The 1,153,433-nt window shown below is 29.4% G+C and overlaps 70 protein-coding genes, 2 long non-coding RNA genes and 1 other non-coding gene across 142 annotated transcripts; 39 read left to right on the top strand and 34 right to left on the bottom strand.

Annotated features, from left to right (window-relative positions):
• Positions 1-6,634: 6,634 nt before the first annotated feature.
• Positions 6,635-161,943, bottom strand: LOC122500175 (forkhead box protein O-like). Of its 2 annotated transcripts, none has more exons than XM_043608962.1 (8): positions 160,214-161,943; positions 67,617-67,741; positions 67,054-67,248; positions 66,712-66,821; positions 66,410-66,636; positions 66,002-66,343; positions 64,733-65,036; positions 6,635-8,459 (listed from the first exon to the last, which is right to left on the bottom strand). In XM_043608962.1, the coding sequence occupies exons 1-7, from the start codon at positions 160,640-160,642 to the stop codon at positions 64,815-64,817; spliced, it is 1,650 nt and encodes a 549-aa protein (XP_043464897.1). In that variant the 5' UTR covers positions 160,643-161,943; the 3' UTR covers positions 6,635-8,459; positions 64,733-64,814. The 2 variants fall into 2 exon arrangements, with proteins under 2 accessions (XP_043464897.1, XP_043464898.1); XM_043608963.1 differs by lacking the exon at positions 160,214-161,943 and adding an exon at positions 133,780-133,848.
• Positions 161,944-166,985: 5,042 nt separating this feature from the next.
• Positions 166,986-169,197, top strand: LOC122500177 (dnaJ homolog subfamily C member 8). The gene is made up of 6 exons (XM_043608965.1): positions 166,986-167,120; positions 167,562-167,720; positions 167,853-167,919; positions 167,993-168,087; positions 168,161-168,309; positions 168,391-169,197. Exons 1-6 carry the CDS (start codon positions 167,007-167,009, stop codon positions 168,623-168,625), a joined length of 819 nt encoding a protein of 272 aa, XP_043464900.1. The 5' UTR covers positions 166,986-167,006; the 3' UTR covers positions 168,626-169,197.
• Positions 169,198-169,508: 311 nt separating this feature from the next.
• LOC122500179 (28S ribosomal protein S7, mitochondrial) lies at positions 169,509-170,984 on the bottom strand. The gene is made up of 5 exons (XM_043608969.1): positions 170,721-170,984; positions 170,273-170,458; positions 169,961-170,195; positions 169,756-169,893; positions 169,509-169,669 (listed from the first exon to the last, which is right to left on the bottom strand). Exons 1-5 carry the CDS (start codon positions 170,783-170,785, stop codon positions 169,589-169,591), a joined length of 705 nt encoding a protein of 234 aa, XP_043464904.1. The 5' UTR covers positions 170,786-170,984; the 3' UTR covers positions 169,509-169,588.
• Positions 170,985-171,078: 94 nt separating this feature from the next.
• LOC122500176 (dual specificity mitogen-activated protein kinase kinase 4-like) lies at positions 171,079-178,541 on the top strand. Its single transcript, XM_043608964.1, has 10 exons — positions 171,079-171,373; positions 172,034-172,081; positions 172,419-172,490; positions 172,560-172,674; positions 172,747-172,830; positions 172,908-173,085; positions 173,165-173,284; positions 173,460-173,759; positions 177,092-177,318; positions 177,395-178,541. The coding sequence occupies exons 1-10, from the start codon at positions 171,331-171,333 to the stop codon at positions 177,558-177,560; spliced, it is 1,353 nt and encodes a 450-aa protein (XP_043464899.1). The 5' UTR covers positions 171,079-171,330; the 3' UTR covers positions 177,561-178,541.
• A 255-nt stretch (positions 178,542-178,796) lies between these two features.
• On the top strand, positions 178,797-195,704 carry LOC122500178 (forkhead box protein J1-B-like). Of its 3 annotated transcripts, XM_043608968.1 has the most exons (5): positions 178,797-178,837; positions 179,059-179,119; positions 189,731-190,019; positions 194,134-194,312; positions 194,684-195,704. In XM_043608968.1, exons 3-5 carry the CDS (start codon positions 189,785-189,787, stop codon positions 195,077-195,079), a joined length of 810 nt encoding a protein of 269 aa, XP_043464903.1. In that variant the 5' UTR covers positions 178,797-178,837; positions 179,059-179,119; positions 189,731-189,784; the 3' UTR covers positions 195,080-195,704. The 3 variants fall into 3 exon arrangements, with proteins under 3 accessions (XP_043464903.1, XP_043464902.1, XP_043464901.1); XM_043608967.1 differs by having other exon boundaries at positions 178,831-179,119; XM_043608966.1 differs by lacking the exons at positions 178,797-178,837; positions 179,059-179,119 and adding an exon at positions 188,791-189,556.
• A 6,433-nt stretch (positions 195,705-202,137) lies between these two features.
• On the top strand, positions 202,138-205,083 carry LOC122500181 (protein FAM98B-like). The gene is made up of 3 exons (XM_043608970.1): positions 202,138-202,209; positions 204,026-204,098; positions 204,657-205,083. Exons 1-3 carry the CDS (start codon positions 202,201-202,203, stop codon positions 204,968-204,970), a joined length of 396 nt encoding a protein of 131 aa, XP_043464905.1. The 5' UTR covers positions 202,138-202,200; the 3' UTR covers positions 204,971-205,083.
• A 4,913-nt stretch (positions 205,084-209,996) lies between these two features.
• On the top strand, positions 209,997-211,097 carry LOC122500174 (BURP domain-containing protein 3-like). Its single transcript, XM_043608960.1, has 3 exons — positions 209,997-210,069; positions 210,238-210,325; positions 210,667-211,097. Exons 1-3 carry the CDS (start codon positions 210,061-210,063, stop codon positions 210,897-210,899), a joined length of 330 nt encoding a protein of 109 aa, XP_043464895.1. The 5' UTR covers positions 209,997-210,060; the 3' UTR covers positions 210,900-211,097.
• A 3,128-nt stretch (positions 211,098-214,225) lies between these two features.
• LOC122500172 (cuticle protein LPCP-23-like) lies at positions 214,226-217,728 on the top strand. The gene is made up of 2 exons (XM_043608959.1): positions 214,226-214,380; positions 216,784-217,728. The coding sequence occupies exons 1-2, from the start codon at positions 214,372-214,374 to the stop codon at positions 217,390-217,392; spliced, it is 618 nt and encodes a 205-aa protein (XP_043464894.1). The 5' UTR covers positions 214,226-214,371; the 3' UTR covers positions 217,393-217,728.
• A 2,211-nt stretch (positions 217,729-219,939) lies between these two features.
• Positions 219,940-230,081, bottom strand: LOC122500168. The gene is made up of 4 exons (XM_043608956.1): positions 229,928-230,081; positions 227,774-228,138; positions 224,781-225,037; positions 219,940-221,353 (listed from the first exon to the last, which is right to left on the bottom strand). Exons 2-4 carry the CDS (start codon positions 227,854-227,856, stop codon positions 220,758-220,760), a joined length of 936 nt encoding a protein of 311 aa, XP_043464891.1. The 5' UTR covers positions 227,857-228,138; positions 229,928-230,081; the 3' UTR covers positions 219,940-220,757.
• On the top strand, positions 224,931-227,051 carry LOC122500170. Its single transcript, XR_006301443.1, has 2 exons — positions 224,931-225,054; positions 225,942-227,051. It is a non-coding gene; the product is annotated as an uncharacterized LOC122500170 (long non-coding RNA).
• Positions 230,082-230,367: 286 nt separating the features above from the next.
• On the top strand, positions 230,368-236,320 carry LOC122500167 (claspin). The gene is made up of 3 exons (XM_043608955.1): positions 230,368-230,560; positions 234,837-235,152; positions 235,510-236,320. The coding sequence occupies exons 1-3, from the start codon at positions 230,460-230,462 to the stop codon at positions 236,194-236,196; spliced, it is 1,104 nt and encodes a 367-aa protein (XP_043464890.1). The 5' UTR covers positions 230,368-230,459; the 3' UTR covers positions 236,197-236,320.
• Positions 236,307-238,251, bottom strand: LOC122500169 (ADP-ribosylation factor-like protein 2). Its single transcript, XM_043608957.1, has 4 exons — positions 237,862-238,251; positions 237,362-237,545; positions 237,105-237,289; positions 236,307-237,023 (listed from the first exon to the last, which is right to left on the bottom strand). The coding sequence occupies exons 1-4, from the start codon at positions 238,000-238,002 to the stop codon at positions 236,817-236,819; spliced, it is 717 nt and encodes a 238-aa protein (XP_043464892.1). The 5' UTR covers positions 238,003-238,251; the 3' UTR covers positions 236,307-236,816.
• A 12,019-nt stretch (positions 238,252-250,270) lies between these two features.
• LOC122500129 (homeobox protein engrailed-2a-like) lies at positions 250,271-252,120 on the top strand. 2 transcript variants are annotated; one of them, XM_043608885.1, is made up of 3 exons: positions 250,271-251,092; positions 251,198-251,432; positions 251,783-252,120. In XM_043608885.1, exons 1-3 carry the CDS (start codon positions 250,604-250,606, stop codon positions 252,118-252,120), a joined length of 1,062 nt encoding a protein of 353 aa, XP_043464820.1. In that variant the 5' UTR covers positions 250,271-250,603. The 2 variants fall into 2 exon arrangements, with proteins under 2 accessions (XP_043464820.1, XP_043464819.1); XM_043608884.1 differs by having other exon boundaries at positions 250,271-251,432.
• A 324-nt stretch (positions 252,121-252,444) lies between these two features.
• LOC122500128 (serine/threonine-protein kinase rio2-like) lies at positions 252,445-255,151 on the top strand. Its single transcript, XM_043608883.1, has 5 exons — positions 252,445-252,618; positions 252,711-253,048; positions 253,132-253,366; positions 253,691-254,049; positions 254,379-255,151. The coding sequence occupies exons 1-5, from the start codon at positions 252,470-252,472 to the stop codon at positions 254,522-254,524; spliced, it is 1,227 nt and encodes a 408-aa protein (XP_043464818.1). The 5' UTR covers positions 252,445-252,469; the 3' UTR covers positions 254,525-255,151.
• A 21,630-nt stretch (positions 255,152-276,781) lies between these two features.
• LOC122500127 (trypsin-2-like) lies at positions 276,782-281,307 on the bottom strand. 2 transcript variants are annotated; one of them, XM_043608881.1, is made up of 6 exons: positions 281,215-281,307; positions 280,630-280,707; positions 280,365-280,480; positions 280,205-280,290; positions 278,434-278,725; positions 276,782-278,258 (listed from the first exon to the last, which is right to left on the bottom strand). In XM_043608881.1, exons 2-6 carry the CDS (start codon positions 280,661-280,663, stop codon positions 277,968-277,970), a joined length of 819 nt encoding a protein of 272 aa, XP_043464816.1. In that variant the 5' UTR covers positions 280,664-280,707; positions 281,215-281,307; the 3' UTR covers positions 276,782-277,967. The 2 variants fall into 2 exon arrangements, with proteins under 2 accessions (XP_043464816.1, XP_043464817.1); XM_043608882.1 differs by having other exon boundaries at positions 280,630-280,767; positions 281,215-281,297.
• A 744-nt stretch (positions 281,308-282,051) lies between these two features.
• On the bottom strand, positions 282,052-284,941 carry LOC122500124. Its single transcript, XM_043608874.1, has 3 exons — positions 284,869-284,941; positions 283,019-284,446; positions 282,052-282,565 (listed from the first exon to the last, which is right to left on the bottom strand). The coding sequence occupies exons 1-3, from the start codon at positions 284,939-284,941 to the stop codon at positions 282,069-282,071; spliced, it is 1,998 nt and encodes a 665-aa protein (XP_043464809.1). The 3' UTR covers positions 282,052-282,068.
• A 1,789-nt stretch (positions 284,942-286,730) lies between these two features.
• On the top strand, positions 286,731-314,677 carry LOC122500125 (protein unc-13 homolog 4B). 6 transcript variants are annotated; one of them, XM_043608875.1, is made up of 19 exons: positions 286,731-287,194; positions 291,597-291,767; positions 294,361-294,616; positions 302,266-302,430; positions 302,836-303,014; positions 303,294-303,338; positions 303,423-303,582; positions 305,297-305,820; positions 307,473-307,622; positions 307,725-307,862; positions 308,019-308,210; positions 308,376-308,667; positions 308,771-309,132; positions 309,209-309,398; positions 309,554-309,860; positions 310,118-310,198; positions 312,582-312,705; positions 312,826-313,019; positions 313,231-314,677. In XM_043608875.1, exons 1-19 carry the CDS (start codon positions 287,094-287,096, stop codon positions 313,323-313,325), a joined length of 3,726 nt encoding a protein of 1,241 aa, XP_043464810.1. In that variant the 5' UTR covers positions 286,731-287,093; the 3' UTR covers positions 313,326-314,677. The 6 variants fall into 6 exon arrangements, with proteins under 6 accessions (XP_043464810.1, XP_043464812.1, XP_043464815.1 ...); XM_043608876.1 differs by lacking the exon at positions 286,731-287,194 and adding an exon at positions 289,387-289,620 and having other exon boundaries at positions 313,231-314,676; XM_043608877.1 differs by lacking the exon at positions 291,597-291,767 and having other exon boundaries at positions 313,231-314,676.
• Positions 314,678-328,543: 13,866 nt separating this feature from the next.
• LOC122500229 (protein slit) lies at positions 328,544-549,116 on the top strand. Of its 2 annotated transcripts, XM_043609056.1 has the most exons (31): positions 328,544-328,818; positions 360,084-361,339; positions 535,212-535,283; positions 535,494-535,637; positions 537,477-537,548; positions 537,623-537,694; positions 538,014-538,227; positions 538,796-538,959; positions 539,037-539,108; positions 539,182-539,253; positions 539,513-539,584; positions 540,881-541,024; positions 541,214-541,377; positions 541,794-541,944; positions 542,024-542,170; positions 542,302-542,373; positions 542,459-542,530; positions 542,611-542,774; positions 542,860-543,061; positions 543,709-543,780; positions 543,856-543,927; positions 544,143-544,214; positions 544,315-544,478; positions 544,729-544,948; positions 545,338-545,647; positions 545,716-545,926; positions 546,029-546,490; positions 546,787-546,987; positions 547,126-547,266; positions 547,653-547,792; positions 547,874-549,116. In XM_043609056.1, the coding sequence occupies exons 2-31, from the start codon at positions 361,056-361,058 to the stop codon at positions 547,958-547,960; spliced, it is 4,506 nt and encodes a 1,501-aa protein (XP_043464991.1). In that variant the 5' UTR covers positions 328,544-328,818; positions 360,084-361,055; the 3' UTR covers positions 547,961-549,116. The 2 variants fall into 2 exon arrangements, with proteins under 2 accessions (XP_043464991.1, XP_043464990.1); XM_043609055.1 differs by lacking the exon at positions 328,544-328,818 and having other exon boundaries at positions 360,257-361,339; positions 541,214-541,371.
• LOC122500232 (NAD-dependent protein deacylase sirtuin-5, mitochondrial-like) lies at positions 548,368-551,086 on the bottom strand. Of its 5 annotated transcripts, none has more exons than XM_043609065.1 (6): positions 550,982-551,086; positions 550,458-550,765; positions 550,105-550,319; positions 549,858-550,000; positions 549,580-549,730; positions 548,368-549,471 (listed from the first exon to the last, which is right to left on the bottom strand). In XM_043609065.1, exons 2-6 carry the CDS (start codon positions 550,695-550,697, stop codon positions 549,417-549,419), a joined length of 804 nt encoding a protein of 267 aa, XP_043465000.1. In that variant the 5' UTR covers positions 550,698-550,765; positions 550,982-551,086; the 3' UTR covers positions 548,368-549,416. The 5 variants fall into 5 exon arrangements, with proteins under 5 accessions (XP_043465000.1, XP_043465002.1, XP_043464999.1 ...); XM_043609067.1 differs by having other exon boundaries at positions 550,958-551,079; XM_043609064.1 differs by having other exon boundaries at positions 550,923-551,064.
• Positions 551,087-551,192: 106 nt separating this feature from the next.
• LOC122500230 (transducin beta-like protein 3) lies at positions 551,193-555,660 on the top strand. Of its 2 annotated transcripts, none has more exons than XM_043609058.1 (15): positions 551,193-551,513; positions 551,641-551,692; positions 551,945-552,152; positions 552,244-552,418; positions 552,513-552,683; positions 552,761-552,936; positions 553,018-553,217; positions 553,319-553,522; positions 553,638-553,827; positions 553,906-554,024; positions 554,127-554,285; positions 554,368-554,533; positions 554,620-554,844; positions 555,128-555,255; positions 555,418-555,660. In XM_043609058.1, exons 1-15 carry the CDS (start codon positions 551,488-551,490, stop codon positions 555,613-555,615), a joined length of 2,397 nt encoding a protein of 798 aa, XP_043464993.1. In that variant the 5' UTR covers positions 551,193-551,487; the 3' UTR covers positions 555,616-555,660. The 2 variants fall into 2 exon arrangements, with proteins under 2 accessions (XP_043464993.1, XP_043464992.1); XM_043609057.1 differs by having other exon boundaries at positions 553,903-554,024.
• A 38-nt stretch (positions 555,661-555,698) lies between these two features.
• On the top strand, positions 555,699-563,357 carry LOC122500231 (pH-sensitive chloride channel 2-like). Of its 3 annotated transcripts, none has more exons than XM_043609061.1 (9): positions 555,699-556,214; positions 558,380-558,569; positions 558,657-558,886; positions 559,014-559,096; positions 559,996-560,151; positions 560,266-560,421; positions 560,580-560,745; positions 560,827-561,013; positions 561,107-563,348. In XM_043609061.1, exons 1-9 carry the CDS (start codon positions 556,132-556,134, stop codon positions 561,389-561,391), a joined length of 1,536 nt encoding a protein of 511 aa, XP_043464996.1. In that variant the 5' UTR covers positions 555,699-556,131; the 3' UTR covers positions 561,392-563,348. The 3 variants fall into 3 exon arrangements, with proteins under 3 accessions (XP_043464996.1, XP_043464997.1, XP_043464998.1); XM_043609062.1 differs by having other exon boundaries at positions 555,815-556,214; positions 558,477-558,569; positions 561,107-563,355; XM_043609063.1 differs by lacking the exon at positions 555,699-556,214 and having other exon boundaries at positions 558,428-558,569; positions 558,640-558,886; positions 561,107-563,357.
• Positions 563,358-565,151: 1,794 nt separating this feature from the next.
• On the top strand, positions 565,152-572,759 carry LOC122500130 (kinesin-like protein KIF19). Of its 4 annotated transcripts, none has more exons than XM_043608889.1 (13): positions 565,152-565,647; positions 566,816-566,884; positions 567,275-567,370; positions 568,078-568,281; positions 568,364-568,513; positions 568,600-568,812; positions 568,906-569,375; positions 569,670-569,845; positions 571,212-571,369; positions 571,430-571,643; positions 571,717-571,906; positions 572,120-572,262; positions 572,416-572,759. In XM_043608889.1, the coding sequence occupies exons 1-12, from the start codon at positions 565,540-565,542 to the stop codon at positions 572,247-572,249; spliced, it is 2,178 nt and encodes a 725-aa protein (XP_043464824.1). In that variant the 5' UTR covers positions 565,152-565,539; the 3' UTR covers positions 572,250-572,262; positions 572,416-572,759. The 4 variants fall into 4 exon arrangements, with proteins under 4 accessions (XP_043464824.1, XP_043464823.1, XP_043464822.1 ...); XM_043608888.1 differs by having other exon boundaries at positions 565,153-565,647; positions 572,120-572,258; XM_043608887.1 differs by having other exon boundaries at positions 565,184-565,647; positions 572,112-572,262.
• A 131-nt stretch (positions 572,760-572,890) lies between these two features.
• LOC122500135 (elongator complex protein 6) lies at positions 572,891-574,701 on the bottom strand. The gene is made up of 2 exons (XM_043608895.1): positions 574,419-574,701; positions 572,891-574,005 (listed from the first exon to the last, which is right to left on the bottom strand). The coding sequence occupies exon 2, from the start codon at positions 573,994-573,996 to the stop codon at positions 573,151-573,153; it is 846 nt and encodes a 281-aa protein (XP_043464830.1). The 5' UTR covers positions 573,997-574,005; positions 574,419-574,701; the 3' UTR covers positions 572,891-573,150.
• Positions 574,702-575,039: 338 nt separating this feature from the next.
• Positions 575,040-580,013, top strand: LOC122500134 (mitochondrial dicarboxylate carrier). The gene is made up of 10 exons (XM_043608894.1): positions 575,040-575,175; positions 575,861-575,948; positions 576,055-576,192; positions 577,069-577,224; positions 577,324-577,490; positions 577,566-577,773; positions 577,868-577,948; positions 578,014-578,070; positions 578,145-578,355; positions 579,189-580,013. The coding sequence occupies exons 3-9, from the start codon at positions 576,097-576,099 to the stop codon at positions 578,256-578,258; spliced, it is 879 nt and encodes a 292-aa protein (XP_043464829.1). The 5' UTR covers positions 575,040-575,175; positions 575,861-575,948; positions 576,055-576,096; the 3' UTR covers positions 578,259-578,355; positions 579,189-580,013.
• LOC122500132 lies at positions 579,896-582,541 on the bottom strand. The gene is made up of 9 exons (XM_043608890.1): positions 582,305-582,541; positions 582,152-582,213; positions 581,892-582,067; positions 581,722-581,827; positions 581,595-581,650; positions 581,208-581,512; positions 580,912-581,138; positions 580,719-580,838; positions 579,896-580,618 (listed from the first exon to the last, which is right to left on the bottom strand). Exons 1-9 carry the CDS (start codon positions 582,392-582,394, stop codon positions 580,111-580,113), a joined length of 1,650 nt encoding a protein of 549 aa, XP_043464825.1. The 5' UTR covers positions 582,395-582,541; the 3' UTR covers positions 579,896-580,110.
• Positions 582,542-582,654: 113 nt separating this feature from the next.
• LOC122500133 (dual specificity mitogen-activated protein kinase kinase 3) lies at positions 582,655-585,895 on the bottom strand. The gene is made up of 6 exons (XM_043608891.1): positions 585,484-585,895; positions 585,064-585,229; positions 584,748-584,984; positions 583,729-583,908; positions 583,443-583,660; positions 582,655-583,318 (listed from the first exon to the last, which is right to left on the bottom strand). The coding sequence occupies exons 1-6, from the start codon at positions 585,546-585,548 to the stop codon at positions 583,174-583,176; spliced, it is 1,011 nt and encodes a 336-aa protein (XP_043464826.1). The 5' UTR covers positions 585,549-585,895; the 3' UTR covers positions 582,655-583,173.
• A 310-nt stretch (positions 585,896-586,205) lies between these two features.
• LOC122500171 (diacylglycerol kinase epsilon) lies at positions 586,206-589,370 on the top strand. Its single transcript, XM_043608958.1, has 11 exons — positions 586,206-586,528; positions 586,681-586,860; positions 586,956-587,127; positions 587,196-587,326; positions 587,469-587,616; positions 587,685-587,902; positions 587,978-588,123; positions 588,198-588,369; positions 588,450-588,630; positions 588,728-588,861; positions 588,947-589,370. Exons 2-11 carry the CDS (start codon positions 586,693-586,695, stop codon positions 589,076-589,078), a joined length of 1,602 nt encoding a protein of 533 aa, XP_043464893.1. The 5' UTR covers positions 586,206-586,528; positions 586,681-586,692; the 3' UTR covers positions 589,079-589,370.
• Positions 589,371-589,874: 504 nt separating this feature from the next.
• LOC122500113 (NADPH oxidase 5) lies at positions 589,875-603,561 on the bottom strand. Its single transcript, XM_043608846.1, has 19 exons — positions 602,569-603,561; positions 598,738-598,832; positions 596,541-596,652; positions 596,362-596,459; positions 596,159-596,279; positions 595,785-595,935; positions 595,315-595,525; positions 594,403-594,629; positions 594,104-594,292; positions 593,840-594,033; positions 593,349-593,670; positions 593,096-593,228; positions 592,463-592,632; positions 592,142-592,262; positions 591,601-591,815; positions 591,323-591,510; positions 591,033-591,242; positions 590,473-590,676; positions 589,875-590,301 (listed from the first exon to the last, which is right to left on the bottom strand). The coding sequence occupies exons 1-19, from the start codon at positions 602,758-602,760 to the stop codon at positions 590,104-590,106; spliced, it is 3,351 nt and encodes a 1,116-aa protein (XP_043464781.1). The 5' UTR covers positions 602,761-603,561; the 3' UTR covers positions 589,875-590,103.
• Positions 603,562-603,631: 70 nt separating this feature from the next.
• LOC122500115 (phospholipase A1-like) lies at positions 603,632-607,415 on the bottom strand. Of its 2 annotated transcripts, XM_043608848.1 has the most exons (6): positions 607,197-607,415; positions 606,819-606,943; positions 606,633-606,710; positions 606,017-606,544; positions 605,078-605,320; positions 603,632-604,920 (listed from the first exon to the last, which is right to left on the bottom strand). In XM_043608848.1, the coding sequence occupies exons 2-6, from the start codon at positions 606,868-606,870 to the stop codon at positions 604,493-604,495; spliced, it is 1,329 nt and encodes a 442-aa protein (XP_043464783.1). In that variant the 5' UTR covers positions 606,871-606,943; positions 607,197-607,415; the 3' UTR covers positions 603,632-604,492. The 2 variants fall into 2 exon arrangements, with proteins under 2 accessions (XP_043464783.1, XP_043464784.1); XM_043608849.1 differs by lacking the exon at positions 607,197-607,415 and having other exon boundaries at positions 606,819-607,058.
• A 1,074-nt stretch (positions 607,416-608,489) lies between these two features.
• Positions 608,490-613,036, bottom strand: LOC122500123 (GATA zinc finger domain-containing protein 14-like). Its single transcript, XM_043608873.1, has 6 exons — positions 612,988-613,036; positions 612,685-612,756; positions 610,908-612,605; positions 609,558-610,826; positions 609,226-609,471; positions 608,490-609,075 (listed from the first exon to the last, which is right to left on the bottom strand). Exons 1-6 carry the CDS (start codon positions 613,034-613,036, stop codon positions 608,627-608,629), a joined length of 3,783 nt encoding a protein of 1,260 aa, XP_043464808.1. The 3' UTR covers positions 608,490-608,626.
• An 827-nt stretch (positions 613,037-613,863) lies between these two features.
• LOC122500112 (chaoptin-like) lies at positions 613,864-619,569 on the top strand. Of its 2 annotated transcripts, XM_043608845.1 has the most exons (10): positions 613,865-614,100; positions 614,432-614,609; positions 614,694-614,841; positions 614,963-615,073; positions 615,145-616,062; positions 616,246-616,296; positions 616,368-616,894; positions 616,951-617,705; positions 617,777-618,293; positions 619,236-619,569. In XM_043608845.1, exons 2-10 carry the CDS (start codon positions 614,432-614,434, stop codon positions 619,556-619,558), a joined length of 3,528 nt encoding a protein of 1,175 aa, XP_043464780.1. In that variant the 5' UTR covers positions 613,865-614,100; the 3' UTR covers positions 619,559-619,569. The 2 variants fall into 2 exon arrangements, with proteins under 2 accessions (XP_043464779.1, XP_043464780.1); XM_043608844.1 differs by having other exon boundaries at positions 613,864-614,100; positions 615,145-616,296.
• A 241-nt stretch (positions 619,570-619,810) lies between these two features.
• Positions 619,811-639,053, bottom strand: LOC122500114 (probable chitinase 10). Its single transcript, XM_043608847.1, has 16 exons — positions 638,523-639,053; positions 627,120-627,192; positions 626,860-627,023; positions 626,323-626,560; positions 626,059-626,238; positions 625,868-625,991; positions 623,630-623,939; positions 622,503-622,929; positions 622,056-622,273; positions 621,627-621,781; positions 621,345-621,485; positions 621,110-621,257; positions 620,693-620,878; positions 620,429-620,551; positions 620,146-620,347; positions 619,811-620,019 (listed from the first exon to the last, which is right to left on the bottom strand). The coding sequence occupies exons 1-16, from the start codon at positions 638,523-638,525 to the stop codon at positions 619,811-619,813; spliced, it is 2,901 nt and encodes a 966-aa protein (XP_043464782.1). The 5' UTR covers positions 638,526-639,053.
• A 2,400-nt stretch (positions 639,054-641,453) lies between these two features.
• LOC122500240 (guanine nucleotide-binding protein subunit gamma-e) lies at positions 641,454-650,893 on the bottom strand. Of its 2 annotated transcripts, none has more exons than XM_043609086.1 (3): positions 650,767-650,893; positions 647,629-647,792; positions 641,454-642,731 (listed from the first exon to the last, which is right to left on the bottom strand). In XM_043609086.1, exons 2-3 carry the CDS (start codon positions 647,739-647,741, stop codon positions 642,626-642,628), a joined length of 219 nt encoding a protein of 72 aa, XP_043465021.1. In that variant the 5' UTR covers positions 647,742-647,792; positions 650,767-650,893; the 3' UTR covers positions 641,454-642,625. The 2 variants fall into 2 exon arrangements, with proteins under 2 accessions (XP_043465021.1, XP_043465020.1); XM_043609085.1 differs by lacking the exon at positions 650,767-650,893 and adding an exon at positions 650,069-650,361.
• Positions 650,894-651,374: 481 nt separating this feature from the next.
• On the top strand, positions 651,375-655,376 carry LOC122500236. Of its 4 annotated transcripts, none has more exons than XM_043609075.1 (12): positions 651,375-651,642; positions 652,604-652,718; positions 652,854-652,957; positions 653,264-653,335; positions 653,406-653,506; positions 653,562-653,665; positions 653,792-654,033; positions 654,127-654,302; positions 654,373-654,517; positions 654,702-654,901; positions 654,969-655,191; positions 655,267-655,376. In XM_043609075.1, exons 2-12 carry the CDS (start codon positions 652,628-652,630, stop codon positions 655,291-655,293), a joined length of 1,485 nt encoding a protein of 494 aa, XP_043465010.1. In that variant the 5' UTR covers positions 651,375-651,642; positions 652,604-652,627; the 3' UTR covers positions 655,294-655,376. The 4 variants fall into 4 exon arrangements, with proteins under 4 accessions (XP_043465010.1, XP_043465009.1, XP_043465008.1 ...); XM_043609074.1 differs by lacking the exon at positions 651,375-651,642 and adding an exon at positions 651,702-652,512 and having other exon boundaries at positions 653,409-653,506; XM_043609073.1 differs by lacking the exon at positions 651,375-651,642 and adding an exon at positions 651,702-652,512.
• A 21-nt stretch (positions 655,377-655,397) lies between these two features.
• Positions 655,398-656,912, bottom strand: LOC122500239 (60S ribosomal protein L18). Its single transcript, XM_043609084.1, has 4 exons — positions 656,844-656,912; positions 656,617-656,703; positions 655,976-656,182; positions 655,398-655,795 (listed from the first exon to the last, which is right to left on the bottom strand). Exons 1-4 carry the CDS (start codon positions 656,844-656,846, stop codon positions 655,526-655,528), a joined length of 567 nt encoding a protein of 188 aa, XP_043465019.1. The 5' UTR covers positions 656,847-656,912; the 3' UTR covers positions 655,398-655,525.
• Positions 656,913-657,856: 944 nt separating this feature from the next.
• Positions 657,857-662,477, bottom strand: LOC122500234 (katanin-interacting protein-like). 3 transcript variants are annotated; one of them, XR_006301446.1, is made up of 16 exons: positions 661,901-662,477; positions 661,676-661,798; positions 661,226-661,599; positions 660,948-661,139; positions 660,544-660,698; positions 660,277-660,465; positions 660,070-660,207; positions 659,881-659,997; positions 659,644-659,773; positions 659,318-659,580; positions 659,032-659,218; positions 658,792-658,950; positions 658,558-658,697; positions 658,330-658,435; positions 658,148-658,260; positions 657,857-658,057 (listed from the first exon to the last, which is right to left on the bottom strand). XR_006301446.1 is itself a non-coding variant. In XM_043609069.1 (16 exons), the coding sequence occupies exons 1-16, from the start codon at positions 661,981-661,983 to the stop codon at positions 657,943-657,945; spliced, it is 2,580 nt and encodes an 859-aa protein (XP_043465004.1). In that variant the 5' UTR covers positions 661,984-662,477; the 3' UTR covers positions 657,857-657,942. The 3 variants fall into 3 exon arrangements, 2 of the variants coding, with proteins under 2 accessions (XP_043465004.1, XP_043465005.1); XM_043609069.1 differs by having other exon boundaries at positions 658,334-658,435; XM_043609070.1 differs by having other exon boundaries at positions 658,334-658,435; positions 660,544-660,665.
• Positions 662,478-663,587: 1,110 nt separating this feature from the next.
• LOC122500238 (monocyte to macrophage differentiation factor 2) lies at positions 663,588-667,354 on the bottom strand. 2 transcript variants are annotated; one of them, XM_043609083.1, is made up of 5 exons: positions 667,213-667,354; positions 666,629-666,828; positions 664,487-664,732; positions 664,118-664,370; positions 663,588-664,037 (listed from the first exon to the last, which is right to left on the bottom strand). In XM_043609083.1, exons 2-5 carry the CDS (start codon positions 666,646-666,648, stop codon positions 663,786-663,788), a joined length of 771 nt encoding a protein of 256 aa, XP_043465018.1. In that variant the 5' UTR covers positions 666,649-666,828; positions 667,213-667,354; the 3' UTR covers positions 663,588-663,785. The 2 variants fall into 2 exon arrangements, with proteins under 2 accessions (XP_043465018.1, XP_043465017.1); XM_043609082.1 differs by lacking the exon at positions 666,629-666,828 and having other exon boundaries at positions 667,213-667,351.
• LOC122500237 (WD repeat domain phosphoinositide-interacting protein 2) lies at positions 667,288-676,831 on the top strand. 4 transcript variants are annotated; one of them, XM_043609080.1, is made up of 11 exons: positions 667,288-667,426; positions 670,775-670,857; positions 670,937-671,103; positions 671,182-671,376; positions 671,460-671,576; positions 671,645-671,799; positions 671,933-672,106; positions 672,195-672,302; positions 672,377-672,474; positions 673,539-673,601; positions 675,794-676,831. In XM_043609080.1, the coding sequence occupies exons 3-11, from the start codon at positions 670,990-670,992 to the stop codon at positions 675,907-675,909; spliced, it is 1,140 nt and encodes a 379-aa protein (XP_043465015.1). In that variant the 5' UTR covers positions 667,288-667,426; positions 670,775-670,857; positions 670,937-670,989; the 3' UTR covers positions 675,910-676,831. The 4 variants fall into 4 exon arrangements, with proteins under 4 accessions (XP_043465015.1, XP_043465013.1, XP_043465012.1 ...); XM_043609078.1 differs by lacking the exon at positions 667,288-667,426 and adding an exon at positions 669,438-669,726 and having other exon boundaries at positions 673,539-673,595; XM_043609077.1 differs by lacking the exon at positions 667,288-667,426 and adding an exon at positions 669,438-669,726.
• Positions 676,832-677,034: 203 nt separating this feature from the next.
• LOC122500235 (transitional endoplasmic reticulum ATPase TER94) lies at positions 677,035-681,908 on the bottom strand. The gene is made up of 7 exons (XM_043609072.1): positions 681,754-681,908; positions 679,708-680,878; positions 679,477-679,641; positions 678,706-679,350; positions 678,466-678,627; positions 678,230-678,384; positions 677,035-678,146 (listed from the first exon to the last, which is right to left on the bottom strand). The coding sequence occupies exons 1-7, from the start codon at positions 681,768-681,770 to the stop codon at positions 678,050-678,052; spliced, it is 2,412 nt and encodes an 803-aa protein (XP_043465007.1). The 5' UTR covers positions 681,771-681,908; the 3' UTR covers positions 677,035-678,049.
• A 988-nt stretch (positions 681,909-682,896) lies between these two features.
• LOC122500216 (bifunctional purine biosynthesis protein ATIC) lies at positions 682,897-685,776 on the top strand. Its single transcript, XM_043609024.1, has 7 exons — positions 682,897-683,069; positions 683,302-683,505; positions 683,613-683,901; positions 684,004-684,495; positions 684,580-684,969; positions 685,056-685,320; positions 685,434-685,776. The coding sequence occupies exons 1-7, from the start codon at positions 683,051-683,053 to the stop codon at positions 685,551-685,553; spliced, it is 1,779 nt and encodes a 592-aa protein (XP_043464959.1). The 5' UTR covers positions 682,897-683,050; the 3' UTR covers positions 685,554-685,776.
• Positions 685,777-685,941: 165 nt separating this feature from the next.
• LOC122500163 (cleavage stimulation factor subunit 2) lies at positions 685,942-688,287 on the top strand. Of its 2 annotated transcripts, XM_043608949.1 has the most exons (8): positions 685,942-686,117; positions 686,205-686,283; positions 686,482-687,053; positions 687,135-687,300; positions 687,367-687,393; positions 687,471-687,568; positions 687,651-687,847; positions 688,036-688,287. In XM_043608949.1, the coding sequence occupies exons 1-8, from the start codon at positions 686,057-686,059 to the stop codon at positions 688,153-688,155; spliced, it is 1,320 nt and encodes a 439-aa protein (XP_043464884.1). In that variant the 5' UTR covers positions 685,942-686,056; the 3' UTR covers positions 688,156-688,287. The 2 variants fall into 2 exon arrangements, with proteins under 2 accessions (XP_043464884.1, XP_043464885.1); XM_043608950.1 differs by lacking the exon at positions 687,367-687,393.
• Positions 688,288-688,368: 81 nt separating this feature from the next.
• On the bottom strand, positions 688,369-836,027 carry LOC122500159 (RING finger protein 17). Of its 2 annotated transcripts, none has more exons than XM_043608938.1 (28): positions 835,923-836,027; positions 813,469-813,794; positions 812,608-812,886; positions 812,421-812,503; positions 812,153-812,356; positions 811,991-812,071; positions 697,636-697,857; positions 697,434-697,561; positions 696,908-697,053; positions 696,442-696,543; positions 696,219-696,371; positions 695,876-696,152; positions 695,646-695,796; positions 695,377-695,490; positions 695,202-695,304; positions 694,930-695,102; positions 694,623-694,861; positions 693,942-694,548; positions 693,718-693,860; positions 693,336-693,658; positions 693,054-693,226; positions 691,437-691,556; positions 691,231-691,350; positions 690,547-691,152; positions 689,030-689,123; positions 688,803-688,941; positions 688,568-688,724; positions 688,369-688,507 (listed from the first exon to the last, which is right to left on the bottom strand). In XM_043608938.1, exons 2-28 carry the CDS (start codon positions 813,578-813,580, stop codon positions 688,394-688,396), a joined length of 5,163 nt encoding a protein of 1,720 aa, XP_043464873.1. In that variant the 5' UTR covers positions 813,581-813,794; positions 835,923-836,027; the 3' UTR covers positions 688,369-688,393. The 2 variants fall into 2 exon arrangements, with proteins under 2 accessions (XP_043464873.1, XP_043464872.1); XM_043608937.1 differs by having other exon boundaries at positions 835,899-836,024.
• Positions 699,141-700,229, top strand: LOC122500164 (DNA-directed RNA polymerase II subunit RPB1-like). Its single transcript, XM_043608951.1, has 2 exons — positions 699,141-699,287; positions 699,506-700,229. Exon 2 carries the CDS (start codon positions 699,507-699,509, stop codon positions 700,149-700,151), a length of 645 nt encoding a protein of 214 aa, XP_043464886.1. The 5' UTR covers positions 699,141-699,287; position 699,506; the 3' UTR covers positions 700,152-700,229.
• On the top strand, positions 702,088-745,810 carry LOC122500165. Its single transcript, XM_043608952.1, has 3 exons — positions 702,088-702,563; positions 736,265-736,456; positions 743,322-745,810. Exons 1-3 carry the CDS (start codon positions 702,503-702,505, stop codon positions 743,666-743,668), a joined length of 600 nt encoding a protein of 199 aa, XP_043464887.1. The 5' UTR covers positions 702,088-702,502; the 3' UTR covers positions 743,669-745,810.
• On the top strand, positions 784,377-811,392 carry LOC122500160. The gene is made up of 3 exons (XM_043608940.1): positions 784,377-784,603; positions 807,151-808,652; positions 810,808-811,392. The coding sequence occupies exons 1-3, from the start codon at positions 784,561-784,563 to the stop codon at positions 811,153-811,155; spliced, it is 1,893 nt and encodes a 630-aa protein (XP_043464875.1). The 5' UTR covers positions 784,377-784,560; the 3' UTR covers positions 811,156-811,392.
• Positions 836,028-836,178: 151 nt separating the features above from the next.
• On the top strand, positions 836,179-870,787 carry LOC122500161 (protein tramtrack, beta isoform-like). 8 transcript variants are annotated; one of them, XM_043608945.1, is made up of 5 exons: positions 836,179-836,500; positions 837,195-837,748; positions 839,811-839,990; positions 843,319-843,442; positions 867,890-870,787. In XM_043608945.1, exons 1-5 carry the CDS (start codon positions 836,446-836,448, stop codon positions 868,189-868,191), a joined length of 1,215 nt encoding a protein of 404 aa, XP_043464880.1. In that variant the 5' UTR covers positions 836,179-836,445; the 3' UTR covers positions 868,192-870,787. The 8 variants fall into 8 exon arrangements, with proteins under 8 accessions (XP_043464880.1, XP_043464883.1, XP_043464878.1 ...); XM_043608948.1 differs by lacking the exon at positions 867,890-870,787 and adding an exon at positions 862,463-863,403; XM_043608943.1 differs by lacking the exon at positions 867,890-870,787 and adding an exon at positions 849,633-852,427.
• A 2,154-nt stretch (positions 870,788-872,941) lies between these two features.
• LOC122500118 (methylthioribose-1-phosphate isomerase) lies at positions 872,942-876,462 on the top strand. Its single transcript, XM_043608863.1, has 5 exons — positions 872,942-873,193; positions 873,495-873,730; positions 873,818-874,026; positions 874,162-874,370; positions 875,508-876,462. The coding sequence occupies exons 1-5, from the start codon at positions 873,062-873,064 to the stop codon at positions 875,808-875,810; spliced, it is 1,089 nt and encodes a 362-aa protein (XP_043464798.1). The 5' UTR covers positions 872,942-873,061; the 3' UTR covers positions 875,811-876,462.
• A 328-nt stretch (positions 876,463-876,790) lies between these two features.
• On the top strand, positions 876,791-914,911 carry LOC122500116 (tropomodulin). Of its 13 annotated transcripts, none has more exons than XM_043608857.1 (11): positions 876,791-877,146; positions 898,213-898,365; positions 898,430-898,597; positions 898,669-898,795; positions 898,888-899,108; positions 900,801-900,955; positions 901,047-901,143; positions 901,225-901,372; positions 902,208-902,326; positions 906,731-906,786; positions 912,476-914,911. In XM_043608857.1, the coding sequence occupies exons 1-9, from the start codon at positions 876,976-876,978 to the stop codon at positions 902,309-902,311; spliced, it is 1,344 nt and encodes a 447-aa protein (XP_043464792.1). In that variant the 5' UTR covers positions 876,791-876,975; the 3' UTR covers positions 902,312-902,326; positions 906,731-906,786; positions 912,476-914,911. The 13 variants fall into 13 exon arrangements, with proteins under 13 accessions (XP_043464792.1, XP_043464786.1, XP_043464785.1 ...); XM_043608851.1 differs by lacking the exon at positions 902,208-902,326 and adding an exon at positions 903,155-903,233 and having other exon boundaries at positions 898,099-898,365; XM_043608850.1 differs by having other exon boundaries at positions 898,099-898,365.
• Positions 914,912-924,594: 9,683 nt separating this feature from the next.
• LOC122500119 (fasciclin-1) lies at positions 924,595-1,031,530 on the top strand. 6 transcript variants are annotated; one of them, XM_043608864.1, is made up of 16 exons: positions 924,595-925,026; positions 976,047-976,185; positions 993,151-993,347; positions 997,879-998,012; positions 1,001,882-1,001,978; positions 1,004,777-1,004,954; positions 1,005,239-1,005,399; positions 1,013,614-1,013,622; positions 1,017,354-1,017,359; positions 1,018,377-1,018,619; positions 1,020,825-1,020,854; positions 1,025,508-1,025,722; positions 1,028,000-1,028,162; positions 1,028,237-1,028,381; positions 1,028,586-1,028,636; positions 1,030,954-1,031,530. In XM_043608864.1, exons 1-16 carry the CDS (start codon positions 924,904-924,906, stop codon positions 1,031,148-1,031,150), a joined length of 2,088 nt encoding a protein of 695 aa, XP_043464799.1. In that variant the 5' UTR covers positions 924,595-924,903; the 3' UTR covers positions 1,031,151-1,031,530. The 6 variants fall into 6 exon arrangements, with proteins under 6 accessions (XP_043464799.1, XP_043464801.1, XP_043464800.1 ...); XM_043608866.1 differs by lacking the exon at positions 1,013,614-1,013,622; XM_043608865.1 differs by lacking the exon at positions 1,017,354-1,017,359.
• LOC122500121 (origin recognition complex subunit 3) lies at positions 986,683-990,872 on the bottom strand. Its single transcript, XM_043608870.1, has 14 exons — positions 990,664-990,872; positions 989,796-989,921; positions 989,594-989,714; positions 989,345-989,502; positions 989,098-989,261; positions 988,878-988,983; positions 988,621-988,785; positions 988,332-988,508; positions 988,151-988,267; positions 987,775-988,074; positions 987,473-987,706; positions 987,278-987,397; positions 986,970-987,034; positions 986,683-986,854 (listed from the first exon to the last, which is right to left on the bottom strand). The coding sequence occupies exons 1-14, from the start codon at positions 990,685-990,687 to the stop codon at positions 986,761-986,763; spliced, it is 1,971 nt and encodes a 656-aa protein (XP_043464805.1). The 5' UTR covers positions 990,688-990,872; the 3' UTR covers positions 986,683-986,760.
• Positions 1,031,531-1,035,713: 4,183 nt separating the features above from the next.
• LOC122500197 (ubiquitin thioesterase OTU1) lies at positions 1,035,714-1,037,389 on the top strand. Of its 2 annotated transcripts, none has more exons than XM_043608990.1 (4): positions 1,035,714-1,035,776; positions 1,036,038-1,036,476; positions 1,036,555-1,036,868; positions 1,036,956-1,037,389. In XM_043608990.1, exons 2-4 carry the CDS (start codon positions 1,036,077-1,036,079, stop codon positions 1,037,172-1,037,174), a joined length of 933 nt encoding a protein of 310 aa, XP_043464925.1. In that variant the 5' UTR covers positions 1,035,714-1,035,776; positions 1,036,038-1,036,076; the 3' UTR covers positions 1,037,175-1,037,389. The 2 variants fall into 2 exon arrangements, with proteins under 2 accessions (XP_043464925.1, XP_043464926.1); XM_043608991.1 differs by having other exon boundaries at positions 1,035,714-1,035,782.
• Positions 1,037,390-1,038,183: 794 nt separating this feature from the next.
• LOC122500192 (protein Lilipod) lies at positions 1,038,184-1,042,465 on the top strand. Its single transcript, XM_043608984.1, has 9 exons — positions 1,038,184-1,038,575; positions 1,040,299-1,040,563; positions 1,040,692-1,040,795; positions 1,040,865-1,040,991; positions 1,041,073-1,041,141; positions 1,041,241-1,041,370; positions 1,041,446-1,041,797; positions 1,041,874-1,042,105; positions 1,042,181-1,042,465. The coding sequence occupies exons 1-9, from the start codon at positions 1,038,516-1,038,518 to the stop codon at positions 1,042,417-1,042,419; spliced, it is 1,578 nt and encodes a 525-aa protein (XP_043464919.1). The 5' UTR covers positions 1,038,184-1,038,515; the 3' UTR covers positions 1,042,420-1,042,465.
• Positions 1,042,466-1,043,625: 1,160 nt separating this feature from the next.
• LOC122500194 (yrdC domain-containing protein, mitochondrial) lies at positions 1,043,626-1,044,488 on the bottom strand. Its single transcript, XM_043608987.1, has one exon. It carries the CDS (start codon positions 1,044,486-1,044,488, stop codon positions 1,043,697-1,043,699), a length of 792 nt encoding a protein of 263 aa, XP_043464922.1. The 3' UTR covers positions 1,043,626-1,043,696.
• Positions 1,044,341-1,045,423, bottom strand: LOC122500195 (DNA-directed RNA polymerase III subunit RPC10). Its single transcript, XM_043608988.1, has 3 exons — positions 1,045,076-1,045,423; positions 1,044,611-1,044,979; positions 1,044,341-1,044,527 (listed from the first exon to the last, which is right to left on the bottom strand). Exon 2 carries the CDS (start codon positions 1,044,934-1,044,936, stop codon positions 1,044,613-1,044,615), a length of 324 nt encoding a protein of 107 aa, XP_043464923.1. The 5' UTR covers positions 1,044,937-1,044,979; positions 1,045,076-1,045,423; the 3' UTR covers positions 1,044,341-1,044,527; positions 1,044,611-1,044,612.
• A 279-nt stretch (positions 1,045,424-1,045,702) lies between these two features.
• LOC122500193 (39S ribosomal protein L39, mitochondrial) lies at positions 1,045,703-1,047,458 on the top strand. Its single transcript, XM_043608985.1, has 2 exons — positions 1,045,703-1,045,946; positions 1,046,413-1,047,458. Exons 1-2 carry the CDS (start codon positions 1,045,936-1,045,938, stop codon positions 1,047,413-1,047,415), a joined length of 1,014 nt encoding a protein of 337 aa, XP_043464920.1. The 5' UTR covers positions 1,045,703-1,045,935; the 3' UTR covers positions 1,047,416-1,047,458.
• A 130-nt stretch (positions 1,047,459-1,047,588) lies between these two features.
• On the bottom strand, positions 1,047,589-1,049,851 carry LOC122500196. The gene is made up of 5 exons (XM_043608989.1): positions 1,049,358-1,049,851; positions 1,048,737-1,049,156; positions 1,048,564-1,048,627; positions 1,048,165-1,048,486; positions 1,047,589-1,048,070 (listed from the first exon to the last, which is right to left on the bottom strand). The coding sequence occupies exons 1-5, from the start codon at positions 1,049,540-1,049,542 to the stop codon at positions 1,047,745-1,047,747; spliced, it is 1,317 nt and encodes a 438-aa protein (XP_043464924.1). The 5' UTR covers positions 1,049,543-1,049,851; the 3' UTR covers positions 1,047,589-1,047,744.
• A 2,417-nt stretch (positions 1,049,852-1,052,268) lies between these two features.
• On the bottom strand, positions 1,052,269-1,056,715 carry LOC122500189 (chymotrypsin-like elastase family member 2A). The gene is made up of 5 exons (XM_043608980.1): positions 1,054,540-1,056,715; positions 1,053,790-1,054,012; positions 1,053,503-1,053,648; positions 1,052,841-1,053,112; positions 1,052,269-1,052,744 (listed from the first exon to the last, which is right to left on the bottom strand). Exons 1-5 carry the CDS (start codon positions 1,054,631-1,054,633, stop codon positions 1,052,571-1,052,573), a joined length of 909 nt encoding a protein of 302 aa, XP_043464915.1. The 5' UTR covers positions 1,054,634-1,056,715; the 3' UTR covers positions 1,052,269-1,052,570.
• Positions 1,056,716-1,057,491: 776 nt separating this feature from the next.
• On the top strand, positions 1,057,492-1,059,009 carry LOC122500190 (putative lipoyltransferase 2, mitochondrial). 3 transcript variants are annotated; one of them, XM_043608982.1, is made up of 2 exons: positions 1,057,492-1,057,637; positions 1,058,252-1,059,009. In XM_043608982.1, exons 1-2 carry the CDS (start codon positions 1,057,627-1,057,629, stop codon positions 1,058,961-1,058,963), a joined length of 723 nt encoding a protein of 240 aa, XP_043464917.1. In that variant the 5' UTR covers positions 1,057,492-1,057,626; the 3' UTR covers positions 1,058,964-1,059,009. The 3 variants fall into 3 exon arrangements, with proteins under 3 accessions (XP_043464917.1, XP_043464916.1, XP_043464918.1); XM_043608981.1 differs by lacking the exon at positions 1,057,492-1,057,637 and adding an exon at positions 1,057,678-1,057,781; XM_043608983.1 differs by lacking the exon at positions 1,057,492-1,057,637 and adding an exon at positions 1,057,847-1,058,061.
• A 101-nt stretch (positions 1,059,010-1,059,110) lies between these two features.
• Positions 1,059,111-1,069,948, bottom strand: LOC122500188 (ectopic P granules protein 5 homolog). Of its 3 annotated transcripts, none has more exons than XM_043608977.1 (21): positions 1,069,488-1,069,948; positions 1,069,002-1,069,244; positions 1,065,932-1,068,909; positions 1,065,679-1,065,856; positions 1,065,585-1,065,608; positions 1,065,301-1,065,528; positions 1,065,046-1,065,209; positions 1,064,134-1,064,962; positions 1,063,879-1,064,021; positions 1,063,615-1,063,792; positions 1,063,146-1,063,343; positions 1,062,934-1,063,065; positions 1,062,613-1,062,849; positions 1,062,359-1,062,542; positions 1,061,738-1,062,297; positions 1,061,492-1,061,661; positions 1,061,204-1,061,412; positions 1,060,879-1,061,124; positions 1,060,564-1,060,780; positions 1,060,280-1,060,489; positions 1,059,111-1,060,199 (listed from the first exon to the last, which is right to left on the bottom strand). In XM_043608977.1, the coding sequence occupies exons 1-21, from the start codon at positions 1,069,509-1,069,511 to the stop codon at positions 1,059,848-1,059,850; spliced, it is 7,704 nt and encodes a 2,567-aa protein (XP_043464912.1). In that variant the 5' UTR covers positions 1,069,512-1,069,948; the 3' UTR covers positions 1,059,111-1,059,847. The 3 variants fall into 3 exon arrangements, with proteins under 3 accessions (XP_043464912.1, XP_043464914.1, XP_043464913.1); XM_043608979.1 differs by having other exon boundaries at positions 1,069,074-1,069,244; XM_043608978.1 differs by lacking the exon at positions 1,065,585-1,065,608.
• A 625-nt stretch (positions 1,069,949-1,070,573) lies between these two features.
• On the bottom strand, positions 1,070,574-1,070,646 carry Trnar-ucu. The gene has a single exon. It is a non-coding gene; the product is annotated as a tRNA-Arg (tRNA).
• A 2,462-nt stretch (positions 1,070,647-1,073,108) lies between these two features.
• LOC122500186 (homeobox protein rough-like) lies at positions 1,073,109-1,078,610 on the top strand. The gene is made up of 3 exons (XM_043608975.1): positions 1,073,109-1,074,125; positions 1,076,086-1,076,320; positions 1,077,346-1,078,610. The coding sequence occupies exons 1-3, from the start codon at positions 1,073,687-1,073,689 to the stop codon at positions 1,077,536-1,077,538; spliced, it is 867 nt and encodes a 288-aa protein (XP_043464910.1). The 5' UTR covers positions 1,073,109-1,073,686; the 3' UTR covers positions 1,077,539-1,078,610.
• Positions 1,077,998-1,079,486, bottom strand: LOC122500187 (chromobox protein homolog 1-like). The gene is made up of 2 exons (XM_043608976.1): positions 1,079,116-1,079,486; positions 1,077,998-1,079,034 (listed from the first exon to the last, which is right to left on the bottom strand). Exons 1-2 carry the CDS (start codon positions 1,079,238-1,079,240, stop codon positions 1,078,917-1,078,919), a joined length of 243 nt encoding a protein of 80 aa, XP_043464911.1. The 5' UTR covers positions 1,079,241-1,079,486; the 3' UTR covers positions 1,077,998-1,078,916.
• Positions 1,079,487-1,079,960: 474 nt separating this feature from the next.
• On the top strand, positions 1,079,961-1,083,745 carry LOC122500184 (heterogeneous nuclear ribonucleoprotein A1, A2/B1 homolog). Its single transcript, XM_043608974.1, has 4 exons — positions 1,079,961-1,080,166; positions 1,081,002-1,081,938; positions 1,082,019-1,082,194; positions 1,082,922-1,083,745. Exons 1-3 carry the CDS (start codon positions 1,080,146-1,080,148, stop codon positions 1,082,168-1,082,170), a joined length of 1,110 nt encoding a protein of 369 aa, XP_043464909.1. The 5' UTR covers positions 1,079,961-1,080,145; the 3' UTR covers positions 1,082,171-1,082,194; positions 1,082,922-1,083,745.
• Positions 1,083,746-1,084,084: 339 nt separating this feature from the next.
• On the top strand, positions 1,084,085-1,089,534 carry LOC122500183. Its single transcript, XR_006301444.1, has 2 exons — positions 1,084,085-1,085,207; positions 1,085,541-1,089,534. It is a non-coding gene; the product is annotated as an uncharacterized LOC122500183 (long non-coding RNA).
• On the bottom strand, positions 1,085,774-1,099,916 carry LOC122500182 (cytokine receptor). The gene is made up of 13 exons (XM_043608971.1): positions 1,099,581-1,099,916; positions 1,096,118-1,096,729; positions 1,095,474-1,095,776; positions 1,094,822-1,095,139; positions 1,094,580-1,094,737; positions 1,094,329-1,094,497; positions 1,093,926-1,094,234; positions 1,093,703-1,093,854; positions 1,092,667-1,093,615; positions 1,092,442-1,092,588; positions 1,092,278-1,092,368; positions 1,091,181-1,091,250; positions 1,085,774-1,091,087 (listed from the first exon to the last, which is right to left on the bottom strand). The coding sequence occupies exons 2-13, from the start codon at positions 1,096,701-1,096,703 to the stop codon at positions 1,089,783-1,089,785; spliced, it is 4,557 nt and encodes a 1,518-aa protein (XP_043464906.1). The 5' UTR covers positions 1,096,704-1,096,729; positions 1,099,581-1,099,916; the 3' UTR covers positions 1,085,774-1,089,782.
• Positions 1,099,917-1,102,779: 2,863 nt separating this feature from the next.
• LOC122500241 (membrane-associated guanylate kinase, WW and PDZ domain-containing protein 1-like) lies at positions 1,102,780-1,111,820 on the bottom strand. Of its 2 annotated transcripts, none has more exons than XM_043609087.1 (10): positions 1,111,542-1,111,820; positions 1,110,603-1,110,682; positions 1,110,295-1,110,523; positions 1,109,812-1,110,215; positions 1,109,553-1,109,741; positions 1,108,345-1,109,479; positions 1,108,070-1,108,205; positions 1,104,928-1,105,467; positions 1,104,688-1,104,858; positions 1,102,780-1,104,562 (listed from the first exon to the last, which is right to left on the bottom strand). In XM_043609087.1, exons 2-10 carry the CDS (start codon positions 1,110,667-1,110,669, stop codon positions 1,104,389-1,104,391), a joined length of 3,045 nt encoding a protein of 1,014 aa, XP_043465022.1. In that variant the 5' UTR covers positions 1,110,670-1,110,682; positions 1,111,542-1,111,820; the 3' UTR covers positions 1,102,780-1,104,388. The 2 variants fall into 2 exon arrangements, with proteins under 2 accessions (XP_043465022.1, XP_043465023.1); XM_043609088.1 differs by having other exon boundaries at positions 1,104,928-1,105,464.
• A 283-nt stretch (positions 1,111,821-1,112,103) lies between these two features.
• On the top strand, positions 1,112,104-1,113,923 carry LOC122500245 (cell division cycle protein 123 homolog). Its single transcript, XM_043609096.1, has 7 exons — positions 1,112,104-1,112,258; positions 1,112,469-1,112,682; positions 1,112,759-1,112,866; positions 1,112,943-1,113,165; positions 1,113,237-1,113,359; positions 1,113,444-1,113,700; positions 1,113,770-1,113,923. Exons 2-7 carry the CDS (start codon positions 1,112,470-1,112,472, stop codon positions 1,113,830-1,113,832), a joined length of 987 nt encoding a protein of 328 aa, XP_043465031.1. The 5' UTR covers positions 1,112,104-1,112,258; position 1,112,469; the 3' UTR covers positions 1,113,833-1,113,923.
• Positions 1,113,924-1,114,649: 726 nt separating this feature from the next.
• LOC122500244 (adenosylhomocysteinase-like 1) lies at positions 1,114,650-1,120,060 on the bottom strand. Of its 5 annotated transcripts, XR_006301447.1 has the most exons (12): positions 1,119,717-1,120,059; positions 1,118,323-1,118,370; positions 1,117,804-1,117,888; positions 1,117,394-1,117,587; positions 1,117,002-1,117,326; positions 1,116,775-1,116,925; positions 1,116,531-1,116,683; positions 1,116,279-1,116,444; positions 1,115,952-1,116,198; positions 1,115,680-1,115,800; positions 1,115,497-1,115,606; positions 1,114,650-1,115,246 (listed from the first exon to the last, which is right to left on the bottom strand). XR_006301447.1 is itself a non-coding variant. In XM_043609093.1 (11 exons), the coding sequence occupies exons 1-11, from the start codon at positions 1,119,816-1,119,818 to the stop codon at positions 1,115,600-1,115,602; spliced, it is 1,587 nt and encodes a 528-aa protein (XP_043465028.1). In that variant the 5' UTR covers positions 1,119,819-1,120,060; the 3' UTR covers positions 1,114,650-1,115,599. The 5 variants fall into 5 exon arrangements, 4 of the variants coding, with proteins under 4 accessions (XP_043465028.1, XP_043465027.1, XP_043465029.1 ...); XM_043609093.1 differs by having other exon boundaries at positions 1,114,650-1,115,606; positions 1,117,394-1,117,575; positions 1,119,717-1,120,060; XM_043609092.1 differs by having other exon boundaries at positions 1,114,650-1,115,606.
• Positions 1,120,061-1,120,338: 278 nt separating this feature from the next.
• Positions 1,120,339-1,123,811, bottom strand: LOC122500243 (V-type proton ATPase 116 kDa subunit a1). The gene is made up of 3 exons (XM_043609091.1): positions 1,123,727-1,123,811; positions 1,123,554-1,123,633; positions 1,120,339-1,123,085 (listed from the first exon to the last, which is right to left on the bottom strand). Exon 3 carries the CDS (start codon positions 1,123,042-1,123,044, stop codon positions 1,120,534-1,120,536), a length of 2,511 nt encoding a protein of 836 aa, XP_043465026.1. The 5' UTR covers positions 1,123,045-1,123,085; positions 1,123,554-1,123,633; positions 1,123,727-1,123,811; the 3' UTR covers positions 1,120,339-1,120,533.
• A 249-nt stretch (positions 1,123,812-1,124,060) lies between these two features.
• LOC122500242 (ankyrin repeat domain-containing protein 27-like) lies at positions 1,124,061-1,127,612 on the top strand. Its single transcript, XM_043609090.1, has 4 exons — positions 1,124,061-1,124,685; positions 1,124,791-1,124,938; positions 1,125,009-1,126,626; positions 1,126,700-1,127,612. Exons 1-4 carry the CDS (start codon positions 1,124,331-1,124,333, stop codon positions 1,127,360-1,127,362), a joined length of 2,784 nt encoding a protein of 927 aa, XP_043465025.1. The 5' UTR covers positions 1,124,061-1,124,330; the 3' UTR covers positions 1,127,363-1,127,612.
• Positions 1,127,613-1,127,682: 70 nt separating this feature from the next.
• Positions 1,127,683-1,133,404, bottom strand: LOC122500222 (serine/threonine-protein kinase/endoribonuclease IRE1). The gene is made up of 13 exons (XM_043609032.1): positions 1,132,780-1,133,404; positions 1,132,524-1,132,641; positions 1,132,401-1,132,443; positions 1,131,908-1,132,287; positions 1,131,609-1,131,828; positions 1,131,243-1,131,520; positions 1,130,827-1,131,152; positions 1,130,506-1,130,660; positions 1,130,132-1,130,418; positions 1,129,740-1,130,036; positions 1,129,494-1,129,666; positions 1,129,227-1,129,418; positions 1,127,683-1,129,109 (listed from the first exon to the last, which is right to left on the bottom strand). The coding sequence occupies exons 1-13, from the start codon at positions 1,132,876-1,132,878 to the stop codon at positions 1,128,735-1,128,737; spliced, it is 2,943 nt and encodes a 980-aa protein (XP_043464967.1). The 5' UTR covers positions 1,132,879-1,133,404; the 3' UTR covers positions 1,127,683-1,128,734.
• A 450-nt stretch (positions 1,133,405-1,133,854) lies between these two features.
• Positions 1,133,855-1,137,805, top strand: LOC122500223 (testis-expressed protein 2). Its single transcript, XM_043609033.1, has 6 exons — positions 1,133,855-1,134,255; positions 1,134,763-1,135,903; positions 1,135,973-1,136,456; positions 1,136,527-1,137,038; positions 1,137,129-1,137,201; positions 1,137,275-1,137,805. The coding sequence occupies exons 1-6, from the start codon at positions 1,134,207-1,134,209 to the stop codon at positions 1,137,596-1,137,598; spliced, it is 2,583 nt and encodes an 860-aa protein (XP_043464968.1). The 5' UTR covers positions 1,133,855-1,134,206; the 3' UTR covers positions 1,137,599-1,137,805.
• Positions 1,137,806-1,138,765: 960 nt separating this feature from the next.
• On the bottom strand, positions 1,138,766-1,142,672 carry LOC122500220 (meteorin-like protein). Its single transcript, XM_043609030.1, has 3 exons — positions 1,141,949-1,142,672; positions 1,139,607-1,140,114; positions 1,138,766-1,139,479 (listed from the first exon to the last, which is right to left on the bottom strand). Exons 1-3 carry the CDS (start codon positions 1,142,065-1,142,067, stop codon positions 1,139,267-1,139,269), a joined length of 840 nt encoding a protein of 279 aa, XP_043464965.1. The 5' UTR covers positions 1,142,068-1,142,672; the 3' UTR covers positions 1,138,766-1,139,266.
• Between the last annotated feature and the right edge of the window lie 10,761 nt (positions 1,142,673-1,153,433).

The raw sequence follows: 1,153,433 nt of genomic DNA, 5'->3' as shown, positions 1-1,153,433 counted from the left end.
ACACAAATAATTTTAAATAATTTTATTTTTTTAATATGCTTGTTTGAACACAGTTAGATTCTACACTATTAAATTTGGTAAAATTGTATTGAAAAATTGTACACAGTTTGATTCTATACAGTAGAATTATATACTGCAAAATATTATTTTATTTGTTGAACTGCATACAGGTAAATTGTATACAAGATAAAATACGATTAATTGTATACAGTACATAGAATACATGTATTGTATTGTACATAGAAATTTTTTGCATTATATTATTCTTAAACTGTATATACATTTCAACTCTACACAAATAATTTTCAATAATTTTATTTTTTTAATATGCTTGTTTAAATACAGTTAGATTCTACACTCTTTAATTTGATAAAATAATAACAAAAAATTCTACACCGTTAGATTCTATTCAGTACAATTTTATATATTATTCTACTGTATAGAATCTAACGGTGTAGAATTTTTTGTTATTATTTTATCAAATTAAAGAGTGTAGAATCTAACTGTATTTAAACAAGCATATTAAAAAAATAAAATTATTAAAAGTTATTTGTGTAGAGTTGAAATGTATATACAGTTTAAGAATAATATAATGCAAAAAATTTCCATGTACAATACAACTGTATACAATTAATCGTATTTTATCTTGTGTACAATTTACCTGTATGCAGTTCAACAAATAAACTAATACTTTGCAGTATATAATTCTACTGTATAGAATCAAACTGCGTACAATTTTTCGATACAATTTTACCAAATTTAATAGTGTAGAATCTAACTGTGTTCAAACAAGCATATTAAAATAATGAAATTATTTAAAATTATTTGTGTAGAGTTGAAATGTATGCAGTTTAATGATAAATACTTATAAAACATATTTCTATACAATTCAACAGTATATACAATCGAACGTGTACAGTTTATCAATGTAGAGTTCAAATGTGTAGTATTGCTACCGCGCCCCGAAATTATCTTTAAGGGGAGAGCACATTGATATTTTTAATAACAATCAGATTATATTTTTTTAATATTTTTTTTATTCTTTACGTAAATAAAAAATTTTAAAATAGAAGAAAAGAAATTTTTATAATATTAAAATAATAAATCATATGTTAAAAAAATATTTTTATAATAAAAATAAAATAGTTTTCAAATAAAGAAAATGGAATATTATAAACAATATTAAATGGTTCAGTTCATATTTGTTTCAAATTCTGAAATAATTGGTTCACATACTATATTTAATTGATGAATAAAAACTCATCTCAGGATTTCAATTATTTAAAATACAATTTTCATAATATTTTTTTAAAAAAATCAATTATCTAATTAAAAATATTTTTATAAAATTCTTGTCAAGAATGCAATTATTTAAAAAAAAATGTAATAAATTTTTTTGCAATAATTCAATTATATTTATAAATAATAAAATTCTTTTCAAGAATTCACCAATTTCTAAAGAATGATGATAAAATTTGTTGCAAAAAGTCAATTATTTTCACAACTAATAAAACTCGATGCAGGATTTCAATGATTTTTAAAACAATTATATAAGGGAAAAGTCTAATGTGTGACAAGGGAAAAAACTGGCCGATTTTTGCGGATTTTTTTTCCAAGAAAATACGACTTGTACATTAAATTAAATTAAACCGTAATTTTTATTATATATTCAAGTATTTGTAAAAAAAAATTTCAAGTCGAAATATTCAAAATTGCCTTCGTGGCACTTACTTCAAGCGCAATTTCGTCCTTTTTTAGGTGCACAAACACGCGGTGTACATGAAATCTCACGTCTGGGTGATTTAAAACAAAATAATATGGTTGCCATCTCTATATACATAGTATGTATTGACCTACTCTCGTCTAACGACAAACGATTTTGTCAATAAAAGATTTTGGCGCCGAAAATAAAATTCTTGAAATTTTTTCAACTTTTTTTTTCCATTTGATTTTATTATTGTTTATAAGAATTAAATAAAAAAAAAGAGATATCGACAAAATTCTTTGTTGTCAGACGAGAGTAGGTCAATACATACTATGTATAGAGATGGCAACCATATTATTTTGTTTTAACCCTTTAAAGCCCGAATTATTTCCACCGATTCGATTTCAACCACACTTGGTATATAATGGTTTTTGGGGTCGCTGATTACGAATCTGAAGTCAAAATTGCAAAATTCAAAATGGCGGATCCAATATGGCGGACGAAAAAATAAAAAATAATGGGATTTATATGAAACTTGTCACTCGGGGGTTTTTGGGGTCGCTGATTACGAATATGAAGTCGAAATTGCAAAATTTTAAATGGCGGATCCAATATGGCGGACGAAAAAATTAAAAATTAATAAGACTTATATGAAACTTGTCACTCGGGGGTTTTTGGGGTCGCTGATTACGAATATGAAGTCAAAATTGCAAAATTTAAAATGGCGGATCCAATATGGCTGATAAAAAAAAATAAAAAATAATGGGATTTATATGAAACTTGTTACTCGGGGGTTTTTGGGGTCGCTGATTGCGAATATGAAGTCAAAATTACAAAATTCAAAATGGCGGATCCAAAATGGCGGACGAGAATTAAAAATTAAATAGGATTTACTTGAATATTGTTACCAGCTGACTATCATTTGTTCTATTTCATTCAAGTCATGCGCTCCAGGGTTGTCAATTGTTTTTATTGATTGGCCAGCTGATTTTCATTTGTTCTTTTTCGTTCGAGTCAAGCGTTCCAGGTTTCCTTTCACAAATGGATTAAATATCTTACTTTTATTAAACATAATTCGCTCTATTAAATCCACCATTATGATTCTTAACATTTTAACCTCAGAAACCCCAAAAACTCTAAGCATCAAATTTAATGTCAATCCCATTAATTTGTTATTTTTTTGTCTTTCATATTGTATCCGCCATTTTGAATTTTGCAATTTTTACTTCATATTCGTAATAAGCGACCCCAAAAACCCCCGAGTGACAAGTTTCATATATCTCCCATTATTTTTTTGTCCTCCATATTGGATCCGCCAAATTAAATTTTGCAATTTTGACTTCATATTCGTAATCAGCGACCCCAAAAACACCCGAGTGACAAGTTTCATATAAATCCCATTATTTTTATTTTTTTTGTCCGCCATATTGGATCCGCCATTTGAATTTTGCAATTTTCACTTCATATTCGTAATCAGCGACCCCAAGAACCCCCGAGTGACAAGTTTCATATAAATCCCATTAATTTTTATTTTTTTTGTCCGCCATATTGGATCCGCCATTTTGAATTTTGCAATTTTAACTTCATATTCGTAATCAGCGACCCCAAGAACCCCCGAGTGACAAGTTTCATATAAATCCCATTATTTTTTATTTTTTCGTCCGCCATATTGGATCCGCCATTTTGAATTTTGCAATTTTGACTTCATATTCGTAATCAGCGACCCCAAAAACCCCCGAGTAACAAGTTTTAATCGAATCTGATTAATTTTTTAAAATTTTTTTGTCCGTCATAGGAGAAAATGTATCTTGACACTTTTTTTATTTATTATTATTTTAATTATTTATTATTATTTTTTTACTTTTGTTTTTTTTAATTATCTGCTGGAAGAGTTTTACTAGAGCTAAGAATTTAAAATTTGTAGTAATATGTACTAGTTTCAAAGTTATGATGACTTTAATGCATTTGTGGTACAGCGTATGTACCACTGGGCGTTAAAGGGTTAAATCACCCAGACGTGAGATTTCATGTACACCGCGTGTTTGTGCACCTAAAAAAGGACGAAATTGCGCTTGAAGGAGTGCCACAAAGTTAATTTTGAATATTTCGACTTGAAATTTTTTTTACAAATACTTTTTGAATATATAATAAAGATGACGGTTTAATGTAATTTAATGTAAAAGTCGTATTTTGTTGGAAAAAAAAATCCGCAAAAATCGGCCAGATATTTTTCCCTTGTCACACATTAGACTTTTCCCTTTTAAATGAATTCCTCGAGAATTGTTATTATTCTTGGAAATTTTACTAAAAATCTTTGAAAGAATTCATCAATTATTTTCAATTCAATTGGAATAATATTTGTTCATGGAATTTAATTATTATTAACAAGTTAAACAAAATTTTGTCTATATATAGAATTCACTTGTTTTTAAAAAGTTTTAAAATTTGATTTTTTTAAATTATTTTTATTTATTATTTTTATAAATAATAAAATTTTCACAGGAATTCAATTATTTAAATTATTTAATTTAATTTAATTTTAATTATTTTTAAGACAATTTAAAATAAATTCTTTGAAAAATGCAAATCATTATTGAAAATCTTATGAAAATTCTTGGTAAGAATTCAATTATTTAAAAAAAAAAAATTTTTTTTTTATAAAGCTTTTTATAAGAATTGAATATTAAGAAATATTTAATTATTCAATAAATTATTTATTCTTGTATTTAAATAATTCAATTTTAGTAAAACTTTCTAAAAAGAAATGATTTAAAATTGAATTTCAGTTAAAGTTTTAGATATAATAATTGAATATATAAGAAGCGTTATAATGCGAATTTTTAGAAATAATTAAATTGCAAAAGATTTTTTTAATTTGAAATCTTTGAAAAATGTAATTGAAAAACTCTAATAATGGCTTCGTCCATAAATTACGTCACACTTTTTAGGGGTGAGGGGGTCTATGAAAATGTGACGTAATTTATGGACAAAGGGGGGGGTAGGGACCTTTTATTTTGTTATGTCACACTTTATATATTCTATTTATTATAATGAGAAAATTGTAATAAATAAAAATATCAAATATTTTTCTTGTTTTTAAAATAAAAAAAAAAAAAAAGGTACTACATAATTATAAAGTAACTTTATTTCTGTAAAATTAGATATTGACAGTGATTCATTTTGGAAAAATTTATTAAAGGGGGGTTTACGAATTGTGACGTAATTTAGAGGGAGGGGGTTCCTTCAGATGTTACGTAGTGTGACAACAAAGAGGGGGAGGTGATCAAAAATGGACTAAAAACGTGTGACGTAATTTATGGACGAAGCCTAATATTAAAATTTGTATACATATTGAAATAAAATTATTAAAGTGTTTAATAATTTTATTAAAAAATTTTAACAAAAAAAAGAATTAAATTTACACTGAAAAAAAAAAAATTTCATTCAAATGACCGATTAAACCGGGCCGCTTTTACTAGAGTGGGGGGCAGTGAGAGTGAGAGAGACGCAGTTCAACTCCCTACTCTCTATTCGTTCGTATGAAAATTCGTATAATTTAGTTATTTTTTTTTTTTTAACTTTCTGTCAATATATTTATAGTTTGGTGCGGTCAAAAAATGTCATGTTTTTTCTATTCACTTATTGTTTCATCTAATTGAATACTTTGGTAGTTTTATTTCAAAATCTGACGATTAGTTATCATATAATATAAATAATTATTAAACAAAATTAATACATGCATTGGGTGCTCCCTCCATGCAAAATGTATAAACTTTGAATTCATTTCTTGAAGCTTTGAAACGGTCAAAATTAATGAAATTGGTTTCATTCTGTAGATGATAAATACTTTAGGAATAAGTATGCAAAATTTGAAAAAAAACCGGAGGAAAACCATTTTACGCGACTAATACCTTAACTGACTTTTATCAATTAAATATTTGATTCAAGTAAATATTTTTATTGTAGCTGTCAATTGATTAATTACTTGAATCAAATAAATTTTCTTTTCAGTGTAGAAGAAATCACTATAAAAATAGTTGTAAAATATTTAAAATATATAATCCTGATGTGGTAAAGAAATATCAATGTGACCTGCCTTTAATAATAGTTTCTAAATATGATCAAGTGAAAATTGAAAGTCGTTTATAAGAAAATATAATACTTTTTCCCATTATTCAATTTTTCATAGGTATACATATGTATTTTTGAGTGAAAATCACGTATTAAATAAAACTTTCTTACAAGAGTAAATTTTCACTTATTATTCAGATTTAAAGACTAAAATAATTGCATTATTTTAAACAAAAAAAATTTTTCTATTGAAATATTTTTAAATTAAAATCAAGTTGTGCACACAAAGTTTCAACCTTTAGCAAAAAACAGAGAGACTTTTTCCTCAATATTTTTTTTAAAGACTATTCAAACTAAAAAACATTTATATTATTACCAATAAATTCCCCATTAAATCAAGTATTTCTTCAAGTGCGAATTTTAGCAATTTTTATATATATATATACAAAAAAATTTCTACTCATCACTTTCGATGGTAATTATTTGTGTCTTCTATAAAAGAGAAATACTAATTTAAACTACAAACACGCTTAATCACAATTTTTCATTTCTTGGAAATAAATACTCGACTCGCTCTTTTTTCTCATGTTTTTTTTTACAACTTTGATTGTTTTTACTGATTATTTCAATATTAACAATTATCCTTTAATGCGCAAAGCGATCACATACACGGACTGCTATCGATTATTGTATACACAGGTTACTTTATGTAGGCTTAATCGTATTTGTCGATAAAATTGACCTCATTTCACTCTATGGTGCAAACGCACGATCGCATTAACAACACAGGTGTAAGAATTTAATTTTTCAAGAAAAAAAAAAAAAAAATTAAATATACTAAATAAATTTCTAGTTTTCTTAAATATGAATTTTTTTTAAATTGTTTTTTTTTTTTTTTTTTGAGAATGAATCAACTTACAATTTTACACTGGCGTTATAGAGAACATAATTGTACTAATAAATATGCGTTCACACATTCTGAGCATAATTCAACTTTTATATTATTAAAATCTTGGCTAAAATTTCATTACACGCTGGCAATTGAACTAAGGAAATGAAATCGTAAAATGGCACAATTTTTTTAAATCAACTAAAAAATTAATAATATAAAAATGATTGAAAATATAATATTTTTTACAGAATCGAAAATTCTTGCGCCGTTCACGTTTTCATCATCCCAAAGTAAAAGCTCCCTTTTTTAAAAAGGTGCATTTAATAATAAAAAAAAAAGAAAAACTCCTTATACAGAGCTTTTCGTTTCAAGTCCTTTTCACTCTGTATTTTTTCTTTGCGTATTATATAATTATGTTACAGTGAATAATCAAAATTCAATAAAAAAAAAAATCAGTTTAAAATTATTTTCTTCCATTTGACGTTAAATATATATATATATATATTTATAAGAACTCTCGAATCTATATTATCGCATTTTTTTCCTACTCTTGAACTTGTTTGCTTAAAATTCAAGTGTCCTTCTCTAAGCGTATGCTAAACATAGTTTTCTTAATATTAATAATTAATAGTAATAGTAACATACGTTTACCACTAACGAACGTACAATATTTATTCTCTAGAATATATATTTAATATATTTCTCGTATATTTAATATTTATACCCTCGTATTTTTATATTAATATATACACATATAGTATATTGCTATGCAATTCAGCGTTTTTTTTTATTCCTTATGGTATATATAATATTTATTTATATAATATATCTTGAAACATTTTCATTTATAATTACATTCATAGTATGTATAACGTGCTCCTTATTGCTCTATGAGGTTTATTTCTGACAAAACAGAGATTGTTGCTTTTTTTCCGGATGAGAAAGAAAAAAAAGTTGACAAAACTTTCCATCCAGAATTACGTACATGTTTAGTTTTTTGTAGACTCCCGCGCTTCTATTTTAATTATAATAGCAGTAGGTTTGTGGGCCTTTATTTTAAAAATTGACTTTAATAATATATACCAGTATATTATTTGTAAAAATAAAAAAAACTTTGATTGTTTCTAGCACATTCGGCATTACCTATACGTTTTTTCACTTGCTTTTAAAAGCCATAATATGACAATTGTGAATTAGAAAGCTCATTATTATAATAAAATTATTTCATTCATCTTGGAACGTACTAATTAAATGTTTTTTTCAAACTTTGTCCCAATTGAAAATAGTTTTTAAAAATTTCAAGTTTTCAAGCTCAATAGATTTTTTTGAAAAAATTTCTACATTCGAAGAAACTTGCGGTATCAACGTATTAATAATTTTTTTTGCGTATTTACAATTGCAATTTTCATTTATAAAAAACCTATGAATGTTGATTAATGTGAAACGTTTGTCGTATAAAAATGTAAGAATAAATATATAGCAAAACGAAATAACAACTCAAGTCCATTGAACTTGGGTATTTAGCCATATTTATACTAAAATTGCGAATCTGGAACACACACAACTTTTGTCTATTATTTCAATCATTCCCTGTAGCTTTTTTTTGAGCACCCTACTCTCTATACAATAAAGAACCCTATAGTACATTTTTTTTAATGCTTCGTTTTGCACCATAATTATTGCACTAATGTAAACGGTTAAAGTACGTATTTCGTCGAGTCCTGGCATTGGTAGGTTTATAATATCTTATCACAAACCGCTCCTCTAATACCTCTCCAAACCTCCGTGCACCTGTAACAAATAAAAATCAATTGTTAATCATCAAATGTTTAAAAATAATTAATAAAAAAAAAAAATAGTAAAAACAAAATGTAGTTTTAAGACTGAAAAAAGTAGTAAAATTTGACAAAATTTCCAACAATTACAAATATAATTCTTCCAACATTCAAATTTTTTTAAATAAATTGTTTAAATAAAATTATTTAAAATTTTAATAATTTTATTTAAATACTAGCTGCGATACCCGTGGGCTTCGACGGGTTATTAGTTATTGTTATTCCTACTTATATATTAATAGCTATACGATACACGTCTTCGACATGTTTCTTAGTATTTTTAAAAAGTTTTCCATTTAGAGTATTGATTAGTATTTAACCAACTACATTTAAACTAATTTTCTTGATGCGATTATTAATATTAATTAATGAAGAAGAAAACGAAATTTTAAGGAAAGTAAAAAGATAATGTTTAGAATTTTTAAAATCGCCCAAAGTGTGAAAACCATCATGGCTTAATAACGGCCCAGTACTGGCAAAATACAAAAACTAATATAAATTATTACATTTTTTATTAATTAACTAATTAATTTATCATATTTATACGTCTTTTATTTCACTTTGCTACACTCTGACGCGTGAAGTCAAGAAAGCTTAATGGTTTTATAAGCTACACTATTTATCGATATTGTATGATATTATTATGGCGAGGTACGTCCCATAATATTGGCAATTGTATTTTGCCATCATAGCAGATACAAAATTTTTGCTATTAATGTGCCATTATACTGAGCCGAACAACATCCCAATATTCTGAAACTGAAATTACCAACGCGTTTATTCGACGAAAATTTTTACTTTAGCTAATTTCTTATTTTAATATTAACAGCCCTTTAAAAAAATTACGAAAGGGTCACGGATTTCCCGAAATTCCTGGAAATTCAACTAAATTATTGTTTCCTCGCCTCGCAAGCATTTTTTTCTCTTAATAATCAGAAGCCATTTAAAAAAATTGCAAGAGGATTCAAGGCGAGGAAAGTAGTGATTTTTATTTTTTTGTCACGGATTTCCCAAAAATCCCAGAATTCAGTTTTATCCAATACTTTCAATTACAACTTGCCATCATAGATAGAAAAGTCTATCCTATAGGATAAATATTCTTACAATAAGAAGAAAATTAGTATTGTAAGAATATTTCCCACTTAATTTAAGTGGGGAATATTCTTGGCGCATATTTAAAAAGTTTTTCTTAAAATTAGAATGTAATTTTTTCAGTGTTTTGCGACAGGCCCGTTTTGCAGTCTTGGAATTTCACACTTGGAGCTTATAAAAAACCATTTATTAGCTTTTTTCCGAGAAGCACCACCACCACGTGGCGAGGTAACCACTATTATTATAGTTGTTTTTGGCAAGTTTTTAAATCCCGTGCAGAAATTGACCCAACAGGGCCCTGACCCCGCATGAAACCGGGACCCGACCCGTTCCTTGTTTCACCCAGGTCTGGACCCGGCCAGGCCCCTGTCAAAATTTCTACTCGGCATTATTTTCCAAGAGCTTAGAAAAACTAAAGAAATTCTTGTTAATTAAATTTGATAAAAGATATGAAACATTTCTCCATTTCAGTATTACTAAATTATCTTGGATCATAATTTGTAAAAACAAAAAACATCTTATTTAATAAAAGTAATAAGTAGGTAAAATAAAAAAAATTAGATATTAATATTTTCAATTTTTATGGGTAAAAATATTTAAACTTTTAAATTTTAGATTTAAAATTCCCATTTTTTTCTATTTTTATGATAAAATTGAAATTAAAATTACCAAGAAAACAAATTAATTAATTAATTAGAAAATATCAATACCATCAACTTAATGCAAGAATTAATTAATATTTAACCCTGTGAGTAGCAGTGATACATTTAATTCATATGAACATTTTTTTGTTAACTTTTGCATAACTTTCTTGATTTTAAAAACTGAATATTGAAACAATTTTTTTGGTCCAATGAGGCAAATTTCTTGCTTTAAATACTGGTCTTTAACTAAAAAAAAGTTTAATAACTTTCCATAAAAAGCTTGTTTAAAAATCAAGAATCATCATTTTTGTAGAAAAAATTTGATCAGAAAAAACGAAAAAAATTTCAAAATACATCTTTTTTTGAAATTTTAGTATAGAAATGAGTTGTTTTTATCTAAAAAAAAGTGAGCTAAGGATAGTTTTGCATCCATTTTATAAAAAATAAAAATTTTTCATTTTTTTTATTTTTCAAATTTTTTGAAAAAATGTTGTAACTTTCGTTCAAGTTAATATTTTTTAATCGGATTTGGCTATGATTTTAAGTTACGTTAATACCTAATAGACTGCCAAGTTTCACTTTAATCGGTTAAACCATTTTGAAGTGATGCGCGAACAAAGTTTTGCATACAGACAGAGACAGACAGACAGAAATTTTTTTTTACATTTTTCAAATTCTCATGTCTCAAAACGAAAAAATATATAAAAATTTTCAAGCTTGGAGCATTGTACAGACAAAAGTCTGATTTTATTAATATAGTTAGATATACAAATTTTTCGCGTAACGGGTCGTGATTTAAATTTGTAATATATTATATTCCATATGTAAAATTTTGTATTGCAAATTCTACAAGAAATAAGAGTCTTCTTTTAGAAGATTTAGAGTTTTTTAAATTTCTGTAAATTCAAAGTTTATGAAAAAAATTAAAAGAAATTTAAGAATAATTCTTTTTAATATTTCCAAAGCTTATTTTTCTAGACACTAAAATTCTGTGAATTATCTTGTAAACTTTTAATAAAAATTTCCCCCGAATTTTCCTGTGGCAACTCTTTTATATAATCTCATTGTCAGAGAAGAACCAAATTGTTTATTAAGTGCAAATATTTCGCATATACTTGAATGTTTGTAAAAAAAATTGAAAGTGCAACTAATTTCTCCTCCTGATATTCATATAAAGTTCCTAATGTCTAAAGTTTTGACGAGAAAAAGTTTCTGCTCTTTATTCGCAAAAAGAAGCTCTGCAAATAAGAAAATCGGTGGGGAATTATTCACACATCAATAATAAGGGGTGCAAGTATTGCTATGGTCAGACCGCAGATACACTACTTAAAATACTTTTAATTCGTTATTATTTTACAGAAATGAAATAAATGGTCTATAATAGAGTATAGAGAATAATTTCTCTGAATATAAAATAATATCCCTCTGAATTCATTCTTTAAAAAGTTTCAACAAAATTTAGTATATACAGATTAAATAAATGTATAAAGTGAAGGCGAAAAAATGCGTATAAAAAGTTAATTGGCAAAGCATTATGATAAAAGCTGCCAAAGGCGCAGTCATCAGAGGCCGTTGATTGGTTGGAAAAGTAAAGTTGGCAGTATATATAAAATTGGTTGTTCTCCACTTTGGATAAAATTCCTAGGGCTTCGATTTCGGGTAAATATTACCAGTTCAGCGACGCTTTTTCTCTTTCGCTGTCTCCCCGCGTTTTCATCCTCATAAACAAAGTAATGACGCCAACGCGCGCGAAACCCAATTTCCAGGCTCGCGTTTTATATAGAGAATGCAGTTAGAATGTCCAACAATGTCGTATAAATCACAAAATCTATAATTTTCAAAGCTCCGCTCCGCTCTCTCTCTCTCTCGACTTGGACTTTGGCTAAACAATTGAACCAAAACTCTTTTTTTTTTTTTTTATTATCGTTCTACTCCGCGAATCTGTGTCTCCGGATTACAAGGACTATTTATAAAAAACGAGCTTAAAAACTTTTCGATATTGGGAATTGAAAATGATGTTTTGCCTCGACAGCGAAACTTTAAATTTTACTTAATCGCCAAATTGAAAGTTAAATGTTTATATCACGTATTCTGTCATTAATTATAATATACACTTTTAAAAGGTTTTTGCTCTAGTTTATTGGATTGCAAGTTTTTTTCTCGAAATAAATAAAATCAATCTTTATATGGTCAAAATAACAAACGTGATCCCTGCACAGTGTTTGTAACTATATAAACATGAAACGATTTTGTTTTATTAAATACATGAAATAGTATTTTGAAGAAAAAGTATGATCTACTTTTAATGAATTTCAACTATAGCTGGGAGGGGGTAAGTTGAGAAAAGCTCGATATTCAAATCAGGCTCCAAGTTATCTTTGCGAAGGATAATACTTGGCTATTCGTGCTTAATTTCGAAAACTATGATCTTTGTTTACCCAAGTGGTGGTGCATGCTTCAATAATCTTGCAAAGCAAAATTATTTTCATGAATAAATTTTACTCTTTCCTTCTCATTGCTATATAAAATATATAACAACATTATAACCCAAGGAGAAAATTATTTCAAGGTTATTTCCATCAGTTCAAAAATTACCCCTAATTTTTTTAAATTTTAATTAATTTAATTTAATTTTCTTTAATTTTTTTTTTTTTTTATTTTGGATTTAATAATGACATTAACCTTAATTAAACTTTTAATTTATTTAGAGAGTTGCTCCCTTTTGTATAATATTTTCATTCAAAAAATTACAAACGTAATCTAAAAATTGTTTGCTTTTTCGGTATCCTTTTTTTTTTTTTTTGTTTGAGGATTTGTACTACACTTTAATAAATAGTAAAATTTTTACAGAAATTTAATTATTTTCAATGTGATTTTAATAAAATTTTTTGAATGAATTCAATTATTTTCAAAAGTTTCAATCAATTTTTCTATAAGAATTTCAATTATTTTCAATAAAATTTTAATAAAATTTTTAAGAATAATTGAATTTTTCCAGGAATTTGATTAATGAGCTCCCGCGGGCAATAACTCGATCTGCGCTCGGACGCAAGCGCTAGTACCAGTCGGGGAGCATTGAGCGCCTCTGCGCCACTCACTGCCTCCCGACTGGTATATGTGCACATATACCAAACGCACGCGTATCGCGTAGACGCGTGCGTTTGGTATATGTGGAACCAGCATTAGAGAGTGCGTCCGAGCGCAGATCGAGTTATTGCCCGCGGGAGCTCAATTGTATTAAAAATAATTGAAATTCTATGATGGGTTTTATTATTTATGCGAAAATAATTAAATTATTGCAAAGAAATTTTTTTAAAAAAATGTGCGTAAATTGTAGAGTTTCTGTGCGAAATTTGTTAAATTTATTTATGAAAATAATTTAATGTTTGCTTAGAATTTTATCGTAATTTTTTTTTAATTAAATATTTGAATTCTTTTGAAAAATTTTATCAAATTTGTCGAATGAAATAATGAATTGAATTTTGAGAAACTTTTAATTATTCAAAAATTTATTAATTTTTGCATTTAAATTTCTAGTAAAAATTGATTTAAAAATGAATTTCAATAAACATTTTAGATAATTGAATATTAAAAGCATTATAGCGTGAATTTTTAGAAATAATTGAATTTTGAAAAAGGTTCAAATTAAAATCTTTGAAAATCTGACTTTTTAATACTTTTAACTTAACTACACGCTAAAAAAAGTTCTACTAAAGTCGTGTACCTAGTCGTGTACTTCGACGTATTAATAAAAATAATATCATTAAAGAATAAAAACAGAATTTTTCACACGAGTGATCACGAAAAGGAGGTTAGAAACTCTCAGTATTTGACAGATACTGTGTTGCTGCTGTAAGACACGGTAAATGTAGTTAACTGAACGAAAACATAATCACGCCTCTTCTGGACGGAATTGCAACTACTCGAGCGTTACAAAAATACTCGAACAAGCACAAACAAAGCTCTTTTTTGAACTGAACTGTCATTCGCAGTATTTTCGTAACTACGTACTAAAAAGAATAACTTTACATTGGCCTACGGAGAGACAAATAACGCCATTTTTATGATTGCGTTATGAAAAATTCTTTATGTAATTTATTTTTGAAATTAGCTGTTCCCCACATTAAAAATTTTTTTCCGTGTAACGTAAAATTGAATTGTAAACAAATGGATTTGAAAATTCTAAAAGAACTTTTTGAAAAATTATTAAAAAAATATTTGTTTTAAAGAAGAATTTTAGTTTAAACTTGTCTAAAAAATAAAAATTAGGAAAAAGTCAGAGAAAATGAAATTTTTCTGGCAAATATCTGATGGGGAGAAATATTTTAAAGTTTGCTATTTTAAAGGGTATCCTACACGGAGAAAACTATAGAGTATTCAACTATAACTATCATCTGGAGGGACAAACAGACTATATTTGAGAAAAAGTTTTTCGTAACATTCTCGGAGGGATAAATAGACACTCCAATGATTAATTTTTGACTCACTCGGAGGAAAAAGTTAACTATCCAGAGAATCAGGCTTAACACTCAAAACCTAACCCTCCAAGTTTGACTATCCGCAGTTTTCTCAGTGTAGAAAAGGCATATATACTCATTGAAAAATTGTAGACTATACTTCCACGTATCGCTTATTATCGTTATTTATTATCAACCACAGTAAACATATACCAACGAATTACCCACTTGACTGAGATTGCATTAATTTGCATAATCTCCTAGTACTTTTCCTTGGAATCAAACAATTCTTTTTACGTTTATTATATACCTTAAAAACCAATAAATAGTCGCCGAGAAATTCTTACTAATATTTATATTTTCTACTAAATTGCAATGCGAAACTAATTTTTCAATCTCAGATAAAAATAATTTTCATCTCTTAAAATTTGCAGAGAAATAAATAAATTTTTATTTTTTGCATCATCTTGCATGGAATCATGAATATGTTTCTCTTATATACTGGTAAATGGTAATATTGGCAAACTTGTCTAATGATAATCTTTCAATAAACGCGCGCAATTCTGATGGGGAAAAAGTGAAACTTTTATAATTCTCCCGCGTTTCACAAATATCGAAAGGTCCATTCACCGCCATAAAATCACTGACAATTTATTCAAATTCCAAACTAAGAACTCAAATTACGCTTATTCTAAAAAGTATTACAAAAGCTTATCCAATTTATATGGGAATTTCCAACGTGTGTTCAATTAGTGCAAACTAGATATATAGTTGAATCACGAAATAAGCCGTAATTAACAAACTCACTTTCTGCTAGTTAGCAATTAACAACGTAGATGTATGCGTAATTGTATCGAAATTATTATTTAGCCAACTAATTTTCAATAAAGTCTTTTGATAAAATTCTATTTATTGATTTTTATATTCAGTTCATTTTTTCAATGTATTAATTTAATTTTTTTTAAACTTTATTCGAAAAATATGAAATAAATATAAATTCATTACTTGCGGGTGTCTACCTATACTATTTTCGTTCAACAAAATTCCCGGCTTTGTCCTAATTTTTTCCCCGTTTTCTTCTCCTCAAATTTAAATTTATTTGATTTCGAATAAATAAATCTACAAATGGCTTCAAAAATTTTTATTAGAGTTTTTATGAATAATTAAATTCTTTTAACGAGTTTCTTTAAATTTTTTGAAAATAATTTTAATTAAAAATTTGGAAAATAATATTGAATTAAACAAAGAATTTTTTCAATTTTTGAAAATAATCTTGTCTGTTTATAATTATATAATTGAATATTTGATTAATTCAATTTTATTAAAATGTATATTGATACTAATTGAATTTCTGCAAAGAATTTTACTATTTATAAGGGATCGTCCAAATATAACAAAACACATTTTGGGGGGAGGGGGGTCAAGCTATTTGTTACGATAAGCAAAAAAAATATCGCTAATGTATGTAACAGTGTGTTACATGGGGGGGGGTCAAAATTTTCAAAAATTAGCGTTACGTAATATAATGGACGGCTAAAAGTAATTAAATCCTTCCAAAGAATGTTATTATTTATAAAAATAATTAAATGTTTGTGTAGAATTTTATTAAAATTTTTGAAAATAATTGAAATTTTGAGGAAAATTTAAAAAAAAAATTTAAACATGACTGAATTTCAAAGATTTAAATACATTCAAAGATTTTTATGTGAAACCTTTTCTAAATTCAATTATTTTTAAAAAAAAATCGTACTATAACGCTTATAATATTAAATTATTATTTAAATACAAAAATAAATAGTTTATTAAATAATTGAATTTTCTTAAAATGAAATGCTCAATGAATTTTATCCTCAAATTTTTAAATACATACTTGAATTCTTTTGACAAATTTTAATAAAATTTTTAAGAATATATGTAATTACATTTTTCGAGAAATCTGATTAAAATTGTATTAAAAATAATTGAAATTCTGCATCGAGTTTTACTATTTATAAAAATAATTGAATATATTGCGAAGAAATTTTTAAAAATAAAGTTATAATTACGGTGAATAACTTGCCTTGATTATTTTCGAAAAATTTCAATAAAATTCTTTAAAAGAATTTAAAGAAATTTCAATTATTTGTGTATAAAAATTCAATCATCTTGAAACAATAGAATTAGAAAATTTCAAAAATCTAATTTTTCAGAATTTTCAAATTTTATTAAAAAATTTTAAGTGTGTATACTTTTTAGGGTTCCGTACCCGGTAGGAACCCTATATTAAAACGGTTACGGAAAATGACCATGTATACCTCCCCTAGCGCTCACAGTTTTTCATCTAGAGAGCTAAAAATTGGTACACGTATGTATTTTCACACAGAGAGAGAAATTTATAGTAGTGGGTAACATAATTGTGGTTAGGGTGACCATCTTTAATGCTACGTATACAGACAGCTATCTAGATAGTCACCGTTACCATCAATATCATCAGGAGTAACATCTTGGTAGTACGGGGTAGCATAAATATATTTTTTTTAGCATCTGTGATGGTTGGCAGTAGCATGTACCCCCCCCCCCCCCTAGCGCACACAGTTTTTTACCTAGAAAGATGAAAATTGGTATGCATATGTATTTTCAAAAATGGATTACAGGAAAAATATAGCGAACATATTTGGTATTGATCTTCATAGTGTTTTCATCGAAAAACTCGAAAATTTTGAAAATTTCGAAAAAAATGCATGTACCCCCCCCCTGGCGCCCACAGTTTTTTATCTAAAGAGCTGAAAATTGTCATACTTATTCGTTTTTACGCATAGATTACAGGAAAAATATAGCGGAAGTGATTAGAATTGATCTTCATGGTGTTTTCATCGAAAAACTAAAATCTCTTTTTGCAAGCTCGAAAATTCTTTAACCCTTGCTGGTTCTCTCAATTCATAATCTAGTGGACTGTCGCTATACATTTTTATTTATTTTTTCGTGTAGATTTTAACAAGCATACAGAAAAAATTATTGGAATTCATCTTTATATTTTTTTTTGCGAAAAACTATAAAAAAAAATTTTCGTTTTAGAAAGAAAAGTGTGTACCCCCCCCCTTGGTTTTCACAATTCATGGCCTATTAGACTGCAGTTTTGCTTATTTTATGTACTTTCGTCTGTAGATTTCAGGAAAAATATAGCGAACCCGATTGACAAACATATTTGCGAACTAGGAGGGAAAGAAATTAAATCTTTTCGAAAAAATTGCAAAAAATGCCCATGTCTTCCCCCCCACCCCTTTTTTTAAAAGTTTTAAACGAGGGTACGGAACCCTAGGTTTTAGTACGAGTTCTACGCGCACTTGTCCGGTTTTTTAAATTAACTAATAAAAATTTTAATTATAAATATTTGCACAAAGAAACATGAATACATTAGAATGTGACTCTTTATAAAATTCAATTATTATATTAAAATACTTTGAAAATTCAATTTGTTATCTCAAGGTTTTAATGAAACTCTTTAACAAATTTAATTTTTTTTTCAGTTGAATTTCACAAAATTTCTATTAATTCGATAATTTTTTAAAAATTTATTTACATACTAAAGTTGGATCAGTGACTGATTTTTTACTATCAAATTAATTATTTTTAACTAATTTAAATTTAGAGAACAGTATAAATATCTATAAAAAAATTGAAATAAAAAGCGATTTTTTAAAAAGAAATTAAAATAATAAAACTTTCTTTAATTTGGTGAAAAAATTGCCAACTGACATAAAATTCCTAGCTTATTCCCGGTTTTTCCCAGTCAAATTAAATTCCTGGCTATTTTCCGGTTTTCCCGGCTATTTGACGATTATTAGACACTATAAAGTAGGAGGAATTTAAAGATGGGCAAAATTTTCTTTTCAGTAACTAATAATGAGACACACAAAAGCAAATGAAAATAAGGGTTGATTCAAGATACAAAACATTCAACTTTTTTCTAAATATATCTGCGAAATCAACATCTCACTTGAAACACATTTTATTTTAATTTGAAAAATTTTTCTAAAATAAATACAGCAATAGCTGAAGAATTTGCTTTATATGCCACTAAAAGCTGGATGTGAAGAATATTTAATCTAGTTTTTCCACAAGTGTAAAGTATGAAATAAACTACAGTTTATTAAGAATATAAAACTCGATCGCGCGAGTAGGTTTTATACGTGATTTGAAGATTCACGTTAATATGTAATCGCAATAAAAACGTCGATTTTTTTTTTTTTTGAAATCAATGATTAATGTAACAGGTAAAACAGAAATGCGGTTAAAGGAGCGAGACACGAATGCGATTACTGTTTTACATCCTGATCTAAAGTGCCAAGTAAAGGTGAAGGCAAACAGGTACGGAGACATGAGACTCAACTGCACGTCAGGTTAAGTTGGGACTTTGGATTGGCGTGAAAAATGCAACGCAGAAACGTCATCGCAGTGACAAAATGGGAGTGGCGAAAAATGTAGTTATTAATTCCTTCATTACGTCAAATTACATTAGTTTATTATAATGAACGGAAACTATCGTTTTAACCATTTGCTACACTGAAAAAGAAATTTAATTGATTCAATTAACCGATTAATTGACTATTATCCATTAAATATTTAATTGAATCAAATAATATTTTTATTGTAGCTGTCAATTGAATGGTATTTGATTTAAATACTGAAATTATTGGTTCAAATACCATTCAATTGACAGCTACAATCAAAATATTATTTGATTCAAGTAAATATTTAATTGATAATAGTCAATTAAATATTTACTTGAATCAATTAATTTTTTTTTCAGTGTAGCTAATATATGTATACAACTCAAGAATTTTTTTTTTATCCCTCGAATCAATTTAAATAATAGGGGATTTTAATAGAAAAAACAAATATTGTACATTTCTATAGACTAGAATAGTTTCAAATAATGAAAATTAAAAATATCCTCCTAAAAAAGAAAACAAGAAATCGTTATTTTTGCCCGATTAAACGGATTATTGGACCTTGTAAAGAAAATTTTTACTTCGTAAAATATGGTAAATCTTTTTGCACCACTTGACAAATGTGCTTCTGCTTTATATCGTTCAGGAATTTAGTTTGCAAGAATACTAAAACTTTATATTCCTTTTATTTGAAAGTCACGTCAAAAAAGTTTTTATACTTTTAGAAATAGAAAAACTTGATAGTAAAACTACAGACAAAAATTAGGTGTTTTTTTTCTAATTTATTTGTTTTATATTTTTCGAAACAAAAACAAATCTTTTTTTCTTTGTGTGTGTGTGATGATTAACTTTGAGAAACATTTCAGCTCAAGTTTCAAATTTCAAATTGATTTTTCCAATCATTAATATCCATTACAAAGATTGAAATATTGCGACAAAGATGCCAGCAAAACTATTTTTAGTGTGGCGATGGAGAATAGCGAAAAAGGTTTTGAATTTAGTATAAAAAATTACATGGCGCGAGCAGTGGCATAAAATCCAGTGGTGTCAAACTGCTTTTGAATTGGTGTATTTTTGCAAATGTATACGAGTAAAAATTCGTTGTCGATTGAATTAACGCTGAGTTACGTATATCACCAAACTTCTCATCGTGCAACACTCGAAATGGATAATATTTATTGTACTCGCGTTTGGTTGCGATTCGATTCGGGCAAAAAAAATATATATTCGTATATTGCTGGAAATTACGATATCACCCACGCCTGTACATTCTTGGCACGTGCAACATCGCCCATATTTATCTGTCCCACGTGCACTTTACCAGCCAACCAGATGATTTTCACACGCTCTAGTCCTTTGAAATTTCAGATTCATTAAAAATTTATTACAACAATTTTCGGATTATATTTAATGTTGAAATTTAGATGTACTCTGATTTTTTTCTAATTATTATATTTTAGAGCAAGTTTTTAAAATCCGATAAATTTGTATTTTCTTATTTTTTCAGAAATTGAAACAAATGACTTTAACCACTAATTTTAAGAGAGAAAATTTTCAAGAATTTATTTCTATTACAATTTTTTTTTATGTAAAATATGTAAAGAATTCACTCTAAAAATTATTAAATACTGAAAGAAATGTTCTAATACATTCAAAGACTTATTTAATTTGAAACCTTTTCAAGATTCAATTATTTCTAAAAATTGTCCCTATAATTCTGTTAACATTCAATTATGATCTGAAATTTTTATTGAAATTCATTTTTAAATCAATTTTTTTATTAGAAAATTCTACGAGAATTCAATTATATATACAAATTTTATAAAAAATTTGTAAATAATTGAATTCCTGTGAAATTTTTATTATTTATGAAAATAATTAAATTTTTATGAATAATTTTACCATAATTTTTTAAATAGGTAATTTAAATTATTTGGAAAATTTTATTAAAATAGTTGATAATGAAAATAATTGAATTCAGAAAAAGTTTTGAAATAATTTAAAGTTTGACAAGAATTGTGTTAAAATTTTTTTAAATACTTGAATTTCAGAGAAGAATTTTTTTATTTGCGGATAATTAAATTTTTAACGAGAGATTAACTTTCTTCATAACATTTTAATTACAATTTTTCAAAAGACAAATTTTTTCATAATTTACAAATTAAATTACATTCAAAACTTGAATAATTTTTGTTAAACAAATATTTAAATATATATATAGTAATGATGCTATCACTCGGTCGATAAATCGATCACTCCGAGTCAGGATTTAGAATCAGTCAGAATCCTGACTCGGAGTGATCGATTTTTTTCATCATCTTAATAAATATTTAAATACTTATTAATTTTTATGACAATTAAAATTTTCAAAAATTTCAGTTTAAAAAACTTGAAATTTAATTATTTCTAAAAAAAATTACATTACAATGCTTTTAATATTCAATATTATTATTATTATCTTAAACTTGAACTGAAATTCAATTTTAATTCAATTCGACGAAAGTTCTACGAGAATTGAATTATTTAAATACGAAAATAAATAATTTATTGAATTACTGAATACTTGTTCAAATTCAATTCTCATAAAGAGCTTTATAAAAAAAATTTTTTTTCAAATAATTGAATTTCTTCGAAGAACTTTAATAAAATTTTCAAGAAAATTGCATTTTTCGAAAAATTCATTTAAAATTGTATTATAAATAATTGAAATTAAATTAATTAAATAATTGAATTCCTGTAAAAATTTTATTATTTATGAAATTAATAGACAAAAATTATTTTAAAAAAATAAAATTTGTAAAAATGCAAATTGAATATTTTCTTCAAAGAAAATGAGGTAAATAATTTTTAGACTCTGACTCTGAACGAAAAGGTTATTCACATTTCGATGTAATAGAAAATAATAACCATTTCTATAAAATAATTAATTAAAAAAATTATTATTTTTAATAATAATAATAAATAAAATAATTATTAAATAAATAAATTTATTATTTAATAAAATTTAATAAAAATTTTTTTTTTTATTATTGGTTTTTTAATGGCAGCCAATAATGATTTGCCAATTATTGGCATCGGCGTGGACATCCCACGATTTTACTATTAGTGGTCCATTATTGGGTGCCAATAATAAACCTAAAGAAAACCAATGGCTTCCAATATTGGGCCATTAATGCACCAATGGTAGACTGATGGCTATTTCCCATTGGGTAATTAAATTCTTTTGACGAATTTTAATAAAAATTTTAAGAATAATTACATTTTTCGAGAAATTTGATTAAAATTGTATCAAAAGTAATTGAAATTCTATTACATGTTTTATTATTTATGAGAATAATAATTGATTTACTAAAAAGAATTTTATTATTTATGAAAATAATTGAATTATTGCGAAGAAATTTTTTTTAAAAATTTGTAAATAATTGGATTCCTCTGAAATTTTTATTATTTTTATAAAATTTTTTTTTGCAGAATAAATTTATCAGCTTTTGAAACCTTGCTCCTCAAATATAACAAATAAGAGAAGATGGAATTTTGTTCAAATACGCAGATTCTTTAAAATATATAGCAGAAAAATAAAATCTTTTTATTATCGCTCTAATAAAAGGAAATTCTCTGTTAACGCCGATTTTAATTAATTTCAGAACCTAAAAACGTTAACCTACCATAAAAAAACTTGTTTAAAGTTCCAGAAAATTAAAATTTATGTAATTCTTCTTGAGACATGCAATTCAGAGCTTTAATTCACCAAGAGCTAGATTTTTTCCACCTTCAAAAGAATTATTAGACAAAAAAAAGTAAATTTAAACCATTTTTCATAAAATTTGAAAGTTTCTTCCAAGGGGAAATTTTCTCTTAATTAAAAAAAGCTGAAAATTATTTAATGAAATCTTTACTTTTAGGAAAAATATGAATTTCTTTCATTTATAAATCATTAGTTTACATATATTATGAGGGGTTTCTATTTCCATTATGATTATAAAATGCGAAATAAAATGATTATTTAGAGAAAGAGAAAAAAAGTTGTTCGTCTAATTGAGTTATCTTTCATAAATCGGAATTCCCGAATAAAGTTCGGCAAACGGTAATTGAGACCGGTAAGATAAATGAGTACAATTTTCTTGGTTCGTAAAACGCCTAATGAACGACATTGCAATGCGAACGTTGCCGAATAGAACGGATTTACCCTTACAAGTCCAGAGCTACAGTACGTGGTATCGTACTTAAAGATACGTGGCAATTCCAGTCTCTCAGATAGGAAGATAAGGAATGGCAAGAAGGGGTGGGAAGAATACATGTGTGTCACATGCAAGCAAGTGCAGGTCACACATCGCATCGTACGAGGGTGGGGGTGGCCACGTGGCGCCGCGACGCGCCACCCTGGCGCCAAAGGCGCGCGCCCCGATTGCCACCGAGCTAAGTTTCACTCAGTTTCTCTCAGTTTCTCTTCAACCCCCAAACGGTCGAACCACAGACATTTTATTCTTTATAAAACTCTTCTCAAAACTCCTTCATTCTTCATACTTTTTCATATTTTTCATATTCTCCAACAAAAGTGTCAAAAAAATAAATTCATGTTCCTGCCCTATATTCAAATGTCACCCAAAAAAAAATTTTTTAATTACAACAAAAAGGAATGTAATTTGTCAGACAACGATTATCATTTCTTATATTACAACCAACGTTTTCCTTATTCTCTTCCCTCCTTTTTTTTCATTCTTCACAGTTTTCTTATATTCTCTTTGAGATATTGCTTTTTTCTTTTCCAAGTAACCTTTCGTTGACCGCCCCTCGAGGCAAAAACTTTCGGACTTATGACTCGCGTATTAAGAACACGAGAAACCCAGCCGTTAACTACCCATGACACGCCAAGCTAATTCTCAAATTGCCCAAAAAGATCTAAAGTGTCTATTAATTCTCCGAGTCCAAGTTTTTTTTTTTTTTTTTTTTTTTTTTTGAAGGGTAATTTGAGAAATAGAAGTGCTCATTCCGCACTGGTATAAGTAAAGCTGCTTTCGAAAATATAACAAAAGTGCCGATTATAAAATTTTAAAAGTCTCTCTTCTTTTCTAATGGCACAAAGTTTTCAGGAGGAACAAAATCGTAAATTTTTAACATGAGCTTTAAAACTTTAGGAGATAATTGTTATTTTCATAATTATCATAAAGATATGAACAATTTTCTTTTTCGAATTAAGGGGGTAAACAAATAAATTTGGAAAATTTAGTTTGGTAGAATTATTTAATAATATTCTTTATTTTTTTATTTTTAAGCTTACAAGTAAATAATGGTCAATTTTTGGACACTCATTGGAGAAATTCAATTATTTTCAAAAAGTAATAAAATTGTTCTCCAAAATTCAATTATGTTTAATAATTTTAAAATATTGGCGAAAAAATTTCAATTATTTTTAGAAATAACTAAAATATGCTCTAAAATTCAACTATGATCAAAATTTTTTCAAAATTCTCGTCAAAATTTCAATTACCTTTAAAAATAATATTAAAATCTTCAAAATTCAAAAATTTTTTTTAAAATTCTCGTCATAGTTAACTTTTCCCTCCGAGTTAGTCAAATTAATCATCGGAGTGTCTATTTATCCCTCCGAGATTGTTACGAAAAACTTTTCCTCAAATATAGTCTGTTTGTCCATCCAGATAGTTAGTTGAATACTCTAGTTTTCTCCGTGTATAAATTGATTGATATTTTTCTTTATATCAATATTATAAGACTCTGAGGGACTTTATAAAAAAAACGGTTATGAATTCATAACTTTTTACTCTCTAAATTTGAATTAGTAAAAATTTTTACTAATTCGAATCAGTGACTGACTTTTTGCTTTTGAATTAGTAAATTTTACTGATAAATAGTATTTTCTACTAATGTAATAGTAAAGTTTACTAATTCGAAAGCAAAAAGTCAGTCACTAATTCGAATTAGTAAGTAGTTTTACTAATTCAAATTTAGAGAGTATTGTAATTTTATTTATTTAAATATGTAGTGGCGGTGGTGAGGAGTTGTTTCTTAACTCAAAAAAAAAAAAAATTAAACATGCTTTACCACAATGTTTTCTCTTGAAAAGGATGGTGGCTACCATCGAAACGTCGAGACAATTATATTAATAATAAATATGTTGACAAACTTGTAAATTGTCTTCAAAATTTTTTAATGGAAAATTTGGATTTTTTGGCCTAAACCTCAAAACAAAAATAATATAAAAGACATTATAAGGGTCATTCATGATATTTTTTACAATAATTGAATAATCAGTTATAATTTAAATATATTATACTATTTGAAAAAGTGTCAGATTCTGCTGGGCATTTTGGGACAATCATGTTGTATTTTCCTCAAACAGTTAAGGGGTTAAAAAGTTTATCAACTCCAGTTAATATGGACTAAAAATGTTCAATAATAAATAATAATTTTTTTTTACAGGAATTCAATAATTTTCATAAATAATAAAATTTATTGCAGAATTTCAATTAAAATTGTATAAAAAATAATTGAAATTCGGCGTCGAGTTTTATTATTTATGAAAATAATTAAATTTTTCCAAGAATTTTATAAAAAAAATTGTAGATTTAGATGCAAACAATTATTCTTCATGAGAATTCAATTTTAAGAAACATTCAATTACTCAATAAAGTATTTATTTTTGTATTTAATTAATTTAATTCTTAGAATTACAATTAAAGAAATTCGTAAATATGTAAATGTAATGGAACATTTTTTAAGAGTATCTAATTATTGTTAGAGTAAAAAATCAAAATATTTAGCGTTGGGAAAAAAGTAAAAATTTTGTCTGGAAATGAGGGAGAAAGAAAATTAAATTTTTGTGAAAACTCTGTGAAACATATTAATGGATCATATTAAACAAAAGAAAAAATGTTTGGGAGCGTCGTGCAGCATTAAATTATGGAATTATGAAAATTATGGAAATTATTATTTTGGAACTTTTCCTCTTTGGAACTTTTTTAAATTGGACATTTTGTATATTGGAACTTTTTCATATTGGAACTTTTGTATTGGAACTTCTGGTTTGGAACTTTTAAATTGGAACTTTTGTCCTACAATCCTTGAAATTCATTGTTGTTGTCCATAATTACCGTGTGCACTAGAAATATTTATTGCTCCACCGTTCAAATCACAATTGACATTATGCGAAAAACTTTTTCCATCCGAAAGTATAAATCTTTTGATATCTAGAACACAGAGCATTGAAAATGATGAAATTTAAAGTTGTAACTGTCTGTAAAATGGATATCTTGAGCGATAAGCGTTCTGGAAAATGGACGTTGGAAAACGAAGGTTAACGTGAGATAAGGCGGGTCATAACCGACCACTACTACTTAAGACAGGTCCCGTTATTCGATTGGACCAAGAAAGGAGAGAGAGAGAGAGAGAGGAGAGGAGAGTATTGGGAAGAATAAAAAGGGACAAAAGTAAGGAGAGGAAATCCAGAAGCTGCCGAATTGTAGACGAAGGCTAGCAGATCTGGTGGCGCGAGTTTCGCGGGTTACGTCAGCATGTTTCAGTTCAACCGAGTCTCAAACTTTTCCCCTGGCGACAAGATATTTCAAGTGGTCGCTACTCGGTCGCTCACAGAAACCAGCGATCGTCCCGCGTTGAAATATTGGACGGCTCTTTCTTGCAGCCGCATATTCTTTCCTCAGCTCTTTCTTTTTCTTCGAGAATTTTTCCCCCTTTTATTCTTCCCATTCCTTCTTCAACTCCCAAAGATTCCCCGGGAACGACCCCTTCCTTTTATATATATATATATGTATACATTTCTCGGTACGTTCCATTTTCGGCGAAAAATTCAAGTCACTGTATATGTAATTTCCATTTTATTCTTAGGTGTGTGTTTACTCTCAAACACACTTGATTTTTAATGATTTCTCTTTCTCACATTTAGTGAATGAAATTTGCAAAATTAGGTTATTTGACAGGTGAACTTTAAAATCATTTTTTATATAATATTTCTTATTAATAATTGTTTCTATCAATTTATAATAATAAAACAATTCATTCTTAATAAATTCTTATAATTTCTATACGTTTTTATAGTAAATTATGTGTTTTCTTTAATATTTTCTAATAGATGAAAATGTGACAGTTTTTACGACTTTATATACTTTAGATGCTTATTTTACAATAAATATAAAAAATATTAAAAAAATTCTTTTTGTTCGGTGATCCTAATATCTTTAACATCATTCCTGCAAAATATTATATTTTTTTAAAATTAGTCAGCAATGACTTTAGTCGAAATATAATGGAATGACTCTATAATTTTTTTCGATGAATTTAATTAATATTTTATTGAAAATAATTCAATTCTTGTAGAAAATTTTATTACAATTTTTGAAAACAATTGAAATGGTGTAAGAAATTTTTTTATTAAAATTGCATTGAAAATAATTAAATTCCCGACCGACAGATTAGCTCAGTCGGATAAATGCCTCGATCGGCGGACGCTTAGGACCAAGGGTACTTGGTTCGCGCCCATTAGCCTGGGATTTTTCCGGCACGTGAGATAATCTGAGCGGGAGATTTCAACGTCGAGGACTTGGTTGTGTAATATTCGAGACTTGAAATTTATACATCCAAGACTATTGGTGTCGATAAATCGGCTGTACTCAGTTAAGGTTTTCCGTAGTTTTCCTTGACTATATGGCTAGAGAGGGCCATGTGAATACGAGTACTTTTATTAAAAACCGGCTACGGACCGCAAAATAGGGGGAATTTTGAAATCTGGGTAAATTATTTGGAGAATATAACAAGGGGGTTGTCAATATTATATGTAAAAACCCAAATGGGGTATACATGAAGAACAATAATAAAAATAATTCATTTCCCTTAAAGTACCAATTTTATAAAAACTTTTTTCCTTCTTTCAAAAAAAAAATTTAATAAAAGTTGTATTTTAAATAAATGAATCTATACTGTAAAAAATTTTATTATTTATATAGATAATTGAATTATTGCAAAGAAATATTTATAAAAAATTTGTATATAATTGAATGAGAATAATCAAATGTTTGCAAAGAATTTTATCAACATTTTTTAAAAATATTTCAATTCTTTTTGAAAATTTTATTAAAATAAAATGAAAATAATTGAATAAATAATTGAAATTTTGACAAGAATTGCATAAACATTTTTGTACATAATTGAATTTCAGAAAAGAATTTTGTTATTTATAAAGATAATAATTGAATTTTTGACGAAAATTTTTTAAAAAGTTTTTGAACATGATTGAATTTCTCCAAAAAAATTTTTTTTAATTTAATAAAATAATAAAAATAATTTTTAGTGAATATTATTAGGTTGTAATAATGATTCACATAATATATCTAGAGTTTTCACTGCGAGAGAAATTTTTTGGGAGATGTGAAGCGTCACATATATAAAATTCAGCTCCAAATTTCTAGAAAAATGAATTTGATTATTTCAAATTATCTCTTTCGTTCTTTCTTTAAAATTGTTGAAATGAAAATAAAAATGTTCTTAAATGGAAATATCAAGTTGCGCCAAACACTATTCCTCACTTCTCATAAGGTATTAAGAGTTAATTTTTGGACGCTTGGAAACTGTATTTTTCAATTGAAGAGAATATTCTCGGAAAACTTTATTCATTGTACTTAGTTCTTCTTCCTTTTTGATCCTGAAAACCGAAAAGTCGAAAGAGAGGGAATCGAAGAGTATTATTGTCAACTAACGAGCGATAAGTCACAGTCGCTGAAAACTTGACTCTTTGGTCCAAAGAAGAAGCTTTGCTTTGTCTTCTATATAGGCCGTGTGATAGCGACGAAAGTCGAGAGGAAAGGAAAGGAAGAGACGTTGGGGGTGGAAACTAAAATTGTCACCCTTGACAGATCTACGACCTACGTTTCTCTGATAAATTCAATTAAATAATTATCCCCCCGAGAGGAGTGAAGCCATTTCTGAAGTTTATAGCCGGTCTCAGATCAAGCAAGGCGGTCTGTCTTAATATAAAGTGAGTCGGTAAGTTTGGAACAGCCAACAGCAGCTAACTTATAATGCGATTTGTTTAATCGGCGCCAACTACTTTACTCTGCCAGTCGTTGTCCCTGATAGGGTCGAAAAAGACTAGGGGATTTACTTTCTTTCCTTCTCTCGTGTTCTGTTTTTCGACTATTTTATTCAACCCCTCCCAATGACCTCTCAATTACAATCCCCCCCACACACATACACACACCTTTTCTCGTTTCCTTTCTTTTTTCAACTTTTCAATAAGAAAATTGTCACAATTTCTTTTCGAAAAATTATCGCTCATTAAACATCATTAGCAGGGATTCTCTCTTTGAAAAATGAAAACAAAAAAAAAATAGATTTATTAACTACTTTTTTTCTTTATCTAAACTATCAGTTAGCCGAATATTTATTTAAAAAAAATTTTCAGTCAGAATTTCCAGGCAGAAGAAGAAGAAGAAGAAGAAGTTGGAAGAAATTTCATAAACTTGAATTCTTATAAAACTTGAAAGGCTATTGGCCAATTTTACAACTTTAGTTTGGACTTTAAATGGACATAATAAAACCCATGACGACTTTGGGTCTTGGACGACGACATGTTTCAGTATAGTGCCTGTAAGTCTAAAAGTGCGATGGTGAGACGTTCTAAAAATTTTAATACATCTCCATCGAAAAGACATAAAACACGCTTTATGACGCCGAACCTTCAAAACTACTCCATAGACGTGGATGCGTTTCGCATTTCCATCGAGAATGAATATCGATAGAATGCGTGAGAATGTTGTGCAATAATTCCCGTGAAAAAAATTTTTTTTTCGAGAATTTTCAGAATTTATTTAACATGCGCTCTTTTTTAAGTTTCTAGAAAAAATTTTACATTTCTTCTATTGCAGGGCATGAACCAGTGAAAGTATTTAAAAATGAATAATTTACGGGCCCAAAAAGAAAAATTCGGGTCCAATTACTGACGAAAATATAATCAGTTCGAGTCAAATAATAAAACATTTTACTTAAAACTATCATGAAGATATCAATCACCTTCCGAGTCTTTGACTGAAAGTGATCGAGTTCTTCGTGTTTTATAATAATTATAAAGATGCGGCCCAGTGATAAAATCATTATTTTATAATTGTACTTTTTCAAAATTATTTTCAAGAATTTTCAACTTAAATTCGTCTCTAAATCAACTATTTTTAATAATTTTCGAAAAAGTTCTTTGACAAATTTCAAATCAATTTGTTTAAAATATTCAATTTTACGAAATTTCAATTATGTATTCGTAAATTCTTCAATTTAATACGAGATTTAATATATATATATTAGAAAATAAAAACTTAAAATATAAAAAAAATTAAATTAAGCTTTTTCAAAAAAATTTATTTCAAAATTTAATTATTTCTAAAAATTCACGCTATATTGCTTTTAATATTTAATTATTATCGAAAATTTGAACTGAAATTTATTTTTAAATCAATTTTTATTAGAAAATTCTACAAGAATTCAAGTATTTAAATACAAAACTGAAAAAATTATTGAATAAATGAATGTTTCTTAAAATTGACTTTTCATAAAGAATTTTATCAACAAATTTTTAAATAATTAAATTTCTTCGGATGAATTTTATTAAAATTATCAAGAATAAATCATACATTGTTCGAGAAATTCGATTAAAATTGTATTAAAAATAATTTAACCCCTCAACTGTTTGAGGAAAATACAACATGATTGTCCCAAAATGCCTAGCGGAATCTGAGACTTTTTCAAATAGTATAATATATTTAAATTATAACTAATTATTTAATTATTGTAAAAATATCATTAATGTCCCTTATAATTTCTTATAATATTGATATAAAGAAAAATATCCATCAATTTATATACATATTATATTTATTTTGAGTGAAAATGAACACGACCCACAGGTGAGTCGGAAACAGTTATATGGCCAAACTTTTTCACGACCCACCCGTGGGTCGGAAACGCAGGCAACGGGATAAATTGTGCGTCGAGTTTTATTATTTGTGAAAATAATTGGATCCCTAAGAAGAATTTTATTATTTTCGTTCAATTTTTAATTTTTGCGAAGAATATTATTACTCTTGAAAATAATTGAATATCTGCAATAATTTGTTATTTTTTCAAAATTGAATTTCTTTCGTGTTTCTATAACTAAAATTCTTCTATAAATGCATTATTTCTTTAAATTTTTAAAAAAGTTTTTCGAGAATTTTCAAATTCATTTGTTTACAATATTAAATTTTACTAATTTTCAATTATTCGTAAATTCTTTAATTAAATATATATATCTTAGAAAACAAAAACTTTAAATAATTTCTAAAAAACTCCGCAATTAAGTTTTCAAAAAAAATTATTTCTACAGAATTGTTAGTTAAAGATATGAAAAATTTTAATTTTTAAATAATTGACTTATGTTTACAAATTTTAATAAAATTTTTAAGAATAATTACACTTTTCGAGGAATTCGATTAAAATTGTATTTAAAAAAATTGAAATTCTGCATCGAGCTTTATTATTTATGAAAATAATTGAAGTTTTGTGAAATTTTTATTATTTTATAAAAATAATTATAGGTTTGCGCAAAATAAAAAATTTTTTTTTTTAATAATTGAATTCCTTTTGGAAAATTTTATTAAAATAGTAGATATTTAAAATCATTGAATTGAGGAACATTTTTGAAAATGATTGAAATTTTGCAAAGAATTTTATTAAAATTTTTGAAAATATAATTTAATTTCGGAGAAGATTTAAATTATTATTATTATTATTATTATTATTATTAAGTTATTATTAAGTTATTATTAAGTTTTTAAGAAGCAAAACAAAGAATAAACTGAAGAAATAGTGATATGTGACGGGAAAATTAATAATTAAATAAATTATTAGAAAAACAATATTTTTATTTATTTGACAGCAAGTTTGAAAATACACTTGTTTTTACGAAGCGGAGAAAACCGTGCTGCACGTATGCAAGCCAAAATGAATCTGTCCTTTTGGTACCTGCTTTTTGGGAAAGTCAAGCTATTTGTCGCTATTGTTACGTAAGGATAAGAATTTGGACCATCTATGTGGAAAAATTGTAAATCTTCATGTTGTAAGGCTATGAATTGAAAATTTAATAATTATATATTTTTAGTCTATCTGCATGGATAACTGATCGATTGTTATTAAAGGATATTTCATAATTATTATTTGGGAGATTTTTAATAATTACTGCAGGTCCTTTCCAATCAGGACTCAATTTATGTTCTTTTGTATTTTCTAACATTACAAGGTCACCAGAGTCGAATAAACGCTGAGGTAATACAATTCTTGCGTCTTGAATTTTTTTGTATTTTTCCTTTGACTTTTGTATCCTTGCTTGAGCCTTCTGAATATACCTTTCGTGCCTTTCCTGCCATAACCTTACCAATTCGGGATATTTCAGACTAGATGTAGTGGCTAACGTAGATGGAACATTAGCATCGCGTCCAAAAGTAAGTTTAAAAGGGCTGAATGCAGTTCCTTCGTGTGTCATGTGGTGTTGTAAGCCATGCAAATAAATTTTAGTGTCTGATCCCATTCGGTATGTTGATTTGCCATTGCTGTTCTTATCAAGTCCTTAATAGTGCAGTGAGATCTTTCCAGCGCACCATTACTGCTTTGAGGGTGAAATGCAGTCGTCTTCACATGTTGAATCCGAAATAGGTTTTCAAAGTTTTGCATTAATTCCGACACCAAGTTTTGACCTTGATCGGTTAAAATATGCTTAGCTGACCCACATATGTAAATAAAATGGTCAAAAAGATGTTCAACAATTGTTTCGGACTGAGCTGTATTCTTTAAGGGAATTAATACAAGATATTTGGTTAGCATATCTTGAATAGATAGTATGTACTCATGTCTGTGAGCGGTAATGTGTATAGTGGACCGAAAATATCCATTGCAATCTTATCATTTGGTGTCGTTGGAGTGTCAGGGATGATTGCTTCTGATCGTCTCTTGATTCGATTTAGTTTATGGGTTTGACACACGTGGCATTTTTTTAATGAAATCTATAACTTCATTTTCCATGTTGGTCCACATGCCTAATTCTCTGGCTCTCTGGATGGATTTATTTTCGCCAAAATGTTGAGACATTAATGAGCCGTGGCTTTCTTTAATGATTTGTTCTCGTTGATTTAACGTAAGCTCTGTAGTGGAATTATAGCAACTATGAATTTTTAGTTGAGGATATTTAAAACTAATAATTGAATGCTATCAATGTCTCAAGTTTTAAACGCGCTCAATGGAAGTAATAGTTGGATCGTCAAAGTGTAAGCGGAGAATAGTCAATTTTTTTGATATAGTCCATTCGCCGATGTTGATTAGTGAATTAATCCAATCTTTGTCAGAGTATTGAGGTAGGATAATAATATCTGGATCATTAGTCTCTCTCTCTTTGTGAATTTTCTCCACAGTTTTCCAATGGCATTAGGCTTTTCGATTTCACGGGTATCCGTCTTATTAGCAGACCATCTGTAGAATTCCTGAATTATTTCGTTGTCCACGGGTATTGGTGGAGTTGGATCGAGAACATCTTGGTCATCATTACCTTTCCTTTCTTCAATAAGTGAAATTAAAGTTTGTGTTGGAACTCCTAAAGTAGCTCCGTTTCCGGCAGATGATGGTACTGGTGTATTCAAGTTGGAATTTTGCTGTTCTTCGATGATTTCAATATCAGGTAAACCTGATTCTATGTCAAATTCAGCTTCTGTACTGTTTTGTTCTTCCTTTAGTTCGTGTACTGCTTGAACTCGGGATAAAGCGTTGGCAGCAGTATTTTCTGACCCTTTCTTGTATTCGACTTTGTAGTCATATTCTTCCATTTTAAGTCTCCATCTCATCAATCTGGATGATGGATCTTTAACGTTGAATAGTCACTTTAATGCTTGATGGTCGGTAAGGATTTTGAATTTTCTACCTAGCAAGTATTGCCCAAGTCTTTTAGTCGGCCATACTATAGCCAACAACTCCTTTTCCGTTGTAGTATAATTTACTTTGGGTGCATTGAAAGTACGCTATATGTAATAACAGGGATGACCTTCTTGGGATAAAATGGCTCCTAGTCCTACATTTGAAGCGTCGGTTGTGAGCACAAATTCTTTTTCAAAGTCGGGGTATCTTAAAACTGGCACACTGCACAAAGCAGCTTTCAATCTGTCAAAAGTATCTTGACAATTTTGAGTCCAAACAAAATCGTTGTTAAGCATATTTTGTTAATTCAGTAAGAGGTTTAGCAATAGTTAAATAAGATTTTATAAATTTACGGTAGTATTTAGAAAGTCCTAAAAATGCGATTTAACGTTAGTAACACTTTTAGGTTTTGGAAAATTTAAAACAGCGTCAATTTTGTTTGGATTGGGTTTGACTCCATCGGCAGTTATAACATGACCTAAATATTCCAACTCAGGTCTCAACTATTCGCACTTATTAGGGTGGAGCTTAAGGCCGGTTTGGCGTAATCTCTCGAAGAGACTGTTACCAAATTTTTGCCGTGTTCTTCTATGGTGGTTCCGAAAACTACGATATCGTCGAGATAAACAACACAAATTTTGTGTATCAATCCTTTTAAGGCGTTGTTGATCATCCTCTGGAATGTGGCAGGTGCATTTTTTAGTCCAAAGGGCATGCGTTCAAACTCAAAAGTGTCCTTCGGGTGTGGAAAAACTTGTGAATTTTTTTGAATTTTCTTCCATAGGTATTTGGTGAAATCCTCAGCACTGAGGTCAAAAGCGGAGAAGAATTTTGCTTTTCCGAGTGTGTCAAGGATGTCTTCTATAACCGGAAGTGGATAAGAATCCTGATCGGTAATTTCATTAATTTTCCGAAAATCTATAACAACTCTCCATTTTTTCTGTCCAGAAGCATCCGCTTTTTTGGGGACTATCCACACTGGAGCATTGTAGGGAGAATCGTAATGCCTGATGATGAATTGCTTTAATAGATCATTAATCTGACTATTGAGTTCTTGTTTGTGACACTCTGGGGGTTTGTAGGACCGATTACTAATTATTTCATCTTCTTTCAATATTATTTTGTGAGAGGCAAGGTGCGTTCCTGGAAGAGGGTCTCCGGGCAATCGAAATATGTCGTGATAGGATTGTGCTATTTTTTGGATAATATATTTATAATTCGTTTCAGTGTGATCCAATCGGGTATTCTCAATTAAAAGTTGCAATCGTTCTGCTAATTCGCCATGTGTTATTGAATGTAGTTCCTCATTGTCGGGGTTGAATTTAAAAGGTTGATATTCTAATTCGTTAGGATTAATGTGCTTAAATTGCGTTGAATCATTGCAAATAGGAACGGTAATTGTTCTATTGCTTATTGTTTGGATATAGAATCGGGAACGTGTAGATTATCAAAGATTGCGACGTTACCTTTCTTTTCAAAAACAACAGGGATTTGAATTAATTTTATTTGATTTGAAGGTACAATAAATCCGTCATCCACGAGTGGATGTTTTTTATGATTTAATTTTTTAAGTTAACGTTTGTAAGGCTGTAATGGTATTGTTGCATAAATGCTAAACCAAGTATACCATCTTCAGGCGGTAGGGAAAATTATCGTCGACGATATAAAAAGTGTGGTGGAGTTTATCCAAATATTCAATAGCAATCTTTTGTTCAGATGTTTGTTTCCAATTTCCCATTTGGAATTCCTTTTTACATGATTCTCTATCTAGTCATTGTCGGAGGAATTAGAGAATATTTTTTATCAAATTTAATGATAATCCCGAGTCCACAAGAAGTCGCAGCAGATAGTGTTTGAATCCGGTTGGTTGCACGAGGACAGATTGTAATCGTCCTGATATTCGCGTGATTCTGTCAATTGTTCTGTCATTTCGTACGGTGTATTTGTATCTCGTAGTTTTGCTCCTATGTTGAGCTTATTTCGGCCGTATGATGTACTCGATTCGGTGGGCGTTTTAATTGGGAATCCGGATGAAAATTTGACTGGTTTCTTTTTTGAAAACATTGTCTTTCTACGTGTCCATTTTTCTTACAAAAATTACATTGTACTACATTAGAGGAACGATTCGGATTCGAAATGTTTACTGAATTAAAGGAGGGTTTAGGATTTGTTGTATGGTGAGATGTCAAAGGGTTCGTTACACGCAAAGGTTGTCTCGGAATTGCGTTTGACCGCAATCAATGTTTTTTTCTCGTAATCGCGTCTCGACTTCTAATGCTTGTTGCTGCGCTTTTACTATATTATTCGGTTGTGGCGTCCACATTAAAAATGTGATGTCATCTCTTAAATTCTCATGACATACTTTTTTATCGCGGAAGATTCTTCCAGCTGCAAAGCTATTTTTCGAGCTGTGGGATTTGCGTGCTCTGCTTGTACCGCATAATTTAACTCGTTTAGGGCTTGTCGAAATCGCACATTATACGTTTGTACGTTGTCGCTTTCTTGTCGACAATTGTCTAATTTTGCGCGGCAAAGTTCGACTGACAATCCAAGGTTCATATTTTGTCGTAGCGCGGTAAATAAATCTTTGAATGAGTTGATAGGAATGTACCGGATAGCGCGTTTCGCATTTTCGATAATTTTCTCCGTTTTATTATAAAATCTAAAAGTAATTCAGGTTGACTGCAACGTTGTTTTGCATTTTTAACAACACTATGAATAAAATCTTGAACTCTGATGTCGTTTTGACCATTCAAAATTTCTACAGTACAGATAATGTCCTTGGCGGGTAACAATGTACTAGAAATCGCGTTTGTTTGAGTTGAAAGGGGACCACCGTTTTGTACTCGATGCATGGGGTCCTTTTTTCGTCTATTGTGTTGTCACTTTCTTGTTTATTTTCTAGAACTTCATTTTCGGTTTCCGTTTCCTCTCATCTTCAGTGTATAAAAGATTATTTTGTTGAGCTATAAGTTTAATTTCGTTTACCCGTTTACCCGTTTTCAGCATTAAGAAGCATTATATTGGAATTTAATGTATTTTTGACAACCTTCTATTGATGAGATTTTTGCAGACATTTTTGTTCGACCGAATCTTTAAGGCTACTAAGGAGTGTTTCTAAATTTAAAGGCTTTGCCATTTTTCGGGAGGTTCAGGGATATTCTGGACAATTTTTGACTGGATTCTAAACACTGAATATGAGTAGATTCGTAACCAACTAAATGTCTGAGATATGACTTGAAAGCCAGCATTGAATATTATTAGTAATTTGTAGAGAGTTGTAATCAATATAAATAAAGAATGCTTTCTTTTTACAATAAATAAAAACGTATATCTAATTTTGAAAATGTTCATATAAAGAACAATGCTTCTTTTAACACTAAAAAATAAAAATGTTTACCTAATTTTGCAATTTTTTCGTAAATTTAATAGATAAATATTTCAAGTTATTGTGTCTTTAACGCGTAGTATTACAGAGTCACAAAACCTGTATATGTAACGCTCCACGAGAAAAGGGACCTTATGACTTACAGACGAATTTTGCAGGAGAGGCATTTAAAGTGGAACCACTCTGATTGGTCAAGACGTTTCATTGAAAGTCAGTCCCACTACTCACTTCACATTGATAGTTATCCATGTTACACGAAGCGCATGAGTTGTACGTACATAACCTGTGTAGTTGTGTTAGAAAGTAGAGGGGCTGATTTTCTAAACAACCGGGTATAAACACTCAAAAGGTTCATTTTTAAACATTGATAACAAAAAAAACCTGTAAGTAGAAATTATTTTTGCCTTTTGTATATGAAAGAGCAACTCAAAAAGTACGGAATGATATAAATAACTCAAAATTAATTTTTTTGCAGCTAAGGTCCCTTTTCTCGTGGAGCGTCACATATAGTGAAAATTTTCATAAAATGTTGCGTCTTTCACGCGTAGTAAAAAGTCACAAATCATACATGATTGTATTATATTTGAGAAAAAAAATATTATTTGCTTACTAATTTGATGACAAATAAATTATTCTTCAGTTGAAATGTTGAGCAGCTGAATTGTGTGTATCCTCGTAAGAATACTATCCAGTTGAAATGTTGAGCAGCTGAGTTGTGTGTATCCTCGTAAGAATATTATCCCTTGTTGCCAACTTGGTTGGGTGACGTCACATTCTTTCTAGGACTTAAACCCACGGAATCACCACTGTCGAACTTACTTAATTCGGCCCGAGTCCGTGTTTTCCGGTAATTACACAGTGAAAATATCACCGCATATCCGTCACAATTTATTTTTTGTTTTTCACAAAGCAAAATATAAATATATAGGTATATTTCTTCACAAAACTAAACTTTCACTTTTTTTCAATAAAACACTGGTTCGCACAAAGATAGCCGATTTTTGATCGTAATCGTTTCGAGCTATCCTGGCAGGATCGCCAATTTTGTGACGGGAAAATTAATAATTAAATAAATTATTAGAAAAACAATATTTTTATTTATTTGACAGCAAGTTCAAAAATACACTTGTTTTTACGAAGCGGAGAAAACCGTGCTGCACGTATGCAAGCTAAAGTGAATCTGTCCTTTTGGTACCTGCTTTTGGGGAAAGTCAAGCTATTTGTCGCTATTGTTACGTAAGGAATGCAGTCAGGACCAGCTTGTAGGGAAAGTATTTCCTGTGATAGTCTGTTGTTACTAGTTTTAGAAAAGAGAAAATGCAGCCCCGTGTTACAGATACTCTAGAGAAGAAATTTCATTTCAAGATTTATTGTGGTTGCTGACAACAGAAGTATATAAATGTGATTTAATCGATGCACTATAACATTAGAGTGGCTGTTAAATGTATACGACGACGTTCCTTATAATGAAGCCTGCTTTTTAGGCATATATATAGACTCTTTATCAAACAACTCTATTTTTAGTATTTCTTCGCTACACAAATTTACTGTCTATTTTCTATTATTTTCTTATCACGACTTTTTTTGTGACTCTTTATATGTTCTTTTATTCTTTTTACCATTCATAACGATCTTCTGAGTCACGCGACATTTCTTTCTTTCCGTTAAAACTCGAATGTGGAAGGAGTAAAATTCAGATCAGCATCACACAGGATATCGCGAGCTGTTTAATATATAGGAAACGGTCAAATTTATGCTCTCTCTCTCTCTCTCTCTCTCTCTCTTTCCAGACGCTTTGGCACCCGGAAGTGGGTTGGAAGAAAATAAAAGAAATTTTTTAAAAAAGTCCTTTCAACAATTGTACTTTTTCATCACAAATTATAATATTAAATCCTATTAAAATAATTTAAACTTTGAATTAATTCATGGTCGAATTTCTTAATTATGTAACCCTCACTTTTTTCCTTCGAAGTGAATAAAAACTGATATAATAGTTTTGCTTTATTGTCAAGGTATACGCATACTTAATTGCTGCGTCACTCTCATGTTATCAGTCACTTTCTGCAAAGCTGGAGAAGAATGAAATGTCCATCTTCATCCCTAGGTTGCAAAATTTGTTAGACGAAATTAATTCAAAGTCTATAAAAAACTGATGAATGCACAAAAGACGCGTTGTTTCGGAAGAAGGGAATCAAGAATTTGTCCAATCATTATCTGATAACAATAAACACTCCAAAAACACTAAAAAATTACCATTTAAAAAAAATTCTCCTGGGTTAAGATAAAGATGAATACTGTCGAGAAAATGACAAAAAAAGGTAAAAAGAATATGGTCTCCAAAACGATGGCAGAATAAGAGAAATGAAGAGAATCTGTTAATCATTACGTCGAAGGAAGAAGATTTATCTTCCTTAAAGACTCTAAAGGATTGATTAAAGTGATTTTCAATTACAATAAGCAATTATTATCCATTAGATACTCTGCAATACTTTTGCACTTTTAAAACAGTCACTATCTCAATATAAAAAGGGTTGACACAAAAATTTAATTTTTTTTTTCCTGAATAATTTTTTTAAATGTTCTTTGAGAATTTTCAAATCCATTTGTTTATAATTCAATTTTCCGTAATATTTCGATTATTTGGAAAGTCTTCAATTAAATATATATTAGAAAATAAAAACTTTAAATAATTTCAAAAGAAATCATCAATTAAACTGTTTCAAAAAAATTAATTCTAGAGAATTGCAAGTTCAAAGTATGAAAAATTCAGACATTTAAAGATTTTAATTTGAAACCTTTTTAAAATTCAATGATTTCTAAAAATTGTCAAGTATTATTTGTAATTTCTCCAAAATTCAATTACTTTTAGAATTTTTAACTACAATTCTTCTCTAAATCAATTCTTTTTAATAATTTTCAGAAAATTCTTCTCTACATCAATGAATCATGAATGTTTCTTAAAATTTAATTCCAATAAAGAATTTTATCAACAAATTTTTAAATAATTGAATTCCTTCGACGAATTTTAATTAAAAGTAATTATTAAAAATAATTTAATTCCTAAAAAGAATTTGATTATTTATAAAAATAATTGAATCACTGTAAAAATTCTATTATTCATGAAAGTAATTAAAATTATTGCAAAGTAATTTATAAAAAGTTTGTAAATTATTATTGAATCCCAGTAAAACTTTTATTATTTATTATTTTATTTTATTATTTTTAATAATCAATTAAAGATATATATATATATATATATATATATATATATTAAAAAATTTAACTAATTTCAGAAGAATTTTAATTATGTATATTAAAACTTTTCAAAAATCAAAAAGTTCTTTTAAATTTTTCAAATTAAATTCATTAAAAATTGAAATCTTATAAAATTTAAAATTAAAAGCTATTAAAGTTCATCTATTTATGAAAATTGTAATCGCAACTCTGTTAAAATTCAATTAATTTTAATTTAATCTCAATTTTTTGAGAAACATTTCGGTAATCTTTATACCAATACAAAATGTTTTCGCAAGAAATTAAAATTTTAAATCCCTTTTTTTATTTAGAGGTCGAGAATTTTGAATCTCAAAAACTTGAAACCACCTGTTCTTTGATAGGGACCCTCAATTATTAATTAAATAATTTTGAAGTAATAATTTTTTTGATTATTCTTCAACAAACAAGTTATTTAAAAAGAAATTGTTGTCAGAAATGGAAAATTTGAAATGTTTTGTATTAGAATTCGTAATAATTTCACACAGTTTATGAGGCAAACAAAAAAGACAAAAATTCTGAATTTTCTTAGGAATTTAAAAAAATATTTTTTTTCTCCTGTACTTTTAATAAATATTCCCGAGTTTTCCTTGACCAATTCTACTTTCCCTAACCTTTTTGCTTCAATCTCGATAAAGAAATACTTTTTCCTTTTTTAAAAGATTGAAGAAGAAAAAATATCAACAAAAATACACCTTTTAATAAAAAAAAATCTGTCCGCGCAAGCGCGGACACATTCTCATCCGCGCTTCGCGCGGAGGCTCGCTTCGCTCGCAAGTTTCAGCGCGCCTCGAGGCTCACGAATATTGATCGTCGCGCTTCGCGCTCCGGCGATTATTTCGCACGTCGCGCTTCGCGCGCAAATGGCTCGCTTCGCGCGCGATGGTCTGCAACTGTTGTGCATTATTTGTGTTCTTGTTATTATTTCCTGTTATATGTTTAATAAAACATTTTTTTCTTAAAGTTACTACGACTTTAAGGATTACATTCTCATCACATGTTCTTCTTTGCTGATGATTTCGAGATTAAGTGGATTAAAATGTATATTTTTGGTAGAGATGTGCAAAAAGCTCGAAATGTCGATCCGAGCCAAGCCGAAATTTTCTCGAGCCGAGCCAAGCCGGCTCGATGTATCAAGTACTCGACATTTTCGAGTACTTGAGTGACTTCAAGTACTCGAACAATTCGAGTACTCATGTAAATTCAAAAAATGAAATTCTCGATCAAGCTTCGAGCTTCAAGCTTTTTGCACAACTCTAATTTTTGGTCTCGATGATTAAAATTGTGAAGTTATTTTTAATTATACTAACTCTCTTAGCAGAAACATGATTTGCAGAAGCAGCTAAAATATTTTTAAACTATTATTATCAAGTTGTTGATAACAACGGATTTTTATAAAAGTTATAACATTTCACAAAATCAATAACAAATTTTTAAACACAGTTAAGGGAGCGTTCACAAATGAAGTCACGCAATTTTTCGGGATTTTAGACCCCTCCTTCCCTGTCACGCAATTTCATGCAATTTCACATGCAAAAATACAGTAGAGTATATAGTAAAGACCCCCATGCCCCCAAAAACGTAACATCATTTGTGAACGCTCCTTAAGCTGACTGACCCAAAAACTTAAAAAAAAAAAAATTGTTTCTGACGAAAATAGCTGGTTAACGAACTTAGCCTTCATTTTTGCACCAACTTTAAGTGTGTTAAATTTAAAAACGATCGGATAAGTTTTTCAAGAGTTATCGTGGGAACAACATATTACCGTCTACAGACGGACAGACAGACAGCGGACAGACAGACAGACAGACACAGACAGACGCACTCGCCGGACCATGTTTTTCGGACTCAGGGCACCTCAAAACGTAAAGATTTCATAAAATTAGCAAAAGTCAAAATTCGACCAAAACTAATACCTTCCCATGTGATGAGAATGTAAAAAATTTAGTTTTTTGACAGTTTTTAAAAAATAACTCGAAAAGTTTTGCGTTGGGCAAAAAGTTGTCAACAGCAAAGTTGTAGCTGATGCAAAGCCGAGAAAAAAGTCTCTGGTAGCAAAATCGCATATGCAAGAACGTCGGAGATAATGAAGTCGGAATATTGATTTTTTATCAAAAAAGTGCACAAAAAATATATATAGAGAGTGATTTTTCTGGAAATTACGAGTTTTTTGTGTTCAAATATGTTTTTCAAGTATTTTAGGGTGAGAATATGTCAAAATCAATTGACTGATTTTTATTCCTTTAAAAAAATTCGATTTTTAGTGTTATTTTAGGATTTTTTAAGTTTTTTTGACCATTTAAGAGACTATAACTTCGAAAATTGAGTTTTTATAAAAAAATGTTATAGAGAAAAGTTGTTTGTATTTTTCTAATCTAAAATAAAATAAAGTTAAAAATTCTGAAATTTGAAAAAATTGATTTTTCAAAATTTTGAAACTACCGTAGTTTTTGTAGTTTTCAACGAAAATGGCTGGTTAACGAACTTAGCCTTCATTTTTACACCAAGTTTAAGTGTGTTGAATTTAAAAACGATCCGATAAGTTTTTCAAAAGTTATCGTGGGAACAACATATTACCGTCTACAGACGGACAGACAGACAGCGGACAGACAGACAGACAGACACACAGACAGACGCACTCGCCGGACCATGTTTTTCGGACTCAGGGCACCTCAAAACGTAAAGATTTCATAAAATTAGCAAAAGTCAAAATTCGACCAAAACTAATACCTTCTCATGTGATGAGAATGTAAAAAATTTAGTTTTTTGACAGTTTTTAAAAAATAACTCGAAAAGTTTTGCGTTGGGCAAAAAGTTGTCAACAGCAAAGTTGTAGCTGATGCAAAGCCGAGAAAAAAAGTCTCTGGTAGTAAAATCGCATATGCAAGAACGTCGGAGATAATGAAGTCGGAATATTGATTTTTTATCAAAAAAGTGCACAAAAAATATATATAGAGAGTGATTTTTCTAGAAATTACGAGTTTTTTGTGTTCAAGTATGTTTTTCAAGTATTTTAGGGTGAGAATATGTCAAAATCAATTGACTGATTTTTATTCCTTTAAAAAAATTCGATTTTTAGTGTTATTTTAGGATTTTTTAAGTTTTTTTGACCATTTAAGGGACTATAACTTCGAAAATTGAGTTTTTATGAAAAAATGTTATAGAGAAAAGTTGTTTGTATTTTTCTATTCTAAAATAAAATAAAGTTAAAAATTCTGAAATTTGAAAAAATTGATTTTTCAAAATTTTGAATCTACCGTATTTTTTGTAGTTTTTAACGAAAATGTCTGGTTAACGAACTTAGCCTTCATTTTTACACCAAGTTTAAGTGTGTTGAATTTAAAAACGATCCGATAAGTTTTTCAAAAGTTATCGTGGGAACAACATATTACCGTCTACAGACGGACAGACAGACAGACAGACAGACAGATAGACACACAGACAGACGCACTCGCCGGACCATGTTTTTCGGACTCAGGGCACCTCAAAACGTAAAGATTTCATAAAATTAGCAAAAGTCAAAATTCGACCAAAACTAATACCTTCTCATGTGATGAGAATGTAAAAATATTGTTAAGGAAATATTGTTTTTTTTAAAGGTAGAATATATAGGTATACAATAAAATAATAATACGAAAACTGAATGAAAAGTTGGCAGAAGAATGAAGAAAAGAATGTTTTTTGAAAGAGAGATTTTCCGAGTTGAGAGAAAGGGTTGTTCATATTGTAAAAAGTCCTTTCACGTCAAGTTGGAAGGATCCGAAGAAGGACGAACAAAGTGGTGCTCATTGGCATATAAGCCGACGTAATTATTTCAAGGCCAATGAATAAGCGACGACGTGATCGAGCAAACCTCGTATCAGATCATCCTGCTTCACTAATCTTGAGGAGACGCTAATCGCTGATCCTTTTGCACATGTAATTTGAAGCACGTACACGCTCGCACAGTGATCGTTCAAGCAAAGCAGTATTATCACTTTAATGCGGAAGTACGCTCAAGTCGACAAGATCAAGGACTATTTTGCACAAAGAAATCAATTTTACACTTTTAAATATTTATACATTTCACAGTTGGGTCTCAATCTTACTGCGATTTTCGCACAACATTCAGCATATAATTTCTAAAATTACTATATCTACTGATTTTTACTGAAAAACTGAAATCCCAATTTCGTTTGCAAATAATCTCTCCTATTTTACAATAAATATAAAGCAGAAATTTAACTCGAAACATTTTTAAGGGACTGAAAATAAAATGTTTTCGAGCATCAAAAGTTGGCGAGTTATAAATTTTTCATGAAATTTTTCTTGCTCTGGGGTTTTTAGGAATTATTAAGAGATCAAACACCTTCCACGTCGAATCAATAGCACTAGAATTTGAAATTTGTGCGCTCGGCGCGGGAAGCGACCCCCTCATCTCTCTATATATGCGGTTCGACAAAGAAAAGCAATTGCCAATGAAACTCTGAAAATTATGACCAGCGGGACGCATTTGTTGGGCCAAAGGTACGATTTTAATTTGGAATATATTCATTGGAGCTCGTTGCGTGTTCATTATGATTCATAACAGTTGGCTCATCACGATATACGCAAATACAGTGTAAGGTCACTCCTGTGTCATCATCATTCGAATAGAAGACACACATCACACGAATAGAGACACACGAAAAAAAAAAATTGAGGAGAAAACGGAGACTTTCTTTGGCAGGGCTTTCACTCGACTCGTACATTTATACCTATTTGGAAGTTCATTTCAGATTACAATGGAACACAACGCGTGCCAGATTGTTTGGCATGTAAACACTCGCGGAATTCGCTTAATATTGTATACAAGCAACAAGTGCCCAACTCATTCACTTTAATGTTAAACACTCATAGAGATCTGTTTTTCGATACAAATTAGTGGATTCAAGTTATTACTAAAAAAATCCAGCTTAAGGGCATGTCCGCAAAAAAATGTAAACAAACCAAAGTCGCAATTTTTTATTGGCACTTTCCATTTCTATGTAAAAATTAAAATATCTATATTTTTTCTACGAATATCGTCACTTAAAGAATTAAAGTAGTTAACTTTACAAGTTATTTTAATATAAATATGAAAAAACAAGTAGATATAAATTAAAATTACAAAAGTATTCTTCCTTATTATTAAATGACTTCAGAATTTGCATCAAATTGAATTTTGGAAAAGTTACAAATGATTGCAGACATTCAATTATTTTCAAAAATTTACCTCAAATTTAATCATTTGCAATTTCTACCATTTTTATTTATTCAAGATTCTTACACACTGGCTGAGACGGTGTAATATTTTATTTTAATAACATTTTATGGAAACATTCAATTATATTTTCAAAAAAAAAAAAAAAAATTTCATAGTAAATCAATTAACAAATTTATAAATTTAATATTATTTTCATAAATAATAACATTTTTACAGGGATTCAATTATTTAAAAAAATTTCATAAAATTTTGCAGAAACATTTAATTATTTTCAAAAATAATAAACATTGCACAGAAAATTAATTAACAAATTTTTTATAAATTAAAATTTTCAAGTTTATAAATTCAATTATTTTCATAAATAATAAAATTTGCACAGAAATTCAATTAATTTAAATACAACTTTCATAAAATTTTTTTGAAAGAAAGCAATTATTTAAAAGAATTTTTATAAAATTCTTCAAAAGAATTCAATTATTTTCAATGCAATTTTAATAAAATTTCTTGATGGAATGTAATTATTTTTAAAAAGTTTATCAAAATTTGTTGATGAAATTAACTTATTTTTAAAAATTCTGATAATCTTTATAGAAGAATTTTAACTTACAATTCTGTAGAATTAATTGTTTCCAAGTTTTTATTTTCTAATGTTTAATTGAAGAATTTCTGAATAATAGAAATTTCGTAGAGTTGAATAATTTTAAAGAAATAGATTTGAAAATTCACAAAGAAATTTCTTTATTTAATAAAAAAATGTTTGTCTGTTTCAAGTAAATACGCAAAGAGAACAGTAACTAATATAAAGTTTGAATAAAATTGAAATTAAATTTAAATTCGTTTCCTCTTTGAAATTAAAAAAAATTATGAAAATAAAATTGTTAAAGTAAAAAGGAAAGGAGGTTCACACGCAATAAAGTAGTAAAAAATGTGCTTTGATCAGACACAGTAGTCGTGAAGTGAAAGCATCAAGTGGTCAGGCGAGTTGACTGAAATTCGAAACGTTTGCCAAGAGAGGTAAATTCTCGGTATACAAGTTGGATAAATCTGGAAGTACCCATGAATCGTTAAGGAAATGGCGAACAAAACGCCCGATAAATGTACTTGAAAAAGTTCTTTCTCTTTCCTCAATATCCTTCATGCTTGGCAAACAGCCTTACACACTTATATTGTACTAAGGGCGAAGAAAAGAAAAAGTTGACACTGTTGGCACGTCGGCCAACAAACCACCGAGCTACTTCCCATTATTACACTACGCTATCTTGATAAAGACTACTTGTTGTCCTTTCAAATTATCCACTTTGTTCTTTATTGAAATTTATAAAAATAAGAAAAAAACAAAATAATAGATGATGATGGAAATTTCAACATTTCGCCTCTCGAATTTTGCTCTCCTTTTTGTCTAGGAAATTCGTATATTTGAAATATTTTTAAAAGGCAAATGGACTTATCATAAAAAGACAGATTTAATTTGCCACAGTGTGTGCGCGAGAAGGATCTAGTGGAAAATGAAGAATGAAACATTATAATAAAAAGAGGGACTTATCGTGCGCGAGGTTATATGCTCTGCAAGTTGCGGAGGAACAAAGAAATTATGTGGAAAATTATTTAAATTATTCCTTTTCAATGTGACGACAAATCGTGGAAATTGTGGAGGAAGGGGGATTTCGACCGAGTAGAAGAGGCGAGGCCACTTAATAAGAGCCACCACCACCACCACTGACAGTGTGACAGTGAAGTAACTTCGTTCGCCGGAATTTAAAATTAGATTCATAAAAATTATTCTAATAGATTCTCCGGCTGGGAGAACTGTAAGAGGGGAATGCTGGAAGGGGTAAATGAGGCAAATTCGATTTGACACGCGGGCACTGCCAACACTCTTCTTCTGCTTCTGCTGCTGCCTTCTCGTCCTTCTTATTTTATTCAGAGAGGAGAAGAAAAGAGAAATTGCGAGGGAGAGAGAAACAAGAAGTGAGGTCGGACGTTGCGAGGAAAGGGCGAGTTATGCAAATGCGACAATAACCGAACGTCAATCAAGAAGAAAGTTAACTCGAGGTACGTCTCGACTTTTCTTTTTCGTTGCCTGGGATGGAAAAAGTTAACCAAAAACTTGCGAGCTTCAGCCCAATCGACAGTGTACGGAAATCGAGTCAAGCTTTTGAAAAAACTCGAATGAAACTTGGTCAAATTGGAAAGATTGATTGTGACTCTAACGAAATTTACACATTTTCCAAAAAAAAGTTATTCTCTAACTGAAAATAACTAGACATTTATCAATTGTTTACAAATGCGTGGCAACACTTTTTGCTGAATTATTATCATTAACATGTTTTATTTATATGTGATCGTAAAAAGTTATGACCAGTAAAAACTAATTTTTACTCTGATAACGACCAAGGAACTTTGCAAAAGAATTTATTTCTCAATACCCATAAATGAAATTATTGATCAAATATACTAAGCAACTTTCTAAAAAAAATATTACATTTCCAAGGAAAAATGTATCTGCGATGAATTTAAAAATACCAATTTCAAATTTCAGGCTTCGTACTTGATAATTAAATTTTAAAAAAGTAGCAAAAAGTTGCTTCAAGACTGAAAAAAGTTACTACTAAAAAGTAGCTGTCGAAAAATTAAATGTGACAACTAAATTCTGTAATTGTTCCAAAATTTAATTATTTTTTTTTCATTAAAATTTTTTAAAACTTTAATCATTTTATTTGAAGATGTTATATTTTTTTGGACTGTTCTAATATAGTGAAAGATGTTTTTGCATCTTGCAATGGACGATGGACGAAAAGCTTCACATTTTTAATAATATTTTTTGAATACATGTGGATTGATTTTTGAAAAAACAATAAACATCTTTCACTTTAATTATTTTATTTAAAAATAGAAATTTAAATATTATTACAGTTTTACAACAATTTAAATTCTCAAAGATTTCAATTTAAAATTCTTTTGAAATTTAATTATTTTAAAAATTCACATAGTGATGCTTTTAATATCCAATTATTATCTAAAATTTTCAGTAAATTCCTTTTAGAAAGTTCTACGAGAAATCAAATATTTAAATACAAAAATAAATAATTTAATGAATAAATGAATATGTCTTAAAAATGAATTCTAATAAAAAACTTTATCAAAATTTTCAAAAATGATTGAATTCTTTCGACGAACTTTAATAAAATTTTTAAGAATAATTACACTTTTTCGTATGAAATTCAATTAAAATTGTATCAAAAATAATTGAAATTTTGCGATGAATTTTATTATTTATGAAAATATTTTTAGTATTGCGAGAAATTTTATAACAATTTCTTTAGATATACTTAATTTTGTTCGAAACGTTTTATAAAAAATTGTACTTTTATATGTAAGTAATTCAATTCCTGTGAAAATTTAATTGAATTTATCTAAAGCATTTTATTGTCTATGAGAATAATTGAATTCCTGGGGAGAATTTTATTATTTATGAGAATAATTATACATTTTAACAATTTTTTCCGATGAGTTAAATTAAAATTCTACACGGAGAAAACTGGAGTATTCAACTATAACTATCATCTGGAGGGACAAACAGACTATATTTGAGGTCAAGTTTTTCGTAACCATCTCGGAGGGATAAATAGACACTACGATGATTAATTTTTGACTCACACGGAGGGAAAAGTTAACTATCCAGAGAATCAGGCTTTACACTCAAAACCTAACCCTCCAAGTTTGACTATCCGCAGTTTTCTCAGTGTATTCAAAATAATTCTGTTATAAAATTTTAGAAAATAATTGAATTTATTTAAGAAATTTTATTAAAATTGCATTGAAAATGATTGAATTCTCTCGAAGAATTTTATGAAAGTTATTGTATTTTAAATAATTCAATTTCTGTTAAAATTTTATTCTTTATGAAAATAATTAAATTTCTACAAAGTATTTTATTATTTTTCGAAATAATTGAACATTAGGGAAAGATTTGATTATTTATGAGAATAATTGAATTATTATAATTTTTTTCGAAGAATTTGTTTAAAATTTTATTGAAAAGTATTGAAAATAATAATAAAAGTTTGAGAATTTTTTAAAAATAATTGAATCATTTGTAAGAATTTTATTAAAGAATGTAAAGTAGTGCTAATATTCAAATATGAAAAAGTTCCTTTTAGTGTAAAATTAAAAAAAAAGAGTACTAAATAGTAGGTTTCAGTATAGATAGTAAAAAGCCTTCTATTTCAGCCACTCTAAAATCCATAGAATTATTATAAACGATATTTTAAAAATCAAATTTTAAGCATCTATTTATTTACCAGTAAAGAAGAAAAATTCACAAGACAAAAAACTTGCAGACATCAGAGAATTGGGAACATGTGAAATTCACTGAGGATTCGGAATATTATAAGAATAGCGGAAATCGATATTAAAATTGAAAATACCCAGAAGACTGTAGGAGCGAAAAATTTGCATTAGTGAAATTGAACGTATTTTCAAAATCAGTTTAGTCAATAATTAAGTTGAAAGCTCATGCAGCAAAAGAAGAAGAAGAAAAATAAGGAGAGAAAGAATTTAAATTCCAAAAAAGAAAAATTCTCCCCAGAAATGCAACACCTAAAATAAAATTCAAAAAACAATAATAAATTTTTTTTCAATTCTAAAAGAAATTAAAATTATTGAGGCAATTAAAAACGTTGTTAATGATAGTTCACTTCGCAGTAGGCGAACGCCAATGGTGGCGCCTTGGCCTACGCACTTTGATTATGTAATACACATATTATGTAAGTGTGTTAGTCATAAAAAGTGAGTATATAAATGATTGTCTGTTACTTAAGGTGTAAAGTGTAATTTCTTTGTGTTTGTTGAGGACACATGTCATTACGTGTATATAAGTGCAAGTAACGACACTAATTATAGCTGCGGGAATTACGACCATTTAGTTCACCAAAGTCTCACGTCAATTAACTACACATTTCACTCAGCGATATATATCATGAAATTTACCTTACAGAAAAGTACAATGAAATTTTTAAGGGGAATTAATTATGTATCACGTGCACTCGTTGAATGTACTTTGTCATGGAGGAAGAAGTCTTTCAAGGCCGTTCTACTTAATGTATAAAATATATTCAAGGGCAAGTCTTGTATATCTATACGTAATAATACTCTAGGACTTGAATTTTTTCCTTATTAAGCTATTTATTATTATTTCTCGGTTGAATTTTTTTTTCAATGTTTCTACTATTTGAAGAATTCTTTCTTTAATTTTTGTGAGGAAAGTAAACTATATTTCTGTACATTATATAATAATAAACTAGCAACAATTTGCCAACTATTTTAATTAGCAATTTTAAAAATAATAAAACTTGAAAATTTTCAATTCAAATTTATTAATTTCATAAAAAATATAAATATGAATTGGAATATAGTTTTAATATCATATATATTCTGACACAGGGAATTTAGAGAAAAATCAGGGATTTTTATTAAAAAGTATTGAAAAAAATTAAATTTTTAGAATTTATAAGAAAATTCTGAATTTTTGTGTCTTTTTTGTTTGCCCATAAACTATGAAATTACCACAAATTATAGTAGAAAACCTTCAATTTTTTCAATTTCTGAAAATAATTTCTTTTCTAATCAACTTGATTCTTGAACAACTATATCATAAAATAATTACCAAACTATTTAATGAACAATTTTACTTAAATATTTCAAAATTACTTCAATTTTAAAAGAGTTGTGTGTTTATAATTTTCATAAATAAGTAAACTTTAAACGGTTTCAATATAAAATTTTATGAAATTTCAATTTTAAATGAATTTAATTTGAAAAATTTTATCAATTCAAAATCTTTTTAAAATTTGTTAAATTTGTCAATATATATTTAATTAATTATTAAAAATAATGGAATTATAGAAGAATTTTAGTTAAAAACACTAGAAAAAATTAAATTTTGAAAAAGTTGGAAATGATTGCAGAAATTCAATTACTTTTAAAAAGTAATAAAATTCTTATCACAAAATTTAATCATGTTCAAAATTGAAAAAAATCTCGTCAATATCCCAATTATCTTTATGCACTGAGAAAACTGGAGTATTGGACTAAACATCTGGAGGGACAAATCGTTGATATTTGAGAGTTAGCTATTGGATAACAATCTAAATGTTCAAATACACCATTGACAGATATTCGTGCCATTTCTCTTGGAGGGAAAATGAGTTTATAACAGAGGGACAAATTAACCATCTTGAGAAATCCCTTCCTTATCCGGCGCGAAATGAATAAATATGGCAACCTAACCCCCAAAATTAAATACATAAAATGTCAGAAAAATAATTTCGCGCGCATCAAATCGTACACATTTTCTGCGCAACTTTTAACCCTCAGATATAATGGGAGAGAATATACAAGTAGATTTCCATTATCAATTCAAAATTTATTTTAGAAGGACTATTTAACTCTCTTCATAAGCAAAGGAAACATACACTTTTTGAACCTCCGAATTTGACACTCCAGTTTTCTCAGTGTGAATAATAAAATTCTTCTTCAAAATTTAATTATTTTCAAAAATTTTAATAAAATTTTTCAAAAAAAAATAATAATAATAATTAAATATTTATTGAAAAAAGAAGTTATTGATGTTTTCAAATAATTTTACAATTAAAGAAATTCATAAATAAATGTAGCAGAACATTTTTTTAAGTAATATTTTTTCCTTTATTTTCTAAAAATTCAAAAAATTTTCAATTTCCTTTTTTATTAAAAATTTATAATTGCGATAAATAGAATTTATAAACATTTTTTTTCTTTATTTTTGAAAATCTTTGAATTTTATTAAACCAATTTGTAATTAAGAAATAGAAATTATGTAAATTATTTCCTTATGAAAATTGAAAATTTTCTACAAAAAATATTAAGATACGGGAATATGTGTAATGTCTTTTTTCTCAAAATAAAAGAATGGGTTTCTGAACAATATTGTTATTGAGAAATAAAAGTTATGCATAAAATGGGTATTTATTTTCTATTTCTTAATCATAATTTTTTTATTTTTTAAGAATTTTCTATTTTTTATAAATAAAAAGGAGAAATATTTGCATAATTTTGATCAGTCAAACGAAATTTATTATAGAAAAAAGCACATAACATTTTTTTTTAACATTTTTCATTTGTTATTTGTTAATCATAATTTGTTTGAAATTTTCTAATTTCTATCAAGCAGGGACCGTCTCGAAAGTTTAGTTTCGTTTTAGTGTTTGAGTTGACACGAAACTAAATTAACAAAGTGACTTTAGTTTCAAGTCGACACGAAACTAAATTAACAAACTGAGTTTAGTTTCGTGTCGACCCGAAACTAAATTAATAAATTAGATTTAGTTTCGTGTCGACTCAAAACAAAAGATTGAAAAACATAATTATTTAGTGTCAATCATAGAAAAATTGTTTCCCCTGACTTACGTAACTAGAGCAACGTAAGTAATTAATGTAAGTTATGTAACCAGAGTAAATTACGTAACTATAGTAATTTACATAATTAAAGCAAGTTACGTAACTAGAATAACTTACGCAATTAATCAAACTCACGTAAGTTACTAAACTAGAATAACTTACGCAATTAATCAAACTTACGTAAGTTACGTAACTTACGTAAATGTGATTATTTGAATTGACGATGTAAATTCCACCATTTACGTAAGTTACGTAACTTGCGTAAATTTGATTGATTGCGTAAGTTATTCTAGTTACGTAACTTACGTAAGTTTGGCCATTTACGCAAGTTACTGTAGTTAAGCACTTTACTCTGGTTACTGTAGTTACGTACTTTACTCTAGTTACATAAGTTATTCTAGTTACGTAACTTCCTTTCATTATGTAAATTACTATAGTTACATAATTTACTCTGGTTACGTAACTTACATTAATTACTTACGTTGCTCTAGTTACGGATGACAAGGGAAACAATTTTTCTGTAATTGACACTAAATAATGATGTGTTTCAGTCTTTTGTTTTGAGTCGACACGAAACTAAACTCATTTTGTTAATTTAGTTTCGTGTCGACTTGAAACTAAAGTCACTTTGTTAATTTAGTTTCGTGTCAACTCAAATACTAAAACGAAAGTAATTTCTATTTAGTTTCGTTTTAGAAGCGGTCCCTGCTATCAAGTATTATCGTATTATGAATCATAAAAAAATACCTGCATATTTTCGATTTCTCAAACAATATTTAAAAAAAAAACAAAAGCATACACAAAAACTATCTTTAAATTGCGGACAGAATGAATGAAAGAATACAAAGATTAATATATAGTTACCTAATAAATTAATTCCTTGTTTTTAGAATAAAACATTTCGAGATAAAGAAACAAATGTTTGTAATTTTAAAGTAAAAATACATGAAGGGTACAAATTCTAAATATCAACTACTGGTTTGAGTCTTCTGACTTTTGGATTTGTCAAACAATAATTTTTAAAGAAAAAAAAGTATACACAAAAACTAACTTTAAACAGCGGAGAGCGGACAGAATAAATGAAAGAATATGAAGACTATTAGAGTTAATTTTGGGCGGATCCTTGTTTTATGGAAATATTTATAATTTTTATATTCCATTGCATGACATGCTCCAGTTTTGATAGCAGTAATGTGGAGTTGGGAAATTAATTACTTGGGTCAATTATGTATTGCATAATGTTAAGTAAAATAGTGGAGACATTCTTTCCACAGTGACACACGCCTACGGTACATGAGGGCCAGAGGAAAAGAGAGATTTAGAAGGAGGGAATGTCGCCTAAAGTCAACACTCCGTTGGCATAGTGAAAATAGGTCAATGCGTGTCAGACGAACTAACACGCTAACCATAATTAACCATACGCATGTGATGTCTTATTGTCACTTTTCCACGTCTCACAATCATCAAATTTTATCAATTGAGTGCTTTACTCACTTATCTGTGGAATTCGATTCACCTTCACAGACGCTCTTCATTTTATATGTGCATATTGTATATTTATTATTATTATTATTATTATTATGCAATAGAATCATTATGTAATAATATTAAAACTATATATTATGTAAGTATACCAGTTTTGATGCAAACGTCAAGACAAATATGCACACTTTAATAATTCGGAAATATTATTTCCGAGTATGATGAAAAATATAAACTAAAAGTGTCCGCAAATATCTATCACAAAAATTGAAATTATTTTCTTGTTCCAAAAGTGATTGTTTGAAGACTCAAACAAGAAAAGCAGGCTTCTCACTCATCTACTAAAACCTATTATTTACTACTTTTTTACGATTTAATACTATTTGGATACTTTTCATACATTTGTGACACTAAAAGCTACTTTTCTCTTAAATTTTTTCGAAAAAAATCAATTATTTAAAAGAATTTTGATAAAATCCTTCACTGGAATTCAATTATTTTCAAAAATTTTATTAAAATTCTTCGAAAGAATTAAAGTTTAAGAAATATGTAAAAGTTGATTTAAAACTGAATTACAGTTAAAATTTTAGATAATAATTGAATATTAGAAGCGTTATAGAATAAATTTTTAGAAATAATTTTATTTTAAAAGATTTTTAGATTGAATTGTTTGAAAATTTTAATTGTTGAAAAACTGAGAAAATTATTGAATTTTGTAAAAATTTAGAATAGAAGTTATTAGCAGAGTATAATAAAAAGCATAAATACTTTTGATGAAACTTGGAAAAAAATTTGGGAAATAAAATGCAGAATTAAATTTTTGTGATTTTTTTGAATCAACTAAAACCAGTTTAAATTTTAGTTTCTTAGGAACGAATTTGAATTTTTGAAAATCGGTTTAATCTTAATCGACAAGAGTGAGATGATGAGAGTTAAAAATCCATTAAAACAATTAAAATTGTTAATTACTGGGCAAAGTAAATCTCAAAAGCAAAGACTACGTTAACATGATGTGACGTATGCAGGAAGGCGAAAGGTCAACTGAAAAGATGTGGGCAGGGGTTGTTCGGATAATGAGAATAAACGCATAACAGTTAAGGATGGGTTCCCGTAGTAACTGGGAGTTCGATCTTGAATAATTCATCGGAAACGCACGCTCCGTTAGGCGCCCATGAGACCAGCCACCCTCCATCTTCTATTACACCCGCACCGATCTGCGATTTTTGCTCCTTGTATTCCAAGGAGGGTCGTCGTCGTCGTCGTCGTCGTCGTCGCTTCTCAGTGGTAATATCTTCGGGTAGCTTTAAAAAGTTTCAAATTTTCGATACGAGAATTCGCCAGCGTTTCTACTTCCTATTTTCTCCTCTACGTATACATATATGCATATACATTATACTAATCACAAATTCAATGTTCCCACTGCTCAAGGATATATTTTCCCGTACAACGGAAAAAATAGGCTTCGTGGTATTTTTTAAGATTCTGAACACGATGTAACCCTGATGAAACTCTTACTTGTCAAATCCCCCACTTCAACTATTTTGACCTAGGTTTTCAAGGAAAAATATTTCAATGTGATGTGACTTTTCCCAACTTTTACTGTTCTTTAGCATTATATTGATATGATGTAATTTTGAAAACATAATTCTTCTAGAAATTATTTTACAGGGTTGCCACAGATCATGGAAGTCAGGGAAAAGTCAGGAATTTTTATTAAAAGTACTGAATTTTATTAGTCTCAAAAACTATGAAATTATCACGAATTCTAATACAAAACCTTTAAAATTTTCCATTTCGGACAACAATTTCTTTTTAAATAACTTAATTTTTGAAGAACAATAAAAAAATATTACTTGTACATTATTTAATGAATAATTTTATTTCAAAATTTCAGAATCAATTGAATTTTAAAAGAGTTGCGTTTACAATTTTCATAAATAGATAAACTTCAAAAACTTTTAATTTAAAATTTTATAAAATTTGAATTTTGAATGAATTTAATTACAAAAATTTTAAAGAACTTAGATTTTTAAAAAGTTTTAATATACATAATTAAAATTCTTCTGAAATTAGTTAAATTTTTTAATATAAAAGTTTTATTGGGATTCAATTATTTCAAAAGCAATTTATTCTTAAAAATTTTATTAAAACATGACGAAAGAATTCAATTTTAAGAAATACTTGTTTATTTAAAAAAAATAATAAAATTCGTTGCATTAATTCAATTACTTTCATATATAATTTCTAATTCATGCAGAAAATCAGTAATTTTCAAAAATTTTCAAGTGATTAATAATTTTATATAATCAATTATTTTAAGGAATTTTAATAAAATTCTTTTATAAAATTCAATTATTTTGATAAATATCAAAATTCATTACAAGAATTCAATTATTTTGAAAAATAATAAAATACTTTGCAAAAATTAAATTATTTAAAAAATTTTTTTAAAATTCTTGTCAAGAATTCAACTAATGTCAAAAATTTTAATAAAATTCTTTAATATTATAAAACTTCAGTAAAATTTTCATTAAATTTCTTAAAAGAAATTAAATATTTTCAAATGTTGTTAATAAAATTCTTGGTAAATTTAAATTTTAAGAATCATTCCATTATTATGAATAAATTATATAGGGGAGCATGGTCCTAAGTTGGCCGTGGGCCTAAGTTGGCCACCCTGGGTTTCTCGCAGAGATGGTATACTGGACGAATCTATAATTTTGTGGTATGATATATTGATAAACCATGATATAATTTATGGACCTAATTATAATCTAAGATTCTTCTAGGCATTGTAAGGACAATAATATTGTTTACGACCAAAAAAATGTAATTTTTCTTGTTTTTTTCGAGAGTAGCTACAAGAGATAAATAATTAAAAATTTCTAAATGAGTGTGTGCGCTAGCTCCTTTATTTAATGTTGTAATAAAGAGGTTCTGTTGATTTTTTAATTAAATTTTTTTTATTAGCGTAATAATTTGAAACTTGTAAAAATCTACCGCAGTGGTCCCAAGTTGGCCACCTATTGTTTGTGTTTGTTTTTATTTATGTTTTACTTCTTTTTTGTGTTTTTCATCACGAGAAAGACCGTAAAAGTATAACGAAGGAATTAAACAAAGACAAAAAACAAAAAAAATGGTTTAAAAAACATTAGAAAAGACATAGTACAAAAACGCCTGTCTCCACAGCCATCCATCACTGCAAATAAATTAAATAAAACAATGCTTCATTTTCTAAACAAAAATAGTTAAATAATGCGTTTTTATTCTCCTAAATGTATCAAATTTGTAAAATTTCGGCGTAATTGAAAAGAATATGCATTTCTTCCTTATACACAAGCGAAAAAAAGTGGTGGCCAACTTAGGATCGCTATTTCTGAAATGTCCAAAATGCAGCTTTTTACTATTTTTATTGTATTAAGACTACAAAAGCCATTCTAAAACGTTCTAAATACCACAAAATTATAGCAAAACGATCTCTGAACACTAATATATATATACTTGCCGAAGTGATTAAATTTCATTTTGTTACTATTTTCGACCAATTTGCTTAGGCGGCCAACTTAGGACCACTCTCCCCTATTTATTATTGAATTTAAATAATTGAATTCGCGTAGAATTTTCTAATAAAAATTAATCTAAAATGAATTTAGATCAATTTTTAGATATTAATTGAATTTTAAAAGCATTATGGCATGAATTTTTAAAATTAATTAAATTTTGAAAAGGTTTCAAATTCAAATCTTTAAAAATCTGAAATTATTTTCATACCTACTTTTAACTAACAATTCTGTAGAATTACTTTTCTTTGAAGAAGTTAAATTGACTTTTTTAAAAAAATTATTTGAATTTGTATTGTATTTTCTAGTACCTATACAATGGGTATATCACTGAGTCATCTTTAATTATTATAAAAACATGAAGAAATTATGTGAAACATCTTCTTCATGTTTGTAATAATATTCTTACAAGTTATTGAATTTCAAAAAGGTTTGAATTTGAAATTTTTAAGAATCTTAATTCCTATGGAAAAATAATACCTAATAATTAAATATTTATTTAAAAAAAAAGTTATTGTTGTTTTTGAATAATTTTGCAATCAAAGAAATTCGTAAATAAATGTATTAGAACATTTTTCTCAGTATCTAATCATTTTTAGAATGAATCAGAATATTCTTTAGGGTCGTGATTTCAGGATAATTAAATACAAGTGATTTCAAGTCCATAAAAGTAAAGTAGTCAATTTTAAAATTACAATAAGAAACGATATCTGTTCTTTAATTACTTTCCGAAGAATAGATAAATCTTGACATTGTTTCAATGTCAAGTTAAAAGAGTAAAATGAAAAAAAGATCACACTTCTCGTTTTATTGTATGTGTATCCTGGAGCCAAAAATCGTAAATCAAGTGCGGCAGTACGGTTTTTATTGAAAGAATGTAATCGCATTTTAATTATGATTTGGGTGGTCGTAAAACGTGGCACGCTTAACAACATTCCACATTGACATTGTGATGGAAGAAATCATGGAGGACGACTGGTTGTACCTATCCACAAGAATTAAATATATCAACCGAGAACGAGTATTACTATACTACAAGTCATATATATGCCTTCTTCCAAGGTGTCTAGAAACCATACATTTTTTTATTCTAATAAAATTTTATTAATTTTCTCATAGAATTCGTAAATATCATCAACTTTTTGGTACTTGAAGAATTTGAAATCACAGTTTTTCTGCGGATATCAAATTGAGACGAAAAACGAATCAAAAGTGTTGCCTCGCAACACCACTGGAGTAATATTCTTAGAATTTTTCGAATCAAACTAAATTCTAATGATATTATTCAGTGTAAATAATTAAAAACCAGAAGAATAAAATTAAAAATTTAGTAATTAGTAAAAAATCAGCAGGTTTGAATTTCTTTGAAATAAATTCTTCTAAATATAAATTAAAACTATTGAAAAAATTTGTCGTGAATTAATTTCTCACGGTTGCTGGGATACAGAGCAGAACAATTTGTGAAGCCTTCTGATATATAGTAATTGACTCAGCTCTCCTACGTCTTCCTACCATTTTCCTTTCCTTTCAGAACTTTCGTTTATGTCGTAGAATTTTTTTCTACGACACAACGATATATACATAATATTGAAACAATAAAAAATAGGACACCGCCTACTCTTAATTATAAGAAATGGAATGTTCCTCTTGTAATTACAAATCTATTTTTGTTGCCTTTAAGAAGGGATTATTCTGGAGCAATTTTAATTGATACTAAAAGTATTGATACAAAAAAATAATTGAAAATTAATTGTATATTAGATATTGTTAATTTTAAATGAAGATTGAAATTAAGGAGTTGGGGATTTAAATTAGATATTAATTTTCATATGTTGAGAATTTTTTACACTTTATCAATTTAATTGACACCAGTTCTATAAACCAGTTCGGATTATTTCTCTTATTTTTAATAATTTAAAAAGAGCACTTTAGAAGAAAACTTCTAATGCGGAATTATTAACTGTAATTTCTCACAGCATGCAAAATTAATGGAATTATATTAAAATTTATTCTAATAATTGTTGAAAACTCGAGATTTCGAGGCACGAATTCAAGTCCTGAATTATATTTGTATTAATCAAAAGGTACACCAGAAACAGAGCGGATGTCATATTAACTTTCAGCAAAATATTTTTTAATTGCGGAAATTGAAAAAAGACCAATGAACAAGCACTTGTTACGTGCCGGTATTAACGCCTGAGGCGATCCATCGGTTCATCGTTCCGATGAATGTCAGATTACGCATATGCAGTATATCCACATCATGTTCTTCTTTTCTTTATTATTTGCTTTTCTTTTTTAATAACTGGTTCGATATAAAACGCTCGTACACTATGAAAAGATTTATTTAATAACTTTACAAAACTCGATTTGAAATTTTTGACAATTTTTTGCCAGGGCAAATAATTTTTAATTTACGATTACTTACACTAGCAGGAAAAGTTGTAAAAAAATGATTTTTTAATAAAACCGCATGTGTGAAAAAAAATGTTCATTAAGAGTTAAAATATCCAATAACTAATGTCAATTTGAATTAATTCAAAAAGCCTCAAGCAATACTCGAGTCCATATAGAAAATTTAATGTTAACTTTGGAGAATTCGGTTAAATAGAGAAAATCAGGGTTGCCACGCTTTTGCTCATTTCAAATTCCCTGACTTTTCCAGGTTGACAAACGGAATTTTTCCAGGTTTTTAAAACTACAATTATATTTTACAAAATTAAACAATTTGCCATTATAATTTTTCCATAAAAATTAAAATTCTTCAGAAGATTTAAATTCAAACCTTTTTGAAATTAAACAACTTGTAAAAAATTGCTATAAAACATGAAGAAAATAATCCATCACTTTGTGAGTCTTTGACTCGGAGCAATCGATATCTTCGTATTTTATAATAATTAAAAATTACCGACTGATAAAATCATTACTTTATATTTTAAGAATATTGCTTCTGTAACTTTTTCCAAATTAATACTTTCATCACTTCAATTCAATTATTGTTCTCCAGAATTTTCAACTAAAATTCTTTTTTAAATTAATTATTTTTAATCATTTAAAAATAAAATTCTTTAAGAATTTTCACATCTATTTGTTTACATTATAAAATTTTATGAAATTTCGATTATTTGAAAATTCACAATTAAAAATATATTATAAAATAAAGGCATGAAATAATTTTAAAAAAAATTAAATCTACACAATTTTCAGTTAAAAGTATGAAAAATTCAGACATTCAAAAATTATAATTTGAAACCTTTTTAAAATTCAATTATTTCTAAAAATTCACGTTATAATACTTTCTCTATAAATTTGAATTAGCAAAAATGTTTATACTAATTGGAATTAGTGATTGACTTTTTGCTTTTGAATTAGTAAATTTTACTATTTTTAAATTCATTTGTTTACAATTCAATTTTATAAAATTTTAATTATTCGGAAATTATTCAGTTAAATATAAATTAGAAAATAAAAAACATCAAATACTTTTTTGAAAAAATCCGTAATTAAACTTTTAAAAAAATTATTTCCACAGAATTGTTAGTTAAAATTTAAAGAATTTCATCAACAAATTTTTAAATAGGTAATTAAAATTCTTTTGACGAATTTCAATAACATTTTTAAGAATAAATTCTTTTTTCGAGAAATTATATTAAAATTGTATTAAAAATAATTGAATCTCTGTAAAAAAAATTTGATTAAATTAAGAAAAGTTTTTAAAAATAATTGAAATTTTGCCAAGAATTTTATTGAAATTTTTGAAAATAATTAAATTTTGGACTAAAAAACTGTGACTAAACTGTGAATTCAGCCTACAATATAGGTCTTATTTTAGATTTTAGCAAAAACTGGTGGAATTTTTTGATTAACTTATAATACAATAATTAAATTTCTACAAACAATTGACAAACATTGTTCTCTGCATTTTAATTAATTAAAAACAAATTATTTGATGATAAAAAGTCAATCACTGATTTAAAATATGTAGTTATATTTTTCTAATGAAATAGTTAATGGTAGCTAATTATTATTTTTTCCGGTCAAATTAAATTCCCCTCTATTTTCCATTTTTCGAGACTGGTAGACACACTATTGAATGTATTTGTAGAAACTAAAACCTGTCGAAGACGGGTACGACAGCTAGTTATTTATAAAGATAATGGAAATTTAGAAGAGAATTTTTTAAAACTTTTCACCATTATTGAATTTCTGTGAAGAATTTTATTACTTTTCGACCATAATATTGAATTCTTGAGAAGAATTTTTTAAAAATATCTAATATTGAATTCTTTTGTGAAATCTTATTGAAATAGTAGATATTGAAAATAATTGAATTTTGATAAATTATTGAAATTAATTAAATTTCTACGAAAAATTCCATTAAAATTATTTTGAAAAAAATTGAATTCTTTCAAGAAATTCAATTAAAAATGTATTGAAAATAATACTAAAATTATAATAAATAAATTGTAGCAAAGGTTTTTAAAATAATTGAATTTCTTTGATAAATTTTAATAAAATTTTTAAGAATAATAACTTTTTTCGAGGAATTCCATTAAAATTGTATTAAAAATAATTGAAATTCAGCTACGAGTTTTATTATTTATGAAAATAATTGAATCCCTGTAAAAAATATTATTATTTATGAAAATAATTTGTAAATAATTGAATTCCTGTGAAATTTTTATTATTTATGAAAATAATTAAATTGCGTAGAATTTTATTAATTTTTTTTTCATCTAATTGAATTCTTTTGGGAATTTTTATTAAAGTAGTAGATATTAAAAATCATTAAATTGAGTCAAGTTTTTTAAAATAATTAAAATTATGCCAAGACTTTTATTAGAATTTTTGAAAATAATAATTCCCTGACTTTTCCAGGTTTTCTGAAAGTATCAAGTTTTTGGTGAATATTCATATATATAGTACTGTTGCCTTCGATAAATTAAATTCGACAAATCAAGAAGCGATTTAAATTAAATTAGAAATTGCAGTTACGTAAAGATGCAATTTTCGTTTGTGCTTCGCGAAAAGACACCTACACGCGAACTTTGGGGGATGGCGACGAAAGGGAACCACTTAGCCGAAAACTGTAAGAAGCCTGGAAGTCAGCAGCAATTCGGCAGACGCCACTGGCGCCAGCGGACTACCTTAACCCCATCCCACGGCAATCTCATTCCCCAAAAGCGTCGCAAGAATTATAAAGTTGGTGGAGGAGAGCTCTGGTCTTGCCGAATCCCTCCACCTCTCACCTTTCGCGTCGTTCACTTCCACCCCCTTTCCTCCATCTTTCTTCTTGCTCCGAAAGAGATTCGAGCAAACCGCGACCAACCGCAGCCAGTCCATCTTTCAAGATTCTTGATCATTTTCGTTTCTTCTCGCTCAACGCCCCCTTCTCCCAATTTCCTTGTCTTTCCTCCATCCATTTTTCCTTCTCTCCACTCACACCCCCGCAAATCGAGTTCTGCTTTGGAAAACTGTAACGTCTATAACTTTCGAGATGCCACGTTAACCCATCGCCACCAAAACCCACAAGACTGTCGATCGATACATACTTCACTTTGAAACATGAATGTATAACGCTCGAGATAACTTGAGTCGTAGCGGCGAGAGATATTGGTCCTGGTTCCGAGACGATCTAAATCTTAAAGAAGTGGAGTAACGAAAGCAAAGCGCTCGCCGTCTTTCTTTTCCCGTTACTTTCAGACTTGATTCCAACTTAATAAATTTGGATTAAGGTAAAACGCCCAGTTATCGCCGGCTAGTACATTTTCCTTGCTTTTAAAATTGTCTATAAAGTTTCACAAAGTCTGAGTTGAAAGCAATTATTATTCATTTAATCAAGTCTTGAAAGCTCTCAATGCACTCGCCTAATCCTGGGGAGACTAACAAATATTTCTTAAAATTTATCATAGCTTCCGGTTCAATTTATTTACATATTATCAAACAATACTCTCCCCAATTTTTTTATTTTCTGTTTTTCCATTTTGTAAATTACGGTTTTTTTTAGAAAAAGTACTGTACATTTTCTTGCTAAATATTAAATCTTTCTATTTCCTTCTCTAAATACAAGAAAGTCATCAAAATATCATTGACTGCATGCACTGAAAAAAATTCCTAGATTGTTCACAATGATTTTTTCATGTAATAACTAGTTTTACCATTAATTTTAACGGTTAACTGATGATTAATCATTGTCAAATAGTCTAAAAATTGTTTTCAGTGTGCGGTGTAATTGTACTATTTTCTAAATAATATTAAATATGGATAATAATGGAGATTGGTCCACTTACCGTGAAGGTGAGCCTGAGTCGTGTTGTGCAAAATATCACGATCATACGGCGACGGAGGAGTCGAGGGTAGAGGAATCCACTGCTAGTGAACCCAGGAAGGTGGCGCGGCAGGAGTTGCCGCGTTGGTACTGGCGTAAACTCCAGCCGAACTGGCGTTACTCGTTACGGTAGATACGCTACCACTCGGGGACGTTACACTTGGAATAATATCATCATCACTCACTTGACCCGTAGGGGCGCCAAGCATACCCTGCTGAAAGTTAAAGTCCAGTGTTCCGTCCATCGACAGTTCATGCTTTATCACCTAATTCACAGATCAAATCGATTATGTTCTCATCTTTTTACTGTTTTACCATCATCCTTACCATATAGGCAAAAAACTATGTTTGTTCCAAAAACGTTCTTATAAAGTTTTTAGAACATTTTATGTTCGCCAAAGTTCATTGTTTGAACATATCACGCCTTGGTTTAATGTTTATACTGGACATGAACGATATTAAACCCATATTTTCAAGCATTCTTTGTTTTTATAAAAACTAAATTCCCAACCTTCCAAGAGCATACTCCTCGGATTTACAATTGGATCTGAGGAGTCTACAAGAATGGTGTAATAGTAATCATACAAGTATAAATATAAATAAAAGTTATCTTGTATCGTTCACTAAGGGTAGAGTTAATTTAAATAACTATACTCTTGATAGGCGTGTTTTAGAAAGAATGACAAGGGTGTATTAGTGTTTAATAATATGATTACTGTTAAAACCTTGTACCAGACACTTGTTAGATCCATGATGGTCTCCTTTCTATGTTTTCAATATATAATCAGACTTGAACGTGTTCAAAATAGATTTCTCAGATTTGTTGCAAGATTGCTTAACATTCCTTTTGATTTTCATACACATGACTACAAAGAGTTAAGGGATATAAACGTTCTAAAAACGTTTTAAGAACGTTTTTGGAACGAACATGGTTCTTTACCCGTAGGGTACTTTCTTATCTTTTTACTGTCACTATAGATAGTAGTAGTGATAGTACACTGGAGCTTCACTTATTTTAACCAGGTCCATAAAAATCGACAAGCGCAGAGTCGCACTTTTTTCAACTCTGCGACGTAATATTCGGGTGGATTCTTCAACATCAACCAATAGGAATGCACGGAGAAAGTTTCAAGTTAAATCAAGTTAAATCAAGTGCGACTGCAATCAAATGAGACTGAAAATAAGTGAAGCTTAAATGTAGTCTTACGATTAAAAGATGATTGCTAAATACCTCATCAACATTGCAGTCGAAACCTTGTAGCGTTTCAATGTTGATGTTGAGATCATCGAGGAGAGCCGAATTGTTTAGGGCCCCCATAATTTGGCCCATTATCGTGCTGGGTTTAGGCGATTCCGGTGGACTTGGACCACCGGGTCCCGATTGTGCGTGCGTCTGCTGTTGTTGCTGCTGTTGTTGTTGTTGTTGTTGCTGCTGCTGCTGCTGCTGCTGTTGACGCTGTTGTGACTGTAGTAGGAATTGAATGGTTTGCTGCTGCTGGGAGCTAAGTGTCGAAGGACTAGGTTCACTCTGCTGTTGGTATGAAGGCGACATACCAGACACAGGACTCAGATTCTGAGAATCAAGATAAAACAAAAGTTAAAATCTGACTGACACTCGACAATTATTGATGTTACTGACCATTTGGCAGGCACAGGGTTGTAGACGGTGAATTGGACATCTTTGTTGATTCGTCGGTTGAGGTGTGGGTGGTAGACCATAGGGTGTGCTGTTTGTTCGAAGCGAGTTATTCCTCTGGTACTGAGCTTCGAAATAAGAGGGTGGTGGGCCAGTCTGCTGTTGGTGTGGTGGTGACGTCTGGTACATCTGGTAGGAGTCGATTTTCATCGTTTCTGCTAAACTTCCAGCTGTATCGAGTGCAAAGGTACGTTATGAAAAAGAAGCATCGAAAATGTTGGTTGCTTTCAAACTGAATAGCATACCTAATTGCTCTGGACTGTACGAATAACTCGGTGGCCAATCTGATTCACTAATGGCAGCAGGTATCGGACTCAATCTTCCACAGGAGGATGCGTTGCTCGAAGCCCGAGGTCTTTTGAAAAATTATATATTTTATTGTTTTAGAATAGATAATTGATTTAGTTATTAAAAAAAAGAAAGGAACGGATAGACGAATATAAAATTGATGAATGAATTTTGAAAATTAAAAAACAACACAGTTTAAAAACATTCTTCATGCAGATGATTATTATGGGGATGATCTTCAAGTGATAAAATCGAAAAACGATGAAGGAAAGCACAATTCGAAGGAGTTGAACGCGTACCGGAAGTCTGGTGATAGTTGAAAGCCGCTCGCTGGATGAAGGGGACTGTCTGGAAAGAGATCCAAGCCCTCGCTGACGCTGCTGCTGGGGCTGGGGGTTGCGTCCGCCTGCAAACTTCCGTTCCTCAACGCTTCAACCTTCTTCTTTACTCGACCTCGCCTCTTCTCGAACTTGCTTGTCTCCATTGACGTCGCTCTAAACGACAATCGAAATCATTGTCACTTACCTACTTCTACTCTTCAACTTTCATGTCTGCTTCAAGATTCAAGAAATTTCATTCAAGTGTACACAAATCTTCCGACTAAATTGTCAGAAGTTTAAGTCTTAAAGTATTAATTTCAAGCTAATGCTTTTAATTTACGCTATGAATTCATAGCTTCAGAATTTTCTTTACTTTTTCCAATTCTTTTTTAAAATGCAATCATAAAATCACATAATCCATTAAAAATTATTTCTTAGACCATTTTGAAAAGAAAACATGAAAATAAAAGTATTTTAAAATATTTTTCCTCTTATTTTCTTTAGCATTATTTCTAAAGTATGAAAATTCATAAATTGCATACCTTCTTCTAGCAGACTTTCCAGGTTTCGCATCAGGATTAATCATCCACCAGGAACTTTTTCCAGTGCCTTCGTTTTGTACTCTCATAAATCGATTGTGCAGTGAAAGATTGTGTCTTATTGAATTCTGAAACAAGAGAAAAAACAATATAATTACAAATTGAAACAGTTGCTAAATTATTTATTTTACGATAAGTCACGTTTCACATAAAATTTCCAACTTCATCAACGGTGCCATGACCCTGATGGAAGAATTTAAATGTTTGAAATTGGTGGGATCCCCGAGTCCAATTACATATATTATGCAGCTTAAAAGCCCTCTGACGTAATGCGACCGAGAACTGCAATTGAAAATCAACTGACGTTTTAAGTCGCATACTCCAATACAAGGGACCTTTAGTTATGGTCGATTAATTTCAATTTAAATTCAATAAAATTAATGCTAATAAAATGCCAATTTAAGAAATTAAATCAATGGAAATACATTTTCAGAGTTGCCCCAAAAATTTTATTTTGTTTTCCTATGACTTTTCCCTGATTTCCAGACGAAATTTTTTACTTTGAATATTCTGCTTCACTCTAAAAATTATTAGATACCAGAAACATGTTCTACCTAATACATTTATTTTCCAATTTCTTTGTAAAATTATTCGAAATTAAGATTTCCAAAAATATCAAATTAAAAACTTTTTGAAATTCAACAACTTGGAAGAATATTATTTATTAATAATAAAAATTTCAAAATTATTTAAAAAAAATTTTTTTTAAATAAAAATGTATAAATATACAACTTGAAGATATTGATCACTCAGAGTCTTTGACTCGTAGTGCTCGCTTTCTTCATGTTTTATAATAATAATTAAAGATGACCGAGTGATAAAATCATTATTTTCTATTATAAGAATATTGCTTCTCTAACTTTTTCCAAATTATTTTCATCACTTCAATTAAATTACTATTTTCCATAATTTTCAACTAAAATCCTTCTATAACTACATTATTTTTAATAATTAATTAAATATATATATATATATATATATATATATATATATATATGTCGTAGGCAGATAGCAGAATCCGGCAGTATGCAAACTACCTAGGCAGTTTGTAAACCGCGGGCAGTTAGTAAAATACCTAAATTTGAATGTATGAAAACAGGCAATATGCAAAATGCCTAGGCAGTTTACATACTGCCAAAGACGTTTCAGGCAAATAGAAGAATGTATTGAAAGTCGCAATACTCAATATTTAAAATATGAAAATATTATTGACAGTAACCGAAAATTGTAATTGATTAAGATTTATTAATATAGCATGTACAAAATAAACTAACATAATATTGATAGAATTTATTGAAAATAATACTATTGTTTCTTCCATTTATATATTACTGAATTATTTGGGCCCTAATTATAATTAAGTATATATAAGTATATATACTTATATATACTTATATATAAGTATATATACTTTACTTTGCAATTATCGTTCTTAGACTTCAGATTGTCTATCTATAATTTCTCAATTACGTTTATTCTTATTAACCATTTTTGAAAATGGAAGAAAGTGCAGTGAACGAGATGCAATTTCAAGAGAAATTAATATTAGCTTTTAAACAGCAAAGTGGAGCAAGAGCAATGTGGGATAGGGCACGGTTAGACAGTGTTAAATGCGGATCAAGATGTCACAAATCTATAAATTGTTGCAACAAGTAATAACAGGATAAAAGTTGTATTTCCTTTAGAATAAGTTATTCTAATTAAAAAAATTTGCGACTTTCAATACATTCTTCTATTTGCCTGAAACGTCTTTGGCAGTATGTAAACTGCCTAGGCATTTTGCATATTGCCTGTTTTCATACATTCAAATTTAGGTATTTTACTAACTGCCCGCGGTTTACAAACTGCCTAGGTAGTTTGCATACTGCCGGATTCTGCTATCTGCCTACGACATATATATATATATACTAGGGGGGCTTCGCCCCCCTGCGCGCTTCGCGCGCCAACCCCCTAACTATTTTTAATATTTATTTTAATTTTTAAAATCATGTTATCTTAATATGATGGGATAGTAATGAGTTAGAAAAAATTATAACAGGAGATATTAAAAAAGATAACTAATAGAGAATTCTACTTTACGGAAGTGATTATAGTGTCAACTTTTTCAAGTTTGACACTCCTCATAGTAAATTTGATAATTCTTTTTTCTCAGTGTCAAAAGTATTATTGGGCCCCTTTTTACCTGCAGTTGACATAAATGTTGACGTAATGTAAGGGCCATTAGGGGCTGTCCATAAATTACGTAAGTCATTTTTTGGGTAAATTTGACCCCCTTCCTCCCTCGTAAGATATTTTACATACATTAGCGCCATTTTTCCTATTGTTCGCAAGATCTTGCTGACCCCCTTCCCCCCTAAATGTCTTATGTAATTTATGGACGGACTAAAGATTTCGACGTAAAATAATAGACGTTTGTGGGCTTCATTTTTACCCGTAGGTCAAAACTGACCTTAAAATTGACCTAAATTTTAAGGAAACAGTAGGTCAAAAGGAATTTTCTTGTCAATTTTTGACGTGTAGGTCAAAACTGACCTTAAGATTGATCTAAATTTTAAGAAAATATCAGATCAGAGGGAGATTTCTGGTCAAATTTTAACTTGTAGGAAAAAACTGCCATTAAAGTTAAAGTACATTTTGAGGACAGAAAAATAATTTTAATAGAATTTTAAAAAAAAATATGTCAATTTATAACATCTTTTATTGATTGAAACTTAATATTGAAATTTAGGTCAAACTTCTTTTAACCAATAGGTCGAAAATTCCGTCAAACTTTACACGGAGAGAAGAGTTGCAGTAAATGTGACAGAACGCGTTTAGTAAATCATTTAGTGCACCGGTTAGTGGCGCCAACTGTATGTTTAGTATAATACACTACGACACCTCTCTGTTTAGTAGAATATACTGTTTGCTCAGTGTATCTTACTATCTTACTAAACAGTGCAGTAGATGGCACTGTCTGTACCGTCAGTCCAAACCTAACGATTCTGTTTAGTAGATTTAACTGCCATGTCAGTAGAATCTACTACGCCCTTCTCTCCGTGTATAATATAAGGGTACGATTTTTTAAAAAATCCTAATTAATTTGCTTTTTTCATGTATAGGCTAAAAAATATGTCAAATTTGACCTAAATTTTAAGGAAAGGTCAGGTCAGAGGAAGTTTTTTCGACAATTTTTGCGGTGTAGATGAAAACTGACCTTAAAATTGACCTAATTTTTGAGGGCAAAGGGAATTGTTCGTCAATTTTTTCCGTTAAGGTCAAAACTGCCCTTAAAATTGACCTACATTTTTAAGGTAAAGGGAATTGTTTGTCAATTTTTTACCTCTAGGTTAAAACTGCCCTTCAAATTAACCTAAATTTTGAGAGCAGAGGGAATTGTTTGTTAATTTTTGACCTGTAGATTAAAACTGCCCTTAAAATTGACCCACATTTTGAGGTCAGAGGAAATTATTTGTAAATTTTTAACGTTTAGGTCAAAACTGCCCTTAAAATTGACCTACATTTTGAGGGCAGAGGCAATAGTTTGTCAATTTTTTACCTGTAGGTTAAATCTGCCCTTAAAATTGACATAAATTGTACGGGCAGAGTAAAACGCAATTTTTAACGCTTAGGTCAAAACTGCCCTTAAAATTGAACTAAATTTTGAAAGCAGAGCGATAAGTTTGTCCATTTTTAACTTTAAGTCATAACTACTCTTAAAATTGACTTAAATTTTGAGGGCAGAGGGGTTAGTTTGTTAGTTTTCTACCTGTAGGTTGAATCTGCCCTTAAAATTGACCTAAATTTTGAGTAATTTTGGCCTGTAGGTTAAAACTGCCCTTAAATTGACCTGAATTTAGGTCAAATATAACTTGTTTCTGACGATGGACCTACCTTGACAGTGGGCCAACCTTGACTATGTTCCCCCTACTATAAGGGTCCCTTAAAACTTTCTGAAACAGCGGCGGCGGCGATATGATTTTATATTAATAGGGATAGATATGTATATATATATTAAAAAAATTTAACTAATTTCAAAAGAATTTAAATTATCAAAATTTTTCAAAAAACCAAATTCTTTAAAATGTCTAATTAAATTAATTGAAAATTAAAATTTTTTAAAAGTAAAAATAATTGAAATTCTGCAAAGAAATTTATCAACATTTTTAAGAATAATTGAATTCTGATATTTTTATTAAAATTGTATTAAAAAAATTTAATTCTTTCCAAGAATGTAAAATAATTGAAATTCTAACAATAAATTTATAAAAAAATTAAAGCATAATTGAATTTTTTTCAGAAATTTAATTGAAAATAATTGAAATCATGCGAAAAATTCAAAATAGGGGAGAGTGGGGCAAAATGGCGTAGGCGGGTCAAATGGGGTACCTCTATAATTTTTCCATGATAGTTATTTTTAATTTTCTTATCCTTGATATATATCATTCATATTGATAAGAAACTGTTATTAATTATAAAGACACTACAAAAAAAAATTTTTTTTTTTAAAGTTATACCTACAACTTTAAAGTTTTAAGCAAAAAAAATATGAATATTTATCAAAATTAAAGTGCATACAAAACTTTTTGTGATAATGCATTTAATTTGGCAAGTGTGGGATCTTTTTCAGCATCTATAGTAATTTCCGATAGAATAGATTGTTAAATTGTTAACAATAACTTGGAAACATTGCATTTTGTTTAATATGCAGTGTGGGGCATACCTACCGGTGGCTACGCCGTTTCATTGAATTATTTAAAAACATTATATTATATGCATATTTAAACATTTCCCGTAGAAGAATCGATATTTTTGTTACGCGGCATTTATACTATCGATATATCGATATTTTGCAATAAATCCATGTTTTTTTGTTAAATTCTAATAAATATTAGGTACTTGTTTTTTCATAGTAATAAAGAACCCTACTTTTTGTTTGTAATATTTATAATCTCACACAACAAGAATTAAATGAATTTTGAAAAAATATTCCATGTTTTGTGTAGTTATTTGATACCACCCCATTTTGCCCCACGGGTGGTGCAAAATGGGGTTTTAGCACTTTCTCAGAAAATACGATATGTTATTTCAAAAATTTTTTTCTCCGCTATTATCATAATTTCCTCAAAGCTAAGTGTACAAAGAAGAATTCTGATATTTAGTCGAATCGGTTTTATTCGATTGGTTCTCTGTGAACAGCCAATGCAAAAAATTCAAAATAATTTAAATTCTACAAAGAAATTTATCAATATTTAGAATAATATTGAATTCTGATATTTTATTAAAATTTTATTTAAAATAATTGATTTCTTGCAAAGAATTTTAAAATAATTGAAATTTTGACATGAAATTTATCAAAAATTTTAAGAATTATTGAATTCGTTTGAGAAATTTTATTGAAAATATAATTAAATTCATACTTCGTTGCATGAATTTAATTATTTTCAATAAAATTTCTAATTAAATTCATTTCAACTTTATAAAATTCAATAATTTTTGAAATTTTCAAGTAAAGTTATTCATTACATAATTTTAAGTAATAATTTTTTGATAGTTCTCCAAGTATTAAATTATTTCAAATATAAAAATTGCATTAAATTGCAAATAATTAAATAAAAATTTAAAGGTTTCGTATTAAAAATGTTTGATAATTTCAAAGTTTCATGACAGACAAAAAAAAAATAAATAAATATTGAGAAGGCCTGCTTTTTTCTCTTTATTTATAATCTATTGGGAAGCTTTCATAAAAATTACAGCGCATCAAAAGTGAATAATAAAACAAAGTATGAAAATTTAATTTCTTACAGGAAATTTCGATACAAATATTATATTATACATAGTTTGTAAAATCACTATGATGAAAGTTAACATTTTATGTAATAAATTTAAAATTTAATTTTCTCTCAAAATTTTCAAACAAATCGTTTCTAATTTAATAAGTCACATTCTAAGATGATAATAAAGACTCATTAATGACGGATAGGACACGTCGATGTTGCATCTACTTCAAGACGAATTATCAATGTACACCTTGTTCTTGGCAGAGTTTGCAACGTAATTGAATTTAGCGATTGGACCATATCCAAAATTCTCTGCTACAAATTTCCGCTATTAATCCTTGCCACCATCATCACCTTTAACCTTGTATTCGAGAGCAGCTCTTGAAAAACGGTCTTGAAAATTTACTCGTCTTTATTTGATAATTTTTTTTTTAGTTCAATAGAACTATTTATTTGTTTAAATTAAATGGACAAGATAAATTTTTCTTCGGTTTACACAGAAAAGAAGTCGTAACATCTACATGTACAGGCAGTAACGATTCGGCTATACGAGTTTACAGCCCTATCGTGTCCGCGCCTTTATCGGCAAAATGGTATGAAGATGAAGATATTTTTGGCGCCGGCATTTGGGACTTTAGGTCGAAACCACCCTCGTTTTCCCACGTCCTTCCAATTCATCAGAACATAAAAGAAGTGGGTCGAAGAATATAAAAAAAGGTTGGATCAAACATTTTACTTCCGGTTTTCAAAAAAGAGAGAATAATTCAAATCTTTTTCAAAGAATCAATGAAAAATCAAGGCAAAAATTTACAGGGTCTGCAATTGAATTTGACCGGGAAAAACCGGGAATAAGCCAGGAATTTTTATTATTTTAATTTGTTTTTAAAAAATCGCTTTTTATTTCAATTTTTATGTATGATATTTATACTGTTCTCTAAATTTGAATTAGTTTAATACTATTTTAAAAGAATTCAATTATTACTAGAAACTGTAAAAAAATTCCTCAGATTTACTAAATTCTTTTGAATATTATTTTTAAAAAATATTCTTCACAAAGAATTTAATTATTTTCATAAATTTCAATGTTTATAATTTATAAATAATTAAATTGTTCTCCACAATTTAATTATTTTCAAAAATTTTAATAAAATTCTACGGAAACATTTAATTATTTTCATAAATAATAACATTCTTTGGATGAGAAAAAAAACCGGGGCAAATTAGAACAAAACCGGGAAAAAACCGGGAATTTTGTTAAACGAAAATAGTAGACACCCTGATTTAGGAAAAAATAAAAAATTTATCAATTTCTGATTGCTAAATGTTCTAATATCGAGATGAATTTAAACTTTTAAAGTGGAGTTCTCTCGATCAAGTATTATATTTATAACATAAACAGGTGTGACGACTTATTAGTGTGTTTTATTTGATGCGATAAAAAAGACTAAACGAGACTAGGAAAAAAAATTGAAAAATAAAGAAGAATAAATGTTAAAAGTGCTCAAAAGTAAAGTTTTACTTTGATTGAGAATGAGGGTAGGAACTGTAGTTAAAACTTGTCGGAATGGAACGAGACTGACTTTATTACTGCTCGGGAAATAGTAGATGTATATATTCGCGTAACCATGAAAGCTCTTTTCTATATACATTTAGTCGTCCATAACCAAAGTGTATATCGTCACTGTTTGGATTTTTAGAACTCGCGCAACCAGGACAAAACTACTTGAGACATTTTCATCGTCTGACTGCGTGTGCTTCTTTTCTTGCCTCTTCTTCTTCTTCTTCTTTATTCCCTATTTATTCAGTTCAAAATTTTTTAACTCTCGTCACAACTTATCGAGAAAAATGTCCAATTTTATTTTTTTTTAAATGTTTCAAAAAAACCAGTGAACAAATTCCTATTTCTCGTAACATGTAGTAAAAACTAATGATTCAGTGTAGAAATTATTTTCGAGGATCCAGCTTATTTTTCGCATTAATACATCTGCAAAATTTTTCAGTAATTCTAAAAAGAACATTTCAACTTTTATTGCTTTAAAATTGAATATAAATTATTTATTTAATGGTTTGTTAAAATTCATGTGTACTAAAAGTAAAAATAAATACATATCTAGACTTTGGTACATGGGAATCTAGGTCAGTTTATTATTTGATAAGAAATGTTCTTAAATATATATTTAACACTAATTATTTTTATAATTGTATTATTAATGCTGAGAGAAGGAACTTTTATTCAAGTAAATATTCCAATGGAAAAAGTTAATTTATTCTGTAATTTTATTATTGATTTCCGCACTTTTACGACAACGTGTCAAATACACGTCTAAAGAATTTCAAGGATCTTTGAAAGATCTAACAGTGCGAATACATTCACACACGGTTTTTATAAATGTGGCAAGTGAACATTTTATCCTCGATTGATTTATCCTGAAACGGGAATCAATCCAAGTCCAATCCTTTAGTAATAAATCAGAAAAGAAGACTAGAGGTACAAACTTTGTCATAGGGAATACTCCATGCAGCTGGTAAGGAAATGCTGGCCACGATTTGAATATTGAATGAATCGTCGTTGTCCGATTCGCACACGATTCATTGAATCTTTAACATGCTGGCAACGACCAATAAGAAGTTCTTTTATAAATCGCCAACTCTAAAATAGAACCTTTAAAAATCAAAACTGCTGCTTTTAAGCTTTATTGAGAAACAGTTTTAAATATACATACTTTCAATGTCGAATAAATATGCAGAGAATTTCTTAATGAAGAATTATTAATTAATTATACTAGAATTCATATGAAAATTCTGGAATTTTTTGTCCATCACTCTTCCAAAATATTGAAAAGATTTAATTTAATTTTAAATAAATTTTAAATAATGAATAAATTAATAAATTATTCTTAATAAATTTTTAAATCTTTCTATTTCTAACAAAATAATTAAACTTTACAGACTAGAAATTGAGTCAAAATACTGAAAAAATTCAATTTTACAGACTAGAAATTGATTCAAAATTCTAAAAAATTCAACTTTAATTAAATTCATCAAAACAGTTCATTTATAAAAAAAATTTTTTATAAAAATCTTCGCAGAAATTCAATTGAATTCTCTAAAAGAATTTAATTATTTTCACAAAATTTTTATAAAATTCTATATAACAATTAAATTATTTCCCATTCAAAATTTAGAGTTACATTTTGTAATTATAGAAATTACAAAAAGTAACATAAAAGTTAGTATAAAAGTTTATCAAAAATTTTATCTTTTAAAATAGAGAAAATTTAACATATTAACTCAAAATTATGTAAAATAAATTAATTTATAGAGCTTTTTGTAATAATATCTATTTAGCACAAAACTTATTTTCTAAATTTGATTTAGTAAAAATTTGTATTATTCTTTTAGTTGAATTTTAAAAAATTTTAATTAAAAATTTTGTACAAGTTAGTTTTTTGAAGAATTTTTATTCAAATTTTTGTAGACATTAGTTGTGTATTTTAAAAAATATATTTAATTGAAAAATGTTCAATTTATTAAAATTTTAGGAAATCCACTTGTTTAAAAAAAATGTTCACCGAAAGGTTATTTTTTTTTCTTTAAATAAATCATTGAATTCTTAAGGAACTTTCTCAAAAATTTGAGTAATAAAAATTAATTTAGAAATGAATTTCAGTTAAAATTTTAGATTATAATTGAATATTAAAAGCATTAGAGCGTGATTTGAAAATTCTCAAAGTACTTTTTTTCAAAAAATTATTAAAAATAATTGTTTTGTAGATGAATTTTAGTTAAAAATTCTCGAAAATAATAATTGAATTGAAATAATGAAAATAATTTTGAAGAAGTTACAGTATCAATATTCTTATTCTTATAATATAAAATAATGATTTTATCATTCGGTTATCTTTAATAATTTATTATAAAACATGAAAAAATCGATCACTCCGAGTCAAAGACTCTGAGTGATCGATATCTTCATGTTTTATGGTAATATTTTTAAAAGTTGTTGGATTTTTAAAAAAGTTTGAAACTTTGAATTTGAAATTTTCGAAAATCTTTATTCTTATGGAAAAATAATAATGATAAAATATTTATTTAAAAAAGAAGTTTTAACAACATTTTTTTGGTATCTAATAATTTTGAGAGTGAATCAGAATATTCTTTAGGTTCAGGGTAAAAGTCAAAGTTCTGTCTGAAAATCAGAGTAAAGTCAGGGAAATATAAAATGAAATTTTTGTAGCAATTAGTTTCACTTGATTGAAAAATTTTGTTTTTGATATGATAAAAAGAAGTCAAGCGTCGTCAAAACCAAAACGGCAAACCACGCGATAATTGTTTCCTAAAGTAAAACCACTTTTAATATTTCTGATACACAAAAAGGATGCGGTTCACCGTAACGAAGTAAAATCTTTAAAAAGATCTCTAGAATAATAATAATAATAATAAAATGAGGCCTCCGCTTCCTTCCTTGACTAATTTTTTGAATTTTTCAAGACCGTTTAAAATTCATTTCATTCAATTAAGTTTGAAATAATAATGATAAAAAATGAACTTTATTAAAAAAAAGGGGAAAATCCGATTATAATACGAAATGAGAAAGAGAAAAAAGAAATCCGAGAGAAGCAAACAAATTGAGAATCTGCGGAAGTTAAAAAAAAGTTTATGGAATGAATAATAATTAATAAAAATGAGTATACGGGGGATTTTACAGGATAATTGCAGTTGGTTATTGAATTTAAAGTGCACGCAAGGTGTTTGTGGAATGATCGGAATGCATAGACTTGTGTATTAGCAGGTTGTTCCGGGTAACTAGTGCGTAAAGAATAAGTTAGTATTACTCATGATTGAGTGATAATGGTAGAATATTGAGCCATTCACAGATTCCAAGTAGACCTGTTACTCCATGTGTATTCTAATATCGACTGGTTGTATCTAATTCTGCAAGCAACTCCATTCCACGTGTCAAGGTAACTTACTCATTCATCGAAAGAAACAATCCTCAGGAGAGCTAATTATAATAATCTTATTTAACAAATAGCGTCGAATATCAAATATAATTAAATATTATACTTGCAATCAAAACTGCTTTTTAAACATATTTTTTATGTAATAGTAATCAATATTTTAACATTTTTCTTCTCTGTTTCAACATTGCAAATGTATGCATTCTATTATTAAAGTTAGAATATCATAAAGATGGTGATTTTTTTTCAGTGATCTGCTTAAATATTTAATGCAAAAAAGTAATCAGTGTTTCAATTAGAGAACCAAAATACCTCGTAAATAAGTGAAGGCAATTGGATAATTTAAGGACAGTCTTATACAAATTGACAAATCATGCGACTTTTGCATAATTGAGTCACCAATCAAGTATCCCGATCGAAAGTTTCGTCTTCGATGGGTCACATGAACCCCTGTCAAATAAATCAATAAAAAAAAAAGTTAAACTTTAACAGTACAATGAGACAATGTTTCATATTTTTTAAAACATAAAGTAGTTCAAAAAATTAGGAATTAATGAAACAAATTTTATTTTTGTGTAAAGAATTCAATTATTTTCATTAATAATAAAACTCATCAAAGAACTTCAATTAGGTATTTTTAATACTATTTTAAATTAATTAATTCAATTATTTTAACAAATAAAATTTTCCACAAGAATTCAATTATTTAAAATAAAATTTTCACAACTATAACTCAAACTTATTGTTACTAGGCAAGCTTTTTGCAAGCTTGCAAATTCCTTAAAAGTGGCGTGATACTAGTTCGAATGCTCGATACTCTGTATTACCAATGTGTAGGTATTTTATTTTCTTTGGTATCTTACCAATACATATATTTAAAAGTCTTTTCTGTGAAATTGTTTTTGATAATTTTGACAATTTCTTATAGATGTTGGGTGATTTTATATTCTTTAAAGTTATAGTATTTTTATAATTTAAAATATTACTCTGACAACATTTAAAGAAAAATAAAAAAATTAAAGTTTTTAGTTGTTTTTTTAATATGGATTGAATGATTTTAAATAAATTCGTAAACAGTAAATTGATGAGTAGATTAATAGTGAAGAATTACATCTTTTCTATTAATTGTGTATAAAAAAATACTTAATTCTAAGACAATAATTCCCGAAATTTCCTTTGAAGTTAAATAATATAAAAGATGTCTTATTTCTAAAATATTAAAATAATTAAATTTAAAAAATTAAAAATAGTTACGAATTCAGACGTAACATATAATTTAAAATTTTAAGTGAAATTCATTTTAATCAATTTTTATTAGAAAATTTTTCGAGAATTCAATTATTTAAATAGAAAAATAAATAATTTATTCAATAATTAAATATTTCTTAAAATTGAATTTTTACTATTTATTATATATTTCGAAAAAATGAATTATTTAAAACAAGGTTTATAAAATTCTTATGAAGAATTCAATTATTTACAAAAATATTAGAATTATTTATATAAAAAATTCTTCGAAAGAATTCAATTATGCCGATAAATAACAAAATTATTCCCGAAAATTCAATTATTTTCAGGAATTTTAATAAAATTCTTTGCAAAATTGAATTATTTTCATAAATAACAATTTTCATCACAAGAATTCAATTATTTTTCAAAGTAATAAATTTTTTCTTGGAAATTCAATTATTTTAAAAAATTCTGATAAGATAAAATCGTTCTCAAGAATTCAATTATTTTCAAAAAAAATGTCATAAAATACCACATAAACATTCAATTATTGTCAAAAATTTTAATGGAATTCTTTGTAAAATTTAATTATTTTTTAAAACATTTCGCAATTCAATGTTTTTCTAGGTATATCTAGGTACTATTTTCATAAAATTTTCAAATAGAAATGAATTATTTGAAAAAATTTTTGTAGAAATCTTTTTAAGAATTTAATTCTTTTCTTTTCATGTATAAAAAAAAATTTCTCAGGAATTCAATTATTACTTTTTGGTCCCAGTCTATTTTTTTTTCATAAATTTTGAATTTTAAGTTTGTATTCAGTCTGAAAAAATTACAAAAACATATCAGAAAATGGACTGGGTAAATTAATGTATGTTCATGAAGAATTTTTGAACGACTTTTAATATAGCACCTAGATTAATTGCAGGAGAATAAGGAATGATGTATATGATAAGCGTTAAACGATCTTGTATATCTTATCGAGTAATTAATAAAATCTCTCGCAATCCGAAGCACTATAATGACTTGACATCAGATATAATCAATAAATCAACAAAATGATAGTTCTCATATACAAAACGGCAATAATAATTCTGAATCTATTTAGCAAATCAATTGACCAATTATTATATTCTATACTGTAAGAAAAGTAATAAAATCAAGGTCGATGAGTTTCTCGCAACGAGATGTATGTAATTCTATTTTAATATGCAGTGATTCATGATCCATTAAGGATCAATAATCAAATTACACTATACTTAAAAAAGATATCAATTTATAACCAAAAATTTAATAATTTTGAATATTCGACATACAAAACCTATGTGGAACTTTTTTGTCTTTGTTTAATATTTAATACCTTTTTCCGATTAAACTCTTCTCTCATTGTCAATGTCACCGATTTATAGTTTTTCAATAATCAACAACAAATTTAAATATTCTGAGAAAATATACGATATCTATTTTCTGATATTTAATTAAGAAAACAGCTAATTGAAATTAATAATTTATGAGAAACCGTTATCTACAGACATTAATATTCGATGGAAAGGATTATAAAAAATACATATAATTATGGCTTGCTACGACTTCTGAATAGCTTATAAATTTTCTACACTTAATACCAAAAAAAAAAAAAAAAAAAAGTAATCCAAAGTTAATTTTCAAAGGACTATACACAGAGAAAAGCGAGTGTTGTTTTTGATGCGGGTAAATTTTGGTAGGGTAATTTTAGTGAGGATAAATTTTCTATAATAGAAAATTTACCTTATTTTCGGTGTTAAAATAACACTTCCGAGCTAAAGTTTGATGCAGACACTTTTAACACCGAATTCAGTGTTAAAATAACACTCACTTTTTTCTGTGTATTAAATTTACATATTTTCATTGACTAATGATAAACACCAATTATAAATTTATGAATAATTCATATTATTTATTTGCAATGCGGAAAAGCAATACCTATATCTTATTTTGAAATACACGAAATTTTACAAGGTTGCCACAAAAATTTAATTTCGTTTTTCCCTGATTTCCAGACAAAATTTTAACTTTTTCCCTGACCCTGAAGAATATTTTGATTCACTCCAAAAATTATTAGATACTCAAGAAAATGTTCTATTACATTTATTAACAAATTTCTTCAAAAATAAATAATTATTCAAATAAACATCAATAACTTCTTTTTTAAATAAATATTTAATCATTATTATTTTTCTATAGGAATTAAGATTCTCAAATTAAACCTTCTGAAATTCAATAACGTATGAGAATATTATTATAATACACTGTAAAAAGAAGGCATCTTATTTTAAGATACTTTGGTAGTCACTTTTAAGTTGTTTCCAAAAATTTATCAAAAGCATCTTAAAATCCATTAGTTTCTAAGATGGAAGTTGGAAAAATAAGATGTTTTAAGCGTTTTAAAAATGACTACAATGTATTTTAAGATGCTTGCTTTTGCAGTGAAAACACGAAGAAATCGATCACTCCGATTTCCTCATGTTTTATAATAAATTTAAGATGACAGAGTGATAAAATCATTATTTTATATAATAAGAATATGGTATAACTATAATATAAATTCAAATTTTCAAAGATTTTAATTTAAACCTTTTTCGAAATTCAATTATTTCTAAAAATTCACGCTACAATACTTTTAATATTCAATTATAATGTTAAAGATGAATTTGATTATTTATTTAATTAAAATCCTTATTTTGAGCAAATTCAACTTTAACTGTATTGAAAGTAATTTCAATATGTTAAATAGAATAAGACTCAAAATCAAACATCCCAAAGTAAACGTTATTTTGCTCTTTCGGGAACAACAATAATTATTTATGTTCAAAAGGCAGTGGACCCCTTCTTTAGGTTTATTATCGAATCAATAACCCCGATTAGACGGTACTTTAGTTAAAAGAAATGTAGAAAAGGAAAAGGTGGCAACAGTTTGTTAAACCGTAAAAAAAACACTTCTTGTAATATAAGTAACATATATGATCTGTCTTGTTTAATTTATTTTAATGTGATTTAAATTAACATAAAAATCATACAAATGACCAAAATCTTTAATTTCCCTTAAAAAATTATTTTTTTTATAATAAGCAATAATTAATACAACAAAATATCCCTTTTAATAAAACATACCCCTTATAAATTCTTAGTTCATGTATAACAATACAACTTTTATAGTATTTGATTATTATTAGTTACAATAAGAAATAATATTTGTTTATATTTTTATATGTATAGAATATAATATTGTGTAAATGTAATTATGTGTAAAATAGTGTGATAACTAATAATTAACTCACCAACTTACAATTTTATTATTTTTATCAAGAGCAGAAAAGTATCCTATTACTTTTCTCAGGTAGATTATTCAGATTCACACCTGTGACAGAATCTCTTATACGCACTCAGAGAAAAAGTTTATTTCACTTAACCAAACTGTTTAATTAACCTATTTTATTTGTCACGATAAAACAATTTTGTTGATTTAAATAAAAATTTGGTTTATTTTAATAAATACGTAAAATTTGTTTGGTTATTGGAAAGAAATTTTTTATTTGAAGTTGTTTGTTTCATTTAACCAAATTTGTGTTTTGAATAGAGAATATTGTTTAGTTAAATACAGTTTGTTCGACACAACACACAAATTTGTTTCATTTAACCAAACCATTTTATTTGAGTCGAACAAAAATATTTGCTTGTCTCAAAAAGTACATGTGTGAATTTAAAAATGGCGATCTCACTTGTCTACAGTCCGCGTTCGCGTCAAATGTATTTGTTAAATCGGTAAATCAAAGAAAAAAAATTATAAGTGTCGGTTAAATAAATATTAAATACATTGTGTTCATTGACTTACTGCATATTTAATTTGTACCAGTGAGAAGAATATTTACAAAAAGGTTTTGTGAAGTTTTCAGTTGGTTGTTTCGAATAAACTTTTTTCTGAGTGCACGTATAAAAATCATAATTATAATATGTTTAATGTAATATTTCAAATGTTTTTTTATAATTAAGTAATTTTGTTTATATGAAGAAATATATAATATTTTACTTAATTGTTATTTATTTTCCTCTAATAATGTATAAGTTTCCTAATTTAATATTTTCTAGTATGCATATTATTGGTTAATTTATAATTTATTATATGTTTAATTTTAAAATATCAATAATTATATAATAAATTATAAATTAACCAATAATATGTACTAGAAAATATTAAATTAGGATATTCAAATATTATTAGAGGAAAATAAATAACAAAATTAAGTAAACAAAAATATTTATTTAAATGAACCAAATACGTTTTTATCCCACATGCACAAAAATGGCGCTTTTAGATAGCTGACGACAGGGAGTAAAGTCACTCATTTGTTCGACCATATGAAAATGGCGTCCATTTTCTCCCTTGTGCAAACATAACCGCTGATCCCATGCGTTATTTTTGCCCAAGGGAGAAAATAGGCCGCCATTTTCATATAAGTCGAACAAGTGAATGACTTTTTCTCCCTGTCGTCTGCTATCTGAAATCGCCACTTTTGTGCATTAGGAATAAAAAATATCGTAAGTAACACGAGAATAAAGGCAGCCTATTCGTTTACGATGATTTTTGTGACACTTGTTCCGGTCTCGGGGCGCCCTCGACCTCCACTCGTGTCACAAAAATCACCGTAAACAAATGGCTGCCTTTATACCCTTGTTGCTTAATATACTATTACTAAAACTATTTATTTGAATTAAACAAATCTTTTCTCTTGAAATAAACAAATTTTTTAGTTATATTAAATAAAATTTTTTGGTTAAGTGTAATAACCATTTGGTTAATACAAATAAACGTATTGGAAGAAATTTTTTGGTTGAATCAAACAAACGTTTAGTTGACTGTATAGCAATGCATTTATTTGGTTGATTCAACCAAAATTTGGTTGTTTCGAACAAATTTTTTTCTGAGTGCGAATTAATTCTTCCTTATTTCAGTTATTTTCTTTTTATCTTTCTTCAATTATTTCTTTTTTTATTTTGACCCTTTATTATTATCAGTATAATATTTTTAATTACTTAATCAAAGAAAATATCAAAATTGATTTTAATACTTAAAGGTCGGGGTCACCGAATTTAAATTTGTAATCAAATCTGATATTATTTGACAACAGTAATTATGACAAAATACTTTCAAACCACTAGACATAGGTTTGATATTTAACACTCCCTATTTTATTTTACTTATTTCACTTCAAACTTTGCTTTAATTCACTTTATCAAACACAATATTCTCTTAAATGATTCTCTTTTCTTTAGTTTCCTTTTTTTTATACTTTATGTGATTATTCCTTTAATTTTAATATTTCACTTAGTATTCATTTTTTTATTCGTATTTTTTTTTATTATTTACTTTTAATTCGCGTAAAAGATTATTAAAATTCTTAATTCAATTCACTTTAATCAATTAATCAATAGAAATTCAAAATCAACCCTTAATTCTGGGGACAAAAATATAAACCTCCGCCTTTTGCGGGAATTAAATTCACTAGTAATATAATATATTCAACCGCCTTGCGGGAAAAACAAATTAAGACTCCTCGATAGAATAAGTAAAAGTGGGGGATTCCGTTGCACACGGCCCCTCAAACTTATTGTTACTAGGCAAGCTTTTTGCAAGCTTGCAAATTCCTTAAAAGTGGCGTGATACTAGTTCGAATGCTCGATACTCTGTATTACCAATGTGTAGGTATTTTATTTTCTTTGGTATCTTACCAATACATATATTTAAAAGTCTTTTCTGTGAAATTGTTTTTGATAATTTTGACAATTTCTTATAGATGTTGGGTGATTTTATATTCTTTAAAGTTATAGTATTTTTATAATTTAAAATATTACTCTGACAACATTTAAAGAAAAATAAAAAAATTAAAGTTTTTAGTTGTTTTTTTAATATGGATTGAATGATTTTAAATAAATTCGTAAACAGTAAATTGATGAGTAGATTAATAGTGAAGAATTACATCTTTTCTATTAATTGTGTATAAAAAAATACTTAATTCTAAGACAATAATTCCCGAAATTTCCTTTGAAGTTAAATAATATAAAAGATGTCTTATTTCTAAAATATTAAAATAATTAAATTTAAAAAATTAAAAATAGTTACAAATTCAGACGTAACATATAATTTAAAATTTTAAGTGAAATTCATTTTAATCAATTTTTATTAGAAAATTTTTCGAGAATTCAATTATTTAAATAGAAAAATAAATAATTTATTCAATAATTAAATATTTCTTAAAATTGAATTTTTATGAAGAATTTTATCAAAATTTTAAAAAATAATTGAGTAATTTCTTGTGAAGAATTTTATTCAAATTTTTTTAAAATAATGGAATTTCTCAAAATTTAAAAATTTTTTTGAAAATAATTAAATTTTATCGAGAAATTTCATTAAAAAATTGAAAATATGTAATTGAAATCTAACGAAGAATTTTATGAATTTTTTTTATATAATTGAATTCCTGTAAAAAATGTTATTTTTGAAAAGAATTGAATTCTTTGGAAGAATTTTATTAAAATTTCTTAAATAATTGAAATGCTTCGAAGAATTTTATTTTTTACGAAAATAATTGAATTGTTTTAAAGATTTTTACAAACATTTTTGACGATAATTGTATTCCTGGGAATAGTGTTATATATTTTACTAAAATAATTATATTCTATGATCAATTTTATTATACCTAATTTTTCAAATTTATAAAGCATTTTAACAAAAATTTTTAAAATAATTAAATTCTAGAGAAAAATTTGATTATTATTTATGAAAATAATTGAATTGTTAACACGGAATGGTATTGAAAATAATTGAATTGTATAGGAAAATTTTATTAAAATTGCAATTTTTTTAACTAAATCTTGTAAAGAATTTTGTCAAAATTTTTTTAAATAATAATATTTTTAAAAGAATTTTATTTAAATTTTTCGAAATAATTGAATTGGTTCGAAGAAATTTATAAAAAAAATTGGCAAGTAATTGAATTTCTGTGCAATTTTTTTATTAAAATTTGGTTTAAATAATTGAATTCTTTTGGAAAATTTTATTAAAATAGTAGATGTTAAAAGTAATTAAAATGAGGAAAATTTTTGATAATAATTTAAATTTTGACAAGAATTTTATTAAATTTTTTGAAAATAATTAAATTTCGGAGAAGAATTTTATTATTTATGAGGAAATTTTGACGAGAATTTTTAAAAAGTTTGGAACATAATTGAATTTAAGCGAAGAAGTTGATCACTTTTAAAAATAATTGAATTTCTGTTATCAGTTGTTCTTAAAATTCCTATTTAAAATTTTAAATTCATTAAAAATTGATATTTTCTAAAATTCCAAATGATCAAATTAATTTTGAAATTTTTAAGTAAAATTATTCATTAAATAATTTTATGATAGTTCTTCAAGAATTAAGTTATTTAAAAAGAAATAGAAAAAATTGAAGGTTTTGTTTTAGAATTTTTGGCAATATTTTGGTAATATGAGTCAAACAAAAAAGACACAAAAATTGAGAATTTTCTTATAAATTCTAAAAATGTAATATTTTCCAGTACTTTTAATAAAAATCTCTGACCAATTTTAATTACCCTAACTTTTCCCTGACCTGTGGCAACCTTGTTTTAATTATAGTAAAAAAATGTGTAAATTTTTTACTCGTGTAAGTATCGAAGCACTCAAATCAGAGACTATTAGTTTTAAATTGGATTAGAGTTGTAGAAAACTTTTTGAGGAATAACAGAAGGATATGTATTTAATAGATGGACGCAAAGTGCCGAAGAGAAAGATCAGATTGGATAGAAAGAGATGAGGAGAGAGGTCAATTCGTTAATCCTGATTTTCGATCGCATACAACCATTCATGTATTTACGTTAACAGCTTCAATCAGTTCCTCTCCATTTCGCTCTATTTCGTTACTGTTCGCCTTGAATTCGTTTAGTTATCTTTACTTTCGGTCCAATTCAATTTCATTTCAGGTTAGTGAACCTAATATTTTTTCAAAAGACTTTTGCCACTTTTCATGAGTAGAAAAATTTTCACTACCACAATTAAAACTAAAAACAACGTAAAAGTAAGTTTTAAATTTAAGTAATAAAGAAAAAAAAGTTGTTATTGAATTTTTGCATCTATGGCGGTTTAAGGAAAAAAAAATTCTATGATAAAGTAAAAAAAAGAAGAATCGAAAGAGGGTAGTGTATCTTCAACCCTCTTGGAAATAATAGATTCCTTTATCGGTTTCACAAGCAGACAGTCTTTTATCAGAACTCAACATCAGCCAAATGGCAAGAGAGTTGCGGTAGACTTCACGAAACTTTAAAAGTATACGATTTTCCCCAATCCACAAAGTAGTAATTGATTAAATCGTTCTTGTTCTTCAATCGCATTTCGTGGTCAGCAAGTTGCTCGACGTACACAAATAACGATTGCTGATAACGAAAAATAAAGCATTATGCCAATTAAAAATTTAACTTGTTTTAACTATAAAAAATATTCCCCCAAAAAATAAAGTTTCCCTAACTAAAAGTAGTGTTAAAACAATACACAACGGTAATTACACATTCTTTGGAATATAATTTTAGTTAAAGTTATATTCAAGGCAAAGTGACTTTTGAATGTTTTGGCTTATAATTGATCCAGGAAGCGAGGAAAAAAACGGGTTTTTATCAAGTTTAAGCACTTTATTGCGTAACACAATTTATGTGGAAGTCGTTTCAAAATGGAAACTTAATATATGAATATAGCATGGGCATAGTCAATAAAATAGACATCTATCAGGTCAGTGGAGGTGGAGGTGGAGGACGCATCTAATCAATCATAAGTCGTCATATGCATTAACTAGATTTGATTAGATTTGTACTAGATCATCATCATCATCATCCTCATCATGAAACCAGTGATCATACACTTTGAACAAGATCAATTTTCTCGTCTTCAATGCAAACACTCGAAATTAGATACATTTGATTCTAATATATATGATCATCGAATACAAAAACATATAGTAATATGTCAAAATTCAGATTTTCAAAGATTTGAATTTGAAACCTTTTCAAAATTCAGTTATTTCTAAAAATTCACACTATAACGATTTTAATATTCAATTATTATTTTTTATATTTCTTTTTTAAATCAATTTTTATTATAGAAAATTCTATAAGAATTAAATTATTTAAATACAAAAATAAATAATTTATTGAGAAATAATTGAATGTTTCTTAAAATTTAATTCTCATAATGAATTTTATGAATAAAATTTTAAATAATTGAATTCTTTTGACGAATTTTAGTAAAATTTTTACGAATAATTACATTTTTCGAAAAATTTGATTAAAATTTAATAAATTAAAAATAATTAAATTTTTGCATAGAATTGTATCAACATTTTTTTTAAATAATTGAATTCGTTTAGGAAATTTTAATAAAATAATGGAAATTAAAAATCATTGAATTGAGGAAAATTTTTGAGAATAATTAAAATTTTACTTATAGGATATTTTGAAAATTTTTGAAAATAATAATTGAATTCCAGAGAAGAATTTTATAATTTGTAAAAGTAATTGAATTTTTGACGAGATTTTAAAAAAATTTTTCAAAGAATTTTATTACTTTTGAAAATAATTGGCTTCTTGCAAAGAATTTAAGAAATCTGAAATTTTGACAAGAAATTTATAAAAATTTCTAATGATAATTGAATTCTTTCGAGAAATTTTATTTAATAAATAATTGAAATACTGACAAAAAATTTATCCAAAAATTTAAAGAGTAATTGATTTCTTTCTAGCAATTTTATTAAAAATAACTGAATTCATGCGAAAAATTCAAAATAATAGAAATTTTGCAAAGAAATTTATCAAAATTCTTAAGAATATTTGAATCTGCTATTTTATTAAAATTGTATTTGAGAATAATTCAGTTCTTGCAAAAAATTTAAAATAATTGGAATTTGGTAAGGAATTTATGTAAATTGCTTAGAATTTAGAATTATTGAATACTTTCGAGAAATTATATTGAAAGTAATAAAAGTTCTTTAAAATGTTTAATTAAATTCTTATGAATTCTAAAAATTAAATTTTTTCTAGCGGGTACTATTATAAATAAAAAAAAACCCTGACTTCCCTGACCAGTAGCAACCCTGTTTTTGAAATTTTCGACTTTTGAAACAAATGATTTTGAAATGTCACGTCGATTTTTTGCAAATTTTAATGCGTGTTGGCAATTGGACAATCTCCAATGCAAATATTTACGTTTATAATTTTTTTTCTCTTCATAGTTCATTTGGAGAATATCCAATGTTGCAAATAAATCGTTTCATTGCTTTTTGTTTTTGATGTGCGAGAAATTTAGCATTTTTTTGAAATTTTCCAAAAATGACAAACTCGAAAACTTTTTAAATTGATGCTTTGTAACTCTTGGATAGTGCGCGGAATAAGGAAAATAAAACTAAAGCGTATAGTTAAAGTTATTGAACAGTTTTCAACAACAGTGCGGGACCAACAGTCTCACTTATACTTGAGAAGAAATTTGTCTTCGTGAAAAATGAAAATAAATGTGCCCTCTTTTTTCATTTGACAGATAGACGTCAACCGATTCATCGAAGCAAGAAAAGTCTGCGTCCTGAAATCGAAATTAAACCAATAAGTATATCTCCAACTAGCTGAAATTTTCACCAGGCAATTTATATCTAGTAGTTGAGTATTTTTTGCACAATTTGTGTTAGTTACGAGGACGTAGTTCCGCCCCGAAAAATATTGCCGGAATTTATTGTGAAACTCTTCTTTTTCTTCTTCTTCTTCTTCTTATTCTTTCTATAATATGAGAAAGAACATTCATTACCAGCCACTGTCTGTTTTGTTACTATTCTACCACTATACAACTTTTCTTCATTCAAGAATTCCCTATACTGACAATTCCGAGGATGAATTTTTTGAATTAATTTTCGAATTGGATAGAAATCCTAATTTTGGTATTAAAGAGAGATGCTTGAAATGTAAGAAAAGAAGAGAGTAGACATTGTTCTCTATTCCTCTTTGACTTGCCAATCCTTTGGATTCTCTTCTTTCGACTACTCCCTTGGGCTAAGTCGAAGGGGTGGTAATTCACGCGAAAGGCATGATGGATGCCCTCGACGCTCTCGCGGCGTCGCGACGCCAAGCCTCACACGCTTACTGTCCGTTACGGCTGCATTCTCATTCGAGAACATATATATATTCGTTCAGTAACGTTTCTTATTCTTCTTCTTCTTCTTCTTCATCTTCATCTCTATATTGGTGCACTTACCGCATAAGAGCATACGAGTGTGGTTTCCTTGAAAAAGTTCTCTTCTCCTTTTTTCAATCCGGAAGACTTCTACAGACGTACGACTTTTTTATTCCCAGTGACCGTGAACTTTTTCCATTTGATTCAAAACTGTTCTCTGATTTTCCACGGATTCTCTCAGCTTATTTTGTATCGAATCAAATCGAACGACAAATTTATATATTTCATTTACACTGAAGAAAGCTTGCATTTATTTATATAAAGAATATACTCAACTTTAATTTTACTATTACTCTATAGAATTTTTAATTGCTCTTTAAAACAAAATTAGTAGAAAGATACTAAGTAATTAAATTTCCTAAAATTTATAAAAATTTTCTTTAATTAGAATTTATAAGAAAATTTTGAATTTTGGTGCTTTCTTGTTTGCTTCATAAACTATGAAATTACTATCCATACGAATTCTAATACAAAACCTTCAATTTTTTCCATTTCTGACAATAATTTCTTTCCAAATAATTTAATTCTTGAACAACTATCATAAAAGTACTTACTCTCTAAATCTGAATTAGAGAAATTCCACTAATTTCCCAGCGATAAGTATATCACTGATTCAATTAGCGTATATACGCTAATTAATCAGTGAAATTTCACTAATTAACAGCGTATATACGCTAATTGAATCAGTGATATACTTATCGCTGGGAAATTAGTGAAATTTCGCTAATTCAGATTTAGAGAGTAGAAATTAAACATTTTTGGTGTTTAAAACACCAAAAAAAATTGAATTTTGAAGAAATTACAAATGATTGTAGAAATTCAATGATTTTCAAAAATAAAATGATGTTCAATAATTTTCGTCAAAATGTAAATTATTTTCAAAAATTTTCATAAAATTCTTGTCAAAATTTCAATTATTTTCCAAAATTTTTCTCAAGTTAATAATTCTCAATAGCTACTATAATTATGTACTTTAATAAAGTTTTCCAAAAGAATTCAATTGTTTAAAAAAAGTTTTAATAAAATTCTACCCAAACATTTAATTCTTTTCATAAATAATAAAAACTTGAAAAGAATTCAGTTATTAATTTATAAATTTTAAAAAAAATTTTTAAAAAAAATTCAATTATTTTCATAAATAATAAAACTTATCTCAAAATTTTAATTATTTTTAATACCTACGATTTTAATCGAATTCCTCGAAAAATGTAATTATTCTTAAAAATCTTATTGAAATTCGTCAAAAGAATTCAATATTTAATTGAAATGATGAAAAAAATTTTAAAGATGTTACACTGAGAAAACTGGAGTATTGGACTAAACATCTGGAGGGACAAATCGTTGATATTTGAGAGTTAGCTATTGGATAACAATCTAAATGTTCAAATACACCATTGACAGATATTCGTGCCATTTCTCTTGGAGGGAAAATGAGTTTATAACAGAGGGACAAATTAACCATCTTGAGAAATCCCTTCCTTATCCGGCGCGAAATGAATAAATATGGCAACCTAACCCCCAAAATTAAATACATAAAATGTCAGAAAAATAATTTCGCGCGCATCAAATCGTACACATTTTCTGCGCAACTTTTAACCCTCAGATATAATGGGAGAGAATATACAAGTAGATTTCCATTATCAATTCAAAATTTATTTTAGAAGGACTATTTAACTCTCTTCATAAGCAAAGGAAACATACACTTTTTGAACCTCTGAATTTGACTCTCCAGTTTTCTCAGTGTACAGTAAAAATATTCTTATATAAAATAATTATTATAATCTTATTATAAAATAATTATTTTATCACTTTTGGTCATTTTTAATTATTATAACTTATTATTATTGCATTTCTTAAGAAGGTTTGAATTTGAATTTTTTGAAAATCTCAATTCCTATGGAAAAATAATAATGATTAAATATTTATTTAAAAATGAAAAAAAGGAAAATATCTTTATTTAACCATATTTTGAATGTGACAATTAGGGGAAAACTCGTGGCAATCCGGAAGGGATAGAAAATTTTCTAAGAATGGTACCTGCTTATGAAAGCTGAGGAATTGATGATGGACTATTAATTAATAACTTTGAATGCCTTCATTTTTCCAGTTGGCAAGTTGTTCCGGTGCCCAAGCAAAGTCCATTGAAAGGATTTTTTCCACTTGGTCGATGGGAGAAAAAAAGGAAGGAAAGAATAAAAAATGTTCCCTTCATCACTCGTTGAACCTTAGATATCTACATAAGGGGTTGGACACCTCAGTGCCTCCAGAGGCTATTAATTCGCTATTCTGATTGTTCTCTGACAATTAAGCGTGTTCTCCAAGAATGTCTGTATGTGTCGGTGCAAAACACAATTACTTTACACCCTGTTCGACCGCTAATGGCTATACTCTAATGCGAACAAAAAAAGGGTTCTCAAAAATGCCCAAGGGTTACTTTTCTACACGTCGATTAATTAATTCAACTTTAGAAACATCTTTTATTGTACTTATCATTAGCAATTCTATTTTATACACCAAACTTGACAAATCAATTAAAGTTTTTTTCTTCTCTATTCATATTTTTATAACTTTTTTTCGTTTTATAATTTGTTATCACTTATTGAATCTACATTTCTAATTAAGCAATAAAGAGAATATTCTTACGTTACCTCAATGCACTCATAAAATAATTATTCTTAGATGTATTTCCTATACTTACAATCTGTGCGAGACTAGAAATTTTTGTCACTCGAACTTACCTGAAACAAAAAGGAAGAAAAAAATTAATATACCGGTGGTTTATGTCGTATTTTAAAAAATTACTTCTAAAAAGCGTAGTCGGAAAAATAATTTCAATTTATTATCTGGACGTTGAAGAGAGAGAGAGAGAGAGAAAAAGGAGGACAGTAAAAAAGAAATCGCCTCGCAGATCGTCAAGATAAGGAATGTAAGAAATGAGAAAAAGAAATAGGAAAAGGGTCATCTGCGAGGGGATAAGGGATGGTTAACCATGAGTCCTGGAACCAGAAAAAGAGGGTTGAGGACGAAAGGGAAGTATATTAGCATGGGAACGAGACTACTCAATTCAACTTTGGTCCAGAAGTAACCCATCTCTGCTACTGTTACACCCTCGCAATTCAATTTGATAAATATCGATTGGACCCACAGCCTTGAGATTCCATTTAATAATAATAATAATCCAACGTGATACATACATATATTTCTAATATTCATATTCAACATAAACTTGCAGAGTGGTTGAATTTTATTTCATTGTATTAGCATAATAATTGCATAGTCTCCTATAACAGTATTTTCAAATACCTCACAGTGTATAGAAATCAATTTTTTCTTTTTATTTACACGCAGGTCTCGAATAATTGACTTTAAGCAAAGTCTTTTTAATCCATTATTTTTTTGTGTCAATATAATGACACAAAAAAAGTCGTTTAAAAGGTAAATTTATATAGATAAAAATTAATGTCCTGTTACTACATTAGTAGGTAATACCTATTTCCTATGGATTTAAAATAATTGCACAGAGAAATTATTGTTATTTCGTCTATTTTGTTTCCATTGACTTTTAGCAGAATCCAAAAATATGTGGAGCAAAGAGAAAAATGGGAGTTAGTGAACTCTTTAGAAATGTGTGGATAAGTGTGAAATAAAGTCCAGTAAAATGTTATCTGGAACGCCCTATGTACAAATACATAACATTGAAAATAAATAACATAAAACAACTTGTACAACAGGAAGTTTTTTTAACGCTTTCCAGAAAAATTATTGACAATTGAAATGCTCTTCTATTCAATGTGGAATGTCTGCTTTGAAAAAAGACTTGAGTAAAGTTCGAATAATTTTTAATACAAAATAATAAATACTCTAAATTACCCAGTTTATAAAAGTTTACAATTATTCCTAGTAATTTAATCTATAATTAGTAAAAATAATCCATTTAATTCTATTTAAACAAACGAACGTTTGAATTCAAGATCTTTTAATCAGATCTTTTTCGAGATCTTTTTATTTTTCATCTCAATGACTGAAACGCTATTTGGCAATGAACGTTGATTTCGTCAGTTACTTTACAACTCATATAATCCCAGTTTATCAGAGAGCTTTAGAGTAACGTACTTCTTTTCTCGAGCAGATTGTACGTTAACTTCCGCTTTTACGACGATAAAGAACAAAAGCTGCTAGACTCGCAACTTTTTTTTTTTAATATTTATTTGTTCATATAGTAGATTTTGAATGAAACTGAAAAACACTGAATTTCGATTTTTATTTTAATACTCACGCCCAATTCCATGTTAAATATTATGTTAAATCTCGCGGTTTAACCCATTGACTTTAAATTTCCATAGTTATATTTGAAAAAGTTGGGGGGCGGTACTTGACGACAAAATTCGTATATTCCATTTCCATATTTCTGTCAGCAAAAGCGTCTCTGGCAAAGAGACTGGAAATCCTGAAACACGAAGAAATGTTCCCGAAGGAAGCGGGAAAAATCTCCGATTTGCAAGCCACTTCGACTTTCGAATAGCCGCCAATATTTTATCACGCTCAAGAAGCGCCACCCCCAACACACATCCAGCCAAAAATGTACCTCGAACCGAAAAATGGATCGACCATATACTTATGTACTTGAGAAAAGTTGCAAAACTGACTTTAGCAATTTTATTATGTAAATTTCTATCAGATAAGATAAGAAAACCGTTTATCCATTTGATGACTTTTCAGAAGCGCAGCCAAAAATGACGATAAAATTAATGAAAATACTAATGCTTAATTTTTCAAAAGAGTATTTCAAGACGAAATAATTAATTAACTACTTGTTTCAATGAGAGAGAGAGAATTGACTTCTATTAATACTGGAAACTAGTAGCGTTTTACGCTCGAATTACGATCCGGGAAAATTTAGACGTACATCCTAACGACATAGTTGGAAACTTGTAGTATAAGGGGAAAAGAGGTTGAGTTGCTGTCGCAAGGTGGAAGTTTGAAGGTGCAGTGAGAGAATCTCGGAAGGTAACGAAGAGTAGAGTAGAGTCGAAGTCGAGTCGAGTCGAGTCGAGTCAAGAAAAGAAAAATGATCCATTAATCTGAAACCCAAAGTCTGGCGGCGCCTGGCGTCGCGGTGGCGGCTAACCTTAAACCTCCACCACTTGACGCTCAAGCGCACCAAGCGCCATCCCCTAATATGTCGACTTTGTTTAAGTTCTTACAAAATTACATTTTCAACTCCTTACACTTATTCTTTTACTCAAACTTCCCCTCACACTTTCCCATGAAGCAGAAAACTTGAAAATTTTCAACACTAGAATTTACTGATTCTTCAATAAAAAGAATTTCAAATTTATTTCATCCTCTTGAATTGAAATTTATTTAGAAACTAACAACAACTAACCTGTTCCTTACTTAAATAAAATTAGCAATTTTAAGAATAATAAATTGTGTTCTCCAGAAGAAAAAACAGATTATACTTAATGAATATTTGGAAAAAATTTTAAAAATTCCCGATAAACATTGCGACTATTGAAGAAAAGCGATACACTGTTGAAAGTACCTCACACTGTTCGATGAGACGATTCAACTCTTTTTTCCTCGACGATGCTCCTTTCGTTGGCCATAAACGTCCCGGTCGTAATTTAAAATAAAGGAAGCATAACCGTGCATCTTAAACTCCGTCGAGTTGCCAGCAGGAGTAAGAAGAATCGACCGAAGGAAAGGCAGAGGTCGAGGGAAAGAGTTGAAAGAAAAGCCTGAAAGTAGTTTTGAGAGAGAAAGAACAACTCGTTCAACTATTAGTGGCACGCCATTACCCTTTGGTGCATTCATAACAGCATACTCCTCACAATCCACCCCGCGTTTTCTTTTCGCCATATAACTCGAATTTATCGAAAAACCCTACACCAAAAACTTCTTTTCCATTTCCGACCGCAAAATTATCAGCCGAGTAGTACTTGCACCATTAAAGAATTTAAAAATCAAATATACCGAAAAGAAACCTATATATTTTCTTTTTTCGGCTTTCTTCTTCGGTGTAAAAATCGTATTTTCCGGAGAAAAAGAATAACCCACTGTGAACAAATTATTATTGTACACTATGGTAGAGAAATGAATTGTACTATTTACAATCCATTTAATGTCATCTATAATCTGGATTATAAATGGCGTAATTTATTTTTCTCAGTACAAATATCTGCTAGAAAAACGTGACAGCGCATATCCTTTATCTTTTTCGAGTGTACTATCACATTTTTCTGTTGATTCTCTAAATTTACTGCCGCAATCAACGAAACGTCTAAAATGACTAATTTCCATTAATTACTTTGGTACTTAAGTAATATTCCAAAAGTTATTACAGAACAATAAAGCATTTGAATAACGTACTTAAGGAGAAATTACTTTTTTAATTATAGTACTAAAATGTGATCACAGCGAACAATGAGTCAAAAATTAAAAAAATATTTCGAAGCTTTCTCTCTCAATATTCAACTAATATTATCAATTTTAGTTAATCCCAATGAACGAATAAATTCTTGTAGAAAAATTCAACAAATATGTTGCATATTTTTTGCAAATAAGGAACTCTGTCAGTTTTTCTGCAGATATCAAACTGAGACAATATTTGCAGCACAACTGTGCTTTCGTACTCTCTAAAATTCAATTAGTAAAAATATTTACTAATTTAAATTAGTGACCGACTTTTTGCTTTTGAATTAGTAAAATCTATTAGTAACTTAGTAGAAATTGAAGGGCTACATAAAATAAGGGGACGAGCGCGTGGTTGAAAGGGATAATATCAGTCAGGTAGCAGCGAGCGGCTCAAGGCTTGTCACTGCTACCCGACTGGTAGTATCCCTTCCAAGCCTCGCGTTCGTCCCCTTATTTTATGTAGCCCTTCAATTACTATTTATTAGTATAAAATTAATTGAATTTACTAATTCAAATTTAATAACTTAACAAATAATAAAATTTTGTTGGTAATTTTCAAAGACAACTTTAATTTTTTTTTATTAGCTAAGCATGATTAATTGTTATAGTACTAACAATAAATGAAATTTTACTGATTCCTAACTACAATTTTTACTAAAAATTTTGGTGGACGATTTTTTAACATTTTTTTAGTATTTTAGTTTTTTTTCATTTTTTTATTTTAATCTACAATATTTCAAGAGTATTGTGTGAAAATTTGAAGCAGATCCGAGCAAAACTGACGGATGATCCAGCTTCGACTTACAGTGAACACCGCAAAATGGTTTTTTTAAGGCGTCTTCGGAAATCGCGTGCCAATCAGTTCCTTCTCATCATATAGCTTTCAAATTTTGACTAAATTATCTTTAAATGATGTACTATAAATGTAAAATTTGTCCAATACACTGGCTCTAACCAGAGCGCCAAAAAAAAAAAAAAAATCACAAAAACATGCCATTTTTTCACAGAATTAACTATACCCTCCCCTTAATTTAGATTTACACTGAGAAAACTGGAGTGTCAAATTCGGAGGTTCAAAAAGTGTATGTTTCCTTTGCTTATGAAGAGAGTTAAATAGTCCTTCTAAAATAAATTTTGAATTGATAATGGAAATCTACTTGTATGTTCTCTCCCATTATATCTGAGGGTTAAAAGTTGCGCAGAAAATGTGTACGATCTGATGCGCGCGAAATTATTTTTCTGACATTTTATGTATTTAATTTAGAGGTTAGGTTGCCATATTTATTCATTTCGCGCCGGATAAGGAAGGGATTTCTCAAGATGGTTAATTTGTCCCTCTGTTATAAACTCATTTTCCCTCCAAGAGAAATGGCACGAATATCTGTCAATGGTGTATTTGAACATTTAGATTGTTATCCAATAGCTATAACTCTCAAATATCAACGATTTGTCCCTCCAGATGTTTAGTCCAATACTCCAGTTTTCTCAGTGTAGAGAATTTTTTAAAATTTTTCAAACCCTTATTTTTTTAAAAACAAATGTTATTTTTCAATTTAAAAAAAATTTTTTTTTATAGTTTTCTTTATCATTTTGACAGAAAAGCTGAAATTTTTTCCAATAAATTATGTAAACATTAAAAAATAGAACAACGGGTTTTCAAAGAAATAAAAATGTGTTTAAAAAGTTTTTTTGTTGCAAAAAATTTCAATTTTCTATTAAAAATGATAATAAAATGAAAAAACGTAGCTTTTTATAAAAAAAATTGAAAAATAAGATTTGTTTTTGATAAAAGAGTTAAACTTTTTGTTCAAATTTCTCTGGAAAAAGCAGTTTTCTCGAAAGTATATATATATATATATATATATATATATATATATATATATATATATATATATATATATATATATATATATAAAATATTATATAATATTTAATATTAATAATTTAATTTTAATATTATATATATATATATATATATATATATATATATATTATTGTTTCTCTTTCAATTTTTTTTTATTTTATTGCAAAAAATCTCAATTTTTGTAACAAAAATAATAATAAGATGAAAAAAGAGGTAGTTTTTGTAAAAAAAAAAACGAAAAATAAGATTTGGTTTTGAAAAAAGCAGAGTTAAAAATTCAACTTCTCTAGAAGTCTAGGACATAAAATTTATTCAATTTTTTGTAAATTTTTTTTTAGATTTTCTACAAAAAAATTTCGTATTTGCAACTAAATTATCTAAAAAAAATGGAAATTTTCGAAAAGTGAAATCGAAAAAATGGACTTTTTTCAAAACTGAAGTGATCGATTTTCAAAAATTTTTTTTTGTATTTAATCACTAATATTTTAGGAAAAAAGAAAATCGATAAAAATACGTGTCTTCTTACTTTCCATACAGAATTCGAAAAAATGGTTCCGAACAAAAAAAATGTTGCCTGCGGAATGCCCCTTTAAAATTTGCAGACTTTAAAGAGAAAAGATGAACCTTATATAAAAGAAACATAAAAAGAATATATTCTATACAATCAAAGAAAAATTATTCTATGCATTTGCTAACAGATTCCCGTTTTTTATCTATCGTGATCCATTTTATTTGGTCGAAAATAAAAGAGATTGGGGCGTATAAATTTTCATGAAGGAGAGACTGGGGTGCCAATTTCCAATTGATCTTTAATTTCTGATCTTCTATGCAGTCCACGTGGCGTCACACTGTTAACGCAGTACAGAAGGTCACCGAATTACATATCGTGTGGAATCGCACGTACCGTAAGTGTATGCATGAATACGTAAGTGCATAAGAGTCATTGTGTGGTGGTGGGTTGGCAAGCTTGGAGTGAATTGACCCCGGCGGAGTCGCAATTGATCCCAATTAGATTTCCCCTTCCCAAATGGTTTTCGTTATTCTCTCGCAGTGTAAAGTTCCCTCTGTCTTCTTAAACTATCTCTCAATTCTTATCTCACTTTTCTTCAACTTCTCCTCGTATTTCCAATACCTCAATATCCTACCAGTTATCTTATATCAACTATCTCGTTCCACGTTTTCACTCTGGAAAAACGACATTTAAAAAAAAGAAAATTTCAAACTTTGAAAACTAACCGAAAATAATACTATCAAAATTAAGGTATATTCTCGTACCAAAACTATTTTAATAGAATTGTTTAATTATTTGTTAGATTTAAAAGTCCACCTTCGGGCGATCAATTAATTCTTATCGAGGACATATAATTAAGAGACCCCTAACACTAAAGGTTTATTTTTAAACACAAATAAAACTCTCCCCACAATTTTTTTCTCTTACTTTTATTTTATCGCCCACACAATTGAGACAATTGAGTTTTACTTATTTTTTCATAAGAGTATAATATGTTTGTGATTAATTGAACGTTGTCTATCTAAATAATTCAGCGGCACAATATTTTTATTTATTTTTTTTTTTTAATACGAAGTAAAGATAGAGAAAAAAATCGTTAAATGTAAATTATGTCCGGTTACCATGGATTTATTTACTGACCATCACAATTATTTTTACATTACATCATCCTTTTCTTTATCAACTTTATATTTTTTGAATAATAAAATGAAGTGACAAATTTGAATTTCTCTAGAAACAAGAGGATAGTACGGAAAGAAAGCTTTTCAAGTACTTGACAGGTGAGTTTAAGGGAAGAATTCTCTTGTTTCGTTCGTAATTCAACAGGTGGATCAGTTTGGATAAGGGTTGGGTTCACTCTTATTTTTCTCGCTCTCAAATATTTCTTTCTCTTTTATTTATTCTGCTTATTATAAATTTATTTCTTTTTCTCAGTTCTATTACAATTATTTATTTTCCTTCATTATTTCTTCAGATGCATTATATTTATCTGCAGAAAAGTGTGTTTTTATGGGACATTCGGTTTAAATTATACCAAGAAGTTTAAAGACTGATAAGCTCCGTCAAATGTCTTTAAATATATGATTGATATCAATTCTCAAAATTTACCTTACAATAAATTAAGGAAAATTGAACACTAAAGAAAACAAAATAAGTTCATTACTGTGCTACTATTTTTACATTTGGGCACATTATTATGGCACTCATTATGTATAATTCGAATCCTATTTATTAGAACTTGATAATTTAAGATAGGTTTTAAAAATAATTTCGTTGAAGCGAATAAATGTATATTTTCTACTTAAAATTACTATAGTAAATTATTATGGTAAAATTTGCCAATCTTAATATTTTTGTATGTAGTAAAAACGACGTCACATTAAAAGTTGACCCGCTGATTACACGTCATTATATCCACTTGACCGATTAATGACTTGTTCAACCTTTCGGGAACAATGCCCCTTCTTTAAAACAAATTTACACTGATCTTTGATACAACTACCTCAATAAAAATCTGTTTTCTCATTTATAAAATGGTAAAATTGCGACAATTTTAAATTATTCTAAATTTCGTTGGTGACTTTTTCAAAAGTAGAACTAAATTTTTAATTCAATTTTTAAGCATAAAATATTTTAAGATTCTGAAAGAAACTATAAATAATATTTTCTCGCTATCTATTGCATGCAACATGGTGTTATAATGATAAGAGTATGGCCTCGGCTTTGCAAAGTAAATGATTTTTCATTGCAAATTCCACTTCCGCCTTTTTTGCATCTTACGTAAGTCTTTTTACTAACAATTCAAAAATTCTAATTTTACACTAATTTTACACAAATATACACAAAAACAGGCATTATTATGATTTTTAATTTCGTTAATACAAAATCTTTGAATAAAACTTGTTGAAAAAGGATAGCGTCTCTTTCGGTTGATCTCTTATTTTTTGCCCAACTCCGGATATCGAGATTTCCTTAATATACGGCGAGAATTAAAAAGGATCGATCGGCTGGCAAGAAATCTGCTGTCGGGACTAATTCATTCAACGGTTAACTAATTAATCAGGAGAGCCGTTATAATATCGAATTATAATTTCCTTGTACTGTTTTGGTCGATTACCATCTTTGAAAAAAGGAGCTCGTTAGGCTGACGAGATACTTTTTAAAGAATTTAATTTTTACCCCTGACTGACTTCCATTGTTTTGCACCCTTGCAAATTCTTTATTCATTAACAACGTTGTCATCACGTCAAGTGTCAGGAAAACATGCTTTCATTACGGAATTCGACCTCATTTGTTTTTTTTTAACTAAGATCACTTTTTTTGTTATTAACAATATTTTCCACAGTAACATTATCAATGCTTAACAATATAACAAAAAATGAATCAAAAGTGTGTCACAGTTTTTCCATAATAAGTTGTATATGTATATATATTTATGTTTCCTAAAAAAATGCGACTTTAAAATTACTTATAGTATTGATTATTAAGGTAATTAACGTAATTATTGCCAACGATATTACGCTCAGGGTCGTCGTTAGTTAATATAAGTGAAGACTCTTATCACTCAAAGTAACCAAAACTTTTAACTACAGCCAATCCAACCGATAAGACACCTTATAAATAACGTGTTCTTACATATGCAGTACATTTCCATTGTTCTTTACGCGATAGTTGCAAAAATCTTTACATATATTCCAGACATTTCTTCCCGAGAATTTATTCTCTTGATTTTCGTTTTTTCAAGTAAAAGTAGCCATATGTGACCGGGTCTAAGAAAATCTAAATAAATTAGATTTCTTGAAACATTTTACATTTTAAATTAACATGATGAGTGTTCTTTATGTAATTTTTTATGCTGAATCCGATTTTCATGGTTAAATAATTGTTCAAACAACCCTGTAATTGTTATAAACAGTTTACTTTGGAAAAGTCAAATTATGGAATTTTCAAAATTAATTTAAAAGACTTCCGGATGTCCTAGAAGTCTGAAACTTTTTATGCAAGTTCAGAACTGATACAATAATCTGAATAATTCTTAACTCTACAATAATCCATAGTTATTTTTTTACTTAAACAACCAGGTTGCCGATGACGGGTATACTTATGGGGATCATCTTCGAGGAATTAAGTCGAATTTTTTGTAAATGGTTTAGGCATTCAATTTAAGATTTAGGGGAAATATTCTTGACACTTAGACAACCAAGAGTAATTTTTGTCTTAAAATTACTTATACTTTCATAAAAAAATTTTTTTTTTAAATTTGTTTAAACAATTCCAAAAAAATTTTTTTAACAATCGGGACTGATTCCATTGTATTTCTAGGACCTTAAACTATAAGAAACCATCATAAAAAAAATCGATTTTTTGGTAAGTAGGTCCCTTTTTTCAAACCCAGTCACATATACGAATTATGAATCTAACTATTAAATATACTTGTGCTTTAAAAAATCTTTGCTATCCACATAACTTTTAAATATAATTAATAAATTTTGTTTAATTTTAATAAAATTCACTGTTTGCATTGAATTTTCATCGTCGAGTGCCTTTTTATCATTCAAGTAAAGATATCTTAGAGAATAGTATCAAGTATAATCTTTTGTGTCCTTCTGATTAATCTTATCGATTTCAATAAATGATTGATCTTCAACGGAAATTACATTACGCGAGCTTCAAACAGAATTTTTTGCATCAAGGTTACTAACATCAAATCGGGTAATGTAGTTATAGACGGAGAGCTAGCTACATAAAAATGCATGTTATAAGGTACATGAAAAATTAATATTTAGATAGGTTCCATTTGAGTCCCTGAGTACCGAATGCGAAGTCTGCCTGCGCGTTCTGGAAGATTAAGCCCGCGAATTGACGGTCGAAAATGATAAATTTGATAAGGAAAACATGTGATAAAGGTCATGGATAAAAGTTATAAAATTTAAAAGTATTTATCACCAGTAAGCTTATAAAATTTTGGCAGACAATTTTTTGGACGACAAAGTATTGGCAGACAGTGTCAAAGTTGCGTAATCCGTAGTGAAAAAAAGATCATAAGAGTCATGGCTAAAAATTAATGGAAATAGTTAATGAACTCTTATGGAAGCTATATGTCAAGTGGCAGACAAAAATTCGGATGATAACATCGAGGCAGACAACGATAAAAAGCGCGGTTCCCATGCGATTTCGCTGATTTCGCGCTATTTGCACTAAATAGTTAATTTTTGAAAAATGTGAAATTTTTTTGGGCTACATTAATTTTTAAACATAATTTAATGATTTTATAAACTTTTGAATGAATATGATTTATTTTAAATTAAATTTTTTATAAAAATAAAAAAAATAAAAATTGAAAATGTGATTTTTGTATAGAATTATTAATTTTTTTAATAAATAGATAATAGATTGAAACTTCTGAGAAAAATGTATCCTAATTTAAAAAAAGAAAGAGCAAAATCGGTCAGTTGGTTTAAAAGTTAGAGCAACTTTTCAGAATTTGAAAAGTTGGTATCAATTCTGGCGTGAGCGATTGCTGCCGCGTGTCGCTGGATTCCCCCACTCTGCCCACCTAAGGAAGGTAAAATCTCGCACTCACTTTTACCTCTATTTTAAACAACTAAATAGTGCAGTATGGATTCCATAATTTTTTTGGTAATAGTGTTGTTAAGAATCTTTATATTTGTATAAAAAAAATTGTAAAATGTTAATAAATAAAATGTCACGATTAGAAATATTTAAAAAAAATTATTTCCCCCCCCCTTGGAGTTAGGTGCAATTTTTTTCTTTTAAAATTTCAAAAAAATATGTTTAATTAAATTACTTTTTTTCCCGATATTATGAAACAAAAATTGGCTGAGATACGCTTAATTGTTTATAGTGGGAAATATTACCTCTTTTCTGCAACTATTTTTATGCAAATAAACAAGAAAAATCATTTAGTGTGTATATGTAAAGGATAGATCTCATCTTCGCAAGTGAAACGATATTTTGAAAAATGTGATTTTTTGAGTTTCCTTCATTTTTCATACATAAAAAGAAACATTGTTTTTAGTAAACAAATGGATTTATTTAAAAACTATTTATCCCATTGGGCTCAAATTTGATACACTCTTTAAAGGTATCAAGGGCAATACTTTCTGTCAGTTTAAAAGTCATCTCATTAAAATTAAACAAATTATTAAACAATTAAGAAATTGCAATTTTTATCTGTTTAAATTAATTTTCTCATGAACAAATAATTGAAAATTTTTTGCGACCTATCATTTTATATGTCTTTTTAAGCTCTATCTCATTAAAATTAAACAAATTATTAAACAATTAAGAAATACAGTTAATAGTGATTTTGAGAATATAAGGAGTGTCATATGTGATTTATTAATTTCACTCTACAATAGTGTTTTGTATTCGGTAAATTTATACATACAATGTTAACTTTTTGAAGTAAATTTACTAAATTAATTTACTTAATTATTAAATACTAATTTTTATTTCGCCAAATAATATTTACCTCAATGTTTATAATAAATTTTCTACGAAAGACTGTAATAATAATATAATTATGCACACTTAACCTTAAATTATAAGTTTTATATTATACTTTCCTGATAATATGAACTTATCAATTAATAGCATAAATTTTTTAATTGTATAAAATAGAATCTTATGCTTCATTATTTACATCTGATTCAATTTCCTCCACATCTTCTTCACTGTCGCACTCGATATCATCCTCAGATTCGATTTCATTTATGTCAGCTGAAAAATGAAAACAATTAATAACTCATACTTTTAATAAATAAAATTGTCAGTGTATGTATAAAGATTTGTACCTTCAGACTCTTCTTGATTGGATTGATTAATTTAAACAGATAAAAATTGCAATTTCTTAATTGTTTAATAATTTGTTTAATTTTAATGAGATGACTTTTAAACTGACAGAAAGTATTGCCCTTGATACCTTTAAAGAGTGTATCAAATTTGAGCCCAATGGGATAAATAGTTTTTAAATAAATCCATTTGTTTACTAAAAACAATGTTTCTTTTTATGTATGAAAAATGAAGGAAACTCAAAAAATCACATTTTTCAAAATATCGTTTCACTTGCGAAGATGAGATCTATCCTTTACATATACACACTAAATGATTTTTCTTGTTTATTTGCATAAAAATAGTTGCAGAAAAGAGGTAATATTTCCCACTATAAACAATTAAGCGTATCTCAGCCAATTTTTGTTTCATAATATCGGGAAAAAAAGTAATTTAATTAAACATATTTTTTTGAAATTTTAAAAGAAAAAAATTGCACCTAACTCCAAGGGGGGGGGAAATAATTTTTTTTAAATATTTCTAATCGTGACATTTTATTTATTAACATTTTACAATTTTTTTTATACAAATATAAAGATTCTTAACAACACTATTACCAAAAAAATTATGGAATCCATACTGCACTATTTAGTTGTTTAAAATAGAGGTAAAAGTGAGTGCGAGATTTCACCTTCCTTAGGTGGGCAGAGTGGGGGAATCCAGCGACACGCGGCAGCAATCGCTCACGCCAGAATTGATACCAACTTTTCAAATTCTGAAAAGTTGCTCTAACTTTTAAACCAACTGACCGATTTTGCTCTTTCTTTTTTTAAATTAGGATACATTTTTCTCAGAAGTTTCAATCTATTATCTATTTATTAAAAAAATTAATAATTCTATACAAAAATCACATTTTCAATTTTTATTTTTTTTATTTTTATAAAAAATTTAATTTAAAATAAATCATATTCATTCAAAAGTTTATAAAATCATTAAATTATGTTTAAAAATTAATGTAGCCCAAAAAAATTTCACATTTTTCAAAAATTAACTATTTAGTGCAAATAGCGCGAAATCAGCGAAATCGCATGGGAACCGCGCTTTTTATCGTTGTCTGCCTCGATGTTATCATCCGAATTTTTGTCTGCCACTTGACATATAGCTTCCATAAGAGTTCATTAACTATTTCCATTAATTTTTAGCCATGACTCTTATGATCTTTTTTTCACTACGGATTACGCAACTTTGACACTGTCTGCCAATACTTTGTCGTCCAAAAAATTGTCTGCCAAAATTTTATAAGCTTACTGGTGATAAATACTTTTAAATTTTATAACTTTTATCCATGACCTTTATCACATGTTTTCCTTATCAAATTTATCATTTTCGACCGTCAATTCGCGGGCTTAATCTTCCAGAACGCGCAGGCAGACTTCGCATTCGGTACTCAGGGACTCAAATGGAACCTATCTAAATATTAATTTTTCATGTACCTTATAACATGCATTTTTATGTAGCCAGCTCTTAGACTATTATTATTCGCTACTAAAATTTTCCAGTTTCTAATGAAGAATGCCTCTGCATTCTTCTCTAAGGATATCAAATTTAGACAAAAAACGTCAGGCTTGCCACAAAAATTTAATCTTGTTTTTCCTGCCTTTCCCTGATTTTGTCTGCAGACAAAATTTTAACTCTTTATCCAGTACCCTAAAGAATATTCTGATTCACTCTAAAAATTATTAAATACTCAAAATTTATGGTTTTAAATACATTTATTTTTAAATATCTTTAATTGTAAAATTATTCGAAACATTGTCAATTGTATTTTTTAAATAAACATTTAATCACTATTATTATGATTTTGAAAAATATCAAACTTCAAACACCTTGAAATTCAATAATTTATAAGAATTGATAGTTGCTACTGTAATTCCAGACTTCTCCCTCATTTCCCTGACCTGTGCACTTGATGTAAACGAAGAGTACTCAAGTGAAAAAAAAAGAAAAAAGTGTGATTCATAAAATTGCGCGAAAATGTAAAAGTTACTAAACTGGACAGTTTCGTTGACAATTATATTTTGCGGTTGAAGAATATATTTTCGAAAACTATGGAGTAAAACGAATGTCTGGATGAAAGATAGAATTAGACAGAATTACCAGGAATTAAAGCAGTCGCGAAACGCAGAGACCTTCATTTCTAGTGACAACGACCTATAGGTAGATCTACACGGTGTGGCTGAAATCTGTACCCAAAAAATTGCCCCTGTGGGAAACATATTGAAATTAAAATTAAAATTAAATTCTAGCAAATGGAGAAACTGAATATAACCCAATTGTCTTAAACTCACAAAACAGTGTATCATAAAATTTTCTGTAAAAAATAGCAAAGTTCGCGACATTGAAACATTCGTTACTCACAACAATAAGATATAGGTTTTTAAAACAAATGTTCTTATCTTCTAACAAAAAAATTGATGAATGGAGAAATTATGGTTCCGAAAGCGACACCTCGTATATGGCATTGCGGTTTATTACATTACTTTACGCATACGGAAGAGAAGACGCGTGCCTAAAGCAGGTTAGCTTTCATACAACTATAAGTATATTCGTGGAACATGTGAAATTCAAAGCAATGAAAGCGACGCCTGCATTACTCGTTAATCTTCGCTGAGGCAGTTACAATAGAGGAATAGGACTTGATTAATTTACGAAGACCAGCTGCGGCACTTCGCGTGACATCTTGCAGTTAATGCGAGGTGCTGGGGTTGTCATCGATCCGATACCTACTGCAAATTACAGGAATACCGTCGTCGCGAATGCTTGTTTCCCTCCCAATTAATTTAATGGCCTCCAATTCACCAAGACCCCCCTCTTTTCACCATATAGTAGAGGAAAAGCGAGTACACCTTCGTGCGTTCTGCGTTCGTTGTTATATCTTCACTACACATATTATCAGTGATCGATTCATTGTCTTATATTCCACCTTTTAGTTCCAACCGTTTCAACTTTTAGCATCCAATACCAGAAACATAGACATTATACCACTAAACATAGAAATTTTCTCTTCAATTTCGTATGGAAAAAAGATACAATATTCTCTACATCAATACATTTCTTTATCTGCAAGAATAATTTAGCATTGCAACAATTTGATATCCTTAGAAAAATTTAATATCCTTAATTAAAAAAAAGTTGTGAAATATGTATTAAAGAATTGAAGAGTTGGATCTTTAGTTTGAGCATAATTCAAAATGTTTGTTGAAAATGGATATCCAATGACGAAAATGGAAATATTAAGTGATATTTGCATGAAATTTCGTATAGAGATCATTAAAGAGTAGTTGAGAAATGTTCAAGTCTTCTTGGGTTTATATTGGCCAGGCTAAAGTGGAACTCCAATATATAACACCCACAGCAACAAGTGTTACAAACCGTTACCTCAACTACCTTCCCTACAAGTATTCACACCCTCTCAACCGAACACTGAAACCCTTCATAAAATCCCGACTTATAAAGTGAATTAAATAACAATCACATTTTTCACAATCAACTCTTCACCCTCCTAAAGCACAACCTACAATTATTGACATTATAATTAATCGAAAAATGTATGTATATATGCTTCTTATCTTTGCAACACATTATTTTCGAAAATGAACAATTCTAAAAGAATAATAACGATCCAAAGTATTCATTGAATTTTGAAAATCGATACAATATCTTTACTAAAGAACGAAGAAGAAGAAGAAGAAGAAGAAGAAGTCGAAAAGGAAACGGAAGATAAGTAAAACCGAAGGGGAAGAGCGTGAAAAGAGCGAAAACTGGATTTATACGTAAACGAGGGTCGTCGCAGGATCTTCGAGGCAGAAGGTTACAAACGACGAGAGAATAAAAAAGGAACAGAGAAAAATAATATATAAGATGAGTACATGGGAAAATCTTTAGTGAAGAGGAAGAGAGAGAAAATGCGAGGACACGAGTATTCTCAATATCAGCAGTTCTGCTCACGTTCGAACCAAGAAAGCCCATGTATATCTGGGTGATCCATAATGCATCGCTCTTTATCGTCATCATATGATTCCAAAATCCTGCCCTGTCGTCTCTCTTCTTGTCTATTTATTTCGAGAACACTGCATCTCTTCAATACTCAATATAATTACCGTTCGCAATATATTACAAAAATTTGTTTCAATTTATAATAATATTTCTTTTTCTTTCCTTTTCCTTAAAAGCTTAAAAGCTGAAGAATAGAACATGAAAAATTTGATTTCTGAAAGGAATATGTAGTGCTCTTTATCTTGAAAGAGTTGATTAGAAAAAGGAGAAAAGGAGGAAAATAAGTGTTCTCGAGAGCACGTTAATCGGGGAAAAATTTTTAAGGCATGATGAAGAAACTGGTGAGCTACGAAACTCGATCCTATACCGCACATATACAGAGGCAGTACGGATCGGACGTAACGAAGCATTTTTGCTTGTAATCGCATTGGCTTAAGCTCCACTGACTATTTTTAATCTACCTTCCCTATTACCATGAACAAGAAGACTTCACTCAATATTTTACGTTCAATTTCAGTTAAATATACATCTTCTCTAACCTACTTAACTAAAACTTAGTGGAGCTTTATCATTTCGGATTTATAGTGCAAATTGTTCGATTGTTCCGAAATGACAGAAATAACAATTATTATTTAATTATTGCCTTCAATCAGCTGCTATAGAGTGACAAATGGAACTTGTTAAAATTCTTACCCAATTGCAGTAATTCAAAAATGCTATACAGCAAAAGGAGAAGTATGAGAGGAAGTCTCACATGTTAGAAGATAAGTTGAATACATGGCTGGAAGTTTTTATCAAATAATATCCCAAAGATAAAATCTCCAACTAATCAATCCATCGATACAATAATACAAATCGAAATTCAAATGTATCGAAGAATTTTACCTAAGAAAAATGAAAGCAAAGGAAAAAATATTAGTTGGAGGAAAAAAGGAAATAGATGCAATTCTTAGAGTTTTTTTCGCTTGGTTATACACATGGAATAAGGGTGCTCACTTCAAAGAAAATAGCCTAGAGATATTTCTATAGTCCACATCCAGTTCTAGACAATTCTATTCAAAGCAGCTTTAACCGCGCTTGTCCAAAGTGTATTTGTATACCACGCAACCCATGCTCACTCCGGAAATATGTCATTCTCCCATTTACGCCCTTCGTCCTATGCACTGAAGCTGTACTAAGAGAGAAAGGGCTCACGAGAAGAGAGGAGAGAGATCGACAAGGAATCAGTGAGAAATAGAAGCAGAGGAATGACCTTTCGCATTAAATAAATCAAATGGATCAAATGGATTCTTTCTTTTTTTATCAGTCGTGCGGTAATTTAAAAACATTTGCGATAAAAAAATGCTAGAGCCAAACTAAGCGGATTTGCAAAATTTCCATTTACTTTAATCTTATTTGCTTATTTGCAAGTCAAAAATGTAGGAACATTATTACCAATGAGGAACATATTTCTAAATCTAATGTGCTTAAAAATCATCTTATTAGAACTTGTTTCGACAAAAAGGTACCACAATCAACTGTTCTATATGATAAACAAACACACCTAAAAAATACTAAAACTCATCAAGTACCAATTCTAAGTAAGACTATGAAACTTGAAATTAAACAGAATCAAACATATCAAACAAATTTCCTAATTTTCATTATAAGAATAAAATATAATAAATAATAGAATTAAAATATAAATAAATAGGTACATATAAATAAGTGTAAGTAAATATAAATAAAAGTTTTAGAGATAAATAAAATGGCATTTATATAAAGTTGAGAAAATCAATAAACTAAATAAATTGTACAGAAATAAAAAAAAAAAAATCTATGAATGAGATGGAGATAATTTTATCGTGCCAAGAGTAGCGATGAAATATGTAAAATATCGGATAAACTCTTCACTGATGACATTGATTACAGTTTAATAAATTTGCGTTTTGATCAATATTGTTCTACTACATATTTTGAATCATATATAATGATGTGTTTAAGCGGCTTTCAACTAAATGTCCCATAAATAATGCTAAGACACGAACATATTTTGTAGAGCAGAAATTAACAGCAACAACTGCTTAGTGGAATCGGGAACAACGATCGAGATCTCTCTCTCATGATCTATAATATAATATGTACTAATAATAAAAGAACTGAGGTTAATGACGAGGCTACATATTATATGGATCATCAGATACACTGCACATAATACACACATCTACCTCAAATGCAAGTATTCAATAACTCGACTCTTCAAACGAATTTTAAAATTTTCCAATAAAAACTTATTAAATTAGAGATTTTTATTAAAAGAACTGAAAATATTACATTTTTAAAAGAAAATTCTGAATTCTGATATCTTTTTTGTTTGCCTCAATAAACTATGAAATTGTCACGAATTCTAATACAAAACCTTCCATTTTTTTTATTTCTGACAATAATTTTTTTTTAAATAATATACTTAATTCTTCAAGAACTATCATAAAATTATTATTTATAAATTATGAACATAAAAATGTTTTTAATTAAAATTTTGTAAAATTTCAATTTTTTTTTAATTTAAGTAGAACATTTTAAAAAACTTAGATTTTCGAAAAATTTTAATAATTCAAATTCTCCTGAAATTAGTTAAATTTTTTAATATAGGTATGATTAATTATTAAAAATAATAGATTCTAGAAAAATTTTAGTTAAAAACACTAAAAAAAATAAATTTTGGAAAAGTTAAAAATTATTGTAGAAATTCAATTATTTTGAAAAGTAAGAAAATTCTTCGCAGAAATTCAATTACAATCAAACATTTAAAAAAATTTTCGTCAAAATTTCAATTATTTTCAAAAATTTTTCTCAATTTAATGATTTTTAATATCTATTATTTTAATAAAGTTTTCCATAAGAATTCAATTATTTAAAAAACATTTTAATAAAATTCTACGCAAACATTTAATTATTTTTATAAATAATAAAAATTTCGCAGGAATTCTATTTCAATTATTTTTCAAAGTAATAAAACTCATCTCAGAATTTCAATTACTTTTTAATACAATTTGAATAGAAAAATTAATTTAATCATGTTCAAAAATTTAAAAAGGTTTTGGTCAAAAATTCAATTATCTTCATAAATAACAAAATTCTTCTCATCCGGAATTCAAATTATTTTCAAAAATTTGAATAAAATTCTTGGCAAAATTTTAATTATTTTTGAAAATTTTCCTCAATTCAATGATTTTTAATATCTAAGTAAAATTGTTAAATGAATTAAATTACTTAAAAAAATTTTTTTTATAAAAATTTACGAAAAGATTTAATTATTTTTTTAAATAATAAAAATTTTACAGGAATTCAATTATTTGCAAATTTTTTATAAATTTCTTCTTAATAATTCAATTATTTTCAACACGGAAAAAAATATTGACCTTGAACAGCTACAAATTTCACTAGATTAGCCAAATTTTTAGTTGTTTCAGTTAAGACTTTTGCTATTTTAGAAAAACTTATCGCTATGTTCCAGGTAAAATTTTTATTCCGTGAAAAATAATAAAATTCTTTTTAGAAATTCAATAATTTTCATAAATAATATAACTCATCGGAAAATTTCAATATTATTCTCAAAAATTTTATTAAAATACGTTGAATGAATTTAATTTTAATAAAAATTCAATTATTGAATAAATTATTTACTTTTGTATTCAAATAATTTAATTCTCGTAGAATTTTCTAATAAAAATTGTTTTAAAAATGAATTTCAGTTAAAAATTAACTATAATAATTTGAATGTTCTTTCATTCATTTATTCACTTTTTCTGTCCCTCACACTCTGAACTTGTCTTTTGTTTATACTTTTGTTTTTTATTATCTTTAGATAAATTGTATATTTTATTATTATTAGCAATTTATTCATTCAATTTATTATTGTTATGCAAATTACAAAATTTTTTATTTTCAAATATAAATTTTTTAATTAATTTCATAATCAAAATTTTTAAAATTCACTTATTATGTACAAAATTAATTATTACTGTTCAAATTTTCAAAAATTTTAATAAAAATTTACGAAAAAATTCAATTATTTTCTAAAATTTTAATAAATCCTTTTAAACAATTCAATTATTTTTTTAAATAGTAAAATCTTTACGAAAATTCAATGATTTTCAAAACAATTTTAATTGAATTCCTTGGAAGAATTTAATTTCTTAAAAAAATTTTAACACATTTCGAAAAAATTCAATTTTTTTCTAAAATTTTAATAAATCCTAGGAAAAAATTCAATTATTTTTATAAAATAATAGTAAAATTCTTCGCAATAATTCAATTATTTTTATAAATTGTAAAATCCTTTGCAGAAATTCAATTATTTTCAAAACAATTTTAATTGAATTCCTCGGATGAATTCAAATATTTTTAAATATTTCCACGAATTTCAATTATGTCCTAAAATTTTAATAAATTCTTTGAAACAATTCAACTATTTTTATAAATAGTCAAAATCTTCGCAAGAATTGAATTATTTTCAATTCACTTTTAATAAAATTCTTCTTCATAAAATTCAATTGCCTTTAAAATTGTCAATTCAAATTATTAAAGAAACTCCATTAGATTAAAAAAAATTCAAAGAAATTCTGCAATAGAATTTAATTAGGATTTTTAAAAAGTAATAAAATTCTTTGCGAGAATTCAGTTATTTTCCTAAATAATAAAATTCTTTGAAGGAATTTTAAATATTATCACATTTTTTGATAAAATTCTTTGCAACAATTAATGATTTTCAATATATTAATTTTAAAATTGAAAATATTTGAAAAGAAAAATTATAAAAAAGTTAAGAAACAAAAAAGCAAACAACAACTAACTTCAAACTGCGAACAGATTACCGGAACATGTACTTTATTATTATTAATTAATGTTATAATTAAAAATTGTAATGACAAATACACTGTAAAAAATTTAGGGAGTTAACGGACTCGGGAGTTGGGAGTTAAATTTTTCGAGTTAAAATTTAAAAATCAACTCCAAAAGAGAGTTAATTTCTAACTCCCTTCATTCAACACCCGCGCGAGTTATTTTTTCCATGGGGAGTTAGCATTTGGGTGTTAAATTTTAACTCTCTTTATTTAACTCCCTTGGCATTAACTCTCCAATGGGTGCGACTTTTATAGACTCCCCTGGGGAGTTAAAATTTAACTCCCTTTTTTTACAGTGTAGAATTTATCAGAATTTTTTTCACTTTTTTTCATTAAAATACTAAAATTTTGTTAAATTTTATGTTTTGTCAAATTGAAATTATGCAGATTTTTGTTCTTTACTTCTAAACAAAATTAGAAAATTGTTAAATAACTGTGATTAAGAAATAGAAAATTTATTTATTTTGCATTATTTTTGTTTATGAATCTCACAATTTTTTTAACAAAATTATTATTTTGTTTTAGAAAAAGAAGAAACATATTTGCACAATTTCTATTTTTAAGCTTATTTTCATCATTTTAATTCAATTATCATTTTCCAGAATTTTAAATTATTTTTTATGAAAATAATTGAATTCCTTAAAAAATTTTTATTATTTATGAAAATAATTGAATTTCTGTGAATTTTTTATTATTTAAGAAAATAATTAAATGTTTGCATACAATTGTATTAAAAATTTTTTTAAATAATTGAATTCTTTTTGGGAAATTTTATTAAAATACATAGTAGAAATTTGAAAAAATTTTGATAATAATTGAAATTAGGACAAGAATTTTTTTTGAGCATTTATGGAAATAATTGAAGTTTGGAGAAGAATTTTGTTATTTATAAAAATAATTGGGATTTTTACCAGAATTATTTTAAATTTTGAACATAGTTGAAATTTTTAAGAAGAATTTTAATTTTTGTTTGAAAATAATTGAATTTCTGCAATTATTTGTAATTTCTCCAAAATTGAATTTTTTTTAGTGTTTTCAACAAAAATTTAAATTAGAAAAGTTTTATATTCTATTATTTTTAAAATTGCTAATTTTTTTTAAGAAAGGTAGTAAGAAGTTAGCCGCGCGAATTGTTGCTGGTTGAATATTAAAAGCATTATAGCGTGAATTTTGAGAAATAATTGAACTTTGAAAAGATTTCAAATTAAAATCTTTGAAAATTTTATTTTTTCATACTTTTAACTAACAATTCTGTGGAACCAATTTTTTTTAAAAAAGATTAATTGAATTGTTAAAAAATGTTTATTTTCTAATATATATTTAATTGAAGAATTTTAATCAAGATTTAGTGGAATTGAATTGTAAACAAATGGATTTGAAAATTCCCAAAAAACTTTTTCAAAAATGACTAAAAATAATTGATATAAAGAAGAGTTTTATATTTAAAAATTCTAGAAAATAATAATTGAATTGAAATGATAAAAATAATTTTGAAGAAATTATAGAGAAAAAATATTCTCATAATATGAAATAATGATTTTATCAATCGGTCATCTTTAATTATTATAAAACATGAAGAAATAGAGGAATGCGAGTGATCGATTTCTTCATGTTACAAAAAAATCAACTTTTAAAAATAAAACATTGTTTTTAGGAATTGAAGTATGTATTACTCTACTCACTCGACAGAATAATAAAAAAGTTGGAATTTGCTCTCACCTGAAATGAAAGAAAAGAAAGAAAATTATTAAAATAAATAAAAGTAATCAACACATGTTATTCGTAAGTTATATAAATTTAAAATTAGAAAATTAAAAAACATTGAGGAATGAAAAATTTGTCTTTAAAGAGTAATTTCCTAAAATTATTATTGTCCGTTGCGAATCACGTCTATATGCGTTTTACCCTTCTGCATTGCCACCCTCTGGCCACTCTGTGTATTTGCATATAAACGAACTATCAGGCGCGAATCGAGATTACCCGATGTATTAGTTGCAAGCGTGCGATAAATTTTAATTCGGAAAATTCTTCGTCGCCTGTGATCGGGTGTATACATAATACAATCTGCCGTTGCTGCAAGTACATTTTCAGTTGAGGTTGCGCGCTCAGACTCAAAGCGACAAAAATAAAAAGTAAAAGTGAACTGTCTTAGAATTTTAAAGTAGATTTTATATTTATAAATTTAAATTTTCTTTCTTGCTGAAGAAAAAACTATTTTTTCATATTTTTTCAATGTGCGAATTTAGAAAATTCGAAATTGAAAACTAGTTTTAAGTGTAGAAATTCTGTGTGTGCAGAATGGCAGATCAACATTCACTTTTAGCTGCAATGATGGTTTCAAACCTTTTTTATATATATATATATATATATTTTTTTTTTTGACGTTGTTACATATGCAAACACGTATACGTTTAAACAATTCTTACATATAAAGTACCTACGTCTTGTCTGTTCATTCGTGAATCTTTCTATAACGGGTGGTCGATAAAGATACGTTCCGTTTTATTATCGCAGCCCGTTGAGAATAAAGTACACCACAGATCAACTCCGCATACTAAAGAGCGAACGGGAAAGTTCACGTGTTCTATTGGTTCTGGATTCCGAGAAATAACGATCAATTCAAGCGAACGAGTATAAATTTCCAAACTAATTATATCTAAAGATTAACATAAAAATGTGAAGAAAAAAATTTAAAAACAAGTGTACCTAATCACTACTGGTAAAAAATCCTAATAATAATAATCAATCAATTCGATTGAAATCACGCTCAATAGTGATGGAAATTCTATTGAGACTGTGATAATCTTTTGTTGGAAAAGATTGTTGCGGAAAAATTGGGACAATTTAGAAAATCCATCACCTAGCACGTGTGCAGCATGTTTGTCATGTTTGGCACAATCGGTATTAACACATCTGCCAATTAGCGTGATTCGCACTTTGCTCGCCCTCGAAACTTGCGTATTATTGGAGCATATTTGTGTAATACCCGGAAAGAAGCGGGTGCATTCAAGGATCACCCGCTAACAACCCTTTCGATTTTCAAGGATTTATCAGCTGCCAACGTATGCATATAATAAATAAAGGAATCGACAGATGTTAATCCAAAAATTTGAGATTTGCTGCTGCTGCTGCTGCAACAGCAGGCACATTGGGAAAATTGAGAGGAATAGGAGAAAAAAATGGACCATATCAGATGTGTCTGAAAAATTGTACTGTGAAAGAAACTATAGAGATGTCCATGAATCAAGATATCGTTGCTGGCATCCTAAACGATTATTGGCCGGATACAAAAGCCACCCTTTCCCAAAAATTCGACCATCCGAGAGAACCATATCTACATAACCGTGAAAGGGACCTAGAATTGGCGTGAATACGGAAAGTAGAGAAAGAAAATGTGCAAGAGACCGAGAGAGAGAGAGAGAGAGAGAGAGAGAGAGAGAGAGAGAGTGAGAGGGAAAATAGTATATACAGGGAGGGAAGGGGACATAGAAAAGGGTAGAAACGCGTGGGCGTCCAACAAACCGATTCCCAGGATATTAATAATCCTCTGTTGTCGGTGCTCTAAACGCACAAAGAACCGTGGGATCAAAACCTTAACGGAAAATCTTCCAGTTTTTCGCTGTCGATTCTCCCGATTTCAAATTGTAGGTTAAACAAAATTTATAGTACATTGCAGTAATATTTTTAAAACAAGAATTTAAAATTTCCAAAATAAACTATACAATCAATTCTAATGCAGACTTTGCACTCGATAATTCATTTTTAAAAAAGTAGCAAAAAGTAGCTTTCAAACTAAAAACAAATATATTAAAAAAGTTGCTATCGAAAAATTAAACTTGACGACCAAAAAAACTCGTTTCAGACACATCACAAGATTGACAAAAATTCAATTCCAGATTTTTTATTTTCCTGACTTTTTCCTAATTTTCATCAAAAATATTTACTACTTTCTTATCCTCGCTGTTAACATAAAATATCAAATTGCAACGAATTGATACCAAAATTGAGGATCAAATTAAAAATTAATCCAAATTTTTAACATCAATTTGATCCACTTTAGTATCAATTTGATAATTTCAAGAACACTGTTCTGCTAATAAATTAAATTCCTGCAACGAATTTTATTAGAATTTTTTAAAATAGTTGAATTTCCAAGAAAAAATGTATTACTTTTAAAAAAAAATAATTGAATTCTTGTGATGAATATTGTTATTTATGAAAATAATTGAATTTTGCAAAGAATTTTATTAAAATGCTTCAAAATAATTGAATTCTTGCCAGAATTTTATCAAAATTTTTTTTAAATATAATTAAATTTACATAAAAATTGTTATTATTAGTGAAAGCAATTGAATTATTGTGAAGAATTGTATAAAAAGTTTGTTGAATAATTGATTTTTTCAAAATTTTTTTGAAAATGTTATTCTAAACTAATTGAATTCCCGTGGAAATTTTATTATTTATGAAAATTGAATTTTGGATGAATTTTATCATTTTTTTCAAATAATTGAATTCTTTTGCGAAATTTTATAAAAATACTAGATATTGAAAATAATTGAATTTAGAATATTTTTTGAAAATAATTGAATCGTTTTAAAGAATTTGATTAGGTATAATTTTTGAGAATATTTTTTTGATTTCTAGTATTAGCGAATTTAAAGTAGTGGAAATTCTAAAAAAACAGAAATAGTATAGCTTTTAGTGGCTGAAATCTAAAAAAAGTAGCCAAATAGTAGCATAACGTAAAAAAAGTAGTAAATAGGTAGGTTTTAGTAGATGAGTGCAAAGCCTGCTAATGAGAACGATTTTTTAGTTTTTCGTCACAATTTCTATTTTCTCTCAACAAAGTGTTAAATTGTATCCATTTTCCATCAATTAAAATATGTATAGTATATCTCAATAATAGGAGAAAAAACTTGAAGTTTACTCGTCGTATAACGATGTCGCTTGTCGGTACTCTTATCCTTTCACCTAAAATATCTTTCTTCGATTTTATCTGATATTCAAAAGTATAGGTAGATGCGTATTTTCTTCAGTTGGGAAAACAAAATATTACCGCATAACAAACCTAGACATTTATTTGAAAAAGAAAAAAAAATATTAGCTAAATAAAAAAAACTGTTATAATGAAAAAAACGTCTAATTTTGTACAAAAAATAAAATTGAGTAAAAGAATAATTACCCTCATCAACAGTTTCTTTTAAAAATTTACAAACAAAAAAACTATTCGCTTATTAGGGACAAGATTTGTGGGCACTGGAGAAATTTGTATTCGCCCTGCGAAAGCATCAATCTTTATACGCATTTCTGATCTCCGGCCTAGGAATTCGGATTAAACAATCAAAAACCCGAATTCCGAATAAATTGTAAATAAAATTCACTCAATCTTGATTCACAAGAAAATAAAGTGGTTGAAACTATTAAAAATCAATAGAGGAAACTATGATGAATTATAAAAATAATTCACCCCGCTTCTTACATGCATTTTTTATTTTCATCTTTCCAAATATTTATTTTCAACACTAAAATTAGATACAAAGGAAAATTAAGTAACAATATTTCCTCACAGAAATATGTACTCTTGGTTTTCCTCGTTTAAGCGATCATTTTTGAGTGATATAATTATATATACGTATGGATAATTTTATCGCCTCAAATAATAACTGCGATAAAATTACAATGTTTTTTACCTGTATACAATACAGACTTTTTATGTTGCATAATCTGATTGTAAAATATGTATAAAATATTATTATAACTTGTTTTAGAGAACTTTACCCTACTAACTGTAAATAGTAATAACGGTTTTTCAAGATTACGACCTTGAAAAATATAAGAGAAGGATAAACTGTCGATAATGTTCTTGATTTGCAAGTCTACACTCCTGAGAGTATACTTTAAATACCCATCAGAATTGCAACCCTTAATAATTATATCTAATTTTCCTATAAACTCTTCTGTAAATCTTTATTCAGTTACTTATAACAAAAAAAAAAAAATTATGATAGTAAAAAATTGTTCGACCATCAAATGATACTCTTAAAATTTGAATTAGTAAAACTAAAAATGTTTATTAATTTGAATTAGTAATTACCGAGTTTATCTGCAGATATCAAATTGAGACAAAAAAAAGTATCAAAATTGTCTCAATTTGATATATCTGCAGAAAAACTTGGTTTAACTTAAATTTTGAGGGTAGAAAGAATCGAGAATATTCATCTCTCGAAGAATTTCCGGTTATGGTTAGAACAGTTTTTCTTATCGGTGGTCAAGCCTGATTAGCCTCTATATATATAAATATAAGATTAAATACTACAACCCAACCTGCGCTTTCTTTTCTAAATATAGTAAAAGCATATCGGAAGTTTCTGATTATTTAGGATCGTTTATCTTTTTTTTTTGAAAAAAAAATTTATCTCTAATTAAAATTTGAAAAAGAACTTAATCAAGAAGATAGAGTCAAACAAATTTTAAAGTTGAAAAATAAATCTAAGCTTACACAACTCGCGTGTATAAATTGCCAAACCAAATCCAAATTCGAATAAAATCATCGTAGCCAATCGATCTTACTCTGATAAGCCTGGATTTAGACTCAACTGACGCCACATGTACCTCTACATGACACAACTTAAAATAGTGGCAAATAGAGTGAAAAATTTATAAAATTCTACTCATGATTCGAATTTAGAGAATAAATGTATCTTTCGAAAATAGATTCTCAACTAACTTGATATTGAATGATTAATGAATCGATTAAAAATAATTTGTTCTGAAAAACCTAATAATGTTCTCTTTAATGATTCCCTGTCAAAGAAAGCGCACTCGGAAGGAAAAGGCATGCTTGGGATATAACTATTTATACATATAGGTAGTTTAGATATATCGCATAAATTTTATATGGTTGCCACATCTATTTCTTTAGCTGACACAAATATTCCTTAGCGACAAAAGTAAAATGCATTAAAAATAAATTAGTGAATGAAAATTCTACTTTTGTTTTAAAATCAGCTTTAGGGTCCTCAAGTCCTGCATGTTCAAATGAACAAAATTTTATGCCACTTTTAAAACCAATTCAATTATTTTCAACAATTTTTTGAAATCCAATTATTTCCAATATCTATTATATTTTAATAAAAAATTTCCCAAAAAAATCCAATTATTATTTAAAAAAAAATTTTAATAAAATTCGTCTCAAGAATTCAATATTTCATAAATTATAAAATTCTTGTCAATTATTTTCAGTTTAATTTTAATTAAATTCCTCGTACGAATTTAAATTTTCTTTAAAAAGACTGAATTGTTATTTTTACAAGTTTTTTTTCCATTTTTTTTTTATCTTCATTATAAAAATAAAATTTTCACAGGAATTTAATTTAATGTCAATTACACAGTTTTAATACAATTTGAAATAAATTCTTCGAAAAATGCAATTATTTATGAAAATTTTATTAAAATTTTTCGAAAGAATTCAATTATTTTAAAAGATTTTGATAAAGTTCTTTCTCTTTTTAGAATTCAATATAAAATATTCAATTTTTATATTTAAATAATTGAATTCTCGTTGAACTTAATAAAAATTGATTTAAAACTGAATTTCAGTTCAAATTTTAGATAATAATCAAATATTAAAAGCGTTAGGGTAGAGTGGGGTAAAAAAGCCACATTTTTACTTTTGATGCTGTAAAATCTGTATTTAAATTTTTTTCTCAAATTTCCAATTGTTATTGAAAGTTTAGTTATTAAGCTTGAAAATTCTTGACGGAAATATTTTTTATCTCATGAAAGGACTAAGTTATAAGAGTTTTACGGAAGCACTGTAAGTGGCTTTTTTGCACCACCTGGTGGGGTGAAAAAGCCACCCTACGATTTTAGCAAAACATGTTATCAATTTAGGTATTTTTATAGTTTTCCTTTATTTATATAACAAATAGTCTTATTTGAAAAATATTTTAATAATTATGAAAGAGTTTTTAGCAAGCAAAATTGAAAATTATATTGAGTTTACCTGTTTTTGATTTGCACTGCCAATTTTTCGTACCTTTTTTAGAAGTTCTCTTTAAGTTTCACCACAGATAACATATTTCGTTGCAACCGTTTATTCATTGTTTATTTTTTTAATGCACTTTGAACTACTTTTTCGTCGTATTTAATTAATTTTATTAAATAAACACGAGAAATTTTGTAAAATAAGAAGGTTAGTTTAAATAGAAAACAAGTGAATTTCACAAAATATTCAATGGATTTTTTGCCCTGACTTTTTTACACCCAAGACCAGTTATTAAAAAAGCAAAAATAAATTGTTAATTCAGTTCAATTTCCAAAAATTAACATTGTATACGTTTTCGGTATACTTTTCTCCTTATGTACAAACATTTATTTTTATTATTCGTTCACTTAATCAGACTGTAATATGTTTGAAAAGTTCTCCAAAATGTTTTCAAAAAAGCAACAAAACATTAAAATTACAATAAAAACAATATTAATCTAGGTACAACATTCAAACTAGATTCAAAAGTTGAGTATTACCTAATAGTATTTATATTCTAAACAGCTGATAAATCGGCTTAATAGTTTTTAAATAAAACTCAAATGGCTTTTTTACACCATGGCTTTTTTACCCCACTCTACCCTATTATTGTGAATTTTTAGAATAATTAAATTCCAAAAGATTTTTAATTTGAAATCTTTGAAAATTTTAATTGTAGTAAAAATTTCAAAAATATTTGAAACAGAAATCCTTAAAAAAATGGATTCATGTGTAAAAATAAATAAGTATTTACATATTTATTTAACAAAAATTATTCAATAAGTTTTGAATGTAATTTAATTTGAAAATTATGAAAACATTCGTCTTTTGAAAAATTTCTATTGAAATGTTTTGAAGAAAATTAAATTCGCGTAAAAAATATATTTAAAAAGATTCAATTGTATTTATAATTATTTGAAAATTTTGTCAAATTTAGTTGAAATAAAATATATATTTCAAATAATTTTTTTTTACTTTTAAAAATTATTTCTAAATATACTCTTTTTTTTGAATTTTTGAAGAATTGAATTGAATTGAAATCATTTGAAATATTTTAAGTCCTGTATTAAAAATAAGTAGATATATTGAAATGTTTATTTAAATTTCGTTTATTTTTCGATAGCTACTTTTTTACTTTTATTTAATTTTTAAATTAAATAAATCCTTTATTTTAAGTAATTTATAATAGATAAAAGATACCTTTTGTATTCTTGTGACCATAATAGACCACAAAAGACATCTTTTATCTTTTATTTATTTAAATTTCGAGTAACTTCTGTTCTGGTCATTTATAAAATAACATTTAATATCGATAATCAGGGTAATTACATTTGGCCCTTTCACTTACTAGTTACTACTCAGTGCGCCTGAACTGGACTCGCACAAATGCTCGACCTAATTGCGTCGCAAGAACACGATCGTATGCTCTCGTGCGTGGGTATGCAAAAAGCCATGCATACCAATACATTGATAACGACATTACTACCTTGAGTTAGCACGTGTCCTTACTCGTTCTGTCTGCTCGTATATATATATATATGTGTGTATATATATATATATATATATATATATTATCCTAAGCAAGAAGCTCGTTGGAAAAAATTTTCATTTACGGGAGAGACTTTTCTAAATAAATCCACGTGGATTATTATAATCAATTAGTGCGGTGACTATCGACATTTTTTTCCATTTCTCTTTCTGTAAAAATTACCAATGGAAAATAAAGAAGCATGCTGTGTCAAATATATTTTGAAAATATATTTGAAAATTCCTCTATAACTTTTAAAACTATGTGGGCAAATAGGCATTTTATTAGAATTACTAAAACTTTTCTTACTGAACCGTTTATCTTTTAGAAAATATTATAATTTCGAGTAATAAATTTTACGTGAAATTATACTAAAATAACCGGTTTGAATTTAAATTGTAAAGAGAAAACTGACTATTATATCGCGTATACACTATATACATTGGAATATTCACGTTATACGATTTTAATGATTTTCTTGTAATGAGAATTGTTTTTTGAAAAAAGAAAAGATGAAGAATAATAGCAAACATGTTTTGATCCAAAACCATATGCGCACAGTATTTTTTGATATTTAAAGAAAACCGAGTATAATAAAATTCTGCCATTTGCGCAAAATTGAAGCTGCTTTGGAAACTTTTAATTATAACTAAACAAGTGTAAAAGCAACCATCCATATATACATGATTTGCAAAGAAGCGGCGCGGCGTTTAGTGTCGCGTGTGCCCAATAGGTGTGTAGTCAGCATGTGCGCATAATTAACGTAAACACTGCAAAGCGGAAGGAACTACTTTACAGACTACAGACTACACTAGACATACTGAACACAGCTCTTATGTGTGTAATCGTCTGCATGAGCTCATTATATGAACGTCTCGTTTCATCGGATAACTCCATCGTCCATATAAAATGTCTAACAGAATATCTACTCAAGTATACGAGTATTAGATGTCTCATTCACAAGTTGCCATTCAAATAAATCAACCACATTCTCTAATCTGAATTAGTGAAATCAACAGTTTTTCTGCAGATATCAAATTGAGAAAAAAAAAACGAATCAAAAGGATTGCGAAGCAACACTTAGCAAATTGATACCAAAAGTTTAGATTCATTTTTTATTTCATCTACATTTTTGGTATCAATTCGTTGCAATTTGTTACTTTCAAGTTATCAGTGGAATAGCTGTTAATCCTACTAACAAAATGTCACTAATTCCTAGTAAAATTATTATTTATTCACATGGTGGTCGACTTCTCGTCACTTCATTAGCAGACTTCGCACTTGATAAATAAATAAATAATTTTAAAAAAGTAGCAAAGAACAGCTATCAAACTAAAAAAAGTAGCTATCCAAAAATTAAACTTGACGATCAAAAAAACTCGTTTTATACACTTCACAAGACTGACAAAAATTCCATTCTATATTTTCATCAAAAATAACAACAAATTTTATTATTCATAAAACAATTTAAATATTTAAAAAAATAATTTATTTGTTGCAAAGAATTTGATAAAAATTTTTTAATAATTGATTTCTTTCGACTAATTTTTATACAAATTCTAATTTAAAAAGTTGAATTATTCTGTTTGGAAATTTTATGAAAATACACTGAGACCATGCTGACCTTTGGGTCAGCAGCAGACTTTCGATAGGCTGCTACTGACCATTTTGGAGGAACGCTACAGGACTATACTTTTGGGTTGCTGCGGTAAAATCTTGGGCGCGTGGCAGTCCCAAAGTTGTTCAGCTGCAAACCAAAGGCGGCATTCCCACTACTTCGGTGAGCTGCTCACCAACATTTGGGACTGTCACGCGCCCAAAATTTTACCGCAGCGCACTAAAACCATAGTGGAGCTGCTGTCACATACGTTGTTCCGCTACAGTCTCAAAGGTCTCTCAGTGTAGTAGATATTGAAAATCATCGAATTGCGAAAAGTTTTTAAAAATAATTAAATGAATGTCTGTGTGCGTGGTATTTCACTAAATTTTTATAAAAATAATTGAATTTCTAAAAAGCATTTTACTATTTATGAAAATAATTGAATTCTTGTGAACGATTTTATTAGAATTTTTAACCCTAGAAGGAGTACGTTAGTTTACTCACCCTCTAAGGAGTAACTGGGGTGTCCCGACACCCCACGCTTTAAACTTGTTTTATAAGGTTTATATTTGACGTAAAAAAAATTTATTATAATGAATTAATTGGTTTTTTAGTAAGGAATAGAATAATATTATTCATATTTTGATAAATTAAAAAAATTTTGAAAAAAAACATAAAAACCCCAAAAAAAACACCAAAAAATTGCAAAATTGTCTTTTTTCACAAAAAACGTTGTAGTTTCTTAAAAATTTGACTAATTTTAAAACTATTTTAGGTTTTTAAAATTAAATAGATGCACTTTTAGGGGAAAAAATTAGTTTTTGTATTACTTCCAAAAAACATAATTATTTGAACATCTGAAGTGAAAGAAAAAAATCCCATTTTTAAAGACAATTGACGAATAGTGAAAATCATAAAAATGAACTATAAAATGGACTTAAACAATTAATATTTACTAAAACTGATGTTATAAATTTAAAATTTTACAAACTTAATATATCTGTATATATTAACATTAAAATTAATAACTTATGAAATGATTTTGTAAATTAATATTTAATCAAAGTTTTAATTAACAATTCTTAAGGGGGGAAACCACATTAGAACGCTGTTTTTTAGCCGTTTTTCGCGAATTTTTTTTTAAAGTCAGAATTTTTTTGAATGAAATAAAACATTTCCACCATGTTGTTCATATATTTAACTGTAACTCATATGTTTTTTAAGCGTTTATATAAAAAATCTTCCAAATTGGGAGCTATTGCATATAGAACTGCTCCGCCGGAGTTCATGACTGCCGTGCAGTCTTCAGCCCACAAATTTTGTCCGAAAGCAAAAAATCAAGTTTATTCACATTTTATAAATATTTTATTATTAAGTGAACTAACTTTTAAGTGAAAATATTGAAAATTGAAAAATTGACACTACTTTAAAAAAAAATTCGATTTTTTGCCTACTTTTTGGCAATTTTTTTATTTAAAAAAGGTACTAAAATTTTTTTTTTACTTTTCAAGTTTAGTTCACTAAGTAATAAATTTAATAACGAACAATTTCCAATTTTTCATTTTAAAATCGGTCAATAACTTTTTGAGCTACACTGCACGGCAATTTCAAAAATCCTGTTTTGAGAAAAACGTATTTGAAAAAAAAGTATCAAAAATTGATATTTATACAAAAAAATTTTTTTAAAGTGATTACACTTTAATCGGCTATTCCAGCACTATATATATCCCTTCATGTGCTTCATAAGTAGCATGTAAGTCTAATAATTCCTCTTTTCGTGACTTTCTGCTTTCCTTAGTCTCAAAAGTGCGAGTCTCAAAAGTCTTATTCTACTAATCTACGGTAACCTGGAGCGCGCTCCGTTCATCGCTAGTACAGTGAGGACTTCGAATTTTGCTCTAAAAACTTTTTTAGCCTATTTTTGAATACCTTAACTAACAATTTATGCAAAAAAGAAAAAATTGATTTTTTCAGACGTCTAATTAAGAAACGTATTTTAACAGAAGATAGAGCTCTTCCTAGAGCAAAACTTTTGGCGGCACATACAGGTGTCAAAAGATAGAGGTTCAAACTAAATTATCAACGGGTTTTGAGCGTAAAAAAATTATTGGTTAAGCCATGGGAATACTTTGAATTTTGCTTGGGGTGTCCAGACACCCCAGTTACTCCTTCTAGGGTTAAAATAGTATTAAACATAATTGAAATTTTTCGATGCGTTTTATTATTTATGAAAATAATTGAATTCTTGCTTAGAATTTTATCAAAAATTTATTTAAAAAATTGAATTTCCATGGAAAATGTTATTATTAGTGAAAGTAATTGAATTATTGTGAAGAATTGTATAAAAATTAATTGAATTCTTCTGGAAATTTTATTATTTATGAAAATAATTGAATTTTGGATGAATTGTAACAATTTTTTTTAAATAATTGAGTTCTTTTGCGAAATTTTATGAAAATACTAGATATTGAAAATAATTGAATTTCGAATATTTTTTGAAAATAATTGAATCGTTTTAAAGAATTTGATTATAATTTTTTGTTTCTAGTATTAGCGAATTTAAAGTAGTGGAAAATATTCTAAAAAAACAGAAGTATAGTGGCTTAACGTAAAAAAAGTTAATAGTATGTTTTTGCAGATAAGTGCGAAGCCTGCATTAATAACTTTCCACTAATTCAGATTATTAGAGAACATGATTTTCCGATTTAAGTTCGACATTAGCAAACTGTAAAGTTTAAAATATTTTTTCAAGAAATTTCGGCCCTGATCAATTAAGAATTTTTCTTTTACTTTTCTACCTACAGAAGATCTTCTTCTTCTTCTTCTTCTTGATAGGGACCGTCCATAAATTACGTAAGTCTTTAAAAAGGGGGAAAGGGGGGCCAACTGTTTCTTACGATCAACAGAAAATATGAAATTTCACTGATTCACAGCCAGCTCTCTAAATTTGAATTATTCAAAATGTTGTCTAATTTAAATTAGTGACTGAGTTTTTACTTTTCAATTATAATAAAATAGCAAATAGTTTGACTAATAAATAGTAATTTGAAGCAAAAATATTAGTAGAACTAAAAAACGTGAACGATTAGAAGGCAAAAGCGTTCGATATGCGAGTGTGCTAAGTGTAGGAGTTTGAATGGAAGAGAAAGAAAGAATGAATTTTAAGGAAAAGAAGAAGAAGAAGAAGATACTAAAATAGAGGGAGGAAGAGGCTCTGTGACGTCACACGGAACCTTGAGCACCAACCTCGGTCGTTGTGTCTGTATGGTATACACATAAAGCTGCGTAGACATGTATTGTGGGTGTAAAAATCTTCAGCGTTTGTATACGTGCAAAAGATCTAGTGCATACAACAAGATTAGGTGGTATAAGAGAGACATAGATGCGTACATTTCCATATGTATAAGACTCACAATTTGTATGCCTGCTCTCAAAGTGACGTGTAGAAAAAATATTCCTCTACTGCAGAGACCTCATTCAGAAAAGGTTTAAAAGAATTTCAATTTTCCAAAGTAAATTAATTCACTAAAATATTGTCTCATTTAGTGAATTAATTTACTGATGATTGGTACCAATTCGCAAAAAAATGATGGGTTTGGATTTTTAAACGATTTTAAAATGATTCTTCTCAAAGTACTAATCACACAAATGAAAAGTATCGAAGAAAATTAAATTAGTTCGATGTATGAGTTTGCGAAGAGACACCTATGTTTGCTTCAAACCGATCTATCACATTATTGTATACCACTTCTAGTAAAGATAATAATGCATCATCAATCTAATTCAATTCAGTTATAACCCATGACAAAGCCCATTAGGTCAAATATTCCTCTTATAACTACAAAAACTTTAATGTTTTTTAATGGTTTTTTAATGGTTGCTTCTAGGAAGGTTCTAGGAAATGCCAAAATTAAAATAATCTATGAAAGAAAGGAAGATTGAAAGTGTAAATTTAAGTGTCCTTGGCGAATTTTTTGGTTGGTAAATTGGTGTAGGTCGTGCCTGGGTAACTGCCTGCGACGTTATCCGTCTGCATCCGTTTGTGTTTTAGCGAGAGCACGTTCTTTTATTTGACAGTGCGGAGTTGAAATAAATCATAGGGCACATTAGTATATACTTATTCATGTAATCAACAAAACAAGACTTTTTAAAGCGTAACATTCTGCATATTTTCAACAGTGCGCATCAAGATAAGAGGCAAAAAAAGTAGCATATGTAGCATATGCATTATACATGCACAATTGAGTGATCTTTTCGCATCAAATGTGATCATTCTGGAAGGAAACAATTGTGTCTGTCTTTGATTAAGTCCTATCTCCGCATAATTATCTGTAATACGAAACTCAAGGTTCTTCAATTAATTCTATTTAATATTAAAATGAAACATCACTTTATTTTTGGACCGCTCTTCATTAAAATAATAATAGTCTACTGCAATTCTTATGTTTTTATAATTAGGAAAATTTTATTTTTGACGAAAATTTCTTCATCTAAAATTAATAGTCTTTTAATTGTTCCATTCATATTTAGACAAACTGATAAATCTATAACGAAAATTAAATAATCAAGCCATGTAAAATTAAATAGAATTTCAAATGTCTAAAAATAACTATTTTTATCTTAAGATTGCACCAATTTTGGTAAATTTAGAACTGTGATCGTTATTTATTTTTTTGCTAAAACTTGCAAATTATGATTATAAAGAAATTATAAAGCTTGGTAGGTTCAAAAAGATTGAAATGACGCAAATTATCTATTCCAGTGGGAATTACATTATTTTTTTCAAATAACATCTCTTTACTCTATATGAGAGTGAATCGGAGGATCGATCTTTAATTTGAGAGAAGACTCGCATTCACTTCTTTGAAATGTGAGAAGGATGCGTTTATAAGTTTAAAAAAAGGACGAGAAAAATAAAAGAGATGATCCGATGAATGACATCTTTTGAAAGTCATGGCCGACTAGGTCGCTAAACAAGTTACGTGGTGTGCATATTATCTGCCTATACTGTGCATTCTACAGTTTAACATGACGTACAGTCGGATAAATCTGGAATTTACTGTTTAAAAATAAATGACGCCTAAAACTGTCTGCCTCGTAAAAATTTTATTTTTACCGAACCAAGTTATATTGCAAATGCAAATAAATAATCCCATTCAATATCTACTCGATTGTTTATGTTGAATTAAATGAAATCTACGAAAAGAACATGGAAATTCTAGACAATTTTCAGAAAAATTCAGAGAAGGTCAAGTAAGCTGTTCCACTTTGTAGTTGTGAGAGGTCAGTAAGTGTGCAAAATTCGGCGATGACTGTTCACTTCGCAAGGTCAAAATAATTTACCACTTTTACTAGGGATAAAAAATTCTATGACGAATACAACTTTTGCTTAAACCCGTATTCATTTTTATCCATTTCAAAGATTTATGAAACAATTGTACTTTTTGATTTTTATTTACGAAATTCATGAATATTTGGAATTTAAGAATTTTTATATTTGTTTCTTTACACAACTTTTATGGATATTAAGATTTTTGGATAAAATTTTGCTAAAATCTACTACATGGAAAGTGAATTGTAATTATTAGGATGAGAAAAATCCAGACACTTTGTGGTAGTTTCGCATCTGATGACAAGCTATCGTGAGTTATTGTGGAGGAGAGGACATTTTATTTCGCGCAATCAACTTCGCACTTTGGCCTATTCTTCTTGCACTGAGTCAACACGACTATATCAGTGTCTACATGTAGAAGAAAAGTTTATAGAATGCGGCCATTAGAAGCTGATAGGAAGTCAAAGTTAATATTAATAATTTGCGTAGGACAAGACTTGTAACAAAACAAGTCAAGTTGCACAAACGAACATTGTCTCTTCATGAAATTCTCTTAATTCTCTATCAGTATTATGACCTTTAAGTCTTTAGATAATTAAAAAAAAGATAATTAATTATAAATCAAACTGTTTGAGAAAGCCTTCTGCTTCTACACCGAGAAAGTCTGGAAGTGCTTCCAAATATTGTGGGAATAATTCCCAAATAACTTTCCTCTAAATAATAAACAAAATTTCAATTACTACGATCTAAATAAACTGACGAAATAAAGATAAATTATCACATTTTTTTTAATATATAATAAATGTGAAACGTATATGTGTACAATTTTCCCAGAAACCCCCAACACATATTCTTCATAATAGATAAAGGTTAAGTGTCACTTGGTAGGAAAAAATCATAAATATTTCCTAGTGTTTGTTATTTTGTATCTTTTGCGCATTAATTGAACTGCATTAATAAAAATATTTCGCTCAACTCGAAAAACGAAACTGTTTTTTTTTTTTTTTAAATTAGTATCCAGCATTATTTTTAGACATTAAAATCAATTATAGGAGTGTGTGTACCTCATTCATTAGAAATATAATTTCTGCACAAGCCATTTGAATCTCGAAATCGAAACATCAACAAAGAGGAGAACCACTGAAGCGATTAGTTTGATTGCCGAGTCAGTGACGTCATTTGATTCTCTGTTACTTCGCTCTGAATATCATTGCACTTGCGACCGTCTGAATATATACATGCATAATCACGACATAAAAGAACAGTCAGATTTGATAGAGAATTATTTTCATCGTCTGTTGAACGTTGGGGTTAATTTTAATAATAAATATCGCGCATCGCATTCCAATGAGAATTTTATCGGTAATTTATAAATATAATTGGAAAATTTAAATTCAATATAATGATTGAACAAAAAAGGGAGTTAGAACAAAAAAATATAGATCCGAGTTAATTTAAGATTAACAATATTTTTAACGCAATGGACCTAGAGAACAGATCGCAGGAGTATGTGTAAATTTACATCTCACACAATCTTAAAAGACCAAACTATTAATACGCGACGAGATCATATATATTTAGACGATCTCTCGACGTTGTCGAGCATGTTTCGACGACCTTCTTCAAAAACTATATATCCACTCGTCGTAGTCATTCAAAGATTTTTCCTTTTTTCCCACCAATCAATGAAAAAACAACATTTTGGCTTTAAAATAAAACTCTGGCTGCAGATGATTGCTCACTGAGCCACTTTATGAGAATATGTAAATATTTTACAAGTAAAAACCCCATTGCCGGCTTCAACCTCGAGGGTGAAAGTGATAAACACATATACAAGGCGCAGAAGAAGCCTTTTGTAATTTTAGTTTAAAATTAATAGTTTCGTTCGCAGTTTCCAAAACAGACATGCCGAAACCCTAATTTTCCTCAAAAACATGCCTACCGGTATATTAAAGTTCTAAAATGCAAATGGACCGAATTCTTCAGCTTAATCTACAACAGTAAACAACCTTCTAAATAAATAATACGAAAAGCAAATTAATCTAATAATTAAAATATCCAAAAGGTACACTGACATAAAAATCATCCTAGGAAGAATTGTTTTCAAACTATTCCTTTTTAGTAAGAACGATTTCGCAGAAAAAAGGCATATAGACTTCATTTCATTACGCGCGTTGTGACGAGAGCCTGGAAGCTAGGATAAAAGAAGGACAGATTCTTACAAGCCATTTCTTTAGGTAGCTCGACCACGGGCGTAATCTTTCTTCATTTGCCATTAGAGTCTCGCCGACGACGTCGACTACACTGCACGAATTCAATTAAACCTACGACTTATATACATACCAGAGTGGGACACTGCAGAAAACGACGTGAAAGAATCAAGGACTTTTTCTCCATTTTTCACTCCCGGGTAAAGCTGAGGTAAACCTTCCTTCCCACAATAAATTATTTTCTCAAACTCACCTGAAACAGAAAAAAATACCATTGATTAGAAATTGCAGTGAAATTTTATCAGTTGAAATGTTAAAAAGATGGTTTTTCAATTGGATTAGATTTTATAATAATAATAATAATAATAATAATAATAATAATAATAATAATAATAATACAATTGAAAAACCATTCGAATTGGAATTGTCTATTTGAAACGATGCTGATAAATAAAAAGTTTGCCAGTTGATGAAAGTGATTTTCAATTTTTCAATTCAGTACAATAGAAAAGGAAAACGGCTTTTGCGATCATCCCTTCTCTTTATAGTAGCCCCACGCGAATTGATACTTACGGGAATGTAATCGCACGGTAATTTTCTCACGATCCTTCTTATCCCCTGTAAGGAAGGCGCACTTGGATCGTTCCCAGTTGGCCAGAAAACATACCTCTCTCTTTGCTTTTGCCAATGAACGCACTTACACAACGACTCAATACGCCTGCTTGCCTGCCTGCTGCAAGTCATCTGTTAAGACGCATTACAAGCCTCCGCAAAAAATGACTCTCAGTTAATAACGAAAACTAAGCGTATACAATTCAAACAAACCAACAATGTTAAACTAATTACATTAAACATAATATCTTATTTCTAAATTCTCCTATTGGCGCAAAATATGTCATAAAATGAAACAGTAATGTTTTAAATTTATTGGGATACGACAGTACTTTTCTCTCAATTCGTGTGCATAATGAGCCAGACACTGTCAGAAAAAGTCGTTATACAGCTTCTAAGAGTATGTATATAGCTGGATTTAAAGTGTGCGTGTCCAAGTGCTATAACTCGAGAGAGGAACACAGCTCGTTCTTCTCGTGCGGGTAATTTCCAAATCACAAGAGAGACGCGCCATGCAAACCTGTAGACTATACAGGTTTTCGCGAGCAGGTGTTCTCGCTGAAAGCCTCAATGGATTCTGCGCCAAACAATGAGCATACAGCATCTTGCACATTGCTAAATTTTTCACACGTGACCACTTACTAACTCACTATTCACGGGTTTAATTGCGATTTCACAAAATTCACCATCAACGCGGAAAGAAGCCTCACCAACAGCTAACGATTTTCTCTAAAATAGCCAAAAGTCTTTACTTTGAAGAGCTAAAATAAAATCTCTTTCATTTCAAAAATGTTGACAACAGCCTCATAAGCTTAGTTTCGTGCAGAATATTGCATAACTTAAAGAGTAATGCAGTTCTAATTGGGTTCCCAATTGACGAAATTGATGTGACAAATGCAATAGACTACATAATGAGTAAATTCAAGAACAGTAAAAAGATACAGTATTGGGTATCGTTTTTGATTTCCAAGAAAGAATCCGTTTACGTACTTGGCTTTTTAAGTGCGCAAATAGAAATGTGTGCCATGTGGATTGGAATCTGTATATACACGAGACTCGTATATTATATCGAGCTGCGGCTGCAAGCCGAAACGCAACAAGTTGCCCATTTACCCCAAGTGCCTCCTCGTGTTACCCCTATATTATCTACCTCTACCTATGTAAACGTGAACCATGCTCCTCTACCTACATAATATGCACGTTTGTTTCAAGCTCCTCCCACCACTTTCAACATGCGCATTTAACACTACTGCACGCTTGACAATTCGTGTTGCAGTTCAAAACTTAATTCTCCTTCTAGTCCACAGTCTTGTCAACAAACTCTTCATTACTTTACACCTAATAGAAAGTTACTCCTTCTATATTAGTTGCAATAAACATTTCCCCAATGATAATTTATAACTTTACGCATATCCCTAAATAAACTCTAAATGTTGTATTTCACTGGAATGGTTTCTGCGAAAAAAATATAAGAACAAACCTTTGTACTCTTGTGGTTACATGAAGTGTCTGCAAAAATATTCTAAACCCACAAAACCACATAGTAAAATATTGCGTGAATAAAATTAAGCAATAGTTTAATGTTCCTTGCAGAATTTTCGGAGTAGACGCTTTCCTTATAGTAGGTGATTCCTTAAATCTTAATTACTATGATTCGTAGTAATGATGTTAATGGTTAAAAGTTAATGATTAAAGGTTAATGGTTAATGTTTTTATTGTTAAGATATTAAATGTTTGTCCATAGACGCCAAATATTTACACCGCGATCTAATTTCACAAAAAAAATAATTACACGCCTGACTCATTAGGTGTTATCTGGCATACTGCGCATACCAAAGGGTACAACGACTTTTTTCTTGTGTAGCAATGTTTGCTATGGGAGGACTATTGTGTGAGAGGACGATGGTACGATGAACGTTATCGTCAAAGTTACGTCTCAAAGCACATCTCAAGATGTTTGGTCGTGCTTTTTGCTTCTAAGAATCAAAGTGACGAGAGTTTATTCATCAGGAATGTTACGTTCGCGCAGACCAACAAACATAAACATCGTTTATATTACGCATATACGCACGCCCTATATAGCTATCGAAACCACTTGCTAGTATAGTAAATAGCTTCATGTGTGTGTGTGTGTGTGTGTTATTCTCGCCACACATAAACTGCACTTTCATTCATTCATAACACTCTAATTGATTCTTGAAGATTTACTCAAAACTTTCAAAATACGGAGCATTATTCAACATTTAACAGTAATAATTAAAGTATTAATAAAAACAGTAATAAGTAAGTAATTTTTTCTAAAAAAATTGAACTTTGAATTCTTCTTTGTTATAGAAGAAAAACGTGCGCGATCCGCTTTTGAGCGGAACCTTTTAGTATATATGTAGTATGTAAAGGACCGACATAAGGATGAATCCAAGGTCTTCGTTCTCTATATGTTTCAAACTGTCGAAGAGTCTAATCATTATTCTAATCTAAACTAACCACTCTGCCCTTACCAAACCCACGCCACGTGATATTTGAAGAAAATTGTCGACCTTGCCTAAACGGAATGCTGTATAAATTGTATGTATTCATGTTAGAGTTTGAAGAACTATACTTCTTACGGGAGTGCCACACATTTATTGCGTAACTTTTCTTCTATACACATATCGGCATTCATTAAAAAAATTTTATCGACCATATTCAAGGGCTCTGTGGAAGATCTTTCTTCTCTTTATTTACAAAGCAACCTTAAGTCGAACTTTGTTTCACCGTAGACGGTAATAATTCACTTGAACAATGCAATTTCATCACGTTCATTTAAATGTCGACCATCTGATTAAATGTCACAGAAAACAGAAACTTACAGAAGAATATTTCAATTGTCCATTCTGCTCAGAGGTTATAATTTACAAACCGATTTGTTTATGTTATTAAAGTAAAAAAAAAAAGGTTTTTTTCAATACACATTCAGTTTATAACTACATTCATGTATATAGGGGAGAATAAAATAGGTCGGGCTGGCTGACTTATTTCACTTATAAATTATTCCAAGTATTGAACATATGATGAATACTTACAAACATAAAATAACTTATTGGAAAACAGTTGAAGGCTTGAAGGTCTACTAGAAATTTTTTATTTGACAGATTCTGACAATCAATATATGAAAAGTATTATTCTGTTAAGTGCTTAGTCATTGTTAAATTTTCTCTTAATGTCTTTCCAAATTGAAGGGCAATTGACACATTGACATATGTTTCAAAGTTCCAAAAAAAATTTTTTTTTATTACGCAAACTATACAGATAATAGAATTGTTTAATGTTTATAATGTTTATGTAGAAAAAATTTGGAAATTTATGGAAAAACGTAAAAATTCCTATTGTACGATAACTTAATATTTTAACTCAAGAATTATCGAGAGAGACTTCGCAGGGGTTATCACGGAAGGCTTCAAGGGGGTTATCATGAGCAACATGGAGATAGTGACTTTCGAGATTCAGTTAAAGCGTCATATTTGTGCTGCTCATTTACTTTTTCCCTCTAGTATATTGCAATAAACATTTCACAGAAGCAAAATATATCACATTATTAAATCGCATTACATACTCATCCATAAATAACATGTGTTTGTTTATATTATTTAGAAACTTCAACTTTACACAATATTTCAATACATTATTTATCTAAAATACTGTAATAAAAATCTCAATCTACAAAAAAGAATAATCTTCATCTACAAAAAAGAATAATCCTAATCTATAAAAAAGAATAATCTTGCAATAAATATAAAATAATTAAATTTTGATTCTACTGCAACAGAAAGAAACGAAAAGCATTTTTATAATGATTGTAAAAAGAAGAAAACTAGTCGATCAATATTTTCACAAGTGTGAAGAAAAAATTGTCCCAAGAACTAAAATTTTTAACAACTTAATACTTTTTAAAGCATGAGGGACAATTGAGAAACGTGTTGCAAATTCACTGCAGCACCTTTGCGCCCCACGATATCGTCTGGCGATAGCTTAGAGTATGGTGGTGAGGATTAACTGTGAACCAGTATGTGAAGGCCAAACACATAATCTTTGACATGTACATGCACAGAATTTGCGTAAAATAAAATCTTGAGCCTATTATAGAAGAAAAATCCTTATTTAAAAATTCTTTAAAAAATTTGTTTTTAAATCTACTCCACTGAATCCTCAAAAGTTATACTGCACGTCTTTTTTTTGCATGTCAATACTTTTTCAGAAAGAAACATTTTCCCATCGACGCATTACTATTAAGTAATGCGTCGATGGGAAAAAATTCCTTGAAAATACTTCTTACAGGAAATACAAATTCAATTAGAAAAATAATAAAATTAAAAGTACCATTTTTTCAATATTAATCATTTAATTATCAATTGTATAATTTTTTTAAAAGAAGAAATAGAAGAAAAATTAATATGAAAAGAAGCGGTTACGTATAATATATACATATGACATTAAAAAGACATTAATGTAGAAAAAAAAGTTATTATTTAAAAGTATTTATAATGTCAGTTTAGTAGGGTGAGTCTTTGAACACGAGCTTGATTTAATCCGTTCATTAAAACGGCGTTAAAGTCATTGAAAAACTCAAAGGTCGAGGTCGTCTCTTGTTTAATATCTTGCGTAAACCGATTTCCTTCTCACGAGAATGAGGATCGCAAATATTGTAAGAATAAGAATGTAAAACATTTCGCACCTTCCTTCGAGAATCTTGGAAAAAATAACATTTTTATAAAAAGAAGAAATTATCACGAAACTTTACGCTTTTTTGAAAAGTATAATGAGGGCAAAAAGTATTTACCGTTTTAAAATACCCAATTATTTTCTATTAGAGAATTACTAATTATTATTATTAACTATAATAAATAATCTTCGTATTTCATTCATTCATTCTTTCTGTCCCTCACATATTCTGAAGTTATTTTTTGTGAATGCTTTTGTTTTAAATTCAAAGTTTTTTAAAAATAAAGGAAAAAAATGTTTTTCAATTCTATTTGTCTATTACAAATTTTAACTGAAAATGAATTTGAAATTTTTTTAATTTTTAGAAAATAAAGGAAAAAATTTTACTCAAAAAAATGTGCTGTTACATTTATTTACAAATTTCATTAATTGTAAAATTATTCGAAAACATCTATAACTTCTTTTTTAAATAGATATTTAATTATTATTATTTTTTCAAACTCGGAGAGAGAACATATATATATTAAATTTTGTAAAAGTATTTTACAAATCGGGAAAAAGTGCAACAAAGCGAAATTTTGATATAAAGAATATTATAAACTTTAAAAAAACTGCGATGTGAAATTTAATAAAGTTATATTAGAATTTAATTAATATATTCTGAATATTTGATATAGTTATACTAAATTTCACATAAGTGCGACTCGATTGCTCCGAGTCGAAGACTCCGAGTTTTCATGTTTTATAATAATTAAAGATGATCGATTTATGAAAATAATTAAATGTTATTGTGTACAATATTATGTATTAAAATTTCTTTTAAATAATTGAATTCTTTTCGGAAAATTTTATTAAAATAGTACCTAGATATTGAAAATAATTGAAATGAGAAAAATTTTTGAAAATAATTGAATTTCTGCAATTATTTTTAATTCTGAAAAAGTGAGTCAAGATTTTCATTCATTAAAACACAAGTTCTGCGTGATGATGTTTGAAATTATCAACAAAGTGGCTAAAAAGTTAATAAAATGTTCTTCCGACCTCTTTTGCAGAGAAAATTACGAAATATATTAAGGATAAGAAATTTGGCAGTGCAAGTTGCCTTGAAGATGCATGTGTAGGCTTTTTTTGAAATTTCCCGAAGATTGTACCGTCATGTGCCCTTGGTGGGAATCACTTGGCCAAATGGAATAAATTTCAGTATTTCGGATAAGCCGTTCAATTTCGAGTGTCCGCAAAACATAGATGTAAGAAGGGTACTGCAAAAAGTCCCCATACGTCACATGTGTTGCAAGAAAACAAAGCCATTGCCGTGACATATGGGACGATATTTTGAGTCAGAGACATGTCTCATTGAAATAAGAAATACTAACACTTGCAGCTACTGAAGATATTGTATTTTAATAATTGAATTTACTATCTATCTATAGTAGTTGGATCCAATCGTTTTCAATCGTAAACAAATATATGACTTTTTTGAAAAGAAAATGTCATTACGTTTTATATAAATTTTTTATTTACATATTCTTTGTTTAGAGAGCGAATAATCTGCAAGACAAGTTGCAAGTCGATAGCATCATCTACAGAAAAGATTCTTATCACAAAAAGGTCGTTATTATTAATCCAGAGTAAATCCTAACTGGAGCAAGTATCGGATGATAAAGCGATTTTGATTGGCGATTCGATTCATTTATAGAAAAAGAGAGTTATCAACAGATTTATTTAATCATTTCGCAATGTCCAATCACGTGAACACACAAGTAGGTTATTACTGAAAAATAATCATATTTTCCAATAAAGTAGATATGCGATTAATATTAATTTCTCATTATAAAACTTTTCGTTTTTATTTAATTTTTCCCAAACACGAAAAGTGTGCACGCAAACATGAGTGTCAGAAAAAAAATCAAAGTCTATTAATGCCTAAACGCAATTAATTTGCTATGCAAAAGAAATCTCTGCATGGCATTTTAATGTCCTTTATGGAATGACACGCAGCTGGTTTTACTGCAGTTGGTTCATATATAAGTTTCGACAGGAAGAGAAAGTTTAATTTGCAAGTTAAAATACGCAAATAGCTAAATTTCCGAATGATTAATTTCCAAATAGTAAGCAAAACATGTGTGCAAAAAAAGGAGAAAAAATTCATGTGCAATAAAAAAGGGAGAAGATGTAAAATTCTTGAATATCATGCGCAGTAAAGGGCAAGCATTTTATTTATATATAGTTTTCATGTACCTTTACAAAATGTAAACTAATTTTTTTGCAACAACTCTCACTGCGCGAAAAATTTTATTCCCGAAGCATAATTATTATGTAAATACTATTTATTACAAGTAAAAACGATTTTTTTTAAATCTTATTCTACAATTAACCACAAATTATTCCATAAGGTATTAAAATGAATTTGTAACGAGCAAATATATCAGTGAATGAAAACAAGCGCAGTGAATGTCACCATTTTTTACTTTCATTGCGCACTTGTAAGTAATTTTAATCACTCAAAGTATACCGCTCATCATGCTCCACGTGCATTAACAACACTTTCAGACTACTACGTTGTATTAAATACGCTGTATTAATTAAAACACGTTTCCTCCGACTCGATTTCCGGGAAGCACACAATTTTATAATTTCGAAAATATAAAACTTAAAATGACTCATTATTCAAAGATATTGGTTTCAAAGTTCCTGTACCTATATTTTGATAATTATTGCTCCCATCTTTAAATATTCAGTTTTGATTATAAATACATTCCTTTTTTTCGATAAATTATATCTTAAAACTTTTCGTTTATTTTGATTATTATTAATTAATTTTTTTTCAATTACACTGAAAGAAATAATTTCGGTATGTTAGGAATTAGGTTACGTTTAAGGATTTCTGTCAAGTTTTGAAAAACCAAATGTTGATTTTACCTCAATAGTTAGGTTAAATGAGGAACACTAAACTTAACCTATAATTTGTAATAAGGTTTCCGTAATTCAAATATCTGTATGTTAGAATCACACGCACCCCTTTTGTGAGCGATAACGAAACTAATGTGAAATCTGGTTAAGAGGTTAGTGCGCTTTAGAAATTTCCGTCTAGTTCTAATGGTATGGTTGAAATACCCTAACTGTTGGGCTGTTTTTATTCCAGCAATGCTATATGGGTAATATAACCTAAATTATGCCTGTACCTTCCATTTTTTTCTTTCAGTGTAGAACGAAATAGTTGAAAGTTTTTCAAAGGATATCAAATGGAGACAAAAAATGTATGAAAAATGTTGCCATGCACCACTTTTGATACATTTTTTGTCTCCATTTGATATGCTTAGAAAAATTGTAAAATGTTTATACAGACAAAAATAAAGGGCTGATATTACGAACTAAAAATTTAAAAAATATTCATTCACTAAAAACTACTACAACTTTTATATTCGAAATTCGCGTAATGTATAGATAAAAAATGTATATTCGTTCTTCTTGAAAAGACATAAATTGTTAACTTATTAAAATGAAATCCTCATTTGTATAATAGAGTTATGATTATAAGAATGCAATATTCACGATTTGCCACTGCGCACTTATTACGCAAGTAATCTCATCGTCATCGATAAACATACGAGTATTTCTGAAACAAGATAAATGCGCTTTTGCCAATAGATATTATTCTATATCTTGCAATTCATTTTAATGAAACTTATACATCAAATTCTAACGCATGAAACAATTTATTCATCATCCACAGTGCACGAATATGAATTTCATTCATTATAATAGTTGCGCGAATACAAGAAAAGAGGCATTAACTGTGTATACAAAATTATTACGCAAGACGCGATTTGTCGATAATGTGCAATTATGTATTCAAGATTAGTTCAGTGAAAAAAAAATTCAGTCATATTTGGTCCAAAAGTTATTGACTTAAAATATGACACGTTTTTTCGGACTGTAATATGTATACAGAGTATTAAAATCATTAAAACCAGTCGAAAATAAATTTACACATAATGATTGATTATTTATGATTTGGAATTTATAATATTGTAATGTTCCATTGAAATTAACATAACGTAATAATTTTTTTAATAAGGATGTGAGACTCTTTAAATTTATAACCCAAATATTAAATATTTTATCAGAAAACTCTTCGCAGTGTAAAAAGGAGCTTAGTTTGATTATTTTCGCTATTTTGGTGCACAACCGCCTCATTTCCGCTCTAAACGATTCGTATGTACCAATCGACTCTTTTTACCGTCCGAGTACGTTTATTGCCAATTAAACATTTGACGGCGGGGGTCCTTGAACCGCGACAGAAGGCGCTATACTGACGTGAAGAACAGCTTGTTCGAACCATCGTATAATGTATATTTTAACACCGCAAATTGACATCAACATTTGCCCATTAGATTATTTATTATTCGAGACATTTTTAACTTCTCTAATTTTCAAAAATACACTCCCGTCTTCTGTATTTCACCTACTCGCATCTTTTGAATTTCTCTTTACGAGTGATATAAAAAGCTAATGACGTCAAGAGTTTTACCAACTTTCAAAATGCGCAGTATACTATGAAATCAAAAACTAATTTAGAAAAAATTTTCCCGCTCAGAGCCTTGGGTCAAAAAAATTTATTTAACAAGAAAAAAAAAAAAAAAAAATTAGTACAAAATAATCACAAAATTCTAACCAATTCTAACTAAGAATTTAATAACAAGTTTTGGATGGACAAATTTTTCAATACGCTTTCAAGATATCACATTGTATCTCTTAAAATTGTAAAAACTTTTCCGGTTTGAAAGAACAATTTTTCATCCTCGAAAAAAATCGAGTGTCATGGCCTTAAGACTGCGACTGTGTAATGATTATGCAAGACTAGTCACACGCGCACTTTCGATCCAAGAAATAGAAATAGAAGTGCGAAGATCTTTGTGTGAGAATAGAAAAAGAGAGGGGAATAATGTTAAAAAGAGAAGAACGAAGTCGCCACAACGGCGCAGAGTTCCCATGAGTAGATCTAAGTTTAGAGAGCAATATATGCTCACCGTCTTTGTATACGACACTTGTTGGATAACGAGAAAAAGAGAGAGAGAGAGAGAGAGAGAGAGAGAGAGAGAGAGAGAGAGAGAGAAACGTATTTTACAATGGAAATTTAAAAAGAAAAAACTCAAGTTTTACACTTCCTGTGATATATTCAAAATGCATCGGGTTAAATTTACATAGTTTCAAACATAATTAACTTTTTCATTTTTTTTTTTTTTTGCTTTTTGAAAATATTTACAAACCAGAACTCTAAATTTCATTAATTCGAATTCTAGTACCTAGAATTTTATAGATTTTCTATATTGGGTCAAGTGTAAAAGTTTTTAAACTTTAAAGCGGTAAGTGATGTCACTAAGGTCGAGATTCCTATAGCAAAAGTATTCGAAAATAAACCTAAGCGACAATGTCACTTACGCATGTTCTTCCGTTGTAGGACAGTAAAAGCATCTGAAAATAAAACATAAAAAGAAATGACGTTTCGCTCGTAAGACTTAGGAGCGGGAGAAGAGGACGAAATTGGAGTACGAAAAAGTAAAAATAGAGAGGGGAGTGTATAGACATAAGGTCAGTAGATATACATCGGACACGGGCATTCACAACTCTCTGTTCAGACACGCACCCACGTGCTAGCGATAAGCGACATTAACGGGTTAAATTCGAATGTTTCGCATAAGTTACTGACCGGCAAAGTAGCATTGACCCTGTGTCTGTCCTGATTCTGTCTGCTAACTTCTAGACGCAAAATCACAAATTAGAATATTCACTTTTTCAGACTATTAGTCTGCCGTCCCACTCTCTAAATTTTGTAGCAACAACATTTACTAATTTCAATTAGTGACTGACGTTTTGCTTTTGAATTATAAGCATCACAGTAATCCTCAAAAAAGGTGAAAAGGGGAATTTTTTTCTTCAAAAAGGGGACAAAAAATATACCAAACTACAAATTAAAATGTGTTAAAAATTATATTAACAATGTATTACTACTCAAATTTCTTACTGTTTTAGATTATTTGATAGAAAATAACATTTATTTACGAATTTCTTTAATTGTACCTAAAATTGTACCTACTATTTTAAAATTCAATTAATTTTGAAAGATTTAAGTAAAATTATTCATTAAATAATTTCCAAGTAATAATTTTACGATAGTTCTTTCCCTATTTTCTTCAAAAAAAAATGTTGAAAATATGCTTATTTTTTCAAAAAAAGTAAATATTTAAAAATATATTATAGAGCAAGGCAATATAACAAAAAAATTTGGATCATGTCTATAAATGGTATAAAAATAGATAAATATTTTAATTGACAATTTCTTTCTCAAAAATTGATATTTTTGTTTTTCTAGAAAAAACTATTAATAATAGTATTCGAATTATTTAAATATTAATTAATTATTTTTCTAGAGGTCTGCATTCTGTTGAATGAACCACCTTAAAATTTATAAAATTCTCCTATTATTTTAATCATTAACATAAAAAACGTATTTATATTATGTTGTGATGTTGATAATCTAAATAAAAAATAAAACGCACTGAATTATATGTGACGCGACCCGAAGAAAGGTATCTAAGAAGCAAACGAATTATAGGTTGGGTTCGAGTTAGATTTATCTTGATTAAAAGTTCATTTTTAATTATTTGAATTTTAAACCAATATTAATTGAATATTTTGAATATAATAAAAACTTGAAAACCAACAATTTTTTATTAATAATTGATTCTCTTTCTGTATTTTTACTCAAAAAATTTAAAACATAACCTCAAATTTTTTCCTTCTTAGGTACCTTTCTTGGGAACGCGTCACATATATATAAACATTGAGTATAAATTTTATGCGATTACATTTTGAAAAAGATTTCAAAAAAGAGAAAGAAAAAAGAAAGTTTTTCTTTATTTTGGATTAGAAAAAGGTGAAAAAAGGGACAAATCATCAGAAAAGGGGACTATCTGTGCTGGCTGAGTTTGTCAACTTCTATAGAATTTCACTAGAACAATTAAATTGAATTCCTACAAAAATTCTAGTAAATATTAGGTAGAAATGTACAAAATTATTTTTTTATATATATGAACATATAAAAAAATGACGTGTTGACATTAGTAATACAAATGCGGGTAAAAAAAACTGTAGGGTGCTCAAGAAGTATATAATGTCAACTGTTAAAATCAATTTTAGGATATCAGGCCTACATGACATCTTATTGAGCCACATCTTAAAAAATTATCAACTGTAAATTATACTTTTCATACAGTAAAGAAACTGCGAGGAAAAGTAAAGGAACAATTTTTTCACCGAGTGTATATTAAAAAGCATATGCTGTCTAAAGTGTTTGATGACACCCTAGGGGTAATATAAAGAAACACTTGTTCAAGGTCACTTAGTAGTGAAATTGGTCAAATTAACGAGTGACTTTGACCCCGGTTAAGCGTGAATCCCGAGGTTCGCATATAGTAAACGGGATATGTATATAGAAATGTCTCTAAATGAAAACTACAGATGAAGGGGGGAGAACGAGAAGCACTTCATGAGAGCTATTATGCTATTCGGTCGGTCGTGCCTCTTTCATGACAACCTGTGATTGGTCCATTGGCTCACGGTTTGTAGTTCACTACTTTAGAGACTAGACAATGTACAATCTTGGCAAACAGTTGTACTAATTTTGTACCTTGACGTTAATATGCCAATAATACTTCACCGCATAAATATTCTCCTAGTTCTCAATCAGTTCAATTACTCACTAAACCATTCAAATTCAAAAGAGCGTATAAACTTTTTAAAAATATTATAACAATTATTTTGCTTACCAAGTAGTTGAAAGTACATTGAAATGCAGACATACCTGAAACAGAGATAAGAAAAAAAATTGTTAATATTATGTGCAAAATTGTAAATGTTGTATTTGTAAAATTTCTTTAATTAATTAAAAATATTTCAACTACTTAAATGACTTATTTAATTAGTTAAAAAGATGAATAAGAGTAGTGAGTAATCTGATAAATGCGAAAGCTATTGAAGAATATGGTAAATATGCTCATAATGTTAATGAAATTACAGTCGCATGGTCCACAAAGATTTCTTAAATATTGTTGGTTCAAGTGAAAAGCGCGCAAGAATAGACTTGCGTGTCAGATGAAGGTATGCAAAACGATGAGGACCAAATAAAGCGACCCTGGACCCTCAGGATGTTCGTGATTCTAAGAAAATTCATCTCGAGATGAAACCATGTACAAGGTACAATGCCAACATTCCTTATGAAAATTCCTCAATCTTCAGAAATATTGCTCGAAATTCTATAGAGTTTTGAGCAACATTTCATATAAAAGTATACTTGTATTAATTAAAGTTAAGCTCAATTAGAAATCTCCAGAAAAAATATACTTTAACCGATTTGTAAAAAAAATTATAACTATCTGCAAAGAAATTATAAAATGAGTTCTGTTGTAACTTAAATTCGACAAATAAAATTTAACACTGTCATTGAGATTTACTTTTAACTTGGGATTCAACTATTGACAATAAAATATTCAAGAATAATTTATACAAATAAACGATTAATTTATTTTATTTAAATATCCGCTTACGTTCTTTTTATAAAAGCATAAATGTGTGACTAATATTTCCACTTGTCTGCATAGATATGATGATGGTATCAGAAATTCGTTCAAATGAACGAAATTTATTTATTTCTTCTTCAAATTCAATTTTTATTACAATATTTTTGAGTCACTATCAAAAAAATTAATTTTTAAAGTTTTTAAATGTAGAATCTATGTTTTAAATTTTTATTCAATTCAGTAATTTATGAAAATATTTTTAATAGGTACAAAATATTTCGTTCATCTGAACGTTCAAAACTTGTGGATCATCTGATATAAACTAAGCTTGGTTTTACTAATCTTGAAATCTACAGTAGTAAAAAGGGTTCATTTACTTAACCCACATGTTGGTTTGTTTAAACATTAGTTGTCACTGATGTTACATTTGTCTACTAATATTTTCATTTCAGTCTATTCACTTGCGTTCAATAAAAATAATAATCTGAAATAAATTTTTTTCTGAGAAAGTGTTAAAAATTTCAGAAAAAATTGAAAAAAAATAATAACAACAACAACATTAAAAATGTTTGTTAACCTTATCATTTAAAAATTGAAATAAATACTCTTTTGGATATGGAGTTAAATAAATTCAAGTATAGATATCTCTATGAAGAAAAATAAGTAATGAGACAGCTAAATAGTTAAAGCAATTACACCTGCGCTAATGTTTAACTTATTTGCACCTTTTCTTCTTTACATTTGAATAAATTTTTAAATTTCACTTAAATTATTTTAAGAATACCTACATGTAGGTCTATGTTTGAAATTATGCGGAGAGAAACCCTTAACACCTTTTCACGGCAAATTCAAACGACCTGTTGCTTGTTATCGAGAAACTATATAGTGTTAGGAAATGTATGTACGATTATGAATTCAAGTATATACATATACGGTGCATAGCACTCGTGCTCGGTCCAATGCATACAGAAACTTGTAATCATAAACTTTAATTTAAAGGTCAAGTATATTATAACTATATAAATTAACATTTATCTTTGAAAATTAGCTACTACGCATACGCAAAGTCTAAACGAATATATAGCTCCAATATTTACATATTTTTTCTACATGATGTAATAATGATAAGAAACTACCGCACTGCAATTAAGTATTTGAAATAACTTCATCAACATGTGCGCGCAAAATGCATATATGTTATATAATAAGTTGGCATTTTATATTTTGATTAAAAAAATAAGCAAAAAGTTTTTTGTGCGTTCCAAAGGCCTGCATATAAAATCGAGTTGGGAATAGTTTAACCCAGGAGAAATGTCCTACTTTTATACTTTAAAACCAAATCTAATTCCAGTATCCACGTGCAACTAAAGAATATATATTCCTGCATTTCAAAATGCGTCGACCCAAGATAATATAAAAATTCTCTTCCGATCAATATATACTTTTTTTCCGATTAAAGGCAAACCATCCATATTGGTTCGATTGCACGAAATTTCAATCAAATTTTTCTCATTTTTCAAACATTAGAAGTTGAAAAAATTGTCTATGTACAAGTTTAATGTAATTGAATATACTTGATCAACATAAGAACTTTTCATGAAATGCTGATTGTGTAATTGATCAAAACTTACGCACTGTCTAGAATTTCTCGTCATTTCAGGCAGTGGTAATGCAACTAAAAGATTATATTTCACTAGAAGCTCGATTATCTTCCTTCTTTCGTGATACTATTAACTTTCTTCTAGGAACGTATATTACACATACTTTATTTGTATCACGAGACTTATAAAATTGACCAGTTAATATATAAATAATAATGAAATGCAAGTCGAATTTTTCCACAATATACAAGCATGTGTGGCATACAGTAAAGTTTCATTAAAAATCAGTAAAATATGTCACTGGATAATGGTTAAAACTTTCACTATATACATGAAATCAATGAAATATTTTATCGACTCACACTTTTTATAGTGAAAGTTTCATTGGTAATCAATGACATTTCACTGATTTTAGCAATCAACATTACATTAAACTTTACATTAAAAAGATAAAAAAATAAATAATAAATGAACAATTACTTTTTGGAGTAAATTTGTCTCGTCAAAAAGGTTTTTTAGAGTAAAAATTCAGACAGTAGATGCAAAATTGCTAGAAAGCAAAAAACAATTACAAATGGTGACGAAGTAAAAATATGAAAAGATAAAGAATGATCACCCTGTGAAGCTATAAGGGTCCAGATTCTGGGCGCTTCAAGAATAAAGTCCACGAAGATTGAGGAGACTGAGAAGGAAGACTAAATGGCACGCGAGGTCATTGCCTCAAATCTGGGGATCAGATTGGGTCGAATTGAGTCAGTGTGAATGTAATATATCGATATTACATTCACATTGATTCAATTCGTTCCTGTACGAAACTGTTGCTTATGTGCAAACTTAAAAACCACTTCCAAATATGAGCCTGAAATACCAGCTCCAGCTAAAGCAGATTCAACGTGCTGAATAGTGGCCAAGACATGCGGTCACCAAAAGCGGAAAATATTGCTGTATGTTTCAAAAATATCTTCCTAAATTAATAACACACGGAGAAAATTTCTTTCGTAATGATTACAATAGTCTATATTACAGCTCGGATATGTGACCACTTTTTGTAATGATTACGAAAACTATGTAATTTATTAAGAATTTAGTAGGAGCGATTACTATAGTTACTTTAATGAATCCAAACACTGTATTAATCGTGTTGAAATTTATTTTTTGGAATCATTAATAGTTTAGATGTACAGGTTCAGAAAGGGTACTGTAGGCATTCACGCAGAGACTTGTTATAATTACAATAGTCTACGTTAAAAGGAAATCTTGGATTCTGTTCACATTTGTAGCGGTCTAAGGGAATCAGTGATACAGACTGTAGTAGCCTTTACAACAGGACTATTGTAAAATAAGGTGACCGCGGCTGCCTTGCCTTCTTATTTTACTATAGTTCTTCGTAAAGACTACTATTGCTATATTTCTGATTACAAATGACTGTTGTAAAGTAAAAAAAGAAAATTTTCAACTAAAATAATTTTTTTTTGTAATTCATGACTTGCGTAAAGTACGTAAGTTACCTAATTAGTTCAATTTACAATAATTCGTCCATTAGTAACTTAAGTTATTTACGTAAGTGCAACTTACGTTATTTACGTAACTTATATTTTTACGTATCATACATTATTTACGTAATTTACGCAAGTTAACTTACTTATTTATGTAACTTACTTTTGTTATTTACGTAACTTACGTAAGTTGTGTAAATTATATAACAATTTATACATGCAAAAAATCTTGTAGGTACCTTCGGTGCGTGTGTTAGAAAAAAAAATTTTCACTATGGAAATGTAATAAAAAATAGACCTTACAATATTAAAGACTAACAATGAACAATAATTGTATTAATTATTGAGAACTAAGTGATTTTTTTACATTTAAAGTGTATAAGTCTTTCTCGCAAGCGGTGAACTTTCATAGCAGTTAGTATAATTATAAGGAAGTTTAAGTCATGTATAAATATGTGTAAATAGCGATCGTTATTATGTTATGCGTTTAGTATTTAAGTTAGATTTATGTACTTAGGGTTTAGTGAAATTGTCTAGTTTAATAATATAATTAAACTTGAAGTGAGTAGTCTTGGAAGAGTGAAATTGATGTGCAATACATGATTAGAAGTCATGAAATACAAAAAAATTTTATTTTAGTTGAAAATTTTCTTTTTTAACTTTACAACAGTCATTTGTAATCAGAAATATAGCAATAGTAGTCTTTACGAAGAACTATAGTAAAATAAGAAGGCAAGGCGGCCGCGGTCACCTTATTTTACAATAGTCCTGTTGTAAAGACTACTACAGACTGTATCACTGATTCCCTTAGATTGCTGCAAATGTGGATAGAATCCAAGATTTCCTTTTAACGTACACTCTAAATCTGAATCAGTGAAAATTTCACTAATTTCAATTCAGTGGCCTAGTTATCTTTGATGAATCAGTGGAATTTCACTGAGAATCAGTAAAAACCACTGATTGTCAGTGAAATCCCACTGATGAATTAAAGAAAACTGGGCCACTGAATTGAAATCAGTGAAATTTTCACTGATTCAGATTTAGAGTGTAGACTATTGTAATCAGTCACATAGACTTTGTGCTAACTCATATTTAGTTCGTATTTATTTCAAATAAATTTTTAATGAGTACGTTCGACTTACAGAATTGTTACAACGAAGCTACTTTAGGCATTACGAAAAGTGGTCACATATCCGAGCAGTACTGTTCGACTATTGTAAACATTAACAGAAAATTTTTCTCCGTGCAGTGGCTCCTAATTTAATAATTCAAGCGAAAAATTATTAACTTCAAATTAAATATGTGGACTATTTTTTTGAAAATACGCATTTTCCGAATTACGAAAACTATAAATACCGAGATTACATTATTAGTCTTGACATAAGAATAAAATAAAATTTCAAAGACGTGCAGCAGCAAAAACTAATTGCATAAAACTTCATAATAGTACAACGATTATAAGTATATTGAATGTTAATAAACACAGGTAAATAGAATTCAATCGGATGCATTCAACATGTTTGCAATCGATTACATCGTCACTATGGATAAATTGATTGTTTCAGGGTCGCATCTATGACAGCTGTAGAAGGTCGAATGAATTTGTAAAGTACATATGACGAAAAGGATTAGATTAGAAATTTCGTTACTCTGATTTTAGTGAGTGTAAAAATCAACAGCGTAGCCTAAGACACTATTTCAACTGTTTTTGATACCCTCTGGAATGAAATATACTTTTTTTGTTGGATTAACATAATATGCATCAGTGCGCAAGATTTTAGATAAATATATCTATAGTTGAGAAAAATTGATTTCATATTTTCCTGATCATAAATTACCAAACTTGAATTGAATATTGAAAATATTTTAAAGATACTTTAAAATCTATAAGCAATAATAACGCATATGATAAATAAATTATTACTTTTCTTCCATGCATTGAATTTTCTTTTCTACAATTTTTTTTATTGACACAAGTGTAAAAACATCTTGAATATATTATATTTACCCATTAATAAGGTTCATTCCTCATAGATAATAATGTTTAATGTACAATAGGTGCAAAGCTGAATATTTTAATTACTGAATAAAAAGTACAATTTTGTTACGAACTCTTAATATTTTTTAATTAGAGCAAATAAAGAATTAGTATGAAACTTAGCAAATTCAACAATAAAAAGAAATTCTTTAAAATTCTTCTTTAAATTCTTTAATATTCTTTAATATTCTTTAAATTTATAAATTTGGTAAATATGAACTAATTTATTCTCCTCCCACAATATAATATTAATAGTGTACTTTCAATTTTTTCCTTATCTACCAAAATAATTATGTTGATTTATTCACTTGAACAATAATTTTCATTTCTTTTGCACAAGGAAGCAAATATTTACTAATTAATCGCAATGAGAAAATAAAGTGCTCGTAAAGGCAGACATTCAATATAAAAGACCAAGGAAATAATACATAGAAGTCTTCACAGTTTGTGTTCAGGGTCGTGGTATAATAAAAAAATTTTTTATCTGTAGTTTTCAAATAAATTGACGACTAAACTGGAATTTAAATACATTAAAAACTATTATAAAAATTAACCGTTTAAAATTTTTTTAAAATAAAGTAGCAATAATGCATATGTGTCTTACACTATAATTATAAAAATAGGATTAGAAATAAAGCAAAACAGAGTAATTATACTGGAAAAAATTAAGGCATCTTGGGTGTAGACTTTTTCGAGTTAAAAATTTACTCCAAAAGGGAGTTAAACTGGATGAACTAGTAAAAAAAGAGTTAATCCTCAACTCCCGTTGGGACCTTTCTCTACGTTTTACTTCTTATGCTTTAACTCGAAAAAAGTGGGAATTTGATAGAATCCAGTTCGAAATTGAATTTTAACTCTCTTTTTACAGAATATTCGGAAAATATTGTTAAAGTTGTTAAAGACCTCAACAGATGTGCAACCTTGAATAATTAGGGGCGAGATTATAAAGTCCAAGGTGTTTATGGTGGATATTGAGGGGATGCGAATATGACGACACGTAATGAAAACGCGGAATAGTCATTAGAGGAGTCAAGGGTATGTTACGTGAATAAGCTTGTGGTTACGTTGTAACTGTGCGTGTAGATCTTACGTCACGTGCATGTACTTATGCAGTATCTACCGTATTACTGATGTAGTAAGTGCTAGCTTATCGGCAAGTAATTGTTCACGAAAATAGCTCGCCGTAAATATACAGGAAAAATTTCAAGGTAAAAAGAATTTTTCTCCTCGCCTTCAGGATGTCGTTAGTCGCTTGTTGCGATCACGTGCAGACGATTTTTAAAAGAGGCATCTAAAGAAAAGACAAGTGATTCGTAACATATTGTTATACTATTCTTAGAGAAATAGTTATATAGCGAAGGCACTTTATAATCACCTTTCTTAGTAGACTGATTTTATAATAAGTCTATATATACTAATCACGTAATATTTATCATCTACAATTTTTTTTCATTTTAAATTAAATTATTTTCATTCTTTCTAAATTCGTTTCTTTAAAGTTATTAGCATTATTTTAAAAAAATTATTGAAAATCAAGACCTCAAAAGAGAAGAAAATCGCTCTCGGCGAGAAATTGTAGCCAGAGAAAGGTACATACTAAGTGTTCGCAAAGCATACCTTGCTTCTGTCGCAATTTACAGTAAAGAAATCGCGGCCTTGCTCCAGGCAAGGTAAATAAACAAAAGAAATGACCACGCAGGATGTCATGTATTAGTTCATCATTTCTCCATTAAGAATTTATATCCAGTATCAAAATTAATTTACGGACATTGTTATCTAAGAAGTGAAAAGGTTAGAATCAAATTATTATTTCCGCAAAGCATATCAGTTGTCAACTATATTTGGTGTCATGACGGTTTTTGTACAAATTAAAAAACAATTTGTATCAAATACAAAAATCATTAAGACATAACATTTACTTAATAATAATATTTCGATAAATGGGACTAATGACTTTGACTGAAAAGTATACGTTTATTGCGCATTAGATTTAGATAAGAGACTTCTTAACAAATATGACATAGTGGAATTATGTATTTGGATTTCTGTCATATTATACGTAAGTGTAAGTAAAACATGAATGAATATTGAACAAAAAAAATGAATAGCTCTCAATTCTATTAAATTATAAATTCTGAATTCTAATGTTTAATAACTAATTTCTTTTACGCTTTTCAATAATATATTTCAATTTAACGCTTTTAAATGAAAATTAGCAATAGATACATAGTAATGTTGTCAAATTTGTTAAAAAAGAAATTACAAATTCTACTCCTTGTCACTTATAATAAAGTAAAAAAAATGTATGTCAATTAATAAATATTACCTAAAAGCTACTCGTTAAAATGTATTTTTAATTTTCTAATTGCGTCGAGTTTCCCATTATCCTAGAATTCATTTTAAATATCTAATTTTTATCGAATTTCTCTCTTTCCTAGAACTACGAATCCATAATGTAAAAAATACATCGCAGTTACTGAAATTTCGAACAATTTCGAAAATCAAAATTTAATAAGTGGGACACTACTTGAAAAATGAAAGCAACGAAAGGAAAGATACTATAATAGTCAGTATTATCACAGAATCTTTAATTGATTAATTAAAAAGTATATTTTCTTATATATTTTTAAGTTCTCATTTTATCAGCAAGAAAAATCTGATGTACTCTGAACCGGTAGATTCGCATCTTTGCGTACAAACCGCAATAAGGTATCGGTCTGAGAGAAGTGGCAAGAAAAACTTTCACGGGTCTTGGTACCGGCTCCAAAGTAGGTGGAACGGGATGACTTCAGGTTATCGGTATAAGAGACGGGGAGTGGTGGTTGAAGCACCAAGAAGCAGATCGGGATGAAAAAGAAGCAAAAAAGGAAAAGAAAAAAGAAAGAAGAAAAGAGATGCTGGAAAATGCAGCAGTACAACTCAAATGGGGTCTGCAGTAAAAATAACGTGAAAAGTAAATTTCACTGCTCGCGGTCAACTCTAACGGACTTACAGGTTTACTGACAAGGAAAATCTTTCTATTAACTCTTTAAAATAGTCTAACTTCAAATCAACTCAAAAATCAATTCAATCTTTAAATCTTTCAGTAATTATTTATATGAAATTAAATTCAACTAATCGGAAAAATTTACTTTTGATTATATTCTCTCGATTAATTGTGATTATTAAAGTATAATTTGCACTTTTATACCTAAATTATAGGTTATAAGTTTGAGATACTCTTTTCCAGTGAAGAAATTACATACATTGCATTCATCTAATTATAACAAGATTCTCCTATTATATGCATCTTTGTAAATGCAAAAGGACACGGAGAAAAGGACTCTATACATGAGATCACATTGTCAGTAATCTTCGTCATGCAAAGTGGATATTAATATTCAACTGGTAGCATCTTTTGAAACTGGTGATTAAGATAAGGTTTAAAAAGCTTTGATGGCTTCGTGTCGTCTTTTACACTTTGTGAATAAATAAATAAGATTTGTAAAATTACAAAATCAAATGCAATCGGAAATAGTATTTCAAAAAAAGAATGAACAGAGATTTTAGCATTAACAGAGAACTTGTCTTTCAGTTGAAGAAAAGCAAGGGCAAGTAGAGGTACATACATCGGATCGAACCAAACTGAACTGACAACTTTAGCCAAGACGCGAACAGTCACGACTGCCGACAGATGCAGAAACCAGTGATGAAGGCAATTTTGTAAATACTTGAAAAATTAAGCAGTCTCAAGTAGACATTCTCTAAGTACATACCTTCTGGATTTCACTTTATATTTTAGTCCATTTTTGTTTAACTAATGTGTACTTTTTTATACTTTACAGACAGTCTGTACACTATTGACACTATTTAAGTGAAATTTAATTTAAAAAGAACAACGATACTCTAACAACGCATTGCAATGTGTAAAGTTTTTATTACTTTATTAACACTTTAAGTTCTGATAGGCTCATTATACCTACTATACATAAAGTTTTAATAGCAACTGACAAGAGTATTACGAAAATTAGGTTCAATGGTAAGATAAAGCATGACTTAATAATCGTCACTGACAAAACGAAACATATTTACAGTAAAATCGTAAAAAGAATAAAAATCCCAATACATACACTGTAAAACAGTCTTAAAACAACAGCAAACATGTTCTCAGAAATTCAACTTTTTTTGGGCTTAAAATAAAAGCAGAACAATTTAAGGTTTTACGATTAATTTCCTAATATGAACCTCAATCAATACTGAATAAAATTGACTAAAATAAATTGTTTCAGTCGAAATCAGGCTTAAAACAAAACAAGGCAAATGAGAAAATGGATAAATTTCAAAAGAAATAAATGAAAAAACTTGTGATTTTTTGGAATGCAGACAACAACTCAAGACAGATTGATCAAAGTTCAAACAGTATGACACTTTCTATTGCTGTACACCCAGAGAAAAAAGTTATTTATTTTAACTAAAAGTGTATATTTAAGAAAAATTTATTTGTTGCAAATAAATATTTTATTTAAAATAAATAAACTAATATTTATTTCAAATAAATGCACTAATTAATCTAAAATAAAGAAATATATTTGCAATTTATGAAATAGTATATTTGTAGCAAATAAAAAATATATTTGATTCAAATAAATGTTTGTTTGACTTATAAGTAGACGCCTGCGCATATTGCATTGCTATAGTAAAACAATAAGATGTTTTGCTTTTAACAGTTTAACGCGTACAATTATAAGAGGTTTATTCATCATGAATAGTTAACAAATTTAATTGATTTAAGTACAGAATTTTTCTTTTTAAGTGAAAATTTTAATTAGTACAAAGTAACAGATTTGTATGTGATTTCATTTACATTTTAGTGTCTTATTTGAGATTTTGTGAGAAAAATGTGACAGTGGACTTTTACATATGAAGTGAAAAAGTAAAGTAAAATGACTAACAATAAAAAAACCTGACTTTATTTAACAAATATTCTTATAAAAATAAACATTTATTTTAATGAATATTAAAAGTTCCATTAGTGATTGTGATTGTTAAATTTATTTGAAGGTTATAAGTGAATTTTAATATTTTAGAATGCTTACAGGATTTATTAAAATGAAAAGTGTTTTTTATTTGTTCTAAATATAAAATATATTTAAAGAAAATATAAAATTTTTTTCATTTAAATAAAAATGGATATTTAAACGAAATATATTAATTCAAATAAAAAATATTATTTGAGCTAAATAAAAGTTTAGTTGGTTCTGTGACAAATATCCTTTTTTATTTGTTTGAAATAAATTTTATTTAATTCAAATAAATCATTTCTCTAGGTGTAACATGTATTATCATATTATAGTATACTGCATTCCAATATTTTTGGATTTGTTTTACGATTATTTTTTCTACGAGAAATCATAATAGATGTTGATTTGAAAATAATTTAACAAATCCGACCCTGAATTCTACTGTTACAGTGGAAATATATATGTTCTCACTGCTTTTCTGATGGCCCGAATTATGACCCACGACGCAGTATGTAAAAATAGTGGCAAGCGTTGCGCCACATTGTATGCGGATACCAGCATTGACACTTGACTGGTCGAATCATTAACGCTTCACCAACAATGTTGCTGTTATTTAGTTTTAAATTTCATACAATTTTCTGATGACATAATGACCACACACGAATACTATAGGCTATTATTGCAGGAGAAATGTTATTTTCTCTGAAAAATAATAATACAGTGAGTGACATCTTAACATCCTTACTCTGTGAGTTAATGAAATTTCACTAAATCTAACTAAAAATCATCAGTGAAAACTAATTAATTAGCGATTATTAGCGATTAACCAAAAAGCATATGCTATTTGAAATTACTAGCATACTTATCGCTGAAAATCAGTAAAATTCCGTCAATTCAGACTTAGAGAGCGCAATAACTATTAAGGAAAAAGCATAATGAAACCTACGCCGAAAAAATTAATATCCATTATCACTATTTATGATAAACAAAAATATTTACTGTTTTACATCCACGCGTTCGTATTTATTTTTTTTTGTTTTATAAATTCATGTGAATATAATAAATTATATGTAAAAAAAAATAAGTTAATTTGCGCAATTAATATTTGATAAAAGAAAATTTAATTGCATTTATAAATTGAAGGCGCATTACTTTTGAAAATATACACATTAGGAAAAAAGTTTTGAAACAAAAATAAAGTCAATGACATCGAAACCGGATTTTACTACGCTGAAAATGAGCCTGGAAGATACTTTTCTTCATGTTTATTATGACCTTAATAATTATTTATCCGGAGATATTAATCTTTAATATATATTATACGGACATATTGGAGTAGATCAAAATTTTTCTTTATCAATTCTGAATTAATAAGAAAACAGTTGAAATTTGAAATGTTTAGTGAAAGTTTGTTTAGCTATACAAAAACCTGATTATTATACGACTATTATATATATATGCCTTAGCAATGTGTCTAAATAATAATAATAATAATAATAATAATAATGTTAATTTGTATAAACGTTTTGAGAATTATTCTTTTTGTTTGAATTATATCAATTGTTATGGTCGTCGAAACATGTTCCATCACAAAAAACCGAAAAGGATTTCTTCGTTTCTAATTTTCATCTATATACGTAAATTTTTTTCAGAAATTTTACACAGTTTATCTAAGGATATCAAAATTTGATTCGTTTTTTGTCTCAATTTTGATATCCTTAGAGAATCACTGCAAAAAGAAGTATCTTAAAAGTGACTACAAGGTTACTTACAACATCTTATTTTAAGATGTTTCTGGCCTAAACATCTTAAAGATATTTTATTAAGTAACTTTGTAGTCACTTTTAAGATACTTAATTTTTACAGTGAAATTGCGTATTAAGGGCATTTTTAATCAGTATGACGTTACAGATTGTGCAAAGAATGTCTGCTAAAACTGACCTCATAATGGTTCAAATGTCCTTAAAAGATAGTTGCTCAAAAATAATACGAACACTGCACGGAGAGAAAAATCTAGCTTTAATAGTATGACACTACCTATACTAATTTCGCATGACTATAGTCACGCTTCAAACGCATGAATTCATACCCAAAAACCATGGGTCCACGCTTCACCATGGTTTCTCGGTATGTTTTCATGCGTTTGAAGCGTGACTATAGTCCATGCGAAATTAGTATAGGTATAGTGTCATACTATTAAAGCTAGATTTTTCTCTCCGTGTAGAAGGCAACTTTAAGAAAGGTAATTTTAAGATGGTAGTCTCTATGGTAGTCACTTCTATAAGTTATTGTTTCAAAAAAAGTTATCAAAAGCATCTTAAGATGCATTGACCTTTAAGATGGAAGATCGAATAATGAGATCTTTTAAATATCTTGAAAGCTTAAGGGCCAGTTTCACCAACTTAATAAAAACGATTAAAGTCATTTTAATCGCCCATGATTGGTCGGTTAAGGATTTAATCATTGATTATATCTTTTAATTGGAGTTGGTGTATTTGAAGGCAAAATAAACCGTCTATTATAGGTACGATATGAAATCTTACCTTCCATCCGGCGCTGCTGTTACTGTCCCCCTTGTCCTTGAAATAAGCGACATTCTGGACCATCCACTCGTAAATTTGCGAAAGGGTGAGTCTTTTTTCCGGAGCACTGGTGATTGCCTGAGTGATGAGATCAGCATAACTCAAATTTCCCCACGCATTCCTCCTTGAGGAATTCTTTTTCACCGGAAGGAGTCCACCTCCCTGAGCGAGTGGCCCCTGTTGAGGTGGGGTCCCACCTTCGACACCTTCCTTGCCCCCCGAGCCACCAGGGACATTTCCTTCAACATAACCCTCTGGTCTTGGCAACGGCCACGTGTTTGATCTTGCTCTTGTTTGCGGTTCGAACCCACTCTCAAGGTCAAAGGGCACACCTTGCTGGCCCGCGACTGATGCTGATCCCGTGACTGGTACCGGCATCGAGTCCATCATCTGTCCGCTCTCGATGTACTCCACTTTAGCCCTTTGTCAGCAATTCCGACCACGGGGTCGGAATATCAGCAACGAGAACACTTGAACCGAACCAACTATTCAACTTTTCAAATAAACTCGAGTCACTTTTAAAATTGGAAAAGTCTACTAATCGCACTTGTTGTTGATAAATGATCTCGAGTAAAAACACAGTTCTGTGCACTACTAGATCGCAAGGAGACGACCGGGGGAAACCACGTGGTCCAACTGTTTACAAACTACTCGACGGTCACGTGGTCATGTTTCGATATCACAACCTTCTCGGTGAATTTTCAACTCTGCCCGTCTCGAACACTCGCCTGCCTTCTCACAAGACGCTCTCTGGAGAATGTTGTGTGTCTGTGTGAGTGTAATCTGTCTGCGTACGCGTGTACGTGAGTAGAGAACCTCACGAGATATCTCGTCAATTCGTGATACGTGTGCACTCCCTCTCCGCGTTTCGCCAACCCAAGAGCGACGTAGTTTCTATACGCGTGATATCGGCGATGGGTCGTCGCTCGAATTTCCCAAAGAATCTCAAGGACGTCCTCTGGCTGGTCTCGAAATTGACTGGCGCGTTCCAAGCAACCTCGTTTTATTCGCTCTTTGGTGGCACTCGATCCCACTGCTTCTCATCGACACCAGAAACCTGAAAGATTCCACCAAAAAGACATTCAAGGCCTTGATCAAAAAAACAGGATTATGTAACGGGTTCCTCTTATCGACTTGTGTGTGACTCGACAATCACCATTTAATGTCAATGAGATAATAAAAGTTCCTCAAAAGAAGTTGAGACACTTCTTGTTAACACTGAATGGCATAGATCCCAAAGTCGTCCAGGAATATCGTTGTGATGACCCTGGCACTTCTGACATCTTATTACTCACTTTTCAAGTTTTTTTCATATACACTCACTTTTGCATCAGTTAAAACTTCAAGTTCTTGAAAACTTATTCAATTATTCCAATTGAATTCACACTTAATTTCAAACACGATCAAGTACTTTTATACGCGAAAACTAATTTTTGTTTTTCTCTTCAAAAAACCGCGGAAAGATCCAATCACGTGGCTACTAGACACAGAAAGTGAATCAACATAATACGAATAATTCCCTTTTTTACAATAAACAAAATTTGGGATTAATTTCCCGCCAAATTTCAAAGATGAAGCTTGTCTAACACTGAGGAAGAAGAAATCGTATGTGGTTTTTTTTTATTTTAGTCACTCGTGCAATTTAATAGAGAAGGAAAGTATATAACAACCAACAGAAATGAAATTGCCGGCGACGTAGCACGGCACATACTGTTGAAACTTTCGTGGACTCTCGACAGAACGAAGAATCCGAACCAAGTCGGAATAACCCGAAGCGCAGCGAGGAAGCGAACTTGTGGCGCCTGCTTCTTGAATAGAAGTTAGTGCAGCAGTGTTGCCAATAGAGAAATTATTTAACTCCTCCTCGTTGGCAAATTTTATTTTGTTATCTAATTATTTTTTCTTTCGACAAGCTACTGATATCTTATATCACTTGTTTTACGGATTAATTGACAATTTTAATAAACTTCACTTTTGACAACTCAACAAATAATCATTTAAAGTTTTACTATGTCAGGCAAATTTAAATGTTTAATCCTCGAGCCTTTTATTCAATATCTTACCTTATTAATCTTATTGATCTCATGTTTCTTAAATATTCAAATTATTATTATTAGTACTGTGATACACTAAACATTCGTTTTTTAGTGATTGCAAATTTTGTCAAGTATCAATTTATTAGAGGTCCTGGGGTTATCAGGGTATTCGCGTTTTTATAATTATATATACACAAGGATAGTCGAATTCTGTTGAGGCAGAAAAACCTCGATAATCATACAAAATGGATGACAAAAGTTTATAAACTTTATCGCGATGAGCCATACACTCTCGTGCTCGACTACCGGATCTCACGTTGTGCACGATTCTCCGTTTAATACACTCTGTGAAATTTCAAAGAATGTCCTCTTAGAGGCTACTGCGGACAAGTTTTGCTTTACTCCAGATATACTATTTCACTTTGTGTGTGGTTGGTTTCAAGATTAACGTCAAATGAAGTATTAAAAAACTAAAAAAAAGTTTGGTACTGTCAATCGAATAAAAAGAAATATGATGAAAAAAAGATTGAAAACAAACGCTTTCATCTCTTTTCTTTTATGATGAAGAAGAGATTCTCGAAATGCAACACTAAGTATATGCTTACATCTTAAAAAAAGATTGAAATCATTTAACTATGGTGTAATAATGTTATAAGAGCAACAATCCAATTAGTGAATTTCTTTGAGAAAATGTGCAAAGTGAAAAATCTGTTTGCAGTTTAATGGTAAGTTTTCTCAGATAATGTAATATGAATCGTACTGGTGTAATTTTACGATAGAGACTTTATCGTGTGAATTTGCAGTTGCTGTGCGAATTAGAACGTGAAAAAGAAGCTTGCCTGAGGCAGTTTGAGTGGTGGTACCCAGAGATCTTTTAGGTGCAAGCCAGGTTAAGGATAGAGTATTTATTACATCCCCTAATTCTACTAAACACCTACACAAGCGAGGTGAGCTATTAGCGGCACGACTATATGATAAGATGGTTGCAACTCTCAAAGAAACTTTTGTTTTAAGGCCCAATTACAATTTTCTGCTTTTTAGTTTAGAGAAAAATATTTTAAGTAAATAATTTTCCAAATCAAACCAAATTTTTACTATACACGGAGAGACCGAGATTATTAATTTTTGTATAAAATCACACTAGAATTTACTATTTTCACATTGCAACCACCGGAAATAAGGGGACTTTTTGTATTTTTTACTATTTTCTACACTAAGTCACTAATCCGAAAAATGTTCACCAAATTAGCAAAGTTTCTTACTATTTCGTCCAATAGTTCCAAACAACTGTAGTAAAATAAAACTCAGAAACATTGTGTACGTAAAATTACTATAGTCGTTTGTAAATGCAGAAAGAAAGAGTGAAAGAAAAAATACGGATTTTTATCGCCGGTTTCCCGTCAATTCTTGACTAATGGGGATAAACTGGAAGGATTTTTACATACACAGACACACACATACTTATATATTTGTTGGATAAATATTTGAAGACACACACGTGTTTATTTCACTTATATGTATAGACGCGGTTAATTAAAACACTAATACACAACTGCACGCACGACAACGAATTTCACTGAAAGTATACATCTTTGTTTCCTTATATATTGAATGATGAAAATTTACAGCACTTACGAGAAAGCAATTTACTTTTAACAACTTATTATAAGACATAGTTCTTGGGACAGGAATAAATGCAAAATTTATTAATTTATAATGGTCAATTTCTGAGATAACGAACGATCTACGTTTTGTAGATAATCTCCTTCTTCTTCTTCTTCTTCTTAATTGGTCTGTTGATAAATCAAATGGCCATAGATTAAACACATAAAATTTCACTGTAGAAAATTGCAAACAAAATCAAGATGCAAAGATGAGCTGGTTCATATAGGCATAGAACAAGCAGTAAAGCAAAGTTAGCAACCAATAGAAATGCAGGCGCCATATGACTGCACTCGCTAGCCACACTTGCTCACCAAAAATTACTACAGTGGATAGTAGGTTTTAGTAGAAAATTTTTTCAGTTGTCAGATTTTGTCTAATGAAATTAGAGAAAACTATAATCAATTTTCGCTACATTTACAACTCTTACACAAAATATTAAAACTTGCTATTTCAATGTAGCAAATTTATCTATTTCTTTTGTAAATTTATCTAATTCTGTAGTACATTATGCTAAAAGTCCCCTTATTTGCGGTCATTGCAACCATTTTTTAGTAATTTTTACAAATGTGGGTCTCTCCGTGTACCCTACACAAGAAATTAACTGAATTGGCTGCATATAATTATTGTAAAGATTTGATCAATAAAAATTTATTTTGACAACGTACAAACACTTTATGAACATAAAATTAATTTTACAATTTAGAATCCTCAAATTTTGAATTCTCCTTTAGACTATTATACGATTTATCATTTACTAATAATTGAAAGTAAATTCTCTTACAAAATACAGAAAAAATGTACTATTTTAAGGCATTAAATATAAGAGCAAAGTGTAAGGTTCAGTATGCAATTTTCATGATTTACATGTAATATTAACATTCTTCAAATAAAGCGGAAATGCCGCATTACATTCGAAGGTTCATTAGGAACTTTACCTAATGAGGAAAATACATAAAACACGCATATGACCTTGTATAAATATAAATTTTGCAAATACATTCTGTTAATAAATGTTTAGATTTTTTAAATTACTGGAAATCTTACAAGCTATACAGGAAAACTTTGGTAAATTACTTTAGGTTCGCTTCAAATACAAATTTGTATGTTTAGAAATTGCGACCTAAACAACAATGTCACTTACCGCAGTTTTTCTGTTATATATAAATAAATTAAAAATATACAGTGGGACCTCTGCTATCCGAACTGTAAATAGTTTTATCCGCACTTCCATTATCTGAATTTTTTCGTTGTCTTAAATCCAAACTTTCAATTTTTACATCCATATCTCGGTACAAAAATCTCAAAAAAATAAAGAAATTTTACGAACTATCCACTGATTTTTAATGTAAATTATCTAAAAGAAGATATAAATGCCATTTACTAGTTAATAAAATCATTTCAAAAGAATTATTTCTCCATAAATATAAACGAAAATAATAATTGCAATGTCTATATTATCCGAACCAAGTCCTGTATGAATTAGTTGGAATATTCGAGGTTCCAATTTAATTAACTTACAATTTATTAGTTTATAGACTTAAACACAAATCCTAAACATTCCTATATCTATAAAGTCAAACTTTGTGAGAACATTTAATTGAAACACTTTGGCATTTGGTTAATTTAACCATCGATTTGCAGTTCTTTTAAATATTTGTTTATTTTTCAAAGTTATTAATCATTAAAATCAAAGTTTATTTAAACTCTTAAAGTATATCATCAAGCGGGGAAATTATGGAATAAAAATTGCATTTTTTTTAGTTTATCTGCACCAAAAATATAAATTTTATAAAAAGAATTTCTTAACTATTCAAATATATTGTGAACATCTTTCTGAAGATTTCCTCCAAATTTCATTAACAAAATAATTTTTTGAAGGAGCTATTTAAACCGAAATATTGTTCCATAATTGCCTCGCATTTGGGGCAACTGTAGATAACAAATTATTGTTAGTAAATATAGAATAAAAGCTAATTTCGAAAATTTATACACATGTTAAATAACTTAAAAATATTAATAATTGGCTCTTCAATTAATCCAAGAAGAAAGATTTTAAATTAACATTTGTGTATAAATATTAATAATTGTAATTTTTTAGACTAAGTTTTACCTTCATAAAATTCAAATATTATTTTTTAACTAAATAAACTACATAAAAATACAAATCATTGAAATATTCTTTACTTGTTACAAAGTAAATTTCTGCGGTTAATAAGAAATTTTTTATTTTGTTTCATAACTACCCAGCAGAAGTTAAAGAAATTCTGCCCTTTTTACTTTTTAGAAATAACCTTTTCACCTTTTTGACGTTTGACAATTATATTTTATTCTCGTTTTCAGTGTCAATAAAAATAAAAGCACTTGTGTTACTTTGTAGGCAAAATATTAAACAATTATTTAAAACAAGAACCAAATTAAAACAATTTACTACAAAGTTTAAAAAAGATGTTCCGTAATTACCTCTGTCGACGCGGGGTCGACAGTAAACTAAAATATAATGCAACAAAATTTCTGCAATTTGTATGTGATATTATGAAGATTTCATATTTCTTATCACATGCAGCATATGATTTATAAAAAAAAGAAATTTTACCATTTTGCACCTAAAATTACCTTCTTATATCCAGTAAATTATAATTAATACCAATATTTTTGTTTGTAACACAACCTTTAAAATTCTAACTGGAGATTACAACAATTCTGATGCAATAACTCGTTTACACAAGTTTTACATTAAAATTACTGTAAATCTACTATTGAACATAATAGAATCTATTTATAAACATTACACATTAATATATTTTTCTTACTTACCAAATTTGAATTCTGAATTTTGATGTTCCGATGTACTTTTCGTCGAAATATTCTGTTGATCTATAAATCACGATCCTCACGATAGAAAACTGATCCCAGCGAAATCTTCCTAAAAATACAGCAACCACGAGGCCAAATCTGTAAAGAAAAAAAGGAAAAAAATAAAATTAACCTAACCTTGTTTATCAATGATCGGTACATTCAGCAACAACACGTAACGTTTGCCATTTACACACCAGATGGTGCAGATCGCAATTTCAATCAGTTTGTCAAAAATGGCTGCGACCAACTCAAGTTTGCCTTCTGAAATTTCCACAAAGAAAGAAGATGAATTTAATGAATTTTACACTGAAGTACGTTGAAATTATTACAATAAATAAATTAAGAATATAAATTTTTTCTTCTTTCGTGAAATTTAAAATATTTTACCTATTATATAATCATAAATATTCTCTTCCATTCCCGGGCTCACTGAAAACGTCATTCTTATTTACTTTGTGTTTATTACGCAAATTTTTATTAAAGTTTGTAAATTTAATCCTTAAGGTAAATTTTCCAATTCTCAATATAACTTGGAATGAGAAAATATTGATGAATAATAATTTTCTTATTTAAATAACCTTGAGGAAAATAAGCATGTATAAGCCTAACCTGAAAATTTATTTATCTTTTAGATACATTTAAATATTGACTCTTTTATGAAAATTAATAATTAGTGGCAATTTTTCCGATTTCTGCTAATTTGTAAGATTTTGCACGAATTTTTTTATTTTTACAAAGACAATTTTTTTCAGGTTAAAGAAATAGAAAAAAGGGACTCGGTTCTAACTCCAAAACAGCAAATAGACAGGCTCTTACGTCCTGGTTCGTCCTATTTTAATTTAAATCCTTTTGAAGTTCTTCAAATCGAGCCTGCCACCTCTTTGGAAGAAGCAAAGAAAAAATATAGACGTGTATGTATTTTGGAAATTTATTAGCAGAAAAAAATAATTCTTTGGATTAAATTTGGTCTATTTATACAAATACACGAATACACGATTTGATTATTTGAAATAATTATGATTGTAATAATTTCTTTCTTTCAGATGTCTATATTGGTCCATCCTGATAAAAATCAAGACGATGCAGAAAGAGCTCAACAATCTTTTGAAAGTAAGTTAAAATTGCAAATATTAAAACCCGACAATTTCGTAGTTTTGTGCTAACAGTTTGATTTTTTGTTTAGTTGTCAATAAAGCATGGAAAACCTTGGAATGTGAAGAAACAAGAGCAAAGTGTATGGATGTTATTGAAGAGGCAAAGGCTAGAACAGATCACATGGTAATTAATTTTAATTAAATTAATTAAAAAAGATAGTTTTTATTTTCATTTAATGTAATTTCCATCATCGTAGATTGCCGAGAAGAAAAAGAAATTAAAAAAGGAAGGAAAAATTGGCGAAGGAAGTGCAGTTCAATTATTAGAAGAAGAATCTGAAGAAGGTTACAGACATGCAATTTGGGTCATGACCATGAAACTTTTTGCGGATATGGAACGCAGAAGGTTTGTCTTATTCCTTCTACAATTATATTTAAACTCTACAAAGTATAAAATAAACAACCTTTATTATTAATTTAATTTCAGACGAGAACTGGCGACTCGAGACGCCGAACAAAGGAAACGAAAAAGAGAAGAAGAACTATCAGCAGAAGCTCAAGCAGCTATGGAGCGTGAATGGCAAAAGAATTTCGAAGAATCGAGACAACTGAGAGTGGACAGTTGGAAAGCTTTTCAATCTGGCTCTGGTGCTACGAAACAGAAGAAAACGAAGAAAATGAAAGCCTTTAAACCACCGAAAACAAAAGCAGAATCCCGATAATGAAGTAAATTAACTTTTATTTCATCCATCGGTCCCTAGTTTTATTCTAATTTTAATTGACTATGGTTTTCTAAAGGATAAAAAGAACATATATTAGTCACTTTGTTGGATAATACGGTCTCGTATTTCTACCAAGATATAGGCTATATAAAATTCATTTGAATTATTACAGTGACTTCTGAAATGTAAGATCAAATAAATTAGGAAGTGAATAAGTGATTATATTAGTTAAGTGAATGAATGAGTGTGTGCTAAATTTACGAAAATACATGAACGATCAATTTGTATGATTGCGCACAGAGTGTGATGTGCAGGACTCAAAGCCGAAACTCGAAGTATTATTGTATTCGAGAAATACCTTTTTTTAATTGACTTATTGTAAAAACAATTCTTCAACTTTACTATAAGAGAGCCACTCTTTATCTTTATCATTGTTGATCTCGTATTACTTTTTGGTATCATCAAATATTCAAAAGTCAAAAAATGGGACATTTTTTATATTTTCAAGGTACATACCTATATTTACCTTAAAGTGCAAACATTGGAAAATATTAAAAAGTATTGTAAAGTTATCAGGGGTTTTTTTTATTGAAGGTCAAATTATAGTAACAATTTGCCTAAACTAAACTATTAAATATTTAAGATTTAAGATTTAAAGATAGGTAAACGTGCAAAAGTTCACTTTCACTTTTTATATTTTTAAACTTTTTAAATAATATACTTTTTTATATTTTTTATAATTGAAATTTTAAAAGTTTAAACATAATTTAAAATAACACTATTTATTAATCCATGCATGCTTGTATAATAAATGTTATGAAATGAATAAAAGATGATTGAAATATTGAATTATCATATTGCGAAAAAACTGAAGAAATTTTGATTTCATTTTGATTTTTAACAAAATCATTTATTTACAAATTTAAAGTACTATTAGTTTCTAATCATTACCAACAATTATGTTTAATTCCACCTGAAATGAGCATACGCTCGATTAGCCTCACAATGTTTGTGTAACTCCAATTTTCTCTTTACAACACTTCCCTAAAAATAAATGAGAAAATGATACTAATTTAAATAATACATACTATGTATGTTTAAAAAACTTGAGAAAAAATGTATTTTCTTACTGTATTATTGGAAGCGTTAATTAACTCTCTGGCTAAACAGTCGTAAAAGTGTACTGTACGTTCTTTCACTTGAGCAGCTTGTATCAACCAATTCATTGCCAAAAATTCCGATCGCTTTGCAGACAATGGGTGAGGAACCTTAAAAATGAAATTTGTATCAACTGCTACATTAGAATTTTAATTATCTAAAGAAATATTTATTTACGTCGTATTTAACTCCTCCCCTTCTTAGTTTTACTGTTTCTAGAGCCGGTGAAGCGTTTTCTACTGCTTTATGCAAAATGGTTATCGGATCGAGTTCAATTTCATCTTTTTCTTCTTGGGTCTCTGCTTTGTGAAAACGCTCAATCTGTATTCTTTTCATAGATGTAAAACATTTTCTTAATTCATTATCTGCTACAACTTTTTTTCCTTTTCTCATAATAAAATTTGTAAATTTTCTACAAAAAAATTGCTCAATTAGATTAATTTTTCATAAAGTGAAGATGATAAGTTTGTATGTAAGGTTTTTACATACCGCGTTAAAGGATCATGAAATTCTGAACACGTATGATTAGAAAAGGCAGGTAATATATGCTGAAGGGACAATTTTTGTAATTGTTTATCTTCTTCAAGTTCTAATTGCTCATCTTCTTTAAAAACAGGACTTCTCATACTCTTTGGAAATACACTATAATTTTTTGCTGAATAAATTACCGTTAATCTGAAAATGGAAATATTTTTTTAATTTTTGAAATTAAATGTCTTTAAATGCAATTACAAAAATATTTTTGACTTAATAAAGAAGAAAAATATTCTTTATTTAATAAAGAATATTTTTATCGAAATTTTGAGGTTATGTCAAACGTAAACATTTATAATTGTATACAAAAGCAAAATCTATATTTTTATTAGTAACGAAATGAACAATAATAAATAAAAATCTGTTTTTAATCAGATTTTACAAAATTTAAAAATTAATTTACCTTTCTAGCCCTTTAAAGGGATTATAAATTAATCCTCGTGTCACAAGATTACAGAGTGACGCCATTTGAAAGGCGTAAATAATATCTTGTTTGATATAAATTGATATATCTTATTCACAGGTTACCAACGATAATTTATAATTCAATTTATAATTTAGTAAGAATAATTATTTATATGATATTCCGAGTAAAATTATATATGTACAAAATGATAACAATACAAAAACCTTCAAAAACTCTTTAAATGCCTGTGGAGTGTGGAGTGTGGACCCTCTGGTCTTGTTTAATTCCGCGTTCCAAGTGTTCTGACTTTAGTTCCTCATTCCCTGATTCGTTTTGTCAGTCAGGTCCAGTCAAGTCGTGCGACACACTATTGACTGTGTGTTTAAGTGTAAATTCTTGGAAAAATCAAGGCACACCGAGCTTCAGCTTTAAAGTTTGTAAAATCATTTTGTTTTCGGTATAAATTTGACGCTAAATTTCATAAATAATGTCCACGATGTATTACGCATATGTTAAGTTGATAAGCCCTTGTGAGGAAGGCCCCTGAGGTGCGCCTGACAAGTGGTTTCTATACTTTAAACAACCGGACATTTGTACAACTTACACGATGGCTGAAAATCAAGGAAACTCCTCAAATCAGATCAATCAAGGTACATTAATATTTTATTTACTCTTTTTTTACAACTTGAAATCTAAATTTGACGATTCTAACCTTACTGATTAACCTGGCGGGATTCAATGTCTACCGATTTTTTTAGTTGACATTACGTACTTAATACTTTTCTTTTCTTTGTTTACTTAAGATATGCTTGTGATATGCAGCAGTGAACAGTTTTCTCTATTTCACCCTAAACGATAATTCCCTTCAATTTTATTTTATTCCTTTCCCTAGGTATTATTTCAAGTATTTATATTATATTTTTTAAAGTCCGAATATTGTTTGCTATATAATTGCAGTACGCTATGATTATTGTGGAAAAAAACTGTTTACTTACTGCTTAATAAATCACGACTTTTTCTTTTTGTTTTCAGTAATGTCTATACATGAATAAGTTGTTAAAAATTATTGTTAAATATTATTTGAATTCTTCAAAGAAAATACTGAATTTTTATTTACTAATAATAATTTTCGTTTTACGTAATTAAATATTGGATTAAATATTAAATGTACTTGATATTTAAATATTACTGCAGAATTGAAGAAAATTAAAAAAATATTTTATATATAAAATATGTTTTTTACATTCTCATCACATGAGAAGGTATTTTAATTTCTGTAAACTGATATATTTCCCTTTTTCAAAATTTAGAAAAGTTTAGACAAATGCGGTATCAATGGAGATCATCTAGTCCATCAGGTCAGTGAAATATTTTACAAATTTTGTATTTTTATACAGTGAAAAGAAAATATGAGGTGAAATTACATTAAACTTTGAGTTTATTACATTTTTTAATGTTCAAACCGTTGAAACAAAAACATTTGTATAGAAAAAATCGAGTTTATGTTTAGAAAACCATTATTTTTATAACGATATGTAATTAAATTTGATCTATATTCGTCTTGAGAAATTGAAAGAAATATTTTCAAGTTTTCAATAATGTTTACGAATAATGAAACATTTGAAACATTTTGTTTCCAAAATTAGAGTTGTATTGGAGTAATGACACGTAATAAATGTATTTATGTTCCTATAGGATCTTCCAGATCATTTAATTTTCAACGGATGGATTTTCGAGCGAACAATGACGTTCAAAACGACATGTCTGGTGAGTTTTTTTCTACATTTATAAATAAATCAGAAATTACACGCTATTTAATTGTTTGTGCTTTATTAGAAAAAAGAAGACAATTGAAGCTTAGCTTTCAAACACAAGGAGGCAGTAAGTCATTCTCTAATTCAACCAGTTCTACACTCTCAAATTCAGCAGCTCCTTCAGTGTGCCCACCCTTGTAAGTTAATTTTTGTAGAAAATTTAATGTTTCATTTGTATTTGTTACCAATAATTAAATCTATTTTCGCAGATCACGTCCTAGCTTACCACTAACTCTACCAAAACTTCCTGCAAGGCCCAGACAACAACAAGAATTTCTTCCCGATAAAGCGAGGTATTTATCTGTAAATAATTGCAATAATGAAATGAAATGAAATGAAATACTATTGAATTGTCTGTCCATTTTTTTAGGGAAAAATTAAGAATGTGTCAATCAATGCAGAGTACTGGGAAATTGCAATTATCTCCAGACACTATATACGATTTTACCAGTGAAGATCTTCAGGATTTGGGAGAAATAGGAAGAGGGGGATTTGGTACTGTAAATAAGATGATACATAGGATAAGCGATACCGTTATGGCTGTGAAGGTAAATTATTGTAAAACTTTTAAAACTGAAGCAAAAGTTATGGAACTTGTGGTTTGCTAAAAAATATTGTCCATTATAGAGAATTCGTTCGACGGTCGATGAGAAGGAGCAAAAGCAGTTATTAATGGATCTCGAAGTTGTCATGAAATCTAATGACTGTCCTTGCATTGTGCAATTTTACGGGGCTCTGTTTAAAGAGGTAACATGCCTTTATTGAAGTTTGCAATTTTTAATTCCAAATTAAAAATTCTATTCTCTATTCAAGTTAATATTAATTATTTAAGTAATTATCGGGTTTTTTAATTTTATCAAGTATGCAATCGGAAATAAAATTTCTAAATATAAATAAATCTGTGTAATCGATAACGATTTAGGGCGACTGTTGGATTTGCATGGAGCTAATGGACACTTCTCTTGATAAATTTTACAAATTCATTTATGAGAGGTTGAACGATAGGATACCAGAGAGTATCCTGGGAAAAATCACTGTTGCTACTGTGAAGGCGTTGAATTACCTTAAGGAGAAATTGAGGATCATTCATCGGGATGTCAAACCTAGCAATATTTTGCTAGATCGTCGTGGAAATATTAAGCTCTGTGACTTTGGCATTTCTGGACAATTAGTAGATTCCATCGCTCGGACCAGAGACGCAGGTTGCAGACCTTACATGGCTGTACGTAACTGAACAAATCATTTTCAATTATTATAAATAAAACTTTAAAATTAACGATCACTCCGAGTCAAAAGTCAAATTTGACTCGGAGTGATGGTTAATTTTAAAGTTTTATTTATAAATTCATAAAATTTAATTTAAAAATGAAAACTGACTTTATTACAATGTAAATCGAAAATAAATGCCTGGGAAACTCGGTTATTTGGTTTTAGTTAAAGAATCACAGACAAAAATAAGAAAGTTTAAAGAAATAATACTTAATGATATCCACGAAGTAGTAAAAGGAGTTTTTCAAACTTTAGTTTCAAGTAGACATGAAATAAAATTCAGTTCGTTAATTTTGTTTCAAGTCGACACGAAATTAAATTCAGTTCGTTAATTTTATTTTAAGTCCAGGCCTTGGATATTATGACTTTTTCGACTTTTTCGACTTTTTTTTTTACAAATTTTGTGACAAAATACCACAATTTTAGTAAAACTGCAACTTATTTCGATTTTTATTACTATGAAAAGTATAATAGACAAATCTTTAAAAAGTTATTTTTGAATAATTTTTCTAATTAAATTTTCGAAATATACAAAATATTCAAAACCTTTTTATGTAATTGTTAAAATTTTTTTATTATTTTGAAAAGCTTTTGAATAATTGAAATTTTGTAAAATTTAATTGAAAATAATTGACTTTATTAAAAATTTTGAAAATCAACTTTGGAAGAATTTCAATTTGCAAAATTTTGAAAATAATTTAATTCTCAAAAATTTTAATGAAAAATCTTTAATTGTAAATTTTATAAGAAATGAAAATTAATGAAAATTAGTTTCTAAGAATTATATTAAAATATTTTTGAAAAAAGTAATTCTCAGAATTTTTGCATTCTAAATTTTTAAAATTCAATTACATATTTTCAATATTTTCGATTTCATATTTCCGAAAATTCAAATACATACAAAAAATAATAACATTACAATTTTTTAGAATTATTTTTAACATTTTGAAGAAAATAATCATAATTCAAAATTTGTAATTAAAATTCTTCAAAAAATTAATTAGTTTTTTTTCAATTATACAAAACTTTTTTTTGTCAATTCAATTACCTATTTTTGAAAAATTACATTACAATATTTTTATAAAAAAAACTAATTCTTAGTATTGTTTTTATAATAATTTTTTAAGATTCAATAAAGTAAATTATATATATATTATATTATACTATTGTCAAACAGTTAATTTAAAAAATTATTTAAAAATATTTTTAAAAAATTAATATTATGAATTTTTTTATTAATATTTTTGAAAATATTCTACCTTAATATCTTTAGAAAGAAAAATAGACAGTTTCAATTCTTGTAAAAAAGTAAATTTTTGTATTAAAATAATTGAATTCTCGTAGAACTTTTGGAAAATTATTAAAAATTAATATTAGATAATTAATTGAAAGATGAAGTTTAATTAAGAATTGTAGAAAATAATTGAATTTTGGAAGAGTTCTACTTTTAATTTTTAGGAATTATCAAATTTCAGAAGTTGAAATGTTCTTAATTTTATTTCCCGAGAAAAAAGAAATAAAAAGTATTTAAATATTTATTTAGCAAAGTTATTCAAGTTTTGATTAATTGAATTTAGAAATCAGTGAAGATTCAAAGAAATACAAAAATGTTATTTTGTATTTCCCTGAATCTTCACTGATTTCTAAATTCAGTCGTTTAATTAATTCAGTGTTGTCACAAAAATGTTATTTTGTATTTCCCTAAATCTTCACTGATTTTCTATTGTTAATCGACGAAAGCGACTTTTTTGACTCGTTAAAGTCGATCCGAGGTCTGCGAGTCGATTTTTAATTTAGTTTTCTTTCAGTCCAGGGTGTCTACTAACCGGGAATTCCGGGAAAACCGGGAAATAACCGGGAATTTTATTTGACCGGGAATTAGCCGGGAATTTTATACCGAACCGGGAATTTTTTCACAAAAATTAAAAAAGTTTTATTATTTTAATTTGTTTTTAAAAAATCAATTTTTATTTCAATTTTTATAGATATTTATACTGTTCTCTAAATTTAAGTTAGTTAAAAATAATTAATTTGATGATAAAAAATCAGTTACCAATTCAAATATATTATGTAAATAAATTTAAAAAAAATTATGGAGTTAATAGAAATATTGTGAAATTCGACTGAAAATATGTAATTAAATTTGTTAAAGAAATTCATTAGAAACTTCTTAACAAATAGAATTTTCAAAGTATTTTAATTTAATAATTGATTAATAATTGAATATTATAAAGAGTAAAATTCTAATGTATTCATGTTTCTTACTGCGAAGATTAATAATTAAAATTTTTATTAGTTAATTTAAAAAAAATATACATACTTAAAATTGTTTAATAAAATTGAACTTTCGCAAAATTTTTTTTAAATCTAAAAAATAAAATTGTTGTAATTTTTTAATTCTATTGTTTCAAGATAATTGAATTTTTCTAAACAAATCATTGAAATTTTTTTACTTTTTTTGAAAAATAATTGAATTTTTTTAAAGAATTTTATTTAAATTTTTCGAAAATAATCAAGGGAAGTTAGTGACCATAATTATAATTTTATTTTTAAAATTTTAAGTCCCTCTTACAGTTTTAAATCAATTTTTTGCTTCTAAAAATTATACTATTCTATTATTATTTAATAATTATAATTATTGAACTTCTCTTAAATTTTTATCATTTTATATTTCTGAATGTTCAAATAAATGATATTTATTTATTTCTTGAGCAAATTAAATGTTTATTAGATACATATTAAGTAAATAATTAATTATAGCTGCTTATTATTTTCAAAAATTTTAATAAAATTCTTCACAAAAATTAAATTATTTTCATAAATAATAGCATTCTTTGGAAGGATTCAATTATTTTTATAAATAGTAAAATTCTTTGCAGAAGTTCAATTATTATCAATGTAATTTTAATAAAATTGAAAAATACAATTTTCAATTATAATTATAAAGAGACAAGATTATTTTTAAAAACTTGAAAAAATTCTTTGTTTAATTCAAGTATTTTCCAAGTGTTTAATTAAAATTATTGAAAAAAACATTATTTTAAAAAAATTTAATGATTTATTTATGTTTGAAATCAAATTTAAATTTAAATTTGATAAGAAAAAAAAACCGGGAAAAAATTAGGATATAGCCGGGAAAAACCGGGAAATAACCGGGAATTTTGTTAAACGAAAATAGTAGACACCCTGAACTTTCAGCATAGGTCCCTGGTCGTTTGAAACAATAAAAACCGAATTGAAAAATTATTTTCGCAAATATATTCACTATTGAAAATTTGTTTCCAGCCCGAGCGAATAGATCCTCAAAGAGCACGTGGTTACGACGTTAGGAGCGATGTCTGGTCCCTAGGAATCACTTTGATGGAAGTTGCCACTGGATATTTTCCTTATCCAAAATGGAACTCAGTTTTTGAGCAACTCTATCAAGTGGTTCAAGGCGATCCACCAAGATTAACACCAAACGAAAATGGAAATCATTTCACTATGGATTTTGTTAACTTCGTAAACACCTGGTAATTCGATTTATTATACTTATCAATTAGTAATCGTAATAATAATATTAATAACATTTCGTTTTCATTTTAATAGCTTAATTAAAGAGGAAACTCAACGTCCAAAGTACAATAAGCTTTTGGAGCATCCGTTTATAAGAAAATCAGAAGAAGCATCAATTGATGTAGCTGCTTACATAGGCAGCGTTCTGGACAATATGGCTAATAATGGCGTTACACCATTTACCACTAATCAGCCTTAAAAATTTTGAATATGGAATGGAAAGAAAGAGAAGAGAGATATAACGAAAAGAAGAGATTTTCTTTGCTTCGAACCTGCATTTGTCACACCCCCACCGCTGATGTTACACGTAGGGGAGCAAGCTGCTTCGTTGTAGAATAGATAGTCGGCGCGGCGACGAGGTAATGTGTAGAACTGTATCTTCGTGTCGTACAAAACTCGTAATTATAGCGAGTAGGGGGGTTGTTAATCATGATATATAATTAGAAAGGAAGTGGAAAATTCATTTCTAGAATACTTTCCTACCAAGATCACTAAAGAGCACATAATTGTGTAAACCTCTTTTCTATCTATCTTTCTTTCTTTTTTTCTTTCTTTCTTTCTTTCTTTCTTTCTTTCACCTTCGAGGTAAACGGTAGTAATAATCAAACCAATTCGGCAAAATTGCCATAAACCTTATAAACTTGTAATGTTTTTGTATAGATCATACAATTTTAAAATATAGTTCGTTCTGTCAATTTATAGATCAAGCTTACACCAAGTTTTATGCAGAAGAAAATAAATATTTTAATTCATCTTGATTTTTGCGTCATTTCTCACATTTTGTGTCTATTAAAGGACTAAATATGCAAAGCATTTCTTATATTCGTAATTATAATTAAGTATTTATAATCTTGCAGTTTTACGACATTTGATTCCGTGCTTTGGAGGTGAAATTAATTTAAACATAATTGCATTGCAAAAATATTTGATTTTCGGAGAAATTTTTAGAAATTTGTCGACCTTGATTGCTCTTGTATGAATTAAAATTGCGAGACAGTTCTTGGTCATCCTTTTATCTAGACAATAGAGCGTTGACTTACTGAAACCTGCGGGTTGACGTTCAAGTATAGTGAACGCAAATAAAAGAACGAATAAAAGAAAATTGAAAAAAAGGAAAATGTGACTGTTCTTAGATTATTGTGTATATCATATCAATAAACACAATAGAATAAGATTGTAATAATGGATCATTTTATTCATTAAAACCTGTCCATTGTCTAAAATTTTTATTACTTTCTCATAAAGTATTGTTTTATTATTTCTAATTAACTTTAACAATTTTTCGTAATTTGAAAAAAATTAATTCTCCATGGCTGACAATATTCGAGTATCTCAAATGTAAAATTTTATATTAAGCAAGTGGAAAAAACTTGAACAGAAGAAAAAATAAAAGTGAATAGGACTATGGAGGGTAGTTCGATCGATAGTTTTACCGACGCGGTACACCTGCAGGTAGTCACGATACCACTTGTCCAGGTAAACGAGGATGGCTGGTGAATAGTGCTAATAGTGATTTCTGAGGATCACGGTAGCGGTCACAGTAAATCCAGTCCGAATTTAAATTTCTCTCCCTTTATTCAATTTAACAATTATTTTTTAATTAATTAAAGAAATCATTCGTTCCTTCTAAATAAAAAATAAATCCCCTTTTTATAAATTTTGCAAACAATGTAACGTGTGTTATATACGGTTTTTAGTGAGAAGTACGATTTCGCCGAATGCAAAGCGTGAGGAAAGTCAATAATTTTTCAAAACTAAGTAAGTATTAGAAAGAAAAGAAAATTTACTAAAAGAAACTATCCTTTATGATCTGTTATACTTATAGATATTCATGTTTTATTTAAATTACCAGCTATTATTTATTTAAATGCTAGAGATACTTCTATGCCATAATTAGTATAATAATTTACTATAAATATTTTTCCTGACAGGAATATTCCTCAAGAAAAAGTTATTTTTTCTAAATTTTACATAAAATACGACAATCTGAAAATATAATTGAATTTTAAATAGCTTATTTATTTTTTAATTTCCAATAATTTTTCTAAAAATTCATTGATGATCGGAAGAGATTAGTGTGGAATAATTTTTTCATTAATAAATGAACAATTTTTGACATAATTTAAAACAGTGCTCATATAATGGTTTCAATACTGCGTTTTAATTTTTAATCCGTAATGATTTTACTTTATTACGCATTATTGTCAAGTATTGCTCATTTTTGCGCAAAAGTTGTCTTAATTCAATTTCAATTCAATAAAATAGAATATTTTTATTTCTCGTTTGGATTTTCTTAATCTAGTCGATAAAAATTCACAAAAGAAACTTTTTTCTTGAAACTGCTTGAGTGTTAATTGAAAAAAATTCTCAAAAAAAAATTTATTCTAATCTATTTTAATAATAAAAAATATATATTCTTAATATTTAGAATAAATACTTTTAAATTTAGTATATTTTAGTAAATACAAAGGGCATATTCTTATAGTTTTAAAAATTTAATTATTAAATACACTAAAATAGAATAAATTTTGTTTAGTAATGTTTTTAATAAACGTATTTCATTAAAAAAAGATTAAATTAATCAATTTTTGGACTAATTTTTTCCATTAAAAAGAATGTGTCTAAATTAAAACTAAATCACTTAAAACATTTTGAAAAAATAATTCTTGGTTGGATTATTTTAATAATGGATGGATTTAAGCGTTGCAGATTATTTTAATCCATTTTGGTGTTAAAATAATATCCCACAATTTTCTGTGATAATAAAAAAGAAGATTTGTTTTATAAATAATTATTTTTAACTACAATAAAAAGACTGACTTTTTGCTTTTGAATTAGTCAATTTTACTAATAAATAGTAATTTTCACCAATTTATAAATAAATTTTACTGATAAATAGTAATTCAGTAATTTTCACTAATTTATTAGTAAAGTTTACTAATTCAAAAGCAAAAAGTCAGTCAACTCAATAATTCAAATTAGTAATCTTTTTTACTAATTAAAATTTAGAGAAAGCTATATAAATTAAAGTAATATTTGATATTGAAATTAAATTTATTTAAAAGAATTTTCGTAATTTTCGAAATGTTTTTTGGTTCTGTAAATAAATCGAATAAGTCCTTGAAAATACATTTTCTGTGAAGGGTAAATTAACTGATAAAAATCTGTTTAGATTTATTCCGTGAAACGTTTTATATTTATTAAGTCATTGCCAGTTTTCTAAGAATTAGTAATTTTTTATTATTTGTTTTTTTTTCAATATATATAAGAAAATTTTTCTGCGCGAATTATATAGGGTAGAAATATTAAAGCAAAAAGAAAATTTGAACTTTGGTTCATTTTTAAAACAGAATTTCGCGAATTAAATTGCTTGAATTTAATATTTAACTACTCGAGCAATAATAATAATGACAATATAATAACTTTACTTTTGCCATAAACAAAAAATTTTCTGTTGTGTTTATATTTATCTTTTTAATTTTGAACTTTTACATGAAGTAATAATTCGGTTTATCTCATCAAGTAAAATTTGTATCGCCGGAGCATATATTAAATAAATTATAAAAATAATATTGAGATAGACATTTATAGGTTAAAAAGTTTCTTCACCTAATGCATAATAAATAAAAGAAATGTAAAGCCGATTGTACTTAAGGTCATGAATGTCAAAAGAAGAACATATTTTTTTATATAAACTGCATTTGATATTTAAAATAAAATAGAGTAAAAATATAAATTATAAAATTTAAATATAAAAGTTGAAAATAATACTATTTATTGAATTTCCATAAAATTTTCCTGTATTTTTATATTTAGATCCTAATTGAAAAATAAACGGCATTAAAATTTTGCAATTTCAGTTAAAATTTCTGGTAATATTTTCGACGAGGTTTGTCTGGAAGTTTGAAAAGGGTATTTGCTACTGTGCAATAGGAGCGCAGTGCTGCTGCATTTGAGGGAAGATCAATTCTCTTGAATATTTGATGAATCCTCAACCCTCCCGGAAACTATACTTGTTCTCTAGTCCATATCTGTCCCCTCTCTTTGTTCTATTCGAGCACAGTCCACGTACATCATAATATAACTGACTTTCCACGTGGTGACCTAATGTCTCTCTTCTCTGTAAGATTTCAATTCGAGAAGCAACAATAATTTTCAAATTACCCTGGTTTGCTAATCGTATTGATGATTTGGATTATTGAACAGAAAAACTGAAAAAAATTTTGAAAACTCTTCTGTTGAAAATTTTGTTGAGTTTTTCTATTCAATCCAAATACTCGTTCAATTAGTCGAAATACATAATTTGAATGAAATTTTTATCTGGTTGCGGAATGATTCTTTTCAACTTTTGAAAGAAGATATTCAGAACCTCGAGGTCAATGGATGGTTGACATGAAGTTGATGATGAAAAATGCAATATTTGGGAGAGACAGTGAGATCGACCATTTTGTGGCATCGGGAGGACAAATGGCGCTCATGCAGGTTCATCCTTGTCGTCCATATCGTCGGCGTCGCTCGACGTCAAAGGGGAAGTATCTGCGCGGCGGATCAATAATCTCCTGGGAACATCCGTCCCCCTGCCGAGCTTCTGGTGGCGGACTGCAAGCTCTGCTGGTGGTGTGCAGCACCAGCACCGGCACCTGTTTGTGCTTTCTGACTCACTACCTGATGGGCCCATGCCAATACTATAATGCACAAACCACCCTTTCCTCTTCAATATCCTGCAGAACAAATATGTACCTACACATGTTACACACTCCCACTCGACTTATGGCCGCGCACATGTGTAATTCATAGTCTCAATACAGACATTCGAGTATTTATGATTCTGCGGAAAAAGGCACAAAGTATCAAATGATGAAACTCTATTTTTAACCCTAATTTGTACTTTTCTTCTGTTTTTACCGTTTTTACCGTTTTTACGAGATCAACGATCTTTTCTTTTAATCCCAATTTCGAAAAAAAAATTACAATCCGAAAATACTGCGACTTCGATTTAGATTAAAAAATTTATTTTATAATCCAAAAAAAGATTTACCTTCGCATATATTCTAGGTTCAAAAATATTTTCCACGTGGAAAAGAATATTCTTTGTTTACAAGTATTTTCTTTGCAAAATAGTTCATTAAGAAACATTGGATGTTCGCAATGTTGAATTAATGTAAATAAATTTAATTTATGTTAATCCTTTAACGCCTCTGCAAAAATTTTTAATTTTTACTAATTCAAATTTACAGATAGTTGTTGGATTAATAAATCGTAATTATAGACTATTTACTTTAACTGTGCACATTCAGTATATAGTAAAATTAATCTAAATCTTCTAAAATTTACTAAAAAAAACCTTGTTGTCAATATATTTTTCAGTCTATACCTTGTAAAATTAACATTTACTTTTCCTCCGTAAATCGGAGGAAAAAATTTTAATTTAACCCTCTTCCTCCCTCCCTCCCACCCTTCTCGTCTTTTGTAAAAATCTATATTAAATATATGCCTAAACACGGAGGTACTCAGAAAGTTTTTAGAATTTCTTTCCAATTCAGAAAAAAATTTGTATCTTATTTAAAAACAATAACGCTGGTATTGATAATTTTATTTAACAATTTTCGGAATTGAATATCAAATTTAGTCTTTGTTCATCAAATTGGAGATTTTTTTATTAAAGAAGAGCTTTTTCCGAAACACAGAGGTACTCGGAAATTTTTTTGAATTTATTTCCGATTCAGACAAAATTTGTTTCTTGAAAAACGACGCTATCTTGATCATTTTTTTAAAACAATTTTTGGAGTCGTATATCAAATTTGGGCCTTTTTTCATCAAATTCGAGCTTTTTATTAAAAAAGAGCTTTTTTCGATACACGGAAGTAGGTACTTAGAACTTTTTTAGAATTTCTTTCCGATTCAGAAAAAATGTGTATCTTGAAAAATGACGACGGTCCTGTAAATTTATTTTCACAATTTTTGGAGTCGAATATTAAATTTGGGCTTTTTTTCATGAAATTGGAGCTTTTTCGGACTCACCAAGGTACTCAGTACACTGAAAAAAACTGCTTATGGTACTGCCATAAATATGACCAATTCTCACATATTATATTGGTGGACATGGAACAGCCATATAGTATTGCTGTTTCAGCTATACGTCCTAACTATACTCATATGACAAAATCGACAATATCGAAAAGTTCCATGGAAGTACCTCCTGGAAATTCTGCAAGTTTTTTATTTTAATAATATTTTACATTTCTATTATGATGAGAGTTTAATACATAATAAACTTTGTTGCAATTTTTTTTGCAAAATCGTATTTCAATCAAGTTTTGCAAATTAATGGTAACAAAGCTTATTATTAGACTCTAATCACAATACAAATGTTAAAATAATATTAAAATAAAAAACTTGCAGAATTTTCATGAAATTTACAGGGGGTACTTCCATGGAACTTTTCGACGTGCGGGGTAATATTCAAAGACATAAAATTGACAAATTCTGATCAAAGAATAGTTTGTATTTCATTTTAATTTTCACGTGGAGAAAATCAATTTTACATACGTCGAAAAATATATAATGCCTTTGAAAATTTCGTATGTGACTATAAATATATTTTATTGAAATGAATATTTCTTCATAGCATTCATCTATAGCATAGTTATTGGATGGAAAAGGACTGACCAGATCCACCCCTGGAATACATGTTTTTTCGAAAGAATATAGCTACACTACTTTTGTTTCTTGTGTGGGAGGAATAAGTGCGTGGAGGTGAACGAATCTCGACTTACGAATCGAGCCCTTTTACCACCAATGGACAGAAACTCCCTTCAAACCTGGTATGCTATTCGTGTCCTCGTCGAATGGACGTGGCTCTTACCCCTCTCTTTGAATATATCATCATTGGTGGTTTCTGCCTCTTTCTGATTCGATCAATGGAGTTAAAATGCACCTATGTACCACATTTTTCATATCGAAGAAAAAAATATCTATATAATTTCCCTTTCTCGTGACACCTGTGACACTCAATAACGTATAATTAACTCGTATTTCTATATAATAACTGAGTCTGGATTTCAAAACGATATGAATTTTGTACCTGTGTGATGGAGAATAGTTTATATTTTCCGAGAAAGAATATTCGACTCGTTTTCAAAATGATTTTGTACCTTTGATTTTTTAGTCTTTGCGGTTTATTCCGTAAAGGTTTTGACTAATACTATTCACATTGGAATTATTTTTTTGTCCTACCTGCACGAAAAGTATGTCATTTCGGGCACTTAAGGCGGGCGCAAAACTACTTTTACGCCCGCTTTTGCTCGTGCCCTCAATGCCATACTTTTCATGCAGTTCGGACCTTAATCTCGCCATCGTCCCAATCACCTATTTTGCGCCCTTGATACGAAAATAACTATTGTGACTGCATTTCAACCTCAAGAGTATTCAGTCCTAAAATTCTTTTAACCTTATTTAAAGCTATTGAAAAAAGTTTCACAGTTCTTCTAAGGATATCAATCTGAGACAAAAAAAGCATAAAAATTGTTGAGTTTTGGTACATTTCTTGTCTCAAAATTTGATATCCTCAGAATAACTGTGCTAATATTCAATTATTTCGGTTTTAAGATGGAAACAGTTTCAGACTTTGTTTATGTTGATTGACAAATGCCAACATCTTCAAAATGACAAACTTTATCTTTCAAAGATCCAAAAATTCAGCAAAAGTCTTCAGTGCTAAACAATTTTAAATTTTTTAATTTTGCACCAACACCAACGGTTCAAAAATACAGAGAATTAGACCAGAACTACCTACAATAAGAAACTAAAAATCCCAAATGACATCTGGGTTCTAATTGGAGATTTCGGAATTTAATTTGGGCCCTGACCTCAGAAACTATTTCCCCACCTGTTCCTTAAAAGAATGAAAATTTTCTGCAGGAATGCTTTAAAATATGTATCGTCTTCATTTTAAATGAATAAACCATTTTCATTTTTCAAGTTCATCAAGATCTGTGCCGATTTTGAAAATGAACAACTATAATAAATTAATTATTCTTTGGTTGTTACTTCTTATCCACTATAGGAACAAACTTATTTTTGGAAAGCAAGTTCGAATTAATATCAATTTGATCCTATTTATAACTATATCTGTGAAAAGTGTATGTTGTAGATTAAAAATAAAAGGTTAAAATTATTGGGCGAGGATGACTTCGACTTGAAGGTTTCGGTAAATGCGGGTGAGCAGCCGTTGTAAGCGTGACTTTTGTAATCAGGGGGCCATTTTTATAAATAATGTACCACAGCCCGCTTCTCTTATAAACTTCCGGTTCTGCTACTTTTCCGAATCAGATGTTATGCATATGGAGCACCTGGTGGCTAAACTTAACGACATATTTTATATTATTATTGACGTTGAAAAGGCATTAGTGAAGGGGAAAGTCAAAAGTATAGTTGCATATGCACAATATGCACTATAGGGTGTATTTTCATATTCACTTTATTATTTTTACTTTTATTTAAAATACAATAAAGAATCATGTCTTACTTTAAGAGAGGATCTTATATTGCAACATTTTCTGTACAAGACTTTATTACTACGATTATTATTATTATGTACTTTATGGCACTACCCAATGGGAAATTTACAACTGGCGTAGTACTGCGCCAGCACTGGCAGCACTGGCGGCAAGGCTGAGAGCCAGCACTGGCATAACTCTGGGATGATAACGCCGTCCGGCACTGCCGAAGTACTGTCTGTCAGTGCTGCCAGACAGCGCTGGCGCAGCACTGGACCAGTGCTGGCTGAGAATATTGCCGCAATAAATGCCGTATTGTTATTAATTAGTCGTAAATTCATAATTATAAATAATTTAACAACAAAATGGTAAATAATATTAATAAATAGTTATTATTCATAAAATATTTCTCTTTTTAATTAAATTGTATTAAAGATGGAGACTAACAATGGATATAGTAAATGAAGTTGAAAAAATTGTTTATAACATTTAAAAATTAAATAATAAACAATTACAGTAAGTGTGCATTAGATTTTCATATTTTAGTACCTAACGATTGGAATCTAGAAATATCGCAAACCTATGAAAATAAACAAAATTGCTGACGAGGGGAATCGAACCTACGACCTACGGACTAACAGACTAACGCTCTAACCACTATGCTAACGACACGTGTGTGCAATAAAATTTTAATATCTCAGTATCATTCAGACATACAATTATTGAGTCAAAGATGAGAAAAAAATAGGGATACGTTAGAAATAATAAATTTAAATAAAATAAATTGAACTAAATTTTTAATAATTAAATTACTTTACTTATTGCATTTAACATTTTACGTAATTCTTAAATTACGTGGTAATTTTTTAATAATTTTTTATTCATAGTAAGAAGTATAATAGTATTTTAATAGGAACCAAATTATTATTGAGATTAAAGTTTAAATTTTGTTTATAATTTTAATTTGTTTAAATAATTTATTATTTACAAAATTAGACAATTGTGTTAAATTGTTATTATTAAATTTAATAAGAATAAAAAATGAACAACTGAAAAGTAAAATATTAATTTTTTTTAATAAATTTATATTTATAAACATTCATAAACTTTTTTTATAACTTTTTTTCAAGTTTATGTCAAAAAAGCAATGTTGGCAAAGAGCGTTGTGAACAATTTTTCTATACTCAGCCAGCACTTGCCGCCGTGGCTTGTCCAAGCTTTGGCGAAACAAAAATTCTGTACTGCGCCAGCACTGATTGTCGAGGCTCGGCTAGACTACGCCGAACAATCGTCTGAGTACTAAGCCAGTGGTGAACATCGGCACTACACTGGCATTTCCCATTGGGTAATTGCTTTCCTAAATGATGGTTTATTAGGGCTTCAAATGTTTTAAATTTAAGGCAAATTTCATCTCAAAATGATTAGTATAATAACTAATTAAAAAAATGTTGAAATGAACTATCACTTCGACTGACAGTTTTTCGAGTTAAAAATCTACTCCAAAAGTGAGAATCTAGAGAAAAACAAACGAGTATATAATTTCAAATTTCAATTTCGTACCTATTCATCTACTAAAACCTACTGTTTATACTACTTTTTTACAATTTGCTACTAAATTGCATATACGTTTTTTTATATTTGTGACACTAAAATATATTTTCTTCTCTTTTTTTGAACATTTCCACTACTTTTCATTCGTTAATATTCAAAATAAAAAAATTATTCTCTAATATTTTAATAAAATTCTTTCAAACGATTCAATTATTTGCAAGAAATTTTTTGAAATTCAATTATTTTCTACATGTACTATTTTAATAAAAACTTTCCCAAAAAGATTTCAATTATTTAAAAAAAATTATATAAAATTCTCTTCAAACGTTCAATAATTATTCTCATAAATATATAATAAAATTTTCACAGGAATTCAATTATTTAAAACACAAATTTCATAAATTTTTCGAGAAAATTCAATTATTTAAAAACATTTTTATAAAATTCTTCGCAAGAATTTAATTATTTTCAAATAATTTTAACAAAATTCTTAGTGAAATTTAATTTCAAAAATTTGCTGATAAAATTGGCGCACTTATTTTGGAAAATTGTAATAATCTATTTAGAAGAATTCAATTATTTGGAGTATTAATAAATTTTTCACAGGAATTCAATTATTTAATTAATTTAATTTCAGTTATTTTTAATACAATTTTAAAGAAATTCTTCGAAAATTGCAACTATTCTTGAAAATTTTATTAAAATTCTTCGAAAAAGTTGAATTATTTTAGAAAATATTTAGATATTGTTCTTTATAAGAATTCAATTATTTGCAATAAACTATTTATTTTTGTATGTAAATGAAATTGAATTCTCGTAGAACTTTCTAATAAGTGGTTTAAAACTGAATTTCAATTAAAACTTTAGGTATTAATTAGAAATAATTAAACTTGAAAATATTTTTAATTTGAAGTCTTTGAAAATTTTAACTCTAGTGAAATTATAATAATATTTAAATTTTTATTTTGAAAAAAAATTAATACTGAAAGTTTTGAATAATTTTATTTAAAAATTTTAAACAAAAAAATGATTAAATTGAATGAATGTTGTAATTTTTAGAAATAGTTAAATTCCAAAAGGCTTTCTAAAATCATTTAAAACATTTTAATTCCCGCGTGGAAAAATAAATAGGTATTTTAATATTTAATTACAAAAAATGATTTATTTTAGAAATGATAAAAAAATTGAGTTGTGATACTTGTCGCAAACTTGTTGAAAATTATTGCCCTTTTTGGTTACTTTGAAACTGATACGTATAAGGATCCTAAATAATTTAATTTGAAACGTATCTTGCAATAAGTTCTTCTTTAAGTTACAATCGACATAGATTCGTAATTAATGGTAATTACATTCATTGCGGTTGCAATCAATAATAATCGATGATGGTATTAACAATTGGCAATAGTTATCCATTGGAGTAGAAAACGAAGTGAGGAATAGTTACAAAAGGGGTGACTATAATATATCCCCCCTCAAATAAATTTCTTCTCTCTACATCCAAAATAACATAGGAAACAGCTTCAATTTCTGCGTTAGTTTGTGTAGAAATTGGAATTGAAAGTAAAAAAGAAAAGCAGAAGTTATCAGAAATTGAGTGAAAAAAGCAATGGTGCCAGAAGTTGGCGGAGAGGGTGAATTGTTAGCGCACTAGACAGGCGATGAGGGTTGTGAGTGAGGTGTGTGTGTGTGTGTGTGTGTGTGTGGCTTGGCAGGTCGTACGGTCAGCCTGGCTCTAGCCGTGTGCATGGTCCACCTGCGAAAGACCCAGCACCTGTCGCCGCACGCGCACCAGCTATCTTATCCACTGGCTAGAGGGCTGAGGCAGATAGATAATGGGGTGTATAGCCTGCGCCCTGCCTGTTCCCCTGCCTTCAATTCTCCACAGTCAGCATTTAAACTTCGTCCAAGGAACACAGTGTATAAATATGTAAAGAACGAGAATTTACTTTTTTACACTTCCCACGTCACAGATGACACTCTTTCTTTTTGAAATATACTGACCCGATTCACTTTAAACCGCAGAATGACTCTTTTATAAAATCTGTTACTTTGTTGCTTGTTTAAAAAATTGTTAGTTACATAATGTTCATGTGAATTACTGAAAGTGCTTTACCAAGTGGTTCCATTCGGAGAAATGGAATGTGAGGTATGAACACCTTGGCTAATATAAAAACCATTCTTATTTCTATGAAAGTGTTACTCTTTGAATTTGAAAATTCGTTGCGAATGTAAATTTTTTGAAGAAAGTGCGTAAAGATTAAAATGCCATTTGTTGATATTATGATATTTACGTGTTTGATGATAATATTGAATTTTTAAGGGTAATGATTTGAGACGACTGTAAAGGAAGTGGTGATGAAAGAGCAGGTCAAAAATGAAGATGAACGTGCCTGATTTTGAGGAACCAATGTCAACGTCCACTGTGACAATGGAAGTTATGGAGACGGATAATTATGGCGTCGAGGCTGAATTAACCAGCTTATCTTGGCTACAGTCTCTCGACATCACAAGTGCATCGAGTCTACCAACTCCACCATGTTCGCCGTCACCACCCCCGGTTCCTCGTCAACCGGCCAAGAAGATGTCCCCTTTGCTCAAAGCTGAATTAGGTACACTATTTTTCTATTCGGTTTCATCAATTTTACATCTACTATTTACTATTTTTACATTAAGGTATACTATTTTTTTAAAGCACATCAGATCTACTATTTCTATTACACTTTTATCATAATTACGAATGAAGAATTCGACTTTATCAGCAATAACACAGGTCGACAAGATTTACTTTCCAAGAATCAGACAATACTTTTCCGAAAGTTTTCGACGTGCTGAATCCGAATCCGGCCAATATGGCGGACGATTTTGGAAATCTGACATCGAATTCGTATTCAATTATACCGAAAATCCGAACAACTATATTTGAAATTTAAATGTTTGTAGGTATATTCTTCTTTATTATCCAAGTTTTTTTCGTTTCTACTCAGTTTTCGAAGAAATCTCCAAACTCAGAAAATTGAATGAACGACTATACTCACAGGCAAATAAAGATTTTTTAAATTTTCAAAATGAATTTTAAAGGGGTAGAGTAACGCTTTTACATGCAATATTGACTTTCTGGAGAAAAAATTATATCTCCCGATGTTAAATGACGTCAAATATAGCTAAAAACGGGTTTTTTGCAATTTTAGGTTAAAATATCTGGAAAACCTGACGTGCAGGGTGTATTCCGAGGCCGGATTTCGATTTAGCACGTCGAAAACCTTCGGAAAAGTATTGTCTGATTCTTGAAAAGTAAATCGAATCAAATTTTGTTGGCCTGTGTAATTATTAGTGACATTTATTAAATGTCTCATTTTTCTTACACTTTTAAAAATAGCAATCTCAGGCTTCACACTCAATAATTAATTTCAAAAAAGTATCAAAAAGTAGCTTTAATACTGAAAAAAGCAGTAAAAAAGTATCTAACGAAAATTAATTTTAATAACAAATAAAAAAAATTGTTTTAGTCGATTCACAAAAATTTGATTCAGTATATTTATTTCCCTGACTGTTTCCTGATTTCAATCAAAAATATTTATTTTCATTCTAATCCTTTAAACTTTAATTCTAAATTTTTGTAAAATTCAATTATTTTCTAAATTGTTAACCTAAAAACTACAATATTGTATTAAAATATAATTTTTCAAGGAAACAAATAAAATTATTTAATAAAATTTAATTTAAATTTTTCACAGAAAAAATAAATTAATTATCTTTTAAAATTAAAAATTAAAAGAATATAAAAATATAAATATATTAAAATTAAAATTTAGTTATTTCTAAAAAAAATCGTACTATAACGCTTATAATATTCAATTATTATCTAAAATTTCAACTGAAATTTGTTTTTAAATCAATTCTTATTAAAAAAATCAACTGAAATTTAATTATTTTAATGCAAAAATTAAATAGTATATTAAATAATTGAATGTTTCTCAAAATTAAATTTTTATAACGAATTTATCAATTTTTAAAAAAATAATTGAATTTATGAGAAGTATTTTATTATTTATAAAAATAATTGAATTCTTGAGAAGAATTATATTGAATTTATTTTAAATAATTGAATTCTCTTTAAAAAATTTTATTAAAATTTTTAAAAGTAGGTAAAACTGAATTTTTGAGAAGCATTTTATTATTTATGCGAAAATAATTATATTCTTGTTATTGCTTGTGGAAATAATTGAATTTTTGTGGTTGAATTTTATAACAATTTTTTTAATTGATTGTCTTGAAAAAATTTTATGAAATATTTTAAATATATAATTATTCAATTCCTATGAAAATTGTATTACTTATAAAAAAATTGAATGTTCTCTCTAAATTCGAATTAGTAAAAATGCTTACTAATTTGAATCAGTGACTGACTTTATGCTCTTGAATTAGTCAAATTTATTAATAAAATTGACTATTTTATTTAGTCAGTCACTAATTCAAATTTAGAGAGTTTGCGAAGAATTTTATGAAAAATCTTTTGTGGAATTTCATTAAAATTGTATAGGTATTAGGGTGGTTCTTATTTTGGAAAAGTTGGAATTTCTTAGGTAGCCGGCCGTAATTTCAATTAAAATGTGAAAAAATGAGCTACCCACAAGAACAGCCCATTTGATAAATATTAACCCGTGCCGATGAAGGGTTAAAATTTAAATGCGGGGTTTAAGGGGCCGTACACATAATACGTCACGCGATTTTTGACCATTTTTGACCCCTCCCTCCCCCTATGTCACACTTCGTCACAAACCTTGAACCCCTCCCTCCCCCTACGTCACGTCACACACGTAAATTTCACTGTAAATTTTATACATTGGACATTATATATTATATACAACACTCTAAATTATTGAATCAGTTAGAAATAACTTATTTAGAAGCAAGAAATCAGTCACTAATTCAAATAGTTATATTTTTTTCTGACAATTAGTTAAAAATAACTGATGTTTCAATAAAATTTTTTTGGATTGATTCAATTATTAGTCACGTTTAACTACCTACATAGCACCGAAACTTTCCTAACAATTTATTGAAGGCAAGCTTCGAAATATTTAAATATGTTTAGTGAAAATTGTATAAAGATTTAAATATCCCACTTCAATAATTGTTTAGCGCGAAACTTTCCTGAAAATTTAACTTAAATTTTCAGCAAAATTTTTACGAAAGTATAGTCAAAAGTGTAATTAAATGTTCAGGAAAGTTTCAAGCTATATTTTTAAGAAAATTTGACGATAAACATTTATTGGAGTGAGAAATTTAAATCTTTACACAATTTTAAATAAACTAATTGCTAGTAAACTTTTCGAAGTATGCAAGCAAATCTTTAATATACATATATTTAGAAAAGTTTCGGTGTTTTGTGGATAATTTTTCAGTTATTTTTAACTGATTCAGATACAAAAAGACAGTAACTGCTGATTGCCAGTTTAAACCATGATTTTTAACTGATTCAAATTAAGACAATATATTACTTATCATATTATAAATAATATACCAATAGATGTTAAACAGGTACATATAATAGATATTAAATCGTTTAGAGCATTTTTAACTTGTTTTATTTAGAAAAAGTGCCATTGTCACATATAATTTCTTATAATCTTTGAATTTAAAAGATTGTGACGTAACACATGAGTTCACCCCCCCCCTCCCCCATGTCACACTTAGTCACAATTCTCAGACCCCCTCCCTCCCCCTAGCCGCGTGACGTATTATGTGTACGGCCCCTAACATGGGTTTGGTGCACATCTGCAAACTTTGTATACAAAGTTGTTTCCATAGTTTTTCGCTCGCTGAACACGAATATGATGTCAAAAATAACTTTTGACAGCTACCGGTTGTCAAAATTCTGTCAAATTTTGAAAAATGAGAATTTTCACGACTTTTATATTAACTTCTACGTTAAAAAAGGTTTCTTGTAAAAATTTCAACTTATATATATATAACAATTTAATACACTTTGACAGTTGACGCAGCTGTCAAATGAGTTGTCAACTTTTATAAATATCAGTTTTCAAAGAGTTTTAAATAAATTATCACAAAAAACGGTGCTGAGGTTAAATTTAGTTCATATATATATATATATATATATAGGTATTTAATATATTTTAGCAGTTGACAGCTATCATAGTGTATTAAATTGCTAGATATAAACTGAAATTTTCAAAAGAAACCGTTTTATTCGTAGAAGTTATTGTAAAAGTCGTGAAAATTCTCATTTTCAAAATTTGACAAATTTTTGACAGCTTTTTGAAAACCGGTAGCTGTCAAAAGATATTTTTGACATCATATTCGTGTTCAGCGTATATGAAAAACTGTGGGAATACATAGACCCAAGTCAAATTTTTAAGAAATGAAAAAGTTATATAATACAAAGTTTGCAGAAGTGCACCAAACCCATGTTAAACTTCATTTAAACTTTAACCCTACGTCGGCACGGGTTAATATTTATCAAATGGGCTGTTCTTGTGGGTAGCTTATTTTTTTGCTTTTTAATTAAAATTCGGGCCGGCGACCTAAGAAATTCCAATTTTTCCAAAATAAGAACCACCCTAATAGGTATAGATATTGAAAATCATTGATTTTGGAAAAGTTTTTGAGAATATTAATTGAATTGTTTTAAAGAATTTTGTTGCAATTTTTAGAATTTTTTTTAACTATTAGCGAATTTAAAGTGAACCTTGTTTGTTTCAGATCTAGTCGAGAATGCTGATAGATATCGCACAGATTGGAATGCAAAACCTCCTTTTTCATACGCTACTCTTATATGCCTTGCCATGCGAGCGAACAACAATAAACTCACTTTGTCAAATATTTATGCCTGGATTCGTGAAAATTTCTTGTATTACAAGCACGCCGATCCAGCCTGGCAGGTAATTAGTTGTAATGATTCGATTGTCATATTTCCTTCACAGATTTCTAAGCATCTCAAATTGAGAGCAAAACTGCATCAAAAAAATGCGATGCAACGCCAATGTTTTGATTAATGTTAATGCTCTAAAGAGTCAATGGTCTCAAAACACAAAAACCTGGTCTCAATTTTGTTGCAGCTCAAAATGAAACAATATTAAACGCCATAGAACCTGACTCCACAAGTCTCTCACTTGCAGCAAAAATTAGTCTCTTAAGTGAAGCCAGGTTTTTCCAGTGAATTTGAGAACCTTAAAATACAAGTCATATCCATTGTATCCATAAACAAAAAAATGTCGACAAAAATAATTCTCAAGAGAACCTTTTCTTCCAGAATTCCATTAGGCACAACTTGTCACTCAACAAGTGCTTCGTGAAATTGCCTCGTTCAAAAGACGAGCCGGGAAAAGGTGGCTTTTGGAAATTAGATCTTGGCCGCATTGAAGAGGGAAAACGAACAAGGCGACGAAATGCAACGACACGAAGCAATCGGCGTTCTAAAAAAGTGCCACAAACCACTGAAGTGACTACTCAGTTAACGGTGACAACAGGACTGTATGAAACTCCGCCAAATAGTGTCTCACCTCCTATTCCAGACAGCCTATCAGAAGTGCCTGAATCAACTCAGGTCAGTCTCACGGAAGAAGATTTAACCGGACTTTTAATTTCCACGGTTGGTTGGGACGAAAATCAATTAGAACTCCTCGACTCATTACTGGATTCCCTCTAAATATAATAATCAATCCTTTATATTCCTTTCGACGATTCTTTTCCGCAATAATCATTCAAACATATTTTGGGTCATTTATACATATTTTCCTATTATGCATGATATATACTATATAGAGAAAAAGATTCATATATAAATAGTGAGTGAAATAATAATAATAATAATCAATGAGATTTCTGTTTCATTAAATAAAAACGTGGAAATGAAAATCAAGTCTTGCAATACTGTTTTAAAGAGAAGATCTAAATTTGAAGGGACATTGATTCACGCAAAAGTGAACAAACTGAACAAACTGAACAAAATGAGCAAAGTCAATGAATCAGAAAAATCTTAACAGAATTGTGCCACTGATAATAAAAATTAATAAGATTACGACTTCTGATGATTGCAAACAAAGGATTTTCACCTTCTTAAAGTGCTATTACATTTCATTTCTATTTAAAATATATCTTGAAGATTGATGATCCTAATGTTCTGAACATTCAAATGAACGAATTTTATTTATTCTTTCAAATTTCTGTATCATTTTGATCCAATTGAGAATAAATTTGATACTTTTAGGAAAACTGTGAATTTGTAATACAAATTATGCGTCTATATGAAAACGCTTTTCTTATAAACTTATTTCTAAACGTAAAATTTAAGCTTTTAATTTTTATTGCAGTCACAGTAATTTATAAAAATGTAATAAAAAATATTTCCTTCACTTGAATGATCCGAACTTGTGGATCATTGTTTTAGTCCTTTCCTTTAGTTAAGAAATACTTTTCAAGTAATAACAATTTGGAAGTTGTATTTTTTTTAATTGAAATCTTCTCTCTAATTGTTTGACTAAAATTTAATTTTTCAATGAGTTAAGTGTAAACAAGTCAAGATATACCAAAGATTTAATTGTCCTTATTTATGAAAATGTTACATATCGCTATCCATTTTTTATACATAACAAAAAAAATATATATTTAAATCCGTTTCTTTATTTAATGTCTCGTTTGTTGTGGATACGTGAACTATCATCGCCTTTGTAGATTTTAAATATACACACAGTTTTTCTAAGGATGTCAAATTGAGACAAAAATCGTATCAAAAGGTTGCATTGTAACAATTTTGATACGTATTTTTGGTTTAATTTGATATCGTTAGAAAACTTGTGAGCTTTTATAGTATAGATTTTAATCAAGTTTATTAAAACTTTTATTGGATATAACTACCGACTGTGCCCAATAAAAAATGCCTTTTAATTGTTATTTCACACTGAAAAAAGAAATCTTATAATTTTAGCGAATTTTTCAAATTTTTAATGCGTATTTTCCTTTTAATATAAAAGTACTTTTTTCGGCTGTTGAAATGTTAATTTGATAAAAAATGTGGGCGATTCATTTAATATAATGTACATATTTTTGCGTAAAGATGAAATACTGTTCTTTCACGCACTCAAATACAATTATTTAATATAATTAAATTATTATATTTATATGTATATCTTCTATATCACTTTCCTATTTATTAGTAATTTTCTTATTTCTTCAACTTCTCATAAATCTTTTATATCTATTGTTTTCGTTTATTCCGCATCTACAAAGGATATAATTTACATGTATCCTAATATATTTATTGTTGCGAAAAAGAGCATCACAAATTTTCAACAAAACCTTCAAGGACTCTATTATACCTAAGTGCCTATAAAAAAATTAATGTGTAATTCTTAATGAATTCTTCCGTCCATTGAATTGTAAAAGAAAAAAAAAGTTGTTTAGTTAAGTAAATGATGTTAAAAATTCGAGCTTTATTATTAGAATGAACTGTTTGACATGCGAGTCCTTAAGGGTAAAGGAATTGCTAAACGATGATTAAAGATCATTTGTATATATCAACGTATTTATATAATTTACCATAAGTTAATTTATTAAATTAGTTGTACTATATAAGTAGTGAAATACTAAAATCGTTTCAATTGGTGTGACGCATGTTATTGCGCTCCGATTTTTGCCTTTTCAGTATCCGTCCAAAGAATTAATATAATAATAAGTAATAAACTTGTAAGAAGTTAAAAAATCAGTTAGAAAGAAGAAATCTTCAATTTTTTGATTAAAGATCGAAAATACTGATTTTATTGAAAATTTATATTGTACATAATGTTGAGTTAAAAAAAAGACTTTCTATAGTGTAGATAATAATTTCTTTTAATAATTTCTGCAGAATAAAAATAATTCTATCATAAATCATAACTTCATCCTTTGTTACATAAACCTAAAATAATGAGAAAAATGAGAAAAAAAGAATAATATTATGAAAAATTTAACATTCCAACATTTTAACTAATAATACAAATGAGCAAGTTTTCTAATATTCTGATGTCATAATTATATGCTCAATCAAATAAATGTAGGTTGTCTATAAGAGTAATTATCAATTAATAAAATGAATATATATAAAAACAAATTTAGTTTCTTTCAAGTTGCGTATAAAAAGATAATGATTAATTAATTTTATAATTATAATTTACTAATTGAAAATTACTGTTAAGCTACATTATATACTTTATTGAAAAAAAGTTTGTCGTTTGTGCCTTAATAAGTGCGCATGCTCTAAAGTTATTTGAATTAAATCTTTAGTTAATTTCAGAAAATTATTTATGATTCTAAAGTTTCGAACGTTCAAATAAAGAACTTTTTTTGTATTTCTTCATCAAATGAAATTTTTATTACAATTGCCTCACTATCAAAAAAATTAATTATAACATCTGAATGTAAAATCCAAGCTTTTAATTTTGATTGAATTGCAGTCATAGTAGTTTCTAAAAAAAATATTTGTAATAAAAAATATTTCGTTTATTTGAACGATCAAAACTTTATGGATCAAAATTATTTAGTTTTAACTTTTAAATAAACTTTGCCAGATATTAGGATTGAATTTAAAGAGTCATGTACAATTCGCAGCTTTCATCTAAATGAAAAACAAAGTGCTCAATGCAGAATGTCAAATGTAACATCAATCAACTAATTAATGAGTATATGCATCCTCGTCTTTATTCTCAAATGAAATAACAAATTGATGAAAAGAAGAAAATAACAGATTTGTTATTAAAAAAAATTAACGTACACTTTTCAATTTACCTAACATGTTGATTTTTATAACTTTTAATCACTAACTCCCAAAAGTATGTATCAAAAAAATTCTATTCATTAGTTGAGTGATTGTTAACAAGAATTTGTAAGAGTACTAATAATTACTGTAAGAATACAAAATATAGAAGTGAATGTCAAACCAAAGTGAAATCATTTATTAATTATCGAAAATCCTAAAATCTATACCTAATGCCTATTTTAGTAAACACATTTTTACCAAATTTTCCGTTACGAAAAAAATTAAAGAAGAATAAAACCCAGAGGTAAAAACTGTTTGATATATAAAATTGTAAAAACGCAGTAAAAGTTATGATTATGTTCACATATATTTTATCATTAATAAACATATTATTTTATAGCGATTCTATGTCAGTCTTTCATCTTAATAAACAAATTAATAACATATTTCCTGATTATTTATTTTAATTTATTTTGAGCAACAGACCTTTTAACGAAAAGGTCTTTATTTTTAAAGTTGATTTAAATTGCGCAATTTTTGGATTACACGGAACACAATTTTATTATTATTATTAAATATAAAATAATAAACTTTATATAATTTTACACGATTTCAGATTGCGATAATTGCCAAAAGGCAAGCGCGGTTATTGCCCGCGGCATTAACCTCGACCCAGGACAATGTACATACGTATTTTGTACGGCTAATGTAGCTCAAATTGTGACTCAAAGAAAAAACTATATTCAAACTCCTTTCTCCAATAACTGATAATATCAACTATTATTGGACATAATTATAAACTCATTGTATCTGAATAGGTCATTGCAAAAACTACACAGATTTTTCAAAAAACTTTTCCTCTTGCTAACAAAATTTCACAGTGAAAAGAAAAACTAAAGAAAAATATTACAATTTGTTTAAGTTTACGATTTAAAGAATATATAATAATTATTATAATTTAAATAATAAAGATCTTAAAGTTATTTGTTTGGCCTAATATAAGTTGAAGATCTTTATTATTTAAATTTTTTTTGAAAGATATTAGGTCGAAAAGTGAAAAAAATATAATTAATAAATAATAAATTTAAAGTCAATTTAAAAATTAAAAAAAAATTTAGAAAAATAATCATTTTTCCCTTTTGTTTACAATATCACAATAATTAACGCATTGTGAAAACTGAGTAATATTTCTAATTATTATTTTTATAATTTACAAGAGTTTTATTGATTAATGGGTGTATGTAGAGCTATATGTATATAACTGGAAAAGCCAGTTTTACAGCTGTCGTAGTTCTAAATTGATCGATATTTCAAATGATCTGATTAAGTGTAACAATCCAATATTACCTTGAAATACAGATATAAGTAATAGTTCTAATCATATTTAGAAAAAAAGAAAAAAAGTGCAAACTTGTTCTGTTCATAAAATGCTCACGCCTCCCAAACACATTATATATATAATTTATGTTTATGCCACTCTAGTGTAAGTAAATAATACCATATTTTTGACATATTATTATTTTATTGATGGAATATTCTATTAATATATATTATTTCAAAATCGCATATTTCCACATTCTCATATTAAGAGTTTTCTCTTCGATTTATCATTTTTTTTAATCTTTTGCTCTTTAAGAAAGTTTTATGCAATATATTACGTTTGAAAAATAGTTTGCATGCAAAATTCAATTTAATTAGTGCTGATTAAAAGTTTGCAGTTTTTATATTCAAATGTTTTCCAATTTTTTAATTTTATTATTTCAAATTTTTAATTTTTAGGGATCTTAATTTTTTTAATTATTCCCCTTATTCCCAAATATACTAAAATTTACTGGAATTTTGGTTTTTATAAGTTTTAAAATGCTTGTGAACTAAACCGCAATAATTAAACATTTGAAGGTCAATTGACCAAAGTATTAAAGTTGTATAAATAAAAAAGGTTTGAATATTAATTTATTTTACACTTTAAAAAAAAATTAATCATACCGCACTAGACTTGGAAAAACATTTTCTTTTTCTTCTAAGTGTTACTATTACGGAAAAGGTCATTGCTCGTTAATTATAACTTAATAAAGCCGAATTCATTTTGTAAATAATTTTTTTAAATATGCAAATTTCAATAATAATTAAAATAATTATTACAAATGTATTTGAAAATTACAAATTTATTTAAAAATTACAAATTTATTTGAAAATTATAAATTAAATTGTAATGAACAATTATTAATTTTTCAATTAATTTTTATTTTTTATAAATAATTTACTCACAAACAAATATTAAAATTTTTATGGAATAAAGCCAAATAAATAATTAAATAAATAAATCTAATAACAAAAAACTATACAATAAACCAAACATTTGTTTGATTCAACTAAATGTTTGCTTCAGATGACAAAATTCTTTCTTCGGATGCAAAATTTATTAAACTGAATGAAATGTTTATTTAAATTAAATAAATATTTATTAAATTTGAACAAACTTTATTCAGAGTAAACCAAAAATAAGGCCTATTCACTAAAAAAAAATTGATTTGATTCAAATAACCGATTAGTTATTATCAAATACATATAAATGTTTACTTGAATCAAATAATTTTCATTTATTTCAATTAAATTTGGATTTTTATTTTAAATTTGTATTTGAACCAATAATTTCAGTATTTGAAGCAAATATGAACTGAACCGTTTATATGACTTAAAAATTATTTGATTCAAGCAAATATTTAATTGATAATAGTCAAGCAATCGATTATTTGAATCAAATCCATTTTTTTTCAGTGTACAATAAATGGATTCAAACATAATTTTCCCCTTAGTGTTACATATTAAAATTAAATCTTGTTTTAAGATATAAAGTTTGAAATTAATTGAGTATTGAAAATAAGATTAGTTTTAATTTAGATAATTATCTTTAAACATTGAAAAAGTGACAAATTATCATTAAAAATCTATTCTGAAAATGAATAAACTTCTCTTAAAATAACCAATCAAGTGTCTATTATCGTATCCAATAAATATTTACTTGAATCAAATAATTTTCATCTAAATTAATTGAATTACTTGAATTAATTAAACTTGGTGATCAATAATATTGTAATACAAAATGTTGATGTTTTACAGATTACAATACACAACTAGAAATAAGATTTATTTGATCGTATCTCAATAAAGATATATTGAATCGACTCATGCATTTACTTGTAATCTGACAATTTGTTGAAATACACAGTACAAAGTGTAAACATATTTCATATTGAAGGCATTTAGTATTTTAATATCACACTAATTACATGCATCAGATGTGAAAAATTTGACAGAAGTGTGTCAAATTATTAACATGTAAAATTGCCTAATTATTGTTAATTTTCCTCATAATTGTAAACAATTATCTGTTTGACAAATCCTATAATTGAATGTAAAACTATTAACGCCCCTTTACGCCGGCCGCAGGTTCCACACAACATTCATTTACTACTATGTATCGCTATCTCTCTTTTCTCAATTGGAAGTGGAAAAAATTCTCGTTGTCACGAACCAAAAAATACACAAGTTATAACACACTTTTTGTAATGAAAGTCCTACGTACTATTCAAGAGCTTTGATTCATGCAGGGCCGGGGAAATAAATGTTTGTTCGCCGAGCGATATATCGTAATGAACAATTCAAATCTTGTATAAGAAAAAAGATGAATGATTTTTAAATTTTCTCCGTCTTGTATTTGAGAATATTGTTAAAACTGAACAATTTAAAAGTGTTGAAATGGAAAAATGAATAATTTTTCATTAGAAGGCAGATAATGTGGTTTTTATTCAATTCCCCCAGCCCTGCATTAACAGCGCACATAACAAATAATGTATATACAGATCAACTTAAGCAAGCTGCCTCTCTACTACTTAGCACTTATAGAAAATAAGGATTTTTTTAAAAATGCTTTAACTGCTTATTATGAATTCCGCACAAATCTCTCAGGGTATAAATACAGTTCAGAAATAAGTGGAATCAAACAATTTGCTTCTTGCAGTCGAAGAATTAGCACCATGTTCAAGGTAGGGTGAAAAGGGAATTCTTCCCTTTGCAAAACATTAATATGTATTTAAAAGAAATCAACTCATTTTTAGACACAAGTGCTTGAAACTTTACTGAAAAAAGTGCTTAATATAAAAATTGTCCCTTTCGTCTAATTTAAATACCTTAATTAGATTTTATTACAAATTAACTCTAAATTCGACAGTTTTTCTGCAGATATCAAATTGAGACAAAAAACGAATCAAAAGTGTTGCAATTAGTGTTGTACTTATTTTTCTCTATTTGATATCTGCAGAAAAACTGTCGAATTATTGAAAATTCATCAGCACTAGTTCTAATTATATGTACTAAAAAAATTTTACTATTTCATTTAGAGGTTTCAAAATTTTTCTCGAGTTTTAATGGAAAATTACTAAGATTTAGTAGAAATTTTTACTAATTTTAACTTGCATAATTTTTCACTAATTCAGATTTAAAGAGATTATTATTTAATTTTTATGAGTTAGGAATATATGAGGAGCAAGTTTTCAAAACATGATAAATCCATATTTTCATATTTTGGGAAATTAAAAAAAATGTTTATAACCCTTATAACTCTGAGATCAATAAAGTGTTCATTACTACCCTAGGACAATAAAGTTTCCATTAATGCCCTAGGGCAATAAAGTACTCATTATTGACTTGGGTAAATAATGTACTCATTATTACCCTAGGGCAATAATGGTCACTTTATTGATCAACTGGGCACTATGACACTTGATGCATAATTTTTCACATAATCACTAGTTAATTTTATACCAGAAAAAATTAATCTTACATTTAGAGGCAAAATCCTGTTCTAATATTCTCCCAATTTATTCACTCAAAACAAATGTATTTCACTTGAACATATAAAATATTTTTATACAACTCAGGCGTATTATGGTCACTTTATCTACCTGTACAGGCGCGTACTAAGTTCCCCCTTATAACCCAGCAGTCAATAAAGAAACCATTATAGCCCTAGGGAGATAATAGTTACTTTATTGACCAGCTGGGTTATATGGAAGAACTTAGCATGCACCGGTACAGGTAGCATAGAGTAACCATAATACGCCTTTGTTGTATAAAGCAAAGTATGCAACAAGGGAGGTCACCTCGTTTATTGCATAATGTACTATTATTTTTTGTCGGTTAATAATAAAACAAAACATTTTTTTGAGATTCTGATGTTAAAAATCATTAAAATAATGGGAAATAAATAAATAAATATATAAATTAATTAATTAATGTAAGCAAATAACTATTAATTATTAATCATTAATTATATTTATTTAATTTAATGCATCAGAATTGCTTTTTTACATTAGTTCATAACCATAATAATAAATTGTCAAAAAATATACGAGAGGAAAATTCTCTTGAATATTATTTTTTTTAGACTGTAAGATAGAAACTTTGTAATAATTTATTTCTATAACAATGTTTTTATATTTGCGACATTCTGTTTTTAATTTCTCTTTATCATAATTAAGTGATTTTTAAAGTTTTTGGTATTTTGTTTATAAATAAAAATTATAGATCATCTGGTAATGTCGAAAAGTTTTAAAGTTTAAAATTCTTTGTTAATATTCAAAAGTAATTGACCGATTTGTAAGATTTTGAAAATATTAAAATTTTGTTTATTATTCTCTTTTTCGAAAAAAGAATTTATTTTTGAAAACTTGCTTCTCATAATATGTAGTTAAATTATAAAATTTCGAATAAAAATGTCATTCTCTTATGTTTGGATAAAATTAATAATAAGTTGCAATATAATATCAGATTTTATAATAATTGTGTATTGTTATTTTTTAGCTTTTCATTCTTGCCTGCCTTATGGCAGTGACCTACGCCGGAGTCGTAATTCCAGCCGCTAAAGTTGTTGCAGGTAATAAAAATTAATTTCCAATTCCCTCAATATTTTCATATTTCAAAATAAAATATATTTCTGATTTTAAAACACAGATTTCTTGCTAGTATCAAATTCATGCTAAAGTGTATCAAATTTTTGGTACCAATTCGTTACAATTTGAAACTATAAAGTTAACAGTGAATTTGTTATAATTTCAATTTTTAAAATTAATTTAATTAATTTTTTAAGAATTTAAGGAGCGCTACACTGTAAAAAATTTTCCGAGTTAAAAATCAACTCCAAAAAACTCCCTTTTGGAGTTTATTCTTATTTTTACTGTGTAAATTTTAACTCCCTTCGTTTTAACTCCCAAATGGGTGCGAATTTTATAGAATCCCCTGGGGAGTTCTTTTTTTACGCAGTGTAATGGTCGAAATAAATATTTTCAGTAATTCCTTTTCTCATTTATATGTGTAAAATAATTGTAATTAATTTCAATATGAAAGTATGTTTACTGCTCTCCCTTTCTTTAAAAAAATTGAAAATCTGACTTGGTAGTTTGTAATCTAAAGTGAAACAAATTTCTTCTTCCAGCTCCCGCCGTTGTTTGGGACAAGGGTGGATGGAGCAACGGATATGGATGGGGCAATGGTGGCGGATGGGGAAATGGAGGATGGGGTAACAACGGTGGATGGGCAGGCAATGGAGCTTGGGGAAAGGGAGGATGGGGAAATGCCGGATGGGCCGGTAATGACGGTTTGGGAAATGCTGGATGGGCCGGCAATGGTGCTTGGGGAAAGGGAGGAGGATGGGGAAACGCTGGATGGGCCGGTAACGGTGCCTGGGCTGGTAATGGAGCTTGGGGTAATGGAGCCTGGGGCAATGGTGCCTGGGGAAAAGGATGGTAAATTTCCCTCTGTGAGATATTTTAATTCGGTATAAGATTTTTGTAAAAAGTGTCAGTAATTCGTCGATTTGATATTCTCTGTACAAAGTTTTTGTAAAATAAATTATTAGAAAAAAAAAAAAAAATGATAAAGGGTTTTTACTTCCCTAACATATACTTTATTTTCCTTAAAGGCATTTGAACCATGACGTCGCAGTTTATGCAATGTGTTCTAAAACCGTGACGTCATAATGGTAACAATGCTCTTAATTACATTTAGATTCATAATATTATTAGCAATATAGTTAATTAACTATACTTGAAAATATTTAAGTTATTAGTATATATAGGAATTATTTAAATAGATTTTTTTTTATAAATATTGTTGAAAAAAGAAAATCATAAAAATTGTTTAAGTTAATAGCAGGTATATACAGGAATTATTTAAATAGATTTTGATAAATATTGTTAAAAAAACCAAATCATAAAAGTGTTGCAAGTATTTAAAGCGTGAATAAAATACCAAAAAATTTGCGGTGCTTTTATAGCACCATAAAATTTATCATGCATTTATGCAAATCATTTCATTCAGTTCAATGTACATACTATATTGTCTGACGCAAACTTGCACAGATCTTGCTATAGCAATAATTTGGTTCACTTAATGTTTGCTTGTATGGACAAAGAAATCAGTTTGTTTAAAAAATATATTATTTATACAGCATTAAAAAAAGGCTAAAAATATATTAACTTTACTTATAAATAATAAAGTAAAGATACCAAATATATTTGGTATCAAATTTCTATAGAAATTTGAATAGAACCGCCTTTTCTGAGATAAGCAAATTCATAATTTTCCAAATACCAGTATAAAAAAAAAATATCTTCGTCAACACCAATTCATAAATTACTGAGATATAAAAATTTTAAACTGTCGAATTATTTCTTAGGTTGAAAAGATTGAGAGTCACTAAATTCCTAACATAAGAGTTTATTCAATAAGATAAAAAGAACCTAACGTATGTTCACATTTCAAGGCATTTATTTCAACTGACTGAATATGATTTAAGTAAGAGATATATCGCCACTATCCCTTCTACCTTTTATAATTTCGGAATTGCTCTGGCTCGTAAAAGAGGTCTGTGAAACTGGCTGAACCACATTCATAAAAATTAATTTCTACTATGCCATTAATTAGTGCTCATTTCGTGCTAATTTTTTACCATATTGCCGAACTTAGTGCTTCATGTTTATTTTTAAAAAACACTGGTTCTGTTAAGATAACGTTCCGCTGAACGGACCAATACAAAAAACGCGTTAAAAGCGTCAAAAAAATATTTATCAATAGTCTGTAATTTAGTACTCAATTAGTGCTCAAAGATTAAACAAAACAAATTTTTTTAAGCTAAATTCCACAAAAAGAAAACAACAAAATTAACAAATTTTCGTTATTTAGTACATGTGATGAGAGCAGTTTTTTCACAAAAGGGTGGATCTCAAAAAATGGGTGTTTTTGAAGAGCCCAAATAATACATTAAGCTGAATCCGCTCAAAAGAAAACTAATAATGTTAAATTTTTAAAATTGTGGTTTTTTTATACATGTGGTAAGGGTAGTTTTTTGACCAAAGGGTGGAGTTTAAGGGTTCATACCACTTTACACACTTGAAAATGAAGCTATTTTCTAGAATTTTTTTTACGATTCCTATGGATTATATTAATCTGCATTTTTTTTAGTTCAATAAATACACTTTTTAACTTTATAAAAAACCTTATTTTATTTAAAAAATATTATTTGTTTATTTAAAATTTAACAATAATGTTGGACCTGCTAAAAATACCGATGCCAGCTGCGGGATTGATTTCTCAGGTTAGAAAAATCTAAAACACAAAATTCAAATTGATTTATCTTCAGTAGGACTGTGCCTATCGCCCGAACTAGAAATTTTTATTTTTATGCAAAAATAACAAAATGGCGGCAATTAAAAATTTTTTTTTCGAAAATTAAAGTTTTTTTAGCATAGTTTTTCGGTTTAAAAAAATAGTAAAAATTAATATTTTTAAATAATTCTAGTTCCGGCGATACCCACCCATGTGAAGAAGATTTTCGTAAAAAAATTTTGAGAATCGGTCCAGTAGTTTCCGAGAAAAACATCCCGCAGCATGGAAAAATGTGGTTTTGAGAAAAACGCGTTTAAAGTTTGTGTTTTATACTTACATAGCCGTGTACGCGCTCAAATAGCATTGAAAAAAATATATTTTGAGTGCTGGGATCTTTCTAAAAATTTTACACCACATTTTTGACATATTTTACTTTCGAAATCCATAATAAAAAATTTTTTGCTTTTTTGAAGATGACAAAGTGGTATGAACCCTTAAAAAACGAGTAAAGAATTTTTAAAGAGCTCAAAAATAATAAAGCAATTTGCCTTAAAATAAAAGAAAAATGTTGAATTTTAAGAATTTTCGATTTTTAGCACATGTGATAAGGGTAGTTTTTTTTGTTAAAGGGTGGAGCTATTGAAAAATATTTTTTTGACGCTTTTAACGCGTTTTTCCTATTGGTTAATTTTTATGAAAGGGGACTTTAAGTAAAAGTCAATAGAAAAAATTATAAAATATAAATTATTCTTTAAAAAAATATAAACTTACAGAAAATTTCCTCAAATGTTTGTATACCCGATCTCCGCAGACTGGAATTGCACTTGTACCGTTCCGGACGCACGTGTTAGCTAATTTGAAAAGACTTTTTAAAATTATGTACGATCGCGGTTTAAAGTATTTCGAACACTCCCGATTTTTACTATAAGATTATACTTTAATAAATTGACAAAGAATTCTAAAAAAATATTAATACACCCTTGGGTATCACTGGATGAATTAAATAAATTCGAACACTCCCAAAGTTAAAACACTGAAAAAAAAGAAAAGAAATACAAATTTTAATTAAGGATGATTTTAGAAGCACGTGATTAAATAAAATTTGCGTTCTTACATACATTCTACGAAAGTTTTGTAGAAACAGAAACACGTGATCGAACGAAACACGCGGCGATAATTTATTTCAAAATTTGCACCTTTCTTTCATCCCCACGCAGGTTGCAGAAGTATCCAGAGCTATATGCACGACTAAAGACGCGAAGTGGGGATATGAAATTGCGAGGAAAAAGAGGTAGAAACTCTCTCTCTCTCTCTCCTTTCAAAGTTCCATTATTTTTTTTTATGTAATATTCTTTTATATAAATAAACGGAAAAAATAAATTTAGCAGATTTTACAAGACTGTTACGGAGTAGCGGTTACAGCTTATTATGAAACTGAGTTTTGTAAAATTTAAGGAATATTTCAGGATAAACTTTAAAAATATTTATTTCTGTACTTTATCCTGAAATATTCCTTACATTTTACAAAACTCAGTTTCGTAATAAGCTGTAACAGTTTTATAAAATCTGCTAAATTTATTTTTTCCGTACACAATTCTGTTCCTAAAGGTGATTTCGGGTATTTCGATCATGCGAATCAACTAGATGTATTTTCATGGTTGTACCCCTAAATTTCATAGATTCGAACGAATATTCTATTTCCACAGACTTTGAATTAAAAATGAAATATTTAACAAAACTTATCAAATTTGGTGATCCTACATATTTGTATCGTTTATTTACATGAACAAAGAATTATTTTTTAATTATATGAAAAATATGTAATTCTTAATACAGTGGACTCCGCTTATAACGAGCTTCAAGGGATCGTTGAAATTTGCTCGTTATAGCTGAAGTTCTATAGCGCGCTATAAGCGAAGTTAAAGTAATACGTTTAATTAACATCGAGGGGGTATTTACTTGTGTATTAGCGAGTACGCTTCTCCCGTAATAGTCACGTAATAGTCAAGTAATAGAGTGTAATAGAGCATTATTACGTCAGTGTAATATTCTGTAATAATCAGTAATACCCTGTAATAGTTCTGTAATACCCTATAATACTATAGATAATACGAGTAAAAGCAGGAAAATTTAGTGTATTAGAGTGTACACCATTTTAACCAGTAATTACCCCCTCGATTAACATTGAAACCAACCAAGTGACAAAAATTTGTTCGTTATAACCAACTTCTCGTTATAAGCGGAGTCCACTGTATTTCTAATGTAATAAAGGTATGAACATTAATTAGTTTGAATTAAGATTTAACCCACTTTACGTAATTTCACTACAACCTCTACAACATTTTACTTCTTAGATCCCTTCCTCTAATTCACAAAACGTCAAAATTACTTTATAGATAGGTATATAATCATAAATATCCAAATACCTATATTGCATTGTAAAAATGCTTCTAAATTGACATTTATCTGTATATATAGTAAAATTGTAATATATTTTACAAGTGTTATGCACTTGCAATTCAAGTACATATTTGTTGTACCCATTACTAATAATAATCATATATGTATACGCACAGACGGTGGAACCCTCAAATGATGTAAACTCTGTTGCATGTTACTTTAACATCACTTTGCTATTAAAATAATACTTTTTTGACATACATTATACAAACATTCAAAATTGTATAAAGTTTCAAAGTTGAAATATGAGTATGAAAGAGAAAGACGAGGGTCTGATTTTCGTACTAATTTTTGACAAGTTTATTAACAGCTATATTCCCTAAAAAGTTTGACATAAATTTTGTAAGGAGACGATTTTAGTATATATAATAATAATGATGATTATAAAAATAGTTGTAATAATGATGATGATCATAATAATTAGAATAATACGTAACAATAATAATCTGTTAAAAATTAATTTATATAGTCATCCAACAACATTTTTTAAAAATAGATCCCAACTTGTCCATGGGGAGTACCTTGAAGGTGACCACTTTGATTCTAAATGAATCATACCTTATTTTATTGTTTTTCAAGACTAGGGTAATCAAATCCCATGTCGAAGATACAAGATACGCCTGATGCAATAAATAAGAACATAAGAAGGGTTCAGTTTAAAAAAATGCAACTTTAAGTTTTGTATAAATACGGTGATAGATTCAGTACTGTTATTCATTGCAACTTTTGAAATTGAAGAATTATCATTCTCAACAAGTCAATACCGCAAGAAAATGTTCAAAGTGAGAATCTGTTTTATTTACAACTATAATGTTATTATATTTTTTTGTTGTAGATGTCTAAGTTTTTAAGATGATTTTAAGTTTTTTTAAAAATATCAGTTTGATTTTGAAAAAGTAAGAAGTGTAAATATGTATTTTTGTTTAATGATTGTTATTCCTATTGTTTAGCTTCTTCTTACCGCTTGTGTAATAGCCGTTGCTCACGGTGGATATGTTGTTCCTCAACTGCAGCCAGTAACTACCAACTACGTTAGAGGTATTTTTATTTAATTATTTATTAATATGATTACATGGAGAAAAAAGAAGTTCAAGTTTTACACTCTTTTGCATGACACTTACTCTGAAGAGTATAAAACTAGTTTTACACTCCTCAGGGTAAGTTTAATATAATCCTTTTTTCTCCGTGTAAAATTTTTCTATTCAAATTATTCCATTGAAATTCATTAAAATTATGGCATTTAGTAATCATTATTATTTATAATTATTATTGCATTTAATAAAATAAACATCCTTCAATTTTGATCTCTTATTAAAATCAATAAAAAATGAGCAAAGTAAAAATTCTCAATTAAAAATATTGTTTGTCTCATTCATTAGGTGTTGTTGTACCTTACGGTATCGGAGGAGTCGGAGTTGGTCGCTATGGAGTTGGAGTTGGATCCGTAGTTGGAGTGGGACCAGTTGGAGTTGGAGTTGGTCCAGTAGGATCTGTCGTTGGAGTTGGCCCAGTAGGAGTTGGTGTTGGAGTTGGCGTTGGTGGCGTAGATTCTGTTCGAGTTGGCACAGTTGGACACGGTGTTGGTGTTGTAAATGGTTTGGGAGTTGTTTAAACCAAAAAAAAATTTTAATTTCTTCGATGAAAAATATGAAATGTTTAATGAGAAAGATAATTGAATGAAAATTTTGAATACCACTGAATGCGACGAAATTGAACATTTCAAGTTTATACAAGCATTTAGAAATTTCATCTCTTTTTAAAAATTGTATTTATTAATTTGTGAAATAAAGAAAAGTATTTCAAGTATTAACCCGATGTTTTATATTTTCTTTGTATAATATCTAAAGAACTAGTTCATAACAATGTGTAAATCTCAAATTGAAACCATAGCATCAAAATGTTGCACTGCAAAAATTAAGATACGTTTTTTTGTCTCAATTTGATATCCTTAGAAAAATTGTTCCTTTACTTTAATGATTTATATAGGTACTTAAACTTTTTTTTGTTATATTTAATGGACTTGAACGAAATGTTTCCGTCTTATATATATAGTATTCTCTAAAGAATAATTTAATTTCAGGCGCGGATGAAAAAATTTCAGCTAATAATATTTAGCTACCCGAGCTAAACTTAATTGCTTTCACAAGTGGATAGTAATTATTTTTAACTGATGCAGCTATAATAATTAATTTTCACAACAAAACGTTTTTTGTATAACTAATTATTATAGCTACTGTACAGTAAAAATTTACTTATCTATAAATAGAAAATGTGTTTTTTGTGTGCATTTCAAAAACAAATTTGTTTTCTTTGTAAAAAAGAGTTTTTATTTATGAAGAGAACAATGAACTTTAGCACTCAGTGGCAGAGGATGTTGCACTATATACAATAGATAATTTTTTACATTAGAAAATTTGAATTTCGAAGATTAAAGTATAACTACTTTTCATGTAACTGGCTCACGCTTATTCACTGCTTGCAGTTTAACTAGCTAAATGCCTACATAGGTTGCATTTGTTAAAGTAGCTGATGCAATAAACGTCATATTGCAGTGTACTCTTGTAGTTGGATAAAAATGTGGACTTTTATAAAATTATCGAGAGCTCTGTATAAAATCACACAGGGCCAGAAATATAAATACCCCCTCGAGAGCAAGGAAAATCATTCAATTTTCTTCTTGCATCTGAAGAAGTAGTTCTAAACATGATGAAGGTAGTATACAAATTAAGTATAATTTTTTATTGCATTGTTCTTTAATTAAATATTTTAAACGATAAAATAAAATAACAATTTCATAATACTTGTAAACTTTTTTAAATTCCGTATTTTTAATTAATTATCATTACTTGCAATTTGCAAATACTTAAAAAACGTTTCTATTTTGTGCATAGTTCGTTGTTGTTTTCGCTTGCCTTTTGGCTGTGGCTTATGGAGGAGGACTCACTGGTCTTGTTGGACAGAGCCATTTGGCTGCTCCCATCAAAATCCAAACTGTCATTCCTCATGCTCCAATTATTAAAAGTACGTTGTCTTTAATTTATATTTTCTTAATTGACAAATCATTCAATATGTTTTCTATATGTAAATTTGTAATATTTCATACAGTAATAACAAAGCAAAAAATGTTTTACATTTCAGCTCCAATTTTGATTCCCAAAATCCAAGGTACTTGTATTTTTAATCTTTTTATATTTATTATTTATTTTATATTTTATTTTTATATTTATTTATCTTTTATATTTTTAATCTAAATAACGTATGATGACAACAAAATGTATTTGTTAATTTTGGCATTTCTCTTATTTGTCAAATTTTTAATCCATTTAATAATCCGTTTAAAAAATTGAGTCCGTGCAGAATATTTGCAATTTCCTGGCGCCAGATTTGACAATTTCTGCACGGGAGATTTTAATTAACCTAAGAAACTAACAATAATTAAGGGGCTGGATGCTATAATGTGTTATGCGCCATTCACTTAACACATTATAGCATCCAGCCCCTCAATTAAAGTTTGAATATCTATTATGTTATTTATTAAATATAGTTTCAGCTCAACCAGCTTTTGTTGTAAATGGTCATGGTCTTGAGCTCGGTCATGATATTGGTCTTGGCGTTGGTCTTAACAAAGGATGGGGAGGATGGTAAAATCTAATCATCATTGGACTTTTGGATAGAAATCAAAATTGCAACTAATAAGAAAAATTCTATTTAATTCGACTTGACACAAAATTCTCTAAATAAGAACTACGTCTATAAAGAAATTGAAATTATTACTACAGAATATGTAAACAGTAACTAAATAAAAAATATCTGATGCAATAAACAAACATTTATTATTTATCATAATAATCATTCATAAGAATGTATAGTAAGATTTTAGTTTCTCTCCTATAAGTTATATATATATATATATATATATAGAATCATCTCTCTGCGCATTAGGATTTTTCGGAAGCTTATTACTGTCTAAGAATTTTATATTACCATTTTTTTTTAAATGTATTGAAGAATATAATATATTCTCGTATTTTATATCGTTTAGTTTTTTATTATTTCGAACTTTTAAATATCTGTGCATATTTCTTTCATAAAAAGGCGGAAAAAAAATTAAAATTAAATGCACGATTATACATTTAAAGAACAAAAATAATTTTATCATTTTAACAATCAACAATCTTACTTATATGTATTGAAGGTTGGTCACCCTTAATTAAATGGAAAGTTTAATAATATGAGCATTTTCAAGGTTCAAGCTTAATTTAATATTAATTTTCAAGAATATTTGAAATTTAAAGAGGATAAGAAGCGAAAAGTCATTAACGACTTACCTTCATAAATTATTAGAATTAATTACTTAGAATTAGTTACCGGAAATTAGTTAACTAATTCAAATTTCATTTCATTTCAATGATTTGTGATATACATCTCGAATATGCTAATATGATTACGAAATAAAAAATTTAGAGTGACATTTGCCCACTATATTACTTGAATTGACATCTTAAAAGAAAGTGAAAAAACATTGTATAACATTCCGAAATCTAAAATAAAATTATCTTGAAACAAAAAATTTATCTCATATTTATTTTATCGCAAAAATTTATTATAAAACAACTTAAAAGAATTATAAAAATTGTAAAAGAATTGTAAAAGACTAAAATAGATAAAAGGTAATTTAATATTCTTGAAATTGAGTTCAAGTGTAATGAAAGATTAATTATCTGCGTATAATGACCTTGGGAGTGGTATAAGATGATCGGCAAAAGGCAACGTGGTCAATATGCTTTGAGATTTCATAAGAAATAATATAATAAAGAATTGCGATGATTAACGTGAGAGCAGAAGAGATTGGGCGTGACAACATGCTCCAATTCGGTAACCCAGACCTTGGTTCATTCTCCACCAAATGCTTTCTTTCACCTTTCTGTTGTCGGACCTCGTCTAAAAGACCGGTATTATTGCGAAACAACATTTTCGCTATAACCACAGACTAAATTTTGGTATAAAAACCGCATGGGGACCCTTTATTGTCACAACTACCCTAACCGCACAACTGAGAAGACAACCAAGCAAATAACGCAAAAATGTTCAAGGTATTTATAAATGTCTCAAGTTTCACTTACATATATTAAATTACATTTCCCTGCATTTTATATCATTTCAATATTTATAATTTTTAAGTTTTTCTAAGGATATCACAAGTTGATAGAAAAACTGTCATTTTTTTACATAATATTTCTTATTAAATTTGAAATTTTAATGATAGTTTCCTTATTAGTAGCTTAGCTTTGTTTATTTTTCCGAATAACAATTACGTAGTCTGACCAAAGAACAATAGTAACTACTGATGGGAAATTGGATGAGCGGTCTGACTATATCTTCCAATACTACTTATATTGTGTATCAGACATTACACTAGCTTTCGCGCTATCAAGAATTTTTTTATGATTAAAAATAATGAGTTTTACTAATATTGCAAGGAATTTTGCATTTGTTTAAACAATTAATTATTGCTAAGATTTATAACATTTCCAAATCAACCGAAAGATTAGAAAATTTCTATCAATATTTCCCCTTTTATTTATTCTTACTCTGTATCAATAAGTGAAGCTAAAAATAGGCGTAAGTAAAAAAATCAAATTAGTGAAAACAGTTAAAACTATTATTAAAAAATTTAACAAAACAAATGTAACAAAATTCGTTGCAAGAATTCAATTATTTTCATAAATAATAAAATTCTTCACAGGATTTCAATGATTTAAAAAAAATGTAATAAAAATTCATTGCAAGAATTCAGTTATTCTTCTAAATAATAAAATTATTCAAAGGATTTCTATTATTTTTAATGCAACTTTAAGTAAATTCTTCGAAAAATGTAATTATTTTCAAAAATTCTATTAAAATTCTTTGAAATAATTAAATTATCAATTATAAATTATTTTCAATATTTTTTGCAAAAGTTCCTTGAGAATTTTCAAATCTATTTGTTTACAATTTAATTTTACAAAATTTCGATTATTCGGAAATTCTTCAATTAAATATTTAGAAAATAAAAACTTGAAATAATTTTAAAAAAATTAATTATTATCTAAAATTTGAACTGAAATTCATTTTTAAATCAATTTTTATTAGAAAATTCTACGAGAATTCAATTATTTAAATACAAAAATAAATAATTTAATTATTTCGACAAATTTTAATGAAATTTTGAAGAATAATTACATTTTTCAAGGAGTTTGATTAAAATTGTATTAAAAATAATTTAAATTCTATAATGAGTTTTATTATTCATGGAAATAATTGAATCTCTGTAAAGAATTTTATTATTTATGAAAATAATTGAATTCTTTTGGAAAATTTTATTAAAGTAATAAATAATGAAAATCATTGAATTGAGGAAAATTTTTGAAAATAATTGTAATTTTGACAAGAATTTTATTAAAATTTTTTAAAACAATTGAATTTTTGAGAAGAATTTTATTACTTTTAAAGATAATTAAAATATTTTAACTAGAATTTTTAAAAATTTTTGAACATAATTGAATTTCTGCGAAGAATTTTATTATACTTTTGAAAATAATTAAATTTCTGCAATCATTTGTAACTTTTCAAAATTAAAAAAAAAAAAATTTTTCGGAAAAAAATTTCAACGGCCTTCAGGAACCTTTTTTATCGGAATTTATACAAATAGTTCGGTAAATTGCAAAATTAGGAAAAAAGTTTATCTTTCTAGGCACTCTGTACACGGAGAAAAATTTATTCGTACTGATTACAATAGTCTATATTACTGCTCGGATATGTGACCACTTTTTGTTATGATTACTATAGCTGTTGTAAGGAGTACAAACATGAATTTATCCCTTACAACAGCTATAGTAATCGTTCCTACTAAATTCTTAACACATTACATAGTCTTCGTAATCATTCCAAAAAGTGGTCACATATCCGAGCTGTAATGTAGACTATTGTAATCATTAAAAATAATTTTTCTCCGTGTATAAACAAAGTTGGTAAATAACATTATTATTTGCTTAATCAAATGAAAAATTTGATCATAACTTTATCAAAATATACTGTTTGTTGCCAAAAAGCAATTTTAGTGATAAACATTGAGAATTCCAATTTTTTGCAATTCGACTGTCGGTATTGTGACGTCTTATAAATATTGATGAAAAAAAGTCCTTTAAATAAATTTAAAATTATTGATGAAAGTTATGAATAAACAAAAAGACGAAATTTAGATTAGATTTCAAAAATAAATTAAAAAACTCTCTCCATTTATATTCGCCATCATTTTTCGTAAAAATATATACCGAAGAAAAATGGAGTTTACACATAAAAGTGAAGTATATGAAGTCCTAACCTCACTTTTATGTTTAATACCAAACTCAGCTCAGAGTTCATTACTTGATTAATGATTGGTTTTTTCATTTACATTTTACATTTATTTATAAATCTAAATACTGTAAAATAGTAAAACTAACCTTTCTTTGCAGTTCATTTCCTTCGCCGCTCTCGTAGCAGTCGCCAGGGCCGGATTCATTGGCTCTCCGGATTCATTTGCTGTCAATTACAATCCTTACAATGCAGCCGTTTCTGCCCCCCTTGCAATTCACGCCCCTGCCATTGGATCTTCTCAACAAAGCGTCGTCCGCTCCTTGGATGGAAACTCCGCAGTTTCCCACTACAGCAAAGCCGTTGACACTGCTTTCTCCAGTGTTCGCAAATACGACACCCGCGTGACCAATGACGCCAAATACCTCCAATACGCAGCTGCTCCTGCTCTTTACCACGCTCCGGCTCCAGCTGTCTACACGGCCGCAGCAGCTCCAGCTTCAACTTATTACGCAGCAGCCTCTCCAATCGTCAAAACTGTAGCTTCAGCTCCTGCCTACTACGCCGCACCCTCTCCAATTGTCAAGACTGTAGCTCCTGCCTACTACGCTGCATCCTCTCCAATTGTCAAGACCGTAGCTCCGGCTTACGCCCCAGCTTCAGCCTACTACGCAGCTCCCTCTCCAATTGTCAAGACTGTAGCTCCGGCTTACGCTCCAGTTGTTGCTCACACAACCTTCACTGGATTTGGCGCATCCTACGCCTTCTAAACTATTAAATTATTTATTTTGTCCTGACAATTAGCTCAAGTATTCTTCAATGAAAATGTAAATTAAAATTCTTGATTTACCTTTTAAAATTACCATGGATTTAAAATTCTACCGTCGTACATTGTTTTTACGTTTCATGATAGATGTCGTATATTTTAGTAATTTCGGAGTAATCTTCTTTTCCTATTTATTAAAGAGTCAAAAAAATCATGTTATTATAATTGTACCGTTAAATTACTTAATTTTATTTGCCATTGAAAATACGTGTACATTTCTAGAATAATTGAATTGTAACTATACTTACCATTCTTATTTATATTTTTGCCATCTCATCGAAATACATCTTTTTTAAACATATAAATTGAACCGATTATCATTATTACTCTTCCTCTGTCAAATCAAATCTGGATAAAAATAATGAAAAATAATCAAAACTGTGAAGCAATACGAAGAAAAGAGAGCAAAAACTTTTAGGTTATGCTTGTAAGTTTTGCAGTGAAAACAAGGTCTCAGTAAGCGCCGTTAACATTAATATGTCAAAACTAATTTTCTATCTACAAAATTAAAACTATTAAACAATTTTTGCAAAGATTTCGCATAAAAAACAGTTAAATGGAAAGTTTCGGAATTCCAAGTGAATGTAAAAAGTCATGTCAGTGACATTTTTATTACTAAAATCTCCAAAAACTAGTTTTTGACTCTGAGTGTCGACGCCAACTTCAGAGACCTTGAAATTGCACGAACTCTCAATACAAACGATGCAAACGATACCAACCGAAACCACTGATGTTTAAGTCTATAAATTAAAATATACCTGGTCATGGCCGAATATACACAGCGCAACGCCAGTATATAAGTGCCAATGTTACACGGAGAAAAATTATTTTTAATGATTACAATAGTCTACATTACAGCTCGGATATGTGACCACTTTTTGGAATGATTACGAAGACTATGTAATGTGTTAAGAATTTAGTAGGAACGATTACTATAGCTGTTGTAAGGGATAAATTCATGTTTGTACTCCTTACAACAGCTATCCCAGTAAAAAAAAACTAATTCAAATGAATTGAAACGAATTAACATTTTTGGTAGGCTCCAATTCGTATTTGTCACAAAGCGGGATTCACTCAAGCTCTTTGTATATTCAATTGAATTTAATTCAATATGTACCAATTTGTCCAAACGAATTCGCATTCGAAAGAAATGGCCAAGGAATGCATTGAATTCGTGCTAACGAATTGAAAAAAATTAAAGGCTCAAAACTTGTCCAGTGAATTGGTACGGATAGAAGGTTCGGAAGTTCAATACAGTTTCACGAATTCAGGAAAATTGCATCATGGCTCCAATTCGTATTTGTCACAAAGCGGGATTCACGAAAGCTCTTTGTGAATTCTTTTTAATTCATTTCAATTAGTTTTCGTTTACTGGGATAGTAATCATAACAAAAAGTGGTCACATATCCGAGCAGTAATATAGACTATTGTAATCAGTACGAATAAATTTTTCTCCGTGTAAACACTACTATACTACTACTTACAAATTAAATAATTAATAAAAATCTAAAAATTGTTTTGAGTTTTACACAGTTAAACACACTCTCTAAATCTGAATTAGTTAAAAATATCTAAAATCATGGCTGAATTTCAGCAATCAGTAAAAAATAACTATTTATTAGTAGAAAAATAAAAAATAGCCAAATTCCATTAAATTGAATAAATAAATGTTACCAAAAATTTCAGTTGTTCTGACATAACCTAAAAATAAATTTAATTATTATTATTATTATAGTCATTATTAACTATTTCATTAGTAAAATAATATTTTAACATTTTAACTAATTCAAATTTAGGGTACGGTCCCATGATGAGCAGAAAACACAATGCAAAGCAGAATTTCGTGAGAGTGGAAAGGGTAGTGATATCTGACTTTCTCTTTTGCACTCACGAAATTCTGCTTTGCATTCTGTTTTCTGCTCATCATGGAACCGTACCCTTAGAGACGAAACTTAGCAGAAAAATGATTTGCTTCTCAGGTACATACCTTTCTTCGGAGCGTGTCACTTTTTTTTTAGAATTTAGAAAGAAACCTCACTCTCTAAATCTGAATTTGTAGAAAGTTCCTAATGAATTAACAAAAAGTGGTCCACCAAATGATTTAGTAATAATTTTACTAAGAAATAGTGAAATTTCACTAATTGCTAGTAGAGCTTTACTAATTACAGTCTTACAGTAGAATTTTACTAACAATAGTAGAACGTTTTTAGAAAGTATAACTTTCAATTAGTGAAATTCTACAAAAACATTAGTAATATTCTACTAATTGAAAAGGGGAAAAGTCCATAAAAACTACTAATAATAATTAAATCTTTACTATTTGTTAGTAGAATTCTACTATAATTCAGATTTAGAGCGCAGAGTCAATAACAATAAACTGATACAAAAAAATTACTATAAAAATATTTTATTTCTCTTAAAGACAATATTATTGGATTTTTGGAAAGATAAAAAATCAAAATTTCATAATAAATTACAATTCAAAATGCAATTTAAAATAATCAAGACAATTTTATTAAATTGATATTATTACTGAATTTGTAAAGACAATGTGTTGTTTTCACACAATGCTGCGATGAAAAGTATTAATAAATTGTTTAAATTACAATATTCTCAAAGTATTTTCCATCACTTAATCTAAATAAATTCGAGTTAACAAATATTTATATGTAGTGAATTACTCGAAAAGAAACCAGGTACAATTTTTTTTTATCGTCTATCAACAACGTTTTTCATTATTCTTGAAAGAGAAAGGTGCTCAGTTGCTAACATGACGTAATAAACTAAAAAAATTATTTAAAAACGTATTCAATGTATGTAGGTAGTTTTCCGGATAAAATTCGTTTAAAAAAAAGAAATTTTAATCACTTTCAAACAGTAATGGACCATATTCGTTGTTTTCATCTCTTAATCATACGATGTTTTTAAAAAATCATTTAATAAATAAATAATAATTAATCTACTTTTTCAAGAGTTTTTACAAAGGTTTTTTGTGGGTATAAATTATCAACTATCTACGGCTTAAAATTTATTTCAATATGAGACTTAAATGAAATATTTAAAATCGACTATGTATTTAGATTTTTAGAAAGTAAATCGAAATTTCACTACATTTTTAAAAAATGTGAAAATAAAATGATGTGCGAACAGCGAAATTGAAAAGCATCAGATGATACTGAATTGTCTTATAGTTGTTAGAGAATTAAATTCTATTTAAAATCAAAAAAGGATCATATCAGATCTTTAAAAAAATGAAATAAAAATTAAGAGCCACACTTTGGAAAAATGGGAAAAATTTGATAATATAATTCACATGGAAGTTGGAGACCAAAAGTTCATTTCTCGAAGTTCTGAAGGTTTAGCTTGAAAAACACTTGCTACAGATTGTTTTTCAGGCGATTTTTCGTCTTTGCCGACGTAAGTTAAATTTTGCGATGAAATAGATTTCTTACGGCTTAAAACTCTTCCCGGCATATTCTCGTGGCTGATTTCCTCCTCTTCATCAATCTTTGAAGTTACAATTTCACGTGGCTGTCCCAAAATGCCAGCTAAAATCCAACTGCCCTGATATTTCTCCCTGTCGGGGACGAAAGCGCCGGTGAAGAATCTATTGCCGTGAGTCCTTCTGCGAGACTTTGGTGAACTGTCGGGTGTCGACATGGGCGAGGCAAGTGGCGTCGCCGGCAGGGATTTGCTCCCTTTTGGGAAAGGATTGTCGGCATTTTCGGTGCGAAAATCTGAAGTGGAATTGGTTTTGTTTAATTTACTGGACATCATTTGGTTTGCTACGTGGACAATCGACTTGCCACAGAGGGCTGGTGTTCCATGAAAACCATCGTCCGTACCCTGCGATTTTGGCTTGATATTATTAGCCAATACAGTTTTTGGAATTTTGTACGTTTGTCCTGAAATAAGGTTTCGTCAATTAATTTTCAATTTTCAATTTTCAATTACAATTACAATTTCAATTTGTTTTCTTATTTTAATTTTTACATGGTTGCCACACTTTACTCTTTTCAAATTCCCTGACTTTTCCATGTTTTTCAGGTTTTTCACACGGAGAGACCCACATTCGTAAAAATTACTAAAAACGGTTGCAATGACCGGAAATAAGGGGACTTTTAGCATAATGTACTACAGAATTAGATAAATTTACAAAAGAAATAGATAAATTTGCTACATTGAAATAGCAAGTTTTAATATTTTGTGTAAGAGTTGTAAATGTAGCGAAAATTGATTATAGTTTTCTCTAATTTAATTAGACAAAATCTGACAAATGAAAACATTTTCCACTAAAATCTTCTATCCACTGTAGTAATTTTTGGTGAGCAAGTGTGGCTAGCGAGTGCAGTCATATGGCGCCTGTATTTCTATTGGTTGCTAACCTCGTCAATCTCCGTAAATGAGCCGATGCCTTCCGATCATTGACAGTGACTATGTTTCGCGTATGTAAAATAAATTTGGATATTATCTACAATAATTAAATATAAAGTGAAACGTAGGTCGTTCGGTATCTCAGAAATTGACCATTATAAATTAATAAATTTTGCATTTATTCCTGTCCCAAGAAGTATGTCTTATAATAAGTTGTTAAAAGTAAACTGCTTTCTCGTAAGTGCTGTAAATTTTCATCATTCAATATATAAGGAAACAAAGATGTATACTTTCAGTGAAATTCGTTGTCGTGCGTGCAGTTGTGTATTAGTGTATTAATTAACCGCGTCTATACATATAAGTGAAATAAACATGTGTGTGTCTTCAAATATTTATCCAACAACAAATATATAAGTGTGTGAGTGTGTGTGTCTGTGTATGTAAAAATCCTTCCAGTTTACCTCCACTAGTCAAGAATTGACGGGAAACCGGCGACAAAAATCCGTATTTTTTCTTTTCACTCTTTCTTTCTGCATTTACAACGACTATAGTAATTTTACGTACACAATGTTTCTGAGTTTTACTACAGTTGTTTGGAACTATTGGACGAAATAATAAGAAACTTTGCTAATTTGGTGAACATTTGTCGGGATTAGTGACTTAGTGTAGAAAATAGTAAAAAATACAAAAAGTCCCCTTATTTCCGGTGGTTGCAATGTGAATATAGTAAATTCTAGTGTGATTTTATACAAAAATTAGTAATCTCGGTCTCTCCGTGCAGGTTAAAAAACGGGATTTTTCCAGATTCTTAAAACAAAAATTATTCAAAAATATAAATAATTTCATTTTTAAATAAATATTTAATCATTATCATTTTTTCATACAAATTAAGATTTTCAAAAATTTTAAATTCAATAAAATATAAGAATATTATTATAAAACATGAAGATATCCATCACTCCGAGTCGAAAACTCGGAGTTATCGCAAAAATTATTTTCATCATTACGATTATTCATTTCTAGAATTATCAACTAAAATTCTTCAATTTATTTAAAATAATTTTTGAAAAAGTTCTTTGTAAATTTCCAAGTTATTTTGTTTACAATTTAATTTTACGAAATTTCGATTATTCTGACATTCTTTAATTAAATATTGTAGAAATTAAAAACTTTAAATAATTAAAAGAAATTCCATTCAACTTTTTGAAAAAAAATAATTCTACAGAATTCTTAATTAAAAGTATGAAAAGTTGAAATTTTCAAAGATTTTAATTAGAAACCTTTTGAAAATTCAATTATTTCTAAAAAATCCACGCTCTATAATGCTTTTCATATTCAATTTAAATCTAAAATTTAACTGAAATTCATTTTTAAATAAATATTTATTAGAAAATTCTACGAGAATTCAATTATTAAAATAGAAAAATAAATATTTTTATTAAATAATTGAATGTTATAAAATTGAATTTTCATAAAGAATTTTATCAACAAATTTTTACAAATTTTTTAAGAATAATTTAATTTTTTGATAAATTTAATGAAAATTTCATTAAAAATAATTAAAAATAATTTCGAAGAATTTTTATTATTTATAAAAATAATTTAAATTTTGACGAGAATTTTTGTAAATCTTTTAACATAATTGGATTTTTGCGAAAAAATATATTAATTTTGAAAATGATTAAATTCTTTATTTAAGAATAATTACATTTTTCGAGAAATTCGATTAAAAATAATTGAAAGTCTGCGATGAGTTTTATTATGTATTTATGAAAATAATTGAATCCCTGTAAAAAATGTTATTATTTATGATAATAAAAATAATTGAATAATAATTTATGAAAATAATTTGTAAATATTGTTTGAATTCCTGTGAAATTTTTATTATTTATGAAAATAATTAAATGTTTGCGTAGAATTTTATAAAAAAAATTTTTTAACTAATTGAATTTATTTAGGGATTTTTATTAAAGTAGTAGATATTAAAAATCATTGAATTGAGTTATTATTTTTGAAAATAATTAAAATTTTGCCAAGAATTTTATTAAAATTTTTAAAAATAATTGAATTTCTGAGAAGAATTTAACTACTTTTGAAAGTAATTGAATTTCTGCAATCATTTGTAATTGCTTCAAAATTCAATTTGTTTTAGTGTTTTTAACTAAAATTCTTCTATTACACTGGAATCTAGATCGGTGAGCTCGGGATCGTTGAGACTCTGTTTACATAGTTTGTTGGCGAGGAAAGGTGGAGGGCTAGCGGGGACTTTCAAATGTCGATCAATGTCGTGCCTAATTGTAGAAGAAAAAGGTTCTCAGTGCCCGATGCTATTTATTTCATTTGATAACTTCATCATTATTTACTTTTTTTTCTTTTTAATATAAATACATTTTATGTTTGTATAATATTTTGTAATATTTTGTTATTTATATTAATTTTCTAACATGAATTATTTTCTGAAAGAATGGTGCAAACAAAAAATACTTCGTACGGCCCTGTTTGTGTTGCTTCTCAGTCTCAACTAATCCGCTAGATCGGTGAGAAGCCATCCCCGATTAGTCTCACCGATCTAGATTCCAGTGTAATCCATTATTTTTAATACTTAATCAATTAAATATATATTTATTAAAAAACTTAACTATTTTCAGAAGAATTTTAGTTATTAAAATTTTTTAAAAATCTAGGTTTTTTTTAAATTTCTTATTAAATTCTTTTAAAATTGAAATTTTACAAAATTTCAAATCAAAATCTTTTGAAGTTCATCTACTTATGGAAATTGTAAACGCAATTTATTTTGAAATATTTAAGTAAAATTAGATTTCAAGAATAAACACAATAAACAATTTCCTAGGATTTTGATTAAAATTCCCTGACATTTCCAGGTTTCCAGGTTGCGTGGCAAACCTGTTTTATTCAGTTGGTGAGTATCAAAAGTTTGAAAATTGAGAGTGAATTTACCTTTGTTTGATGCACTTGGGACGAATGGCTGGCAAGGTTCCGGATGTTTACTAAAATCGATTTGTTTAACGTCTTTGAAATTTGGTGCACTTGTCTGAACAGAGGGCACTTTGCTGGTTTCTTGGTTTGAGTTAATTACATTGGAGATATTTGTGAATCCAGAGGCATTTTCAGTCACCGGGTTTTTGGATAGTCGAATAAAAAAGAAGTTATCGTCATGCGAAGGTGGACTGAAAGCACTGTCATCGAAATCGTATCTGAAAATAAAAGAGTCGTGAGTTAAACTTATAATTTTTTATTCTTCATGCTAAAATTGTTTACACTGAAAAAAATTAACGCCTAACACAAAATTAAATACGTAGTGGAAACATAAATCCAAACAATAGAAATTTCAAGTGATGATAAAAATAATTCACAAAAATAAATTCGTAATCTTACCTTTTTCTATTTCAAAAATTAATAAATTAAATCATTTGCTTCAAAAGTTTCTAAACTGAATTGTAAATTAATAAAGTTCTTAACTGAGAAAATGATTAGTGAACTTTGAGAGAAACCAATTTCCAGATAACGTATTTTTGCCTCTATTTCGAGATGAACTTGATTAGGAAAAAAATTGACTCATGTCAGTATCGTATCGCTGTTGTCAGCATTAAGTCACGTTCGTCTACTTTATGTCGAGCAATGTCCTAGATTAATTGGCAAAGGTTCCGCAAATGAAATTCGTACGTTAAATTAACATAAAAAGTTGTGGGATAATTTTCCACGTAAACGTAAAGGCAATAAAAGTCTTTTTCCCTGACGTCATCTATCCGCATTCTAAAATATATTCTTGTAAATAAAAAAAAACCTTCGAATAAACAAGATAATAATTCTTCAAAGTTATTTTATTCACTGGAATAGGAAAAAAATTGATAGTATGTAGTTTCAAAGACAATTTTTTAAACACAAATTTTTTTTGTTAATCAAAAGGAGAACAAACGATAATTCGAAAAAAAATTATCTGTTAAAATTGTTGAGTTAAAACAAGAAAGTGATTCAGTTTATCGTACCTATAAATATTTTTATCGAAATAGGTAAAAGTTAAAAAAAACTCTTTTCTTTCGTCTTTAGAGATGGTTAATATGACGTTAAACTATATTATAAATTTTCTCTCTCGTTCAGATGCGCGACTATCTAAAAATACGAGATCTCGTGACTGCTAAACAGGCCAAGTCATCGATGCACGCCTTCTTGGAGCTACAATGACGCTGACACGCGCAATATAACGCCTAAATGAACTGTGTTCGTCTCTCCAATTTTTTTATTTTTTTTTTACATTAAAACAATAAAAGAACTCTATTTAAGAAAAATATAGTCTACCAGTCACTCATTAATCAATTAGTCACTTTAATAAATAAAATTACTATTTTATATTATTGCAAAAAACAAGAAATGTAAGCTCTTTATCTTCCTCGTTAAAGAATCTGTTGATAAGAGTAATAGATTCACTTCTTGGAAATTCATCACTGACCAAATATTCAACAAGAATGTAAAAATTATGAGTATACAGTTTGTTATTGTTTTGCTTCACAAATTATTTAATTTGGAATTATTTGCGCAATTCAGATCTTGACACGAAGTAACCTTCGCGATAAATTCTAACAGATGTGAGCCTTAAAATGTAAACATATAATTATACTGGGAAAATAATATATCTATCACATTGGAATATTGAATTAATTAACATTATTAAAGAAATAGCTTAAAAACGAGAAAAAAGAAAAAGAAAAAATATACTAATTAAAAAAACAAGACAAATGTCAAGCTGCTGACAAAAATTAGTCATAATAAAACGGAGTGAAACTAAGAGAACATGTTTTATGTAACAATATGTGCATGTATTTCATGTATACTGTATGTATTATTTTTATCACGTGAACTTCAGATTTTTCCGCTTTTAAAATGAGATACGAAGATGAATAAAAAAGTAAATGATCAAACCAGACTTGAAAAAACTATGAAAAAATTCACTTCTTTTTAGAATTAATATTAATTTAGTTGTGGATTTTTTACGGATAACTTTATGAAAAACCAAATACAATTTTGACATTGTCCTACATTTTTTAACTCTCATTCTTATTATTTGTCCGAATAAAAAATATAATTGAAGTGAATATTTCTTTCTTGTGTCGAAACGTATAATTATAATATCGGTTCATTAACCGTCAATATTAATATTCATATCAATAATAATTCCCAAGTTTTTATCATTCAAATGAACGAAAAATTTTTGTTTAAAAATATTTTCATCATAAATTTAAAAAAGTAAAAAAAATTGTTAAAAATAAACATAATAAAAATTAAAAACCTTTATTCTAAATAATAAAGAAAATAATTCATTTAGAAAACGTTGATGAATTTTGCAACGTTTATAATCAACGATTTAGAAGAAAAGTAATTTTTTATTTAAATTTTTGTGTTAAAACAGTTTTTACAATGTTTCTTGAATTGATCTTACGTTGTAAATAAATAAATAAATAAATAAATAAATAAATAAGTAAAAAAGGAAAAATTTTTAAACGTAAAATTTATTTTATAATTAAAAAATGATTTCTTTTTCTAATCGTTGATTATTATAGACGTTGTGAATGTCACCGACGTTTTAGAAACGTAAAAATTAATTTCTTTGACACGTAATGAAAAATTATTGTAATAAAATTTTGATTTGAAGAAGAAATACATAAATTTTGTTCAATGAAGCGTTGATAACTTTAAGAATATTAGGTATTAATATGTAAATTAATAAATACAAACAATTCAACGACATTCAAAATTAATATCCCAGATAATATTAAACTGTAAAGCGAAAAAATCAGAAATTGTTATGAGTATATTTTAACTGCAACTTATAATTCCCATGACGTAGAAAATGAAAATGACTCACTCTATAAATGGCGTTTAAAATCTTGGAACAAATTTTAAAAAAACGATTAAAAAATACATAACAAACTTACTTATTGTCGAATTTGCCTTTCATCCATTGAGGTAGAGAAATTCCTCCGCCTAAAGATTTATCCTGCGGTCTCGCAGATCCCATCGTTTTTTTTACCACAAAAAATCAATTAATTTTATCGGCTAAGATGAATTATTCTTTTCCTTGAGAAATTTCACTTTCTATCAGCGCAAGATTGAGCAATTTTTTTCTTTGATGTTGATTGTTGTTTGGGCCAAAATTTTTATTCTTAGATGAGAAATAAAACTGTAATAAATAATAAAATTTGTGTTCTATTTGTGTGATTCGATCGAAAAGTTTCCTCCTGAAAGCTTGTGGGTCCTTGCGTGCCTTCTAGGAGTTTGACTTCAACACCATTCTACTGACCTGCAAAGACAAACATTTTCTCATTTATATTAACTGTGTGGAATAATTCAAATCAATTATGTCTACTCCAGACTGTTGGGATTTTTTTTTTCGCTACTTTATCAACGGAAAAATACACAAATTTTAAATTTGTTATTACAACAACTAAGGCGAGTTAGATTTTATAAAACTTTAAATCAAAGCCTTATTAGATATTCAACATTTTTACATTGTTTCACGTTACTGCCCTATATATATGGAGCTTTTCCACAGTAAAAACTTTGTAGTTCAATGGCCGGTAATCATGCGAAACCTTAAAGTTTGCATGTTGCAAGTTATTATTGCATATGTTCGGAATAAAACTGCAGAATATAATCCAATTTTTCAAAAATAATGAATAAAATTTTAAAAGGTATTTAAAAAATTGGATTTAAAAAATTGGATTTAAAAAATTTTGTGCTAATTCGGTACTCTGTAGATTTTACCAATAGTTTTAAAATTTGTGAGTGTAATTATACTATAATTAATAAATTATGTAAATTGGTAAAATAAAAAAATTTTTAAGTTCCTTGATGAAAATTACACAAAAACAATTTTAAAAAAGTTTGTTTAATTTTTGTTCAGTTCTACGAACTAGGAGGCTGACCTTGTACGTGGAATAACACAAAAGAATTCACACATGGAAACGAAAGAATAAAAAAAGTGTCTGATTATCTGCATGACGTATAGATCAATACTAACGTTATTAAAACACATGACGTAAGTTCAGATTACTATACACTCCCTCAAAATACTGACATTTAACTGGAGGTTCATTTTATCAGATACAAATTTTTGTAGTCAAACAACAATCTTCGTGTTTTTGTCTACGACTGATAAACTTACTCGCAGTTTTGTTCTTTACAAAGTAAATTTCCATTTGTTACCAAAAAAAAGAAAAATTATTAGAAAATTACTTTTTGTTAGATAAAATTCAAACAATTGAATGGAACGTAAAAATGTAAATTTATGCAACAATACAAGGGACCGGAAGATAATAATAATAATATAAGCAATATTCGTTAATTAACGAATGTTTATAACTTATAAACATGTTTTTCATTTTAAATACAATGATTTTTATTTTTATTTACTTCATTTACAAAGTAGAAAAAATAGACTTCGTGCAATTTATCTAAACAGTTCAACTTGATACGAGTCTATTTACTTTATTTAACATCATAGCAATAGAAAAAACAGACCAAGAAAAAATACATATCAGTTTATCATTATTTTAAATTTAGACTTGAATCAATTTTTAAATAAATGTTAAGTAAATACATATTGGAAACGTTTGCTCTTTGAATTTGAAAATTAACACATTTACTTCCAACAACCATAGTATAAATAGATTTTTCTGGCATAAATTTATAGTACCCAATTCACTTAAACTATAATTGTTGCATAATAATTTACAAGCGCAGAAACAACGGTTATTAATATTAGGAAAGTGAAAGTTCATGGTCGATGTTGTTCCATTTAAAACGTTTAAAATTTAGAAAATTTACGACATTATGAGTTCACTAAGAAGCAAAGGTATTTCCAGTAAGTTAACACTATTGACAAGTTGTTTGCAAAAGTTTTATGAAATTAGTAAAATTTTAAGGTTTTTTTAATACTTGTTTCGACATAAAAACAATTTGGTTAGTTGGTTGGAAGAATCGAGAAAACATTTAATGTTGACATTACTGGAGTGTAAAAGAAATAAAGATTACTCCATTTTAGAGAAAAGAAATCGATTTCTATTGTTTTATTTTAAAAACACACTTACTTTATTTTTTCGACACATTGTTGATTGTTCTAAAATTGATCCCATAACTTGACAAAAAACAAAAGTTTTTAACAACACAGCTGTGAATGACACAACTGTCGATTAGCACAAATGCACACAAATGCAGTAAAAGCCAAATTGACAATGACAAAGCGCGACTGCAGAGACTCTTGCGTTCGTTTTGTGAAAGAAAATATGGAATTTAATTAAAATAGCAGTTTTCAATATTATTTTTCAAGTATAAAGTTTTAATTTCCAATTTTTCATCTTAAAAATATACATGAATTGAAAGTAATAATACATGAATAAAAGTAAAAATATTTGTTTGTAAATAATTATTTTTTTGTTCAATGCATTCAATGCCAATTTGAATTTCCCTCTGAAAAATAATGGACGTCAGAGGGCGCTGGACTTTAAAAATGGCCGACCGACAATTATTATTCTTATTATTATTCGAGTTCTGGCCTTCGGAAGTAAACACGTGCACGTGCGGATATATCTGCTTTTTTAATTACACTTTATTATTTAAATAATGACAAAAGTCCGAAAAGTAAAAAAGAGGAAGAGATTTCAGGCGAATGTAAATCGAAAGAGACTTAGGAATAAGTTAAATAAACTTCCAACAATAAAATGGTATGTAAATAAAACATTGCAAATTTTGTATAATATTACACTGTAAAAAAAATTTCTTGTATTTTTACTACTCTGAAGTGGGTCCGAATATTACCTACATTCCGAGTAGCGATTTTACTAAGTGTCTATACGTCCGGCTAGTCGGACGAAATATTTCGTCTAAACGTCCGGATATACGGACATATAGCTCCCAAAATATTTCATCCGGCTATTTACTATATGTACTGGTGATGAGCGTTTGACAGTATCCGGATAAAATAATGAACTTTATAATTCGTCCGTCTATTAGATTTTTACAAGTATAACATATTCCTTGAATGTTTTTGACATTTTTAGGTTATGAATTTTAAAATTAATTTGATAACTAAATGCGAAAACATAATATGCATAATAATAGTAATAACAATTATAATTATTGTCATTCTATAATTATTATATTAATTTTTTGCTTTTTTATAAATATTTACAAAAAATATTTTATAATATATATTTTTTTTAGATAAATAAACATCAAAAAATATTCTATGCAGAGTTTACAAGCACATATTTGTTAAATAAATAATGTAAATAGAAGACTAACATTTATTTATGTATATATCTTTTTTTATTTATTTATTTAAAAAATGTCTATAAATTAAGAATACAATATTTTTTGAAGATTGTAAGTCTTAAAAAAATTATTGTTCACAAAAATATTTTGGGACGCCTGTATATTTTCGAAATTTAAAAAGTTCTAATCGTAGTTTTATCCATTTAAAAAGTTTTAAATGTTAATAAAGTGAGTTTATCATAGAATTTATTTTTCAGCAAATAAGCAAATTATCCGATTCGCATTTACTAAATAATATAATTTATTTAAGGGTAACACCATTCTAGAGCCAGAAAAAGAGACCTATATTTTTGATGGTTTATTTTGAGAAAATGAAAAATAGAATTGGATTTCTTTTTGGAGAATTTATTAATTATACATATTGAAGTGTGGAAATTTTTTTTTAAATTATATAACAAAATGGCGGCGATAAATTTCATATTCAAAATCGACTATTTTTTATGGCCGAAAAGGTTTCTTGAAAAGTTTAAGTCCTGGAACAAAAAGTAAAGAAATTTTACAAACTAAATACTATAAACTTTGGAACTACATACAGATTTTTTAATTTGATGTAAACTTTATTTTTTTAAACAATTTACTTTTTATTACTCTTAGGCAAAAAATCGATTATTGTACTCAAAAAGTGCACGATTTTTACAAAAATTGATATATAAAAAACCCTTATGCACTTCCAAAGTTTACATGGAGAAAAATATAAAGTAACTTTTACTACTTTCATAGTAAAAAATTTACCGGAAATTTTTTACTATAAAAGTAGTAAAAGTTATTTTATATTTTTCTCCGTGTATATTATATACATCATGAAATTTCTTTGTTTTCTGTTCCAGGACTTAAACTTTTCAAAAAATCTTTCCGGACGTTTTGTTAAAAAAAAGATTAGTCGATTGTTACTATAAAATTTATCGTCGCCATTTTGTTATAAAATTTAAAATAAAAATTTTTTTCTACACTTCAATATGTATTTAACAAACCCTCCAAAAAGATAACCTATTCCTTTTTTCATTTTCCCAAAACAAATCATCAAAAATTGGTCTTCTTTTCTGCCTCTAGAGTGGTGTTAACCCTTGAATAAAATAATTTTTTTGAAGAAGAGTAATAGTTCTATATAAATGTTACAGTTACTATAAAAGTTTAACCAAAATCATAATGTTGAATAATTTGAAACCCGTGTAATCCTGAAGAAGATGAAAATTCAACTGGTAAAATTGTTATATATATTCTATATTACCTAGTTGTCATTAATTCAAATGCTGAATTTTTCAAAAGGTAAGTTATTAAAATATTTATGATATGCAAAATTTTATTTTCTCAAACCTTTATGAACTCAAATGTCCATAAAATATATTTTTTAATATTATTTTATAAATGTCATTTGATAGAATGTTTACTGTAGCAAATGTTAATTGCAAATATTGTTTTTATACTCGAATAACCAATTTTACAATGTTAAAGAATTGACTATTCTTCATTATAAAATATTATAGTCAATTATTGTAATAATAATTGGTAGTCAATTTTTTTAGATTAAAATTCCATTTGGATTTTTTAACATTGTAAAAGTGGTAATTCGAGTATAAAAACATTATTTGCAATTAACATTTGTTACAGTAAACATTATGTCATATGACATTTTTATAAACATTAAAAAATATATTTTATGGTAATTTGAGTTAATAATGGTTCGAGAAAATAAAGTTTTGCATAACATAAATATTTTAATAAGTTACCTTTTGAAAAATTCAGCATTTGAATAAATGGCAACTAGATAATATAAAATATATAACAATTTTACCAGTTGAATTATTATTTATATTATATTAATATACTATAATTACTATTACTATAATTATATAATTATAGTAACTGTAAAATTTATATAGAACTATTAATCTTCTTCAAAAAAATTATTTTATTTAAATAAATTATATTTTATTACATATAGACTTAACATATTAATGGCAGAAGTCATTTAAAAAAGTCCAAGAGGATTCAAGGCGGGGAAAGAAGTGGTTTTCATTTTTTTGTCACGAATTTTCCAAAATAACCCCGAATTTCAAGTAAATTGCTAATTCCTCACTTTGGAAGCAATTTTTTATAGTTATTTATTTTAATATCAGTGGCCATTTAAAAAAATTCCTAAGCGGTTCCAAATCGGGGAAAGAAGTGATTTTGAATTTTTTGTGGCACGGATTTTCCAAAAATCTCTGATCTTCTGATAATAATTTATTTTAATGTCAGAAGCCATTTAAAAAAAATCCAAAAGGATCCAAGTCGGGAAAAGTAGTGATTTTTGTTTTTTAATTGTAATTCCGGGATTTTTGGAAAATCTACGACAAAAAATACAAAATCACTGCTTTTCCCGCCTTAGATCCTCTTAAAATCTTTTTTAAATGGCTTCTGATATTAAAATAAATAATTATCAAAAGAAAAAAATTGCTTCCAAGTCAAGAAAATTAATTAAACTAAATAATTAAAATAAATTAACAACTTACTTGAAATTTCAGAATTTTTGGAAAATCTGTGACAAAAAAAATTCAAATTCACTGCATTCCCTGCTTTATATCCTTTTGAAATATTTTCTAAATGGTTTCTGACATTAAAATAGATAATCGTCAAAAGAAAAAAATTGCTTTCAAGGCAGAGAAACATTTTTTCGTTGAATCAACATTGTTAACTTCAGTTTCATTTTTACTATATACAAATAAAATTCCTTTCATTAATTTATCGGGACGTTTTAGACTCTAAATATTTTATCCGGCTGACCGGCTTCAGTTATTATTTTACTAGCCGGACGTTTAGACTCAGCTGTGTTATGCAGCAAAACGTCCGGCTAGACAGTATCCGGACGAATTTATTACGTCCGGCTATCAGTACCCGGACAAATTTTTTTATCCGGCTAGTCGGACGTATAGACGCAGTGTTTACTAAATTCCAAGTAACAACTATACTGGTTATGTTTGTTTTCTTACAACTATCTGTAAAATTACAACCGCGGTTGTAATCTTGCCACACTGAATTTAGGTAATATTCAGACCCTCTTTCAGAGTAGTAAAAGTAAAAAAATTCGTAAAATTGTTGCTTTAAAAGTATTACGTTTACAGTAGGCGTTGCAAATTCGCTACATTTAAAGGTACCATTCTACAATTTTCTGTAAAATTACAAATCGCAACTGTGAATGAGCAAGAAAAATTTTTTACAGTGATTTTATTATTATTGTATTGAGGTTAGATTTAAATACTTCACTGTAAAAAAAAATTTCTGTAGATTTACAGTTTTGTTTAGAATTTTATAAAAACTTGTATAAAATAACTTCTTTAAAAGTTGTGAATTTAAAATTCCTTCTGTAAAATTAATACTTTTAATGTGCCAATTTTACAATTTTCTGTAAATTTACTACTCTGAAAGTAGGTAATAAAAAGACAAAAATATTACCTACTTTCAGAGTAGTAAATTTACAGAAAATTGTAAAATTGACACATTAAAAGTATTAATTTTACAGAAGGGATTTTAAATTCACTAATTTTAAAGAAGTTATTTTACAAGTTTCTATAAAATTCTAAACAAAACTGTAAATCTACAGAAAATTTTTTTTACAGTGTTGATTAAATCCCCACCTTTTTTTCTGAAGGAAAATGTTTTATTTTTTAAACTTTGGAATTTTTGCAGTAAACAAATCAAAGATGCTTGGGAGGTTAAAAGGTCGATTAAAGGAAATTTAAAAGAAATGGGTTTGGCAGCCGATCCTAATGAAATTTTTAAAATACCGAATTCGAAGAAACAAGCACTGGAGAATGTTAGTAACGTTAAAGCAACTGAAAAATTTCTAGAAGAAAATGTTATTGTAAAACCTCCGTCAAAGGTTTATGTTGCTGAAAGTTTGGAGAAAGAAGCTAAAACTCCAAGAGAAAGATTGTTTAAATTACCTAAGAATCAAGTACAATTTGTAACTTACATGATGGATAAATATGGAGAAGATTATAAGGTATAAACATTTATTTTTTCACTTTTTGCATTTATAAAAAATTACATTTGATAGTTAAGATCCAAACGAAAAAAAATAAATAAAAAACATTACTCAGATATAATGCAACAATAATACACAAAAATATATAAAAAAGAAAATTTTTATTTACGTTTTAACCAAAAATTGTTGTTTATTTCTTAAAAATAATATTGAAATACTTTAAATAAGTTTTTTTCGTTGATAAACTTTGTGAATTTCAACATTGTTATTTGATTGATATTTTTACATCAACTATAATAAAAAATCTTTAAAGTTTTCTAATTCTAATAAAGAAATTCTCGAAGAAAAGTTTCTTAATTACTATTATATTTTTAGGCAATGACCAGAGATAAAAAGAACTATTATCAGCTGACGTGGAAACAAATACGTGCGAAAATAAACTCATTTAAAAACATTCCCGAACAATATGCTGAGTATTTGGTGGAAAAAGGAGAAATAATTTTAGACGATCCAACCACATTGGCTGAGACAAAAAAACAACAAGCTTTAGCCAATTTTCAAGAACATTGTATTTCAAAGAAACCCAAAAGAGAAATAAAAATTTCATCTGGATGGGAGGAGGAATCAATTAATTCCACTGAGGATCCAGGTGAAACTGTTTCCGATAATGATGATGAAACTCAGGAAAAATTAAATCTTTTCGTAGATGAAGAAAGTGACTCTGAAGAATTAAAAGTCAAGAAAAAAGGAACTGTCAATGAAGCTTCAAATGGAATTCTTGAATTTAAATCCGTTAAAAATTCTAAAATTGATTTGAATAATTCTCCGAAAGAAAAAATAACCAAAAAGAGAATAGCAGAAGAGGAAAAGGTGGTTTCTAAGAAATCGAAAATTTTAGAAAAATCAGTTTCTAGTGATAGCGAAGGAGAAGACGAATTCGAAGGAGATGAAAGTAATGCTGAATTTATTAATTTAAGTGATTTGAGCAGTGAAGAATTGTCTGACGACGATGTTTTAGATGATGGAGAATTTGTCACCGATTCCGATGACGAAAGCGACTAAAATTGTAAAAAAGCATTTTTATTTCTGATTGTCTTATGTTGTGGGAAAATCATAGATTATGATTATTTGTTGTAGCATAAAAGTACCTCAGGTTAAAATAATAAATATTGTTTTGTATAATATACATCGTGGAAAGTTTATTCTTTTCCTAAATATGTATTTACATTGATTTAACAATTTTCATAGAATAGTGTGCACAAAGATATCACAGAAATCAAATGAATCCTATATATATATATATATATACTTTAATTATCATCTATATATATTTTTTTCTATCAAGATTTTCATTTTCGAAAAATGGTTTGTTTTTAAACTTTTTTCATTTTCGTTCGTGAAATGTTAAACTTATTAAATATTTTTTTTGTAAGGAATTAGAAAGTAATAAAGCTAAAAAAAATTTGGAAACAAAAACTTTTATCTTGTACTTTTATCAAGTGTTAGGAACATCGATGTTAGAAGTTGAGTTTTAAATTATTTAACAAATGACTACTTATACATGATGAGACGAAAATATTATCAAAGATTTAACGATTAATAAAAAAATAAAGTGCTTAACGCACATGTAGATTCTAGGTATTTTTTCATTTTTAAACTATATATAATATAGAAAAGTTATTTTAAGAGTTCGCCATGACGAAGATTTTTTTCTGTACCACATCAACGGAAGGGTGATGGTAAGTATATTCCTTTGTACCTCGTGGAAGATTAGAAGGTAAGGGACGAGTTTGACAACCAATCACTTCGACTTTGTGTTTAGAAGGAGAGATGCTAATGAGATCTAACGCTTCTGCTATTTCCTCTGGCCTCAGTGCATTTGAAACATCCTGGAGGAATATACAAATATTAAAATTGAAATAACAGTTCTTAAATTTGAATTTCTAAAACAGAAATTATTCAGTAGTTACCTGTTTGTTAGCGACTACCAAAATAGGAACATTGTCGATTCTCGAGTCTCCTAATAATTGTTTAAATGTCGATACGGCGATGGACAATTTGTGTAAATCTGAAGAAGCATCAACCATAAACACTAAAAGATCAGTGTCTTGTAGGAAATTATTCCAATACTGTTTCGTGTCTTCCGCTCCTCCGACTAAAAACAAATCAAGAGTATAATTAAAAGATAAATAATTTAAAAAGCAATAATTTTAATTCTCGTACTCACTTTCCCAAACATTGTAAGTGTACTGTCCATTTCCTAATCGATAAACAGTAAATCCATGAGTGGGAGGAGGAGGAACAACGTAAGTACTATTTGAGTTGGAAGCGGTTGCTTGATTCATTAGAGAAGTTTTTCCTGATCCTTCCAAACCGAGAAGAAGAATTCTTCTTTCATTGGTGTCATCCATCTGAAATTAAAATAAATAAATAAACTTTACACTTTAAAGTATTTAAATACTTAAATACGTCATAAATTTGAAACTTTATTTTTAACTTTTTAAACTTAATTTTGAGAATGTCAAATTTACATTATTAAACATATAATAATTATAGGTTATGATTACAAAAATTCTTATTATTTTCACAAGTAATTGTTAAATTAACACACAATTAACAAATAATAACCCTAATTTAAATTGTTATGAAATGTATAGAAGCGAAAAGTTTTATTGAACGGAAAAGACATGACATTTTGATCCTAAGAATTAGAATTAAAACTCTAACCTTTGCAACTTCTTCGAAACCTTCATCAATGCTCTTTAAGAGTCTTTTTTTCCAATAACGATAAGCAACATATGCTCCTACACAAGCACAACCAACGTAAAATAAAGTTTTTTGACCGTTTCTCGACAAATTTCGCACCATTTTTACAATTTTTGCAAATGCATGAAATGTATTACACTCATAACCTAGAAATTATTCACGCATATAAAGAAACACTGAATGTGTAAGTAATGAAAACTTAATATGAAAATTGAATCAGAGTTGAAATTCTCTGGCATGAATTATCATACAAATTGTATTTTCGAAAAACACAGTCTTGAATATTTATTATGACCGGTTAAAATTTTTTTTTTATGTCAGTTAATGGCAACGATAACAGCGACATTACTTGATATTTCTCTGTTGGTCAACTCAAGTACTAAAGTTTATGTCGACCAATGAGAATTCATGGCGGGAACGTAACTGAAATTTGAATTTCGTATTTCAATTTCATTATATAGAGACATTTTTATGTTAAATAAATTTGGATAAGGAATTTTTTATTACAATTTGTTCTCAGTTGTCTGGTAATTAATACTTTTTATTAAGTATTTTTTAATTTTTTAAAAATTAGATAACTAATAAATTTAGAAGTATATAATATTTAAAAAAAATTACGATTATAATAATTAACTAAAAGTTTACGTATATTTAAAAAGTGTAATTAAAATTCTTATAGTAAATTCTTACAGTAAATATAGTAAATAATGTAGTAAATAATTTTATATTAAGAGAGTTTGATGTATTAAATATTTGAATGAATATTGGATGATGACATTGACAAATAAATATAATAATTGTTAATTAATTTATCAATTACATATTATATATTATCAAATATAAATATTTTTTTCAATTGATAATAATTTTGTCTGAGAAAATTTTGTCATTTGTGAAAATAATAATTGAATGTTGTCAGAGAATTTTATAAATTTTTTTTTTAATAATTGAATGCTTTTGAAAATTTTTTTATTATAATCAAAGATATTGAAAATAATTGGATTTCTGCGAAGAATTTTATTAAAATTTTTTGAAAATAAGTGCAAATTGTTATGAAAAATTTCATAAAAATGGTTGAAAATAATTAAATTCTTTTAAAAAATTCAACTAAAAATATATTAAAAATAATTATTAATTTCTAATAAACAAATTAATATCAAAATTTTTTTCTCAATAATTGAATTATTTTGAAGAATTTTAATAAAATTTTTAAGAATAATTGCATTATTTTTTGAGGAATTCATTTAATAAAATTGTATTAATTAAATTAAATAATAATTATTCTGAAATCGTGCGATGAGTTTCATTTAGTTATGAAAATAACTGAATTTTATCAATAATTTTATCAAATAAATTTTTTTTTTTAATTGATAATATTAATTTATTTGATAATTGTTATATGTAATTTATAATTTGATTAACAATAATTATATTTATATTTGTCAATCTAACCTGGGAACCTAATAATGAATATTTAAATAAATAATTTACTTCGAAGGAATTTATAACAATCATGGCGCTCTGAATAAAAATACATTAAATTCTTTAGCGCTAGAAATTTTATTAAAAATATACAAAAAATAAATTTAACTAAATGTTTCATTATAAAAATGAAAATAAAATTTTGCTAAAAGTATATAAAAATGAATTCAACTAAATGTGAATAAATGAAAAAAAAGCAAGCCTCATCCGTTGTTGCAGAGAGAAGTCAAAGAAAAATTCTTGAGAGTAATAAAACACAATAATCCCTCGAGTAAAAAGAAAGTATAAAATTGAAAAACTGATAGAAAATAATGAAAATCATAACGAGCCACGATATTGCGAAAAGTTGCAAAGTAGCCAGTTAGCTTTAGCATGTTTGCAACTGGCGGATATGAAGATTTGCTGGAAAAGCGAGAAAGCGAGAAAGCGAGAAACAGCAGCAGAGGTGGATTGAGACATTCGGGGTGGAGCTTGACCTGGGATTAACCCCCTGACAGCCAATCATATTCTTGCACATCCTACCACGTTCAACCCCCAGCATCTGTACACCCCCAGGTTAATTGCCTCAGCAGCTTTAATATCCCATGTGAAGTGAAAGATGGAGTCGAGGGGCGAAGAGAGAAAGCTTTCCACATCATACAATTCATCGCGACGGGGATAAAACTACCAAAACTTTATTTCCTGTTTCCTCTCTACGCTTGCAAAGTATTTTCAACTCTAATTCTAGAGAAAATTTTCATTTTTATGTCATTTTCACGACAAGAAGATATTTTAGTTGCGAACATTCTTCGGGGAATATTTTGCCCTATGAACGTACTTCATTCTGAAACGTGTTTAAACTTTGTCCTTCTTGATCAAGATGGAATCATTTTCCACAAAATCGGGTTCGAATGTATACACACACTATAAATTCTTACTTTCAACACACTTTTGACTAAAATCGTTTATATTAAAACAATTTTTTTTAAGTACCTACAGTTTTAAGGGTATTTGTGGACACTATATGAAAGCTATTTTTTTCTATGTTTGAGAATTTGTACTATTTTAAATTTGTTAATGGATTAAAAAAAATATTCTGAAAAATTTAAATAAAATTCTTAGAAACAATTCAACAAATTTTAAATTTAATCTATTTACGATTTTAATAACAAAATTTCCAAAAGAATTCAATTATTTAAAAAAAAATTATAAAATTCTCTATCGTACCAACATTTAATTATTTTCTCAAATGATAAAATTTCCACAGGAGTTCAATTATTTTTATAAATAATAAAATTCTTCAAAAGAATTCAATTATTGAAAAAAATTTTGATATTAATTAGTTTATTCGAATTTAATAATTACTTGCAATATATTTTTAATTTAATTTCTTGAAATCATTTAATTGTTTTCAAAAATCTTTATAAAATTTTTCTTAACGATTCAATTATTTTAAAAAAATTTTAATAAAACTCTTCTAGAAATTCAATTAAATTAAAAAATTTCAAGTTTTTTATAAGAATTGAATTGAATTTTCATAGAACTTTCTAATATAATAGAATCGACATTATAAAATTGAATTTCGTTTAAAATTCTAGATAATAATCGAAATATAAAAAACGTTATTTTTTATAAATAACGTATTATATCAATTCGATATTGATAAGACTGTGTAGAGAGGCAAATCAATACCATGATGTTATTGATTTTTATGGTATCTCATATTAAATAAATTTATTATTCATTACTTTTACTTTCTATTATTTCCTCATAGAGGAAGTATTGTAATACCAAAATTTTTCGAGTTCGATTTTTTGACATATCTTTATGTTATTTGACCTCAGGAGTTCAAAAATTACATTTTTAAAAAATGTCATTCCGTATGTGTGTGTGTGTGTGTGTGTAAACATCACATTTTTATAAATATCTCGAAATTATCAAGAGCTTTTGGGTTGAATTTTTTTTTAAATTGTAGATCTCACCTGCGGACATAAAATGAGAGTACTTTCTGATATATTAATAAAGTTTAACTAAATTTTTTTTGGATTTTTAATTTTGAAAAAAACGTTTTCTGCCCATAACTTTAAAAAAATGTTAGGACACCTATAAATTTTTTTCTACAATTTTGTAGAGTTTTTTTAGACGCATCTTTTGAGCCCTAATTGAACATTTTTCGTCCATATTAACCGGATTTATTAAACTTTTAAAAATCAAAAATTTTGGAAAATAAGACTTTTTTGAAAATTTTGTTAAAAAACGTATAGAAGTAACTTTAAAATTATCATTACCAACTTGCAGAGCATTAAAAAAACGCTTCGATTGACCTATTTTTGAACCTAATTCGGTAATAAATTTGGAAATTATTGGTATTTTAAAAACCAAAAATTGTGAAAAATGACATTTTCTCAACTTTTTTGTTTGAAAATGTTTATTTAACTATCAAATTATTGTAACTATCTTGTAGGGTATTTAAAAATACATTGATTGACTCAAAATTCAATCACTTTTACCATATTTATAAAAAGTTATTCATATATTTCTATTATTTTTATCTCCATGAGGAAGTAAATAAGTGTTCATGAAATGAGCACCAAAATTATAAAAAAAATTTACAACTTGGCAGCGGTTTTTAATTTATGTAATTCTTAATTCTTAGTACTCTATGTACGAAAGGGCACTGCCCGTTTATATGTATAAATAAATAAATAAATAAATAAATAATTAAATTTCAAAAATTTTTTAAATGGAAATTAATAAAAATTGTTATTGTCGTGAAACTGTAATAATATTAAAATTTTTATTTTGAAATAAAATTCTTAAAGTTTTAAATAATATTTTTTAAAAATTCCAACAAAAAAATAATTGAATTTTTGAACGAATTACAATGTTGTAATTTTTATAAACAGTTAAATTTCAAAAAGTCTTTAAATTTGAAATCGTTTAAAATATTTTAATTATTCTTGTGGAAAAATAAATGGGCATTTAAATATTTGTCAAAAAAAATTATTATATTTTCGAATGTAATTTAATTTTGAAATTATGAAAACATTCGCAGTCGTCAAATTTAGTTTTTCAGTCTTAAAGTTACTTTTTGCTACTTTTCAAAAATTAATTATTATATCGAGTACGAATGCCCGAGTATTATTTTAAATTTAATTTTTAAAAGTTTTTAAGATTTTAAGTCCTAGGGGCCGTCCATAAATTACGTAAGATATTTAGGGGGGAGTCAAATTTACCCAAAAAATGTCTTACGTAATTTATGAACTGCCCCCTAAAATTGAAATCTAGTATTTTTAAAAATCAAGTTATTTCCTTCTTTTTTATGATAAATTTAAAGAAAGTTTTACTCAAACAAAAAAAATTTAAGGAATTCTATACACACACAGTTTTTTTAAAAGTATGCAATTGATAATACTAAAGTGAATCAATTTTTGATTTGATCCATATTATTGGTATCAATTCGTTGTAATTTGATACTTTTAAGTTAACACCCAATGGGAAATGCCAGTGTAGTGCCGATGCTCACCACTGGCTTAGTACTCAGACGATTGTTCGGCGTAGTCTAGCCGAGCCTCGACAATTAGTGCTGGCGCAGTACAGAATTTTTGTTTCGCCAAAGCTTGGACAAGGCTCGGCGGCAAGTGCTGGCTGAGTATAGAAAAATTGTTCACAACGCTCTTTGCCAACATTGCTTTTTTGACATAAACTTGAAAAAAATTATAAAAAAAGTTTATGAATGTTTATAAATATAAATTTATTGAAAAAAATTAATATTTTACTTTTTAGTTGTTCATTTTTTATTCTTGTCAAATTTAATAATAACAATTTAACACAATTGTCTAATTTTGTAAATAATAAATTATTTAAACAAATTAAAATTATAAACAAAATTTAAACTTTAATCTCAATAATAATTTGGTTCCTATTAAAATACTATTATACTTCTTCCTATGAATAAAAAATTATTAAAAAATTACCACGTAATCTAAGAATTACGTAAAATGTTAAATGCAATAAGTAAAGTAATTTAATTTAATTATTATTAATTTATTTTATTTGAATTTATTATTTCTAACGTATCCCTATTTTTTTCTCATCTTTGACTCAATAATTGTATGTCTGAATGATACTGAGATATTAATACTTTTCTGTACACACGTGTCGTTAGCATAGTGGTTAGAGCGTTAGTCTGTTAGTCCGTAGGTCGTAGGTTCGATTCCCCTCGTCAGCAATTTTGTTTATTTTCATAGGTTTGCGATATTTCTAGATTCCAATCGTCAGGTACTAAAATATGAAAATCTAATGCACACTTACTGTAATTGTTTATTATTTAATTTTTAAATGTTATAAACAATTTTTTTCTACTTCATTTACTATATCCATTGTTAGTCTCCATCTTTAATACAATTTCTTTAAGAAGAGAAATATTTTATGAATAATAACTATTTATTAATATTATTTACCATTTTGTTGTTAAATTATTTATAATTATTAATTTACGACTAATTAATAACAATACGGCATTTATTGCGGCAATATTCTCAGCCAGCACTGGTCCAGTGCTGCGCCAGCGCTGTCTGGCAGCACTGACAGACAGTACTTCGGCAGCGCCGGACGGCGTTATCATCCCAGAGTTATGCCAGTGCTGGCTCTCAGCCTTGCCGCCAGTGCTGCCAGTGCTGGCGCAGTACTACGCCAGTTGTAAATTTCCCATTGGGCAGTAGCACTTTTTCTAGGCGGGATATCAAATTGAGACAAAAAACGTATGAAAATGTTTTTTGCCTCAATTTGACATTTTTAGAAAAACTATGATTTTATAATGCGAGAATTGAGTTGAAAGTGAATTTTTCTTTAATAATTTCTTGTTTTTAAAAATATATATATATGATATTGAATAAAAAAATGTTTTTATAATCTGTTGAAATAAAACTTTGAGAGGTGGAGGAATTTTCCTTTTTCCTTTTTATAAGAAAAGATTAGTATTATATAGGAGACGATGAGAGTGGATTCGATGATCATGCGGGTCTTGGTGTATATCGAGGAAGCGAGCTGCTCTTATAAAGCGGAGCAATTATCCGAGTAAAATACTCTGCGAAATTTCAGTGATAAATTTAGGGCCGTAATAAGGGTGACTCGCAAGTCATTTGGACGTCGACGACAGGGATGGGTATCGAGCTTCAATAGAAATTCTTTCCATCCCAAACCTCGTCCTCCATTTAATTTAAACATTTGTCTCCCCTTAGATCCCACCCCCCCACCAAAATTTCCCTCTAAACCTACCACCTCATGCTCTTCTATAGTTCTATATTCACCGAAGCTTCCGCACAGCCGAGCTTCTTATTCAAAAGCTAATAATTACCGTTCTTTATTCAATGCACTCGAGATAAAAAGCATTTTCAAATTTTCTATTAATATATAAACACTTGATATGCAATAATAAAATCCAATTTTTACAGTAAAAAAGCAGTTGAATTAAACTTAACAGTAAATCAAATTAAAAATTGAACCAAATTTTTGGCATCAATTTGATACTTTCAAAAAAAATTTATAGGAAAACCACTTTTTCCTTTTAGTGTTTTTTTGAAGCCAAATTTTTATTTTTTTTAGTTTTCTTGCTTCTTTCACAATTTTTTGTTGTTGATTTAAGACAAAGGGCAAAGGACTTTAGAAAGAAGCAAGTATCTGCGGGGAACGTCTGAAGTTTGAAAGCTAATTTTAAGTTAAAATTAAGTCATAAATTCCAAATTTACTAGAAGCTTTTAAAGTATTTACTTTTCGCGATAGACAAGAAACTCGGAAGATAATATCGTCTCACCCTTCTAAATTATTACTGTATAACTTTCTCAAAGAAACTTATTGTCGACAAACTTGACAAATTGCGTTGAGTACCTAATCTTTCATAGTAAAAATGATCTTTAAAAATTTACCAAACGAAAATTATTTCACTTTTTGTTATTAAAAATACATTTTTATGTAAAAAATTAGAATATACTTTGACTAAAAAAACCCACTCTCATTTTTGTTGTAACTCAAAATGAATCTTACCCTATACTCATTTTGAGATTGAAAATATAATAACAACAACTCGAAAATAGGCTGAAAGTAAGACTTTTTTTTAGTGTGAAATTAAATATTAAATATATATAATGAGGTGTAATATAAATTTATAAAGTTATAATATTAATTATATAAATATTAATATTTAGTATAAAAATCTAATTTTTCGCTAAGAATTATTTTTTAAAAAATTTGGTCGAGAGAGTTTCAATAAAATAAAAAAGAGTTTTTGAGGAGAAAGGGTGGTTTTTAACTAAGGGAGTATTGTTTGATTACATAAACCTTTCCTTAGTGTAGATTCCATAATTATACATCTGAAGAAGCCACCTTGGAAGGTAATTAAGCTCTAAGCTAAAGCTCCTTAGAGGTTTTCGGGAGGTAGAGAAATTCCCGCATGCCCGTCTAATGAGGGGGAAGTAGAGCGCTGGAGAGGGCCAATAATTATCCAAACTTTAAATTGTTATTTTCTACAAAGAAAATTCTTATATTTAAAGTCTCATTTTTATCTGACATGAACCGATAAAAAAAAATTTGTAAAAGAAAGTAAAACAGTTAAGTTGTTTCGTCTCAAAAAGACAAAAAAAGTTTGTTTTACACAATTATACACAATTATACGCAAGAATTAATCAAAGTCAGATAATAATAACTTATTTGCGCACTGACTGGAATAACACGAAATTTATGTATTTATCTAAATGAAATTGACTCTTATTATAATTTATTTAAGGATATCAAATTGAGATACAAAAAAGTATCAAAAACGTTTTTATTGCAATTTGATATCCATAGAAAAACTGCTACTGTTATATTAAAAGAATCAAAATTTCAACGAATTTTTTGCATCAATATCAATTTGATACTTTCAAGAAAACTGTGGAAAGAATTACAAAGGACTTAAATTTTTTTGGGATATACTTCCGAAAGCAACATACCTCCAATTTTTTGGAATTTGGTATACTTATACGTAATTTTTTGCCCTACTGATTACGAAAATCATATTAGTGAAAATTGGCGACTAGGTCATCTTCATGGTAAAAACCATAAAAAACACCATAAAATTGTGGTTTTTTGCATGTAACTCGTTGGATTAGATTAATTATAATTTTTTGTGTTTAAAAATATTTGTAAATTTTTCTCTGCTTTCATATGGAGGAGGAAGGAGACATTCTCCTTGGGTTGGAAATTTTTTTTTTATCAAAATTTATTTATTTATTTATTATTTAAAAGAACTTATTTCTTTTTATTTATTTATTATTTTATTTATTCAATATTTCTTTGATTTATTTTTATTAATTTATTTAAAAATATTTGTAAACTTTTTTCTGCTTTTATTTGGAGGAGGAAGGAGTCATCCACCTTGGGTTTTTCAGAATTGAATAGAAAACAAAAAATATCACAATTATCTCTCCAATCAATTAAATTTTGATAAAAAAAAAAATTTCCAACCCAAGGTGAATGACTCCTTCCTCCTCCATATAAAAGCAGAAAAAAATTTACAAACATTTTTAAACAAAAAAAATTATGATTAATCCAATCTAACGAGTTAAACGCAAAAAACCACAATTTTATGGTGTTTTTTTATGGATGAAGATGACCTAGTCGCCAATTTTCACTATGATTTTCGTAATCAGGGCACAAAATTACGTAAGTATACCAAGTTCCAAAAAAAATTGGAGGTATGTTGCTTTCGGAAGTGCACCCCTTTTGTAATTAAAAGTGGAAAAATCAAATTTCTCTCTTTTGTCCGACCACATAATTAACTCTTACTACTGAGCTAAGAATTCCAAGAAAAGCCTGACCAAAACTTTCTTTTACCACTTATATATTATAAACTGAAAAGCACACAATTTGAGAACAATTCATTTGTACCTACTATAGAAAGATTTCAATCATTTCAATTTAAAGAAGTTAATATGTTTAGACTGACGGAAATTGACTTTGACTACTGATATTATGGTCTGACTAAAACTTACATATATTAATAATAGGAAGAGAACAAAGCAAATAGTTCAGTCTGACTTAAAATGACCTTAACTACTGTAAAGTAACAAGAAGAATATTAGTCGCGTCTTACTAAAATTGTTTTTCACTACTAAAATTATCTGATAACATGAAATTTCATCTTCAGTCTGACTAAAATTGACGATGACTACTGAAATTGAGATGATAAGCAAATAAAACTTAAAAAAAGTGTTACACTGAAAAAATATATTTATGATACTGCCATAAATATGGCCAATACTCTCATATTATATTGGTGGATATGCACGGAGAAAAAGGAATAGTTGACACATCCAGATACATGGATATCACAGCCATATTATATTGAAAAATACGGGATATCCATAGTTAAGGTTGCTGCATCCATATTCTATGGCTGGCTGTATATTGTTGGAGCAGCAAAAGATCTATGGTTGGGTGATCCATAGTAATGGAAATGGGAAACAAAAAATTGGAATCACTCAATTAATTAAATTCCATGTCACTTGAGATATTTTATACACATTTTTGTTAATTAATACACACCACTTATTGAATAACCGCATATTTACGAAATAAATTATTAACCGATGGGGGAGACACGAACCCTAGACCTAACGCATACTAAACACTAACGCTATCCACTACACTATACACGCAACTACAATATTTGAGCATATAATATTCCTTATATACTCTGCACATATTTCATGAAAATGAATTTACATAAACACTCATATACAATAACGATAATAAATAATTAACAATTGTAACACTATTTATACACAATAAACTCACAACGTGATTATATAGACGTGACAGGAAACCGACGCGACGGACAAATTGAGACGACCATTTTTAAATGGATGCCATGATAATGAATTGCGCGCAACATGTATCGAAATTTTGAACTAACTATGGATCTTCCAACCAAAGTTTACATGGATGAGGCAGCCATATGTGAAAATCCATAGCATGAATTGTAAGACCAACCATGCCTATGGATGTCACATCCATATTTGATTCAACAATATATAATATGGCTCCCTCTTCCATTGAATATGGAATGTGCTTCCATTCTGAAAGTTGTCTCTTCCATTGAATTATTGGATAACACAACAATATTCTGCTCAACAATATTTTTATGGATATCTCTTCCAGACCTTTTCTTTCCGTGTGGGACAGCCATTCAGTATATTGCTGTTTCAGCTATACGTCCTAACTATACTCATATGACAAAATCGACAATATCATTTTTTTCAGTGTAACTTCACTAATTCCAATTTATGGATGACATTTTTTTGATGAATCAGTATTTTTCGCTGAACATCTGTATTTCTTCAACTCACAGTTTTCCTAAAAGGCTTAAATTGATACCGAAAATTTGGATCAATTTATGATTTCATCTACATTTTCGCTTTCAATTCGTTACAATTTGACACTTTCAAAGTAATATAATGCAAAAAAATTGAAAATAATTAAATAAATTAAATTTAAAATAATTAAAATTCAATAAAGTTAAATGTATTGAAATAAATTGTTCGTCTTCAAGATTATAAGATTAAGCTAAATTCGAATAATTGTAAGTGAGTTTCTCAAAAATAAAAATTAATTGTTAGTCTTCTTTGCTCTAACTAAGGTATCAATAAACGAAAATCTTTAGTCTGACTAAGTAAAAACGCACTTGTTCTACTAATAATAAGGTAATAATATATTAAAACATTATTTAGTCTGTCTGAAAATGTCTTTGCCTATACTTATAATTAAAATAATTCGCAAATTATAATGTTTTTAAGCTCAAAACAATTTTTAGCTAATTTTAGGACTTAAAATTATACTCCGGAGGCTAATAATTGAGTCAAAAACGGTTATAATGTACCTAAACGATTTTAATAAAAAATGTGTTAAAAGTAACATTTATATTTTGCAGTGAAAATTTAACTAAGATTTAAAAATTATATGACAGAAGGAAAGTTTAACTACCTTCACATTATCTAAATTTGCAGGAAAACATTTTTTCAATATTGTAAAATTTGCAGTAATCTTGTTAATGTTGCTGCAAGTTCAGATGCTGTGGAGGTACTGCGATTAAAAATTGTCGTTGAAACTGGTTTTTATTGCAACCTGAACCAGTTTTGTTAGAAAATAAAGCAGTTTTTTACCGCATAAAGAAAGCCGATCAAGTGATTTTAAAAAACGAAAAATGTTTTTCAGTTGCAATACCAAATTACAATTTTACTACATTTTTTGGCTCAATTTGATATCCGCCGAAAAACTGGACTTATTGAACTTAATAAATTTTACTATACTGATATATATGAAAAATTAAAAGAGTGAAGCTCATCAAAAGCAACGAGAAAAAAATTTTCCCTAGAAAACTCTTATATCTCTTTATCTCAATTTGAAAAATAATTGCGGTCTCCTTACCAGGATCGCAAACCTCGACAAGAAAAGGACTCACCGCAGTAGAATTAAATAACCTCGTCGTCATTAGTCGGTACCTAATTACACGCGGGCGCCTCAGACGTGGATGACATCGTCGCCGACGAGAGAACATTTTCCTCAATGTGTGGGGGTAAGTTAGACGGTACACGAAAGCTTATTAATGAGACTCAGTGAGGATTCACATAGCTGCTCATGCTCATCCTCACCTATAGCCATGGATAGTCTCTGAGGGGAATACAAAAAAAAGATGATAATAATAACGGACTCTCTGCAAATAACCCCCACGAAAGCTTTCGAGGGGGCGTGTCATTCTCTAAGGGTGATGGCGGATCTGGCCAATCACAAGCCGCTCATCCTCAACCGAGGAAAAAATATTGACCGACGGATTATGCGGTCCATTTGGGGATTGCGGAGGTGAACGCGGTGGTGGACTGATTGGGGGATGGATGCCGAGGGTAAATACCGACGTCACGTACGGGATCATTAGCCAGATATCCTTAGTTCCACGACGATCCTCTTACCGCTGACATCATTATCCAAACGTTCTCTTAGAAGGAGGTTGTTGATCCTGTTTTGCCCATTAACTTTTTGCTTCTTTCTTCACCTCGTCATTCACCTCGTCATTCAGTGTTCAATGAAATTCCACGGTGTTGACTGGAAATATTTTTCCAATTATTTTTAGTGTTGTGTTTGGCTTAAGTTTCAGTGTTATAAAAAATAGAGATGATGGAAAATTATTGAAAGAATTGAAAAGCAAAAGATGGATCAAGATCCGACGGACGTGTCGGACAGGAGTGAGTCAAACCACTCGGAGGTGCGTGCTTTTCAGGGCTACGAAAAACTAAAGGAACTCAATTTAACAGTGGACAAAAATAAGGATGACACTTTCAAGAAAGACTTCATGGAGGGCAGATCTCATTCCGTGAGATTTGACGAGTTCATAACGGATGCAAGTGAATTGGCAATGGCACTGAACAAACCAAAGGATTTTAATTTCCTATCCGATCAAATTCGCTACGGAGTAACAAGAAATTCGACTGGTGATGAAATATCCGAACTAGATAATTTATCGAGAAATAAAGAGCTTTCGAATCAAAAGGACGTGGTATTTAACATTCGTCAGAAGAATAATTCTTCTCTAGACAGAAATAACAAGGAAATTCTCATGGATAGAGAAATAAAGGATTTTGGAATTTTGAAAAATTATAATTTGGAAAGGATGAAGGAATTTAATTTATCGTTCGATAGGGTGAGGGATAATAATTTGGGTATTGAAAGACTCCGAGGGAATTCCTTAATGGAAAATCCCGGAATTCTGGAGTCCAGTGATTATATGAATTTACAAATTCAACAGAGGAATCCTGATTTGGATGCCTTAACTTACGAGAGGATGAGGAGATCACATCTCTTAACCACTGATTTGTCGACACAGAGTATTGCCACTCAGCGTTCAAGATCGGTTAGTCAAAGTCAATATCAACATCAACAACAGCAGGTGAAATCTTTTACGATCGATGCAATTTTGGGCTTGAGAAATAATCAGAGGGAGAAGCATCAAAAAGGACATCATTCCTACAGAAAACATCAAGGTACGTTGCAATTATCAATTCATATCAATTTCCTCTTTCCTATAGATCTTTGGTAAAAACCAAAGATAGAACTATTCTGAATTTTTTGTCAAATTTCCGATCTTCTCTTGTTTAAAATGTTTTGATTTAAAGGTTACTGTCAAATATTACAAAAAAGTCGCTTAAAAATGTGACAACACAAACTGTCGGTTCTTTTCTATTGTATTCGACTGAGTATCGCATACATTAATTTTCTAAATTTCGAATTCCATAGTCACTCTAAAGAAATAGATGAAAATAATTCCAATGTAAATGCCAAAAACGCAACCGTTTCAATTCGAACGCGATAAAGTTGATTGACTTTTTTCCAGGTCAAGAAAGTTCGACGAAAGGAAGTTCATCCAGTTCTTATTCTAACGGAGGTGGAAAATTAAAGAGGGTAAGAACCATTTTCACCGCCGAACAATTGGAGCGTTTAGAAGGCGAATTTGCCCGACAACAATATATGGTCGGACCCGAGAGACTGTATCTAGCACATGCTTTACGATTGACAGAAGCTCAAGTCAAGGTTTGGTTTCAAAATCGTAGAATAAAGTGGCGAAAATTAAATCACGAACAACAAAGTCAACGATTACACGAATTTCATCAAACTTCTCTGACGAATTTAGATCAGGACGACAGTAACGAGGCGAGTGAATGGCAAAAGTGATCCTCGAACCTTTTTTATTCTGAAAGTCCCCTCTAAGCTTTGAAATCCTCATTCCTCGACATTACAAACATTTCTCGATTCTTCAAATAAAGCTCAGAGAGAGAAAAAAAAAGTCTCGGAAAAAATTGTTTCATTTCAAAATCATCAAAGGCAAAAAAATATTTCAGTTACTAAAGATTACTAAAGATTACTAAAGATCCTGTAAATTTATCAATTAAGAATTATTATTTCTATGAGAAGTAATTTCAACTCCAAAGTATTTAATATAAAGTATTTTTCTATAAAAAAGCGGTCAGAATAAGACTTTGAAAGTTTTAAGAAGATTGCTGACAGATAACTAGTGATCGAGATGGGTGAAAGATCCAAGGGGAAATTATCTCATGCATCATATGGATCATCGGGGCCAGACAGATTTCATCCTGGTGTCAATGCGCAAGAAGCATATTGGAAAAGTCATCACAGGGGAAATCCATCAATTCCCAGTTGGCAGAGAGACAGGTTTGTCGTCTAATATTTTATTATTTTTTTTTCATCAAGTACCTTGATTAAATATTTTTACTTCTCAAATTGATAACTTTTATTCTCTGCAGAATACAAGCGGATAATCAAACTTACTACATACCTGATAATTGTCGAAAGGTCAAAAACCACGTAAATTCGAAATCACTACATCCTGATTATGCATCGCATCAAATTTCTGATCCACTATTCAGACACTATCAAAATTACAAGTCCTATCGAAATAAAAATGGCCTTAATAATAATAATAATAATGCGGGGATTTCGAGAAAGGGAAAAGAAATAAAGGAAAATGATTCGGACGACGATGAGGATGATGATGATGATGACGACGGTGGTGATGATGACGATGGTGATGACGAATTAGGAGATGACGAATACTACGAAAATGAAACCAACGCTAAAGATGGTTGGTATACAAAAAACTTTTTATACTGCTGATGAATTTGATTAGATGTTGTTCCTCTGATTAAATAATTGTCATTTTTTTAGAAGAAGAAAATCCAGTGGAATCCTGTGTTTCTCGTGAAACAATTGAAAAAGATAACGAAGATCCTGGCGAAGAAGTGGAAGAAAATTATGTTCCTCCAAATTATCGGAATAAATTCGAAAAATTACCTTCCTCGATGATGGAGAAGCTGAAAATGCTAGACATTGCACATGCTCTGAAAATGAATCAACAAAGACGTTTGCAGAAAAAATATCAAAACGTGATTACTACTCAAAGGTATGTTTTTTTTAGTTTTGATGAAACAAAAAGCAAAATAAAAAACAAGATAATTTTGATAAAATTTTAATTAAATACACAGTTTTTCTAAGGATGCCAAAATTGAGACAAAGGAGGTATCAAAAATTCAAAATTGTTGCGAAGCAACGTTTTGATACGTTTTTTGTCTCAATTTGATATTTTTGCAAAAATTGATTTGAGAAAATTCTAGTAAAATTTGATAAAGTTATAATAAAATAAGAAATATTTGCAAATTACAAATATTTACACACGACAAGTATAAAAATAAGTATAAAAATAAGAATTCCGAAAATAATCTTTCAGGGAATGCCAGGAAATCCAAAATGAAGAAGTCACAGATGAAGTAACGGAAGGCGACGATGAAATTCCACAACGGCAGTTTCGAAAAAATGTTAAGGTTCCCAATAATCATCGTCAACCAAGTTCGTGGTTCCCTCGAGATCATGACAATTACAATTTAATAAGATCTCAACAGATGTATGACTATCCGAGAAAATATGACATTAAGCAAGCAACTTTGGAGCAAAATTTGGACTATTACAGTAAAAAGAGACCCTGCCGCTTCTGTGGTGGTACCGGAAGTGATCCGACTGTATCGAGAAAAATTAATTGCCGAGTTCATGATTCTACAAAAGTCAACTATAATTCTAAAGAAAAATTCGGTACTGTTCCTTTCAGTTTGCAATTCATTATTCTTAAAGTGCTTCTCTTGAAACTAATTTTCTCTCTATTGGAATCTTTAATTTTATTCTGGATCGCTACTACTATTTTTATTTTGACTGTATTATTTATTAAATTTTACTACTAAATCTCTGGAAAAATTCCTGATGCAGTTTATTGGATTTAATTTTAAATATACGATTTCCGAGTCGAAATTTCGGTTCTTTTCGTTGGTTTGCGAATTATTATTTTTAGTGCGTTAATTTCTCGAATGTAATTTTAAAACTCTGCCCTTTTTGGGGTTAACATTATTTTCGTATATCGTACACAGATGGTGAATCAGGAGATCAGGGAGAACGTTTCAACAATGGAAGAAGGATTTCCCCAAAACTAAATTTGCTGTCAATGTCTCCGACAAACTACGCTTCCCAGAAAGCTCGAAGGTCCAGGAACACCAGATCACCAGCGCGAACATAAAAAATATCTGTCCCATCTCCTGCACATAACTTTCCAATCTTCACAAAAATTAACTTTTTTCCTTAAATTACATAATGTACATAATAGGTATGTGACGAAATTACCGAGACTCATTACAAATTAAATGCCTTAAATTTTGATCATTAAAGAATTTGAAATTGAAATCACAGTTTTCCTATAAGGGTATAAAATTGGGACAAAAAAAACTTATTAAAACGATGCTTCGTAACAATTTTGGTCTGCTTTTTGTTTGAATTTGATAAGAATATCAAATTGAGACGAAAAACGTACAAAAATTTTGAAACGTTTTTTGTTTTAATTTGATATCCGTAGAAAAGCTGATATAATTTACAGCTAAGTTTCAAAGAAGTAAATTCGATGTATATTTGTACATGTCGCATCCCTTTCTGAAAACTGATTTTATTTTGCGAAAGCCGATTAAACTTGTAATTCGTGTCTTTAGATTCGTATATTAATATTTATATTTATATAGTAAATGGCAAATGTATATTATAATTTTGTGATCCTGGAAAATGTTTCTGGTTCGTGACGCGCGAAAACAAATTATTTGTAAATATGTGATATTAATGTTAAAACACATTATACATGTCGCCGAGAAATAAAATCTCGAATCTGTACATTGGAAATGGTAATTTTCATTTCTGCCTCATTCTATTTATTTAAATTTCAAGTTTATTTTCCGTATTATTTAGTTATTACTTTTCATCAAATTTTTAATTGAAAATTATTTCAAAAAATAGGTATACACACATTTTCAAAGTTTATCGAATTGAGACAAAAAACGTATCAAAACGTTGCTTTAATTTTTCAAAATACTTGGATATTTTTTTTTGAATCAAATTGATGCCGGAAATTTGGATCAGTTTTTAATTTGATCCTGGTGTTCGTTGCAATTTTGTACTTTTATAAGTTAACAGTGAAAATAAGTTTTTCGGGATTCGCTTTTTATTTGTGGACACAAGCAACAAATGCCAAATTTTCTACTCGACATTTGTGAAAATATTAATTTTGTACTGAAACTCGCTTTAAATACGTACAATTAAACTTGATATATTCATTACGGTCCCTCACTAAATCTAGAAGGCACGCGGAAAATAAAGACATCAGCCTGCTGTTAATTTGATTTTAAATATTAATACATGACAACGAAAAATGCAAAGTTTTAAACCAAAAGAAAAAATATAATTATATTTTTACATTTGACTTGACAGTAAAATGTATTGATAAAAAATAAAAAATGAGAAGTAGAATTGAAAAATTCAAGTATACGAAGTATAGAAGCGAAGTGAATAAAAAAATATGGCAATGAATAAAGAAGAAGGTTCGCGCGGAAAAAGTCAAGACGATCGAGCTTTCACATCAAAAGCTCCAGAGACCTGCGTGAAGTTAGCCCCGCCTTCCTCACTCCTGGCTACAGCATGACTTCGGGATCCAGGGATCCGAACCCCTGCTCTATCGTCGTCGGCATCCGCGGCATTCCAATTAGCTTGCGAATCAAAAGAGCCCCACTGCCTTTGTGGGGTCTCACCCACCTCTTCATGCGCTCTCTCTCTCTCTCTCTCTCTCTCTCGCTCACTATATGTACATGACTATCTGCTGCTGCCTCAGCCCTGTAAATCCCTTTTCCTCATCCCTTATAAATCCTCACATGTATTCTTTCACCTTTCAAGCAATGAGTCCTTTTTTTCATTAGTTTGCAATTGGAAAACTTGGATTAAATCAATCATCATAGTGGAACAAGAAATTAATCCGAAATAAAAGTTAACAAATTTTGTGGTAATTGTTTTTATTTGTATCTACTTACAAGGATTTTAAATTAAAATAATTCAGTCTCTCAATTTGAATCAGTGGAATTTGTACATATATTGAAAATAGCAATCAGGCAGTAATCGACTATGTACCTCAATTATGTTATGAAATTTCACTGATTCGACATAGTACAGAAATGACTGCAAATTAGTTAAATTCCATTGCTCGAGGGAGGCGGAAATTAATTACTGATTCCTAGCTATTTAGTTAAAATTTCACTAATTCTGATTAAAAGATTATATATCATCTTTTAATTAATCAGAATCAGAAAGTCTTATTTTTAGGCAGGAAGGCAATCTTAAATTCAGACGCAACATTTTTAAGGCAGTCAATGCTAAATTTAAGCAATGGATTTTGTATGATTTAACATTAGAGCAGACACTGCTGAATTTAAGACTGATCTTAAATTAAGATTTACTATTTACTGTGTATACTGCAGGGACTTTCTTCTATTTTTGACTTCTATTCCTTCTTAAAAGATGAATCAAATTGCAACGAATTATTACCAAAAATGTGGATCAAATACAAAATTGATCCTAATTTTTGGCATTAATATGATATCAATTTGATACATTAAAAAAAACTGTGGATCTAAAAATAAGTCAATCAGTCCCGTGTAGAAATTTAACCATGGCCCTAATCGGGGCCAGATCTTTTAATCATTCTGTAGGCACACAACTACTATTGATATTTATCAATAATAAATTTTATTATTTGTTTATATCCATTTATACTTTTTTCTTAATTATATCTAAACAATGCAGGTATGTATAGAAATTATTAAGTTTATTGCACTGAGAAAAATTATTTGATTGAAATAACCTAATAATTGACTTTTATCAATTAAATATTTACTTGAATCAAATAATATTTATTTATTGGAGTCAATTAAATGTTATTTGAAGATATAAACCAATAATTTCAGTATTTGAAGCAAATACTATTTAATTGACTCCAATAAATGTTACTTGATTCAATTAAATATTTAATTGACAATAGTCAATTAACCGTTATTTGATTGTTCAACTAAAAATTTGCTTTAGATGATCAAATTCTTCCTTTGAAGTTAAAATTTATTAAAATGAACCAAATGGTTATTTTAATCAAATAAATATTCATTTAGGTTAAACAAACTCAGAAAAATAAAATAATTGAAAAAATAAAATCAAATAGTTAATTTTTATTGTATAAAACTATATTTTTTGTTCATTCTATAAATAGAATAGTTAATACATTATTTCTGTTTTGCCTAATGTTTGAGATTTATAAATTCTTTTATTCTAAATAAAGTTTGTTTAACCTGAATAAATATTTGTTTGATTTAAATAAACATTTGGTTCATTTTAATAAAATTGGCGTTCAATGAAAAAATTTTATCATCAGCACAGTTTTTCTGCAGATGTCAAATTGAGACAAAAAACGAATCAAAACGTTGCTTCGCAACACTTTTGATTCGTTTATTGTCTCAATTTCATAAAAGAAGAATATTGTTAGTTAAATAAAACAAAAGTTTGTCTAACTTTATAAACTCAAAAAAATTATATTTGAGTCAAACACTCTATTTTGTTATAATTATAAGTAATTGAATTCTTTCGACGAATTTAAAAAATTTTTTTAAATAATTACATTTTTCGGGAAATTTTATAAAAATTTTATTAAAAATAATTACAATTCTGCGATGAGTTTTATTATTTATGAAAACAATTGGATTTCTAAAAAGAATTTTATTATTTTTGAATATAATTGAATACCTACATACCTGTATAAAAAATTGTATTATTTATAAAAACAATTGAATTCCTGTAAAATTCTTATAATTTATGAAAATAATTGAAATTTTGCTAAGAATTTTATTAAAATTTTTAAAGATAATTGAATTATTGTGAAGAAATTGATAAAAAAAATTTGTAAATAATTGAGTTCCTGCGAAATTTTAATTATTTATGAAAATAATTAAATAGAGTAGGGGAGTATAGTCGAGGTTGGACCACTGTCTAGGTAGGCCATTCGCGATTTTTTGGACATTTCACTAGCCCCACCTACGCGCATGCTTGTCGAAGCTTGTCATATAGTGAAACCTAACTTTTTGTTCAATTAGGCTGCGGTTACACCTCTGCAGGCAGCCTGCCTGCCTGCCTGCCTGCAGGTTGTCATGGTAACGTACAAGAGTAAGAGAGTCAGTGACTTCAAACTTCTCCTTTACTCTCGTTGCTCCTGCCAGCGCAGGCAGGCAGCCTGCAGAGGTGTAACATGTTATTTTATTTTTTAACGATTAATGCCCTTTGAATTTTAAACATGGACCGACCTTGACTGTAAGGGCCAAGCTGGACTACAATTTTTTTTTTTAAATCTTTATAACTTTTTCATTTTAAAACCAATCAATTTACTTTGTACAGAAAAAATGTTCCTATTAAACAGGACTTTCCAACAATATACTTCAATTGTCCAAATTCATTTTTTTAAAAAGTCATAAACAAAAGTCAAAAGGTGGGCCGACCTCGACTATATTCCCCTAGAATTAGAGGAAATTTTTTGAAAATAACTGAAATTTTGAAAAGAATTTAAAAAAATTTTCAAAGATATTTGAATTTTTGCGAACAATTTTATTGTTTATGAAAATAATTGAATAGAGCTTCTGCTCTATTCAAATTTTGTTTGAATAATTGAATTCTTTTGGAAAATTTTAATAAAATAGCATATAGGCATATAAACTTAACTTTTTGGCTATTTTAATTTATTTCTAAATTTAAACAGTGATTGTTCAATGGGGGGGACCAATTTTTCTTCTGACAATTTTAAGTATTCGAAATTATAATATAATTTAAAGAATTAAAAAAAATAATTAGTTAATATTTCTTGAAATGAAACTTGGTATCGAAGTAGTTCTTAGAAAAATATTGGCGTCGCTGATTACGAATGTGAATTCAGTTTTTAAAAATTGTTACAAAATTAATTATACCCATAAGTAGCGACCTTAAGAAACTTTCATATAGCATATTTAAAAAAATTCATTTCTTTTTATTAATTTATTTCCGACGACCATATTGGATCCGCTATTTTGAATTTTAAAAACTCAACTCAGATTCGAAATCAGCGACCCCAAAAACCCCTAGATACCTCTTTTGGGAAAATTCATTGAATATTTTGTTAATTAATTAATCTCACCCCTAAAAATTTGTAAGGGTGTTTTCCACCCTTAAAATAGGTTTCTGGGGAAAGACATAAATGAGGTCAATTACGATTGGTTATAAAACCTTTCTCTATATTTTCTCAAAAACTTCTCCCATATTTCTTATTATTTTAAATTGTCAAATTTTTTATTTTCATTATTATTTTTTTATGTTTTATAGGTTGATTCGATAAAAATTTGGTAGGGTTAAGTTTAAAGAAATGTTGTTCTGGGTGTAACAACCCGCAGCGCAGCGGACAAAAAAAGATTCCTCGATAACGTGAGTGAATTTTTTAAAATTAATTACTGGGAATTAATTTAGTTAATTAATCTAAAATTTGTTTTTTAAAGTGTGAAAATAAGGTTTTAGCAAGAAAATAGAGTATTTAATTGAAAGATATTTTTTGTTGAGTGCATAAGATGAAAGACATAACATTGATATATAAATATGGAAGCAGGTAGTATTATTTTCTCTGCAAAATGCCCTTCTTGACATCGTTAGCAATATTGCAATTGCAGAGCTTGAATATATAAAGCAATGATTGAAATGTATAGTAGAAAATATGGAATAATTGAAACAGAAGGAAACCATTTGTCTGGTTTTCCCTGAACGTTTATTCGTCGACGGAACTCAAAAGCAAATTTTATTACATTGCGTACCTCCATCCACTTCGTTAGATTTCACTTTGTTTATCATTCTCGAATATTAAAACTGCCAACAGAAGCCAACGTATACACTCATCGTATATTTGTATATCTGCATGTCTCTGCGACTGTTGGTTATTCGCTCCGCCCAATTGCCACTGTTCTCTGGTAATTTTGCGCGCTTTGCGCTCAGGGGGTGGCGCCGGGTGCCGCTGAAATTAAAACCAGCGAGTCTCGCACACTACATTATTATTTTGCTCAACCTTCCAATTACGAATATTCTTTGATGTAACAATTTTAAAATAAGCGCTCGCTCTTTTTTCTGATATATTTTTCATCATTTATTAATATTATCATTTATTATCATTCTTGATATTAAAAAAGCGCAATATTTTTGAGATTCTCGGCTAATTGTTAATTCTATTTTTGAATTACCCAAATAATACATTATTCAGCTGGGATTAATACACGATATTGGGGCGAAGATTTGGCATTAAGACTGCAGCATTTGAAAAGCAACCACAATGTGTGGAGTGCTGCCTATATATGTGTGGTTTGTTCAAAGGGCATTCCTTTGCATAAAACGTGTTCCATACCAATCCGGGCGTCGGATTCATATCAAACGGAGAGGCCATGAACTCATAATCAGCACATGTATATGGCCACATTAGTATAACAATATGTGAACATAGGCATGTCAATATTGCCAGAGATGGAAGTGCCTATATCCACATGCACCGCCACAAGCGCAAACTTCAATTAAATTTTAGGACTTTTTAATTTTAAAGCTTTCACCGAAATTCCATTACCCTCGCAAAGAAAGAACTTTCGTTTCAAATTGATAATATATTCCTGCAAAAGCTTAAAATTACCGCCTAATAATCGTAATAACAAACTTTACTGTGTATTATTTAATAATATTCATGCACCCAGAGGGAAATTTTACTTGAACCAAATATAATTTGCTCTCGAGCAGCAAACTTCACCCTGGCAAAATCAGTTTTCACCATGAGTTACAGGCAACGTTTTTTCCAACACTAAAATTTACTTTCGCCACTCTGTTTAGAAGAGTTGAGGAAATTCAGGGTTGCCACAGGTTTGGGAATTTAGGGAAAAGTCAGGGATTTTTATTAAAAATACTGGAAAAAATTTAAATTTTAGATTTTTGAAAAAATTCAATAATTCAAATTCTTCTGAAATTTGATGAATTTTCTAATATATATTTAATTAATTATTAAAAATAATAGATTTATAAAAGAATTAATTTTAGCTAAAAACACTAAAAAAATTGAATTTTGGAGAAGTTACAACTGATTGAAAAAATTCAATTATTTTCAAAAATAAAAAAATTCTTTTCAAAAATTCAATTGTATTTAAATTTTTTTTTAAATTTTCGTCAAAATTTCAATTATCTTTAAAAATAATAAAATTCTTGTCAAAATTTCAATTATTTTCATCAAATTTCCTCAATTCAATGATTTTCAATATCTGCTATTATTTTATTGAAATTTTCCAAAAGAATTCAATTATTTAAACAAAATTTTGTAAAAATTCTACTTTTACTCTATTTTTAATTATTTTCATAAATAATTAAAATTTCTCAGGAATTCAATTATTTACAAATTTTTTTTTAATAAATTTCATCACAATAATTCAATTATTTTCATAAATAATACCACTCTTTATACAGGGATTCAATTATATTCAAAAATAATAAAATTTTATTCTTTTTAGGAAATCAATTATTTTCATGAATAATAAAACTCATCGCAGAATTTTAATTATATGTAATACAATTTTTATCAAATTTCTCGAAAAATGTAGTTATTCTTATATTTTAAAATTCGCCAAAAGAATTTAATTATTTAAAAATTTGTTAATAAAATTCTGTATGAGAATTTTATTTTAGGAAACATTCAATCATTAAATAAATAATTTATTTTTCTATATTTAAATAATTGAATTTCCTTAGAATTTTTCTAATAAAAATTGATTTAAAAATGAATTTTAGTTAAAATTTTAGATAATAATAATAATTGAATATTAAAAGCATTGAAATCTTTGAAAATTTGAATTTTTCATATCTTTAACTATATCTATTCTGTGGGATTAATTTTTCTGAAGAAGTTTAGTTGAATTTTTTCTTGAAATTATTTGAAATTTAATAAAATTGAATTGTAAACAAATGAATTTGAAAATTCTCAAAGAACTTTTTCAAAAATTATTAAAATGAATTGATTAGGGAAGAATTTTAGTTAAAAATTCTAGAAAATAATAATTGTTAATAATAATTTATAATAATGGGTAATTATTGTAAAACTTGAAGAAATCGATATTTTTATATTTTATAATAATATTCTTAAAAGTTATTGAATTTCAAAAAGGTTTAAATTTGAATTTTTTGAAAATCTTAATTCCTATTGAAAAATAATAATATTTTGTCTGGAGATCAGGAAAAAACCAAATTAAATTTTTGTGGCAACCCTCTTATTTATTATGTGTTTATTTGAACCAAACAAAATTTATTTGATACGCACAAAAAGTTTACTTTCCTCTAGGGAGTGTACCCTTTTTCTAATTGTAAGGCTGTAACAAAAAATGTTTTTTTTCATAACACACTAAACGAAATCCTAAAAATTTAGAATTTCCCTTTTCCAATATTAAACAAAAAAATTGAACATGATATGAAAGGTGGAAAGAAAAAAGTAGTGTAAAATATTGTATGATTTATGAATGAAATTGCATTTTTTGACCACATTCAATCAATAATATTTTGTCGGAGGAAAGGAAATAAATTGCCTTCTCGGGTGACACGGTTTTGATCTCGAGTGAATTGACGGCGTGGTAAATTTCGTTGACTGTATATTCGGAGGGTGAACCATGAATGCAAGTGTTTGGCCACTGTGATTCGTCATGCATATTTGCGAGGCAGAAACACCACCTGCAACTAGAACCACATACTTGTCGGTATAGTTACAACAACATACATATAACTTAGACCATTGCTTGCATTTATATGCGCCGACAGTTTTCAGTATAGCAATGCTATCTCATTCAAGACCTTTCCGTTTTAGTTGCACATAATCAACAACAATTGCAATTACAATAGCAATCTTGCATTCTGGGAAGAAGGTTCTCTTTTTAGAGTGGCTTTTAAATTTCAAATTATTTTTCGATCAAAAAAAGTTCTTTGACAATAAAATAATTATAAAATTAAATTAAATTATTTTTAAACGAATGTTTACAATTCAATTCTAATATTAAATTTACAATAATTTAAAAAAAAAATTCAATTAAACTTCTTTAACAAAATTTATTCTACAGAATAATTGTTAAAAGTATGAAAAATTCAAATTTGCAAAGATTTTAATTTGAAACCTGTTCAAAATTCAATTATTTCTAAAAATTCATTTTTAAATCAATTTTTATTAGAAAAATTCTAAGAAAATTAAATGATTTAAATATAGAAAAATAAATTATTTATTTAATATAATTGACTGTTCCCTAAAATAAAATTCTCATACAGAATATTATTAACAAATTTTTAAATAATTGGATTCTTTTGGCAAATTTTAATAAAACGTTTAATTATTTAATAATAATTAAATGATTCTTAAAATAGAATTCTCATACAGAATTTTATTAAAATGTTTTAAATAATTGAATTCTTTTGGCGAATTTTAATAAAACGTTAATAGAATAATTACAATTTTCGAGAAATTCGATAAAAATTGTATTAAAAATAATTAAAATTCTGCGATGAGTTTTATAATTTATGAAAATAATTGAATTTCTAAATTTTGAATTTCTTTCTAAATAGGATTTTATTATTTTTTAATATAATTGAAATTTTGACGAAAATTTAAAAAAGAATTTTGAATATAAAAATTGAAATTCTGCAATCATTATTGTAAATTGTAACTTTTCCAAAATTCAATTTTTTTAGTGTTTTTAGCTAAAATTCTTTTATAAATCTATTATTGTTAATAATTAATTAAATATATAAATAAGAAAATTCAACTAATTTCAGAAGAGTTTGAATTATTTAAATTTTCCAAAAATCTAAGTTCTTTAAAATTTTCTGATTAAATTCATTCGAAATTAAAATTTTATGAAGTTCATCTATTTATAAAAATTGTAAACAAAACTTTTAAAAACTCAATTAGTTTTGAAATATTTAAGTAAAATTATTCATTAAATAGTTTATTTATTTTATGATAGTTGTTCAAGATTTAAGTTATTTAAAAAGAAATTATTTCCAGAAATAGAGGAATTTGAAGGTTTTGTATTAGAATTTCTTGTAATTTTAAAGTTTATGAGGCTGATTTTGAAAAGTGAAGTCCGTTTTGATAAATTCAAAATGGCGGATCTAATATGGTGAACGACTTGTGAGTTATATATGCTTCTAATAGTTACAATTCTTGCATACAGCGTTTTTCTTCTCTTTTAATTTCATGAAATATGAAAATAAAGGTAAAACTTGAATTAATTGTGATGAAGAATGTTGCCTAAGTGTGAATTGCTGCAGAGTAGAATTATTGAAAAGAGAAACAGACGACACTTAAAAAAAGGAAAAAAAGTGTTGCTAATCGCAATTCATGTGATACAAATCGTAAAATGTCGTAAAAAAGCATAACCACTTGCAAGGGGTAGGACAGAGGCAGTAGGCAGCGTTCATCGCATTCATAACATCAGACAGTGTAATAAAAGTCAGCTCCTATCCCTCGATGGGAGTTGGGGTGAACAAGGGAATCAAAAAGCTTCCGAGAGGATGGGGCTACACCGTATTGTCAGCAGCGTGGAACTATAGCTGCAATTTCTATCGGATCTTCAATTTCGTACACTCGCAGCTCGCAGCTTATGAAATTCGTTTTTCCGCATCGTCAAATTCTGCGTTTTACATTTCTCGCGGAAAATAGTTGTTGCTTCTTCTTTTTTTCACCTGCACTTTGTGTGCAATCTTTTCATAAATAAAGATTCTTTTTTTTCAAGTTGAATATAATATTTACAGAGCTCGAACCAGTCAAAGTATTGAAAAATATGGACTTTACGGACCAATTACTGCCGAAAATATAACCAGTCCGAGTCAAATAAGAGAACGTTTTACTTAAAACTATATAGATTAAATTTTTCATAACTATAAAACATGAAAAAATCGATCACTCCGAGTCGAAGATCATTATTTTATATTATAAGAATATTGTTACTTTAACTTCTTCAAAATTATTTTCACCATTTCAATTCAATTATTATTTTCTAGAATTTTCAACTAAAATTCTTCTTTAAATCAATTATTTTCAATAATTTTTAAAAAAAATTCTTTGACAATTTTCAAATCCATTTGTTTACAATATTCAATTTTACAAAATTTCAATTATTCGTAAATTCTTCAATTAAATATATGTTTGAAAATAAAAACTTCAAATAATATTTAGGTACTTAATTTATAAAAAAAATGCAATTAAACTTTTTCATAAAAAATTAATTTCAAAATTCAATTATTTGTAAAAAGTTTCACGCTATATTGCTTTTAATATTCAATTATTATCTAAAATATTAACTGGATTAATTTTTAAATCAATTTTTATTAGAAAATTCTACTAGAATTCAATTATTTAAAAATACAAAAATAAATAATTTATTGAATACTTGAATGTTTCTTAAAATTCAATTTTTTGGACGAATTTTAATAAAATTTTTATGAATAATTACATTTTTCGAGGAATGTTTAAAATTAATCCCACAGAATAGATATTGTTAAATAAGGTATAAAAAAATCAGATTTTCAAAAATTTTAATTTGAATAATTGAATGTTTCATAAAACTGAATTCTTATAAAGAATTTTATCAGTAAATTTTTAAATAATTGAATTTTTTTGACGAATTTTAATAAGTTTTTAGGGTTCCGTACACCTACGGTGTATCGGCGGAACCCTATTGGTGAGACTCTGTTGTCCGTAGCCAAATCGTGTCCCCCCCTCTAGCGGCTAAACTATTTGACCTAAAGAGCTCAAATTTGGTACAGATATGTATTTTCACACGTAGATTACAGGAAAAATATAGCGAATGTGATTGGACGTGATGGGCATAGCGTTGTCAAGCAAATAACAAGATTTTTGGCCAAAAATGCATAAAAAGTGATCATTCCCCCCCCCCCCCTTAACTTCTAAACTTTTCGACATGGAGAGCTGAAATTTTGCATGCTGGTGTATTTTTACTCGAATATTACAGGAAAAATATAGAAAACTTGATGTGTAATGATGGCCATAGCGTTGTCAAGGAAAAACTAAAAAATTTAAAAAAAAAAAATTTTTTTTCCTAACTTTTACATTATTTGACTTAATGAGCTGAAAATTGGTATCCTAGTGTATTATTACAGTCTGACGACAAAAAATTTATTTAAGAAACTTTTTGAAAAAAAATCAAAAAAAAATTTTTTTTTAAATTTTTTTTCAAAAAAAAAAAATTTTTTAAATTTTTTTTAGTTTAAACACGTGGCATTAAATATTTTAAGGAAAAGAGTGAAATTTTAAGAGAATAAATGAGAGATTGTTTTCTGACTTTAATTTCTTAACTAAAAATAAAAAAAAAATTGGACAAGTGCGAGTTGTACTCGCACTGCAATGGCGGGTTCCGTACACAAATATTAAAACAATACTTGCAACATTTATCGGTAATTAGTAGAATTAAAATAAAAAAATAAAAAAATATATTAAAATCATTTGATAAAAAAAAATAACTAAAAAAAATTAAAGTATTGTATATATCTAATATTGTAAACAATAATAAGCAGAGGAACTATAATAAATTTTGAAAATTTTGTTCCTCTGCTTATTATTGTTTACAATATTAGATATATACAATACTTTAATTTTTTTTAGTTATTTTTTTTTATCAAATGATTTTAATATATTTTTTTATTTTTTTATTTTAATTCTACTAATTACCGATAAATGTTGCAAGTATTGTTTTAATATTTGTGTACGGAACCCGCCATTGCAGTGCGAGTACAACTCGCACTTGTCCAATTTTTAAATAATTATTACTAATAATTAATTTTTTCGAGGAATTCGATTAAAATTATATAAAAAATAATTGAAATTTTGCCAAGAATTGTATTAAAATTTTTAAAAATAATTGAATTTAGGAGAAGAATTTTATTATTTATAAAAATAATTAACATTTTGACGAGAATTTTTAAAAATTTTTTAACATAATAAAATGTTTGCGTAGAATTTTATTAAAATTTTTAAAATAATTGAATTTTGGAGAAGAATTTTATTATTTTTGAATATAATTGAATTCTTGTATGAAAAATGGTACAATTTATAAGAATAATTGAATTATTGTGAAGAAATTTAAAAAAAAAAAAACTTTGAAATAATTGAATTCCTATGAAATACTCATTATTTATAAAAATATTTTCGTAGAATTTTATCAAAATTTCTTTTATGTAATTGAAATCTTTCGCAAAATTTTATGAAAATAGAAAATATTGAAAATCATTAAATTGATTGAACAATTTTATTATTTATAAATATAATTGAAATCATAACAAGAATTTTTTTTTAATTTTTGAACATGATTGAATTTCTGCGAAGAATTTTATTACTTTTGAAAATAATTGAATTTATGGAATTTAATTTATATTTATGGATATTTTTAAATATACAGTAAACGACTCTGAATAAACTATGATAAAATTCAAATGACGATGAGGGTTTTTAGTTATCGAATACTTAAAGTATCAAAATGTTTTTAAGGGACCAGGAAACAAATTCAACACAGTTTTCTTGATAGTATCGAATTGACACTAAAACATTGCAAAAAGAAGTACATATATCTTAAAAAAGTAACTTTGTAGTCATTTTTAAGATACTTAATTTCTTCAATGAATGGATGAAATTGAAGCCTAAAATTTGGATCAGTTTTTGTCTGATCCACATTTTTGGTATTTGTTGCATAATTTGATACTTTTAAGTTAAAACGTTAAAAGTGAATTTACGAAAAGTTTAATTTATGCAGTAAATTTTCACTTGTTCTTGAAATAATTGAAAGAATTTTGAAAATTAAATAGTGTTTTCTACGCCAATGTGGAGCCAAATAAGAGTCAGAAATATGCGGTAGCCAGTTAGAGGAATTATATATCGCTTGTTTGTAGTTATTCGCTTGCACCCTTGGAACATCATCCTGGATGATATCAATTTAGCAACCCCCGGTCAAGTGGTTCCTCCTACTCAAACGTGGCAGCGGAACGAAGGCAAAGAATTTCATTTAGGGCAGATTAGACAGATTAGCGACCAACGACGCACGACAAAAGACCCTCTTGAACTTATTCGAATACTACTTTTACAGTAACAGAGTCTCCGCATATCCATGAGAATCATTTGCAGTCTTTCATCTCAAGTGCCCGTTTTAAATGTTCATTCCAGCAGAACGTCTATTCCTCAAAATATGTTAATTAAACTTTCTTTATTCATTTTTCTTCAATAATTATTTCATATCACTTTTTCAATTATATTTGTCCGTTGTTAATCCGTCAAAAAGAAAAAATCAATTTTCCTATTAATTAACTGTATCTTTAAAGCAAACGAGATGTTTGTTACAGTTGAGTTTCAGGTGGGCAGATTAAATCTGAAACCGGATTTTATCATATTTAACCCTTTAAACCTTTTTACATGGCCTTTTTGCCATCGTTTAAAAGGATATATTCCAACGCCAATTAAAGTCCCCAAATGGATTTGCACTGCAATTTAAAATAATATTTTGTTTTCGCTAATAATATTTATGAAAACTAGCTTTTGATTCTCGTTATTTGTTATATTAAATATGTATTGTGGATTTTTTTTAGTAGTGAATGATTACGTTCAACAATAAAGAGATAAAAATTAACATTGTTTAAGAAAACAGGCGAGGCTTGATAAAATTTTCACAAAAATAAAATTTTACCTGGAGGGCAGCGATAAGTTTCTCTAAAATTGCGAAAGTCTTAACTGAAGCAACTAAAAATTTGGCTAATCTAGTGAAATTTTTAGCTGTTGTATGTAGATGAAACCTTTCTTATACCATATTTTAACGGAAAAATTGTATTATAAATATTTTATTACCCATTATATCAAATATTAGTATATATATTATTAATATTAGGTAATTAAATTAAGTATAAAAAAAGAACTAAACAATAAGCAAAAGTATAAAAAAAAGATTTTTTGGGAGATAACAGCAATATAATTATAAATAATTAGGTTATAATGTGTAACATAATCGGACAATAACGTAAAACGTAATATTATTAATTTAATGATTGAAGATAACAGCGCCATCCGTTTTCATGGAATGCAAGTTTGAAGAGCTTATTGATTTTTTAAAATAGAGAATAAGCCCAGAAAGCAGCCCTTATTTTTGTAATCCTTCTTATCCATTGTAGTTATAATAAATGTTTAATTTACTTATTACAGGCGAAAATTAACAATAATTAGCAGTATATTTTTATCGATTAATATTAATTTAAATAATGAATGATAAATTCCTTTCCTTAATATTAATATAAATTAGAACCAAAAATAATAATGTTAACTATATGGTATTAAAAAATTTCACTTGAAATTCACGCCAAGAAATGTTCAAAATAATTTATTTTTGGATTCATTTTCTCTATATATACGCAATCAAAATGTGTCTCTGAATAAAAAAAACCGCTGCCAAGTTGTATATTTTTTTTTATAATTTTGGTGCTCATTTCATGAACACTTTGCTTCCTCATATAGAGATAATAATAATAGAAATATGTACATGAATAACTTTTTATAGATATGGTAAAAGTGATTGAATCTTGATTCAATCAATGTATTTTTAAATACCCTGTAAGATAGTTATAATATTTTAATAGTTAAACAAAAATTTTCAAACAAAAAAGTTGAGAAAATGTCATATTCCACAATTTTTGGTTTTTAACATATCAATAATTTCGAAATTTATTATCGAATTAGCTTCAAAAATAGGTCAATCGAAGCATTTTTTTAATTCTCTGCAAGTTGGTAATGATAATTTTAAAATTACTTCTACATTTTTCAACAAAATTTTCAAAAAAGTCTTATTTTCCAAAATTTTTGATTTTTAAAAGTTTAATATCTCCGGTCAATATGGACGAAAAATGTCTAATTTAGGGCTCAAAAGATGCGTCTAAAAAACTCTACAAAATTATGAAAAAACATTTATAGGTGTCCTAACATTTTTTAAAAGTTATGGGCAAAAAACAATTTTTTGAAAAATTAAAAATCCAAAAAAAATATTGTTAAACTTTATGAATCGGGCTGAAAATACCTCTTATATTGTGTCCGCACTTGAGATCTACAATTTTAAAAGAATTCAACCCAAAAGCTCTTCATGATTTCGAGATATTTATGAAAATGTGATGTTTACACACACACGATACTGAGGTTAAATAACATAAACATATGTCAAAAAATCGAACTCGAAAAATTTTGGTACCTATTACAATACTTCCTCTATGAGGAAGTAATAAAATAAATAAATTATTATAAATTGCAATAATAAATAAATTAAAGAGAAAAGTAATACCTACGTATCTTACAATTTTTTATTTAATTAAATGACAGTTTTATATTTCAAGTTTAAATATTCAACAACATAAAATACACACTCTAACGATTAATTTAGAAAAATTTTATTTAATTTTTTAATTAGCGACGTCTGATTTCTAGCACCAAAAGTCAATTAAAGTTAATTTAAATAATTGAAGTTAAGTTAATTAAATTTTACAAGTACCTTAATATTTAAACTTTTCTGCTTCTACTTCTAACTGCATATCGGTAAAAATACGTAAATAATTTAACTAATTATTCAATTATTTTCTAAAATATCATTAATGACCCTTATAATGTCTTATAATATTGATATAAAGAAAAATATCTATCAATTTATATACAAATTATATTTATTTTGAGTGATAGTGAACACGACCCACGGGTTAGTATTAAAATTTAGAGTAAAATATTAATTAAAACAGATTTAGAGATTAAAAAACCAGCTTTTATAGATTATGGTGAATTTTCATGTATGAATAATATATAATAGTTTATATTAATAATTTAAAAAGAAATTATAAAACTAAAATTTATTTCTGCAGACTATATCAATATATTGAATAAATTATATGTATTAAAACGAAAAAAAATATTACTATGAATAAAAGTGAAGCATAAAAGTGAATTAAATTATTTAAAAGTTCAATTAAGGGCAATTAGTTTCTGGGCAATTCAGCGACGTGAAAATATATCTTTTATTTCATGCTTCTCTCTCAGTATTAATAGATATTCTCCAAGAACTCTATCTGTTTTATTGAGGAGGCTGCAAACCTATAATTAACGGTTCATTTCTTGCAACTCTCGTCAATATATGATTTAATACTTGTGTATTTTCTACTTTTGCATTGCGTATGCATTCAGATTCAATTATATTGGTTTTTTCCTATTCTTCATTAGATTTCCAATAATTTCAATTTTCCAGAAAATTTTTGAAATGTCGCCATTTTTACTTGAATCAAATAATTTTTATTTAAAATCAATTAAATGGTTCAATTCATATATTTGCTTCAAGTACAATTTATATTTCGAATAGGTACAATTTGATTCAAGTAAATATTTATTTGAGAATATAGACAAGTAGTCGGTTATTTGAATCAATTTTTTTCAGTGTATTGTTTAAACAATGTCTGGAAAAGAATTAAGCAGAACCTAATTTGTGTTTCAATTTAAATCGTCGCGACGTATATTTGGATAAATTTACATAATATGAAATGGTTGTACATATATATATATATGAATTCAACTTTCGTGTTATAATACGTGTGATAATATTCACATCTAGAATTGCAAAAAATGAATTTTTTTTAGTTTTTATTTCAGTATGTAACTTTGTTGTGAGAGCTAAAAATAAATGTATTGATCTAAGTATCTTTCAAATGAAAATAATTATTAATTCAAGTCATATCTCGATAGGTATTGTTCAGCCTATATTGAACAAGAAAAACGTGGTGCTTTGCATTTTGTATATTCAAACAGCTGTAACAAAAGAAAAAGGGTATCTTTCAGTAAACAATTCTTTAAAATTTTTACTGTTGGATTTTTTTTAATAGTTTCAAACAATAATGGGAGAAAAATGTTAGAAAATTCGCACTTCATCACAATTGGAATCCACTTACGTAATTTTAATATTACAAATAAGTTTTTTATTCATTAATTAGATTTTTTATTTCTTTATTAAAAGAAAATTTATTGGATTCAACTAACAAATTACTTGTCTGTTATTAAATAAATATTTACTTGAAACAAATAATTATTATTTAAATCAATTAAATACTGAAATTATTGGTTCGAATATAATTTATTACATTTAAATCAAAATTATTTGATTCAAGTAAATATTTATCTGATAACTCGATTGATAATAGACAAGTAGTCAGTTATTTGAATCAATTGTTTTTCAGTGTCTTGTAAACTATATAAATTATAATTCAATAGAGTATGTGAGCTAAAATATTTTTTTTGTTTCTTATAGGTAACAGGGAAAAAATTCTTCTGAAGAAAAAAATATGTAAAAGAAATTAAACATTATAAATTATGTCGCAAGTTTGTTTAATCAAATTATTAGTCAGGCATGCGAAAATATATTTATCTTCTCGTTTATGATGATTTTGATAAGAAATACAATTTAGACGGAGTATTAAAAAAATCTTGTTCTACTTTTTATGTCACCTTCTTTATTTTATTTCATTATTCTTGTTTTTATTCTTTCCAACACAGTTTTTGTACAATTGAGACTATTATAGCTTCGAAACGGTGCATCACAACAATTTTGGTAAATTTTGTTGTCTCAATTTTATATCCTTAGAAAAACTATGAAAAATTGTTTATTTATGGTTACATTATAATTAATTACAATAAAATATTTAATAATCTCTTAACGACTTCGGAGAAATGTCGCCAATAAAAGCTTCAAGCGTAACCGCAGGCCCAAAGTAACAATGGGGAAAAATATGATATTAATAACCGTGAAATAGTTTTGACTCTTTTTTGCCCATTCCAACTATTCTTTGGCATCATTTGACGCCTTTATTTTGGCGTCACACCGCCAAAGTGGTTAAAAAATAATAAAGAGGGGAGAAAAGTCCTAGGAGTGGGAAGGTACAATGACTCGACTCTTGGATTTACCATGAAATCACTCCCTCTTCTGTTAGTACCTTGTTCTGTTACGATACCATTCAGTTTCAGTTTTACCATGAGCCGGGTTGTTTAAATCCCCAGCTAATTAAAATTAGTTAGCCACTTACAAAATGTTAAAGTAACCCCCTCACCTGTAATATAATTTCATAAAAAAAAGATGATACAAATTTTTGAGAAAGTTCACTCAAAGTCGAAGCCAAAGCCCAAATTGGTGAGTGCCTTTGAGAAATCAAAGACATTTATGGAGAAAAATTTGAAGAAGAAGAACATTGATGAACTCGATACAAGTAGGGAATTTAAAAAAGACGATTCTTACGCAAATAATAAACATCTTTCAATTATTACCGACACTGTATTAGGTGAAGATTACTATAAATACTTCAAACAGTTTAGTGAGTTGAAGAGTTTCGAACCTTTATCGCCAAAAACTTTGAGAAAAAAGAAAGTGAAAAGTAAAGTAAATAACAATGAAAATCAAGTGCAATTTGAAGAAATTGAAGAAGAGAGTAGTGAACAAATTGGTTGTGGATTATATTTCAAGATCAAGCGAGAAATTTTGAAAAGTTTTCGGATGAAATTTGACTCTAGTACAAGGTAAGTTGGAAAAAGGAATGGATAAGGAATGTTTTTTTGAACAAATTAATTAGATATTTCAGGTCCTTTCGTAATAACACTGTATCTGCTATTGTATAAGAAGGATAATGTATATTTAATTATTGGTGATTGGAAATAGCAAAGTAACTACAAGACAAGGTCTCACGTGAAAAAACTTATTTCAATGAATAATTTTACTTGGAAAAATTTTATTGCTACTCAATTTTACCATTCAAGTTCAAATTTGGGTATTTAAATAAAAAGTAGGTTTCTTTTAATACCCTATACACTGAAAAAATATTGATTTGATTCAAATAATCAATTACTTGCCTATTAAACCCCAAATAAATATTTAATTGAAACAAATAATTTTTAATCAAATCAAACAATTTTTATTCAAATCAAATTGGGTTTGAACTTTGAAACAAAAATTCCAGTATTTCAAACAATAATTTCAGTATTTGAAGCAAATATCATTTAGTTGAATAAAATAAAAATTATTTGATACAAATAAAAATAAATATTTACTTGATAATAGACAGATAATCGTTTACTTGAATCAAATTAATTTTTTTTTTCAGTGAAAACTTCAGCTGCTCTTTGGTTCCTTGGTATATCAAGTTAAAAAAAATTCAATAATAATATACATTACTTTCAGATGTACACAAATTAATATTTTAAACTTTATAGGTTCATTTGCGTTTTAATTAAGGAAAAAGAATAATTTTCTAAACAATTACATAAATACAAAAATAAACTAAACTACCTATTAACATTTACATTTCTACAAATTTTTATAAAGAAAAAGTAAACCAACTTTTTGCAACTATTTTAAAATTGTGTAGAAATATGTAAATTTTTGTAAATGGAAACAAAAAAAGTGTCTGCGTTGAATTAGCGTCTTCATAATTAATTTAATGAATGGATTGATATAGAATATCATTTTACAAGACGAATGTTATTTTTATTTAGATTAATGCTGTTACGATTAAATGCATAATTACAAGTCTATCATTAAGATTGTTGGGAAAGTCCATGTTTTTGTAATAAAAGAAATTTGTTTTTACACTAAAATATTGATTTCACAGTATACTCGAGAAACCCCCTGGAAACTGGTAATTCTTCACATAGGGAAATACAGACTGTGACTCAACCGGGTAAATGATAGATAGGTACAGTTGATTATTCCACTAGCAGTAGCGTAATAAGCCACCTGAAAACATGGACTCTTTACATATTTTTAAAAGACGATTTCAATTAAATTTTATTATTTTTTTTATTTATTATTATTAATTATTAGATAATAAAGTTATTAAAAATATTTAAATAAATATTTATAAATATTTAAACATACACTCTAAATTTGAATTAGTAAATTTTACTAATTCAAAAGCAAAAAGTCAGCTACTTATTCAAATTATTTTGACTAATTCAAATTCAGAGAGTACATATTTAAATAATATTTAAAAATATTTAAATAAGTTTTCTGTTTCAATCAAACTTTTTTAAAAAAGTACTAAACTGTATAATGAAATTGTAATTTTTAGTTCGTTTCCACCACAAATTTTTTCAATACCTATAATGAATAATGTTAATAAGTGAAAAAGTGTACCTAATAAAAAAGTTGTTTTTCTGCAGATATCAAATTGAGACAAAAAACGTATCAAAATATAATAGTTGCGAAGCAACGTTTTTATTTTCTTCCGTCGAATGTTGTGAGCGAAAAATTAAAAATAATATTGAAAAATAGAAATAGAAAATAGAAATATTTGTTCATACGGTACTGTAGGGCTTTTTAAATGTGCACCTGAAACATACAGTAAAAGTTCATTTACGTGTGGCGCAGCACGTGTAATGTCCTTCCCGCGCTCATCGGACCTGAACATTGAAGGGACCACGGTTCGTGATTCGAATGCCTCTTTTGTAACTCGTTTTCATATTCCTCTTTAAAATGCACGATTTAAGGAAAGTCTTATGATTTTATTTGTGAAAGTTTTCAGTAATTTCAAAATTCTTTCAATTTACGTACAATATAAAGCGTAGAATTTTAAACAATTTTTCATTATTATAATTATTGACCATAAAAAAATCGTAAATAAATTTAAGACTTAATAGAACAATATTGGACTCATTTTCATAATTATTGTGGTTGCAAATTGACAGGGTGCTTAAATCTCCCCTTTATATGAATAAAGCACTCTCTGTCGCGTGTGGAGCAGGTGGTTTTTTGTCCCTTAATTCAGGTGAATAAATTCAAATAAATTATTCTAATGCTTTCAATCATTATGATGGTATTTTTTACCGTCGAATTGAGTATTTATTTGTATACAAGGGTATTAATAAAATTTTTATTATATTTTTATAATTTTATAATTAAATTTACTTATAATTATTTATTTTACATATCTAATAAATATAATAATTAATGGAATTTATTAAAAACAAGTATCCGATGCTTTTGGTAAAATAAGATAAAAAATGTGTAATATAAATAATATTTATTTTGTACAATATAATTTTTGTCGAAGACTTCGAATACTGAATTTTTGTCTAATTTAAAATTTTGTTCTTAATTTTAGAATTTCTTGGTTAGTATAGTATATACATTCTTTTCACACAGATAAGATATAGGATTTTAAATATTACAAACTTCTAAAGTTGAGATAAATAATTCTTATTGCGAGCAAAAGAGGAATTTAAAAATATATGTAATTTGAATATTTTTTACTTTATAAAAGTTCTATATTTTAATTAGATAATTAAGAAGTAGACGATTTTATTCACTGTTAAAAATACATATTTGATTCGAATAATCGATTACTTGTCTATTGTCAAATAAATATTCATTTCTACTAAATAATTTTGACTTGAATCAAATAAATGGTGGTAAATAATGGTAAATAATTTGCTTTAATACATTTGTTTTAACTACAGAAATTATTGGTTCAAATTCAGTTTACATATTTGATTCAAATAAAAATGCTTTGAGTCAAGTAAATATTTATTTTCTAATAGTCAAGTAATCGGTTATTTAAATCAAATAAATTTTCTTTCATTGTTATTGAATGGGAACCAAAATTCTTAAATTTAGAATAAAATTTTTTGTAGTAGGCGAAAATTGAATGAATTTTGATTATTTACAATGCAATGCGAATTTAAAATAGACGTCACAATTTTAGATCAACTTTGAACAAATTGTGACATCATAATGGTTCAAATGCCCTTAATGCTAAAAATTAATATCATTATGCACCTTTTTCTAACTTTTACAAAAATTTTTAAAAATTCGGGTTTTTAACAGTAGGTGACTTTTAGGTCACACGAACTACTTTATACAACATAAGATCTTCTGCCAAATTATGCTTTCAAAATATTTTGGTTGAAGCTTCCTTCGAGCTTTCTCACTGCATTTTTATTTTTATTTTATTTCAATGTAAGACTATATTTTACAAAATGTGAGCTCATCTAATAATTATTTTACGTGACATTTCATAAAGTTTCACGATCACGTGACCGTTAACATATAAGTCACATGCTGCTTATAGAGACCCATTTTTGATTAGATATACGTATACTCTCTAAAACAGCGAATCATCAGTGAAATTAAACTGAAAATCAGTGACTATTCTGAAAGTAAAAAATAGAAAAAATACTTTCAGTAAAATCTAACTGGAAGAAAGTTAAAATTGATTGAAATATCAGTCATTTTTTACTGATTAGACAATTAAAAATAATTTTCAATATGTTGCAACTTGAATTTAAATTTTCTTCTTCTTGTTCTCAAATGACTTGAGGCATCACTATTTGCAGTCATTTTCTAAACATTTTCTAAATTTTAACAATCAGAAAAATTTTAGTGATTGAAATGGTAAGAATGGAGTCACAGATTCTCAGTGAAATTTCACTGACTTAGATTTAGAGATGAGATAATCAGAAGAACATTAATCAATGTAACATGAAATTATATATTCGCTATTTTTCGAATCCATTCTCTATGGGTTGCTAGTCGCGTGTAAACTCCCGGAATTTGTGGTTGTGCACAACCATATCCGAAAGAAACAATTCCATAAACAGTGTGCCTGTCCCCAAGTGGTCCTCCTGAATCACCTGTACAAGCATCAACACCACGACCTCCGTAACAAATGTGCAAATCACTTTTCAAAACTTCGGGATATACTGAAAGGCACTTTTCATGACTGACGAATGGTATTCGAGCTGCCATTAAATACGTTGACACTAGTGCTTTTCCCTTCTAGAATTAATTATTGGAAAAATTATCAAACTATGTCCATTCCGAAAAGAAATTTGTTTATTACTATTATACACCCTTAAGGTGTTTCTCAATTTGATATCCTTTAGAAAAACTGTGCTTAATTCAATTAATTATTGAAATTATTATTCAAATTATGTAAATTATTATTCTTTACCTTCTTCAAAACTCGAACTCCAGAAGATGCTCCCGAAGTTCCCCAGCCCGAAACGACAAGTATCGGGGGATCGTAGTCTAAATCCACAGGCGGTAATTTTGCCGGTTGTATGAAATAGGAAAATCTGAATTTTGGCGAGACTTTGAAGAGGGCAATATCGTAGAGTGGAATTTTATCGTATAATAAAGAAATGTCACGAACAACAACTTCCGTCACCCGGTGTATTGATCCACCTCTTTGAAATTGATCCGATCCTGCTCGAATTGCGTACTGTTTCGGGTCCATGATTTTGCTAAAATTTGATAAATGGCCCAATTAACCCCTTCACACTGTAGTAATGTAGTAAAGATTAAGTTTTCATGACGAAAAATGGTAAAACAAATTTTTTTTAAACCCTTCAATGCTTGAGGTCGCTCATTACGAATTCGTTTTTCAAAATCCAAAATGGCGAATCCAATATGGCCCCGAGTAACAATTTCCAGGAAAATTGGACTATTTTTCAAAAAGTTAACCGTTAGCTTAAAAACCATCGATCGGAGTAGTTTTTTTTATCAGTTTAGCTTCTTATTTTTGTTCTCGAATTACAAAATTTTATTACAAATGCGAAATTTTTAATTATTTCAGTTAAAACTTTCGCTATTCTAGAGAAAATTATCGCTGTTCCAGGTGAAATATTTTGTAATTTTTTCAAAGAAAAATATCTTTTTTTTAAAGAGTTATTCGCTATATAAAAAAAAAACCAATTTTCCCACTGCTGCAGTTATTGCGGCCTTCTGAGTGACTGAAATCAAAAAAACCAAAAAGATTATTAAACTAGAAGATATTTGCCGTACAATGAGGCTCCAGTTTTTTGATTGGATGAAAAATAAAATTTTGGGATGCCAAAAACCATCGGATTTTTTTGGCGAAATTTAAAAGCTTTTTCAAAACTCCGCCATTTTGTTGCAATTCAATATTTTTTGACATCCGAGGGATCCGAGGGTCATTGTACGGCAAATATCATCTAGTTTAATAATCTTTTTGATTTTTTTGATTTAGGTCACTGAGAAGGCCGCAATCACTGCAGCAGTGGGAGAACTTTTTTTTTCGCATACTCAGGAGATAGCGAATAACTTTTTTAAAAAAAAGATATTTTTTTTAAGAAAACTACAAAATGTTCACTATTTATACAAATATACATGTACAAAACTTTAAAAAAAATTAGAAGCAATAATTTCCCTGAAAAAAATTCCTAAAAATCACCGTTTTTTTCAGTCACTCACACTAGGTGTGCCCCTTGAAACTCAAAAGCAGTTTCAATCAAAACTTCTGGGGGTTAAATGGTTTTATAATTTTTTATTATTTTTAGAGTTGTGCAAAAAGCTCGATCGAGTATTTCAAGCTTTTCGTTTTTCTAGCAGAGCTGAGCAGAATCAATTTGAACTTGAACCAAATTCCATCCGACACGTGCAGTATTAAACCTAAAATAATTTCGAGCACTCAAATATTTTTGAGTAACTAAAACTCGAGCCTGGCTCGAGCTCGACCATGCTATTCGAGCTTTTTGCACACCTCTAATTATTTTTAATTTAATTTAATTTAATTAATTACAATATTCGTATGTTTTTGAGCTCGTTGAATACGAACCTAAAGTAAAAATTTAAAAATTTAAAATGTCTGCTTCAAAAAAAAAAAAAAATAGAAAAATATTTTGAATAATGTTGAAATTGTTAATTTGAATTTTAAAATAGAAGAATATTAACTATTTAGTAGATAATATTTAGATACTTACAAACAATGCTGTGCAGTTAATCCCCATTCTTCCGACACAATAAAAGCACCACATTGAAAGCCCTTTTGTCTGAGATGAACAGAAAGCTAATTTTTGAAAAGCATCATTTACTTGAAAAATGAATAAATTTTACTTTAAAAATAATAAATTTTTCATTTACCATGTACGGTCGATCAATGATTGATAATCTCTGTCCTCCGACGATTTTAGCTTGTGCATGCGAGATTGTCTTGTTTTTATGAAGTTTCAGTGCACTCGCGCAAACAATGATTATTTCTTCAAATATGAAAATGACATAAAAATCCCATAATTATTAAGAAGTAGATTTAATATTTATTTATTTAATTTTTAATGATGAAAACATTTTAATTTTCTTATCACTTTTGAAATAATAAAAAGAGTGTAATATTATTAAAAGTGCTTACCGAGAATCCAGACGAGACTGAAAGTATTCCTCATTTTCAAAGTGATGTTTTACATCTGAAGATTTTTTCCACCTCCACCTAGTAAATAAAGGCCCGGTTTCATTCTTTTAAAAGTGGGATAAACTGACAAAGAAGTGTCTAGGGAATACAAAACACCAACAAAAGTTCTATGTATAATATAATCTTTATGAAGAGTCCAATAGGTAACGATAATTTATGGGTCACGATATACGCGTTTTTTATGAATCATAAAATCCACACTTACAAATGCTACTTTTCAAAGTAAGATTAACTATTAACTAAAAATAATAACACTGAAAAATTGTAGGTCACTGTAAAAAAATGGATTTTTTAAATACATTTTTAAGTTCTAATCACTGTAATTTACCTTTCTCTTCATTTCAATTTCAATTCTCTTCAATTTACATTGTTTCATTTTTTCTATTTTCTTTTATTTCTATTTTTATATTATTCTCTTTTCAGTTATTTGTTTTAATATAAAATAGAAAAACATATTTTTTAATTATATTGTATATTTAAGGGGGGTTTTTTAATAAAAAAAATATAAAATTGACTTCTACCTACCTTTGTACAACTTTCGGTTCCTAACTGATAGCAATTGTGTCACTAACTGAAAATTCTCTGGAATTGAAAAATCTGTAGTGTCCTCATTTACTTGCATGATATCTCTAAACTGCAGAGATTTAGTTTTTTTCTGATAATAATGGTTCTAGTTTTGAAATAAATGGTGATAACAATTATGAAGGTAGTAAATTAATATGTCAGTCAATTTAGATATGTTTAAATCTCACTGAAATTTTTTAAACGGAAAATATTTTTCTCGAACGAAGCAAAATTGACAAATATTATATTTTCTCTGTTAAAATTGACAGTTGTTTTATGCACTCAAAAAAATAAATCTTAAATTCAGCCCAGTTTTAACTAAAACCGTTTACATTAGAATTAATTTTTATCTGAATTTTAGTCTGAAATATATGATTTTAAATCTTAAAATTGATTTAATCTAAAATCATAAAAATAAGCTATTCTCTAAATTTGAGTTAGTAAAACTAAAAATTTTTGATAATTTGAATTAGTGACTGACTTTTTGCTTTTGAATTACTAAAATTTTACTGACAAATTAGTAGAAAATTACTATTTATAAGCAGAATTTACTACTTCAAAAGCGAAAATTCAGGCACTCAAATTATTTATTAAACATTTTTATTGGTTCAAATTTAGAGAGTAATTTTTAATCATATTTTGGTTTTAACTTATTAAGATGTAAACAGTCTCAGACTTTCTTTTTTCTGTATGGACTTAAATTTACTTTTCTTGTAGTAAAATTCTAATATACAAATAGTAAAATTAAACCTGTACATTTTATTCAGCAAACAATACAAAATACATTTTTAAGATATTTAAACAAGAAAACTTTTTCAACGAAGAAGTATGCTAGAATTCAGAAAATTTGGATCATCTAAATTAGAATTGTAATAAAGAAATCTTTTTTTTCGATTTGTGAATTTTAGTGCAGGTTCTTTTTCTTTTTGATCTTCTTCTTCTTCTTCTTCTTCTTCTTCTTCTTCTTCTTCTTCTTCTTCTTCTTCTTCTTCATCAACTTCTTGTTCATGATCATCAATATTTTCATTTTCATTTTCGTCATTGTCATTTTCATTTGGATCTAGTTCTGGAATGCCTTCATTTTCCACTGGAAATTGCTCATTTACATGTGAAATATTAATATTCTGTGAAATTAATAATGTAACTGCAGAAAGTGTTTCAAGAAACATGAAAACCAATAAAATATTTGTAAGTCCTCCATTAAAAGCTGATTTATTCTTTGACAAATGTTGATCTCGAAGATGCTTCATCGTTCGCAACATGTTGTCAAAAATGTCTTCATTTGACATTTTCGAATGTAAATACGGAAATTCTAAAACAAAGTATTCAATTTCAATATAAATGTTAATTAAATTAAAATGGATTGTAAAGAAAGTAATGCTATCATTTTACTGTAAAATGCATAAAATTAGGGTTGAAACAACGCAACGTTACGATTTTTCTTGACTTTTTTGTACAGAATTTTTTTTTCTAATCCTCATAAAAAATTCAAGAGTTAAATTATAAAAAATTGATTATAATTAATAACCTAAAGAGCGAGTTATTCTAAAATTTACTAATTCACTGAGAAAAATATTAAGTAATTTTTACTACTTTTATACCTAGTAAAACATTTCTGGTAACTTTTACTTCTTTCGTAGTAAATTTTGCTGCGTTCGAAGTTCGTTTATCGTTTTAAAATTGAGAAAGTTTGTGAAAAATTAATATTTTTTTGGAACTATTTTATAAATAAGAATACGACATAAAATAATAATTTAAAAATTACCTTCTTGGATTACGATAAGACTTTTAGAATTCTTTTGATAATCAAAGGAAACAGACTTGTGAGTGGACAATTGACTGTCGCGATCAAAAATTGCTCTTATTAATCTAGACAAATAAATCAATATCGAACCAAAAAGTGTCTGATTCGATTGGTTAGAAAATGCCTTCTTTAACGATTTCTCCAAATAAGTAGGAATTTGATTGAATGCAGCAACAGTATTTAATAATTGTTCAACTACTCCTTTTCTGTAATTATCAAACGATTTTGTCACTTTCTGTAATGTTTTCAATAAACCAGGATTCTTCTTCGAAACTTTCTTAAGCACACTCCTCTTTTTTTGTCCCTCTCGCCAAATGGAAATATAATCACAACAATTTCGAACCAAATTTTTCGTCACATGGTTTTTTGAAACCACTTTTGAAAATCGGTTCGCTATTTTTAATAAAGAAGACCCACTCTCTATTTTTCTACCAATAAAACTTTCAATTATGTACTTCACTTGATTTTTGGTACTTGATTTTTTCCCATTAAAATCACATTCGAATCGTAGGTCTTGTGTTTTACACCTTGGTTCTAGAATTCGTAGACTTTTTATCCAGTCTTTCGAAAAAGATTGTTTCAAACTTTTCAAAATTTTGTAACTTTCTGACGACTCTTGTGAGGACTTTATCGGAATTTGATGCTGTATGCACGAATAAACATTGTTTAGATCGTTAATACATTTCTTATAGCCACCAGTTATTATTTTGTCAATAGAATAGCAGATAGTTTCCGTTGCATTGAAAACACGATTTTTCGGAGGTGCTTTAATTTTCTTTTTCAAATATTCCACTACTGCTGTTGGAGAATACGAATACAGGTATTTTATACTTTTTCTGATATTTGTATCGTTAATTGCACAGTCCACGTAGACAAAAAAGTCGCTCGTAAAAATGAGAAAATCCATAATTTGTAATTTTGGGGATTTAAAAAATTGAGATTGGTGTTTTCCGAAGAGGAATTTCGTACCGATTTCGTTGCCCTCTATAATAAAGTCTGTAAATTCGGTTGCAACTGTTAATCCATTTTCAAGTAGGTTACTTATCAGAGTATCGTTTCCATCAGGTATTGGCACTTTTGTAACGCTGGAATTATTACTTTTAAAAATTCTTAATTTTCTCCGAAAAGCTCGTATATTTTCGACGACAACTTGAGTGTAAATGTTGACTGATTTTTTGAAATTACTTTTAAAGGAAGTCTTCCGAAAGTCCTGTAATAGGCCTTTTTTTAGAGGATCTATTAGGGTTAATATGAACGATTTGACTGATTTTTCTACTTCTGCTGCAGATGTTCCAAATATGGCATTTTTATCTGTTTTCAAAAATTTGGCGTTGTTTATTTTCTGATTCTGAATATCGTTGAGTTTGCTCTTGACAAGAGCAACGGTAACTGAAATATTAATTTTATTTTTATTAATACAATCATCTAAGGATATAAATGAACAATTTCTTAAAATTTAAGCTCACAGTTTTTCTAAAAATATCAAATTGAGACAATTTGGTTTTAATTTGACATCCTTAGAAAAGTTGAATTTTTCTTGAAGAAAAATAAAGATTTTATAAGTAAATAATAAATAAAATACACAGAAAAAATAAAGTTTGAAATCGTTTACAACTTTGAGCCAAAATGATTGAAAAGTAGCCTATTTTTAAATTTAAAAGCATAAATTAAGTCATAACTTTGAGACTTGAAATCATTCACTTCAGATTAAAATTTAGTTAAAATTCTTCTAACGTAAAGGGTTTTAATGAAAAGTGGACTGAAAGTGAGATTTATTTTTTTACTGTGTAAATTGTGAATAGTGTTCTCACCCAGCTGAATAAGTAGAACGAATTTTAGACGATTCATTTTTGTTATACCACTAGTTTCTAACTTTTGCTTCATTTTATATGTAAGACAACATCAATTCTGTCAAATTTTTGTGAAATATTGTTTCTAATTTTTATTACTCGCATATTCATAAATAAGATTATCTTATCCTAAGAGTGATGTTTAGTAGCGTTTGGAGGCTTTGGAATTTTTTCAGTGAAAATCCACTTAAATAAAAATGAGATATTTTTCAAAAATCTCGCAAAAATAATCAGATTTATAAATAAATAAATAAAAATAAGTATAAATTTAGTTTTTTTATCATTTATCATTCTTTTATCATTCGAATAAGAAGATTATGAAACAAAAACCAATCAAATTTAATAGCACTATAAAAAATCTTACATAGTAAAAAGAAAATCTTATTTTAAGGCACGAAAGCTGCCTTAAATTAAGATGCAACATTTTTAAGACCGTCAATGTTGAATTTACGCACGTTTTTCGTATCCTTTAACATTATAGCAGACAGTGTTGAATTTAAGGCAGCTCTTAAATTAAGATTTACTTTTTACTGTGTAATTTAAGATCTATCAATCTTATTCTCTAAATATGAATCAGTTAAAAATAACTGATTAAGAAGTAAAAAGTCAGTCACTAATTCAAATAGAAATATTTCTACTGACAATTAGTTAAAAATAACTGAATTTAAAAAAAATTCAATTTAATTTTTTCAAAAAAAAATTAATTCTACAAAATTGTTGATTAAAGTATGAAAAATTAAAATTTTCTTAAAATTTTAATTTGCAAACTTTTCAAAATTCAATTATTGCTAAAATTTCATGCTATAAATGTTTTTAATATTATTCAATTATTATCTCAAATTATAACTGAAATTCATTTTTAAATCAATTTTTATTAGAAAGATAAATAAATTCTTTCTAAGAACTTTATTTGAAATTTTTGAAAATAATTGAATTCCTGCTAAAAATTTTGTTATTTTTTAAAATAATTGAATTTCTGTGAAGAATTTTGTAAAAAATTGTTTAAATAATTTAATTCTTACTAACAATTTTGTTCTTTATGAAAATAATTGAATTCTTTCTTTTCAAGAACTTTATTAAAAGTTTTGAAAATAATAGAATTTTTGCGAAGAATATTTATGATAATTTTTGAAAATAATTGAATTCCTGCTAAAAATTTTGTTATTTTTGAAAATAATTGAAATTTTGCAAAAAATTTTATTAAATTTTTTGAAAATAATCAAATTACGGACTTTACGGACCTTTTTTTTTTAAAAAAAAACTGACTTTTACGGACATGAAGCAAATTTACGGACCTTTACGGACTTTCTTTTTACTGTAAATAAGTTAGTATAAAATAATAAAAAAAAATACACTATTTTTGAAAACAAAATATTTAAAATGTGCTTTTGTTGACAGACAATTGATTTAATTACATACAACAATAAAATATCAAGAATTATGATATATCATTTGTTTAAAATGTTAATAGTGGCGATGATGATGAAGATGATGTCACACTGCATGAATGTTATATTCTAAATCTGCTCTGAATCACAATGTATACTTTTTGATTAATTTTCAATTAACATTATTTTATGAATGCAGTTTTCATTTATAAATATTCGTTACTAAAAGTTAATAGAAAAAAAAATAGTTTCAAAAATATTATTTAAGTTAACATTTTACAATTTATTTATTTATCTCGTAAAAGTATTTTAGAATTTTATTTTTCTCCTTTCTTTGGTTGTGAAAGACCAGGAGGTGCCGCCACCTGATTCGAAAGTTCGAAACACGTTGAAACTCTGACTGGCGGATAAGGAGCTTACCTACTAGCAGTTTAGTGATTTAGTCTGACCTCCCGGTGTGGGTGACAGCCGGTATTCTTGTCCTCAACAGCTTATGAAACTTTTTGTCCGGTATTTCGAATTTAGTGACATTTTTTTGTACGTTTCCTTAAATTATTATCCAAATGAACTTTGACACTTGAAGTAAAAGTGAAATTCAACAAATTGAACGAACCAATAGCAAGTGACACACATAATATTTTGATACTTGAAAAACGAGATAGGTATGTCATCGTACAAAAGAAGAACGTGACGTGCATGAATTATTAGACTGGATGCTGTTGTAGAAAATATAAGTGTACCACAAAAGTTATTTAGTAATTTTAAACAATTAGTGTGAACAATAATACTCCCAACAAAATGGATGAAGAAGTTATGTGGAAAAACTTTTATCATAAAATTGTCGAAGAAAAGGAAGAAAAAGCAAAAGAAGAAATGCACAAAACAGATCATGAATTAAGGTAGTAATTGAGAATATTTTATGTTATTCGTGGTACATTTTCACTTTCTTTGCGTTATTTAAAATATAAGGTGATGATATTTATATCTTCTTTAAAGTGAAAAAAGTTTGATAAATAATGTTTGTTGTATTAAAATTATTAATTATTAAACTAAATTTATCAAAAATTGTTAATGAGACACATCTAACTAATGTTGAAAAGTAAGTGAAATATTTTGCAAATAGCGACTGCAATCAAGGTGGCAATAAATAGGGTATTAGCCTCACTTTTAATTATACGAGATAAATCTTGTGTCAATAAATAACTTTCTTCATTATGCGGACAAAATCTTTACAAGTAATCTAATGTTTGTCTGATTGGAACCGACAACATCGATTATATATTGAAAGATAATTGTAAAATATATAAACAACAAACATATATAACATTTATACATATTATACAATACGTACTTAAAAATATACATTTTATTTGTTCGCCGCAATTACAAAGATTGCCACATAATTATAAGTATATTCAATTATATTTTTTAGAAGTTATTTTAGACATTTTATTTTTTTTATATGAGATAACTTTTTATGAAGTTATTTATTTTTTAATTTTTATTAATTTCCTATGATAGCTTTTTGCTTTTTACTACGAATATAATCATAAAATATTTATTTGCATCAGTGATTATTATGATTCAAAATTTATATTGTATGTGTGATTATATTTTCGCATCGATAGGTATAGCTTGTGAAGGTCAGGCGCGATTTTATGATTCATACATGGAGAAAAAGGAATCTAAAAATCTTTTTGAGCTAAAGATTATAAGAAAGTAATATTTCCGATGTATAATAGATTTTAATTTATTGTCATAATATTTAATTGAAAATATTTTTTTAGCATATAAATTAAAAATTTTCATTAGAAAAAAATTGATAAAAACAAAAAAAAATGTTCTTCGAATCCTTTCACAGATAGATTATAGTAATTAAGAATAATTAACCCTAATTTTAACTAAAATTAGGAACAATCTCTAATTTCGGATAATAAATCGACCGAAATTAGACGTGAAATTAGTATACGTGCTGGAACGAACATTAAGATTTTTTTTTATCCTTCTTCGAGGATTTCCTTTCTTTTTTTCCACGTTTCGGTAAATTTTCTTAATTATTTGTTCGAGAAAAAAATCTTGAGTCATTTTACAGGTTTTCTATATAGTTTTTTTATGATGATCAACTCCGTTTAAACTGCATTCCATTAATGATAGTTCTTCATGTTCACAAGCAATATATAAAATAGAAAATTTATTTCTGTAAATTAATGTTTCTTTTGAATTTATGATTTCAAAACTTAGTTTTATCCAATTTTACACAGGAAAAAAGTGTTAAAACTACACGCAACATTTTTAACAAAATAAAATAATAATAATAATAATAATAATAATAATAATTTTTAACATTTTCAACACTGAGTGATTTTAACACTACATTGGTGTTAAAATAACAATAGAGTGTGTTAAATTAACACTGGAGGGTGTTAAATTAATATACATTTTAAATGGGGTTAAAATAACACCAAAATTGTGTTAAAACAACACCATATGAAAACTACACGCAACACATTTAACACTTATTTTTTTCTGTGTACAAGACTTTGTAATATATAGCAATAAAATGTGAAAATTTTCATGTAAATCTTATTGTTATTGTCTATTGAAAAATATTAGACATAACAAAGACGCTGAGAGTGAAATTAAATTCTAATTTATTCATTTAATTAATTGCCCTGTAAATAATAATCATAGGTTTGTTACGAAATAAATAATGAAAACTTCTCATGGAAAATACACGCACTGATCAAGCGGATTTCCCGTTTAAGATATGAAAATAATTAGAAAGGAAAAGGAAAATTTTCTTTCTCTCAAAAGATAAAAAACTAAGAAAATAATTATTCCAATCTTTGATTTTCTCTATTCACAATTATTACCAGAGAAAGAATAAAGGAACATTTCTTGAAAACTACAGTAAATGCTAATAGAATAGTATTATTTTTATTGACTATAACAGGACATATTATGAAAATAAAAAGAGTGCGCAATAAAACAATTTTGTTAGTATCGGTAAATTCGACTCCTCAGTATGTGTAGAGTATAAAATGTGGACTTTAAATGAATAGTCTTGTTTCTACAATTTACTGTTATCGGGGAGATTTTCAAGTTCAGAATTTTAACGCTCAGAACTACATATGGGTTTTTGAGTAAATAATTTATTATGCAGATTTAAAAACGTAAACATTATTGTAAACAAATGTGAAGCAACAAACTTATCAAGGTACAAAGGGTAAAAATTGAATTTAAAGAGTTTAAAACGTTAATAATTTCTCAAATCACTTTAGTGTTAAATTTTTTTATTACGAAGAAAGTTGTCTGTTATAATAAGGTAAGAGTCCAACAAATCCAGTTCTTCATATACAAAATTATTTAGAACTAAAATTAAAAATAATTTTATCATAATTTGGTAATTTATATTAACAAAACGAAAAAATTACGAATCATATTATATTCATAAATATATAAACTTTTAGTTTTCTACAATGGAAAAAAAGTTCATTTAATTCCAATAATAATTTGACAAACTTTTTGCTTTTTTTATTAGTAAAATTTACTAATAATGTAATAATTAATAGAAATTACTATTTATTAGTGAAATTAATTGAATTTACTAATTCAAAGCAAAAAGGCAGAAGTAAATTCAATTATTAGTAAATTTTACTAATTCAAAAGCAAAAAGTCAGTCACTAATTCAAATTATAGTAAACATTTTTACTAATTCAAATTTAGAGCGAATAATTTCAGTATTTGATACCAATATTTTAATTTAATAAATTAAATTAATAACAAATTTGATAAATTTAATAAGTAATTAATTTTCATTTAATTTATTGATTTAAAAAAGAATCAGTTGATATAAATATTTATTTAATATTTGTATATAATAGATGATAGATATTAAATGATAGTTAATCGTTTATTTGAATAAAATTTTTTATAATTAAGAAATTCATACAGTATAAATGGGCAAAATTAATAAAGAGTTCTTGTTGAAAGTGTCTCTTGGATTTATTGAATTATTATGAAAAATTATTACTCAATAATCAGCATCTTTCTTAGAATTTAATATCCCAAGACGAGATAAGAAATAACTTGAAATCAATAACTTTATGATGGATATGTTTATATAATGTAAAAATAGGTAATATTAATAATAAGAAAATGTATTTTAAAAAATTCGTAATTTTTCCATATGCATGTGTAAAATATTTGTCAAATTTTTATAATTTATACGTGTACAAAAATAAAACAGGCATTCCTGTAGAATGTTTGCTCGACTTGTTCTGCGTCACAGCGGGTAATCAATATACAGGGGCAATAAAAGTAAAATAAAATTTGCATAAATCCACTTTTTTCCTCAATAATAATAATAATAATAATAATAATAAAGACAAGAAACTATTTTTAAAATTAATTTTTAATCCTTTTATTCTGAAGGTTTTTTTTTATAACCGAAAAGAACTTGAGAATAAAAGAATATATATTTTTTAGAAAACAGTTTTATATTAATGTCCTGCATATCTTATTTAAATTTAAAATTTCATTTCAACGAAAGTGAACGAAAGATTTTTTTTTATAAAAATATTCAAGTTGCTGTGACATTTAGTTAAAAAATTTAGAAGGTTAACACAATTATATGAATATATTGCTACTTCATTTCAAGATATGTTTTCCGCTTATTCTCCCACTTAGTAAATCAATTAACACAATCTTGAAGGTAGTCCTGCAACGTAACATGTTGTTCAGTCCTAGAAAACTATTTGCCTAGTAATATCCTGTGATGTGAAAAATACAGTTTTTAAAAAATTTAATTTAAAAAAATCCAATTTAAAAAAATGAACAGGTGTTATTATTATCTGAATTTAATACAGTTCCTTTTTCTGATTAAAACAAAACTTTTAATAATATTATAGGTAGTATAAAACTGTTTTCAATAAAATATTAATGTTTGTGTCCGAAAATCCATATTTTCTATAAAAATAGAGAAAAAATATTTTCGAAAACCTTTTCATAAAATGACGAATTAAGTTGAGATTTAAAAACAATGTACAAGCTAATAAAATACAAGTGATTCTTTTATTCAAGTTTTACTATAGAAGGGGAATGGAATTTTTTAATGTAAAGCATGACTTTTTTTAACATCGCACTGAGCTTCCGTCTCTTCTTAAGATCAGTTGAATTGAAATAATATCGCAGAAAAAATATTTAAAGTCCCTTTCACTAAATCTTATTTTACATGCAATTAGATAAAATTTAAAAAAAAATGCCTCTCACATTTTCATGGAAAACATTTTGGAAATCCAGTGAAAAACAAAGCAGAAGAAAAATGGCTCATTTTCCAAATTTGGATGAGAAACATCCTTACTTGGCCATAGCAGCAATTCGTATGAGTGAGAAACCGGAAGATTACAAATTTACGGCTGCAAAGTTATATTGGAAACTTGCCGCTTTCCATTTTATTCATAATAAAAGCAGGTGATGTGTAAAAGTGCATTTCTTTTGGTGCTGGAAAATTTGTGAGTGTCTGGAAAATTATATAGTAAATACGGAATGATGTTGTGTCACATAACATTGTTATGTTTTGAAGAAAAATTTTGTTTGCGCATATATTACTCAGTAATTACTTTTTAAGTACTTGCAAAATAAATACTTGAATTTGCGAGTAATTTATATACTTGCAATGATTTATGTACTTGCAATTGTATACTTACAATCTTCAGTGTTTGCTACCTGAATCTATAAAATAATTATATCTATTAGACAAAAAAATTAATATTTGGATTAAATAAATTTCCAAATTAAGCATTTGGGAATTTTTTTGTATTATCTATTTGTTTTGCGTCCTTATCGCTATAAATATATGTTTTGATTCAAAAAACTTATATAAGTCTTGAAATAACTCATTTTAAAACAAGTTTTTCTTCAAGAGTTTTGTCTTCAAATTAACTTCCAGGAATGCATTCTTTTGTTAATTTTAATTGTCTTGTTGCGCTTTGCACGTTCACAGTTAAAATTAAATCTTATTTTAAGATAAAACTGAAATTAATTGAGTCGCGAGAATAAGATTTGTCCTAATTTAAAGTTAAACTTGTGCGAAAATAAAATGTTTACTTATCTAATTTTACAGAGAACGTGAAATTTAGATATAGTTTCAGCACATATTAGAAGAGCTAAAAGCTTCCAACTTAAAATAAGACTCCATTCTTCCCTTAAAATGAGATTTTCTTTTTACGGTGTTTAAATTCTGAAATTTACGTATAAAACTGAAAAAGAACTTTATTTTATTCCAATAGTTGATTATAGTTGTCTATTATCAAATAAATATTTACTCGAATCAAATACTTTTTATTTTAATCCAATAAATTGTATTTCTCTCTAAAAGTATCAAATTGATGTAAAAAGTTTGGCTCCATTTTGTGATTTGATACACATTTTTGGTATCAATTCGTTGCAATTTGATACTTATGAGTTAATAGTGAATTCAAAAGCAAAAATGTCAGTTACTAATTCAAATTAGTAAACATATTGTTGCTATTTCAAATTTAGAGAGATGAATCAATAATTTAAATTTTTAAATCAAGAATTTCAATTCCACCAAATAAATATTTATTTCATAATAGACAAGTAATCGATTATTTGAATCAAATAAATTTTTTTTAATGAACTATATATTTAGTTAGGTACACATAGAAAAATTTGTTGTTTGAAACAAAGAAATCGTTTTTTTCAATCATTTTTTAAGTTAAAGATAACATTTGTTTGTATTAAAAAAAATTTTATTTACTTTTACGAAAAAATTAATTTTTAAAATGTTTCGAATTAACGAAAGTTTTTCTTTAACTGATAATATTTAATCTAAAGAAAAATGTTTTTGAAACAAATAAGCTGATAATATTTAAAGAAATTATTTTTTTCTTGTGAATTAATTTGAATCAAAGAAATATTTCTTTTAGTCAATAGAGAAAAAGGAAATAATTTCTTTAACCCTTTGAAGGGCGGTGGGACGTATACGTCCCACCTTTAAAATCCTCAATATCTTTGACGAAAATTAATATTTTTGAGTCAAATTTAGTGCGTTTTCTTCAGGAAGAATAGGGCTTTAAAAATATGTAACCTAGATCATGTTAAAAAAATTCCTATAGTTTAAAAAAATTCATAAATTATTGTTAAAAATCACGATTTTTTTAAACATTTTAAAATCGACTAAAAATTGTTACTCGGGGGTTTTTGGGGTCGCTGATTACGAATATGACATCAGTTTTTAAAAATTCAAAATGGCGGATCCAATATTATATGTCAGATGACAAATGTAAAAATTTATTAGATTGTCACGAAACTTGTTATTCGAAGGTTGTTGTAGTCCCTGTTTACCAATGTTTAGTTTATTTTTAAATTTAGATTGTGGGTTAATAATTAGCGGAGAAATTTTTAAGTCAGTGACTTCGAAAATTTCCAAATAACAATTTTTAAGTAAATCCAATTAATTTAAAACAAAATTGACCGCTATGTTAGATCCGCCATTTTGAATTTTTAAAAACTAACTTCAAATTCGTAATCAGCGACCCCAAAAATATTAAGACATGAGTTGTAAAGAAAATCCGTCTATATGAATAATGTGCCCCTCAAAGGGTTAAATCTAAGAAGTTTTTTTTGACCCGATAATACTGCACTTTCTTTGAATCAAACAAAAATTCTTTGAAAAAAGAAGAAAATAAATAAAGATTTAATTCTTTCATAGTAATTTGTGCATTGTTATTGGGTCAAAGATAAAATTTCTTTAATTTACAGAAATGATTTAATTATACTTTTTTTCGTTGACTAAAAGAAATATTTTTTTTATTCGCAAAATAAAATCACAAGAAGCAAATAAATTTTCTTTTTGTGTTTGTTTAGATTTGTTCTATTATTTGATTAACTTGTCATGTTTCTTCGTCTCGTTTGAGTACTAAACAGTACTAAAATTTATATTTGGTAAAAAAGTACTCATCATAAAAATTTATAGGAGTAATTAGTAATAGTAATCAATTGTAATAAATAGGTAATTTCGAATCGCACGTATTTGTTACAGATTACAAGAAGCGGATGGCGGTTTCTTTGAAAATTTGGGTACACTTCTTGCTGAAAAAGTTCGAGCTCAACAACTCGAGGAGGGACCAATTCCAGAGAAGAAGGATTTAGCTGTAAACAATAAAGATGAAAAGGAAGAAGCTCTCAGCGATTCCGATAGTGTTCTGGAAGGAACAGAAGCATTATTGGAGAGTGACAGCGATAGAGATGAAACGGAAATTGTTCAAAATTTCATGATTGAATCCATTGGATGGAACGTAAGTAAATAAAAAAAATTCTATATATATATATATATATATATACACTAATAAAATGGATAAAAATGTTTTGTTAATATTTGCTCTATAAAAATATTCAAAAAAATTCTCTCCTCACGATTTTATAACTCCTGTATTGAAATTTTTACTCAATTTGACAATTTTTTCACGAATATTTTACATCTATGTTGAAAACAAATTTATTTGACAAATGTAAAATTAAGATCAAAAATATATCGAAAGAGGATTTAAATTTTAAATCAACCTTTGTCAAAGGCAAAAAAATTTATACAAAGGGTGATCTGTTTTATTTTTAATTAGAAATTACATTGAATCTTGTGCAGTAAATCGAGTTGAATAATTCTAATTCGTTGCAGATGATGAGTGAGAAATTTCAATGCTTCCGTGAGAAATTTGTATTTTGCTTCTTATCGATATTTTTTTATTTTTTGTATAGTTCTTATAAAAGAATTCACAATAAGTAAATAATAGTTATGCAAATATATATCAGAACAGTTGCTCAGGCGTGTTATTACGAGGAGAAAAATGATTGAGAATGCAATTTATCATTAAGAGAACCTAATGATGTGTTATCAGTACTTTCAATTAAGAATGTTCAAGTGCAAATTTATACGTATGATCTTGAATTTATTTCTCAATGTGTTCCTGAAAGTTACAAGGTCATTGTTGCAATTTTACATATGTAATTGAATTGACAGATCATTTCATCAAGAGCAATGGTAGGATTAAGAGGCTGAATAAAAGAAGATTGATATGATGAACATTTTTTATGATTTTTTGTTGTAAAATACAACGTTTTTTAAAAATAATTTTAAAAACAGTAGAAAATTTAAAAAGAAATTTTGCTTTTTGAAAAAATCCAACCATGAACAATTTGTTTTAAAAGGAATGTGGACTATCGATCGTTGACTTGTATTGATTTTTCTAAGGTTAGCAAAGCAAGTGCTGCACGAAAGGGCCTGACAGTCGTTTGTTGGCTCACATTGTGAGCGAGCCATGGCATCGGTTGTAATTATACCTGTACTGAATTCCTCTTCTGTTAGGGGCTTTAGTATTATTCGAGGACAGGCAAAAAATCGAACGCGTAAAACACACAAAGTTATTCATGTTCGAAGGAAAATTAAGCTAGTGAGTACCGAGTGAGTGTGGAAATTTTCACGAAAAATAATTCCTTTAGTTCAATAATATTGGAAACACTGGGAAAAGATATTTTAATAACTTGCACCATTTAACAATTATTCTTTTCTTTACACTTTTGTATATCTTAAAGTCAAAACATATAAAACTTTTGATATTGTTATACAACCAGAAAGTGTATGCAGGATTAAAAAGGATGATTTTTAATTTTAATTCTTCTATCTTCATTTCTAGACACCTTTTGATTCTGAGTTTGCCTCAACAAAATTTAGTTTCTAAAAAGCAACTTTTGTTTTAAAGTGTGTAAAATTGATATCATGTTACATCGTAACGAATACCAAAAACGTGGATCAAATCAAAAATTGATCCAAATATTCTTTTGATTTTTGGTATCAATTTGGTCCACTTTAGTGTCAATTGGATATTTTAAGAAAATTTAGAAAGAGATTTGAAGAAGCGATTATCTTTTATTTACTTAATTGTACGTGCATTCAAGGTATTTTAATCAGACATAGGTATATGGTATTTATATAATTATTATTTTAATGACTTGTGTATCACTTTAATTAATTATTTGTGCAGCAAAGTATTCCATACATATATCAATAAATAATTAATGGTATCTTAAGTGATCGGCAAATCACTGGACGCAGATTAATGCGCCACTGCACGTACCATCTTCTTGTGATAACACACATGTGTTTGCATTGGTACAAATTCATGACGTAGATAAAACGCTACCACGAGGAGGATTCCTCGACATAGTCTTCATTGGATGGTCCATCTATTCCTGGCAGTGCAGAACTTGACGTCGTTACGCAGATGTCTTGGTCTCTCTCGTGTGTCTTATTGATTGTTTCCAATTCTAAGTTTACTTCTTCCGTCGATCATTGACGTCAGTTAATCTTTGCCCACAATACAATGAAACTAATTTCGATCGGTGTGGTAACGTTTTCTCAAAATCTCTATACAGTGACAAATGACTTCTCAAGTGTGCTCTTCACTCCCCCAAACTGTCGATTTCTTTAATTTAAAATCACTTAATTGCATTTATAGTTTATACGTATCACTAAAAACGTAAAAATTAAGATAAGAATTATTCTTAAAAATAGGACTAGAACTTTACGTGAAAAATATTAAAATGATGTTTCAGTCTCAGAAAGTGTAAATGCGAGCATATTATTCGATTTCAATTCTTTATTGATCCTATGAAAGGAAAGAATTCACACTTTTTCATATTGAAACCATATAATTTCAGTTTTTTTTAAGGATTCCAAATGTGTTGCTTCGCAACTATTTTGATACATTTTTTGTCTCAATTTGCTATCCTTAGAAAAACTTACTGTTGACTTTAAAGTACCAAATTGCAACAAATTGAAACCAAAAAAGTGGATCAAATCAAAAATTGATCTAAATGTTCGGCATCAATTTGATTCACTTTAATATCAATTTGATACATTCAGGAAAACTCTGCTGTTTCAATCTTTCGGTATAAAATTAAAGCTGGATTTTTTAACAACGTATTCTGCATTATTTTTATTCGATCGCAGGTTTTGAGGATATCAAAACGTTCACGTTCACGTTTTGATTCGTTTTTTGTCTCAATTTGATATCCTTAAAAGAACTATGTATACAAATGTATCAAATTCTTTCGAAATTATAAATAAAGATTGATAAAAATGTACAAAAATAAAAAACTGAAATTAAGAATATAAACTGGGAAAAAAAGTGAAAAATTTTCACTTTTGAAAATTTGAAAGATAACGAAATTGAAATATTAATTATGGAATTGAATTGATAACTTGGAATAGTGTATAGTAACATTGACACATTTTCCATAGCATTGAAAACCTTGCCAAAAGTTGACAGTTATTTCCAAATTCAGTCATAAATCATTGGAAAAGCATTAACTGGATTTAGAAATTTGTGTTAGGTTCATAAAAATAAATCAAGTGGAAAAAGTGGGTTACTCATCTTGTTTCTTCGGATACCAGAAAGAAATGTCTTATCTCACACCAAAATTTGGCAAGTTGACAGTGTTTGCTTTAAAAAAGAAACATATTATGAGATGAAAGATGTATTCAATCCGAGTGTCCGAGGAACTGAATGAATCAAACTCGACAATAATTAATTGTCGTAGTAGTCAAAAAGCAAAGCAAGTTCAAAACAAGGGAATTTCTAATTTTTGCATGAAAAGAAAGAAAAGAAAATCTGTCAAAAAGGGCAAAAGAACTGAAAATGGAGAGACATTGGAATGTATCACATGCTTCGTACTATACTTGACGGTCAATGAGCTAATTGTCATCATATCAACTTTCATTGAACGCAATTGTTCTAACGTATGTATGTACGCCTACCGTTTGCACTTGATTCGTGGGTCAGTTTAAACGGGATACGGCCCAGATGTTCCAGATATAACTTTGTCCATTTGATATACAGTTATTTGTCAGTACACCTTCATTCCAATGTCATTACACACAAAAACCCCTTTTTTTAGAATGATAAAAATAAATTCCAGTCAGAACAAAATGATTTTTTCAAAAATATGTTTGAACCATCAAAATCAGGTCATATATTTCAATATTTTAAATTTATACTTCAAGAGATAATTTATTTGAAATTTATATTTCAAAATATAATTTTTAATTAAAATCAAATTAAAAATTTATCTGTAAAATGTCGATTTAAAAACGAAATAACTCTCCTTTAATAAAAAACTCTTTTTGCAATAAAAAAGAGTTTTTTGAGAGAAGAGAATTCATTTTCTCTACGAGAAGAAAGAATTCAGGACAAGGATCAAAAATAGAGATCAGGGTGATTCTGGTATTGTTTACTTATTATTTTATGAGAATATTGATATAAATTGTTAATAATTTTTTTCAATTATGTTGACAATTGTTAAATTGTTGACAATTATAATTGTTGAGTTAAAAAGAATTTTCCCGGTTGCTAAATGAAGCAAAATAGAATTGTTTATACAGGAAGAACATTTCCTTTCGTGCGTCTACAAATACATACAAATGTATGAAATGTATGAAATGTATGAAATGTATTAAGAAATTGAACGCTTTTTATCTTTATTTCAGTATACGAACTTGTGTGATGTAATTTTATCGATGAGGGACTTTTTTAGTTAAATAAAAATGTTATAATCAAATCAATAATTTTTGATAAAGATACGATATTTCCTACTATATTATAATAATAGTTATGATGTATGTTTTACATTACAATTTAGTATCTTTGAAAAAACAAAAATATTTTTAACAGTGAGAGAAAATGTAGCGTAAGATAAATTTATTTTTGACCTTTGAAAGATCGGACCCATAGTTCAGTTGAATTTTTCTTTTTCAAGTGACGAACAACTAATTCTATTTTTAAAAGAGCTATTCGCATTCTCAAAGTCTCTCTTTGATTGATGTGTTAAGTATTCGGAAGTTGTTAAGTGCAACTAAATTACGTATATTATATGGCTGAGATAAATTTTGCTGCGAAAAAAATGGCAGAAATAAAAAAAAATTTGAAGCCTCTTTTATCAGTATTTGATTGTCTCTTTCGAATCGTATCGTCTTTGAAATACATACGATATTGAATATGCCGAAAGCATTGTATTTGTGATTGAGGTCGTGATCAGTTGCCCCGAAGTTCATTGTTATCACTCCCGTCCTAAAAGTGCCTTTGTTCTTCACTAAAAGACCAATAATTGCTCTTTTCACGATAAATATTCTATTCTAAATTTATAAAAATCAAATTTTATTCTTCTAAATTGAAAACATTGTGAAAAACATTGTGAAAAACATTGTGAAACATATATTTCTTTTATTATACCAAATTGTGTGATTTTTATTGCTCATATTTTTTGAAACAAGGGGCTTTCGTGATACTTGACTCAAGTTGAAAAGAGAATTAGTTGCACCGAAGACATGTTAATAATAGAAGTTAAAAAGATTTTAATAATTGACGAAAATAAAGTACATACCTAATTATATATTAAAAGCTTCTTAATTGAAAAAGTTTCTGGTATTTTAATGTCACACAAAAGACTTGATTCAGTTCAGATTGAAATTGTAATTTTGTCACATTTTGTAATGGAATATTGCTAATAATTCAAGACCGATAGACTTTATAATGGCAATTAAATTATAATGATAAATAAAACGTTACTGAGTGATTAAAAGTGAAATTTATGGATATTTATTAAAACCATAATTTGTTGTGCAATATTAAAATTTAAATTTCTGGTAATTATGCTTTTAATAATTATTAAATAAACTAAATCATCGACATTACAAAAAGTGGGAAAAGTGGGAAACTTAAAGAAATTAAGTGCGATTAAATCATGAATGGTGCTAAAAATAATAAAATATTAAATTCTTTTGGCTGTATTTTAGTGACACAAATGCAATAGTGACTTAAAGGATCTAGACGAAATAATAATGTACAAATTGAGTGGAAAATTTATATAAACATTTGTTTATTGATACAATAACTTTTCGTGACTTTTGGGCAAGATAAATGGTTTCTAAACCAGTGAAAATGGTGAGACCAAGTAATCTTGTCGGGGTTGATATCCTCAATAGCTACAATAAAAAAATGAATACTTTTCGGGGTATCCCGAAGGCAGAACTTGAAAGAAGAACACATGCTCTTTTACAAGCAATGACGGTGAGTTTTGATAGAACAAAAAAAAGTATAAAAAAAGAAAAAAAAATCAAGTAATCAAAAATATATACGCATAACTTTTATTATTATTATTATTATTTAAGAAACATTCAGTTATTGAATTCGGGTAATAAAATTTTTATTTCAATCAATGATGCATTCGCTTTCGCCCGATTTTCTTTATTTATAAATTATAACATTTTGTTATCAAAGAATCTATTTCAACTGGTAATAAAATTTGAAAGTTATTAATAACTCTGTGCGTTTCGTAAAACCCAAAATAGTTTGTAATTGGGAAACGCACTTGACATAGAAAAAGATGATTGGCCAAGAATCACAGACAACTAGATTTTGCAAACATCGTATAACGAGAAACACTCGAATGAATGTTATATTCATGAATAAAAACTAGAACATTTGAATGAGGTGCACTTTTTCATATATGGTTAAATAAAAATTGGAATAAAATTCCTAAATTCGGTATAATTGAATTTACATGAAAAAGTAATTATCTTTACACTTTAACAGTATATATATATATATATATATATATATATAAATTGAATGAAACAATTATCGAGTTTTCGCTTCTCAAAAGAATTTACCGACATCATTAGTAGCGCCTAATGATGTTGGCAAATAATTGTAGTCGTCAATTTAATAAAGCACCATATTTTTTTTAAAAGAAAACAAAATTGCACTTTATTCTCAAAAGTCGTTTACTCATTTATAACAATACTAAAAACTAGATTTAAAAAAGCATTTTTTAAAGAAAATAAATTTTTTATATCGTCACTTACTTAATTGACGTACATAAGTGCGATAGTGTCAACGTGCGTTTCATGCTCATCTAAAATTTATGCTTTGAATTTCATTAATAACAAATAAAGTAAATTCTGATTTTTTAAATAGAATAAACAATGACACATATTTTAAAGAGGATTATATAAAATAATTGTTGTGAGTAATTTTATTCTTTGTATTTTTTTTAATTATTTGAAAATGTTAAATTACAATTAAATTATATGTTAGAATTATATAGTATTTATTACAGGCATTCAGAGAAAATTTTATTTAAATCGAATAGAATTTATTTGAAAAAAATAAAAGGTCTTGTTGGCTCTGAGTCAAATTATTATTAGTCAATAACTTCTCTTAATTGTTTATTATTATTTGTACTAGTAAATGGTAAATATTACAAAATTTTTTAATTTTAAATATTGACTAGAATAATTGAATAAATTCAGATTCAAAATTTAAAAAATACACATATTAATTACGAAAGGATTCAATTATGTTTTTTAAATTTTTCGGAAGAATTCAATTATTTTCTAAAATTTAAATAAACTTGTTTGAAACAATTCAATTATTTTTATAAATCTCCTCAGGAATTTAGTTATTTTCAAAAATTTTAATTAAATTTTGTGAAGAATTGAATTATTTCTAAAAAATTTTAATAAAATTCAATAATAAAATATTTAATGACAATTATTAACAAACACAATTTTTTAGAAGGTTGAAAGAAATTCTTCGTAAAAATTTTTTGATAAAATTCTTCTCAAGAATTCAGTTATTTTTATAAATATTAAAATTCTTGGCAAAAATCCAATTATTTAAAAAAATTTCGATAAAATTCTTCGAAGAAATTCAATTATTTCCAAATTGTTTGATAAAATTCTTCAATACATTAATTTGAAAATTTAAAAAGTAATGAAGCAAAAGAGCAAACAATAACTAATTTCAAAATGCGAACAGATTATCGGAACACAATACATACGATTATTATTGATATATAGATTATTAATACAGTTGAAATATTTTCATTCTAGATCGAGGAATTATATTCTGCAGTGGTGTTTATGATACAGCATCAAATTGGATACGATGAATCTGATGAGTGCGGTAAAGAAGCAATGCTTTGTCATTTACAACAGGCCTTTAAAGTGGACAATGAAGTGCACGAACGAGTTTTGGAAGAAACACGAAATATGGAGGTCTTGTGCTTACAATTATTTTTAAAATTAACAAACATTAATTTTATGTATTTCGAAAAATTCTCGATTATGATTTTTGTTGTATAATATTTTAATATTATTAATTTAAAAAAAATGTTTTTCTTTATATTTATCGTGAAAAGTTAAAAATTATTGTTCTCTATAAGAAAACTCAGAGCAAGTGGAAACACTTTAAGGGAACTTTGCAAGTTCTGTTTGAAACTTTTGTTGATAATTCAAGGATACCCACCTCAAACTTATTCAAGTTCACATAAAAACTTTTTTATTTTCAAGTATTATACAGATAGTACAATTCTTTTTTTTGAAGATTACAAGAATTTGTCAATTATTTTATGACCTAAATATATTCAACGAGTTTGTTTTTTAAATTTTTTTCTCTTTTAGGCTCCGGAACTGCATCTTAACGTGGAAGTGATAGAGGCAAAGGAACTCGTTTCCAAGGATGCAAATGGCTTAAGTGACCCTTTTTGTGCACTTTATCTCGAGTCGGCTCCAACTCGCAGATATAACACTGCCGTTAAGACAGAAACACTCACCCCTACATGGGAAGAGCATTTTGAATTGTAAGTTTAAAGAAAACGTTACAAAGAAATCTTGTTGAAAAAAGTTTATTTTTTGATAATTATACTCTTAAATGCAACTGTTTCAGTTGCGAACTTTTTGTTTTTGTTCAATTTTTTTTTCATGATTGTACAATCGAATTTTTTCTTAGTATTCTTATAGGAACAAAGCTACAAATAAGAAGATATTTTTGAAAAGAGGTCACAGAATTGTTGCTTTATTCAAAATTCATAACGTAATTTATAGTTGGTAAATAACAGACATTTTATTTGAATTTACAGACCCGTAACCGATTCTGTGAACGACATTTTGGCCCTGGAAGTATGGTAAATATTTAATAGCAACCTAAAAAGACTATTTTTGTAAATAATTTTGACAGGAGAAAGCATTTCATAAATTTTAAATTAAAGGGATTTTGATGCTGCGGAAACGGTGCCGGAGAAAATGAATAAAGTCAAGGATGTAAAGGGTGTACGTGGACTAATGAAACTTGCTAAAGAAATTGCTGTCACTGCAACAACTGGCAATCACGATAATGAATTCATTGGGCGCACTCGAATACCTCTCAAGGTAATAAACTTAATTCTGAATTCAAAATATTTTTCCCTAATGTTGCAACTGGGTTACCACCAAAATTTAATTTTGTTTTTCCCTGACTTCCAGACAAAATTTTCATTTTCCCCTGACCCTGAAAAATATTCTGATTCACTCCAAAAAATTATTAGATACTCAAAAAAATGTTCTATTATACATTTATTATTTACGAATTTCCTTAATTGTAAAATTATTCGAAACAATAAATAACTTCTTTTTTAATTAAACATTCAATCATTATTATTTTTCTATAGGAATTAAGATTGACTCGGAGTGATCGATTCCTTCATGTTTTATAATAAATTTAAGATGACAGAGTGAAAAAATCATTATTCTATGTTGTAACTATAAATTTAAATTTTCAAAGATTTCAATTTGAACTCTCTTCAAAATTCAATTATTTCTAAAAATTCACGTTATAATGCTTTTAATATTCAATTATAATTTAAAATTTTAAGTGATTTTTACAAACATTTTTGACAATAATTGTATTCTATGATCAATTTTATTATAATTTTTTAAATTTATACAGCATTTTTTGAAAATTTTTTAAAATAAATTGATGTATTATGTATTATTTGTGAAAATAATTGAATTGAATTGTATATAGGAAAATTTTATTAACTAAATCTTTTAAAGAATTTTGTCAAAAATTTTTTTAAATAATATACTTTTTAAAAGAATTTTATTTTAATATTTCGAAATAATTAAACTTCTCAGAACTATTGTTTTCAATTCTCTGAATATAAAAAGTCAGGGATGTTTATTAAAAGTTCTGGACAAAATTAAATTTTTAGAATTTATAAGAAAATTCTTAATTTTTGTGTCATTTTTATTTGCCTCATAAACTGTGAAACTGACAAGAATTAATACAAAACCTTCAACTTTTTCTATTTTTGACAATAATTTATTTTTAAATATCTTAAATCTTAAACAATACTATCATAAAAAAAAATGACTTAGAAATTATTAAATGAATAATTTTACTTGAAAATTTCAAAATCAATTGGATTTCAAAAGAGTTTTGTTTACAGTCTTCATAAATAGATGAACTTCAAAGATTTTCAATTTGAAACATTTAGTAAATTACAATTTTTAATAAATTTAAATAGAAATTTTGAGAACAACTGATTACTGAAAATCATTATTTTCAAAAGTGATAAACTTCTTCGCATAAATTCAATTATGTTTAAAAATTGTTTTAAATTGTCTTCAACATTTCAATTATTTTTATAAAAATAATAAAATTCTTCTCCGAAAATATCCGAAATATATTAGTATAGTAATTACTGTTAGAAGGGTAATGTTTATTAATAATTGTAAATGTAGTTAAACTTAATTTCGACATGTAATTCTTTCGCAGCTAGCTGCCTCTTTTCCGAACCGTGCTCTCTGCTCTATGCTTTCCTTATCTAATCTGATCTCTCAATTTTCCGGTTTACCGCCTAAAATACTATGAGCTATACCTAGCTCCGTCTTTTATATAAAATAGCAATTTAAAATATAGCGCGTATCTTTAAAATGCTAACATTACTATTTATTAGTAGAATTTACTAATTCAAAAGCAAAAAGTGAGTCACTAATTGAAATTAGTATGTAAACATTTTTACTAATTCAAGTTTAGAGAGTGGCTAATTTGTGGCAATCCTGAAAAAGTTATAGATTTTTGAAAAAGAACATGAAATTTCAGGACATTCCAGTGTCGGGAAATTGTATGTGGTATCCGTTGGAGAAAAAGAACAAGTCAAAGCGAAGAGGTGTTGTCAGATTAAAGCTGGCATTCAGCGCGGAACATGATACTCAAGTATCCTGTCAGGAACACAGGCATTTGTTGAGAATACTATTGATGCACGAATTAGACTCACAAAAAATGGAAAAATATTGTTGGGCTGGCAAATGGTCGGCACCTGCAGATGCTCTGATTCTTCAGCATGTCGCCCAAAGAGGACTTTTATCGAGGAATGTATCGCTCGCTGAATGGGTCGAATTTTCTCGAGTTCATCAGGAACATCCGCTTAGTTTCACATTATTCAACAAAATAATATTGGAATTATTGAGACCTCTGGAAAATAATCTGTTTTCCGCTGACGAAACAAAACTTTTTTGGGAGGCAACGAGAAAACTCATTTACTCCTGTTTGAATTGCGTTAGGAAAATAAGGAAATTCCCTGCTGAAGGAAACAATGTTTTTCATCAACTTTCTGCTATTCTAGGGTTAGTTACATAATACCTATATAAATGCACAATTTTTTTTATGGATATCAATTTGATATCCTTAAAAAATGTGCGAGTCACATTTACATTATCACAAAACTTTTTATTATGTACTTTCCTGATTTCCAGAAAGAATATTATGTAACTTCTTTCCTTTTTCTTGCAATAATTTTCAATTTTTGTCAAATTCAATTATTTTCCAAATTTTTAGTAAGAATTCTTCAAAAATACGTTTATATTTAAAAATAAATTTTCAAAGAAGACTATAAAATTTATTATTTGACAAAATTTCCAATCAATTGAAAATTTTATATCAAAACGTTGCTTCGCGACTACCTATTTTGATACATTCTTTTGTCTCAATTTGATATCCTCAAAAAATTTGTGTGATAAATTTAATTTTATACGTTTCTATGAAATTGCCATCCATTTTGTGAAATTTAAAATTTAAATTCACACTTAAGTGAAATTTAAGTGCTTCTGTATTTTCCAGATTTTCATGAAGAATATTAACTTCTTTCCTTTTTCTGGTAATAATTTTCAATTGTTGTAAAATTCAATAATTATTTTCCAAATTTTTAGTTAGAATTCTTCAAAAATACTATTTTTAAGTACTTAAATTTAAAATTTTTTTAAAATTTAATTATTTCTGAATATTTATACTAAAACTAATACTTCTAATTTTCAATTATTATCTATAATTTAAACTAAAATTCATTTTTAAATCAATTCTTCTAAGAAAGTTTGACAAGAATGTAATATTTACCTAAACACAAAAATAAATAATAATTTATTGAATAATTGATTCTTTCTCTTAATATTGAATTCCTATAAAGAATCTTATCAAAATTATTTATGAAAATAATTAAATTCCTGGGAAAAATGTTATTGTTTGTGAAAATAATTTAATTCTCGAGAAGAATTTAAAAAAATTTTTTGAGAATCATTGAATATTTTTAAAGAATAAATGATTTCATTCGGAGAATTTTATAAATTTATTTTTAAATAACTAATTTCTTTGGAAAAAAAAATTTTATGAAAATAGTATTTTGAATAACTGTATTTCTGTGAAAATTTTAATAATTTGGAAAATAATTGAATTTTTTATAGAATCTTATTAAGAATATTTTAAAATAATAATTGAATTCTTTTGTGAAATTCTATTAAAACAGTAGATATTGAAAATAATTGAATTGAATTTTTTTTTTTTTTTTTGAAAATAGTTGATTTTAATTAATTTGTATGAAAATAATTGAATTGAATTATTTTTTGTGAAAATAATTAAATTTCATTACTTTTTGGAAAAATAATTGAATTCTTGCGAAAAATGTTCTTAAAATTGTTAGAATTGTTTCTAAGAATTTTATTAAAATTTTTTAAGAATAATTTGTTTATTTCAACTATTAGTGAATTTGAAGTAGTGCAAATTCTCAAACATAACAAAAAGTAGCATTTAGTATCACAAATCTAAAAAAAAGTATTCAAATAGTATCAAATCGTAAAAAAGTTGTCATAGATAATTGAATTTACAACTTTTAAATAGTAAGTTTTTAGTAGATGACTGCGAAGCCTGCTCTAGTTTAAAGTAACAAAATTTAACAATACAATTTTAAGCAACTGTTTTTAACATTAACTTTTATTGAAATTTTCAGAATATTATCATCGATATCGTCAATTAATATTCCTGAGGACGTGGACCTTTTTCCAGTAAAAATGTACAGTTGGTTTCCCGAAACAGATGAAACACATGTTAGTATTCTTCAGGCTTTGGAATACACTGTGATTCAAGGTGGAGCTGAATGGTAAATATTAATAAAACGAAAAAACTTTATAAAGAAATTATTCCTGTGAATAATTTACATGCAGGTAGAAGAATTATTTTATTATTATCTAAATACTTTTAGGTTCGAGTACATTGTGGGAAATAATACTTTGGAGGGTCATTCTGATGAAGAAGCTTTACAGTTTCATATTAAAGTTATTCAGTTGATAAGAGCTGATTTACAACGAGCTATCGAAATGCACGATAAAATTTTCATCAAGTAAGTTTGATTCATCTTCTTTTCAGCTTTAATATTTTTTCAATTCAATATATTAGTTTTGTATTTGTAATAGATTATTTTTGTACGTAAGTTTTTTTCTACATAAATCAACATTCTTTTAAAAGATTCTAAACTCGAGAATGAAATTATTTTCAGAAAAATAAATTTCCCGTATGCAAGAACACTGTATGTGATGTACGAGAAAAGAATTAGTGACATGTGTATGATTATTGTGGAAGATATTTGTGCGAGACTGAAAAGGATCCAAATTGAAAGTAGTGAAGACGCTGAATTGGGACTTGGTACAACTTTGTTTGAACTTTATTTAGCTCTTCAACGATATGCAGCGTAAGTGTAATATTCATTATCAATGTATATCTTTATGAAATTTCTCACATGCTTTTTGTTTGTTGTGTATTTTTATTTATTTCTATTTATTTCTATGCTAATGTTTAATATCATGAGTGGCGTAGGAGATAGAAATTGAATGCATTATTTATTCTGTGCCTCTAGGCTCGGACACGTTTTGTGTGCAGAAGGGTTGGAGGAGATGAAAATTCAAAATTACTACGACTGGTTTAGGGCTGGAGTCGCCCACTGGTTGGACATTGCTGTTTACAAGGCTTTAAAGCGAATTGACAGAGCAGTAGATTTTGACACTTTACAACCTGTGGACTCTAGTGTTCAATATAGTTCCAGTGCCGTAGACACGTTGACAATCTTTTATCAGATCAAAGTCTTCTGGACTCAACTGGCTTGGCCGGATGTTGAAGGATCTTATACTTTCATTGCCAAAATCATTGACGTAGGTTTTTATTTTATATCCCCATGTGTGTATGTGTGTGAATTTTGCAATTCAAATTTGTGCTTTCAAATAATATATTCATCCCACCGATTCGCATTTTCAGGACATTTGCAAATGTTCGATAGCATACGCAGATAAGATGGCAAATAAAGCGGAACAAGTTACACAAATAGAACAAGACACGTCGAGTAATAGCGTTTATGAGAGGAAATTTGAGGTCTCGAATGCCTGGTGTTTTGCCATTAATAATATTGACTATATCAGAACATCTATTGCCCCTTTGGCTAATGACTTGGGAATGCAAGGTATCGTTGATGCCCTCTCTGAAAACAAGCCGGAACAGGAAGCCGAACGTTGCAGGCAAACTTTGCAGCTTATTATTGACAATGCCACTGACAGTGTTAAAGACAAAATTATTGATTTACTCAAGATGGTTGCCAATAATATGACACCTGCTATTAGCAGGTATTTATCACCTGTTCAATAATTGCATTATTAACTTGCCTGAATATCCAAGTGAACTATTAAACGAAATTTTCAGATATCTAATGGAAGGTGCCGAATTGATAGACACAACAAGCAATGCAATGGATCGATTATTGCACTACTTGGATTCTAATTTATCAACGCTTCACGAAAATCTTAATCAGGAGAATTTCAACACAGTTCTTCTCGTTATTTGGGAATTAATATCCGAGACTCTCTGGGACATGGTCAACAGTAATTTGGAGGTGAGTTTGACAAAACGTTTGAAAAATAAAGCCCTCTTGCTCCTTACAAGAATGCATTGAGTCAATTTTTGTCAGATTATGTGACAGTATGGGCCTATTGGGGCTTTACGCTTTGTATATTATGTTCTGAAGAACCCTCATTGTCTTTTATGCAGAAAAGGAGACCACCGTCCTTCTATTCGAACCTGCACCGTACTCTTCACACCCTCATCCGGTTCTTCAACCTCGGAGCGGACGAGGCTGCGAATGTTCAAGTATTGGAGAAGATTGAGAGCCTCTTAAAGCTCCATGGGCTCGAAACTGCCGAGTTGATTCATCGATATAATCTCGAAAGGATTCGAGAGCAGAAGGAACTGGAGGACCCTGTATACGGTCTCCTTACTGTCAGAGCACAGTTTATCGACAACTCGATGAACATTCAGATTCTCAATGCGCGAAATCTCAGACCAGTGGACAGCAACGGTAAGACATTCTTCGTTTCCATTCCCACTATTCTTCCTTCGTTAAGAACCAATATATTTCGTTCCCAATTGGCTACAAAACAAAATCAATCTCCAATTGTTGGCTGAACATATTTGCAGGCAATTTCCAAAAAAGAAAATTCAAAGTACGGAATTAAATTATTAATAATAAATGGGTTAAGAAACTTAATCTCTGTCATCAGGGGAATTGTAAAAACCAAAGGTTCTTGAAATGACATTTCTTTTCAATTTTTATAGGCGATTTTATAGGAAAGCTGTCCACTCTTGAACGCAAACTGCACTCAAAATCTAAACAAAGACTGACAGAGGGGAAGACAAGTATGTAAAAAAAGAAAAAAATACAGATCAGACTACCACTCGCCCTCGTCAATCCATAGTTGCCTGTTCTCACATCACGAGATTTAGTAGACAATATTAAAAATTGAAAAACATATTTCCCCATTTTTAGTCATTAATCAGTTTTCCCATTTTCTTGGAAACTTGCACGAGACATGAACATTTTCCATTTTACATCAGTCTTGAAGGAAATGGGTTTTCATCGATTTTCAATATTCTATATGTTTTTGCGATATTCCTGTGTATAATTATTAAAACAAATTGCTATTGATGAATATTCACTAAATACATCTTTATTAAATACTAGCCAAATTATCCGCGAGGGAATCTTGTGCTACAATGTTTATTGTAAACAATTTCAAGTCATTTTAATTTAAGTAATTTTTAAACTGAAAAACTAATTAGAATTAAATTTTCAAAATATATTATATTTTTAAACTTTAAAGTATATAAAAAAAACTTTAACAAATTTCGATACTAATTTCAAATTTGGCATCAGATTTTCAAAATTGAAAATAATTAAACTTTCTTGTACGAGGAAAATTGAATTTCACAAAAATTGTTATCTGATACCTAAAGTAAAAAAAAAAACTTCATTACGAAAATTTTAATTATTCTAAAGAATAGAGAAGGTAAAAAAAATTATTAAATATATAGGTATTTAACTTTCCGAACAAAGAATATAAACAATATTTTTTTAGAGAATTTCCACTACTTTTAATTCGCTAATATTGAAAAAAATCAATTTTATTTAACAAAATTTAATGCAATTTATTTTTCCCAATAATTCAATTACTTTTAATAATTATAAAATTTTTCATTTAAATTCAATTTAAAAAAAAAAAATTTTTTGATTAAATTCTAAGCATGAATTTAATTATTTTCATAATCGTAAAATTCAGTTACTTTCACAAATAAAGTTTTTGACAAGAATTCAATTATTTAAACTAATAAAATTTTCATAACATTTAAAAATTCATTATTTAAAACAATGTTCATAAAATTCTTATGAAGATTTCAATTCCTTTCAAAAGTAATAAAATTTTCAACAGAAATTCAATTCTTTTTAAACATTTTAATAAACTTTTTCGCAAGAATTCAATTATTTTCATAAATAATAAAATGTTTTTTTGGAAACTCCAATTATTTTCAAAAAAATTTAATAAAATTTCCCACAGACATTCAATTATTGCCAAATTTTTAAATAGAATTCTTTGTAAAATTTAATTATCTTTAAAAACTTTTCACAATTCAATGATTTTCAATATCTACTATTTTTTATAAAATTACCAAACAGAATTCAATTATTCAAAACAATTTATGATAAAATTCTAGGAAAAAATTCAATTATTTTCATCAATTTTAATAAAATTCGCCGCAAGAAATTAATCATTTACCTAATTAATAAAATTCTTTGAAAGAATTAAATTATTTTTATAAATAATAAAATTCTTCGAAAGTAATTAAATTATTTTTTCAACAATTATTAATAAAATTTCTCGAAAGAATTCAATTATTTTCATAAATTACAAAATCCTTAGAAAAAATGTAATTCTTCAAAAAATTCAATTTTTCTCAAAATTTATAAAATTTTTCAGAAAAATTCAATTATTTTACAAATTTTTTTTAAAATTCTTCCCAAGAATTCAACTATTTTCCAAATTTTAAAAAAAATTCTTCTGAAAAATTCAATTATTTTTATAAATAATAACATTTTTCATTGAAAATTCAATTATTTTCAAATATTTTTTTTAATTCTTCGCAAGAATTAAATTATTTTAAATTCTTTCATGAATAATAAAATTCGTAGCATAAATTCAAATTATTAGCAGGATAAGAAAAAAGTAAATATTTTTAATGAAAATTAGGAGAAAGTCAGGAAAATAAAAAATATGGAATGGAATTTTTGTCAATTTTGTGAAGTGAATAAAACGAGTTTTTTTTGGTTTCTTTTTGACATTAAAAAAATAACAATAACCCACAAAAATGAATTTTCAAAAAAAAAACAAATGGATACAGATAATTTGCTAACGGAAAGGAAACTTACGATTATTATAATGTATATATATTTAATCGCATAAAAAATTATTCCATTTAAAAATATCAAGGGAGAGAGAGAGAGAGAGAGAGAGAGAGAGAGAGAGAGAGAGAGAGAGAGAGAGAGAGAGAGAGAGAAAGAGAGAATTTTTCTACATTTAAACCTCTAATATAAAATAGTGTCATGAATGAGTTGAAACCTTTTTTCCATATTCTCTTTTTAGCCCAGAACATTAGTCATCGTGCATGCAGCATCTTATAGGACATTGTAAAATGTAAAAAATAAATTGTTTCTTGTAAGAATAATGAGTGATATTTTCTATTACAGGAAAATGTGATCCTTACGTGAAACTTCGATTACTGCCAGAGGAAAAATTCAACGAAATTAAAATGCCAAAAACTCGCATTCATAAGGAAACTCTCTTCCCCCTGTTTGATGAACATTTTAATATGTAAGTATTTAAATTAAAACTCGTTAAAATCATCTTGATTTGAAAATAATAATAATAATAATACAAGAATTATAGAAATAAGAAAGCAGTAAAAAAATAAGTATTATTTTTCTATTCCAGTTCTTTGACAACGGAACATAAAAGCATAGAAGATGCAATTTTAGTCTTTGAGGTGAAAGATAAGGATTTCCTTCGAACAAAATTCATGGCTGAAGCATTTTTAAATTTCAGTGAAATTCCTGAAACAGGGCCTGACCAGCATATCGAGACCCTGGAGCAAATCCACTTGAAACTTTCTCGACCAATTACGAAGAGTGAGTTTACCTTTTCTTTCTTTTATCGACTTCATAGAATAGGTACAAGGTACAAGAAAACTTTACAAATTGTAAACTGAGAATTCTTTACTTACTCCAGTCTGATACTAACTGATTTGAAAAGAGTTCTTGCAATACAATCTTTGTAGTGCGCATAATAATTTATTTATTACTAAAATAAATAATAAACATTTAAATTTGTTTCATAAAGGTACTGAGGTGGTGCGAGCTTTAGAAAACAGGAAAGGCGACAGTCTGGCTATGGATTTCGTATCAAAATTGAATACAAAATTAAGTGCAAGATAATCGTGGAATGAGCGGGGTTCAACTTCGATTGCTAAACTGAACGCCCGTTCATTTATTAAACGTTCCATATTCTCTAAATTCCCTTTTAAATTCTTCAAAAATACGAGAATATATCCTGGAAAATAGTCACAATATTGAAACAGTTTATAATAATATCTATTCGAATGCAATTTTCTCTAGATGTTATTCTAAATTAAAATCAGTCATCGAAAATTATTAATATCGATGACAATTTTAAACAGGAGTATGAATTTTCTCTTCTCAATTATAGACGTTTACTAATATTGAAAAAGTCCTTTACAACTCGGAATATTGTTTTATTAATAAATGTCAATAATAAAAAAAGCATATTTTACAAAAAACAATCTCTCAATAAAATGAATGAAATTGTGGAAGCGAAATGAAAAATCTTTAGAAATCATAATAAGAGACTCAATGATATATTTAATTGAATGACATATACGCATTTTTTATATGGGAAAAATGTCATTGCCATTTGAGATTATTTTTTAAATATAAAAAAATATTGAACGGATTTATTAAAGAAAGAAATTCAAATTAAGGAAAGAATTCTTCCACATAAATAAATTTACTCTATATAGGCTGTGCAATATGTGAACTTTTCGATTATAACAATATTGTTGTAATCAAAGTCAAAAAATTTTAATTTTTTACAACTTAATACAAATTACTTTCAAAGTTTCAATTAGTGGCTAAAAATATGTACTGTTCCCAACGGAAATATTACTTTAAAAAAAAAAAAAAAAAAAAAATACGAGCATTGATGCAGAAACAAGATAATTATTTACTTAACAAACCGTTATTATACACTATAAATTTTCATTTTTATGTTAATTGCTGAAACTAGATCTGCTGCATATAAAATGTAACCAGAAACCTCATTATGCCATAAAATATCTATATGACAGAAGTTAAGGAAAAATACTTAATGAAACAAATGTTATACTGATGCGTAGTTGTAAGAGAGAAATAAAAAATATATTTACTTTTATATAAATTAATCAAATTTCTCAAAAAGTGAATGCAAAAACAATTTCACTCGTGGTGCATATACCCATAAAAATCTATTTTACACATGTAACTCGAGAACAATAATTTTATCTTAATAAGCATTTTTGTACAAAAATGATTTTATAGCAGAGTTTTTTAAAAGAAAAAATCTTTCGAATTCGATATTCTAGAATGTGTACTACTTATAAGTTAGTTTTATGTATGAATTGTTTTCTTTACTAAACTTTTTTGACTACAACTTAAATATCATTTCACAATTTGTATCATTCATCATTGTATTTATTGCATAAGTAAAATATTTTATCAAATAAAAGTATTTCGGTAATCATTAAATTTTGTTTTGTTGTCTAATTGTTGGCTGATTTTCATTATATCCAATAAGGGATTAAACTCTTAAACAATGGAAATAATATTTAGGTGTACCGCAAGCTTTTCTAGTACATTTCGAATGAATTTTGTTTATAAATTAATAGTTTTCAAGTACCAATAGCACCATACACATATATCCGGTACACACATTTTAATTGAGAGGGAAATTTTTTGCTCGATTGTATTTATAATGAGACGGGGAGAAAAAACCAACTCGGCCATCATTTCCGGTCGCGAGACGTCATCATTTCATGTGAACTACCGGTTTTGACAACCAAGCACGTAGAATAACAAAAGAGATCTAAACATTGTCAAGATAGCCATTATCTAGAATGTTGATCGATATTGAATCGCCATCATCCAATGACTGACGTGCGATGATGATTGCTTTTGTATGGAATCATTGAACGCAATACTTGTGTCACAGAATATAGTCAATGACCAATGAATTTATAACAATGGGTTCACATATCAGAATTCACAGAATATTGAACAAAATAACAAGAAAAAAAGATTTTCTCATTCAAAATTGCTAACAAGTAATTTAGGGTTGCCACAAAAATTTAACACTTTTCCCTGATTTCCAGTCACAAATTTCACTTTTTCCCTGACCCTATAGAATCTATTATTATTAAGCAACATCAGTAATAATTGTAAAAAGGAACGCGGTATACCATTATTTATTATTTTTTAAATTAAAAAATTTTATATTTTCAATTATTCAAAAATTTTAATAACATTTTCGCAAGAATTTCATTTTTCATAAATAATAAAATTCTTCACAAGAATTCAATTATTTTTAAAAACATTAATTAAATTCGATTATTTTCAAGAATTTTAATATAAATTCAATTATTTTCAACAATTCTGATAACAATTCAGTTGTTCTCAAAAGTTTTTAATATAAAATTCTTCGTAATGTAAATTTCAATTACTTTCCAAATTTTCAATTAAAATTACTTAAAAAAATTACATTATTTTTACGAAATTTAATGAAATTCTTAAAAAAATGTAATTATTTTCAAAAACTGTAATAAAATTGTTTCAAAGAATTTAATTTTCTATGAATGATTTAATTGCTTTCAAAATTTTCAGTAAAAATTATTTTTAAAAAACAATATTATTTTCAATAATATTGAAATAAATTCTTCAAATCAATTCAATTATTTTAAACAATTTTAATAAAAATCTTGCCAAGAGTTCAATAATTTTCAGTAAATCGACTATTTAATTATTTCTGAAAATAATTGGATTCTTGAATAGAATAATTTTATTAAAACTTTTTTAAATAATTGAATCCTTGCGTGAAAACTTATTATTTCAACAAAGAATTGAATTCTTGCAAAATTTAAGAAATTAATTGAATGTTTAAGAAGAATTTTATTAAAATTGTATTTTAAAAAATTGAATTTCTGTGAAAAATTGATTATTTATTGATATTATTGAACTCTTTCGAAGAATTTAAAGAAAATGTTTAAAAATAATTGTATTTTCCTTGGAATTCAATTAAAATTGTATTTAAAATAATTAAATTCCAGCGAAAATTTCATTATTTCTAAAAATAATTGAACTTCTGTGAAAATTTCAATTATTTTTTTAAATAATTGAATTTTCTCGGAGAATTTTTACAAGATTTTTAAAAATAATTGAAATTTTCAAAGATATTATTTAAAAATGGACTTGAAAATAAGTGAAATCCTGATAAGAATTTAAATATATTTATAATAAAAATAATTTAATTTTTTACGAAGATTTTTATTATTTATAAAATGACTAAAGAATTTTATTAAAATTATTGAAAATAATTGAATTCTTCATAAAATTTATAATTATTTTCAAATTTTTTGATAAATACTTTACAAAAATTCAATGATTTTGAGTACCTACATTAATTTAAAAATTTTAAATATTTTAATAGGTAGTAAACGAAAAAGCAAACAGCAATTTACCGGAATACAACGATTATTAATATAGATTAAGAAATGCAGAAATGTTTTATACCTAATTCATAAAATACTTGCAATATTTTACAGTAAAGATCTGTTTTTCATAGTAGTAGCATTTTTTGGACGAAACAAAAAAAAAGTCGATACGAGTAACGCGTATAAATTTCATAGTTTAAAATCATGTCCATTTGCGTTGGTATGACATTTCACAGATGTCGGACCAGGGTTCTTTTCGATGGTCCACTATTACTCTCATCGACACCCGTCATGTGAACTATACAGTGAATCAAAAACCGGATTTTATAATCCTAGGTGACAGTGATGTGCCGCTGACACGGAGATTTGTAAGTTTTGAAACGACCCCACGTCACGACAACGAGTTTCAAAAGGTTTGCCAATTAGCATATAAGCAAGAGAGTCTGAAACTTAGATCACATTTAATCTATGAGAGTGTGCCCCGTGCACGTCAAGTTCAACACAAAGAATCACTATGACAGGACACACATTCACAATGTACACATTAGCAAGTTTTTTTCACTTTTTTATACACATACATCCGAAGCATGAAACGATTATCTTCACCGTAGAAATGATCCATTCAAAATATTTTTTCCAAAATGAATCGCACACTGCGTGCGATTATTATCTTTCTTTACACGCCTCTCTAATCTACAAATTACCCAATGGCCATTCATTGATTATTTTTTAAAACCAATTTTTTTCTTTTGCATTTTTTCCACCTGAAAATATTTTACCAGGGGGCGAAAAAATGTCAATTTCAAATTTCGCACTATAACAAGAAAAACACCTTAAAACACCTTAAAACATCTTAAACTCATTGATCATTAAGATTGATCATTAAGATTGGAGGTTCGAAAAATAAGATGTTTTAAATAATTTTAAAAATATCTTACAATTAACTATATTAATCTCCGTATATATAATATTATAATTCTTTCATTCATTCTGTCCGCTCTCCGCAGTTTGAAGCATTGAAGTTAGTTTCTGTGCATTTCTGTGTATGCTTTTGTTTCTTTTTTCTTTAAAAAATATTGTTTGACAAATCGAAAATATGCAGGTATATTTTTTCGTAATATTTTTGTAGAAAATTCTCAATTTTCATAAGAAAATAATTTGCATCAATTCTATTTCTTAATTTCAATTGTTTTAATAAAATTCAAAGTGTTTTTAAAAGTAAAGGAAAAAATGTTTATAAAGTATATTATTTTGTCAATTAGAAAATTTAATTGAAAATTTTTGAATTTTTAGAAAATAAAGGAAAAAATTTTATTGGAAAAAAGGTTCTGTTCAATTTTTTTACGAATATCTTTTATTGAAAAATTATTCAAAAACAATCATTTCTTTTTTAAATATTTAATTATTATTATTTTTCCGTAGGAATTAAAATTCTTCAAAACATTCAAATTCAAAACTTTTTGAAATTAATCATCATCTTCAAAAATATTATTATAAAACATAAAGAAAGCGATTACTCCGAGTCTTCGACTCGGAGTGGTCGATTTCATCATGTTTTATAATAATTAAAGATTACTGAATAATAAAATCATTATTTTATATTATAAGAATATTGTTACTGTAACTTCTTAAAAATTAATTTCATATTCTTTTATTATCTAAAATTTTAAACGTAATTCACTTTTAAATCAATTCTTTTTTAATGGTTCGACGAGAATTCAATTATTTAAATACAAAAGTAAATTATTTATTGAATAATTGACCTTTCTTAAAATTTAATTCTTATAAAATAATGAATTTTATTAACAAATTTTTAAATAATTGAATTCTTTTGATGAATTTTAATAAAATCTTTTAGAATAGTTGCATTTTTCAAGGAATTTGATTAAAATTGTATGAAAAATAATTGACATTCATTCTGCGATGAGTTTTATTATTATTCTGAAAATAATTGAATTATTGAAAAAAAACTTATAAAAAATTTGTAAATATTTGAATTCCTGTGAAATTTTTATTATTTATAAAAATAATTAAAATGTTTGCGTACAATTTTATTAAAATAATTGTTTTTAAATAATTCAATTCTTTTGGGTAATTTTATTAAAATATTAGATATTAAAAATCATTCAAATAAGAAAAATTTTTGAAAATAATTGAAATTTTGACAAGAGTTTTATTAAAAGTTTTGAAATTAATTGAACTTTGAAGAAGAATTTTTTTACTTATTTATAAAGATAATAATTGGGATTTTGTCGAGATTTTTTTGGAAATTTTGAACATAGGGTAAACCAGACAGAAGTCGGACACTTTTCAATTTTGAATAGCTATAAAACCGCATGAGATAAAAATATTTTGTTTGTTGCTAATCATTTCTATAAGGTGATCATAAACAAATCTAAGCTTTTGTAATTGAAAAAAAAATTTTTGTACGGTTTTTGAAAGCTTTTTTAAGTGGCTGATTACTGTCGGTTTAGGTGGCCGATTACTGTCTGATTCTTACTTGTTTGTTTACTAATTTTTTAACGAATAAAAATTTTTTTTTATAAACATGATTTGTTTAATAATTATATCTGTGTGATCGTAATAAGGAATAACATCACATGAAAGAATTCGAAAAAATATGAATTGCACTTTTAAAACAGTGTTAATTAAAAAGATTGCTTCAGGTGGCCGACTACTGTCAGATTCTTACCTTTTTTTGTAAATTTTTTTAACGAATAAGAAATTTTTTTTTGTAAATATGATTGGTATACTAGTTTTGTAGGAACATTAGAAACAATTACACATGGAAGAAATTTTAAAACAATTTTAATTGTAATTTTTAAGCAGTATTCATTAAAAAGATTTTCTTAAGTGGCCGACTACTTTTGTCATTAAAAAAAATTGAAGGTTTTGTATTAGAATTCGTGATAATTCTTTTTAAAATTGCAACAAACTTTTTCAAGTCCAAAGCAAGGACATAATCACAGCGGACAAAACTTATACGGGAAATGATGCTAAAAAATGTAATTTACTAATTCATATTCATCGTCCTCTTTTTTATATATTTTTGTTATTGAAGAAAATATTTTGACCACTTGAGGCAACGATATATATTTCGTGTGCGCGCAATAAGTAAGAGAAATTTCCAAAAGATTTAAAAAGAAGCGTAAAATCTTTGAGAAATAAATTCCAGACTTACGCCTCAAGGTTTTAGGTTGAAATATTAGCAAAATAAACAAGGGGATTTCTCGAGTTCTTACTTTATAGTTTAAAGTCCAGTTATAGAGTCTGCGTTTGCGTGAATAATAAAGGGGAAAAAAATTGTAAGCTTCATAATCGGACAGGATGTCACAAAACGCCACGATCCATCGAACCGAATAATCCATTACTCTTTCCCCTCCAGTTGATCTTTACATATCCTATTTACAGAAGCTACAGTTTAATTTACCGTTCTGTGCGGTTACCGCACTACACCTTGGATAATCTTCAAGTTACAGGGGGGATACAATTATTATTTTTCAACACAGCTTATTTCTATCTCTTATATTTTCCACTTAATTCATTAATTAAATTTTTTTCTTAAAATCCAGTGTTTTTCGACAATTTAGGTGAATTAAATTTTTCTAATGAAAAAGCAATTTTCATTACAAAACCTCATTGACGTTCTATTAACTTCAAGTATGTATAGTGATATAAAAAGAGTTTGACAGTTTTCGAAGATTTAAAATCAGTTAAAGGGAAGTTTGTCAAACTCTCGGAATACTTTCCAACTTTTAACAAAATACCGAAATTGGAGTATAAGTCAAGGGGAAAAAAGGTAATTCGTAGAGGAGATAAGAATTCTGACTATAGGAAAACCGTCTTCTTTGTTATTACATTACTTCTGTATAGCTGCTCTTGTTTATCTTGCAAATTGAGTCAAGCCCAAAGTCGCAGAAACAAAACTTTGTTCCCCTATTTAAAAAATAAAACAAGATAAATGTGCTTGAAATATTATAAAAGTCATTCTTAAAACATGAAGCTGAAACTGGCACCCAGTTATCATAACTCTCTTAATTTTGCGATAATTAAATTTTAAAGTTAAATATTTTCACTCCAAAAACTCTCTAAATTTGAATCAGTAAAAATGTTTACTAATTTGAATTAGTGACTGACTTTTTGCTTTTGAATTAGTAAATTCAATAAATTCAATTAATTTTACTAAAAAATAGTAATTTCTACTAATTGGTTAGTAAAATTTACTAATTCAAAAGCAAAGAGTCATAAATAAATTAGTAGAAATTACTCCTATTTATCAGTCAAATTAATTGAATTTACTAATTCAAAAGCAAAAAGTCAGTCACTAATTCACATTTAGGGAATACTCAAAAAAATCATCTATTCCCCTTTAATTACGAATTCCTTTAATTGTAAAATTATTTGAAAACATTAATAGTTTTATTTAAAATAAATATTTAATCATTAATATTTTTCCGTAGAAATTAAGATTTTCGTATGAGTTTTATTAATATTTTTCGTATTTTTCTTAAATAATTGAATTCTTTTGCGAAATTTTATAAAAATACTAGATATTGAAAATAATTGAATTTCGAATATTTTTTGAAAATAATTGAATCGTTTTAAAGAATTTGATTATAATTTTTGAGTTTGTTATATAAAATTTTAACTGAAATTAATTTTGAAATCAATTCTTGGTTGAAAGTTCGATGAGAATTCAATTATTTAAAAAAAATTTAATAAAATTCTGTTCGACAATTAACTTATTTCAAAACAATTTTGTTTAATTAATTTTTCTTCTGAATTAAGTAATCTTGAAAATATTAATTTAGAATTTTCCTAATTTTAAAATTCTCAACATTTAAACTGAAAAATGATGAAAAAAGCAAACAAAGCTTTGTGCGATGAAAAAAGTAAATCTAAGTATAAAATTATAAATAAAGAAGTGAATTATGACTTTTTGGTTGAACTGTAAATTTGAAAAAGAATGATTATATTGCTTATGTAAACAGATATAAATATATGAATTAAATGTACGTTAGGTATATGTATACGGTTAGATTACGCTATAGCGGGCAAAAAATATTCTCGCATGAAACATAAAGGCCGTGCCGTGGTGTTTAAATGCGAATGGGTCCTAGATGTTTTAAGCTTCAGTGGAAGTGCAGAGGCACGCATGATGCCACAATTCTAATTTCAATTTAATGCCGATTTATTATGACGATCGCGCGGAAATGGGCATATAGGGTGAAGCGTTTTGCTGTCCGTTCTTGTAATAATGTCGAATCAACGTTGGTCACGTTCCACATGAATGACGTGCTCTCTGTGTGTCTTCGATTTGGTCGCATTTTTTAGTCTGGCCACGAGCCGGATCGTGACACTCGCAAGTCCACGCAGGATGAACGTTACAGTAAAATTTATGCGTCTCGTTCGCAACAGTTTCAAGGACCACACACCAGACGAGAACTTCTTCTCGTTTAGTTTTATTATTTTTTAATACCACTTTGCTTCCATGAAATTCACTTTTTTTCATAACAACTTTTTTCATATCGTGTTTATTAAAATTGGAAAAATAAAATTGTTTTTGTTTAAAAAAAATGATCAAAGATTGATCGTACATTATGTAATGTATAGAAATCGAGGGAATATTTTTTCTATTCATTGTTGGTGCGTCTGGTTAATTTTGATTAATTTCTTGAATGAGTCGTAAAATTCTAAATAAGATATCTAATCGATCTTTTTATTCTTTTTTGTATACATAATACAGGCACAATATTATTTGATTTCATGCTAAATGATTCAAGAACTTCACTTGACAGTAAATCTTATTTCGAATTGCCGACCTCAACCTCAGTGACATGCAATATTTTCGCTGGCCGAATGAGTGCCGACTTACCGGTGAAACTATTTATGTTTTAAAAACCTGTCAAAACTCAAATGGATTGAATATGAAATGGAAAGTGATACTTATAAATTTACTGATTCATCATTTAAATTGTTCAGTTATTATTATTTACTTATAATTATTCTTTTGGTACATTCAGCATCGTTGCTTGCAACATTTTAAACTGCAAAAAAGTTTACAAAAATTTTAATAACATACTTGACGAAATTTCAATTATTTCAACAATTCTCCTCAATTCAATGATTTTTAATATCTTCTATTTTCGCATAAAGTTTTCAAAAAGAATTCAATTATTTAAAACAAATTTTAATAAAATTCTACGTAAACATTTCATTATTTTCATAAAATAATAAAACTTTTACCGGAATTGAATTTATACACGGAGAAAAACTTCTGGTAACTTTTAATACTTTCGGGTAAAATTTATTGCTACGTTCGAAGTAAATTTTACTAATTTTTTACAAACATGTTCTTTGAACGTATGTAAAACTAAATTTACTTCGAACATAGCTTAACCAGAAATGTTTTACTATAAAAGCAGTAAAAGTTACTTCATATTTTTCTCCGTGCATAAATTTTTTAAAACTAATTGAATTTCTTCAAAAATTGTTATTAACATAGTTTTGTAAAATATATTATTTCTTGCAAAAAATTTCATTCAAAATATAGTGAAAATCATTTTTATGAAGAATTTTATTAAAAGTGCAGTGAAAATAATTGAATTTTTGTGAAAAATTTTATTATTTTCGAAAATAATTTAATTCTTGAGAAGAATTTTATTGAAATTATATTAAAAATAATTGAATTCTTGTGATGAATTTTTTTATTTATTTATTAAAAATTTAAAATAATAAAATCTTGCCCAGAATTTCATTAGTTTTGTAAAGAAAATTAATTCTTGCAAAAAATTCTATTAAAATGGTGAAAATAATTGAATTCCAATGAAGAATTTTCCTAAATTTTCAAAGATAATGGAATTCTTTTGAAAAATGTTATTAAAATAATTTTGAAAATTACTGAACTGTTTCGTCTCTTTATAAAATAAAAATAAAAAATCAATTTACAATGAATAGATTGAACTTGTTATAAATTTTTAATAAATGAACATGGAAATATTCGATTAAGGTTAAAATATTCGTAAATATTGAGACTTGACTTTTCATTTATAGGAATAATGTTCAATATTAATTTTGAGTGTTCAGTTGTAATATTCTTCTGCGCAGACATACCCACGCACCAGTGAGTAATTGAAGCTTTTAGAGTATGTGCTGCATTATAAATAATATTTATACTCCTTTAATAAGAGTTGTGATAAAATGTTTCATTCATAAAAGCATTTTATACTTTTCGCTATAACACACCACAGCTTCTGTTTAAGCGTCAGTGCACAAAAGTCGATTGCAGGAAGTTAGCGAAACAGTTTCTTCTAAAGTGGGATTTAACAAACTTCTTAACGAGGCCCTGGCCCACTGGTTAATAAGAATAAGGCGCAGGATGCGGCGTCGATGATAGACTGTTCTCTTCCAGTCCTTATCGGATCTTCCAAACAGACTTTTAGATTAGCTCAAACCGGCCGTAATACGTGGGTCCTGCGTAAAGACTTTTTAATGTATTTGGCATTAAAGAACTTTGATAAAACTCCCGAAACGAGTTTAGAAGAAGTTTCTCTTCATCATCTCGTCTTTTCTCAAACTGCCGCTGATGCTTCCTTCTTATCATTCGATCTGGACTACTGATCTGTGTTTTCAGTTTTTCACTCGCTTATATTAGTCGAATTACAAATATTTCTCTGCTTTTTTAAGAATGAACTATTTTAAAAATATATTTAGTTATTTGTGGCAAATGTTACTTTCGTGTATGTTAAAATAAAGTATTAATTTAAGCTTGTTGCTTTTTTCTGCAAAAGACCTCTGCAATAACATCTTAAAACTATATCACCCAGGTGCAGAGAAGTGTCTCTCGTTATTTGCAGTCACGTGTGTACTCTCCGACCCCAGCTTCTCGAAAACTATAAACATTCAAACCAGAACACTCTAACCCACGATCTGTATACATATATAAAATGTCCAGGTGCAGGCTGCAGAAATTACGTCTCACAAGTCAGACACATCCTCCACTTTTTTTATCGCATTCATCATTCCATGTCATGTACTTGAAATTTTCTTTACATTTTCATCATTATATTACAACGACCAATATGTGTTCTTCTATAATGAATATATATTTTGCTAAGAAATAAAATATAAAATTCAGGCTTTGTACTTGATAATTAATTTTAAAAAAGTAATAAATAGTAGCTTAAAGACATAGAAAAAAGTAGTAAAAAAGTAGTTATCGAAAAATTAAACATGACTCAATTTTTTGTGCTTTCAAAATTCAATCATTTTTTTGTTGAAAATCATAAATAAATTTATTCAAAACTTTAATCAATTTAGAAAGTTCTACGAGAAGTCAATTAATTAAATACAAAAGTAAATTTATTAAATAATTGCGAATATTTTTTAAATTTGAATTCTTATAAAGAAAACTTATCAACATTTTTTAAAATAATTGAATTCTTTCTAAAAATTTTATTAACATTTTTAAGAATAGTTGCATTTTTCGCTGAATTCATTAAAAATTTTATTAAAAATAATCGAAATCCTGCAATGAATTTCAATATTTATAAAAATAATTGAATTCTCTTGCGAAGAATTTTATAAAAATCCATTTAAATAATTGATTTTTTTTTTCGAAAAATATTATGAAAATTCTGTTTTAAATAATTGAATTCCTGTGAAAATTTTTTTATTTATGAAAATAATTGAATGTTTGCGAAGAATTTTTATAAACATGTAAAATATATTAAAAATCATTGAATTACGAAAACTTGTGAAAATAAGTAAATCGTTTTAAAGAATTTTATTAAATTTGTAAAATTATTTTGTGAACTTTTTTTAATAACTTTATTAAAATTTTTTAAAATAATTTTTTTCAACTGTTAACAAATTTAAAGTAGTGTAAATTCTCAAACATGGAAAAAGGAGCTTTTAGTGTAACAAATAAAAGAAAAGTATCAAAAAAGTAGGAAATCGTAAAAAAGTAGTAAATACATATAGTAGGTTTTATAGTAGATGAGAGCGAGGCCTGAAAATTTATCAACAAATTATGTACATTTAAAAATTTAAAGTTACCTTAAAAATATTTTTATTCTGTCGCTATAAATTTAGATTGTTACTTATTTGTTTTTCTTTTTAATAAACGCACAACGAACGTTAATTTAATAACGCAAGTTCAAAAGTCAAGCTTCGTTTGTCATGCCACGTGGGCAATTATAAAGTTATCGACTGGCAGAATAATATGCAGTTAAATTATATTGAAATGATTACATAAAAGGGAATTTAATTTTTTATACTGATTTTTTTAGTACTTTGATTTTTATTTGAATAATTTTGTGTAAAAAATGTAGTTTCTATTTTTAGTTACTATTTTATCTCTCCTACCTTTCTTTCAAATTTTTCCACCCTTTTCACTTTTTTTCTTCTTCTTCTTTTTCACTGAATTTTGAACAATGAATAATTTGAAATTTTATAATTAACTTGGCTTTTTGATCTTTCAAGCTTAAAAGTTATAAGTCAGTGGTTTTGTAAAGTACGACCAAAATGTTCTGCATGGGCTGTCACACATATTGGATATTACTTCACTCCACCCCATTCAAAAGAGTTTTATCTCCTTGATACCATAATGGCTCGTGCCAGTCGGTTTGTTTTAACACTCGACCGTTCGTTGACGTTCAACATACATACTTTGCTCAGTTGCTCAGCTTTTTACCTCTGTTTTCCTCGCGCTTCAGTACTTTTTTTCGGCTTCTGGTTTTGAAACTGGGAGACGGCAGGAGACGGGAACGCGAGTGCCGAGAAAAAAAAGTTGATTTTTTTTTCGTATCCCAAGTGTGCGTTTTTACTTATGGTTTTTGGAAGTCGACTTTGAAAAATTGAGGAGTGCTACAAACGACGTGCAAGAAACATAAAGATGACAACTGGGTTTCTACAAACTAATTACATTTTACACGCATGTTTTAAGAAAATAAATGTTGATTCATATGTGTTCTCGGGAGGAATAAAATTGAAAATTGTATATAATGGATAATGAAAGATATCTTACCTTTCTTTTTGTAGTATTTTCCCCAGGAAATAAAAAATGTTGACTTTTCTCATGGTGCTTTTGACATAATGGAGATTAAATCGATTTCGTCCAAACTTGAGGGATAATTTTTTACCATTGAGGTAAAGAATAGAAATGTCATTTTCCTTTATTTGAGCTTTTTTATTCCAATGCCTTAGGTTTTGTCTTTTTTGTAAAAAATTGTCAAAATACTTTGACAAAATAATCTTTCGCATTGTTAAAAATGTTTAAAATTCACTTTTCTTTAAATCGCTTGAACTTTTTTAAATCACTTGTATTTTTTAACTTTATAGGAATATTCTATATACACTGAAAAAGTAATCGTAAGAAATATGTTTACGTTTACATTGACTATTGTTCACTATTGTTACTTGTTATTGATTGTTATCGTTATACAACTGTTTTTCCATCAGTGTAATAAAAATTGAGGTTAGGATTTTTGCCATTGTGATCACACACTTCACAGTGCTGGCAACACGCTAGCAACTAGTACATGTTACACATGCTTTTGTTTTGTCAGATTCAAGGTGATTGCATATAAGTTTACTTTTAATCAGTAAATTTAAGGTTAATTATCATAAACTTATGTGCAAAATGTAAATTTACTTTGAATCAAAACAAATGCATTTGCAACTTATTGTAGAAACACCTTTTCAGTTAAGGCCAACGCAGAATAGATCTGTAAACGGAACCGCAATCGTAACCGTAAGCGTAAGCGTAAGAATGAGTTAGAGAAGGATAAACAATATACCTATCCTTCTTTAACTCATTCTTACGGTTACGCTTACGATTGCGGTTCCGGTTACAGATCTATTCTGCGTTGGCCTTTAGGCGTAGCAACAGAGGTGCAAATGCACCCTTATTGTTGCTTATTGTCTTTCGCGGGTTTCGCCGGTTTCGCGTCACGAGAACGTCATGTGTCGGATGTACGATTTATTCAGTTTACAAGCGAATTCTCCAAATAAAGTGTGTTGTATTTCGTCAATTTTGTTGAAAACGAATATAGTATTTACCGGAAATGCAACGTAAAATGTGCTTTGTAAAATTATTTCTCGAAAGTTTATCGTTCGGCGCAGTGTTGCGAAACCTAACCTCACTTTTTCGCTATTTTCCCTATTATGAAGACGAAGGACCTTGATGGTAAAGAATAACATACCACCTATAGAATATCGCAGAGATCGCAGAAATAACCAGTTTTTATAAAACGGAATAAAATATGTAATATAAAACTGACTTTTATGCACTTATTCTATGACAAAGTCTGTTTTAAATAATACGTACGTATTTTGATTATAAAGTGTACAACTCCATTGTTGAAAGTAGAGAATTATCACGAATAGTAAACTTTCTTTTCTTTAAAAATGATACAAAGCACAACCCAGGGAAGAGAGATCAGCTATAGAGAGAGAGAGAGAGAAAAAAATATTCACTGCAGCAGTGAAGTCTTTGGTACAAGAAGTCAGAAAAGGCCGGAAGTCGAACTGAGGAAAAGATAAAAAGAACAGGAAGATAAAGACAAAGATATAAAGAAAATTGAGGAAGTAGAGAGGAGCAATGATAATCTTAAGATTCGGCGTTTATGCGAGAGTCTTGTACGCACACCGGTGAATGACCCCTGCATTTCCATGATAAAGGATGTCGCTGTAAGGGCCGCTAGCTCGCTCAATCCCTCTGATGAGGGTTGACCGTGTTGCGCACATAGCACAAGGGTTGGCACACACGTACACAAATATGAAATTCCCACATATGCATTGTTGCACGTTATGAGGCGCGCGCCGCGCAGTCTCGACTCCGATTGGTTGACGAGGAATCCGCGCGAAGAGCCGGCGACTAGTTGAGCGCGAGTTCTCGAACCGAGCGGTTCTACAGAGCAGGGTGTATGTTTCTTTATTTCGGAGCCGAGTATCTCGGGTGGTAAAATAACCTTTAACTTTATCATTTTCATTGTTATTCATTGTTTTTACTTGTGACAGTTTTTTACGCGGGAAGTTTTATTATCAAAGTGACTTGAGTTGACTAATTGTGTCAACTGTTTGTTGTTTATTTTTATTATTTACGTGAGCATCGAACTGATGGTATTTTATTAAACACGGATCTATTTCGATGAGGAATCAGCAAATTGGTGAGTCAGGTTTATTATTTTTTTTACCTTCTGTTATTCTACTAAGCGCAAGAAACGTTTTTGTAGGTTAGTTTTTCGAAATTTAATAAGCAAAGTTTACTAAATTTTTATCTCAGTCATTTAAATTGGTCCAAAATGTGTAAAATTCGATAAACTTTGTAGAAATTTCGTTTCTTACTATACTTCTGGTGTAGCATTTATATTTTATGGATTTTTTGTGTTTAAATATTCTCAATGTTGACGTGTACATTATTTGGTACTGACGCTACCATTTTTAATGGAAAATTCCCATGAGCTTTAAATTCTTTTCATTATGTTTCGAAAGTTTTTAATGATCAATTTAAATATCTCAAGTTTCATGTTCTTACAAATTTCGTTTTAACACTCATGAAGAATTGGAAAGTGATTTGGTGATAAAATCATAAATCGGCTTTTATTTATTACCACACAATTTTTTGGTTACGCTCAGTTTATTACTCTACATAATAAAAAAAAATTCTATTACAATAAGTTTTTTGGTTGAAAAACTATTGAAGAATTTATTAGGTCTTTAAATTTAAATACTAAAAGAGTTTTTTATTGTTACTGAAAAAATTAAGGATTTTTAATAAATAATGAAATACTTAGAAAATATAATATTTAACAATAGTTTTAAAACTTTTTATTTAGAAGCGAAAACTGAACGGAGAATGTTTTTATAAGGCCGTCCAGGTGTTGTTTACTGTCAGATTAAAAATTTTTGAATAGAGACGTCCCTTTTATCAATGCTCCATAAATGTATATATATATATATATATATGTTGACATTATTCCCTTTTAGATCCTGAGCAAAGAATATGGTGACCCAGACACAAAAGTAAACAATGAAGGGAAATGCAAATTTTATGAATATTATTGTGCCAGTATATTTACAGTCTTTAACAATTATATATAAAGTCAGTGGGGTAAATTGAATCGACATCAATTAATCCATTCAGTCCTTTTTTATTACCGTGTTCAATTTATAAAAATATCTAAATCAAATTAAAATTGTGTAACGAGTTATATTCGAAAAAGTAATAATTCAATTTAATTATAAAATATTATATCCAGATAATTTCAAATCAATTTTTTCATTCGCTCCAATTATGTTTAAAAATGAATAGGATAGTAATTGTAAAATATAATTCAGAACATGTTATACACGGGTAATAATTTAATAGTAATAATGACATTTCGCGACAAATTTCAGTTATAAATTTGATTTCATACTGAATGAGCTTCAAATGAAGAATTAAATTATAATATTCTTTGCAAGAGAATTAAATGATTTAATCTTGTTTCAAAAATACTCGAGCAGCACGCGAATTGAAAAAACTGGATTATAAGAATTTCGTTCGATGGAGTTTTTAGCTGTTTCTTTCGTTTTTCTCGACGACAGATTTTGCAAATTGAGGAAATGGCTCTCGATTGCGTTCATATCTTCGACCTACCGCATCGCGCATTGCTCATTTTAAACTCGAGAATCCGGTATTTACGCATCGAACACTATCTTGCATTTGCAATAGGATACATTGTGGAGAAAGTGTGAAATGTCTCTAATGCGAGTTAGTGGCCTAATTTACCAATTAAAAAATTTATATAAACTTAATTAAACATAAGTTCTATGTAGGTTTCAAACTTGGCATTATAGTTTCTGCTGATTGCAATCTTAAAAAGTATTAATTTTGATTTTTTTATGTTTATTAAGATAAAAACTTATAAAAGTTATGTAACGCTTATAGGGGTTTGCTAGTTTGTGTGTCAGTGTCTATTCGTTCGAGTGTGAAAAAATATCCCATGTTTTGTTACGTAAGCTACATTTCAGGCGACATTTTTAAATTAAATTTGCCATTGAAAAAAATTCTGTCTGAAAAACATCTAAAAATGGAATTTCACTTTATCGTAAAGAAAGTAAGAAGGGAGAATAAGAAAAGGAGGAGAAAAATATAGGACTATAAAAATAAAAGCCTAACTGTGCATTAGAGCATTACAGTTCATACAATAGAGTTTTCTCAAAAAAGTGTAATAGTTGTATTTCTCGAAACTTTATAAATTAAATACTCTTTTATAGGCTTCTTTCAATAGAAAACATTTATTTTCCATAAACGTGAAGACTTCTTGTGAGCAAGTCCTAGTCACTTCTAAAGAAACCGTCTCGTAGCGAAAGCTCGAGACGATTGAAGAAATCTCGAGTGCACTTCCGAAAAGGGACTGGAGCTAGCTTACTCCTTTCCCCTTCCGCGGCTGAGGCCTTTAAACCAAGATTTGCGAATGGCGAGAGTGGAAAGTTGTTGAAGAAGAAGAAGAAGAAGCAAGGCACCAGGAGAGCGTTCAACGAACTCAGGCGATGGGGTCGGACCTGGGACACACCGGTAAAATGAACGAACGCAAAAGGAAATATTCGAGTAAAAACTCTTTGCCTTGCGAGAAGAACCTGCCCGACCTCTCTTGGAGTCCAGAGAACTGAATGAGAGAGAGAGAGAGAGAGAGAGAGAGAGAGAGAGAGAGAGAGAGAGAAAAATGAAAAAAACATCATCTGTGAAGAAAGATACAGACTCCAGTCACGAATGGACCTCTCGCCACAATGCGACTTGACGTTCAAAACATAAACAGAAGTCGGTTTTTTGAGTTCTTTCATCGGTTCGCTTCAAAAGAACATCTGATGATAACATTGTTGATAAGAAGAGTCATTGTGGCGACTATATTCCTCTTTGACGTTCATGTGCCGCAATATTTACGACATTCGCAACCAACTTCAGTAGGTTTTCAAAATTAGTGCCTTCTGCATATATTTTCTAGGTAAATAAATGCTAGTTTATTTTTTAGTATTTTTTGATTCAAGTACTCACTTGATGATAAAGTAACCGAAAAAAGTGGATGAAGCAAACTTTTGCATATATTTAATCTTAGGGGAACTATAATGACACTACAGAGATCGTTCGGTTGATGGAACGAAATCCATTTGTCTCGTCTACTGGCCAGCTCTCTCGACCACCACCGGCTTAAAAGCCCTTCCATCTCTTCTTCGCCTTCGAACGGCCGCTGGACGAAAATTACTCGTAACAAGATTTATTTCATTTAAATGAGTATGTACGCATACTCTAGGCGTTCAAATAGAAACACACCGTCTCTTCAAACACACTCTTCAACGTCCCCATATATATTGACCCCCATAAATAAATTTCAACTCGAGCTGTCAAAGATGCTGCGCGATCGATTTTTAAGGGCCTTTCTTTTTATTTTGTTTTATGAGTAGCTTACACGATCACCCCATTCATAAATGACTGAATCGTAAAGTGATTGTGAGAAAGTGCTATATGGCAAAAGAAATTTATAACCTAAAGTACACAAATGAAACTCATTTATCTTTGTTAGTCGCCCGAGTCGAAATTTAGAGTCGACTCAGAGTCCGTTAAGACCTGCTTCATGGAGAACCTATAAGAACCTGAAGAGATTTTACTTACATTGTGATAGAATCGATTTAAGATCTCATAGGGTCTACATAAGACCGTTTTCGCTGTCTATTAGGCGTTAAGGAGGTCTTAATTTAAGACCTCTTTAGAGCATACTAACTACTACTGACTACAGAATTTAGAATTCGCGCATGCGCAAACAAGAAAAAAAGTACTGTTAATATTGAACAAAGCAATCCTATTTGTTTTATTAAATTTTTTGTTTTCTTGACAATTAGAATGTTGTATAAACACAACATTTTTTGGAATATTAATTGTATAACCAAACTAACTGTCAGAACACCAAAAAAGTAATCATAACAACAAAATATAGGATTATTAATTTAATATATTAATTCCTTTTCTTTAACTATATGATATGGTTAATATAGATTGCTGGTAACATTACCTGATTTTCTTATATATTTATAATTCCACATAATGATGAATTAACTGTATATAGTTGTTTTAATAAAACAATTTTTTCTTTTTTCTTGTATTTTAGCTATATTTAATAACATTTTACAAAAATAAACACAAAATTACATGAACAAATGATTCATTTATAATATAATAACATTAAACTCGGAACAAAAATATATATTTATTTTGTTATACATATGTGGACGTCCACATGAAAAGGGCCCATTTTGGCACTATTGGAGTTATCTATATGGGCGTAATCCTGGCAAAATTTGGAGAATTTTAAGTGATCTTAGAACTTTTTTGGTTGAAAATTCGCTGAGTTACGGAATTTCAAAGTTTAGAACGCCAAAAACCTCATTTCGAGAAAAACGGAATTAAAGATTGCGATACCAACTAATTGTTGTATCTCTGGTTCTTCTTGGAAGTTATTCAGATAAGAATTGTTTCCAGTTCAGGGCACCTTGAAGATAAAAAACCAACAGGTTTTACATTTTTAGACCCACCCCCTCCCCTTAATTAATTAATTAATTTAAAAACCGACAATATGGGCCCTTTTCTAAAAAGGACAGTTTTTCTATTAAAAAACCATTTTTTTACAAGATAAATGATTAGGTACAATTTTATTGTGTCATTTGAAGAAAAAGAATAGATATTAAACTTATTTAAAATTTTTTGACAGTCTCTATTATGAAAAAATTGACGCAATATTAAAATTTTCATTTCGACAATTACGAAAAAAAGATTCTAACATCAATATCTCTGGTTCTTCTGGAAAGTTATTCAGATAAGAATTGTTTACAGTCCAGGACACCTTAGAGATGAAAAATCAAGAGGTTTTAAATTTTTCTACACCTCCATTTTTAAAATACGGATTACTTTTGCAAATGACCGACAAAATGGGCCCTTTTCATTTTTCTAAAGAACCAATGAAATCAAACATTTAAAGTATCGATAAATTAATGAAAACCGCATGATTCGACTTGTCAAAACATGTAGATTGATAATAAAAAATAAATAAAAAATTAAGAATTTGCTCAAAAATTACTAAATTGCGATTATCTCGAAAACTAGAACCGACAATATGGGTCCTTTTCATGTGGACGTCCACATATATTTACACACACACACATATATATAATTATTAACATTGAACTAATAATTACATTTAAAGTTTTTACTATATATCCAGTTTTTTTAAATATATTCAAACTGCACTTTGTAACATTTCACTTAAAGAACACAGGATAAAAAGAATAATTTTTTCTTTTTAAATAAAACAAAAACACTATTTTTTAGCACTACAATAAACAGAAAGAATATTTATAATGAAAATAGATAAATAATTGTTTATTTATTAAAATATTAAATATTATTGTCCTGCCGAGCGCGGTTTAAGTATTTGTCTCTCAAATGCTAGAAAGCAACTGACGCTTCAAGGCATTTCTTTGAAAATATCTCTGAAAATCGAAGAAATTCCTAAATATGTCTCATAGGAATGTTTGGAAATTTTTTTGGTGATAAATATATATGAAAAAACTTGTACAGAAAAACGCATAGAATAGACGAGAAACCTTCATGGCTGGTCATCCTAAGTGAAACCAGATGTGTCAAATTCAGAACGAGAAAATATTTCTAAGGTTCTTGCTTAGGAATGAAAATATTTTACTGTACATAAAATAATTTTTCTAAGAATATAGTTTTACTATATATTTATATTTTAAATATATATAAAAATCGCAATATTATAAATATTTAATATTATTACTATATAATACTTATTATATTATAATTTTAATATATTATATTAAAATAAACATAATATAATATTAATATTATTATATTAATTTTAAATATTATTATAAACATTAAAATCTAATTTTTCATGATCTACTGTAAACATCTAAATTTTTATCTAAAAATTCAAAATATAATAATAAAATTATTATATTGTTATATTATATTATTTGTTATTACTAACAAAGAATTTTTTATACATGAAATTTATTCTTTCATTAATTTAATGTCAAAGCTAAATTTTTTTTTAATATTAAATTTTAGTCATTAAATGATACAATATATCACATTTTAATTCATAAAACTAAATATGTTCTTGCTCTCTAAATCTTAATTAGTAGAATTCTACTAAGAAATAGTAAAATTTTAGTAATTTTTAGTAGTGTCATGGAAGACTTTTCCCCTTTTCAATTAGTAGAATATTACTAATTTTTAGTAACATTTTACTAATGTTTTAGTAGAATTCCACTAATTGAAAGTCACTTTTTCACTAAATGAATTAGTGAAATTGTTTTATCGACTAATAATAAAACAGTTCTACTAATTGTTAGTAGAATTCTACTAAGCAATTAGTAAAATCTACTAATAATTAGTAAAATTTCACTATTTGTTAGTAAAATTATTACTAAATCATTTGGTGGAAGACTTTTCGTCATTTCATTAGTAACTTTCTACTAATGCAGATTTAGAGAGTGGACACATTAGATTAATAAAATTAAAATGATAAATAAAACATTTATGTATTACAAAATTTTTTCTTAAAATTATTTGAAGTGTTGGCCATCTACTTTAAAAATACAAAAAAATAGAAAATATTTCTAAGTTCGACATGAAGCAAACAAATATTTCAAAGTTGAACAAGAAGGTCTTATCAGGTGTTAATGGGAACTTCTTTCAATTTTTGGTATATGTGGCATTAAATAGATCGGTCTTGGCAGGCCCTAACTAGGACTATAGCAACTGTAATTTGGAGTCATGGTGTCTTAGAGTATTAAAATCCATGTAATAAGTACTAAGACGAACCTACAGATTTTTAAAGAATTTTGTCATAGTACCTAAGATCACTAAAATCGATCTAAGAACAACTTAAAAGACTTTAAGTCGAATTTATAGGTTTTAATAGTAGTAAAGCAAAACTAAATACTCCTTATTAGGTCTTAAATCTACTCTAAATTTCGACTCGGGCGGTGTATGTTAAAAATTACATAGTCTTGGAAAACATAAAAATGTTTCGAGTGTGCCGTTAATCAAAATTATGACGTAATAAAAACAAAATATTTTCATATATAACATGCGTAGTGTATAAAAAAAGATGCGCCACTTTCTAGCATAGTAGCGAAATTCTTATTAAACTTTTAAATAAGGGTCTAGTCAAGACATTCTTTTTTTGTGCGATAAACTTTCAGTCGTTTTCGTTTAAAAATTTAAAGTTTCTCCAGTCTACGTAAACTGTTATACCCTGATTGACCCAATATTCTTAATCAGACACAAAATATACTTTATTTTAAGAATAGAATATAATAGAATTCATCAACTCTATTGTTACGGTTAGTAATGCTCGTCGAGCTATTATTGATCTGTAGATTCCTGCCTAAAAGTCATATGTCTATTTAAAGCTACATATTATATTTTTTATCATCACATTTTTTTACGACTGGAGGCGAAGAAATAAATGAGATGGGATTATATTTTTAAATTATAAATATCGTTTTATCGATGTTTCTTTATTTAAAAGTGGTGTGAGGTTATGATTTTCGGTTTTCATTAATTATGAGGTCACTCTCGTGATTCTACATAGTTTCATTTAACCTTAATCCCTATTTTCATGGCACTTTGCTCATATAGTTTTAACCTATCTTCAGCTTATGGATGATATATGGATCTCACGTTTCCACCATGTGTTTTATTATTGTTCAAATATGACCCGTATTTTTCGAAGGACTTTAAAATAACTGGCAGATGTGTCGAATAGGTGTTGAATATCTTTTAGATTATTGTCTTTTACAACCGTTTAAAAATCTAGGTAATAAATTTTAAACTTTAACGTTTTTACCCCTATAAAGATACATAAAATTGATTGGTTCTATAAAATGCACCAAAACTTTGAAACCTTATATCGTCGGATCTACTGCAATGCCGCGCATCTGCAAATTCTTTAAGGCTACTTTTTGTGCAATTTGTCATCCAATATCACCCTTAAAGAGTTTGCAGATGCGCGGTATTGCAGTAGCTCCGACGAAAAGTGTTTTTTTTTAATATTAGTAAATATTAGTAAATATTAGTGAAAGAGAGCTTTTCTTCTTGTAGTCCGACAATAATTTTGATTTCCTTTTGTTTCGATCCGATTGTATGTGAAAGGGGAGGATCTACTTAACGGTTATTTTCACTATTTAGATGGGAGTCCGATGATAAAGATAGAATTTTTGTTATATGTAAATGAATGCAAGATACGAAATGAACGACAAGATGAGGATGGATAAAATCTTGCGTTCTGGTATTCTATATATATATAAGCGCGAGCATGTCACATTGACAGGAAAGTGAAACGTGTCCATGGATTTATGCTAGAGTTCTACATCATTAATGGTAACATTCTTTCGATAATTGTGTGTATTCAAGAACTGTGTAATGTCTATGATAATGCAACAGTATGTTCATAATCAATTATCGAGTTATGCTTTAATTTTGCGCCATGACATGCTTATATACCAAAGAGAGAAAAAAAAATCTCAAAAGACTATTATTTAAAAGGTTTATACGCTTGTGCAAAATTTTCATTCCGTGTTTGTGTTTATACAGAATTACCATTTGTGACGAAACGATGTAACATTTCTTAATGCATAAATCCTTAACGTTTTTCGCATTATAAAGTGATTGGTAGGTATTGAGTATAGATATATCATCAACTTTACTTTTTTTTATCAGCCTTTTCAATTTTATGTAAATTTTTAGAATTTAAATATCTCATTTAAGAAAGTGGTTTTTCTCGTTCTTGTTTCTGGGCGTAGTTTTGAATCTTAATAAAAGTGAGGACTATATATTTCTATTTTCGTGCATCATATTCCGCGAAAAACCTCTCTTCGCGAAAAGCTCTATGCTGTCTCTCTCACTTATGTCGTTTCCGTTTTCGATCCTTGTGTCGTAAATGCACCGCGACGGAGAAAGAAATCTGATGCGGAAGGATATTTCTTCTCGGGTTTTGCGATCTGAATTTAAAATTTTTCATAGCTCATGCCCGACTAATTTCAAGCCATACTTGGAAGCTTGAAAGATGCGTGTTCTCCCTTGCGGAAAGAGATCATGCCGACGTTAACGGCTATTCCCTCGATCATCTCACGTGATGCATTCTACTTTCCAATGAAAACTTTTGCCACAATTGAAAACTACTTTAGTGCAATGCAAGTTTCTTAGTTTTTGGAAAATCTTTAAAGTTTTCAGCAAAACTGAAATAAATGAATAAATGAATATTTAACAAGAGCGAAGGGTAAACATGTTTGTGGAACATCTCTGTTCCATTCTCTGTCGATAATTATATGTGATAAGTTGTATTGTTTGCTAATTCAACTCGAGTGTTGTTAAAGTTGAATTCGGAGTGAAATTAAACGTGGAAGAGAGTTGAGAATTACGAGATAAAAGTAATTAGTAATTGAGAAGATGAGAAGATGAGGTATTAAATGAAGGTGATAGTAACGAACTTTTGAGCAGTGCCAATTTCGCTGAAATGTCGATTGTCGTTGGTTAAATATGAAGATGCAAATCAAGCACCTGAAGTATTAAGATAATGAGCTAACGGAGCGACGGTGGCTCTCTCTTTTGCGAATTCGTCTCTCGCGAGACGTCGCCGTTGATAAAGGAGCAACAAGAGTCTTTCGTCTCGGTAAATCTTCCCTCCTTGACGACGAGACGAGCTTATTTCTCGCTTTCCTCACTGAGACCGCTTAACTTCACGCTACCGCGAACACTCGTTCGAAATAGAGCGAGAGAGTGAGAGAGACCGACAATGAGAATTAAAGACAGCAGTCGGGAAGCTAGAGTCGGAAAGAGACGTAAAATCTAAAGGGACTAGATAAGAATAGTGTCACATAGAGCAGGAAAGAAGGAGAGAAAGCAAGTCGTAAGCTTTCGCTCGAGGCTTAAGACGCTTGAGAGGCTTAAAATCAGCCAAGTAAGATTCAAAAAGTGGTTTCCACGAAAATATTCCCTCGGAAATTGCTGAGAACGGTTTTCTAAGCCCTAGAAATGTAGGAACACGTATATTTGTGCAGTGTTTTGTTAAAATCAACGTAATTCAGCTTCTCTACGAGACTCTATGTAGGTATAGCACAGCATTGCGTTTACAAATAGATATCTGCCGTGGTCCAAAGGGGGTTGAATTATTCATGGGGGACCTGACGAAGGCGGCGGTAGCCAAAAGGGGTGTACAGAACACTGGTGAGGGACCGTAAATTTCAATTTATGAAACCGTTAAACATCCCACAGACTTGTGTAGGACACCTTACTTGCGGATTGCATGTATCTTTATCTCCATTAACGTTCATCTTATCCTCGTATCCTTCATATTATTGAACAATTATCCTTCCTCTCTTTTATCCCGTTTTCATTATTTTCTCACATCAATTATCATACTTACGCAATGAAAAAGAGCGCTTTCAAACGAGTACTTGAATAATTTTAAATCAAAAAAAGTTTACCCCTTCTAACTTAAAAAACAGTTTGGAACTTACAAACATTGTCTGCTTAATTGGAGAATACTCCTTTTTTTAAGTTCCCTCCCTCTTTAACCAATAGTTATTTAGCTATTGCATGTAACAAATTTGACGTTGTTGCGGCTTGAAATTTAAATTGCAAGAATTACAGTTTTCGCGTCAAGAGCCTCAAGCTCGCTTTTATAAAACAAACTGGTTCTAAAGGTATAACATGTATTTTAGTGTTCTTTAGCTTAAAAAGTATACTGCGCCTATTTTTATACAAAAAGAATTGAATAAGCCGCATAGAAAAGAGAAACCCTCTGTCATAAGAGATGAATTACTTAAAATTAGTGGAAATTTAATTCAGCAGTGAAACTTTATTATGGAATCATTCACATTTTCCATCGGTTATATTCAAGTTGAAAGAAGCAGGTAATAAAAATGTCAGACTTTTCAAAGAAAAGAAGTATAAAAACTTTTACACTAGAATAAAGAAAACGATGTTTTCTTTATGCTAAATGTTTTTTATGTTTACAAAAATTCTTTTCTTGACAGAACATTTGTTTTGACGCAGTATGTAAAAAAGCTCATTTACAATATTGAAATGTGCCCTATACAGAAACCATATATAATGAAAAAGGTACAACAGGGTTGCTACAGGAAATCAAGGAAAAGTCAGGGATTTTTATTAAAAGTACTGGAAAAAATTTAATTTTTAGAATTTATAAGAAAATTCTGAATTTTGCGGTGTATTTTTTGTTTGCCTCATAAACTATGAAATTGCCAGGAATTCTAATACAAAACCTTCATTTTTGTCTATTTCTGACAATAATTTCTTTTTAAATAACTTAATTCGTGAAGAACTATTATTATATAAAATTATTACTTATAAATTATTTAATGAATAATTTTACTTAAAAATTTCAAAATTAATTGAATTTCAAAAGAGTTGCGTTTACAATCTTCATAAATAGATAAACTTCAAAGGTTTCAATTTGAAATTTTAAGAACAACTGCTTCAGAAATTCAATTATTTTCAAAAAATTTAATAAAATTCCGTAAGAGAGGCTAATTTTGCTCATGTAGGGTAAATTCGCTCAACAGATATCTATTTTTTAAAATTCGATTAACATACTTTTTAGACAGAAATATTTCAGATTTACAATTGTTTTGGTTAATATAAATAGTAAAGTTTAATTTAAAATTTATTTGCAGCAGATTCATTGATAACTTTCAATAAAAATTATATTTAAACCACAAATTAGTACCTAATTTTCATATTGAACAAGTAGTATGAAAACGTTTTAATAAAGCTTTAATTCAAAATTTTTAAGTTGAATCCTTCTGAACATTACATTTCCTGTATCGTCAACATGATTTTCATAAAGCACAAAACTGAAAGCAATAAATAGATTCTGCAAAAAATCAATTTAAAAAAAAAATTCAAATTTGTAGTGTAAATTCGCTCAAGAAATAAGTCTACAAAAAAGATGTTTGGGCCTAAATATTTTAAGTATGTTAATTATTTTAATTTATAATTCGATTTTTTTTAATAGTAGTACTCTTATAACTGAAAATTAAACGATTTAAAACGGTTTAAGCACTAAACCGTCAAACTTAACCTTATTTTTTATGGTTATGAGTACGCTTTTAATTGAATGATTGAATATAATTACTTATTGATGAAACAATATTAAATATTTATTCCAATAACTTTGGACATTGTTCTTAATTTTTTTCTTTATTGATTCTAAAAAATATTTAGTTTTATTTTTGCAGATTATAATATATTTTGCCAGAGTAATAATGGTGAGCGAATTTACCTTTATTTAAAGGTAAAGTCGCTCACAACAAAACGGCTTATAAATAATTTTCTGTTACATATTTTAATTTCTTTATGCAGTACTAGGAAAGAGAAAGGGTTAGAAATTATATATTTTCAGTGCCAATATTTATTTTCATCGTTTCCCGAAGTTATTTAAAAAAGAATTGAGAAATTGAGCGAAATTAGCCTCTTTTACGGTTCTTGGCAAAATTTCATTTATTTTCCAAAATTTTCCTCATTTCAATTATTTTTATTATGTACTATTTTAAAAAAATTTTCTAAAAGAATTCAATTATTTAAACAAAGTTTTAATAAAAATTTCACAGGAATTAAATTCATCGCACCAATTCAATTATTTTAAATTTTTAATCAAGTTTCTCCAAAGAATTCAAATATATTCAGAAAATTGAAAAAAAAGTTCTGAGAAATTAAATTATTTCGAAAAATTTAAATAAAATTCTTTTAAAAATTCTATTATTTAAAAAAATTTTGACACAATTCTTTACAAGATTTAGTTAATAAAATTGCAATTTTAATAAAATTTTCCTATACACAATTCAATCATTTTCAGTACAATTCTTCTTAAGCATTCATTTATTTTCACAAATAATACATTTTTTTATGGGAATACAATTATTTAAAAAAATATGAATAAAATTCTTCGCAAAACATCAATTACCTATTTTCATAAATAATAACATTTTTCTCGAGAATTCAATTATTTAAAAAAAAATTTCATAAAATGCTTTATAATTTGATAAATTATACATAATAAAATTGATCATAGAATACAATTATTTTCGTAAAATATAACACTCTTCCTAGGAATACAATTGAGACCTTGAGTCGAATAACTTGCCCGACGCTCGGAGGCACGCGCTAATACCAGTCGGATAGCAGTGAGTGGCCCAGAGGCGCTCACTGCTCACTGACTGGCAGTTGCGCGTTCCTCCGAGCGTCGGGCGAGTTATTCGATCCAAGGCCTCAATTATTGTAAAAAATGTATGTAAAAATCTTCGAAACAATTCAATTATTTTCGTAAAAAATAAAATTCTTCGAAGTAATTCAATTATTTAAGAAACTTTAATAAAATTCTTCCTAAGAATTCAATTCTTATCAAAAATAAACATTTTCAATTTCTAAATTAAATTTCTCGATGAAATTTAATTATTTTCAAAAAGATTTATAAAATTCTGAAAAATTCAATTATTTAGAAAAATTTGAATAAAATTCTTCACAAGAAATTAATTATTTTGATAAATAATATTATTTTTCTCCGGAATTTAATTATTTTCACAAATAAAATTCTTCACAGGAATTCAATTCTTTAAAAAAATGTTTAATAAAATTCGTTGCAAGAATTCAATTATTTTCATAAATAACCAAATTTATAGCAGAATTTCAATTATTTATTTTTATACAATTTTATATAGAAACATGCATTTATTCTAAAAATTTTGTTTTAAATTTTTAAAGAAAGAATTTTATTATTTTTAAAAATGTTGATAAAATTCTTTATAAAGTAAATAATTGAATACTATTAAAATAATTATAGCGTGAATTTTTAGAAATAATTGAATTTTGAAAAGGGTTCAAATTAAAATCTTTGAAAATTTGAATTTCTAGTTACAATATTATCTTATGATATAAAATAATGATTTTATCACGCTGTCATCTTAAATTTATTATAATTATATTTCTTATAAATTAATGAATTTCAAAGTTTGAATTTGAAAATCTTATTTCCTATAGAATAATAATAATAATAATGATTAAAAATATTTATTTAAAAAAGTAGTTACTTATAACAATAAGTTTTTTGAACAATTTTACAATTTTTTAAATTCGTAAATGAATGTAATAGAACATTTTTTTGAGTATCTAATAATTTTTGGAGTGAATGAGAATATTCGTCAGGGTTAGGAAAAAAGTGAAAATTTTGTCTTGAAGTCAGAGAAGAAGAAAATTAAATTTGTGTGGCAACCCTGTAGAATTTGTTTGAAAAATTTGCATCAGTATATGCTTATTATATAGAAATTCTGTCGAGTTACATATTTAAAAAACATGCGTATGATGTATTATATAAAAATTCAAAAGCTCCACCTGTCCGTTCCGCGACTTGTCTTGTACGCATTTGCTATTCCCATAAAGCAAACTTCCCTTGTCCCAAGGGGTCGTGGTAATATTCGCCGCGGGTATGAAAAATATACTTGTGTATGCATACGAATACGTATTATCGGTCGTGCGTGAATGTCGACGCGAGTAAATGCGGGTGTGCGTGCGGGGCATAGTTGTTATACCTCAAGGGGCAAGTTTCCTTGCCGCATTTTCAGGGTTGAAAATTTACCCTCAGTGTACATGAAGAATAGGTAATTGTTTTCAGTTTTTCACCTTCTCTCGCAAATCTTCTTAATATCTTTATTGCTAGTTATGTAGCCGAGTACTTTTCTCTTGTTTAGAATAAATCATGTTCTGGTAGTGTTCGTCAAGATAAATAATAGGAAGTGATATTCGGTTTGTCATGTGCGGTTAAGTAATTTCGTGATATCTCGAGTTGTCTGTAGATTGTTTGTAAATGCGCACATAATCCCTCGCGTGTATGCCTCTGGCTCTTGTAAATTAACTTTACGTTTTATAAGCAAGCATGTGAGGATGGCGTGGCAGTGAAAATTGAGGTTTCTTTAATATGACTTTTTTAATTAATTTATATTTTACATCGTTTTACCTTTTACCATTTCTCCTTATTAGAAAATTGCCGCACTAGTAGACGACAAAGTAGCAAGAAATAAAATTATTTTTTTGTCTTTAATTTATCATTCATTCAACTCGATTCATTGAACATGTTTCAATTATCAATATAATACAGTTTGTTTTAAATATTCAAATTAGTTGAAATTAAATTTAAATTTTAAATTGTCATAAATTGCGGCTCTAATATATATATATATATATACAAAAGTAGAGCAATATTAATGAGACTTTCTCATTTTTATGTGGAATAAAAAGGAGCAGTAATAATCAAATTGTGGAAAACTCAATTTGTATTATAATCATAAATATAAATGTGCTTGACTGAATTTAGATATGGAAAAGATAATCAGAAAATTTTATCATCGACACTGAAGCTAATACCTACGTGTATTCCACATTTTTGATGTAAATTCAATTCACGCACTGTCGCATAAACAATCTAAATTGCCAAACATTACTGTAATGATAACATTAGTTTTGACGGCAATTTTGCCTCGCTGCCGATTATAACACTCCAGAACACACGACCCTATGCGTATCTTACCATAAAATACCACGTTAATTACAGTTTTGCCAATTTCAGTCATTACCGATTTATTAAAAATTGTAATCAACACTGTAATTATATATATATATATATATCTAGAATTTCATTGACAGTTAATTTGTGTAATAACAGGATTACTTATACAATTAATTATACTTCAGTATCCTATATAGTACGTACATTAATTCAGAATGTAGATTAAAATTCGAAATAGTTAAATTAAAAGAAACTGTTGACTTTCTATGCTAAAGATGACATTTTGCTAAGTATCTTTAGAATCTAAAATGCTTTATGTATATTTTGACCTGAATTAAAATATTATTTCTTCCTTGGAACGTGTAAGATACTTTCGGCAAGTTACTTAAAGTTTCTTAGGTTAAGATGTTTGTGACGCCATAATATGTTTAAATAATAAGATACTTGCGCATCGTCAGAATTGTAAGTTACTGAAATGTATAAAATACTTAAAGTATTTTACATAGTGCTGTCAGAAACTTTTTTCAAAACCATATATAAATAACTTATAATAAAAATGTAGACAGGCGTTGTTTCAAAGATATAACATCTAAAAACTAAGAGAGATTTTAATATAAAATCTTTTTGCAGTGGATGCAAAATTATTCATCATTTATGAATTATTGAATTTCCATCAGGTCGAATAGAATAAATATTTAATTTAATTTTCAATTAATAAATATTGTCATTGTCGGTGAATTTGAAGTGGATGATTTGTTGTTGTGCTACTTAACAAATAATTTAGCGAGTTTTTGATCGTCAGACAAATTTTCCGTTGTATATGTTTATTTAAGGCAATAGCATTATTCGAAATGGCGTCTCTTTACTATTGGAAGACACGAACTGTCTGTCTATAATCGACATTTCCTTTTATTTGTCGTGTCGCAAATTTCCCCATGTATGTACGTATATATTTGACATCAGGGTCAGGCGAAAGGAGCTCCCAGACCACGCAGGTCAGGGGAAAAGGACGACCTAGTGGATACACTGGCGTAGACTGCAAAAGCACTTTTGGAATCTCCTCGAGATATTCAATATTTCTGGAAAAATGCACCGCGCGCTTGGTGTATTATTAGAATATATAGCAACGTTGAACTGATATCAATTTCTAAATGTTAAAACGATAATATGAATATTACTGAATCTAACAGTTTTTTTATTATTCTTGTCATATTGTTTATTCTACTGATGTTGTAACTTGAGTAAAGTTATAAGAGATTTCAACACTTTTTTGTTGTTGACAGAATTGATTTCTTCTTTTTAAATAGGGTCGAGGAAAGGGTACACTCTGTATGAAGCAGGGTTGTATTTTTTTTTTTTCTCTTCCGAAAGAGATCAATATTTTAAAAAGGTTTTCTTGACAATTTTATTCTTTCTAAAGAATTATTTACATTAGGGGGTAAATTTGAAAAGATTCAAAAGATTTAAGAATATAATAGTGCATTTTTATCGCAGAGTAGATGTTTTTCTTACTTTCTATAAACAATATTAAATGAAGAAATCCATTGGCTTTTTATTTGATGAGGAAATGTTTGAGTAAAAAAATATTGCCGTCATTAGAATGCCGATATGGCTTCTTGGAGTGTATTTAATATTCTTATACATTGAAAAATAAAACTCGAATTCACTTTAAGAATCCTAATTAAAATACAAAAAGTGAAAGATAAATTTCATCTTCCTTTCATTAATGTTCTCCTCACGAGGATCATCGTCCGGAAAAAAATGTTCGGGATGCTTCATTCGTTTTGATTCGCGAAGGGTGGTAGATAGGTGGGAGGATAAATCAAGCTGCAAAATCGTAAGATCGTATTCGCCAGATTTATCATAATGCAGAGGGAACGACATGCTTCTTGTGCTCGTAGTTTACGACGAGAATTCCGTCGCTGTTGGATCTGCTCTTTTCGTGCAGGACCAGAGAAGAGCGACCAAAGCTCCCTGTGCGGAATAAAGAATCCAGCTCGTGCCCGATCACTATCTTCTGTAAAAACATGTCCCCACGTACTCGTCGTGCCATTCTTTCGTACCTGTCCTGCACGTTTGCCACACACCACATTGCAGTGCGGCACAAGGGGTTGGTCATTTTCGGACGCATTTGCGAACATTAGGGTAGATCGAGAATAAAGCGACAGATTGTGCCGCGAGACCCACAAAGGTTTTATGGCAAAAACCATTTATTTCAAGCCACTCCTCCATTTTTTTGCGTTAAATTATCAACGAAACCAAATTTCAACTGTCTCAAATATAACACTCCTCAAAAAAGAGTCCACGCAAAACCCTATTTTCGAAAATTGATACTTTCAAGTTAAGCAGTGCGGTATGCAACATTTGTATAAGAGATTGAATTTCTCGAAATAACAAAACAACTTTTCTTAATGCAGGCTGTGAAAATGTTGACACTCTGTCATGAAGTTTCTAAGCTGACCCGTGCTCCATACTCCAATTCGTAAGGATGATTCCATTCGATAAATTTCATTGTTGTCTGCGACCCAAGGTCGACCGGAACTCCCGGACCGTGTGAGGTGTATAGAAGCTTTCAGATGAGGAGATAGTGTAATAAGTGGTGAAAGGACGAAAAAAAGTGAGGAATTTTTGCATCGTTGCTCTCGAGTGGAAAGGTCGAGATTTCGAGGGCTTTATGTCGAGGTATTTAAGGTTGAGTGATTCCAGACTGGGGATTTAAATCCTTTGAATTTTTGGTCTCAGATTCCTTAGTGGATTCAACATTGAGACCGCATCGATGTCAGAAAGAATTTGATTCTAATTTTTATTTTGTTAAGATTTATACTTATCCTCTTAATGAAAGTAATGAATACGAACGCGAGAGAAAACTAAAAATATAAAAAGAATGAAAGAATTTATTTTTATATTTTATTTAACTTTGTACGAGGTATTTCGAACGAGTTTCAAACAATGTTCACGTGATTTAAAATATTAAATCTCCGAAAATCTGTTTTGTGCGCTTTTATATTTTAATATACGATACTTTCGTATATATGTTACGTCAGGTTTAGTGTACGAAAAAATCTTATCTGAAAGTACATAAAGTGAAGAATGTATTCCAGTAAATTTTTTCGCCACAGGATCATTTGACCTTTTCATAAGGGTTAAATATCCCGAGACAGGTGCTCATAAAAAGCCAGTGTCCGGAGTGAGGAACAATTTCTTTTTACGTGACTGAAAATATTGGCAGAAAGTGTACATTTTTCCCGGATGCCGGCTGAATTTCTTCGAGGAAAGTCCGATAGATTATCTCCAAAGGTTGGTTGGCACACTCTTGGCTATTGTGTGGCAGTTGAACGTTTGGCTTTCGCACGTATCTACTGCGGCCGTAAAGGCAATTTTGAGCGTTATTCGTAAAACGATAACAACTGCATACCTATCTCGACTGCGAAACGGGGAGGGGGGGGATAAGTCTCGAGGAGATAAGGGAACGACGCGAGGCAGTAGGTCTCCGGCAGTTTCGATTCGATGTCGCGCAATCGATCGTTCGTTTCGTTGATCCTTGTAGCGTGTCAACATTTGCAAAAGCAATGTGAAAGGCTGTCTTGTGGTTCATTAAACTCTTTGTTGACATTTCTCATTTTAAAGATCATCTCTTGTATTTTCAATAAAATTGATAAAATCCCATACATATATAAAATCACTAGGACAGTAATTAAAAAGAAGAGTTCAATTCTTTTATATTGTCTTTGTTGGAACCGCATAAATCAAATGTAACCTTGTACTTTTTTTTGGATGTGGAAAAAAGATGAAATAATAACCCCTCCGCGGAGCAAAGTTCATGATGCAAAAAGTGCCTCCGGTTGGTAATTTGTAGTCATTATTCACTGTACAAAACCTGTATTTATTTTGTGGCATTAGCCAATGAATTTTAATTGATACGAAACCATTTATAAATTACTTTTGCCCGATTGAATTTTGATTGTTGAAGGGAATAAATAAATTAAAGTATTTAATTCAATTAAAAGAGAAAAATACAAAATACCTTCATTAATAATTAATTTGATTACATTAATTAAAACTTAATTTATAAATCTCGTGATATTTTATACAATATACGTACATGTAAAACATATAAATAATACAATTCTTTTTATTTATTCATGGACACAGTCTTTTCCATAATTAACATATTTTTCTCTTAATAAAAAGGCACTTGTTAAAAGTTAATGATCATACTCAGATTCCCGCTGTGACGGAAGAATCTTAATAAATTTCCAATCATGGATCTTATTTCAGTGTGGGCTGAGGATCAAAATCTGAGGAAATGAAATATTTCTCAACTTTTCGTGAGAATCTTTAGTTTGAAATTAATATCTCGGATGATGAGATTGTGGAATAGTTAGGAATAATTAGCATCTGCGTTACACAAAACTTTTCAAATAAAGGAATTCAACTGCAGAAATCAACTGGAGTATAAAGCGATAGAACTTTTTTATTCGTGATTTCTTGTGAATGATATATACGTATTTGTGGAGGAAAAGCAGGTATTGAAACTTATGGAGCAGGATAAAAGCATTGAAATCTAGAGAGTCTGAGAAATTTCTGCCCGCTTTTAGTTTGGACCAACCGCCTTCGATCGTATTATTGCACGTGACTGCAACTCGTGACATAGTTTCCTATATATACCCTATAATGCCAGGCTTGGGTATCTTATTGAGATGCGAATTTTGTGTGAATGCTTTCATCAGAAGCTCCAAGATTATTCTCCAATGCATAATTCAAACTAAATTATTCATAGTACGAATAACACCATCAGGTATAGAGAGCGAGTACAGCAGAATATTGAGGATGTCAATTGTGTTTGGCATAAATTGTAAGTGATCTTCAACACTATTTTATTAATGTCATAAACCACTCGCAGATATTTTTCTCCCGCAGGAACTTATTCTCTTGTTTTTAAAATGAAAGAAACATGACTAAAAGGAAAAGGGATTTATAGCCATGTTTACAAACGATATAAAATGAAATTAATTGCTTTTGAGAGTAATTACGCATTTAATGCACACTTCTTAATTATATATTGCAATAACACATTGCGTTCTCGGTAATTAAGTTTAAGACCACGAACCATACAAGTTATGGTTAATTAGACGAGATAGGTGGTGGAGAAATCGTAAAATGCGCGATTGGAACAAATCCAATTCCAGACATTAAAATTAATAAATTCTCGATTGATATTCGTCTTATAATAGTTTGGATTTTGGAAACTTAAAAGTATATGTGGAATTGTTGACTATTTCTACAAACAACTTTTACCTACATTACTAAAGTTTTCATGATGATCGTAATATTTGTAATCTTCTCGGGAGCATATAACCAAGATCGTAATGCAGCGCATTGTTTCACTTAACATCAAAAAGACAAAGTTGTCATAAAGGGAAGTCTGTCTTTTCCTAAAAGATTAAAGATTTCGACAAAAATAGCGAATTTGGACGAACACAGAGAGAAGCGTATATGTATTCTGCCCACGGATTGCAGGCGTGTCTCCCCCGACTCGACTACTGCACTTTGCGTTTTCGAATCTACGGGCTATTAAATCTTCTGTCCGGTAAAAACTTGTTCCGAATTCTATTTGTCTTTCCACTCTCTTCCTATCTCTTCCGTGCAGAAGCAAGTTTGGCCACTTCCGGTTATTCGGGCCTCCGCGAGGGACGACGTCGTCTATGCTCTCTGCTCGCTTCAAGTTCCGGCGACCATAAACACTAATCGGTCTAGACTTTCACTCTTCTTTTGTTTTCCCCTCTTCCTCCATCTCATTCGCCCCTATAGAAGAATCGGCGGAAAAAACGAAGACTGACTCGTGTGCGCAACTTTCTGCCTGTTAAATATTCTGATAATTAGCTTCGAGAATTTAAAACTTGTTTGATTTTTCAGCGCATTCTCAATTTTTTATCCTTTTATTATATATTAAATATTACTTTCGAGGACTTGTATAATTAAGTTATAAATACTCCCAGATTTTTAAAAAGGTTCCAAGTAAACAGATAAAAATTAGTGAATGAGCTCAGTAATTTCTTAGAGTGGCTGAATTTCGTCTTTAATAATGTTTTCCAAAAGTGCGGTAGTGGAAAGAAGTTGTAGAAGGAAGAAGAAATTGAAGTGAATAAGAAGAAAAAAAGCAAGGTGCAGATCGTAAAGCAAAGAAAAACAGAAAAGAAAAAGGAGAGGCGGTGGAAGCGTCTCCGCCGACATTTAATAAAGTCATCCACCTGCGACGGTCTAATGGTAAATCTATAATGGCAATGCACCTTCTCGAATACCTTTCTCAAGTAGTTCTCGTCATCGCGTCTTTTCCTGCCCCCCCCCCCTTCATCTCTGTCATTCCCTTTCGTCGCTTCTACCCCTTTCTCGTGTTCCCAGTTTTTTGTATTCAGCCAACGAGCTTCTCCGATTTAAACGTAGAATGAACTTTTTGCCGGAAACAATCCTGCGGAGATCGAGTCTGACTTGAACCGGAAGTGGACGGTCAATCGAAGGCACAGTGATATCCGGAAAGGATGTAAGAAAATAGAGGCGCCTATCTAATCTCTTTAGCCGGACGTATATATATGTATATGCGAGTACGGATATAGAAAACGCGTTTCAATGGGTTGTCTGGTTTTCTTCTACCGAATCTTTCTCTTTCTCTCTCCTTTTTTCTGGCGGTATTTTCTTTCTTTCTTTCATTCATTCATTGGATTAAAAAGAAATGCAGCACTGTAGATACAGTGCTTCAAAGAGGTTCAAGAGCCTTTCGGTAAATATAGGGACACTTAAAATCGTTCTAACGACCTATTTTCGTTTAAATTCTGGTTTCTAGATTAGTGATATCATCTCTTGACAAATATTTTTTACTTTGAATAAACATTCCAATGTTTAAAATTTGTTGATTTATATTCAAAAAGTAAAACGACGCAAAGGTATAGAAAAGTTGATAATATTGTTATTGACTTTTCTTGATCCGTGTCATAAAACTTGAAAGAAACGAGCAGCTCGGATCTTTTTACTATGCACTTTGAGGCAAATTGTCTGGCTGTAGCAGAATCCACCTATCGGTTCGCCAACACTTGAGCGTCGTATGTGCGACGTTATTGCCTCTCCCGATGCTTTCGGAGCGAATGCAGAGTCTGCAGTGCAGCCGATTAGTGGGCTGCAGTGTGATAGCAGTCGAGTGGTTAAAAAGAAGAAAGCGAATTTCCCGATTAGTACACGGTCCGGTCCCTTTCTGCACGAGCGAGTTGCAGGTTGAGTTGCAGGTTGAGTTGCAAAAAGAGTAAAATGTACACTCGAAAGATAACTTGGTCTCCTGTTGAGCGCGTCGAAAGGAAGGTGCGATTCTGTGGCATCAGAGAAGTGTGGGATGAGGGTGGCGTGCAAGAGTATCCAGTGTGATTTCCCTGGGGCGAAGTCGGCCGATCGGTCGATTGAGTGGGTGGTTGAAAACCGCACTGGGAAACCTAATATCCGAAGGCCCTCCCTTTTCTGTCCATCTGACGAAAGCATGGACTAAGGAGGGTCTCAGTAACTCGAGATGTACGGAAACGAGTTTATCTGACTTTTCAAAGGTCGGCAACTGTATGCTTTACTCAGAATGCATTGGGATTTTCTCCAGTCGTCTTGATTTGTCCCTCATCAAAGCTAATGGTGATAATTTCTGTTGATTCGATCGTTAGTTTCTCAAGGTTGGGCGTCGGGCTCAATTAATCGGTTAACCGCTACGAGAGGACAACTTCGGATTGTAGATTGTTTCCGTAAACTCTCGATGCCAACCACTGATTTGTTTTACGACTCGGGATCCAATTTGTCTTACTTAGTTCAATAGCCTTTTCCAATTGGCGCACTTTGAGATTCAGTGGATGAAAGGATTGAGCGAGTTAATCTTTTAATTGTCACTAAAGGTCCCATAAACTTTTCATTTTGTCTAGTGTTGCATCATAATTCGAGATAAATGTAATTGTGCATAAAAAATTCTTGGTTCTTCCACGTATTTTCTCATGCTGCAAATATGAAAAAAGATACCATTCGTTTTATCTTTTCATTTTCAAATAACTTCTCAAGAAGTTTGATCTTTTACCTTTTACCACAACGTTACATGTTGAGTGCGATCTTGGAGAAAACGCATAATTATGCGATTCCATGAAATTGTACTGCGTTCTCTCCGGCATTCTTGTGGCGCGGGAATATTTTGGTATTCCAGTAATAGGTGCTATTCTATACCCCCTGTGCGTATACATATATATATATATATATATATATATATATATATATATATATATATATATACGGCTGTGCCCAAATGGTCCAGGACTCTCAAACCGCATTATACTTTCTTCTCCTCTTCCTCCTTGTCTGAAAACTCAAATCGTTTCAGAACCATGTTATTTGCTCGTGTGGAATCAGCAAAATCGTTTTATTTTACCATATTCTTCTTGCCTTAAAAGTTTGCTATCAAATTAGAGTCGAGATTTTCTAAACGTAAAGAGTAAAAGTCACACACAATTAGTTATTAATTGGAATAAGAATGTGAATAAAATTTTTTTTTTAAATTTATACAGGTTTTCACAATGCATCCGCAACTTGGTGAGAAACACTCTCCAATCTCTCCTTGGTGTTAATCAGCGCTATCGATCTCGAATCGATTGGAAATAACGGTTCTCGTCGACCTTCGAACCGGTCTTTTCTTCTCGAGAGAAATTTCCACCGCAGAGTAGTAGTGATGGTGAAAAAAGGTCCTTAAAAATCCATTTCGCACGGCCCATTAAGCGCACATGTTAACCAAACATCTCTGGTTCCAAAGCACATCTTACTCCCTTCTCGAAGCTCGTATTAGGTGCGCCTATTTCGCAGTGGAAGGAAGCTATCAGATTTTTCCTCCACATCAGAATGACTCGTGCTCAAACCTTTTCGTACTTGGAATCCATTCTCAGAAAAGTCAGATGGCAAAAAGTAGATGACGTGTCAGAGGGTGAGAAAAAGGAAATGAGAGGAAGCGGATGCATGAAAAGCAGAGAGAGAGAGAGAGAGAGAGAGAGAGAGGGGGGTCAGGAAAAGACTGATAGAAAAAGCAGGAAAGAGAGAAAAGAAAGACATTGAGTAGGAGGAGCTCGGCAAACAGAATAAAGAGAATTTCGTGCTTGTTTTAGATCGGATAGGTTGCGTGTGAGAGAGACATGAAATATTTACATGAAATAATGCCACTCAAAACTCGAGAGACTTTTCCACAGCAGGTTATTTCTGGTCAACAGTCAGAGTTTTAATTAGAAATAAGCGCAACGTGACAACTTTTCTTACATGTCATAAAGTGGTTACTTCTGGTATATCAATATGTAAATTTTAAGTAAAACAATATGTAATTTTATATGGAGAACCATTCATTTTATTTCAAGAAAATATATATAAATACCTAGAGCAATTTTTCGTCATTTCCTTTCAAGATAGAAATAAAAAATTCATTTTCATTACAGTTTCGTTTAATAAAAGTAGTACCTAATAATCATTTATAGCTTATAATCATTTTCGCTAAAAACATTTTGAAAGTTGTAAAATTCTATTATTGTCTGAGTTTTTAAATAAAAAGAAAAATCTGAAAAAATAATTATTAGCATGTCGAAAGTAAATTATCGAGTACTATAATATTCATTCGCAAATGAATAATTTGTCGAAATATGTCATTTGTCCTAATTTCTTTAAAACGTAATTGACAGAATAGAGCAAATATCATTTGTAACTGACATTTATCCTGGGTTCAAAATTGACCCAGTCAGAATTGAATTTAAATTCCTATTGACTTAATTTAAATTCTGCATATTATCAAGGGTTTGAACCATATGCTTAAATTGCAATGAATAAAAATTACGGACCGAAAAGTTTTGCACTATTTGAAGAGATCGAACCTGGAGTTAAAGAAAAACTTTTAGTTATCTGATTGAAGGGCATTCTTCTTTAAAAAAATAGTGAAAAGAGAGTTGTGCTGATATGGATGTAATTTATCGATAACGAGACCATTTAAAAGTCCTTTTAGGAGTAAACGAGAAGCATTTTTATCTGAATGCTTTTTCCATATCGCCTAGAGAATAATACTCGGGTATTTGTAATGACCATAAGTATGTTCATAAGTAATTCTTCTATACCATTGTATCATTTCCTATGCAGCTGCCTTCATCGGAGAAATCACCCTCGCCTCGTGAATAGCGGCTTACAAATCTAGTACTATAGGCAATAATAAACCGGGAGACATATGATGCGATGCGACCTCGATATCGATTGTATTCGATTTTCAAGTCTACATAAATACAACCTGTTTTCAACATTGTCAGCCACGCAATACAGTGCCTTCGTGAGTAGAGACACTTTATTAGGTTCTCGGCGTACACGTTACGCTCCGGATATTGGCAGTAAAACGGGAAAGCTGCCGAAGTAAATTCGCGTATATAAAGTTTTGGCTTTGCGTAGCACGTAAAATCTTTAAACGACATATAGTCGCTCGTTCAAATGCCGAACACATCTGCGAGGATGCAGGAAACCACCCGCTGAATCGATAATCCAAATAGTTTTGTTAGTTAATTGGGATTTTTCCAGAAATTTACAAGAACAACATTCACTCTAAAATGAACAGTTTTTATTTACACTTTCCATTTGGCAAATTAAATTCTCGCGCAGGGCGTTGCAATTTTGAAGGAATATACAATATTTTGCCATTTTGGTGAAACTGAGAAATCTGAGGAGGACAATTCCGTGAACGGTACTTAAACCCGGAGTCGATGAAAAATGCATTTGTTTCTCGGTTTTCATCTAACGAAATGAAAAACGATCGTTTTGCCAAGGTATGATACGTGCAGTGCTTTCGAAACTGTTTCACCGATTGTTCTCGTGGAAAAGCTCGTGGAAAGGAAGTGGGCGAGAGTTCGAATGCTCGGTACCTGAGATCCATTACGTTTCGGTTTTCCGCAGTATTCCGCGATGTATCCGACGGAAATTGGAAAAATAAATGAAAATCGATTTTTCTGTCCGCTGCCTACATCTACGCTTATCGTCTCTCCATAATAACCTACCAGCGAGCAATCCCTTTTGCCCCATCGACTCTTGCCATTCCTCTCCCCAATCTTCCAGCCCGACATCTTGGATCGGGCAAAAAGTGTAAAGCACGCTTTCATAGGCTACTTTAGAAGCTACTTTGGCGCAATTAAAATACGCTAACGTCGTTAATCAATTTTAGAGAGCTCGAGAAGACTACGTATCGAGCCTGGGAGGGAATGCTGGCGGAAAAGGGAGGAATGCCTTTCGCCCTTGTCTCCTCATGCAGTCTCTGTAGCATTCTGTCGCGAGCCATCTCACCCCCCCCCCCCTTACCCCCGTTTCCCCCTAGACTACTTTGAACCGCGTCACCTTAACTTCGACATCAGAGGCAGGCACTGCGATATTATCCGTTCTAGAGTGCTCGAGAATATTACGTGCGTGGTGTGCACCTCCCACACCCATGGGGCACCCTTTCATGGCCACCTATTTACCCAGCCTGCCTTTCGAGTACCCACCTCGATGGCGACTGCTAATCGAGTTATCGATCCTTGACTCGTCACCGTCAGCGAGCGAATATTAGATTCCCAACAATTTTTAATATCCAACGGATCAGACGGATGCGAAAAAAAAGCCGAAAATAAAATACTTTTGACTTGTCCGTTATCCCGCGCCGATCGCCAGAAGCGGTTCACTGCTTTCTGTGAAAAACTCACTTAATTTCCTCGATCCCGATTTTCAAGTAAAAACGTCAAGAGCAATTAGTTTCATTAAAGCTCAGTCCGCGAAAAATGGTGAAAAAGTTGCTTTCGATTTAATTTAATGTACAATTTGAACAAAACAACTTGTCGAGTGAAATATATATTTTATTTTTAAATGCTGCGAGAATGTTGTTTGAAAATTTAGATTAGAAAGAATTTGCAATTTTATCAAAAGAATCAAAAGTTTCTAAATTAAATTTGTATACAAAAAAACACGACTATGAGTAATTTTGTTCTTTTTTACTTTTAATGAAATTTCAACTGCAGATGTTATTTTCTAAAAATATACGTTCAATCAAAGCAAAGTTTAATTACTTTTAAATCAAAAAATGTGTGATTAAAAGTTTACAAATTCGATGTAATAAATTTGAAATGTGAAATTTATTTCTAAAATTAATGTTTCTTGTTTGAAAGTATTTAAACGTTGCAATTATCAATTTTAATTTTTTTTCTGTATAGATGAGTATCATTTTTTAACTTTAATGTTACTTATATTTATATATTTAATGTTATAATCTGGCACCAAGTTTTGTTGTGCTTAAAAAAGTAATATGGAATGTATTATAAAATCCAGAGTGTCTACTAACCGGGAAATAGCCGAGAATTTAAATTGACCGGTAAAAAACGGGAATTTTATGCCAAACCGGGAATTCCTTTACCATGCTTAAAACAAATTTTATTATATATAAATTTTTTTAAGAAGATTGTCTTCACAGTTTTTCTAAGGATATCGAATTAAGAGAAAAAACGAATTAAAAGTGTTGAAAATTTGAATTTGTAAAATTCTTTACTAATTTGAATTTGTAACTGACTTTTTGCTTTCCAATTAGTAAATTTTACCAATATAGCCATTTCTACTAATTTATTACTGAAATTGACTAATTAAAAAGCAAAAATTTGCTGACACTAATTTAAATTTAGAGAGTATCAAATATCAAGAATATTAATTAATTATTAATAAATTTCTATTCTAAATTTCATATAGGTATAATTTCTTTTAAAGTTTAGTATTTCTTATATCAAGAATTCGCTTAATCGAATTTTTTCCCCAAATTGTAAAATACTTTTACAAAATTTAATATTTATTCTCACTCTGTGAATTTTTGTAATATTACATCTATATTAGAAATATGTGTAAAATTTTTTAAGTTCACTATAACTTCAAATGTAGGTACAGTGGAACCTCGATTATCCGAACTAACCTAGGCACGGCCTGATTCGGATAATCGAAAATTCGGATAATAGAGGTTTTAATGTTTTTCATAATTAAAGTAAAAAAATTGGACAGTTGAACTATATGTACATATTTAATTTAATACATTTTTCAAAGATATATAAGTATATATATTAATTTATAATAATATATTAATAAAACACAATATATGATTTTTTTAAGACTTTTTTGGCATAAACAAACATAAGTAATAAAATAAATAGAGAAAATAAATTTTAAAATTCGGATAGCCAAAAAAAAGTTCGGATAATAGAAATTCGGATAAAATGATTTTCGGTTCGGATAATAGAGGTTTCGGATAACAGAGGTTCGGATAATCGAGGTTCCACTGTACATAGATTGTCGAAACAGTAAATTTTTGAATATTAAAATAAACGTCGATGAAATTCACAACTTTTAGAAACAACTATTTGGAAGGAAAAATATTTTTGCTTCAAATTTTTATCCAAACGAAATTTTTACTTTGATTTTTACAATATCAAGTTGATAAAGAATTTGAAAAATAAAAAATTTGTAGAGAAATTTTATTCTTTTTTTTGTGAAAAAATATTTATTTCTTTTCTCCCAATCGTAGTTCATAAACGTTGTAAATTTCACCAACGTACATGGAGAGAAAATTATATTAAATTTTTTAAAAGTATTTCACAATTTAGAAAAAAATGCGACAAAGCGAAATTTTGATATAAAAAATACTAAACTTTAAAAAAACTTATGTGAAATTTAGTATAATTTTATCAATTATAAGAATTTTAGTTAAATTTTAATATAACTTTACTAAATTTCATATTATTTTTTTCACTGTTTAGTATTTTCTATGTTAAAATTTCGGTTTGTTGCAATTTTTTCACAAACTGTAAAATGCTTTTAGAAAATTTAATATATATTTTCTCTGCGTGTAATTTAAAAAATATTTTTTTCTATTTATAAAGGGACTTTATGTTTCTTGTCTTAAAATCAAGCTTTAGGATCATTTTAATTACTAAGAGTACACATCTTAGGTTTTATTTTAAGAGTGAGAAAATAAAAAATGTGTTTTTTTAAAAACAAGTTAACAATATAAATTTCAAAGAATGAAAGAACGAAAGATTTTGAAAAATAAGGATTCTTTTAAGTAGTTTTCTTTAAAGCATTAAGCTTAAAATAAAATAAATTTAAATTTAATAGAAAAGTCGGGGAAAATCAGAAAATAACTGGGAATTTTTGTTGAAAAAAATATTAGAAACTTTGTGAGATCATAAAGTTCAACAGTGCAGAATAATAGTAAAAACTTTAAATATATTTTAATATACTGCACCTTTATAAAAGTATAGCTTAGTTCAAATGAAATTGCAATTGCAATTTAAAATGCTATTTACATAATTGAAAAAATGAAAGAGAAACTTTTGTCGAATATAATACTTCTGTAAACAGGCATATATTTTTTGTTTACAAGACTACCAAAGATTTGCGCATGAAAAAATATAGATGAACAGAAAGTAAGAATGATACGGTTCGCTGGATACAGACTGATTTCAATATCTAGCTTCAGAAAATCGGATACACGATGTAAATCCGGTGTTGTCTACGGCTCTCGAGTTTCCCCATATATACCCGCACACAGATAATTCAGTCGTTTCACGAGCGAAAAAGAGCTTCAAGAATTGCCAGTATTGTATTCAAGAAGGGTAGATATCACGGATAGATCCGCGCCTATATATAAATGTCAAGAGCAAGATACGTGTGTACATTGATCGTACATAGATTTGTTCGTAGCACGTCTCGCGAAAAGAAGCAAACCAGAAGAATTGAAGTGAGGGGGGTGGGGGTAGGGGATGCCAAAGAAAATTCCAATATAGTTGAAACTCCCCTGGCCGTGCACAGAATGCATTCGGGCTTTGATTGTGCCTTGGAAGCATATTTTCCTCGTACTTCCGATATTGCTGCACACACCATGTTCTTCTTTTTCTTCATCTTCCTCTCCTGCAACTGCGTACGAATCTGCCAGTACTTTTCTACTCCATTCCTCGCAACGTCGCAACTCGCCTCGAAAGTCGAAATGCATATACGACGGAAAAAATGAGTTATTATATATACATTTTTCGAGGCAGAAATTCATTAATATGTACAATTTCATTTTAAATGCCTTTTTATTGAAAGCAGTTGGTTATACATTCTAATTTATAAATATATGATCTCGTTTGAAAATTTGTAGAATTTCATATTCACAGACACTATTTTCATAGACGAGCAGAAAAAGAGTTAGCTGCCGTATCCAACTGAATAGTTGCTGGAGCGCGATCCAATAATTTGGTTAACACATCCAACTGTTGGATACTGTTTCCATGCGAAAAGGTACCCCAGCTATCGCAAAGATAATGCAGCTAAAAAGTTGGATGTATCAACCAAGAAATAGTTGCCCCTTCCAATTAATTGGATCGCGCTCCAGCAACTATTCAGTTGAATATCCGGTATGACTTTGTAAAATTAAATATTCACGTCTTGCGATTGGATGCTGAATAAATCACGAATAAAATTTTTTAAAATTCTGTTCTATTTATTCAAAATGCGTCACCAAAGATGAACAAAATTATCAATGTAACTAATATTTTCGGAAATTCCATATTTAATTAATTTTTGTTTCACTTTAATTAACAATAATTCTTGGAAAGTTGCGATGTACGAAGTGAAATATTAATTACAATATTCGACAGTGACAGATGAATCTGTCTGTAATAATCCGTTATTAATCAACTAATCAAAAGTTTTTTTTGTTTCAGGTGATGAATCTATTCGGAATAAAGAAATAACTTCGGTAGCAACATTTCGATTTATTGAACGATTATAGAATTGAAAGGAAATTATCGAGAGAAGGGAACTGAAAAGAATAATCAGAATCGAGGAATTCTTATTCAGGGAATAAGTGTCAACTTGAAAATAGATGATCCAATTCAAATCTGTTCCCGGAGCCGCGAATCGGTGCAGCAGCCTCGTACCCTCAGGGGTACGATAGATTCTTGAAAGCCCCCAGCATCAAGATAAAGTCAGTGACGTTGCTGCCACAAAATGAGCAGGAACGGGCCCTGCCGCTAGTGGTGGAAACCGCTGTCACCGTACAAGGGCCTCCCTGGCTGAAAGGGGGCCCCAAACACGGCCCCCCAACGGGCCCAGCAGATGCTCCATTAGACGAGGCATCGTTGCGGGCCAGCAGTTCAGATCGGAGAGAGTCGCTCGATCCGGAGAGTCGGGCCAAGAAGGCCCGTCGATCCCTCAAGTATCTGAGAGATCGATCAGCCGACGAAGATAGCCATCAGGCGAGTGGGAACCCTCCGAAAGTTGGAGCGACGGCAGTAGCTTCGAATAGGAGACGTAGCCATTCCTGCAGGAGACAAAAGGGCAAATGTTCCCAGAAGAGGACATTGCCGGTTCCAGTGCATGCTGAAAATTCATCACGTCGGAAGAGGACGGAAAGGTCGCGGGAGCGTGTAGAGTCGCCGGAAGTGAGTAATCTTCGCGAGTGTTGCGTTTTAGTGAGCAGGGAGGATCCGAGCGAGCATCCCATTAGTAATCTCGCTTGGACGAATAATATCGCGAGTGTCGAGCCCGTTTTGGTGCATCAGAGTGAATGGATTGTGAGGTGTCCGCCTTATCAGGAGGGCAATATCATTGGGCCTAAGCGCCTCGGCAAGTTCGCCAATATTATTGACAATTCGAACGAGGCTATTAAGGACGTGAATAAAAAAGTGTTAGCGATGGCGAAAGCGATGACACCGACGTGGTCGCTCAGACTCCTTGGTGTTAGTTGTGGTTCGGTGGTTTGTGCTTGGGGACTGCTGCTGATCCTGTCAGTTCTGGGTGGCGCGACTCACAACACGGGAATCGGAAGCTTTGGTCTTGGCACCTCAGCTGAGGATGGTATCAACAGCGCGAGTTGTCCTGGGGCCTGTAGCTGCGTGGGACATAATATCGAATGCTCCTATCGTGGACTCACTCAAGTTCCGGGGGACCTGGCCACCATGCTCTCTGCCGAAAAATTGTAAGTTTGTATTTTATATTCATTTACTGTAAACATGGTTAATCTTAATATAAGATAATGTTTTGGAAGGCACTTTTAAGTTATTTGAAATATCTTACAAATCAGTAAAAGAAAGTCTTATTTTAAGGCAGGAAACAGTCTTAAATTAAGACGCAACATTTTTAAGACAGTCAATGCTGAATTTAAGCAATGGATTTTGTATGATTTAACATTAGAGCAGACAGTGCTGAATTTAAGACTGATCTTAAATTAAGATTTATTTTTTACTGTGTAATTTAAGATGTTAAAATTATTTTCGTATACACATTTTTACCATATTTTTTTGGAATAATGTTTTGAAGTTAACTTATGGGCACATATGTAAAACTCTTTGTGTATCTTAATTTTTAGAAACTTATGTTTTTGTCGCATCTTATACCATTCACAAGTATCTTATCTCTAAACATCTTATTGAGTCAGAAACATCTTAATTTATAAGATTTTTTAAAAAACTTACAGAAGAACCTTACACTTTTCTAAGATGGAAGAAATATCTTGAATGCTAAAACGTATAAAGCATCTTAGAAATTAGTAAGATTTAGAAAACATCTTATTTTAAGATAACAAAAAAGACAGCTATTTTTGCAGTGCAATAAATAATGTAATATTATAAATATGAAAGTTTAATTGCTTTCACAAGTTTGAACTTTAACACGTAAAACTCGGAGATTCCTAAACAATTTCAATTACGTTTATTTCGATACTTTTTAACATAATACAACATGATGAGGAAAGTTTCATATTAAATATAATCAATTTTCTGTTTATGAAGTTGAAATATTTTTATGATCGATGAAATAATTTATCTATCGTAGTAGTCATTGTACACAAATATTTGGAAATATTCCAGATGAAAGCAATTTTAATTACATTGATATGAAATTTAAAAGCATTCCATAGATTAATAGACAAGCTTTCAGATAAAAGTTTGAAAATTTAAAATGAAATGCAATTTTTTTACTGTTACTTCAAATAGAAACTTATAAAAACTAAGTAATAGTTTTTCAGAAACATAAATTTGATAAATACCTATATAAATGCAGAAATAATAAAGTTGCTTTATTATCCATAATATTAATTTATATTCTAAACGTGGAATCTATTTCAAAATTCGGTTAATTTTTACAGTTATATGTACTATTTGACAGAAGCTGATAGAAGTTTAGAGATTTTATCTCAAGATCTGGAATATGAATCGATTATTATCCTTAAGACAAAGTTGTGTTTAAATTAAGTATTTCTGCTTTACCAATTGGTATTTGTCTCCAGCGGCAGATTCCGGTAAAGAGTTGAACAGCTTTCTCTAGAAGGAATCAAGTTGAATTAATTCGGAGGCAAGTAGGCTTGAATAGCGTGGTGTATTATTTGTCTTCGTTATATGCTTCATTTCCTGTAAAAACAGCTTGTCGACAGCCCGCAGCGAAGGGTCGACGGAACGCATGTTGTTTTCACGTGAAACGAACTGTATAATAAGGCGGTGCCCAGTAGCTCTAATCCACCGCAGCCTTTACTATTCTCGATGATTCGTGAAAAACGTGCGTCAGAGTCAAAAGTACACACCCCTTTCATTGCTTACCTCTTTCACATAAAACCACTTTCTTCGCTGTGCATTTTCAAGTTGAAGATCCCAGATTCCTTTTATTCCCCTACCAATTTGAGATGAGTTGCAATCCTCAACTTTTACTAATACTAAAACATACGTGTTCACTTTTTCTGTTTAATTTTTATTATATCCAACAACTTTTATTAAAGAGCTATTTCACTAATTTTAAAGCGCCAAGTAATTTTAGTTGAATGCAAAAACAAAAAAGTGTTGAACTAGTGGCCAAGAGCCAACGCTTTCAACCGAAATAATTTTATTTTCCGTTCTAAAATTCAATTGTATGAATAGAGAAATAATAAAAGTTGATAAAAGTTTCATAGAAGAAGAAAAATTGAAATAATGATGCGATAATGATGCGATAATGGGCGATTTTGTGCGCAACGAGACATATAGGTGACCTATTAATGTAATTAATTAGTAATTAGCATACAATTAATATGCCAATCACGACCTAAAAAACGAGGGAATCAAAGTAGATTGCATACTGATAAGGATGACTGTCGAGATGAATTGTGTTTACCGTGAAAAAGCAGCTTGCGCGTGAGGCACGCGGGACATCCTACTATTAATACCTAATGCCTTATTAAGCAGGATTATGAATATTTAAATTCATCCCGACCATCGCGCGCACAACCCCTCGGTTCTTGAGTGAGCCAAGCATGAACACCGTGTCGGTTTTGAATTTCATGGGATTTGCATCTCCGATCAACGCTGTGTGCTTCATTTTCGGGGAAGCGACTCTCGTTTTGAATCTTTTTGATCTTCCGGAAACTCTTCCGCACTCCAAGTGTACTAGAAGTCAAACGAGGGCTTATTGCATTAGAATTCATTGGAATATTTACTTAGATATCCTTACTTTTGTGGAATATTCAAATTTTATCAAGCTATTAAAACATTTATTAAACTTGCACGAATTCTGCTTGCTGCAAGTTTTAATTTTCTAATTTTAAAGCAAATCTCATTGTTCCCGGTGTTAACTGGAGTAAACGTAACACTTTTCACAATCTAAGCATAATCGGGCGCTGAAAAATTCTCTATTTGATTATCATTAGTATTATAATTATTTTATATGAAAGTAGAATACACTGCAAAAATAAGTGTCTTATTTGATATCTTAAAATAAGATGTAAGATGGAAAAATGGTATCTTACATCTTAAAATAAGATGTTTTCTAAAGTATCTTACTGATTTTTAAGATGTTTTATACGTCTTAGATATTTCTTCTATCTTAAAAAAGTAAGATACTTCTGTAAGTTTTTTAAAGTATCTTAAATTAAGATGTTTCTGTCTCAATAAGATGTTTAGCGATAAGATACTTGTGAATTGTAAGATGCGAAAAAAATTTAAGTTACTAAAAACTAAGATACATAAAATGTCTTACATATAAGCCCATAGTTAACCTCAAAACTTTTTTCCCGAAAAATATGCTGAAAATATGTACGAAGATGCTTTTAGTATCTTAAATTAAGATATTTTAAATGACTAAAAAGTGACTACAATAACATCTTAGAAATGACTACCAAAACATCTTAAATAAGATACTTCTTTTTGCAGTGTAGTATACTCAATTTTTGAATAAGAGTAGTATTCTTTCCTATTCTATGTTCTGAAAAATATTAAGAGTCACTAACAAAATGTCAGAACGAAAAGAAAAGATTGTAATAGTAATTGATTTATTAATATTTTGTAGCCAGACATCGAATAGAATCTGTTTATTAAATTTTTGAGATGAAACGACGTCTTTCCGTGTGGCCATATTACCTACACTGGTAGGTACAAGATGAAAAATTTTTCTCACGGCCTTTATGTTCACTGATATATCTAGTTCGTGACTATTGATGACGGATGTAGAATGAGAGTCACTGTGTGTACCTGTTAGCTTGGACGTTTATAGTGTGCCTGATGGAGAGATAACGAAAGACAGCGTTTAACCAACCAGATGGACAGAGGTTATATCTGGACCATCATCTAAATCTAAGAAACAAATAGGTCCACGTTTACACATATCGTACACAACACGGAGTAAAATTCGAATTGACTGTTGCTTCTTTATTCAACCGAAAAATGCGTGACAGGCCCCAACAAGCGGCAACGTTGAAATTTTCAACGCATTACGCACGTGATGCTTGTTTTGACGAGCTGTGAACACGCACAATTGATTCTTTGTTTGATAAGCAACCCACTATATTTTTCTTTCGTAAATGCATTTCTTCTCATGTTTTATTTCATTATTTTTGACATTCCAAAGTTTTCAATGGTTATTACGAAATGAAATAATCAATTTACGATCTTTTCATTCTTATATGTTATTACAATTTCTTCTGGAATTGATTCAAATTTATTCATTAAAAGCTTTTCGTCATCTGATTCTGAAAGAATTTTACAGCAATTTAACTTGTTCTGGGGTGTGCATGTATTTGTCTTTACACATTTTTAGAATTTGTCAAACATGGTGTTTTTTCTACTCCAGCAACTTTATTAGATATATCTTTAGGAGATTTACGATAATAAACTTTTGTTCTAGAAAGAGATGATGATTATTTCGTTGACTTCTTACTTCAATCTTACTTCGCATTGAATTAAGAAAGCTAAATTGATATAAAAAATACAATTTTTATAAAATTCTTCATGGTAATTCAATTATTTAAAAAAAATGTAATGCAATTCTTCACTAAAATTCAATTATTTTTATTTAATAAAAGTTTGTATAAGAATTGAATTGCAATTATTCATACAAATTTGATTAAAATTCTTCGAAAGAATTCAAGTTTAAGAAATAAAAGTTGATTTAAAACATTAAAACTGAATTACCTACAGTTAAAATTTTAGATAATAATTGAATATTAAAAGACGTTATAATTTTCGGTGTTAAAGCAACTTTTTGCTACTTTTTTAAAATTAATTATCGAGTGCGCAGCCTGAAAAAAGAATTCTTCCGAACGAAAAAGGATTGAAGTAAAAATTTTCTCAATATAAGTTCAGTCAAATGGTTACATAAAAATCTTGTTAATCAAAATTATTCTAGTATATAGTCGCATTTTCACATTCAAAACTTGCCTACTCAACCATGTTCGTGCATAATTTTCACTTTACGAATATTTTCTGGTTGGAAATAGAAGTAGTAATTATTAATTCTAGTATTTGACATCTTACGCAATTAGCTGAAAGGTTGGATTCTATATAGTGACTGTGTGTTAATACTCTCAACTTCCGTTTCCGTTTAGAAGTCTCGCCCCGGTTTCTCTGGGGTGTATTGTCTTGAGGTAGGGCACTTATGATTTTTCGATTAAGCTAGATAAACAGTACTTGAAAAGTAAACAGACCACAAGAAGCGTGTGTTTGACTAACGCTCGATACCATGTTTTCCCAAGTAACATCAGTAACTTCAGTACGAACGCACCATGTAAGTATATATTTCCTGGCGATCACACTCTCTCATGCATCATGGCGTATTAAATGCTACCGGATTTATTACTGATAAGGCACGTCCCCCCTAAAGGAAATGCCTCAAAGGAATGTTATCGTGAAACGAATTCAATATAACTGTTGTGTCATCCTGATTTCACATTTCCTTTATTTTTTATCACAATAATCTTGACATATTTATCATAAGCGATGGAAATTCTCAACATTTTTGGGGATATTTTTTTATTGAAAGGAAGGGTCAAGTATTCTCTTTTGTCGGATTAGTTTTTGATAAACCTCGTAATTAAACAAAGACTCTGATAAAATATTGTCAGTAATTATATCTAAATATATAGCGGAAACATAAATGTTTTTTCAACTTGTTTGCATTTGGGGTAGATAGAGATTCAATGAAATCGTGAATTGTATTTATTTATACTTACTAAGAAGGAAAAATATAGAAGTAAATTTTTTTTGCTGAAAGTTTCCTGAAAGAATATTGTTGCGCTGGTTAATGTTGGTCTATTAAACCGCAGGTATATTCTTACAATAGTCACTTGTTATAAGTGCTTTTCCAACATTGATTATTCCATGAAAGTACATCAAAATACTTGGTGTATCGTGAGGGTTGCTTCAATTTCTCTTTTTTTTAGTTTCATCACGTCGCTTTAAAGGAAAGAAAGAAAGGGGTAGACGCGCCGAATGGCATTAAATATTGATGCAACGAAGCAAGTACAGTGTCTCGTCTTTTTGCCAACAAATCGTTATCTTACAACCCTTCTTTTCTTTTCTTTACGTATGTGTATGGAAAAGTTTTACAATTTAAAGTCATGTTGATTATATTAAGTTTCACGTTATTTGTATTTTATTCTGTTAAGTGAATTTTGTATTATGAATTCCAACAATGAAAAATGAAGTGCGATCAATGAAAATGTGCTTGGCAGTTTTGTGGTTATTTAATAAGCCATTTCCAAATCTTTGAAAGGATATATATATGTGTATGCGGTCATTTTGGTTAGATGGAAATTTATGCACGAGCCGAAGAATGAGCTGTGTATGATGTGGAAGAGGGTCGTCTGTATTTCCCTGACAATTCTCATGAGGGTAGTTGGTTTTTTTAAATTTTCACTAAACTGAAAGCATCTTGCCAGTTTGAAAGCAAAGGTCCTGGGCGTGGCTTTATCCCCAGGAGCTCAATGGAACTGTAACATTATTTCTGGGGGGCATGGTAGCCTTTAAAATCAATTTTAGGCAGGTAGGGTTCCGGCTCCTAACTGACGGCACGAGTACGTGATCATGCATCCAGTTTCCACATTCTCAAATTTTCAAAATTATTGTCGCCCGGTGCATCATCGTTTTTGTCCCCATGACTTTGTTTATGCACCGGCACGCTTGGGTGAATTGAAACTATAAAATTTCCCATTTTCCCGCAATGTTTTGTTCAACTTTGTTTGTTGATTTTACATTCAAAACATTTTTATTACGGTTATATTATTTACTGCCCACACATATAAATGTTGTTGTTTTTCACATGCATGTTTATTGCATCTATTATCTTCCGCAGTCCAATATTATTAAAATTCAAGGCAGAAAACTAATATTATTCTTTTTCGGAGATCGGAGTAAATCACAATAATTCACAGCCCTTTATTATATTCTTGGCAGTTTTTCAGTTATGACGCGCGCAAAACAGGGCGAATATTCAATTTAATTGAGTTTTTCGGAGATTTTCTTATTAAGGCGATCATGCTTTAATTTGATTTTTTTAATTATTCTGAAAAAAAGATTTCATTATCATAACCTGGGATTACAGTCTTTATGACAGGGAGAGGAGAATTAATCTCTCGGGACCGCATTTTATGAAGAACGCGACCACAAAGCCAGAAGTTGGCACATCCGATAAATCAGAATTAGACTTATGTCGTTCATAGTTTGCCAAATGATCCGCGATTTGACCCTCTCGTTTACCTACAAATTGCTGCGTTAGTCACTCCTGGTCCTGCTATTGTCGTCGGATTAGACCCGCCAACAAATCACGCGACGTCCCTTTACAAACGAAAATCAGGTCATAACAGGTTTAACCTGTCAACTTGAATATGTTCAATTCTTCCATGGATTTCAATTTCCTAAAGTGACTATACTATTCCAAAAAGCTCTCTTAAATGTAATGAGATAACTGAAATCGTCATCTGTTCTTTAAATTCAGTGACAAAAATAGGTAATAATTTTGTCAATACATAAATCTTGTATGTTTGATTCATAAATATGTATAACTTAACTATAAACTTGTTGTTTTCATATAATATATTCTAAATATCAAACACTTTTTAGAAGTGATGATTTCACAAGAAATTTTAATTATAATATAGCAAAAGTCGTAAATTATTTGTAGGCTATAAATTGAGGAGAAATATAAAGGTACCGTACCGTCTGTCGCGACTCGCGACAAAGGGAACTCTAATTGCGAACTTAACGGGTGATTATGTTTTCGGCCGTTGTTTGGCTGACCGCCAATAGCGACTCGGAGTCATATTTCAACATCTAGCGTATAAGTATCATAATTTACATAACGGTAGTTGTAAATTTTCGTCTATTTTCAATCCGTAATTCGAGAACATTTGATGTTGTATGTCTATTCATCTCGGAAAAATTTAGGGTAAATTGAGAATCTAGGTGTGAGAAAACGTCGCGCCCTCGCCTTCAAAATTTATAGTCGCTTGGTTACAAGCTCTCGCACATAAAAGGAAGAACGCCTTTTTGTTTGCACCACATGTATGTTACGTGTGTGCCAGTTTCCTTGGATAAAAAAATAAATGGCCACAGAATACCATTTCCATGTATTTCCCTCTCTTTCTCGCCGTTTTCCTCGACTCTGGTCCCTTCATATAGGGAGCGTGAACTAAATTATTCTCCCATTTTTATGCCACATCTCCTTCCTCGTGTCGCTTTTAAATTCTGTATTAATAATCTCTGAAAAAATGGTTGGAATTGCGTGTATAATATTGTAAAACTGGTTGTTTCTTGAGACCTTTTTAGTGACTCCTCCCCTTGTGGTTTATTAACATTCATGTTCCTGTTGTTTCTCATCTTTCACCTCATCCACAGCCTTTTTCTCGAGTGAGATGCGGTTTTAAATTTTGGACAATGCGAGTTCCCGCTGGGAGAACTGACCGCCGCGCCGGATCTAATCTACCTTTTCAAGGTGGCGCTTCACTTTGTACAGGATTTTCTGCCTTTTTGGCGACACACAATCGAGATTAGACCACTCGCATTGTCAGTTAATTTTTGTTAGTAAACATTTTATAAACTCTATTTTTCTAGGTCTGAAAACTCTCAAGAATCGCTTACAGCAGGGCTCGAACTACCTCCGTAACTTTGTCCGTAAAGTCCGTAATTTCATTCAGAAAAGACAAAAAATTCGTAAATTGTACGATATATTTAGAGTTTGGAGAATTTTAGAGAAATTACAAATGATTTCAGAAATTCAATTATTTTCAAAAGTACCTATAATAAAATTCTTGGCAGAAATTTAATTATGCTAAAAAATTTTTTTTAATTCTCGTCAAAATTTCAATTAACTTTAGAAATACAAATTAAATTCTTCTCCAAAATTCAATTATTTTCAAAAATTTTCCCTGAATTCAATCATTTTTAATAGGTATATCTACTATTCTAATAAAATTTTCCAAAAGAATTAAATTATTTAAAAAAAAATTTAATAAAATTCTCCACAAACTTTTAATTATTTTCAAAAAATACAAAAAATTCCACACACTGAAAAAAATTTGGTCCAAATCTTCAACTACCATTATGTACCTAGTTGAGTGGAAAGTTGTTAAATTAATTACTTTTTTAGTTTTTCTAACAATTTTCGTGTAGATGATTTTACTACTTTTGATGTAGTTAAAGAATATAGTTCAGATGACTAAAAAAAGTAGTTAAATTACAACAACAACAACTACAAAATCTGATTATACCAACTACATCATTCTTAGTTCTTTTTACTACTTTTCGGTAGCCAATATAACTTTTTGAATTCAGTTGAGGACGCTATTGAATTACACGCAGAGTAGTTAAAAAGTAGTCAAACCTACTAGAAATTTTTTTCAGTGCAGGAATTTCATTATTAACAAATTTTTTTATAAATTTCTTCGCAATCATTCAATTATTTTAAAAAATAATAAAATTTTTACAGGAATTCAATTCTTCTGGTAAATAATAAAATTTTTCTTAGGAATTCAATTATTTTCATAAATACTAAAACTCATTGCAGAATTTAAATTATTTTTAATTAAATTTTAATCGAATTCCTTAAAAAAATTCTTTAAATTTTTATTAAAATTCGTCAAAAGAATTCAGTTATTTAAAAATTTATAGATAAAATTCTATATGAGAATTTGAGAGTTCAAATGAACGAAATATTTTTTATTGAAGCTATTTTTATAAATTAATAATCAAAAAAAAATTTTTTAACTGAAATTTTACGCAAAATAATTTCAATAAAAATTCAATTTGTAGAGGAAATAAACAAATTTAGAATTCAGAACTTTAGGATCTTAAGAATTCAATTTTAAAAAACATACTATTATTCAATAAATTGTTATTTTTGTATTTAAATAATTGAATTCTAGTAGAATTTTTTCATAAACATTAATTTAAAAATTAATTACAGTTAAAATTTTAGATTATAATTGAATATTGAAAGCATTAGAGCGTAAATTTTTAGAAATAATTAAGTTTTGAAAATGTTTTAGATTAAAACCTTCGAAAATTTGAATTTTTCATATTTTTAACTAACAATTCTGTGGAATTAATCTTTTCGAGAAACTTTAATTGCGGATTTTTTAAAAATTATTTAAAGTTTTTATTTTCTAATATATATTTTATTGGAGAATTTACGAATAATTGAAATTTTATAAGATTGAATTGTAAACAAATGGGTTTGAAAGTTGTCAAAGAAATTTTTCGAAAATTATTAAAAATAATCGATTTAAAGAAGAATTTTAGTTAAAAATTCTTGAAAATAATAATTGAATTGATAATGATTTTATTACTCGGTTATCTTTATTATATTTATGATTATTATAAAACATGAAGAAATTTTGGTCCGTATTTTTAAATACTTTCACTGGTTCGAGCCCTTACAGTTTCTTAACTGTTTATATTTCTTTTAAACATCTTTCATTCAATAAAAATGAAGAAAATAGTTTTTAAATGGAATTTCCAAATCATTAATTTACATTTTTTTTAAAAGTACATTACATTTTTGTTTCAAATCTCGGTTTTAGTGTTTTTAGAAACAGTCACGTTTTTTTGAAGCACAGTCTATTATTAAGTATTTTATAATCTCCAAGAAATTTGCCGGCTCATTATGCTCTCAAAAACTTTGGTTTTGATTTATGGCTTTTTTTTATCTAGACTGATTTGTACAAACCGTGTTCCCGACACTCTATTCTAACTTGCTCTCAAAGCACTTATCTTACCATTAACAGTCGTACAATTACCGTCTGTCTGTTTATTATAGACTTCCTGAAGAAGTACGATGAGAGAGAAAGAGAGAAATGAGGTCTGCATTTTTTGAATAGAAAATAAAAATTCTGTATTTAATAGTCGAACAACCTATAATATTTGAGCTATTTAATGAATGATCATATGTATTAACATAAATAAACTTGAATGGTGCTTGCGGTGTTTTTTTTAGGTTTTCATATACCTATATATACTTGTAACGAATTCTCCATCGTCGCTTACGGTTTCATTATCACGGTTTTACAAATTATACCCATTTCTTTTTTAATTAAAAAAATAGAAACAGCGTCACTAAATCCCACTTAAGCCATACTTTATCCTTCTTTTACACACGAAATTAATTTTTTTTAAAAGTAAATAATATTTTTGTAGATGTTCTCATGCATATAATAAAATAACTCACGACAGGCATACTAATGAACTAGTTTGAACAGTTGTATAAATGATTAAATGCTCCAGTCTCGGAGAATTATTGTGTCCCAGTAATTTATTTTCTTTAATTATATGCTTTTGCATAATTGCAAGAGTTTAAAAATTAGAAGCAGATTAAATCCGCTATATTCAGAGTCTATCTTAACCATTTATAGGCGCCTGCTTCTGTTTTCAACAAGGAAAAGAGGAAAAAATGCGCTTCCATCTCTTAAGTTTATAATTACTGTTTTCTGCGTTACATTTTGCTTGGAAAAGTTGAGCATTGTTTCGTTCTAGGAAAGACTTTGATAATTTAAAGCCGAATTATCTGATGCTGGGACTGCGTAACTGATGCGACGAGTGCAGGAGGCTAGAAATATCCGCATATCATGCGCATTAGGGTGGTAGGGGGTGAAGCTAGAGAATGTGACAGGAAGGCATAAGTCGGATAAACGATAAAGGATGGGCATAAGAAGACGAAGAGGAAGAAATGGGTCGACTCCCTCGGGAAGATGAAGAAACAGTGTATACGTCTCCTTGACGTCTGTCAAAACATGCTTCGCTGCGCTGTAAAGAATGCCACACCACTTTTCTGTAACTCGTGTGCTTTAGCTCAGTTTCTATGCTAACTTCGTGGAACTATTTTCTTGTTGTGGAAACAAGGCTCGGGCACATTTCCATCGATTTGTCTTAACGCCTCCTGTACACACTTATGTTGAAATATAAGTGAAACAACCGCGAATAGCAAGAAAATGAAAATCCCTGCCACATATACATTTCACACAAGTGCTTCAAAATTGTTCCACTATTTTGGATAAATTTCGAGCTAAATCAAGAAGAGAGGAGAGTTAATATCAAATGATTACCTATTTACATTACAAACGCTTGCGTTTCTAATTAATGGAGCAGGGCTCGAACTAGGTCCGTAAAAGTTACTTTTTTCAAAAAGGTCCGTAATTTGTAATTCCATTGAAAAAGGACAAAAAGTTCGTAAATTCTACGATATAATTTGGAGAATTTAAGATAAATTACAAATGATTGCTGAAATTCAATTATTTTTAAAAGTACCTAATAAAATTCTTGGCAGAAATTTAATTATGTTCAAAAACTTTTTAAAATTCTCGTCAAAATTTCAATTATCTTTAGAAATAATAAAATTCTTCTCCAAAATTCAATTATTTTAAAAATTTTAATAAAATTCTACGCAAACATTTTATTACTTTCACAAATAATAAAATTCATCGCAGAATTTCACTTATTTTTAATAAAATTTTAATCAAATTAAAATTCCTCGAAAAATGTGATTATTCTTAAAATCTTTATTAAACTTCGTCAAAAGAATTCAATTATTTAAAAATCTGTTGATAGACTTCTTTTTGAGAATTCAATTTTAAGAAACATTAAATTATTCAATAAATTATTTATTTTTGTATTTAAATAATTGAATTCTAGTAGAATTTTCTAATAAAAATTGATTTAAAACTAAATTTCAGTTAAAAACTAATGAATTTTAAAAATTTTAAATTATTTTTTTAAAAATTATTAAAAATAATAGATTTATAGAAAAATTTGAGTCGAAAAAACTAAAAAAAAATTTAATTTTGGAGAACTTACAAATTATTGCAGAAATTCAATTATTTTCAAGAGTAATAATATTCTTAGCAAAAATTAAAACCGCTGCCAAGTTGTATATTACTTCCTCATAGAAGAAGTATTGTAATACCGAAATTTTTCGAGTTCAATTTTTTGACATATCTTTATGTTATTTTACCTCAGGAGTTCAAAAATGACATTTTTAAAAAATGGCATTCCGTATGTGTGTGTGTGTGTAAACAACACATTTTCATAAATATCTCGAAATCATGAAGAGCTTTTGGGTTGAATTTTTTTTTAAATTGTAGATCTCACCTGCGGACATAAAATGAGAGTACTTTCTGATATATTAATAAAGTTTAACTAAATTTTTTTGGATTTTTAATTTTGCAAAAAAACGTTTTTTGCCCATAACTTTAAAAAAATGTTAGGACACCTATAAATGTTTTTCCATAATTATGTAGAGTTTTTTTAGACGCATCTTTTGAGCCCTAATTGAACATTTTTCGTCCATATTAACCGGATTTATTAAACTTTTAAAAATCAAAAATTTTGGAAAATAAGACTTTTTTGAAAATTTTGTTGAAAAACGTAGAGATTAGGGCTCAAAAGATGCGTCTAAAAAAACTCTACATAATTATGGAAAAACATTTATAGGTGTCCTAACATTTTTTTAAAGTTATGAGCAAAAAACGTTTTTTTGCAAAATTAAAAATCCAAAAAAAATTTAGTTAAACTTTATTAATATATCAGAAAGTACTCTCATTTTATGTCCGCAGGTGAGATCTACAATTTAAAAAAAAATTCAACCCAAAAGCTCTTCATGATTTCGAGATATTTATGAAAATGTGTTGTTTACACACACACACACATACGGAATGCCATTTTTTAAAAATGTCATTTTTGAATTCCTGAGGTCAAATAACATAAAGATATGTTAAAAAATCGAACTCGAAATATTTCGGTATTACAATACTTCTTCTATGAGGAAGTAATATTGTTCAAAAATAATAAAATTCTTCTGAAGAATTCAATTATTTTTATAAACCATAAAACTCATCGCAGAATTTTAATTATTTTTGAAACAACAATTTTAATCGAATTTCTCGGAAAATGTAATTATTCTTAAAAATTTTATTAAAAATCGTAGAGGAAATTTAATTATTTAAAAATTTGTTGATAAAATTCTTTATGAGAATTGGATTTTAAGGAACATTGAATTATTCAATAAATTATTTATTTGTTTTTGAATAATTGAATTCTCGTAGAATTTTCTAATAAAAATTGATTTAAAAATGAATGGCAGTTAAAATTTTATATAATAATCGAATATTAAAAGCAATATAGTGTGAATTTTTAGAAATAATTAATTTTTGGAATTAATTTTTTTGGAAAAGTTTAATTGAAGTTTTTTTTATATTATTTGAAGTTTTTATTTTCTAACATATATTTAATTGAAGAATTTAGGAATAATTGGAATTCGTAAAATTGAATATTGAAACAAGTGGATCTGAAAATTGTCGGAGAACTTTTTCGAAAATTAATTGATTTAAAGAAGAATTATAGTTAAAAATTCCTGAAAATAATAATTGAAATAATGAAAATAATTTTGAAGAAGTGCAATATTCTCTCGGACTGGTTACATTTTTGTCACTAATTGGTCTGTAAATGGTCCGTAATTTTTCATTTTTGGTCCGTAAAGTCCGTATTTTCAAATACTTTCACTGGTTCGAGCCCTGGTAGAGGCATTATCGACAAATTCTTGTTGAGATTATTATAGAGACGAAAAAACAAATGAATACTTTAATAGATAAAAATTAAATTAGAGATTTTTAAATCCATAATTTAACAAAGCTAGAACAGTAAAATATGAAAATAGAAAAAGAAGAAAGAAACTTAAATGATAACTTTAATTCAAATTGTTGTGTTTTTAAAAATTTAAATTTTACAGATAACATACAAAGCCTGAAAATCGATAAAACCCTGTGAAGCTTTGCATAAATTTCAGTAACAAGAATATATGGACTGTAAATTTTTCAGATGGGCTTGCAAAAATATTTCAACATACTTCTTTGTATAAAAGTTAAAGTTTTCATTTTTGATGGATGTATTCCTATTTTAAAAGATTTAATGTTATAAATGTAGGAAGTAATGGAATTTAATTTATTATTTTGCACTCTCTCTCTCTCTCTCTCTCTCACTCTCTTTGAGTTATCATTTTTCTATAAATGAAAACTCGATTGAAAGGCGGAAAAACACTTTTTCTGAAAAATGTCTTCAGTACCTGAAAGATTAGCGACACATTTTGTCGATTAAATTCTGGCTGAGAAGAGACACATATATACAGTGTGCTAGACACCCAATGCACCGGAAACAGTTCATACCACTGAGTTCCTTATGGGACAACTGGTGCAGAGAAGTAAACTCCTTCTACTCGCCAGCGTTGTTATTGTTTCTCTCGACGACGCGTGCTGGATGGCCAGGAGGTGAAACAAACCAGAGAGAAAAAGTTGAGAGTGTGGAAACGAGTGAGCAGAGAATATCCTGAAATAATGGAATAACGGGGAAGAGAAAAGGAAAATGTCAAATAAAACGCATCCGTGGTGTCTGACCATTAAGTCTTTCGTTACACTTCTTGAAATTTGTAATTTTCGCCGCGTCAGAAATGGCAATTTATCTTTCTTTCAAAAACTTGAAATCAATTTTCGTTCACGCGTCTCTTGTTTTTCCTTTAAAAATTGAAACCATAATTTGAAATTTTTAAATGGTCTCAACTTTTTTCTGTATTTTAAAATGTTTTTCACGTGACTTGGCATACTTGATCCACATTTTTACTTAACTCCAGAGGGCATTGGTATTGGTTCAACATGAAAAGTTGAAAAGAAAAGTTGCTTGTTTCACGCTACTGCAAAGTAAGCTAGAATGCTTTTGCAAAGTTGATACACAAAAAACGATATACGGAACTTGGGAAAGTTTTTAAGTTTCATCGTTTACTTGAAATGAATGCACCGTTGTTCTAATTGATCAAAAAACTTGAACTCCTTTCAAAGTTTATCCACTATCAAAATCCTGATTAAACCCAGCTCAGACTAAAACCTCTGACGCGGGATGATGGTGCAAACGTTTAATTTTCTCATCGTTGGACAAACGAGTTTATCGCAATGGATTTACAATGGATTTACAAAGACGAGAGAGACAGGTGGGTATAGTCATTCTGAAAAAGAAGAACATCAGATCATTCGGTAAAAGTACAAACTGTAGTATTACATACGAAAGCACATTATGCTATATTTACAATTCATATTAAACTTGAATGCAATTATTATTTTGCATCGATAAATGTTTTCTTTTCGCCATGATTCTTTTTTTTCCTCTTCTCTTTGAAAAATGCAGAGCAATAAGTCTGCATTCTTTTGGCGTAAATGCAAATGCAAAATTCATGAGTCTGGTTTGATCTGCTATCAGCGAATTCACAATTATAATTGCTAAGTAAATCCTATGGGATTTGTTTACTTTGTTTATTGGCCGAACATAAATGCGTTTTAACGCAGACTTTTTAGGAGCTAGAATGTAAGCGCGTAGCCCTTTTTTAAATTAATTTATATGTACCCTTCTTGTATTCATTATGTTTCTAACTTTTACCTACTTCTAAGTATTATTATGAGTTTTATAAAATTTCCATACTTTTTGTGAAAGCCTACAAGTAAGGAGCTTTTGACCTTTAATCAATGTTTGTTAAAAATACATACGAGTGAAAGCAGGTTTATACTCTCGATAAGAAACTTAAGCGTTGAATTCTCGTTTAATGGTTAAATTCATTAAGAGGAGTCTTAATAAGGTTTTGGCAGAGGCGCTTTCTCGTCACCATATATATATGTATGAATATATACATTTACTTACCAAATTTCTTCACTTTAGAGTGCGAGAGAGATTTTCTCTCTTTTTCTCCTTTACCTTTTCCTCTCATTTCTATAGGAAAATTTACATCCTTTGCATTTTCGCAATTTGAAATCCGATTAGATTTTCGACGAAACTGCGACAGGGCGTGAAACTCAAGTCCCTATGTTTATATTACCTGTGATGATGAATTGTTTTTTGCTCTATCACACATGTACCGTAGGGGTCATTTACAAACTGCGTCACACTTTTTCGGACTGATTTTTACCCCCTCCCCCCCTTCATCACATTTTTTACATACAAAAATTTTTTTCCACACTTCGTCACACACAGCTTGATTGACACCCCCCCCCCCACCTCTAGGAGTGTGACGTATTTTATGAACGACCCCGTATTTGGATAGTTGAAAAGCTGAAATAACACTTTCTCGAACAATGTTTCAGCTTATTAAACACAGTATACAGAAAATATTTCTTATTGTTGATGTTTTTATGACTATATATTTGTTTTGTTGAAAACACTTTGTGGTTATATCGTGCTTCTGAAATTTCGAAACTTTAAAAGTTTCTCCAGCACATATTTCCTTCAGAAAAAGAGTTTTTCGGTTTTTCTTTTTTTCGTTTTTTTATTTTAGTGTAGTTTTAGTGTTCTTGAAAATTTGAATTTGTTCGCAGTTTGTTTTAAAGTTTCAATTACTGAGATATTTTGAAAAAGAGAAGAAGAATTCTTTTATGCTACCAATACTATGTTGTGTATCAAAATTATCGTACATTTTACTAAAAAAGAGTACATTGGATAAAGTACATACAGTAAATTTATAAAATTTATTGCTATAGTGAATAATGTTTTAAGATAACTGAAGATGTAAATTCTCGTACTCTTTATATTTTTATTTATTGTATAATTGTTTTTTTTTTGCAAATTGTATGGGTGCGAGCATTTAAAGAGTGTGAAATATGGAAGACAGTAGCTACTGAAATTATTAAAGAAGTCTTTGAGCAATATATTTCACTACTGCTTTTGGTATAAAGGAGGAACGTGAACGCGACGAATGATTAACAGCGCAAACATTTATTTCACGCTGAGCAATTTGTCGCTTTAATTAGGCGTGTAACGAGCTGCTTCGTGATCAAGAGAATGACTCGACTGGATGTCGTTACATATATAAAAGTGCCATTATCTCGTGGCATTCCTAAGTACAACTCTTAGACTCGATATAGGAGAAAGGGGTTAAATTATTATTGAGAAGACGCGCGAGAGGCACATTTACGTGTTTCAAGTGAAAATAAATAAATAAAAGAAGTAAATTTATTATGAAATTGAAGATGATGCAAATAAAAATATTATATGCAGATTCTATAGATCGTGCACGATATTCTAAGGACAACAAATTGAGACAAAAAACAAATCAAAAGTGTTGCGAGGCAACAATTATTTGTTGTTAATTTTATTATTATTAACATTGTTATTAGTTTTTTAATTGTTATTGTTACCATTCTCATTATTATCATTATTATTATTACTATTATTATTATTTGTTAAAGTAGGATTTAGAAATTTAATTTTAAAGATTAATTTTTAAAACTTTAACTTACGTGTCCTTCGGACAAAAGAAATTGTAAAGGTAGTGGATTCTCCCTCTACTTAGTTATTGATTCAACTAAGAGGTTGAGAACCCTACTCTTGAGTAAAATGAGAAGATAGGAAAATTATTAGGATGTTTAAATTAAAATGCAATATTAAGATGAAAACAATTAATGTATATATTTTGCCCAAAGTCCCTATTACAGATAAATCTAATTTTATGTGTAAGAAGAGTAAGTGTATCTGTGTGAATGGAATATTAGTGTGTGTTGTGACACGTAAGATCTTTACTCACTACTCGGTGATTCTTCCTTGGTAATATGAATCCAATGAATGTGTCTTGTCTTTATACCTGCTTCACGATGTTTTTCCGAAAAATTCAGGAAATACCAAATCTAGGTTCACTAGATTGATATTTCACTGGGAACTTTAATATTCTTTTTAAGTTACACAAAGTTTAAGACCTAAACCTTGTAAATAAAGGTTGTCTTCTAATATATATTTGAAATTAATATTATTTATTCTTTAATGGCTTTACTTTATTTTCATTTTGATATAAGAGTCTTTCACTTTACTTTGAACACTTTAATTCTTTTATATTTCTTTCACAAATTCCTTTATGTTTATTCCACAAATTTTTATATTCAATATCATTTATTTTGTTTTCAATATTTTCCTTTATTTCTTTTATCTTTTTAATTATATCACTTTATTTTATTCTTTATATTTCAACCTTTTTTTACTTTTATATATTTATATTTTTCTCAATTAAATTCACTTTTCTTAACAAACTTCTTATTAATTTCTTTAAACTTCTGAGATCGTTTTCATACAAACACGGCCAATTGCCGGACTTAGGTTTGCCTGGCCCAAAAATGCCGGCTACAACTACAGGCTACAACGGCCTGGACTAAACTGCCCAGATTTCCCTGTGTCAATCAATTTTATTGAAAGACAATTTAGTGGGAGAATTCATAATTAACGTGGCTGTTGCTAAGCCGATTTCTGCAACCTTGCAGATTTAGGCAGTGGCGTGATCCGAGTTCGGTGACTTGGATGCACCACTCCTTATATTGAGCTATTTGCTTGCCTTTGATAATTTTTAACCATTTCTCAAAAGACTTAATAATCTGTTTGTGAAAGAAAGGAATTTATTAAGAAGTACCGTGTTATATTCTTAGGTTTTTCACCTCAAAATTGTGAAACTTAAAGGAATGTTAAATTCCATTAAATCTATTACTTATATAGAATTAGAATTTTATCCGATTAAAATATTTTGGATTAAAATATTCAAAAAGAAGAATGTCCCTTTTGTAAAATTACAAAGGATTGTTTTTGTGTAAATGTTTAAGATGTGTTAACAAAATCTTGTGTTGTTTGAATTAATGATGTACGTAATTTTAGTTTGAGTATAATTAAAAAAGGTATTAACAATATAAAAAGTTACGGAGTTCGGTCGTAACATTATTATTATTATTATGTTGGTGTAGGACCTTAAAGATATAAAGTCAGTGTGGAACAAGAAAAATGCGGAATAAATTATAAAAATAAAACATTTAATCAGTTGTCTGAAAGATATAGAGAAAGAATTCCGTATGATTCCGCGTTATGATCGATTGATCGATCGTCCTTTCAAAATAAGAGATGAGAAGATTTTTATATCGTGAAACATTCCTGCGCCTTATAAACATATATACATATACGTATATCAGGATAGTGTCAATTTTCGTGCGCATACCAGCAGTGTTAATGCACTCATATATACATAACCGCGTGTGTGATCACACGTCCGATTAAACTCTTGTGTCTGTGTATTCGTAAAACAGTCATCTGCGGTGAGGAAAGTGCGTGCATATAAATGGCACGCGTGGTGAACCTTAATTTCAACGAGGCGATAACGCAAAATGAACCCATAACACATCCTGGCTACTGACGTGTACAAAATACATACCAATTTGCACTGCAAAATTAACGCACATCATATATTCTCCAGTGTCAGCTATTTTAGTTTCCCTCGAAAATTACGATTTGAAATTGGATTTTACAATTATTATTGTCTACGTTTCAATTATGATAAAAGTAAAAGCATGAATCTATTGTACATTGACTTAACATTGTTTTAATTAAATTCTATTTTTCTGTTTCAGGTAAGTTCGAATACTCGTTCGAATATCTGCCCTGAATTCGTAAGTTTTTTTCTTTTTAATGTTTATCGAAAGTGCGACTGATTTTATGTGATCTGAGACAATATTTCTCAGATTTCTTTTGAATGATAAAGAAAAAGCAAAAAGATTCTTAGTTTATTGTCTTCACAAATCAAGATAAGCTTTAATACTCTTAAGCTTTGCTCGTTATTATACATAAAGAGAGAATGACTTTAAGAATCGTATTTTTGGAAAAAATTCTCGGTTTAATAATTACCTACATAATTTCTAACAGAGTTAATTTGAGTAAATACTATTTATTAATTTTTGGTCCGGGGGAATATTTTATTTTTCTCCTTTTGCTTTTTTAATGACCGCACATCAGACAAACAAATTCAAGGATTAAAATTTCAAGTCTTAAAACAAGAAAAATAAAAATTTTCAAGGAGAATAAGATTTAGTTTTTTACTCTTTTGTAATCTTTTCCTTTCGAAAAGTATATTTAGTCCCTAAAAAATGCTCTCTTGGCCGCTCCTTTTACTATGTCATTCTATGCATCCGTTACATATTTTTACATTTTTCTTCCGCGAAGAAATATTGCGGACTGCGATACAGTAATTATATACGTGCGGATCGTTTCTTAAATTCAAGGAACGTTAGAACATATCGTATCGAATCGCGAGAACCGAGAGAGAACCGCCCACGGTAGACATTTAATTCATCAAGTCTCTCTGTTCCATACACGTGAAATTTTTATAATTACTTCAACATACGTATATAATTCTTACCAGAATTATTCAATGAAGGAAAATCTGACCTTCATCTCGCATTTCTATAGAATTTCTTCCATTATAAATTAAACAAACAATATAAATTATTAGGAAAGACGCATTAACCTTTTGAAAGGTGATTGCAAATTATTATTTTATAAATGATTATTTCCATTTATTAAATTCGAATATATTAAAAATTATTTTCCTATTTCTTCTAATTTAACTTTATATAAATTTTAATTGACAGGTTAATTTCGAGAAATAATTCAGTTAAATTTTAATCTTTTGAATCAAGTTTTATAAATAAAATTAAAATATCCAACAGCTTAATAAAACAGCAATAATATAAACATGTAAATGAAATTTACTGTTTGTTAGCACTTGAAATATAACTTCTAAAATTAAAAGCTGCATATATTTTCAACTATTTTCTAACAGTATGTATTTGTATTTATGTTAATTAGCAGATACTGTTGTTGAAATTATTTCCGGGAATTTAATTAACTCCATAAACATTCCCCCCGTCAATTCTAATTAAATGTCTCTATTTTTAGTTAAACCATCGTTATAATTATTACACCAATACAGCAGCAACCATTGAATTCTTTATTAATTATGTTATTTTCTTTTTCTTGAAAGTTTATAATAAGAAAACCATTTTACGAGAGAGTGACAAAATGCGGATAAAAAGGGGTTTAAAACCAAAGAGTAAAAGCAGAGAACAGACGAGAGAGGTACGCGTGTATATATAGAAAAGCGGAAATTACGATCTACGTGCTGTGAAATCCTAATTGCAGTTAGCCCTATAATTATTTTTTTTTAATTACCGAGATTAAAAGAATGAAATTTCCAGTCGTTTGACGTTCGGCGAATTAATCCGGGAAGGAATGCTGAATTTTGTCCATGTGTGAAATCTCCAACTTTCGGTTTGTGGTATACTATATACATATATGTATGTATCTATAGACATAACCATTTTTTTAATTAGAGAGAACGCGTGTTCAGCGACACACGCTCTCTTCGCATATTATCACGTGTTCAATCTGGATTTTGATAAGAACTTAATGAATTCAGTAATTAATGGCTATAGAATGGGATCGTGGTTATCGAAATTTCTAAGAAATCAGAACTTTAAGAATGACAGAAACTGTGTCCAAGGTGTAAAAAATCTTTATATGATAAGAGGTGAATTACAAAAAAGATAAGAATATTTCTGCCTTATCCGAATTTGCATTTTTATTAATCGATCCTATTTACATTCCTAACGTATTTTCAGGTTACTGTTTCGCTTTCGATTCTGTAGAATGGTTAGAAGAAATTTCTTCCTTCTTTGAAAACAATAAAACTTTTTCTTTTCCTTTCATTGAAAAAGAAGGAATTCCTATATAGATATTTTAGGGAATCCACAAAGACCTCTTTTCGGAATTAGTGTTCGCGAATCAAGGACATAAAAAAGAGTACGATAGTAAAGAACGATGAAGGCAGGGACCGACGAGTGTCCCAAATGAGCATTCCTTCTCGTAATTGGAGCACAGGGGGAGATTGGACCATCGAATGGACTGTGTATAGGACAGAGAGAGAGAGAGAGAGGATCGAGAGGGTACATTCAGTTTCTAAGCGCTCTTGGCCAGTCTAAGTGCACCAAGGGGCTCAGAAACAGAAAGATAGAAAGGGATGAAAGAGCGAGTAGAAAACGAGACTTTAGATCTCCCGAAGCGATTCTAAACCCTAAAAAAGGAGGACTTCTTGCAAGGAACTTCTAAAAGCTCTCTGCCAAATCGTATCTCGTTACTCTATCAAACGATAAGCTCGAATTTGGATTTACAAAAATTACTACCCATTCTCGTAGGTATAAAATCTTTGCTATTTTTCTTTATTCACACGGACAACTTATTTGTGTTTGTTCACATGATTCTTTATGTTTGTTGTTATTGTAGATTATAAAAATGCAATATTATAGATAAAAAACGTAGGTGACCGGTTTACCCCAGGGGGTGGGGCAAACCGGCCCGTTTGCAAATTTTTTTAAAGTTAACACAGTAACTAAACAATAAAAGATAAAGTATAGGTGCCTCTGGGAAAAAGTTGCGCAATTTTAAATGATCTTTCAAACAAGCCATCGAAAAATGAAATCGGTTGATTCGTTTAGTCACAAGAGTAAAAAAACCGTAGGTATGGCCGGTTTGCCCCACTCTCCCCTACTTTAAACTAACAATTCTGTGGAATTAATTGTTTTGAAAAAGTTAAATAGAATTTTTTTTTGAAAATTATTTCAAGGTTTTATTTTTTAAATACTCATTTCATTGAAGGATTTCTGAATAATCGAAATTTCGTAAAATTAAAATGTAAACAAGTGAACTTAAAAATTCTCAAGGAACCTTTGCAATAATTATTAAAAATAATTGATAAGGGGCCATTCAAGTATTACGTAAGCACATTTTTCAGGTTTTTAGACCCCCCCCCTTCCCCATGTAAGATTTTTTATATGCATTAGCGCCATTTTTTCTAATGGAAATAAGCAATAGCTATACTAGCTAGACCCCCCCTCCCCCTTAAATGCTTACGTAATACTTGAATGGTCTCTAATTGATGATTTCTTTCGAAGAATTTTAATAAAAATTTTACAAATAATTACAATTCTCGAAGAATTTACTTCAAATTGTATTAAAAATAATTAAAATCCTGTGAAGAATTTTATTATTTAGAAAAACTATTGAATTCTTTCAACAAATTTTTATTAAATTTTGTTTAAATAATTGAAATCTTGCGTGTAGAATATTAATATCTATATCTATGAAAATAATTGAATTTTTCAACGAATTTTAATACCTACATTTCTTTCAAATAATTATATTATTGTAAAGAATTTTATTATTTATGAATATAATTGAATTCTTGCAACGAAAATTTTATTACATTTTTTTTATATATAATTGAAATCCTCAAAAGAATAAATAAATAAATAAATTTTTTTTTAAACTTTTATGGAAATTTAAATTATTAGAAAACATGAAGATATCGATCACTTCGAGAAGAATAATATTCTTATAAACTGTTGAATTGCAAAAAGGTTTAAATTTGACATTTTTTGTAAATCTTATATTTTATGGAATAATAATAATAATGATTAAATATTTATTTAAGAAAGAATTAATTGATGTTTTCGGATAATTTTACAATTAAAAAAATGCATAAATAAATGTAATTGAACATTTTTTTGAGTATCTAATAATTTTTAGAGTGAATTAGAATATTCTGTAGGGTCAGGGAAAAAGTCGAAATTTTGTCTGGAAATTAGGAAAAAATTAGGGAAAACAAAATTAATTCGACAGATTTTGAAAAAAAGTTAAAATATATAAATTTTCATGTTTTAAAATATTTTTGTCGTTAGTCATGGTTCAGTAAAAAATTCTAATCAAAATTAAAAATTTCTTCAAGTTTCAGTGTACAAATAACATTTTTGAATACAAAAATTTGTAATTACTTTAAAATACATCTGTAATGACTTACTTTTCTTTGTGTTAGTAACTTAGTATAAATAGTATTTCATAGAATGGATGATACATTAAAAAATTGTATAATTGTTATTCATCCATTGTGTAATCGTGTCTTCAAAAAGGGTTGATATATTGTTATAAATTCTTTTTGTGTTCCATTGCGTAATCGTGTCTTCAAAAAGGGTTAATTTATAATCCTTTTAAATAAATTAACCCTTTTTGAAGACACGATTACGCAATGGAACACAAAAAGAATTTTTTATGAATGTAGCCATATTTAGTTGCCCTTTGTCTCCTTCTTGATTTTTATTGTTTTATGTGATTGGATATATATATATATATATATAGAGAGAGAGAGTGTGTGAGAGGGGCAGATATTTGATAATAAAATACAATAATCCAATGGGCGTGAAAATTGAAATAAAGCGTTTAATGAATTAATAGAAGAAGATGATGCAAGTCGATGAGTATGAAAGACATTAAAAGACCCTTCCAAGAGTCCTCTCGTTAAAACTTAAGACGAGTTGGTTATGAGGCAGCCGGTTAAACAAAAGTCAGGACACGCGTCACACCATCGTGCGTAGCACGTGCACGAGGAATCTGCAGATGCAGCGGAGATGTGCTCGTAACGACGTCGTTAAGATGGCAAACCACTGAAACGTAGTCTTATGGCACAGCCCGACGAGACTGCGAGGAAGCTTTCGACCTGACCGGATGGAAAGTCATACGTGTTTCGGAAGCCATACTTAAACGATGTTAACTCAAGAGAAGATACAGATTTTAGTGCTTCCGATTCTAAGATAATTAAACTCTATGCTCTATCTTCTCGTGCGCGGAGAGCAATTCAACATTTAATGCTGATTCAACATTAAAGGCCTTGTTATATAAGGATGAGAGTAGACTTTTAAGCCGCGACGGTTTAATTGATCCATTAACGTTGGCACGATTATGATTATTATTGCATTATCATCTTTTCATACAGGAGTAATAGTTTCCAAGTTTGTCCCCTCGATTGAAATCAAGTTTGATAACTGGGCCAAGAGATCGGCATAATTGACCCAATTGCCACATCCCGAGGGTCTAATGTATAGTAAACTTTTTGCGTCTGTTCCTGTTCATTATGGAAATTGTATATGCTAAAAGGGGTACTGGGATCCATTTGGCTGAAAATCCATATAGAGTGTAATGCAATATTTGAAATTGTTTATCTTCCATCAAGTCTTTGGTGCTTGGTTGGGCACTTCAGTTACAGTTGACTTCAAAGTAACTTTGCCATTAATTATTACTATCGCCTCTCGCCTTTCGTGTATGGGTACGATTCTGAGCTCGTGACATGCATGAAATAGCAGAGACAGCGTATTTCAGCGTCATCGTCAAAGCGACCGACTCATTAACCAGCAAGCGCTACTTGTATAGAAGACCGATACTCTAATATACTACTATTACGTCATATTTGCTGAAGGTGCGTGTATATAAGATTACAGAATTCACGTGAATTCACGTCTCTCTGACAAAGTTATAGCTAGCTTATGCGCTTCCCATTCCGTAAGTGCATGGGCCTCGTCACGTGAGTTCTGGTTGCATCGCGAATATCGATTTGCCGCTGAAATGCTTTTCAGCATCAGTCAGCGATAATGTAATCCACTGCCTCGAGCCACTTCGCACGTCTTGACGCAGCCTCTGTCGCATTTGACAAATACCGCCACGCAACCTCTGGGGTGCTGAATAGTGAATTTCGCGAGTGCGTTGAATTAACCCTCCAAAATTGGATGGCATGCTCGGAAATCCTCGGTAAAGGATGCTCTCAAATATACTTGATTAGCCTCTAAACACTGTTTAATGAAATAACTTTTCTTACCCACTGCCGACTACGAAGGTTATAATTATAAATTTCATTAAACAATCTTTTCTTCTTTTCCACCTTCTTAGCCAGCCAGCTCAGGGCTCGAACTAGATCCGAAAATCCCGTAAAGGTCCGTAAAGTCCTTAATTTGATTGAAAAAGGACGAAAGGTTCATAAATTTAAAGATATGATTTTGGAAATGTCGAAAAAGTTACAAATGATTGCAGAAGTTGAATTATTTTCAAAAATTTTAATAAAATTCTTAGCAAAATTTCAATTATTTTCAAAAATAACAAAATTTTTAGCAGGAATTCAATTATTTTCAAAACTTTTAATAAAGTTCTTATAAAGAATTCAATTATTTTTATGAAGAACAAAATTCTTAGTAGAAATTAAATCAATTTTTACAAACATTCATTTATTCAATAAATTGATTATTTTTTATTTAAATAAAAAATTGAATTCTAAGTATAATTTTCTGTTAAAAATTGATTTAAAAATTGAAATGGTGAAAATAATTTTGAACAAGTTAAAGTAACAATATTCTTATAAAATGAAATAATGATTTTATCACTCGGCCGTAATTGGTCCGTAAAGTCTGTATTTTTAAATACTTTCACTGGTTCGAGCTCTCCAGTTAGCTCTGTGTACGTACAATTTTTAGAAACTAATATGCCAAACTTTTTTCTACATTAGTCTTAGAGTGACGAAATGAATATATTTAAACTGGAACTTAAGAGAAATTTCCTTGCTTCCTGAGTCGTAAAATGACGTCTGATGAAATGTTGAACAATGAGAAGTCAAAGTCACTATTCAAGTTTGTAATTCTGTTTTGTCAAAGGCGTTGAGCTAAGTAATCCTCGTGATCCCGAATTAAGTTGGTTACAATGGCATCTCAACGCCGTGACCCGTTTCGACAACAGGAAGGGCCAAATTGTCAATGGACCGAACGACGAGGTCAGAGGTAGCATAACTCATAGGCGTCGAATTCTTGGGGTCTGCATACAATACACGCATTCATAAATCATCTTTCACTTCTGTATGCCTATATAGGATTCAATTCAAATTCTTTTATTAAAAAATATTCAATAATTGCCCATTTTGTGTATTCGAATTGAAAAAATTGACATTAAGATTAATTTGTGGTTAGAAAATAGTGGTTTATAAATCAAAAGCCATTTCTCTCGCGTTATTGAGACATTAACAAAAAAACATTTCTTCTCTCAACTCGTCACCTTCTACATCCATTTTGTTGAGTGGACACGCGAGCTTTTGCTGCTTTCGCTCGCGTATGAATGAGTCAAGTTCTGCCGCGCTCGACTTGGCATAACGTATTTTTATTTATAATTTGCATTGGGAAATTAAAGTGCTTATTTGCGTGCAAATGAATCACGCACACCATTAAATTGTATAATGTGCAAGAGTTTTGATAAAAGATAGTGTCAAACTATATTTTATATAGTAGTATCGAGAAAAATGGGTTCAAATCTTTGATTACTTCTTATTACTTTCTTATGTATATAGGATAGAAATGTTTTGCACTTATGGTCACGTAGACGACGTAGACTGTGTTACTTTTCACCGAATACTCCATTCGGTAATTCTCTTTCTCTTATTCCTCCTTTCTCTGTTTCTCCCCTTTTCGTCTCTTCTACTTTTTATTTCAACAGTTTAGGCCCTCTTAGGGTCTTTAAGTACTTCTGATCGTACACACAAGAGCGTACGGCATGTATAGGTAAAAGGAGACGACCAAGCGAACGAGCAAGAGGGACAGAGAGAAGATAATCTTCCATTTTGCTTGCACAAAGTACGCATCACACAAATGCGTGACGCGACGACTGAGTATGCACAATCAGCCCGCACTGATTGAAGCATTTAGGGCGTGGGCACTCACTCAAACTCACACTTATGCCCACTGTCGAATTCTCACGCTCTTTTCGGACTCGGAAAAGACCCACGAGCCACTGCCAGGGGCCAGGGGCCAGGGGCCAGGGGAACCTTCAGTACTTCAGGTCGACAGCGAAAAATTCTTTCTTGTCCACTGAATCGTAATCTTTTGTCGAATCGCGATCTTATGCTTATTGCTCTTCAATTTCTTCAGGTGAACAAACATGCCACAATTATGTCTCAATTGCGTAATTTCAAACTCAACAACTTCAACTCTCGGCAGTCATTTTTTAAAAAAATATTTCTCAAGTGTTGAAATTTATTTTTTATGAATTATATTAATGACTTCAATTCTGAAAAGTCATTCAATAACATAAGGTTACCATAATTTTTGTAACCCTCTTTTCCGAATAAGAAATCTTACATAAATTACTAAAATATCCCACACAGAGCATAGAGTTCCAATTGGGTTTTAGTGATTAAGTGATTAATTATTTTCAACAAAAACCAACACTGACAGGCAAAATTAAAGTTTAATCCGAGAGTAATATTAAAATTCTAATTTAAAAATGTGTCAAGAATTCGAAATAAAACAGGTCTTACCTCAAGAAATTTTTGAACGGAGATAATCTCCAAAAAAAAAAAAAAAAAAAAAAAATCTGGCAACCCTGCAGTAATTTGTACGCATGAGTCTTAACCAGACAACAAAGGGCGATTTTAATATGCATACTTTTCAACAGCCATTCCATTCAAAGTGGCTTTTTCACGTTTTTCCCTCTCTTCAAATGAAAAATATTTCCCCGTCAGAGACGAAAAGAAGTTTTTTCTTCTGTAGTACAAACCTAATGTCCAATATATGTCTTTGCTGGCTCGTTATTCTCGAGAAAAATCTTATATATTTTTCCTGTGCGCTATATTTCTTTTAGAGTTATAATCGATGAACATATAAAATACCTCGTTGTTTGCTCATCTAAAATATTTTATTACCCATTAAACGTCAGTTGGAATCAATGTTTATTAAGGTAAGAGAGAATCGTGGGTGTAATAGTTTGTGTGGTCCTCTGATAACATATTGTGGGTTGCTTCTCAAATTTCATCGCTTTAATATAAATGACAGAAGATCAGCTTGCTAGAAGTACTCGTAAAGTTGAGTTAGATAAATGCACGCCTGCCAATATAACCTTTTCCTCACGTCTGCGAGGCAGTGTTTGAAATTATGTCGTGAATGAAGAGGGTTCTGCAGACACGCGAGGGCCAGAATTTCGTTAAGAAACTTGCGGTGATGGCGTGTTAGGTAACTCGTTATTTGTTACGGTTTTACCCCAAAACTATTTTACTCTCTAATATTTAAGGATTATGGATAATCTTTCATTTTATCTATCAATAAAGTTTAGTATTGAGTTTTCCTTTTTTCATAAATGTTGAGTATTTTTAAAAAATGAAAATATCAGCCACTACAGTGAAACATGTATTAGGACTTTTTTATAAATATACTTTTCAGGAGGATTATTACTTCCTTTAAATCACTCTTCCTCTTCCTAGCAGTTATGAAATATTTTACAAACTTTATTTTTATCACAATATGAAAACTTTTTACATATGTTCTAACGCCGACTTAATAAATATTTGTTTGCAATTCTATTCCCGTTAGACTTGTTGAAATTCTTAACTCTCGGGACTGTAAGTGCGATTATTTAAATATTTTATTTGAAAATTTATGTTTGTCATGCTTGAGACTCTCGAGAGTTCATAAATATGTTTGCTTAGAAATAATGTATAATGTTCCTAATGCGTTCCAGAATTTGTGCTATTTTAGAATTCATTATGAAATTTCCCAGTGGATTTTAGATGTTAAAAACATTTTCATTGTTTTTAAAGATGTCAACTAGGGTTCTCTGAAGGCTTAGTGAAACCAGCAAATCCGCTTGTGGTGAGAACCTAAACAAATTAAACTGCTTTAGCTTGTCCGGAAAGACGTCTGCTTTGCTACCTTTACCACAAGTCTCGAGTTTCTCCTGCACTGTTGAAAACAAAATCTTAAGTTTGTCTATTGTCGCAGTTATTCAAACGTTGAACACCTTCTGAGAGGAAGAGAGGAAGAGAGGAAGAGGAAGTTTCTTCCTAATTTCTTCGGGTGCTTTGCAATTTTGCATTCTCTGCAACAATAAAAAATGAGAGTCGAAAAACAGGGTGACTGAGAGAAAATCGAGAGAAGGTTTCACCTAAAGGGAATAAATAAAGGACGCCTGAGGAAGGATAAGGTCGATGGTAATCAAACTCTCTTGCACTGGCTGTTAATTGCTATTCCTGAGGACTCGTTCTGAATTCCGAAGCTCACGTAGACTTGGACGGAAGCTACTTCAGGCTGCTCAAGATCCTGAAACTTTAGCTTCGACGGGAAACTAATTTGTTATCCCCGCATCCTTTCTGAAAAGAATGCGCCTTTCCAACCAAGTTTCTCAGCTAGGGAGGCAAAATTAATCGAGCCTTCTTCGATCTCTGAACTTTAGCTAATTTTTATAATTTACTCGCACTCGATAGAATAGAAAGTTATCGCATTCTAGTTTCAATTCACTTTATTATTTTTTGGTAAAAAGCAATTCTATTTTAATAATAAACTTTATGGGAATAAAGTTATTAAAAAGATACATCCTTTTTCAATGAAGCCAATTGTCGTAAATTTTATAGGAATTAACTTTCTAAAATAATAGCAATAAAAAATGAAACGACAACTTGAAGAGAACAGTCTTTAATGTGTATTGTTCTTTTGTTGAGGCCGTTGATTATATTTGATTTTCAAGTGAATCGTCGCCCACATCTTTTCTTAATATTAATACTGACCTTCTAATTTCGAAGCAGTAAATAACGGTAATGACAAAATCATCAAAGATAATGGCACAAGATTACGCAGGAGTGTCCTAACAACTGATAATGACTTTTTCATAATAACAGTTCACGACCCTTTCGAGCTAAAATGATTTTTAAGACTTGTTGATTACTGACTTGAAATTCTTCCCTTGTGAATCGCGTGCTGCCGGCAGCATAACAGAGTCACCAACACTCAAGAAAAGAGAAAGAGACAGTCTCGTTGTTTTAACGATCGGTCTCGAGTTCGTCGGCGTCGAATGACGACACGATAGTATATTGCCAAGGTTTCATAAACCTGAAGCAAATAGTTCACTTTACTCTTCGCGGAAGTCCCATGAGGATTTTTTTAGTGTCTCAAGCCCTAGAAAGTGTAAGAAAAAAGTAAACTACTTTTCTTGGAATTTAATTAAATTTATCTATATTATATTCCCAGTAAAAAAAAGTTTCAGAAGAAATCAGAATTGAGTTTCAAAACAAAGTTTATGTATATATAGGTTATTAAATTTAAAATATGTCATTTTTAGCTTACTAATGATTATGCGGTTTTTGCAATTTTTCAATTTGGGGTTGTCAATATTTTTTTGGCGACTAGCATATATTTTCTTTATCATATGGATATGTTTTCTGTTTTCATTTATTTTTACCTCAAATAAATTCTTATTAGTTTAAACTGTTCCTAAATTAACAAAGATGTTCAAATTCAGGGTTGCTACGTAACCTGGAAACCTGGAAAAGTCAAGGAATTTTAATCGAAATCCTGGAAAATTGTAGCCTAATGTTGTTGTGTTCATTCTTGAAATCTAATTTTACTTCTATATTTCAAAACTAATTCAATTTTAAAAGAGTTCCCGCGTAAAAAAATGTTGGCTTGCTCAAAGCTCGCTCAAGGCTCGAGACTTGATTGAAGCTAAAAATTCCCCTAAAGCTCAAGGCTCGCTCAAGGCTCAAGACTTGGTTGAAGCTAAAAATTCACCTAAAACTTAAGACTCGCTGAAGGCTCTCTTAAAGCTCGAGACTTGGTTAAATTAAAAAATAATCATTGAACGTAAAATTTGTATCTTTATTAAGAGAATAGTCTTAATTTTTAAATCAAAAATAATTTCTGCCTTAAACAGTGAAGAAATTTTCAGCTGAAAAAACAACTACATATTTTAGATAATAAAATTAGACATAAAAATTAAAATAAGGACAACAAAGATTACATTATTCCAAATGTTTATTCAGTTATAAAAGTAATTTGCCTTCAGCGAGTAAGTGTTAGATGAATTTTTAGCTTCAACTAACTCTCGAGCCTTGAGCGAGCCTTGAGCGAACCAACATTTTTTTACGCGGGTATTGCGTTTACAATTTTAATAAATAGATGAACTTCAAAAGATTTAAAATGAAATTTTGTAAAATTTCAATTTTTAATGAATTTAATTAGAAATTTTAAAAAACGTAGATTTTGAAAAAATTTTAATAACTAAAATTTTTCTGAAATTAGTTAAATTTGTTAATATATAGATATTTAATTGATTATTAAAAATAATGGATTTATAGAAGAATTTTATAGTTAATAACACTAAAACAAATTGAATTTTGAAGCAATTACAAATGATTGCAGAAATTCAATTATTTTCAAAAGTAGTTAAATTCTTCTCAAAAATTCAATTCAAATTCTTGGCAGAATTTCAATTATTTTTAATACAATTTTCATTAAATTTCTCGAAAAATGAAATTATTCTTAAAAGTTTTATTAAAATTTGTCAAGAGAATTCAATTATTTAAAAATTGTTGATTAAATTCTTTATGAAAATTCAATTTTAAGAAACATTCAATATAATAAAATATTTATTTTCGTAGAATTTTCTAACAAATATTGATTTAAAAATGTATTTCATTTAAATTTTTAGAAACAGTTGAATTTTCAAAAAGTTTCAAATTATAAAATTTTTGAAAATTTGAACTTTTCTTTCTTTTAATTAAGAATTCTGTAGAATATTAATTTTTTTTAAAATTTTAGTGGAACTTTTTTTTAATTATTTCAAGTTTTTAATTTCTACTACATTTAATTGAAGAATGTCAGAATGATCGAAATTACGAAAAATTAAATTGTAAACAAAAGGATTTGAAAATTCTTAAAGAACTTTTTCAGAAATTATTTTAAAAAATTGATTTAAAGAAGAAAGTTGAAAATTCTAGTAATGAATAATCGAAATGATGAAAATAATTTTTGAAGCAGTTACAGTAACAAGTTAGCAAGTTTTAATTAGGGGAGAGTGGGGCAAACCGGACCGGTCTCAATATTTCCGAAATGGCGAAATTTTCAAAAGTATTGTTTACAAATTTAAAACAACCATGTTTAGTATACCTTATTTGTTCAATCTGACAGTTTTAGCTTGCGTTTGTGCGACGAAGGGAGCAAAAGTTTTTTTTTAGTTTCTTTCTACACTTTTACGAATTTTTTCTTAAGGAAATTCTGAGGAAATCGTGTAATGTTTCCAAATATTAGGTCTTGGGTTTTGAAGGTACACACCTCAGGAATATTTACCACCAAAAACTTTGATGAATTTGCAAAGCGTTTCTTTTTGACAAACATTTATTCTCAAAATGGGCCTGTGGGGCAAACCGGACCGTTTTCGGTGGGGCAAACCGGCCATAGGATATTTCCATTGAATTAAAGTTTCATAAAAATTATTTTTTTAAAAAAAGGTTTCTTTTATTAAAATATTTACTTACAATGAAAAATAATTGTCTTCCAATGAGAATTGGACCCATTAATATTGTTTCTCTGATAATGACAAACATTTTTATTTTTTTATTAAGAAAAATATTTATTTAATTAAAATTCAATCCCGTATTATTATTTTCATTACTACAAGCATTGTTTACATGATTCTTTATGTTTTTTATTATTGTAGATTATGTAAATGCAATATTATAAATAAAAAACCAAACGGTCCGGTTTGCCCATGGGGTGGGGCAAACCGGACCTTTTGCAAAAAATTTTAAAGTTAACACAGCAACTAAACAATAAAAGATAAAGTATAGGTGTCTCTGGGAAAAAGTTGCGCAATTAAATGATCTTTCAAACAAGTCATCGAAAAATGAAATCGGTTGATTCGTTTAGTCACAATAGTAAAAAAAACCGTTTGTATGGCCGGTTTGCCCCACTCTCCCCTATTATATAAAACATGAAGAAAGCGATGACTTTTGAGTGAGTCGAAGACTCGGAGTGATCGGTATCTTCATGTTTTATAATAAATATTCTTATATGCTATTGAATTTCAAATTTTTGAAAAAATTTTAATTCCTGTTGCAAAATAATGATTAAATATTTATTTAAAAATGAAGTTATATATTGATGTTTTTGAATAATTTTCCAATTAAAGAATATTTCTAATTGAGTTTAAGGATAAAGTTTATGGATTGAAAGAGTAAGAACATTTGGGAAAATTAGAAAGAAGCAGTGAAATTTCGCTCCATATTCAAAGAAAGAAAAGTTTTCGAATCTTTGTTTTCAATTATAGGAACATAACTATATTTTTCGAAGATTTAATAAAAGAATTATAATTCTCCTCATCGACGAAGACATAACCATAAATCATGTAAATTTCGCAACATCATTAATTCGGGGAAAATGGAGAAAAATGGAGAAAAATGGAGAAAAATGGATATTCTTAACCTTGAATTTGCAACTGGAAACCTTATCTGACATAATCGAATCCCAGTGAAGCGAGGCGACCCTCGCCATTTGGTTGCTGGCCAAATCCCCGAGGTCGTTATTCGCTCAAGTCTGTACGGCATCGAGACTTCCATATACATACATGTGGATGGGAATATCGAGGACCGGAAGTTCAGACCAGTAACTGTGCCTGCAATGGTTTGCTAATTCATAGTCGACGAATTATGACATTGGAACCGCAGAGAAATCCTCGACTGTCTACTGTACACTCTTCGAATAATGTATAATATATATGTATATTCATATAATCTGGAGTTTAGTGAAGCAACGTCAGGAGAAGATGTTGCGGCACTAAAACTGGCAAACTTATGTACTCACAACATATTTGAGAGATGAGATGCATACAGTCTAGGTGCACCGGAACTCAACGTCGAGGCTGCTTTTCGCTCCCTCGTATCATTCGCATTTACGAGAGGCGAAAGTCATTTTTGCGTCTGGGATTTAACGCTGTAAAGTACCGTGAAAATGCCTAAACTTCCCACCTTCACGGAACGAGAGCCGCAGACGCCCATTATTCTACTCTTAATTAATGTTTGCTGCAAATTTTACATTTTTTTCTTTGTAGAATAAATAATTTGAGGAGAAAAAAACTAAAGTGATTTAATAAAAAGGAGCACTTAATTCTCGAGAATATTCTCTCCCTGCTCTCTCTGAGTGTAATGATGACTAGAGGTTTTGTGTGATGGAGACCGAATAAAATTTATGAGATCACTGTGAGTAACTTCTCGAGCTTTGATTGTTAATGGGTTAATATCAGAGTGCAGTAAACGTTCGTGCTGAGCGAATCGTGTGGGCTTCCAACTATAGTTGGTCGACGAGCAAAAGCAAAAGAAACCTCCGAGTGCACGCACGTTACACGTGGAATACACTGGCATAATATATAAATTTATGGTTGCAATCTGCAGAGGACTGCACTCTAATGTAGATAACAGTGAGTTCGTAAAACTGGTGGGCGGAATGTATACTTTCGGAAATCTATTGGCAATCTAGTGGCAATGGGAGTGTGTTTGATTTCACCCTCCTTTCATCTCTCGCCTCCAAATTGGAAACATGTCAAACTTGATTTCAAGAATCGTTTCTTTTCTGATGCCTTTTCATCCCCCCGGGGAAACGATTCATTCACTTTTTCCCTCAAATGATCCAGCGAAACAAACTCCTTGTAATGCACGATTCAAAAATGAATTAGTTAGGCTTCGTCGCCAGGCGTTAAATTATCATTTTCAGTAAAATCTTTGACATGTTATTTATTTCAACTACAAAAATGGTAAAAACGCCAAAAATTGACTCTTTATTCTTCGAAATAATTGATCCCATTTCACTTTCTTCTGCATGATGTGGAAAGAATTGACATTATTTATGAGCAATGGAGTTTTGATTGCTTCTTGGTGAATGTGCCACGAACTATAAAATTGAGGAACGGAAATGATAGTGCGCACACAACAGCTGGATGTCTTTGATTTCGAAGGGGAATGCAGTTTTTCATATAAAGGATGAAGAGAGCCCACTGGCACGTGAGAATCGAGACAACATCGGGAGCCGAACATCAGTTCGGAAACTGTCACCTTTATTTCTGTCTAGGACCCGTTTGAGGACACAATGTGAGTATTTCTTGCCAGACACATAAAAAGCTAGTTCACCTCAAACGTTCCGACCTTTTCGGCTTTTGTCGGGGTTACACATCTGTTGTATCTCCGGCATTTATCATAGGATAATCCTTTTCACACATACTGTTATGCTTTAATTCCCTTTCTTCATTTTTGGATACCTGTATGACGACGAATTGAAAGGGGGAATCTTCAAGGAGGAATTTTTAATCCCAATAAAAAGATTTTTATTCGAGAAAAAGTTCCATGGTATAAATAATTAATGAATATTAAACAAACTCTGAAGCATTTTTAATAATTTTAATTGAAAAATTCTTTATTTCAACATTATGAAAATTATAATTTAAATGAGTTGATGTTTAAGTACAAATTTAATTCCTGATAATTATCGCGGGAGAGAAAAAGCTTTTTTCTCCGAACTGAGAGCGATAATAAATAATACTGAGGGAGAGAGTTTACTTTCTACTTTTACTTGAAACATGGACCCAGAGTAACCGAATATTGCTCTATCGAAAGTAACTACAATACGTTTCTTATTACTATACTTGAAATCTGAAGCTAATTACAATCCAATGGCTTTCATTATAGCCACAATAGACTTTTAATCAGCATGGTTGAATTGACCAATGCAATTAATTAAAAAGGAACAATGTCACCGATTCAAAACTCGTATAATTTAAAATTTATTTCTGCTATATCCCTGCAAAATACACAAAAGCGGAGGATTTGCGTTTATTTTATGAAAAAGTAATTTATTTCATTCATTTTAATTGATGGTTTTTTAAGTTTTTGTGAATTTTCAGATTCATTAGCATATCGAATTATTTATTGCTGTCGGAGAAAATTAATTAATTTTTTTTGTTTGTGAAAAAAATTGGTGCAAAATTCATTTGTTTTTAATTGTAAAAAATATTGATGATCGACAAAGGGAATTTAAATGATAAATATATGAATTATTTATGCGTATAGTGGGATTGTAAAATTCAATTGGAAATTAATAAATATCTGAGTTGTCGGAAGGAGGAATAGCTCGTTATGGTTTATTCTTGATGAACCACTCGTAAATTGAGGGAGTGTGCTTAAATCAAAAGTCTTTGACGTTCAAGTCAATCATACACGGAAGCTTTTTACCAAAAAAAGTGATGACGTATATTGCGGTAATTAAAATTCATTTCACAAATGCTTCTATTGTTTTTTGGTAATCCCCTAATGTTAACTTCGTTAGATTTAGTGTCTGAATATTTCAAGTATCTTACAAATTAAAAATCTCAATATAGTCGACTATTTATGAACACACATGTACATTTAGAAATTACTTTGTAAAATTCAATAATTTGTCATTTGTGGAATTCATTCTAGGAATAGAGTGATTTAGATTTTATTTATTTCTTTGACTTGAAAATTACTTTGAAACTTAGAAAATCGATAGAATAATTCACTGGGGTCTATTGAAGACACGGAGTAGTGTTTAATTAATGATCTAGTCTGGCAACTTCTCTTCTTCTTCTTTTCTTTTTTAAAAAAGTCCTCCTTCTTCCGGTTTTTGGTATCATGTGTCATCAGGAGGGTTGTTCCGTGTCGAAAATTTACTCTCCCTTAAATCTAGATGATGACTCAAACACCCTTGTTAAAAAGCTCCCAAGTCCTCTTCGATCTATGATAGATATTTCATTCATGGCTCCTTCTCACGTGTCTTACACCTTCCTAAAAGGTATCGTGTGACATGAAACTGAAGGAGCTGACATCGGCACAAAACTCCAATTTCGATTCGATTCCGAGTGTAGATGTCAAAATTTTGACAATCCCGAAAGTCCGAATCTCCCCTAATGAAATGTTCTGTCTTACTTACTTTCAGTAACGAGGAAAGTTATTGGATGTTCTGTCAATTCGTAAAAGTGACCTTTACGAAGATGACATCAATACTCAGCGTCAAGTATTTTAGACGAACAGTTTATATTCTCTATCGAATCTGTTTTTTTATATTTAAAAAGGTTTTTTATACTTAGAAACTAATTTATAATTTAAGTTTCCAATTATTCATTATTCACAGATTCTCTTTTCTAATTTTGTCAAGAATAGAAGAAATATAATTTTAAAAGTTTTAAAAACCTTTTGGAACACATAGAATTGATTTTTTACAAATATTTAATAATCAAATCAAATATTGGATTCATGAATATTAATTTCATATTTCAGTCAGGGAACTTTTATTAAAACTCCTACACTGTAAATAAAGGGAGTTAAATTTTAACTCCCCAGGGGATTCTATAAAAGTCGCACCCATTGGAGAGTTAATGCCAGCAGGGGAGTTAAATAACGAGAGTTAAAATTTAACACCCAAATGCTAACTCCCCATGGAAAAAATAACTCGCGCGGGTGTTGCATGAAGGGAGTTAGAAATTAACTCTCTTTTGGAGTTGATTTTTAACTCGAAAAATTTCACTCCCAACTCCCGAGTCCGTTAACTCCCTAAATTTTTTACAGTGTAAACAGTAAAATATCAATTTTAAAAACTACGAGTCTTGTTCTTTTGAATGTTTTAAATTTGCAGTGCAAGCGATTAGACTTGAAGGATTTGTATTTGTCAACTTTAAATATTCCCCATGAGCCAAAAATCAAAAATATGATTTGTAGATAAAGGTTCACCGTTTTTCTGCAGATATCAAATTGAGACAACTATTTTGATACGTTTTTTTGTCTCAATTTGATATCTGGAGAAAAACTATGCTAATTACTTTGATACATTTTACAATTCTTTTTTTGTAATAAAAAGATCGAAAGCAAAGCAGTTATTTTCCTTTTTATTATAAAACAATTAAATAAAACACCTTTAACAAAACGAAAATATTTTATAATTACATGTTTTAAAAGTAAGGTGTAAAAACTACCTTTATATGCATTTCACTCCCCTTTAGCTCAATATTCCCCTTTTCTTATTCGCGCGTTAGAAATCGATTTCGGCGTTCTCGTTAGTTCATTCAGTCGTGACATTTCGTCGAGTGGCTTTTCGAACTAGGGCAATTGTGAAGAAAAAAATGAAGAAAAAACGAGTCACTCCCCATCTTCACCCTTTGCGTCGATCTGCACACCCTGCGTAGTCGATAAGATCTGCCCATTTCAACGATTTAATTTCATCATATCAAAATCGTTGCAAAAAACTTTTCAATCACATATTAAATTCACATTCACTTTTATTTTCCTATTTTTCTAACCTGTGCCATTTCAGTCTCTTATTAAAGTCGATTTCTTCAAAAGTTGAATTAATTATACAGTTGATATGGACTATAAATATAGGAAATTTAATTTTATAATAATTTTAATAAAAAGTTAATTTTAGAAAATTTTTTTAACATTTTTTGTCATTGTAACTTTTCCTTCTTAACCAATTTTTTTTTCGAAAGTATATTATTAAAAACTTTTCTCATAACTAAAATGTAGTTTTTTAATTTAAATCCTGTTTAATAAATAAAGAGAGAGAAAGTTCTTTTTTTATAATTTACAACTTAGGTAATGCATTATCGAGTTATTAATATTGATATTGATATTTTACACGCAAAGAAGCGATTGGATATCAAAGACGTTGAATGCTTTACACACACAGCATCCGATTCAATAGCACAGTCAAGTTAATTAAATGTGCAGTAACTCATTTCTGAATTTTTCAAGCACTTTTTCCGTTCGAATAATAATTGTATATTTATAAGAAAAATTAATTGAACGGTTTATTTATTTACGGCTCTTTTTTCGTTAAATTAATTTCTGCATGCATATATTTTCCAATTTGTATAAATCTGAAATGCAGTATAATTTTAGACTGTCTGCAACAACGGGCGTTCGAAGAAATATAAATAGATAAGCAGACGAGTTTTATGATTTAGTAATTGTCCTGTTTTTGTGTATGAAATAATAATGCGCAACCCTTTAATGCAGCAAGACGACATGCATTCGTTTACATGCCTCGATTGCTGAGTGCCGAACGCAATTCGCAAGCTCGTGAAACCACGCCCAGTCGAGTTAATTCCACTCGCATAAATTCCAGGATTAAGAGCATATGTTATGCTTAGGGAAATGCAAGTTTCGTGTTTTTTCCACCCTTCGTCTGCATGTTTATGCATTTTTCAAGAACGGTCAGGATTAGCCAAGACATTCAGCGCCAAGCAGCGCCAAGCAGCGCCAAGCTCGATAAGACTCGCTGAGATTTTCGAGATCTCTAACCACGTCTTAACGAATGTCTTTATGCTCAAACACTCATTGCTCCACGATTCAGCGATACGTTATGCTTTGAGAGAAAAGTGAATCAGCTCTTTGTTGCACAAGATCCTACAGTTCTCGTTTGTGATTCACATTCAGCTTCCTTTCCAGGTTGACAATAATTTCAACTAAACACTCAGTTTTGAATATTATCAAACTATTCAGATGAAAATTTAATGTTGGTATTTCAATTAAAATTACATGAGCGGAAATGAATAACTTGTATGATAAATCACTGAAAGCTTTGTACAGAGTGAATAATTTATTTGAACATTAGAGTTATTGAAATTTTCACTGCGTGTACATTTTAAAGTAAAATCAGTAAAGTAAGCTTGAACAGTAGAAGCAAATTTACTTTTTCTTACTTTACACGAATTTCCCGTAGGTACTTACTTTGATAAATTTCACAAGTTTAACAGACAATTTGTTTTTCATTGTAATCAATATTGTTTAACTGGAAATTCTTTGAGAGTTTCCTTGGCTCATGAAGAAAAAAATGGTTGATACACAGTGGCGAGTGAAATACATGGTTCTAATTTAGCTTGTAATTTACCGCACGACTCGACAGAACGAAGACCACGTCGCTGAACTAATTGCTTAACTGAGGGTCTCGATCGATCGATCGCACGGATATCGCATTAACTGTGGAAATTGACGCACTCCCATTGCCCGAATAGAATACAACACCATCTCGATTTAATTCTATCCAATTTAATTAAAACACATCCCCCGAATCGAGGTCCTCCCAACAGATCAGTCCAACAATCCCCGTTCCCGCAGCTTATTCACATTTGTATAAATATTTTATTATTTCCGTGTATGCTGACCTGCTACTCCACAAGTACTGTACATATAGCTACATATTTTATTATTCGAATAACAGTATTTATGAGAATTCATAATCCCTTTTTTCCCATCAACTTTCATTTTAAATTCAACTTCCCTCGAGCTTTAAAATTGTTTAAAATTCACATTTTCTCTAAACATATTTTTCTCCTGTAATTATTTCTCGAACCTCGTCTCGTCTCGAACCGATGCGATGGAAGTATAATCATGGTGGGTCTAGAAAGTATTGATGATGGAAAACAATGTTATAGTTTTAATTGAAAAAAACAGTTTTAGTAATAATAAATACAATAACATTCGACATACAATAAGAAAAATAAAGCAATCGTCGTTATACAAAAAAAGTGCTTTTTTAATTCGCGGTTTTCAATTGGAGCGATTTACATTTTTAATTTCCGCCTCTCTCTCTCTCTCAATTCTTGCCACTTAAATTTTATTACTCCTCCCTTCGATCAACTCATCCCCCTTTACACCGTTCGACTCTCAGCCGTTTAATTAACTCAGTTTTCTCGTGTCTTATATACTCTTCTACTGTCTCTGAATCAAATCCCATTTTAAACGTTTCTTTTGGGACCAACAACAATTTTTCAATTATCTAAGCGAAAACAAAGTAAATTAATGTTGCCTGCATCCGGCATATTCTCAAAGTGCCTCATTAATCGCAAATCACCTTACCTTCTTTTCTTATGTCGGGCGTGGACGACTGACGAAGAAGGATTGAGGAAACTATACTAACCTTCTTGGCACAAAACGTACCCTCCGGGCGTTATTTTAAAGAATGCAAAAACAAATTGTATTTTAAATATCTTTTTCAAATGCTTTCACACTAATGAAATGTTGCTTGAGATTTTAAATGAACAATAGCAGCAGAGAATTCATTATCATCTTCAAAAGACATTTTTTTGTATTTAAATGCTGAGAAGATTTTGTAGACATTGCATTGTTTTGTTTCAACCTGCTTTGTTGCAACAATATTTATCACCCATGGGTCAAAAATCAAAGTCCGGTGAAGGTAAACAAAAAATCGATATAAAATAACAAGTTCACTTTATGTTTATCTTTATATACATACAAAACATAAATCATTTATAAAATACTTATTCAAAAACGATCCGTCAAATCTGAAAGTAATGCCGTATTCTTTATCGTATCAGAAGCTCAGGGATGATATATACATTTGAAAAAAATGATGCTGCGTCAAGGTGAATCGTCATTTTTTGCTTGAATCCTCTGGACTCGTTTGCCGAATGCGTAGATTCATAATATTCTCCAGTAAATTCTCTGCTTCGAGGCTAGTTAACAAGCAATAGAATTGATGAGGGAACTTAAAAAGTTGCGTGAAAGTCGAAGGGGTGTATAGCCATCAGTTTAGACATGAACTCGAATCCTGAGAGTTTGATCGATTAGACTAACAGAGCTTACATTGGTTTCATATTGGCCACATTTTGCGTCCACCTGCTGCCATTGTATTAAGAGAAGTAAATTCTCTCCTATTTATCCATGTCTGCTGTCAACGAGGCTTTTCACTTGATGGAAGGCTATGTTTTCTTTGATTCTTCAATTTTTCTTCTTTATATTTTTGCTTCCCTTTACAAGAAATATTGTGTTTTCTATTCTTTAGTGTTTGATATTAATTTAATTCATGACATTTTTTGTTTAATTCTTGCATTTTGGGCTATAGGTATAGATTCTTGTACTCATCCATCAATTTTGCTGGTATCGATTATTAAAATGAATCCTGTTAATTCAGGGTTGGCGCAAAAATTTAATTTTTCCCTGACTTTTCGATTTTCACTTTTTCCCTGATCATAAGAATTTAATCTTAATTAATTAATAAACTTGAAGAAACTTCATGTTTTATAATAATTAAAAATTACCTAGTGATAAAATCATTATTTTTTATTATAAAAATAATCAATTAAACAATCAATTATTTTTAATAATTTTCGAAAAAGTTCTACTTTGAAAATTTTTAAATCCATTTGTTTACAATTTAATTTTACGTGAAATTTCGATTATTCGGAATTTCTTCAATTAAATATGAACTAGAAAATGAAAATTTTAAATAATTTTAAAAAATTTCGATTAAGCTTTTTGAAAAAATTAGTTTCATAGAATTTTTAATTAAAAGTATGAAAAATTCAAATTTTCAAAGATTTTAATTTGAAATCTTTTTCAATTTTTAACATAGATAATTTATTGAATAACTGAATGTTTCTTAAAATTGAATTCTTATACATAATTTTATAAACAAATTTTTAAATAATTAAATTCTTTCGACGAATTTTAATAAAATTTTTAAAAATAATTACATTTTTCGAGGAATTCAATTAAAATTGTATTATATTAAAAATAATTAAAATTCTTCAATGAGTTTTATTAAAATTTATGAAAATAATTGAATTATTATGTACGAAGAATTTTCTAAAAAAGTTTTAAATTATTGATTTTAAAGAATGCAAAAACAAATTGTATTTTAAATATCTTTTTCAAATGCTTTCACACTAATGAAATGTTGCTTGAGATTTTAAATGAACAATAGCAGCAGAGAATTCATTATCATCTTCAAAAGACATTTTTTTGTATTTAAATGCTGAGAAGATTTTGTAGACATTGCATTGTTTTGTTTCAACCTGCTTTGTTGCAACAATATTTATCACCCATGGGTCAAAAATCAAAGTCCGGTGAAGGTAAACAAAAAATCGATATAAAATAACAAGTTCACTTTATGTTTATCTTTATATACATACAAAACATAAATCATTTATAAAATACTTATTCAAAAACGATCCGTCAAATCTGAAAGTAATGCCGTATTCTTTATCGTATCAGAAGCTCAGGGATGATATATACATTTGAAAAAAATGATGCTGCGTCAAGGTGAATCGTCATTTTTTGCTTGAATCCTCTGGACTCGTTTGCCGAATGCGTAGATTCATAATATTCTCCAGTAAATTCTCTGCTTCGAGGCTAGTTAACAAGCAATAGAATTGATGAGGGAACTTAAAAAGTTGCGTGAAAGTCGAAGGGGTGTATAGCCATCAGTTTAGACATGAACTCGAATCCTGAGAGTTTGATCGATTAGACTAACAGAGCTTACATTGGTTTCATATTGGCCACATTTTGCGTCCACCTGCTGCCATTGTATTAAGAGAAGTAAATTCTCTCCTATTTATCCATGTCTGCTGTCAACGAGGCTTTTCACTTGATGGAAGGCTATGTTTTCTTTGATTCTTCAATTTTTCTTCTTTATATTTTTGCTTCCCTTTACAAGAAATATTGTGTTTTCTATTCTTTAGTGTTTGATATTAATTTAATTCATGACATTTTTTGTTTAATTCTTGCATTTTGGGCTATAGGTATAGATTCTTGTACTCATCCATCAATTTTGCTGGTATCGATTATTAAAATGAATCCTGTTAATTCAGGGTTGGCGCAAAAATTTAATTTTTCCCTGACTTTTCGATTTTCACTTTTTCCCTGATCATAAGAATTTAATCTTAATTAATTAATAAACTTGAAGAAACTTCATGTTTTATAATAATTAAAAATTACCTAGTGATAAAATCATTATTTTTTATTATAAAAATAATCAATTAAACAATCAATTATTTTTAATAATTTTCGAAAAAGTTCTACTTTGAAAATTTTTAAATCCATTTGTTTACAATTTAATTTTACGTGAAATTTCGATTATTCGGAATTTCTTCAATTAAATATGAACTAGAAAATGAAAATTTTAAATAATTTTAAAAAATTTCGATTAAGCTTTTTGAAAAAATTAGTTTCATAGAATTTTTAATTAAAAGTATGAAAAATTCAAATTTTCAAAGATTTTAATTTGAAATCTTTTTCAATTTTTAACATAGATAATTTATTGAATAACTGAATGTTTCTTAAAATTGAATTCTTATACATAATTTTATAAACAAATTTTTAAATAATTAAATTCTTTCGACGAATTTTAATAAAATTTTTAAAAATAATTACATTTTTCGAGGAATTCAATTAAAATTGTATTATATTAAAAATAATTAAAATTCTTCAATGAGTTTTATTAAAATTTATGAAAATAATTGAATTATTATGTACGAAGAATTTTCTAAAAAAGTTTTAAATTATTGATTTTTTTCGAAAAATTTATGCAAATTCTGTTTTAAATCATTAAATTCTTGTCAAATGAATTTATTAAAATTTTTTAATATAATTGGATTTCATTAGTTTTAAAAATAATTGAATACTTGTGATGAATATTATTATTTGTATTAAAAATAATTGAATTATGTAACGAATTTTATTAAAATTTCTGAAAATAATTGAGTTTTGTCGAAGAATTTTGCTATTCATTGAAATGTTGACGACAATTTTTTTTTTTCTTTTTTGAAAGTAATTGTATTTTTGCCAAGAATTTTATTAATTTTGAAAATAATTGAATTCTTGTGATGAATATTGTTATTTATGAAAATAATTAAATTTTACAATGAATTTTTTAAAAATTCCTGAATATAATTGAATTTAGGCGAAGAATTTTTCTATTTATAAAGATTATTGAAATGTTGATGAGGAAAATTAAAAAAAAAATTTTGAAAATAATTGAATTTTTGGATAGAATTTGCTGATTTCTCTGATTTCCTTGACCTGTGGCGACCCTATTCTAAACATTTAATTTACTTGTTCCCTTAATAAAAATGCCTATCTTTAGGAGGGCTTTAAAAGAAAATAATTTTTTGAAAGAAAAGTTTTACAACATCTTTAGACGAATTAATTGAATTCTTTCTTTTCATGTCATTTTATTGAAGGCTGCACAATTGGGTTCTGGTAAAAAGGTAGTAAACAAGGTTTACTTTTCTGACAAGTGCTTTTATTTCGTCATTTCATTTCCACTAACTTTGAGAAACGTCGACAGTTTCAACGGCTCATCTCAGCTTTGGTGACTGCTGCGTGTGGAGCAGTGTTAATCAAGTTTGTGGAGGAGTAGTGGCGTAAAGAGAACCTAGGTGGCTTACCGGTTCGCCGGTATGACACCACGACACCACTAAGAAACTCCTACAAACTATAGTACATCAGAAACAAGAAACAACTTTCAACCATTTAGAGTTCGAGGATTTCTATTGTACACGTCATTCGGATCAATTATTATTAATCCTAACAACTCTTATCTGCTAATTAAAAAAACATCCATTGTTCTTCAAAGTTTACTTTCTAGACTATAGAGAAATTTTAAATAGTAAAATTTATGTAATTACAAACCTTAATAAAGACAAGACAGGGTTGTAGTTAATGTGAATTCGGATGAAAGTCGTTAAACAAGTTTTCTTCCAACTCGTTACTTTGATCAGGCAACTTAAATTAGATAAGTAATCGTGACGGTGTGGGGATGAGAAAAATGGAAAATTTCTCTCTACGACGCGACGCGACGCGACGCCGCTGTTGATGAGCATTTCTCTCGAACCTCGCTGTTTTGCCTCACTTTTGGGAACTCCTGTCATCGCCGTGAGTTGACAGGCAATCGCAATTAATGTCTCCCCCTCCCCCCTCGCCGCAACTCTTGATCCTTGGTGAATTTCTATGCGTGTAATTAATGCAAGCCGTTTCTCCTATCAGAGGCGCTTCTCTACTTGCTGTTAATAACATCGCTGCACGACACACCTTTTACGGTTTCGCTTATTCTACCAAAATGAGATTTATTAACGATCGTGGACCAACCGATGCGAGATATTAACAAAAGACCAGACGCGACGTGCTGAGAATCAGTGGATTCGTAATTTGCGCCTGGTGATCGGTTTTAATTATAAGAGTATAGAAACATAGGCTAATTATCGTGCACAGTCACGCCGCGTCGCATCTGACTCCTCATGCAGACAAAGCTTCATAACGAACGCGGCTTGTTTTCAACAAAATTCGTGATTGACCGGATAAGCATTGCTAAATTTTCTATGGAAACATTAAACAGTATATTCTGATGCTTATTAATTAGAAAACTCTCCGAAAAAGTAAATCAAAATTTTTATTTCTAACAAATACACATTTTCTCTCGATGTATCTGGATCAGGGTTGCCATCAAAATTTAATTTTGTTTTTCCCTGATTTCCAGACAAAATTTCTGGTTCACTGGTATACAATTATTAAACAAAATTCTTCTTAAAATCAATTATTTTTAATAATTTTTTAAAAAGTTCTACTGTAAATTTAAAATTTTTTTAATTTATTAATTTTTAAATTTAAAATTTTCTTTCAAATTGTAAATTTTTACAATTCAATTTTACGTGAAGTTTCGATTATTCGAGAAAATTCGTCAATTAAATATACATTAATTAGAAAATGAAAAATTTAAATAATTTAAAAAAATTTCGAGATAAATTTAATGGAAAGTTTATTAAAAATAATTGAAATTCTGGAATAAATAAATAAATAATTGATTTCTTTTGGGAAATTTTATTAAAATAATTGATATAGGGGAATGTAGTCAAGGTTGGTCTACTGTCTAGGTAGGCCACTCGCGTTTTTTTGTCAAGTTCACTAGCGCCACCTACGCGCATATTTGTCGAAGCTTGTCTTAGTGAAACCTAACTTTTTGTTCAATTACATTTTCGGCGGATCGAAAATTGTGTTTTCTGTGACGTCGGTACAAAAAAAGCTCAAAAAAAGTTTTGTGCATAATGTGAAAAACCATTAATAAAAGATAAAAAACAAATTGAATCGTCAAGGCAAGTGTGCAGAAAATTTGTGGGACTCATGGTTGAAAGAAAAACAAAGTAAAAAATCGAATCCCGAAACGTATATCTTTATGGTTATAACAATTCGGTAATGTTACTTACTGTCAAGGTCGGCCACTATGTGTTTAAAATGCGCAAAGATGAGGACGAGCTACTTCATTTGCAAAAACTGCAATTCTGTATAACTCATAATATAATTGATCATCTTATTAATATTTTTATTTAATTTTATTAATATTTTAGTGCAAAACTTTTTTTTATTTATATTTATTTTTTTATATTGTTTATTGTTATTATTTTGTTATTTCATTAAGTTACAAACTGTAAACAATAAAGAATCAATTTTCCGTAACTCCAAACATGTTATTTTATTTTTTAAAGATTAATGCCCTTTGAATTTTAAACATGGCCGACCTTGACTGTAATGGCCAACCTGGACTACAAAATTTTTTTTTTTTAAATCTTTATAACTTTTTCATTTTTAAACCTGTCAATTTACTTTGTACAGAAAAAATGTTCCTATTAAACAGGACTTTCCAACCATATACTTCAATTGTCCAAATTCATTTTTAAAAAAAAGTTATAAACAAAAGTCAAAAAGGTGGCCGACCTAGACTATGTTCCCCTACAAATTATTAAATTAAGAAAATTTTTTGAAAATAATTGAATTCTTGTGATGAATACTATTATTTATGAAAATAATTGAATTTCTGCGAAGAATTTTATTAATTTTTAAAATTATTGAATTTTAGAATTAATTTTATAAAAGTTCCTGAATATAATTGAATTTCGGCGAAGAATTTTGCTATTTATAAAGATTATTGAAAATCGAAACTAAATCTCTAAATTTGAATTAGTGAAAAGTCCACTAATTCTTAGTATAATTTTACTATTTTATTTAGCAGTTTTAAATTTTTTAATTAAGTTTTAGCGGAAAATTACTACACTGCAAAAACAGGTGTCTATATTTGAGACACTTTTGTCCTCATTTGTAAGACGTTTTGGGATGTCTTTCAGGAAGACGTTAAAAGTGACTATTTTGGAGACGTTTAAAGTGTCTTCATTCAGATGAAATTTCTGCTTGAATCGATACATAACCTAAAAATGCATGTATGCATTGATATTGCGCGGGAAACTTTCATCGAGACGAGGCAAGACGAATATTACCGAAGATACTCGAATACACAAAATGTCTTTTATTCAAAGTGTCTTACTTCGAAAACGTCTTAAATTAGCAAAAATGACTTAAATGTAGACACTTTTACCGTCTACATTATATGTCTTAAATTATAAGCACTGAAAGTGACTTGTTTACATTTGTAAGACGCAAGAAGTGTCTCAAATTTTTAGACACTTTGCATGAAAGACAGATGAATTAGTCATTTATTCCAGACTAGACGTTTTCAAAACGTCTAATGTCTTAAAATAAGACGTTTCGAAGACGCTAGTTTTTGCAGTGATAATTAGTAAAAATTGATACTATATTACACTGAGAAAACTGGAGTATTGGACTAAACATCTGGAGGGACAAATCGTTCATATTTGAGAGTTAGCTATTGGATAACAATCTAAATGTTCAAATACACCATTGGCAGATATTCCTGCCATTTCTCTTGGAGGGAAAATGAGTTTATAACAGAGGGACAAATTAACCATCTTGAGAAATCCCTTCCTTATCCGGCGCGAAATGAATAAATATGGCAACCTAACCCCTAAATTAAATACATAAAATGTCAGAAAAATAATTTCGCGCGCATCAGATCGTACACATTTTCTGCGCAACTTTTAACCCTCAGATATAATGGGAGAGAATATACAAGTAGATTTCCATTATCAATTCAAAATTTATTTTAGAAGGACTATTTAACTCTCTTCATAAGCAAAGGAAACATACACTTTTTGAACCTCCGAATTTGACACTCCAGTTTTCTCAGTGTACTGAAGGACTTTCACTAATTTTGATTTAGACGAAATTAGCCTTTTTCTCAAATTGATTAACCGAAGGAAAAAAGTATTATAAAAGCTTTATTTTGTATAGCTAGAAGATAATTTGTTTTTTAAAAGTAACGAAAAACGTGCTTTACAGAAATTGCGAGGGCATTAAAAGCTATTATTATATTCTCAGCTATTGGCGGTTATAAATGAAATACAAACATCTAGAAGCGTTAGAGTACTTAATTTTTAACAAAAACTGCAGTTTACAAAAGTCTTTTTCCAAAAATGACAAAAGGAAGTGGTTCAGTGAGGCAAACTCCTAGTTGTCTGAGAAAGAAAAAAGAACTATTCCCACAAAGTGGGATCGATCGAATTAAGGCTAAGGGTGGCATAATGAACACCCGACGCTAATTATCTCAGTGGAATAAAAAAGGTGGAAAGCGAAACGAAATCCCGCTTTGCGGCCGATAGCGTGTCGCATGATTTGCAAAGACTTTTATTGTTCTCAGATCTTGGCCCCACGATATAGGCACTATCTTCAGTAGGAAAAAATCAATTCCCTCGTTTCTCGACTTATTTTATTTCCTGGCAATTCTTCTACAGCTATTTGGAAACAACAACAGGTATAATAAGGTATTTACTATCTACAATTTCAAAATTTATTTTCTTTCAAAATATAGTAGTTAGAATTATAGAATTTCATCGCACAATAAAAATTATTCTCAGTGTGGTTCATAATTTTAATGTTGAGAAGAACTAAGTTTAATGAAACAAAAAACACACATGACTCACTAAAATTATTATGCATTTGCATCATCTCCAAATTCTCCAAGTTTGTTTGCAATTCTTTAGACAGATATTCTGCTTAATTAATACTCTTGATTTATCCGCTCATTAAAGTAATAATTATCATTAAAATTTTTTTTTAAATGAAGCAGCCTTTTCACGCGGAGAATTTATATAAATTGAACCCCTCAGGTTATAACTTGTCCAGATCAACACATTCCTTTTTAGCACATACATATTATAAATACGCTTCAGTACGATTTGTAACTCTGCTCGCAGCAATTAGCGAATGAGTGTATAGTTCTTTTCTTTTGTGTAATTAATAAAAATATTCACATGGAATTAAATTTGTATAAACATTAAAATTCATATACTATTGCAATTTTTGTCATATGTGTATAAAATTATTACATTAATATAAATATCTGATGAGGCCAATTTTAAGAAAATAATTAAGGGACCTTTTGAGGTCCCAGAATTTAGCTTCTATTTTGGTGTCTTTTTTGTTTGACTCACAAATTATTAATTAATGTATCCCCTGAACAAGTCGGTAAAGCTTCATTTCATTTGAATTATACCTGCCCAATAACATTACAAGAAGCAAAATTAAATGCTGAAAGTCTTATTCATGACAAACGTCCTGAAATGAGAAACAAAATTTATTCCTCAAAAGTGCATAGAAATTTATGCATTTTCGTACACTCCTTTCGCTCCAACTATTTAATCCGACTAACACTTAATTCCTTTTTCAAGATATATTTTAAGCTTTCAACTGCAGGTAGAAGTACACAGTACGCAAAAGTATGTTTTAATATTCATTTTAATACTTTTATTATCCTAATGAAATATTGGTCAGTATGCAGTACATAAACTCTTATCAAGAACGCTTTGTAAATCTCTAATAGCAAAAAAAAAAAAAAAAAAAAAAAATGTTCTGATTGAATGTGACAAGGGACGCTAACTAGTTTGATAAGAAAATTGTCCGGAGTCAAGAGGCAAATGTACTATATTTATAGTCGGTCATTGGATAAGAGCGACAAAGTAAAAATGACGCCAGTTAGAACCGCCAAAGTGCCCACGCGCGAAAACCCATTGAAACGATAAATACGAAGAATGACGATGAATCGACTTGTAATCCGATTCAGGATTACTCGTGCACGGATGATCACCTCGTAGATTTGTTAATCGTCTGACGTGCATTGCTTTTTAATTGCAACCCATTGAGTTTTAAGATTTGCAATTAATTATTATAATTTTGCAATTCACCCGCAATTATGCAATTGGGTAAATTACAATGTAAATTTACAAAATTATTCTCTTGTTACATGTAGATTTAATAATGAATTAATGACAAATATGGAAAAAATATTTACGAAATAATTTTATTTCTTTTCGAGGAAGAGAAATACTAAACACTAAAGTTTTTCTGGACCCAGCGTTGGTGATGGGGCCTTTTATCGATCGCAATTAACTAGCGAATGCAATGTGAAGGACTTGTCGCTCGATTAAAATCAGACAATGCTCGAAACTTGGGAAAAATAAAGCTTTCGTTTCGATCAAATCGCTCCTAAGTACCGAGTCCGTCCCAGTGGTGTCTGGAGAAACAATGAATTATAGTCGCGTATATGCCGTAAAACAATTCTGTTTTCGATACGTCTTTCAGATAGCGCACACTTTTACAGTTTTACTCTGAACATGTTTCAATGTTTCCTATGCTGTACACGGAGAAAAAAATCAGGGCTTTTTAGCATGGAGTGGTCTGTACCTTTAGCGCATGGGCGCTTTCTTACGGCGAAAGAACGAATTTGTACGATTGCAGCAAGAGCTCGCCCTATTTTAGTAAGGAGCCTTGCTGCAATCGTACGAGTTCGTTCTTTCGCCGCAAGGAAGCGCCCATGCGCTAAAGGTACAGACCACTCCATGCTACAAAGCCCTGATTTTTTTCTCCGTGTAGCGGGAAGAAATTTAGTTTAGAAAAAACTGTAAAAATATGATCAGGCAGTTGGTTTCGATTAATTTTATTTATTAACCACATTCAAATTGAACTCAACTCTTCATATAGCATGATTGCAGTGTTAAAAAAAATTGTCAATAAATTTTATTTCCTGAAATGAAGGAATAGAAATCGTAAAAAAACGTAATGAGAAGCAAAGTAAAAGTATAGAGACTTAAGAATGTTATTACATCAAGGAAAAATGCGGCTTTTTCTTTAAGTTCGTATAACTGCGAAGAAAAACAGCGTTGAAATAAGAATAAGAGTTGGCCATGAATTCAAAGCTTAATTTTAGTCGTTAAACTGAGATCGTTAAAAAAGAAATCTCGACTGCTTTGCAGGTTGCGAGACAAATAATTTAATCCAATAATCGAGTTGCCAGTTAATTCAATTTCTTCAGAGATAAAAACCTAGTTACTGAGAATTTTCTGGTTAAAGTAGTACTTTTCTGTACTTTTCCACCCTCTATTAAATCATTAATGAAGCTAAAACTATTTTGGCATTTTGTACATATAGTTTATTTTCAAGCAAAATCTGTTTACTTTGCCGAAAGATTTAATTTTTATAGGTTTCAGGTTTAAAACAGAAAGAACAGAAGTTTATTTCTGTTTATGAGCAAGAATAATTATTATTCTTGTTCATTTGTGTACTAAATTTAGTTTTTAAAAATGAAAAACTATATAAACGAAATGCGACAATTAAGAATATCAAAAAAGGTTGTTCAGTTATATGCTTGAAAAAAGGCATTTATTTTAAATTCAAAGGAAAATTGAAAAATTTATTATGAAAGAAATAAACCGGAAATTAACGATATTTACGTGCGACGACGCTTTTTGACATATATGTATCGGAGTCGTAAATCTAACAATTGAATCAATTCTCTCTCCATATAGAGTACGTGTAACACTGTAACCGTTACTTCAACCAATACATATCATGTTCGTGACGTTGCAAGCTTTCCACGGAGAGAAGAGGTTCAGTAAACATGACAACATTTGTTTAGTAAAGAAATAACATCAGTACCATCTATCGGTTTACTAAAGCACATAATAATCTAGTACATATGGTACAACAACATTTTTTTATTTAAAATGATGATAAAGTATTAAAGAATCCCGTATTAGAATTAGACCCTACTTTACTACTCCTAACACTCAACAGCCCCTGAAAATTCAGGGTGAAAGTAGGGCTTAAATTTCGACTCGGGAATGACTAAATTATTATTTTTTTCTCAGCGATATAATGAATAGGTATTTGTTTTTAATTACAGAAAGGTTTTGAACCATCTTAATTATAAGGCAAGAGACAAAGGCTTTAGATCTGATAAAAAATAAAAATTTGTTTTACCCTTGTCTTATAAAAGTGTGTAAAGACAGTTACAAATGCTGCAATTAGAGTCTAGTAGCTTTTAATTGAAAGAGAATGACCTAGACAGAAAAAGATTTTGAAAAATCCGCAGCAAAGAGAATGAAAACTAGTGTCATTTTAGCGTTTGCGTGTAAGAGAATCGCTTTAATTTTCTAGATTTCCACTTCGTTGCAGTAGGGTTTCATTAGCGCTCATTGGCGCTCATCGTGTTCGACAAACATTGATTAAACTGTAGATTAAAACTGCCCTTTTTCCTGAAAAAGAATTCTTTTTTCTCCGCACAGTGAAAACAATCACAGTTTTTTTTCATGCACGAAAAGAGAAAAAATAAACTATGGACTTTTGAAAAAGTTCATTTTCAAACTGAGTGTTGCTGTTAATAAAACAAAATAACATCAATAGAAATAATGTTTACAAGTGGGAAATATTTTTATAGTTTTCTTATTAAGGTCCATGTTATTCTCTCTTATAAGGTCCAATATATAAAATCAAAGTTTTTCCTCTTTTTATTGTTACGAAATGATTGGGAAGCCGTAAAGAAAAGGAATAAAAGTTTGCCACCTGATATCGCAGAAATACAGGCGTTATATGATTTCTGCGAACCGCAAACGAGAGGAGAGAATAGATTGGAGGGAATAAGCGAGTTTGAGGATGTTTGCTCGGCGGTCTCTTTGCTTGCTGACCATCGATTCTGTACCCTATAGCTCTTTGGGATTAGCTCTTTGGAACTTTGATTGAAATATGTTTTGCCACTGTTTATCGTTGCCTCTTATAGACGACCAAGGATTTATCCGTTATTACGATATAGGTTTCGTATATAATGTTAAAAGGAAAGGGAGCCAATCAGGATCTTTCATCCCGATCCTATAGTGTGGCCAAGTGGTGGTCTCCGACTCAAGGGTGGCTCTTTTCATGTCCGGGGATCAACTTCTTGCAAATAATCGACACGAATCAGTCCTTCTGAATTCGACAAGAATGATAACCTTCTATTAGCTCCGTTCAGGCATCATATTCCTGGGGATTGAGTATCAAAGGACTTTTGACTTCTGATCCTTCTCAAACATAATGTTTGACCTATTAATTTTTTTCGACATTTCGAAAAAACTTATTTTCGGTTCTCAAGACTTTAATTTATGCTCTCGAAAAGATCAGATTTGTCATCTTCTATTTGCTGTTAGAAGTCTTGACCACCTCTGGAAGCCGATATACACATTCCGGGAAATCCTTGAAATCCGTTCAAATCCCTTGAAATAGCAGGAGATCCTTTTGAAATCGCATGAAACTCCTTTAAACCCCGTAAAATTTCGTATTCTCATTTCAAAAGCGTTACGTGCATGCATTTTTTTTATTCAAATAAAAAAGTTTATATATAGATCGCACATACACTTTATGAGAATAAATTTACAGAGATGGATGAAGTACAAATGACAGAATTTTGAATCTAGGTTTAAATTTTGCAATTGCAATTTAAAATTTTTTCAACTTTTTATTTTTATGAATTTTTATTAGCTTATTTATTTTTTTGTACATATTTTTACGTTGCCTTTAACTTTTGTCAACTCAGACAAAAAAAAAAAAAAAAAAGAAAAAAGAAAAAATTATGAAACAAGAATTTTCTTATGGAGACTTTTTCTCTCTTTAGAATAAAAAGTTGTGGAATTACCAATTTGAAGTTGGTAGCACTGTCGGTGACAAAGACGAAGGCAAAAGTATTGCTGGAGTTGTGCGACAGAGTGTCAGCGCATCCGCCACGAGAAAATATCGTTTCAAAAGATACCCCTGAGGGGCCCAGCCACCCCCATCCTCCTCCATACCCCGTTATTCTCAGAGGGGTCTATCGACTCGTTCGCGCAGAATTCAATTGTTTTATTATACGATCTCTTTCCAAGTTCTCGAGTTTCTCGTCGTATGATACTCTCTAGACTTGTATAAGAAAGAAAAAATATAATATAGAAAAAAAAAGAGAGAGAGAGCGACACAACAAACCCCTTGCCGTATTCATCTTCTCATTATCGTGAAAAATTAGTTGCAGTCAAGCAAGTTTTTGCCGATAAAATCATTGCAAATGGGTATATTAAGATACTTTTTTCATTTGCTCGGAAATCCATTGGATTGAATTCATTTGTACGATCCCATATTATATTGAGCGGTAAAGAAAATGTTTCATTTAAAAAGTAACGGACTTTGTGTCCAAAACACTAGCAATTGGATGAGACAGAAGCTTGGTTTATTGTCGTGTAAACATATTTACACCTCCATAATCCAAAGGAAAGACAGAAAAGCCAAGTTGGATATTTTCCCCTGAAAAAGAGAGCCAAGAATCCGCTGGCAAAGTAATGGACCGTAAAAACGTCTTGAGTACTCACAAACGTATATATGTATGCTAGACGTCATTTAACGACGCTCGTCACACCTAAGAGTGTACTCGCAAAATCAATTACATGGGCGGGTCAGAAACCTTCGTTCTAAACCTGGATTAGGGCGCGATCCGCAATCAAAGTCATGGCTTATTTATGCTCTTAGGTTCCAGTGGCTTTTTATCATCCCAACGCACCTGATGCTATTTTCATTCCCTAAACGAAGATACTTCATTTTCCATTAATCAACAGAATTCTTGAAATAAATTCCGGAAATGGACGACATTCGCTGTTTTTAGATTGTAGAATCTAAAGGTTATGATCGCTCTTAATTCGCGAAGGCAATACTATTTTCGAATACTCTTTATTTTGGCATCCGTCAGAATTTTACTGCTTTCCTCTTATTCAGTGAAATTATTGCACAAGTGCTTTAAATTTCACAGCAAACCAAAACAAATTGTGAGCCTGGATTTTCCCTCGAATCCGCCTAAATCTAAACAAAATCTGCAGAAATAAACTTCCCAGTCGAAAGCGCACGCAGTTGACTTTTTGATCTTTTCATCCGAGAGGGAGTTTGAACGTGAAACTGTACAAGTTGGAAATACTCAGCGACTAAATTTAGTTTAATTATATCGTGACGTCGACTATAATTAAACGCGAGCACGTGGATTAGTAACTGCCCAACCACACGTGATTCATGGCTTGGAGTAGTTTCCGCGGCAACTTCCGCTCCTGAGAGCTTCCCTTTAGCCAGAGAATTGAGAAGTGGATAAAGTTACTCTATCGAGTTGCTGTCTGTACATCTTTGAGACGACGCAACGTCATCTTTGATGATCACGAACATCGAGCCCTGAATCTTCTTAATAAGACCAACCAAGGCACAAAGGAATACCACGCAAAATTTCCTAGACTCAAAGAGAGAAGTCAAAATGTATTTTCTCGAGACTAAATTCAAATCTCACTTCTGCACTTACAAAGAAAATTCTAGACATCTGGATGACAGTCAGGTTGACGAGGAAAAATCTTCAAGAGTTGCTTCATAAATGACTTGCATTCAATTATTTTCCTTCTATTCAGCTTTTCTGCTCTTCATTTGTTCTGAACATGCTCATTAGAATTCAATACTTTATAAACTGAATTCATTTGAATTAAGTTTAAATTTTATTAAATGTTTATCTCGTTTAATATAGGTTTCTCTTACAATTAGGTGTTGTCCATACAACACGTGGATAATATTTTATAATTTTTTTACCCCTCCCCCCATCGTGGACTTTTGAGAACTTCGACTTGAGAATCACTGAGCATTCCTAGGTTTTTGAGATCACTGAATACGAATTTAATGCCAGATTTCAAAAATTCAAAATGCAGTACTCGAACTAGGTCCGTAAATCCCGTAAAAGTTGATAAATTTGCTTCAAGTCCATAAAAGTCCATTTTTTTAAAGAAAGTTCCGTAAAGTCCGTAATTTGATTGAGAAAAGATGAAAAGTTTGTAAATTGTACGATATAATTTGTAGAGTTTAAGTGAAATTACAAATAATTGCAGAAATTCAATTATTTTCAAAACTAATGAAATTCTTCGCAATCATTCAAATATATTAATAAATCATAAATTTTTTATAGCGATTCAATTATTTTCGAAAATAATAAAATTCTTCTTATGAATTCAATTATTTTTATAAATAATAAAACTCATTACAGAATTTCAATTATTTTTAATACAATTTTAATCGAATTCCTCAAAAAATGTAATTATATTCTTAAAAATTCTATTCAATTTTGTCAAAAGAATTCAATTATTTAAAAATTTATTGATAAAATTCTTTATGAGAATTCAATTTTAAGAAACAAGACAATTATTCGATAAATTGTTTTTTTTTGTGTTTTTAAATAATTGAATTCTAGTAAAATTCTTTAATAAAATGAAAATTAGAAAATGGTTAGAAAATGGATTTTAGTTGAAAATTTTAGATTATAATTGAATATTAAAAAGCTTTAGAGCGTGAATTTTTGGAATTAATTGAATTTTGAAATTAATTTTTTTGAGAAAGTTTAATTTAATTTTTTTATATTATTTTAAGTTTTTATTTTCTGAAATTGAGCCGTGTGCAATAATAACAACAGCCACGCTCGGGCTGCCTTTCCGAATCGGAATATCTACTTCGAAATCGGCGGTGGGGACTAGATCTGGCCAATAGGGAGACTGCATTCGAAGTAGATATATTGCGTTTAAGGAAGACAGGCCGAGCGTAGCTGTTATTATTGCATGTTGCGGCTCAATTATTTAAAATAATCGATTTTAAGAAGAATTTTATTTAAAAATTCTTGAAAATAATAATTGAATTGGTAATGTTTTTATCACTCGGTCATCTTTAATTATTAATATTATAAAACATGAAGAAATCGATCAGTCCGAGTCGAAGATTCGGAGTTATCGATATCTTCATGTTTTATGTTTATGAAAAATTTAATTTATAGTTTTAAGTAAAATGTTCTCTTATTTGACTCGGTAAAGGGGTTAAGAAAGATTGGAAGAATTTTACAAACTAAAAGTTATTCCTTTGCTTACAAGCAATTTTTTATTTATCTCAATTGATCGAAATTTAATGATGAATTTGTATAAAGGAGGGCAATTTATAGTTGTTGAGTAAGTTCGGGAAGTGCACGCGACTTGTTTCCTTGGTTAGATATCGGGAACCGGAAGTGAAGGTGTCTTCCGTTGCCGACGAGAGCTTTCCGGTTCTGAAGGCAATAGGCTTTGTTTCCAGTGGAGCGAGATCATATACCAGCAATTTCCCCATTTTCTTACTTATGAAGGATCATAATGGTACAAAACGCCAATTAGCTTACATCCTTTGTTCAGTCGACTCTCGCTATAGTGACTGTAGTGCTTGGCAACTTGAGCAAAAAGGATAACGAGATGTAACGGAACCGATACTCGATACTCGATGTAATCGACTGCCATCGACTGCCATCGACACACGATTTAAATGCAAGAGCTTGCGTGACGAGCTTCAAGTGGATGTTGAACGAAGGTAATTTATATACTTGAATCTTTTCATTTTCCCTGCTTCTAACGTGGCTTTAATGAAGCGCGACTAGCCAGCCACGGCGTGGATCAGATTTCTTGTCGAACGTCGCATAAATCTCAATTTTCTCCATTATCAAACGCGGGTGCTGCGCTTGTTTCAAAAGTCCTTTTTTCAAAATGTCAATTGAATGAAGTATTAGAAAACTAGTTTTTATAAAAATTCCGTCTTATCCAATGTTTCATTATTAAAAATCGTTTAATTCAAAATATTGAAACAGTATGGATAAAAATTGTTGAGTAATGTAGTCACTTGAAATTTTCATGAAAACGATCTGACGGAGGTAAAATGATAAAAAAAAGTGTACGTGTACTTGAGTCACAAAAAACTTGATGAACCATTTCTTTTTTTTCCCTGTAATTTGACCAATGAAGATCTCGCAATCTGCGCATCATTGAGATTCTGTGAAAGACTAAAAATCCCATCTTTCCCGATACTTTTGCAACCACCCTCGCTCTGATCTCCATAATTTGCACCACAAGCGACCGAAGTTACACCTCGAGTCGGAAATTATTTTCAACGCCCTCGGCGTGAATATCAGTTGGCGAAATCAAGATTCGCACCATTGGTGTCCCGACACTCCCGACACTCTCGACATTTTCCGGCGGAAAAAATAATAATAAAAGAAGAGGGGGAATAAAGGAGAGAAAAAGAATTTGGCTTGGAACATTTTGTCTGCTAGTCGTATATGAGAGAAAGGAGAAAAAGGAGAAAAAGCGTAGGTAGAGATGAGTTCGCGGTGAATTTCGTTCTTCTGGATGAGAGTGATCATTTGAGTTTTTTACGGGACACACCGAGAAAAATGACGAAACTCATTCTGGCTTTTGCGCGCGATCGAGGAATGCTGTTTTTCATCAGCCGGCGACGACGCTGGCAATTCGTTTCGCCTGTATGTTTATGTGCTTGTCCACAAACCACAGGAATAAGGAAGAGGTCCCAAGAAAATTCGACGTGGTTCTTCTTATTCTGCAAAATGCTAATTGCATAGTAATCCATTGTTCCTCATTGCACATATCAGATTCCCCTTTGTTCGACGGAGCAAAAATCATTCTCCTTCAACTGAATTTTTGTTGTCCTTTATTGTTGTAGTTAATATCGTGATAAAAGAACTATCGACATCTCGATATTTCATTCAAGATTCAACACACTTGCAATCTTAATTTCACTCGGCACGTGCGGAAGAACGCGAGCAAATTCTTTGCTGGTTCAGCAGAGTGTTTTTCTGTTGGTTTATGATTCGCAAGTCATGACTTTTTTATTGATCAAACTGAAAAAAGAGAGAGAGAGAGAAAGAGAGAAAGAGGCGAGCGCAGGTACTGCACGTGAACATGTGGAGGTACATATTCCTTGACACCAGCCTGGGGATATTAAATAAAGAATCCCCTTCGTCTCCTGGGAAGCCCCGAGCCCGATTCCCCCATTACCGTTTTCATCCTCGCAGGAAACTCTCCTTCCAATGTATCCAAGCCCAGGACTTCGCATTAAGGCTCCATTCATGTCGAGTTACCCAATATTTAGCTCTATACGAGCCTATCCGCTCAAGTATGTACTACCTGATATTCAGTCTCCTGCGGGGATTTAGGGTATCAAGATTTTAATGATGTTTAAGTTCTCTCGCGTATGCGTCTCGCGTCTGATAACAAATTTCCCGGCTTTGTAATTTTAACGGTTTATTTTTTACGACATTTTACAAACAGTGCAAAGTGCACACGTTTCTCGGGGTTTTCTCCTTTTTTTAATATGGGATATTGCGTTCGGTACGAGAAAATAATAAACAAGTGTAAACAATGTCTGATGCTATGAAAAGTGCTTATTTTATTAAAGTCGTCTATCACCTGACTGTTATTAAAATAGGTACTATTTTTCATTTAAGAACAGTTTAACTATTTAAATCAAACAACAGATTTTTAATATTCACTGAGAAAACCATTATTTCATTCAAACAGATTTTGGTTAGATCTAACTTGAAATATCTTTGCTATACACACCTGTTTTCTTAAGGATATCAATTATTTTGATACATTTTTTGTCTCAATTTGATATCCTTAGGAAAACTGTACAGTCAATGAAGTTATTCTTTTGTTCATTTAAAAAGATACTATATTTAATTTAAAGAAATTATAGTTGATTATATAGTGAAAATGAAGGTAGAACTGAAAGTGAAAATAAAAGTAAAAAGGAAATTATATAATCGACCCCCAGAATACACTTTTGAGTTTAATATAATTATTCAAACAAATAATATTTTTAAATCAATGCAAAATATTTTTTATATTTGAATTAAGTTTATATAAACTGACTTTAATTATAGACAAAATCACTTAAAAATAATTTTTTTTATTTCAATTAAACATAATGTTTTCTCAGAGCGTGGTTAATATTTTGTCAAAGTCGAAAACAAAAACATTGTTTTCTCAATATGCAGTTTAACATATTTCTATTTCAAAACTTGTATATATTTTATTGACTGCATATTATTTTAATGTTTCATGTGTTCGTCTCGAAGAAAAGGGTATGTCGAAATATCTTGTAATAATGTATAAATTCTTCACCCACGTCAATAAATGTTCAAAGCTATGCTGATTTTCATAAACATGTCTCTTCTATCGTTTATCATGAATATTCAACAATAAATTTTTTTTTACGTTAATTTCAATAGTGTACCTATAATTTTTTTATTTAGTACAAAGTATTGGCAATAATTTCTATCTTTTTTTTCATCTTCTTTTTCATAAATTTATAAAAAGATCTTTAAAAATTTATGCCACTTTGATCAAATATTTATTCTGTTTAAAATGATTAAGAAGTATTTAAACATTTTCGACTATGTAAATTATTCGTATCTTTTTCTCTAAACTCTTTTTTAAAGTGTACAAAATCTGGTTAAATTTTTTGCAGCGGTATTTTTTTAAATTTGAAAAGTTTTAAAAATTCCATTTAATTTTCATTCTGTGTTAAATTCACAACCGTTTTCTCAAAAAAAAAAAAAAAGAAAGAAAAGAAAGAAAGAAAAAATACTTTGTGAAACTAACTGAAAAATTGCGGTTTGTCGTCGCATTTTACAATTTGAATAAATGCAACAGTAGTCGTGTTACACCATTCCGTCTAAATGAATTTTCAATTAGAGTTATGTTGATTTTAAATCAACTTTTTTTTGCACTTTTGAAAGAGACTTGTTTTAATAAAATTAAAAATTTCATTTAAACTTATGTTTAAAAGAAACGATAATTTCCTAACTACTGTTTTTGGTAACTGTTTTATTTTATTAACAAGCGAAGATATGAAAATATTGAAATTAAGAATAAAGGATACTCATTTTTCTTTTTTATTTGCATTCTAATCATTACTGTCACGCAATTGTTTCAAATATTCATATTTTACCAAGCACCAATCGTATTTCAGCAACAAAAAAATACTGTACACGGAGAAACTTTTAATACCACTAATTCTTAAAACTGGTGAGACATTTTAGTATGTTAGGTTAGATTCAAGGGAAAAACGACATAGGTTATAGAAATTGCTATTGAGACTATCAAAAACACTCATTCAGTATATATTTTACAGTTTTTCATAAGGAAACTAACGAAAATTAGTATGTTGTTTTAGAAAGAAAATAATAATTTTTGCAAAGTTGGGAAAGCCATGAATTAAAAAGAAACACAACAAATTAATTGTCTATAGATACTCATAGAGACGATAGTGATACTTGGATCTGATGGTAGATGGCATTAGTGTATGTCACTGTAACTGTAGGTAAATATATTTAACACGACGTAAGAACCTAACCTATATTATTAACGCACACACGCACACGCTAGTAAAGACACGACGATTGGTCACGGAAACCGAAAGATCGCACGATTCGTTACACGGAGAGAAAAATCAATCGTTTATAGCATGAATGCTTTGTATTTTAAAAGTATGAAATGTTAGTATACTATGACTGCAAGAAAGTATACTGCGATTGCAAGAATCCTATGCTTTTTCGGTATTAGACCCTTGCAACTGGCTATTAGGCCACGCCCAGAGCCTGGGCCGACCAATCACATTGCAGAAAACTTTTACCGAAATCGCATAGGTTTCTTGCAATCGTAGTATGAAGAACTTCATGCTAAAAAGCCCAGATATTTCTCTCCGTGTAGAAGTACACAGCTGAATCGTCCTTATATATTAAACGAGTGGAAAAATATGTGCCTTCGAGAGAGAGCATTTTTTAAAATAACTTACTAATCAAATTATGTAAATAAGTAAAAGTCGTGAAAAAAATTATGTTATATTGAGGAACAGTTCTTGAATTTAATTTGTCATGAGGAGACATTCACGTTTATTAATAAAAGGTTTTTTTCTTTCATACACGTGTGAATTTCAACTTCGAAAACATTAGGGTTAGTTCGCGACGTCAGGTGATGGACTCGGTGATGCTCGGGCGAAATCGGTTAAGTCCGCCCGCAGTCCTTCCAAAATTGGTATGTTACGTTAGAATGTCTGTTATATATTCTATCTATATGTGGAAAAAAGGTTAGAATTACCGTATTATTTCACAAACAAAAACTAGCATTTTATTTTTTTCTAAAGAAAAATAAGACTATTTCTAATGCAGATAGTAATTTTTGTACACCGAAGGTTGCTTAATATATAACGAACTTATCATATTTTCGTATTAATGTTGAAATTATTATCACAACGCACGAAAAATCCTCACATTCTAACGTACTTTTAGAATAAAGATAACCAAATATATTTAATATTAGAAGAAAAAGTTTCTCCGTGTATGTACAACGTCCAGAGAAATAAGAAAGATTACTGTCAGAGCGTTTAATTTCACTTAAGTTGAACCCGATTTGAAAACAAGGCCATACTTAAATAAACAGCATAAATGAATGGCATTATCAAAAGTATCATTAATTTTCATCAAAATCACACTGATGATCTATTTTTGAAATTAAAAGAAGTTCTTGATAAATGCTATACTAATTATTTTAAATGTGCGAACTTGATCCATTGACACTTTTTGTAATATAAGAAATGAAAGTATTTAAAAATGTTATTTAAACAAAATGGCTAATACGTATTAGCCATTAAAATTTTTAAACAACATGATCATTATTTCTTGTTGTAGTACTATAATCTCCAGAAAGGTGCTTTTCACTTATTTTTTTCATTTAATCCTTATTGGTGTTTTAATATCAAAGCCTTCATCGGTTATTATCGTTATTTATAGCAGATTCAAATAGAAGTTGGAAACTTGAAATTCTAAATAGGCATAACATTAAGTTTCGGCAGTATTCATAACAAGGGTTTTTAAGAAGACGAGGTGAAAATTATGGGTGCCCGCGTCTCGTTACCTACTTGTAATTCATATACGCCCTTTATAATTAGGATTCGCGGTAGCAGGTTTGGGGTTTAGAGAACATTTCTACCCCTCTAACTTCGGCCCGATGAACTGTGCGAGCAGCACATAATTGGTATTTATGCTCGCAGCTCCTATGCCCCATGATTTGTGGCTTTAATTCTGTTAATGAGACGCACATGTCTTTTAATTAAACGAAACAGTGGTAAAATATTTGGATCGACTTGTCTCAATCCCCAATTAACTATATACATATATTCCGTCAAGATATTATTTTTGTTAAATTGTTCATTTTTTCTAAAGATTCTATCTTTTCTTAAAATGAGGTCTGAAAAAATACACCTCTGGTTTGCAGTATCTATTTTGTCTATATGTTTCATTTACTGGAGCTAGGTAATCTGTACGTTTCGTGTAATGGAAACGAACGAAAAGTTAGTCAAGTCCCGCAAGAGAGAGAGAGAGAGAGAGAGAGAGAGAGAGAGAGGATAAAATACGCCGAGCAACGAATGCCTGGGGTGGGTCATTGTGCGAAGTTAATAAAGAAATATACAAGGTGACCAGCCTTGGCATTTAATATCAATTTGCCGTGCTTGAGTCGTTTCTTCTCGGAGTGGAAGTGCGGCGGCGAAGGGTCGGCATAACGTCGTATATAGGGAGCAGAGCTTGGAATAAAGAGGAAAAGGATGAGGGAAGGAACTGTTATACATAGCGAGGGAGAAACACCATCAGAAAATAGAGAGAAAGCGAGGGGAGAATCTACGAGAAAGTAGGGGACCCCGAACTGTTTCTTTACTTGCCAGAGTAGGAATTTTGAGGTAGAGAAAAGAAGAGTTTTCGCAGAAAAGAAGACGAAATAATACGCAGTGTTACTCTACAGTCTACTTCTCTTCCTTTCGTGAAGAAAACTGTTAAAGAGCTCTCCTCTCCTCTCCTCTCCTCTCCTCTCCTCTCCTCTTGCTTTTGCTTTTGCGAACTGTCGATCGACTTTGATCGTCTTCCGGGAAAAATCCACCCCACATTGGGTCTCACATAATCAGTGGATTCGGCGTCACGTCACTCCCCTTTACAAGTCTACCCTTTGGACAAACAAAAATGTACTTTATTCAGGGGGAATATTTCAACCTTGAATATACGTATGAATTTCACCGAAATGGAAAAGTATGTCTTTATCGGGAAAGTGAATTTTTTATTTTTTTCCGAAAAATAAACACTTGTTTTTCATTGAAATTCACTAAGATTGAAATTAGCTGCTATTTATACAGCTTTTTGTATGCATGAGTGACACATACAATAGAGATCTTTGTAAACTGTAGGCTCATTTTCATTATTGGACTGTGCGTCTGTGTTCAAAGTGAAACTTTCAATTACGTTTTAGTAAACCTCAAACGGATATTTCGGAACCACAATCTGATTTTCCTACAATTCAAATGTTCAGTCAAAATCACTCCTGAACAAAGTACATGGCACCAAGTTCATTAACTAAATCCAATGGATTTGTGTTTAGGCGTTGACTTATTGGCAAATGGCGCAAGGATGACTTGAATCGAAACTGGGTTGCCGCTGGAATTATTCAATGTCACTTTTTTTCTTAATTTAATAAAAAGAATAAAATGAAACTGCGAGATGGGGAGATGGGGAGATCTTTGTAAACGTGAAAAGATAATTATTCCATGAATTTATAATTTACAAACTAATTTAACTACTCATTCATTTTTCCATTAAATTAGAAATAAGGTGAATTATGCAATTCATGTTGTTCATGTTCTATTTGAAAAGAAAGACGACCTCCTCCTTAAGTAAAAAAATATTAATATCTGTTCATTAAAGACTTTCACACTAAAGTTAATAAGGATGTTAATTTGCTCAGAAGAACTTTTTAATCAACTTTGAAAATGTTCTCACAGGAAAAATTTCAAGTTTGATCGAAAGTAGAATTCCCTAAAGGAACTAATTCGTACATAAAAGAAAGTTAAAAGTGTCGTTTCAAAGTTTCTCGTCTCCCTGACCTAATTATTTAATCTTCTTAAATATTTCTCGTCCGATCGTTATGGTTACAGATTCCTAGTCTGAAAAAGATTACGTTTTGTGCACTCAATTATTTTCTTTTATATTGAGAAACAATTCATTCAACTTGTTTCCAGATTAAAGTACTGTTTACTGTTTCTCAGTATGATTTCAAGGCAATATCTTTATTTTAACAAAACTATACAATTGAAGAATTGTACAACTTTTACATTGACGGTTTTTGTATATTTTAAGCTACATTTCTTTTCATTTTTTCACACGATGTACACATAAACTTATTTTCACCATTCGTGATTTATTTACTAATTTCGTTGGTCACATCCACAAAACATCAGACACTGACTCAACTGGAATACCAAATTCTGTCGCATTATTGTGGAATCTTTTCCCACAGAAAAAAGACCACGTCTAATTGAATTAAAATTTTTATTTTCAGTAATTTTGAATTATTTAAACAATTTTAGAAGATGATTAATTATTAACTATATTAATCTCCGTATTCTTTCATTTCTTGTAAATTTTGAACATAACTGAATTTTGTGATAAGATTTTTATTACTTTTGAAAGTATATACATATATAATTGAATTTCTGCAAACATTCGTAACTTCTTCAAAATTCAAGTTTTTTAGTGGTTTTGGCTAAAATTCTTCTATAAATCTATTATTTTTAATAATTAATTAATAATATATTATATTGACAAATTTAATTTAAAAAAATTTTATGTTGTTCAAGATTTCAGTTATTTAAAAAGAAATTTTTGGCAGAAGTTGAAAAAATTGAAGGTTATGTATTAGAATTCGTGGTAATTTTATAGTTTATGAGTGAAACAAAAAAGACACAAAAATTCAGAATTTTCTCAAGAATTCTAAAAATTAAGTTTTTTTCAGTACTTTTATTTAATATAAAAATTCCTGACTTTTCCATGAATTCCCTACGTCAGAATATATGATTATTATAATTATAATAATATTAAAAGATTAAAACTAAATATTCCAATTCATATTTTATTTTTATAAAAATAAAATTGGAATTAAAAATTTTTACGTTCTATTATTTTTCAAATTGCTAATTTTATTTAAAAGAGTGAGTGAGAAGTTTCTTACTTAATGGACAATACGTAAACTGAAGAATTCTTAAGTAGTTGAAAATTGAATTAACCGTAAAGTTGACAAGATTTTAATGTAGGTCTGAGACAAGTCATACATGTCTAATTAAATTGCGTAAAAACTAGCATGTAAATCGAGTCAGAAGTCTTTCATCATTAAAACCGAAGGGTGGTTTTTAAGTGTGAATAGAAAGTCTGAAGCTTCAAAAGTCTTACCGAACTCAAGCAGACTCTCTTTTGGTGATTGTGCATGCTTGACATATATAGTGCAAAGCAAAAAGTTGAACAAGGCGGATCATTTGTGATTCCATAATTATTCTAAGGATACGACAAAAATTTTAATGATTATCGAGATGACTTTGAACATTTAGCATTGGAAGTTAATAAAAGGCAAGTCACGGAAACTCATCCAGGTTGTGCAAGATTAAAGCGGGATGTGCAAATAAATAGCGTCGTCTTTCGTGAAAGAACTCTTGACAAATAAAGACACCCTCGCAATGTGACGACGCGACAGTACTTCCGGCATATCCCTCTCGTAGAAAGCTCGCCCGTATGTTTCGTATATATCGACAGAACTGCAGGAACATGGGTGAAATCACCTGACGCGTGTAATGTGGTTTTTATTAAAGTCCCCAATGGCACTGGAGAACACGCACATTCTCTCTTTCTCTCTTTCTCTCTTTTTATTGCATTTATTTTATTTGAAATTTTTTACGAGCTTTCCCGAGTCCACTAACGGTTTCTTTCTTTTTCTGTTTCAGGTAAGTTCACGCAAATGCAACTCTCGAAGCTATATATCTCCCGGTGTCTCTCTCGACTTGGTACATGCGCACTCGCTAACTCGAGCGCGAAAAACACGTGTCTCCGCTTATGTCGACTAACGAGTCGGTAGGAATATTAAAATTTCTCTAGAGGCTCCTTCATGTCGAGCCAATCTTGTCGGGTGAAACGAGACCTCCTGCTGATCTCTTTTTGTTTATTTATAGAGGGAACATTGTCCTGATGAGGGCTTCTTAAGTGGACCTTTTTAAAGTAAATTAAATTTCAAACTTGACATAAACATTCCATGTACCAACTAACGATGTGTACAAAAGTAATTTACTACTAAGTTCAAACTAATTTCCTCTAAAATGAGCTGTCCAATCATTTTCATGTTTCTTTCACTGTATATCAATATTCTGGAATAAGTATCTTCATCTTTCAGAGAAATTTGCATTATCATTCCAATTTTCATTAACTCGATCATTAATTTAAAAACAGTAACGGAAAGTAGAGACATGACTTGATAACTCAATTTTTGAATGTAATTTCATCAAATTAAATTACATTCAAAAATAGAATCACCTTTTCAAATAAATATTAATCCAAATAATTTTCCACGGGAAATAAAAATATTTTAAATGATTTCAATGTGAAGCCTTTTGAAATTTATTATTAACTATATTTCTAAAAATTATCGAAATTTCTTATCAATTATCAACTTGAATATTTGCTTCGAAAATTCAATTATTTTTTAGAATTTTTGAATAAAATTATTCAAGTCTTCAGGTGAATTAGAGAAAATTATCCAAAAGTAAATGTTTGCATCCGACTTTTGACAATTATTGATATCAAAATAATTGAAAGATAGTACACTTTTCAATAAATACAGCTCAATGTCAGTTTTAGTTGAAAATTTGTTTCTGCTCAACAAAATACTATACTCAAATTTATATATATGAAAGAAAAATTTGAGTTAAAATCTGTAATATTTTTACATTTTTATATAACATCAGAGAAATATCAAGGCAATTTCGTGGAAAGTTGACATTTACAAAATGACGTGTATTTTTTGCCGCTATATATTTTTTGTTGGAAATTATTTCCGAGCGTGATGTCAACTTTTCACGGCGGGTGTGGAGGCATTTGGCACGTAAAAAATGTCGCCAGTTGAAATGCGTGTAAAACGGACAGACAAATAGTTGGTGGTGCGCGCACACACGCGTCGGAAGAGGCGCACGTACATGACAATTACGTAGTAGGTGCGTTTACAAGAAGAGGTCGTGCTCCTCTGCCGCTCAAGTCCTTTTCTATTATCTCCTCTCATCTCTCTGGCTCAAGCCCATTACTCCAATTATGTCTCTTATTATCATACAGACTACTCAAGCTTTCAACTCTCCTTCCGCCGGATGTTCCACTTTTCAAATACTATGTGCAATCAAATTTGAATAAAAATCGCGTATACGCTATTTCTGAAAAAAGTCATTTTTCAAAACTTTACATTATATCGTACGAATTTTCGCTTATTTAATAATGCTATTGTTGTGAGAATTGAGGTCAGAAATTTCGCGATATTATTTAAGATTTATATGACACTTATACTGTTGGTTGAAACAATTATAAACCATTTGGCTTTCGCGTATGCTGGGCTCGAACTATATAGGTCCGTAAAAGTCCGTTTTTTCAAAAAAGGTCCATAATTTGATTGAAAAAGGACGAAAAGTTCGTAAATTCTACGGTATAATTTGGAGAATTTTTCTTCAAAACTTCAATTATCTTTATAAATAATAAAATTCTTCTTCTCCGAAATTCAATTATTTTCAAAAATTTTAATATAATTCTTGGTAAAATTTCAATTATTTTAAAAATTTTCCTCAATTCAATGATTTTTAATATCAACTATTTTAATAAAATTCTACGCAAACATTTAATTATTTTCAAAAATAATAACAGGAATTCAATTATTTACAATTTTTTTTATAAACTTCTTCGCAATAATTCAATTCTTTACATAAATAATAAAATTTTTTACTGGGATTCAATTATATTTTCGAAAATAATAAAATTTTTTTAATACAATTTTTATCATTTCTCAAATTTTAAACATTCCTTGAAAAATGTAATTATTCATAAAAATTTTATTAAAATTCGTCGAAGGAATTGAATTTTAAGAAACAAAGAATTTAAGATAAATTTCTACAAGAATATTCAAATATTTTCTAAAATAATGAAAATTTCACAGGAAATCAATTATTAAAAATGGAATTTGCATAATTTTTTTCCGAAAAACATCAATTGTTTGGAACTTTTTTGTAAAATTCTTCGCAATTATTTTCATAAATTATTATTGTTATTTATTATTTTTTTTAAATAGTTTCACTGGTTCGAGCTTTGCGTATGGAAAATATTGTAGCAATCAGTTTTAGTTCTTTACGATGAACTTGATATATGATTTCTTACTTTTGATTCAAACAAATGAGATGGTTGCCTTATTATTGTAATTATTATCTCGTGACAATATTTTTGAATTAGAAATGTTGGAAAAATGTGGAGCACTGCCTTCGGCTTAATTAGAAAGATCACGGCTACTTTCTGTGGTGTTTAAAAGGTCTCTTAAAGCAGGGTGCCGTGATAAATCTGTGCAAACCCTTGTTCTCCCCTCCCCCTTTTTTCCTCGTTACCCATTTATTCGTTCCAACCCGTTACCTCACCATATCCTATTCTACCTGAGCGAAGGTGCTTTTATGAACACATCCAACGACCCGGAACCTTTGCTTTCCTTCGAGACGGCAAATCTCTCCTCGTATCTAGTTCCTGCCTGGTTCCACGTACAAAGAGCGACGTGCACCACGTTGCATTACATATATTTATCTCGTTAGAGCCTCGGTCCTCCCACGCTCTCTGGATTCTCAATCGAGTTATCTTGTCGCAAAATTGATCCTCGTGCCAACGAGTCGTGCCATAACGGCCTTCTGTGATTCGCCAGTAACGCACTTTACTTTATGCAACCATTCGTGCAAACGATTAGATTCAAGAAACAATTTCCTTCAACTTTCAAAATTTCAATTTCATTTTCCTTCGAGTTTAAGCGAATTGAAAGAAAAATTGTATCTAAAACAGTTTTCCAAAAAGTAAATTTTATCGATGGAATCAGAGGTTTTTCAATTTTTTAATCCAATCTTCCAATTCGACTCTGCGGAAAATTCATGTTTCATTTAAATTATTCAAAATTAATTTGATAGTAGGTGGAATGCGAGCTTTCGGGAAAACGCTTCCTGGTTAGTGACTAATAGTTGCGAGTTCACTTTGCAAAAAAAAGATGCAATCGCGCATTTTAACTGTGGGCTTTCACGCGTTGTCATAAAAAAAATGGCGGGCAGTAGCTCTTGTGCATTAGGCAAATTAAAAAAATTGCATTCGAAAAGCCAGCGAACATAACGTTACGTGCGTGGTATGGCGAAAAATGAAAATGGTTCGGTGTGTTAGCGAGGCTCGTAAAATGGTCTCGCCGTAACACGCGTTACGCGCTACGCAAGAAATACCTTAACTTTTACGATGTCTGGACGGGAGGTACTTATATACATGCCGATCGAATAAATAAGTCGTAATACGCGGATAATGCATCTAGCTTTCTTTCGCGCCACTGCCTAGCATCCATCAAGACTTCTCTTGATCTTTACCCGCACGAAAAAAGCACCCTACGATAGTGAACGTAAAAACCAGTAAAGACGGGCGAAACTTCTTTTCCACCGCACGTCACGCAGCTTTTTACACGGAAATAAATTAGAAATCGTAAATAAATTGCAATTTGCTTTTTATTCGTGGTTGCCCCGCAAAAATTTAATTTTGTCTTTCCGGATTTCAAGACAGAATTCTGACTTTTTCCATGATCGTAAAAAATATTCTGACTCATTCTAAATAGTATATTACATTATAAGGGCAGAAAGTTCGACATTCCTGCATCGCGTGAAATGATGCCCGAGGCGAAGCATCGAAAAGACAAGCAAAATCCAAATATAACTACAATTTTAACAACTAAATAAATAATTAATTGCATTAAATGACCAAAGGAATAAATAAAGGAATAAAAAACAACCTTCTAATATAAAATATCAGTTTTTGTCACAACTAAAAAAAAATTAATTAATTCATCAAAATTAATAAATGTCGGGAGCAGGTATCGAAAAACCATGTAAATAGACAAATATATAGCTAAAATTTTTTTTTAAAGAAATAGTCAATTTTTAAAACCTTTTCTTTATTTCTTATACTATAAATAACAAATGTAATTAAGTTTTTTTATTTATTAATTGTATTAACTATTTTTCAAATCTGATGGAGTACAAAAATTATTTATAATTTTTTTATGAAATATACAATTTATGTATTTGATACATAAATTTTTGTTTACATGAAAATTGAGATCATATTGAATGTTCTCTACGATATTCAAAGATTCTAAAGTTTTACATTTTGATTCATTTTTTCTTAAAGTAAAGCACCAGAGAAAAAACATTAAGCTTTTAGGTTAACTGTCAATCCCTATACGTCTGGATCACTCGCGCTTTAAATTCTCTGCCGGTAATGCAGAACAGCTAACAGCTTTTGCTCCCGCTGTATCAGAGGGCGAGCTTGTGCATCGACCAATGCACAAATCTTCGACTTTCTGCTGCGAAATCGAAGCAGAAAATACGTACTTTCGACCGAGGTATGAAGAAAAATTATTAGATGTCTTAATACTATTATTTTATTTTAATATTCAGAATATTTTTGCAAACTGAGTTTTTTGACTGCAGTGTCAAAAATATTCTGAATTGTGCGGCTGCATTCACTGAGAAAACATTATACTTAAATGAAACACAAAAATAATGTTAGACGATTTTGTTTAATTGAAATTAGTTTGTAAGTTTAATCTCAATATATAGAAAATATCTATTGCATTGATTCAAAAGTATTATTTGTTTAAATAATTATATTTAATTTAAACATATTTTCTGTTTACGGTTTAAACAAAAATTATGTTTAAAAATTTTATGTTTGAATCAAACTTAAAAGTTGACTACAGATAATTTAAAATCAATCACAATTTATGTTTGATTTCAATATATAATCTCTTAAACTGAACCAGAAAATATCTTTGGATTAAACTTAAATAAGTTTGACTGTATAGCAAAGATATTTTAAGTTTGATTTAAACAAAATTTGTTTGAATCAAATAATTTTTTTTCTCAGTGTTGCATTGCACAAGGTTCAAAATGTTTAATGCTTTTTTTCAAAACATTATAAATTCCAGATTTATTCCGCAGTGTGCTCTGCAGAGGCAGAGGCAAAGGCGCATTTGTCGAGTGTATAAACCGCGATAAATGGTCGTACGCGTCGATGTTATGTGCGTTTTGATTTCTCTCGGTCATAGTTATTAATGAGTGCGGCTGTGAAAATTAATGGCACTTGAATCTTTACGTTTATCATTTCTCGGCGATCATTGTAATTCGATATTTCAGGTATAATTATCTTTTTTACGATTAAGTTGTAACCCGTTTTATTCCAAACCTGATTTACCGATAAGAAGTTTTGCACTGTCATTTAATTGCTTCAAGTGGCATTTCGGAATAAAGTTTTCGCGATGAAATTATTAACGGGATCAAAAATATTTACAAAATGTTTAAGAGTTTCTTTGTTGTAGTTACGAGGCCTTAGTTTTAGAAAAATTTTTTTTTGTCAAATTCTATAAGATCTCGTGTTGAAGTTTTGTTTCCTGTCAGACAAATTAGAACACTTGAAGTGTATATTTTGTATTTCGAAACTTTTAATTCATCAGTGGAACTTTGCTCTTCGCTTCTTAACAAATCTAGGACACTGTATAAGTTTTCAAGAAAGTTGACGCAATGTCACAGTGAATTGAACTTTTTACTTCACCTCAAAATTGTTTTCTAAAATGTCTGTCAATTTTAAGGTATCAATTCAGATCTTTTAACCTTGTTTTTCTTTATAAATCTTCTAGACGAGCATAATGTTTAAAATATAGATTGAAATGTTCAGATTCGTAATTGTAAAAACTAAAAAGTAAAAATGGAAGGAATTTTCTTTCTCTTAATTGAGGAGAAAGATGAAATTGTTGTAAGTTTTTCTCTAGTTATTTACCGGAAGATTTAATAAGTTTAAGGTCCAATAATGAGTTAGGAGCAACGTGTTTTACGGAGCTCGAGCCACGACCTAAAGATTCGAAGTACAGAGGCACGTCCCTGCCCTTCGACCTCACTAGACTCCCTGCTATTTTCTTCCCTCTCCGTCTGCATACCCTTTCCACTGTTGTGAAGTGGACCGCATCCATCTTCGTATGATCTTGGACTTGGATCCCATCGCGTTTCAAACTACAAGCCAATTCTTGCTGCAGCCTCTGACGAATCGTACAAGACTCGCAAGCTGCTGACAATAATTTCAAAATTACAAGTCTGAGCTCGATTGTCAGTAATAATTATATATACTTGTGATTTGTTAATATTTCACCAAAATTAAGGTCATTGAAAACATTTCAAGTTAGTACATAATAAACAAGTATTAAAAACTTTTAATTAAAATAAAAATCGGATTTCAGTAAAATATTATCTACCTAACGAGACCCATTTTTGAATTAGAATTGAACCGACTAGGATGAACGATTGTTTGGCCAGTATAATCCTGCATTGTTTTGAATGAACAATGCCTTTCGAGTTTCGAATACAGAAAACTATCAAGAAATTACGTTTTTGATTGGCTATCTTGCCACTTAATATAATTCAAAGACCCATAACCGTTACTCGAACATGTAGCGCTTCAATACTACCGTTACTTACCAAAGTAAATTTCTGGTAATTACCCATAATTTAAATTTTGATTTAGCGTTAAATAATTATCGAATAAAAATCAGTTTAAAAACTGAATTAAACTGGATAGTAAAGTTTTTATAGAGCGTAATTGAATACTAAATTCTGTATAGTTTTGATTGAGATGAAAATATGTTTTTGAGAAAAGAATTGGGAAAGCGCATATATTTCGATATTCATTACAAGGAAAGAGTTGTAAGCAAGTACAATGGCAAAGAGTTGTTAATATTTCTATCTACGATAGAAGCTGGTGTATCATTTCTCATAAAGCCCTTGTAGGATTTACGTATAACCTCATGGCCAACACGTGGTATGTGTATATGTATGAAATGTACGATCGCAGACAAGGGTCAGCGGATCTCTTTTCTCCTGAGAGGAGAGAAGAGAAACTGCATGAGCGCGAGGTTAATGCGACCTCACGATCGCGAGATCGAGATGAGGTTCGAGAGAATACAAAGGGGTGAGGTTAGAAGAGAATAGATGATTCTGTGGTTCACGAGTTGCCTCGAAAGCTGAACGTTCGCAGCTAATACACTTCACGAACTACCAATCCACTCGCGTGAAACGATAACACTTCTCGCTAGCTCGTCAGGGGCGAATGGTTGGGGTTAATAACTGTTTGCTTTCTAGGCGCACTTGCCAATCGCCTTCGCTTTCTGCTAACCAGTTTCAAATTATCCTCACCAGGATCTGGCCAACCTTCAACTTCTTTCGTCTTGTTTCAAGACTCAACTTTTATCCCCTTCTATTTATCATCTTCAGTGGAAAATTGATACGAATCAACTAACTGTAATGATACAAACAGGAAGAGGAAGGAATACGAAAACGTAAATAAATTGCTCTCTAAAGTTGTCCGTTTTCTTTAAAAACAATTAAAAACAGTTGATACAAGCCCAAAATTTAAAACAACCAAAGTTTTTAGTGTGAAAAAAACTGCATTATAATATTTATAATTAAAAGAAATTCATGTTTACTTTTACAGTATAGTGACTCAATAGTCATTCGGCGAAAATTATGAATAAATTTCAGTAACATTTTCTATGAAAATTTGAGAAATTATTCAGGAAAAGTTAAACTAGATTGTCGTGGAAGGGGAAGGCAAAACGTGGTAAAGTAAGATTCGTGTGCAAACACAAAATTGCTAACTGCATAAAATTCTTATGCAACAATTTTGAAATCTCGTGATGGTGTTTCTCGTGGTTTCCCCAGTGCGATCATATAAATCGGTTCTGAGTCGCGCCTACGCAGCACCTGTGGTTTTTGCATAATAAGCGTCTCGGTGTATCGACTCTTTCGAGCGAAGAAGCAGGAGGAGAGGATGGCGTTCTAGAAAATAAGAGTGCAAAAGCATGTATAATTCTTGCCATCGTGAGCAATTTTTCTTTTGCGAACAGGTGACGGTTTGGTTAACTCGCAAATCCGGCTGTCGCGTGCGCGTTTCTTTAACGACCGTGCCAGGTGAGGTTAAAATCGATCTTTTGGCCCCGCGCGCGATGGAAATCGCTTAGTCGAGAATTATTTATTTGGGTCATGCACCCACGAAACGTGAACACCTTTAACTTCCGAATTGCTTCGAGGGAGAAACAAACGATGTTCACTGTTATTTCCCAGCGAGATTCCAGACACACAGAAAACCGCGGTCCCTGTTACCCAATTTCACGAGTAATCCTCTCTAAACCCCTTTATCTGCGTCGCTGACGCGAATGACCGCGATGCTCGCAATACGAGGGAGGCGAATTCTCCCGAAGCAGCCTGCTTGTAGAGATTAGGAGTTGCTTTAAACCAAGAGAACTGCTGGGTAAACGCCAACAGGAGTCTCGTTAAATGAGGAACAGAGAGCCTGAGATGCTTCGGGAGATTAAGAGAGAGAGAGAGAGAAAAGAATTGCGAAAAAAGACAAAAACTGAAAGGACAACCAGTATCGGAAGGGTGCCTTTCTTCTGGAATCTCCTTGACGGATCCTTCCAGTTCCCTGAGACAACACTCCAACTCGCAAGATGAAGAGAGACTGAGTCAGGACAAGTGTTGAAAAGAAATAGAAGAGCTTGGTTAAAGAGGGCCTCAAGGGTTCAGAAGATTAGAAGTAATTCCTTGAGGTAGACTCTTCTCTTTAGTAACTAAGCTTCCCCGAAAATCTATCCTCTTGGTGAGATTCGGTATAAGAGCTTTTTAACCTCAATAGTGTTATCAGACAAATTTTCATCTCCTTTCGTCTAATATTGAGTCAAATAACTCTTATCATCAGAATCATAATGTTTTCTTTTTCAACAAATTAAAATGAGTATATTGCTTTTAACTCACCCTCAGTTAAAATTTCATTAAGTAATAACAGACTACAATTTGTCAAATACATAAAAGAAAAATTTCAGAAATAAGTCTCCAAGAATAAAATTTTCTCTATGTACGAAAGAGAAAGAGTATAACTTTGAAAATTACAAATGCATCGAGACGACAAAGTACAGGAAGAATATTTCTTGGATAGATATTACAATAGAACAAAAAATGTAGGAGAAGAGACGTGGTGTTGACTTATCAGACACATGTGTGTTTTGGTTTGAATGAAACTTTAGGATTGGAAAAATTTAAAATATACAATAATATATTTTCTCTATATATGCGTCAAAATCACAACAAAATGATTTTGTCGCATTGAAAAATATTTATGGAGACAATCGAAATGATAAATGCACGAAAAGAACTTTGTTAATGGAAAGTAAAGAGAGCATATTTTTTAATGTGAAAACTGAAAACATTTTTCGTTATGGAACAATAAAAACTTGAACAACTATACGCATACACATTGGCGCTGGCGACAATTTTTACTACACCAGTGACGGATCGCCAATGTTCTGTCAGCCGAACCTAAACATATTATGTTTCTTTTTAAAAACACTTTGACGAATACATTGTACACATTCAACAACAGATGGTGTACACCTAGCATTTTTTCGCCATGATACATTCCCTTTTTTCATAATTTAATGACCTCAATAAATGAATTTTAGTGCCTTTAACGGGAAGCTTATAAAAACTCTTTTTATTTCAACATGAATTATTTCTTCGTAATAGATTTAAAAAAAGCCGATAAAACAAAGTCAACTTTACTTGAAATGAAGTACAAAATTATAATGCTAATTATAGACATGATGAGGTCAATTGACGAATATTAATAAATTTAATGAAACTGAAAAAGGATATTTTTATTTTTAAGTAATTGTAATGAGACCATTTGCTAATAGTTACTTTTCACAGATGTTTTCATCAGTTTAAGTGTTTTAAACGATTGTTTTACGAATAAACAATGAAACTTGTGGTCAAGAAGGTCGTGCGTCGTGTGGTGATATTTGGTTGATATTTGGTTGATATTTGGCGGCAAAGCCAGTAGGCGCAAGTTGAAATGATATTTCCGATAAGGTCGAGATTGAACTTATATGTGGCTGCGACTCGCTGACGCGAATTCCTGCTCTGGCGACAGACCATCATTGAGAAAATAATCGATCCAACGTTAATTGCTACGTGGTTCAGTGGACCGACAACACGACTGGATACGAATTATATGTAAATAACAAATGACCCGGCATTTCAGAGGACGAATGATAAATGCGCGGGTCAATATATACGAGTCGTTTGGGCACGCGAGCGTTTTCCAATTAATGGATTTCCGGCTTTATCTGAGCGTGGAAACACGAGCCACCCCTTGTGTCGATGCACAAATTTTGTTTTATACAGACTCTACGCATAAGAATGCAGTGCGACTCCCGCTCGGGCCGAGAAATATAATTCTGGGAAAATATAATCATTGCTGCGACCGATCCGATTATGTACTTGATCTCTTGAATATCGACGAGAGACACACTATTTGCATAAATTATGCCGCGATCGAGGACACTTTGCTACCTGAATCACGAATCATGATGTGCGGTACCTGTCGGTTTATATCCCTGGGAACCGCAACTGGAAACAATTCACTGGATTAAATTAAAGAAGTAGCGTTTATTCGGCGACAATGACACCCACCAAAATAAATATTTAAGGAATGCAAAAAATCGATTTATCCTCTTTGAATGATTTCGAAATAAATCTTCTCTTCTGATTTTATTTCACCAGCCATATTATTGTAGAAACTCTGATAAGTAGAATTTCGTAGTGTGCGCAGTGCAATTGAGTACAAACAGCAGAGCTAAGTGCAACAAACAAACACAATTACGACACCTCCGCACTTGGATGTTGCTGTCCAACTCGGCTTCGCTCGATAATGTATATCCTCGCTGCAGGATCGATTGATCACCGAAGATCCAGTAAATCGGCGAGTCTCAACTCTCAATGCAACTTGCCCTGTCCGTTAAAGTGGATGGACGGTGATTTGGAAGGTGCTAATAAAAAAGAACGTGGGAAGAAAAAAGTATATCTCTCCCTGATAGAAAAGACTTGGTAAAAAGTGATGAATGAATTTTCGGTAACTGCTGATATCGATGTCCTGTGGCTTTTATCGGCTAGAACTACCTCGACGATAGTGCAGTTTATCATTAATCAGGCTATAAACTGCAGCAGACATCATGTCGTTACTCTTCCGACACTTTCCTTCCGAAAAAATCGCATTTTTCACTCTTGATTCAATTGAAAAATTTTACCCTCATTTAATCAGTTTTGGAAGTGTTACTTTTTATTCAACAAATTTATCGAGTAATTAAATTGTTTAACAGTTTCTTTAATTACGAACGCAAAGGTAAATATTTCGTTATTAGACTATTTTTCTTTATTGCGTGATTGCTGCAAGAATTTTACTCCAAGGGGCTAACGATCGTCTCGACCTGAACCGTAATTCTCATCCTGGATGGGAAGGTATTAAGCCGAAACCACGAAGGGAAGAAAAGAAAGAATTAAAAAAGGAGAAAGACAAGGAAAGAATCATCGAAAGTTTTTCAAGTTTCAAGCGAATGAGATTGCTTCAGGAGAAAAGAATTTAAATTTCTTTTCTCAGTCCAAAATGAATCTTGACTAATACTAAAGTTTTTATCCTTCTTACTCGAAATTATCTCTCTCTTAAAAATTGCTTTTTAAAATTTCAAATTATCCCCTTATACTTGTAACTCTAATTTATCTTTAGAAATCTGATTTATACTTTTTAGAAATAAAATATTCTATAAAATATTCTTCATGTTGACTCGGCGCGATAATTAAATGTTTCCCTCGACAAAAATGTTACACAAATCAATTGTCTTATAAAACACTCTAATTAAAGGAAATACTCATATCTGAAAGATAATTATTTTCTCAACTCGGTAGTCTCTCGTTGTACTTGCAGCATGTAACAGATACTTTTTAGTTTTATTTATGATAATTTCGAGTCTTAACAATACGTAAATTTTCGTGGTCGTAAATTTTCGGTACCACTTTCTGCCTCATTCGGAGATGTTCGTAAATAAAAAAACACCACTGTTAACGTCACCGGAGCAACGATGCCCCTATTAGTCGCTTTATTAGACGCCCCGTGTATTTTTATTGACGTTGCAATGACCGCACGCAACTCGTGCGAGGGAGTTATACTCCAATTTTGACAGCTCGTATTTTTCGGACAGCTGGCTTTGGGAGTCGAGCCAAAAATTGAGAGAAGAACTTCTAAGTATAGCCAGTCGGAGGAAAAACGCGATTGCCTCACAGTAAAACACTCCATGTGACAACTCAAAAACTAACATTTACATAAACACAAAATATTTAACCTTGCTTAAAAAACAAAGTTCTTAAAAAGTAAACATCTGAAAGAAAAAAATTGGTGATATTTTCTATTATGCAGAAAAGATTTTCTGGGGAGAAAATTTACAGAAATTGTTTACTGCATTATAAGCCACTAGCTCTATGTTAGACGAAGAAAGCGCCTTCTTTCTTATTTTTCGCTTTCCGTGAAAGATGAAGTGGGTTATCGGACAACACAGTTTCATGTGGATTATTTCAGTCACTTGATAAGATAAGATTTTGGTGTGACTCAGTTTTAATGCATTTTACCTGTTCCTATGCTGGTATAAATGGCACCTGATTTTATCAGAAACTCTTGCCAATGTACAATGTATGTGCGGTTAGTAATAGAGCGATTAAAAATTCATTTTAATTCGATGTCGCACATTTATTATCATATAAAATGTTGAAAAATTTCTTTCCAAAAAAAATAAATCAATTATGATCCTGAGACGTCTAATAAGCCTGCGAATAAGGAACTGATTTTACAAGTATAGAATCTGTTATAACATGATTGTGACATTGGTATAAAGGTGCGCCACCAATATTAAATTGCTACTGAAAAGGAGCTTAAAAGATTACCATTTACGTCGAAATGGAGCACTTAACGAATGTAACCTAAACATCCGTTACATTTTAAACGTCGCCTTCAAAGTCCTCCCACGTGGAACGCCAGACTATGAATCGAGTATTGTTCCTGTAGATCTCACCGATGTGTATTATCATTATTCATAAGCAATATGTACGTGGTTTCGAGTCGAGTTATATTCAAACAAACCAAATACATACAACAATTGACATTCGAAACGATATCATTTCTGATAGACTATATTTTCAGTTTTTTTTCGCATTTTACCTTGTCTTGTTTTAAACGATATCAGATTGTACTTTTATTATTTATTAATTTATTATACAAGGGAACATCACAATTATGAATCGGTAAAAATGTACATTCCTTTTTATCGAACATGAAAATGGCTTTTAGCTTGCAAACTTAATATTTGTTATTAAAAAAGGTCTATTTATTTCAAGCTATAAAAGATCTTATTTTTATTAGAAATTTGAGGTCTTCGTAGGTGGTTAATAAGAAGTTCAACTCCAGAGGTTTAAATAAACGTTAGTACTTGTTGAAAGTTTAATATGAATGTCATCTTGAAATGAGATTTGCCTCTTGCTGCATGCGAACAGAAATCATTTGACGCTGTATATTGTTGCAAATAACTAATAAGCAAAGAGTACGATTTGGAATAATGATAAAGATGAAACAGTTTTATTGCATTTATAATTAAAATACCCGTATTACATGAATAATTCACATAAACTCTGATAATGATAATTCCAAAACTCAAACTTCCGTAATAAATATTAATTGCAATTCTCTCATCAAACATGTGAAACTTTACAGTCTATACAGCTATTTCATTGAAAATCGAAATACACTTATATTATAATACATGCATGACCATATAATAAGTATGTAAATTGTCAAATATGTTATTAATCTCATTTGCATAAAATAACTCGCATATTAAATTTATAAGCCATGGGAGATACTTGTTTAAATTATTAATTAAATCTTTTATAGTTTTCAAGTAGGTGCATTACGCTCCCGGCGTAATGGGGTTAAATTGACCATTAGTGAATTAGTGATTGCAAGTAGTAGTAAGGATTGAAAGTAGATTAAATAATGTGAAGAAAGCTTTGCAGCTTCTTCTTCTTCTTCTTCTTCTTCTTTTGTCACTGAAAGTTATTGATTCCTGCTATCCCGCAAATCTCACCTTTAACAACTGACAGTTTTCCCTTAGTGTTAAGAAGTAGTTCGCGTCGGCTCAGAGAACCCATCTTGATAGAGAGAATTTATTGCGAGGCGAAATGTGTCTAAGCCACTTATTTTATCCCTCGTTTTTTCTCTGCAGCAGAAGAGAAACGTTCGGCCGCAGAGGCGCGCGCTCGTGATCGAGATTCCCAAAGATTTGCCATGGTCGTTCTTGTCGACATTGTCGACCACAGAATGTAAACGCGAATCCGCGTGTACACAATTCATTAACCACAGAAACTCGAGAAGTGCATTTATAAATGCTTATTTATTATTGTAACTATGAAAGCGAGTGAGTGGCTTTCTCGAGCCAATTGTAGGTATGAATTGTATTGACAAGCAGTTGCAAAACTCAAAGCGTATGTTTTAATTGACAGTTTGAAATTTGCATGAGAAGCTTCATTTTTTTCCATTATTGAGATAAAAAACTCAAAAGAGAATAAAGAAATCAAGCTATGAATTTAAGCTAAAGTTTATCTTTCTTGCAGATTGTTTTTTACTTTCTCTTCTCTATTTCATCCACTTTTCTCTGTTTTACTCTTTTTTCCATTCTGTTTTACTTCTCGTATTTTATCCACTCTGTTTTATTTTCCCCTTTTTCATTTCTCTCTGTGGTGGAGAATTTACTGACCGAACACCTTCTGCTCAGGTAGTGCTCTCCTCTTATCGTGTATATTCTGCCCTATCTTGACGCAGCCATGTACCCATGTCAATAGTAAAAAACACTACCTAAATGCGCAGCGATAAGTAAATTGACATCCCTGCTCCATTTAGTTGATACAAAATCCTCTACTCGAAATAAAAGGAATTTAAAGCCTCTCAAATTTTGTAATGACTCACTTTTTTTAAAACCCGTTTGATTCTTTCTCTCTCTTTGGAATTTGTATTTTTATTTCCTGAAGAAGAATTTTCCTTTTTTCCAGCACTCGAAACTGGTGCTTGAATTTCCGTTTGTGGTTTTGATTTCTGTTGAACTGCACTTGGAAAAAAGAAGTCATTGTGGTCAGGAAGCTTGCGGACAAATAATAGTTTTTTACTTTTTTTTCGTGGGCAAAAGACAAAGTGGAACAAGGTGCAGTGGGTATAAATTCCGCGAGTGCCAATGGAAACGCGACATTTGGCGGGCCTGGTGTAAAACGTTGCATCGGCGAGCAACGACCAATTAATAATAACGAGGAGGGTAGTTTTGGCGTCACGGAAAATTATCGCTTTTAATGCTGCATAGGTTTGGCTAACATCGTCCCGCGACCATTAATCGGCTCCACTCTCAACCAGTCAAACATTGCGTTTCCGGATATATATGCATTGCCCTTCAACATATATATATATATGTATATATGTATATCCGTAAATAGTAAATACGTGTACATTTATGTGTATGCACATAAGCATTTACGGACCTACACGATTATACTCGCTGCTCCCGGCTCGTTCGGCTCGTTCGGGTTTTATTTGTGAAATGCGCGAGCCAGTCACAAAATTTCGAAACAAACGGCAAATTCGTTGAACATCCCCTGAATAATTAGTGCCCTGAAAATGAAAGTAGTCTGCTGATATTCGCGATCCCTAGCGGAACGCTCAAATGCCCCTTTCGAACTCGATTGCCTGTTCCAACCAATTTTTTTCCCTTTTTTTTCATAAAACACACGAGCGTACGCAAACGAGTAATTTTGACAAAATTCCAATTACTATTGTTCTCATTTCGTGTCTGCCAAAACTGTTTATATTGTTCTCTATTTAGCCGCCGATAAATTTTTTTATTAATTACTCAAGCTATTAATAATTTACGCAATAATTTCATTTTTAATATAATTATCGTATTGTATCTCTTTACATATACTTGTATTTTAGAGACAATTGTTGTTATTATAGAACTGTTGAAATTATATACGTATAATTTTTGTAAACTTTCGGCCGAGTTCTTTAGATTTTTTTTGCCTCCAAAAATTTTAAAAAATTCTGGTATTAGAACATTTTTTTGAGTATTTAATAATTTTTAGAGTGAATCAAAATATTCTCCAGAGTCAGGAAGAAGTCAAAATTTTGTCTGGAAGTCAGGGAAAAAGAAAATTAATTTTTTGTGACAACCTTATTATTAGTTATTTCAGGCGAAACTATCTTCCACGTATAGGCTCTATTTTTTTAACATCCAACTAAAACTTGGTACTCTTTTGTCTGAAAAAAAGGAATTCTTGTATTTTTTCCAACTGTTCTCTCTTTAGTGCTGCCAAACAGTCTTGAAATCAAACAATGCATTCTCCTCTCAACATCTATTTCCTTCAGATTTTCATCTTCTTTTTTTGCTCTATTGATTTCTTACAAGTATTATTTTCTTCTATTCGTTGTATATAAGGGAGTACATCGCAAATAAAAATTCTAAATATAAAATAGTATCTGCGTTTTAAACAACATTTTTCAAAATACAAACAATTTAAAAATTGTCTGTCTTTTCATTTCATAATTTATAATTTCATTTCATAACATTCCTTTTGAAGATTTATAGAAAAATTGAAAGTATCGTATAAAAATAATACTACCAAGTTTCATTTAAATTGACAAGAGTGCTTCGAGAATAAATTTCTTATACAGTAGTTTAATTTATGTCTTTATTATTTATTGCCTAAAAACAATTTTTTTTTTTTTGAAAGAAAATAAAACAAAAATTAGAACACAAGACCTGGCAATAAATGTATATAAAATTAATACTAGTGCTCATGAGATGTTATCGTCTTTTTCACGCGAGAAACTCCAAATCGATTACATTGAGTTGAACGCCAGAGTCCCACGAGAATTTAAGTACACGTCGAATAAAAAGTAAGTACAACCGTTGATTCGTTCGAGTTCTTGTCGTTTACTATTGATTGGACCCGAAGGAAACGACGCCACGTACTCAATGAATCTGATAATTATTTATTTAAAACATCAATATGAGACGACAGCATCCATTAATTTTTTCCTGACGTTCTTTCTACTTCCGGATTATCCGTTTAGAAACAGAAACACCCTTTCTTCTGATTGATTTCTTGCGAAGCACTTTTATTTCTATTTTTACGATCATTAATTTCAAAGTGACTTGTGCTATTAAAATATACACGATATTTATTTATTCAATCTAATACGCCTAATTAATTTTACGTAATTAACTTTCATTGATTTTCACAGCCTGATAAACTGTTGTGAATTTGTAGGAAAGCTGATTTTATTGAAATATAACCATTTTTTGTTCCTAAATAACAAAATTACAAAATACATAAAATGTAAAATGGTTTTTCTTGTATAGTGTAATAATTAAAAGTTTATTAATTTTTTTTGAAAATTTAACATTTTTTTATTTCAATTTGTATAATATGAAAAAATCAGAGGCATAAAAAAATGTTTTTAAATATAACATCCCACCTAATCATTATTATTTTATGGTTATAATTTTGAAAGTCAATTAAAAAATAAATGAAAAATAAATTGAAAATTTTCATATAACCTGGCTGTTTTTTTACAAAGCATTTAATGGAAAATAATTTTAAAAGTTTATACTTTAGCCACAAAAATGCGGTTGAAAATTAAAATCATTAAAATATATTGTACATTCAAACTTATCAAATTGTTACCACACAATTATTTATGATGAAATATTTTATTTCACCTCTGCTTTTGAATAATTATACAATCAACAAATTATAAGGAGAAATATAAAAACCCGCAAATATTGGAAACATTTTATTGATATCAAAGCATTTTCTATAAAAACATCTAAAATTGTTATGAACAAAAAAACTATCGTCTAGTGAACACAGTTCGTTTTTTTTGAAAAAAATTCTGAAAGGGTTTTAAATTAAAATCTTTGAAAATCTGAATTTTTCATATCTTTAACTATAACAATTCTGTGTAATTAACTTTTTTGAATATGTTAAATTGCGGATTCTTTAAAAATTATTTGAATGTTTTATTTTATAATGTAGGTATTATTTAATTGAAGAATCTCCGAATAATTGAAATTTTGTAAAATTAAATAAAAAACAAATGAATTTGAAAATTCTCAAAGAACTTTTTCAAAAATTATTAAAAATAATGGATTTACAGAAGAGTTTTAGTTAAAAACATGGAGAAAATTTAATTTTGAAAAAAGATACAAATTTTTGCAGAAATTCAAATATTTTCAAAAGTAGGTAATAAAATTTTTCGCAGAAGTTTAATTATTTTCAAAAAAATTTAATATTGAATATTAAAATTAACGCAATATAGCGTGAATTTTGAGGAATAGTTGAATTTTGAAATGATTAATTATATTTTTGTCACACCGAAAAAAAATGATTTCAATTTTAGACTATTCCTCTTCTTTTGCAGCATTTTTTCCTCTTATATATGGGCACTAAAGTTTTCATTTCTAATTGAGAAGATGTTCCTCTTTTATATTTTCCATTAATGTCACTTATTTTTAAACAGTTTGAAGGTGCGTTCATAAAAACAAAAAACAGCTTAAAAATCTTCTTTCTAGTATAAATTTGTTTCAATTTGAGAGGAATAATTTCAATCAAAGAAGAAAGGTTAAAATTCAGCTTTTAGTTAAAAAACTTTTAAATATAAACAAAAATTCCTCTTTTTTCTAAATGAATATTCGCATAATAAAAATAAAATGTAAAAATAATTGTTAAGCGGAATTTTCTTCTCACTTTGAGACTTTATTTTTTTCGGAGTAATTGGTCCGCAAATGGTCCGTAATTTTTCATTTTTGGTCCGTAAAGTCCGTATTTTTAAATACTTTCACTGATTCGAGCTCTGTTTATGAAAATAGTTTTCCAAACACAGAATGGTTTAAAAGTAACGTGAAAATTTAAGAAAAGCTCGAAAAAGAGAAATATAGGTCATAAAGATGTATAAAAGCCGTTGTTTTGTCACCAGTTCACTGTAATAGAAAAAAGGCATTAAAAAAATTCACTGAAATTCCTTTTTTTAAACACATTTTTTAATCCCCTTTTACTCCCAACAGTATCATATCAATTCACGTTCCGTTTCGTGGATGCACAGTGCACACACAGTTTCGCAAAATAAAAAAAAATTTCTCGCGAGCATCAAGCAATTTTAGTTCCGCATGTATTTTTTTGCACAATGATAAACATCATGTAATTCGATTAAGTTTCCAAAGGATAAATAATTCTTCCGGTGAAAATAAAAATTATTTTCAGCTGTCGAATCATGAATTTTGATCGTACAGTTTGTATCAGTGTAAAACTATTCTAAAGGAAAAAGGCCGTATAGACATTTGAGAATCGATTCGCGAAGGAAATTGGAGTAATGGAGCGAAACTCGCTAAGGCGCTTTAAGAGAGGCTGCAAAGAGTAGGAATCGGTTTTACTGCCAACAGGATGATGCGCGCGAAATCGATTTTACAAGAAAATTGAAAGAAAAGTCTTTCAGTAGCCCGAACCGAAATAATAACAACGATCGTATCGATATAATAAACAAGAATATTCACGATGATAAGACGCACATCATAAAATAACGACTTAACTGCCTGATAAAATTCTTCCTCGGGCAATTTAAATGAAAATTATTACTCGCCCTGATTTACATTCAACGTCTAGAAAACTTTAATTTTAAAGTCTGATAAATAGGTAAACACATTTGACTTTTTTTCAAAGTGCGGGTAACTTTATTCATTTCAGGCTTCCTTGGAGTCTGACTCATAACATCCTTTTCTACTAATCCTACCCAATTAAGTGAAATGTTCTAAGCAGGATTGCCAGTGCCGAACAAAATTTCTGGGGAAAAGGAAATTAAAATACCAAGTTATATCTTTTTGGGTAGAAAGGGTCCACTTTTTCATGCGCAAACTGTTTTGTTGAATTATTTCAATTTCTAATCTTTTATAAATTTAGAATTTTTAATTAAAATAAAATTAGTTACTGTGTCGAACCTTCAAAAATTCTATTAGGTAATTGTAACAGAATTTTAGAGAATTTCCATTATTATTAGTTATTTCACTGATAAATTAGTCAAAATTATTAATAATTTTTTTCTTCCATTAGCGAATTTAAAGTGGTGCAAATTTTAAAACATAATATAAAAAAGTTGCGTTTAGTGTAAAATCTGAAAAAAAGTATCCAAATAGTAGAAAAATGGAAAAAAGTATAGTAAATAGTAGGTTTTATTAGATGCACAGTTTCTCCAAGGATGTCAAGTTGAGACAAAAACGAGCAGCACTTTTGAATCGTCTTTTGTCTTAATTTGATATCCTTAGAAAAACTGTGAGTACGAAGTCTTTTTTGATAAAATTCCAAACTTGTGGTTACCTAGAGAAGAGATCAAAGAATACATTGTCAAGTTGACTGAATTTGAAATGAACAAGTTGTCATAATCACCGCTTAGGGTATTTTTATATTTATCAGAGTAGTATATTCTAAACTGGAATTTGAAGACTAATTTTCTGCCATCATTTGCTTGATTATTTGTGTAAATTTCGCCCCGACGATGTAGAGGAGGCGTGTAATGTACATATGTATGCGTTTGCGAGCTGGATTTGACGGCTTAATTAAGGATGCGGGAGATCCGCCCTTATATTTAACGGTCCACGGTATCTTCATACTTCCACCTTATGTCTTGCACACAATCCTTAAAGTGCCTCACCTTTGTCTATCTGTCGTGATTCTCACCTCTCGCTATACCATCTCAACAAAATTACTCCTCTACCCTATAGTTGTATTACTCGGGAAGGTAATAAATAGCTTCGAAATTCTGTTTCTCTCGTAGAAATGCCGATTAGGCCCGATCTGGGCTTTAATCAGAATTCCAACTTACAATTAGATTGGGATGCCCAATCAAATCCCAATTTTCGTTGACCTCTCACACACAATCTCTCACACACATCATGTCTATGACCTATGACTGCAGACATATCAATTTTTTCACTGTGAAAGAAAGGAAACAATCACTACTTCTGATTATTAGAATGAATTTGCAAAAACTATAAATTTTACCAGGCTGACGATAATTCAACTAAAATTGCTTTTGGCTTTTAAACACGAGTTAAAATGATAATTCTTGGGGCGTAAAATCAAAGGATTAAGTGGACAAGAATGAGTAAAGTAATAATATTCTATCTTTATACATGTCAGGTTGCACTTCTTTTTTTCATTTTTCCACACTCATTTATAATGGACTCGAGCTTGATCCGGATTCTTGACTGAGAAATTTTCCAAATACTTATATTTATGGTCCCGTTCGATATATAAACGCGTTCCAGGTGCCTGCTTTTAAATCAGGAGCAACTGGTTCTACACGTAGCACGTTTATTTGTCCTTCAAACACACGATGGGTGGTAAATCTTATGACGATTCAAAGACATCTGACGTCTCTTCACTTTTTCATCTGCTGCAGTCAATCGTCGAATGTCTTTCATATCGGCATTTGCGCCAAGAAAGTCTGAAATTCTTCACCTCCTAACTTCTTTCGATGATCGTTTAATGACCCATAAATTGATGTCTGTGTGATTTAGTGCGTGCATTAAAAGCAGCGAGTTATTAATTATTTCTTAGAGGCATTAACTTTATCATATCTTTATCAACATTCAGGTTTTCATTCACTCAACTAAGAACATTAAAAATAACTTTATTTTCAATAGAGAAAATATTCCAAATATATTCATAATTGCTACTTTTTCGTAACTGTCACTGTTCACCATAGCTCGAACCCATGAAAGTATTTAAAAATACGGACAAAAATTAAAAATTACGGACCAATTACTGACAAAAATATAACCAGTCCGAGTGACATAAGAGAACGTTTTACTTAAAACTATAGATTAAATTTTTAATAACTATAAAACATGAAGATATCGATCGATTTCTTCATGTTTTATGATAATTAAAGATAAAGATGGCACAGTGATAAAATCACTTGAAATCTACTAAAATTCAATTATTTAAATACAAAAATAAATCATTTATTGAATACTTGAATATTTCTTAAATTCAATTCCTTCGACGAATTTTAATGAAATTTTTATGAATAATTACATTTTTCGAGGAATGTTTAAAATTTGAGAAATGCTTAAAATTGTATTAAAAATAATAAAAATTCTGCGATGAGTTTTATTACTTGTAAAAATAATTGAATTTTTGCCAAGAATTTTATGATAATTTTTGAAAATCCGCAATCATTTGTAACTTTTTAAAAATTTCCAAAATTATATCGTACAATTTACGAACTTTTCGTCCTTTTTCAATAAAATAACGGACTTTACGGACCTTTTTAAAAAAACGGACTTTTACGGACCTAGTTCGAGCCCTGCATAAATTATTATTTCCACAGTTGAGGAGAATTAAAAAAATGATGAATATAATGCGAATATTAAGATAACTATCGATGGAAAGTTGAAAACATAAAACAACCTTCTTCGTCTTCTCTCTAATAGATTGAAGAGTATCGCGAACAGAGTGTGCCATTGTATTCTGGATGTGTATAGAGACACGCCATAGATTACGAACTGCGCGAGTGATAGATGGTCCGCGGCCTCGAGAACCATTAACACCCTCGCTGGGAGCGATGCGAGCGATGGATCCCGAAGGAAGAACGAAATTGTACATTCGGAGCCACCAGCACTTACACCAGGACTAGACGCTAGAATTCAACGCTGAATTCAAATCCCATTGTATCGGGTAGGCCTCTTCCGAACGATTACACGCAAGAGTTAACGCATTGCTCCTAATGACGACCTCTTCAAAAGATTAAACGCACACGACTCCCTCAAAATCCTTTGACAAATTTTATAACGATTTCACTTCTTGTGGTTTTCATTATTCGTTGCGTATTGTCGCGTATTGTCGCGTATGTGCATGTCGCTGAAAATTATTTCTCGAAATTTTACATTTAACTTGAAAAATTCAAAATTATTGTATAATAATAATAATTATAATCTTTTGACTCAAATTTTTTGTACTAACAACAGTTTTCTTTTTCTGTTTCAGGTAAGCATCTCAGTAAATTGCTCATTAAATTTAGGATTGCGTAAGTTTTTATTTAAACTCTCTGTTAAAATACATATTCCGGTTAATTTTAATTAAGAAAGGAATTTAATATTAGAGCTTAAGAGTGGAGTATTTATTAATTTTTTGCCAAGACTCCAAATAATTAAGATTCCCTGCAATAAAAGTTATTGAATTATTTTTCTTTTCGCTTTTCATATTCCGTGTCGTTATAAAATAAGAACTTTGCGGCTGGGAAGAATTTCTCAATTTACCTTTTACCAAAATAACTAAGAGAACTTTTTTTTAGTATCTAATCATTTTTGGTGTGAATCAGAATATTCTTTATGATCAGGGAAAAAGTCAAAATTTTGTTTGAAAATCAGGGGAAAGTCAGGGAAAAAAATTAAATTTTTGTGTCAATCCTGAATAAATTAGTAGAAATTACTATTTATTAGTAAAATTGACTAACTGAAAAGCAAAAAATCACTAATTCAATAAATTAGTAAACATTTTTCCCAATTCGAAATTAGAGATCATAAATAACAAAGTCGGATAGAAAATATCAATTTGAAATAATAAAAGGACACGTGTACGTTATGTGATTTGATGAATTTTAATATTGAATAGAATGAAAGGTAAGCAGCAGAGGAAAAATATGTGTATATACGCAGGTTTATTTATGTCCGGCACCGAGAATTCTCGGGTCTATAAAACGCCCCGTCTGTCTTCTCCAACGACTCACTATAACAGCTATTCTTTTTTTTTACCAACAATGCATACTTAATGTCCACACCACCGCGAAGAATCAACATTTCCGAGACGGTAATTCATACTATTTAAAAATCTACCGTAAAATCTGCATGGAATTCGTTCTAGATTCCGTCTTAATAAAAGGAAATTTTTAAGTGCTTACACTTTCACTTTCACAGTTTTCCTGCAAATATCAATTGAGACAAACTGTGTTCTTTTTCCAGATTTACATTTTTATATTTTTATTCTAATTCTCATTACATATTTATTGAATTTCTGTTCAACTACTAATACCGTAATCACTTCTCTCTCATTAACAGAAAACTGTACAGGCAAATCGATCTTGTCTCTTGAAATATTGATAAGAGTTTAATTAACAATTTGACGACGTCTTGCATTAAAGTATAGCAGGTATACTTTTGATAAGAGATGTCACTAGAATATGACAGTGAAAACCAAATAGAAAAGAGAGGAGAAAATTTAAAATATCGCCTCGTGTACAAGTTGTTGTTAAATATGATTATGCAGCAAAAATTTCGAAGCACTCTCGAGTTAAAATTGTTGACTCGAGGCAAAGTCATCTCGGACATTCCCACAAAATGATAGATAAGATCTCGTTCCTGCTAGTGACAATAAAGATACATTATGACAACAATTCAATAAGACACACGAGAGAGCTCAGGAGGAGGTTCGAGGATCATATTCGAGACGAGGATATCCAAGTAGGCGGTCATGAAGGTGGGCAAGCGCCGATTTCTTTCGTTTTAGACCAGGCACGTCAGATTCTTATCAAGAAAAAATTAATTTTCTTTAAATAGCCATAGACTCAAACTTGTAATAAGCACTATCAAAACATAATCTCTTATTTTTAAAACACTGTATTTTCTTCATTAACTCAGTATTTAAATAAATCTAAACCTGCACCATATAAAATATGTAAGTCTGCATAAATTTTCAAAAATCAAATTCATGCGGGAAAATTGTAGTAGTAAAACATTATTTTTAATTTACATATTTTACATTTACGAGAAAAAAAAAGTTGGAGTTGAAATTTTTCACGTCCTGTCATTTTTGCAAAACATGTATGAATAATAATGAATATTTGAGGCTGAGGTGTGCTTGACGAGTGCAAAATGGCCGATTGTGACGTATGATCAGTCAGTGTGGATTTTACGAGCGAGGGAGGACAGAAAGTAAGAATTGAAAGACCGCACTGGCCTTTTAAAATGTTAGCAATGAGAGAGCAAGTTGTCGAACGAACTGAGGGTCGCGTGACCTGGAAGCATTATGTGCGCAATTCTGTCAGTTTTTTAATATGCGAATATCCTGGCGCCAATGGGGTTCCTCGAAACCACCCAGGTATTTATCTGTGCAAGCTTTACGGTTTCCTCCAGTATATGTATAGGTGTTGTGTACTTTTTTTTAGTAGCTTCAGCATAAATTTTTAAGTACTAATAGAAACACATCATAAACGTAATAAAGTTAAAATTTTCTTTCTCTTCTTTTGCTATGGCTTTCTTTCCGAAAAAAAATTTTACTGCAATTTTAATGGAAAAATGACATAGTAATTGTCTGAGATTTTAATGGTGATTTTTGTGTTAGACCATAAGGTCTTTGAGGTAAATTTTCTTCTAATGTGGTAAATCGAAAAACATGGATTACTGAAACCAGAAATGAAGGTCGAGTTTCATTAGAGATCAAAGGGAGCTGTAAGGGCCGTCAAAGACACCCTCGCTAGTTTCTTTTCCGAAAAAAAATCACCATTCTGAAAATTTAATTTTCTTTCTCATTTTTTCTCAAGTTTGTAATAACTAAATTTCTTGAATTAAATAAAAAGTTTACAATTTATACCATAAAAGTAAAATGTACTTTTTTATGTTTGAACTATACATGAAAATAAAATGTTTCTCCTGCTTTTTATCAAAGAAAAGATTATAATGTATACTTGAAACAAAAGGAGCAGTTCTGCAAGAAATACTTTTGTATTTTCATGATATTATATTTTATGTATTTTGCAGAGACATATTGTGATTTTTATCGGTTTAGAGGAATTCAAAACTCTTTCAAGACATCACTAGAAACGCGTTAACGTTAACGTATAACAAAAAATATGTGCTCAATCATTCAGTGACTTCGAATGTAAATCAATATAAAAAATTTTTTTAAAACATTTAAATTCTTTTATTTCTCTACAATATTTTTCGTAGAGAAAGTTTTTATAATTATTTTACCTTGTCATTGGGAAAAAATTAGATTGAAACTAATTTCTATTTACAATGTTCATTGTTTATGAATTCATTGATTTTTATTGAAATTTTGAAAAAGTTACAAATGGTTGCAGAAATTTAAATTATTTTCAAATATTAAAAAACTCTTCGCAGAAATTCAATTATTTTAAACCCACAAAATTTCTATATTTTGACTATGGTCATAAACTAGCGAAACATGGCCTGATAAAAATACTTAAAAAGCCACAAAATTTCTATATTTTTGACCATGGCTTAAATGTGGCAAACCATGACCAACAAAAAAGTAGTTTAAAACCTGAAAATTGATATATTTTGACTAGGCTAGATAAATACATTTATCAACGAGCTTGTTTCAGAACATTAGTCATACTTATTGGAGGTTTCCAAAGTAATGAAAGAAGGAAAAATCACTGCCAGACACTCACTCTTTTAAAGTTTAAAACTTTATGTCGAAAATTACTCTTTGAGAGTACTGCGATTTAACAAGCAGATAGTTAATCGATGGTGAAGGAAAGGTCTGCACGCGACTCCCAAACATCATTGGCATCCACTTAGCAGTGTAAATTGCCAAGTTGATAGACAAAGTTTTGCGAAATGAGCACCCCTGAAACCTGCCCCACGGGAAGACTGGACTCCGGTCGCATGAAACTCATACCATACGCTTTGCATCTCTAAAGAATCGAGGGTAGTGCTCAAGTATAATAAGAAGAAATCAACGAGAAAGAGAGAAAGAGAGAGAAATGAATGTAGGTGTTGCTAGCCTTAGGTGCTTCTTCACCCACGTCCCGTCTCTTGAATTCACTATATCCTCACTCGCTTCGTCAAGTCGGAACATTGATTTCAATTTCTCATGATTTCTCATTAATGAGTAACACAGCAGCAGATATACCACTTTTTAATCTGCATGTCATTATACGAAATAACCCTCTATCCAACTTAGACTTTGTCATCATTATTAATTAAGTTAATTCCTCCTCTTCACTTCTCAAATATTATTTCATTGTTTCAACAAAATATTCTTTTTATACCAGTTCCTAATATTAATTTTTTTAATTGTGCATCATCAAATTTGAAAAAAAATAAAAATACACAGTTTACTATAAACAGTAAACATGTAATTTCAATATTTGAAAAATAAAGTTTTGACTCGTGAAATTTTTTGCTCATGACATTGATTTACCCTTAAAAATGCAAATACAGATGAGAACCTGGGCAAAAAATGTATTATTCATAAATTTGAAATTGCAGTTCAGTCTCTATGGTGAATTTTCTTCCATTTCGAATCGAACAACCGACAAACAAGATTCAAAAAAGAATTTATTGCAAAAAATTTTATATGATAAACGAAGTATGTAAATAAAGTCTTTCCTCTCGCACACGGGAAATCGAACCCTCGATGATGGTTTCACAATGATAACAATTGACATTGCTGCGAGTGTATACTTATAGTATGCACAATAATAAAGTGTTAAGTATAAGGTTTCGGAGAAAAAACCTTATTACTCACTTTTACCCCTCTCCATTTCTCTCGTGTATCGGATTTAATTCATTCGTATGCAAAGATTAGGTGTATAAATACCGAGTGAGCGTGCTAGCTAATCAAGCCTTAACGAACTCCATAAAACGTCTAAAGCCAAATGCTATAAACTTTGTACAACAAGTTTTCAAAGTGTACTATGTCAACGAACTCTGACATTTTTGTTAACAAGAAAACTTGAAAATTTTATTTCAGTTTATTTTATATTTATTTACCTCCCTTAAAAAAATAATTTTGAAATGATTTTTCTAAAAATTTAATTTAATTTTTTAGTAAATAAAAAATTTCATAATTTAATGTTAGATTCCTCGCAGAGTTTCCCTTTATATTCCTATAACGTCAAATGAAATTCTGTCGAGTTGTGCTTTAATTTTCATTAAATCTCAACCACCGACGCTCTTGACCGCTGCACTAGATACGTCTCTTTGAAAACTCGCCAAATATTTTTGTAATAACGGATTAACGAATCTCCCATTCAAGTGGAAGAGTGTTTGTCGTTCCCTCGCGTGGAATGGAGCATTTCACCAATTTACCAAGATGTGTTATATTTATTCACATTAATATATATACAATTCATTATTGTCAAAAGAAATATGTGAAATTTGATTTTAAAATTATTTTTCCACGGAAACATAGAGGCGAAAGAGAGAAAGCGGAAAAATCAATTGCAAAACTTTCCTATGAGAGAAGAGCAAATAAAACAAGTATTGCGAATCAAGTGAAACTTTCTCCAGACGATAGGGCAAAGCCACGCTATCGATCATCTTTACACATTGTAATGAGAGGTCAAATGTCAATAAATTTATTTCCTCGAAACGAGAAAAAAAATAAAAAATGCAACTTTTCTTGCTTTTAATTTTGTAAATATTTCAACTTGATGAATTGCAAATTTGCCAGTTTGAAATTTTGGGGGCTGGGTACAAGTGGACGCTGTTTGATAGAGGCTCTAACGCATATAATTGAGAAAATTGAGTTATCCAAGTTTCGCAAAATGAAAAGCAAACCCTGACAACGTGATAAACTAATTTCAAAATTAAACTACTGTGGAAAACTAACTAATTTCCGACTCTCTGAAAACTCTCGTGTAAATGTTCCTAACTGGAAATCAAGTTAAGAAATGGACTTGCAATTTTATCAAACTTGTTATATTACAACCGCTTATTCACTGTGAAATTAGCAAATCGAATCAAGAATATATAAGATTACCTAAACTGAAAACAATTTCATTGTCTCTAGACAATGAGGAAGGTAAAGAGTAAAAGCTTTCGCGAATCGATCGGATCCTCATCGCCTTTTTTATTTTCGAAAAAGTCATTTTCTGCAGTCCAAAATAATAAGAAAGTGTTGTTGTTTTCTGCAAATTTCAAAATGATTTCTCTTGAAAATTAAGTCAAAATATTTGAATCATCTGCATAGAAGCCAGTAGCCAGCCAATCAGCGACTTTTCGCTGATTCGAATTTAGAGAGTAAAGTCGATCTCCGTTTCCTTTAGTGGGACAAAGCTTTTTAAAAACCTGTAGCTGCGAGTAAATTAGAGTGAATCGATTACGAGACGTGTCAAATGACCTTTTTTCTACTTTGAATTGAAAACTGTAAATGGATCTGGAAAATTGTATTTGTCCAGAGCAAATGGAATTTCAAAAGCGTTGAGGTTACAATTCTTTTTTCCACTGTGTCAGCGAAATAGGATTTTAATCAGAAGTACAAAGTTTGAGGAAAACTAAATAAATTGCGACAATTAACGGATAAAAGTTATCCAATCCAGTATTTAAATTATTGTTCAATAGTTTAATTATATTTTCTTTCGTCAATATTGAAGCTTTTCAAAAGTGTAATTTCTATATATACATATAATTATGTCTATCATTGGCCATGTTTCGCTAGTTTTTTGACCATAGTCAAAATATAGAAATTTTGTGAGATTAAAATATTTTTGTCGTTGGCCATGGTTCGACAAATTGTGACCACAATTAAAATAAACAAATTTTCAGGTTTTTCAGGGCTCGAACCAGTGAAAGTTTATTAAAATTTGTTATTTTTGAAAATAATTGAATATTTGCGAAGAATTTTGTTATTTATAATGATAATTGAATTTTTGCACAGAATTAATTGTATTACATTTTTCAATAATAATTCAATATCTGCGATGGAAATTATGAAAAGTTTAGAAAATAATTGAATTTCTGTGAAGAATTTTATATAGTGTTTGAAAATAATTGAATCATGTTGACAATTTGATATCCTTAGAAAAACTGTGAGAGTGCGGTATCTTTATATTGTATGTATGAGAAACCACAAAGTGATCATACGAGAAATATCACTTTGCAAAAACGGCAACTTATAGAATCATTAATGGTAAATAACATTATGACTCTGAGGCACACTATTATTATATGGGTTTTAATTTTCCACAAAACTTGTTTGCGGTTGAGAAATGCTTTTCTTTTTTAACTACCTTCAACTTCTTCGGCACATCGCTCTTTGCCATTATTTTAATATCACAGCAACTATAAAGACATTCAACATTTTATGCTCTAACCTTTAATTAAAAACAAAATCCTCTGTGTGAAAAAATTCAAGTTGTTTGTAGTAAAATATTTGGTTTATATTAATATGTAAGTTTTTTTAGGAGATTGAAAAAATCCGGATTTACGTCCCAGTGATAATTATTTGATTTCGAATAGAGAAATTTTTGTCTAGTTTAACTGCATTGCGTGAATGTCTTGTAGATGTGATAGAGATGCTGCGTCCTCCGCAACTCGTGAATATTATATCGTAATATCTCTCGAACGTTGGGGTTGGTGGAGGTCGCATTTCTGCAATATCGGTACAGCGGTGAATCGTGAGTGGTTGTGGCAATAAGGGTGAGAACTAGCATGTGTTATTGCCATAAGTATATAATACACGTTTCGAAGTAACGCGACGCGACGCGACGCCACGCCACGTGATGCGGTATTCCATGCAATTTAAAATGACGACAGCTATACTCGGTTTGTCAATTCAACTAATGCTGTATACATATTTCACTACTCACTCGATTTGTATCCCTTTTTTATTGTCTTTTCTTTTTTCACTCACCCATCCCGCCTGCTGTGAGTGCTCTTAGATAAAATGAGCGCAGCTTCCAGAAGCATCTAATTTAAAGTCCAAGATTATCGAGAGAGAGTCAATTTATATCGGCCTCTCGATCCACCTGCTGCAAAATATAATTTAATCGCGATCCATGATCGAGTTCTGCGTAATTATTTCCGGAAAATATTTTTTTAATCTCTTCACAAAACAAGATTAAATAACGCGTTCGGCGTTCGGCGTTCACTTTTTCTATTTTCTTTGAGAAGTTGAAAAATGATTTTATCAATCGCGCATAGTTAAATTTCCCCTGGTAATTCGAATCGAATTTTTAGAAATTCAAATTACTTTCCTTTCGAAATGAAATGAAATGAAGATTTGTATTTTCAAGTTTGAGATAAGGTTCTGTGTACAACATCCCCTTTGTAAACATTCGACGAAGAACGTTGAAAAGGGAGATTCTTCTTAGACACGGATCAAAGAGATCTCGGATTGCTGACAGGCTCACAATAAATCCTCGGCCCCGAGTAATAAGCGACGCGCTTCGTGGATGATCGCTCTTTCAGCTCCGGGCAAAACTACCGATACTATAAATTTAACGAAAAATATCCGCCAATTTCGGCACCTCGTAAATTCACCGCAAGTCAATTTTCGCCTCCAATGTCAAGTCAAATACTTCATTTTCAAGAAAACAAATATTTTCAGTTTAAAACTTAATGCCTCCTACTCTGGAGTAGAAATTTAGAATTCAAAAATTGAGGACAAAACCAAACATGTTTATAAATTTCAAACAATTTCAAGATGTTGAGAATGTAAATTTTTCTCTTCCTTCTTCAACGTCTTGAAGGGATTTCAAAAGAGATTTTGAGAGATGAAATGTGAGTTAGATTTAAATTTATTCCTAAGAAAGGTCGACGTGACGCGCTTGTTCTAAAGATTGAAACTCAATTAACTGCGATATTTAGTCATTCCAGTCACAGCACCCGAGTATACCGCGATGTCAACGGGACGTCAGGGAGTGAAATTTAATTTCGTTCGGCGACTCCGATGAATGACACAAGGAATGTCACACTTTAGTAAAATGCGTTCAATTTACTTTCTCCGGAAAAAAATTTTCAATTTCCGTGGGCGAGTGTTTTTCACTGAGAAACCATTTATTTGAATCAAACATATTTTGCTCAGAACAAACTTTGAGTATTTTTGTTGTACAGTCAGACATAATTTTTAGTTTACTTAAAAAAATAATATATTTTAGGGTAAGTTGTGCTTCATTCTTATAATATAAAAAGATTTTAATGATTTTTTCACTCGGTCATCTTTATAATAATAATTATTATAAAACATGAAGATATCGATTGCTCCGAGTCGATCGGTATCTTCATGTTTTATGATAAGTTATTGAATATCAAAAGGTTTGAATTGTTAACGAAGAAATAATTTATTATTGTTTATTTTCGAATTCGTACTCTCTTTTTTCATAAATTATTTACAAAATATTGAAACGAAATATTTTCAATTTCACAACACTTTGTTTTGTATTTTATGATAAATATGGAAAATACCAACACAAAAACGCAGAGACGCATATTATCAAAAGCTTCGCGTTAAACCTATAAAGTGATCGCTCTGGATTAAATAAGAGCGAATAATCCGATGCATTTTAATTTCATGCGACAAGTTTCATATGTTGAGCTGATAATAATTAGCTTTTGAAATTACTAGACAGGGCATTCAAATTACGGAAAATAAAAGGTGATGTAAAATTAAAAATCATCTGGAATATGGTTTATTAATGAATAAACCATGTGTGCGATTCGACAATGAAAATGGACTTGAAAACGTATCGACGTATTTTTGAAGCTTGATTATATGTTCTGCCAGAAACATTCACTGATTTTAACATACACGCGTGTTCTGAGTGCTTGTCATTTCAGATGACACTCGTCTATCGAGCACAGCTAAGTGGCAGATTTTTAATTAAAACGAAATAAAAAGTCATTAACTCTTTGAATTGTACATTATAAATATCAAAAGAGGTGTCACACTTGCAGCAAAAGTTGACTCCAAGCTTTCATTGAACGGACAATGTTATATGTAACTTTATTTTAACAACGAATAATCAATTTTAGTGTTAGTTTTTAGCTACTTCTTCTATTTATTGGTTTTTTTTTAATTCAAGTTTTTTTTGTCATTTAACAAGAACTAGTTTTTTTTCTACGAACTATATCGAAGCCTTGGGTTTTATGAATGTGCAGCAAGGTGTGTAAAAGTTTTCACTTTGTCTGGTCATGTAAAACTCTCATTTTCAGTCGCCGGTTAAGCATCCTTCGTTTCCCGCATTGTCGTAAACACAATGCTACTGTTTTTCCGACCAGCGTATAAAACCTGAAAAAACCTTACCAAGTATAGAGGCTCTTGACTCTGAATGTCCCAACGTAACAGACTGGAATTCTCTAAAATAACACTTCATTTAAATGTACATCACGGTCCCTTTAAAAACCTTGGCTTTTTACAGATTTTACTTTCCTCTCAGTTAAACTGAATGAAGCGTTCATTATTTTTCCTAGAATTTAAGTTTCTCAATTAGACGAGAAATGTTTTTTATTTATATAGGGAATGAACAAATTTATCAAGTTCTTTCCTTTAAAATCGTAAGATGGAAATAAAGTATATGGCTTCCTTTATATGATTCGAAAAAATACGATAATGTTTCTAGAGGTGCAGAAAAAAAGTGAATTCTTTCAGAAACACCTGATAAAGAAGTTTAACCTTTCGTTGTCTGAATAATGAATATAAGGATTTACATGAAATGAGAGAGACATTGTTCTTGAAATGGGCAAAATTATAATATTCACAGGTGGAAGATTAAAATTTTGGGCAATTTAACCAAAAGGGTATATACATACATATACATATATATATATATAAATACAAGTGTAGAACAATTCAGATTTAACGATGGCAGTAAACCTGGAAAACCCGAGTGAATATTACAGTTGGCAAAGGGGTTTTATTGTGTTTGAAGTAAATTTATCTTAAATGCAATAAGAGCAACGTACCCTGTTTTGTCATTTCGAAATCTAAAATGTTCATTGAAATGGACGCAGTACCGAAATGAAACTCCAATCTCGTGTCTAACTAAGTATGGTATGCACGGTTCTCATTTATGACGACAACACCAGGTGTCGTTCCATTAGGACTTGCGTGTTCTTTTCTTCTTCTTCTTCTTCTTCTCCTGCAGATAACTTGCTCCACATGCATCATATTATATTTTATGTCCGTTGACCTTATTTGTAATTTTTCTACATATCAACATGAATACATATGTTGTATTTATTCTATGCAAATTTTCCCGAGAGAAAGTATTCGATACATACTTTGACTTTTCGAGCTGCTTTTTCATAGAGAATTTTTATGTTTTGAAAATGGAACATTTTTTAATTCATGTAGGTCATGATATTTTGAGCAGATTTTATTCAAGTTTTAGGTTTGATTGACCATCAATCTGAAATGGAATGTTGCTTCTAAATTGAAATAACTGATGGAAATATACCGTATACGATGTAATTTGTTTATGTAGACAGAATTATATTTTGTAGCTATAGGTACGATATTGAGTTTTGCCCATCAAATAACGCTTACATAAAGACTTGTTTTTTTCGAATAAAATTGCATTATAAAAATTATATAAGAATTTATAGAGTCGAGAAGAAAGGTATACGGAATGTTAAAAGTACAATGCCTCTTTTGAAAATAAATTGTCACTATTGAGATAAAATCAGTATATGCATATTATAATATTCTTACTCGAATAGCAGTAGCGCGACTGAAGTCGGAAATAAGAAAGATACAGGTGCAAATATTGGTTTTTGCGGCGTGAGGCCGACTTTACTTATGAGGCTTCCCCGCCACCCTACAGTCGACTTGTAGCCAATTCCAGAGTGCGGCGCACTTAGCCAGACCGTTTTGCATAACGATTCCTTTTATTTTCGAAAAATTTACACACACCGATTTCGTTCGCGCCATCGATTTTCCTTACGGAAACAAGACAGCTAAAGCGCGAAACCACGTTTATCTTAGAGTAATAAGTCTCAGGAAATGTAAATGCCCTTTTTTTAACTTTAACGCCAACCAGAATCCTTACGATTGTTAAGGTGCCGTTATCTTTTTTCAACAGAAAGCCGCGCAAAAGATCATTTACATCCTTGATGATGATGCACTCTGGAATAATAACTTTTCCAATTTGTAAGTCGCATTTTACTAAAGCTGATTTATTGTTTTTTGCAAAAACCTATTAAAAGAATTGTTAAAGTTTTAATGAATGAATTCGCCAGGTGGTATTGTGTGCTTGTTTTTTCGAAAGCGTAAATCAAGTAAGGAGAATTGGATTTACATTTTGCCGAGTAAGAGGATTGAGGTCGAAGTCTTCTCTTCGATGAAATCTTTACTACGAGAATTGACTACATTCGCATATCTACATGTATAGTATAGAATGTTGGAAGTTATAATGCGTCTCTGAAGCCGAGACCTGATCTGTATCCTCGTAAATTCCAACATATACCGAAGGTGAAATAGTGATGTAAAAAAGAACGCATTTTTTAAGCAACTTTTTTAGTTCATCATAAAAAAGCAGCCGTAACATAATCATAAATGGCACCCTTGTTTCCTCTTCGATATTTTTTTCTGAAAAATAGATATCTTCGGGTATCATGCTTTTCGAACAAACAAGAAAATTCAATACCAAAACTTGACTTTTAACGGTTTTAATACATTATAATGTCAAATTCTTGATTTATAAATAAAAGCAGTCTTTCAATTATATGCTTTTTTGTTTCAGGTAAGCACACTTTCCTCTTTATTGACACTTCTCTGAATTGTAAGTACATACTCGAAATTATTTATTATACGAAAGCGATTTTGGAAAATGAGAAGGGAAAGTAAATAGAATAGTTTTGTTTGAAAACTCAGTCGGTCGTTTAAATCATCAATTCCCAAGGACCTAATAGCGTCGAAAAGCTGGGTAAACTGAGGAGAGGATAACTAAACACTAAACTGGATCGCGTGCGCAATGGAGCCTATTGCTTAGGCCCTGCGAGCATGTACCATGCAGTGAGGACAAAAGACAATCACAGCAAAACCCTTTAGGCTAATATTGACGCTGGCCGCTATCGCAATAATGGACAGACGTACAGACGCACAGCGAAAAGCCTTAAGCTGAGTCTACACTGGCTGTAGTGCAAATCTGGACGTGAGCTGTCATTCGAACCTATAAATATTGTTTCTTAAAATTATTTGTTGAAATTAAAATGTAAAGTTTAGAATCACTTTTTTACATTCTTATCAGAGGGTATTTAATTGTCGGTTTGCCATTGAAGAAAGAGCAGGAAATTGGGTTGCAGTTTACTTCCTTTATTCTTTTTGGCTCGAGGATCTGTTGCCTTGGGACGGGACGAAATAACAAATAACCGTCCGTCCAATGATTGCCAAGAGGGAAACGTGTATACATGTAGACCGTAGTGTACTTTTCGACGGATAACGCTAAAAGATATCGAGAAAAGAGTCGATGCGTGTGCCTTCAGTTGAATCCGAGACTTCCAAGACAAATTCATATTTCAGAGAAAACGAACAGAATGGAATATATTCCGAGAGGCAAGTCAGAGTCAGAGATAAAAGTGAAATACATGAGTTTGCTTTGAAAATGCGGAAGTCAACCGTAAGTCGCGCGATAAACCTGGAAATCTATGATGTATATTACAAGCCACATTGTGTTCAATCTAGAAATCAAACTGCGAATGATATTTCAGACATGTATATAAGTGTTTCACTTATTTTTCTAAACTTCTTCTTCTGCAGTGTTGACACAGGTCAGGGAATTCAGGGAAAAGTCAGGGAAAGTAAAATTGGTCAGGGAAATGAGGAAAAAGTCAGGGATTTTTAGTAAAATTACTTGAAAAAAATGAATTCTAATACTAAACCTTTAATTTTTTCCAGTTCTTCTTCTGAAATAATAGATTAATGGAAAAATTTTAGTTAATAATATACCTACTAAAAAAAATAGAATTTTGGAAAAGTTACAAATAATTCCAGAAATTCAATTATTTTCAAAAAAAATTTTTAAATTCTCGTCAAAATTTCAATTATCTTTAATTCTTTATGTTTTGTAATAATATTCTTATAAGTTGTTGAATTTTAATGCTTTGAAGAATTTTAATTCCTACAGAAAAATAATAGTGATTAAATATTTATTGAAAAAAGAAGTTATTGATCAGGGAAAAGTCAGGGAAAGATTGAAAAGACAAACAATAAGCAAAAAGAATTAGCAATTCATGTAGTAAAATTTTATTTTCGATACAAATGTATGCTGTGTTTTTAAAACCTAACTTTCTTATATTCTATTTTTATTGTTCTGGGATTTTTTTAAATAGTCGTTTGAAGGAAAACCGTAGAACAAAGGCAAGCGACATGAAGCACGTGCTTCATGTGTTTTTCTTGCTCCCCAGACTTAGCTTTTTTCGTGACGTCTCGATCGCATTCTATCTGCGGATAAATATTAGCATAATATTGGATCTGAAATATGAGAATATACGGATATGCCAGTCTCAAGAAAGGACCACGCTGCCGATAATGCATAAAAGATAAGAGTCTACTTACTTGCTCCTATTCTCTTGTTTCTCTTTTCTTGACTTTCCTATTTTCCTTCGGCACCTTAACATCTCAAAATGTAAACTTCATTCATGTCATAAATACTTTCCCTCTTTAAACATAGTAAAAAAAGTGAAGGTGCTTTTTCTGCTCACTTTCTTCTATTCTAAGATATTGTATTCATTCATTCTCGTTAGTTTTTTGTTCTAATTATCGCAGTGACCTGAAAAGCGAGTAATACAATAAGGTCAAGCCCTGGGTGACATTCACGTACTTTTTTATGCTTTGCTGCTTCCTCTCTTATTCCAGGATATACTCGATTTATTTTACACTCTTATAATTCAGTTTCTGTCCTCCTTTTTTTCTCGCTCTGCACTCATTACCTGTTGTGAATTTATTAGCACGCAGTACGTTTGTAATTTTCACTGTCCCTTGCATTTTCCAGTTGGATGACAAAGAATGAAAAGATGAAAAAATGCTAAAATTCCCGTCACGCAGTCTAATTTTGCGCTTTATACATTGAAAAATCAAGGAAATTTGAAATTTTTCCACATGTTCTAACACAAGGGGAAGCAACATTTATTTACATATTCGCTTGAAATTGTCATATTCAAATGAAAATTATTTTATTTCTTACCTTCCTTAAAAAATAGACAAAAACTAAAATTTGTTGCTTCTTAGGTATCTTTCGAGGTATCTTTAGAGTGAGTCACGAATGTTGATAAAGTTTTATGAATTATTTGACTTAATTTTATTATTATTAGGTTCGACCCCACTTCTGAGTTTTGATATAAAACAAATCGCAAACTTCTGATGAAAGCAATAAATAATAAAGGGCTAAAATATATATATATATATAGGAACTAATAGAAATAGCTCCTTTATTTTCTGGGGGAAATTCCTTATACTGCTGGTCATTCATGAATGGAAGAAATTTGTAGATAATAACGGTCCTTTCTTCCACGAACGTGACCCTCAGTGTCTATTGTTTGATTTGCCGCTCTTGGGGAGGCATCCCTACAACACATATGAAAGCCGAATACTCTTATCCAAGTCTATAAATGAGACTTACAGCTATATCTGGCCCCGCGCCAATAAATGCGAAAAGTTTTCACGTTTGCCAAAATTGCCGTATCTCCTGCGACACTTGGATTGACGGTCTCGTTCGCGCTGGTTCGCGCAGCTATGAAATTACGACGGGCGTTGAGTTCACAAGGGATGGCATTGAATGCCACTCACAAGTTCGGAAGGGTGGATCTGTAAAATCGGTGATTCGGTGTCGTGTTCGTAAACAACGAGAAGTGTCATATCGTTTAGCGCTTATTTCGACGATCCTCTTGCACCGAAGCGGCGAGTTTGCCAACTGCCTCCATTATGCAGGATGTCCACTTTGCTCTTCCATTCAACAACTACTTCCAAGAATCACTACAACCTCCTTTGTCTAGCGCTTGAGGTTTCGGATAAATTTACCACCGTACAATTTTGTCATTTTAACTGTTTCCTTAATCAAGTGAAGTAACTTGAATATTTGATAATTCATCAAAATTAACTATAATATAAAATATAATAATGCGTTGCAACTCGAGAAGAAAAAACTGAGACAAATTAAAAAATTAATCACCTTTTCTTCTCTAATTTAGGGAGAAATAGATCTTGCCAGCATAACCAAGGGATCAAAATCGTTTTAAGCATGACCTTTGGGTTCATTTACCTTTTACTTTGAAACCAATAAAAATCTTCTCACATTTCGGATTAATAAGAAATGTGACACTTCCCTGATCTTAACAGTCTCATTTTTCTCTCGGTTCATTTTACACAAATCTTCAGAGAATTTGAACACCTGAGATTATTTCAGTGTTGAAACTTGCAACATTGTATGTTGAAATATCAGATTTAACACAAAGTTATAATCTAAAGCTTGTAATTAAATAAAATAGAGACGAAGCTAAAAGGAAGAAAATTCAAAAATTCAAAAATTTTTAGAAAAAGGAGAAAAAAGAGTAGGGTGTAATATTTACGATATTTTACAATATTACCCAAATTACTCGTTTTTGAATTAAAATATTTTCCCGAAAATTCCATTCAACGTATTCATTCAAGTGTAAACTTTGCCAAAAGTTACAAAGCGTCCAAGTTCAATTACGCCAAAATTTGAATTTCCTAAGTTCTCGATCACTTTGAAACTTAACTTGATTGGCCACTGATTAGATCTTGTGTGTCTATGAAATTAAAAAAAATCGGATAAATTTTCAATCGAAATTAAAATTTCATTTCTTTCAAGAATTTCCTTAAATCAAAGAACTAAGCAATTCGTACAAGTCACATTCAATATTCGATCATTCATTTTGCTTCAAAGAACTCCTCTCTTTGAGAGAGAGTAATTGAGCATCCTCACATTCCGCTCTTGTTTCATTCACTATCAATGGCGTAACAATGGCAAATCTTTATTTTATCGAAAAACAGTTTTATCCTGTGAATAAATTTTTTATTTTTAAAAATTAATTTGTTTAGTAAATAAGAGACCTATCTTGGAAATAACATTAGGCTAATGTTATTTCCCAGATGGGCATCTTTCACCTTGGACAAACTTCGCACTCGATAATTAATTTTAAAAAAGTAGCTTTCAAACTAAAAAAATTGGAAAAACTTGACGATAAAAAAAACTCGGTTTAGACAAAAACTTGACAAAAACTTGACAAAAACTGACAAAAATTCCATTCCATTATTTTTATTTTCCCCACACTGAGAGAAGTTAAGCGCAGATTCTGAATAGAGCACAGTACAGATGTTGAACCTAACCTTCGAGCAACATCGGTTCCACTTTGAAATAGATTCTGCGTTTTTGGTGGACAAATTCTGTAATCTGTACTAAAACGTTCGTCCCCCAAGGAAAGTCAGAGTCCGTACTTTTTTTGGCGCTGCTGATGTTCGATTTAAAATTTAAATACAGCATTTGCACAACTTCAAAGTATGAAAGTACAGTATCTGTCCCTCATCATTATGTGCCGCTGCTGTACGTCAAAGTACAGATGCTGCGCTTAACTTCTCTCAGTGCATCATTTTCCTAATTTTCATCAAAAATATTTACTTCTTTCTTATCCTGATATAATTAATTGAATTCCTTTAACGAATTTTATTATTCATGAAAGAATTTAAATATTTATAAAAATAATTTAATTTTTGCGAAGAATTTTATAAAAATTTTTCAATAATTAATTTCTTTCGACTAGTTTTGTACAAATTTTAATTTAAATAATTGAATTCCTGAGAAGAATTTTATAAACATTGTTTTAAATAATTAATTTTTTCAAAATACCTTTTATCGAATTTAAAGTAGTGAGAATTCTCAAAAAATAAACAGAAATAGTAGTTTTTTACTGCGGGCTGAAAAAATCTAAAAACGCAGTACCCAAATAGTAGCATAACACAGTAAAAAGTAAATCTTAATTTAAGAGCTGCCTTAAATTCAACACTGTCTGCTATAATGTTAAAGGATACGAAAAACGTGCGTAAATTCAACATTGACTGTCTTAAAAATGTTGCATCTTAATTTAAGGCAGCTTTCGTGCCTTAAAATAAGATTTTCTTTTTACTGTGAACGTAAAAAAGTAGTAAATAGTAGGTTTTAGTAGACGAGTGCGAACCCTGCGTAGAGAGTTAAGGTCGCAAATAAGTAATTTTGAAATTAATTTTTCAAAAAACATAATCGGATAGATTTTTTAAAATCCGTTTTTAAGTTAGGGGGAAATGCAAATCGCAAGGTCGGGTACAATGTAAAAGAACACGTATATACAAAATGTTTACATGTGCAAGTGCTTGTATAAAAATGTACGTTGGGTACGTCAGTTGCCGCGCCCAGATTCAATTGTTCCATTTTATTTTCTGCATCCCTTTCCTCGCTGCTCTCTCTCTCTCTCTCTCTTGCCTTTTTGCCAAGTCATTCGTACTTGTGCAAGTTATACGAGAATGGGACCCCACACGGCGTGTCGCACAGTGTCGCACCACGACGCGTCGCGTCGGTTCGACCCTTGTTTTTCTGTCTGTCTGTCTGTCTTTCGCAATGTGCAGTCGCACTCGCACTTGGTTAGCGTGTTTGCTTCAGCGGTGATTAAAGGTGCACCATGATCCAACCAACCATGAAATTTCCGTCCACGGGGTTCAAAATGTCCTCCACTTTTATCAATCGCACGTTGTGATCTAAATTCTTCAGCCTAATCGCTAGACAACTTTCAAAACTGCGATTTAAGAAGAAAAGGATGTTAAAAAAAGTATCCCTTAAGAATGTAAGAATCAATACGCAGGGAGAGGAGAAAAAATGTTAAGAAGCCTTGGTAGAAAGTGTAGGAGGCTCCATTAAAAAATTAATTCATTAGCGAGGTGAAATGAAACACGAGGCGGTTTGTGATAAATTTTATGGGTTTTGCAAATGGTGCTCTCGGTTTGGCACAGGGACTTTGAGCCATCCAGTGTTGTTCAGTCTCCAGCGCAGCGGTCGAGAAGTAAAGCTGCGGAAACCCTTGGTGTTTATTATGGGAAAGGTTGTACGAAACAGACCCTACCTCGTCTCGTTAATTAATCGGAGAAACTTAGATCGTAAACAAGGCGTCCATTAAGGTCCCATTCATTAGACCGGAAGTGGTGTTGTAGCCAGGTATTGGCCGACGCTGGTGGGTGCCAACTCTCACTCGACGAACCCAGACAGGTGGGCGAGACTTTGCGAAATAAGAAGAGCTTCCAAACACTATACCATAAGAAGCGAGGAAAAGAGGAATGGGAGTCGAAGACTTTCAATAATTCTTCGGAATAACTTTGAAGCGCAGACGAACCGGCTAAGGGGTTTTCGCAAAGTTTTCACTGCCATTCCTTTCATTTTTTCTTTTCCCTCCCTCTACTTTACTCGACCCTTTCTTTATCTCGAACGTCGCGCCAAAAGGACTACCGTATTCGTAAGGGAAATAGTTTTTCAACTTTTTAAAACCACTTTCACATTCATGGGCCGATGAATTGTTGTCGAGGTGCGTCTTGATTCCACGTGTCACCTTAACCTTAATTGATGAGGAACGGATCTCAACTAAATACGCGAATTGTGAACAGTCATTGATGCGCAGCTGATGAAGGCAGTAGTTTACACAAAAGACACGTAGCTATCTAAATATTGACCGTCGCTACTCTCGACGGACGAAAGGGTTAGAGAAGCATGATGAAGTGGTTTCCTATTGGTTCGCGGAACATGGTTGCAGAGTGTTTGCCGTGTTCAGAATGGACGAGATCCCATTGTGCTTTCCATGCAGATGAGTTACGCACATGCGAACAGACCGGGTTTGTTTCCCATTGCTTGCAGCTTTGTTGTTCCAGAATCCAACTCTCTCCTTTCAGTATTATAGAAGCCAAGCTTGCAATAAAAAAAAACTTGCCGGAAACCTCCACCTGACCAGACCGTTCGTCTCGAGAGTCGAGGGCACTCGAATTTTATACCACTTCCTTCTTCCTCTTCTTCTTATCTTCACATTATGTATATTTTGGAAAATATTCGACAACACTGATGGTAATTTGATTTCTTGTTGAGATTCCAGACAATTTTTCATCCGTCTCCCTGTCAGGGAGATATAATAAAAGTTTTTTAATAATATAAGTAAAGCTGCTGCTATAGAATACCTAAATATATGTAAAGAAAGAAAAGTATACACTAACGATGGATACCTGACCTGGAGGTTGAGTTGGCTCTATTGGAAACTTGTTCAGAGTCCTTAAAGAATTATATAACTAGCTGCAAAGATCGCAATCTCATTGACGCGACGATATCGAAGATAACGATATCCGGGGAAGGATTCCCACACCAGGAGAGTAAAGTACGAACAAAGCCAATGCTACTGAATCTCTTCCAACTGATTTCTTAATCCTTCATAGAACCAAATATCACATTTTCGAGGGCTTTCCGTATTAATTCACATGTTATGAAAATTAAGACAATATTTTTGTCATTTAATTGTAAGAATCATTTTTTAAGAAGTGATAAAAGATAATTCTTCAATTTTAGATTTCGAAAATTGACTTTCTATATTTACCTACAGTGCTTTAAATTGGAAATTATAAACCGAAAATTTATTTCCACAAAAGTGATGCTCAGCAAAAGTGTTCTATACGCAATTACAAAGAGAAAAAAGAGTAGGTCACACCCCCAATTACAATTGCATTTTTCTCTTTTGAATTCACTCTCTTTTTAAAATTGTTTTATTCAGTTATATCCTATTGAATTGAAATTTAAATCTCTACCTTCACAGAGGAAAAAAGTTTGTTCAACTTAATCGCTTAATGGAAAAATTTGAGACGCATGAATATTCTCTAAAAATCTAATATTTCAAAATTCAAGATCGAATTTATCACTAACTTAACATTAAGCTATCTAATGACAGATAAATTAACTCGAATTTCACACGAAAATTGAAAGATTTACTAAACTTAATTCGAAATTTTAGTTTCTAAACTAAATCACACTTTTTTCGAAACTTATGCATAATCTAATGAAACTGGATCCACTGGAAAACTGAAAAACTGTAAATAAAGAACTTTTTGAAATATGCCGTGTGCCACTACTCCTGGGAAATAAGATACAAGTTTTATTACGTTTTGAAATTTGGAATCTCGTGGCGTGTGACTTAATATGAATTTGTGAAATGCAAATTTATGTATATGACAAATGTGATGGAGTGAGACGAGCAGTCGAGGCGGATGGTCGAACAAGGCAGGAAATCGTCATGGCGAAGAGAAGTTATGCTCAACTACTCTGCTACTAATCAGTTAAACAACTTGACTATTGTACCTCACCAACAACAAGACGTCCATGCACTCAAGTTTGTTGCCATTGTTAAGGCTGTCAACTAACGTGTATTTTACACATCGATAATGTGTATTCGAATCGGGTATTCGCCTGGACGCCCACACTTTTCTTCCAAGAAGCAAGATATTTAAGGTTGTTACGCACTTTTAAATATGGGGATGGAAGCATAAATTCCTAAACTACTTGTATTGCAAAAAGTTATCCACTGTTAATAAAATAGCATCGAAAAGAAGCTATTCTCTCAGGTTTTTAAGGATATCAAATTGAGACAAAAAACGTATCGAAAAAAGAATCTATATAAGCAACGTTCGAAATACAAAATATATTTAAAAATCAACAATTTCCTAATACTATTCAAAACTCCATAGTGACAATATTATATAGGTATTTTTTTGGGAAATATGTATATAAAAATTGATAAACTTCTCACTGGGAAATATGCGAAAAATTTCATGCAAAGTTATGCAAACATAATTAAAGTTGGAGGAAACAACGAATATCGATAAAGAGAGGAAAAAATTTGCCTATGTGCTGTTTTTGCATGCATCGATGCAAAAATATGCTTTTTAGTTTCTTTCATAATGGAAAAATTGTTTTGAAATATGCATATAGTGAATATATGCCTCGAGACCTATTCTCAAGTGGGAAATGGATGTACATTAGTTTCGCGACGGGCATAATAAATGTAAACTACCCATCTATTGTAAAGAAAGGTTCTATTGTAAAGTTTCGTATATAGGAACTACCCTGAAGGGAGTTAGACCCGTGCTTCAAGTTGTCCGAACAGATAGGGACTCTCCAAGTTTCAAATTTGTTCTCTCTCTTTGCCATTGTCAAAGATTTACTTACTGCAGTTTATTGATCCGAAACATCAAATTTAATATAACTATAACCTACAATTTTATTGCATATTATAATAAAGTTGTACTAGAATAATCATTCTTTTTGAACTTTCTAATTTTTATATGTTGTATAACATTTGCAGGATTGCCACGCTTAGCTTTTACTCATTTCAAATTCCCTGACATCTCCAGGTTTTTTAGGTTGCGTGGCAACCCTGATTTGGTGTTAATGCAAATGATTTAAAAATCGAGCTCCGGCTTTACATGGAAAGATTTAAAATTCTGTACATTCAATCTCTAAAAGTGTGAATACTTTGATTTCATAGGATTGATTAGAAACTTCAGCCCAATGAAATTCAACTATTCGCACCAAAAAGATAGAAACGTTTTTTAAATCTGCGTTTGGAGTAAATCTAAAGATTGATTTTTATCAGTATTGACGAAATTTTTAATGTTTAGGAAAATATTTTCTGCAAGAGTAGAAGAAATTTTTGTTAACCTTGTACAATGAACCAAAGTCATTGTCAACTAGTTTTAAATTACCTTACCTAAGGCTGCGACTAATAAGCGCATGAGAAACAGGTTTTTTTCAGAGCATTAGACACAAAAATTCAGAAAAGGTGGTAAAAACGCTGGGTTGTATTGGCAAAAAAGTAAATTACGATCAGATCGTGAAACGCACTCTAAAACGACTGACCTGAAAGTAGAAGGCCGTAAATTGTTCAGCGTTGCTCATGCGAGAGATATTGCTAAAGTGACATTTATTACTATTTTGGAAAGCATTTTTAGTACCTCGAAAATTTAATTTGACAGTTTTGAGGAATATTACTGGTGATCATTTTGAAGCTAAATTTAGTATTATTTTCATTAAATGTTCGCTTTGTTCAATTTGAACAGACTGCGAATTTCCACACTTTATAAATAGGGTTTTCCATCTGTTTTTTCAGTAGTTCAATAATGTTTCATTTAAAAATTTCCATTTTTATTTTCAATTCGATGATTTTGTATATAAAGAATTTCAAAATATATTTTGTGTATCATTTTACAGCTAACGCAATATAAAGTAGTATTATTATTGTATTAATGATGGATTAATTTCTAATTTGCATGTAATCGGATGAATAAGGAACTAACAGTAATAGATTTGATGTTTCGTAATAATGAAATATCGATTATTTTCCTGGATCATAGCTTGTGGCAAATCTTGACTCTGCTAGGTTACACATTGTGTTTACTAGTAACCCACAACTCATTCTAGTCTCGGGGTGTGCTTAACGCGCTCCAGTTGCTATTTAATCTAATTATTCGGTACTAGAGTTTCCTTGGTACTTTCCACAATGTTATCACCCTTGCAGTATACTTATCTACTGACGGAGATCAAGTGCATGTGAGGCTTCATTTTTTTAAAATTCAATTTGTCCTGATATGATCAGGTAAAATTGCTCTTATAATTTTCATTTAACAAATTACAACTGATAATGAATTTTATAAATTCTGTGTTCCAAGTTATTAAATTCGCTCTCAATAATCTCAATTGAAAAATGAAAGTAATATTTAAAAATATCTAAATAAATTATAATTTAATTACAGGATCCGATTTTGTAACTTTAAAAAAAATGTAGAGTAAATAAAAAAAGTTGTTCTCTTTCACAGGGACTTATTTAAAAGGAGTGGCAGCTACTTTGAGTAATGACTCTATTAAATACCTATACAAGGTTTTGCAGACGGTTGAGCGCGGCGAGAAACTTATAACATAATTAATGTTCTCCATTAGGAGATAATACAATTTATAACATATTTATAATAGTTTTTTCCCCTTTTAATAAAAGAGTATATAGTTAAATTTCTCATCGAATATTGAGACTCAGAAAGGGTACATAAAATTTAATATTGTCAGTATTTTAACAAACAATTTAATGAATTTCAAGATAAGGCTAAATTTTCGGTTTTTTTATATAATTTCAATCCAAAGATCAATAAATTGTTTTAAAGAATTTTTCATGAGCGTAAATTTGTATTTTATTTTTAAGTTTTCAGGTTTAATTTACTTTGAATAATTGATCAGCATTATGGGGTCCTGAACAGGTCCTGAAGTAATCAAAAGTGTCAAATTTATCTCGAATACATTACACGTAAAAGCGCCCGTAAAAGCGTAGAGAGGATTCTTTTTTCCTCTTTTAAAGGCAGTTGAGTGATCGACTGATAAGCCTTCCGGCTTGTAACATTTTGTATCAGTGGTTGTTTTGGCCAGCCAGAAACAAACGAGTCTATAGTTATACCGCGGTTGTGGAAGCCGATAAGCTTCGAGTATTCCAGCTTTTTCACGATTCCAGTTTCACCCTGTACTTCTGTTAATCGTGTTCGAATTCAATGAAATGTTTGCAGAAATTTTTACCACTTGGGAATATCGTTTCATTTCAAACTGTAACAATCGCCAAATTAATATAATTCATTTTCGTACCAAATTGTTTTTCCGTGTTGTTTTTACAAAAATATTTTAATTATTCCTCGAGGTTTTCAATATCAATCAAGTGTCAATATAGGCTTTACGAGAGTTTCCAAACATCAGATGAAAGGATTCTGTCCTTTTTTACGCTATCATCGGGGTTACTAACAAGCCAATTAAATGGAGAACGGCTAGTTTCACGTGGAGACGCTAACTACTGAATATCCTTCGCAATTACCACGAAAAGGTTAGGTGTTAAAAGATTCATAGGCACACTTGGTGTCTTGGGAGCTTCTGTCGTCTCCAAAAATATAATGCAGCTCTCTAAGAGTGGAAGCCAAGCTCTGTGAGAAAGCAAAGACCTTTATAATCTTATGGAAATTTATTTCAGGTGCTTTATTGTCTTTCAAAAATGCCAACTTCTTTAAATTCTTCCTCTAAAGCTTCAATAAATGCAAACATTTTAAAGTCTGGCTTAAAATTATTTACAATTCATTTCTTTTGGCTTACAAACATTTTTCTGTGTAAACTCTCTTTCAAGGAGAAATTATTCGAAATCTTTCAAAGATTCACAACTAGTGACGAAAAATTTAAAAATTTACTTCCTTTTTTTGTTTTTAAATTTTAAAGAATTTCTACTTATGCATTGAAAAATGAATTTTCTTGTACACTAGAATGGAAAATTGATCAAAAGATTACTCTCATTTAAACGAAAATCCCATTAAGTTGAAATTTTATTTGCCTCTCCGACCACAAGAGATTGAAAGAAAGAAGCACTAGAGTTGAAAGAACAGCAAATCGATTAAATCCACATTCTAATCCATTTGTAAGTAGGAAGTGGTAGCAGGGTAGCAGGAAGGATTCTTCGTGGATATTCGGTTAATTCGAATCTGGGCGAGTATCGAATTTCGTTGTGCATTCCTTTAGCAACAGTCGCCATCTCCAGTTGCCGAATGGAAGGAGGCTTTTCGAATGAAAACAGAAGCAATTCAGGTTCGGAGGAACCCGTTATGAAACAGGCATGAACAGGCAAGATAAACCCTCGCATCGTCGTCGTCGTCGTCGTTATCCAATGAATAATACTCGCAAGTGGAAATGACGATTTACAACGTACATTATATTATCGTTTCTTTTATCCTACCATTTCTTTGTAATTATTTCCGCTCGGAATTGTTCTTATAACTTCTTAACCTGCGAAATAGTTAGCCACGCACTTGAGATGAACAACTTGTTTTTATTTGGTGAGATATTACGATGCATGCTTTACGACCTCTAATAACCGCATTGGCGTTAACTGGAAATTAATGGCGTTCTCCAAAGTGCACTCGCGCAAAAAGGAACAAATGTGCGAAATGCACCTTTTTCCTCTTCATTACAAACAACAGTTCAAGAGATTTATTACTTTTCTACTCCACCACATAAGATTTTTCTACAAACAAGTGCACATCGATTGCTCAGATAAACAAAATATAATAAAATTAATCCCTTTTCCATATAGGACAAACATTTTTAACCTTCTTTTAAAAAAGAAAATAAAGCTTAAAATTTAAAAATAAATAAGAAATGATAACCCAATTTTAATTTTCTTATATCCGTGAGTAAGTCACATCAATTTTTTAATAATTATCCTTTACTCTGAAACAATTTTATTTATAATATCAGGTCAAATGCCCAATGGGAAATGCCAGTGTAGTGCCGATGTTCACCACTGGCTTAGTGCTCAGGCGATTGTTCGGCGTAGTCTAGCCGAGCCTCGACAATTAGTGCTGGCGCAGTACAGAATTTTTGTTTCGCCAAAGCTTGGACAAGCCACGGCGGCAAGTGCTGGCTGAGTATAGAAAAATTGTTCACGACGCTCTTTGCCAACATTGCTTTTTTGACATAAACTTGAAAAAAATTATAAAAAAAGTTTATAAATGTTTATAAATATAAATTTATTGAAAAAAAACTAATATTTTACTTTTCAGTTGTTCATTTTTTATTCTTATTAAATTTAATAATAACAATTTAACACAATTGTCTAATTTTGTAAATAATAAATTATTTAAACAAATTAAAATTATAAACAAAATTTAAACTTTAATCTCAATAATAATTTGGTTCCTATTAAAATACTATTATACTTCTTACTATGAATAAAAAATTATTAAAAAATTACCACGTAATTTAAGAATTACGTAAAATGTTAAATGCAATAAGTAAAGTAATTTAATTTAATTTTTAAAAATTTAGTTTAATTTATTTTATTTCAATTTATTATTTCTAACGTATCCCTATTTTTTTCTCATCTTTGACTCAATAATTGTATGTCTGAATGATACTGAGATATTAAAATTTTACTGCACACACGTGTCGTTAGCATAGTGGTTAGAGCGTTAGTCTGTTAGTCCGTAGGTCGTAGGTTCGATTCCCCTCGTCAGCAATTTTGTTTATTTTCATAGGTTTGCGATATTTCTAGATTCCAATCGTTAGGTACTAAAATATGAAAATCTAATGCACACTTACTGTAATTGTTTATTATTTAATTTTTAAATGTTATAAACAATTTTTTTCTACTTCATTTACTATATCCATTGTTAGTCTCCATCTTTAATACAATTTCTTTAAGAAGAGAAATATTTTATGAATAATAACTATTTATTAATATTATTTACCATTTTGTTGTTAAATTATTTATAATTATTAATTTACGACTAATTAATAGCAATACGGCATTTATTGCGGCAATATTCTCAGCCAGCACTGGTCCAGTGCTGCGCCAGCGCTGTCTGGCAGCACTGACAGACAGTACTTCGGCAGCGCCAGACGGCGTTATCATCCCAGAGTTATGCCAGTGCTGGCTCTCAGCCTTGCCGCCAGTGCTGCCAGTGCTGGCGCAGTACTACGCCAGTTGTAAATTTCCCATTGGGAATACGGAAAATATTCTATGCGCATAAAATAGTTTTCTCTATATAATTAGGTAATTGAAAAACAGAAATATCGATTACGAAAATAGGTCACTTTTAGTTTTACCAGTTGCAAAATTGCTATTAGGATTACCAACATCCGATCAATGGAGTTTAGTGAAATACCTAACGATAAACGTAAATAAAATTCGACTACCTTTCCCTCCGTTCTTCCATTAAAATTCAATGAAGTGGCTATTTTCTTAAAATTTAATATACGCACGTGGGGAAACTCTGATAACCCTCATTCGCTTGAACTCAAAACGTTCCCCTCGACCTGGGCTAAAGTCGATCGTTTCATGATAATAAAGCCTTTCCACTGGTATAGTGACAAAACTTAGTTTTCGAACCAATTTTTTCTATTCATACAAAAATTGGTCTCAAAAAATGATTATTTATTGAAACAACTAAAAAAGGACTAATTTCGTTGAAAATTGCTTTTGGTTAAATGCTAATAGTATGTATGGTTCATAGTTAATTGAATAAAAATAAATATTGTAGTTCGTCTTAATGGAGTGAGAAAATAAAAAAGACCGGTAATAAATAAATATCATCGGGTTCTTTTGGGTCAAAGCGTTTATTGGTCGGTGCCAATTAATAGCCTCTTGTGGATCGCCCGATTTGATCGATCGATCGATCGACAACTTTGGCGCGTACAATAGCTACATAATTGCTTTATTCTTATTACTAAAAGCCAAAGCCGCTGCCAAAGCTCACTGGACATATTGTGTTCCATAAACTACCACGAGAATATGTATATAAGTAAAACCTTCATGTGGCTTCAAAAGCTTTGTGATTCGCCGCTACAACTCCTGCCCTTCCTCTGTTTTTTAATTTTAATACCATTTTCAATCGCCCTTGGTGACACATTTCATGTAAATAGTTTTCATTCATTATTCATTCATATCAAAATTATGGACTTAAAAATCGAAAACCTACTTCTTGGGGAATTAATCTTTTTTCGAAAATTAAAGATGCTGCAAGACCTGTGTCCAAATCTGTATCCATGTGGTCTTATTGAATGGCATTCGGTGTGAACGTCATATGATGTCTGTCTAAATTATTAAATTTTTTGTTTGTAAAAGCTTTTTAAAGAATACTTAATCTTCAAGTTTTTAATTAAATTTTCAAGTACCATCTCGCGTCTTCTTTAATAAACGTTTCTGTTATCTAATGAGATCTAACGAGGGGACACATCTCTCGAGACGAAAGTAAATTCGCCTCAGCAAATTCTTGAATCCTTTGAAATTGAGGGGAAGACAGTTTCTTTTAACAAAAGTAAATGGATTTTTCATTTTCTCACATACAGCAGCAAAAGTGGCTTGAAATATTTTTGGCTATATACCAAAAATGTCTAAAATTCAATATTTCGTTTATATTTATTTTTATTTAATTTGAGAGTTCTCTTTCCAATTGCAAATGGAAAATTTATCAAAGTCTTAGTTAGAGGTGTTCAAATTTTGATTTCACACTGGGCCTTGTAAAGTGAGGAATTTATAGTCGACCACAAAATGAGGAGTCCGATCCTGTGGCGTGGACAGATTTTCTCCCTCATGGATATGTGTATGTACAGAATCACATTTTGGAGTCGACTGTAATTACGGCACCTGGTCAGCCGATAGTATGTGAGCAGATTGTGTTAACGTAATTGATTAGGCATCGGTAATTGCCGGTGATTAAAGCATCGATTCCCCATCCACGCCTCCATTTTCTCAGCCATTCAGTTTATTCTCATTCATCTTATGCAGAACTTTGCTTACATAATTTCTCCCCATTCGAAAAAACATACTTTTCTCTCTAATGAGAAGAATCGAAAACTCTGTGTAAAAAAAGAAATGTAAATGAGAAAAATACTGCTGAAGCACTTAACGAACTTGCATCGACATAATTAGATTTGTTTATACAGTAATGAGAAATAGTAGCGAATTCGCGTTTAATAAAATATTTTTGCAAACTTTTTCAGTAATATTTCAGTCGAAAAATGTATAAAAATAGTAACCTAGTGAAATAATTCAACAGAATTGTTGAAACACTTTAATTGCGGAAACAGTGGTAGAAACAGTTATTAAAATTTCAAATGAATGTCTACTAGTGGTTTTAAAGGTATTCGTGACATTTTAATTATAGAAATATTTTTAAAATAGAAAAAAATATTGGAAAAAGTCGTAACTTCATTATAATTCATACAGAATAGTAAAAGTTTGCTCTAATTAAACTTAAAGACAGTGCGTTTTTTATCATCAAATAATTGAGGTAAGACAATTTTTTCTTCTTCTTGTACAAAATAAAATTGTTACTGATAAAAAAATGTTTCTTCAGCAGAAATTAATTTTTCATTTCTCAATTTAAAAATTCGTTACATTTGTATGCATTAAAATTGTTGAACGCACATATATTTTTACACTGCTGTATTTACAGCTGATTTAGTTGAATCCGATGAAATTCTCTGCTCACTACTATTAAAGTACATCCCGTAAAAGAGAAGATATAAATGTATAAACACATAGAATTTCAATGAAGAGTTTGTATCGTGATGCATACATCTCTGCTGGTGGGTGGAGCTTTTGTGCCTTGAATCATAGAACTAACTTTTTTATATTCCGAACGTTATATGCTCGATGTGGTCTTTTTACGAGATTCGCATGCGAATCATGTTCAATCGTTCCCTATACCTAATTACAAACTGACCCACATTCAAGATCGTCCCAATGTGTCTCTAAACGTCGAAACTATCAGCATCAGCGATTTTAATGCCCAGAGAGCTATTTGAATTGGAAAAACAAAAAAAACAAACTTTTAACTGCGTTAAAGTGTACTTTAGATTATTTTGTATTAAATACAAAATACAAAAAAAAATACACAGTGACAGTTTGACCAAAGTTTGATGTGAGGCAGACAATTTTATTCAAGATTTTATTCATGAGAAGAGATGAAAGAAAAGGGTGAAGGAAAATATTTTTATAACAATGTGCAAAGAAGATTTTCTGGACAAGTGGCCTGAAATAATAGGTGGAACTTGGAACACCATAACTTGTATGGAATTTATTGACACAATCAAATACACGTAATAAAATTGTAAACTCGCAAACTGAACCCCAGGGGCTCATTTTATAGGCCCCTTGGTTGCTTACATAAACGCAAATAACTTGTCTCTAATGTTAATATAAACAATCACCCGTTATATCTTCGAATCAATCTTTATTGTTTATATCCAAAAAAGTAAAAAGTTTTTCCTCATTGCACATAGTAAATTTTGCACACAAGAAAGAGTATCTTTTCACATAAGCGATAAATTATTATAGAGTTGAAATAAAAATCGAAAAAAAACAGAAAATAGAAAAGAATAAACAAAAGTGACGAAATAAATTTATTTTCTAGATTTTAATCAATAAAATTATATTCTTAAACAGATAAAAACAGATTGTGTCTTTTTATTTGTTTAAGAATAAAAGACAAAAGTGTAAAGGTTTGTTTGTGCCTTTTTATTTGTTAAAGAATGAATTTGATCAAGAGTTTTCTTTTAAAATGATTGCGAAGCGCACCTGGATTTTTTTCTCCACGTATCAGCAAGAATATCCTGAACACTTACCGCAGTGTATAGATGTTGCCGAATTTTAGCACGTCGACGAGCGGTCGCGAACGCGCAAGACATCGCCATAAAACTCCCAAGTCGTAAAACGTACTACTCACGTTCGTTCACAAACACCGCACGAGTACTTTTACTTACACGATTTTCTTTGCAAACTGCCAAGCTAGTCAAAAGTAAGTCGCTCAAATCCAACTTTTTTTTCCGAGTGCACTCTCATGTTTTCGGTTTTTCTAAACGGAGAAATGTAAAAGAAAATTTTACCATGTCATAATTTTACTCTTGCATTAGAAAATGCCTTTTTTGCACTTTATATTTAGTGTTCATTTTATATCATGTGTGTTGAAATTAGATGGAAAGAATTTTTTTCATTCAGGGTGGTCACAAGTTCCCAGACAATTTACTGACATTAAAATTACTTTCCATGACAAAATTCTTTTTACATGAAAATATTAATGTTTACAAAAAATGAGTAAAATTTATGAATTTTAATAATTTCTACAAAATTACAATTGCAACCCTTTCTGAATTCAATTATTTTCTATAATTTTCAACTAAGCTTCATCTCTGAATCAATTAATTTAAATAACCTTCCAAAAGTTCTTCTAGAATTCAATTATTTAAATATATAAACTCAATTTTGTATAATTGCGTAACTCAAAATAAGTTGCACTTTTTTTTACTAAAAACTGTGGTATTTTGTAGCAATGTTTGGAATAAAAGTCGAAAATAGTCTCAATTTTCTTAATTCCCCTGATAAAAAATTTTTTTTCTGACATTTCCCTGACTTTACTGACATGTGGCCACCCTGTCATTGAAATTTTATAAAATTGTTGTTCAGAAAACTCAAAAAGTCGAAATTCTGATGTCTGGAAATTAGGGAAAAACAAATTTTTCTTGCAACCCTGTAGTAAATTTTATATAATTTCTTTTAAAGTTTAGTATTTTTTATATCCGAATTTCTCTTCGCCGCATTTTTTCCCAAATTGTAAAATACTTTTACAAAAATTTGATATTTATTTTCTTTCCGTGTAATATTCATGATCCACCAATTTTGAACATGCAAATGAACGGAATTTTTTGCCACCATAAATATTTATAAAAATTAATGACTATTAAAAAAAGCGAAAAAAAAATTGAACATTAAGTATCTTTATAATTTAATTATTTTAACGCACACATGTCGCAATATTACTGCAATAAAATTTTAATTTGAAAAAGAAAAAATAAATTTCGTTCAGAACTTTAAAAGAGTGAATAATTCTAAAAACCTTTACAAACATCGAATTAATATTATAAAAAATTATAAAATTAACCAAAAAATACTTTTTCAAATTATGATATGAATTTTCGTAGAGTTTGTGTAATTTTCGAGTTTGTCTTATTCTATACCACAATTACCAATTTGTAAAGCAAACGCAACATTTCGAACCGAAAGACCTTTGATCCCGGAAAGCTTAGAAAACCTTCTCTTCAATCCAGCACTGAACGTGCTACAAAATGTATTATTGGAGATGGGGGAATTATTGTAATTATCTTCACTGACAAGCTCAAAGGAAGGGTTTTCTGTAAAGTAAAAAATTTACTGTAATAGATAAAAGATTGCAGATTTTTTTTTTTTTTTTTTTTTTCTTTGAGAAAGGAAAACATAGGTGTATTTATTGGTAGAATGTAAATTATCGACTTGTGGGAATAAAGTATAAGCAAACAGGATTGTAGTGACTCAGAAGAATGCAAACAAATAAATATTGCATCATGTAATTAGTGTGCAATAAAAAGACTTGGTCCTCCTAAAAACTGACAGGGAGGAATTAAGTTTATTTGAATACAGAATATTGTAAATTGTTCTGCTTTCTCACGAAGTAAAATCTTTACGGGATTGGCGTGAGGGCCCTTAACATCTTGCTAAGAGATAAGACTTTTAAAGATAAAACTTTTCACGCCCAATGACATGGACGAGTCAGAATCATTGACGCGAAAGATTCACATTTATCCTCTAAATTATAAGCACCGACTTTGTTAACAAGAATGTCCGTAGAATGAATTAAAGTAAAAAAAATCAGATGTATTAGACACTACAATTACTAGTTTTTAAAAATAAATAATAGCAGCACCAAATTTAGAAATTGTAACCGAGGGAAAAAATTGTTAATAATCGAGGCAAACGCCATTGTTAATTTACAGTGTATTAAAAATAATGCCGCACGAAACAATGAGAACCAAATTTGGTATAATTCATGCTTTCTTTTGTGTGGGAGCTGTGTATTAGAATTTATAGTCTGTCGTGTGGTCGATTGGACACCGCTCCCAACAGGATAATTACACGCTTGATCTGAAAAGTCGATGGGGAAAATTGAGTCATTAAATAGTGTTCATCCACCTCCGCAGAAATCATGGTTGTACCTGTTTATTCATTTCGATAAGAAAGACTTGTCCATCGATATAGAAACGTGTCTCTTATCGGTTCTGGAAGTCGTATCTCGGGACAATATCTACCTACGTACAGAAAATCTATAACTCACTGGAATTTATAAACTCGCCAATAGATACAAATGAAAACTTCTTAACGAAGCCACTAACTCTCGCAATGTCGAGACTACTCAAAGCATACATTTATTTTCCATTAAACTTATCAACATAATTAAGTGTCATAATTAACTTTATTCAATTCTAATCCAATAATAGGCATGTCAACACTGTTATAATAATGAGGAGAAAATAATTTTTTTTTAAAAATCAATTTTCAATATTTGATTTTTCATTTAAAACACCGCATGTTTGTGAATTTATTAACAAATTAATTTTTATGTCAATTTCATAAAAATAATACTCCCTCACTCCTTCCACTTTTACAGAATGGATCTATATTAATAATCGTTTTGAAGTTAGTTGTTTTTTAATAATTTTTCTTTTCAAATATTTTCAATTTTAAAATTAATATATTAAAAATCATTGAATTCTTGCAAAGAATTTTGTCAAAAAATTTGAGAATAATTAGATTCCTTCGCAAAATTTTGTTATTTATGAAAGTAATCGCATTCATGAAAAAATTTTATTTAAAATTTTTAAAAATCTTAATTAAATTCTTTTGAAGAATTTCTTTAAATTTTTTTTTTAAATAATGGAGTTTTTTTGAATAATTTCAATTGAAAATTTTGAAAATAATTAAATTAAACAAAGAATTTTTTCAACCTTTTTAAAATAATTTTTCGATGAATTTTACTTCGGAAGGATTTCTTGACGAGAATTTATTTCAAATTTTTGAAAATAAAAAATAATTGAAATTTTGTAAAGAATTCGGGAAATTATTTGTAAAAAAAATTGAATTCTTGACAAGAATTTGTTTAAAATTTTTGAAAATAATTTAAATCCTCCGAGGAATTTTACTTTTTATGAAGATTATTTTGAATTTCTAGGAACAATTTTATTAAAGTTTTTGAACTTAATTGAAATTCTTTGAAAGTATTTTATTATTTATAAAAATAACTGAATTCTTCCGAAGAATTGTATTCAAATTTTTGAAAATATAAACAATAATAATTAATTATGTACTAAGTGAATTATTTAAATTTTGAAGAAATTGAAAATAACTAGTGACTTTTTTGGCGCTATTACATTTGGAATGTATATATCTGATTTGATCACTGCGATTACAGAGTTTATCGACGACGAACGATTTACGAAAGATGGTGAAGAATTATTTCTTGAATAAAATTCTAGTAGAGCATGCGGAGAAAGAGATAAAGAGAAGGAGAAAGAAGAAGGGAAATACATTAAGAGATGTTATCAGAATCTCTCGAAGACCCTGTTAGCTGCAACGAATGTATGCTGACAATAATTTAAAGAGAGATATAGGACAAGAGGAATAATTCTAATTAAAGTACTTTTTAACAACACACGTGCCTATATTATACATTATATTTATACTATAATAACAACTTTTGAGAAACTGCTTTTTGAAAAATAGTTGGATGATGAGAAATTCTTCTCCATATGTATGTATGTATGTATACCTTTTCTATATTAATGCCATACATTAATGCAGTACGTTTGGCAAAAAACAGTGTAATAAATACAAATGCGGTTTTTCAAGTTCATAAAATTGCAACGACTCTCAGAAACAAGTGCAAAGTAGCGAATGCATTTAAAAACCAAGAGATAAAAAGTTGCTAAAGTGTTGGACTGGCCAAGTTTACATTAATTTGCTTTGGAGGGGAACTTTTTTCCAACATTTTTCGCTTTTGCGCGATTACGGCAATAACTGGGCTCGTAAAGCCTAAAGCGTTAGGACGAAAAACAGAGGCAGCAGGTGCAGCGTTGCATTGAAGGTGGGGTCATAATTTTATGATTTCATTTTTTCCCCTCTTTCAGTTATTTTTCTCGAAAAAAAACAAAAAGACCCGTTCCAGAGTGAGCACGCTCAACAAAATGGTACAGGTGTAAATATAATAATCGAATTAACCCACTTGTTTCCTTTAAAGCATTTTATACACTTGAATCGAAGTTGCTCAAATAAAAGAAAAAGGAATGAAGTGACCACCAGAGCGATGGTTATTTCCGGGAGAAAGAGTCGATCGATTCCAACGTTTGTTATCGCAACATCGCTAGCACAACTCTCCTCTGAGAGAGTGTCACGCGAGAAAAAAGGTTCGCCCATGATAAGAACGATTCTTTTCGAAAAAATATTAAAAAATATTTTTCTATACATTTTTCAAGGTCTTAAATGATACTATCATAGTTTTTCTGCAGATATCAAATTGAGACAAAAAACGAATCAAAATGTTGCTACATTTTCATTCCTTTTTTATCTCAATTTGATATCAGCAGAAAAACTCTGTATATTTGAATCGCATTAATGTCACATTAAAAATGAAAGTTTTGTACAAAATCTCAACTCTACAAATAAACGACATAATTTCTTATTTATTAATATTTTATAAGATACAAATTTACTTGGACCAAATTAATAAAATTTGAAGGCAGACGAATTTTAAAATAATTATATTTTTAAAAATAAACTGAATGATGAATTCTCGTCTGCACGATTATATAATATCAAGTATAACGAATTGCATATTTCATGTCATATCAAGAAACTTTCAATAAATATAAACATTGAAATTTTAAAAAAGTAAACTTTAATATGGTTCTTTGAATTAAATTGTAATGTGAAATAAATTTAAAGTAATAATTCTTTTAATGTCTTCTTAATATCGTGAAAATCTTGGAAAATTATTAAAGGATATGAGAAAAATTTTATGTCACATGAAAAATGTTTTAAAAATCGACTAAATATTTAATACGAAGGACTCTTAGAGACAAATATTCTTTTATTTGGTTCAAATAAATTATATTGGGTTTAAATAAAATTTCGGTTTCATTTAAATTTTGTCAATTGTGAACGAAACAGGGTCTTAACATTACAATAAAATAAAAAAATACTTAAATCTCATTTTAATAATTGACTACAAATAATCCCATGCGCAGATTCATGTTTAAGAGCACTCTAAGCTGAGGCAGAATACGAAGTTGTATTTTAAGAATCTCATTAAAAGAACGCATATAGTTATATGCATAAAGCAGAGAGAGGAGGGGAGTGAGAGAGTGAGGCAGAACTGATGAGAAATGTCAACGCGTAAAATAGATGAGGGTGGAAGAAAAGAAATAGGCGCAAAGAAGAAATGACGTCGGGAACCAGCTTTCAAGGGCTCAGTCCGGAATATAGTTGAGAAAAATTAAATAAACAGTCGACAAAGGACGATGCCGAATATTAATATTGTCGAGAAAGTCGACAAGAAATAGACTTTGACTAACCGATTTTTTCCCCAAGAATTGTAATTTTGTAAAAACGTTTATTCGACCAGATTCACGTTTGTCTTAAAGTACTATTAAACGTTTTTTTTAATTCTTATTTTTTGACTTTTAAAATAAAATATCAGAACGTCAAAGTGAAGTTTAGTAATTACTTGGAATTAAAAACGAAAAATTTGGACTAAATCATTTTAACAAAAATTACACACATACTTTCTTAACCATAGAGAACCTACTGCTTTTTTGCATCCATCAATTCAAAAGTTACTTTATTGACATATATATTCATTAAATTTTTTCAATTTAGTACGTGGTCAGCATATAATAGTTGAAAAATGAAATGTATTTTATTCAATACATATATATTTATTTTTTTTGTAAATTAGAGAATAGAGAGTCGCACGTGCGAGTAGAATCCGTGATCCATCGTGTTGGGATGCCGTTCGTGCGAATGTTTGCTATATAAAAGGTTTTAAATCCATTCCCACTTCCGCTTCCCTACGCACGTCAACGCCGAGTGAATCCAAATTCAACTTATATAGCAGATCCGCTTAAACCACTAGGCACAGAAATCAATATTCTGATGCCTAGTTTTCAAACGACAAACAATTTATTTTTTCTCCGCTCAATTCTTTCACGACAACACCTATGAAAATCGAGGATGAAATCGATTTCGTCTCTATTAAAACTGAGGACGAACAACCTTCGCGAGAAAATTGCATTTTTCCTTTCACTGCACAATATTGCAACATTCTTTTTTATCGATTTTCAAAAATACGCTATTATTTTTTCCCTTCCTTAAATGTATTAAAATGTGTTGGTATGACAATTTTCATTTTTTTCTCGACTATTAAGCTATTTATTTTATTTTTCCATAAAGAAAACTTGAAGTTTTCGGTTTGCATTGGAGTTATAATTTTAAATTCTGAAAAAGTATTTTGAAATTTATTATACTTGTCTTTTAACAATGGATTTCTCTTGAATTTTAAAGAAACTCACTTAATATTTTAATTCACAAAATAAGATCTTTATATTTATTTTCTAGTCAATAATTGATTATTCATCTCATTGAATAATATATTTTTGATCAGTTTATAATTAAATTGACTTTATAGAATTGAAAATACTTCCGAGGAAATTAATCATTCATTGCAATAAAAAGAAATGTGTAAAATCAAAGAAGAGTACAGAAATGATCTTCCTTAAAGGAAGAATAATTTATTAATTGTGATATTTGTGATAAAATGTGAAATAATTAGAAAGAGACATTAGTGCGTAAAAGTATATGCGAAAAAGCTTTCGACATTTGATTGTAAGAGCTTTCACGTAGGAAAAGCGTCTGGAATTTTTCACAACGAATGGCATGTCCAAAGTCTTATAAAGCCAAATGCTCCATATCATTACGGGTTCTCCTTGTCGGAGTCGGAATTTCGTTCCTCCGCATCTCTCGGCGTATTTTCTTCCTCCCTTTCTTCTCATTCCCTTTTTGATCTTCAATAATACCTTTTTTTATGTTAGAAAGTTAAAAATAATAAAAAAAAGATGTATAACAGGGTTGCCATGGGTCGGGGAAAAGTCATTGTGTAATTTTTTATATTTTTTTATATGAAAAATTCAACTTTGGAAGTAATTTTTGTTTTTTATTTGATGTACTTTTTGTTATGTGATGCTTATTTTATTATATTGATACACTATCTTTATTCTTTATTGTTGACTTGACAGTTGACCTCGCAGTTGACATATATCATAGTGACGCAACGACGTAATTCGGACTCTTCTTCGTCGCACACATAAATCTAGCGAAATTAATTAGGATAGGTAAGCCGCAATTTGAAGCGGCGCAGCGCAACGCGGCGTGGCGCGTACGGCAACCTCGAGGCGAAGTTTGAGAAAGCTCACTTACTAAGTATAATCTCCCTTATTAGAACGCCATACATAGGAGGAACGGGGTGATGAGAGAAAAGGGAATAAGGGAAGGATCGAGATTTGAGGATCGAGGAGCGGGTGGTTTACTTGGCAAGTCAAACATCCTAGCAGCTTGCAATATCCTGCGAGCATCCTCCCTGTTTAACAGCGTGTAAGATAGCGCAACTCTCGGGGGGAAGGGAGCGCCAACGTCTAACTAAAGGGTGGGTGTCTGACCACATCAAATGGACTATGGGCTTCGGGCTATGCAAAATATCTCTTGTCGACCCAAAGTCCGAAGCGCTCCATCCTGCGATTAATATAACTTCTCTGACAATCGCAGAAAGAATACCCTCCTGCCATAAATCTATGCAAATTGGCCGAAGCTGGCATATTCATATGTGACTCCCAAAGCCCAGCCAATTACCTGGGTTAAATGATGAAAATTAGCCGCTAAATCATCTCTTGATCTTGATATGCGATAGCGCGGGACATAAATAATAGAAACATATGTTTATATAACGGAAAATGATTCGAAAGCACAATTTGAGAGTGTTTATTCTAGAGGAAGAGAATGGGGCCACACGTCTTGACCGGAATATGTACCATAGAGTTGCCGAGCGTGCTTCGTGTGTTTTCACAGCAAATATCTTGGGAGCTATTTTGCGACGAAAGGAGCACCATCGAAAGAGAATACAAAGAGTAAGCATTTGATTTCCTCCACCCACCCACCCTCTCTCTATATATACAACTTACTCTTTTCTCTTTGTATCATTTTTATTACAAAAGACTACGTGTATGGTTGCACATTACAAAATATCCCGTCTTTATTACATATTTTACTCTTTTATGTACAAAGAGTTATTAATAATAGAAAATTAATTAGTCAACAAGCTTTAACGACGAGATATCACAGACCTTATAAATATTAAGAGTTAAAAAATTGTAATAAACAGAATTAAAGTGTTTTATTACTAAAAAGTGCAAAAAACACTATACTTAAAAGTAGTTTTCCTGAAATAAATTACAAGTGTAAGAAATTTATTCATTAATTCGTAATTAGAGCTGAGCAACGAAACAAACTATCCATTAAGCATTAAGCAAACCACAAATCGGAAGTACTACCCAATGGGATGTTTGGTCCATAGGCCGATTTCCGGAATGGAGAACGGGCTTAATTCGATTCGCGTTAATTGACGGTTCTAACGAAGGGCTGTTCTAGATATAGCCGCAGTGCAGTGTGTAGTCTCAATTTGCCAACGTTCTATGGATCTCTATAGAAACTGGTAATATAAGCATTCTAGTTCTCCGCATAAAAATACAAAAACCAAATCCAATTCACTTTTTCTTTTTTTCCATTCTATACAAAAATTCAATTTGCCTCAAAAGAAAAATAAGACAATTATAATTGATTACAGTTTGACAAATTAAAATTAAAATTGCGTTGCATTCCTTCATATTGCCATAACTTGAGAGACTTGTCGAAACAACTGTGCCTGGCAAAATTTATTTCATTTATTTCTGCCTTTTTACATTTTATTTTTTGTGGTGTAGGTGGAAATGTTTTTTTAACAAAAATGTTTATAAACTACTTTCATTGTAAACTGGAGAAAAATAGATATTGCATTTTTTTTTCTTTTTAGTGACAGTGTATATATTGCCTTCTGTTTGGTAATCTTCTCACGCGAATTTTTTACTGTGTTGTCTAAAGAAAGGGAAAATTTTATTACACCATCTCTCAAGTCGAAAAAAAATTGTGGTTAATATTTATTCAGAAAAAATGGTGTTTACAAAATTTATGGTACTTCCAACCGAAATATATACCCCGATAGGACAACGACAAAACGACCGTAAACATTTGGAGAGAATGGAAGACATTTATGGGAGGTTTGTGCCATCAGGGTAGTAACTTTAAAGCATAAATTTCTAGCCACAGACCATATTTAACTATAAAATTGGCTTATTAAGGGTCGATTGCGCCACCTCTAATTCAGTTTTAAGCAGTTTTAAGTGAAATGTAGAAGTCGTAATCAACCAATTTGCCCGCCTCTTTGCTATATTTAAGATTCAAGATGTAATTACCTTTGCATAAGATTTTCTACCTCAGTTCATTATTGTATATCAACGTCATTCTTTATTTTTACGTTTGCTTTGAGTGTTATGTACTTATTTTATTATATTAATACACTATCTTCACATATATTTAAGCATAAACGAAATGATCATTTAATGATAATTGAAATTCTTTCTGTTTCAGGTAAGCATTATTCTTTTGACTGATCGCATCGTGAGTTTCTATTTTACTATTATTATTTTAAACATCACATATTAAAAATATGTGTTGCTTTATATCTCCCAAAAAAATTTTAGGTTATGTTTATGATCCTTTCAGGTTCTTTACTGGATCTTTATTTAATTTTATAAAATAAAACATAACTTTTATTGAATATTCTGGTTGTAATAAGGATTTAAATCCAATTAGTTTGCACTGAGAATTAATCCTCTTTATTTAATATCACTTTAAAATTAACAACCCTAACCTATAATTTTTTGGGAGAAAAACCATTCGACCTTTCGCGTCACAATACAATTTTAGTTTAATCTTTAATCCTTCGTAGAATGTAATTATTCTTGAAAATTTTATTAATTAGTAAAACATGAAGAAATCAGATTATTATAGTTGATTTTTGTAATAAGCGCAGTCGAGAGGTGTGATTTTTAACACGAAGCAATAGTTTTCCATCACAAACGATCACCACGACGTGGACATTCAGTAATAGATTTCTTGTCCATATCTTCTTATTTCTCGAAGAAGAGGAATGAAATTTAAGTAGATCGGAAAAGGGTGGAAACTGTTCGAAGCGCTTTTCTCGAGAGCAAAAGGTGACTGGATGTCCGGTGCTAGAAAAGGTGGAGTGAAGAGAGGAAGGAAGGGTTGATATGTAATAAGAGAAAAAAGGATGGCGAGGAGGCGAAAAGCCACGTAAGACGTGGGTGGTTTCTCTGCCATATATGGTGACGAGAGGTCATTTCTCTGCTTGCGTGACCGTTCAGCGACCAACCTTGTGTTGGCTCGCGTCCTGCTTTAAAAAGTAATTCAACTGAAGCCTCGATTTATCGGCTCGATAAATGCGACCACTTATGTCGCTCAAGTATTTTCCATTTCCCTTCTTGAAAATACCATAAGTATCGCAGTAGCAGTAACACTGGTCCAACTAAAGCGACAACACTTCCGAAACTCGCCTATTTCTACGAGAAAACTTTATATCTGCGCACATGTCGAGGAGAAAAGCTCATAAAAGTGGACATTTGCATGGTTTCTCAATGACTATTTTCAGGTTCTTTGCATTTCTTGACAAAAACTTTCCTGTTTCCTTTCGAGGAAATAGCTTGAGGAATGTTTCGATAACGTTCACCAGCTTTTACCTAAGCTGAGAAAACTTTTCATGTGGAAAATCTAGAAGGAATTGATTTGAAGATTAACGTTCCCATGCAGTAAGATTCCTCGGAAAGTGCCCCCTGGAATTTTCACGGAACTTGCATGGAAATTTGATAAGGGGGCACTTTCTGAGAAATCTCTCCGAACATGGAAGAGAAAACTATACGTAGATATTCATTTTCTTTTATCAAGAAATAGATTTCAGCGCCTTTCTAGAAATTAAACCAATTTCTTCTGTACAATGAAAATAACATTCTTGGAGAAAATCTCCAGGTAAAATCTGACAAAATTTTTGAAATCTTTTTTTCGGATTACTAAAAACGTGAAGCGCTGCGCTAAATGTGGAAGAAAAGAATTATTTTAAAATGACAAAAGAATTTGGGAAAAAATTGGAACACACTGCATTGTAAAATGCATTTTTAGAAGCCTTTGAGTTGATATTAAGCTAGGAACATGTTGCATTTTTAATTATATGTTAATTAAGCGTATATAGGTATACATGTGTACATTTTTTATGTACTTGAAGATCTGAACGTTCAATGTACGAAAAATGTCGAATAAAAAATAAAATATAAAAAAAGGCCTTGTAAAAATAATGAATTGTCTATTTAGTAATATACGCGGAGAAAAATGGATATTTAAGGTAAATATCTAGATGTTAAAGTTTAATATTTTTATTCTTTAACATATGGACAGCTATCTAGATATTAAAAGTAAATATTTGGATGTTAAGCGTTAATATCTAGCATGTGATTTGAATATCTAGCTATTAAAGTTTTATATTTTTGATGTTAAGAGTTAATATATTTTTTCAACATCTATACTTTTGAATATTTAGTTTTCTCCATGTAGAATAGAAAAAATGGGACAAAACTGAAATATGCAATTTATGAGAAACTTTAAAACCAAAAAACTTCACTAAGCCCATGCTACTTTTGAAAATTATGTAGGATTATGAATTGTTTATTATAAATGACAGAGAAAAAAAGACTATTTTTGTCAGACTTCAAAGCCATTTTATAAAATTCATTAAAATCAAATGTATACCCAAAAATATCCCATTTAATTAAAATTTCCATCAAGAGAAAAACATTATTATTCATTTTATAAACTCGGTTAAATTTCTATATTTTGAGAATAAAAGAAAAATCGTCTCAAATAGAGTTTTACATTTTTTTTTGTTCAAAATGACAGAGATTTAAGAAATATTTCTAAGACATTTCCAAAACTTTTTGAAGACGTGACTGGAAGTCGAAAAATTCATACACGAGAAACGATGTGGAATTTCCAGAATATATTTTTGCAAAGGATTTGCTGAGTTTAGATGGATCTAGTCTCATCTAATTTTCTTTAAGTTTTTCACCAATCTTTTTTTATCCAAACATGCATAAAGTGCCTGTTGACACGGGACACTGATTGCTATCTCGCCCTCTGAACTCGTTCTGAGAGTCCGTCGCGTCGTTTTGATATAAGTTTACACACACTTATCGAGAGCTGCATTTCAACTTTGAGTATTCAATATATTATCAAGAAAAAGTATTTGTTTAAACATGAAAGAGAAAATAAAATTCGAGAATTAGACATAAAATTATCGAAATATCGACACTTGCAAAAATAGTCGAAAAAAAATGTTCCATGTGTCTGTTCGTTCTTGGTTTAAATCTTTTGTCTGGAAATAAAAACATTTTTCATACCCGCTGAATGTTGGTCATTCAAAATGCGCGGGTTACATCTATGACGAATAATTTCGCTCGAGCAAGCAAATATTGACACGAGTATTCTGTTGAGTTGAATTCAAATTCAGGAAGCGAACGCGCATCAATCAAGCGACTTTTGCTCATTCTTCTCTGTGATATTTCCACGAGAGATGTTTCGGAAATGGGCTAACACCTGTGTTTCATGTTCCGATTTTTCGTTGAAACAGTGTCACACAACAGTGCCAAAGGGAACAAAGTGTATAAAGTTTACATATGAGAATGGCAAAGCGCAAATTGTATATAAGAATACAAACCCGACTGTAACATAATGTACATCATTTTTATCTAGTAGAATAAAAATCTTGTTCAATTTGTATGCGAAAATTTTCCAACAAATTCATTTGAAAAGAAGGCCTCTAAAAACATTGTTATTGTAATTCATTAAATTGTTTCTTTTCTATTCAGATTTAATTTTAGAAAGGAATTTTTCCTTTTATAGTCTTATATGGCGATTAAATAGAAACTAAAATTTAAAAACTGCATTCGGAGCTTGTAGAAGAGATTGTAAAAAGTTGATTTTCAGTGCATCCGCATGATATTTGAGACATTGCATTATTGTGCGTCTAAGAAGTTGCAAATACGATCGCTGCATGCTTCGATTGCAATGCGATTAGATTCACGTTCCAGCGACATATGGTTGAGAATGCTTGCTTGTAGTTGAACAAACGACGGATGGACGATTTACTCACCCATTCGTGCACCATTCTTGATATCTATTCGCTTGTGTTGGTTAACGATTGTTGTGTGTGCCTACAATATAATAGCAGTAAGCAAATTTCTCGGAAAGGCAGACGATATTGAGCCCGTACGCGAATCGAACCGATAACAAGTGCAAGTTCACTATACGATTTTTGCCTCGCGATTTCTCGATAAACGATATAATATGTCCCTTGTCTTGCAACTTTTTAGTTTCTTCTCTTTCTTTATTGTTCTTATAACCATAAACAAATCGTATAAATAAAGGGAAATTTTATACTCCAACATTTACCTTGCGAAATATTAAATTTTCGCAATGGCTTGCTATTATGATAATGGATTTGAAATTCCTAAGAGACAGGCTCATTATTCACTGCAAAAATATCGTCGCGCCCGCGTTTCGGTAGAAGTACGTTGGTAATTTTCGCGAGACTATATCATAATGTGATGTGAGCACATATAAATACGACAATGGTTATCTTTTCATCTTGCGACTAGCTTTTGCTGATGGACAACTCTTACGTAGGTTTAAATCTTCTTTCATCAGTGTTTTACAAATGAAAATTTCATTTTTCTGTTTGGTCTTCTTGTTCTTTACGCGTGTTGTTGTTGTTGTCCATTTGTTGATTAATTTTTCCTTTTCTCTCCACATATTTTTTTTATTGCGAATCTTAGTTTTTTGGTACCTGCTACTACTGTATCCTCTCTTATTTATAAGTTCCAAAAATATGTGATTATTCTATTGTCCGTAAAGTTTTAAACAACACCAAACAGCTATTGGAAATGAAAGTTTAAAAAAGCAATCGAATCGAGACGACAGAAAATATAGAGGCAGTGAATGTCGATCATTACTGAAAATTTGCAAAAATACGACCTGTCCTGAAGCTGGAACAACCAATAGCTCTCCTTAAACGAGTTAAGCACCGTAAAGACTGAAATCGTAAATTGAAGTTATCTCGAAGGGCTCGTTCTTTTCTAACGGCCCCTCTTTGGCTCTAAGTAAATGCTCTATGAATAAGTAAAGAAAAGTCGTAACCTTACATTCCTGTAACACGGGGAGCGACTATATACCACATTATACAGAGATAATCGATACACTATATTCAATAATAGACATTTAGAAATTTGTGTCAAACATTCATCACGTCATTCAATGTAGGCTATATGCGCTTGAAGATTTATTTTTATTTGAAAAAATCCAGTAAAATAATGCAGCAAATAACGTTAAGACCGCAATAGTATCTGCATTTACTATTTAAAGGGTTATCTATATTTCATTACAGAGTATTTTACTGATTAAATAATTTACCTTAATTACCTTATTCATAAGTCATAAAAGGAGAATAATGTATATATGTAAAATTTAACCGTCTATAATTATAAACACCTATAACTGCCTTTCGCTATAAAGGAAGAGAACTTGTAATCGATTTCCAATTAATTTGCTTATAATTTTATTAACGGCTTTAAATACGTAACTGTACGTGTAGGTACAGAGAGTTAAAATTTATTTTTTCACGATGCTATCCCACCTACCTTAGCTCGAAATTCTTGATTCGTATTAGCTCTCGACAGTGATGTTCTTTCTTGTTAAAATCATCACTGTCATTGCCTTCTTTTTTTCTTGTAATATTTTATACAGTTGAGATAATATTGTAAGATTTTTCCCACATTTGTTATTTAATAATTCAGGGCAGCAGAATATTGATTGAATTTTATTGATAATAAAATGTTTGAGTACACACACGACCAGCATTCGAATTTGATATTGTTGAAACTAATCCTTGATTTTGCGGATCAGATCACTCTGCTCAATATTGTTCGGCCCGATTGGTCAGCATCACTACTCGATGAATAATCCAACATCATGCGGGTGTCTATTATGTAGAGAATTGTGTGACCCTGTGACATTTGACCATAAAGTAACTAATGACGACTATTTGTTATCGCATATTTCGAGAGGTACGTGTAAGTATTTCAAATTCGAGATTGTGGTTGAAGACTTGAAAGTATTAGAGTAAATTCGCTGATTGCATTAATTAACGCGCTGCGTCCTGCATATTTATACATCGGCCTTTTAAAAGGACGATGTCGTTAGTCGAGCCGTTTGCTCGAGGCGAATATCGCGTCTACGCCTCACGATGTTTCGTCTAACGAGTTGAGCATTTCCGCTCTCTTGTATCCGGAACTTCCTACGAGAAATCTTGTATTAATTTTTTTACTTTCAATTTTAATTTCTAATTCCTATAATCAATTAAGAAATTGGAAATTTGAAATCCTATTTTATCGGACGTATTAAAAATGTTTGCTCTAAAAAGGGGGAAAAAAATTGGAGGCGAAAATGATAAATTCGTTGGATTGCAGTGCGCAAATTCCACGTGGATTCATTGCTGCAGTTTCCTTAATTCAAGAATGGAAATATTACGAATCGGTGGGAAACCTTCTACCGGGTGGAAGTGATTTATTCTGCAAGCGGTTTGTCGAACGATTCGTCGAGCGGAAGTGCTGCGAAATTTATAGGTGGAGACCTTCCAACTAGATTTTATCGTTTGTCAATATAGTTTCAACTAAAGTAACTTCTACGCCTCTACAGAAAGCCTTCCAGAAAGCTTGAGCTTTTATTGAAGTAGGCAAAGTCTTTTGTTGAAAATCTGATTTCAGAAATTTATAAACTACCGTCGAAAAGTTAATACTCGTTCATTAAAATTTTATTTATATCTACTGTCAGTGTACACCGACAGTAGACATAAATAAAATTTTATAAAATTCAATGAATATATAAGAGATGAAATTTTCTGCTGGAATCATCTGACAAATGACGCGAGGAGAATTATTTGCGAATAAGAAAGAAGGAAAACTGAGAATGTGGGGACAATGAATATTTCTATACACTATTCGAGAGCTAGAACCAAATCAAGTTGAAGACGATGAGAAAAAGGCACACAACATACACATTCGTTCGGTGTCGTCTGCGTCTATCATCGTCAGCGAATCCCTCTTTCCGAACGAGAAGGCGTTTTACGACAAGGGCAATTTGCATTCGGCGAAGCTTAAGATGAAAGGAACTCATTCGTAAGGCCTGCCCCTTGCCGTATTATTGCTGAATTTTGTGGGAAGTGAGGGAGTTGACTTCCGCACCTTCTTGCAAAACACGCGTTGTTCTCGTGTCAATGTTGTTTCGCTCGTCGCGAAAAAGGGATTCCCTGGGGAGAACACGGAGAGGTGGATACAGTCTCCATGCGACTCACGCGTATCGACTATTTTCGTCGACATTGCCGGATGCCGTCCCCATGAACAATTCGTTTATCGGAGAGACGTCTCGTCGAAAGAAAAGACCACGTGGACTCTCCAGTGAAAGACCCGTCGCGACGTGACATTGAATTTGATAAACTGACGCAAATGCTTTGCCACGGCTAGCAGCAAATCGAATTGACAGTTATTCGGTATTGTTTAAATTTCCCCAATTCAAAGTGGAGAAAATGCTGGAAAAATTCTATCCAAAAATCAATTCTCCTATCATCGAAAATCAGCGCCCCGATTGAAAGCGAATTGAGGACATTCTGACTGTCGAGAGCATGTTCGATGACAGGCGCCAGACTGCAAGATCATGCTTGGCGCTCATCACGAAGTGGAAACTAATAGGACAGAGGCTCCACGTGTGCGATCCAGAAACAGGCTTCCCGTGTTGTTGCGTTAATAATCGTGGGGCTTTCGAATTGCTTCATATGCAAATCAGACTGATACGTGTGTGCCGGTTGCTCTGGCCATCGGTCCTTTAATTAGATTAGCCTGACATGGCACCCGTGGCCCCGACAGCGCTCCCCAACAAACGCGAAGTGACGTCCCGCAAAAGCTAGACGCGACTATTTCAAGCCTCAGGCATTACAAAGCTTTTTCGAATAGAAAGCTCTACCCTACGCTCCAAAAAGTGAGCGTCATGATTGGACGAATTCCATCCTGCTCTTGTCACTCTAGGAATAAGCTTCATTCGCAAAATCAGTTTGTCCAAATAATTACCACCTTCCGCATTTAAGGGTGTAACCTTTTATTTACAATTAAATCAAAAAATTACATTAAAATCTTTGAAATAAGAATCTCTTTTTCATTATTCAATATTATTCGACACGTGATACTTATTAAATGTAAGAGAAATTCATCTATTCAATATCGGTTGGAATTTAATAGAATACATTAAGTTTGAAATGTTAAGTTGAAAATTAGAATCGTTTGATGTGAGTCTTGGGACGTGTCTAATTTAAGAAGTAGTTGGTGTTCTTTCAACTAAGTCATGTAAAGCGAATGTAACGATAGAATTCGAATGCTTTTAGCTTATGAAAGACTAGATTTGAATATCTAAGCGAACCCATTACTGGCAATCTAGACTTGATCGTGGCCATTTACTTTGATATGACTTTAATATAAATTTCGTCATTCCCAGAAATCATTTGTCCCACGCAATTTATTATTGAATCTATCGAACTTGTGTCAATTATCCTCGAAAGACACTGCTTGATATTATAATAATAAGATTTTATAATATTAATAAGATTTTATAATAATGATAAGATTCTATAATTACCTGCGTAATATTTCATAAGGATAAAAAATGATTCATTATTAATGAAATTATTACCAACTGAATTGAGCAGTTTTGCATTAATGTTTCAATGTGGTAGGAAAATTTTATTTTAAATTCAGCTTCATAATTGAATATTTTAAAACGCGTGAAAGTAGATGTAATTATTAAATATTAATATCTTTTATAGGCATTCAGTGTATGAGTACCTATTTAATATTTTTATGAAACTAAAATTGTCTTCTTCTACCACACTTATGGCACTAGTCTATAATCAATACGGAAATGGGAACAGTACTGGAGAACTTGTGCGAAAATTTAATTAATATAACTGAAGCCTCTATTGTTGCAACCGAAATACAACCATAATACTCTGACTTACACAAAAGGCCTCGAGTTACAAAGTGGAAGAAGAAGGAGAGAAATTGATAAAATATTCCCATTTGAATTTTATGTGTAACAATTTCTTCTTTTTGAAATATGAATTTAGTTACATATTTAAGATTGTAATTTGCCGTTCTCACCTTTGAATAAATAAAAGAATTGCTGTTTTCTTTTTGATTTTCAATTTTTTGGTTTCTGGATAAAATTTTTATTTTTGGCAAGTAAAAAGCTTGTTGCTAGGGACTAAAAACTATCTTTACTTTTACCTTTAAATTTAAACATTATTAATTTTCCTTGGTAGGATCGAATTTTCTTCTCATGATAAATATATTCTCCGCTTTGATGAAAAACTATCATAGGAGTATCGAATTGCTCGTGTATCAATCGGGAGCAGACATGTTTCATCTTTCAACATCGTAAACGGGTGATTTGATCGTCGAGAATCCCGTTGGATTTTAATGAGATGCAGAAGTGTTGGAACTATTAAAAAAGCGCCCGAAGCTTGGAAACGTGATAGGGTGCATAGTATTGTGATATAATTTCGCTAGGCGAATACGCTCGTCGCCCTTCGCTGAGCCCACTCCCAAGGGCCACGTTCCCATACATGTCGCACTGCAGTCCACGGTGTCGTCCATCACCCCAGCCACTACTACTACTCAGAACCCCTCTGGGCCGGGAGGGTTGCTGCTCACTAATACACACACTATTCGCAGCACATCAAACTTACTCTTTCATTTCCAAATCTTAGATAATGAACACCTCACGAATGACTCAAGATTTATGTGATAAGTTGTCGAGATGAAGGTGAAAAGCTGCGAAGAGTGTGCTCAGCATATATACGAAAAAAAGATTTTACTTTTGTAAATTGATTATTTATTCTGTTTTTCTGCGGGCATCAAATTGAGACAAAAAACGAATCAAAAACAAAAACGAATTTTCGTTTTGATTCGTTTTTTGTCTCAATTTGATGTCTGCAGAAAAACTATGTTTGTGTTCCTAATAATTTTTAAAGCGAATCATATAATATTCTTTACAATCAGGGAAAGAGTCAAAATTCTGTATGAAAATGAAAAAAAATGAATAATATGTCAATTATTGATAAAATGAAATGATGAAATTTTTTTTTAATAATAAATATAGAATTATTCGATATAGAATATAGAATTATTATTAAGTGGGTATTGATGAAATAATTAATTAAAGTGCATTGACTATTGAAAATCTTGAAATAAAAGAAAACTTGAGTGATAAAGAAAGCTATATGATGCATTTATTCGCTTTTATTTTCCCACTAAGCGTTTCATATTTTTAGGGTTCTTTCTGTCATAAATGAGGGTTTTTCTAATCGAACGATATATCATTTATTCCCTGCTCAGGAGACAGTTGTTCGGTTCTCAAGTTTCTCCCTCAGATCACTCTATAATAAATCTAAGGAACAACAGAAATAATATTACATCACAAGCCTTTGTTCTATACATTATTTTACAAATATAGAAAGTGCACTTTGGAAATATCGAAATTTGTGGATAATCAATTGTTGTTTCTCCACTCCTATATCACACTATCTTTCTATTTTTTTATTTTTATGATACCAGATTTCATAGAACGTAGAAGATTAGTAAAAGTATAAATAGTGACGTAAAATATTTTAAACTTTATAAAAAAGAAATTTTTTCTTTTAAAGCATTTTCAACAATACTGTACTTAAAGTAAATCCTCTTCATTTGAAAGTATTCTCTCCTTCTAGATTGAAAATATTCATTTGCCATTGAAAAAGATTTCTCTCAGTAATAAAAAGAGTATTTTCACTCAGACAGGATAAAAATATAGTATCAAATGAAGAGAGTTTACTAAAGGAATATCAGATTGTCCAATATTATCTTTGAAGAAAGAATATTTTTTTCCACCTCTTAAAACTTTACGCGCATTATTTTTAGGAGAATTATGTTCTCGTCCATTAAAAATGAAACTTTCTATATATATGAAAAATAAATTGTGTTTTATTCAAACAATTGGAAGTAAATTGTAAATACGGGAAAATAGGAATGAAAGAAGAGAAACGGGAGCGTGACAAAATGTACTTGAAAAGCGTTGATGCGAAAGAATCGAAAGAGTCGCGGGTCTGGAGGAGAACAGTTTAGGGAGCGGATAATCCCGTGGATTATTTCGCCCGAGTCCTCATAAATTCCATAAATTTCGGACCTGCACTGTAACGCATGACTCATGGATTACCGGGCTCTAGAGGGAATACGCAATCGTATACACATATACATATGTACAGTTTTCTGCCAACGCGTAAAGAAAATTTCTAGTAAAAAACTCATTTGGATGCTCAGTGAAATGAGACGTGGCAAGCGAAACGCGCAAAGGATCCGTAGATCGTTTCCACTTGGACGATGATCGACTGCCGTACTCACCGGCTTATCGGTCTGTTTCTAGCAGCCTATCTTCCTCTATGCTTTCTGACTTTTACACAAAAAGTTTTCTACTAAAAGTGGCAAATTTTACATGTTCTTTTTATGAGGCAGCACAAAAATAACATTCAATTTTTTTCAATTCTAAGTGGCTTTTTTACGTAGCGAGTTGGGAGAAAAATGCTTAAATTGCTACGAACAAGTCTTTCTGAATAGAGTATCAATTTTAGGAAAAGTAAATTCCTTTCCCTTCTTTCGAGGCTAGAAGTTTTTACTTAAAAAATATGGGCCAATTCATTTTGTTTGTTTTATGATATCAATTTTGATAAGGGGTTTTATTTTTTAAGATTTTTGAGTTTCAAATGTCACTGTTTCTACTTGTCGTCAATTCCTATAATGCACCCCCTGTTATTGGTGGCGCCCAACCAACGCTGGAGCCCCTTTTCCCTTTCATCCCCTAAAGAGGGAGGAACCGGATAATTCTGTTTTAGTTTCGCATTACATAGCAATGCTCGGGTCGAAGAGAGAACTGCCTCTTTTTCGAAGACGAAAGAAGACGAACGAAAATTCAACTAATGCTATAGCGAATGCTAAAAAGACACTCTCTTCGAAACCAACGTACTACGATATTTTTCTTTTTCTTCTTCTCCTTCTGCTTTTTTTATTTATTTATTTTACTTCTTTTTGCGTGTAGACTTCTTTTCCCTTTTTCTTAGACTTTTCTCTTCTCTTCTTTCATCTTGGAACTCGGAGTAACTCAAGGAAAGAACGGTTTGTCGTTTTCGCTCTTATTTTGCTCCTCTCGCATAAAGATGCTGCAGGATTTACATTCGGGATTTCGGTGCCTGTCGCGTTTTTCAGAAAGGTAATACAATGTTTCAATGTATGCTATGTTGTAGCGGGCTGAAGTATACATATATAAACAAAGCAGCCTAATTTAGTTTAGATAAAGCAATGAAAACATTGAGATCCGGCAGTTCGTTTCAATTAATAATATTCTTATTGACTAATTCAATGTTCAAAATCTTGATCCTGTTTTGAGCTGCCGCGAACAGCGTCTAACTTTTGTTTCGTTATTTGAGCACATAAATTGTCTATCACAATAATATTTGAGTAGCGTAAGTAATGTGTTCCTAATCTTCTTATCGGACAAACAACAAAGCTCTTAAAATTTAATTTTTCATCGTCTTCCAGAAGAGTTTTGAAAAAAGGATCGTCACAAGAATCGTCAATTTATTAATAATTCCTTTGTCATTTTTGTTGCTTCCAAAAATGAGCGACCTTTCTTCTTTTCCTGTTTGCACATTTTTACATTCTCATCAAAAATGAGAAAGTCTTTTTTCCTGTAAACTTCATCTCGGATGAGGTCCTCGCGTCTTTTCTTCTCTTGTCTTCTTTCTTTGTTTGACATAATGTCTTGTTGTTGTAGATTATTATTTCTGACTAGATTTCGATGTTTTTCTCGTTCATGACGTTTCCGATTTTTCTTTTTTTTTTCTTGGCAATTTTTTGTCTTTTTGTTGCTTTTTTCTTGTGTCTTCAACGTTCTGTTCATCCATATCTATTTCGACATTCTCTTTTTGAAAGTAATTTAAAAAAATTTTTCTTAAAAATTGTGGTCCTCGTAAAGTTAATTGGGTTTTTAAAATAGTATCTAAAATCTAAAATAATATCATTTTGGTATGTGTAATTGTATTGATGAAGTGCACGACATTCGTGGATTACTTTGTTCTTATTCTTTGACGACAATGTCCATACGAGACCACATGTAGGAATTAATTTTTGTTATTTTGTTTTAAATATTTAAGAAATAAAATAATAGGTTTAAAATTTTCAACAACCTTTTTGTGTCGAGACTAAATATGCTATTTCTTTTTCCATGAATAAATTTTGCAAACAATAATCGACGAGAGCAGTGAAATTAATATATCTAATAAAGTTTAAAACCAACTTCACATGATACAGAATGCCGCCTCTCGATATCAATTTTGTATAATGTAAAATTATTTACAAAAAATTAACTTTAAAATTCAATAAAAACCGCTTTTTGAAAATAAGATTTACGGTTGTAGCCTTATTTAAATCGTCGCTGTTATGAAAGTTTTCTTTAAAGTTCAGAAAAGCTCTTTATATCTTTATACACGCATATAAGTTACAAATAATGTTGAAACACTGAAAATAGAAATGTTGAAAAATGGAAAAGTCAATTTAATATTTTGCAACGGTTGGAAATTTTTCATTGTGTGGGCTTTTTGCAAAACAATTTTGCAGACTTTCTCATAGAGATTCATACGATTGGACATCAATAAATTCAAGTACAGACTTTAGAATAGACGCACACGATTGAAATCGGAAACAGACTTCTGTGGAGTCAGCGGATCACAGATTGGACCCTCACTACAGAAAGTGATATCGTTGTCAAGTTCATTCGTCAGTTCGATTCACATTAAGCTTTCCGCAAACGTTGGCGACGCATACTCCACTCGTAGCTGGTAATTTAATTCCGCGGCCCAACCAATGATAGCTTTGGGTTGCCGTTAATCCAATACACGACGACCAATAATTTCCATCAGAAAGAGAGCTCCACTGCATTCCAAAACTACAACAACATAACACCAATTTTCTACTTTTGTCTCTTTCCGCCCTTTTGACAAAGCTTTATCAATCGACATCAAAGAGCTTCTTCTGTTATTAATTCGATTTATGGGGAATTTCGAATCTGTTCAGCTTCAGAATTTAATAACGAGGAATGATTATTTTCATCGCTAATATTGACTTTTAAACAAAGCGTAAAAGCGTCTGAATAATAAATTTATAAAATAAGCCCATTTTTTCTGAGACCATACTAAATAATTCGTTATTTACATTCTACTTCTAAAAATTATCAAATTAAATAGTAATTCTCATTGTTGAACTGATAAAAAAAAGTTGATAATTTCTTTAAATTAAACATTTAAGTCAATCCCCGTGCTGAAATTAATAAATTTATTAACTAAATTCCTAGATCGATAGAATTTTAAATTCGACTTTTACCAGAAATTTATCAATTTTATCTTTAATTTTTCACATAGTTTATTAATTATTCTATATCAAAATTTATGAACTTTCCAACTTTTTTAAAAAGATAAGTATACTTTAAATGGTTAAAAATTATTAATTACATTCATATTGATAAAGGAAGTGGAAAAGTTGATTCCATTTTTCCATTGAAGCTCTGTATAAAAATCACATCAACTTTGACTTCTCTAATTCAACTAGTTTTAATATTTTTTTGAAAAAGTTCCCTAAAAATTTAATTATTAAAATAAAGTTCCTCTAAAACTTTAATTAAAAAATTTAATTTTGATAAAACTCCCTGAATTTTCCCTGACAAATTTTTTATGTGTAGGGGAGAGTCTCCAGTTGTGAGACACCTCCAGTTGTGAGACAGTCAATTTTTTTAAACATGCAATATTAAAAAGCCGATTGGTTTATATAAAAACATTTCTTTTTATATGAGACAACTTTTTCGTGTACGCCGAAGCGGATATATAAACTGTTTTTGTTAAATACCAACACTGTGTGTGATAATCGACTAAAAAGCGTTTTTTCAATAAATGCAAAGTACTTTTCTTCCAAGTTAATTAATTGGAAAAGGCATTTTCAATTTAAAAAAAAAGGCATAATGCATTTTCTTTTAGTGTTTTCCTTATATTTTGTGATGCAATATTGCATTGTTCCAATCTACGGTTGAAAATAATTTAATTTTCCTTTTTCAAAATAGCGCCAATTTCTGGGTGTGAGACACAGCATATCACCAGTTGTGAGACGGTGTCAACACCCATCTGGGCAGCATAAAAAATACGACTTTGCAAGCATGTCAAGTGGAAAAAAGTCAATTGATTCAGAAGAAATGAATTTTAATGCTCTTGTTGAAGCTATTTAATTGTGTTTATTTGATAGTCATATTTTGTCGAATAAATATTATTATTTAGTATATAATAATATATATTATTAATATATTTAATTAATTATACTAAACATAACGTTTTATGTCAAACTTATTAAATTTTAGCAATTTTTAATGAGTGTCTCACAACTGGAGACATTTTTTTTTTTTTTGACAAAAGCGATGTGCTCGGAAAATGTATCGTAAAATTTTTTGAGTTCATCGAAACACCATACTTTCTTTTAATAAAAGTTGCGTATTTCTGTTACCTTTCGAACGGTGTATTTTATTTACAATTTCGTTTACCCGTTTACAATTTACGGGTCAAAAATAAAACCCGTCTCACAACTGGAGACTCTCCCCTATTTAAATTTCCATTTATTTTATCGAGACTCTCATTTGATTTATTTAAATGTACATAAATAGTGTGTATAATTAATTTGTTCCCGAAAATTGGCCTACTGTTGGAATTAATTCGCAATGAATGTTTGGATGTCACACTAAAAGATGATCAGTACATTAAATTCCTCATCAAAGAATCGATCGCACCAGTCCATCGTGTCCCGTTGTTAATTGACGAGCGTGTAAAATGCAATGGCCGTTGCGGTCTTTTTCCGCGATCGTATTATAGCTTTAACGCGATACCCGGAACATGACAAGGACAGTGACGGCTTTTCATTTATGAACCTGACGGATATGATTGGTGGATCGAACAATAATGACGCCTACAATTCCTCTTTCACAAGTAAAAAAAAAGTTAATCACATCCGCAATTAAATACATCGAGGTATACAACACGAGATTAGTTAATAATGTTAGGACTAATTTTGTTAAGAGCCATAGCGAACGAAAAAAGAATTATAAAAAACGAATTGAATCAAAAATGTTCTATTCCCTATAGAGGAGAGGAGAGACAATTAATGTCTCGGAAAATAGATAAACAAGCACTTTGAATAAAGAAGTGCAGCATAAAAGAAGGAGATATAATCTTGGTGTTATTTTCACGCGGAAAAATCAGTCCTTCGTTTGATTATGCAAATTTGCGCGTTACCCGCTTCAAGCTCTTGGTAGTGAGGCGCGACATTCACCGCCTGCGGAACTTGCCTTTAAATATACGAGACATATACTCTAAAACGCCAAGAAAATCGAGCTCATTAATCTTCTGGATACACTCTTATCATTTCAACTCAATGAATTAACGACCAACCGGTCGACACTCTGCGAGATCCTTGCAACGTTTCTTCGCAACCAGCAGCTGTAAATAATGACGCGATCGAGTAATAAGACACCGGTCAGCTTCTGCTAACCGTATAAAACTTATATACATACATAATAGTTGACTCAGCGCAATTCACTAAAGTTAGAGAATGCTTTATTATGGTCCAAAGGAACTCTGGAGAGCGGCAAAAACAGTGGCGCGAACATTGCAAAATATTTTCGTTCCACAGAAACGGAATAGATTTAAGGAAAGTGTGCCCAAATGGTACGAACTTGACAAAATGAAAAAAGATTTAAAAACTGAATAATATTGACAAGTTTTTCACAGGTGAAATTTCGAACACCCTTTTTGGAAATTTGACGCACACTACAGAGATTTTAAGAAGACTAAAATGTTCATTACGCCACTGCTGAGAGAGAAAAGTGCGGGGGTTGTTGTGAGAGCGACCTGGAAAATGAGTTTGCGAAGTAGTTAAACAAACAATGAATATACGAGGTTGACCTACGTCTCAGCTCCAATTAATTTATTATTTCAAAAAAGCATATGAAATTATAGCTATGAGACCAAACCTCGTTGACTTTCTTTAAAAATTTAAAATTTTACGAGCATTTATTTTTTTCACTTTGACATGTAATATTCTTCAAGTCTTTTTGATTTTGTGTTATGAACAAACAATCCCGAAATTGCAAATTATGTTAATGAGGTCTGAAGAACGTCACAATGGCAAAGTTAATGAGTTTTGAACGTCCACTGTGGTGTTGTCCTGTTTAATATGTCTCGGTTAATGAAAGACGAAATCAAACTCGAGAGACAGTTAATTAATTCAAAATTGGCCAACTGCAACATCAAAGTCTAATTTTTAATTAGAGTTTTATTGAATACTGATTGGCGCGAACCTTCATTTTAAAATCAATTTTATTCCATTTACATTTTCTATAGTATTTCTTTTTTTTTAAATACTCGGTGAAAGTGTGTGAGTAATAAAAATGTAATTTCTACAAATTACGTACTGCTACAGTTATCAAGGACAATCTGTGCCGAAACAGGCGTTGTTAGTCGAGAAATTACTTTGACACAAAGGTTAAACCTAGGAGGAGGCAAGCTCAAGCGCGATTCCTTTGATAACAGCATCTGTAGTCACTGCTTTTCCTTAAACAGAGCTTGTTTCTAATTAATGGATCACAGTGTACTAGGAAAACAAGATCTCATATTGAACTTTAAAGCGCATCGATTACTTTTTTCCTAAAAAGAACTTTAGCAACTTTTTACTAGTATATTGCAGCAGTAGTTAAATATAACAGCTTATCTGAGGATATCAACTTCAGACAAAGAACGAAATTATTTTCTTTTGTCTCAATTTGATATCCTTAGAAAAACTGTGAATAGCTTTCTAGAACTGCTGACAATGAGGATATAATTGTTGTTTTTTAGTTTCAGTTATGATTCAGAAATACTAATGAAGCGGGTGTAACCGATCCATTGCTCACCACGAAATGATGCCGTATTTATCGGTGCAATCAATTGGCATTGAATGCGTTTGTTTCCCTCGCCCGTATTGACCTACTCTACGATCGTATACATTTCAAACTGACTCGAAAATCAAAAAATTAGGAAAAACATTACTGCGACAATCATTTTATATGCTGTTGTGTACGACACATAAATTTGAGACGATCAAAAAATGTCATATTATCATCTACATAAGAGAAATCTTTAAAGTTTTCAATGCTATCTTCAAGACTGTACAGTATAAACAGTATAAAAATTGTTTGGAATGTGAAATGCTCCTATAATTGCTTCTCCCATCTCCTCCGCAATAACAATAATTTTTATAGAAGTCGTTCAAGTTTTATTCGTTGAAATGACAAAACTGTAGATATAATGTTAATGTTTTTTGCTGTGCCTTGTAAAACGATTTAGATCTGGAATTCCGATTCCTCTCGTTTGAAGATGAGAATCTGCGAAGAACGACAACATTGTGGTAAAGGAGAATTTTGTGGCTGTACTTGATCGGCCATCTCGAGATTTTCCCGTGTATCTGAATTCCTGTTGCAGGCGATTCGCTTATTCCTCACTTTGTTCTTTGATCCAAAACACGACTGCAATAACAGTTATGTTGAACCATTGCAAATGATTCGACCGTCATAACGTGGAGGGGGAGAGGGAGATAAGTTGTGCGCAGCGATACGACAAAGTTGCACTTAAGTCGAGGCCTCGTGCCAACCATAATGGCGTGATGTAAATAAACTCATTCCGATTATAGTGGACGACATAAAGCACTTTACCATTACGTGACGCATCACGAAAACAATGGCAACTTTGCTAATTTCTTGCGTGATCTCAAGCCGTCGTTCATGACTCGCATTAGCTGACAAAGTTCCTTTCATTTAAGTCCTTACCAAGATTGTAGAAAAGAACTCATTTTTTCAACACGAGAAAACTTAATTAGAAGCCTGTCCAATGTGTATAGAAAATATTCACGACACTTGAAAAATTCGCCGGGAAATTAACAACTATTCTCGTTTAAGAAACAACTGACATTTCAGTTACATCGTTACATGTAATAATTTAGATGATATTGTTGGAATTGCAATGATAATACAGTATTTTAAAATATAGCAAAAAAGTTGAAGTAAAATTTAAGGAAATAGTTTAAGAAAATTTAATTTAAATGTCTTTTTGTGCTAATTATGATTGTCTGATGGCGCCCGGGTGGACCTGCTACTACTTTAAAGTTACAATAAAAATTCTATCCTTCAGGATGTTGTGCAGCAACAATCTAGGTATCTATAGATATACCAGTCCACAGAAAATATTAGAATTGATAGGAATTTATTTTAAACGTCTTTTTATGCCAAACCTTTTTGTACCACTGAAGGCGAAATATAATTTCCATTAAAATGAGACTGTAAATGAAAATTACAATTTCGATTAAAGCTACAAAAGTTGTTAGACTTAAGGTAACTGCATAATTGATAGAGAATTCATACCCAACACTTGGAGCAATTGACTGACCAGAAGTTGAAACTGCTTTAAAAATCATCAAACAAGTCAGCGGATCTGTGATAAAATCAAAGTAGAGGCTGCGGTTTCAGGCTCGAGTGAAAACGTTCGCGAAAAGAGTGAGTTTGCGAGAGCTAAAGATGATAAAGTTGAGAGAAAATGATACGGAGAAAGAAAGGCGGATACGCTCGTGCAACATATACATCAGTGGACTTGAGTATGTGGAAGTGAGATGATAATCTGCAACGGTAGCTTGAAATGCCGCGAGTATAGGGCAACCGGCCTGCGCACCAACTGTGCTCACTTTGCAGTCCGTCGTTTGAGATCCAGGGGAATGATTGGACCCCATTCATGGTTGTTCAAACGCGTGCATCGTACACTGACTTAACTTTCCTGTCTAGGTCTTTTAACAAAGAATCTCAAGATGAAGAGAGGTACCTTGAAGCTTGTAATAGAAGAGGAACTGACGCACTGAGAAAAATTACAGTTCCTTGCCAAGACAGCAAAATCGTTTTATTTGAAACGCTTCTTGAATTTACGACCTTTCCGTTCAGACGCGAAAGGGGGTTGATTTCCTCACCTTTCCATCAAATTTATTGTCTGCGCACTTGATTTCATTTTTATTACAGCTTTCAGCTTTTTTTTGAAACGCTACTCTATTTACATTTTGAATCGACGGACTACTATTTATCACAGGCAGGAATAACGTGAATCACCTTAAACACTTTCTTGCATACTTGTGCAATTTCGAATTACTGTCGCGTCTCCTTGGACTTACCTGTAATTAAAACTAATTAATTTTCTTCGAAATGCAATTCAATGAAGACGCACTAAAGGGAATAATACTAATAAAAGAAATGTAAACATTAATACAAGAGTATATGATTTAAAATGAATATTTAGGGCTGTAAATTTTGGCATGTATCTGCGATTTGGCGCTGAGATAGTCAAGGAAGAGCTCTCAAAGACTTGAAATTCAGCTGTTAAATCCTGGGGTTCCCGAGCCCGAGCCCGAGGCCATACTGTCCTCTCGCTCAATGAACATTACGAATACACATAGACAAGGTTAATGTGAGAGAGTGTGGGTTTAGGTTTAACGGTGTAGGCACTTTGAGGGTGTGAGTGAACACGAAGATTCACGAATCCATTAGCTAGGGTGCACTTGTTCGACTCCCTTCAGGCAAGCTATGTCGGTATGCCGAGCAGTTTTCATATATGTGCCTATTTCAAACTCATGATCCGTTGGTAAATTCCCTAAAAAACAAGGAAAATTAGACACCATGTTTCTTTCTTTATAAACTACAATAAAACCTTGATTATTCCAATTGTAAATGAAACGGTTTTTGTCTTCTCAAATCACGGAATTCATTTATAAATCGATCTCTAGAAAAATGTTGCAAAAATAAATATTAATTGAACGCCGATGTTTTTCTTACAACTTTTAATTTGCATTTTATTAAAAACTATTATTTTTTATAAGCTTATTGACCTTGCTTATGTACTGAATTACAGTAAAAAATTTACCGCAGTGGCCCTTTAATATGCTGAGAAATCATTTTTTCAAGAAAAGGAATTAACAAACTCAAGGGTGAAAGGTATATTTTCCTAACAAGACATTATTAAAACCCGTCTGTAACGTGTTTTCCTAAGTGATTAAATCTTGTCTTAGAAACCATTTAACGGTTCTGATGAATAGCTTCCAAAGTTTAGACTTGGCTTATATTTTAATCAAACTTGTTCCGCCATGAAACCAATTACATTTTGAATATTACGCGAAATTTTGTCGAACAAGGAATCTCGCATAAATATAAGAAAACAAAATTTCACAATTAGCAGTTTGGCAATTGGAATTATTTTTTCCACTTTTGCAATAATATTATGTATTAAATTTCATAAATTAAAGTGTCCCATTTGATGAATTTCCTTCGACAAGAAGCATTCGAATTCACAGCTCCGTAAATTTCTCTCACTTCATTCTGGAATTTCAAAGGCCAAGATTGTCTGAGAAAATAATTTCTATGCTAAGATGGAACCTTACTTCTTGGGTTTTCCATGAATGTAGATTTGTATCTTGGGAAAGTTTCTGAAGAAATGTAATATGTTGCTCGTTCCTATTTGCAGTGTGGAGCGAAGAATAAATATCTAGTAATTCGAAGGTTTTCGAAAGAGACCTATTTTCAGTGCTATATGGAGGTAATGAATTTTCAAGAGCGGTAGACCACGTTGTTCGAGGTTCTCTTCTTGAACTTGAGACACTTGAACATTTGTGTAACAACCCATCATCAAACACATGTGTGTTCGCTTTAGTGTCGCGCCCATTATTTGAAGCAGTTTCAGAGTTTGAAAGCTACTGTCTTGTACGGAAAAGTCTAATTGAAAATTTCAGTGCAACTTTTATTTATCGTAACAAGAAGAAACTATCGAAAACATGACCAATGCAGTTGGATTACTTTTCGAAAACAGTTGCTTTTTGTAAACTGAAGAATAAGAAAATAATTAACAAATTGTTGTCTTTGTACTCGATATAAAAGACTCGAAACATTTCCGGATAATTAATATTCCACAAATGAGTAATAAATTTTCTGAAATTACGAGTTCTTGTAAGGAACAGAACATTGCTGTTACAAGTAAGCACGTAATAAATAAAGGGCAATTAAAAAATCGGTACCTCTCTCAACGTTGAGTCTAGAAGGAATAAATATTTGCAATTTTTCATAGGAATAAATTACACGTATTGGAAGGGAAGTTTATCTCCTTGACCAGGCGATCTTTCACTTTAGGAAACTGAAAATTAAACTGGTTAACATGTTAGGGGTAAAATATTATGTATTGTGTTCTTTGCATGTATTCATGTCTGGGTCCATGATTAAGTATCTTTATACACGTATAATCGATCGTAAGTCTCATATCGCACGTGCCCGCGCGTGCATGCCATCATTGGTATGCCCGTGCGCAAAATCTAACGACGGATGACGAAATACTCGTCTATATGATAATGAGACAGTGTCTCGAAATTAATGCGCACTCGTGTCACACCCGTCACGAAAATCATTGATTACGTTTGAATTTCATTTATACAGTTGGAATTCTCAAGGCAGAATTCTCAATTGTAACAAATTTTCATTTCAAGATTTACTTTTCATGGATAAACTCTTATTCCAGCGATGAAGACTCCTTCCTTTTTCATTACTTCACTTTTTTATTCTACTCGTCAAATAACAATTTATTCTACTCATAAAATAACTCAAACAATCTTGTGCGCATCTCTAAAAAATAAATAGAATTTGCAGTGAAAAGAAATTCTATATTAGCCAAAAGAAACGAAATAGGTGCAATCTATACAGCTTTACAATTTATCTACACCTTCTACACTGAAAATGTCTTAATATTTTTTCAAATACCTTGGAAATTAAATACGCTCCAGAGTAAATACGCTCGAGAAAAGAGAAATGTGGCAAATTTAGAGAGCATGAATGAAATAAATATGCAAAATTCGTGGAAACACTTGTTTCTGCATTCTGAGGAAAAGAAACAGAAACGATAAGAAGCTCTTTGACTTTTACGATCCATGCTCCGTCTTGCTTGATCAAAATCAAGGTAACATAATCGTCGAGGTGTGTCTTCTAGTCTTTTAAATAAATTGCTGCAACTATTCAATCATGGCACATGTGTAGAATTTAATTTCGATACATCAGGCGGAATATAATTTACGATTTTTCCAATTTGAGACATCCATAAATGGATTAGAAGTAAGAAGTTATTAAAGTACATTATCGTCACTTCTGTCGGTTTAGGCGCCTTATAAGAATTATTGTGTACACAAAGAACCGCCGACATGCGTGCACATTAAGAGGGATGATCGGTTGAAAATGAAATCCGTGGGTTCGCCGGCTGCTCATTATTATCGAGATCCCTTATGCCTAATCCCGAAATGGACGTATGTCGCGGACCCCACATAGGAATCCCTTTGATTGCTAGAGAAACCCTCCTCAAGTCCCCGTATGGCTACCAAGGGGGTCACAAAGATGAAGTTGCCGGAAAATAGTTACAAAATAGATATGCGCGCGATCCGAAAGTCGCGCGGGATACCACCGGCCAAATACTATCGTGAGGGTGTGAAAATATTCGGGGGGTCGTTTTGCTCCCTCGCTAAATCCATGGGGGAGTCACCAAAGTATCAGGAGATTAAGTACAACTGAGTAGCACGTGTCTGTTCTTCGATGTGTCATACTGCGGTGTCAATTTAATGCGCCCAAGCGCATATGTTTCGGTATGCATCATATATGGCATCAATAAATTGTTCAACAGAAATATAACCTGCTTTAATATGGAGATATTAAAGCAGGTTACATTTCTATTCAACAATTTATTTATGCTTATAAAAAAACCCGTTGAATACTTTCCATCAGACACTTTATTCCCTCCACCTTCTTATTTCTTCCTCCTTACTAAAAAGTAATGCATAATTCTGAAAATTAAAGAAATTCTAGCAGATGGTGTATTGAAACATATGCGACACTAAATCCAGAAGCATCAGTTACGTTGCACTGATAAATGTGTTCCTTCACGTACCATCGATAATCATCAAATTCCTTTTAAATGACGCATCTATTTTTTGAATTGATAACCCAATGTAATACTTTCAAATACACTTTCAGTATAATGGATTTTGTAGAATTTTCAACATAAATGGTGATTTCGGTTCAAGTAGTGAACTTCTGATTTATTTACAAAATGAAGTTTACTTGTAATATCATTAGTCCGACTGGTTTCAATAAATTGCAATTCCATGCACCAATGGGGATTATCAACTGAACATACATACAGCATATCTGTAGAAGAAATACAATTATTTAAATTCCAAAGCTTATTTGTGACGCAAATTTCGTTTCGCGGTTCAACGCGCGTGCATTTTCTCGAAAAGCCAATCACGAAATGACTGACTGTGAGGGGGTGTCTACTGCTTACTTCGCAATTCAAAGGGTGACTTTAATGTTTTTAATCTAATTCCCCCTGTGCAAGTCCTGCAAAACTTTTCCCCCGAGATCTGCGTCTTCCTAGGGATTTCTGTGCCCGGGGAATTTGATTCGTTACGTTAACGCTTATTTCCAATTTCGCAAAACGGAATTTTAAAAAAGTCAATTTTTTACACATTTTTTCAGAAATTTTGTCAAAAAAAAAAGTTGTTAATTTTCTCTGGATAAATGGATTCTTTTGAGTAGACACTAGTAATTTTTGAGAGTGGGGTGATTTAGAAATGCAATAACATTATTCCAATCAATGAACTGATGAGTTTGTAGCAGATGGGTAGTTGCTCAAAATAGGGGATTCCCAAGTGACCAAGTTCCAGTCCACTCGCACGTTTTCCCGGACTACCCTATTAAGTCGATAGGCGGGTAGTTTACCTTTGAAATCACTTTAAACGATTAAACTCGAAATAGTGTCTAGTAACTGATGAATTGGCTAACAAGTGTCATTAATTTTCTCATTTTTTGTTCTTCTTTTTCTGAAACAATCAGTCACTGCTTTATTACATTATTCAAATCAGGAACGATTATTAAATCAAAGCAAAATAAGTCGATTTTTATTTTGATATCGAATCAGAAATAAAATTCAAATTGACTTTTGTTTCTTTAGGAAGTTTGAAAGTACTTGGAACTGGAGTTTTTCGTTTACTGAATCAAAATACGTTAGTAATTTCGTTTTGTTTTCGAAACAGAAACGAAATTCGACTTCCGTGAAGATGCCCTGATTTAAACAATTGAGATTGAGAAGCGGGATGCGATAGAATTGTGCAGCACTGAAGAAAATTTGTTCATTTTCTTTCTGGTGAACTTGGAGAGTTAACAAGTAAGCAATCTAATGTTTAATTAACACCATCAAGAAAGGCGAAAAAAGAAATGAGTTTGGGTTTTCTTTTTTCATTTGAGCATATAAGTTATCTATCACATTAGTATACATATGTGTATAGAGTAAGTGATGTGTTCCTAAACTTGAAAACTTCTTGTCGGACAAATAATGAAACTCTTTAAATTTTTGAAAACAAAACATTTTTGTAAGCGTTGAAAAAAAGGAAGAAATTTATGACAATATTTCTTTTTTTAATTCTTTAAAATTTAATTTTTCATCGTCTTTAAGAAGAGTTTTGAAAAGAGGATCGTCACAAGAATCGTCTGTTAATAATTTCTTTGTCATTTTTGTTGCTTCCAAACAAGAGCTACCTTTAACTACTAATAATAATAAATATATTAATAATCTTTGTCTATTCATAAGGAGTCTTTCTTCAATATTCGCCTTCTTATTTGATGAAGTTTCCCATGCCTGTTAAAGGCGTTCCAAATGCCTAGCACTTGACAAAGTTTCTTGAAAAATTGCAAGAGCATCGATGCGTTTTGACCAGTTGTCTGGACGTTTCGAAGAAGGAGAGAGAGAGAGAGCGATGAGCAAAGTCTAGGGTGAAAAGATGAAAGCTTGAGGAATGGGAATTGCGAATTGAATGAGGCAACTGACGGAACTTTACAAGAGCAACTGGAAACTCGGCAGAAAAATGGATGAAGTAGGATTACGCTGCTTGAAAAAGAAGAAATACTGAGTTTCAAATACCACCCTCTGCAAAATTATTCAAACTGTACCGTATAGTTGTTGATTGTTCAAAGTGTAATTATAACTTTAATCGAAGCTCCCAGTATTATAATTATTAATTAAGGTCCAAACAGGGCGTCGAATGAACTACAATGCTTTCAATGATCAAAACTGTACAACTCATACCTTCCTGGAGAAATTCGCTCTTCTCACAGATGTTCAAATTGTTACATTAATTAAGGATCACATTGTTATCATTCTATTATCTCACATGTATGTCAAATTTTCTAAAACAACAATAACATGGTATTTCATTATTATTGCTGTTTATTGAAGCTTTCAATGCAGTGTCTGGATTAGAATTTTGTAAACTGTAACTATGTCTTTACTAAGAGTAAAGAATTTTTAAATTTACAAAGGGGGTTATTTTTGATTCACTGTATATGGAGGAGCGTGTGTATATTATTTCGCAAGATGCACGTGTCGAGAATGGGGTGGGGGAGGCTGGCTTCGTGTTCGGCATAATCACGCCCAATACAATATTGGCACGATAATCGGAAGGGATTTGGTACAGTTACGCTCTACGGTCCAGGAGACACACATCTACATATGTATATTGTCCGTGTATTAACCTCCATAAACGCGCTCTCCGCCACATAAGGTATATGTATAACAATGTACAACATTGGCTGTGTGCATATTGTACACACATATATCTCTAAAACGATATGTATATGTATGCGATATATCGTCCTCTCTTGGCACAGTGAATCATGCTTCTCTCAAGAGTCCATCTATAGAATTTAATCCGGCTCTTGTGGTGGTTCAAACTCACCTTTCAGTTCTCGAGAATTTGGTTGAATTCAACCCGAATGAAATCTGGGGTCTTGGTTTACCAAGAACCCTCGTTTCAATGTCTAACAATTGAATACATGTCTATTGTCTAGGTTTCGTTTACTTAAACCGATATTATTTAGTTTTTATATGTGAATTTTTTTGCTCTTCTTTTCTGTAATGCGTAATACATTCATAAAAATTAAATTCCATGTTAAAATAGGAGAATGTCTTGCAGGAAAACTCTCTTGTGCAATTTCCATAATTTTTTATTGCCTCTTTCGCCGTATTATGTGATGCACTAATCATAAAATGCATCAGCGTATTAGAAGGGGTTGTTTTGCCCTTGTTTGATTATACCTACATTTTCTTACGATGTAAAATGTTTTTAAAAGCTTTTAACGCGTGTATGTGTGAGTGCATTTATCATATGCGATAATTATAATTAATATTTATAATTTTCTATATTCGTTTTCACTATTCGTATGGTAATGCTCTAATTTGTTATGGAAATCCTATGGAGAGTCGATATAATATGATTTGTGGCGGTTAATGAGTCGGAGAACGGAAATTGAATCTAAATCTGAGGATTAAATGAACGTTGAGTGAACCAAACATGCCATCATATCGGGCAATGATACTGAAAAAATCGAATTTACGAGCGCTTCGAACTGCGATCGATCTGTAAGCACATAGTGCGTGCACGGGGTTAATCGTTATTCCTATCGGACATATCGAGAGGAGAATTAATAGCCAATCAGCGAGCATGCTGTTTGAATATTAAGTAGAAGGGTTTGCCTGATTCTGACCCTAACTGCCGAATACTCGAATGTACTCTCGAGTTGTGCCATCACTATCCCCTTAGGACTAAACAATAATTGCACTTTGTATGCAACTAACTATTCTCTGGAACCCAGATATTACTCTGTTATCTTCTCCCCTTTCCTATTGTTTCAAACTTTTACAATCTCCATTTTTATCATTCATACTGTGCTCTTTCTTATCCTGATTTAGTTTTCCGAATCAAGTATTGCGCAATATTTTCAGCTTATTCATGCAGTTCAATAATAAGGAAAAAGTTTTTGGAATTTTATGACGTTTTTGGTGAAAGACAGAATTTGATGATGCGTTGTTTAATCGTTATCAAAAGCCTTTGATCGTGGATAGTGAAAGAGAATTTAAAAAAATACAGTGCCCCGCGGGAACGTACTTTGTCAGCTAGCGTCGATTTAAACGTTTATTCGGCTGTGTGATACTCGACAACTTTGAACCCTGTAAAATATACCTTGAGATATATTCATATTGATAGACGCTTAGGGAGTGCGCATCCTAAATGCGAATAATGTTCTCGGTCTAGAATATTTCGAGAAGTGCATGTCAATTACGTATGAATTTCCACATAAAGAGACAGCAGTATCGATACACAAGAGAGTTGTACCAAATTATTCAGAAATTATTAGACTGGAAGCTCGCGTAAAAGCGAAAAGCGGTGGTTATACATATACGCTTCAGATATTGGACCCAGGCGACCTGAGCTTGCTTACAGAATTAAGTCAACAAAGCTCTGAGTAACGAACTTGCAGATTGCAGCTGGTGATCCCTTTTCTGGTGAAAAATTAATAGTACCACCGCAAATAAACCCACAAAAAACCCTCGTGATGATTCTTTTGATTAAACAATATAAAATTTTCTTTTCAAGAGTGAGTCACATAGAGACGAAAACAGGCGAAAGTCAAACACACACAATAACTAATTGATTGTTGCGCTTGTTCCTGTGTCCTTTAACATCAGTAAAATTAAACAAGCATCTGATACTCGAGTGGCTATCTGTTTAACAAAATTTCTACTTAACCCAATTTTCATTTAATTAACTTGCTATGTTTATAATGAATTTTCCATTTATTCAAGTACTCTTTTAGATATAATTCTACAATAATGAGAATATGAATATGTACAATAAAATTGCACGCAATTTATGTTGTGTTTTGTAATGAAAATTAAACAACACTACGCGTCTACACACTACACAAAAGAATCGATTTTAAGTATAGTCTTAATTGAAGAGGGGATTATTAAAAAATTATTCCGAATCCTGAAAATTTTAAGGCTCTTGATACGTAAATGCGCGCCAGAAAGATTATTCATTCCGCGGATAGAAATGCTGAGAAGCGTACAAACATGTACGTATGGACTGCTTAATGAAAGTGTATGGTGAATTAAGAGTTATTTAGAAATCATTTGCAGGGATAAATGGCCAGGAAAGAAGGTAATAGAACTGCCGATCTCGAACTCTGAGATTAAATTAGTGACTGCGAAGATTCATGAACTTTCGTATCGTGAAAGAAGGTGACGTAACACTTGTATGCAAGCTTCGAATGTAATTTTCCGTTTACTTTGGAGCTACAAGAAGCGAATCAGTACTCCGGGCACGTTTAGCAGCAATTTGCAGCACTCACTGAAACTCACGTTGGAAGCACTGTATATCGTGAATTCGACACTACAATTCTAAAAATCTAATGCGACATACATTCATCACACAACTTCCAGTTCGTTTTTTGCTCAACATTATTATAATGATAGATTCTTAAAAGATTCTCAAAGTTTCTGCAAAATTCCAAAAAATAAAACCAAATTTAAAGAATGCCAGCAGTGTTAGTACAAACAAAAGTTATAATGCCCATTTGTCAAAATTTGACATACCATTTTTCCAGTGCTGAAATTTTTTGAATAAATAAAACAGAAAAAATTAGATCGTTTTGCGATAAAGTATAATTATAAGCAAGATTACAAATCCTTTTAAAATCCGTCAACTTAATAACCACTTTACACGCATTTCTGTATGTAATATTCAATTTTTCCGCATGCAAAAGATTTATTAAATTAATTAAAATATTAATTAAGGAAAAATAAATAAAATATGTTGCCATGCATGTTATGAATAATGAATGCAAATGATGCTGTCTTTCATGTAAAATGTGGCTAATAAAAGCATACAAGTTTATGCAACATTTATATATATTTATTAAAAAGAGAAAAAGAAAAGGGTGCAAATTAGTCCAGTGTGTATTCTTCCCGTTTGGGAATCGGCATCATCACTTGTATGCAAATCCTTCCAGCAAAATCACACACTTGCTGTGCACTTGCTGTTCAGACACGTGTCAAGAGGAGCTCGACTCTCGTGCCGCACGTCATTGAATAATCGTGTGGCGTTCTCAACTTCATTGAGAAACAAAACAGACCGCAGGTAGCCAAAGGCATCGTTTGCTTCTGAAATCAGTTGCCACTAGAAAATTCTTCCCTCAAATTGATTTCTTCTAAACGAATAACGAACACAGGAATTTCAAAAAATGAACCTGATGAAATGAATAATTGAACGGGGATAGTGCATATACATGCAGAGATTTTCAACTCGGAGACAAGAATAGAACTTCATAAAGGCGAATAAATAATGAATATATTCGTCAAATGATGTTTTAAAAGTAGAAAATTATTTCAGTGAAGGTGTGTTTAAGAGGTAATGAAGGGCGTCATTTGTTTTCCCGGACGAAATGAGAGAAACAGGAAGAGTTGCGAAAAATATGAAAAAGGTATAAACTACGGGAGATTGAAGAATCAAGGAGAAAAGAGAAGAGGAAAAAGAAGGTTGACAAGAAGATATCTCGCTGAATTATAATGTTTACATCACTATAGTTACGTGATACAAGAAAGTTTTTACGCTTCTGGTGATAAAGATTCCATTTCAACGATACAATGAAAATAGGTTGAATGTCTCTCTCCTAGGACATTTTATTTCTCCGCGTTCGCCTCTCTCTCTCTCACAGGAAAGAAACGTTTGTAATACGAAACACACGAACCGTGCTTCCAGAGCGCAGAGACTGCAAAACGCGTTACAGGCGTTATGTTTTTTTCTCAAACTCTAGACGTGGATGAATGCTCTTGAACTTGTCCGTGTCGGTGTTGGTGCAGCAAGATATCGATGATACCTTTGAGTGCCTTCTTTATATCGCGTTTAATTCGCAGAATAAATTATCCGATGCGAGGTGTGTCTTATAAATATTTGCAAAAAATGTATTAAATAATTATTTCACTTTCGTCATGCGGTATACCTCAAATTCTTCAATAATTTTGTGCTTTAGGCTTTAAGTTTTTTTACCTTTAGGCTAAAGTGCGGCATGCTATTGCTAAATTAGGGACGCTGTAAAAGTACAAAGTTAATTTCCGGTAAGGCACCCTCAAGACAGCCTTCGTTAATTTAAAAGTATGACAAAAAAAAGAGAATTGAGAAGGAGAACTTCATAAAGTGCACGAAAAATGGACAAGACTTTTGGGCCCTAAGAATAAAGCAGCTGAAATACTTATACTTGAATTTTTGTCTTAAATTCTGTATATACACTTTGCGATATATTCGCATACTTGGAAATTTTACAAAGCAGCATACCGGTTAGACGAGGTTGCTTGTGATTCCCTTATGCTCGACAGGTGCTCCACTATTAGAGAACCCTCGTGTGTTTGTGTGTTGGTGTATTTACGTTTACATTTACACATATCGTGTCCGAACAACAACGACATGTCTTTTTCGATGTCTCTCTCTTCTTTCCAATCGCACAGTTCGCCAGCATTTTTACATGTCCGACTCGAGCATTACAGAGTCATAACGGATACTCGGCGAGCCAGTCGAAATGCAATGAATGTTATTAAAGACAAGAAATGAGCAGTGATGCCTTGTAATGCTTGTAATGTCCCTCTGTGATTAGATTATCAGCGAAAGATTGCTACATGTTTCGTCAGAAAGATGCAAGCTATTACACTGAAGAAAGATACCTAAAAAACAAATTTCATTGATTATTTTAGAATAAAGTAATAAAGATTTAAGTCCTAAACCAGTCGTTTCTATTGAGAGTCCAACCCCTTTGTGTGTTTTCATTTCCAAAATTACAAACATAACCTCAATATTTTTTATCACTTTTCTTCAGCGCGTAGTCACACAAATTAAGACAAAAAACGAATCAAAATTCATTTTTTGTCTTAATTTGATATCCGCAGAAAAACTATCTAAGGAATATTCATATTTCACTAAATCAGTAAATTGTGAAATAATATCAAATACAGAAAATAACATCCGAGTATTAAGAGAACATAAAAAATTTAATAACTGACGTTTGACAAGAGCAAGGAAAGAATGAAAAGGACGATAAAAAAATGACACGAATTGTCAATACTGCAAGAATGTCAGAACAACGGAATTGAGACTGTGGCATGAAATTAGTCATGAGAACAGGAGACATTGTCAGTTTGAAAAGTAAATAAAGTTTTGAAAGATAAATCAAAAAAGAATTATGATGTATGAAAACGATTAATGACCAAGTGAAGAAAGGAGAAACTATAAAGATGGAACTACACAAAGAGTCAGACTCGGTCTGGCGCAATAAACGAGAATAATGAAAAAGGTGGTTCAAACAGAAGGATTAAAACAGCCTTTTCTAACTTCTCATTTCCTTTAAAAATTCTCCATACTATTTTAGAGTTAAGTTTTACTACCCAACTTTGATTTACGTCTGGTGAATAATGTTAGGAAGCATGATTGTAAGCTTCATAACTTAGTTCATATACCCGAGTTTAACACTAGATTCTCAACTGCGCGAACAGTGGTTCTCAAAAACGAAAATTTTATTTCTTTTCATTCATAAAGATTAGAATTTCGTAATTTTTCTCTAAAAAATATAACAAGTAATCTTTTCTTCGTAAATTATGGCAAATTCTTTATTAAAGCAAGCATAAGCTTGAGATGAAAGAATGAAATCGAATTACACATACGGAGAAAGGTATACCAACACTAGAAAATTATATCAAGATGAAGTCTGTTCGCATTTGAGACTCTCATCACCCCCCTCGAGAATTGCCTTTGATCGTCAGAGCGCGACTCTTTCGTCCAACGACGACGACGAATGTTGAAGCGTTATCTTGGCTGAAAGCTTGCGAAGAAACGTTAATTTCCAGCTGTCGCGAAAAGCAGTGCTTTATTGTCCGAGTCGCGACTCCTTGAATTGTACAATGAACAAGCCACGAAGAAAGAAAACAGTCCCGCACTTCTGGAAGAATTTCAACTGGCTTGTGTTCTAAGAGCAAATTTTCTTCTTGAATCAATCTGACTGCCGCCTTTCATGTTGAAATCAATGAGACGACGCAAACAAACTTTTCACAAAAACGCAGTTTTTTCTCTGCAATTTCAAATTGTTGACTCTCTGTCTCTCTATCGCTCGCTTGCTTCTTTTAAGAAGCAAGACTTTTTATTTTATAAAAATTAAGAAGAGCTCCACTATAATGATGTTAAAAGGATGACAAAAATAACCTAAAATTCTTTGCGTTCCTTTCATATCTATAAGATGTCTCCTTGTAGGTGGAAAATGGAGGAAATAGATTTTTTAAAGATCGGAATGTTTCTTAAAGTTTGTTTGGTATGAAGAGTGGCAGCCCCAGTGGTCCGAATTAAATTTGAGTTTATCTCGATAGAGTGAAAAAAGGACGACAAGTAACGATCTCGCCAGTGATCCCTGAGGGAAAAGTCTCGGAACCCTTCGATATTGAGAGAAACAAGAAAGGAAGGAAGAAAGAAATAAGGGAATAAGGTCTATAATTGAGGAACCTTGTCTGTATGTATGTGGCGGAAGATGGAAGAGGAGAGAGTCGTTAATAAACCTTAGTTATGCCTCCGCAGCGAACAAGCAGATTATCCACAATCGTTACTTATAGACAGTGGCTCTCAATATTCATTTTCTTGAAAGCCTGCATAACAAACTCAACGTATCTAAAAAGCACTCGAAATTTTACCTTCGGCATTCTATTTCCAAGGAGCTTCTAAGGATATTCTATAAGGAACTTTCCTTTTCGGATTTGATATCCTTAGAAAATCGCCCGTGCAGAAATTTTGACCGGGGCCAGATCGGGACAAACCGGGCCCCGATCTGGCAACCCGACCTGGCCCCGGCCTGGTTGAAACACTAAAACCGACCGGGGCCATGGCACTTTGCCCGATCTGGCCGCCCTGTCGGGACCCGGTCGTGGCCATGGGATTTCCCCCGATCTTTTCGCTACCCAGGTAGAAATCCAATACTGACTGCATTTTATTAAATAAAGCTCGTTATTTGATTATTAAAGCATGGGGAGTATTTACTTCAATATTAATAATATTATTAATATTTTTGTAGTAAATAAACTTTTATGAGTGTCATTAAAAATGTAAATAATTATTAGAATTGCTTGTATTGAACTAAGTTTTTAAAAAATATATTTTTCTTATTTTCTTTCATTAATTTAGACAGACTATCTTATTTAAATTAATGCCTAATTTATTATTATTATTGTTAATAATTATTTAAACTTATACTTTATGTAACATTATTAAGAATTATACACAAAACACTTAAAACTAAGACGGAAAAATATCGCACGCACGGGGGATCGAACCCTAGACCTCGAGGACGCAAGTCGAATACACATACCGCATAGCCACGCAAGCTTGGAAGCGACCTCGCTTAAACTTCCTTTTGAATCATAGGACCGTTATATACAGTGTTATCATAATAAATTGACTGTATCATATTTATTTATAGAAAAATTATTAAAAATGTATGTTATATATATATATAAATTAATATGTTTATCATAATAATATGGTAAAAATTATTAATTTAATTATTTATTCTCTATTATTTACAATTTAACTATTTTTTAAAACAATAAAAATTTTTTTATTATTAATAATTCACAATAATACTACACTGCAAAAACAGGTGTCTATATTTGAGACACTTTTGTCCTTATTTTTAAGACGTTTTGGGATGTCTTTTAGGAAGACATTAAAAGTGACTATTTTGGAGACGTTTAAAGTGTCTTCATCCAGATGAAATTTACTGCTTGAATCGATACATAACCTAAAAATGCATGTATGCATTGATATTGCGCGGGAAACTTTCATCGAGACGAGGCAAGACGAATATTACCGAAGATACTCGAATACACAAAATGTCTTTTATTCAAAGTGTCTTACTTCGAAAACGTCTTAAATTAGCAACAATTACTTAAATATAGACACTTTTACCGTCTACATTACATGTCTTAAATTATAAGCACTGAAAGTGACTTATGTTTACATTTGTAAGACGCAAGAAGTGTCTCAAATTTTTAGACACTTTGCATAAAAGACAGATGAATTAGTCATTTATTCCAGACTAGGCGTTTTCAAAACGTCTAATGTCTTAAAATAAGACGTTTTGAAGACGCTAGTTTTTGCAGTGTAAAAATTATTAATTAATAATAATTTATTTTTTTGCCTTAAACATGGAATTTCAATTTAAGTGTGAAAAATGAATAAGAGTTTTTAAGAGTTATAAATGTCAAAAATAATGTTAATATTGTAACCACAAATAAATTTAACATTTTATGCAATATTTTTGGTTATTACCATGATAACATCGACAAATGGTTCACCCTCGACAATTGGTGCGTTTGTCCTATTATTTTAAATTAAAGGAGAATAAATTCTTAAGACATCCCTCGAGGCCAATTTTTGAGTTTTTAACTGTTTATAATTTTTATTTTCAAATTTCAATCAAAGTTAACAAATTAACACAATTTTTTAAAAACGGACGTTTATTTTCTTATTCCGTTACTGCACATGCTCTAAATCAGTTCAAATTAATCCAATATTACCAGCAGACAATTAAAAACCCATAAAGTAATATATTTCAATTGTCATAAACAACATTAATTAACAAATAGTTAACTTTGATTCCTCTCCAATAAAAAATTTTTTTTTCACATTTTCTTTTTAATTTTAGTTCATTTGAAGAATATTTTTCCTTTATGATTAAAAAATAACTTATTTAAATTGTTATAAACAATATTAATTAACAAATAGTTAACTTATGATCCTGTCCAAAAAAAAAATTTTGTTACAAATTTTCTTTTTTACTTAGGTTCTTTTAAAGAATATATGTCTTTTTTGCTTACAATATAACTTATTTAAATATTTAATATTATATATCCGTGGTCTTTTAACATTATCTAAATAAAAAAGTAAACGTAACAAAAAAATTTTTGGTGGAAAGGAACAAAAATTAACTATTTGTTAATTAATATTATTTGTAACCATTTAAATAAGTTATTTTTTAAACAAAAAGGACACATATTTTTAAAATGAACTTAAATTAAAAAGTAGACGTGAAAAAAAATTTTTTTGGTGGACAGGAACATAAGTTACATAACTATTTGTTATTTAATATATTGTTTATAACAATTTAAATAAGTTATTTTTTAATCAAAAAGGACAAATATTCTTTAAATAGACTTAAATTAAAAAGAAAATGTGAAAACAAATTTTAGTGGAATAGGAATCAATGTTAACTATTTGTTAATTAATATTGTTTATAACAATTTAAATAAGTTATTTTATAATCAAAAAGGACAAATATTCTTTAAATGAACTTAAATTAAAAAGAAAAGGTGAAAAATACATTTTTTAGTGGAGAGAAATCAAAGTTAACTATTTGTTAATTAATATTGTTTATAACAATTGATATAAATTACTTTTTGTTTTATTAATTGTGTGGTGGTCATATTGTATTAATTTGAACTGATTCAGATCATATGCAGCAACGGAATAAGAAAATAAGCCTCCTTTTTTGAAAAATTGTATTAATTTGTTAACTTTGATTGAAAATAAAAATTATAAACAATTAAGAACTAAAGAATTGACCTTAAGGGATGTCTTAAGAACTCATTCGCCTTTAATTTAAAATAAAGAATACTGAAACCGGTTAAGAATTGTAGGCTGTAGACAGTTTTGAACAGTAAATTGTAAAAAAAATCCCATTGTGCGCTGTTTGTAGATCCTTGGGCAAACCCGGCCTGGTCCTGGTCGGGGCCACGAAGTCGGGGCCAGATCATGAAAACCCGACCGGGGCCAGGGCGGTAATCGGGAACAAAAGTGGCGATTTCTGCACGGGCGGTGACCTAGAACAAAACCTAATTATTTAGCATCTTCAATTTGGATAATTTCGAAAAACGTTTGAGAAGCACTGAAAAGAAAGTATTTGCAAATGGGCCGAGGATGTGTGGTTGATTGTCGGGGGTCAGGTTTACATTTTGGATCCTCCTTCTCACGTCCTTCCGAAAGCAGACTCGTTTCTCACATTTTCCCTACCCGCTAATTATTTCTCTTTCTCTCGCACTCATTTTTGCGCAAAGCGGCGACTCCTCTCCCATTAATTACCATTTCAGTGCCAAGTTTAAAACCGTTTTACAACAAGCGATTCATCTTCCCATCAAAAAATCCAGAAACAATCAATTTATGTATGCATATTCTCATTTCAAATTCAGGTATTCATATTCAAATGCAAGAACTCATTTTTCATTTTATTATTCTCCACTTAATTAGGAAAACATCAGCTGTAACTAGAGCTGACAGCCAATTTCTTCCTCCCTTATTTTTCGCCACCACTTCTCTTTCTCCTTATATATGTATAATATCCCAAGGGTAACATGAAGATTCTTTTATGTTGAATTCCACTTTCGAATTGGACATTGGTTCCGAAGGCATAAAAAAGAGGGACATATAATTTCGATTTTTCAAATTTTAGACTATTGATTCGAATATGCAATTTCCTCTTAAATAATGAATGAGCAATTTTAGTGAATGCGTACGGCATAGGCATTGTATGAATCGGAAGTCACTTTGCATCATTGTCGTCTTCCCCTGTAACGAGTCGTTACTAGGCGTTCAAAGTGAACCCTCCGAACTACATATGGTGAATCATAACCTATTTTGCCTCCGATAATCCACCGAGATAATCCAAAGGGAGTACAGGAAATTCCTTTGACGTAAAGCTTCCAGGTCCTCGAAACTCTAGTTTCAGAAGCCTTCTTCCAATATATGTATATGCAGGACTCCTAAAACTCGTAACATTTGCAGATAGTTACTTCCTTAACTTAAAAGGAAACCACTTTCAAATCAAAGGATGCCTTTTGCAAGATGCCAAAACATTCTCTTCAATTATTCATCTCCTTAGGCCAATAGAGTTTTTCTTCACTTTCATTGCATTCTTTATGCCCATTCAATCTTTTTGATGTGCAATTTTTAATTCAAAAATCACGACATATTATTAAATTGCAGTCGTAAAGGAACAAAATTCCGCATTCTAAATATTCATCCTACAAATAGTATTTAATAATCAAGATATCATCAGAGAGGGAATTTTGCAGTTTTTACTATAATAGCATACAATGAAATTAGCAAACGTGAACCAGTAATTTTGAAAGAAAAGAGAATGCACTCTGCCTGCATTGGCCCATTAACATTATGGCTATTATAATTATACCGCAGCTACTTTTATCTTGCAAATCTCAGCTCATTATCTTTTTTATGCATTTTATTTATCAATATATGCGCAACTTGATATTGCTGGCTGACATAAACTGTTGTTGATCGATAAATGCGTGACAAGCGCTATTGAATACTTCCTTGAATAAAGATTACTTGTTAACTCTTTTTCAATCACTCGATCGACGTAAACGATGATTGCTTTCCTTAAGAGGGCGTTTACTATTAAACTTGATTTATTTTCAATGAAAAAGAATACGCACAAAGTAGTATTTATACTTGATACGGTAACTTAATGAATATAAAACTGATTTGTATTTTCTAATTAAATATGAAGGAACTAAAGACAGGTTTTGAAAAATTTCGAAATTCATGTTTTAGCTATTGCTTTATAGGCAGAAAACAAAACTCAGGGTCACCAATTTATCTTTGGCTCAGCAGGTGGACAATATTGAAAATTACGATTTTCATCAGTCAGTGTGAATAGTAATGAATGAAGATTGTAACAAATGACTAGAGGTTCTAATTTTATTAGCGTATGACTCGTGTAGACGACTGGGCGCGAAGGATGCGACGTAATTTGAGGGAGGGTGTCGTGACGGTACCTCGCGGGCATTCATTAATTAAAGCTTCAAAGTCGAGTCGAGTCGAGTCGACCGACACAGCACCCGCACCCTCGCCCTCGCCGCGAATGCCGCGGATTTCCAAAAGATCAACGGCTAGGCTGGACTTTATTAACATCTAACATGACATAACGCTACTTTCCGTTCCACTTCCTCAACTGCCAGACCGTACTCTTCAGGTTCCTTTTTATCTTCAAAGTGCATCTTTCTCGTGTATATACAACAAAGTTATTCTAGAAAACTACAAAAGAAGAAGACGAAGCTTCTCAAATTTAACTAATATGCTAGTTGAGAATTTTAAATATTCTATTAAGAACACGTTTTTCTATAACACAGTTTTTTTCAGGATATCAAATTGAGACAAAAAATTAATGTATCAGAATTGTTGTGAAGCAACATTGCATGACGTTTTCCTGATTTTCCTGACATGCGGCAACCATGAATTAATAAACAGAATTCAGAAAAACAAAAGGCTTATCTTTAATACATTTCAACAACTAATTGCCCGCATTCTCAAGCACTGCATGCACATATCGATATAATAATAACAGAGATGATGATATTATACAGTCATAATTACGATAGAACGAGATAACTTGGCTGCTCTGTCATTAAATATCTTGGCAGGATTCAGTATTATAAAAAGTGTCCGCGCACTAATGGAATCTTAATACGTCAATCTCGATTGCACCTCACAGTGTAGATTAATGACCTTTCAAGGACTTTTGACACTTATAATGCTTAAGGTAAAAATAAAATAAAATTTTTAATAATCTGAAATAATTTCTTGCAACTTTAAAATTTAATTTTCAAAATTGATCAAAAGAATATAGGCATTAAGTTTACGATCCCATTTCTGTGAAACTTATCAACGATCAACTGCAAAAGCTCCATAACTTGAAAATCGCATTCCATTCATGACTGGATTTTGTATACGGCACAATGCGCTTTTAACTGTTTTCCTTTCTTCACTTTTTACGAGTCAATATTTTCTAAAATTCATTTTAATTATTTAGTATCGAGAACTGGGACTTTTTAAATAGTTGCATGTAAATTTTTTCCATTTAAGGGATTTATCGTATTTTATGTATCCAAGTTTCTTTCTTTTACGACACTACTTGAGCTTTTTGTTTTTAATTAAGAAGCAGTTTTTTTGAAAGCTAATATAATATGTACATAAATAAAATGATGTTTCTGAGAAAGGAATCGATAAAAGAGGTGGTGTTTTATCAAAAAGCACGTACCTTTTTCAAAATGGTTTCTAGGTCAAAACGATGAGTTAATGTAGCAACATTAATTAAGCAAGTCGCGTTAACGGTAATTAGTCGACGCTTCGCGAGAGGCGTCGTGTACTTGCGTCGTTTAGATTTAGACGCCTGATTTCCTTCAGAAAGCTTCTATTCTTCGCACGCAGCCTTTTAAGTTTCATTTCAAGCGTGCACCTTAAATTCAAAGCTATTTGCAGAGTTTCTCTTTTTCCTCTTTCAAAATTTATAAATGTCTATATAAAAGAAATGTTACCGACAAATAAAAGATAAATAAAATATTTGTGTTCTATTTATTTTAAATGAAACCACAGTTGACGAGGGTGGATGCGAATATCAGTTGGTTTTGACATAACTTCCCAAAGGCAGAAGGGCTGAGTTGTCTGCAAACTTTGATTACATCTACCCAAAGTGATAGCCCTTTATCTACCCTTGCATAAATAAGAGTCACAACTGCAATGATATTGTAAAAGTTACACGCGGGGTAAAAGTCAACCAAAATCTTCGATTCTACAATCTCATGAATTATTTATTCATCATTTCTTCACTATGGAAACTGGAGAGATTTATTCTCATTATGTCCCATGCCAATACTGTCATATTTTAATATCTCAGTATTACAATTTTCCAATATTGATATAATGTCATCGAAATAGAAAAAATTGACATTTTCATATTTCTCCTTGAGCTTTTTTTAATATATTAACTTAAAATACTTAAAAGTTATTTAATAAAATTTGTTGAAAGATACGCTTTTAATTTTAAAATAAACTAATTAGAATTTTTTTTCTTTTGTTTCAGAGACCTGCAAGGGAACAATATTTCAGTTATTTTCAAAACTGATTTTGAGGACATGGCAACACTTCATGTTCTGTAAGTGACTTTTAAAATTTCTATCAATAGAGTTAATTCCACTAGTTTTTCTAAGGATACCTATCAAATGAAGACTGTAAAAACTGTACCTAATGTAATTTTTAATAATTTAAATTAATTTTATTATTTTTGAACAAAAACGCCATTGAACTATAGTGATTTGTCCTTTTTCAAAGAATCTTCAAGTAACATAAATCATTTTGATTGCAGACATTTATCTCACAATCAAATCCACACAATAGAAAAAGGAGCATTTCAAGATTTAGTTGGAGTGGAAAAATTGCGACTAAACAACAACCAGATTCGTTTTTTACCCGATTTGCTTTTCAGCAATATGATGAATCTCAAGAGGCTGTAAGTATCTTTTATATGCGTATATAGAGAGAATAAAAAAATATTGATACAGAAAATTATTACATTTTCCTGGAAATCTACACGTTATTTATCATCAGAAACTATTTAAAACGGGGCTCACCTGCAGGCCAAAAATACATAATAAATATGTATAATTAACAACATACATATAAGAAACAGGTCTTTCCACGTGCATTTAATCTATAATCGCAAACATATTGCCTGGTGGCTAAATAAATTGGACCTTTCACAGAAAACAAGATTCAAGCTAATATTCTACGTAACACTAAATTATCTAATCTCATTACACTAAATTAATTTTCAACGAGAGTTAAATATTTGAAGAAATTCTCGGATTATGGACATGAAACATGTAATTCCAAGTCAAGAGTGTTGCAATAAATTATTCGTGAATGTAACTACTGCTTAGAGATAGTGACTCTGCAGTCATAACCTTTTCATTCAGAAGTACAGTTTTCTTCTAGGGTTTCTTATTTCACTGAAGAGAGGTATATATGTATGTATGCTTCTTTTTAAAATTGTATAAAGTCGGTCCGAATACACGTGTGTGATATGTCTTGAGGTTCTTTCAAATTTAATACTCCCACGGTAGCGGCAATAAATAATAGAAATATTATTCTTGCCTGACACAACTTCTCGATTAAATTGTCCACTTTTGTATTATTCCGAGTGGCTCTTGAGAGACTCTTGTCATGTACAGTTTTGAAAAAAGATCCGTTGGGCAACACTGAAAGGAATCTGTTCTAGATTTGAATTCCCTCCCTTCCTCCCTTTCTCCCTCCTTCCTTTCCTTAATTTCGTTTGGCGAGTGCAACTGAGAGGCGAGCCTGATGTCTTATCATGACAGAGGACACTGTTAACTGGTGTCGAGGTGCTCGGCGTCGAAATTCGATAATTGCTTTCTGGATTGGGTTGAAAACTAGCTCTGGGAATTCAATCCACTAGTCTTGTGTTACTGTAGTATACTTGGAGGCTTGTGATGGCAAAGACCACTCTCTCTCTCTCTCTCTCTCTCTTCTATGGAATATAATTACAGATCCAGAGTTTAGAAGCAATAGATGCCCACCGATGAGCTAGCTCCCAGAATACAACCTATTATCAGAAATGTCTGATTAGACCTCATTCAAAAGACAAAGGATTCCAGTAAATCCTTGTCTCTTCTCTTGTCAGACAAGAAACTCTAATTAGAGTTTCTTCCTTTCCAGACAGGATCAGATGAACCTGAAAATAAGTTTTAATGAAAATTTTCATTATATCGGGCAAATTAGTCTGAGATAGTAATAATGGAGCAACATTCCAGAAGATCAGTTTCCTCAACTTCTTCACTGGAGAAGCTCCTCTGAAAGCGCCAAACTTTCGCCAAAGTTCAAGTTCATTGAAGAGTTTTTCTTGCATGACAATATCTTGTTCCTCGTTTGATGACCTCTCGAAACTATTGAATAAACTGAGCATCTAAAGCTAAAGTATCGCCACGTAATCTGTAGCTAGCTGCGCCTGCGGTTCAACGGTCACTGCCCCGTTGTCAGGTATTTGAGTCCCTGAATAATTGATTTAAAAAGTAGAACAAACTCACGACTGTCTGTTAAAGTAGATCGAACATTGCTCACAGCAGTTCACATACTTGATCCACTTCTTGGCAATCTAACACCACAAGAACTGTATCTACATTATTATGCTGAATTATTCCGCAAGGAAAAAAACACTCAAACGCAACTTGAGACGGAATGCAATGACAAGAATGCATTTTAAATTCCGATTTTAAATTATTTATCTCGCACATCTGTTTTTCTCCATTTTATTCTCTTAACATTTTTTCAGGGAACTTAATCATAATCAGATTACTATGATTGGACCCAAGACTTTGAGAGGCATCTCTGCACTGAAGCATCTGTAAGCATTTTACAATTCAAATTTTTCTATGCGTGATATTAGAAAATTAATTATTTTCTTTTCTCCTATTGCAGAATACTAGACGATAATATTCTGACATGCATCGACGAAGGGGCAATTCGAGAATTAAAGGATTTGGAAATTTTGTAAGTTATATAATTCACTATAAATTCACTGACACAATAAGTTGTTTGAGAAAATAAAGATGAACTCGAGCTTTATGCCAGGAAGTTTCGACTTTGAATGAAATTTATTATTCCCAGAAACTGGATCACTTAGTTCTCTAACGAGTTTAATTAAGTTACGTAAATTCAACTGAAACGAATTGAATGTTTTACTTCTTTAGTTTTTTCTTGGAAAGAAGAATAAACGTTCATGTTCGCGCAGAAAAAATAAGATCTTTAAATGAGAAATTATAAATTGAAATTAGAAATTAGAGAATTAATTTGGCATTTTTAATTCTAGATCACTGAACAATAATAAATTAACAACACTCGGAAAGGAAATGTTGAATGGTCTGTCAAATCTACGAAGCTTGAGGGTCTCGGGAAATTCTTTGGTTTGCGATTGCCATTTAAGCTGGCTTTCACGACATCTTAGAAATTTTCCACGTCTCACGCAGAACATGAAATGTTCCTCTCCCGCTCATCTTAGAGATCACAACCTTGGGGAATTACAGGTTGAGTATAAAAATGTTACTCCTAAAAGTAGATAAACTTTGCTTTTCCTCAGAGATATAAATTTCATAAATTTCATAAATTTTATAAATTTTATAAATTTTATAAATTTTATAAATTTCATTATATTTCTCCTTGAATCAAAAAGTAAAAGATTTTTCTATTGTTAATTATTTTCTTTACAATCTGTAAAGTACAGACTTTTTTTAAAAAACTCAAGTATTCACATTCTTTAATTATCAGAAAAATATGAAAAGATAAGGTAAAGAAAGTTTACTCTCGAAAAACTAAGTTTCCTGGGCCATCCATCAAGAATGATAAAAAACAAATAAAGTACCAAATTCGATAAATATATCAGATTCGTGCAAATATAAAACTTTTTCCATTATCATTCTTTCATCTTGAATTGCATGCTGGAATTGTTTAGAAATGTACGCGAGTTTTTGTGTTTCGAATACTATGGAGTGAATTTATATACTCCGACAGTAGTCACGCCAGCCCAAAACTATGTGCCATTGTATTTCAGCAAAATAGTAAAAGATACTAAAAGATACAAATTTTCTTTCTTAGGAACATGAGTTCAAGTGCTCCGGCCTAATAGAGCGATCAACTTCTGAGTGTAATGCCGAACCGCAGTGTCCCAATCCCTGCAAGTGTTCCAATAAAGTCGTCGATTGCAGAGAAAAATTATTGACTAAAGTTCCGACACATTTGCCCGAAGACACTACGGAATTGTAAGTTATTTTAATCAATTTTTCCTTTTAGAAATTGAAAGGTGCCTGTCTCAAAATTATTGTTTTTTTCTTTACAGACGATTAGAGCAGAATGGAATTACGGAAATTCCTCCCAAGGCTTTTTCTCCATACAGAAAATTACAAAGAATGTGAGTTAAAAATCAAAGTACCTTTCGTTTTGTACACATTCGAAATTAAATTAATTTCTCATTTTTTTTGCAGAGACTTAAGTCACAATAAAATTAAAAAAGTCGCTGCCGATTCTTTTCACGGACTGAAAGCCCTGGAAACATTGTACGTAGTCAATAATTTTTGTATTTTTTATGCCACAAATGCTCGAAATTTCGTTTATTGTTGATTGGTGACGTCATAGGGAAAAAAGTAGTGACGCCCTACTGCGTCATCACTTTTTTAGATTTTTATTATTTTTTATTTTTTTAGAAATTTAGATTTTCAATCTACTTTACACGACAATAAAACAAAGTTTCTGAACTCGTTCGCTATAAATCATATCATGCACTTCAGAGTTAATTAATTTATTTATTTATTTCAGAGTTCTTTATGGAAACAAAATCAAAGAATTGCCCAGTGGACTTTTTCACGGACTGACCAGTTTGAAACTACTGTAAGTATCAATGAAGAAAACAGACTTCGCACTCGATAATTAATTTTTAAGTAGTAAAAATTAGCAAAAAAAACTGACGAAAATTCCATTCTATATTTTATTTTTCTCACTTTTTTCTAATTTTCATGAAAAATATTTACTTCTTTCTTATCCTGCTAATAAATTGAATTTACCTGCAACGGATTTTATTATTCATGAAAGAATTTAAATATTTATAAAAATAATTGAATTCCTTACAAAGACTATTTTTGAAAATAGTAGATATTAAAAATCATTGAATTGCGAAAAGTTTTTAACTAATTAAATTTTACAAAGAATTCTATTAAAATTTTTGACAATAATTGAATGTAGGTACATGTGATATTTTATTAATTTTTTTTTTAAATAATTGAATTCCTAAAAAGCATTTTATTATTTAGGAAAAAAATTGAATTCTTGTGAACGATTTTATTAGAATTTTTTTAAATAATTGAATTTCCAAGAATAAATTTATTACTTTTAAAAATAATTGAATTCTTGTTATGAATATTGTTATATTTATGAAAATAATTGAATTTTTGCAAAGAATTTAATTAAAATGCCTAAAAATAATTGAATTTTCGGAAATAATTTTATTATTTATCTTTAATAGTTGATTTCTTTCGAAGAATTATTATTTTTGTAAATAATTAAATTCTTGAGAAGAATTTTATTAAAATCTAAAAGAATAATTGAATTATTTAAAAAAAAAATTAATTATAAAATTTAATAATTGATTTCTTTTGAACAATTTTATTAAAATATTTAAAAATAATTTAATTCCTGTGAAAAATTCGAATATTTTTGTAAATAATTGAATTCTTTTGCGAAATTTTATAAAAATACTATAGATGTTGAAAATAGTTGAATTTCGAATATTTTTTGAAAATAATTGAATCGTTTTCAAGAATTTGATTATAATTTTTGAGAACAGTTTTTTTATTTCTACTAGTATTAGTGAATTTAAAGTATAGTCGAAATTCTCAAAAAAAAAAACAGAAATAGTAGCTTTTAATGGCTGAAATTTAAAAAAAAGTGCCCAAATAGTAGCATAACGTAAAAAAAGTATTAAATATGTAGTAGGTTTTAGTAGATGAGTGCGAAGGGTGCGAAGTTTGAGAAAAGAAAAGAATATTTTATTGGTTAGAAATGAAATGTTTCATCGGTTTCATCATTAGGTTAATGATGAAAGGGATCTAGATTATGAAAAGCCTTGCGAAATTTATCAATCAAACTATGGATACAATAAACTTAATCGATAATTCACATTTGTTCCAGGCTGTTAAACGCCAATGAGATATCCTGCATTTGGACTGACCTGTTTCGAGACTTGACTAGCCTTGAGCTTCTATCCCTTTACGACAACAATATCAAGTCTCTCAGCAATGGAACCTTTGCACACCTACGCAACATCAAAGTCATGTTAGTATACGTATATCCATAATTTCAAGTTAAACGAGCGCTAAACTCGGCTTTAGTGGCTACACTTTGAACTTGATTATGTATACCATTATAGACTCCAGTATGGATGTAGAATTCAAATTTCAAGTTTGTTTAGTGTTCAAAAACAAGAAAACATTGCAAACTAAAATAGAATTCATTTTTGTTTAGGCATTTGGCGAGGAACCCATTTATTTGCGATTGCAATCTACGATGGCTGAGTAATTATTTACACGAGCATCGAATTGAAACTTCTGGTCCTCGATGTGAGTCGCCGAAGAAATTGAACAATAAAAAGATCGACATGGTTCGAGATGAAAAGTTCAAATGTAAGGGTAAGCATAACTTGATTTCTGATATCTATATTGTTATAAGGACAGGAAGAACTCAGGTCGGTAATTCGAACCCAATCCTTTTCAAATTCTGCTTCACATTTTATTCCTACTTTCTTAATATTTGAATCTCACCAAAAATCTTCTATCTATAGGTTCATTTTATAAAGTTGAAATTTTACCATTTTTCTCAAAAGTATTTTTTTCAGACTTGGATCTTAAATATTTGATATAAGAAAAAAATATTAGAAAGATAGTATTTTATTTTTGAATATCTCTAAATTAAACTTGACCTGCAGTGTTTTCAATTCTTTGAAAAAGTCTTTTAAGATTGTATGCCCTGATGATTGTGTGAATAACGTAGAATAACTTGAGTTGGGATAATTTTTTTAATAAAATTATTTTTTTAAATGCTACAGGTGATCAAGAACTTCTGACAAAGAGAGCTGGTGAATGTATTCTTCCTGGATATTGTCCTTCTCCGTGCACTTGTAACGGAGCTACGGTTGATTGCTCAGGAAAAAATTTAACATCAATCCCAAAAGATCTTCCAATCTACACTTCTCATTTGTAAGTAAAATTAGTAGAAAATAATGTAACTGCATCGAAAATGAGGGATTTCTGTTTCTAAACTTTTAACAATCCTTAGAATCATGAGGAATAATTCGCTCGACAAAATAAAAGCCGATGGACTCTTTGAGAAATTACCAGACTTGCAGCATTTGGATTTAAGGAAAAATAAAATTACTCGGATTGAAGCGTCTGCCTTTCAAGGAGCTCCGAAAATCTCCGAAATGTGAGTCACCTATTTATATTGTTTATTAAAATTTCCGTTTCTTCGAAAAATCCTATAATAAAATTGTAATTAATATTTTAATCAAAATATAGAACATTGAGTAATATTTTAATCGTTGCAATTTTTTCTAGACTTCTATCCGAGAACAAATTGAGAGAAATTCACAATAAAATGTTCACTGGTCTATCTAGTCTCAAAAGCCTGTAAGTTTATTTTTTAAACATTTAAATTTTTTTATACCTTCTGCTTTTTCATTATTTAAACTAATAATTCATTGTTTAAAATTAGAAATGTGGATTTCAACACCATTACTTGCATAATGCCGGACGCATTTAAAGGACTACCTCATTTACGATCCATGTAAGTGACACAAATCTCAATTTATTATATTTCCAAAAGAGAAATTGACGAGAATTTAAACTGTTTTTTTTTTATTCTAGCAACATGCAAGGAAATCCTTTATCTTGCAATTGTCATCTTGCATGGTTCGCGGAATGGCTCAAAAAACACGACATTATAAACGTTACTGGAAGTTGTCACGATCCTCCACGATTGAAAAATGCAGTTATTAGAGACATTCCTCATCATGAATTTAAATGCACTAGTAAGAAAGCTGCTTTCAATTGAATTTGTTTAATATCTTTTTTATAAATAATAATACAATTTATATTGTATCTCTATGATTTTAGGTGATATTCTTGGGTGTTTGGGAGATGACTACTGTCCTCCCCAATGCAACTGTGCTGGATCTGTCGTGAGATGTTCGAGATCTCGTCTCACTGAAATTCCACGTGGAATTCCACCAGAAACTACTGAGCTTTATTTAGATGTAAACGATATAACAACTATTCAACCAGAGAGATTAAGTCATCTTAGAATTCTAATAAGGCTGTGAGTATTTTCAGAAACTGCTTTTTTTCCTAGAGTTTTCAACTTTGATAATTTTAGCAATTGCTTCTTAACTTTTTTAATAATTTTTCTTTTTAAATATTTTCAATTTTTAAATTAATCTATTAAATATTATCGAATTGTTGCAGAGAATTTCGACAAAAAATTTGATAATAGAATTCCTTAGAAGAATTTTATTATTTAGGAAAATAATTGAATTTTTAAAAAAATTAAATTAAATTAAATTTTGAATTAAATGCTTTTTGAAGTATTTCTTTAATTAAAAATTTTGAAAATAATTGAACTTTATGAACAATTTCTTTCAAGTTTTTAAAATAATCGTGTTTGTTAATAATTGAAATTGAACATTTAATTATTGAATTTTTAAAAAATTTTAGAAAATAATTGAATTTTTGCAAAGATTTTTTATTATTTAAAAAAAGAATTGAATTGTTTCGATGAATCTTATTGAAATTTTTAAAATTAATAAACAAGAATAATTAATTAATATTTAAAATTATTCAAAAATTCATATTTGAAAATAAAAAATTTTTTGTAATTTGCATAATAATAATAATAATAATAAATTAAATATCATAACATTTGCTAGTTTTTTATAATCTATACATGTATCTTTTTTTCTGTTGCAGAGACTTGAGCAATAATCAAATTTCCGTTTTATCAAACGATACGTTTAAAAATTTAACAAATCTAGTATATTTGTAAGTAAAAGTTTAAAATTTGTACTGCTTTATTTGTATAAAACATTTTTTTACAAATTTGTAATCTTTTTGCAGAATTATTAGCTACAATAAATTGCAGTGCGTTCAAGAGAACGCTCTTTCGGGATTGAAGTCTTTGCGAATACTGTAAGTTTCGTTAGAAGTTTGATAAATAGCTAAATTCGAGTGGTAAACTTGTGAATCAAAATGTTTAGTTATTTATGAAATACATTTGTATAAAGTATAAATATCAAATTTTGAGTAAATTCTTCTACTAGATGTGTGTAATATTTTGAGTCGCAAATCATAAGCAAAAGTTTAAAATATATAGACAAAAGTGATGAGAATAATTTTGTTTTTAGATCTTTGCACGGAAATGAAATTTCCGTCATTCCAGAAGGTGCTTTCAAGGACTTGAAATCACTCACTCATCTGTAAGTAAATAGACTGAATTTAAAGCAAAAACAGTCCTTCGTTAGAAACTAAATCAACAACAGTCAACAACAGTATTAATTTTGAATTTCTTTTTTCCAGGGCTATAGGAGCGAATCCCCTTTATTGTGATTGTAGTATGCGATGGCTGGCAGAGTGGGTTAAGAAAGACTTTGTGGAACCTGGCATTGCTCGCTGCATGGAACCGCCGTCAATGAAAGACAAAGTTCTACTGACAACGGCAGCAAATATATTTTTATGTAAAAGTAAGTACTTTGTTAGCGCGCTCAGAGATATTTATAAATTTTCCAACGCTAATTTTTGTTTTGTGGTATTATATCGCTTGGCAAATTTTGTGTATATAAATTCCGATATATGTATATACTATATCCTTTTCAAAATTTACTTTATTTTTCAATGCTCATTAACAGTAGACTTTTTAGTTTGTTTTTTTGGTACATTACCTCAGAAGGGTACTAAAATTGCTCATTAATCGTAGACCTTTCTTCCGCGCAGCCAAACAGCAACCAGCAGAGGTCCTGGCTAAATGTGACTTGTGTTACACTGCCCCGTGTGAAAACGGAGGATTTTGCGAGGCGCTACCAGATAGACAATTTCGTTGCAAGTGTGCACCAGGATATCACGGAGAAAGGTGTGGATATAAAATCGATGCGTGCTATGGAAATCCTTGCCGGAACTCCGGAACTTGCCAAGTACTGGAAGAAGGAAGATTCAGGTAATTATAATTTCGCTAGATCTTTAAAAAGTTGATCCAGCAACGCAGCTGGTGATCTGGTAGAAGTCTGCACGTGATTGTGCTTAATCTGTAGACATGTTGCTCGTTTTTTAATTTACAAATAGTTGGAAGAACACGAAATCCAACAGATTTTTCAAGTATCGAGTAGTTTTGAATTTCGATGGTAAATTGGAAATCAATATCCAAATCCTTGAATTATCGAACGCTTTCACCTTGAAGCCCACGCATGCTTTGCTTTGTGACTGCGTTGAATTTGAAATAAAGTATTGTAGAAATTAGTTAATGTTGTAAACTGGCTCGTTGGCGGATCGTATCGCTTAATAAAGCTGGGCTGGATGCATCGATTGACTAAAGTTTCTGTGTACCAGTTGCAACTGTTCTGCCGGCTACGAAGGACTTCGGTGTGAAAACAACGTCGACGACTGCACGCACAACAAGTGTTCTAATAACGCAACTTGTGTTGACCTCGTCGAGGCCTACCGGTGCGACTGCGCCTCTGGATTCATGGGACAATATTGTGAGGCGAAAATTCCCTTCTGCACAAAAGGACATGATCCCTGCGAAAACGGAGGACGTTGTGTCGATCATGGGACCCACTACAGCTGCGAGTGCCCAGTCGGATTCTCCGACTCTAACTGCACCAACAATTTGGATGACTGCAGCGATAATTTGTGCCAGGTGTGTATCAACTATCAACGTCATCTTTTTAACAAGATTCACATTTCTAACGAAAGATTCCTTTCCAGAACGGTGCTACATGCATCGATGGTATAAATAGTTACGAATGTAAATGTGCGCCGGATTATACGGGGAGGTACTGCGAGATTGCGCCATCAACTGCCATGCTGTACCCTCAGACCAGTCCGTGTGCTCATCACGACTGTCAGCATGGCGCTTGTTTTCAACCTTCTTCTTCGGCCGCGGATTATCTCTGCCAGTGCCACCCCGGCTATACCGGTAAGAATAAAATCAAACAAAATATAATTATTTTACAACTAGACCAGTATTTATTATTCTCAATTTTCTCAATTTTCTCAATTTTCTTTCTTTTCCTTCCAGGTAAACGGTGTGAGTACCTGACAAGTCTGAGCTTTGTGGATAACAGCTCGCTGGTCGAGCTTGAGCCGCTTCGTACCCGACCCGAAGCAAATGTGACCATCATCTTCACGACCACTCAAGAAAACGGAGTTCTCCTTTACGATGGACAAAATGGCGAGCACATAGCTGTTGAATTATACAATGGGAGGGTGCGAGTATCCTATGATGTTGGAAATTATCCCACCTCGACCATGTACAGTTATGAAATGGTGTCTGACGGAAAACCGCACATGGCCGAGTTAATTGCAATAAAGAAGAATTTCACCATGCGAGTAGACAAAGGTCTTGCGAGAAGCATTATTAATCAAGGCCCCAAGGAATATCTAAAACTCACCACACCGATGTACATCGGAGGCGTCGTCTCTGAAGTCGCCAGTGTGGCGTTTACAGAATTTCATCTCAGAAACATCACCAGCTTCCAAGGTAGTTTAAACCTATTAATTATTCCAACATTATTTCAAAGCTAGAAATAGATTCATTATTATTATTATTATTATTAAAACTAGAAATAATTTGGAAATTTTTCTAAATTCTTTACGTAAATTATCTGCTTTTACCAAAAAATATAGGAATATTTTCTGGTAAAAGTAAATAATTTTAAATAGATAAATTACAATTTAAATTTTTTAAAGAAGATAATTTTAAAATTTCATTATTTCTAATACTTGCAGCTTTTTAAATTTGAAAAGTTCTATAACTAAAAATGTTAACTATTCTAGGGTGCATTTCGGAGATGTGGATCAATCACAAGTTAGTCGACTTTAGTAATGCAGCTAAAATGCACGGCATTGCACCCGGCTGCACTGCTGGGGAAGAAGAAGCCGATGAGGCCAGCAAGGACATTATTGAAGTCGAGACAATAAACAGTGACTTGAAGGAAGATTCTGTGCCACAGGAACGTGTTCTTCATGAAGATTCTGGTAAGCAAAGATATCAAATTACTTTTTTCTAATCCTCGTAGTCTTAATATTATAAATTTTCATTGTTGAATTAGAATTTTGCTTACATGTTAATTTATGAAATTTATTATTAACTAGAATAAATATTTATGTTTCCAGATTACAGCGTTATAAGTCCTGTAGCTGTCGATCCATGTCTTGGGAATGACTGCAAAAAAGGTTCACAATGCATACCTTCATATGGAAACACTTACACATGTCGATGTCAACTTGGATGGTACGGCCATTATTGTGAAAAAGGTGAAGAAAAATTATTGCTTTTGTTATAATTATGACAACTTACTCTCTCAAAATCTAAATTAGTAGAAAACTACGAATTAACGGTAAAACCGAAATTTAAATACAAAAATAAATAATTTATTGAATAATTGAATGTTTCTTAAAATTAAAGTCTCATAAAGAATTTTATCAATAAACTTTCAAATTATTGAATCCTTTTTCAATCAAATTACGGACTTTACGGACCTTTACGGGATTTACAGACTTAGTTCGAGCCCTGAATTAGTCATTTATGCTCGCATTTTTGACTAACAATTAATAAGTAGTGTTACTAATTCAATTAATTCAGATTTAGAGAGTATATTTATGAATAAAGCTAATAATTATTTTTGTCATTATTTTTACAGCACCAACTTGTCGAAAAGAACATACTCGCGAGTACTACAGTGAAAATGGGTGTCGAAGTCGTCGCCCAGTGAAACTCGCCAAGTGCTGGGGAAGTTGTGGAAATGCTTGTTGTCTACCACGAAAAACCAAACGACGCAAGGTAAAAATTTTTGAGAAAAGTAAAATGACACTAACAATAAGCAAATTCTCAGCATGATTATAAAAGAAAATTTTCTTCCAGATTCGGCTAATTTGTAATAATGGTACACGATACACAAAAGACGTTGACCTAGTGCGTAAGTGCACATGCTCTCGCAAATGTTATTAAACATCAAGGAACGACATCCTCCCTTCATCGAACTTCCAGTTCTAGAGCAATAAAATCCTCTTGGAGACTTCCGCTGCTCGCCCTCTTTTCCTCAAGGAGAATAACGTGCATAAGGATGGATTTTTTGAAAGCGATAAAATGGAAATGTTTTAATCACGAAAGTGGTGAGAATAGTGAAGGCACACGATGGACACACACAGCCGGCTCAGTGTGATATTGTATTATTTAAAGAAAAACATATGTTAATACATATAGGTATATTACTATTGATATCAGCCAGCTAAGCGTATTAGGTAATCGTAAACGATATGTCTAGCCGTTTTTCGTCCCGAGGGAACGTAAGAACTATTGTTTCACAATGAAAGAACATTAGACTTGCGCGCTCACGTTTCTGCGAATTCCAACGGTGTAAATGCTGTAAATGGATAAAAGTAGCGAAGGAATTTTGCCTAATGAATGAAACGATTATAAGAATGAATTGTCTAAAAAAACGCCTTTTTATTTCGTTAAGTTATTGAATGTTCACTGCCCATGAACTTAAACAATTTCTTCGTACTTTTCATACGTTTATCTCCGTAGACGCTTTGCGGTTAATATCTTTTTCTACAAAAATGCTGACGATGCTTCAAACGAACGCTGAAACATCAGATCAGTAAACACCGTCAACGGGGCGGGCTGTATTTCAAATACATAGATTTTTATGCAATCCAATATACAGAATGTATATTAGATTTAAAAATGGCGTGTTTTTGAAATACGCATCGATATACATATATTTTGTATCAATTGAAATATTTAAATACTGCCAAGAAGAGTATTGCGTATATTTTATTTAAATCCTTGAAAAACTTTGTATGTAATTTCAAATCCTATGTTCGTCATGAAAAATATTATTGGTAACTGTTGAAACACGTGAATTCTACGTGTATATGACAATATTTATGCGACAAATCTATATTGCGCTTTATTTTAGGAACGATCCAAAAAGAAAAAAAAACGAAATCTGTAAACTTTTATATCCCGAATTTTGCAATTACCTTTTAAGGTAGGAAACGCATTTATTTTATTGTTTCCTTTCTTGAAACCGATTGTCTGTATACTGTATATTTTCTTCATTGTGGTTAATCTATTCAATATAATATTTGATAAAAACAAATTATATAATGTTTTCTTTATTTCACATTTCTTCATGAAAGTTTAAAATAAACGTTTGTTGTTAAATATGCTATGATCCCTTCTACTCTTTTTTATGATTATAAATTTTATATCAAAATAAAATATTCAAAAAATATCTATCTTGATTAAATTACAATATATACTAAAACTTTTTAATAACACAAGTATCACCAGGTCGTAGTTCCGACCAAATAGTTAAAAAAAAATTAAAAACCCACCCTTATAAATTGATATGTTAAGGGTTTCACTATATACCACTAAAATAAAAATATAAATCTTACTAAGGAGCTAATGCCTCGGGAATTGTCACCGAGCACGGTCCGTCAAAATGATATCTGAAAGATATAGTATTATAATTTTTTTTGCAAGCTTTCTATCTCTCACAAGTAAACTTTCTCTTTTTTAAAAATAACGATAAAGTAAATAAGTATTTAAATGCTTACTGAAAATCTCGAGTTGCAGGGGTAGTTTCAATATTGAATTCAGCAACTGAAACGCCTCGTTGAGCAACTAGAGGTGCAAACATTGCTGCAGGATATACCACTGACGAAGTTCCAACAACTAAACAAGCATCGCATGAATCCACAGCTTCATCTACAAAAAACAAATAATATTTGACTTAATTTAATACTTTCTATTAACTATTAATAATTTCATAATTATAAGTGTATTATTAAAAAATAAAGTTTATTTCTATTACTTTTTTTAATAATTAACTTACGAGCATTTGATAAAACTTGTTGATCAAGGTTTTCACCAAACCAAATAATGTAAGGTCTCAAAAGACCGCCACAATTATTTTTATTACATCTGGGTAAATCTTTCACAGCAACATCCGATGAAAGTGTATTTGGATCAGGAGATCTTCAAACAATCTCTAATTAGACATTAATAATCTTTCCTACGTTTTAAAAAGAATAAAGATATATTAATAATATTGTTGTTAAAAAACATTATTGAAAACCTACCCCTTTCCTTCCAAAGCAGGACAAATTGGTATGCATTCATTTTTTTCTATAACTTTGCACTTTGTGCATTGAGTTTTGAAGAGAGAGCCATGAAGTTCAACAACGTTGTCAGCTCCAGCTTTTTGATGAAGTCCATCAATATTTTGCGTTATAATAGAAACGATTCTATTATTCTCTCTTAATCTTTTTTGAAATTCTGCAATTGCTTGATGTGCCTGCAAAAGATATGGAAATTAAAATCTGACATTTAATTGTCAGAAAAAAATTTATTAAGTTTAACAACAAATATTAATTTTATCAAAGCTGAGTTAAATCCATAAAAATTCCTAGTCAAATCTATAGAAATTATGTACTGTATTTGGTTGTGCCTGAGCCGCAACTGTTCGACGATATTCATAAAATTCCCAAACCAGAGATGGATTTGCCGCAAATGCTTCCGGAGTAGCTAGATTTTGAACTTGATATTTTCTCCAAAAACCTCCAGCTCCTCGAAATGTTGGAATTCCAGATTCTGCAGAAATACCACTTCCACTCAAAATAAGAACATGTTTGGAATTTAAAAGTGTTTCTCTGAATGACTTCATAATATTCATTTTCCTTCTTCACTCTCTTTTTATTATATTTACAATAAGTTTTCAATTGGTCATTGTTTGATGCTATACTGATGAACGAAAGAAAGTAAAAAAAACAGATACACATAACCAATTAAGGCATTGATATAGTTGTTGAATAAATGATCATGGGAACACCTTCCCATGATCATTTATTCAACAACTATATCAACTAAATTATGGAAGGATTTAACTCTACTCAATTACCAATTAAGGCATTGTTCTAAAATTATAATTCTGACATTTAACCGCAAAAATTAACATACACCGTATGTAAATATTTTGATTTTTGATGATTTTAATAGAACATAACCTAACTTTTCATCAGCTGTCAAAAATTTCGTACAGGCTGCGCATGCGCAGAATGGTTTACGCACTTGCGCAGAAAAAAATCACGTGACTTTTGTCGTCTGCCTATTTTTGCACGTGGTTCCGTCTTCCGTAAAACCCTAAGCCTACATAAGTTTCTGCTGGCATCGCAAGGAAGTAAAACCGGGGTGCGTAAAACTGAAAATTAACAAATTGAAGAAATTTAATAAAATCTTACAAATTTGTATTCGCAACATTTATAATGCACCTATTGTTCAAACTAGTTTTTTAATATATTTACACAACTCTTTTTGAAAATGAAATCAACTACACAACTGGAGTATTTGGACTGACAACTTCCGGTTCGTGAGCGACTCGCAAGTCGCATAAGTTACAGTGTGTTTACTTGAAAAAATACACTTTTATGTGTTTTCTTATTATAATTTGACTAAACTAATGCAACATGGGTGAAAATTTATTGAAAGAAGCGTAAGTATTGTTAAAGATCATATTTTCAAGAGTGTTGAATCTTCACCTGACTTCAAATATCCTGCGACTAAAATCAATATTTATAGTTTAGAGGTTATGTATTATAAATAAATTTATTATTTTTAAGCTTTGAAGTTGAGTCGGAACATGGAGCTTTCTATACAGGAGGAAATATTCTGGCAAGTTTAATTTTTGATTTTAATTCTATAAAAAAAAAAATGTTTATAATTATAAATTTGATTAACTTGGAAATTCTCTATGAATTCGTTCCATACTCATTTCCATTAACTTTTCTTGTTAAACAAAAATCTATGTAAATAACATTATATCGTGAATAGTATACTGTTATTTGCTTAATACAATATTGTTGAGAATAACAAGTAGTTGACAAGTACGTAATAACAAGTAATCTTTCTCTTTTATTATTACAGTGGAGTAAGGATGGTGAACATTTATTTTGCCAAAATCAGGGACAGGTATCCGTACTGTCGGTGAACAAAGGTTTAATTAAATCGACAATTGGAAAATCAGAGAAGGAGGAAGAGGAGGATCCTATAAACTGTTTTGCCCTTAGTAGGGACAATCTTTCTTTGATTACACAACATAAAAGTAGTCTTTTTAAATTATGGAGTTGGGAAGGTTATTAATTTTTTAAAATATAAATTATTTATTAATAAAACTGCTGAAGGAGCTAGAGGTTAATTATTGTAATTACTTTTATTGCAAATAGAGACAAAATTAAGAAAAATGTGGAAGTCTATTCATCAAGGACCAGTAACTCAAATATCCTTCTTCGATGGAGATATTATCATGGCCTCTGGAGGTTCTGACGGCAGTGTTAGACTCTGGAATATAGAACATCAATCCTGCACTCATGGTTTGAAGGGTATTCAAGGAGTAGTTAGGTAATTTTTTAAAAAGTTAGATATTTGATCCAAAAATTAATTTCTAAATAATACTTTTTTAATAAGTTTTTCTATTAATAATTTATATTTGTAGTGTTTTAGAATTTCATCCAGATTCGGAAAAGGAACTTTTATTCGCTGCTGGTGATGATACAAAAATCCACGGTTGGAACATAAAAACAGGACAGAAAAAATTGTTATTAAATGGTCATTTTAGTAAAGTTACATCTATTTCTTTTCATCAAGACGGAGTACATATGGTCAGGTAAAATAGAAGCAATTTTAATAATCTTTTAAAGATGTTTCTGAAACTATTTTATAATTTCTTTTATGAATTCCCAGTTCTGGTCGAGACAAAGTTTTAGTATTATGGGATATTTCTAAAGGAACTTCTCTAAAAGTATTACCTGTTTACGAAGGAATCGAAGGGGCTTTTATCATTCCATCCGATGTTGTTTTACCGAATTCTTTGAAAAATAAAAAATCGGAAATCTATGCTGCTTGTGCTGGTGAAAAGGGTAAATATTACTTTTTTCTCCATTGAGAAAGAAATGTTTTTTATTGAAATGATTTTAAAATTTCTTAATTTTGATTATTAGGAGTCATCAAAATATGGAAAATGAAATCGGGCAGTGAAGTTTATACACAAGAAAACTCTCTTGTTCATCCTGCAAAAGAAGAAGGTGGTCTATCTATAACACACTTGCTGTATAATGCAAAAAGTAACAGCGTGGCTATTGTGTCTGCTGACCACAATATTATAATTCATTCTCTGGAAACCTTTCACTGCAAAAAACAAGTAATTTACCTTTGAAAAAAATTGTCGAGAAAAATTTACTTAATTAATTTAAATCGCAATCTATGAAGTGATGTTAATTTTTATCACTATTCTGTTTACAGTTAGTGGGTTACAGTGCAGAAATTTTGGACCTCGTTTACGTTGGCGAAGGAGATACTCATTTAGCAGTAGCGTCAAATAGCTGTGATATAAAATTATACGAGTTGGAAACGATGAATTGTCAATTGTTGGGTGGTCACACGGATTTTGTTATGTCTTTAACCAGTACTCCTACCAATCGACATCTTTTTGCCTCATCAAGTAAAGTAAGAGGAAATAGACTATTTTTATTACTACACTTTTTCTTTCATAAGAAAGTAAATATTTGGCTTAGTAAAATTAGTAAAATTCAAGAAAGTAATATTTAAAAAATTATTTTAGGACAACAGTGTTAGATTATGGCTACTGGACAGAGAATCTCTACAGGCTAGTTGCATTGGCGTAGGAGTGAGACATACAGAATCGGTAGCTTCTATCGCACTCTCTCAAGCATCAGCAAAGTTTTTTGCATCTGTCAGTAAAGATTTTTGTCTAAAAATGTGGGACGTTCCTGAAAAATTAGTTACTGGTGGTAAGAGTACAAAAATAAGTAATAATTTCAAACAAAAATCCGTAGAGTCTAAAAAAATCATTTTTGTATGCTTAGCAGATGCTGTAACTCTCAATGCAATTTTCTCGGTGAAAGCACATGATGCAGAAATTAATTGTGTTTCCGTTTCTCCGAATGATAAGTTCATTGCAACTGCTGCTTTAGATAAGACTGCTAAGGTACTTGTTTTTTACAAAATAATCCATCTTTTTTAAATTATAAGTTACAAATTATAATTTACATCAAAAGAAAATTTATTTCATTTAGAATTTAATTTTTAGCTTTGGGATGCGAGTAATTTACAATTATTGGGAGTATTTCGCGGACATCGAAGAAGTGTTTGGTGTGTTAGATTTTCGCCAATTGATCAAGTGCTTCTGACATCGTCTGCAGATTGCACAATGAAAATTTGGTCTTTAACTGAATTGAATTGTTTAAAGGTAAAATTGTAAAAATTAAATCATTTTTATCGAAATTTGAATACTTTTATGTACAAAATTTATTAAATTTGTTCGATTAAAGACGTTTCAAGGTCACGAAGCCTCTGTTATAAGGGCTGAATTTTTATCACGAGGGATGCAGATTATGTCATCGTCTGGAGATGGTTTAGTAAAATTATGGAGTGTCAAAACTTCTGAATGCGTTAGTACTCTGGAAAAACACGAATCTGCAGTTTGGGCTCTCAAGGGTAAGATTTTATGAAAAATTGTTATAAGAAATTTTTTTATTTTACCTAAAGTCTAACTTAATTTTCTCTTCTTAATTCTTTAATAGTGAATAAGATAGAAACACATGTGGCGAGTGGAGGAAGCGATTCAAAGTTGATTATTTGGCGTGACATTACTCAGGAAAATAAAGCAAAATTAATTGCCGAAAAGGAACAGTTAATTCTCGAAGAACAAAAATTGGCAAATTTGCTCAAAGCTGATCAATTAACAGAAGCTTTAAATCTTTCTCTAAAATTAGAAAAACCATTCCAGAGTTTAAAGATAATTGAAGGTATGCAAATAAAAAATACTAATTTTAAATAAATTTAAATTATCTCAAAAGTTGTTAATTTATAATTAACAAAAAATGACAGGTATTAATGTTCAACAATAAATTTTATAATGTTGTAAAGTCTTTAATTGTTTTTATTTTTACACCGAATAGTTTTACGTCATAAATGAAGTGCAAAGTGTGGTAAAAGCAAGTATTATCTCAGTGATAATATTGCGAAATTTTATTTTAATGACGATTATTTGTAATGATAATTACTTCTCAACACTAATTGTTTTTATAGGTATTATTAAAAAGAACGAGGAGAATTTAGTAAATACTATTCGTGAATTAAAACCATCTCGACAGGAATCATTACTCAAATGTGCTGTTATTTGGAACACCAACAGTCGAAATTCACAAGCTGCTCAGGTAATTTTTTAATTTTATTTTTAAGACTATCTCTAATTCAAACAAACGATATTTCTTTACATTTCTACCAATCTTCTTTAAACAAATATTTAGCGTTACACTTTCGAAACTCCAATTATAACTCTCAATCGTAAATATTGTCAAAATAATCTTTTTTTCTAGTTGGTGATAAACGCATTAATGAATGAAATTGGCGGTGAATATTTACAAGCAATAGGTTTCAATTCATCTCTGGAGGGATTGATTCCGTATTCGGAGCGACATTTCAAAAGACTTACACATTTATTACAAGATCTTCATCTTCTTAATTATACTGTACATCGTATGAAACCACATATGACGCCAATGAATATTGATTAGTATAGAGAAAGAAATATTAAAAATAAATATTTTTTAATAACATCACTCGATAAAATCTACAATAATTACTGTCTTCATAAATAATTTCATAGTGAAAATACTGACGTTTATTTCGCAAATTATTTGCGAATCCAAACACAAATAATCTGTGAAAAGTCAACAAAAACTCATCGGAGACTGATTCACAAAATTATCATTAATCATTCACAAATAATGCGCATTCTTATGAGTACCGAATAATTAAAAAGTCAAACTTGTTTCTTTTGTGCGTGACAAAGAAAAACAGGATTCATAAATTTGCATCGAGTGAATTTTTGTTACAATATAATTTATAAATCTTTCGTGAGATAGATTCTGCTACCTCAACCCAATTCTTAAGACTCTTTCAAAGAGCAAACAAGTACCAATGGTGGGAACAGCAACTGCAGACCAACTCTAAGCAAATTACCTTCACAAGAATTTTCCGGATCAGTTACACTTAGTAGGTAGATCAGTTCACTGCCAAGGAAGCTTAGAATGACACTGGGAGGAAGAGTTTTTATTTTGTCAAGCTTTATTCTGTCCATTCAATTTTCCACTGGCACCCTTAAAGTAAATTCGTAAGTCTTTTCTCTTTTAATATTTTTAAATAATAAAATTAATGTCTGTAAAATTACTTTACTTTCCTTTTCAAACAATCTTAAATATTTCATAAATTTTCCAAATTGTGCATTTAACATTTTTTAAGAATTAGAATTTCAATTTTCAAAAGAAATTCTGAGACTTAAATCCTTTTTTTGTATTTAAAATTAGAAATGTTTATTTATTACATACCTTGCTACTAAAAATTTTACCAAGAATTAATTTTTAAAAATTAAAGCGCAGTAGACATTTTATGACAAAAGATATTAATCATTTTTCCCAGGGTATTAATTTTTATAACCATAAAAAATGATGTCATACTTTGAAAAATAGTGTAGTGTATTAGGAATGACAGAAAATTCTATCAACATTTGATATAAGACAAGCTAATAAATGTTGCAATGTTGACAGCTACCGAATGATTAGTGCTTGAAAAAATTTAATTAGTATTTGAAATAATTATTTTGGCGCTAATTCTTAAATCTTTTCCTAAACTTTATATTTCTTTCATTGGTATAGAAAAACTTGGAAATTAATAGAGCATAACTCTCAACGTCAACCTTCAATCAATCTTGTAAAAACCTTTTGATTATCCTTGTCTACTGGTTCCTTAAAAATAATTTTTAGTTTTTTCAATCTTGTCGAAAATTGAAAAAAAAAACAATTAAAAATTAATAACGAAAAATCTTTTTCAAACCATTTTATGAATAATGAACTTTTGTTGCATTTCTTCAATTTCACTTCACAATGAAAAATAAGGAAGAAAGTCAAATGAGTTAAGTTGAATCTTATCTTTCTGACTGATAAAAATTTATTTTCAATCACGTGAGAAAAAAAGCTATGAAAAACATTAATTATTTGTGAGCTGTAGACGAAGTAATAAAGGTTATTTATTGAGAATAGTAGTAATGAAACATTTTTTTTAATTAAAAAAAAATAAACTCCATTGTTTTTTAATCAAAGTTATTAAAAATAATAATTATTTTCAATGAAATATTATTAAGTTCTCCTTGAATTTACTCGGTTATTTAGCTTTCTCAATTAAACGTCACCGCAATACTTTTTATCTGAAATCGTAATATCCTTTTGATTAAGCATTTCTTTTATTCAAATCGTTTGAACTGTAAAGTTAGTAACAAGAAAATTTCAACTGCTAAGATAGGGCAAACAGAAGAAGTTGAAAAAAGCATTTATTTGTCGCAAGCATTACTGACGACATTAATATAGTTAGGCTTGATAAGTTGTATAAATAGTACAATATTTTATCCTATAAATTTCGGGACGAGATAAAGTCTTTGAAATTTATACTGTTAGCTTTTCAGGGTCTCGTGCAAGATGTGTGGCCTGCAAACTTTTAATTATAAAAAATATATTGCATCACATTTTAAATGTTTAACAATTAATAATTATATTTCTTCTCAAAGTTTTCTATTCCTTTAGCGAAAAAATTTATTAATACTCCCAGTTTTATTCTTATCTCAATCGCTAAAGAGAAATAATTTGTTTTTAAATTTGATTAAATTTTCAATATTGTACCTATAAATAATTTTATAGGTATTAAAATTTAGAAAAAAACAACTTCCTTCGCAACAAGTGATATTTAAATTAAAGAAGAATATTCAGTTGATTGACTTTTGTTATTAAGAGAAGTAATAAATTTGAAATAATAGCTGGAGTCTTGTGATGAAGTTTAGCATCTGCGCTTTGTATCTTACACAAGAAATAATATACAATTGTTTCAAGAAAAGAATATTAATTTAGTTTTTAAAATACAGACATAATAATTTTTCCTGATATTTTACAAGCGAGCGCGACAAGACGAAGAAAAAATGAGGAATCATGAAAAAAATGTCTTTACTCTTCTATGGCCTTTTTCATATAATAAAACTCGTGATTCACGTTATTTCGATAAGCACTTTTCCTGGAGTGCATTATAAAATAAACTGAATAAAACTAATATACATTTTTATTCAAGACAATTAAATTTATCATCTTTTACTAAAATTAGTTTTCTGAGAATAAATGGAGAATAATTGAAAAAGATGAAAAATATTAATTAGAAAAATCTTGATTAAAAATGATTCTAATAGAGGTATAAATTTTTAAATTGGCATTGAAAGATGATTAATTTTTTATTTCACAGAACAGAAACTTGTAAAGCGTTAAATGTAACACCAACAATAACACAGACGGACTTACTTCAAGAATTAACAAAAGATTGTCGATATGATAAATTACAGAGGCCGCCGGGAGAAATTTCCCCTAATGATCCAGTGAAAGTTTCTTGCAGAGCTTATATTTATACAATTAAGTCTAATATGGCAAAGACTTTGGTAAGTAGAGACATTTTTTCTTAATTAAAAATCTCGGCAGAAGAAAATGCATAAAAGTCTCAAATATTAGCTTTGTAATTTTACTAGGAGTTCGATGTTCACATGATGTTACAATTTCGCTATCTGGACAAACGATTGAGTTTTGAAAATATTGCGCCTTATCAGAGTCAAATTTTTGGAGGAAAATCCGCACACGACTTAATGTGGACACCATCGGTTTATGTTGCAAATGAAAGAAGTTCTGCAATTATGGGCAGTGGTGTTAAAGATCTCCTAATCTCCATTGATCCTTCGGGAATGGTTATTTTAAATACAAGGTGAATTTCAGAAAAGAAAATTAATTTACTCAACAAAATTTTATTTAATGTTAAAAATTAAAAAATGTTATTTATTTATTTGTAAAGTGTTATTTTTTTTTATTAAAAGGATACGTTTGTTTTACAGATTGGAGGCAATTCTAAATTGTGGTCTTCGTTTGGAAAAATTTCCTTTTGATGTTCAAGAGTGCCCACTTGTATTCGAAAGCTGTATGTTAAAAATTAAAATAACTTTACAAGGTTGTCACATGTTAGGGGAATCAGAGAAATCAGGGAATTTTATAAAAAGTACTGGAAAAATATCAAATTTCAAAAATTACTACAAAAATTATACATTTTTTGTGTCCAAAGCACATTTTTGAAATATTTGACAATCTTCAATTCCCTTTCAATTTCAGAAGCTTTTTAAATAATTTTATCTGAAATTGTGAAAAAAAAAGGTTTCTGAGAAATATTATTTCAATTTTTTTAAATACTCAAATTTAAAAAATCTTATTAAAGAATTATCAGATTAATTAAAATTTTGAGAAATTGATTTGAAAATTGAAAATTAATTGAATTAGTTAAAGAATTTCTTTACCAATATAAACAACAATGAATTTTCAGAACAATTTTAATTTAATATTTAATATATTATTGAATTTTAAAAAGATTTAAATTTAAATTTTTCTCAAAAATTGAATTTTTCACAAAGTTTATTTCAAATTCTAAAAAAATTATATTCTTAAAATATTTCAGTTCTATTTTCCAAATATTATTGAATTTTTATAAATGATACCATTCGTTATAATTATAAAATTTTAAATTAATGAAAATTTACAAGAATTCAATTAAAAATGTTTGAATCTTAAACAAATTTTACTGAAATTTTTGAAAATAATGAATGAAAGTTTTCCACACTCTTAAAGTTTTAAATTAAATTATTGCTTCTGAAAATAATCTTTTTTTTACAATTGAAGTTCATTTAAATTTTTTTTTGAAGGAATCGAAAAAAATTTAAATTCTGTCTGGAAATCAGGGAAAATAGAAATTAGATTTTTGTGTCAACCTTGCTTTATTTAAATGATAAATACTAAATAAATAATGTATTTACAATAATAATTTTTCAGGGACAAATAATGTTCAAGAAATGATAATTGTCTGGGACGAAAATCCAATAATTCTTGCCGATGAATTACATTTAACAGAATACAGACTTGTCGATAAGTGGGTAAATACATCAAAAGTTTCCTACACCCCAGCCGAACAACATTATGGACACTTTGGTAAATTCGATTTTTTATTTTTAAAATATCAATATACGATTGTAAATAATTTATTAATACACTTCCACACAAGATTTTCAATTCCGAAAGAATTCTATTATTTAAAATTTTCAGCTGGAAATTTCAGTACAATTAGAGTGACATTCAAATTAGCTCGAGAAATGGGTTTCTTTATGATGGACTATTACATACCATCAATTTTAATTGTCGTCATTTCTTGGGTTTCTTTCTGGTTGCACATGGACGCAAGTCCTCCAAGAATTGTTTTAGGTAAAAAAATTGTGAAAAATTCCTTTTTTCAGTAATATGTATTGACTATTGATGAATAAATTAATATTAATATGGATTTGTTTTTGTCTATTTACTTTTGTTCACATTCTAATCGAATAATATACTAAAAAATTAAATGATGAAAATTATTTTTCTAGGAACAAATACAATTTTGGCGTTTATGACTCTCGCGTCAAAAGTGGAGAATTCCTTGCCAAAAGTTTCATACATAAAAGCAAGTGAAATTTGGTTCCTTGGCTGTACAATCTTCTTGTTTGCTGCAATGGTGGAATTTGCTTTTGTCAACACAATTTATAGAAGAAAGTAAGTAAGGAAAATGTTAATTCAGAAAATATTGTTTTTGATGATTCACGATTAACGTGTTGATGATACGTATTCTTTCAGGAAAAATGTGCCTCTGAAAAAAGTAAACAGCAAGTACATCCTAAAATCAACATTGACGCCTAGACTAGCGAGAAAACAATTTCAAAAGAATACTACTGGTTTGGAAAGATCCAGGTCTTGGTCGTCATTAGATAATGACGCCTTTGGTGAACATGATTACACAAGTACAAATTATCTAACTGTTCATGTGAGTTTTCTCTGACTTATCAAAATATTTTAATCAATTACGTTTATTTTAATTTTTAATTTAAATTGAATTTTAATTTACTATAAATTTCAGAGCTTCCCAAGCACGATAAATGTTCCTTCAGTGAAAATAGACGATGAAAAACAACCGGACGGTTCGGCGGGCAGTATAGTAACAATTAACAGTACTGCAGCATCTCCTCCACCACCACCACCACCGAAACCTGCGGGCAGAAGGCCAACGTTAGCTCGACTTCATAATTTTACAACAATGACACCACAAGAAATTGCACAATGGATTGATAAACGGAGCAGAATACTTTTTCCTGTTGCCTTTCTCGTATTTAATATTCTTTACTGGTCTTTTATTTGGATTTGATTTCTCATTAAGCACACTTGAGAAAGAAAGAAAAAATTCTCTCATTTTCAATTACATTGTTTCATTAACTAAAAATTTAATCATTTTATTTTCAAACAAATATTGTAAAATATTTCAAATATTTCAAATATTTCTTTTTCAATGATTCACATACGATCAAAACTAGAAAAATAATTCTCTTAATTTAACAATATATTTAAAGTTGTATATTTAAATTCGATGATGGGAACTCAAGTTTTCATTTATTGCGAATATAATTCAATTATTCAATTATCATTAATTAGAGGTGTAGAAAAACTCGTAATTCGAATTATTCTTATCGAGAAAATAGAATTTTTTGAGTACACACCTGTGTAGAATTAATTAATTTATAAAAAAATAAATAATTTTTTTAAAACATGATTAGATAGAATTTTTTTATAAATATATTTGTGTAAATTTTTTAACTTTTAATACATTTTTCTATTTAAAAAGAAATTGCGAATTAATAGTTTGCAATAAAAGTAGGAAGTAAATTTCCTGTTTGGCACTAAAAAAATATTTTTAGAAAATTTAAAAAAGAACATTTCGATTAGATAAGTAATTGCGTTAGGTAATGTGGTAATGTTAATAAAATTGATCTGCAATTATTGTAAACGATCTACTATTAAAGTATCTATACTAAGTGCACTAAAAAAATACATAAACAAATATTTATTCACGTTTACTTATTTGCATTACTTTTTTTAGTCATGTCGAAAAGGAAATAAATATTTGAAAATAACGAAAAGTAACAATATGTATTATTTTTGATGAAAAATTGTATTTAAATGACTTTTTACTAAAATTAGATATAGTGTGCTCAAAACCACTTGAACTTGATTAGAAACTATCGTGTAAGGATCGATAAAGTGACCTCGTTATTTCATCAATAAGTTTAGGACCTGTAAAGTATTTAGTTGCTTCAGGTGAATTGCCCCCTGGGATTAAGAGAATTAAAAGAATTAAGAGAAATTTGAATTATTTTCAATCAATTTTGAAATATTTTTTTAGGAAATTTTTATTATTAGGTACACTTTCTCTAAATCATGAGGGAAATTTGAAATTCTGCAAACAACAATTGGATATATTCCTAAAATAGTTTATTGATTCGAAAGAAAATTTAATTTAAAAATTTATTTATTAATAAAAGATTAGAGAATTTCATTTCATCAGAAAGAAATTAGAAAAATAGACCCTTCACTAATATTAGTATGCTCTTTTTTTTGTCTTATCGGACAATCAAGTAAAGCGAACTAATAAAAAATAATAGGACGTTGAACGCACTTTGTCATTAGTATTAGCTTCGAAAAAGACAAACTAAAGAGAACTATCTATACATATCTAAAAGCAATATTATATGATAATTAAAATAAAAATATGCTAATTTAAAAAAAATGTATGTCAAACAAAAAACGGTGAACACAACAGTTAATTTTATTTAAAGGCAAGCAATGCCTACGAAATTTGATTTGAATTTTCTGCGTGTTAGGAATATATCAAATTGTAATAATCTGAGTGACCTTAGAAAAAAAGCCCATGATTAAGTCGAAAATTCCAAAGGAACTGTGTGTATTGAAGGTCGACCTCGAATATTAGGGTTGAACGAATGTTCCGTGTCTCACGCAACCAGACCCCATAAAATTCTCTACTCAACGAGCAGCTTTCTTACTTTTAACATTAGAAAAAATCTTGATAAATATCTACAATCTTTGTTTTAATTAAGTGACTGAGCTTAAAATTTAAAAATAGACATTAGGGTCATTGGAAATTTTGTAAATTTTCCATCGCTTAAAGTTTAACGGAGCTTTTAATCTTTCTGATTGTAAAAGTCAGGAAGTGATACTTTCAAACTTTCTTTTTAGTATTCAAGAAAAGAATACTTAAAAGGAAACTATTTCATAACTCAGTTTTCGACTATTTTTTCTTTCTCCGAATAATTTACAGAAGAAAAATAAATAATAATTATTAATAGATGCTTTAAAAGAAAAAACTTTTGTTTAATTTCTCTTAATAGCAAAAGTTATTTTTATGTACTTTATAGTTTAATTATAGGAACAATTTCGTTCGGAAAAATAATCATACGAAGTATATTAATACTTTTTTAATTTCTGACAAAGAATTGAAAAAGTTTCGTATTTTATATGAAAGCAGGGGACATTAAATTTTAAATTCTATTTAGTGGAGTTTTGACGAATTTAATTTTCAACATTTTAAACACGAAAATTAAAAACTATTTCTTAATAACGGAAAATTATAATTTTTATTTAAATGGAATTTTTGTTTAAATTTGGAAATTATATTCCTTACGCTTCCTCTAAAACTAAAGTTTATAATTTAATTCACCTTTTTCTTTTAAAATACAAAATTATGGTCTAACTTTTCTGAACAAATTTTTATGCTGATGGGAAAAAATTCTTGAATCAGAAAGACGATTAATGATCGTTTTCTATAACATTCATTAATATTTGATAATGTTCATTTATATTTAAGTGAGCAAGTGATTATAGAAAATAATAATAATTTTCAAAATGCTTTCTATCATTTTTGAAGGAGCTATTTAAAAATTAATCTGCAATGATTAATGTGCACATAAATATAGGTACAATGTACGACTATTTATTACTAAAAAATATTACCTTGTTTAATAATATAATGCTAATTTCTCTTATTTAAATTCACAAGATGCGAAATCAAAAAATCAATTTTTATTTTTCACTTTCAAGAATTCATTTAAATTCGTAATTGGCTCTAGATAAAAATAATATGTTTCTTTCACACTGCAGCATAATATTGCAAATATAACAAAAATTACAGTACACGAGCTTCTGAGTGATCGTAAAAAAAATCCTTTTTTACGAGCAATCGGATTGTATATACGATACGATCTTCGTTATTGAGTCAGCTAAGAATTCAAACAAATTATTTAAACGATAAACCGATAAAATGAATCTTATTTATAATTTTTAAAATTATTTTTCAAAAAGAGAAATTAGAAATTATTTTTAAAAAAGAATGTTAAAATAAAAATTTAACATTTGAGGAAAAAATTTTAAATAAGTTTAGTGTTTTAAAATTTATGCGAAATGAGGAAAAGAGAAAATGAATTTTGCAGAAAAATAATTTTTGTACTCACACACGTGTTTCTTGCTTTCAATATACAAATAGAATTTTTTTTTGCGTGTTGAAAGACTATTAAAAAATGGAAAAATTTTTGCAGACTACAATTTCAGGAACCGCAGTAATGACTTGTGCAAACAGGTGAATTAAATTTTGCCATAAATCCAAGATCGAAAAAGAGAGTGTTGCGCAGGTGTACGAACTACGCAGGTATTCCATCGTGAACCTGCGAAGGGAAATTTTCTCCCCTTATGTCAGTGGTTCCGCCGCTGTGTCAGTCGTGTTTCTTCTTTTCACTTGTGAACTTCAATTTTCTTCCTAAAAATTAATTTCAAAATAAATAATTAAATATATAATTGCTAATTTATCATGTAAATAGTATATTAAATTATTAGGAATATAATTTATAATTAATCTCCCGCTTTCACCTGACTTAATCGAAACTTAAAATATTTATATACCTATAGTTATTCGTTTTCCTGTAAAAATATTACATTTTGTCCAGTACGAAAATTTGATTTTTTAGACTTTTAGAGTACCTTAGTTAAAGTATTTTATATTCCAAATTTTACATTGAAATTTATTTTGAATTTTATTCTCTGTGAAATAAAAGAAGCGTTTTTTGAAATGTGTGCGTGAAAATTTGCAATTTCTTTTCTTTTAAAAATGCATTTATAAATTATAATAAAGGAACGTTTTTATCGAAGAAGACTTTTCGTAGCGATTAAAGTAATAAATTACAGTGCAGTTGTGTTATTTGAAAATGTTAAGAACAGTAAAGAAAATGTATAGTGTGAATTATAGAGAGATGATGATGATTATAATAGATAAAGCGTATTATATACCTACTGATAGTGAAATAAATTCAATATCATGTTAATAATTTTCAATGTCAAGAGCAACTGAAAATCAATGACATGATTGTAAAAAGGTTCAATGAACAAAATCCGGGATTGAAATTGAAGCGATAAAAATTAATTTTTGAAGATTTTCATCAAATTTGCAAGAAGATGACGCAGTGCAGTAGTAGTAGTGGCAGTAGCAGTAGCACTAGCACTAGCAGTAATGGTCGTGATTTTAAGGATCAATCGATGCGGCCTATTGAAGAAAAATTAATGGTAATAAGTGAATATTAAACAAGTAAATAATGTTAATTTATTAATCAATTAATTTCATTTCATCATTATTCATTATTTTTTCATCAATTTTAATTTTATCATTGTTTACCATCAAGAATTAAATTTCTGTTTTAATATAATAAAATTAAATATTTCTTAATTATTACCTAAAAACTGCGCGTTAAAAAAATTTGTTTCAAACTATTGTAGATTCTTAACAAAAAATTGTGGGGTGTTATTTTAACACCAAAAGTGGATTAAAATAATCTGTGACGCTATCCATTAGAGATTAATAAATTAATCCATCGAAGGATTGTTTTTTAAAAAGATTTTAAAAATAATTTGGTTTTGATTTAGATACATTTTTATTCATGGAAAAAATTAAACCAAAAATTGATTCTTTTAATAATTTTTGGTGTTAATTTACTAATTAAGCTGCAACGCTTTTTGATACCCTTAAGTTTGTGTTTTTAATTTGTTAGTAAACATAAAAAATGGTACAAATGTTTGAAATTTATAGAAAATGGTCAAAAATAAGAATATTAAACTGTGATTAAATTATTATTATTTGCACGAATTGTAAAGATTTGAAACTATATTAGTCGAGACTAAAATCGGTATTTAGGCCTTTTTATTAAACAATAATGACTAAGAACAGTTTTTGAAAAAAGCAAATATTATTTGTTGTTTATAGCAGTAAAAGGTAAACGTAAAAAATGAATTTATCTTACTAGAGACAATCATAATAATATTAGGTAATTGTTTTGGAAAAACGGTAATGAAAAGGAGACAAGGTGCAATAAAAATATGTAAAAGTCGAGGACGTTGGTGAAAATCGATTGATGACACTGATAGAATGTTAAAGTCATAAAAGCTTGGTGAATGATGCACAATAGTTAAAATGAAACATGAGTCAGTAACACTTACACTTATTTCAAACTTGTTATTCTCTTACTTTTAAGAGAAAATATTTTAAAAAAAAACGTACCTATTTTCAAAATTGTTTTTCATTTTAAAAAAAATATTTTCTTAAAATTCCGAATCAAAAGAATATTGAGATAATAATTATTATAATATTGAAAAATAAAAAATAGAAAATAACAATAAAGAATAATAAATAATAAATAATAGTACATGCAGAAATATTACTACAAAATGCTTTTAATAGGTTGCAGTTCGTATTAAACCTCTCAGTCGAGCTGAATCGGGAAGATCTCTTCACGCCATTAATGAAAAGGTACATTGGACAATTTATTATAAAGAAATTTTTTGTGGATTTTATAGAAATACTTTAATCGTGACAAAAAATATCTTAATGATGGTTTCGCTTTTAGCGCATTTTAAACGTTAAATTTCCAAGTAGAAAAAACCGAGTCGTTCGGTCTGACCAAACAACGCTTGTGTTACTGAATAAGACACTTAATTGCGCTCTCTTTGACTAATGACTCTTCTGACGAAGTAAAATCAGTTAAATAACAAAGATTTTAATCAATAACAATCAATAACAGTAAACTAAAATCAAATTAATTAAAGTTCAGTTTCAATTGAACGAAATATTTAAACAGAATAGTAAATTAGAACTAATTACCTTTAATTCTATTTAATCTGTGATAAAACCAATTTTTAGATGGTGATGATAGAAGATGTGGATGTCGAGAAACAAAAGCGATCTTTTCCTCGACAATATTTATTCGACGTGGTTTTCGGAGAAGATTCCACTCAGGTATATTAATAATAAAATATCGATTCTATTATTACAATAACAATATTGTCATTTCTTATTATCTCTACACAGCGATATTGATAAAAAGAACGATAAACAGAAAAATTCACTTTTGTTCCTTAAATTGAATGTAGTACAAAAACTAATTTTCCGCAGTCAGTATAATATTGTACTGCATTATATTAAATTAGATCAATTGCTGTTTGTTTATTTTTCCGAGTGAAGTTTATTTCAACACATATATACGGCAACCAAGGTGAAGCTATAGGGAATCTTGATCGATTTTTTACACGTGAGCCCTTCTTCAAATGTTTGAATATCGCTATTATTGCACAAGGATGATGAATATTAGTTTCTGTAAACTAAATTATAAATTTTCTCAATATTTGATAAACAAAATATTTTCAATCAATTGTCGCCTACAAAATGGGACTTTAATTTTTTAATTAGTCCCATATTTTGTCAAAATTGAATTTATTTTCTAAAAGTGAATTATAGTCACTTTTGACTTCATATTGTTAGAATATCAAAATTGTTGCATCCTTAGAAAAACCTTCTCAACATCAGCAACGATTCGCTTTTTGAATAAAGTAACAGTATTGCATTGACTTTGAGGTAGTGATTTTTTCCTATATTAAAATAAACTCAGAAAAACAAATACTTACCGATAGAATTTTTATACTAAACATTTGATGAAAAATTCAAAGGAAGCGGTTTATGAAGGAACAACAAGATCTCTAGTTCAAAATGTACTGCTCGGGTATAATGCGACAGTGTTTGCCTATGGAGCGACTGGAGCAGGAAAAACTCACACAATGGTTGGCAGTCCGTCGAATCGTGGAATCATGGTTCGAGCCCTCAACGATATCTTCCTTGCAACTCGTCGGCTTCCTGAAAATGTTGAACATTCGGTAAATATTTAGATCTATTTATTGAAGAAACTTGACTTAATGAATAGTATTTATTGTCTAATGAGATTTATACTTATCCAAGGTAACAATGTCCTATATGGAAATTTATAATGAGAATATTCGAGACCTGTTGAATCCTTCCTCGGGTTACTTGGAATTGCGTGATGAGTCTCGAGGTCGCTACAGTCAAGTAGCAGGTCTCACGGAAGTATCCACAACTTCCACAGACGAGGTGAATAACCATATTTAAATTTCAAAACTAAAAAAGTAACGTTGAAGAAAGATAATGATAATCAATGAAGAAACTGGGTTTTACAGGTGATGCAACTTTTACACAAAGGGAACAGAGCGCGAACGGTGGAACCAACAGCGGCAAATGAAACTTCTTCTAGGAGTCATGCTCTTTTGAGTGTCATCGTAAAACAGTCCGCAAAACCAGTTGACAGGGATAGTCGACACAGGGTCCGAATAACCCAGGGGAGACTTTTTATGATCGATTTGGCCGGATCCGAGCGGGCCAAACAAACAAAGGTAGGAAAAAGAATTGAAGAAAGATACAATTTTAGGTTCTGTTTGCAATTTTAATTTTCTATGAAATAATAAGATTATGAAACTTTTCCTCAGAATCAGGGCAAGAGACTTCAGGAAGGAGCTCACATCAACAGATCGCTCCTGGCCTTGGGAAATTGTATAAACGCATTATCCGGCGGAGCTCGATATGTCAATTACCGGGACTCGAAACTTACAAGACTACTCAAAGATGCTCTAAGTGGAAACTGTCGAACTGTAATGATTGCTCACGTCTCACCGGCAACAATCCATCGAGACGAAAGTCGAAACACTCTTATCTACGCAGACCGCGCCAATCGAATTTCGAATAAAGTCGAAAGAAATGTGCTTGACGTTTCCTACCACGTTTCCCAATATCGAGACATCATTAGCGATCTTAAAAACGAAATTTCAAGACTGAGAACCAAGATGACAGACGATAGGCCAAGATTCGATGAATTAAAGACAAACAATCAGAGGGGAACGGATTTCAAAACACTTCGAGAGAAAATAGTATCCGTTTTTAAGGAGCAAATGAGACTGAGGTAATTAGAATTAGAATTAGAATTTCTTTATTTTTGTATTTATACCTATAATTCTTAAAAGAAGCATTATTGGAAATTTATCAATTCAGACCCTGACTCGAACAATATTCAAGGTTTCAATAAATAAACAAACTTTAAGTCTATTTTCATTGATATACTAATTTTTCTATAATTGAAACCTATTTTTAAACTTTAGAGGCTACGAACTAATGTCTATAAGATTAATTACTAGAGTAGAAATCCACAAGTGTCTAAAAAGATTTTCCTTTTTTCTGTTGTTTCTGTTTGAAACAGACGAAAGTTGATGGAAATGGACAGTCATTTATTGAGTTTAAATATTGCTGCTGAACAACAACATCAGGTCATATCTCACTGGGAATCGAGGAACAATAAACTGTATAAAGCCAACCGGGAATCAACATCCTCTCGCCCTGGAACTGTCTCACAAATAGAAGAGGTCGATGACGCAGGCAAGTAGTGATAGAGCGTGACAGAAATCGCGTGCTCAACGTCTTTAGACTAGATTTACATAGTATACACAAGCGACAATATTACTTTCATTCAAATTCTCAAAACTATTTTTAATTGTAGTTTTCATTGTCAAAAAACTTTATATTTATTCTCACATTTCTTTCAACTTTTCTATGCTATGGACACCATATTTCATCGAGTAGTTAATTTCAAACTCAAATTTTCTATAATTATGGAAATGTAGGGTATGCTCGAAAGCTATTAACCCACATTTCAGCCTCGTGCAAGTTTAGAGCTTGATTAATCGATCTCATATTGAATAAAATTAAATTGCAAATATTATTAGAATTTATATTCTTATAAATTCTTTATTGTAATATTATCGATTGTAAATATCGTATATTGTCGATAAAAAAATACCGCACCGATTGTAATCATAATCGACCGAATATATATGCTCAGGGAAAAATCAGGGAAAGTAGAATTGGTCAGAAAAGTCAGGGATTTTTATTAAAAGTACTGGAAAAAATTTAATTTCTCTGTGTGAATTCAATTTTAAAAAACATTCAATTATTCAATAAATTATTTATTTGCATTTTATTTGTATTTAAATAATTTAATTTTCGTAGAATTTTCTAAAAGAAATGATTTAAAAATGAATTTCAGTTAAAATTTTAGATAATTCAATATTTAAAGCATAGCGTGAATTTTTAGAAATAATTGAATTTTGAAAAGGTTTCAATTAAATTAATTAAAAAATTAATTTCACGTAAAAGTGAATTGTAAAGAAATAAATTTAAAAATTCTCAAAGATGAACTTTTTGAAAAAATTAATAATTGAATTGAACTGATGAAAATAATTTTGAAGAAGTTAGAGAAACAATGATTTTATAAAAGAATGATCATTTGGTCACCTATAAAACATGAAGATATCGATCACTCCGAGTCGAAGACTTGGAGTTATCGATTTCTTTATGTTTTATAATAAATATTCTCAAAAGTTGTTGAATTTCAAAAAGGTTTGAATTTGAATCTTTTGAAGAATTTTAATTCCTATAGAAAAATAATAATGCGGTTAAAAATTAATTATTTTAAATAAAACTATTCATGTTTTCGAATAATTGTACAATTATATTTTGAGAGTGAATCAAAATATTCTTTTATTTTGTCTGGAAATCAGGGAAAAGTCAGGGAAAAAGAAAATTAAATTTTTGTTGTAACCCTGATGATGAATTTAACTGCTGTCATTTCCCAATGTCTCGATATTGTTATTCTGAAAAATTGGATTTAAATAATTATTTTTTCTCGACAAAATTTAGACATTTTTTTGATTCAAATTCAATTTCTGATTAAAAATATATTCAGATTTCATCGAGGATGGTAAGGAGGATGACATGGCTGTGGAACAAGCTTGGGCGGAATTATCCGAAATCAGCAGAGAAAGAGAAAGATATTCCGAAATGCGAATGGCCACTGAACGAGAGCTCGAATCTTGCAGAAAACGCGGAGCAACTTTAGAGGATGTAAGACTCAAAGAAATTAATAAACTGTCTATTTATTTAAAAATTTCTACTAATTTTCAGGAATTACCATCGCGGATTAATTCCGATGAAGAAAGAGAGTTGTTGGCTCTAATGTTGAGGGTCCATGAGCTTGAGGCTGATAAAATGATGCTGCAGAGTGAAAGATTAGTCAAGCAACACGAACTAAGGAGACGAGAGTTAATGCTGCTTCGATACGATAGACAGCGGCAAATTTCGGACGAAATTATTACACGTCAGAGACGAATAATGGAAGGTAAAAACTCAATTAAATATTTCAATTTTTAAACACAGAAAATAATAATCGAATGAAAATAAATTAATTCCAGACGGTCAATTGTCCCTTCCTCCTGATCTTCAAAATTTATACGCCATGTATCAGCAAGAAATACATTCCGCAACTTATACGGACAATATGTCAGATTTATCCGCCACTTTAGAATATGTTGGCAAACTACCTCCAATTTCGAATAGATTTAGTTTCGACAATTTTAATTCCGATTTAAGGGCGACCAGCAGGTAAAGTATTCACTGTTTTTTAATTTAACAAGTAAAAATCGTAATTATAAGTCTTGATAATATTTTGATTTTTATTTACTCCTTGAATATTAATATTTTATTATAGAGATCTAATTATATTCTTTTGCTGGAATAACAGTAAAGCATGATTAATTCTAATTTTTCGTTTCTATCAATTATTATATAATATATAATATTAAATTAGTTCCGCAGAATCAGACTGGGAACAATCGCCACTTCCACCAATTCAAGAACCACCGGAAATAGAGAAAATAATGGGACCGATTGTCCACCCAATTTTGAGTCCTTCAGAATTATTTCCACCAATTCCTCCTTCGAATAAAAAAAGCCAGTAAGTAAGTTGCTTTCAATTTTAAAAATACAGAATGTAAATATACACTACTGTGGATTTACAACTCGGAATATTTGAAAAAAAAGTTTACTTTCTTTTAATAATAGAGGACAATGCTACAACAATAATTATAAAATGTTTAATATCTTTGACCTAGAGATAAAAGACTTCGACGCATAGCTAGCGATGAAAACCTGGTCTCGCCGAAATATGTCAAGGGCACAATAAGAAGACATAACAGTCGTAAAATACCAATCTAAGGCATGAAAAAAAATTGCAAACAAGATAAAAATGACTGAGCTGTTCTTTAACTAGTTGCACTGTGTGATGATCCTAAAATTTTCTTTCAGTTTTTATTTAATTAAGGCTTCTGAAAATATTTATCAATTTCGGTTTTACGAATACTTTAATATTCTTTAAAATAAGATCAAGCACACGTTTTGTACATAGACTTCTTTTTGTTATAAATAAATTATTTCAGTTAATTAAGCAAATTGTGGTACAAATTTATTCCATTTAAACTGTATTTTTTGTCTGAAACAAAATTATCAATGCCTGGATTTTTTGGTTCTTTTTCTCTTTGACGAAAAAGAAAAATAACTGATAATTCTTTCTTAATAATGCTTTAAAAATTTATTATTGTATAAGTATTTATTAAACATTAATATTAAAAGTGTATTAACATTAGTATTTATTATAAAAATAATTATATACAAAAATATCGCAGTCTTTAAAACTCGAATTATCTCAAAAGTTCTTATAAAAGCATTTCTTTTAATTTCTTATACGCTGATCCAGCATACGATTTAATTTTTTTAAAATACCTGTTTAATAGTCACTCGTTCTTTCATTAATCAAAACAGGAAATTATTTTCATAATTAACCGTAATTTTTAGAAAAGAAGAGTTGAACTACCGGGAGGGAAAACTTTAACTTGACGATCCAACAATTTGAAAAGATACGAAAGCTTCTCAGGCCAATTATATTTTGTTCTAATAGAATCCATTTTCCATCGAACATTCATTTTTCCAGACACATCTTTCGCAAGACCGGTACTCAAAGGTTCGACAACAATAATCAATTGTGCTATATGTTTTAAACCAACTGCAATAAGATCCGGTTGACAAGAATCAGGATCAGCTTTATAGGTGTGTGTTAAAATGCACATTGAAAGCGATTGTTCGAATTCAACGAAACTCCTTATGTATCTCACAAAAAACCACACGTCTCTGATATTCATTTGAAGATCAAAAAGATGACTCAAATCATCAATAATCACCATAACAGAATCTTGATTTTTGAGTAATTCGTAAATTTGCTTCTTCAATGGATCAATCAATTTACGTACAATCGTTGGTCCACGTTCCATAATACTGAGACCACTAATATCATCCTCCGAATTAGTTTCATCGAATTCAGCATTTGCAGCATCCACAGAGTCATGGCCAAGATCGTGAATATTTTTTCTTATTAGCTTCATGGGTTCTAAAACTGAAACTTGACCTCTTTCTCGTAAAACATTTAAATTGTAACCCAATTTCATACCTATATTATGATAGTGACCGAAGTTATTATGAAACAATACGAGACATATTCCTTGGCTTTTTTGTAAAGAAGATGAAATGAAAGTGTTTACAAGAAAGTTAGCATCGCTTCCATGTTGTTCTTCAATTAAAGTCAATTTTCCTCGCAAATCGACTCTGTCAATTCCAAGTGCACTGCAAACAGCGTCCGTCATCGTGGAAATCTAAAAACATCGTAAAAGAATAAATATATTTATAATATAACAATGATAATAATAATAATAATAATAATAATAATAGAAAAATGCTTAATTCACTCAAAACTCCGTTTTTTAATACAATTTTAATTTATTAATTTATTTTAAAAAACTGAGTTTATAAATTAAATTCAGAGAAATTATTATTAATAATGAAAACGATGAAAACAAAGAATTCTAACCTCAAAAAAATGTTTTTTATATGCGCGACACAGTATAATATATGTGTGCAAGAAATTTAAGCTATTTACAAGATTCACAATCAAGAAATAATATGTTTTAAAGTAAAAATCATGGTATAAATAAGTATTAAAGGTATTAAATATTAAAATAATCAATAGTAAATATGTATAAATAAATTTTATCATTTTTATACTTACCGATAAAAAGCTATTTTTGACAACTTATTGTATAATTTATGCTTTCCAATACTTTCTTTTTAGAACAATGCTGTTAATTTTATTACAGCACATAAAAATTAAAAGTAAATTTTGCTACCAAATTCTATATCGGTTCAGTAATATATATATATGTATATATCAATCAATACAGGTAAAAGATACACTGGCAAGTGGCTCCATCTTAAAAATGTGCTTTTGACGTTTTATGAAAGATGTCAAAGACTTGTTTTGTTATTGATTGTTACTTTTTAGAATATTGTATATTTAAATTATAAATTTTAATTTTTATCACATTTCAGTTAAATACATTATAAATGAAAAATAATACCCTACGTATCTAATAAGTATAAGTCAAGAAATTTATTAGATCAAACATAACCTATATTTATCATAGAAAATTATGATTTTTCTCATTTTTATGTATATAGGGTATTATTACAAAGGAATATCATACAATCGATTCTACTCGAAAAGAGAAAGAATTTATACAATATTTTCAAGACAAAATGATTACTTCTGTTTTAAACTGAGCAATGGATGAAGAATTAAATAGCCGATTTTTAACATTTTTAAAGAGAAAAATAACACGTGTAAAGTCAGCTGACACTCAAGGGTGCGCTATTATGGATGCTCCTCGAAATCCCAATAAAAGAATTTTCCGTTAGCAATACTTATCAACCACTGTCAGTGTTTGAGATGGAGTCGAATCGCAGAGACAGACCAGCGTCACTGAAATGTGAGTTTATTTAATCATTAAAATTTTTACTTCCTTCACTAATCTTTTCTCTATTAATTTTTTTTTACAAATATACTCCGAAAGTTCTGATTTAAGCATTAATTAAATTCTTCTATTCTTCAATTTTAATATTTGGAAATTTAAGTTAAATTAAATTATTCTTGAAATAAGTTGAAAAATGAATTAAAGCATTATTTTTTAAAAATAATAGTTTTTTTATATAACAGGAAAATTAACTTGATATTACATTTTCATTTTTTTTCTTCTCTTTTTTGATTATTACTCAAGTATAAAAAATATTTTTAAAAATCGGATTCTTTTATTAATTTTTAATATGCCATGTTAGATGAAAAGTATTATTTATTAAAAAATAACAGAGTAACATATGTTCAGGAAATAGTTTATATTCATGTAATAAAATGTTGGCATGATTTCCTTCGTAAATTGAATCAAGTTTAGAAATTTATTTCGCAATTCCTGACATATCTTTCATTTATCTTTTCATATATATATTGTAAATTCTGAAAATATTTTTATAGCTTTTTCTCGTCTTTAATCAATTAAGTTAGATATGAAAATTATATTTATTTGACGCAAATTTAGCTCTTTCATTTTACTTCTTTAATTTTTATTATAGATATGAAAATATAATTATAATAATTACAATAATTTTGTTATATTCCAGTTTAAGGTAACAGCAATGGAATCTTCAAACAGATAACTCAGAATAAACAAATCATATCAATTATTGGGCTTCAAAAAAATCTACACAGGTATTTTTGCTATAATTTATGAATTAATAATAATTAATTAGCCAAATTATTGGTCGCAGATGAATTTATTTTTCTAAATGAAATTAATTAGGTTTTTCTTTTTTAGATTCGTTTTCTGCTTTAAAAATTCCCAAACAAAAAATCGAAGATGACTGATAAGAATAAGAAACTTTCTCGATGGTACTTTGGGGGTTTAGCATCGGCTGGTGCTGCATGTGTCACTCATCCTCTTGACTTGCTGAAGGTTTGTATAATTATTATCCCTTATTTACAGCTTAACATTGAAGTTAATAATCTTTTTTTATAAGTAAGAAGATTAAACGAAGAGTAAAACAAATTAATCTACTAGAAACATTAACCTCTACTCTAAATCAAGTGCAATAGTGATTATTTTCCTACTTTTAGAAACACTTTTCTTAATACATAACAGTTTCTATTTTGAATCTCATTTACTATTCCAATAAAAGTTCTCTAATTTTCACAAATCAATAGTCTTAAAAATAGAACGTCTATATTTAAGTTCAATATGTAAGAATTGCGTAAAGGGTTTTTCTCGTAATTATTGTAAATATAAAATTTTGAATTAGTTTTTTAGATTTCTAAATGCGGCAATTTATCAAAAACGTCAAATCTTTATTGTTCGGTACATTTTTATTTTTGTCTTTGAAGATTCGTATATTGGAAGTTTTAAGAATAATAATTTGATTGAACCTTGCACACTTAAATTATTCAGAATAAATAAACATTTGCGTAAAGTCTCAAGGATTTTTCGCAAGCGGTGTAAAAGTTAATCGGTGCGACAAAATTATTTTACTTTCTGCTAATTTTTTTTGTTAACATTTTAGAATGACAATTTGCACTATAAATTTAGTGACCATTTAAAATGTGTAATAAACAACGTACTTTATCTGCTTCTCTTCTATTTCAACTAAAGCGGATTATGCAACTATTTATTGGCTTCATTTTATTCTTAATCCTTATCTTTCCTTTTTTATCGAATTATTTCAATTGATACAAACTACATATTTAAAATCTCGAAATTTATTATTAAAAAGTAAAAAAGAAAATTACTGTAGAATTTATAATTTCTTTCATATTATATATAAAATGTTTTATTTAGGTTCTTTTGCAAACACAACAAGAAGGGAAACTATCAATGTCAAAACTCGTTGTACGGGTGGTGAAGAAACAAGGTGTTCTTGCATTATATAATGGACTTTCAGCTTCTCTTCTTCGGCAATTAACATACTCAACAACTCGATTTGCATTCTATGAGGTATTAAAAAATAGAAGAAACCCTTATTAGTTGTTGTTCACGTTTGTTTTTTTTTAATGAATTGTCATAATTGTTCATTTGTTTAATTTTCCTGAACAGGTTGGAAAACAAAATTTTGAATCTCCTGGGCAAAATATGCCATTTTATCAAAAGTTAGTACTGGCTGGAGTATCCGGTGCCGCTGGCGGTGTCGTTGGAACGCCCGGAGATTTAATTAATGTACGAATGCAAAACGATGTCAAAATTGCACCTGAACTAAGAAGAAAGTAAGTGCAAAATTCAGTGATTTTTTTTCTATGTAAATTATTTTTTCTTTAGTCTAATATTTTTGTAATCTACAGTTATAAGCACGCTCTTGATGGTTTGGTTCGTGTTTGGAGGGAAGAAGGTTTCTTAAGACTTTTTAATGGCTGTTCAACTGCCACGGGACGAGCGGTACTTATGACTATCGGACAATTAAGTTTTTATGATCAAATTAAAATAATTCTCTTACAAAGTCAGATGTTTGAAGATAATCCAACAACGCATTTTCTCTCCAGTTTGTTCGCAGTAAGCGATCTTTATATTCACTTTTTTTTTGTAACAAATGCTCCTAATAATGTTTATTTTTAAAAATAAATTTTATTCCTTTTCTTGAAAATAGGGAGCTATTGCAACAACTTTAACACAACCTTTAGATGTACTTAAAACACGTGCAATGAATGCTAAACCTGGAGAATTTAAGGTAATAAAATACATTTTCGAATTGAAATATTAAGAAAATAGAAAAATAATTTCGTACTTTTATAGAGTATGGGACAACTGATTCTCTACACTGCCAAATTAGGTCCACTAGGTTTCTTCAAGGTGAGATATTTTTAAAATAAGTCATAAATATTTGCTTTTAATTATATCACGTACAATTTTGAAATTGTTTTCAGGGTTACGTACCTGCGTTTGTGCGTCTAGCACCACAGACAATTTTAACATTTGTTTTCTTGGAGCAACTTAGAACAAATTTCGGTTTTCTGCCACAAAGCATAAAATCGACTTAAAAATGGAATTTTTTTCAAAATTTGCCATTTTTTATTAAGTACAGGACAATTTTTATGGATAATCTCTAGGGAAAAAATTATTCTTCATAACTAGCAAATATGAGGCATTCCATGTCAAGTGATCCAGGTGTCTTACGGTGTAATGCTTATTTCGATAATTTTTTACTCTTAAACTATTAAACATAAAAATTTGGCAAGGTACATTTTGGAAAGGTTTTTTCATGCTCTTTCGATTGAAAATAAGCATTTAAAAAAAAAAAAAATTTTTGACCCAAAAAAATCAAAATTAAAAATAAATTTTAATTTTTTGGAAAAAAGGTCCCATTTTTTTTTTTTTTTTTTTTTTTAAACGAAAGCTGAGGTTTTTTCCTAAAAGGACATATAAATGAAAAAGTGGGACAAGAATGTTTAAACATTGAAAAACAGAGGTTTCTACTCTCTAAACCCGGTTTTTAGCTCTGTTTACGAGAAACTTCATTTTTTCAATGTTTAAACATTCTTGTCCCACTTTTTCATTTATATGTCCTTTTAGGAAAAAACCTCAGCTTTCGTTTAAAAAAAAAAAAAAAAAAAAAAAATGGGACCTTTTTTCCAAAAAATTAAAATTTATTTTTAATTTTGATTTTTTTGGGTCAAAAAAATTTTTTTTTTTTAAATGCTTATTTTCAATCGAAAGAGCATGAAAAAACCTTTCCAAAATGTACCTTGCCAAATTTTTATGTTTAATAGTTTAAGAGTAAAAAATTATCGAAATAAGCATTGTACTGAAAAACCCAAAAATTTAACCCCCTCCCCCTCGGAAAATATTGGACTAGGTAAAAAAATATTTTCACGAAAAATTACTATCTATTAGTACTACAAAAGCCCCAAGTTTTGCTACGATTGGAGAAAAATTTTTCTCCACCCGGATCACTTGACATGGAATGCCTCATATGTATCATGTTTGATGTGACTTTATCAAAAGCATTTATTCTCCTGAATTTGGAGTAATATTTTAGATGAAATGAAATAAGTTATTATTGTTATTAATGTTTAATAGTGAAATGCTGCGCGACTGCTATATGTGTGACAATATTGTTAAGGATAATCAGGAGAAATTCCACTCTTATACATTCCATGAAATTTAACTCTGTGAAATGAGTACATATTTACGTTCGCAGGGGGAAATTTGTTTTTTAATGTTTAGATAGAAAAAAGAATATTTTCCGTTTATACAATGACTGAAACTATATTTTAAAAATTTTTAATTTTTAATTTTATCTCTGTTCAAATAGTATTTATTACACGCACAAGTTTACTTTATGTCATTTTACAATTATATCACAGAACAAAAAATGTCCATTATATTTTTTTTGCTTAATGTCTAAGGAAATATTTAAAAGATAAAGCTGTGCTTATATCGAATAGAAGTTAATGTTTAAAGGAAACTTGCAGTACAAAACACAATAACACAATGAAAAAAGAAAGCTTATAACGAAAAAGTTAATACAAAATTAAGTAATTTCTTGTAATTATATTTTTATGCGATTGTTATTCTATAAAGCATATTCGAATATTTTATCACATTTACATTTATATCTACATTTTTTTATTGTTTATCAATAGTGACTATTTACAAAAAGTAAAAACGCAAGGAATGTGTCAAAATGTAAATTTCTTTATTTTTTTGTCATATAAAATATTTTTAAGATGAAGAAAATTTATAAAAATACAATAAATGCTTTTATGTCAGTCTTGACGATTCAAATAAAGAAATGTATTTTATTGAAATAGATCAAAATATACTTCTGTTGAAGTTTTTCAGAATTTGTGTTTGAGATTTTATATTTCTCTTGATCGTAAAAATTGGTGGTTATTTAAAAGGGAGCCAAATAGATTTTGGCTGAGTGTACTTTGTGTACAGCATTTCTTTAAATCGGCAATCATTGTCATCAGTTACGAGATCGATCCAGTACTTGAAAAAGTCGAGCATAAAAACGTCAAATTCTTCGAAAGCTGGAGAACATCCATGAGCGACTGCAGAATTATTGTAGACTTCCTTGAATCCGCTAAAGAGATTTTCGAAACTTAAAAAGTTTATAACTCCAGGTGGAATTCCACTAGTAATCATCATATCACAGTACTCATTGATCGGAGATAAAACTCCACCATACATCACTATGACCGCATTTCCAGCGATGCAAGCATTTATCACGCGAAGAAACAGATCGTTACTGTCTTTTCTACCAATTGCAATGACTCCTTTTGGATCTCTGACTGTCAAAACTTCAACAGTTCCATCCCGAATAATTGTTGATGAACTTCCGTATAGAATTGGATTATCAAGTTGGGATCTCACTAACTTAGCAAGTGGTCTATTTCTGTAAACATTTTTCCAGTTTTAAATTTATATTCATTGATATTATTAAATTACATACCATCATTTCAATTTGATAACTAAAACATAATTTATCAACCTACCCATCTGCGTGAATTCTATCGGCAAACTTTTGCAGAATTGTTTTCCTTTTACTGAAAGGTGTTAAATGCCATTTCTCAAAACCACGTTTCGCGGATTGCACACAACTATCAACATCTTCTCTGAAATATAAATAAGAAATAATATTTAAAAATTTATATTATTCCCATTTGAGTTTACTTTTTGTTTACATACTGTGACGCAGAGGCCCAAGAATTTCCATTACAGTCAGTCCAGTATTTTCCATTCTTCGGTTCTTTCCATAAACCATCGTAGAAAAGATCAAATTTCTTTCCGGATCCTGTGAAAAATCCCGATTTCAATTCAAATCTGCTAACGTTTGGACATTTGAGTTTAGAATCAGTTCGAAGCGCAACTCCTGGACCAAGTTCACCGAATGAATTTATCCAAACAAGAGAAACCTGGAAAATAAACGAAAGAATTAAAATATTATTTCTCATTTCTAAAAGTTTAATATTTTATCTACATACCATCATATTCATAACGTAATGTTTTGCAGATAAAACATTTTCAGTCCAAATTGAAATCGCGTCCCAATGATTGTCTTTGATTTTCGAAGAAATCTCCTCCTTGAATCGAAATATTGTCAGAATTTTATCAATATTTACTGAATCTTTTGTCTTTTTTTCTTTGTAGAGTTGTGCGAATTTTTTTTCAATCGACTCTTGGATATAAACAGCGGATATTTTCCAAACACAAGGTCTTTCAGTAACTGATGCTAAAAATGAAACAACTGTATCCAAGTCCGAATCTGACAGAATAATTACAACAGTCTCTGAAAAAGTAATTAATAAGGAATCAATTAAATACTTATTAACAAAAAAGAATATTATTTTTTAACTTTTTAGTCTACTCACTCATTACTAGTGGGACTTTTTCGGTAATATAATCTTGAACTATTGTTGGATAATACCTAAAATGAATTTAAAGTTTAAAGACATTTATACTGATTATAATATTTACAGTATTTTACAGTATAATTACAGTTTATCATGAAGAAGAGTATCGCAGAAAGTTGGATTGTCAAATAGAGCAAAACATAATGTTTTCCAGGCACAAAACATGCCGTTCGATGGCCACAGACCATATTCTGTAAAAAAAATTCCAATTTTATATTTTTATATTTTTTACAAAAAAAAAATGTTCATACTTACCAACGTTTGCATATTTCCAAAGTATATTTTCACGAATAGCTCGAATAAAAAAAAAGCAATAATCTCTCAAATTTGTTATTCTTGTTTGTGGGTCTTCCGAAAAATATTTACTTGGAGGATTAAGAGCTGTGAAATTTTTGCTATTTCGTTCAATGCACGCGACAATGTGCTTTAGTCTGAAAAATATGAAGAAAAATTTAAATATTACATATAATATAGTATTATAATTATAATAATTATTATTATCTTAATTATCTTACATTTTGATAAAATCCTCAACTTGATTTCCTTGTGAGTCACGATCTTTCAGTGGAGGAATGATCTATAATTGAATCAATAAATTAAACAAATATTTAAACTAAACTTATAAAATTCATAAGATATTTGAAACAAATTATAATTGTATACATTACATTTTCAAGTTTGACAGAAACCGTTGATTCTTTATTCATTTCGAGCTGTGATAAAGATTTTAATAAACTATCTTTTATGCTGCTTTCCATTATTAAATGTCAACCTAATGTTGAACAATCGTATGCAATTTCGACAACGCCCAGTTTTAATAATCAATTTGATAAATTCGACCGGCACAAACAAAAAAGAAATAAAAGTATATAGATCAAAATTATCTTAAATTGAATGAATTGAATGTAGCAGAAACTATATAGTGAAGACTAGTTGCTTCTAAAATTTCCCTAGAAGCAATCGGGACAAATCACAAACTTGTTGTCTTGTTTTATAAATTACTATTTACTAGAAGAGATTCGATTTTTGATTTTTCGTTTATTGAAATCAAGGTATTACATATTTGTATATCAAAGATTGTAAATATGCTATATCTACAAAAAATTATAAATGTCTACGCAGCTTACAGAATATAAGACAAAAATTATTGATAAAATATTCTTCATTAAAATTTTCTCAAGACTCTTTCTCTGTCTTTCGGAGGCCATTTTGAGCAGAAAATTAAGTTTTTTCCTGTTGGCAGTATCAAAATAATTTAGGTCATGCATTTTTAAATTTTTCTCTCGGGTTAAATATGTAATATAACCGGGGAGAAAACTCTTTCTTCACAAAAGAAAATTAACTACATACATATATAACGAATAATTAAATATTTTGATTACAGGATCAGAATTTGATTTGATCTTCTTGGCGATCTCTAATGCTACGTAAATTTGACTGATGCAAATAAAACTTTAATTTAGGTGAGAATCAAATGAGGTGACAATGTGGTGATGTAAATTCAACGTACGTAGGTGAAAATTATTACAATATTTTACTATTTAGTCTCATTTTTTTCAGGTAAATCAATGATCTCCGCAACGAATGTTGCAACATCCGTCTCCTTCTCGGCGTGATTTATTATAAAACTCTGTTGCAGTAATTGATCATAATTCGGTCGTGATTTATAATCTTTCATTAAACTGAAACGAAAATTCAAATTAAATAAAATTAAATTAAAATTATTATAATTTCATTCATGTGGAAATTGAAATTCTTTATTCTTTATTAAAATTTGATGAAATTGTATTAAATGTTTATCCTCACCATTTGTTAATTAATTCCTCAAAACTGTCGGAAAATTGTCCTTCGGGTAATTTAGGTGCATCGTCCTTCACGACCTGTTTAAGTTGTTCAAAAGGAGTTCCCCAAGTTTTGTAAGGGAATTTCCCAGTCGCCAATTCCACAAGTGATATTCCTAGAGACCAGACATCAGATCTAATATCGTACTGTGAAGGATTTCCTGACGGATCTATCCTCTCTGGCTAAAAAAACAATTAATATTAAAAAAAGAATGTTTTGTGTTTTAAAAACTTATTCTGTCAATACTTACAGCCATGTAAGGTTTACAACCAGCGTCAATTGTTTTTGCTACGGAGTCAACTAGATATCCAGAAATTCCAAAGTCACAGATTTTCACTTCTCCCTTTCTATTTATTAATATATTACTAGGTTTTACATCTCTGTGAATAACTCTTAATTGTGAATACAAATAATGTAGTGCACTTACTACCTAAAAAAGATCATTAAAATATTATTTATGTATAACACAAACTAACATTAATACGAGGGGTAAACAACTCGTAAATTAAGGTGTAGATTCATCTTCAGGGTTGCCACGCTTTTGCTCTTTTCAAATTCCCTGACTTTTCCAGGTTTTCCAGGTTAAAAAACGGAATTCCAGGTTTTTAAAACGAAAATTATTCGAAAACATCAATAAGAATAATTACATTTTTCGAGGAATTTCATTAAAATTGTCTTAAAGATAATTGAAATTCGGCATTGACTAATTGAATTCATTTAGGAATTTTTATTAAAGTAGTAGATATTAAAAATCATTTAATTGAGTCAAGTTTTTGAAAATAATTAAAATTTTGCCAAGAATTTTACTTTAAATTTGAATTTTTAAATTGAAGTTTTTTAATATTTCTAATTAAATTTATTTAAAATTGAAATTTGACAAAATTTCAAATCAAAATCTTTTGAAGTTCATCTGTTTATGAAAATTGTAAACGCAATTCTTTTAAAATTAAATTAATTTTGAAATATTTAAGTAATTACATTTCAAGAATAAACACAATAACTTTAGAAAACAACAATTTTCCAGGATTCTAATTAAAATTCCCTGACTTTTCCAGGTTTTCAGATTGCGTGGCAACCCTGATCTTGAATTATTCTGAAATATTCCTTAAAATAGAATGAAATATTCCGAAAATACAGCAAGTCCTCTTTTTTTAAATTAAAGATAAATTATCAAAAATAGTTCCGAAATACCTGAATTACAGGTTGTAAAATCCCTCTTGTTAATCAATTATTGTTAGCAGTCGAAAATTAAAATGATATAAATCTCACTGCAAAGGCAATATTTCCTAAGATATCTTCTGGAATTGATCGTCCATTTTGGTAGACTTTCATGTAGAATTTGTCAAGACTCATATCCATCACTTCCATACAAATCCATACATCACCTTCTCGAAACAGTGCTCCATAAAATTGAACAGTGTAAGGACAAGCCGAACTCCTCATTGAAATATCTAGATCCATTAATAGTCGTTTCTGTTCTTGTGTGTTCACAGTAGCTGCAATTCTCTAAATAGGAAATTTATTACACTTTCTGTCAATAAGCAAAGTTTTTACTAACTTTGAAATTACTGAATTTGAAAATCACCTTTACGGCCATGATAGTGCCACTCTGTTTATGCTTCATTTTATCCACGACTCCATAGGCCCCTCTGCCCAAAGTACATAACGTTTCGAGGTCATCAGCTTCAACAACAAATGTCTTTTCATCTATTGTTATTGTTGTTCTCTTATCTAGATTTCTTGGTGGCGTCCTGTTAATAAAAAATATAATTCAGTCAATTTAAACGTTATTCGAGTCTATATTTTTAATTTCTAAAATTCATAATTCAAATTTCTTTGAAAAAGCATTGTTTACATTTTCGATTAAAATTAGTTTAATAATCAATCATTAGCATTTTTCCAAAAGATCCTCTAAGGGCTAAATTTTTAATCTCTATGCATATAAAATAAATGAAATAAATACAAAATTTCAAGTATAACATTGAAAAATAAAAGATAAACTTACAAAGGGACAGGAGCTTCTGTAGAAACTTGAAGTTTCAAATTCTTCTTCGGTCGCCTCAAGGCCATGTTTATAATTTTTTAAAAATCAAGTATCAACAAAATTTGAGATTCACAGGAAATTCACTTTTGACACATGTTTTTCACCCAATCAACGAAAGAACCCGGATTATTTAGTTGCCAAAGTATATATATGTATATACGTTTTTTAGGTTAATTTTGAGATACCTAAATTTATTTGTACACGTTAGCAATAAAAGTTTATTATTTTATGTTCTACATAAAATTTATTATTAAATAAATTCGAATTGAGTGTTATTTCCAGTAAGACAGTTTACATCACTTCAAAATAGTTTACAAAATAAAATTCGTAATGTCCATATATGAACTTGAACTTTTTTATACAACTTAAATTAATTCGTGAAGTTAGTCATTTTTAGAGACTATTAATAAAATTCAAGTTGGCAATCATGAAAAACGTATGAAAATTTTAAATTATTTCATTTCAATAATATTGTAAGTCTAACAAACTTTTATAATCCTCTTAATTATATGAATTAATTTAATTTTCAAAAAAGTATTATATTATAAAATGTATTTATCAGTAAGGATACGTAGAATGTATTTTCAAATAAATTTTAAATGAATAAGAATTAACTTCAGACTAGTGGCTTAGAAATATCGTCTGCTAGTTCTCAAGGTCATCTGTCAAAATTGTCAAAACAGTTTATACACTGCAATGCTACTACATATTGATATTACTAAAAGAATAATAAAATAATAATTAACATGAGAAATAGTCAGTAAAATGAAAATATATTTCTTTGAAATGAAGAAAGATGAATAGTTTTTTTTTAAACATTAACGCTTGTTGTGTTCATGTTTGCATTTTATTCAAATAACTTGTATAGGTAATGCGGTGAGAATCAATACTTGATAAAGTGTTAAATTTTGATAGTTATTGTACGAATTGAGAGATTGGTTTTATAATTTGATAATTAGTGTATTACATACACGTCGTCTCTATTTATCTCGAATTTTGACTTTAGGTTAGTATCAATTTAAATTAATTAATTTAAAATATTTATTTCTGAAAGCAATTTTAATTTTTCAACCAAAATAATATTGGTTGAAAATTCATTTAATTTATTGTTATTATTAATTTTGTGTGATAATTATTTTGAATAATATTTTGTTGCAGATAATATTCATCATGTGGGATGTAGAAGTAAATACGGTTGTATTTCAAACAATATCGACTATGATATTTTTTATATTCACTTATAATATTGTTAGATATTATTCTGCTGAAGATCGTTATCTTCAAATAAGGGATTCGACTAAGAAGCACAGTTGGAAAATGATTAGTAGCGCATCAAAGGTTTATTTTTTTTTATATTTTACTATTATTGTAATTTAAGTGAAACATAATTCTAATTTGTGTCCTGTAATTGTTATTTTATTTTATTTCACTAGGTAGTTTATTGTACAATTTGTGAAGCATTGTTACTGAATATGAATGGGTTTATTTGCGATTCTTGCGGCGTCTGTGCAGATCATAGTTGTGTTAAAGTAGCAGATAAAACTCTGAAATGCAAAGCTATAACTATATCCAGTGATGAACCAATGAAACATCATTGGATTAGAGGTAAAAATTTATAAATTTTATCGAAAATCGAGTAGTAATTTTTTTCTTGAAATAAAAAATTATTCCAGGGAATTTACCACTTGTTGCGATTTGCAATATTTGTTCTGAGGAGTGCGACACAGAACCTGGTTTAAAGGACTGGTGGTGTTGTTGGTGTCAACGATGTGTACACGACGTTTGTAAAAGTTCATTAAATGAGGTAAATATTAACAAAAAGTATTTCTTCTCCCAAAATTAAATTATTCTTCAATTAAAATTATTATTCACCAAGAAAAAAATGATACAAATATTTAAAAAATAATTAAAATTGATTCGCAAATAACTAAATTATTCGTTTTCAGATTTGCGATTTTGGCAGATTTAAACTGATGATAATTCCACCGATAAGTTTACAAGTAATTAATAAACGAAGTACAATGAAAAGTCGTATGCGTCTTCGTTCTATAATTCCGCCTTTGTGGGAGAAGTGGAATCCTCTTATTGTCGTTGGTAAATTGTATTTAAAGAAATTAATAATTAAAGTTTAAAATATATTCTAAAATTAATTTACGTTTCAGCTAACAGAAAGTCAGGCAATAATGATGGCGGAGAAATCTTATCTTTATTCAGAAGATTTCTTAATCCCGCACAAGTTGTTGATCTGGCTGATCGAGATCCAGTCGCAGCCCTTGAATGGTGTCGTTTACTGGGAAAGAATCCTTGCAAAGTGCTTGTCGCAGGAGGAGATGGTACAATCGCATGGCTTTTAAATGCAATTCATAAACTTAAACTTGAAGTAATTAAATTTTTTATTAAAACAAATTTGTGAGTTTGTAAAAGCAGATATTTTTGATACTTATATTTTTAATAGCCTGTTCCGTCTGTGGCAATTTTACCTTTAGGAACCGGTAATGATCTATCTCGAGTTCTTGGCTGGGGAAAAGAACACGATTCGAATTTAGATCCAGCTGAAATTTTACAGAATCTTCAAACGGCGAGTTCGGTAAAACTTGATAGGTAAATAAAAATAATTCATAATACAAAAAGTAATAATAGGTAAAGAAGATAATTCTAATTTCTTTATTTATCAGATGGAATGTTGCAGTAAAACCTTCCGGGAGCAGTCTTGGATTCATTGGGTCTGAAAAGCATTTATTCATGTATAATTACTTAAGTATCGGCGTGGATGCTCAGGTGACGTTAAATTTTCACAAAACTCGAGAAAGTCGTTTCTACTTCTTCAGCCATAGAATATTTAATAAGGTGAATATTATTAATTATCTTATTATTAGAAAATAAAAAATTACATTTAAAAATCCAAATGACAATTTCTTTTGATGTAGCTTCTCTATTTATGTTTCGGTACTCAACAAGTAGTGGAAAGAGAATATAAAGATTTGGATCGAAGAATCGAGGTTTTCCTGGACGGTAAACGAGTCGAGTTACCTTCAATAGAAAGTATTGTGATTTTAAACATTAATTCCTGGGGAGCTGGTGTCGATCTCTGGAATATGGGTGTTGAAGGTATGTTTATAATTTGTTCCTTTATGAAAGGAATTTTTTATGAATTAATTTAATTTATAAAAAATTGTAACATTTTTAATTATACATTTCTTTCAAGATGACAGTGTAGATAGGCAGAGTATAAACGATGGCAAACTAGAAGTTGTTGCTATTTTTTCGTCATTCCATATAGCGCAGTTGCAAATGGGACTTTCCCAACCGTTGCGACTTGGTCAGGCTAGTAAAGTTAAGGTAAACTTAAATAAAGACAATAACAATTTTTTTCCATTCGGTCTTTACTTATTAGAATTGCAATTAATAAAATTAACTTTTACAGATAAAACTTTTAGAGTCCTGTGCGATGCAAGTTGACGGTGAACCTTGGTGCCAACAACCTTGCGAATTTAATGTTACTTACTGTAATCAAGCTTCAATGCTTATGAATTCTTCTTTTAATTCGGAAGATTGATTATTCATTGAAAGATAAAAATCAAATTTTTATACATCACTTTACGTTATCAGAAATAGCATTTTTAAATATTTAAATTTAGGTAAGAGTTTTTATATTTATTTTAATATAGTTTAACCATTTTTTATCTTTTATAATATAAAGTGATACATGAAGATTCCTATTTAAAAATAAACTAGTTTCTACTCTGATGAATCTAATTAGTTAATAAGAAAAAGAGAGGTACTTATTTTCTAGTCAAATTAAGTTTAGGTACTTGTATTTCAAATTATAAAATCTAAATATAATACTGATTTTACTATTTAAAGCAGTCTACTTACTTAATTAATAATAACAAAAGGAAAAAAATGAATGTTACAAACTTGAAGCAACATTCACTGAGCTATTTTTTAGTTTTGGTCAGTTTTGGTTTATTTCTGTCAAATCAAAATTTTTCAGTTATAATTTATTTGAATTTATTTTTACTATGACAGATCGTCAAATTGATATACTCGCGTATTTACTTGTACTTTGGCTAATTCACGAAATTTCAAGAGTTACAAATAATATTTAATTGGTATAAATTCTTCTCTTATACTTTCGAAAATAAGTTTATTATAAAACAGTTTTTACATCATAAAAACTTAGTAAACTTTTCAATGTACAATATAAAAATTGCTACTTAACAAAGATGGTATCTTATTATTACATTAAAATTACAATCAAACTTTTACAAAATGTAAATAATACTTGTGTAAAGTAAAATAATATTTGTTAATAGTCAAATTCTATTAAAAAGTCTTATTTACAATTAATATTAAAATGATATTAAAATTATTTTGTCTGTGTTTTTTTTATAGAAAATGTTTTAGTTTAATAGTAAAAAATATGTCACTAATATTGAAAATAATAATTCAATTTTTATAATTATGTGTGAAAATTTGGTAACGAGGATTTATTTTTTGTAGATAATTAATTTCAATATCAGTAATTACCGGAAATTATCGAAAAATTTGCTTTAATTCCATAGTGGCATTATGTCTCCCTTAGAAGGATTCCTTTCGGAAACTAAAACCAATCTGATCACACTTGTACCTCAAGACTCTCGCTAGCTGCGGTGGGCCGCAATAAAATACCGTCACCTTTCCTTTTTTTCGTTCCTGAAGCTGTTTGAAGACCTTGTCCCAGTTTGGACGTCCCGCATTGGTTCTAGTCTTCAATCCAGTAATGAGATCCCTTTTTTCCTGGAGGTAATAAGAGTTAACGAGAGGTGAGAAATTACAGACTAAGAGTATCATAATGTGTGAAGCAGTGAAGAAAAGTCGACTTGCGGTTGTTAAAAAATAATTAAAAACAACAAAAATATCATTTTGATTTTTTTTACTAATTTGTTAATTTATAAAAAGTATGATTACCTTTTCATGTAGAAGGTCCATAGCGAGTTGAAGACCGATTGCTTTCATATCATTTTTCTGCAAAGCACTTGTAATGTACATGTGCATTTCAAGAAAGCGCTCCATAGTAGCTCCAAGTTCGGCTTGCTCTATTTCAAGTTGTGAGAGCAAGTTAACAAACCATTCAAACGATCGTTGATCTCGATTTATCCAAAAGAAATCCACCTTTCAGCAAATAAAAGGAATTAACTCTAACGCAATATGACGTTGACCTTGTGTAAAAATCACAAGAAATTGGAAACTTGTCACGTTAAGAAAACACTTAATTGAAGAACATTTTCCAGAATATTTATTGCCAACAAGCATCTTGAATTATTTATGTTATTTATAATCCATCAAGATTGAAAATTTATTTCATTTTACTCGTAAATTATTTTTAATTTCTATTTTCAAAAAAAAAATAAAATAAAATTTAAAACAGTTTAATTAAAATTAATTACTATCTTAATAAAATAGAAATAAAAATTAAAACAATTTTTAACATAAATTTAGAAAAAATAATTGTATAAATATCTTTATACCTTTCGCAGGTTCATGACCGTAGGCGGTATTTCGCTGGCCCAAGAAAAGGAGCATTTCGGACACGTGTGTCTGACTTTCCAGTATCTATGCATAATTGACTGAAGAATTGACGCGAACGGAGTGACCCCGATGCCTGCTCCTATCAACACCGCATGCTGAGCCTGGAATATATGACTGGAAGGTGCTCCATAAGGCCCATCAATGTAAATCTGCAAAAATATTTTATTATTCATATTATAAACTTGACAATTCTTCGGTATTTTCAATTCACAAAAAAATGTCATCTTACGTCGAGTGGTTTCCCAACTGGATAAGTAATAGATGATTGACAAGCTAGTTCTTCGTAATTTATATCCTGTAACGTTTTTCGTCTAACTTCTTTTTCCGGAGACTTTACAACTCGACCTTCTTCTGCCGCTATTTCCGGTATCTCTTTGGAATTATTCAATTCTATCGTAGATTGGTTATTTGAGGTGGCTTAAAAAATAAAAAGAATCATTTTCAAAAATTGCTATAAGATTCAAATATTATTCGGATAAAAATTCAATTTTTAAAGTTTAAACTTACATTCGTTGATGAGGAAATTGTCATTATCACAACTTTCCAAACTTGGTGTTTTAAATGCAATTATTGTCGGTTTTGTTCTCATGTAACGAAAACTTTGTGCGAGCGATTTATTTTGTGGACTTAAATAGGCTAAACCCAAAGATTTAAGTCGTGCTCGTCGGATTTTGCATTCGTCGAAACTCTTCTCCGATTCAGATCTCGTATAATCGCGAAGTCTGGAAATCGTTAATATTTTCCTTAATTACATAACTAATAATAAATTAATAATTCAAAATAAAAAATGAATATTTAGTAAAGTAATGACTGTGTATTAAATTTTGTAATTGGTCAGTTACACGAGACAATTAATTACAATTACTGCAATAATGAATCACAACATCATTGAGGAATGTGGTATTATTAACATTATTATTAATTAATTCTTTTTTAATTAACTAACCAATTACAAAATAATGAAGCAGCTTTGTGTGAAATACAGAGTTCATTTTAATAAATTAGACTTGATCCAAATTTCGTGCTTTTAATGAGAAATCGAACTTACGCAATAAGTCGGGCTCGTTTCTTGATCTTGATTTGCATATCAGGTACAGAATGTGATTTTTCAAGGGGCATTTTATTGATATGCATCAATTGGTGCAATTTTCGCTCTCGAGACGTTTTCTCTAAAGTGGCAGATAAGATTTAATTGAAAACTATAATTAAATAATAACTTCAGTTTTTTTTAAATTGTAAATATTTATAATTCAGTACGTTAACTTATTTTCTCGAAAGATAATAATAATACTTCATTATAATATTAATATTAAACCAGCTTTTAAAGAATTTAAAAGTTTATTATTATTAAATTATGTATTTTTCATACTTTCCGCTGATGAAGTTAAAGTTGCAGGAGAATTAATTGTTGGACTCGAATTGGATGTTTTTTCATCCGAGACAAAAAGTGGATTATCAAGTCCTCGAGGATCATCCAATGAATCTAGTGAAAACTTCTTGTCGCAAAGAGCAGCTCTCTTTTTCATAACATTTTGATAGCTGTGAAATAAAGTTTAATTATTAGAAATTAAATAAATAAGTTTTAATTAATATACATCTGTCCGGTAAGAAACATAAACTAGTTAAGTTACTTTGTCGGTAAAGTAGATTTTGGCCGAACCGGTAGAATTAATGTCACCCTAGTGTCAAAGTGAGTTAAATGGCAGAAATGTCATTTGTTATTTTATTTGCGAAGAAACGGTTTTAAGCGTTTTAAGAGTCAAAATCTTGTATGTTTGTAAAACAAAAAAAATGTTATTGAACATTTAAATGTGATGAATACTTAAATATAATTATGTAGTTTAAATTGAAAGTTAACCCACTTTTTGCATTTTCGCACGATTTTATTTCGCTCAAAACATAACCTATAAGATTTTGTTATTGTCTCTTTCTTCTCGCGTCACAATTCACAAATGCCTATTCATCATTTTTAAAAGTAATATGTGCTAATAACAAAACTTACGAAAGTTTTCTGACGTTGCTGCAACCATCGGGAATAACGCCTCCTCGATGAAGCTTTAATTGTTCTTTTTCAAAATAAGAATACAATCTACTTGTCCATTCGCCTACTGCTCTAATATGAAGCCACATGTAATCTAGTAGATGGAAAAATTAATTTTTCAAAAACTTGTCAAAGAAATAATTAATTGAATTTTCTTTCTTAGTATTTAAATAATTAATAATGAAATAATTTTCATTTTCAGGCCTTTGTTTACCTTCTTGCTCTGGTGCACTGCTGATCGTGAAGGGATGCCACTCATATTTTGCAATCACTGGAATATTAACGAAGACATAATCTCCAGGGTGAAAATCAAGATGCGGTGGTCTCTTAATGACTAGGTGAGTGACCTTCGAGGGTAAAAGAAGACCAGAGCTAATGTACGTTTTTCCACGCTGAGATCGCAACCACATCAGACGATGAATTCTTTCCATAAGATAAATGGCACCGGGAATAAACATCCATTTCCAAAAATTGGGCGCATGGAAAATTGTGAGGAACCATATAGGTATGTACAATAAATGTGTCCAGTAAAATATCTGCAAATTAGAAAAATTAACATAATTTGTGTTACATATAAATGATATAAATGAATGAATCAATTTAAACTTGATACGAGAAAATGAAAACAAGTTTTAACGACAATTAGTTTGATTGGAATTAGTTTGATTTTGAAAGAAGTAATTAGCCAATTAATTATAAACTTGCCTCAAAGCAACCTCCTCTTCTAACGAAAGGCATTGAGCAAACAGCTAGGATGACTAAAAGAATGAGAAGAATTAAACCAGTTGGATTTGCCGCTCCAGGTATTAATCCATACAACTTTGGTCTAGTTGTTAAGAGCCACTCTGTCATTGTATAATTCAAACTATTCAATTGATCGTCATTTACCACCATTATACCTAAAATCAAATTTTACACATTTTAATTATAAAACTAATTACTCTATCTTTCTAAATTGCTGTTTCTTACCATAATTAAGAAGATGCATTAGGGCATGAAAAAAGCTAAACATCACAATACATATTCCAGTCACTTTATGGAGATATATATGGTGATCCAATGGAAGTATCGAATTGAATCCATGCGTTCGTAGAAATGTAATGCACTGTCGAAGCATTAGAATTAAACTAAATGTAAAATCAAAATTCAAGCATTGACCTGTGGACAAAACGATTGGTTTTTACAAAATTTATCAAAGTTTTTTTTATCTATTTTCTATCTGATCAGTTAATAAATGAGTGAGTGACAAATGGTAAAAATGAACTCACCGCAAGCTCGAGCAAACATAACAAAACCATTTTTATTCATGTATTCATAAAGTTTCGACACAAATAGAATACAATTTATTAGAATGAATAGTAACAAAAATGCAATGTACACATAATTATTCTTGATGTACGGTTTTGTCAATTGATACGGACGTAAAGATAATAGAAACGCTAAGAAGGATTTTCTCTTTGGCTCTGGTTTCGGAGGCACCATCCATCTGTCTATACTGTTAATTAAACCTTGATTAGAATATTTAAATAATATTCTGCATATCTTGTAAAATGATGCTTAACAAAGTTGCCACAGATCAGGGAATTCAGGGAAAAGTCATCTTCAAAAGGTTTTAATTACAAATTTTATCAAATTTCAATTTTCAATTAATTTTATTAGAAATATTAAAAAATTTATAGATTTCTGAAAAATTTTAATAATTCATGTTCGTCTAAATTTATTTAAATTTTTGAGTATATATTTAATAACAATTTTAATCAAATTCCTCGGAAAAATGTAATTATTCTTGATAATTTTATTAAAATTCATCGAAAAAATTCATTTATTTTTAATACAACTTTTAATGAATTCTTAGAAAAATGCAATTATTCTTAAAAATTTTATTAAAATTCTTTAAAAGAATTATTTTTAGATCAATTTTATTTAAATTCCTCGTAAGAACTTAATTTTTCTTATCTAAACAATTGAATTTGTATTTTTACAAATTTTGTGTTTTCTTATTATTTTTATCCTACTATCTTCATAAATATTCAAATTTCAACAAGAGCTCAATAAAAATATCTTTAGAGTCAGGGAAAAAGATAAAATTTTGTCTGGAAATCTGGGAAAAGTCAGGGAAAAATAAAATAAAATTTTGGTGGTAACCCTGTAAAAATAATAAATTAAAATCAGCTACTTGCCTAATTGATAGATTTTCCAAAAGTCCATCATGTTTTTCCAGTTGCATTTTTAATGCTTCAAAGGTAATTGCCCCACGATTTCCTTGATCAGAGTCCTCAAAAAGAGCCATCGTCAGGTCTGTTATTTGTTCATCGCTAAATTTCATTCCATTTTCTTCCATGCAAGCTCTCATGACATGCTCCAATTCTCGAAGCTGAATCAGACCGTCCCCTTTTCATAAAAATCAATTCTCAATCATTTTCAAAAATTTTTAATGTTTTTGTAAAAATGTTTTTTTGATTATGCTATTTGGATTTTGGAATAAACGGCTCTTTATTTTAGTCTTAAAAATATTTCGAATATTTAGAAAAAAGTGAAATCGACTTATTTTTTTTTCTAATCAAAGTGATCCCATTTATGTGAATAGTTTGTATTAATTGTAATTTCTCATTACGTGATCTCGTTTATGGACTTTAAAATAGTAGCTCACCATCGATGTCATACACCTTAAATAGAAATCTGATTTTGTCATCTGGTGTTTTTCCGGCGAACTGGTTTATCGCATCAAGAAATTCTTGTAAGGATATCGAACCAGAATTATCAGTATCAAAAATTTGAAAGACCCTTTCCGTGAAGAAAGGCTGTAAAGACGAGAGAAAGTTGAAAATCAGTGCCAGCTCATTAAAGTAACTAATTAATTTGACGAGACGAAATTCTTTTACCCTCCGAAAAAAGGCGCAAGCAATTAAGAGAACTACATATTTCAATATTCAATAAGATTCATAAATATACCTACAGGGAAATGTATGGTATTTTTATTCTAATAATAAAATTTAAAAATTTATTTATTAAGTTGCGACTTACATTTTTAGAGACCATTATTTTTTTAAATTCCTCCCGATGAATTTCTCGTTCATTGCCGACAGTTGCTTTAAACAAAGTCTCCAACCAAACAAGATTCTTTGGATCAATGCAAAGAGGTGAACTAGATTGAAAAAAATGGAATGATTAAAAAAAATGTGTTGTGTTAATTTTCTCTTTTTATATCTGATATTTCTCAATAGTACCTCATACTGCTAACGTTTGAAAGTACTTCCATAATTTGCTGTCTCGTTACATAGCCAGTATTTTCTTGATCGATCAATCGAAATAATTTGTCGACCACCTGAAAATAAAAAAGTAAAGTTGGAAGTAAAAATAATGTTTCCCCATTGAAAGATTAATTAAGATAAAGATAATTAAATACCCCTTTTGTTCGAAATATTTGACAAAAAGACGTGGGAGTTACAGGTCTATCTCCTATTAAAGCGTAAGCGACACTTTCAATTTGATCGACGAACTCATTTTGTTTATCGTTCCTGAAATATACATTAATACATTAACTATTTATTAATTGCCATCAATGAATTTGACAAAGACGGATGAATATAGAAAAGGATAAGTGATTCCTCGTAGAAAAAAGTAAATTGACGAAATAAATATTTTTACTTCTCTATTATTACTATTTCAAAACATTATTAATGACTTATTTTAATAACCCGTATAGATAATAGGTCATCCACGTGCAAAGATTCCTTAAAAGGAATCTTATGGAATTTCCAATTAAATTCTCAATTCAATTCTGAAAAAGACAATACTGATTACTGAATTTACGAATTGGAAAATTTTTATTTTGCATTCGATAAATCGTTTGAATTGTGCTAAAATATTAAAAATCATTGCTTTTTTAAATGATGTTTATATTTTTTATGTTCACATGCTAAAATTCACTTTTTAAGTACAAAATTTATTATTCTATTTTCAAATAAATAATCAAATTCTTTGGAAGAATTCAATTTTTTATGAATAGTAAAATTCTTCGCAGTAATTCAATTATTTTGAAAGAAAATTTTATCAAGAAAAAATTAAATTATTTTTAACAATTTTTATCAAATTTGTCGAAAAAAATGAATTATTTCCTAAAATTTTGATAAAATTCTTCGAAACAATAGGTATTCAATTATTTTTATAAATTGTAAAATTCTTCGCAAGAATTAAATTTTGTTTTTAAAATATAATAAATTCTTCTGAAGAATTCAATCATTTTCAATGCAATTTTAAAAAAGTTTCTCGAAAGGGTTCAATTATTTTTAAAAATTGTAATAAAATTCTTCTAAAAAATTAAATTATTCTCAAAAGTTTTGATAAAATTCTTTGTAAATTTCAACTATTTTAAAAATTTTCAGTTAAAATTATTTTAAAAATTACATTATTTTCAGTAAATTTAAAAAAAATTCTGTAAAACAATTTAATTTTCTACTAAATCTAATAAAATTGTTTAAAAGAATTTAAATTTTTTATCAAATAATTTTGATAAAATCTAATAATAATATTAATTACATTTTATTATTAATAGACACAATTATTTTAAAAAAATTTTTTAATTCTTCATAAAATTCTATTGTTTTCAAAATTTTCTATAAAAATTAGTAAAAAAAATTCAATTATTTCCAAAAAATTCAAATAATTTCTTCAAGACAATTCAATTATTTTCAAAACAATTTTTATAAAATTTCACCGAAGGATTCAATTATTTTAAAAAATTCTTCGAAATAATATTCAATTATTTTTATAAATTGTAAAATTCTTCGCAAGAATTAAATTGTGTTTATAAATAATAATTCATTCTTCTGAGGAATTAAATTATTTTCATAAATAATAAAATTCTTCGCGAGAATTAAATTATTTTCAATAAATTTTCTTTTACAGGTTTCTTTCAAACCCGTGTAAGATTGAAATAAATAAATAATTATAATTTGAGTAAATTTTCTCGAAAATATTCAACGATTTTCAAAAATTTTGATAAAATCCTTCAAAGGAATTCAATTCTTTTAACATTTTTTTGATAAGTACTTCGTAAGAATGAAATGATTTTCAATACATTAATTTTAAAATTCAATACGCTTAAAAGGAAAAAAATTATTCAAAATGTTAGGAAATAAAGAGGCAAACAAAAACTAACTTCAAACTGCCAATAGATTATTGATGATTATTAATAAAGTTTTATTTTTTTTACATCTAAGAAAAATATACGGTAAAGATTGAAATAATAAAAATATAAAAATTTTATTTATGTTCAATAGGGTATTTCCACAAGAACAATTGGATTTTTGTCCGTGCGTCACGATATTAAGAAAAGGTATATCTTTCGTAAATTATATGCTTTAAAACTAAATTGGACATTATCTTATCCTTTTATATTTCTCTTAAAAAAAATGTTTGCTTTTATAATTAAAAAAAGTATGTGATGACGCACAGACAACGCAACGTCCGTTTAAAAAAATGCTTAATTTTGCAAAATTAATGTTTTTAATTGATTACTTATAGTAAAATATAATTCGTCTTGAAATACTTTCTTTCAAGTTGAGTGAAGAAAAAGAAATTTTTGATAAATATAAACTTACGTAAGTCTTCCTTTCAAAAAATTAATCCATTCGTCCTGATTGAGTTGCTCATCTTGATTTTGATCAAAGAGAGTGAATAATTTACCCAAGAATACCTGAAGTTGGAAATATGAACTCTAAAATTATTTTTTATATAATTATATTTATAACAATTGTTGAATATATCTACAAATTAATACAAATTAATAGAAATTTATATTATCAAAAAGAGAGGAAAATAACATTGAGACACGTGTGTAATTGTAATTTACAATTTACATCCGGTTTATTATTGCTCTCGATATTATTGAAAAAATGGGTCAATGTCATGTATACAAGAAGCCAATCTTGGTGTTTGAATATCTGTTCTCACTTTTATCAGAGACTTTTGGAACGTCTGTTGCAAATTTTATTACTTGCTGGCCTTTTCAAATTATTGCACTCGAGTAACATTTATTACCCATTTCTCTCTCATTTTAATGAGATTTTTTCTTGATAAAGTTCGATTTAAAGAAACGTTATACATTTAAATGTTTAAATTGAGGCGTTACTGAAAACAAAAACTCATCAAAATTCTTCTTATGTGTTAATCCTTTTTCAAAATAACATTACAGATAATATATTCATTCTTGAATTAGTAAAGAAACAACTTTTAATTTTCAAAATTAATTACTACATACAAATAAATATTTTAAGTCAATTAATTAATTGCGACTTAATTAGTTAAGTAAATAAGTTATTTAATGAGTAAAATCCTATTAGATTACTTGAAAAGAAATTAAATTTTTCAAATTGAAAAGGTTTTTCAATTTAAATTATAAATGAAATTATTCTTGTCGAATTATCTCATTATCTTTCTATTAAGGAATCAGTGGTTAAATTGGATCAGATATCTTGCAGTTTCATTAACATATAAAACGTTGATTCAGAATCTAGATCAAATGACAGATTCATGAGTTATGCCTATCTGACTTCTGCGTTAATTATATATAAATATAAAAGTAAAAATGTAACGCTCAAGTGCGCGGAATTTCGAAGCTTCCATAAACCCTCAATGTTATCCCATCACATTTGCTAATTAAAATAGAAAAAGTTTTAAAAGAAATCTGTTTGCTTGGAGGCTCTCCCCACTTTATTTGAAAATACTCGAGGCGATACAAGGTCTTGGGCCTCGGGCAATCGAATACCTTAATTAAAGAAAATACCCTGAATAGATCGCACCTTGATTTCCCTTGCAACATCCTCGGCAAATCAATGGCATATTGTAACGAAAATCCCACGTCAATTCAAATTTACTTACAATTTTCTCGCAAAGAAAACTGCCCTTTCGTTAACAAATTTTATATTTCACTCTAAATTTTCACTTTTATTCAATTTTCACCTTAATAAAAAGAAAAATTTGAAAACTTGAAATTTAACAATTTTAAATTGCTTATACTTTATAACGTGAAATCTGCAAACACTTTGAAGCAAAGTAGAAAATACGATTTTAAATATGCTATATATTTTCAATTGTTAATAATTTTAATACAAATTCCATGAAATATAAACCATTTTTTAAATCATAAAAAGGCCCAGTAATAATTAACCTTGATGAAAATAATGATTTTTTTTTTAAAGCGGAAGAGAAACAATTACGACACAAAATATACCTTATTTTAAATTAAAGTTAAGAATGCGGATATATACGATGAAAAAAATATGTTAGTTAATTTTACTTTCAATTTTTTTCGTCTATAGAAATTAATGCAATAAAAAATTTTACATTTAAAAACATTTTATTTCATGCAAATTGAGTTTCGTTTTTTTTCTGTTTTATTTAGGTATTTGTTAAAGTTATAAATAAAAGAATTTTTTTAAAACGTTTTTTCATTTTGCATTTATATTCTTAATAAGTTTTGTTGACTTAACTTTCCAAATAATTCACTGGATTTAGGTAGAAAGAGTATAAAAAAATTTTCGTGGATTATAAATATGCATATATTAATCCTAAGAAAAGCTATAAAATTTAATCTGTGAAACAGATTAAATTAAGTTTTTTTACATTTGCACTAAGAAAATATTATATTTAATTTAAATATAAAAATAGTTTTTAATGCTTTCGTTCAATTAAGGTCATAGTTTATGAGCTTAATTCCAAAATACAGAAAAAGTCTCGATTTAAATAATTATATTTGTTTGAATAATTTAATATATTTAATTCAAAAATAGATTCTGTTTAAATTTAAATTTAAAGTACATTCTGAAAATATACGTTTAAAAATTGTATGTTTCATTTAAACTTAAAAGTTCATTCACATACTAAGAAAATTTAATTAAATAGAAAATTTTTCATTTTCAAATATAAATTTTTGAACAATTTTACAATTAAAATTTTTGAAATTCACTTATTAAGTACATAATTATTTATTATTGTTATATATATAATAACATTCTTTTGAAGAATTCAATTATTCTTATAAATAGTAAAATTTCTTGCAAAATTCAATTATTTTTAAAAATAGTAAAATTCTTTTCAGGAATGATTCAATTATTTTCAAAACAATTTTAATAAACTTCAAAAATCAAAGATTTAGTTACAATTATTAACAGATACGATTAATTTAAAAAGTTGAAAAAAGTTCTTTGTTTAATGTAATTATTTTCAAAATTTTCAATTAAAATTATTCAAAAAACTACATTATTTTCAAAAAAGTTAAAGAAATTCTTTAAAAGACATTAATTATTTACAAAAAATCTATTAAAATTTTTAAAAGAGTTTAATTTTCCATAAATGAAATTTTAATAGTAAAATTATTAATTAGTAATTACAATTATTTACAAAATCGATTATATTCAATAAATCAAAGAAATTTTTTGAAAAAATTCAATTATATTGTCAAAATTTTTAATAATATCCGCATTCTTCGAAAGAATTTAATTATTTTCTATATTTTAATAAAATTCCTTGAATGAATTAAATTATTTTAGAAAATTATAATATAATTCTGTGAAGAATTTAATTATTTTTTAAAAATATTAATAAAATTCAATAATATTAAATTTTTTATTTTCAATTATTAAGAAATACAATTACTTTTAAAAACTAGAAAGAAATTGTTCGTCAAATTTAATTACTTTCAAAATTTTCAACTAAAAATATTAAAGAAATTCCATTATTTTAATGAAATTCAAAGAAATTCTTCAAAAAAATGTAATTAGTCTTTTTTAAAATTGTAATAAAATTCTTCGCAAGAATTCAATTATTCTCATAAATAATAATATAAAAATTCTTTCTGTAACTGTGTAGAAAATTAATAATGAATGATAAAAATAATTATAAAAGTAAAAATTGTAAAGTAAAAACATTAAAAAAAAAATGTTTAATACAAAAAGTAAAAATGTGAAATGTAAAAATTTAAAAATGATAAATTTAAATAGATAAGAATTTAAAAAAATATTTTCTGTTTTTCAGATAGGTGCCTAATTTTAAGAGTAGGTAATTAAAGATAATTATCCAAAAGTTTTGAATGTTCAAATGAACAAAATATTTTTTGTTAAAAATGTTTTCATTAATTACTGCTTGTAATAAAAATTAAAAATTAATTCCAAAGTTTCTAAATATAAAATTCAAATATTTAGAAATGTTATAATTAATTTTTCTTTGTATAGTAATTAGTAATGCAAAATTATTATAATAAAAAATTTTATACATTTTTCCTAAGGATATCACAAATGGAGACAAAAAACGAATCAAAAGTGTTGCGAATTCGTTTTTTGTCTTAATTTGTGATATCCTTATCGAAAAATTGTGATTGCGAAGAAAAAGATACGTTCAGAATTCTAGGATCATAAATTATAAATTAAAAATACCTCTTCTTGAAAGAGTTTTTTGAAAACCTCCTTATTGTATCTAGAAGTTTGTTCATTTTGAAGAATATTTGAGATTTCCTTAAGTGTTGCACATCTTCTTCTCTCAATCATACACTCCTCTTCCATGGAACTCATCTTCATCATACAATTTTTCTTCGTCTCTGCACATTCTGCAGCCATTGTCGATGCCATTTGTTCATTGATTTTTCAGTTTTCAATTTAATTGCAATAAATCCAAAGAAAAACAGTTTGCAAATGGATATTAAAAATATTCCAGTTCACTGTTATTAAATAATTCTCTCACTTTTACACATTTGCTCCGTTATTTTTATTTCTTAAACTCGGATTCTTTGAAAATGGCTTTTGTTTCATGTTTCCAGACTTTTTTTGTATTTCGAGAAGCAAAAATTCCAAAAAGAAAAAAATTTTATTTGAAAAAATTTATACTATGGGAAATTTAGTTTTGTATTAAATTTAATTTAAATATTTACTTTTAGGTTATTTTTTTATTAGTCTATTAGGATTTTTGGGACATTTTTGACTACTCCTACTCGTTTGATTAATTTAATTTCTTTGTTTTAGTTTTGAAGGTGCTATTTCGTTATATTAAAATTAGAATATAAAAAACACTGTCACTCTCGTCGATGGGCCGGTGGTATATGAACTTCAAGGGGGAGAGATCAGTTTGTAACTAAAGGGAATTTAGATTGCGTGAGGATCGAGGCAACCTTTCACTTTTTGACAGCAGCATCGACCTCTTCGTCCTGATCGCGTCTCTTTCCTTCACGAAACGCGTTGATCATGTCACTTTCGATCGCTTCGGAGGACGTGCCAACCGATCAACAAGTTATTTCATTGGGAAATGAATGTCGGTACAAATTATCTTTTCCCAATTCAGTATAAAAATTTTTCGAATTACATGTTTCATGATGGAAAAAAATGGGACAAACTAAAAGGAGATGATTGCTCTCAATTTTATAGTTCAGACCATAAACAAACACTCTGCCAGCCGAGGAATAATTTATACACTAAAAATTAATATTTTGTTGTCTGTCTAAAAAAATTAATCTATTCAAGGTAAATTTTTATTGATACATTAAAGTTTAGATTATAGCGACGTTTTTTCAGTTAATCTTAATTGGACTTTGTTTTGTTGCTTTATTTATGAAAATTGCAGTTCTAATCTAGAATGAAGATGACTTTTTCATCAATTTTAGGAAATTTCTTTCAATTTTCAAAAAACAGAGAAGAAAAAAATTAGTTTAGTTTTGCCTTGAAAATCACTTCCGAAAATAAAAATTTTATTCTTTCAAAAGTATACACGTTTCTTTTGAATTTTTATGCTAATTTATTCATCATTTAATGAATTTCCAGCCAAGACGACGTGAAGGTCGAATTTAAGAACCGCAATTTTTAGAAAGGTTTAAAGACCAAATCTGATAATTAAATATTTTATTTCTTCTACACAAAATAATATAGTGATAAACTGATAATAGAAGATGATAATATTAATATTAAAGAAAAAAATTCTCATATTCATTGAAGAAAAAATACGTAACTAAAAGATTACTTATTGTAAATACTATCATGTCTTCTATTATAGGGGAATACCCTGAGGGTTTGTCTTATATGAGTTGACTCATTCGAGATTCAATCACTTGATTTCAATTGAAGGACAAATGATACATTAGCTACTCGCAAATGCGATCCCCCGAGGATCGCATTTTCAAGTAATTTTCAGTATTTCTCAATTTTTAACCTTATTTTACAAAACAGGAACATTTTTTTTAATTTTTACATTTCCATTTTTTTATTTTTACATTTCCACATTTTTTTTTATTTATCTTTTCATTTATTAGCAACTCTTCTAACAATAGAATTAAGAGAATAAGAATAAGAATTAAAATTATGAATTAATTAATATTTAACCTCTGAGCAAAAAACCCAAACCAAATGGTGATTTGTCATTTGTGTTGAGGTAATAAGATCCTCTTTGATTGTTCATTATATCCAAAGCACCCATAATTGCTGTATTTGTATTATTTGAACATTCGCCTTTCTTAAACTTTTTATAGGAATCACATTGCACGGCAAGAAAATTTTTACCTTCGCCTTGTATTTGTTCGGATAAATATTTGTAAGATCGACCATGCGAGCACGCTGTGAAATATTCGCCACTGCAACCATTTTGGAAGGATCCACCATTTGGGTAGAAATCATAGTCACCTGTCACTGTTGGAGTTCCCAGTAGGCCACCATTGGTATGAATTATTTCCACATTATGAGCATCATCATTAGAAATTCTTTGATTATTGGTCAGCCCCACGAAGAGAGGCCAAGCTGGATCTAATCCTTGAGGGGAATTCCAAAATCGAATATAGTTCATCGATATATATAATTATAATTATAGTAAAAATTTTAGATCATTAGAAATGATGATCTCCTCCATCATTATGATAAAAAGAATTTAATTTCTTAAAATTAAACTTAAATTGAAATTCTTTTTTACCTATCGTATGATTGACATTCGGAGTCGCAGTTTGACCCGCGAATCCCATGACATGCGAACCCAGAGAGTGACCAACCAAAATTGTTGTATTCGGATTCATTCCATGTTTGTATAAGAAGTTGATTAATTTTCCCAAATGGTTCCCAACTGAAATGACCATTAGTCTTGCTATCGTGTAGGACCCAACTGACAGAGGACTCCAGTTGACGGTGATGACATTATAGTCTTGTTTATTCAAATAAGCTATAATTTATTACAAACTAGTTTTTAGAAAATTTGATTCAAATAGAAGTTGACTTTTTTTACATTATCAAATATAAGTTTTATTATTGAGTTCAATCAGTGTTACCACAGGTCAGGGAAAAGTCAGGGAAAGTAAAATTGGTCAGGGAAATCAGGAAAAAATTGAATTTTGGAGAAGTTACCACAATTTTCTGTATATTTGTTTTTTTTCTTTTGTTTGCTTTTTCGAGTTTTTAGTGCAGTTAAAATGTCTTAATTTGCAATTTTTTCTGTAGTAATAAAGAAACCTTAAACTAAATTTATAGAAATGTTCATGTTTTGCAATGACAGTCTTAATTACCGGTCTAATTTAATTCAAGGTTTTGAAGATAAGCCTTAAACTATAAATTTTATTAGTTGAACATTTTAATAAATATGAAGATTACTGTTATAAATATACTTTATCCATACACAGAAAATTTTGGGGGTATTATTTAACACTAAAATAAATTAAAACTGCAAAACTTTAATCATAATAATTCCATTCATCTAGGAATTATTCTTTCAAAGTAGCTAAACATATAATTTAGTTTTTATCTTAAAAAAAAGTTATAGAAAAAAATAATACAGAAATGGAATATTGGATATTGCTTGGTATAAAAAATATTAAAAAACTTTTAGATGTTCAAAGTTCATCAGAGAATGCAATATTTTTACCGTCTCTAACCAGTGTTACTGATGTGCCATTGGCGGATGCCATAAATCCATGAGTAATAAAAACGGTAGGTCGATTTTTATCGAATCGACTTTTACTCAAAACATCCTCATTATCAACTTTCAGCACATCAAAACTATTATTTCCATCTGTTTTATCGAACAAAGCAAATGTCACCTTCTCATCTAAATTCGGTCGAATGTTGAGCAAATTAATATCAGGAAGTTCCAACTTGAGTTTAAATGGTTTCTCAAAATCATCGTACATGAAGAGAATCTTATCTTTGAAAAAGTTGATTTGCTTTGTGAGGAACAAGGTGAGAGTTAAGGGGTCGAATTTAATAAATCCATCACTTTGTATATTGTCCATGCTAAGCATTCCATTTATAATACTCATATTAAGTCCACTCAATAGATTTATGTCTTGTAATTTGTTAATACCCCCTGTACCCACTCCTATTATAGTTGGTGGAATTATGCTTTTTCTTCTGAAAGCAAAAGGATTTCTCCAAAAGCGCCAACCCCAACCATCTACATAAGGACAGAAATTCAAGAAAATATTTTACAAAATGAATAAGAATTCATTAATTTTATATTAATAATTATTAAATCAAGTTACGTCTTAGTCTCCAGAATAAACCTCTTCCTCTGTAACGATTATTTCGACGTCCGTAACGATAACGCCTACTTTCCACTACTAAAATATTAATAATTAATTAATTTAATTTAATTAATTATAAATATAATTCGATGAACTTGTCTATTTTTTTAATAACAAATTGTTAAATAGGTAAAATAAACTTACCAGCAGTCAATACGCATACTACCAGAAGGAATACCAGTAACTTTGTCCTCATCTTGTTTTTGACTCAATTCAATTTTTAAATCGTTTTGTTTAAATAAAATCAAAATTTTTACTATAATTTCTCACTAAAATGCAAATAAAAAATTCATTAATTTACTTCAACTTTTCAATTTTAGAGATGAAACGTTACAGTTTAAACTAACTTAATGCGCTTTGAAACCTTTTATAATAAACTTCTTTTTAAAAGAAAATTTTTATTATCAGTCGTAATTTAATTGAAAGTAGTTCACTAACAATAGAGTGCGTGCATTTATTTAAATGTAAAACTAAACGTCTCTTATCTGTGCCATATTATTTGTGACAAATATATATACTTACATTTTTTCACGTTCATAAAAAATAATGTCCTGTATTAACAATTAACGTAAAGTACACACTATTTATCTGTATTACTGTTATTATTGAGTAAAAACAATAATAGTTTGTATATTTTTGTTTCAAATAATTTATAGTTAAAGTGATCTTCAATTATAAACGAACATTGCATGTAATAGAAAATGAATAAATCAATCGATAAACATCCGAGCTCCATGACTCCTGTTATCTAGAAATGCAATTATATGCTAATCATTTTTTAAATCTTAATCTAATGCACAAAAGGCTGCCAACTAATGTATCAGTTAATTTCATATTTATTAATTATTTATTGACGAGGTCAAGTTTTATTTTTAATAAATAAAATTACTGCATTCTCTTTTTTATTTTATAAAATATTTTATAAATATTTATATTATAATTTTTAATAATTGCATTTGATGAGAAATTCATTTAAAATTGTATTAAAAATAATTGAAATCCTCCATAAAAGATTTTATACTTTATGAAAATAATTGAATTCTTACAACGAATTTTATTACATACATACATTCTTTTATAATTAATTCATGTGAATAAATTTATTTACTTGTAAAAATAATTGAATTCCTGCAACGAATTTTATTTAAATAAAATAAATATAATGTAATTCTTAAAGAATTTTTTAAATGAATTAAATAATTAATGTTTTCGAAAAATTGCAAATGTTTGCAAAGAATTTTATAAAAATTTGTTTTGAATAATTGAATTATTTTGGGAAATTTTTTTAGTAAAAGAGTAGATATTGAAAATAATTGAATCGTTTGAAAGAATTTTATTAAAATTTTTGAAAATAATTTTTTCTATTCCATTAGCGAATTTAAAGTATTGCAAATTTTCATACGTAGAAAAAAGTAGCTTTCAGTGTCACAAATCTAAAAAAAAGTATCCAAATATTATCAAATCGTAATAATTAATGAAAAATGTGAAATGGAAATTGGAAACTTCGAAAAATAAGTAAGATTTCTTGTCTTTTATTAGGGTTTATCGAGTAAATTTCTTTTGTCTTCTTTAATAAAAAAAATGAGATAAACATATTGAATAGAATTTAATCCATTGCTTTATTTTGGCAAGTGCTTAATTTGAATTGATAACTGTCTGACGTGTATTTTTATTTTATTTGCGTAAAAAGAAAGGAATTTTCTCAAGAAAAAACTTATTTGTATTTTATATGAAATTAGTATTAACAGAAAAATGTAATCATTTATACAACTCACAAAAATTTATTTTTAGGAGTAACAAAAACTAATTTTTACGCAGTTATAGCAATTGCACTTATTTTTCATCGCATATGATATTTTTTAATTTTATTAATGTTCCACCACCTTAAACATTGTCAATATTTCTAAATTCTACAATTCTCTCTCGTTTATTTTTATAGTAAAAGAAATGTTTTATGGAAAATAGTTATGTGTAAGTCTTCTAAAATTAGGCCCAACACCGTACGGAGAATTTGCTCTTGTTTGAAGAAAATATTTTCCGTTTGCTGCTGGAACACGATCTAATTCGCCCATTATTGTTATATTATTATTAGTGCACTGTTTAGTCATAAATTTTTCATACGATTCACACTCAAGTCCGTAATACTCGGGACCTAATCTTAACAATTGTTCGGCTAAATATCTAAAAGAACGATTATGAGAGCATGCATCACGTAATTCTGGATCAATGCAGCCGTTTTGAAGTGTGCCTCCATTCGGATAAAAATCATAAGTACCGATTGGTGTAGAAAAACCGTATACACCCGCATTGGTGTGAGTAATTTCAACATAGTTCGCATCGTCACTTGAAAGTCTTTGATCCTTGTCAACCATACTGAAAAGCATTCTTGCAGGATCTAATCCTAGAAATTATTATTTGCTTTGTATAATGATTCTTTAACAATCTATTGATTAATGATTATATAAGATATGAAGTACCGATTACGGATTGTATTTTATGGACAATAATTATTATAGATAGCAATTATATTTCTGTATTCGATTATACATACCAATTGTGTGGTTTATTTTTTCTGAAGTAAATTGTCCAACAAAGCCCATAATTTGAGCACCCAATGAATGACCAATTAGAGTTGTTCTATTAGATTTCATGCCATGATTTTTGACCAGAAAATTTACCATTCTTCCAATATATTTTCCAATCGAAGGTATTAAAAGTCTCGCAGTTATATAAGGTTCATGGGATATTTTACTCCAGTCAACAGTAATGACATTAACGTCTCTGGTATTTATATAAGCTGTGTTCAAAATTTTATTTAAATTAGAATTTCAAATTATTTAGGTACATTAATAAAACAGAAAAATGTAAAAACGAAAAACAAACCGTCTCGAATCATGGTTACAGAGGGTCCTTCGCTAGAGCACATATATCCATGAGTTATAAAAACAGTTGGTACTGACGGATCAAAATGGCTCATATTGAATTTTCCATCATTACCAACTTCCAAGGGATCATAACTAAATTTATTGTTTTTAGTATAAAGTTGAAAAAGAACGGTAGATTCGTCTAAATCCTGTGTTAAATTCAATGCATACAAGTCAGGCATGTCTAAATTTAGTTTAACTGGTTTCTGATCATCATTAAAAATGTAGAAAGTCTCATTGTTCCATTTCTTTATTTCTATATCGAGAACATCTTTTAAAATTTCTTTATTTACTCTCGTGAGATCGAAGAAAATTGTTGGTTCTTCATCTTTATTATTACTTGCGTCTTTGAAATTCATAGCACTAACAACTTGAATTTCATCATTTGGATCATTCTTATCAGTTTGAACTTTAGAACTCCGATTATCACTTTTAGAATTTTTATTTTTTCCAAATCCGAAAATGTGTTTTATTCTATTTGTAAGTCGTCGAAAGAAACCTGGTTTAGAATTTTTATTATTGTTAGATTCTTCAGTGGTCTTCTTTTTCTTTCCAAATCCAAAAATACGTTTGACTCTATTTATGAAACGTCGAAATAGACCAGGTTTTGATTTCTTAGAGTCTGAAGAGTTTTCACCCATTGGTGTTTTATTTCTTTTATTTGTTTTTCTAAATCCAAAGAAGCTTTTAACTCTATTTGATAGCCGCCGAAAGAGACCTGGTTTTTTTTGGTAAGGATCTGCTATGCGACCCTTCTTTATTTGAATTGGAGTGTCTTCTGCCTTATTGGAAGCTTTTACTCTTTTGAGTTTAATTTTGGTAATTTCTTTACCTTTATTTTTTTTTACTTTTTTGAAAATAATGGGTATGAAAGATCCGTCACTTGGAACCAATGGTGGAGGACTATTAGCAGAATCATCGATGTAATTTTCGGTAATACTGATGACTTCAATTGTGTTGACATTAGAATTGTTATTATCATCAAGAACATTTGTTAAAGTACTTGAATCAGTGTCTTCGATATTATTTTCTGTAGTATCGATTGTATTAGGGAATTGAATGACAGAAATTTTATCATTTGTAGTTCTAATATTTGTATTATTATTAACTTCAGCAAAAGCAATTTTTGAGGAACCTGCATCTTTATTGTTGTTACTATCATTAGTACTGCTTTTACCATCATCATAATTATTATCATTATTATAATTGTAAATACTGATATTATCATCTTCATCATCATAATCATCATCGCCATAATTATAAATACCAATATTATCATCATAATCATCATCGCCATAATTATAAATACTGATATTATCATCTTCATCATCATAATCATTATCGCCATAATTATAAATACCGATATTATCATCTTTATCATCATCTTCATCTTCATCATCATCCGCATCATCGGCATAATTATAAATACCGATATTATCATCTTCATCATCATAATTATCATCGTCATAATCATTAGTACTGTTATTATCATCATTATCGTCATAATCATTAGTACTGCTACTATCATCATCATCATCATCGTCATAATCATTAGGACTGCTACTATCATCATCATCGTCATAACCATTAGTACTGCCATTATTATCATCGTCATCATAATCATTAGTACTGCTATCATTGTCACCATCATAATCATTAGTACTGCTATTATCATCATCATCAAGAAAATTTGTTGATGCATTCATATCTGCTGACTGAATAATATCACTTCCACCTTTGTCAGTATTATTACCGCTATTTTGATTATAATTTGTATCATCACTGTTTCTGCTATTTATTTCATTATTATCATCGTCATTGTTATTTTCTGTTCCGTTTGAATCAACTGTCGAATTTGTGTTATTACTTTCTTCGTTATTTGAGTTATTGTTTGTTTCATTATAAATGTCCCCATTGCTACTATTTTTTAATTTATTATCATCATTTGATAACTCACCACTATCGTCTTCTGCACCACCAGTACCGGTTGCATTATTATTATTACTACTATTTTCGCCAGTTTCAATATTTGAATTTTCGGTAACGTTAGTGTTATTATTATTGTCTTCTGAATTCATAAGATCACTGGCTAAATTATTATTATTATAGTTACTATTCTTTAGATCATTTGTACCATTTGTTTCTTCGGTGCTACCATTTCTATTATTCATATCACCATCTGTACCACTACTTCCATTTGATACAGAATCATTTTTGTTAATATCAACATCTTTGTCATTACTTCCATTTGATACAGTATCATCACTGTTAGTGTTATCATTAGTGGCATTACTTCCATTTGATACAGTATAATTTTTGTTAATATCAACATCTTTGTCATTACTTCCATTTGATACAGTATAATTTTTGTTAATATCAACATCTTTGTCATTACTTCCATTTGATACAGTATAATTTTTGTTAATATCAACATCTTTGTCATTACTTCCATTTGATACAGTATAATTTTTGTTAATATCAACATCTTTGTCATTACTTCCATTTGATACAGTATAATTTTTGTTAATATCAACATCTTTGTCATTACTTCCATTTGATACAGTATCATTTTTGTTAATATCAACATCTTTGTCATTACTTCCATTTGATACAGTATCATTTTTGTTAATATCAACATCTTTGTCATTACTTCCATTTGATACAGTATCATTTTTGTTAATATCAACATCTTTGTCATTACTTCCGTTTGATTTAGTATCATTATTGTAGTTTTTGGTGTCATTGGTCCCACTTAGTTCATCAGTATTGCCATTTGAATTTCCATTTTTATCAGATGAGGGATTTTTGCTACTGTTGTTCAAAGTAAAATCATTTTTATTACTGTCGTTTCCATTATTGCTGGCTGCATCATAATTGTTGTTTCCAAAACCATTTCCAATATCATTTTTATTAAGTTCTCTATTATTGGTGATATTAATCGAGTTATCACCCTTGTTATTATTCTTATCATTTACATTATTACTGCTCTTGTTGACGTTATTTGTACCTACAAATTAGAAATTTTAACAATTATCCTTCATTAAATTTTCGAGTTTTATTTTTTCATTTATTGACAAATAAAATACTTTTCCAATTATTTATCAGAGGTCCAAGTCCTACGGCATTCTGGATAGTTTTTTGAAGATTGAAACTATGAACTGAAAACACATTTACAATAAAACTTTTAATATAAAAATATTCAATTAGCCGCGATGATATTCAATTTATTGCTCAATATTAAATATTGAAATAAAAATTTGAAAATATTATTACTTTTTTTCTATTTATTACTAAATAAATATTTAAAAGAATTAATAAAGATATATTTAATAGAAAAACAGCAATGTTAATACACGTAGTTTTGTAATTTATTACAAGCAATAACTTACCAATGGAATTTACTGATAATATTGCAATGAAGAATGCAACTTTTCTCATTTTATAATATAAATAAATATCAAATTTTTATTATTTAAAAAATATTCTTGTTCACAATTGCGTATTGCAAAATAGTTAGTTTTTTGTTTTAAACAAAGACACATGTTAGACTTTATCTATTTAATGGCATTAACAAATTTTTAAAATAAAAAATTATTGGCATTCTAATTGTTCCAAGTAACCTTTACTGTCTTTTCAGTGCTTTTATCAGAAATGATGAGCTTTTGTAGTATTATAATTAGGGTAGAAAATTTTTACATTTTGTACATTTTCAAATGAACAAAGAAATGTTGTTTATGAAAATAATTTCTTTCAAGAAATATTATTTAAAGATTCTTTCTATAATAAAGTTATTTTATTTATATAGTTGAATTTGATGATATTTATTTATTTATTAATAAATATATTTACATAAATATAATAATATTACAGTTTTTTTTTTGGAAAGTATCAAATTGGTACAAAAGTGGATCAAATTAATGTTGAAAATTTGGATCAATTTTTTATTTAATCCACTTTTTTGGTATCAATTCGTTGCAATTTGATACTATTAAGTTAACAGTGATAATAAAAGACAATAAAGATAAATATTTAAAATCATGAAATATAGACACTCAATAAATTAAAGTTAACAATTCAAATTGATTATTTTTTTGTAATTGAGTTAACTTTTTATAAACTACTCTTTTTTCTTTTAAATGAATTTAATTTTAATTTCTTTATTAATTGTTACTGTTAATTTCTATCTTGAAATTTTAGTTTCTCTAACTTTAAATTTTCTATCTTAAAATTGTTACATTTTTTAATTGTAGTTACTATTTTTTCAGAATATTTCAAACGTTTTAATTCGCACAGCAAATAATGCACTTGTTTGAAGAGATGAAGCGCTTGCGCTCAGAACATGCGCCCCTTGCAATATCTGTGAGATAATAATGAAGGGTGATATTCGACACAGCAAACATGTGAATTGAATGAAAAAATGGCTAAAAAACAGTTTAAATCAACCTTGAATTTACAAATAAAATGCAATGGAAGAATCATTTTTAAATTAGCTCCTTAAAAAGGTTTGTGAAAAATTGATTTATTTATATCGCTGTTTTTTGGTAAATATTTTGGAAACTGGTGTCAGTGAACTTTAATCAATATATCATGTTTATGCTTTGTGGTCAATCAAAATAATTATTATTTTTTATAACAATTCTATTATTTATTTTTTCTTGCAATGAAAAGAAAATTCTATGTGTTATATCAATTTACTATCAGTTTTTAAAAAGCGGGTTTTAAAATTTTTTTAGAGTCACTATAGCAAAGAGAGATTTAATATTTTATACCGCTAGAAATTAATTATTAAAATCTAAAATTAATTAATTCACTAATAATGAATAAAATTTACAGATGGGGCTCAAATCTATTTCCTATGTTTTATTTTTTCTTATTTGGGGAGCAAGTATTCTTGAGAGTCACAGTGTACCCTGCGACTTCAATTCCATGTGCCTGTGTTGGGTTCAAGATGATTCAGATTTTACGAAAATGGACATTAATTGTTTAGGAGTTCCATTCGCTAGATTTCCAGGTTGAATTTATAGGAATTTTTTCTCTTTTCAAAAAGTTTATGCACATATTTTTCTCTTATAAATATATTTACTTGTTATTTCAGATGTCTCCGTAAGCTATATAGCACAATTGGATGTAGTTGGCTCAGGAATCCAAATTTTGGATAATGATGCTTTGGCGAGTTCGACGAGTGTTGAAGCTCTTGGTCTAATGAGCAGTCAATTAATGAGTATTAGTGACAAAGCATTGCAGTAAGATATTTTCATTACTTTTAAATATAAATGAGAAATAAAATTAAAAACAGGTAGTGAATAAAAGTAATAAATAAAATTTAAGAATTCAAAAGATAATTTAGTCTATTTTTTATTTTAGTGGAGTAGTCGACAGTCTTCGTTCGTTGGATTTGAGTTACAATGCCCTAGAAGAGGTTCCATTCAAAGCTCTTTATAATTTAAAAAAATTAAATTGGCTAAATATGCACAGGTATTGATTTTTTTTATTCAAACATTCAGCATTAATATTCAAATATTTTAATAAAAGAAGCTTTCTTTCAGCAATCATTTAACGTCATTAGATGGAGATTGGGGTTTAGTGAAAAATACTCTAGTCAGTGCTTTCTTTGGAGACAATTCAATAAAAGAATTACCCTTATGCTTCGGGGATTTTGAGTTTCTAGTATGGCTCAACTTGGACAACAATAATTTGGAAGAAATTTCTGAATCATCACTACCTCCAAACATTCACACCGTAAGTCTGAATAACAATCTATTGAAATCATTTCCAGCGAGTGTGAGAATTTTAAAAGAATTATCGTTCCTCTACTTGGGAGGAAACGACATGAAAACACTGGAATTGCCCTATTTTCAAAGCTCCAGTTTGGAGTTGATAGACGTAAGCGAGAACTCCATAGAGATGATAAAATTTATGGGTTATCCCAATCGAACACTATTTATCAAAGATTTTAATTTGTCGAACAATAAACTTCAATATCTTCCCGCTGATATATTCCAGTACATGGAGGTGAAAAGAATTTATTTGTCTTCCAATGGAATTCATACAATTAATGAATATGCATTTCGTGGCTTGGAAGAAAGTCTCGAATATTTGAACCTTGAAAATAATGATATAAATCAAGTTCCAGAGGCTGTAATGAATTTAAAAAGACTTTCATATCTCTATATAGCTAATAATGACATTCGTTTAGTGAGAAATGATAGTTTCCTTGAATTCTCGGAGAATTTGAAAGCACTTTCGTTGCAAACCAATCATCTTACTTCAATACCAGTCACTGCGTTATTGAAATGTACAAATATTTTACACTTGAATTTGGGATACAATAAAATTTCCAGCGTCGAACCTGGGAGCTTTGATTGGGCGGAGAATTTGGAAATTCTTCTTTTGAGAAATAATATAATTTCAAAATTGGAAGCCGAGGCTTTTAAAGGTGCAACGAAATTAAAAGAATTGAGTCTTTCGTTTAATCATTTGACGGAGTTGGAGGATGACACATTTTTAGGAATAGGTGAAACTTTGGAAATTCTGGAATTGAGCTTTGCATTTGCCACTGATGTTTTCCCACAAAAGGCTCTGAGACCGCTTGTGAATCTGATGTGGCTTGTTTTAGATAACAATAATTTTCATACCATTGATCCAACTTCGTTTTATTCACTGCGCTTATTGAGATATGTCAATCTCGAATCTAACAGGTAAGGTGCTTAATAATTTATTAATATTATTTTATTCCGAAAATTGAGTATACATATGTATTTTTCTCCAGGCTCCACTATTTGCCAGAAATGATTTTCCTGTCGGACGTTCATCCGGAATTAAGAGACATCAAATTGGGTTACAACTTCATTGAAGCTATTCCTGATGTTACATTTCACAATTTTACCGAATTGAGATCGATTGACTTGTCCGGGAATCGTATTCGACACGTCACCGCCAATTCAGTTGAAGATTGTCCGAAACTTTTAACAATATCACTAGCTTACAACAGAATATCGAAAATAGATAAATATTCCTTTTGTGGACTTCGAAGTCTAAGGTTTCTTCATCTGGAATTCAACAGACTGACTTCTCTGGATTTCGATTCAATTTTCGAAAGTGGAGATTTTGAATTTGCCCTAAACGCCTCGTATAATTCAATATCAAGTATACATTCCGTTTTCCTAATGGACAATTTGACTCGTCTTGATCTTGGTTTCAACAATTTTACCCATTTCTCGGCTGAAGTCTTTAAAAATATGCCAAATTTGAAGTCTCTGGACGTGAGGAATAATTTCATAGCGTCTCTGGATTCAGGTAAATATTTATTTACAAAAAATTAGAAAAAGATTTTATCGTTTTTTCCATTTCAGGTGTATTTTCACTAAAACAACTGGAGATTTTGAATCTTCGCGAGAATCGTCTGGAAATATTGAGAAAGCAATCTTTTTACGGTCTTGAATCACTTCAGGAATTAGATTTGAGTAAGAATGAAATTTTTCAACTGTCCACTGAACAATTTCGATATCTAAAAAGACTTCGAGTTTTGAATTTGTCGCACAATAAACTTCGTTCATTGTCTCGAGATGTTTTTGAAGCAACGAGACTGGAAATTTTGGACATGAGTAATAATAAATTCACCGTGGTACCTTCGCCTTCATTTTTGGAAGTTGGTTATACACTTCGACATCTTAATTTAGCGGATAATTTGATTGATCACTTGGACTCGATGGTGTTTCCAATTTCTCAGTTGACTTGGTTGAATCTTAGCAAGAATCGCATGACCATTCTTCCTGACAATGCTTTTGTCTCTCTGGGAAAACTCTTGACATTGAACATGTCTCAGAATAGTCTTCAGGCTAACTTTAAGGAGCTGTTTCACTATCTTCCGGATTTGAGACAATTGTATCTGGCAAATTGTGGATTACGAAAAATACCAGTTCTTCCCTTGCCAACACTAAGTACTCTTGATTTGTCCTTGAATCATATCAAAAGTGTATCGGATAAGGACTTTGAAAGTTTAGGATCATTGAAGACTTTGCTAATGGTCAACAATTCTCTGACTTCCATCAGCCGAATTAGATTGGGTCTGCTGAGAGAATTGGACGTATCGGGCAATCCAGTTGAGGTACATTAATTATTTTAATAATACAGTAATTTATATTTAATATTTTTGTAAAACTTGATGCATTTTTTCAGGAACTGACGAGAGACACCTTCTTGGGCCTATCACGTTTGGAGAAGTTAAACTTGAAAAATTTGAATAAGACGAGGCGAGTTGAAAAAGATTGCCTACGAAGTCTCAAGTACTTGAAGCATCTAAGAGTCCAATCTTGGCCCGATGTGGCAGAATTTCACCTCCGTCACGTTCTCCAGGGTTTGCCTCTAAAAACAGTAGAAATTCAAATGATGGAACACTATCTGAAGGATCAGATTTACAACACTTTTACGAAACAGTTACGAGAGTTAACAATTACAGGCTATAATCTTGAAAAAATTTCGCCCGATGCCTTTTCATCCATAGAAGGAGGTGATCTCATTCTTAGAATCAAGGACACTTCCGTCCGAAGATTGCAGTCTGATATTTTTTTATCACTAACCAAACATCTCTCCCAGCTCACTCTTGACCTTCGAAACAATCATATTAACGAATTAAGTCCTTCTGCAATCTATGGAAATTTATCATGGGAGGCAGTGGGAACCAACATGGTTGCTGGTAAGATTTCTGCAATTTTTATATACAACATTTATTTCATTAAAAATCCTTTACATTTTTTCTTGAATAAGTATATATTTCGAGAGTATTTATAAAATTTATTAAGAAATTTTGTAGAAAACATTTATTCCTAAGGGAATAGTTTTGTGAAATACTATATCTAATCTTATAATCATTGTTCGTTTATACATAATCACCAAAAATTGCCAAAGTCAGCACACTTGGATAATTTAAAACTTACACTTATAAAGGTCTTAGTCACTAAACTGATGAGATGTTGATGATAATCTTAAAACGTTAAATTTATTTATGTATATATATACATTAAAAATAATAACATTAATAACAATATGCATAATTTTTCAAAATGCAAAATTTTAAATTTAAATTATATAATTTAAATCACGAATTTTATTGATTTAAATGCGACAAATGTTTAGGCAAACATTTTTGAAAAATTAACTTTTCCATTAAAAATTAATATATTCATTAAAAAAAATGGATGTTCTAAACTACATGTAATAGGAATATTTTAAAAATAAACTTATAATTATAAAATTATGTGTAGGAAGTAGTTTATAAGCAATTGAGAAATAGCTAGAATATATAATTTAGATAAATATATAATGATCTCTCTTAATCTGAATCGATAAAAAATTTCGTCAAATCTTTTTTTTTTAATTTCAGTAAATCCAGTGATCGAATTACTGATTGATTTGAAATCAGTCTAGATTAATTCAGATTTAGAGAAATGATTTAAAAATCATTTATAATTATAGATATAGTTTGATAAAGTTTCTCTTAAATTCTATTTCCTTCACGAAAATTTCAATATAAAATGTAATCACATTATCAGCATCTCTTTTCGTCGAGATTTGATGTAAATAAAAAGACAAAAAAATGTGTTGACTTAATATTAATCTTGTTTCTGTTTAATTGCAGGTGGTCTGCAAGTTTCCGGAAATCCGTTGGAGTGTGATTGCGAAATCGCCTGGCTGAGTTTGTGGCTGAGGCGTTGGCTTCGCGAATCGCGACAAATTCACACAGCTTCACAGTCAGACGCAAGACAACTGCGGACAATCGCAGGCCGAGCTGTTTGCACCGAAACAACACCTTCGTCGTCGTCAGATAAAGTTCTTCTCACTTTGGGAATACCACACACAGCCTGTCAGGCATCTGCTCTCAGTTCCGGAAATTACGAGCGAATGGCTCGAACCTGGCTGACCATCGTCGAGTTTTTCATTTTAATACTCATAGCCAATTAATGCGAGCACGTTGTAGGATCCATTAATGAGCGCATTAATAAAAAGAAAAGAGAAACTGGCTAACTGCTTCTGTTGAATGAAAGAACCAAACTACTCGATTTCCAATAATTTCGATTTTTTATTTTCGATTTTCAATCTCAAAGTTTGACTTTTATTTTCTGAGTAGTGAATTTTAGTTTGAGTTTGTTTTACAAAAGATGGAAGCTGGCTCTTTATTTTCTTATTTTACGGTGTTCTTTGAGAAAGGAGCAATCAGACCGGAGGGGCCTGAGTGTGTTCAAGACAACCTTCTACATTTTCGGGCCAATCGCAGACGTTCTCATTGGGATTGAAGACCAAATTTGCCGGACAGGGCATGTGATGCTTCCGTTCTCCCTCACACATGTAGTACATAGTGCAGTCGTTCTTGTCCTTGTGATAGGAAATATGATTGTCTTCTTCATCACAAGTGACTTCATTCGCTAGAATTCAAATATTATTTTTCAATATCGATGATAATTAGTTAATTTATTATTATTATTCAAAAGTAAATTCAAAAAAAGGATAGTAAAAGAAAAGAAAAGTAAAAGTGGCAAAAAGGTTCTTACGATCCTTTGTTGTGTATTTTCCGCTTCTGATATTTGCCTCGTAGGGACCGTCGTACTCCAATTTAACGTTATAATCTGAAAGTTCCTTCTTCATGGCCTTGATTAAAGGATATTTGCCAGTTCCGCAACTTCCTCTAAAATCATCCATGTCTACTGACCAGATCATAATACCGCCGAAGCCTTCTTCTTTCAACCATGTCATCTGACGAATAAATATTTCATAAATACCATAGATTTACTTTTCGCAAGATTAAAAACAGAATTTTAGAAAAGTAGAGATTACCTTATTTACAAGACTTCTTTCGTCATCGAATCCGACCCACTGATCGTCTCGGTAAGCAAACGGTACTTGCTGTTCGCTATCCCATACCAAAGTTGTATTATCTTCGTTCAAGAAGCTGCAAACCTAGTTTTGCAAAATGATAAAATTAAATGAATTGAAAATTGTTTTGTGAAAAATTGTGGGAAAATTTTAAAAAGATAAAATTAAAATTGTGAAAGATTTTTATTATTTTGTAAATAGTAGTGAATTGTCAAAGAAGTTCACCTCATAGTAAGACAAGAAGCCAGGTTCGTTGGTAAAGTTTCCTGCAGTTCCACCACCCGAAGCTGGAGCACCAATGTCAAATTTATCCTTATCGACTAGTGTGAACGATCTACCATAGGTTGGCATACCAATCATTAATTTTTCTTTCGGAGCTCCTTGTTTAACCCATTCACGAGCACTAAAGTCCTGAAATTCATTTCTACAATCATTTCATTTGCAAATAATTAATAAAAAAAATTCTAAAAAAAAATATTAATAATTTTGGAATAATTTTTAATTTATTTTAAACATTAATAGGTACATAGTCTTTCCCAGCAGTCGCAGTTAGACTATGTCTAAAATTTAAAATTGTGTAAAACTTGATCAAAGACTCGTTCAAAGAGAAACTGTAAATGAAATTGAAATAATGACAATTACCACAGTTAGTTTCTTCTGATAGCTCGTGGCACTTTCAAGTGGAAACAGTGGACTATTGTGTCCAACTTGCCTTTCCCATTGACCATGAAAGTCGTACGTCATGACGTTAATGAAGTCCAAATACTTGGATATTTCCGGAACGTCATATCTGCAAACAAAATTTTGAAAAATCATCCAATTAGAAAGTTTAAATAATATTAAAAAAAAAATGGTAATTAAAAAAAGTGGATCATACCCCGCGGCAATTGCTTCAAAACTAGCAGGCACAGCAGCAGAAAGAATAAGTTTCGGTTCTCCAGAACTTTTCGCCTCTCCCTCAAAAGCCATTCTTAATTCCTTTAATAAATTCACGTACGCTGTTCGGTCGTCAGCGCCACTGAAAATTAAACGGTGAGTTCAATTATTATCTTTCAATAAAAAATTGAATTGAATTTGCGGAAACTGTGTTTTAATTTTGTAATTTTATTTCAGTGTTGAAATGCCAATTTTATGATGTAACTAAATGCATTTTCCATACCGCGGATATTCCCAGTCAACGTCTAAACCATCAAATTTGTATTCTCTGAGAAATTCAATGGCTTCGTAGACGAATTGATTCATGCGGAAAGTGTTGCCAGTGAGTTCCTTAAATGGAGTGGAACCGAAAGCCCAGCCGCCGATTGCCAGAAGAATCTATAACAAAAGAAAGTTTTCAGCTGAAAATTACTCGTTAATTAAAGACGTTAAATGAGACGTAACAATAAAATTAAGCTTGGATCAATGAAGACGAGGTGCATCAAATCATTGAACTTGATAATTCAAAAGTAAAATAATGCGAGTGTTTAGAAAGTTTAAATTTTTCTTCAGAATGAAAGGACAGTTGCATTTTTTTGACGTCGGCGATAAAACGGGAATATTGATCAATGGATTAATGATCAAGTAAACTATTTTAATGAAATATTCTTGCCTTGATGTCGGGATTCTTTTCGCGCAGTTCAATCAAACGTTTATACATTTCCACATCTTTGTCGTTGCCTTCGGAGAGCAAATGATTTTTCAAAGTAGCAAAGGCGTAAATTACGTGGGTACATAGAGTGGGATCAATATCCTCAGGTAGGAATTTTCCCATTCCTGGTCGTTTATGAGACCAATTTGTCAAATAACAAATGGTTTGAGCTTCCCTTTCTGAAAAATTGAATATCTAATTAAATCTTCTATATTAATAATCTTTGTATTCCGGTAATCTGTTCGCAATTTAAAGTTAGTTATTTGATTTTTTGTTTCCTAACTTTTTAAATAATTTTTCTTCTAAAATATCTTGAATATTTTCAATTTTAAAATTAATGTATTGAAAATCATTGAATTCTTGCAAAGAATTTGATCATAAAATTGATATTTGTTATTGAAAAATTACCTCGACTTGGAGTACTGATGACCAATTGCGTGGGCTTTTGGACTTTCTTTGACTTACTGAGAACCTCGGCAAGTGAAATCTTGTAAGGTTCGGGTTTTTTCACTATTGTCTCAGTGATTGTAGTGGCGACTGCACTCCAGTCCACATCTTTGGTATTGACGCCGCGAGAAACGCCCCGCAATTCCTCCCTCATAGCACCAATTAAGGGATATTTGACATTTCCCACGCAAACTGTACCATTGAAGTCGTCCATGTCGACAGTCCACACCATGGCTCCACCATATCCTTTGTCCTTGATCCAATGCATCTTGTGTCTGATGGATCTTTCGTCATCGAAACCTACCCATTGATCGTGATCCACTAAGTAAGGCACTTTCATCTCCTCGTCCCAGACATAGGCTGCACCATTTTGCAACAACTCGCATATCTGTTTTGTACAAAGTTTCAAGATTTTAGTCAATTTATAGATAAATAATTATTTGTTCTGACACAGTGAGCATTAAGTAATGTTATTATTATTTATGTAATTTCAGCGTAATTTCAACAGAAGTTCAATTCCTTAAATATATTTTTGAAAGAAGTTGTTAGCGAAGAAAAGACATCAAATACCATAACACTTGTTAAAAGTTGTGAAAGTCACACGAGAATTGAAGGCAAAATTTCTATACTTTAATCAAATAATATTCTTGTTCGAGTTTTATATTATGTAAAAGAAGTCTTTGACGAAAAAAAATTTCTTAAATTTGGTGCAATTACCAACTTTGGTCAGAGCGAAGACTCAATTATTTTATCCAGACCCAGTGATATAGTCGCCTTCAAGTAGAAAATCAAGTGATAAACTAATTTTCTGTCAGACGTTTTTAAACTTTCTTTCAAAAATTATACTTTACATTTTAAAACAGTTTTTAAAATCTTATTTTTAGAATCTTATTTTTAGAAAAGATAATTAAAATTTTTTCAGAAATTAGTCTTATGGACTATTGAGTGACTTTTTTGCGACTATCTTAAAAATTCAGTAGTTAAACGTTAAATTTCAAAACAGTTTATAACACTTTTTCAAGTAAAAAATACTTATGAATAACTCATGAAGAAAAAAATACTTTATGTAGAAAAAGTAATTAATTGACCTCGTAATAGGCAAGGAATCCAGATTCCTTTGTATATTCTCCAGCCTTTCCACCGCCACTGGCTGGGGCATGAACTCTGAAGTTGGTGGGATTAGATAAAGTGAAAGAACGTCCATATGTGGGCATTCCAATAATAAGTTTTTCTTTCGGTGCTCCCAATCGAACCCACATTGATGCCGCGTTATCGACGCTCAATTGCTTCTGCCATTCTGAGTCCAGTGATGATGAATAAAGCGGGGCATTGTGTCCAGTTTCCCTCTCCCATTTGCCGTGAAAATCGTACGCCATCAGATTTATAAAATCAAGATAACTGGAAAATACATTTCTCTTTAATTATTTTTATTTCACTTTTAGGCAAAATTAGGTCTAATTTCGAAGTAAGTCGATGTTCAATATAAAAGAGTGATTCTGTCAAAGAACACAAGTACTAAATTAAATTGTTTAATAAAATTCTTTTTATAAGCAATTAAGTTCTTTACAGAAATTCTATTATTTTAAAAAAAGTTTTAAAGAAAGTTCGAAAGAATTCGACCATTTTAAATATAATTTTAATAAAATTCTTGTCAAAAATGTAATTCTTTTCAAAGATTTTAATCGATTTCTTTATTATCATATAAATATTTACTTTAATCAAATAATTTTTACTTGATTTAATTATTTGAATCAGTAATTTCAATATTTTAAGCAATTACCATTTTAATGACACTGTTTTTCAAAGGATATCAAATTAAGTCAAAAAAAAGAATCTAAAATGTTGCGAAGCAACGTTTTGATTCGTTTTTTGTCTCAATTTGATATCTTTTGAAAAACTTTGGACTCAAATAAAAATGATAAATATTTATTTGATAATAGTAAAGTTAGCGATTATTTAAATTAAATACATTTTTTTCAGTGTAAGAAATCAATAATTTCCAAAACAATTTTAATTAAAATTCCTCGAAGAAATTTAATTATTTTTAAACATGGAACAAAACATTTAAATTAATAACCTTAATCATATTTTGCATAAATGAGAATGATAGTTTTTATACAATAACTAATTTTATACTCTAAAATGTTAAATTTAATTTACAAATAAAATTCTGATCTGTAATAATCCCCACAATTTTGTTTTCTGTAAGAAATGAATAAATTTCGTTCAATTGAACGTTCAGAACTTTAGGAGCATGATCTGTAATTCAAAATAATTTTAATTAAAAAAAGAATTTATTACTCTAGGAATTTATCAAAGGTGAAAGAAGTTAGCAATTAAAAATAATTTTGTCTTAGTAATTTTTGATATTATTTAATCTTCAAAACAATTAATTAGAATTTTATTAATTTTGAAATCCAAAACATCTAGAAAGAAGAATTATCAATAAAATTATAAAACAGAAAAGCAAACAAAAACAACTATAACTTTAAGTTGAAGAACAGACGTCCGCCTGGCAGAAGTTTTAATAATTTAAATGAATTTAATTTTTCTTTCAACAAAAACACCGTGAACGGATGATTTGTCCTTTTTCAGAGAATCGCCCATAAATATTAATTTCAAATTTAATTTGTGAAAAATTTTATTGTAAGTTTACGGGAATTACCTGAATTGCCTAAAGTTTTTCATGTAAATTTTATATATTTTTAAAATATTAGATATTTTAAAATGGAAAACTACGTCAGAAAACTTGATGTCAACGCAATATTCGAAATGTCAAGTAGAATATTGCTCAATATTTAATAGAACATTACCGGTTTTTACTTGGAAAAAAATTTAACGCGCTATTTCCAATTTCCTTGTGTATAAAATTTAGTTTAAAGTAAACTATGTTAATTAACTAAGTTAATAATTATTTAAATTTAATATTTGGTTTAATATTTGCTTTTGACCTTTCCTATGTAATGATTCTCTAATTTATTACTTGTCATTATAAATCATCAATAAATTACTCTTATTTATTAGAACCGTTGATGCTATGAACGTTATTTATTAGTCTTCTCGTCATAACATTCAACATTCTCGTATGTTTTTAAAGAGAACAAAGCGAACTTAAAAGGATTGAGAGTCTGAACAACTGAATTTAATCTCAAAGGTTGGAAACCTTTGAAAACCTTTGTATAAAGCTTACAAGAAAATAAGTAGTTGACCCTGTGAAACGATAATTATTACAACTAATGAAGATGTAAATTAAAATTTATGTTTTTGTAAAATATGGAAAATCTCTCGCTTATCTTATATGGTTATTTATATTGTTGCTTAATTACCTGGCGACTGCTGGAACGTCGTAACCAGCTTTAACATTATCGGGTCCAACGGGTACAGCGGCAGTCAGCAATAATCGCGGTTTCTTCTTCTCTTGAGCTTCGGCCTCAAAAGCTTCTCTAAGTTCTACAATTCAATAAAAATCGATTTAATAAAAATATATTCGGATTGTAAATAAAAATTAAATGTTTACCTTTTAACATTAAGACGTAATTTTTCTTATCATCCCCGCCTTTCGGATACTCCCAATCAATATCCAATCCGTCGAAATCTCTGTCCCTTAAATAAGGTATGGCACTGTAAATAAAGGTTTGTCTCGCATATCGAGTCGCAGACATGTCCTTGAATTTTTGTGTACCGAAAGACCATCCACCTGAAAATTTGCCATATTTTCTTAAATACGTTTATGGATCAAGAGGAAATTATTAGAAAAATTGATGATTGAAAATATGTGTACCAATAGCTAGAAGAATCTTGAGCGAGGGATTCGCTTTTTTCAGTGTCATTATCCTTTCGTAAAGACCAACTTTTCCATCTTTTGTCTCATCGTTCGATTCAAAGCTGGTCAACTTATTTTTCTTGAGCCAACCAAAAGAGAAGATAATATGTGTACATAAATCTGGCTGGATATCTTCAGGCATGAATTTCCCCACCTTTGTCCGATACTGCGACCAATTTGTGTAATAACACACAATCTATAAAAAAATATTCTACGTATTACTAAAAATTATATTCTCGACTGTTGACACTCTTCTATCCTTTTTCTTTCACACACAATTTCATTTTTAAAAGAAAAGAAGAATTTTTTCAAACGTCAATAAATAATTAATACCATGGAACGGAAAATAAGTGCACTAGGATAATTAAATTCCAAGATACAAAGATATTATTGCGTATACTGAATAATTTACAATCGATTACTCCGCTAAAGCTGAGCATTTATTATATTTTTCTACAATTTCTAGTATGCTGATTGTCTTTTTTTCACAATCACCTTGTAATCGTCTATCGGCTTTCCAGGCTGCAATTCATTTTTCGTGTTCTTCGTGCTGACGCGATTTCGAGTTAATTTTGGCCTATTAACACTCGCAGAAACTTCTTGATCATTTGTCAGCGAAGGACTCGATGTTGTTGGCCGTCGAAATCTTTTTCTTGCACCTATTTTTTATTTTAATTAATAAAAACTTTCTCATAATATTTAGAGCTCAGAAATATCATCATTTTTCATAATTGAACTAAAGAAAAAAATTATACCTTCTGCATTTTCGGTGCATCCAATCCACAGTACGAAGAAACATAGTAAAACTGTCGTTGAAATTCTCGTCACCTGAAAGTGAAAATGAAGAGAAAAATGAGCAATTATTGTTTACACAAAAAGCAGACTCTCCTTTTCTCCTTTACCTCTCTCAATATTATAAAAGATGATTTTAATTATTTCTGCAAAACTTTCAAAGTGATTAAACAAAAAAGCAGTTTCCTGAGAAAACAATGTAATGAAGGTGTTCAATTTTAGACTTCCCACAATTTCCCACAATTATTATTTAAATACCTTCTAAACAATAATGGAGTTTACAATATATGTGTCTAATTATCTTCTTCGAGGATCAATTTTTCAACGCCGATTTTACCAATTTAATAGATCAATTTCTAATTTATTCATCATTATTCGTTAAAAAAATATGTAGAAAAAAATCGTTTTTTTTGTACTAACAATTTTATACTAAAATATGAAATATACGGTAGGTAAGTGAACGTTAATTTATCTATTATCTAAAAAAATAGTTATAAATTGAATAGACTAGCAAAATATATATGAAGTTACGTAATAATTTCTTATCTTATAGGGAGAATTATAGAAGATATACAGACTCTTCTTTAAAATGCCATCACACGTGTTTCAATGTTTCTGCGCACAGGATAAAAGTGTTGAATAGTAAACAATCCGTTTTGCAATCCGAGTTCATAACCGGCATGTAAGAAGATTATATTTACAAGCAACAAGATAACCAATAGATATATATCGCTTTAAAGATAAAAATCAATCACTCAAAGAATTCTCCAGCTACTTCGACCTATATATGACGTAAAAACATCTCTAATTTATTCCTTTTTTCAGAAATTCATGTAATTTTTTTACGATCCACTACCTTTTGCATAGAATGCATATTATAGTTAATTTGCACGCATTCCTTATCTTCCGGTACATTACGAAATTTTCAAGTGTTTTTAGAAAATTCCGTCATTTTGAAAAAAAAAGATTTTTTAAAAATAATTTTGTTTTAAAGGAAAAAATTCAAATTCAACCAAAGAAAACTCAAAGGTAGGTGTGAAATTATTTTTCGAAATTAAACTCATATTTAATTTAGCCTCGCGAGTGATCCGCTGTGTGCTCTGAAGAATATCTCAAGCAAGAGGAATTTCAAGTGTAATTTAAACCATTTCCTGTTAATGAAGAGGAAGACTTTCTACTACACTTACAAAGTTATTCACATTAAGGAAGAAGTAGAATTGCAAATCTGTATAAATAAGTGAACACTTTCTATTATATAAATAAAGTTATTGCTAATAAGAAAACTGTTCAATTGCACTACTGGTCGACGCGATTTCGGCCTTAAAATGAAAGTGTTTCTGGTTTCTGGTTTGATATTGATGCGCTATAAAAATATGACTTTGAAAATTGTCGTACAACCTTATTTTTTGAGAGTACTTTAATATATGCAAAGAACATATCCGTTATATTTATGCGATGATGTGGTGAAAAAGGCAATAATTCGAGTCAAGTCGGTCAACCTTTGTTCTCTCTTCCTATATAATTTGGTGTGTAAACAGAATTAAAATTAGAGATTAAAATTTCCATGAGGAGTGACGTCTTTATTTCGATTAGGGCCAAGTGGACCAATCTCTCTTACTCTGTATTCAATCTTAAATTTTTCTATGCAATTTCAAATACTTGTGCTTTTTCTTCTCCTTTTTCTCTTTCTTCATTCCTTCTTCATCTTCATTCTTTCTTCATCCTTTTTAAGTATATTAAATTGAGACAAAAAACGATCAAAATTTTTGCATCGCAACAATTTGTGATGCAACAATTTTGATCGTTTTTTGTCTCAATTTAATATACTTAAAAAGGATGAAGATGAAGAAGGAATAAAGTTGAAGAAAGAATGAAGATGAAGAAAGAATGAAGATGAAGAAAGAATATCAATTCGTTGCAATTTGATATACTTTTAAGTTTTAACAGTAGAACCATAAGATTACTCTAAACTAAAATAGTTGCCATTTTATCAACAAACACGTGGTTCGAAATACCCAAGTTTCGTCTTTCTTCTTCTGCGAAAGGAGAGATTCTCGAATGCAACACGAGTGCAATTCTAGGATGGAGGTCGACTACCAACTGTAAGTTTAAAAATTTATAACTTATCACTTTGTACCTATATTTTTCAACTCTTCAACGCTTTTAAGGATCATACGTCGTATCACTAAATTCCAAATTTTATTTCCATTGTTTGTTTCGATTTTTATTTAAAATGATCATTGCAATAGAGTTGAAGCTAATCTTTTCTAAAATGAGAAGGAGAACTTGTAATCGAGTCAAGAACGCCATAACCAATATATTAGAAATCTCAGGAGCCTCTCTCTACACTCACTATTTGAGCAACGTGGGTGCACGATGCAACGTCGATCTACTGCAGAGTGCTCCGGAGGACACTTTGTGTGTCGCATGTAAATTGCCGAGACTCACATAAACATTCATTTTCTCATCATCAGTAGCTATACTCTTTAAGATAGAAAGGGTTAGTTTTTCCTTTTTATTTACCCAACGCGAGTTTTGGTGGTTACATTGCACTTTACGTAATTTTCGTGTAGGACAAAAAGGTGATGTAATCGATTTGTAACTGCTGGGTCATGTGATGATAAAAAGTCACGATATTCGTGTTCACTTATGTGAATATTATGTAAACAAGTTTGCAGTTCATGTGCGCGACTTGAAAGCGATTACTCTCAAGATGACACAATTATTAAAGAAACTAGTCTCGATCATATTTTTACTTTCAATTAAAATAGTAAATGCGCTCTTTAAACAAGTTATTCCTTATTCTTCGTCGATATTTTAATGAGATAAAGTTTGCATTTATTTAAAAAAATTAACTATTTCTTTCTAAAAAGAAATTTTAAATTACGCACATTAGATTTTTTTGAGTGACCATCCGTAACAATTTCACTTTCAGATTCAATTCTGTCCGTTTCATCCATGTGATGATATCTTTAATTAAGATAATTATAAAGTTTATTAGCCGCCAAATATATGCAAATTGCGGTCAATTAAATGCAACCATTAGCAATTTCAAATTAATTGTTAATCAAAAACCTGCTTTTGTTATTTGGCACTTTATTACCACTTTTACTCCCAACTTTTTGTCTGACTTCAAACATAAACTTTTAGAGAGTTCATAAATATTATAATCGAGAAAAATCTATCAAATTCTGGTAAAAATGAAAATAATAAAAATTTTAGAGATAAAATTTTAAAAAAGTTGATAACTTTCATCTTGGGGAATAAATGATAGGCTATTACTTTTACATATTTATTCATGTAATGTGAGACAAATTCCTTTCCAAGCATATTATATATTTATGTATCAATGCAGAGTTTTAGTGATAGAATTATCGTTAGAAAGTCATCTGTAGACGGATGCTTGACCGACTAATACTATCCGGATTTAAGTTTTAATTTTCTCACGAAAATTTATCAGATTTTTATTGATTTTAAAACACTAAAAAAATTAATACTAATACTTGTCAATCATGCTTAGAAGCATACACTTTTGAGTATTCAATAAATTTACCGATTAGTCTAGACACTCCAGACATTTTATATACATTAAATTATAACGAATTATAATTACAATTTTTTATGACAATCTAAAATTAAATGCGGTAAATGAACTTGAAACGTATACTACATAAATATATTAACCACGATTTATAAAGAAGTTTATATACAATTTATAATTGAATTTTTTTTGTAGAAAACTAGATTTTTTAGGTTTTTCATAGTTGAAAGTATATGGGTAGTTCTTTTAGAATAGAAAATTATCTTCTTTTTAGACACTTATGTTTTTTTCAGTAAAACAAGAGTCCATTTCTATTTCCGTTTTAACTTTTTTGCGCTGTTAAATAATTTCTGCTAATTTATCACCTTTTTTGCTCGCAATTGAAATTGTAAAGCAAAAGTATAAACTGCCGATCCTCCGGAGGGTGAATGTAAGTATCCTATTCTCGATTTCCGACCATATACACAAACAAAAAAGATATATTCAGTCGAAAGTAAGAAGCAGAGCGATCGTCAAAAGGAAAGCTAAGCTTGAATGCATGTAGTGGGAAACGAGTCGCGGTTTACGGTACTTTCGAGTCGAACATAAAAGCGTTTATATACATATATATATAGATATATGTATACAATATAAAACATAGTATAAAGGCGTGGTCCTCTTATTACTTATTATCCTCCAAGTGTGCACTCATTTTCAGATTTGCATTAATGCCCGAGAAACCTACACTTCAATTCATTTTTTTTATTAATTTCCTCTCGCAGTAATTCGTTTGTTTCGCCTTCGGATAAGTATCTTTTTTTACTATTTTAATAAAAAAATATAAATTTTTCTCTTTATTCATCAATTCTTCTTCTTTTCATATTTTTCTAAGGATGAAGAAAGAATAAAGATGAAGAAAGAATGAAGCTGAAGAAAGAATGTAGATGAAGAAAGGATGAAAAAGAATTAACGCTAGTGCATTTTGAAGTAAGATTTTCATTTGCAAGTTACATACTGTATATATTGCGAAAACCGGATTATTCATGTGAGAAACAAAGTCTTCTTAAAAAGATATTCTTTTGAGAAAAAAAAAAAAAAAAAAAAAAAAAAAAAAAAAAAAAAAAAAAAAAGAGTCCGAATTTTTGCAGTGTAATGACTCTCTGTCTTACCTTCACTTTTTTCTTTACTTTGCCTCTTTTATGGTCGCTCGGTTACTCATAATACTTATTCATAAATTCCCTTGCGCAACTTTACAAGAGAGCTACACAAGTTTCTGTGGTGCGAGAAGTAGATTGTGTTTAGATTTGTTGCTCACTGTTCATGGCAATAAGATGAGGGAAAGGGTTGTTGCGGCTCAAGGATCTGAGGGGTGTGCTATATAGCATACAAGATGTGATTCTTAACACTTCAATGATTACAAAGTATAACAAGAGAATAGAAGAAAAAAAAAGTTGGCGTGCGACTCGTGGAAAACTCGCGTCTACAATTTTATGTTCAGTTTTCTCTTTTAATTCGCTTCACTAAAGAATTTCTGAAATTTTCTTCTATAATGTAATAAATTATCAGCAAAACACGCTTTGGACGTAAATTGTTTAAAATCCTTTATTAACGATAAATATTATATTTGTGATAGCTATCACTAGGTGCACACTTTTAGTGTATGTACCTATTACTATTTATCGTTAATAAAGGATTTAAAAAAATTTACGTTTGTAGATAATATCTACTTACACGAATATTATTTTTGATTCAAACATTTTATTATCAACACATTTTTGATTTCTCATTAATTAAAAGTTTTTTTCCTCAAAGTTAAAATTAGAATAATCTAACTGATTTAAATTGAAAAATCCTGTACTGAAGAAATAATAAACAGAAGGGCACGAACGGATATTTCGAAAGAATATAGTATTTGTTTAAATTTAAAGACTCAAATCTTAAGAAGAATAATACCTTTTCTTTGCACTCCCCTTAAGTTAAAAGCAACACCAAGATGACAAATAGTCCGACTGTCTGTAAACTTCAAGGTCGAGTGACGAAGAAACGTGCACCTCCACCCAAGCTGTGAGAACAGTGAATTATACATGCCGGCACAATTCATACAAATCACTTTTCAATGTCTTTCTTTCACAAGACATTCTATCCCTTTGATTTAACAAATGTAGTGTTTCTTATGCAAACAAACAACTATTAAAATTTTACATTCGAATCGTGCAAAAACACTCGAAACTAACAATCCTACTCTTTTGGAGTTGAAAGAAAATAAATGGCTGGTATTAATTTTCATCTTTTGCTTCAACTTCTACTTTTTCTTTCTAATGTGAAAATTAGTGTTAAATTGATATCAAATTTCAACGAATACCAAATCAAAAATTGATCTAAATTTTTGGTATCAACTTAGTATCAATTTGATAGTTTGAAGAAAGAAGAGCTAAAGATTTAAAAGAGTAAAATTGATCTAAATTTTTGACATCAACTTAGTATCAATTTGATACTTTGAAGAAAGCTGTGAATTAAGAGTTAAAAATCGAAAAGATTAAAATGGAATTAAAAAAGTTCATAACTGATTGATTAGAGTACGTACCTAAGAAAGATTGATACCTGGAACCTACTTTTATTTATTTACGTTTTTTCTTCTACTTATGTGGTAAACTTGTTTTTTTATTAATTTTAAACTTCTTCCTAAACCTATATACATAAACTTTCTCATTTTTCCATAAAGTCCCGTACACCTCAATTTACATTTCTCGAAAAATTAGTTTTTTTCTTTTGTAATAGACCTTTTCTGACGGGAGGATAGTTATAATCTAGTTTAAAAATGAGACCAATAATATTTTATTATAATGATGTTCTGTCAGCGTGGATCAAAGAAGGGATGACAGATGTTAGAAATCCAAATAATTTTCTAGAAAGCTACGCATCCTCGTAATCGTGATGAGCACTGTTAACCTATAATTTCATTCTATGTATAACGCATTGCTATACACTATACGTAATTACTCTCATTAACACACCTCGTATATAATTTTTTCCTTTTTTTTTTACTTAAAATGCACATTTCCCGATTGTTCTCCATAAACATACATGCCTCTTCTAATGCGCTCATTAAAACTTTTCTTATTTTTACGGATATAATTTCTGTAATAAGTAAAATTTCTTGAGGAAGTGTTTTTAAATTAGGTCAAATAATAAAAAACTACTGAATCAATAGTCAATCTTGCAGAAATTGATAATTAATTGTAGAAATAATAATAATAATAATTCATAATTGTAGGAATTAAAGAATATTGCTTTACTGATACATATATAAAGATTGTAGAAAAAAGAAATGATACATTTTTTGGGTAAAAAATTGAATAAAAGTGGTTGTTGTATTAGTGTGGATAAGAGGTCACTTTCTAATAAACGCTGTAAAGCGCCCGCGATTGGACACGGACATGATACTGCCACTCTCTGACATTGAAAACAAACTTGCTTTCATCGTCGTTCTTTGACTTCATTTCATTTGTAGGGCCGACTTTTTTTCTTATCTTATTGTCCTTTCATCTTATATATCCTCAAGATAAATAAAATATCGACCTTCACAGCGCGAACCTTGTAATTCAGATTGTATATATATATGTGTGTATACAAATAAAATATTTCAAAAAGTTTCAAGAATTTTTATAATTTATAGATTTTATTATCGAATATCCAACCGGACTTATGTTACATTCTTTGTCTTCATATTTCGAACAACGCGACTATCATTTTTTGAGATGATAAATTATATGCGGTAGAGGTAATGACTTTGAATAAGATCAAAAGATATTTATTGACGTTTTTTCGATTCTTTGAGGAATGGAGACTATAAATATAATCATTCAAGGAACTTTGTCTTAGGATATGAAATCGAGACAAAAAACTATCAAAATTCTTGCGATGCAACAATTTTGATACGTTTTTTGTCTCGATCTCAAAGGATGAAGAAAAAATAAAGATGAAAAAAGAATGAAGATGAAGAAATAATAAAGACGAAGAAAGAATAAAGATGAAGAAAGAATGAAGACGAAGAAAGGATGAAGCTGAAGAAAGAATGAAGATGAAGAAAGAATAAAGACGAAGAAAGAATGAAGTAAGCTGATGAAAGGATGAAAAAGAATTAATGAAGAAGAAAGAGCAGAAGAACTCTTAGTTTGGTCGAAACACGTAATAAATCTCATTTACAGTAATTTATATGAAAGCGGAAACAATTGTGTCTATAAATATTGTCCGAATGAAGCGAATTCACTTGATACTTGTCAGTTATAGTAGTTTTATGAAACAGTAGACTTCAGGTGTCTTTCCTTTTCAGTGGCGACGCGCTTGACTTAGACTTACATAAGCGTTGGTGAGCTATAAGGTATAAATAATACACTAGCCTAAAGACGAATTGTCGAATCAATGATTTAAAAAAAAGACTCAATTAGACTCAATAATTCGTTAACTCGAGAGATCTTAAAGACTAATCGAACACGAATAACTTTTTAAGCGACGCACGTTCTCCGTTTTCTCCACTTCCGGCGCTCAACGTTCCGGTGTAACGACTTCGTCCTTTTTATCTCTGTTGTAAGAATGAAACACAATTGCAGTTTTTTAATTAGTCGCTATTTTTTCATTAGATATGATGGGAAAAAAAACGGAAAATCACAAGAAAAATGACATTCTTTCTCAATATAAAGAACATAGAAGAAAAGGAAAAAGAAAAATTTTCTTCGCGAGATTTTGCAGAAACTTCGAGATTGCAGTTTTCCCGAAAATATCAAAAACTATCAAAAAGTATCAAATTGATACTAAAGTGAATCAAATTGTTGCTGAAAGTCAATTTTTGATTTGATCCATATTTTTGGTATCAATTCATTGCAAATTTGATATGATATATTTACCTGCGAAACTCGGAAAATGTGAGTATCGTGATTAAGGTTTGAAAAACCTTTTTGAAAAATTAACTCTATACTCAATTTTTTCTATTTTCGCGAAAATTTGTAAAACTTGATAAATTACTTTCAGAATTCATATTTTGACACTACTTTTATATTCGATAATTGTTGTCATTCAGAATTCCATTACTCGAAACTTCGAGAAAGTCACTTCTACTCAGAGAGAGTAGAAAATAAAATGTAAATTGCAAAGAAGTTTATAACAATCCCATAAAAGGGTAAAAATAGACAATTTTTATAGATTTTCTCAATTTTTTTATAGAACTTCTATGTAAACATTAAAAACAACAAATTGAATAAAAAGGTTTAAATTAGCCCAAGGAAGCAGTGCTCAGACCAAGGTCAACAATTTCTGAAATTTTAAAAATTATTTACTTTCTAATTAATATTATTATTTTCAAAACCATCTGCACTGGAAAAATATTCATTTGTTTCGCAAGTAATTTTTATTTACACAGTTTTCTTGAAAGTATCAATTTGATATCAAAGTGTCTAAATTGATCAATTGATGCCAAAAATTTGGATCAATTTTTGATTCAATCCACATTTCTGGCGGCAATTCGCTGCAAAGAGAATTTGATTTGAATAAAAATTATTCCATTCAAGTAAATATTTATTTGATAATAAATTTGAGTTAAATAATTTTTCCGTATGATATAGAATAGTAGGTATTCCAAATAAAATGAAAATGATTTATATTTTTTTTCACAATAATTGTTTCATACACTTTAATTTTCATGTTATATAAGGCGAAACAAAATGTAGAGCAACTTGTGCCGATTAAGAGAGTAAAATGCTACAAAACTTATTGAAAATATTGTTTTAAAGAATAAAAAGTATATATTGTCTGCGAGACAACGCCTTTTTGTCGAAATTACACACGAGGTTATTGAACGATGAAAGTGAGAGGACAGACCTAAGTTGAAAAAAAGAGATAAATAAAAATATGTACTTTAGCGGACGGATTCTGTATATACCTGCGGCAATATTTCAAATACAGGTTGAATATGTAATCAATTAATATATGCAAAATTTGATGAACAATTCAAATCTTGAAGTAATTAGTAGACAAAATTAACATTATAGTTTATTTTTTATTATAAATTGCATTTTAATTTATTTTAATTTCAAATTTTCAAGGAACATTCATTTATTACAATTCTGTTATTTTTTGCGGATATGAAAAATCAATTTTCGAATTCTTTATAAATGATGATTATCAAAAATCTAAATTCTGAAGAAATTATGGAAAATTTTTGTTTTTTGTAAAACTTATTGTCGTGATTCATTTAAAATATAATGAAAAAGATATAATGAAAAAAGAAATTTTGCCAGGTTTTAGAATGTCTGCGCAAAAGTTATGCGACTATGAGATGATGAATATTTATAATTTACATGAATATTTTTGAGTCTGAAATTTGTAATATTAAGAAAGCTATTTAATATGTCAAAGTGTTTCTTTATTGTAAGCGAATTGCTTAATTTTTTCGCAAACGTTATATGTATACATATGTATTTGTAAACTATGTCTGACTGATATCGCCTATGACTACTGCGATGCGCATAATGAAACTTTAAAGGGTCGCAGAACTATCTTTTTTTCTTCAATAGTCCGACAAATTTTCAATAATAATTGCTAATGCTGCCATCAAATTCATTTCATTTATTTCATTCATTTTATTCATTTAATTCATTCGATTTAAACAGAAGCTGAAATTGAATTTGTTTTCAAATATTTACTTTAGAAAGTAAGTTTTACAGTTTTCTTCAAATTATCAAATTGATATTAAAGTAGATACAAAATCAAATTGACATGTCAAAAATTTGGGACGAATTTTTATTATTGGTATCAATTCGTTTTGCAATTTGATACTTTTAAGTTAAGTGTTTCATTCGCAAAAGAAGATTAATTTCTTCAATGTTGCTTATTTAGAATTAATAAATTCAAAAATATATTTTTTTTTAAATTCACTTATTAATTTTTAAAATTCGTTTTAATGCGAGTACAATACAAAGTTTAAAAACTTTTCAATCTTTTCGTAAGATTTCTTAAACTTTTACATGTAAACAAGAGATGAATTCAGAATGAAATTCAAGATTAGTGACTAGATATTTCCTTGATTTTGAATTCTTTTTCTAGTTGTTTCTCTTGCGAACTACTTTCCATAAAGAAACAACCATCAAACTCAAAGAAGGTACGAGATCTCGCGAGATTGCACTTCGTGTTTTCTCGGATTTCACGTAGCGAAAGGTGCCTTTTTTACATAATGTCCTCGCTCCAAAACCATTTTTTCACCTAAAAATTTTGTCACTAATCTGCCTAATGAATCACTTTATAATTGAAAATTACAATCTCTCAATACAAGTGCTCAAGAATGTAAATTAAATTAATGCACAAAAAATGTTTTTCTAATTGTATTTCAGAATTTTTTCATAATGTCCATAATTATAGGAAAAAATTACATTAATAAGTATTTTCTGCCTTCTATAAAAACGATGACTTTGATTGATACTTTCCCGCGTGTATTTCTGCAGAAATATTAAATATGACCCAAATTGAGGATAAAAGAGTAGCAGGCACGAACGAACCCAAAAAATAAATTTGATTTTTAATATTCAAAAAATTATTCCAAAACTCGTCTATGTGACAGTTGAAAATCTTGTAAATTCTTACCCTCGTTTTTTATTTACACTGTTCTAAAAGTACCAAATTGCAACGAATACCAAAAATGAAGATCAAATAAAAAATTGAATACATTCAAGAAAACTGTGTATTCAATTGAAGTTGACAATAACAATTGCCCGTCGAAATCATTCGTCTTCTAATTTTCTTCGACACTGTTTTACGTTAAATAAGAATGTAAAAAGAAAATAATTTCCAATCTTACCATTTTCGTAAATCCAAAGAACGTTCCTGACGATGCAGCAGAAAACCAAAAATCGCACTACACTAAATTTTTGTAATAATAATTTACGTTATAAAAGAAAAAAAATAAGAATAGAAAAAAAAGTGGATTACACGAAGGTGAGAAAACCTTTAGTTTTAAGGGCATTCAATAATTGAGGATCATTCTCGCCTCATGATAGCGGTCGTCGCGTGTATTCAGTTGTCTAGCACTGACAGCTGTTCAGGAAATACTGAAACTATCATTCTTAAATTTAGTACGTTTGCCGCGGCAATATTATAGACAACAATTAAGCGCCTTTCATTTTAACTATAGTGGCGACACTGCTATGCACGATGCCCGTTCGTTCGTCGCGAGCACATGTCCAATCCCGATGGAGTTAAATGGGAACGCGAGAGTGAAACGCCAATCCTGGCTGAAAGAAACCGAGGTTTGTTAGAATTCATGCAGTGACCAGCCGAGGACTATACATCACTAAGGATATTTGAACCAGAAATTAAAATAATAAAAAAAAAGTGGTGAAGAAAGGACAGTAGGGGCAGACAGTCTTTTCTACTGTCTTTTCTTCACCACTTTTTTTTTATCTTATACCATTAACCATGGTAAGATTGGCCATTGTATTTTACGAGATTGACACTGGCTTCCGCATTCACTTATAGTCTGTATTATTTTAAGATCACTGAATATTATTCACCAATCGCGAATATAATTATAAAGGTAAAATTTCTTTTTTTCTTTTTCTTCTCCTATCGTAAGATAAGTCCCCAGACTTATGATGAATTAAAATTTGTCTCGCAGTCAATTTTCTTTAAATGTACATTTTGGTTTTCTTCTTCATATTTAGAATATGAATTTTTATATAATGGAAGACAGGAGATAAATCTTCAATTTATTAAAATTAATTTACTTTAAGAAAAGCACCAAATTGCAATAATTAACGAATTGATACCAAAATTGTATATCAAAGAAAATGATCCAAATTTTTAGTATCGATCTACTTTAGTATAAATTTGATACTTTCAAGAAAACTGTCACAAAATAAATGCGTGAAGAATTCAAATTTGCCAATATCTCAATATGAGACTTGTTTTGCAATCCATGGAACAAAAATATTTTGAATATCTCTGTCTATTTATAATTTTCGCACTGTTTGTAAATAAATTGCATAATATTAAAATTTAATTCGCATCCTTGTAAATGTAAACGTCTGTACATGTAAAAAATGATAAAGAATGTTTTTTATAGGTCAATTAAAACTAATGCATTCACTTAACTCTAAATCTTTTTACAAAATTCTCTTTGGTTCATTTCATTATGTTTCTAAACTTTTATTCAAGTTTTCTTTCATAACAACGTTACCTAATTGCAATTAATAAAATTAAAACACAGGCAAACAATTCTATCAATAAATCAAAGCTTAAATTATAACATTTTATCATTCGAGAATATTTATCTTTATGAATATATTTTATAAAAATTGAATGATGACAAGAATAAGTATTCTCCTTGGTATGAAAGAAATTGCATACATGAAAATGAATCACAATGTGAAATAAAGAGAAATCTATTATTATTTTTAGTGTCTTTGACACAAAAAATTTTTCAATTTTAAAAGAAAGACTCAAATCGTTTGAAAGAAGATCGTTTAGAAACATTTTTGGGACTTTGCATTTGACATTCGCAGCATCTTTCAAAATTAAATTATTTTCTACAATTTTTAACTAAACTTCATATTTAAAAAACAATTATTATTTTTAATAATTTTAAATTTGCCGAAAATTCTTCGAGAATTTGATTATTTAAATATAAAAAATTTTTTTATATAATAATTGTAACTGTAACTATAAAAGTTATTAAGGTATAATAACAAAAAAATTATAATAAAGAAATTGTGGAAATTAATATTTTAAATAGATTTTAAATAATTTTTAAAAGATTTGTAAAAAATAATTGAATTTTTGAAAGATATAAAAAAATTTAATTTATGAAGAATTTTAATTTATGAACATGATTTCTCCGTAACAAGTCATCTAAAAAAGTAAATTTTTAAAAATTTTATTTTACTTTATTCGAAGATAATTTGAAACTTGAAAAATTATAATAAAACAATTCTAAGAATTGTTAAAAATATTCTAATGTAATTTTTCAAAATAATTGAATTTCTTTAAAGAATTTTTGTAGGTATATATTTAAAAAAATCCAATTTCTTGTAAAACTGTAATTAAAAATTTTGAAAATGACTGTTTTCTCCAAAATCGTAAACTTGACTATACAAAATTTTAATTGTTATTAGGTATTTTTTCAATGTATTTTGATTTTTGGAAATATGTAATTGAAAATATTGAAAATAATTGAATTTCGAAAAATTAGAAGAAAATTTTAAGAATTATTGTTTAAAAATATTTTAATATAATTTTCACTAATTTTCATTTTCATAAAAATTTGCACTTGCAGATTTTTTATTAAAATTTTTGAGAACTAAATTAATTTAAAAATTTGCATAACTGAAATTCTTCGAAAGTTGATTTACAAAAATTTTAATAAAATACTTGAAAAGAATCAATTATTTTCATTTAAATTTTACAAAAATTTCAATTATTCAACAAATGTTTAATTGTAGGTATGTTTCAAAAATTTAGTTAAAAAAATTATACAAAAAAAATGTTCGAAAGACTTGTCTATCGTTGTTTAACATCAGATTAATTTTTCTCCTTTGAATAAAATCGAGAAATAATTCCAGTCAGTATAAGAGAAAAACTTTTTTTTAATAGATATTTTTAAATGAATAATGAATAAATTAGAAATTGATCTATTAAATCAGTTGTAAATTCTGGCAGCAAAAGTGTCAAAAGACATCCAATTAGAATTAAATTAAAGTAATTAAATGAACAAAGTACTTTTAAACAACACTTGTAATTTTTAAATACGACGTTTGTATTTTCGTAAGAAATCGTTTGAATATACATATTACATAGAATTAACAACTTATAATGATTGACGTACACGTATCAGAATATCGAAAATCAGTTTAATATTGCATCGCGCATTAGCAATAAAAGTACTCTTGGGAAAAATGATTATTATTCGCTTGGGCAGTCTCATTTATCCCAATTACAATAAATAAACTTTTTTTTTCATAATTACATATTAAATACCATTTGCTAACTATTAAGTACAATTTCTTGTTTTAAGTAAATAAGTACAGCTAAATGGTGTGGCGATTCATAATAATAACAATAAATACACAAATTTTTGCAGAAAACAGTACCTATTGTCGTTTATTCTAAGGTTTCATTCATTGAGGAATGAAAAACGAAGCATTTTATTATGTAATTTCAAACAATTGTTGGCAAATTGCTTCTTTAATCAAAATAATGTTATCACAATAAAGAATAAACAATTTTTTTTTTGAAAAGAAGAAAAAAAAATTTTTCATTCCTCAGTGTTAAGATTGCAATTTACTGCGACAAATGTCGAAGCAAAATTATGTTATATAAGACGGATTTTATATTTTTGTATACAAGATTGTAAAAGTTGCGTTTGGAAAAAAGTATATTTCTCACGAGTTCTTTGAATAGTGATAATAGTTTGGTCTGGCAAAAATCATCTTTACCCTCAAATTGCTTCCTTATTTCAGAAGGAATCTTTTTATATTCACATTTTTCGTTTAATGGGAAAATTTGTGGCACACCACAATAATTGTAAAACTAAATTTCAATCATTCTTTTTTTGGTGCAATATTTAAGTTTGGAATTGAATATGTTTTATGGCACTGTTTCCAGCATATTTATCCATATGAATGAAAAAAATGAGAGTGATTTAAAGATTGATGAGGTGGAAGTATAAAATCGAAAAAGGTCGAAGCCACACAGTTCCAAAATCGTAGCAGTTCTCTTCTCTTTTCTATCTTTGGTTTGCGATCTTTGGCACTTGGTCGTCGAACTAGACGAGGGATAATTCCTTTAGAATTTTTTTTTCATTTTTTTTTTTCATTTTTCTTAATTGTCGATCCACGATCTGATGACACGGAGACTTTTCTGTGTGACTCTGGCCATGTAGAGATTTATCATTTCGCCCTTTAGAATTTACATGATTATGCACTTGCCCTTTTCGGCCCAAGGATTGTTCTTCTTATCGGGTGCGTGAATCAAAGGGTCATTCTTTTCATTTTCTTCCACGTACTCGCGCATCCTACAAGAAAATACGAAAAAATTATTAATTTGTTGTGAAAAAATATCATATTTATTACTAAAATTTAAAATATCTACACTAGAATTTTTCCCTATTTTACCATCACTTAAAAAAAATTGTTCCATTTTTATTTTCTTTATTAGTAGGTATATTATGCATATATACACATAAGTCCATTAATATACGCAACTCTGCGACAGCACTTTAACACTTATTGCTTATTAAAATCAAGGTGCTCAAAAATGAAAAATAGATTCAAGGTCCGACTTTTTCTGTCCCCGAAACATATTTCGTACACGTTTTTTTAAAAATTTCATTCATGCCACTCAATGAAACTGTGTACATTATCCCTTTTTACTTAAAATAATCCAGAATAGAAAAATAAAATTAATGGCACTTTAAATATATTTGTCTGATCAAAATATTATTCTTGGAATACATATACAACAAAAGTGAGCTATATTACATCAGATAAAATAAAATTTTGAATAATGTGACAAAATGCCGAAATACCGAAATAAAGACCGGTTTTGTGCTAGATTTGTGAAGCTGTCATTTAAAACTGGAAATTGAGCCTTTCTTTAAAAGAACGAAGTGACTGGTTCATTTCCTGTTCTCAAATGTAAATCACACACCTACTGTATTTGTACGACCGAACAATATGGAGTCATAAAAATATCATAAAAATATTATAAAAATACCGAATTTTTGGAATAGCTAGACTAGCTTTTCTATGGTGAAAATTCCATACTCATTTAGTCATTTTTTATTACTTTTTAATCCATGAAATTCTGGGGAATGAAACCAAAAAACTTTTCACAATATTTCAAGAAAATTGGAATCGTGGCAAGTAAATTACAAATAATCATTGGAAATATTTATTGACATTTCGAGATCGGTATAATAATAATAATAATTATAGTTCTCGCTGTATAAGCAATGTGTTTCCAATTAACTATATATATATATATTATAAAAGAGATTACAGAAGTAACCTACATAACTCGTGATCTCCTGCGAAATGAGAGTACCCAAGAAATCATTCGTTGAGAGTAAGTATTTTAAAAAATGTATAAATAAAATCATGTCAGGAACAAAGTAGGAAAGCTTCCTGAGCATCGCCTTGAACGCAAATCCTCGCTTAGCGCAATTTCCTTTCACTATCTTGACAGCTCACTACACATTCTACCTGTGTATATGTACATACACTTTATATTCATACAATGAAATTTTCATTAAAACTTGTGAGAAGAAATCTTCGACAAAAATATTTAAGGATTAAGTAAAATATATTTCAGTTCGATTTTATACACGCATAATAATAAATTTTCTTTTAACTTTAGCTCCTGCGTGTGTGTATTTTAAAAATTATAATATATTCTCAATAAGTTGTTTTTATGTTCAAGTATTTTTTTCAATTATTGTACTCACTCTCTAAATTTGAATCTAATTTTAAATAAATATTTAATCACGAAGAAATCGATCAATTTCTTCACGATTCATAAATTCAATTTTTCAAAGATTTTAATTTAAACCCTTTTTCAAAATTCAATTATTTCTAAAATTCACTCTATAATGCTTTTAATATTCAATTATGATTTAAAATTTTAAGTGAAATTCATTGTTTAATCACTTTTTTTTTAGAAAATTTTCCGAGAATTCAATTATTTAAATACAAAAATAAATAATTGAATACTTCTTAAAATTGAATTTTTATGAAGAATTTCATCAAAATTTTTTTAAATAATTGAAATCTGATGAAGAATTTTATTAAATTTTTTTTCTGAATTTCTGTGAAAATGTTTATTTTTGAAAAAAAATTGAATTCTTGGGGAAAAAAATAGTTCTGAGAAATTCAATTATTTCAAAAAATTTATAAATAAAACTCTTTTAAAAATTCTATTATTTGAAAACATTTTGACAAAATTCTTTACAAGATTTAGTTAATCAAATTTTCCTATGCAATTCAATTATTTTCAATACAACTCTTCTTAAGAATTCAAATAATAAAATAATAATAAATAATATTTTCTATTATTTTATTAAAAATAATTGAATTGGTGCGAAGAAATTTATAAAAAATTGGTAAGTAATTGAACTCCTGTGAAATTTTGATTAAAATTTTGTTTAAATAATAGAGTTCTTTTGAAAAATTTAATAAAAATACTAGATAATAAAAATAATTGAAATGAGGAAAATTTTTGAAAATAATTGATTTTCAGAGAAAAATTTTATTATTTATAAAGATAATTGAAATTTTGAAGAGAATTTTTTTTAATTGTTGAACATAATTGAATTTATTCTGACTTTAAAAGCAAAAATCAACTTAGCATACATTTTTACTAATTCAAATTTAGAACGTAGTTTTTTTACTCAGAAAATAAATTAAAATGTACTTAAAAATTCTAAATTACAAATTTGATTTAATTAAAATGTCCACCCCTAGTAAAAGAAAGTTGTCGATAAAAATTAGCCACTAATTAGTGTTTAGTAATCAGCCACCTATTTTTGACTATAATTTTATAATTGAGTCGTCGAGTCCAATTGAGTTTTTTTCCATCGAAAAATCAGTGATTAAAATTAATTAAATGAATCAAAGTCCAATGATCGCACTTTAAAGTATAATTGAAATTATATGGTGAAAATGGTGAAAAAAAGGAAATTTTTTTTCTGAAATATTTATTAGTTTTTAATTGTAATTAAAACTGTTTTTTTTCCTAATCATAATTCGCTCTAAGAGCCTGATTCTGAAAAACCAGAGGCACTAGGCTTTGAGCGCCTTTCACTCTGCTCTCGACGACAGCGAAAGTTTTTGCTTTTGCTTTGATTCGCCAATTCGTTAACATCCGCAATAAGTATTGAAACAAACTATGGCGATGGAAAATAAAGCCTCGTTATGCTCCAACTACAATTTTACTCCTGGAATTGTAAAATTTTGCCGCTATACTATCAAATATCAATAAATTGGTGGCAGAAAATCAATTTCTAGTTTTAATTTAATTTGTTTAGGGGAATTTTCATTATTCCTCAGAAATAGTAAAATTTACGGTAGTAATGCATAAAATTTGCATATTGAGAAGTTAATTAGAATTTAGAATAATCTTTTTTTAATCCTCAGTTGAAATAAGAAAATAAATGTGAACTTATTTTAAAAGGTTCATCATTTTGAAAATATTTATTGTACTAGGAAATAATTGGCTTAAAAAAATAAAATTGATATAAAAGTGTCTAAATTGATACCAAACTGATGCCAAGAATTTGGATCGATTTTTGATTTGATCCACATTTTTGGCGTCAATTCGTTGTAGTTCGATACTTTCGAATAAAGAGTGAAATGAACTTTTGGAGTGTCCCATATGCGAGCATAATTTTAATATTACTTGAATTGTTAGTTAATTTACATTTTCAAATTAAGAGATTTCTTTTTCTACTAAAAAGAAAAGTGCTTTGCTACAGAGTCCGAATGATGCAGCTGAACAGTGTATGATAAATTTTTCGTGGTTGAATTGAGATCAACGAGAAGACTCCCTCTCCGCTTTCTCGTTATATAAAATCGAGTTGAACGTTTAGGTTATTTCATTTTCAGTCAATGGCATACATAAGTTGCGTTAGATCATCGACCGGTGGCCACACCAGATCAGTTCTGCGATCAATTCGCATATTTGTGAGAATGTCATTCAGTCCCACAAACTCGAAAAGAGATCAGGTTCAAACTTGATGCATTAATTCAATAATTATTACGTCTTACACGATTATGTCAGCATATAGTATTATATCATAATCATAATATAAATGTTCATTATCCTTTACTGTAAGTATTGCCTTCGATATTTTTTTTAAACTGATGTTCAATGGCAATTTAACCGCATTTTGCGGTTTTGCATATATGCAATTATAAACATCTTATTTATTACATTCAAATATTTCTATTACTTTATTGTGGAAAATAATAAAAGATAATTTAATTATTTCTAATGCGTCCGTATGGAATTGATTTTCTCTTCAGAATAAATTCAGATTGTTGAAGACAATTGAAAATCATCAATTCTTACTAAGAGTCCGTTTTGAAACAATGTACTTTTCGTGTATTTTTATTATATGTATATAGCTTTATTTGATTTTTTTAAAAACAGATTGTGAATAATTTTATTTTTTTAAAGTATCATCCGAAGGTTAAAGGACTACCTAGATTTTTAATTTTCTGTCTTGAATTACTAAAATAAATAAAAGTTTATAGTTATATAATCAAAATTGTTTATCTTCATAAGATTGTATTGATAAGTAAAAATTTTGTAGAATATTACCAAATTCATCATTAAAACGAAATTGAAGTCACAACGTTCGATTAACGATCAAAATTTGTTAAATTTATTAGAACTCTCTAAATTTGAATTAGTTACTGACATTTTGCTTTTGAATTAGTAAATTCAATTAATTTTACTAATAAATAGTAATTTCTACTAATTCATTCAAATTCGTAAAATTTACCTATTCAAAAGCAAAAAGTTAGTCTATTTATATTGTTAATAAAAAAAAAATGCTGTCTAATTATTGTTGCACAGATCACTTTTCTTTTCCCTCAAAATACTCTCTAGATTTTGCTCCATTTTCTTAATTCTTAATACAACAGAAAAATAAATAAAACGAATTTAAAAAATTAGAAAAATAAATAATTAAAAAAAGAAGAGTTCTGAGGAGTTGTTTAACTAAAAAAATTCGAAACTAAAATCCTATTTTTTAAAATCAATGCCGCTGCTGCTGATGACACATTATCATCCCATAAAAACATCAGATGGATATACAAAAATACAAAATTTAAAAAACAATGAATTATCATAGAATTTAAGGCCCAAAAAATTTGTTTTTAATGTTAAAAGTAATTTTGAAAGAAACTTACGCTGCAATACTTTTTGATAAGGGCCATCTCTCCATAGTCGCTTGATATTTCATGTTCTCAATTTGCTTCTTCAGTGCGTCCTTATCCATGTTGGCGAGAATACTGGGATCCATGGTAACAACCGCACCCCCCTGTTTTAGCCAAGAATCACGTAGCGCTTGCGCCTATTGAAAAAATCAATAACATAGTACATATTCAAAGATTTAGGAAGAAAATAAATACCACATTTTTGTTGCAAACTCTTATTTTATACAAACTACTTTTTGGGGAATTAATAATTAGAATCTCAATAGTCATTAGTTTCTTTAGAAAAAAGTATAATTTTGTACGGAAAAATTTGTATCACTACCGAGGGTGGTTTTAACAGAAAATACAAAACAGTCTCTACGTGACGCTTTTAATTAGAAATAATTATAATTATACAACTGTTCCAAAAAATAATATTTTTCAAATTAAATAATATACAGCTTGATTGTTGATAAATATTTTTATTGCATATTTAATGTAATGCATAAAAGACAACGAAATTCATTCATCTTTGCCTCCCCTTCTGCTCCCCTCTAAAAGATCGAAGTTGTACTCCAAAACGTTGATTAACGAAAAATTATTTTCAATAATAACTCAAAATATATAATTTTTTATATACAATTATAAGTTAAAAATAACGCAACAATGTTGTCACAAAAATATATAAAAAAGATTCTCACACTGAAAAAAATTTATTTGATTCAAATAATCGATTACTTGACTACAATCAATTAAATATTTTTTTGAATCAAATAATATTTATTTGAGTCAATTAAACGATATTTACTTCAAATCACTGTTAACGATTTGATACCAAAAATGCGGATCAAATAAAAAATTGATCTAAATTTTTTGTATCAATTTGATATGGTTTCAAGAAAAATCTGATACTGAAATATTTGGTTCACATATCTGAACTCGTAGAATTTTACTAAAAAATAGTAAAATTTTACTAATTGTTAATAGTTTTCATAGACGACTCTTCCTCTTTTCAATTAGTAGAATTTTACTACTTTTTTACTTTCTAAATTTGAATTGGTAAAAATGTTTACTAATTTCAATTAGTGACTGACTTTTTGCTTTTGAAATAGTAAACTTCACTAATAAATAGTAACTTTTACTAATTTATTAGTAAAATTTACTAATTCAAAAGCAAAAAGTCAGTCACTAATTCAAATTAGTAAACATTTTTACTAATTCACATTTAGAGAGTAGTAGAATTTCACTAATTTTACTATTTCACCAAATGAATTAGTGAAATTAATTAAAAATTGAATGTAACTGTTATTAATAAAATTAATAACAGTTCTACTAATTATTACACAATTAGAATTAAATTTAATTAAATTTAAATAGAATTAATAATTGTAGAATTCTACACAGCAATTTGTAAAATTTTACAAACAATTAGTAAAACTCCACTAATTGTTAGTAAAATCATTTGATGGACGATTTTTCGTAATTTAATTAGTAACTTTCTACTAATTCAGATTTAGAGAGTTGATTCAAATAAAAATTATTTGATTCAAGTAAATATTTATTTGATAATTTTTAAGTAATCGGTTTTTTGAATCAAATATACATTTCTTTTTTAGTGAAAATTGTAATTTCTCAGAAATAATATTTGAATACGTTAATAAGTTTTTTTCGTTGATCGACGATGTGGACTTGAATATCGTCTGAAAAAAATTCTTAATACTATACGAAAGAAGAAAATCTTTTCTTTCTTTCGTAGTAGGATGAATTTTTGATTTCAGTTTATATGTTAATGAAGAATATTTTTTTCGGAGCATATCTCACTATAAACCCTTTATAATAAATTATACTACTTAGTTTTGGAAAAAACTGTAATTAATGAATTTAAAAAAATATATTTTTGCTTCACGTTTTAAATATTTTAAAATATTTTACACTTTACCTTTGTCGCGTGTTTTTACAAGGTATATTTATTTCAATAAATTGCATTTGAAAAAGTCATGCAACCCTCTATAGAGTTACATTTGCGGCATTTAATAAAGAGGGCAAGAAGACTTTTAAAACTTTTAATACATCTTGGGTAACTTCCATTATATATATTATAGATTCAAAATTCTGGGAAAAATTTGATAAAATTGATCGATTGAAAAAGTTGAATTAGAAAAATAGACGACAAAATTGATCAAAAAATTGATTTTCGTCAAAGAAACAAACAAATACATAAACAATTTATTCAGATGGGTTCATATATTCCCTTTACTAAAAAAATTATTTATTCAGGTGAATCATATCGAATTATTATTTATCTTTATCTCCAAGTGACGTAATGTATAATAGATTAATGATAATGATTTTAAAATTTTAAATGTAAAAGTTGCGAATAAAATATAATTTAATAAATATAATTACATTGAAAAAGTTATATATTTATTTGTACCTGGTAAATTCAAAATTGTTTTCAAGCTTTTAAAAACTTAGATATAGAATTTCCTTATCTATGATTCATGTGACTGTCGTAAAAAAAGAAAAAAATTATTAAATTCCAAACAACTATTCGCGAAGTTCCGCAGGGCAAAAACACTTTCCTTCCCTTTCGAAATAAATGCAACTACATATACGTCACAAATCAACTAGGTATCACAAATCGTTTTCCTTTCCTGTTTTTTTTTTTTTTTTTTAATATACAGATACAGGTGTTACAAACACCTATTCACCGAAGAAGACTGTTTATGAATTCGTATTCAAGAAAATTTTCTGTTGACATTAGCTACAGGGCCGCAGTAATTAGTTTATTTTCACTGTGTACTCATTTCAAAGATAACGTATTGAGATTAGTTATTTTTAAAATTACGCAATTTTAATTTTAAAATTAAAATTACATCTTCTTAAATTTTAATATCAAAATTAAACCACTTTCTGTATTTAACTGTATTTCTATATATATTATTTCTTTTATGCATTACATAATTAAATTTACTTCAGATTTTAAAATACTTGGGAATTTTTACAAACTTTTGGTTTAGTTTCAGTTTCAGTTTCAATTTTTAAGTGTTAAGGGAAATTGATAGATTTTGCAAAGAAAAAATAACTAAAAGATTTTTGTATTAAATAATGTAAAATAATCACTTTACTTACTTTCTTGAGAGATGGAGTAATTCTGAAGAGAGGTGACTCTTAAAAGGTTTCACTATTCATTTATGGAAACCTTATAAAACATAGAATCCAATTTTGTTCCGTCATGTCAATACGGAGAATTACAAACTGTATCAACTGTACATTTCATGAAAATTGCTTTCAAACCAATTATGAAATAACTTTCAATCACTATTTTTCATTTAATTTTCATAAAATTCATATTCGCATTCAATCATGTTGCAAATGTAGTTGCAAATTAGCTTCTAAATATTTCTTTTACAAAAAAAATATTCAAAACAGACTCGTATGTTATCTTTTTTTATTTAAATCCGTCATTACAATTTTAACTTCATTAATTCTCAAAAGAATATTTTTTTGAAAAGATTTAGTGGATTTAGTGAAGAGATATTTTATTCTCCAAATTTCAAATTTTCAATATTCGCTCTTGGTTTCGATACACTTTCTTCTTCGACTATCGATTTCAAAGCGCGAAATTTAAAAAGTGTTACTAGAATTGGTGTTAGAAAATAAAAATTACCAATTAAGAGAAAAGTAACATTTAGTCATTAAAATAATACTATTTTCTTTTTAAAATAAGTTGATAATATTTAAACTTACCCACAAAGGAAACTTGGCAGCAAAATTGTTGCAAACTTCCAGAAAAATAGTTTGCTATATAAATAAACGAAAACTAAAAAAAATCCTATTTACAAATGTTTTATTCACATGTATAACGCTTTTTATAAAATCATTATTACTTCCTTAATATTTGAAATTTGAAAAAATATTTTAAAATATGCACCTTTTAGAACAGTTTCCAAGGCAACGATATCAAGTGTTATGAGCGTGTTTTAGAGAAATCAACAAAACAAACAAGTAAGTAACAACAAATTATTTTAACAATCGTGAAAAAGTAAACAATTTTTACTATTTTTTAAAAATTATTTTACTAGATTTAATACTTTGATTTATTGTAAATTGTAAATAATTTGAAATATTCTTCTTCCTCCGCAATAATCAATACGCGATTATATACGCATTTGTTTCCTTTCGTTATTTTTATACTAATCCGATAAAATTGTCATAAATTTTATTAAGGTACTATATGATAGCGTGCAGCTAATCGCTATAGTTTTAAAGAAATAAATTAAATGAGAGTTTACATCCAGTCCAAAGTCACTATTATTATTTTTAATTATTTGACAATAAATAAAAATGACATATTTACATCAAATATGTTTTCATTATTTTCAATGCTGTATTTTTGAAACATGTCCTTGATTTACATTTCTTTTTTAAACTTCGTTTACTAAAATAGTTTTTACAACTTCTTAGATTTTTTCCAGATTAGTAAAATTTAAATTCCAAGAAATTGTCAAGTTTTAAATAACTTTCTTTAGAAACTGATTGTCTTAATTTGTCGTGAATTTATTTAATATTAAGTTTCTCCTTTCTTTTATATTTTCAAAACTTCTCTATAATTATGTAGCTACATACTAATATTTAACTATAAGAATTCGCGTGCCTTCAATATATCAGCGACATCTCCAAGACTAACTGAGAAGAAATTATAAGAGCAATTTTTTGACAAATGATATTTAGTTTATTGTCGGGCTTTGGCGAATAAAGAGCAATATTGTCAATATATTATCCATTTTTCTAATTATAAATTTTATTTTATTTTATTTATTCTTGAATACGACGAAAGTAATAAAATCTCGAATCAAAATGTTTCGACGAAAAAGAGTACTAATTAATATTAAATAAAATAAAATTATTAGATAATTATTTGATGTGTTAATAGTAGCGAGTGATTAATTTAAATATTTATTTCAAGGGAGGACTAACCACCACTCGGAAAATGGCAAAGAAATCTCAGCCAGCAGCTCTTCAGGCTGAAGTTTCTACTGATGAAGAGTGGGAAAAAATTTTAGAAAAGAATGGTTTACTAGGTATGTAAATGCTTATTTCGATAAAAATGTAATTATTCACTATTCATCTTTCTGCTTTCTGCTTTCTTATTTTATTTATTAGCTATATAAATATATTGTAATTGAATTGCATACGTAATTTTTCCATCGACATAGTTGCTGACATTTATTCCGAGTGGAGTGGTCCCTGCACTGGAATGGTGAGCATTTTGAAGAAAATAAAAATGGAAATAGGAGGCGACACACTCAACTATGCTATCGTAATGAATCGAATAAATAAAATTACAAATATGAAACGCGCTTCGAAGAAAACTATCTAAGAACTCGTCATTTTTACCTTTAAAATTTTCTGTGTTTAGTTTAAAACCAAAATCAGTTTGGTTGATTATTTCAGATCTAATGGCAATTTAAACCTATCGTTTTTAAATTTATATCGAAAGACAATTTTCTTTGTGAAGTAAAATTGCAATCATAATCTCCATTTTTTTCTTCGGAGCGCGCGATAAATTTTTTTCAACTTATAGCAGTGAAATAATATTTTTAAAAAGAGAATATTATTCTTTCAGGTCAAGTGTGATAATATCGCTTCTTTAGAACGTTTCAGAGGCAAAAGTGAACCCACCTGGATGATAATTCATGTAAATACAACTCAGTTATAATTAAAAAAGTTTTTGAATATTTTTATTAGTTTTTTGCATTTTAATTCAGAAGGGTCAAATGGTGAACCTTGTATTCGGTGCCAACTGTCCGGAACTACTGAGAGTTTTGAATATTGAATTGGAAAGAGTACTAAAAGGAGAACCGCACGAGTACGTATAAATTTATAACAATTTTTCCAACTTTAATCTTCAAAAAAAAATTCAGTTTTAGCATTCCCGTTTCTCAGCGAAGTCCAGAGGAAGAAAATAGATTAAAAATAATCGAAGAATCTAGATTAGCGAAAGAGACTGCGAAAAAAGCACAAAGAGGTAGAAAATTAGAAAATTTACAATTTATCAAAGTTTAATTATTTATCAAAATAATCGAATTAAAGATTAATTATTTAATCAAGGAAAATTTTAATTTTTGAAAATAATTTTTTTTTAATTCCATAGAAGCTGAAGCAAAAGCTAAATACGAAGATGAAATAAATCATTTGACAGCATCGTTAAAAGCGGAAACTTGTCTTTTACTATATCCATGGATTTTGAAAGATGAAGAAGGGCACAAACGTGACAAAAAATCCAGTCCACCTTACATTAATCTTGTTGATGAAATTTTTCCTGAAAACTTCAGCATTGAACAAGAATTTAGAAAGTCTATTGATGAAAATATGCTGATCGAAATGTTCAAAGAAGTAAATATTTTCAATACCTAATTGATAAAAAATTATTCTTCGATTTTAAATGATTAAACCTGTTTTATTAAATATCTTTTTTGTATTGTGCAGTCGGACTATAAAATACCGAAGGAAGACGAAGAATTATTATTAGACGGAAAATGTATTTTCATGCGTCTGAAAATCAGTGGAAAAAAGGCCGAACTTGATGTCGAAAAACACTTAATTAGCCTTTTGTTCGGAGAACCGAATTTTCCCAAATCAGATCAAGAATTAATTGAAGGATCGTGAGTAATATCTTTTTAATTAATGTTCCTATTTCCAAATCTTGAAAAATGTTCATTTCTATATTTTCAGTTATGTTCATAAACATCAACCAACCGCAATACCAAGTGACAGAGAAAATCGCAATTTTCCCCTAGTATGGACTCCTCTAAATCCTCGAAATAAAGCACTAGTGTTCAAATTAATTTTCCGCAAATATTTGGATTCTACATACCCTGTGAGAAATAATTTTGTCACAATTTCTATTTTTTTCAAGGAGAAACTATTTTCCCTTTTTTATCTGAATATAAAGAAATATTTTATTTGACTACTGTTTCACTCCTAGAATAATTTACACAATCAAACTCTGTTTTTTCACATTTCAATAAAATGTCGAGTATTCAAATAATTTTATATCTTAGTATGAAGATAAGACTTACAAAGTTCCCATAATTGTATTCAAATATGATAGTACAAGGAAAAACGAACTAAAAGTAGTTTTGGAAATTTATAATTCGGAAATTGTCCACTTTGGAGTATTTGAACGAGACAAACCACCTGAAGCAAAATTAATTGCCACAAATATTGAAGAATTTGAATCGATGACTTTTGAGAGGACCAGGTAATACTTTGATAAATTGACTTATTGTTAATTTAATACAATTTAAAAAAATTTTCTAATTATTTAGCTTCGAAACTTTTGTTTGTGCTGTGAAGAAAGTCGGTTCTGAGGCATTTCTAGCTTTTGCTGGTATTGGTCCTTATCATGTAAGCGAAAATCCAGAAAAGGCTATCGAGGAATCAAAATTATATTTCCCGACTGTAACATTCACGGAGGATCTACCATCTGATGACGAAGAAAAGTTAGAGGACGCTGAATTAGCCCCGGATGGAAAATCAGATTCAGAGACGGTAATTAATTTTAATAATTAAATTTAAGTCAATTTGTTGAACATAAACTTTTTCTCATTTTTGCAACTATTTTAGAAAAACGAAGATACGAAAGGACACTAAAATAATCTAGGAATTATCAAAAGAATTTCGATATTTGTTTCATCAAAATTCATATTTTACTATGTTGTGAGATAAAAAGAAAGTTTAATTAATTAAAAGTCTGATTTTTGAAAGAAATTGTAACACATTGTGCCAATATTTATTTTCCACTAACCTTATACAAAGAGAACATAAAGACAAAAATTGCCTTGTAAGAGGTTTGTTGTACAATAAATTTCGGCGATGGATTAAATTACTTCTTGTAGCCACAGCTACGCCTGCGGCCTCTGGCTCTTTCAAACTTGCGTCCCTTAGATCTGACAAGGGGTTTGGTGTGTGAGTGTGGTACACCAGGAGCTAATCCAAAGTGTTTGACGGCTTCACGAGCATTACGTCTTCCTTGAAGCATAACAGTTTTACGGCCAGTAGGAGAGCGCAGAGCAAGTTGATCGAAAGTGATAATTTCACCTCCTGCTTTCAAAATTCTGCCTCGTGCCTTTTCTGTCACTCGCAGGGCACACACCTGCGAAAAAGATGAAAAAATTAGGATTAAAAACTTGTTTTTAAAGACCATTCAAAATAAGGTAATTTTCTCAAATCGAACTATTCGTATAGTTTTCTTTTTCATTTCAGTTTGTTGGAAATTTAATTATACTATGAATTTCTATTTGATCTTTCAAATATTTAATAAAACTAAACATACCGTAAGTTTTGGAACATCAAAAATTCTAGCATCATCCGTCACTGTGCCAACGATAACTGCAATGCAGTTTTCACGACCTGGCTTTTTCATCAATCGTACAACTCGTGCTAGAGAAATCGGTGGCCTATGAATTTTACTCATAAACAGTCTCTTGAGAACGATTTTATTGAACTTGGCGTTCGTTCTTCTTGCCAAGAAGCGGTAAAGCTGAAAGCAATCAAAAATTATAAATCGTTCTACAAACAACGCAAACTATTTATTTTATAGCCATTTTAAAAGTGTATCAGCTAGAATAATCGTCTTTTAAATAAACATAAAATCCGGAATAGGATAGCTGAAATTACTCTAGCGAACATTCAAATTGGACTAGTCTCTTAAATTCAGACTAACACAGAGTGCAGTTCGCAAATAATTCCCCTTTTTATTAAAAATAAACTATTAATTGCAATTTGATAAAATGGATAAAGTAAGCCACGAGTTCAACATAATACAAAGGAGAACATAACCTCAAAACAGGTTAAGTATTGCAAGTACGAAAAATACAATTTTTGACAAAAAAGTTAAAATTGTTTTAATATTTTATCGATTTTATCTAAAAAAGGGATCTAAACTAACATACAAAATATAAAAAAACTAAATACCTTGACAAGAAGTCGCAAATAAACATCCTGTGATCTTGGTTCTGTTCGACGCACCTTTCGGTCATGTTTATGATTGATGTCGATACCCTAAAAATAAAACTTTTTAGTAATTCCAACAGATAAATTTCTTCTGCACTATATTGTTTTTACATAAATTTATTATTTGCACAAGAATAAAAGATGTTTCTGGATTTAATCGACGAATTCGGAAATATGTATCCTCTTACCATTTTGACAAATCGGAAAAGACATCCAGGTGGCGCTCCGCATACAACAACCAAATTCAAATAAGCGACTCAAACTCTCAATCACTGAAAATAATAATATTAAAACGTTGAAAAATTGTTTTATTTTACTGAATAATTCAAGTATAAAAGGGTAAGTTTAAATAAATTGCGCATAGTTTTGAAATTATAGTTTGACAAAAAAAATTAGCTTGAAATTTGGAAAGAACTGTTGGTAAGGTTGATTATCTAGTAAATTGATTGATATAAATTATAAAGATGGCACCACTTGGTCAAAAACTAACTTAAATTTCTCTTTTCCTTATAGATGAAATAATTTCTTTATTCACTAATATCACATCTTATTAATACTTTTATAAATTGTAAAGTAATTTTGAAAATGATGCACTAATTTTAATAAAGTAATAACTCTAAAATCTAATTTCTGAAGAAAGTGCAGAATTGAATGTAGACAATTTAAAAATAGTGAACTACAGTGAAAGTGAAATAAATTATTATTTTAACGGTTCGAATATTGTCGTTATTGTTTTTCATTGTTTAATAATAATAACGTAGAAAAGTTTCATTTATTACGTTTTACTCAATTTAGGTATTCTAGTGTTAAAAGTTATGTTACAGTTAAGAAAAAACTATACTGAGAAGTTATAATCTTTACTAACGATAATTTAATTTAAAAAGAGAACCTAACCTAAAAGCCGGCTAATATAAAAATATTATACTTATTCAGTTTATTTAAAACAAAAAACCAAGATCACTGAATTATAGTGACCAAAAGTGATTTTTAAAATTATTTAAAACAATGATCTTTGAAAGTCAACGCGGTCAACGCGGTCAACGCTTATTAAAACCCTCAAAATATAATGGAAATCAAGTAGGCATGCATGGTACGTAAACGTATTTATAAAAATGATAAAAATCATAAAAATTTTTCTCAATTCTACTATTGGGTTTTTTTCAAATAACTGCTAAATTAAATAATTATTAAGCACTACTTATATGTTTAATGAATTATATTCTATTTTACAAAATTTAAAAGAATAGATTGCGTATACAATTATTTTTATTAGTTTAGTTTTTTTCTTTAAAAATTCTTTTGAATTAAAGATGTGTGTGGTCGAAGAGATGGATCTGGCAAAAAATTTCCGCCAAAAGTTGTTTTCTTCCCTAAATTTACAAGTTGAATTTCGTCTTGAGATCTGAAATGTAAAAATATATATACGTGACCTGCACTTCTATATTTATAATTTGATTTGTGAATAAAAATTTATAGAAAGAGAAAAATATACTTTGAAGAATTTTTTTTGTACGCGATATTGTCTTTGGCATTTTTAAAATAAACTCCCGTCGGACTATCTTTATTCAATGTTCCATTATATATTAATAAGTCGTCTACCAAAATCTGAAAACCAAAAAAATATATTGCACAAATAAATAGTAGGAAAAATAGAAAGACTTGTATAAGACCTACATACACCGAATTCTTTAACTTTTCTTTGTGGAGTTTTTCCGTAATTCCAAAATTTTATTTCAGACACAGCAACTGGATGGTAAAAAATTATATAAATTCTATTAATCTGAAATGAAAGTATGTTATTATATGTTTCAAATATTAAGCTTTCTGTCTTGTGGAAAATTAATATTATTATTGAACTATTGAAATTTCTCGATGATAAATTAAATTCTATGCAATGCGCACCTGTCCTGGAAAGATTGGTGCTAACCAAGAATGTTGACCGTCACAGGAGTCGTGAACGTTATCAATAAGTTTATCTGGAGTTCTTATATCGTTATCCATTCCCTCTAAGACATTTACGCTTTCTGGATAAGCTGCAATATCTGAAAGAAAAAAATAAATAAAATGAACTTATTTCGTTTGAATCAAATTTTTGCTTAAAATTTTTTTTCTTTAAATGTATTAATTTAATATTACTTTCTTCCGTGAGTAAAATCTTTTGACCTTCTGCGTCGTACATTTCAATACTATTAAGACCAACATAATAAGGATCTCCCCAAGTTGAAAATATTACTATTTGATAAACAAATCCAAAAGGCACTGATGTTGCTTCATAATCCAGATCTTCGCTCGAATCTACCAATATTACAAAATATAAAAAATGTTGTTACAAATATTTTCTTGTTTTTAATTAAATTTACATATTTTTAGAATAACCTTCAGGTGTTATGGAATGATGCAATCCCGGCTGATTTGGAACCGTCATTTCAGTTGTTGGAGGATTTATCAGGCTAATTTTTTGCACAAAATCATAATGACAACATCCAGGGGCTCTTCTTAAAATAAATCCATCGATGAGATCGAAAACCGGTTTTCCATCCAATTTCACAACCATTTGTTTTACCTTAAAAGTATAAAATAATTTTTATTATTTTTCATCGATAGGAAATTAGAAATTGTTTACTAAAGAACAAAGAAATTTCCTTCTTTGTAAATTAATTACCCCACAATAAGAAAGATCTAACGAAGCATTGTAATTCCAAATTTTAATTCCAGTGACAAAAATTTCTTTATCAAATTTAATCGTTACTATGACTGTAGTGTCGATTGAAAATCGAGTCGCCCACATATGATTTTCATCAATTGTTAAATTACGTCCATCTATAAGTCTCATTAAATTGTCATTACCAATGTTGCAGGTTATTTTTGCATGAGCGAAAGAAATTTGTGTATCTTGGTCAGTGAAAAGTTCTATTCCTGTTAATCCTGAAATAGTTTTTTGAAATTTATCTATTTGTTCTATTAATCATTATTAATTGTTTATCTTACCTATCATATTAAAGAGACCCCAGTTAGAAATGAATACAAGTTGAATTTCTTTGCACGATATTGACATTCCATTTTCATTTTCGCCGAGAATCTCAGACCTTTTAGCATGACATGAAAATGAATCAACTTCCTGTAAGGATTAAAAAATCAAAGTGTTTATATAGTTTCAAATTAAACAAATTAATTAAAATATTCGTTATTTAACATATTTGTTATTTAATTAATTTTTAAAATTACAGTGCCAGTTTTGGGTCTATCAGCTTCTGTATCAACGTCATAATTACATTCCCCAAAACTTAAATCATTTTCTGCTATTAACTCCAGAATATTTTCGTCAGTTGTAAACAAAATAGTCTGCAATAAAAAATATTCGATTAACATTGCAAAAAATAATAATTGAAATATTATTTCATTTTTGTTACCCACGTCACCGAATGAGTCGATACTGCCAACGATATCACCACAAGCTCTTGCAATTTCACCGTCAAATATCTTGATTTCATCCAGTAAAATAATTATATCTTTTGCTCCTCTATAAGAGTGTATTCTCGATTTATTGTAATTCTGAAAAACAATAAGCATACAATTTTTTTTAAGAATTTGTAATGCTTCGCGTCATATTTGTTTACATACCCAAATTCGTATCATTGCAACTCGAGTAGATTCTTCAAAATGTACATGAATCAAATGATCATTTCCACTTATAAAAGGAGATAACCATATATTAGTATCATCTCTAGTTCGATTAATCCCATTAATCAGATTGCTAATACCTCGAGGATCATTTTTATCTTCAAGCATTTCAGACGGTTCAACATAAATCTAATTATAAAAAAGAATAAGAAATAAAGATTCTAAAAATCTTGAAAGGCGAAAAACTTCTTAAGAATAAGATATTACCTTCTCTATAATTATAGGTTTACCCAATTCAGAAAATATTTCTACTCCATTTAGGCCAACGAATTGTTTGTCTCCCCAGGTACTTAAAATATTAATCATCAATGATTTACCAAATGGTAATTCTGGAATTATAAAATCCGTCTCTGATTGCTCCACTGAAAGTAAAGTATTCTTCTATATATTGCTTAATAAAAATTAATCATTATTATGTAGTTAGAAAAACACTAACCTGAGAATTTTTCTTCACTATAGAGGAAATTAACAATCAAAACTAATATTTTCATACATCGCGTGGGATTTTTTTCTCAATAACTTGTCTTTATCTAATTGTATTCTTTCTTTATCATCATTTTTTAAAAAAATATTTTCAAAACACAAAATTTAAAATAGAAAAAATAACGAACCTTCCGCTGATCCTTCTTCATGACGATAGATAAAATCAACTTTATTTTCTCCTACAGTAGGATCTTGAAATTTCCTCTCGTACAAATCTTTACTTTTAACATCACATTCGACTAAAACTTTTGTACTTTCTTCTTGGATTGGAATTTTTGGCGCGAATCCTGCTAAGTAATCCAGTTTTCTTTTAATAACTCCTGGGAGAAAAAATTGAGAGCAGTTTAAAAGTAGTTTAATATCTCTATAGTAAAGCTAAAAATTGTTTAATATAATAATAAAGAACCTGTCGGTAAATATGGTGTGACTTCCGATTCACTTTTTCGATGTATATCAGAATGAGCAATTTGTTCTTTATTTGGTGCGTATCTATGTTTTTCTTTCTCCTGATAGGAGACTCGTTTTGATATTCTGAAGGGAGAATCTGAAACTGTGTACTTTGCTTTTTTTTCATCCAAGTACTTATCCAATTTTCCTAATCTATCTTTTTGCTCAGCTTGGTAAATATCGTTTAAAGTGAAAAATGTCCGATTCACTTCATTTGATTCACGACTAATTTCCTGACGTGGAGAATTTGGAAGCGATTTGGCAGTGGATTGTAAAATTACATTACAATCCGAATTCTTAAGTTTGTGCGTTGAGGTAAAAAACTCCTCTTTTCTTAAAGGAAAATAAACATCACATTTTCTGAACTATTATTTATTATAAAATGTGAAAATTGTAAAAATTTACTTACTCTTTTACTGACTTTTCTGCATTGAATTTATTTTCAACAAAAGGTTGAAAATCTGGTTTGATTAATAAATCTGCATTTGGTTCAATTCCACTGGTTTCTTGTAGATTTAACCTTTTCACTGTTCTGTAAAAACCAATGGATTTGTATTCATTTATTGTTAATTTATTATTTTATTTCTATTTATTACTATTAACTTCATAGTAAATAATATATAATTTTACATACTCTGTCATTTCCAACAACCAAGGAGGCAATTTGTTGGAGATTCCCACATAATTCAAGTCTTCTTCGTTAGTGATTCTATCCATATTCTCCAAACCAAAAATTCATTAAAATTTAAGAGTTGTTTTTCTCATTGAAAATAATTGGCAAAATTGTCAATTTGCTCTGAATGGTTAAATAAATTTGTACACTAAATAATTTCCTAGGTTATGAAATATTGTTGACGAATTGTAATCAGATGTTAGATAGATAAACAAAATTACATTAAGATCGTGATGCATTTGTCTCGACTAAAATTATACATGATTTGAGAAAAATTTCGAAAATCATTTCACATCGATATTAATAATTTTGTGTGTGGACACTTCAAAGTGCACGAGGTGCACGAATACTAAATTGACAGAACTTGATAAAAATTCTTCATTGTTGTCATGGTCGCCATGGTTACTTTAAGATCAAAACAATACATGTGCTTCATTTCACTTGCATTTCACGCCTATATACATGAAATGATTGAAATGTCATTGCTCCCAAACAATTTTGTATTTTTAATTCTTTAAAAATTTTAAAATATAGAAACCAAATAATTTTTTAAAAATTGTTTTCTTATTTACAGGACCTTTTTGCCTGTAAAAATGATTAAATTAAATAATTACGATTACATACAAAGAATCAAAATTAATTTAAACAAAAAGTGTAAAAATTGTGTGAAAGGAAAAATAAAAATAAAATTTTTATGAAAATTGCAATAAGTGAAATAATTTTATATTGATTTATATTATTTTTTATTGAAGAAGAGTAAGGGTAACAAGATTGCTTATCATTATCAGTATACTCATAATATCTATTTGAAACTTTTAATCTCAAGCGAACTGAGCAAAACGTTGATTCAGTTGATTTTTTAAGAAAATTAATTAACATATGAAATACGTATTTCAATCGTATAGCATTTTTATTAATTAACAATTAAGAATTAAAATTTTTTTAAATTTAGACAATTATTTGAAATATATATAACTGAATTTTGTCACTCTTTAGGCCTATAAGAGCAGTAATTACTGCTTTAGTTGTTTTTATTTAAAGTGAAAAAATGTTTTTTTTCCTTTTTACTATGTATTTTGGCGCTTTTATTTGTTTTTTTCAAATATATATAAAAAATGTTCTATAATGAGACTAAAAATTATTTTCTGATTTTGGCACTGTTTTACAAAAAAATAATTTAACATATCTTACACAATTTTCTCAACTTAATCTCAAGTCTTAGATTATTACTATTATTTCTAAAATACAAAAATATTCTAATTTAATTTTCTCTATAAATCATTTTCAACAATATTTTGAGATCAAAAATTATTTAATAATAGATTTTTTCAAACATTGTACCTATTTAGATATTCTAAATGAAAAATTGATAATTTGAAGAAAGTAAAAACTCACAAAATACAAGTTATTTCCACTCTCTACTCCTATTTTTTCGCATCTATATCAAAAAGATGAAAATTTTCTCCAATATTTACCACACAATTTTACTAATACTTTAGTTTAGAAGTCGTTTTTTTAAAATCATTTTTAATTCATTATACTCATCAGGTACCAATAAATTCATTGGAGTATTTTATGAGACAAATTAATTTGTCTTTCTTTTTAGATATTCAAATTGCGCTAAATTTTGTCTTAGTCATTGGTATTATCAGTGGCACTTTATTTAGCAGTGATGTTTCTTTCTTTTTTTTTTTTTTTTTTTTCTTATATAGTTTTTGAGAATTCTACTGCGTTTATTCTCAAAAATTTTAATATCATGCTTATAAAATATATAAAATTTAAAATATCAATCGATATTGATTTGTAAATTGATTTAAAATTGGAGATTTTAAGACACCTAGAAATTTTAAAGTTCTAAATGAGATTCTATAAAATTGGTTAAAATAGGATTTGTCAGAGTTTTGGAGCCTTTATCATCGTCAGCCATTGGATAAAGATTATTTAAAATTGCAAAATAATGAAAAGCAGCTCCTGAGGCAACAAACATATGCCAAATAGCATGGGCACAAGGAATTCGTCCATCAGATTTAAAAAATATTATTCCTATTATATACATTAATCCTCCCATTTTGAGCTCTATTATATCGTTATATTCATTCTGAAAATATAAATTCAAATATAAATAATTTAATTATTATTTTTTAAATATTTTTTCAAAAAAATAGTTATTGTACTTACAATATCGACAATTGCTATACTGGGTCCTACACCCATAACTAAGTAAAAAACAGTTTCAAGCTTTTTATATCGCTCGTGGAATATTTGTTGATAGAGAATACCGAGACTTGCCATGATCCATATTAAAATTCTCATTGTAGACAAAGTTACATGCGTTTGGAAGCGCTCATTGTTTAACCAGGGAAAATATGTGGCAGCTATAAAAATGTAGATCATCGCACGATCAAATCGATGAAGCGCGTCTTTTAATTGTCTGAAAATGCGTGTAAAAATTTATTTCTATTTTTTCGACAGTTTATGAAATTAAATATATTATTAATTCTGTTAATCTGCTTTCAGAAAATGGACTGAAATTATATCGAAACTTACCCATTTTGCTTATGATAATGGACACAATGGAAAAAGGTTGACACAGTGAAGACAAGAAGCAAAGATGTTCCATAAATAGTAGCAGACAAAAATTGTGTCCATGTCATGGAACGTTGTAACAATTCTATTGCTGCAATCAATGAAGGTATGATCCAAATTCCATGGGTGATTACATTTGCCACATGCTCCACAAATGTGGGAGTGTAAGCCTCGTTCGTACAAGATCTTGGGTTCTTCCATTGTACACTAAAAACAATTTATTTCTATAATTTTCGTCTAAATTAGTAGTTTATTAATATTAAATATTAATACATTAATTTAATTTTTATATCTTAAAGTAGCAGAGTTGCCACAAGTCAGGGAAATCTGAGAGTTCAGGGAAAAGTCAGGTATTTTTATTAAAAGTACTGGAAATAATTTCATAGATAGCGAAATTCTTCTCAAGAATTAAATTACATTGTCAAAAACTTTAATAAAATTCTTCTCATGAATTCAATTGTTTTCAAAAATTATTATTTAAATTCTTCTCAGAAATTCAATTATTTAAAAAAAAATTGTAATAAAATTCTTCAAAAAGTTTTCAATTATTTTCAAAAATTGTCATAAAATTCTTTAATGTAATAAATTTTATTAAAATTTTAATTAAAAAATTTTAAATTCCTTAATAGAAATTACATATTTTCAAAAGTTGTTAAGTAAAAATTAAATTTTAAGAAACATTCAATTATTGAATAAATTATTTACTTTTGTATTTAAATAATTGAATTCTCCTGGATTTAAAGAAATAAGAATTTTATTTGAAAATTGTAGAAAATAATAATTGAATTGAAATGATGAAAATAATTTTGAAAAAATTTAGTAACAAGATTCTTATAATAATAAAATAATGATTTTATCACTCGATCATCTTTAATTATATTATAAAACATAAAGAAATCGATCACTGCGAGTCGAAGATTCTTATGAAGTTGTTAAATTGCAAAAAGGTTTGAATTTGAATTTTTTTGTAATTATCTTAATTTCTATGGAATAATAATAATGATTAAATATTTATTTAAAATAAAACTATTGATGTTTTCGAATAATTTTACTTTTGAAGAAATTTGTAAATAAATTGAATAGAACCTTTTTTTTTTGAGTGTCTAATAATTTTTAGAGTGCATCAGAATATTCTTTAGGGACAGGGAAAAAGACAAAATTCTGTCTGGAAATTAGGGAAAAGTCATTAAGTCAGGGAAAAATAAAGTTAAATTTTTGTGGCAACCCTGACTAGTTAAAATGTAATTTTTTGTAACATTCAACAATGGTGGTTGGAATTTTAAAAACTAAAAGTATTGGTATAAATTTGTTCATCTTAAACTCACAATTACATATTCTACTTATCCAGTTGCATTCAAATCATTTTGTGCGTGTTGTTACGATGAATACATACATACATATAAAAAGGAAATGAAAATTATGCGATAAAGCGTTAGGGAAACATTCTATAATGCTTCAAGAACATTAAATGCTTAAATTTTTTTAAATGTCAGTCAGCAATATTTTTTTCTGAAAATTGTATTAATATTCATCTTTCATGATTTATTAAAACTGAGACTGTAAATTTATATTTTCAATTGGAACTACTAGACGTATGCAAATTTTTTTAATTCTATATATATATAAGGATCTGGATTATGTTATATAAAGAATTGCACGGCTTTTCTTATATAAGATAAGAAGCTTCAAAACTCGTATGACTAGAAATCAGTCTATAGATAAGAAATCTCAATTTCAGCAACAAAATTCAAATCTAATTTTTTTTATTGTGGTATTGTGGTATTATATTTAAACCGATCCAAGGAGCAAAGTTTAACAAACTTGATACAACCTTCTGCTTCTATCTAGTTTTATTTATTTCATACGAATTCTTTACTTTTTTTGTTTCCATTCAAAAAATATAATATTTTTACTTAAACAAAGCTTTTGAAATTATTAATTATTAATTATTGAATTATAAAGTTTCGAGAATAAAATATTTCCAAATGCAATTTAAGATGGAATTTGCATTCTATTAATTTCTGAGTCCAATAGGCAGTGGTCAAGTGGTCAATCAATACAGTATATACTTATATGTATAGATATATGCATATGAATACTTGCAGATTTTGCTTATATATCATTCGCAGACGAAAAATATTCCATTTCTCAAATCATTGCAGATAAATACATCCGTGACTCTGAGCAAAATTATTAATGTCAGTCGTGTACTTAGCCATTCAGTGAATCCTGTCCACATCAATAAAAATTCCCCTGAAGCATGCACCTCACGCATCTTTTGAAATCATTCAATGATGATGAAACTTGAAAATTAAGTATTTTCTTGTTTCAGAAAAAAAATTCATCTTGAATCAAGATACAATGATAACAATAGTTTATCTGTTTTTAAATTTTGTACAAAGTATCAAAGGTTAAAAAAGTTACTATAATATTATTATTGAAAATATTAGCAAATGTTAATGTCATTTTAGCAAAGGCTAAAATGTTAAAACTGTGATTGAATTTAAATGATTTCTAAATTAGAGAGAAACAATTAGGGCATGCACTAACTATTGTAATGTTTATTATGGAAAAAAAAGATTACACACGAAAAAACAAATGCTGAATTAAAATGTTAATTTTCTGAGTAAAAATTAACATGCTTAACTTTGAAATATTAATATTTCATAAATTTAATTTAGACTCACTTCTTGATTCGCTGTAATTTGAGAACATTTTTTACAGGTGCTGTAATCAATTGATGTAAAAACGGTCCATCCATTGTTATGTTAATTTGCTCGGAATTAACGAAAGGCTACCTTTCAGCTGACGAACGGATTATTTATCCTCGCTAAATGGATACACCTTACACACCTCCAGAACTGCATCCTGATGGACATCGACATTCTTCATTCTCGTTTAGTGAGTATATTCAAATATCTAATTTATTGCATTTATTTTAATGTTTTTTTTTTTGAAACTCTTTGATTTTTGAATTTTTGAATTTGAAAGAAAAGTCATTTTTGGTCGAATAACAAATAAAAGTTCTTTTTAACGAAATTAAAAGTATCAATAAAATCATTTAGATTGTTTTAAAAGATATCTTTTCTTCTTCGATAAATATTTAATACTTTTGGAAATTTCAGCTACAACTTGTTTTATTTTGAAGTAATTTTACTCGTAATTTTATTAAATTAGAAACTTAGAACATTGATTAGAAAAATAATTTTGAGTTGAACAGGTTCAGTGTGCTATATATAAGAAAGTCTAATAAAAGACTGAAAAGAATAATAAATGATGCGAACAATATTATTGTTTTGCGACAATCTTGCAACAAATCATGATTCATATAATAAGTCAATTTTAAAAAGTCTGTATCAACTAACCATAATTTTCTTCTTCAAGTTGCTTGTAATCACTGATTATAATTGACAAAACCCCTTTACGAGTTACTGCAACGAGTTGCCTGTCAAAGTACAACTAATGTAGAGAATTGTTTGACGTAAAGCAAAGCAGACGAAAAGCCCAGCTGGTCTCTATATCTTCTTCAAGTCTTTTTTCTCTCCTCCTCTCGCTCCCTTGCTCTCTCGACGTCCGACGACCATTCTGAACAGGCTGGCAAGCTCTCAATTCCCCTAGAATATGAAACCCAATAAATCGATTCTTCCTGCTTTTAATAAAAGCAAGATATATCGGAATGGTGATTTAAATAGCTAAGATATTATTACATTCATTGATATTTAACAAATACGCTCGAAACCTTGAAACCCTTGGAAAGGAAAATTTTAATTTGTATCCATTTTTTAAAATGACTATCAGGAATACCAAATTTCAAATGCTCAAATAACTCGAGTTTAGGGGTTAAAATATTATTTTGAGTTTTTTTCGTTTTTTTCGACTTTTTTTTGTAAAATAATTATAAAAAGATTCAGAAAGTGACAATTTTAAAAAAACTTTGTAGTTTTATTTACAATTCATTTCGAAAAAAAATTAAGAAAATCGATGGCTCTATTATATTAGGTAAATATTATTTGTTGTTAATTATTAGAATTATATTTTATGACTATTAATATAATTATTAAATCACTGTAAACAAAGAAGTGGTTTGTTTAGAGTAATTTTTAGTCTCAAATGAACAATTCGAAAAAATGCTTTTAAATAAAATATTTATTTTTGACAGTATTGTTAATTATTATTACTACTTTTGACAGATAATAAATAAATTAACAAAAACTGTGATGCAATAAATGTAAGAGGTATTAATTTTATGTATAGAATTTAATGAATCAATAAATTGATATTAAATTTTGCATGAATTGAGTGAACGTTCAGTTCAGGTATCAACCTTGTACTTCTTTAAATCGTGAAAGTACAACCTTGATTCTTTAGAAATGTTTTCAAAAGCCAAATATATGTTCAAAATATTTTTTTCTATTCTTCTTTACATCTACCTATACTTTTTATTTTCTAATCTGTTGTAGACGATACAAAAAAATGTAAATTAAGAAATTTTTCACTATATCATTCAACAATTTGTTTTTAGGAAAACACAAAATAAAAATGTCAAGTTAAATATGTAAATAAAGTAAATTATTATTAAAAAATAGGTATTATAAAGTATTAGGATATAAATTTTAAGCAGAAAGATTTGATAAAATTACTCCATTATTTGGAAACAAAGAAACAAGTGTAATTGTTTAGAATAAGTACAAATTTTCCGAAAGCTAACGTAATATTACTCCGATTTGTTTATTGAAATATTTTTTTTGTCATCTTTTTTTGTAATTTGTCCATTGCGTTAATAAATGTTTATCGCAAATAATTATGATAATAATTAAAGGCTGTGGTCGAGTATCGCGTGATGTATTTAAACTCCGTTTCCATGGAAACAGAATAAAGGAATGGATGGATGGTAGTGTTTCACAGTGTTTCAGTATTTCCCGTTCCTTAGTTTAGATTGCGTTTGTCAGCTGTTCAGTTCAGTTCAATATGGAAGTGTTGGTAGTTGCAATTGCTTTGTTATAAAGACTTTGGAACGAGATAAACACAAGCAGATCGTTGAGTGCAATCCGTCTCGTGCAATTTATGCAAAATTTCGCTCGTAACGTGGATGTGTTGACACAAGGTCTCAAGTACGGTATATCCGGCCTCATGAACCTCGCAAATCAGACTTCTGATTCTCAGAATGGTGTTTTTTTTGTCAATTTCAACCAAGATTGCACGTAAGTGAACATAAGTAAACATGCATCGTATTACAAGGACAGTAATTAGTTTTTAATTACTCGGCAATTCGTTATGATTTGACATTTTTTTTCTATCGAGTTGTTTAACCCCTTTTGTCACCCGCGTAAACGAGGATAAAAGTTTTTTATTCACGCATGGCGTCACCCCGTGCTTGCGCGTTTCTTCTCGCGCAACTGGTCACTTATGTTTTAATTTTTTTGCGTCATCTTCTTGGTTTCCCCCTTTCACTAATTAATTGCGTATCAAGAACAAACATTAGGCTATAATCGTAAATACTGTAGTGTTTACGTCGATCAGCTGTATCGCAATAATTGTCCTTGTCATTCTTCTTTAATATCCTTTTTTATTTCTCGTATGCACAATTCCTTTATTGCCTCTCTCGCGACGATCTTCTTTTTCATTCTTGTAAACATTTCATGCATTTCATGATTGTATGAAAAATTAACGTGTGTCAGTTTGATTCTTTTGTCACCTTGACGTTGCTGCCTAATAACCAATGAAAATCTGACTATTCTGACTAAGCTTACTTATATCGGTTTGATTGGTCTTTTACAGAATTTCATTAACAATGCAATTTCCACTTGCACATTTTTATTATTTATCTTTCAAAAATTTATTTAATAATTAAATACCTAAATAAAGGATGAGAATTGACAAATATTTGATTTATTCTGGAATGAGTAGTGAATTCTCAAATTCATGCAGAGTTGTTTTGAGTACATATTTTGTTTACGTGAAAATTTCTGATTAAAACAACTTTTGTTTTTAGCAGGAAAGATATAATTAAGTCAATGTTTTTTAATTTTTTTTTTTACAATAAGAATTGTTTTCTTTTAAAGGACTGACATTCGTTTTTTAACATTCATACATGTTCTCTTATTCTTCAAGATTAGATAACATTTTATCTAATCTCGAAGAATAAGAGAACATGTATAAATGTTATTTAAAACGTTTAGTCATTAGAAATTAAACACAATAACGTCGCAAAGAAATTGATAATGATTTTCCTTTTATTCATGATTGCAGATCATTAGCAGTTGGATCCAAGTCTGGATATAAAATATTTTCTCTTAGTTCTGTGGACCATCTAGGAAAAATATTCGAAAATGGTAATTTAATAAAAAGCATTTATTACTACAATAGTTTCTAAACATCTGTTTTTCTAAATTCTGTTTTTGTTTTTTACAGACACAGAAGATGTATTTATTGTCGAAAGGTTGTTCAACAGCAGTCTTTTGGCAATGGTTAGCCTATCTTCCCCCCGCAAACTCAAAGTTTGCCATTTTAAAAAAGGAACTGAAATATGTAACTACAGTTACTCAAACACAATTTTGGCTGTGAAACTCAATAGAGCGGTAATAATTACAAGCCTTTGATTATTTACAAACAATTTGCATTGGACTGAAAAGTCTATGATTAATATTGCTTTTTAGAGATTGGTAGTATGTCTGGAAGAATCTTTATACATTCACAATATTCGAGATATGAAGGTGCTGCACACAATTCGAGAAACACCACCAAACCTAGCTGGACTTTGTACACTTTCTATAAACAGCGACAACTGTTATTTGGCCTACCCTGGTTCGAATACCATTGGAGAAGTTCAAATTTTTGATGCGACTAACCTGGTAAATTTAAATGTTCTTTTTTTTAATTTCTTGCAATTATAAATAAGAGTTCTAACAGTTTCTTTCCTCTTTCGTTTTTCCAGCAAGCCAAAACAATGATTCCAGCTCACGATAGTCCTTTGGCAGCTCTTGCTTTCAGTCCTAATGGAACAAAAGTTGCAACTGCATCCGAGAAGGGCACTGTCATCAGGGTCTTTAACGTAAGTTCTCAAATCTATTTTCATCAATAAAATAAAACTGACAAATTTCACAAAGTTATGATTTTCAGGTTAATGATGGCACTAAACTGTTTGAGTTTCGGCGAGGGGTGAAAAGATGCGTCTCGATAAGTAGTCTTGCTTTTAGTATGGATTCAATGTTCCTTTGTTGTTCCAGCAACACGGAGACTGTGCATATTTTTAAGCTGGAGGAACCCAAGGAAGCGTGAGTCCATGATTTAGAAATTATAATATAACAAGTGTGTAAGAAATAGAAATATTTTGTTTAATTAGCTTGAAGAAATTTTAATAATACTTGCAACACTTTATTAATTGAGACGAATAAAATGTTTCCAAAGGCCTCAGCAACAGCCAGAAGAGGCCCAGAGTTGGATGGGCTACTTAACGAAGGCAGTTTCCGCGTCGGCGAATTACTTACCTTCTCAAGTCACCGATGTGTTTAATCAAGGTCGTGCCTTTGCAAGTGTTCATTTACCTTTTCAAGGGTTAAAAAATGTTTGTGCCATCACTACGTAAGTAACTAAATTGCGTTGTTTAGAGAAATTCATTAATCAATTTATAGAAATGAATATAAAATACTTACAAAACAATTTTCTGCAGCATACAAAAAGTGTTGAGGCTTCTCGTCGCCAGTGCTGACGGTTACCTTTACGTATACAATTTGGACACGAATGAAGGGGGTGACTGTACTCTTTTAAAACAACACAGGTTATTTTTAATCTTAAATTTCAATTGTTCAGGGTATAATTTACAATCACTACATTATCAAACTGTTTATATAGATTGGATGGTAAACAAGACGAAGTAGACTGTGCTACTGTTTCGACAACTGGATCGGGAGAGAGTTCCGTAACGGCCAATCAGGCTGTTCCAAATTCAGGTATTTGAACTTTGTTTATTGAAATGAATTTTGTTTTCAATTTAAACAAATCTTAGGTTTTTCAATTATTGATTTAAGAAAAGAATACTGTCATTTGTGACAAAAATATTTCTATGATCTGAATAATTCAGCTTAAAAATAGTTTTATATCTGTTAGACGTTAAGTAATTTTATTCTGCATGACAGAGTGCGTTTGAAGATTAAAAATAATTAATTAAAATGAATGAAATTGTAAGCAAATATTACAATTTTAATATTTATTCTATATAAAGACTTGAGCGTTCGTGGTTGGAAATATTAATTATCATTGTTCGTTTCTGAATAACAAAAATATTTCTGTTTCTTTAAATTTGTGCATGGCTACTTGAAATCATCAGGATTGCGTGTCAAGTTAACACTTGTATTATGATTTCAAAAATTTGTCGGAAATCGAAACTTTATTTGCAAAATGTTGTTTCAACTAGTTTTGTTTTGTAATAATATTTTTTTGTGTAAAAATGTTTTGAAATTATTACTAATGTAATATTCAAGTATTATGTCATTACATATTTTCAACTTAATGTACATACATTTACTATACAGTAGGCTAATTACACGATTAACAGTTTTGAATGAAAAAACACAAGAACAGGTTAGAGGAATATTGTTTGTATTCATTTTTAATTCTTTTCAGGAGAAGCTTTTAGTTTTGTATTTGAATTTTGAAATTAAAGTAAACTTAAATATTCAAAATTAACTAGTGATTATTTTTTCTATTTTCAATTCGTTGTATGACTTTTCACAATATATTTTCTCTTAATTTATTAAGATTTTAGTAGATTTGATGAATTTAGTTATTGTATTAGAAATATAAAGAGATATACCATGCACAAGAATTTAAAAAACGAGTGAATGGTGCGGAATAAAGTTAGAGATTTTATTAGAGGCCTTTTTGATTGCTTGTTCTTTTTTTTCGCTTCTTGTGATCCCCCCAATGTAAAATTGCTAGATGAATTTTCTTGGGGAATTGGGGGCCCCAATAGTTGACCTCACTTGATGTATTTTTTTCTTTTTATTCGCTGAAGCCTGCATAAATAGCTACGCGGGTGCGTTGCGTGGCCGCTCGCCAGACTCCATGTCAGGTACTGGTATGTCCTCTATTCTCCCCCTTTTCTTGCTCTCATTTTCAAACACATTGGGCCCTTGGATCGCCTTTCTCTTCGCTTCATCAAATAAAAGCATTCAATCACTTAATGAGAGACACTGTACAATCATATTCACACTCATTTACTCTATTCTTTAACCGATCACTTTATTAACAATTAATACGTAAATATTGTTAACTAATTTCGCTTCTCTAGACGCATAGAAACAAATCGTTCTTTTTTAAATAATCAAAATATTTACAGTACATGAATATTGTTTTTATGCGTACATTGTTTTATTAACTCACGATTAATATACGCTTCTAATTATTTAATCTCTACTAAAATTAACTATTAAAATGAAATCTGCTTTTCTAGCACAGGATAATATAACAAAGAACTCTTTATCTGCTATAATTTATTGAAATAGAGTCACAACGTGTAATTAGCCTGGAAATTGAATAAAAAAGATTTTTCTCTTCTCTTACATTTTCTATATAAAAGCATGTCGAGAGGATTCTATCAATTTTATTAATTCCATTATTTTCACGAGAAAAACTTTTTTTATTTTCTTCCAAAATTTCCAATTTCAGTGATTTCCCACGAATTTCGAAATTATTTATTTCATCTCATTGCATGCTAATTCAGTTTTCTAAAAGCAAATGTTTTCTTTGTTTTGTAAAAAGCATGAAATTTTAATTAATTTTTCTTTTGTATAATTTACGAATTATAAAAACTAAGTGTTCGCATGTTTGTATAAAACTGGAACAAAAGGTTTCTTTTTTCTTTTCTTTTCTTTTCTTTTCAACCACATTATTATTGTACCTAGTTATCTTCTAAAGTAAGTCGTACAATATTATTAACATTGCTGAAAATGAATCGAAATTCATTTAACTTATTGTCGAATGAAAGAGAATTTAAGTTTAAAAACTTATTTTCCTTTATATTGCACATTTAGTTTTTTCGGAATAAAAAATTTACAGATAAATTAGTTCTTAATATGAATATTAATATTTTCAAGTTAGACTATCGTAAATTCGCTTATAAGCATTGCTTCAAAGGCACTCATTAAACCCACGTCATTATTTTCACAGCAACCATTGATTCACTGTATTTTAAAAACCTTGATTTGCAAATAAATTGATGCAAAGTTCACATTAATGTAGAATTTTAAATTTACATTAAGTGTGAAATGCATAACTTGTTTGCGACGCATCATTATCAGCTTATGTCAAGTCGATCGAATTCAAAATTATTTAAATAAAACGGTTAACACTTTCATATTATAAATTTTAAAATTTGGTAAATCTAATGCTTTTCAATTTTCACATTATATAATTTTATAAAAAGGTAGGTACAAATATTGATTAAAAAATTTTGTTTTTGGAAAAAATTAAAAGTAAAATAGGGGTAATTTTTTTTTCGTAAAACTAATTGTAAATTATAAATATTTAATTAACTGATAAACCATCTTAGAGCAAAACTTAACAATATTTTATAGTAAAAAGTTGCATCTTTCTTATAAACCTAGATTGCACGAAAATGATTTTCAACAGGGAATAAAATATTGATTTTTTTAAGTAAAAATTTTTTTATTCAAAGATGGTGAATGTGGGTTTTGAATTAGTCAATTGGTAAATGGTATTTAGAAATTAACCTTTACATAGATAAATTACATTGTAATGGATATAATTTTTTTTATTATTACTTTTCCGATCAATAAAAAACAGTTATATTTGGAACTTCATTACTAAAAAAATACATAAATTTTTCACTTTGAATATTATTTATTAAAAACTAATCAATATTTTTTTTTTTGCTTAAACCTTGAGTGGGATCGGAACTTTACTGGGTAAATGTTCTAATTTACATAATTTTTATTAATTGTTTTTGTAACAATAAAACTTTGTTATCTCATAAAAACAAAAACGAAGAGAAATTATTCGCAAAAACATTTACAATAAAAATATTTTTAAAATGGTTTAATTTAATGATACCTAGATTTCATTTTTTAAACGTTTTTCTAAACGCTTTTATCGAAATAATTGGATGATTTTTTTAAAGTGTTAAAATAATTTGATAATTAGAACAAGTAGCTTTGGAAGAATTTTGAAAATACATAAATGCTGATCGGCTTGACATTTTAAATTGTCAAATATTTGTGGAATCTTTGATATATGTATTTATTTTTCTAGAATCGGAAAAGTATCACGAATGGATAGCAGCAACGGAGAGTCCACCGAAAGGAGGTGGACCTTTTCGTTTAGACGACGACACAGAATTTCCACCAGTTACACAAAGAACGGAATGAAGGGAACATATTCCGCATATCAAAAGACGAAAAAAAATTTTCCAGAGGATAGAAAGTGCTTTGTGATCATAAAAAATTTCCTCTGTGATTTCTCAACACCAAGATAGTACGAAAATTTGCAGTTTACATATTAAAAAAATGGGAAATTCATTTGCGACAATATTTCTTTTCAAATTTAGTTGTTAAATGCAATTACTTTTGAAGCTGAGATGGAGTACACAAAACAAAAGGACAGGAAATGAATATTTCCAGTGTTCATAGATTATGGCGTTAGATTATTTGTATCTAATTTATTAATTTAAAATCATCGGTGCCAATTCGTAGACCGGTTGGGACTTGACCGACATTAATTATACGCTTCCGAGCGAATTGTTTGTACATTATTATTATTATTATTATTTGATTAATACCATTATCCTAAGTATGGTAGAACACACTGTATTTGTCGTAACTCTTGTCTGTGTAATAATATGTAACCAAATGAGCATGTATTCGAGTTACCGTAGAAATTACTGAATGGAGTGTACGACTCGCATATGCTAGGCCAGTGTCACACATATATCCATAATATGTTCTTCGGTTTTATACTAACGAACCTTGTTTAGTATATATATAAATAATAAAACTCTGATGACAAATGTACATACATAAAATTGTTAACACATTGATGTCAGTACTCGTAAGATTATTATTTTTATTATCATATTATCATTAATACATACATCAATTGTATGATTTAGGCTCTCATACATTAAGATAATGCTTTCCTAAAAACTTCCACTCTTAGATTCTCAATATGACTACCCATAAGTGGAAAAATGTGATGATAGAATGTACAGATATTATCAAACGATTACTTGTTTATCAACATCTCAAAGTAGGAAGTCAACTTTTTGTCTAATAAAAATTCACTTTTCTCTAATTACTTGCTTCAAATTTTTATAATTTACCAAACTACTTCAAAATTTCATAATGTTATCAATTTTAAATCTTGAATAAAGAAAAATTTTATATAGATACAATATAAGCAATTTTTCATTTCGTCAATTTTAAATATCTTATATGAAATTAAATTTTCAATTTAATATAGATTTTGAATTTTATTTAAAAGTAGGCATACTCAGATTAAATTTTGTAACTCCTTTTATTCAGTTTACAGTATTTTTTTACCCACAAGATCTTTACATCGACGTGGTCCAATTTGAAAAAGAATCGTGCACCAAAAGAAAATCGATGAACGTTATGACATTTATTACAGATAAAATTAATGCTGCACATGTTTTTTTTTATGTAATTTGTTTAAATAGCAATTTCTAATCTGTAAAATTCTTAATATTATATAAATAATTTCAATAAAAATTTCCATTCTAATTTAATGTAGATAAAAAAAACTGTAGATGACTTAAAATTTTTAGTTTCATTTAATTATGCTTCTTAGATAGATTAGATGAAGAATTCAATTTAAGGAAAATGTATTTGACATTTCAAACCGTTTAACGGCATGAGTGCCCCGAAAGGTAAAAAAACGTAATCACACAACGTTCACATGAACGGGAAATCTTTACAAAAACGAATTTTACAGGATGGAAACCAAAGTAATTTCTATTATCTTATTTCCTATGTTTGTCTGGCGCAGCTATACTTGTTTTTACGCGTACATATTTCAAGTTTTTCTACAAGTAATGCATGCGTTTTTAGCACTTTTTAGTTTTAGAGCGCCAACAATAAAAATAATAATAATGATGATGCTAGTGCCGCCGGAGCAAAAGGGTCTATCTTTAAATGTATGGCGCATAAAAAAAATTAACTCGACGCTATTTAATAATCCTTGTATACAAACAATTTGATATTGAAATAGAAAAAGTTGAAAAATTACTACTTGTATCACAAACAGTTTATGCACTTGATATCAGTCGAATTAGTTGTTCACAAAATATGTACGATCGTAAGGCTAAAAAAAAGTACTCAAACTTCAGACATACATCATACGCCCTTTTATATAAAAAGTTTGTTACGCAATTTATTTATTTCCAATTTTTTCATGAACCATTAAAAATCGTGACCGTGCAATATTCACACGTTAATAGACAGGCCCTTTTGTCGAATGCTTCACTGCAATCAAGTACAGAAAACTGAAAACTTAACTATAGAGATCATCATCGCCATCATCTTGGAACGGTTGATCTCCTTGTGTAAGGTCTCCTTGAGTACCTGGTGCTCCTCCACTTTGTGGAAATCTGTCGGGAAAATTTTCACATTACTCCCATTCTTTGATAAGTCAAATCTTTGATAAGTTTTCAAATAAAATTTTATTACATACCTGAAATTTGTTCCAAAACCTCGAGACTGTTGAAGAGTTTGTGCAAACATTTCATATTTGCGAATATCGTTGTCGGAAACTGAACGACGGGCAAACCTCATTGCTTCTTCAAAGTGGGCTCTTGTAATTTCTGGCACAGGATCCTCCTCATCCATCTAGGTTAATAATAATTAATAATAGTTTTCTTCAAATATTCGAGTTTTTTTTATTTTAAATTCTAACGTTTCGCTACTTACATCCATACAAACTGAAGGATTAGCAGCCCGATCTTTTTCCCTTCGAATTTCCGTTTCAATGCATTGTCTAATTGCCAGTTTACAAGCACGTTGACAAATTTCTGTTAAATCGGCACCGGAGAATCCGTGTGTTACTTTGGCTATGTAGCACAAATCAACATCCTAAAAAAGTTTCAAATTCAAAGTAAGAAAGGAAATAAAGGAGTCACGTAAAAAATATATAAATAAACAAAATCTTACTTGTGCTACAGGAGATTTGCGTAGATTTGCTTTGAAAATAGCTTCGCGAGATTTTTCATCAGGAAGAGGAATATAAATCAGTTGATCCAATCTTCCTGGACGAAGAATAGCAGGGTCGATGATGTCGGGACGATTAGTTGCTCCAATGATGAAGACATTCTTCTTTGCGCCCATTCCGTCCATTTCGGTTAAAATCTGATTGATGACTCGGTCTGCAGCACCGCCAGCATCGCCGACAGTTCCACCTCGTGATTTTGCAATGGAATCCAACTCGTCGAAAAAGAGTACACATGGTGCTGCAGATCTGGCTTTATCAAAAACGTCCCTAACGTTGGCTTCTGACTCACCAAACCACATTGTCAATAGTTCAGGACCCTTCACCGATATGAAATTTGCCTGACATTCATTTGCAATCGCCTTGGCCAAGAGTGTTTTACCACAACCCGGAGGTCCATAGAACAGAACACCTCGGGATGGTTGCATGCCGAATTTCAAGAACTTGTCTGGATGTTCCACTGGATATTGCACCAATTCCTGAAGTTCCATTTTAACATTCTGCAAACCACCAATGTCATCCCAGGATACAGTCGGCACTTCGACAATCGTCTCGCGAAGAGCACTAGGACTGCTTTTCGTCATTGCGTACTGGAAAAATAATTTTTATTAAAATTAAACTCAATATTTGTTTATTTTATTTATATCTTGATAATCTCAAAAATAATTAACAAAGTTATTATTTTAGTAGTCTTATTGTCGAGAATAAGAAATTACCTTGAAGTTCTCCATTGTCACTGCGAGAGAATTTAATACTTCAGCGTCTACAACGTCATCTTCCAAATCGATCAAATCCATTTTCTCGCGAATTTGTTGAAGAGCGGCCTCTGAGCAAAGAGAAGCTAAATCTGCACCAACGTGACCGTGAGTTTCAGCGGCAATCTATAAAAAATATTTTGTTTAAAATTTTATTTTCAAGGACAAAAAAAATAGATATTAATTCCAAACCTCTTCCAATTCGACATCATCAGCGAGTTTCATGTTTTTCGTGTGAATCCGCAAAATTTCTAGACGTCCGGTAGCGTCTGGAATACCAATGTCAATTTCCCGGTCGAAACGACCGAAGCGACGTAGGGCTCCATCGATGCTGTTAGGCCTATTTGTGGCAGCCATGACAATGACATGAGCACTTTGTTTCATGCCATCCATCAAAGTAAGAAGTTGGGATACGATACGCCTTTCTACTTCTCCATGAGTTTTTTCTCTTTTTGGTGCAATAGCGTCCAATTCGTCAATGAAAATGATAGCGGGTGAATTTTTCTCAGCTTCCTCGAAAGCTTTTCGTAAATTACTCTCCGATTCGCCAGCCAATTTGCTCATAATTTCAGGTCCGTTGATTAAGAAGAAGAAAGCTCCAGTCTCGTTTGCAACTGCTCTGGCAATGAGAGTTTTTCCTGTTCCCGGCGGTCCATAGAGGAGAATACCACGAGGTGGCTTCACACCAATAGCTTTGAATAAAGAAGGATGACGTAGAGGTAGCTCCACCATTTCCTTAATTTGTGCTAACTGCTTCCGAACACCTCCAATATCGTCATAACCAACAGCGTTCAAGGCTTCCTCCTCCTCCTCGCGCTTTATAGGATCGCCCTCGCAGTGAATTACTGTATCTGGTGCGACAATGCAGTAGGGACCGGGATCAGTCTCCACAACTTTGAATTCTACAGCGCGCATTCCTCCGCGAACAATAAAGTTGTCATCTTTATGAATTGGTCGATAGGCTTCCAAAAAGTATGGCTTTAAGTAAACTTCGAAGAGGTTTCCAGTCAAGCCTTCAACTGTGTCGTCCATGGGTAGAACGTGTATACGTTTACCGTACTTTACATCAGGTACTGCTTGCACGGAGACAACGTCACTTAGTCGAACTCTCAAGTTTGTACGAACAACTCGATTCATTCTGATTTTCTCATCCGGGCATGTATCATCGGAGAGGACAATGCAAACTGTCTCTTTCCTGCGTTTTCCTTTCAGCAAAACAGTGTCTCCTCGAAAGAGTTGCAGTTCGTCCATTTTAGCCTGAGATAATCCCACGACTGAATTGTCATCATTGGTCGCTTCATCGACGATTAATCTGTTTGGCCTGTCCTTTTTGCGCAAAATTGCTGTAGCTAGATCTTCACCACTGAAATAAAATTTCAAATGTAACATTTGACAGAAATTGGACAATGAGAACAAAGAAAAAAATACATTTTTCAATAAAATAAATAAAATATTTTTCATCAATATTCTTTTCTTAAATAGTCCAATTTAGAATTAATTTATTTCTTAGGATATTTTATTTAAAATTAAATATTAGTTCCTAAAAATTATTCAACACAATGGCCAATCAGAAGAGCGCAAGTGTAGTTCTTTCAATCGCACTGAATCATTGTCCAGTGAATACATTTTATATTTCAAAACAAAAAAATTAGTCATCCTATAGAAAATATAATAACTTAATAAAAATTCTTTTCTTTCAAGAAAAAAAACAAATTTTCAATTAATTAAAAAATAATCATTATTTCTAAAACTAAAATCTGGATTTGTTCCAAGTTGTTAGGTTAGGGACAATTATATAAAACAGTATAACATTTAATTAAATTCTTTTTATAATTATTAGACACATTTTCATTTCAAGAAAATGTATTAACATATGACTGACATTTTTGATGATTCGTTTGTTGATTTGACACTGGATAAAGTCTGAAACATAATTAATTCTATGCCACGTCTAATTAAATTGAATTTAGGTCGAACAAAAAGATTTAAATATATGATTTATTAAAGATATTGAATAATAAATGAAATTTTTTTTAAAGATAAAACTTGTAGAGATTTGACGCAAAATTTGTGAAAGAACGCGCGGCGTCGACATGATGACAACGTGAAATTGATAGAGGCGGACCTGGCGTACATTTCAAAGAGGCATTTAAAATGTTTGTTAAATAGCAAAATAAACGGGGAAATTATCAATTCTTATATTTACTAACATATATGTGATTGTGAAATTTCTCTTACCTTTTTGGGTCACTCATGATTCACAAGATATTATTTTCTGAAAAAAGCACAAGAAACGCTGTCCTTTTAGAAATCACACGGGATACTGCAGGACACGAAACTAACACAATGAAGTTTCCTACATATCGGTGTCAACATGAACTAGCCAATCCAGTCATGTTGAATAAAATAATTCTAAACCAATTATTTTCTTTCTTTCAAATCTATTTATTTGGTAAATAATTCTATTGATTAATGACTATTTATTTTATCCCGTAATATTATATTTTCTTACAGAATATAGTAAAACTAGTAATTTTTATAATTTATAGTAGGAGTGAATTGTACTTTAAAAGAAGTTAATTGAAAATTGAAATTCGCGCCACATTCGAGAGAGGCATTAAATGGAGGGAAATTCAAAAGTAATAAAATATTAGTTATATATTGTTAAACAAAGTAACTGTTTTTTAGAAATATTGAAATAATATATTAACTTTTTTTCAAACCGAATTATTTGGTTTTGAATAGTCAAACAATTTATTCAATTACTTATTCAAATATTTGCAAAACATTAATAACTTTTTAGTTTCGAAAACCTATATATATAAATTTAGAAAATTTGTCAATTTTTGTCTGTCATTCGGAAATTTTCAATCATATGTGACGCTCCACGAGAAAAGGGACCTTATGACAAGAGTAAATAAGGTCCCTTTTCTCGTGGAGCGTCACATATATTGATTTTTTTAATATTATTAAAATTTTTCCTTATTTCTAGACGATAAGTAATAAAAATTGAATAAATATTATAAATTATTATATTTATTGTAACAAAAGTTCATTCTAGATAAATATAATATGTAAATAAAAACCGATTATAACCTATAATATTGTATATACACTGGTTTTTATTTACATATTTTTATTACAATCGGACACATTAAATTTAAATATAATATTAAATTATATGTGGATTGTATATATGTTCCACGAATATTTATTTATTATTTACAATATCATTGGTCTTTTTACCTAAAATCTATGTTAATTTATGTAAATAATATTATAATTAAATAATTTCGTTGGTGAGACGCATGTATGTATTAGTTCTAAAATACACCTATACAATTAAAAACTCTCCCTGCCAACAATGTAACGTCACGACACTGATATATAATACAAAAATTGCCTCAGGGTCACAAAGACTTATTGAAGCCGGAGAAGGAAGCACGGTCCATCTCTTTTGTTGTATCTTTGAGCAACATTTATTGCTTTTATAAAAGTTTCATCTGAACATTTAGAACATTTTTTCAACAAAAAAATGAGTGGTGGAAAAATTGGTAAGAAATTAATTTACTTTTTAATTGTTTTTTGAATTAAAATATTATTTTTTTGACGCACGTGGCAATTTGATATTTTTTGCCGAATGTAAGAAAAGTAGTTATTTAAAAAATTAAAAATAAAATATCTCGCATTTTTAGTATTCATGTATAAAAATAGGAATATTTTTAGAAAAATTTTTCAAAAATGTTAATTTTATTGGCTAAATAAATTGATTAAATTCTATTTCAGCTCTCCTGAGTGTTTCGGATAAGACAAATCTATTGCCGTTCAGCAAAAAATTACATGAATTAGGATTGACATTAGTTGCATCAGGTGGAACGGCGAAATCCTTAAGAGATGCTGGTCTTCCTGTTAAAGATGTTTCCGATATTACGGGAGCACCTGAAATGCTTGGTGGGCGTGTGAAAACTCTTCACCCTGCCGTTCATGCTGGTAAGTTATTATTAGAAATTTTCCAAAGCTTCTATTTTATCTAAATGATAATAAAATAAGTAAAAGAAAATACTTCTGATATGCTAACTTTAATTTTAATTTTCAAGGAATATTGTCAAGATTGACAGATTCAGATCAAAAAGACTTGCAAAATCAAAACTATGAATTGATTCGTGTTGTTGTTTGCAACTTGTATCCATTTGTGAAAACAACATCAAAATCTGACGTGACGTTGGAAGATGCAGTCGAAAACATTGATATCGGAGGCGTTACTCTCTTAAGAGCAGCAGCCAAGAATCACTCAAGGGTAACTGTTATCTGTGACCCAAACGATTACGATAAAATTATCAATGAATTACAAAATACCTCTGACAACGATACCAAGCCTGAGACAAGGTATTTTTTTCTTCAAAACTTAATTTATGTGCAAATTTATAAATTCTGTTTACAGTTAGAAAATGAAAAAAATATTATTTTTTAAATTTTATGTATTTTCAGGCAAACCTTAGCACTCAAAGCATTCACTCACACTGCCGAGTACGATAATGCGATTTCTGATTATTTTCGAAAACAATATAGCGCTGGTGTTTCGCAAATGACTCTTAGGTATGGAATGAATCCTCATCAAAAACCTGCTCAAATTTTCACTACTTTGGAAAATTTACCACTAACTGTAGTGAATGGTTCTCCGGGATTCATAAACCTTTGCGACGCATTGAATGGCTATCAACTGGTCAAGGAATTAAAGGCAGCTCTTAATTTACCAGCTGCAACTTCGTTTAAACACGTGAGTCCAGCTGGAGCCGCCGTTGGTGTTCCTTTGGATACCGTTAACGCTAAATTGTGTCAAGTTGACGATATTGTTGATCAATTAACGCCGCTAGCAACGGCTTACGCTCGAGCTAGAGGCGCTGACAGAATGTCCAGTTTCGGTGATTTTGTTGCTTTATCCGATCCTTGTGATACGCCGACAGCAAAGATAATTTCAAGGTATTTGTTTAGAAACTGAAATATTAAATCAAAAATCATATTTTTGTCGAATTTTCTAAAAATAGTTTTCTTTATCCTTTTTAGAGAAGTTTCGGACGGTATTATCGCCCCTGGATATTCTGAAGAGGCTCTTCAAATTCTGAAGAAGAAAAAGAACGGTGGTTATTGTATTTTGCAAATTGATCCAAATTACGAACCGGCACCTATGGAGCGTAAAGTCCTTTATGGATTGACTCTGGAACAATTGCGTAATGACGCTGTAATTGACAAGACTACATTTGCCAATTTGGTCACCAAGACTAAAACTTTATCTGATTCTGCAGTAAGAGATTTAATTGTAGCAACAATTGCGGTCAAGTACACGCAGAGTAATTCCGTTTGTTACGCAAAAGATGGACAAGTTGTTGGAATTGGAGCTGGTCAACAATCTCGAATTCATTGCACAAGACTTGCTGGTGATAAAGCTGATAACTGGTAAAAATAAAATATGTTAAATACATATATGCATGAATATTGTATTGATTAGAGATTTGTAAATAACACAATTTTCAACTTGATAGGTGGCTACGTCAACATCCCAAAGTAACTGGCATGAAATTCAAGAAAGGAGTCAAGAGAGCCGAAATTTCGAATGCCATTGACAATTATGTTAATGGTACCGTGGGAAAGGATATGGACGAAAAACTCTGGGCTTCAATGTATGAAATTGTGCCTGAAAAATTAACCGTTGAAGATAAAACTGAGTGGTTGAAGCAATTGAATAATGTAGCTTTAAGCAGTGACGCATTTTTCCCATTCAGAGACAACGTCGACAGAGCACGATTGGTAAGAAGTTCATTTTATAATAATTATGGATACTTTTATATTACTTATTGAATTTAGAAAATTCTTTAAACCTAAGTTTACACATATAAATTGCATAATTTTTATTTTCAAAGAGCGGAGTTGGATTCATAGCAAGTCCAGCAGGATCAACAAATGATGAGGCAGTGATTGCAGCTTGTAATGAACACAATATCACTTTGGCTCATACCAATTTCCGATTATTCCATCATTAAATTTTATTCCAAAAGCCTTTATAATACAGGCTACTAGTAATTATACAACTGGGTCCAAATATATTTTTCTACCACAATTTTTATGAGATTCTGATCAAAGACTGAAACTATTCATCATGTTATCTGTAGTACAGAACGAGTAAATTTTATAGATTTTATATAACAGTTTTATGTATACAAATGTAAATGTCTCACTTGTTACAATAAACAACATCCAGTTATATTTAAACTTAATTATTTACATTTCATTCAGAAAAGTCTTATTTGTAAATTGCAAAATATTTTTTATTTCAAAAACTAGAGTCCTAAAGGGGAATTCACAATGCAATTTTCTTGATACATACCGCACCCTGTGATACGATTTTCACCAACTGTTTTCTCTATTGTTATGCCTATGGTTCATGACTGATTTGTGTTTTATGTCAAAATTCAGTTTTTAATTATTTATTATTTATATGAGAGATATATAAAAAAACAAAGTAGTAACGAAAACAATTGCAAAAATGAGTAATTCAGGTCTTTCTGATCAATCCCTCATGGATAAATCCATGCGAAGTGTTTTCGGTGAGTATTTAATTGTGTTTTCCCAAAGAGGGAATATTTTACAAACAATTTCAAACAAAACAAGTAAATATTTAATTATTTTTATAGTGGGAAATATACCCTACGAAGCAACAGAAGAAAATTTAAAAGACATTTTTAGTGAAGTCGGACCTGTTCTATCTTTTAAGTGAGTAATATTTGATTTACCTGCGGATAAAGTATTTTCATAATAAACATAACCTTACATTTATTGATTTTATTATATTTTGAATTTTTTTCACTTATTTGTTTAATTTATTTAAACAAATAAGTGAAGCAAATTTAAACAGAAGTTAAAAAAGAAGATTTTAAAGTATTTTGAATAAAGAACAGTTTTTATAAACAGATTAGTCTTTGATCGAGAAACTGGTAAACCGAAAGGCTATGGATTTTGTGAATATAAAGACCAAGAGACTGCACTCAGTGCTATGAGAAATTTAAATGGCTATGAAATTGGTGGCAGAACTCTTCGTGTGGATAATGCTTGCACAGAAAAATCTCGTATGGAAATGCAAAGTCTTTTGCAGGGTCAAAACACTGAAAATCCTTATGGAGAAGCAGTACAATCTGATAAAGCGCCAGAAGCAATAAGTAAAGCAGTCGCTTCGCTTCCTCCAGAGCAAATGTTTGAGTTAATGAAACAAATGAAACTCTGTGTTCAAAATAATCCTGTTGAGGCTCGTCAGATGCTGTTGCTCAATCCTCAACTAGCCTACGCTTTATTGCAAGCTCAAGTTGTCATGAGAATAGTCGATCCTCAAACTGCAGTTGGCATGCTACATAAAGCAAATCCAATTCCTGGATCACTGACACCGACCGACAAACCACCAGTACATCAAGCGCCTCCCAGAATTGAAGAACCCTGGGCTCCACCTAGACCAACACCAGCACCAAATCCACCTGCTTCTATTTTTGCTAGTAAGTTGTTAATTTTCTGCAAATTATATTAAATCAGCAAAACTTATTATTATTATTATTATTATTATTATTGTTTCTCAGGTGGTCAAGACGTGGATTTACGAACTTTAGACAGACAAATCGATCCTCGCATGGCCAGAATGGATCAGGATTTAAGAGGCCCTCCACCTGTTCCGGCTGTAAACCCCACACCTGTTGCACCTCCAACTGACACGAGGGCACCCGCACCGTTTAATATACCAGAAACGTAAGTGTTTTAGTAAATTTATTATTAATTACCGATTTATTACTGATATTCTTATTTCTAATGCAGCGTTCTTCCTATGGAAGGGATCGAAAGGTTAAATAAATTTATTAATTTAATAATTAAAATATTCTCATGTGTTTCTAAAATTTCTAATATTTTATTCTTTTTAGCTTTACAAGAGACCCAAGAGCTGATAGATTTGGACGTGATCCTCGCGATCCACGAGATGCTCGAATGCCAGTTGATCCGAGAATGACAAAACCAGTTCGTAAGTGTTCATGATTTTCTTCCAAAGAATATTTTTCAAAAAATTACAACATAATTTAAATTCATCGAAATGATTTATTCAGCTCCACCAGGACCAGTTGCTCCTCCTCGTTCAGTTGCTCCACCTACAGGACCGGCTCCCGCTAATTCGGTTAATTCTACAGTACCATCCAACAATCTTACCACGTCCACCAGCAGCAATAGCAACAGTACAAATAGAATTATGTCAGGAATGTCGCCGGCAGGAAATATTCCAAGTGGAGCATCCGATCAAGAAAAAGTAAGTTTTTTTTGTAGAAAATATGCTTTTATTTATTCTTAAAAATATAAACAATTTTTGTTATATTACACGCTGTTTCATAAAGCATATAAAACGATATAAAAATATAAAAATTACTTCGTAGTTACTACTATTAGAAAAATATATCTTTTTAATCACATTTTGTAACACGACTCTTGTTTTTTTAGGCTGCGTTAATAATGCAAGTTCTGCAATTATCGGACGAGCAAATCGCAATGCTTCCCCCGGAACAGAGACAAAGTATTTTAGTATTAAAAGAACAAATTGCTAAAAGTACACAACGATGAACAATTCGAAACAAGGATGTGCGAATATTTCACCTTGCGAAAAATAAAAAAAAAATATTGTAATTTAGTTTACAACAAAAACATTCTTTTTTAATTATTCGAATTGAAATAAACATTACTATAAACTAAAAACCTTACTTATTTACTGAACGTTACTTCAAATAAAAAATACTTTTAATTTTTTGATTTCGTAAAATTATATAAGATTTCTAAGTCTTAAACTGTAAAGACTAGCTTTTTAATTTTTTGGTTGAAATAGACCTTGTTCTATGAGAGACGATACTGCTGGTTGGGTACATCCACTATCTAAATACAGATCAACAGTGATCGTACGGCTGTCGAGATTACATTCCTGAAAAATAAAGTCATATTTACAAAAAATGTTAGATTCAACAACAAATCAAAGACTTACCTTAATCTTAGCGAATAGCGTTTTATCTTCATAATAGCGAATTACTATTTTTGAGAATTCAGTTTTTGAAAATCCATATTTTGGAACGATACCGTAGGCTTTACAATTTACTGCCATGCTGGGTACAGAGCGAAATTCTGCATCCATTTCTCTGATTCTAAAAACAATGAGAATAACATTTTTTTAAATTATTTTAAATATTATCATAAAATATATAATTATTTAATACACATACTCAGAAATATCTGCAACTCGATTATTTCCATAGTCTATATATCTCACGGTAATTAGTAATTTTTCGGAATTTCTTTCGTATTTTTTTATTACACCTCTGTACCATTTACCGTCTGTGTATAATGCATAACAGAGCATGTCTGTAATGGGGAAAAATTAATTAATGATTGTCAACAAAGCAAAGGAAAATAATCCTTTGAAAGTGTATATATAAGAAAATAAACTTACTAATCTTTGGATCTTTAATTAATGGTTGTCTTGGAGCTATTATCTGTATATCGCTATCCATTTCACTATATCTCTTGACAACTTTCTTAATACTCTATAAAACAAAAAAATAAATATTATTAACTGGCAGAAGAAACGCGGTATTTCATTTATTTTTATTTTCAAATATTAATTTCAATTTTTAAATAATTTCATATTCAATATTTAAGAGAATTCAATTATTAACTAATTATTTATTGTTTTCAAAAAGTTTAATAAAATTCTTCGCAGGAATTCAATTATTTTCAATAAAATTTCAATTAAATTTCTCAAAAGAATTCAATTATTTTGAAAAATTTTGATTCAATACTTTAAGAGAATTAAAATATTCCCAATACAATTTTAATTAAATTCTTTTAAAACCTTTAATTATTTTCGAAAATTTCCACAGAAACTCAATTACTTTGAAAATTTTTGATACAATTATTTTGAGAATTGAATTGTTTTTAAAATTATTCAAATTACTTACAGGAATTTAATTATTTTAAAGAATATGAATAAAATTCTTTGCAAAAATTTGATTATTTTAAAAAATTTAAATAAAATTCTTTACCTATAAGAACAAAATTTAATTCTTTTTCTAAACAATGGAATTCTTCGCAGAAATTGAATTATGTATTTAAAAAATTATTGTTGAATTCTTTATAGGAATTCACTTATTTTTAATACAAATTTGATACAAATTCTTACCGAGATTTAAATTTTTTTCATAATTTGTGAAACTTTTCGCAGGAATTTAATCATTTTAAAGAACTTTAATAAAATTCTCCACTGAAACTCAATTACTTTGAAAAATTTTGATACAATTATTTTGAGAATTGAATTATTTTCATAATTAATCAAATTCCCCACAGGAATTTGATTGTTGAATTCTTTATAAGAATTCACTTATTATTAATACAAATTTAATAAAATTCTTACCAAGATTTCAATTATTTTCATATTTAATAACATTTCTCGAAAGAATTGAAGCTTATTTTTAAAAAAACTGTTAATTATAACATTCTTCGGAGAAATACAAATATTTTCAAAAATTTTGATAAAACTAAAAGAATTTAAATATTTTTAATATTACATATTTTATTTAAATTTTTCGTAATAATTAACTTATTTTTAAAGATTTTACTTAAATTTTTCACAAGAAATTTAAATATTTTGGAAAATTTGTATAAATTTCTTTATAAGAATTCAATTATTTCAGATTAAAAAAAATAATATAAAATAAATATTCTTAATTGAAAACATTTTAGTTTAATTACTTTTTGATGTTTCTTAATCTTCAGAGCATTAAATTAGAATCTCATTAATTTTAGAATTCAAAACATAAAAAGAAAAATTGTCAACAAAAAAACAGGAAAAGAAAAAAAAAAAAAAAAGATTACCGAAATACAACGATTACTAATGTAGATTAAAGATTAATTAAAGTTAATTATTCATCAAATATGAATACCTAAAACTAAAATGACAAAAAATAATACCTTGTTGCCTCCTGTGACATGGCCTATAAATTCTAATTCTTGTTGCTTTAGGCCTTTTTTGGCAATATTAGACATTTCGATTTCAACCAAATCATCGTTTTTGAATCTGTTTAGAAGATCTGGAATATCAATTCCTTCACAAGGATCTTCTACTGATGAGGAAACAGTGGTGGTTGTAGAAGTGCTGTTAGTGTTGGGCTCTGAAGTATCTAATTTCAATTGCGGTGTGGAAGTAATCATTCTATTTGCGTTTCTCTCCAGATTATTCCATGAAACACTTTCAATACTACTCGCCTTGTCCACTGCTTTACTAATTGGTTCCTCATGTTTCTCTTCCTCAACTTTTGTGGAAGAATTTAACGCTGGAAATTCAGTCTCGTAGTCTACACCCATATTAGGATTAGCTTGACAATCAGAAATGTATTTTTCTATATGTGTATTATTATCTGTGATATCAACTCTTTTCATGGTTGTCTCCTCTATCGAATCATCTGATGATTCTGGATCAGAGTAACATTCTCTAGGATCTAGAATGTTCATAGTCGTTTCTTTCGAAGCATAAGTAACAAAATCGCAATATTTTGGTTGCAGTAAGGTAATTGAGACCTGAAATTAATAAGAGTATAAATGAATTTCAATAAATTGAACTTATACGTACTTTTAATTTACTATGTTGATAATTACATGTAGAATTTGTGAAAAATTGCCTGTTCTTTTTATCACATTCACATCAAATTCTTTGTCAACCAAATGGCAGTGTATCTTATCTAAGTCGGATGTAGACCAAGTTCCATCTAAAGTGTTCTACAAAACAAAAAATTACATTAACATTAGTATTTCATTTATGTTACACTTTTCAATTCAATATTATTTAATAAAAAAAAACCTACTGTACGAAGACCCTGTATGACACATTTTGTACACTGGATCGGAATATTTTGAAGAATAACCCTTTTCTTTATTGTTCCGATTTCACAATCTTCGGTATTGCCATAATCAACGAATTCAACCTAAAATTATGTAATTAAATCAGTAATCATAAAAAACCATATAACATTTATTATTATTCTTCATATGATTACTTTAATAATAATAATAATTCTAATATTTTTAGGTATATTATTAATAAATAAATAAACAAATAAATAAATTATATTAATGTAAATTAGCTGAAGAGAACACTAATGTTAATACCAATATATTATGAAACTGATTTCTTAAGGGCATTTGAACCATTATGACGTCACAATTTTAAAACTCATGCTTTGCACACATTGTGACGTCATAATGGTTCAAATGCCCTTAATTGTTTTACATTTTTTTTTAGTTTTTAAATGACAAAACTTATACTTGTATTCCTGAGTAATAAATAACTTTTTATCTATTTATTTATAAAATTCTGAAGTCAGCCAGTGAATAATAATTTCAGATACAAACTTAAAAAAAATTCAATTATTAACTAATTTACTAATTAATTATTCTAGTTTATTAATTTCGAAAATTTTAATAAAATTCTTCGCAAGAATTCAATTATTTTCATAAATAATAACATTCTTCGTAAGAATTCAATTATTTTTATAAACAGTAAAAATGTTTACAAAAACTCAATTATTTTTAAACAAAATTTTAATGACATTTCACGAACGAAAACAATTATTTTCTAAAATTTTAATAAATCTTTCGAAACAATTCAATTATTTTTTTAAATAGTAAATCTTTACGAAATTCAATTATTTTCAAAAAAAATTTCATGAAAGAATTCAATTTTCAAAAAAATTTTAATAATATTTGAAAATAGTAAAATTTTTTGCAAAAAATCAATTATATTCAAAACAATTTCACGAAAGAATTTAATTTTTATCTTAATTCGTTATAAAAAATTTCAATAGAATTCGATTATCTTGTAAAATTTTAATAAATTCTTTGCAAAAATCTAATTATTTTTAATACAATTTTAATAACATTTCATGAAAGAATTCAATTTTTTAAAAATTTTTTTCAGGCTCTGTGGCAACCATGATTATTATAAATAGTGAAATTCTTTGCGAAAATTCAAATATTTTCTAAACTCTTAATAACATTCAATATCAAATGTTTAATTTCAATTATTAACAAACACGATTATTTTAAAAACTTGAAAGGAATTATTCATAAAATTAAATCATTTTTCAAATTTTTATTTAAAATTATTAAAGAAACTCCATTTAAAAAAATCAAAGAAATTCTTCAAACAAGAATTTAATTAAAATTTTCAAAAATGTCAACAAAACTCCTCTCGAGAATTCAATTATTTTCCTAAATTAATAATAAAATTTTTCGAAGGAATTCTATTATTAAATTTTTTGATAAAATTCTTTGCAAAAATTCGATGATTTTCAATAAATTAATTTTAAAAATGGAAATTTAAAAAGAATAATTATTAAAAAAGTTATGAAACAAAAAAACAAACAACATCTAACTTCAAACTGCGAACAGATTACCGGAATACGATTATTAATATAGATTACCTGAACATTTTCGTGGTCAATAATCCTTTTAATTTGTGCTCTATACCATTTTTTATTATTATGATATTGAGCTATGCATATATCACCGATTTTCCACTTTTGACCGCATGGTTTAATTGCTTTTCTACTGTATTTCTCATCCAAATTAGTTTCAATATATTTTAATACCTCATCTAAGGAAAGAAGTAATATTTAAAATTGATAAGAAATTAAAAATAGTTGATTTTTTTTATTAAAGGAGATTGATTTATGCAATAAAGAAAATAAAAGGAAAAACCTTACTTTGATTTACTGCGTGCAGATAGACAAAGCATTTGTGATCTACATAGGTTGCAGTAGCACGAAATGAATTTGTTTCAATTGGATCAGCTGGAATCCATTTCGAATTCATATGTTGGCTGGCAGATTCACTAAAATTATCAGAATCGGATTGATCATCATTATCGGTGCATTCGGTAGAAGTGTCCGAGTTGACTAAAGTTCCATCTTCACTATTTTTTTTTGACCACATTATTTCACTCAAGTTTAATCCACCGTTGTATTCACCTTTATCCAATTGTTTCTTGACTTCCAGAGCGAGGGCTCTGGTGACATCTCGAGAAAAACTGCACAAAAAGAGAATTTGTTAAAATATTAAAAGTAAATAATAAATAATAATAATTACCCTTTAAGTGGAATTGCAAATCCAGCTTCTGCTAATAGTCGGCTGACAGAACGATATTCAATTTTATCTGAAGCAAATGGTCCATCAAGTATGGACACTTTAACCCAAAGTTCGGCAGGAATTGTTTCGTCCACTGTTTCCGACTGAATAATAATAATTTATGAAAAAGTGCATTCTAAGTCAACTGTTTCGGAAATAATGTTTAAATTACGTAAAATATTTACCACTTTTGTGATGTAGAATTTAAAGTTATCATTTTCGTTGATAATTTCACGTAATTTTTGACACGAAGAAGAAGGCCATGAAGCTGTTCCGCCAGGTGCAATGATATCTGCCAGGTTGATTTTGAATTGATATCGCGGGGTAGACAGGAAGTCTTTATCTAAAGGTTGTACGTCATCCAATGGAAATGTTTCTTCTAAACCTAAATCAATTAGAAGCACGCTGAGTTCTGTTTCAGATAAGACGTTCAATATTTTCCCACGGAAAAATGCTTTATCTATTCTTGAATACACTGCACACATTTGGTCTTTTTGCCACTCAATTTCTGAAATAGCAGCCACGTGTCTATTATAAAATTTTTGCATTTTTATTTGAAGAGCATTGTGTGCTGCTTCTTTCGTTGGATCAGCAACGTAGATGCAGTCGGGTGATTTTGCATTTAACACAACAACTCGCAATCTGTAATCTTCCAATTCATCAACGGCCTTTTTATTTTTTGGTGAGATCGATAATGTAGATCCACCGTGAAAAGAATTTAAAGATTTGAAAATCTTTTTGTTTGTCGGCAAGCACTGTTTGTCTTTTACTGTTTCAGTTGTAATCTCTGAACTAAAATAGTTTATAAATTCATTAATTTACAATGTAGAAAATTTTGTTCGGTAAATTCGATTATGCTTACTTACCTTACTCCTGTGCTGATTGCGTGATTTGATGAGACAAGTAAAGTATTAATGTTCGTCTCATCCGTATACAAACTAACACTGTACGATTTATAAAAGTGATTGCTTCCAATTTCATTGTGAGGAAAAACTTTTAATCTGCCATGCAATAAGGTTTCTTTGAGAAATTCTATTGATGAAGAATCCCACTTTGAGCTACCAACTGGACTCGGGACTACGTCTCTCAAACTGACACGTACAGCCTATAGGAAAGTAATTTTAATTATATCTAATCATTAATATATAATATTGAAAGTAAAAGAAAAATTACTTGAGTTGTAAGAATCATGAATTTTTGTTGCATTTTACGAAGTTTTGAAAAGTTCAATATTTCTTTTTTTCCAATATCGACGAAGAAAACTTCGGCCGTTTGTATGCAGGGGATATCACAGATGACAGCTCTGTACCAGTAGCTATCAATGTTTTGAGCAGCACAAATCATTCCTGTAAATTATAATAATTTACTTATTATAAGATGTACATTCAATATTATATTATGTAAATGTAATATTTACAAATAACTCCTACGAGTACCGTACGTACCTACATCAGGTTCATATATAACCTGGCTTTTAGGTTTTCCTTTTTTATACTCTCTTTTCATTTCATCTTTCAGTCTTTCGAAGCTTTCAGCGTTACCGTTTATCTGCGAATAATATGTGATTAGTTTCAAAAATTGACATTCGAGTATCTTAAAAAGTTAAAAAATAATTCTTACTTTTACGATGTAGATGGAATCAGGTGATTCTACGTGTGAACATCTTACGGACGTGAATTTTGAAATTTTCAAGTCTTGAAGGAAGAACTTTCTTACTGCACTTGGATTTGTTTTCTGTTAGTTAAAAAGAATTATTCCAAACTTGAGAAATTTTTTAATATACCTAATTATTGTTAAATAAATAAAAATTAATCTTATTTTATTTTAAAACAAAATGACAAATTTTCCAAATTATTCACTTCTTTTTCAAGTTATAAAAAGCAACGTACCCTAAGTGTTCTCGAAGATATGAAAGTACCAAATCCCAAAACTAGAAGATTATCTCTTAAAGATATTTGCCTATCAATATTGTTGCTGCATAGATCGACGAAATAGGTATTCTCACTAATGTCGTATATATACATTATCACTGGTTTAATGCTAGAACAAAATAAATAGAGATTGTAAAATATTGTTAAAACTACTTTTTCTTACTCATAAAAAAGTTGATTTTAAATACTTGTTTTTAATCAAGTCCATCATAACTGTCTTGGTTGCCGAAGATTGCCATTTCTCATCTTTCGGCTCAATATCATGCAAAGAGCATTTAATGGCGAAGGCAGGTGGAGTTGAGAAATGCTGAGAAATATATCGTATCTCGTGAATCAAAACAGTACTTGTGTTTCCATAGTCGATAAAAAATATCTCATATGTTTCTTGATCCTGTTGATTCTTTTTTATACTTTGAACTCGACCACGATACCAACGATCCAGGTATTTCACGATGTACAATGAACCTGAATTTAAGTCATTATTAATATAAAATTTAGAATTAAAAAAACACTTTTAAGATAAAAACTTACCTAATAAAATGTCGGTAGGCCATTGATCATTTTTCATAGCAGCGGCAGATAATTTTTCATCCAGAGCCTTTAGTTTGTCATTTAGACACACTTGTCGAACGTAGAAACAAAAAGGATCCGCTATGTGTGTTACATGCACCATTACACGTCCTCCTGCAAAACACATTTGAAAATAAAATATTATTTTAAAAATGAATTACAAAAAATTCTACTAATATGCAACCTTTTACTAGTGTATCGTCCGGATTGTTCATTGTTGAACAAGTCGACATAGCTACCGAAGGCGTCGGTGATGGAGGCCGTGTTTTTACTTCTGTCCATAAACCTTGAAAAATAGAAAAATATAATAAAAACAAAGATTCAACATGAATTTGTATTAAAATACTTATCCGAACATAATTAAATGTAACAATTGTCATTAGAAAAATTTGAATGTGAAAAAGGTTAATATTATCTCATTATTTTCTTTAATTACAAATCATTTTAATAGTTTAATTCAATTTTATTTAATGGTAAAAAATAATTTTAAAAAAAATTTTTCCACTTCTATATTAATTAATGATTTCCAAATGAAGAACTCAGATAATGATAACTCATCATTTAAAATGAAATAAACTTTTATAAATTCAAATTTTGATTAAAACTTTTTCTATATGTCTCTCAAAAATTCAATTGTACTCTAAACCTACTTGGAATGTCTTGTAGATTTATTGGTTCTAAAGTATAATTGGGTGGTAAGTTTTCACTTTTGAGTAATGTGAATGGCACGATGTCTGGAACATGAATCGAGCAGTGATTTTTTAAAACATCTAAAATTGTTTTGTCAGCTTCAAATCTGAAAAACAATAAAACATATTAATTTTAATATTCGTTTCAACAATTAAGAGAATTTACCAAAAAAAATTTTATTTTTGAAATCAGTGTTTCTTTTTTGAATTAAAAATTATTGTAAAATAATTATGAGATAGGAATTTTTTATTATGTAGAAGACAATGTTTTTTATTTCTATGAAAATCTTTAGGACTCAAAGAAAAAAAGCATTAGTTTTTTTAAGAAATAATAATAAAAAAATAAGAAATTTACCGACCGACTTGGCCTAGAAAAAATAAAAGATTTTAGAAGTTTAAAAAATTATGGACAGCAAAAATTAAAAATAAGATGTAAAGTTAAAAAAAAAAAATAAGTGTATAAATTTATTAAAAATTGTAAAATTACCTGACTCTTTGGTCAGTAGTTACAGTCTCCTTATATAAGTGACAAGGCAAATTTGCAATATTGTTCATTTTCTTAATAAGGCTGGACAAGTCAATGTCTGATAGCGAGTTCCTGACCGACGCTGCCATCTGTGAAAAAATAAAACCAATGAAATCATTTGCAATCATAAAAAATAAAATTATTATTTTCAAATTCAACCCACCATTAAGCCGTTTTCTAATAGTTTTTCATAGTCATATAATTGTGTTTTGATGTTTTCCATATGATTTCTTAATGCGGTCCGTTGTGATTTCACTTTTTCGAGCAGCTCTCTTTCAATGAGTTGAAGAACGCCGTGTATTTGAGAAAAATATTGATTCACATTTGCCTCTTCCAATTCACTATTTTGTAGCTGGTCTGGAAAATTGATGTATCTTTGTGTTTTCTGAAACAAAAAAATAGATTTTTTAATACAAATGTATTGAAAGTAAATATACAAAGTAAATTCCAAACTAAATTGCGCTACACATTGCAGTATGTATTAAAATTGATTTTAAAGAAAAGATTTGCATGAATAAAAAAAGTAAAACTAGTTTTTCATAACATTTATTTTCATTATATACAATATGGATTTTTGGTACAAAAGAAAAAAAAGTTGCTATTCATTTTCCTCAAATAAAGTACATAAGATGTACTGATTTCAAGGATCTCATTTGTTAATTTATAGAGTTTGTACTCTCACTCAAAACCTTTTTGAGAAAACGATGTCGACTTTCTTGTGATTAAGTTTTCACGCCTCCAGACATTATTAACCCTGCACTCCAAGAAGAGCACTCTCGGCAAATTGTTTCGACCGTAGCTGATTAGTATTTTAAACTTTTTCAAGACTCTCCTTAAAAATAATGCACCTTTTACCGCAATAATAAAGTCTTAATAAACTACTCGTCTTAACAAGACATATTTGATGAAGCTTATAAACGTTAAGAAAGGATTTTCCTCCCCCCGAAAAAAAAGAAAAACAATGCAAGTATTATATTTTCAAAAAAAATATCAATAATAATTTTTAATTCCAATTTCCTTAATAAATAAAAATAAAAATGAAATTCATAATTATTCGTAAATAATATAGATGAGTAAAATTGAGAAATGTGATAAAGGTATGATATTCTGTACTGAATTCACACGTACTGCACGTTTGCGAATGTGTCCTATGTAATTTCCATTCGACTCTGTTCTTGTCAAGTTAGAAACGAGTAAGAGTCCTTTTGTCTTATGATTAGTTGAAATAGTATCTTCAAGACGTGATAAGAATCGTTCTCTACTGAAAATGACAAAGTTTAAGTTCTGAATGAATTTCAAAGTTAGAAAAATTACAAGAACAGAATAATAAAATTTTCTGCAATGGAAACTTGAATTAAATTAAAAAGCAACTTTACAAAAAATATATACTTGTACATTTATATTACTTTTTAAAAATTTACATAGCTCTTCGAAAATAATTAGAGCAGAATACCAAAGTCTTTTAAAGTAATGGTCTTTGTAACTTTCATAACAAATGTATATTTGTTCTACTTTTTCAATAAGTATGGAACTATTATTAAATATAAGTCTTTCAAAGTACATACAATCGATCAAAAAAAGAAACTTACATTTAAAAAATATATTTACTCTGTATATCAATTTTTTTTCTTGATAACAAATATATAAAATGTAATCAATTGTTTTATTTTCAAGAAATTCATGAATCACTTCCTGATTAAACGTTACGACACATAGCAACAGTAATCAGCAACTTTTATATCAAAACCTATAAAATGTTCCAGCGTTGAAAAGTGACTGCATATAATTTCTCAGGAAGAATTAAGTAAAATCAAAGTAAGTAATTTATTCTGTTTTGTAAAAACTTTACTAATTATTTGAAAGTGGTATATAAAGTTTCTCAGTGTTTGTATGAATTATGACTGTTGAAAAAATATATTTGTAATATGTTGATGAAAGCTTTTATTAAAAATCCTTCCGATGCTAATTTTATTACTATTTTAAGAATTGAAATTTAGATATTTAAATGTTTAATTATTAAAAATAATTTTCAGAATGAAGGAAATGTGGACTTTTTTCATCTTTATGATGGCAGTGTGTCTAGTAACGACAAATCCGTTGCTTCCCTTTCAACCTGCTTTAGACAATCAAAATTTGGAGACTTCGAGAAATATAATAAATCAAGTTTTTATTACTATTAACTTAAATAATACAAACAATACAGTTATTCCTGTGAAACTTGAGGACTTTCAAAAGACTGGATTACAGATTAGTGGTACAAATTGTACAAATTCTACAACAGCAAAACCACCTACGCCAACTTCTCCTCCTTATTCAACAACGAGACGTCCATCTACAACTCATTATCCAATATATACAACAACTCCGTATTCTACACCAACTTATCCTCCTTTCTCAACAACGAGACGTCCATCTACAACTCATTATCCAATATATACAACAACTCCGTATTCTACACCAACTTATCCTCCTTTTTCAACAACGAGACGTCCATCTACAACAGATTATCCAACGTATCCTACATCAACTTATCCTCCTTTCTCAACAACGAGACGTCCATCTACAACTGATTATCCAATTTTTACAACACCTCCGTATTCAACAACGAGAGGTCCAACTACAACAATTTATTCTTCTTCAACAACAGACTATCAACGAAAAAGTAACAATCAGAAGTGACATATTAAAAAATACAAGAATTTAAATAAATTGTGAATTTTGCATGTAAATAAAGTTTTTATTCTATATGAAAAATAAGTAAACAGGGTGGCGAGTTTTTTTTTAATTTAAATTTCCGGTTTTTCCCGGTCAATTTTATAAAATGGCCCTGTCAAATTTTTATCAACAATTAAACACTATTGTTGTATAATTTTTTAAATAATCAAGAATGAGAACGAAAAAGCATGAAGACAAAAAAAAAGGGGTTAAAAAATTATTTTTTGATCGAACTTTATCTTTTGTTTATTAACAATTGTTTATAAAAAATTGTTTACTAATCCCAAACTGTGGCTAGAACTATTCCTAATTAATGGAATTTTAAAATTATAAAATTTAATACGTTTAAATTAAATTCTTTTTAATTCTATTATTTTTTGTAGTGTTTTAAAAGTCCACTGCTTCTGAAAACGTTAAATTTAAAAAAATCTTAACTTCCGTAATTTTTTAAATCATTGAATTCTTTTAACGAATTCTAATAAAATTTTCAAGAATAATTACATTTTTCGAGGAATTAGAGATCTTATAATAGTTTGAATTTTGAAGAAGAATTTTATTATTTACAAAGATAATTGAAATTTGAAGAGAATTTTTATAAATTTTTGAACATAAATAAATTTCTCATGAAATTTTCTAAAATTTTCAATTAAAACCTTTTGAAGTTCATCTATTTATAAAAATTGTATAGTCGCAACACTTATAGAATTAAATTATATTTGAAATTTACAAGTAAAATTATTCATTAAATGATTTATATGTAATAATTGTATGGTAGCTCTTCAAGAATTAAGTTATTTAAAACAAAATTCAATTGTCTCCAAAAATTCACGTAAGAATGCTTTTAATATTCAATTATTATCTAAAATTTTAACTGAAATTCATTTTTAAATCAATTTTTATTAGAAAATTCTACGAGAATCCAATTATTTAAATACAAATAAAATGCAAATAAATAATTTATTGAATTTCTTCATGTTCCTTAAAATTCAATTTTTTGGACGATTTTTAATAAAATTTTTATGAATAATTACATTTTTCGAGGAATTCGGTTAAAATTGTATTAAAAGTAATTGATATTCTGAGATGAGTTTTATTATTTTTGAAAATAATTGAATTCCTTTTGAATAATTGAATTCTTTTAGAAGAGAACTTTTTTTTTAATTTTTGAATATACTTAATTGAATTTCTGCATTCATTCGTAACTTCTCCATTATTTTTAATAATTCTACAATTTACTCCGAAAGTAGTAAAAAGTTACCAGAAATGCGCAGAAGTTTCTGACAGTTTAGATTTTACTATGCAAATAGTAAAAGTTACTTTACATTTTTCTCCGTGTAAGTAATAATTTTATCATAGTTGTTGAAGAATTAAGTTATTTAAAAAGAAATTATTATCAGAAAGAGAAAAAATTGAAGGCTTTTGTTTTGTATTAGAATTCGTGGTAATTTAATTGTTTATAAGGCAAAGAAAAAAGACAAACATTCAAAATTTTCTTCTGAATTCTAAAATTTAAATTTTTTCCACTACTTTTAATGAAAATTTCTGACTTTTCCCTGACTTCCCTGCCCACGAATGTTTTTGGGGCGAAAATTCCAAATGTGACTAGGACCTAGGATATGTAAGTAATTCTACAGAAAAGTGTATTCACTTAATTAAAAAATGAATGAAAGACCTCTTTGACGTCTTGAAAATGTAACCTTGCCTCTTGTAACCTTGAGAGCAAAACTTGAACCATGACAGTTTGAATGGGGAGAGAGACGATAAAGAAAAAGAAAAAGAAAGAAAAAGAATTAGTTTTGTTTGTAAAATTTGTAAGGCCTAAAGAATGATTCTGCAGTATCTGGTGTGAAAATCTCTCGAGGCGAATCTCGGCTGATTGTAGTTACTCAACGATCAGATCGTGCAGTAGGTGAGAGGCATGAGCCTCTCACAAGTTAAACGGGAACAACCTCATCCTTCCCGGTGCGGTGCGGTGCGGTGGCTCTCCTCCCGAGACTTCTTGCTTCAAGTAAGAAGGTTGCCTTACCATTGCCTTACCAACTAAAAGACAGTGAATTGGAATGGAATAGCAGAGCCGATACTCAGTCTTTCTTGCTGCAACGACCGGTAACCACGCGGCTACCGAGACTGCTCGCGCAAAAGCCACTCCCGATCTAGTGCCGATTTTTGCCGATTATTGCCGGTTCCTTGGTCATTGTCACACCGGGACAATGACGTTGTGTCACGCTCTCATTTAGCAGCAGCGAGTCTTCTTCCCCAGAGAAGAAAAGAAAAGAGAAGAGTCGAGAAGTTCACCTGAGAACTAGGAGAGGAAGATGAAGTTCCTCTGGTCTGTATTCATCCTCGTCAGCGCTCAAGTTCTTCTACCTCTCGCTGGTGAGATATATTCTTCAAATCCGATCTTCCGGTTCAGAGGTTATCGCTCCAGTTATTGACACTCCACCCCATTCTCATCTGCAATTCAAAGAAAATATTACTCTCCGAAATTTATCAACAAATTAATTCTTAGCATCAAAACAATTCACTCTCAACAAAAACAATCGTATTTTCAATTATATTTTTTCTTCTAAAAGAACAATGGATTCGCGTCATAAAAAATTCTCTAATAATAATTATGATTCTTTCACGATACCTGTATCGCGAAAGAATCATAATTATTATTAGAGAATTTTTTATTTAACTATACTTACTCGTTTCGTAGCCCCTGACTAACTTTTTCAAAATCTGTTAGGAATCGTTGTAACCATCGTCTTCCTAGATGAACAGAAATTACAGGTTCTCTGAAGGTTGAAATCGCTAAAACAATAGATTAACTTTTAGCAGATTTAACGTACGAGATTTTATCTTTAACTCAAAAGTATTCACACATAGTAATCATCTTCATTGTGATTTATTACATTGAAGAAAATCTAATTTACCCTCTCGGTAATATTATTATTTTTCTATACATAAATCATTTGGAATTTTCTTTTCTCTTCTTTTTGGGTAATGAAACTTTCAAAATGCTTCAATTTCTATCTGTTTATAAAAAAGATTTTACGAAATAACAAGACTGATTGAGGTCTGATAAATAACAACTGATTTAAAATAACAAGCTGTAATGTAAACCAATTGAATTTCACGCAAAAGGAACGAAGTTTAATTAAATCTAAGCTCATAAAACAAACAGGTGCCAATAACTGTTCAAAAAAAAAAAAATAAATAAATTGTCTATTTGTTTCTTTTTAGTTTTTGTTAATTATTACTTTCTTAAATTAGAGGATTTTTTCTCTAAATATTAGGTAAATAATAAGGGTATTTTAATTTTCAAAAAGTAAGTTTGGGAATTTTTAGTAATAAATTAGTACAACAGGGTATAAAATTTATTTTAAAGATTTTTTTACTTTTTATTCTAATTAGTTTTTTTAAATCAAATTTTTTCTTCTTCTTGTTGACATTTTTTTTCCAGATTCGGTAATTTTTCTTTAAATTTTTAATCAAGATTTTTGTTACAACGTTACTTTTGTTTTATAATTCCGTAAATTTTCCGTTATTCTTAATTTACACTGAAAAAAGTGTATTTGATTCAAATAATCGGTTACTTGTCTATTATTAAGTAAATATTTGGTTGTATCAATTAATTATTATTTGGTTAATTATTATTTCCAAATGAATCTTATTTGAACAAACAATTCTTGAAACAAATACTATTTAACTGATTCAAAGAATAATTAATTGGCAAAAATAAATATTTATTTTGATAATTGACAAGTAATTGATTATTTGACTAAGATAAATTGTTTTCAGTGTACGATAAGTGAATTTCAGTAAAAAATTAGTAAAATTTACTTCGGACTTGGTAAAATTTCCTTAAAAAATAGTCAAATTTACTATTAAAAATTGTTATTTCCAAAGAAAACTTTTACAATTCCCGATAAAAATTTCTTTATAGAAATTGTAAAGATTTTCTTGAGAAATAGTAAAATTTGTTAATTGGAATTAGCATTTTAATTTTTTTAATAACATTTTAATGTTCGAGGAAAATTAAAAAATTTTTTATATAAAAATAAACATTTAAAACTGTAAAATTTGCTATTAAAAATCGTTATTTCGGGAGAAAATTTCGTAATACCCGAAAAGGACATTTCAATAAAAATTAGGAAAATATATTTTCAATAAAATTTATTTTGGAATTAGTACAAGTTTACGTAAATTCAAAATAGTTTTAGTTTCATCTCGTAAATAGTGAAAATTACTGTTTGTTACCTCGTATAAAATTTGTTTAAGTTTTTTTTAAGTTTTTTATAATATTTAAGTTTAAAAACCCTGAGGAAATAATACAAAAAGATTAATAAATTTCAAGATACTAATATTTTTCCAAAGTTACAAAAAAATGACAATTTTCTTAGAAAAAAGGAGACGATTTTTATGATTTTTGGTATTTTAGAAAATTTTATTAATTTAAGGGGATGTAAAAGTGAGAGAGAGGAAAAATAGGAACGAAATGTGATCTTAAAATTAAATGATAGCTTTAGACCAAGTTTCCAAAAATTAGGTATAATAGTTATAATAATTAGGTATAGCAGTAGTTTACAATTAGTAAATTTTAAATGTAGTAGAAATTACTATTTATCAGTAAAATTACTAATTCAATAGAAAAAGTCAATAATTCAAATTAGCAAACATTTTTACAAATTCAAATTTAGAAAGTAGCTATAATATTTCGTATTTTATAATTTTATAACTGAAACAATATTTTTACTTACGTGCGGAACAAGTTTTTTTTTTATCAAAGACACTTAGATTTTGACCACTAAACTTGTTTCTATAAAATTGAGATGTGAAAAGTAAACAATAATTTTTAAAATTAAAGAAAAATAGAAGAAATTCTTTAAAATACGCACAGAATAACTTTTTTGAAGAGCCAATCTTTCTCCTGCCGAGTGTTTAGAACTTTTCTCATGCAAAGAGAAAGAAAACCGCGTTTAACCGCGAAAACCGCAAGCTTAGGAAATAGACTTATTAGATCTTGTAATTTTCAATGGCTAATGGAAAAATCATTATGCGCGAACATCAAATTACATTTTTTCATAATGTGAGACTTTTAAGCAAAATGCACGAATTTAATTTGCGTTACACAAACGGAATTGCTATTATTTTTCCCCTTCAAAACGACATTTAATTTTTCGAAAATAAGTTATAGTGTAAATGAATTTTTCAAGAAGAAGAAGAAGAAGAAGAATATTTGAAGAATTGAATTCTATTAGTGAATTATTTGTCGACTTTAGTAGGTAATCTTGTGTTCAAAGCAGAGAGAAGATGGAAGACGTGTGTGTGTGTGTGTGTGTGAGAAAAAAGAAAAAAAAATAAAAAAAGAGAAAAAAAGTGGAAAATTCTGTCAAACGAATTGCCGTGTATTTTGATTTTCTTTCTACAACTCAACCGTCTTTCTGTGGTAGTTGTTTTACTATTTCAGCAAATCATAGTTTCTGCCTCTACGGCTCTTTAGTTTCTTTCCATCTCAGTGGATTTTACGCGGCACTAGAAGGAAATGGATGATTATTAAAGGCAAAGAAAGAAAAGGGGAAAAAGGAGTCTGCCTCTAGAAATACAAGGCTGCACTTGTTTATAAAGACGCTCAACTTCCATTTCATAATTTTCCGCTTCTAATATACATTAATATGCATAAACATTTATAACTAAAGAACAAACGGGGCTTTTCAGCTTGTTTTTTTGGCGGATATATTTGAATCTTGCTTTTCAATAAATATTGAAATTATACGAGCGAATTTAATTTTGATTTTGTGTCAAGTGCACGTAAAAGGGAGCAATAATGTATAGTAATATTGTCCGACTGGTTAGTAAACTAAATGAATGCGAGAAAGCTTTGCTTAATAAGGTAAGGGTTTGTTTGCCATCAAACACACCACCCGCTTTTGGACTCATCGCTACTGCGATTATGTTTAATAATCTGCCTGATGGTGTCCTCTAATATTTAGTTAGTCAACGGACAAAGCATTGTCGAGAAAATTCTAAATTAATCATAAAAAAGTAATGTCACTTCTACATACAAATGAATTAAATTATATCTTTTATTTCAGTTATTCATTATTTAATATTAATTCAATTCAAGAAATTATCAACAATTGCTTAATCTATCAAGAATGTCGATATAATTTAACTAACAAATGAGAATTCAAATCAGAATCAATGGAATTTTGCAATTTTACAAAAATTCTATTGTCGCACTTTGTTAACTTTGTCAACTTTGTCAATGACTCATATAAAGTGCAATTAGATGGATTTTAATTAAATTTTCTCTTAAAAAAAAAGAAAAAAAAGAAAAAAAAGAAAAAAATGAGAAAATAAAATTGAAATGAGAATTTTCCAGAGTTTTGTCTCTTAAACTGCTTTTCTATCCCCGACAAGGTACACATAAAGCATCCTTATTGCGAAACGTGCCTTATGCTAATCTGAGGCTGGGATCAAATCGCTCGATATCAATGAGGGACTTAAGGAGGACGAGGTTGAGAGATCCTTGAAGTTGAATTATTCTCTCCAGTTCCAGAACCAGATCGAGTGCAATTGCAAATAGTTCGCATCGAACGATCAAGCCTTTCGAATCGGTTCACGCGAGAGAGCGAGAGTCATGTTGATCGTGAATTTTTGTGTTTTTTACTCTGGAAAAATATTTCCCTCTGTGTGTGGATTCATGAGGGATTCCGGTTGAAGGGTGAGAGCAAAATAATATTGCGAATTCAGCGGAGAGGATCCTCGACGTTGCTAAATCGGCAATAAACAATATACTTGCTTGCAAATCGACTGGCGCGGCGCGGCGCGGCGTATTAAGCCAACTAACTTGATGTGCTCAAATTAAAAAATACTCAAAGATGAAAATTTCAATTACTTCATTTTATTTTTAATTGATTTTCACTCAAAGATTAAAAGATCTTCACTTCCCATTTCCAGACGCAGACACATTTCACTTTTTCCTGACCTTAAAAGATTGTTCAGGGTTTGCCACAAAAATTTAATTTTTTAAATTTAAATCCCCTGATTTCCAGAGAAAATTTTCACTTTTTCCCTGACCCTAAAGAATATTCTGATTATTCACTCTCAAAATTATTAGCTGATACTCAAAAAATTTTTAATAAATATTTAATTTTTTTTTCCATAGGAGTTAAAATTCTTAAAAAGATTCAAATTCAAACCTTTTTGAAATTCAGTAACTTATAAGAATATTATTATAAAACATGAAGATATCGATAAATCCGAGTCTTCGACTCGGAGTGATGGCTTTCTTCATGTTTTCTAATAATTAAAGATGTATGAGTGATAAAATCACTATTTTTATTATATTAGAAGAATATTGTTACTGTAACTTCTTCAAAATTATTTTCCATATTTCAATATAATTATTATTTTCTAGAATTTTTAACTAAAATTCTTCTTTAAATCAATTATTTTTAATAATTTTCGAGAAAGTTCTGTTTTGAGAATTTTTATAAATCCATTTCTTAACAATTTCATTTCACGAGAAATGTCAATTATTCGAAAATTCTTCAATTAAATATAAATTAGTAAATAAAAACTTGAAATAATTTTAAAAAATTTGGATTAAGCTCTTTGGGAAAAATTAGTTTCATAGAATTTTTAATAAAAAGTATGAAAACTTGAAATTTTTAAATATTTTAATTTTGAAACCTTTACAAAATTCAATTATTTCTAAAAATTACAATTATTATAGTAACTTCTCCAAAATTCAATATGATTATCAATAACTTGAACTGAAATTAATTTTAAAATCAATTTTTATTAGAAAATTCTACGAGAATTCAATTATAAATAATTTTATCAATAAATTTTTAAATAATTGAATTCTTTTGGGAAATTTTATTAAAATATATTATTATTAAAATAATATACAAATTATTGAAGTAAGAAAACTTTATTTTAATTCTATTTTAAATAATTGATTTCCTGTGAAATTTTCATTTTTTTGGAAAATAATTTAATGTTCGTGTATAATATTATCAAAATTTTTGTTTAATAATTGAATTTATTTGGGAAATTTTATTAAAATAGAAGAGTATTGAAAATAATTGAATTAAGAAAATTTTTTGAAAATAATTGAATTCTTGTGACGAATATTGTTATTTATGAAAATAATTGAATATTGCAATGAATTTTATTAAAATTCCTTAAAATAATTTAATTTTGTCTTGATAGTTGTATTTATAAAGATAATTGAAATATTGACAATTTTTTTTAGATTTTTTGAAAATAATTGAAATTTTGCGAAGAATTTTATTAATTTTGAAAATAATTGAATTCTTGTGATGAATATTGTTATTTATGAAAATAATTTATAAAGATAATTGAAATGTTGACAATTTTTTTTTGGTTTTTGAAAATAATTGAATTTCTGAGAAGAATTTTATTAATTTTGAAAATAATTGAATTCTTGTGATGAATATTGTTATTTAAGAAAATAATTTAATTTTACATTTAATTTTATAAAAATTCATGAATATAATTGGATTTCGGCAAAGAATTTTGCTAGTTATAAAGATAATTGAAATGTTGACGAGAATTTTTTATTTTAATTTTTGAAAATAATTGATTTTTTGGAAAGAATTTTAAAATTTATTAAGACAGTTAAATTTTTTCAAAGAATTGCGTTAAAATTTTTAAAACTAAAACTTATTTTAACAGAATTGAAATTGAAAGTTTAAAAAAATACTTCATTAAATGATTTATAAGTAATATAACTTTATGGAAGTTCTTCAATAGAATTAAGTTATTAAAAATAAATTATTGTCAGAAATAGAAAAAATTGAAGGTTTTTTTAGAATTCGTAATTTCATAGTTTATGAGGCAAACAAAAAAGGAAAAAAATTCCGAATATTCTTATAAATACTAAACATTTAATTTTTTCCAGTACTTTTAATAAAAATTCCTGACTTTTCCCTAAAGTCCTTTATTTCCCTGACCTGTGGCAACCCTGTTGTTCTAAAAATTATTTATCGAACATTTTATACTCGTGATATTAAATTTAAAAAAATAAATCTAAACTCAATTTTGAATAGAACAAATTTAAACCTCCTGTTTTTCGTCCTTTTTAAAAGGATGACATTTATTTAAGGATAACATTAATATGAGATTATTTTTGCCGAGCGTAAAGTGTATTACAGGTATATAGAATATTATTAATAATTTGCTTGGTTTCCTCAGTTTATATTTATATTTTCATTGAATCAACTGCTGCCTCATGTCTTGCTCTATTGATTTGTTGTGCTTTTCTGCTTTTTGTCTTCCTTGAAGTTGTACAAAAGAATAAACTAGCTCTTGTTCTCCTTTGAGTTTTTTTACGATCAATCGACATAATAATATCGGACATAAAATAAAGAGGCGTTCGTAATACGCGCATCCAGTTGCTGATACTGTTTGTCGTTCATCTCTTCTTTTTGCCCCATTGTTTCCAGTTTCTACGTCGCAAGATATAGAAGCCATTCTCCGTTTCTCTGATGCGAGAGTGATAGAGGTAAAAAGATGAAAAGGCATCGAAAGGGTTTTACGAGAGAAACCAATATTCTTTCTCTCCGCATATATAAAATGGAAAAAAGGAAAAAAAAACCTGAGAAGCATTTTGAATAATACAAATGAAATGTAATTCAGTGACAATTGGAGAATTAAATACTTGGTGATGATTTTGATGACAAAGGATTGTCTTGGATTGTTTGTGCGATTGCGACCCTGTGCTTGCACGCTTTGTGGCCGGGGACGGATGGAGGAATAACGATAATAATGCATGTTCACATTGCATTCTGTGCGCGAACATTCCTCGCGTGGGTATAAACCCCCTTCGCGCGTGTACCTATTCGTGCACGTACGAGCATACATGTCGATGCGGTATTGCGGTAGTTTGCGTCTCGTCGTGGCACGTCGGGAGATCGAGCATGACAATATGAACCCGAGGAGAAATCAGAGAGGCGTGAACGGAGTTATGAATTAGCTCCCGCGCACACCATCAACCAGTTTCCATTTCCATGTGGGAAACTGCCGACGAGAAAAGTCGACGGAACCTGCATTTTCTTGTAAACTCTACTCTCCCAAATCGTTTCGATCATCACTTTTTTGTATCATTCGATGACGATTTCAGAAATAACAAATTGACGTAATAACCAAATCATCCTGCTTGCTGCTTTATTATAAAACAGGATTCGCGCTTTTTTCTACACTTCCTTTCACACACAATATTTTTACATTATCAGAGTGGATATGTGAGTGTCACTTTTGATAATCCTGTTATAAACAGCACATTTAATTAAAATATGATGCACCATCTCTCGCAGCAATGTAAACACGATTTTCAATTGATTTTCAAGAGAAATTCGTCACAAATTGAGAGCAAAAGAAATAGAATGATACATATTGACTAAAACTGATCAATGCTTTTTGGTAAATAGTATAAAATATATGAGAACAAATCTGCTTTATATTTTATAATATCAAATTGTACGAAAAAATATTAATATTACCCAATTATAACTATTATTTCCAAACAGTATAATCAGGGTTGCTACAAAAATTTTATTTTTCTCTCATTTTCAAACAAAATTTTATTAGATACTCAAAAAATGTTCTATTACATTTCTTTACCCAGTTCTTTAATTGTATTCGAAAACGCATGAATAACTTCTTTTTTAAACAAATATTTAACCATTATTTTTCGATGGGAATTAAAATAAATTCTTCAAAAGATTTAAATTCAAACCTTTTTGAAATTCAGTAACTTATAATAGAGTTTAGATTATCGATCACCCCAAATATTAATTATAAGAATATTATTATAATTTTAATGAATATCCCTAACTTTTCCCTGACTTTCCTGACCTGTGGCAACCCTGATGATTTAGCCTTGAGTATTGATTTTCGCGCATAAATTTTTCTTTTACCTGAAGCAGGTTTTCTGCTTTTATTAAAGATTTTCAAGGTAGGTATTCCAAGCCGTAATCATTGGCACTTGATAAAGCGTTTACAAGGCGTAAAATAATATTAAAAATATTTGAGACTTGCCAGCAATGAACAGTGAAGCGATTAATTATCGTACGGATCAGACATTCCTCAGCTCAAAAACAGAGCAAACAGTCATGAAGCTGACAGGTTTCTTAGTTTTATTATCTTCCTGGAGATTATCTTTTTGCGTCGATGTTTTCTATACGCAGAATGCCATATCTGTTTTTCTACTTACAAAACCATAAAACTTGAATGTATTCTTATAGTTTACTTTATATTAAACAAAGAAAAAAGAAACTATACAGAAAATTTATATTAAAAACAAGTCATTAAAGTCATTACGGTTATACAAAAATAAAAACAAATTTTTTCCTTTTAATTATTATTCAATTAATAATCTTTATCATATCTTAATTGGATGTGAGTTCACACATTTAAAAGATATTCCCCAGTTTATGTAAGATATCTATAAAAATAAAATTCTGTACAGCAAGATCATTTATATGCTTCTGATTGCCGTAATCATAAATCTATCGCGAGTAGTTACTGAATGTCATGATTATAAGTCAATAAAATGGAAAATTCAATTTTAATAATAAATTAGCAATAATACACTATTACTGTTCGCCACTAATCTTGTAGAGTTTTCAAATAGAGATAGATAAACTTGTATAGAATTTTCAGCCAAAAGAAATTTAACCTCGCCAAAGCTATCTAGGCTATTTGCACACAAGTATTTAAAAATTAACAAACCAGTTATATCGCGCTTATAAACATTATGTATTCGCATTTCATTAAATATCGATGACTCACAAATCTATTATTTATTTTCCTTTAGTCCTTCTTTTAAAAACTTAATATTTAATAAATTTCACTCTCATATATCATAAAGGAAAGTAACATGTTTGATCCAGTGCGACAGAAACTAATGATTTTAATTTAAATGTTGATATAATTGATAAAAGAAATAATAAAATATGAAATGCGTTATTTAATTAAATATTGATTGAATAATGTTTCTTTTGAAACACAAAGGAAATGTACTAATTCAGTTTCTTTTCTTTGGGAAATTTCCTCCAAACTAGATTTTCTTCTAGAAAGATATTCGTTGTCAGGCTTTGAAGAGACTTTGAGAATGTTAAAAATTTATTTCGAAAAGGAAAAATTGTCCAAGCCACATTAGTGAATTTATTTCTTACAAAAGTGACTAAAAATGAAAAAAGAAATAATTAATATAAAATGAAACTCGACACAGATTTCTTAAAAGTATCAAATTGATACTAAAGTGGATCCACAGTTTTTCTGCAGATATCAAATTGAGACAAAACACGAATCTTTTGATTCGTTTGCAATTCGTGTTTTGTCTCAATTTGATAATTAAAGCGAAAAATTAAAATCAATTTTTGGTATTCGTTGCAATTTGATACTATAGGTAAGGTTAACAGTGGAATTATTAAGTTTTGATTCCGGATATTGACTTTAATTTCATTAGGATCAACTTAAACATCCTTTGACTGTGATGTAAATTCTTTGGAGAGTCTATGATAGCGGTACAATTGTATCATCACCACAACATAAGTTTTCTTTTGGTTTAAGTTTCTCCCTCGACAGTAACGTCATCTAGCCTCCTGTGAAATAAACAATAATTAAATTGCGAATCGCATTATCCTTGTGAGTATAACAAACTTTCTCGAGTCTTCGTCGCCGACTTCATTGTCGTCGATGTCACCTGCTCGACGCTAGTCAACGCGACGGTACGAAAACGAGGACGGGCCTACCTACCTACCTACCTACCTACCTCATATATGGGAAAATTCACAACGACGCAAACTTTGAGTTCACTCCCATAAAGGAGTCAGTCCTGCGTGCCCACTATATACTCCGATATATTATTTAAGTTGTGTGCTTGTTAATTATCTCGAATAACACATCTCGTGCAATTTTAGAGAGCAACCACACAGAGACCGACACAAAGTTAATCTCAATATTCCTAAGTCCTTTAATTTCTAATCACGCGCTTCTAAATTGCATTTTTTCCACTTTAATTACACCTCCGACACTTTCATACACTTTTAAATTTATCTCATTAAAATTAAGCGAGACATTGAGAACGAGAACGCGTTATAACGTTGATAATGGTAGAAAACAAGAAGGCAACCGAATTGTCACGCAGGCTTCGCACTCGTCTACTACTTTTTTTTAGATACACTACTTTCAATTTACATTTATTTGGAAATTGTCAAATTTAAATGAAGTAAATGGGTTTTTTCATAAAAATAAAATCAAACTGCTCCATGGTATAAAGAAGTCTTAAATTTAGGCAAACTTTTTTTTTAACTTGAATAAAATAGTAATTCAAAAGAAAAGTATACTCACTAATTGTGTCGAATCAAAATGAATTTCATTGATACAGAAGTTGAATGCTTACCTGTAACAAAAAAGAAAATATTTATATTGTGGGCTGTACTTTTCAGTTATAAAATAATAACATAAGCATCATAGTTGAACAGACATTGAACTGTAAATTTGTGAAATTCATAAATTCATTATTTATTTCCAGTGCAATTGTACAAATTTTCACTAATTTACTGATGATATCTACATGTGAAAAAATATAAGGGAGAGAAATTCTGAAAAAAAACCATAATGACTGTCAGAGGCTTTAAAATTAAACAATGGTGTGTCACGAGTACTTACAATTGGCTTTCATTTGTTGGAAAGTACAATGAGTCAGTGGTGCCAACATGAAAGTCCTTGTATGAAATATCTCCCTGTTATATTATACACATATATACGTATAAATAATCTCGCTGTTTGTATTTTATTCTGGCGAGTTAAATTCTGAATTGATAATAGTAATACGAGGAAATAGGTATTAAAATGGGTAATTTTTTTTAACCCTACGTTAATAACAGTTATGGTACCACCTAAGGGCAATAGATAGAATAACTTTCCAATCTCCTATCTTCATGTGATTTACTGCTCGCTTCCTCTCTTTTCACTGCACTCACACTCACACTCACACACACTCAGCATTACGATTGCACAAAATACCTCTCATTACATACTATTATTACTTAATAATGGTCTTTAATCGACTAAACAACATAGAACAACATGGAAAAAATTATTGGTATTTTAAAAAGAAAATTACACGGCAGCAAACTAGAATTTTCAATTTTATTCAATTATTTCGTTTATTTCGTTTATCGACGAAAATAAATAAAAATATAAACTTCTTTTCTTTAAAAAAAGAAAAATAAATAAAACAGTTCTAATTGCTACGTGGTTTAGATAAAAAAAACCTTGAATCAATAATAGATTTATTCTCAATTTAATATTTGGAATTTATTTATGAAAATGTCAAGGACATTATTGTGTAATAGTGTTTGGTTATATTGTATAAAAGACTTTAAATAAACTTGTCAGTGAATAGTAATGACAGGATTTCAATATATCAGAAGGAAGCCATTAATTTGCGCTGTTATTTTGAACATCCGTCATCTGTAATGTAAGTTGAATGATCTAAAATCAATTGTAAATTTAAATTTAGCCCGGAGCTACTTTAGTAGCTCTAGACAAATGGCAAAATGATTCAATTTTTACATTTCCGGTATATAAATTAATAAGTATTTTCTTTTTAAAATAAACAACTTATAAAACATTTTTCATCGTTTATTATTGTTATAAAACCGATTGCGTCAAGTATAATTAAATGTATATAAGAGATAGCAAACTTACGCACCTATCTATGCTATTTCCTATATCTGAGAAACGATAGCGGTAAATCAATTAGAACAGTCCTTATAATTGAAATTCAAAGGAAAGTATAATTTGATGGAACGTAAATGTTCCGATTAGAAATTTTATATCAATCAGGTAGATAGACAAGGGAAAAGTGTCAGATCAAATAGAAATTTTTTCATTTTCGTAATTTTTATCAAATATTAGTCAAAAACATTTTCAGAGTATCAGAATTTTTTAATAAAATTGTGAAATCTCATAAAAATAAAATGCGCGCAAGTCATACGGGAGGTGAAAATCTATCTAATTAAGAGAGTCATTAAAATATTCTTCCAAGTATGCGATAAATAAAATTAAATAGAATTTTGAAAAATGAACAATTTACGTAATGAATGTTAATTTATATTCATTTAGAATTATCAATTACTGCACACTTTCGTGCAACTTTTTAAAAATGACAAATTGCATTTATAAAATATTGCACAATCTTTTTGTCAAGAAATTCCTATTGAAAAAGCTAAAAATGGAAAATAAACTTGTTATACGAAATATACAATTTCCTCAATGAAATTCATTAATTGATAATTGATATACAAAGAAAATGTTCTATTTTATCTACTTTTTCCTCAAATATGCGACTGTCAGATGTAAAAATGATTGTTGCAAAAAAATAGAAAACAGAGAAAAGAAAAGGTGAAAGGGTGTTTTTGTTGATTGACTTTCTTTCTATTAAGGAAGAAATTTTTCTTTATTAATGTACAAAATTAAAATGCAGTTAAAAACTTGCCTGAAAAATTATTAAGCTTATATCACATTGCGTTGCCGTTGTGGAAATTGAGTAGCTCTTCGCTTATGAAAAAAATCTTATAAATGTAAATGAAATAAATTATTCTTCTGTAAATAACGAGCGAAGTAAATAATTAAACGCAGTCAACAATATCAAATCTTTTTGTGTTCTATATTCCGCTTTTATTCTGCAAATGTTTATCGGTAAACACTAATCTTCTCTACTCACAAATTGTATTAAAATGAATGACAGAGAAAACTGATATTTTATTTCCCTACTTAAAGGGAAAGTCGATAAAAAGCGTTTTAACTTGCAATCTGGTATTATTAAATGTTCTTTTTCTATTATTTCAAATAAAATCATCTTATGAAGAGAAACTACAAATACAAACGATTGATAATATAATACTATGCAATGTCATGGATTTTACATATTCTTTAGATTTCTAAAAGTACATGGCTCGAACTAGGTCCGTAAAACTCCTTTTTTTTAAAAAAAGGTCCATAAAGTCCGGAATTTGATAGAAAAATACGAAAAGTTCGTAAATTTTACGATATAATTTGGAGAATTTTAGAGAAATGTTTGCAGAAATTCAATTCTGTTCAAAAATTTTTTTAAATTCTCGTCAATTCTTGGCAAAATTTCAATTACTTGAAAAAAATTTTCCTCAATTCAATGATTTTTAATATCTACTATTTTAATAAAAGTTCTCGAAAGAATTCAATTATTTTCATAAATAATAAAATTCATTGCAGAATTTCAATTATTTTTAATACAATTTTAATCAAATTTGTCCAAAAACGTAATTACTCTTAAAAATGTTATTAAAATTAGTTAAAAGGATTAAATTATTTAAAAATTTGTTGATAAAATTCTTTATGAGAACAAATATGTTCTTTGAACGTAGTAAAATTTACTTCGAACGTAGCAAAATTTACTCCGAAAGTAGTAAATGTTACCAGAAATATTTTACTATAAAAGTAGTAAAAGTTACTTTATATTTCTCTCCGTGTGAAAATAATTGAATTCTTGCTGAGAATTTAATCAAAAACTTTTTCAAAAAATTGAATTTCCATGAAAAATGTTATTATTAGTAAAAGTAATTGAAGAGTTGTATAAAAATTTTGTTAAATAATTGATTTTATCAAAATTCGTTTGAAAATGCTATTCTAAAAAAGTAATCAAATAGCAGTATAACGTAAAAAAAAGTAGTGAATAGTAGGTTTTAGTAGATGAGTACGAAGCCTTATAGCTTTAGGATCAAAGAAAATGTGAAAATTTTGTCTGGAAATCAGGGAGAAGTCAAATAAGAAAATGAAATTTTTAGCAATCCTGATTCTGTATTTGACTCGTGACGTTGTGTCAAGGGCGTGAATCTCCAAGATCAGTGTCGATTTATGGTTCGTGCCTCTTTATGCCGGCCTACATGTCTCGTGTTTCGTAATCTCTTTCTCTTACTCAAGACAGCCGAAAACTTGATTGTCTTTTGACCTTGTTGAATAGAATAAAGAATATGTTTCATTATTATAATGTATGTACATCCGCATTCGTGATTCTGTATCGTCATCATTCTTACATTGAACAAAAATTTGATTTTAAATCAAAATTACACTATTGCATAACTCTGACTCTACTTCTTTTCCAATTTGTACTCTAATGGAGGAATATTGATTTGAAAAATTGTGCCCAGGTCATTTCGTGTAGGCTGTTTTTTACCTAAATGTAGAAGGAAGAGAAAGTTCTCTATTATATAGAAAGGTGGCAATTTTCACAACAATGAAAGGGAAAGGGTTCCTGATGATTTCTTCTGAGCACGTGGTTATAATGTTTGGCCGTCAATAAGATATGTAATACGTTATAGAAAAGGGTGGGCTGGGTTAAAGTCTTTTAAAGTGGAGAAATAAACGTGAGATCGTGGGATCAGGGCGCGGCGGTCTGGAATTACCTTGAACCGATAGACACGACTTAATGACTCGGAGCTGACTAACGTGCTTTTTTTAATAGCAATCGGGACTATTTCTCGATTCAGATAGTGTCGCTGTCGCGCACTTCTCTCTTGCGATCACTTGCGATTCTAATCACAGAATCAACACCCATCGTGCGAAACTCTCTCAACAATTTTCCTAATATTCTTAATATTGAAAATTAACATAACTTTCATCAGTTTTTTATGTTTCGAAATAAGATTATCGCTTCCTTGATGAAAAATTCCGAAAACTTTTTACATCTTTCCTGAATCATTTACATATTTTATATATGTAAAATTTCAATGAAAATATTTGTTGTCACTTGTTCCTTGTAATACATTATGAAATACTGTATTCTTGTCTCTCATTGGAATTCCAGACATGTTTCTAGAGGTATGCATGAAAGATTTTAATGAACAGGTAAAATTTTAATCGGTTTTAGAAATATGAGGAAAACACCAAGAAATATAATATCGAAGTGGATGACATTATAAATTACCGCGAGAGTATCCAAGAAATAATTTGACATACACGAGAATCTGTGTAAATTATATTATGGTAATTTCGTGATGTAATAATTTTAGAAACATTTAAATGTATAAACAGAGAAATCCTCTTTAACGTTTTATCAATAGAGATTCCAAGTTGTAACGTTTATAGTCTCTCTTGTGAAGCCTGCACATTTTATACTTTCTTTGAGACCTTCCGTAACTGGTTGATCGCCGTATGAAGGCGCGCATTTCGCGCGGATAAAATAAATAACATCTTTGAAAATCCTACACTGACATTTGTTAGAACCGTAATTTAAGTTTTTATCGCATTGCCTCCTAGCGACGTAGAATGCACCCAACATTGGCACGTCGTTCGGCAAAAGCGTTTGATAAATCTCATAAGACACTCCCTGCTTCCGTCGATACTGCCAGGGTCAATGAAATTATCCCGACATGACGGGCTCTTACGAAATTTCCCAAAGAAGACGTGACTTTGAGACTTTGAGAAAATCAACTCAAAATCGTCTTTCAATCAAAAACTTTCAACATGTTCAAGATATTCAACTAAAATATATAATAATTTATCCCCATATTATAATGGCATCCACTCTTTCGGAATTCAATTTCTTCTTCGTTTATTCAGAAAATTAATTCCTCTCCGTATAATAAAAATTATTTTATTGCAGATCAAAATATTAAGTAGATAAGTTTATTAAACTAAGGACGTCTTGTTAAAATTTTAAAAATTAATATTTCAATAGTTTTCCAAAAAAACTCATTTTAATTAAAATGATACGATCAAATGATCGTTTGATCTTCGATTATTGTCGAAAATCGATTTTCCTATCTACAAAATTGCCAATAAATATTAGTTCGATTATTAATATTATTGTTATAATTTTAAAAAAGAATTGTAAAAGAAATAATGCTTTTAGGGCTCGAACCAATGAAAGTATTTTAAAATTAAAATACGGACGTTACGGACCAAAAATGAAAATACAAAAATTTTCATAATATTCTACACAAACATTCAATTATTTACCAAGAAAATAAAAATTTCACAGGAAGTCAATCATTTCAAATATCATTTGCATAAATTTTTTCGAAAAAATCAAATGTTTTAAAATTTGTCAGTAACTTCTTCGCAGTAAGTCAATTATTTCCATAAATAACAATATTCATCACAAGAATTCAATTATTTTCAAAAGTTTTAATAAAATTATTTTCAAAATTTCAATTATTTTCAAAAAAAATTTAAAAACTACCACACAGACATTCAATTATTGTCAAAAATTTAAATACTATTTTTATAAAATTTCTAAACAGAATTAAATTATTTCAACATTTTTTTGTAAAAATATTTGTAAGAATTCAATTCTTTTTATAAATAATAAAAAATTTTTAGGAATACAATTATTTAAATTAGAATTTGCATAAAATTAGTCGAAAAAAATGAATTATTAAAGTTTTTTATAAAATTCTTCGCAAGAATTAAATTATTTTTATAAATATTTAAATACTTTTATGAATAATAAAATTTTTTGCAGAAATTCAATTTATTAGCAGGATAAGAAAGAAGTAAATATTTTTGACGAAAATTAGAAAAAAGTCAGGAAAATAAAATATAGAATGGAATTTTTGTCAGTTTTGTAAAGCATGTCTAAAACGAGTTTCTTTTGGTCGTCAAGTTTAATTTTTCGATAACTACTTGTTTCCTACTTCTTTTTAGTTTGAAAGCTACTTTTTGAAAATTATAGAGTGTGAAGTCTGTATACTGATAAACTTGGTGGAAGAAATAAAATTTTGCAAGATTTCAACTCCTTTAGTACAAAATTAGACAAATAGAATAATAGTTCTTAAAATTTCTAGTCAAATTGTGTGGCGAAGACACTGAGGCGAGGATCGAGATCGAAAGGAGAAAAGCGTTAGAAAGTTGGTGTACATCTGAAGTCGATTCCGCATTCACTGGTTGCATCATTGATATCAGTGGTGTCGAACGATTTGTCGACTTTTTGCAACGGAAGAACCGGAAGTGTGAGATAATAATTCGACACGAGATAATGCAGTACGCGAGAAATATTTATCAGTCATGTAGCGTAAAAACGGCTCATACACCTGCCTCAAGTGTAATTAATCTTATGTAACACATTACGTTTGTGGCGTGTAATAGAAACCTAGATGCGCCAAGGAAAAATATTATAAACCCACGTAATGTGTGAGCGAAATGAAAAACTCGCCAATTCATAATTTACACTTGGAATAGAATTCCTACTTTTCGCGCATATATTAAAAAGTACATTTGACACACAATACCATTTTTTGAAAACAAAAAATAAAATAGTTATCACAGTTTTTCTGCACACATCAAATTGATTCGACATTTCGTTGACCAGTCACAGTGTAATCAGTTAACTGCAAAATAACGATAGGGAAGTTTAAAAGCATTTTTTTACTTCTATTTCAACGACTTTAGTATAAAGAAAGACTGAAACTAATTTACGTCGATAGCAGCTGTGTATTTAATTTAAAAAGCAATTACTTTTAATTACAGAATTATTTAAAACCACGCTTCCTGTCAAGGCAGATAACTCTGAAAAGAGCTGCTGTAAAAGTTGAGAAGAAAGATAAAAAAAGAGGTGTCGCAGGCAGAAAAAAGGGGTGCCATAAAACTAAGCGTGAGCTCTGACAATTTCGATTTTAGTAGCGCGCTCTTCCCTGATCCTTCTCTGCAGTTGAAAAACCCTGGAAAACTCAAACCCCTTTTTCTCCCCCCTCTGCCCTCTCTGCCCCCTCATTTCTTTTTCCCCTCGCGCAGACTGTCTACGTTTACAGTATGATAGTAAAACCTCTACCTTTACGGGCGCAGTTGCAATTTCAGTTAATACAATAAAACTTGGACTGCGTACGACAGACGAAGGAAAAGATGCTCTTCCGTTTTGGAGCAGACGAAGTCTGGATTCGTTCGAAATTGCAGATGGATAGTTTGCTTTAAACCGGTGCTTCACTTTTATTATTGCATTATCGCATGGACTTTCCCTCTCCAAAGAAAGAAAAAAAAAAAAAAAAAAAAAAAACGGCGCAGCTGGACTATTCACTTTTCCTATTACGCCGTTTTTTACGACCCATTATACTATTCGAGATTAATGTGCACTTGAGAATTTTTCTTTGAAAAACTGCTTTCGGGAAAATAAGCACATTTTTTTATGCTGCCCGACTGTTAAAAATTTATTCTGCGAAGAATTAACTATTCAATTTTCAGAGGTGCCATGCCGCACAGGTCAGCGAAGTACTGGAAACATTTTTAGAATTCATAATAAAATTCTCAATTTTGGTGTCCAAAAAGTAAATCGTAAGAAAAGTAGAAAACAGTAGATTTTAGTAGATGAGTACGAAGCCGAAAGTAATTAACTAAATTACATAAATTATAAATATTAAATTTTGCAGACGCATTTATGGTGGTTGGTTTTTTTTAATAAAGTACACTTTATGCATGAATGGACAAAACTGTGGACAAGATAAGCAATAAGTGTAAACATGTCGAGCGCCCAAACACGAAACATTCGACAAAGAGGTCAATGTCGTACCAGAGAATTTTCCCCACTCGTTCGGACTCGAAGCATTGAGTCATTATGCAATGCGACTTGAACAAGACAGACCAGACAAACTGTTACATATTTATCAAAGTTGATCATCAAATGCCTTTCCGCGACTTAAAGTATCGTAATGTAAATCAGTTTTTATATTTCGAAATCAAAAATACTCTTTGTCATGAAATTTTCAAACATGAAAATCTTCCATTTACAAAGTAGAACAATAATTTATTTCTATTCGAAAAAATCAGTTTTCGAATATTAATAAATAAAACAAATAGTGAAACGTATTGTAAAAAGTACTCGATAAGATTAACTTTCTATTTAGTCTCCATTTGAAAAAAGAAAGGAAAACAAATGAAAAATAATTTTCAACGATTCAATTAGTTCTATAATTAATCATTTAATTAATGATCGAAATTGTGGCTCTCTTCTTTTGACGGTTCAGTGAATTAATAGGGTTACGCTCTCATAAATTTAAATTAATTATTTCATTTGTCGTAATTGTTTATTATCTCTTAATAATGAAATGATAATCAGCAACTATGATTAACGATAATAGGGATTTTGAAAGAGAATAAAAATTGATAAGCCGTTATATTTTTGTTTATTAATGATAAATCGTCCAACGTCCTTCCGGCAGGACGAAAAAGACTCAGGTGAGTCCCTCCGAAATCACTAAAGAAAACTAACATGGATTCAGATAAATAAAAAATGAAATATATTATTGGAAAGGTAACGAAACAAGCTTTCAGCGCATATAAATATCGAGCTTGTAAGTTCAAAACTAAGGGCTGGGTAGTTTGAAGAAGTTACATGTTCCAAAAATTCACATAATTTTTAGTCGCAGAATGACGAAGCCCGGTCCTGCCGGCAGGACGCTTTTCGCTTTATTTAAGAGACTGCCTAGCCCAGGTTTATAAATTTAAAGACTCGATATTTACATCATTTGAAAGCTTGTTTCATTACCTTTCCAACGATATATTTAGTTTTATATTTATCTGCTTCCATATTAATTTTATAGAGCAATTTCGAAGGGACTCGCGCCTGAGTATTACTCAGATATACTGAACAATATTAAAAATGAATTTTTTTTAATTGAACAATTAGGTTTCATTCTTTGAACGTTTCTGAAGAGAAAGAGACTTGTCCGGTCAAAAAATATTGATTTTTGGGGATTTTACATTAAATTTACGAAAAAATGTTTTTTTTACTGTTTAAAAACATAGCAAGTTTGAAGGCTTTGAAAAATGGTTTAAATCATTATTTTAAAAAGTCAAAAATATGGATTTTTTCGTCTTTTCGTCTATTTTAATCCCAAGGAGTGCCAGAAAAGAAAAGTTGAATTCCCTTTTTTTAAAAGCCTTTTTTTGGGAACGTCCTTCCGGCAGGACGGGCGTTTGGACGATTTATCATTAAATGCGTAATGTATTCATTATATATATGGCAGTTGTAGTGGTGCTTGTATAGAAATTTGTTAATGGAAGTTTCGTACCATAATAGAGTATGATACCGTTCGTCAGTTAAGTCTCCAACTTTCACTTTTGTGGTGTTATACGCAGATTGTACACACGCGAGCAAGGCTATCGCGTCGTCGTGAATTGCAAGTCCGCCGCCTACATATGATCGCATAATTTCAATTGCTAACACACCCTCTTCTAATAATGTATCGGAGTGAAAAAAATTTTACTTTTTATAAAAAAATATCATATATCGCCATATGATTCCAATTCTTATGTGCGCAGTGAAACAATAATTCTCACACATGTTCCGAATGTACCTTCACAGTTTTTCTAAGGAAAGCAAATTGAGACAAAAAACGGCTCGAACTATTGAAAGTACTTTAAAAATTTTAAATAGAGACTTTACGGACCAAAAATGAAAAATTACGGACCATTTACGGACAAAAATTTATAACCAGTTCGCTCGTCATTCCGAATTAAGTAAGAGAAAATTTTACTTAAAACTAGAAATTAAATTTTTTCATAACTATAAAACATGAAGATATCGATAATCTTCATGTTTTATAATAATTAAAAATGATCGAGAGATAAAATAATTATTTTTATTATATTATGAGAATATTGTTACTCTAATTATTAAAATGATGAAAAAAATCGATCACTCCGAGTCAGGATTATCCTGACTCGGAGTAATCGATTTTTTTCATCATCTTAACAATTTATCGACCGAGTGATAGCATCATTACTATATATATTGTTACTCTCACTTCTTCAAAATTATTTTCATAATTTCAATTCAATCATTATTTTCTAGAATTTTCAATAAAAATTCTTCTTTAAATCAATTATTTTCAATGATTTTCGACAAAGTTCTTTGACAATTCTGAGGTTCAATTGTTTACGATATTCAATAAAAATTGAATTTTGTACTTTCATTTTCATGAATTTCAATAACATTTTCAAGAATAATTACATTTTTCGAGAAATTCGATTAAAATTGTATTAAAAATATCTAAAATTCTGCAATGAATTTTATTATTTATGAAAATAATTAAATTATTGGGAAGAATTTTATAAATACACGGAAAAAAATAGTCGCAGAAATTTTCAGCGACTAATCGAAGACTCTCGGATATGAACGAATCATTTATAGACTTTTAGAAATGTTCTACGATTTTAGCAGAAATTCTCCAAAAAAAGTCGAGGACTTTCTAGAAACCTAGTAGCGGAAAACAGTCTCGGAATTATTCTAACACTTCATAGAAGGTTTCGTCGACGAGTCGCGGAAAATGGTGCGCACAAAAGTTGCGCGCGATAAAACCAATAAACACTGTTTTTTTAACATTTTTTTTTAACAATTTATGACAATTGATTGTCAAGATTATTATTATTTTTATTATTCAATGTGTCGATATTAATATATACATTAAAAAATTCTAAATAATTTCCGCGACTGTCAATTAAAAATTAGAACGCTGTAGAGTAAATTCAGGTTTGTAATTTTCCGCGACTGTGGCGGAATCGGTTACATGCGCGTGGAGTCTTCATTTTCTTCGACAGTCGCGGAAAATTTCTTCAAATGTAGTCTATTTCTTCAAAAACTGTGAATATGATTTTTAAAACACTTTCCACTAAATCCGAGAGTCTTCAACAAAGTCGAGGAAAATTTCCGCGACTTATTTTTTCCGTGTAAGCTTCAAAGAATTGATTTTTTTTAGAAAAAATGTATGTAAATTTTATTTTTAATAATTGAATTCTTATGAAATTTTTATTATTTTAGAATTTTTAAATAATTGAATTCTTTTGGAAAATTTGATTGAAATAGTAGATATTGAAAATCATTGAATTGAGGAAAATTTTTGAAATAGAAAATAGTTGAAATTTTGCCTAGAATTTTATTAAAATTTTTGTAAATAATTGAATTTTGTAGAAGAATTTTATGATTTTTAAAAATAATTGAAATTTTGACGAGCCTTTTTTTTAAATTTGTGAACATAATTGAATTCCTGCGAAGAATTAATTTTATTACTTTTGAAAACAATTAAATTTCTGCAAACATTTGTAATTTCTCTAAAATTCTCCAAATTATATCATAAAATTTACCAACTTTTTGTCCTTTTTCTATGAAATTACGGACCTTTTTTCATAAACTAAGATTTACTTTCTCCAGTGATTCTTGTCAAAAATTCAATTCGGCAATTGAAGAACGTTTATATTTTCATTCCGCGTAAATGAGAGTAATAAATAATAAAGTGTAATATTGACAAAGTAAACAATTTTAGATAAGGGTTTTGTTTGCTGTCCAAACATACCTTTGAACTGAATTTATCTTAAAAAAATGTAATAGTTTCATTGAATTGGAAGAGTTTTGTATAAGGTGACGCTAATCTCTGAAGCGGCGGGAATTAATTTACGAGTTAATGAACTTACGCTGTGCAGTAAGCTGGGTTGGAAGTGCTTACGTAGGCAAATGCAAGAATGAAGCAACAGGTTACAGGAGATCGAGAAACGTCCACAACTATCAACTACCTATAGATATTGCAAAAGCTTCCTTTCATTATTTTCTACTTATGTGTGGAATCTTCCAATTGATTCGCAGTCAATCTTAATGAAAATTAGATTTCATTTATTTTATAGTCTATATTTTTAAAATGAATTTAAAATTTACCTGACTTTAAGTTATTATGATGCACTTTTACTTTAATATTCTCTCATTTCTATTTTTTTTATATTTCGGAACCTGGATTAATATTAAAAAACGATATTTTCCGGATAAATTAAACATATCAATTTAATTTCTACTAATGTAATGGTCTTCTTAAGAGATAAAAAAAACGAAAATAAAAATGTAAGCTGATTATCTAACTAAATAAAGGGATTAAAGTAAACAGAGCAAATAACAATTATTAGTCATTGAAAATTTGAAAGCCCCGATTTAATAAATCCACCTGCAATTTCGAGAGCAAAATGAGGAATAATAATTGTAAATGGACTAAAGCATACTCGTGAAAATAATTTATTTTATATAGAAGCCGTTTCAATTAATCGGCATTGTAGTGTATTTTCGTTTTTTGTTTTGCTGTAATTTGCAAATTGTCTACACATATTGATAATGATGTATTTATTAACCAAGAAGTATACAATTTCAAATAGTCAGCCTTAAGCGAAAATTTATAAATTAAATATATTTTTTAAAAAGAAATAAGAGTTTATAAATATTCTATTCCAAATGTTAATTATAGTAAATTATTTATACTAATTAGGAAATAAAGTACAATTTCAAGTAGATTTAATTGAATGCACGTTAGGTCCGACTATGCGCGACTTTTTCCACTTTAAAACAAATTATCGAGTCTCTCGCAAGTAGATTAGTCCAATTTCTATCAGGCATATCTGCGTCTGACCAAAATCGATCTTTTCCTCTTAACTTTCCAAGTTCTCAACATATATTTAGGACGATCTAGTTTCTTAAACTTTCTTTCTTCGCTTCGCTTTGATAAGCAAAACTAAATTTTGCAATCAATCAAGTAATAAATAATTTGGTTTAATTTTAAAAAAACTATTTAAATTTTTAGAACAAAAATTCCTTAGAATTAAGAAAGAAATTTTCAAAAAAAATTGTCTGCATGATTTTTAAGAGCAAAAATGCAATTAATGTAATATAAATTACTTGTATATTTGCCCTAAGAGGGAAAAGTGATACGTCTTTAAAAAGTAATTGCTTTAAATTGAGAAGAAGTTTGAAAACTTGCAAATTATCGGTTTTAATTGGAAATTTTGACACTTTCATATATCAGCTATAATTGCTGACCTGTTAGTAGCAAAAACTCATCTTCTCTTTAGTATAATATTAATATTATCGGAGAAATTTTCAAGAAGGTTAAATCTTAACAAGTTTAAGATGATCCAAATGAAACCGGTCTTTCGCTTCTTTAAACAGGTGCGTCTCCTTAAAGAAACCTGTCTCTATTTACTTTTTGTACACTTTATTTCAAGTGGTCTTCCTTGAGCCATACATGACATCTTCTTGACAGAAGCGAGTATTTTTCATTTTTACAAAAACTGTATATATATACTTTTTACATTTTCCGTAGCCGTTCTATAAATACAATTTTGTTGAAAATAACTCATTTTTAGTAAAATTTTGACTAAAATAAGTAAAAAAAAAAAATTGTAATAGTAGTAGTAGTAGAAAAATTAGTAAGTAACTAATTAAAAAAAATTGAATTAGATTATTTTCAACTAATTAAAATTTAGAAAACAAAATATATACATAGATGTTATTGTTGAACAATAAATCTTTTTGTTTGTTTTATTCCAATATTTTTCATAGTACAGAATCTCATATAGCCCAAATCAGAGAAGAAAGTGCTAACAAAAGCATTTTATAATTGAGCCCAGCAAATTTTAGCTCAGTAAATAATAGCTACAATAAAAAATATATTGCGTTGAAATATTTTTTTTTAATAAATAGAAAAATTCTTCGTTGTTAGATGTATGTAAATTCAAAACTTTGTTGATTAGTCAAAAATTATAATCTTGTTACACAATTATTCAATTAATTATTAAAAAATAATGGAATTATAGAAGAATTTTTGTTAAAAACAGTAAAAAAAATTGAACTTTAGAAAAGTTACAAATGATTGCAGAAATCCAATTATTTTCAAAAAATATTATTAACATTCTTCGCAAAAATTCAATTATGTTCAAAATTTGTTTTTAAATCCTCAAAACAATTTCAATTATCTTTGTAAATAATAAAATTCTACTACGAAATTCAATTATTTTCAAAAATTTTAATATAATTCTTGTCAAAATTTTAATTATTTTCACAAATCTTCAACAGTTCAATAATTTTTAAATATCTACTATTTTAATAAAATTTTCCAAAAGAATTCAATTATTTAAAACAAATTTTAATAAAATTTATTCTACGCAAACATTTAATTATTTTCATAAAATAATAAAAATTTCACAAAAATTCAATTGTTTACAAATTTTTTCGTAATGATTCAATTTTTTCATAAATAGAAAAAATTTATAGCATTATTTTCAAAAATTTTAATGAAATTCTTTGCAAAATTTCAATTATTTTTAAGTTTTTCGCAATTCAATATTTTTCAATATTTTATTTTCATAAAATTTATGAAAAGATTTAATTATTGGAAAAAATTGTTGATACAATTCTACGAAAACATTCAATTATTTTCATAAATAATACACTTTTATTTAGGAATCCAATTATTTTCATAACAGAATTTCAAATATTTTTAATCCAATTTTAAATAAATTCCTCGAAAAATGCAATTAATCATAAAACTTTGATTAAAATTTGACGAAAGAATTCGATTTTAAATAACATAAAATTATTCAATAAAATAATCAAATTCGTTGCAATAATTGAATTATTTTCATAAAAAGATTTTAATTCGTCGCAGAAAATCAAATATTCTCAAAAATTTCAAGTAATTCTGCAAAAGAATTCAATTATCTTGATAATCAACAAAATTCTTTCCATAAAATCAATTATGTTAAGGAATTTTAATAAAATTTATTTCCAAAATTCAATTATTTTGATAAATATCAAAATTCAACACATGAATTCAATTCTTTTGAAAAGTAATAAAATACTTTGCAGAAATTAAATTATTTTTAAAAAATTCTCGTCCAGAATTAAATTATTTTTATAAATAGATAGCGAAATTCATCCCAAGAATTAAATTATTGTCAAAAATTTTAATAAAATTCTTGGCGAGAATTTAAATTATTTAAACAAAATTGAATAAAATTCTTCGCATGAATTCCTTTATATTCATAAATTATTATTTAAATTCTTTTGAAAAAATTTAAACTATTTTCAAAAATTGTTATATAAAATTCTTAAATATAATAATTTTCAGTAGTTAAATTTCAAAAAGGTTTGAATTTGAATCTTTTGATATGGAAAAATAATATTTACCTAAATATTTAGAAGTTATTGATGGTTTCGAATAATTTTACATTTGAAGAAATTTGAAAATGTAATAAAACTTTGTTTTGGGTATTTAATAATTTTTAGAGTGAATCAGAATACCTATTATTTAGGATCAGGGAAAAAGTGAAAATTATGTCTAGAAATCAGGATAACAAAATTAAATTTTTGTGGCAACCGTGTATTGTGTTCTTACTAGTTTCCCGTAGAAAAATGATGACAAATAAGTTTCTGTTGGATATAAATTTTTTTCACGGAATGTCGCTTGATGTAATAAGTTATTAGAAGAGAGCAATTAATCTCCTTCATTCCATTGGGACACAATTACGGAAAAGTGTTACGAATAAGAATGAAAACAAGTGAACTGCGTTGCGAGGAAGAGGGAAAAACAAGTTGACACATTAACAGGTGTTAATGATCACAAGTCAAGTGGGTGAGATGTTTTTTTTCCACTTTTTCCTAGATTCGTGAGAAACGGGTGATGAGGCATATAGATGGATTTAGTCGTTTAAGCTTGTGCATATTCACCGTGTGAGTGGTACCTAATCTCCATGTATTAAATACTCGTTTATCCACATCGCCGCTAGAATTGTGTGTTGGCGGTCAGCTCGGGGGATAAATATGCTAATGAACACGATGATCTGGGTAGTTGTAGTTGAATGAGGACTTTCGCTACGTTGCCAATTAGAAGCAGCAAATAATATTTGCGAAAGCTCTTCCCATACATTATACACGGTAACACAATACTTTACTAATGAGCGCTCTTTGTTGTTGACAAATAAACAACTTCTGAAACACGCTGGCAATGTTCACTTGATTCGCTGATGCCATTCATTTAGTTCTTCCGGCGCGGCGTTAAGACACTTTTGTGCGACGAGACGCGACGCGACGCGTCAATTGTCCAAGTAAATGCAAAACGAACAATAAACATTAACTTGATAACTTTAGGATTGCTTTGAGGTATTTGTCCCGTCTCTGCTAGCTGCAAGTTGACATTATTAAAATCTCTTTTTTACGAACAAATTCTCTTACTTTCGGTTATTATTGTTTGTTTTCAATGGGAAATTTAACGTAATTATTGTTAATTGAAAACAAATCTTCTTCTTCTTATTATTTTGCAGTTTTTTCTACACTTAAAGGTAATGGGGATTTCTCAATTATTTTTTGCGGGAGCATAGTGAGCTAGGCAGAACGTGCGAAAAATCATGTGTGCTGAGTTGTGATATTTTGAAAGGAAAGCAGCGTAGACGAAAAGTGTGCAGTAAAGGAAAAAAGTGTAGAAAAAATACGGCATCCAGCTCTTTTTTTAATAATCGTCGAGGAGAGTTTTTGAAATTGTAGTAGTTGTTTGAATGAAATGTTTACGATAACTTTTACAATGTTTTACACATGCGGTAGATATGGGTCAGGGAAGACACTGAGACCGATCAAATTACTGGCTCATCAGTCTTACGTAAATGTGAAACTTTTTATAATATGAAATTTAAAGAGAATAAACGTCATATTACATAAGGACATGATAATTTTATGTAAGTATCGCAAGATTTTATGCATATTGAAAAGTAATTCAAAATCATTGGATTGCGACAGCATGATTTGTTTACGATTCCTCGAGAAATTATTCATATCATATGGAAAAAAGAATGATTTAATTTTATCATTAGATTAAGGAAATTGTGTTATTCCCAGTGGTGTCAGTTCGCATAATTTGGTGGAAGGTATTAAGTCTCATTGTTACCTGCTTCGATTCCACGACGAGAGATGAGATGAAACCAGGGATACTGAAGGATGAGCACCGTGGAGATGGTCCACGTGCCAGAGATGGAATTCGAATGGGATGTGGAGGATAGGAAAATAGAGAGAGACAACGATAACAAGATTGCGCCCGATAGAGAGAAAGAGACGGAGAATCGAACAGAGAGTTCGAGGTGAAAATGGCATTTGTATGCATTGCAGACTATATTACACTACAACCAACTCGATCCTCTTCGAGAGCGAGGTTCCGGTCCCAGAGTTACTCCGTGATTACTGTTTTCCTATGCCACCTCCTTCGTCCCAAAGGAATTCCTCAACATTGACACGTCAACGGACAAAGCTGACCTAACATATTATCTTTAAAGAAGCTGTTTTTTTGCAAACTTTAATGGGAAATATTTTTCAACTTTATTTTTCTTTTTAAAACTCTCATTTTTAAGCGGAATTCTTTTAATTAAAATCACGAGCACGTGATGTATCATGCACAGGAAAAAAAAAGTCTGACTCCGTTTACACCTTAAATTCAGCCCATGTATTTCACATAAGTCTGTCCTTGTTTAACGGGACTGACTCCGTTTACATCTTAAATTCAGCCTCAAAAATAGGCTGAAAGTAAAACTTTTTTTTTAGTGTGTGACTATCGATGCTAAATGTAAAGAATTGTGTAGTCGATTAAAGTCATTGTAATTTAACCATCTCGCGCTCAAATTCAAAATTTAATTTTGGTTTTCCCTGATTTCCAGACATAATTTTCACTTTTTCCCTAACCCTAAAAAATATTCTGATTCACTCTAAAAATTATTAAATACTTTTTTTAAAAAAAGTTTTATTGCATTTACAAATTTCTCCAGAAGTGAAATTATTCGAAACCATCAATAGCTTCTAAATATTTAATTATTATTTTTCCATAGGAATTAAAATTCTTCAAAAGATTCAAATTCAAACCTTTTTGAAATTCAACAACTTTTTTAAATACAAATAAAATCGCAACACTTTTGATTCGTTTTTCGTCTCAATTTGATATCCTTAGAAAAATTGTGCTTTCACAAGTGAGCTTCAGACAGCCCAATTTTGACACCTCTTTCTAAATTATATTTAAATTACTCAAATTGTCCTATTTACAATGAAACATATTTTGTTGAATGATAAAGGAAGAAAATTAATATACATATTCTAGTTCGCAATGTCAGTTGTAGGATGAAACTACACATGCCAGTGCCAGGCTCTTTATTATAGACTTATAGTATTCGTGTTCGCACTGCAATAACTGGGCCGTTAGGAAGTACATAAAAACTAAGGCTTTCTTCTAACCGGTTTTTAACGGCAAGTCGGTCGAGTGAGTAATTAGTTTTAATCTGGTAAACTGGAGTTCTTTTGTACGTGAAAAAAAAGATTAGAGGTAATTATTTTGTTGAAACAGCTATAAAATAAGCTTCTATTGCGAATAGTCATAAGCTTCGATGATAAAAATGGCTTAATAATTAATCTCTACTTCCACCGCAGTAGGCAACCTCAGACCACCTCAGGCAACCGCAAGGGAAAGAATCCTCTTTTTTATTTCCGAAACTTGTCAAATCATCAAGTCTTAACATTTTTTTAAAAGTATAATAACTTTATTTATTTTTATTTATTTTTATTTATGCGGATAATTAGAAAATTTACGGTTCCCATTATCTCTTATTAGTGACGACGCAGTAGAGGATTATTTCCATACTATGAGTTAAGCTAGTTTTTGCTACCACATAATTATTTACAGTATCTGAATAAGTAAGAAGGCTTAAAATGAATGTCTAGAGGCGAACTTGAACCAGTTTAATGCTTTTTCCCGGTAATTACAGATGCGTAATTTTATCCGCACTTCAATTATTTTTTATTAGGTACTGTTACATTAACTTTGAATAAATAAATTTGTATTGAATTTTTTTTTCAAAATTAAGATGTTTGTTCAATTTTGAATGTGAGAACTAAAAGAGTAATTGATTGATGGAGTACTCTCGGAGACTTGAAAGAATTTAGGTTGAGAATCGAAGATCGCCCAGTACAAGGAGTGCGATTACTCAATAGTGCTCAACAGTTTGCGCAAGAACTGCCTTAGTTCTGTCAACAAAATAGCTCATCCGACTTTTAGGCATGCGACTATATATCCTTTAGAGTTCGAATTTAGATAGACTAGATTGTCGACTTACAGGTTGATTACTCCCGACTTTTGTTCATTTCCACCATCCAGTATGGGGAAAATAATTCTCAATCTCGCCATTTCACCAGTTCTCTTACTAATTGGCACGCTATCGTACTCTTGTTTCATAATATACCTCTGTTTTTTTAGTTGCAAGTTGAAATTTTTTAGAGTCGTGTGTATGAAAAAAATTCAATACCTGATAAAATGATTCATTCGCATTTGTTTCTTTTTATTATTTTTGTTCACTATCTTTTGTTTCATTAGTCGAAAATTTGGTTTTTTGTTGTTGTAGACTAAAATTCATCAGGGAATCCACAAGTGTGTATGTGTGTGTGTGTGTATGTGTGTGTAGTGAAAATAATTTTCAGAAGATTTTAATATGATAAAAAAGTTAAATAAGAGTGCTACGCTTGCGAAATTGAAAATAGTTTAGAATTTTCTGGGTGATTCATGCAGTTATTGTGAAGTAGAGAAAGGATTGTTGAGTGGTAATTGGTCATCAGGTTTGTTATTCTAGGTCGTGTAACTTGACGTACATTGGCGTCTTTTGATACACACGCATCGCATCGCATCAATTACTATGGCGAGTGCATGACACTGTCATTTTCGAAACACCTTCGGAGCATCTCGTGTGCCTTATTATTACATTTTACATGGCGAAATTCAAGCACTTAACATGCAAGACATATTCGCTAATGTAGATAAGTTGCATTTTCTCAAGAGCGTAATTTTCCTACGACACCCGCAAGAGGTATGAAAATCGTCATTATTCCAATAATCAATTCCTTTTATCAAAAAATAATAAGTATTTTTTTTTCAAAATCCACCAAGATTCAGTTTGAATCTTCCTCTTGGGAACTTTAGACATGATGATATTATATAGAGATTTCTCAGTGAAACTAAATTTAAAAAAAAATATACGCAGTTCGATTAAAGTAAGCTCAAAGTTAAATTCAGTGCTTCAATCTTTCGCTTACATTTTTGCTTTAGAAAGCTTGTCAAGCTTGTCAGTGAGATTTAAAGATGATCCTCAATCGCTTACTTACAGCATCAACCTTCTTTTGCGCATAAACGCGTTTAAAAAATCAAATAAAAATGTGAATTTCTTAAACCCACTAAATTAAAAAGAATAAATTTAACCCATCTTTAGAAAATTAAAAATAACCATGAAACTTCCTTCATAAACTTATATATATATTAATTTTAAATTCTACTTTGATAGATTAATTCATAATTATTACACCAGAAAAAAAATTCTCGTTTTTTTTCTCTTTGCTGTATTTTCTATATACATATATTTTTCAGGCTTCGTACTCGATAATTAATTTTACAAAAGTGGCAAAAAGAAGTTTGAGACTCAAAAAGAGGTATAATGAAGCTATCGAAAATTTCAATTCGATGACCTAATTTTTTCATAATTTCTAATTAAATTACATTCAAAAAACGTATCAAAATAGTTGCGAATTAACGTTTTGATACTTTTTTTTGTCTCAATTTGATATCCGCCGAGATCCGCAGAAAAACTGTGATAGTGAAAAGGTAGGTAAAAGTACGAAGCCTATATTTTTATCAATAAAGACATTGATTTTTTTAATTCTTTTAAATCTCAACGGAAATATTTTCGATTCCTTCGTAATTAAAAATTAAAAAATGAAAAAACACTAGTGATTTTGTTTAATAATTATATTCCATCATTCACAGTTGATTTTTTTTTAGAAATTTATTTTCTGAATAAGAGAAACAAATATTTTCAAGCTTTTAAAATTTTCATGCTCGTGAATTCGATATTAGTATTATGGAAATTGTGTTTTCGTTTTGAATATTATTTATGGTAAAAAGCGTTTGTTTTAATACATTTGTGCAAACTGATATTGAAGTGTGCATAATCATAGTTACGCGCGAATAATTTCAAATTAGCGAATCATATTTATATCGGCTTCTGCAGCTTTTCACACGTACGCGATAGAGAAAATCAGAGATATCTACACGCCGAAGTCCTGGAAATTTTTGTGTAGTTCACAACCGTTGGTTCACCGTAATTTTCATTTCAGCTAATAGAATATTTATATATGAAAACCCTGAATACGTAAAAAAGGGGAACGTCAAATGATTCGATGAATTCCAAAAGAATTTTTTTTTATGTATTGTTCGAGAAGGAAAATTGAATTAATGAATCTCATTGAGTTTGACAAGATAGTTAAGGAAATACATATTACGAAAACCTTTGAACATGTTCTCTTGAAATGTACTTTATTTTTGAACGTCTCAGTCTCAGAGAGAAATCCGTTTTCAGTTTAGATTAGTTAATTTCTGAAAGGTGAGCCTTGCTTCATAAAATAAAGTTCAACTGGCAAAGAAAAGTCACGTCAGAACGGAAGAGAGCTCGTTTTTCGCGGAAATCAAGTGAAATTCTTGTTGAAAGAATAAATCGTTGTCTTCACTTTTACAGAGAAGGCGAGAGTGTTGAGGAAGAATCTTCTTTCGCAGCAGGTTAAAAAGGCCTTCGCCTTTTAACAGCACAGAAAACGATCTGTTCCTTTGTGCAAAGTTTACATAGTCTCTCTATCGTCTTCTCATTTTCCTCATTTTCTCTTCTCTTTCGCCGTTCCACTCGCACTCGCGTTGCAACTGACTAAATCTGTTTCTGCGTCTTGTTCTCTCACTCATTCTCTCTTTACCGTGCGCGAATCAAGCTCCGAGTACCAGCGAGTTTTCTCATCAAAGACCAACTAATTACGCAGGTATTCGTTATACCCAACTTACGGGCTGGTGTGTACGGTCGGAGCGATCGACCTCGCGGAAAACCTTCCATTGCCTTCCATGATCCCAAACGCAAAAGGAAAACGCAAAAGACTTGTTAAAACAAGTGGACGGATTCACGTCGAAGCTAAGCAGACAGAGATGAAACTTGATTAAATAATTAATCGATTCGTTCATCGAGCTTCGTTACGAAGATGAATTTATTTTTCATCCGCCTTTTCTCTTTCAGATAATTAACTGTATTCTCTTTTCCTCTACTAATATTTAATTACTGATTATTATTGCGCAATAGACTTTTCAAAGAAGACAAAAACTTTTCATTGTTTGCGTTATTTCATTATTACTTGAATTTGAAAATTGATTTGTTTTCAGTCGGAGTCGAGGAGCGGAGTGGTAATAAGGTGTCCAAGAGGGCGAAACCTCTGGATCCAGACGAAGATGACTATTACTATGATGACGACGTAGGTCAAAGGAACAATCCTACGAATGAGGCGCCAGTGGTACCACCCGGATTCTTGAGTCCGTCGGTACGAGAGTATTTGGATCTCGGTAAATCGATACCCGGTACGTAAACAAGATCATCTCTTCTGCAAAGTCTTGCCTTTGAACGTCCCCTCAACCTCCTTGCATTTTCTCCACATTTTCTCATTCTCTCCCTCCTTCCACCTCACTCCCTCTTTTTCCTGAAATACGGTTTTGGAATCAAGTGAGAACCTCTCCTCAGCGATAAAGTGCGCGCCAGCTTACCAAGTGCTAGTACAAGGAAAAGAAGTAAAGCAAAATTCCAAAGCTTTTCTTGAGAAATTTCTCGAAGCAAGTGTCACATTCCCCTCCAGCAGCATTCTAACTCTAACTTTACTCCAACAAAATGCACCCCCCCCCCCCCAACCTTTTAAAGATCGCAAATTATTAAAATTAAAAAACCCTCTTTACAAATAAATGCATAAAATATCGAAAATCTAATTCAAGCAGATCTATTATTGTTAGCCTTCTTTCTCTATGAGACTATGACTTCTCAATTATTGAGAGAAAAGTCTCAACTTTTCTCAAGAAATTTAAGCATATTCTAAGACAGAAGTTACTTGCACGCCTTCAGAGTTAAACTCTTTGTAAGATCATTCAGAGCGGAAAGAGCTTTGATCGATTGTACAAAAGTTGAGGAAAAGTTATAAGTGTGCGGTTGGAAAAGAATATCAGGAAACCAATGGAAAAGAAGTAGATATCTGTTCAATTTTTGTTACAACATCAAGATGGGATCAATGCCAATGGAAGTGATTCACAATGGAGAAGCGTCACGCTATTAAAATTGATATTCGTGTAGATTGGTTGTCAATGATAACGGAATTGATGAAAATTACTGATAAATAAGTCATTAATACTGCGAAATCATATTGAGAAATCGTCGCTATTTTATAATTATCGACTAACATCCCAATGATAATTAAGAATACCTTATAGATAATTAACAAGTTGTATCCTTTAAAGGGAAAATAAAAAATGATTAACTTGGACATTACTTAATCATATATAGGAGAAAAAAGGAGACATGATATATATGATAAAATAAGTTGACACGTTTTCTTTGGAAATTTCGAACAAAATTCCTTTTCGATTCTCTACCTCTTGGGATGCGAGAATCGCGCAGTAAACCCGCACGTCCTGCACTGCGTGCTTTCGCGGGAATCTAATTGCTCGGCTTTTCCGCAAATTTACTCAACCTTCGCTCCCTCGAGTTGCCTCTTTACCTCTAGAATACCAGCAATGTGTACTCGACGTATACGAGTTCTCCACAGCTTGCATTGATTGCAAAAATATCTTCAGCCTCTGAATAATATGTGAAATAGTGGATCTTGATGCGAATTTTTATCGCATATTCTAAATACGCTTCTATAACATTATAGAAGCATAATTTTATTTCTATGAATTATGTATTCATTGTCATCAATAATTGTAGTATTAGGAGAATTTAATTTAATTTAATGTATATTTATGATTGGTCGGTTAAGGATTTAATTTAATCATTGATTAACTTTTAATCAGTGTTGGTGAAACCGGCCGGGCCCTTAAAAATGAGGAAACGTAAAATTTGACATAAGGTTTCGGTAATACTATAGGGGTATGGACTATGACCCAAATTATTTCTGTACCCTCCACTTTTTCTTTCAGTGTGGCTACCAAACTACATGGAAATGGGTAATCCACAAAAGCAAAGCAAAGCATACATAGCTTGTTTTTCAATCTTCCCTTAAAGCAGATTGGTATCAGCTCGAATCCAGGCCACAGAATTCGGACCCCGTAGTTGCCGAGAGTGGCACTGCTCGGCGTGGCGCGGCGCGGCGCCGGATTCGCCCCACATCATTTGAGAATCTATCCTGCTGATGTTTGGCAAATGAAGGACGGAGCTCCCGAGACACCATCCGCTCATCCGCTCTTTCACTCTTTCTCCGCCGTCGCATCGTCCGTCTCTGTCGGTTTTACGTTCCTCAGCCAGCCATTGCATCGTCATAAAGTCAGCCGAGTGCACGGGATGAAACTGCTGTTTCTCTTCGGTGTGGGATGTGGAAGCGCGTAGGCTAGGTTAGGTTTGTGTGCAGAGGGGAGGCGTTGGAAAAGAAAGGGTGAGAGAGATACCAGGGGGTTGAGGGAGAAAGAGAGGCAGATGATTCTCTCTATTCGCAAGGAGAGACTCCGGAGCTTCGAGCTCCTGGATTCCGGGCTCGGTCGTCCGGGTCACGGGTATTTCATTATCCGATCCGAGTGCCATGCCACGAGACGGCTTCCCACTGCAGTGGCGCGACTCTTCCAGAGATTGAGAACCGTTAAATCAATGAGATAAGTTTACGCTTCCATATTGATTCAATGCAACCACCACCTACCTCTATATGTATGTATGTATATACTCCGCGACCCACCCGTCAAAGCCTGACACAACACTATTCTCCCGTTCACTCCACAAGTTTTCCTTTGTTCCCTTCCTCACCCTAAAAGCCACCGTTAAATACCCACGTAATCGCCATCCCCCACAAGGGTTAACTACTGTCGTCATCATTTTTCCTTCTCGAAAAATTATACAAATACCCACAAATATTTATTGTCACTAAGCTCACTTTGAGTGCAAAGTACTCTCAAAATTGAAAATTCCAAACAATTCATGATTTGCAAATTTTTAAATTTACTTTTTTCCATTAATAATAATGCGTCAACTTGAGAGTTAGTCTCGATTAATTGATTGACAGTAAGTGCTCTCTTCATATTTATGCTCGTGTGTAAATCCATTGTTTGAAAATCAGTAAATTCCTTTCCATAGTATCGAGCTTAATATTTCGCATAAATATGTAAACAAAGTGGGGTTTTTTTTTAAATTTCTTTCAATCAAACGAAATTTCCGCAATTACAAAAATTAGCTAAAGTGGATAAAAAGAAACCGCCTGTGGCAAACAATTTATAAGAAGATGAGTAATTAAAGGGATTAACACTCAAGTTGTTGGTTCTTCAAGAGGAAAAAATAAGGAAACAATTCAATCGCGCCATGCAATGTGAAAACTCGGAGACGGAATTCTCAGTACAATGCCTTTGAAAACTGAACAAAAGTGAGGCATTTTATTGTTCTCATTTTATTGTACCAGTTTAGCAGCTCTCCGTATGTACAAAAAATAAAGTTTTAAGGGATGAGATTTATCTGGTAGAGCGTGTATTTTTCTGCCAAAGACAATTGCTTTCAAGAGTTGATCAAGTGGTCTTTCGAGTAGCACAATGGACTTACAATACTTACAATAAGACTGGCTAATAAGTTTCGGAATTTTGTACGCAACTTGAAGAAAAAAAAAAAGTCGATGGATCTGTTTGCTTTGCCAGCGCGACGCGACGGTCACCGTAACTAATTGTAATTGGCAAATTGGAGTACTCAAGCATTATTTGTCACGAGCAATTAACCCTGCCCGTATGCATAGATTTCTCCTCTTGCTCTCTAAATAATGTGTGTTATATAAATACATTTTGTCAACTAGTTTTGTCTTTTGAGAATAGAGATGGAATTTGTCGAGTTGAGGAAGAGAAAAAGGATATTTTGAAAGTTGCTCATATCTTGCTTTATATGTCAGTAAGATTTTGTTTTTCCTGAGATTTTCGGCTGACTTGGCGCGACCGGCAAAGTTTATGGGCTAACATTGGTCGAGAAGAGAAACTCTCTTCTTCCTGGTAGACAAAACGGGTCGGACACGACGCACACGTAGTACATTTGGTATGGATGTCTGTTGTCCGTACAAGTTCTGAACTGTGTCGCAGGTACCTACCTACCAATGTCGTATAACTTATACCAAAGCGCATAAAGCATGAAACTATACTTGTCATCCAATGAGATTCGAGAGACTACAAACACTGACGTTGCAAGCATCCGAAGCATCGTACCGGTGCAAAGTTGTTTAGACAGGTACGCTGTCACGAGATACACTTCCTTATGCTACCATTATAATTCTCGAGACGACTAAGACTCTGCAAAGCTCTGCACTTAGTAAAATATAATTCAACAGTCTCGAAAAATGACACAAAAGAAAGTATCGGAAGTGCTTTGTTTTATTATGGTTGCACTGCAATACTAATGATTCTATTACAACTTATTGATGGCGGGAAAAATAAAAAGTCAATTTTACTAACAAGTATTATAAGTTCGCCAAGAGTACTCTACTGTACACGGCGTTGAATGGAAAAGTCGCACTGAGATGATGCATTATAGTCATGCGCGAAAATAGTTAGTATAAGTCTACGATCGCGAATTCTTCAAGTGGAATAAATAAGTAAGCGGCGTACGTAAATCAGAGCACGTTTCCCATGATTCTATCTCTCAATTTGCTTTCAAACCATCCCCCATTCCCTGGTACTTCTTGCTTCTTCTCGAACCGAGTTCGAATCCTTCTAACAAGTTTCATGGTGTATCAAACATATTTCTCCTTTCCTGTCAGCAGTTATTATTATCATCATCAATTAAACTAGTTATAAAAAAGTATTAAAATCACTGAAAGAAATTATATGTTTCCTCGTAATTATGCAGCACAAATTTCATTCTCAGTATTGCTCACATTGCTCCGTCGTGTTAGAAAAGTTTCAATACTTTATATTTTAAGCAAAACATGAATTAAATCTTCATCATATTACCAATTTCGCTAAATTTCTTTTACAACATGAATTTCATTTTTTTTTCACCACACTACTTCCCTGGAAATATTGAACATTAATAAAAGACATAAATATTAAATTTTGAAATGTACCATGAATGTTTTTACCATTTCTGAAAAGTGAACTCCTCTGAAATTCTAGCTTCAAAGGCTGTATATTGCCACTCTGTCATGCGCGCACATGAGAGATAAAATATTCATGGTCCATTAGAATTATAACTTGATTTTTTAAATTAAAAATTTTTCACAAATTTTACTTGCTTTTATTATAAAAAGTATAAAGTGTTAAATATACAACTTTTTTAGTTTATGTCTGACAAGTAGGGAGAAAATCTATTTATTAAACTTTTAAATTATAAATAGAAAATCACCTATATATAAAATAATTTGAGAAATAGTATTTTTTTTTAGAAACTTTATTAAATCCAAATAATTGCAACGAATGATAAAAAAAAATCCAATTAAAATATCGAATTGTTAATTTCCGTAATTTTTTTCTAAAAGCTTTTTTTTCAAAAAAAGAAAAACTTTCAGATATTTTTAGAGGTGTGCAAAAACTTTAATGGACTCCAAATTTAAACCGCACCGATTACATGCTATGGAGTTAATCGATTTTTTTAACCCTTTCTTTACCTCTCATCGGTTCTTTAAACCAAGCGTATTTTTTCTTCTTTCTTAGCATAATCACATTTTCGCAATTTCTGAATTAAATTACATTCCATAATAAAATATTTTTAATTATATAAATACCTATTTATTTGTACACAGGAATTAAAACACGTTTAATGATTTTGATGTAAGGCCTTTTTGAAATTTAACTAGATATTATTTATAAAAATTACAATCCTAATTCTTCCAAAATTCAATCATTTTTTGTTTAAATTTTTAAATAACATTATTAAAAAATCAAATTAATTAAATATGTATTGAAAATATTTATTAAATTCTAATCAATAAATATCTTAACATTTTAAAATAATTGAATTCCGTTGAAGAATTTAATAAAATTTTTAAGAATAATTGCATTTTTCAAGGAATTAATTAAAACTTGTATTAAAAATAATTCAAGTCCTGCAACAAGTTTTATTATTTATTAAAGTAATTGAATTCTTACAACAAAATTTATTAAAATTTTTAAAAATAATTAAATTTTATTATTGATGGAAATAGTTGAATGTTTGCAAAGAATTCTATTTCTGAAAATAATTGAATTGTTTGAAAGAGTTTTAATAAATTTTTGAGAATAAATTTTTATTCCAACTATTAGTGAATTTAAAGTATAGTGGAAATTCTCAAACATAGAAAAAAGTAGCTTTTTAGTGTCACAAATTGAAAAAAAAGTAGTAAATAATAGGTTTTAATAGATGAGTACCTCACTGTTAACTGAAAAGTATGAAATTGCAACGAATTGATCCAAAATTGTGGATCAAATAAAAAATTGATCTAAATTTTTGGTATCAATTTGATCCAGTTTAGTATCGATTTCAAGAACTTTCAAGAAAAGAGTGCTGTGATAAGTAAGGGTTAAATTTAAAGTTATTTTTAAAATTCATAAAAAAAAAAACTTTCTAACAAATTTTTCTGTTTATGGTATGAAAACTCGAGTCTCGATTATAGAAGCAAGATGTATAATTTGATGTGTATAAAATTATATTTGTTGTTTGAAACACGCTTCTTTAATAAAGTATATAAACGTTGGAAAGTTATAACTCTATGCACAGTAGGAGCTATGATTAAAAGGGTACAATGTTCAATCAAGTTCAATTAAATTATCGACACTGAGTCATGAACTGTTTGTTCGCACTAGCTCTCGCACTTACTTAGCGCTCGTACACAGTTCGACATGTGTCTGTACGCAAAACAGTTTAGCAAACATCGAGGTTGATTAACCCTTTGCAAGGTGAGACATGTAATTACCTGCAGACTTACGCAAGGTATTCTCGCATCCAAGATAACGCGATCGCTAATTCAAAGTTCCGCTAGAACTTTAGCTCTAATGCCTCATCTAAGCTGGATAGTTGTACACACACATAGATTTATTTGTACAGAAAAGGCCTTGTGCATTTGGCAGGCGACGAACGTCGATACGAGCAGCTAGCCGCCGGCTTTACTTGGATGATGAGAACATTCAAAACAAATTCCTAAACTTTTAAACGAAACTGATAAAACTTGAACTTTTCAAGATAAAAAAATTACTTTTTGACTCTAAATTAATTTTTTAATTATAAACGAAAATCTAATGAATGCTGTTTTTTTAGGTCGGCCAGGAACCGACTACCCGGTTTTGGGAAAGGTGCCTTATACAAACTTCTACTGTGATGACCAGCCTTATCCTGGATTTTTCGCCGACGTCGAGACGAGGTGTCAAGCTTGGCACTATTGCGACATAGACGGACGGCAAGCAACTTTCCTCTGTCCAAATGGAACTCAATTTAGTCAAGCAGTCTTCGTCTGCGATTGGTGGTTCAACGTGAGATGTGCGCTCAGTCCAAAACTTTATGCTATTAACAGTAGGCTCTATCAGAGGACGACCGAAAGCCCAACCAGACCTCATCGCGTAATCACAAAGGAGCTTTTAGAAAATATTTTCGTCAAGCGAAAATAATAGCCATGGACAACAAACACTTTTTACAACTCAAATTTCTAGTATTAGATTCGGAATAACTATTCTATAGATGATAAAAATTACCCACGTAATTAATAAACTGTAATTAGTTTTTAATAATAGAATAGAAAATTAAAAGGTCAGTGTGCTGGTGATTAATTGCGTATGGAATTTCAGAAGTTTAGATGCGTGTGAACTGAGGGATGAGATAAAACCGTGAAATGAGGATTACCATTTTTAAACGTTTAATGCCATTTGTGTGATTCTTTTTCATTTTCTTTTTCTATCATAGTATGCTCATATTTTCTAAGAAACATCCAACTATTGTAATGTAGATTTTAAGTTGTGTGCAAAAACTCCTCTCAGTTGTAATAAAATAAGTCAAAGTAAGATACACAAAACAAAACAAAAAAAAATGAATAAAACTATAATACTTTTTCATAAAACTAAAATAGTTTTCTTGTTGTAAAGCCCGCGAACTAATAATACAAAAGTTAGATATACTAATAGTACCTAATAGTAATAAAAACAAAATAAGTAACAAAATAGATTAAAATTTTCTTGATTACATTTTCACCAATTGACGATGATAATACGATTCCATGTAAAACACACATTTCAAACATTAGAGTATATACATTAATAGCGAGGGAATAAAAATAATGTTAATTAAAAAAAGACAAAGTCGTCTTCTAACTTAATAAGTGTTCGCGTCTTGTAATAACTGCAATTTATTCCTATTGTGAGTGAGCTCATTATTTCTCAATGTTTGCTTTTCAAATATTTCTTTCCCACGCTGCAACTCGATCAGTCAAATGCATTTGCATAAATTACTATCTAACGGTTTAACTTATTTCTGATTCCCTTTCTAACAGATAAAGAGATCTTTTTAAAAGTGGATACATGAAAGGCTCTAGATTTTACTTTCAGGGAGATAAAGAAATATGTGAATAAGTAAAAATTCCCGAAAAAGAAACAAAAGTCAAAGCAAATTTTATCCAAGTTTTTCGCAAACATAAATTTTATTTAGAACCTCAGCTTCTGATAGAGTTAAAACTCTATAGAAACTGCTCTAAATAATTATGATAGTTATCAAAATTATTATATTTGACAGTGGTGCAAGTGTTGATGGAAATTTTTTCCTATATTTAAAATGATAAATTTGCGTCGATAAATTGATATTCATATAGAACCAAAAGTTTATTCCTACAATAATATAAAACTAAGAGATCAACAAATTTTTTTGCAATAAAAATCTCATGTACCATACGTTTGTCCAAATAGTGTTATTTATTGAAATGGAAAAATTGAATTAAACTGAAATCAGAAAACAAAAATTTAGAATTGAATGAATGATGCAGAAATACAGAACACAATTTATTCAATAAATTAAAGAAAAAAAAATTATCACTGTCGTAATGTAACTTTTGCTTAAAAATTTCGCACGTTTAAAATTATTGTTATTCTTCATATTATTCCTAATTTGGAACCTTGCGAAATTATCAAATGCAGACAAACTATTTTTAAGAAATAGAGTAATCTTTTTTACAACAGCTTCGAAAAATGTTCTTTTCTAAATAAATGCATTAACTGTTTTATATTATCAAATAATTTTACTATTAAGAATACACAACTACGTATTATACGAAATAAGGTTCATAACGAACGAATGGTATTTTAAATTAAGAAGAATATATTCTCAGCTTCTAATTGTAAGTAAGAAGAAGAAGATCGCTTGTATATTTTATAGATTTTATACTTAAGTAGGAATTAAAAGATACCTATACTTTCCAAACTTGTTGAAATTTAGAACATTGTTTACCAAGACAGATGATTAATTTTATCTAAAGAGTGATTTTTCTTTTGAAATTTATATTAAAGTCTGCTAAAAATATTTTACACTTGTAAATATTTACAATTTATAGATTTTTAATTCTTAGCCATATAGTAATAATAGACTGCAATGTAAAAGTTTGTCAATGAAACTCATATTTAACAAAAAAATATACTATACACCCAAAAAAAATTGATGGTTAACAATGTTTTCCCAAATCAATATTTCTTTACTGAACCGTCGATGTTGTATTTAAGCAATTACACGTGAAATTTAATTCGGGAAATTGACAGGAATCGAAAAAATTTTATTTTCTGGGAATGGTTTGAAACTCTGGTAAATTGTTCCCCAAGGTTTAGAAAATTAAACATTTTACAATTTTTACAAAAACTGCTTTTTTAATTATTTTCATTGTAAGCCTGAGGTTTTTTCCAATAAATTATATGTAAAGTTTAAAAATGTGACAACAATAATGAGTCTTTAAGAAAATCAATAAAGTGTTTTGATTCGGTTGATTTTTTTTATTTTCAATACATTATTGTACCACTTTCATTTTTACATATTTTATTGGAAGAAATCTCAGATTTCTAATAAAAGTGATTTAATAATAAATTAAAAGAGGTAATGAAAAAATGCAGAATAATGTTTGTTTTTGCTGGTATTTATTTAAATACTACTAAAGGTAGTTTTTGTAAAAATTGAAAAGAAATAGGGAGAGATTTTCTCTCCGTGCTCCCTTAATTTGAATTTGTAAAAATTAACTATAATAATTTGAATTTTTTTTCATTTATTCACTTTTTCTGTCCATCACACTCTGAAGTTGTCTTTTGTTTGTACTTTTGTTTTTTGTTAACTTTAGATAGATTGTATATTACATTCTTATGTTACAATTAATTTTTTTAAATAATTATTTGAAAATTGTAATGACAAATAGAAATCATTAGAATTTTTTTCACTTCTTTTCATTAAAAGACTAAAATGAAGATATCGATAACTTCGATAACTTCGAATCGGAGTTATCGATTTCTTCATGTTTTCTAATAACTAAAGATGACCGAGAAATAAAATCATTATTTTATATTATAACATCAAAATTATTTTCATCATTTTAATTCAATTATTATTTTCTAGAATTTTAAATTATTTTTTATGAAAATAATAATTGAATTTATTATTTTTGAAAATAATTAAATGTTTGCATACAATTTTATTAAAATTTTTTTTTAATAATTGAATTCCTTTTGGGAAATTTTATTAAACTCTTAAATATTGAAAATTATTGAAATCAGAAAATTTTTTGAAAATAATTGAAATTAGGACAACAATTTTTTTTTATTCATGAAAATAATTGATCATTGGAGAAGAAATTTGTTATTTATAAAGATAATTGGGATTTTTATGAGAATTTTTTTCAAATTTTGAACATAGTTGAATTTTATAAGAATTTTATTTTTTTTTTTTTAAATAATTGAATTTCTGCTGTTATTTGTAATTTCTCCAAAATTGAATTTTTTTTGTGTTTTCAACAAAACTTTAAATTAGAAAATTTTTAAATTCTATTATTTTGAAAATTGCTAATTTTATTTAAAAGAGGCAGTAAGAAATAAGAATAAGTTAGTGACTAACTTTTTGCTTTTGAATTAGTCAATTTAACTAATAAATTATTATAAATTACTCTTTATTAAGTAAAATGTACTAATTCAAAAGCATAAAGTCAGTCACTATTTCAATTTATCAGACATTTTTACTAATTTAAATTTAGAGAGGGTTAGGTTTATTTTTGAAAAAGCCTGGTTAAAAAAATTCTTTAAAAACATTTTTGGCATTGTAAAGTAAAAATACTTAAAAAATTCATTATATAAAAAATAAAAATTGAAATCCTTAGATTTTCGTATAAATGATATCAATTTGAAAATAACAAAGTCCCTTACGATTTAATTTTATTGATTGGATCAGTTCACGTGGAATTGCACATTTTCGAAAAACAATCTTCATTTTTTGATTTGTGGTTATCAACTTTTTTCAATGTAATTCTAGATTTTCAGTTGGTCGCAGCAAACCAATTCTATCAAAGTTTGTATCTGTTATTGATATTTCCAAAGAAAACTTGTACAATTTGGAAAAGAGAATATATATATATATATATGATAAAAAATAAAACTAAATCTTCAATCTCGCAGTGATTCAGGAGATGTTATTTTCAATAGTAATACGAATATTTAGTTCACTGACATATTGAGAAGCGATATATTGAAAATTTTTTTAATCCACTCTTCATAACGAAAGAAAATTAAAAATCGGCAAATGTCATATTCCTTATGTAAAAATGCAATATCTAGAATTCTGTAATAGTACCTAGACTAGTGACAGGGAGGGAAAATTTACAAAAGAACCAATTTTCACCGTCCTGTTACAAACGGACTTTTTTAAAAAGTTATCATTTTATAATTGGATACGAATTAGGTAAGTGGGTGTATATTTTGTTTAGAGATTTTCAAATAAAGCGAACTAAGGTAAAGAATGAAATTAGAGAGTTGTAAATTGATATTTCAGTGAGTAAGGCGGAGATAAGTAGTTTAAGAAGTAGAGGAGGAGGAGGAAGAGGAGGAGAAAAAAGATATCTATCAGGAATTCATCTTTGTGCCTTCTTGATCGAAGATGCCTCCGGCGTGGCTTGGTATCAACTTTCAGTGGTTCCAGTTTCTCGAAGCCACCCTTTTATACCTGCGGAGTAAACGAAAGCGTTTATACAAAATGGCTATAAAATCCGATCGGTGGGCGACTGTGGGCGACGAAACTGGGAGTTAGTTGGAGTGAACTGAAGGGGTGAGCTAGAAAAGAGGGTTGCTAAAGGCAACCAAAGCAGAGGAAGAGGTTGCAAGTGCGAGGTTAGTCTAAGAATCCATCAGCGAAACGGGTAATCAGGTGGAGCAGCTCCGACTATACTGGAGCACTTTCAGAAATCCAATTTCGACGGACATTTTTGCCTTATATTTGGCGGACTTTCCTTTCCATTCTTCGAGCACGGGGCAAGTTCACCGTAACAGGAAATGTCGAACTTGCTTCCTGGCTGACTGTCGAGCCAACGATAGAAAATTATTTTCCACATCGAAATGCCGCTGACGACGAAATAAGTTCAAACCTTCGAAAGCAGAAACGCAATAAAAACGTAACAAACCTTATAAAAAAAATTCTATCGTGAAATTCTCATACTAGTATAAGAGAGCATTACTGCAGACACGTACAATGAAATAAAATCTTTTCTGTTTGGATATCAAGAAAAAATTTCAAATCTTTCAATTTGGTATTAATTTAATAAACAAAAGGATGAAATTTTCCTTTATGAGGAAGCTTTTCTAGAAGATAAAAGTTTGAATAGAAAAGAATTTTGATTAAAGAATGATATCTTAAGAAGTGATTAGACAAGTGTCGAATGATAAAAAGTGGAAAGTGCATTTTCAAGTGAAAAATGTGGTGTCTTACGAGGGTGAGATGGAGTTAGCCGCGATATGCTCGAGTTTATGAAACGGAAACCTAGTTTAACGGCTACTTCCGTTTTGGAGAGCCCTTTACTCCTGCAAGCTTTTACGAACAGACATCCTCTGCGAGATATCCTGGCACGATCGATCTCCAGGGAGCTCATATCTTGGATATTGAATATACGAGCGAGAAGGCGCACACCAGGAAAGGTACAGCTGCGCTCGACAGCGCTCGACGGGTTTAATTGTGGGACTCAGCCTTTAAAGGCGGATGCAAATGAGTCGTAAAACCCTGAAGCCGTCGGTAGCCCGTTTACGAGCGCTAAAAGTTCAGTCTTCCGAGTGAACTAAGACGCGTCGCGAACGCCAATGAAAAGTACAAGTACCTTATTTTCCAGCTGCACTGAAAATCAACCTACCCATCACTTTTTCCATTAATTTCACACTGATAATACTCACAAAGAAAACGTCAAATGTCGCTTTTCGAAAATTTCAAACTATTTTATCGATCTCCTCGATTTCCAGGCGATTTCTCAGAGATCGATTCCTAGTTGGTGTTAATACCAATAGAAAGCGACTCTCAACGCGATATAATAAATGCCGCTCACTACTTTATCGATATTCTTAGCGCCTCTTTCTTTCTTAATTATCAAACTAGAAATAAAGATACAAACAAATAAAACTATTTGTCTATTGATGCATAATATCTTCATATGTATCAATTTCTTTTATCGACATGTTTTCTTTCAACTTTTTAATTTAAAATTCCTTTTTGAGAAAATAAATTCTAGTCAAACAATAACAAATAAGAACCTATGATATGATTTCCTCCTTTTGTTGTACGTTTCCGGTACAACCAACACGTAACTTCCGAAACAATCGAGTATTATTTTACGCAATGCGCTTCGCTTTTCCCTCTATCTGAATTTCACGCCGGAAAAAGAGGGTCGATCGTTGCAAAAAGTTTTCATAAACGTAACCCCCGGGCGTGATGCATCCACTAGACAACGGTTAATCAATGCGCTTCAAGCGCACGCAGTACAGAATCTTTCATGATGGACAGCAGCCGCCGTTGGCTTCGTCCAACTACTGAACTGCAACTGCTATCGTAAAAAACTATAATTATACTTTTTTTTTAAATTATTTTTATAAATTTCTCTCTTTATTTCAAAAGTGGTTATTGAAAGCTTTAGGTAGATGCACTGGGGAAACAATTTGTTTAACACAAACATAAATAGTCATAAAAAAAAATCCATACCGAAAATTTTCATCCAACAAATTGTAATAATTTGGTCCTAAGACTGTGGATCAAATCAAAAATTCTGATTTAAATTTTGCATTGAATCAAATCTATTATATTTAATTCAAATATAGTTTTTTCTTGACTGCATATCAAAGAAATTGTGTTTGATTCAAAAGTATCCTTTTCCCCAGTGTAGAAAAATTTTTTATTTCAAATGAGAATGTAAAAAAAGTATTCTATAATTACTTTTGAAAAAGTAGCAAAAATAAGACTAAAAGATTTAAAATTGAAAAAAGTAGTAAAAATAATTGAATTTCGAAAAAGTTTTGAAAATAATTGAATGGCTAGAAAGAATTTTATTAAAATTTTTTGATTTGTTTCTAAAAATTTCAATAAAATTTTTGATAATAATTTTTTTATTTAATTAGCGAATTTAAAATACAGTGCAAATTCTCAAACATAGAAAATACTAGCTTTTAGTGTCAAAAATCTAAAAAAAATATCCAAATAGTAGGAAATCGTTAATAAAACAGTAAATAGGAGTTCTTAGTAGAAGAGTACGATGCCAGCATAATAATATCAACAATACGAATTATCCACCAAAAAGAAGATTTACTATAATTTTATAATCATTACCACTAGAGAAAAATCCATTTTCCTGATAATTAATTCACTTAGTAAAATTGAGAACAATATGACGTTTAATTAAAAGCATTATTGAGAGAAAAAAACACGCGAATTATTATCAGACAAACTCTCCTGTATGTACTTGTTGATGAAAACCATATAAAAAATCGGTTTATTAAACTACAAGAATATTTTAACGGTTATATGGAAGTTTTGAATGCACAATATCGACATTCTGAACAACCATGTTATTCTTTATTACCAATCACATTCCATTAATTTGTTCATGTGTGATGGATTGCTTTCTTAATTGCAAATGGAAAATGGACTCTTTCCATCAATCATATAACACAAACAATGTTCAAATCAAAACGATGTTGTCTCGTTCAATTTGTTGAAAAGATTTACATTTTCAGAGAAAAAATATTTCCAACATAAAATAGAAAAAAAATTGTCTTATTTTTTCACAAAAAATAAATTTTAATACGTATTTGATAAAAAAACATTTATGACGTTAACTTTATACTTTAAATCCAATTAAATTAAATTCACAGAATTATTATTTTAACACAAAAATTGATTAATCTGTAAGTTTTTAATCCAACAAGGATTATAATAATTCACCAAAGGATTATTATTTAAAAATGTTTAATCTTTTTTTGGTATTTATTTAAACTGCAACGCTTTTTAATACCTCTTAGTTTATTTTGAATTCTTTTATCCATTCGTTTATTATGAGTTTCTGAGTGATATTATCATGATTGAAAATTTGAAAATACGTCACTGAAATTGGAAATATTCCGCCGAGTTTCGTGAAGCGCATAACGAGTTGAAAGAAATGTTCTTTTTAATACAATTAATATAGAAAAAATTGGAATTTGGGTGAAGAGATGGAAATTTGGCTAGTTTAATTTTGTTGACGTGTACACATATGTATTGGGTTATTGGTCTGAATATCATCGATGTCTGTACCTTGAGGGCGTGCAGCGTCACTGGTCGTTGAAAATTAACATGCAAACGATCGTGAAATACCAAAAAACAAAAAACAAAAAAAAAATTAAAAAATGGAGAGGCAGAACAGTGAATGAGATTAAAAATAAAAGAGTGAAATGCTTCGAGGTTAATTTTTTTCTGACAGTGTGGCATCCAAATCCACGTTTGGCAATTTGCCTCAAGGTATTTGATGCGATCAAATAGGTCTACAAATTTGTAAAGTATTATGTATGAAATTAAACAAAAGCCACTCTAAAATTTAAATCTCTCAATGTACAATTTTAATGGAATTTTTTAAATGAGAATATTTCTGCCAGGCAAAAAAATTATTTCACTTCACTATTTCCACCAGTCAGATTCAGGAGAACGCACAATTTTTATCTCACTTTTTCCTCTCTGTCTCATTGCTAAATTAAAATAGTTTGAAAATAATATTCATTTTCTCCAAGTTAACTTTTCACTTTTCAAAATAAGAAGTGTAATTAAACATGACAATTTATATTATGTATTTTAAAATTACTTTTTTAAATTCAATTCCCCTTTCCTAGAAAACACAACTCTTATCTCTTGAGTATAATATGTTCATAACATCATAACTCTAACTTGACTCTCGTTAATTTTTAATTTTTAATATAATATTTATTCTCTCCAAACATTGTGCAAAAACATTTCTTTATTTCCCTGAAAAATTATCATTTAAGAAAACTAATACCATCATTTTAATTATTTTCTAAGTAGATACATCATCCAATGTTCCGACTCATCGCGTTTAACTTTCACGAGTATTTATGATCTAACACTCTTTTGTCGGAAGTTACGCTTATAATCATGTTATTATTAGCCTATAAATTATAAAGCAATGTAAGTTTTGAAAGGATATTACTTTACGCACGATTTTTATAAAATTTCACTTTTTAGCCAATTTTTTTTTGTTTTTTGCTTTTAATTAGCTAAAAAGTGAAAAGAACGGCTATTTTTGAATAACACAAACATTACGTGTCGGATCAACAAACTTGTCACAGAAAGTGTAGTAAGAGATATTTTAACGACTTTGAAAACGAGAAGAGGAAACTCTTAAAAGAAAGCATACAGGTTGAAAAAAAGTGATACTTGAAAGTTGTCGATGAAATATATTATGAAAACATCTTTAGAAACAGGTGAAAGTAGTATTACATTGTTGACAAGTGTACTCTTCTTTCGTGACAGCATTAATGCTGTCTAGAGAACAGAGATGACAACTCAGTTTCTCATCGCTTCTGTGTGACAGATTATATACTGTTTATACGGCATTCCACATTTGAGTTCACAATGTAGATTTCGCGGTCAAGGCCACCACGTATCATTACACACAAGGGAAAAGTAAATACTACAATTCCTTTTAATTGGATTTTCGAGCTTCCTGATCTACAGCTATTACACGCTTCATAGACCATTTGGAATTAAAAAAAAGACAACAACTATTATTGCAGCATTTCGATTTTCATCCTACATTTGTTTCTATAAATTTCAAATTTATTTAGCCGAAATTATTTAAAATTTGAAAAATAAAAAATTGCAAACAAATTGTCCTCTCTTTCAGAAAATTAAGAACTGGAAATTACCTTTGTCCACAAAGTACACACACAATATTGTTCATTTTGCAGTTGAACCAAAATGGTTCCAATAATCAATTGAGGATTTCGCTTTGAGGGTATATTAATCGCATAATTTTGCAAATATACCTCCTTGTTCATTGGCAGCTAGGGTTGAGGTCAATTCGCGGCGCTAATGTGAAAACGGAATGGTTGGCCAGGCCTTATTTACATATGTGAATATCCATTCCAATTGAGTTTCCCATTCCCTCGAGCAGAAACAGAACTGTTTGCCGGGGCATCTGAAACGCGCGCACGTCGACGTATCCTTTAGTGAAGGCATCAAGTGAGAATCTAACTGTTCCTGATCCACTAACAGCGGTATCTATATCTACCCGACGGGCGAATAAAGGGTGATAGCAAAACGAAATATCGATAGTTCAGAATCAAGTAAACACATGTTTTGAGTTTCCTGCTCAATACTGACATTGCGATTCAACGCTCTTGAGCGCCGCATATATACTTTCCTCTGAAAAAAGGAAAAAAGTTTTCCATTCAGATTCGATTTTCGATTTCGAAAATTATATTTTCTAAAAAGAGAAAACTGCGAATATTAAAAACATGTTCATAATACAATAATTACACGTCTAACTTTTCTAGTTAATTTTAATGTGAAAATTAAAGGCTTCGCACTCTTCTACTAAAACCTACTATTTACTACTTTTTTTACGTTATGCTACTATTTGGGTACTTTCTTAGATTCAAGCCACTAAAAGCTATTTTTTTTAGAATTTCCACTACTTGAAATTTGCTAATACTAGAATTCAAAAAACTATTCTCAAAAATTATAATCAAATTCTTTAAAACGTTTCAATTATTTTCAATATCTAGTATTTTCATAAAATTTCGAAAAAGAATTCAATTATTTAAAACAAATTGATAAAATTTCCACTGAAATTCAATTCATTTTCAATTCATTTTTGATAAAATTCTAAATTATTTTCATAAATAATAAAACTCATCCAAGAATTTCAATTATTTTTAATAAAATTTTACACGAATTGATCAAAAAATGCACTTATTCTTAAAAATTGAATTTCAATTTCTCGAAAAATTAATTATATTTAAAAAAATGTTTTTTTCAATTCTTTGGAAGAATTCAATTATTTACAACAATATTAAAATATTTCACAGGAATTCAATTATTTTCAAATATTTTAATAAAATTGTTAAAAAGAAATCAATTATTTAAAATGCAATTTTAATTAGATTTTTTTTGTAAAAATTCAATTATTTCTTTAGATTTTAATAAAATTCTTCCTTGAGAATTCAATTAGGTATTTACATTTAAATAATTCTTCAAAAGAAATTCAATTATGTCCATAAATAACAAAATTATTCCCGAAAATTCAATTATTTTGTAACATTTTAATAAAATTCTTTCCAATATTCAATTATTTTCATATAAATAACAATATTCATCACAAGAATTCAATTATTTTTAAAAGTAATTATTTTCTTATATGTACACTGAAAAAAAAAGTTCATTGAATCAAGTAAATGCATTTTCTTGACCTGATTTACTTGAAACAAACCCATATTTTCTTATTGGAAGAAATTTATTTTCTTGTGTCAAGTAATTTTGAGCATTGATCAAAGTTATTGGAATAAGAAAATATGGGTTTGACATAAGTAAATATCTTACTGTTTCAAACGAACTGTTTTACATGCGCCAAGTCTCGAAAAAGTATTGAATCAAGAATATCATGTTCTCACGTCAAGTAATTTACCTTGAGTCATTTGGTATCTTGAGTCAAATAATTTTTTTATTTCCTTTAAAGCAACTATTTATTTCATCCAACACCCATAGTCTTGAGCCAAGAAAATGGGAAGATTAATACAAGTTAATAATTGTTTCAACTCAATTAAAAATTATTTTGTTTCAAAGAAATATTAATTAATCTAAGCATTTCTTTTACTTGAAGCATTTCTATATTCTCATGTTTCAAAATCATTAATTTCTTGCGAGAATGTTATATTTTCTGGAATGAAATATTTTATTTATTCAATTCAATTAAGTGTAAGATCTTAATATAAGTAAATATTTGTTTCAAGTCGATTAAAAATTATATTCAATTAATCCCATATTTATTTGAAGAAAGAAATTCATTTTCTTGTGTCAAGTAATTATTAGCATTGAACAGAATTCTTGAATTAAGAATGTAGTATTTGGCGGAACTAAATATGTAATTATTTCAACCAAATATTTTACTTTTCCGAAGTACCAAAAAGTATTGAATCTAGAATATATGTTCTTAAGCGAAATAATAAAGTATTGTGTGGAGAATTCATGTTTCTTGAATCGAATCATTTTATTTATTTGCTTTGAAACTTTTTTTTACTTAACACAATGCCGGTGTTCTTGATCCAAGAAAATATTTTTCTTCAAATGTATATGCAACTTAAATATCAGTTTTTGAAAACTGTCCATTGAGGCTAGGATGGCATAGTGGTAGCGTGACGGCTTCTGGTGCGTGCAACCCGAGTTCAATTCCTCCGACCGTGGAAAATTTTCTTTCAAGGTATATTTGTTGTATTTGTGTTAAGTATTAATTAAATGTAAATATATATGTAAAATAATAATTATTTAATTATTTAAATAAAAAATATAAATGTTAATTAATTAAATAATAAAAATGTTTGACCTAAGTATTAGAAAAGATGGGATGGAGGTAAGGGGGGGGGGGGGGTAATTTAAGTAAATAATTTACTTGTATTGAGAAAGTATTTTTTTGATTGAAAACTATAAATTTTCTCAAATCAAGAAAATATTTTCTCGGACAGAGAACATACTTTCTTGATTTGATACATAAATGATTTTGAATTAATATATTCTGCATTTCTTACATGCTACTTAATTTCTTGGTAGAATTCCATATTTTCTTGGATCAAGAATATCTGTTCTTCTCACAAAATAAATGTTTTCTTCATTTAATCTTGAATTACTTGAACGAACGTTACAAAACATTGAATGAATCGAATAAAATAATTCAATCATCTATATATATTCTTAGAACAAGAAAATATTTTATTCATTTAATACATTTCATACTTCGTATAAGAAGACTAACTTCTTGGTCGAATTCCATATTTTCTTGGATCAAGAATATATGTTCTTCTCCCAAATATCCTATGTCAAGAAAATCGTTTTCTTGAATCAATACTTTAATAGTCTTGGCCGTATTCAATCCCACGATTTTCTTCAACCAAGAAAAATTTTCTTGGTTCAATACTTTTTTTTTTTCAGTGTAGGAAATTCAATTATTTTTAAAAATTCTGATGAATTCGTTCACAAGAATTCAATTATTTTTATAAATAATAAAATCATTTTATGAAGCTGAAACTGGCACTAATTATCAGCACCCACTTATTTTAAAAATTAAATTTTAACATTGAATATTTTTTATAGAGCTGCACTTTGCACCCAGTTATCAGCAGGAACTTAATTTTCCAAAATATGATATTAGTTTTAAACAAATAAATATTTAACTTTAAAATTTAATTTCGAAAAGGAAGTGGGTGCTGATAACTGGGTGCCAGTTTCAGCTATTAAATCATTTTTAGGAATTCAATTATTTAAAAAAATATTCAATAAAATATGACACAGACATTCAATTATTGTCAAAAAGTTTCATAGAATTCTTTGTAAAATTGAATTATTTTGAAAAACTTTTTACAATTCAATGATTTTCAATATCTACTATTTTCATAAAATTTCCAAACAGAATTGAATTATTTAAAAAAAATTTTGTAAACATCTTCATAAGAATTCGATTCTTTTGATGAATAATAAAAATTTCTCAAGAATTGAATTATTTAAATTAGAATTCGCATAAAATAAGTTGAAAGAAATCAATTATTTAGAAAATTTTTATAAAATTCTTCGCAAGAATTAAATTATTTTTATAAATATTTAAATTCTTTCATGACTAATAAAAATTCGTTGCAGGAATTTAATTTATTGTCAGGATAAGAAAGAAGTAAATATGTTTAATGAAAATTAGGAAAAAGTTAGGAAAATAAAATAGTTTGAAAGCTACTTTTTTAAAATTAATTATCGAGTGTGAAGTCTGGAATTACCAAATGTAGTGCTATTTTTAATGCCACACTTGAAACTCGTAAAAGAGAAATGGTACGATTTTTAAAGGTTATGGAAAAAATTATACAAATGCTAAATAGTAATTTTCCAACAGACAGTAAACTTTGAATTCCAATTTCTTATATAATAAAAACATGTATAGAAAATAAAATTGCTTAGGTATTTTATACAGGAAAAGCAGAGCTGACTGTTAACCGCAATAATGTCACCGCGTTGTAGGTACAATAAGAGGTACGAATGCATTATTTCGTTATACATTACACAAGAAATACCATGCGAAGGATTGTTTTATCGAAACCTTCCGCTCTGTTGAATTCGCCTGTTACCTATAGTTTAGCACTACACCCTAAGATAACTGCATTGAATTTAAAAATCATATGCCACACATCAAAATTCAAATTATTTAAATAAAAACTTCCATCTAGCATCATATCATTTTTAGATTAATTTTTTCCACGAAAAAAATGTGTCTAAATCAAAAGAAATTCAAGTCAATATGAGCTTACAAATTATGTAAAAAATGAAAAATATTCTTTTTTTCCAAACACACACACACACACACACACACTTTTTTTATTACTTGACGTGTAGAATATAAATATTGAAGCCTGAAGGAAAATAATTTCATCATCAGCAAAAAGAAATACCCCTAAAGAAGAAAGTATTAAATGTCAGACTTTATTTATTGCAGATTGGCCAATAACCATATTTAATAGAAAATCGACATTTCCGGCTACAATGCATATACATAACACTGTGCGCGTTTCTAAACAGATTTTCTTTAAAAGTTAAAACACGTATATACTGCTGACTTATAATCATTTCTACTTGAAATACTACCCTTTATAAAATACTGGTCATAAAGTAAATTGCAGATTTACAGTATCAAGTAAATACTGCAGTGTGTCTCAGATGAAATATCTGCGGTTATGTTCAATTAACAGCGATTTCAGCAAACAAGTTCCATTCAATTATAGCAATTTGATTGTTAAATATTGATAGCATTCATAATAATTGACTGTGAAAAGAAATGCATCATAAAATATGTATTTTTCTCTTTCTTCTTTTTATGATTTCTTTTAGCTGTTGTTTGTCAATGAATAGTCTCTGACAGGGAAATAGCTTTTGTAGACAAAGTTGAAATTGAAGAATTTTGATTATTAATCTTAACACTATCTCCACGATGCTAAGCTAACGAAACGAGACACGGCGAAACGAGAGAATGTATCAGTGATTATTTATTGGAAATCTTGGGCCTTGTTTGCAGGAATATTCGATGGTCACCTGGAAGTAAGCCTCCCGGTAGTGTTTACAGGCACGTAGTGTGACAAGAAGGAAAAAAAGTGCGGAGTAAACGCTGCAAAGCCTGCCGGGCGAGGAAACTACAGGATTTATAGAGTAAACGTTTGCGTGAGTATATAATGCGTGCTCCAGAGACTATAACAGCCCAGAACAAGTTTCCTTCATCTTATATCCTTCAACCCTGCCTGGAAAAACACTTTTAACTTCACTTTAGAGAGAGATTCACGTACAACTTTCGACAAGACACGATTAGAAAAAAAGGAAAAAAAAGAAAAAAGTCGCAAATGCCCTAATATTTAATTAAAATTCTCTCTCTCTCTCCCATAAAAAGGAAAATGTCAAAAAATATAATACACTTCCTGATGAAATGATCCAACATTGAAAGTTTCTCATTCAGGTGATACTGCATTCTAATAAAGATATTTCCCGCCCACAATTTTTTGCCAGTCTTGCCGAGTTTCTCGTTTTTATTACTGCTTTAAAATTTTACTGATTCGTTTAATTAAATCGCAGAGGAAGTATAAACTTCAGGGAAGGTAGTAAATTCTTATACGAGTGCCTCGTCAAAGCTGTAAAGTTGGTACGTGCGACTCGTTTCGTCGGGTTTTACGTAGGATGTAAAGCTTCGTTTACAGCGTTACAAGTCGCTCACAGTCTCATAATCTCTCTGAGGTTGAGAGAAGGAACGGAGATAACTCAAATTATAAGTTCTCACCAGTTCTCACCTAGACGTGTAAGACTGTAAGGTACATCTTTGAATTTTCTCTTTTACTGATGGACGCTTAATTAGAGAATTTTGGTGTTGAAATTAAATTCAAAAGGAGACTCTCCTCTCGTGCGACGCGTTTCATTCAAAAACTTTTCAACAAATTCACTATATAATTTCACTTCTTCCAAGTAGTTTCAAAAATATAGTATAAAATTGATTTTAAATAATGTCTACCCAGCTTTTGAATTTTCTGGAACCACTTCAATTATCAAAAATACGAAAAACCAAAATTCTGAAAAGTTAAAATTCAACATTTTTTCTTTTCTTTTATAGCATTCAGCTTGATTGTTTTTGGGCTCTTTAAAAACACTTTACCTTCTTTTTTGCTTGTCTTAACTCTTTGGGTAAACAACAATTTTTTAATACATTTAATTATTACTAAAGTTTCTTTTAAATAACTAAATTGTTTCAACGAATTTTATTAAAATTGTTGAGAATAATTTTTTTATTTCACCTATTAGCGGATTTGAAGTAGTGCAAATTTTAAAAAAAGAAAAAAATATCTTTTAGTGTCACAAAGTTAAAAAAAAGTATCCAAATAGTATAGCTAATCGTAAAAAAAGTAGTAAATAGTAGGTTTTTGTAGAGGAGTGCAAAGCCTGTTTTCATTGATTCAATTTTGAAGAGAACATATTAAGATGTTTTTTATTTTAATGCAATTTCGAAATTGAAAAAGGAATAGGTATACTCTTGTTTGAAATAAAAATAATTTTGAAATAACGTTCCAAAGAAGTGTTTTAAGCAAACATTTCTTTGGAAAATAGTTGATTCATTTTCAAGGACGCTACCATAATGTCTGCTGACCATCCAATCGACTAAAAGATGTTCCTGATTCCAATTTACATAAGTAGAAATTCTACTCAATATAGTTGAGTCACGTCTCTCTTTCTCTGAATAGATGCCCCCAGTCGACTGACTACGCTATTTCACACACAGCAACAGCAAGAAAACTCCAAGAGCTTAGGGAAGTCATTTTGCCCACTGCTAATTTCAGCACTCACAAGAAATTCTAATTACAAGTGGATAAGAAATTTAACCTTCGCAAATAATCCTTCGAGTGAATTTGTTCCGAAAATATAGAAAAAATTGGAAACTTGATGCTTTTAAAATATAACAAGTGCAAGCATGCGTGTACATATAGGAATATTTAAACCATTGCATAATGCTTGCAATGGAATTGATCTCGACAGCTCATGGTATTCAGTGTTTATTATACATTTAACGAATAAACAATGAATCGAAGCAAATACGAAGAACATAGGCGATGACACATAACGGTCGGCGACACGCTTAAATCCCATGCAAATTTAATCGACTAAAATTATGGTTCGTCATGTAGCAATTTTAATGGTGCAGCTAAATGAGTGTACCTTCTTAACTGCATAAAATAATGCACAAAAAAAGTATTCATTTTCAATAGAAAAAATAGGCAACAAGACATCAAAAATTGAAAGAAGTGCGCTATTGCGATAGCACTTGTCTTGTTGCATATTTCCTTAGATATAAATTATATTAATTTAATTAGACAACTTACTTCTGAGAATTCTTTCCAAATTGTAACAAAAGTACTGTATTTTAAGTTTTAACAATAAAATTACATTTCTCTTGAAAAAAAATGACCGCACACGATTTTCTTCACGGTTAGTGCATCGCGTGTGAAATAATATTTCATAGATATTTGATGACTAAAAATTATTCCATATTTTGAATACCCTTTTATTATGATGCTTTTGAAAACAACATTGAAAACATTTCTTTCAAATGTTTGATTATGAATGAAAAAAATTTCCCCTGGGAGTAAAAGTAAAACGTTACGTATTCCTTATCTTGCGTATCCGCAGTGGCAAACAATAATTCACATTATTCGCGGTTTTTGCATGAAAGCAAAGCTTCATAATTACGTCTCAGACAATAAACAAGAAGCATTTTATGATAGATTTATACTTTTTTTTAACTAAATTTTCCAGTAAATATATATATTTAATTATTGTCTTCTATTCTTTACAGACTTTTTTCCTCAAATATCAGATTGAAATTACATTTTTTTATTTCGACATATAAAACTAAAAAAGGCAAATGAAATAAACGGGAGAGCTTTGTTGAACGGAAACATGCTCTTTATTTGAATCTGTGTTTTTCTGACACTCCTTTGATAATATAGATGAAATAGATGAAATTTATGCCTTTGGGGCCATTAAATAAAAGTATGGTTTTTTTTAAATTTCAAATATTTCGGGTTCAAAGATACTTCAAGTGCAAACCGTGACTGTTTATTTTCCGCGGTACTTGCTGTAAAAGCTGCTTATAAGCGTAATGAGCTTACACTCTCCTCGCAGTGAGATGAAAATTACTATTTAGATTATCTCTTTAGTATTACTAAACGCATTAATCTTTTTCATTTACTGTAAAGTTTACACCATGCGGCTTTTAGTTTTAATAAAAGTTTACTTTTTACTCATGAAAAAAAAAGAATTTTGTAGAAAAAAGTAAACCTACAGAATTTATGTATTATTTCGTCGACTGTCGACACCACTGGGAATAAAATGAAATAATAAACGTTAATACCATAAAATTGCCACGTTTAATCAACAACATCTACAAAATAGGATTGCGCTGGCAAAGAAAAAACAAACTCCCACTCATTTAAAAAAGATCTGAATCAGCCTCTTACCAAAAGAGAAGGTAAGGTTGAACTCGGCGCAATGAGCTGAGTCGAGTGCAACATGTTCCGTGACGTAACCAGCAACTAGCTACTTATCTTTTTTCGTTCACAGAGGCAAAGTATGAACTCGCTAAAGTACCGCTATTAAACAAGTACACACTAAAGTCAAGGTGGTATGTGTAAATGTGCGAAAGGCGATGCTCTACTTACTTAAAAGAAGAACTCAAGATAAATACATAAATAAAATTCAATTCTTATTATGCTTTTTTAAAAACACCTTTTCAAAAACTAATTGCTTATTTACAAACAAAAACATTCCGTTCTTTAATTTAATAAAATTTGATTTATAATTATTTCTTTAAAAAGATATCCACTTGCAACAGGAAGGAAACTTTTTTATGTCGTGAAAACGACGTTTACTTTACAATAATTTATTCTTATTGCTGCTAAACTTTCTCAATAACAGCTTCGAGTTCAATTTTCAATCAGATATAATACTATTACGCATCTTGTCCATCTGATTGTCAGTAATTTCTACGAGCATATTTAATTTTCCGTCTCTCACTTTCTTAATTCTTTACATTAAGATTGCAAATGGTTTTCTAATAAACCGATGATATTTATAATTGTGTTCCAGTATTTGCAGAAAATAATTTCTACTAGCAACATATACCTCACTCGCTAACGCTCGTTCGGTTGTATTTAAACTTATTAGTTTTTACTTATTTTTTTTTTTTTTATTTGAACTAAGTAAATATTTACTGGACATAAATATTTTAATTTATGGTATCTATTAAATAGTTATTTGAACCAAATACAAATTACTTAAGTCAATTAAATAGAATAATTTAATTTAATAAATATTGCTTTAAATCAATTATAAAAATTACTTGATTAAATAATGCATAGTTTTTAATTAAAATAAATATTTATTTGCATCAATAAAATAATTTTTTTTGAAATAACTAAACTTAGAAGGTTAGATTTTGAATGTTAGCCTGATTCTCTGAATAATTAGTAAGAAAAGGGCGAAGATACGTCCATTCTTTTCTTACTAATAGGATTTTCTGTAGGTAATGATCAGGGTGTTTTTTTGAAATTTTTACTGCACTATTCTTACGCATGTCACCGTCACCAATATTGTTACAATATATATTGTAACAATATTGTTACAACAAAGTCTAGACTTTGGGTTTTTGCAAGTCTAGACAATATAGTTGTATAATAATATAAATTTTTCTTTCTAAACCAGAATTTGAACATTTACAAAATTAAAACCTTATAGTGGTTAGAAAATGTAAAAAATTATTAATATTTATAAAAATATAAATTATTTTATTTAAAATCATTGTGTAATAAGACAAAAATTATGAAGTGACATTTACAAAAAATGTCATTGTACATTATACGAAATGTTATTTTTACGTATTCTCTTACTAAATCTTTCATTTTCGTCCGCTATCCTGGATTCGCCATTTTGTATTTTTAAAAAGTGACTTTGGATTCATAATCAGGGGAATTTTACTGAAAATCAGTTGAAAAGTACTAAAATATCAGTCATTCTTCACTGATTATTATTTTATTGTGATTTATTTATTAATATTGTAAATTTCTGTCAAACAAATAATTTTACTAAAAGTCAGTTGAAAATTACACTTACAGTAGTGTTTCATTCGAGCAACACGATCCGAGAAACGAACAAAAAACGATTTTCTTTTTGTTTTGATAACCAAGCTGTCATGTTCGCTCGTCTTATTGAAGTAAATTTTCATAAATGTTTATTTACATTATTCGAAGATAATTAAATCTTAAAAAATTACTATAAAAAAATTCTAATAATATTAGTTTTTAAAAATATTATAATGTTATTTTTCGAAAATAATTGAATTTCTTAAAATAATTCTTATATCCTAACTTACCTTTAAAAATTTTTTTTAAATTTTTGGTAATTCAATTATTTTCAAAATTTGCAATTAAAATTCTTCAAAAAATTGTAACAAAATACTTGAAATAAATTAATTATTTTCAATTAAATTTAGCACAATTTCAACTATTCAAAAAGGTTTCTATTGTAGACATATTTAAAAAATTTAATTATGTTAAAAAATTATTCAAAGAAATCTAAGTATACTTATTTTTAATTATCTATAACTTAATCTATTGAATTTAGAAAAATTACATCAAGAGGACAAAACTTTGTTCTTTCGTCTACTTTTGAATAATGTTTAGAAAACTAAATTTTTATTAATGTTTATTAAAAAATTATTTTATACCTAAAAATGTTAAATTTTTTTAATTTAGGCATGATTACAATCACAGGCACACAAAAAAAAAGTTGTCTGTTCATTGAACAAGACCTACATGTCTTATAGTATTTTGGCCCCCTGAATACGAATATGAAGTCAGAATTGCTCCAGCACCCTCTGTTTTTTTTAAATCGAAAAAACTACCCTTAAGTCTAAAATTCAAGAATTAAAGTAAAAAAAAATAAAAACACGGCTTTCTTCGGAGTAGAAGAATATATTTATGCGTTTTCTTCTTTCAACAACTCAAATAATGTCAAAATTGCTCCACCACCCCTGTTTTTTTAAATGGGAGAAACTACCCTTAAATCTAAAATTCAAGAACTAAAGTAAAAAAAATATGAAATAACCGGTTTTCTTAGGAGTAGAAGAATATATTTATGCGTTTTCTTCCTTTAACCTCTCAGAAATAATGTCAAAATTGCTCCACCACCCCTGTTTCTTTTAAATGTGAGAAACTACCCTTAAATCTAAAATTCAAGAACTAAAGTCAAAGAATGAAATAACCAGTTTTTTTGCGAAGTCGAAAAATATATTTATGCGTTTTTTTCTTTCAACAATTTAGAAATAATGACGAAATTGCTCCATCACCCCCTGCCCTTACATCTAAAATTCAAGAATTATAGTAAAAAATGATATAACAGGTTTTTTCCAAAGTAGAAGAATATATTTATGTACTTTTTAAAAAAGCATCAGCATTGCTTCATCACCCTCTTATTGATTTATATTGAAAAAACTACCCCTTTAAGTATGAACCCAGAGTATACTAACAACAATAAAAACAATTAGTTTTAGACAAAAGCATACGTTCCTTTATTTTTGTTCTCATAACTAAAAAGCAGAATCAGAGTTAATTTATCATTATTTGTTGTTGAAAGAAGAAAACTCATAAATATATTCTTCTACTCCGAAGAAAACCGGTTATTTCATTTTTTTTCACTTTAGTTCTTGAATTTTAGATTTAAGGGTACTTTCTTCGATTTAAAAAAAAGTAGGGGTGGTGGAGCAATTTTGACATTATTTCTGAGTTGTTGAAAGAAAAAAACGCATAAATATATTCTTCTACTCCGAAGAAAACCGGTTATTTCATTTTTTTTTACTTTAGTTCTTGAATTTTAGATTTAAGGGTAGTTTCTTCGATTTAAAAAAAAACAGGGGTGGTGGAGCAATTTTGACATTATTTCTGAGTTTTTAAAAGAAGAAAACGCATAAATATATTCTTCTACTCCGAAGAAAACCGTGTTTTTATTTTTTTTTACTTTAATTCTTGAATTTTAGACTTAAGGGTAGTTTTTTCGATTTAAAAGAAAACAGAGGGTGATGGAGCAATTCTGACTTCATATTCGTATTCAGGGGGCCAATATATTATAAGACATGTAGGTCTTGTTTAATGAACAGACAACTTTTTTTTTTTAATAATAAAAATTAAAAATAATTATTTTAATTTTTATTATTTAAATACACAATTAAAAAAAATAATAATACTCCGCAAAAAAGCCCAACTAATAGAAAAATAAAAAAGTAGGTTAATTTTAAATTTAGATCCAACTATTACAATGTTATAGATTTATTAAGTAATATATAACAAGTAATATTATATATATTTCTCTAAATAAAGATGTCTATTGACTTTTTAAAATTGATTTTCTTAAAAATTTCTTTATTAAAAGTATTAATATTTAAATTTTATAGTTATTGCTGTTTTAAAAAATCAATCCGGGAATATTTATTTTTGGTCCGGGAATTTAAAAATAATAATTCACTAGACACCTTGAATTAATTTTTAACTTGATATAATAATTTTAATTCACTAAAATGAATTTAATTTTAGTTTTTAATAGAATTAATAAAAAAGAATTTAAATGTTTTTGGATATCGATTTTTTTCAAAAAATAGGTTATTATTGTATTATTTTTAGTTGTCAGTTATGGGAAAGTCGAGAAGCAGTCGAGAAGTTCGGTCGATGACAATTAGAAAAATAGACGATACGATTTGACAATTAACAAAAGAATAAACAAGATGATCGTTTGAAAACCAAAGACGATAACCAAATAATCGCTCGAAAAAATGAAATTCTCAGATCGAAGTGAAACACTAACTTACAGAAATATAAGTCATTTTTCACTGATTATCCATTTAAAAAATTATTGTTGATGTCTGCCAAACAAATACAGGGTTGCCACGGACCTGGAAAACCTGGGAAACCCGGAATTGTCATGGAATTTTTTTTCAGTCATGGAAAACCTGAAAAATCTGGAATTGTCAGGGAATTTTATAAAGCCTGATACTAAAAGCTCTATTTTTTGTATTTGAGTCGTAAAAATTTCAAGTTTTCAAGTTGACATACAACTTTTTGATTTTAAATTTAGTGCTTACAATTGAAATCAATATGGCATTTCTAAATTTTAGTTTCTTTTGGTCTCTATCTTCCTTTAAATAATTTTTAAATTAATACATTTTAGAAACCCCAAAATGTTATGAAACTGAAGCTACCAACTTTTATGCAATGAAAATTTTTTCTTTTGCTAATTGTTTTTTAATGTAAGAAGCCCTTTAAAAAATTGCTTCTGAAGCAAGGAAATAATAATTTAGTTAAAATTTCGGGATATTTGGAAAATCTACGAAAAAATAATTAAAAATCACTAATTTCCTTGCCTTCCTTAGATCCTCTTACAATTTTTTTAAATGACTTGTCACATTAAAATAAATAATTTGTAAAAGAAAAAATTGCTTATGAGGTGAGGAAATAATAATTTTGTTTAAATAATATATGGATTTTTCGAAAATCTGTGTAAAAAATCAAAATTAATAATTTCCCCGACTTCGATCTTTTAAAATTTTTTAAAAGGCTTCTAACATTAAAATAAATAATTAGCAAAGAAAAAATTGTCATTGAATAAACGTAGGTAACTTCAGTTTCATAAAATGTTATTAAAATGCTTTTTAAAATACTGGTTTAATAATTGTGAAAAATTCTAAACTTAACTAAATTTTTAAATTTAAAAAGATTTGCTCCTCATCTTTCTTCGGAGCGTATCTCAAATAACCTTACAAATTTTAACTTAATTTTTTGTTAATAATGAAATTAAAAATTAATAACTTATTTTGTTAACAATTTACTTAAAGGATTTTATACTTTTTGTCGTAATTAGCTAAAAACATACCAAAACAATTTTATTTCTGGTTTAGAATTTTTGAAGAAATGGTCTGGAAAACCTGGAAAAGTCATGGAATTTTAAAATCGATGTCTTGTGGCAACCCTGAAATAAATAAGTAAATACACAAGTAAATAAATAAGTTTCATTACAACACAGACAGCGCAGCATTAGCGAGTGAGGTATTTACGTATATTTAAAGAAATTTCAACAGACACTACGTGCATCAACGAACCTTAAAAAATTCAACAATTTATATTATCAATCGTTTATTAAATCTATACATATATGTGATTTGTGTATATGTAGGAGTTTATATCTGCATATGAGCAGTATACATGTGTATGTAATTTATGAACATGTGTGAGTATACATGTACATGTGATTAGTGTATATGTGTGAGTATACTTGTGTGGGTGTTATGTGCGCATGCTTGATATTCATAGAACACTACTGCGCATGCCTGATATTCATAGAACACTACTGCGCATTCCTCACATTGATAGAACACTACTGCGCATGCCTGACATTTATAGAAAATAGTGCGCATGCCTGACATTGATAGAACACTACTGCGCATGCCTGATATTTAAAGAACACTACTGCGCATGCGTAATATTGACAGAACACTACTGCGCATGCCTAATATTGACAGAACACTACTGCGCATGTGTAATATTGACAGAACACTACTGCGCATGTGTAATATTGACAGAACACTACTGCGCATGCGTAATATTGACAGAACACTACTGCGCATGCCTAATATTGACAGAACACTACTGCGCATGTGTAATATTGACAGAACGCTACTGCGCATGTGTAATATTGTCAGAGCACTACTGCGCATGTGTAATATTGACAGAACACTACTGCGCATGCGTAATATTGACAGAACACTACTGCGCATGTGTAATATTGACAGAACACTACTGCGCATGTGTAATATTGACAGAACACTACTGCGCATGCGTAATATTGACAGAACACTACTGCGCATGCGTAATATTGACAGAACACTACTGCGCATGTGTAATATTGACAGAACACTACTGCGCATGTGTAATATTGACAGAACGCTACTGCGCATGTGTAATATTGTCAGAGCACTACTGCGCATGTGTAATATTGACAGAACACTACTGCGCATGTGTAATATTGACAGAACACTACTGCGCATGTGTAATATTGACAGAACACTACTGCGCATGCGTAACAGTGATAGAACACTACTGCGCATGTGTAATATTGACAGAACACTACTGCGCATGTGTAATATTGACAGAACACTACTGCGCATGCGTAACAGTGATAGAACACTACTGCGCATGCGTAACAGTGATAGAACACTACTGCGCATGCGTAACAGTGACAGAACACTACTGCGCATGCGTGACATTGACAGAACACTACTGCGCATGCGTAACAGTGACAGAACACTACTGCGCATGCGTAACATTGACAGAACACTACTGCGCATGCGTGACAGTGATAGAACACTACTGCGCATGCGTAACAGTGACAGAACACTACTGCGCATGCGTGACATTGACAGAACACTACTGCGCATGCGTGACATTGACAGAACACTACTGCGCATGCGTGACATTGACAGAACACTACTGCGCATGCGTGACATTGACAGAACACTACTGCGCATGCGTGACATTGACAGAACACTACTGCGCATGCGTGACATTGACAGAACACTACTGCGCATGCGTGACATTGACAGAACACTACTGCGCATGCGTGACATTGACAGAACACTACTGCGCATGCGTGACATTGACAGAACACTACTGCGCATGCGTGACATTGTGAATATGTATACATTTGTGTTAATATTATTTTTAAAAGATATACATATATATACGGCTAGGGTCGGTCGGTCGGTCGGTCGGTCGGTCGTTCTTCAACTTAATATAATAAGAGATTTCTTAACTTTATGAGATTACAATTATTTTCATTTTTCACCGAATAAATTGAAAAAACCCCGCTCTCCAGTCAATTTTTTCAACTTTAACCTACAGAGCAGAGAAAGAGACAGAGATATGTGAAACATCGAATTTGCACAGACACAGAAACGTATATTTATATACATATCCATCACATTTGAACCTGACTGCGTTCATTTAAAAAGCAAAATCAAATATTGCACTGCAGCCATTAAAAAGTGAGTGAAAACTTGGGGAAATGGATAAAGGGACATGGAAGGGATTAACGGCATGGTATTTTAAGACCGACATAAACGGACGAGAGAGAACAATGAAATTTATGCCAACTCGTGACGATTCCAAATCACTGGAGAGCGAATCCTAAAATTACGTGACTTTGGATCAATGCCTGCCGCAATATCATATACACAGCAGGGAATGCTGACATAAATTCATATCAACTGAATAAATGTAGGTATATACATATATATTTGCAAATATTCGATTGTATTCACAATTCCCAATTTTACAGAATAAACAACGTTTCACTTATAAAAATATATTCCACGGAAAAATCATTCTCAAAAAATGAATTTCATCAAAATTCCAAACATCGAACATGATGCATTCGAAAACACTTGTTTTCTGTTAATCAAACTATAACTTCTGCCCACAGATTAGAAATAAAACATAATATTAACCAACAATAAAAATGACTGACAATTAGTGAAATTTTACGAATTTAAATTTAGAGAGTAGAGTACAGTAAAATTTTTGACGGAAAAAATAAACAAAGCTACTTATTTCGAATTGCGTTTTGCGAAATCCATTTATAGGCCTCGGATCGACATTAATGCACAAAAAAAGTCGTTTACTTCATTCAATGTTGCTATACAACAATTTTATTTTGCTTCTTCCCTGACCTTGCACTGATTTCCAAATTTAATTATTCAAAACTTGAATAATTTTGTAATATAATGTAATATAAATATTTAAATAGGTACTTATTTGTTTTTTCACAGAAAATAAAATTAAAAAAAAATTCATTAAAAATAAAACTATACCGAGTGTTAAAGTCAAAAAATTACAATAAAAAAATTTCAATATGAAACCTGAAATTTAATAATTTCTGAAAATTACAGCTACAACCCTTCGAAAATCCAATTATTTTCTACAATTTTTAACTAAAAACCTTCATCTTAAAATCAATTATTTTTAATAATGTTCCGAAAGTTCTTCGAGAATTCAATTATTTAAATACAAAAATTCAATTTTTTATAATACTTTTAACTAACTGTAAAAGTTATTATTAAAAAATAATTTTGAAAGATTTTTGTCTATAGTTATTTTTCACATTATAAAAATCGAAATAAGCTCCAATATTTTATATTAAAACTCGTATTTTGTTGAAATATTTGAAAGAAAAGTCGAAAGTGTCACAAATTTTGAAAGTCGAAAAAGGCGCATTTTTTGAAAATATAGTCGAAAAAAGTCAAAACAAAAAAAACAAAAAAAAAAAACAATATCCAAGTCTTGCATTTATTGTATTCAAACTATGCATGTGTTTAATCGGAATCTAAAAAGTATGCATATACAATAAATAAATGCAGGTTTTTAGTTGTCGAAAGTTTGTGACATTTACACACGCACGTTCTGACACGCAAATCGAGTACACGAACATTGAAAATTGCACATGGAAGAAATTAAGCTGTAATAATGACTTCTAAAAAGGGATAAACTTTCAAAGTTACACCCTTTCGACGATTATTTTCGCAAACTATTGCGTAATTTTTGCACTTACGGCGATAAAAATTTACATGAATCAGATATCTGGAAGTAATGTATGAATTCTTCTTTGCATGTACTTTTCCTGGAACTAATTCAATTCGATAATTCATTATATACTTTTTCTCCTTAAGAAATTTAATACGAAACGCAGAATATTTTTTTAATAAACAATATTACAAGAAGAGAGCATTCATCTCAAAAATTAAGTTTTTCTCAACAGCAGCGCAAGTAAGAAACCATACAAACAATCACGAGAGAGAAGTTGTACTTTTTGATTTTTAAGAAGCCAATTACATTAAAAAAAAAACAAAAAAACAAACAAACAAACAAACAAGAAAATTGGAATCAACATGAAGCCATTTGCAATTTTGATTAAAATCTCATTTACGTTCTTTTTAAATCTTTTGGTGTAGTTTCTAATGTGCAATTTGAAATCGGTTGATTTGTGTGTTTGAATGATGTGTTGGTTTTAAATAAATAAACAAGTTGCAACTTGTTAAATTTTGGAATATGAATAGAAAATGAAGGTAAGAGGAGAGGAAGTCATCGACCTTTGTTGAATTACAAGAGTGTGTCGTGTGTGGATGGCTCGTCTGTTTTACTGTTCTACCATCAACTTTGATGCGTTTATAAAACCCGGGTGACATGGAGCGATGGTGGCTGCTAGCATGGGTTGGTATACAGTTTCCAAATTTAATAGCCCTGTGCAGTGCAGAAAGCAGGAATGAGGAATGGACATCAGCCGGGCTCAAACCATGCCAGTCGAGACCAGACCAGAGCAGACCAGGTATGGTGGATATCTCTCACCGTAAATACCGTATCTCGTTGATTATATGACGCCTTGTGTCCCTTCAACCCTCGACCATCCTCGACCAACCTCGACAAACCTGAAACGACCTTCACCCCTTCTGACAATCGTGCTTGCGCTCTCTCACCACACATACAGCTTGTTTATCAGAAATAATCTTCGACAATATTCTGCTTTTCTCTCCGACCAGCACGTTCAACGATTTTAGCCGTATTTAAAACGCACCGCTAAATCCCACACGCTAATTCCCTTTTGAGACGAGAGAGAGTAGAGAGGTAGTAGAGTACAAACCAAAAGAGGATTATAAATTTAATTATCTTTATCAATTTGTTTCAATGCAGAATATGACCCACCTTTTTAGATAGATAAATCGTCAACGAAATGAGCTATGGACTCGCTAGTCCTCCCGCATGTTTCCCATTTCAAGAAAGTTGAATGGCTGGTGAGGATTTAATGGTTTTAAACGTTTGTTCAAACAGAGCAAGTGTGAAAGAGGATTATTTTAAATTCTCTTCATCACTACGGATTTTAATACAAGAGTCTAACTCATAACTTTCTCAAATGCACTATGTTAATGTATTAGTAATTCAGATTTCAAAACCCGAGCACGACGTTTTTTCATCATTTTTTTTACAAAGAACGTACAGATTGGATTATAGAATAGCACAACTTTGGTAGATTATTAATTTACTGAAATTTGTTTTCAAAATTTGCCAATCATATAGAACATCACAAAATAAGCTCAAAAAAACTGCACCCAAGAAATAAAACTAAAAATTAATTCAGGGTTGCCACAAAAACTAAATTTTTTCCCCTGACTTTTCCCTGATTTTGAGACAAAATTTTCACTTTTTCCCTGACCTTGAAAAATATTCTGATTTTAAATAAATATTTAATCACTCGAAATCGATCGTTTTCGATAAATTTTTATATAATGAATTCTCGAACAATTTTCTAAATAAAAGTGATTAAAAAATGAATTTCACTTAAAATTTATTTTAAGTGTTTATTTTTAAAGTTTATTTTAAGTTTATTTAAACTTTTTAAGTTTATTTTTTTTTTTTTTACTTTTTATAATATTAAAAGCATTATAGGGTGAATTTTAGAAATAATTGAATTTTGAGTTTTCGACTCGGAGTGATCGATTTCGAATGATCAATTTCTTCATGATTTATAATAAATTTAAGATGACAAATAAAATCATTATTTTATAATCGTAAGAATATTGTAACTATAAATTCAAATTTTCAAAGATTTTAATTTAAACCCTTTTCAAAATTCAATTATTTCTAAAATTCACCCTATAATGCTTTTAATATTCAATTATAATTTAAAATTTTAAGTGAAATTCACTTTTTAATCACTTTTATTTAGATAATTTTTCGAGAATTTTCTTTAATTTTTGAACACAATTGAATTTATGCGAATAAGTTAATAACTTTTGAAAATAATTAAATTTATGTATTCAGTTGTTCTTAAAAAATTCCTATTTAAATCCATTAAAATTAGATATTTTCTAAAATTAAAATAAAGATTGTAAACGCAACTCTTTTGAAATTTAATTAATTTTGAAATTTTTAATTAAAATTATTTATCAAATAATTTATAAGTAATAATTTTATGATAGTTCTTCAAGAGTTAAGTTATATTTAGAAAGAAATTATTGTCAGAAATAGAAAAAATTGAAAGTTTTGTATTAGAATTCTTGTCAATTTCATAATTTATGAGGCAAACAAAAAAGACACCATAATTCAGAATATTCTTATTAATTCTAAAAATTTAATTTTTTCCAGTAGTTTTAATACAAATTCCTGAGTTTTTTCTAATTTCCCTAAATTCCCTGACCTGTGACAACTGACAACCCTGATTATATTGTTTTATCAAAATTTAATCTTTCCAATTTTTGGAGATAGAACTATTCGAGATAGAAATGTACCTAGAGAAAGAGGAAAATGAAATATTGCTGATTAAATGACCTTTTTAAATCCAGGATAAATATGAATAAACATAAATAATTACGTTCGAACTAAATCATTAACAGTTTCGGGATGCACAAGTTGCATAGAAGGAGAAGAGGAAAACGGGTTCGTGTTAAGCGCTGTACAACCCGCGTCATAAGTGCAACGCATGGCGACATTAATAGCCCCGTCGATTCAATTACGCTAGGTAGATAGTTACCGGAGCGGCTGCATTAGCGACGCCTTTGAACCAGAAAGCAGGTATCCGCTCCAACACATTTCAAAACGGAACCTACGGAATGTTCTTCGAAACTCCACGACCTTCACTAATATAACTCTCCTCACTATCTAAGAAAAATAATCCCTATACTTTCATCACTATTTTAATGCAATGCACATTTTTTTAAATTCCACATAATGCGCCATAAACCACCTAATACTATTTATTGAAGGTTGATAATCAAAAACGACTTTTATCATTAAAAATTATATACATATCGTTCAAAAACTCTAATTACGGAGACCAATGATGCATTTGAAACAGGGGAAAACGATGTTTTTATGTTATTTAAGCGTACGAACGTATCAGCTTTTAACAAAGTAGTAATACAAAAAATTAGTATGATCCGTGCCAATCTTTAGTATAAACCATATTAATAGTTGATACGTTAATACGATTAAATAACATAAAAACATCGTTTTCCCCTGTTTGACATGATCATGTTAAATTTTGAAACACAAAGTCTTTCCGTGTATTTCCCTGATTTCCAGACTGAATTTTGACTTTTCGCCTGCTCCTAAAGAATATAATGATTCACTTTTAAATGAAAATTTTATTAACTTTTATTATAAAACTCAGAAAAACCCCTGAACGAGAAAAATGAAATATTTGAAGAATAAATCACTTTCACCCTGAATGAAAGATGTCTCAATTTGATATCCTTAGAAAAACTGGGGTTGATAAAGGGAATGAGTGGGATGTATGAGAGACAACGGCAGTAAATTCATTTAAAGTGCAATGTTTAAATGGAAAATTGACCTTGAAAACAATTTAAATCAATGGGATTGAATTAACCTACAGCTGTACACATTACAGCTGCAACGACCTTGATCTTTCTCTGCACATTCTCCCTTTCTCTTGGAATTGGAATCACGTAATTTCCGTGATCGCGCTGCTTCTAACGGTCTCTTGATAATTTAACTGGATATTCCCTTCATAGTCGGTTAAGTAAATCGTGAGAAAGGTCGTTTCTGGTTTATCTTGCAAAACGAAGGTCGCGATCCTTCGGACCGTGTCATATACATACAGTTACAAGACGAGAGAAACCGACCAGGAAACTTCTTCGGCAACTGGTTTTCAGGAAGGAAAGTCGCCCAGATATGTGCCATGCATTTTAATGCCACGATTATCTACTATGTGGAGCGTTTTGTTCAAACTTCCAAAAATTTTACATGTTTGTTTCTTCTGGAGTACCTATGAATAAGAATAAGATAATTCAATTTTTATAAACTCTGCAATTAAAAATTGAACTAATGAAAAGTTTTCACTCTCCTTTTCTTCTCGTCTCATTAGATTTAGAACAGTGAAAGGACTATACACTCGCATTATGTACATTCGCTCTCTATTTATGTGCCATGTAAGTTGATATTTTCAGAAATTAACGAAATTTATTTTTAATTTTTCATCAAAATAAATGTATTAAATTTACCTCTTTTTTGGAATGCATTTATAAGCAACTATTTATTGAAAAGTTTTTTCCACGCTCGCATTTAATTCCATATTGTGTACTGTGTATGCAATTTTTTTCAAGTAATTGTTATTTATTTTTACTCAGCACTCATAAGTGAATTAGAGTGGAATAACAAGTAAGCTTTTGATACTTTAGTTATGCAGAAAATGAATGGAAATATTTAAACGCCTAAATTCTGATTCGAGAATCCCGAAGCACAACTGGTGTACCACGATAGGGAGCCAATCAAACCGTCATTTGTAATCAATTAAAAGCCAATAAACCTCGCACTGATTGAACCTCGTATAGGCACGAGCATCGAGAAAACGGGCACAATAATAGCGGGTTATTAGCGGCGGTGTAGGGTTTATTTCTACGGGAGAGTGAGCAGCAATATTGGTAGGGATGGGATCAAACCCACTCTCGCTTAAAATTTTTAAACACAAAACCTGCAGTTGATAACGCTTCACTGGAATCAAACGTCACGAACTTACCCATATCAAACAACTTTATGAATACTCCAAGTTGTTTTCCCCGCGTAACACCGCGTAATTTGCCTCGAGGAAAATACTCTCTGACGTGAAAAATAGTGAGAAAAGATTTTCACTTTTTTCTTCAACTCTGTATACTCTGTATTTGGCAGTTTCTTTTTTCTCTTATCATTTCAACTAGGAACATGCTAGGAACTGTTATAATGATTATACAAACTTAACATTTGCTTTTCTTCTTGGCACTTTGTACGCTATTTGTATTCTGCACTCAAATCTAACCGCACATGTTTCTGCTGCAACTACGACATTAGTCAGCTTTTTTATTCTCCATACGCAAAAATTAAATGTCACTCGACTCGACTCGACTCTGCAGCGTGTAAGTGTAAGTGTAAGTGCATCATTATGAAAGCAAGTTAGCAAAAGTCAAGAAATTCCATCAGATTATAATTAAACATTATTATAAAAATAAGAGTCGAGTTAGCAATATCGAGCTCGCATTAAATATAATTATAACATCTTTAGTTTCTATTTTGTTTTATCTTTCCCGTCTTTCCCGTACTGCGAAATGAAACAACTAATTAGGAATAAATTGCCTCTAGAATGATTTTTAAAAAAAAAAGTCAATTACAGTGAAAATTAGACTTCGTTTAGAGACGTTTTCTCGTTGGTAACACTGGGAACCAAATTATATCACGTTTAATGGTCTTCTTCGAAATTGACTTGTGTCTGGGTGTAATAAACATACAAAGGGATATTCCCTCACTCTCGACAATTCCAGCTGTTTCTCTCTTTCGCTTTTCCACCCCATCATCACCCACAAGCATCCCAACCCCCCTTCCAGGATGCACCTATCTCTCCAGGCGAGAACGAACGGCCGCCATTTCGCGGCGGGGTCGTGCAAGGTGGGGATTTAAACGGCAAATTTAGGTACCACCTCGCCTCTACATAAACTCTCTTCCACGGTATCAACCTACCTTCAACTACCTTCAACGCCAACGATCCCTTGCGAGTTTTACGTCATTCGCTCCTCTATTTCCTACGCGAATTTCCACTAAAGAGAGAGAGAGAGAGGGAGCAAACTGGTAATTTCGACACGGACCTGGAGTATCGCGCGGGACCCAGAGATATCTTAGGAATTTCTGAACCGTAATTCACCACCGTAACTCCAGGTTGTTTCGAAGGAAATTTAAGTTTCATGGCATCGGGCAACCGTTCGCATACGTACGTTTTATCTATCTTGCTTGGGAAATGAACACACACAGCCAGAGAGAAGCAGAGAGAAGTGACACACCTACACGAGTGCTTGAGCTGGCTCGAGCTCGTGATGGACACGAATATATGGGCAGACGTCAGTCTGAGCACTTACAAATTTCAACAGCAAGGACTTGCTCGAATCCTGCAAAAAGCATGCCCGTCTGTCACACGATACTCCACAGTTTTATGCTTATGCGTTTGCATATGTGTGACTATCACTCAAGTCGATTTCAAAGACAATTTTCCATTCATCAAAATATTTTCATTTATCAAAAATTCAAAAATAAAAAATCCCAAAAACAATTCTAAATTAAACAAACTAAATTATTTCCCATTTTCTAAAATCAGAAATTCATATTCTATTATCAAGCTCAAATAATTTTAAAATACACAAACATTTTAATTAAAACTCATTTGCTAAATATTATTGCATTAATAAACAACAAGACTGGAAATTTTAATAAAATTCCCGATAACATTCCCCCTTTTTTTCTCCTCTGTTAATTTTAATTGCAGAATATTTTTCGATTAGTGAAAATGAATATCTCCGTATTTTTATTTTCGCGATATATTAAAGAATAAAATAAATCATATGGTTTACTGTTTACTAAACATAATTCATTTCATTAAATGCGACCGTTTATTGCACGATTCTTTATAGGCAGTAACTTCCGGAGGACTTTTATTTTCATAATTGACACTAAAAGGTCCCTGTAGATATGTTCTTTTTATGAATTTTATGAAACAGCCACTAGAAAAATGATTTGCTATCACTAGATCGGAGAAAATTCACAATTGTTATTTCTCTTGAGATTTTAAGAATGATCATAAAAGCTCCTTGAAGCTATTTGTTGTACTATTTTACTGCGGCCTAACTGTACAATAAAATTCCGAACCGCAAATAATGCGCCAAAATGCTTTGACAATGAAATTTCTAAGTTAATAACAAATTATATCTATTTCGCAACAGTCTAACAAAGGGTCCTATGATAATACTTTTTCTAGTAAAAAAACCTTCATTAATAAAAAAACTTTCTTCGATTTAGTATAGTAAGTTCCCTCAATTCTACTTCCATTTTCGACATGTAATTAGATGTAAATTAAACTCAATAAAAAACGAAACCAAAAGAATTTTTTTCAAATTCTACAGCATAATTTTAACACCTCATATAATTTACACTAAAATGAAGTAGTATTGCTCAAATTATAATTTTTTATACTGACAAAACATTTTGTATCCAAAAGAATGACAATGTACAAAAATGTAGAACGATAATTTTATAATAGATCAAGTTTCTCCCATTAACTTTCTTTTCTTTTAATTTTCTTCACCTAATATATATGTGATTTCTATTCTTCTCATCATTATTTTTTGTAACATTATTTCGGCGTAGAATTAAAAATATTCACTCACAACCATCTAGAAAATTGAATTTCACATACTTGTCCCATATACAGACATATTGAATAAATACAGTAACAAAATATGCACTTGATTCCCATTTGATATTAATAGGAAAATTCATATTTGATTATACTTCAAGTTTTCAGTGTTTCTGAAGTGTGTGAATCACGATGAGGGAAAATACTCGAATTTTAACCACTAATTTATGTTTCGCTGAATTCAAATATGATCCGAATTTGAAATTTAATTTCACCCCAACATGTTTGAAAGGATTCATGTCTCGTTTCTCTCACGCATCAGGGGCTCGTGTTACAAAATCTTCATTTGAGTGCATTTGTTTGATCACCGTTGCGGTCAATACTTGTTCTAGATTTAAATGCGCGAGTTTACATTGAGTTTGCGAAACAAAAGCTCAGTAAAAACGAGCACATCCCGAATGCATAACGATAATTCGTAGTCGAATGTTATTTGTGTACTGATTGATTATAACATTAATTAATGTCTCTCTATTCAAAAGCAGGAACTTAAATCTCGACTCGACAACAAACACTATACATATAGTGTTTGCAATCATCATAAAGTATCCAAGAATTATTATTATTATTATTATTATTATTATTATTATTATTCACTATTGTATTGAATACTATTATCTCGACTGTATCAATAAATGGATTATTAATTAACAGGTCGTTTAGGTGGTAAAGTTTCATTAAATTTTAATGAAAAATGTTGTATATGTTGCGTTATTAAAAAAATACGATATTGCAATTTAATCGTTTCGTTATCATATCGAGAAGAATTCATGTACAATTTATTATCGAATATTTTCGCGTATATAATTGTTTCCGAACTCGAGAGTATAGGATATCGAATAAATTCACTGATGGCCGCGAAATCGAAGGGATTTTCCTCTCATATGTCTCAAATATCTATGCTCTCACGTAGCGCATAATATTAATGATCATAAAAGGTACAGTAAAGATAAACCAAAGATTGATTAATTGTTTCGTTATTAAAAATCATAGTAAAGTATCAAATAAAAAAATTACCTACAAAAACCGTGTTAATTTTTTATAACCATTCATCGCACAACTTTTCTACTAATTTCCATTATTTCCTGGTGTAAATGTTAAAATTTTTACAAAAGCTTGCAACAAAAGATGTATTTCACAAAGTCAAAATAATTGTCGCGAATAAATTATTTTCATCTACGATTAAATTGCAATATCTACTGCCTAATGAATATAAATAATATTTATTCTCTAAAAAACTCGTAAAAACTGAAAATTTTCCTAATACATCATGATTTTCATTGACAATAAAAATAATGCTCTAATTAAGTTACAATGTCGAATAAACTAGCTTTCCATTAAAGTGAACGAGACGTTACAACTAATGAGTTCACGGTGAGATGATAAATTCAATACGTTGAAAATCCACTCTCATTGGAGTCAACTTTTGATAGTTGAATATCAGAACGAGGGAAAACATCAAAACAAAATTAAATTATATCAAAAATAAACACGATCTGAAGAGCAGTAAAAAATTAAATTTACTTTTTAGTTTACTTTTTAGCTATACAGTAAAACAAAAAATATTAATGAAACAGTAATTCACTACTCATACACTAACTCAAATTAAAAAAAAATATAATTGGAATAAAATAAGAATTAAGGTTTTTTTCCGCAACAAATCAATGCAATAGATTTCCACATAAAGTTTCTACACTCTGCCAAGTTCTGACTCGCCATTTATATTACAAGATGCAAAGGGACAAGTATAGAAACGTTAAACGCTGTTTGATAAGACCTCAGTCCTTTCACTTTCCTGGACGATTTGCTCAATAAATAATCCCGAGTCTCATGAGAATGGATACACGAGTTTATAAGAGTGCCCTTAACTGGATCACAGCACGAGAGCTTTCAAACTTTAATAGCGTGAAATTGTTTCTTGCAAAATGCTTTATATATATATTTTTTAAAGTTTCATTCAAGGAGAAATTCTATTTAGAATGTACTGCAATGTTGGTTTCATCTTACGTTTTAAAATATGCGCAATTTGCAATTATATCAGCTTACAAACTTATTTTAAAGCAGTGAATTTCATGTTACTTATATCATCAGTAGAAAATAATTATAAAATTTAAAATTTATCATATTCTCTATCATTTGCTATCACACTTACCTTTCAGGAAACTATTAATAATTATATGGATCTCAAACTCACCTGAAACAGAAAAAAAAAGTTTTTTTTAAGTAATCGACTATCTTATCTCTAATACCTAACAAAGTAATAAGACAGCTTATTTTAATCAAAATTTAGTTGTTTTAAATTTTTTCTAAGACTGCGTACAGGAAAATTTCGAAACTGTATTTTCAAGACTAATGAGTGACACGCCTGATTAAAAATTCAAGCACCCGGCAGGAGAAGCATAACGAAACTGAATGATTGATTTACTGCACGAGGTAGTGATTTCTATCATTCACTCTCGTATATGAACTATCGTGAGAAATCTCTCTGGTATAATTTTGATTCTTAGTATCTTCTAAGGAAATGTAACAGAATAAGCAATTTCAGAAAAGAGGAGATTCTATCTTCTTGATTTTGTCATTGAACTACGATTGTGGAAATTCGGTATTTAAGAAATTAATATTCTCAATCTATATGAAGAAGAAACTCTTTCAAGAAACAAGTAAAAATAGAGTAAATTTTTAAAAATATACTTTTACACATACGTACTATAAAAAATAATAATTTGATATTGAAGAATGATGGTCGAATATATAAATTTTAGCTAGTATATTAATTACTCCGAGTATCAGAATATCTCAAGCACACATCAATCAACATTAATTTTGATAAATCGGTTGACATTAGTGTTTTACGTAAAATAATGAATTACTCTGATGCGTCAAATAAAATCAAAGGCATCACCATCTGGAGTAATGAAGCAGATTTGGCGTTAAAATATTTGATATTGACATTATAATTCAAAAGAATTGTCGCTCAGTAAAAGTCAAATTAAAGTTCTTTTGCATCATTTATAGAATTCAAAGAAATAATATTTGAAAAAAATAATTTTGTTAATTTTCAATTCGACTAATATTGAAAATGAATGCTCTACTACTCAGAAGATGGAAAAGAGAATGTAGGTAGAGTAATAACACTTATATAAACGCAATTATTCTATTACAAAAAGATGTCTAGATATTTATGAAACATCAAATTCAACTTATGTACATTAGTTATAAACTGCTCTCTATAATATTTAAGTATTATACAAGAATCTTGTTTTTTGAGATACACAAACAAAAATTGAAATTGTTTTTGCGCAACAACTACTTTCCGGAAGTTCTGGAATTCTAGAATTCTATCCGTATTTGAGGAGTGAATAGAGAATATCATAGTCCTGCCTGAAAGGGTTCTATATGAATAGACCCTGTTGCTTCTTCACGCCATTGGTTCAAATATAGATACAACATTGAGATTTTGTATGCATTTTTATATAATTTTTACTTTTTTACATTTCAAAATGAAAGAAACCATCTCATTTGGAAAATGAACTCATCCATATACTTGAATATAAAATGCGCATAGAATTTCTCCCCAAGATAAAAACATGTCCTTATTCCGAATCTCATGCGAAAAATGAAAAAAGGAACCTATATAACCTTCTTTCTCAGCAACGTTTCCACGAGACGTCTTTCTTTATTATCCTCACCAGGGATCGAGGAACGACCGACGACAGTTCCTTCGACACTTTCTATGTTTGACTCCAAATGGAAATGACAATTTCCAAGCTGGTACACATTCATCTATTCTCGGACGTTTCTTTTCTAAAGATTGTCAAAAGAATCGTTAGTGGATTTTCGTTCGCTAACGATTATTTTAAAAGTGTATGAACAAAATTCCATTGGGAATATAAAAACGTTTCGTCGAGGTAAGCTTAAGAATTAAATCTTATCCGTCGCGTAAGGTAGAAGACATTTTACTACTTTCCTTAAGATTTGTATTTTAAAGAATACTCAATCCGATAGAGATTTGAATTATTCAGATTGAAGTCGCAGTCAAGAAATGAATTCTCCCGACTCAATCAGTAATTTGAAGCGAAAAACAATTTCCGTTAAATCTGATAATGTCCATCATTTCGACTTGAAGTGAACCTGATGAACATTCTTCTATAACATTTGTCATTTTATAGAAAATGTACTTTTCCGTAAATAGAGATTGAAAAAAACAATTGTTAAAAAAAACTCTTTTCGTTTCTCATTTCAAATTAGAAATTAAATATATATATAATGCAACTTTAAAAGACAACGAGTGATAAATAAAAATATGAAATTCGTGTATTTGCAATTTTCGTGTCATATCAAATATGCAACATCAATTTCCCACGTACTTCATGATGAAATTTTTAAGACAAAGAATTTTAATTGTCAGTCAAAGAACAATGCTACTGATACTGTTCGTCACTTGGACGTATATTCAATTTTTTTTCTCCTTTTTTTTTTGTTGTAAAGTGGGTGCGGCAACTTTTACATTCACATAACAGCCCTTTACTCTTGAAACAATCAGATGTGATCCTAACTTACGCTTCATACAGGCAGCGTATTGTTTGTAAACTTGATGTTACATGTTTTGGGAAATACTAAAAAAAATTAGAAAATCCAAGGTTTCACAATATCCTGCAAAATTGTCCACATTAATAACATAAATTAAAATTTATAGTGGATGTTGTAGACCTTATTATTGAAATTAAAAATTTGTTGAAAAAAGGGTGAAATCATCAAGTTTTTCTAAAGATATCAAATTGAGACAAAAAATGAATAAAAACGTCTGTGAAAACTAATTTTAAAGATTTAAAAATATTAACATAAAATATAAACAATAACATAAACATGTTCGAAACTGGTCGAAGTAATGGACATATTTTGACATTTAAATGTCAAAAAATAAAATCAATCAACCGTTAGAGTCCTTAACGTTATTTAATTTCCTAAAATTAAGATAAGATACCTTAAATTGAGAAACATTTTAATAAATAATTGCTAGCAATAATTCTCGATACCTAAGGATTTGCCAGTAACTAGTCAAATGGCGGAAGTTGATTGCTGACAAGGTTGTTGGTTGCATTGTTGCATAAGTGAGATGAGTCTCACTCCGTGATAAGCTATAACATGTTAACTACCGATGATCGTTATATGTTTGTAAGTGAACCTCAATTCACAGTCAGTCCTTTCAGTTCCCCCACATAGGAAATATGAGACGATGCAAAAGCAAAAGCCAACACTCTAGCGTTCTGCTCCAGGTACCAAGTCTACTAACGTCTCCCTTCGAAAAGAGCCAGTTTCCGCGTAGACACCACTTGGCCAAGTTCGGAACTGGTTCTTAAAAAGTGGTTCTTTCATTGTGCAAGGCAATATGCGGATCTCGTGCTTCGCGGTTATTCTTTGTGTCGCATTAGGTAAGTGCTCCAATCACCAAATCTTTACTTGGTTCTACCCTTTTATCAATTGATGAATTAAATTGTTTAAATAAAAATGAGAAAATAGAAATATTCAAAAATCTAGACAATCTAGACAGTGTAGTCAGAAAGTAAGTTTTGAGACAAAGTAAACGAATCGGAAAAATGTATCTCTTCCACGTGGAAACCTATTGACATTTTGGTCATCTCGAATAGCTAACCCAATCCAGTTAAACATAGTTGACTCTCGACCACTGCGCGAGAACACCAGGGGAAATCAAGCGTTCTCCAATTTTATTTGCATAAAGTGATGGAACTAGCACATCACGTGCAGCTATGTCAGGTCCTTGGTGTCTCCTACTTTTTGGCATTTTAGTTATTTTCCAGATCAAGACTCACTGTGACACCAGTTGCATGTGAATGCGATAAAAATATAATTATCCTCTAGGCGAAATTAAAAAATTAAAATTTAAAAACTCTAGTCTATGTGTAATCTACAATCTACGAAAAGAAATTTCCTTGTAATTATTAAAAACTCAGCTAATGAATATAAATCGAGAGTGTTAGCCTTTCAAGAAATAGTCAAGATTTCTTTATGAAAATGTTGATTAATTTACAGGGGAACAAGTGTGTATAGAATGGGAAACGCCTCTTATCGGCACAGAATCTACCAACACGTGATGAACGTTATAAACGTGATACTATAAGTGAGATATAAAGCGCACAATTCCGTAACTCTTGCTTGGATATAAAAGCTGATGTAGAGTTTTCTTCCGAAACTTTTTATCGCTCACCCCGTCTCATCACTAAAAGAGCACATCGTGAAATGCTCGCTGTGTGTTACTTGTGAAGAAACTCTCTTCGAAACGTACCTTTAAATAAATATTAAAATTTTGGACATGATTTCCCCTCTATTTCTTTCAATATTCAAAAATTGTCGATTAAAGTAATGTACTTTCAATCGGCTAATGCAAATGTGGAAAAAATGTATGTGGGAAAATTCCGAGGCACAGGCGTTAATGCAGAAGGAAAATCTAGTGGTTCACGTAACACGTCGTCTACAACATGAAGCTCTTGAAAACTCTTTTCATTGCTGACTCTGGTACAGCTTCGCGGTTCATTCGTGTGAACATGTATGTATAAAAAGAATCCCTTTTGCGAATTCCCCATCATTACTCGAATTTTTTTTTTTCCGAAAAAGAGGAAAGAGAGAAAAACAGTGACAGGCGAGCTTTGCGCTAATACAGTTTTTTCCTCTGTGGACAGGGTAGTGAAGTTGCAAACAGGTAGACGAACGCTATCGTCGCTATCTGCGATTGATGTACGCCACAATGTTCATGTTCACACGAAGATTGTTCGTCACATTCTAACCACGTCCAGCACCTGCGCCCAACCTTCTCAATTGATCCCACCTACATCATGTGCACAGGGGAGCTCACGCAATTCTCAATGCATTCGGCAGCATCCGTGCAGAGTATGGTATATCAACCAGTATACTACATACCTGATCACCATAAAAATTTATAGACTCTCGTTGGCGACCGTAAATTGTATTATCGAAGCGCATATTCCATCGCGTCCATATCCTCTCAACCACCCGGACCCTCTTTGAACTGCCACCCTCTGCTCTGCCTTGCTTTGGAATGGGCAGGGTTTTAAAATCAACCCCCACTCCCGCTGCAGCGATAACCTCGATAGAGAGCGGCGAGGGAAACCGAAAGAGATTGAATATTTTTAAAAGTAAATCGGATCTTTAAAACGATTGTATTTTACCGTTTCTTCGGAAAACAAATACGTGCAATATTCAAATAAACAAATTCATTAGCCATACAAGTTTAGGTTAGTTTCGAATAAACATGTTTAAATCGATTTATATCCACTCACATGATGCTAAGCTAGTCCACTTAGAAGTCGAAGAAAGCCTGCGCCAATTTAAATTCAAAAGAAAAGCAATGAAAGAAAGCACACGTGCTCTTCATGAAATCTGAAAGATGCTTGTGGATAAAAATATACATTGAAATAAAAGGAAAAAGGGTAGGAGTATAAAGTAGCAAGAAAATAGTATAACGAGATGGAAATGGAAACACGTGTTGTGTGTTACCATGCAAAAGTATCTTACAATATAGATAGAAGATTATCAAGAGAATAAGACAATAAAAAGTATAAGGTCACATATCAAAGTCAAATCTGCGGAAGGTTATAATAAGTATTCTGCAAATATATCTAAAACACCGAAAGTTATCATGTTTTCGCATATTATTGAATAACAACAATGACGATAAAATAGTAAACATAACTCTATAGTTTAATTAATACCAGCTTCCTTAACATTTCCACTAGAAATTCGCTCTATTCATTCCTATGAATTTAATTCAAAAAGAACAATGTTCGCATTAGCTTTTGTAATTTGCAAAACATATAATTAAATTAAATACAGTCCCCACGAGGTAAAATTGAATTTAGATTTAGAAGTTTGTTTTAAACTATATAATTATTCACAGATCGTATTAGAAAACATAATTTCCGCACTAATAATTATAATTGTACTAATTATAATAGCCCGAATCATTTTTAATTAATCAAGTTCATTTTCAAAGATTTTTAATCAATTTAAATAAGTCTCCGATAGATGTTTCCACTTTGGAGAAATTAAATTTTTCAAATTTATACATTTAGTATTGGATTTGAACAAAAATTAAACTTTCATGAAATCTGCTTTGACCTTAAAATTTATAATTATCTTTCTTTAAAGAGATATTCTTTTTTTAAATTTAGAGAATTAAATACTCTTTAAAATGTACAATAACATGAAAGTAAATCGAGAAATAGAATAAAAGCATTTACATAAGCCGAATTTACTAATTAAAATATTATTGTATAGAAAGTTAATAGCACTTTATTTGTATATAATTGAAGAATAAGAATAGCGAATATAATTAAAACTCCTAATGATAGTGTTATATATTGAAGATTATTAAAATTTTCAGTATTTGTGCTTCCTTAATCTCTAAAGACTTTCTACCAAAGAAAACAGATGATATAAACAAATGTTGAGAAAAACTTCCAACCTAAATATCATAAGTATTCGATGGCGAATAAATTGTCAAGAAAAATAAATCTTTCCGTCTCTTTTCGCATACTTATTGCATACAATTCACAAGTGTGGTACGATTAATTGAGATTAAGCAAATTAGCCAGCATTTGCTTGAGAGTCGGCAGATGGTGACTGCATTTGGACAGCAACGAACCTGACACACATTATTCGATATGCAAACATACTTGTTTTGCATGTCTGCTTAATATCACATTTATGCAGACCGACAATCTGCAATAATTTCATCAAAATACACACCCAAATTGATAATGCGTTGTCCACAAATAGAGAAGTAAATGGCACGTGCCGTTTGCCTTTTACAGAAAAAGAAATAAAACCCCATGTAATTAAATTGAGAAACCTGGTGCTACTTGTACTAAACGAGTATGCAAATTCAAAAGAAATGACAATCAACTTAATTTTTATTTTTTAAATTAATAGTAACTGCATGAAGAAAATATCAGGAACTTAAATTAAACACTTTGTTATTTGACAATAAAAACTTTCGATATATATTTGATTTCAGTGTGGCTGACACTTTCTCGTGCCATGAAATGTGAAAGTGGTCGAATTTGACCAATCAATGAAGAAATCACATATGTTCAAAACATGAAAGTTGCAAACCAAGTTTATGAAAAACGAACTTTCAATTTTTTATGCACAATTTCTTTTATAAAAATAAAATAGTATGCAAATGAACAAAATAACGTCAGTTCTATTGTAAGAGTAAAAATTAAAAAATAATTCGATATCGAGATATATTGAAATTAACAATTTGATCTTGAATTTAATTGTTTTTGTAAATTTCGGTATAAAATAGAATGTAAATAAAAAATTGACAAATTTCTCGGTAAGGACTGCAATAAACATCAGCGTGAAAAAAATCGCAAAGGCACATAATGGTACACATAGGGGGTAAAACAGATCGAGTAAATAACATTCGAACGAACTCTCTCGTTTCAACCATGTGAACACAGGTTTTATTTACTAGAGTGAACGAAACGCAAAACGAAACGTTCGCCTGTTATTAATACACCTGCATAAAGCGACTGTTAGATACGAGTTTTCAGAAGCACGTTAAAACGATTGAAATGAACTGATTCTGTGATCATGGCGAAAGATTTTATTAGTATAAAACTCTTTCGCTCAAGACAAAAACATGCTAGAACATGCTAGAAACATGTCAGTCAAGAATTCAAGATAAATATATATTTTCTGCATAGACTTATTGTCAAATTTCATAATCATAATCCGTCTATGTCATTGCGAATAAATCGGCATAAAAATATGAATGAGTTTTTCATTTTAAAAAATGTATCCTTTGAATTGAAGAGATATGAAAACGTTTTTAATAACACGTTAAGCCTTCTTTTCATCTTGAATTTCACGCAAAGGTGGTGAGCGAGCCGTGATTCGTTCATTTCTCTCTTTTTTGCTACGCAACCCGGATCCGGCAAATATAAGTTGACAACCTTCTACCCTACAATTCAATTTAATCTCATATCTCATATATCCAAGCTGCACGAGTGACCAGCCGCGGCTAACACGTCCAGTATTCAGAAAAGCATATTTTGGATGAAGGGTATCGCGTGTCATAAAGCCGTAATCACCGAGCCGAGACTGTTGGGGTCGTAGGGGGCGGTGAGGAGTTGCACGGAGGTACAGAATCGACGCGACGGGAGAAATGGTAAAATATCATGAAAAGAGAGAGGGGCAAATTCATAACTTTGTACCGTCGCAAATTTTACCACGTACCATAAAAATGCGATAGATTCGACGTGTACTGGTTCCGGTTATGTGCGCCTTGCAAACCAATCACTCGCGTAATTTCAGGGGTGATAAAAGCACTTGGCAAAACAGCGGTGGAAGATGAAAATTGTTTACCAATGGAATGACTGAAATCGAAAAAAGAATGAAATTTTCCTGGCAAACCTTATTACATTCAATATGAGAGGAAAATACGCTTCAGAAAACAAAGTCAAAACATTTTCACTTCACATCACATCACATCTTGCTAAAAGATTACACACATGCAATATCGCGATAATAATTAATTAAATATCGTTATACTCCTCTAATTTCATAAACTAAAGGTCATTTAAAAATCATGTTGGAGATGATAATTTTCAGCAGACAGATGGATTGATGAAATTGTTCTGACATTGATAGGTAAATTGTTGTTGTTTTATGGGAAAAGACCGTTTGACAAGAGAAAATAGAATAGTATCAGTACAGCAGGAGAAAGAGGAACGAAGTGGGTGAAATTGAGGTCGAATTTACAGGGAAAGGACTGTAAAGTGGTAACCACACTGCTCGGTATGGGAGCCATCCAGAACAGATTGCAACTCTCTACCACCAGAACCCTCTTTTGGGTTTCAACCCATCCAACCTTCCCCCCACCCTCTAATTCTCATCAACATCCCTCTTTTACCTACCCCTTTTCCAGTTGCATGCCTGCCACCGACGTCTGTTGCACCCTGCTTACTTCGTGTGTACAAAATACCTGACAAACCCCTATTAACAGGTGTTAAAGTCCGCAATTAACTTGCAACTTTAACTAAGTGATCGATAGATATAGGTACTGACAATTCTGACAATTCTGAAAATTCTGACCCCTTGAAATAAGTTTTAGTTGCTCGATTTTTCAATTAAATCAATATTTCTCAAATAAATAAATGTCTAAAAATTACTCGAACCAAGAAGAATGTTTCGGTTATAATTAGAATTCTTAATTAAATGTAAAACGTTACACACACTCATAAACGTACACGTGATGTATTAATATGTACTTTTAAATTTAGAAACATGTTTGCCTTTTCTAGAGCACTTCCTACATGTTGAAAAGATATTGCAAAAAATACATACGAAAGCAGAATATTGTAGAATACATAATGATAGTGGAACGCTCAGGGGTGTTTACGAGAAGACTTGTATAATATTCAAACTTCTATTTGTATTCACCAAAAGGAACGATTTTTTCACATTTATATCTTCAAACAATATGTTTTGCAATTAAATTTTTTGTAATTTCATATTTTTATTTAAAGACACTTATGCAAATATGTTGAAATTTTTAACAACTAGTGTGTATTTGAAAATCTCTACTCGCCCATAAGAGAATTAGGAAGCAGTGCACGTGCTGCACAGAACAGAACCCCTGGCAATTTCTCTCTAAACTAAAAAAGTAGTGGACACACATACATGCATAGTACAGACCCCTATAAACTTGTATAGACGGACAACTCGATCTGGATTGCAACAGCAATTAAGTTTTACGATTCTGCATTGGGGACCTGTTCGATATTCCCTCGTAAACTTTAAGTCGCCTGAGGCAGATCAACCCTTTTCCTCCGAATGACGAGCCACGACAGGAGAAATGTCTCTAATCTTTCCGTCCGTACGTGTTTCAGTTCAAGATCATCTTGGTGGCTCCACTCAATTATTGGATCTCAACAACTTCATTCGCTCCTTTGTTTTTCCGTCTTGAATTATTTTTGCTGATTTATTTCTAAACAGAGGTTTAGACTTAAGGTCTATTCTGTTTGGGCGTATTAAAGAAATAGGGGTTAACTTTACTGTTCATTTTTACCAAACCACCAAATTAATTAATTTCATATTAGTGTCTCGAAACTATTTACTTGTCACTGTATAATTACTCTCAACTTTTATTGCAATTACTTACATTTGCATTCCTTTGCAGACACTTGCTATCATTTGCAATTCATTTGCGGTTACTTGCAATCATTTACATACATTCATTTCAGACCATTTGCATCCATTTGTGGGTAACCATTATTGCAATCACGCAATTAGTATTTAAATTTAATTACATTTGATAACTTTTTTCAATTTTTACAAAAAAAACTTCAATCAACAACCACAGACCAGTTTGAATAGTATTTAAAAAGATGAATTCTGAAAATGGAATGTGTTAATCATCCGACGATTAACAACTATGAAGAAGAGAAATTTAATTGTTTAGAAAAAGAAAAAGCGTGGATAAAAGGGTACGCTATCAAATAGGCACGGACCATAAACAATTACGCATACCTAATGGAAGTGCTATCTGGCCCGTAGCCATGCTTACCTGTTGCTCGTGCCAAATCGCTTTCAACTACGACAACATTAAAGAAGTTCTCAGGGGAAGAAGCTGAATCATCTATTGATTCAGTGAATGAATATAATTGCTCCAAGTGAAATTCCCGAAAAAATTATGTTTGATCTTCAGGAAAAAAAGTCCAACTTCTCACACTCATACATACGTAAAAGTCTAATAATAATAATGTTTAATATACATGCAGAAAAGAAACTTAAAATTCAAAGAGATTTTCATTAAAAATAAATTATGACACGAAAAATGTTCAAATTGGTATATTTTTTTTAAACCAAATACTGATTCGTCGGTACCTAATACAATATTTGACTAAAAATGTTAAATTATAAAATAAGCTTTAGAACTGAAAAAGAATTCAGCAGACACTTGGATTAAAAAGTCATACAAAACGAGACCGCAAGAGTTTAACAAGACGATTATTCGATAAAGGATAAGAAGAATCAAGTTAGGAAAGAAAAGACGTAGCGATAAAAAAGAATGCCTGGTGGAGGAGGAAATGTGGAGAGGAAGGGGTCTTGTTGGAAATAGAGTGAGTGAAATTGAATTCGTTCGACTAGAAAGGAATGAAGGGGTATCGGATAAGAAAGAAATATCCAAGTCGCGTGCGAAATGGGGTATAAAATTCTTGCCCTGAAAAGTGAACCTATAACTTGTTCGAAATCATTGGTGGCAAAAGTTCCTTCAGGAAAATCAAAATACATAATCAGGAATGATTATTTAAATGATTTAAGATGGATATATTTCTTCAAAAATCATGAATATACTTCAATTATATTAAGTGAAATTCGAATGTGAAAGCACTGTATTTCTATTTCTATTCAACTAGACAAATCGATTTGACAGTTAATCCATTAAAACCCATACGCTTCAGACCATGTTTTGTCTCTTCGACAATTGAGAATACAAGAGGATTGTGTCCTTACGCATTTAATATGATAGGTTAACAGCAATTGCGTAAATGCTCTTCCCGCCTCTTCCCTAGAATAACGAAACTATTCATGTCATTATCAAATCCTTTTTGGCAAAATTTTACTACAACTTTAAAATAAAAGTTAAAATAAATTAAAATTAACTAATATTATGATGACTAATTTCTTTCTCAAGAAAATGAGAAAAGCAATAAGAATTGAATATGAATCGGAACTCTCTCGCACGGATGAAAGAAAAGGTTGCAAACTGTTCCAACTGAAGAAGTATTCAAATTAGAGAAAGTTGTCATGACATTTTTTAAATAGTAACAACCAAGTGGAGTGAGAGTAGCAAAAGAAGAACCCAAGTGACGCTGAGAAAAATTGAAAAAATTGAAAAAAAGAAGCAGTTAAGTGAAGAAATAAAGTATCGCAGTTGTTGCACTGAGTCAGAGAATATCAGTTGATTCAAATATTAAATGAAATTTTTCAGTACGACAGCATATTATATAAATTTTATGAAATTGTTATCTTGGAAAATTGATAATATTAATACATTGCTTGAAAAGTTAAGGATTGGTTGTCATTTACAATTAAAAGTAAGAGTATCTTATTTCCTTAATTGAAACGAATTACAGTGAGCTTCAAAGGGGAAGGATTAATTAGCAATTTCTGATGGAAGTGTGGATATTAGTAATTGGTAGTTGGAGAGAAACCACTGTACACTAGTTAATAGTTTCAAGCAGAAAACAGTTCGTAGGTTTACATTCACATCGGAATGGAAGGCTCCAGGTGATAACAGATGCTGAAGGTAGAAACCAAAACTTTCGAAAATCAAAGGGTCTCACCCTCCGTCAAAGTGTCTTTCACGCTCTACTTTTATTTATTTTTTATGCCTTTCAGAAGGAATCGAAAAATGTCAATATCAGTCCAAGATTCCATGATAAAGATCAAGTTGTAAGGAAAAATAAAAAAAAATGTTATTATCAACATTGTACTTTTATTATTAAAAAAAATTAATTTCCTCATTTGTTCTGTATTTAAATTGAGTCCCTAAAAAAGCTTTTCCAGTTTTATGAATACAGAATAGATTAGAGTGTTCTAGAATTATATGAAACATGAAAAATGTAATATGTTAAAGCAGTTAAAATAAATAAAGAGTTAAACGAGAATGAAACAATAAAAATTTGTCACAATGGCTTTCATGATAAGATCAATATGCTTTGCAAAGAATCACTTAATAGCTCTTCGCACTTTCTCTGCTTACGCTCTTCTCATAAATGATAAAACTTTTCAATGCATTCGTTGTGGTACATTTTCACATACATACTCTAACTTGTGAGCTACACTCTATATTCGCAGATATGAAATAAAATTAACGCTCTGTGATAAATATTTCAAACCGTAAATGCTCAACATGTTTCCAGGAAAATGTCATTAAAAATTCAATATAAACTCTTTAAACTGAATATTTAAATTTGTTGGAAAATTAAAAAGAATTTTAATTTTAAAACATTTTTAAAAAAGTGCTTTAATTCTCTGAAAGTTGAATTATATAAAAGTTGTCAACGAATGCTCAAGTTAAATTTGAGATACGAATATTCTACCTTCAAAAGCCTCCGAATCAGACAGTGTTTCTATGCGGATAACAAAAACAAATTCAGTTATCTCTAATTCTCTAGTGTAAGCAACATGATTACACTCTGCATCGTTAAGGGTTCTTCTTTCGCAGATAATTTCATGGAGTGATTGAAAGGAGAATCATCATCATCATCATAATTTTGGCGTATAAAAAGATGAAAACATGTCTTGTTGTTAAAAAAGATAATTTAATGTGTAAAAGTATTTTTTTTCAACATTTTTTTTTTTTTTTTTATCTAAATCTACAGTTATAACTTAGCAATAAGAAAAGCCACATCACAAAACTAATTAACGCTCTGAAGCGTGCTTAACGTAGCTCGGTATTCAATGGATCTGTATGGAAAATGTGCGACTCTAAGGAAAAGGAACGATAGAATTTTCTACAAAAGCCAGAGTCGAGGAAGATAAAGCAAACTGAAATTACGAATCTGTCAAATGTTATTAATTAGATATGCAATTAACCTAGTAAGAAGTTGTTGACTGTTTGCAACCTATGTTTTGCAGACAACAATGAATATTTCGAGATATTCTATTTCTCTAACATATTTTAATTATTTTCATTAATTGGAATAAGTACTATTCATTTTTAGTACAAGCCATTGTTAATTGTCATGATTAAATATCCATTCATTATAATGTAATATCAAATCATGAAGAATAATAAAGTTTATTATAAATAATAAATAAATATTTCAAGAAAGTATCTAGTTATAGTCAAAAGTTGAGTTCTTTGTAACATAAATCGAACTTTGTCTAAAATTATTTAATAACTTGAAATCGAAAGCAAAAGGGCTGAAGAGTGTTGTAAATTTTAACGGATGTATTTTTTATGCATACGTATGCGTATCTGCTGTAGATGCAACATGGATTGCTGTAACTAATCTCTCTCTCTCTCTCTCTCTCTCTCTCTCTCTCTCTCTCTCTCTCTATCTCAATCTCATACTATGAATCCCCACAGAGAGGAATTTACTGCTGATAATTGCGGAGAATTAACGACAACGTATCACTGTCGAATAGTCTGAATTCTGGAATATCGAAACAATGTGTAGTGCATGCTACATGCATGCTGTTGTTAACAAATTAACAATTCAACCGGAATCCTAATCAAAAAGTTATTGAAACTGGTTATATTATATTATTTCCATGTAAATAATTTTAATAAAATAAATGTCAACTCTACTTTTTATGTTTTGAATACCCTATTAAAACTTTAATTTAGAGGAAATTTAATAATAATCCGTTAATTAAGGTTTAAATTACTATTGTCAAATGGTATAACTCGGAGTGTTCTAAATTACTTTGAAATAGTAATTTCCAGAGATTATTATTGAGATGGAACTTGACTGTTTATAAGATGAAGCAATAAATAAAAGGAGCTGTTTCTAACACAATAAGTGAAATTTAACATCTTTAAAACATAGAGGCTTAGATCACACGGGGATTGAACTAACTTAGTTGGAGGACAAGCTACTTTGGCAAGAGCCGTTATGCTTATGCCGTTAGTAAGCATTGATTATTAATTCGAAGCAAGTAGAAACCTGTGCGTAATACCAGCCAAGGAAAATCCCCAAGCAGGTATTAAGTTAAGCATATTACCTCTGTCATCATTGTACTCCCACAAACTTGTTCTTCTCCCCATCGGAAACTACAACCCGGAAGTAGAGCCATCCTAGGGACGCATTGTTCATCGGCAGAAATAGCAATAGACTAATTAAAAACAATTCTATCGAACGCCACCAATGTCCAGAGTCCAGACTGGTCCAGACGCACTCACTGCAAACACAAACATCTCCCAATTGTTTCGCCCAACTTCACGCTTCACCGAGTTACTCGTGTTTATCCTTGTGCACTGAATTCTCAAGTCTAAGCAAAGCTTTAACTTTTGTATTTCCGATTGAAACACAAACGATTTAAATAATAATAGAAATTTAATATTACAATTTACGTAATATCTCCTAATGCTATCAACAAATTTCATTAAATGGAATAAACAACTTGTCTGGATTTCTGATATTATTAGCATTAATAACTGTGTTTCACCGACGGATTAGCTCAGTCGGATAGATGCCTCGCTTGGCGGTCGTTTGGCTTGGTATTTTTCCGGCACGTGAGAAAATCTGAGCGATTATTGTCCGGTACACACCATTAGAACTCGACTGTCGATAAACCGGTCCAGGCGAATGCGAGTACTCCTAATAAAGTCGGCTGTAGACGCAAAATTAGGTTAATATATAGAATTTTCAGATGTAGAATGGTTATGCTTAATCCAAAAAAGTACTTCTCTGGGACTCTTGTCGAAGTGCGTAAGGCCAATAGGGCAGGAGTATAAACAATAAATAAAAAAAAATAAAAAAATAAATAAATGTGTTTCATCTTCAATTTCAGTCGAGGGTGAAAAGTTGTTTTAATGGAAAATGGCTAGAAACAGGAGAAAGAGGAGAAAGAGGAGAAAGAAACTCTGTAAAATCATGAAGAAAACTTCTGAATTTACCGTAAGTTAATGGATTCGAGCCATTTATCCTTACGCCTCGCTTCTTCCTCGATGCGAAGATGTACAAGGACGAAAATTTTGCAGGTTCGTGATGTATCTGGAAGAAGAACAAAGAGAAGGAACTAGTACTGGGTGTGGATTCGAAAAAGGAGACGGCAAAAGGAGTCCTTTAGTACCTTACTTCCTTCCTAATATACAAGTATACAACCTGCACATAAAATCGAGGAAAGGCAACCGGTTGTCGCGTTTGTAATTTCAACTTGAACGAGGTTCTCTACCTCCTGCCAAGTGGAAACGCTCATTCGAGCGTAAGTACTCGTAGCGATGAGATACAAGAAAGAGAAACACACTTACATACACTTCTTCTTGTTGCATGTTTACGATATTTCCACTTTTACAATATTAAATCGATTATACTTTTCTACATCCAATTTGAGTGAAAAGCATCAAAAACATTACAAATAAATACCTGAACAAAACTTTACAGTATAGTGAATGCTAGTCGGAAGTTATCTGTAAACGAGATGTAAAAGCCTGCTATTGTGAACGGACACTTAACGCCAGGATCTGACAAGGAGTACGTGCGTTCTCGCACTTTCTATTTTACTCGGCACATAGATTATACTCGTTCCTATCGGAAATGACTACAACACGTGTGTCAACATAAATAATAGACATGGCAGGCGTTAAATGTCACTATCAACCAATCAGCCTCTGCTGTGTATTAAGAAATATGGACATAGCAAGTGCCGATACACACGAACCAAAAGAAATTAGAAAATAATAAACTCAGGGTTGCCACAAAAATTTTATTTTCTTTCTCCCCCAATGTTTCCCTAATTTACAAAGAAAATTTCGACTTTTTCCCTAAAGAATATTCCTGATTCACTCTAAAAATTATTAAATAAAAAAATGTTCTATTACATTTATTTGCAAATTTCTTGAAAAGTATAATTATTCGAAACCATCAAAAACTTCTTTTTTAAATAAATATTTAATTACCTATTATTTTTCCATAGGAATTAAAATTCTTCAAAAGATTCAAATTCAAATCTTTTTGAAATTCAACAACTTTTGAGAATATTATTATAAAACATGAAGAAATGGATCATTCCGAGTCAAAGACTTGGAGTGATCGATTTCTTTATACTTTATAATTAAAGATCACAGTAAAAAGAAAATCTTATTTTAAGGCACGAAAGCTGCCTTAAATTAAGATGCAACATTTTTAAAACAGTCAATGTTGAATTTACGCACGTTTTTCGTATCCTTCAACATTATAGCAGACAGTGTTGAATTTAAGGCAGCTCTTAAATTAAGATTTACTTTTTACTGTGATCACCGAGTAATAAAATAATTATTTTATTTTATAACAATATTGTTACTCCAACTTCTTCAAAATTATTTTCATCATTTCAATTCTATTTTCTAGAATTTTAAACTAAAATTCTTCTTTAAATCAATTATTTTTAATAATTATTTTCGACAAAGTTCTGTTTTGTGATTTTTAAATCCATTTGATTACAATTCAATTTTACGTGAAATTTCGATTATTCGGAAATTCCTCAATTAAATAAATTAGAAAATAAAAACGTTTAAATAATTTTAAAAAGAAATTCAAATATACTTTTTTCAATTATTATCTAAATCCCTGTAAAAAATTTGATTATTTATGAAAATAATTAAATTATTACGAAGAAATTTATAAAAAAAAATTAAATTGTTTGAATTCGTGTGAAATTTTTTGTTATTCATGAAAATAATTAAATTATTGCAAAGAAATTTATTATTGAGAAAGGTTATTATTAAAATTTTTCAAAAATCTCAGTTCTTTAAAATGTTTAATTAAATGGATTCAAAATTAAAAATAAATTTCAAATTAAAACATTTTTAAGTTCAATTTATAAAACTTGTAAACGCATCTTTTAAAATTCAACTAATTTTTGAAATATTTAAGTAAAATTATTCATTAAATAATTTTTCATAAATAATAATGTTTTTCACCTGATTTCAATTCGATACCTCCATGTATTACAATCCTATCTTACGGTGAAGGTTAATACAGTCCTATCTTGCGGTAACGTTTTATACAGTTCTATCTTGAAGTGACGGTTTATACCATTCTATCTCAAAATTTTCAATTTTTCAGTTTTTTGCTAAAATTATAGAAGAAAATATTCTGTATTAGATGGTAACACCTAAAATAGTTATATTAATTAGGATATTTATAAAAAACAGTAATTAGAAATAATAACAAGTTTTATCTTCCAAGTAAAAGTGTTCTATCTTTCTTTTGTTTTTGTATCTGTCAAAAAAAATATACACATGTGATTCGTATAATCGTGTTAGAAAAGCAAAAAAGAACAAAAGCTAGAAAATGGATATCCCTTTGGATTTAAGTATGCCATCAAGAAAAAAATTCTTTACTGAATAATAATAAAAATATATAAATTTATAAAGTGATTATTTTATCTGTTAATTTTGCTTTATTTTAACTTTTCTTACACCAGGAGAGACTTGTTCTGACGTAGAAATTGAGATCATTCGAATTCAGACTCGGATTGACTATTTTGACTAATATTACAGATACTTTTATTATTATAATTATATTGTAATTTATAATTTTGTTATCGTTTGTGAAATATATAATAAAATACTAGTATAATATAATCCTTGAAACATACTTATAAATTCTATATTGGAGTGACGTTTTCAACGTTTGTTACAGTAAAATAATGTAGATTTTTAAATTATTTTATTATTATTCTATTTGTATTCTCACTTGTGTAAAAATTTTCTACAATCAAAACCTCGTTTACTTACTTATTTAAATATTTGTATCTATACTTATAACTCATAAAAATGATACGTTTATTTTAACTAATAATAATTGATAATTAAAATTAAACAAGAAAACTAACAACATTATTTTTATCATTCCACTATCCCGTGAAATATTAACCTGTCATAAAATTAGGTTAATTAACCTTTGTAGACGTATTAAGAATGCATTTTCTTGGCTTGATTTTATATAATTGTGTTTTATTTATGTATATTATGATAGAAAAATCTTTAAAGAATTACATAAAAATTATCTTATGAATATCAAACTGTCATTAATATTTTTAATATGGAATTTACTTTTAATTTGGCTCTTACGCAAAATTGGCAAATTTGAGATAGAATGGTATAAACGGTCACTTCAAGATAGAACTGTATAGAACGTTACCACAAGATAGGACTGTATTAACCTTCACCATAAGATAGGATTGTAATACATGGAGGTATCGAATTATTTAAAAAAAATGTAATAAAAATGAATCAAAATAACAATTTTTGGACCTGTTTAAATTTTAGTGAAACATGTTAAAAAGTTTATTTATCTTCTAACATTAATTTTTAATCGTAAGATTAATTTTAATTTTTAATTTAAAGTTTTAAAGAAATTCACTTAAAAAAGTCAAACCACATTATTTAGTTTCACTGATTCTATTAATGACTACTAAAATGTCGACTTTGAATACAACATGAAAATTAGAATCATAAACTTGATAAAATCGCCATCTATGTAGAAGGATAATTTCATAATTAAAAAGAAAGTGACGACACTTATTGTCAGAATAGAAAGTAAAAAATAATTAAGCAAATTATTTGATTATGTCAAAGTAATACTATCCCATACAAAAGCATTTCACGAAAAATAACTTAAAAAATAAATTTCAAAGGTTTCTAACTTTATTCAGTAAAAAATGCAATAAAAAACTGCAGAACTGAAAAAAATTAAATAAAAAGTTTGATTCTTATTAAACCACCAGTTAAAAATGTAATTATACGACTTTAGAAAAATAAATTATTGAGACGGATTTTCTAATAATCCATAAGGATAAAAATGATTGTCTTGGAAAATAAATTTCACAGAGAAAGAAAACAAAGTCGGATGAACACGTATTAATTTGTGTTGCCATAGGACCCTATCGTTGTTTAATCGAAAAGTATTGTCTACTAGTACAATCGTGCGAAATCAAACTGTAGGTGGGAAAAGAAAACAATGATCTGTATATTGTATTGTTTACTCATATCGCATAAAACTAGTTTGTTTGTGAAGTGATGCATATGAAAATTTGATTCTATCAAAAAATATCTACTCTTTTCAAGTTTTATTTTATAAATAAGTTCTTCTAAAGATATATCAAAAATAGTAGTATTTGTATGTTAGAATAACGACTTAAATTGTTTTAATCCTTGCAAATTATAAAAAACTTATTCCCGCTGTCTCTGCATCATCAGAGAAAAAGTTGAAGAAGAAAAAGATTATAATTACAAACAAGGATGGTATTTTTCTGAATTTAATTAAATTATATACTTCTATTATACACAGTAAACTCACTGAGATAGGTCAAGCATAAACTATACATGAAAACTGTAGTTACTGAATTCGCACCTAGTAGATCCGAGTATAGCGTTAATTTGTTTACCTTCGTCGGGAACGCGTAAAATTTAAATAAGTCTCGAATTTACAAACGCGCGTAACTACTGCGCGACACCAGATTGCAGCTTTTCATCAATCTCTTTCACCAAACGAAAAAAGCCAAGTACGGCTTTGCTAAACCACATTTCTTTCCTATCCTTTTATTCAAATGAGATAAAATACAACTGATAGAAAACAATAGAATTATATTTTTTTCTACAAATAAAAACACTAATTAATATCGCTAAATCAATATAATTTCACAGGTATTTTATGCAATTGGAGAATTTTAAAATATGGCAAATTTCAGTTATGTGCGTTATGTGCCAAAAACATATTTATATCATTTTAAGCCTATGATTTTATGTAATTTCGATTATTGCAAGCGCCGACGGGAAGAATTAATTTACCATAATTAGCAGTTAATTTGCAAAATGTGAGGGGAAGCAATCATTGGACTGAAAATATTATACGATTAAACCCGAGTTTCTCTATTTGTTGATAAATATAATAAATTAAAAAACAATTTATGAGAGAATTGAAAGTAAAGGCCAAAATAAAAAAAACAAAAAAACAAAAACAAAAACAAAAGGTTTTTGAAAAAACGTCCACAAAAATAATGGGCTGACTATAAGCGTGTAAAAACATACAACATGCCCCGAAGCACGTTGCTCTTCTATCGTTTCCAGAACGTCGGATTTCTGTTTCCGAACGCCGCTTCTGCTAAGTACAAACGTAGAAATTAAATTGTTTCTTGTGTACACAAAAAAGAAAGTGTAGTCTACGCAAGGTAACGTATTCTGCTTTTGAATTTAAAAAACATACCTGTAGAAAAAACTAGATTGTTAACCTCGCATATTAAAGCCTAGAGAAATGTTTCTAATATTGAAGTAATTTTAATTTTAATTACGGAAAATGTATACTCCTACATAAAATAACCGTATATTCGTATTATTTAAAAGCTTCATTTTCTTCTCTAAAAGATTAATTTTTTTAACTCTTTACCAAGAGAAATTATATTTGCGCAAAAAAAAACACACATTTTTATGTTAATAATATCGTTCTTGACATTTTTGAATAGTGATTTTCCTAAAACGCTACCCGAAATTCCAGTCGCAATAAATTAGATCCAATAACGAGCGTCTGACAATAAAATGTTCTATTTTAAGTTCCAAGAAGACCCAAATCGTGAAAACTAATTTAAACAGCTCTACATAATAAATAAGAATGAATATTTATATTTCTATAATAGTATGCGTTTTTAACAATATTTTTGCCAGTATAAGCTGAAGGTATTTTAAAACAGGTCATTTATTTATTAAAAGAGATTCGGGTTCCTCTATAAGAGGAATTTGTGTTAATTTAATCTTTTCATGGTCTCAAAAACAAAGTTGAAAAATTAGATCCATTAATTTGATCATAGATAAAATGTTGTAATGCAACAATGTTAGATACATAAATATGCAAATTTTTGAATTTTTCTTTTTTCTTCAATCGTTGAAGAAAAACATTATTTTCACAAAGCTAAAGGTTTCTCTATAGAGACATACAAAGTAAATGTTCAAATCACGTGCAATGTACAGAGACTCACGCAATTTAAGATAAGAAAGAAGGACTTAAAATTCGACAAGCGTACAACTCCCTTTCCACCCTTTTGGTTGTAAGAATAACAAAGAAGTGTACAGGGAGAACATGTAGAAGAAAGATTCCAAGTTTCAATGGAAAAGTATCAATTTAACATTTTTACTGCCTAATCAATGAAGCCAGGTTTTGTCAATTTTTTCAAAGTTAATCTACAAAGAATATTATATTTTTAATAAGCAGGCCTCGGATTGACTTTGAGAATCAAAAAAGTTATTTTAGTCGATTCAAAGTACGGAAAAAGTCGTTCATTTTATTCCAATCCCCAGAAAAGTTAAAAAAATTTCAATAGCAAACCTATTCTGAAATTGTATTAGATACTTTTAAAAATTGCTGCAGTAATTTTTCCAACATTTAATTATTTTCTAGAATAGCATTTAGCTAAAATTATTTGAAAGTTTAATAAGTTGAAACTTTCTCGAATTTAATTTTTTACAAAAAATTCATAACTCTCCCTATACCTATTCAATTATTTTCCAGAATTTTTAACTTAAACATTTTCTTCTCTAATTAATTATCTTTTAATATTTTCAGAAATTTCTGTGACAATTAAATTATTAAGGGGAGGTTTTACCTATATTTTTAACTATATTAAGAACATGATTTAAATCTTCCGAATAAAAAAATTGATTTTTACTTTCTTTGAAGCATTTTTTTGGAAAGACATTGTTTTCAGGTTGAAAATGATAAAAAAATAGCATTGTTATTCAATTTTTTTATTTAGAAATCGATTTGTTTATTTTTCTAACTAATTCCAAATCAATGTTTTTATATTTTTTTAAAATTATGATTTAAAATTAATTAGAAAAATAAAATAATATTTCCATAAAAATAAAATGGAATAATAATGGTATTTTTTTTAGCGTTTTCAAACTAAACAACTATATTTTTTTCCAATAAAAATGCTTCAAAAATAGTAAGAATCAATTTTTTCATTCGTCAATTTTGTTGTGGATATAAAAACATATTTCCTACAAAATTACGGTTGGATTTTAAAATCTATCAGTTTTTAAGAAAAATAAGACACTTTGATAGAAAAAGTTTTTACTATACCTATATAGTTATTTTTCACACTTTGAAAATTAAGATAATTGTCAATTTACAGAAAAAAGTGGTATATTTTTTTGAAATATGTGGAAGAAAAGTCGAAATAGTCGCACTTTAATTAAAATTAGTAGTAAATTAAGACATTTTTTTAATAAAAAAAAATGTATTTTTTGATAACAGTCGAAAAAGTCACATTACCCGAGGCCTGAACAAGAGTAACCTCAACTTTACGCAATAATATTATATTCTAAAATTTCTATTGAGATTTATGTTACCCAATATATCCACAAATTTTTTACACTTGATTTAGTTACTTTGACAAGTATTAAATTTTAATAAACAGAATCAATTACGCGGATTATTTATGGTTATTAAAGTAAGGTGTATGAGTAAGAGAAATACACGAGTTTAGTATAACACATTAAGTAGAATATTACCACATAAACCGAACCAGTTTCCCTGTTTTAATATTATGTTCAGGACCTACGTATATGTACGTATAATTAAAAGCGCAGTTAAGTCCTGAAAATTGAAATTGAATTTGGTGGATTCGATAATTATTATAAGCCAAAAGAAAACGCGGCATTGATTAAATTTCTATTAAAATATTTTGTATGTTATTAGCCAAATATCAATTCAAGTTTAATTATTGGAAACTTCCCGTGTGGAAATCTGGCCAATATTTCCCTGTTTTCAGTTTAGCGCCGCCACATTCAAGTACAATATAAATTCATAAAATAACATAATACAATAAAAACAGGACCAATAAATATTTTCGCATATTATAAAACGCATACTCATATATAATTGTGTGTAAAAGTAAAGTTTCCTTTAATTTGAATAGGTTGCCCATTCTGTCGAAAGACACTGGCTGGCAGTAACATTTAATGTTTAATTAGAAGTTGAAATAGAGGGGTCGCATATTATTCCTGTACGACCGGTGCACTGTTGAATGAATTGCACCTCTAACAACGTTACGACGATAACTCGTCAATTATAATAGTCCTCGCAACCTATCTTTTGTCTCATATTCTATAGCTGACTCATGTTTGTCGACCAAATATCACCAAACTTGGTTGTGCACGTCTGCAGTAACCTTTTCAAGTTAAGATAAGCGTACATTCAAATATTCCCATTGTTCTGCATTAAATCTTTTCAATCTTAACCAAAAACGAATGAATTTCATTTTAACAAGAGAAAACCATTATGTATTTGCATGATTACACGATGGAACCTCCTAATGAATAATAAATCCAATTTCTTTCGTGTAATCAATTAACCTCAATTTACAAAGTACAAACATTTATATAATTCGCATAATAATGTGTAACGATATTGGTCGAAATAATTATCCAGTCAAATTGATTTAATGACAGTTAAATCAACTTGATTCAGAGAATACCTTGCTTGAAAATGAAAATTCCAGTAAATTGTAACCGCGCTCTACGTCGAATGCAGGAATACATAATAATTATATTTGTTAATTTCACAGAGATGTTAACTGCAACAAATTCACTTACAATTAGAATGTACGTACGCTCAAATTTTCATTTCTGTCAGGTAGTGCAACTGAAAAGGTCCAAGGATATTTATAAACCCAGATACTCAAATATAGAAAGTTGATTTGAAATTAGCTTTGGAAATCCGAAGTAATATTGGCAAATTCATCTACACATTCAATGCGACACTGATTTGAAAAATAAATAAAATAACATTTGATGCATTTGACCCAGAGTGACACATTAAAGAGTGCAATTCTTTGACGTTCTCTTGACAAGTACATACACGAGTGTCGAGTGTAATATTTTGCAAAGAAATTTATGACAACGCACAAGTACAAAACGACAGAAACCGAAAGTAATCTGGACAAAATGTGAAAATCTGACAGGAGAATGATAATTTATTTGCAACTCAACGAGTAGACGATAAAAAAACAGTGGGGGATTAATTCCAGAAAAATTGGTAGCGCTTTGAAAAAATGGAAAAAGTATGTTTAAAAAAAATAATAATACAGGGTTGGAAGGGATGGGAAAATGGTATATTTATGTCCTTGTTGCAAGATAAAGACATTTCCTTCACTTTATTACGAACAACAAGACTTGGTTTTATGTCCGACAAGAGGATTGCCAGTCCCAGAGAGGGAGAAGGACGGTTGCATTTAATATAATGTTGGAGATTTCCCATTAGGATAATCAAGCGTAGCAAACGAGAGATAAAGAGGAATTGAGTTGAAACTATGATGGATGCACGATTAAACGTTTACGACGACCTACCCTCAGGATCCAAGTAACGACATTAACTTACTAAAAAGGCGAAATTTATCTAGTCCAAAAGATAATCTTAACACTCAGATAAGACGTTCTTTGTGAATCTTTGTGAATCTTTGTGAATCTTTATGCACACAATGTTTTGCGGATTTTTCAATCATGCTCCTCCGTCACTGGCAAGCGTTTAATAAAGCGCTCCGCTCTGGCTCCGGAGTTTCAAGTCTCATTTCATGCAGAATCGAATTGGATTTCCGGACTAGCTTGTGTATGTAATGAACAATGAAATATCCCTTTGATGTTTTGGGTCGAGAACGTGCGCGAATACACTTTGTTACAACGCGTTAAATAATCGGTTTATAAAAATTCATGGCAAGCCTAGTGAAGCGAGTTTATATCACGAATATAAACGGATAGTCCTGTGTACACACATATATCTGTTTCTGTGGTGACGATGTGACGAGCCAGCGGGCAGAGAATCCCACGGATAGAGGAAAAATTGAGAGATGCGGGGGATGAGATGTTTTTAATATACTCACTACACGCTTGTGCTTGTGCGAATTTCCACCAAGTTCGTGCTCACACTTTTATCCTTTACATGTCCGCGAAAAATTTATAGAGATACAGCTCTCCCATATTTTTTATTCTAATTTCATTTTTTGCAAAAGAGTTGTTAAAGCCTTCTGGGTAACAGTACTATTTACTTTTTCTTCCTTTAATAAAGCAATGCTAAAAAATCTATTGAAATCTATTGAAAAATCTATTCAAGTTATCGAATTCACATTTTATAAAGTAATTTCCTTAATCTTTAGTTTTATAACTCAAGATATTTTAGAACTAAAAAAATGCTAAAAAGTAACATAAGCCTCTTTGTTTCAGGAACAAGTATTCAACATTGCGATGGATCATTGCACAGAAATAACAAGACACATGTAGAAATCGAAAATTTTGAACCGCAAGGCAATTTTACGAGACTTAAGGAACGATACCGAAGACTGGTGCCCTACATGGCCTACTACCTAGTGGGGAACAATGTAGAAAATCAACCTCCAAGAACTGACAAGTATGAAAAAATTCGGGACAGAATTATTCCTAGAAAACCCCAGTTCAACATTAGACCAAGTTCAGACCCGAGAGAAAGAAACAGACAGCAATACACAAAACAAACCGAAAAGTTTCTACCTTCAGTGCAGTACAATCCCAAAGATGTCGGTCCAAACAAAGCCTACTTCACTCCCATACGTTACGGGATGAAACTAAACCAAAGGGATTACTCTCCATTTTCACCCAACCAAAATACAAGGCCAGTTCATTCCAGACCCACTCTGGGAAATATCGTCTCCGAAACTAAGCTCTACAAAACAGAAGCACCTAGGAAATTACAGACTCTTCCCAAGATGGTGAATTATCTTCCGTTTAGGCAAACGGTTAAAACACCTCCTTCGACCATCGACGACTACTTTCTCGATTACGAAACTCAATCACTTGGAAATCTACAACCAACATCCTACGATTACGAACAACCTTACGAGGAATTTGAATCTTTTCGCTATGCAACTCCTGCACCCGATAGAGTTAACGTTTTCAAACCTCCAATCTCCAGACCCAACGACTTGAATAATCAACCTCTGAAAGTCCCAGTCTCTGAACTTGATCACATAGTGAAAACTTTACAGTTAAGTAACCAATTGCCAGAAATGCTCAACAAGGATAATATCGACAGTAGCATAAGAACACTTGTAGAAATTCTCAATATTCTCCACAACGCAAGAAGCCGACAACCTCAACTACAACATCAAATTACAAACCCTAAGCTCAAATCCAAGCCACCTGATTATGGCTTCCATGAAGACTCCCCAAGACCCCAAGTGTTGGAAACTAATTACTACGTTACACCAAACGTCATTGATAGACCTCCGGAAATAGCAAAGGAATTAGTGAATTTTCAAACACAGCACATTCCAAACGATTTGAAAATACAAAATTCCAATCTGAAGAGCGACAAGGTAACTCAATACTACCATCCCGAAGAACTGGAAATAGATAATAGGTACAAGGAAACTTTTTCACAAATCGCACCTCAAGAAAATATCGAAAATCAACCATATAAAGTTAATCTACATTCGGAAAATACTTTGGAAAATGACAGATTTAGGTATCCAATTAATACCGAGAAACCAACGATTACCAACAATTACCCTGTAGTGAATAATGTGCCCAAAGATAATACACAAAATATACCACCGTCCTTAAAGTACGGAGCTACAAGAGGGAAACCACATGTGGATTATCCAGCTTATTCGACCATACCGCTCACGAATTTTAATTGCAAACAGCAGAGGTACAAAGGTTTTTTTGGAGACCCTGCGACAAGATGTCAGGTAATATTAGCACAACCTGTTTATCAATTATGTTTATACTACACAAAAAGAAAAGAAACTAAATTGGCAAACTTTAGAGAACCTTACTCTAATCTATATAATAAAGTTTAGAATTATTTAGCAAGACTAAATATATTTTTCATACGTGACTGTACAAATTTGCTTACAAGCTCTTTTTAAATTATAAATTTCAGGGATCGTAAAAAGTAATTTTGTCTCTGTAATATTAGATGAGAAAAAACAATTTTAATAATTAAAAGGGAATTCTTTTTATGTAATTCATTTAAAATAATTTATTTTTTTCACTTAGTTACAACTTTTTTTAAATTCAATTTTTCGTTTAATTTTTTCTGTTAGTTATTGATATTTTTCTTTATCTTTTTTCTCAGTCTGCAATTTTTCTATATTTTAAGTCAAATTTTTTATTACAACGTTACTTTTATTTTAAAATTCGATAAATTTTACTACATCTTAAGTAAATTGCAATAAAAATTAGTAAAATGTACTTCTGAGTTACTAAAATTTACTCCCAAAATAATAAAATTTCTATTAAAAATTTTGAATCAAAATTCTTTTTGCAACGCTTCTTTTTTTTAAATTCCATGAATTTTACTATACCCGAAGTAAATATCTGTAAAAATAAGTAAAATTTGCTTCAAAGTTACAAAAGTTTACTCTAAAAATAATAAAATTTACTATTAAAAATTTTGAATCAAACTTTTTGTTACGACAGTTTTTTTTAAATTCCGTAAATTTTACTATATCCGAAGTAAATAGCAGTAAAAATTAGTAAAATTTCCTATTAAAATTTGTTTTTTCCAGAATAAGTTTTGTTATTTCTGATGAAAGTTTCTTTTAAAAAGTCAGAAAAATTTATTTCTAAAGTTCTAAAGTTCTAAAGAAATTTTGAAAAATTTCTATACAAAAATTAAATTTGAAAAAACAGGTAAATTTTAACCCGTTGCCTGTTTCCGACCCACCCGTGGGTCGTGTTCACTGTCACTCAAAATAAATATAATTTGTATATAAATTTATAGATATCTTTCTTTACATCAATATTATAAGAAATTATAAGGGTCATTAATGATATTTTAGAAAATAATTGAATAATTAGTTAGAATTTAAATATATTATACTATTTGAAAAAGTATCAGATTCCGCTGGGCATTTTGGGACAATCATGTTGTATTTTCCTCAAACAGTAAAGGGGTTAATAAAAGTTAGTAAATATTATAGTTTCAATTTTAGAAATCAGTGACTTTTTCATGTAATATTAGTTGAAAAAAAGAGATTTTAATTTTCAAAAAAGGAATTTAGTATAAAAAAGAACAATTTCCAAATTAAGTAAAACCTTCTTTTACCACAACGTGTACAATTTATTATATTAAAGATTTTTTTATTTTTTAATCTTCATTACAACTTTTGTTTTTAAATTTCTTATATTTACTATGGAGTTAGTAAAACATTTTCAAAACTAATCAAATTTATTATTAAAAATTGTCATTTTCAGAATAACTTTTACTATTTTCTAAGACAATTTTTTTAAAATAAAAATTAGAAAAATTTACTCTAAAAATAAGAATTTTTAACATCTTATTGTTTTCCAGGTCAATTTAAATCATTTTTATACAAAAATTATAATTGAAAATCATCTATTTTTTGAACGAAATTTATTTTTTCCTTCTTCAAATTAAACATTTATTATAATAATTTTGAGTTATTATCGAAAAAAATTAATTTTAAAGTTTCTAAATGTAAAATCTGAGTTTTTAATTTTTCTTGTAATCAGTAATTTATGAAAATATTTTTAATAACGAATATTTCGCTCATTTGAACTTTAAAAACTTGAGGGTCACATTTTGCTATAAAAAATAATTTTTTCGAGAGTAAATTTTATAATATGCATCATTTTAGCTGTCTTAGGGGATTTTTTTCATTTGAAGGAATAAAAAAATAGATTAGGCAAAAAGGGACTTATTGTGATCCCAGAAATTGATAAAAGAAATTTCTGGGCCATTTTTCCCAAATTCTAAAATTTTGTTTACATTGTAAGTCAAAATTCCTTAAAAAAAACAAAAGAAAAGAGGTAATTTAAAATATAATTTATATAATTTAATATTGAGTATACCGATTGTTTTATTATATTTTTTTGTAGGTCTGGCACTACTGCGACCTGAATGGTGGGAAATCATCGTTTTTATGTCCAAATGGAACGATTTTCAATCAAGTGGCTCTAACCTGTGATTGGTGGTTCAATGTAAAATGTGAATCTACTACACAACTATATGTATTAAATGAACGACTCTATAAATATATTTTGCCAGTAATGCCTAAATTTCCTGAGGATTTCACCGGACCGGAAGTGGACAGATACTTGGAACAAAAATTCAAGGAAATTGAAGCCAAATTACAGGAGAAAAAATTGAAGAAAGAACAAGAAGAGAAAGACAAGACACAAGAAAGCATTAAGGACGAAATGTTGTCAGAAAATAGCTCGGAATAATGTGCCTTTTAAATCAGCTACTATGATTTCAGTATGAGAAACAATTTCTATAGGTAAAATTAAATGAAATAAGCTGCCATTACTGTATACAACAGGCAAGATCTTCAAATTTTTAAACTACTATCAATGTTATGTGTACACTTAAAAAAGAAAGTTTTGTCAAATTTTACTAAAATAGTTTACAAATTAGTAAACAAAATTGATAATTGTACTTAAGGGCATTTGAACCTTGATGACGTCACACATGCTTTGCACAATCTGTAACGTCATCAAGGTTCAAATGCCCTTAAAAAAAAAAAACAGGACTTTTAAAACAGACTTAAAAAATTTGCCAATAATTATAGACAGAATTAATTTTCATATAAATTTGAAAAAAGCTTTCTTTTTTAGTTTGTATTAAATACGGTTGCCGCACTGGTTTTCTGAAGTTCTAGTCATACTACTTTAGTAATGTACACTTATTTATACAAGACTGCAATTTCATTGTTGTTTGTGGCGATATTTAAAACAAGTGAAATTCTGAAGAATGCGATAATGGTGGTTCAGAGTTATTTGAAATTGAATTAATAATCAAATTTAACAAAATAGTTCCTTCTTTCAATTTTGATCGTGATTTATAAAATTTTCTAATTTCTAAATAAATATAACTAACGTGACTGAGCAAGATAGTCTTGTTCTATGAGCATGTAAATAACATTTTGTAATTTTGTTATAAAAACTGTTGAATAAACTTATTTATTACTTAACGTTTCTTTATCTTTAAGAAAAAGATTCCTAAAACTTTAAATTTGGGTTTTAAAATTTTTTAATTTCCGCAAAGAAAATGAAATCTTACCTTTTGTGTATGATGTACTCGCTGTAACGTCTCTGCGATTTTTTTGTACGCCTGGTCGAAATCCTCCTTCAAGCTCTCGTTCTGTAATAATGATTTCCAATTAAAATAACGAACAGCAGAATGTTAAAGAGGAAAATAAATTTTGAAGAATTTTGGTCTTACCCTTGCCGCAATTGATTCGAATGTGTGTCCATTGTGTAGTTCAAGTAAGCATACTGAGCACGAAACTACACAACATTCTTGACAGTACGTAAAAAAAGGCTTCTGGTCATGCTGTGCACACTTCGTGTATGAAGATATATCGAAAGTGTCCTGCTTATTGGAAATCGTCACTTTGCAATGATTCTCCAATGCTCGTCCATGAAGCTGTTGAATAGAAATTTTTTTTACAATCAATAAATTCTAATCTATTTCAAATATTCTTATTTACCTTTGCAAAACAAGAATCGCAGAGTAGAACATTGCATTCCACACATTTTAATACAGCTCTATGCATACATTCACTGCAGAGATCTGAAAAAGAAAGAGAATTTATTTTTTAGGAAACAACTTTGTTATTTTAATTATATTTAAAAATTCACTATATTTTATTTATTTCAAGTAAATAATATGCCAACCTTGAGCAAGTGTTTGTCGAATTTTCGATCCTGTCGACTGATAAAAGTGAAGATCTGGATCATTTATATTGCCAGAGCGATTCTGAGAAAGATTAATCGCACCCAATGTGTAAACATCAATAAAAAGATTGGGTTTTTCTGAATTCTCTGTTTTTAGTTGAGGTTGTTCACAAGCATTGCAAGTCAGGTTAGAATTTGTTTGATGACAATAATCGCACACTGTGTGTCCACATGGTAGCAGTAAAGGAACACGTGATTCCTTTTTGTAGAAATTATTCTCTGTAAATATAAAAAAATACATATTTATTTTTTACAGCAACAGAAATTTTCGGTTATCTTTTCTTCAGTCATTTTTAAATCAACTATTTAAGAATAAATAACCAAAATTTATTCAAAATTAAATAGAAAATGAATGAAATTCTGTTTAGAATTCTATAAAATAAGCTGTTGTAAGAATTAGTAATTTATTGTAATAGTAATTTATCGCGATATTGTGTGACAGAAAAATGTGATCAAGTCACCGGTGAGAGAATGTAAAAATAATTGTCATCGTAATCAAACGAAACAGGTGAAATAAATTTTCTCAAAAATGACAAAATAGGAATCAATTGTAATACTGTATCATTATTTTAACTTTGCTTTTTGATTTGCTTTTACAATTGAAAAAAGCCGGTAAAATTTACATAAAAAAATAACATTGAAAGACTAACTTTTGAGGTTATTTTTTGAATTCACAAAAATTAGAATAAAGAAAGTAAAGAAATGTGACTAAACTACATAAGTTAATGAATAATTGCAAGAAAGTATTATTAATATACAATTAACGATTAAAGACATGTGGTTAAGAACAAAGAATCTTACCTTTTGAAGAGAACTGATGCTTGCACTGAACACATGAGAAGTTTTTCGTCTTTATCTCTGGATATGAGAAGACGATCGGTTTCTCATTCTTCTCGATCCGACTCCCCTTCATATTTATTTTCACGAGAATTCATCCACTAAATTAAAAAAGTACGAAATTGTCTTGATTCACTATAATGAACAACTTACTGATCAGTCGAAGATGGCAAATGATGTGAACGATGTGAAGAATCGCACGGAGAATATGCGCACTCTGCACTACTGGTGAGCTCTTCTTGTATTGGTTGGACAAATAAATCAAAGATGTCGGCTCAGTAGCGTATCAACTGAAAGCAAAACCCCCTTGAATTAATGTACAATATTTAATTGTTTAAAATAATAATTTAATTGATATAAAGTAAAATTATATTAAATTAATTACAATTTTTGTACACAGATTGCTTGTATAAAAAATTTACAAATCGTTTTAAAATATTTGAGATAAAGCTCGGATAAAGTAAAGTAAATAAATGTTTTTAATTTTATTGTATGAATTCGTTCCTGAGATACAAGAGCCACCACGTGCTATAGGTAAAAGAAATTGTCATCTTCTTTTTCATTAAATAAATTAATTAAATATTAATTAATAATCAGTAATTGTGCTATTATTTTATAAAAGTTGGTTCTAATTTAAAAATTACTTACTTATATCTATTAATTTATTGATATGGTTAAAAAACTAATGTAATTTGTATTTTCGACTATTTGCAGGAAATGAAATTTCAAATATCTCACGTGACACCTTTTAAATTTCCGGTAAGTCAATTATGAATTTTTCTCAACTGATTAATTTTTGTTTTGGAACATTTTTTTACAATTTTACTTAGTGGAGATTTTATAAATTGTATAATATGTTTTCTAAACATTAACAATATTTTTAATAACACGGTAATTATTACACATAGTTATTCAGCAATAATTGTTATTAATTACATATTATTAAGCTACGGTAGCTCAATTTTTATTCTCTGCGCATTAAATATATTGAAAAAAATAGCATAAAATGTTTTCAAACAATTTTAATTGCAATTTTTTTTATAAACATTTATTTCTATTAAAATAATATTATAAATGACTAATTCTTGCATTTTAAGGGAAGGGTTCGCCTACATTTTTAACAGTATCAAGAAAAAGATTTAAATCTTTGATAACATTTTTTTGTAGTAATTTTTTTCGAGAAGAATTCAATGGTCATAAATTAAACTCGGTCAGAAAATATTTTTTTATGGAAATTCGTTTATTTTTCTAACTAATTTAAAATCATAATTTTAAAAAAAACAAAAAATTATGATTTGAAATTGGTTAGAAAAATAAACAAACGAATATCCAATTAAAAAAATTGAATGACAATTGTATTTTCTTGGCATTTTTAACTTAGAAACAATGCTTTTTTCCAAAAAAATGCTTCAAAAATAACAAAAATTAATTTTTTCACTCGGTAATTTTTGTTGTTCATAAGTACAAGAACCTATTTTCTACAAAATTACGGACGAATTTAAAAAAATATGAAATTAGAAAAATAAAAGTTCTAAAAGGATCATAATATTTTCTGACTGATTTTATTTTATGACCATTGAATTCATCTCCAAAATTGTGGTTAAATGAATCCCTTAATTTGTAACATTATAATTTATATAGATGAGAGGAAAGCATAATATATTTTTCAACAGCGCATATATATCAGTATGCACTGTACCGATTTGGAACATTTAAACAATGAAATAAGAAAATAGGGAATGAAGGTAAGAAGGAATCTTACGTTGAAATTCCGTAAGGAATTCCACATGAATATATTCTATGAAACTTAACATTAGCTTCAGGTAATAAAATAGTTATCCCAACTAATAAAATACCATTGCCGTATGTATATGTATTATAAACTAAGTAGTTGAGCATGAATTATTATAAGTTAGTTTCTGGAATCTTTACATCTTAAAAAACTGAAGACAAAAATTAATTCTTTATAGGTATAACTTTGTCATTTACTCTAAAAATGTTCGCAACACATAATATCCTTAGAAAAACTGAAAATTTTTAGAATTATAAAGAATTCGATAGACGATAGAGAGTAGAAATGAAATTGAATTGAAAAAGTAAAAAGCTTAAGAATAATTAACAATGGAGTTTTTATCGCAAATAAGTAAAAACTAGATACCAAAAATGTCTCCTCGAGGCGCCTATTTTTTTCAGTGATGTCACTGCTTGAAAATGTTGATAAATCATTAGCTATGCTTCGGGTCTTTTAAATATCTCTCCTCGGCTGCGAGTTTTCATATTTTCTTCGTCTGGATAGCGAAAACATGAGTTAGATCTAGGTCTAGGTGCGGTTTAGAGGCCCGTTATAATCCCGCCCAAGCAAGCAAGCAAGCGACCAGTTCGCCAGTGGACTCAAGGCAAAAGCAGGCAAAAGTTTAAGTTGAGCTCTGCAGTATAGGTACAGGTACCAAGGTCTAGGCTAACAACATTCAAGGTCGCGTGCAGAGCGCAAAGTCCGGATCTATCCCCACGCCCTTTGCATTCTTCTCTCTCTCTCTCTCTCTCTCTTTTCACAACACACTACTAACTCATCCCCCTAACCCTTCTCTACTTTAATTTTCCGTCTCACTCTTTCTCGTACTGACGCCAAGTGCAACATCGATTTACCCATAAAAATTCCCCCCTTGCATCACTTTGCTATTACTTCCTGCCCGGGCTTCATCGGCTGCTCCCAGATTCGCTGTCATTCGCTGTGCAATCTTCTTAGAAAGAGAATCAAGACCACAATGGGCAGAAGTAGCGGATTCTTCATTCACCTTCTTCTCTTTTTTTCACATTTTTTCCAAATCCTTTTTCTATATATTTTATATTACTATATACTATGTATCTCTTTTTACTCCATTTTGTACTTTACTTTTTCTTATATTCTTACTTTAATTCTCGCAATGAAAGCCTTTTAAGATCCGGAATCTTGCTCTCTTATAAAGTACGCATTTAAGAACAAAACAACTTTATCATTTTCGAAATGAGACAACACTATTATTTTTAAATTATTAAAAATATGCGATATGCTATATGAGAGAGTTCTAAATCATATTGTTGAAAAGTTTTACATTTCAAATTATACCTACAAATTTTGACTTTCGAATTCAGTTGTGATTCAAAATTTTTTATACAATTTATTTAAAACAAGATGAACTGAAGAAAGGAAAAAAATTAATACAGCTACGCTTTCTTCTCTTAATGTTTATAGTACCTACAACTACCACGATTGGTTCTCAACTATTTTCAAATAAAAATTAGTTTCTAATTTATAAATCAAGATTTAGAAAGTCAGTTCAACAGGGAACCAACAATAATTATCACATAGTGCATTTGTTTTGTTAATAAAATCATTTGATTTAATGGTAAACAATTCTCTTGCTCAGAAAAAATAGTATGCACTTTTTATCAATATGAGAGAAAATCTCTAAACGCGAATGCATTTTGGCATACATTGAGGGTGTCTTTAATGGAAAAATCAAATATTAAAACCACTGCTTTCGGTATCTCAACTTATAGATTGGCGATTGGCATTGTAAGATTAATAAATACCCTCTTTACCTTTTAATATTTTTTTCCTCTTTACTTCATTTTATACATTATTTCAAAAATATTTTGCAAAACACTTAATGAAAAATTTAATTCTTATTTACGTTCAATCCTAAAGTATATAAGGTTATCTAGAGCAAAATTTATTTTTATATTTAAAACAAAAGTTGAAAATTGGATTGAAAAAAATTACTCTGATATTCTGTTAAAAAATAGCATGTTATTCTTTATAGTACAGATTTATTTTACATGTTTAATTTTTCTCTTATCTTCAGTAATCTAACTTTGTACTGAACTGCAGTAACTTTACTTTGACCTACATCAAGTTATGCACCAACTGCCTCTGGTAAAAGGGCAAAACTGATTTCTAATATTCTCAAAAGAGCTGATGCATAGAAAATTGACTGATTAGAAAATAAGCAAAAAGGTAAATAAATAAAGGGGTTTTAATTAGTCATTTTCGAAATAAAAAACTTAATGGCAAACTAATTTTAATCCAAATTTTCAAAAACAAAGACTCTTTTAAATTTACATTTCAATATGGGTATACCTATAACAATTTAAAAATTACACAAATATTTTTTTCCCCATTTTAAATCAGTTCAAAATCAATGATTCAAAACTATAATCATTTTATTTCAAAATAAAAGTTTTAATATTATTAAAGTATCATTATTATTGAAAGTATTATTATCATAAAGTATTATTATTGAAAAATGTTTTGAAATTTAATTATTTTTAATAATTCACATGTGAATTATTAGATATAATTAAATAGTTATAGTGCAGTATAAAGGTTCTAATATTCAATTATTATCTAAAATGTTAACTATAATTCAATTTTGTATCAATTCTTATTTTGAAAGTTCTACTAGAATTCAATTATTTAAATACAAAAATAAATAATTTATTGAATAATTGAATATTTTTTAAATAATTGAATTCTTTCGAAGAATTTTAATATAATTTTTTAGAATAATTGCATTTTTTGAGGAATTCATTTAAAATTATTGTATATATTAAAAATAATTGAAATTCCGCGATGAGTTTTATTATTTATGAAATTAGGAATAGTATTCTTGCAACAAATTTTATTACATTTTTTAAAAAAATTGAATCCCTGTGTTTATAAAAATAATAGAATTCTTGTAAAGAATTTTATAAAAATCTTTTAAAACACAATTGATTTTTTTTCGAAAATTTTTATAAAAATTGTGTTTTAAATAATTAAATTCGCGTGAAAGTTTTTGATTGTTTGCAAAGAATTTTATCAATTTTTTTAAAACATTTAAATACTTTTGGGAAATTTTATATTAAAATAGTAGACATTGCGAAAATAATTGAACTTGGAAAATTTTTTGAAAATAATAATTCAATCGTTTGAAAGAATTTTATTAAACTTGAAATACTGAAATTATTGGTTCAAATAGAATTTAATTACCTTAAATAAAGATTATTTCAGTCAAATAAATATTTATTTGATAGACAAGTAATCGGTTATTTGAATCAAATAAATTTTTTTTCATTACCCGTGTGGAAAATGAAAATTGGTCCTAGCCAGGTCCTACCTATTTTGCCCTGTTAATAGCTTGGTCCTAGGTTGGCAGTGTAGGTTGGACCAACAATGGGTGGTGATGCGATTCTAGTCTGGTCCTAACTTGGGAGCCTAGTTAGGACCAGTTTATGGGTCCATTTTAGGACCTAGAAAGGACCATCTCAGACAGTATTTTCTATTTCATTATAATTTTAATTAGTTAATAATATTTGTTAAAGAAATAACCTAAATTATTAATAATAAGTATTAGTTTTAATTAATTATTATTTTTTTCAATTAAGTGATGACCAAAAGCGAATTCATAAATAATGTTAGTATATGTAGAGATTAATATATATTCCTCTAATATATACATTAAAAATTATAAAAAAAATTAGAAACTTGTTAATTAAATTATTTTACAGTATATATAATCATTAAATTGCTTACTTATACGAATACAACGCAGAAAAATCGGAATAAACGCATACCTAAGAAGTAAATAAAATCTAACGCACGCGGGAATCGAACCTACGACCTACGGACTACGAGACTAACGCCCTAACCACTATGCTAATGAAACTAGTTGAGATCAAAATTTTTATTGTCAGTGACTTGTGAACTTGCTTTTGATGATTCAATATAGTAATTATTGACACTAATACACGATAATAAATAAAAAAATAGTTTAACAACAACAATAATAATAAAATAATATCAAAATATAAAAATTCAAAAATTAATATTTTTATATTATATCAAGAAAAAAATATCTGTACATTTTCGTTAAAAACAGGTTTTTCATTGTTCTCAATCATTTTCAACATTAATTTCTTGGTCTAAAAAAAATATTCGTCTTTTGGACTTGGAAATTTTTCCTAATTAATTAAGCGGGTGATCCACTTTTTAAAAAAATGTAAAAAAAAATTATGTTAAAAACACGTTTTTCATTATTCTAAATCATTTTAAGCATTAATTTTTTGTTGCAAAAAATTTTTTAGACTTGGACTTAGAAATTTTTACTAATGAAACTAGGAAGCCCAGGTAGGTCCTGGGTTGGACCTGGGTGGGTCAGCCCACATTCGAATTGCAATATCTCTTAGTGTTTAGCACCAACTTAAACGAAACTGAAAATCAGCGAACGAAATTAGAAATATATTTTACTAATGATAATTATATTGCAGTCTGTATCTGTTTAAATAAATAAATAAATTTTGCTGTTATATTAACTTTTGTAACAAATTACTTAAAAATTTGCAGTTTCTATCTAACTTCGCGATTATTACACTTGAGTAGTGAAATATGAAGATAATTTATAATTTTAACAATTCAGCATTTGTTTAAACAAAAAATGGTTGTTATTTATTAATTCTTAAGACAATAAAGCGTCTAGACACTTGTAGTCTTTTAAAATTTTGCAATTAACTAATCTGAGTATTTACTTATTGCAAAATTAGAAAAAACTGCTAGTTTCTAGGTTGATTGTGTAAAAAGTTAGTAAATAACAATTATTTGTTTAAACAACTGCTGAATTAATAAATTAATAAATTAACTTTATTTTATAGTATTTGTATAATTTTCTGATTTATGTCAAACAATAAATTGTTTAAACAAATATGATTATAAATTAATTTTATAAATATTAATTGAGAATATTTATCAATTTTTACATGTTTTTCATGTATCAATTTTGACACTTCATTTTCCTAAAAATTTTTCTAAGTCATAACTGGATCTCCTAGCTAGTACCAAGTTAGGACCAGCCTAGGATATATAAAAAGGGGTTGCCAAGTTAGGTCCAAGCTAGGGCCAATAATCATTTTAGGCATAGCATGGTGATTTCTACACGGGTTGTAAAAAAATGTCCAAATAGTAGGTTTTAGATGAGTGCGAAGCCTGTTGTTAAAAATTTATTACTAGGTATTAATTATTTTTAAGTGACAAAAAGTTATTTTTAAGAAAATAATCAGTATTAACTATATTTGAATCAGTGAGTGAATTTTTGCTTCTTAAATTATATTTAACAGATAATTTAAAGCATAAACGGAAGCATACATTTGATGAATAATGATATGCAATTATCAATATTAATAAAATTGTTTAGCACACCGTAAAGTGTAAAAATAATATAATGAATAATTTGAAAGTGAAATAATATTAAAAATTGATTTTTAGCGATGGAAATGCACTAAAAGATTAATACGAGTGTGAATTTGTCCATTTGTTTTTGGAAAATTTATGCACATACATATACGTATTTATAATTAACGAATTAAAATATAAACATTTAATATTCTTTCGTTTAATTTTACTGTTTAATCGGGATTAAAAATATGTATAGATATAAAATAAGTAATTAGAGAGGGGAATAAATTAAATTCCTGAAACACACAAATTATTGCGCTGTGTGCCATACTGCCATCACGTATTATATTTAAATCTATAATAATGTACTTGAATTTGTTGGATACATGTATATAAACAGTAATTGAAATCAAAACAGTCTCCTCGTTATTCAAACGGCAGACAGTCCTGAGAATCCGTTTTATTCGGTCCTAGTAGTTAAGCTCGATCGATTAATAATAAGCGAGAAGTGGCCGAGCGAAAAGCCATCGGCTTAAATTTTCATCGGCTTTCGCGCGTGCTCGTATGATTATTTATTCACGATGCCGCGAACCATCGAGCAGACGGAAAACGGAAAAACGGGAAAAACGAAAAAGCGATGCCTCCTCGTCCATTGCCCGCTTTTTACCGCTAAATGAAAAACATGGTCAAAATCTCTCTCATCCCTCTTTTATTCGAGTAGACATTTCTGGTCAGTGCTGGTCAGGCGCAAACTTTTGTCGCTCCATTAATCATATCATTTATTATGAATTTATTATCAATTTATTATCAATTTATTATGAATAAGAAAACTGGGAAACAACATTTTTTATATTTGTTATAGATATAGTAGATAGTTGCATTTTTATTAAAAACCCGGCACTTTTTAATTATAGTTTATTCCTTTTATTTGTCGACAAATTTTTTGAATGCATTCAAAATATTTGTTCTACGAAGTTGTGCAATTAAATACCCGGTATGATGCTTTCATGTATTGTATACAAGCTACTCAGCGAAATACGAATCATGACGAACGAATGTTATCCAATTTTCGACAAATGTTCGGCAATCAAGAGCTCTCGATTTTGTATTATCGATTATCGTTGCATGAGTTACTAGAAACCATTTCATTATTGCAAATTTTATGGGGTAAAATACATTTCAAACTTGAATAATCCTTATGAGGGAATAATTATATTATTTTTGTAAAACGTGTATTCCATAAATACGCTTAAATGATAAATTTTTGTCCGGATCAAAAAAAAATACGCATGTCATGTTTCAAGTGCAAATTGTATGTTTGGATTAGAGAGATTAATTATCTCTATAATCTCAACTAAAGTAAATCTTGTGAGCATAGAGCATAAAGTTCATTATGATTTTGGTTGGATCAATAATTATAATATGTGCACGTGCAATCTCAGCTCGTTGTCACAAAACGCTATGTACTTTTCTTGTAATTGAAATTCAAAATTTGCATTTTCCAAAATATCAGTCAGTAAAAAAACTTAAATTTTTTAGCATTTCTCCAAAAGCAAAGGAAGCACAAAAAGTAAATTTGTCACTATTGATTCCGCATTTCGGCTAAAAAATCAACAATTAATTTAAATAGCATACTGAAGTAAAGCTTAATCGCACTTTTATGTTTTTTGGTAAATGAATTCTGACGAGGGAAGTGGTCCATTTCGGAAACATCAGGACCTGATGTAGTCAAATATAAAATAATTTATCAGGGGTGACGTTAAAAAAAAGTTTTTAATAAATGAAAACTAATCTTAATGCAAGCGGAAAATTTTATATAGAGAAAACTACGTTTTATTGAAGAAAATATAAAGCAAGAAAGCGGGTTTACATATTTTATGTCAACTCTGGGAAACAACACTTATTTTTAAACGTCTTTTTCCATTTGTTAAATCCCAGAACAGACCTTTCATCTCCCTCTGGGACGATGCGGTATGGACCGGAAACTCTTTCGACGGTGTTGTTTTGCTTTCCCAAATGGATAATAATGAGAATTCGGCCTCGTTTATCACCACTTGTAGCTCACCTACCCCATTCCAACCCCATTCCAACCCCATTCCAACCTCTCCTCGTCTATACACTTGCCCATATAGTTGCACGACACGCGTGTACATACTTATTTTTTTTCCATTTTCCGTTAGTAATTTCAAAAATTATAATAAACTTATGGAGAAAATTGTAGTTGCAATAGGACAAAATCAATTTACATAATAAATATAATAAAAATAAGAGCATTGCGTAATACAATTATTTTCTATGATGAACTGGCAAAGTTTAAAAATAAATTGTATTATACAGCTTTCCACTGATATATATATATTATAAATATAATAGACTGGTTCAATTATTTTTTATGTCAGTTAATGGTCATTCAAAATCTAATTATAAAAATAATGATTGATTTAACAGACAAATAATAGAGGGAAATTATCGAGTAATTAAATTCGTCTGCTGTTTAAAATGAATAATTGGTTTTCACCAACGTTAAACTAAAAAGGACAAGATGAGCTATTTATATTGAAGGTCTATCCTGCATGTTGTGCCTATACTATATATGTATATTGATGTGAAAAAATTATTTCAGAATTTTTAAAACTATTTCAATATAGTTTCAATTTTTCAATTCCTTCTCTAAAAGCACAAAGAATTATTTTAATATAAATTAAAGAAAGTTAAATTGAAGAGAGAATTTTCAGCATTGGTTTAATTGCAGACATCTTTTAAAAGATTTACTTTTTACTAATGAGTATAAGATCTGATTGAATTCAAACATTTAGACACAAAGATTATAAATAGCGTTTCTTTTTAAGATTTCAAGTCAAAGGAAAAGAATGAAATTAATAAAGAAAGATTTCGGCTATGGAAAGAATGCAATATTGATTACCTCTAATCAGAACTTATCGATTCTCGCAGTATCAGTATTTCTTGAGACAAAGTAACAATCTTTAGATCTCGAGCATAATTATTATCATATATAGTTCCAAAGCAACAAAGCGTTGTTTCGTAAGATTACTGGTGCAGGGTATATCTATCTCAATATAATCCTCAGAAGCCGTGTATATTCAACGCGTTTCCTCGTTCAAGCACGAACTCGAATAGAATATTTCGAATTTACCGATATATCATACAAGCATTCTGGATTATGAGCTAAAATTTTAGGGTCAATTTGAATTTTCAGTTTTTAGCTACAACATCATTATCATTATTCACAATTTTTCAACTCGCATTTATAAATAAAAATTCTGTAGAAATTACTTTCTTAATTTTATGCTTCTCATACCTCCGCGTCTCTTTATAAACTTATAGATGAATTTCTCCTCTCCTCTTTTCTTTTCTCAAATACCTTAGGTGTAAATGCACCCTTAAAAAATTCATTTCTTTTTCCTTGAATTTCACTTTTTTTCCTCTCTTTACAGTTTTTCTTCAACTTTCTTTTTTTGCTGCTATACTTCTATTGCACTTATTGTCGAACACGGAACAGGCAACAAGGCACATAATTCGATAAAAAAAATAAACAGAAAGAACAGAAAGTTTTATTACTCAAAGGTTTTTATTTTATAAATACTAATTTTTCAGTTTTTCACATACAGTTCTGCTTGTATATAACGATAAAAAAGTAAATAAAAATTGCCTCGTCCACAATAAGACGGTTTTTTATAAACTTATTTCAAATAAAAGTCGATAAGTTAAAATCTTCACATCATTATCATCATTATTAAAAGTGACTAAAAAGTAGGTGTCATTTTTGAAGACAACTCTTTAACTGCTTTTTCTATAATCGTTGTCTTTTTTGAAAAAAAGTCTCGGTCTATGTATATATATAGTTTAACGAGATTGTTTCTTTTTCTTAACATATGGCTTCACGCGAGAGCCATCGGTGCAACCGTACGATATAGCGCAATAGAGACCCTTCTATCAATAAACTGTTTACATCTCGTTCGCTGAAGCTGTATCAATCCCAATGAAAGATTTCTTCCTCAAATACAAGAACTTGATTCTATCGAAGAAAAGAAATTATTTGCTATCAGATGCGGAGTTTCTTTGTAAATATTGTAGATAATGTAGATACTGTAAAATGTCCGCAAAATAAATCATACAAAATATAACTGAAAATCATAATCTTACGCAATTCGAAAAAAAAGTATTGATATTTTTAAAAAGGGAAATAATACTACAGCATGCAGTACTGTATATATTTGTTTAACTGAATAAAATCGTCTGCCATAGCTTAAAGCAAAAGGGTATTTTATTTTTCATAAAAACAGAAAAAAAAATTCCTGACGTGCATGAATTCAATCAACCACAATTCTCAGCTTGCTTTTTGTATCCACTATTTATTTGGAAAAACAGAATGTCGCATCCTGCATCATGTGGAAGCGAGAAAAACGAGTGACCTATTTTTATAGTTCCCCCCGTCTCGCTTCACCCTCAATATAGCGCAGTTTTCTCATTTCTGCAAACCAATTCTCTGTCCTGCTTTTACTCTTTCACGCCAGTTATAACTGCATTCTTTTCTACTGTCTAGAACGCACAGAGAACGCATAGAAATATACCATGGAACTGATTTTCCATCAAGCCGATACAATGAAACAGGTATGGAATTGCTAGGGGGTTAATTGTCCAGAGCAATATCAAAAAGAAATATATGGAGGAGGGGTGAAAAGTATGGCTATTGTATACATGAATTCACGAACATTCATTTTTTTACATATAGCCATTTTTTAAATTCAAGTATCTTACTAAAATACCTATTTTTTTATAAAACACTTATTTTTTGCGCACAAAAGCTGCAAACAAACAAAAATGTACAACACACTTTGAAAGATTAAAGATTAAGTTTTTGAGAAATTGTAAACTTGCTCCAAGTACAAGAGTGTTTTAAATTGCGAAAGCAGTTATCAGGAATATGAACCAGGATTTATAATAGATCACACTTAGATATTACTTTGCAATTAAATAGAAAGAGCTAGTTGAATATTTAAATGGCACTTCCATTCTGAGTCTAGTCTTAAGGTTAGAAATGAGATTTTTAATCATATTAAACACACTTTGTAAGAGTCAAATCCAAGATGATTTTTTTATTTTTTAACGATAATTATTCAGGGTGACCGCTTTTTTCATAAAATGTCATACGTAAAATTAGAAAAATCCCTTAAAGTACAACTTATTGTCTATAGTGCAACTCTTCTGCGGATATCAAATTGAGACAAAAAAGGAATTTGATATCCGCAGAAAAACTCTGATTCTAACCGAATTATTTGTTTCAATTATCTATATATACATTTTCTTTAAGATTATATAATGTTGGTAAATCATTTAAACTTTACTATACATTATCAAGTTTTAAAAATTTACATAAAAGAGCTTTCTTTCATTTTTACGGATATAGTACCAACTCCTATTTTCTTATCCTCTTTCAACAAACCAGCCGCAACATCGTAACTCGCCTATTTAAATAAGACATTCTGACATTCGAGGTTTTCCAAAGGATTTATTCCGAAAACCGACAGCATAGAAAATACTTAATGTGCACCCTCAAAGTGTTTTGTTCAACTCAGTCCTCTAACTCTTTACATTTTTAATGTACATTTACTATTTTAAGGCTTTAAACAATATAGAGACTAATGGAAAGATAAGTTTCAAGTCTCTTATCACTTAGGTCCATTAATGAAAGGCGTCGATATCTATTTCGTCGTATTCATTTTTTAACATCCTTACAAATCTGTAACGGTGTAACTACAAAATATATTAAGCGAAATATTTTATGAAAAAACGAATTTTATACATTTCCAAGAATATACTTTTTTTTTTTTTTGCTTCACAAACATTGGAACTATCGTTTTTCCATATAACCACCGAAAAATATTTTATATTTTGCAAAAAGCAGAGGTAAAATTAATGTCGAAAAGAGCACAATAACTTTTAACAGATTATCTTTTACTGAAATCCCGGATGTAGAGGCTGTTTTATAATCGATTCATCCTGACTATACAAAACTAAATTCATAAACCATGTTCATATTTTGCACTAAGTGTTCTACTAACTTTTGTATACCTAACTAATTTATGATTTAATATAGTTTTTAAAATTTTCAATTTTGGTACAAACTTGATTTTTAATATGTAAAAAAAGGAATTAATAAAAATAAACTTTTATTTGGGGAAAAAAGCAAATTGTCACTATCCTGGTGCAGGGAAAGTGAAATAGTCGAAAAGTTTTGAAAAGTTTGGGAAAGTTTTAAATTAATAATAAAAAATCAAGAACTTTCGCACTATCGAATTATTTAAAAGCCTAAACTTAGTGCTTTGAAATGAAAACCTTGGTGAAAGTTGGTGTAATGTCTCGCAACTTCTTCAAGTTGATATTTATAAGATGAGTTATTTTTCATAAAACAGAAAAGTTCATTTATAAATTATAACTGAGGATAATTCAGACTGAGTGTCATGAGGATACTTTTTATCAAAATTCACTTTACTATGCTGCAAAAAAGGTATCTGTTACTGGTATAATTATTTAGGCTAATACTAGTTGGTGCGGATATGATACGGGCAAACAGTTGGGTTACGCACTCTCAAAATAATTCTTAGAAGATTTGTCTACTTTTTAATTACTAAGTTTTAATAAGTCCCCAACCAAATTAAATAATTGCATCACCAAAAGGTTGTTAAAAAAACTAAGAATGTTAGATTAACTAAAAAAAAATTACTTCATATTGGCATTTTAAGCCAAAAACTACAGAGAATTTTTGAGGATAATTTCAAACTACAACAAACTGATACCAAAAATATGGATCCAAAGTATAAACTGATCTAAATTTTTGTTATCAATTTGACTCCAACTTTACACCAAAAAGATTAAAATGATGTTATTTCAATCTCGCAAAGTTTTTGAAAGTATATAATGTTGAATCTTTCGGTGAAAAGTTGGAGTCCGATTGGAGTCATCGAACGAAAAAACGGAAAAGTTGTAAGTATTATGCAGATGACAATGGTGACAATGGAATTCGGTTGACTGTACAGATATCACAGATATTGAAGAGACCGAAACTTGGGGCAAACAAACCAGTATACGTTCCAATTACAATGCTCGCGGTGAGGTGTGCTCATAATGTGCAGGGCAAACAGCAAAGGCAATGCTTTGGCATGGGCATTCAAAGATGAATTTCTGGCATGGATGAGAGGGTGCGCGTTTCTAATGCCAGGAACGCGGCGGATCCTGTGACGACCCCAACCGCAGACGCCAAGATGATGGTAACGTGCTAGAACATGCGCTGACTCCTAGGTTATGGCATTCGCGTGGTCCAGGGGGCCCGCAAGCATCCACGGGAACAGGCGAACGCGAGCCCAGTTCCGCGCGCCCCTCGTGAACCAGGTGTGGCGGCAGGTGTCGGGGGTGGGGGCTGGGGTGTTGAGAGGGGCGATTGGTCGACAAGGGTGTTCTTCAAGCTCGGTAAGGAGGGAGGGTGGTGACGACGCGACCCGGGGGTGGAAGCGAAGCAACCGATTCACGACCGCCCGGTGGAGGAGGCAGCAGTGGCGGCGGCGGTGGCAGTGGAGGTGGTGAACATAAAATCCCTCGCACATGCCTGGTGCATTCATTAGGGGGGATGTGCCCGTGTAGCGTACACGTCGACCTGCATCATCCTCGCTCGCAACCCTCCAGTTGCAGTGTCATCCCTCACGCTGTAACCGCGTTTCGCGACGGCACTCGCTAAACTCTCACTCGAGCGACGCAACGGAAACGTGTTACAAATGAGTCCTCCACTTTGACAATCATTACCACAATCATTGTACTTTTCGTAAATCAGACACTTGTTCGGAATTTCACTCGTTTCGTGACTTTCCGGCGACTTTGGTCGTGGTCAAAGACTGTTATTCGCCAGTGACTATTCATCGATTGATCGGTCATCGCGAAGATCACCTCCTACGAAGATCTACACCTCGCAGGGAAGAGGACTCTTGGCCTGCGGCGCCGGCTTCGGGGCCGCCGGATTTCATGTTGATGAATTATTGTCGGCCAGGTAACGATGCACACGACACGCTGTCGATGTGTGTTGATTTAACTATTTTTCTCAATTTACTTTGAAATTAGAGGAAGGGCTACATTTACGCAGATACAAACGCGCGGGAAACCCGCTAACTTCGATTTTTCAACACTTGCAGTTCTTATGTAACAGTTACTTAAGATGCGAAATCTCTTTTATAGCATGTTTCATGACACCTTTTCAAAGGAAATGTTTCTGCACACTTCTTCAAGCGCTCTGCCAAAGAATACATTTATCAAAAGACTTGTAGATAAGTTACTGAATGATTGTTGCGATCCTACGTAACGCATGAATAGAAAACATTCGATTCCAATTATTCAAGGGAAAACGAGATGTTTTCTATAAAATATTCAAGTCAACTTGAGAAAAAGATTTCTTCATTTAAAATCATGTTTTCCTCTTTCCGTTCAAGACAAATTAAACAAGCAGAAATATGTTGTCAAACAAAATTACTTTTCCCTCTTGACTTTTCAGAGCGAAGCTTTCGGAATCGCATCAGTTGAAAAACGTGATCCTATTCCGAAATGCATTTACTGTTTTGTGAGAGTAAAATAGGTACATACGATACCTCTGAAAAGTTTCATTTTCAAATGTCAGCTCCTGAAAATGTAGAAACAAAAAAATTTTTCAGTTTACAATGGTCCTAACATTGACATGCAATATTCGCAGTGAATGTATCACAAACCTACGAGTTGAAAAACAATTCTTGACAGCGTCAATTTTACTAAAAAAATCGGATGTTTTCCTTCAGTTTCCTCGTGCAGATCGCATGTCGAACCTCAATTTAGACGTCCTCGTGGTGATTACATTCACTCGAATCGAATTTCGTGTTCCCTCGTTTGGTATAGCATGCAGAGTCAATATTTCTTGTGCACTCACGACAATACTGTTTTCCGTCAGGAAACTTTTCTATTTTTTCAATTTAACAGAATTGTCAGCCCTTCCTCACATGTATTCTGTATTAACGAAAACATTTTTTTAAATACATTTTTAAGTCCTTATCTTTTTTTTGGAAAACAAGTTTGTTTACAAGTCTTAATTTCATGAAAGACATGATTTTGCGCTCTTAAATAGAGTGTCTGTAAAATAAATAAAAATATCTCTAATTCTCGTCAAGAAGAGAGTTTTAGATCAACACTCTATTTGCAATAGAAATTAAAGAGTCTATATTAAGTTTTTAAAACTTGTTTGGAAACACGGTTAATCCGTGAGTACGCTTGCATAAAAGATAAAACGCGCTTCAACTGAAGATCGACTTTGAAGATTCAAAACAAAAACAAAAAAAAGAATCAGATACCAAAACACGCAAGACTTTTCTTGCAATGCTCCATTTTTCGTGAAGGCGAAAACATTTAGCTGTCTAATAAAAATGGTTTGTCTATCAATAATAATCCCAGACACTATTATCACACTCCGAAGATCTATGCATATATGTATCAGCTCTTCACATGAAGGTACGTTTCTACCAAAATTTATAAACCTCGATAATATCGTTTAGATCAAAAGGGAATTTTTAATGCAGTCAGAAAAATAGTACCAAAATCGAAACACCAAATTTACTTTTAAGCGAAACAAAACTCTTGGCTTTCCCTTTGGAAAACGAACTTTACATAATTTTAGAATTAATTCTTTATTACAAGTTACAACAAGCTCTCTACCACAGGGAATAAATGGTTTTCTTTTAGAAATAATCATAAATACGTTGAAATATAGAAATAAGTTTTAGTGCATTCCTCTATACACGTAAAAACAAACCACCAAACAGTGGCGAACAATTGACAAACTGCACAAACATGTTTACAGGCTAGTTGTCAACAGTTTCTAAAGTTTCCATGGTAAGTTATCAGTTTCACGAAAATTTATTTTACCCTAAAAAAATTTAATAGTTTCATTGTATTTCAAGAGTTTCGCTTTTTGCTCATGTATTATTGTTTCAAAACAAAATATATTTATTTTTAAGTAATTTCCCTTATCAATATATGAAACGGAATAAAATATAAAATTTATTCTTAAAACTGTAAAATTAACATTGTTTCGTTTCTGCAAATGCCTGATACTTTACAATCAAGTACTTATTTAGAAATCAATCCGTTCACCTCAAATCGGATTTGTTAATTTCTGTTTTTGACATTTCCGGTCAAAAATTTTCAATTTTATAAGATAAATATTTTTTTATTTTACACTTTTAAGTGGTATTCATGTTCTTTTTAGACTGCATTATAAATCAGAAAATAGACAATAACATTTCCTTATTTTTATCAGAGTTTTGTACCGATAAATTTAAAAATGAAATTTTGGGTTTAATGTAACGAAAAATTTCGGATAATGAAAGTTCGAATAATCTAGGTTCCACTATAATACATATCTTTGAAAAGTTTTTGGAACCAACGCAACTTTGTAGATTTTGTACGGTACCGGTACTTGTGTTGATTCCAAAAACTTCTCAAAGATACATGAATATGTCAATAATATTAAAAGTACAATTTTCAAAATCTTTAAAAACATATAAAAGTTTGTCATTAATCTTAATAACTTTTTTACAATTTAAACTATCAATCATTTAAACATAAGCAGTACACTTAGGGTAATTAAAAAGTGTTACAGCTTAAATTTGCAACAAAAGAGATTAAAATAATACATTTTTGGATTAATTCTTTCTAAGCCAAAAATGTGTCTAAAATCCAAATCATTATTAAAAAATAATCCAGGGTTATTTTAATCCTTAATGGAATAAAGAATTACAAGTTATTTTAACCATCTTTGATTTTAAAATTATTATAATAATTTTCTGTGTTGACAAATAAATAATTTCAAAGAATTTAATAACGAAAGAAAAATAATAATATAAATGAAAAATTGTTACCTCATCGGAGACGGATAAACCTTTATTTCAGAATAATAATTAATTTAGTTTACAATAAAAATAGATTGTTGAAAAAATAGTTTTGAAAAATTCAAATAGAAAATTATTTGGTATTATTTTAATGCCAAACTGGATTAAAATAATTTTAACGCAGAAAATTGTGAGGTATTATTTTAACACTAGAATGGATTAAAATAACCTGCAACGCTTTAATCTATCAAGGATTAAGATAATCTATTAAGGATTACGATAATCCTTAATTATTGATTATTGTCTTAAAATATGTTTTAAAAATGATTTGGTTTTCATTTAGACACATTTTTTTCCTGGAAAATATTAATCCATAACTTGATTAATTTAATCTTTTTTGGTATTAATTTTAGCTCCAACGCTTTTTGTTAAGGGACAAGAAATTTATCATTTTTTTTTATATAATAATACTTAAGGAAATTTATATAGAAATATAGCCTTTCCAGCCAAACATTAAGCAGTTTTTCTATTGTTCGCCACATGAAAAAAAAATTTTGTAATGTACTTTTTACAAAACATTTTATATTCTCACGGATACATTCACAGTTTTTCCAATAAGGATAGCAAATTGAGACAAAAAAAACTTTTTTGATATCCTTAGAAAAACTGTGATTAATTTACAACTGTAAATCTGTAAATTACACAAATCTGAATTTTCTTTAAATACAATAGACTTGAATCCAAAGATTACAAAAAGTTTAGTAAAATTTAAGAAATAATTTTTTTGTGCACAAAAATGTTGAAAACTCGCATGAGATTTCTATACATGTTTTAATTTCTGCACAGGCATTGTACATGCGTTAAATGCACAGATTCTTTTAAAAAGAAAGAAACTTGAAAGTGAAAAGTAATTCCAAGTTTGTTGGATTTTTCATAAAAATAAAGTTGAGAAATAGCGATTAACCATACTGAAAGATTCTGCTGGCATTTAAGTTTCGTGTTCTGCTTTAAACAGTAGTAATTGCAGTTGGACTGTACTTAGCGACAAGTTTCCAATTCTCAGATATTAATCAAATTTTTCCATTACCAAGGTATAATTTAAAAAGATAAAAGTGCGCCGAGTGCCTCTTTACAATAAAAATAAAGTTTCTAAAAAATGTGTACCAATTTCAATCTTCAATTTTCAAGGAAACTTTATCATAATATGATCAGTCTGTAGGATATTTATTGCATTTTTCAGATATCTAATGTTATTGTTATATTTATTAAAACGATAAAAATATAGAGTAACTTTTATTATTTATTTCAGTAAAATTAAAACTTTCAGAAACTTTTGTGCATTTCTGTTAGTTTTTACTATTTTCAAAATGAATTTTGCTACGCTTGGACTAATTTTTACAAAAATGTACTTCGATCGTAGCAACTTTTACTTCGAAAATAGTCAAAATTGCCAAAAATGCGCAAAAGTTTCTGACAGTGGAAGTTTTACTTTGAAAATAGTAAAAATTACTTTATTTATTTTTTCTATGTGGTGATATACTTTTAGTCGATAAATTTTTTCACAAAGTAAATAATTTTGTTTTAAAAAAATGGTTACAGGTTTGCCATAGGTCAGGAAATTCTAATAAAAGTACTAGAAAAATATTAAATCTTTAAAATTCGTAAGAAAATTTTGGACATTGGTGTCCAACAATATTTAAAAATATTAAAAATTTAATTTTTGAATTTCTTTTTCTCTGCCTTATATAAACTTTGAAATGACAAAAAATTTTAATTTTAGAACAAACCCATTAATTTTTTCTATTTTTTGCAATATGTAATTGAACTTTAAAAAATTTGAAATCGAATTGATTTAAAATAATTCAATTCTTGAAGAATTATTATAGAATTTTGCTTCAAAATTTTTAAAAATATGAATTTTAGAAAGGTTAATTTTACAATTTTTCTATAAATAATTAAATTTTAAAAGGTTTTAAATCTTTAAATTTTTGAAAAATTGATTTTTAATCAATTTTAATTAAAAATTTTGAAAAAGCTATAGTTTTTGAAATATTTTAATCAAGTTTTTTTTTAGAAATTAGTTGAATTTTTAAATAATTATTTAATTGAAAAATTTTCGAATAATCAAAACTTTTTTTTCGAATAATAACTTTTTTTCTTGAATAATTGGATTCTCAAAGAACTTTCTCAAAAATTATTAAAAATAATTGATTTAGAGAAGAATTTAGGTAAAAAATTCTAGAAAATAATTGAATATTAAATATTGAAATTAATTTTCGCGAGAATACAACAATTCTTATAAATATTAATGAATTTCGAAAGTTCGAAATTTGAAACTTTTGAAAATTTTAGTGTCTGTGGAAAAATTCTTACTGAAAATCAGGGAAAAAGTCTATTCTAAACAATAAATGTAATAAACGATTTTAAAATGTTTTTAAAAATTTTATGTTTATATTTTTTTCTCAAAAAAAAAAAAAACAAAAATGTTTTTTGGGGGGCAATTTACCTCTGTTAAAAAGAACAGGCGTTAGAAATGTGAAATTTTAAAGGTTTTTTAGAAAATAAGTCTAGTTTTTCACATGAAGAATTGAATGGTCTTCGATTTTTTTAAATCAGTTCAGCATATTTCGAGAAAAACGCGTTTAACCCTCGAAATTAGAAATCTAAAATATAATAAATTTAAAAAAATTAAATTAAATTAAATTAAATTAAAAAATTAAAAAGAATATTAAGAATCTAAAATATATGCATTTATTTTGAATCATTTAAACTCGGTGTAGATTGTCTAAAAAGAATTATATTTTTCTTTTCGTCGATATTTAAGAACCAAAATTAAAGATATCTGTTAAATTTTTTATAGTTTAACTGTCACTATAAAAATTGAAATAAATATCCTTTTAAAAGGTATACACTAACTTTTTTAATAATATTATAATTTTAATTTTTTGTTTACCAACTCAAAGATAATCGCGTAATTAAATTTAATTCAAGATGAATTTTTTTAAATAGGTATTTTCAGAACATGTTTTATTCACTAAAAATAATCATTTTTCCAATTTAATATAGTATTTTATTTATTTTTGAAATTTAAAGCAACTATAATTAATTAATGTGCATAATTAGAATTTTCCAAATTAAAGTTATATTAGAAAAAGTTTTTCATTAACTACTAGATGAAAAATACAATCCTTCCTCTACGAGGATGCAGAATAATTTCTATCTCTTAGAATTCGGTATGTATTTCAAACTTTTTATTGCATCTCATGAGTATTTTATTATTATAATAATTTATTATTTTAATAATTGTAGTCTAGAAAATTTTGTAAATTATAATTTTAATATAAATAGAGAAATGCCTAAACTATACATTTTCTCTCAGTTTTAAAAATTCACACATCCGTTGTTTATAAACTGAAAATAAGAAATTTCATAAATAATTTTAAATATACCTATACATAGTTGTAGAAAATTTTTTATCATCAAATTAATCTGTAAATGAAAAATCAAAGTGTTCATCTAAATGTATAAGTGATTAAAAAGATAAATAATAAGCCTTTTCGTTTAATGAAACGGAATGAAAATTTTTTGCACTAATAAAAAAAAAGACAGTAACCCTGTCGTTTTGTAGGTAAATTTTCCTCACAATTCGAGCAAGAGAATAAAAAAAAGGCTTAAAAGAGATAACATTATGGAAGGGTAAACTTAATATGTGGAAAGTGATGGAAATTACAAAAAATCAATAAATCCAGCTGTGACCAAACAAGAAAAATTATCTTGCTTAACATAATTTTTCACAAGAAATACTTTTATATAATTATAAATTCTGTTGTGCACTAATAAATAAATTTAGTTACTTTTATATTTTTTTGATTATAAATTCCTTAAAAATTCATACAAAATTGAATGAGAATGTAATGTATATTACAAAATTTTTAAGTTATTTTCCTTTGTTTTTACAAAATATCTAAATTAAACACAAGTTTGAACAATAAAATTTAAATGACAAAATGAATATTGCAAAAATAAAAAAAAGTTCCATGATTATATTTTTGTTCAAGACTAAAATTAAGATTTGCCATTATATTAAATTGGGAACAATATAAATGTATGCATAATCATTAATCAGTGCATTTCGTGAGGAATTTAGTCGATATATTTTCTCCATCTCTACAGAGTACAGACTACTTGAGTCGCATGTCATATTCAACGAAAAAGACTAATTTTTAAATAAAAATACAAAAGTTTTGTTTAATATTTTAGAGGAATTTGAAAACAAAAAGCAAACTTACAAAAAACTTGAAGAATTTCCTAACCTTTATAAATTGGCATAAAGTTTCGTTTCATCACATTGTTAGGCCGTACACAGATTTGTTTTGATTTTGCAAGTGATAATTTTATGTATGTGTACAAAACAGAAAATATTACTGTGTGATCTGAATCCCTTGAATTTGACGCATGCCTAAAACGTTTCATCGCAACGTGAGAACGTGGCAAATGTAAACCGCGTCGTCGAATGCCAAGCAGTGCAGCAAACAAAACAGTGCTTGTTGAGGTTATGTTTTTCCGTAGAATAATACATTTCACTCGTGAGGCTCATGAGTTGTTTTGCATATAGGACAATTGATATTTTGATATAGCTAATTTGAATTAAATTGACAATTTGAAATAAGAAATATAGAAAGTCAATTATGAATGAAAGTTGTATGAATGAAAGTTTAATCGATGTTGGAGATTTGAAAGTAGGCGCCCTTTTTACGTCTGCTCGCGACAGACGACAGATGCACGAAGGTCAAAAGTATTTTAAAAATAAGTCCGTATAGGCATTGGCAGATTCGCATGGTAGTGAACGTTAAGGGACGGTGGCGTTGTAATGGCAAAAAGTTTGCAAAAGGTGAGTAATATTTAATTATAAAGAAACCGTGAGCAGTGAATGTGGAGAATAGGAAGAATGGTGAGGGTGTCTAGCTTGAAATTTCGACGGGAACATTTGGGAACATTGTAGTTGAGAAGAAAGAGAGGTAGAGGTTTATACATCTCTATTGGGCATGAGTAGTGGTAGTATGTAGTAGCAGTAGTAGTTTCGAGGAGAAGGTTCGTGTTCGTGTACAGCTCGCTCGACAATGGCGCCCAAGCCTCGCGAATATTGACGTTACCGAAAACATTTCCCTCAAAATTCGGGTTTTCGCGCATACGTGGGTGGTAGTTGCTGCGACGCAATTTCTAGTTCTAACCTTATCCAGATTTGTTTTGAGCGCTTAACGCATAGAAAATTCTCGCGACGGCTCGTGGTGTTTGCCGAGGTTATGCAAAAAAATGTTTTTGACACGTGTAGTAGCAGCCCGTGAACCCTGAAGGGTTTTACAGTTATACTGCAATGTGGCACATTTGCAGATTCGCGGAGGACGTAGTGTGGGCCTAGGATCGTGATAGAGTTTAAGGTGGGACACCCTCGTGGTAGAGAGTGCATGTTGAGAACGAGTGAGGAGTGCTGAATTTGGATTTAAAAGTTTAAGGGTTAGCCAAGAGCAGCATCACGGTGGCTGGGTTACGTTGCAAATTCCTCAGGACAGATAGTTTGGTTGTAGGGTCGGGATTGGAGATAGACAAGATGGACCAGCAGTATTGCCTCCGGTGGAATAATCATCCGGCCAACCTCACCGACGTCCTCAGCTCATTGCTAGCGCGTGAAGCACTCTGCGACGTTACCCTGGCCTGTGTCGGCGAGACTTTCAAGGCGCACCAAACAATACTATCTGCATGCAGTCCGTATTTTGAAAACATTTTCCTCCAAAACACACATCCTCATCCCATCATATTCCTCAAGGATGTCAACGACACGGAGATGAAAGCATTATTACACTTTATGTACAAAGGCGAGGTTAACGTGAGTCAGCATCTGCTGCCCATGTTCCTCAAGACCGCAGAAGCGTTACAGATCAGAGGTCTCACGGATAATAGTGTAAATAATAAATCGGAAGAAAAAAGTCCCTCGCCAGAGCCTGAAATTCAATCTAGTGTCAGGCACACCGATTCCCCGAGTCTTCAGGCTCATCCTGAGAAAAGGAAACGAAAGGTCTCGGGCAGCTACGATGTATCTCTCACTGGACCACCCAGTGAACGGTTCTTGTCAGATTCTCAGGTAGGAATTTTATCTTTCATTATTTATTTCGGATTTCCTTAATTACTGATATTCTCATTTTTCCATAATTATTTTACTGTCTAGTCTAGTCTCTTCTATTCCTTTCCAGTAAAAGTCATATATTTTATTTTCCAATTTTTCCAAACAGTACATTTTTTATTTATACAATTTCAAAAATGTTCTATACCAAAAGTATTTTAATCAAATTCGCCCTTTAAAAATCTAATATCCATTAAAAAAAATTTACTGTTTTACAATTAAAAAATTATTTTTTCTGCACTGTCAACCCAAAAGTTTTAATCAGCTGAGATTCAGAAGCGCTAAACTATTAAAGAAAATAAGTTGACACAAAAATGAATGAATAAGAAAATATTTTCAGAATCATTTAAAGAAAGAGAAATAAAATAAAATATTCCAGCCTGACCCTATTTTTAGGAGAAATAATACATATTTTTGAAAAATAATCCATTTCAACATTGTCCTTTTGAACCCTTTAATAAATTGCTCATTTAATTCTATCTTGATATTTTGCTTCTTCATTTTCATAAAATTTCTGTGATTTTTTTTCAAATCATAAAATGAATAATTAAAGTGATCTAGCTATATACATACAATTTTTGATTACATAATAGCAAGGAAGAACGAGTTCCTTTATCTCTTATCTTTTACCTCATTTTACTTTACAGCGTCCATTAAAATCTTAATACATTAGTCTTTTGTTAAAGTTTACACATTATATTAATGTTCAGATTTCTATTCTATATTTCAAATTTATTTCAAGAAAGACACATTATTTACTTACCTATGATATTTACATTTGAATAAATTGTGATATAGTTTTTTCAACTTTTGTCTTTTTATCATTAATTTTTGAATAAAGAGACAAAATTCAAGGAATTTTTTGCATAAAAAAGAAATTTTTTATACTATTATTAAATTCTAAAAGCAGCTGTACAAATTAACGTTAATGTGTATGTGTGTGACTGTTCGTTACATACGTCATTCTCAGCAATTTAATTACTTTTTAATTTTCGCTTAAGCTTCTTGTGATTACCACTGGAATAAAATATTCAATTTATTAATAAAAACTTATTTTTTACAATTCTATGAAAACTTGGTACTTTAAGTTTATTATGATTATAGAAAAAAAATCATTTAGTTGATTCATTGTTTTTCTTTTTTTTTTTTTTTTCTATAATTTATTATTAAAGGCAAATTTTATTATTGCTTTATATAAAAATATATTAAAATATTTTGCTGTGACAACGTATACGATAATTTAAGCAGGAAATGTATGTCACAATATGCGTTTGTTGTTTGAAACGGTATTTCTAGCTTTAAACGAGAATGCGAACTTCAGTTTTCTTTTTCTAAATTATAGGCTGTTGCATAATCTTTAGTCATTAAATATATATTGTAGTTTACACAACCAAATGAAAAAGTAATAATTATTTTTTACGTTTATAAACAATAAATAAGTTTAATAAATTCATCTTCAGTGATAATGAAATAGAAATAGTGGATCAATTTACAGTTGAGAAAAAATATTGTTCATGTTTGTAAAGTATTAAAATATAGAGTATTTTCCTGAAAAAATTAAAATTACATACTTAAATTATCTATAAGTTTTCATTCTCATCCAATTGAGATGAATTTGCATTTAGCATTAGAAAAAACGGAGTAAATGAAATTAAGGTTATCTTCCCAGAATTGTTAAGATTTTTTTCTATATGAAAAATTAAAATGTGAAAATTTTTTTTATATTACTAAAATTTTCTTAAATGTTTTGCCCTCATAGATAATATATTTTATTTTTAGTATTTACGCTTTCTCTTTGTAACCTTGACCTCATTTTTCATCGTTCCTTGAACCTGCAAACTTGATCGTCAATGTAATACATACATGCCTACATATTAGAGAAAAAAGTTTGATAAACAAAAATTGAAAGATATATAAAAAAAATCGTTGAAGGATTCTTCATTGTTTGTAAAATTATTATTAATGCTATAATATAACCAATGTAATGTTACAGTTTTTTTAACAATCGTCTTGTTTATTACAGGCATCTTCTCAATGTAGTTACAAATCAAGTCCTACGGTGATTCCAAAGTTAAATAACGCTATAGGAGGTGATGTGGAAGATGGTAGTCGACCTATATCTCCTGCGTCTCAACCTCAAGCCCCAATTAAACAGGAAGTGGATCATCATATGCCTGACTTCCATGAAAACATTTCCCTCCCAGTAAGAAATTGATATTCTTTATAATCTTAAATTTTAAGTTTGTTTCGTAATTTTTTAGATCTTAATCTTAATATTTCTCATTTGTCGATTCTTAAATGTGTGATAAAAGGAATTTTTTTTGAGTAATGTAGTTCATTAAATGAGTAACTAGATTTTTCATTGCATGTAAGTAAATTAAAGTTTCAATTTTGTTTTGAAAAGAAACTATGGAGGTTAGACATAATGCCTGTTTCTTGGCATTATGGTAAAAGCAATAGATATTTAAATATACATAATAGGTCAGATAAGTCCCTTGATAAAAAATCATTTCGAGCAAACGATAATTGTATCAGTTTGTAAGAATGTTTTTTCATTTTTAAAGCTTTCCTAATAATTTGAATTTCTTAATATACAATTTATAATTGTATTTAAAATGTATTGTAAAACAGTTAAAAATTACTTGTAGTCTATTTGTTTACATTCAACATATGAAATTAACTTGATATTTGTGACGCGCTCCGAAGAATTGTATCTAAGAAGCAAATCATTTTTAGGTTATGTTTGCTATTTTTACCTTAATTAAATTTCTGTTTCTAAAATCAGTTTTTATTAATCATTGTAATGAAGACTTCAGTGGTTTATATTGAGAATTGCTCCCTTTTGTGCATTTTTATTCCTAAAATTAAGATCATAACCTAAAATTGTATGTTCTTCGGAGCGCGTCACATTTATTAAAAACTGTTTCGGTTCATAGAAGATTTGAAAGTGATAAAAGTAGAAAATTGTATATAAACTTATTTTTGTAAACAAAATAATAGTACCTTCTGTTTCTAATGATACGTCAAGTCGTTAGAAGTGAGGTTGTTAGAAATATTTGCATGAGTTGAATTTATTGATTAGCATTTTGTCTTGTTTCTATTTCTACTAAGAAAGAAGAAAAAAAATTGTTCTCTATCTATTGATTTCAGCAATTTCGGCTGTGAAGCTTATTCTCTCCTTGTAATCAAGAGACTAATTCCGTTTTAAGAGAATCATCTTTAGAAATGTCTAGATAGACACTTGATTTTGCTTAAAGATTTAGAAAAGATTTCCACCTAATTCTATATGTTATAATAATAAACATGTGGCGATTATTTTTAAAACATGGTTTCGTTATTCTTCCGCTAAAAAGGAGACTCTCATCCACATCTACTGTTGAATTGAATGAAAACCGAAAAGGAAGGGATTATCTATATTGATGTAAAGAATTGGCCTTCGATAATTAAAGAACAAAATTGAAATGTGTTGATTAAACACATATCCTTTCCTTCTCTGTTGACAGACCAATTTCGAGTGGGAGATTCAAAGAGATAGGAAGATTGACGAAACTATGGATAATCAGAATCAGAATCAGAATTTGGCTCATCCCATTCAACCAAGTATGGCTGTACAAGTGTCTCGAGAGAACCTTATCATGTCAGGAGGCTTGTTACATATCAATAAGACATCGGCTTTGCCGGAGTACCAGAAAACTTTATATAAATCTCTAGACAATCATTCTAGGAGTAATTTCGAACCTTCTCCAAATTCTTTATCTCAAAGTAGAAGTAGTTTAAAATCATCAAACAATGATTCGAATGCAATGAGTCAGGAAATTTCAGTAATTCAATCCACATTGTTACAGCGACCTGCACAGGCTCGTAAAGTAGGAAGATTTAGATCTAATTGGTTGGAATTATACTCGTGGCTTCAGTATGACAATCGGTTAAATCTAATGTTTTGTAAATATTGCAGAAAATGGAGTGATACGATTCCTGAAATTCGTACTTCATTTGCTGCTGGCAATGGTAACTTTAGACTCGAAATTATAAATCATCATGATAAATGCAAAGCTCACAATATTTGTGTTGCTAAGGAAAGTGAAAATATCACGACATTTGATTACGAGAACTTTTAATTTCCATTTTTTAAAAACTTTGCTAGATGAATTACATTTACAAATTTTTTTCTATCGTCCAACATCTTTCATTCAATGTGCAATGAAAAAAGTTTTTAAATATTTTCTTCACAGGGAGATGCATGTAGAAAACCTCTGGTTGAAAACCAAAGAAGGAATTTTTTCAAGTGATTTTAAACTGTGATGTAATGTCTTAGAGTGTCATGCAGATTTTCCATTTTGTTACCATATATAGTTTATTATTTACAATTGTTAGAAAAAACGTCATCTCATGACATTAATATAATTAATAAACAAATAGAAAAATAATTATATCGTTACAATTTTTTTGACACATGTTTATCTAAATCTATTCTTCTTAAGTTATCACTTCTTTCTCGCTAAATATTTAAAAATAAGACACGTATATTCAAATCCAATATTAAAATTAGAAACTAAGTTAGTACTGAACTATTCTTCAATATAAGAACAAGTGCAAAAAATAAGAAAATATTGAAACCTTTTGCAAAAGAATTATGTATTTTTTGCACTGCACACTTTTACAAACACTAAAAATTGAAACTAATTTCTATTATTTTAATATCATATTCGTATTCAACAACACAACAAATGAAAAAGAAAATTTTTAACTTAGAAACAAAATCCAATTTCAAAGTCCAATATTTTATTGTCGGTCACCAAACAAAACTCCGAGTATTTAACAATATGAATGACGTATACTTGTGACAATGGCGTTGATTGTGATTTCATTTGTTGTGTATGATGAATCAGAAGATTTTTTTTTTACATTTTAGTAAAATCTAGGTTTACAAATGTGGAATAAAAAATTTTAAACAAAATTTTAAATCATGATAAATTTCTAGGTGTTGTTAAGCTGGCACCAAAACTTTGATATTTGTGTAAATATTCATTGTGCTATAATTTAAGTCTAATTTTCGCCCAAAATAAAAAATCTATCGTCCCGTATTTAAAAAAAGTTGGTGCTTGCTTAACGTTAGTTATTAGTAGAAAATAATTATTTGTAGATAAATAGCTACGAAAATAGTCAAATATTTAAAAATTAAGTTGTGGTGCTTAAGAGACCTTAAATTTTTCTAAACAGTTTATCTTTAAATAAGATCCAGGTGACTAGATTATCAGTATCACATAGGTATTATTTAAATTTTATTAAGGTTCTTAAAACGACAGCAATATTAGAGAATTTTTATATTTCTCGAGTTTAATAGATAATACCTAAGTAGTAAATAAAAATGAATGCGTAATTTTTAATTTAAATTGTCAAGTTTAATGAAAAAATAAATGTTAATAATGTCGTTTTTCCCATTAATAAGGGAGGATTCAATAAATTGATTACGGAAACGAAAGCAGTCGGTATTAACCAATTTTTAAATTTACATTATTTGCCGTGTGCAGGGTCATCCGATCGGATTATTAAATCAGGATGGAGGTCCAACGACAGGAACGCAAAATGACAGTTTGCCGGAAACCGAATCTTCAGAACACCACAACCCACCAGAAATGCTCGACGGTCTTGATGGTAAGACTTTTTAAATACTTGATTAAAATTTGTTTTGGAACTAACATATATTCCTAAATGTTCTCTGGTTAATTTTTGAAAAAATGTTGATAAAAATTATTTGAAGAGTCGAAAAAGACGCAAAAGAAAGAAAGAAAGAAAGAAAGAAAAAAAAAGAACGAGAGAGATAGAGAGGAACGTAAGTTAGTTCCAAGAAATCGAGGGAGAAATGCATGAACTTTTGCGATGAGACCTCAAAGTGAAAATTGGTATTCTACCCGTCCAAGACGGGCATCCCTCTATTTCCAATTCTGGCAAGCGTAGTCGAGTGTTAAGTCTGAAGAACGAAGAATATACATTTATATATAAAAATGTATATAATTGTAAATTTTTTAGATAAGATTTTGGTGTTCTTGGTGATGGTATCGTGCATTTGCTATGTCATTGTGGTAGTAATTATATCAGTGTGTTAATATTGAGCACTTAACACGCGATGGTTTGGGAATCGGTACAAGCAAATGGACCATACATGCGTGTACTCCGTTGTGTTTGAGGATGGTGTGTGGGTTGTTGATGCGTGCGGTTGTTGATTCTGTCGAGTTCTCTCGTTGTTTTACACATTGTATCTACGGTTTTTTTTAACGAATTTTAAATACAAAGTGCTCGTTTATTTTTTAAAACCATAAAACAAAAACATCTTTCCATAAAGTGCTAAGTACTGCTAATTAAATCTTGTTTACTTGTGATTTGAACCACCCGAATATTTTTGTGCATGGAAAATCATTGAAAGTTTTATGTTTTTGAAGAAGAGAGAGATTTTTTTTTGTTTACACGATTCTTGCTACTATTTTTAAATGAAAAGTGTTGTGCTTTTTTTCTTGAACGTAGATACTGAAAAAAACATTCGAGCGCCGTGCACTTTGTATACATGAAAATATTTACTTCTCACAACAGGGATCTCTTTTTGCATGTCTCTTTTACTGTTTTTTCTGTCCTATAATACCCTTTACGCGTTTAAAACACTTTATCTAATGTGATCTTGATCTTCCACTTTCAAGTATCTCTTTACTTCATTTTGCTGCATGGTGTTATCGCAAAGAGCTCGCAAAGAGCTCGCAAACAGTTGTCTTGGTCAACGTTTCTCGCGCTGAGCAAAATGAGCAAAAACGAGTGAAGAGAACCGAGAGCACACTGTCGTGTACTTGTTGTTTTTGTTTCTTTTTTTATTATCTATCGAGAAGAAGCACGGATTTTCAAAAAACTAGAAATTTGATTGACGTTTTCTTTTTTATTTTTTACCCAGCAAGGAATAAAGCACAGTATACGAAAAGGAGTATTCGCTGTTCGCATTCGATACGAGTTGTTGATTAATATGACTTTTCTACTACTTTCTCATGCTCGTTACTGTCACTTGTTGCGTTTGTTATTTTTTAAGTAGAGGTGTATGCTTTTCTTTGTTTCTCTTTCTCTCTCTCTCTAACTCTCTATATATAATGAACATATTTTTCCTTAACGTTTCCTTTTTCATCGTTATATTTTGTTGATGAAAGTAGGTAAGACAAGAAAATTTAACAAGTGTGGTATTTTGTCGTTTTGCGCATCTCCTTTCAAGGAGCGTGTCCTTCAAGAAGATACCCTCCACTTCTGTATTATTCTACTCTGACTGTCTTTTTGACGTAGAGCGTGCATTATTATTGAAACGTTGAAACGTATTTTTAGTTTTATTTGCGTTTAATTCCTTCGATTTTGTTGAGACTTTTTAGTGAAATTATTATATTATGACGTAGATTCTTTTGTGCCAAAGCAGAGTGATTGAATTGCATCCATGATTGAAATGGGATCCTTGTATTCCAGGAACGGCAGGGACTTACAAAAAAGAAAAGGACATAAGTAAAGACAGTCACAATAAGTTAGAGACCGCACAGCTCAGCTCTGAAAGCTGCAAGCTTTGTGGGAAGAGTGTAGCCAACATAAAAAAACACATGAAATCTCATTTCCCCGACAAGTATCAGTGCCACATCTGTATGATATCTTTAACCAGGTCTGACAATCTCAAAAGGCATATTAAGCTGAAGCATGGGATACGAGAGGGATCCCTGATGTCACCATTTATGCGCTTGGAGGCCAAACACTTCCTAGCCAAATCGGAAGCGTCTTACCTCACCTAGGCTGTTGAGAAAATAATCCATTAATTGATTGACTGTGTATACTTTACGCTCAAGGAGCAAAGCATTCACTTGAAATGCTTTCTCGACATTTCTTCTTTTTGGTTTTTTGTATTTTTTGCAAAACGTACGAGAGGTTTTATATTTATTTCCTGATAGGCTAAGGTCGTGGCGCGAGGTACTTTAATTTATAATTAATTTTTAGAAGCGTACGTAACTTACAATTATTATTCTTCGAAGTGGTAGTTTATCATAATTTCTAATTCTAAATTATTTATTGTCCCTATTGGATGTATTTTTAAGTGCATTTGCTGAGTCTCTTACAACAAGAGACTGAATGTTTCCCTATTCAAGATGACCACAGTTTCTATTCGTTTAGAATGTCACCTGTTCTCTCTTTTATTTAATTCTCTTCCAAGTGTTTTATTCACACTTATTTTATTAAATTAATTCAGCCTCCCCCTACCACAATTTTAGTATCATATTATATCAGTATTAAATCTATAGTATCCATCGACATTCGTGTTCCATTAGTAAACATCTCTTGTTTCTCAAACTTTTTTTTTCGATTTTGAGTTTTAGATACAAGATTCTAATACTAATGCCCAAAGTAGGTTACTGACTTTTTTTTATTGAAAGTAAAACAATTTAAACGTTCAAATTTGACAACTATAACTCTAACTAAAATAGTTTTAGTATTAATTACCGTTTTTCAAGTAATTGCAACGTCTAGAGGAAAGAAATAAAAAACGATGCTTATGATTTCGAGTTTTGACAAGTGTAATATTGTGTTGTTGAAACAGGTGTAATTTTATGTTGAATTGTTTTTCCTTCGACAGCGGATTTACAAAACAGTCAGCAATCTATTTTATAACTGCACGTGTGTCGATGGCAATATTGCTGGTTGTGAAACACGCCGAAGACTGAATAAGGATTCTCGAGCTACGAAATACCAGCTCGAAGTAGTCATGAGAAACTAGTCCCTGTGCCCATAGGCTGATATAAACCAGGTTTTAGGCTTTCTGTGGTGCCTTTCTGAAGTACAAGACTAAATCAATAGTAATATTGATAATTATTATTATTATAATGACGATAAATTTTAAAGAATTAAAATAGTAGAATAGTGAAACATATTTATTATAGAGTGAAAACAAACCCTAATGATAATGTGTGCATGAATAATCAAAAGTAGAAAAGCTATCATATCGACGGAATTTTCGAGGAAAGTTTCGTCGATATTCCATATTCTGCATCACACACTGTAAACTCTGGCCTCTTGGACCTCCAAACACGTGTCCCTGACTTGGTGAAATTTAGCTATTTCGAGTGAGGCCTTTATTATCTTCGCATTTTCTCTATTTTTGCAGATTCGACATTTTTTACTTCTCCAAGCATTGAATCCGTGCCGATATCGGACATGGACAGAGTGAATGTGTCGGACTTTTTTGAAAAGTTGCCGCACACTTATACTAGCAAATGCAAAATTTGTGGAAGAATCGTGTCGAATGTTAAAAATCATTATTTGACACATAATCCAGGAAATTTTGTTTGTCCCATATGCGGTTGCCGTAGGACGAGATTGGACAATTTAAAAGTTCACATTAAACAGAAACATCCTGATTTAGTGATAGAGTACAAACACGCCCAGTGTAACATGTTATTGAGCTGAATGTAGTGAATTTTATCGAAACGTTAGTCTTTTTTCTATTTACAGTCACTTGCATTTTTCCAACACGGAGTAAATTTTTTCCGCCAAGAAAGTTTCCTCCGAAAAGGATATATTTCTAAAATGTAATTTTTCTATCACTACACTGAGTAAAATATGTTTTTATAATTTTAAAATTATTTATCATACGAGTGTGAAAGTTTCTCGCCTGCCTTGATGAGAAATATTTTCGATTTCAAAAAATATGACTCTCATTCCCTTGTCGAGTAAAGAATTTTTCACAAGTGCGAGAAATTTAGGCCAAACGGAACTAAACTTTGCATACGATATCATTTTCATTGATGGAGTCGTTTATGGGTTTCTGTGAAATTATGTTCTGTCATCAATTTATGAAATCGACGATGGAAGTAGCTTAGCTTAGTATTATACTTAAATTGTATTGAAGAATATTGTTCATTCCAAATGCGACATGATTTAAAACCATTGTTTACCAACGGTGCAAATTGTAAGTTTTTTTTTAAACTAATGCCATATTTATTGTATTTTAATATATATATATATATATTTGTAGAGTTGTAGAGTTGTACTTTTTTCTATATTTATATAAGTTATTTGTATTTTGAAAACATTGGGCATCATGGTCCCGCTTTTTCGTCTCGCTCAATAGAGACAAAAGCGTAATATCGTTCTCGGTGCCAGTGAATATTTATGACTTAATTTAGAAAATAAAAATATATACATCACCAAAAGTGCAATGCTAGCTATCAGTCTTGAAAAAAGAAATCAAATGTAAATGCAGCTAGCTAGCAAATATTTTAATTGCATTTTCCATCAACTCGGAGGAAACTCGGCTCTCGTTCACTCAACCCTTTCGCTTAAATCTTGCTTCTCTTTATTTTCTCACATTTTCACTTTCAAGTCTGATTTTTATAAGAAAAAAGAAAAAACTTGACAGTTTGCACGTTCCACTTCAGATTCGTTACGAGTCTCAGTTGGAGTTTTAAATTTTCTCTATTTTTCCTTCACTTTTCTTTTTATAATCTTCTTTTTTTTGTTGAGTTGTTGCCAAAATCTGCCAAGGCAAGTTAAGTTGGTCTTGTTCATTTTTTCAATCTGGTAAATTTCTGATCAATGTTCATGCTCTTATCGCTTAAAGTCTTCTTTGTGGAAGCAAGGGTTGCTTTTACATTACTTAATAGAGACTTGGAGGCTTTAGTTTCCTGCCGCGCATTTCTTATTCGCTCAGAAGCTTTATAGACCTACAAAGATGAATTTAGTTGAAAAAGAGCAGCGCACCTTGATTCGATGACGAAAAAGTTTCGGGAGTGAAACAGCCTATGTTGCGATGCAGGTCGACGTAAATAATCCACTCTTATTAACTACCGCAACCTCTTCTACCTCGATAAGAGGATTAGAACATTACTATGTGCCTTGTGCTTAAAATCTACAAAGAGTCAGTTCTGCCGTCTCGATTATGCTCTATGGGGGAAAAGTTTCTTTTCGGATTCTTCTATATTCAAAAAGTCATCTAGTCAAGTAGGACCGAAATAGGCATTTCGATTTAAGTTTCATTTAATTTCTTTTGCTAAAAAGTTTTATAATTATTTTTTGAAAGTCCACTGATTTACAATTGATTTTCAGTTATATTTACTGCAATAAAGTAGAGGGAACATTTTTCAATTTTAATTTTAGTAGAATACGTAAAAGCCATATTTGAAAATCAAATTTTGAGATTCACTGGTTTAAACTTTGAAAAGTGGAATTCAGTTGTAAAATGGAAATCGCCAATGTTTAGAAGCTGTGTCTGGATATTTACATCTCAAACAGTTGCTGCAACGGTTCTTTTCTCTCCTCATATGACGCAACAAGCATGTACTTTATTGGATGCTTCGTAGACTAGTTTACGGGCACGAGAGAGAGAGAGAGAAAGGAAGAGAATGAGGGAAAGAGGAAGTAAGAGGAGAAGGAGAGAAGGAGAGGGGCAGGAACAAGGGATACGAGTCTACCTCCTTTCTGACCCTCCTCGTATTTATACCAGGTGTCTCATTACAATCTTTTTGTTAGTTGAACCCTCCTAACTGAAAGCTTTGTCACTGAAACTGTCGAAAAAGGCTTTTACTTTAATTCGATAAGGTCTAAAAAATAATCCATTTCCAAATTAATTGAGTGCTAACAAACAGATTAAGATGCGGTTAAAAAGTTGAGAAAACGAAAAAATGAAGCTCTCTTTCTGAGATAACACTGAGATAAGGTGGAAAATGTAAAGTTGTAGAATGATCGATTGGTGCGTGAATGTGAATAGTTGCATTGCCAAGGGTTGAAAGGGGCGCTTCTCTTTTCTATCCTCATCCCTCTCTCTCTTTCTCTCTCTCTGTTACAGTGTTGGCCAGTGGTGTCTCACTAAAGAGAGAGGGGGATACCCCACAAGGTCACGCGACAGAGCTCCAGCTGTCCTGCTGGATGCCTCGAGCGTTGCAACCCCAAGAGCCAAGGGATGCTCGGGGATTGACTGTGGGGAATCAGTACGATAAGTTCGTCCGAGTGCAGGGAGACAGTTGCCGCCCTCAGCTGTACAGTTGTCTCCATTGTGGCAAGTCGGTCAGTAACCGATGGCACCACATCAGATCCCATCAGCCGCAGAACTGCCAATGTCCTTACTGCAATAACGTCTTCACTCGCAGCGACAACCTTAAGGCCCACATTCGCACAAAGCACTCTGAAGTCGCGTAGCCATACTTTTCATTTCACCCGAAAAACTCCATTCTACTCTAAAAGTCTAAAGCCAGTCTTCACTCTCTCAACTACATATAATAACAATATAATCCTATTGCTTTTACTTTTTTTCGCAAAGTGCTCAGACAATTCTTTCAGAGAGTTTTTACAAGAAATTAATCTCAATGTTTACTGTGTAATAAAATATTTCTTACAATCTGTTGAAAATCTGTTGGGAAGTTAAAGTTAAAGTTTCGAAAATTTCCTCTTCTTTTCACATTTCTTCTATATTCCTTTTCAATATTGTGTTTTCTTCAGTTTTTTACGACATATTATTTGTATCAGCAAAGATTTCATTTTGTTGCCGTCGGAAGCTGTATTTGTGTTTCCATTGTGGCAAGCCGGTATCAGATCAAACAATGCCTTTATTGCGATAACTTTTTCGAATACAGTGAAACCTTTTTAATGCCCATATTACGAGCACACATCCAAAAATTAATCGTAGAATTATGTAATAATTTATTGCTGCAAACTGTCCTTGAAAATATTCAACTCTAAACTGAGGAGCTTGGAGTCCAATAAAATTTATATTTTAAAGCTCAAGAAAATAAACATAGAATAAGATATGTCAAGTCAATTATGCATAATTTCATACCATACGTTTAACTCTTCACAGCTTCATATTGTAATTAAAATTTGAAGGTTTTGATCAACCAAAGATTTATGTGTGATATTTAGCAAAAATTTACAGTTGTAATAAAAAATCTTTAATCTGAAAACCATAAGGGAACACACACCGATTTATGTTCCAAAATATTTTTCCGTGTGTGACGTCTTTTTGTTTTACAGATTATTTTTCTTTATAATTTACAGTAGAATTAAAAATTTTACAATTTATTATAGACAAGTTTAGTTTCGTTTTAAGATAACAAATTATTTTTATTGCCACAGCGAAAGTTGTCTTTTATTAGGTTTAAAAGCTGTCCTTTGCCCGAAATTTTTCCTTTGTTTTGCACTAGAGAATTAAATCTAGTTGGAATTTTCTATTACTTCTTAAGAGTCTAGTGATACTATTGAGCGTCAAGTTTCACTACTGATTCTATACTTCCTTCAAGTTGAACTAGAAGCCAGTTTAAACTTGTCACCACAGGCCGCTTGTATATATCCATTTTAGTTCTTCAAACTATCCCACTTGTTCCATTTTCAATAGTTTCTAGACTAATTCAATCAATACTTCTACGAGGTAAATTTGTCTTGGTTTAGATTCATTTAATTATCGTAGATTCTAAAAATTGATATATCGATGACTATCATTGAAAAAGAAATATTCAAATATTAATAGAATTTGTTAGAGAATGGAATTTTTTTCAAAAATTATTCTACAATAGAACGCTCGTTATTTCCTTAGGTAATAAGTTATTTTTATCTGATCAGTAGTATACGTTCCATACATGTGTATTTTTGTTTTAGAATTTAGATAGACTTTGGAAATTTCTTTTCGATTACCTTTGTCGATTCATTGAACAGTCTCTTATCTTTATTAAAAATATTCTTTTGGAAGATTGAGAAACACTCTTCTGCTGTATTTTTTTCACGTACATGCATCATATAATTTCTTTTTTATTATGACTTTATTAAATTTGTGTCTAATAATCTCTTTCAATATTTTATTCTTTTAATCCATACATATTCTCCTCAAGGTTGATGGTTTAAAATCTGTTTAACAGAAGAGAAGCAAAAGGGTTGAGTTTCCTTTTCCATTTTTATGGAGTCAGTCAATTTTTATTTAAGGGGATACTTAACATTTCATTTTCATTGTATACAATTATTATTATTATTATTATTATTATTATTATTATTATCTTTTAAAATTAAACTAATAGTAACGATAGAAATAGAAATGTACGAAATTTATAACAATGTCAACTTTTTAAGCAATGGATAACTTTCGTGCATTTACTGTACTGTGTTGATAAACCATTGCCGAATTTCAAACCTATTTTTGTTTAGTGTAAAAAGACATTTAGTGCGGGAATGAAAAATTGAAACAATTATAAAATGGTTTAAAATTTGGCTGGACCAACATAACATAATTAAAATTATTTACTTTGAACTGTGGAAAAAAATTGTCTCTATGCTTCATTAATGATCTCTGCCTTTGTCGTTTGACAAATCACAGAGCAATTTCTTTATAAGTTCGTAATGTGCCATACACACCAGTAACACATAACATAAATTATCTATAGATAATGGTGACATAAGTATTTAATTTTAATTTTCAACTTTAACTTGAAAAATTAAATATATACATATAAATAAAAATATATTTATATTAGGTTTATAATAGTGCCTAGGTATAATGACACTTTAAGATTTAAGACGACGTAAAAGAAAAATGTAATATTTTTGTACTGTCAGATTTTAAAGAAATAAATGAAAATAATGAAGCTAATTTTGATTTGCGATGTAGCGTGTTTGTGTGTGTACCTGTGTTTGTGTGGGAGTATGCGTATGTGTGTGTCTGGTTTTTGGCTTTTGTACACACTTGCAAGGGTCATTGTCAATGGTCTTGTGAATATCTTTCACGCGAGAAATTCTAGACGATCGAGATTCAAATGACATCATCCATAACATGCCATCCTTTTTTTTTCTTTTTTTTCTCAAAACTCTTTATATATATGTTTTATTCATTTCTCCTTATTTTTATTTTTTTCCACTCCTGCGCATCAACCACGCCTGTGTTGCTCTCACTAAAAGTAATCACATGCAACTGACAAACACACTCTTTTTCTATTTCTTTATCTATCTGTTTCTCTATCTTCATCTCTTTTTTCTCGTGCGAGAATCTAACGAACCTAACCAATAATTCCTTTCTAACAAATGGTACTCTTGATATAATCGTTCCCAATTTGTGTATATAAAAGTGTACAAAGTTGACAGGGTCGTCGCTGGTACCTTCGCCCAGTCATATTAAGGCTATGAAAAATAAAAAATAAAAATTTTGATAAAATAATTGACAAAAAAACATGATTGGACTTTGTAATGTGTTATTTGACTGGATGTGAGGTAGAGCGACGAGAACCGGCACGCAGTATTTTAGTGCCAGCTTTAGCGCTACCATTCGAGCTGCTATCTTTTCTTCCATATCCTCGGCGTACTCGACAGCTTGAAAAGAGCTTGTAAGCGCGTATTGATAAATGATAATATTAAGAAAAAGAAACAAGTTAATGAAATGATAAATATGTAAAATTTGCAAATTTGCTCTGCCTTTCTCTCTCTGTTTCTCTTTTCTCTGTGGCTCTCTGTATCGGACGTCGGTGCGCCGTAAAGAGAGAAAAAAGCGAGCCGACGACTCGGACTCGTTAGGTCTCGAGGCAACAGTGTTGAGTGACTTGTCTTGTGTTGATGTTGCAGGTTCAAGAGCCTGGCACATGCGGCTGACCTTTGACCGGGTGCCAGGCGGCTGCAACCTTCACAGGTGCAAGCTGTGCGGCAAGGTCGTGACGCACATCAGGAACCACTATCACGTCCACTTTCCTGGCAGGTTTGAATGTCCTCTCTGTCGCGCCACGTACACGCGTAGCGACAACCTGCGCACACACTTTAAATTCAAACACCCCGAAGCAAGAAAGATCGATCTTAACGATTTCATGGCCAGCTCCTTGGCCCTGTCCGCCTCGAATAACGATACAATGAACACGCTCTCCTAAAGGGTCGGCAGCCGGCTCGCCCCCTCGCTCGATCGCGAACCAAGTCATCTCCGTTGTCTCGACGTCGACGTCGTCGTTCAGCCTCCTGTGTAGCCTCGAGCGAGAGTGCGACGCGCGGCCAGTCACTTAATCAGTTTTTAATGAACACCAAATCGATCTACGCTTAAAAAACAAAAGAGATATAGTGAGCGAAAGGATATGGTAGGCAGCCTTATTTTTTCCAATGGTTGTCGAGCGCAGTGTTGTAAGAGGATCCTATGTATAATAAAGTTTAGCAAGGTGTCAAATATAAATGGGACTTAATGTAAAAGATTTTCACGGAATTTTACACAAAATGGGAGCAAACGTGGTGCCAATTCCTCCCGCTGTTGCTGCAGAGTGGCGAGCTTACAAGCAACAGGAAACATTAATTATTAAGTAACATTAACATTGCATAAATGGAAGTAATTCAGGGTGAGTCGTATAGTTGTTGAAAGTTTATAGTTTTACTTCATATTAGACCTTTGTTTTCTCTTCAAATGTGTTTATGGATTTTATATTGTTACCCAGAATTTTATGTATACATTAACCGAGAAGATGCAACATCGAAAGTCAACTCATTTAATGTCAACTTGTCAACTTGTCAATGTTTCTTGTGTTGCATTACGCGAAATGAAAACTGTTAAAATTGAACGAAATTTTAGCAGAGATTTTAGCAGTTTAGTATCGAGGATACGATCGATTGACAACGAACCCTATTCCATGTGTTATTATTTTATAATGCATCATCTCTAATATGAAATCGAACTATATGAAACGCCTGTTACTTGTTACAGAACACTTAAAGTCTATAATTATTACAATTAAACTGCACACCGCATATGTAATAAGCAAACAAAAATTAATTGGTGGAAATTTCAAGAGACATTCCACGATCGGGACTTAAAATGCATAGGCAACGCAATATAAGATCGAATACTGTACTAAAAGTACTGTACTCATGAGGATGATTTATAGTACTATATTTTATACTTTATATATTCTACAGTTATATTCTATATTGGTTGGAGATAGTTATGTTTAAAAAACAATTTTATTCAAGGGATGGTTTAAGATATTTTTTACGTCGTTGCACATGGATACTTGATTGGTTGGGGTGCAATCCATTGTTTATTGTTTCACTAGTGTGTTTTTTTTTTTTTAATTTCTTTTTTCTCTAAGTGGAAACAAAAGTATAATCACACTTGCATATAGAGATGTTTTTTTTAACAGATATACAGATTCAAGAACACAATTTATAGTAACGAGTTTGCTAGCTATTCAAAGAGCCAAATCACGCTGAATTGTGATCACATGATATTACCGCCTTTTTACGTTTCCTTTTACTTCGAAGGAAGGGGCCCTTTGCATAGTTATGACTATACCCAAACAATCATATACATACCTAATTTAATAATATATAATCAGAAATATTAATATATACTGCTGATTCAGATTCTTATTAATTATTATTATTATTATTATTATTATTATTATTATTATTATAAATATTATTATTATTATATTCTTATTAATATTGATTCGAGGTACCTACATATAATATATTGGATAATTTATTTTGTTTTACCGTTTTTCTGATTTTATATATGTGTTGTTACTGTTTCACCAGAGGAAAAGAAAAGCACTATTCAGCGATGCGCGCATATATATAATTATTTATTGTACTAAACAAAGAATTAAGATGCAAGCCTAGCCCGAGTAGATCGTTTTGCCAATTTTGTCTCTCTGTTTTATTTTCATTTTTCTTTTTTTCTGTGTTTTTTTTTCTTTTTTTAAGAAACTGGAATCTTTCTTAAAATCTATACAATCCTAGAAACTTACCAAATATGATAGTCCCATATTCTTTACTGATTTTGCGTTGGACATGTGTTCCAATTGCGTTTCTACCGCTGATTTTAATGAAGTGGTCGAGTTCATGTTCGCGCAGAATCGCACACATTGGTTCAACGTGAGTTGATTTTAACCACTGCCAATTTCCGGAATTGTCCAGTCAAACGTCAAGCCACGCTGTTTACCACATCCCAGTAAACCTCTATGACAACCGTGCGGCTTTCGTTGATCCTTTGGATAACTCTAATGAATTTCTCTGTCGAGAAATTGTATGCTTGTAGCAAACGGAAAATATTATTGGAAATAAATTTCATTTTTACATTTCTTCTTGAAACAAAGTCAAACTCAACAGGTGGCTAAATTAATTAATTATTCTATTGGCATTTTTTAAGCGGTAAAAACGCATGCAAGTCAGGAATTCTGTTCAAACGCAATTAGAATTATCGTAATATACTTTCTTATATTATACGCTCGCATCTCTTTCACTCAATTTTATTTCTAGGAATTTGAGTTAACCGCGAGAACATGTTATTTTATTTTATTGTTCTGAATCAATCTATAAGTCTTTTAAATTGTGCACTTTTATCATTAGTCCAACAAATTTGAAATTTGTATATGTCTACGAGGGGAAAAATGAATTCTTTTAAAATCCATTAGAAGAAACAAGTTTTATTTGAATGATGCTAATAAAATTTATCTCTAAGATTCAAATCCCATCTTTTTGCAATTAAGAATATTGTGCATTGCAAAATTTTTAAATAACTTTTGTCATTTATATTAAATACGATTTTTCTCTAAAATTATCAATCAATTTTTCTTCTTTTCTTTAATTATTATCGTTATTTAATGTTTTGATCTAAAATTATTAAATGTATACATCGTAAAAAGTCTATTCCATTTTTTATTCTAATATGTAATTTTCAAATTGTTACATGGAATTTTTAATTCATTTGGTTTTATAATATTGATATTATTATTGATGTGATTCATTTTTCTCCACAAAGCTGTCATAAATACATTAATGAAATTCTCTGAATATTGTAATTCAACTTTAAATGGTCCAAATGCAAAAGGTCTTTTTTTTAATTAAAAATTTTATTTCTTTAAAGTTAGTTTTTAATACAAAATTGATAATGTATTTGTGACATTACCGATAATATAAAATATTGTCTATTTTTTTTAAATATAACCCTTTCCTTGCGAAGATTGATTTACTTTATTATGCTTAAAGATTTTGAAAAATCTTGCTTAATGCTGTGAAGTATAGGTTGTGCTGCAAAATAATTTCACTAGTGGTTTTGAAAGATATCTCTCACATTATTATTGTTTTTTGTTTTTGTTTTTTTATCTTTTTTGTGATAAAGAGAGAAAACATCTCGTTGATGGAGTGATAAAATCGAAAAAATTTACTTTCTTTTGAAAAGAATTTGTTGAAAAGTGAGTCAAGTTTAGTAAATAAACTAAAAGCGATGATAATGTAATTATTCTCTTTTTAATTTGTTGTTTGGAAGTTGTATTTACAAAAAATTTAAGTATCTATTTTATTTTAAATAGATCATTTTTAAAAAATGTAAAAGCTGTGACTACATAGCTTCACCCTACAACTTGTTGTCTACTTAACACTTTTTTCGCCCACATGCCTAAACTTGCCAAAGTAATAATTAATAAATATACAAATTTTAGATTACAATCCTCGTTTCTCTGACTTAAAATGTTTATTCTATCGTTAAAAATTATTTTAATTAAAATAATATTTATCTCAACTCAAACTTTTAAATATTTTTATCTATTACATAAATTTTTCTGAATCACAACTTACTTAAACTAATATTCAAATATCAGAGTTTTTCTAGGGATATCAAATTGAGGCAAAAAAATGTTTAAAATTTTGATAAAGGCAGATGTGTTAATATTTTAAATAAATTTGTGTATATTTGTTAATTGATTAAAAAAATAAAAATTTTTTTGCATTTTTATTGCTCCTGACAATCGAGACGAAATGTGTATCAGTTGAACACAATTTGTGATAATTATAGGAACGTTTTAACAATTTTGAAATTTTAACTTAATAATAATACTATTGTACGGATTTTCACTTAATATTTATCTGCAAAGAAAGAATTGGCAAGTTCAATAGATCTTAAGGCAAATACTTGTCACAAGAGTGTTGGATGAGCGAGTAATGAGTGGAATATGTAGGTAGGTGAATTCGAGGGTGCGAAACGAGAGAAAATTTTATAAGAAAGAAAAGGCGGAGAAAGAGGGAGGGAGGAAAGTAAGGAGGAAGAGAAAAAGAGAGAAATACTCGGCACACAGATTTCACAAAGTGTAATAAGAACACCTTGCTTCACACTGGTGGAGTTTTGTCGTCAGGCTGTTATATTGAATTTTTTTCCTTAATTAAAATGATTAATACTACATCAATTACTATATATTGCAAAAATTATTATTATTATTATTATCATTATTATTATTACTATTATTATTATTATTATTAATTACTATGACTACTACTATTACTACTACCTGCGTATAAGTATTTATATATTTACAATTGCGTGGTGTGGAGTGGAACATTGTGATATAATAGATTGGTGCTAACACCTTATTGAAATTGAGAAGAATTTAAAAATAAAAATTGTGCAATATCGCGATAGTAATGAAATGAGGCGTTATCATTCAGTGGATGAGTTGCGTTTGCCTATGAATGCTGTAAAAATAAAAGAAGAGCGCGAGAGAAATTTCTGCTATTTTTGATTGTCTTTTATAATCAACCTTTTTTTGAGTAAATTTTTTAAACATTAGAATTTTCAATTGTGAGATATGTGCGTTATGGCTTCATGCCCTTAAATGTAGGCTTTTTCTTAAAAAAAAATATATATATATAATATATATATGGTCCAAATTAGTTTATGTAAAAATTGAATCTTTGAGAATTTGTTTGAGTAAATTTCTGTGCCTTTTTTTGATTACATATATACTGTTAAAGTTATACACCTTTTATAAAATATTTTTTTTTTCAAATTTAAACTGTGCGTGTTCGGGAAAGTCTTATAGGAATTAATTAGCATTTAGTGAAATTTTAAACAAAATAATTCCAATAAATTTTTTTAATAAAGTTTTCATAAAACTTTTTTTCGATAATTAATAAAACAGTTTGCATTTTACCATATATATTTGAAAAAAGTTGAGTTTTAACAAAATAGGTATGTGGTTAACAAAATAAATAAAATAAATAAAGTAAATAAAATTAAATGTATATTTTTTGCCAATGAACAAATTTTGTTGAACCATTAATCTTTCTCCAAAGATTCGTTTAAGGTACTTAGAAAGATGAAGTCTCTGATGGAAATTAGTCAATTTGAATTCGCACTGAGCTCAATATATATACATATATAAATATGTTCTTTCTTACCTATTATAAGCGAAGGATTTTTTTAAACCGAAATTTAGATAATAAAAGTAAAAAGAAAATAACTTTTTAAGCGACTGAAGGAAAAATGATAGAAAAGAAACGCAATCGAATGAAGTTAAAGAAGAAACTATGGCTGTGCAAGAGAACATTATGAGAGTAGTTAGATAGACGTAGGTGTTACCTAAGGAATAGGCTTAGCTGATAGAAATAAGAGCATGTTTTTTCAGACGTTTCTTTCTTATACTAAATATTCCACTGATTGATAACGTCCCACTATTTGTATATTATTAAACTAAATAAATTTAAAAGATGTAATATTAATATCTCTTTATATAAAAAGTATAGCAAATGCGGTTTCATTATGGATATATATGTATATACTTTAACATATATGTATATATCTATCTTCATATATTTAAATAAATATATATATATAAAAAAATTTTGTTATTTTTGGGTGGGGGAAGTCTATATGTATGTGTCATTGTAAGGGTCTATTCCTGCGACATTATACGTATGGAAATGTAATGGTGTGTTCTCTAAAAAATATGTATTTCAAAAAAAAAGTTTTTTCATCAGCGGGCGCATTAGACTGAAGTTGTGTGATTTATAAATAATACGAAATATCAATTGCCTATCTAAATTTGGTACATACATATATTTAAAAAATCTATTCGTATGCATATACTTGAGTATGTGTGTAAATACTATAAATAGTAAGAAAATAGTCACTACTACATTTTTCAAAATAAATTAAATATTTTTTTGCATCTTTTGAAATCACGCACACTATTTTCCTTAAGAGCTTCTTCCTTGAATTTCTTCTCTCTTCCCTTTAGAATATAATTTAAGCAGTTGTTGCTGATAATTTTGTTTTCAAAGTTTTAACTCTTTTTTTCACTTCTCCCATTTAGTCTCCTTTCATCCTTTATACACGTACAGATACTTATGCGTTTCTTATACGCCGCTCTTAATTTATTGTTTACCCTATAATTGTTATATTTTTTTTCCTTTTACTGTTGTTACAATCACACAGAGTAAACTGCGGCACTATGTATGGTAATTCATAATCCAACTATTAGAGTCTTATGAATATAACGATACGTTTGTACCAAAACATTGTAAAAAAAACTGGTGAACTTTAGGGACTTTATTGTAAGCGAGAAAGAAAGGGAATGAAAAAGAGAAAATGAAAGATCTCTTGGTCTAGTATAAAATAAATGAATCATTGATTCAATTGTTATTAATCGGATAGTAGCTCGTGAATTCTGAGTTTTTATTCAGAATCAACGAGGATAATATTGCAACCAATTGGAAATTGTTTTTCATACTTTGAAACATAGTATATATATATTATATTTAAAGAAAAAGATGACTTTTCATTTTGAAAGGGAAATACATATATATACAAAAAAGGTTTTAAATTTACAGTTTTACCAATTATTACATCTAATTTTGAGTTTATTATTATTATTATTATTCCTTAATTATATTGTCTAACACGAAGGTTTTTAGTTTATGATTGCATTATGATTATAATTGTATACCTTATTATTATTATTATTATTATTATTATTATTATTATTATTACTACACTATTATATTCTTATGTTATTAATATAGTTTATTATTATTATTATTATTATTATTATACACGTGTCTTTTTACATTTAATGTATAGACATTATAATATGCGGACAATGAAAAGTTTTAAAGAAAACAAAAAAAATTATTGCAAGAATTAATCATATGTGCATTTAATGTATTTCGTACTAATTTTTTGATTAAACATAATTGTGTGTTAACCGACTGGCCTTCGCTTTTATTTCCAGATCACTTTAACAAACTAGAAATTAGATATAATATTATCATTTAATGGAGAGATAGAAAGAGAAAGATGTGTGCAAAATATAATTGTCAGAAGGAAAAGCGTTAATTTTGAAATAAAAGTATTAAAATAAGCGATGTGAGCTGATAGTCTTGACTGTCTTGACGACGACCTCTTTGACGAAACTGATTCAACTGATCCGCTATTCCTTTGCTTTGCACAATCCCGAGTTAAAGGCGCAAGCGCCTGCAAGAATTTGTGAAAAACTGCCCTGCAACAAGTGACATCTCGACCTGCTTCAATGCCACGCCACCATAATTCGTACTAGAATCGATCGATTTGACCAGTTAAGCTCATAAATGGGTTACGCCCGTTCTTGACAATATTCACAAGATGCACAATCGAAAAGTAGACTGTTTTTAAAAAAAGGAAAAATCTTCTTTTTCCCTTCACAATAATTAATTCATTTATTGCTGTTTTAATATTAAATTTTGGTTTTTTGTTAAAAGAATTTGCAATCATTTCAGTGTTAATTAAATTCGAAAAGAAATATATAAAATATTTTCACCCACTCACACTGAATAATTGTCGTAGCACACTTAGAATTTACAAGTTCACTTATAAACTTTTTGATCTTAAGGACGGCTTCCAAGAGTATTAGAAACTTTTCTTGTGTGCAATGATTCTACAAGTTTTAATTACCTGCCTAAACTTCCTCTTGGTTGCTGAAGCATTCAATTCAATCGTTTTCTTCGATTCAATCAAGCATACTTTAAGGAAACTGTACAAATAATTGTCCTGAAATTGTGAATTAGTATTTTTTTCAAATCATATCAGTAAAGCATACCTACTAATTAAAAATTGCATTTAGAAAAATTTCTATATTATTTACTGTATGTGATATATACTTGAAGACAAAGTGATAAACCCCAAATCTTTACTCTGTCTTATGAGAGAAAATTAAATGTTTGCATTTCTCCAATTCTCCGTTCTAACGCAGTAAATTCTGATGGGAAATTTTCTTTATTGATTGATATCGAATAATATTTTTATATTAAAAATTAAATACATATGGTTAAAAAGATTTAAAATAGATAATTGAAAAAGAATATTACTTTTATTCTAACTTTAATTAATTTTGTGAAAATGAAATATTTGAACGATTCGATATTTTTAATATGAAGTAAGTATAAGAAATAAATTTTCTCACTTCTTTTTTTTTGCACTTTATTGAATGTAAATCTTTTTCCTTTGAATAAGTCGAAGAAGTCGGAATGCCAAAGTGAAAGAGCCCTTATTATATTATTTCTTACTCCCAACTTATACAATTATCACACTTTCAACGAGTTCATATTACAATTATAAATGAAACGAAGTAAAAAAGATGGCAACGCTTTTAAAGAGATAGATGGTCGGTCGCGTTGTCCCCGTTTTCTTCCTGCAGGAACTGTGCGGATCAATAGTTACACGCAATATTTCGCTCTATATAATCTTTATAAAAAAAATATTTCATGTACTAGCAATTTAGAATGAAAGTAGAATTTAAGAGGAGAGCCGCCGCGTTGCGCCGCACGCTCAACACCCATGCAAATAATCGTCAAAACCACCGGACATTTGGTGTTTTTAAAAGAAAAAAGTCCATATGCTGAATTTTCTTGTGGTTTCTGTTGTTACAGACCTGAAAAATTGGCGGATTTCTCAGATTTTTGAGAGACAGAGTAATTCAGACGAGAGGAGGCGGTGTTCTTTGTGTGGTAAGGTCGTTACCAATGTGAGAAATCATTATTACGTGCACTTTCCCGGAAAATATGCCTGTCCACTCTGTCCCGCCGTTTACACGCGCAGTGACACCCTTCTCACGCATACGCGTACGAAGCATGCGAATCTTCAACAGCAACCTATTCAATTTTCTCGATCTCAATTTAATTGCAACTTTCCGGTCTAGCAAATGTGAAATTTCCTTTTCAATTAGAGCTCAAGGTTTTTCATTTCAACTAAATTTCAACTTTCAAAATCTACGTGTCAAAGTTCAATTTTACTTTTAATTCAAATTTCATTCTATATATGTATTAGGTTATTCAATAAACGAGTTTACTCTCTTTAATAAATTTCAAGTACTTTTAAGAAAACATTCTCTTTTACCAATTTCACTTTAATTCAATTGCTTTAAATATCGTATCCTATGTTGCGAATTAATTTATTCTATAATAATAGTTTTAAAAAATGTATCTACACACCGCTAAAAGGAGAGTATTCTGAAATTAAGACTAAAATTAATTTTACCAAGTAAATGTATCAATTGCTGCGGTATTCCAGCCAAGTTCTCTTCTACATAGTAAAAAATAAATAGTTTGTGTTATTGAGAAATGTTTACAAAAATTCATGGCTTTTAAATTATATAATAAATCCAAAAACTTATTCGTTTATAAAAATAAGGTTTTCGGCCTACTACTTCGGTTATGTTGCTCGCAGTAATTGAAGCACATGCACGTTTCAACTACTGCGGTAAGCAAAAATCCAAAGTTCAATAATTAAATTAATTACAGTTTGAATATAAAATACTCACAATTTTCCTGCAGATATCAAATTGAGACAAAAAACGAATCAAAACGTTGCTACATTTTGATTCGTTTTTTTTTCTCAATTTGATATCTGCAGGAAAACTGTGCTTGAAGCACCCGTACCAATTGATGCACTTATATTCTTTAATTCGCAGTTTCTTCTCTCATAAATATTTTTAATTTCATGTTTTCTTAAATTTTACAATCAGCTTAAATTTAAGAATATAGAATACGCTAAATTTAAGATTAAATTACACATTTTGAAATCAACTTCAAGATTTAGGAGAATATCATTTAAATCTCAATTTAAGAATAAAATCAATAAAATCAGTGATTTCTTGACAAAAAAGTCGTATAGGTACATGACGATATCAAAATTTCAATGAAATATTTCATCAAACAAATGAAGGTATTTTCTCAAAACTAAAAATTCAACTATATTATTCAATAAGATATTATGAAACAATTTTCATAAGCGTTGTGTATGATGTATAAAGATTTAATAATAATAATAATCTGTTATCAATTTTCGTTGAAAGAATTATTTTTCAAAGAAATAAATCTCTGTTTATTATATACCTATATATATTTATAAGTAATATTAGATTAAATTTTAGTACTCTTAAAATTTTATATCGAAATTTGGCTGTGACCTTTTTAAGGAGTTTTTTGTCAAAAGTCCTGTTTTAAAAATGTAATAAATTAATAATAAAAACAAGAAAAGAATATGAATAAATTAGATACAATCTTTCTTGCATCAAACATATATATATGATATTTGGAAAATTTCTTTCTATTCAAATATGTAGATTTAAGTAGGAAATTAACGTTATTTTACTGAAATTGATTTTTTATTAATTTGAAATAACTGAAAATATAGTAAAATCTATGCTTTAACGATTTAAAAAATTAAAAACGATTTAATTGCGAAAGAAATAATTTTGACAAACATGTTGATAATTAATATGTGAATCTTGTGTCTCTCTTTCTCTTTCTATTTTCTCTAATTCTTTACTTTATATATATATATATATATAAAAATATAAAAATTGATAAAAAATATCGCTCAAATCATAATATAGCAATCTTATTTAACTGTCAATGTATTTTGAAATATAAAAGAATTTTTACCAATATCTGAAAATATTTTTTCCATAAAACTAATATCTTATTACTGTCTCTACAATATATGAAAGTGAATTGCAAACTAGATCGATTGTTGTTTTGAAAAAAAAACAGGAGACAACACCATACCAATATTGTAAATATCGTATAAGAATTTTTGATCGAGCTTCCATATAGACGAGCGTAGACTCTTAAGACCAGACACTATTATGTGTTCTTTTTAACGAATGCAAAAGTGCAAATTAAAGTGTGAGTGTTTGTTAGCATGTCATGTAAAAATCTTATAAGAATATAAATATAGAACGAGTCAAGTCAAATGATTTTTCTTTGCTTAAAGTTAAGCTTTATAATGAAAGGAGGCTCAAAAATTACTGAAAGTAAGAAGCAGCTTAGATTATTTTTCTTCTCTTTCTAATCAAGTTTGTGCTAAAAATCCTCTGTAAGCTAAATAAAAATCATTTGTCTTTATCTTTGTGAGATTCTGAGTGAATTACAAATTTTTTACACTGTTGATGCTATGTAGTGTAATAATGTTAGAGAGAGAGAGAGAGAGAAAGCGAATAATGATAAACACGAAACATCAAGATGAGAGTCTATGTTTGAATTGGGAGATTTTCATTCCTATATACTTTTTTATATGTACTACGTCCGATTTAGAAGGCACCAACGATTTTTTAGTTTCGAAAAGTCTAAAACACTCGTTGTAATAACGGGACTTGAAAAATTATCGTGTACACTATTTGACAAATGTAATATATTAATAAACGCTATGGATCAACGCTAACAACTTTAATGTCATTAATTGCTACATCCTTTTATGATTGTCTCGAATTTTACTGAATTTATTTCCAATTCAGTGAAAATTCATATGAAAAGGAGTAAATAACATCTGAAAACCGAATTTCAGAGAATAAATTTGAAATTTCCAGTCTTGTTTCATTACCTATTAAAAAGTTGAATCTGTTGAATAAAATAAAGTGTAATTTGTGTGAATTAAAATTTTAACTACTTTCAGTACTAAATTTAGTTTTAAAAATGTGCTAAGCATTTTTGTTTCTTTGAAAAATCATCTATTATTTTGTCTCCATGAATACACGACATAAACACGAACATGCATACATATATAATTTGGATCTTAGATTTTTTTTCCAAATTGAAGTTTCCAGCACCTCTATATACATGAAGTTTGTGGACTCGATGAATGGGAATAAATGATTCTGCTTCTTATTCATTTTCAATTTTTAAATATTATTTTTATATTTTTTATAAACTTTCCTCATTCTTTTTTTTTTTAATGTTGTGGAAAATGTGTTATTGTGAAAGTGAGATTTGTGAGACACTATAAATTTGTTTCTTTATATGCTGCGGCATATAAATATGTTGGTATACCAGATTTGGAAATTTGCCACAAGACACAGTGATTCTGCGATGACGAATTTAAATCTCAATATACTTTTGATAATAAGGAAATTGCTTCCGGAACTTGTTGAATTATGTAATCGTTTTAGAAAATTTCCGAATATTTATTCGTTTCCTTAAATATTATTATTCTAATATAAACTTTACATTCTTGATTTTAATCCAAATAGTAGCTAGTAGAAAAGAGAAAAAATCAATTTTTGTGCTAAGTAAATTGTAAAAAAATTACTATATTTTTTAAAAATACCAAATCAAATAAGAGAACATTTTACTTAAAACTACAAATAAAATTTTTCATAACTACAAAACATAAAGATATGTGATAAGTGATCGTTTCTTCATGTTTTATAATAATTAAAGATGACCGAGGGATAAAATTCAAATATCATCAAAAATTTTAACAGAAATTAATTTTTAAATCAATTTTTATTAGAAAATTCTACTAGAATTCAAATATTTAAATGCAAAATAAATAATTTATTGAATAATTGAATGTTTCTTAAAATTCAATTCCCATAAAGAATCGTTATCAACAAACTTTCAAATAATTGAATTCTATCAACGAATTTTAATAAAGTTTTTGAGAATAATTTACATTTTTCGAGAAATTCGATTTAAATTTATATTAAAAATAATTGAAATTCTGCAATGAGTTTTGTTATTTGTGCAAATAATTAAATCCCTAAGAAGAATTTTATTATTTTTGAACAATATTTAATTTTTGCGAAGAATATTATTACTCTTGAAAAATAATTGAATTTCTGCAATAATTTGTAACTTTTCGAAAATAAAATTTTTTTTCGTATTTTCAACTAAAATTCTTCTTTCAATGCATTTTTTTTATAATTTTTGAAAAAGTTCTTTGACAATTTTCAAATTCATTTCTTTACAATTGAATTTTACAATATTTCAATCATTCGTAAATTCTTCAATTAAATATATATATTAGAAAAAAAACTTCAAATAATGAGCAGAAAAAAAAAATTTGCAATTAAACTTTTTCAAAAAAATTAATTCTACCGAATTTTTGAAAATTCAAGCTGTAATGCTTTTAATATTCAATTATTATCTAAAATTGTAACTGAAATTCATTTTTAAAACTGTTTTTCTTACAAAATTTTACGAGAATTCAATTATTTATAAATACAAAAATAAATAATTTATTTAATAATTGAATGTTTCTTAAAATTGAATTCTCATAAAGATTTTTATCAACAAATTTTTAAATAATTGTATTCTTTCGGCAAATTTTTAATAAAATTTTTAACAATAATTTCATTTTTCAAGAAATTTTATTAAAATTTTCAAAAATCATTAAATTCATGTAAAAAATTAACAGCAATACAATATTATTTTTAAAAATTTTAATAAATTCTTAGCAGACCTTCAATTATTACTTTCAGAAAGCTTAATAAAATTTTTCCTCAAGAATTTAAATATTTTCGTGAAATAATAAAAATCTTAATTAATTCCCAAGAATTGAAATATTTTCAAAAGTTTTTGAACATAGTTGAATTTCTGCAATCATTTGTAATTTTTTGAAAATTCTCCAAATTATATCGTGCAATTTACAAACGTTTTGTCTTTTCTTAATAAAATTATGGACTTTACGGACCTTTTTGAAAAAACGGACTTTTACGAACTTGGAGTAAATTTAGGGACCTTTACGGGATTTACGGACCTAGTTTGAGCAATGAATAGAGAGCACAATATGTTAAAATGATAAAAAATGAAAGAAATTTTGCAAACTGTAGAAAAGGTTGAAACTCGAATTTAAGTAAGTATATTGCTTGATGATGCTTCTTTTTTGATTCTGATGGAGAAGAGAATGATATAACCATAGAATTATGGTGAATGTGTTGTCATCGTGGCGACGGTGGCGACTGATAAAGTTAATAGAATGTTAAATAGAATGTTGACGGAGGCTCGGCCAAGTGGCAAGGAGCTTCCGGTGGAAAAGCAGACAGGAAGAATGCATGAAGGCATTTGGGTTTACAGGTACAATGCCGAGTGTGCCAGTTGGACTTTCATATCACCAGATGTTTGCCGTGTCACTGGGCAGTCCGGCACTTTGGAAGTGTCGAGCTTGCGGGAAACAAGTGACCAACCGCTGGCACCACTTTCACATTCACACTGCCCAAAGGTCGTCCTGCCCCTACTGTCCAGCGACCTACAGCAGAATCGACACCCTCCGCACTCACATTCGCCAAAAGCACAGGGATCCACATTTTGTTCATCCCCAGACGATGAGTCTGGGGATCCTGGAGAGGAAGCGGAGGCGTCTCAAGGTCACCGTTTAACTTCCACTGGACCGTCCTTTCCAATTGCTGATGCAACAAATCTCAACATTCTCAACTGGTCTCAAGTCGGGTAACAGCGGTAACAGTGACACTCGAGCCCGACGGCAAGTTATTACATCAGCACACTTTTCCTTCCTTCATCCTCCCACAGAATTTTACCATCTTCCAATGGAATAACCAATTCCTCAAAGAGAACATTTTCATTTTACCATGGATCTCAGTTCATTATCTTGCTCTGGTCATTCTCAATTTCAATCAAATAAAAATAACTTGTCACTCAAAAATAATACTATAAATCAGTTTTCCCATTTTCATTCAAGAGTTTTTCATATCCTTTTTTACTTAGAACAAAAACTGTTGTTTTTATTCATAAATCCGATCAAACCAAATAGATTTTTACAAATTTCTGCACATTTCAATCATACTTTTATCTCTCAATGAAAACGAAATACCTAATTTAAAATTTATTTACATGAGAAAATGTGCTCAGACAAAGCAAATTATACATTGCTTAAATACTCAATTAATTTTTTTATATAAATTATTTTTCAATTCTCAGTCTACGAATTGAGTACATTATACATTTAATTAATTAGATGTGTAAGTGTTATATAAGCTTTTGAAAGGCGTTATAATTTATTGATGTTACTTAATGTACCCATGTGCTGTCGGTATATTATCGATTGTCAAATTCAATAAATAGGTGTCATATTAAATAAATAAATAAATAAATAAATAATACTCGAAAGTTTAAAAATATTTCAAGTTCTTTACAGAGAACGATACTTTTTGACGCGATACTGTTATATAGTCTACCATAATATGCAAAAGCAAAAGCAAAGAAAATTATTTTGCTTTTCCACAAATTTCATAAATGAGTTAACAAAAGAAGCTTTTCAAAAAGCTTTATAATATATATGTACTTAACTTAATTAAGTGTTGGAAAAACTGAAAAAAAAGTTTTCTTTTTTATTCTTGTGATTTTAATATTTTCAAGTATAGTCATAAAATAAGTAGGTTTAACATACATATTATTAAAAATGGTATTAGCACAAAACTGTAAATATATATTAAAGAATAAATGCTTCTATTTGCCAAATAGATTTGCTATTGTTTTTCAAGGAGATTTAAATAATTAATAAATTTTTAAAATACTTATTTAAGTTTCGAATATCAGAAATTTCAAGTGAGAAAATAAAGAAGTGGTCTAATGAGCTAGTGATTCATGTACCAAGCGCTGTGATTTTAAAACACCGAAAAAAAACGAATGATCATCATTTGTTTTACTGCATAAGTAATCAAACTCTAAAACGCACGGTCTAATTTGAATAAATTGCATTTTTAAGTCTTCTATCTGATTTTTCTATTGCAAATACGCTGTTTTTTAATTTCAATAAAAATAACAAATAGCAGTATTGCGCCGATCTTAAAAACAGAGTTTTGTATATATACCGCATCGATGGGAAAAGAATATTTAACTTTTAAATAAATCGGACTAATCGTTATTCGATTTAACATCAATAATTTATACATATAGTATAAGAAGCGAAGGGCATGCGTAGAGATTTTAAATTCTATAATTCAAATTCTTCTGTTATTTAATTTTTAAATAATCAGCTAGAGAATTGAGGAAAAAATATTTGTTTGAGATAAACATACTTAAATATTTTTCGATATAATGGACACAAAATAAAGGAACCTTTACAAATTATCCAGTGCTTTTGCTTCATCGACATACTTTCGGTATTGTAATATATACCTTAAAGGGTGAAACTTCAAAGAGAATTTAGTGTTTAAAAGGGTTCAAGTTTGTCAACAAGATCACTCAAGTGTGAATAATTTTATTTGTACTACGTTGTTATAGAGTTTCTCGCAAAAAAAAAAAATTTCGATTTTATTTCCATAAATTTAACAAGTAATAAAATATTATTTCCAGTACCCACACTAGTTGGCTACTGAAGTACAAAAGCAAACTCTATGACAACAGTAAAGGTTAATAATAAAAAGTATCAGATAAGAAATATTTTACAAACATTAGAATCTCTTGTAAAAATTATAGTTATAAAATAATTATATTAACAGAGCATGCCCTTTTTGGCGGTCCGAATTTTATTAAAAAATATATAAATAATATATATTATCAACAATCGAGTGAAAATGGAGCTTTAAGAAACAAAATATATATGTATAAATACCTTCATTTTTCTATGGACCAATTTTTTTCGCAAAAAAAAAACAAATGTGAAACATTTAAATGTGAGGTTCCTAACTTAATCTAGGAGTCACAATATGTACATTAAAATAATGCCTGTACATATATATGTATGACTGAATTTTAATATAATATATGCATACTTTGCTCATATACGCATACCACTTGTTTCTCTTAATGCAATCAAGATTTTTTTAAAATAATGTTTAAAAATAATGTTTTTCGTCTTTATTTATATTTAAAGGGTTGAGTATATTATTTCATTAAACAACGCGTAATTACGAAAAAATTTCTATTTTACAAAATTAATGGATTCTCAATTGTTATTATGTATACCGAAATAATATCTTTAGTTTTTTAAATTTAAAGTATTTTTATTTGTCAAAACTTTTTTTCAATATACAAAATAGTAAATTAGATCTAGAATTACGCATTTATACATTTTTTGCAACTCAAAATTTATTAAATATAAAACTTTAATTGTTTATTAATAATTTTTAAATAACTTTTATTTTCACTGGGTGTTTTAATTGATAATAATGAAAGGAGAAAAAAAACATTTATAATTAATAATATATTAAGTCAGAAATACTCGTGATGCTCAATCCGTGTTGGTTGGTAAGTTGTACGGTTTTAAGTCTCGTCAGAGTAAATTAGTTTATTTTGATATGTGTAGTAAAGCTTTTTACTGAAAGGTCGAGAGAGAGAGAGAGAGAGAGAGAGAGAAAGAGTATAAATTTAATTAGTAAGTGAGAACGCCGAAAAATAAATGAAAAGACCGTATGTCATGTCACACTTATAAATGTTGTTTATAACTGTTATCGGTAAAATAAATAATTATCTACACAGAAAGTGAATATTAAGGAAACAAAAATATTAATTCTTTACTACATTTCTTTTTTTGAAAAGTAAAAAAAATTTCCATCAAACATTTTCATTTTTATTAATTTTATATCTAGCTCGAATACTTCTCTAGTCATTTTAGAAATAATAATTTAATATTAATGATGATAATATTAATAATAATAATAATTATAATATAATAATAATAAATTAATAATAATACAATAAAAATAATAAAGTAATTAAACAATAATAATCATAATAATAATAATAATTCCGTATATTAAAGTCTTGAGTGGCAATATAATTTTTAATAAATTATGCGCATTATTATAAATTATTATAAATATTATAAATATTATAAATATAAAATTGAATGGAGAATTAAAATTTTATACCTTTGATTTAGTTTTTGAAAATTAACGAGACATTATTTACAACGAGATTCTTTAAAGAATGTTGACTATATATATGTGAAAATGGGTGTGAATGTGAGTTTAAGATGTACTTAATTACAAAATATCAAAAAATGAGCATTGTTAATTGTTTTAAAAATGTTTCGAAAACTATTTCATTTTTCATGTAATTTCATGAATGTAAAGAATGATGACTTGATTTTTTTCGTCATTTTTTGTTAATTTTAAAATAATTATTTCTAAAGCATAACAGAGTTTTAATATGTGATCATGTAAGCATTAAATATCGATTAATATACCTATACGTCTTCAAAATTGTTCCATTCTAAGTATGCTTATAGATAAAGAAAAATGAGGAACTAACATTTTTCGTGTAACTATTTAAATATTCTTTTATCAAATGCTACTTGATGAAAGAAATTATGTATTGTACTAATCTTCTTACAAAAATTAGTTATTCAATCGTCTTCTCTATATCACACGCAATAAATTAAAGATAATTTCAAATTTAATTTTTAAAAAATAGCTAAAAAGTAAAATCGAGAGTAAAATAATTTTAATTTTGCGAAAATTCAAAATAAGAATTCTTTCAATTTGTAAATAAATGTACATTAATTGTACATTAATTTTTTAGATAGTGTAGATTCCTCTCAAGACTTGAAATTATTATATGTAATTATAATCATCTCATTTTTTAGTACAGTCAATATAATTCGAGGGCCATGTTATATAAAAGATGTTATTCCTGAAATGCCCTGAAACAATCCATCCCCAATTCTATTTATAAGAATAACAAATTATTATTATTATTATTATTATTATCAAAATAATATTATTTGTATAAAAAATATAATATTTCCAAAATGTGAATTGATTTTTCGTATCGTAAATATATATATATATGTATTTTTGTGAGTATATGCTGTTGTACAGTTAATAATATGATGAATGTACATACCTATAGATATATTTAATTAAAAGTGAATATGAATTTGTGTATATAAAATGTTTTTTCTTACCAGAAATCCCTGCACCTTTTATTTTACACATTATTATTATAAAAATGAATTTTTTCTTTTCTCTTTAATTTTTAATTATTTTAATATCATTAATTTACTTTAAAAATATTTAAATCAAGTTGGTTAGAAATATTAATTGAAATCATTGAAATACTTGAGTTATAATTTTATTTATACGTATCTGCGTATGGGAACATTTCGTTTAATTCAAAAACTCCCGCCAGAATTTAAATGGTAGAATATGGCCACGAGATCATCATATGACTGAAATGCAATATGGCGTTTATTATTTATATATTTGTGGTTGTGGTCAAATGTTCCGTTAAAACGTTGTTGGCGAGTTATTTTATTTAATTTAGATAACTGGAGATTTACTTAAAATGACTCTACAAGCAATTAAATGGGAAAGTAGAAAATTAGAAATTTTGGATCAAACTCTCCTGCCGGCAATTTCTAAATATGTCTCTGTAAAAGGGGTTGAGGATGGATGGAAAGTTATCAACAAAATGCAGGTAAACTTTGTATAATAATAATTTGAAGAAAAGTGCCCCGCCTTATTAAGCAATAGAGAATAAAATCCTAATGTTCTTTTAGGTTATCTTGTGCTTTTTCGTTTGTGTCATTTTATTACATTCTCATTTTTTGAATATTGAATTGCAGTACATATTTATTTATTTAATTTTAGTTCTTAATGTTCCATTATCTACATAATTATGTCTCTGGTATAATTGTAAATTGCTTTTCCGATATTTTTTCCAAGCTTTTAACAACGATAAGTAATAGCAATTTGTTGATTTAAAAATATATTTTTAGGTGAGGGGAGCACCAGCAATTGCAATAGTTGGATGCCTCAGCCTGGCTGCTGAGATTGATGGTGAAATATTCACTGACAAGAAGGTACTTCGACAAGAAATCGAAGGAAAATTGAATTATTTAATTTCTGCCAGACCCACTGCTGTGAATATTAAACTTGCTGGTGAATACCTAATAGGTCTTGCTAATAAATTAAGTGAAGATAATGACGTTTCACCTTCAATGATGAAAGATCAGTAAGAGAACATTTCAGTGAAAACTGAACTTAATCCACCTTTCATGCAACATTTTTACAGACTTTATTGGATTTAATTTATTTGCAGATTTTTGAAAACAATAGAGAATATGCTGGAAAAGGATATCGCCGACAATAGTGCGATTGGAAAGTATGGTTCAGAGGAAATTTTAAAATCTGTTCCAAATGACACTTTAGTTAGAGTTATCACACATTGTAATACAGGAAGTCTTGCTACTGCGGGTTATGGTACAGCTTTGGGCGTGATAAGATCTCTTCACAGTAAAAACAGAATTGGTATGTAGTCAATACTTTTGTATGTACGTTTTTCTTATCTTCAAGTATAAATATAGACATATCGATGTGATAAAATCTGGAAGAGCAACTTTATTATTTTTTAATTCCCACTCTAAATATAAATGATTTTTTCAGAACAAGTTTATTGCACAGAAACGAGGCCTTTCAACCAAGGTTCCAGATTGACTAGTTATGAATTAGTGCATGATAGAATTCCGGGTGTACTAATTTGCGATGATATGGTTGCATCGTTAATGAAATCAAAGACAATCAATGCAGTTATTGTTGGCGCTGATCGTGTTGTTGCTAACGGTGATACTGCTAATAAAATAGGAACATATCAGGTAATTTTTCGCTCATTTTTATTTTCTCCACACTTTATATTAATTTCCAGGCTATTTGGATACTTATTTTACATTTTTTATACTAAAAGAACTACTTTCTTCTATATTTGAGAATTTTCACTACTTTAATTTTAATTCTCAAAAATTTTAATAAAATTATTCAAATAGATTCAATTATTTTTACAAATTATAAAAATTTTCACAAGAATTCAATTCATTTTATAAATAATAAAATTCTTCTCAGAAATTCAATTATTAAAAAAATTTTAATAAAAAATCGTTGCAAAAATTCAATTATTTTCATAACTGATAAAACTCATCGCAGGACTTGAATTATTATTTTTAATACAATTTTAAATTAATTTCACGAAAAGAGCAATTATTCTTAAAAATTTTATTAAAATTCTCTGTGTGAATTCAATTGTTTATAAAAATTTTGATAAAGTTATTTACAAGAATTAAATTTTAAGAAATATTCCATATTGCAATAAATAAATAATTTATTTTTGTATTTAAATAATTAAATTCTTGATGAACTTTATAATAACAATTGATTCTTAAATTTCAGTTAAAATTTTAGATAATAATTGAATATTAGAAGCGTTACAGAGTAAAATTTCAGAAATAATTAAATTTCAAAAGATTTTTAAATTGAAATCTTTGAAAATTTTAATTGTTGTAAAATGATAATAATTTTTTAAAGAGTTAAATTTGAAAAAGGCTTTACATTGAAATTATTTTAAATATTTTAATTCCTCTGGCAAAATAAATAGGTATTTAAATATTTACTTTAAAAAAAATTATTATATTTTTGAATGTAGGTAATTTAATTTATAAGTTATGAAAAAATTAAGTCAAATTTAATTTTTCGATAGCTACATTTTTACTGCTTTTTTTAGTCTTAATGCTACTTTTTGGTACTTTTTAAAAATTAATTATCAGATACGAAGCCTGTAATTTCTTTAGCTGCGAATTTGAGAATTTTCTAAAATTCAAAACACCAAAATTTATATCATATCAACTTTTGCAAAATTTGAAGCCAGTGGATAAAATTAATTTTGAAATTTAAAACAGCCTAATCTATAAATAGAATTCATATAGGAGATTTTAATAAAGTAAATATTTTTGTATTTTCAGATAGCGATTCTTGCAAAGTATCACGGTGTACCTTTCTATGTGGCAGCCCCATGTACGTCTATAGATTTCAGTATGAATAGTGGCGATCAAATTAAAATCGAAGAGAGACCTGAAGAAGAAATAACTCATATATTGAGCCAAAGAATTGCAGCTTCTGGAATTCAGTGCTGGAATCCGGCTTTTGACGTGACACCAGCTGAACTTATAACAGGAATAATCACTGAAAGAGGAGTTTACAAGCCAAATAATCTGTCAGTTTTAAAAGAATACTGTCGGAACATTGAAAATCAATTTAAATTTTAAATTCTCAACGATATTACGTAACAAGATTTTCTTTTAATTTTTCTAATAAGACAAATAGAAAGATAAGACAAATAGTTGGAGTTTTGAAAAAATTTTGATATAAATATTATAATATTAATAAATGAAAAAAGAAGAATACTGTTAGTAATAATAAGCTATTTTTAAATTCAATATAATTAATTATTCTATTTTAACAACTTTTAAATAAACACAGCACAATTTAAAAGACTGACAGTTTTTGAAATATTAAATATTTTTGCAGTGTTACGAGAAAATTTTGAAATTATTATTGCAGTCTTATGTGACTCGATGAATTTTTAGATCGAAAATTCATTTTTTATTGTATATTTTAATAAAATTCCAAGGAGAGAAATTTCTTTTTGGAAAATTACCTTTCTTACATTTGAAACTGAATGGCAATGTGAATCAGTTTTTACTGTGCTGCAATTTGTGTATAGTTTGGTAAAAACTAAGTGAAAAGAAACTCATTTTCAAGTGTCAGCAGTGTAATTGTCTTAATTTTGGTTTCTGATTTGTTAGCGATTAATACGAAAAGGTAGAATATTTTGTAAATTTTAAATTTAATATATAAATTGACTACAAGTTGATTATTACTTAATTTTGTGAGAAAATATATTTTATAAAATAACAATGGCTTGATGATTGTAATAACGACCACTTATGGTTAAAAGCGATTAATGAAATGTATTTCATGTAAAATTTTGGAGAAAATGAAACTTTTGTTACTTGATGTTATTTAGCGTATGAGGGGTTTTTACATTTTCATTTTTTAAAGCAAAGATTAACTTTTTGTTTAGTTGAGGCGTTGTTGTAATTGATTTTAACCGTTCAATGAAAAGTTGCGGGTCATCAGTCGTCATTGTCGTCGCCGAGTTTACGGGAAAAAGGAAAATCTATTTTTATAATAAGTCGAGGGCGCGCGTAGCAGTATCTTCTGTTAGTTTGGCCAGTCTCGCGGCATGAACGGTTACAGTGTGTGCGTCAGTTAATTGATCATTTGTTTTTAATTTTAAGAAAATTAAAAAAGAGGAGCCAATTTACGATTAACTGTATTTTTTAATTTTTTAAATAAGTTTGACGTGCTGTTTTTTTTAACAAGAAGAGCGGATTTTCTATTCACTGAGACTCAAAAACCGTCATCAGGATGGAAGTGATGGACGCAGTTGTACCGTCCGTCACGTCGACTATCGACGAGATCGACGAGATCGACGAGATGAACGACGAAATGAATGACGATGCACCTACTGTCGAAGAAACTTATGAAATTACGACAAGTAGAAAAAGGACTATTCGAACAAGTTATAAAATCCAAGAGGTGAGTTTGAAGAAAACAAATTTTTTTATTATTTTTAGCGTTATTATTATTCAAGAAATCAATTCATTTGATAAAAGTTCATTGTACTTGAATTTAGTCACGTGATTTTCTATGTGGAATGTAAGGTCGTTTGAAAGAAAACTGAAATCACAATGACAGTGGAGAAGACAGTGGGAAACCAAGCATTTTTATTTTTAAATTTTATAGAGCTACGCAAGTGGACACGTGACTTGCGCGCGTTTATTTATTGTTAAATAATTTTGATGGTGGATTTATTTAAACTGAAAATACCGTAGAAAATTTATTGTTCGAATTTTTAAATGTGGCGTCAATTATAAATATCTATGATTCTAACATTTTTTTTTCTTCTCTAACAATGGATATTTTTAACTGATACCTCCTCGAATCGTCAGTATCGGAATTAAATTTTGTTGTTTTCAAATCGTCGAAAAAATTCTCCTCTTTAATAACGTAATTCTTCCTCTACTTGAAATGATTATCCACACGTTTTTGTACTCGGTTGATGCTGTCACTATAGAAAGTTGAGTGAATTTTAATATTCCACGCTCATTTTTAATGAAGAATTTAATAGATCGCAATTTGAATATCACAGACGGGAACGAGTTATCGGAAAAATACAGCATTTAAAGCTATTCATTTCATCAAATAAATGGCAAATAATTTGTTTATGGACTATCAGATAATTATTTTTGATATCAATAGTTTTTAAAGATAATTTTATTATTTTTCTTTTTCACCTCTGACATTAGGAATTAAAACGTTTTATTATAATTTGGCATGAGACAAATCTATAAGAACTGAAAATCGAAGACACGCATTGAAAACTTTTAAAATAGCATCGAGGTCGTTGTTGCTCTGGAAACCATCATAAAAAGATAATAATAATTTTATCGAAGAGTAACTAGTTGCTACAGAAAAATGAATGAATGAGTTTGTTTTTAATGAAGAATAAGAGGGTGTAAATTTATTGATCTAATCTATTGCATTAAAAGTTAAGTATATTTGTTATCGATGGAAATTTTCCGACATTTATTGATTGTGAGGTTTGTCTTTTAAATCGGATCTACTTGAAACGAAATTTATTAAGTTTCATTATCAAGTAGATTTATTATAAGACTTTTTGTATTGTCAGGCCTAAGCCAAAGCCAAGAATGTTGCAATTTTCATAAATGCTTGACTCGTGCAATGACAGCAGCTGTGTTTTGCTAGTATATTTTTTACACTCTGGTTTGCGAGCATGGGAACCGTTAGCAGGTATCCATGTCTTCTCGACTTTGAAAATTTGAGGCCAATGCTAAAACTACCGTAAATTCTTTGGCGTCTTGCACGATCTTAAGTAATTCTAAGAAAATAATTCCAATTACACGGCAAATCTAAATTTCTATCACGTCAGTAATTCTTCATCCAGTTCAGATTTTAGACTTTTAATACCAGACTCGAACAAATTGCGACTAAATTGACAATTTTTGATATAATTCTTTTTTAATTCTACGATTCTTGGAACTGTCAATTGAAGTCTAATTAGAAATAGAGAAAAAATAGCGTGTGCTCACGAAAGTATAGAAAGCAGGCTGCATTTTGACTCAGACTGGTTTATCTTATTTATGTGTGATTCCAAATGGCCATTCGTTTCAACCACGAGACGCTGTCGGTTTCTTGGCACTTAAAACAAGACTTGGGGATGTTTGCATCCCAGTAACTCAGGCAAATACTACTCACCTATAATCCTTAAGTAAAAATTTGTAAAAGCCGGAGTAACTTGACACTTATTAGTTCTTGTTAATTCTCAGTTTCTGACGAGTGAGAAATTTTAGAAAATAATTTATAAAATAATGCAAAAGAAATGAAAAAATACCCGAGCTTTTTTCATTTTGTTCCTTACTCCAAGTAAATGTTTTCCCCTTTTTGATTTATAGTATGCTGATGGGAAAAAGTATTTAATCACAGTATTATCATTATTTATATATGGAAAATTTAAGAAATTTCGAGATAATGAAGCATTTCAATGACAATTTTACAAATAAGTATTGAAAAATTAACGCTTTACCTAGTTCTAAATTTTCGTTGAAAACAGTTGCTTGTAAAATAACGTTTCTGGTAATATCTCTGCCACTAGCCAATCCGAAAATAAAGCTCAACCGTCTTTTCGACAAATGCACATTTTCCTGACTTGAACGATTCACATAAATGATTTGATTTGACGTCGAGAGCTATTGCACGTGGTTATTACTTTGTTTATGTAAATAGAAATAAAATATTTATACCTACATCCTTAATAATATATTTCGCAACTTTTCTTCAAGTTTGCAAAAGTTTCTCATATGAAGAAAATTGTGCTAAGTTTATATTTTTAAAAAGGGATTTGAATTATTAAAATAATTCTAAAAATCAAAAAAATTACATCGATTGAAGTTTTTCTTAAATTAGGAAGTCCCAATTCCTAAATTATTCAAAGTGAAAATATTTTTTTTATTAATTTGACATATTACGTGCGTCTAGTTGATTAATAATTAAGTTGCCAAAGAAAGCGGCTACAGTAAGATACTGGACTGTAGATTTCAGTTCTTAATAAACGATCCGATTCACAAATTTGTTGGGGACATCACTTATTTATGAACGGCACACGACTTATCACTAAATTTACTTATTCCTTCGGTTTATTAATGGCGTGTCAAAATAGAATTCATACTTTTAAATTTGGAAATTTGAAACATTTCACACATTATGTAAGAGAAGATTTTGAACAACAATGAGTCTAATATTATAGAATATAAAGTATCATATTTTTATACGCGTGAATTGAATCTTCAAATACATAGAAAATTTGCTTGTGACTTAGATATATTGAATTTTAATGTTCCACGTGTCGTAAACTTTGATGTCAGTGCTCCCTAAAGTCTAATTCAAGAAAGTGTGTTGTAAATGTTTTAAAATCTATGTGAATATTTTAAACGACTCTAATATTTTTGCAAATAATTTTCTACAAAGTGGCGAATAATGTTTTTTTTTCGTTTTTTAGATTTGAAATCATTTTCAGTTTAGTAAAATGATTTGATATTTATCTAGACCTAATGTTAATAATCGAATTGAAAATAATTGCCTTCGATTCTGAATATTTTTGAATTCTACTGTCAGGGAAGAAATTTGTATTTTCATCGACAAACAGTGAAACTGCTATTTTGTTTTTGTTTAGAAATCTGTTTCAATATTTCAATTACTATTTGAGCTTTTTCAATTTTTCTATGTAAAAATCTGATCTGATAGAAAATTATGTTAAATCTCATGGTATTGGTAGAATTTTTAAAAATGAATTTTATTATTTTTGAAGTGGAACAAAAACACAGTGAACTTGTGATTTGTCCTTCTTCCAAAAATCATATCCCATAAATATTAAATTCGTTTTATTTACAAATTTTTGTTTCATGCGAAAACTTTTTTTCATATGGATTGTCGAATTTCTGTGATGAGATGAATAGGTCACAAAGGAATTGTTTAATTTTTAAAAATGCAGGTCGCTCCCCATGTATAACTATAAGTCAAAAGGGTTGATTTACTGATAATATTTATTCGCCCGGGAATGTAAAACTATACATATATAGTAATATTTTAATCTAGTGTGACAAAACAATTATTTGCTGAACAAAACTTTTCGTTGCTCAATTCAAATTTAAATTAAATTAAATTTTCCTGATAATATAATATGTATCTATTTTTTAATGATTTCGTTTTTAGAATAAAACAGTTTTTTCTGAGTTTGAATTGAATGAACCATATTGACAGTAGCATCACTGTGATTTGCCTTAATATTTTGAAAGCCTGTAACATCTGTTTATTTCGTTGAGATGGGAATATCCGGAACGGAAAGCAGCGACTCACATGACGTAAGGCATTTTTATCGTCAAAACATATTGGTGCTTTAATTATATGTATAGTTGGTTGCTAAATTTATTTTCATGTTTCGCTTTAAAAATGTTTTATATAACATTTCTTGGAAAAATACACGTATTTTATTTTTTTCGAAAATAGGTACTGCGTTATTGAATTATAAGCACATTTTTTCTAAGAATATCAAATAGACGTTTTGCTACGTTTTTTTGTCTCAATTTCATATCCTTAGAAAAACTTTGCTGAGTAAAATCTCCCCAATATTCTTTGGAATTTCACAAAATTCAGATTTAGAGATACGAAGACATTTGTTTCGAATCCCCCCATAGAGGACTTATTCACTGTAGTCCAGATGGACAAACCCTCAACACAAACATAAATAATTCTATGACCTTGTCCAGAAGGCGACGCTTCTATAAATGTTCCTCAAAAATTTCCAAGAGACTATCGATCAAATTGATCGCAAGTTCCATTTGACGTCAAGTTTAAAAAATTAATAATAATAATAATAATAATAATAATAATAATAATTAATTTTCCAATCTAGAGATGAATGAATGAATAAAAGTTGAATTAATAATTCTAAATGATTTATTTCGATTCATCGAGTTATATTTTCTTCTATTATATTCAAAAGGGAGGGAAAATTGATATTAAGAGGTGATTCATTTTTTATTCACTGTCGCGACCAGACAGTGGATAATGTATTAATTCACCAGTTCGATTCACATATTTTCGGTCTAGTCTAAAATAAATTTGCATTTTATAATACAGTGCATATTAATACATCGTGAAACATGAAATAATTTTTGTCTAGTCTATTTCCCATTTGGATGTAATTTTTTTCAATTCAATTCAATTAATATTGTTTAGACAATAATTATAGGTGTGTGGATGATAATTTATAAATAATTTCATTATACTTGATGTAAATAATGTTTGACTAAAACATAAATTCATGGGAAATATTTAAATTAAATAGCTTTCGCTATTCAAAAGAAACTTATCGCTGTTCCAGGTGAAGATTAAAAAAAAGCTTCATCTGGAAGATAACAGCGTGCACTTCAGTGGAATTTTACTAACTGAGACTACGAATTTTAAAAGCTTCTATTTAGAAAAGACACATTTTTTTTAAGATAAATAAAATGTTGAATAAAATTGTTTAAGTGAATGAAATAAGAGAGTAAAAATTAGTCAGAAAATTGAATTCTGAAGTTATTAATGCTTGATAAAGCAGAAAAGCTTTTCCTGGCAAAGAGGAAAATTTCTAGTAAGTAGCTCCATCTGAAGGGAAATAGATGAAAACGGAATATTGAAAGCTCCGCAAGCTTGTGTCACTTTGAAAGCTCTCGCCATCTTCAGGGCTTCATTAAAAGTATTCAAAACAGTTGTATTATTTACCTAAGGTAAACAAACATTTTTCTTAAGCAGCTTTCTTGTTGCAAGTTGATTTTAAATTATTTCATCTTAAAAATAGTTTTGACATTTGTAATAATATTAAAATCATGTACCTAATAATAGAATATTTTTAATTTAAAAATGTTTTTTATAACATACATTTTATAAAGGTAAACCAATTTTATAACATTGGTTATTATTTTTTTATAAACTTGGCTATTATTTGCCTCTTAACTGATGGATAACATTTTTTTCTGATTAAATAATAAACGAGACAGCAGGCGTGGACCGCAACATTTTTTATAAAGGTTTTTTGTAACAAATAAAACATCAGACACAGAAAATTGTGGACAAATATTTTAACATCAAAATGGATTAAAAAAATCTGCAATGCAGATTAAAATAATCCATCGAAGGATTATTTTTTCAAAATGTTTAAAAAATGATTTGGTTTTCATTTAGACACCTTTTTTTAATAGGAAAAATTAATTTACACCGAAAAAAAATATTTTAGAGGATTCCTCTTCTTTTGCAGCACTTTTTCCTATCATCTTTTAGTTAAAAAATTTTCAAATATAAACAAAAACTACTCTGTTTGTTGATGAATATTCGTATATTATATTTGAAAATAAAATGAAAAAATAATTGTTACCTCACAATAACTGTCGAACTCATCCTATTACGTATTGAAGTTGCTGCACTCATCAATTTTCGGTCACAAAAAAACTCGCGATTTTAAAAAATTTCGAAAACACTCGAACCGCATGTTATGGCAATTTTTCCTTTTACAAACGATCACGATTTTAATTATTATGAACACTCCCGATTTGAATCACTTTTGGAAATGAGAGTTCAGATTTAAAGGTAATTATAGAACACGTGGTTGAACCGATCCCTCTGAGTCACGCTGGTCTCAGAAGTAATGCTACCCAATTGATTGACGTCTTGACAGGAAAACTATGATACGAAATCGGAAATCTTCTTCTTTTCATTCTCAAATTTTTTATTTTAATTTAAAACACAGATATTAGCTACTCGAAAGTTTTTTGTTGTCCGCAGTTGATCAACTGTGATCAACTCTTCTACTTTTAAAACTTAAGGGATTCGATTTTTGAGCATCAATGGAAAAATCGCATCGACTTTGAATTGCTTCTTGAAAAAATATTTGTGAAAATAGCGACTCATTTATTTATTTTCACAAAACTTTTTTTTGTAATTTAGATTATAGGAGAGAAAATAACTGAAAAACTGTCACGGTTTCATTTTGATTTTTCTAGATTATAGTATTTTTGATATGCTCGCGGTTTATCTTCTTGACGTTTATAATTTTAATTAAAAAGAAATGGGGCTGTAGAATAGACGTTTGCTGGACGGAAAACAAGGATTGCATTGATGATGACCCACGAAGCGCATCTTAGAAATACATAATATGTGTCTCTCGCTTCTTTGCGCATCGTCGTCGTTTCAACGTTGTCCTAATATATTATTCTGGAATTGGATCGGCAGAGATGGGACGTGGACGCCGGTAAGCTTTGAGGGTGACGTGCTTTCCACTTCAGTCTTGTGAGATCCATCTCACATCTCGCATATTATTCCGAAACGAACAAAAAATGAATCCGGTTGTGTTGTGTTCTGGATAAAGAATCAAAATAGTGTTGATAACGAATACAAAGTTTGCAAGTGGGGTTGAGATGCGCTAACTGCATAAAAGAAGAAGAAGAACAATTTTTCTACAGACATTAATTTCAAGTAAAATACGTTGGTGAATACTACTAAAATTTTAAATCATTGACATTTTTCAGCTATAAAAGTTTTAATTTATTTTTTTTCTAAATTTCTCTTTTTAAGAACTGATTTGCTCTGCCTTTTTTTAAAGGTAAACACAAATATCTATGTGTCAAAAATCATTGGAAAAATATCGTAAATTAAAGTTTTTGTACACTGAGGATCATCATTACCGATTGAATGTTCTTGGACAGAAGTCCTTTGCTTTCTTTCTTCATTTGGATGATAATTTCTGCCAACATGGACGGAGATGATGACAAAACAATTTGCTGGAAGGGCTTTTATAGATAAATCTTTGAAATTTATGAAGAAGAGGAAAAATTTGTAGATAGTAATTCAATGAACACAAGGAAAATTAAATAAAATTTTTTTTTGAAAAGGTATAAGAAAAATTTCTCCACGTTTCAAGGATTTTAAGTTGATATAAATAAACGTTGCGGTGAAATACGATTCATCTGTAGGAGCATTCCTCAAAGAAGAATTTCTCACTCTAAAGTGAAAACGACGCGTGCAGTTTCAGTTTTTGTTTTTTGTTTTAATCAACGTGTGATACTCGTATTATTTGTAAGTGCGATTATAATTAAAAAATATGGCAACAACCGAAGTTTTTCAAGATTGGGAATCACCTCATGAAATTACTTCTGTTACAAGAAAAACAACAAGGAAAACAACAAAGACTACGAGGAGATATGATCCGAATGCTACAACTGATGACAGTTGGGGCGATGAAAATCAAAATGACAAAAATAAAAATAATGAGGTGAGAATGTTGTTTTATATTAAACAAATCGAATGTTTAAAAAATTTGCTATAACTGAAATTGAACAAAGCAAGTGTTTATAATGAAAAAATAGTTTGAAACAGAAGAGAATGGGCTGAGATTTAAGTATCAGAATTCTAAATCTTTTAAAGATATTTTGACAATCTTCTCGGGGATTAAAGAAATTGATGGGCCCTTGAATAACCCCCGTAGATATTTTGTGTTTTTAAAAAAAATTTGTGCAATCTCATATGATTCATCGACTCGTATAGTCTGGATTTTGAAAGCGGAGGTTGAATTACGTATGTTCAAATTGTGCCAAAAGTTTTTCTCTCGAAATCAGCCTTTCCGCGTCACATACAGATTCTACTACTATTTGCACCTCGTTGGCTTCAATTCTCTCTTTTATAAGCGAACGGAAAAATGCGCTTTGTCGAGCGCGGTTAATACAATCATAACTTGATCGAGAAAATAACATTCCGGGTTTTCTTACTCTTCACTCTTCAAACCCACTCTACTTTATTACAAACTTGAAACAAAGTTTAAGCATTCCCACAGTCAAGTTCTTATTCTCAAAATTGCATCTTTTACAATTTAACAATTTGTAAAATAAACATTATTCTTTGCCATTTTTGAATTGACATTTCAAAATTGACATTTCAAATATGGAAGTACAAAGTTTGTAACAAGTATAAATAGTAAACAAACACAAAAGATTTGTTTATTTAAGCACTTAGTTAACTTGCAAGTTGCTTTAAACAAAGTATTTTGTTGAAAGGGGGATCGCATGACGTCTAAACTTTATATTCGAACATGATGACCCTGGAGAAGTATATATTTCTGTCAACACGTGTATTTAATCCAAGTTTTTTAGGTTTCGTTATTGATTAATGCTGAGAGCATAAATTTTCGAATTCACAATGTTTATTCATTTTAATACGAGAGAGCACTCTCTAAATCTGAATTAGATAAAAGTCGTCCACTAATTCAGATTGGTAATAATTTTCCCTTTTTTTAAATTTAACTATTTCATTTAGTAGGTAGTTGAAAAATATTTGGCTGCACCCTAAAAAAATAATCTTCATTTTAGCGGATTCCTCTTGGTATCAATAAATATAATTCACTTGAGAGGATTTTTCTCTCGCATATTAATTGAGAATTATAAAAAAAAGCTATTCTGACGGACTAAATTAAATTTTTTTATTTAAATAAATATAATTAATTTTTAATAGTTCATTACTTACATTAATTAATACTTTAGTTCAATATTTTTGACATCAACCGCCGAAGAAGAAAAATATTCTGCATTCAACTGCTTTTGTTTTGAAAGGATATTAGATGAAGAGGATTTCTCACCTCTTAATTTTCAATATCTAATTCATTTGATCAGAACTTTGGTCAAATTTATAATTTATTATTATTTATGTTATTGGAACCAGTAAGATTTCAGTGACCATAAAAACCAAATTTGGCAAATGGTGAGATCTTACTGATTCATTCAGTAGCAGTTGCATTAGGCTATGGTTCAATCAGTTGTAAAAAATTTATATGTATAATTGGTTGAACACTATAGTAACTGTAGTATAAATGTAGTCAAGCATGGATTTTTTAATAGTCAATAGATAAAATATTACACAACATTTAAAATTATGGAACTATGTACATATATATTTTGGTAGAAATCCATATAAAAATAAACAGAAATTTATCTTAAAGACATTAGATATTATTATTATTATTATTATTATTATTATTATTATTATTATTATTCACAGTATTACACTACCTTCTGACAGTTCTAGGTCTTGAACTATCGACTTTTATTTACATTAAAAATCGACAAACTGTAGTTTATGTGTGTGCATGCATTTGTATTTAAGCTTGAAAGAAACATCTAAACGCGTTTGATGATCAAAAGAGTCTACAAAGATCCGTAGCAACTTTGTCAACATTTAAGATGAAAATAAGACATAATTTTTTATTCATTTCGTATAGATTTGTAAAATTTTAATATAAAAATTATTTTGTTTTGTACATTAATGTTATATTATTTGCAATACTTAATCCAATTGCAATCTTTATAGTCTAAATCTCGGTCTAGATATATTTTCTCACATTAAAAGACACCTAAATCTCTTTTTTGAATAAAATAAAATTTAATTTACTATCATTTACGATTATGTTCAAAAATATTTATGATGCAGGAAATTTTTAACTCACAAAATCCTTGCCAAAGGATCTCGGAAAAAACAAACTTAATTTGCGAATGTGATTACTTGAAAATTGTCAAAAAGATAATATCGTTGTCTGATGACGTGAAAACTTATTTTATTTTCACTTTTGCCAAAAACATTTTCATTTCTTTATCTCTCATTAAACTTTTTATCTGATCTGAGTTGTTCTGCATTCGCAATATATCTGTATTTATTATTTACGAGTCAAGTTCATTGTCATTTCTTAATTATTTTCTTCGTATACGTGTAACGCAAGGACAGTCATAAATTTTCCTCCAAGTGTGGCTTAGGTTATGCGTGTATGTATATCATAACATTTTTATTATAGATATAAATTTTACTTTTCTCAAAAGTGAAAAGAATTATTAATTTTTCTAACGGCTGGGATTTTTCATTATTATAGAGTTTTAGGCTGACAAAAATTAATTACATTTATCTTCTGCCAGATGGCAAGACGTCAGAGTCATAGTCGACTGACTGAAGAAGATTTCCGGTATAGTACTTTATTATTAAAAGCTTTAAATACAATTGTTATATTACATGTCGGAAATATGAGTTTTCATTTATAGAAAGTCTTTTATTACTCTCACTGTAAACATTAAATCTTATTTTATAATAACGCTGAAATTAATTGAATCTTGAAAATAAGATTAGTTTTAATTTAAAGTTAAACTTGTGTAAAAATAAAATGTTCAATGGAATTTACTCTTTAAATTTGAATCAGTTAAAAATCATAGTTTTAACTGACAATCAGTGACTGATTTTTTGCTTCTAAATCAGTTATTTTTCACTGATTCAAATAGATCTAGTTCCTTAATAATTTAATGGGCGGTCTTAAATTTAGATCATTAAAAAGAACTCAACATATTAAAAATCTATTCTAAGAATGAATAAGTTTAGTGTCTTAAAAATACTACAAATTGAAATAAGATTCCTTTCTTCCCCTAAAAAATAAGATTTCTTTTGCACCAAATCTGAATTTAAGCGAAATTGTAGGTATACTATTTATTGTGCATGGTTATTCATCATTGTCTGACAATTTGATATTTTTCAAAATAATGCTTTATTTTGCGTTTTTTAGTACGAAGTATGGGATTAATATAAAATTTTTGACATATTTCTCATAGTACAAGAAAGTCCAGGCATAAAATTCAGAGGATGACAAATTTTGACTCAACACTTGCGGGCAGTAAATAACGTCATTTTGCATTTACGTGAAAAGGTGGATAAAGATTTTGACAGATTCATTTGAAGTATAAGTGATTGGACACTACCAGTCGCATACAATCTTGGCGTGTCTTTGTGTAAACACGAGAGAAATAATTACACTGAAATAAATGTTTAGGTGCGTACCTATGACAGAGAATTTTAGCCGTTGTAACTAAATAATATCACTCGACATCGTCGTCCTAAATGCATATTATATACAAACAACAATATTTCGATGTAAAAACCCTCAGAGTAAACTGCGAGCTATTAAAAACCGTTGCAACTTAAATTTTCATAAAAAAAGATTAAAATCATCCATTTTTCAAGTCCTTTTCTCTATAAGACAAAAATGTGTTTTAATCAAAATCAAATAATAAAAACATTTTGAAAAAATAGGTAATCGTTCGATGGATCATTTTAATCCTTGATGGATTCGTGAATTATAGATTATTTTAATCCCTTTGGGTGTTAAAATAATACCTTACAATTTTCTGTGCTATTTTTCGAAATGAAAATTTTTTAACTTAAATAAATATTTATTTGATTTAAAAAACCATTTGGTTCAGTGTAACAAATTTTGCGTTCGAACAAAAAATTTGGTTATCTGAAGCAGATTTTTAGTTTCACCAAACAAAATGTTTGATTAATTTGCTTGTTTTAAATAATTTTTTTTTTTAGTTTAATTGCAATATTATCATCAAAAAGTAAAAAGAATGAGGAAATATAGAGTAAGAGAAAAAATATACCGAAGATTATAATGGAAATAGAGAAAGGTACATAAGATATGTAGCATCGAACAATTGTGATAATAAAAAAATAAATACCTCTAATGGAAAATATTCAAAGATCCAATTAGGAGTTTTTACTCGTGACCTTCTTCAAAAGTTGGATTTAGTTTCCATCTTCAGAAGCGAATGTGACGTTCACGTTACACTTTCGTGTCGTGAGTCCTCATCTGATATTTCTCTACTTATATTTTATTTTTTTTTATTTATTTATATGTTATATCTACTCAATTATAATTGTACAGTTTTCTTAATTTCAATGTGCTTTTCCTACTGTACACAATCTAGTTATTAATGAAATATTAATTAGAATCTGTATGAATAAAGTCAAACTTAAAAAGTGAATCTTAATTTAAGATAAATTATACATTTCTTTAATACTTTAAAAAAAATTACGATTTGTAAATATCAAAAGTCGAATTAACAAATTTAGAGGCAGAGTAAACTATAAGATGCTAAAAGACGTTGAACGTTTAAATTTACAGCAAAAAAACAAAATAATCTATTTTTGGATTAATTTTTCCCGCGACAAAAATGTGCCTCTGAATCATAACCAATTCATTTGTGAAATATTTTGAAGAAATAATTCTTCCGATGAATTATTTTAATTTCTTTAATTCTGTGGGAATGAAATGAAAAACGAGTATTATTGAAGAAAAATGTTTTATCGTTTAGTTTGTATTTTATTTACGTATTTTAAAACGATAATGTGCATGTTTCACGGAAGTACAACTGATAAGCCATGGTAATGAGCAGAATTTATTTACATTAAAGAGAAAATTAAAATTTTATGAAATTAAGATAAATTGTAACACTTTCCATTTCATAATATCAAATTGGATTAAAGTAAGTCAAAAATGGCTAAAAACATAGGTCAAGACAAGAACCTTGCATTTTTTTAATACCTAACAATTTACTGTCTACATTCTCATACACATAATATAAATGTGAATATGCATAATGGAACTAGTAATTATGAATTAATTTCGAAATATAGTCAATAATAACTTTTGTTTTTTGTCAAATTAGTGTATGAAATTTGAGACGACATTAAGTACATACTTGTTGAATAATGTCTCAAAATGGAGTGAAAGTTTTTTTGATCCCGATGTACCACTACTTCTTTACTGACTCTTAACAAGTTCTAGCATAATGTGTACTCACAATCAGTTGTTTAGTGGCACTCGTTCTATAGGTTTCACCACAGATATAACTATCACTGTTCTTTCATAATTTTTACCGACTCTTGTTTAGAGCATTTTTTTTCTCACCGAAATGGAAATTTAATTCATTAACAAGTGCATAGTGTTTTGTAGATACTTTTCTTTCTTGTAAGTAAAATTATATTTAACATGCAGTTTGTTTTATCTATATTAAGTACACAATTGTTTGTTTTTTCTGTTAGAAAATTTTCTCTTAATTCCACTGGGTTTGACTGAAACGTTTTTTAATTTTTTCTTCTTTTTATAAAATTAATTTTAAAGAGAGTTTAGAATTATTCATAACTTTTATAAGTTTTAAATTTTAACGAACGTAATGTATTCAGTGTTCCGTTGCAACACATGTATATTATGATGTCTTCTATTGCGTAATTAATTAAATAAACAAAAAATTAAATTGTCACTTTCATGCTACCAGCATGTGTAAAATATAATTTACCTATACATGATTGTAATGTAATTATTAAATCATTAAAATATTGAGAATTGTGAATTGACAAAAAAAATACGATCACTAATATTTTTTCTTCAACTTTTATTATTTTTCATAATTTGTTTAAGATTAACACAATAAACTATGAGGTATTAAAAAGCTTAAATTTCCACCATAAGAAACATTAAAATAATCCATTTTTTGATTAATTTTTCGATATAAATAGACTATAGGGTTATTTGCATCAAAAATTTGTTCATTGTATACAACATTTTACTTGTTTTTATTTGCTCTTTTATAGAAATGAATATATATGAAAATGCATTAAAATAGGTGCATACACGTGATAAATAATATACAGCAAGTGAATTTACTATAAAATTAAGTGCTCCCTTTCAAATCAAGGTTGGAATATCGTTAATCGTTTTCGTTACTACAAATATATTTGAAATGAGAACATAATTTATTGCTGCTATAAGTATATTTAACAATCCACTTTATAACAATTTCCTTTACAAATAGACTAGATTTCAATCGTGACAACAAAAACAGGATCTATCATGATTGGATTTTATATCAGATCAATTGATCTCTAATTCCCTCTATGGAGGTTGCGTAAAAATCAAACATTGTTGTATTTGCACTCTTGATTTCGAATAAACGAATCGTTGATAGTGACTGCAAAAAATATTGCGCGAAATATGCAAAAAGAATTATTGACATAGTTTGAAACAATAAAATTTGTTTGAAACCCATATTTTAATTTTTAAAACTAAAATAACAATAGCAGTGTTTAACATCTGGTTACAACATCTGGAATTTATATTATGTAAAATGATGATTTACATATTGTGTCTATGACAAAGGGTTCTTAACCTTTTCGTTTAAGTTTAATACATAAATTCTCGTTAAATGTCAAATATTTAAGACATAATGCGTTAGCCGCGAATAACTTTCTTCAAAATCATAGGGAAACAATATTACTTGGTGTTCCAATGCAAAGTGTCTCTCATAAAAAAATGTTTATTTATTTTGACGTCAGTCGTCTGAAATTGTTAATAAGATGCATCATTTTTAAGAAACCTTTTGCTAAATTTAAACACCTTGAATTTTACATGCTGCCTGATTTTCAAACTTATTCAAACTAAAGATTGTAATTTTGAGATTGAAGTGTTGAATTGAATTTGTGATTTTTTCTTTCGGATTCAGATTTTCACCTTTGGTCACCTTCACGATGACTTTAGATGACTATTAAACAATAAAAATCAGTTTGCAAAATGCGGATGTGTACAACAAAAAGCAGTATAATATATCGTGTTTGTTAATAAGCTCGCACGACCTCGAATTCCAATTACTACCTACACATTTCAAAAACCAATTTACTGTCAATCAGTAGATTGCAAATTTCAATTAAGATATTAAATGATAATTGTTCTAACACTCCGGAATTAAAACTTTCATTTATAAATATTATAAGCATTTCCTAATGTTAAAACTGAAAATTTGTTCAACGCTAAATATTTAAATACATTAAAATATACATATTAACACATTTAATTGATGACTATATATTTAATTACCTAATGATGCTTATATATATTTTTTATTACTGTAATAAGTCGCGCTTTCGAAAATTCAGACACGTGGTGGTCGAATACTTAGCAGTTATTAATTGATTGACGAATTAGCGTTCAGTATGGGCGGAGACTAATTATACTTAATAAGTTGACACACTACTATCATTATCAATTATTAATAATCACATAATCGTCTGTTTAGTTGAAAGTAAGTTGCTATGCTATGCATTTTAATTTTTAAGTGAAGTGGTTTTATTTTTTCCTTTAATTAGTGGATATAAATAAAAAAAAATAAAAATAATTATTAAAATATTTCGGTATTTCCTTCTTTCTTCTTTCTTCTTTCTACTATTTCTTGTTGTGCAATCTCTTATAGGATTGAAATGATGAGTGAAAGTTCAAAGAGTTAAAAATAAAAGAAAGAAAGATTCGCGAAAAGAGAACAAGAGTAGAAATGAATGAGAAATCTAAATATAAGCCACCTTTCATGCACGCATCAGGGCGTTGCCTGTCTATTTGTTCAACTGTCACTGCATACACAAATTCCTTTTAAAGATTTTATTTTTTACCTTAGAAACAAAAGTTAGATATTCTACTATTAGTAGAATGTTAGTTATTTCCGCAATCTTCTGCTATAGTCAACCTTTCACTTTGTCTATTCGTAATTGCTGAGAAAATGTTCTTTCATTGCAGGTGCAAATAGTGTACCATTATTCTTTAGAAATTGAGTGTAAAGAATTAATTTCAACATTACATGATGTAAATTTATTACAATTTATTCCAAAAGAATATGTTGTATGCATATATCGAAATTTGATCATTTTCATACGGAAGCACGTGTATGGTTTTTAAATGTATTCAAATAAACGTGTTTTTCATAATATACATACTTTACTTATGAGTAGCCACAGATTATATATATTTAGTTTTTGAAAAAAGTTTTCAAAATTTAACAATGTTGTGTATTCCTCTTTTTTGTTTTCATATTATACGAAAGTTTGAATTAATTTACATCCATTCTTTTGTTTTTTTTTTTATTTATGATACACTCAAAATTTTTAGTAGATTCGACTACTTTACAACTACTCTCAATGAAAGTATTTAAAAATACGAACTTTACGGACCAAAAAAGAAAAAATACGGATCATTTACGGACCAATTACTGACAAAAATATAAGTCCGAGTTGAATAAGAGAACATTTGACTTACAACTAGCAATTAAATTTTTCATAACTATAAAACATGAAGATATAGATAACTCCGAGTCTTCTACTCGGAGTGATCAATATCTTTATATTTTATAATAATTAAAGATGTATGAGTGATAAAATCACTATTTTTATTATATTAGAAGAATATTGTTACTGTAATTTCTTCAATTATAATAAATAAATTAAATAAATAAATAACTTCTTAAAAACTTTAAAATTATTTTCATCATTTCAATTTAATTATAATTTTCTACAATTTTTATAACTAAAATTCTTCTAAATCAATTATTTTTTAATAATTTTCGAAAAAGTTCTTTGAGAATTTTCAAATCCATTTGTTTATAATATTCAATTTTACGAAATTTCAATTATTCGTAAATTCATCAATTAAATATATTATAGAAAATAAAAACTTCAAATAATAAAAAAAATTCAATTAAACGTTGTCAAAAAAATTAATTTCAAAATTAAATTATTTCTAAAAATTCATATTGCTTTTAATATTCAATCTACTTATCTACTATCTAGAATTCAATTATTTAAATACAAATAAATAATTTATTCAATAATTGAATGTTATTCTTAAAATCCATTTCTAGTAAAGTATTTTATCAACAAATTCTTAAATAATTGAAATCTTTTGACGAATTTTAATAAAAATTTTAACATTTTTCGAGGAAATTCGATTAAAATTGTATTAAAAATAATTTACGTTCTCCAATGAGTTTTATTATTTATGAAAATAGTGGAATTCCTAAAAAGAATTTTGTTTACGAAAATAATTGAATTAGTTCATTAATTGCGTAGAATTTTATTAAAATAGTAAATATTGAAAATAATTGAAATTTTGCCAAGAATTTTATTAAAATTTTTGAAAATAATTGAATTTTTGCGAAAATTTTTATTACTTTTGAATAATAATTAAATTTCTGCAATCATTTGTAATTTTTCTAAAATTCTCCAAACTATATCGTTAAATTTACGAACATTTCTGGCTTTTTAATAAAAAATTACGGACTTTACAGACCTTTTACAGTTTTACTATCTCCCAAAAAATTGTAGGTTATGGTTGATAATTTCGAAGAGATAATTCACAAAGAAACTCTGAGTGCAAATTAATGATCCTTTTAAATTCTTATTACATCCAAAATATTCAATAAAAACTATTGTTTATTTTATAAATTTAAAAAAAGATCCACTAATGAAAGGTAAAACGATCATAAACATAACCTAACATTTTTTGGGAGACACTTTTTAGACAAAAATATCATAAAAACGAGAATTTATGAATGTAAACTGAAATTTATCAAAACTTATGTCACTTTTCCATTCAGCAGAAATTTTAAGAGTCACCGCAACCATAATTTTTCTGTTTTATAAATTTTAAAATTTGCACAAAAACAACGACAAAAACATTTGTGTGCAGTGAAAGTTTGTTTACATAAAAACTAACGAAAACGGGGTAATTCTATTAAAATCATCCCTTTTGTATATTTCTTATCATTATTAATTCTTACCTTGATGCCAAAGGAAGGGTGTCTCGTACATTCGTACATATAATATATTGTATACAAACGGTAGAAATTTCATAGGTGAATTGGGGATTCGGAAGAAAGTTCCAATGCGGGCCTAGGTCACGGGCTTACCGGCTAGTTAGTTCACAAGAAGGCCAGTGGCCGCGCTCATGCTCACTATAAATAATCATGGCGCGGGGATGTCCAAGTATAGACCGTTGGGAGAATGCCAGCCTGCGAGAAGGCCTCAGCTATTTCTGATTCTGTCGCCGCTAGCGATACAACAGGATCTTTAATCAAAACTACGTTTATATATTGCAAAAATCATATTTTTATTTATTTATTTATTCACCTTTTGTTGTCCATTAAGTTCCTGGAGGGTAGCACCTTTTAAAATTAGCGCTAATAGCGGGAGGGCAGCGCCACAACGCGGGGATTTCCGAGAATTTCAATATACACGCACCTAATGGAACGATGTTTTTCTAATTCACCTAATATTTTTTTTTCTTCTTTTAATATTATTCACATCTTTTGTATACATTACACATCGTATATAAAATAGAGTTGATTTTTTTTAAATTCAAATATAGGAATAATTTAAATTTCAGTTTTTTTTTTGGTTTTTTTCTAAAGTTTTTGAGTTTTTTTAAGAATGATATGTAAAGAATTTTATATCTACTTCCGGGTTATATATGTACAAATAATCCTAAGCCAAAAAAATTCTCATATTTATATACTTCAAATCATACGTAAAAGAAATCTTTTCTTTGTTTCAAATAAATTCTGTTATAGTTGAATATAAAAATTAAATTTATTTGTTTGAGTTAATTAAATGATAATGAGATTTATTATTTTAAATAGAAATTGTTCGTTCGGATATACAATTTCCGAACTTATCAAATTTACTATTAATTTAAACGAAAGTGTAACAAATTGATACCAAAAATGTGGATCAAATTAAAAATTGATCCAAATCTTTGCTATCAATTTGATACTTTCAAAAAAGTGTTTATTATTTTGGTTTGACTTTAGAGAAAAGTTTTTTTTTATTTTATACAAATTTGATTGAAACTTTATATCAGAACCAATTATTTAATTAATTGTAATCTATAATGTTAATAATATTATAATTTATTTATGAATTATAAATGAAAAAATAAATTATTAAGTGATGAGTGTAGTTATTTAAATTGTCTTAAAAAATACCAAATTAATTATATATTTACAGTTTTATATCGTTTATAATATTATAATGTAAGAGGTGATTGAACTTGCCTTTTATATAGAAAACAAAGCTAAAATTAGTTTAAAGGAAACAAAGCCAAGTTATTTTTTAGACCGATTATTTCGTACTAACTTTATTTACAATATTGAATAAGTACCTGCAAGGCCTTAAATTAGAAATTTACTATATAGATTTGCTAATCAATTAATTCGATTCACAATTTTAGATCTGAAAATATAATTGATTTAATTAAACTTTAGATAAATTTGCGAATACATAGTACGTAAAGTAGTAAAAAATATTAGGCTGTGTCCACAACACAATGGGTTCTTATTTCCCTACGTTTAAGGTTTAACACACCATAAAAATTAAAAATACAAAGAAATCTATAAGGTGTGGCCACAATAGGCCCTTTTTATGTCCTTATGTTGAATAAATAAAAATACAATAGATTTCATAGATTTCTTCGTATTTTTATGTCATGTTCAACATAAGGACATAAAATGAGCCTATTGTGGACACAGCCTTAAATCTATTGTATTATGTTATGTTCAAAATAAGGACACAAAAGGAATTGTGGACACAGCCTTATATATTCTTAAATTAAATATCAACGATTAATAGTAACTCATTTTTGCAGTTTTATTGAAAATTATATTCAAATTAATAACTGTCTTTGAATTAATAAAATCCAAAAAATTTTAATTCATAAAATTTGATTTGAATTTGGTGGTAAAAATGGTGAATCATCGACATGCGTGAACAGAGTTGCGCACTAAAATTCTCCAGTATTGGTATATGTATACGCTGCTAAGCTGTCAGATATTATTTTATACATTTTATAACGTTGACATTTTTATCATTCGGAGCATAATTTCAACAGTTTGTGAACATATAATGGTAAATGAGTATTAACAATTTCTTTTTATTTCAAGTGTATCGAGAAAAATGTCATTATTCAATTTTAAGATTTTGTTATTAGAAATTATTTTTTACCGTTCTAACCTAAATGCATCTTTATTATGCTTTTAATGGTTGACAAAGGGCGCTGTCTTTTATCGCGACAGGTCAATGATGTACGTTTCAATATAAGTGGGTGAGGTTTCTAATTGTTGGTGATGTCATACACTTTATTTACTCAAGGATTTTTTCAGTTATAAGTTCATTTGACTGAATTTTTTGGAAATCAATCGTATACATATACCATATACAGTGTAAGGCAGGATAATGTACATATAAATAGCGTAAAGTAGTATTTTTAATTTATTTAATTTAATTTACTATTTCTAATTTGGCAGTGGACAAATTGTCAATGAAAATTGATCCCAAATTATTCGGGTTAAAGGGCATCAGCCGAATTGGAAGCTTGCCGGATTTAAATATCAATCGATCACTTGCTCTTCAGTACCTTTCTAAACGTGATCTTAACCACAGGATACGTTTAATATGTTTTGTTTAAAGAGAATAAATATCAGTGCCAATATCAGGAATAATTTCAATTGAGAATTTACTAACTTTCATTAAAGAATTAATTTTTTTTAAAGTCACATATATAAATGGATTAAGAATGTTTAAGTTGAGTGCTATGTGATACAACTTTCTTCTGTGATCATTGTTAATTTAATTAAATTGTGTGACAATTTGAGAAAATTACCTTTGAGTGGAATTATAAATTTATTAGTTCTATTTCTTTAGTTAATAATGTCTCGAAGAACCTCTTTGACTCGTCAAGGCTTATTGCCTTCGCGAAAAAATTCGTCAAGCTCCAGACGATCCTCTATTGATCAGCGACCTTGGTGTAATTTCCAGACATCCGCATCTACAAAAACAACCACCATGACGACAGCAGCGAAGCTGTATGGAAAAGATTTGAGCGAATATGACGACGTCGATGTGGATGAATTGCTGTCACAACTTACACCTGAGGAAATCAACATACTTGCCAAAGAAGTAGACCCTGACGTAAGTGAATATCGACCAAATCTTCCTATGGTGGAACATAAACAGCATTTTTCTCACTTTTCAGGATAGTTTTATGCCACCGTCTCAACGCTGCAGTTACGAGTGTGACAAGAGTCCTACGGGACCGCTGAATCGAAAAAAACTCATCGAACACATTAACAAGCAGGCCTTGGAAACGCCAGATATTCCAGAACTCAAACCATTTGTAGCTGGCGTCATCAGAGGGAAGAAAGTGAGTTTAAATACAAAATAAATTCAAATTAAAAATATTTTCATTCTAATGATCACATTTTCATCAATTAGTGGGTGCCTCCACCACAAGACAATATCAAGGAAAAGGAAGCAGATGAACAAATCGCTATTGACCTTGGAGACGAGTACGAGCAGGCATTGTCGTCTGCTACTCAGGAGGAAATCATCGATCTTGCTGGTAAATATTTTTTCAATGATTTCCATTTTTTACTAATCAATCAATCTAATTTTGCATTTTTGATTAATAATTACTTACTCGAATTATTGCAGCCATTCTTGGATTCCATTCAATGATGAATCAAGATCAGTACCACGCGTCTCTTCTAAATTCGGGACAACCTGTTGGGATGGGTTGGGATGGAATCACAAAAGCCAGTCAACCAAAAGTGTACCCTGTAGATCCACCAAATGATACGGACGTTGACGAAACTATAAGGAAGGTTCGGGAAGATAATCCTTCGTTGCTTGATTTGAACTGGAATAATATTAAGGTATTAGTCTCTTTATATAGTTAAAATAATAAAACATTACTATTATTTTACAAATTTTTTATAAATTTATTCACAATAATTCAATTCTTTTCAAAAGTAATAAAATTTTTCGAAGAAATTCAATTATTTTCAAAAGCTTTTCTCAATTCAATCAAATTTTTTCACAGAGATTCATTTATTTTTAATGCAATTTTAATCTAATATCTTGAAAAATGAAATTATTTTTAAAAATTTTATTGCAATTGGTCAAAAGAATTTTAATTACCTATTTAAAAATTTGTTGATAAAATTCTTTAAATAAGAGTTCAATTTTAAAAAACATCCAATTCTTCAATAAATTATTTATTTTTGTATTTAAATAATTCAATTCTCGTAGAATTTTCTAATAAACATTCATTTAAATATGAATTTCAGTTAAAATTTTAGATAATAATTAAATATTAAACTATCTAAATTTGAATTAGTAAAATTGGTTTCTAATTTAAATTAGTTACTGACTTTTTGCTTTTTTTTGTTTGAATTTTTCACACTTTTAATTAAAAATTGTGTAGATTTAATTTTTTTAAAAAAGTTTAATTGAATTTTTTTTATTATTTGAAGTTTTTATTTTTTAATATACATTTTATTGAAGAATTTCCGAATAATCGATGAAATTTCGTAAAATTGAAATAAAAACAAAAGGATTTGAAAATTTTCAAAGAAATTTGTCTAAAATTATTAAAAATAAAAATTTAAAGAAGAATTTTAGTTAAAAATTTTTAAAAATAATTGAACTGAAACTATATAAACTATATAAACAAATCTTTCAAAAAAATTTTTTTTTAATCATTGTTTAAGATAATTAAATTTTTAATAAAAGTGGATTAAAATTTTTTAATAAAAAAGTTGAATAATTGAAATTTTGTAAAATTTAATTAAAAATAATTAATTTTTTCCAAATATTTGAAAATCAACTTTTGAAGAATTTGAATTGGAAATTTTGAAAATAATTGAATTATTAAAAATATTAAATGAAAAATCTTTAAATGTAAATTTAAAAATGAAAATTAGCTTCTAATTTTTTTAAATTCTATATTTTTACTATTTTCAATTAGATATTTTCGAAAATTCAAATATATACAAAGAATAATAACATTTTAAAATTATTTTGAACATTTTGGAGAAAGAAATCATGTTAAAAATTTTTTTATGTAAAATTCATCAAAAAATTAATTAGTTTTTTTAAATTATACAAAAATTCTTTTAAGAAATTCAATTATTTTCGAAAAATTACATTAAAATATTTGTCAGGGAAATTGATAAACTGAAACTTGTGGGCGACCTGTTTATAATAATTAAGTGATTTAAAGTTTTTGGTAATTTTTTCCATTAAAAAAACAAAAGTTATGTCATCCTGATGATGTCGAAAAGTTTTTAAATTGAAAATTCTTAATAATTTTTGCTACCTTATAGAGAAAGGATTTTTATTTTTTTACGAAATAGTGTCAGGCCGATTTGTGAGATCTTTAAAATATTAAATTTATGCTTATCTCAATTTTTTTGAAAAATGAATTGATCATCTTTTGAAAACTTGCTTCTTAAATGTCTTGTCGAGTTGGTTTGAATCGATCAACAACATAGTCCTAATAAAGAATTTTATAAAAGAAATGATTAAGAAAATTTATATCTAATAATTTTCTTTTTCTTTTGCAGAATATTTCAGATGAAAAATTCATCCAACTGTTTGAAGGATTAGAAATGAATTCACATCTTGAATCCTTGAGTTTGACGAACGTTGGACTCACAGATAAGACTGGCCAAAGATTAGCAGACGCTATCGAGAAAAATTCTACCCTTAGAGTTCTCAAGTAAATTTGAAACTTTTTTAATATTATTATTATTATTACACTACTATTATTGCAATAATATTAAAATTGAGAACAAATATTTTCTTTCCAGTGTTGAGACAAATTTTATTAATCCACCTGTGATAGTTAAACTTGTTAGAGCTCTTCTTAAAACAAAATCCATTGAAGAGTTCCGATGTTCGAATCAGGTAAAATTCCACATATTTCTATTTTAAAATTTAAAAATTGTAAATTTAAAATTGAGAATATATTGAAAACATCTATTTTAGAGGTCACAAGTGTTGGGCAACAAAATTGAAATGGAAATCACACAACTCGTAGAACAGAATCCTTCCTTACTAAGACTTGGTCTTCACCTTGAGTTCAATGATGCCAGACATCGGGTAGCTGCTCACCTTCAACGTAATATTGATAGGAGTAAGTACTCGATTATCTAAGAAACATTTATTTCAAGGATTAAAACTTTCACAATATTTATATTTTTAATTGTATATTCTTTATTGCATACTTTTTAAGATAAACAATTTGTTGATCCCTTGAAAAATGATAAAATAGAATTTTCTTTCAGTTATGTCAGACTCTGAAAAAGACAACTACTTTTACATGCTACATTCTTTTATTTTTTGCTACTTAATTTACGGCACACGAGATTTTTATTCGTACATTACAAGACTCGACTTTATGACTTTTCAAGTTTCAAATGTCTCCTTTTTTATTGAAAATTTCACCTGAAAGTCTATATAGAAATTTTTCTCTTAGATGGAAGCCAGTGTATGGGAGACTTTGAAGACTATATGACGAAATGCTTCTAAATCATCATAAAATTGCTTCGTAGTTTCACCTAGCGCTTTTCTAGTCAATCACAATCTATCCAATCATCCTGCTTATATTCACTTTTTTTACTCTAGCTAGCGACATTTGAGGTAATTATTGAATGGACCCTTGAGAGAAATCATTTGGTCTCCTGGATTCACATCCTTCATTTTTACCATCATTTTTACTTCCTGTCAACAAATTTATAACTTTCTTTTTAACATCCATAAAATGTATGCTTCTAACATGCAGTGCATTATCAATTAATACATTTATCCATTCTTACACCTTTTTGGAAAAAAAACCTTTAAAAGTTTATTTATTTACTTTTGAAAGTTTTTATTTTTAAGTAATTCCATGTTTATGTTCATCTGCAAAAAGATGATCGTGATTTAAATTTCAATATTAAATTTAAGTAATTAAATATTTGTCTGGGCAGTCTGTCGTGTGGAAGCTTTGGCACGTGCAAAATCTGTAGCAAATGGTGCAGGCCCTGGCACCTTCTCCATTCTTCCCGAAGATGCTCTAAAAAACCGAACGTAGCGCTGATTTGGCGCAGTGAGTAAATGAAATGAAAATCATTCCCTTTTTCCATAATAATTTTTTTCACTTAACAAAAAAAGTCTTTGTAGTTAATTTTAGAGAAGTACAAGATTTAATATAAAAAAAAATTCAAATTTTCCATTCTTCAAGATACAGGAAGGAAAAAAATTTTTAACTTTTGTATGAAATTTTAACATTCAGTCAACAATTGTTCGAAAATGTTTCTTTTTTTCAAGAAAAGAAAAAAGTAGTCTGATATTTGTATGTGTATGTTACAAATGTTCTCAAATTTTTTTTTAATTTTGATTCAATGAAATTTCTTTTCTAATCGCATGTTTATTAACCTGCAAATTTAAATATTGAAAAAAATATATATTAGCAAAAAGAGAGAAACGAAAAGTTTCTAATTCGCGGCTTGATTTTCCGGCAACTCAATCACACCATTGCCTGCTCAGTAACTGCTTTTGATTTTTTTTTCAAAAAAGAGAAAAATTACTTTTTTATTCTTCAAATTGAAAATCGAGAATTTCTTTTCCTCGTGATGCTAAAAAAAACGTTCATCATTTTGTTTTTGTTGCTTTGGACAGTATCACCAGAGACATTGTTAGACAGACTTATAGCTTTAAGAAAACACCCCTTCGTCGGTAAAGATTATGTTGTGTTATTATGATGCTCATTAAATACTTATACAAGGATCACATATTAAAACCATACAGAGACAAGAAAATATTTTACACCGACACAGTAAAAGAATAATTGTTAAAAAGTGAAGAATATTTTTTACTTAATTAAAGATAATCGTGAAGAAGATTTAATGAAAAGTTGTTATTTTCATTTCAACAGTACGGAAAGATCTAACGTTGCGACTGCAATTCCGATTCTTTAACATGAATCACAGGAAACCTGCTTTAATTCAGTGAAGGTACCTGAGAAGCTTACCAATCGGTTACCAGTGTGCCAAATGCATTTTTCTTTAAATATTTCTTAAAATTCGCTTTCATTAATCAGCTTACTTAACTTTAGAATTTGCAGGGTTGCCACAGGTCAGGAAATTCAGGAAAAAATCAGGGAATTTTATTAATAGTACCGGAAAAAAATTAAATTTTTAGAATTCATAAGAAAATTTTGGATTTCGCTGACTAGAAAGCTTTGAAAATATTTTTAAAAAATTAATTCTTCTTAAATTTCTTTTTGCCTTGTAAACTTCGAAATCCCAAAAAAACTTAAATTCTTTTATTTTTGACAATATTTGAACTTTACAGAATATGAAATTGAGTTTATTTAAAACCATTTAATTTTCGAATAACAATTGTAAAATTATTGTTTATAAATTCCCTAATTATTAATTCTACATGAAAATATCTAAAATAATTAAAACTTATAAGAGTTACATTTACAATTTTCATAAATAATTAAAACTTCAAAAGATATCAATTTGAATTTTTAATGAATTCAATTAGAAATTTTGATGAACTTAGTTTTTTGAAAATTTTAATTCAAATTCTTTTGACATTATTTCAATTTTTTAATAGATATATATTTAATTATTAAAAATAATTGATTTAGAAAAAAATTCTCTGAATCTTCTTAAAAATAATTGATTTAGAAAAAAGTTTTCTGAATCTTATTAAAAATAATTGATTTAGAGAAGAATTTCCTGGAAATTATTAAAAAAAATTGATTTAAAGAAGAATTTTAGTTAAAACTCTGAAAAATAATTGAATTTTGAAAAAGTTATAGAAATAATAGCAATTTTTTAAAATAACTAAATTTTGAAAGAGTTTCAAATGTTTTGAAAAATTTAAATTCAAATTGTTTTAAATTATTTGGCTCTTGTATTTTTTAATATATTTAATTCAAAAATTTCAGATTAATCTAAGATTGGTCAAATTGAATTGTAAACGAGTGTATTTCCAAATTAGTTTCGGTGAACTTTCTTTATTGTTTCACAAACTGGATTCTCAAAGAACTTTGTAAAAAATTATTAAAAATTTTAGAGAATTTTAGTTAAAAATTCCAGAAAATTGAATTGAAATCATAAAAATAATTTTAAAGTACTTACAGTAGCAATTTTTATAAATTATCAAATTTCGAAAGATTTGAAATTAAAAATTTTTGAAAATCTTATTCGAAAAATAATAGAGAAAACTTGATATGGAAATATAATAATAAATAAAAATTTATTTAAAAGAAAAGTATTTACTTTTTTTGAATAATTTTTCAATTAAAGAAATTCGCAAATAAAAGTAGGAAAATTTTTTTTTGTAGTATTTAATAATTTTTAGAGTGGAACAGAATATTTTTTAGAGTTAGGGAAAAAGTCAAAATTCTCTCTGGAAATCGGGGAAAAACAAAATAAAATTTTTATGGCAGCCCTTATTTGTTTTCAATTTACAACAATTTGTAAATATTTTTACAATTCTAAAGAAAACGCTTTTCAAAAAGGAACCTCAACAACAAAAAATTTCATTCATTTCTGAATTGTGATAAAAATTTAGTCTTTGAAATTGTTTACTTCATGTCTGATTTTAGATAATCAGACTTGAATTTTAAAAACAATTTTCAAAAGTTTGAGTATTTTTGATCTCTTTTAAAATTATCTTGTCAAATGTAAATTTGCAACTTACATGCAAATAATATAACGATAAGCCTTGAAACTATTTTGATTAGATATTCTGTGAAATGCCAAGATGTTGAGGTTACAAACTATTATCTTCACTCTGATGAAGTTGTGAGGCGTTAATTTCGATGGGCGTTTGCCTTACGTGACGTCGTTCTGACGTGAGCACGTTTAATAGCAAACAGCTTAATGCTTTCTCATTGTTCCAACCTTGCATCTTAATAACTTGATCCTGTAAATGAAGGAAAGAAAAAATTTTTATTTTTTTCCCACTTGAATCTACCATTTTTTTCAAAAAAGTATTTCAGCTGCTTGAGAAAATACTTTTTTTGGATAATTTTCATCGATCCGACGAAGGAATATAAACTCTCTTTAAGAAATTGAAAAATACTTTTGGGACATGAAAAACGTGCAAAAAATTCAAAGAACAAAGTAATTACAGTCAAAGTTGACATAGTTGATATCTAAAAATGAATCAAAAAGTTGCTTCGCAACATTTTTGCGATTCATTTTTTTGTCTCAATTTGATATCTGCAGAAAAATTGTGCCGACAAACTTCAACTAATGTCTGATTTTTTATATTAAAAACTTATTAATACATAACAGCATTTAACGGCATTTTCTGATATTCTCGCAAGAATTTGTCATTATAGTTGTGATAATATTAAAATAAAATGTAACGTTAAGATTAGCAGTGTTTGTTAGAGGAAACATTTTGCTGTTCTCAGCGCAGAAAGCAATTTTGTGCCACTAGCGATAAAATTCAAGTCATAAACTTTCTGAACTGGTAAATGTCTAAAGCTTTTGATCTTGCCTCAACGATGCTTTTTATTAAGAATTTTATTAAAGTACCACAAAAGATTCTCTATCTTTCTAAGCTTTTATATAAAAAAGAGGACATTGAATTTAATTTTCAGTTCATTTTTTAATCAGTATTGAAGAATAAGAATTATCTTTCAGAAATAAAACACAACTTTTCCAGTTGTGGGCAATTAAAAAGGATTTTATTAACATTGTGATGTTTTTTTATAATACTAACAGCAAGGATTGTTTTGAAAAAGAAATTTTTATTTCTACCTATACAGGCATGTTTTATTCAAAAACTACACGTTCTCTCAATTCATTTTATTGAAAAATCTCATTTGTGATTTTATTCATATTTTTCTAATTTAAAAATCACTTGTGATGCTTGTGATTTTATGCATATTATTATTGATATTGTTGTGTATTGAAATTAATGTCAAGTGAAGAAATAAGCTGTTTTTCAAAAAAAAAAAAAAAAAAAAAAAAAAAAAATCATCGACATTGATCATTTATGACAGTCGAATAATCATTTGATATCGAGTGCAGAATTGCAAATTTACGAGGTGGATTAAATTCAAAATAAATGTTGCGCCTTTCGCGAGTTCCACTTTTTAAATTGCGTGACATGATTTCTATTCGTTTCTGTTACTTCTTTTTTTTGGGATGAGAGAAGAGTGAAAAATTGCGTGCACCTTGTTTCGCACTAGAATTACAAAAATTGCAAACGAAATGAGAAGAATAATATATAGTTTTTAAGAGAATTAAAAATTAAAAACCATATGTTTTTGCTGAGCAATAAATAATTGTCGTTGATAAAAAATTTGCAACTATAGAGTATATCGTTAAAAGCATTCTTTTGAATGTTTGATTTTCTAATAATGGGTATAAATAAATAAAATGACGAATTGAGAGAACAGTGTTTATTTTTGACTAATCTTTCTTTCGCCGGCATGAGTATAAGTCGGTTTGCTATTTTTTAAATTTAATTGTTACAGTACGGCAGTCCCGGCTCGAGGTGGCGACATCTTAGTGCAATAAGGCGTTTGCCTAGGTATATATTTTACAGCATTTATTCATACATTCATTATTACATACTCAAAAAACATTCACTAATTCACTACTTTTTTCACTTGTTATCATAAATTATTATAGAGCATCAAAAATTTTCTCTAAATCGGTACAATTTTTACAATTTTTACAAAATGTATTTTACAAGGCTCGAACCAGTGAAAGTATTTAAAAATAAGGAACTTTACGGACCAATTATTACTGACAAAAATATAACCAGTCCGAATTAAATAAGAGAACATTTTACTTAAAATTATAAATTCAATTTTTCGCTTTCTTCATGTTTTATAATAATTAAATTTTATTGTTTATGGTAATAATAATTGAATTTTTGGGAAGAATTTTATTAAAATTTTTCATAATCTTAATTAAATTCTTTTAAAGAATTTCTTTAAGTTTCTTTAAAATAATGGAGTTTCTTTAATAATTTTAATTGAAAATTTTCAAAGTTATTGAATTTTATATGAATAATTACTTTCAAGTTTTTACAATAATCCTCCTTCTTAATAATTGAAATTAACCATTTAATTCTTGAATTTTATTAAATTTTTTAGAAAATAATTTAATTCTTTCGAAAAGTTTCTTTAATTTATTAAATACAATCGAATTTGTTAATAAATTTATTGAAAATAATTGAATTCATGAGAAGAATTTTATTATTTATCGGAAAACAATTTAATTCTTACGATGAATTTTACTACGTATAAAAATAATTAAATTGTTTCGAAGGATTTATTAAAATTTTAAAAAAATAATTCGATTCTTTCGAAAAATGTTATTAAAATTGTACCTATTAAAAATATTTGAATTTTTGCAAAGAATTTTACTGTTTATAAAAGTAATTGAATACCTTTGAATAATTTTGCTATCTCTTTAAATAATTGAATTTTTCAAGAATTTTATTAAAATTTTTGAAAGTAATTGAATTTTGGAGAAAAATTTTATTATTTATAAAGATAATTGAATATTTTGATGAAAATTTTTAAAAAATTTTGAACATAATTGAATTTCCGCAAAGAATTTTATTACTTTTGAAAATAATTGAATTTTTGCAATTATTTATAACTTCTCAAAAATTCTCCAATTTATATCGTTGAATTTACGAAATTTTCTTGCTTTTTAATCAAATTACGGATTTTACAGACCTTTTTTTAAAAAAAACTGACTTTTACGGACCTAGTTCGAGCCCTGATTTTATTTAAGTCTTTACTTTTTTTTCTTTCTTTATTATAATGTTTGAAAAATTATTTTCCACGAAATTGATGGAAAGATAGATAGGTTTTGGCATTCATAAAAAGTAATAGAGGAAAAAGAGGAATAAAAGAAAGTTAGTCCCTGGCTGAAATAGAAATTGAAGGCAATTTATTCAGTAATTGAAGCCTCAATTATTTTTCCGGGCCAACTGCCCTCTTTCCTGTTTCCATTTCTCTTTTCTATTTCATTCCATATCGAGTTAACTGTTGGGATATACACTCCAATGTGCATATAGTGTGCCTTTTATAAGACTCATTCAGATAACTTTTTTCCTGCACAGTTGAAAAATGAAGGAAAACTTTTTTTGAACGAAGGTATTTGGCAAATGCCATAAATCTGATAGGCAGAGGGGCGATATTTGACGTCTTCGTAAAAGAGCGTGTGACGATCAGTTTTTAAGAGAAACTATATAATTTTTTTTTTATTATTTTGGTTTCACATTTGCCTGTGCACAAGATTTATTCCATCTTTTCCGAAAATGAAAAAACCCCTGTAAAAAGTGTTTGTTTATTTTTGCAAGAATTTTAAATCCCAAGGTTGTATTGAATCGAAATGTTATATTCAGAGTTCGAGCTATGAATTCAATAAAAAAGTCAAATGAAAAAGAGAGTCTGTAGTACATGATGATAAAAAATTAATGTTCACCTATTGCTATAAAAACACTTTAAATATTGGATTGAGAAAAATTGATTAACAAATTTTACTACTTGGTTTTATGGTTTTATGAGAAAAATATGAAAGCGCGAAATTTTCATAGAAAACAATACTCAATAAATTTCGAACAAGTTATTATTTTGAGTCTAAATTTACAAAATTAATATTTATTTAATACAATAGCGTTTTTCAGCGATCAAAACTATTATAAAATAAAATAAAAATACTTTGAATTTTCTCCTTGTAGGTACGAAGCGAAACTGTTATTTTAAAATTTTTTCCTACTATCCAATATTCTTTTTAGATCTCAATGATGAGATAAGCACGAAAGTTATCTGATTTCCCTTTTTTTCTCTCCCTTCAGTCAAATGAATTTTTCACCCTCTCACTACTGACTATCATGCTGTGTATTTTCCAACAGCTGAAAGATAATTTAACACGTAAAAAGAAGTCTTTACATTTTTGAAAACCATTTTTTTTCTCGATCATGAAATATGTGTAAATTTTCAAAGTAGAAAAATAATTGCTTATTTATATTGAATGAAGAAAATTTGATGCCGAAATTGTGTAAATAATTGACAATCATTTATTAACGAACAATGGAATTATTTACAATGTCCAGTTTAACAGTTGATGTATCGTATATCGTTAAATGTTGAAACTTGATTACTGATAGGACTACTGAGTTGAAACTATAATGCGTGCTATAATATAAACCATCAAACTTGTCATTTCAAATCACGTTTAGGAATATGTCGTAATATTGATGCTTAAATCATAATTTAATAGATCAAGTTCAATATATTTATTGATAGATATTTTGTACAGAAATATTCAAAATATTTAATTTAATTTTCTTCAATTTTTGAATAATAATTATTTCATTCTTTGTTTTCGTTATACTGTTTCTCTTTAAAAACTATTCGTTTTGAAACTTTTTAAGTGCTTTTCTTTTCTAAGTAAAAATTCCGAAAGTTTGTACACTTTTGAATATAGTGTAAAGGGAAGATTATTTGCTTTGTTGATTATTTTTAAAAATCAAACATTTAAACAAGTTTCACGCTCGGTTAATATTGTCAAGTTCTCTGATTGATGACATTATTCCAATTCATAATTTTTCCGAGTTCAAAGCTTTCAGCCTGACTGTGATAGCTTTGATTTACAAGCTCGAAAAATTCTTTTCAACACATTATTCATATGATAAAAATGTTGGACTTTAATTTCCAAATAGTTTTTTTTACCATATAAATAAAAATTTCATAATTCTTCTTTTTCAAATAAGAAGTCTTAATTTTCTTGTGTGTTAAAATTAAAACAATGCCTAAGCTTTGTGGTCGAAACTTTCAATATTCTCCAAACTTACTGGAGTTCATGGATTCCAAGTAAATTTCAAATGCATGAATTTCAAATGCATTGTCCAGACAATATAACTTGTGATATCAAGTTAATAGTTAAGTTAATAGCCAGTGGAATGAAGAGTCGCGACTGGTTTCATTTATTCGAGTGTCGCATCGCTTAATGAACTTTCTGATTAACTTTAATTTTTGCCCCACAACTGCTGTTTTTGAATTATTAACTATTAAATAGATAGCAGCAAAATATGCTGCCTATTAATTTACTTGGAAAAACTTACTGAATACTTTAATCAATTATTTAATGAATAATTACGGGGTAATTTTATTAAAAGTACTGGAAAAGAAATTAAAGTGTTACATAAGAAAATTCTCAATTTTAATGTCATTTTTGTCTTGAAAAGTTTAATTTCAATTCTGTTGAAATTATATAGTTGAATTTTTTAATATATACGTTTATTTATTCAAAAATTTTAACGCAATTTTTCGAAAGAATTCAATTCTCTTGATAAATGTCAAAGTTCTTCCCAAAAATTCAATTATTTTCAGGAATTTTGATCAAATTTTTTGCAAAATTTATTCCTTTTCATAAATAACAAACTTTATGATAAGAATTCAATTATTTTCAAAAGTAATAAAATTCTTCGCAGAAATTCAAATTATTTTCAAAAATTTAATATTTTTAAAAATTTTAATAAGATTTTAGGCAAAAAAATTTTCAATTCAACGTTTTTTTTTAATATCTACTATTTTGAATAAAATTTCCCAAAAAATTCAAATATTTAAAAAAATTTTTGACAAAATTCTATGCAAACGTTCGAATTTTCATAAATAATAAAAATTTTACAGCAATTCAATTATTTAAAAAAGAATTAGTTTAAATTACAAAAATTATTAAAAGCAATTTATTTAGTAGAGAAGAATTTTAGTTAAAAACGCAGTAAAAAAAATTGAATTTTGAAAAAGTTACAAATTATTGCAAAAATTCAATTATTTTCAAAAGTAATAAAATTTTTCCCAGAAATTCCAAAGTTTTTAAAAATTCTCGTCAAAATTTCAATTATCTTTAAAAATTATCAAATTCTTCTCTGAAATTCAATTATTTTCAAAAATTTCATTAAAATTCTTGGAAAATTTCAATTATTTTCAAAACATTTCCTCAATATTGAACAAAAATTTTAATCAAATTCCACGCAAACATTTAATTATTTTAGTAACAAAAATTTCAACAGAAATTCTATTGTTTACAAAATTTTAAAAATTTCTTCGCAATAATTCAATTATTTTCGTAAATAATACAATTTTTTGCAAGGATTCAATTATTTTCATAAATAATAAAAATCATAGCAAAATTTCAATTATCTTTAAAATAATTTTTAATCGAATTTTTCGAAAAACGTTATTATTCTTAAAAAGTTTATTAAAATTCATCAAAAGAATTTAATTATTTAATATTTAGTGAATAAAATTCTTTATGTGAATTTAGTTTTAAGAAATATTGAATTATTTAATAAATTATTTATTTTTGCATTTTAATAATTGAATTCTCTTAGAATTTTTTAATAAAAATTGATTTAAAAATGAATTTCAGTTAAAATTTTCGATAATTGAATATAAAAAGCATTATAGAGTGAATTTTTAGAAATATTTAAATTTTGAAAAGGTTTCAAAAGAAAATCTTTGAAAATTTGAATTTTTCACTATTTTAACAGACAATTCTGTAGAATTTTTTTCGAAAAAGTTTAATTAAATTTTTTTTGAAATTATGTCAAGTTTTTATTTTCTAATATATTACATTGACGAATTTCGGAATAATCGATGAAATTTCGGAAAATTTAATTGTAAACTTGTATTTGAAACTTCTCAAAAAACTTTGTCAATTATTAAAAATAATTGATTTAAAGAGGAATTTTAGTTAAAACTTCTAGAAAATAACAATTGAATTAAAATCATGAAAATAATTTCGAAGAACTTACAGTTATAATATTCTTATAATATAAAAAAATGATTTTATCACACGGTCATCTTTAATAATTATTATAAAACATGAAGAAATCGATTGCTCCGAGTCGAAGACTCGGAGTGATCGATTTCTTCATGTTTTATAATAACATTCTTAAAAGTTATTGAATTTGCAATTTTTTAAAATCTTAATTCCTGTCTAAAAATAATTTTTTAGAGTGAATCAGAATATTTCTTTGAGTCAGAGAAAAAATCGAAATTTTGTCTGGAAATCAGAGAAAAACAAAATTAATTTTTTTTTGGCAACTTTGAATTAGTTAAGATTAGGTTCTTTAATAAAATTTTGTACATCAATAAATGTTTATAATTCACATTCATTCAGTAATTAATAAAATTTTCATCGAATTTTTTAATTAAAATGTTTAATATTATTTTTCATTTGTTATGCAGACCGGGAGCGTCGCATGGGAAGGCTATCTCGTAACAACACCATTGGCTGGGTCACTCAATAATCTTTAGAAGACAGTCTTCAACGGGGATTTTGATCGTGTCGATCAAACTCATTTTCATTAATATTTGACATCGCTTGATAAGTAAACATGCAGCACGAATGCAACTCGCCCTTTTCTATAATCATGTTCCGAGAATTTACCTTTTAGGAGATCATCGAAAATGGGGTAAAATAAATAGGCCTAATGAGCTTCGAGTTATTACGTTTAAAAAAAGTGAAGAATTTTAAACTCTAAAGTAAAACTGAATCATAATATTTAAGAAAAGTTTGTGTTGTAGAAAATCTGAGAATTCTGTTGATAGAAAATTTCTTTGAGGCCTCATGAAATTAAGGTAGAAAATAGTAAAATTTGAATAAGAAATATATGTCGCAAATGAAAAAACTCTGATAAATTATAATCAAGGCTTTAAAAAATTTTCAATCAAACAAGAATGATTTTAATTCGAAAAGAATTTCGAAGTTTTAAAGTATTTTTTTTTTTTTTTTTTTGCAACAACGCGCAAATTGACGGCAGAGGAAAAAAGATGAGAGACGAGAGAGACGACGACGACATGCTACCAACAGAAACTTCCTGTTATATACAGAATCTCGTGGCGGGAACGGTTATTGAATATCCGAAAGAGGAATATTTTACACTATAAACTACCGAGAAAACTGTTTCTAGATTCCTTTGTGAGAAGAATTTTCAAGTTTTTACCGACAAAATCAGTTCTCATCTTCAGTTATATTGCGCAAAGTATTTTTTTAATAAAATATTAAAGTCCGTTTAGCTTATTCTGAAATCGTATTTCGAAACGAGATCAATAAATAATGATAACCGCTAAACGAAGAATGAAATATGTAAATCTGCCTATTGCTGTATAATACTCGCAGCCGTTCTGGGGAACTTCCGGTTGCCTGGCCACGGATTCATGGGTACCAGAAGTGTCGTTTTCCAGCAGGATAACCGCGAAACCCATTCTACCTGGTACGAGAGACCACTTCCGGTATTCTGTTGATAATGCAGTGTGCGCTTCTTCTCGTCTCTCTCCTTCACCCAGGACTTTCTCGTTGAATCTCCTGAAAAAGAAAAACCTCTCGAAATTGTACATTATTTTTATTCCGAAACTACTTCTTCTTCTTCTTCTTCTTCTTCTTCTGCTGCATTGTTTTTCCGTATTCTCACCGTCATAGTCTTTTTAATCCTCCTCTTTTTTATGAAAAGCGATGATCGACATTTTGGTCGTGATCTTTTTTTAATTGTACACGTCAATGAAATCATGAAAATTAAGTTCTTCTTTTTATGACATTTTAGTCTAGCTAGAAAAAAATTACGCTAGTAAAGTGAAAATACTGACACTTTCTTCTCTCACTTTTTACTTTATTGTAAAGCTGTAATTTTTTTTTTAAGTTATATTCCTTTATCGCCGACCAATCTCGTCACTGTCGAGGGATTAAGTCTTTCTGACAGTGAAGAGATTTCGTGGATAAAGTTTAACTTTGTAATTAATAAAAAAAAATATATATTACATTTAGGAAACTGAACGTGAATGTCCTTCGCTAACTCTTATTCCTGCCAAAAGCGCAATATTTTAGAATAGTTTTATCGTGATGTAAGAAATCTGAATCGAAGATACATGAATGTTAATTATTATTATTATTATTATATAATTAATATATTGCAGACTCTTATTAAAATTGCTTACTGGTTAAGTGAATCGAGTTTCGACTATTGATTATGATATTTAAAATTTCTTTAATCTGCTTAAATAATTATTTTACTTTTTTCATTTATATAGTAAAATACTGATTTTTTAAATCTGAAATTGAAAATTTGTTTGGCAATTTATTATCAATTTTCACAGTGCTTTGTTCACTTGACCGGAAATTGAACTATTTACGCACTAATATAAGCGATTAATTATTATTACTATTATTCTTATTATTATTGGTTAGTTTACAATTTGTACATATTGTCTTAACGATCGGTCGTTTCAATTATCATAGAGCACATATTAGTTTAATATATGTATAAGGTTGAACACAAGAGAGTAAATGAAAAAAAACAATTGTAATGGAACTGCAAGTTATGAAGTAGAATAATATATAAGAAGAAAAAACACTTGTCACAGTAAACAATTCATTATAGATGTTTTTAAAATAAAAGCATATAACTGCAGTCGTTTATTTCACACCGTCTTCTCCGTTAGTGGAGTGACATTGGAAGATGAAAAAAGGGAAAAAAGTATAGTATGTTATAGTATTGCAATCGGTGTTATGCTCACATCATTATATTTTCATTAATTCATAAAACACAAATGCACGCACACGATCAAAGCCTTACTGCTAGCTTATCTTGTAACACGAGATTTCAATAAATTTTCAAAATTCATAAATGTCTTTTATATTTTATTAAAAATTCCTTTCTCTCATTATTTTAATTCTTGGATTCTGACTCCTATTTTTTTCAGTGTAAAATTATAAATTCAATATTTATTTTTTTAATTTTCAAATAAGACTCAATTCCGATTAACTATTCTATGAATATAAATTGCTTACCGAAGAAAATTTGTTTTTTTCAACTATTTTACCTCATTATTTATCAAATGAATATTTCTTCGGATCGTCTGATTTATTTTTTTTAAGTTCTGTTGATTAAATAGTATTTGTTTTAAATTCATAAATTCTTCTTTCGGAAAGAATTTATTTGTTTCAAGAAAATATTTTTATTTGAAAATATTCAAGCTCAAGTGAAATCGATTATTTGATTGAAAAAAATAAGCAAATATTATTATTATAGTTGATAATAAATTTAATCCGGTGTGATTAAATGAAAAATGTATTGTTCTTACGAATAATCCGAACGTTGACGAACTCAATTCAGGTTCAGCATTCTCCAAGCCAACAAAACTTCGATTTACGGTCCAAATCCTCGAAATTCGCCTTAACGATCAGGTCGCTTGTTATTGCATGCAAATTGATAATCGAATCTTGGATTTATTGGGTCTTAGCTGGTCCAACTTGATCCCTGTCAATGTGAATTAACATATCAATTGAAAATATTGAATTTAATCAAGTTTTATCTAAATGCCTACTGAAAAAGATACATTTGTTATACAAATTCTCAATAATCAATTACGAGTTCACATAAAAAAAATAAATTCAATTATTTAAATTGTCATTTCGGAATAAAAATTTCTGTCCCCATTTAATTTCTGCTAAATACTAAATAACTCACCTTAAATTTATTTTTATTTCATTGATACACAGAAATTGTGTAAAATATTTATGATTGTATTAAATGTTAATCTGAATAGGTATGCAGTGTATTTACGATGTACATTAACGGTAAAATCGATAGATTCCTGCAGGGCTTTCACTTTAGAACGCATCATAAAACAAGTTTTGATATTTGCTTGCGTATACATCAGTAAAGATTTCAATCAAGATTGACACTAGAAATAACTTTGCACGTTATTCGCATCAACACGGCGATACCTTGATTCATCACAAAACGTGCTCTATCTCTCTCTCTCTCTCTCTCTCTGTAGTCATTCGACTCACTTTTCGTTTCAAAAGTGCTGTCTCGATTTTATAACTTCCAAAAGCTTTTTATTGCACAAAGTATACGCAGGAAAAAAATATTACTTTTACCAGAGAAAAGAATTATATTCCGATTATTAAATTTGTACATGAATAACTGAAAGCAGGTAAACACGCAGGTAAAACACAAATTATATTAGTCTTTGATCTATTATTATATAGATAGTCAACTCTTTTCGATTATTTATCTCAACCCTGTAGATATACGTCGAAAAAAGTGGGGATGTTATTATATACTTTTATATTCAATCTGGGAAATTAATGCAATATGCATAAAATACATAAATTTTCTTATTTTTGTTATATTGTAATTAAAATCGTAAAATATTTTACATAATTTGTTATTTATGTATATTTATGAATGTTAGTATTCTAATTTCTAATCAGTGGCAGATCAAGGGGGGAGGCACAGGTGCTGCCACCCCTCAAGAATCTTATTATTACTTATCTATGAGATAGAAAGAGATAACAGTAAATATGTTCAATTTTCGTGAATGGATGACTCCCAAAAAGCCTCGTCTGCATCCGTCACTGACTCACTGTTTTTAATTAAAATTCGTACGACCCCCTTGTTTTTCAATGTCGTATCGTCTCCCTGTCATGACGTCAGTCAATGGGTGGCATTACTTTCGAAACTACCAGTGTGGCTCAGGAGGGTCGGTGAAAAATTTGTATAAATTATCGTCGCAACAGTTCAACCACGTGTTCTAATCACTTGTAATCCTTTTAATTCTGAAATCATTTTTCATTCATTCATTCACAAAAGTGAGTGTTAGCTTCGGGAGTGTTCGAATCTCTTTAAATCGCGATCGAAGGACATTCTTATCTCAGATTGTCAATTTAAATAATATTTTTTGTTAAAATCGAGTGTTCGTAATGCTTAAAACCGCGATCGTTTGTAAATATGTATAGTTGTGAATTTGTGATCACCAATTAACACGTGGTTCGGAAGTGTATTCGGATTTTTTAAAACCGCGCGAGTGAGTGTTTTTTATTTCCCAAAATTGACGAGAATGCAGCTTCAGGATGGTAATTGATGGCATTGATGGTAATCGGATGGACTGGACAATTATTGTAAGGTTAGAAAATTTTTTTAATTTCACTTTTTGTGACGCGCTGCGAAAATAGAGGCAAATTATTTTAAGGTTATTTTTGTGTTATTTTTACCTAAATTAAAAGTTTTTATAGTATTTAATTAGGTATGTAATATAAAAAATCAGTTTTTACTAATTATTTATGTAATGACGACTTTAAACACCAGTAGTTTATATTGACAGTGAATTTTGTGTATTTTTATTCCAAAAATTACAAACATAACCTAAAATTTTTTGTACTTTTTCGCAGTCACATACATTTATCTGATCTAAAGGATCTAAAGTTTCTCATTATCCTCTTACCAAATTTTGATTGACAAAATTTTTATTCATCCTAAATTTACAAAACTGTGTAGCTGAATTAAATAGAATTTGAGAAATATTGAAATTGACGTAAATATTTTACCTGACAATTGAAAAATTGTTTACGTATAGTGTCAATGTCAAGGTTATGTCAGGCGATTTTTTTTCCTTTTTTTATTGCAGTGTAGAAAAATAGCACAGTTTGTCTGCAAAATAAAAGTATTTAAAGAAAAAAGTTGAAAATTGTGAAGCATTGAAAAAAAAAGATTTATATTTTTCTCATTTAAATCTCCCTGTTTCAATATGTACACAGGATGTAAAGTCGACAAATGTCAGCAAGTAAATCAATTATCGCTATTTCACTCATGGGATTTGTCAATTATGTAACTTATAATTAGGACAACTTTCTGAACCGGATTATATGCATCTGTCGAGAACGTGGTTTACGTGAAAGCGAAGGGATGATGGGTAATCACATTAACATCTTTCCTGCGTCTTTTCTTCTGTCAAAAGAAATTAAAAAAATAAAATATTTTCATCAATGCGCAGACAAAAAACTTTAGCAATAATCAAGAATAATTTCTTGGAAAAATAAGTTACACTCGCAAGTTGTTAATTTTTAAAAAAATCTTTTACTTATTCCTTTAAAGTTTAATAAAATTTACTATAGGGTACTTTTTACGATTCATAAAGAAATTGGTCATTCAACTTCACTTCCTTTTCTGAAGGAGGTGAAAGGTGGTTTTTATATTTTATATCGCTAAAAAAACTACTTGAAGCTGGAGGGTTGAAGATTTTATCGTGGTAAGAGTTGCCTCTGAATTATTTAGTAGAATGGCTTGTGAAAGAGAACCCCGGCTTTTAAACACAACGCAACATTCGAGCGTTGCGTTTTCCACTTTACTTGGCATCTTTAATGTTCTTGAAAAACTGAAATTCTATATGAAATGACAGTTCGCTGCACAAAACTCGCAAATAAAAGTCAGTGCACGGATTCAGACAATCCATTTCCGCTTCTGTTTTTCCTTTCTTTGAAAAGTGAAAAGGCGCACCTATATGTATATGCACATGTCAACGTGAAACTGCGTGAAACGTTGTGCATTTGTGTTCAAGGAAAAATTATAAAATTAAAATGTATTTGTGTAAAAGTGCGCGCAAAACTGCTGCAGGTTTCCTTTTTCACAATACTGAAATGTAACACTTGAATGATAAAATTATTTTTATACCTTTAAATTGTTGGTTTTCTATTTTTCACGAGGACAAAGACATCTTCAGAAATGAAAAATATCATTCTCTTTATATTTTAAAAAATTATAAAGAAATTAAATTATTATTTATTAATGTTTGAATAAACATTAATAAATAATAATGATAATAATGATTAATAAAAGAATAATTTCATTTCTTTATAATTTTTTAAAATAAATAAGTATTTTAAAATAAATTGAACTGTTTCATAAAACTATATAATAAATTCAATTGCGAGACATTTTTCACAAAAATGTTTTTTGTGAAAAAACATTTTCAAGGTCAACTTAAATTCGTCATATTTGTAGAGATAAAAAAAATTTTTTGTTTAAAAGTTAAATGTTGCGCATATACTTGAACGGCCTTAATGCTATTTTTAAAAAATTCCATCGATATTTGAGAAAAACTATAATTTTGAGTAGGTATCGATTTACTAATTGTAATTATTTGTTTATAACTCTCTTAAATTTTCACTAATTCAATTTACTTTTCTACAATTTCTGATTTACTGGAATATAAGATAAATATAATTAAAGTTGTTTCTGCCTCAAGTCTGACGCAATCTTGAGTTTTACTACTGCGTGAGTAATGCTATATTAAAATTTCTTAAAGGAATTCTCGTGCAAAACAGATTGGTTTTACATTATTGAACTTTATCGAAAATAAAGATTTTCTCTCTAGGAATCGTTGCATTTGAGGGTAAATTAAATAATTTAAATAAAAAAATTAAAAAAGAAAGAATGATAAAAAATATTTTTTTTTTATTAAAAAAAAAATAAGAATATGAAAAAATATTTAACATCTGCAGGAATTTACATTCATACTTAAAAAGACATCTTGTTTTAAAGTTTTTCTGGTCAAATGTGCATATTTTTCACTTGAACTTTCACCCACAAATAAAGAGTTAGAGAAATAAATAGAGGAATTAAAAAAAGAAAAGACTCTTATACGCACTATATAAAAGTTAAAAATAAAAATAGAAAAATGATTTATTTTAACAGTTGTAGTTATTCATTTTTTTCTATACATCGAGAAAAAATGTATATATATATATTTGTCTCAGAGGCGAATGCAAATTTGTTTCAAATAAATTTTGTTTGTTCCCAACAAATATTATTTCTAAAAGAAATTTTTATTTGCGCCAAATAAATAGGTTATAGCAGGTTTTGAAATAAAATATACCTTTGTTTAACTCACATAAATATTTATTTGCTTTAAGTAAAACATTTTTTCTATTCGTGTATTTACGTAAATGTTTAATATTTTTATATGAAAAAATTTTGTCTTTTGAGTATTGTTTGGATATTAGTCTCATTTTATCGGATACAAGAGGCTTACACGGTCTTTTTTGAATTGCCAAATAGATTTTACAATTATTTCATTACAGTGTCATCAGAGGGTGTTATATTGCGCGTTTAGTATTTCTGATTCAATTTAGAGAAAGGATTTGAAAATCAATATCGCAGCTAATAATATGCTTTGAATCCCTTGAAGTGATACCACTACAAGCTTCAACCTTCGTCATTCATTGCATTGTAACGTGACTTTTGCAAACTGTATTAAAGTACATTATTTAAATACACATAATTCTTCTTTCTTGAAACTATTTTTCCGGGTATTAAGGAAAATTGATTTTTTGTAGAGGGAACATGTCTTTAGAAACAATAAGTCAGGTATCACGTAAGCCTGCGAGGAAAACTTAATTATTCTCAGAAATTTCTTTCGTAGATATAATAGGTATTATTTTTAATATTTAGAAGAAATATTGCCGTCATTTCTCGAAAATAGATTAACAATTCTTTTCTAAAGCTAAATGTCTGCCATAGTGGTGGTCGTTAATTAAAGCAGAAGTTATCACAACGCCAACGATGAAAGTCCGTCCAGATCGAATCGTTGTTGGCCAATAAATTTATCGCGTTATCATCGTCTGCTACTAGATTGGGCGCGGCTCTTCCGCTACTTTTCCACCACAATGTAGTCAGTTAATTAACTTTTGCGTGCATCCTAACCTGCTCTACATAATTGTTACGAATCTGATCTTTATAATTGTACAGTTCGTTTTTATAATACGTTAAAGTCGTATTCTTTATTATAGAGTATTTATAAAACTATAACTATCTTCCTCGTTATAAATAATTATATGCATTTTTAAACGTTCTGCATTTTAATAGGTTTGCTTTTAAATTTACTAATTAATTTGCATTCAATTTAGAGCATTAACATCATTATGATATATAATTTTATAATTCTTGAAAAATGTAGTAAAATACTAAATGTGTAGACGGTGTAGACTAAATTTGAAAAATTAAAATTGTTTACAACTAAAAAAATTCTCATTAAATGTCAATTGTTTTCGTTTTCTTTTTGCTTTTGTAAAATAATGACGTTTTTTCCATACTGGTTGTATTACGTACACTAATGAAAAAAACGATGAAAAAAAATTATAATGAAATTTTGCTTGGTATATTCACAAGGCGTTTTGTGCTAAAGAATAATAATGAAGGTGCAGAGAAGTCATTTGAAATAAATTATTATCCTCGTTTGTTAATGTCTCAAGAAAAAGGTGATTAACCAGTTCGCCAAGACAAAAATCAACATTAATTGCGTGAAATAGAATCTTTTATAAAAAAAAACTTTTTATATAATAAAATTTTTTAAGTTACATATAATGTACATATAACAGATGTAACATATGCACCTATTGAGTTGTAACTATAGATCTAGTTGTAACTCAATAATTAAAATATTATAATTATAATTTTGAATATTTGGTTTTAAATTTTTGAAAACAAATTTTTGGTTTCAAAACAATTTTCAAGATAAGGGAAATTAGAAAATTGCTGAAACAAAGCACGCAAAAATCTAGTGTGCGAAACAAAAAATTATCTGCAGTATCTAATACCGAGAAAACTTAAACGATTAATAAAAGTTAAGAAGCCACTAAGCGATCTAAATGCTTCCCACGTGAAAGCGAGTTATGGACTAATTTGCATTAAAATGAAGAGGACATTTGGGCAATAGCACAGGATGAGAATAAAAGGTAAAAATAGAAAACGGAATTAATCTTATCAAAATAGCATTGACCATTGACTTATATGGTTATTAGAGCATATTCATTATCAAATGAAAATCTTATATATTAAGGGGGATAATATTATAATTATTATGACTTTCATTTTAAGTACGGTGTCATTTTTAAACTTGTCTTTATTAATTTTTTTGTAAACTGCGTAAGCCAAAATATTAAAATAAGCTAAAAAGAGCGTTTACATCTTATTATTAATAGTCATTTTTCCGTATTTGAGAATAATTCTTAATTTACCTACATTTTTTTGCTAATATGTTTTCGAAATTATGAATGCTAATATACTAGGTATTTATAGTAAATTTTTCATGCCCAAAGCGCATTTTCAAATGGTGCACATATGCATTGCATGATAAACTGATTTTTCATCGATTTTTAAAAAATAATGTTTCCTCTGTGACCCGTTTCCTTTTTAAAATTATGGCTTATCTGCCGCAACCAAAATGCAGCACAATCATGGCAAAATAATTGTACATATTTTAATACACTTTCTGAAAATTCTTTTAGAATATATGTATGTAACTTCATCATGAAAGAATATTCACTATTTTTTTACATTCTTACATTTATTCTTTTCTTATATATTTAGAGAGTGTTTTATAGTTATAGTAACAATTTATAATTATTCAATTGTGATAAATGTAATAATGATTTTTATAGCTATTTATTTAAAATGAGAAAATGGTATAGAGAAAGACAAAACTATACTGTATAGAGAAAAACGTGAAAATGAGTTGTTAGAGGGACGCTAAACAAGTATTGCATTATTTCGAGATATTTTGTCCCAGATTATTTTTACAATATAATTGGAAATATTTAACTCAGTTGCATTTTTTACTTATATTCAGAATTTAAGTTTTTGTATATATAATGTATTAGCACTTTTGATGAATGAAGAAATCGCGTGACGGACTTAAATATATTTCCGCGTATAAATATCTAGAATCAAGTGAGTTTATCGTCTGCGGGTACTCAAATAAAAAAACCGAAATAAATTATTTTAAACTATTTAAGATTGTGTGAAAATAATATTTGTTTATTTATAATGGCTATATTATGTAAATAGCAAGAATTATATACTTTTTGTCGAATCTTGTGTAGCAGGGGAAAACCGATAGTTTATACTTAAGACTTTTTTTTGCTTAATAATAACATTTTATTATACAGAAGTAATACTAAATTAATGACTAATGAATCGCGTAAGTAACGAGTTTATTGGACGGAATATATATATAAGTTACAAAGTCTTGACTAAAGTAGGTATACTGATATACTTGTAATTCAAACATGCTTGCAAACATAATTACACACTCGGTGCATGTGGAGTAGTTTTCTGTACAGTATAGTTTGCTTAACGAACACAAATTTCACTGAAAGTTCAGTTTATTATCATGCATTGTGACAAATTTCGTGTCAACTTTCAAATGAGTGAAAAAGCTTTATTCAAATTCAGTTATGCAGATGGAAGAAGAAAATTTTTCTCTATATCCGTTTCTAGAAATAATGAAAATACTATTTAGAAAAATAATTTACTATATCATGTATTATGATTAAATTAAAAAGAAGGATTTTACCTACAATGGTAGAAAGAGAGTGGAGAAAAATGTTACACTCTCAGAAACAAAGTAATGCGTGTTTCTAGACGTTTCGTCTGTTTGGTTGAAAAATATTGCTGTTTTATATGTGACATTGTGCAGCACCTGGGAGAGAACTCCTAAGACTTTGAAAGTTATGATGTTGTGAGTTGGTATTGTGTTGATATTAATATTAATGTTCTGGGATTTAGTTCAAACCTATACCATATGTATAACAAATGCACTCCTCAACCGCTCACTTCATTCTTATCATTTACTCTTTTTCATTTTAACAATAAATATTTGTTATTGTTTTCGTAAATAATGGGTCAAATTGCTACCATTGTAAATAAATTTGAGAAAATGCTAATTGACAAGTTTTAATTATAAGGATTTCATACACAAATATTAATGCCCCAAAAGTTGTATCTTTTGCGTTTATTGTGGTACTGCTTTACTTTGAGTTTCCAAAGTAACTTTAGGTGTAGGTAAATTATGGGAAGGTCCAGGTTAAAATTTATATTGTGTGAAACTCACTTAGAAGACCACAAATGTCTGAAAACTTGTATTATGTGGGTGCTGTGCGAAAAGTACACTATTAAATCAATAGCATCGCTTATTTTTACAGAAGAATTATAAATAAATATTCTAAGGGGAAAAAATGTTTACAACTTTTTCTTCTGAATTGAACTTTGTTTAAGCTAATTTTAAAGTTCGCCTATTTTAGTTTTGTTTTCATTTGCCTAGTTTCCTGTGTAACAAACTAAAATCGATCGTAACTGATAATAAAAAAATAACGACTTTACTCTCTCCTGAAATTTTTGAAAATTTTTTTTTTTACTGTACAAGTTTATGCATAGCTTGGGGTCTAACTACTCCAATGTTATTTTGTTTCGTATTATTATAAAGTTTTAATTAAAGTAAATAATTCATTTCATTACATTGAAATAGAAATTTTTTAGTTTTACTCGGAGAACTTATAATCGTACACGTGTCATAATCAGGCAAAAAAGAAGAAACTGTTTTTGAGGGTTGCAGTTAAGGAGGAATGCCTGACGTCATACAAAAAGCTTTTATTCAACATGACATTTTTGTGAGGGTGGCGGGGATACTTTGTGTAGTGGGGGGAGCAGGGATCACGTTCACGCATGGAGAAGGCGCAGTCCCGCGCTATCGTTCGTGTTGTCCACACGTCGTGTAAGGAAACGCGACTCTGTTTACATAGTGTCATTGACATTAAATAAATTCATGTTTATCTCTCAATTTTTATTTAAACTATTAATTTTACAAAGTATATTCTAGGTGGTGAATGTTGTATAAAAGTGTTGTCTAGTTCCTGATTTTAAATATACGTGTAAATTCATTCTCGTCCAGATAAATGAAAACTTTTTTACATCAGTAAATTCGTTTAATTTAGGTATATAGTGAGTGATTTTTAGTGTCTTGTGACAAAACAGTAAGGAACAATTAGAAGAAGAAAAATGAGTTTAAAAGTGTTAACAATGTGTCTACCGGCTTTTCTTTTTCTCATTGTAATCGCAGGAGGACATGCGTCGAGTGAGGGCATCAAGAAAAAAATTGAAGATGATCCCGATTTGTCTCAGGTAGAAATCTATTCATTGGTTTTAATAAATTTAAAATATATAAAGTCAACCATTTCGAATTTAGATTTTTCGCGCTTGGCCAGAGGTGACATTCAAAATTATGGTAGGTTAGGACAGCTGCTCTCTCTTCATGCGCTGTTATATAGTTTCAAATGTATTTTATATATCACGGTATTTTTATGTCCTTTCCTCTTATAAAAAACGTTTTATATTTTTAAATAATTCTTTATTGAGGTTTAAACCTCAAACCAAAAAACTTTTGACTCGAAATAAAACTTTATTTAGAGTTGTGTAATTTTAAAAAAGTTAACTTTTTACAAAATTTATTAACAAATAATTATTTTAATAATTAAATAAATTAAAATTTTTCACCTTTTTGTATATTTTTCTTTAAGTTCAATAAATAGTTGCTATTTGCTCCAAATTTTTTTATCTGCAATTTTATCTTAGGTACTTTTTAACATTCTTTCCGAGTTTATACTATTGATTTGAATTTCGTTCAAATAGAGATAAATAAGATAAAATTTTTAATAAATGTATTCAAAAGTTATTGAATGGCTATACTGTGTTTTTTTAAAACTTTCTAAACAGAATTGAATTTTTGATATTTATTTATTTATACAGAAGAAAAAGCTTCATGTCAGTCATAGCCTATGAGTGCGAGAGAGACGAACTTATGTGATTCCCATACTTTCCTGTGACTAATATGAATCTTTTCTTACTTTGCATAAATTCACGAGAACAAATCCCTTTGGTACAATAAAGTACTTAAGTAAACTTAGTACTTTGGTACTAAATCCCTAACAAAATTTAACATTCTACATCGTACAAAAAATTTTTAAAAAACATTACTATAGCTAGGTTTGTAAAAATTGGAGGAAAGTTATACAATTATTTATTAAATTTAAAGGCAAACACAAAATATAAAATAACAGTTTTTGGCCACATATTTTTCTGAAAATTGAACCGATTTTTTAAGTCTATTTTAGCATAGAATTTTTTTTAGTTTATACAATTAAGAGATTGCCTATCTATAATTATTATTATATGAAATTGAATTCAAATTTTTTTCTAGTACAAAATTAATTAGTAAGTATACCTATTTAAAAGAATAATGAACTATAGAATGGTCTAGAAACAAATTTTGACACTGTTTATCTGCTGTAAATGAAATTAATCTAGACTGAACTTAACTGCGTTTAAAATTTTTCATTCAATCAGTAATAAATGAGAACATTTCGTGGAACGATAAAACTTGCTGAAAGCTTTAAGGGGAGGTTCCCATTGCGGGAGTCAAAAAAATTGATTTCTTTTTTATTGTATTTTTTTAAAGCTATATATATATATGTAGAATATGTGTGTATAGCGATTTTTTGATCCGAAGAATATTTTCGTTTTTATGAAGTCTTGAACTCACCGCCGTCCCGAGCACTGAGTAACAAATGTCAGGCAAATCGAATCAATTTTTGAAAATTTTGCAAATCTGACCTCAGAATCGTAAAGAGCGACCCTAAATACCTATAGATATTTATCATATACGCAAATTGAACAAAGAATTGCAAAGAATACAATTATTGCACAAAAATGTTTCTCAAACCTTAAACGCGTTTTTCTCGAAACAAGATTTTTCAAACTGGTGGGCATCGTAGCGTCTAAACTATTTAATCAATCAACTTTGGGTTTGCGGATAATTAAAGGTAACTAAATTCTACTGGGGTTATACCTATAATATGATAAAATTGTTAACAATAGAGATTTTTACAAGAGGTCAAATATGGAAAAATAATGCGATAACGCAGTTTTTTTAAAAAATGTGTTCGCCATTTTGCCATTTTATAAACTTTTTAACTATTTTATAGGTATAACCTATTCTTTAGTATGTCACCTTTATAAAAAATTTTGAGTTTTTGTTTTAGACTAAAAATTGCGCAGTGTAGAATGCCCACCGTTTTCCCTATTTAAAAAAACATTATTTTCTAGATGCGCCATATTGGCCGCCATTTTGCATTTTTTTGAAAATGAAATATATATTTTAAAAGTTTAAGAATGTATCTTTATTTAGAAAAAAAATTACATCGTTAAGTCATAGCCGTTCCTCGCAAAAAATTGTCAAATTTTGTGTTTATTTTGGCCCCCGCAATGAGAACCTCCCCTTAATTAATATGTGTCTTCACCTAGATGTTTCCCTTGTTTTACACCTCTAGCATTCATCTCATGAATAATCATAAACATTAAATTAATAGCAATTGTGATTGAAAATAAAAGCAACTTTCAATTATCGTTTGCATTTATTGATAAATGTTTTTTTCAAATTAATAAGGACATAATAAATATTTATTTATATTTTTTAATTAACATTTTGTTCCTAATAACACCATTAAAACATTATAATTTAATTTGAATTTCGCCGATGCCGAATGATTTTATTTTCATACTATTTGAACGTGAAAAAAATATTCCTCATTGAAAACGATATTTATTTCTTCTGAAATTCAGTACAATTTTATACTTGAAGTGAGTTATGGCGTCAGTTACAGATGCATTGCAAATACGGTCATGAATCTCCTGTACAGTTGTGTAATGCATTTATAATCGATAAAAAAGTGAATTGTTTTTTGAATACCTATGTATATTAAGTGAATTGCATCATGACGGGTATATATGTGACCGCGTTTTTGACCTTAAGTGTCAAACTCTCCTATATGATAATACTTGTTGCTATAACAATTGAGATCGATATATTTTTTTGAGGGTTGAAGTTTAAAAAATTCAAGTCTATGGTAGTTTTCAGATTTTTTTTCTGTATTTCTATTATACATCTTTTTTGGGCTTGTAAAAACATAAAAAAATTCACTAGAGTCATTGCTCTTTGCAGTTTATTCGTATAAATATGAATGCAAAAATAGTATATGTATGTCGCACAAAAAGGATGGGCACGGGTTTAACATTTGCATCTCTTTGCTTTCAGTTTTTCAGTAGATATTTCTTCATTGCACAAAGTCAACAAAATATATAAAATGTAGGCTAAATTTTTTTTTAAAATCAATAGCAAATCTTAAAATCAAATATTAGAAAGTTTTAAAATTCGTCATATAAATCCGGATTAGTTTGAAACTAGATCAAGTTCCACAACAAATAAAAATTCATTTTTTATATTTATTAGTAAAATACATTATATGGGTGATTCTCCCGAAATACTCCTTTTTGTGAGTTACAAACAGAAAAGAAAAAAAATTATTATTTATGGATTAATGCAGTCAATTATATTGAGCTTTCAAAAATCTACCACCTCTATAGCATGATCATGCTAACTTTTAGCTTTTAAAGTATATATTTTAAATTAAAATTTACAAAAAAATTAAGAGGTTAAAATTTGGCGCCGGCGTTTTTTATTATATATATTTTTCTATTTACAAAAAATTATTTAAAAATTATAATTTATTACTATTATCTGTAAATTTTATAGATTTTGAAATACTTACAGTTATCAAAAATCTCTTTAAACAATTGTCAAAAATTATTTTTCATACATTTTAGGTTCACTTTTCACTGGCAGTTTGTAAACAACCGACAATCATATCAATTTTTAATTTTTATTCAAAAAAGTGAGAGGAATGACGGGTGAGAGGAATGACGATTTCAACATTTTTTAATTTTATTTAATTGACAAATAATTTTCCTCCAGCTTAGAATGCCCTATCATGTTTATAAAGGATAACTTTATGTGAAAAAAATTTGCGATCAATTTATATATATTAATATTGTTTTTATTAGGGGTGAGAGGAATGACGCTTTAGGTTGTGAATCTCTGCTTATGTCTCAATTTTAATTTTTTTAACGCAAAATAATGACATTTTTTAAAAAGTAACTTAAGAAATTAATATTAGAGATGTTAATTTAAATATTGATCACAATAATTAATCAATATCTCTACGCACAGCAAAAATATTGGATAATATTCAACGAGTGAGAGGAATGACGCGGTACTACATGACAAATTTCATTTTCTATATTTAAAAAAACTACACGACATATTTTATTTATATTTTTGAAAATTATTCTTAAATATCATAACTTTTAGAAAAAATTAATAAAGTACCAATTTTCATGTTTTAAATAATTGTTTTACCTATTGAAAAAATGAAAAGCACTTAGATGACAGGTTAGAAAATCGATTTTGAGGTGGTAAAATATTTTAAAAATGTATTAAACAATAAAATTTTACAACTTTTTCTTGCAGAACATTTAGAAAAAGTGATAAAATAGGGAAATATGACTTGGTATTTTCCCAAATGATTATAATTATTTAGAAAATCTTGATTACATGTAAAATGAGGTTTTTTGGAGAATCACCCATATAGTAATTACACAATAATTCAAATAGAAGGTTAAAGTTACTAATAAGAAAACACCCTGATGTTTCTGGTACTGGAACCTAGATAGAAGCCCGAACAATGCCCAACTTCCACCTGAGGTCGATTGCTCGACCACTGTCGTGGCTAGCGCCCAGATTCAATTTCCACGCGAGTAGACTTTGAGACAAATATAGTTTTTCTAAGTTGTCGGTAATATTTAAGTTAATATTTGAATAAAATTATTATTCCTCTATATATACTATTGTTACAAATAATTTTTTTATTTTACAATATTTATTATTTCACCATACTTGGAGATAAAATAAAATCTAAATAAAAATAACTTTTATATTCAGCTTTATTACCCAGAAATATTCCGACAATTTTATTTTGTCACGATTCATTTGGAAGAAAGTCATTTAGTTGAATCAATTTGATCTTCTTCTCACAGAGCCTGAAGAAAACTTTTATCTCTCCACATTTACTTAAAGTGGAAACCATTGGACATAAATAGGGTTTCATCGAAATCTCTCCTATCCATGATGGTTTTCATTGGAGCTTTAGGATGTCTGTAAAAATATTTTATAAACACTATTCTTCAAAATTAAAATCCATTAAAAATATTGTGTGAATTAAAAAAAAAGTTATTTTCAACTTGACCATTACATATACGATATTCTTTATTTTTTATACTGATTATATCGAGAAATAGTAAAGTACTGAAACCAACGGAAGTGATTTTATAAAAGCAAGGTTTAGAAATTTTTGGTTCGCCAAGAAAATTTAGCTTTTGTTGAGACGAAATAAACGAATTTAATTCCTAAGTCTTTTACTCTTTCCATTTGCTATCTCTCCTTATCGTCGTCTCTCGCTTCTGAACCGGATATTTTTAACAAGCACAGTTCGTGCAGAGACGAAACAATAACGTATGTTATATTTTATACTGCTTACCAGACAAAAAGAACATATAGAAAAAAAAGTGCAAGTTTTTATTTTCTACAATGAACAAAAGTGTATTTGTTGTTTGATTCCCTACTAAGTTTTCTCTTTTGATGTATACCGGGGATAAAAATTATCTGCGCAATTTTGGCTGCAGTGAAAATATAAACCTTTTATTTTTCTGTTTCTGTACTTGAAAAATATTGAAACTTTAATCAATATTGTATATACAGCCAACAAGCATCATGTAGGTATTATAAAACATCGTAAAATGTTGTCCAAGTTTAGTATTTTTATAACCACGAAATATTAGATATTGATCTATCTTTCCTCTCACACGAGAAGTATTAAAGGCAAAAAGAATAGAAAACAAAATGCTTCCTCTTTCTTTGACTGCGACGCAATATTGAATCAATGACTTAAGGATTTGAAATATATGTTTCGCTCTGTAGGTACCTACATGGTATCCTAGTATTAAAATATATTTTTACTGCAACTTGAAAATTATAGTTTATTAAATTTTTTATAATAATAATAATAATAATCTAATTTCGAGGGTAATAAAGAAAAGCTTGACAAGAATCTTTAGTATTTACCAGAAAGAGCCATACATGTTTTATAAGATTTTCTACACATTTTCTCAGTTTTAAAAATTTCTTCTTCAGTGCGGCTTAGTCCTTTAGAATACCCAAGTATTAAAGGAATTTAAGAAGAAGATTATAAGGAGAGCAGATTTACAAGTTGTGTTTTTCATTGATGATGAAGAAAATACTACACAATTAAAACTTTTATTAATTCAATGACCATTATATAATTTATTCAAAACTCAAAACTCAAAACTCAAAAAACTTAGAAAAGGGCAAAAAAAAACTTGATATTTAATAATGAATGAAGATTAAAATAAACTGCATGAACCCCACATGATCATTAACACGTGACTTGCTTATTTCCAGCAGTGAAATATACATGTATACAATGCTTGACTGAGTTAATTTAGAGATTCCATATCGTCATCACTCAAGAGTTTGGTATCCGTTGTCGTTGAGGAATTGTTACAAGTGTCATAATTATTAACTGCGGGTTACTCTTTCTCTCTCTCTTTCGTTTGCACTAAAGAAGCAATATGTTCTAATTATAAGAATATTCCACCAATGCAATAGGCAAACACGAAAATTATATTCTTCTTTTTAAATAGGATGTGGGATATTTGTACTTTAAATGAGAATATATTTTTTAAATTTCACGATGTGTGATTTTATTCATTGTGAAACTCTCTTTTCAGAGTCATCCTAAAATTAATGATGGAAAATACATGATTCAAATACTTTTTCCATAAATTAATTCATTAAATTTTGAGTTAAATTCAGAGAAAATTTCGATATAATAAACTTGAATTAAAATCATGAATATAATTCCAATTACATCAATTACAATTATTGATGATTTTGACTTTTGTGGAAATTTATATTATTTTTGCACTTCTCTTTTCGTTGTTTTAATTTTTAATTCAAATGTTACTTCATGGATTATGTAGAACATTTTTTTAAATTATTATTATTATCATTGCAATCTAAAGCAATTTTATTTTTATTTAGATGTGTTCCATAATAAAATCGAAAGTTGGGAACTATGGTTGTTGCCCTCAATTCGTGTGCGTGACAAATACATGAATGTTTTATTTGTGAGGTTGAATAAAAATTGTTTATTGCATAATAGCATTTGATAGATAGGTTTGTGCCATCAACAGTTTATTATATATCCCACGCTTTGTAGAATTATTGTGAATGATATATTGAAGTCTTTTCAGGAAAGATGTGGACTTTGTGACCTAGAATTATGTAATATGCTTTGCTGTCTTTTTTTTGTCCTTTTAGATGACTTTAATTGTTAAAAATTAGAGCCTATGAAGTGAGTTGTCTGAAGAGAGTGCAATGACGCGACGTTGAAGTCAGCGTTTGCAAATTTTTTCTTAATTTCTTCAATTTATATTTAAGAATACAAAATAACTATTCTTATATTATAAGAAATTACTATCTCTTATTTTATATCGTTTCATTAATGGGTCATAATTTAATATCCATATTGTATATATATATGAGTACCTAGTGTGTCCTATGAAAATTTCGTTCATTTGTCCAAGTGAACTTTGAATAATTCAACGCACATAACAAGTATAGTGTCAGAGCACGACTAGATGCAAGGCGAGATTAAACATGATAACCTCCTCAATTACTCAATGTTACCCTCGGCGCATAATTCGTATCATTTACGCAGGGTGATGTATTATTTTTCCAATTTTTTCTCCTTTTTCTTCACGATATGATTTTTAACCCACAATCTTTTTATTTTCGAAAATAATGGGTTAGATCGGTTGGATAAAAGAAATCAATTATAACTATACAGTGAAAAATATATGCTTTATAAATATTTTTTTAAATTAGTAATGTATTCCAAAATTGAATCATCTAGGTGAGGATTATTTATAACATAGCACTTGATCGTGATCCTAATTCTCTAATCAAGGTTGTCGTAATCCTGAATTTACTTTATATCTTGAGTATTATACAGTTAGTGAATTGATGCATATTGTAATACATAGCAAGAATCGATATATCTAGTTGATTCTTGTTGTTGTATATTGTATCTCCCTGCGAACACAGGAAGCATAATATGTATCATCTATAGCTACATAATTGAAATTATCGTCATATAATAATTACTATCAATTTATTATTTAGATCCTCAATTATATTAAAACAAGTTGAACATATATTATGAATTTATAATGCCCCTCATTTCAATATCGGAATTTTAGTATACAAATTTTATAAATCATTTTCTAAATAATTAGTCAAGTAATTATAATTACGCACTAATTTAAAAAAATAAAAATTATTTATTGCAAAGTACAAATATTTCTATAAATTCCAAATAGATTTTCAGAGCTGCCACAATTATTTTCATAAATAATAAAACTCATCGCAGAATTTCAATTATTTTTAATTAAATTTCTTGAAAGAATTAAATTATTTTCAAAATTTTTAATTAAATTCTTTTTAACCATTCAATCTTTTTTCAATATAATTTTAATAAATTTTTTTAAAGAAATTTAATAAATTTCAATAATTTATTAAAATTAAATTATTTTCAATATCTACTATTTCAATAAAATTTCATGAAAGAATTCAATTACTTAAAAAGAAACAATATTAAAATTCGTCTTATTTTCAAAAATAATAAAATTCTTCGCAGAAATTCAATTATTGTCTAAAGTTTAAAAAAATTATCGTCAAAATTTCAATTACCTTTTGTAAATAATAAAATTTTTCTGCAAAATTTAATTATTTTCAAAAAATTTAATAAATTTCTTGTCAAAATTTCAATTATTTTCAAAAACTTTTCCCAATTCAATCAAAATTTTTACAGAGATTCAATTATTTTTAATACAATTTTAATCTAATTTCTCGAAAAATGAAATTATTCTTAAAAATTTTATTGAAATTCGTCAAAAGAATTTTAATTACCTATTTAAAAATTTGTTTGTTAAAATTCTTTAAATGAGAATTGAATTTTAAAAAACATTCAATTTTTCAGTAAATTATTTATTTTTGTATTTAAATAATTGATCAATCACGTAGAATTTTCTAATAATAATTAATTCAAATATGAATTTCAGTTAAAATTCATTTTAATTGCATATTAAAGTTTCTAGATTTGAATTATTAAAAATGTTTTCTAATTTGAATTAGTGACTGCTAAGTTTTTGCTTTTGAATTAGCAGATTTTACTAATAAATAGTAATTTCTACTAATTTAATAGTAAAATTTACTAATTCGAAAGCAAAAAGTCAGTGACTAATTTCAATTAGTAAACACTTTTACTTATTTAAATTTAGAGAGCAAGTATTTTAGCGTGAATTTTTAGAAATAATTGAATTTTGAAAAGGTTTCAAATTATAGTCTTTGTATGTTTGAATTTTTCATATTTTTAACTAAAAATTGTGTAGATTTAATTTGTTTGAAAAACTTTAATTGAATTCGTAAAATTGAATTGGAAAGAAAAGGATTTGAAAATTTTCAAAGAAATTTTTTAAAAATTATTAAAAATAATTAATTATTAAAGATGAATTTTTTTTAATTATTATAAAACATGAAGATATCGATTGCTCCGAGTCGAAGACTCGGAGTGAACGATTTCTTTATATGTTTTATAACAATTTTTTATAAGTTGTTTAATTTCAAAAAGGTTTGAATTTGTAAAATTTGTAAAAATTTATTTGAATTATTTAATTTTTTAAAATATAAATTTAGTTTTAAAAACCTAGAAAAATTCCGTTTTTTAATCTGAAAACCCTGGAAAAGTCATCAGGGAATTTGAAATAAGCGAAAGCGTGGCAACCCTGATTTTTGTTATATAGATGTATATGCTTTTAAAAGGAATTTTTAAAAATCGACTAATTGAGGTGAAAGCGCATGAATAACGATTTTGAGCTTTTTTTCAAATTCTATAGATAAATAAAAGTGAAAAAATATTTACTTATCTTTCGCAGTGGTTTTAAACTTGGATAGAAAATGAATAATTAATCTTGAGCATTCAGGTAAAGTCTGGGGCAATTTTATTGGATGAAATGGCCAGGCTACTCTCATTCGTTTTTCCCTCTTCTTCTTTTTTCACTGCAACAACGTTCCAATATTTGCAGCTGAATTGCGTTTGTTTTTAATTACTCGCTAGGGATTTGCGGTTGATTATGCGTTTGTTATCTCGTCATGGGCTTTTCTATTGGTGCGAACATTATGTCAATGTCAACGCCACAATTTTTCAATCACAACGACCTTTTAAAACAGTGAGTGAATAATATTAATCGGTTCTAAAGATATTTACCGCGTATAGAAGAGGGGCAAGCTTTAAAAAGGTGGGGATCAATTTTCCTAATTTTTTTGTTTACGTATTTTTAATTAAAAGAATATTTTTAATGGAAACACTGCGTGAAATAATATGAAATTCATAATATTTTCTAAAATTCGAGGAAATAGGGTATATCTTAGATAGATTCTTTCTGGGTGCAATTTCCGTAAGATTGATCGACCACAAATATATCTCCTGGAGACACATGGGTAGATGGACTGCGATTGGCCATGTCAGTATGGGACATAATGGACAATTGGAAACGTCGTTTAAGCGTTAAATAGAAGTTGGTTACTCTGGTTTTAGAACGGCAGGAACTGAAGCCAGGCCGATTTAACGACAGGAAGTTAATGAATCTGTTTTATGGGTTTGGATTTGTGTGATATTCAAGTTTGGAAATGTATTGTTATTAGAATTGAATCAGCTGAAATAGTGGTGCCATTTAGGTGTGGTTATTTATATATATTATTTTAATTTTATTCCAAAGGTTTGTTTCCATTTTTATACACTTGAAATACTCGCTTGTGGATTTGAATAAACAGAAATAATTCACTCGACGAGTCTTCACTATGTTGGTTGGATATTTTCTAGATGGTTTGAAACTGGAAAGAAATTTAATATGTACTTGACTTTGTAAAATGGAAAGAGTAAGATGAGAATTGGAACAGGTTGTAAACGGCGGGTGGAAGGAAGGCGAAAAAGAGGTGTGGAGAGTGAGGGGTAAGGTTCGATGGATAATCCCATAGGAAGCCAAGCAAGTATTTAACTTTTAACTACATCTGGGAATTTAGTGATCTATATCTTTTCTTCTTCTGTATAAAACACACTTTGAAAAAGAATAAATGAAGAAAACCACATCTGTTCCGAAAATGTTATTTCTTGAAATAAAATGCAATTATCACTGAAGGTGGGAAATGGGAATTGAAAGTCAACTGTAGGTTTTGTTTTTTAATCTACTGTTTGAAAATTTTCTGATGAGAAATGTCGATGACGAAATTGTCAGTGAGCTCATCGTTTCAACGCCTGATCCCCTCGAACGCAAAACTCGTGTGAAAACCAACCCACTTCCGAAACTCGTGGGATAACTTCCGGTTCGTTAAACCGTAAAGGAGAAATTCTACCTTTAGCAACATTCTCCAAAAATAAAATGATTTTCACACTTTGCAAATTTGCCGCTCAGACTTAAAAGTCTCCTAGAATTAATTAATCAGATTAAGATTATTATTAAATAATCAAGGGAATTAAAAAAATCGTTGGGAATTTCAATATCAATAAGAAATTTTATAGTCCTTGTAAAATGATCACAAAATACATAATGCGCCTTCTTCTAAATTGTAATATTATTTGCTAGACACTCCTGTTGTTATGGGAACCTATTGTAAACACTATAAAGCTGTATTATGTGCATTCTATTCTGCAGGTGCACGCGAATGTTTTCCTATGAAATGTGTTAAAAATCAATAAAAACTTAACGACTATGAAAAAATATTTTTTTCAATTAGTTTATTGAATTTTATACTTTGGAAAATTGGTAACTTATTTATGTAGTCTGTAGCATAATAAGTGATTGCTTATAAAATTGTAGAAAATTTTCCAAGCTAGGTAGGTAGGTTGAAAATAACTATACAAGCAGAAACGCAGGTGTGTGATTAGGACAAAGTATTTTATTCGCATGTATGTGGAAAGTTAGAACCCCTTAAAGATAATGTGCCATCTCATCTTATAATGCTGGGAGGGAGCCGGCGCCATAGTGAAGAAGCCATTTCACCAGTCTTGTAGACACTTAACCCTTGTAGATATACCACCTTTGGCATCAGCTTGGACATTTCGAGTGACGTTGTCTCCTAAAACTTTTAGTTTAATGTACTCGAGATCCGATCATTATTTTTAAATTCCTTACATTACTTGACGCACTGTAGATAATTTAGGTATGTACTTGAATATCAAAAGAAGAAATATTCAAAATAACAAATGGTAACACTTTTTAGATAACTTATTATCAGAGGGACTTGTATTTCTTTTTTATGAAGCGTCCCTGGAGAAAAATCTAGCTTTCATTCTCATTGTCATATAAACTTAATTTTCTGCGTTTCGAGAGAAACAAAACAAGTCACGCAACAATATAATAACATGAGGGACAAATTCAACAATTGCTTCGTTGATCAATTTTGAATTTTATCTGCACCCACAATGTACTCTTATCGTATATTTTGTTATAATCGCCAATAAAGGATGACATATTTCTTCTTTTACAATTAATTCCTATTGGGAAAGATAAGCGAATGGTATAGTTCGGTTTAACACCTTTGTGGTAAACCAATATTTCCTGACTCAAAAACTCATAGAGCTCTTTTGTGTTATCTGCATATGTATATACATACACAAATAGACTATAGTAAAATTCCACCGATTCCACCCAGAGAACAAAGTTGCTCCAAGTTATTTGCATTGTGTGGACCAATTTATTCTCGTTTATCTAGATGCATACAAATAAAAGAAAATTCTTAAATAAGAGTATTTATTCTTACGAATCCAATTTCAATTATTACCCAACCAGAGTTTTGTAGAAATCAAATTGAGACAAAAAAAAGAATCAAATTCTTTTTTTTGTCTCAATTCGATAGTGTTTCTGCAGAAACACTATGACCAGATTGAATTGAAGCTCTTTCTGAAAATTTAAATTTTTCAAAGTTCCGAAAAGAATAAAATCGTTTACTTTCTTTAAAATGTATCTAAAGATTACACCACATGACACAGGTAGGACCCACACAAGTTAGACCATCCCGCATTAATGCAATATCAAGTTTCACCCTATAGTGTGTGGTGTGGTGTGGTGTGGTGTGGTGAAAGCAGAAGCGTAGACAGTATTTTGTCTCGTGTTTAAAAAGTTTGATGCCCTTGCCAGAACACAAATATAAATTGGAATTGTATTTTTATTCTTTTTTATTGTCCTGAAATCTCTGAAATTGATGAAAAACGCTATTTCAGATTGTCTGTCACATTATTCAAGTTTTGTGTCACACTATTCGAAACGAATTGAGAAAGTACTCAATTTGAAAAAAATGCCAAAGTGCATATAGTACATTTGTTCATTTAAACAGTCATCTAACATATAAAATTCCTAGTAAATCATACGACGGCATATCTTGCAATTTAATTTTTTTATAACACCAATAATTCTAACTCTCTAGAAATGGTTACTGGAATCCCAATATTTATGCGAGCAATGAGGCATGACGACATAAATATTTTATCATATTCACCATTTTCCAAATTCAGGAGGTGAACGTGGGAGCAATTCTGGGAAAATCTTCATCCCAATATATGTCTTCGAAGCACATTGATATTAAAATGTGAATGGAAGTTTTCTTTCCAAGATTGGATTTGAATCTTTCTGAATTTAGTGAATTTAGTAAATTTAGTAAATTACCCAAGTTTCTTTGACAAAAATGGATAAAGATTCGCGTCACTTTACATGCAGGCAACAATCCTGTTTTGACATGAATGTCTCAAAATATTGGGGAACTGCGAATAGAGTTAGGGTCTCTAACAGGAGTCGGCGTCTGTTACTAACGACCCTTTCAAGAACAGTTGTTTCACCAATACAAGAGCAAAACTTGCGATCAACAGAATCTCCAGTTCTGTCAAGAGACAGTATCTTATACTTTACTCTTTGGATCATCGTGAAACCGAACGTGTCTATAACTTCCCCTATAATATATTCCCAACCACACCTTTCAACTATATCTATAGCAATTTGGCCTTTGAATGCATAGTTTGTAATATCGATATTGATTACAGATAATTACTATTCATTACATTATGACAAGAGTGAGTATATAAAATTAATTTTATTTAAAAATTATTTACAATTTACTATGAAAGAAGAATAGTTTTGTGTATGGAGGTGTTAAATTAGATTTTGAAACAGATTGAAAAGAATTGAAACAAGGTCTCAAGCTCGTTATTTTGTCCGCGCCAACAGCTTTTCTGTTCAAGTTGCAAAGCAAATTTCGATATTTTAATACGATCAAGTAAAGGATTCGCATGCGTTGCACGTAATACTGAATATAACTGTATTTACCATAGAAATCAGGCGTAAATCCACCATAGAGCGGCTTCAAAGCTATTTAGAGCAAAATCCTGAATAGAATCTGCATAGAAATATGAAGATACAAAATCGAGATGTAATCAATGATTGTTAGTCGGCTTTTTTGGAAATAAGAATTTATTACAACAACGACATCAGTCTTGCTAATTGTAATATTAACCTTTCGTATAAAAAGAATCAAGGGACGAACATTTTTCATAATATTAATGACTTTTTCATTGATATTGTACGCTTTGGGAGAAGAATTCTGTTAGGTGCTGTTAGGAGAAGAATTTTTCAATATGCAGTGTATTTTTAGATTTTTTTATACAATTTATTCTGGGTGATTTCTATCACTGATTGATGACAGTGGAGAAATCGATACCAGGCCACGGAAACGGCTGCGGCGTTCGGTGTTCCCCGAAAGATTCTTTTAGTGAAAAAAATTGAGATAACCATGAGCCTATAATATGCGGGCCATCGAGAAGCAATAAGCTTTGCCGTAAACAATGTTCAACGATCATCGCCATTTTCGCCGGCGAGGATCGGTTGTACGTTCCGTGTTGCTCCATAAATCACCTTGGTTAAGTTATATTAACGGTATAGTATTTTATACCGAAGCGTTGCCGCGTGAGTAAGGAAGTATAGAAACCTTGGCGCAGTCTCGCCTTTTGCGGTTATATACCACTCGGCCCCCTTTTTAACCCCCCTTTTCTCTCCTCCCTCGCGCTCGGCTCGTTGGTCTTAAGCCACCCCTGGAAAATAACTCACGCTCACCTGATGTAGACGAACTATGTCCATTTCCAAAAGAGAAAACTTTCCTTCAGGAAATGACAAATTGTACACACATCTACGATAACTATATTTATTTCTTTCGACCCCTTTTGATTTGAAAAACATACAACACGCAATTTCATTTTTCCTCTTTTTTCAGGTAATCATTTATAATCATCATTCATCGCACTTTTTTTCGCTCTCTTTATGACCGTTTTAAATGTTTATTAAAAAACTTGTGTGTACTGACATATTTTCATACCGACAGTCAGAATATAAAAGATTTTTCCCCTGGAACTTCACCAGATATTACTTTTTACTCACGGTTCATGTTTCTCTAACGCAGTTTAAACTTGCATCGTTATGAAAATTTTTATTTCCAATTTTCTTTGAATTCATTCACAAAACTTTTCGACGGAAGCGGCTGAAAGAAGATTAGAAAATAAATGAGTATAATAACTTATATAGTATACGCATCATGTGAAATGAATTTTCATTTCAATTCTCTCTCCTTTTTTTTTTTTTTTCTTTTAATTTCAGTGGTACTTTTTACATAAATTCTTTTAAGTCATCCCTATAAGGAATGTGTTATTTATCAGTCGTTTTTCAATAAAATTTTATTCCTCGCAATAAAAAGTTTATGACCAATAATAAAAAATTGATTTCTTTAAAATCATTCGAATCTAGAAAAGAAGAATTTTATTGTAAATAAATATTTCACTCGGTATAAAATATTATTTTTAAAACAACTTTGTGTCTTTTTTAATGATGTCTAATTTCATTTTTTCTTCTTTTCTAGAAAAATGTGTTATCAATTTTGATGTTACTTTACAAATGGTGAATAAAAGAAAAAATAAATCGACGAAATTGAGACAATAAACGAATGAAAATGTTGCTTCGCAACACTTTGGATTCGTTTTTTGTCTCAATTTGATATCCGCAGAAAAACTGTGGACATTTATTTTCCTATTTATAAAAAACGGCTCGCAACATGCAAATATTAAAAGAAAAAATAATTTACAATATTTTTAGTTTTTAAAGAAGAATAAAATACTTCTATATAACATACATTATGATATAAATTATCAACTTTTTAATAAGCTTCTATTATTATATTATAAGAAATTTAATTAAGACATTTTTTTCCATGTAAGAATAAATTATTGACATTCAGAGTGAAAGAATTTCAATGACGATTAAATGCGGGTGAGTTATTTCTTCCTTAATATGAGTAAAAAAAAAATTTATTATTTTCTCAGAAATTTTTATTTTTTTTAAGCAAAATGCGAAATGTGTCGCTGTGCATTATTTAGTTTGCTTATTATTTTATGTCACAATTTTTTTGCAGATATCAAATTAAGTCAAAAAACGTATTAAAACATTGCATCGGAACAATTTTAATAATTTTTGTCTCAATTTTGATATTCTTAGAAGAACTGTGAAGAAGAAATGAGAAAATTTGATCATTGATAGTCGTAAAATATTCTTTTAAAATATTAAACAGAGATGTAGAATGCAAATTGTGGAAAATAGTAGCAAGCTGATCTTAAATTAAGATTATAATAGTATAGTATAATACTTTTCTGGGAAACAATTTTATCCGTTATCAGTCTAATGAATTGTCGAGTTTTATTCTCTTGTTAAGAATATCAAGTGTTGAATAATGATCTGATCTCCATTATTTGAAAATTATTATTTTGAAGAAATCGAAAACATTCTCAGTCTTGAATTTTGCTAATATTTTAAGTTGCAAATAAAAGGTAACTTTCTTCGAATTCAGAATATATATGCGTGCATAATATAAAAACCAAATGGTTTTGTATACTTTTTCTTGAATATGACACTTTAATATTGCACATTTCATAAAGTGACAAAATGTGGTAAACTTTTTTCGAGATTTATTACATTTACAGTCCATATTTCCGAAGGTGTTGAGGCGTGTTGACAAGATCGATTTTTGTGAAGCGGAACTTGTGCCTCGTTGAATGTCTCTTGCACTCCGTCTCGCTCAAAGGAAATTTGTCCTTTTTTCCTTCATATCTGAGTTTCTTTTTCTCTCCCGTCCGGAAAATATAGGCAAAAACAGAAGGAACGCACTTTTTAATATTTTACGTACGCTTCTGTAAAACTTGTGTATGTAAATGCGGAATTGAATCTTCTTGTCATTTGATGCCATGCACTCTGATGGTATAATATCAGAAATTTCTGACAATTCTCGTTTCGATTTAAAAATTAAAATTTGTTTATGTGCGAGAAACATGAAAAAAGCAGATAAGCAGATCGATAGTATGATGTGATATGAAAAAAGAATGATAAAATTGTTAGGAAGTATGTATCACGATTGAATGATCAAAGCTCGGAGGTGCGAAACTTTTTTCCTCTTGACGTCAAAGTGCACCAGAAGTCGCTTACAATCGATTGCTTGAAGCAATCGAGCTTGAACGTGAGAGAACTTTTACGTTTGATACAAAGCAGTGTAGTTCATTGGAACTCAAAGTTGGGCATTCAATTTTCGTAAACGAGAATACCATTGCAGTGAGCAGAGAACAATCCTTCATTTTTGAAATAATCAATCTCGAAACATCGTCATCGATGATCGTCTTTTATTCAAGTGTATCTAAGACACGTGAGAGTGTAGGTTGTAGGTTGTAGGTTGTAGGTAAGGCTGCGCCGCAAAAGGTGATAAATTAAGGAACCTTCCAACCTCCGTCTACTTCGCTTCGGTCCTTCCTCTCATGGTTTGCGAAGCAACTCTCTGGGGATGGCACGGCGCCATGTGTTACGCGGATGATATATGGCTAGCAAGGTGGTGCGTGAAATATCTGCGAGCATAGAGCAAGCTCATGGAACGCGCCCCTTTCATGATTCTCTTTCAAGGCAACTTGCGAATATTAGCGTTACTTTCTCGTTAAAACTTTACCGCGATTCCCTCAGATGCTCTCCTTCAAGAAACTGGAGAAAGGAAAGGAAACTCAACATGATTCATGGGAATCTTGTTCACACTCGCGCCTTGTTTACAGCTAATCCTCCCATAAAATTCGAAGAAGCTTTTTCTTATCTAGAAAAACGTATTAAATTATTTCTTATTTTCACTACATTATATTCGACAATACAAACGTAAAAATGTTTCACTTTCATGCTCTCTACTATACTTGAAAATTGAATTAAACTCCCTAATATTTATTCCCTTTGCTGTTTGTTCTACCTGAATTTCACATTTCATTTGAGATTATTATTTTAAGAGAAAAGAATTTCCATTTGTACATATACGAGTTTCCGTGCAATTTTTGACGTCAAACGGTTTTGCAAGTTTAACAGTTGCTCTATTTATGTCTACAGTAATAGATACAGCATTCCTAAAATAGTTTTTTTATACATATTTATGTCTTTGATTCGGCTAAATGCATAAACTAAATGCATAATAGATGCAATAAAATCAAATTTTTTTATTAATTATACAGTGCAGAAATTTATTTTTCTTTGTTTGTCAAATGAGATAATATACGTAAATATAAATTTTACAAGTTTGATTGCCGCAGTGTCGTTTTTTTCACAAAAACAGCTTTATATCCAGTTTCCATTGAGAGTAACAAAGAATATTAGTTTCTCTCGATGTTTTGTAAATTGAAACTGAACGAAAATTCAATGTCCTCTGTATTGATTGTCTTATAACACAACACTCATATCGGATTACCGTTTTACTGACGCTTTCCATAGGTTCTATGTTTTCCCACATGAACGTTTTATAGCTCTTAAAAATAAATCAACACTGCACTCCCCGGCATAAATGTGCAAAACCTCTTTGACTTGACAATATATATGCATTTAAGTAAAATATAATTTTCCCTTCACGCAGTTACATCATACACGCGAGTAGATTTACGCACACATACTCCACTTAATTACAGCTGTCAATAATTTTCACATGCGCTGTTAGGATAAATTAATTTAAATTAATCCCATTTTCAATTTTTCACAATTTTATTTATAAATTTTAATCAATGAGTTTTCACACAGCGCGCTTTATTTGCAAAAGTTTCAATGGCTGTCGGAAGCAGATGTAATTTATTAATTTACTTCATCCTTCCCAACAACATTTAATTTTCGCGACCTTCCATTTATTACGTTTCAAAAATTTTATTTTTCACAATTTCTCCTGTAAATTGTTTTTCTGTTAATTAATTAATTAATTAGGTGTATAAAATGTCGGAGAATTAATTAAAAACTATAATTTCGTGCTATATATGAAGAATTATTGTTTAAAATACAATAAAGTAATTTTCCACAATTTCCTTGAAATTGGGATTTATAAAAGCTGGTTTTTAAAAGCATTTTAATTTATTTCTTTTTATGTCACGTTGTTTTTAGCTCTGGCATATTAACCACAAGCTTATTCCATCAGAGAAAAGCTTTCGTTCTATGCAAATGCTGAGCATTAAAGCTCTTCAACGATATTAAAATACCAATTGCTTTTTTTTCTTTTGGTGCGTTTGCATAAACAGGATTTTAATGTCGCGTGAATCGTATTCTTCTCAGGCATGATGAGAAGGGTTCATTCTGAAAAGAAGAGATTAAAAATTGTCAACCTTATCTTTAACTCCAAGGATGAGGAGGAATATCCTCTTTTACACCTGTATCTCGAGTCCAAGTTCTGAACCTTGCATTTCGAGGAAGAAATTAAAATCTAAACTATACCAAATATATTTTTTTGAAAATGGACTTGTTAAAAAAGTGAAGAAATGAATTTTGCAGAATATCCTTTCAAGAATATCCTTTCAACTGACGAGTTTACAGAAGAGTGGGTATGGGAAATATCTAAACATTTTAGTATCACAATAACCTCTTGACTGAGAAGTTGATGCAATGAAATATGGTTGAGGGTTAACGACCAAACCATCTCGCCCCATCCACCCCCAAGTGCAAAGGGTGGTTTCAAGCCTGACAAATGGAACAAGTTGAATAAAAGACTTTTTAAGTCTAGCCAGGTCCTTCAGCGCTAACATCCTTGAGCAGAACCCTCTTTTTTACTTGTACATATACGAGCACACACTGTAAGCGGTGAAAGAAGAAATGCTTCTTGTACTGTTAATGTGCGCTACATTTTCTAAGAGATTGACTTTTCTATATTGGTTTTCTAAGCGACTAAACTGCGTCCACTTTAATTTTTCGAAGCCATCCTTCATAATGCAAACAAAGACTTCTGACGTGTTACGTGTTACTTTTCACATTCCCAGATGTTATTTTTATACCGTTTCACCCCTGCGAGGCACAGGCAAGGTAGGCGCAGATGATTCGTTATGCACGTCGCTCGATCACAGGATATAGAGGGGACAAAGGAGAATTAATCATTATCGATTTTCATCGATCCCTCTTGTGTCGAACGGAAGCTTCGACAGTTTCTACTTTCTACTACCAACTGATGCAATTATACACAAACACATGTCCTATAATTATATTCCTATAAAGTATTCTTTTATTTGTAAATTCATCTTCAATTTTATTCTTTTAAACTAAATGCAAAATGATGAGTTCAGTTGAAAAAGACATTATCTCTTTTCAACTTTTATTTATTACTATTATCATTTTACAAGATATTTAGAATAATATTTATAATTCTTTTAAAAGAATTTAATTTAAATCTCATTATATTGTAATTTTTGTTTTATGAAAATTACTGGTTTTAGATTAACAAAATAGAAATTGATTATTATCTATGTCTTAAAAATGAGTTAAAGTTTATATAATTAGAGGTTTCTTTCTTATTTATTATTTTTAGTTGGATTACTAAGAGAGATGTTTTATAATATAATAAGAAATTGTCAAAGGTGGAAAAATTAATCTTTTAAAATTATTTATTTTTAAGCTTTTAAAAGGAATAGGACATTTTTATTCCATAAACTCACTATACCTAAATCTTTAATATCCTCTTTCGGGAAAAACGAAAACTAACGGGACTTACACTGAAAAAATATGCTACAAGATCTGCGACATTTAAAAGATTTATCTTTTAAGATTTATAATATACATAATGCAAAAAAAGTGACGCATTCCGAAGAAGGGAGTACCTATTAAGAAGCAAAAAAATGTAGGTTATGATTGTAATTTTTGGAATGAGAATACACAAAGGGTTTATCAACTCTTAATATAAACCACGGATGTTTAAATCTTCATTACATCTAAGACTAAAATAACCAAAAATGCGATTTTAGTTTAATGGAATTAATCAGAATCTTTCAATTAAAAATAATACGAACAAAACCTTTCAATAATTTGTTCCTTGTACCTCGGAGCGCGTCACATTTTTAACTGGTATAGTAATATTATATCAAAATTAACTAATCGATAACTTGGCGGGAGTACAAAGGTATTTAAAGCAAGATATTAATTGAATTTTTTAAATTCATCTCCGTCCCTTTTTTCAGAACGGAGAATTTTTATAAAGATATATACACTAAAGGGAATATTTATAAGTTAAAGACATTATTTTTAAAAATATATCGTCACATAGGATGAAACATTTATAAGTTAAAGACGTTATTAATTTAATATCAAGGGAATATTAGTTTCACTTTGATAATTATATTTTTTGAAGCGCCCTTCCTCCAAGTCTAAGGTTTGCACGTGCATTCGCATGTTTATGTGCGCTTGAGCGCAACACCCACTACGTGATTAAGCATATACGCTTATGTTATTCAAGTCCACTCACGTAATGCCGAAGCGATTTCGAGACGCTCATCTAACTCGGAAAGAAGCTAATCAAATGACAGGTTGAGTCAATTCGGAAGTCGAATTAAATAACTGAAAAAATTAACAGTCCCAATTAGGGCAGATGGACAGCCGTCGCTTCAGTTTATAAGAAAATTGATGCTACTGGTAAATTATAGTTTTCTTTTATTATACCTATACAGCTACTTGTAAACCTCTCAATAGTGACATTACTGACATTACATTTGTCTTCAGTTTGCAATGCCACTCACTTTGAGTCTCGAAAATACTTTTTCCACACACCCCTCCAGAGTGCACTCACAACTACTTAGCGGATCGAAGCTACCTTCTTCAACATGTCATCAGTTTTCGAGATTTATGTCAATCTGACTTGAGGAATTTTCTTTAAATTCTACAACATAATTTTTTAAAGACGCGGCAAATTCAGAAAAAATACTATTTTTCACTTTGTTCGAAATCTTAAAATATTATAGAAAATGTGGTAAAATAAAATTTTTATATATATCTGTGAGCTTTGTGTAACATTTCAATCTCAGTCAGTTTCTTTCTCAAAAGAATATCCGTGGAATATTTCTCTCTCTGTTTATTGAATTCGGACACTACAATGTCTGTATAATAATGCAATTTTCCCTGGAGATTCACTTTAAAGCAGGATGGGAAAGTTACATATAACCCCCTTGCGGTCAAACCCACCGTTCTATCGAAAATCACCTCAAGAAATGGAAAAGCTACGACAGACTTCCTTTTCTGCAATGAGAGGATATGAAGGTCCTGAAAGAGCTAAAGTGACCCCATCTTAAAAATGGCGGTTTTATGGACACCTCCAACCCAAAGAACTTCGTCTCTCTTTCTTTGGATTTTCAATAGTAGTGTACGAATGTGCGATCGAGTTTAAGCTTCTTTGATGAACTCAAAAGTAGAATTCGACATTTATTTTCAAAGAACTTGTTCATTTCAATTAATAATAATAATACATCTGTAAAATTGGTATTATTTATTTCTTTATTTATTTTACTTAATAGTGGATAAATCAATAATTCCTTCCAGTATATGGAAATGATTGATTCAATAAAACATGACACTTCGGGTCAATATAACTGGAGGCAGAGAGATATTTCCGATCAAAGTCATAAGGCTTATCTACTGATATTGTTTGCAATCAAAGGCAATTTCACAGAGATTTCGATCAAACTGGTAAACTCGACATAGACAATGGTGATTTAGAATGCTACGTATAACATCGGCAAACCGCTGATTAAACATTTATTGTGTTCTAACATGATATCCGAAACTGTTAGTTTTTTCCCTCAATGCTATTCACATATATAATACCAAAATATTCTTCGGCAAAAACAAATGTAAAAATTCAAAAATATTTGTCATAAAACTAATAAAAAGCCGTCTATTTTATCTTCCTAGAAAATGAAATATATGATTCACTTGCAGGAAAAATCTAATTCTTAAATCAGGGTTGCCATGTAACCTGGAAAACCTATAGAAAACCTGGAAATGTCAGGGAATTTTATAAACTTTGAAAAAACCTACACGGTGAAAATTTATTCCTCAAATTTTACTGAAAATTGTGTAGATTTAATTTGTTTGAAAAACTTTAATTGAATTTTGTTCAAGTTATTTGATACTTTTATTATACATTTGATTGAAGAATTTCGGAATAATCGATAAAATTTCGTAAAATTGAATTGGAAAGAAAAGGATTTGAAAATTTTCAAAGAAATTTTCTAAAAATTATTAAAAATAATTAATTTAAAAAAGAATTTTAGTTAAAAATAATAGAAAACAATAATTGAATTGAAGGGATGAAAGTAATTTTGAATAAGTTAGAGTAACAATATTCTTATAATATAAAATAATGATTTTATCAGTCGTTCATTTTTAATTATCATAAAACATGAAGATTTAATTTCAAAAAGGTTTGAATTTGAAATGAGCAAAATGGCAACTGAGCGTGGCAACCCTGTGACAATATTTTGGGTTCTAGAAATAAAATTTACTTGCAATTTCTTCTTTTTCTGTAGTTTTTTTGTCAGAGATAAGATTTTTCTCTTTTACCCAGTTTACTGAAAGTTTTTCCTTTCATTATTCCTCAATGAACACAGGATGCTGTTCCTACGATTCACCCTAATCGATGAATCCAGAGCACCGATCATCCCTCAGCCACCCTCCGCAGTATAAACGTGCGATTATAACGAAAGTTGCTAGAAATCCTAACGCGGAGGGTGAAAGGAAAGGAAAGGAAAGGCGTTACCCCAGGCTCCCTTTGAAGGGTGTATTCAGAGAACAGGGTTAGAGGGCGGCACCCAGAATCTCTTGAGGGCTGGCGGGGCCGGTACCTACCGTGAAACAGAGAATGTCGAGCAAAGACTTTTTCTGACTTTTACAGATGAAATAAGCCAGGTGTGCCAGATCTAAATTTAAATGTGTTGTCAAACTAGATTTTTTTCTACTATATTAGAGCTCCTGATTATTTCGATTGGTTTCTCTCGCCCCAAATAACAGAGTGTAGGTTTAATGTGTGCCTTTTTTTAGATTTGTACAAAAATAGTAACAGAGGGATTGTGTGTTTGTAGGGAAGAATCGATGAAAACGAATGATAAGTATAACACAGAGGGGTCAAATTGTGGAGAATGTTTGGTTGTTCGAATTTTTACCAGATCATATGTGAAAAGACGGGAAAAAATAATTTTAATTAAAAAATGAAGTAAGAGGCATTAATTTTTATCCACGTAGATTAATTTATTTCTGCTGTACAAGCTTTTAATAAAAATTAAATAAGATAATATTTTATGATGACTTTGCTCTTGCTCGTAAAAGTTTTATGAAAGCATAACACTTTCAGTATGTAACTCTTAGTCGCAAAATGACGCATGAGAAGGGAACAAACCTCTCCGTTACCGCCAAAGTGCAGTAAAATCGATAATGTAATAGAATAATCTGTAGAAGCCATTGAAGACCTTTTCCGGTATTGAACTCTGTTCGTACTGCCCCTGCGGGTTTTCTCCTTTCGTGATGAACAGCGAAAGCAACATTCGTCACCTATTGTCCTCGCCGCCCTCTCTTTGGGATAATAACTTGTCACCACACTCGAAAAAACTAGGTATTCTATTTGTATTTTACTGTCCATCGGATTTTCAAAAGATTTATAGAAAAGTTCCATAAAACCCAACACTTGATAAGCGAAAAAATAGTAAAAAAAAAAAAAAAAAAAACTAAATAAAGAATCGATAATTATATATATGATTTCTGGCAATTTGTGTATTGTGCGACTATTCATCTTTCAAGTTTATGAAAATTCTGCTTTCCTTCAGGTCTGGTTTCCCTCTCCCTCTCCCTTTATTTTTTTTTTTTTTCACTACTCGCTCGTCGAATGTTCAAGTGAAAACTTGGATTCAAGAGCGAGGACTTAATTGACTGAAGTTAATTTTATGAAAGTTCTGCCGTCTTCTTCGGAGCTCGAGACTTCCATCTGCAGAGGATAAGAGGCTCAAAGGGTGGTTAGGTTGAGAGGGAGTGCGACGATAATTTTCAAGAGGCTTCGCGAGAAATCGTTCGCGACATTAATGAAATTCAGTCACGGCTCGACTCCCACGGAGAAATCGCACTCGCACGATTAAATACGATGAAAATTTCGCGACTATGGTATTTGTGTGACTTAAGCGGAATCAGGGGAAATAGGAGGGAAAAGGGTTCAAGCACAATATATATATCTGCCAGCGATTAAGAATAAATGAGATGGCTAATGGTATTGAAAAAAGTAATTAATAATTCAAGTTTTATTCTCCCTGGTGCGGGGAAATATTTATTCGAATAGATAGATATAGCATTGCAGAAAATAATGGTTATGGAAGGAAGTGCGAAAGTTACGACGCACAGTCGTGTTTTGATCTTCGGCTGCTTTCTATAAATGTCACATAGCCGCCAATAAATCTCGATGATAAATCAGCAAGTCCGTGTTATTTTGCGCACTCGCTCGATACAACCCTTGTTACACAGCCGACCGCCGACGCAAGTTGTAAATTGATGATTATCTGATATACGCGCTTGTTATGGCGGTTGACCATGGTGGCTGCCCCTACCTTTCAATTATGCAGCCGACCCTATGGCAGGGGAAAAATCACCCCCACGACATTCAAATCACGGTTTAGAGCAGAATACGATTCGTCGCACTGGAGGCCTGCCCTCTTGTGCCCTCTTCTCAAGCAACAAGAGATTTGTTTTTGTCAAAACAAACAGTCACTCCTAATGTAATCTTCGAGTCACTCGCCATATTTCCCTCCAAGAGGGTTTACACACCAGGGAGACTGGATTTTCGTCTTCATTCCAAGTCTGCCGAGATAATTTGTTTACATTTCTGACAGATGTGTGCGCTTTCATTTAAATAAACAAACATTAGAACGCTTGTTACTTCGAAAGCTTATTTCTGTCAAAATTAAACAACCTTCGATATTGCATAAAGCTCCAAATTTATTTTTTTTTTCCACGAATAAATATTAAACTGCTTTTTCTCATATAACTCGCCAAACATCCATTCAATAAATAATAAAATTTATCTCTCGTGCGAAATAAACTTTTTCTAAAATTCTTGCCAGTACATAAAAATTTCCCTCGGCAATTTCCTGGGACTATTATATTAATTAAAAATTTCTAAATTGCTTTAAATAGCATTGCGCAAGGTACAAATTACATCGTGCAGCTTTGCTTGTTCTTAAGAAACTTTTCGCCAGTGTATCAGATAGGTAGGAACAAAAGAACTCTGGGGCCGCACGGAAGTTGGGAATCCTAACAAAAACTGTTTCCAGGTCGAGCGAACTATAATCAAAAGTCGATGAGGTCGAGGCTGCTCTTAGAAATTCCTAGGGGTCTCTCACATTATCACAGAGTCTAGAAAAGTTTACTCTCCCTCGTTCCCTTCGTCTCCTATAAATCTTTAACAACAACATCCACAAACTTTCACATTCTTTAAGTTTTGTTATTTCGCATTTGTTTTGTCTACAGAAAACAACTAGTTGCAACGCATCCTTATTTTAATAAATTGTATTATCCATTTAACAAATTGAATAAAAAAAAATTTCAAGGTAAGAAAAGTATATAGGTACTACTCTTACCTTGAAATCACTCTCGAGATCCGATTCGAAATTTCAATATTCATGAATGATTTTTGAAAATTTTTCTCTTTTGGATGGAAAGTTCCTAACTGATAGCCCTGTTAGCAAATAGCGAGAATGGTATTAACTCGAAAAATTGAACGAAAAAAAAAATAGCAAAAGCTGTCTAACATTTCAAAACAATATTACTCAATTCACTTGTTCTTTGGTTATAAAATGAAACATCGATTTTGCGTACATGCTTGAGGGTGTAATTGTTCCGATTGAAAATTGAAAACACCATTTTACAGTTAATCACCTGTTTCCTTGAAGCGAGACGAAGCTAAATTGCCCGAGGTGTATTTTCCTATCGTCCTTGCAAAGGAAACGAGTTCCTTCCTTTTTTTTTAAAGTCAGTATAATATATGTATAGCCACTGTAATTATCTCTCAGTGGGAAAAGTATCTTTACCAGGGAAATGTGTATTCTCTTTCAATTTATTCATTCAGATACAAATTGTTAAGAACATTCATTTTTCGATCAAGATAATTACTTGTAATAATACAAAATGCACCTTCGGACCTTAACGTACTATCCGAAAAAGGAAAATATGTAAAATTTTGATGAAATTGAAACTCCTAAAGTAAGAATGAAATTTAATGACATTAAATGATTTTTGGCTATCTGTTGCGTTAAATTAAAAGTAAAAATTAGCAACGTTAAAAGCATGACATAATTACTTTTCGATTTTCCATAGTCAAGAGAGAGTCTCGATGTCCAAAAGAATTAAAAGTTAGGAACGTCAAATAAACTTGGTTCGACCTCCAATTATGTTCAGCGAATTAGCGGCAATGTAATTTTCATTTCCCCGGCGCTTAATGAAACCCACTAAAAGGGGAAAGGGGACACCTACCCTGCCTTGCAGAGAAGAGAAATGAAATTTTCTCTTCTACTACCGCCATTCGAATTCCAGTTGGTTTCAGCAGCGCCATCCGAGACATTTAATCTCCTGAGGTAAATAAAGAACTATTGTGATGCAAATCTCGAATTAATGCATTCAAAATTCATTCAAAATTTACAAGATTTATTACAATGTTTAAGTTTTGTAATTATATTTTCCTATTTTGTCACGTCTATATGGGTATAGTGTATAGCAATAACGGTCAAGTAATGTCTACATTCTACAATGTATGCGGTAAAGTAATAAAAAAGGAAAAATCTTGTAGTCTTTGATTAACCTCTCCATGGTTCACTTCTGTTCTTTTACCTTTTCTCCGTATTTTTTTACTCTCCATCTTCTTTCCTTTGACCTCCGTGACATCGTAAAATTTAACTACGTGTTTTAAAAATTTTTAAAATAAGATTAAAAATTTATAGCAGTACCTCTTATATAGCTTCTCTGGTCGTTAGGCGATAGCGTGACCGAAATCTGCCACCGATAACGAAGTCTAAAATTCGAATGAGCAATTCGACTTTTTTTGCGTTAATTAACCATAGCAGAATTTAACTAGAACCAACATACGTTATAGAATTGGGAGCAGGTTCAATTCACAATATCGTTTGGTTCTTATAAAATTATTGGTCTGGTCATTGTGGAAAATAAAGTAATTTTGACAGTTTGAAATATTTGCGAGGGTGATGTATAGTTTTACTAACAAGTTGCTGAAAGGTGTGGTGGAGCCATAACAAAATTCAAGTCAGCGGTAAAACGCTATATTTAAAATTATTTTCTTCCGTGTAATTTGGGTAACTATTTTAACACTTGCCTTTCTGGAAGCATGGGCAAGGTACGTATCATTAATATGCCGCGCATAAAGCGACGATGCCGTAAACTCGTCCAAGAAAGAAAATTGAATGAGGCTCGTGCGCATAGCACGTTGTGGAGTAGCACGTGCGGTTTCCTTCGCCTTTCCACATCATCTTGTGTCACTCTCTTCTCTTTCTTCGCGGAATGAGCGTTATCCAAGTCTCTTCAAGAGCTGCTGCTCTACCGATGTACATCTCCTCTAAGATGTAAAATCGTTTCATATGAAAATGAAACAAGTCTCTCTATTGTCGGCTACAAATTTTTACACTAGCATTTTGCTTCGATCCGCAAAAATTCATTTTTCAACTTTATTAAGATTTTCAATGTACTATATGAAGAAACTCAAATCATAAGCTAGGATACTCTGAGAAATGTTGAATTTAGAAAAAATGTTTGTATGCATGTTCAGAATTTATAACTCCTATAATTATGGGGATAAAATTAACATTTACTCAAGATTTTAGGTCTTTTATGTATCTAGGGAGTTAAATAAAACCCATATTATGAGAACTTTACTACTTTCTGAAATAATTAATATTATAACAGTATGGACTTAAAAAGATAAGTTAATATTTAAAATAAAATATAGTTTTCAGTTATATATATATGCTTCTAGAAATTTAGAATCTGAATATAGAGACAGAGCAAAAAATTAAAGTCTATAGATTTTAAACCTTGAAACTTGTTTTAACTGCATTTTCTTCTATGAAGAAATATGAAAATTTGATATATTTTTTACTTACAAACTGTAAATAAATGACATGATTGAAATGATGTCAAGAAGACATCTGAAAGTGTCAGTTTCTTGGTCACGTACCTAAAACCACATTGCTGTTTACTTTCGTCCAAGTTGTCCCTCCTCGTTTGCACACTTTCGCGATATATTTCGTACTGTTGGGAAAGTAAGCTTTTACTGAAGCGTACACTTTCTAAGGCAAATTCATCAAAGTTAAGTGAAGTAAGCACCTATGCTGACTTTAATAAACTCGTTCAATTCCCTTTTCGCCTTGATGGTTTTCTACCAACTTGTTGCAAATCACTGACGCCAACTTTTCCCAATAAATCCGTAAAATTAAGTTTAAAATTTGCTACAAAGTGTCGCGCTGCTTTTTCCCTCGCACAAGCTGCACAAGGAGAAAACTGGAGTGTCAAAATTAGATGAAGATGCTCTAACTATCTTTGTTAATTCAATTAAACTCTTGGAAGTATTACCCTTCTTTGATGTTCTACATGTGCATCGTATTGAAACTTTTCAAATTTAAAAATACTTTATCCTATTTATGAGTATGCCGAATTGCGCATAACTAAATGTCTATCAACTTTAATCGTCATAGCTGTATATTCACAATAAAATGATTATTTTTCTCACTGTAAATATTGATTCATCATGATAAGCATCAACTTTTGGAAATTGAGTTTGCCTGAAAATAGCATATGGAGCATATATTAAATATTGTAGGTACATCTCAGTTTCACTTAATCCCGCACCCCTGGACTGTTCTCACCGCCAAATTTTCCCAGTTGTACTGTGGTTTAGATTCTATGGAGTTTCCTATTAAAGGAAACCGACGGAAGCACCAGATGTCACAGTACAGGGAGACAGCGTAGCTAAAGTCGTTCGTGTGAAATGCATCTGCCGGCAAGCGAAAAGTAGACTACTACTGCTGTCACCGACTTACCACCATTAACAACCACAATTCAAAGAATAACTCCAAAATTAGGGGGTTCGTGTTCAATCGAGGGCAATTTGTAATGCAAGTGGGTGAAATAATACACCCATTTAAAATAACATAACATTGGTGTGAATATCATTATAAAATTTCTATACACTTCTTAATAAAACATCTCATCAGCTTTAAGTTCGACTATATTATGCCCCAGGCATTTTCTCCTTAACAGATTATTTATATTAACGTAAAAATTAATATCCAAGAAATATCTTATTCTTTTATTAAATATCTGCGATAGTGCGGATTCTTTACATGCACCACTAATTAAGTTTTAAGCATAGAGAAAAAAAGATTTACTTCGCTTTATAGAGTTAATTAAATTCTTAACTACTTTTGCATGTCTCAGATTTCTTCTGCGATTAACTATATTCTTAATAGTTGAAAATAAATTTCTATAATAACAAAAAACTTGTTTAATAATTTATTCTTACTGCCTTCATTTCTCTAACAATAACTATTGTGCAGTCAAAATGTTATAAGGCTGCAAGAATGAATGGTGTAGTTAAAGTTGGAAGAGAATGGTTTTACATATAGTGTACTTGAAATTTCTTTAATAATTCATCGCGGAAAAGAAAATACATATCGAATTATGTACTTTAAATGAAACCAGTTGAAGATTTAACAAGAAATCCAATTTCATTTCTCCCTCGACGGCTATTAATATTTAATAGTAGCAATTCATTTTCGATTTTCTTCCTTGGATTCTTACTTATAACAAGAACGCTTTAAAGCTATATATACGAAAATAAATAGCGTTAAATTTTTATTGGGTGAAACAATATAGTGTATAGGTACAAATATTTTTAGTTCTACAAATAAGTTTCAAGTTTTCTTTTTACTGTTTTGTTTAAAGGGTCACATTTTTTAAAAAGAAATTCTTTGCCAAAGGAGGAAGCGCACGGTTCATTAGTTGTTCAACTAGTGAGTTAATCCGAACTTCTCTCTTTAGTTTCCTTTTTCCATTCTTTATTGTAGTCTACCAATTAAATAAAAGTTTCCCTTTTGTGTTGCGATTGATTAACTCTAATTTCAAATTAGCTACTAGCTAAAATAATTCTTGATATAAGATATTTTTCCATAACTCATCCATTTCTGCAACAAGTTTTACGTATAGAAATTTCTAATAAATAATTGTATTTTTTCTGTTGCAGGTAAGCCAAAAAATAAGTGTACGCACTGGTGTATAAGAGTTTAGTTATTGATGGCACGATTCCGTGTGACTTGAGGACGATATTTCAGACGAATAAATTCAAACTTTCATATCCAGTCCAACCACTGGTGAAAGGTGAGCTCTTAAATTTTCTTTATGCGGTGGAGCTTCTATTCTACTGAACGCACAGAATTTTCCGATTCATAAGAATAATTAATTTAAACTTTAAAACTGTCATTTTTTTTTTATTTAGAAAGTAATTGCATTGCATTTTGGGGAACTTTAACTAATCAATTGGTTCTTGGTTTTTAATTTTATTTTCAGACTTTAGGCTTTTAGTGGTGAAAATATTTTCAAATATTAGATTTTTATGAATGACAATAAGTTAGTAAATGCAATAATGATGAATTTAACATGAATAATTGGATTTTAAAGTCAGTTTGGGTTTTTACTTTTACCCTTTTAACTATAGCGTTCTCACTCGCGTCATAAAATAACGCACTAAACGTGATATAAAAGGCGCATTAGGTCTTCATGGCTCTTTGCTACCCTTTAAGAATAGGGGTGTCTGCGTGGTTGGAATATCACGAAAGGAGACGTGACGCATTTCATCACTAGTGCTTTAAAGGAGAACTTTCATGTCTCTCTTATCCCTCTGAGTGCATGAAACTATATTTATTGATTTAAATGCTTCATTTTCTTAATTAAGTGTCTCGACTATAGTCAGCAAAAGTGCTAAAAATTTCAATCTCGCGCAGGGAAAAGTGGTAGTTAAGTTTAAGTTAAAGAAACCGTTTATCTCTAAAATTGTTCAGTATGGATTTATTTTCCAAATCGGATGATGAGTCATGAGAGTGGAAAAGTTTGGAAGATTCGTGATGGGTTCTAATTTCCTATAGTGGTTGGGAGAGATCCGACTTTTTCGATGGAAGAGGAATTGTCATTTCATTGAAAGCAGTAAAATGCTACTTCCTCGGATGAATCACACCCAAACTAATGACAGGACCTTTTGTAAAGTTTGCACCCCACACACTATATTATGTAGTACCCCACATTTGCGATGGACTCCTCGTCACTATGCGCATCCATTATGCGCTTTCCCGACCAACTATATTCATAACTTCCTTGTTTGCGCCTTCGTTTCCTCCATAATTCAATTTCTAAATTCCTCCCCTGTTCCTGACGGAGTACAGGCGCTGCTGTAAATCAGTTTGGTAATTGTTTATGTCAACAAGCATATAATAATTTGCATTCTTAAAAAACAATCGTCTTCTTCCCAACATGTTTACCATCGGTATACACACGGCAATCGAAAAATTTACTCTTTCACATTTTTCGTTTCCAAAAGAATCTTATATTGAAAAGGTGAGCAAAGATTTTTCGTCTGGAAATTGTTGAGGAAATTCTCTCGATAATCGACCTTATAGGTGACGGATGAGCATGTTCAATAAAAATAGTCATTGTGTAACGATCCGTTGTATTAAAAATTTAAAAGTGACGACTCAATAATATAGTTGGTTTATTTATTTTATTTTTCTTCCTTCAACACAATTTGTTTTCTCTTACTCGGAAAATTACTTTTCGCGGTAACTTGAAAGGTTATTTCATTTCAATATACACACACCGGCATTCATTGAAAATAATTTGACTTGTTTTTCAATGTTTGTTGTGGCGTTAAGAATAACAAGCACATGTGGTTCGGTTGCTATGTTGGTATCTGCTTTGCATGACAGTGGGGCCTATGAAATTTTAGATGGGGTTGTAGCGGTGTCAGGGTGCTTTTGAGTGACGGGAATAAAAACTCGTTGCTTGGTGTTACATACATACTTACCACTACTTTTGTGCCACCGTGTATCCTGTGGTAAACCTTCTATAGATGAATGTAAATAGTTTGCCTGGGGTCTGGTTTCTCCGCATGGTTCAACCCTTCGAATTTTATGTCCCGATACTTGCCATAGTGTTTCAGCCAGAAAACAAGCAAGTATTTGCGGTATTAGTTTTCGAGAATAAAATCGATTATTCGATTCTAAATATATTATTCAGTAATATTATTGTAAGTGCATTTTCAGAGGAAAAATAAAAAGAATATTAGGGCTGCAGTTTGCGTTAAATCACTCTTCTAATGCCTTTGGTAGCCCACTGGAATGTTCCTAGCTAGTTCCTTCTCTTCCGACCTCATCCTTTGTTCGTAATTATCATACCTATTTCACAGGGGGTTTCTGCTCTAGTCTAGAATCTAGATATTTTACCTTCCCTCGCAATAGTCATATAGTCTATCTCTGCTTAAATGTGTCTACTTCTACTTGATGAAATCTTAATTATTCCGAAATTTGATCTATCCAAACCAATTACAAATTGGCAGCAATTGTTTAAAAGAATTTCTTTTCAGGTATCAAAAAGAGAAAAGTAGGAAAATATTTAATGGCCTGCACGGAGAGAAATATCTGGGCTTTTTAGCATGAAGTTCTTCATACTACGATTGCAAGAAACCTATGCGATTTCGGTAAAAGTTTTCTGCAATGTGATTGGTCGGCCCAGGCTCTGGGCGTGGCCTAATAGCCAGTTGCAAGGGTCTAATACCGAAAAAGCATAGGATTCTTGCAATCGCAGTATACTTTCTTGCAGTCATAGTATACTAACATTTCATACTTTTAAAATACAAAGCATTCATGCTATAAACGATTGATTTTTCTCTCCGTGTGGAAAATGAACTAACTTTTTTGAAATGTTCCCACATGCGAAACAACAAAATCGAGCGGCTCAACAATGAAACTTTTCCATAGGGGAACTATTAGGAAAGCGCCAAGCAAAACTGTTCGTTCCAAGCGCACCAAAACTAAACAAAACAAGTAACTAAAAACAAAACAGTAGCCAACCCAGCTGGCTGGATACCATAATTAATATTCAGGTATTAACTCGTGTCTCCACGTCTTCCTTCGTCCTTCTTCTCAGCCCTCATCCCACCGGCCCAAAAGCTTCTCAACAATTTCTCTTAGCGTTCCGGTCCGTATTCATTTTCTTTTCTTTCTCTTACCCTTCTTTAGACCTCGCTGGCGCGGCGGGGATGACATTCAGGGGCTTTTATTTTCCTCTGTAATAAATTTGCATTTAATTCTCGCAACAACATTTTGTTAAACATTACTCTCGGATGGCTTCACAATCCGCCGAATAGAGTATCTTGTTCAAAGGCAATTGAATGTGATGATTGTTAATTTATCGCGTTCTTGCTATTCAGTTGTATGACTAATGCAAGGAGGAAAAATTTGGGGGAAAAAGATGACAACTGTAAACATGTAAATATTATCACTATAAAACTGTATTGATGGAAGTACGAAGCCTCTCAATAAATAAAATTAATGAAAAAATATGGTGTTCATGGGGCGAATTAAAGATGGTCAAAAAAGGCCGCCGTTAGTCGGACACGGTTGAGTGAAATAATTCAAAATAATAAGTACATTCGCTCCGAATGGATGACATGTGGTCCTCGCTCAATGAATGAACCCTAAAGTCCAACGAACGTTATAATTACGTTCCCTCGTCAAACATTCACAAACGAGTTACCTTTTTGTCACTAATCACGCGATGCATGTTTATTTTAGACACACATAAGCGGAAATGAAAATATTAAGTTTCTTCACCCTTTCATACAAGGTTTCAATACAGAAAAATATTTTCTCCAACGCCTGCTCTGAAAGGAGTACTTTTCTTGTTTAAAAAGCGTGGCGAAAGTAGAACTTTTCTCAACTCCTCTGAACAGAGTGGCGAAAGTAAATGATGACATCATTTTTTTTCTTGATCCTTGACCGAGATATATTTTGTGTCTCATTATTAATTTACAGGAGTAGAATTTCTTACAATGTTTTAATATAAATAAATCACGTTAATCCAAGTATTTGCAGTGGGAAATTAGTGTCACTTTTTGTTGGAAAATACCATTGACGTCATACGACGACAACGTCGCACAGTATAGCGAGATGGAATGGAACGTGGAAAGCAGGTGGCACAAAGAAACGAAAAAAGCCGGAAGTATTATCGCGCTAAGTACTAATCTGGATTCGGACCAGCATGATGCTGGAAGCGATTCTCATTTGTTTCCCTTTTTTAATCCAACAGCGAAAGCTTTCTGAGTCGAGGTTCGTTCTCCTTATAAACTCTCTCACACGAAGCAAGGAAGAGAAGCTCCTAATGTCTCACATTGAAACATCCTAGTTTTCTAATCAGGATCGCTTCTCTCTAAATTGAGATGTATAAAAGAACTGCAAATCCTTTCAAACACTCTACGTATACGTGTATTTAAGAGCTTTTCTTTTTCAAACATTTTTTCGTTAACTTTTTTTTCAATTTTAAGATTTTCAAATTAGAATTTTTTTCTCTTTTGTTCATTTAAATTGGATTTTGTTTTTAATCTTTGTAAAAAATGCATCATCAATGTAGTTTAATTCATTGTTATTGGCCTGATTAAGCATAAAAGAAATAAGACATAAACCAGCGGAAGAGTAGTTAACGAAAATCGCCACGAGTCGTCAGTGTCAAGACCCCTTAGTGCTCGATTCAACAAAGTTAATTGCATCATCCTGAGTGACTCAGAGGTCTGAGGGTCATGGCTCACTGAAATCTTCTTGGCGCCCGCAAAAGAAGGTTATTCCTTTGAGCTTCAGGTTTAGAAATTTCATAAAATTAAATTCTACATCCTAATTTTCCTTACTTGAAATTTCTTTCTCTTCTTTATAAATATTACCTTTTCAATAAGAAGTTAAAACTTTAAAAGTTTTTTTTCCCCGAAAATAAGAAGAAAGTTAATAAATACCTAGACGTCTATTAATAGAATATGTAAAAAAATACTATAGTTTGAAACATGAGTTGATGGATCTTATAGCAGACTTGCCGCCAAAATATATAAAACTAGAATATGGATTTCATTTAAAATTTAGGTCATCTTCGATCGCGTGCCATAATGCAGTCCTTAAACAGAGGGCAACTTTTGCATGTGAAGTTAACCTTTCAATGATGAATTTCCTGTTATCAAGTTAAAAGGCTTCAATTATTGGATATGCAAAACTCTTATTAACACCCCAGATCGAGCTAGATTCAAAGTTTTAAGAAAATTATTCCCCGGTAAAACACAAATTCAAACAAAAAATTTGTGTATATGGCAGAATGAGTGAGAGTTATAAATTAGGTCAAAAATTAAAATTAAAAATATTTTCACCAACTATTATTGATTTAAAAATACTTTTCTTTTGTTATTTAACGAATTTTATTTAATTTGCATTTGTTCGTAAAATATTTTCAAGGGAAAATAAAATAAATAATAAATGAAAGTTGAGAAGGGGAATAATCTAACGCGATTGATTTTCAAAGGGACCAAATAAATAACAGTTGCAATTGCTAGGTAATTTTGAAGGTAAAGATAATTCGACTCTCCGAACGTGAAGTGGGTTAGTGTGATTGTGACGTCACTCTGCGGCAACCTAGTTTCAAATTCGCGCCACTATAGCTTAACTGCGGTAAACTGTGGAGAATTTTCACAAACTTTAGTTGTCATCTAAAAGTTGCAGAATTTTTTTTCGAATTCATATTCTATTTATTATTTATATGGAATTTTTGATTTATTTTTGAAAAAGAAAAAAATGTTGAAAAAAAGTGTATAAATTCCTTATACTTGGGAAAACAAAGTTTGTCTTAGCATTTGGGGACTAGCATATGGAGATTGGTGTTGACATACTATTGAAGAAAATTTACGTGAAAAGGAAAACCTTCCTCGTTACTGCGTTTGTTTGCCAAGTGTCAATTCCATTCCTATTCCTCTAGATTATCCATCTCCTTTGGGATTTGTCCGTCCTTCGTTCAAGTTATCCCATGTGAGCTCTGGCAATCCTCTTTTGATTCTATGGTTCCAATGCACAAGGCATTACGCAGTCCAGGATAATCCTTTATCGATTTGAACACGCCATTCTTTGAAAATATTTTCATTGGGAATGCCTAAATAAATTTAGATCCACTAATGTCAAACAGTCTGAATAGTGCGCTTTATATTTCCTCAAATGGCATTCGCAGCAGCTTTTCTATAACCCCGCAAGGATAAAATCTTTATTCGTCTATTATGGACTTTCGTACATTCAAAGGAATTGTACTCATATTCGAAATCGAAATTTTGTTGATTTTTAGTGTTTACTCCCCATTCATCAAAATATGTTGATGCTCTTTGTTGATGAATCATTGGATTTTAGATATGTTGAATGTGAATAAATTTCAGTGATTCATCAGCGTATGTTTGCGCTGGTTTGCGCTCTTCGGAATGAGTGCAGGGGACAATCAGGGGAAATGTAACATAACTGTCCCTGTCCAACTGTTTACTCAGTAAAATAATTCAAATTTAAATAACTTTCTTCAAATTTTTAATAATAATAGATATTGTCTTTAACAATGAAGAATTAAAATTAAACCCCTTAGGCAAGAATTGTTTTAGTTCTGTTTATTGATACACTCTTGCATAACAATAACAATCATTTCAAAAAGATTAATACGCAACTAATTCAAGAGAACTGATAAGTATTTGTTAGTTTCTAAATTATTACCATCAGTTTCTAGAAGCTGCTTGGAAATTTCCTATAGTCTCACTTTCAGTTGTTGTTGCTACCTACTCATTGTTTTAATTTGTCAAACATTACACCATAACACGTCTTGAAACTTTACACCTTGATAAAGTTTAAGGTTGTCGCAGCATATGCCATAATATGATAAGTTTAATCATATTTCACTCTTTGAGAAAAATATTTTCAATAGGTAGGTAGTGTTTTTCAACTTGAAATAAAATAAGTTCTCATTTCTCACCCCATTAAAGTTATGAATTTTTAATAGAAACAGTAAAAATAAATTAAAAGCTTTGAAAACTTAAACAAAGTTAAATAATTTAGTGAGTTATTTTCAATGCATGAAAGATTTAATGAACTAGTTGAATAATTGCATTGGATTTTTCGTAAAACTGTACAATATATACATATATACCTATAGGGAAAGAAAAATAGAAGAATTTTACAGTGTTCTGCAAATGGCAAAAAGCGCAATCAAACGATTTCAATATGTCTACTTTATTCATGTTCTGGAATCTGGGTTTTCTACAAGACGAACAATGGTGGTATTTGGCCCTCTTCCAGAATTCCGACACTAGATCTCTTGCACAAGAAACTTTTTACTGACGACACTTAACTCTTATAGTAATGCACAATAGAAATTCATGCTAGTCCTTTCTGAATGTATCAAAACTTGATAATTTCCTATATCTAAAATTGCAATGATTTACTGTTTGTGTAGACAATTAGTATTTTAAATCAATTCGGTATGTACCTTTAGTTCCAAAAAATTAAAGGTTCTAAAGGACTGCAAACCTTTATCAAACATTGGTGAAATCATCATAATGAAAATCAGAGATGGATTTTCCCCGTTTTTTATGACAATTGACAATAAAAATGAAACAAACTCGAGAATGATAAATACACACGTGTAAAATAACGTCCTCGACGAATTAATAAAACAGGATGAAAAATTATCTCTATTGGATTGCAATTAACCTTTTTTCAAATTAAACAATATAATTCTATTTGGGGAGTTGCTCTTTCGATGAGTATTTTTATCATATTACAAATATTTTTCCCAGCATTCACATCTCGATTCGAAAACAGTAGTTTTTATAAATTTTCAATGCTTCATTACTCACACTATACACAATTTTGTTGCTTCGTATTTGTTTGTCGACAAAAACACAACACAATGTAAATTTTTTAATTTACTTTGCCTCTGTGCTTTATAACCACAGAGAGAAATGTTTAGCTGACCCACGACAATCAACTCTTTCTTGTTGGCATTGTCCAGGATAAAGTTTCGTCAAGTAGTTCGTCTTGCATTATTCCTGTTCTTTTTTAACTTTTAGTAAATTTCTCTTTTTCTCCAAAATGTCGTCGTTTAAAAATGTTAAGTCAAGTTAATTATAATTGGAAATAAAAGGCATAAAATTCAATTTGTTATCTATACTGCTGTACCTAATCTCTTTCTTTTAACTTTGAGAATTCAAAAAGAGATCCCTTTACGGATATAAAAACTTTGATGCTTTGTAGAGCTGCGATGTTTGAGATTGCTTTCCTTGTTTCTCGGGTGATATTTATTTTTGCAAAAAAAGATATACATTTTGGTTATTTTCTTGTAAACAAAGAAAAAAGGCAATAATGTAAAATCTAGTAAAATCATTCGATATTTTAAAAATCTGTAGCAAATTTTAAATTAATTATTATTAAATGAAGATGAAATAAAATATTCAGTGTAAATTTTCGAACATTTAATCTGTTAATAAAGTAATTAACAATGTCTGTTTGAACTGGAGTTGAACAACTTGTTAGCTGTGAAGGAGAACGGTTAAGGTTAAGGTATCGCCTAATTAATGTCTCGCAAGATGAAAGGTTCTTCTCGTTAAGAAAAGTGTCAGACCGGATGTTCTCCTTTGAGACGTCTAGATTTTCACTTGAAACTCTGAGAGTTGCTATTGCTAGTGTCGTTCTAGTTGCGATTGTTCTCGGTGAACTGAACAGAAAATGAGAAGAAGTCGCAGTCCGGAATCAGTGGCCCTTGGAAGTGAGCATTTCGTAATTTCCCGAGGGCGAACAGCGTCAACGTGACAACAGATGTCTCCAGAAACATATTAACGTGAAATAAGAAACCTCTCGAATGAGAGAAATATGTATTCGCATATATCAGTCTCGATACTATTTCTACTATTATACTTATTTTTCCTGCAAATGCTTGCAAGTAAGAAAAAATATCCGTTATTGAACAATAATGAAAAGTGTTATAACAAATAAAATTTGTAATTTAATCTATTGAAGTGATGTTCAATAAAATTTGATGTTCACATCTCTTGAAGAGACTAAATTATACTTTATTTGTAGTTGTACGGTGTATGCATATTGAAAAAGTTTATTATTTCGATCAACATTCTCCCCCCTTTAAATTGTTGTACCTAGCCAAAGATAAAGTGCATTTTGGCCTCTCATGGAGATTACATTGTTGGAACGCATCAGCTTTCCTGGGTTAACCACGGAAAGAAATAACGTTTGGCGCTGTTTTACTTATATGGAAAGTAGAAAATTGGAAAAAAACCCACACCACCTTTGACATTTACATTGAAAGACATTTGTTAGAAACATAAATAATCGGAAAATTTACGACGAATTAAAACGATTAGAAAAAAGGCTTATAGTCACTTGTAAAAAATGTAGAATAGAAAAAGAGAGATGACAAATATGAGAGTTAAAGAAGCGAACAGTTTTTATAAGCCTACACGAGAATAGTTTGGGATTAAGTTACTATTTGTAGAGTTTCATGATCCGTAAACCGGAAATCGGGAAAGCTGTAGTCTATTATTTCATTATTTCAACTCTATGTATATACACTTCTATAAGGACGCCCTTGTTCTGCTCGCGTGCCTGAATTCTCCTGTGATTTACTTCCATACTTCCCCTAAAGTTCCGATGACAACTGCTATGCGCGAGAGAGTTCAAAATCCCTGGATCAAAAACTTGGAACCCTTCAGTAATTGGACTCCTGTTGAGTTTCCTAATAGCAAACATAATTCTTTTAAATAGACAGATAGACTGTGATTTCTTTTTAGATCAGTTGTCTTATTATTATTATTATTATTAATAAATACAATACTATTTCCAAAGATTTCATTATATATTTTGCTACTAGATTTGTTGTGTATTCTTTATCGAGGGATACACAAGACCCTTTCTGGCAATGATTGTTCTGAAATTTATGACACGTTGTCCTGTGCAAGTGACGTAATACCGATATAATTTTAATGGTGCGCATGAATCTTTTAGCGACTGAATCTATCGGTTGGAATAATCTTTGGCAGCATGACATCATTTTCAAGTTCTGAATATTGAAGTGAATTAATTATGCATTTCAAAATAGATTCTTAGCGAATTTTTATCTATTTTTGTTGCACCGCTATCCAATTTAGAATTTTTATAGATAAGCGGTGAGAGAGATGAGAAGGGGTAACACTTTTAGAAAAAATTTCTATTTCCAAACTTACTATTTATACTTTGAAAGCATAAATTTACTTGAAAGACAAATGAAAAAATAAAACTGTTTGTTAGAGGGGCTGATCTCGTGCTTTGATATTGCCTCGCGATTAAATTCATGACTCACGCAGCATGCGCGTACACTCATTTCCACGCCGTATAGTAATTAAGCACCAGGAAAAATTATTTTTTATGTTCTTTACATTCTCATTTCTTCTTCATTTAGTAAAATTGTAGACATGTGGTTTTTCTAGCAAAATAATTGTTTTTTAAAAATACCGAAATTATGGAAAATGTTTAGTGATAGAGAATAAAAAGTATCCAAAGTTTGTGTATTGGTAAACAGAGTTTGTTCATATATATTATAATAGCCGCATGAGTACACCTGAAGGGTGAATGACTCGATAAACGAGGTAACATTATGGAAAAGAGGGAACATTGTTTCGCCACTAATGTAATTAACTTGGTTAAATAACAGCGACAAATTTTCAAGCTATTCATCCCAGTGTCACCTGTCAGTTGAACATAAACTTTCGTCCCTTCGCCTAATATGATATTGTCAAATTATTGATCTATTCAACGTCAGATTCATCATCATGCGTGGTTTTTGTAATTTTCAATAAAAATTGCAACAGAATAGTAATTTTTAAATTTAACAGCAGGTATTATCAGAGAAAAAATGGATGTTTGGAGAATTTTTTCAAGCTTTTTCTGCACAAGATTTCACTCTTTTTTTCTACCCTCGCCTCGACTTATAACTTTGTCGACGATAACGCCTTCTCACTGCCGCTCCGCTCCGCGCCGCGCCAAAGAGGATGAAGGAAGATCCATTTGTTCTTCCTACAGACAGGTTGGCTGTCTCTTATAAGTAACGTTATCGTTCAGCGTTCCCGTGCAGACAAGCTGGTGCAGGTGTAATATTGCCCAATACATACACCACCTTCATGGAGTACTTCCCAAAGTGCTCTCATTTGTACATTGAAAAAATTACCTTGTCAGGAAAAATTGGTTAAGATAAAGCACAGAATATTACTTGAATAAAAGTTATAATAATAATTGTCTCTGTAAAGAAGTAATAACGTTTTATTATATTGCATATTTTCAGAACATTTGTTATAAGTAAAATGTCCGCTCTCCGCTGCATTGCTGAGGAGGAAAAACAGGAAGATCGATGGCGAGAGCTTTTTATAAGAAATAATCTTCTTGAAATAATAATCTTTCAATCCGTCAGGAGTAGAGAGAAAAAAGAAGGACTTTTGAGAGATGCGGAGGCAGCGACACAACAATTCATTGAGGTTTATCCAATAATCCGAGCTTGCAACAAGCTCATCCCACTAAAAAGATCATAATCACCGAAGGATTATAAAAAGATATTGTACTTTACAGTGTTGATTTTCAGCTTTAATGATTATGAAAAGTTTTTTTTATCCCTAATGAAGAATTGAATGTTGATGGAAATAATAATTAAAAGGAAAGAAAGCCTCATATAATTGTTAATGACATTTCACGGCTGCGTAAATTTAATTAGGTAGGTGATTTAACAACAGGGAAGATCGTCCAACTATGACGACATTGTCATTATCTCTCTGTTTGATCGTCGGGTGATTAAACACTTCCTTCATCTAATCCGCTTATATACTGACAGATTTCACACTCTGATTTAATTGCACTGGCCCAAATCATTTTCAGATGCGAGAGCTAAACTGCGTACGTCTGTATATAACAAAATATATTTTATAAATTAATTTTTATTTTTCAAAAGCTCGCCTCGCCTTTCTCGTAAATCTCTTTAAAATTAATTTTACTGTCCTTCTGGTTTTCGCTCTCATTCTGTATTCATATATTCGTAGATCTGGAATTTTGCAACTATTTCGTTAAAAGATATTTCATATTTATGATTGTAAAATGCAGTTTATGTCCGCTTAACGTTTCTCATTCTTCTTAACGAAATACGCCGCGCCCTGGTCCTATCACATCTGCATTCATTTGTATAGTGTTCACTGCACTTCGTTTACAATGAGCACATATTTCCTAGTTATATATCAAAAGTCACTGCAAAATATGCAGTATCTAAAGCAAGAGAGGGAAAAGGAAAATTATTTTATTTACAAAACTTTTAATATTCGAGTGAAATTATATACACATGACAAATAAAAGCCAAAGGGCTTCATTACTATTTCGTCTAGTAAAATGTAAAGGAAAATTAAATGTATTCCTTAGGATACTTGATTACTTAATAAAGACCAAACCACCTTTAAAGGTGGTTGTGGAGAGAAGAAATATATAAAAATGTTAAATTTTCTGTGACTAGGTAGTTGACAATAAAAAGTAAATTTTCTGTAAGTCCTGAACATTCTTAACCGCATACATAATCGAACCTCTTTAAGTACACCTTTCACGTCGCAATGTTTATTTTCTTTTTCTCTCACCCTGTACATTCTGCGCTGCCGTATATTTACATTTTAATATATTTTTTTCCGCCCTTCTTCAACAGTCTGTGGAAGACACGTATTAAAAAAAAGAGGAAAGAAAGAAAAAGACGTAGAGAATATATATGTATATACACCCTGGAGGTTTTTTATGTACAGAATTGGGTATGTGAAACGAGAAGGGGACTTGGTTTTTTACACGAAACTGTTGGCTGCATCGTGAAACTGCGTGCTGCAATGCAAAGGGATGAGAGGGAGTCTGTTTATCTCGTGTTTCAAAGAGAAGTCTTGACAGTGAAAGGGAAAGCAGAGAGAGAGAGAGAGAGAGAGAGGTCCAGAAAAAGGGCTAGGGACATTGGAAAAGCGCGTAGGTGCCTTTGAATCAGACGGGGCTCTAGAAAGAACAATCGTTGTTAAAGCACGCCAAGGGGCACTCTCGCAACAACTGCGGAAGTACGGCCATATATGATCTTTGTGTTTCTATGTTTGTGCCCATACACACATGAAAGCATTTCTGTTCATTTTTTCCACTGAGTATAAATCAATTTATTTTTAAACATTCTGCATTTCTTATCGTCATTTCAATTTATAGTTATCACGAGCAAAAGACTCATCTTTAAATATTCTTATACAAAATTTATAATTTTTAAATTATCACTATTTAAACTATTTAAAAACAAATAGAATAAATGTCTCTCGTGGATGTCATCGAAATGGAGTATTTATTCTGTTTATGTTATATTGCTCTAATATTTGGTCATTGAAGTGATTCGAAATTGTAGTTATGCATAAATAAACCATAAATTTAAACTGGAACCAAGTTTTGGCTAACTCAACCGTAAAGTATTATAGTCTTTCGCTGCCAATATTCAAATAGACAGAAACACACCATTAAATTAGTGAGTGAAATAGGTAATTTAAAATTTTGTTTTACCATGTGTCATTGTGAAATTGCTTGAATGCAGAATAATTATTTTATACCTGTTTCACAGTGGAAAAAGTCAACGTACGGTCGGCCAGACAGTGCGAGTGATTCTCCGTGAAGCGCGAGATTGTTTACTTATTGAAATTCATTTTTCCTGATTGAATAAAAATCGAAATTCAATTATCAAGTTTATTAGCGATTTTCACTTTTTTATATTTACGAACGATATTGTCTACTAAATATGTCGCAATTATTATTATTATACATATTAAATGCAATAATGTACTAAAAATTAATTAATTAATTTCTTGAAAAACACGAGAGAGACAAAAATCACGAATTATTTATATTCCCTTATAGATGCGAACACTCGAGTGTCTAGTCATATAAATTTAATAATATACTTGTTTAGTACAGTTGAACTGACGTCTCCCGCGTCTCCCTCAGGTTCAAGACAGAATTCAAGTCCATACATCAACTACTAGCACCCAATTTTCAGCCCGCATGGATTTTGCTTTTACTGTGTTATTCGAGGGATATGCCACTTTTCAGAAACTCTGTATAAAGTGAACACAATATGGGGGCTGGTATTGTAAAACAATACATATAATTTTATCGTCTACTTGAGTCAGAACCTCTATTATACCTCTTTTAGAAAGTTTTACGGTTCGTCTTTTTTATTCTTTGGAAATTAAATTCTTTTTAAATAAATGGACCAACCTTTTGAAAGGACGACGAGAAGATTTTATGTGTCGCCTATTGCAGAGAGCTCGGTTCTGCTTGGTTCTCATAATAAATTTGTGTACTGGAAATATTTCATTTTTATGAGGGAGGAAAAAATTACAAAGACTTTAGAGAGCATTAAAATCAAAGCACGACATTCGATATATCGTGACAGAGATGGTAACAATAAAAGTTGAGTCAAGTTAAATTTGTTAAAAGTGATTGGTCCCGCAGCATGCTGTTGGCAAATTGACATTGCACGCTCAACTTTCACGACTCGACAGACGCATCTGTTATCCGATTGTATATATCCGTGAAGCGCGATGCATCTATAAATATCCACTGGTTACCCGTGAATATATCCCTCGGGCAGTTAGCCTGTAATGCTTTAACATATTAGTCACTTTGCTTCCGGCAAATCGGGATTAAACGACAACTGTCAAGAACAAAATCCTTACTGTGGGCCTGCAGCTGCTGTTTTTTCAAAATTTGTTTGTTTTTTAGATTTTCGTGTAGCGCCCTCCTCGGCGAGCGATTTGCGATTTTCAATCAACAACACTTTTAGAGTTATTTTATAAAGTAAACCTTCCCTTGATGCAAACCCACCATCATGGAAGCAATAGCCTTAACGGTGTAATGAAATTGTTGCGTTAAATTAACTCCAAGGAAGTTGCACACTTACTTGGCAAATAGATAGTAAATATACGTCTGTAGCTGGAGCAATCAAAGTTGCTATCTGGCCGCATCTCACAAAATAATAAAAGTACGTTTAACTTTCTTCAACAAAATAACTAAACGCCAAAGGCGATAACACCATAGCACAGTTGCATAGCTAATATTCTCAAAACATTGGAAAATTCTGTTAATAATTTACCTCTCTTCGAAAAGATACCTCCAACAAACTTTATCAGCCTATATATTTAATTAAAAAATTTAAACTGCTTATCAATTTTTCAACTTCTTTAAAGAAAAGCAAGAAGCTATATAACTTTTGTTATAGTTTGCGGAACAATAAAATATCAAGTTAAAGATACGTTTTTAAAAACTGGTGTATAGATATGAATGGAAATTGATATTACAAAAAACAAACTCTACGTTTACGAGTCGTATTGAGTCGTATATAACAATTTCGTTCCGGACTTTAAGAGAATTCTCACCACAACATCACAACTTCCGCTTGAACGAAGAATGTCCATTGTTGCAGATCGCCTTAGGAACCACTATCCTAAACCATTAGGTTATCTTAGTCGAGTAAATCGCACCCTCGGGGTAACTTCCTTTCGATGGAAACTTGCATGAATAAAAAGTTGAACAAGTCGTGACATTTCAGTCAAGATAGAAGATACACACAATCGAAATTCTTAAATCAAAATTAAATATTTACTTCATTTTTTTGCGCAATTATATTGTGATTAAAAGCTTTTAATTAAAGCCACAACTGCTTCACTCTTTTCTTTAATCTCGAAATAAGACTTTATGAGAGAAGGCCGTAATTTGCATTTTCTATTCTGCATGTTGTGCAAATTTGATTAATTTCTTCATTGTCTTGGGAATGTAAGAATAATAAAATATTAAATAACACATGGGTGTGTTTCCGCCGTGCATTCATTGTGCAGCATACGAAAACCGAGTAAGGAAAATAGAAATGAGAGAAAAATGTGTGTAATATGCTGGAAGATGAAGATAAAATGAAAATGAGCACATTTAGCTGGAAGAGCAAACAAGCGGACTTTTTTTATATTCATTTAATCTGATGTATTTGCCAACGAAAATCGAGCAAAAATGTATGTTTACGCGTGTGTGAGCGAATTACAAAAAGTATTTTCTACGACAAATTTGATTATGTACATTTAGGACGCGAGGAGGGAAGAGCGGGGAAGAGAAAAAAAAATATATGCCGGTCTCTTTATAATTGTGTCGACTCTATGTGCAAATTAACCTGCGATAAAAAAGAAAAGTAAAATGTTCAATCAAAAGCGCAGAGGAAGAATTTCCCTCAGATCTATTTCATTTTCAAATTGCTCTAATTAAAAATTGTAATTAAAATTTATTTTTCATTATAAGAAAAGAAGCGGGTGGAAACTATTTCACTAATAACTGACAGTAGAGAGGCTGATGCTAAACGATGAAATGTATCATCTATTATTATCAATTTCATTCCATTTGCAAAATAATACAGTAATGCAAATACTGAAGACATTAATTTTCATGTACAATCGAATAATTATGAGAGGGAATTTGCATTCGTTCATGCTTTTGGTATTTTACAAAATTAATTTTCAAAACATAACTCCGTTGTCTAAATCGCAAGTGACATAAACACACAAACACAGTTTATGGTGCATTACAAAAATAACTTGATTCCCAATAGGGAAAAAGCCAGGCAGCGGGGAGAAAATGTATCTGAATATTTATGAACCCCGCTTATCATCGACGGTTATTAAATCATTTGAACGTTAATGTCCATCCATGACAAAATTTTTCGTCCTTCATTTTATTCACGCATCGCTGTTTACATTAACGGCATTTGAATACATTTTGGCCTCGGGCTATCGACCCCTTTTTTCAACCCGAAACGCATAGTTTACATGGCGACGCGACAGCTGCAATATTCTCATGGCAAGAAAGTTTTTACGCTTGTAAACAAGAAAAAAAATAATAAAACAAGATTTTAAAAGCAAACAGAAAAGAGAGGAATAGCGATTGCTACATTAAAACACAGCAAAGTTGGTAAAAAGATTGGAAATTTTGATATTTATGTACCCCTCATAGTAAATCTCCCCACGCTTCCTAAGACATTATTTGTACTTGAATGATGGCTTCAGAGAAAATCCAAAATTCTCCGAATCCGAAATCATGATTTCCGAGGGTCGAATCTAGGGGATCAGTAGGCGCCAGACAATACCCTTCATTTTTATCAGTTTATAAGGGAGGAAACGTCATGAATGAATCACCTCTTCGGAATTTCTTATATTTATTATACGAACCTAATATTTTTTAATTACAACATTTATTTACAGTATAAAAGTTAATTAAATCCAATTAACGTTTGAATAAATTTTCCCACATTGTTTTCATTGCTGCTCTGTAATTTGAAAGTATAATTTTAATTATCATTCGGATTGGAATTTTTATCCAGCACCGAGACCTAAGTACATTAATGTCGGGTTATTTGTTGAAAGGGAGGGTTGGAGGCCAAAAGGTTACCTGTTATATTGAATACGTGAGTCACATCTCAATATGGCAATGCGATATCAGAAATGGAGTTTTCTTTATATTCCAAAAAAAAGTCATTTCATATTCACGCGCGATATATTGTATTGAATTTATAACACACATTGTCACAATTAAAAGTTGATAAATCATTTCAGTTTTAAATAATACATATATGGAAATGCATTTAATATTTCGAATCGTAAAAAAAGGTTAAAAAAAAAGTCCTTTCATAAATTCCATAAATTATTTTCTGTGCAGAAATTTTTCTCTTTTCTCTTAAAAATGTATAATTAAATTTTATTGTTTACCTACGTATATCGTATATCATTTAATTAACTTCAATTTTCAAAGAGAAAGTCTAATGAATTTGGTTGAGCAAACGTCTTCTGAAAGTTAAAAAGTCTTTTTACTTTAAAAAGTAAGTACTAAACTAGTCTGTCAGTGAGGAAACAACATGTTTATTTTTCAGTGCTTTTATTAAAGTTTATTTGATTTAGAAAAATCTATTTTACCCGTTCATTTGAATATTTTAATGCAAAATATTTTTATCAAAAATATTTGAAGTTTAGTTTTTTTCAAATAAAATCAATCGGAGGCAAATTGCGAACATTAAAAGCGAAGTGTAGTGTCTGTTAATTATATTGAAACTGATTATCTCCCAAGGAATAGAAGCTGAGAGGAACTAACTAACAAAAGATACACTTTCCGATAGTATATAGGTAAGGTTATCTGTTGAATAAATCCTTTGACCTACGTGATCGTCTTTTGATCTTTTAGTCAATAGAGAGCCGTAAATGCGGGTTATGATCCATACGGCTACTATAAGAGTTCCAATTATGTGCTCTATATATTTCTATTAAATTACCGTTTTGTCACGATGAAATATTATTTTTAAAGTACAATTTTTCAAAAAATGTTCTGCTACGTGATTTGATTCCTTTTTTGTCTCAACTGTGTAAATAAATTAAATAGAATAATAGATATAAAAGTAATGGTATTTTTACCTATGGTTGAAAAAAAGTGGTAGTTTAAAATTTGAGAAGAGCAGCTTTTGATCCTTTACAGTCTACAATGTGCGACCACAAAACGACGATCATCACTTTTCATGCTTTCGAAGAAATCCCGAGTCGCCGGTTTTCTTAGTGGAAATTACGAGCATGATATCGAACAGCAAAAAATAATGGTGTCAAGTATTTGAGATATAAAAGAAAGTGGAATAATAAAATTCAGTTTTATACATTCTATACATTTGTGAATAGAAGCGTACTTTTCTGTTTTATTTTAGAAATTACTCATCATTACATAACTTGAATGTACTGTCGAGTGAACAATAATGCTCTTGGCATCACAGAACAGTCGTTGATTGTCAATTAATTTAATTACGAATTCAATTGGCCTCGCCACAGTCATGAAAAATAATTATAGTAATCGACTCGATGAATCTACTTCCTCTCTTATTTGCAAACGAACAAAACTTGATGCTGTTAAAAAGAAAGTTTGTGAATATTGAAAAATATTGATTCTCCGGAAATAGATACTAATAAAAATAATGATTGAGTGATGCTGTTAAATTAATAGCTACAGAATGTTTAAATTCATTGAATCAAGATTCATGAATAATTTTCTTGAGAGGATCAAAGGGCAGGCAGAAAAGTCTGCTGTTATATAGAAGCGATTTTCTTTTCCTTTGAACTATGTAGATTGTCTTCTCTTTTAAATTCTAACTTATTCAAGAAGAATAACTCAAAGTGGATAATACCCTCTAGTGGATCAGTGTACTTTTTGCACAGACTAATTACACGTTGATAATTAACGAGTTTCCTTTGTAAAGCTTTGCTAGTGAATCGCATGGAAATTTCTTCCTCTCATTGACGATGTCGATCTCATGCCCGGCAGCTGCATTTTGTCAACTTCCGTCGGTTATTCGTGTATTATAATTTATTACTGTCGAAAGTGTTTCACAAAAACAGTCCCTTTACACTGAATTGAATAATCTTTATGTTGCTTTATTATTATTATTATTATTATTATATCTATTCTAATAATGAAATAATTTTTTTGTTACAGTTTCTCCAGCTTTTAGAATCGAATAAAGTTGCCCTGGCTACGTTAAACCTTAGACCCGTAACTGTCTTTGCGTCAACAAATCGTGCCTTCCAAACGTACAAAGGAAGTGCTGATCAGTCTGTGATTCCTTATCATATAAGTGAGTAACATCATTTTTTTCCGCTTTAATTTAAGAATGTGACGCATATTTATTAGCTTCCAAGAAGGTACCGTTCTTGAGAGCTCGTCACTTAAGCACCCAAATTTTTTAGCATTTTGATATGTGTAATTATAAATAAAGGAAGTTAATGCAGATATGATCTGATTCAAAAATAAACTCGAAGGATTTATTGTAATATTTCATAATGTCTATAATTATATTTATGCGGGTATATGTCTGCATTACCTATATCATAATCTCAAATGGACATAACCATTACTAATTCATACCATAATGCTATATACATAACAAATCGAATTTCCCGAATTATATGCATGCATGTATGCTACATCCACGCAATTACGTGTATTTACATCACTCTAATTTTTACATTACACTAAATTATTCATCAACTGTAGATAACTTAATTTTCGTCCTTTCGACAAAGTAAATTCTTTTAAACAGTATTTATAGACATAACAGTATTTATATTTATATTAATGACACTGAGTCAATGTTTTTTATTTAAAATTTCCTACACACCTTGAAAATGATGATAAATTTTCAATTCCAATTACAAGGATAGTAATCGTTACAATTGAAAATCAATTTCTCCGTGTTTCCCCTTCTTTGAAACATCTCAAACCCCGGAATTTAATCGACACATAATTTACACCCTCTGCCATTCGCAATCCACAGTAACCCTGCGGCAACCCCCTAATTACTGCTCAACTTATCGATCAAAAGATGATCCAGAGTATTTAAATTAAATTCGGCTCTAATTCATGTTTTTCATATTCATATTTTTAATTTTCTGCAAGTAACAATTAAATCAAACTTGATTATTCAATCGAGTCAAGACTAAAAGAAAATAATTACAATTCTATTTTTAGTTAATTTGACGAAAATAATTGTTTAGCTCGTCATAAATAGTTCTGTATATTTAGACCGTTCTATTTGAATTCATTTCACCGGCAAGTGGAAGAAATATAATAATATTTCCCAATACAGATAAAAAATATGTATACAAAGACTGGAAAAATTGAAGGCTAGCAGTTAAAATCGGATAAACTTGTAACAGGAAAGAAGAAATCTCAGAAATTGAACAGGTTTTCGAAGATAGTTTGCACCTGCACCTTCCATAATCACAAAAACAGAATTAAACTAGACTGCAAGCAGTTCAAAGCTGCTGAGTTATTGACGAATTTCGATTAATACAAGAATTACCTGAGGCTAAAGTTAGATCTTGTCGTGCATACATACACACTCACATCACTTACCTATCTGTCGGTTAATCGAGCAAAGTTCTCAGGCTGAAATCGACTTCTAAGATTAAATTGATGTTGAAGAGTCCCTTTCAAGAACATACCTTTCAAATTACACCCTCTGCTTCCGATCTAATTTAAAGAGTTTTCAAACTTAATAACATCATATCATATTAGTATCTCAAACTGACCAAATGTAAACGGAATGAGAAGTATTCTTATTTTCTAGTTTTCGACTTTTATCACTTTTTTTTTTGTATCAAAAAAAAGTGTAACAATTTTTCTAAATGAAAAGTTAATTTAAAAAGTTCTATCCAAACACATTTTTGGAATATAATAATATATATTGGCGGGCAAAAGTGACACTGCTGCGAAACTCAAGTTAGCGGTGGTTCGAACAACACTGTCTTTAGGGAAAATCCATTTGCTTTTGCAAGTACTTAGGGTATGTACTTGCCTACTACCTGACTTGAGGTCAAAAGTTAACAACTTTCTCATTTGCTTCCTGCAAAGTCAAATTCAACACTCGCTCGCTCCCTCTGCATGCAAAACAATTAGTTCATTTTAAAAACATTAATTATATTTAATTGTCAAGAAATTTATCAATCCTCCAAGTCAAATATTATAATTATTGTATTTCACGAAAACCTTATTAATTTATTCACATCTCGAACCTGAAATAATATTTCTTTTTCAATTCCTCTTGAAACTGCACTGCACAATGTGGCGAATTAACGGGACTTTCAAATTGTTTTGGTCAAATGGATTCTCAGAAAAGGAAATTTTGCCTTGCGACTCGCAAATTGCTTTCAAAGTGTGTTTGTCTTTTGCGCGACTTTTCAGGGGGTAGAAAACTGCCGCGATTAAATCCTTCCGAGGCCAAAAGTTCAACTGACATGAACGATTATTATTTCTCGGATGAGGAGGTTCTCGTGAAAAAAACTGAGAAAAGACAGAGAATGAGAATTTAACAACTGACAGTCGATTCATCATTGAATTTCTAATCTAATTATTGTTGAGAAAGAATTTTTTTTTTTTTTCGACATTTTTGAAGGAATAACTAATTCCCATTTCGTATATTTCTCGAAAAACTACTTTACTATGGTAGACGACTAGTGCATAGTGGTTAGTTGGCTATTATAACTTTCTATAATTCTACACAATTCGCACCGATTTCTCATTCCAACATTTGCTTATATTCCCATATGTGAGTGTCGGCGTCATACATATCTTATAACTTGAGCTTTTATAACTCTCGAAACTATACTGCATATGTTGTACTTACTGTTATCAGGAGTTTGCGTTGAAAGAATGAAATCATTAAAACAATTTCGTTTACATTCATAGTGCAATTCAATATTTGCTGTAGATAATTTTCAGCCCTGTTTCACTTCTTCTCTCAAGAGATAATTTCAATAAAAGTAAGAATAAATATAAGCTTTTAATTAGAATATTTTCAAATAAAGATAAATTCGTATAAACAGGGCTCGAATTAGGACTGTAAATCCCGTAAAAGTCCGTAACTTTGCTTAAAGTCCGTAAAAGTCAGTTTTTTATGTTTTTGATAAAATTATTCTTTATGATAATTGAATTTTAAGAATTCATTCAATTATTTCTTTTTGTATTAAAATAATTAAATTCTAGTAGGATTTTTTAATAAAAATTGATTTAAAAATGATTTCAATTGAATATTAAAAGCATAGCGTGAAATCTTAGAAATAATTGAAGCTTCAAAGAGGTTTCAAATTAAAATCTTTGAAAATCTGAATTTTGCATATTTTTAACTAACAATTCTGTGGAATTAATTTTTTTGAGAAAGTTTAATTGCGGATTTTTTAAAAAAATTATTTCAAGATTTTATTTTCCATAAATCGGTTATCTTGAGTTATTATGAAACAGGAATTATGTTTTGTAGAATTTATGAAAAATCGAATTTATAGTTTTAAGTAACATGTTTGTGAAGCACAAAACAAATCATTTGGGTCACTTTTACTTTAATTAAAAGTTTCCGTTTAATTGTGTAACTCAGATCAGTTTTACTATAAAATATTTTTGATCTAATAAAATCTTTGTGTATCCCCTTTGTGTATTTTCATTCCAAAAATTACAAATTTTTTGCTTCCAAGGTTTTCTTGAGAATAACTCTTGTTCTTTGATTTGCATATATTTGCAGGCAAATAGATGTGGTGTTCATAAAAGAACTAGTTTCGTTTCCAAATTCCCTATTTATATGGAATAAAATGAAGAAATAATAAATTTTTTTTCTAAATAAACAAGAGTAAACAAGAAAGTATCAGTAAATTTTTGAGGAAAATTGATTAAATTACACTGAGGTTTCGGAATGGCTTTCTCTCTATAAGAAATAAATAGCTTGGTATCTCAAGAAGGTTTTATCGAACAAACCTCATTTGAATATTTATAGTTTGAATATCGAAGCTTGAGCTGCTTGAGTCGATCAGCAAGGCGTCTACATTGGTATCACCATGAACTCAGAGCACGTCAGGGAAGAGATTTATCGAGCAATCTCGACGAACGTTGTGCAGCACCTTATGCCATCTCTCCAGTGACGCATAACTGTATGAACCAAAAATTCTATAAAACTTTGTTATTATAGAAAACAAAGCCAAGGGGTAGGTACTTTGCTTTCAACTAAATTTTACGATATTGGCCATTAGAACTTCAGAATTTTGCAGAATTCCGATCATTTCCTCCTTTGAGGGGTAAAGGATTATTTTTTATATAAAAATAAGGATTATTTAGTTATTTGATCAGGAACTTTGAAATCCGTCTACCGTTTATATATTTATAATTATAATATTTAATATGTGATGTAGAGCAACTGCACTGTGCAAAGACTGAAAATTCATTTTGATTTCTGTTTTCTGTACAGGAAAGTTCTCTGCACGCAGTGGAAGAACTATTTCTGTTGATTTCCCTTGACTTGGTTCTCTGTAAACAGGATAAATTAATGTTGTTTCTAGAATGTGGCTGCCACTCTAAGTCTTATTATTTATATTAATGCTTGGAAAATTAAAGGCTTAATTCGATATTCTTCCTTTGAAACAATTTCTTCGAAAGCACTACTGTTTTAATCGTGTTCATTTTGGATTTTGTTGATTTGCAAGCTATACATTTCCCAAAGGACCTTGACTATCGTCGTTGCTTCAGCTTGTTCGAATCCAGTCCCTTATTCAATAGGGACTCCGGACGCCATCCTCCATTCTAGATTTCAGAATCAATCTCTCTCTCTCTGTGTGTGTGTGTGTTTAATGCTCAATCTTACAAAGCACCTGAAACTTTTCTTATTGTGTTTATATTTATTAAGATATTTCTTTGTACATAGAAAAAAAAAGAAAATGGTGTTGTTTGAACGAATTAGACGAATGTTTTTTTCTATTTCTAATGAAATAATGAATAAGTTAATGAATAGTTTATAGAAACATGTTTTAGATTTAGATCATTTTAGTTATACTGGCATGAGAATAAAGGACTTTTCGGAATAACTATTTCGACTGGACGTCAATCATATTCGCATTAATCTTTCCATCAATATTCTGTATTCGTTCTGATATTAATCATCAGATTGAACGTCTATATATTAATATATCATTTATCATTACAAATGGGAGCTGCAGCAATCAAGTTGCTATTGAAAATGTTCACTAAGGATCATGAAAGGAAAGTGAAAAAAATGGTAATAATTTTAATTAGTGCGTGTGATTGGAAATGAATCCCTTTGTGCTTTGGATGAGTTTGAACTTTGAAGAAAGGAGAGTGTCACGTTCACGGCATTCAGGCAGGATAGCTAGGCTGAGTTCAACTTGAAATGCTGACTGGATGTGGAAGGGTCAAAGAGGCAACTGAAGGCGACTGAAAGCGACTGAAGGCAACGGGGTTAACCCACCATGCTTCGTGAACCCCTATATCGAGACTTAACCTTCGGAGACCTTCCCATTCCACCTTTCCCTATGTCTCTGTGCTCAGATCACTGCCCGATTGCTCTTGGTACAGATAAGCCGGATTTTCCAGGTTATATCTTCCACTATCTATCGCGATGCAGGTTTCCCGCATCAACTAGACACGGAGGATTTGTCATCCTACAATTTGTGCTGGGATAGATTTTAGAGGTTCACGCTGCCTCCTATTAAACTCTTTTATGCCTTTTTTTATTGTATTTTTTTAATTTTTACATATTTATTTTATTTCAGGGTTGCCACAAGAAATTTATTTTCTTTTTTCCTGACTTTCATAGACAAAATTTGCACTTCTTCCTTGACCCTTCACTCTAAATCTGAATCAGTGAAAATTTTACCAGTTTTCATTAATTCACCAGTGGAATTTCACTGAGAATCAGTAAAAACCACTGATTGTCATCCATCATAAAGAAAACTGGGCCACTGAAGTGAAATCAGTGAAATTTCCACTGATTTAGATTTATAGTGTTCAGAATATTCTGATTATTCACTCGAAAAATGATTAGATATACTCAAAAAAAATGTTCTATTACATTTATCTACGAATTTCTTTAAAATTGTAAAATTATTTGCAAACATCAATAACTTCTTTTTTAAATATGTAAATATTTAATTATTATTTTTCCACAGGAATTAAGATTTTCAAAAAATTCAAATTTAAACCTTTTGAAATGCAATAACTTTTAAGAATATTTATATAGAGAATTTTCAATTGTTTACAATTCAATTTGAAAAAATTTTGATTATTGACAAATTCTCCAATTAAATACATATTTAGAAAATAAAAACTTGAAATAATTTCAAAAAAAAAATTACCTAATTAAACTTTTTTAAAATACAATTATTTCTAAAAATTCATGCTACAATACTTTTAATATTCAATTATTATCTAAAAATTTAACTGAAATTCATTTTTAAAACAATTTTTATTAGGAAATTCTACTTGAATTCAATTATTTAAATGTAAAAATAATTTGGAATCTCTGTAAAAACATTTTTAATTTTTGAAAATAATTGAATTATTTTGCGAAAAAATTCATAAAAAATTTGTAAATAATTAAATTCCTGGCAAATTTTTATTATCTATAAAAGTAATTGAATAATAATTGAATTTTGGAGAAGAATTTTATTATTTTTAAAAATAATTGAAATTCCGACGAGAAATTGAAATTTTGTGATGAGTTTTATTATTTATGAAAATAATTGAATTATTGCCAAGAAATTTATAAAAAAAATTTGTAAATAATAAAATTCCTGTGAAGTATTTATTATTTATGACAATAATTAAACGTTTGCGTAGAATTTTAATAAAAACTTTTCTAAATAATTGAATTCTTTTGGAAAATTTTATTATAATTTTTGAAAATAATATTGAATTTGTGCAATCATTTAAGAATTTTTCAAAATTCAAATTTTTTTCTAGTGTTTTTAACTAAAATTCTTCTATAAATCCATGATTTTTAATAATTAATTAAATATACGTATTAAAAAATTAAATAAAACTAATTATGAATCTTGCAAATTAAATTTGTTCCAGTATACTTTAATCAAAATTCATGACTTTTCGTTTTCCCTAATTTCCCTGACGTGTGGCAACCCTGTATTTATTTATCCATGTTGTTTTATTTTACATCTTATCAAAAATTTCGTAAGTCGATGTTCCTCATGTAAACTTTTTCGAGATTCTTTCAAATTCTTACATCAATTTTTATTACTCTTCAAAATAGTTCGAAACTTGTTAGATCTTGAGATATTTTGGTTAATCCCGAACAAATTTCCCCTTATAGCTTCAATCTTTTTTATAAATACAAAGTTTTCTGAATTAAAAGATAATTAAATACTTTCGTAATATCGAACCAAATTATGGATTAAAATACGTACAAGAATTGTTGAAAGTAAATCATTTTGATAAAAATAATTTTGTTTAATTATAGAGATTTAAAAATAGATTTACAATTTATTTGGAAATCGATTTATCAGGGCGGTGAATTTGAAAGAAATGCTTTACGAATCTAGTGTGAAGCTCGTTTCAGGTGGCGAGCAGTGGCGAGGGACCATCTTAAAGCTCAGTGACCTCGCTTGAATCCTAGAATTTAGCTTATAGCCACACTATCGCTATTGGATCTTGTCGTCGTTGTCCGAGATGAAACTGCATGAACCAACCGAAAGTGTATGTCGTTCTCTGTATAGCGTTCATGTTTTTCCTCGAGCGTGCTTTAAATCTGAAAGCTATCACGAACATAATGCCGAAAGAAAATTATATTGACACCATTTCAAAGCATTCTGCAAATGTTGCTGCATTAACTTAATGTTCTTTTTTTGCAAGTGAAAATTTAAAAAAAGAAAAAAAATGAAACAAGATTTCGACCTTATTTTTATAATAATAATAAAATGTAGCATTTTCCTTTCATCATCCTCTTTTGCTACTGTATTATTACCTACATATAGACACTAGAGAGTACTTCTCTCACTCGAAATTAGAGAATCCTGAAAATCCTTTGTAAATTTATTCTCGACTGTCTATAGTTTCGAATGTACAGAGATACATCTATTTAGATGTATATATGTCTCGGAGATTTTAATTAATCCTTTTCGCCAGCCCCTTATTCGAAACTCAATAAACGAGTCCATTGTCTCTGATGACTCTGCGCCGCTAGATCGATATTTCTTTTTTCTCTTAAGATTAAAAGTGAAAAAATGGAAAAAAGAAGATGACAAAGGAACTTGATCGACATATAAGGGTGTCACCGATATTTCTCTGGATTAAAACAGATGGTGGACTAGAATTCGTTCGGTTCGGCGCAACGAACGTCACCGTTACCGAAACATATTGGTATTCCGTCATCGTGGCGAAAACCTTTATGCAGATTTACGACGGGGTATCATCAATATTCACCTCGGGCGTTAAATTATTCCTCAACTGGCACTACTCGGGAGACAGATATTTCGTTCGGGATGGACGATCACGGATCCAGAAGAGACGGGCGAAAATCTCGCGATTGTCGAAACTTTTTGGTTTTTACTTTTGCCAAATTGCTTTATGACCTGTCTCTTTATTATTAGCTACCAAAGAACAATTCAATTCAAGTTTCTTCTTTTCAATTACAATCGAAAATTTAATAAAGGCTTTATTTCTAAATACTTAAATATAACCTACTGTCTGAAATAATTCAAATCTTTGACAAAATCATTTCTGTAGTACTTCAAGATTGACACAAAAATTTTATTTTTCCCTGATTTGGGAGCGTTCACAAATGATGTCACGCAATTTTTCGTGATTTTAGACCCCCCCCTGTCACGCAATTTCATGCAATTTCACACGTAAAAATACATTGTGTCACGTTTAGAAGAGACCCCCCCTCCACCCAAAAACGTGACATCATTAATTTGTGAACGCTCCCTTTCCAGATAGAACTTTGACCATTTCCCTGACCCTAAAGAATATTCCGATAAACTCTAAAAATAATTAGATAAAAAAATATTCTATTGGATTCTTTCATTGTAAAATTATTCGAAAACATCAATAACTTCTTTTTTAAATAAATATTTAATTATTATTTTTCCATAGGAATTAAGATTTTAAAAATTTCTAATTCAATCCTTTCGAAATTCAATAACTTATATAAACATTATTTTAAAACATGAAAGGTGACCGAGTGATAAAATCATTATTCTATATATGTTAAAAGAATATTGAACTTCTTGAAAATTATATTTATTATTTTCATCATTTCAATTCAATTATTATTTTCTACAATTTTTAAATAAGGAATTTTATTAAAATAAAATTCCTAAAAATAATTGAATTTTGATGAAGAATTTTGTTATTTATCAAGATAATTGAGTTAAAAATTTTGAAATAATTAAATAATAGGTATTAAAAAATTCATTCTTCTCAGAAAAAGAAAAAATTTTTGAAGGTTTTGTAGTGAACCATTTAATTTAATTGATTCAATTAAAAATTATTTGATTCAAGTAAATATTTATTTGATAATAAACAAGTAATCGGTTATTCGAATCAAATACATTTTTTTTCAGTGTAATTTTTAAATACTAAAAAGGAAAAAATAATTTATAGCAAAACTTTTGAAAATGTTTTAGAAATTGAGAAATATTTTTGATAAAAATAAAAAATGAAAATGAGAAAATTAGATTGTAACAAATAAAAAGGATTATGTTTATTCAAAATTTTTTTCGGTAAATTATTCTTTTAGTATTCTAATATACAAAATGTGTTTTTCTCGTATGAAGTAAAGATAAGAGTTAATAATATCAAGTGCAGTTTTGCAAAAATGAAAAAACTTGAGGGTATATAAATTTCTAACAGAACTCAAAAACTTTTGAAATAATTTTTTTCTTTTTTAATTTTTTATAATTATGTCGAAAGTAACTTTTTCAAGCAAATAATATTTCTACCAAAAAAAAAAAAATGCTTCAAAAATATTAAATTTAATTAAAAATATAATAAATATAGTAATGAAAATATAATTGAAAAATATGAGCAAATTTTGTCAAAATTTTTTTAATATAAAACTAAATTTTCTAAAAAATTACGCAGTTTTGAAATATTTTTACTTTTATCAAAAAGTAGAATCTGAAGTGGCAAAAAAATTTTGTAATACAATTTTTATGACCATTGAATTCCTCGGAAAAAATTACAATATAAAAAATGATGTAAATTACTTCATATAGGTAAAAATTTTTTCACAATGTCCCCTTAAGCAAAAATCTATTTGCAAAAATGAAAAATGCATCGATGTTTTTAATTGTGTGCTTTTAAAAATGAAAAATGAATATTCCAATATACTTTTGAATGGAAGTATTATTTCCGTTTTTTAAATCTATATAAAGTCATTCAAAATTTTGTTATTGTGCTCTATGGAAAAAAAGAGATGTTTTGAAAACTTTTTAATGACATAGAAAAAAGCAGAAAAAGATAAAAGTACATACCTACAGTAATCAAAACTTGATAGTAATGTGTATTGTACAAACACACATTGTTAAGTACTTGCGCCATCAAAAAGTAATTGTTATTGGTTCACCCTAGACTAATAAAATACTCACGCAACTTTATTTTCATGGATTCAGTTAAATTTACTTTCTTCAATCTGATACTTTCCACAGCTAAATTAACTTTATGAGTCTATTAATGCTTGATGATATTCTTCGTGATGGATTAATTTTTCACTTAATGAGAAACCATAATTTTTACAGGGAAGGTTTGTCTTTAAGTTTAAATGAAATTATGAAAACCGTCATTTAAAAAAGTGAAAAGACATTTATTTATTTTACGACTTCTTAAGATAACAATACTTTTTAACTTAATACTAACAAATTTAGACAAGCCTCTTTACATGATCCGTTTTCATTTTTGTCCCTTTAATGTATCCAAGAAACTGAAGTTCTGCAACTGCCTGCGAGAAACGTGAACTGTACAAATTAGTTAAGGAATTTTTATTTAAACTCAATTAAGATTATTTTCAAGTTGAGAAAAAAATGTTTGTTAGTTGCTGATACTTTGGTCACTATAAATAAGAAAGGATACTTGATAACTGGATTTATTTCTCGTTGCTCGTCAGAGTGTTCGGGGTCAATGATCATCAAGAATGACTGAAACAATTAAATAGCTTTTAGGTCTACAGCACATGATATATTTCAATTCATCGCTAATCAAAGTTTGCTTCTGACTGAATATGTATGCGTCGCGTACATTCAAGACAGAGATGCTACGATTTCAATGAAGCACATAAATCATTTCGAAATATGGTTAGAATCATCAAACGAGATCAGCTATAATATCCGAGTCCTCAATTTAATACGTAAATCCTAAATCTTGTACGTAAACACAATTACCTGCAACCAGTCGTACATATTTATTAATTTCTTGTTCTCCTTATGCAATTTATAAATTATCACGAGGTCAGGCATGCTGCGTAAAATCACCGTATCGTCGGTAATTACACAGCAAGGGCACTGAAAAAAAAAATTGAAGATTACAAACTGAATTAAAGTCCGACTAAATAAAATAAACTATGAAAAAACTCATACTTGAAGAAAAGATTTTGGATTCTTCAGAGCGGATTCAATTGCAGCTCTAAGAGAGCCTTTAATTTGACGAGTCACTAATGTTTTATCGTGAAAGCAGAAAATCTCATGTCCGACGACTTTTCTTGGATTTTTCAAGTAGACGGAAAACACACTTTTGTCTAGATAATCTACGAATTTTTCTCGAGCTTCTTTGTAAGGTGAACACGTTTGTTTGTGTGCGTTATTGCGAAGACTCTGAAAGAAAAAAAAATATTAATTACTTTTCTAAAAGAAAGATATTTCGAAAGATACTTCGAACTTACATTTTGAAATGCAGAACGTTTGTTGTATGCCATAGCATCCGATTTTGGCGATTCTTGCACCGATATCGCCGATGGCAAAATTTCTTCACTTGCTTCGTGTAGAATTTGATAATTTTCTTCCAAATAATTCATTAAATTTGGAGGTAAAAATTTTTCATCCCTTTCAACAACTTTTAAAACCTGGTCAAATTTTGTAAGGAACTCTTCTTTCGGCAAATGCAGTAAATACTGTATTACTTTTGCATAATTGTCCGATTCCGTTAAATTAGAGCTAACAGCATCTCCGTATATTCCTCCAAACTAAAATTACGATTAGATATCGCTGATGCAAGTTTGTATGAACAGTATTTTCGAATAATTTCATGTACATACTTACATGTTTGCCCAAAGGAGAACCTGGACAACTGCTGGCAAAAGCGTGCAGCAATTTAAGTACTGTCAAAAATTCGTGCATGTATTTTTGAAATTTGTTTACACAGTTGTCAAGAAATATCTGAAAAAAAAATTTTGCATTAGTTTTCAAAAAGAAGATCAAATTTAGTTATTGTTTAACACACTTTAAAACTTTTGTCGTCTAAATTTTCTTTTCCTTGAAAATAGTAATCAATAGAAGGTAGTTGTCTAAATTCTACAATGTTTTCTTCTGTTAAGGATTTTAATGTCTTTTCCACATTGTTTAGTCCACAGCAAAGGGATGCGGAGTTATTGCTGAAAAAGTGTGTTGCTAAACATATCTGAAAAAATACGAAATTTATTTTCGCAAATAATTGAAATACTTGAACAAGTATATTAAATAAATAGAGTTAATTTTAAAACAAACAAATATTGTATATTTTGTAAACAGACCTTATAAGCTTGCAAAAATCCGTCCACAGAAAGGTCATAAAAAAGAAACATCTGCTCGAGAAATTGAAATGCTTTGCCCGTCAATTTAAATGGTACATTGTGAGAACAAATGATTCCATCCAATATATCGAATAAACTAAGTAGTTGCATTTGTGTAGAAAATACCTATTTTTTATTAATTTCGATTATTAACATCAGTTTATGAATCATAGGAAAATTATTCAGAATCCATTACTATTGGATATTAGTTTACGTACTTTTATTCGAAGTTTTGATGTAACATCATAGGAGAGTGTTCTGTGTACAATATGCAGACTTGTTGCGATACCAAGAATCAATACAATCTTCATTCTCGAATGCATGCTGAACAGAATAATATTATTAAACTTATAATACTCCCAATCTTCGAAAAAATCATTATGAATATTACGTACATAATTTTAAATAATTACAATTAATTTTCAGCTTAAAACTCACCTTAAATTGTAGACAAAATCGTGTAGGGCTTTAGTGTTAAAGTTCTCGAAATCTCTTATAATTATTACAAGTGGTAGATTGCTTTTGTTTGATTCATCGTACCAGCAATTCAAGGCGCGAAAAGTACAATTTGGTTTTTTAATTATGGGATCCTCCTGAAATGACTGATAATACGAAATTATTACTTAATTAGAAAATCTTTGCTTAATAAAGAAAATAATGTTCCCTAGAAAATATGAAAAGTAACCTTTGCATCTGCGTTTATTATTTGGTAAATACTCTCTTCAACCATACTTTTCAGATTGTTGCAATTCCTGGAGCTTATTGTTGCTATATAGGGAGTAATTTCCCCAAGTGTTGCTTGTACTTTATCAAACAGCATTATGTGGTCAGGAACATTCATTCCTACGAATAAATAATTTAGTAGAATTTAATAAGAGAATAGAAAAATAGAAAAATAGAACTAGAATAAGAAATTTAATTTGTTATTTCTTACCAGCCAAGAGAATTGCTGTCGGTATTTCCGAATTCAGAATACTTATTTCACCATTAGAAATATTATCAACGTACCAATACAAATCTTGTAAAATTTGCTTGTACATTGTATAATTAATTCTCTAAAGATTAAAAAATATAAAAATTATTATTCTGCACTTATAATAAAGAATTACTTAAATATAATTTAAAAATAGGAGTACCTCTACAGAATCTTGAACTGTTTGATAGATTTGTCTGTAAGCACGATACCACGGTTTGTTATAATTTTCATTTTCATCCTTTATTTTTCTTCGCCCGAATGTATAACATTTCACAGGAAACACACCCTGAAATAAAATAATGTACAATACATTATAATAAAAAATGAATAATGATCCCATTCCTTCTTGTAACAGTTTGCAGGATCTGATTATAATCTACAGCGATAAATCTCCTGATTAATGGTTTATATTACAAGTATCACAAGCATCACAAGGCAGAAAAAATTGATAACCCATAGATATCGGAGTGAAATCTATTATAAAGTACTAATTAACACATCGTACCTAATTGACAACAATATAAAAGCAAAATTAAAAACAAAATTAAACATAAAATTAAATATATTTGTTGAGTAGAAAATATATTGTTTATATACTGAATTTTAATCACTAAACTCTATATTAAAATCTCTAAATATTTGTGAAAAATAATAACTTAGATAACAATTACATTTTTAATATTTACTAATAATCGTATGCTAAGAAATCCCCTCAATTTGAATTATTTAAATTATAATTTTGGGAAAAATTATATTTTCTAAAGTTCTCAACTTTCAAATGTACCTATTGCAATTATTTGTTTTGACACAAGAATTTTCATTCTTGTGCAGAAAAAATTGTTTCTTTGCGTTAACAGTATTTTTGTTGCTGTTTAGAAAAAGAAAATAAATGTTGATCCCGAATTCGGATAATGAAACGTTACATGTTTTTCTTATAAAAATAAATTTAAAATTAAATATCGTAAATATAGTTATCTGTTAAGGTTATAGTGGTGGCATGCAACAGGTAAATACAATATTTTACTTACCTTCGAGACTGAAACCGTTTCCATTATATTTAACTATATTAGTTTGTTAAAATGAATAAAACAGAGCATAAGGCAATAGAGATTAAAGTTTTATACAAGAAAAATAACACAGCACAGAACATAACTGCTTTATCCTTCAACACAGTCGATCGAGTACTGCTCTCTTTCTTTTTTCACTCCGGTTTGTCTACTTGGTCTCGTTCGTCTCGTCTGCTTCTTCTCTTTCGCGCCAATTTATTGTGTCGTCTGCTATTATAGCAGTTAAAGATGTCGCTAACGACAATAGACTGTCTTTTTGCGGGAAATATTGAAATTATTTACAAAAATAAACATTTTTAGCAAAAAAATTTAGTTCACAAAAATTTGTTGTTAAAATTAATTAATTTTAATAAAATAAATTTAGTTTTAAAAAAACTTTTTTAACGTTTTAATTAAATAATTAATTAATTAATTACTCAAAATTAATTTAGTTCTGAAAAAACTTTTTTAGCTTTTGAATTTATTTTTTATATATATTATTAAATAAATATTTCAGTTTTTAAGTATTAAATAAATTTTTAAATAATCTCGACTTACTGTACACTGCAAAAATATTAATTTCATAAATGATTTGAATAATTATTAATGTTAGAATTTTTCGCTGATTGAGAATTTTTAATTACAAATATTTACTTGAATCAAATAATTTTTGTTTGAGTCAAGTAAATGGTTCAATTCATGTTTTGAAATTAGTATATGAAATTTGGATCGGCAATTTCATAGTTTTTATAAATTAAAAAACAGGTGATAATAATTTAAAATATTCTGCAGTTTTTGTCTATAATTATACCTACTAAATGTTTGAATTTAAAGTTTAAACATTATACGCAATAACGTTCTCATTTTGCGGTTGGCAGTTTGGCATTCGCATTTATATACCCAGAGGGCTCAAAGATATGAATGCGAATCGATTGAAAGCTTAATCATTCACTCTCCGGAAAGAAGTAGTAGAAAAGAGTGAAGCTGGTGTAGAGAAAAAAAAATAAGGAAATGACAGCGACAGGGGAACTGTACTAAAGAAAGAGAAATGAAGCTCGATTGGAAAGGGGTCTTGATATTATACGCATCTCTCAGCACATTCAATTTTTCTCCAAGTCTTCATTTCTCGTTTTCTTTTTAAATTGATTTCTGCATATTTTATAAGTTTGTTAAATCAAAGTCCGCGCTCAGTAGTAAATAAATAATAAAGTATTCTTTTCTATTTACTCATCTTCATACTTGATATTAAACTCAGATATTATAAAATAATTGATGCCTCAACTTATTCTTTATTAAAAAATATTTCCTTTTCAAGTTGCATGCGCACTCCAATGTTATATTAAATTTCGTTTAAAATTTTGTTTTACACGGCAGTATAAAAAGCAACAAAACAAAAGTTGAATGTTCTTGTTTAACTGTGTATGAAATTTATGAAATGTATAAAATGTATGAAATTTATTTTGAGAAAATTAGAGCACGCTTATCGTGGGGAAAGTTTTTAGTTTTGCCGCGGTAACAAAGTCATTTGCTTACGAATGTGCTGAAAAGTTTGGACGTTTCATTTTAAGAATCCCTGAGATAATCCAACAAACCTGGTGGTGAGTTCATCGATTCCGCGTCCCTTGAGGGGAAGTGATGTATCTCCCCACCTAAGATAAAACGCTTTCTGTATGTTTAGAAAAGAAATCCCATCTGGCTAAAAGCTTATGTATGTGCATCCGTTTTTCGAGTACACTTTGGCTTCAAAGCTAAAATACAAAAAGTCCAATTGATTGAAAGAGGCGTATCGCAATATCGCATACAAAAATCGATTCCCAATTTCATCTTTCTTTTGTGAAAGTTTTATATGAAAGGAGCATATATCATAGATCATACATAGGTGAATAAATAATTTTTGAATAATACAATTGATTTGAAATGAATTTGAATTGTTTGAAAGTGCAAATCCGTTAAACAGAAATTTTCTTCGAGTGTTAAAAGTTACACTTGACTTGAGTGAAGAGTAACTTCTTATAGGCTGAGCTGGACTGCAGTTTACGAGACGGAGTGGGTAATGAGCACCATTGTGTGACTTTTCCTCTCTGAAGCAGTGAAACCTTCCAGATCCGTTTCAGGATGCAGAATGGCAGTAGGTTCGCGGGGAAACCCCGGGGATTACTGCGACATTCTAGCGAGTAACGAGATAATAAAGCGAGGAGTTCTGTAGCTTTTGCGGAAAAGTTTCGCCAAAGTTTTCCCTTTTTTTAAATCTTTTTATATACATACGTCTCTTTTGTTGTCCGCTTTATTCTTGTCTCACGACGAAAATCCTTCCTTCTTTAAAAATATAGTATGCCTTATACAATTCGACAACGAAATTTTCAGATCGTATTAAAACTATAAAGTTCAAATAATTTATATTATAATCTTATATTTAATAAACATTTATTACGATACTTGAATTAAAAGCGAAACTTTGTTTTGTTACAGCTACCTTCCCTTATAAAATCAATCAGTTGGAGCATGCTTTATCCTTAAATTCGGAGCTTGACGGGAATCCACCATTATGGGTGACACGAAGAAGAAATGGCAAGACTGAAGATGTCTATATTAATAATGCCAAAATCCTCACGGACCGAAGCAACATTGAATTAATGATTGGCGATGTTGGCGATACTAAGAAACAGGTTTGTTCAAATTAATTACACTTTATTCAAAAAACCTTTACTATAAGTAGAAAAAAGATCCGAGATCTAGTCAACATTTTAATTTTCTTTATAAATAGCAAAATTCTTCGCCGAAATTCAATTATATTCAAGAATTTTTATAAAATTCATTGTAAAATTAATTTGTAGAAGTTGAATTATTTCCAAAAAATCTAAAAAAATATTATCGTCAACATTTTAATTATCTTTATAAAAATTCTTCGACAAAATTCAATTATTTTCATGAATTTCAATAAAATTAATTAGAGTGAATCAAAGAATATTCTTTAGGGTCAGGGAAAAAGTCAAACTTTCGTCTGAAAATCAGGGAAAACAAAATTAAATTTTTGTTGCAACCCTAACATCACAATTCGAAAAGAATTCACAATCCACTCAGTAGGTTTAATTAATTTTTTTGTGTTCGCCAAACAAAAAGAATAAAATTTTGTCGAAACAATATTTTTCATAAAAATTAAAGTTTGCATTAATGTAGCAAATGATGATTTCTTTCGTATAATATAAAGTCGAAAGAGTCGAGAGAATGAAAGTTTTTGTAAATCTAAGAACCATCTTCTCAAGCCTGAAGCGTCTCTAGAAAAGCTGATGTTATTGTATCCGGAGGGATACTTTTTTGAAAGGGAAGTCCGTGCTTGCCATGAGTAGGTCATCATGAAGATGGAAGGTAAAATGGAAGGTGCAAAGAAGAGCTGGCGAAGAAGAAAGGTAAAAGTTCAAAGTTCGAGGTGGAGATTTCTCCATCTGCGGGGTTACGGCTTTTCTCATAAGGTCGTTTTCCAGAGCGGAAAAGAATTTATTTCTTAGTACGACAACTTCTGCTTAAAATTTTATTGTCCAGCAGAAACATTTTTCGTCTGAAATTTATATTTTTCCCTGCTTTTATTCGCGCAGTTTTTTTTTTTTTTTTTTTATTTTCAAAAGGACAAAGAAGCAAAAATATATATATTAAGATAATGTACTTGGGTTTTTAGTTTTTGTGTGGGCATCAATTATTGTCCGCAAAAAGTTGTTAAATTAATTACAATTGTTTTTCTTTTGGACATTAATTTCAATACTTAGAATTAATATTAAAATTTGGTTCGAATGAGAAAAATCTTACGGACCTGCGCAGAAATGATGCAAAACTTTTTTGCAGTGTTAGAGTATACTGAATTTTTCAATAAGTAAAAAGTGTATTTATTTCACAAGTCAGAAAACGTGTTTTTTACCTTGCTTAAAATTTAATGCTAGTTCATTTCTCCATTAAATTTTTTTTCACATCAAGAGTTTCTCGACGGTGTAACGGCGTTGTCGAGGTGTTGAAAGCGTTTGCACGGTCGAATCTTCGGTACCACGATGAAAAGTTTAAATTGTTTGATAAGAAAAGGTTATCCCACGTGACGAAGTTTCCCCTTATCGTCAGCAGAAAGTTTTCGATAAGAGAAGAAATTCTTACATCTAGGAGAATTCGTTTCCACCGAGCAGTGAGAAGAGCTTAAATTTGCTGTCGCACAAATATAAGGCAAACATCTTAAAGTTTCCCTCACCTCAAACTCCCAAGTTGAAATTATCCTAAATTTTTTTCGGTAAATTCAATTTTTTTAAATTCCCTATTATTAGAAAAAAAAATCATCGTAAACGATAATTACGAAATTAATTACTATTGTCAACTTTTAAGTTGACATGATGCGAAATTGTGCGAAATGATGTGAAATCTAGAGATATTGTACAATATGGACTCTATTTACAGAACAAATGAATCACTGAAATTAATATTATAGTTTCAAACCAAGAACAGATTGAACAGTGCAAGGCAGTGGAAACAATAACTTGGGTATATCAATCAACTTGCTTAACTTTGTAACTAAGTTTTAAAAGTACATATTAAATTTTACATTAGCTTTAGTAACTATTGCTAATTTTTAAATGTTTTACTTGAAGAAAATTTTACAGTTTTTTCCATATCAAAATATTAAAATGTCTCAAATATTTTTACATGAAAAGAATTCTCTTGGAAAAGTAAAACTTTTTTTCCGTAGAAAAAAAGAATATTTTTGCCTTATATAACTTTATTGTGACGTGAAGAGAGAACTATCGACTTGACACAAGAAGCAAAAAAAAAAAAAAAAAAAAGAGACGCCTAGGAGCAACTCATTTGTTAGTTCCCTCTTTTGTGACAAAACCAGCACGCGAAAGAGTTGTTTAATTTAGTTTTCAGTTTCGGATAACAGTATAACAATTTTTTTTTGTGTAAATTTAAAATTGAAAAGCGGTGAAAACTGCAAGAGTAGTCAAAATAAAGATGTAGAATTGTTTTTTCTTATTAATTCAAGTAACCTTAATTAGGGATTTTTGAAATTTAACCACATTTCTGTTAACTAATTAGATCTTTTCTTGCTATTCTTCACATTTTATTCCAAGGCAAGCTTAAAGGGAACGTTCCAGTTTTCATCCCCTCATCGCGGTTTGATATTTTATATTTTGAAGAAAATTTCCGAATAAAAATACATATGAATATATATGAAATTAAAGTTTCAAGGTTTAGAAGTTGAGTGTTGGAGACAATAACTCGATTAATGAACATTTGTCCGTTACCTTAAAATTGATTTCTTTTTACTAAAATTAAGCAAGGATTTCCAGAGTTGGTTAGAGCGAATAAGAGGGAATGGGGTGAAAGTCAACTGAATGGCGCCGTCGCGTCGCATCGCGACGCCACACCCCACCAGACCTAAAGCTGCTTACGAGCTAACACTAAGGGTAAACCACCCTTTAAAGCGATCGCGCAAAATTAAACCCGCTATTTTTTCTCCCTTCAGAACGCCTATCAGTAAATAAGTGCGATTCTCCGGATAGTGAGCTCCCTTTCTTCAGTGCTTCTCAACTTTAATATTTCTTCATGATTTTCACCTTGAACAATTTTCTTCATACTTTTAAATATTATACATATATGTAATGACATTAATAAACATTAATAAAGAAACCATATATTTTAAAAAATTTGCTTAATAAATTCATATTTAGATTTATTCACCATGACAAATTTCCAAAGATCTTTTGTGTTTTGTACCTAAAGTGCCAACTGAAGTGAACAATTGAGAGAAAGTATCGCATAAACTTCTTCTTTAAGTAACTCGAGTTACTTATAACTTTCTTTTGTGCTTTGAGATATTGCATTTTCTATTCAATAACGTTCGTTTACTTCAACGAGTTTATATCATTAGAAAGCACATTAAAACTCTTTTCTTTTAAATATATAATAAAATATTTTATAAATTCCAGTAGCTGACAATGTAACAATTTAACGCAGCATCAAAAAGTAATCAAGTTACTGATCTGTTATGAAATTGTATATGCAATCATGCATGCGAATATTTTTGTTTCAATTAATTGACACAAACGAATGTAAAGCATAAGCGTAATTTAATTCTACAACAGTTGTTTTTTTTTCATAAGTAATAAATAATTTTCTGTAATAGATATTAAAAACACATTTTCTAATAATAGAGAAATAAATTGGAATGAACGGCAATTTAGTAAAGTTTGTAAAAAAAAAAAAGAACCTCGCAGCATTTAAATTCACGTCTCCATTTATGAAAATAAATGGAAGCGTACATAGAATTTTACCTTTGCCTCACCTTACAGAGATTTCTGCTCGTTCAGCGCAATCCTAGAAAATGGAATAAGTTTTCTCAGCAAGGAAGCACGAGTGCAACAACCATCTACCCTCCGACTTGGATGGTTATGCTCCAATTAAAGTTAATCGCGTCTTTTTCGTATGGGACGATTAAGTATAAAAGCTCAGTCAGGTAATCGCCTATCATCTTGTGAGAAAACAGAGCCAACCGTATTAAGACTATATCTCTATTTTTTGTTTCATTATATGGTCAGAACTATGTTTATATTTCTCTTATTAGAAAAATTAAGAATGTGGACTTGGGAAAAACTTACAATTAGAGGCAAAATTTTATTTGCTTCTCCATGTCTTCCTACCATTTTGGATTCTTTGACTGATTACAAGACTTATCTTGCGCAGCAAAAATTCACTGTTCTTGTTATTACGTACATTTCATTTCTTATGTATATTTTAGATTATAAATTCACAAATTATTATAAACTTTTATTTTTAGTAATGTTAACATTACTTTAATGTTTCTTTACTTTCTAAAAAAAGTACATAAATAGTTTGTACAAATGCTTTAAATCTCTGCTTTTTCACTCTTTTCTTTATTTAGAAAATGGCTATGTGGAAAAGAGATGAGAGTTTTTTTAGGAAAACTGGATAAAGTAACAGAAAAAAAGTCTATTTAAACAAAACCGTTTATATCCTTAATAAAAACAAAACGATTGAAAAGTAGCCTATTATAACTAAAAAGATATCTTTTCAGAATTTAGTTAATTTTAATTGAATTTGATGAATATTGATATTCTACACTTTCATGCACAGTGATATTATCATAAATAATAATTTTTTATAAATATTCTTAATTTTTATCTTCAATTTTTCTTCTGATTTCAGGTTTTGCATCAAATATCTGAAGTTTTAGAACCTGTAGTTTCAATCCGCTCAGCAGACACTCCAATAGTGAATCCCAATGCTCTGCAATTTTTAAATAACACAGCTCAACTGAACTTGGGATCACGACGAACTAGGTAAGTTTAATTTTTATAAATTATTTCGTTCGTCGAAATTTTTTAGCTTAACAATTAGTAATTAATTAATTTATTCGAATTACAGTTTTTCTGCGAATATCAAATTGAGACAAAAAAGTAATCAAAACGTTGCGACGTTTTGATTCGTTTTTTGTCTCAATTTGATATTCGCAGAAAAATTGCAAATATAGAATAAAAACAGAATTAAACAGCTTTTTATTGCAAGTTTAAAGGATGTAAACTCAATTATTCAACTGAATATAACTTTCTTTATTGTTTTTTAAAAAAAAGTTCTTAATTTGAAAAGCTTGTTGTATGTAAAATAATAATTAGTATAGTTGATATATTTACATTTTCCCTTTAAAAAAGAATAATAAATCTATTTATATATTTATTATTTAAAACTAACTTTTAGAAAAGTTTTTTGAAATACTGTAAAGTTGACAAATGGGTTGAAATTGAAAAAGGAAAAAGTATAACATAAGTGGATATATGATCTTGAAAGTCGTACTTTCTCTTGTATTCAGTGAAAAAGGTGGGTAATGGACAGACAGATGTATTTTGTTACACCAAGTATTCGCTTTCAGAAAATACTTACGTATATTTTAATTCAACTTTTTTTTTGCTATTCTTTTTCTCGTTTATACAGACATTATCTCTCATATTATTTTTACATTATTTTTATATTAGTTAAAGCGTCTACATCGTTATTTACTTTCTTTAGAACACTTTTCTTTTTTTCAAAATAATAAACAAGTAATGCATCATTTTTACTTCACAATTCACAAAGAATAATTTTCTCCGAAATATATTCACAAAAAATTACTTATCCATCTGGAAAAATTCGCCTGGAAACTGAATGGAATGTGAAATCGAAAAATATAAGCTTATACGATTCTTGAGCAACCCGTGCAGAAATTTTGACCGGGGCCAGGTCGGGGCCAGATCGGGACAAACCGGGCCCCGATCTGGCAACCCGACCTGGCCCCGGCCTGGTTGAAACACTAAAACCGACCGGGGCCATGGCACTTTGCCCGATCTGGCCGCCCTGTCGGGACCCGGTCGGGGCCATGGGATTTCCCCCGATCTTTTCGCTACCCAGGTAGAATTCCAATACTGACTGCATTTTATTATATTAAAGCTTGTTATTTGATTATTAAAGAATGGGGAGTATTTACTTCAATATTAATGATTATTATTAATATTTTTGTAGTAAATAAACTTTTATGAGTGTCATTAAAAATGTAAATAGTTATTAGAATTGCTTTTATTGGACTAAGTTTTTAAAAAAAATATTTTTCTTATTTTCTTTCATTAATTTAGACAGACTATCTTATTTAAATTAATAATTATTTATAATTATTATTATTGTTAATAATTATTTAAACCTATACTTTATGTAACATTATTAAGAATTATACACAAAACACTTAAAACTAAGACGGAAAAATATCGCACGCACGGGGGACCGAACCCTAGACCTCGAGGACGCAAGTCGAATACACATACCGCATAGCCACGCAAGCTTGAAAGCGACCTCGCTTAAACTTCCTTTTGAATCATGGGACCGTTATATACAGTGTTATCATAATAAATTGACTGTATCATATTTATTTATAGAAAAATTATTAAAAATGTATGTTATATATATATATATATATATATATATATATATATAAATTAATATGTTTATCATAATAATATGGTAAAAATTATTAATTTAATTATTTATTCTATATTATTTATAATTTAACTATTTTTTAAAATAATAAAAATTTTTTCATTATTAATAATTCACAATAATACTAAAAATTATTAATTAATAATAATTTATTTTTTTGCCTTAAACATGGAATTTCAATTTAAGTGTGAAAAACAATTAAGAGTTTTTAAGAGTTATAAATGTCAAAAATAATATGTTAATATTATAACCACAAAAAAATTTAACATTTTAGGCAATATTTTTGGTTATCACCATGATAACATCGACAAATGGTTCACCTTCGACAATTGGTGCGTTTGTCCTATTGTTTTAAATTAAAGGAGAATAAATTCTTAAGACATCCCTCGAGGACAATTTTTGAGTTTTTAATTGTTTATAATTTTTATTTTCAAATTTCAATCAAAGTTAACAAATTAACACAATTTTTTAAAAACGGACGTTTATTTTCTTATTCCGTTACTGCACATGCTCTAAATCAGTTCAAATTAATCCAATATTACCAGCAGACAATTAAAAACCCATAAAGTAATATATTTCAATTGTCATAAACAACATTAATTAACAAATAGTTAACTTATGATCCTGTCCAACAGAAAATTTTTGTTGCAAATTTTCTTTTTTACTTAGGTTCTTTTAAAGAATATATGTCTTTTTTGCTTATAATATAACTTATTTAAATATTTAATATTATATATCCGTGGTCTTTTAACATTATCTAAATAAAAAAGTAAACGTGAAAAAAAAATTTTTGGTGGAAAGGAACAAAAATTAACTATTTGTTAATTAATATTATTTGTAACCATTTAAATAAGTTATTTTTTAAACAAAAAGGACACATATTTTTAAAATGAACTTAAATTAAAAAGTAGACGTGAAAAAAAATTTTTTTGGTGGACAGGAGCATAAGTTACATAACTATTTGTTATTTAATATATTGTTTATAACAATTTAAATAAGTTATTTTTTAATCAAAAAGGACAAATATTCTTTAAATAGACTTAAATTAAAAAGAAAATGTGAAAAAAAAATTTTTAGTGGAATAGGAATCAATGTTAACTATTTGTTAATTAATATTGTTTATAACAATTTAAATAAGTTATTTTATAATCAAAAAGGGCAAATATTCTTTAAATGAACTTAAATTAAAAAGAAAAGGTAAAAAAAACATTTTTTAGTGGAAAGAAATCAAAGTTAACTATTTGTTAATTAATATTGTTTATAACAATTGATATAAATTACTTTCTGTTTTATTAATTATATGGTGGTCATATTGTATTAATTTGAACTGATTCAGATCATATGCAGCAACGGAATAAGAAAATAAGCCTCCTTTTTTGAAAAATTGTATTAATTTGTTAACTTTGATTGAAAATAAAAATTATAAACAATTAAGAACTAAAAAATTGACCTTAAGGGATGTCTTAAGAATTTATTCGCCTTTAATTTAAAATAAAGAATACTGAAACCGGTTAAGAATTGTAGGCTGTAGACAGTTTTGAACAGTAAATTGTAAAAAAAATCCCATTGTGCGCTGTTTGTAGATCCTTGGGCAAACCCGGTCTGGTCCTGGTCGGGGCCACGAAGTCGGGGCCAGATCATGAAATCCCGACCGGGGCCAGGGCGGTAATCGGGAACAAAAGTGGCGATTTCTGCACGGGAATAAATAAGGTGCACGTGCCAAGTTCCAAGAATTTCAGCTTTAAGGGAAATTATTGAACGCGCTTTGTGTGTCTTTGTTTTGCAAAATGTAAATTCTTTATACTTTTTGCGGCAAAAAATATTGCAATTGTCAAAAAGTAGATATTGTAAAAAACTATGCAAACAAGACAACTTAGTAGAAAAAATTCAAATTCGGTTTTATATATAGAAAAGTTGAGTGTTTTTAAAAAAAACGAGATTTGTGATTAGTCAGAAAAATTAAAGTTCGGAAAAATATTAAAAAGACGAAATTCTAACAGTTTAATTTTTAGACGTCAGTGTAAAAAGTAACATCTTAAAATACATTGTAGTCACTTTATTATCGTTTAAAGTATCTTCAATATATTTTCATCTATTATCACGAAGACTAATGCATTTTAAGGTGCTTTTAATAACTTTTTGCCGGAAACACCTTAAAAGTTATTATCAATGTTTCTTTTAATTTCAGAACGTTTCAACAAAGAGTAACTACTACAGGAAAAGAAGAAGTATTCAAAGCCGATGGAAAATTCACATTTTTCATTCCTGAAGATGAAGGTTTTAAGGTAAATGTTTCAATCTTTTTAATGAGGGAAACAATTTTTATTAATCTATCCGTCATTCTTTATTTATACTTTTAAAATTGTATGACGGTATCCTACCTGGGGTGAGAAGTTATAGTCGAAAAGGTTTACTCTATCAATTTCTTCTTTAATTATTGTTAAGAAAGAAAAAATAAAGTAAAATTTTAATAAGCCCATTGTAGTCTTTATATTATTATCGTAAAGATGAAATTACAGCAAACATTTTGCAGAATATCATAACCGAACTCGTATGTTTATTGTACTATTTGCTTTCTCTGGAGACCAAATGAAATGAAATTACAGTGAATTGAAGTGTGTCGGAATCGAATTCAGTTTTTACTCTTGGGAAAATACAATCTAGAATATTTTTCCACGCACTGTACTTGGGTCAAAAAGAAATTCAGAAAAACATCAGAGAGCTGCCTGCTTTAAAAATCAAAATGCTTTATGAATAATTCTCAGCTCATAAATTCCAATGTATTTTTCGATATATATTTAGAATTTTAAATGAACTTTAAAAACGACTATATTTCAACAACAAACAATCAAAAATTTTAAGAGATAATGGCTATAGAGCGAAATAGGCTTCTTCATTCATATTTCCATATACTGCGAACACTATTAGTTTTAGTATAAAAACAAAAAGGGGAAAATCGAGATTTATTTTATAAAATAATAGTTATTTTTGGTTTCCATGGAAATTCTGCAAGTTTTTAGATTTTAAAAATATTTTAACATTTCCAGCGTTGTCATAGATCAGGGGAATCAGGAAAAATTCAGGGATTTTTATTAAAGTACTGAAAAAATTGAATTTAGAAGAAGTTACAAATGATTGCAGAATATTCAATTTATTTTCAAAAGTTAATAAAATTCTTCGCAGAAATTCAATTATGTTCAAAAATTTTTTTATTCGCTAATTATCTTTAAAAATAATAAAATTCTTCTCCAAAATTCAATTATTTTCGAAAATTTTCCTCAATTCAATCGCATTTTCAATATGTATTATTTTATAATAAAATTTTTTAAAAGATTTCAATTATTTAAAAAAAGTATGTTGATAAAATTTATAGCAAGCATTAAATTATTTTCATTAATAATAAAACTCATCATAGAATTTCAATTATTTTTAATATAATCTTTAATCGAATTCCTCCAAAAATGGCATAATTCTTGACAATTTTATTAAAAAATTTTTTTTATTCGTCGAAAAAAATTTTAAAAATAATTACATTTTTCGAGGAATTTATTTAAAAATGTATTAAAAATAATTGACAGCCTATGAAAAATTTTATTAAAATTTTTGTAAATAATTAAATTTTGTTCAGTAATTTACGAAAATAAAAAAATATAATTGAATTATTTAGAATAATTTATTTTAAATTGTATTAAAAATATAATTAATTTACATGTCTTTACTAAAAGTAATTAAATTCTTCCAATGAATTTTATTATAATTTTTTGAAATAATAGAAGTTTTTTGAATCGTTTTATGTAAATTTAAAAGAAGAATTCAATTATATAAAATAATTTATTTAAAATTGTATTAAAAATAATTGAATTCTTCCAACGAATTTTTTTAAATAATTGAATTCATGTGAAAAATGTTATTACCTGTAAAAATAATTGAATTCTTGGAAAGGATTTTATTAAAATTTTGTAAGTCTTCGACTCGGAGTGATTGATATCTTCATGTTTTATATAATAATATTCTTATAAGTTGTTGAATTTCATGAAGATTTGAATTTGAATGTGTTGAAGAATTGTAATTCCTATGGAATAATAATAATGATTAAATATTTATTTAAAAAAAAATTTATTGGTGTTTTGAAATAATTTTACAATTAAAAAAGTTCGTAATTAAATGTATAACATAACAGTTTTTTGAGTAACTAATCATTTTTAGAGTGAATCAGAATATTCTTTAGGGTCAGGGAAAAATTGCAATTGAATTGCAACAACTTATTATTATGACTCTAATCATAATAGAAATGTTAAAATAATATTAAAATATAAAACTTGCCGAATTTCCAGGGGTACTTCCATGGAATTTTTCAACTTGGGTTTTCTTGGGTTTTTTAAAACTTTTTCTTAAAACTTTCCTGGAAAATTGAAGAATTGTAAATGTTAAACGTATTACCGCTGAAAAAAACTAAAAGTAAACTTACATAAAGTCGGAAATTGTAGCAAGTCGTTAAATTTGAGATAAGATAGAGAAAATTTTGCGCTACTTTGGAATGCTGACTAAATATAGTATGAAATGCTGCAGTTTTGTAAACTCTCCCTCGCAAGAATCCCTTTAGGGTGTTTTTTCCAGCGTATTTAACTTTCGACGAAAGCGGAGGATGAAATATGTTCATCAATCAGGTACCCGCTGGTCGCTCGCGTCATACGACATAATCCTCCTCTTGTCTTTGACGTTACTGTGCGTTACTGTTGCATGTTACTCAAGCGAGGCTTTTGCAGCTATTTCATCCCCTCTGACAAAGGTACTAAAGGTACTAACATGGAAGGAAAGGGCAAGGGTTGAAGCGGCGCGTAATTAATGTGAGTAACGCTATCTTGTCGACGCGACGACGGGCTAATTAAATATTTGCTTTATACCCGGACCGACCACATCGACGTCTGGCATGGCATAGCGTTCGTTTTCTTACGACTTTACGAGCGAAAAAATCCGAGAAAATGTCTCCACTTTTTCTCTCTTATTTTATTTGATAAGTAAACCTTTAGTTATACTCACCAACTCACTCACTCAACTTTTTCTTTTCTTTTCTCTTTTCCAGCCATCGCCGAGGCCGGAGAAAATCGATGGCAGAGTGATTGATGGACACGTGATACCCCATCATGTTCTTTTCACGGGACCTACGCCTAATGACAAACCCTATAGGACTCTGGCAAACGACGATAATCTTAATGTTACCATAAGTTTTTACACTGAGCAGGATGGGAAAAGTAAAAGAGGTATTATTAGATGATTCAAACTAAAAAAACTTTCCATTTTTCTCTAGCTTCATTCATCAAAACTCTTTTAGTTTAATTGCTTCTGTATTACCATTGTACCATTCAACAGCTAAAACGAATTTTTAGTCGTCAAATTTAATACTTTTTTAAAATTACCAAATTTTTTAGTGCAAAGCTTGTTATCGCAATAATAGAATTGAAAAAACTGTGATTGAATTCTTTAGATTAGTTTTTTGTTTTTTAGTAAATGCTCTAATTTTGTGAAAAAAAAAAAATAATTTCAGTGTACGTTAAGTCCAACACCATAGTGGGAGATAAGGACCATCCAACTGGCGTAGTTCTCGCCGAGATCATAAAAGCAAACATCCCAGTTAAAAATGGAGTGGTACACCTTATTCAACGTCCACTCATTGTCGTTGATACGACAATAAAGGAATTCCTAGAGGTCAGTAAGCAAGCATATACTCATTACATCTAATCACAAAAGATAAAGTTTTACCTCAATTCTTACATCATAAAAGATGCAACGAGTGTCAAAGATGTTGATAATTTCTGTCGGACAAGTTCAAAGCAAAGAATCCATCGCAGTTGTAACGTAAAAGTATAACAAATAATTAAAAATTAAAGTTAAGGATAAAGTTAAGAATTTTTAATTAGATTTTCGAACTAACTAATTTTTTATAGTCTTGGGATTAAATTGACACTATTATATTATAAACTTGAATTGAAGAGTTGAAAAATTCTTGATTTTTTGACGAGGCCAGAATGCTGGATGTATTTGAAGGGTGAGGGACTTCACCTTTCCATCCTGACTGTCTTCCTCTCCCATCCGCAGTCTCTTGTGTCCTCTTTGACTAAACGACAACGGATGTTAGACTCGTTTAATGGAGTGGTCGCTTGTGGTTTCCACCTAACGCTTCAATCTTTTTTCCACCTCACATAGCACAATATTTCTCAGCAACTTTCCAGCTAGCTTGCATGGAGAATTTTTCAATTTTTGCATTGACAATTCTCTAAATATTAATTAAAATCAAAAAGAATCAAAAAGTATTTTCATATTTCTATTGTAAAGCTAGAAATAAAAAAATTTACCTCGAGTACCTCGAGTTTTAAAATCTCATTTCATATGAGTTAAACAGGATTTTAAATGACTGCCCGCAGATGCATTCATAATCAGTGTTGATTTTCAACGTGTAATTTTATTATGAAGCACTAAAACACGTCTCTAGAGAAGAGTCAAAAAGGGTTGGCATTGATGTTTTACTCGGTAAAAAAAGGCAATTTGCTGTTGGCTTTTCATGAATTACGTTATTAAATATTTAAAATATGATTTTGTTGCTTTACGAACAAAGCTATCAACGATATCTATCGCTCCCTTTCAAGCATCAAGTTGTGTTCGGTTTATTCTCTGTGGCATGTGTCACGTCCACGTGATGAAGCTTGTAAACCAACATTTCAAGCTCTCGAATACTAATGTCTTCTCTCTCTCTCTCTCTCTCTCTCTATCTCTCCCGCTCTGCTTTTCGACATCTTGACATTTGTTTTGTTTCTCCACCTCTTATCTAACGCATCGTCAATGAAAGAGAATTTATCTCGAAAATTGATCCAATAGTCATTTCACTTTTTAATGCCTCGAGAAAAGTCTCGCAAAAATTTTATGCGAATGTATAAAAACTCAATTCAAGTTTCACCGCAATTGTTCGGTCTCGCTTTACGGAATTTAATGCAACAATGAAACTCAACCTCGAGAGAGCCGAGGGAAACATATATTATTTGTATGGGTAGTCTAGCGCGTAACTTTGTTTTGAGATTTCTCACTCGAACTGAAATCTAACGATTTAGGTATATAAATAATTATTTAATTCTTGTTTCAATTATTCATTCCTATCGAGAGTCGATAGAGTCTAATCAAACTTTCGAACCTTGTTCGTAAATCTCGTAAAACAAATAATTTTAATTATTAAGAAACAAACTTTTCAAAATAGCAAGAGGTTAAAATTCTTTTTTAAAAGAAGCTTTGTTTAGAAAAACTTTTTTTAGCCCTCCCACCGCAGGAAAAAGTCTATTTTTTCTTTGTCACATGACCCGAAAGTATTTGTTGAAAAAATTTTACATCACTTTGAGCAAGTGTAATGCAATTACACTGTAGCTGTCTAAATGCAGTAAAGACATCTGTAATAAAATTATACTCACTAAAGTTTCCAACAGTGACTAAATTACTCTTTAGCGACGACGTTCTAAAGTCTCTTCTTAATTATTTTAATGCACACGAGCTTTATTGTCATATATAAATTTTATTTAGCGATCCTGACAATAGAGTGTCTCATCAGCCTAAAAATAAACTCTTTTCTCCATCTACATAATTTTGCCAACATACTAAAGTGTATTCTACCTTTTTTTATGATTCATTATTAGATTCATCAGTTAATGCAAAATTTCGAATAATTCTATGAGAATTATTGCTCCCAAGACTGAAAATTTTGATATTCAGTTGATTTTTTAAGAGCCTGTATGGCATAAAATTCATGCTGTAGTTTCCACTTTCCATTTTTACACAATGATTTATTTTCCATCACTTTGATAGCCAATTCCTCTTTCAATCGACGCTTTGAGTTTAACTCGTAAATCCTTCTATAAACGACTGCAATGCCAACAGAACCAAATCAAAGGGCAATTGTGAAAGTGAAAGCAAAAGCTTTTACATTTTAAACACGTCATTTGTTGAATATTACCTGTTAAGGGTAAAGTCTTGTCTTTTACTTTTCCAATTTCTTTCTTCAATTCGGTCATCAATTATTAATAGAAAAGAACAAGTTTATTAAAATAGGTTTACCTCTCGCCTCGCCTCGCCTCGCCTCGCCTCGAAAGAAGTCGATCTTTTTCCAGAATGATAAATGCTACCTTACCTATAAAAATTTTCTACGCCAGCAGAATCACAATATCAGAGAATCGAATTATTTTGATGGAAAAATACAATCAAAAATAAATTTTAAAGTTGAGGTAAACAGTACAATTTTCTATAAGGATCTAATATTAAAGATTTAGTAAAAATTTCACACTGTTGCTTCGAAATAATTATTCAGCAGTACATCTTCAATTTACAAAGTTCATCTGCTACTTTTGCTGATGAAAGGTGTGCTTTGAATAAGTCTAAGTTTTATAAGAATAAATCTTGTTAGTTATTCAAGTCAGACGAGTCAGACTGAGGGGAATATTCTTTTGAGGGAAATTTAAAAATTGGATGGATTCTTTGACTTGGAAATTTGTGTTGTGTACTACTAATGTTGCATCATATCGAGCATCATATGATAAAAAAGACATCGATTACTGAGAAGAGAAGAATAAGAAAAGAAAAGAAAAGAAAAGAAAAGTAATTCGAGTGGTAAAGCATTATCAAAACAGTCACATAACACATTCGCGTCTGACAAAACTCATCTCATTACATGTCAACATAGATGTTTTCACAAAGCCTCGACATTGGAATGTTCACGTGATCATCTCAGCAACAGGATACAGTGACCTGCGGCACGTGTCTGCCTACTGTTTGCACCCAATATCTTTCTGACAGAATCAAATCAAATTGTTTATGATTATGAGAAACTCAATTTTACAAATTTTTACTAATTCTTACTAATTCTTCATAAAAATAGCAAAAGTTTGTCTTTTGAGATTTTTAATTGCTTCTTCAACAAGTTGGAGATTTAAATATTTAACTAATTTAAGAGTGTATAAAGAAGCAACAATAGACTATACAATAGAAATTTGTCCAAAGTGTTTATTCATTATCATGTGTCAATGACCCAGTTTGAGTTTGACTCTAGTGAGTGATACAGTGAAGAAAAGTAGTAATTGACATTATTAACCCCTCGATAAAAAAAAAAACTCTTTAGTTGATTCACATTATGTATCGCGAGAATACTCGACTATGAATCACAAGGTAGAGTGAAGCATATTGTTGTTGATTCACAGTTGATTATTTTTACGTGAATTATCTAGTAATAGAATTTAGAAAAAGGCAGCAATTTTGGACAAGCAATTTTGGACAGTTTGAGAATAGAGAATAAACATTTGATTTGATACATCTATCATATACTTTACATCTGTGTTGTGCATCCTTGAAACAATACATGGTCGAAAACATCCTGCAAACGAGAAAAGACTGAAGAAAGAAATCTTATTTGAACGGTCCCTCTGGAGATAGAATTTATCAAAATGACTATCTTCCTTCTTTTCTCAGACGCAGGATCTTGGCCAGACTCGTACTAATCACTTAATTTCAGGTCCTCTCCGCGTTTACACTCTCAAGTGTAATACGGAGCGAGGAAGCACTTGAGACAAACAGACAACAATAAGAAAGACAACAAAGACAGATATTTGGTGTCTAGGAGAGCACAAATCGTGTTCTGCCGTTTCTGCACCGCCTCTTGTGTCTCACTGCAGATCTTTGCCTCTGACCCGCAAATCCCTCTTGACTCTCTTTTCGATTTGCTCCTTCGACTGTGCTCTTTTTTTCCGTTTTTAACTTCAGTACATATCATACTCTTAAAAGTTACATTTTTTCTATTTCAATCACAAAAACAAAAGGAAGAAGTTGAATTTTTCGAATTAGGAACATTTTCTTTTCATTTAGTATATATTTTTAATAGCGACAAATTCATTTCTTTCCAGGTTCAAAATTAAATACTCCACTTGTTAGTCTTAAGAGTTTCTTTTTTGGTTTTTAAAACGAGACAGTCTCTTACGCAAATCACACTAAATTATTACACTTGCAAATATAAAAGAGAGGGAAAAAACTGCATATTTTCATCATGTACGAATTTTACGAACCTCGCTAGTATATTTCTTTATTACTCACGTATTTGAAAAGTTGCATTTTTACAGTATTTATCAGAGAGGTACCCCAGATCCATATTGACGCGAATGTTCCTTTGTACACCTTAATGAGAGAATTTCTGTGCCAATCGCTTTTCAGGTGAAAGGAAGAAAAGTCGAAAATATCGGAAATGTTCGAAAATTAACTTACTAATTTAGGTACTTGAAAATATATGGAAATTGTAGCATAAAAAATTATATTGTCAGAATATTTAAAAAGGGGAAATTTCCTAATAATGCTCATCCATTATAGAGAAGTCTTTGGGGCCCCTTTTAAACTTTTAGAGAACCCTTGCAGAATAAGGAAAACTCTCTCTTGGGATGCTCTTGGGATGACATTGGAAAAATGGTACTTACCTTTTAAAAAGTTTAAATGCCTTTAATGACCGTCCTGCCGATACTTGCGTCAAGCTCTTTAGAAAATTTCCGTGAGGTGTTTTTTAAATTAATACAATCTGTATATGGGGCAAATAATTTAGCTAATGACTATAAACGTTTTATTACTAAATTTAATTTTTCGACAGCTACTTTTTAATAAAATTAATTATTCAGTAGGTTAAAAACTAATTAATTACGTTCCCAAAAGATTTGCATGTCACTCTTAAAAAATTCGGAGAATATTGCCAAATTCTTTTTACTCGGGAAAAAATTAGGAAATTAGCAATTTGCCTGAGGAAAATTGAAAAATTCCTTGCCGATTTGATCGGATTACAAAGGATTGTTGGAATTTGGAATCAGGGATGCGTTTTCGCTTTCGCGTTCACATAGTTTGTCAGATTTGGTTCCTCTGCTATTTCACAATGCGAAGCATTCGATTTGCATGAATCTCGACATCCTCTCCTGAGTTTCAATCGGTCTCTGTGTGAAATCGAGTTTAGGGTCGATTTTAGAAGGATTTCAACAGTGTGCGAATGCGTCATTCTCAATTCTATCTTCCTTTTTTTGAAAATCGAAGAAAAGAGAGAGAGAGAGAGAGAAAGCGAATATATGTATATTGTATGTATACAGAAAACGTCCCAACGCTGGGAATAGAACGGATGAGTAAGCGGAGACTTCCAAGTGGAAAAAAACTACAACGTGAATTTGCAAAAGTTGAATTGCCTTGTATAATATCCAATTAATGTCACAACATTTTCGCAGAGAACTTGCCTTCTTGAATCTATTTCAAGTTTCCTCTTTATATGTACACTTGACTCACCTGTTATGGATGAAAAGTTTTGTATTTTCGAATAATTTATTTATTTTCCTTCTATAATACTTGTTTTCATCATCGTCAAATTAGTTTTAATTTTAGTTTTTAATTCTGGAATGTTTCATTTTTGAAACTACCCGCATCTGCCGGGCAATATAATTTCGTATACAATATTAAATTAAATTGATGGAATTAAAGGCATTTGAAGCATGTAGAAACTGATATTAGACATTTGAGTGATCTCCACTGCATGCATGACCACAAAATAATTTACCGTATGCAAATCTGCGTGGGCGCTCTGTTTTGAAGCGAATCGCTGTGCCGGAAACTCCGTAATGAAACCACCGTTTGCACTCCGACGAAGTGAAGAAATCTTTCAGAGCCAGATTAGTGCTTGGTTTTAGCCAAAAAAGGGAAATTCGTGAACAAATTTTAATGGACTTTTAGTATATGTATTTAAAGAAGAGAGAGAGACCTTGACAAAATTTTACTCATCGTGGGAAAGTTTTTACAGTCGTAATATTAGTCGGAAAAATGAAATGTCTCTTCTTTCTCCTTTCTCGCACCTACCTATATGAAATGGATTACAGAAAGAAAAGCAGTAAAGAGCTTGAAACAAATTGCAGTTGAATTACTTTCAATTAAAAACTGCACCGCAGGTGAGCAGACGGTCTTTTAAATTTCCCGCGCGACTTTTAGAATAAGAGGTAGATTTCCTTTTAAAGGCTTTTCTTATTCGTATACGCGGTAACATCTGGCGTTATAATTAAGGCCAAACCGCATCAACTTTTATGTACATTAATGTCATTTTTAAATAGTTGAATTTAAAATTTTTCTTCTTCTTCTTCTTCTTCTTTACGTTCTGCTCCATTATAAATTAAATTTCTCTTTAATTTTCATTAATTAATAATTCAAAGTCACATAATTGCAATTGCGAATCGAATTAACTTAAAAATGATTTATTATAAATACGCTTCAATAAACAATTACACATTAAGGATTCCACAATGGCTATTGGTAAATTGTTATATTAATAAGCCCCGTTAAACCAGAGAGGAAATGAATTTGTAATTATTGACTATAGATTCCGCAATATTGTAAAACACTCATGTACAGAGCAATTCTCAATAAGATTTTATAAAAATGCATTAATTATAATAAAATATATAGTTGATAAATTTGCATTTTACAAACTTTAAATTGGCGGTGAGCATTTAAACATAAATTAAATTCATCTTGTACTGTGTGTTTAAAAACTTGCGAAACTTTAATATCTTTCAAATATATACGTCCTCTGAAGTTGTATAGAAAAAAAACTTATAATACAAATTCTCTACTTCCGAAAGTTTATGATGAACATTCACTTTTCCATTTCTTGTTTTTTAAAAAATTACAAAAAAATTTCTGAGGGAAAGTATAGATTTGCCGCATATTTTAAAAATTGGATCTCTGAATAAATATTTTCGTATTTTATTTCTCAATCGTTTGTTTATAAACAACACTTTTTGTTATAACATATTTAACAGGCAGGTACGATGAATATTCAATTAGCCTCAATTTAATAAAAATAGTAATTTTCTAAGAGAGTATTTTTTTAACTTATGAATACAAATTTGCTTCATTGTTTAAAATTTGCAAATTTATAAAAATAAAAAAGTAAATTCATCTCTTCTTTTCCTTTTATTGCATATTTTCAAATTAATTAATTTTTAATATTAATTACATTTTCTAGTTTAATATCTAACTTTATTACTGCAAAATTAATTTTAAAAATGCGTTTTCCCCATAATATATGGTATTTTATAAAGTTTCATAAAATTTAATTTAAACATCTCTGGGATGATAATCGACGTACATTATTTTTATTTATTATTCACATTTTATAAATCCTCTTACGATTGGTACATGAATTCTCTCGATATAAAAATAATCCCCCTTTGTGTAGTTACATTTTAATTTAATTATTTGTAGATATATTAACAATATTTGTAGAATATGTATTAATCCCTTGTTAATAAAATAACACATATGCGAAAATTTCAATTTGTATCGAAAAATTATTTAAAGTTTATTGGCAATGTGCATTCATTATTAAAATCTAAGCAAAGTAATTTTACAACAACAAAAAAAAAAAAAAAGAATTTTCAAAAGAGTAAAATTTCTTTGCATTTATTGTACAAATATTTTCACGTATACAATTTCAGTTATTTCTACAGCGACCCGTAGCGATTTGCAACATCATTGGAGCATCGATCATAAATACAAGAAAAAATCTTTTCATTACATATACAATTATCCAAAATACAGTAATCCTAATTTTTTGTTATAATATAAAATATTAGAAACCACTTTGAAAATTTTTTTAATATTTAAATTTGAATGATATGAATTTTGTTCATTCGAATGAATCGAATGAATCGAATCAATCGACAATCGAATTTAAAGAGTTTAATTAAAAAATTTTCTTTCTTAAATTGAGTGGTAAAATTTTCTTATCACTTGGAAAAATTCTTTAATACAAGTATACCATTTTCTGTTTTCTGTTCGCTTCTTATGTTACGGAACAACCCCCTGGTTTCCGGTTTCTCTGTGCAGTCCTTCAAGGTAATTTACCTTTTCCATTTTCTAAACTTTTCTTTTCTTTTTACATATATATGTGATAACTACCAATAATTGTAAAAAGTAAAGAAGAACAAAATTTATCTTCTATGTTTTTTTTTTGTTTTCACTAAACTATATTAACACATTTTCAACTATTTTTTTTTGTTTTCATATCCTTCCACACTATATTTTCTCACATCACTGATATTTCTATGTTTTTTTTTCTCTAACATTTTTCTATCGTTCGCCACATTCTTTCGTTCATCCTCGATATAAATATTTCTTATGTTATGTAACAATATATTTTTTTGAAAACTATTGCTTCTATGCACATTAGAGCCAAGGCACGGCACGACGTTTGGCTTTTGTGACTTGAGGATAATGAAAATAATAATATTAATAAGTCTCTTTTAAAAATAATATTTTTTGCATCTTCTGTAAATATGATTGAATCTTACATTGCTTTTATCACTTTCCTTTCTACTGTTCCAATGCTTTTTGCACTGTTTCTAATCTTTATATACTTTTCACACTTTCTCAGAAAGAAAGAAAAGAAAGAAAAGGGAAAAAAATTGTAACAGTTATGACAAATTAAAAACAGTGTGATTATTATATAAGCGGAGTGTATTAAATAATAAATTCTCGTTGGACTCTGGATACAATTAATTAGTAGGAGCAACTATTTCTTGGGTAAATTGTTTACTTCTGCGCTAATAAAAAGAGAGTTCTCTTCTCTTTGAACGCATTATTATTAAAATAGAATAAAAATTTTATTTAAAAAATAAAAATATCCAATTATTATTGGACCGCGCTCCAGAGTCCAACGATTTGCAAATACGCAAAAAAAATATTTTATAGCAATAGGTATTTTCAAAAAAAAATTTAATTGTTTTTCACTCAATCTTTTAAAATAAAGGTTTGGCAATATTATTTTTTTTTAGAAAAATAGTGTCTAAAAACCCATTTCATTGCATGTTTATTATAATGGTATAAAATTTCGACATTTGCATGGTGTTTTTGAAGATAAAGGAATTGAAAATATTACAAATTCTTTTACAACTTGTCAACTGATCAATGGATCAGAAATAGTTCTTTGAAACTAATTATATAATAAAAGAATGCTTACATAATTATTATATGGGCCTATTAGAGAAGGAATTTATATATTATTATTTGTGAATGTACAAGTAAAAATTAAAAACAAATAAAATATTTAATGAGAAAAAGAGAAACAAAACAAAGTAAATGGAAACGGGAAAGGAAGTAGGTAAAGGAGAGACTCGACTGAGGAAATGAAAAATGTCGTGTCTCCATTGAAAAATCTCAGCGGCGTGAAAGCCTTCTGCAAGTTTTCTTTGCGAATGGAGACACGGTCGAAACAAGAGTCGTAAATTTCCTCGTTGCACTAGGGACACAATATTTCACAAAGTGAGAGAAAAGAGAATATAACCTTATCCCTCTCCCTCAAATTTCTAAATCTTTGATATTTATGAGACAAATTCAATTTGCATAAATTAATTCTTCGTGTGTTTGAAAATGATTCTATGTGCGTAATTCCCCTTTGGAAATAATTTTAAGATTGTATTGATCCTTTAAAATACCTTTGGGTTTTTAATAAAGTTTCACCTAAATGTAAAAATTAGACTCAAAAGAATTATTAAAGAAATTTTAATACAATGTCGGGAAATAATTCACATATGGTTTGAATAGAAACTTTGAAATTTGCTGCAAACTTCCTGAAAAATATCATGTTGTGTGTGATCATACATCAATTTATGACATTCATAACGCATTAATATTTAAGTACTTTTGTTAGAATACGATGACCTTTATGAGCACGTTAAAATATACTTTAAGGGCATCTGCTCTCATTATACAGCCCACGATGTACATGGCTTAGGTCTCAACATATCGTAAATCTCTGACGAAATAACAAACTGCACTCTAATTCGCGAAAGCTGCATGCAGATTGCAGACGAACATGCGCCCATAATAATATCTATGTAAGCAGGAAAAAATTATTTATTCTTCAACAAATCATTTTTAAAGCAATCGTAAGCATTTTCCAAAACTGCATTTCGTGACAGAATCTTATTGTTCCAATATTTGAATCGTAAAACAAAAATATTTTCATATTTGAGAAATTATATCGATACTAGGACGTAGTACAATAATTGCCAAATATTGCTTCCTCACAAACGTAAAAAAAAAAAATAAAAAATCTCAATATGAGAGCGCAAAGTGTTGATGAAATTGAGACAGAAATTTCTTCCTCAACTTTGCGGTTTTGCATACTAGTGAATGTTGCATGTGAACATGATGAGGCACCAGTCACAATTTTCAAACATTCATGTCATTTTTTTGGAAAATTATATTTTTTAATTCACATCAAGTCGTTACATTGTAAAATTGCTTCAACACTTGAGAAATTACAAGAGAGCATAGTATAATTTTTGCAACACTAAACTGTAAAGATGGATTTTACATTCTGGAAACTGTGTGTAAAGTGTATCTTTTTATAACAACGCGTAAAGCGTACAAAGTAATTTTCAGGAATAAATTAACTTTATGCATTTATTATCACTGCTTAATGAGAGTCAGTGAAAGAAGGCTTAAAATCTTACAATTTTAATTAATAATATGCACAGTTTTTCTAATTCAAGCTTTTCGAATTCTCAATTTTAAAATTGATCCACTGTACCTACCCAAACTTACAGCAATGTTGTCAATTTTACAGCAAGTTTAGATGCTTTTTTTATTTCAAAAATAGTGCATAACTAATCATTTTTATATTTATAGCAATAAATGTAAATTTATATTTCATTTATAATTACTATTGAAATAATTTAATATAAAGAAGAAAATTACCAATAATCGTAATATATTTACATTTTTATTTACAACGAATTTACAATAATTACGAGCGAAAATCTTACTCTCTAAATTGACTAATATGTATGGGAGTAAATATTTTTATTGCTTTTGTCAAAATCTAAAAGGAATCTAAAATCCAAAAATGTTTTACAATGATCTTTTCTTGCAAATATATGAAAACATTTTTTTGTTTAAATATAAATATTTTTCAAATAATAGAAGTGATTTTTAATGCATGAATCTTTCAACACGTTGCCGTGAAATTGAAATTGAATTTGATGCTGAAAAAAAATTGGCGATAGAAATTTTCGCTGTCATTGTTGATAACGTTATGAATTCACAACTGAGATGCATTTTCACTCATCCGTGCATTCCATCATGGTCACAGTGTTACCATTCTTTACTTCAAATATTATTTTTTCCCAAAAAAAAAAAAAAAAAAAGAACTGATACATTTATTATTTATTATATCTTGACGGTGTGAAAACTTTTATATTTAAACGTGCGAAAATTGAAAAAAAAATTCAGTAAAAGTATTTCTGTTTTATTTAAAAATAAAATTATTTTTATCCACGTCTTATTGCATAATAGAATAGTTTTTTTTTAATAAAAAAAATAGATTTTTATTTATTAGAAGCGATTAGAAGTTTAGTATTAAAAAGATATAAAAATAAGTTATTATAAAAATATATAGATGATAACTAAACATATTTAATTTAAAAAATTTTTCTTTCTGTGATTCTTTATAACCTCTGTGCAATTATTGTGTATTTACTTGTCTTACTGTTTTACTCTTATTGACTCAAAATGTTATTCTGTGGTGCTTTGCATGTCTCTATTGGACTCTGCATGTCGTGTAGGGCATCGTAAGTATTTTATTAAAAGAAAAAGAAACAAACAACTTATAATATAAATACACGTTCGCGTAACGCAAAACGTTTCAGTAAACTATTCTTTTCCAAATTTTATTACGTTTGAAATACTTAAAAAAAATGTCTGTTTGTTCGATTCTGTAATGTATTGCGTTATAACATAAATAGGTATAGTAAAATAAAAAAATATATACTAAAAAGGAGCTTTCTTAACACACAGTCTTATTAACAATACAAGATTACTATTATTAATTATTTTCATTGTACAGACAATCGTTCTTTGTCTACCTTATGTGAAAAACTTATTTTTATGGGAAAATTAATTTACTTCCTGATTATTTAGAAATAATTGTTACTAGAAATTTATTAAACAATATTCTTTGAAATGTAATAATTAAACTATTTTTGAAATTGAATTTCGAAGTAAATTAATTTTGAAAATTTGTTTAATTATAAATATGAGAATTAAAAAGGGGAAAAATAATAAATACATAGTAGTGTCTCCTACATTTTCGTTTATCTTGTTATTATTCTAATTTCTTCTTTTTCGACTAACGTGTCCGACGATTAATCTATCCTGTACTCTGTATATTACTTTCCGGCTTTCTACTAGCACCTGAAGAGATTAATGAGAGAAAGAGAAGGAAAGAAAGAAGCTAACGAGTGCGAGAAATTAAAGTGACACAAATGCTAGCAGTGAGGAAGCATTTTTTAACGATTTCATTTCAACGCTGTACTTTTTTCATTTTGCAAAAGTTGTGCTTACAGCAACACTAATGAAGGGATTTTCTCTAATATTTTCTATACACTTTGTATATTTATATCAAATAGTCACAAAATTTCCAACGAGAATAGAACATCTTTATATAATAACTTATTAAATCTATTTTCGTAAATTTTTCTTTTAAAAAAATCTCTCTTCCTCTCATGGCTTCTTCGATAAATTTCCTTGTAGTATTCCAGCAGGAAGACTCGCTTCATGAATAATCTTACAATTCGTCTCTTTCTTAGGAGAAAGAAGATGGTCCAGTTTACAAGTTCTACAACACGATTATCAGGAATGGAGATAATTTCATGAACTCCATGAAGGGTCAACCAAATATTACTCTTTTCGCTCCTAGCAATGCAGCTTGGGATGTTCCGGAAGTGAAGGGAGTTCTCACAGATTCAAAACGTATTGAGGACATTCTCAATTTACATTTAGTTCGTGAGCCATTACCTTTGGATCTGATTAAACAAAAAAGTGGACGCTTGGTAAGTGAATATTTGTTAATATTTTGAGAAAATTTAATTATTATGTCTAGATTTTCTTTTATTTTTTCTATATTTATATCGAAAGTTTCAGACACAATTTTATCAGCATAGCGTTTAAAATTTAATCAATGATTTAATCTATGTTGCCGGACAGTAATGAACGGTTAAGTTGACTTTAATCACTGTTTGAATTTTAATCAGACGATTCGGTCCTTAAAAAAAAGAACTTTAACTTTATTCTAATTTATGTAGAGTCATATATATATACTGTGACGTTTTACCGTCTATATTAAAACTTTTTTTGTATCCATGGATTTCAAGAATATTTTCTGCGATTTTTTATTTTTTAATTTGGTTTCACTTTTATTTTTTTCCCCTGTTTTATCAGAATTGCCACAGGTCAGGGAAATGGATTTATAGGAGAATTTTGGTTATAAACTCTAAAAAAAAAGTTGAATTTTGGAGAAGTTATAAATAATAGCAATTTTTAGAAGTAATTGAATTTTGAAAAGATTTAAAATTCAAATCTTTGGAAAATATAAATTTTTCATACTTTTAATAATTAATAGTTGTGTAGAAATAATTTTTTTTCAGCAATTTCAATTCTAATGAAATTAGATGTATTTAATATTATTTCAAAAATTTTAATGCAATTCTGTAAAACAATTTAATTATCTTAATAAATATTAAAATTCTTGCCAAAAATTTAATTATTTTAATAAATATCAAAATTCTTGTTCGAAATTCAATTATTTTCAAAAATTTTAATAAAATTTTTTGCGAAATTCAATTATTTTTAAAAGTAATAGAATTCTTTAAAAAAATTCAATTTTCTTTATAAATAGCAAAATTCTTCACCGAAATTCAATTATTTTCAAAAATTGTAATAAAATTCTAGACAAAAATTCAATTATTAAAAAAAATTGTAAAATTCTACTCAAACATTCAATTAGGGGCCATCCATAAACCACGTAGCCTCTTGAGGGGGAGGGGGGGGGTCAAGCAATTGACTACGACAAGAGGAAAAAATGGCGCTAATATATGTAATAGCGTACTACATGGGGGAGGGGGGGGTCAAAATTCCCCAAAAATGGGGCTACGTGGTTTATGGACGGTCCCTTATTATCATAAAACAAAAATTTACTAGAATTCAATTATTTAAACTAAAATTTTGTCTAAATTTTTTCACAAAAAGCAATTATTTAAAATTTTTTTTTTTTAAATTCTTCATAAAAAGAAATTTAATTATTTTCAAAAAATGTTTGTAAATATTTATCTTCCCAAACATTCAATTATTTTGATAAATATCAAAATTCTTAACTAAAATTCAATTATTTCCAAAAATTTTAATAAAATTCTTTGCGAAATTCAATTATTTTCAAAAGTAATAAAATTCTTTGCAGAAATTCAATTATTTTCAAAAAATTTTTGTAAAATTCTTCCCCAAAATTCAATTATCTTTATAAATAGCAAAATTCTTCGCCGAAATTAAATTATTTTCAAAAATTTTCATAAAATGCTAGACAAAAATTCAATTATTAAAAAAAAATTTGATAAAATTCTACTCAAACATTCAATTATTTTCATAAATAAAAATTTTACAGGAATATTCAATTCTTTAAAATAGAATTCGCCTAAATTTTTCCAAAAAAAGCAATTATTTTAAAAATATTTTCTAAAATTCCTCACAAGAATTGAATTATTTTCACTGAAATTCAATTATTCAAAAAATATTAATGAAATTCGTCGAAAGAATTTAATTATTTAAAAATTTCTTGGTAAAATTCTTTACATGAAATCAGTTTTAAGAAATGTTTAATTATTTAATATAAGTTATTTATTTTTGTATTTAATTTAAATAATTGAATGCTCTTAAAATCTTTTTAATAAAAATTAATAATTCGTATTAAAAATCGTATTAGAACATTTTTTTGAGTATCTTTTAATTTTTAAAGTGAATCAGAAGATTCTTTAGAGTCAGAAAAGAAATCAAAATTTTGTCTTAAAATGAGGGAAAAAGAAAATTAAATTTTTAGTGGCAACCCTGATTTATATAATTATTATAATTTTGGTATGTCAATTAAAAAAGACATGTCAAAATTGCTAAAATTTACGTGAAATTACACTATTGTGGATGCAAAAATTGAAGGACCGTAAAAAATTATATTTTTTATTACATTATTTCTTATTTCATTTTTTTCAAAGGTGCAATCGACCAGAAAGGGAAATCACGGGGTAATTAAATTTCGTTAAAATCCCTTGTCTGTATGAGTGCGTATATAATACACTTAAATTGCAAGATTTTTCTATATGAATCCTTGGAACCTCTTTTCATTGCCTCGTCGAAAGATGAAAAATTGTTTTCTTTCCCACGTGAAAAAGTTACCGGGAATATTCCGGGAGTGGAAATAAAAACCGAAAAATTCTTGGAAACTTTTTCACCTGGGTTATTGTATTAGATTGAAAAAATTCTGGTTAGAGATAATATTAATATTAATTAATTAATTATTATATTATATATTAATTAATATTAATAATATTAATTTTACCAAAATTTTGATTAATCGAACTAGAATTGTAGTATAAATACTTGTATAAATATTAGTTGGTAAATTCAAGAAAAATATTAGATACAAATAATGTGTTTTTAATTATTTGATTGTTAAGAAATGAGGTTTACAAGAAATAATTCCAAAGTTCTCCATCTTTGGTCCTCATTGTAATGCACCAATTTATTATTGCATGCAAACACAATGAAAAAATTCTTCTTTCTCTGAGCAAAAGTCTATTGCTTCTTAAAGTTTAAATGATTCTTGTACATGTATTGTATTTACTGCTTTAAAAAAGGTTATCACGCACGAATTGGATAAATAATAATTATTGATAAAAGTAAAATCACATACCCATATATTGTGCTAGTACATTTTCATGGCTTTCAAAGAAATGTTGTAAACTATTAAAATTGATTGCTGATGGACGGAGCCAAAGAGTTTTCTAATGTTAAATAATGCATCGTAAACTTGAGAAAAAGTTTGTCATTGAAGAGCGGAAGGAAGTTAAACAAAAATCAAGCAGGAGAACGAGTAATTTAAAGAATAAGAAAAATATAGAGGAAAAGAGAAAAGTTGAAAACCACTTACCAGAGAATTGGCCTGGAAGGTGGAAAATTAAACGAAAGCCCGCTTTTTTATAGTCTCACGGGTTTTTGCAACGTTGATTGGATGATAATGAGCCTATGGATGTGCATAAACGAGGTGCTTGGACGTCGAAGAAGTTGCAAAAAAAGAAAAAAAAAACCTATCCTCTTTCCATCCGTTTATTCTTTTTCACAATTTCACTTGATGAAAAGCCGTTATAGTTTTTTTACCAGCAAAGGCGCGTCTTCAATTTCATTCTTCAATTTTTATCTTTTGCGAAACATTGTTCATATTTTAATCTCTAGACAAAGTGCTTAAAATTTTTCTCATTCAAATGAAAGAATAATTTTCCAGAAAATTTTTAAAAGCAAAATATTTTTAAATTCCGAGAGAGAGAGAGAGAGAGAGAGAGAGAGGGAGATAAAAAAAGAGACATTATAACGAAATGTTAATTTAAAAAAAATACTTGATGAAAATGAACTGAAATTCAACAGAAGCTTGACGTCATGAACTTAATTTACTAATTGTACCATCAAAAGTAGTTTGTGTGCTCTAACTCCACTCTCTTCTATTTATATCACACACATTTCACAGTTGTCTGCGAATTATTGATTCATTGAAACATTAGTTCCTTTATTTTCATTTTAAGCTTAAGCAGTAAAACTAGAAAAATATTTCGCATTCTGATAATTTAAACTTATTTCGAGGAAAGAAATTAAAAAGTATATTTATTTTAGAGCTAGTCGGAGACTGTGATGGAACTAATAAACATAATTTTCAAAGAGGACAAATCCCGGCCAATATTGTTTCTTGTTATAATCTACACATTTACTATTGGGAAAACCAACGTGATAGCCATATTAATACATTGTAACGACTTGTAATTAACAAATCGATATTAACATAGTCCCGCCAGACTCTGTTTGATAATCCGCAGCTATAAATTAATTATGCATTTTCATTGAAGAGCGGATTATTTAGGCAATATAAGTAAATAATTTACAGATTCTACTCGTCATTTCCATATTCTAAAATAAATAAAAAAAAATCATCGTGTGTAATACATAAAGTAGAATGATTTCAACCCCCATCGATAAATTTTTTTTTAAATAAAAATTTAATCCATTCCATTCGACTCGAAGTTATGGATATCTTCATGTTTTGTAATAATTTAAATTTCCATAAAATTTTTCCAAACAAAATTAAATTATTTACAAAAATTTTAATAAAATCCTTCCCAAGAATTCAATTATTTTTACAAGTCGTTACAAGTAATAACATTTATCACATGAATTCAATTATTTTAAAAAATTCGTTGGAAGAATTCAATTATTTTCAATACAATTTTAAATACATTATTATTCTAAATAATTGAATTCTTTTTTTAAATTTATAAAAAACGATTCAAATAACTTCTATTAATTCAAAAAATTATAATAAAATCCATTGGAAGAATTTAATTATTTTTAGTAAAGATACCTATGTAAATTAATTATTTTTAATATAATTTAAAAGAAATTATTCTAAATACTTGAATTATTTTTTTTTATTTTCGTAAATTCCTGAAAAAAATTTAATTGTTTACAAAAAATTTTAATAAAATCCTTCACAAGAATTCAATTATTTTTTCAAGACTTGTAAAAAATCGTAATAATATTCGTTTTAAGAATTCAATTCTATTCATAAATAATACAATTTTTCATAGGATTTCAATTATTTGTAATAGAATTTTAAATAAATTCCACGAAAAATGTAAATATTTTCAAAAATTTTCTGCAAGAATTCAATTATTTTCATAAATAATACAATGCTTTTTAGGATTTCAATTATTTAAGAAAAATTGAATAAAAATTTGTCACAAGAATTCAACTTTTTTTATAAATAATAAAATTCTTCACAGGACTTCAATTATTTAAAAAAAATGTAATAAAAATTATTTTCAAGAATTTAATTATTCTCCTAAATAATAAAATTCTTCGAAAAATATAATTATTTTTAAGAATATTCAAAATTCAATTATTTTTGAAAATTCTTGCTATAATGCATTTAATATTCAACTATTATGTAAAATTTCAACTGTAATTCATTTTTAAATCAATTTTTATTAGAAATTCTACAAGAATTCAATTACTTAAATAGAAATAAAATGTAAAAAAATAATTTATTGAATAAATGAATTCAAAATTAAATCCTCATAAAGAATTTTATCAACAAATTTTTAAATTTTTGAATTTTTTCGACGAATTTTTAATAAAATTTTGAAGAATAATTATACATTTTTCGAGAAATTTGATTAAAAATTATATTAAAAAATTAAAAATAATTGAAATTCTATGATGAGTTTTATTATTATTAATGAAAATAATTGAATCTCGGTAAAAATTTTTGGAAATAATTGAATTTTTGTGAAGAATTTTGATATTTATCAAAATAATTGAATTTTTGGGAAGAATTTTACAAAAATTTTTTTAAAATAATTAAATTTCTTTTTACAAAGAATTTTAGAAAATTTTTTTAAATAATTGCTTTTTTTGAGAAAATTTAGACAAATTTTAGTTTAAATAATTGAAATCCGGTAAATTTTTATTTATAATAATAATTGAATGTTTGAGTAGAATTTTTCCAAATTTTTTTGAAAATAATTGAATTATGCAATGAATTTTATTAAAATTTTTGAAAATAATTGAATTTTGGCGAAGAATTTTATAATAAAAATTAAATTTTTAAGAAGAATTTTACAAAAATTTTTTGAAAATAATTTAATTTCTGCAAAGAGAATTTTATTACTTTTGAAGATAAATGAATTTTGCAAAGAATTTTATTATTTTTAAAGATAATTGAAATTTTGAGGTGGGATTTTAAAAAATTTTGAAAATAATTGAATTTCCTGCGAAGAATTTTATTACTTTTGAAAATAAATTGAATTTCTGCAATCATTTGTAACTTCTTCTAAATTAAATTTTTTTTGCAGTTCTTTAATAAAAATCCCTGACTTTTCCCTGATTTCCCTGACCTGCGACAATCCTGGAAATGTTAAAATATTTTTAAAATAAAAAACTCACAGAATTTCCAGGGAGTACTTCCATGGAATTTTTCGACGTGGGCCTACTGCCGAGTTTTTTAAATCGAATCAAATAAGAAAGAAAGAAAGTGAAAAAAATGTCACACACCCTCCACGAAAGAATCAATTATATTAATCGAATGAAAGGAGGAACGAATTGGAAAAAGGCGGGGAAAAAAGAATTCTCGTAGCTTTTTTTCCAAAATGGTTGCAAAGTTCTTTCTGTGTATAGTGACCAACATGAAAAAGTAGAAATTTTATTCCAGTTGAAAAGACTGCGAGCGGTTGATTTGCATTGAGCGCAGCGACGCATCCTGAGCTATATGCTAATTTTGTCGTCAAGATATGTTTTATGTCGCTTTCATGCTTCATATGCCATGCTAATCTTTTCTGCGATGCTGCTGCATGGGCTGTGTTAAGTTTGAGGAAATCAAAATTCATCGATAAATATCGTCATTCTCAGCAACGAATATGAAAACATTTAAAGAAGCTCTCTTTCAAAAATTGATTATCATTTTTTACGAGTGTGAAAAAATTTAAATACTCTATCTCTATGTACCTACATGTCTTTTATTTTCTTCTTGAAAGCAATTTTATTTTCTCTTCTTTTCTCATATCTTAAAATTACACCTGAAAATGTAATTATTTAATAGCACTAATTTTATCTAATTTTATCTAATTTTATCCCAGGTTCCGACAGCTGCCGACAAGAAAAATCTCTACTTCAACGTTGCTCAAAGTCCATTTGGAAATGAAACAGTAACAGTGGAAGGAGGTGGAGTCAATGCTACAATAATCACAGCCAATATTGCTGCCACTAATGGAATGATTCACATTATTGACAGGGTGCTTGGAATTCCTTACACTACCGTTCTCGATAAACTTAAATCAGACCCTCAATTAAAGTGAGTATCATTTAAATATTAAAAACTAATATTTCAAATATTTGAACTATTTTTGAAATATTCTTCAAGTTATTCAGTTAAAAATCGTAAATGTTAATTGAAAATGTCCTCGGTAAGAGATTAGACTCTTCTCTTTTGAACGGAGCACATTTATTGCAGATTCTGAAAAGACTTTACCATGAAATGATTGCGAATTAGTTACCTGCGTAATTTGTTCCTGTATAAAGCTTAAAAGTCTCTTACCAGTCTTTGAAATTGGTTTTGGAATTGAGATCGTATTCACGATTCGACATTCATACCATTCGTAGTGAAAAGCTCTCTGACATCACGAAGCATATCGATAATTGAATTGAACCGTAATCTCTTTTCTTTAATAGCAATCTGTCATCTTCAATCTTAGATATATTGTATTTTATCCGAGAAAATAGATTTTTTTGCCCCCCTCCCCCCCAAAAAAAAGATATAATCAAGTAGACTTTGAATCATCGACTAACTTCTCTGTAATTCTTGTTTACTTTCGTTGTCTAATTTAAGTCGAAGCGTGACTGCGTAGAACAAAAAGAATTAAATTAACTTTGGGTTTTCATTCATTTACAGGGGAATCTAATTAACTGTATTGAGTTACTCTAAGAGTTGTAGCAAATGTTTTAATCTTTTCTTCCAAACTCTATTTTCATGAAGCACAAATTTTTAATTTCTACAATTTCTACAAAAAAATAAAGATCCTAGCAAACTTTTTTGTTTTCGTTTATGTTGTTAGAAGAAAAAAAAAACTTTTTGATTGTTTTAATGTTTTAAACGAAAAAATGATGTTTCATTTTTACTTTTTAAAAAAGAAAAAAAGAATTTGCTGCTCCTTATTTTTCTCTCGTGATTGTGCACATCTTGTCTCAAATTCCACACGCGTTTCACTTCACATTTCACTTCGTATTTCAGTTCACATTTCACTTGGAAATAAAGGAAGAAAAGAGAGAAGGAAAGAAAGAAAGAAAGAAAGAAAGAAAGTACATCGTGTAATACAGCAATTCGTTTCTCGTATGCGAAGTACTTAAATAATTGATTGTTTGCTTTTACTCGCTCAGTACTTTGAGTCGGAACAGAGAGTTGGGGTGAATGTAGTGCAAGAGAACTTGTTTTACAATTATAATTGATATTCAAGAGTCCTCACAATCCAAAACCGAATTAAACTTGAAAGAAACAGTTGTTAAAGCCATACTGGAAAATTCCTGCGCAACTACAAAAAATTTCGGTTTGCGAGAGTTACCATACTAAAATATTATCGAAATTGTTTTTACAACAATAAAAAATATAATGAAAATTAATTAACTCAAGATAAATCTTTCAAGATGTGATAAAATAATTTTTATTATATTTTTTATTGTAAAAACAATTTCGAGAATATTTTAGTTTTGAGGTATGTATTGTGTCACCATCCTCCTTAACGGCGAACACCAACTCTCCATCAAGGGAGAGAGCCGATTAAAGGGCGATCATCCTGATTAAATTAAAGAGATTGCGAAATTGATTCCACTGTCTGGCTTTTGAAAAATTGTCGATTGTCAAAAAAAGAAAATGTTTCAATAATAATTTATTTAATTTATTAGTTGGTGAAAAAGGTGAAAAATTTTGATGAAGCAATAGTAGACACTAAATGGTAGTTTATTTGGAAATGAGCTAATTGAATGGGCAGAGAACTCATGGCTTTGTAAGAGCTATCGGGGAAGTTGGATCAAGTGCATATCGGCGAGTAATATCGGAAGGCAATGCGTTACCCTATGTTGTCATGGATATAGACGTTAGCTTTAATGACATTTGTTACTCGATGCGCTAGATGGATGGTGACGTCAACGTTCCATCACCTCATCCCAATTCTTGTTCCACCATCCGATACTGGTCCGATAACCAACTGCTTGTGCTTTTCAAAATTGCTCTCTTGATCCTCGATTCAAGCCAAATACATTTTCTCACTTTACTATTTCAAAACAGAAGTAAAAAATAATTTCTCATTTCGAGTGTTTATCTCATTTTGTTGATTATGACAAAAATTATTCATTTATAATTCATTTATTGGAAAATTAAAGAAAATTACTCAATGACAATAATTAATAATTTAATGAATGAAAGCTTTGTCAATTACTTTTTTGTAATCAACACAGTTTGGTCCAGTGGAGAAAATTTTCGAAAAAGCTTGATATTGTCAAATAAATTACTTGTTCTTGTCTAATAACGGAAATTTTTCATAAAGAAGTGTTTTAATGTACATGTTCTTTTTTTCAGTTTGACATATTTACTAGGAACGAAGAAAGATTTCAATAGCCAGCTAAGTGACACCAACAAGAGATTCACTTTCTTTGCACCAAAAGATTCGGCCTGGAAAGCAACGCAAATCACCTATCCCTCTACCTATAAGAAACTCTTCATGGATGATTTCAGTTATCATGTAAGTAAAAAAATACTATTGAATAGATATAATAAAGACTGAGTTTATTAAAAAAAAATGATTTGCACATTTAGGCGACTCAAATTTTGCAAAGACATCTCGTGATATCGGATCAGCACTACACGATGAGCCAACTTTTAAATATGAGTCGCAATGGAACAGTGACTCTTTCAACAGCCAGAGATGTTCTTCATCTACGCATCAGAGAATCTAGGAGTGGTAAGTTTATTTTCGTTTTTATTTTACAAATCAACATTCTGTTTTAACTTTTAATAATAATAATTCCGTTTATTCTCACTCGGTATTATTTCCCTTGGAAAAGTGTACCAGACGTTAAATGAAAGCAAAAAATGATCAATTAATAGACACTTTATTATTTCACAAAATTCCTCTTTCACTATTGTCCTTTTGCATTACATTTAGACGGAAAGAGAGATGAAAACGCAATTGTTCCAAACCCTTCCGGTCCCTCCGGTGAGTTATACCTTAATGAGATTCGTGCTTTCACTTTTTCAAATGACGAATCAGTATAATATTTGCTGCATTATTTTTGACTTTTGAGAAACAATTCTCAAATAAATGAATTAAATTTCATCGCGAAACGCACAAGCGCACTTGACTATTTTATTTTGCTCTTTTGCTCATTTGTATTTTTCACTTTCACGTAAATACATGCAAACATTGTTTTTGATTCAATTGATCGAATTACGATAATGTAAGCATGATTCAGTGATAAAGTCACAACTTTATCAAGAAAATGTCAACTGCGGTGCTATATAGTTTTTATTATTATTTTCTTTTTTCTTTTTTTTTGACATTTGCAAACCTTCCCTTGGACTATAGACAATCACGGGGAAGAATTAATAATGTTCCTTTCAACCACCATTTAAATGCAAATTCCTTGATTACCACTTGTGCTAATTACTATGTGCTTTATTCTACAAGGGTAAAAGAGCGCTGAATATATTTTCAAGGCATTTCACTTGTCAGTTGCTTTATACTTTGCTGATAATTATATTGCGAAAGAATAATTTATGTATACCTTATTATAAATATATTTTTTTTAGTAATGGATATCGAAAAAAACCAATATATATTTATTGCTGAAAAGTGTGTGTTTGCAATTTTTTCCTTCAGTGCTAATATGTTTATATATAAATTGCCGCAGAATTAAAGCTGCAATTTTTGTTTTTACTTCATAAATACTTTGCTTCCTCATGAAGATTTTCAATTTAGGAATATTGTAAATTGCACAGGGTTGCCACATGTCACGAAAGTCAGGGAAAAGTCAGGGATTTTTAGTAAAAGTTCTGTATTTTAGTAAATCCTAAAATTGAATTTTTAAAATTCATAAGTAAACTCTCAATTTTGAATGAATTTCATTAATTATTAAAAATTATGGATTCATAGAAGAATTTTAGTTAAAAACACTAAAAAAAATTGAATTTTTAAGAAGTTAGAAATATAATTGCAGAAATTCAATTATTTTCAAGAGTTATAAAATTCTTCCCAGAAATTCAATTTTCAAGAATTTTAATTAGATTCTTTGCGAAATTCAATTATTTTCATAAATAACAATATTAATCACGACAATAAAATTATTTCCAAGAGTTAGAAAATTCTTTTCGGAAAAGAATTCAATTATTTAAAAATTTGTTGATAAAATTCTTTATGAGAATTCAATTTTAACAAAAATTCAATTTTTCAATAAATTATTTATTTTTCAATTTAAATAATTGAATTTTCGAATAGTCGATTTATTATTTATGAAAATAATTGAATTCTTGCAACGAATTTTATTATATTTTTTTAAAAATAATTGAATTCTTTTGAGAAATTTTACTACTTGTAAAAATAATTGAATTGTTGCGAAGGATTTTTATAAATAATTAAATTTTTTTTTTAAATGTTATGATAATCTAAATTAGTATAAAACATGAAGATATCGATTGCTCCGAGTCGAAGACTCGGAGTGATCGATTTCTTCATGTTTTATAACAATTTTTCAAGTTGTTTAATTTCGAAAAGGTTTAAATTTGAATCTTTTGAAAATCTTCATTTCTATGGAAAAATAATGATGATTAAATATTTATTTAGAAAAGAAGTTATTGATTTTTTGCCGATTTTTTACGTTAGTTTCATTGAACCAGAGTAATTTTGTATGAATGTATATTTAATATTTCTTTTTGTTTAACATTATTTATTAAAAGTTATTGATGTTTTCGAATAATTTTACATTTAAAGAAATTTTTAAATAAATGTAATAAAAAATTATTTTAGAGTATCTAATAATTTTTTGTAATATAAGTAAAAATAAATAAAATAAAATTTTTAGAGTGAATCAGAATATACTTTAGAGTCTGGGAAAAAGTCAAAATCAATCAGAAAAAAGTCTGAAAATGAAGGAAAAGTCAGGGAAAAACAAAATTATATTTGTGGCAACTCTGTTCCATTATTGACATATTACAATTATAGGATACAAAAAAATAAACAAATTGTAAAATTCGAATAAAAGCTTTGTGGATTAAATGGAGTTTGAATGATTTCGGTAAAACAGTGCTTCCATGAGGAAGCAACACATAAAGCAGCACGGCTTATGAAATTTAGAGAAATGCACCACATACGCGCGCCAAATAAATTATTGCATGGTATCTTGAATTTTATGAGGTTCTTAAATTCCTGTTTTATCATGAATTATTATTATGTTTAGGAAAAACAAGTGGAAATTTTGTGTTTGCGCTTTATTTATTAGCAGCTTTGAGTTTTTGTAAAAATGAATTTTTCTTTTTAGGCTACATCCTGGAATGGCAGGGATTATCGATTAAAGTCGATCGCCCAGATGTGTCCTGTACCAACGGAATTATTCATGTCATTGATGGAGCCTTCCTTAAAGACAGTGATGTTCGAGTAACTGGAGGATCTGCTGCTTTCGTGGCGACATGCTTGCCTCACATTTTAGTTCTGCTAGTGGTTAAGTGGCTCTTGTAAACATGACTTGAAAACTTTAGTTACAACTAAGATATTTTAAAAATTAAATTAATCGATTCCGAATTATAACAAGAGATGGGTTTAAAAATATTAATAATATATAAATCATCAGACTCTCTGGGAAAGAATTGAGGAAAATTCACGATAGATAATTTGACTATTATTTATTCTCCATTATGTTTCATTTCAATTTTTCTCAACTATATATATATAAAAGAAGAAGCCAAAAAAGTGAGAGAGCACAAATCAACTTTTGTAAATTGTCACTTTTATAAAATGAAAGTCAAATCTTTACGATAATTGTGCGATCTCTACTTTTCTCGGTGCATTCGACACACATGTTACGTGTTTAACAAAGACTGAAGAGAACAGTCTTCAAAGAAAGAAAATAATAATTCCATAATTTATTATCTAATCGTTGCAAAGTAAACTCGACAACTTACGGGTTAGAGATTGAAGCTCGTACCAAATAACGGATAGTCGTACAATAATAATAATTTAATTATATAGAAAAGAAGTAAACTGAGAGAAAGTAACTTTTGAGGGTGTTCTTTCTTCGAGATCAAAAGTATAAGACGAACGTATTACTTAAGTTTTATTTCATTTTATTTCATTTTATTTCATTTTATTTCATCACCGAAATTCAGGAATTAGACAAATCTGTTTATAATACTCCGCAATTGAATATTTTCCAGTAACATTTTTTTTATTGTATACGAAATCAATCTTAATTTATTAATACTGAATCTCTTTTAATTACTGATGCTGTTTTAAAAAAAAACCAATTTGTACTCTTTTGATTAATTTTTAATTTTAATACTCATTTAACATAATTGATTTTATAAAAAGAAAGAAAGAAAATTTATCACACTTACAAAAAACATTTTTTTCGAAAGAAAAATCGAGAGAAAAGTTGTTTGTAATTATTCTAGTGGGATTTTATTGAAATTAAAAACTTCTCCCTATAGGTATATGAATACCTATTATATTAGTAAAAAATAAAATAACGATAAATACATTCCAATCTGTGAGTGCAAATATTTTCTTTCTTTTTAATAAAAGAAAAAAGACAAATCTTCAAACGCCGAAGTAAACTCGACTTTCTGAGAATGTTAAGTATTTGAAAAATACTTGACTTTTAATTTAACAAGAGATAATGAAAAGTCGATGTTATCAATCTACACATATAATCTATGCATAAAAATTATAAAGAGATATGTATATTTAAAATTGAGAGCTATACACTAAATAACTAAATATGAAAAATGGAAAAATGAAAGAGGTAATCAGATGATACTTGTTGTTGGATTGTATATGATATATTAATATTAACTATATTATATGTATACATAAACTCTAATTACCACTGTTTGCTCGTTAGTAAAAAAAAGAAGAATAATTGAAAATAGTAGACCTCTATCTCTCTGTATACATAGTTGTGTTTTAATGTTCAAGCTTGCTATAAAACGCGATTTCACGTTCGACATGGGAGAAGAGAAACAATTTTTGCTAAGCTCGCTAATCGTTCGTCTCTCACCAACATATTTAATAATCATTATCATTGTTATAATATAGCGGATATGTAGCATCGATTGGCAAAGCATGTTCGACAAAGAAAAGGCTAAAAATTACACTGAAGAAAAAAGTGTCCCTTTTTTCGGTGTACAAAATAATTATGCCCTTAATCGAGTCATTCTTTATATTTATTTTCACTAGTCTCAACTTTTAGACGAGTTTTTGCGTATTAGTTTCCAAATTTTGTTCAAATAGAATAAAATAAAATACACCTTACTCTAAATAATGAAAAAAAAGAAACATCAAAATAATACATATAATGTTGAAATTAGAAATACAGATATTAATTTCACCAGAGTAGAATTAAAACACTTAAATCTAATTAATTAGTTTAATGATTTGAAGTTAATCTTTTCATCACGTCGTGCCATTGCCATTGTATGTACATTTTGTAGATATACCGTATTGAATAAGATAAAAAACGATTTGCCAATAATGAAAAATTGGTTATCGTCGAGTTCAGTTACCGGGTGTCGTATAAGTCAAAAAGCAATCAATTTTTTTCCAGGGTCTTATTTCCGAATTTTCAGCCTAAAATTTCTCTTTCTCGAAATGAAAAAATGGAAATATCACCCTTGAAAATAAGAATGCAGATTGTTTGTTTCTCTAATATACCAAAAAAAATGATTAAGTAAAATGACACACAAGAGTTTTTCGATATAGGAAACTCAATAAGAAGAAATAATTATTTTTTAAAATTGCATTTGTTTTTCTCTCAGCAACAGAATTGTTTATTAATTATTAAAGTAAAAAATTTCTTGAAAAGAAAAAATTCGTCAAGGTATATAAATTATTTATTTATTACTTTTTTAATTTATTTTGCGCATTATTTCCGATAAGATTTTTATTTCAATTATAAATTATCTAGAGTGATATAGAGAAAAGAAATCAAATCCTTAAAATTTTTACAATCATATGTATATGATCCGTAAATGATGTCCATTTAAGAAACAGTGCGAATGAAATGATAATTATTGCATATTATTGTCAGTAAGTTCAATGAATAAGTTTTATGATTAATAAGCTCATTGTAATACCAGCTGAAATATTTTGTTTTGGTATGAAATCGCTCCTGCCGCATTCACGATTTTGTATGAGCTGATATACACCTTTAGCTTTAAATCGAAAAGCTTTTATATACTTATATACTACATACATACTTTCTACCGAAGTAATGTAAATATGTAACTCAGTTTTAAAGAACGTTTCTTTTTAACAAAAAAAAGACAGAGGCGTTTAAATACTATGTATTTAAATGGATGTGGCAGCGACTTACTCATCGCAATCATGATTCTTCGTAATACTATATAAAAAAAACTAATGGTTAAAATTTATAAAGGATTTAAAGTGTCAAAGAACGTGATGACATGCGCATTCAATTTTAACGTAATCTATAAAAAAAGGAAAAACACATTTGATAAATTTTAATGAGCTAACGAATTTGTGGAAATTAATAATATAAAGAAATTTATTACTATAAATTTAATGAAGAATAAAAGTATTGGATAAAATTTGTTGCTTCTGTTTTATGAATAATTTAAACACTGAAATTTTAACTCATACTTTTATTTTTCTTCAAAACTTGAGAATTATTTATTAGCTCTATTATACAAATATAAAATAAAAAGAATTTATATATGTAAGTTATAAAGTAGGTGAAATAAATCAAATTTACATACCTTATAAAGCTATTTGTATAAAAAGTATTAATTTTCAATATTTTATAATAATAGATAATGTCCACTTTTGTGTTTCTTATTTTAATTTTCAGTTTAGATTTATAATAAGTATTATTAGGTATATAAATATTATGTTCGTAATAACTGTAATGAATTTCCACTTTGTGCTTCTTTACTTTTTGTAAACGTGTATGATTTTACGAAGAATAAAATGAAAAATAACATCAACTAAAATCTTTACAGAAAGAAAAATCAATCGTAGTAATAGTAAAGTTTGATTTTTCTCTCCCTGTGTTTAATAAATTAAATTTTAATGTGACATAAATACCTATTATGTTTAATAAAACTCACTATTTTATTTTTACAATTTTTTTAACAACATTTTTATTAAATAAACTTTATTTGTACTGCACTCAATCAGAGGTAAATTTATACCTAAAATAATTATATTTTAGTAATATAGTTGTAAATATTTTGTATATAAAAAAGTAAATATTCAATAGTTGCAATCATATAATTTTCACTGTATTTTTATAACAATTTTAATCAACAATTTTCTAAAATTGTGATAAAATAAAAAATTATTAAATTGTCCTGCTTGGAAGTAAAAAAGTTACAGTTGACAGAGGATTGAAAAGAAGAAAAGTTACTCTGAAAATAAGAATTCAAATATAATAAAAAATAATTAACTATCTTTCTTTCACATTTGTGGCTTCTCACAAATATTTTTTAAGTGCACATATACATATATATTCAGCAATTACCTGGTTTGAAGATAAATTCACATTATTTGGAGTTTGATAAGTCACTAAATTATGATTTTCAAATACAACACGAAAAGATTCATTTAAAGAAGATATATTACAGGTTGTTTGATTTTTAATATTGATTGAATTAACTGATTTTATTCCACTTGATAAAAATATCCCATGAATTACATAAATAGTTATCAAGCACAATAAGGTGTGGTGTTTTTCATTTTTCATAGACTCATTCATTGCAAAATGACATTTTTCATTTTTAACTTTTACTTTTAACATACTTTGGCTTAATCAATGATTAATTAAGATATACTGGTGACTTGTGTTCTTAAAATGTCTACAAAGATATTATCAATTTTGAGTAATTAAGATTTTTTAAGTGATTTATATATTGTTATCATTTCATTTAAAAGCTAATGCATAAAGATCTTTTTGATAGAATAAATATTAACAGATTTATCTAAAAAATACTTATTAAAATAACATTTTGAAAAAAAGCGCTTCTCATATTTTAACCAATGCGGTTGAATTTCGTGACGCATGCGCAGTTATTTTGACGGACTCGGTGTTGTTTCGCGAAGCATAAATAATAACAACATCATATTATTTAAGTAAATGTAATTTTTATAATTTCCTGATTATTGTCTTATTCCAAACTAAATATTAATTCTATCTTTTCTATTATTTCACAAAAATTTGAATAGATTCACCAACTTATACACGTATTTCGTTAACCTAACCTAATATGGTTCTGTGATATAATGAATTTTATTAAATGCTCTCTATTTACGTTTATCTAAAATAAATGAATTTGTTAAATAGTTAAATAAGTGAAGCTATTTATTTCTTCAACTGAAAAAGTTTTTTTTTAGTTAAACTGAGAAGAAAAGTCTGAAGTCATCATCATCAAAATGCAAAGTGAAAATGAAATCAAAGTTAAAATTATGTCAAAAAATGGCTGTGTAACAATGACTCTAAATTCACTTTGTCAAATGCATCAATTTAAAGAGAAATTAGCAGACTCAGCTGGTATACATGTGGATTCTATTGTTATTAGTAAAGGTTATTTAAAACCAAGGGAGATTGTTGATTTTAGTGTAGCAGATGCTAAAATCTCAGACTGCAATATCGTTAATGGTGATATATTTTATGTTAATGAAAAACCACCTGGAGAAATAAAACGTGAAGACGTTCCGAGAAATGAAGTAGTAAATACTGAAATATTTGGTGAAAATAATGGAATGCTATTGAAAAAAGTTGTTCCCGGAGATAATTCGTGTCTTTTCACTAGTATTGGCTTTGTTATCAACGGTGAATATAAATTCTCTTTTTAAATAATTTTATGCAACTAAACGAATTCGTCATATTATATCTTTGCTTTAATTCCAGGTAAAGTTGAACCAGCTTGCGCTAATTACATGCGAAGCCTAGTGGCAAGTGCAGTAGAACAAGATCCAGACGAATTTTCTGAAGCCATCCTGGGTATGCCTAACGCCGAATACTGCAAGTGGATCATGGAACCTGATGCCTGGGGCGGAGCAATAGAATTATCCATTCTTTCCAAGTACTATGGAATGGAAATAGCTGTCGTCGACAGTATAAATGCCATAATCAACAGATTTGGCGAAGATCATCATTACCCTCTTCGAGTTTTTCTCATGTTTGATGGAATTCATTTTGATCCTCTCTACCTGGAACGAGATGTAATGCTACATCTTTTTTTACTTAAAAAAGACAATGTACATGTTTCTAAATTAGTTACAGTATTTATTTAAATTTTATTCTTTCAGGGAGAATCTAATCAGACAATTTTCCAATCCGACGACAATAACATATTACAACAAGCTATCGAATTGGCAAAGGAAGCAAACTCTAGTCGTCAATTTACTGATATTCAAAAATTCACGCTCAAGTGTTCGGACTGTGGTGTATTCTTTAGTGGACAAGTAGCCGCCTCAAATCATGCCAAGCAAACAGGTCACACTAATTTCGGTGAGGTAATGCCTTAGCATTTTTTAAAAATGCGTTGGTATGCAGCTCAAAACTCAGTCCCAATGTATCACAGAATCTTGTACAAACAGCATTTAGTTTTCTCGTAATACTTTTTAATTTAGTGGTGAAAAACTATAAATAGATTCTAATTTCTATAAATTGTAAAAAGCAATTTTTATAATTTAAGTCTTTTTAAAAAAAATTTCCGTATTTGAAATCGAAATATTTAAAATTTGCCATTTTACAACAAATTTTATCTGAAATCAAAACTTAATTGAAAATTATTAAACAAGTTAATAATTATTTATAACGTTTGAAAAAATAATTCAATTAGAATGAAATTTGATATTTTGATAATTTAATACAACAAATTCATACATTGTAAATTATTTATACGATTATTTACATTTACTTTTAGTGTCATACATACAAATAATGAATGAGTTAAATGAAATTACCAATTAGAAGTAGTTATATAATATAGATAAAAGAAAAATTCGGTTGTCGCCCCTAATTTACTATTTTTAAATTTTATTCAAAATTTAGTTTCTTGAACTTTTTTTTGGAGAATGAATTACCAAAGCAATTCAACTTTAAAGATTTTTTTCATTTTCTTAACAAACTTATAAATGTTTGTTTCTCATATGTTTCTCTTCTTTTAAATACAGCACATTAAAATAATACTTTTTGTATTATGTATTATTTTTTAACAATTTTTATATATGAATCTTGAATCAATTAATTTAATTTAGAAAATTGTAATACAAGTTTAGAAAGAGTCCGATATTTTCAGCTGACGATTGGTCTGTAATAGATTGTTTATAATATTATTGTGCAAAATATCTTATATGATGTACTCCATTGTAATAAACTCGTGAGATTGAAGAGAGAAATGCGTAATTTTTACATTAGCCTTAAAAAAAGTCACTGATTTTAAAAATTGAAATATCAACAGTGGTAGATATTACAGATACCTATCTACCGTTATGTGGCGCTGTTAGCAATTACTGGAGAAATCTAAACTAAACCTGAACTAAACCATCATTTTGCTCTTTTTAGTTCAGTTTGACTTGTATATGTAATGAGTTCTGTCAATTGCTGTCAATAAGCTCTATTTTAACACTGAATTTTCATATATATTTATATATGTAAAGCGTTATTGTTCGGAAACTTTTTTTTTTACTTTTGAAGAAAATCTCTCGATCAAATTGTGACATTGTCACATTGTCAGTTGAAGCTGCGTTTTTGGTACAGAGTTGTAATGTTTTGTGGTGCCGAATCGTTAGTAAAATGTTGATAAATCCGTTGTCAACGGTTGTCACTCCATCCGAAAACAATTTTTTGACAAACAGGTGAAGATGGAAGATGAGGCAGACATCAGAGAACAGCTGTTTCATAATACCGTGAGAGAAAATATTGTAAGTAAATATAATTTCTTTATCAAAACTTTTGTTATAATATTTACCAATGATCCAAGTGTCATAAATGATCCGAGGGAAACAATTTTTTCAAATAGATTTTTATCCTAATTATTCAAATTTTCATGCCAAAAATACATTAAGCTTTTGGTTTTTGCAAAAATTTGAGGTTAGGACACGTCATTCTTTTAATTCCTTTTTTGAATTTGTTATTTGTTGTATAATTACTGTCACTTTATTTTAAATTGATTTTTGTAAATAGTGAGTACTTTTTATTTACGTTACATAGGTCAGTTATTTTTTTTTTTTTTTTTTTGAAAAATTTATAGTCAAATTAAAAAAACTGCTTATAAAATGTGTGGTATAATTTGACTTATTCCTTAAACCAGATCAAATTCTATTCTACGCATTTAAAATCCTTCGTTTAGTTATATTATTTCTTGTCATACATAAAGAAAAGTGTCAAGTTATATCCTTTGTACGTTTCTTATCAATAAATGTAGGCAGAATCACTTTCGAGAAAAATTCTTCTTTACAAATGTTTACTCATGTATCTACAATATTAAGATTGAGTTTTAGTTTCAAAGAATAAAAAAACAAATCTATTCTAATAAAGCGCCGTTATCTCTCAGTTTTTGATAGCTGACCTCGACATCTAAATTGCAAAGAAGAATCAGTTTCACACGTCAATCCTTTATACATATAAACAAGAATTTGCTTGTGTTAGAAGAATAGGTTTGTGTACTCCAATAACAATTTAATTTGCTATAACTATTGTTTTCCTCTACAACTGGGCTTGGTCACACAGTATTGTTTTCAAGAATCTAATGAGCTTTAATTCTTTACGATCAATCTAAAAAACAAATTTGAATTTTATTTTTTCTATCAAATAATTAGTTTTAATTGATTAAAAGAGACTAAATTCTTTTTTTAAAATTTTTATTATTTTTTTTTTATTTTATTTTTTATTCCAGATATATTGACTTTGCTTTCTACTTTCTAGTGCTTCTTGCGCCAAATTTCTAACTATTAATTGCGGTATTTTCTAATAAATACTTAAAAGTACAGTTTTGAGGAAAAATAATTTTTTTCATAATAATAAGTAGGACAGTAAGTTTAAGAATGAGGAAATAGATAAATTTTTTCAATACGAAATATTCAATAGAAGTTTGTTAAATTTGTTTTGCCATTTACATAATCTCTTAAAAACAGTTGGTTACATACAATGGATTTTAGTAAAACCCGGCAAGTGCAGATTATAAACGGATATAGAAGCCAGTTGTTGATCAAACTTTTCCTATTATACGAATTTGTTATTTACAAAAATTTTTGCGCGTTTTTTTTACTGGAAAAAACGAACATAATTCGAAACTTTGCTGTTTATTTAAACTCTATATTTTTATAATTTACAAATTAATAAATCATAGATTAAAAAATATATTTTTGTGTATTTTTAAATTTCTTTAGGAGAATTTATTTGATTTCAGTTTTCTGCTCATAACTTGCTTATTACTTTATTGTGAATTAAAAACCATTTTTTATTGAAATGGAGAAAATTGGGAAGAATTTGTTTATTAATTTGTTTATTGAAATGAAAATGATTTTGAAGTTTATTTGTCGCGTTGCATGCCAAAAACTGAAACTTGCCATTGACTGTATTCGAGAGAATGTCATTGCACTGAAAGGAATGTATACTCATTGCTGAAGAAGTCTATATTTACAGATATTCCTACTCCTCTTTCTCTTGTTGTACATCTCGAGCTACGCGCTGATAGCGAGATTCAGGAAAAATGATAGAGAAGACTATCTTTCAGTAGATGAAGATGAAGCGCTGGTCTACAGGATTAGCCTTTGGCTCTGCTCTTTCTCTCTCGCAGTGTCAATAGGAGCAACTTTATTGCTGCCTCTCTCCATTGCAAGCAATGAGGTTCTCATCCTTTACCCCAATAGCTACTACGTCAAGTGGCTTAACAGCTCTCTTATTCAAGGTAACCACATAACTGTGTTTGTGCATATTTACAAAGTATTACAAATTTTTATTTTTTTCTACTTTTTTTTCTTTTTATACTTTTTCTTAAATTACGAATATAAACCACTTTTTTCTGTTTACCTACAGGTCTATGGAATCATGTGTTTTTATTTTCGAACCTCTCCCTCTTCGTCTTCCTTCCGTTTGCCTACCTTTTTACAGAATCGGAAGGCTTCGTTGGATTCAAGAAGGTAATTTATTGTTTATTGAAAAAAGGAAATAATAAATATTCGAGTTGGTAATATTACTCTACGTTTTAGGGAATCATGTCCCGAGTTTATGAAACTCTGACAGTTTTATGTCTACTGGGAATGCTGGTATTAGGAATGACTTACGTCATGTCCTCCCTTATTGACTACCAAAAATCAAATCTTCACACATTGCTCAGTAAGTAAAAGAAAATACAGATTTATTCTTTATTTACGTTTGCTCAAAGTTATAATATTAATTTTTAAATTTTATTTCCAGATTTATGGAGTTACTACTTACCATTTTTATATTCATGCGTTTCATTTGTCGGAGTAGTCATGTTATTGCGTAAGTTTTACAATTTTGGGTAAATTGGAAAAGCTCTAGAAAATTATTTTAATTACTTGAATATTTAATCACTTATTACATTTTATCAATACTTTTCAGTATGCACACCAGTTGGATTTGTTCGACTCTTTGGTGTTGTTGGTTCATTCTTAGTCAAGCCGCAGTTTCTAAAAAATCTTGATGAAGAATTTTTCGCCTTCAGATTAGAGGAAGACTGTTTGAAAAGAAGGCAAGTATTGAAATAAGTTTCACTTTTCATAAGAATTTTCAGAAATATTAATTTTCTTTTGAATTAATTTTTTAGACTTGAACAAGCTAAAGCAACTGGAAAATCGTACGTTTCTCCAGTTCCAATGTCACCTCCCGAGTGTGATGTATTAGCGCATGACGACGAAGAACTTCTTTGTCCAAATCCCGGTCTTTTGAGTCTCCGAAATGGTGCTTTACAGAAAGGCCTCACCCAAAGACTAAAAGATATTCAGAACCGTAGAAAAGTTCTTGACACAGAGAGAAGGACTTGGTGGGTTCGAAGAACTCTCGTTTACCCTTTAGCTATGTTAGCTTTACTTATTCTTTCGACTACAACGGCATTACTCGCTGTTCAAAACACTTTACAATTGCTCATAGGAATCAAAGCATTACCGCTAAGCACTAGGGTTCGTAAATTAATTTCCGTTTTCTATCATTAGTAATTTTAAGAAAATCAGTTTTAATTTTGCTCTTTAATTTTAGCAATTCACGTTGGGTATAAGTTCGCTCTCGAAACTTGGCCCAATTGGAGCGACAATTGAGGTAACTGTAATTTTATACTTGGCCGCTACCAGTGCTATTGGATTATATTCACTTCCTGGTATTAAAAGGGTCCGTCCTCGATTTTACTCAACTCCACTCACGCATCTTATAGCAAATTGCGTTCTTTTAATTGTCCTTAGCTCCGCTTTACCACTTCTTTCGAGAATAATAGGTAAATTTTATTTCTCTAAACACACCCCGATTCTCACTTATTTTTATTTATATTCATTATATTTATTGTTTACAGGTATGACTAATTTTGACTTATTGGGCGATTTCGGAAGCATTGAGTGGCTTGGAAATTTTAAATTAGTCTTGTTCTACAATTTAATTTTTGCTATTGCCACAATAGGTTGTTTAACGACAAAATTTACAGCGACAGTTCGAAAAGAAATTTACGCCAGGCTGCGAAGCAGTGTCATTGGAATTTTTAAACGTGATTCTAAAAAGAGTAACTTGGGGATGTTTTCTGTAAAAGAAGACTGATTATAATATAAGCGAATAAAAGAAATAGTATATTTAACACAAAAAAGCAATAACGAGTATATAAATTATATTTTTCAATGAATTATGAAAAAAAGAGTTTTCTACCCATGCATTTCTTTGCGAAATTTTGGGGATGCGTTGTGTCATTAAGTTGTGAAAAAATGTCAGAATTAATTAACTTACGATATGATAGCTATTTTAATAGTAATTTATACAGAAATAAATTATTGCATGACTAAAGATTTAGCTAAGGGCACTGATAAGAAATTTTTTTTGTTTTTATTAGGTAGTTTCAAGATTATACTTTTATTCAAAATTTTACAACTACGAATCAAAATTCCATTCGATTTTTAGTGAACACTAAAATTAATAACGAAACAAGTATTTTTAATTCTATTTTATGTTTGTCTTGAAATATTGAAATTTACACTCTACTCTCTATTATTTTTCAGATGGAAAATTTTTCTTAAGTGTAAATGACGTTTAACTTATTTAAATTTAATTTGGGCATTATCGCTATTTTTAATTAATTTATTACTTTCGCCATCAACACTTTTCATGTATGTAGTTTCAAAATTGATGTATATAATAATTATTGGAAATGGAAAATGTATATGCTTCATATATATCGACTGCACTTTGAACGCCATGTTCCAGAATCAAGATCATTTATCTTATCGAGCGTTTTTAAATTAAGTTTAAGTAATGAGTAGATTTATAAGATTTTGATGATATTTTACAAGATTTAATGTGATATCCATCTTGTCAACAAGACAATATTAGTATATATACACTGGCACTAGTATACTCAATTTTTATGTATCTTGTTAACGTTATGCATTATCTTTGTTACTGAATATTGATGTACACGAATTTATTTCAATAATCAAATAAAATGTGCATCTAGGTAATGTATCAATATGTATTGCAAAATGTGAGAGTTTCCGTGGCTTAATTTTATAACACTGTGTAAGAAATTGTAAAATAATAATTAAAAACCTAGCCCAAATTACCAGTTAATACAAAATTGTATTATTTTGTGAGCATGTCACTTCTATGTTTATACATAAATTCTAAGTGACCTTAGATTGTATTATATTTATCTGTAGGCTAATTAAGATAAAATTCTTCAATATATGTAATTTTCAACATATCCAATAAAAATTAAATTAATAACATAATAATCAATTCATAAAAAACGATTTCTTTATATTTCAAAAAGTTTTATTAAATAACACTCTCATAACATAATTTTGTATATAAAGGAAATAAAAAAGTTAAAATCCAACAACAGCTTGTACTTGTGCCTCTTCATTTTTCTTTTTATCACTACGTCTTTCTTTTATTCTCTTCAAACCAAAACTAAGTAAACATTGAGTAGTTTCACTGCACGCCATGCCTGGTCGAATAAGTTTATAACATCCTGGTTCACTTAAGTCAACTATAGTAGATCCAAGTTTTCTCTTATCCCTCAAGATTGTATTGTTGGCATTATCATGAAAAATACCACCCAGATAAGGCCACAAACTTTTAAATTCATCTGGATGTAGAGTACTCGGACAATTACTTTCATTCGCACTTGTAAGTGCTAACGGTTCTCCAATATATTTAATGACACATCGTAAAAAATCCGAATCGGGTATTCGTATACCAATGGTTGAAATACCTGGATTCAGTTCCGGATTTAAATTATCGGTTCGCTTTAGAACAATTGTCACGGGACCAGGTAAAAGTTTTTCCAAAAGATCTATTGATAAATGAGAAGCTTCACCCCATGTATTTATTTCCGAAATATCACTGACGCAAATGGAGAGAAATTTATTTTCATCTCGACGTTTTATGGCGTTTAGCTTCTGAACAGTACTTGAATTTTGAGCAAGTCCTGTCAAGCCGAAAATAGTATCTGTTGGTACGGCTATAATCTTAAAATTTTTAATTAACTCAACTGCAATTCCAATACTTCTGTCGCCACCGCAAAACCAATGTTGACTGTCATTTGCAGATTTTAATTCTTCTACAGCCGCCTGTCTAATATCCTTCAATGGACCAATGTAATCCGGATTCATCATCGTTCTCTTGATATTATAGTATAACGGCAACTGCAAATTCTATAACAATGAAAAAATTTCAATAATAAACAGTTCATTTTAGATAAATTCATATGAATTATTATTTTAATTTTATGACCTACCTTTATTCGCGCCAATTGTGTCCACATTGCGGGTTGCAACATTTATAAAATGTAGTCATCGGTTCGTCAGCAGAGCGAGTTTGAATTTGCATGAAATATGCTCGAGGATGAGAGCACTTTGGACACCGTTCTTCTGTAGAATCAACGTTCTCCCAAGCAGCACTTCCTCCTAAGACGTCGTCAACTTCCTTTAGTTTGGGATATGATCTGTTGCTGATTTTTTTCGAAACGTTGAATATATACGGACAAGAGTTGCAAGCGAAGCGAAGACGGTCCGAACTTTCAATACGTATTCTATTCGAACAGTTGGGACAAAATAGTAACATTTTTCAAGAATTAATCTTGAAATGGAAAATCTATTTAAGTCATCTGCAATTAAGAGGGTATTTTAAATTAATAGTAATTAAATTTCATTCATAAAACTTTGTAATACAGTAAAAATCATTCAACACCTATTATACATACCTAAGGCAATTTGAAGAATTTGTCAACATAAATTAATATTTTTAAAATAAAGTTTCAGATCTTCCACGTTTTTTAAAGTCAACAAAGTGCACTCATGGCCCTCATGGCATTAAGTTATAGGTTATGTTATGATAATTTCATTTTATACACTCACTCTACGTTCTATTAATGATTTAATAAACTGTTTTTTAGAATAACAATAATTTAAGACATCTATTGTTTAACTATTTGGTACCACTTTGTACTAACCGTCATAATAGTAACGTTTGTTGGAGACTAGAACATTACTTATTGACATTTATTTATTATTCTATTGGTGTGGTTGGGAGCAGACAGCTTTTTGCACTCATGTGATACTCTGACAAATTTTTAGTTTTTAACGGAGTAATAAAAATCTTTGTGACATTATTATAGTTTTTCCATTCTTACATTACAAAATTTTAAATGTAGAAAACTTTTACAAATTTCTTATTATTAGAATTCTAGAATTAAATTATATACAACATTTATTATCATATTACATCATCTAATTTTTCAAATGTTTCCCGGCGAAAGTGGCGCTCCCACATCCGCATCCGGTTAAATTCGTTTCATTTTGTTCTTGTGTTCCATTTCCATCAATTTCCATATTCCACATATTCCAATTGTTAATTGGTATTACTTTTTTGTAGTTTCTATAGAATTTGTATTTTTCATAAAAAAAAAATATAAACTACGTGATATGATACGTATTAAACAAGTTTAAATTGTGATACGTGAAAGTTATAGTTTATGTGAAACGTTGTTTATAATGATTAATGTGTAATAATAAATATAACACTGATATTTAACATCTCTCATAACCTCAATAACAGGCCACAATGTTCCAAGGGTGAGAAGTGCTTTTATTGATAAATATAAATAAATTAATTGTTTTTTGTAGATTATATGTTCATCACTACTTTTAAATTGATAAGTATAATTTTGTATAAAGCAAACAATCTGTGTCGTAAAAGAATGAGAAGCATGTTTTTCTTTACACTGTAACTTTTCTGTCGCCTTACAATTTTGATAGATAATTTTAGAGAAATCTGTAAAATTAAGCTATAAACATAATTTTACAGATTTTTATAAAAAGACAAATCAATATTGCAAGTCTACGAGACATTTTTTTACAGTGTTAATAATTAATATTCATAATTAAACATTTAAATAACAAGAAATTTATAGTATTGATGTAATGTTTAGCGGGAAATTAATAAAAAATTCCATTTAAGATTGATTATAAATTTATTAATGTTAAATATAAATACTATTAATTACACTCAGCAAAATGTAATTTACGCCTTTATTTACAGGTGCAAGTCTCTGTGCTTTGGTACATTTCGACCTCAACAGCTGCATAAAAAATGTGTTAGTTCACTATCCAAATCTGAAATCATACAACGAAGGAATGTCCTGTTCAATGAGGAGAAAAAGAAACAAAGAGCAGCCATTGGTAGGATAGAGAAGATAGAAGTGAAATATTTGTCACCACAGGCGGAGGCGACTTTAGTGATGAATAAACACATTTCAACACCCTACGACTGTACGAAACACATATCTTCTAATGTGTCAACAGTTGCAGCCTTGGCAGTAGTCGACGGTAAACCCTGGGACATGAATGAACCATTGGTCAATGATTGTGAGTTGAAAATTTTAACTATGAATACACCGGAAGTAAGGGAAGTGAACAATGCTTTTTGGCGAACGTGTTCATTTATTCTCGGTTACGTAGCAAATTCTGCATTTAAAGACAATGTTGAATTGCATTTACACAGCTTTTTGTATCCAATCATAAAAAGTGGAAGTTTCACCTATGACGTTCATATAAATCTTCCCGAATGGATACCAACGCAAGCTGAACTTTTAGCAATGTCTGCATTATTTAAAAATGCCTCAGAAAAGCAGTGGCTTTGCGAAAGGTTAAAAGTCCCTCCCAATGTAGCTTTAGATATTTTTCAAGATAATCCTTTCAAGTTTAAGCAAATACCAAACATTGCTGAAAAGAATGACAATATGGTGACACTTTATCGAATAAATGATCACATTGACATTAGTAAAGGTCCAATGGTAGGAAATACTGGCATCGTGGGCCGTTGCTCGGTCACAGCTGTCCACAAATTAAAATCAGAAGACGAGAGCGAGAATTTATATCGTATTCAAGGCGTTGCGATACCCAGGGGCATTGCGATCAATCACTTCGCATATGGAATTCTAGAGAAGAGGTCTAAAAAATGGAATCTTACAAATTTAAAGTGGAAATCAAAATCGGAACAAGAGGAGGGGGAGGTTAAACTAGAAGCTGCTGCGTCGCAATGATAATTTTTAAAATAAGATTGTGTAAATAAATTTTCAATACTAAGTTGTAAAGTTTACAAATTTTATTGTCTTTGTCACATTCAATTTATCACTATCTGGTCATTTTTAATCAAATTATATCAATTATATTAAGGGATTTTGTTTCTAAAATGATTTTTGAAATCAAGTTTCATTTTTAAATTGCATTATTACTTTACTTTAGTTAAAATAAACCGCCTAGTACTTTATTTTACATTCTCTCTTAACAATACTATTAACAATATAAATAATTAAACATTTAAAATACTCGATAAAAATATACACATATGCTTCAGAGTTTACCAAATTCATCAGGAATTTTTTCCCCAGCGAGGACTTCTAAGCTCCCAGATGAAGGTGCCTGGCAATCTGTTGGACACAGAGACAGGACAAGTGACGTGCAATTTCAAGTACAATTCCGGATTTTGACTATTTCCGTTAGAAATATTCTCGATATCGTCTGATTTAAGGATTGCGCGAACAGCCAAAGGTGCCAACTCTGGCGAACATCGTAATTCCACAACGATCACCAGGTCGAAGCATGGATTTATTTCCTGCACCGTTTCCTCGTCTTCCATATCATTCCCTTCGTCCATGTATTTAAATTTATTTTCATAAGCGTATTTATTCATATTTCCTAATAGTCAAAAAAATCAAATTTTAATTTTCCATTATTGTTCCATTATTGTTCGTTTTTATTATTTTTTTTTGTACAATTTGATTTTATTTACCATAATAAAAAAATTGCCCTCCGTATTCTCCGTAACCCGAGTAGGTGGACGCTGGTGGAGCTCTAGGCAGAGGCATCGGTGGTGCTTGAAGCATCAATTCGCGGTCGTAGTGACATTTTTCGAAATGATGTTCATTTACACTTCCAACGAGTCGTCGTAATCGTAAATACATAAAGCGTTGTTCGTCTCGCCACGAATTCTCATCAGCAGCACTCGGTATTTCCAAACAAGTGAACCATGCTCTCTTCATAACGTATTTCAATTTCATCGTGACGATATTACTCCTGCTTCCACGCCCCGAGGATGCTCGAAATGATAAAACCTACCGAATTAATATTTTGTAAAAAAACTAGTCTAATTATCTAGAGAATTGTTTTTTTAATATCACTAGCATCTAACCTGTCGTCCTTCCGCTAAACAATCCAAAACATCTACTGTTTTGCATCCAGATATCAACGCAGATCTAATTACAAAGTATTATACATTTAAAAAAAGAATTCGTTTTAAAAATTAGTTTCAAAAACTCCTTCCCTAAAATATCTTAAAGTGAGAATAGTTTGCGGATTGTTCACCTGTTGATTTTACGCTCAGAGACTTTTTCGAAAAAGTTCATAAATCGTTTGCAAAGGGCAATAAAAGAAGTGATACTGGCGTCGGGACCAAGCAAAGTTGCCAACGATGCAGGATTTAATTTTGCGACACGAATTATTTTATTCAAATCGTCTAATAATGATCCAGCGTAGAAGCAAAGACGGGGGAATTCGCCTTTCCTCGGAGGGTGAGTGTATCTCCACGTGACTGCCTTTAACATTTTGTACTGAGCCCTTATCAGCTCAAAAACATTGAAAGCCTTACTGAAAGCCAGAAGATCTATTTCCGTTGTCACCTTGTACCATATCATTGATTCGAGATGATTCATTACCTCCTCCAATCGGATACCAGCGGCTAGGAAAGCACTATTTAAAACTGTCGAAGCAACTGTTGAAAATTTCCTGGAAAGCAGGACGAGAGATACTAATCTCAAAACTTTCACTTAATTTTATTATTATTATTATTATTATTATCATGATTTTAATCACACGACTAAAAAACTAAATTTTGTGACTTTTAACATTAATAAAATTGTAGATATGCAATATTAAAAAAAATTTAAATCTGTAATATTGAAAAAATTTAAAATTTAGTTTCTATACCTAGAAACTAAACGAATAATGGATGATACGTCATGTAGTGGTAAGAGACGTATTATCATTTCTAATACTTCTGGGGGAAGTGCTTCCAAAGTTACGACGCGTGAATTATCGAATTTCTGCCTCTGCGAATTGCTCTTGCATTGTAATGACGATAAGGTTCTTTTTTGCTTCTTAGTTGCGCTCATTTAATAAAATTGATTACCCTTTACAAAGGGATCTTGTCAAATATGTCGCTTTTTTTTTAAACAAAATTTCTTTCGTGACAAGAAAGAGATTTCTGAAACTATTGTCAATATGACGTTGAACCGCATTTTGAAAATAAATAATGACACATTTTTGACATTTCGTCGCAAATTGTTTTATGAAAACAAATTTTTTGATTCATCATAAAACAAAAGAATGAGTTACAAGAAACAGAAATGCACAGAAATGTTGCAAAAAGTTTCAAAAGTTCAGGAATAAAAATAACAAGGAGGAATCTTGATTTTTCATCTTGATAAAATGAATAAATAATAATTATGTGAAAGTTAATTTAATTTCGATTTCTATGATATGTCGAATAGTCTTTTTATTATAATAGATAAGAAAGAAACTTGATTCACGATTTCTTTTCTTTATTCAATTAAAAGTCTTATGGATGGAAATGAAATAATTTGTCATCACACTTTCATTTGTTTTTATTTTTCTTTCTCGTTTTTTTTTTACACTGAGAGAATAATTTAAAGTCTTGAAAAATTGTGAAAAATTGCAAAGCGAAAAGCAGTAATGTAGCTTTGGTGAGCATTATGCTCACTCCTGCGTATATATAAAAGATATCAGGTTGACAAATCTTTCTCCTCGAACTATTCTCCTCTTGTCTGCCTCTATCTCTCCCTCTCACTTTATTTTTTTTCAAATTTATGTGTTGCACATGCACATACTTTATTCTTTTGTAAAGAAGCAACACTCACTTTCCTGGGCGGCGAGGAAAGTGTGCTACTGAGTCAGAGTCGCATTATTATTCTCCGATCCCTACTGAATCATTTTATTTCCACCCACTGTACCTCGCAGCTTCTTCTTTTTCTTCTTCTTTCGTCAAATAAAAACAATATTCTCAAATACTTATTGGCTTTTTTTAATTTTGAAAAGTAATTTTAATTAATAAAAAAGCAAATCAAAATTCTATGTAAAATTTAATCGTATATAGAACCAGTTAATTATGAAGAATAAGAAAAATGATCAGTATATTAACTTTCAAGCTGCGGGAAAGTTCAGCCCAGGGCAAGCTGAATTCATTAAAATTAAATTAAAATTGGTATATTGAACTTTTATAGTTGTATTTTATTTATCGGATGTAAATATAATATATTTTCAGAAAGGAAAACTCTATTCAATATTTTTGTTTATCGTAAAGATGAATCAAAAGCGAAAACGTTTTATGGCTTTTGTAAATAAAATATTGTATATATATATATATTTACAAAAAATTGCGATGATGGTGACGACAGAAATCAAGATCAAATTCTTTCCGCCTGGACGAACAGGTGTGAAAGTTTGAGCAAGCTAAAATTAATTCCCCATCAGTATAAATCCCTGCCACAAATTAGAAAACGATAAAAAACGCTACAGTGCAATTAGTAGTTCTTTCATATTCAGCCTCATGAATTTCTAGTGATGGCAAATTAATTGATAGAAAAAAAATTTACGATAATTGAAAAACAAACATCGCCTTTTTTCTTTGTATGAAATAAGAAAAAATAGTCTTTTAGAATTTATTTAGTTTAACTACTATTTGTGCAAAATTTACATATGTACAAAATGATTTATAATATCTATGTACAAAAATGAGTATAAAAATTAACAGGGTTGCTACGCAATCTGACAAACCTCCACCTGGAAATGTCAGGGAATTTTATAAACCTTGAAAAAACTTGAAAAAGTCGGGAAATTTTGATCAAAATAATCCTAGATAATTTTTCTTTTCTAAAGTTTATTTTTCAAATCTAATTTCACTTAAATATTTCGAAATTAATTTAATTTTTAATTTACAATTAAAAATTAATTGAATTAATTTACAATTTTCATAAACAGATGAACTTCAAAAGATTTTGATTTGTAATTTTGTAAAATTTCAATTTTAAATGAATTTAATTAGAAATGTATAAAAAAAAACTTAAATTTAAAAAAAAATTTTAAACTAAAATTCTTCTGAAATTAGTTAAATTTTTTAATTGTATATTTAATTGATTATGAAAAGTAATGGATTTATAGAAGAATTTTAGTTAAGAACAGTAAAACAAATTGAATTTTGAAGCAATTGCAAATTGCAGATATTCAAAAGTTAGTAAAATTCTTCTCAGAAATTCAATTATTTTCAAAAATTTTCATAAAATTCTTGGCAAAATATTAATTGTTTTCAATAGCTTTCTTCAATTCAATGATTTTTAATATCTACTAATACTTTTATAAAAATTCCCAAAAGAATTCAATTATTTTTAATACAAAGTTATTGATTTTCATCAAATTTTTCAAAAAATGAAATTATTCTTAAAAATTGTTTTTAAATTTGTCAAGAGAATTCAATTATTTAAAAATTTGTTGATGGAAAAATTCTTTATGAAAATTCAATATTTTAATAAAGATTCAATTGTTTAATAAAATATTTATTTTTGTAGTTAAATAATTGAACTCTCTAATAAATATTTGATTTAAAAATGAATTTCAAATTAAAATCTTTGAAACTTTGAAATAAAAATTGAAGAATTTTAGTTGAAAATTCCAGAATAAAAAATAATCGTAATGATGAAAGTAATTTTTGAAGAAGTTACAGTAACAAAGTAGCAAGTTTTAATTATTTTAAATTTATAAAACATGAAGAAAACGATCACTCCGAGACGAAGATTCAGAGTGATCGATATCTTCATGTTTTATAATAATATTCTTATATTGAATATCTTAATTTTGGTATAACAAAAAATAATTATTAAATATTTATTTAAAAATGAGTTATTGATGTTTTCGAATAATTTTCGTTTTAAAAAACCGGAATTCCGTTTTTAAGCTGGAAAACCTGTAAAAGTCAGGAAATTTGAACAGAGCTAAAGCGTGGCAACCCTGAATTAGTTTTCTTCTAAAGAAACAAATAAAAATACAGGTACTATTTAAATTATATGTTAAATTCTCTTTTCTAAATTCTAAATTAAATAATAACTTATTCTATTTTTGATATAGATTTTAACTGTCCACATCATTGTGGATGGTATCTTTTATCCAAGAGAGGTAATACTGTATTTTTGTGTAAACATCGGGAAAACCTGGCCTCGCACATCCGGAGCCAAAAGATGTGACACCGACCAATTGCCAAGCTCCATCCGAACCTCGACATTGCAAAGGACCTCCAGAGTCTCCCTGTGTAGTTAAAATTTGTTTTCCCCATATTATATTTGAAAGTCGAAGAATTTTGAAAAATGTTGGTCTTGAAAATAGAAATAGTAAAATACCGACCACGCAACTTCCGGACGAACCATCCGTATGACCGGCACACAAGTGTCCATCTCTGAAGAGCACCGACTGACCGTACGCTTCGGAACAGTCTTGCGGCTCCAATAAAGGAACGGTGGCTTCTAAAAGAGCATTCGAAAGTGAGGGAGATGGCCCATATCGTCCCCAACCTGACGCCACACAATGAGCTCCAGAAACATTAGCGTCCGTCTCTGGGAGGCAAATTGTCCGCACGACTTTTGAAAGTGGAGCCGGTCTTCCTAGTTTCATTAGGGCTGAAACAATCCTCGTGTCAAATGTCTAACGAACAATTAGCAATTTTACTTTTTATTATTTTGTGATTTTTGTTTTTTCACAAAAATCTTTTTATTATTATTTATTGCAACCCAGTTGGGTTAGAAATATTTATTTATACTTTGCATTGAAAAAAACAATTCCTTATTGTTATTAAATTAACTGATTAGGATGTTAGTGCGTACTAATTAGGTCTTACTAAATAGAATACCCACTAATTAGGTCTACACACATCTGACATCCTAATTAGTTATCTTAAAAACCAAATTTTATACAGCATTACAAAAATCATTTCTCTGAAATACTTCCCGCACCTCGAGAAAAAACCTCTTCAGGTACTTTTTTCAATGAAATAATTAACAATTGCTTACCGATATCGTGAACATAATTGTTAAATCGCTCGTGAAGAATGACTCGTTCAATGGGTAATCGAGCAGATCCTCGTCCACCACCGTCCAGTTCCCACTCGCCAACTACCGCCGTCCATAGAGCTCCAATCGGAAGGTTGAAGAGTTCGCTGTGAAAGTGGATATTTAACTTTTTTCATTCCACATGCAGTGTGTATTGAAAAGTGAAATTATTATGTCTTACTATTTCGAATCGCTTATTACACTATAGGAAGTGAAAAAGATTTATTTTTTATTTTTTATTTTTTTACTTGGAAATACAGTGAGCCGCTGTGAGAATCCACATTTGGTCAATTAAAACTCCACCACACCAGTGACCAATGAAACCCATTTTCGGATGGAGGAGTTGCAAGGACACTTGCCATGGCCATGATCCTTTCTTACTCGGCTTTCCATTGAAAATTCGACCTGTCGTCGGTTGACGTCCTGAAGTTGATCTCGGCGTTCTTAATGTTATCGCTGGGCAGCCGCATTCTAGTTTCATATTTATTATTTATTTTATTTATTATTTACTGTTGCCTATAAGTTTGTCCTCCCATTTATATCTGACTCCGTTTCCACTTTAAATTCGCAATTTCAAAATTATCTAAATTTTCCGATTATTTTCCGATTATTTTAAGAATATTTATAAATTAACTAAATTGGATTTAAAAAACAATCGCGGTTGGCTTATTTTCCGCATTTAAACGCGACTTATATTGAGTCAAACTACTGAAAATTGCAGAGAGTGCGAATCAGTAGTATCGGTCGGTCTGAATCAGACAATTCGATCCGAGTTGTTTTAAGGGAAAAATGTACCTACACAAACAGCATGTACTTCATCATATTTAATATATAATTTAATAAAAAATGTCCTTTTTCTGATTAAAAAGTTTAAAAAAGTTTAAAAAAGTCGACATTGAAATACTGAAATAATTAATTCTTTCTATTTACGAACTTTGGTTTCGAAAAACAGTAAAAAATTGGTTAACAATAAAAAGCGAAAGAAGAAGTAAACTTACTCGCATTATCGTCCCTGAAGGTCTTCATCATGGCAAAATTAACCCCTAACAAAGTAAAAAGAACGACTGCAAGAGCCTCCGCTCGAAGATTCATTGCAGAACGAAGTGCGGCGCCAACCTATTTTTAAGGGTTGTCGTACATGTTTCTTTCATTTATCATAAATAACTTTCAATTCACAATGGATCACTCAATCAACTGTTTTTTAAGGTAAATGACGAAAATTCCGATAATTTCGATTTTATTTGCACTCAATCAGACGAAGAGCAATTATATCACGTGATTTTATTTTTCCTAATTATCTACCAAAATAGAAATCCACTAATTTTCTACAATATAAATTTAACTCTACAACCTTAAATATCATACTTTTTGGAATATCATACAATTTCATTGAAACCGAAAAACAAATTCGTTAATTTGAAATCAATATGACATCAAGAGTTATAAATTTTAAATTGTTAAATTTTAATGTAACCGTGGAAATTTATAATTCGTTAAACAAGGATAAAATAAAAAATACATTTTTAACAAACAACAAACAACACTTTCACTAAATAAACGGCGAATATGCAGTGAACATTGCGACTGAATGTCTGCGATTCTGAACAGAGAAAAGAAAGAACGTCCACCGCTCCGTGGCGATTCTCGCGAATGATTGCTCTGTGCCGGACGATCGATCTTACAAGAGCAATGAAAGTGATCGTATTTGATGATAGTTTCTTCGTAGAAGGGATAATACAGATGCCCAATATGAATAGACCCTATTTTTCAGAGATTACAAATTTTTCGAATTCTTCAAATTCATTTTCATTTCGTTGTAAACCGAACTAGAAAGCGGGAAATAATGCTTCAAAAAGGGCATACGTAAAATTGTTATTGTAAATCTGTCATTTATCCTTAATAACTTTTTTTTCTTCTTTTTTTTAAATCGACAGTTTTACTGACCCTCTTCTTAAAGAACGTTAAACATTTGCCCCAAAAAACAGGTAAATTACCTATTATTATTAAAAAAAAAAAAAAACCACTGAATTATTCTAAAATATATCTTATATTAAAAAAAACACTAACATTTAAAAAAGCTAGAAGCCCAACTTTTTAATTAGTTTTTTATGCATTCTATTTTTACCTACATAAAATTTATAATGTGATGGGCATTTAATGGGGAAAGTGAACCCGTCTATAGGTTTCGAAATAGATTTTCAGATTCTTCACATATATTCGCTCCGAGGGACGCGCCTGTTTGATTCTCGCATCGATAAAATCAAGCAACACATCTTGATTCTTGATTATAGACTAACGTCAATCATAGATTCATAGGCTGTTAATTATAATTAATATCCAATTCAATAGAGATCAATATTCACTATATGCTTAAAATTATGCGCCTGAAAAAGAACAAGTAAACTAATGAAACTTTTTTTTAGAAAATACTTTATTAGATTCTTCAGCAATGAATATAGTGACATCAGCAATGATTAATTTTTCATTCTTATTTCTTATATACTTAATATCTAAAAAGTGACTTTATTATCAAGGAAGAGATGAACTGCAGATTTCTCTCTCGTATGTGAATGCATGTGTAGATAATTTATTAAATCGAATGACACACCTGCTCCTCATCAAAATTGTAAAAGAAAATTTCAAAAAAAACGTCAAATATAGTATTTGCATTCCGTATTCCGTTAAAGAAGTGAAACGAACTTATGTATAACCTATATATATATACACTTTTCCTCTAGGCAATATTATATGTATATATTCATTTATAATCGTATATTGTAATATAAAAAGTGAAAGAGAAAAAGAGGAGCAATTTCTGCTGGGATTAACTCGTAAAGAAATGCTCAAATTATCTTTATTGCATTTTCACTTTCGATGTGAAAATTCAAAGTTGTTACGCAGGATATGTCGAAAGAAAGTATTCAAATTTTTTAAGCGCTAAATTGCGCCTATATCTAATATATCATATTTTTATTAACTTTACAAATACTCGCTTATGTGGCATCTACAAAAGAAGTGAATAATACTAAACATTCAGGTTTTTATTCTAACGGCTTATTTCCATATAAATCCAGTTTTTAAATATTCTTGACTCTTTGGTCTCGAAAAAGACATTTTATGAGAAAAAAAATAAGTTCAAAATTTAGCAGGTTTTTAGTGTTCTTCACGTTCATACATAATTTAAATAATACACACGCGTAAATAATATATATTTTTTTTTCTAGAAACAAAATAAATAATAAATATTATTCTTTATACCTTAGCAATTATATTGTCTATTTTAATTAATCTTAATAATATATGCATTCAACAGCACTTATCGCAAATGACAACTGATGGATGAGGAGAAAATTTTAATTCTTTTCTATTATGACAAAAGTAATAATTTTATCATATCCTCTGATAGGGTATTTTTATCCATTTCTTTCTTTTTATTTTTCACGAAACTCTCTAAATAAAACTCGCAGTGATTCAAAATTTCAGTCACTTTTCGAATCAGCAGCTTATATGGAATTATATTTAATAAAGCGACGTTCTCAGTGACTCAAATTTTAGAGAGTAGATAGAGATAAGACCGTAGATTTGCATTTATGCGAACATGCGGTTTATTCCAAATAATAAATTTACCGCTTAATATTCAAGTTTTAGAATGAAACTTTCCCCATATAACTAGATAGCATTTTTAGGACACTTGGTATATGTTATATACATACATATTTACCTGTATATTATGGTCATGCAATTATTTCGCATTGTTCTTCCTTTCTGACCGTGACAATCCAAATTTCTTGTCACACTTACGCATTTATTTTTAATCATGAATGGATTTTAACTAGTATAATACAAATTCGTTTTCCGTAAAAATTAACTGAAAATTAATTAACTTTTTATTAATAGTAATTAAAAAGAATAAAACATGATATTAATACCTATTTATCAACAAATAAAGATGACAAAATTAATATTTTCAATTATAAACACTAAAGGACATATTTAAGAAATAAATATAATAACAAACCAACACTGCCATTGTTTTCAAAACTTCCAAAGCGTGGAGTGCATGTGTCATTCTGAGCAATAATAAAATGACGAAAATGTACGATATCGTTGTTCTTTTTGTAATTTTACTACTTTCCACGTAAATCCGAATGAGAAATGACTTAAAATTTATAATATGAATTTAAGTTTGTGTATGTTTACATATGATAAAGTGTAAAGTTACTTTTCTACAAATTTGTAGGTTAGGAGCCTGTGATAAAATTTAAAAAACACTGTGTTTTAATTTTATAATAATGACATCAAAGAAAAAGGAAATGCACTATTAAGAAAATATATTCAAAACTATATTTTCACACATGTGTGATAATCATTTACACACGTGATAAGCGATTGAAATTTTTAAAAAACCACAATGAAGTTTATATATTGCAAAGTTTTTATCAGTTTTGAACTTTGAAATTTACGAAATTAACGAAGCAATTAAAAGAAATAGTAATTTTACAATTACAAATGTCGCAAAAGTACTCAATTTTATTTATTCTTACACAAAAAGTAAATCATTTTTAACAGAAAAAAATGTTACTTTATACAAAAGATAAATTAACAAACATCTAACCTCAAAACTATTACATTGAAAGCAGTAAATTTATAGAAATTTAAATTCTAATTTCACTATTTGAAACTGTAATATTTTTTTTATATTTTTTCCAGTGTAGTGAAAGTACTTTCGGTTGATCGCCTCAGTTATGGAACTGGTCTTCGATTACAGAAAGCATTAGCGGATCAGCACCATAATAAATCGCTAAAAGGTCATAACTCCAATACTCTAGTTTTATTAGAACACAAACCCGTGTACACTGTTGGTATTCGAAATAAGGGCTACAGTGTGAACGATGAAAACAAATTAAAAGCCTTGGGAGCGGAATTTTTCAAAACGAACCGAGGTGGTCTTATAACCTTTCACGGCCCAGGACAGTTGGTGGCCTATCCTATAATAAACTTAAAAGATTTCCAGGGTGGTGTAAAGTGGTATGTTTGTCAAATTGAAAAAATGATTATTCGTCTCTGTGCTGAATTGGGCATTAAGGCAAAAACTTCCCCCGACACGGGAGTTTGGGTGAATGATAATAAAATCTGTGCAATTGGAATTCATGCAAGTCGATACGTAACAACGCATGGATTAGCTTTAAATTGTAATATGGATTTAAAATGGTTCGATCACATTGATCCCTGTGGAATTCAAGATAAAGGTGTGACAAGCATTAGTGAAGAATTAAAAATGAATGTGAGAATTGAGGATGTTCTTCCTTTGTTTAAAAACGCCTTTCAAGATCAATTTCAATGTTCGCTGATTGATTTTCCTTCCGGGGAAGCTTCAGAAGTACTTCGTAGCTGTAATCAAAAAGTGCTTAGATCTTCTTAAAATTAAATTTTTTTAGCCAATTTCTGAAATAAATATTTATTAAAAAGAGTTCAATTTTTGCAGTAATTGTAATATATTTGACAATAAATACATAAACAAACGTTCATTATACAAGCTATAATAAAGTTTTATAATTATAAAATATAAAACTAAAAAAAAATTATACACAGCCTATATGTTTTGATCAAACAATTATTTCGTCGAGCTCTCAGCTTTCGCATTTAATGAAAAGTAGGGGATCACTTTAAAAAATAATTGCCTAAAGCTAATTATTATATTTCGCTTTACATAATTAATCACTAAATATTACCTGTTTCGTACCTATTTTTGTGAAAGTAGACTAAATTGTTTTAATTTTTTTTTAGAAGATAGTTTCTTTTTTCCATAGCCATCATGCGTTACAAGTTTCGTGTGAAAATAATTGAAAGAAATTTAAAAACTGTTGCATAGTTTTTCAATCCCTTGACATGATACTTATTTACTAAAAAAGATATTTTTAGGAACCACAAACTTGAACAACTTTTATATAAAAAAAATGTACAAATATACTTTCTAGGCTTATAAACTTAGTATTAACTACGAAATAAAAATAATATCGATTTTTAATCGATTTAACGAAAATACATTAAAATGTATCAGTTTATCACATCTTATTCCTAATAAATATGTGAATAGATTTCAACAACATATATATTTATATCAAAATAAACATTTAAAGTATCAAAGTACTTTAATATCTAAATAATTAGTGTGATATTTTTTAAAAAATATTTTCATCGTGTAACAAATGATGACTAGATATGGACAATACGAATAAAAATAGATGCGAAGAATTCTAAATAAGATTAAATCACTGGTATAATGGTAATTAAGCCGGATAATTATTAATCTGTCAAAACGTGTAGATACCTTTGATTATAAATTTCACCCGTCAGTGTGCCCACCACGGCAACGGCATTGTGAAGAGAATTGGCGGAATCTCTAATTAACCGGATGGCTTGTTCGATATCGCCTTTTAGTTCGAGATATTGTTTGTTGAGTAAAAGGGCTTCGAGACTTTGCATAGCTTTGACAGCGTCGTTACTTGGTCTCACTTCCATCAAGTCCGAATCGTTTGATCTCAATGGAGCCACACCGGGAGAGTGTGGCGTGAACCTCAAAACTTGTTGCTCCGATTTTGAATCCGGCATTTGAGCTAAACAGTAGACGCTCACAGCTCTACTCAAATACTTACATCTGCATTGTGGAAAAATAAAAATTGATTAATTAACAATTTTCTAAAATTGGTTCGAGTAAAAAGATCAAATTTTGTTAACCTAATTGTTATCTGAGATCCTTTTCGAAGACCGATTGCTCCTAAAATTCCCCAGCCTTGACCAGCATCATCTGCAACTGTAAGTAGTGCTCTAGCTAAAGCCTTTAAGGCTCTCACTGCAACTGTCATGTTTTCACTATATTGACATTGTCTGTAAATCAACTCCAAAGCTTTCGCCCACAAAAGTGGAAGTTTACTCTCGAACGATTCCCTAAAAGAATTAACACTGTTAAAGATACTCAAATTTTACTCAAATTTAATGTTTTTAAAAAAAATTATATTTACACAGGTTTTATGGCAGTGATCCAATCAACCAGATTTGTCAGCAGCATTCCTTCTTCCCTAATATCTCTACAAGTTGGCAATTTTTTTAATAGAATCGCATAGAGTGCTAGAGGTTTTCCTTCCACTACTAAAACTCCCTCCACTGGTGGTTGACGAGGTACGAGAGTTTGTAAGACAGAAAGTACAGCAGCCCAAGAGGGTTGAACTTCTTCGACAACTACAAAGATTCAAATTAAATTTTATTATTAGTAAAATGAAAAGAAAGCAAATAAACGTAAAAAAATAATATGTACTGTAATAATAAAAATAATCTACCATTTTGCCTGAAATAAGCCTCTAAAGCAGCTTCCATGATATCTCCCAAAATTGATGGAGATGCGATCGCAACTCCTATCACTCTCAAAATTCCAACAACAACAGGATTGTTTCCTGTTCGCTTCGACAGCCAGGAAGTCCAACTTATTTTCAAATGATCAGCTAAAACTCCACTCTGATTCACAGAAAGTAACAATTCAGTGACTAACAGTCCGGCTTCTCCAGCTTGTTGGGGTTCTGAAACAGCTAAATAATCATTTTTTTTTTAAATTAATAAAATTAAATTTATTTAATTTATATATAACTTATTTCAAAACACACTTACTGCTTGTAATAACTGCTTCAAGTTCGTCAAGCATATTTGAAAGAGCATTCGTGAAAGATCGCAAATTTGTTGACAAAAGAGCTTTGTGTCTAGATGTACAGTTAGTCAGTAATTTCATTGACGATCGGACATAAATTTGTCGCTTCTTCAATGTCGTTGGATGAAAATGTGTTGCTGTTGAATCATAAGCAGCGGCGATTTTTAATAAACTATAAACAAAAGTCATTTCTTGTTAGAAGAAATTTTTTCCAATTCTAAATTCAACTATGTATTAATATAAAAACATACTTATTGACAGCTACGTCAATTGGGTGAACAACCTCATTTTCAATAGAAAGAATCACTCTTGGATCACAACTCATAACATGCCAGTTAATTACTTGGTCAAACGAAGAAGCATCTACCAAGTGCCATGCAAACTTTTCCGCTTCCTCCATCAATTTCACAGCTTTATCGTTCTTTGAAAAAAGAAAATTGATTAAAATTTCCTCATTATTATTAACTAATTAATCTATTTGTCCAAGATATTCTTACCTGTCTGACATTCGGTTCATTTGACAATTTTACCAAAAGATTCAGCAAACAGACGTGCATTCTCGCGGAGACTGTCAATGGTTGACTTGAAAGAGTTTGATTGATCCACAATGGCCAATTAATAATCGTAAAGACACTTCCGAGAAATAAATGACTGTCCGGCAAATATTGATCTACGACTTTAATCATGAATTCCACATCGCCAATTCCGGGAGAAAATCTTTCCCATGGTAAAGACAAAAAGTTGCCGTGAATCACATTCAAAACGTGATCTTTTATTGAGGCGTGAGCGAAATTGGTGACGTAAAATTGCCAAAGAAAGCAGAGGATTTTACTCGAGGCTGGCATTGTGTCGGTTATGAAGCGTATACATTCTATGAACATAGCAACAGTTCTGTTGGCGTAAGGACCATCGGCAATAATCCAGGGAAGTAAGATTGAACGATCGTCAGTGAGCTGCTGAATCCAAGCTGCCGTCGGTTCACGTAGATTTCTCGTCCAGTAGGGAGTTATCCAAGGGGCGAACATCTCACTCAATACGGGCCAAATCTTCTCACACACTGCAAACGATAATTATTTGTCAAATAGAAAATTCGAAGGAAGAAAAATTTAGAAACTTACACTGATCAGCTAATGAGCCTCTGTCCGACTGAAGGGTCAGGACAACTAAAGCGTGACCCACCATTCCGAGAAATATGGTTAAAGGTTCGTTATAAACTCGGTATTTCGGATATAAACCATACAAGCCGTATTGTAGACGCTCGTTCATGAAATGTTTGCTTAGGAGTACTGCCGTATCGTTCATCTGTATCAAAATAAATATTTACAACACTAAACAAAATTTACAATTTAAAATATTGCAGTTTATAACATACTTCTTGTCGAGAAAGCATTTTCTGTTCGGTAGCGTAACGACGAATCTCGTCTCTAACTTTTAAGACATGCATCGGAGGAGCCGATTTCGCTCTTCCACTCAAAGCTCCCAATAAGTCTCGCCAAACATCCAAAGACAAACACTGTCCTTCACTTCCCCGCAAAATAACACTCAGCACTTCGCCATAATGTTCTGGAAATTCGTGCAGCAGCACAAGACGAAGATGATTTCGGAACAACTGAAATATTTCGAAATTATTATCACTTAGTACTACAGATTTGAATCCTAATTTTAGAAAACAATTATTAAACAATTATGAAACCTCATGCAGTATTTGTTTATCTTCTTCGGGATTTAAGCCAATGTTACATAAAGCCCGTGACACTAATTCTATAAATGTTGATCTTTCACTCAGTCTCGGTCGTCTATAGTTCAACCAACTTCCAACATCAAACTGAAAAAGTAGACAAAGTTTACATTTTTTCCAAATTGAATCAATTTTTTCAATAAAAAACATAAATTAACGAATCTCACCTTGGAAAGAAGAACGAAACATAAATCTACATTAGAACCCGTTGACAATTCAACAACAGTTTGGTACATTTGTAAAAATGACGAAGCTCCACCAGCAACGGGAGTGAAATGAGGACCCAAAAGTCCTCCGAGATTAGGTCGTTCAATTATTGCTTTTAGAAGTTCTGTCCCTTGACTTTCTTCTCCACTTATAAACAGCTTGAAAAGAAAAATATCCAAAACTTAATTATTTATAGATTTCAAAAATGAAAATTAGCATCGCCAGAGGTCAAGGAAATCAGAAACTAGAATTTTTCAGGAAAATTTGAGAAAGTTACAGTAACAATTCAGTTTTAATTATTATAGAACTCGGAGTGATCCATTTCTTCATGTTTTACAATAATATTTTTGAATTAAATTTCAAAAGGTTTGAATTTGAATCTTTTGAATAATTATTTTTTAAATAAATTGCGAATGATAGTTACATTACCTGTCCTAATTTTTCGATGCACGTTGTGATTAGTTGCTTTGTAGGCGGACACAGTGAAGCCTCCTCACTGTAAAGCTCGACTAGGTAATAAAACAATTTAACACCACTGTCTTGCACTTTGCGCAAAACTGATGTATTCTCAGTGGTACGATTGAGATTCAATTCGTGTTCAAGTAGTCTAAAGAAAAAAGTTTTTTTTGTTTTAATTCTGTTGAAGAATTTTAAAGATTTAAATTTTAAAGAATAATTTACGAATTTACTTACGCCATCAAATGATCAGCAATAACACAACCTAGGGTAACTTTACTCGGAGGTGGTTGACTAGCTTTCACCAAAAGATTTTCGTACTCTGCTCTATTTTGACTTATCATTTCATCCACTCCATCACTGACACGAGCTTCTAAAATCTAATTTATTTATTATTTAGGTATTTATTTAACAATGTATACTTTAATAATTGAATACTTGTTAAAAAATAATTATTCAGCTATTTTCATTTAGGAAAAAGGAATTTTATACCTTGACTCGAATGACTGCCGGACCTGCACAATGAACAATAGGCGGAGTTCCTGATCGTGAACGTTTCTGATTCGAAGACGTCGTATCGCAGAGAGCATGAAGTGTAACGTAATTTTCCACTTCTCTATAAAGAGTCGGGACCAATTCCAAAAAGCTACAATCCACCGCCGTGTGCTCCGAGACCATTAGATTAAAAGTCTGAGCGTAGTCCAAAATTACTTTGAAATGTGGTTTTATTAATTTAATTACTGAATCGGAATTGTACAAACAATCCCTGGGAATAGGCTGCAAGACAGGATTATTTCGATTTAACACCGGAGAAGGTACAGGTTGCTCGTAACTATTTAGTCTTCGAAATATCCTTTGCTGAGGATCCGCAGGTTCCAAGGGAGTTGAAGGTATGCGAGTGGACTTTTTGAAAGAATCCGTTTGTTGGAAGGTCATAAGCTGCCACTCCAACACTGCTTTTTGTTGGCCTTGTTGCACCGAAAAATAATCCAAATACTCTAACCAAGGATTTCTGTCTCCTTGCAGAAGGAGCATTAATTTTTGTGACATGTATTGCGGAGGTAGAGCTGGAAGATAGAGGCCAGATTCCTGCAGTCTTGGCTCTTCAAGCCACAAGGTCATTGTTTTGTAAAATTTCGCCATATCGAGATAAAATATTCTTCTTTCGTCGGTAATTAAATTTCCATTGTCCAGATCGTTTTCGGCTTTCATTTGAAAATATTCGACAGTGTCGTGCAATCTCTTCTTCACTTTTTTCAGGTAGCTTAGATTTATCATTCCTTCGAAAAATTTCTCACCCACACCACCGTGGTCAATGACTCTGTCAACGACATGTAAATATTAATATTTACAAATTTTTTAAATTATAATATTGTGAATGATTTGAATTAATTGAAGACTCACCCAGATGTAGATGGAGGTCTGCCCAGCAGAAGAGAAAAAAAATTCTGCCACAAGAGAGACAAAAGAGGATGATCTAGAGGTGTGTCGAGCGCTTGTTGGGACCAACGATAAATGGACAAACTATTTGCATTGAATGGTTGAACTTTGACAGTAGCAAAAGCTTTCTAAACAAAAGAGATTTTTTGTAAATATTACTTTCATGTATTAAATTAATAATTCAACTTTCAATAATTCTATAACGAAAGATTTCGATACCTTAAGAGCAGAGTCCAATGAAGTCTTTGTTTGTAGGCACAATTCGCGTAGAATCTCTTTCCACAAGTTTGTCTTTATCTCTCTTTCATATTGCTCCGTGTACAAAATAATGTAAGCTACCCAAATTGACTGTATAGATCCTTCCAGAAGACTCGGACAATTTGACGAACCCATCGCCCAATTCAAGAAAGAACCAAAGGAACTTGAGTTTTTCCCAGTTGAAAGATTCTGGAAAATATTTAATTTTTATTCTCTTCTTTTTGTTTTTATATTCTTATACGTACCTCATTACCATTCACGAGTGACAGCTAATAAAAGACAAAAAATGTTTACAATTTCTAAAGGAGTCAGAAAGTGCGGTAAAATAAAATTACTTACGGAAAAGAGATTTTGGAAGGTAATCTCTGTTGTCGTTCTTGCATCAATGTAAAAAAATGAGGCACGTATTATAGTGTCTAATAAATGAAGTACACTTTGATCCCGATTCCAGTCTGGTATCAGTATAAGAATATTCAACCACAGTCTTACGAAAGGCTCAGGAGTTTGTAAGCAGTATCTGAAAGAAATAAAAAATATCATAGTTACGTGGGTGTTGAGAAAAATAGTAAGAAGAAAAATAAACTACGTTTACCTTTTATAATTGTGCAAATGAGATTCAATCATACTAGAAAATAGTTTCAGAATACTGCCAGGAAATTCCGGAGCAATAAGATTTTTCGCTATTTTCATATACGTTCTGTCGGCAGTGATCAAAGCTATCACCAGGCTGAAAAACTTTTCATTTTTAAGCAAATATTCCGAACAATTTAAAAATAGTGGAATTATATTGTGAAGAGCGTGTAACATTTGTTCGTATTTGTGATAAGATTGCAGTATTTGCAACTGATCGAAGCCCTTGGAACAAATTAGAGGAATGGAATGTCCCCAGAGTGTCATTCTCAGTGCTACAAAAGCGGCGAGTGGTTGCTTCTCTTTCAGAATTGTGACTAAAATCTCCAAAGTGGGGTCGGAATCCAAATCAGGCACGTGGGAGAAAGCTTCTCCGGGGTTTATTATCGAGTACTGACTAACTGCATCCGATTCCTCCAGTCGATGAAGTCGCAATTTCGACACCATTTCCCAGATCCAGAGGGAAAATGCTTGCTCGTTACTTTGCGATCGAACTATCGACGAAACTTGCTTCACACTCTCGGCCAAGAGAGAAGCACTCTGACCAGGACTGTCCAAAATGTATTTTTTCGAAAGTTCGACCATGAGTAATGAAATACGACGGTGTACACTCGTTGGAAGATGTAGATTATTGTCATCGTCGTCGTTATCCCCTATGCCCCAGTTAAGATGCGAGAGAACTAATCGTGCCAAGTGGTTCTCAGTCGTCGACAGCGGGTACTGCAGCAGCCAAGCAGAAATTACATTTAGATCCGCAGTCTGTGGAATCCATTTTTCAATCCTCAACTCGGTGAACAAGTACAAACTCAATTTTCCCACGGAGACGAAATTGTCCCTCAGCTTCAAGAGAATATCCGACAAAAGTGATGAATACTTATCGGTCAAATTCGACAACAAAGATCTCGCATCCTTCGAACATGTCTCCTGAGTTTTTCTACTCAGAAATCCGATTTGAAAGAGATCAATAGTCGTAGCTCGGACAAATTCGTAATCGTCCTCAGATCTCGCAATCGCCATATTAGCGAACGTAGTCAGTAAAAAATAGGACTCATCCCCCGGCATGTTACTCAGCTTCTCCTCAAACTGATCGTAGAGCTTCGAAGAATTAAGTTCCGATTCCCATTCCGAGGCAGACATTTCGAACTCAGGAAGGTCAGCAATAGCCGAATCTGTATGCAAAATGTAAAATATTTTCCAGAGCATACTGGAAGAGACAATATGATAAGGAATAGCGGCAAGGTATTGCCAAGCTCCAAGTCTTCGAGAGGAGAAAATACAGAGAGTGGCTCTCAGAAAGAAATAGTCGTACTCTAATTGTATTCTCGTCAACATTGAATCATCGGTGATTTTCGTCTTGTCGAATAACTCCCACAAGTCACTTGCGTACTGCACCGTATCTCTGATTAAGGCACTTAATCTTTTTGCCAGTTGTCGATATCGAGGAGTGTCGTAGGTCTGGAGTCCTTTTTTCAACAGTCTCACTATGACGGTGGAGAAGGCAAAAATCCGCAAGATGTGATGCTCCGTAACGGCATTGCCATCCTGGTGAAACATATCGTTGTGCCGCTCAATGAAGAGGATCTGCTCGAATAGTTTATCGAGTGGGATTTGATGCAAAAGGGATATGAGATCGCTTTCGAAGAGATTTGCTCCACAGTTCGCGATGTCCTCGTCCTCTTCTCCCTCTTCGTCCAACATTACCCAAACCGTATCTCCCGTATTTCCAGTCTCTTGTAAAGATATTTGAACCTGCTCCAAAAATTGATTCCTCTCCTTCACTGGCAGGAGAATAACTGCCAGAGTAGCGACAATGTGGTCCAAATAGGGATCGTTTAGAGGCGACGAACTGAAACCTCTATTCCTCGACGGAACCGGAATTTGAATGTAACTTTTCGCCCAACCAGTCACTCCTCCCGGACACCTCAGAACATGGTTCAGTAAAAACAAATGATCCTGCCAGGTCGCTATTCTCAACAAAATAGCCACCAATTTCGACAACCAATCCCTAGTGTCAGTCACGAATTTTCCATCTTTCAACGCTCGTCTTTGAAAGTAAAATAAAATCGATATGCACATTCGAAGTTCTACAAGTTGTGGCATCATGTGAGAGGAAATCTGAAAAGGCTCCAAACTTATCGGTGCGTTTTGCCGCAAATTAGCAAAGTCCTTGCAAGAAATACAAACTCTCTGAATGTAGTGCTCGATTTGTAATTTCAGTGTCTCCGATTCGTAGCAATATAACGCGTGTGTATTATGTAAGGACTCTTTAATAGCAGAGAGATTTTTCGTCAGGGCCGCTAGGGTTTTTTGATTAAAATGAGCAACCGAATATTCATGACTCGCGTTCACGGGATTCCCATCCTGACATTCGCCATATTCCGTGATTCCAGCCTTATCCAAACACCACAGTTGCTTCTGAATATCCTTACAAGACTTTTTCAAAGTTTCTAATTCGTGAGAGTTGACAGTCAAATGATTCTGAACACGTAGATAACTCATGACGAGTTCTTGAAGTCTGTGCTGCTGTCGAATACTGTGACCCCGAAGTTGGAAATCCACAAACTCATTAATGAAACTTTCAACAAGGGACAATTCTTCATTACTGTAAAGTGCAGCCAGTTGTGTTTCCGTAAAAGGTTGCAACTTTTTCACATCCTTTAATTTACTTTTCTCCGCTATTGATGGTTGTACTTTCAAACTTAATTTTCCTGAAGGATGTTCTTTTTTCAGAGTTTTAGTCGCTTCTGACGAAAATTGGAGAGATTGCTCTCCAATATAATTCTCGATAATAGGAGCCGATGGGAATGTATCCTCCATTCTAATCGTTGAGACATTGATTCTAATTTCTTCCAGTTCTGAATTTGATTCAGCTTGTTCAACTGGTGCTGAAGCTGTGGGAATTCCTGTGTCTGTTTCATCTATAAAATGTACGGTACGTTCCTGTATGGGGAGAAAAATATTTTTAGTAGAACTTACTTTTCGTTTGGCATTAAAATAATTTTTAAATTAAAAAATAAGATTATGAAAATTACTTGAATAACTTTAGCAGAAGGCAACTCATCTTCTTCCACAATTACAACTTTATAATTTTCGTTTTCATATACCTCAGTGTCTATTGCGGCTGAATGTAATTCACTTTCCATATTTTCAATACCTTCACCTCGAGGATAATTTGTTGGCGACTCCCCAAGTAGGCATTCAAATTCTTCCAGAGTTGGAGCATCGGGTATTTCACGCACCAAATGAGAAGATCGAGCACGATCTCTCTTTTTTTTCTAAGCAATAAATATTCAATTATTAATCTTATTAATACATTTTTTTTAATAATATATTTTCTATATTAAATTAAAAAGTTTCATAATTCAGATAAATAAATATTATTTCACATACTTATACAAATGGAAATAAAATTTGCCTAATTTGTAAATTTAAAAGTTATTAAAACAATACCTAGATGCATGAAATATTTATAAAGAAATATATTAAATGAAATGTCAAACTATTATAATGTTTCTTACCTGTCGTGGTTTTTGTTTCTCCATCACAGCTGTTTTTCAAATAGATTGACTAACTTAGATTCTTAATTTGTAAGTGTACGTGTATATGATATATGTTGTACGTACTTGCAAAGTTGCAAAAAAACAACGTCAATTGTTTTGTTACATTGCAAATATTTTATCAATTCTTTTCAATATGATTATTATCAATATATTTTACTTGAAAAAGATATTTGTAGATATTGTGAATCATTAAAATTTTCACATGATTTTACAATGCGTATAAAGAATTGATTTTTCTTAAAAAGAAATGGCATCCTTTGTAATGATAATATTATTTTTCTTTATTTTAATACGATTACTTTCATCATAACTGAACACTGGTTGAGTCATAATAAATTTAGATTAACACTATTGTAATATAACTTTTGTTTTTGTTTTTTTCTCTCTTCTGTCTAAATAGTTGAAGCAGAAGACATTTCTCGCACCCCTACTGTTATCGACAGCTGATAAGTCCAAAAAGCTTAAAAATAAGCGCGATAACTATTGAAATTTGAATTGTCTTTTTGCCAATTGTTTTTATATCATACTATCATAGAAAATAGTCAATTAAATTTTTTTTACTTTATAACGTATGTTATTACTAAATAGGATAAAAATAGGAACCGTTGGTTATTTAAAAATAGATAATTGTATTTTGTTTTTGAAAATATTGAAACTTGAAGGAAATTTTTAAAACAGTATTTATTAAAGAACTTATTTTTAGAATAAAGGGAATGAATTATGAAAATATTTAATAAAATAAGTTGTAGAGGTTAAGTAAACGTGAGCTAAAGACATAACCACAATATTCGCGAAAGTTTCGGTTCACACAAACGACATAGCAGACAAAAAAATACTTGTATCCTTTACTATCTCATACTTGAAACTTTTGCAAATCTACCTACTCTGCGTTGGCCTTAATGTTTGCATAAATTTATTGATTTAATTCATTTCATTTGAAGTAGTTTTCAGTTTAGGAAAAGTGGATTAAAATGATTTAAATACTACATTTGAGTTGTATTTACTTATTAAAAGTATTTTTACCAAAAAAGGAAAAAATAAAGTCATCCCTTGTGGGGATCGAACCCACGACCTTTGGATTAGAAGTCCAACGCGCTATCCTCTGCGCCAAAGGGACTTGAGGAACAAGCGTCATAAAGAGGAGTCTTTGGATTGAAGTTCAGGTACGTAATAAAAATGTTCAACCCACAAGTGGAAAATAATTTTTATTAATGAAAAATTATTAATTTCATAGATTCTAGTGAAAATTTTTTTGGAAGCTTATTATAAAAGTTTAAATTGTTTTAAGGAATTTTTGACTCGAATCTCAAAGGAAGATTAATTTTTTAAATATTGTAGAAGTGAATAAAATTTTTCTTTTACACTCATTTTATTTAGTTTTACACACCATAAAATTTTTTTTAATATTTATTAATGATTCTTTCTAACTGGAAGGTTCAGGGAAGCTTACCTCGAGTTCTATATGTGATATAGCTTCTCTTTAATTCCGGTTGAGCTTCTGCATATATTTATTGTTATTTTATTGACCTTTATATACATTTTAATTAAAAATTAAATTTTAATATTGTTTTATCAGCAAATTACAGAAATGAGCAAGCATTAAACTCACCAAAGATTCGAATCAATATATATATTGAAAATTCAAATTACTATCGACTTTTGAGCAAAGAATAAAAGAAAATTTTTCTTTTTGTTTTTAAATTATGAAGCTTACATGAAACTTATTGCATAATTCTTTAAATGATGTTCGTTTTTGACTGTTTGCGAAAATTGACCATATATTGCATGAAATTTTAAAATTTCTTAATTTTTTTTTTCTTACCTACTTTTATACGCAATGTTTGGTCAACTTTTGCTTCAAATATTGAAAGAAAAGTGGACATTTAAAGAAGACTTCATTACTTATAATAAGTTTCGTATAATCTTTGCAACTAATAATGATTCCAGAGTTTGTAATTTTAACTTTTAGGTCTAAGCAATAAATTCAATAATTTATTTTCATTTTAAATTTTCATAATATGTTGAACAATTTTCGTTCTAAGAAGAAAAAGTACATGTAATATTTTTTGCATCTATTGGCAATGAAAATTACCACCGCGGGCTCGGTGTCGCTAGTGTTTTACACCAAAAATGGACGAAATGGGTGTACAAATTTAAAAAAATATAAACTTATATTGTGACTTTTCGGTTTTAATTTTAAGTAGTTTATCAATAAAAAGATAAATCATGACCAGCAATCTTAACAAATATTTCTTAAACATTAGAATACTTTAAATATTAACATTTTTTGCAACCTTGTACACCCACAGAAGCCATTTTTTTAGTTCACTTTATGGTCACTACGTGTCGCATTGCAATTTTAAATCCCCAATTACTCTAAAAATGGAAACAGTAGGAGTAGTAGGAAGGAGTTTGAGTTTAAGCGAGGAGCCAATGGGAGCATATCAAGAAATCGATGTAATTAGCAAGAACCAATGGGAAACGACGTGTTTTGACATGCGCACTCCCTTCTTTTGAAACACCCACCAATAGCTTAATTTGATTTACGCATTATTAAGAGGATTGTGATTATTCGACGTGAAAACGTAATGGCGTTTTCACATTGTTAAAACAATTCTATGGACCTATTCTTCTCTTTCAAAATGAGATAATAATCTACTTCAATAATATCATAATGTAATGAGTTTATTTGACCAAATTTTAAATAATTTTACATTATATATATTTCATTTTTATATCAATAATATAATTCAATATGTAAATATTTAAATGTTAGGTTTATTCTTCTCGTTTTACTATATTTTCCAAGGATATCAAATTGAGACAAAAAACGTATCAAAATAGTTGCGAATCAACGTTTTGATTCGTTTTTTTGTTTCAATTTGATATCCTTAGAAAAATGTTGCTTCGTAACTATCTGGATACCTTTTTTGTCTCAATTTGATATTAGAAAAATTTCAATTTTTGCAATTGTTAAAACAGTAGCTATATAATATGAAGACATCTTTATTAATTATTTCCCACAGCTATATATAATCGTTTTGCTGTGATGGAATCGAAAATTATTTTTTTCTGAGTAATGAAACTTGAGTTGAGGGTAATATTTGAAGAGCTTTTGCAAAAGTATATATCAATTCAGATTCCTATAATAAGAGATGAAGAATAAGTTTCCCGATTGCTTCTTGTGCAGATGACCATAAACACGCAGCAATATTGAGAAATATCTATTCCCTGGAAAGATGTTTCTTTAATTAAGTACACAATATATAAATATTACTTCTTTTTACGAAACATTAAGAATTTTATTGATATCATATTCATATCATAATCTATTTAATGCAAATAATGTTAATGTGTAAATCTTCTTTCAACGTCGCCTTTATTCAAAAATACATCTGCATAAATTCTTTTGTTAAAGTTTAATGAATTTGCATTAAAATATTTTTTTTCTTGAACTGCCCTGTAAGAACAAGTGTATTAGAAGTTTTCATTATTAAAAAGTTAGAAGCTGCATATTAATAGCTTTTTTTATATTTATTATAATTATTGATAATATCAGTTATTTGAGTCAAATAAACTTTTCCGTGTTTAGTATAGAAAACAAAGTGCGAATCAAATTTGCATTATTGTTATTGAGATATTAAGGACGAACAAAAGAGGGAAGAAGGGGTAGAGATCTACCTAAAATCCCCACCCCATCCTCTTCTTACTGTATCCATCGGTGAGGGAATGGACGGTATTCAAGGGTGATCCAGACGCGTGGCACCTCTCAATCAAAAAGTGTTGAGGTCGGAAGTTTAAATATCAAACTAATTTCATTTTTATTAATGACAATTTAATACCACTCTCAGCATTTAACAAATTTTTTTACTAAATTTCACTTATTTTTCCTCGTCAATTTTAAAATTATAAGAAAACCAGTGCAAAAAAGTCTCAGTGTTTTCAATAATTCGTCTAATGAAATAAATACATACTTCCATTCATATTAAATACTTATAAATAAATACTTCTATTCATATATTTTACCTCGTGCTTTCCCTTTTAATCCAGTAATTCAGAGAAAAAATTAACAAAATATGAAAAAAAATGAAAAATGTCATTTAAAATAGAAAAAGCCCACAAGTTGGGTTTAAGAATAAAGGAAAAATTATTTCCAAATGTCATCTAAGGCAAAAGCTCTGCAACCCTTGGGAAGACCGTCTTCTCCTAGGAAATTTTTTGCAAGACTTTACGGACATTTGGAAACAAATGAAAAGGATAAGGAGAAGATCATCAAATTGCCGGATGAAAAATCATTAAATGAAGAATCGCGGGATGAAGTTGATCCTTGTCAGGGGGAAGTGACAGAAATTCACTCGAATTCATTGATTTGCAAACCAAAAGTCGCTTGGTCAAAGATAACTCAGGAAGAAGAAAGAAGACCCGAGAGAGTTTCAAATTTACCTCTATTAGGTTTGCCCTTTTTTCCTCAAGGATTCCTCCCTGCTGGCTCTCCTCATTCCCTAACTTTAGCGCAGCAGAATTCGCTGCAACATTTTCATGGATTGCCAATTCATGGACAACCGGTTCATCATCTTCATGGACTTTCTGCCTTTCGTAAGTTTTCATCTTTTAGTTTCATTACATTTTTTTTTAATCTCAATTTTGTCACTTAGAGTTTTCAAATTGAGACAAAAAAACGAATCAAAAGTATTGCGAAGCAATAACCTTTTTGTTCGTTTTTTTGTCTCAATTTGATATCTGCAGAAAAACTGTGTTAATGATTGTAATTAATTCACTCTTTTCGGCAATTAAATTTCTATATCGTCTATAATTTGAATCATATTCAATCAAAGAAAATAAAAATTAGAAAATTTTCCTGAATGTTTTTTAACTATATTATTTATATTGTATTATTACTTCGGGTTTTCTTCTAAAAAGTACCCGGCGGGAAATATTATATTAATTTTGGGTCCGATTTTCTTATAAATTTTGAATTTTAAGTTGTTAAGACTTAAGACTGAAGAAAATTGTTAAATTCAAAAACTTATAGGAAAATCGACCTAAAACTAATATATTTCCTGCGGGGTTCTTTTTATTATGATTGTAACTTTTTAAATTATCAAACCTTAATTTTTTTTATATTTTGAACATTTAAATATTTTGAATCAATATCTTTTTTAAAAATAGTAAGTCCGTTTTTTCAGAGAACAATGAGTTTAATTTATAACGCCAAAAACTCGAAATAATTGTTATGAATGTGAGTTACACAAGTATGTATTAAATTCTAATTCGCATTACAAATATTCAATACTTGTGCCAAACATGATCGGCTTATCTAATCGCCATATATATTTGTATATATCATATAATAAATAATCCCATAATCTGTATACCTGTATCTCGATAAATATAGAATATAGATGTATAAAGAAAATATGAAAGACGGACCCCTTGTGTATGTCCGCTTTCAAATTTCATTTCACATGCAACTGATATGCAATTCCTTTAAACTTCTTCGGTTATTTTTTCTTCTTTTTACAATATTTTAAATTCCCTTTTCTTCATAGATCGAATATAAACTTTTGAAATACATTAAAAAATAAAGAAATTATGCGGTGACAATTTCAAAAATATAGTAATTTTGAAATAAAAGAAAGTAAAAATTGATAAAACGAGGTAAATATAATTTGATAATAGAAGAAATGTGCGAATACCAACATTTTCTTCAGCATGTTTGTCATTTATACTCATTTCGCATATTGCGTGAGAACCGCACATTGTTCGGCAAAGCTCTATCGTTTTATATATTAATTCTGATTCTGATAACCTGGCTGGATGCAACTGAGAATCCGCGCCATAACTATATATTTGTTATTACAACAAACGACAGAGTGTTGCCCATGGATGGTATACACTTGCAAAAGGATTTATCTTCGCCTCGCCACCTCACAGCGATATTGTGATGAGATTACGGGGCGCAGTTGGCCGCGTTTCAATGTGAAATACACACCCCCGTTCCGTATTTCCACTTTCCAACAACCCCACGTTTCTCTTTCTACATCAACAGTGCTGATCTTAAGCGGCTCTCCTCTCCTGGCAACGGACAGCATTGTTATAGAGACACAGAATGCTTGTGTCCATTTAGCAAAAATTTCAAACTTTCCATCATTTATCATGTACATACATATAGAATAAAAGTCGTTCTCTTATATTTCGAAAAATTTACATTTTATCCACATTTTCACTATATAAATAAGACTTAAAATTTGTCATTGCAATAATGAATCAAAAATCTGAATATTACCTTTGTCACATTATATTGGCCGCGCAGGTAAACTGCAATGTGATAAATGATATGCCGGAAACAGGATGCTTGAGGCTTCACACAATCTGTTCTAATGAAACAAGACCCTTCACTTTGATTACACATCATCTGTCAATCTTTCCTTTTTCCGTTTAATATTCTTCTTACCATAATTATTCAGCCAAAAATAGATATAGACAATAAAGTCCAAGAACTGTAATTTTTAGAATAAATTTTCAAATCGTATTAATTTTGTAATATTATTTAAAGTTGCAAGAAGAAGAAGAAAAGAAGGAAGGCCCAGGCGACAGAGGACAACATTCAGTGGGGAACAAACATTGCACCTTGAAGTTGAATACCGTCGAGGAGAATACATTTCTCGAGGACGACGTTTTGAGCTTGCTGAAACTTTAAGACTCACTGAAACGCAAATAAAAATTTGGTTTCAAAATCGACGAGCCAAAGATAAGAGGATAGAGAAGGCGCAAATCGATCAACAATATCGGTATAGAACATTTTTTCATTAAGCATTTATTATAATAAACATTTTGTATAATTCTAAAATTAAATCAGGAATAAGTGCTTATTTAAACAACAAATAATATTTTAAGTCTCTTATTACTTTTGTTAATAAATCTCTTATTAAAAAGTATTTAATAATTTGTTTAAAATTATTAAACGGACTATTTAAAAAAAAATAGTCCGCAAGGCGTGTGCGAAAAGAAATTACACATCATTTATTTAAATGGTGACAATATAAATCGAAACGCTCGTGGGACTGCAGCCGATTCAGTTGCACCTGTTTTGGATAAATAGAAATTTTGTGTAATGCATTTATCTATGGTTTATTGAGCAAGCACACGAGTGATTACATACTCTACAGGGCGAATAATCCCAATGATACTATACAGGGGTGTTTCTAAATAGACTTCAATTGGATTACAATCTTCCGTTATTGTTCTTTTCTCCCCCAAAAGAAGTAATAGTATTTTGTCAACTTTCTTGTAGTCAATTAAATCTGTCATGAACGTCATGAATGACATCGAAATATGTTGAATATAATATCGATAAGCACTGTCATTTTATTCAAATAGTCTGCTTCTCTTTATAAAAATTAAAAGAATAGATTTTCATGATGATCTCACAATAAAATGTTCTTTTATGTTCTTTAAATATTTTTTATTTATCTCTCAAGTTGCATAGTAACTGTACAAAATTCTTGGTACAAACGTATAGATTTCTAATTCTACAATAATTTTCAAGTTGACTTGTCAAATAATTGAGTAAAGTCTTTTTTTCCAATGAATACCAAGATTCAGTGGCGGATCCAGAATTTACTCCAGGGGGGGGGGGGTCATTTATAGATTCGGCGAGCAACGACCATAATTAGCTGACCTTTTTTTTTTATGTAAATTTTTCGCCCCAGGGGGGGGGTCATGACCCCCCATGACCCCCCCTGGATCCGCCACTGCCAAGATTTGTACATATAATTTCCACTTTTTTAATTATTAATTAATTTTTTGATTTCAGAAATTTTGCACTGACGACTGGTTTGGTAAATTTTCCGATATGTGGAAATGGCAATAATCTTTGCCTATTTAAAGATATTTCAACTCATACATGCAATCCTGTGAATTTTACAAACAATTTAACATCCGTCAAATATTCTCATCACAGTAGTAGTGGAAGCGAAACCTCGGAAAATCCATCAAACGTTGTATAAGAAATTAAATTAAAACTATAAAAATGTATGTAATGAATAACTGTTTTAAATTTACCATATTGGTTGAATTTTTTGAAAAATCGTTCGCCTACATATAGTAAAAATTATTTCCATACGTTGTATAAAAAAACCTAAATTAAAATCTATTTTTACTATTATTTATACCAAATGATTCTAGTCTTATTTACGTAATTGTCTAATTAACATGCACTTAGGACTTTATTACATTTTTTAAGAAGTTGAAACATGTATGTTGAAACAATAACTTATAGATGTTTTTCTTTTTTTTTAAATATATTAGGTGGCTTTAAAAAAAAGTTCTTGCTTCATTACAAAATAAAAATGTGGATTTTAAATCTTCTGTGAATTTACGAAATATTAAAAAAAATTAAAACATGAAAATTATTTTAAACTAATATATTTTGTGTCATCTGTAAGCAATAAACAAAGACAATAAAATAAAAGTTTATATGTTTAATTTTAATTTCCATACATCTTTATACATACAAACTATAGTAATATTCATTGACTTCTCCTCCTTATAATTTATTTGCTTGTAGTACAATGTACAAATCCAGATCTTTACTACTTGTCACAATGTATTCACATTTTTAATTCAAGACTATTGTGAATACTCAATACGTACTTAAATCTTGTTAATAGTATTGCATTTCTAAGTAAAAACAGTATAAATACTTATTAATAATAGTCGATTGAAAAAGAAATTACAATAATAGTCCAGTTAACTGTAGCTTTAAAAATAGTAAAAGTTGTAATAGTTCAAATACTTATTACAAATAATCAGTTAACAGATGTTTTGACATGTAGAATTTCTGATGAAATACTTATGGAAAAATGATGGTATTTGAAAGTTTTAAACATTTCATCCAGGTACCTTAATAGTATAAATTTAAATAAATTACGTAAGACTAGAATTTACTGACAAAACGATAGGCGACTGACAATTAGTTTCAATGTAAATTGTTAAATTCAATGGAAAACAGACATTTTTTTTACAATATACAATGGCACGATCTTCCAAAGTATACTTGTGTAATCACTGCTTAAACTCACGCAATTTTTTACATTTGTTGTACTTGTAATCAATGCTCAATTGTTATATACAATATGTCAATATCAAAAATATAGAAAACACAAAATGAGGCTTGAAAAATAAACTTATATGCATATTCAGTACTTCAATATAAAATAGAAAGTCGAAAATACAAATATATAAATAATATTCCCTATGGAAAGACAATTATAGAGAAACTTTGAATAATTACTTATCAAAAAAGACTTACACTTATACACCATCGTTCATACAATAATTATTTTCTAGAATATAGGTCCATTTTTCCTAAATAGTTGTAAATTTCTACTTCGGTTTCGTGGTATTCCATGTTAACCTATCTTCGTAAAATTGAATTACAGTTTGTGGACACAAAAGATTCGCCTCCTTTGCAGTTACCAAATCAGTTTCTTCAGTTCCCTTCCTAAAAACGAGAATAAAATTCTCTTTCAAACAAAGAAGTACAAAAATCAAAAATATATTTAAAATTCTATATTTTACTCACCATTTCATTAAGAACATTAATTCTCCACTCGAATCGGTTGCACCGATAATTTTTTCAGGTTGCAATTTTCTTTTGAATCCGTGAGGTTTCCCTTTATCTTCGTTGACTTTACTTTTCTTATTCATTCTGAAGCTTTGTGGGAATTTTTTCGATTAATTTCAATTAGTCATATATTTTCTCATTAATTTAAAATATTTCTCTTCAATGTATCGTTAATTCTTATTTTACTTAAATTGTCAACTTTACACTGTTTCAAAAAACTTTTTTACGCATATTTAGCTGAATATTTAATAATGTTTCGAACAATTTTTTGTTTATAAACGAAACACTGAAATTCTGAGTTCTATTTGTCGTCTGCTTCGAGTGGTTATCAAACTTTCCACCAGATGTGTTCTTACTTGTTTATTTCCGGAAATAACAAAGTCAAAAAACTTTTAAATTTATGTAAATTATTATTAGAAAACAGTTCTAATTTATCAAATTACTTTATTGTAAGACAAAATATAATTATTTTTCTATACACTACCTTATATGTAGTATAATACTAATTATTTAAGAACTTTTATTGTAATCTAAACTCAAAAGCTCAAGAGAGTGCTTATTTTCTATGTATCTATATATATACGTCAAGTTTTTTGGTAAATTATAATTGGTAAAATTATAATTGCTTTTAGTTGATTAAATGTAAAGAAAAATTCTAAATGTCAAAAATAGGACTTTTCGTAATTATAAAAAATTCCAAAATTCGATATTTGGAAAAGAATATTAAAAATTTGATAATTTTCTAACATTTAAAACTGCGCATGTGTGAAAATGATCTGGTTCGTTTCCGGAAGAAGGGTTCACACGAGTGACTCGAGGGAGTTGATCGATTCTAAAGTTGACGTTGACGTGTACGAGTGCGTACAAGACATCAAACGCTTCGCATTATTCCAGTTATTTTACAAATCAAACAACAGAGAGTGGAAGATTTTTTGGAAATTTGTCTTGAAATACAAACAAGACGTCCAATTCCAGAAAATCGGACAAAATGGTGAAGATGGATCATGATGTAAGTAGAAATTTTTTTCTTAATTTGTTGCATAAAGAAATTGCATTAAATAATTTATAATAATGCCGGATTATCTGGAACGAAAGTTTTTATTTTCTAGATAATTTGCAAATAACTTTTTTAATTATATATTGTCTCCCTATAAATGCCTGTATTCGATAATTTATAAATTTCTATTTCCTTTCGAGTTTTATCAATTAATCTGACGATGTTAGTTAACAAAGTTGAATTATTTAACTATAATATGATGATTCTTATATAATTGGCTTTTTTAGGTGATTTTAATTACAATTTACATTTTTGTTTGATGGATTTTTTCGAAATGTATCAATTGATATGAGATAGCAATTCCCTTCGAGTTCTTGACAGTTTTTATTTTATTTTTTTATGATGGCGGCGTACCCACGCTTCGCCATATTCATTTCATTCAACCGGTAAAGATAAAATTTGTTTTCATTATTCTTTCTGGAAATATTGCACAATAGTTTCAATTTTGAAAAAAGGATAAATTCCCTTATTATTGTAATTTTGGCCTAATTTTGCATAGTTTATGTAAAATATAAAATTTTTAAGAAATAATTTTTTGTTTAATGCCACTAAAATATCCACCAAGCTTTAAATTTCAAATCGTAATTCTTATGTTTTTACCCTTAACAAAAGTACATGAAATACGAATTTCGATACTCACTATTTTTCGTTTTCAATGAGTATTTATTATTTTTGTCTTTTTTTAGAATTTCAATGATAAAGATTTGCGTAAAACGAATTGTGTATTTTAATTTATTTGTTACATATTTTGCTTTCACTGAATTAAATTCTGTAAATTATTTTCTAGGATGGAAATAAAAATGAGCCAGAGCACGTGAGGAAACTATTCATCGGTGGACTTGACTACAGAACGACTGACGACTCCCTAAAGAAGCATTTCGAACAATGGGGAGATATTGTGGACGTTGTTGTGATGAAGGATCCCAAGACAAAACGATCAAGGGGATTTGGATTCATCACCTATTCCAGAGCTCATATGGTTGATGACGCGCAGAATGCGAGACCACACCGCGTCGATGGTAGAGTCGTCGAACCCAAGAGGGCCGTTCCCCGGCAGGAAATTACAAGACCAGAAGCAGGAGCTACTGTCAAAAAATTGTTTGTCGGTGGTTTGAAGGACGATCACGAGGAGGAGGATCTCAGATCATATTTCCAAACTTATGGTCAAATTAATTCCGTTAGTATTGTAACGGATAAGGAATCTGGCAAGAAACGAGGATTTGGATTTGTCGAATTCGATGACTATGATCCTGTTGATAAAATTTGCCTTCAGCGAAGCCATCAAATCCGTGGAAAACACGTTGATGTGAAGAAGGCTTTGAGTAAAGCTGAGATGGCTTCGGCAACTAGTGGAGGAGGTGGTGGTGGTGGACGTGGTGGTCAAGGTGGAAGAGGAGGACCGAGAGGTGGAAATCAAGGAGGCGGAAGCTGGGGAGGACGTGGAGGTGGCGGCGGAGGAGGTGGTGGTGGTGGCAACGACTGGAATAATGGAGGTAATCAGGGAGGATACGGCGGCGGCGGAAACCAAGGAGGCTGGGGAGGTGGTAATGGACCGTGGGAAAATCAAAATCAAGGTGGTAATTGGGGAGGTCAAGGAGGCCAAGGAGGTTACAACAGTGGTGGAAACTGGAGCAATGACAACTTTGGAGGAGGCTACCAACAAGGTTACGGAGGTGGACCTTTGAGAAACAATTACAATAGTGGTGGACGATCAGCACCATACGGTATTTATATCTCATAGTTGAATATTTTAATGATCACTGTTTTTTACTTTTCTTTACTTAATTTAATTTCTATGTAACAGGTCAAATGGGTGGAAACAGCGGCGGCGGTGGTGGAGGTGGTGGTGGTGGCGGCGGCGGAGGTGGTTATGGTGGTAACCAAGGTGGATACGGAAATAATGCAGGAGGAAACATGGGAGGAGGTGGTGGTGGCGGAGGTGGAAGAAGATACTAAAAAGTCCTGGTTTTTCTTCAATCGGTGAGAATACTTTTTTCATTCATTTAACCCCATTTCATTTCAATTTCAAAAACAGAATTTGAATTACGTAAATTATTATTGGAAATTTTCCGTTGACTAAATTATAGAAACCCTAAAAAAAGCTTTACTTTCACAATGGTTAATTTTTGAATTACTTGTTTTTCAAAGCTTTTTCCAATCAATTTGATAAAAAAATTTATTTATTCCTAAAAATGAAAAATTAACTACATTATAAACAAAGAAGGTAAAATTTGAATATCCAGATAAATATTACTTTTAATATTTGCGTTGAAGTGAAATGTAGAGCAATTTTAGATCTAAACAGGGTTGAGACGATTTAAATCATGGTAGATAATTGACGTGAATAGAATCACTAGGCTTTGATGAACTGTCTTAAAAAAGCAGCTTAGTTCCAAATTTTGTAAATATTGATTAATTATTATTATTATTATTACTGAATATAATGGAGTTTTAGGAAATAGTCGTGAATTTCTGGGATAAAAAGCTAGATTTAAATAGAATACAATAAAAAAAAGTATGTAATTTAAAAAATGGAATCCATGATTTATGTCCAACCCTGGACGGTGCATCTACATAAGTTAAGAGGATATTAACGATTATTCAGGTAGTTTTGAAAGGAGAATGTAACACTTGGACTTAGAGCTTTTTACAGTAATTGGGCATCGTTAAGTAACTTCACTAACAATTTGTGACTTTTGAACCTCAGGTGACCCCTACTTGTCTTCTAGTCATCAGTACTTCTGTACTGTTTAGTTTGGAGCAGGCAGGGCTAAAAGGCTAGAGACAAGACCAGGCAGGACAATCAGGATTCAGGACAGAGAAGCGTCATCTGTTAGATTGCTGTGAGGGAGGCTTATTTCTCTATAACATTTGGTACCTAGCACCTACTGCATCAGTTACATGTTCGTCCCAATATTATTGTGAAAAAAGAAAGAGTTGTACCACAGTTTTATAGACAATACTCGCACCCTCTTGTGTCACGTGTATTTATATTATTTAATAGAGACATGAAAGGCAGTAATCGATAGGAATGTCGTGCTACAATAATAGAAAATCTATATTCTGACCGAATATAATCACACTATTGGCATTTTTTCACTATTGGCATCTGGCTTCACTCAATTGACTCTTTAAGCAGATGTTCCGCTCTTGTTTTATTTTTCTTAATATTTATTTACAAAAGTCTTACTGTCGTGCGCCTTAATCCTAATTGGCCTTTAAAAACACTAGTTTTTCAAATTTATGCCATTTAACAATTTTAGAAAAACCTCTATGAGTTTTAGTGTTAGGAATAAAAAGTAATTTTTTGACGACCCGGTCCATATAAGAATCAAGCTTTTGAATATATGAAAATAATGAATGACTCTTATGTAGACTAAAGAATATGAAAAAAAGATATGCCAGGAAAAATAAAACTGATATCAAATGTATAGGCAGACTATTTTGTAGTTCGTCTAGGTTAATCAATTTACTTTTAAGTTGTAATACTACAGTTAGATAATAAAACAGACCACAACCTTTTCAACGATATTTTTCAATTCGAAGATTCATTATTTAATAAATAAATAATTATGTAGATGGAGATAACAGGAGCCAAATATTATAGGTTGGTAGAAAAAGAATTTTTCTTTATATTTTTATTCAAGTCAAATAAAGTTTTTCTATAATAGAAAAACGAGATATTAATTATTGTATGACTTAAAAGAACTGAATCTTTTAAAAAATGATGATAATTTATAGGTCAAGTTTGTAATTTTTAGTTTGTGAGTTATTAAAAAAAAAAGTAAATAAGTATATACATTTATTTATTTAGTGTTTACATTTTTTTCTTTAATTTCTCTAGATTTAATATTTAAAACACGTGTCGAAGGCATTATTTTAAAATTTAATTACCCTTCAACACTTGTAGTAACAAAATTTTCTTTAATTTAATAAAAAATTTATCAATAGCTGAAATTATAGAAAGTTTTAGTTAGTTTTATTAAATTAGTTGATATTATTTAGCGATGAAAAGAATTAGAGCGTTTTGCCAGAAGAAACTTATAACAGGCAGGTAGCAGATCGGAGGGACTCTATATCCTCATCATCAAACTAGATTGCTAGTTATAGACCAGTCAAGGTAGGATTCTTAGATTCTGTTTTTCGACGTACGAGATTATATGAATCGATGATAGTTGAAAATGTACACTTTATATGCATGAAGTAATTTAGGATCAATTTTCACCAAGTGTATTACTTTTATTTTTCATTCAATTTATTAATTTAAGTCATGTATGAAGTGAGGGACATCGCAAAGTCAGTTTAGTGGAAAAAGAAAAATTTAATAAAAAGATTAACAATAATTCAATCAACAATCAAGGACAGTTCATGAACACGTTGAAGAGGGGGGTAAAGTAATATTTTTTGAAACTACTGAACTGTGATGTCATTGTCAAATACGTGAACTTAAAATGTTATTCAAATTAAGATTACCAATAGGTATGACTTTTAAAAAAAAATTCAACTTACCTCGCTTAAAAAAGTTAACTCGTTATGACAATAGAATAATTGTATTTATTTTTAATATTTTATAAAAGTTTTAAATACAATTTCATTCAGTTTTTTTTTTATCTTTTGTGTTTGTAAAATTCTTTTTTAAAAGTGAGAATCATAAAAAAATGTACTCTTCGACTCAAAAGTTTCTTTATACAATATATTTCAAAATCTGAAAATTTTCATTACTTTCATGTAATAAGATTTTCACTTTTAATCGAATTCTATCATTTTTTTTTTTTGTTTTTAAATTTTTGTTTTCAAAATTTCATAAAAAAGATAATTACTTCCTCTTTTAAAATTGCATATAAAATTATGATGTAATATTTTTTATTTTTCTTGTATTAATTGTTGTTTTTCGTTTTCATTAATTTCTGGTATACCGTTTGGGTGGAAAAACTTGGGAGAGCAAATCATTCGAATCGTCTGCCATCATAAAATATCAACTAAGTCGCAGGAGGTAAGTTTATATTAATGTTTTGAGAGCGTATTTCAAAATAATTAAAAACCCCTTTTTCAAAATGATTTATCACAGTGTAAATTATCCATTAAATATTTGTTTATAATTATCATTTTTGTTTTAAGCTATATTATCTTAGTATTAATTTAGAATAAGTACAAATGTTACCATTTATAAGAATTAATAAATTTATTACAGAATTATTTTTTGTAAATTTCTTTCCCTTTATTATACTAAATAACCTATTGAAATTTAAAAAAAAAGTGATTAAAATGTTTGGAAAAATGGCAAAGAATTGACACAAAATTGATATACAAATATTATATATTTCAGTATAATAATCACCATCTTAAATTAAAGTAAGGCCATTGTTTACTAGTCAATATATGTTTAAGGAAAAAATAGAATGTTTTTTTATTATAGATGAGAAATGAGAAGTGAGACGAGTATGAGTATTGAAAATAAATTGTCATAAAAATGGCAAGGATTCATGGCACACCTCAACGGTCAGTGAATCAAATAAAAATAATATAAGAATACTGAAATAAATAATAAAACCAAACAAGAAAGTAGTAAAAATATATTTTACCTGTACAAGATCTCGATTATTAATAGCTTTCATTAGCATTATAATGTTATATTCAAAACAAAACAGCGATATATTATGTAATTATATAAATGAATGGAGCATAATTTTCTTTCCTCAAAATTTGTAAAAGGGACAAAAACTTGGAAGAATAACTAGTCTTTATTTAACGTGCATCTAAACACAAGGAGTTCAAAATATTCATTTCTAGTTTCTTTTTTTTCTTTTTTTTTTTTGTTTAAATAAACTGCTTCGCCTCACATTCGTTTCAATTCAATTCAATTGTTCATTTCTATTGATAATTATTCATAAAACTTTTAATATGGTACAATTCAGTTAGACAAAAAGTCACATTTCTGAAGAGATACTCATTGACAATCACAGTCTTTACAATTTCCTCGATTCCCTCTTACTTTTCAGCCATTGCACTAATATTGCCGCAACACAACAGTATAATTATAAATATACTCCAACAATGCGTGTTCCTATCACAATAAAATTTCATTTGAACTCCTTGCGAATGGCGAGAAAACTAAAAAATGTTTAGGCGTCTTAAAACTCTATTATACCTATTCCACTAAATTATACAAAAATTTGTTTGATTACATAAAAATATGAATGTAAAAGCTTAAAGCGAATATAGTCGATACTCGATATGTAACTATTTCTATAAAAACTGTACTTCATTTATTGAAATACCTCATTTCATGAACGTACATAAATCATTGGCTATCTTATTTAATAGTCGAGGTTTAAATCAAATTTTCGCTTAAAATTAGTCTTAAGCTAATATTTCATGTGCATTCAAGTACTTTTTTTTCTTCATTTATTATAACATAATAGATAATAGTTAGGTCTATTTACAATGGAGAAAATATATAAAATCTTAAAAATAGACAAAATTTATTTATATAGATAGTCTGAAAAGTTTTGCTTGGAAAATCGTTTGTATATACATTATTTAAATGAGCATGCTTCATTTTGAAAAATTATACGGTGAAAAAGAGGATACAAAATATATAATTAAAAAATTGCATAAGCTACCGAAGTCAAATTCAATCTACTATATAAATCACTTAGAATTTAATTATTCTCTTCTTCTTTTTCATCTTTCATTTGTCAGTACATAAAGTCTTAATAAATTTTATGTAATAACTTATTCTTATTAAATATTTGTTCTTATTCATCTTTCACCAAAGTCCTCTTTCCAGAACCATTTATTTATATTAGCACTATAAAAATTATAAGCTCATTTTGCCGATTAAAGTCTTTAAGATTGTAAATTTATAACATTGGACGAATATGCGAAAAAATTGAGTCAAAACAAAATTTTAAAACTATCTCCTATTTTTTTTGTATAATACAAAAATTATTAAATTGATTATAAAATATTTTTCCGTTTTTAAATCAATGTACAATTTTACAATTATTTACTGTAGAAAAAATGAAAATTGTAAAGAAAAATAAATTATTTCTTTACAAAATATTAAAAATTTTTACTGCACTGTAAAAAATAGTAAAAAAAATATTACACACATTAAATGTGACACATTTAACAAAGGGGAAAAGTGACGTGACGCGCATTAAATAAGGTTATGTTGTCACATTAAGGCACTTTTCCCCTTGTCTGTAAAATGTGCCACATTTCTATGAGTAATTTTTTTGATTTTTTACAGTGTGAAATTTGTTTCTAAACATTTACTAATTAATAGCATTATCACTGGCAGTATATAAACTATTCGTGATAGTTTACAAATTCTAAAAAGATAACGATTTATAAAAATTTGAAAAAATGTATATTTCAACGCATAAATATAAAGAAATATTTAAAAGAAATCAATTTTTTGAATTGAAACTGAAAAATCAGTTTCGGTTGTATAAAAACTTTTTTAAAAAGATACATTATTCCTGATATTTTAACTCTATTAAAAATTTCTACACTAAACATTTGTATGAACATTGAATAACGGATACCTCCATATTAATAAAAAATATTTAAGTCAGTCATATTAGTCGACAAACTTTTCTTAATTATGTAAATGGTGAAAGCAAAAATATAAGTCGAATATTGAAGCATTTTTATAGTGTGATATATGGAAAAAAATAGCTGGATTTATTAAACTTTTCAATGACTAGCTTTAAGATATTATGCATTCATATATATTTTTGTTTTCGCCATTAATTATTGAAAAAAGCTACATTTTCACGAGAAAACTTTTTCGACTATTTACTTTGTTATTTGTACGATTAAAATTAAAACTTTCTTAAATACATATTTTCACCATAATTTAACAATTTCCATCCATCTTTTTTTCGGTCCAACGCTCGTTAGCTCATTAACTTTTATATTTTAATTTTCAAAAAACTAATTCTGACAACCATACAACACAACGAAGTTATAAAAATTAAATAAACCTGTGCGAATTAATAATCTCATTACAACAACAACAATAACAACGGAATAATTGTTTGTATATTCCGCTGTGTGTTTTATTTAGTTCAAGAGCTTGTTGTTTAGCAATTGAGCGCATAGAATCATTTGTATAAAAATAATCAAATGGCACTGCGACAGGAATAGAAATCTGAACGATATATTATCTAAGTTATCCATTCTGCATCTTTTTTTTCAGAACGAGTCTTTTTTTCCTTTTTAAAATTTCATGAAACTATTAAATTCATGTGCATATTTCGAAATATTGATAATTTACGTACGTTTCTTTTTCTTTACATTTATCTATTAAAAGAATTAATAATATTGCTCATAATTTACTAAAATCCAATTAATTGTCCCTCGAGAATAGATTGTTAATAATTGAGAACGCAATCAAAAATGAGAATAGTCCCTTTTTTCTAATTTCTAACTAATAATCTATTCTCGAGATTATGCAGAATATAAAAATATAATCATTATTCGATTCATTCAGAAATTAATTGTTCGATTTTCTATTCAATTTTTTTTCCTGTTGCACAAAAAAAATGTTTCTACTTATTTTCTTTTATCATTTTTTTCTCTCTCTATTGTGCTTTTACATATTTCGTCATTTATTTCGAGGAATTTGAAATCAAATCTGAACAGAATGGAGAAATAAACGTGAAATTTGTTCTTTAATGTATTTGTTTTTTTTTTATAATACATAGATAGAAACAAAAGTCATTAAAGTTTACGTTTCATGTTTATAACTTGATTCTTGCTGTTTGATTATTCGGCTGAATTTACAATGCAACTTGCGATTTTAGAGTACATAATTTGACGAACTCTTTTCTTTTAATTCATATATTTGAAATATATGTGAAATATAAAAGAAATAATTTCTTCGGTTGGATTGTAAATTTATACTCGAATGTCGATCGAAATATAGTAAAATGTTTTTTAAAAACATACTGCCTTCATATTTCCAAATGAATAAAAATGTTTTTGAAATGCATCGAGAACGCATTTTCTAAACATTTTATCCACTTCAATGTATCGAGAAAATAAAATTATTTTTTTAGATACATTTTAAAATATAAAAGCAATACACTTTTAAAAAGACGTGCAAAAAATTAGAAAAATAGTTTTTTTTTGTTTGCATTAAAAAAATATTTAAAAATTGGCTACTATAGTTAATTCCTTTGCCCTGGCGAAATGTGCCATCCAATATACTTACAATTTTACATTATTCTTCATATGGCTACAATATCTTGGTTTATGATACAGAAGAGTGATTTGTACATATTTCCATAGGAGGGAAAAAACACTAATAATAAGAGTACAGCGTGCTCGGTCAAGCATAAACTCAGTTCCAATGTGATTGAGAAGTCTACTTAATTTTTCGGTTTCAAGATAGAATTAAACCGAATTCTGAATGGGGTACAAAAAAAATGTTTTACTATGATCAGTCGTGCACACTCACCAAATCGTTGTTTTGTAAAAAAACATCCCACTGGAGAGAACATCTCTGCAACAACATTCGATTGTCTCGAAACCCTTCGAGAGATCAAAGTTCTTTTTATTGCATTGTGCTGGGTGCTAATGTCACTTTACTATATTGTTCTTCAGACTGAGTGATACTTTGTGGCTTGCTGAATCGCTGACTCTGCAATGTGGGCTGCTCGATTTTAGGGCTTTCCGATATTGTCACGTATCCGAGGGATTTTGGTTTTTCCTCAGCTTTCTGTTCCTTGTCGGAGGATTTCGGCTCCCAACAGAGAGTGAGATTTGAAGAGTTCCCCTCTTCACTTCCTTCAACTTCAAAATCGTTTATTTCAATCTGTGGTATACAAGTTCTTAAATCGGAATTCACTTTTTGCTGCTGCTGCTGCTGTTGCTGCTGTTGCTGCTGTTGGTGTTGCAGCATTTGAAAGACGGAATTCGATGGCGAGTCTAGTGAAACGTAAGGTTTGGATGTTTCGGCAACCTTGGGTGAATTTCGCAAGTCTGAAATTGAGGCAACTGTGACGTAAGGCTTTGAGGAAATGTCGGTGAAGTGCACTGCCGTGGGTGAATTCGTGGTGGAAGAAACACTTGACTTGATATTTGCGAGCAATGTGGGAGTGAAAGATGGTGCCTTTGGCTTCTCACTCACTTCTGTGAAACCACTTTGAACGTAAGGTTTGGACATTTTGTCCGAGAAAGACTCAATATTCGTCGACTCTTCTATTTCTGGGAAAGCAATGTCCTCGAGCTCTAGCAGCGGATCCATTGTGTTTATACCTTTCGGTTTTTGCTCCAGAGAAGCTAAACTTACATAGGGGTTTATTGGTTTCACCTCTATCGTGGAAATCACTTGGGTCTTATTATCCTCGCCTTGAAGATGTTCGGGTTTCATTCCCACGACACTGTAACCTAGATTTTTGACATCCTTGTGCGGAACAGGACTCGGGTTGTTGGAAATTTCCTCAGAGGATGGCATACTCATGTAACCAGTAGAAGACCAAGTGTGTTGTGAGGTTGTTGAACTTGTGCTGTCGCTCAAATTCGGCGTCGATCGCGCTATCGACTGTGTGTCTGTTAGACTTGAATCTCCGGATTTGGTAACTTTCACGTAAGAGTCCCAACGGGCAGAGTCTACGAATCCACCAGGACGTGCGTTTCCAACATTTCGTTGTCTTAGACTTGTAGGATTCCAAGAAGTGGGAATTTCAAGTAATTTGTTTGGCGAGACAGCAATTGGATCAACGTCTGCGCCGCTGTCGCTCGAAACGTGCGAGTCGGACGTTAGAGACGAGGTTACTGATTCTTGACCACTGGAGCATCCACTCGAATCAGCAGACGATTGTCTCGTATGCTGTTCAGCAAACTTTTGCAACAGTTTCTATACAAAAAAAAAGAAAATATCTTTAGTACGAACAACAAAGAATCTTTAGTATGAAATATGTAAGAAATCATCAATAATTTTGAAACGTACCATATTTGGCTCAATTCCATGTGGAAGTTTCACGTCCACATCCCTCATGTACCTGCATTTCAGCCACGTTCTAAAAAAGATAATAAAAGTCCATTTTCAGTAAAAAAAAATCTTGAAATTAGTTACATTTTTTAATATAAATTTAACTAGTTTTATTAAAAATAATGGATTTATAGAAGAATTTTAGTTAAAAACACTAAAACAAATTGAATTTTGAAGCAATTATAAATAATTACAGAAATTCAATTATTTTCAAAATTTTTAAAAAAATTCTTGGCAAAATTTTAATTATTTTCAAAAACTTTTCTCAATTCAATGATTTTTAATATCTACTAATGCTTTTACAAAAATTCCCAAAAGAATTCAAGTATTTACAAATTTTTTATAAATTTCTTCGCAATCATTCAATTATTTTCATAAATAATAAAAATTTCACAGGAATTCAATTATTTACAAATTATTACTCAATTATTATCATAAATGATAACATTTTTTTATAGGGATTCAACTATTTTCATAATAAGTCATAATAAAACTCATCGCAGACTTTCAATTACTTTTAATACAATTTTAATGGAATTCCTCGAAAAATGTATTATTCCTAAAAATTTTATTAAACTTTATCAAAAAAATTCAAAATATTTTAAAAACTTTTCCTGCAATTTATTTATTACAATTTAAGTATTATTTTTAATCATACATTTTTAATTAAATTTCTTCAAAGATTTCAATAATTTTCAAAAAATTTAATGAAATTCTTTGTAACAATTCAATTTCCTTCAAAATAATTTTAATAAATTTTGTCAAAATTCAATTATTTTCAATGTCTATATTATTTCAATAAAATTTCACAAAAGAATTCAATTATTTAAAAAGAAATTTTAATAAAATTCGTCTCAAGAATTCAATTAATTTTCAAAAGTAATATTAATTCTCAGTAGAAATTCAATTACTTTCAAAAATTTTAATAAAACTCTTGGCAGAATTTCAATTTTTTTTAATACAATTTCCATTAAATTTCTCGAAAAATTGAAATTATTCTAATTTTGATGTGTACAAATTTTTAAAGGAATTATAAGTAAGAAAAGCAAACAAACCTCTTGGATGTGTAGAAGAGACAAAGTAAAAGGGCAAAAGAGCTCAGAATGCCAATTACCCAAATTATGATCCAGACAGCTAAGGGAGGACCTGAAAAAATTTTTTGTCAATTAATTAATTATTAAAGCAGAGTAAAGAAAGAAATTATGAACAATGAACTCACCACTACTGTAACAATTACCCTCCCCGGTATTTGACCACGGACCAGTTAAATGTTTTCTATTATCAGCAATATTAACAGCTCTAACGCGAAACTGGTACATTTTTTCTTGCCCTCCAGGTTTACATTCAGCAATAGGAAGATGAATTTCTGAAAAAGAGAAAAATTTGATTATTTAACTCTCTTCTGCTACTGTTAAGATGAGAGATAATGAAGTAAATTATTTACCTGTATGTGAGCTGTTTTGTATATCTCCATCATTAGAATAAATTTGATAATAGTCCAACTTTCCAGCTGCAATATCCGGTTTACTCCACTTGACGAAAACCTGGCTCGAATTAACAAACCTAACAATGGGGATCATTATTGCTCCTGGCGTACCAATTTTAGTCTTTTTCGAAACCAAGTTAGATTTCGCGCTGCATGCAACTGTACAAGCCTCGACCTCGATAGTATATTCCTCATGTGCATATAAATTCGTAAGCTCAACCTGAATACTGTGATTTCTATGAGCGTTAAAACCTTCGAGTTCAGAATGATTTGTCTCATCGACCCTCTTCTTGAGAACTTTTTTCGAACAATTGTAGTAAACTTCGTAGTAACGCAAGACTCCATTCATTGCTGTCGGCGGTTTCCAAGTGACTGTAACTGTAGTATTTGAATAGTTAATTATTCGAACATCCTGAGGAGGTGTACTTGGAGCAGCTTCCAAAGTTGTATTATACAAAGGATCGCTGTGCAATCCTTCTCCATGTTTCGTTAAAACAGCAATTGTTACTTTGTACGTGGTGTAAGGTTTAAGTCCCAGAATTACTCCATGAATAGTGGTTGTATCCGCCTTTATGGTTGTATTTAATTTCGCCTCTTTACAGTTGCGATTATAGGGCGCGATAATAGGACAATAATAAATATTGAAACCTTCGACAATTCCAACACGATCTGAGCAATCTAATTTCCAACCAACTTCGATGTAATCCGAACCGATTTTATTTATCCAAACAGATTTCATTTTGCTCGCAACTTTGTTGTGAATCACAGTGCATGAAGCCCACACCATTCCGCTACTTGCATATTCCGTATTTGCAGAAATTGCGAACTGATAGACTTTCTTGGGATCGGGAACTGTCATGTTATAAACAAATGTATTTTTAGAAACGTGTACCCAATCGAGGTATCCCTGAAAAAAGAAAATATATTACATTTTTGAAAAGTTTCTATGAAAATAACAGTTCTTTTTTTTTTTTTTTTTTTTATTGAAACTCACTGTGCACTGATATGGACGATCCCGTTCATTATCGCACCAATATATTGTAAAGTTTATTACATCCTTTTTTGCATCTTCCGGATACTTCCAAGACAATTCATATGTTCCACCATCGAAAGCAATTTTCGTGAAAGTTACCGGCTCACGTGGTACTGAAGAATAATAACAAGTTTAGTAAAATTATTATTTAGATTCTCAAGTAGTATTACGCAAAAGTACTTACATTCCGAGCGACTTGGTACGAAAATTTTCGACGAATTTCTACTATCTCCCACTATATTTGTCGTGACAATTTCAAATCGGTAACTGCCAGTTGTGATTCTTTTGAATTTCGCATAAGTTCTCGTAGTTTCACTAGGTTGAATGGAGACTTTACGACCGTCGGCATCCACGCGCAATACTTGATATCTAAAGTTATCGCCATTTTCTAGATAAGGTGGAATCGTTTGCCAGTATAGATAAACATCTCTGTATCCGTTGTTTTCCATTAATTCAAAACTACCAATGTCAGTTTTCGGCGGAAGTTCCGGCACTAAAATAATGTTTACAAATTTACATTAATTAACGAAATTTAATTTAAATTTAAAATATTTTTAAAAAATAATTTAATGAATATTTAAACTTACATTTTGGCAAGGTTCTAAATGTGACATCACTAAAATTACTCCACATATCGTCTTCTGCCAGTGAACTTTTAGCATAGACACGAACATCATAAACCGAGTTGGCGTATTGCAATTCGGTCAAATTGTAGTATTTTTGCTTTAATTGAATTTGATCAGTGAAATTAATCACCTGAAAATATTGAAAAAATTATTAGTTGCTATTTTTACTCAATCAAATTGTAAATTTGTTTTTGGATTCATGAATTGTTTACCTGCCAAGACTTCTGGCTATCCCATTGATTTTGATAAGTCAGTCTATAATGCAATCCACCTGGAAAATTGTTCACTGGGAACGGCGCACTCCAATATAAGAATACGCTTTCAGATGTTTTATTAAGCAGTGTGAAGTTGGCCGGTTTCGCTGGGATAACTAAAAATTCATTAATTATTAAATATTTGTTGAATTAGGATTTTGATTTACGGATATAAATAGGTAGAACAAAATAGAACTAACCTTGAGCGAAATGATGGATTTTGTAAGTCGTGCTTGAATTCCCCAGTACATTCTCGCCAGTAAGTATAAAAAGGTAATATTCATAAGTCTGTCTGTAAAGTGGATTTGTGGATATATCCCAGGTGCAAGAATTGATTTGATTATTATAACGCTCTTCTTGAGGACAAGGAAACAGTTTTCCTCTTCCAGCACGTCCAGGTAGTTTGAAAAATATACTGTACTTGGTCGTTATGTAATTGTGAATTGGAGTCCACTTACAGACCATATTTTCCCAATTGTGAGATATGCAGTTGAAATTCGATGGTTTTTGTGGTTGAACTAGATTTTTGAAAATTAAAATCGATTATTACAAAGAAAATTAAAACTAATGAATAAAATTTATTGGCATTTGAATGAATGAATAGACGGATGAATGTTCCGAAGGACACACAAAAGGCAAGAATGATAAAAGTGAATGAATGATGTTGTTTCAGAAAATTCAATTAATTCATTATTTCCTAATCATTTTGAGAGAATTTATATGCTATAATAAAAGCATTGATTTTTTTACTCTTCGTTTTAGAATAATCTAACATTTCAACTGAAATTCCGCAAATTGGAATAAAAAAGCTTTGTTGAAAATAAAAAATTGTTTATCTTAATAGATACTTACATCCTATAACGACTTTGTTCAAGCAGACAGCTAGATGAGTTGTTTTTTGATGCTCGTCAGTTATTCTTAATTTACAATAATACATGTCATCCGAAGGAGGTGGTTTCTCGATGTACATCTCGAGTATAGTTTCATTGATAACTGCCGTATATTCTGGTTCTATTTCTTTGTTATTGCGAAAGAAAACCACGTCAGATACATTTTTTCCAGGATAATTGGCATCCAGCATTGTTTGATTTAAAATACACTGTATTCTTAAAGGCTTGCCATACTCAAGTACAATATCTCCCGATGGAAAGGTCCCTTTAAAACAAAGTCAAAATATAAATAAGTTTGATGACTTGAATTCTTTTGTTTCTTTTTCACTGGGTCAAGCATTAAAGTCACTTGTATTAGGAAATAAATTGTTTTATTTTTTTTATCAGATGCTTCACTAAGGTAGTACTCTAATTTCTCATTTCTATTGATTATTAAATAAAAGGAAAATTACTCGACAACTTTCCAAGTTAAAATTTAAAAACTATTTATGTATTTAAAATTCTTTAGTCTGTTTTTCTGATACAAGATTTTGATTCAGTAAATAAAAAGAAAGTTTGGGAATATTTTTTTCGTCAGACTCAAAAAATAAAATAAGATAAACTTACAGCCAGGAGTGTTAATGCCTTTAGCACATTCACTGGGATCTGCACTACACGTTGTACAAAGAATAGCAATACAGATGGCCAAAAGAATCCTCCACATGTGTAATCTTTCGAGAGAGTTTGGACGCCGGCAAGTCGACTTTTGTAATGTGATGTCATTTTTTTCTACAAGTCGAGTGTGAGATAAAAGTTCACTAGTAGTTAAACGGTGTTTCCACTTTTGATATTGTCCCGTAAGATTGCTCGTATCACTAGGCACTCTTTTAACATCGTTTATAAAACATTCATTTTGTCGATACGATGTACACTGATAATTAGCACTTGGAATATCCTGACAACTTTTTACCATAAAGGTGTGAAGATCGATTTCTTCCTTTTCTTCATTAGGGAAATGTCTTTCAAATGGAGTAGTATCACCACTTCTTTCACAACATCTAATCGACGATTCATTATTATTATTACACAATTTCACATGAGATTCCGACATGCTACTAAAATCTGATTTCTTCTTATCATCATTATTTAAAGTATATATTGAACTGTACGTAAAATGTCTATGCATCTTTTGAGATGGTTTTCGTTGATGCATTTTCAAATGCTATCTTTTTCCCGTCACTGAAACAGAGTTGAAAAAAATTCATATAGTCAAATCTCACATACAAAATTATATATCGAAAAACACATTTTTTTGTTACAAGATTACTTTTAAATCCTCGTCATATATTTAATAAGGGACTAATGGATTTATACTGTTAGGTGATGAAACGGAATCAATTAGTTATAATGGTAATGAAAAGATGACAGATTTAAAAAGGCAATTTAAAAGCCTCAAAGCTTCAGGTAAACTATGAAATATTCCTTAAGTCAAATACACAAGATCGAATATATGTACAAATACGTAAATTGTAGGTATAAAAAAAATAGAAATCAATTAGAAATAAAAATTAAAATAATTTACATTTCGGAGAAAATGTTAACAAATCTCGACTTTTTTTTTTCCTTTTAATATGTAACGGAAAATATTATATATGAATCAGAGAATGGTTTCATCTTTTCGTCTCGAACTCAAACCAAACCAAACCAAACCAAACAGAGCTGCAGGTTGTTTGCCTGAATGACCCACAACCATTCAGCCTCCCTCTACAACATATATCTCCTTTTCCTTATACCACGAAATTCTTTTTCTAAACCTGCCACCCTTCTCTCTTCGACAATCTGTAGAAAAAACCCTGGCCTTTAAAAAGATACATTCACACTATACCTAAGTTTTGAATTACATTTTTTCCCATACACACAAATCTTTAAAATATCTCGTCCATTCAATTCATTCAATTGCAATAATAAAATGAATAAAATAAAATAAATAAAATGAATAAAATTGAAAATTTGAAAAAAATAATTCTTGAGTATTAAATTTTACAATATGCAATTTTCTATATTGTCAATAAAAAATGATAAAACTCAATACATAAGAAAAAGATGAAAAAGGGATTTCCTTGTACAAAAGTAGTATATGTTTAGAGAAAAATATAATCAACAGGAAAATAGAACTCAGTTGAATGCTGTGACTGGCTGTTGTTAAAACATAAATACACACCGTACACTACACACAGAGTAAAGAAACAGAACAAAATCAGAGATATTTCAGTGGAATAAGAAATTACTGGATGAATTATTCATAACGCACACACGCACGTACACATCAATACGAAGATACACTAACACGCTCGAACCATCATCACCATGTATCGTAAATTTTAAAGGAACTTGCAAAAAATTCATGCATATTTCGACATTTGTATATTTATTTGTTTATATTTTTTGCAAATCTTGACGTTTGTAAATATAATCAAATTTTGGTTTTTAATATTATAGCGAAAGGTAAAAACAAGAGCAACAAAAGTTTAATTTTCCCTCTAATTGATAATTGATACAATTTTAATGAGATATTAATTATATTTAAAACAATATCATTTGAATATTAAAGAATAAGTTTAAAATATATATTAATTGACATTAAAAATTTATGAATAACACAAAAATATAGAATAAAAGAACTACAGGTTTAAGTTTAGACTTTTTAATTTAAAAATTAAAAAATTTACGCATAAATTCCGAGTCAAAAATATTTTTTCTTCGAAATAATAAATAATTTATCGAATGCTGATACATCAAAAAAGTGCGAAAGTTACGCACTTTTATTTTGCACTTCTTGTTATAATAATATGAAATATTCAAGAAATCATAAATATGCGAGCAATATGAGAAATTAAAATAAAAATCATAAGTAAACACTGTTTTACTAAAAATTTTAGACAGATTTTAGAATTTTGTCATTTTGTAAGAAATCAGATATGATAGCAGGAAGTAAAAGTTTAAAACTGTTTAGTGATCAATTAAAGCTACTTGGAATAAATATTAAATGACTTCTTAGTATTTACTCCGGAATGCAGCTTTGTTAATTTACAAGAAATATATTGAAAAACAAAATGCTTTCTTTGTTTCTTAGTCAAGTAATAGTGAAATAAGTGATATATGTTCAATATCGAAAAATAATGTCTTATTGCTGATCCGTGCATCTTAGAAAAGATCTCAACTTACTAATTCATTAACGCAAAAGCGAAACAAACCTATTATACAAAATCGAAGAAATGATTGCCTTTTGTTAATAATCAATGAAAATAAAGCTTTCGTTTGAAAAATGGAGTTTACAAGAAAATTTCTTTCACTAGTAATTTTCTCTTTTATTTTTATACTTTATTATTCAAATTAGAAGACAATTTATTAAATTATTGAATTTTCGTATTTTTTGGAATAGCATTTTTCTTTATAAATATATGTATATGTGAAAAATGATTAATCGACAAAAAAAGGATATTTAAGTCGGAGAACAAACAAAGTACTTAAGAATAATTTCAAAGAATTGAAAGCTTTAAAGTAGATATTATGAGGAAAGTGAAGAAAAAAAAATTGCCGATAAAATAGCCGTTCACTACCAACCCTACCAACTACAAAATGTTATGGATCGAGAAAAGCTAAAGAATTTTGATTTATTAGTTATTTCTCGATCTCAACTCCCGAGCTTGTTCTCTCTTTGCTTACTCCAAAGTATGCGTAAAAATGCACGCGTGTACGTGTGTCTCGCGCTTGCAGAATATACGATATCATCTAATACAATGTTGAATAGTCGAATATACTCTCTGACACAACCATTCTATTGCGTTTAAGCATAGGGCTGTATGCATTCTCACGTATTCTGCACGTGTGTGCGTTTTACGAGGAACATGTACACCATACTACGAGCCTCATGGCAAATGAAAAAACATGCTCCGATCATCTACCAGGAAAAAATTCAATCGCTTGAATATGGCTAGCATTTGTATTTCCCTTTTTAGACAAGACAAATTTTCGTTCAATGGAATTCTGAAAAACCCCATAAACATAATTAGAATAAAGAAGAACTTACTCTCGATAAGGATACGTTGATTTTCCAAAGGTGTCTCATTGCACTTCTAGGAAAAGACCGTCTTCACTACACTGTACTGAATACAGAGAGAGAAAGAGAGAGAGAAAGAGAGAGCCGCGCACAAAACCCGTTTCACTCTTAGATCTTAAAAAACACTCTTTAATCACTTTTCATTATTCAGAATCAATAGATTCATTAATATTGTAACATTTAACACTCACTCGACTAAAGTCGCATCGCGTAAATTAACCTGTGCCACATCATATTTCAGAAAAATTCTGTTTACATTCAACCAGAGGGACTAAGAATAAATATAATGATACATTCTAGGCAGCATACTCACGATCAATCGTCAATGTTGCCAACGTAGCGACCTCGGCTACTAACAAAATGTCAAAAATACTAAAACTCATTTTTAACCAAATTATAATGTAAATTAATGTGCAAATCAATGCTGTAAATAGCGAGACGAACTTTATTGAATAAACGCAAAAATAAGATGCTTTCAATAGAAATAAAGTAACAATATGTAGTTACTTTGTTTTTAAAATGTTTGTAATACTTCTCTGACGTAAAACTCTATTCTTGGAAAAGACATAAGATTGTGGGCAGAGCTGCCAGATCGCGCTTCTGTATTGAGTTTGCGCAGTACATTAAATAGTGTAAGCGCGAGAATAAAAAAATGTGAAAAAAACCATAAAAAAATAAATAACAATCTAAACTTTGTTTATTGACAAACTGCATTTGTTTACTACACTAATAATTAATTTTCTTACCCTTATTATTACAAACAATCTAAAAATCATTCGTCAATTAAATAGAAATCAAAGACTACAAATTTTAGAAATATATAACCCCCAAAAATAAGTCATCGCCATTTAAAAAAATTTTTCCCTAGGTATATAATTTCAAGAAGATAAAGATATAAACAAAAAGAAAAAGTTCGTGTTGTTTTAAATCTATTAAATGGTATTTAAACCAATAATTTTAGTATTTGAAACAAATATATGAACTAGTATTTAATTATATGACTGAAATAAAAATTAGTTGATTCGAGTAAAATTTAATTTATGTCAAAGTAATCGGTTAATCAAATGAATTTTTTAATGTAGGTACCAAAAAGAAATAAATATAGACTAATTGTTTTTTTGTAAAAAGGAAAAAGTACATAAAGAAATAGAAAATGAATTAATTATTAAACGCTTTTATTTATTATTTTAAAAGTACGTTAACAATATTTCAGCAGCTGTATACAATTAAATGTAACAATACATCATTATAAATTTATTTTGCGACGTTTTACAATAAATGTCATTTCCTACTATAACAGCTCAAAAACATTTACAATATACAAGTAGCTTTTGTAATTATATAATAAATATACGCAACAAAACCCTAAAATTGAGGTGAATATATAATTATTTTGTGTGACATACCTACAAACAGAATATAAATTACATGTGTTTTGTCTTTTTTGAAAAAAAAATCTAAACTTATTTTGTATATTTCAGTTTAATTTAAAATCAGTTTTAGTATCAATGACAGTAAAATTGAGAATTTATAATTACAATAACCTGATGAGAATAAAAATAAAAATATCTAATAATAAAGATTTTTTTTTTCTAATATAAATCATGTTACAATTACAAATTAATATTTCGTCGACTTTTCATAAAAAAACAAATCTTATTTTTGTATAAACTAACAAGTTTACACTCGAAGGTTATTTCGAAACAAGATTATTTTTAGGCACATATTTCTTAACTGTGTCTATGATAAAATTTTATAAAAAAAAAAAAATGAAAATATTTTCGACAAAGACGAAACGAGTGCTTTAGCGATTGCAAATAATAATTACAACTATTTGAGGTTTCATTTTGATATCGAAAAATATAATATATTTATATAAATGAAAATACCTTTTCAATATTTGTCCGCACCTTTTAAGTTTTGACAAAATTAATAATGCACTAGACTAGTATATAATATAAAAATAGGTTTGTTTAAAATACCTAATACTCTTTTGACACTATCTAAAGTCAGGAGGAGTTTTTACTTATGATTCTTATACTTTCATTCAGCATTTCAGTATTTTTTAATATGAATTACTTATCACACGTTAATGTACAATTATTAGGAGTACGAGCTACACTGCTCAAAAAAGCTCTTTGAGTCACTCTTCTCGTTTAAAAGTAGGTAAGTAAAGCATTATTACTGTTAATCTATTTAAGTCTCAAATTTTTATTTATATATTAAGCTGCTGAAGGGCACATCTTTGGTCGTTACAGCACTTAATTTAAGCATCTACAGTAATTACATTTTTTTCTCTACAAATGAACCCCAAATGTAATAAATTGAATTTTGTTGAATATTTAATTTAAAAAAAAATAGAAATTTTCTAGTAACTCAAATTTAATTATTTAATTTCAAGCAAATATTCTACACAAGCTTAAAATTAAAGCTACTTAAATTACATATTTAATTACGTGACTTTATTTTGATTTTTCAAGATTTGTTGAAACTAGAAAACTATTTCATTTATATAAGTTATTTATTAATAGTAAAAAAATAGATTCATTACTGAAAAACTCCAGTGAAAATTATTAATATGAGAAAAGCGACAAAATTGAGCTTGACTTATATTTACTGTATTCAACGAAAATGCGAAATAATAATACATATATAAAAAATAAATGTTCATAAGTATTATATTATTATATTAATTATTAAATGGATATTTAATTTTTTATTTGTCATTAACTATTATTTAAATCCTACACTTTACTTATTTATTTTTGAATTATTTAAAAATTATATTTTTAACAATCACTTTGGATTTTAAATTGTATAAGAATCTCTCTTTTTTATACAAAAATCCAATGTAAAAAAAAGATCGTAAATATTGATTTTCATTCATGTTATGTAATTGTAATGGAAGAACCTAACGTTCGCTATTTTTCTAAAGAGTAAAGTTTAAAGAAACTATAACAGAAAATATTTTATTAAAAAGAGATCAAAAAATTGTTCATAAATTTTAAATCTACTTTTTTAGTCATATCTCTAAAAAATGTTAATACTATAATAGAATGAGATAATTCTTTATATATTATAATTATAATAATTATAATAATTATAATAATATTATAATTATTATTATATTATTATTATATTATTATTATATTATAATAATATTATAATTATTATAATTATTTTATTATTATAATTACACTATTAAGCAAATAAGAAGACATTCAAGCTTGGCATCACTTATTGTAATATTGTAAAAATTGATCCCCATTTTAGTGGCATTATTATTTCGATGATGAAAAAATTTTTCACTCGTCCCCTTACCCTAAAAAGCGAGTTATACATTACTTGAACGGCTTCTAATTTAATTTTCATTAAAATATTATAACTTTCTAATAAAATTAATAAAATTAAGTTAAATTAAGAAATTTCAATTTAGAAAATGTTTTCCCATTAAAATAAAATGGAAAAAGAGGAATTTTACGATTCTCATGAGTATTTAAATTATATCTTTGTAAAGATAAAAAAGAACAAGTTGAATTTTTCTCCAAAATAGCAGATAAATTTTACGATAAAATTAAAAATCTCTTCTTACGTCTTCAAATAACATTGAAGTTTAAATGTCTTAAAAAATATTGAACACGTGCAAGGCACTATGTTTTTATTATTTGCCTGTTTTTCTATCACATTTATTCAAATTGTTAATAGTATAGTAATTTGCTATAGTTTCCTAAGAGTACAAAATATTGCTATAAGTTTATGGAAAGTTTGTAACTCTACATGAATTTTGAATATCTTTAAAGCAATATATTGTCTTATTGGAATTACTGAATAGTTAAATGTGCAAAGCTATCACCAAAATTGAAATAAAAATTAATATTTAAACATTGTTTGGAGCAAGCGTAGGATAGTGTCACCTAAATTAAAACTTATATATATTATTATAAATTTCCTTAAAGTTCGAAATGACATACTTTGAAAATGTACCTATAGTTAGATACACACGATTGATTTATTGTCTATCGGTTATTTATTCTGATGAATCTGATGTACCTATTTATAAATTTTATTGAAAAAGCATAACATTTTTCTAAACTTAAGTGAAATTACGATCTTAAAATTCTGTATAATATATAAAATTGTAAAATATCAATTATCTACTTATTTATATTTCAGATCTTTGAGCAATCAAATTTTTTTTTAAATCGCTATCATGATATTTGAATACCGATTATACAGCAAAATCATTTTGAGGCAAATTTGCGGCAAGGATTTCATAAAAATTGATTGGCTTAATTGAATTATATTTAATAGACCATTTAAATAGAAATGTAGATGCCATGTGTTTGTAAATAATATACTTATCGCAAACTTGATTCAAAAAAAGTTATGCTATTTTATAGTTGGATAGAGCAGATTATACAGCGAAGCATCTATGCTTTCTTTATTTCTGCTCCGCTTTTATCTGCTCTTGAATTTTAATAAATTTAATTTGACTGACTTCAATAACAAATTGCCTAATTGTTGATTTAACATTGGTTTTATATTAAAATATATACAGACGATTAAAATAACAAGCTAAACAAGTTAAACAAGTTAAACAAGTTATTGAATAAGTTATTAAAGATGTTGATTAATAGTAAGTGTCAATATGGAAAATGTGTTATTTTAAAATAAGTATATTCCTCAGAATAAAGATTTTTCTTTCTACTTTCGATTAATAGAAAAATTTCACGGTAGTAGTCCATTTTCTATTGTGATAATAGATTTATTTTTTACCTTCAAATATTCATATCATAAAGATGAGACGAAGCACCGACAACGGAAGGTATCTGACATCCACGTCGTACCAAAAGACGAACAGACGGACCACCGTTTCGTATTATTTCGATTGCTTCAGTGTGCGTCATGTTTTTCGTATTGATACTGTTAATTTCAATAATCTGATCGCCGACCTGTTGAAAAGAAAATACGAAATTAGAAAATATGTAAATACTTGAAAGCTTTATCTTTCAAATCAAAAAATACAAAGCTAAGAATAGAAAGCTATAAAAAATAGAAATTTAATTAGTTGATTTACTCTGAGTCTGTTATCCACAGATGCTGGACCATTTTCTGCGATTTGCAAAACGAATAATGGCATATTTTGAAATTCGCGCCCTCCACGAATACTAAAACCGAAACCTCGAGTTCCCCTTGTCAATTCAACAGCATGATATTGTCCACCATCTCCATCAGCAGCAGATTCATCCTACAGAAATTTATAAATTTAGTAATAATTTCGATCTAAATTCCAATTAAAGAATTAAATGATACGAACCTTGAGAGGAGAGGTACTGCCACAACAATCGTCCAATGGATAACCAATAGTCAAAGTTACTGAATATCCCGAATCCTTGATCAAATTGACAATGTCCTTGTGACAAACATTAGTAATGTCGACATGATTGACAGCAAGAATATGATCACCAATATTCAGTCTTCCGCATCTTTCTGCTGGGGAACCTTCAATAATCCTACCGATCGTAGAACCAGCTTTATTGACGGAAGAAATGATGACAAATCCAAAGCCCTCGTTTTCCATTCTGTTAACAGTCACGTCGTAAGGATACTGCTGATTCATCTGACCTCCATAAGATGACTGTATGTTGTCACGTAAATGTTCCTGGATATTGATGCGCCGCCGAATACCCAGAGTGACGACTCCATTTTGTGCAGCGGCTATCATTAACTGAACTACGTGACGGTGAGACGAATTCATCACGCTCTCTCCATCGACAGACATAATTAAATCACCGGTATTTAGACGATTGTCCAAGTCTGCTGCACCTCCAGGCACAATGTGACCAACGGAAACCTGCTGAGCGTTTTATTTTTATCGCATATTGTTACTGTCTATAAACCTTCTGTAGCGACTTGATCTACTTAAATTTATTCCTATATATATGTATGTGAAGCTTCGTGACGAAAGGTATCTCAACTTCCAAAAATTTTAGATTATCAAAAATACTTTTAATTTTGCACATAATACATTGTGTGCAAAATTAAATTACTTACTTAAATTAATTAAATTAATTAAATTATTTACTTAAATATTAATGATTCTGAACGGAAATTGATCCCTCTTTTCAAGGCTCGAACCAGTGAAATTAATAAATTATTTAAAAACACGGACTTTACGGAACAAAAATAAAAAATTACGGACAAAGATATAACCAGTCCGGGTCAAATAAGAGAACATTTTACTTAAAAATAGAAATTTAATTTTTCATAATAACTATAAAACATGAAGATATCGATCACTGCGAGTCTTCGATTCGGACTAATCGCTTCCTTCATGTTTTATAATAATAATTAAAGTTGAACCAGTGATAAAATTATCATTTTATATTATAAGAATTTTGTTACTGCAACTTCTTCAAAATTAATTTCATTTATTTCATTATTTTCATCATTTCAATTGAATTATTATTTTCTAGAATTTTTAACTAAAATTCTTCTTTAAACGATTATTTTTAATAATTTTCGAAATAGTTCTTGGAAAATTTTCAAATCCATTTGTTTACAATTCAATATTACAAAATTTTATCAATTATTCGAAAATTCTTCAATTGTACATTAGAAAATAAAAACTTGAAATAATTTTTAAAAAAATTCAATTAAACCTTTTGAAAAAAAATTAATTTCACAGAATTGTTAGTTAAAATGTAAATTTACAAAGATTTTATTTTAATTTGAAACCTTTTCAGAATTCAATTATTCTTTAAAAAATTCATGCTATAATGCTTTTAATATTCAATTATCTAAAATTTTAACTGAATTTTATTTTTAAATCAATTTTTATTAGAAAATTCAACTAGAATTCAATTATTTAAATACAAAGATTAATAACTTATTGAATAATTTCCTGTTTCATTAAATTGAATTCTCATAAAGAATTTTATCAACAAATTTTTAAATAACTCAAATATAATTCAATGTTTGCGCACAATTTCATTAAAATTTTTTTAAATAAATGAATTCTTTTGGAAAATTTTATTAAAATAGTAGATACTGAAAATCATTCAATTGAGGAAAATTTTTGAAACTAATTGAAATTTTTACCGAGAATTTTAACAAAATTTTTTTAAATAATTGAATTGATTCGAAGAATTTTATAAACATTTTAAAAATAATTGAATTCTTGCATCGAATTTTATTAAAATTTTCAAAAATAATTGAATTCTTAAGAAGAACTTTATTAATTTTCAAAAATAATTGAATTCAAGCGAAGAATTTTTTAAAAATCATTTTAAATAATTGATTTTTTTCGAAAAATTTTATAAAAATTGTGTTTGCAAATAATTAAATTCCTGCGAAAATGTTATTATTTATAAAAATAATTGAGTTCATAAAAAGAATTTTATTATTTACGAAAATAATTGAATCTCTGTTAAAATTTTAAATTATTCATAAAAATAATTGAATTATTGCGAAAAAATTTGCAAATCACTGCAATTCTTGCAAAGAATTTTATCCAAAAATTTGATATTAATTGAATTTCTTTGAAAAATTTTATTATTTATGAAAATAATTGAATTTACGAAGAATTTTATTAAAATTTTCCATAATATTAATTAGATTCTTTTGAAGAATTTCTTTAAAATAATGGAGTTTCTTTAATAATTTTAATTGAAAGTTTTCAAGGTAATTGAATTTTATATGAACAATTTCTTTCAAGTTTTTACAATAATCCTCTTTCTTAATAATTGAAATTAAACATTTAATTCTTCAATTTTATTGAAATGTTCAGAAAATAATTGAATTCTTTTGAAAAATTTCTTTAATTTATTGAATACAATCGGAATTTTTTAATAATTGTATTGAAAATAATTGAATTTCAAAGAAGAATTTTATTATTTATGAAAAATAATTTAATTCTTGCGATGAGTTTTACTATTTACAAAAACAATTGAATTGTTTCGAAGGATTTATTAAAATTTTAGAAAATAATTGGATTCTTTCGAAAAATGTAATTAAGAAAATGTTTTTTAAAAATTGAATTCTTTCATGAAATGTTATTAAAGTTGTATTAAAAATAATTGATTTTTTGCCAAGAATTTTATTACTTTTCAAAATAATTGAATTTTTGCAATTATTTGTAACTTCTCAAAAATTCTCCAAACTACATATATCGTTAAATTTACGAACTGTTCTTACTTTTTCAATAAAATTACGGACCTTTTTCTTTTTAAAAAAAACTGACTTTTACTAACTTTAAACAAATTTACGGATTTAGTTCGAGACCTGCTCTTTTTTATTTTCATTCTAAATTGTCAAATAATAAGATACTTTTCGTCGCGGAGCGTCACGTATTGTGAAAATTTATTCAATTTGGAAACAAAATGAAAGAAAATAAATCGTCACGTTAATTTTAAATCACAAGATTGAAATGGAATTAAACGTTTACTTAAGAGACTAACCTGAGATCCTTCTTCGGTACCTCCAACTATTCTAAAGCCAAAGCCTGTATCTTGCCTAACTAAAGTCACTAACGTCTCGATCCATTCAATATCAGGAATTGTCGGACACACCATATCGCTATTGTATTGTGGATACCTTTAAAAAATAAGTTATTAAAAAAACCTTACAATTAATTAATTAGTAAATTACACTACTATTTTTTGTAATCAAGTGGAGAAACACAAGGACAAATTAATTAATCATGAAGAAAAAAATAGTAATAGTAAATACTAACCGTGGTGTGGAACTGGAATGTGGTTGTTCATGTTCGAAGCTTGTTGTCTCTTTTCTCTTATCCCAAATTTCGCCTGTATCGACATTTTGCTCCTGTCCAATTGCATATGAATTGAAATCCTGTTCATTGAACTGAGAATGTGTTTGAACAGCGTAGATATCCTTGTAATAATTCGAATGTACACCTCCATTTTGCTTAATGTTTTCTGCATGTGGAGAATTAACGGAATAAACTTCATTGCTTATGTTAAATTTATCAGCAGCCACCCATTCTCTTTTTATGGCATTTCTCTCATCATTCAAATTGGTCATAGTTGTAAAATTATCGGCCAAACTACTAATATTTGATTTGTATGGATCTGTGTAGTACACACCGTGATTATAATCTGAATATTTAAATCTATTGTCGAGCGGATTCATGTCATTTTCGTTTGGTAATTCATTCCAATTTTCTCTTCCCATATCATCAGGCGACTTGAGATGAGTTCTAGTGTCAATTAACGGTGTTTTTGGACGTGTTGGTACTACTGTTTTAGTTTGAGTACTGTAAATATCAGCAGTTGGAGTTTTGCTTCTAAAAAAGTCGTGTGGATTTTTTTCCTTCTTCTCCTTAGGTTTCGGCGACATTCGCTGAACGTAAATTAGAGCTTCTTGATTTCGTGGACAGTCTTTTAAAACATTAACCACCTCGGAATGGCACATGTTTCTCACATTAATGTCATTTATATTAACGAGAATATCGCCCTCCATTAGTCTCTTGCAACGCAGTCCATCTAAAATTTTCTTCACTTTTTGACCCTGAGCTGAATCGGCTATTGTGAATCCAAAGCCCATGACTCCCTTCACCACTGGAATGCTGAGGAATTCTGGCTTTGACGGTAATGGAGATTCTTTACGTTCGCTTAAATCTCCAGTTTCAGAAAGAAGAATGTCTGTGCTACTTGGTCTTTTGATTGTATTGATTTTGTCAGAGATGCAAAGATCAGGCATTGAATTAACGGACGTTGTTGCTAAATTTTCGCCATTTTGCATATTGTTCACGGGAAGGAAGGAAGTGTCCATAAAGTTAAATGGACCTACAGATTGCATACGAGAATCTAGGTCCATGTACATTCCAGGATCTTCACTTGACAGATCTGTTGGTGTAAATTAAATAAAGTAGTAACATTTTAACGAAAATAGAATTCTTTAGCGAAATAGTGTTTTTACCTGGTGCATTCACAGCGATGGTAGTAACAACTTCCGTGTTAGGATCATTTGGATCAAAGGGTAAAGGATACCCTCGACAAACTTCCAATGAAACTGTGTCTCCAGTATTAATTGATTTAAATACATTAACCATTTCATTATGTGTAAATCCCAATACACAAGTGTCATTAACGTAAACCAGAACATCTCCTGAAAATTGGACAAATCGTAAAAAATATCCACCCTCAACCTTAGATTTTATTAAAAAAAATTATTTTACCAGTTTGCAGCTTTCCATCAAGCCATGCGGGTCCATTGGAAACAACACTTTTTATTTGTAAAAATTCCTCCACAGAATCATCGCCACCAACAATTGTAAAACCAAGACCTCGTGAACTTTTTATTAGTGATGTACGAATTCTTTGTCCCTTTAGTTTCTCAGGGTTTCGAGTAAAGTTGGGACTCTTTCTCTCCGATAAGTTTTGTTGAGCTCGCTTTGCTTGCAACACTGGATTTTCGTATTGAGTTCGACGATTCACGTGGTCAATAAAATAAGTACCGTATAGAGTATCGTCGATTTTCTCCCAACCATAAGGCAGTTCGTCATCAAGGCACTCTTCGAGAGACTGTTTTTGAAATTTCGACAACCGAGGATCAAGCCAGTGAGAAGTTCCGGTATTATGACTGCAAAAAAAAGTTTGTTATTTCCTTATTACTGTGTTGAAAATTTTTATTTTCTTTGATAAAACTGTAAACTACTTACTCAATAAAATAAATTTCTCCAGAGTCTGTGTAAGCCTTTTCCCAATTAGACGGAAGAGGTCCCAGCTGATCTTCTGTTGCGTTATGACGATTTCGGATTCTATGTTCGTGATCAAGACCTCCTGGTCCCTGATCCATTGATCCGGTGCTATATAAATAATTTGGTGGAACACAACGTCCAGAACTTTCTGGACCACCGAGTGTCATCATTTCATTATCCATATTGTTTTCTTAATTTTCAACAAAAAGTTTATTTATTACAATTCGAGGCAGAAACAAATGGATACAATTTATTGGAATTTTACACACCATCATTTTGCTTGTCAATAGGTTTCATATTATCAGTCTTAGTTGCCATTTTTGGAAACATTTGCATAACTTCTAGTATTCTGAAATAATAATTTCAGATTAGTGTAAACATATATTTGCTTAAACTATATACAAAGAAAAATTTTACTTTTAGAAAATTAATTTTTTTAAGAATAAATAAATATATTATGCGAAGAACTGAAATTTGTTTCGAATTTAGAAAAAGAATAGTGAAAACTGTGTCGTTGATAATTATCGAAAGGGAGAAGATATTGTCGCTTTATAAGCGACAATAAAAATAATGCACTTGTTTCTGCGAATTGACTGTTAAACTGTACTTATAACTAAATGAAAGGTATGAGCCGAGACCAGTTTACCATCTGGTCAAACTAGTAAATTATCAGAGACTCAACTTAGCGAATAAGTATTAGTATAATGTGGAAATAAAAGATTTTATCTAATTAGTTTTCTCTTTATACACTTGAAAAACAAATACATGGGTAATTTTAATTATTCCGAAAACCAGACAATTCAAGTTTCAAATTTATAAATATAAAAAAATATTTGTAAATAAAAATACACTAAAACTTTTATGAAAGTTTCTACAAGCTAATATGTCATACGTTAAAAAAAAATCAGAAAGCAGGTGCACAAGTCCCATGCATCCTGTTGAAAAGTATATAGAAATTATGGGAAAAGTAATTCATAATCATAGTCTACATATTAATTTACATATTTTTCTCCACTTTTGTAAGGAATTTGTCTCTATTTGTACCTGAGAATTTCTTTAAGAATATGGAAAAAATAAAAATTATAAACATTCTATTTTGTGGTATATTTAGTGGAAAAATTGCTAATTACTGTTAGGAAGTTTAATTTACTGTGTTTACTTTGTGAGTTGTAAATGTTGTAAACGTTGTAAAACAAAATCTTACTTACTCGTTGGAAAATTATAAGTTCTTGTCACGCATGCTGTAAAATATTTCGGCACTGAATCATACACACAAAAATTGGTGGAACATAATTATTATTTATGAAAGAACAGTAGATTCTTCATGAACGATTTCGTTCATTTTTCACATGAGAATCATTAATCTTGGACATATTTACAGATATTATTTAAAACTTCACAAACTGCAAGATTCTATTCATATACACATATATCAATATGTCAATAATGCCACTCAATGTCCGACATATTTGAAACTGCACAACACAAACACAAACTACTGTACAAGTTGGTGTGTGTCGCAGTTCGGTTCGGATCACTGCGCTTTTGGAACTCAGTAGTGGGGAGGCACCAGGAGGCACTATACACTCGTGATCAACGCTGCACACAGAAAATCTTGAGTACAGTCGAGTGCAGCGATGCCTGCCTGCTTTCCAATTTCTAAGTGTTTTTTATGCTCATTCCACACTCGTCGAGAGATGGAAAAGGACACCAATATATCCCTGTCCTTTTCTAACTAATGCTTTGCGTTCGCGATTGGCCTTTACGATACGAACGTGCGCATTGTAGAATCAACTTAAGCTTAAGGTGCTTTCATACCACCGGTCTACGGTATTTTGCTTAAAAACAAAGAATTTTGACGATTGATGTTTGATAATAACAATTCCATTTTCACTAAATTTAAAGTGAAAACCTTAAAAAGAAATGTAAGATATTATAAGATTTGTTGCAATTTGTTGAAACGACTATTAAATTAAATATATTTTAAAAAGAACTAAAGAAATTGTTAAATAATACAATAGTTTAAGATTAAAGTATAGTATTTTGTATAATAACAGAAAGTATTGTAGGATAAATATACTTTTTCCATAAATATCTTTATCAAATAAATGCTCATTGTTGCTCATTAATTTCAGTATGGTTAATAATGTGGAGGCAGAATGTTCGTTTGACAATTGGTATAACATTTTTTCTAAGGAGTCTTTGGAAGCAATTATTATTCCATTAACAACAGAAATTTTAAAATATTTGGAACATGATTCATTTATCCTTCCAATAGAAGCAACAAGGAATATTACATGTAATTCAGAATGGTCAGATGGTTCATCAGTCACTGAAGATTCTTCAAATGTAAATACGTTATATTTCATTGTATCACATAAAACATGCATTTCTAAATCTTTAAAAAATATTATATTCTCTAAAGGAACCGGAGAATACACCACCTAATTTTCCGGAATTTAGTCAGAAAATTCAACAAGCTATTGACGAATTTAAAGCTGTTTTTATAAAATCCAATTGGAGTACACCTAGTGTAAGTATATCATTTCGTAATTAAATATTAAATTTTTATTTTCAATGACAAAAATTAATTAAATTAAAAATTTAAGGATGCCACGTGGGTCACACCAACCAAGTCATTAAAATGCACTTCCTTGGAAGATGTGTATTTGCTATTGAAAAGTTCCGATAGGATATCGAGAGATTTAAGTAAATTAAGAAGTTGCAGTGATAATAAAAATCCTCTCAACTTCTGTTTAGTACTCAAAAGATGGAACGAAATCAATCCATGCACTGAATTTCGTTGTTTTGTTATTGAAAATGAATTAGTAGGTAAGTATTCTCAACAACCGTACTTTTCGTAACTACTTCAATTATATAATTTTATTTCTATTAACTTTAAGGAATATGTCAAAGAGATGTTTCACAATACTACAGACATATAGAATCTGAAAAGTACAATATTCAAAAGGACATTACAACTTTATTTAATGAACGAATTAAGGATAGATTCAAATTACAAAATTGTAAGTTTTAGAATATTTAAAGCATTATTCCTTTTTTTGTTCATATGATAGAATTTTAAATAAATTGAAAATAATGATTTCTAGATTCATTTGACGTTATACGTTACAAGAAGGATAAAGTAAAAATTATAGATTTTGGACCAATGAACGAATCAGTAACGAATGAAACTCTGTTCACCTATCAAGAATTAAACGAAATCGAAATTACTCCCGAGTTCAGATTTATCGCTGAAGAAGTTGGTGTCCAACCAAAAAAGATTAATCATTTTTGTGTACCTCAGGAAATCAACGACTTTTTTCAGTCGAGGGGAGAAATGTCCTTAATTGACACTCTAAGAGCAGTAAGTTTCATTACATTTAATTTACGTATCTCTTATATTTATAATTATATTTCTTATTTTTTTTAACAGGAAGTTGAGTCTCAAGAAACAGCTAATGAAAGTGACGAAGAAGAATCTGGACAAAACAGATAAAATAACCGTCTTTCTTCGTACACATTTTCCATTATTCATTAAATGTTATAAATTATAAAGATTATAAATAAATTGAATAATATAAGTTTTACATTTAAAGAACCATCATTTTTATAAGCAAAATAATAATATTTCACCTTAATAATAAGGAATTTAAAAGTAAAAAACAAGAATTATATTGAGCACTCGGTAAATAATATTTTATTAACTGTTTATTATGTTACAAAAATATTAATAACACAAGTTTTTTTTTATTGCTTTAGTGTACTGAAGTTAACAGTGCATTTCGTCAATGTTTTTTTAACAATTTTAATCAAATCAAGACATTTTTTTATGAACACTACTGTACATCTTAATTTGTAACGCGACATTATTGACAATTCTATTGCGAATCAAAGAGAACTTAAATCAATTAATTCATTTAATTAAATATTCATATTATTTTTAAATTATTTTAATTCTCAATCTTTTTACTTTTGTAACACAAAAAAGAAATTTAAATGTATTTGATAAAGAAATATAAGAGAAGTCATTTACTCCAATTATTATTTTTATTTTCATTTTTTAAAATAGTTTTCAAAAAATAATAAATGAAATTTATTCTAAAAAATTTTATCACTATATAAAGTTAAAATTCTTTAAAAAAATCAAATTGAATTTAAAAACTTAATTTAATCTGTTAGGCCTTTATATTGAGGTTTTTTGATAAAATTTACTTCTAAAAAGAAATGTTACTTGAAGAAAAAATTTTAAAATGCTTGTAAAAAGATATTAAAAATGTTTTATAATAGAAATCATAATTTTTTTTATCACTGTATTAAAAAAGTTGTTGCTCTATATTTTCATGAATTTTATGTACAAATAACGCTGTATTTGATACAATAGTTTCTCAGTACTAAAAAATGTCATTCGAGTGCTCTTATTGCACTTTGATTATTTTTTTTTTGTAAAACGACATTCAAAATGAAAATATAATAGAAACTCGATCGGTGAGCAAGGTCAGGGTGAGGGGTCGAGAGGGAATTTTCATTGATCAACGGCATCAACGGTGAAATTACAATGTGAAAAACTAAGTTTACCTTGACTCACTGATTAAGCGTCTAGTATAAATATTTTTTCTATTTCTTCATATTGACAGTAGTGAATGTATTGTAAATACTAATACCAATTTTCTTCCTAATTGATTAAAATTGAAATAAATTTTATTGTTTGGTAAAACACTTTTAAGTATCGATACCATAAAAACTATACAGTGAAACAAGCATGTTTAAAAATTAAAATCACTAAATTACTTGCAACATGAAATATAAATATTACTTTTTTTTTTTGCTTCTAAAATATTTTAAAATGCGAACAAATGATTACTGATTACAAACTCATGGATCACGTCATTTGCTACAGTTGAGTGGTGTGTCTAAAATATATATGTTTAGATTTTAAGTGAATATTAAATCGTAATTTTTTTATATAATAATACTTAATATAAACTTTTGTGCATTGAAATGAATGATTTACTGAAAAATTCATTAGTGATAATAATTTTCAATGCAAAAAGTAAGTTGATTACATAACATAATAGTACTTTTTTTTGTGGTTTTACTGATTAATGAAGACTATAAACTTCACAAGATAAGGCTCTATAAAATATATAGTTTAAAAATTACCTCTATGTTTTTATAAATAGAAAATGAAATGTTAATGGAGAAAGCATTTTGCGTTTTCCTCATTTTTCATCAATTTTTCATATTATTCCAGTCGATTTAATTTTCAGTATCTGTAATGCAAAGAGAATTTATTTATTTTTTGAAATTGTTTAATTAGAAAGAAAAATTGAAAGTTCTGCTTACCGATAATAATTAGGCTTGAAAGGACCAGCCTTGTTAAGGCCCATGTATTTCGCCTGTTCATCGGAAAGCTCTGTTAAATGTGCATCGAATGTGGGTAAATGCAGGGATGCTACATATTCATCTGGAAAGACAGAAATATTAAAATTGTGTTATAATTTTTATTAAATTAGAGAAAACTACTGATGAATTGACGTCGTTCACTTCAGGATCTGTCAAAAATTTATTTAGGAAAATGAAATAATTGAAATAAAAAAGAAAAGAAAACTACAAACCCATCTTTTTAGGCAGTAGGTAAACGTCACTTTTATAACGTCCCGATGGAGCGTTAAAAAGTTCGATTAATGCCAAAGCTTGTGTGGCGGCCGTGATAGACACGACGAAGGACGGAAGACTGGAGCAGGAGAGGTTGACCAGGCGACCTTCAGCTAAGAGCACTATTCGCCTCCCGTCTGGCCAAATCACATGATCCACTTGTGATCTTACTTTCTCCCATGTCAAATCAGGAGTACGTAAACTATTCTGTTAATGGGAAGAAATTTTTCGAATCAGGTGTCAAGGAGACTGAAAAATCACACCTTGAAAAATTGAGAGAAACGTACAATATCTATTTCTGTATTGCTATGGCCCATGTTGCAAACGACACAACCATTTTTCATCTTATCCATGTGCTCGCGAGTCACGACATTCTTATTCCCAGTGGCCGTTATCACGATGTCCACGTTCCTGATCACCTCATTCAACTTCATCACCCTGTATCCGTCCATGCTGACAAGAATTTTTTTTATCAAATTATGTATTCAAATTTGTATACTTTTCAATAATAATAAAATATTTTTGAAAGCAAAACTCACCTGGCCTGCAGTGCACAAATGGGATCAATTTCAGTAATATATACGATACAACCTAGTCCTTTTAACGCTTGACAACAACCTTTTCCAACTTCTCCATATCCACAAATAACGACTTGTTTCCCTCCAAACATAACGTCGGTAGACCTTTTAAGGCTTCAGAAAAGAGTTTATTTATACTTTTGTTCTTTTATTTCTATTTCTCATAAAAAATGTATATTTTAAATTGCTAATAATTTTGATATACCTATCAAGAATACTCTCTCGGCAACTATAAAGATTGTCGAATTTGGTTTTTGTCACACTATCATTTACATTCATTGCGGGGACGGAAAGCTTGCCAGCTTTGGATAATTGATATAGTCTATGTACACCTGTTACACTCTCCTCAACGATTCCTGTAAATCAACGAGGAATAATAAAATTATTTTCTAAGGACTATTTGATTTTTTAGGCAACGTAACAAAAACTGACCCTGAATCATTTTAAACATGGCGTTATATTTCTTTAACATGAGATGAGTGGCATCTCCTCCATCATCTAAAATCATATTAGGCTGCCAATTCTCTGCCGCTATGCATTTGTCTATGCACCACCAGAAATCCTCCTCAGTTTCGCCTCTCCATGCAAACACTGGATAGCCAGCGTGAGCTAAAGCGGCGGCCACTTCATTTTGGGTGGAATAAATGTTACACGCTGCCCATCTGACCTGAGCACCAAGTTCGACTAGTGTTTCGATCAAAACTGCCGTCTGCGCATTTATGTGAGTGCATCCTACGATTTTGGCATTCTTCAGCGGCTGTATAACAAATTTTTTTGTTTTCATCAATTCAATAAAAAATAGTACAAATTAATTACAAATTTACCTTATCATCGGAAGCTCGTTTTCGAAGAGCCATGATTCCCGGCATTTCCTGTTCCGCAATTTCAATCTCCCTGCGTCCAAATGCATGCTGATTTATGTTTCTGACACAAAAGTCACTAAAGCCTTTTTCCGTCTTCTGAATTTTCTCACGTGGAGAAACATCGTCTTCATCGGAGGAGCTTCCTGTATAAGATGCTAAAGTACATCGGCGCATCAAAAACGGTTAATTGTTAGTGGGAATCGCAAACTAAATTTATATTAGTTGACCGCTATTTGTCATAATATTTTTTTCAATCAAAGAAACTATTTCGTTATCGTTAGACAAATTTCAAAGAGGGTAAAATTCGAAAACACGTTAAGGAACAAAGAAATACATTTATGTAGAGCAAACACAAAAAAGATGTTTCTTACCAGAACTGTAACTATCAGTGCTGCTTGCAGACAAAGAACGGCTGCGATATCGACTGGATTTCTTTAAAGCTCCTGACTTGCTTTCCTATCAATTTTACGAAATTTTAAAATACACAAAACACAATCAATCGATATAATATATAAACTTCTTCTATTGCAAGTAATGTAAATAAACTACAAATAAAACAAAATTAATGAAACTATGATGTATGTAAAACGTTTACTAGACATTGCAGACAAAAATCCGGGCGATCATTAAACTTTTTTAAAATTAAGAGAAATATTCGAAAGGTTCTATTTGATCACCTTCTGATTTTGTGTTATTAGTGAAAAGGAAAAAGTATTTTTGTGGCAAAACAAGATCTAGGTGTATTATTGTGTAAAAACGCTTTTGTGCTTCACATTAAGAAAACTGAAAGCAAATACTGACAATATAATGAAAGATGTATTATAGAATACTTGTTACATAGCGAACAGCTACAAAAGTTTATTTGTCGATTCACATATGTTCTTACTTACTAATTTTGTTCTCGGGCCGTGAAAGGCATTATTTGATGCCTCTAGGCTCTGAAATCACAACCACCATTTCATAATTTAAAAGTATTATATTTTTATCATGTCCACAGAAATAATACAGCAAAACTATTATTTACGTTAATTCACGTTAATGTTTTTATCATACTTGTATTAAAATTATAAAAATGCAATAAAAATCATCCCAAAAGTATTTATGTAGATTAAAAACAAGATAAAAAATTAATAAAAAATATGTATTTTTAGGTTAAATTATATTACACAAGGGTATAAAAGTTATTTTTTTAAAACTGTAAAATTTGTGTAGAAAATAATAAAAATATAAGGGTGTATTAATTTTTTGATATTAATTCACTTTTACATGGATGATATTTTTGAGTTAAAAGAAAGATGTATGTGAAAGATAGTATACATTAGATATGTATAAATGGTATAAATTCAATCTACAAACTGTCATGAAAAAATATTTTTCTATATGTAAAATAATATAAGCATTATTATTTTTAGTAGGTTGCTACAGCTATATAGAGGTAAATAGAATTAATATTAAATGTCATGCAAATATTTTATACATTATACACATTTTATAGGTGTATTTATATCATTTCAGAAATGTTAGGTGTTCATTTTTAATTAAAAAAGAAAACCCTTTTGTCAATTTTATGTAATTGAATATTTTTATAGTGTAAGTATATGTAAATGGAAAGAAAATGTCATTATTTGTTACTTGTTAGTTATGTGAATACAAATATATAATTATATTGTTACACGTTATTAGTATGCAAAAGCATTTGATTATTAGTACTATAAATAAAAATATATAATTTTCAAATTTTTAGAAAAATGCATCTTTGTTTATGCATTATTAACATTATTGTAATTAAAAACAAAGCTTTTGATACATGCTGCATGTCCTTAACTCTCTAAATTAAAATATTTATGTGAATAAGAAATATTTACTTTGATATTCACAGGAAAGTTATTAAAATATATATCAATTATAAAGTATTTTTAGAAAAATAACATTGAAAATTATTTTCGAAATTATTTTAATAGAAATGGTTTATAGTAACAATAATAAAGCAAAAAATGGAGCACATTGAAAATTTAAATAAATATTTTTATAATTGTAAAAAAATGTACGCAATAAAAAATTAAGATACATTTGTTTAGAAGACAAAGTTAAATTTGTTTTCAACTTTTTTTGTGTCATTATTGTCTGAATAAAATATAATAAAATAACATTGAAATCCATCGACAATTAGAATTGTCAAATTTTAGTCACGGGTTCTGACGTAAGAACAAGTTTTTAAACAAAACAATAATGTTTCGTTTATTAAAGTTTTAAGGTTAGAATTTAACAAACATGGGAAATTTACCTTTGTAGCAACTGCTGGATCAGTAACGGGTCCATCAGTGACAGTATTTCTTCTTTCTTTTCCAGAAGAAGTCGTATTCGAAACATCGCTAACGTCAGCCATTTTCAAAACTGGCTCTCTTGCTTCCTGTCGAAAGAAACGATGGCGTTAATCTGTCACGAGTTCACGTCACATGTTCAATTAAAGTTACGTTACTCCGACTTTCGTAATATGACTAAATGCTTATATCTTGATCAAATAATGTTGCCTTAAACTTTCAAATATTGAATATAAAGATTCTTTTAATTTCATGAATTTCATGTAAATTTCGGTAAAACTCGACTACTATTATAGGATTTATGAAAGGTGTAAAAAAGTTGTATATATATGTATACACTGTATATATAGAATTTTCTTTTATCAATAAAATCCACATTATATAGTTTTGACTTATTCAAATAAAGTGACAAATTTATTATTAGATATGAATACTCATTTATTACAACATACGAGTTCTATAAATAGATTTTTGAATTATAAACGATATTACATAGAAATAAAATCAAAAATTTTGTATAAATATAACACATACTATTTATTATTTTTTCATACAGGTATTGAATAAAATGAAATAAAATGCCAATTCTTGTGTGTATATATATCAGAATGGTTTTTATTTTCAATTTTGGGGAACATTTATATTTATATATATAGTATAATAATAACATAAATTAAACTTAAAATGCTTTTAATCTGTTCATTTGGGCGATTAAATCAAAATTACATCCTATTTATATAAGTATTTATACAATTAATTTTTTAAACGAAATAAAAGTTTTTATTCTTCCCCTGTTGCTTGAGCAGAGTCAAGAATTAGTTCAAATGAAAAAGGTTGAAAGCTGTAACCCATACCAGCATAAAACTTGCTCTGGAATTCCACCCAGTGGAGCCTGAGTGTGTGAAGGAAGGCGGACAAGCCCTCCATTAAAACCAAAATACCAACCGTTAAAACTGCCCAAAAGGCAAAAATGGCCCAGAGGAAAAATCCGCCGAGCCAACCTTCCTTAACTAATCCATTTTTCATTACCATATTCCATAATACTTCGGAAAGTTGTGCATGAGCCAGGGACAAGGCCCACAATCGAAGGTACGAAGCAGTGTGAGAGACACTTCCGAGAACGTACTCAATAGTATGAATACCTTGATGAATAAAGACCTCGCTCATATCCTCCTCCTCATTCTTTTGAACATTTTGCATCTGTACCTGTTGATTTCCACTAGCACCTTCAACATCTCCATTTTCCGTTCCATGATTATTGAGTTGATAGTGCTGCTTCTTCCTCTCCTGAATCATCATGAATGGTTTTGCGAACAGCATCCAGGGAATGCAAAGAAGAGCGATGACTACCAAGAATTTTTGCAGCCCCTGCTGACCAGCGTACATATTCTCGTCGCATGGCTCACGACGCACACTTTTATTGAACAGAACCATGTTTATGAAAGTGATTAGAACCGAGGGAGCACAATATGGTCCGTGCTGCTCGTCGCCGTACGGATAGTACTTGATCCACTTGATAAACATCAGAAGAACCATGTAGAAGAACAAAAACAACAGGAAAATAATTTGCGGTATAAACTCGCAAATGATGTTCAATCTCTTTTTAAAGTACATATGATTCCAGAAACCGACCATAATTCCAAAGAACATGTGAATGACCCCGAAGATAATGGAAATTTTCATTTTGTAAGAATTTAGAAAAATGATCTTGTTCTCAGCCAACTGCCAAATGGGGTCCATTCCAAACGGATACGGATATTTGGAATAGTCTGTTGAATTTGGATTCAACTGTAAGTGCGGATTGTCTTGGAGAACTTTCAAATCATAATTCACGCTCCAATAGGATCCAAATATATTCAGGGACTTGGAGAAAACATCGTTGTATATCAACCCCGTGTACATGGAAAACAGCCCCATCAGAAAGATGATGTAACGTCCGCCAAAGAAAATGTTCCAAATTTCGTTATCTGATTTCTTTGCCGCAAGAGGCTTCTCCTTCAAGACCATCCAGGCCCCAAATAGAAACATGATGAGACCATGTCCAGTGTCGCCGAACATAATGGCGAATAAAAATGGAAAAGTGATTATAGTATAAGGTGCAGGATTCATTTCTCTATAAGACGCAACACCGTAGGCGTCTATTAACGCTTGGAATCCACTGGTAAATTTATTTGTGCGATTGTACGTCGGTGGATCTTCGAAGGTGTCCATTCGGTTCAGAATGGGTGGAACGGAACTGCCGCTGCGCTCGGTTCCTCGACGCAAAGCCAGTTGAATGCTCTCGATATCCAAAAGTGGCACCCAACATTCTGCAATTAGACACTTTTGAGTAACGTCTAAATTAAAAAGGTTCAACGTATGATAAATTGCTTTGATCTTCCGGACTTTGATGAACCAATTCTTGAGGTTTTTGGCAGCAGCGACGAGAACTCGATGGCGATGGTCTTGAGTCTGACCCAGGACAGTGTTTAAGTCTTCGATTCTTGTCATGACGCCCATTGCCATTTCTCGTCGATCTGTCGGAGCTTCAGGACAGGGGTACAATGTTGCTCGGAATCCTTCGCAGATTTTTTTAACGCGAGTTTTCAACTGATCACCTTGGAAGAAAATGATGAAAACCGATTTGTAGACTTTGTCTCCAGTTGTTGGATCTTCAAGGGGAGTTTCGATTTCCGCCTGACGGAGAAATACGTTTCCTCGACACGCTCGCCACAACATCCTCTCGAAGGCTGGAATTCGCTCTCTGAGAATGACTCCGGCGACGAAACCCAGCTGAACAGGACCGAGCGTCGACTGTCGAGCGATATTGTCGTCACTGATTAAGGCTCGTGTCATCGATTCAGTGGAATTTAAACCAGCGTGCTCTTGCTCGTCGAAGAAGACTTGTGTTTTGCGAAGAATATGCTTCAGTTCGGTTAGTTCGAGGAAATTTCGTTTAAGAGCCTCGGCATTCTGATTCACTTCTCGCAGTTCATTCTCTAGTTTCTCGAAAGTCGCTTCTAAATCAATCATTTCACGTGGTTGGGGTGCTTCAGGATTGTCTCCTGTATCAAGCATTGGAATGCCGTCCTTTTTTATTTCCTTTTCTAAATAACGCAGTTTGCGTTCCATTTCATCACATCGGCGGACTTCGTTTACAAATTTACGTTGGAATGCATTTACATCTGGATTGAGATCTCGGAATTGTACAAGTCCCAGTTCTCCCAGTTCCGATACACAAGCGTATGCAGCTTCACTCTGTAGAAAGAGTTGACACAATGCCATTTCCTCACTTCTGAATAGAGATCCCATCTTGGTAGTTGATTAAAACTTCTCTGGAGTTAATACCGGGGCTGAAAGAAAATCATTTTTCATTCTCACAAAAATGGTCTAAAGTCTCATTTAATTTTCATGAATCATTAACAGTAAATTTTTCTAGCCTATAATTAAAATCCAATTTGATAAGAAAATTCTAATTCTGTTAAAAATATATTTTTAAAATCAATATCGAGTTTGATAACAATAAATTTGAAAATGTGACGTTTATCAAATGTTATGCTATCATTCAAAATAAGTAAAATAAAAACTGACCATGAAATCTTGACCTTGTAGGTTTTTCTGACAAGTGTCTTTTTAAAAATCATATGGTCTGAAATTTGGCATGACAGAAGAATCGAGTTCAAATATAATTTTAATTTATAAAGTAAAATTTTGTTGGTATAAAATTTCCGAGTGGACGAAAAAGTCCGAATTATTAAAACTTATTGTTTTTTTAGTAAGAAATATTATATTGTAAACGAAAATCAAAAAATAAAACTTACATCAAGGAAAATAGACCGAAGCAATGTTCATCAGTTTGTTTTTCTCCTTCCTCGGAAGAAAAACACCCACTTCCTTTATTCTGCAATGATACAATTACTTAGTTTCATGGAAAAATGACTGATATTAATAATAAAAGAAAAGGAACCAAATATTTAAACAATACTATACACACCTATCAGATGATCAATACCTAACCATTGTCACGAGACATCGAGACCGTATCCCGTATTGACGTCAAAAAGAGAAATCTTTGAACAATCTGCTTGCTCTGTCGGTTAGAACTGCAACTATCGCGGGTTAATTTGAATATTATTTAAACCAAATTTTTAAATGCATCTTGTATTTTTTCTAATTAGTAAAATACTTATTTACCTTGTGGATAAAATATTTTGAAGAATTTTTAATTAATGTGTATTTAGTATAAACTTATTTAATGTATTCAGTAATTTTACGTTAGGGTGCTTTCACACCTTATCACCCTTTGATGTTAAACGTCAGTTGGTAAAATAATTCTATGCATTTATTATTAAAAATATTTTTCCCATTTTTTCTTACAAATACGCACAATTTAAGAATGTAAAAATAAAAGTTTACAATTTCTTTTATTCTTTAAAATCTTAGCTATTTTTATCATTATTAGCTCAAATGATTAAGATTCAAATCAACATTATACAAAAATATTGTATAAATTAAGGTTATGTGCATATAACTATTATTAATAATGTTATAATAATAGTTTGTTGATAAAGAAAAATAATGCATTTTAGTGATAATAAATGTACATTTTTAATTATTTATTCTCCATGTGTCGCGATGTGAAAATTATTTTTTCGTGCCTCTTTGGTGCGACAAATTATTATTCTGCGACACATTTAGTGATTAATTCGACGAATTATAACAACAACGATAATAATTCATGGGCTGAAAAAATAATGGAGGCAAATTATGATGAAAATTTGTCTGAAAATCCCTTCTTTCAAGAACTTCAAACTGAGCACAGGTCAACTTTTGAGAAAGCAATAAATGAAGGTTGGATTATCTGCGTTCCTCGATGCGGTAGTTTTACTAGAGGATCTCTTCTGGAAGATGATTTTTTGAGTCATATTTTAATACCTAATGAAGAAAAACCAGGTAAAGAATATAAATTCTATTTATTACATTCATTACGAGATCATTGCGATATTGTTGATATTTTCAGTATTGAACTTGAAAAATAATTATTGTTATTGTATCCAGGAACATCTTTTCATACGCTCACTGGAAGAGAGGTGAAACTGTGCAATCGAGTCTTGACAATTGAATATGATATTTCAAAACCATGTTCATTGCATATGCTTTTCGAGGAAACTTTCTACACCGAAAATCTTCATAAATATGTTATATGGTAATTAGTTTGATAGTCGTTACGAATGAAAAAAATAATCTGTTTACAATTTCTGTATTTTATATTCAAGGTGCATAGATCATCCACTGGAGCAAGGTGCTGGTACATCTAGAGATCATGTACCAGTTGTGACGAATCTACGAGAATCGAAGGATCTACTTTGGACGGAAGTTTTGAATAAAACTGTACTGCAAGATTTAGATGCTGAAATTGAGGAATTTAGTCGCAGTCAAGATGATCTTGATCATAAACCTCTGCATTTGCAAAGGGATTTAGTTGCTTCTCTCTATGCGAAGAGTTTAAGAGTTCTGTTAAAGGACACAAGACTACGTGAAAGAACCACGGGCAGTCGTTATTTTCTTCAAACAATTAAAATTGCGGCTGAAACATACATTCTTCACAGTCTTCGAAATATTCTTCCCCAATCAATTTCGACCAGTACTGCTTTCGAGGATGCGAATTTGAATAAAATAATTAAGAACCTTCATGAACTGCAACTTAAAGATCTTGGGGTGCGATCGGATCTTTGTGACGGTGTTTCAAGAGGGAAATTGGAATTATCTCGTCTTGACATTTTTAACACAGTTTTAGGAAAGATTGGCTGTCTGAGAAGGGCGATTAAGTTCATCTCTCAGGGTGAAACGTCTGTTTCTTCCGACGATTTGCTACCTGTTTTAATATTTTTGGTTATTAAATCAGGACTGCCGAATTGGATGGCACAAATAACTTTTATGAAACATTTTCGATTCTCTGCGAATTCTGTTTATGAAGCTGACGAAGCGGGATTTTTGATAACTTCTTTGGAAGCGGCGGTTGAGCACGTCAAGTCGGGAGTTTTGACTGGTTCTTCTCAGCCGGAAGCAGACAATGTGGATAGAGATGAAGTGGACTTTGAAGTTAATGAGGATAAGAGAGAACAAGTGACGTTAAGTTATTTGTTGAATCGAATAAAGAAAGGTGATTTGGTGGAAATAAAGCGTATATTGTCTAAGACGAAAGAGAAATCAATTAATAATGAGAGTAAACTTTGTCATCCACTCTGTACATGTGACACTTGTGAGAGAATTGTGGCAAGAACGTCGCATTTAAATTGGCCGACTTTGAATTCAAGGGACGATAGAGGATTAACTGCGCTGCACATTGCGAGTCTTTACGGTCAAGTTGCTGTTGTTGATTTTCTCATTCGACTTGGGGCTAATGTCAATGATGCTGACGCTGACGGAGCAACGCCCTTGCACTGTGCTTCATCAAGAGGCTATCAAAACACGTTGCTCTTGCTGCTACACGCTGAGGCTGATTTAAATGCCACTGATACGAGGGGAAACACACCACTGCATCTCGCCACTGATTATGGTCACGAGGGCTGCGTCAAAGCTCTGCTTTATTTTGCTGAACAAATAAGACTCGTGATTGACGTTAACGCCGCCAATTTTACGGGCGATACCCCTCTACATTACGCTTCAAAATGGGGTTATGGCGAAATTGTCGAAATTCTCCTAGATCACGGAGCTAACCCCAAAGCAATAAATAGAAGAGGTTTGACTCCACTCGCAGTTTCTCACAGCACTTACGTAACTAGAATGTTGCAAAAAACTGGAAGTAACGATTCAAGTTTCCTTCCACGTCCAGTAAGAAAGGAATCGATAAAATCTGAAGTGAAGGAAACTGCAAAAGTAAAAAAACAAGTGGTAAGTGTAATAAATAACAATTTAATTTAAATTTCATTTCGTTTTGTAAATTTTACAAATAATTACTTTGCAGGACTTTGCCGAATTCACCGCTGATGATAGTCATAAGATCACCAAACTACTCTCAAGTGTGACAGAGGGAGATCTCTGTTTAGTCTCATACTATCTAGGTTTGGATGGACCACTTAAAAATTCCCTGGAACAGAAATCAAATTTTTGTCATCCTCTCTGCACTTGTGAGAAATGTGCTTCTGCAGAAGAGGTTTTTGACAAAGAAGACAGAAAGCCTCATTTGGGAATAAACACTTGCAACAGTCAGGGACAAACAGCACTGCACGTTGCTTGCGAAAATGGACACGTTGAAATTGTCCAATTATTATTAGACGCAGGGGCTAATGTAAATGTCACAAATAAAAGCAAAGGACAAACACCTTTGCACTTAGCTTCTTTGAATAATCACACAAAAGTTGTGAAATTGCTTTTAAATTGTGGAAATTGTAATATTAACGCAAAAGATGATTCTGGAGACACACCATTACATCTTATGATAAGAAATGAAAATTCAAAAGTTGCAGAATTATTACTAAGGCATGGAGCAAATGCACAAAGTAAAAATTGTCATGCAATTACACCTTTAGAAGAAGCTGAGAACAAATTGTCCAAAGATGATAATCTTTTTAATTCTTCTACTCCTCCGAACATCATTAAAATCTTAAAAGAAAATTACCTGCAATAATATTTGCAATTATTTACTAAAAAGTTAATTTCTTTGTTTCAAAAAATTATCAATCAATTGAAACTTGGATAAGTGCCAAAGCTAAAGTGACTAAATAGTATCTCCTAAAAAATTATATGTATATAAATAAAAAAACATTTCCCAAATTATAATTACATTTTGTAATTTGGTTACTATAATTATACATATGTAAATTTTAAAGAATTTTCTAATTCTATGGAAATAAGGGTCTCAATATTTTGTAGTTTTATTAAAAAAAAATTAATATATAATAAAAGAAATAATAAATTATTCAAAAAATATAATAAAAAGTCTTGATATTGATTTCAATAGTAATATATGTTATTTATTTTTATACAAAATTAATATTTGTATAGAAAGTAATGTAAAATCTATTTTCACTTAACAATAATTGTAAAGCTAACACCTACTACTACTAAGAATCCATTTTTTTTATTTACACTCTCACACAAATAATACAATTTTTTACAGTAATTATCACACATCAAAGACAAAAAAAAAATTATTGAATAAACGATTTTATTTTCTGATGTATCATTAATCGCATTTGTTTCTAATTTATTAAAACGTTTCATTCCGTACATTATTTAAAATATTTTAAACACTTCAAAGTAAAACTATTTATCCATTAATACCATTAAAAATTGTGCAATAAAAACATATAAAACTTGTTATAATTCAAAATTTTTCTTAAGCTATTAAAATAATTGATTTTTAAAAAAGGGAGAAAGAGGAATTTTTTAATTTTCCCCGTAAAGAAAACTTGAATCAACACTCACGATACAAATTTACACATTCAATTAAAATTCACTAGTATATTCTGCAATTAAAACTTACTTCTAATATATCACAAACAGTTTTTCTTCTAATGCTAGAAAATATATATTATCTTTCATCTTTTTTTTTTGACATTTTTATCTGATTTTTACACAACACACATAATAAATACATAAATCACTTTGAAGATTGTATTCAATTGGAATGTACAATACAACCTACGTATAATTTATAAATTATAAATTTATATTATAATAAATTCACAATATGCAAAAATATTTATATTGCATAAATCTTTTAACTTATCAATAAAAAATGATTTTTTTGTATAATACATTTTATATACAATTATGAATTTTTCTAATTAGAAATGTTGAATATCACCATTAAATCGTATTTGGCTTTTAGAATACCATATTTTTTTGAGGAATTCCAAAAGTTTTCCAAAATTCGGAAAGAAATATAATTTTTTCAAATAGAAAACTTCTATAACAAGTCTGATTTATAATTTCGATTATTAATTCTAATTAATAATCTTAGAAAGTAACATATTGTATAAAATATATGTATGAATTTAACTTGATGGTGGTAGTGCCCATTTTATTGGTTCTTCAACTTTTCTTCTCCTGTCATCGTACTTTTTTCTTTGACCTCTAAATCTCATTCTATTTGGACTCCAGTCAATAGAATTCTGTGATCTCCATTGTGTCGTGGGCAATGATTCAACTGTTTGAATTGTTTTATAATATTGATCATCTAATTGAAATGGAAACTCATAATTTTCATGATAATATGTTTTGAGATTTGGCTCCAATCGAAACTTTTGCATAGCACACCACACATGAGGTAATAAACATGGAAATCTAGAAAGCCAGTATTCGGTGAATTTTTCTGGTATTTCACCCAAACTTGATTGTGCTTCGGGCGTTAATTCTCTGTAATGATGTTTCTAAAAGAAGAAAATATTTAAATTTTCACGATATTTTAAAAAATAGTTATTTAATTAATAATCTACAAATTTTGAAACAAAAAAAATATACTTCTCTGATTTTCTTAATGCAAATACCTTATTTCTAAGTGCTCTGAGTAAGTCTCTAACACTTTCGCCTCGATAGCTTCTGTATTTACGCAAATCAGTAGCAACTTCAACATCAATGTGAGATCTCCAGTCAGATCTTACTACTTTATTATTATTTGTTTCTAATGATCTTAAAGCGGGACTATTAAGTTCATCCTTCTCAACTCTGTCACTGATATCCTGTTGAAAAAATTCAATTTTGAAAATGCGTATAGAAAGGGCAATAAAAAATTTGAAAAATGAAAAGAAAATTACTTGAAAGAAATTAAGAATTTGGGCCGAGTTCCAGAAAAAGGGAAAATTTTGAACTGCAGTCGCTGGTGGCCGATCTGTAGGATTACTATTTATCATTGATTGAATTAAAATAAGAGCAATTTCTTTGTCATTTTCCGAAATTTCTTGAAGTCCTGTCAAGTCACTCTCACCACCTGCGAATTAAAGTAATTATGAAAAAATATTTTTGGGACAAATTAACTGAATTTTAATAAATTAAAAACCAACAGAGTATATTTGCTTGTCTTCTCAACTGATCTCCGAATGGATGCTTCCCTCCTGATAAAACATAATAAAACACGCAACCCAGCGAAAAAACGTCAACTGCACAAGTTGTTCTTTCTCCATTTAACATCTCAGGTGCGATCCATCCATCAGTTCCAGTTACACCTGATCTTCTAGAAAAGGACATTCGGCCCAATTGTAATTTTTTACAAAGACCAAAATCAGAAATCATTGCTCTGACTTCTCCTCTAGGCCCTGGTACTGATAGCAGTACGTTGTGTGGTTTTATATCTCTGTGAACTGCAAGCAAAAAAGACGCTTCTTAATTATTTTAATCTGTTTGAATGAAATTATCATTAAAAAAATGAATTTATTTAACGATTAAAATTACTTGCCGATGTCTAAGAAATGTAAATGTGAAAGTCCAGAAGTGGCTTGTCTTAAAATATTCTTTATTGATATTTTTCCTCGGTTGTACCTTCCAGCAACATAATCTTGCAATGTCGCTTCTGCTAATTCCAAAGCTATGTACCGAAACATTCGATCGTGTTCTGTACAAAAATATCGAACAACATTTGCATGTGCGTCGGATTCTCTTAGCAGTGCAACTTCCCGATCGGCAAAAGTGAAGCAGTCTGGAAGAAGGCGTTTCACTGCCACTGGTCGATTATCAAATTCTCCCCTGTTTAAAAAATTATTGAAAATTAATTAAAATATGAAGAATAAATTAAAAGACAATAGAGGGAAAAACGGCAAATCAAATACATACTTGTAGACAAAAGTTCCTTCACATCCTTTACCTAAAACTTCACTAGTATCGAAAGTAATTTTTCCCACTCTAACCAAACCTTCTCCAATTTCCTCAGGAATGTAGACATCTGCATTCTTGCCATTGCTACCAGTGCGACTGCTCTCTCGGGAACCCTGATCAAATTGCTAATTTTAGGCGTAGGAAATTTCTTATTCATTCATCAAATTATTTTTGATTAACAAAGCTAATCATTATTAAATGCTAATCAAAATTAGCTTTGTTAATCGAAAATAACATCTGATTTTTACAAAGATAATTCGGAATTAAAGATATAATTACTTGTGATAACTGCTGAAATTCTTTGAATTGAGCATTCAAGTACCAAAACATTGTGATTATACAACCGACCAGAATTATCAATGTCAACTTTAATCCTTTACTCTCTTGTTGATTCAGCCATTTTTTTCCTGCATTATAACTCGCAGCAATGGATCGACGCCAATTTCTATGCTCATTTGTTGTGTTTATAAATTCCTTATTGTTGTCTTCGATTGTCTTGGTGAAATTTTGTAAAGGTAAACTCGCTGGAATAACAGCTTGAGAAGGTCCTGCAATTTGAAGAGGCGAATTCTGCGGCTTATACTCGGCAGGCACATTGTAATGACCTTGAAGAAAACAGATTATTCAATAACGATTTCCTTATTTAATTATAAATTTTATAGTATTTCGAAAATGTTTGGATCTTTCAAACTTACCTAACATAATAATATTCTTTTCAGGATTAATGCTTTGAAAATCATTATCAGATGTCTCGATTTTTGTCGTAGACACGTGATCTCCAGGGAGAGGAATTTCGTTATTGTTATTATTATTATTATTATTATTATTATTATTATTCGAAATATAAGACGTAATGAGAGGTCCCTCTAAAAGTAAATGAGCCGTTTTGCTAGATATTGTCACTGTTGATGAATCAGCAAATGATGGAAGAGCATATAAACCATGAGTATGTTCTCCAATATAAAGAGTTTGTCTGCAAGAAAGTTTGAGTTTATTAACTATCAATTGAGAGTGAAAATTACTCTTGGGTTTTGTATTTTCTTTTTGACTATTGTACGTACGACAATTGAACTTGATTGAGATTCGCAGTAGCTCGATCGAGTAATCTATCCAAAGCTTCTTCTGCTACACTGGTAAATGGAATTGCAGTTAAACCGTCTTTACTCACAGTGTAAACTGCAATAACAGGACTTCCTAAATCCAATTCCCATAAAACTTTCAACAATCTTCTATTTAAAGTTACAACTCTGCCTGTTGAACTTGTGGTGAAGTGCAAAAGATCTGTAAATCATGAATAAAATCAAATAATTGAACTTGGAATATATCAAATTTAAATAATATTAAATTAAAAATTGAATACCATAATTTTCGATAGAATCTGATTCCATTTTTGCAGCTGAATAATCGTAGAAAGTGACATTCCATTTTCTATTTTTGTGCTTACTGTCAATCATAATAATATTGTACTCTGTCCGTCCAACATAGATAACATCCTGAGTTTCCAAGGGACAAGTGTTTTTGACTTTGTTGAAGCCTAAAACTTGTTCCCTTTCGCCTGTTTGTGGATCAACACTAAACCAGGTGTCAATTTTTCTTCCAGTATATAAAATTCCATCACTGCTTCTGCACGGGCTACTGGCCACAAGTTGCGGTATTGTAAATGGCAACTTTTTTAATACTTCAGAATCTGCACCAAAAAGATACAATGTGCCGTCCTTTGGATCAGGTAGAAACATTGGCCTGAAAATATTTTCATGACAATTTTTTACTTATTCAATAAACAAAAGAATTCGATTCTTTCAATTTACAAACTTTTAAATTAATAACAAAAAATGTAAGTTTAATGTACTTACATAGAAGTTTCGGAAATACTGTGTGGTACTTTTACTGCAGGTTCTATAATACGTAAATAAATTAAAATAATTGATACTCTAGAAATGATTAGATTTAAAAAATAGAATATTGAATGAAATTACCGTCATCCTGACGCCATCGAATTTCACCAGATCTTTGCCCTACTCCAATAAAAGATCCACTAAGAGTGGAGAATATTAGAAGAGGGTCATGTTCAGAGGTCAACTCTGTACTCTGACTCTAAAAAACAAAATAAAATTTATTCAATTATTCCAAGGTTACATACTAATAATTATTTACCTACAACAATATGATAAAAACAAATAATAAATTTATACATTCTAACAAAGTAAGAAAGAAACTGAAACAATATACTACCTCTGTAACTTGTTGGTTTGCTAAAGTGCCCAGAATAAAGAAAAGCGTAAAAACAGATGGATATATTTTTGGAAACATTTCAAAAATTAGAATTCTCATTTTTGTGAGATTTTTAATAAAGTTAGGTTATATGTTCTCCTCTAAGCTTTACAACATTCCAAACCACAATATTTTTATCCATATAATTTTGCATTGGTTAAAATCTTGCACTAACGTTTTTCGAGAACAATTAAACTGTCAATAACAATGTAGAATTCAACTGGTAACAATAGTTGCGTCATTTTTTATAGTTCTTGGACCCACACTTCAATATTTATTCTATGTGAAACATTTCGAACACTCAAATATATTGTACTTTAAATTTTTTAGTTATTAGAAAATTAATTTCATTGTGGACCTAATTTTAAATAAAGATTCATTTTTTAGTGAACAAATTTTTTTTTTATATGAAGTCTATAACATAACCTATACATAGGATCAGTATAGTATAGTGTTGGCGTTGATAAAACAAGGAGATATTAAGGTGAATTTTCTATTCTATTTTCTATTATCTATTATTTTTTTTGTAAATAAAATATATTAATGGAAAAAATATTGTATATCAGGTTGCTTTGTTGTTGAAACTTTGTTCACAATCGATCTTCTAAATCGATTCATTAAAAATGCGCTGTTACGCTGTTAGGTTGTGTTCACAATGGACTAAAATCGACTAGCTTTTTAGAGGCTATTGTAGAACTTCCTTTATAACATAAAGATAGGTGCGATCACACTGCATTTATTATGTTTGATTTAAAGTAAATTCATATTCTGCATTTAAATTTATGATAATTTAGTCAGAATTTTATTGATTTAAAGTAAAGCAGAATTTCATGAGAGTGAAAAAGATAGTAATTATGGATTCAGCAAAGGCCAAAGACCTAAATAGAATTCACACGGATACGGGAACAAAGCTTGCAAAAGAAAATGACAGAAGCTGCCTGCATCCTTTTCTTTCTGTCTTTCCGTATCCGTATTCATTTTGATGCCCTTAGTATGTATTGAAGAAAGGCCTTTAAAATATTTGACAGGCTGATTTAAGGTGCTTCGACAACTTTCATTCTACCAACAGGAACAAAAACATTTACATATATATAACAAATTGTAAAAGTTCCTTTATTCTATTTTATCACAATAAACACTCCTTTTTAAATTATGCATAATAATGATTAAATTGCAATAAAGTCTTATCTCTCCGTCAGAACAACAAATACTAGAATCGTAAAATTTTAATTTATCTTTCGTCTAGGACAATGTAATATAGAAATTCATAGATAGAGAAAGAGTGAGTCATAAAGATAATGACTATATCTGAAGCTGTTAATAAATATGACGACATTTCATTTCAATAATAAACAAGAAATATATTCACCTATGAAAGTTGTTAAAAAATGATCTCCAAAAATAATCCAAAAAAAATTACACTAGGAATGATGAAGGGTAATATTTTTCTAATACCTACATTTTTATTATTTTTCAAATATTGATTGTTTCTTTAAATTTTTTTTTTGACATATGTTTATTTATGTATTTAAACAATGCATTTATTTTTATTAAAGATTTTTTTTATTTATTTTAATAGTATTCTAAATTTATCTAAATCTAAATATAAAGTTAATAATTTGTTTAGAAAACAAGAAAAACGCAAAGATCATGAACGTTTGTTTAAAGTAGAGGATGATTCATTCTATTGGGATTTTTAATATTTTAAGTTTTTTAAACGAACATACGTCCATTTCCTTATATTTAATGCATATGAAACGTCAAAGTAGAAATTACATAACTATAATAAATAATAATTAAAACAGTTTTTTTAATTTTCTATTTAGAAAATATATTTAAATTGTAAATTATATTTTATATTAATCAGTGTGGAAATGACGGTGTGAAAATATAATATTATGAAACAAAATTGAAATGTGAAATATTAATGTATGTAATTTTCAGGAAAGTCAATCACTACTTCGGTGCCTTCAATTAAATATCACGCAAGCGATGACGAATTGGAAGAATTGTATTCAGAGGAAGAGTCAGAAGCATCTCCAAAGTGCAGTCCTATTAAAAAGTTGGATGATTCTGAATCTTTTGAAGGCAACCTGGAGCGACGATCAACCAGCATGGATGAAAATTTATCAGAAGGAATGCCACCGTCTGATACTTGGAAATTGCTTTTAGACATTAGAGGAAAGATAACAAAGACATTTGAGGATAAAATATCGGAAATAAAAAGTGAAAAAAAGAAGAAGAAGAAACGAAGAAGACAAGAAGTTGCCAGTGTTAGTGATTCTGAGAATTTTGAAGATATCACTCCTGTAGAAGACTTTAATTCCGAAAAACAAAACAAAGAATCATTTTCCCCACTGTTGAGAAGAAGAGTTAATTCCTCTAGATTTACTTTTCATGAAATTGAAACTGGATTGAAAACCAAAGTTTATGAAGAAAAATCCATAGAAAGTGGTGTGGAAGCTGTTGAACTTTTTGAAGACATTGTGAGCAAGACTAATTTACCAAAGGAATCGGAAATTTCAAAAGTAGGAATTAATGTTAAAGATTTTTGTTTTCGAATTTTCAAAACTACAAATACTGAACCAACAGAAATCGAACATATTTTACGACAGTTTTTAAATTTATTATTATACAAATTATTTATTTTAATTTGTACATTGTTAGTTTTGTGGATAGCTCCTGTTTCTGATATTATAAAAGGAATTTGTTTAGGAATCTTTGTCTCATTTTCTTATAGAAAAACTTATTGTCAAATACAACAAGTTTTACAAACTCCTCCAAAAAAGAAATCAATAATTGAAATTCCTGCAGTGGAGGAATTTGCCGTCCTAGACAAATTTGAAGGATGGTTAAATGAATTGCCGTATGATTATAAGCCTGAAAATTATCACGTGGCAAGGACAAAATCAGTTTTTCTAAAATTAGAAGGTGACGTTCTTCAAATTTTAGAGACAAAATCAAGGATACCCAAAAGGGCTGTATGGGACGAACCGAATCATAAAGTTAAATTTACAAAGAAACGAATTTATTCTTTGTCTGGATCTTCAATTGAATTACTTCCGCTGGCTTTAATTAGAAGAAGGTACGTATTGTTAATGGAAAATATTTTTCAACTTTGTTCTCTGATATTACAATAGAATTTATCTTTCAGGAGATGGAGTAAAAAGTACCCAATTTGTATAACTTTATTGAAAGAAGCTCTAATCGAATATAATTTTCTGAAAAATTCTTCCGACGACGAGACACAACAAACAGAAAATAAAAATGATAAGATTATTGTCGAAGCAGAAGGAGAACAAGAGGAGGAGGACGAGGAGGAAGAAACCGACGATGAACTTTCTCAATCGAAAGAGATAAAAGATGTTTTCGAAGACAGTAAAGAAGAATTCGAAGATCTGAAGCATAAAATATTTATTTTTGCAAGAACTGATCGTCAAAAAGAAGACTGGTATAGACAATTATCATTGTCAGCAAAATTAGGAAGTAAACGAAGTTCGATATCATCAGCTAAAGATTTGTCATTATCTCAAAATTTGTTGCCAACAACATTGCCAAATGAAACGAAAAATTCTTCGAATTTTTTTTTTGAAATCTCACCCGATTCGTATATGACCTATATGAGTCGATATACCGAAGTAAGTTGATAATTTTTTTTAAACTTAATCTTAAATATTCTCAATTGAATAATATATTTTATTTGTACAGCCAAATTCATCTTTACCGCTGAATGACCAAGTGTGGATAAATGCTTTATTGGGTCGATTAATTTTTGACCTTCACAAGTGTCCGAATATGATAAATGTTATTCAAGATAAAATACAACGAAAACTTTCCAACATTAAACTTCCGTATTTCATGGAAAGTTTACTTGTATCCGAACTAATGATTGGACAAAATGCTCCCGTAATTCATAATGCAACGAAACCTGTTTTGGATGGAAGGGGATTGTGGTTCGATTTAGATATTTCTTACGAGGGATGCTTCACTATGACCATCGAGACCAAGTTAAATCTCATGAAGTTGAAGAGGGCGGGTTCCCTTTCCGTTAATTCGAACGCGAACAATTCTAACAATTCCAACGATATCTCAGAATCAGATAAATCGTTACCAGCTCGATCTCCCGTCTACTGCAGTGATGTAGAAGACAGTCCCGAAACTTCGACAGAGGACGAGGATAATGGACAATTTGCTTCGCCCAGTGTGTCAAGGGAATCGACGTGAGTCTTCTTTCACTTAAACATAGTTGCTAGAATTTTATTAATTTAAAAAATTAATTCATTTTTTACAAAAACTTTTGATATTTTCAGTCCAACTCAGTCTTCTGGTCGAAAATTCCTGAGCATGATGGATAAATTAGCATCTAGTAAATATTTCCAAAGCGTAAGTGATTTGAAAGTGATAAATAGAATGGAACTTTTTAAATTTCATATTAATAAAAAATAAAAAATTATAGGCTACAGAATTATCATACGTGCGGCGAGCTATGGAAGGAGTTTCTAATACAGAAATCAAACTTATGGTGAGCGTTTCAAGTATTCAGGGCTGTTTAGCTGTAAACCTACCTCCATCTCCTTCGGATCGCTTGTGGTACGGATTCAAACCTGTTCCAAAGATAAGTTTAACTGCGAAACCTGCACTTGGTGAAAAAAAATTTGACATTGTTTACCTCACGCAATGGATTGAAACAAAACTTTTAAGAGAATTTGAAAAAATTGTCGTCATTCCAAATATGGATGACCTCTTGATACCACTTTGTCCTAATTATCCTTATGCATAGGTTCAAATTTTATAAGTCCTTTTAAATTATTTTTTCACAAAAGCATTTTTGTATTTTTTTTCAAAACTAAATTAGGTGGTATATTGAAGATTTAGTTTATTTATGGAGGTATGATAACTAAATTATATCTAAATTGGGATTCCAATCGAAATTAAATTCAAGTCTATATTTCAAATTCAAATAAATCCATATATTTATGATAACAAATCAAATATTTTTCTCATTGTTTTCAATTTGTAAAATATTTACAAAAGCCAAAAAATTTCTCCTGATTTCGTAAGGTTAGAAGTACAATTTGAATTTAATATAAAATTCATCACTAAATTAATAACATTAACAAACTCAAGAACTGATGACAAATGTTTTAGTTATTAATTGAAAATAGATACACAGTTACACACTTCATCTCAAATTGATATTTTTATATAAACTATAAATATTATACAATAAGACAATCATGATCTTGGTTCATATTGTATATATAAAGGAAGTTACACTATTTACAAGTTTGGACATATTTTACTTTAACATTTTTTGGTACAACAATCGTTATAAATTGTTTTATTATTATTATTATTATTATTATTATATTTGTTGTTATATTATTATTCCTTTAATTAGCTTTTAGACTTGTGATAAAAGAAATTTATGAATGTACGCATTTAAAAACATAAATGTATACTGTCTTTTTCAACAAATTTATATTGAGAATTTAATAAAATTGTAAATTTTATTGCAAAATTATTATTTTATGACTTAAATTATTAATAACTATTTTGAATAAGTTGAAAAAGAAAATTCTGTCATCCTTGTAAAATTTTTTACAAATACTTATGTTTTCATGACGAGAAAAAATTATATCTATAAAATAATACATTAGAAAATTATACGTGAAGTTGATGGCGCAAAATGTAAAAATGTTTAATTTTCGATTATGTAAATAAATGAAAAATTATTCAATGTAAATGAGTTTAGTATAATTATTTTGTATTATGGTAGGAAGTTAAATTTTTTGACTTTAAATATTTTTGTAAATCAATTATTTTGTCTTAAAATAAAATAAGTTTCATCTTAAATTAAGTATATTAGTTAATTTAATGGGAATTGGAGCAAATATTTTTATTAGTGTGAAAAAACTTAAAAATATTGAAATAAAAAAGTAAAAAGTTTGTTTAAATCTTAGTTTTATTATCTTCTTTTCTTTTAAAGATAAATCTATACAAATATATATGATAATAAATCCGTTTCTTTAAATCTCTTATAATAAAATATATCACAGTTCAGAGATCAATAGTTATGTACAAGCATAAAAATATATTCTTATTTACATCACGCTGATATTTATACTAATTTAGTGGATAAAGAAAATAACTTTAAAATACGTAAGTAATAATTTTTTTTTACTAATTTTTAAATGTGAGACTGAGAATGATTTTCTTGAAAAGAAGTTATTTTAGAAACATCAACTTTTCACTAAAGTCGCATCGCGTGAATATGAATACAATGTACACAGTGAAGCAAGATGGCTTTTTTTCAAATATTTTGAAATCTTCACTTTCTATTAATAAGTTCTATATTATTAATATTATTATTAATGTTATTAATAATAATATGATTATTTTACCATTAGTTTTTGTAAATTAATAAAAAAGATTTTCTCCGCAGTCACTAAGTTCGAAGAACACAGGGGGCAGTTTTCATTTCACGCACCGCTTCTGCCCACGTTTCCAATCTTGGAGCACAAGCCAATGTTAAATCACCCAATCTCTTCCTAGCCATTATCACAAATTCTCCCTGTCCATGACGAGCGTCACACTTGCTTGGAACTTTTATTCGAACTTCTTTACCGACATGTGAATTATTCGTATCCACTTCATTGTCCTGAAAATGAAAATGTTTCTATTTATAAACTTTCTATTCTAAATCAGTTTTTTAATTATTTATATGAAATGTATGGAATGAAAATAAGTTTTTATTGAATATTTTGAAGAAGAGAAAGATTTTATACCTCATTGATGTCACTGAGAATTTTCGTGACCCTAAGAACCAAGTCATCTAGATCCGTCTTCTTCTCCACTGCACTGAGGGTTCCTCTCGCAACAAGATCACTTTGACAGTAAGTCTTGGCCAATTCTTCTTTAGAACAAGGCATACACTCAGATTCCTCTTTCTTCTCCTCCTTTTCAAGATCATATTGCAGTTGGACTATCTTCCACTTATACTCTGGCGAAGGTTCATCAGCCTCGACATAAAGAGCCGCCAATTGACCATTCGAGCGAAAGCATCGATGATAGGACTCGTGTTTTCCATCATTGGGCGAATACACAGGTCTCAAAGAAGTTTTCCCCTCCAAATACACTCTCGCTGGACCAGAGACTTTTACACAGGCATGAAAACCATGAAATCCTTCACCTCCTGACAAAACCACTCTCAGAGCGCCACGAGGATATCGCCAAGAGACGGTGCCCCTCGAACAACGCAAGTAGACGGGACGAACGCCTTTTCCGCTTCCTCCACTGAAACATAAATAAATTTTTAAATCCTTCATTTCAAGTTATTAAATATTAAATTCTCTCCATCAAGGTGGAAAAAAAAAAATATTTGTGTAACCTTATAAAATTTTTCAATCTCTTTAAATATTTACATGTCCAAGCAGATAATTACAAAAAATTAAACTTGTTTTATATCATTAATTTTATCTCAAAAAAAATTTGCATATTAAAAGTAGAAATATATGTATCGATAAATAAAGGATTTTAGAGATCGTCGACCTCGTGAGGTGACAAGATCCTAGCTCTTTTATGTTAATTTAGCCACGGTTATTCATGCATATAATATATATATAGTAGATATGTGCATATAGACTTGAAGTAGGAGAAAGAGGAGAGCTGTTCTGTGAGGGTAAACCGGTTTTCAAGTGGAATAACTGGTTCGTATTTTAATAAAGTCAACTTTTCTTTCTCGGTTATTAAATTATCCTGCCTTTTTAAAATCGATTTTGTTCAGGGTTCGATTTTACCCTTACGCAAACACAAATCGAAATCGGTATTAAAAAAAAAGTCATCAATTTCAATCTCAGCTAATTATTTTAAAAAACTAGGGTAAGTGTGCAGAAAAAAATTCGTTTATCAAAAAAGGTAATACGTATTTATGTATTACCTTTTTTGATTTTCGTTTTTTTAAACGATTTTTTCTCCTGTGATTGTTTTTAGGTTTAGCGTATTTCGATTTTCCTTAACAGATTTGATTTTTGTTATTTTATTCAAAAAACGGCATTTTTTATTTCTTCAACCAATTATATTAGAATGTTGATTCTAGATTATTCTATTTTATATTTTTGCTCGAAGAGTAATTTTTGCGAACGAGTCCATATAGTGAAAGGCGTCGGAAGTAAAACTATAAAGTAAATAAATTTATTCGACATTCGATTTGCCAAGGACGGTAATAGGTATAGTAAAAAAGAAGTCTTGAGCTGTTTACAATTTACATCTTAAATTCAGCCAATGATATTCGCGGCAAAATTTGTCATCCTTGTCTAGCGAGAAATGAGAATATGACTAATTTATTATTTTTTGAGTAGAATTTCATCATTGCTAGCTAGTTACCGATACTGAAATAGTCAAACTGTTTTATCGACTTTTAATAAAACAGACTCACTTGCTAGATAATTCTACTAATAATCAGTATAGAACTGAATGCTGTGTAGTTAAATTGTTACTAAATAATTAGAAGAAATTTCATTAGTAATTTCCCATAATTCAAAGTTTTTAGGTTTTACCTTTTATATCTATTATTTTGCAGTTACAATTGAAACTACTCATTTGAAATTAATTTCAGAAAAATAAAACGTATTGTATCAATTGAAATTTTACGTTTAATACTTGCTGTAGAATACATATTCCATGCTATTTAGAATACTTTTTAGATAACATTTACCGTACTATTAATTTTCGTTTTATATAAAAAGGCATTTGGATAGGACAAAATTTCGCATTATAAACCGAGATTTGTATCATTTGCTAGAGTGAATTGTAAGTATTGTAACTAAAAAGTTAAACTTTGGAATAAATTTCTGCTTTTTCCGTAAAATATGTTCAACTTTTTCAAAAGTTACAATACGTATTAAAAAAAATTGTCCAAATATGAAAATATTTACTTGATTAAATAAAGTCAAACCCTTGACTAAGAAAAGAACAGTATGCACCGTTATGTACTCTCTTGAGCAAAAGATTAATGTTTCGTCCATTCGGACTTTATAATGATAATTAAATGAACTCCAATTGTTGTCAAGATATATTTATATTTAAGATTTAGGTTGAAATAATTTTTTGATAAAGATTTAAAACTGACCTTCCCGTCCAATCGCATTGGTCAGTACTTGTTGGAGCCGTCGATACGGTGGTGGCTAAAAGAAGAACCAAAAACACCGCGACGAAGATCAAGGTTGATATAAGCATCAAGCTCTTCATCTTCCATTCAATCTTTTCTTCTCACTCTTCCTTTCTTCCTTCCAATCCCTTCTTCTCTTATTTCTAGGATGTACCTTCGATATCAGTATTTGCGTTGTATCAAGATCTCATTTCATTTCTTCATTATTATGTATACTTATATATACATATCACTCTTAGTTATCTACACTTTTGTATCACAAACCCCATTCACAGAGAAAAAACTTTTCTTCAAATAAAATTAAATAAAATGAAATAAAATTCTCACCATAACGCAACAAAATTTTTTTTTGTCAAAAGAAACTCAAGATTCGAAGAAGCAGGAAGAGAATAATAGTTTTCGGTTTTTGATTACAAAAGTATCCATTAATAATTAATATTTCAATAAAAATACTAATCTTTATAGTCTGGTCACATTTTTTTAGCACAGGCGTCTTTAAAACATTTTAACGATCACAATACTAGGCACAAAGTAGTATTTAATTAATTTATTATATAATCCAAAAGTTTTTCATTAGAAATTCCAAATAACGGTCCAGTGTTTAATCTTGAGAATTTGAGATTGAATTTGTGTTTCGACATGACGACTCTCTCGACAGAGAGCGGGAGTCGAACTAAGAAATGAGTCGAGTCGGTGGTCGGTGATCGGTCGGAACCCGCGTCCATAAGCTTAGTTCAGGGCCGAGCATATCAAAAGTCTTCTGTTGAGTAAATTTTACAATTTCTCATTTCGGGAAGAAATTTTTATTTTATCCAAAAATTCAAATATAAGTTGGCCGGTTTTTAGAACATAAAGAAAGAATCAAGTTTTGCTATTATTTAATCGCTTGTGATATTAACTTAAAAATAAAACTTACATGTATGATTAGTAATATTAGAAAAATTTGAATAATACTTAATTCTTGCAAAAAAATCTTGAAAGTTGGTCATGATGGTCATAATTTATCTCAAGCATTTCGTTAGACAACTTTTTAAGCTTAGGCCTCTTTAAATATTCTTCAATTTTGTGTCTGACTGTTACGGTCCTACAGGTCATTTACGTGTATGTGTGGGACTGTCATACACACGCACAATCAAATACAAAAATCTCGCTCTTATATTCACGCATTTAATAGTTTCACAGAATGTAGAGATAAAGTACAACTATATACTTATTTTTAGTTATATTTTAAAATCAGAGAAAAAACTGTTTGAAACAAAAATTTTGTTTGCGGTTCAAACATTTTTTGTTATTTATTTAAAAATTATTGCATATTTATATTTATTTGTTAAATTTATCAAACTGAACGAAATATTTATTTACCAAGGCAATTATTTACTTTTAAGATAATAAAGTTTATTTAAAGAAACTTTTGGATTTATGTACTAGAAAATAGAGTAGGTATTTAATTTAAAAATAAATTTTTTCCTAGTATTTATTCACTCGTTGAGAATTCAATGCAAACAGAACTGGATTCATCCATAGAAAAAGCGGAGAAAACCTAATAGGTCGTTGCTTTTCATGTGGTCAACTTTCTATTCCTAATTCGGTTCCATTTGTAAGCTAAAAAAGTAAATGTTGCCTTCACAAGACTTGTATAGTTATAAAAATAAAGTTTGGAAAATATTTTTCCATTTACAAATAGTTTATCTTAAACTATGTTCTTTTAAGAAGATAAATATTCTTGCATATATGAAAATATCGGAACTAAAAAATCTTTTTTTTTACTAAAATATTAGTAAAAGTTTGACCAACAATAGTGGAATTTTACTTTCAGAATTATTGTTCTAATTCAGATTTAGAGAGTGGTGAGGAAAGTAAGTTTCAATTTACTATAAGAATCATAAGATGTGTATTTAAAAAGTATTTAAATAATAATGTAAAATTATATTATACAAAATGTTGCAAGTGTCAAGCAGTTTTAAAGCACTGGCGATGTCACGTTCCAAGAAAGTACAATTGCAGTTTTATGGCCAGATGAGCAATCTTGTACTAATTTTAAAATGGAAACGCTTACTATACGTGACTACGTTTAATGTCTAGTTCAGATTATTAAATTGAAAACTACGATCGATATAATCAGTACAGTTTATATGTGTGTTTTCTTATTTTCCTAACATAAAATGTAAAATTCCCCATTGAAATAAGTTTTAGCTAAATGAATTCGCATTTTAAATTAATTTAGGAATTTTTTCTAAGTAAGTGTATTATTGAGAATTTCTTTGAAATTGAGAAAGCACCTCTGTTGCTACTATTGCTGAATATGAATTAATAAATCTTCTAAAAAAGGCAAAAAGAATAATTTCCTTCTTTTAACTTGTGGACCTTTAATTATATTAGTATTATGTTTACAATGATAAATTCCATAGTAATTTTTTTTAACTGACAAAAGCATTTAAGATTTGCTTGGTAATTTCTGGTATTGAAGCCACTTGACCTGACTGAGTCTGACGTCACCAATGAATTGGCGTGGCGTTGTGCCGCCTGGTGCGCGCCAAGCCGCCAATGTGGTACATTATAAAATAGAGATAAACAGATATGTATAGTGCACAATTGTGCACGCGCTATGTGAGCAATTACGGAAAAAAATTTTATACATGCCAATCGATACTAATATTAATTTCGAATTCTTAGCATACAATCCAAATTTTAGGAGTGTATTTCAGGAGAAACTGAACTTTTTTTTTTAAAAACCGTCATTGTTTTTTTTGTATGCGGTTGAAGAAACAGATTTTAAAAAAATTAAGAAAGAGGAAAGTTGGTAAAAATACCTACAATTACGAAAAAATGCCAAGTTGCATTAAATTGAAATAGACTTATTCTTTCTAGTTCATTTCCTTTTTTTCGGTGCTTTTTTCCTTCTCTCCATTCTCCCTGTTCGCGCTCCTAAGAAAAAAAAGGAAGATTGGCAAAAGGTCGAATTTCATATAGCAAAAAGTTGCTACAGCCAAGTCCTTAAAAGAACATTAATATTTACGATTGCGAAATGAAAATTGTTTTACCGATTTCTTTCTAAAGAAATATTTCTGTAGAAAATAATTCAAGAAAAAAATTCCATTTTAGAAATTTCGTTTTAAAAAAGGAAACAAGAAACAAATAAAAAATTTATCAGATTGTTCGAAGAAATCGTATAAACATTGAAGATTACATTAGCAGTGAAAGCTTAAAAAAAGTAAGTAATTTTAACATTTTTGAAAAACCGATGTTGATTTTCATGGGAACTGATGGACTGCCAAACCAAGCGAAATAAATGAATGAATCCGTTCATGGTATCTCCTGATAAATTCGTTATTAAATTAACATGTCTATTCCCATGCAGATTTAACATTCGATTATATCTAAATTTCCAAAGTATATCTCTATTATTATTCACCAAAAAACCGTACTTCCAACAATGTTGAAAATACAAAAAAATGACAGTTTGTTTGAAAATTGAGACGAATTTAAAGTGTGCAATGAGCGGAAATCTTTGAAGAAGCCCGTGTATCATTAAAATAACGTACACCTATATTTATGACCGCATCAGGCAGTATAATGCCTGCAACATGACAATGAGATCATCCTCTTTCGCCTATCTGCATGACTGCGCCTCTCTTCTCAGTCAGTCACATAAAATTAATTTCCCAACTTGAGTCCTAAAAATTTTCTATAAAAAACATGGGCACTAATCAAGTAAACATCCTTTATTTAATTTCATTCTAAATCAAATCAACATTCAATAAGATTTTTGTCTATATTTTAAAGAAACTATATAAGTAAACTATAAGTAAACTATAAGTAAATTTCAAATAAGTACTTCGGAGAATAATTTTTGCAATTAACGGTAAAATATGATAAAACAAGGGAAAAGAAATCATAAGATAATGTTAGAAAGAAATATGCAGGCCGAGATGCAGGCTAAAAAAGAGCCAGCGGCAAAGTTTCACTGTAATCTCTTCAATTTTGTTTGTCACGAGGCTTACCACAAATGACACTGAATGAAAGGCCACGGATGATTGTGAAAAGAATAAAAGTATAGGCTTATCATCTCGGTTCATCTTGGCTTATACGAAAGTAGTGTTTTCTTCAGAATCTATTTATATTTTAGTTGGAAACATCTATAGTAAATAATTACATTCATAAAAGTCATCTTTCGATCCTTGAATTCTTCTAAATTTTAAGAATATTTATAGAAAATTTAAAAAATATCGACTCAATTTTGCCATATATACCGAAACAAAAAAAGAGAATGAAAAGAAACTATGTCAAAATAAATACAGGTTATATGAAATTGATATTCGACACAAGTTTCTTAGAAAAAGCAGGACCTACCTTGCGTGCAAGAGATCATCAGTTAGAGAATTTTGTCTGGTATTTTAGGAACGTGCACAGAATTGACTGCTTTAGTATCGACGTTTTGGCCAGAACCTTGCATTTAGCAAACCATCAAAAATGATTTCTGACGTTTGCGGGGGTTGTTTCGAAATACCTTTCAAAATTACACCGATTCATCGAAATTCATCCAATAATGGCAATTTACCGATGAACAAGCAAGGTTGATACGGTCAAAGCCCCCCGGCCATTTTTTGCCCAAGATTTATTTATCAGTCTTCTCCTCAGCCTCAGACTCTTTGGCCTTCGAGGTACTTTGCTTCTTTCTTTCTTGCTTTCTTTATGCTTTTTTCACTCGTTGCAAAACATAAAATAAACCTCTGCTGAAAGACCGCATATTCACTTCTCGGCGACTCAAAAAAAAAAAAAAAAAAAAAAAGTTTCTTGAATATTTTTTTCAACTGTATTGCAAATGAGTCTAGATTTTAAATTTGAATAAATAAGCATACTTTTTATTATTATAAAAAAATACTTAAGTAAAATTATTGTTCTATTGGGAATAATGATTTTTTAAATTGGTCAAGTATTTTGATATAATTATAGCATCTATTTTTTATTAAATTCTGTTGTCTCCATAAATTTTAAATTTTTTATAATTTTTCTCTCATGACAATTGGTTAGGATCTAAGTTTTAAATGTAAATAGCCTGCAATGGTTGAAATTTTCAAACGGATACACAATCGTTTCGGTCTTTCCTGACATTTAAAGTCTGATTCAAGGGGAACTTTCAAATTTTACTATAGGGGTCTCCTAGGGACACGTGTCGCGTTGAGGGTGCCTCAAGTCGATAATGACTAATTTCAACTGTATGTATCTTAAATTTTATTCAAACTTACAAAATTCTTTAAATATATTTGCTTTTTACGTTTAATAATACTTGTTATTCCAGATTTTGTTTAATAACAGTTATTTTGTAAGTTGTGGGGTCTGACTCATTTAATGGAAAATGACATGCATGGATTGTACACACACTGCCGGAACTAGAGCAAGTCTGTGGGAAACTTTCAAGTCTCGAAATGAAAGTGTTTCCTTCAGCACCCGCACCCTTCAACTTTAAATAGAGAAATAATAAAATAGCAAGAATTATTAGTTTCAACAATTATACTAATTTGTCCTTTTTTTGAGTATCTTTTTGAAAAATTTGACGATAAATCGTACCTGAAGCAAGAATTATGTGGCCTAAACAATCAAGTCCTAAATATTGATGTTGCAAATGATTCGTTCGCAAACATTTTCAAACTCGATATGTGATGCATTGATGTGGTTTGCTGCACAGTTTCTTGCAACATGTATTGGAATAATGTGATGACTTTTTGCCAAAAGGGTTCGCAAAAGATCTGGATGGAACCGGTTCAAGGAATCGAATCAAAGAAGCAGTCAACGCGCGAGAGCGCTCTTGCACACCAATTTTTCCAGGAAACCAGCTCAAAACCCTTTTCTCCAACCTTATAAGGTTAACTTCCGCAGTTGGATCAAACCCTCCAAGGTCGAGACTGTAATTGGTTAGCGCGTTACTTTTTTCTTCGGCATTTTTACTCGAGTCATCAAAGCAATGCTAGATATTGTTTAATCCTTAAAATCATTCCTCTATGGACAATATAATTCGTAAATAACTTTAGAGTTTATTTCAAGTGCATTCAAAAATTATATCAAAGTAGATAATATTCTTGAATTCATTTCTTTTCTCACAGTTTCTCTGCAGATATCAAATTGAGACAAAAAACGTATAAAAAAAAAACGATCGCAACATTTTCGATCCGTTTTTTGTCTCAATTTGATATCTGCAGAAAAACTGTGCTGACATCGAAATTTTACTTGTTATCGACTAGGCATATATAATTGATATCCACTGTTCTTCAGTTCGAACTCTGTCCCCTGATTAAAAAAGCCATTTTTTGCTGATTTAATAAATTTAGAAAATTTTTAAGTATATTCTTGTTAAACTTGAATAACGATAGGAAATAAATTACCTGAATTGTATAAATAATAAATTATTGAAATCCTACTTCGTCTATAGAGGAGGTGTAATGAATAAGAACCGTTAGTCGTGGACTCGTGACTAGCTTTCGGTTCAACGTTTATAAAGAAGAATAAGAAAACATCACTGTGAAATTCATAAAGAAAGCCATAAATATAGTAAGAAACTTATTCTTCCTATACAGTTAAGTGGAAGAAAATGAAGAAATCAAATTTTTGGGACATTCACGCAACATTTAAAATGTTTACTCAATTATATACTATAGTATGGATTAATATTTATTGTACAATAGTACATTTATTGTTTTTATACCAATTTGTCAAATTTAAATACTATTATATATATAAACAACATGTGTGCGGCTACTTTTAAGAAGTAGCATGCTCTTTTCCGAATCACTTATTTAAAGTATGACGTTAGTTTAACCAGCAATACTTTTGTTTTGTTTTTCATTAAAAGACACTAAAGAAATTTTAAAAGGAACATGTCTGCAGTTCTTACAAAAGTATTCACTTTTTATTACCCTTTCTTAAAGGAAAGGCGTGCTATATGGAAGTTGAAGGACAGATTGGTGGGAACGAAACAGTATAACAACATGTAAAAAAACAAAAAAAAAACAAAAAATGTAGAGAAATACTTTTTAACAGAAACATCTGGCTCATGATAACTCTTTTTATTGCATAGATTCTAAATTTACGAAAAATATTCGGCTTAGCTGAGTATTCCTTTTTTTCATATTTCACCTAAAATGGACAAAAACTTTTTAATAGATTTTCGTTCAGTCAACAGTAGAAAAAAATTTAGTTTCAAATCTGCTCACTTATTAAAACAGATGAGTTGATTACTAGGCAAATATTAAGAAAATTACATATTCCTTCATTTTAAAATGTAAATATGGTGGACATTTTTTTTTAAAGTTTCTATTACAGTTGCGAATTTATAAGTTAAGACACAAAAGCGTGCAAAAGTGTTTCAAGTTGAGTCTTTATGTGACCTGGCGTATATGTAAACCAATATTTTATAAACTGTAATATAAGCTCGAATCGTTTTTGAAATTTAATCAACTGCGTTCAGCGACAGTTTTATACGATAAAAAAAAATCCGTCTGGAATCTACTATATATATAGAACTCGATTATTAAATGTTGAAATGCTAATTTAATATGATTACATGCGTATATATAAGATATGAAAAAAACAGGTTGAGTTTTATATAGCGGTACTATAATAATTCGCTCATTTAATACTAGAACATATTTAAAGTGAGATGCAAACATCTCAAGTTTGGATTTCGAGAAGGCATCTATACTGCGTGATATGTTGCTAATAGATTGATAAATAATATTCAATATTTAAAAGGTAAACAACTGATCCATTTTCTTCTCCTAAATCTCCTGCATTGTATATAATTGGAAAAAAAGAAAAAGAAAAAAGAAAAAAAGGACAAAAAGAGAAAAAACAAGGTTTGTATATCTTTAATAAAAGACAAAGGAGATGGTGGCTCCATATAAAATCCAAGATTTTGGCCAACAAGAGTGAACAAGAGAGAGGCCTGCATAATTTGATCCGAGTAGGATCTGCTTATACAATGGAGTTACTTGTGATCAGGTTGGCATTGGCACGCCTTCCTTCCTCTTGGATTTTTTTAATACTTTTTGCTCTCTTTTGATCCATAACAATGGCCTGCGCTCTCCATAAAGCCGCACCCACACGAGTCGCGATATCACATACACGTTTTTCACGATTTATACTTCCCTAAGGCGGTCATTATTTCTTTGAAACTTTCGGAGCAGATACAAAAAACTTATACATAACATTTATAAACATTTTTTTACCATTCTCTTCTTTTCTTTTCAAATATACATATCTAACTTTTTAATTCAGAAATGCTTCAAAAATATATTATTTCAAATAATACCTATTATACAGGATTTTTATGAAAATCTACATTCTTGTAGTTTGCCTATACTTTCTATGTCAGGTTGAGTATAGATTAGAGTGGCAAAATTAGATTTGCATTCTTGCAAATCTGTATACATTCAGAAAGTTGTACTGCATTTATGCGCCAAAACCCCGCATATGTTTGACATTTTTTTCACATTTTCATTCGAAGGCTGTTGCATAATTTAATTATTTAACTACGTTATTAAAATGAAAGTGAGACCATTATTAGTTTGCAAGAACATTTAAGATAATGTTAGTTAAGTCAATGTTAAGTCAATGTTATCTTATATAATATATGTTACTTATAACTAAAGTTTCAAACCAATCTCAGAATTTGATAATTTGATATTTTCACTTTTCTTTTAGGATTTAATAATTGCTACTATTGCTGTTCATCTTCCACATTATTAATGAAAGCGAAACTATTAACTATTTAATGGTTTTACTAATTTTTATTTTCTTTTAGTCCCAAAATAATGTTTTTGAAACATAAATTTATTTTATACAAAGTTCTAATTACACGTAAAGCTCTGCATAAACCAAAAATCAATTATTAATGTATTTTTATCGTTGTTACTCGAGTAACAATTTTAAACTCTTTAAAAAAGTTTAAAAAGCAAGTTAAAAAGAGAAGTAAAGAGACTTATAAAAGAGGTTTTAACAGTTTTCTTTTTAAATTTTTCGAAAACCATAATATTCGTTTTTTTGCGTATATTGTTATATTTCTCCTGCACAGTGTTTCCAGGGATATCAAATTGAGACAAAAAACGAATCGAAAGTGTTGGGAAGCAACATTTTGATTCGTTTTTTGTCTCAATTTGATAGAGTAATTAGAGATGAGTATATAGAACAAAGTGGAAGGAAGAGATTAACGCATAGAATGGAGTAAAAAAGAAAACTCCATAGAATGGAGAAAGCGTAGTTATTGTGGTCTATAATTTATAAAAGTAATGAACAACAAAGTTAATGATCAATGGTAGATATATTAACGACAGGAGGTACAGTTTCTTCAGTTGGTAAAGGTAATATCTTTCTTCACTGTTCGTCGTTTCTAGTCTACCAGCAAATGGTAACCAGTTTAGATACCTACATATTTTACCGACATCAATTTTTTATTTTATTTTCATAAATTAAAATCCTACACTGGCAGAGTCATTATAATTTTATTTTCAACCGAATAACACTTAACTTATTAAAAGTATCAAATTGATACCAAAACTATAGATCAAAAATAAAAAATTAATCCAAATTTTTGTCATAAATTTAATCCATTTTTTAATTTGGTACTTTAATCTAGATTTCCTCACAGCTGTAAATAATTGTAATAAAAAAATTTTGTGGAAAGTTTCAGTTTGAATTCAGCAAATGAATAATGAAATAAGGTCTACTGACAAGTTTTTCCTTCTTTGTGAACAATAAGTACAACATATTGTTACAAATGTTAAATTTAGGGGAATTTGATATGTCCAGGTGGGAAAACCATTAAGACACTCCTCATTCCCTAAATTTCATAGTAGATTGATTATTTTTGATCTAGCATATCAGACTTTTTAAACATTGCATAAAACGTGAGAAATGTATAACAATTCATGTAACTAATAGATATATTTTTCAAACTAAAAGTTTAAAAAAATCCAATTTTGCCTAAAAAATCAAATTTAGCCTATTTTAAGAATTCTATTTTATTGGAAGAAAGGAGAATATTTATTTGAAAAAAACTAAGCGAACGCAAGTATAAAAAAAAAACAATATACTCTGATATGAAATAAAAATGTCAGTGGGTGGACGTGGACTTTGCGAAATTTCTTGGTTCCCCTGATAATCTGAGAGGAAACACCCCAAGACTACATACTTAATATGAGGGTCCTCATTTTTCACGAGACACGCACACCATGTTTCTTTATCCTGATTTCTGAACTAATTCCGGAGTAGTCATTTTTCTTGAACCATATTGCGCCCTCTTATACAGCCCTCACAATAATATTCCCCGAAATTCAAAGAATCAACCTGCTTATTTCAAACGAAATAATCATTACTTATTGCAACAATTAGTTTCATCGCGAGGATTTTATTATAATGTGTTAATAATTTAGAAATACGCTTAATGTCTTATAAATTCAAAGACAATACTAAAATAAAATATTAAATATTGTATTTTGAGTTTTTTCTACACCTTCAAGGACCTAAATAACATAATAGCGGTTTCCCCTTCTTATGTACAAACAAGTCACGTCTTGAGGAGGAAAATATATACGCGGGGATGCTTTCGACGAAATACGAGATCCGAATTATTGGAACACTTCAAACTACGATGCGATTTCCACTATGTAACTTCCGAACATTTCCAAAAAAGGGATTTTAGAGAATCTGTGTACGTGTCGACAGTTCGACAGTTCGACAATTCGACAATGTTGATACTGACTTCATCTATACGTTCACACTTAAAATATCTATTGCAAAGATAATAAATTTTTCCGATTGGAATTATTTTCGCATTATGTATAGCTACTTGCTCATAGAAATATATTGTTATATGAACTGCGCAGATTGTAATGAACAGATTTTCAAAAAGTCATCAATAGTCACTACAACAAGCGATCATTAGGTGTATGGGGATCAAAGAATAGCATAATGCACTGCAGCTGCAATGTCCCCTGATGGACCATCAATTACCACCCTGGACAGATGCACCTTTTTTATTAATAGAAACTAAATCTTCATTAAAACGATGAAATTCGTACTTTGCGACTTTTTGATAACAAACTTACTGATGTAAAAATTCTGTTTCTTCGGAAAAGTCCAATCTAGTTCGTTGCCATAAAGAAGTTAAAAGTATTTTGCGAAACAAGCTGTACCTATGAAGTTAAACAGAATCCGCAATTGAATTGAATCTGTTTGAATCCTAATAAACAAAGTTAACGATTTTAACCAATTGTATCAAGAGGTTAAAAGTTGTAAAGATTGTAAAGATTCGTTTTACAGAAACAAGAGATCGTCGGAGTAAGGGACGACTGTAACTTAAGGGTTGTTATACCTACAGCACCACCAGCGAAGGGACCCCTCCAGAAAATTTCAACTACAATAAATTATATTCGGAGCACGCACAGTCCTAAGG

This window comes from Leptopilina heterotoma, unplaced genomic scaffold (assembly GCF_015476425.1).
Source record: "Leptopilina heterotoma isolate Lh14 unplaced genomic scaffold, ASM1547642v1 Lhet_182, whole genome shotgun sequence".
Lineage (NCBI taxonomy): Eukaryota > Metazoa > Arthropoda > Insecta > Hymenoptera > Figitidae > Leptopilina > Leptopilina heterotoma.
The sequence above is the reverse complement of the archived record's forward strand: the minus strand, read 5'-3'. Positions and strand labels throughout refer to the sequence as shown.

Excerpts from the sequence above, each read along its gene's own strand:
- LOC122500244 (XM_043609092.1), bottom strand. The coding sequence starts at position 1,119,818 with ATGGCTGACGTTAGCGATGTTTCGAATACGACTTCTTCTGGAAAAGAA. Across the intron at positions 1,118,371-1,119,716 it reads ATCCAGCAGTTGCTACAAAG|AGCCTAGAGGCATCAAATAA; the intron begins GTAAATTTCCCA and ends TTGTGATTTCAG. Across the intron at positions 1,116,926-1,117,001 it reads CATGTTTAAAATGATTCAGG|GAATCGTTGAGGAGAGTGTA; the intron begins GTCAGTTTTTGT and ends GTTGATTTACAG.
- LOC122500235 (XM_043609072.1), bottom strand. Across the intron at positions 679,642-679,707 it reads ATGATGTCGAATTGGAAGAG|ATTGCCGCTGAAACTCACGG; the intron begins GTTTGGAATTAA and ends TATTTTTTATAG. Across the intron at positions 678,147-678,229 it reads GGTTTTGGAACAAATTTCAG|ATTTCCACAAAGTGGAGGAG; the intron begins GTATGTAATAAA and ends TTTTCCCGACAG.
- LOC122500130 (XM_043608886.1), top strand. The coding sequence starts at position 565,540 with ATGACGCAGTGCAGTAGTAGTAGTGGCAGTAGCAGTAGCACTAGCACT. Across the intron at positions 568,514-568,599 it reads CCACAACTTCCACAGACGAG|GTGATGCAACTTTTACACAA; the intron begins GTGAATAACCAT and ends TGGGTTTTACAG. Across the intron at positions 569,846-571,211 it reads AGAAGAGGTCGATGACGCAG|ATTTCATCGAGGATGGTAAG; the intron begins GCAAGTAGTGAT and ends AAATATATTCAG.
- LOC122500192 (XM_043608984.1), top strand. The coding sequence starts at position 1,038,516 with ATGGAAGATGAGGCAGACATCAGAGAACAGCTGTTTCATAATACCGTG. Across the intron at positions 1,038,576-1,040,298 it reads ATACCGTGAGAGAAAATATT|ATATTCCTACTCCTCTTTCT; the intron begins GTAAGTAAATAT and ends CTATATTTACAG. Across the intron at positions 1,041,371-1,041,445 it reads GAAGACTGTTTGAAAAGAAG|ACTTGAACAAGCTAAAGCAA; the intron begins GCAAGTATTGAA and ends TTAATTTTTTAG.
- LOC122500113 (XM_043608846.1), bottom strand. The coding sequence starts at position 602,760 with ATGGCATCGACAATGGCTGCAGAATGTGCAGAGACGAAGAAAAATTGT. Across the intron at positions 593,671-593,839 it reads GAAGAGGAGGTTGCTTTGAG|ATATTTTACTGGACACATTT; the intron begins GCAAGTTTATAA and ends TCTAATTTGCAG. Across the intron at positions 591,511-591,600 it reads CAATTTCCTCATCAACGAAT|CCACCTCAAATAACCAATCT; the intron begins GTAAGTTTAAAC and ends TTATTTTTTAAG.
- LOC122500125 (XM_043608875.1), top strand. The coding sequence starts at position 287,094 with ATGGATGAAGAAGTTATGTGGAAAAACTTTTATCATAAAATTGTCGAA. Across the intron at positions 307,623-307,724 it reads ATTCAAGGTGGAGCTGAATG|GTTCGAGTACATTGTGGGAA; the intron begins GTAAATATTAAT and ends AAATACTTTTAG. Across the intron at positions 313,020-313,230 it reads TTCTCGACCAATTACGAAGA|GTACTGAGGTGGTGCGAGCT; the intron begins GTGAGTTTACCT and ends TGTTTCATAAAG.
- LOC122500190 (XM_043608981.1), top strand. The coding sequence starts at position 1,057,744 with ATGATAAAGTGTAAAGTTACTTTTCTACAAATTTGTAG. Across the intron at positions 1,057,782-1,058,251 it reads ACTTTTCTACAAATTTGTAG|TGTAGTGAAAGTACTTTCGG; the intron begins GTTAGGAGCCTG and ends TATTTTTTCCAG.
- LOC122500181 (XM_043608970.1), top strand. Across the intron at positions 204,099-204,656 it reads AGCCGCTAAAGTTGTTGCAG|CTCCCGCCGTTGTTTGGGAC; the intron begins GTAATAAAAATT and ends TTCTTCTTCCAG.
- LOC122500194 (XM_043608987.1), bottom strand. The coding sequence starts at position 1,044,488 with ATGATGAATCCGGATTACATTGGTCCATTGAAGGATATTAGACAGGCG.
- LOC122500177 (XM_043608965.1), top strand. The coding sequence starts at position 167,007 with ATGGTGCAGATCGCAATTTCAATCAGTTTGTCAAAAATGGCTGCGACC. Across the intron at positions 167,721-167,852 it reads CAAAGAAAAAATATAGACGT|ATGTCTATATTGGTCCATCC; the intron begins GTATGTATTTTG and ends TCTTTCTTTCAG. Across the intron at positions 168,088-168,160 it reads AGGCTAGAACAGATCACATG|ATTGCCGAGAAGAAAAAGAA; the intron begins GTAATTAATTTT and ends CCATCATCGTAG.
- LOC122500174 (XM_043608960.1), top strand. Across the intron at positions 210,326-210,666 it reads AACTACCAACTACGTTAGAG|GTGTTGTTGTACCTTACGGT; the intron begins GTATTTTTATTT and ends CTCATTCATTAG.
- LOC122500118 (XM_043608863.1), top strand. The coding sequence starts at position 873,062 with ATGACTCTACAAGCAATTAAATGGGAAAGTAGAAAATTAGAAATTTTG. Across the intron at positions 873,731-873,817 it reads CCTTCAATGATGAAAGATCA|ATTTTTGAAAACAATAGAGA; the intron begins GTAAGAGAACAT and ends ATTTATTTGCAG. Across the intron at positions 874,371-875,507 it reads ATAAAATAGGAACATATCAG|ATAGCGATTCTTGCAAAGTA; the intron begins GTAATTTTTCGC and ends TTGTATTTTCAG.
- LOC122500168 (XM_043608956.1), bottom strand. The coding sequence starts at position 227,856 with ATGGGATCTGCGAGACCGCAGGATAAATCTTTAGGCGGAGGAATTTCT. Across the intron at positions 225,038-227,773 it reads AAAGGCAAATTCGACAATAA|ATACGATTTCGATGACAGTG; the intron begins GTAAGTTTGTTA and ends TTTTATTTTCAG. Across the intron at positions 221,354-224,780 it reads CCCAAGTGCATCAAACAAAG|GACAAACGTACAAAATTCCA; the intron begins GTAAATTCACTC and ends ACCTTATTTCAG.
- LOC122500169 (XM_043608957.1), bottom strand. The coding sequence starts at position 238,002 with ATGGTGCGAAATTTGTCGAGAAACGGTCAAAAAACTTTATTTTACGTT. Across the intron at positions 237,290-237,361 it reads CACTTACAATGTTTGGGAAA|TCGGAGGAGCGGAAGACACG; the intron begins GTGAGTACGAGA and ends ATTTGTTTTTAG. Across the intron at positions 237,024-237,104 it reads TGGTAGTCGCTAACAAACAG|GATGTTTCAAATGCACTGAG; the intron begins GTAACTACTGAA and ends ATATTCCTCCAG.
- LOC122500182 (XM_043608971.1), bottom strand. The coding sequence starts at position 1,096,703 with ATGCATCAACGAAAACCATCTCAAAAGATGCATAGACATTTTACGTAC. Across the intron at positions 1,094,498-1,094,579 it reads ATAGCCAGAAGTCTTGGCAG|GTGATTAATTTCACTGATCA; the intron begins GTAAACAATTCA and ends CAATATTTTCAG. Across the intron at positions 1,093,616-1,093,702 it reads ATCGTCCATATCAGTGCACA|GGATACCTCGATTGGGTACA; the intron begins GTGAGTTTCAAT and ends TTCTTTTTTCAG.
- LOC122500184 (XM_043608974.1), top strand. The coding sequence starts at position 1,080,146 with ATGGTGAAGATGGATCATGAT. Across the intron at positions 1,080,167-1,081,001 it reads TGGTGAAGATGGATCATGAT|GATGGAAATAAAAATGAGCC; the intron begins GTAAGTAGAAAT and ends ATTATTTTCTAG. Across the intron at positions 1,081,939-1,082,018 it reads TGGACGATCAGCACCATACG|GTCAAATGGGTGGAAACAGC; the intron begins GTATTTATATCT and ends TCTATGTAACAG.
- LOC122500114 (XM_043608847.1), bottom strand. Across the intron at positions 622,930-623,629 it reads GATTCCTTGCCTATTACGAG|ATATGCGAGTTGTTGCAAAA; the intron begins GTCAATTAATTA and ends TGTACAAAACAG. Across the intron at positions 622,274-622,502 it reads CATCAGTACTCCAAGTCGAG|AAAGGGAAGCTCAAACCATT; the intron begins GTAATTTTTCAA and ends TCAATTTTTCAG.
- LOC122500115 (XM_043608848.1), bottom strand. The coding sequence starts at position 606,870 with ATGAGGACAAAGTTACTGGTATTCCTTCTGGTAGTATGCGTATTGACT. Across the intron at positions 606,545-606,632 it reads TTTATTCTGGAGACTAAGAC|ATGGTTGGGGTTGGCGCTTT; the intron begins GTAACTTGATTT and ends GTCCTTATGTAG. Across the intron at positions 604,921-605,077 it reads GAATGTCAATCATACGATAG|GATTAGATCCAGCTTGGCCT; the intron begins GTAAAAAAGAAT and ends ATTCCCCTCAAG.
- LOC122500161 (XM_043608941.1), top strand. The coding sequence starts at position 836,446 with ATGGTAGTGAACGTTAAGGGACGGTGGCGTTGTAATGGCAAAAAGTTT. Across the intron at positions 836,501-837,194 it reads TGGCAAAAAGTTTGCAAAAG|GGTCGGGATTGGAGATAGAC; the intron begins GTGAGTAATATT and ends GTTTGGTTGTAG. Across the intron at positions 837,749-839,810 it reads GGTTCTTGTCAGATTCTCAG|GCATCTTCTCAATGTAGTTA; the intron begins GTAGGAATTTTA and ends TGTTTATTACAG.
- LOC122500245 (XM_043609096.1), top strand. The coding sequence starts at position 1,112,470 with ATGGTTAATAATGTGGAGGCAGAATGTTCGTTTGACAATTGGTATAAC. Across the intron at positions 1,112,867-1,112,942 it reads CCAATTGGAGTACACCTAGT|GATGCCACGTGGGTCACACC; the intron begins GTAAGTATATCA and ends TAAAAATTTAAG. Across the intron at positions 1,113,360-1,113,443 it reads TAGATTCAAATTACAAAATT|ATTCATTTGACGTTATACGT; the intron begins GTAAGTTTTAGA and ends AATGATTTCTAG.
- LOC122500237 (XM_043609077.1), top strand. The coding sequence starts at position 669,590 with ATGCAAAATTTCGCTCGTAACGTGGATGTGTTGACACAAGGTCTCAAG. Across the intron at positions 671,577-671,644 it reads CTGTCATCAGGGTCTTTAAC|GTTAATGATGGCACTAAACT; the intron begins GTAAGTTCTCAA and ends TATGATTTTCAG. Across the intron at positions 672,303-672,376 it reads ACTCTTTTAAAACAACACAG|ATTGGATGGTAAACAAGACG; the intron begins GTTATTTTTAAT and ends CTGTTTATATAG.
- LOC122500178 (XM_043608968.1), top strand. The coding sequence starts at position 189,785 with ATGAAGATGAACGTGCCTGATTTTGAGGAACCAATGTCAACGTCCACT. Across the intron at positions 190,020-194,133 it reads TTTGCTCAAAGCTGAATTAG|ATCTAGTCGAGAATGCTGAT; the intron begins GTACACTATTTT and ends TGTTTGTTTCAG. Across the intron at positions 194,313-194,683 it reads ACGCCGATCCAGCCTGGCAG|AATTCCATTAGGCACAACTT; the intron begins GTAATTAGTTGT and ends CTTTTCTTCCAG.
- LOC122500216 (XM_043609024.1), top strand. Across the intron at positions 683,902-684,003 it reads GATACCAAGCCTGAGACAAG|GCAAACCTTAGCACTCAAAG; the intron begins GTATTTTTTTCT and ends ATGTATTTTCAG. Across the intron at positions 685,321-685,433 it reads ACGTCGACAGAGCACGATTG|AGCGGAGTTGGATTCATAGC; the intron begins GTAAGAAGTTCA and ends TTATTTTCAAAG.
- LOC122500176 (XM_043608964.1), top strand. The coding sequence starts at position 171,331 with ATGGCTGAAAATCAAGGAAACTCCTCAAATCAGATCAATCAAG. Across the intron at positions 173,086-173,164 it reads ATACCGTTATGGCTGTGAAG|AGAATTCGTTCGACGGTCGA; the intron begins GTAAATTATTGT and ends TGTCCATTATAG. Across the intron at positions 177,319-177,394 it reads GTTAACTTCGTAAACACCTG|CTTAATTAAAGAGGAAACTC; the intron begins GTAATTCGATTT and ends TCATTTTAATAG.
- LOC122500132 (XM_043608890.1), bottom strand. The coding sequence starts at position 582,394 with ATGGAAAGCAGCATAAAAGATAGTTTATTAAAATCTTTATCACAGCTC. Across the intron at positions 582,068-582,151 it reads GTTGAGGATTTTATCAAAAT|ACTAAAGCACATTGTCGCGT; the intron begins GTAAGATAATTA and ends CATATTTTTCAG. Across the intron at positions 581,651-581,721 it reads ACTCTTCTTCATGATAAACT|GTATTATCCAACAATAGTTC; the intron begins GTAATTATACTG and ends AATTCATTTTAG.
- LOC122500175 (XM_043608962.1), bottom strand. The coding sequence starts at position 160,642 with ATGATGGACTCGATGCCGGTACCAGTCACGGGATCAGCATCAGTCGCG. Across the intron at positions 67,742-160,213 it reads ACAGCAGCGCCGGATGGAAG|AATTCAATAAGACACAATCT; the intron begins GTAAGATTTCAT and ends CTCTTGTTTCAG. Across the intron at positions 65,037-66,001 it reads TCGACTGCAATGTTGATGAG|GTGATAAAGCATGAACTGTC; the intron begins GTATTTAGCAAT and ends TCTGTGAATTAG.
- LOC122500234 (XM_043609069.1), bottom strand. The coding sequence starts at position 661,983 with ATGGATAGAATCACTAACGAAGAAGACTTGAATTATGTGGGAATCTCC. Across the intron at positions 660,466-660,543 it reads AACCTATAATTATAGAGAAG|ATTTATGTTGAACCGTCTGA; the intron begins GTAATATCTTAT and ends TTTTATAATTAG. Across the intron at positions 658,436-658,557 it reads CACCAATCTTTCCAGGACAG|ATTAATAGAATTTATATAAT; the intron begins GTGCGCATTGCA and ends CTTTCATTTCAG.
- LOC122500243 (XM_043609091.1), bottom strand. The coding sequence starts at position 1,123,044 with ATGGGATCTCTATTCAGAAGTGAGGAAATGGCATTGTGTCAACTCTTT.
- LOC122500238 (XM_043609082.1), bottom strand. The coding sequence starts at position 667,286 with ATGGATGGACCGTTTTTACATCAATTGATTACAGCACCTGTAAAAAAT. Across the intron at positions 664,371-664,486 it reads CATTATCATAAGCAAAATGG|ACAATTAAAAGACGCGCTTC; the intron begins GTAAGTTTCGAT and ends ACGCATTTTCAG. Across the intron at positions 664,038-664,117 it reads GTATAGCAATTGTCGATATT|AATGAATATAACGATATAAT; the intron begins GTAAGTACAATA and ends TTATATTTTCAG.
- LOC122500232 (XM_043609065.1), bottom strand. The coding sequence starts at position 550,697 with ATGAATATTATGAAGTCATTCAGAGAAACACTTTTAAATTCCAAACAT. Across the intron at positions 550,001-550,104 it reads CCTGCTTTGGAAGGAAAGGG|ATCTCCTGATCCAAATACAC; the intron begins GTAGGTTTTCAA and ends GATTGTTTGAAG. Across the intron at positions 549,472-549,579 it reads CCTGCAACTCGAGATTTTCA|ATATCATTTTGACGGACCGT; the intron begins GTAAGCATTTAA and ends TATATCTTTCAG.
- LOC122500220 (XM_043609030.1), bottom strand. The coding sequence starts at position 1,142,067 with ATGAAGAGCTTGATGCTTATATCAACCTTGATCTTCGTCGCGGTGTTT. Across the intron at positions 1,140,115-1,141,948 it reads CAATGCGATTGGACGGGAAG|TGGAGGAAGCGGAAAAGGCG; the intron begins GTCAGTTTTAAA and ends TTTATGTTTCAG. Across the intron at positions 1,139,480-1,139,606 it reads TTCTCAGTGACATCAATGAG|GACAATGAAGTGGATACGAA; the intron begins GTATAAAATCTT and ends TTTCATTTTCAG.
- LOC122500171 (XM_043608958.1), top strand. The coding sequence starts at position 586,693 with ATGTGGGATGTAGAAGTAAATACGGTTGTATTTCAAACAATATCGACT. Across the intron at positions 587,617-587,684 it reads GAATCCTCTTATTGTCGTTG|CTAACAGAAAGTCAGGCAAT; the intron begins GTAAATTGTATT and ends TTTACGTTTCAG. Across the intron at positions 588,124-588,197 it reads AGTTCGGTAAAACTTGATAG|ATGGAATGTTGCAGTAAAAC; the intron begins GTAAATAAAAAT and ends TTTATTTATCAG.
- LOC122500167 (XM_043608955.1), top strand. The coding sequence starts at position 230,460 with ATGACAAAAGTCCGAAAAGTAAAAAAGAGGAAGAGATTTCAGGCGAAT. Across the intron at positions 230,561-234,836 it reads AAACTTCCAACAATAAAATG|TAAACAAATCAAAGATGCTT; the intron begins GTATGTAAATAA and ends GAATTTTTGCAG. Across the intron at positions 235,153-235,509 it reads AATATGGAGAAGATTATAAG|GCAATGACCAGAGATAAAAA; the intron begins GTATAAACATTT and ends TTATATTTTTAG.
- LOC122500189 (XM_043608980.1), bottom strand. The coding sequence starts at position 1,054,633 with ATGAATCTTCGAGCGGAGGCTCTTGCAGTCGTTCTTTTTACTTTGTTA. Across the intron at positions 1,054,013-1,054,539 it reads CTTCAGGGACGATAATGCGA|AATGCGGCTGCCCAGCGATA; the intron begins GTAAGTTTACTT and ends ATATGAAACTAG. Across the intron at positions 1,052,745-1,052,840 it reads GTTCGTCCGGAAGTTGCGTG|GGAGACTCTGGAGGTCCTTT; the intron begins GTCGGTATTTTA and ends TTAACTACACAG.
- LOC122500112 (XM_043608844.1), top strand. The coding sequence starts at position 614,432 with ATGGGGCTCAAATCTATTTCCTATGTTTTATTTTTTCTTATTTGGGGA. Across the intron at positions 617,706-617,776 it reads TATCGGGCAATCCAGTTGAG|GAACTGACGAGAGACACCTT; the intron begins GTACATTAATTA and ends GCATTTTTTCAG. Across the intron at positions 618,294-619,235 it reads GGGAACCAACATGGTTGCTG|GTGGTCTGCAAGTTTCCGGA; the intron begins GTAAGATTTCTG and ends GTTTAATTGCAG.
- LOC122500229 (XM_043609056.1), top strand. The coding sequence starts at position 361,056 with ATGGCGAAAGCGATGACACCGACGTGGTCGCTCAGACTCCTTGGTGTT. Across the intron at positions 542,374-542,458 it reads CTATCTAGTCTCAAAAGCCT|AAATGTGGATTTCAACACCA; the intron begins GTAAGTTTATTT and ends GTTTAAAATTAG. Across the intron at positions 543,928-544,142 it reads TTGAAGTCTTTGCGAATACT|ATCTTTGCACGGAAATGAAA; the intron begins GTAAGTTTCGTT and ends TTTTGTTTTTAG.
- LOC122500163 (XM_043608949.1), top strand. The coding sequence starts at position 686,057 with ATGAGTAATTCAGGTCTTTCTGATCAATCCCTCATGGATAAATCCATG. Across the intron at positions 686,284-686,481 it reads GGACCTGTTCTATCTTTTAA|ATTAGTCTTTGATCGAGAAA; the intron begins GTGAGTAATATT and ends TTTTATAAACAG. Across the intron at positions 687,394-687,470 it reads CCTATGGAAGGGATCGAAAG|CTTTACAAGAGACCCAAGAG; the intron begins GTTAAATAAATT and ends TATTCTTTTTAG.
- LOC122500186 (XM_043608975.1), top strand. The coding sequence starts at position 1,073,687 with ATGTCATCTAAGGCAAAAGCTCTGCAACCCTTGGGAAGACCGTCTTCT. Across the intron at positions 1,074,126-1,076,085 it reads TCATGGACTTTCTGCCTTTC|TTGCAAGAAGAAGAAGAAAA; the intron begins GTAAGTTTTCAT and ends TATTATTTAAAG. Across the intron at positions 1,076,321-1,077,345 it reads CAAATCGATCAACAATATCG|AAATTTTGCACTGACGACTG; the intron begins GTATAGAACATT and ends TTTTGATTTCAG.
- LOC122500179 (XM_043608969.1), bottom strand. The coding sequence starts at position 170,785 with ATGGCGTCACTCTGTAATCTTGTGACACGAGGATTAATTTATAATCCC. Across the intron at positions 170,459-170,720 it reads CCCTTTAAAGGGCTAGAAAG|ATTAACGGTAATTTATTCAG; the intron begins GTAAATTAATTT and ends TTCCATTTTCAG. Across the intron at positions 170,196-170,272 it reads TTTCATGATCCTTTAACGCG|AAAATTTACAAATTTTATTA; the intron begins GTATGTAAAAAC and ends ATTTTTTTGTAG.
- LOC122500241 (XM_043609087.1), bottom strand. The coding sequence starts at position 1,110,669 with ATGCAAATGTTTCCAAAAATGGCAACTAAGACTGATAATATGAAACCT. Across the intron at positions 1,110,216-1,110,294 it reads GGAGAAATTTATTTTATTGA|TCATAATACCGGAACTTCTC; the intron begins GTAAGTAGTTTA and ends TTTTTTTTGCAG. Across the intron at positions 1,104,563-1,104,687 it reads CTGTGGATAACAGACTCAGA|GTCGGCGATCAGATTATTGA; the intron begins GTAAATCAACTA and ends TCTTTTCAACAG.
- LOC122500222 (XM_043609032.1), bottom strand. The coding sequence starts at position 1,132,878 with ATGAGAATTCTAATTTTTGAAATGTTTCCAAAAATATATCCATCTGTT. Across the intron at positions 1,132,444-1,132,523 it reads TCGATGGCGTCAGGATGACG|AACCTGCAGTAAAAGTACCA; the intron begins GTAATTTCATTC and ends TACGTATTATAG. Across the intron at positions 1,131,153-1,131,242 it reads AAAGAATATTATTATGTTAG|GTCATTACAATGTGCCTGCC; the intron begins GTAAGTTTGAAA and ends GTTTTCTTCAAG.
- LOC122500236 (XM_043609073.1), top strand. Across the intron at positions 653,666-653,791 it reads TGCGAAAAAAGCACAAAGAG|AAGCTGAAGCAAAAGCTAAA; the intron begins GTAGAAAATTAG and ends TTAATTCCATAG. Across the intron at positions 655,192-655,266 it reads GAAAATCAGATTCAGAGACG|AAAAACGAAGATACGAAAGG; the intron begins GTAATTAATTTT and ends CAACTATTTTAG.
- LOC122500242 (XM_043609090.1), top strand. The coding sequence starts at position 1,124,331 with ATGTACATTTTTAATTATTTATTCTCCATGTGTCGCGATGTGAAAATT. Across the intron at positions 1,124,686-1,124,790 it reads ACCTAATGAAGAAAAACCAG|GAACATCTTTTCATACGCTC; the intron begins GTAAAGAATATA and ends TATTGTATCCAG. Across the intron at positions 1,124,939-1,125,008 it reads CTTCATAAATATGTTATATG|GTGCATAGATCATCCACTGG; the intron begins GTAATTAGTTTG and ends TTTATATTCAAG.
- LOC122500160 (XM_043608940.1), top strand. The coding sequence starts at position 784,561 with ATGCGGATCTCGTGCTTCGCGGTTATTCTTTGTGTCGCATTAG. Across the intron at positions 784,604-807,150 it reads TATTCTTTGTGTCGCATTAG|GAACAAGTATTCAACATTGC; the intron begins GTAAGTGCTCCA and ends TCTTTGTTTCAG. Across the intron at positions 808,653-810,807 it reads ACCCTGCGACAAGATGTCAG|GTCTGGCACTACTGCGACCT; the intron begins GTAATATTAGCA and ends ATTTTTTTGTAG.
- LOC122500133 (XM_043608891.1), bottom strand. The coding sequence starts at position 585,548 with ATGGCCTTGAGGCGACCGAAGAAGAATTTGAAACTTCAAGTTTCTACA. Across the intron at positions 584,985-585,063 it reads GCACTATCATGGCCGTAAAG|AGAATTGCAGCTACTGTGAA; the intron begins GTGATTTTCAAA and ends TTTCCTATTTAG. Across the intron at positions 583,319-583,442 it reads GAGGAATTAATTAACAAATG|TTTAATGAAAGATTATAAAT; the intron begins GTGAGGATAAAC and ends TTTTCGTTTCAG.
- LOC122500164 (XM_043608951.1), top strand. The coding sequence starts at position 699,507 with ATGAAGGAAATGTGGACTTTTTTCATCTTTATGATGGCAGTGTGTCTA.
- LOC122500127 (XM_043608881.1), bottom strand. The coding sequence starts at position 280,663 with ATGAGGAATACTTTCAGTCTCGTCTGGATTCTCG. Across the intron at positions 278,726-280,204 it reads TTAACTGCACAGCATTGTTT|CAAAATCATGGACCCGAAAC; the intron begins GTAAGTATCTAA and ends ATCAAATTTTAG. Across the intron at positions 278,259-278,433 it reads GAGTTCGAGTTTTGAAGAAG|AAGGGAAAAGCACTAGTGTC; the intron begins GTAAAGAATAAT and ends AATTAATTCTAG.
- LOC122500121 (XM_043608870.1), bottom strand. The coding sequence starts at position 990,687 with ATGGAAACGGTTTCAGTCTCGAAG. Across the intron at positions 987,707-987,774 it reads AACGTTCTGCATTTCAAAAT|AGTCTTCGCAATAACGCACA; the intron begins GTAAGTTCGAAG and ends TTTTTCTTTCAG. Across the intron at positions 987,398-987,472 it reads ATCCAAAATCTTTTCTTCAA|TGCCCTTGCTGTGTAATTAC; the intron begins GTATGAGTTTTT and ends TTTTTTTTTCAG.
- LOC122500134 (XM_043608894.1), top strand. The coding sequence starts at position 576,097 with ATGACTGATAAGAATAAGAAACTTTCTCGATGGTACTTTGGGGGTTTA. Across the intron at positions 577,225-577,323 it reads CTCGATTTGCATTCTATGAG|GTTGGAAAACAAAATTTTGA; the intron begins GTATTAAAAAAT and ends TTTCCTGAACAG. Across the intron at positions 577,491-577,565 it reads GCACCTGAACTAAGAAGAAA|TTATAAGCACGCTCTTGATG; the intron begins GTAAGTGCAAAA and ends TGTAATCTACAG.
- LOC122500223 (XM_043609033.1), top strand. The coding sequence starts at position 1,134,207 with ATGATCTCCAAAAATAATCCAAAAAAAATTACACTAGGAATGATGAAG. Across the intron at positions 1,135,904-1,135,972 it reads CTGGCTTTAATTAGAAGAAG|GAGATGGAGTAAAAAGTACC; the intron begins GTACGTATTGTT and ends TTTATCTTTCAG. Across the intron at positions 1,137,202-1,137,274 it reads CTAGTAAATATTTCCAAAGC|GCTACAGAATTATCATACGT; the intron begins GTAAGTGATTTG and ends AAAAAATTATAG.
- LOC122500188 (XM_043608977.1), bottom strand. The coding sequence starts at position 1,069,511 with ATGGAGAAACAAAAACCACGACAG. Across the intron at positions 1,065,609-1,065,678 it reads CCTTCCAAAATCTCTTTTCC|CTGTCACTCGTGAATGGTAA; the intron begins GTAAGTAATTTT and ends GTCTTTTATTAG. Across the intron at positions 1,062,298-1,062,358 it reads AGGCTCATTAGCTGATCAGT|TGTGTGAGAAGATTTGGCCC; the intron begins GTAAGTTTCTAA and ends TATCGTTTGCAG.
- LOC122500128 (XM_043608883.1), top strand. The coding sequence starts at position 252,470 with ATGGGTGAAAGATCCAAGGGGAAATTATCTCATGCATCATATGGATCA. Across the intron at positions 252,619-252,710 it reads CCCAGTTGGCAGAGAGACAG|AATACAAGCGGATAATCAAA; the intron begins GTTTGTCGTCTA and ends TATTCTCTGCAG. Across the intron at positions 253,367-253,690 it reads AACGTGATTACTACTCAAAG|GGAATGCCAGGAAATCCAAA; the intron begins GTATGTTTTTTT and ends ATAATCTTTCAG.
- LOC122500119 (XM_043608864.1), top strand. The coding sequence starts at position 924,904 with ATGAGTTTAAAAGTGTTAACAATGTGTCTACCGGCTTTTCTTTTTCTC. Across the intron at positions 1,018,620-1,020,824 it reads AACAAAAAAGTGGACGCTTG|GTGCAATCGACCAGAAAGGG; the intron begins GTAAGTGAATAT and ends TTTTTTTCAAAG. Across the intron at positions 1,028,382-1,028,585 it reads CATCAGAGAATCTAGGAGTG|ACGGAAAGAGAGATGAAAAC; the intron begins GTAAGTTTATTT and ends CATTACATTTAG.
- LOC122500116 (XM_043608850.1), top strand. The coding sequence starts at position 876,976 with ATGGAAGTGATGGACGCAGTTGTACCGTCCGTCACGTCGACTATCGAC. Across the intron at positions 900,956-901,046 it reads TCTACCCTTAGAGTTCTCAA|TGTTGAGACAAATTTTATTA; the intron begins GTAAATTTGAAA and ends TTTTCTTTCCAG. Across the intron at positions 901,144-901,224 it reads AGTTCCGATGTTCGAATCAG|AGGTCACAAGTGTTGGGCAA; the intron begins GTAAAATTCCAC and ends CATCTATTTTAG.
- LOC122500240 (XM_043609086.1), bottom strand. The coding sequence starts at position 647,741 with ATGGATCCCAGTATTCTCGCCAACATGGATAAGGACGCACTGAAGAAG. Across the intron at positions 642,732-647,628 it reads TTATCAAAAAGTATTGCAGC|GATGCGCGAGTACGTGGAAG; the intron begins GTAAGTTTCTTT and ends ATTTTCTTGTAG.
- LOC122500123 (XM_043608873.1), bottom strand. The coding sequence starts at position 613,036 with ATGAGAAAAGTTGCATTCTTCATTGCAATATTATCAGTAAATTCCATT. Across the intron at positions 612,757-612,987 it reads ATTATCAGTAAATTCCATTG|TTCATAGTTTCAATCTTCAA; the intron begins GTAAGTTATTGC and ends ATGTGTTTTCAG. Across the intron at positions 610,827-610,907 it reads TGATGAAGATGATAATATCA|ATGATAATATCAGTATTTAC; the intron begins GTATTTATAATT and ends ATGATGATGAAG.
- LOC122500124 (XM_043608874.1), bottom strand. The coding sequence starts at position 284,941 with ATGAAGCAAAAGTTAGAAACTAGTGGTATAACAAAAATGAATCGTCTA. Across the intron at positions 284,447-284,868 it reads CGTTCTACTTATTCAGCTGG|TTACCGTTGCTCTTGTCAAG; the intron begins GTGAGAACACTA and ends TTAATATTTCAG. Across the intron at positions 282,566-283,018 it reads TCTTATCGTAATCCAAGAAG|AATTTCCGTATTTACATTCG; the intron begins GTAATTTTTAAA and ends ACTTTGTTTTAG.
- LOC122500230 (XM_043609057.1), top strand. The coding sequence starts at position 551,488 with ATGGGTGAAAATTTATTGAAAGAAGC. Across the intron at positions 551,514-551,640 it reads GAAAATTTATTGAAAGAAGC|CTTTGAAGTTGAGTCGGAAC; the intron begins GTAAGTATTGTT and ends ATTATTTTTAAG. Across the intron at positions 552,419-552,512 it reads GGTATTCAAGGAGTAGTTAG|TGTTTTAGAATTTCATCCAG; the intron begins GTAATTTTTTAA and ends TTATATTTGTAG.
- LOC122500135 (XM_043608895.1), bottom strand. The coding sequence starts at position 573,996 with ATGACGGACGCTGTTTGCAGTGCACTTGGAATTGACAGAGTCGATTTG.
- LOC122500187 (XM_043608976.1), bottom strand. The coding sequence starts at position 1,079,240 with ATGAATAAGAAAAGTAAAGTCAACGAAGATAAAGGGAAACCTCACGGA. Across the intron at positions 1,079,035-1,079,115 it reads TTAATGTTCTTAATGAAATG|GAAGGGAACTGAAGAAACTG; the intron begins GTGAGTAAAATA and ends TCTCGTTTTTAG.
- LOC122500197 (XM_043608990.1), top strand. The coding sequence starts at position 1,036,077 with ATGCAAAGTGAAAATGAAATCAAAGTTAAAATTATGTCAAAAAATGGC. Across the intron at positions 1,036,477-1,036,554 it reads TATTGGCTTTGTTATCAACG|GTAAAGTTGAACCAGCTTGC; the intron begins GTGAATATAAAT and ends CTTTAATTCCAG. Across the intron at positions 1,036,869-1,036,955 it reads CTCTCTACCTGGAACGAGAT|GGAGAATCTAATCAGACAAT; the intron begins GTAATGCTACAT and ends TTATTCTTTCAG.
- LOC122500129 (XM_043608884.1), top strand. The coding sequence starts at position 250,604 with ATGGATCAAGATCCGACGGACGTGTCGGACAGGAGTGAGTCAAACCAC. Across the intron at positions 251,433-251,782 it reads TTCCTACAGAAAACATCAAG|GTCAAGAAAGTTCGACGAAA; the intron begins GTACGTTGCAAT and ends ACTTTTTTCCAG.
- LOC122500231 (XM_043609061.1), top strand. The coding sequence starts at position 556,132 with ATGACACTGGGAGGAAGAGTTTTTATTTTGTCAAGCTTTATTCTGTCC. Across the intron at positions 558,570-558,656 it reads CTAATATGGCAAAGACTTTG|GAGTTCGATGTTCACATGAT; the intron begins GTAAGTAGAGAC and ends TAATTTTACTAG. Across the intron at positions 559,097-559,995 it reads CCCACTTGTATTCGAAAGCT|GGACAAATAATGTTCAAGAA; the intron begins GTATGTTAAAAA and ends ATAATTTTTCAG.
- LOC122500195 (XM_043608988.1), bottom strand. The coding sequence starts at position 1,044,936 with ATGTTACTATTTTGTCCCAACTGTTCGAATAGAATACGTATTGAAAGT.
- LOC122500239 (XM_043609084.1), bottom strand. Across the intron at positions 656,183-656,616 it reads ATTTGCGACTTCTTGTCAAG|CTTTACCGCTTCTTGGCAAG; the intron begins GTATTTAGTTTT and ends GATTGCTTTCAG. Across the intron at positions 655,796-655,975 it reads TTGATGTTCCAAAACTTACG|GTGTGTGCCCTGCGAGTGAC; the intron begins GTATGTTTAGTT and ends TCTTTTTCGCAG.
- LOC122500165 (XM_043608952.1), top strand. The coding sequence starts at position 702,503 with ATGAAGTTCCTCTGGTCTGTATTCATCCTCGTCAGCGCTCAAGTTCTT. Across the intron at positions 702,564-736,264 it reads AGTTCTTCTACCTCTCGCTG|TCGGAGTCGAGGAGCGGAGT; the intron begins GTGAGATATATT and ends ATTTGTTTTCAG. Across the intron at positions 736,457-743,321 it reads TCTCGGTAAATCGATACCCG|GTCGGCCAGGAACCGACTAC; the intron begins GTACGTAAACAA and ends CTGTTTTTTTAG.
- LOC122500159 (XM_043608938.1), bottom strand. The coding sequence starts at position 813,580 with ATGAAGGGGAGTCGGATCGAGAAGAATGAGAAACCGATCGTCTTCTCA. Across the intron at positions 812,504-812,607 it reads TCGACAAACACTTGCTCAAG|ATCTCTGCAGTGAATGTATG; the intron begins GTTGGCATATTA and ends TTTCTTTTTCAG. Across the intron at positions 696,372-696,441 it reads GGACGATACACTAGTAAAAG|GAGGACGTGTAATGGTGCAT; the intron begins GTTGCATATTAG and ends TGTGTTTTGCAG.
- LOC122500196 (XM_043608989.1), bottom strand. The coding sequence starts at position 1,049,542 with ATGAGCGCAACTAAGAAGCAAAAAAGAACCTTATCGTCATTACAATGC. Across the intron at positions 1,049,157-1,049,357 it reads ATTATTCGTTTAGTTTCTAG|GAAATTTTCAACAGTTGCTT; the intron begins GTATAGAAACTA and ends CCTGCTTTCCAG. Across the intron at positions 1,048,628-1,048,736 it reads TCTGAGCGTAAAATCAACAG|ATCTGCGTTGATATCTGGAT; the intron begins GTGAACAATCCG and ends CTTTGTAATTAG.